We start from the raw sequence: 985867 nt of genomic DNA, 5'->3' as shown, positions 1-985867 counted from the left end.
CTCCCATGTTTCATGTGACCCATTTTCTTTCTATAAGTTACTATTTGCTCTATTTTACATAAGCTCCATTTTAGTTTTGGAATTAGTAGTCTAATAAAGTTAATTTGTGCAGGTTATATTCATCTGCTACAACTAATGCAAAATTATGGGATCTCCAAACAATCTTCTGATGCTTAATCCGGGGTAGGTAGCCAGAGCAAGACTTCTGAACTTGACAACATCATGTGATTACTGAGCCCTGCTTGCCCTCTATATGACCAGCTGAAACTGTATCCACATGTCCACACGCTCCTCTATCTGTCCTGCACAAACACACGCCTCAATCTGTGCAGGACCAGCTGGTATTTACCAGTACATCTGATTGCAAAATGACTGCGAAATTATTGCTTACAAGTCACTGTAGTTTTGCAGCAGAATGTCATTCCGATTATCCAATGTCTGACCAGATCACTTGTTGATTGGGTGTGAATGTTGATATGTGTGTACTCTGCATTAAAGGAAACCTGAAAAAAAAATTAAATCAGGTATGCCCAACTCCAGTCCTCAAGGGCCGAGATCCTCACACATTTATGTCACAACTTAATTTTATTGATGGGACTGAATCAGGAAAGGTGTGTTTCATCAAGTAGAACACATTTGCTGTTTGTATGTCCATCCTAAACACCATCATGGATATGGCTCTGGAGGCTTGGAGTTGGGCATACCTGAATTTAATACTTACTTGGGACGTCCTCAAGCCCCCTTCAGGCTGTGGGCTCTCTCACCATCTCTCTGGGCCGCTCTGATCATCCACTAGTGTCCCAGTATATTTGTCACACATGTCTGCCCGCGCACGCACCCCTGTCGCGTAGAATGCTCTCGCCGATGAAAGCATGATGGACACGTGCAGCCAGGCTGTGTATGCGTGACAGATAAATATACCTCAACTGCCAGCAGACAATCTCAGCGGCCTGGGGAGATGGTGAGAGAGCTCACGGCTTGAAGGGGGCTGGAGGAAGCCCCAGGGAAGTATTAATAGTTTCATTTAATTTGTTTCAGGTACACAAGATGGCCAATTTTCACTCATTATGCTCCTCCCATTCATTCCCCAATAACTTTATCACTACTTATCACACCAGAATTTGCTATACATTATTTTTTTGCCACAAATTAGGCTTTTTTGAGTGTTACTTTTGCTAAGAATTATTCTATTTCATATGCATTTAATTGGGATAAAAATAATTATTTCTCAGTTTTCAACCATTATAGTTGTAAAATAAAATGTGCTGCAATAGATAAAACCCACATATTGAAATTGCCAATTTGTCCCAGCTATTACAACGTTTAATTTGTGTCCCTAGTACAATGTATGGCGAAAATATTTTATTGGAAATAAAGGTGTAATTTTTCTATTTTGTGTATCTTTGTACTATATAAATAATTACAAGCCCTAATTTGCAAAAATCATAATGATATACCCTTATGACATACATATTAAAAAAGCTGAGTTCCTCAGTGGGAGGCCGGGACTACATACCAATATATGGCAATAATAGCTATAGGATGTGTTTCTGATGCTGAAACCAGGATTTTTAACATAGCATTGGGTATCCTGAATAATTGACTGCTTTCTACTATATGGTGTTACAGTTTCTCTTTAAGTGCCTTCTTGGTTTAGGTTTGCTTTAAACTGGAAGATTTAATTGCTACAAAAACATTAAAACTTCCTCTGGGAAATACTGTGATTTGGATGCTTTGTTTCTATTATTTCAGCTTGCACTTTGAGAACTGATAACAATGTCATCTTGTCTGATGTCCCCCCCGAGCAGCACTAGTCACACTGTCATGCACAAATGATCCCAGATCGCACGTGTCCAGGGGCTTCCCAACAGTATCCTTCGCATCGTGTCCTCCGCTAGCATCTCTCTCCCTGCGCTAAAAATGGTGTATCTTCCAGCTATTACTGTCCTTGCAATAAGCCCGTGGAGGAACAGTCAGTTTAATGACAGTCACTTGGTGCCAGCAGGTCTCGTGGTTAGGAAGGGAAGGAACCTGAAGGGGTTAAAAAAAACAAAGCAGCTTTATACAACCACAAGTATGCATAAGTTATTTGCACATGTGTAATAATCACAGAAAACAAGGCAGAAGATAAAAACACAACCCAAAACAAACTATAAATATTCAACTCTTACGGGACTGAATGCTTAATGATTTATGCAGGCTATAAGCACATCTGGCAAATAAAGTGGATGAAACTGAATATATAGTTCAGGTACCTCTTTCGGATTGCTATTAAAGTATTTAGATCTCCCAACTATAATTATTATTTAAAAGCCCGACACTAAACAAGAATATAAAAGTATCCTCATTATGCCCAATCCCCTCCCCATACCAGAGTGAAATAATAATAAGAAAGCTTCAACTTTCTCTTTCTCAGCTCCAAAGATACCGATCATAAATGTGCCCACTAATGATACAATCTCGATTGTACAATCTTTGAAAATCTATGTAGTAGAAGGGTAAACGAAATGAATGAACTTTGAATAGATACTTTAAAGTGGCTTCTGAACCCACATACAGTAAAACCCCCGTTATCCAGAAATCAGTTACCCAAAAGTCTTAAGCAACCAGAAAAAAAAATCCTGGCCTTGCAAGATGCACTTCCTTATACAGTAATAAACCTCTGTTACATTAAGTTAAAGCAGAATATAACCCTGCATTTCAACTTTGCTCTAAAACATTATTTACAGCATATTATATGCAAAAAGCATTTTTTTTTACTAGACCAGCATTGGAGGGGTTAAACACAGAGGTTTTAAGTTCCGTGCAGACCTTCAGATAGTTACATTCTATTTAGTTATATGTATATATTTAGAAATGTTACACACTCTTTGGCTGTCCTCCAACTCCTTCTCAGTGAGAGAGATGAGTCACAATAAACACTTAGATACATTTATGTAAACAAAAAGTATCTAACTCAAGTTCGGATGCGTCTGCAGAAATCTCTAGGGTAGCCCTGTGTAACCCCTCCAATGCTGGTCTAGTAAAAAAAAATGCTGGTTGCATATAATATACTGTAAATAATGTTTTAGAGCAAAGTTGAAATGCAGGGTTATATTCCGCTTTAAGTCTGTCCTTTGTCTTAATTTGCTTCTAATTACTGCATTTCAACATTAATACAGAGTTTAGGGGTATACAGTGTGGGGTATAGTACTGCTTTTTAGCTAGGCTTGTTTTTGAAGCAATACTTTAGGGGGGTTGGGGGAAAATGTTTTGTAAACCATTGTAAACTCTCTATTTCCTTGACCAAGGAGAAATAAAGGAGGCAGGGCTAAGGCTGTAAACTGGATTTCTTGAAGGCAAAAATACATTTTTACATGTACATATTGATGATATGGGCTCAGATAGATGAGATGGCGGTCTGACCTTATGCTCTATGAGCCCTTCCCTTCCTCACTGAGAAACCCTTTGTGAATTGCTGTATGAGCCTATCAGGATCACATTATACAATATCCATGACCACCCATGGGTACTTCAGTCTGCCTCTAAAGTATCAACAACCAGGAAATCTAAGAACCGTATGATGATTCTGCCGTTATCAAAATCATATATGCACCTGGTCACATAAATGCCACAGTGAGTAATATAAGGCCATACACCAAATATAAAATGAAAGATAGATTATCCCGCCATAGACTCCTGTGATGAAACAGAACACTGGTTTATTTATAGCACAGCACAGGCACAATAGACATTGTTTAAGGCCAAGATAAGGCCCTTTATCAAGCCATTGCCTTATCTTAGCCTGAACAGTTACTTATTGTTTATGTGCTGTGTTATAAATACAGGCACATAATTCTTCTGCGCTCTGGAATTGTGCTGGATCATCTGATCGTGGCCCAGCTTCATGGAGCAATGCTTTACCTGCACTTGTTTAAAAATAGCTGTGAGGTTTTTGTATTTATCCTACAGGCAAGTTTGTATGTTATTACGGTAGTGTTTTGTCTTGTTTCATAGACGATTTCCAGGCAGACCACTAAATGCACAGATAAATTGTAAAACGTGTTACTGGCCAAACTGTTTTTAATTCTCATTCAAGCGGTCATATTTTATGTTATTCTGTGACTCTGTAGCATAACAACAGTGATCCCTTTCCAGACTGCTGATAGGACAGGGCAAGTCAGCAGATGGCTGATGAGTCATTCCCCTTTTCCTGCTACTTTATTCCACATAGACTACAACAATGTGGTATAGCTTGAATGTACACTTGAAAGCTGGATTGTACATTAAAATTCCATTTGCTCTTTGTTTATTATACATCCTATAAGGAGTATATTCGGTGTGGCACAAGGTTGAAAAGGGAAATGCACCTTTGCAGAAGCTGTTACAAGTATGATCTATGCTGTGCTCACATGTGTTTACAAAGCAAGCTAGATATAACACTGCAGGTTCTAGGAGAAAAAAAGAGTAAAGCAGGAAATGACATCAGGATTGGCTTCAGTCAGAGGTAGTAAAATTGGAAAATGCCTGTACAGTTTTCTCTTTATTTACTATATAAAATTCACTGTAATCAAAACATGGACAGTACAATACATATGTAAGTAGAGCAAGTATTTATCTATTTATATACTGGTATGTGGGTTTTTTTTCTAAGCTAGTATGGCTGTCCCTGCTTTTTAAAGGCTACCATACACTTTTAAGGTACATATGCACTATACCGTAATTGTAATAGATTAGATGAAATAAAAGCATTGAGGCTACTTTCCCACCAAGACGTTGCGTTTTAGGGGATGTTATGGTCGCATAACGTGCCCCTAACGCAACCCATGGTGGTGTTGAAGTTGGACGTCAGATTGAGCTGCGTTATGCAGCTCTCAAAGCAGCCGCGCCAGGTTAGTGATAGGAATTCCGGATCTTTTTAAGGATTCGGATCATTTGAATCGGATTATTGAAAAGATCCGGATCTTTGAACCGAATCATTTGAATCATTTTATTAGGGAAGCAGACTGGGTGAAATGACTAGCAGGATTGTATGTTCCTGTTTCTTCCAGACAGACATCCACTGTGAACCGAATCTTTCATTGTGATGATCCGGATGATTCGACTCACAAAAAAGATCCGGATCAAATGAACGATTCTTCATGATCCGGACAACACTACAGTCCTACCACGAGTCTCTGCAGTGCAGTGAATATTAATTAGCCATGTGGCTGCGCTGAGGAGGAGAGGAGACCTCCTCCTCCAACATTACTGAGCATGTGCAAACAATCTAACGTGGCTTAGCCCAGTATAACCTACAGCATGCAGCACTTTGTTTAAACGTGCTGCGTTACTATATAACGCAACGTGTGCACTGTGAACAGCACATTGATTTTACAGTGCTGAGAGTTAGGCTGCGTTACTGGCTGCTGTAACGTGGGACTTTAACGTCCCACTGTGAAACCAGCCTTAATCTAACAAAAATTATCAAAAGTGAAGGTCCTCTCAATCAATGTTCAATAGTTTTATAAATCATTCATTGATCGAGGATGGTTTTCTCTCACAAGGAGCAGTGAGAATGGCAGAAAGCATGTGCAGGAATGGTACATGCATAGCTTTGTGCTGCATCTGACGGTATAATGTTTGGCATGTGGCATTGTGGGTGATATTAGATCAGCTCTCTGCTGAGATCTGGTCTAAAGGTACCAATACATTTATATACTGCCACTCAATGTATATGATGGAAAGAAAGATCCCTCTTCATTCCTTCAACACACTGTCCATAGATAGTCAATAGATTTCAGCATGAGGTATGGAGAGAGCATCCGCTTACCCATAACTATACTTACTATCCTAGCGCACATGATAGCTTTAGTCATATTGACCATTTTGTTTTTGTCCTTCAGTCCCTAATTCCAATTGTGATTGATGTAAAAATCCTGACAGTCCCACGGTGGGATCTTTGTTCTTCCTTTGTACTGCGGGGCACGGCCCACACCTGGAGACTGTATGACTCTCTCCTTTCCCAAAAGACCCACACAGGCCAAACAAGACAACATCTATCAAAGTTTTTGTCAGAGAACTGGTGGGAATTGGTTGGTCGACCGCTGGATCATCCTAGTGAATAATCTTTTAATGGCAAAGGCCTATTAACATGGGCTGATATTTGAGAAAAACCCATTGACTTTATGGTCAATGAGAAACTTCTCTAGGTAAATGGATAAGCTTGGTCTCTATAAATGAAGACTCCACGGCCTTCTGGGCCCGTTCTCACTTTCAGGGTATTGGCCACCCCGCAGCCTCACCGGCACTCCGCCTTCAGTCTCTCCAAAGCTGTGTGCGCAAAAAGAGGCTCAACATAGCGTAAAAGCGTACTGATTTTATTAAAAAAGTAAAAAGACCACAATGCCAGTCACCCCCTCACAAAAGTAAACCGCTATTTTAGCGAGTGAGGGGATGCAGGGGACTAACTGCACTCGGCTAGTGGCTATAATTTGCCGCTGTCAAAACTAGCTTGCTAACTCCTTATTGTGCAGCTGCCTATTGGCCAATAAAAATTCAAAAGCCTCCCACACAAACGATCCGGCCGCGTCCGACCAGCGTTATGCGTACTAACGTCACTCCGTGGCTCCGCCCAACGTTTCGTTGCCTTGGCAACTCCTCAGGGGCTCAATGAGAAACCTACCAGTGTTTTGTGTGATATGCGTAAAAAACTCCTGCGCATATGGCAACCTTGGATACAACTTGAGTTACCTGGCCTAAACACTGAGACATACAACACATACTGAACACCGTCTCTCTACTTAAGCTACTCTATTGGATTCTTTTTACGCACCAGGATCCTGCAGAGGCTTTCCACACTGTCCTCCATTGCTGAGTGCGGACCCCCAAAGGAATCTGATAAGCTCCCGTCAGATTCAACACTCGCAGCTGTACTCCTCTTCAAGCACAAGCATGGCCGCAGCTGTACTCCTCTTCAAGCACAAGCATGGCCGTACTCCTGCTACATGAGCATGGCCTTGCCTGCGCAATTAGCTGTGTTCGCACAGTAGCAGTTCATGTGTGCTCTTGCATGAAGAGAAGCATGGTCGCATTGTACAGGCGGGTTCCAGGCAGTGGCAGAGCATGAGAGAACGTGGTGGGAAGACTGGTGGGAGGTTCACCTCGGGTTCTCTTTAAGCTGCATACGTGCACAAGATTAAACTTGGCTCGATAAAGACCTCCTTGGGCGAGAGTCCAGCGAGACTCTAGCATGTGTACAGGTGCGCCCCTTCACCACTGGCGTCACATAAACATCTGTTATGGTAATGTCCAATGCCCAAGCAAACCCTGAGCACATTAAACTCCCACTCCCCCTTTTTACTGGATGCGGCTCAGTTTTCCCTCCATCCCCTCCATAGTAACAGATGTGTCACTAGCCTGTAGATTAAAGACACATCTGTACAGCAATGGCCTAGAACTGCTGCATAAGGGGTTGAATCCCAATCCCTGTCAGGAAACAGTCCTCATATGTGTAGGATTAAGGGTTAAACTCAACGCTTACGGCAAAACTGTATACCTTACAAATTAAGGCATAGCTCCCAACTGTCCCTCTTTATGAACCCAATCCTCCTGTCCCTCTTTCTTCCTCACTTGTCCATCTTTCACCAGTTCAGGACCAAGGCATTTTTCACATATCAGCACTGCTCCCATTCATTCACCAATAACTTTATTACTACTAATCACACCTAAATGATCCATATATTGTTTTTTTCAGGACAAATTAGGCTTTTAGTGTGCCATAATTTTGTTTAGTAGTTACCTTATTTTCAATGCATTTTAAAGGGAAAAGGAGGGAAAAAATTTAAAAAAAACACACCATTTCTCCATTTACATCCATTATAGCTTTACAATAAACAGTGCTCACTATAAATTGAACCCACAAATTGTATTTGCTTATCTATCCTGGTTATAACAATGTTTCAATTATGTTCCCAGCACAATGTATGGTGACAATATTGTGTTTGGAAATAAAGGTGTATTTTTTCTGTTTTGCGTTTTTTGCTTTCACATTGTTCACTATTGATGATTCCAATTCCTTATTTGCAAAAATAATAGTAGTATACCCTTTTGGCATACATATTTAAAAAGCCAAGTTCCTAAGGTAATAATGTATGTTTCTTCTTTCATATTCTGTCACTTTGTTTTCATTTTAAAAGTCTTTTATTTTGGTACAGAATATGCGAAAATGTAATTGCCTTTGATTCAGTTTGTGACTAAAAAGATTACACAGGACATGGGCCTCAACACTAAAACTTTCTCAACTCTATTCTACTACTTATCAGGGTTGAAATGTTACCACATATGTCTCTTGTAGTTTTGCTAAAATTTTCCCAAGGTTAATCATAATTTTGAAAATGACTTTTTATGTTTGATTGAGTTTGTCCCTACCTATTTTTTATGTGGCGTGCGCTCAAGATTTAGGACCCACCAAAATGTATTCTACAACTCGCCATGATTAAAATGATACCACATGTGCCTCATTTAGTAACAGTGGTGCACTCTCCAAAAATACAAGGTCAGTATATATACGTCCTATTGTCATTAACTGGTTCAGGACTCATGTACAGGTCTATTTAACCACTTCAGGACTGCAGTGTTAACCCCCATTACATAAATAGGCCACTACAGCTTTAAGGCCAAGCTGCAGGACCGTACAACTCAGCACACAAGTGATTTCCCCCCCCCCCTTTTCTCCCCACCAACAGAGCTCTCTGTTGGTGGGGTCTGATCGCCCCTCCTCCTCAGTGTTTGTTTTTTTTATAAATATTTATATTTTTAATAAAAACCTGCTATTTTTTTAATTAAGTTTATTGCCCTGCCTCCCTCCCTCCCCCCACCAGCCAATCAGCGCGATCCGCTGTGATAGGTTTCATCCTATCACAGCAGATCACTTCCCTGTGTCCCAGGGGGACAGCCGTGTGACACGGCTGTCCCCAGTACAGCGCTGCTGCAGATCGCTGTACAAAGCAATTCAATGGCAGTTTCACCATCTAAGTCTCCCGATCGGCGAGTGCCGCTCGGAGACTGAAGGCGGGGTGGAGCTCCGCCCCCGAGCAGGAGATGCGCGCGCAGCCTGCGCGCGATCTCCTGCTAGCCCCATAGACAGCCGTTTGCGCCAATGGACGTGGAGCGGGCCTGGGGCTGCCGCACTGCTCGCGCCAATTGGCGTGGAGCAGTCGGCAAGAGGTTAAAGGACCACTATCGTAAAAAATTGTAAAATTTAAAATACACGTAACCATATACTAATAAGAAGTTTGTTTCTTCCAGAGTAAAATGAGCCATAAATTACTCTTCTCCTATGTTCCTGTCACTTACAGTAGGTAGTAGAAATCTGACAGAACCAACAGGTTTTGAACTAGTCCATCGCTTCATCGGGGATTCTCAGCATGGCCTTTATTCTTTATAAAGACTCTCTCTGAAAAGGATTTATACAATGCTGCTGGCCAGCCTCCCTGCACCCTGCACACTTTTCTGGCAGTTGGACAGAGAAACTGACATTCACTAGGGGCTTTTGAAACTAAACAAAACCCTGAGAATTCCACACGAGGAGGTGGGCTGGTCCAAAACCTGTAGGTTCTGTCAGATATCTACTATCTACTGTAAGTGACAGCAACATAGGAAAAAATTAATGTATGGCTTATTTTACTCTGGAAGAAACATTCTTCTTATTTGTATGTGTTTACATGTATTTTAAGATTTATGATTTTCGTGATAGTGGTCCTTTAAACATTTCAGCCCGAGGGGGTTTTTCACCTTATGCAACAGAGCAATTTTCACCTCCCATTCATTCGCTAATAACTTTATCACTAATTATCACAATGAATTAATCTATATCTTGTTTTTTCCACCACCAATTAGGCTTTCTTTGGGTGGTACATTTTGCTAAGAATTATTTTTTTCTAAATGCATTTTCACAAGAATATTAAGAAAAAAATGGAAAAAAACTTCATTATTTCACAGTTTTCAGCCATTCTAGCTTTAAAATAATACATGCTACCATAGTTAAAACCTATGTATTTTATTTGCCCATTTATCCCATTTACACCATTTACATTTTGTCCCTATCACAATGTATGGTGCCAATATTTTATTTGGAAATAAAGGTGCATTTTTTCAGTTTTGTGTCCATCGCTATTTACAAGCTTATAATTTAAAAAAATGTTCATAGTTTACCATCTTCACATGCATATTTAAAAAGTTCAGACCCTTAGGTAACTATGTTTTCTTTTTTTATATTGTAATTTTTTTCCATAAAAAATTCTATTTGGGTAATTTTTGGAGCGGGAAATAAACAGCCAATTTTAAATGTAATAATGTGTGTTTTGCGTATTGAAAAATGTATGTAGATGTAGTTTTACTATTTGGCCACAAGATGGTTTTTTTTGGTCTTTCTCGCTTCCAGTAAAGTGACAAGAGGACAGGAAACTTTTTTTTCAGATAAGAGGCCTCTGATAAGAGGCCGTCAGTTTTTCTGCCGGGGACATAGATCAATGAACGGGAACCATGTTTCCATTGATTGATCTCCGGGTTACCAGGGGGCAGCATGGGGGTGCGCGGGTGCATCAGCAGATTAACAACTGCCTGGACGTGAGGATCACATCCAGGCGGCATAAATGGTTAAATATATGTATTTTATCTACTAAAAAATGTGTTTTTAATTGGCTCTAAACTTTAGTCACATCCTTTTAAATTTATATACAGTATTTCTTATTTTCAAATGTTAATATGAAGGAAAATGAACCAGGATAGAAAGGATCAGTGTGGTTTAATAAATAAAACAATATACTTTTCTTATGAAATCTGTATGGTATGCATGGCCAGGGGTGTGCCAGGGGCGTGGTCAGGGGTGTGAGGCTTAAGTGTCCCTCTTTCTTATCTCAAAAAGTTGGGAGGTTGGATGAAGGTATGCAGTCTTGCCCTAAGCATTGAGGTTAACTCTTAATACATTTTATGTATAAGGTATGAAAATATCACCAAGGAGAGAACTTAGGAGAAAAAATGAATTGAATAAGGGACCCTTATCTGTTGCCTCATAAATTAGCTCTCTTTAGGTTAGGGGTAAGGGAAAAAGGAAAGGAATGACTCATGGCCTCCTTTAAATATGGATTAAACTCTGACACAACATTCAGTAAAAACATTTTCCTACACGTTTTCCTACTTTTTATTACCCATACAGTTGTCATATTTGCTTTTGTGCAAAAGTAATATTGTCTGTTTACATATTACAAGTTCCCAAAGTATAGTTTATCTGCCCTGAAATTTTCCATTGTAATGCATAGCTGCTGTATTTATATATTACAATGTATCTATTGAGAATGGGTCTTCTCCTGTGTACACTTTTGGCTTGTATACAGCTGAGACACTGCTAGCAGTGTTTATATTATTACACAAAGAATTAAATGTGTGCATTAAACACCAAGTGAACACCTGACATATCTGGATAAGCATATTTGGCCTAATTGGCTATTCATGAGGCAATGCTCATGCAAATATGCATTTGCTTTCGCATGCCAACTTATGCAGGGTCAAAAACCAATGCCGCAAAGCGGTCGCCCTGCGGGAATTAGTTCATGCTGCAATAGCACTATCCAGGAGCGCCACGGGGAGGCTTCCCAATGCCCCCATACAACCGGGGGGACCGCGGGGTCCCAGGCGCTCTCACTGCCTGGGAACCACAGCGGCACCCCTGGAGGGGGAGGCTGGGTGGCGCGGGTGACCCCCCCCCAAGCGTGGCCAGCGCTGGGGAGAGCCGTCCGCACCCACCTCCCAATATTTAAAAACAGGCACTTACCTTAACGTCCATTGCGTTCTGCTACTGAGCATAGCTTGGGTGCAACACATTTGAAAAGGAAAGGAATGAAGCATGGGTCACACTGAGCTTTGGAGCTCAGGGCTGCCTCACACACAGCACTCCAGGGGGGGGGGGGGGGAAGGACAGGCGCAGACGGCCCACTCCAGGGCTCACACCACCTGGAATGAGCCATCTACCACCCGCCTCTAAAGGGGGGATACAAAATGAACCACTACACAAAGAATTGAATGTGTGCATTAAACATCAAGTGAACACCTGACATATCTGGCTAAGCCAGTTTGGTATAATTGGCTATTCATGAGGCAATGCTAATGCAAATATGCTTTCGCATGCCAACTTATGCAGGGTCGAAAACCAATGCCGCAAAGCGGTCGCCCTGCGGGAATTAGTTCATGCTGCAATAGCACTATCCAGGAGCGCCACGGGGAGGCTTCCCAATGCCCCTATTGCATTATAATGTGTTCTTTTTCTTGAGGTTGTTGTGGTGGGGGGGAAGGGGGTGCGGATGTGTCCCCCGGCAGTAGTGTTGCACCGGGGGGGTTTGTCTGCGCTCCTCCCCCCTCGCCCCATTGTCGGTGTGTTCGCTCCCAGGATGCGCATATGAACTACAAGTAAGCAAAATACGCAAGAGTAGGGCATCTATCCTATGGGGGAGCAGCATGGATGGTTCTCCCTAGGCGTAGGCCGCGTCTGGGGAGTACACCGTTCATGTGTATTTGCTCCCCCCCTTTGGGGGGCAGTTGCGGCGCTCCGGGGCAGTGGTTGCTTTGTGGGGGTGCTTGCGCTGCCCCTCATTTCTTGGGGGTACAAGGAGGCCTACACGTGGTGCCCCTGTTGAGATGCAAGAATTTGCGTGGGCCAACTCCTGCAGGAATGTCAGGAGGGTAGCCTTAGATCCTGCACAATCTGGTAGGCGATTGCAGCTTGCAACGCTTTGCCATTTTAATTTGACGAGAGTCAGTTTAAATTTGAATGAGTCATTAGACTTGAGGCAGCCAGTATATAAGTCAGGTGAAACTGGTCAGAAGCACACACCTTTCACTCTCCTTGTATTGCATTGTAAAGTGTTTATATTATCATGTTTGAACCACTTCCTCAAGTTCGGCATGGTGCTAAGCTTCCCACTGAAGAAGAAAGTGCTTTGTCTAACTGTTTGAATGCTGCTCTGCTTCCATTGTCTTTTCTGGTAGTACCATTTTTGCTATAAAGAATCTTTCAGAGCAAATAAAAAATGCTGAGTTTCATACCGCTTTAAAGTTCTAAGAAAAAATGTTTTTTTATAAGCTAATGTTTAACTAGGTTCTTTTATTTGATACTCACGTAATTCCAGTGGTGTATTTTAGAATTAAATACCATTTTCTCCTTCTATACTGGAAAAGAATAGTATTGTTTTTTTGGATTCCCTGTGGTTGACCAAGAAACAAGGGAAATGAACTTTTCAGAAAGTGTCAGTGCGTGAAGCTGACATTTAGATACCAGAAGCGTGCCAAACTCAAAGCTTCACACAGACGGCTTTCAGATAAAGCTAAAGTACAGATTCCTATATGTTACATTCTTTCCATATCGCAAGCACTGTTCAATATACACTTAATTTTACTTTATCATTTTGTACCCGTATTAAATCACATAGTGGAATTGTAACCAAAGATTGAACTTCAATCCAGTCAGTAGCCGATATCCCCTTTCCCATGAGAAATCTTTTCCTTTTCTGAAATAGATCATCGGGGGGTCTGTGTGGCTGATGTTGTGGTGAAACCCCTCCCACAATGTGATGTCATGACCATGGTCCTAGCAGTTTGCTGTCTGTGAATCTCATTGCATTGTGGGAAATATAAACATTTTTATTCATTCTGTTATTTTCACTACAGTTCCTCTTTAATATGCTTCAGCGAATGAGTGTTTGGGATTCAGGGCAAGGTGCCCATCCTATACACGCTTCATAGCCAAAGTGGTTGCTGTTATCTCTTGAGGTAACTATGGCACGGGGCAGGAAAAGAGGGCACATGCGGCAAGTGGACTAAATGGGCACCACCACCAAAATAGCGGTCTTTGGATACCAGAGCGGAAATTTGGGCACTCGATATAGCGGGCGCTGATACAGTGCCTGCTATATATCCGTCATCAGGGGTGCCCAAATGCTGCTATTCTAAGGCCCCCATTTAGTCCACTTTTTGCAGCCGCCATGCAAACAGGAGAGGTGAGTGTCAGCTCTAGAGATTGGCTCACCTCCCCTCCTCCTTCAAAGCAATGCCCCAACTCCTTATCCTCTCCTTGTGAGCCCTACACCGCTGCTTCCACTCCTCTTCCTGACACTCCACGCCTCTTCCTCCTGCTCTTCCAGTGCAGCTGCCGTGCAGACAGGAGAGCCGAGTGTCAGCTCTAGAGACCTGCTCCCCTCCCCTCCTCCTTCAAAGCAATGCCCCAACTCCTTATCCTCTCCTTGTGAGCCCTACACCGCTGCTTCCACTCCTCTTCCTGACACTCCATGCCTCTTCCTCCTGCTCTTCCAGTGCAGCCGCCGTGCAGACTGGAGAGCCGAGTGTCAGCTCTAGAGACCTGCTCCCCTCCCCTCCTCCTTCAAAGCAATGCCCCAACTCCTTATCCTCTCCTTGTGAGCCCTACACCGCTGCTTCCACTCCTCTTCCTGACACTCCACGCCTCTTCCTCCTGCTCTTCCAGTGCAGCCGCCGTGCAGACAGGAGAGCGGAGTGTCAGCTCTAGAGACCTGCTCACTTCCCCTCCTCCTTTAAAGCAATGCCCCAACTCCTTATCCTCTCCTTGTGAGCCCTGCACTGCTGCTTCCCCTCCTCCTCCTGACATGCCTCTCCCTCCTGCTCTTCCTGCAGTCTTCCTCCTAGTCAGTCAACTTTACTACTGTGTGAGCGCTCCAACCTGCTCTGACTTCTGTCCCCTCACAGCCCACACAAGGCTCCCATGGCCATAGTAAAATATCGGTATTTAAGATCGATAATTTACACTTTTATAGTAAAATATATGTATTTAATACCGATGTTTTACTATCGGCGTTACTGGGCGTCCTTTTTTCCAGTGTATGCACCAAAGCAAGCCACAGCCAGTTTTCAGAGGAAAGCTGAACATTCTGAGTTTGCTGACATAAAATAAAATCTCTATATCTAACACTTTACAGCCACCTCCCCTATGGGATGTGTTCTATTCCATAGCATCATGTCATCTAGAAACTGAGTCCTTGAATCCCCATCCACTGCCTACACTACCATTACAAACAGGGCATTCACACATACAACCAGACATCCAACTAACCACAAATAAAACTAACCATAGCCAGCCAAAAAGAGAAAAAGAAAGAAAAGAAGAAAAAAAACACCTCTACCCTCATCCCAGCTTGCCATCCCAGGTGACACCTCAAGAGGGTAACCAGTTCCCCTATGTCAGGCTATGTCTAGAGAGTCACTGTATCGAAAGTATCCCAAACAACCCATTCCTCCTCCACACCCCCCTCTACAGCCTTAGTCTTGACCAATTATCGTTTTATATTCATCTGTTGGGGTGAATTCGTTCCAACTCTCCAATGTAGATCTATGTTGTTCTTCCTTTCCATATATAAACTTTGTTAATCCCTCCAATCGCTGTGTCTTTACTTTTTTAATATTTCAAAAAAACACTCAGAGATAGATGTGGCCATGTGGGACTTCTAGTGCCTTCCGATCAAAATCCTTGCCACGTTGATTAAGTAACAACACAGCAAGTTTCAAGAAAAAGCTTTTCTTCTGCTAGTGAAACCCACTGATTCTTGTAAAAGAGTGTTATTAGCAGAGATGGTCAATGACTTTCCAATCATTTCGATTCTGATTGGCCCAATGCTAAGCTCGTTACACATTGCATTGTATTTGTTTGCAAGACAAAATCATTGGCACCTCTTTTAACCACGCAAGGATTTAACTTCCGTAGGCGGACCTAGGCGCACTGCTCTATGGGTCTTGTAGTTACGGCGTGACGTTTGCTCCTTCCGGCTCACGTCTTCCCTTCCTTCTCCAATCACCAGTGGTGAACGCATCATCCGGAAGAGGCAGGGCCTGTCCCCGCTATATGCCGGATGTATGTCGCTCGCCCAGTACAGTGGTACGCAGCGTGACCAAGCGTCTGGATAGACGCGAAAGGACCGTCGCCAGTCCCACCTAGTGCCATGGCTTCTCCACCTCCACTGCACCATCACCATTGAGGATCACCAGATGAAGGTATCTCTCTGACATGGTACCCTGAACACTGTCTGCCATCATTTGCAAATAAAGCACTGGACGGAAGGTGCCCGGAGTTCTTTCCTCTTTTTTCTCCCCATTTTTTAACCATCTCTGATGAATATAATTAGGCGTGGTGACTTGCCATCTATATACTAATATTTCTACAGCTGATAGGTGCAGAGACATCACTTTGTATCAGCCGAATAACACATACAGCAGACACAAATCACAGTAATAACATCCGGGAGCAAGAGGAAAAATATCATTTCTCCATAACTGGATTAATAAATTAAGAAAAACTTTTCTATCCCCTAAACACAGAAGAGACACAGCACTGGCAGAATTTTAAATGTGTTCCTATAATAATTTCCCCATATGGATTATCCGAGCTTAGGCCTCCGAGGATCATTCTAATGCTCTTCACTCACTGGCTTTCTCTAATAAAATAGCCAACTGAGATTTGACTTTTCGGATTTGGATAATAGATTTAGAACGGTGAATACTGAAGGCTGAGATGAAATCCTTTATATATACCGCTTGCTATTTCAAATAGACAGTTCTAGAATGAATAGCAAATGAAACATAAGACAGTTCTGATAACATTAATAGAAACACTTCAAGACTCATTCACAAAACCGCACAAAAAAGAAAACAAATCTATGTCACTCATGACAACTAATCACATATCTGTCATATTTGTAAAGACAAATCTCATTGCCAGAAGAGTTTTGATTGTTCTTATTGGTTACACAACCTTCCAGTGCAGTGTACACATTAACATAAGTGTGCTCATTAGCATAATGCTGAATACATAATGAGTTTTTTCAGCAGATTTACTGGCCGGTTGACTTTCCGGTCATTTTCCAATTGGTTTTCCTATCATTTTTCTGATTGCTTTCCATTCACTTCTATAAAGGAATCGATAAGAAAAACTATTAAAATCAGATCGGACCTGTTGGAAATTATCTATCGAGCCATTTTTCTGCCAAAAAAACTCATTGTGTATTCCCAGCATAAGAGATGTGTGTTGTAACGTATACACTCACCTAAAGGATTATTAGGAACACCACACTAATATGATGTTTGACCCCATTTCGCCCTCAGAACTGCCTTAATTCTACGTGGCATTGATTCAACAAGGTGCTGAAAGCATTCTTTAGAAATGTTGGCCCATATTGATAGGATAGCATCTTGCAGTTGATGGAGATTTGTGGGATGCACATCCAGGGCATGAAGCTCCCGTTCCATCACATCCCAAAGATGCTCTATTGGGTTGAGATCTGGTGACTGTGGGGGCCATTTTAGTAGGGTGAACTCATTGTCAAGTTCAAGAAACCAATTTGAAATGATTCGAGCATTGTGACATGGTGCATTATCCTGCTGGAAGTAGCCATCAGAGGGTGTCTACATGGTGGTCATGAAGGGATGAACATGGTCAGAAACAATGCTCAAGTAGCCCGTAGCATTTAAACGATGCCCAATTGGCACTAAGGGGCCTAAAGTGTGCCAAGAAAACATTCCCCACACTACTATACCACCACCACCAGCCTGCACAGTGGTAACAAGGCATGATGGATCCATGTTCTCATTCTGTTTATGCCAAACTATGACTCTATCGAGACTCATCAGACCAGGCAACATTTTTCCAGTCTTCAGCTGTCCAATTTTGGTGAGCTCATGCAAATTGTAGCCTCTTTTTCTTATTTGTAGTGGAGATGAGTGGTGCCCGGTGGGGTCTCCTGCTGTTGTAGCACAACCGCCTCAAGGTTGTGCATGTTGTGGCTTCACAATTGCTTTGCTGCATACCTCGGTTGTAACGAGTGGTTATTTCAGTCAACGTTGCTCTTGTATCAGCTTGAATCAGTCGGCCTATTCTCCTCTGACCTCTAGCATCAACAAGGCATTTTCGCCCACAAGACTGCTGCGTACTGGATTTTTTTCCCTTTTCACACTATTCTTTGTAAACCCTAGAAATGGTTGTGCGTGAAAATCCCAGTAACTGAGCAGATTGAAATACTCAGACTGGCCCATCTGGCACCAACAACCATGCCATGCTCAAAACTGCTTAAATCACCTTTCTTTGCCATTCTGACATTCAGTTTGGAGTTCAGGAGATTGTCTTGACCAGGACCACACCCCTAAATGTATTGAAGCAACTGCCATGTGATTGGTTGATTAGATAATTGCATTCATGAGAAATTGAACAGGTGTTCCTAATAATCCTTTAGGTGAGTGTATGTGCAATGTAGTTCTATGTAATGCTAGCTATAGACAGTAGATGGCAGTTAAACATCCAGGAATAAACCAACCATGAACTATTTAGACATAAAAATTATGATGAGCAAGACTCATGCCTGCTAGGTTACCAGACGTCCTCCAAAAGGAGGACCTGACCTCTTTTTTAACATGGTTTTCTCTGTCCTCCAGGCATTCCAAAAAAGTGTTACAATGACCTCCTTTCACAGGATCACAAACAGTTGACCGTTTTTGACTAATTAAATATAATAGATAGTAAGAATGAGCAGACTTCGGCCATTCTCAATTCATCCATGTGACATTCAGTGGTGTATCTAGAGGGGTGCAGGCATGGCTCGTGCCATAAGGGCCACAGCACCATGGGTGCCATACCTGCCCCTGTGCTGCGCTGCCATGCCTGCCCCATGCCTAAGATCAGATTAATTTTGTTATCTGGGGAATATGGCTACTTAATTTATGCATATAAGCTGTACTTGGCTTTTTAATTATTCTAACTTGACACAACTGGCAATTTAATTTGTTTATTGCGAGACACCTGTCTACTTGATTATTTTATCTGGAGGCGTGTGACTGCTATATTATTTTATCTGGATGCTTGTGACCACTTAATATCTTTATTGGGGACCTTGTGACTACTTGATGAATTATCTGGAGGCATGTGACTACTTGATTGTTTTATCTTGAGGCATTGAATTATTTGATTGTTTTATCTGCAATCTTGTGACTACTTTCTTTTTTTATCTGGAGGCATGTGAAGCATCGTGTCTTAAGGTCCGTACACACGCCGGACTGGAGGCAACGACGGGTCCGTCGTTGCCTCCCGCTGGGTGGGCGTGCCAACGACAGTCCGGCGTGTGTACGCACTGTTGGCGGACTGATACGGCTGTTTCTGAGCGATCCGCCCGGCGGATCGCTCAGAAACAGCCGTATCAGTCCACCAACAGTGCGTACACACGCCAGACTGTCGTTGGCACGCCCACCCAGCGGGAGGCAACGACGGACCCGTCGTTGCCTCCAGTCCGGCGTGTGTACGGACCTTTAACCTTGGGTGCTGGAGGACCTTGTGCCAGCTCTGCATGCAGCTGGACAAACTGTCTCTAAGAGAGAGCGTCCTGCTGCACAAAAGGAGAGTCCTGGACTGGCGAAGGTAGTAGAACTGTCCTGTAGACAGCAGCTACCTGGGGAGATCAGGATGAGTGCATCAGAAGGAGAGAAGAAAATGTAAAATGAAGCTGGGTTTGGCCCTAGGGCACAGGTGTCGAACTCCAGGCCTGGAGGGCCAGATCCATGCCAGTGTTTAGGATGGACTGAGAGAGAGAGGAATGTGTTCTACCTGATGGATCACACCTTTCCTAATTCAGACCCATCAATAAATTTGAGCTGTGTCAAAAATGTGTGAGGACCTCAGCCCTCGAAGGGCCGGTTTGACATCCCTGCCCTAGGGTGACCAGATGGGTTGGGCTAAAATGGAGGACACAGACAGTCAAAAAGGAGGACAAAAATGACCAAAATATATTTTCCAACTCCACGGTTACCCTACGTGACATATAATTTAGTGAGGAACTTAAAAAACTGAAACTCAAATATTATTATTATGTAAACATAAACTAAACAGTGTTTTCAAAGAAAAAAACATATTTAATCATATGTTATGTCATCCTTATCAGATGATCCAACATTCCGCAAGAGGTCATGGTCTCCAGCAATGTAGGTGTAGAATTCTTGACACACTATGCTCTTAAAGTTGTACTTTGTCAGAATTATTACTTGGACAGACTGGATTGAGAATCTGTTTCTCTTGTTGTTCATTGAAAGGTGATGAGCGAGAACCACTACTTAACTTGATGTTATTATTGACAATTTGATAATGTAAGGTAATGTCACCAGGGGCATATCTGGGTAATATAAAGCCTATTGCAAACACTGTAATTGTGTCCTCCACCCAAGTCTGTGCCCCCTTCCCCTCTAAAAACAGCATCCTTTTTCACGTACATTTGTTATGGTTGCCTGGGGGGTTTTTTTTGCTCTTCAAAAGACAGAATACAAATAAAGCACCTGGACCAGACTCTGTAACTGCAAAATGTCTGAAACTCTGTGCCGATCAATTAGCGCCTGTATTCACAGACATATTCAAATCATCTCTGGAACTCTCAATTATCCCTGCAACCCAAAGATAAAACACACAGTAGCCTCTTCCTTTCTCTTTAACAACAACCTTTGCAGTCGTGCCAAGGATATATACTTCTTTCATCCACAGAAAATGTCATACAAAGCCACAGCGCCAGGTATTACGTTGTTGTAGGCATACATATACTCCAATCCACCTCCAGAGATCCCTCCTATCCCCTGATGACGGCGGAACGCCGAAACTAGTCGGGACGAGAGCAGGCTATGCACCAGAGATCGCAAGTGTTATCTTAGTACCACAAGGGTGGGAAGCAAACTTTCCGGAGAGGATCCTAAATTACATTGGACCCTCGTTATGTGAGTGACACTTGTATATGCCTGTTTGATGCTTTTTTTTTTACAAATACATGTGCCTTGGACTTTATCCACTGAGAGAATCCCTCTTTTTTCTTTTCTTGGGGTGCACGGAGTTGCACTACAGGCACCCACGATATAGGAGGGATCTCTGGAGGTGGATTGGAGTATATGTATGCCTACAACAACGTAATACCTGGCACTGTGGCTTTGTATGGCTACATGCTTAAAGAGGAACGCCAGTGAAAATAATGTAATAAAAAAGTGCTTCATTTTTACAATAATTATGTATAAATGATTTAGTCAGTGTTTGCCTATTGTAAAATATTTTAAATCCCTGATTTATATTCTGACATGTATTACATGGTGACATTTTTACTGCTGGCAAGTGATGTAGCTGCTGCTTGCTGTTTTGGCAGTTGGAAACAGCTGTAAACAGCTATTTCCCACAATGTAACAGGGTTCACAGACAGGAAACTGCCAGAAGTACCTCGGTACTCAGAGCTTCTTGTGGGAGGGGTTTCACCACAATATCAGTCATACAGCGCCCCTTGATGGTCTGTTTGTGAAAAGGAATAGATTTCTCATGTAAAAGGGAGTATCAGCTACTGATTGGGATAAAGTTCAATTATTGGTCAGAGTTTCTCTTTAAACGATTACAGGCCTGTTGCCCTGACATCATTGGTTATGAAAGCATTCAAAAAACTGATAATGGCTTATTTTAATCCATCACAGATCCCCTGCTGGACTCTCTGCAATTTGCCTACAGGCCTACTAGATCCACAGACAACGCCGTTAACATGTGTATGCATTATGTACTACAGCATCTAGACACCCCCAGAAACCTACATCAGGATTTTAGTCATAGAGTTCAGCTCTGCATTTAATATCATAATTCCATTACTGCTACACAGCAAGCTCTCCCAGCTGCACATACCTGAATCCATCTTCAACTGGATAACCAATTTCTTAACCGACAGGAGACAGCGTGTTAGACTTGGTAACCACACATCAAGCTTTCTGACAGTAAGTACTGGTGCACCCCAGGGCTGTGTGCTTTCCCACTGCTCTACTCACTTTATACCAATGACTGCATCTCCACAGATCCATCTGTTAAGGTTCTGAAGTTTTCAGGTGACACAACAGTAGTTGGTCTCATACAAAATGGGGAGGAGTCTGCATACAGGCATGTAGTGGGACAGCATTCCTCCCGGTGCAGCAGCAACAACTTGGAACTAAATGCTCTCAAAACCATGGAGATGATAATAGACTTTACGAGATCCCCCCCCCCCCCCCAGCACCCCCCCTTAACCATAAATGGATCCACAATAACCCAGGTAGAGTCATTCAAGTTTCTTGGGTCCACAATCTCAAACAACCTAAAATGGGATAACAATACGTCCACTATCGTCAAGAAAGCGCAGCAGAGGATGAACCATCTACAGCAGCTGAGAAAGTTTGGCCTACCTAAAAATCTAATGGTGCAGTTCTACACTGCAATCATCGGATCCAACATAACATCGTCTATGACTGTATGGTTCGGCTCCTGCTCAGCATTAGAAAAGGGGAGGCTGCAGTGCATCATCCGTACAGCGGAAAGGATAATTGGCTGTAGCTTACCTTCCCTGCAGGATCTTTACGCTAGCAGGTGCAGAAAGAGAGCAACCAAAATTGCCTCTGACCCCTCTCACCCAGCTCACTCCATCTTCCAGCGCATGCCTTCAGGAGTAAGATTCCGGTCAATCGCTACCAAAACCTCTAGACACAGGAACAGATTTTTTCCTCAGGTGGTAGCGATACTTAATGCTGAACGACGCTAGAGCTGCTAGGATTTGAAAGTAATCAGTACATAACTGAAAATGAACAATTCTCACCTTGCTTACTGCCACTATACTCACATATCGTCCTCGACTTGTAATATACATACTGTCGGTCCTTGTTTATTTATTTATTTTTTTTATTTGTGTTTGCATTTGTTAAGCAACTGCCAAGACAAATTCTTTGTAAGTGCAAACTTACTTAGCGAAATAAATTGATTCTGACTCTGATTCTGATATTGCCAAAGTTGCTTTTATTCCCTCTCTGTACTCTATTCTAACACTAACGTCCCACGCCAATCCTAACCTTACCCTCTTGACTCCTAACACTAACCTTCCCTGTCTCAAACCATAAGGCTAGAGATGGCCCGAACCTCCGATTTTCGGTTCGCGAACTTCCGCAAAAGTTCGGTTCGCGCAAACTTTCGCGAACCGCAATAGACTTCAATGGGGAGGCGAACTTTGAAAACTAGAAACACTTATGCTGGCCACAAAAGTGATGGAAAATATGTTTTAAGGGGTCTAACATCTGAGTTTTTGCATGGATGAGTGGGATAGATGCCAAAAGTCCTGGGGAAAAATCTGGATTTGATGCAAAGCAGCGTTTTAAGGACAGAAATCGCATTGCATGCTAAATTGCAGGCCTAAAGTGCTTTAAAACATCTTGCATGTGTATACATTAATCAGGGAGTGTAATTGGAGTACTGCTTCACACTGACACACCAAACTCACTGTGTAACGCACCGCACACAGCTGTTTGTGTAGTGACGGCCGTGCTGGACTGGTGCGCACCATGGCGAGAGTGCAGGCCGTGGCGGTTTTCAAACCCATATGGTCGCCGGGCTGTGGTAGCTCAATGATAGAACAACAGTGACTGTCCAGCTGATCGAATTTGGTCTGTCCACAATGAAGCAACGACCTTATTATCTTGGGTGTGCCCCCCCCCCCCCCCCCTGAGACACTCATATAGCCGGCGGTCATTGCTTCATTGTGATACGCAAGCCCCTTCACCGCGGCAAGGTAATGAAGGGGAATGGGCACATGTACATGCCTTTTGTTTTGTTGTTGCAGCTGCAGTGCAGCCAGAAAAATTAGGCAGGGATGTACACGCACCAGAAAAACTAGTATAGCGGCTGCTGCTAGCAGCGGCCTTAAAAATTCAGGAATCCACCGGCAGTCCTGGACCCTGTTGGTGGTGGTGGAGAAGGCAGTCAAGCGGCCTGCGGGCAGAGGTGCTGTGTGGGGAGCAACTTAGTCTTGGGGCAGGCAGTCACACGGCGTGCAGGCAGAGATGCTGTGTGCGGGGACTGACTTAGTCTTCGGCCAGGCAGTAGGCCTCTGGGATCCATGCCTCATTCATTTTGATAAAGGTGAGGTGCTGAACACTTTTTTCGACTTAGGCAACTTCTCTTCTCAGTGACAATGCCTCCAGCTGCGCTGAAGGTCCTTTCTGACAGGACGCTTGAGGCAGCTCTGGCCACAGGTCAAGCCTGCGGACCCAGTAGTCCATCGCTGCTCATACTGTGGATGGTTCTTTCTCTACCATTGTTAAAGAAAGCGTATGGCCGGGGAGTCAGGGTTCAATTCCGATCTGGAGTTGGAGCCTGAGAAATGGCTACCACCACACATCCAAGGAAGGCAGCAGGCATGGCATGCAAGTCCCGAGGTAGTGACAAAAAATCACAATGCAGGAGGACTTTCGAGGCCCTGCTGTAAATGACACTAATCGACTTGACTGCCTGTAATGAGAATCTGTTATGGAGGGCAAGTCTGCCATCCATTCAAGTGAAAGGTACACACTGACTGCCAGGTATAATACAATGTGCAGTCACAGATGCAGTGAAAGGTATGCAGTGACTGGTATTACAATACAATGTGCAGCTGTCACACAGGTGGAGTTAACAGGTATGCTCGGAGTGGTATATTACACAGCCTGCGGTCACACAGGTACTGTGAACAAATATGCAATAACTGGTATTACAAATGTGCACCTGTCACACACACACAGGTATCGGACAGGCACAGTGACACTGCGTGCGCTCACGTAGGTAGGTGGGTGCATAGTGAACAACAGGTAGGTATATGCAGTGATGGGTATTACAATGTCACCTGTCACAGGTACCGGACAGGCACAGTGATACTGCGTGCGCTCACATAGGTAGGTGGGTGCTCTGAAGGGAACAACAGGTAGGTATATGCAGTGATGGGCATTACAATGTGCACCTGTCACACACAGACAGGTACCGGACAGGCACAGTGACGCGCATGCGCTCACGTAGGTAGGTGGGTGCACAGTGAACAACAGGTAGGAGGTATATGCAGTGATGGGTATTACAATGTGCACCTGTCACACACACAGGTAGTCACTGAATGTGCTGGGCGTGGCAGTGGCACACACAGTAGGAATTACCAAGGCTGTCTATGCAACACAAGTGTCAGTGACACACACACACACAAAAAAAAATAGATCACAAGAACAAGATTAGTTCTCAAAAGAGCTGTTGAGGGGTGCTTTTTTAGCAATAAGAATCAGCAAGGAGCAAGCTAACAAGCCTACAAGAGCCTAACTAAGCTTTCCATATAGGTCTCTGCACAGCAGCTCTCCCTTCTCTAATTACTGCAGGCACACGAGTGAGTCCATTGCCTGACGCTGCCTGCCTTTTATAAGGGGGAGAGTGGCTCCAGCCTCCAGGAGGAAGTGTAGCCTGATTGGCTACAATGTGCCTGCTGACTGTGATGTAGAGGGTCAAAGTTGACCCTAATGATGTAGTATAGGAGGCAAATCGAACCGCCATAAAGTTCGCGTGCGAACGCGAACCACCAAAATTTGACGGGAACCGTTTGCCGGTGAACTGTTCGGGCCACCTCTACATAAGGCAAGTAGGAATATCTCCAATAAGCAATGGGAGACCACAATTCAATATTGAAGGAGGGGCAGTTTAACGTTTATCTGCAGGCTGCACTACTGTTGTAAGACAACTGTGTTGTCCCTAGATTCAAGAATTAAACAGCTGGGTTACCCAAATACCAGAGTTTAATATGTCCCTACATTTATTGAGAAGCCATGGTCCCTTTGATATTAGAATGAGGTAGCTTGGGGGCTATCTCCCCCCCCAAGCAAAGTTAGCCCCTGGGGCCCTCCTCCTTCAGACCCCTCAGGTGGTCTCCTGCTGATTGTTCCCTGTGGCCCTGCATTTTTCGTAGCTGAGCTGCCTTTTAATAACTCACCTGTCCCGGCGACTGTTTCGTTATGATCCGTCTTTAGCACAGTTAGGGCAACCTGTTTCTATGGTTTGTAATGAACTGGCCTCTTGAACTATTACAATATTCCTGCCTTACCTTACCAGCCCTTTATGCGTATGCAGCCACCTAGCTTTACTACCTTAAAGTCTCTGAGTGCCCTGGTACACAGTACCCCTTCTGACACCTGAACACTAGGCAGCCTCCAAAACACTAGACAATTTCCTCAACACCAACTAACTCGAGAAAAAAAATACCAAAACATCAAGAAAGAAATATACTCTATATAATAGATTATCTTTTATGGTGCTTTACAATTACAGTCATAGAAATATAGTATGGTACACATACATATTACAGACAGAAATACAAATAATATAGGCATACAGCACACCCAGTAGGCAGTCGTAGCAGAAATAACAAGGTATAGCAAAAATAGTAAGGCAATACAGAGTAGTACCATGTCACAACAGAAGAGTGCCCCGCCCATGTGAGATTACAGTCTAAAGGATAAAGGGTTGAATCATGAGGTAAAGGAAGTCGATAAGCTGTATATAAACCAGTAGTGGCGCCCTGTTACAGTAGAAGAGGAAGAGACCAAGCTGGGTCAGCAGCTCAATAAATTGTCCTACGTCAGATTTTATGCTTCTCAAGAGAGGTAAGTTTTAAGGTTGCATTCACAGGTCTTATTGGTTGGCGAGTGCCAAATGGATTGTGGTCAGGACTCTGATGTGCCCATGCTTGGAATGGGAAAGCATGTATCGGTGCTACTATAGAGCAATTCCTACCAGCAGTGTTCTTCTGTAGTGTGGTTCCTACCATCAGTGTTGTATTATAGCATGACTCCTACCATTATACTATGCTATAGCGCCATTTCTACCATCAGTGTTCTATTATAGCATGACTCCTACCATTATACTATACTATAGCGCCATTCCTACCATCAGGGTTCTACTATAGCGGGACTCCTACCATTATACTATACTATAGCGCCATTCCTACCATCAGGGTTCTACTATAGCGGGATTCCTACCATTCTACTATTTGATGGCACTTCTCCTATTAGCATTTGGATGCTCACAGAGCTTCAGATTACAGTGGAGTCTTCCATTCAATTCAGTGTAATGGAAGAATTTTTTTCCTTTCTTACTGATTGAACGGGCTAACAACCTTTTCTTCTGCACCCCCATACGGGCACATTATGCTCATGGACCTACATGATCGTCAATACAACTGGGCATTGCACTTGCGGTAAGAATTTTTCTCAACTAGGAGATATCGTGACAACGTTTTTTCACTTTGTACCACTCCAGTATAAAACTCTTATGGCAACATTTTGGAAGGGTATGCTGTTTGTGTGTTTGTTTCTATTGGTTTCAACAGTTAATCTTAACATGGAAGATGTATGGGGTGAGGTAGGAACAAAAAACCTCTTTGTGTTTTTTTTTTCTGTGTTTCAATGGTGATGGTTTATGAGGTAGGAGCAAAAAATTAAGGTAGGAACCACACTATAGTAGCACCCATGCGTCTCTTCTTTCCGTGACACCATCCAGCAGGCAAGCCCAATGAGGGTGGTTTGGTGAAAAGGACTCTGGCCCGAGAAGATAGAGAAGGACACTCAGAACATCAGCGAGATATTGGGAGTGCAGTCATTCCAATAATGAGGGAACTCTCACATTTTAGTTGATTCACGGTAAAATTTCTGTGTGTAGACAGCACATGGAAGTTTTACCGGTGTGTACTCCTGCAATGTAACTTCTGTTGCAGCACACAACGCAACTTCCCTTATGTACACAACGTACATGTTTCTTCTATAATGCTTATCATATTATTTTTGTAACGTGCATCATACTAGCAACACATGCACTGTGTACACAACGCAAGATGCACTATCTGCACAAGGCACATTATGTTGCTGGTAAACACAAGTAAAATTGCTGTGTGCTGTCTGCTCACTATATTTTTACCACTAAATAATGACTCAGTCGAAATTGTATACTTATATCACCAGGCGCTGATGGGCTCCTATCTAAATAAGCAGCGTTGTGAGACAAGGGATCCCTTAAAACCCAAAAGTATATTGCAATATTATATTCAGTCTGACACGCGCTAAAAAGTATAAACAGTTTTTATTCAATATTGATTCATTCAATAAAACTCAACTCACACCTCATCCTATTCATTCCATACCATGCACCTAACAGAAGGGCCCTTCTATATATACTCCTCTCTAAATGTGCACATAAAAAATTAAAAATTAAAAGAATAAAAGGTCAAAATCGAAATGGTATTGTTATATTTCAGGTTCGCAGATGGCTAAAGATGCTCTTGATTAAACTTATATTGTGCAGGAAAAAATATATAGCGTCTGTGAGTGTCCATAGAGTGCAATCCTTACACATTCAAAGTTCCAACTTACGGTACCGCAGAGCCTCTGTTCTCAGTGTGATCTCTCATTAAGCACTGTTGTTAGTCTCCCCAGAGCTTCTTGGCAGTCTGATTTATTGCCCCAAGATCCGGCGTGTTTCCACGATAATGGCAGCTCTCAGTTACTGCGTCTTGCCAGGCGGGATTACCGCCGAAGATACCGGCCTCCTTGTAACAATTACTCCGTGCGTTGCTAGCATCCGGGTGCGGCTTGCGTCACTTCCCGTTGTTAAACACCGAGGTCCGCTCGCTACACTTCCGCTTAGTCTGCTGTAGTCCACGCAGTAGTTATGGGTGACGTCACCACTCAGGTCTCTTGGATCTCTGCGTACAGACGGCCGTTGCGCGCTCCACGGCTCGTCTCTTGTCCAAGGCCAATAAGCTTGTTACAAATCTAGTAAATAGATCAAAACCTCTACGCGTTTCTGCCAATCAGCGTTGGCCTTCTTCAGGAGGGTTTTCTTGACAATCTGAGGCTGCCATCTCTCACATCGCTTTTATATATCCAACATGGTCGCCACCTCTCAAATTAATGGGGTCAAAAGTCAAAGTTTCAATAGCGTTATTATACTAAACAACAGGTGTTTATCCATGTGTTCATGTTTATTCCATGTTCCACTTTAGAACATTACTCTCTTAGATCCTGCTTAGCTAGTACCTAAATAAATTACTAAAATCTCAATCTCCACCCACACTTGTGCAATCAAACCTCTTTCCTCCACTTATCTTGTTATGGCAAGCACCCTGTACATTTCCAAAATCTGATTTCTCCTACATTACCTTTTAAACATATGATCACACTTCATACACATTACTTAAAAAATGCAAATAGTTCCATTTCACTATTGAGTCCCTTAGGGATCAGTGTGTCCAACTGGAAGATCCATTTTGATTCGTGTCTTGACATTTTGTCTATATAATTCCCTCCCCTCTCACTACGTTCCACTACTTCAAGACCAAAGAAAATAGTCCCCCCTACACAGCCCCCATGTTGTTCTTTATAATGCTTGGACAACGGATGTCCTTCATATTTGTTCTTAATATTGTTGAAATGTTCTCCCACCCTCCTCTGAAGGGACCTCTTGGTTCTCCCAACATATCTTTTCTGACAGGGACATTGTACACAATAGATGACACCACATGAGGTGCATGTCATTGAATCCCTAATTCTATATTTTACAGAGTCCAGTGCCTCAATCTCTACTATCCTGCCTGGATTTTTAGTCCTCTTACAATTAAGACATATCCCACATCTGGTAAAACCCCCTTTTCCTCTCCTAGCACCATCCCTCCCCACCTCTTTCCTTTCATTAGCTGCTGTAGCTATAGAGAGTCCCAAGTTGGGTGCCCTCCTAAATACCATCTTTGGGATATCAGGCAGTTTTTCACCTAACAATTTGTCTTCCTTTAACACATCCCAATGTTTACGGATAATATTCGATACTCTGTTTGATTGGGATGTGTATTGTAAGACAATACTGAAATCATTATCTTCCCAGCTTGATTCTCGCCTGGGGCCCAATAGGCTATCTCGATCTCTCTGCCGAACAGCGACCTTGGATTCCACCACATGCTGTTCCGGGTAACCCTTCTCCAAGAGGCAGGTCACAAGTTGCTCCGCCTCCCGGTCATATTCCTCAACTTTTGTGCAGTTGCGGCGGAGTCTCGTGAACTGCCCCTTGGGAATATTGTTTAGCCAACGTGGCAGGTGACAGCTAGTATATAAAATATAGCTGTTCACTGCCACCGGCTTGTGAAACGTCCTCGTGTTTAAGCAATTGTTCTCCACATATAGTTCCAAATCCAAAAAGTTCACAGTGTCCTTACTAATATCAGCTGTGAATTTGATGTTCCAATCATTTATATTGAGTTCTTCAATGAACTTGTGCAATAATGGGATGTCACCCTTCCATATCAACAATATGTCATCAATGAAACGGCGCCAGAGGACCAGGCTCGCACCCGGGCCGCTATCCCCATAAATGCGGCTCTCTTCCCAATAAGACATAAATAAATTTGCATAAGCAGGTGCGAACCTAGTCCCCATCGCCGTCCCACTCACCTGTAGATACCAGACGTTATCATACTGGAAATAATTATGCTTATTGGGAAGAGAGCCGCATTTATGGGGATAGCGGCCCGGGTGCGAGCCTGGTCCTCTGGCGCCGTTTCATTGATGACATATTGTTGATATGGAAGGGTGACATCCCATTATTGCACAAGTTCATTGAAGAACTCAATATAAATGATTGGAACATCAAATTCCCAGCTGATATTAGTAAGGACACTGTGAACTTTTTGGATTTGGAGCTATATGTGGAGAACAATTGCTTAAACACGAGGACGTTTCACAAGCCGGTGGCAGTGAACAGCTATATTTTATATGCTAGCTGTCACCTGCCACGTTGGCTAAACAATATTCCCAAGGGGCAGTTCACGAGACTCCGCCGCAACTGCACAAAAGTTGAGGAATATGACCGGGAGGCGGAGCAACTTGTGACCTGCCTCTTGGAGAAGGGTCACCCGGAACAGCATGTGGTGGAATCCAAGGTCGCTGTTCGGCAGAGAGATCGAGATAGCCTATTGGGCCCCAGGCGAGAATCAAGCTGGGAAGATAATGATTTCAGTATTGTCTTACAATACACATCCCAATCAAACAGAGTATCGAATATTATCCGTAAACATTGGGATGTGTTAAAGGAAGACAAATTGTTAGGTGAAAAACTGCCTGATATCCCAAAGATGGTATTTAGGAGGGCACCCAACTTGGGACTCTCTATAGCTACAGCAGCTAATGAAAGGAAAGAGGTGGGGAGGGATGGTGCTAGGAGAGGAAAAGGGGGTTTTACCAGATGTGGGATATGTCTTAATTGTAAGAGGACTAAAAATCCAGGCAGGATAGTAGAGATTGAGGCACTGGACTCTGTAAAATATAGAATTAGGGATTCAATGACATGCACCTCATGTGGTGTCATCTATTGTGTACAATGTCCCTGTCAGAAAAGATATGTTGGGAGAACCAAGAGGTCCCTTCAGAGGAGGGTGGGAGAACATTTCAACAATATTAAGAACAAATATGAAGGACATCCGTTGTCCAAGCATTATAAAGAACAACATGGGGGCTGTGTAGGGGGGACTATTTTCTTTGGTCTTGAAGTAGTGGAACGTAGTGAGAGGGGAGGGAATTATATAGACAAAATGTCAAGACACGAATCAAAATGGATCTTCCAGTTGGACACACTGATCCCTAAGGGACTCAATAGTGAAATGGAACTATTTGCATTTTTAAGCAATGTGTATGAAGTGTGATCATATGTTTAAAAGGTAATGTAGGAGAAATCAGATTTTGGAAATGTACAGGGTGCTTGCCATAACAAGATAAGTGAAGGAAAGAGGTTTGATTGCACAAGTGTGGGTGGAGATTGAGATTTTAGTAATTTATTTAGGTACTAGCTAAGCAGGATCTAAGAGAGTAATGTTCTAAAGTGGAACATGGAATAAACATGAACACATGGATAAACACCTGTTGTTTAGTATAATAACGCTATTGAAACTTTGACCTTTGACCCCATTAATTTGAGAGGTGGCGACCATGTTGGATATATAAAAGCGATGTGAGAGATGGCAGCCTCAGATTGTCAAGAAAACCCTCCTGAAGAAGGCCAACGCTGATTGGCAGAAACGCGTAGAGGTTTTGATCTATTTACTAGATTTGTAACAAGCTTATTGGCCTTGGACAAGAGACGAGCCGTGGAGCGCGCAACGGCCGTCTGTACGCAGAGATCCAAGAGACCTGAGTGGTGACGTCACCCATAACTACTGCGTGGACTACAGCAGACTAAGCGGAAGTGTGGCGAGCGGACCTCGGTGTTTAACAACGGGAAGTGACGCAGGCCGCACCCGGATGCTAGCAACGCACGGAGTAATTGTTACAAGGAGGCCGGTATCTTCGGCAGTAATCCCGCCTGGCAAGACGCAGTAACTGAGAGCTGCCATTATCGTGGAAACACGCCGGATCTTGGGGCAATAAATCAGACTGCCAAGAAGCTCTGGGGAGACTAACAACAGTGCTTAATGAGAGATCACACTGAGAACAGAGGCTCTGTGGTACCGTAAGTTGGAACTTTGAATGTGTAAGGATTGCACTCTATGGACACTCACAGACGCTATATATTTTTTCCTGCACAATATAAGTTTAATCAAGAGCATCTTTAGCCATCTGCGAACCTGAAATATAACAATATCATTTCGATTTTGACCTTTTATTCTTTTAATTTTTAATTTTCTATGTGCACATTTAGAGAGGAGTATATATAGAAGGGCCCTTCTGTTAGGTGCATGGTATGGAATGAATAGGATGAGGTGTGAGTTGAGTTTTATTGAATGAATCAATGTTGAATAAAAACTGTTTATACTTTTTAGCGCGTGTCAGACTGAATATAAATAATGACTCAACTTCAATATTGCTAATCATGGTCATTTTAATAATCTGTGTTCCAACTAGAGATGTTGCAAACATCAAATTTTGAGTTCGTGAACGGCGAACTCGAAATTCCGGAAAAGTTTGAGTTCATGCGAACTGCCATAGACTTCAATGGGCAGGCAAATTTTGAAACCTACAAAGACTGTTTCTGGCCACAAAAGTGATGGAAAAGTTGTTTCAAAGGGTCTAACACCAGGATGGGCTATGCCGGAGGGGGATCCATGCCAAAAGTCCCACCAACAATTACGGAGTTGACGCAGAGTAGGATTTCAATCTCTAAAGGGCAGAAATCACAGTACATTCCTATATTTGAGGAATAAAGGGCTGCTTTTAAATGTATCACTATTAATATATCACTAGAAGTGGGCACAGGTGTGGGTCAGTGTCAGTGGGCTCTGTCTGTGGAGTATCAGACAGACACTGAAATATGCAACAGTTCAAACACAATACAGTGATAACAGAGGCTCTGGAGTAGTAGTGGTAGTACTCTGCTTGTGTAATGTGACACACAATTATATCACTAGAAGTGGGCACAGGTAGGGTTCAGTCAGTGCCAGTGGGCTCTGTATGGGGAGTATCAGACACTGAGATATGCAACAGGTCAAACACAATATACGGATAACAGAGGCCCTGGAGTACTATTCTGCTTGTGTCTAATGTGACAGACAATTATAGTAGTGGGCACTGGGCACAGCTCTGGGTGGGTGCCTGTGGGCTGTGGAGTGTCGCACACACAAAAAATAAAACCAGCAGAAGAATGACGTAGCCCTCAGAAGGACTGTTTGAGGTGCTTTAACAGCAAGTCAGTCAGCAAGGATCGAAATAAACAGGCCTAGCTAACCCTTTCCGTATCTCCAGTCAGCTCTGTCCCTTCCTCTCACTAATCCAACTGAAGACAGACTGGAACATGGTGGGCGCAAGTGCGTTATTATAGGGGGGTGGGGGGTCCATGAGGGAGTGCAGGCTGATTGGCTGCCATGTGCCTGCTGACTGTGATGTAAGGGGTCAAAGTTTAGCCCAATGATGATGTATGGGGCGGGTCGAATATCGCCATGTGCTTGTAGTGAACATGAATACCTGATCTTCGCCAAATAGTGGTTGCTGGCGACGCGTTCAGGTCATCTCTAGTTCCAACTGGATAATGGAAGATAAAGCCACCCCAGCTGTCCAACTGGTGGAGAGTCCACCTCTCATCAGTCAATGGAAAGTTCTGCAACTAAGGTGCAGCCACAACTTCTTAGCTCTGAAATGTCTGCCAAGCATTTTATTATTATTATTTAGTATTTATATAGAGCCAACATCTTCTGCAGCGCTGTACACAGTAAATTATCTTGTCACCTAACTGTCCCTCAGGGGGGTTCACAATCTATCCTCTACCATAGTCATATTTCAATAATGTAGTATATGTATTGTAGTCTAGGGCCAATTTAGGGGAAAGCCAATTAACTTATCTGTATGTTTTTGCCATGTGAAAGGAAACTCATGCAGGCATGGGAGAACATACAAACCCTGTGCAGATAGTGCCCTGGCTGGGATTTGAACAAGGGCCCAGCACTTCAAGGTGGGAGTGCTAACCAGTACGCCACCATGCTGCCCATTTGGGAGGATAGGGGGCCTGAAAGTCTAAGGAAAACACTATGGATTGGAAGAGAGCGGTAGGAACCCATGCGCAATACAGGCACCGCAAAAGTTACCAGTAAAAGCCCCTCAAAATATTTATTCATTTCAATGGAATTTAGTTTTGCTTGCTGTCTCCTCCTGTGGTTTTCAGATCCCTGCTTTTAATATACAATATTTTATAGCAAAAGCTGCACAAGATTTGTCTTTATGTATATATATCAAAATGTTTTCATGTGTTATTCCGTTAAGGTTCGGAAAGTTGTATCAGAGAGCTGGCATGTTAAAAGCATTCAGCCTAGAGACAGATAAAAACATTATTATTTTCTTCCATAAGGAATTTAAAATGCTTAATGCTCTTGTTTCATACGTGAGGAGAACTCTCTGGGGCCTCACATATTTTTGCACAAAAAATGGTCACAACTTCTTGTTGTAGAATCCAACTCTTTTATTTTCTGTTTAAAAGCTGAAAAAGTAGGTTTAATGTTTTATTGTCTCAGCTAAATGACACAGGCAATTCAATTCACTTTATCTCCTATGTTTTCTATTTATCACACCTGATCAATGAAATGCATTTTAATCCACCAGCAAGCATGAAAATATGCATGAAAATACTTGGAATCATTTTAACAATCATTTTTCAACTTCTTCCAATTGTAGTGTGCTGAAAAGTTATTTTAAATAGAAGATGAATAATTATATCCTAGGAAAAAACTTAGGAGAAAAACGGAATTAAATAAGGCCACATACACACATCAGACCATAGTCTTTTGAAAATGAAAGATCACAGACCAAATTTACTCCATTCCATGTAGTATGAGAGCCATAACTACACAGTCTATTCTATGGAGCTGAACTCCCCATCAGAAAAAAATCTTGGCAAGATGCTGCACACACACATGCTGCACACACTCAAAAGATCTGTAGCTGCAAAAGATCTGTTCCTGCCAAAAATCCATTCCTGCAAATTGCAATGATAGTCTATGAGATCTGCAGATCACCATACACACATGATTTAACTGACATTCATCTGCAGATCAGATCCACCAGGATGGATTTTCAGATCTGCGGATGATTGCTTGATCTGCAGATGAATGTCAGTTAAATCATGTGTGTATGATGATCTGCAGATCTCATAGACTATCATTGCAATTTGCAGGAATGGATTTTTGGCAGGAACAGATCTTTTGCAGATACTGATCTTTTGTGTCTGTACAGCATCTGTGTGTGCAGCATCTTGCAAAGATTTTTTTCTGATGTGGAGTTCAGCTCCATAGAAAAGACTGTGTAGAGTATGGCTCTCATACTACATGAAGGGTGGTAAGATTGGTCTGTGATCTTTCATTTTCCAAAGACTATAGTCTGATGTGTGTATGAGCCTTAAGGGCCCTTTTGTTTAGAAAAACCTTTCAGCATTTTTTTCAGCATTTTCAATTGAAAAAGTACTAAAAAGTAGATGAGATAGTATTAAATACTAGAAAAATAATTGTGGGTATTTTCTTTCTTGCTGTTAGTTTAACCATTTCAGCCCATGGGTTGTTTACACCTTATGGACGAGAGGAATTTTTACATTTCAGTGCTTCTCCCTTTCATTCCCCAATAACTTTATCCCTACTTATCACCTATACCTTGTTTTTTTGCCATCCCTGATTCTTTTTTTGGGTGGTACCTTTTGCTAATAATAATTTATCCTAAATGCATTTTAATAGGAAAAATAAGAAAAAAATGGAAAAAATGCATTATTTCTCAGTTTTTGGCCATTATAATTTTAAAATAAAACATTCTACTGTGGATAAAAGCCACACATTTTATTTGCCCATTTGTCCTGGTTATTGCAACATTTAAATTATATCCCTAGTACAATGTGACAATATTTTATTTGGAAAAAAATTGCTTTTTTTCAGTTTTACGTCCATCACTAATTACAAGCACATACTTTTTGCAGTAATTTACCCTCTTGACACACATATTAAGAAAATGTCAGTCCCTGATGTATGTAGGTGTAATTTTACTATTTGGCTACAAGATGTCCTCGCACATTATTTCCTATTAACATACAATAAGTACGCAAATAGGTAGTAATGCGCGGCTGTGCTACTTCGGAAGTGACGCACGCATCTCATTAATAGCGGCGATCACAGGGACTTAGAGGGGAGGTGAATGAATGCGAACAAAGGTCCCTTTCATTAATCTAACGATCAGCGGCGGGGGTGGTGGGAGCGAGCGAGCGGAAGGGTTCGTGGTGGCACGATCGCTCCTACATCTGACAATGATCACTGTTTTTGAACAAAAAGAGTGATAATTTTCACCAGACAAGAATGGATTGGCTCAGTGGACTTTTGTCCCCTGCCACCAATCCCCCTGTCTCTGTGACCATCCTGATCGCGGGCTTCCGCCCACACGATCGTGCACGTAGCCCCCCAAAGTGCACGGACGTGAGTCTCGCATCCCTGTGGCTGTAGCAGAGCAGCCGGAGACATGAGACTCGCGTCCATGCACCTGAAATGGTTAAAAGGCATTTTATTATTAAGATTTTAAAATATTGAATCTTGGAAGAAAAAGTGAATTGCATATGGGCCACAATCTTTTAGTGTCTGAGAGCTACAATCAGGCGCGGAGCTAGGGGGGGTCGGGGTAGGACAAGTGCCCCGGGGCGCCGGGTCCCCAAGGGCGCCCAGCTGAGCTTCGGGGTTTTTTTTTTTTGTTTTTTTTTTTGTTGCGGAGACCTGAGGAGAGCAGCGCAGAGAAGAGAGAGAGCTGTGCAGACGGTGGGGAAGGGGGGCCATATCCCCCCTCCTTCCCTCACCTTAGGTGCTCTCTCTCCCTGGCTGTCCCCTCCAATGTCTGTCCGGGACGGTGCTGGCAGCGGCGGGCGGAACTCACCTCCGTCTCGCTCCAGCGCCGGGCGGAAGTTCGGGTGCGCAGCCGCTGCTCTGGTCTGGACCAGACCAGAGTAGCGGCAGATCCATCCTGCGCTGCGAGAGACGGAGGTAAGTTCCGCCCGCGGCTGCCAGCACCGTCCCGGACAGACATTGGAGGGGACAGCGAGGGAGAGAGAGCAGCTCTTCCTCTTCTCTGCGCTGCTCCCCTCCTGCTGGGGAGGGGGACACCTGACCTGGCTACCTACTCTGGGCACATATATACCCCTGGCTACCTACTCTGGGCACATATATACCCCTGGCTACCTACTCTGGGCACATATATACCCCTGGCTACCTACTCTGGGCACATATATACCCCTGGCTACCTACTCTGGGCACATATATACCCCTGGCTACCTACTCTGGGCACATATACCCCTGCCTACATATATTGGGCACATATACCCCTAACTACATATACTGGGCATATACCCCTGGCTACATATACTGGGCACATATACCCCTGACTATATATACTGGGCACATATACCCCTGACTATATATACTGGGCACATATACCCCTGGCTACATATACTGGGCACATATACCTCTGGCTACATATACTGGGGACACATACCCCTGCCTACATATACTGGGCACATATACCCCTGGCTACCTGTTCTGTGGACATCTCTACTCCTGGCTACCTGTTCTGGGGACATCTATACTGCTGGCCACCTATACTGGGGCTACCTATTTTTGGGGAACCACTGCTGTCAGATTGAGTGTATTTTGGGGAACTGCTGCCAGGTGAGAGGTGTCTACCATATTAAGGGGGCATTCTGCCTATTTATGTGAAATGCTGTCTATTTATGTGCCTCATGACTGCTGAATTTGTCTTGTTGGGGGCCTCATGGTTACTGAATTTGTCTTGTTGGGGGTCTCATGATTTGTTGGGGGCCTCAAGATCGCTGAATTTGTCTTGTTAGGGGCCTCATGATTGCTGAATTTGTCTTGTTGGGGGCCTCATGATTGCTAAATTTGTCTTGTTAGGGGCCTCATGATTGCTGAGTTGGTCATGTTTGCTCATGATTGCGGAATTTGTCTTGATGGGGGGGAGCTCATGATTGCTGAATTTGTCTTGGAACATGCTGGAAGGTACCTACTGAGGGAGGGTGGGTGAGCGTGAGCCTGCTAACCTCCATGTACGTTTGGCTCCACCCATAACCACGCCCATATTTGGCCACGCCCCTTCACCTTAGGGGGGCGCATTAATAGTCTTTGTCCCCGGGCGCTGAAAACCCTAGCTACGCCTCTGGCTACAATCTAGGAACTATTGGCCTTTTCATCTATTCCCTGCACCTGGAAGCTGTTCTCTTCCAGCAAACAGTTTTATGGTTGTAATTGGTTATTAGAGAGGATTAGCTAAAGTCTAAGGTCCCATAGAGAGAAACTGTCATTTGCAAATCTGCATATTCAACCCTTCCAGTGGGAAAAAAAATAGCCCAGGCTACTTATATGCAAAAGTGACAGTGTACCTACATATTTTTTATCTCATCATGTCACACGGCAGTTCAGGTACCCTTTAAGCCCAAGTATTAAAGTGCAAGTTAGGGAAGCTGCCGTATGCATTTCCTTTTAATGCCAATCACCTGGCTGTAGATAACTTTAGTTTCGGTAGTGTCAGAATCACACACGTAAAAATAGCAAGTAGCTGGTGTGGTCAAGAAGGCTTCCTCTATGATCACATGAAAAGAAAGATTAATGCAGTAATTAATTAACATGCATAAGACAAAATTTAAAAGGACCCCGGCTCAAACTCCCAGAAAGCCAGCAGATAAACACAACTCGATACATAAGACTTGTTGGCTGTGCTTATCCACAGAAGTGGGGGTTAAGCCCCTCAGCCATGACACGGCTAATCTCATTGAGGGGTCCCTACGATAACGGTGGATGCGACTGCATCCTAACCATGAAATGAGCATACCCCTGGCAACCATGAAATCAATTCTTTCAGCTCTGCTCGGGACTCCACATAGTGAAGGAGGATGGGAGGCACTCGGGGAGCGGAGTAAGCAGCCTCTCTATCATCAGGCACCTGGAGGCACATACAGTGCCTTATGGAAAATCCGGCCCTACCCGTTAATACAGTGCCTACAGCAGGTAACCTAGGGTCATTAACGTTTATGTGATAACTATTATTTGACCACGTGCACAACATTGTGGAACTAAACCCACCTGCTTGTTGCCACATATGGCCTACTGCACTCTGCAATCTGCACAGGGGCCTACGGTTAGCTGTGTCTGCCAATGACCACATTGTAAACATTTAACAACGATTTGACGGGCTATTATTGCACACTTGCTAGTCACTAATTTTGGGCTGCTATAGTCCTGAAGAAGGCTGAAAACTTAAAGAGACTCTGTAACAAATTTTTCAGCCTTAGTTCTTCTATCCTATAAGTTCCTATGCCTGTTCTAATGTGCTCTGGCTTACTGCAGCCTTTCCTAATTGCACTGTCTCTGTAATAAATCTTATCTCCTTTCCTCTGTCGTGTCTGTCGGGCTAAGGCTTGAATGTGTGGAATGTGCAGGGCTGCTTGTGATTGGATAGAAGCGATACACACCCTCTGCAGGCCCCCTGCACACTCTGTATGACTCACACACTCTGTTTATGTGAGCCTATCACAAGCCGGTTAGTTTGTTTGTAAACACTGCCTAAAGCTGTTAATTACAAGCCAGGATTGCAGCAGAGAGTGTCAGAAACAGCACAGAGGGGCACAGGAGAAAATAAGGAATAGAATGGTATGCTTTTCAGTCTAAGAATATTAGAGTACAGATTCTCTTTAAGCCTGTAGTACCAGAGAACTTGTGATAAATCCAGGCTTTGTAGGATCACACATTTTCTGATGTTGCCCAGCCCTTTGTAAATCAGGTCCTTAACAAACCCTGGAAGATGTACCTTGAATAAAGGAAATAGTCGTGTTTCAATCAACAGCTGTCAATATCCTTTATGGCCAATGTATTTTAATAAACTAAATTGAAAAATGAACAAAAAAACGTTACCGTGCTCATATATGCAGACCCAAAACAGAACATTGAGATACAGTGCCCTCTAGTGGAAGATAGAGAAATTGCTTACATTACTGGTTTTGCTTAGTATATACTGTATACAGGCAAGATAATTAATTAATAGGGCAATGTTAGCTGGTCTTATGAAGATTCCGTCCGATATTTAGAATTGGAGAGTCACAGCTATTGAATAAATCCGAGAACACTGATTGCTGGATTTATGTGGGGATGTACTTTGTAGATGTACATATTCTGTATATCCTTTACAGTCCCTCTATTAGAACCCAAGCCCTCTGTCCTGCTTTCTTCCTCATTTGTCCCTCATTAGTTGATTACAGAGTTGCCAGCGAGCAGAGTGTGCACCAGGAGGTATGTACTACTTGGCGCCAGGACCTTTCTTCAGCCATGCCACAGCCCCCCACCCCCCTCCCCCATCTTACTATGATTTTACTTATCTGCAACTCTTGGGGTGGTTATTTAATAAGGGGTGATGCCATTTTGCTCCTATTGCAGCATTCACATGCTGGTTCCAACTTTTTTTTATTAATGTACTATAAAACTTACATATTTTATCCATCCTGCCATTGACTGGTTGATGTGTGGTTCACAATGAAGTGCAGCTTCTGCTATTGTTGTTACAGTGATGTCACTGGCAGGAGCAGTGACACATGCGTTAGCTGAAGTCAGGGACGTAACAATAGACCCTGCAAGGGATGCAGCCACTGGGGGGGCCAGAAGCCACAGGGAGGCCCATCCTGAGAGACTGACAACTAAGGGCAAGGAAAAAAGAAAAAAAATTCTGCTCTCTGCACAATTGTTCTAATGACTGCATCTGCTCAGCCACTAATGAGGAATCATACAAAGTATTGCAGACAAAGATTTGTAGACAGTCCCTAATCAGTGTTCAGTAAGCTCTTCTGTACAGCGTCCAGCCCCCAACCTCTCTACCCCTCCCCAAGTGCTCAGTACTGTAGCGATGCTGGAGAAGTCTGCAGAACCTGTTCTGCTCCAGAGATGGACAGAGTGAGTGTAATAAGCTGAGGCTAGGAGCACACTCGTCTGTCACTCCATGTGTGACTGTATGTGTGAAAGCCTGCACGTTTTATCACAAATGCTAATGTAATTGATAGAGAAAATGCCTGCAGTGCTTCAAGTGTGCACTAGCCAATTGAATAACATTGGTTCTTAATAAACCTGTGCAGAAAGCAGTGGGGGGAGATGATGTTTGACGGGAGGAAGCCCCATCCAAAGTTTCGCAGGGGGACCCAGTGATTTCTAGATACGCCCCTGGCTGATGTGGCGTGTATTTGTGTTGGCTGGCCAAGAAGAAGCTGTTACTGCTGCAATAAGGGCTGCTTCTATAGTTGTAAAATAATCTTATTTACCTTTAGTGTGGAGGCCTAAGTAGGAAAGTATGACAGATATCAGTTAGAATGGTGTTCATGTTAATACTTTATGTGGCAGTGTTAGTCATAAAGATGGAAGTCAGCTGTATTTTATGATTTAGTTTGGGTAAGGCTACATTTCCACTAGAAGCATGCAAATTGCATGCAAATTATTGGATGCAAAATTCAAATTTGCCTGTATGCAAATAAAATATGTGAAGTCACATGTGCAGCCACAAACTATGTTTACATTTTTTTTTTTTACAAAGAAGGAAGTTCTATTGTTACTATTGATCACGTCCATGAAAACATGCATGTTGCGAAAAATAGTAACATGGTTGTCAGTTTTTTCCTGGATGCAAGTTTCACATCAAGTGGAAAAAGGCCAATAGGAAATCAATGCTGTGCGAATTTGTGTGCCAAAAAATGCACAAATTCACACCTAGGGCCTGATTCACAAAGCGGTGCAAACTTTTTTGCGGACTTTTGCGCGCGCAAAGTGCTGCGATTCGCACGATCGCGGACTTTTGCGCCCCTAGTGTGTAAAGTATAGATTATGGAGATTGTTACGGTCTCCTTGTTTGTTTCATTTCTTCTAATGCAGGGGCATAACTAGACTTCATAGCCCTCCCCCCCCCCCTGCAAAAATGATTGCATGGGGCCCCCTTGGTCCTCGTCTTGCTCTGGAAGCAGGAAAGAATTCCACACGCTCCCGCTACTCTGCATGGTGGGAGGAGGTGGCGGGGACAGTTTTTGTGAGCGAAAGGGAATTTTTTTTACTAACTTGCAGCACTTGCAGTTGGGGAGAGGGAGGAGGAGGGCCCCCAAAGCCTTTGGGCCCCCCTGCTATGGCAGGGGTTGCAGGGGTGATTGTTACGCCAATGTTCTAATGTATTTAGAGCCAGGTGGATATATTGTTCAGATGTAGAACAATCTATACTATATGTATAGTATTATCTGTAGACTCTATACAGAGGTGGACATAGGCCTGTGCAGGCCATGCAGCCGCACAGGGGCCACATGCCCTCTAGGGCCCATGCAGCTGCACCACAGTTAGGGCATGATTATTTTGTAGGCTCTTCTCTGCAGTGGCGTACCCACCATAAGGCTGCAGGTGCTCACAGCCCTGGGTGTAGCCATGGCTTAGGGGTGCAGTTGTGGTGCTCAGTCACTGTGTTCTTCCACCTGGAACCTTTTTCATAGTTTGAGCACCGTTCGTGAAAATAGCAGCAGGCAGTGCAGGGGACTGTACTACTTCCTGCACTAGATGTGGCACCCCTCTCCCTTTCTGTCCTGTGGGCAATGTGTTTCCTTGCTCTCTACTCACAGGCTGCAGTGAGTGAATGTGCAGAGCAGCAGGGTGAGTACAGAGAATGATTGCTGTGCTGCAGCTGGGACATTAGCAGGGAGAGGCGTCAGGATAGTGCTTCAGAAGTTGCCTGTTATTAGTAGCCATGTGCACTGGCTGCTGTAATACCAGAGTACCCTGGACTATTGATTATTTATCCTGATCAGAGTAATTAACCAATAATGCAGGGCGGTCTGCTGTTGCAGAAGCCACTCAAACAGGTGCTGACAGCTGACTTCTGTAGTGAGCAGAGAAGCAAGCTCTATGCAATTTAGATTAGCTTGATTGCAGGGAATCTTATCTCTTTCCCCAGCTCCCCCTCCAAGGGGTGCCTCTAGCCATTTTGTCACTCCAGGCGAGAAATACTGTGGCGCCCCCCCCCCATGATTGCCCCCCAGCCCCATACCCCCCACCCCCAAAACCCTTAAAAATAATCATAATGCAGCAGCGTTTCACCAGAAAATCAGAAAATACACTTCTTGCGGCATGGGTTCACCAGAAAATAGTTGTAATGCAGCAGAGCGTTTCACCATAAAATATACTTATTGTGGCATGCATTCACACACACCACACACAGTACACACACACACACACACACCACACACACTACACACACACACACACACACACACTATATACACACGCGCACACACTATACACACACGCACACACACTATACACACACGCACACACACTATACATACACACACACACACTATACACATGCGCACACTACACACACACTATACACATGCACACACTATACAAACACACACACTATACATACACACACATACTATACACACTTCACCACCATCTCTACTAATCCCTGCTTTCGCTACCTTATAGTGTGTCTGAGCCCTTATGCAGAGAAATAATGAGGAGAGAAAAGCTGAAAGAGAGGGAAGACGATATTTGCCTCACCAGGATTGCACTTTTATTTAGCTTTCCTGTATTACAAGTAGACACAGCCAGCCAGCACTAGGGAAAGAGGGAAACAAAGGTGAATGAAGGAGGCTGGTGCACACCAAGAGTGCTTCTGAGCGCTTTTCAAATCGACAGTGATTTGAAAAGCGCTGGGCTATTGTTACCCTATGACGGTGTTCCCACAGCAGCATTGGGATTTTTTCTAATTTTTTGGAGCGATTCTTTCAAAAATCGCTTCACAAAGTCGCATTCCCAAACTGCTAGCGATTGCTATTGCAATTTTGTCGTGCAGTAGCCCAGAGAGAGGCGGAGTGGAGAAATTGAGAATAGCATGAGATGGAGCAGAGAGCTTATCTGTATTGCAGTCCTACATTACACAGAAACTACTTACCTGTAATAGGATTCATGTCCCTGCCGGTCTCTAACACAAGTCAGAAAGCAGCCCTCCTGGAGTGTAGGGACTGTCAACATTTTTCCACTTGTTTAACACCTTATCTGCACATGCAGTCATTTTAACAATGGTGAGAGACCAGACAGATGTTTTCCCACAGACACTGCAGGCAAGCTCTGCATTATGTTGTGTATATTTACCAGCTTGCCTGCTCTCTAATTGCACTTCTATCTGCTAGCTTAGTGTTTGACATTGCTTTACAACAACAAACCTGAATACACCAGGCACTGGACCAGCCCTAAATCACTGAATGAAAGGCGACCTGGGGGACAGTCCATGCCTGGCTGCTACACATAGGCCTCAATTCACTAAGCTTAACTCATGTCTTTAACAACTCTTCAGAGCTGTTTTACAGTTATCACAATTATATCACCATGGTGATAACTGTAAAACAGCTCTGAAGAGTTATTAAAGACAGGAGTTAAGCTTAGTGAATTGAGGCCTAAGTCTCTCTAAATCCACGGAGTTACCAGTAGCAGAGAGAGAGAGAGAGAGAGAGAGGAACTGACTTAAAATCAGTCAGGACTCAGAAGCTGATGCTGTACTCTGATGGATCCCTGACTGAGTGAGCTGGAACTGAATGAGCTGGGACCAGTGCCTTCTCTCACTGACTCATTCATTACTGTGGTTCTTTGAATCATTGAGCTGAAGGAACTGAATTAATCAGCTATGAGTGGAGTCAAGCGCTGCTTTTAGCTGCTGTTGTAATCTGACCCCTGAGTGAGCTGAGAAGCATTTCTTATCTCACTACTCAATGCAGCAGCGCTCTTCCCTCCTTCTGCCGCCCTAGGCAAAAATTTATAGCTGCCTAATGGCTGAGACGGCTGTGCCCCCTCCTACCCTGTTGTCTTCTCCCATGACCCTTCCCTCTTTTCAGATTTCAGTGGCTTCTTTTAACAGCATGTCCCTACCAAACATCACTGTTGAATTCTGCAGTCCTGATGAGAGTTCTTCCTGCCATTTCTCTCTCCCACCAGGCTCTCTGTCTTGTACTTTTACCTCTTTATTCCCCCCTCTTAGGATTCTCCCCTTTTGTATGTCCCCCTTTTCTGACTGTCCTCAGAGGAGCTCACAATCTAATCATACCATAGTCATAGTTTTATGTCCTCCCATATTATTCTTGTGTATTTACAGTATATAGCACTGACATCTTCTGCAGCACTGTATAGAGTACAGAGTTCCATAGCAGTTAGCTCCATCCACATCCTGGTGACTTCTTTTCCCCAAAAGTCCCCCAAAATTTGCAGCAATATCATATGCTCGGTGCCCCAACCCATTAACCCTCTCCTGAAAAAAATTGGTTGTTATGGGGGTGGGGGGCTTTGTTTGTAAATAATCAGCACCGGGTGTCAAATTCCATAGGTGCGACACTGTTTCTCTGTGTATTTGTATCTGAAACCTATGAGGAACAGTAATACTTGCTTGTGACTCAGTCATACACAAGTATGAAATATGTGCTAACACGGTGCCTACAGATTCATGTACTTAATTATGTAACATGATATGCTTATGGCCACGAACATGGGGCCCCTTTATTTTTTCTGCACAGGGGCCCAATGCTAGATTGGTCCAGTACTGTATCTGTCATGTTTTTGCATACTATTAGGGCTGGTGTACACCAGAGCGGTTCTGGAGCGTTTTTTAAAAATGCTTGCAGGCATAGCCGGCCTTTGACCTGAGCGACTGGAGCGGTCGCCTAGGGCGCCAGGTTCCAAGGGGGCGCCTATAGCTGGTTACCTATACTGAGGGCACCTACACCTGATTTCCTATACTGGGGGAACATATAGCTGGCTACCTTTACTGAGGTACTCTGAGGTACTCTGCTAGAGGTTTTTGGTGTGCACTGGGCCTTATACAGATGTGATCATGCTGCATTCATTCTTGGGAAGTGTGTAGTTACTGAGTTGTGTTGTGCTATGCATAAATACGTGTTTCTGTAGTCTGGCTACATTGTTCTAAAAAAACAAAAAAAAACATCTGTAATTGGATCATGATAATGTGCTGGAGTCAGTGTCAGACACAGTCAGCAGCGGGCCCCTGTGCAAAATACCAATTGCGGGCCCCTGACAGGCAGCTAAAAGTGGGCGTGGCCATAACTAAATTGGGTGTGGTTACACATTGCATATATTTACTAATACAGTCTATGGCAACCTTCCCTGAGGCCCAGAAATATTTGTTGATGCATACATGTAACATCTGCATTATACAGGTTACTGAACAAAAGCAAAACTTAACCCCAATCCTGCATCGAGACAGAGCATGACATGGCAGGTTCTGTCTTTTATACTTGAAAGCAGGGGCGTCGCTAGCCCTGTTTTAGGGGGGCACGTGCCCCCAATCTTTCCTGGGGTGCCACGGATCTCCGCCCGGCCGCCCCCTCTGTCAAGACTCAGCGGCTCCCTCCAGCCGCCGCGTCACTGACAGTCTCAGACCTCAGGATCAGGCGGCGAGCCGGCGACCAATCGTGCGGGCGCTAGGACCCAGCGCCCGCACTGATATGCGGAAGTGACATCACTTCCGCATATCGAGCGGGTGCGTCCAGCGCCTGCTCGTACATCTGGTCGGGTTGCCGCTGATCCTGAGGTCTGCTGAGAGGTAGGGGGGGGAGCGGCGGCGGCTAGAGGGGGGGCCTCCCTGTCACTCACTCACTCACTAAAGGGGCTCCCTGGCACGCACTCACTCCCTAAAGGGCCTCCCTGTCACTCACTCACTCCCTAAAGGGCCTCCCTGTCACTCACTCACTCCCTAAAGGGGCTCCCTGTCACTCACTCACTCCCTAAAGGGGCTCCCTGGCACGCACCCACTCCCTAAAGGGGCTCCCTGTCACTCACCCACTCCCTAAAGGGGCTCCCCTGGCACTCACTCCCTAAAGGGGCTCCCCTGGCACTCACTCACTTCCTAAAGGGCCTCCCTGTCACGCACTCACTCCCTAAAGGGGCTCCCTGGCACGCACTCCCTAAAGGGCCTCCCTGTCACTCACTCACTCACTCACTCCCTAAAGGGGCTCCCTGTCACTCACTCACTCCCTAAAGGGGCTCCCCTGGCACTCACTCACTGCCTAAAGGGGCTCCCTGTCACTCACTCACTCCCTAAAGGGGCTACCTGTCACTCACTCACTCCCTAAAGGGGCTCCCTGGCACGCACTCACTCCCTAAAGGGGCTCCCTGTCACTCACCCACTCCCTAAAGGGGCTCCCTGGCACTCACTCACTCCCTAAAGGGGCTCCCTGGCACACACTCACTCCCTAAAGGGGCTCCCTGGCACGCACTCACTCCCTAAAGGGGCTCCCTGTCACTCACCCACTCCCTAAAGGGGCTCCCCTGGCACTCACTCACTGCCTAAAGGGGCTCCCTGTCACTCACTCACTCACTCACTCACTCACTCACTCCCTAAAGGGGCTCCCTGTCACTCACTCACTCCCTAAAGGGGCTCCCCTGGCACTCACTCACTCCCTAAAGGGGCTCCCTGGCACTCACTCACTCCCTAAAGGGGCTCCCTGGCACGCACTCGCTCCCTAAAGGGGCTCCCTGTCATGCACCCACTCCCTAAAGGGGCTCCCTGTCACTCACTCACTCCCTAAAGGGGCTCCCTGTCACTCACTCACTCCCTAAAGGGGCTCCCTGTCACTCACTCACTCCCTAAAGGGGCTCCCCTGGCACTCACTCACTCCCTAAAGGGGCTCCCTGTCACTCACTCACTCCCTAAAGGGGCTCCCTGTCACTCACTCACTCACTCCCTAAAGGGGCTCCCTGTCACTCACTCACTCCCTAAAGGGGCTCCCTGTCACTCACTCCCTAAAGGGGCTCCCTATCACTCACTCACTCACTCCCTAAAGGGGCTCCCTGTCACTCACTCCCTAAAGGGGCTCCCTGGCACGCACTCACTCCCTAAAGGGGCTCCCTGGCACGCACTCACTGCCTAAAGGGGCTCCCTGGCACTCACTCACTGCCTAAAGGGGCTTCCTGTCACTCACTCACTGCCTAAAGGGGCTCCCTGGCACTCACTCACTACCTAAAGGTGCTCCCTGTCACTCACTATCGGGGTCCCTGTCACTCACTACCTAACTGGAGGCGCCTGTCACTCACTAGCTAACCTGGGGGTCCCTGTCACTCACTACCTAACTTGGGGGGCTACCATATTAAGGGGGCATTCTGCCTATTTATGTGAAATGCTGTCTATTTATGTGCCTCATGACTGCTGAATGTGTCTTGTTGGGAGCCTTATGATTTGTTGGGGACCTCATGATTGCTGAATTTGTCTTGTTGGGGGCCTCATGATTTGTTGGGGGCCTCATGATTGCTGAATTTGTCTTGTTGGGGGCCTCATGATTGCTGAATTTGTCTTGTTGGGGGCCTCATGATTTGTTGGAGGCCTCATGATTGCTGAATTTGTCTTGTTGGGGGCCTCCTGATTTGTTGGGGGCCTCATGATTGCTGAATATGTCTTGTTGGGGGTCACATGATTGCTAACTGCGAGACTATGGGAAAAGCTGAATCCTTATTATATGAGACAATAGCATTAAACCTACTTTTTTAGCGTTTTAAAACAGAAAATAAAACTGGGAGGTTCTAAAAAATTGAATACATTTTTCAGGAGTAGGATGGATGAAATTGTTCATCTTCACAGTTTATTTTCAACTTGGATTTTCCATAATGTTCATGTATGAGTTAAAACGTTTGTACAGTATTTAGTTTAAATTGCTGTTGCCACTTTGCGATAGATACCGGTAAGTGACTTTTGGGTTGCAGTTTGGGCACTCGGCCTCCAAAAGGTTCGCCACCACTGTCCTAATCTGATGTCCCACCATTGCTAGGTTCATGTAAATTTGTCTCCACCCGTTACCACACCTATATTCTGGTCCATGGCCCACCCATTTTTTGGTGCGGCGCGATAAGCACGCCGCACAACGTGATCGTCATATTTTTGGCACGCTAGCTGCAGTGTGCTGAATTCTGCTGCCTACAGTATGTACAGTATACGCTGTTCTCTAGTGCTTGCACTGTGTGCTGATTTACCTCCAGTGTGTACAGTGTAAGGTGTTACTCTGTGCCTTTATTGATTGTAAACCAGCTGTATTGTATGCTGATCCCTGCTACTTTCAGTATGTACAGTATTAGCTGTAAAGCCTGGTACACACATACAATTTTGATTAGCCAATTTTAGCTCTGTTCATAAAATTCATTGTCTGTTGGCCCACTTACTGCACGGGGGTGGGAAATTGGGGGTCAGTGATTGACCAATCAAAATTGTATGTGCGTATACATCTTTGATCTATGCCTATACTGATTGTAAATGATCGAAATAAAGGACAGGGGGCTCCGTCCAATATTTCGATGGGCAGGCCGGTTATCCGTAGCTTACACCGCTGCTAAGTTCATGTACATTTGGCCCCACCCATGGCCACGCCCACTCACCGCATGGCCATGCCCATTTTTTGCCCCTCCCCGCCTGGTGCCCACAGGTGCCACTGATCTCCAAGGACCCTAGAAACGCCCCTGCTTGAAAGCACACCAGAAGTGAGAGGGATATGTAGGCTGACATATTTATTTCCTTATAAACAATGCACATTGCCTGGCTGTCCTGCTGATTCTCTGCCTCTAATACATTTATCCAGAGACCCTGAACAAGCATGCAAATTAGATGTTTCTGACTGAAGTGTGGAGCTGACTGGAGCAAATGCAAATCAATCTAGGACTGACTAGCCAAAGATGGTGCAGTCTGCAGTGGCAGTGTGCAATCAGGGCTGTGGAGTCGGTCCAAAAATCCACCGACTCCGACTCTGACTCCTCAGTTTAGGATTCCTCCGACTCCGACTCCACGACTCCGACTCCTCTAATTTGCATATTACAATTTTGTTGATTAAAAGTATGTAACATGAGATTCGTCTCTTAACTGCCAACGCTTAGGAATTTTACAAGACAACTGAAGTGAGAAGGATATGAAGACTACTATATTTATTCCCTTTAGACTAAAACAAGTCCTTGGTAAGAGTACTTGTAAAAGGTACAAACCGGAACAAAGAACATCTATCAGGCCCTAGGCAATGTAAGTGTGGGTACATGTAAGAATGATGTGCAGGTACTCTGCAGGGGAAGGAGGAGATTGTAAACAGACAACACCTCTGTGTTCAATGTGCACAGCATTCTCAGTGGATTCCCTGCAGCTCTGTGGGGAGTGCATATGTAGAGTATAGTACTACTGTGTAACAAAGTAAACCTGAGACAGGTGAAATTAAAGTTTTATACATACCTGGGGCTTCCTCCAGCCGCCTTCAGGATAATCAGTCCCTCGTTGTCCTCCTCCACCACCTGGATCTTCTGCAATGAGTCCAGGTACTTGAGCCAGTCGGGCGTAGTGCGCATGCACACACTCCGCCGCCAGGAGCATACTACACCTGTGCAGCACTATTGCGCAGGTGAAGAATGTTCCTGGCTGTGGGAGCGGCATGCGGCCGGACAGTGCTGACTGTCTGAATTACCAGGACTCATAGCAGAAGATCCGGGTGGTGGAGGACAGCGAGGGACTGATTAGCCTGAAGGGGGCTGGAGGAAGCCCCAGGTATGTATAAAACTTTACTTTTCATCCGTCTCAGTTACCCTTTAATTTGTAGTCACCAAACCAAATTTTAACAACATATCAAATTATTTGATTTCATCAGCAAAGGGAGTGCATACATTTGCATAAATCAGCATCAATGCAGAATTATTTCCATCTCGTTGACCATCTCTATTAGTGACACAGCTACACATCAGGCTTTATTCTTACAGCATAGATGTTATTTAGTATATATAAGAGCTTCCTGTGTACACATCATATATACAGTCACAATCAGATCTGTATATCTGACCTTAAAAATACGGGGACTGCTTTATTGAAGCAGCACAAGTAACTAATTTTGATTGGTTTATTTCATTTTTGTGGACTAAGCACAGCTATTACTGTATATATACTGTATATATACATTATTTTTAATGACTATTATCTGAGAAATAGAACATTTTATCATATTTTCTATTTTAATTACAGTTACAAATTCATTAGGAGTCGGAGTCGGAGTCGGTGCATTTTTTCCCGACTCCGACTCCAGGCACCCAAAATTGCCCGACTCCACGACTCCACGACTCCGACTCCACAGCCCTGTGTGCAATATTCTAGACTACCTAGTACAGAAGGTGAGTGAGCTAAGAGGCAAGAGGTGCAGTCGGAAGACAGGACAGTGGATTATTTGTAAACAGGGGGTGGCTCCAAAATGGTTTTTTTTTGAGGGTGCTATGCAAGTGCTGCCAATACCGCTTGCACTATATCAGGAAGCAGTGTGAGCGGCATTACAGAGGAGGAGACAGCGTGGACCTGGAGGCTGGAACTCTAGTGTCTGCTTTATCCCGCCAGAGCTTTCCTGTATCTTCTGTTCCACCGTGCATTACGGGAGGGGGGCCCCCTGAGGTGAGGAAGGGAGGGAGGATAGGAGTCGGGCCCCTCAGGCAAAAAAAATGGTTTTAAAATAAAATTTAAAAAAAAAAACGGCGATACTTAATGGGCCCCTCAAGTAACAGAACTTGAGGGGCCCCTGTGTGCTTGCACAGCCTGCACAGCCGTATCTCCGCCACTACCTGGAGTAGTCGTGTTTTGTGAAGTATTGCGTAGTGTAGTTTAGTTAGGTGTGTGGCCAGTTCATTATGATGACAGCATTGTGACTGTAGGTTTGCATTGTATTGTTCTGCAAGAGTCTGTCAATCATGATTCTTGTGGTTGTGAGACATTAGTAATGACATCATAGCATCCATGATCTTGCTCATGATCATGGTCTTGGAAAGGATGGTCAATGAGTCGCTAATTGTATGCAAATATATTCATCTTGGAATAGGACCATTTCCAAATTCATGCTTAAAATTAGTATAGAATTTGCTTCAACTCAGAATTATTAGCATTGACCAATGACCATACATAGTTCTCAATAAAGCAAGGGGAATGGTTTTACTTTATAATAAACAGCGAGTCATTGTGATTGGATGGATAATGATTTGTATGTTTTCAGTGTGGGAAATGGCAAGCATTTCAAAGTTGGCACCAAAAAAAATCATCTTTTTCATGTCATTTGTGCATTGTTGTTTTGTAAAACTGTCAAGAAAAGGTTCACAACCAGACCAATGTGTATTCAGCAGCTTGATGTCTGACAGTGCTGACAAAGGTGACATCTCAAATCAATGTGAAAGCTCAGAAAAAAAAGGCAGGCAGCAGAAGGGAACACAGGATAAATGTGATAAGGTGAAATAGAACATATTTGTTTTGTTTGTATTGCAGTTAAAAAAAGTAAGGGGGGGGGAGGAGGCTGTGAGAAATGTTGATATGAAAGTATTTTTGACGCATTGGATTGTAAATGAAGAGGAACAGTGGATACGCGTTGGACAGGTAAAGTATTTTCATGCATGGCACATGTAACATTTGGGGGGATAGTGGCCGGGGTCAGCGAGGTGGCATCACAAAGCCGATCCCTGAAAGAAATCATGCTGAAATCGATCAGGAATCGGCCTGCATCCCCCTGCATCCCATATTCTACATTATCGATTAGTGATACACCCATCAGTAGTTAGTGGCTGAAGAAGGTTCCCAGACGAGCACTCTGGAGTCAGGACCAGGTCTTCATTGTGACTTCTGTGACTCCCTTTCATGTGCCACGCCCACTAATAATGTTCCACAATTTCCAAAAATTAAAACAAGATTTTGGGTTGGAGTCAAGCTTTTGTTTCTTTTTTTTCTTCTGGGGGACAGCAGAGAACATTCTCTTCTTTATTTGCTCACTAATTACTTCACTAGGAGTATATCGGGTAATTTGTCCTGTAGCCAGCAATGATATCAGTTAGCTTCAGTGAGGTGCAGATATGCATTGAAAAGACATCAGAGCAGTCTCATAGTGTTTCATATTTATTTTTACTGTGTTTAACGTTTTAGAGGAGAAAAGTATTTTTGTATAGTCCCACTTTAAATACTTCCTATTTGCACTGAGTCCATATTCCTCTTCCAAATTCTATTTCCTTAATTTTGCCTGAATGGAACAGGCAGTTCCAGACGTTACAACGTAAATCCACAGAGAGTGGCATCTAACTGATAGACTTTTCTCTTGTCAACACAATAACGATTTAAAAGATACAGACAGCACCAGCCGATACAGCAGCTGTACATGTGTCAGAAGTTTAAATTCAGACACACTTTGCTGCTATCAAGCTGTCAGAGGGAAAAACATTTCCATGCAGTTTATATCTTCATCCTCTTTGTTCTCCATGTCTGGAAAACTCCATAAAATCAGCAGAATCCTTTGTCTTTTGCAGCACTGACTCATTACAGATATACTACACATGCTTAATCATACACAATGTATGACTGGCTGGCTTCTGCACATGCTTAGTCATATACAATGTATAACTGGCTGGCTTCTGCATATGATTAGTCACACACAAGGTATGACTTACTGACTGGCTGACTTCTGCACATTCTTAGTCATACTCAAGGTATGACTGGGTTCTGTTTATAGTTTGTATATGACACAGTCTACTGATAAGTACTATACACTGCCTCACTTGTTTTACTATTTACTGTTTAGCAGGAAGCAGCGTGTGTATCAGCGGCTAGGCAGAGGAGGTGACCAGCGGCGAGTGAGCGGTGATTGGAACGCAGGCAGGTGAGTTGCCTTCTGTACACAGCGCGCTAACTCTGCAGTCAGACTCGGAGGGTGGAGCACGGAGGGCGACCTGCAGAGAGGAAGGGAGGGAGAGGTCGGGCTGCCCTCCCCGCGGCTGACTCCCCCCTCCATTATGGGGGGGGGGGTACCTAACTATGCTGGGGGGCAGCTACCTATCTAACCTATACTGGGGGGCACCTACCTACCTAATCTAACCACACTGGGGGGCAGCTACCTAATCTAACCTATACTGTGGAGCACCTACCTAATCTAACCTATACTGGGGGGCAGCTACCTATCTAACCTATACTGGGGGGCAGCTACCTATCTAACATATACTGGGGGGCACCTACCTAATCTAACCACACGGGGGGTAGCTACCTAATCTAACCTATACTGGGGGGCACCTACCTAATCTAACCTATACTGGGGGGCACCTACCTAATCTAACCTATACTGGGGGCAGCTAACTATCTAACCTATACTGTGGGGCACCTACCTATCTAACCTATACTGGGGGGCAGCTACCTATCTAAACTATACTGGGGGCAGCTACCTAATCTAACCTATACTGGGGGGCATCTACCTAATCTAACCTATACTGGGGAACAGCTACCTAATCTAACCTATACTGGGGAACAGCTACCTAATCTAACATATACTGGGGGGCAGCTACCTATCTAACCTATACTGGCGGGCACCTACCTAATCTAACCTATACTGGGGGGCAGCTACCTATCTAACCTATACTGGGGAGCACCTACCTAATCTAACCTGTACTGGGGGGCACCTACCTACTCTAACCTATACTGGGGGGAGCTACCTAATCTAACCTATACTGGGGGGCACCTACCTAATCTAACCTATACTGGGTGGCACCTACCTAATCTAACCTATACTGGGGGGCACCTACCTAATATAACCTATACTGGGGGGCACCTACCTAATATAACCTATACTGGGGGGCAGCTACCTATCTAACCTATACTGGGGGCACCTACTTATCTAACCTGTATTGGGGCACCTACCTACCTAGCCTATACTGGTGGCAACTATACTGGCTTAGGCACCTACCTAACTAACCTATACTGGGGGCACCTACCTATCTAACCTATGCTGGGGGCAACTATTCTGACTCCCTATATTAGAGGCACCCACCTAGCTAACCTGTACTGGGGGCACCTGCCTATGTAACCTATACTGGGGGAACTATACCGGCTACCTATACTGGAGGCACCTACCTGGCTAACCTATACTGGGGGCTACTATACTGGGGCACCTATGCCTGGCTACCTATACTGGGGGGACCAATAGCGGGGCACCTACACTGGGGCACCTATGCCTGGCTACCTATCCCGGAGGGACCTATGCTGAGTGCAACTAGACCTGGCTAACCTATACTGCAGGCACGTATACCTGGCTCTGCGGGGGGCACAATTTTTACACCCTTGCCCTGGGTGCATTTTGGCCTAGAAACTGCCCTGAGGTACACTTTTATGATCATAATTTCACCTCCGAAAGGGCAGATCAAGGTCCATACACAAATCAAATTTTATCTGCAGATGACTGGCCAACTTTACCACTTCCATGTGGTATGGAGCATAACTACACAGTCTGTTCATAAGTGATGTCTCACACTCTGATTGGCTGATCAGAGTCATGTCTCACTTTTGCTTCCTGTGTAAACTGATCATGACCAGCTCATTAGAGAAGTACAGATTAACCACCCAACAGTCCTCTGCTTCTCTAAGAATTTTCCATGAAATGGGAAGAGACAAGATTTTAAATAATCTTTGTATTTCTGTAATGCACATGCTTAACTTCAATAGCTCTATTGTAATGGTTTTAGGAGCTTGAGCTCACCTTTAGATCAACACCATTGTATTTTATCCTGTTTATGAACAAAGATATCCCTTTTTTACACCTACCCGCGGTATTACATTCTTGACTGCTGATAAGCATGAGTTCTATTTAGGTGGTGACATTGGTAACATCTGGGTAAAGCTAGGCGCCACCCCTTTCCATGTTCCCTTTTCCCCCTGATTACTAAGTACAGATTAACCACCTGATGGTCCTGTTTCTCCAAAAAATTCCATGAAAGAGGAGACAAGATTATATTTTAAATAATCTTTGTGTTTTGTAATGCACGTGTATAGCTTAAAGTGGTCTGAAAGTCAGCATTTCTACTTTGCTCTAAAAGATACCTCACAGCTTGAAAGCTACTATCCCCGATTTTTTTTTAGCAGAACATCACTGAAATGGTTAAACAAAGCACTGCGTCCTGCTATTCAACTTCAAATCCGCATCCAAACCGGAGAAAACAGTATCTTTGTTTACATTCCACATACATGTGTGTGTAACAAGTAAAAAACACTTTCTGAGACGCTGTCTCTGCTTTAGGTACACAAACAGCTCAGGAACCATTCATTAGAAAATTTTAGTATATAAGTAAAAGCAGTTGGAATAAAATGCAATGGCAGGTTTCAGGGCAAGATAGACTACACTTTGGAAACTTGTAATTTGTAGACAGACAATATTACTTGTGCACATAAGCAAATATGATAACTGTATGAGTAATACAAAGTAGAAAAACACATTTTTATTGAATGTTATGTCAGAGTTTCAGACCACTTTAAGGCTGCATGTACAGTATGTTACATATGGGTAGGCTAGCATATGTATTTAGGTGGTGTTGTTGTCAAGTTAGATAACATCGCTCTTTGCTGTATTATTCTGAGAATCATCCATCATCCATGGGTATCCTAATGAGAATGCCCCAGAGCTTGCCACCACCATGATCTGATATTATCTTTTCTGTGATATCATCCATGTGATAAATATACCCTGTGAACTCTGTACCAAGAGTTACAGATTGCACAGCAAGCTCATGGGAAACCAGAACTCCCAGGAGTGTGTAAGGGGATAAAAAGGACCAACAAATCCTCTTACTAAAATGCTATGCAAAACAAAAATTTGCCTTCTTATAGGAAACCTGTAATAAAAAAAAACAGTCCAGGTTGGGGGGGTACTTACCTCGGAAGGAGGCAGCCTCTGGATCCTAATGAGGCTTTCCCCATCTTCCCCCATCCCGGTGATCCATCGCTGAAAGCCCACGAACACCAGAGAGGTAAATATTTACCTACCGCGATCCAACTCAGGCGTAGTAGCTGCTTTCCTATTGGGCTCAGGCAGCAATAGCCGCTCCCAATCGCTTCTGCTCTACTGCGCAGGTGCAGGCGACTCACGTCTGTGCAGTAGAGCAGAGCCAATCACACTCTGCTATTTCTGCCAAAGCCCATGGGAAAGCTTCTACTGTGCCTGCGCTGGAGCCCTGAAGGTAAATATTGCCGTGCCTGCACAGTGCTGGTCGGGGGTATTTTCGTGGCAGCTAGTGCTGGATCCCTAAGGCTACAAGGACGGCAGACGCCTTATTAGATCCTGAGGCTTCCCTCTCCCGAGGGAAGTACCCCATAGGGGCTGTTTTTTTCGTTACAGGTGTACTTTAAAACAGAACGTATTTGCAATAATTCAGGGTGGAGTGAGTACAAGTACCAAACCAGGTGGGAAGAAGTCTAATAATTAAAACCCTATGTTTTCTGTTTAAAGCGGATCCGAGATGAAAAACTAACTATAACAAGTAACTTGTATATATATCTTATCTAAAGTTTAGATAGTTTACACAGCATATCTAGCTGCAAACAGCTTCAACAATAGATGATTATTTCTTCATGTGATACAATGACAGCAGCCATGTTCTGTGTGTCACATTGTCACAGGCTGAGAGCTGGAGATGCCATCAGCTTGCCTGTGTGTAAATCCAGTCCCCTCTCCTCCTGCCTCCTCCCCTCTGCCTCTGAAATCAATGGCTAGTAGCCTCCTCCTCCTCCTGCCCAGACTGGGCTCCCATAAGCCCTTGCTACAGTGCCACGGCACAAAAGGAGCTGTGGGCGAGGCTTGTTTAGTTTATAGGGAAATAGAGTATTAAAACAAAACAAAAAAAGTATTTGGCTTGAGCATTGCCCTATAAACTGTATGAAAGGAACACAATTATGCAATGAGTAAAACTTTATCTCGGATCCACTTTAAAGGGAACCTTATATGACCTAAAGGCATTCATTTTAACTTACCTGAGGCTTCTTCCATCCCATTGAAGTCAATCAGTTCCTTTGCTGCCCTACTGGTCCGTTGCATTCTGCTGCTGTGGTCCTCTGAGCGCTGTGCGACTGAGCCCTGTCACAGGCTACTGCTACTACTACAGCACTGCCGTGGTTTCAATTGCCTGTGCATGCTTAGTATGCTCCCATCAGCAGGAGTGCAATCAAGGCCGGAGCTGTGCATGCACAGTATGGCTGAACTGAGAGAATCACTGCTGAGAAACACTGGTATGTATAACAGGAGTTGCAATCTGTGTTTAAAGAAAATCTGTAATGAAAAAACTCCCCTGGGGGGTTCTCACCTCGGGTGGGGGAATCCTCCGGATCCTATTGAGGCTTTACCCTTCCTCCTCGGTCCCACGGCGGCGGAGAAAATCCTCCCGGAGCGGCGCCGATGTAAATATTTACCTCTCGGACTCCAGCGCAGGCGCAGTATCCGCTCTTCCCACGGAGATAGGCGAAAATAGCCGATCTCCGTCGGGCCGCTCTACTGCGCAGGTGCAAGTCTCCTGCGCCTGCGCAGTAGAGCGGACCCGACGGAGATCGGCTATTTTTGCCTATCTCTGTCAGAAGTACTGCAACAGCGCCCCCGCTGGAGCCCGAAAAGGTAAATATTGCACAGGCTGTCAGATTTGTCGCCTGTGCGTTCCGGGGGCTGCAGCGAGACCGCCGTGGGACACAGGAGGACGGGGGAAGCCTTGATAGGGTCCAGAGGCTTCCCCCTACTGAGGGGAGTACCCACCAGGGGAACTTTTTTTAAGTACAGGTTTTCTTTAATGCACATTACATTGCTTGCATAAACATCGGTAAAAATCAGGATATTATTTACATCTGAAAGGGCAACTGATGTGAGTGGTATATGGAGGCTGCCATATTTATTTCCTTTTAAATAATACCAGTTGCCTGGCTGTCCTGCTGATCTATTTGGCTGCAGTAGTTTCTAAATAACATTAGAAACAACCATGCGGCTAATCTTGTCAGATTTGACAATAATGTCAGAAACACCTGATCTGCTGCATGCTTGTTCAAGGTCTATGGCAGAGGATCAGCAGGACAGCCAGGCAACTGGGATTGCTTAACCCTTTCGGGACCGGCCGCCTAACCCCCCTTCAGGACCAGGCATTTTTGCAGAAGGGGGGGGGGAGCGCGTTTGGGGGGCCAGGCAGCCAGGTGTCCCCCCTTATCAGCAGCAATCACTCACCTTCCAGGCTCCAGCGGCGAGCCTCCGCTCCGGCTGGCATCTCAGCTCCTACTGCCGCTCAGTTCCGGGTCGCGGCTTGATGACGTCATCAAGCCGGGACCCGGTGCTGATGTCAGAAGGAGCAGAGATGCCGGCAAGAGCGGTGGGGGGTGCCGATCGTCGCGGGAACGGCAGGGAGGTGAGTGGATCCTCTTCTTTCCCCCCTACCGCCGCAGCTGTCAAATTGATCACTACGATCCGACGGAGATCGTAGTGATCACGTGATCAGCAGCCATGCACAATGGCTGCTGATCACTGAGGGGAGATGTCGCTGTCATATGACAGCTTAATCTCCCCTCTCTAGTGCGCACGATCGCGTCGGGACGGTTCGTTCGCGCAGACGTTGAATCAATGTCCAGTCAGAACGGTAGCACCACCTGCTGGACGTTGATTCAACGTACTTGGTCCCCAAAAGGTTAAAAGGGAATAAATATGACATCCTCCATATCCCTTTCACTTCAGTTGTCCTTTAAAAGATTCCAAGGCTCTACTTTGGCTCTAAGATCTTCTTCATAGTAGAAGAATTATATTAGTAGTATTATTATTATTACTACCATTTTTTACATCATTAAACTATGGCATGCTGCAGAGGAATGCTAACATACAAGAGTTATGTTTAAAATATTCACATCTGTAGTTGGTAGCTATTGGTAAAAGCATACAGGTTTCTATGTAATACTATGAGATTAATGTTAAAGGGAACCTAAACTGAGAAGGATCTGGATTTTTCCTTTTAAAATAATACCACTTACCCGACTCTCCTACTGATCCTGTGTCTCTAATACTTTTAGCCACAGCCCTTCAACAAGCATGCAGATCAGGTGCTCTGACTGAAGTCAGACTGGATTAGCTGCATGCTTGTTTCAGGTGTGTGATTCAGCCACTACTGCAGCCAAAGGGATCAGCAGGACTACCAGGCAACTGGTATTGTTTAAAAGGAAATATCCATATCTCTCTCAGTTAAGGTTCCCTTTAAGATATGCAGCTATTTTAGATACAACTAGCACTAAATGTAGTTCTTTACAGTAACAGGCAGGCCTTTTTCGAGTTATCATGAATATCATTAGCAGAATTCTGAACGTCACGTACATTGATGGGATGGTGGACTCCCTCCCTCACTGAGTCACGACAGCCTATGTGACTCATATAACTGATAGCAAAGTCTGCGGGCAATGTCAATGGACTCCGGAAGTATATTTCAATAGGACAAATGCGTTGCCTTATTTGGCATTTGGGTAGTTGTAGCCCAGTGGAAACCATTATATTATGTAGTTCAGCCGTGTGCAATGTACAGCCAGAGTAACAGTAGTGCAGGGAACAACAGCTCACTGTATTCCAGGCTGTGGACATAAGTCCCCTGTCCATGGTGCTGAAAGCATCGAAAGCATACTACGTGGGTAAAAGTACATCAGTTTATTCTGTGTTTAAAGGGAATTTAAAGTGAAAATAAACTTATGATATAATGAATTTAATGTGTAGTACAGCTAAGAAGTAGAACATTAGTAGCAAATATACTATATGAGTCTCATATTGTTTCCAGTACAGGAAGAGTTAAAGTGGACCTGAATTCTTGCACAGGACAGAAGATAAATATAGAGAAATACAACCTGTATGTATTTAGAGAGTTTAGCCTGTCTAATTCCCCCTTATTTGTGTCTAATCTGTCTAAATTGTAATTTGATCTCTCCCCTGTGTCACCTGACTGCTATGGCACAGATGGCAGATAAGCTCATTTGTAAGCACAGGATGTTAACAATATGTCTGCTTCCATGAAAGCAGGAAATAAAAACAGTGCAGATTTATTTTAGGATTTGTATCAGCTGTAACAAAGAAATTTTTTTTTGTTTAAAGGGAATCTAAAGTAAAAATAAACAATGATTTATATGTGTAGTACAGCTAAGAAATAAAACATTAGCAGCAGAACGATGAGTCTAATATTGTTTCCAGTACAGGAAGAGTTAAGAAACTCCAGTTGTTATCTATGCAAAAGAGCCACTGATTTCTACGACTTTCAAAGTCACAGAGAGCTCTGTCTTCTGAAGCTTATAATCTCAACTAGCAGTCGTTGTATTTTATTTTTCTCTGCAGAGAACAGTTCAAAAGTTCACTAGCCTGCTCTGTAAAAGCATTTAGAATGCTGAGTAGTGTGTAAACTGCAAATATTAGAGAATGATGCAATGTTATAAAAAACACTATATAACTGAAAATAAAAATATGAGAATATTTTCTTTGCTACTAATGTTCTAGTAATTAACCATACTACACAACCAATTCATTATATCGTCTTTTTTTTTTTTGTTTTTTTGCTTCTGCGTCTCTTTAAAAGTTATTATGCTGTTGCGCATCTTTTAAAGAGAACCCGAGGTGGCCTTGTATTACGTAAGTGGGGCACAGAGGCTGGTTGGGCACACTAACACCAGCCTCTGTTGCCCCATCGTGTGTGTCAAAGACCCCCCTGCTCGCCGCTAAACTCCCCGCAGTGCTGGCGACACGCAGCACGTCGCCAGCACAATGTTTACTCTATCGCTGTCTGTCAGTGCCGCTCCCACGCCTCCTCCGCATCGCCGCTACCCGCCCTCGTCCCTTCCCTCCAATCAGCGGGAGGGAAGGGACGAGGGCGGGTAGCGGCGATGCAGAGGAGGCGGCGGAGCGGCGCTGACAGACAGCGCTAGAGTAAACATTGTGCTGGCGACACACTGCGTGTCGCCAGCTCTGCGGGGGTATAGCGGTGAGCAGGGGGGTCTTTGACACACACGATGGGGCAACAGAGGCTGGTGTTAGTGTGCCCAACCAGCCTCTGTGCCCCACTTACGTAATACAAGGCCACCTCGGGTTCTCTTTAAAGCAGAGATTAAGTTTTGAGTTCAGGGCCGCTTTAAGAAACTTCACTTATTATCTATGCAAAAGAGCTTATCTGAGCTCTCCAACTAAAGGTGCATACACACATCAGACTATAGTCTTTGGAAAGTGAAAGATCACAGACCAATCTTACCACCCTTCATGTAGTATGAGAGCCATACTCTCAGGGCCGGCGCTACCATAGAGGCAGAGGAGGCAGCTGCCCCAGGGCCCCAGAGCTTGTAGGGGCCCCCAGTGGCTACAAGAGGAAAAAAAATTCAAATCGGCCTTATAGTTTTTTGAGAAAATCGATTTTAAAGTTTCAAAGGAAAAAAAATACACATTTAAAAACCTGCCGACTTTAATGGTTGATAGCAAATCCACCTTAAATGCTAGAAACCCTAAATTTCCAGGATATGTTAAGGAGATCATTAGGAATAAGAGGAAAAAATAATTTTTCAAAAAGACCTTATAGTTTTTGAGAAAATCGATTTTAAAGTTTCGAAGGAAAAACGTATACTTTTAAATGCGGTAAATGTCACTTTTAGTAGCAAACCTAACAGTAGTGTACTTTTACATGCATCAAACGAAAGCGCAATAAATTTCCTGACGGGGTTTCCAGGGGGTCTATACGCAGCTGCAGCGCTTTGGCCAGGGATCGCTATACAGCCGCAATATGGCTGTATGAAGATCCCTGGCATTTTTTCCTATTTTCCCAATTTTTTTTTTAAGTTTAGAGTGTGGGAATTTTTTTTTTTTTTTTAAATTATGTGGGGTCCCCCTCCTGAAACTTTTTAACCCCTTGTCCCCCATGCAGGCTGGGATACCCAGAACGTGGAGCTTCGACCGATTGGGACTTCACACCCTGACTATACCAGCTTCAAAAAAGGTCCCCTAATGCCGATTTTTGTTCCGGGGTATATGTTGGGGGGGGGGGGCCTAGGTTTATTTTGCCCTGGGGCCCCATTGTTGCTTAAACCGGCCCTGCATACTCTACACAGTCTTTTCTATGGAGCTGAACTCCACATCAGAAAAAAATCTTTGCAAGATGCTGCACACACAGATGCTGTACAGACACAAAAGATCAGTATCTGCAAAAGATCTGTTCCTGCCAAAAATCCATTCCTGCAAATTGTAATGATAGTCTATGAGATCTGCAGATCATCATACACACCTTGTTTAACTGACATTCATCTGCAGATCAGACAATCATCTGCAGATCTGAAAATCCATCCTGGTGGATCTGATCTGCAGATGAATGTCTGTTAAACAAGGTGTGTATGAGGATCTGCAGATCTCATAGACTATCATTGCAATTTGAGGAATTGATTTTTGGCAGGAACAGATCTTTTGCCGATACTGATCTTTTGTGTCTGTACAGCATCTGTGTGTGCAGCATCTCGCAAAGGTTTTTTCTGATGTGGAGTTCAGCTCCATAGAAAAGACTGTGAAGAGTATGGCTCTCATACTACATGGAAGGGCTTAAGATTGGTCTGTGATCTTTCATTTTCCAAAGACTATAGTCTGATGTGTGTATGCACCTTAATTTAGTCAGAGAGCAGTGTTCACTTATACCACAAAGAAACAGTGAAAGACAACTTTAGATAAGATTTTACTGCAGGGAAGTTCAAAGGATCATTAGCTCTGCTCTGTTTCATAGTTTAAAATGCAGAGATGCAGAGACATGGTTTGTAAACCGCAAATATTAGAGAATGATCTAACGTTATAAAAAAAAGCTATATAACTGAATAATAAAAATATGAGACTCTTTGCTACTATTGTTCCATTAATTTTCCATATTACACAAACAATTCATTGTATCATACTTTTTTTTCGCTTCAGTGTCACTTTAATTCCTGTATTAGCTAACGTTGTATTTATGAATCTCAAACAATGGCTGCGCTCAGGAACACCAGCAGACTGCGTTCCACACTCCAAGTGGCATACGTTACTCCTCCACTCAGGTTCAGGCAAAGACAGCTCCACTTCAGTGAGAAACCACCACCACACCCCAAGCAGTGGCCACTCACCGTTAAATGAGACCCTCAGTTAGATGGGTCCACAGCGCTTGTGGGGTCGTCTGGCCACCCCCTGCCACTCAATTGGAAGATCACCTCCTCACCACTTTCTGTATCAGCTGCTGGTTCCTTTCACCTCAAAAGACATATACCAGAGCTCCCATAGCGTAAAATTGTATAAAATTTTTTATTAATAAAAAGATTGCACACTTACAAACATATCCAGGTTTTGCGTGTAGAGTTTTAGTGGGCTCCACCCCAAACGTTGGCCACCGGGTTGGCTGTAGAGCGCTGTATTCTATCGCCTTCCCCTCTGCGTCCACGTTCCTTCCCCTGGATAGTGATAAGACCGCTTGTACTTTACCGGTTTCGTCGCTCTAGGCGACTCCTCAGAAGCATGTGCGGCCTGCATTTGTTTGTTTTAAATACCCTCTGCTGACACTAGGAAATCCCTCCCCTCCCACCCTAACCCGGAAATGGTACCTTTTGCCTCATAGCTGTCATCCAATAGCTTTCGCTGTCTAGTGATCTCTGCTTTCCAGGCTAGTTTACATGCCCAGGAGCATATCCTGTGCTCCTGTCCTACACGCCTAGTGGGCGTGTTCGTTTACTGGTTCCCTACCCGCATCAATGATCTAGACTCTATTAGGGAATACCTGGCCGCATATGCAACGCGCATCGACCGCCCTCCCCACCGCTTACGCGGCAATGGCTCCGCCCTCCGTACACCATTAGGTGACCATGACGACGTTCCTCTCTGCTCCCTCCCCACTATGCTCGTCATCTGCCAGATGACTAGATGAGGGGGGATGCCTCCGGGACTAGAACCCAACACCCCTTAAAAACTCTCTTTTGAAATGGGAAAAGCACTATAACAGATACAATTGAAGGAGGATTGCAATTTTTTGTTAAGGTGAAGGTTGGCAATAAACACTAATAAAGGGGGGTTTGGGGTGTGTTATAGAAGGTTAAAGGGCACTAATTTTGTGGTATCACTCTTAGGGTGTTGGGAGGGAAACCCTGGAGGCACCCTACCTATAATAAAAGTAGGGAAAGGAAGATGAATTTAATGAACATGTATTAGTAGAAAAAAGTATATCGATTTGTTGTAATATAAAGTAATTGTAACCTTTTGTCAGCATACGAAATGTAAGGATCAAAGTATAGTAACAATTGTATATATTGCCTGTGTAATATACATGCAGCCCATGTCCTAAGCATATGACACGTTTGGACATGGAGGGGGGGGGTTAACTTTAAATGGCAATTGGGAAGGCTTTGGAGCGCTTAACCGCATAGGGACAGGCGCTGGGTAGATAAGAATGTCGTCATGGTTACCCACACTGGCGTGGGGGGTGGAGCCATCTGCCGCGGCGAAGAGGGTGATGACGCGCGCTGAATGCGCGGCGAACGAGCATAGTGGGGAGGGAGCAGAGAGGAACGTCGTCATGGTCACCTAATGGTGTACGGAGGGCGGAGCCATTGCCGCATAAGCGGTGGGGAGGGCGGTCGATGCGCGTTGCATATGCGGCCAGGTATTCCCTAATAGAGTCTAGATCATTGATGCGGGTAGGGAACCAGTAAACGAACACGCCCACTAGGCGTGTAGGACAGGAGCACAGGATATGCTCCTGGGCATGTAAACTAGCCTGGAAAGCAGAGATCACTAGACAGCGAAAGCTATTGGATGACAGCTATGAGGCAAAAGGTACCATTTCCGGGTTAGGGTGGGAGGGGAGGGATTTCCTAGTGTCAGCAGAGGGTATTTAAAACAAACAAATGCAGGCCGCACATGCTTCTGAGGAGTCGCCTAGAGCGACGAAACCGGTAAAGTACATGCGGTCTTATCACTATCCAGGGGAAGGAACGTGGACGCAGAGGGGAAGGCAATAGAATACAGCGCTCTACAGCCAACCCGGTGGCCAACGTTTGGGGTGGAGCCCACTAAAACTCTACACGCAAAACCTGGATATGTTTGTAAGTGTGCAATCTTTTTATTAATAAAAAATTTTATACAATTTTACGCTATGGGAGCTCTGGTATATGTCTTTTGAGGTGAAAGGAACCAGCAGCTGATACAGAAAGTGGTGAGGAGGTGATCTTCCAATTGAGTGGCAGGGGGTGGCCAGACGACCCCACAAGCGCTGTGGACCCATCTAACTGAGGGTCTCATTTAACGGTGAGTGGCCACTGCTTGGGGTGTGGTGGTGGTTTCTCACTGAAGTGGAGCTGTCTTTGCCTGAACCTGAGTGGAGGAGTAACGTATGCCACTTGGAGTGTGGAACGCAGTCTGCTGGTGTTCCTGAGCGCAGCCATTGTTTGAGATTCATTGATGAAAATTGTGTATAGCAGCGCACCACCGATAGAAAATACACCTAATATTGATATCAGCGCAGTTTTTGGAGATTTTTAACGTTGTATTTATGTTTATTTTATACATCATTTATTTTATGTACTTTTCCTTTAAGGCTAATTTCACACCAGGACGTTGCGTTAGAGGGGGCGTTAAGGTCGCATAACGTCCCCCTAACGGAACGCCTGGTGGTGCTGGATCTGGACGTCAGAGTGAGCCGCGTTGTGCAGCTTACTCTGGCGTCAGTGATGCCGTGATGCGCACTCTTGTGCGCATGCGGCATCACGTGGTCCCGCCGGCCAATCGCCGCACAGAGCGGCCGCTCCAGGAAGTAAACACTGCACGTCACAACGTGCAGTGCATATTAATTAGCCATGTGCCTGGCAGCTCTCCACTCCTCCACAAGATTACTGAGCATGTGCAAGCAGTCTAACGCGGCTCAGCCGCGTCTAAAGTACTGCATGCAGTACGTTGTCTTGTGACGCAGCGTTACAATGTAACGCAACGTGGGCACTGTGAACAGCGCCATTGATTTTTCATTACTGTGCGGTGGGCTGCGTTACAGGCTGCTCTAACGTGCGCCTGTAACGTCCCACTGTGAAACCAGCCTAAAGCACGAGTACAGTCTCCCCCTTTTCATATAAACTATAGTAAATGTGAATTAATTATCAGTGCATTTCTGTTTTCTATGTTTGGTAGTAATTTTGTAAAACAAATGTGAGTTGGGTGGGTCTTGTAGTTACTTTTAAATTGGAGACCACAGAGAAATTTTAGTGGAGATAAAACAGTCCAGACTTCTCTTCATATCACTTTATCGCCAACACATGAGGTGGTCAGGGAGAATCTATGAGGGGACAGCAGCCAATCTCTTCCTGTGATCGCAGACCCCCTGACCCCTCCCACCTATTCCCTCTGGTGGTAAAAGTTGGATTCTTGGGGCTTGATTCACAAAGCAGTGGTAACTGTTAGCACGCCTATGAAAACCCCCTTAGCACGTCTAAACGAGCTTTTCACGCGCAAAACTTTACGCGCGCAAAACTTTATGCACGTAAAACTTTATGCGTGCACTGCACAGAGCGCAGGGCACTCCGCGCGAAGTGCCCATTAAAGTCTATGGGACTTAGCGCACACATAGGACTTTGCGCGCGGTACTTAGCACGCGATCTGATCGAGAAAACTGGTGCTAACCTACTTAGCACCCTGGTTAGCGCACCTAAAGACTTTACACGTGCTAAGTAGGTTAGCACCGCATGGTGAATCAAGCCCTTTGTGGTCAGCACAGCAGATACAGCTCAGTCTCATAATGACAAAAATCTGCTGAGTTGCAATGCTGGCCACAAAGAGTTAATCTCAAAGCAGCAGAGGGAGGAGTTGGACGGGTGATAGTTGCTCTCTAGATGGGGAACACCCACTCTCTCCTGGTACATCTTGCCTGTGTGCTGTGTCCAATGTTATTCTAAGTGGTGTTTCCTGGCTTGATTTTGTCCAGATGGTACCCGTCCCAATTTTTGTCCTGTATATTACAGATTACAATTGTTTGTGAAGGCCCGAAGAAGGTTACTCCGAAACAAGTCTACGTTGTCACCTTTTCTTTTTTTTTTCAACAATTGCGTATTTCAACATATGTTTTTGGTACTTGATAATAGGATGTTGTTTGCATACATGAATTCGCTTAAAGATTTGTGAACTCTGTTTTTACAAAAGAACTTTTTGATACATTAAAATTTAAGATCATCTTGAAACTTTGTTGTCTCTTCAAAAATACTTTTTTTTTTACTAGATATCCTTGTACTTATATGGTTATATTATTGGTGTTGTGGAGCACCATTGAGGATATGATTTTTGGTCTCCCAATTTTCCCAGTTACAGAACACCCACTCTGCTGTCAGCTCCATGCTTGCTGGAGGGATCTAATCACATGAATGTTTTTTAAAAAGAGAATTTCTCTGGAACAACTTCATCAAATGTGAAAATTGTATGAGTCATTGCACAGTCTCGTCTATCTATCTATCTATCTATCTATCTATCTATCTATCTATCTATCTATCTATCTATCTACTGTATCTATCTATTCTAACAATACAAATCTGGTAGGAAGAACTAGGGCTTTGATTTTCACTAGGTCACTATAATACACACAAGACCTGCTCTATAATACACACAGGGGCTATTTTTTCAAGACAGAAGCAAAGGAATCTGGAACACAAGTGAAGTGGTTGTCCAAAACAACCAATCAAGTTCCTAGGGGCCCCCACCGAATCTAACTTAGGCCCAGTGCACACCAAAACCGCTAGCAGATCGTCAAAACGCTAGCGGTTTTGGGAGCAGAGAGCCGATATTTGCTGGGTGTACACCGAGCGGATTTTGTATGAGATCCGCCGGCCGCATCCACATCAGCATCCACGTGGCTAATGTATCTCTATGGGATGGTGCACACCGGTGGTTTGAGGTTTTTAGCAAACCGCAAACGTGCAGCAAGAGGCATGTTTGCGGTTTGGTAAAAACCTCAAACCGCCGATACATTAGCCACGCAGATCCGCCCGGTGTGCACTGGGCCTAAAAAAGCCAGATGACCATCAGAGGTGGGCAAAATAGTGCCTAGGGCTCCATTTCATCTGAATCCTTTCCTGTCTATGGCTAAAAGTAATAACGTGTCCATTACTGGTACCATTTTTTTTAATCACATGTGATTTTTAGATATGACTTTTACAATCAAATTGTAGAGAAAACTGTGCAGTGTGTGGTGAAAATCGACGTAAAACGGTTATATGGTTGATTGGAGCAGAAAATATAATAGATCCAATTGTTGTATTTTTCGATCTAATCGGAAGAGATAAAATGCCCTAATTGACCTGTTTATGGGAACAATAGATAATTGACTTCCAAAGTTCATATTACTTTTGATCGTGAAATCACGTCAAAAGATCGCATCCGATGAAATAATTGTACCATTAATGGGCACCTTTAGAGACAGAGGAACAACAGGACAGCCACAATATGTATTGTTTACAATTCAATAAATATGTCAGCATCCATGTCCCCCTTGCGTCAGGTTACCTTTAAAGTGAACCAGAACCGAGTAAAATTATTTAAAATAAACACATGATGTAGATGAAAATGAATATTACATACTTACCTCCCTGTCAGTTCCTTTCAGAAGCTCACCGTTTTCTTCTTCTAACAACGACCCCTTTCAGTTCTGACAAGATTTTGGCAGAACTGAAAGATATCAGTTGCTGTCAGTTATATATCAGTTGCTGTCAGTTATAGCTGAAAGGACTACTGATGTGCAAGGTAATGTCCATGTTTCCCTGTGGCTCAAGTGGGCAATATTACAGTTTAACAGTGTGCTGGCCTGGTAACAGTGTGCTGGCCTGGAAGCTGCTATAGGGTCATTGCCATTTTTAAAAACCCATCGATCACAGTGGACAAACAGGATGCAGGAGAGGAGAAGGAGATTGAGGAGTAGACTACACAGGAGGTAATTATCACCTGTGTATGTATATTTTGACTTTTTTTTCAGATCAGGTTTGCTTTTAAAAGCATTTTATAGGTCACTTTTGAAAATATCACCTAGAAAAAAAACTTATGAGAAAAAGAGAATTGAATGAGGGTCATTCAATGTGTCATTACAGGCAGGTGACGTCACAGAAAACTGCCCCTCTCTACAATGAATACATGTAGCTGCACAAGAGAGATATTCTGGCAACCTATAGCCACGTATAAAGCCCGACCTGTCATGTCATACAAAGGCATTCTACAGTAACTAGGAGTGCTTCCCTCTCTATGTACAAGAATGGTAAAATCAAACACGACACCTATAAATATTCCCCAATTATTCTTTTTACTTACAAGACATCCACAGCTCCTTTGGGAGAACAAGTATTTCATTACGCAGGACTCTAATGCCCCCTAGTGCTCGTTTTATGATACATCACCGTACAGTGCAATGATATTTGCGGTACAGAGGACACTTTATCATTTCAGGCCGTTTAGCCCCGAGGAATAAACCTGTTGAGCTCCACCCGAGAAAGCAAATACAGCTGCTGGTTATTCAAGACAAAAAGCCTTTTATTTTTAGTTTTTACAACAACAAAAAAAACGCTACTGTTTATACTTCTATAGTGCAGTTTTAACCCCCTGTTGTACCAGTCCACTGACATTTAGATACTTTAGAAAGTAAATAATGATTTTTTCCCCCCCTGACTGCACTCAACTGAAGAACAAAAATAAATATTTAGCATATAATAGTGCACTTTGTAGGGTATAAGAGCAGTTTGCAGTACTACATGAAATATACCAATATGTGACATTGCTTAGATAGATCTGCCTCCTAAGGAGTTAATGACATAGTATGTGACATTGCTAGCCTAATGAAGTATGATGCTGTGCTACAGAGGGGGACCCCCCTCCCCATCCTCCAACATCATCAGCATCTCAGAAAAAAAATGTTTCCACCCACAGTTGTGGCAATCTTGTTACAGTATTTCCCTCAACCTTTGTAGCTATTTGTAAAGGAGCATTTTCGTCATAGGATTTCACCCCCCCCCCCCCCCCTCCAAATCACCTGCAGGCGAGCAGACCCCGCATACAAGTCCTGCTAGCCATTTGTATGTAGAGAGTGGCCAGGCTGATAGCTCCCAGCAAGTGATGAGGTCGATACCCACACACTGGACTAGAGGAGGTGTTGCACTGACTCATGCCTGCGTGCTGGCACTAACCGCGTCTCTGGCTTTAAAATAGCCCAGCTAAGTACTTGTGGAGGAGGCAAGGGGCAATCCCCCCTATTCTCAGCAGCACCCGACTACATCCAGTCGCCTTTCCTCTCTGGAGATCTCATAAGACGTCTGTATTTGGAGGAATTCTGGCACAAGAATCGCAGAGCCGGATGAACTACTCTGCACTTGCCTACCTGCATCTGGGCGACGGACAGGTAATAATCATATAGAAAGCCTCTCCTTAATGGATTTATGGTACCCTAATAATAAGTAATAGGGATGTTACTTTATTACTGATCAGTCTATCACCCCCGATACTGGAATCTGAGTATTTGTCAGCGCAGCACAGAGATATGAAACAGATTATCTTTTTTTTATGTAACCTGTTACACCTCTTCTCTCCTCTCACAATGCCTTTGTAGCTAAAAGGCTTCCTATCACCCGACTGCCATTTTTAAGTCGGTTTTCTTTCCTTTCCTTAAGTCATCCGTTTGTATGATGTCAGATGTAGGACGAATGTATTAATTGTGTTAATTAATTATAATAAAAATATTTACGACCAGTGGCGTTGCTAAGTTCTCAAACTAGAATAATCAGAGAATGATGAAGAGATATAACCTAAACTAGTTAGCCAACCTAACCTAGTTACCCATCCTAACCTAGTTACCCAACTAGTGTTTTAATTTACACAGTATTTGGTTGGGATGTATGATAATGAAGGAAACAGCAGATTAATACCTAATCTACCTATACAGATAACTTCAGTATTGATACATTTTAGCAAAATGTTGTTAGGTTATCAAGCTATGTCGATGCATTATTTGACAGGTAATTGACGGATAGACCGATAAGGATCATAGTAATGCGTGTGAGTCAAAAAAGACGATTTATTCCTTCTCCACAGAGGGAAAAAAAAATCTTTTGTGAGGAAAGTCATTTGCCTGATAATTTCACCTAATTTCCCCTATCTGGGGAGAGCAGCAGCGTGACACAAGTCATTATAAGATAGCCCATCGCCCTATTGACATGATTATAGGAGACTGGATGGTCTGATGAGCTCCTGTGACCCATGCAGGGGACAGGAGGGGACAGATCTGCTATAGGGACAGGCTTGTACACAATGGCATCTTCTTCCACATTGCATTACCCTTGTGCGTTCTCACAACACTCCTTCCAACAAGAGACCCTAGTGTCCTCCTTCACTGTACCTCAAATGGCTGAAATTAGGTCATTGTCAAATGGACTGAAGACTCCCAAGGTCATTACAATCTAGGTAGACTCGTTCTCGTTGCCTTTCTGCGCTAAAAAGTGCGTTCTTTCTCTCCTGCCTTCTCTTTTTTGAGGTGGAACATCGCTTGCGCCTTTGAGGTGGACTTCTTGGACATCTAGGAAACGAGGATCATAGAGAAAGTCGTTAAAACTACCAGACGATAATAAATCGGACTTTGTCAAAGGAGAGATGGCTTCTTCTTCTCCTCCCTCCTCCAGTGCCAACCAAGACACCAACCCAACCAATCTGAGACCCACAAGTAGGACCATTTCGTTACCTCTCTTCTTGTTTGTGATGAGGGTGATATATATTATGTCTATAGTGCATCTGCTACAGATAATGGCACTTTGACAAGGACAGGAGAGGGTTTCTGCTAAAGTTGAGTGTTGAGGGTGCATCTGATAAGCAGTATCTAGAAAAAAAAGGGAAAAAAGAAAATTAAACACAACATCTAAAATAATTGAAGATGTTGGAGTTGATTAGTGGAAATTGCACTGTTATTAGCATTTCAATGACTTTCCATTTGCCTCTCCCTTTCGCAGGCTTTTAGTGGGTCTGCAATCAGCTTGCATTTTGGCGATAATTGCAGCTATTCTAGTTGAAATGGATGTGCATTTAAGGGATTGGCATTGTACAGGGTTTATATGCCTGCCTGGCAGAGCTCAGACCTCGCTGTGAAGCGGTTCTGCCTTCAGCCCTTGCATATTAGGGTGAGCCCAGGAACAGAGGATTGGGGGGGGGGGGGGGGGTGAAAACTCCAAAGAAATCTGTATATATGGGGCTGTGGATGAAATAATCACAGGAGACAAAAGAGGAGGAACGCGGAGCAGAAAAGGCTGCCAAGCACTCATAGCCTGAACGGGCTGCAGGAGCTGTGAGGCATGAAGACAGTCATTATCCTGATTATTGTGGAGCAATAGAGGAGGAGAGGCAGGGGGACAAAGCAGCACCAGGCACACGGCAGCAGCCCTCTCTGTTTTTATCCACCCTTATTTTTATTATCATTTCATGTTAACTTTCATTTTTGTTTTCTGCACTTTAGATGTGGCAATAGATCGCCGCAATTTGTAGACAGCCTGTTTATTTGGGGAAATAAATGATTGTTTTGTCAACAAGGAGCACTGAGTTCTGTGAGCAGCGCTCCTACTAGGGATTTCCTGCTACATTCCTGCTCTGATGGGGATAATAATAATCATCGTATTAAAAACAACATATATATATATATATATATATCTCTTGATCAAAAGCTGAGATTGAAATGATCATTTTTACAACCTGCTTTAATCAAAAACAGACATCACAATGCTTAAATCGACATCTATTGTGAATTGTATGTGAGCCCATCCATGTTTAGATTTCAATGCAATTCTGTAGTGACGTGGACATAATTACATTATTATTATTATTATTATTATTAGTTTAGCATTTTGATGATTGTACGTTGTTGGCGATGATTGTGTGTGTGTTGTGTGCCTGGCAGCAGGTACAGCATGGCTTGCTTGTATATAAGGTATCCAGCTATGTGTGTGTGAGTGTGTGTGTGGCTGCTGCTGTAGCTGCCTGGGACACGCTCTATTTACCTCTCTTATAGGGTCATATATTTATCCCTGATTCCCCATTCCATTTACTGCTCATGTGATCCTTGTAACTTGTTTCTCCACACCAGTCACCCCCCCCCCTCCCCACCTGACTCCCCGGCCTCTCTAGTACACCGGGCTGTGCACACCACTAAGTAATAAATATGGCTGTATTATTAACACCCAGTTCATTTCTGTCCTCATCTCATCTGATTTCACCCAATAGTAGGAACAAAATCGTTTGAGCAAAATTGTGTTTGTAAAAAAAAAATACTTCTAGCTGCCCATTAACGTTACAATCCTTATTGTACAATCCTATCAGTTCTATGTAGCAGAGGGGTAAATTCATTGAATATATTATAAAAGGAGACGTCAAATATTTTCTCATCTAGAGATTTGGTGAGATCGTACAGTCTAGACTCTAGACTGTACACATTTATTAGTTGTTCAGGTTTATGACTGATGTGCCGACACCAATCTGCCAGGTTTTTATGTTTTTGCTTTGACATAAAATGTCTCAGTGACGATTTATTAATTAGTGCAATTAGCATCAAGTGTATCGGGACATTCGCATTGGTTGTTGAGAGTTGTTGCACTTGGAGCAATCGTGAAACCTTATTTGATGTGCATTTGACGTCATACTGAGGTCAGATTTAATAGGTATGACGTCACTGGCCTGTAGATTTAGGGCAATCCATGAATTGTTAATCCATTGGGCTACAGAAATCAGAGCTCTGCCCTATCCCTGGAAGATACACAGATTTAGTAGTAGTACTGATGGAATCAGAACAAATTAGAAAACCGTTCAAACAATATTATAAAATGATAGAGATTACATATTAATAGGACAGTAACGCCTTATGAAATGGGTAGGGAGATGTCATGCGTAAAATGTGCGTCATTTCGTACGCAGATTCCATTCATCTGTTTAGTGAATTCGTTGGAACTTGTTTTCTAACTCTCTTGAGTACTCATGTATTATTTTATTTTATTCCATTCATGTATTTATTTACTGATTTATGATTGGATCCCAAGCAAGGTTGATGAATGTAGTACATTTTCCTGACCATAGTGCAATGTCTATTTTTTTAAGAAATTGATATTCGTTTTAACACAAACATGAAACGGGAAGAATTATTTCTAGTTATCCTAGGCAAGTGTGATGATGAGCACTGCCGCTAGGGTGTGCTGTGGAGGCACCATTTTTGTTTGTTCCAATTGTAGCAATCTGTTGGTTGGAATGAAGATAGTGTTGTTGTTGTTTTATGTATGGCAGTAAATGTGTGCAGGGCAGAAGGAAACAAAGAGAAATTCACCCTGTATGTATTTAGAGAGTTTAGCCTGTCTAATTCTCCCTTATATGTGACTAACCACAAGTTGTAATTTGATCCCTCAGCTGTGTCAGCTGACTGTCACGGCAGAGAAGCTAATTTGAAAACACAGGATGTTAACGATATGTCTGCTTCCGTGAAAGCAGGAGGCAGGCAAACTGCATATTTCTTGTAAAATTTGTATAAGCTGTAACAAAGAAATGGTGTTCTTAAAATATTATTTTGCTGTTGCTTATCTTTTAGAGCTGAGATTAAGTTCTGAGTTCAGGTCCGCTTTAAGTGGTAACTATAGCAGCTCTACCTGAAAGCAAGCCAATTTGGTGTTGCAAAGCCAGGGAGTGAGTGGTGTGGTGTATACTGTATACTGTAGGCTCTGTGCAGGTATGGGGAGTGGTATGGTGTATATACTGTATGCTCTGTGCAGGTATGGGGAGTGGTATGGTGTATATACTGTAGGCTCTGTGCAGGTATGTGGGGTGGTATGGTATATATACTGTAGGCTCTGTGCAGGTATGGTGAGTGGTATGGTGTATATACTGTATGCTCTGTGCAGGTATGGGGAGTGGTATGGTGTATATACTGTATGCTCTGTGTAGGTGTGGGGAGTGGTATGGTGTATATACTGTAGGCTCTGTGCAGGTATGGGGAGTGGTATGGTGTATATACTGTATGCTCTGTGCAGGTATGGGGAGTGGTATGGTGTATATACTGTATGCTCTGTGCAGGTATGGGTAGTGGTATGGTGTATATACTGTAGGCTGTATGCTTTGTGCAGGTATGGGGAGTGGTATGGTGTATATACTGTATGCTCTGTGTAGGTATGTGGAGTGGTATGGTGTATATACTGTATGCTCTGTGTAGGTATGTGGAGTGGTATGGTGTATATACTGTATGCTCTGTGCAGGTATTGGGAGTGGTATGGTGTATATGCTGTAGACTCTGTGCAAGTATTGGGAGTGGTATGGTGTATATACAGATACATGTATGAGGAGTTGTATGGTGTATATACTGTAGGCTCTGTGCAGGTATGGGGAGTGGTATAGTGTGTATACAGATATAGGTATGGAGAGTGGTATAGTGTATATACAGGCATAGGTATGGGGGGTGGTATAGTGTATATTCAGGTGCAGGTATGTGGAGTGGTATGGTGTATATACTGAAGGCTTGTTGCAGGTATGTGGAGTGGTATGGTGTATATACTGTAGGCTCTGTGCAGGTATGGGGAGTGGTATAGTGTGTATACAGATATAGGTATGGGGAGTGGTATAGTGTATATTCAGGTATAGGTATGGAGAGTGGTATAGTGTATATACAGGCATAGGTATGGGGGGTGGTATAGTGTATATTCAGGTGCAGGTATGTGGAGTGGTATGGTGTATATACTGAAGGCTTGGTGCAGGTATGTGGAGTGGTATGGTGTATATATACTGTTGACTGTAGGCTCTGTGCAGGTATGGGGAGCGGTAAGGTGTGTATATACAGATGCAGGTATGGAAAGTGGTATGGTATATATTTTGAAGGCTGTAGGCTCTGTGCAGGTATGGTGAGTGGTATGGTGTATATGCTTTAAGCTCTGTGCAGGTATGGGGAGTGGTATGGGGTATATACTGTCGGCTCTGTGCAGGTATGGGGAGTGGTATGGTGTATATACTGTAGGCTCTGTGCAGGTATGGGGAGTGGTATGGTGTGTATACAGGTGCAGGTATGGGGAGTGGTATGGTGTATATACTGTCGGCTCTGTGCAGGTATGGGGAGTGGTATGGTGTGTATATACTGTAGGCTCTGTGCAGGTATGTGGAGTGGTATGGTGTGTATACAGGTGCAGGTATGGGGAGTGGTATGGTGTATATACTGTTGGCTGTAGGCTCCGTGCAGGTATAAAGAGTGGTATGGTGTATATACTGAAGGCTCTGTGCAGGTCTGGGGAGTGGTATGGTGTATGTATATACTGTAAGCGATGTGCAGGTATGTGGAGTGGTATGGTGTATATTCTTTAAGCTCTGTGCAGGTGTGGGGAGTGGTATGGTGTATGTACTGTAGGCTCTGTGCAGGTGTGGGGAGTGGTATGGTGTATATACTGAAGGCTCTGTGCAGGTGTGGGGAGTGGTATGGTGTATGTACTGTAGGTTCTGTGCAGGTGTGGGGAGTGATATGGTGTATGTACTGTAGGTTCTGTGCAGGTGTGGGGAGATATGGTGTATGTACTGTAGGCTCTGTGCAGGTGTGGGGAGTGGTATGGTGTATATACAGGTACAGGTATGGAGAGAGAACATACAAACAGGGAGAACATACAAACTCTGTGCCCTGGCTGAGATTCGAACCAGGAACCCAGCTCTGCAAGGTGAGAGTGATAACCACTTCGCCACTGTGCTGCCCACATGTATGGGGAGTGGTATGGTGTATATACTGGTGCAGGTATGATAAGTGGTATGGTGTATATACTGTAGGCTCTGTGTAGGTGTGGGGAGTGGTATGGTGTATATACTGTAGGCTGTGTGCAGGTATGGGGAGTGGTATGGTGTATATACTGTAGGCTGTGTGCAGGTATGGGGAGTGGTATGGTGTATATACTGTAGGCTCTGTGCAGGTATGATGAGTGGTATGGTGTATATACTGAACGCTCTGTGCAGGTGTGGGGAGTGGTATGGTGTATTTACAGGTACAGGTTTGGGGATAGAATATACAAACTGAGAAAATACAAACTCCGTGCCCTGGCTGAGATTCAAACCGGGAACCCAGCTCGGCAAGGCCAGAGTGCTAACCACTTCGCCACTGTGCTACCCACGTGTATGGGGAGAGGTATGGGGAGTGGTATGGTGTATATACAGATACATGTATGAGGAGTGGTATGGTGTATATACTGTAGGCTCTGTGCAGGTATGGGGATTGGTATAGTGTGTATACAGATATAGGTATGGGGAGTGGTATAGTGTATATTCAGGTATAGGTATGGAGAGTGGTATAGTGTATATACAGGCATAGGTATGGGGGGTGGTATAGTGTATATTCAGGTGCAGGTATGTGGAGTGGTATGGTGTATATACTGAAGGCTTGGTGCAGGTATGTGGAGTGGTATGGTATATATACTGTTGGCTGTAGGCTCTGTGCAGGTATGGGGAGTGGTATGGTGTATATACAGATCCAGGTATGGTGAGTGGTATGGTGTATATACAGATGCAGGTATGGGGAGTGGTATGGTATATATTTTGAAGGCTGTAGGCTCTGTGCATGTATGGTAAGTGGTATGGTGTATATGCTTTAAGCTCTGTGCAGGTATGGGGAGTGGTATGGGTATATACTGTAGGCTCTGTGCAGGTATGGTGAGTGGTATGGTGTATATGCTTTAAGCTCTGTGCAGGTATGGGGAGTGGTATGGGTATATACTGTCGGCTCTAAACAGGTATGGGGGGTGGTATGGTGTATAATACTGTAGGCTCTGTGCAGGTATGGGGAGTGGTATGGTGTATATACAGGTGCAGGTATGGGGAGTGGTATGGTGTATATACTCTAGGCTCTGTGCAGGTATGGGGAGTGGTATGGTGTATATACTGTAGGCTCTGTGCAGGTATGGGGAGTGGTATGGTGTATATACTGTAGGCTGTATGCAGGTATGGGGAGTGGTGTATATACTGAAGGCTCTGTGCAGGTGTGGAGAGTGGTATGGTGTATATACTGTAGGCTCTGTGCAGGTATGTGGAGTGGTATGGTGTATATACTGAAGGCTCTGTGCAGGTGTGGGGAGTGGTATGGTGTATGTACTGTAGGCTCTGTGCAGGTGTGGGGAGTGGTATGGTGTATATACTGAAGGCTCTGTGCAGGTGTGGGGAGTGGTATGGTGTATGTACTGTAGGTTCTGTGCAGGTGTGGGGAGTGATATGGTGTATGTACTGTAGGTTCTGTGCAGGTGTGGGGAGATATGGTGTATGTACATAGTTACATAGTTACATAGTTATTTTGGTTGAAAAAAGACATACGTCCATCGAGTTCAACCAGTATAAAGTACAACACCAGCCTGCTCCCTCAAATATCCCTGTTGATCCAGAGGAAGGCGAAAAAACCCTTACAAGGCATGGTCCAATTAGCCCCTAAAGGGAAAATTCCTTCCCGACTCCAGATGGCAATCAGATAAAATCCCTGGATCAACATCATTAGGCATTACCTAGTAATTGTAGCCATGGATGTCTTTCAACGCAAGGAAAGCATCTAAGCCCCCTTTAAATGCAGGTATAGAGTTTGCCATAACGACTTCCTGTGGCAATGCATTCCACATCTGAATCACTCTAACTGTAAAGAACCCTTTCCTAAATAAATGGCTAAAACGTTTTTCCTCCATGCGCAGATCATGTCCTCTAGTCCTTTGAGAAGGCCTAGGGACAAAAAGCTCATCCGCCAAGCTATTATATTGCCCTCTGATGTATTTATACATGTTAATTAGATCCCCTCTAAGGCGTCTTTTCTCTAGACTAAATAAACCCAGTTTATCTAACCTTTCTTGATAAGTGAGACCTTCCATCCCACGTATCAATTTTGTTGCTCGTCTCTGCACCTGCTCTAAAACTGCAATATCTTTTTTGTAATGTGGTGCCCAGAACTGAATTCCATATTCCAGATGTGGCCTTACTAGAGATTTAAACAGGGACAATATTATGCTAGCATCTCGAGTTTTTATTTCCCTTTTAATGCATCCCAAAATTTTGTTAGCTTTAGCTGCAGCTGCTTGGCATTGAGTATGATTATTTAACTTGTTGTCAATGAGTACTCCTAAGTCCTTCTCCAAGTTTGATGTCCCCAACTGTATCCCATTTATTTTGTTTGGTGCTAGACCATTAGTACGTCCAAAATGCATGACCTTACATTTGTCAACATTGAATTTCATCTGCCATTTATGTGCCCATATAGCCATCCTATCCAGATCCTGTTGCAATATGACACTATCTTCCTGAGAGTTGATGATTCTGCACAATTTTGTATCATCTACAAAAATAGCAACATTGCTCACTACTGCATCTACTAGGTCATTAATAAATAAATTGAAGAGCACTGGACCCAGAACAGACCCCTGTGGGACCCCACTGCTAACAGTCTCCCATTTTGAGTACGATCCATTGACCACAACTCTTTGTTTTCTGTCCATTAGCCAGTTCCCTATCCATGAACACAGACTCTTTCCCAGTCCTTGCATCCTCAACTTTTGCACCAGACTTTTGTGGGGAACAGTGTCGAAGGCCTTTGCAAAGTCCAAGTATATCACATCTACAGCATTCCCAATATCCATATTAGCATTCACTACCTCATAAAAGCTGAGTATGTTAGTCAAACAGGACCTGTCTTTAGTAAACCCATGTTGATGCTGATGTGGGGAGTGGTATGGTGTATATACAGGTACAGGTATGGAGAGAGAACATACAAACAGGGAGAACATACAAACTCTGTGCCCTGGCTGAGATTTGAACCAGGAACCCAGCTCTGCAAGGTGAGAGTGATAACCACTTCGCCACTGTGCTGCCCACGTGTATGGGGAGTGGTATGATGTATATACTGGTGCATGTATGATAAGTGGTATGGTGTATATACTGAAGGCTCTGTGCAGGTGTGGGGAGTGGTATGGTGTATATACTGTAGGCTGTGTGCAGGTATGGGGAGTGGTATGGTGTATATAATGTAAGCTCTGTGCAAGTATGGGGAGTGGTATGGTCTATATACTGTTGGCTGTAGGCTCAATGCAAGTATGGGGAGTGGTATGTGTATATACTGTAGGCTCTGTGCAAGTATGGGGAGTGGTATGTGTATATACTGTAGGCTCTGTGCAAGTATGGGGAGTGGTATGGTGTATATACTGTTGACTGAAGGCTCTGTGCAGGTATGGGGAGTGGTATGGTGTATACACAGGTACAGGTATGTGGAGTGGTATGGTGTATATACTGTAGGCTCTGTGCAGGTATGGGGATTGGTATGGTGTATATACAGATACTGGTATGGGGTGTTGGCAGGGTAGGACTGGGATACTAAGGGCCCACAAGAGAAGTTTCAGCCTGGGGCCCAGTTTCAGCCTGGGGCCCAGAAGTTTCAGACTTCAATATAGGTAGGTAGGTATAGGAGCCTTCAGTATATGCAGGTAGGTATAGGGGCCTTCAGTATAGGTAGGTGGGTATAGGGGCCTTCAGTATAGGTAGGTAGGTAGGTGTAGGGGCCTTCAGTATAGGTAGCTAGGCATAGGGGCCTTCAGAATAGGTAGGCAAGTATAGGGGCCTTCAGAATAGGTAGCTAGGTATAGGGACCTTCAGTATAGGTAGGTAGGTAGGTAGGTAGGCAGGGGCGTAACTAGGCCCCACCGGGCCCCCCTGCAAAATTTCAGAGGGCCCCCTCTCCCTGGGGCCCGCTCGGGGCCATTTTGTGGGGGCTGGAGGGGTGGCAGCATGAGGGGAAAGCCTTGGCCACAGTCGGCGGGGAGAGGGGAAGTTCCTCGGGGCTCTCCCCTCTGCGCTCCCCTCCAGCTAAAGTTATAGTATGTGCAGCGGGCAGCGGCGGGCAGATACATACCTTCCGTGCGTTCCACCACATACTCCTCGCTCTAGCGTCTGACGTCACTTCCAGAGCGAAGATTATGCGGTGGAACGCAAGGAAGGTATGTATCTGCCCGCTGTCCACACTATAACTTTAGCTGGAGGGGAGCACAGAGGGGAGGGTGAGGGAGAGGGGGGGGACTTCCCCTCTCCCCGCCGACTGTGGCCAAGGCTTTCCCCTCATGCTGCCACCCCTCCAGCTCCCACAAAACGGCTCCGAGCGGGCCCCAGGGGGGGGGCGGGCCACCGGGCCCCCCCGCAGGCGCAGGGGCCGCAGGGCCTATTGGTACACCAGTGTAGGTAGGTATAGGGTCCTTCAGTATAGGTAGTTAGGTATAGAGGCCTTCAGTATAGGTAGGTAGGTATAGAGGCCTTTAGTATAGGTAGGTATAGGGTCCTTCAAGTGAACCTCCAGACTAAAAATCTACTCAGCAGCACTGAAAAGCTTGGTGTTTCTATGCAGGTATGGGACGTGCTATGGTACTGTAGGCTCTGTGCAGGTATGTGGAGTAGTAATGGAATATATACTGTAGGCTGTAGGCTCTGGGCAGGTATGTGGAGTGGTATGGTGTATGTACTGTAGGCTCTGTGCAGGTATGGGGAGTGGTATGGTGTATGTACTGTAGGCTCTGTGCAGGTATGGGGAGTGGTATGGTGTATATACAGGTGCAAGTATGAGGAGGGGTATGGTATATATACAGTAGGCTCTGTGCAGGTATGTGGGGTGGTATGGTATATATACTGTAGGCTCTGTGCAGGTATGGGGAGTGGTATGGTGTATATACTGTAGGCTCTGTGCAGGTATGGGGAGTAGTATGGTGTATTATATACAAGTGCAGTTGTGGGGAGTGGTATGGTGTATATACTGTAGGCTCTGTGCAGGTATGTGGGGTGGTATGGTATATATACTGTAGGCTCTGTGCAGGTATGGGGAGTGGTATGGTGTATATATTGTAGCCTCTATGCAGGTATGGGAAGTGCTATGATACTGTAGGCTCTGTGCAGGTATGTGGAGTGGTATGGTGTATGTACTGTAGGCTCTGTGCAGGAATGGGGAGTGGTATGGTGTATATACTGTAGACACTGTGCAGTTATTAGGGGTTGTATGGTGTATATACTGTAGGCTCTGTGCAGGTATGTGGAGTGGTATGGTGTATGTACTGTAGGCTCTGTGCAGGTATGGGGAGTGGTATGGTGTATATACAGGTGCAAGTATGAGGAGGGGTATGGTATATATACAGTAGGCTCTGTGCAGGTATGTGGGGTGGTATGGTATATATACTGTAGGCTCTGTGCAGGTATGTGGGGTGGTATGGTATATATACTGTAGGCTCTGTGCTGGTCTGGGGAGTTGTTTGGTGTATATACTGTAGGCTCTGTGCAGGTATGGGGAGTAGTATGGTGTGTATACAGATGCAGGTATGGGGAGTGGTATGGTGTATATCCTGTAGGCTGTAGGCTCTGTGCAGGTATGTGGGGTGGTATGGTGTATATACTGTAGGCTCTGTGCAGGTATGTGGAGTGGTATGGTGTATATCCTGTAGGCTGTAGGCTCTGTGCAGGTATGTGGGGTGGTATGGGTATATACTGTCGGCTCTGTGAAGGTATGGGGAGTGGTATGGTGTATATACTGTAGGCTCTGTGCAGTTATGTGGGGTGGTATGGTATATATACTGTAGGCTCTGTGCTGGTATGGGGAGTGGTATGGTGTATATACTGTAGGCTCTGTGCAGGTATGGGGAGTAGTATGGTGTGTATACAGATGCAGGTATGGGGAGTGGTATGGTGTATATCCTGTAGGCTGTAGGCTCTGTGCAAGTATGTGGAGTGGTATGGTGTATTATATACAGGTGCAGTTGTGGGGAGTGGTATGGTGTATATACTGTAGGCTCTGTGCAGGTATGTGGGGTGGTATGGTATATATACTGTAGGCTCTGTGCAGGTATGGGGAGTGGTATGGTGTATATACTGTAGGCTCTGTGCAGGTATGGGGAGTAGTATGGTGTGTGTATACAGATGCAGGTATGGGGAGTGGTATGGTGTATATCCTGTAGGCTGTAGGCTCTGTGCAGGTATGTGGGGTGGTATGGTGTATATACTGTAGGCTCTGTGCAGGTATGGGGAGTGGTATGGTGTATATACTGTAGGCTCTGTGCAGGTATGTGGAGTGGTATGGTGTATATACAGGTGCAGTTGTGGGGAGTGGTATGGTGTATATACTGTAGGCTCTGTGCAGGTAAAGGGAGCGGTATGGTGTATATAATGAAATCTCTGTGCAGGTATGGGTAGTGGTATGGTGTATTTACTGTAGGCTCTTTGCAGGTATGGGGAGTGGTATGGTGTATATACTGTAGGCTCTGTGTCGGAATGGGGAGTGGTATGGTGTATATACTGTAGACACTGTGCAGTTATTAGGGGTTGTATGGTGTATATACTGTAGGCTCTGTGCATGTATGTGGAGTGGTATGGTGTATGTACTGTAGGCTCTGTGCAGGTATGGGGAGTGGTATGGTGTATATACAGGTGCAAGTATGAGGAGGGGTATGGTATATATACTGTAGGCTCTGTGCAGGTATGTGGGGTGGTATGGTATATATACTGTAGGCTCTGTGCTGGTCTGGGGAGTTGTTTGGTGTATATACTGTAGGCTCTGTGCAGGTATGGGGAGTAGTATGGTGTGTATACAGATGCAGGTATGGGGAGTGGTATGGTGTATATCCTGTAGGCTGTAGGCTCTGTGCAGGTATGTGGGGTGGTATGGTGTATATACTGTAGGCTCTGTGCAGGTATGTGGAGTGGTATGGTGTATATCCTGTAGGCTGTAGGCTCTGTGCAGGTATGTGGGGTGGTATGGGTATATACTGTCGGCTCTGTGCAGGTATGGGGAGTGGTATGGTGTATATACTGTAGGCTCTGTGCAGGTATGTGGGGTGGTATGGTATATATACTGTAGGCTCTGTGCTGGTATGAGGAGTGGTATGGTGTATATACTGTAGGCTCTGTGCAGGTATGGGGAGTAGTATGGTGTGTATACAGATGCAGGTATGGGGAGTGGTATGGTGTATATCCTGTAGGCTGTAGGCTCTGTGCAAGTATGTGGAGTGGTATGGTGTATTATATACAGGTGCAGTTGTGGGGAGTGGTATGGTGTATATACTGTAGGCTCTGTGCAGGTATGTGGGGTGGTATGGTATATATACTGTAGGCTCTGTGCAGGTATGGGGAGTGGTATGGTGTATATACTGTAGGCTCTGTGCAGGTATGGGGAGTAGTATGGTGTGTGTATACAGATGCAGGTATGGGGAGTGGTATGGTGTATATCCTGTAGGCTGTAGGCTCTGTGCAGGTATGTGGGGTGGTATGGTGTATATACTGTAGGCTCTGTGCAGGTATGTGGAGTGGTATGGTGTATATACAGGTGCAGTTGTGGGGAGTGGTATGGTGTATATACTGTAGGCTCTGTGCAGGTAAAGGGAGCGGTATGGTGTATATAATGTAATCTCTGTGCAGGTATGGGTAGTGGTATGGTGTATTTACTGTAGGCTCTTTGCAGGTATGGGGAGTGGTATGGTGTATATACTGTAGGCTCTGTGCAGGTATGTGGAGTGGTATGGTGTATATACTGAAGGCTCTGTGCAGGTATGGGGAGTGGTATGGTGTATATACTGTAGGCTCTGTGCAGGTATGTGGAGTGGCATGGTGTATATACAGATGCAGGAGGTATGTGGAGTGGTATGGTATATATACTGTTGGCTGTAGGCTCTGTGCAGGTATGGGGAGTGGTATGGTGTATATACTGTAGGCTCTGTGCAGGTATGGGGAGTGGTATGGTGTATATACTGTAGGCTCTGTGCAGGTATGGGGAGTGATATGGTGTATATAATGTATGCTGTAGGCACTGTGCAGGTATTTGGGGTGGTATGGTGTACATACTGTAGGCTCTATGCAAGTATGTGGAGTGGTATGGTGTATTTACAGATGCAGGTATGTGGAGTGGTATGCTATATATACTGTTGGCTGTAGGCTCTGTGCAGGTATGGGGAGTGGTATGGTGTATATACTGTAGGCTCTGTGCAGGTATGTGGAGTGGTATGGTGTATATACAGATGCAGGTATGTGGAGTGGTATGGTGTATATACTGTAGGCTCTGTGCAGGTATGTGGAGTGGTATGGTGTATATACTGAAGGCTCTGTGCAGGTATGGGGAGTGGTATGGTGTATATACTGTAGGCTCTGTGCAGGTATGTGGAGTGGCATGGTGTATATACAGATGCAGGAGGTATGTGGAGTGGTATGGTATATATACTGTTGGCTGTAGGCTCTGTGCAGGTATGGGGAGTGGTATGGTGTATATACTGTATGCTCTGTGCAGGTATGGGGAGTGGTATGGTGTATTTACTGTAGGCTCTGTGCAGGTATGGGGAGTGGTATGGTGTATATACTGTAGGCTCTGTGCAGGTATGTGGAGTGGTATGGTGTATATACAGATGCAGGTATGGGGAGTGGTATGGTATATATACTGTTGGCTGTAGGTGCTGTGCAGGTATGGGGAGTGATATGGTGTATATACAGGTACAGGCATGGGGAGTGATATGGTGTATATACAGATGCAGGTATGGGGAGTGGTATGGAATATATACTGTTGGCTGTAGACACTGTGCAGGTATGGGGAGTGATATGGTGTATATACAGATACAGGTGTGTAGAGTGGTATGGTATATCTAGTGTTGGCTTAGGCTCTGTGCAGGTATGGACCGAGTGTTCTCATAGGAGGGCCTGGGTTGGCATTGTAAAGTCACATGGACGCAAGATACTGAATGTGTAAATTGAAAAGATAATGAAGAGAGGTGAACATCGGCAGAATCAATACAAACAGGGCATTGTAGATAATCTATTGTCTTGTATTCCTCAGACATGAATATCATTACATGAGCTGCAAACAGCCTCCAGTGCACATCAGTCCGCTATTCAAACATCTCTCCCCTGCTCTCCCTCCCTTTCTATGTCTCTCTCTCTCCCTCCCTCTCTTTCTCTCTCTCTCTCTCCCTAGCTCACCCCCTTTTTCTCTTCCACTCACCGTGAGCTCGCTATTTATCTACCTATCTAGTCATCATCATCCATCCATCCATCTATCTATCAGCAGGCAGTATCTCCTCTCTTCCTTTTCTTTTTCCTCTCTTGCTGTCTCCCTCCCTCCTTCCAACTCTCTCTTTCTTTCTCACAGCTTTTTTCCCCACCCCCCTCTTTCTTTCACTTTCCTCTCAGTCTCTTCTCCATGCATTCCCCCCCCCCCCCCCCCCCCACACACACACACACACACAAGCACACTCTTGCTCTCCATCTCTTCCTCCCTCTCTCTTTTTCTTCCCCTGCCTTGCCCCCCTCCTTCCTTCCATCCCTCCTTCTCTCTCTCGCTCTTATTATCCCCTTATTTCCTGAAAGGAAGAATTACAGTTATAATTTCTCATATTAAACCGAAGGCAAATATACTATAAATAACCCAGCCAGCTATTTTGGGACAGTTCCAAGTAGTTCCACGCCTGCATTTATGAATATTAGGAGAGGTCTGGATGATGATAAAATGAGGACAGTATGAATAATGACCGCATTGAGACAGAGGCTGATTTATCAAGACAAAGAAGACTGGAGTAGTTGCTCAGTGCAACCAATCAAGTGTCAGCTACCAATGAATCAGGTATTCTTATTGGTTGCCCTGAGCCAGTTTTTAGCATGCTGAGATTGATAAAAACCAGAGCAATGGGAATTCCTATCCTAGGTATAAGAATTCAGGATTTAGGTGTTATCTGAGTTAAACTGTGCTGTGTGGAAGGAAGTCTTGAACTTGTCACAGAAATCATAGTTAGCCTGTTATCCATTTTGCTATAAAATGAATACAGAGGATGCCCTTCATTGGGCCTCGCATAGAAGGTAAACGGGCAGCTCTAGGCTTGTGGTGGCCCTGGGCAGAGAAAGAATTAGTTTGCCCTTTCACCCGTCCATGTCAGTATGCTATCTTATGCACAGTAAATGGCCACATCCGTTGCGGACAATGCATAGCCGCCTCGTGCTCATGACTCAAATGTTTAACTTTTGTAACTTTTGCTGAAATTGGCCACTGCGTTTTGCCTCCAAAGCACTGTCTCAACATGTGGCATCATATCTCCACACTGCCAGGGGCGGGGCTGATGGAGAGGGAAGCAGGAAATTTGGGAGCCCTCTAGAGATGGAAGTTTGGGTGGCGCCATAGGCGCACATTGAAGTAGCGCTATTGAGGCCCAGTGTCTAATGTTTATCGGGCGCCCCGGGTGCCCAAATTACACCTCAATGCCTATGGCTATGGCAGTACCTGAAAAAATATGTTTTTGATTTATTTTTTTTGCGGTGGGTGTGGCAATTGGCAGTGGTGGAGAGGGGGTGTTGATAAGCATAGGTGGGGAGTAGTTAAGGTTAGGTGTCTGTGGGGGGGTGGTGGTTAAGGTTAGGCTTCAGGCAGAGTGTTTGTGCGGGGTGAGGGGACTGTATTTAATACCGATATTTTACAATACTTCACTTTTATAGTACAGTATCAGTAAATTTACCGATATTCTGCTATTGGCTTTCCTGGGCGGCCACATTTCCCTGGTGCCCTATTATTACATACGGGATGGGAAGGACCTCCCGGTGACTAGGCTGCAGACAGTGCCTTTACTAGTCCATGAACGCGGCGTCACTGTGACCTGCTATGCTGCAGTGACTAGAGGCACTGGCAGTGACATGTGCTGCCATAGTTACCAGGTCGTCCCTTGGTGAGTGCATGTGGTGGCCTCCCGTGAATGGTGGCCCTGTACATGTGCACAGATCGTACATGCCTAAGGCCACCCCTGAGGTAAATGTTTAAGTTTCCCCACCCATGTTCCAGTAATACATTACTAGTGGTATCCACTTGTGGCAGCCCCGAAGGATAGGATCAGAATCATGCAATAGGTAATACAAGTCTGAGAAAAAGCTGTCAGCACCGTCCTTACCCACAATGCAAAGGAAGCCTGAGTTGCTTGTTTCGACATCCTACAAACTGAACTAAAAAAACTGGGTGTAAATCATTAGTATGCCTCATATAAGTTTTGTATTAAATGCATTCAAGCATTTATATTAGCAAGGCACTTACACTATACAGAGCTGTGGCATGCTATATGTATGTAGCCTTAGGTGATCCTGAAAGATGTTCAAGCACCATTTAATCAGAGTCTAATCAAACACAAGCAAACCATTACGTCACACAGCAAAGGAGTGGTAGGCCATCAAATATTTCCTGAGTGAGCTTTAATAGTAGAGCAACTTTTTTTTTTTTTAATAAAGTGTCCTAAAATATATGGCGTATTAACTTGCATTAAATAATGTTAGCATTTCCACACAACCAAACTTTGTATTATTTATTCAGGAATTTAGTTCTCAAGAAGAGTTTAGTTACACTTCACAGAATACTTGATCAATGGCAGACCTCATCTCCTGCTGTTCTCATTTCTGCTTTATTATGTGGGCTACATGTGTTTACATTGGAGAAGCCTATTTGTTACCAGTGACATATTATGGTCTATGATGTGTTATCTGTACCACTAGCACAAGGACATGCATGCTACCAATATGGAGGTGTCTGGGTATTGCCAAAGCTGGTGTCATTATTGGAGGGACCTGATCTGTGTGCTGTATGGTACCAACAGAAGACCCTATGTGTTATTAGTGGAGGGGGTTATATATTAACAGTGGAGGGATTATGTGTTATCAGTGGTGGAACCTGTGTGCTATCAGTGTAGAGACTACAAGTGGAAGGACTTGTGTGTCACCTGTGGAGAGTGTGTAATTTGTGTGTTACCAGTTGAGGGAGCTGCATGTTACCAGTGGAGGAACTTGTGTGTTACCAGAGGATTCTTGTTGCCAGTGGAGGGACCTGTGTGTTACCAGCTACCAGTGGATGGACCTGTGAGTTAGCAGTGGAGGAACCTGTGTGTTATCAGTGGAGAGACCAGTGTGTTATCGGTGGAGGGACCTGTGTGTTACCAGTGGAGATACCAGTGTGTTACCAGTGGATAGACCAGAGTGCTACCAGTGGAGAGACCAGTGTGTTACCAGTGGATAGACCAGACAGTGCTACCAGTGGAGAGACCTGTGTGTTACCAGTGGCGAGACCAGAGTGTTACCAGTGGAAGGACCTGTGTGTTACCAGTAGAGAGACCAGAGTGTTACCAGTGGAGAGACTAAAGTGCTACCAGTGGAGAGACCTGTGTGTTACCAGTGGAGAGACCAGACAGTGTTACCAGTGGAGAGACCAGTGTGTTACCAGTGGAGAGACCAGTGTGTTACCAGTGGAGGGACCTGTGTGTTACCAGTGGAGAGACCTGTGTATTACCAGTGGAGAGACCTATATGTTTTCAGTAGAGGGACCTGTGTGTTATCACTGGTGCGACCAGTGTGTTACCAGTGGAGGGACCTGGGTGTTATCAGTGGAGGGACCTGTGTGTTACCACTAGAGAGCAGTGCTGGGCCGAAATTACGCATGAGCGTAATTACGCACCGTAATTCAATGTAAATTTACGCGTAAGCGCTACGCGTAACTTACGGTCTTACGCGTAATTATTTACGCGTAAGGAGTTAAGTGGTATCGTAATTACACTGTCTACCGTAATTGCTAGGTATGCGTAATTTTACGAAGACTTACTTGTAATTTTACGCGTAATTACTAACGTAAAAACTCCCCTTTTCTAAGAGTAGCCAATTAGTCAACATCCTAAGCAACCAATTGTATCTTCTCCCGCCCTTCAGTAAATAAGCGTACGTTTTGACGCATACGAATGATGTGTACGCAATAGCTGTCACATTAACGGCTATTGCGTACACATCGTCCGTATGCATCAAAAAATACGCATTCATCGGTATTACAGCACTACGCGTAACATCGTAGTGTAAGCGCCTACATTACGGTATCCTTACGCGTAACTGCGTAAGTTAACGCGTAATTACAGTGATCAACCGTAGATAATTTCCTACGCCGTAACCGTAATTGCGTAATGCGTAATAGCGTAAAATTACGCGTAATGATCCGTAAGCGTAGATTTTTCCATTACGACCAGCACTGCTGGAGAGGCCAGTGTGTTACCAGTGGAGGGACCATGAGGTTATCAGTGGAGGGATCTGGGTGTTACCAGTGGAGAGAACACTGTGTTGCAAGTGGAGGGCCCAGTGTGTTACCAGCTACCAGTGGATGGAGATGTGAGTTAGCAGCAGTGGAGGGATATGTGTGTTACCAGTGTAGGGACCAGTGTATTACCACCAGTGGAGGGACCAGTGTGTTACCAGTGAAGAGACCTGGGTGTTATCAGACAGTGGAAGGACCTGTGTGTGTCCAGTGAAGAGACCAGTGTGTTACCACCTTGGATTGAGGTTAATATAAAACATCTTTCTATCAAAGAGACACTGAAGCAAAAAAAAATATGATATAATGAATTGGTTGTGTAGTACAGATAATTACTAGAACATTAGTAGCAAAGGAAATATTCTCATATTTTTATTTTCAGTTATATACTGTTTTTTATAACACTGTATCATTCTCTAATATTTGCAGTTTACACACTACTCGGCATTCTAAATGATTTTACAGAGCAGGCCAGTGAACTTTTGAACTGTCCTGTGCAGAGGAAAATAAAATACAGTGACTGACAGTTGAGATAACAAGACAGAGCTCTCTGCGACTTTGAAAGTCTTGGAGCTCAATGGCTCTTTTGCATAGATAACAACTGGAGTTTCTTAACTCTTCCTGTACAGAAAACAATTGTTTCACTTCAGTGTCTCTTTAAGTGGTTCAAGAGTGCAACCCCTGCCTGGGTCACATTAGAACATAATGTAACGTTATTGAAAGGCTATTATTAGTAAATTAGCAGTTACATACCATAGTTGGTCCAGGATTTATTTAAATGGGATGCTGCTTGCAAGTCAACTGTAATCACACAACCACTAGTTCACAGACCTCTCAGCCTATAACCTGTTATGACCCAGGTGAGAGCAGTGAACCCTAACGACTTCTTGATATCCCCACTGTAGATGCATGGAGATCCCTGGCAATACTATTTGTAATATTTGTGTGTTTCCAGTGACGAGACATTTGTGTTGAAGCAGTCCATCTCAGCTCTGTGGTTTGGGTGCTGACGTTCAGCTATGACCTAGCTGATGCAGAGGTCTATCGTGTTTATAAGTAAGGCCCTGCTTATAAGCGGTTTCTAAATGAGAACATTTGGATTTTATGATGGGGTTCGAAATGGCAAAGATGAGTATTAGTAAAAAAACAAAGATAGTATGGGGAGCCCAGAGCTGGTGAAAGATGTATAAATTTATTCATAAATATATGGCAAAATTCCACAGACAAACAACCGACAAACAAACATATACCCTCCCAATAAAAACACTAAGGAGCCAACTGACATCTGGGGTGAAGCGTATAACTTGGAGTGCACTCCTATCTAGTCAAAATACGCATGCATGCAAATTCTTCAGGCCCAGGAAAACAGCTGCATCACCAACAGAACGGAACTTGATCCAAGATAGTAAATAGCACCAGCCCGTGTGTATCAGCATGCATACACGCCTCTGCAAAGTCCGCTTACGCCCTCATTACAGACACCTTAGGTGTCTAACCTCAACCCCCATAGCGCAGGCATACTCGTATTGTGGCACTCACGTGACCTGTGTAGATGGTTGTAAATGGCGTGGGTTCGCCGTAGCAGGAGTTCTTTCTCCAGTAATCTGGTCAATTTGATGTTTTTGGTCCCAAAGTGCTAAGGAGCAAGGAGCGGGGAGCACCCTTGGCGATTCCTTATGTGCAAGGGGGGAGGAAGAGTGGCGGAGGCACGGGCGGCGATTCTCAGGAACACTTCCGCATCTGTGAGCGTCTCACGTGACGCGTTTCGTCACGAACCACGTGACTTCGTCAGACGTGACGTAGGGGGGCGCTGCGTAGCTTCTTATACCCACAGGGAACGCCCATTACTCGGGAACATCTCATGCGACTTAAAAGAGCCGTAAAAATTCATCAGTCGCCATCTTGTGGCCAAAAATGATTGGTACATCCCAGGACCTTTTAGAGCCAAGATACAGATATCTTCAGAGGAAAGATTTTATATTTAAGTCTTTATTTAGACCCTGGGGGTGTAAACTCCCACATTTATATATCCACATGGACTCCTTTCTCAATAATTGTCTGTCAAAATCCCCACGACGGGGGCTAATATTCAGTCTATAAATCCCCATAAACCTCAAACCAGACACATCAGAGTTATGTACAGATCTAAAATGTAAGGCTAGAGGATTTAATTTCTTTTGATCTATTGTGGTACTTCTAATGTTACTAATATGTTCGCCTATACGTGTATTCAAGGATCTATAGGTTTTGCCAATATATATTAAATCACAAGGACATCTAATTTGATATACAACTCGAGTAGTATTGCAGGTTATACGATCATTAATGAAAAACGATTTAGATCTATCATGATTAAAGAATTGGTTACTTTTATGCACATATCTACATACATCGCAATCCAGGCATTTATGCATGCCTTTATTACCTTTAGTTCCACCAAAACTATCACTCCCCCCAAATTCGCTTCTAACCAAGAGGTCATTTAAGTTGGTACCTCTTTTTGCGGCCATATGTGGGTACTCCCCCACAATCTTGGCCATGATTGGATCCCTCAAAAGCAAATGCCAGTGCCTCTGTAGGATCTGTTTTATTTCCATAAAGTGAGCACTGTATGGGGTAACAATCCGTGGAACATCCTCACCAACTTTAAGTACATTTTGTGTGGGGGCCCTCCTCATACCAAAAAGGTCATTTCTATTCCTGGACAAGGCCCTCTTGTATGCAGTGATTATAATTCTATTTGGGTAACCCCTTGACCGCAATCTAGCTCTCAAATCCCCCGCCTCTTTTTCAAAGTCCTCAAGATTACTGCAGTTCCTCCGCAACCGCAGGAACTGACCTGTGGGCACCGCCCATTTTTGTGCGGGTAGATGAGAGCTTTCGGCGGACAAAAGGGTATTCCCTGCCTTAGTGTTTTTATTGGGAGGGTATATGTTTGTTTGTCGGTTGTTTGTCTGTGGAATTTTGCCATATATTTATGAATAAATTTATACATCTTTCACCAGCTCTGGGCTCCCCATACTATCTTTGTTTGGTTGCATGTGGTTTCTTATGGGTGAGACGAGCCTAATAGGGTGATATCCCGTACCCCCTTCCTACTTTAATGAGTATTAGTAAAAGGTTAGTGGTTAAGATTAGGCTTTGTTTAGGTTGGCTAGTGTTAAGGTGGCCATACACTGGCCCGATTCGCAGCCGTTTCGACAGCAGATTCGATCCTGAGATCGAATCTGCTGCCAATCGTTCGCGCTAAACGCACCCACCGATCAGATTTCCTCCCGAAATCGGATCGGTCCGTCGATCGCGCCGTGCGTGAAATTACCCTCGATCGCCCGCGGGTAGGGAGCGCGTCGCTAGCGGCGGCCGATCCGATCAGGTATACATTACCTGACGCTGGCTCCCGGGCATCTTCTCCGCATCTTCTCCGCGCTGCACCCGCTCCATCCCGGCGCTTCCTGTCACTGCAGTGACCAGGAAGTTCAAATAGAGGGCTCTCTATTTGAACTTCCTGGTCACGGAGTGACACAGGAAGCGCCAGGCTCCACAGATTGTGATCGGTTTCAGGCTGAAATCGATTCACAATCTGTTTGCAGTAAAGGCAGCCATACGATCCCTCTCTGATCAGATTCAATCAGATAGGGATCTGTCAGCTGGTCGATCTAATGGCAAATCGACCAGTGTATGGCTACCTTTAAGCTAGTCATAAATCTATGAATTTGCGGTTCCAAGTAGTTCCACGCCTGCATTTATGAATATTAGGAGAGGTCTGGATGATGATAAAATGAGGACAGTATGAATAATGACCGCATTGAGACAGAGGCTGATTTATCAAGACAAAGAAGACTGGAGTAGTTGCTCAGTGCAACCAATCAAGTGTCAGCTACCAATGAATCAGGTATTCTTATTGGTTGCCCTGAGCCAGTTTTTAGCATGCTGAGATTGATAAAAACCAGAGCAATGGGAATTCCTATCCTAGGTATAAGAATTCAGGATTTAGGTGTTATCTGAGTTAAACTGTGCTGTGTGGAAGGAAGTCTTGAACTTGTCACAGAAATCATAGTTAGCCTGTTATCCATTTTGCTATAAAATGAATACAGAGGATGCCCTTCATTGGGCCTCGCATAGAAGGTAAACGGGCAGCTCTAGGCTTGTGGTGGCCCTGGGCAGAGAAAGAATTAGTTTGCCCTTTCACCCGTCCATGTCAGTATGCTATCTTATGCACAGTAAATGGCCACATCCGTTGCGGACAATGCATAGCCGCCTCGTGCTCATGACTCAAATGTTTAACTTTTGTAACTTTTGCTGAAATTGGCCACTGCGTTTTGCCTCCAAAGCACTGTCTCAACATGTGGCATCATATCTCCACACTGCCAGGGGCGGGGCTGATGGAGAGGGAAGCAGGAAATTTGGGAGCCCTCTAGAGATGGAAGTTTGGGTGGCGCCATAGGCGCACATTGAAGTAGCGCTATTGAGGCCCAGTGTCTAATGTTTATCGGGCGCCCCGGGTGCCCAAATTACACCTCAATGCCTATGGCTATGGCAGTACCTGAAAAAATATGTTTTTGATTTATTTTTTTTGCGGTGGGTGTGGCAATTGGCAGTGGTGGAGAGGGGGTGTTGATAAGCATAGGTGGGGAGTAGTTAAGGTTAGGTGTCTGTGGGGGGGTGGTGGTTAAGGTTAGGCTTCAGGCAGAGTGTTTGTGCGGGGTGAGGGGACTGTATTTAATACCGATATTTTACAATACTTCACTTTTATAGTACAGTATCAGTAAATTTACCGATATTCTGCTATTGGCTTTCCTGGGCGGCCACATTTCCCTGGTGCCCTATTATTACATACGGGATGGGAAGGACCTCCCGGTGACTAGGCTGCAGACAGTGCCTTTACTAGTCCATGAACACGGCGTCACTGTGACCTGCTATGCTGCAGTGACTAGAGGCACTGGCAGTGACATGTGCTGCCATAGTTACCAGGTCGTCCCTTGGTGAGTGCATGTGGTGGCCTCCCGTGAATGGTGGCCCTGTACATGTGCACAGATCGTACATGCCTAAGGCCACCCCTGAGGTAAATGTTTAAGTTTCCCCACCCATGTTCCAGTAATACATTACTAGTGGTATCCACTTGTGGCAGCCCCGAAGGATAGGATCAGAATCATGCAATAGGTAATACAAGTCTGAGAAAAAGCTGTCAGCACCGTCCTTACCCACAATGCAAAGGAAGCCTGAGTTGCTTGTTTCGACATCCTACAAACTGAACTAAAAAAACTGGGTGTAAATCATTAGTATGCCTCATATAAGTTTTGTATTAAATGCATTCAAGCATTTATATTAGCAAGGCACTTACACTATACAGAGCTGTGGCATGCTATATGTATGTAGCCTTAGGTGATCCTGAAAGATGTTCAAGCACCATTTAATCAGAGTCTAATCAAACACAAGCAAACCATTACGTCACACAGCAAAGGAGTGGTAGGCCATCAAATATTTCCTGAGTGAGCTTTAATAGTAGAGCAACTTTTTTTTTTTTTAATAAAGTGTCCTAAAATATATGGCGTATTAACTTGCATTAAATAATGTTAGCATTTCCACACAACCAAACTTTGTATTATTTATTCAGGAATTTAGTTCTCAAGAAGAGTTTAGTTACACTTCACAGAATACTTGATCAATGGCAGACCTCATCTCCTGCTGTTCTCATTTCTGCTTTATTATGTGGGCTACATGTGTTTACATTGGAGAAGCCTATTTGTTACCAGTGACATATTATGGTCTATGATGTGTTATCTGTACCACTAGCACAAGGACATGCATGCTACCAATATGGAGGTGTCTGGGTATTGCCAAAGCTGGTGTCATTATTGGAGGGACCTGATCTGTGTGCTGTATGGTACCAACAGAAGACCCTATGTGTTATTAGTGGAGGGGGTTATATATTAACAGTGGAGGGATTATGTGTTATCAGTGGTGGAACCTGTGTGCTATCAGTGTAGAGACTACAAGTGGAAGGACTTGTGTGTCACCTGTGGAGAGTGTGTAATTTGTGTGTTACCAGTTGAGGGAGCTGCATGTTACCAGTGGAGGAACTTGTGTGTTACCAGAGGATTCTTGTTGCCAGTGGAGGGACCTGTGTGTTACCAGCTACCAGTGGATGGACCTGTGAGTTAGCAGTGGAGGAACCTGTGTGTTATCAGTGGAGAGACCAGTGTGTTATCGGTGGAGGGACCTGTGTGTTACCAGTGGAGATACCAGTGTGTTACCAGTGGATAGACCAGAGTGCTACCAGTGGAGAGACCAGTGTGTTACCAGTGGATAGACCAGACAGTGCTACCAGTGGAGAGACCTGTGTGTTACCAGTGGCGAGACCAGAGTGTTACCAGTGGAAGGACCTGTGTGTTACCAGTAGAGAGACCAGAGTGTTACCAGTGGAGAGACTAAAGTGCTACCAGTGGAGAGACCTGTGTGTTACCAGTGGAGAGACCAGACAGTGTTACCAGTGGAGAGACCAGTGTGTTACCAGTGGAGAGACCAGTGTGTTACCAGTGGAGGGACCTGTGTGTTACCAGTGGAGAGACCTGTGTATTACCAGTGGAGAGACCTATATGTTTTCAGTAGAGGGACCTGTGTGTTATCACTGGTGCGACCAGTGTGTTACCAGTGGAGGGACCTGGGTGTTATCAGTGGAGGGACCTGTGTGTTACCACTAGAGAGCAGTGCTGGGCCGAAATTACGCATGAGCGTAATTACGCACCGTAATTCAATGTAAATTTACGCGTAAGCGCTACGCGTAACTTACGGTCTTACGCGTAATTATTTACGCGTAAGGAGTTAAGTGGTATCGTAATTACACTGTCTACCGTAATTGCTAGGTATGCGTAATTTTACGAAGACTTACTTGTAATTTTACGCGTAATTACTAACGTAAAAACTCCCCTTTTCTAAGAGTAGCCAATTAGTCAACATCCTAAGCAACCAATTGTATCTTCTCCCGCCCTTCAGTAAATAAGCGTACGTTTTGACGCATACGAATGATGTGTACGCAATAGCTGTCACATTAACGGCTATTGCGTACACATCGTCCGTATGCATCAAAAAATACGCATTCATCGGTATTACAGCACTACGCGTAACATCGTAGTGTAAGCGCCTACATTACGGTATCCTTACGCGTAACTGCGTAAGTTAACGCGTAATTACAGTGATCAACCGTAGATAATTTCCTACGCCGTAACCGTAATTGCGTAATGCGTAATAGCGTAAAATTACGCGTAATGATCCGTAAGCGTAGATTTTTCCATTACGACCAGCACTGCTGGAGAGGCCAGTGTGTTACCAGTGGAGGGACCATGAGGTTATCAGTGGAGGGATCTGGGTGTTACCAGTGGAGAGAACACTGTGTTGCAAGTGGAGGGCCCAGTGTGTTACCAGCTACCAGTGGATGGAGATGTGAGTTAGCAGCAGTGGAGGGATATGTGTGTTACCAGTGTAGGGACCAGTGTATTACCACCAGTGGAGGGACCAGTGTGTTACCAGTGAAGAGACCTGGGTGTTATCAGACAGTGGAAGGACCTGTGTGTGTCCAGTGAAGAGACCAGTGTGTTACCACCTTGGATTGAGGTTAATATAAAACATCTTTCTATCAAAGAGACACTGAAGCAAAAAAAAATATGATATAATGAATTGGTTGTGTAGTACAGATAATTACTAGAACATTAGTAGCAAAGGAAATATTCTCATATTTTTATTTTCAGTTATATACTGTTTTTTATAACACTGTATCATTCTCTAATATTTGCAGTTTACACACTACTCGGCATTCTAAATGATTTTACAGAGCAGGCCAGTGAACTTTTGAACTGTCCTGTGCAGAGGAAAATAAAATACAGTGACTGACAGTTGAGATAACAAGACAGAGCTCTCTGCGACTTTGAAAGTCTTGGAGCTCAATGGCTCTTTTGCATAGATAACAACTGGAGTTTCTTAACTCTTCCTGTACAGAAAACAATTGTTTCACTTCAGTGTCTCTTTAAGTGGTTCAAGAGTGCAACCCCTGCCTGGGTCACATTAGAACATAATGTAACGTTATTGAAAGGCTATTATTAGTAAATTAGCAGTTACATACCATAGTTGGTCCAGGATTTATTTAAATGGGATGCTGCTTGCAAGTCAACTGTAATCACACAACCACTAGTTCACAGACCTCTCAGCCTATAACCTGTTATGACCCAGGTGAGAGCAGTGAACCCTAACGACTTCTTGATATCCCCACTGTAGATGCATGGAGATCCCTGGCAATACTATTTGTAATATTTGTGTGTTTCCAGTGACGAGACATTTGTGTTGAAGCAGTCCATCTCAGCTCTGTGGTTTGGGTGCTGACGTTCAGCTATGACCTAGCTGATGCAGAGGTCTATCGTGTTTATAAGTAAGGCCCTGCTTATAAGCGGTTTCTAAATGAGAACATTTGGATTTTATGATGGGGTTCGAAATGGCAAAGATGAGTATTAGTAAAAAAACAAAGATAGTATGGGGAGCCCAGAGCTGGTGAAAGATGTATAAATTTATTCATAAATATATGGCAAAATTCCACAGACAAACAACCGACAAACAAACATATACCCTCCCAATAAAAACACTAAGGAGCCAACTGACATCTGGGGTGAAGCGTATAACTTGGAGTGCACTCCTATCTAGTCAAAATACGCATGCATGCAAATTCTTCAGGCCCAGGAAAACAGCTGCATCACCAACAGAACGGAACTTGATCCAAGATAGTAAATAGCACCAGCCCGTGTGTATCAGCATGCATACACGCCTCTGCAAAGTCCGCTTACGCCCTCATTACAGACACCTTAGGTGTCTAACCTCAACCCCCATAGCGCAGGCATACTCGTATTGTGGCACTCACGTGACCTGTGTAGATGGTTGTAAATGGCGTGGGTTCGCCGTAGCAGGAGTTCTTTCTCCAGTAATCTGGTCAATTTGATGTTTTTGGTCCCAAAGTGCTAAGGAGCAAGGAGCGGGGAGCACCCTTGGCGATTCCTTATGTGCAAGGGGGGAGGAAGAGTGGCGGAGGCACGGGCGGCGATTCTCAGGAACACTTCCGCATCTGTGAGCGTCTCACGTGACGCGTTTCGTCACGAACCACGTGACTTCGTCAGACGTGACGTAGGGGGGCGCTGCGTAGCTTCTTATACCCACAGGGAACGCCCATTACTCGGGCACATCTCATGCGACTTAAAAGAGCCGTAAAAATTCATCAGTCGCCATCTTGTGGCCAAAAATGATTGGTACATCCCAGGACCTTTTAGAGCCAAGATACAGATATCTTCAGAGGAAAGATTTTATATTTAAGTCTTTATTTAGACCCTGGGGGTGTAAACTCCCACATTTATATATCCACATGGACTCCTTTCTCAATAATTGTCTGTCAAAATCCCCACGACGGGGGCTAATATTCAGTCTATAAATCCCCATAAACCTCAAACCAGACACATCAGAGTTATGTACAGATCTAAAATGTAAGGCTAGAGGATTTAATTTCTTTTGATCTATTGTGGTACTTCTAATGTTACTAATATGTTCGCCTATACGTGTATTCAAGGATCTATAGGTTTTGCCAATATATATTAAATCACAAGGACATCTAATTTGATATACAACTCGAGTAGTATTGCAGGTTATACGATCATTAATGAAAAACGATTTAGATCTATCATGATTAAAGAATTGGTTACTTTTATGCACATATCTACATACATCGCAATCCAGGCATTTATGCATGCCTTTATTACCTTTAGTTCCACCAAAACTATCACTCCCCCCAAATTCGCTTCTAACCAAGAGGTCATTTAAGTTGGTACCTCTTTTTGCGGCCATATGTGGGTACTCCCCCACAATCTTGGCCATGATTGGATCCCTCAAAAGCAAATGCCAGTGCCTCTGTAGGATCTGTTTTATTTCCATAAAGTGAGCACTGTATGGGGTAACAATCCGTGGAACATCCTCACCAACTTTAAGTACATTTTGTGTGGGGGCCCTCCTCATACCAAAAAGGTCATTTCTATTCCTGGACAAGGCCCTCTTGTATGCAGTGATTATAATTCTATTTGGGTAACCCCTTGACCGCAATCTAGCTCTCAAATCCCCCGCCTCTTTTTCAAAGTCCTCAAGATTACTGCAGTTCCTCCGCAACCGCAGGAACTGACCTGTGGGCACCGCCCATTTTTGTGCGGGTAGATGAGAGCTTTCGGCGGACAAAAGGGTATTCCCTGCCTTAGTGTTTTTATTGGGAGGGTATATGTTTGTTTGTCGGTTGTTTGTCTGTGGAATTTTGCCATATATTTATGAATAAATGTATACATCTTTCACCAGCTCTGGGCTCCCCATACTATCTTTGTTTGGTTGCATGTGGTTTCTTATGGGTGAGACGAGCCTAATAGGGTGATATCCCGTACCCCCTTCCTACTTTAATGAGTATTAGTAAAAGGTTAGTGGTTAAGATTAGGCTTTGTTTAGGTTGGCTAGTGTTAAGGTGGCCATACACTGGCCCGATTCGCAGCCGTTTCGACAGCAGATTCGATCCTGAGATCGAATCTGCTGCCAATCGTTCGCGCTAAACGCACCCACCGATCAGATTTCCTCCCGAAATCGGATCGGTCCGTCGATCGCGCCGTGCGTGAAATTACCCTCGATCGCCCGCGGGTAGGGAGCGCGTCGCTAGCGGCGGCCGATCCGATCAGGTATACATTACCTGACGCTGGCTCCCGGGCATCTTCTCCGCATCTTCTCCGCGCTGCACCCGCTCCATCCCGGCGCTTCCTGTCACTGCAGTGACCAGGAAGTTCAAATAGAGGGCTCTCTATTTGAACTTCCTGGTCACGGAGTGACACAGGAAGCGCCAGGCTCCACAGATTGTGATCGGTTTCAGGCTGAAATCGATTCACAATCTGTTTGCAGTAAAGGCAGCCATACGATCCCTCTCTGATCAGATTCAATCAGATAGGGATCTGTCAGCTGGTCGATCTAATGGCAAATCGACCAGTGTATGGCTACCTTTAAGCTAGTCATAAATCTATGAATTTGCGGTCCGATCGACCATCTGATTCAATAATTTTATCGAATTGAATGAAAATCGGTCCCACAATAAGCATGACTGATCAACGATTCAATGGATTTTGGGCCTAAATCATTCAAATATAGCGATGAAGCATGCTGGAAAATCTTAGGCCGGTGCGTGGCGATATAGGAGTGCAATTTTGCGATGACCAACAAACACTACGAACATCTGGCTGCTGTCCAGCCAAATGTAAATAAGATTTCAAATGCATGGGCATCGGGGGGCACATTAACATTTGGAGGGGCAGCGGATAGGTGGTGAAGGCGGTGTCACAGCCTGTGATGTATGGGCAGCCAACAGCTCTCTCTTGGTTAATCTTCCCATACATCGCTAGATGTATGTGCACCGGTAGAGAATAGAGTAGGTGGAGGTTAGGCAGGGCGGTTCTTTCATGCAGCAATGTGAATCACGTGCTTCAGGGCAGCAACTATTAGAGGGCAGCAAGAGGCAGCTCCCCTCCCCAAATTCCCCCCCCCCCCTCCTTGGACTTCCCATCTCCCCCTCGCTTCCCTCACCTGCTCTCAGCGTTCCTGCGATGGGATCTCCATCCACCTGTCCAGCATCCTCTATCCATGGCTACAGCGGTGCCTCATGTGACCTGTTACATGCTGCCGGGTCACATGAAGCGCTGTTGTAGTCAGAGAGGAAGCAGGACTTCATGTGTGGCTGGTGATCCCATTGCTAATCTGTTAAGAGCAGGTGAGTGATGCAGCGCTGGTGCAGCACATACCTGTTATCCTGGGTATTAGAGCCAGGATGCTGCAGGCCAGCAGGGAGGAGATTCTGTCTTAGAGGAAGCAGAGGGAGGTAAGTGTAGTGCCAGTGCCTGCAATGCAAAGGCTGATGTGTCTCTCCTCTCTGGTCTGGCTTACCAGTGGAGGGACACGTGTATTACCAGTGGAAGGGGGAGGGGGGGGGAGCATATGTGCTACCAGTGGAGGAGCATGTGTATTACTAGTGGACGGACATGTGTATTACTAGTGAAGTGGGGAGGGGGAGGAAGGTAGCTCATGTATTACCAGGGGAGGGACATGTGTATTACCAGTGGAGGGGGACATGTATTATCAGTGTAGGGAGGCATGTGTGTTACCAGTGGAGGGACATGTGAGTTACCAGTGGAGGGGGACATGTGTATTACCAGTGTAGGGCGTGGGGCATGTGTATTACCAGTGGGCATGTGTATTACCAGTGTAGTGCGGGGGTGGGGGGGCATGTGTATTACCAGTGGAAGGACATGTGTACTACCAGTGTAGGGCGTGGGGCATGTGTATTACCAGTGGGCATGTGTATTACCAGTGTAGTGCGGGGGTGGGGGGGCATGTGTATTACCAGTGGAAGGACATGTGTATTACCAGTGGGCATGTGTATTACCAGTGGAAGGACATGTGTATTACCAGTGGGCATGCGTATTACCAGTGGAAGGACATGTGTATTACCAGTGGGCATGTGTATTACCAGTGGAAGGACATGTGTATTACCAGTGGGCATGTGTATTACCAGTGGAGGGACATGTGTATTATCAGTGTAGAGACATGTGTGTTACCAGTGGGGGGGGGGGGGGGTTGAGGGCATGTGTATTGCCAGTGGAAGGACATGTGTATTACCAGTGGGCATGTGTATTACCAGTGGAAGGACATGTGTATTACCAGTGGAAGGACATGTGTATTACCAGTGGGCATGTGTATTACCAGTGGAAGGACATGTGTATTACCAGTGGAAGGACATGTGTATTACCAGTGGGCATGTGTATTACCAGTGGAGGGACATGTGTATTATCAGTGTAGAGACATGTGTGTTACCAGTGGGGGGGGGGGGGTTGAGGGCATGTGTATTGCCAGTGGAAGACGGGTATGTGTGTTACTGGTGAAGGGACAAGTGTATTACCAGTGTAGGGGGGACATGTGTATTACCAGTAAAGGGACATGCATGTTACCAGTGTAGGGATGTGTATTACCAGTGTAGGGGGGCATGTGTGTGACCAGTGGAGGGACATGTGTGTTACCAATGAAGGGATATGTGAATTACCAGTGTAGAGTGCACAGCAGCCATCTCAGTGTAGCCAGGCAAGAATTCTCAGCAAGTCAAGTACCGTTCTATAGCCAATTAATTCCTGCTACTGTCGCTGACCCTAATTTCATGGCAGTTTACTTGGCTGGAGCTGATGCTAGGCATTCATACAAGGCTATGACACTGCTGATTGGACAGTATCACACTCAGTTATCTGGGACATACACAGTGTAGATCTGTATTGTGTCTGTACTCTTCGCTCCAGTCTGTCATTTATAGAGAATAACACGCACAGACAGCAGCAGGTACTGATGATGATTTCTCCTCCTGGCCAGCAGTTAGTTTGAATGTATTTTTCTTCTCAGTCACTGTTTATTCATGTATTGAATGCTAAAATTAGCTTCATGATTCTGAGCACAGGAAGAGAGATGGGAGGAGAGGAGAAAGTGGTGCTGAGGAGAGGGGTAAGCAACAGGCAGGAGAAAGCAGAGAGTATCTGTACAGCGAGTCATACACTATCCAAGGTTGACCCTACAATCATCCCCAGTCTAACCACACCTATGTAGTATGAGAGTCTACCTAAAGAATCTGTTTAAAGCGGACCTGAACTCAGAACTTCAGCTCAGCTATAAAAGATAAGCAACAGCATAATAACCTTTTAAGAAAAACATTTCTTGTTACAGCCGATACAAATCCTGCAATAAATCTGCAGTTTGTCTACTTTCTGCTTTCATGGAAGCAGACATATTGTTAACAGCTTGTGCTTACAAACGAGCTCTCTGCCGTGGCAGTCAGCTGACACAGCTGGGGGATCAAATTCCAACTTTGGCTTAGTCACAGATGAGGGGGAATTAGACAGGCTAAACTCTCTAAGTACATACGGGGTGCATTTCTCTCTGTTTTCCTTCTGTCTTGTGCAAGAGTTCAGGTCCACTTTAAAGACATTCCCTTTATGTTGCATGCAATGGACAAGACTGTACAGTCGAGCTTTTATAGTGAGTGGGCACCTGAGCAGGATTATCCACCAGGCAACCTAAGCATATGCTTAGTTAGTGTAAAGGGGCCCACATGCCACCTTCCCTGACCTTTCTCCTCTTCAGCTTCAGAAAGGACCTCAAGAGGTTGCCAAATCTAAAAGAGAGAGAGAGAGAGAGAGAGATGGGGGAAGGGGGGAAGAGGGGGGGGTGCAGGTGAGATGGAGGCAGGACAGTGATGTATATAGAGAGACACAGATGAAAACTAAATAGGTGGAGAGGTGGCTCTTGCTGTGCATCTAGCCTCTCTAGTAAAGTGAGGTGGGGAAGGGACTCCGGAGACATGACAGGCAAGCCTCTGGATAATTGCAAGGGCCTAGGCACCTCACTAAAATGCCTGGTGGATAATCCGGCTCTGCTGAGGATAAAATAGTGAAAGGAGGAGGATGGAGGCAAAGGATAGAAGGAAATAAGTGGATGGGGGATGACAGAGGATTAGAAGGAAGAGGAAATAGGAATGTAGAGATGTGTTTGCTATGTAGAGAGATGAAAAGAGAAATGAGGAGAGGAGGTAATAGAGGACACCAGGATCAGGGGCGTAACAATAGACCCTGCAAGGGATGCAGCTGCAGGGGGGCCCAGAAGCAACAAGGGGCCCCATGAGGGGAAAAGTTGATTTTCCCTGTCCTGAGAAACTGACAACTAAGGGCACGAAGAGAAAAACACTTTCTGCACAATTGCTCTGATGCATGCCTCTGCTCAGCCACTGATAAGGTATCATGCAAAGTTTTGTAGACAAAGATTTGTAGACAGGCCCTATTCAGTGTACAGCAGGGTCATCCAAAGTTTTGCAGGGGGCCCAGTGATTTCTAGTTACGCCCCTGATCAGGATATAAAGAAATGGATGAATATGAAAGAAAGAAAGAAAGAAAGAAAGAAAGAGAGAGAGAGAGAGAGAGAGAGCAGATACAATGAGAGGAGATAGAGGGTACAGAGACAGTAATGAGACTATGTTGAGGAGCAAAGAGTGGAGAGTGATGGCTTCACTTCATTTTATCAACCTTAAAACAGAACTGTCTATGTTTCATGTTGTTTATTACGTTTGTTTTGTTTTTGTTTTACAATAAACTGGGGTTTCAGTTCCACAATATAAAAGTACAGCCAATGTCTTTAGTATTCACTTTAAGCTATAGATGTCCTTCCCCAACATACCAGCACAGAAGCACTCTGTCTGTGCTGAGCTATGTATAGGATGATATAGGAAGTACTGTAAGTGCTATTGTGAGACTCTGTAGGCTGGTATGGCATTGTATGTTATGCAGATGTCCAGCAGTATGCATTGCTGATTGATGTCTCATGCACTGTATTTTATTTGCAGCCTATGACGCCTGGTGTGGGGTGGCTCACGGGTGTACGAAAAAACTCGGACTAAAGATTTGCGGTAGGTTTAAGACTGTTCTCTTTGTTTGATTGACAAACCTCATTCCCAAATCTCATTTCACTTGATGATATTCACTCCCTTTCATGTTGGGTAGAAAAGAGTGAAAAACTGGGACCAAATAATAAATACACTGTATGTACACTATATATACTCCCACCGACAGTGTCTGCTTAAATAGATGAGATGATAGCGCCCTCCAGTGGCTGACAAGGAATGCATGAACCGTGTTATTATTCTAGCGATGTCATGAAATATAATCTTAAACAAAAGGTTTTGGATTTATTTTATACTCCTTTAGCTGATCGAATTCAGCTACAATCTGTGCTATCAGTCTAGCGAAGATTGGATGTAGGGCTGCAAGCCAACTTTGTTTTTACGTTTTGTTTTGTTAATGTTTATTTGATTGCTGTGTTTTAGCAGTTTTTGATTACTGTACTTACTTGAGGCTACAAAACTAACAAAGATGCAGTATGGGGTTTACACCAGGCAAGATTTGTTGTTAACAGGTTTTAATGATTAATCATTTAGCATGAAAAAAAATGAAGACAATTGAACCAGAGCTTCCCTTTTATTTTGCTAGATGATGGTTAAAGATAAGATCTGATTGGTTACTGTGGTCAGCGGTCCTTTTTTCTTGTACCTTTCATAGGTCGCCCTCCTGCTCAGAGTATATTTTTCCTGACATTATTATTTTGCTGCAAGGGAATATCCTCAAAATGATGAATTACTGTGACTTCGTTACACAATAATTTATAGAAAAAAAAGTGCCAAAAATTCCTGTAGAGAAAATGATGCTCCTTCTCCCCAGCAACCAATCCGCTTCCTTGCTGGGGAGGAGACATACATCCTCCATGGTTGCTATAGGCAACACATCCATGATTGGTCCACTTTTACTTTAGGTCAAATACATACATTTTCTGGATATCCTTGAATCTCCACTTTTTCCTTGCAGATATTTATGAATACCAGTAAAATATTATATACACAAAAAGGTAAACAGTTGTAGAAGTCATTTTGTTTCAAAAACACAATGTGAAGAATAGATGAATTATATAACTGAATCAGTATTTGATTTTATTTCTCTAGGATGTTTACATGGTTATAAAGACTGAAAAATATATCAATTATATAATAATAATAATAATAATAATAATAATAATAATAATAATAATAATAATAATAAATATTTATTGCACTTAACCCTCATAATGTATTATTATTATTATTATTATTATTAATAATAATAATAATAATAATAATAATAATAATAATAATAATAATAATAATATTTATTCTGAGAGCATAGTATAGTGTTCTGTTTCTATCCTTTGACAAATGTTAGTTTCCAGCCATGCTGCGTAACACAACAAAAATAATAATTATAATTTGACATATTCCAGATGATCCAACGGAAAGCAAGGAAACCATAAAAACAGACTTCATCTGCACTGAAAGTGTGGAAAATCTTTCTGTAATTTAGAATGGCAAAAGCAAAAATTGTGAAAAAAAAACAACCCCCAAAACAATGGACAAATCTGAAGTGAGGATGACATTTAAAAAAAACGATCGGATTTAGTGATTGTCACCCAACAGCCACTTCATTATGGCACTTAATTATTTGCAGCTAATCATCCGTGTAATGCAGACGTGGAGAGGCAATCTGGGGCTGTGATGGGGAATGATTTGGCAACCCCACTGGGAGTCGGGCAGCGGTGGGAGCTGTCCAATGCTACAGTGCTGAAAATGTCTTCAGCTTCTATCGCTACAAAACAGCCCTCCCCCGGGAGGAGAGATTAATGACAAACACATTAGGCAGTCAGCGCTGAGACCTGCTTGCAAGAGATAGCCTTTCCTCCGGACCCTCTGAACCCATCCAAATCCAGCCATTTACTCCCACCATCAGCAATGGAGCCATTAGCAGAGTTTCCTGTCTGTTAAGGTGGCCACTAACCATACAATTTTCCAAAGTTTGTTTATGAACTATTCTTCGTATGAACGAAGTAAATGATTTTTTGGGACCGCTAATGGACAAAAATCTCCTAACCAATCCGATCAGATTGACGGAATTGAACCAAAATTCGGTTCGATTTCATTAATCTGATCGGATTGGTTAGGAGATTTTTGTCCATTAGTGGTTCCACAGGATCATTGATACAAAGAATCGTTCGTAACTGATGGTTCGGAAAATTGTATCATTAGTGGCCAACTTAACAGTACAATTTGTTGGAACAATAATTTACGGACAATTCTTCATATGAACAATCGAAAATAATTGTTAGTGACTACTAATGGAAAAAAAAATCTAATCTATCCGATCAGATTGACGGGATTGATTCGAAAATTGGATCAATTTCATTAATCTGATAGAATTGGTTGGAGATATTTTCCATTAGTGGACACAAATGATCACTTCCGATTGTCCCTCCCTACAAAGAATCGATTGTACACGAACGTTCAGCAAATTGTACTGTTAGTAGCTGCCTGGTGCCTGTTAACGGTACAATTTTTTCATCAGATGCATTCTTTTGACACTTTTTTATGGTCAAAAGAAATCGGAAGGTAATTATTGATTGTTTCCATAAACGGGGCAATTAGGGCATTTTCTCTTTGTGGATTCGATCATAAAATCCAACATTTGGATCAATTACATTTTCTGCTCAGATCAACCACAAAATCGTTTTACATCGATTTTCACCACGAACTGCACAGTTTTCTGTACAATTTGATTGTTAAAATGCATCGAAAGATTGCTTCTGATGAAATTTTTTTTTACCGTTAATGGGCGCCTGCACCCTGTTGTGACAGTCAGCGGTTTTTATATTTTATATCCTAGGTAATCTCTAAAAATCCCTGCCCACCAACATCATATATCTCAGCAAAATGATCTTTAAAACACAGAATTTATATGTTGTGCTGTTATCAGCAGGCTGGTTGATCAGCTCTGGAGAAGGGATGTAAATCCAGCAGGTTAAGTAGAAGAAAGAGTTACAGCAAGAAGCAATTATTGTAAAGGTGTTTTTTCTGTCTATGAAGAGCATCTGGTGTGGATTTAATGGGCCATTTTGCTACCAGCGCTTGCAGTGTGTCTGGAGAGCGGAGACATTCTCTCTCTCTCTCTCTCATCATCTTTTTAATTTAGTCAGGCATGTTGAGCTCATGAGGTAACGCGCCAGTGGCTCTGTCTCCACATATACTGACCCAGGCCCTGTGAGCTGCCCCGCCCACTGGAGATGAGGCAGCCCATTGTGCTGCAATTATGCTCATTTAGGTGTATTCATTGGTGAGGATTGCTACATTACAGTATTCCTGCCACCAGATAGGCTGGTGTATATCTCAGGCATATTGAGACATGCTTAGCCCACGCCCTGCTTATTACTGGTATACAGAATGCCCATCAAAACAAGCAAAACATGCATTCTGGATGTTCTGCTTGTGGTTAGATGAGCATTATAGCTTTGCTTCTGAATCTGTGACCCTGCAGCTATCTCTATCTCTCTCAGTACCAGCAGCTATAGTGGTCACACAGCAAATCCCTTCTCTTGCTTCTGTTGGGGTACCTGTGGCACTGTATCCCTGCCTATATATGTTGGGTTCAACACTGATATTTCATTGTGAGGCATGCTTAGGGATGAGCGAAACGACCACTGGCAAGTTCATGAGATCTTCATTGATATTAACCTCCCTAGCGTAATGATTACTTCCGGATTTTAGGGTTCAAAAAGCAGGAAAAAATCATGCCGCTAGAGAGATCTGCAGCAGCCCAGCACATTACTCACATCTCCTGGATCCAGTGCTGCAATTCTTCCTTCATCCACTGGGTGGTGCTCTACCCCTATAGGGAGATCGTTGTCTGTCATCATGACGACAAACGGTGAATAGCCTCCGAGGACTGGAAGAAGAATGGCTGCCAGCATCTGGATCCCGGGTGAGGTGAGTTGCAAATGCTCGCTGTGCACTGGCTTTGCACATACCTACCAGCAGGAACCACCAGTCAGTCTTGGGGTTCCCACTCTAAGTTGCGTATTTCTGACCAGAGCCTGACTCAGGGTTACTGAATCAGGATTCCAGCGGCTTTTCTGATCCTCCACAACCCCTCCACTACCAGCAGAGACCCTCTTAATCTTCGTAGCCATACCCCTCTCCGCGTACAAGTGCGGCTGCACAGCGCAGGTGCCCATAAGGACCCTTACAGCGGCACGTGTTGACGCCATAGGTGATGGACAGCTGGGTCTCTGTTCTGCGCATGCGGGGCTTTTGCCAACGTAGCGCATCTACCAGAGCCCTCACCAGGACCATGGAGGGGATCCAGAGGACACCGAGGAACCTCGTGGGCTATGGTGGGCTGGAGGAAGCCCCAGGTAAGTCCCGATTTCATTTTTATTTAATTTCATTTTTAATTACTGCTCATGGTCCCTTTAACATCTTGTGCTTTCAAAAGAGCTTATCTACCATCTCTGCTATGATCGGGTGTGGATGATTTTTCTGATCAATTTTTATGAAATTGAATGACGTAGTATAGGTTGTCAATTTCTTGATTTATAGACCCTAGCAAAGTTTTCATTCATTTTTATTCATGAATGGGGAAAAAATTGAATACATGTGTATGATATATTGGTAAGGTTTTTCAAATGTTGCAATCAATCAGAAAAAATTATTGTAATTCTCAAATTGAAAAACAAAAACATATATATAAAAAAAATATAACAAACTGTAGTCACCTTGATCACCTTGGACCTTGAATCACTCGGCCCCTCTCGGAGAATCGTCACTGGCAATTTTTTTTCAAAATTGCCCCTAAGGCTCTGGCCACCCCCATCTGCTTAGCAGTGGTCCGCCCCCAGCTCAGCAATCGCTGCCTAATTGGTGGCGGCTGAGCCATGAGCAGGCCGTGGCAATGCTGGTGGGGGCTTCCAAAGAGCTTCAGCAGTCTTCAGATACATGGCCCTGACTGCAGTGCTGAGGAAAGGGGCGGAGCGTCACCTGTGACCCGAAGACCTCAGGACACGTAAATATTTAAGCCTGCGACCCCCCCCCCCCCCCCCAATCTGTCATCATAAAGACAGATCCTGCCATAGCAAGCTCTGTCGTTTTTAACCTTAGGTACTCTTTTTTAAAGGACAACTGAAGTGAGAAGAATATGGAGGCTGCCATATTTATTTCCTTTTAAACAATACCAGTTGCCTGGCAGCCCTGCTGATCTATTTGTCTGCAGTAGTGTCTGTATAACACCAGAAACAAGCAGCTAATCTTGGCAGAATTGGCAATAATGTCAGAAACTCCTGATCCACTGCATGCTTGTTCAGGGTCTATGGCTGAAGGTATTATGCTGAGCAAACGCGGCTCGATTTTGCTGCTCGATTCTCCTGCTTGATCGATTCCCAGCTTGATCCGCAGGCGATTCTCTTATCTTCTTCCTGTTTTTCTTATCTTTTTCCATTTACTTCAATGGAGAATGGAGCGGCGAATTGATCAGGTGTGAGATTGGATATGTCGGAAATTATCTATCGAGCCATCTTAATGGCTCAGAATCGAGCCGTGTATTCCCAGCATTAGAGTCAAAGGATCAGCAGGACAGCCAGGCAACTGGTATTGTTTGAAAGGAAATAAATATGGCAGCCTCCACATCCCTCTCATTACAGTTGTCCCCTGGGTATCAGACTGCCCTCCGTGTCCCCTGTAGCGACAGTCATCAGACACTTACCCTTTTCCCAGTTCCCATTCGTATACAAGGAAGTGGGCAGCAGCAGCTATCCAGAAGGTGGACTTACCTGATCCACAATTCTGCACTGCAGAGACGTAGCTATGGGTGGGCAAGGTGGAACACATGTCTTCGGGTGCAGCACTGTAAGGGGGCACAGAGCATGGCCACCGCACCCCCAAGTGAGTGAGAGGCAGCTCACTAGCTGCCCTAAGTGCCCCTGCTCCTCTCCCTCCCTGTGCAGAAGTGTTCACTAGCAGCAGAACAAGGGGAGCACATCTGGCTATCTAAATGAGGGGATGTGGGGCACATCTGGCTATCTAAAGGGGGGCAAATTTGGCTATCTAAACAGGGAAGGGGTACACATCTAGCTATCTAAACAACATTTGTACATTTGGCTCCACCCATGACCAACCCCCACATTCTGATGCGTGGCCATACCCACAACTTCCTCTCCTCTGACTGCTTCTGCTAACCTACAGTGTTGTTATGTGCCTGGCTCACCTCCAATCCAAGTGAAATCAATGAGAACACCTATGTCCTCTGTGCATACCTCCCAACATTTTGAGATAAGAAAGAGGGACACTTAAGATACACCCCTTAAGAGTCTATTAAACAAATTTTTTTCAGTAGAAAAATACATATATTTACATAAATATGTGAATCAATCCTGAAAGAGGGACAGAGGGACTTGTTTCCCAAAGAGGTACTGTCCCTCCAAAAGAGGGACAGTTGGGAGCTATGCCTCTGTGATTGGCTAGTGGCTGAGGGGAGGTGGAGCCCACAGCATACAGTGGCCTCATCCATAATCAAAATCCATCATTACGCTGCCACCACTAGCTTTATACTGCTCATTGCATTACTAAGCTACAATATGTGGCCATGAGTGTCTTGCCACTCCCAACCATGTTAGATCAATAAAGGCACAGCTTTTCCCCATTAATGTATAACCAGTTTTTGGTCAAAATGCCCTCACTTATTCACAGTGAGACGTTGCGTTGTAATGCAACGTTAAAGTCACAATGCAGAATAACGCACCGCAAAAAAAAAGGTGGTAATGCAAATGCTGTGTTATTGTCGCATTCAGTAGATACAGGCAATGAAAAGTATGTTTTCCTGTACCCCGTAACGTGTGCGTTTAGAGGTAACACACTGCAGCAGTGCGTTACCATAACGCCGAGGTTACAACGCGACGCTAGTGTCACACTGTGAGCATAGGATATGGGATTGTCATTGCAGTGCGGTAAAGTCTTAAGGTGCGTACTCACGCCGTATTTTTTCAAGCGACGGGTCCGTCAGACCCTCCCGTGAAGCAGTCGTTCTGGCGACAGTAGCATGTGTTTACAAGCTGTCGGCAGACTGATAAGACTGTTTTTGACGGATCCGCCCTGCAGTCTTATCAGTCTGCCGACAGCTTGTACACACGCGCTACTGTCGGCAGCACGACCGCTCCGCCGGCGGGTCTGACGGACCCGTTGCTTGTAAAAATACGCTGTGTGCACGTGCCTTTATACCACAGCTCCACGACATCCCCCTGTGAATGTAGCCTTAATTGTTCTTCATTCACTTTAATGTTCTCATCAGATAATCTATTTAAAACATAGCACATTGTATGCCTATGACAGAGCATTTACATCTGCATAATTATTATGCCATAATAGAATAATAATAGTCCACGTTTAAAAAATGGAAGCTTTATGACCAGTCCTTATCACCAATTAACACAGGCAGCTGATGGACCATCTCCCCAGACAACTCAGTGAAGACAGGTAGTGATAAGAAATGTAAATAAACCATCCAGACAGCTGTTCCTTGGAGATAAAGCATAGACTGCAAATGTTGATCTTTGGAAATGTCTATTCATGACAAATCGCTTTACATCAGATCTCCAGAATTGTATCTATTTTTCTGCGGTCTCTCTACCCCATGCATGCAACAACAGTGCAAAAGCATCATGCTGAATTCTCTTGTGTGCAATTTTTCATTTAGGCTAGGTTCAAAGTGGTCATTTGCATAATGCACAAGTTATAAAGAGTGAGAACTGCAGGTGACTGGACATAGACCTTAAAGTGGATCAGAGATAAACTTTTACTCATTGCATAATTTTGTTCCTTTCATATTGTTTGTAGGGCATTCCTCAAGCTAAATACTTTTTTTAATACTCTAATTCCCTATAAACTAAAAAAGCCTCGCCCACAGCTTTTCCAGTGCCTTGGCAATCTGAGACCCATGTAGCAAGGGCTTATGGGAGCTCAGTCTGAGCAGGAGAAGAAGAAGGTTACTAGCCAGAGATTTCAGAGGCAGAGGGGAGGAGAGAGGAGGAGAGGGGAGTGAAGTTTTCACAGGCTGATGGCTGGAGATGCAGATCAGCTTGCCTGTGTGTAATGTTTACAAGCAAAACATGGCTGCTCTCATTGTATCACAGTTAGAAATAATAATTTACTGTTGACGCTGTTTGCAGCTAGATTTGCTGTGTAAACTATCAAAACTTTAGATAACATATATAGACAAGTTACTTGTTATAGTTTTTCATCTCGGATTCGCTTTAAAGCAGACCTGAACTCAGAACTTCCTTTCTGCTCTAAAAGATAAGCAACAGCATAATAACCTTCAAAGGGGAACTGAAGTAAGAGGTATACCGAGGCTGCCATATTTATTTTCTTTTAATCAATACCAGTTGCCTGGCAGCCCTGCTGGTCTATTTCTCTGCAGTAGTATCTGAATAACACCAGAAACAAGCATGCAGCTAGCCTTGTCAGATCTGACTTTAAAGTCTGAAACACCTGATCTGCTGCATGCTTGTTCAGGGGCTATGGCTAATAGTATTAGAGGCAGAGGATCAGCAGGGCTGGCAGGCAACTGGTATTGCTTAAAAGGAAATAAACATGGCAGCCTCCATATACCTCTCTCTTCAGTTCCCCTTTAAAGAAAAATATGTCTTCATTACTGCTGATACAAATAATAAATATGCTGTGTGTCTACTTCCTGTTTTCATGGAAGTAGACATATTGTTAACATCCTGTGATTTCAAATGAGCTTATCTGCTTATCTGCCATGGCAGTCAGCTGACACAGGGGAGAGATCAAATCACAACTTGTGATTAGACACAAAAGAGGGTGAATTAGACAGGCCAAACTATCTAAATACATACAAGGTGCATTTATCTCTGTTTTTCCTCTGTCCTGTGTAAGAGTTCAGGTCCACTTTAATACAAAGCCTGCATGCAGAGAGTTAGGCTGTGTTCACACTTGAGCTGAGAATGGACATTTTTTTGTCCGATCGCCACTCATTGCTAAACAGACAGTGAACAGCTCCAAATAGGAGCCATTCACACTTGTCACACTGCAACAAATCCGTGGGATCCATGGCAGTAAGCAGGCCACACTTCTGTGCAGTCCGTAATAAACCCGGGCAGGCGGATGCATTCACCATGTAGCCTATGGTGGTAACGCATCTGTCCCAGGCTACAGGCGGACCGTCAGCAGACACTACACTAGAAGGAAGATGAAATAACATTTGATATTACAGTTTGTTTCCACTGTGTGCAATGCAATGGGTACATACAGCACACCACACATATAATGCATTCTGCATGGACATCTGACACCTTAGAGCAGCCATATCTAACATTCCCCTGCTGCATATGATGCATTGTATCACTGCTGTGCCTATTGTTGTGCACTAAACCGCACTGCTCCATTTATAATCTAATAAAATGGGCTCAGCACTGCCCCGCATGGCAATGCATATAGCAGAGACAGCATAATATTACTATTTTATTTATATAGCGTTAACATCTTCCATAGCGCTGTATATAACAAATAGTGGGGAACATTGCTGGTTGTCCTGATTGTACAGAGTTTTAAACTTCTCATCAGAAAAGGATTCAGATGAAATGGGGCCCTAGGCAAAATAGCAGTTTTTGTCCTCTGCTGACGATCTAGGGAACTTCCTAGGTTTGCCTTGTGGATGATCCGGCTCTGCTTTTCATATATCTATATACATAAGCAGCAATACAAATACATACTGTACAAAGCTGATGTGTGGTTTGAGACATCATCAATACTGGCACATGTTCATATGATAACTTACAGCAGAATAAGAAACCCCGGGAGAAGGTCTCTGTCCTTGTGAGTCCTAAATTCTTGCAGGGAGCTTTTTTTTGTGTGAAATTGAACATCATGAATAAATAACATTAAACGCGTGCATGAAAAAAGGTTTCAGGAAAAAAGGGCCTGGCTGGATAACAAAATCTCAATAACAATAAACATCGTCAACTAAATTGGTTAACGATAATTATGGTTTTAAAACCAATGGGAGTTGATAATGAAAATATAGTAACGTTAAAAAACGTAACGTAATTGAAAAATACAGCTTAACCCAACCCTACTCTCACACAGAACCCTCCCCTGGTGGTGCCTAACGCCATCCACTCCCCCCGGTGGTGCCTAACCCTAACCACCCCCCAGTGGTGCCTAACCCTAACCCCCCCTGGTGGTGTCTGACCCTAACCACCCCCCTGGTGGTACCTAACCTTAACCCCCCCCTCCCGGTGGTGCCTAACCCTAACCAACCCGCTGGTAGTACCTAACTCTAACCACCTCCCCCCCCCCCCCCCCCCCCGTGTTGCCTAACCCTAACCGCCCGCTGGGTGGTGTCTAACCTTAGTAGAAAAAAGTCCAGTAGCTCAACTGCTGGTCGTCAGAAGGCTACCAGGGAGTCGACCAGTCAGCACCTGGATCCAGCAGAGGTGCTAAAGTAGACCGACAAAGTGAAAAGGATGACTGGGTCTCGACCTGGATTTATGCAATTATAGCAAAAGTTTTATTATACAATAGCAGTAAAAAACACAACGTTTCAGCACAAGGCCTTTGTCAAGTGTTACACTTGACAAAGGCCTTGTGCCAAAACGTTGTGTTTTTTACTGCTATGGTGCCTAACTTTAACCAACTCCCTGGTGGTGCCTATTCCTAACCCCTCCCCCTGCAGATACACCCTTTTACACATAGAAATGTATTATCTTTGATAACATAAAATCTGCACATACAAGCTAAATAATATGACAAAAACTATAACGTTGCAAGCTTCTAAAACGATAACATACTTCAAAAACGTTAATGTTCTAATATTGTTAACTATATTTAACGGGCGCCCTTTTTTCTGCTTTTTTGCTGTATTAACGATAATTGCATTACAGTCTATGGCGGCACCCTTTTCGTTCACTAGCCGCCCGCCAGGGCCCTTTTTCCCTGCTTCCCATTAAACTTTGGTTACCGGCCTGGTGCAGCTCTGTGTAATGAGTTTATTGTGACATTTTCTAATTGCTCACTCAGCAGGGTATATAGCATGCATGGCATATTGCCCAAAACCTTGATAACAGTCAATATCATTAAATCAACCCAAAACATAGGTCAGTTCTGATGTACAGTAGCAGAAGGATCATGCACTTGGTAAAATGATACGCCCAGAGGCTTTGTTTGACCTTAATATAGTACATGGGTGAAGTCTAGCTTTGTTAGTCTAATTAGGTCAGAGTTATTTAAAGGGACAGTCCACCAGGAAGAGATGTTTAAAGAAAGTCTAAGCTTTCTTGAAATGATCTCATTTTTGCCAGGTTCTGCTTACTCAATAACATGGTTTAACTGAATGTACATTGTCAGCTTGTCATGGGGGCTGCCAACTTTCTGCTCCCAGTTCATTTATCATCCATGTAGACCGATCTGTCCTAGCAGATTGTTGGGAGATCGGTGTTAATCATTTGTACCACACAATGGCAAATGATTGATCCCTTTAAATACATCTTGTGAATTTTGCACTTCTGGGTCCTCATCTTTGCGCTTCCGGTAATGGTCTGATGGGAAGACCGTCCTTGTGCCATGACTGGATTGAAAAATGTGGCGACATCGTTCACTTGTTGCTAACGGTTGGAGATCACTTGTTTTTTTGTTTTGTTTTTTTACAGCTGGGGTCTTGCGTGTGTACGGAGTTACCCCTTCCAGGAGGATTTGTGCATAATGTGGATTCAGAGCACACTGAATATTAGCCTTGTACATACTTGCTGGATAATCCTTGTCTGTAAAGACTCGTAGCACACTTGACTGAAGTCGATTGAGGCGGTCCATAAAGACTGCCTCAGCCGATAATTAGGAGTGTGTTCAGTGGCATGCGACCTCCCGACCTGCAAGCGATCCAACTCACCCCCTGCGACGGCCGATCCCATTTGTCTACGCCGCTCACCTCATGACGTCACACACGTGCCACTCTGTCTTCCCTGACTCACGTCTGTGCTGCCTGACCCCCGATGTTGCCCAAGGGGATCGGGTCCCGATCCCCGACTGGCGACATCCATCAAAGGTGTGTACGCACCTTAAAAGCTGATTTCTCTCCTCTACATGCCGTGTGATCAAAGCCCATTCTGTAATGCAAGCTCAGTCAGCAGCAAGTACTGATATGTGCTGTGGAAGGTCTTAGGTAAATTAAGGCCCCATTCTCACTCAGGCATTTTTTTCCAGCGAGTCACGCTTTCTGACTAGAGGCCTCCTTTATCCATCTTATTAGCTTGGCATTGGTGCTATGATGGTAATGAACACCGCTGAGCATTGTACAGTAGTAATCTTAACAAACTGGTTCCTTACTCTGATTACATCTCTCTGACCCTACAGTTGTCCTTGGTAGGTTTTGAGGCTCCAGATGAATAAGGCTCTTGGGGTCCCATGTAACACTCGCACTAGGCCCCAAGCTCCTTAGCTGCGCCACTGTATCTCACGTCTGTACGCAGCTTTATATCACACCACTGGTACCATATTACTTTATCCCTTATCTGTCTCTGTACAAATATTTCATACTTCTACCATTAGATATAACAATGCCTAGTTATCTTGACAAATACAGAACTTTTGTCTGCAGCATCAGACATGGTGCCAAGTCACTTATCACCCTTATCCTTGGTAGAGCTGGCAGCAAACAGCTCTCGGGATAAAATCGCGTCTGATATCAGCAGGGCTGACATCTGAGTTAGCACTATGTACCGTATTCACATTGCATCTCATTTGGAAAAGATTAAAATCATTTGTAGTTTTTGTCTTTCTTACATGTGTACCTGTCAGGGTAATGGAATGCTACAAGACAACAAATCAAGACTAACAAGTACTCTGTTTTTTTTTTTCCAAGAAACTCAGTTGCCTCATAGATTTTCTTTGTTCGGAAAGTTGTCATCATTGCAAGGCTCAGGTCCTAATTTCATGGGAATGATGCCAGGTGGGCACCTTAGAGAGGAACTTTAACCAAGGTTTGAACTTCATTCCAATCAGTGGCTGATAACCCCTTTGCCATGATACTAGTGATGAGCGTAATTACCTAATTACGGTTACGCAAAATGTTGCGTAATTCGCGAAATTACGAACACGGACGTAATTGTAATTTCGTGAATTTCACGAAATTATGAGAAATTTTGTGTTTATTGGGAATTTCGTAATTATGATCGTTTTTCATAACTACAATCATTTATGTAACGCAAACAAATCAGAATTTTGTGTTTAACACGGAATTTCGTCCGTTCTCGAAATTGTGTTCCAGTCCAGAGCCTCCTGATACATTTAAAGTTACAGCACTTGCAGGGACCTTTGCATCATCAGATATTGCAAGGCCCAAAACCAAGTGTCTCAGCATGCATGACCGCTAAGTGCACCTTGACAAAGAGCACCTGTCTTAGAAGTGGCTGCAGGTAGAGCCTCCTGATGCATTTAAAGTGACAGCACGTGCATGGGCCTTTTCATTCATTATAAGATATTGCAAGGCCCAAAACCAAGTGTCTCAACATGACTGCTAAGTGCACCATGGCAAAGAACTTAGAAGTGGCTGCAGATAGGGCCTTCTCATACATTTAAAGAGACAGCATGTGCAGGGACCTTTGCACTATAAGTAATTACAATCAGTAATTACAATCAATGAGTGACTTTCCTGAGTTTAGTCATTACCTAAATGTGCATAGTTACTATTAGAAACAAAATTACATCCATTTTCGTAATTAAAATAACTGTTTCTATAGAAAATACGAAATCACAAAATTTCGCGTTAAACACAAATTTGTGCCAAAGCGCAAAATTACGAAAGCGAAATTTCACTTACGGAATTATGAATTATGGTTTGTATGGCAATTACGAAATTACGAAATTCATGACGTAACGGCAAAATTCGCATCCGTGATTAAGGAAATGCGAAATTACAAAAATTTAGGCTCAACCTTTACTTTTTCTCAAATAGATCAACAAGGGGGACTGTATGGCTGATATTGTAGTGAAACCCTTCCCAAAGTGTGATGTCCCTCCCAATGGTGCATTGTGGGAAATAACAGCTTTTTTTCCCATCTGCCAAGCAAGCAGTATCTCCCTCTGTGCATAGAGTTCTCAGTAACAAAAATTCCGTAAAGATCACCTGGCAGAACTAAAGATATCACCACCAGGGATACATTTTAGAATGTAAATAAGGGAGAAGAAAGATTTTACAATTTGAAAACAATGACTAAATAATCTATAAATGAATATTGTAAACAATAAGCAATTTTATTAATTGTTATTTTCACTACAGTGCCTTAAAAAGTAAGTTTGTCAGGAATCAGAAGGCATGTGGGTAGGATAGGATGACACTGCACCTTAGAAAAATACACAGGGAGAGCAGAAGCCCATCCCAAATAGTGTAGTATGTCACCCCAAAGGATAGTGATAACAATGAAGTGATACAAGTAATGCCTGGTACACACCATCAGATAGACGGGTCAAATATATAATTGTAATTTGTATAGAAGTGATCGGAAAATCATTCAGAAAAACGATCGGAAATTAGATCAAACCTGTTGGAAATGAAATTGTCTATTTGACCTATCTATCTGAAGGGAATTTGCATGGCATGTACCACACAAGGGAGTGCAGAGGGAACGACCGCATCGGGGCCCTTGGGCCAGAAGGGCCCCGGAGGGCCCTCCCTCAACTACAGTATTGGCTCTCTTTTGGTCCTGTGCTCATAATATTCATTTCTATAGATACTTTAAATAGTAGTAATCATTAACAAACATCCCCTTCTTGCACCTCTGACACTGTAGTTTCCATTGGCAGGTTTTGGTGCGCTGTATCAATTGTTATGTATAGAGTGCTTGGGGGGCCCCATTGCAAAACTTGCATCGGGGCCCACAGCTCGTTAGCTACGCCACTGGTACCACACATTATGGTTGCAAATAGGGCAACCAACCAAGAAGGCAGGTGGGGATTATTAACCCATCTTCACTCGGGTGATTTCTGAAGATCCTGAAGTTGGTGGACTCTAAAAAAGTACTGGTGGGATAGCTGGATTGAACAACCGTGGACCAGGGTCCCTCCAAGCGAGGAGGGGAAGCACAAAAGGGGATAAGGGGTGATCAAGAAGGTATGAAACTTTGTGAAAAACACATAAGATATTAGGTTGGATCTTGGCTATTGTTTCTGGCACAATTATTTGCCTGGGGAAGTGGGCAGAGGCTGCTAAACACTTGCCCGTGTTCTAATAAAACCTGCCTGCAATCATTCAGTGTCATCTATGGAGGTAAGCCCCCTCTTCTTTCTATATTTTATGTGTTTTTAACAAAGTCGCAGGCACAGATTCAGATTCAGGAAACAACCAGAGAAGCTGCACCGATTGGCTTAAATAGACCATTTGGCTCCATGGCTAACTGGTGCCCGTGTGCTCATGCAAACCACATATGTACAATGCACCAGTAGCATAATTGAAGTCATAGAGCCCCCGCTTCAGCAAAACCTTGATAGGGCCCCTTTCAATTTTTCTCCGTCTCCCCCTTGGCCACATCCATAGCTTGGGGGCCATTTGCCAGAGGACATACAACAAATGTGGCCATCAAGATTGACCTCCCAACCCAAGATTGTGAATACTATGCAGAGATTGTGTAGGTAAACTCTCATACTACATGGAAGTGGGAAAATTGGTCAGTGATTGGCCAATCAAAATTGAAGGTGTGCATCAGGCTTTAAAGAGACTCCGTAACAAAAATTGCATCCTGTTTTTTATCATCCTACAAGTTCCAAAAGCTATTCTAATGTGTTCTGGCTTACTGCAGCACTTTGTACTATCATAGTCTCTGTAATAAATCAACTTCTCTCTCTCTTGTCAGACTTGTCAGCCTGTGTCTGGAAGGCTGCCAAGTTCTTCAGTGTTGTGGTTCTGCTATGAACTCCCCCTTCCAGGCCCCTCTATGCACACTGCCTGTGTGTTATTTAGATTAGAGCAGCTTCTCTCTTCTCTCTTATCTTTTACAAGCTGGATAAATCGTCCTCTGAGCTGGCTGGGCTTTCACATAGTGAGGAATTACAGACAAGGGCAAAGCTGTTTGCAGGAAGAAAAGAGCAGCCTGAAACTTCAGTGCATGAGAGATGCAGGGGGAAAGAAACACACAAATGATCTCTTGAGATTCAAAAGGAAGGCTGTATACAGCCTGCTTGTGTATGGATGTATTTTCTATGTGTGGACATACTGTACATCAACCTACTTCCTGTTTTGGTGGCCATTTTGTTTGTTTATAAACAAACTTTTTAAAACTGTTTTTAACCACTTTTAATGCGGCGGGGAGCGGTGAAATTGTGACAGAGGGTAATAGGAGATGTCCCCTAACGCACTGGTATGTTTACTTTTGTGTGATTTTAACAATACAGATTCTCTTTAAGCTATGTACACACTTTAGACGATTGATCGTCAGATAATCGTGCATAAAACTTTCACAAACAATCATTAAAACTAACGATAAACGACCGTTATCGGTGGAAAATGCAGATCCATGATCATTCACCTGCTAATTATCTGTTGTTTCGAACGATAGTTATATAAAGTGTGTGCATAGCTTTAAAGCCCGGTACACATTTTCAATTATGATTGGCCAATCTTTGACCAATTTTACCACCTCTAAGTAGTATGAGGGCCAACTACATGAAGGTGGTAAACTACGAATAGATTGTTCCGGTAAACCTTCATACTACATGGAGGTGGTAAGATTTGGTCAGTGATTGGGCAATCATACTTGAACGTGTGTCCCAGGCTTTACGACCCAAAAAATCCAGTCCATGATTGCCCCTCCCCCCCCCATGTTTTTCACCACTGTCCAATTTGTAAAATCTACACTATTATTTATTATTGGATTTATATAAATAATGCAGCGCTGTACATTGCGCAGTCTAGTATGATACACAAGGTGGGAGGGCCCTGCAAAAGGCTTGCAATCTAGGAAGGGGGTGGTGACACGAAAGGATGGAGGCTGCATCAAGAGGCTCTCAGCAGAGAGAGTTAGGGCAGTGTAGAAGTGGAGTAGGCCTCCTTGAAGAGGTAAGCTTTCAGGGTTTGTTTGAAGGTGTTGAAGGAGGGGGCAAGCCTGATGGGCAGTGGGAGAGAGTTCCACAGGATAGGGACAGCTCTAGTGAAGTCCTGTGGTTGTGCATGGGAGTGCAAGATCTGTGGTGTGGCTAGGAGGAGGTTGTTGGAGGAGCAAAGTTGGCGGCCAGGTATGTATCTGCTGACCATGTCAGAGATGTAGGTTAGGCAGGACTTGTGTATAGAGTTGCAGGCGAAACATAGGATCTTGAAACTGATTCTGAAGAGGATAAGGAGCCAGTGAAGTGATTTGCATTGAGGAGTTGTGGAGACTATCCTACTGAATGTACACAAAACAAAATCAACGATAGTGTTAAAGAACTGATTTGTTAGTGGCAAGTCCAGGCAAGATGTCAGTGTTAACAATGTTATTCCATCAAGGCGCTTTATACTGCCAATAAATGACACACATGCCCGTAATACCATTGACTTTTGTATTAAGGCACGGATCAGCGGTCACTCTCTTTTTAACATCAGTGGGCTGCTTGCTCTGGTTCTGTCCGGCACACAAGCAGGGGGACAGAACAGAGGTCATCTGAGTACCACTGTCTAACTAGAGGAGTCTGTAATTACAGTTACCAACATCTCCAATTAATCAGAAGCTTCCAGCAGGCAGAACCGACCATTCATAAGCTTGCAGATCTCACGTATTTACTAAAAGTTCATCCCTAGCTGGGGCAGTAGAGTAAAGCCTTGTACACACGCTAGATTAAAATTATTGGAAACGTTCCACAAATTACGGTACCTTGCAAACCTGTCAACTTGTCAAGTAATGATATGGAGAAGTCTTTATTAGTGGTGTAACTAAGGTGCAAGTTTTACATGGGGCCCCAAGCACTGTATTGATATGGAATCTCAAAACCTACCAAGGACAGCTGCAGCATCAAAAGTGTAATCAGAGTAAGAAAATAACTTGTTAAGGATCATCATTATTCAATGCACATATATAGGTGTTCATTATCAGCATAATACCAATAAAAAGCTAATAAGATGGTTGAAGGAGGGCCCCTTGTGGGCCCCTCTGGCCATAGGCATAGCAATAGGGGATGTAGAAGTTGTGACCGCACCGGGGCCCTTGGACAAGAGGTGCCCATTAGGGGCCCACTTTCATCCATGTTATTAGCTTTTCATTGGTGCTATGATGGTAATAAACACCTCTCTGACACTGCAGCTGTGATTGGTAAGCTTCATGTCAAAAGAGTGTTTGGGGCTCCATGTAAAACTTGCACTGGGGCCCCGAGCTACTCAGCTATGCCACTGCCTCTGGCCCAAGGGCCCCCGGTGCGGTCGCAACCTCTGCATCCCCTCTTGCTACGCCACTGGTTTTTACTGTTAAAAGCCAGGAGTGGTGGAAAATTCTGCTTCTATGGGGTTCAAAACCCACTGCCAAATGTATGTTTCATGGGAAAATGTGAAACATTTTATTAAAATTACTTTTGCCGGCTCTGTAGGCTGGTTCCCATGGGAACCAGGCTATAGCTGTGACTGTTGGCACGGCGCACGGTGAATTAACTTATGGTTTTAATATGCAGTTGAGATAATTTTGCTTATGCAAATCAGTCTGCTACTGTGTAAAGCAAAGAAAAAAATTCTGTTGCTTGGCAACTGCATACAACCTCAGTGAATGGTTGGGAAATTCAGTTGATAAAGATAACTGAATGCCTTTCCACACAGCAATACAACTATAGCACATGCCCAAACCTATTCTAAATAGGGAATAATGCGAAATATGTGCACCTATCATAGCCCCTAGTTTAAGATAAAATACATATACAGGGCACATTCAAGTTATAAAGCTTGTCATCTTGACAGGCATGTATCGCTAACAGTGGTGCTCAGCAGAGCTCGAATATTCGAGTAGCTCGAATATTCGAGCTCTTTTTCAGCTATTCGAGCTCGGTATTCGAGCTCCGAATAGCTGGAGCTATTCGAATGGGCTATCCGAGTACACTCGAATAGCCCATTCACTATTCGAGCTATTCGAGCAACTCGGCGCTATTCGAGCTCGGTACCGAGCTCGAATAGCGTCATAGCCCAGATTGATGTCCTTAGAGCCAATCAGAGGGCTCCCAGGCCCTCTGACGGCAGCCAATCACAGAGGGGGACCCTGGCCAGCCCCTACCCTATAAATAGCGGCCGCCATGTTCCGTTTCTCCATGCTTGCCTGAGACTTGTACAGAGAGAGAGTTGCTCCTTTGTGCTTTGGCTTAGCAAGTGCTCTATTGTGATCATTTACCTAGCGTTTTTGCTCACCTACACCTGCCATATACACCTATATTGTTGTTAGTTAGATAGACATTGTATTTTAGTTAGTAGCTTGTGTGTTACATTAGAGACAGGCAGCTGCTGCAAGCTTACAGGTTTAGGCCTCAGGGGGGCCTTGCCTCTGTGGGCAGCTGTCCTCTGTTTATTTCTCTCATCTATACCAGTATTTCTGCTGTCCTTTACTAATAGTATTGTAGTTATACTGTACTAGGAGTAGGACACTCACTGACTGTCACTGTTTATAGGCTACTAGCTAGCTCCTGCGTGTGTGCACTCACTCACTGTCTGTGTGTACACACACTCTATTTCCTTCTGATTACTGATAGATTATTGTTAGTTAGTTGTACTTACTTACTACTTACTCTTACTGTACCCGTAGGGACACTCACTGTCACTGTTCATATAGGCTACTAGCTCCTGCGTGTGCGCACTGCACTCACTGTCTGAGTGTACACACACAACACACACTCTATTTCCTTCTGATCGCTGATTGATTATCGTAATTAGTTAGTTCTACTTACTGTTACTACTTACTCTTACTGTACTAGGAGTCTAGGACACTCAGTCACTGTCCATAGGCTACTAGCTCCTGCGTGCGGTCACTCACTGTCTGAGTGTACACACACCACCCACACTCCATTTCCTTCTGATCGCTGATTGATTATTGTAATTAGTTAGTTCTACTTACTGTTACTACTTACTCTTACTGTACTAGGAGTCTAGGACACTCAGTCACTGTCCATAGGCTACTAGCTCCTGCGTGCGGTCACTCACTGTCTGAGTGTACACACACCACCCACACTCCATTTCCTTCTGATCGCTGATTGATTATTGTAATTAGTTAGTTCTACTTACTGTTACTACTTACTCTTACTGTACTAGGAGTCTAGGACACTCAGTCACTGTGTTCATAGGCTACTAGCTCCTGCGTGCGTGCACTCACTGTCTGAGTGTACACACACCCACACTCCATTTCCTTCTGATCGCTGATTGATTATTGTAATTAGTTAGTTCTACTTACTGTTACTACTTACTCTTACTGTACTAGGAGTCTAGGACACTCAGTCACTGTGTTCATAGGCTACTAGCTCCTGCGTGCGTGCACTCACTGTCTGAGTGTACACACACCCACACTCCATTTCCTTCTGATCGCTGATTGATTATTGTAATTAGTTAGTTCTACTTACTGTTACTACTTACTCTTACTGTACTAGGAGTCTAGGACACTCAGTCACTGTGTTCATAGGCTACTAGCTCCTGCGTGCGGTCACTCACTGTCTGAGTGTACACACACCACCCACACTCCATTTCCTTCTGATCGCTGATTGATTATTGTAATTAGTTAGTTCTACTTACTGTTACTACTTACTCTTACTGTACTAGGAGTCTAGGACACTCAGTCACTGTGTTCATAGGCTACTAGCTCCTGCGTGCGGTCACTCACTGTCTGAGTGTACACACACCCACACTCCATTTCCTTCTGATCGCTGATTGATTATTGTAATTAGTTAGTTCTACTTACTGTTACTACTTACTCTTACTGTACTAGGAGTCTAGGACACTCAGTCACTGTGTTCATAGGCTACTAGCTCCTGCGTGCGTGCACTCACTGTCTGAGTGTACACACACCCACACTCCATTTCCTTCTGATCGCTGATTGATTATTGTAATTAGTTAGTTCTACTTACTGTTACTACTTACTCTTACTGTACTAGGAGTCTAGGACACTCAGTCACTGTGTTCATAGGCTACTAGCTCCTGCGTGCGTGCACTCACTGTCTGAGTGTACACACACCCACACTCCATTTCCTTCTGATCGCTGATTGATTATTGTAATTAGTTAGTTCTACTTACTGTTACTACTTACTCTTACTGTACTAGGAGTCTAGGACACTCAGTCACTGTGTTCATAGGCTACTAGCTCCTGCGTGCGTGCACTCACTGTCTGAGTGTACACACACCCACACTCCATTTCCTTCTGATCGCTGATTGATTATTGTAATTAGTTAGTTCTACTTACTGTTACTACTTACTCTTACTGTACTAGGAGTCTAGGACACTCAGTCACTGTGTTCATAGGCTACTAGCTCCTGCGTGCGTGCACTCACTGTCTGAGTGTACACACACTAAATTTACTTGTGATTACTACTGATTATTGTAACTGCTAGTTGTACTTCCTGACTGTTACTACTTACTTACTGTACTAGGGGACACTCACTCAGTCACCTCACCAACCAACCCACTCCATTAAAGTACCCCACTTTTCACCCGCCCTTTTACAAAACTTTTGTCTATACGCCCAAAACATTTAAGATGTCTGGAAGTGGCAGCCAGCGCGGTTTGGGCAAGGGGAAGGGCAGCAAGGGAATCAGGAGGAGAGGGAGCAGCATTGTGGCAAGCCGCGGCCGCGGGCGCGCCACCATGCACAGTTCCGCAGCAGCAGCAGCAGCGTCAGTGGCTAACATTCCTCCCATAGCCACTGGCCGTGGACGCCTTGGGCGCCGCCCAGCAGGAGCATCTGCAACTCACGCTGCAGAGACACAGCAGCAGCAGCGTGTAGCACCTGCTCCCATTTTCCTCCAGCCGGGTCGGAAACGTCCCATTGAGGAAAAGGATGCAGACACTGTGGTGCAACTCATGACGGAGGATGAGCAGCCCGCCATCAGCTCTGCATCCGAGGCCTCCACCCTCACCACCACCACCACCCCTGTTCGCAGCAGCCGCCCAGCAGGGTCTGGGGAGGAGGCCAGTTCACCGTCACTCGCCGACCTGTCATTCAGCAGTCTTTTGACCCCAGGCATCATGAGTAAATTGTCTGCTGTTGTTGGCGATCTTGAGGAGGAGATGCTGATGGGCACTTTGGGGGATGAGGGATTGGACAGCAAGACTGTGGCGACAGTCAAGCAGCCCATCCATGCATCAGGAGAGGAGTTTGGGGGGTCCTCATCCCAGCAGGACATGTTTCAGGAGGGGGAGGATGATGATGACCCGGTGACAGACAGAGACTGGGTGCCACCACCTCCAGGGGATGTCGTCCTCAGCAGCTCTGAGGAGGAGGAGGAGGATGCGCTTGTGGGCCTTGCAAGGAGGCGCATCATTGCAAGCATTGGCAGCGTCCCACAGCCTGCTGGTGTCTCAGGCTCAGCAGCAGCAGCAGCAGCATCAGCCAGTACCACCCCCAGCCGCACCCAAGCCCCCCCCCCAACCACCACAGGGAGACAGGCAGCAGCGCTTCCATGCCGTAGGGGGAAGTTTCTGTCACCAATCTGGCGGTTTTTCACCATGCCCACTGTGTACAGCAAGTACGCCACTTGCAACCACTGTCAGCGGAAGTTGAGCAGAGGTGCAGACCCCTTAAAGTTCAGCACCAGCTCGCTCATCAACCACCTTGCGGCTAAACATTTCCACCAGCATGAGGAGTTCCAGAGGCTGAAGGCATCTGCTGCTGGCAGTGGCACCACACCCATCACTGCACAGCCTTCAGCAGCAGCAGCAGCAACAGCAGCCACCCGCCCTCCTGCTCCTCCAGCAGCACCAGCAGGAGTGCGGAAACGCACTGCTCCTCCCCCCTCTGCAACTCCTGCCGCCGACACTGAGGCCTGTTCTGGCAGCCAGTCCTCAGTGGCCTCCTCTGCTGTGTCTGCTGATTCCCGTGTCAGCAAAAGGCCACGCCAGAGCCTTTTGAGCGAGTCCTTCCAGGGGGTGGTTAGGGCTCTGCCTCCCAGCAGCCGTCGCGTGCGGCAGCTGAACGGCTTGCTGGCACGGGCCATGTGCTCCCAACTCCTGCCGTACACGCTCGTGCAGGAGGGGAGCGACATTCGTGCGCTGCTTGCTTGCGCAGCCCCAGACTGGCAGCTCCCCAGCAGACACTTCTTTGCCCGCAAGGCCATTCCTGCACTGCACCGCTTTGTGATGGCCAATGTGGAGCGAGGGCTGGAGCACGCGGTTGGTGAAAGGGTCCACGTCACCATGGACTCCTGGAGCAGCCGCTTCGGGACAGGCCGCTACCTGTCCTTCACTGTCCACTGGGTCAGCTTGGTGGAAGGGGGTGAGGATGGGAGAGCACCAGTGGGCACAGCAGCAGCAGCAACACAGTGGGTGGTGCCACCCCGCAGGCTCAGGGGAACTGCAGCAGGTTCCTCCGATCCTCTGCCATCCTCCGGCACACCTGGCCAAACCCCCCGCCTCAGCAGCAGCGTGAAGGCCCGCCACTGCCAAGCGCTGCTGCACTTGGTCAGCCTTGGGAAGACCAAGCTGACGGCAACCCATGTGTTGGCCAAACTCCAGGAGCAGGAGAGGATTTGGCTGACCCCCAGAGGCCTCAGAGTCGGAGAGGTGGTGGCCGACAATGGGGCCAATCTGGTTGCCGCAATAGACAGGGGAAACCTGACCCACATCCCCTGTCTTGCCCACGTGCTGAACCTGGTGGTGCAGAAGTTCCTGCGCACCTACCAGGGGATGGGCGAACTGCTGGAAACGGCAAGGAATGTTGTGCGTCACTTCCGGCGCTCGGCTGCAGCCTGTGCGAGCCTGGAAGACGTGCAAAAGGAGCTGGATCTGCCACGCCATCGGCTGATCCTTGACGTTCCGACTCGCTGGAACTCCACCCTGGCGATGTTGGAGCGTCTGGTTGAACAGAGGCGCGCTGTCAAACAGTACCTTGCCCTGGCCACTGTTTCCGCAGCTCTGAGAAGGGACAAGACCAGCAACTTCCTGTCCATCGTCCCCGATGATGACTGGAGGCACATGCAGCAGGTGTGCTTAGTGCTGGCTCCCTTCCTGCAGGCCACAAACATGGTGAGCAGGGACCATGCTATGGTCTGCGAGTGGGTGCCCCTGGTTTCTCTGCTGAACAGGGCCCTCGATGCTTTGCTGGAACAGGGAGCGGCAGCCTTGGACCAGCAGGAGCGGCAACCAGCTGCGCAGTCCACCTCTGAGGGGGAGGAGGAGGAGGACTTGGTGGAGGTCCCTGACCTGGCTGCTGATGAGGGGGATCAGCACAGCGCAGCTGAGTTGGTGCGGGGGTGGAGAGAGGATGAGGCGGCAGAGGAGGAGGATGAGGACAGCACTGACGTCGATGTGCCAGCAGACGTGGCCCGCCTCTTCCCAATGGCAGCGCACATGCTGACGTGCCTGCGCAGGGACCCCAGGGTGATCCAGATGAAGCAGAGGGAGGACATCTGGATCAGCATGATGTTGGACCCACGCCTCAAGGGGAAGTTGAGCCAGTTCCTGCCGCCTGCAGGAGGAGACCCAGCGCAACAAATAAGGAGCTTGCAGCAGGCCCTTGTTGAGCGCTTGGAGGAAGCCTTCCCCCAGCCTTCCACCCCCACTGTCCAGCAGCCAGCACAGAGGCAGCAGCAGGTGCCTGCATCCAGCAGCAGCAAGCGCCCCACAGACCTGCTGTCTCTCAGCCACGATCTCTACAGGACTGTAGAGGCTCCGGCAGCAGTGACTAGAGAGGAGATGCATGCAGCAGCATCCTCCTCCGGTCACAGCCAGCGCCTGACCCGCATGGTGGCTGACTACATGGGGTCGTACAGCGGGCTTGACAGCGATGCCCCTGTTGATCCCATGGAGTATTGGGTCAAGCGCATGGAGATCTGGAGCGAGCTGGCGCAGTACGCCCTGGAAGTGCTGTCCTGCCCCCCTTCCAGCGTGCTGTCCGAGCGCTGCTTCAGTGCAGCTGGTGGCGTGGTCACCGAGAAACGCTCACGTCTGTCTCACAAGTCTGTGGACAGACTGACGTTTCTCAAGATGAACCAGGCGTGGGTGGAAGGCGAGTTCCTGGCCCCTGTTGTCGGCGAGAGGGGGACATGAACTGGCTGCCGGAACCATCGTTAATGTGCCTTACCACCCTTTACCACCTCCTGGCTCCTGCTCACTAAGCCAGCCTGGTTCACTTTGACTATTACGTCGCCTGCAGCCACACATTTTACACCTACAGTGGGCTGCTGTGTACTGCCCTTCTGCTGTCTGTCTGTGTTTCCCACTGCCAGCGTACACAGAATTACCTTCTTCTGCTGCCACTCTGCCACCAGCTATTACGTCAAACAATAGCTATATTGGTTGCAAAACCAAAAACCAAACAAACCATTAAAAAAAAAAAAAAGGTTTAATTTTTCTGAGGTGCCCGGGTTGAAAACTGTGTTGTCCCAGTTGTGTATTGGACACAATGTGGGCTGCACGACCGCTGTCTGGGACCTCCTGTTGTGTTTATTTACAGCCCTGGTATCACCGCTAGGTACCAGGGCTATTATGTCACGCTGCCTACCTGCTGCCACACTCACACTGCTCCTCCATACCTCCTCCTGCTGCTGCTGCTGCTGTCTGTCTGTGTTTCCCACTGCCAGGGTACACAGATGATTTACCTTCTGCTGCCACTCTGCCACCAGCTATTACGTCAAACAATAGCTGCTCGCCTACTCCTCCATTCCTCCTCCTGCTGCTGCTGTCTGTCTGTGTTTCCCACTGCCAGGGTACACAGATGATTTACCTTCTGCTGCCACTCTGCCACCAGCTATTACGTCAAACAATAGCTATATTGGTTGCAAAACCAAAAACCAAACAAACCATTAAAAAAAAAAAAAGGTTTAATTTTTCTGAGGTGCCCGGGTTGAAAACTGTGTTGTCCCAGTTGTGTATTGGACACAATGTGGGCTGCACGACCGCTGTCTGGGACCTCCTGTTGTGTTTATTTACAGCCCTGGTATCACCGCTAGGTACCATGGCTATTATGTCACGCTGCCTACCTGCTGCCACACTCACACTGCTCCTCCATACCTCCTCCTGCTGCTGCTGCTGCTGTCTGTCTGTGTTTCCCACTGCCAGGGTACACAGATGATTTACCTTCTGCTGCCACTCTGCCACCAGCTATTACGTCAAACAATAGCTGCTCGCCTACTCCTCCATTCCTCCTCCTGCTGCTGCTGTCTGTCTGTGTTTTCCACTGCCAGGGTACACAGATGATTTACCTTCTGCTGCCACTCTGCCACCAGCTATTACGTCAAACAATAGCTGCTCGCCTACTCCTCCATTCCTCCTCCTGCTGCTGCTGCTGTCTGTCTGTGTTTCCCACTGCCAGGGTACACAGAATTAACTTCTGCTGCCACTCTGCCACCAGCTATTACGTCAAACAATAGCTATATTGGTTGCAAAACCAAAACCAAACAAACCATTAAAAAAAAAAAAAAGGTTTAATTTTTCTGAGGTGCCCGGGTTGAAAACTGTGTTGTCCCAGTTGTGTATTGGACACAATGTGGGCTGCACGACCGCTGTCTGGGACCTCCTGTTGTGTTTATTTACAGCCCTGGTATCACCGCTAGGTACCAGGGCTATTATGTCACGGCGAGCTGCCTGCCTCATTGACTGCCTGCTGCCACACACTCATCCTCCTCCTCCTGCTGCTGAATTTACCTCCTGCTGTCTTTGTGTTTCCACTGCCAGGGAGCACATACAATGGCGCTTCCAACATGCGTGCGCCCACCAGCTATTTGTTACGCTCAAAAATAGCTGCATTTCTTAAAAAAAAAAATTGAAAAGAGAAATACGTGAAGAAGAAGAAGACGATATTGAAAAGGAAGAAGAAGAAGAAGAAGACGATATTGAAAAGGAAGAAGAAGAAGAAGAAGACGATATTGAAAAGGAAGAAGAAGAAGAAGAAGACGATATTGAAAAGGAAGAAGAATAAGAAGAAGAAGGAGGAGGAGGAGGAGGAGGAGGAGGAGGAGGAGGAGGAGGAGGAGGAGGAGGATAAAGAAGAAGAAGAAGAAGAACAAGTATATACAGTAACACTACTGAACAAAATTAAGGACACAACTTCTCTTTCCACATTTTTTTTTTAAAGGAACATCCCCACATAATCACTTGCTGTTGTTACTTGGAAAAAAAGAGGTTTCTTGCATCATTCACCCTCAAAACAAGTGTTGGAAGCTATTTAAGGCCAATTCGAATAGTCAGCTCGAATAGTTAGCTCGAATACCGACTCGAATAGTGAGCTCGAAGTCCGAGGTCGAATCGAATAGTAAAAATTATTCGACTCGAATATTCGACTGACCTCGAATAATTTACTATTCGAATTCGACCAAACTCGAATTTTAAAAAGGGGTATTTGAGCATCATTAATCGCTAATGACCACTGGCATAGGGAGTTGCCATAGCAGCCATTGTGGGTGCTATGAGATCCATAGTGAAGGGAGGCCTGGTCTCAGCAGTGGTAATCAGGGGGTCCCCCACAGAACAGACCACCTCACCTCTCTAAACTCCAGCTCCATGATCCACCTATCGCCACCTCAAAAATAGGCTACTTGCTCAACATACCCCCTCCTATCCCCTAGTGTATGTAATTACCTGGCCGGGTTTCTGCACCAATACTAAGGTCAGGCAGATGTACAGGGCTACTTGGGTACCATGGCTTGTGGCAGGGGGGCATATACTTTACCTGATTCCACGATAGCCTGGTTGGCATGGTTACTTCTGCCTTGCCTTCCTCCCTTCTTCCTGGTGGTGAAACGCACGCACTGCGAACGCCCACAGTGGCACTCTCCCCATCGTAACAGGCATGTGATGTCACGTTAGTACGTCATGATTGCGAGGAGCAAAAAGACGCTCTGCTGTTGCCGCGGTGCGCGTCTCACCACCAGGAACGAGCAAGCAGAAGGTCAGGCAGAGGAAACCATGGCTACTGAGCTGGCATGGAATAAGGTAAAATATATGCCTCTCTGTCTGCCGCTCATCTTGTGGAGCAGTCGTAGGAGGTTAGGGGGGAGGGGTTGTGTGTGCGCGGGCTGGGGACTAATATTTTGGGTGGAAGGGGGCCGCCCCCGCTTAGTTTGCCCTGGGGCCCCCAAACATGCCCTGCAGATGTAAGGCTGATGAGGGGGAAGAAGATAATAGTTGAGCCTTAAGGTGACCACACACAATACAATAAAAAAATTGATTTTATGACGCCTCGATAAAAACGATCAGTTGAACAGGAAAATCGATGAAAACACTTGTTTATTCGAGTGAGGAATGTGATTGAATTTCCTATTTCTATCTATATAAGTCAATCAGGAAATGGCTGATGGGAATAGTATGAACAGGATAATGTATGTGTGTATATGGTCAGCTTAAAGCGGTATTGTCACCAGAAAATCAAATTTCAATAGCAACTGGTCTGAGTGCTAATCCTGCATTCAAAACTTGCAAAACTTATTCTGCTGTTATGGTCTGTAGTTATTACATACTTTAGGAGCTTTTTTTTGGATAAAGATTATACAATGACTATACAATCATATATAGTCAGCAGGAAGGATGCCACATGCAGATTCACAAGTGTGTTCATTCTTGACAGGTTTAACCATTGTGACTAAATCTAACAAATAAGAACTATTTTGTTTAAAGGAAAATTCTATTTCTCTTACAAAATTGCCATAAATAATGATACAGTGAAATTTACCTTTAAAATTTGATCGATTTTATTAAACCAAATTGGTTATTGGGTCTGGTAGAAATTTGGATTGCGCTGCAGAGGATCATAAGTTTGTCTCTAAACAAATTTATCACCTGAGGTTATTATCAATGGATTTGAGATTTTTTTTTTTAAGAGGAACCGTAATAACGTATAGTAAATGCAATAGATTATTCAGGATTCCCACTTTTATGTTAAAGATCATGGTTTCAGCATCAGAAACACTTCTTATAGCTGTATATTGCTGCATAGAGCCCCGCCCTCCCACCGAGGCTTATGGTGTGTAGTGTGTACACACTTGAAAGATTAATGAAAGATATCACACCAATTTTACCCCCTAACATGTAGTATGAGAGCCATACCTACACAGTCTATTCTATGGAGCTGAACTCCCCATCAGGTAAAAATCTTTGCAAGATGCTGGACACAAAGATGCTGTACACATGCAAAAGATCAGTATCTGTAAAAGATCTGTTCCTGCAAAAGATCCGTTCCTGCAAATTGCATTCATAGTCTATGAGATCTGCAGATCCTCATACACACCTTGTTTAACTGACATTCATCTGCAGATCAGACAATCATCTTCAGATCTGAAGATCCATCCTGGTGGATCTGATCTGCAGATGAATGTCTGTTAAACAAGGTGTGTATGAGATCTGCAGATATCATAGACTATGAATGCATTTTGCAGGAACTGATCTTTTGCATCTGATGGGGAGTTCAGCTCAATAGAATAGACTGTGTAGAGTATGGCTCTCATACTACATGGAAGGGGGTAAAATTGGTTTGATATCTTTCATTAGTCTTTCAAGTGTGTACACAGCTTTAGCCTAGGCTGTTTATTATGCGTAATTCTCCCCGCCCCCTCCTTTCTACTGGCTTTAGAACTCTCAGTAACAAAAAAAAAAACATTCTTCAGAGATCACCTGCTAGTACTAAAGATGTTGGTAAACTTCAGAAGAATTTTACAATGAGCAAACACTGACTAAATCATTTATAAATGAATATCATAAATTAGCATTTTTATTAATTATTATTAGGAAAACAGTTCCTCTGTGAGTGATTGGGAAATGCAGTGTTGTACAGCAACTAATACTGTCGTTTAGTATCGTTGCTTCATAGAAATGCCCCACAATGTGTAGGTTTCAGAAGGAATGGATGACACAACACACAAAATCAGGTTAAAACATAAAGATGTAAAAGGTGGAATGTAGATGTGCCTACAGATAAACAGCTTTTTACACCTGACCTGTTTGGTGCTCCTTAAATTGCAGCCCAAGGCAAATTCCTCAATGGTTTCTTTTACAATGGCCCTGATTGCACAGTGACAGTAAGCTCTCACGGCTGGTACCAACCTAGCAAATACAGAGGGAGGATTCACTACATAAAATAATCCTATGGTAGGTTGAAGTTCATTATTTTTGCACCATTTTTATTTCAGCATAATGTAAATATGTCCACAAAATATTATGTTAATTCATCCAATCCACCTTCCCATTTCATAGACAAACACATAGCCGGCCTTTGACCTGAGCGACCCGAGCGGATGCTCAGGGCGCCGGCTTCCAAGGGGGCACCTAGAGCTGGCTATCTAACGGAGGGAGGGCACCTACTCCTGGCTACCTATACTGAAGGCACCAACACCTGGCTACCTATACTGGAGGCACTGACAACTGGCTACCTATGGGGGGGAGATCTACACCTGACTTCCTATACTGGGGCACCTATGCTTGGCTACCTATACTGAGGGCACCTACACATGAGATCCTATACTGGGGACACCTATATCTGGCTACCTACCTATACTGAGCATGAGGCTTTTTTTGAGGGGGGGCGCCTGCGCACTGCGGATATAATCACAAATTTTTTACACAGTTCAAATTAATTGATGGAAAGGTTAGTCCATCCTAAACACTGGCATGGATCTGGCCCTCCAGGCCTGGAGTTCGACACCTGTGAATTAGATTATAAGGTCATCCGAGGGAAAATCAATAACATGTCTATGGACTCTGTAAAGCACTACTAAAATGCACAATAGTTCTCCATTTTAGTATATGTTATGTTGTCTGTGTCCTATTTTCTGTTTACCCGCTTCTGGATGTTGGTAATTGAAATGTACGCCCTGTTTGGGACCTGTTACCCCTGCCAGGGCGTAGATTTCAATAACCGTGTCGTAGGCTCTCACCAATCATGCTGCTTCCCTGCCGGTGAAGCCCACTCACTCTGTCGTCGCTATGAGAGCAGAGCTCTGTGAGCCGGTCAGGAGAAGATTTCATTGGCTCCTGACCCTGTGATCATTGTGAGCCAATGTGATTGTCTCAGAGATGGGAGAGTGGTGTGAACGGTGACGGTGCGTGTGGCATGATGTCGGTGAACCCTGGTTTTGTACCAGAGAGTCTCTGGTACTTAAGGGGCCAGAGACTGCTGGTTCTTAAAGAGAGTCTGAAGCGAGAATAAATCTCGCTTCAGATCTCATAGATAGCAGGGGCACGTGTGCCACTGCTAAAATGCCGCTATCTCGCGGCTTAACGGGGGTCCCTTCACCCCCAAATCCCCTCCGTACAGCCGGGGAGCGCTTCCGCATTGGGGCAGGGCTAACCGCCACAGCCCTGCCCCACGCGCGTCTGTCAGCGCGTATCTCCGCCTTTCCTCCGCCCCTCTCAGTCTTCCTTCACTGAGAGGGGCGGGGAGAGGCGGCGATGCGCCGCTGATAGACACGATTGGAGGCAGGGCTGCAGTCGTTAGCCCTGCCTCCAGGAAGAACAAATTCACGACCAAGTTTGCGACCAAGGTTTGCGGGGGTGGATTTGGGGGTAAAGGGACCCCCGTTTAGCCGCGCGATAGCGGCGTTTTAGCAGGGGCACACATGCCCCTGCTAACTATGAGCTCTGAAGCGAGATTTCTTCTCGCTTCAGAGTCTCTTTAAGTAGTTAATACAGTGTTTACATGATTTGCAAATGGAGTTCTGTTTTGTTTACATTCTACACAGTGTCACAGCTTTCTTTGGAAATAAGGTTGTAAATATTTGACTTTCGTACTGTAGTCAGCTAGATACAGACAAGGTATAATTGTTTAGGATGCAAATGATGAACCAGCAACACTTTCCAAAGATCAGGGTAAGAAGAGCAGGACATTTGTTGGTGTGCATTATGATTCCTATGGAGATAAGAGGGAGGAATGGAGTCACCAGGCCCAGATTTACTTCACAGGAGCCTATAGGCACAGATGTCCTGGCATCTTAGACGTGGCCCTCTATGAACCTACAAACCCCCACCAAACTGCACCGCAAGTGTGCTGCTGTCCCAGCTGTGACGTCTCCCTTACTTCCCTTGCCCATCATAGGTAGCTACAGGTGCCCCTTAGTAATAGATAGCAAGAAGTACCCGCAATATTAAGTAGCTAGAGGTGCCCCCAAGTATTAGGAATCTAGAGAAACCTCAGTATTAAGTAGCTAGATGTGTTCCTGACTGAACAGAGATCTCGTCAGTGGAATGAAGAGAGCAGGGTGAGTAACCTCTCATTTACACTCTCATCAGGACTCTGCATAGGGAAGGAGGGAAGGAGGCAATCACAGAGTGAGCTGCCTTTCCGTCATCAGGCACCTGTAGGCACATGCCTACAGTGCCTTATGGTAAATCTGACACGGTCAGCCTCAAAACACTCACTAAGCATATTGGTATTATGCCATGCGGGGTTTCGGCGTGTTCAGCACTCGTCCTGATATTGCTCACTAGTACCGCTGCACACCCGTTTGAGCAGGTTGGCCCTGCATCTTGCAGCATGTCTGACCGATTAATGCAAACAATTTAGGGCCAAAATTGGTTGCATTGTCAGTCGGTCATGCACTTGGCACTGATTTTCATCCGATTATAATAAACAAATCAGATGGCCGATCAGCCACCAAATTGCCTGATGTTATGCCACCTTTAGGGGAAAAAGTGAGTTGCATATGTGCTACAGACCCTAAGCAAATAGCGTCCCGACTGCAGATTTGAAACCGGCACTCTATTGACGCGAGGCAAGCATGCTAACCAGTAAGCCATCGTTCTCGGCGACATCTCTGCTTGTCTATGGCCATACTAATTAATTTGCTGACAGCCGCTACTAAGAATTGTCCAACCACACAGAGCAGCGGCTGTCTGCCAAATGATACACGGCATTGCAATTAATTACATGTCATTTAGCCCCGGCTCTGCTGCTGTCTGTTAGCACCAGCATCGACCGGAACAGAATATGATCCACAACCTCTGCGAAGATTCCAATTCCACTCTGTCCCTAATCGGCTATGTCACAATATTAATTTACCCGTGTGAGAGGTAAGGTTCTATAACAAATGAGTGCCTCTTATGGAGGCAGTTATGGGGAGAGATAAGGATTTTATTATCCTTCCAATAGATGTGAGCAACAGGAGTCCCAATGAAAGTAGTCCAGCTATTAATCATCCATGGCTACCCCCTCTGTCTGCTTAGTCCATAAACTTCGCCTGCAGGCTGTAATAGCATCGACTCGTCCTCAACCGCTTCCCAGTGGTCGATTAGTGGAGTGGAATCTGTCTGATCAACTTAATAAGAATTTACCACTGCATCAAATGACAGGGACTCATTTGTCTTTCGCATGGGTGGAATCTATTTTTTTTAACTGCCTGCTGATGTCACTTACATGGTTCAACCTCCCATTGTCAGATAACCCCATATAAATAGACCTTTACAACAGGTCTGGTTAGTAGTTCCTAGGCAAACCTTTACTTTTGATCTATTGCCCTAAGCAAGAGCTTTAACACTGTCACCATGCTGAGAGACGATAAGAGCCTGCCCTTGACATGTTCTGTTTGTAATAACGTAGGCTTCCTCCAGAGGAACAACAGCTTGGAGGACAAGAGCAGAATCGTAAGTTCGTTCAAAGAGAGACAGGCGTCCAAGAATCTCCTGGTCTGTGAGAACATCGAGAAGGAGTCCAGATTTCGACGCACTGAGACAGACTTCTCCAACCTATATGCCAGAGGTGAGACCTGTCATCTAATTCAATTTGTTTAGTTTGGAATCTGTCATTCAATGGCTGTAAGCGTGTCTTCAATATTTCACTTGTGACAGCAAAGATACTATAATGTACTATGTGCTAAATCAAAACTAAAACTATTTTTCTATTTGCATGACTTAGTGAAATGTGCACATGCTTACGTATTTATATCATTCTTGTTTTTTTTTTTTTTACTTTACTTTTACAGTTGTAAAATATGTATAAACTAGTTGCCAGTAGAGTATTAATATTATTGTTATTATTGCTATTGTCTTGGTTGTTGCAGTGATGGCTGCAAACACCATCATTACCATTACTACTATACTATTACTTATTAATATGTACCGTACTATTACACTTTACTATATTTCTTTAACCATAGTGACAACTTAATTATTGTTTATTACTGATTAAAGTCAATAAACATTGAACATTTCTTAATAGTATTAGTGTGTTGATAATGATGACATTGCTACATATTATTATTATTATTATTTATTATTATTATATGTATCATCATTTTTACTCCAAGATGCCTACTGTGTACTTTGCAAACAATTTTGGGACTACCTGCTTAAAAGATGTTTATGATAACCCTTTAAGTTTAAATTCACAAAGAGATTTGCCTTGTATTCCCTGTAAAAATAGTCACATTGACATTATGCGCACGTTGCCTTGCATACAGTGAAGCATACAGTCAATGAAAAGTATAGTTCACTGTCACTGTTAATGCACGTATTATACGGTAACGCACACTGCATGCAGTGCGTTGGGATACCTCACGCCGTTAGAGGCATACATCAAATAAGGGCGCCAGGAAAAAAGGGCACCTGGTATAGCCAAAATTTTAAGATATTGTCTAAAACCATTTTTTTAATCATTTTTATCTTTAAGATAGAATAATAAATGCTTTAAAATAACGGAATTAATAAGGGCAAAATAATGTCTATAACAAAGAAAATGAAAATATATTTACAGCCGTAAAGAGCATAGTAAAACATTGGTAAATATTACCGATGTTTTACTACAAATAAACCTAATTCTACTCTCACACAGAACCCTCCCCTGGTGGTGCCTAACCCTAAAACCCCCTTGGTGGTGCCTAACCCCCTCCTGATGCCTAACCCTAAAACCTCCCTGGTGGTGCCTAACCCCCTCCTGATGCCTAACCCTAAAACCCCTTCTTGACGCCATAAAGCAATACATTTCTAAGATAATACATTTCAATATAATAATTTACAAAATTATCATTGTCAAAATGAATTTCAGAACGATATTTTTCAAAACACTAATTGTCAGAACAAAAATTTCAGTTGGACGGGCCCAGCACCCACTATTTATTGTGTGCCCAAATTTCTACTTTGGCACCCAATAGCCGATATTTTCCATTAGCGCCCAAATAGTCCATTGGCCCCACTGCCCAGATGCCCCAATTTCCTGATTCCCGGGACACACTGTGAGGCTCCCTGCACACTGCAAATCCGTTTTCCGATTCCGATTCCGATTCCGTTTCCGATTTTCCTTGAATACATTCAACAGAAAAACGGATCAAAAAACGCAGCATGCAGTTAAGATTAAAAATCTGAATCGGAATCGGATGTAAAAACAGATTAAAAATCTGAATCTGAATCTGATTTGCTTGCAGTGTGCAAGAGGCCTGAATGTTGCATAATATAAAACAATTAAACATACTGATTATCCAAAGCTTTAAAATCACCTGACAAATGTTTGATAGTTTCCCCCTGTGCCAACAAAACAGGTCTGACCCACCCAAGACATGGACTTCACAAGACCTCTAAAGGTGTTCTGTTGTATCTGGCACCAAGACATTAGTGGCAGAGCTCCGCCATCAGGGAATAACATTGCCATGAAGGAGTGTACATGGTCTACAACAATCTTTAGGATGGGGATGCATATTAAATTAACATCTACATCATTTAAAAGCAAGTGTGATTCATCAGAGCAGGCCACTTTCTTCCATTGCTCATTGGTCCAATTCTGACGCTCATGTGCTCATTGTAGGAGCTTTTGGCAGTGGACATGAATTTGCATGGGCACTGACTGGTCTGCAGCTACGTAGTTACATTTGCAACAAGTTGTAAAGCACTGTGGTCCATATGCAATTAACTTTTTCTCCTAAGTTTTCTCCTAGGAGATAATTTTTCATATTCTCTTTAAAATATCTTTTAAGAATTTTGCAATTGAAAAAGTACCAAAAAGTTGGTGAAAAAGTACAAAAAAATTATTTTGAGTGTTTTCTTGCTTTCTGGTGGTTTAAATGGTACTTTATGACAAGGTGTGGATAAATAACCTTGCAGAAAACTTAGAGAAAACTTTTTGGTACTTTTTCAATTGCAAAAGTTATTTAAAACAGAAGATAAAAAATGATCTCCTGGAAAACATAGGAGAAAAAGTTAATTGAATAAAGGCCAACATGCATAAATTAGGATGCATACACACACAATTACTGTTGTTTGCAGGGATTGGGAATAAATCTCTCAGGCGACAGTTTGGGGCTGAGTTCTGCACAGAAGTATCTCTAGCCTAGAGGCTAGTGACGTGTTCTGTTACTGTGGAGGGGGAGGAAGGACAACTGAAGTGGTAAGGAGGAGGACAATAGCCTTGGCTGATCTGACAGTCTGTGAACAATTTGCAATTAACTTTTTCTACTGAGTTTTCTCCAAGGTATTATTTTTTACACCTTGCCATAAAATGCATTTTAAGCCAGCAAGCAAGAAAATAAACAAAATAATATTGATAGTATTTTTTCACCTACTTTTTGGTACTTTTGCAATTACAAAGTGCTGAAAAGGAATTTTAAAGAAAAGATAAAAATGATCTCCTAGGATCCTAATTGCATACGCGCCTGTAGCCCTTATATGATTTAAGTGGACCTCAGCTCTTACACAGGACAGAAGGAAAACAGAGAGAAATCCACCATGTATGTATTTAGAGAGTTTAGCCTGTCTAATTCCCACTCATCCCGGCAGCCACCATAGAGCAGCTCATTTGTAAACACAGGATGTTAAAACTATGGTTGCTTTAATGATAGCAGTAAGTACACTACAGATTTATTGCAAGACTTTTATAAGTTGTTACAAATAAATGTTTTTTTCTTTAAAGGTCATTATGCTGTTGCTTATCTTGTAGAGCAGAGAGGAAGTTCTGAGTTCAGATCCACTTTAACATCTAATGCTGGGAATACACCATGAGTTTGTTCAGCAGATAGATGGCTGGATAGATAATTTCCGACAAGTCCGATCTGATTTTGATCGTTTTTCTGATCGATTTTCTCACCGAAGTGAATGGAAATCTATCAGAAAAATGATTGGAAAATCGTTCGGAAAGTAAATCTTCCAAAAAAAACTCATCGTGAATTGCCAGCACAACCAAAACCAGTTAGGTCTGTTTTTCCTTCTAAAGAAGTGCTAGACATTTAATACAAATATAAAATACAAATAAATGAGGAGGCCAGGCTCAGTGCCTGGGGGAGATGATCAGGGTGGATCGAGAAGTGTGATTCACAAAGAATAGGAACATAACAACAATAAAAACGTCTCATCCTGTCGTAGCACCACCTAACCTACAATACCAGTGCAATACACAAAACATTTATTAAATTAATGATATGTTTCCAAACAATGAAGGACAAAACAGCCATACCCACCCACCCAGTTACAACCCCACAATAGACACACCAACCGAGGGCAGTTGGGGCCAAATATCTAGTGAGTGTACAGTTGCCCCCGTCATTGTTTAAAAGTCCTGCATGCTAGATCTTTAAATGACAGTGACGAACAAACACATTGTTCCCCTCCTTACCTCGCCTAGTGACAGCCACTCCATCATATCTCAATGTTCTTCCTCCACTTTCCATAGAAACAGTACATGTTGCTCGGCTGTAGCCAAGCGACGTGTCTGTAAACCGAACAATCGAAAGAGGGGTCTGCACACAGACTTACTTCAGGAACGATACAAACTTTTATTCTTCTGATACACACGTTAAGACATCTGACCGTCACAGCTGTACATGTTTGTGTCTGCCTATGCCTTGACAAAGGAGACCTTGGTTGCCCAGAAACAATCATTGGCTGTGATGGTCAGATGTCTTAGCCTGTATGTGTTGGAACAAGAAAAACTTACATCGTTCCTGAAGTAAGACTGTGTGCGGACCCCTCCTTCGATTGTTTGGATATTACTGCTACCAGGGATGCTCATCACGAGGTCCCGATTTTTGCGATCACAAGGTCGTAATCGGCATTAGTGATCGTCTCTCAATCATGAATGCCGATCATGAATGCACTCGTGATTGCACCCGTTACCCGACTCCTGATCATGAGCTACTCATGATCAGTAGTTGGTATTCGTGATTAAAAACCCGCCGACTTTAGCGGGTAACAGCAAAGCCCCCTTACATGCCAGAAACACCAAATTTGCCAGATATGTTAAGAAGAACAGAGGGAACAAGAGGAAAAACATTTTTCAAAAAGATCTTATCGTTTTTAAGAAAATCGATTTTAAAGTTTCAAAGGGAAAAAGTATACATTCAAATGCGGTAAATGACAGTTTATTTATTTATTTATTTATTTATTTATTGTATTTATAAAGCGCCAACATATTACGCAGCGCTGTAAAGCGCCAACATATTACGCAGCGCTGTTAATGTATGTTAATACAGTTAATGTATTTAACACATTTAAATGCAATCGCTAAAAAATCGGCAGGTGTGAATTGTGAATTTTTGGGCGTTAATCGCCAAAAAACACCTGAGCAAAACGCTAGCAAAATCACTAGCGTTTTGCGATCAGCAAGTGTGAATGGGCCCTAAACATGCCTAGAATCGCTCTGAGAATCTGCTTCAAAAACCTCTAGCGTTTTGCGGATCTGCTAGAGGTTTTTGGTGTGCACTGGCCCTAACTGTTGTGGCCACTGGCCAATTGCGTTTTTTACACAGATTACATCACTCTGGGTGAAAGGCACGTACAACAATAACTATGCAGTCAGCAAGGAGTTGGAAGACAGGTTTTTAAATGTATATTGCATCAGACTCTAGTTCTTTTTTTAAAGAATAGGAACTTGAAAGTTTGATTGAAAACAACTTCTAATAACAGGCTATTGGATTTCTGTCAGGCCACATGGAAAGCAATTATGTCACATTGAAGTGACTCGAGATATTCTTTTAATGGAAGAAGGTCAATTGTTTTTCTTTACTTTTTCAAGTTTTTTTTCTAATTAAAGATTAATCACTTTAGCACTCTAAATTATTATTATGATTTGCTGATGTATTTATTTAAATGTTTATTTTACATCAAACAATTCACACCTCTAAACGTGCAGATAAAGAGGAACTTTAACCCAGGATTGAACTTCATCCCAATCGGTAACTGATAATCCCTTTCCCACGAGAAATCTTTACCTTTTCTCGAATGGATCATCAGGGGGGGTCTGTATGGCTAATATTGTGGTGAAACCACTCATGACCATGGTCCTGACCGTTTGCAGTCTGTGAACCTCGCTGCATTGTGGGAAATAGCAGCTTTTTCCAACTGCCAAGAAAGCAATATCTCCCTCTGTGCATAGAACTCTCAGTAACAAACATTCCATACAGATCACCTGGCAGGCCTAAAGATTTCACCACTAGGGATACATTTCAGAATGTAAATCAGGGAGAGGAAAACATTTACAATGGGCAAACACTGACTAAATAATCTATAAATCAATATTATAAAAAATAAACAATTTTATTCATTATGTTATTTTCACTACAGTTTTTCCTTTAAATGTGTGTCAGCCGTTAAAGTCGAACGAACGAAATTGTCATTGTTGTCGCTTAAAGGAAACCTGAGACATACAAAGTAGCAGCATTTATCTTTACCTTGGGCTTCCTCCAGCCCTGCATGCACTGCGCATGCGCAGTACAGCCACGTGCATGCGCCCCCAACATTGGGAGGTAGTACTGCGCAGGCACATAGTGCTTTCTGTGACAGGAGCGCAATAGGAGTGTGCACGCTGTGTTAAAGTGCCCACTAATGATACTGTCAGATTGTACAATATTACCAATCTATGTAATATGAGGAACTACCTAAAATATTCATTGAAAGCATATTCACTTAATGTAGTTTACCTTTGTACTACATAGATTTAGTAAGATTGTACAATTATGATTGTATCATTGCTGGGCACTGTTATGACTCATACACATGGAGGCACTTCTGCCACCTAGTAATGATCTGTACGCAATCGCTTGAGGGACCTGTAGTGACAATGCTCTACAGATGCGTCACTGGCCTCCAGGCTAGCGACGTGTCTGTTGCCAGGGGAGGGGGGGGGTGCAGGGAAGATGAGCAGCAAGCAACAGAACAGATTCCCGCAGCCAGGGGAGTGAGGAGAACAATGAGGTTGGGCATCATAGATTGCTAAGGTTCTTGCATGGCGGATGGCCAGGATATTTAGCAGACATAGTGTGGCCACTGTACACATGCTGGATTCACGCTAGATTGTCATTTAAAAGGAACTTAAAGAGAACCTGTACTGAAAATAAAAAGTCAAAATAACCATACACGGGTCATACTTACCTCCGGTGTAGTCTACTTCTCAATCTCTTTCTCCTCTCCTGCGTCCCATTTGTCTACTGTGATCAATGGAATTCTCGGTCCTCCATTTTAAAAATGGCCATTACCCCATAATGGCTTCCTGGTCAGCACACTGTTAAACTGTAATATCACCCACTTGAACCATAGGGAAACCTGGACATTACCTTGCACATTCAGTTGTAACTGACAGCTGCTGATATATAACTGACAGCAACTGGTATATTTCAGTTCTGACAAAATATTGTCAGAACTGGGAGGGATCACTGTAAGAAGAAAATGGTGAGCTTCTGAGAGGAACTGACGGTGAGGTTAGTATGTAATATTAATTTGCAGCTACGTCATGTGTTTATTTTAAATAATTTTACTCGCTTCAGGTTCCCTTTAAGGAACACAAACCGAGAGGGTTATGGTGGCTGCCATATTTATATCATTTAAGATGTGAGTCCTATGGAAGCTGCCATATTTCATCCCTTTTAAGCAATACCAGTTGCCTTGCATTGCCTCTGCTCTTTCTTGGCTAAGTCACACACCTGAAACTAGCATGTAGCTTATTTTGTCATATTTGTCATTGACATCTGATCTGCATGCTTCCTAAGGGCCCTTTTCCACTAGCAGTCGCTAGCGTTCGCGCTGAACGCTAGCGATTGCTGAATCGCAATTACCGGCGATTCCCCGACGTTCGCGGCCACGATTTTGCTATGCTATGCACTGCATAGCAAAATCGCGGCAATTATCGCTCCGCCGCGCGTTCGCGTTCCCCGCAAAAACGAATCGCGGTAGTGGAAATGACCTACCGCGATTCCCATGTTAAAAAGCAAACCGTAGCGATTGTAAAATCGCTAGCGGTTTGCGTTTTTGCGATTCAGCCAGCGCAAACGCGCTGGTGGAAAAGGGCCCTAAGGGCCTATGGCTTAGAGGCAGAGTATCAGCAGGGCAGCCAGGTAATATGCAGTATTTAAAAAGAAATAAATATGCCATCCTATATATCCCTATCACCTTGGGTTCCCTCTATATTGACCGCTATGGCCAAGTTCAATCCAGCATGTAGACTTCAGGCGATGGTTGGGTTAGTGTTAGTTAGTGTCAAATATATGGGTACTTTACTAATTTTGATGGCATGATTTGACTTCATGAAATAGCTAGAGTTTTGTATCATTGTTAGCCATCAGTCAAAGCAAAACGTTTTGAAGAAGTCCAACAGTTGGATTGACGTCTTATAAGTCTTATCAGTTGTGTGAACAATAGCAAGCAACTTTTTTTGGGTTGTTCAACTTGTTTCATGACAAAAGTTGTTTGATAATTGTGCTGCATAAAAGTCCGCTGTTGAGCATGTGTAAGGGACTTGACTCAATAAATTAAGAGAGTGAGCTTTCAATGTACACAGGATAATGGTCTTAAGAAGATACCTTTTATTATGAATGAATAATTAATTGGAAGCTTGTTCTTTTATTGATTGAGTTTGCCAATAAATGATTTTGTTCATATCCTAAACTTTTTGCTGTAGCATGGACTAGAACATTCAGTAATCCCAATGAAGATATGCTACCATGAATATTCCTGACATTGTACAGTAAATAATTTCCAGTCTGTAAAATGGAAGTTGTTGTTTAAAAAATCACAAAAAGGTTTGTATAATGTACAAGTGCTTAATCATGGGAATAGAAAGGACTAGGAGGAAGCCAGATTAGACAAGGAAATATGGCTCATTCCAATTGAGTGACCAGTCTGGCTGTCAGTGTGGTGTCGGATGCACTACGAACACAGTATTGTGCAGACAATTTATATTCTCTTGGTCTGAACCATATATAAATGTCCCAGCAACCAGCAGACACCCCGCACCAGGTTATCTATCTTCTGCCTTCACATTTAAAGGCTGACCTGCTAATAGCTCGTTTGTTCTGCAGATTTACTGCCTGCCAAGAATGGAGAGGAATCCACCATGCAGTTCCTCTTGGAGGTGGTTGACATTCTCCTGACCTACGTTAGGAAAACCTTCGACAGATCCACCAAAGTCCTGGATTTTCACCACCCTCACCAGTTGCTGGAGGGGATAGAAGGCTTTAACCTGGAGCTGTCTGACAACCCTGAATCACTGGAGCAGATTCTGGTGGACTGCAGAGACACTCTGAAGTATGGAGTACGAACAGGTAAATGTCTATATTATTTAACTAGTATAATGGATAATGAAGTGTGTTATTGAAGGATCAGTTCCAGGTGGATGGCAACAGGAGAGTTCCATCCAATGCCATTGGGTTGGTTATTGATTAACCACTTCGCATCCAGACCTTGTTTTCCCCTAATGGACCAGAGCAGTTTTGACGTTTTAGCGGTGTCCCTTTTTAATCAGCAATAACTTCAACTGTACTCGTGCCACTTAAATGATCTATATATAATTTTTTATAAGACAAACTAAGCTTTCATTGGGGGGTATTTGGTACCAAGTAAAATGTTCCTCTCTATGCGTTTTAATGGGAAAAAGTGGGAAAAAAATAAAAAAATGCATTATCTCTCAATTTTGACCAATTTCTGTTTAAAAATAAAAAGTGCTATTGACATAAAACTGTGCCACCAGTTAAAGTTGCCCCAGTATAGATATCCAGATGTGTCCCCAGTATCACCCCCCCCCCCCCCAGTATAGCCAGATGTGTCCCCAATATCGCTCCCCCAGCATAGCCAGATGTGTCCCCTGTGTTTGCCACCCCCAGAATAGATTGACAGATGCACCCCCAGGAATAGTGCCCCTCTTTACAGCCAGATGTGTCCCCAGGATCAGGATTACCCCATTATAGCCAGATGTACCCGCAGGATTAGCGATGCCCCCTCCCCCCATTATAGCCAGATGTGCCCCTAGTATTTGATTATGGCCCCCCAGGTGCCCAGATGTGCCAAATTATTAAATCCCCCCTCACCTTAATCAGATGCCCCCAATAAATGTGTACCCCCCTTTTACATATCCTACCCCCCGCCCCCCATTATTGATAGCCAGATGTCTCCCCCCGCCCCCCATCAGGCAGCCCCCTCTGTGCACAAATCATTAAAAAAAAACCTCCAGCAAGCAGCCTCACTCACCTTACCTCGTTCCTGCGACTATCCTGAAGTCCGAGCCTCCGATTCCCAGTCTGCAGTCAGCCGCGTAATGCCGGTTACCGGGGTCCCGGCTTGATGACGTCATCAAGCCGGGACCCAGTTTTTCGGCATTACGCGGCTGAATGCAGAGTGGGGAACAGGATAGTTGCAGGAACGAGGTAAGGTGAGTGAGGCTGCTTGCTGGAGGTTTTTTTTAATGATTTGTGCACAGAGGGTGACAGATGAAGGATCGATACATTTGACTACTGCAGCGATCATTCATGGGAGGGGGGTGGACTAATTGGCTACAAGGGAACATGTTCCCTTTTACCAATTAGTAATGCAGCTGAAAGTGCCGGGGGGTGTTCTCTGAAGCGCACTGATCGTGCACAGCAGGGCTGCAAACATAGTCAGTATATCTACGTCATTGTGACTCGGAGGGTTCCACAGATGACGTAGATATACTGTAGCGGTGGACAAAGTGGTTAAAAAGTAACATTTTGCCATTCATACCTTTTTTAGAATTTTTTTTCTGCCTAAGTTAGCAGATAAAGAAGTTTTTAACATTACTCAAGCTTCCTCTCTAATTTGACTGGATAAAGAAAAGACAATTCATTTAGCTTTAAGACATTATAAGGCTGAGTTCTGCCTGAAAGAAGTTGTTTATTATTAACACGATTTGGAAACACCTTAAGGTGCCCATACACTCATCGATTTTCACATTCGATTCCCTGCAGATTTTTTAATCTATTTTGACTTAAGAACGATCTAAATTATCGATTGGACAGGATGGAAAATGTAGTTTAATCGAGGGTGGGGCAAGTAGTGATAATGCTGCACTATGCTGACACAATGGTGTTGTCCAATGATAAATTTTCAATAGATTCAGGGGCGTAGCAATAGGGGGTGCAGATGTAGCCACCGCATTGGGGTCCTTGGGCCAGAGGGGCCCCAAAGGGCCCTCCCTTAACTACAGTATTAGCTCTCTATTGGGCCTGTGCTCATAATAATCACTGCTATAGATACTTTGAATAGTGGTAATCATTAACAAACTGCTCCCCATCCCCTTCTTGCACCTCTGACACTGTAGTTGCCATTGGCAGGTTTTGGTGCACCGTATGAATTGCTACGTATAGAGTGCTTGGGGGGGGGGCTATTGTAAAACTTGCATCGGGGCCCGTGGCTCCTTAGCTAGGCCACTGAACAGATTCTATTGGAAATTGATGTACAGTGTATGGTAGGAAACAACTCCTTCTGAGTCGATTCTTTTCAGAGAGGAATTGATCATTTTGGAACATTGGGCAGAAATCTATAAGTGTATGGCCAGCTTTACAGTTAATTAAGTAGTCTATGTACAAAAGTATGGGGAAAACTGGTTTATTTGCAGTGTTTTTGCATTTTTCAAAATCTGTCTAATATTTTTGTTTTACCATATTCATAAACGTGAGAAAAGTTTTTCACTAGTGAGATAGATTTAAAAAAAAATGAAGCAAAGAAGAACCATAAATCCCCTAAAGCGGAGAGACTAAGCCCCACTGACTTGAGTTAAAATAACAAAAAAATGCAGATAGATCTGAAAAGATCAGACAAGTGTTTCTCTATGATCTTTACTTAGAATAACCTCTGAGAAAAAAACAAAAAAAAAAGTTTTTCACTGAATCTTTTTGGAAAACTTGAGACATTAATTAAATTGTTGAAATATAAAAAATGGAGGTCCAGGGAAAATGGAGATAGTTTCACATTTACAGTTGACTATTCTCCAAAGGACAGTAAGACACTTTCAAGACAATGTTTTCTTAAAGGGGAACTGAAGTAAGAGGTATACGGAGGCTGCCATATTTATTTCCTTTTAAGCAATACTAGTTGCCTGGCAGCCCTGCTGATCCTCTGCCTCTAATACTATTAGCCATAGCCCCTGAACAAGCATGCAGCAGATCAGGTGTTTCAGACTTTAAAGTCAGATCTGACAAGACTAGCTGCATGCTTGTTTCTGGTGTTATTCAGATACTACTGCAGAGAAATAGACCAGCAGGGCTGCCAGGCAACTGGTATTGATTAAAAGGAAATAAATACGGCAGCCTCCGTATACCTCTTACTGCAGTTCCCCTTTAAAGCAAACCTGAAGCAAAATTAACTTATGAGAATTGGATGTGTAGTACAGATAAGAAGTAGAACATTATGTAGCAAAGACAAAAGTCCAAATACAAGTGTACACAAATGCAGCCCTGTTTTCTGGAGTACTTAAGCAACCAAGAAACAGTGAGAGACAGCTTCAGATAAGGCTATACTGCAGGAAAGTTAAATGGGTAATTTTTTCTGCTTTGTTTGATAGCTTAAAAGACAGCGTGGTTTCTAAACTGCAAATATGCCAGAATGATGCAATGTTATATAAATATGATACACTTTTCTTTGCTACAAATGCTCTGTTCATTATCCTTACTACACATACAATTCACTATATCATAAGTTTTTTTTTCTCTTCTGGAACAAAAGAAGTCACTTGATTAGTAGTGAAATGTTTTCAAGGGTGCAGATATGACCATATTTTAAAGAGAAACTCTGACCAAGAATTGAACTTTACCCCAATCAGTAGCTGATACCCTGTTTTGCATGATACATCTATTCCTTTTCACAAATAGACCATCAGGGGGCGCTGTATGAATGATATTGAGGTGAAACCCCTCCCACAAGAAACTCTGAGGACCGTGGTACTACTTGCAGTTTCCTGTCTGTGAACCTTGTTGCATTGTGGGAAATAGCTGTTTACAGCTGTTTCCAACTGCCAAAAAAGCATGCAGCAGCTACATCACCTACCAGCAGTGAAAATGTCACCATGTAATAAATGTCAGAATGTAAATCAGGGATTTAAAAGATTTTACAATGGGCAAACACTGCCTAAATCATTTATACATAATTATTGTAAAAATAAAGCACTTTTTATTACATTATTTTCACTGGAGTTCCTCTTTAAAGCTGCCTTATTTAACTTAAATATGTCACATCTTGGATAACTGAAGTCCTTTGCAGACATACTGTCTATTTATGTATCATTGACTGGAAGAACAAGCATGTCTAGGCATGGACCTGCCAAGTCTGAATGTCAGTGAAAGGTTTTTCAAGTTGTTACAGGTAGAGCTCTAAATAGTTCTTCATCAACACATCTATTCAAGAATATTGCACTCTAAGCAGGTTTAAGGTAGAATTTCATTATTTTGGACTTATATTTACAACACAGCCTCAAACCTTATGCTGGGAACACACGATACGTTTTTGTGATCGATTCTCTGCTCGATTTTCTTATCTTCCGCTTGTTTTTCTTATATTTTTTCCACTCACTTCTATGAGAAATCGAGCGGAAAAAAACAATCGAGCGGAGAATTGGACATGACGGAATTTATAAATTGAAGGCATCTATCGGAACGATTCTTCCTGCAAAAATGAAACGAGTGTTCCAACACAGCTACACTATCACTTGTTAAGCAGTCCATATGCTCAATGCTCATCCATTTCTCACGTCTATATACGGCCAACTAAATCGGGGCAGCATTTGGCTTGCTCAATTGACCGTCGATCAATCCGGGTGGAAAATTTTGATCGGTTAAGGGGTGCGTCGCAAGTGATGTTAGATTTGGAGACTGACGAGAAGGTATTCTCACCTGTCTGCCGCATGGCTCGGTCTCTGCTGGTCCCGGCCTCTGCTTTTCCCCAGCATCTTCTTCACTTCCTGTGTCCGGGCACCTGTGTGACGTAATGTAAGATAGACGCTGGTGGCCTCTAGTAGTTACAGCGCCACTAGTGTCTCTCCCCTGCATTACACTACTTAAGCACACAGGGACAGGGAAGTGAAGCAGCCGGTGGGGAGAAGCAGAGACTGGGACCATGTAGTAGACAGTTGAGAACTGCGGGGAGGGGATTGGAACCCTGGCAGGCAAACAGATTTTCAAAGATTTCATACTGAAACCGACTGAAAATCTGTCTGTGGTGTGTGGAGGCAATTGAGCAGATAGATCCTCTCTCTGATCAGATAATGATCAGAACGGGATCTATCTGCTAGGAATATCGACCAGTGTATGGCCACCTTTAATCTGACAGATACCATCCCCACCACCGAGAATCTGCCCCATGGATCTTTTGACTCTGGGTTATGCATATCTGGCATCCTCTGGGTATCAAGATTTGCATAGGCATTTCTACCACCATGCGATCATGCTGGGCACTTACCGTATTTTTTGGACTATAAGACTCACTTTCTCTCCCCCAAAAGTGGGTGAAAAAAAGTCACTGCGTCTTATAGCCCAAATGCAGGGAGTTCTGACTTGAATGCCTGCCAATACGAACCTCCAACCCGCTGCAATGTTGGGGACTCCCTGTACTGTGCCCATGCAGAGGAGAACACAGGGGGACAAAACGGAGGACACAAAGGGGCATAGAGGAGGACACATGGGGACACAAAGGAGCATAGAGGAGGACACATGGGGACACAAAGGGGCATAGAGGCGAACACAGGAAGACTTGAGGTAAAAGGGGTAATGAGTTACAAAGGGGGCATAACCCACAAGATGCCCTTTCATCAGGTTTAGTGTATATATTTTCTCCCGTTTTTTGTCCTCTAAACCTAGATGCGTCTTATGGTCAGGAGCTTCTTATAGTCCGAAAAATATGGTACATCACACTGGCAGGTAGCAGGATTCTGCACACAGTCAGGAAGCGCTGAAGATTTGGGGCACTGTGGAGCAGTGGGGAGGGTGAGCACTGTATATTCTGGCGTATAAGACAACTTTTTAACCCTTGAAAATCAACTTAAAAGTCAGGGGTCGTCTTATACGCCGGGTGTCATTGATGCTGGGTGATACGCCCTATCCTGTTACCGACTCTCAGATCTCGCTGCTGAGGACTGTAGTGAAGCGGCACAGGCACGCATGTGCGAGATCTGAGAGGCAGAGAAGGTATATAGGCTATAAGGGTGGGCCAGACGGGGGAAAGAGGCGTGTTTTATGGGGACAGCACAATCTATTCTTCCATACCGCTCTGAAAAAAAGGGAGACAGGGAGAGCTGACTAATCCACTTAGGGAGAGGGAGAGTTGACCAATCCAACCAGTCAATCATCTATATACTGTTATATACTGGGTACCACATACAGTACAGCACTAGTATTTGTTCATACATAGCACCAGTATAAGATTTTTTTCAATTTGTATTTGGTGTGCGTTGGAAGAGGGGTAATCTTATATGGCGAGTATATCCCAAACGCTATATTTTAACTGGAAAAGTTGGGAGGTTGTCTTATACGCCGGACTATACGGTATCTGCGATGCGACAGCTATCCTTTTATTGTACCAGGTGTGCACTACCAAAGTTGGGGCACTTTTGTAGTTGTAATTAAAGATTTACATTAAAGCAAACCTGAAGTGAAGATAAACTGATGAAATAATCAATTGTATCTATAGTCCGGCTCCAAAATAGCAAAACCAATAGCACACTAATATGCTAACACTCTCATGTAATCAAATATCCAGGAACCGCTAATATCCCTACAGCTAAGTTTAAAAGATGGGGCCTTCATGACAAAATAATACATTATCTTGCGTAGTTGCATACGCCATGCAGAGGCTCCCCAGAGTATGTGTCCTAAATCTAGCCCTGTAACATGCATAGTGCAAGCATACAGTGCATCAACCTATCAAAAGATTAGGAGCCAGGGCTGGTTCTAGTAACAGTGGGGCCCCAGGGCAAAATTAACCAGGGGCCCCCAGTAGACACCCCCCAACAAAAAAGCGGCAGTAGGGACCCTTTGTTGCAGTCAAATTTCTCCCAGGACTCCTGAGCAATGGGCTGACACTCCATGGTTCTGCTGAAGACTCTGCAGGGTCCCTGGGGAGCAACAGATAAGTTGGGGGGAGACACCTTGGGGGCCCTACAGGCTCTGGGGCCCTAGGGAAATTGCCCCCTTTGCCTCTATGGTAGCGCCGGCCCTGTTAGGAGAACATATCCTGACATCCTCTCTTGGGACAGATATTGCTTCAAACTAATTCCACAAGAAAGCTACATTCAGGATCGGTGCTTCCATAGAGGCAAAGGGGATGATTGCCCCAGGGGCCCCTGAGCCTGTGGGGGTCCCCAAGGTGCTTTGGTCCCCCACCACAGCTCAGTTTAATTTTCTCAGTCGGCAGGCCACAGGCGGCGCGCATCCTTGCTCCCGCTCACGTGTTGCCGGGAGCGTCCTGTGCAGGCGCAGTATGAGGTTTTCTCGTACTACGCCTGCGCAGGACGCTCCTGGCAATGTGAGCGGGAGTGAGGATGTGCGCAGCCAGGGCCACGTAGGTGCAGTGGCCATAGACTTGTAAGTGGGTGTTAACCAAACTGAGCCACGGTGGGGGACCGGAGGATCAATTTCTCTCGGACATCTGCAGGGGGCCAGTAGAAGCCCCAGGTAACTCTTTTTTTTTTTTTATGTCTTTACAGGTTTCCTTCAAATCCATTCAGTCCTGGTCATACCTAATCTTTCTTCCTCAATGTGTAGAATAAGCAGGATTTATTTATTGATTATACATCCGGCCAGCAGCCGAGCACTAAAAACCTCTTTAGTGCCACTTTTGTGAAAAGGCTGCCGTTCCCATAAAACACCAACACTAAAAGCATCACAAGGGAAACATTTCATTAGGGTAAACTGCAGTGATTCTGAGCAGATCAGCTATTCCTGTACACAGGGGAGCTACATATGTATATAGAACCTGTGTGAGATGTGAAGCATGCATACACTGCATGTGGGCAAGACTAGAGGAACAGCCATGTGTTCATTATCTGCTTTATAAGTAACAGGCTGCAGCTATGCCACCTGATGTGACATTTTCCGAGCTGCTTGGGTATTCTGTTCTTGGGGGCCCTTTCACACTGGCGCGGCGTGTTGCGGCATTTTATTGCAGCCTACCGCTAGAGCAATGTAAGTCTATGGGGTAGTTCACATTGCCTGTGGTGCGGTACCCTGTCTAACACGAGCGCATACCTACGTTGCCATGTGGCTCCTGTGGTGGACCGGAAGTCATGTAAGTCTATGGCGATGTGTGTGTTGCCCACCACAGTTTTGCATGTCCCAAATGCGTGGAATCGTATTTTAGCAATACGCTTCTGTGCATGTCATGGATTCGCCAGCAGGAAGCGAGCTACACTTCCTGTTGGCCAGCTGCCAGATGGGGATTACCACGTACTAACACGGTATTCCCTGAAGGCTTGGTTCGCACCACTACCACCAATATTCAGTGTGACACCAGTCTAAAGAGGAACTTAGTTTAACCCAGGATTTAACTTCATTCCAATCAGTAGCTGACGCACCCTTTCCCACAAGAAATCTTTCCCTCTTTTTTTGAAATAGATCAGCAGGGGGGTCTGTATGGCTGATATTGTTGTAAAACCCCTCCCACAGTGTAATGTCATGACCTTGGTTCTGATAGTTTGCTGACAGCGAACCTCATTGCACTGTGGGAAATAACGGCTTTTTCCAAATGTCAAGCAAGCAGTATCTCCCTCTGTTCATAGAACTCTCAGTAACGAACTTTCTCCCACAGGTCACCTGACAGGACTAAAGATGTCACCACCAGTGATAAATTTCAGAATGTAAATCGGAGAGGAAATAATTTACAATCGGCAAACACTGACTAAATAATCTATAAATGAATATTTTAAACAATAAAGTAATTTTATTCAATGTTATTTACAGTACAGTTCCTCCTTAAAGGAGTTATCCGGGCTAAATAAAGAAAATAAACGCTACTTACCGGGGGCTTCCACGGCGATGACGTCAGAGCGACCTCCAGGTCGCTCTGTACTGCGCCTGCGCGAGTGACGCTGTCAATCACTGCCACGTGGACCGGAGCGGACTGCACAGGCCCACGTGGCAGTGATTGACAGCGTCACTCGCGCAGGCAATATTCTGACAGGAAAACTTTTATGGCTGTCATTTGCTTATCAGTGATGTTGCCAAGGTACCAACAAGACAGAAGCTGTCGCTTCCATGCCTAACTGTTATCTCTTTCATGCAAAATAAAACCAGTAAAACAACCTGGTTATTAATATGTTTTGCACTGTACATACACATGTTTATCTCATCATGTCACATGACGCCTCAGGTACACTTTAAGGGTTAGCCAGAGATGTTCACATGCTTCTGGAATGTATACACAAGCCCTTCTAAAAACTGTAATAAAGATATACAGCCCGAGACCAGGAGCTGACAGTTATGATGCTTCCTTCAGCTAATGCCACAAGATCTGGCATGTCCATTAGGATTGCCAGTGACACTGCAGATGCCTATTATACCCCAGCCATGAGACCCATACATTCCCAAGCCACCATTAGGAAATCACATGGACAATCTCAAGCTCTCACACCTACTGTCTGTTTTCTGTGTATACTGATATCATCCAATCTGTGTTTCAAAATATAATTGCCCGCGTCATGCTTTAAAATTGATCTCAGATCATCAGCCCCTTTCTTTTTCTTGGGTCTTTTTACCATTTCATACCTTAATATGTAACCTTCTTTTCTTTTATCCCATTCACATTCATATTTTCAAAGCTGCAGGGAGGATCAGGACTGTACGAAAGGGGTTGTAGGTGCATCATATGCTGCAGTCATTTAGGAGCCTGACTATAAATAATGCCCTTCCCCCCCAACAAAGCTTTCATTGGGCCCCCCAATATTTACACTCTTTCCCTTGCCAACCCTTTGGTGACCCTCACAGCCTGGGGGCCCATCTTGCAAAGGTCATAAAACAAGTGTGGACATTGTAATCTTCACGCCCATAACAAGTGTAACCAGGCCTGGATTTACGTCACAGGAGCCTATAGGCACAGATGTCCTGGCACCATAGACTTTGCCCTCCATAAACATACAAACCCCCGCTGAACCACACCACAAATGTGCTGGCTGGCCCAGCTATCACTTCTCCCTTAGTTCACTTGCCCATCTAGGCAGCTACAGATGTCCCTTAGTGTTAGCTAGCCAAAGCTATCCTCAGTATTAACCACTTCCCGACCGCCGTATGTACAATTGGCGGCTGGGAAGTGCACCCCGCAAGGATTGCCGTATTGACAAATGGCGGCGGTCCTTGTAGGGGCATGGGCGGAGCGATCGCGTCATCCGTGACGCGATCCTCCGCCTCCGCCTGGCGCCGCTCACCCGCCGCAACATCCCGCCGGCCATACGGAAGCGCCGGCGGGATGTTAACCCGACGATCGCCGCATACAAAGTGTATAATACACTTTGTAATGTTTACAAAGTGTATTATACAGGCTGCCTCCTGCCCTGGTGGTCCCAGTGTCCGAGGGACCACCAGGGCAGGCTGCAGCCACCCTAGTCTGCACCAAGCACACTGATTTTTTACCCCCCCTGCCCCAGATCGCCCACAGCACCCATCAGACCCCCCCCCCTGCCCACTCCCCAGACCCCTGTTTGCACCCAATCACCCCCCTAATCACCCATCAATCACTCCCTGTCACTATCTGTCAACGCTATTTTTTTTTTATCCCCCCCCCTGCTCCCTGCCCCCTCCTGATCACCCCCCACCCCTCAGATTCTCCCCAGACCCCCCCCCCTGTTTACTGTATGCATCTATCCCCCTGATCACCTGTCAATCACCTGTCAATCACCCATCAATCACCCCCTGTCACTGCCACCCATCAATCAGCCCCTAACCTGCCCCTTGCGGGCAATCTGATCACCCCCCACACCAATAGATCGCCCGCAGATCCGACATCAGATCACCTCCCAAATCCATTGTTTACATCTATTCTCTCCTCTAAACACCCACTAATTACCCATCAATCACCCATCAATCACCCCCTATCACCACCTGTCACTTTTACCTATCAGATCAGACCCTAATCTGCCCCTTGCGGGCACCCAATCACCCGCCCACACGCTCAGATTGCCCTCTGACCCCCCCTTATCAATTCACCAGTGCATTAATTACATCTGTTCTTCCCTGTAATAACCCACTGATCACCTGTCAATCACCTGCCAATCACCTATCACCCATCAATCACCCCCTGTCACCCCCTGTCACTGCCACCCATCAATCAGCCCCTAACCTGCCCCTTGCGGGCAATCTGATCACCCACCCACACCATTAGATCGCCCGCAAACCCGCCGTCAGATTACCTCCCAAATGTATCGTTTACATCTGTTATCTTCTCTAAACACCCACTAATTACCCATCAATCACCCATCAATCACCCCCTATCACCACCTGTCACTGTTACCTATCAGATCAGACCCTAATCTGCCCCTTGCGGGCACCCAATCACCCGCCCACACGCTCAGATTGCCCTCAGACCCCCCCCCTTATCAATTTGCCAGTGCATTAATTACATCTGTCCTTCCCTGTAATAACCCACTGATCACCTGTCAATAACCTGCCAATCACCTATCACCCATCAATCACCCCCTGTCACTGCCACCCAACAATCAGCCCCTAACCTGCCCCTTGCGGGCAATCTGATCACCCACCCACACAAATAGATCGCCCGCAGATCCGACATCAGATCACCACCCAAGCGCAGCGTTTACATCTATTCTCTCCTCTAAACACCCACTAATTACCCATCAATCACCCCCTATCACCACCTGTCACTGTTACCCATCAGATCAGACCCTAATCTGCCCCTTGCGGGCACCCAATCACCCGCGTACACGCTCAGATTGCCCTCAGACCCCCCCTTATCAATTCGCCAGTGCAATATTTACATCTGTCCTTCCCTGTAATAACCCACTAATCACCTGTCAATCACCTGCCAATCACCTATCACCCATCAATCACCCCCTGTCACTGCCACCCATCAATCACCCCCTGTCACTGCCACCCATCAATCACCCGCTGTCACTGCCACCCATCAATCAGCCCCTAACCTGCCCCTTGCGGGCAAACTGATCTCCCACCCACACCAATAGATCGCCCGCAGATCCGACATCAGATCACCACCCAAGCGCAGTGTTTCCATCTATTCTCTACCCTAAACACCAACTAATTACCCATCAATCACCCCCTGTCACTGCTACCTATCAGATTAGACCCCTATCTGCCCCTAGGGCACTCAATCACCCGCCCACACCCTCAGAATGCCCTCAGACCCCAGCCCTGATCACCTCGCCAGTGCATTGCTTGCATCTATTCCCCCCTCTAATCACACCTTGAGACACCCATCAATCACCTCCTGTCACCCCCTAGCACACCTACCCATCAGATCAGGCCCCAATTTGCCCCGTGTGGGCTCCTGATCACTCGGCCAAACCCTCAGATCCCCCTCAGACCCCCTTCCGATCACCTCCCCAGTGCATTGATTGCATCTATTTTCCCCTCTAACCACCCCCTGAGACACCCATCAATCACCTCCTGTCACCCCCCTAGCACTCCTATCCATCAGATCAGGCCCAATACAACCTGTCATCTAAAAGGCCACCCTGCTTATGACCGGTTCCACAAAATTCGCCCCCTCATAGACCACCTGTCATCAAAATTTGCAGATGCTTATACCCCTGAACAGTCATTTTGAGACATTTGGTTTCCAGACTACTCACGGTTTTGGGCCTGTAAAATGCCAGGGCAGTATAGGAACCCCACAAGTGACCCCATTTTAGAAAAAAAGACACCCCAAGGTATTTTGTTAGGTGTATGACGAGTTCATAGAAGATTTTATTTTTTGTCAAAAGTTAGCGGAAATTAATTTTTATTGGTTTCTTTTCACAAAGTGTCATTTTTCACTAACTTGTGACAAAAAATAAAATCTTCTATGAACTCGCCATACACCTAACAGAATACCTTGGGGTGTCTTCTTTCTAAAATGGGGTCACTTGTGGGGTGCCTATACTGCCCTGGCATTTTAGGGCCCCTAAACCGCGAGGAGTAGTCTAGAAAACAAATGCTTCAAAATGATCTGTGAATAGGACGTTGGGCCCCTTAGCGCACCTAGGCTGCAAAAAAGTGTCACACATGTGGTACCGCCGTACTCAGGAAAAGTAGTATAATGTGTTTTGGGGTGTATTTTTACACATACCCATGCTGGGTGGGAGAAATTTCTATGTAAATGGACAATTGTGTGTAAAAAAATCAAACAATTGTCATTTACAGAGATATTTCTCCCACTTAGCATGGGTATGTGTAAAAATACACCCCAAAACGCATTATACTACTTCTCCTGAGTACGGCGGTACCACATGTGTGGCACTTTTTTACACCCTAAGTACGCTAAGGGGCCCAAAGTCCAATGAGTACCTTTAGGATTTCACAGGTCATTTTGCGACATTTGGTTTCAAGACTACTCCTCACGGTTTAGGGCCCCTAAAATGCCAGGGCAGTATAGGAACCCCACAAATGACCCCATTCTAGAAAGAAGACACCCAAAGGTATTCCGTACGGAGTATGGTGAGTTCATAGAAGATTTTATTTTTTGTCACAAGTTAGCGGAAAATGACACTTTGTGAAAAAAAACTATTAAAATCAATGTCCGCTAACTTGTGACAAAAAAATAAAAACTTCTATGAACTCACCATACTCCTAACGGAATACCTTGGGGTGTCTTCTTTCTAAAATGGGGTCATTAGTGGGGTTCCTATACTGCCCTGGCATTTTAGGGGCCCTAAACCGCGAGGAGTAGTCTTGAAACAAAAATGACCTGTGAAATCCTAAAGTTACTCATTGGACTTTGGGCCCCTTAGTGCAGTTAGGGTGCAAAAAAGTGCCACACATGTGGTATCGCCGTACTCGGGAGAAGTAGTATAATGTGTTTTGGGGTGTATTTTTACACATACCCATGCTGGGTGGGAGAAATACCTCTGTAAATGACAATCTTTTGATTTTTTTACACACAATTGTCCATTTACAGAGGTATTTCTCCCACCCAGCATGGGTATGTGTAAAAATACACCCCAAAACACATTGTACTACTTCTCCCGAGTATGGCGATACCACATGTGTGGCACTTTTTTGCACCCTAACTGCGCTAAAGGGCCCAAAGTCCAATGAGTACCTTTAGGATTTCACAGGTCATTTTGAGAAATTTCGTTTCAAGACTACTCCTCACGGTTTAGGGCCCCTAAAATGCCAGGGCAGTATAGGAACCCCACAAATGACCCCATTTTAGAAAGAAGACACCCCAAGGTATTCCGTTAGTAGTATGGCGAGTTCATAGAAGATTTTATTTTTTGTCACAAGTTAGCGGAAATTGATTTTAATTGTGTTTTTTCACAAAGTGTCTTTTTCCGCTAACTTTTGACAAAAAATAAAATCTTCTATGAACTCACCATACTCCTAACGGAATACCTTGGGGTGTCTTCTTTCTAAAATGGGGTCATTTGTGGGGTTCCTATACTGCCCTGGCATTTTAGGGGCCCTAAACCGTGAGGAGTAGTCTTGAAACGAAATTTCTCAAAATGACCTGTGAAATCCTAAAGGTACTCATTGGACTTTGGGCCCTTTAGCGCAGTTAGGGTGCAAAAAAGTGCCACAAATGTGGTATCGCCGTACTCAGGAGAAGTAGTATAATGTGTTTTGTGGTGTATTTTTACACATACCCATGCTGAGTGGGAGAAAGATCTCTGTAAATGGACAATTGTGTGTTATAAAAATTAACAAATTGTCATTTACAGAGATATTTCTCCCACCCAGCATGGGTATGTGTAAAAATACACCCCAAAACACATTATACTACTTCTCCTGAGTACGGCAATACCACATGTGTGGCACTTTTTTGCAGCCTAACTGCGCTAAGGGGTCCAAAGTCCAATGAGCACCTTTAGGCTTTACAGGGGTGCTTACAATTTAGCACCCACCAAAATGTCAGGACAGTAAACACACCCCACAAATGACCCCATTTTGGAAAGTAGACCCTTCAAGTTATTCAGAGAGGGGCATGGTGAGTCCGTGGCAGATTTCATTTTTTTTTGTCGCAAGTTAGAAGACATGGAAACTTTTTTTTTTTTTTTTCTCACAAAGTGTCATTTTCCGCTTACTTGTGACAAAAAATAATATCTTCTATGAACTCACTATGCCTCTCAGTAAATACTTTGGGATGTCTTCTTTCCAAAATGGGGTCATTTGGGGGGTATTTATACTATCCTGGAATTCTAGCCCCTCATGAAACATGACAGGTGGTCAGAAAAGTCAGAGATGCTTGAAAATGGGAAAATTCACTTTTTGCACCATAGTTTGTAAACGCTATAACTTTTACCCAAACCAATAAATATACACTGAATGGGTTTTTTTTATCAAAAACATGTTTGTCCACATTTTTCGCGCTGCATGTATACAGAAATTTTACTTTATTTGAAAAATGTCAGCACAGAAAGTTAAAAAAATCATTTTTTTGCCAAAATTCATGTCTTTTTTGATGAATATAATAAAAAGTAAAAATCGCAGGAGCAATCAAATAGCACCAAAAGAAAGCTTTATTAGTGACAAGAAAAGGAGCCAAAATTCATTTAGGTGGTAGGTTGTATGAGCGAGCAATAAACCGTGAAAGCTGCAGTGGTCTGAATGGAAAAAAAGTGGCCGGTCCTTAAGGGGTAGAAAGCCCTAGGTCCTCAAGTGGTTAAAGAGCACCTCAACTCTTCCACAGGAGAGAAGGAAAACACAGAGAAACCCACCCTGTTTGTATTTAAAAAGAACAGGCTGTTTTATTCTCCCTTATTATCTGCTAGTAATGAGCTACTGTAATTTGAGCTGTCATCTGTCTGAACTGTGCCGCCGTGTGCCGTTCAGACAGGCTATATGTAAACACAGGAGTTTAATTGTATGTGCTCCCAGCAAACCAGGAAGTAACTACGCTACATTATATAAGCTGTAACAAGGAAATGTTTTTCTGTAAAGGTTATTATCTTGTTGCTTATCTTTTAGAAAAGAGAGGAAGTCCTGGGTTTAGGCCCACTTTAAGCAAGTAGAAGTGTTCCCAAGTATTAGGTAGCTAGAGGCGCCCACGACTGAAGGGAGATCTGGTCACTGGTATGCCAAGACCAGGGTAAGTAACCTCTCATTTACACTCCGCTTGGGATTCTACATAGGCAAGGAAGAGGCACTTGGGAAGGGGAGCCGCCTTTCCATCATCAGGTGCTTGTTGGCACATTCCTACAGTGCCTTATGGCCCTGAGTGTAGCCACAAAAACACCTCATTCAAAGGATGGACCCCTTTATCAGTGGAAGTGCAGTAGTATTTAGGGCGCCCTTACAGCTCTGGACTCCCCTGCGGTAGCAAGGTCTGCTCCCAGTGGCGTAGCTAAGGAGCTATGGGCCCCGGTGCAAGTTTTACATTGGGGCTCCCCAAGCACTATATACATAACAATTGATACAGCGCACTAAAACCTGCCAATGGCAACCACAATATCAGAGGTGCAAGAAGGTGATGGGGACAGTTGTTAGTGATTACTACTATTCAAAGCATCTATAGAAGTCATTATAACCAGCACAGGACCAATAAAGAACTAATATTATGTTGAGGTAGGGCCCCTCAGGGCCCCTCTAGCCCAGGGGCCCCGATGCGGTCGCTACCTCTGCACCCCCTGTTGCTATGCCACTGGCTGCTCCCCTGTAGTTATGCCCTTGGTCATAATAAATCTTTCCACTGGAGTTTAGTTTATTTATTTACTTGTGTCCTGGAGTAGCACATCGTAGCACGTAGGGTGGAGATAGTGCTACCCCAGCACATGACAGTTCTGTGGGCTGCTCTTTTCCTTTGTATGGAGCTCACGGTTCTATAAGGTAACCGCCAACCCAACCTGTAGCAAAAAGTCAAGGCATACAGGATCTTCTCAGAAAATTAGCATATTGTGATAAAGTTCATTATTTTCTGTAATATACTGATAAACATTAGACTTTCATATATTTTAGATTCAAATACACACAACTGAAGTAGTTCAAGCCTTTTATTGTTTTAGGGCTCGTTCCCACTATCGCGAATCTGCATGCGTCCAACGCATGCAGATCCGCACATGTAATGCAAGTGGATGGGCCTGTTTCCACTGTAGCGTTGTTGAGGTGCGTTTTTTTCAGCGTGAAAAAAACGCACAAAAGAGCCAACGATTTCGCCTGCGTCAGGAATCCGTGCGAATCGCCGCTAATGTATTTAATAGTAAAAACGCATGCGTTTGTTACATGCGTTTTTACCCGCGATTTCGCGTGCGATTTCGCACCTTTTTCAATTTTATTTAGCCCTGGCAGTGTCATGGTTAATTTCGCATGGCACCCTGCCATGCGAAATCGCATGCGAAATCGCGGGTAAAAACGCATGCGGAAACTCATCCGCATGCGTTTTTACAAGCGTCGGAATGCGGCCGAAATCGCGTCGCAACAGTGGGAACGAGCCCTTAATATTGATGATTTTGGCATACAGCTCATGAAAACCCAAAATTCCTATCTCAAAAAATTAGCATATTTCATCCGACCAATAAAAGAAAAGTGTTTTTAAAACAAAAAAAGTCAACCTTCAAATAATTATTTTCAGTTATGCACTCAATACTTGGTCGGGAATCCTTTTGCAGAAATGACTGCTTAAATGCGGCGTGGCATGGAGGTAATCAGCCTGTGGCACTGCTCAGGTGTTATGGAGGCCCAGGATGCTTCGATAGCGGCCTTAAGCTCATCCAGAGTGTTAAGTCTTGCATCTCTCAACTTTCTCTTCACAATATCCCACAGATTCTCTATGGGGTTCAGGTCAGGAGCGTTGGCAGGCCAATTGAGCACAGTAATACCATGGTCAGTAAACCATTTACCAGTGGTTTTGGCACTGTGAGCAGGTGCCAGGCCGTGCTGAAAAATGAAATCTTCATCTCCATAAAGCTTTTCAGCAGATGGAAGCATGAAGTGCTCCAAAATCTCCTGATAGCTAGCTGCACTGACCCTGCCCTTAATAAAACACAGTGGACCAACACCAGCAGCTGACATGGCACCCCAGACCATCACTGACTGTGGGTACTTGACATTGGACTTCAGGAATTTTGGCATTTCCCTCTCCCCAGTCTTCCTCCAGACTCTGGCACCTTGATTTCCAAATGACATGCAAAAGTTGCTTTCATCCGAAAAAAGTACTTTGGACCACTGAGCAACAGTCCAGTGCTGCTTCTCTGTAGCCCAGGTCAGGTGCTTCTGCCGCTGTTTTGTGGTTCAAAAGTGGGTTCATGCTTCCATCTGCTGAAAAGCTTCATAGAGATGAAGATTTAATTTTTCAGCACGACCTGGCACCTGCTCACAGTGCCAAAACCACTGGTAAATGGTTTACTGACCATGGTATTACTGTGCTCAATTGGCCTGCCAACTCTCCTGACCTGAACCCCATAGAGAATCTGTGGGATATTGTGAAGAGAAAGTTGAGAGGCACAAGACCCAACACTCTGGATAAGCTTAAGGCCGCTATCGAAGCATCCTGGGCCTCCATAACACCTGTGCAGTGCCACAGGCTGATTGCCCCCATGCCACGCCGCATTGAAGCAGTCATTTCTGCAAAAGGATTCCCGACCAAGTATTGAGTGCATAACTGAACATAATTATTTGAAGGTTGACTTTTTTTGTTTTAAAAACACTTTTCTTTTATTGGTCGGATGAAATATGCTAAATTTTGAGATAGAAAATTTGGGTTTCCATGAGCTGTATGCCAAAATCAGCAATATTAAAACAATAAAAGGCTTGAACTACTTCAGTTGTGTGTATTTGAATCTAAAATATATGAAAGTCTAATGTTTATCAGTACATTACAGAAAATAATGAACTTTATCACAATATGCTAATTTTCTGAGAAGATCCTGTAGACTGGAGCTCAAACTCAAATCACCTTTTCTAGGTATGTGACAGATTACCCTAGAGAAGACATTACAGCCTTATCAATTCTTACTCCAGGTATCATGTCCTAAAGGAATGAACACATTATTAAAGGCATAAAGTTACACCCAAACTAAACATATAAAAATACATCTATAGAGAGTTGCAATCAAAGAAAGCACTGTAAATTATTATATTCTTTGTGAATGCCTAATAGACTTTTATGACAGCTTTATGAGGAGGGCGTTGCCCCAATATATTGCTGCATTTAATTATGATGACAAAAAATTTAAAGAGCAAACTGAACGGATGGTGCCGGCCTTTTCCTATGTTTCAAGAACAATGCTAACCAGACAGTTTTTAGAGATGGGCTACAGTGTGAGCCAACCACTATGGTGCAAAGATGGATTAAGATTAAATGGGGCCCTAGTCAAGGTAGGTTTGGCCATCCCCTCCCCCCCTTATGGTCCTTTTATTAATCTGAAATGGTAGAAGGGTCAGAGAAAGTAGCATTTGGGCCCTGGGACACCCACTAGGCCCCAGGCACCTGCCTTGTGGATGATCCTACTCTGCTATGTGTATTTGCGTAAGCTGTAACCCTAGTGGGATCTGATTGCGCCAATCTCCTACTAAGATAAGAGGGTATTTGAATTGACAGACTGGTGACTTTTAAGCTAGATCGCATTAATGAAAAATGTAATTTACATTGGTGTCTTTTACTGCTGCTCTCTATATGTGTTTATTTTTATATTTTTTCCTGTATGAGTAATTTGGGTGTAACTTTGTGCCTAATACTGCGGATGCCCCTTTAGGGCATGATACCTGGAATAAGAATTGATAACACTAATGTCTTCATTAGGGTTAGACATCTAAGGAAGGGTGTAAGGCCTGAAATGCTGAGCCTGCCTGTTACTATGTAATCTGTCATGTGACTATTAAAGGTGAGGTTTAGTTGAGGTTTAGTTCTGAATAGTGCTGTGATATCATCTTCCTATTGGAGGACACCTGTACTTACTCCAGCAGGGCCGGCTCGAGGGGAGGGGGCTTTCTGGGGCTAGAGCACCCCCAAGTTGCTCCATAGCCCTAGTAAAGCACCCCTATGATTTCTAATTGAATGAATCTAATATCTGCCATATGGATGGTGACTAGGGCATTACTTTTTATTAAAAGAGAGGGGCTTCATCCAAAGTTTTGCTGGGAAGACCCATTGTCTTTGAATAACAGCTACTTTTTTTCATGTCTATTTTTGCCTGTCCATGACCAATAATGACCACGCCCACATTCTAGTGCATGGTCACACCTCTCTTTTTGTTGCACTCACCGCATGCTACCTCTACAGTGGATCTAGCACTTGCATAGCACCTTTACTAAAAATATTCCTGGAGCCACCCCCGTAGTTCAGATTTTCAGCTGAGATGATAAGAAATTATTGTTTTGGCTGAGATAAATCTAAAGTGTATATTACAAATAAATAAAAATTCCAGTAGCGAGAGAGATAGACCCCACAGTGGGTTCAGCAGGTAGTTAGATGTGATTAAGTCCAAAGGTTTAAACACAGAAATCCTTTGAGAGTTATGGCAAGTGATTCAACCCACTGGCATTTAACCAGCACTGAAATATCATAGCACTGGCCCTTTTGATTGAGTCTTTGAAGTGAACACAGGATTGTTGTTTCTTTGCTCTGGCACAAATCTACCTCTTCTGGTTGATCTGTCCCCAACTCCCTGAAGAACAGATCATCAACTCCCTTCTTTGACTTTTTACAAACCTCAGCAGGTGGATCAAGTTAAACAAACACATCAAGGACTTGGAGTTGTTGCTTTGTTCCTGCTTCCATTACCCACAGTAACATTGTCTAAACTTGTTCCCAAACTTAGAACTCCTACAGGTATAAAGAAAGTTTTATATGTGCCACCACCGCTTACTGATTCAGACATCAAACTTGCATCCTAACAACCCTCGTTGTTTATGGATATACATATCATGGGGCAGTGTCCTGGTGTAGCCTTTGTTTGATCTGTGGCATAAAGGCTGCATAAAGCAACAATAGATTCTTTGTGCATCTGTGAATACAATCCATCCAACAGGTGCACTGATAGAAGAGATCCTTTCTCCAGGTGTACAGTGGATGGAATATCAACATTTCTGAACAATGCAAACTTCCTGTCCTGTTCTAAAAAAGGGAAGGTTATTTCCCAAGACATTTTTACTTTTTTTACCTACATTACTGCTCCTCAAGCCGTATTCCATAGAAATCATGGTTACCAAATAAAGCGCTAACAGTCAGTCAGATTACATGCTAGTTATCTGAATGATTCCTTTTAATGTGTTCTTTATAACAGAAAAAATTCAGACCCTTTTGGACAGAGCAAGACATGCATTTGTACCCCTTCTGTCCACACTCATAGAAATACCTGTGCTTTGCTGATTGTAAGTAATTTAAGGGTTAGATGCAATCAAACATTACTGCAATGCAATTGAAATGGTACTAAAAGGCACAATTAAAATGTGGAGTACAAGCACCTTGGCTCACAAGCTCTTAAAGGACCACTATTGTAAAAAATAATAATAATTTAAAATAAATGTAAAAACATACAAATAAGAAGTATGTTTCTTCCAGATTAAAATGAGCCATAAATTACTTTTCTCCTATGTTGCTGTCATATACAGTAGGTAGTTCAAATCAGACAGAACCGATAGGTTTTGGACTAGTCCATATCTTCATAGGGGATTCTCTGCAAGGTTTTTATTCTTTACAAAGACATTCCCTGACAAGTATTTATACAGAGATGCTGGCCTGCCTCCCTGCTCGCTGCACACTTTTTTGGGCAGTTGGACAGAGCAAATGCCATTCCCTAAGTGCTTTTGAAAATAAACAAAACTCTGAGAATCCCCCATGAGGAGATGGGCTAGTCCAAAACCTGTTGGTTCGGTCAGATATCTACAACTTACTGTAAGTGACGCTAACATAGCAGAAAAGCAATTTATGACTCATTTTACTCTGGAAGGAATGTAATTCTTATTTGAATGTGTTTACATTTAATTTAAATATATTTTTGCCATAGTGGTTCTTTAAAGATACAATTCTACTGATGTTGATAAACAATAATAATCAATTAAGCTCAGATCTATATATCAAATAGGATTTTTCATATATTATTTCAAATGTGTTACCTTAGGTAATATCTGCATATCTGATGCCAGAAATGTAGCCAATACGCTGTGGTCTAAGAAGTTACTAATGTGGCCTATACTCACACACGTCATAAGGGCAATAATGTCAACTTTGTTTAATCTATGGCTTCCAAAAGAAAACCAACAGAACACAACAGACAGCGAGCCCATACTGCTACCCACTTAGCACCATGCTGCCAAAGGTGTGATCAGTAGAGTCAACCAGAGTAAATGGAACTCAATGACTTTCTTATGAAAATAAATAATCTTTTCTAAAGTCAATGTCAAGATTAATCATTCAAATTAATCAGTAAAATTATGGATTAATTGGCACAACTGGCTTTTTCTAAGAATTGAAGTCAGAGTGGTGAAAGAAGAGATTGTAGTTGAGCACCTCATGTCAGAGTTTATGCCATTGCTGAAATATGGGAGCGTGTAGATGAACTGGATTAGAGATCGCTACTGAAAGTTTTTTGGGCAGTGGTCCTTGTTCCAGAAAACCTTTTTTTACAAATTGGCAACCAACCACTAAAGCCGACAAGCAATACAACCTGAGTAGAGAAGTAAAGCAGATTTTTTATTTCTAGAAGCCTGAAAAGTGGTTATGGAAAGTCAACCCAACTTTGTCAATATAATTACAGAAAACCCTACCCTACTGAAAAAACAATTCCCCCTCTTCTCTGGGGTGCTTATTCCTATACCTTCAACCTACCTTGAAAGAAACTTGGCGTATCCTGAGGGCAGATCAGGTAAAAAGGGCGCAGGATCTACCCTGGTGAAAAGGGTGCAACCATTCAGATTAATGTAAATTGCCACAAATAGCTGCTAGCCTATGACCAGTAAAAAGATTGCTGGCCACCAGTGCTGCTCGGATACCACTTTTCACTATCTGGATCTAATTCTGCTCGGATAGTTAATTCGGATTTTAAAAAATATCCAAATTGCTATTCAAAGTTCAGATAGTGGAAAAAGTTTGGATTATCTGGGTAGTTCGGATATCCGGAATTCGGATGAGCACCACTGCTGGCCACAAGCTATTTGTAGCTGCACTTTGTATAGCGTGCGGCCCTGGCCCCGGTATTTTATCAGGTGTCAACGCCCATTTTACCAGTCCTTGCCCTGATTGTGGCATTACATTAATCTCCATGGTGGCACCCGCTGTCTGCTTCACTGCATGCCCTTTTTAACAGGTGCCTTTAGTGTACGCCCTGAGGGTACCCAAGCAAAAACAGGGAGAATATACAAACCCCATAAAGATCACGTGCTAGCCAGGATTGAAAGCTGGTAATCCCAGATCAAACCTCAACGTCCAGCAGAGGTGGTGGGTGTAGCACCAAGTAGCCAAAGTCCATACAAGTAGCCAAAGAACGTCTGCACGCCACTTTATCAGGAACTTTTTATTGCTTCATAACCATACACACACAATTGATCGTAAACTGACTATCATTTTAGAGCCACACATGGTCCCCTTTGCCAAGGCACAGTTACAATCATAACTGTGCCTTGACAAAGGGCACTCTGTGTGGCCCTGAAACAATTGTCAGTTTTACAATCGATTGTGTGTATGTGGTAATTGAGCAATAAAAAGTTCCTGTTAAAGACAACCTGAGATGGGTAATTAGCAATAAAATATAAATAACTGGGGCTTCCTCCAGTCCCCTCCGGCTTGATCGCTCCCATGGCGCCCTCTTCTCCTTCTCTATTCTCCCGGAAAGTCCTCTGGTCGGGAGCCAACTGCACATGCATGGCCTGGGTACGCGCACGCTCCTGCGCTTTCATGCTGCGTCTAGCACAAGCACAGAACACTCCCGGCGACAGGAGCGAGACCGGGGAGCAAGCCTGGCCGGACTGCACATGTGCCGACAGGCCCCCACTGGAGGATCTTCTGGGGCCAGTTGCGGGCGAAGGGAGAGGGAGAAGAGGATGGCGTGGGAGCGATCAGGTCAAAGGGGGCTGGAGGAAGCCCTAGGTTTGTATGTTTTATTGCGGCGGCCACATCTCAGGTACACTTTAAAGTGGTGTGCAGACCTTCTTTGGAAACTTGTAGGATTCAAAGCTGGGTCTATAGAAGAGTGCAAGAGAGTGCTTACTATTTGACCACCATGCAAGCACAGCTGACGTTCTGTCCTATGCCTGCATGGAGAATATATTTACCAAATGGCAGCATATTTAGTCTACAGACTTCATTAAGCATACCCCAAATGTGCCGCTAATTACAAGAGCTCATTTTTAGCTAAATGAAGCCCTGCTAGAGCTTATTCCTGAGTAATGACTTTTGCCATTAGCATTAATAACCTCATAGCTTTTTAAACCTTGCAGCATGGTTTGTGTGTTGACGGCAGATATGTCACAGAAGGCAGATTGTGCTGCTGTTACTACTACACAAGCTGCTTGTGACCCGGCCGACGGCAGCCGTCTGATTTATGGACCGCTTTACAGCCCAAACGGCTCCTACCCTTTTTAGTCCTGCATGTTTGTTTTGTTTTTCACATTTGCCAAATTCATTTTATGAGCACAGCTGTCAGGCCTTCCATCCTGCTATTGAGCCAGCCTATTCTCCAAGGTGATTGGTCGTTCTAATCCTTTGGAAAAGCTGCAGTAACTGAAGCCTCTCAGCTTTGGCTGCACAAGTGCTTTTTGAAAAGTTAAAGGACAACTGACCTGAGAGGTATATGGAGGCTGCCATATTTATTTCCTTTTTGAACAATACCAGTTGCCTGGCAGTCCTGCTGATATCTTTAGAAATAGAGACTTTAAATGCAGTGGAACCACGTCGGTAGCCTTTGTGACAAAGATGAAACCAGGAGCCAAATGGTGCAGTAGCGTAGGATAAAATAAGCTTCATATTATAATATAATATTATAATATATATTATTAGCTTCATATTATAAGAGTAGTTGTACAAGTATTATAAGTCACTGTGGAGAACCCCAGGGTAGCCGGTGTGACAAAGACGAAACTAGGAGCCAAATGGTGCCGTATCATAGGATAAAATTTAGCTCAGTATTATAAGAGTAGTAATACTCACAAAGGTGGGTTGCAGAATCTGCTACCACCATATATCGCCTACAGGGAAAACACTGTGCCCAATCATTTTGCAGCGTGGGTGCCAAAAATAGCCTACCTCTAACTTTGCTAGACTATAAATAGTGTCACACAGAATCACACAGAATCACAACAGGCGCGTTCATGACATTCACAAAGCAAGCTAGGAATCCACAAAATTCTGAATTCCACACAAAATTTGGGAATTGTATCTAATTTTGTATTCAGCAATTTTGATGGTGATGGTCTTTTGTTGTTATAAATGTTCTATAGAATAACAAGCTACTGATCAAAAATCTGAAAAATGATTACTCAATCAGTCCCTGGCTCAGTATCTATATTTTATCTATATATTTATTTATTGTTCATACTCCTCAAAAGTTACCATTCTGCCATATTCCATACAATTACGTTGAGTACAAGTGAAGTCTTTCTGACCTAGGAAGTTGACCGCATTGGATAAATTATTACGGGTAGGAACAAACTAGGCAGAATCGCATATGCGTTTTCTATAGAACATAGTGGAAAACACATATGTGATTCTGCCTAGTGTGTTCCTAGCCTTTGAGAACAAACAAACTGAACAAGAGATTGAAATAAAAAGGTCAAGCCCCCCTTTGGTGTCCTAACACCAACCATAATACTTCACCTCTGATATGACTACGTAAGTATGTTAGCTGTTTTTGTTTCTGCTTGAATGACAATCATGTTAATAAGAATAAAGTCAGTGTGATATTTAAATACGTATATTTCTTTTAGGTCATCCACGGTTTTTCAATCAACTTTCAACTGGACTGGACATTATTGGCCTGGCTGGAGAATGGCTGACCTCCACAGCAAATACAAACATGTGAGTTCTCAAAACAATGGAAAGTCAGACTTTTCCAGTAAGTGGTAGCAAAATACCTGTGTGAGAAACCAAAGATGGAATCTGCAGTATTGTGATGTATTTTGGGTCACACAGGCATTAAAACAGTTGCAGGACATGTTGCTGCTGCTTCACACCTCCCACAACCTCGGGTCAAAATATATATATACTGTATATGTACCGTATATATATATATATATATATATATATATATATATATATATATATATATATATATATATATATATATATATATATATATATATATACAGTGGTGTGAAAAACTATTTGCCCCCTTCCTGATTTCTTATTCTTTTGCATGTTTGTCACACTTAAATGTTTCTGCGCATCAAAAACCGTTAACTATTAGTCAAAGATAACATAATTGAACACAAAATGCAGTTTTAAATGATGGTTTTTATTATTTAGTGAGAAAAAAAACTCAAAACCTACATGACCCTGTGTAAAAAAGTGATTGCCCCCCCTTGTTAAAAAATAACTTAACTGTGGTTTATCACACCTGAGTTCAATTTCTGTAGTCAGCCCCAGGCCTAATTACTGCCACACCTGTTTCAATCAAGAAATCACTTAAATAGGAGATATCGGACACAGAGAAGTAGACCAAAAGCACCTCAAAAGCTAGACATCATGCCAAGATCCAAAGAAATTCAGGAACAAATGAGAACAAAAGTACTGTAATTGAGATCTATCAGTCTGGTAAAGGTTATAAAGCCATTTCTAAAGCTTTGGGACTCCAGCGAACCACAGTGAGAGCCATTATCCACAAATGGCAAAAACATGGAGAAGTGAAGAACCTTCCCAGGAGTGGCCAGCCGACCAAAATTACCCCAAGAACGCGGAGAAAACTCATCCGAGAGGCCGCAAAAGACCCCAGGACAACATCTAAAGAGCTGCAGGCCTCACTTGCCTCAATTAAGGTCAGTGTTCACGACTCCACCATAAGAAAGAGACTGGGCAAAAACTGTCTGCATGGCAGATATCCAAGGCGCAAACCACTTTTAAGCAAAAACATTAAGACTCGTCTCAATTTTGCCAAAAAACATCTCAATGATTGCCAAGACTTTTTGGAAAATACCTTGTGGACCGAAGAGACAAAAGTTGAACTTTTTGGAAGGTGCGTGTCCCATTACATCTGGCGTAGAAGTAACACAGCATTTTAGCAAAAGAACATCATACAAACAGTAAAATATGGTGGTGGTAGTGTGATGGTCTGGGGTTGTTTTGCTGCTTCAGGACCTGGAAGGCTTGCTGTGATAGATGGAACCATGAATTCTACTGTCTACCAAAAAATCCTGAAGGAGAATGTCCAGCCATCTGTTCGTCAACTCAAGCTGAAGCGATCTTGGGTGCTGCAGCAGGACAATGACCCAAAACACACCAGCAAATCCACCTCTGAATGGCTGAAGAAAAACAAAATGAAGACTTTGGAGTGGCCTAGTCAAAGTCCTGACCTGAATCCTATTGAGATGTTGTGGCATGACCTTAAAAAGGCGGTTCATGCTAGAAAACCCTCAAATAAAGCTGAATTACAACAATTCTGCAAAGATGAGTGGGCCAAAATTCCTCCAGAGTGCTGTATAAGACTCGTTGCAAGTTATCGCAAACGCTTGATTGCAGTTATTGCTGCTAAGGGTGGCTCAACCAGTTATTAGGTTCAGGGGGCAATTTCTTTTTCACACAGGGCCATGTAGGTTTGGAGTTTTTTTTCTCACTAAATAATAAAAAAACATCATTTAAAACTGCATTTTGTGTTCAACTATGTTATCTTTGACTAATAGTTAACGTTTTTTGATGAGCAGAAACATTTAAGTGTGACAAACATGCAAAAGAATAAGAAATCAGGAAGGGGGCAAATAGTTTTTCACACCACTATATATATATATATATATATATATATATATATATATATATATATATATATATATATATATATAACTTGACCATCCCCAGAGTCCAACTAAAAAGCTTTGGAGCCAGAGCTCTCTGTCATGCTGTCTCTACCCTTTGCCACACCCAATCAAGACAGCTCCAACCCTGGGCACGTTTAAATCAAAACTGAAAGAGCCTCCTGTTTAGTCTAGTATTCATGATCACATAACTTTTTCCCCTGTACACATCACTATGTACTGTTCTGAGACAAGCTTGTGTGCTTTGGGTCCTATGGGAGAAAAGCGCTTTACAAATGTTGTGTTGTTATTGTTGTTCAAATAAATCTAGCATCACTGGATCTGATGACGCTGCTTAACGAGCACCTGAGATAAGATCATAGGCTGTATTTATACTTGCCTGGGGCTCCCTCCAGCCCCATGACGTGTGTGGGCTCCCTTGCCATCCCCTCCGACTGATCCTTTCTCCTGCTATCTAATCCAATCAGTTGTGGCCTTCAGCACATGTGTGGCTCGGTAGCGCACGCACGCCTGTCACGTTCCTGTAATGCTGTACATTAAAGGGAAGCAACAAGAAAGTTGGCAGAAAAAGTATAAATACGGCCTTGACCAAGACATAAAAGGCTGAGAGAGCCCTGCCCTTGAGAGCAGAGCCGGGCCAAGGACCTCCAGCACCCAAGGCTGAAACACCAAAGTGCGCCCCCCCATCCCTCCCACCCCAGCCGTCACACACTGATTACTATTAGAGTAAGAGGTGCCCCAGGGCCCCAACAGCTTAATCTCTAGTTATCTGGCTTGCAGTCACTGCTATGTATCCCCTTTTCTTATTTCTCTTTGCTTCAAACACAATAGGGGAATGATGGCTGAGTGAGTTGTGCGCCCCCTTCTACACTGCGCCCTGAGGCTGGAGCCTCTCTCGCCTCTGCCTCAGTCCGGCCCTGCTTGAGAGCTTACAACCTAAAGAAATGCTCTGTTTTTCACTCATAACAACATATTCTGGTAAAGTTTTTGGTATTTTGGAGACTCCCTAAACTCCCATCTCCCTGCCTAACACTTAGTGGGCAGAACTGGACCCCTATGAAGCATGCAACATGGGACATCCTCTTATTTTTCTTTTTCTTTTTAAAACCACTAGTATCCATTCAAAAATATTTAAAAAAATAAATAAAAGTAACTCTGTATTATTATTAGGAATTGATAAAGAGCAACAAACAACCATCGGGGGCTTGTAAATCATAAAATATATTGAACATGGTGTGCGGGAGAAACCTTTGCAGGAAAGTAAATACAAAGATATGTATTTAGCAAATAGTTAAAATATGTGGGGACGTTTGAAAACCAACGTACTGTAAAACATTATAAAAAGGAGACGAAAAACAAAAAAAGACTCAAGCAGCAAGTGTTAATCATACCATTAAGCAGGGTTTAAAAATATGCCTTCGCAATGTAGCACAATGTGAGCACATAGTATCTATATCTATTTTCCACCTGTGAGGCGGGTTTCTGTGGTAAGCGGTACAGGAAGCTAGTTTACATTTTTCAGTTTGAATTCTTTTTTCAGTTTTCAATGTAACAAATGTGTAGCATTGCCTGAAGCAAAACGTACTTAAGACATACTTAAAATAAATGTGCCATTGTCTGCATTTTGAAGTGACAGAAATACTTCTTTTCCATAGATGATTTATTTTAGTTTTTTGCATGAACCTGGTGATGTCATGCTACCTGGGGAAGTCATGTCACCTGATGATGCAGTGGTGTCACAAAGGGAGGGGGGGGGGCAGGGGGTGTAGTCCGCACCGGGTGTTCCTGCAGGAGGGGTGACAGCAATCAGGGCTGCATGGTGGCAGCATTATATTTAATTTACTCCATCATGGCTGATTGTTTTTAAGCCCCACCCATAATACTGGACTCTTGTGAAGCCCAGCCCATCCATCTAAGGCCCACACGGCCTCCCCTTGCAGAGTACTGGCACAGTACATTTAATTTGAACTAATGGATCTATGCTGGAAAATTCCTCTATTTTGTTTGGAAACGTAGTATTTGCAAGTTATACACTACAGTCAAAAAGTCTTATTATAGAAATATATATATATATATCTAAGGATCAATGGATATTTTTTTATGGGCTATGTGCAAAAAAACCTTTATAAAGAGCCATTAGAACCTTAGGTCCTGAACTAACATGCGGGGCCGGTTTAAGCAACAATGGGGCCCCAGGGCAAAATAAACCTGCCCCCCCCCCCCCCCCAACAGATACCCACGGAGTAAAAATTGGCATTAAGGGACCTTTTTTGCAGCTGGTATAGTCAGGGTTTGAAGCCCCAATCGGTCGGAGCTCAACATTCTGGCTACCCCAGCCTGCATGGGGGACAAGGGGTTTAAAAGTTTCAGGAGAGGGGACCCCACATAATTTAAAAAAAATAATTCCCACACTCAAAACATAAAAAAAAATAAAAATGGGAAAATAGGAAAAAAATGCCAGGGATGTTCATACAGCCATATTGTGGCTGTATAGCGATCCCTGGCCAAAGCGCTGCGGCTGCGTATGGACCCCCTGGAAACCCTGTCAGGAAATGTATTGCTCTTTCTTTTGATACATGTAAAATTACACTACCGTTAGGTACTAAAAGTGACATTTACCGCATTTAAAAGTAAAATACTTTTTTCCTTCGAAACTTGAAAATCGATTTTCTCAAAAACTATAAGGTCTTTTTGAAAAATGTTTTTTTTTCCTCTTATTCCCAATGATCTCCTTAACATATCCTGCAAATTTAGGGTTTCTAGAATTTAAGGTGGATTTGCTATTAACCATTAAATTCGGCTGGTTTTTAAATGTGTATTGTTTTTCCTTTGAAATTTTAAAATCGATTTTCTCAGGAACTATAAGGTCGATTTGAAAATTTTTTTTTCCTCTTGTAGCCACTGGGGGCCCCTACAAGCTCTGGGGCCCTGGGGCAGCTGCCTCCTTTGCCTCTATGGTAGCGCCGGCCCTGCTAACATGGCTCTAAAGCAATGAAGGAACCGAGTCCTATATTTGTTTAAATGATAATAATAAAAAAGTGCAAGGAAAGTAGTAAAACAGAAAAAGAAAAAGAAAGAAAAAAATAAGGGGGCTAGAAGTAAATGGAGTGCATTTTGCCATTGGATTTACATTTTCAGATTACTGTGTGTCCGCTGTCTGTTGCTCACAGGTGCTGCACTAAATGTTGTGCTTATCCATCTGAAAGAGCAGAAAGCATTAGAAAACAATAGCATAACACAGCCTAGGGCTAGTACCATTGTCAGTGCTAAGGTCTGATGCTGGAGGGTCTGTGGACTATTGGGAGGCAATACAGCAGTCACATCTAATATTTGGATGCGTGTCAGCATGTTTCTGTTGACATTATCATGGAAAAATATATATAAGCACATACAAATAGGATTGTTTCTTCCAGAGTAAAATGAGCTATAAATTATTTTTCTCCTATCTTGCTGTCGCTTACAGTAAGTTGTAGAAATCTGAAAGAAGACAGATTTTTGACTAGTCCATCTCTTTAAAGGGAACCTAAACTGAGAGGAGTATGGATGTTTCCTTTTAAACAATACCAGTTGCTTGTCAGTCCTGCTGATCTCTTTGTCTGCAGTAGTGCCTGAATCACACACCTGAAACAAGCATGCAGCTAATCCAGTCTGACTTCAGTCAGAGCACCTGATCTGCATGCTTGGTGAGGGGCTGTGGCTAAAAGTATTAGAGACACAGGATCAGCATAAGAGTCAGGCAACTGGTATTATTTAAAAAGGAAAAATCCATATCCTTCTCAGTTTAGATTCCCTTTAAGGGGGACTCACAGTATTTTCATTTATTCTTTACAAAAGCACTCCCTGGAAAAGATGTATACCAAGATGCGTGTCGCCCCTCCTACCTGTTTGCACACTATTCTGACAATTGGACTGAGCAACTGCCCTTCACCAAGTGCGTTTGAAAATAAAACAAAAACACTGAGAATCCCCCATGAGGAGATGGGCTAGTCCAAAACCTGTCAATTGTGTCAGATGTCTACTACCTACTGTAAGTGACAGCAACATGGGAGAAAAGTAATTTATAGCAAATTTTACTCTGGGAGAGATTTAATTTTTATGTATGGGTTTTCATGTATTTGAAATGGTACATTTTTGTGATAGTGGTAGTCTTTTAAGAAACAGAATGGAGAGAGTTGCTATCTAGGGACAATGAAGCATGCAGAAGTGATGGTGGTGATGTTGGGTACATACTTTCTTTCAGTCAGCAGATCTTGCAGAACAGATGGAGGTGATTTATGATCTCTAATAGGGTACACGGACCAAGGGTTCTTTTCCACTGCTTGCAATCCAATTCAATTTTCATAACACTTGCATTTGGCAACAGAAAATTAGAACTGTCAATGCACCAATTCCATTGCCGCCACCGCTATGTGATTACAGTTTTCTGCAAATGCTGTCCCTGCTACATTTTTTTGTGATTGTGTTTGGGTCAATGGGAGCACAAAAAAGTGCATACTAAAGGCAATGCTATGCAATTTACCAGTTCATTTTATACAAACAATCACATTGTCAAAAAAAAGACTCAAAAAATTTGCTTGGAACAATATGAAAAACAATACAATTTGGAAAGATCGTTTTTCATGATTTTCAGTTGGTAAAGGGCCCTTAGAGACACATGTGGTTTTTCAGACCTGCACCCCACTTGTACCCTGTGGCCTACACTGTATTTGTAGACCTCTTACCCACACTCAACCCATCCTGCAGAGGGTTGGACCTACCACATAACCCACAGATCTCTTCACCCTATCCAGATCATGTACTGAAAACCAGATTGAGAGGACAAAAGTTACCTTGCCTAGGGTACCAAAACTACCAAAAATCGCCCAGCCTACACTATCCTCACAGAATATACAAATGTTACTATACATACAGTTTTAAAGCCATAATTCAGCATCCCAGATCTGTAATTGTTAGCAAGGTAAATATGGGACTGGACTATTACTCAAACAATTGTCTTATCTGATGCAACTGTTCCAGAGAAATTCCCTTTGAAAAACCAGGCATGTGTCCCAGAGAGATATGTGCACCAAGAATAGTGCTGCTAGGAGGGTAGGAGTAGCTTTCCCAGCACAAAACCATAAACTGACTTCACCCGCCTCCTCCTTCAGTTCCTTCTTGTGGGAAGGGTCATTTCTGTACTTATAGGGAAAGACTAGCACCTCCTCCCTGCCTACCTCACGTGGGCGATGATTGGATAGGGGGAGGTGTTTGGACAGGCTTGGCTTGACAGACTTGCAGTTCTCTTGGACAAGCAATATCTAAAAAAAACCACAGGAAAACAGCTTTGCAAATATGTCAAGTAATACAAAACTGGCATTGCAAAAGTGGTTTAAAGCACTCCGAAGCCCAAGAATAAAGGTAAAAAAAAATCACCGGTACTACCTGATCTGGGAGGCTAGCTAGATCAGGTAGAGCCCCTCACCGCCGCTCCTGTGGTAAGCAATCAGTCCGTTTAGTTTTTAATGACCCCAGGGTCACGATGTACAACGCTCCTCACAGAGCAGAGAGGCGGAGGAAAGCTGCGGAGTGGCGGGATAGAGGTGGGGAAAAGTTTCGGAGGGGAGGGATAGAGGGTGGGAGAGGCACACAGAGGCGGGGGAAAGGCTTGGAGGTGCTGGATAGAGGTGGGGGAGTGGATTCGGAGGGGAGGGATAGAAAGGGGGAGGCACACAGAGGCGGGGAAGAGGCTCTAGGAGGTGGGGAAGGGGCGTTTCCAGGAGTACCTCTCCTACTAGGGACACCCCTTCCCCTAGTTATCTAGCGATAATTCCAATGTCGCAATTTTCGGGGGTCTGCGGAGGAGAGAAGTATTTTATCTGGTTGCCCTGGGCAACTGATCCACTTTTTCCAGTTTTTTTTTTTTCACTTACCTCAAGTCTGAAGCAGCGAACATTGGAAAGGGATTGCTGATTTGTTACTATGGTTACAGCACAAGGCACACTGCACAACATCATCATCCCCTTCTTAATAACTGGTAGTAATAATAATAATGGTTCAGTGAATAAGTTGATTAGTTGCATTAAATATGATGCAGTATAATTAAAACAATTTGGACTGTGTGGTTTTATCACCAGCTGCAATCTACTGTCCAAATAAAGAGAGCACATTATAAGCACAAATAAGTTTACAGCCTGTGCGGTCAGTCAAATTTCATCGCTTGCGGCTATTTGAAATTGTGTATTGATTTGTGCACGGCTTAAAAAAACAGATAAAATGTAAGGCAATTGTTTACAGTATACATCTCTGTTAACTAAAAGAAAGGAACATAACTTGAGCTATGCACTCAAATGCTAATAATATGTATAAGATTACATTCACCACTCCCCTTACAATGTGATTGTGCAACTTTATAAACAGGGTCAACAGACTGTGTATGAATTCAATAGATTAGAGCCAAAGCTTACATACAGACAGTTTTCATTGCCCTACATGACCATTATGTGATCGTTGCAGTTCTTCTTCACAGAGGCGCTGAGCTTTGCACCAGACCTGTATGAGTACATGCTCCATTTTTTTTTATTGCCTGATGAAGCAGGAAGATGCCTGCGAAACACGTTGCACTTGCACTTTTTGGAGTATACAATAAACCCTTGTTGTTTTGAATATATACAACAGTCTCTTTGTGTGTCTGATTGGAGGAGGTAAGTCCACCTCTGACTCTCTCATTTTAACATTTTAAGTAAATGTTATTCTTTCGGCGCTTCTGTCTGCATATACACTTCCTGTGTCCCCCCCTTGGTGGAGGGGTGTTGCCCCGTATCGCCTATCTACAGAGAGCGACTTCTTAATCCTGAGTGGGGACAGGTCTAATCCCCCCACCTGCTGATATAGTGGTTATCTGGATTGTTTGAGTATATCTGCACATACTTACCTTACATATCCACTCTACCAGTACATACTACACTATATTGGGCTCTCGGTGTCTCCATCTTTGTAGAACTACCGTAGGTTATGTTCCTCCTTCCTTTTTTTCTCACCAACCTGGTTAAGAATCCAAGGTTGTACATAGCACTTTCTCTACAGTCGAGATGTGTCATCTCTTACACACACTAAATGGTCCTTGGGTGAGCGTGTGTATAGTACCCCGAATCTTCCTTAATGTGTTGACTAATTATCCACCTAGCAGATCTAAGGCGAGCGCATTTTTCTCCTACCACCCCACTCTCTCCCTGCTAGTCTGCCATGTGCTGTGTTGTCGGCCCTCCTCCCCCTGCATAGTAACAGAACGTGTTTCTAGCCTGGAAACTAGCGAGGCATCTGTACAGCATTGAGCCCCAAATATCATCCAAGGAATCAAGTCCTGCAGGCGACAGAAATATGCACCTTAACTAATTACAGTTTATAAAACTATCACATGGCAGAGAAACACTTCTAAGTATAGGAAATAAATAATCAATAGATAATTAAGGTCAATAGTAATAAATAAATAAAGGGCAATAGTTCAAGATGGAAGCTGCAAAACATTAAAAACTGTCAGCATTCACCTAAGACAATGAAGACTTTAAACTTAACACCCCCCCCCCCCCCCCACACACACACACACACACTTAAGGACCCTCTGCATGGCCATGGTGGAAATCCAAGAAAGTCTTATGTAGGAGTAATATTGATAGATATAAAGAAAGATCGAGAGTCCACTATGCTGTAGTATTTTTGAATCAGTTAGGAATAGAAAAGTAGCGTAGAGTTATACTCACAAGAGTGGGTTACCAACAGAGGCAACCACTTAGTAGGCAGCAGGGGGAGTCCCCTATGGGAATGTTAAGATGTTGCCCTCTGTAGATAGGAGAAATGAAGATAGACCCCTCCACTGTAGGTGGACTCAATGTATGTGTAGACGATGAAACAGAGGCACCAATTGGGAAAAACTCGAAAACTTTAATAGTATATCCCAAAATAAGCCTTGAGATACATTTCATGGGGTTCTCTGCCACGGAGGCGCTACGCCCACTTGGAATTAAAAACAGCTGCTCCTGTTTTATTGCCAGAGGAAATGGGCCCACGAAATGCACCACAAAGCATACTTTGGAGTATACTATTAAAGCTTTTAATGTTAATTTTGTGTTGAATCTTCTATGGAGGGGTGAGCGCTGCTTCCCCTATTTTTATTCATTTTAATATTATTATAGATTCCTGACTGGCACGGCTGTTTCATCATCTACACATTATTTAGGAGTAAGACTGGAAATGTATGGTTTAGCTCATTAGTTTATTTTCACTTCAGGTTTGCTTTAGGAAATGCTACTATACCTCCTTCAAAATGCTTATTTATAACTGGCATAAAGAGTTCATCTTTTATGAAAGATTATTCATTCTAGACCAGCCTTTCTCAACCTTTTTACCCTGGAGGAACCCTGCAAACAATTTTTTGATCTCGAGGAACCCCTGCATTTATTTTGCAGAAGGCATGGTCTTTAAAAGTATGTGTAGCTGTTTATTTCACTACTCCCTTTTACACTGCCACTCATTATACTGTCTCCTGAGCCCCCAATTTAGTGCTTCTTGTTACACTACCACCTATTATAGTGTGCTCTATTATACTTCCCCCACAATGGGGGGAATTGCCAAGGAACCCCTGCAGAGTGCTCAAGGAACCCTGGTTGAGAAAGCCTGTTCTAGACAATCTAGACTTCGATAACATTCTGTCTAAAAATACTTCTCTATAAAGAAAGCCAAACAGAATTCCAACAGTCCATTAGGACTTCCCGCTATACACCTAAATTTATCTAATTAACAACCCTATTGATTTCTCTGCCTTACATTGAAGAAGGATTGCTGATGTACAGGTTGATTCCATTAGATCCATGACATCTCTCTATCATTGTGAAGGTATGACATGGCAGGAGAACCTCCACCACTGTACAAAGCCTTTCCTCTCCATTAGACGGACACTTTAGTTGGTTGTGTGTCTTTTTGTTTTTGTCAAGGGTAATTAAAAAAAAATCATCTATAATTACACTTGACAGATATCGACAGGACCGTGCTGTAGAAACAAAGTTGTCCTTGGGGTTTAGTGGATGGCGTACACTACATAAATAATTGCATTTGGATTTTTTTAAGCCACATTCAATAGTCTTAATTAGGTTTTGTGTGACTCATTACGTAAAATCTTAACCCTTATAGTAGAGTCAACGATATACTATGATACATCATTCCCGATAGGGAATCACCACTAGTACTCTACAGAAAGCAGAGGCACAGGGGCGTAACTAGAGGAGAGCAGTCCCCTGCAATCACTGGGGGGCCCGGAGCTGTGGGGGGTCCAAATACTGACCTTCCCTTCCTCCGATACAGTTCAGGTGTTTTTGTGGCTACAATTGTTATTGGGTATGAAGATCATGATGGCCACACTTGTTTTATGACCCTTGCAAGATGGGTAGCAAGGCCATGGAGGGGACCAAGGGGAGAAAAGGGAAAGGGGTGTTAACATTGTGGGGGAGTGGCCCCATTAAAGTTTTGCTAGGAGGCTCCATGAATTGTAGGTACATCACTACTAGTAACCCTTTCATTTCTGCACTGGGTATTGCCTGTGGATTTTACTGCTTATACCTGGTTTTAGGTGTAGATAAGACATCTGAGCCTTCTACACAAATCCTATTTTTACATTCTACTTCCTGGCATGAGCCAAATCTAACCTCTCGAATGACTACTTCTGACCAAAACCTCTTCCATACTACCACCCAACTCATCCAGAACCCAATAGGACTAACTTAAACCTGCACCCAAACTTGACCTTATCCCTGCTTGATGCCTTTCCCTAACCCTCAACCATTGCCTATGTCAAATGTCCACCTTTTACATGATGCTTAACCTTTTTCTTATTTTTGAAAGAGTATGTTTATTAAAAATTTAGCAATAAAACATATTAGAACAACAATATGTATTGCAGCTGAATATCTATCTAAATGTCACATACATTAACAACTGTCCTATAGCCTGAAAAGACCCTGATCTGGGAATCCCTACTGAAACTATAGTGAAAATGTATAATCGACAGGACTCGATCTTCCAATTTCAGCTTATAGTACCGTATTCAACTAGACCAAACTTTTCAAATTTTCTTATGACACTTTCTCTGGGTACACATCCTTTTTATCAGGAACATAAAGAACTCTTTACGAATGTATGTCACTTAATCTCTCCTTGAAGGGTGCAAAGGGGGTTCCAAGTCAATATCATTCGTTTTCACCCATAGGCTAGGGCAGATCTAAAAGCTAACATCAACTGGGATGAGAGGACGTCCTCCTCAATGTTGCCCAGCAGCACAACATCTGGAGAAATTGGGACACTTCTCCCAAATATATTTTGTGCTTTATAAGATTTATCAAATAAAGGCATAGCGCTCAACAGACTCTATAAACAGATACAACTACAGTTCACAACATGTATAGGGATTCTCCCCTTGTGCTCAGCCTAAAGCTGCGCCTCCTAAAGTTCATAAAAGTTCATCAGTTCGTTTCTCCTCCATTGTGGCTCGTTTAACCAATAAATGTCCAGATCCTCTCAGAGTAATAAACCTATACGCTCACCAGAACATTCAGCCAATCCTCTCAGATCAGCAGTCAGCACTTTTGGCCTTGCCAGCCAGCTTTCCGTGGGTGTCTCACCGGCCTCCTCATGGATCCGTACATGTGTAAATACAAATACAAGGCAGCAATAGTGTGATACCGTTTGAGCAATGTACTATATATGATCACCAGTGCGCCCCACATCCAACAGTGACACCCAATGTGCCTCCACCACAGATATACAGGGCACTCACCAGATATACGGGCCAACCTGCAACAGACCGGCAAAACAGCGTTTTTCTGTCACTCTAACTCCAGAGTTCAGTGAATAATCTCCTAGGGCTCAAAGACAATCGACCATAGCATAATTCCATCAGATTTAATAGTATAAAAATAGTAGTGCACTTACCAAAGTTCCAATAAAATTTGCGCATATAAAACAATCACAGGATCCTCCAGCGTCTGCCTTTATTTGATAAATCTTATGTTTCAGGTGTAACACACACTTATATGCAGATAGCGATCCAGAAAGTGATTTAGGGAAAAAGATTTTTAGGAGTACCAGTGAGGAGCGCATGGTTACTATTATTTATATTTTGTGCTTTAACATTAATTTGTGCCCAGAACCTCTGTATATGTATGGGAAATGCTAGACCACATGGAAGAAATATATGGATTTGTGGGCACTGCCAGGCCACATAGAAGAAATATATGGATATGTGGGCACTGCCAGGCCACATAGAAGAAATATATGGATTTGTGGGCACTGCCAGGCCACATAGAAGAAATATATGGATTTGTGGGCACTGCCAGGCCACATAGAAGAAATATATGGATTTGTGGGCACTGCCAGGCCACATAGAAGAAATATATGGATTTGTGGGCACTGACAGACCACACGGAAGAAATATATGCATATGTGGGCACTGCCAGACCACATGGAAGAAATATATGGATATGTGGGCACTGCCAGACCACATGGAAGAAATATATGCATATGTGGGCACTGCCAGACCACATGGAAGGAATATATGGATATGTGGGCACTGCCAGACCACATGGAAGAAATATATGCATATGTGGGCACTGCCAGGCCACATGGAAGAAATATATGCATATGTGGGCACTGCCAGACCACATGGAAGGAATATATGGATATGTGGGCACTGCCAGACCACATGGAAGGAATATATGGATATGTGGGCACTGCCAGACCACATGGAAGGAATATATGGATATGTGGGCACTGCCAGACCACATGGAAGGAATATATGGATATGTGGGCACTGCCAGACCACATGGAAGGAATATATGGATATGTGGGCACTGCCAGACCACATGGAAGGAATATATGGATATGTGGGCACTGCCAGACCACATGGAAGGAATATATGGATATGTGGGCACTGCCAGACCACATGGAAGGAATATATGGATATGTGGGCACTGCCAGACCACATGGAAGGAATATATGCATATGTGGGCACTGCCAGACCACATGGAAGGAATATATGGATATGTGGGCACTGCCAGACCACATGGAAGGAATATATGGATATGTGGGCACTGCCAGACCACATGGAAGGAATATATGGATATGTGGGCACTGCCAGACCACATGGAAGGAATATATGGATATGTGGGCACTGCCAGACCACATGGAACAAACCTTCCCCTCTGTGTTGACACCTACGGCATAGACCAGAGGTCATAGTCTTTTGATGCTTAACCTTAACCAAACTCTCATTCTATTGTTCACCCTATATTCACCCATCACTTTATCCAGCCCTAAAAGCATATATAAGCATATACACACGTACATTAGGTTGCCCAAAACAGGTGTTAGTGATTGTTTTAAAGGCTTTTTTAAAGTGCACAGAAGTACCTGACACCTTTAGACTGCTCGCTAGCATCCTAATCCTAAAAAACATGCCTGCTCGTTATTGTTATTACCCACCACAGGCTCTGACAAATCGCACCCTTTTGTCTTCCGCCCTCCTCTCTCCGAAGAACAGTCTGTATAGGGCGATTATTTTGCCAGCCTCTTCCAATAAGCCTAGCCTAATGCTTACCGTCTTCTAAGATACCCTGAGGTTTTCAGCTTGAGCCACCCTAAATTTCCATAACTGTTGTATCCCAAATATATTTTCATACTTAGAGTACCTATCAGGCATCATGTACACATTGCCCAAATTGTGTAATGCAAGGTTCATTGCTTAATTTCCTCCATAAGCTGTGATAGGTGCTTTATTTGGATTCTGAGCAGGATCAGGCACCAGGAAACCTAGGTAGATGCCTGGGGCCTAGTTAGCGTCAAAGGGCCCACCTGCCACCTAGTCTGACCTTTCTCCACGTCAGTTTACCAAAAGGACCTCAAGGGAGGTGCCAAATCTACTACCTTGCCTAGAGCCCTATTACTGTACATCTTAATCTTTCTCTGTTCTGATTTGCATTCATAATTACACCATTGCAGTACTGGATAGTACTCTAACCCTGAGGGTAGGTGGATACAAGGAAATGTTTATTGAATTGTTGCCATACAAACATGTACATTGTGACCCAAATAGCCCGAAGGAGATTGCTACAAGGAAGAAAGTATAACAACTGTACTAGAATTACAAACCTGTATTATCAGTCCTTTCTTAGAATATCAAACTAATATGGATGTGCACTGGTGTCCATAGGTGTAAGATTTGTGCTCAGGATTAATTTTCTGAACTGGACAATCCTATGCCTATAGGCAGCTGTAGGCTGTTTTGCAAAAAAAAAGTCAATTTGTTTTCGTATGAAATTATTCTTTGATTTCAGTTTAGATTCAGGAAACTGCAGACTTTCATTTTTTTTTCTGTATTCCTTTGCACACATTTCTCTGCATGACTAGACCTCTCTTATTAAATGATATAGATCTTATTCATCCTCAGTCTGTGTGTTTTGCTTTGTGAAGGTTTACCTATGAAATTGCTCCGGTTTTCGTCTTGATGGAGCAAATAACCCTTCGGAAAATGAGAGAAATAATCGGCTGGTCTGGGAAGGACGGTGACGGCATTTTTTCCCCAGGTAAGTTTACTGAACCACGTTAGCACTGTGAAAAGTAATGGGGGGTTTATTTCCAATCTGAACCGCGCATGGGAGGCTGCGGAGCGCAAAATGTAAGCGTAATAAAATGGAAGTTAAAAGGCGTGCATTCAACAAAACTGTAAAGCCGGGACATAAATAATGCTGAGACGCCCAGACCAAATACAACAGAGATGTGAAAATTGATCTTTTAGAGAGAAGAGTGACATGGAAATTGACTCCAGTCTCAGTTGTGCCAAGATGTTTATAGCTATATGGGCTGCTAAGTAGACCAAAGTGTTTTTCAGTAAGGGAATCAGAGGGCACGACTGTGAGTGAACTTGTACTGTGGGCAATCTAATCTCCAGACACATAAATTTAAAAAGACAGTTCATCTAAAAAAAAATAAAAAAATCTTGCTCTGGTCGGATGGCAGTGTTTTTTTTTCACCCACTAGTTCCTTTAACACTTTAGAAGCCAATTTATTTAGAGACTTGCAAGGGCTCCTGGCCAATTTATTTCAGCAATTTTTTTATTTGTTACATTTCCTTGGTACTAATTAGTACTGTTGTCATGTGTATTTATAGTCACTTGGGGGCAGTGTGGGACAATAACAAAGGACTTCTGCTTTCAGTTTCTATATCCTCTGCTAGCAGAGAGACATCAAAGCATTCCAAGAAGTTACAGCACAACAAGTTTTGCTGACTGAGGGAAAAAGCAGTGCGCTTATCTCAAACGAGATAATTCCTTTGAAACTGCTAATGAGTTAATTTCTTAAAAACCTGTGACAAGAAGACTTCATATGACTTCCTCAGAGCCTTATTAAAATAACTGTAATTTACAGCTTTAAAAAAAAAAATCTGCAGCCATCACGAGATTGTTCTTTTTTTTTTCTTCTATGTTTTTCTTTCTTTCCATCTATACCCATCTTTCGTCTGTTTTTCTTCTGTAAATTTCCATATTCATCTGTCTATGCATTTCTTCTTCATTAACTCTCCTGTAATCATAGTATCTTCTTCTTTATTGTACTTATCTTCATTTTTAAACCCCCCCCCCCCAGCCCCCCATCTATCCTTCCAAATTCCAATCCTGTTCAGGAGTGCATAGCATTTGTGAATTTTTGCTGGGGTGGGAAAACTCAACCAAGCCCCAAGGAAATGGATTCAACATTTAGATTTCCCACCAGGGGCTTGTTTGGATCTTTTTGTTGACAGTTCATGTTGGTCCACGTGAACAGATTAGCATGAAGCTCCACAGGGAAATTGAAATGACCGGTGGACAGTGCTTCCGATTACTATAGTGGCAGGATGTGGCAAGTAGTGTTAATGTTTGTATTCAGGACCACGTGGTTCGGACCTCGAACAGCCACATTCAGCACCAGACAGCAGGACTGGCTGCGTTCTATTTAGATCTGATACTTCCTCTTTTCAGCTGGGAAACAGGAAGTGTCAGAGCTAAACACAAATGCACCCCATCCTGCTGTCCAGTGCTGAAATGGTGCTGAATGCCGCTGTTCTGAACCACATGGGGCCGAATTTGAACACCAACACTAGTGGCAAGAATAGTTTAAAAGAAGTACGGTATACGGATCAGAAGAGTGAAGTATGAAGATTTTTAACAGGAAGGTAGCCAATATCTTTTTAGCAGGTAGATAGCTTCTTGAGCCTCTAACTTTGCACTGACCTGAAGGGCAGGACTAGGCACAGCGTGTATTCTAAGCTACTTACTCTTGTGTCTCTCCTGGCTTTCTTCCCGGACAGTATTCTATAAAAGGTTTTCTGCTTGCCTGCATTTCTAAAGCCAGTAAGCAAGTAGGTCCTTTGTGTGCCAAAGTTCAATCAAAAAACACAACAATGGATATGGAAATTCTGCTCTTGTGTTTAGTTTGTGGTGGAAGTCTGATTAATGCTAGTGCAAATGAACTAAGACGACAATCATATACCATATTTTATAACATAATGGTAGTTTCTATGAAGATCAAACACTCATAAAACATAATGGAGGTATGTTTGCAGACTCTGAAATGCATAGTTAGAAAGTCTAGTATTGTTCAATCATATACAGTATGCGTTGGCATTAATAGTTCTGTTGCACAGGTGGTCAGGTTATTTTAGGCATTCACTAACTTTAAACATTTCAGAGTTTCCAGGGAGTGGCAGATTATTAGATCATTTTGTATAACTCAGAAGCAATAGAGAATGCTTAGACTTTTATTGATGATAGTGTGTGTATTGACTCTACCCCAGTATTTGAGTGGGATAGGAGATCGAGAGAATAGTGGCCCGTTTCCACGCATGTGTCCAAGAAAGACATCGCAACTTGTGCTGATGTGAGAACTCATCCAGATCCCATGAGTCGTGCTATGCATGGCTAAGGGGATTTGCATGCAGGATGCCAAAAATGCTGATGACCATCCGTTTTTTCCCCTGCTCGCAAATTTGGAAGCAGCCTATTAATTTTAATAGGCTGTGATTCCTCATCTGAATTTGTGTGTGAAGAATTGCTTCGAAACGCCCCTAGTGGAAATGAGCCCTAATTGACAGGGGCATAACTAGAGGGGAGCCCAGAGCAGTTTTTGATTATTAACATTTCCTTCCTCTGATATAGGGAACTCTACTACAGATCAGGTGTTTTTGTGGCCACACTTATGGGTTATGGGTGTGAAGATCATCATGGCCATACTTGTTATATGACCCTTGTGAGATGGGCCCCAAGGCGGTGAAGGTCACCAAGGGCAGGCAAGGGAAGGGGTGTGAACATTGGGGGGGAATCAAGGTCTTGCTGGGGTCCCCATGAATTGTAGTTACACCACTGCTAAGGGGTCTCCATTTGAAATAACGCTACTCATGGGCTCGAGAAATTCTGTTGTAAAGCTAGCCATACAGGCTTAGTTGATTCGGCATTTGATTCCATTAAACCTTTGAAGTATACAAAAATTGGTTAAAAACCACTGTCTCACTTGATTGACTTGAAACTCTAAAGAAAAAGGTGGCCATCAGTCGAGAAACAATGGAGGATTTTTTTCTGCATAGCTGTTTCCTGCACTGGTCAGTACAAAACCAACAGTGGTTGTGGTTTGAATGAATTCCAAATCAAATTCTGCTGAAATTTGTTCAACATTGAGTGTTCCAAGGAATCAAAATGATCACTACACTAGGCACCCAAGGTATCTCCAATCAAGGAGATACTGATTGTTTGTTGAGTAATATAGGGCTATGATAAGGTTGCATACTGTTGCCACCACTGAGTTTAAAACGAGGTTCACACTCACTATGCTCCCTATTCCATGTGACCAGAGGTCAGCAGGAGTTAGGCACAGACATAAGCTTTGTCTTTGAACTAATACAGTAGCTTTGTTAGCTCAATGTCTATTGAGTAAAACTAATGATCACATGCCTATTTCTATTTAAAGAGGAGCTGTCAGCCATATTATCTCAGGAAAAAAAAACCAAATATATAAGTAGATAAATACTTGCTCTACTTACATAACACATGTATTGCACTGTCCACGTTATGATTCCTGTGAATTTTATAAAGGAAAAGTAGAGAATCCTATTCTAGACAGTTTCCATATTTACTGTGGCTATTTAGAAGCCAGTCGTGATGTAAGTCTCCTCCGCCCTTAGTCTCCTCTGCCTGATTTGCCCGCCTTTCAATCAGAGAGGAAGAGAGGTGTGGGAGGGTAAAACAGGAGGGAAAGAGGCTTCAGCCAATCAGGCTGCATTAGTTAAGTCTGAGGGGAAGTACAGAAGCAAGAAAAGACAACCCAGCATGCACTGCAACTTATCTTTTCTGTACCAAATTTTCTGTGTACCAAATAAGAGTCAGGTAAACTGGGGAATGATCATTTATCAACAAGAAAAGTAATAGTGATTTTAACTTTAGGATTGTCTGGTTAGCATCCTCATTACCTGTTTACCAGATAAAAATAAAGAATTGATTTTTGATTTTATGCCCGACAGTTACTCTTTAAAGCACACCTGAGGTGAGAGAAATATGGAGGCTGACAACATATTTATTTCCTCTTAAACAATGCAAAGTGCCTGGCTGTCCTGCTCATCCTCTGCCTCTAAGGCCAGTTGCACCCTTGGGGTTAGCACCGCAGAAATTAGGCTTCATATGACCCTGTGCCATTGTGTGGCGCCAGGGTCATATGCATTTGATCTGATGTATTTAGGGGTAGACCCTGAACAAGCATGCAGATCAGATGCTTCTGACTGAAGTCTGACTGGATTAGCCACATTCTTGATTCAGGCGTGTGATTCAGACACTAGTAATTCCAGAGAGATCTGCAGGATGCCAGGCAACTGGTAGTGTTTAAAATGAAATAAATATGGCAGCCACCATATGCCTCTCACTTCAGGTTCCCTTTAATGCCCAACGTGCTGTGTGAATGGTCGGTACTTTTCTTACTTCACATGCATACTTTTGCTTTACATTTTTTACTTTACTTGGGTGCTTTCCTGAAACACGTTATATTTTACCAAGGGAAAAACTGATACGGGAGGAAACAAATACTGTTTTGGGTGCAGAGTGTTTTGCACTGAGTGGAATGATCCACGTCTGTATATGTGGATTTAGTAAATTCTTCTCTACACCTTTTCAGTCATGTAAGGCAATAATAAAGACGATGTGCTTTGTTTTCATCCTAGGAGGTGCAATATCCAACTTGTACAGTATTATGGCCGCTCGCTACAAATACTTCCCAGAGGTGAAAACCAAAGGAATGGCTGCTGTTCCCAAGCTGATCATCTTTACCTCAGAACATGTGAGTTTCTAGCGTTAGACAAGATCTGTGGAATATATTTAGGAGAACCTAGAGCTAAATGTCCCATTTGTATGAGGCATTTTCACTGTTTAGGCGAATAGTGAATGGAGCATTTGAAAAATGGGTTAGCCATGGATTCAAAATAAGAATGGCTGGAAGACTGGAGCGGGCTTTATGTAAACCTGGTGTGTGGTTATAACATACTCTAATTTGCCAGTAAAACTCAGCATCGGGGCCATTATCAACCTGTGGCCTGAAGTCTACTTCACTCACACCAGAAAAAGAAAACTCTTTAGAATGCGATAAAATGTGTCCAACCACATTACATCACAACATACTGGAATGCATAGTTGTGCTATGAACAATACCATGAAAGTCAATGGACTTTCCTGTTACCATGTGTGTCACACAAAGGGGTTGATTCACTATAACACATAGCATGCCTTATCAGAGTTAACATGCCTTATCGGCGTTAATATGCTTTATCGGAGTTTAAAGGACATTATCCTCGCACTTTGATTGGCCCAATAGGCTGCCTGTCAAGTTTTCTGTCAAGTGACAGGCAGTCTATTGGGCCAATCAAAGTGTGTGGATAATGTTCTTTAAAGTAATTGGCCCTTGACAAGAGTTGAGCTCTTGTCATTGCCAGTTAGCAGGCATAAGTTCATAGCGCTTTCTACTCTGATAAGGCATGTTAACTCTGATTAGGCATGTTAACTCTGATAAGGCATGTTACCTCTGATAAGGCATGCTATTTGTTATAGTGAATCAACCCCATAGTGCCAATGAGCCCTACTTCATGATGCAAATAATGTCACGTTTATGTGAAGTGTGCCTTTAATAAAGGTTTGCTTTAAAGTAAACCTGGGAGGTTTGTAATGTCCCCAAATGGGTACTTACCTCAGAAGGGGGAAACCTCTGGATTCGCTAGCAGTGTTCCCCAACCCTGTCCTCAAGGCCCACCAACAGTGCATGTTTTGTGGAAATCCACAGAGGTAGTTAATCAGCTCTACTGAGACACTAATTGCCTCACCTGTGAATGTTTGTGGTTTTCTGCGAAACATGTACTGTTGGTGGGCCTTGAGGTCAGGGTTGGGGAACTCTGCGCCAGAGGATCCCCCTGTTGTCCTCCATAGATTCAATCAAGCACTGAGACCCCTGAAGCTGCACCATAACACAGAAGCACCCGGGCTCCAGAACAAAATGAGACCAATCAGGCCCATGCTACCGTACAGACTGTTCATGTATGTGCCATAGCATGGACCCTATTGTGCTTGGCTTTTTCTGCCACAGCCCAAGCAGGAACGTGCTTGTTTGCATGCGCCAGCTGGGAAAAAGCAGTTCTTCGATGGTCCCAGCAATGGATTGGGCCAGTGGAGGAGGTTGGGGGAAGCCTCTTAAGGATGCAAAGGATTTCCCTACCAAGCTCTGTACCCCGTAGGTGCATGTTTTTATCTCTATAGTTACACGTTACATCTGCTCAGATTATCACAATTTGACTGATATAAATGTATTGTGTGTAGTGGACTGGCTGACCTCCTGGCACAGCAGGCTGAGATTATCCCCCCAAACAGTGTCTACTTCAGATCTCTTCTCCCAATAGACTTGGATAGCTCATCCCTGGTGAGAGAGGAGATGCCCCCACCCTGGGCTAGGATATAACATGCGCCAGTTTCCACTTTAAATTCTGGGGTTGTCAGTAATACCTGTCTGTTTGTTTTTTCTCTTATCAAACTTTAAATATAGATTCTTTTTTCTCACTCCAGAGTCACTATTCAATGAAGAAAGCAGGAGCAGCACTGGGGTTTGGGACAGAAAATGTCATCTTGATCAAGTGTAATGAGAGGTAAGTGCATAAGAAAATCTTTCACAACTCATGTACAGATTTATGTAAATACGAGTATATGTATTTTTATACTGATAAATGAGTTTAATTGAGTGTAAATTTTATCCCCACCCTTTAAATTGATATATTTCTTATTTTCAAATGTTAATATGAAGGAAAATTAACCAGGATAGAAAGGACTAGTGTGGTTTAAATGATAAAACAACATATTTTTCTTATGAAATCATCATCAGTGAGCATCTTTATGCATGAAATAACAAATACTTAATATATAAATAACAAAAAGTGTATTAAAAAAAAATCAACTAAATTTGACCTCCTGCATAGGATGTTTGAATACAGAGTTCTGTCCACTATTGTTTGGGGCCTTTTTAGTTCACACTGGATAGCCTAGAGGTAGGGCTTCTGATGGCTGATTCTACAAACCAGTGAGAGCATCCAACATCACAGCCACGGGTATCCATTGCCTGCCTACTGTCATCAGAAACTCCGCCTCCTTGTCTACTTCTTTAGGTAGACGGGAGATGACATCACTGCTGTTAACTATCAGTGTGGAATGGAGACCCAACCAGGTCTTTGCATCAGGTGATTCTAGTTCAGTGGTCCAATTTAGTTGTTTAATGCACTTTGGAGTCCAAACGCATTACTGCAATAAAGTGCTTAAATACACATGTGCTTTAAGACTCTGTTATCCAATAGTAGCTTGGATAATGTGGCAGCTCAGTGGTCCAAATCTTGATTTTTTTTTTCATTTCTAACAAGGTTACTCAGACTTTTGCACATTCTGTAGTGAAAATAAGGTCTGAGTACGCTTCTAGTCCTTACATAGTTACATAGTTACATAGTTATTTTGGTTGAAAAAAGACATACGTCCATCGAGTTCAACTAGTATAAAGTACAACACCAGCCTGCTCCCTCACATATCCCTGTTGATCCAGAGGAAGGCGAAAAAACCCTTACAAGGCATGGTCCAATTAGCCCGTAAAGGGAAAAATTCCTTCCCGACTCCAGATGGCAATCAGATAAAATCCCTGGATCAACATCATTAGGCATTACCTAGTAATTGTAGCCATGGATGTCTTTCAACGCAAGGAAAGCATCTAAGCCCCCTTTAAATGCAGGTATAGAGTTTGCCATAACGACTTCCTGTGGCAATGCATACCACATCTTAATCACTCTTACTGTAAAGAACCCTTTCCTAAATAAATGGCTAAAACATTTTTCCTCCATGCGCAGATCATGTCCTCTAGTCCTTTGAGAAGGCCTAGGGACAAAAAGCTCATCCGCCAAGGTATTATATTGCCCTCTGATGTATTTATACATGTTAATTAGATCCCCTCTAAGGCGTCTTTTCTCTAGACTAAATAAACCCAGTTTATCTAACCTTTCTCGATAAGTGAGACCTTCCATCCCACGCATCAATTTTGTTGCTCGTCTCTGCACCTGCTCTAAAACTGCAATATCTTTTTTGTAATGTGGTGCCCAGAACTGAATTCCATATTCCAGATGTGGCCTTACTAGAGAGTTAAACAGGGGCAATATTATGCTAGCATCTCGAGTTTTTATTTCCCTTTTAATGCATCCCAAAATTTTGTTAGCTTTAGCTGCAGCTGCTTGGCATTGAGTACGATTATTTAACTTGTTGTCAATGAGTACTCCTAAGTCCTTCTCCAAGTTTGATGTCCCCAACTGTATCCCATTTATTTTGTATGGTGCTAGACCATTAGTACGTCCAAAATGCATGACCTTACATTTGTCAACATTGAATTTCATCTGCCATGTATGTGCCCATATAGCCATCCTATCCAGATCCTGTTGCAATATGACACTATCTTCCTGAGAGTTAATGATTCTGCACAATTTTGTATCATCTGCAAAAATAGCAACATTGCTCACTACTGCATCTACTAGGTCATTAATAAATAAATTGAAGAGCACTGGACCCAGAACAGACCCTTGTGGGACCCCACTGCTAACAGTCTCCCATTTTGAGTATGATCCATTGACCACAACTCTTTGTTTTCTGTCCATTAGCCAGTTCCCTATCCATGAACACAGACTCTTCCCCAGTCCTTGCATCCTCAACTTTTGCACCAGACTTTTGTGGGGAACAGTGTCGAAGGCCTTTGCAAAGTCCAAGTATATCACATCTACAGCATTCCCAATATCCATATTAGCATTCACTACCTCATAAAAGCTGAGCATGTTAGTCAAACAGGACCTGTCTTTAGTAAACCCATGTTGATGCTGAGAAATAAGATTATTTTCTACTATGAAGTCATGTATAGTATCTCTTAGTAACCCCTCAAATAGTTTGCATACAACTGATGTTAAACTTACAGGTCTATAATTTCCTGGATCAGATTTTTTGCCCTTCTTAAATAATGGGAAAACGTGGGCTGTACGCCAATCCACTGGGACTCTGCCAGTTGCAAGAGAGTCACAAAAGATAAGATAAAGGGGTTTATCTATAACTGAACTTAATTCCCTTAGGACCCGAGGATGCATGCCATCCGGGCCAGGTGCCTTGTCTATTTTTAATTTATTTAGTCTTGCCTTCACTTCTTCCTGCGTTAAGTATTTAATATTACAGTTAGAAGATTGAGACTCTTCCGCCTCTGTAGTTTGCAACAGTGCTGTTTCTTTTGTGAAGACAGAAGCAAAGAAAGCATTTAATAACTCTGCCTTACCTTGGTCATCCACCATTGAGTTCCCATCCTCATCCTTTAGGAGTCCTATACAGTCAACCTTTCTTTTTTTAGAGTTAATGTACTTGTAAAACTTTTTTGGGTTAGATTTGATATCCTTAACGATTTGTTTTTCAGCTTCAATCTTTGCCTGCCTAATTTCTTTTTTACAATTTTTATTGCACTCCTTATAATTGCTTAGTGCAGCCTCTGTCCCCTCCTGTTTTACGACCTTATAGGCATTCTTTTTCCTCTTCATTTTATCTTTAACCTTTCTATTCATCCATAGAGGCCTTTTTTTATTCATAGACATTTTGTTTCCATATGGGATATACATACTACAGTATTGATTGAGTATAAGTTTAAAAGCTTGCCATTTCCCTTCAGTGTCTTCCCCTTGTAGTACATTATCCCAGTTCACCAAACTTAGTGCCTGCCTAATTTGAGTGAACTTTGCTTTTCTAAAGTTCATAGTTTTAGTGGTCCCGCTGCCCCGTGGCCTATCAGTCACCAGCTCAAACGTTATCATGTTGTGATCACTATTTCCCAAATGTTCTTGAACCTGCACATTTGATACATTATCTGGTCTATTAGAAATGATCAGATCCAGTAACGCATTCCCCCTAGTTGGTTCAGTTACCATTTGAGTCAAGTAATTGTCCTGTAGTTCTGCCAGAAATCTGCTGCTTTTACCAGAATGGGTAGCCTCAATACTCCAGTCAATGTCTGGAAAGTTGAAGTCGCCCATAATTATGACCTCATTTTTACCTGCAGCTTTTTCAATCTGCTGTAGTAATCGCAGTTCTGCAGCTTCATTAATAAGAGGTGGCCTGTAGCATACCCCAATAAGCAATTGGCAACTTTTATTTCCACCATGAATATTTACCCAAACGGACTCCACATCTTCGCAATCTTCCTCCATCTCATCGTTGAGGACAGCTGTAAGAGAATTCTTAACAAAGAGACAAACCCCTCCACCTTTTTTCCCTGTTCTATCCCTCCTAAACACATTGTATCCTTTTAAATTAGCTATCCAGTCATGGCTTTCATCCATCCATGTCTCGGTTATTCCCACAATGTCATAGCCTTTGTCATTCAGAATGAACTCTAGTTCGTCTATTTTATTTGCAAGGCTCCAAGCATTGGTTACCATGCACTTTATATTTTTACCACCACATTTACCAATTTTGTTTACATGAAATGGGCTACTTGAATTTTTACCAACCTCCTTAATCTTTACACTGTCCCCACCCCCCTCTCCACCCTCCATAATGATAGGTTCCCACTGTCTTTTTACCTCATCTTGTCTATGTATTGAGACTTTATCCTCCCGCCTCCCCCCAGATCCTAGTTTAAAGTCTCCTCCAACCGTTTAGCCATCTTCTCCCCCAATGCAGCTGCACCCTCCCCACGGTTGGACAAATGAAGCCCTAGCCTTGGTAGTGCTCAAAGTGCAGTCACAGTGTGGTCTCGGCCACGTCAGTGAGCAAAGTACTCTCAAAATATGGTCTTAGCTCTGTCAGGAGCCCTAGTGCAGTCCCTGTGTGGTGTCAGCCCTATCAATTGTCAAAGACAAGTACAGTCTCAGTGTGGTCTCAGCTCTATTAATGTTCAAGGCTTCTCTAGGTTCTCTATTTCTTTTAATGGTGCGAGGAATCTACACCAATATAATTGAGTTTTGAAAGTTACAAGCCTCTAATAACCAAAAACAATTATTAATTTTTGAATATTACAACAGATAGGATATCACCTAAGTACTGCTATAGTTTTCAGTTTGGCAATTGCTGGACAGTAAAAGAAATGTGGGCTCATATAATGTTACCCTGACTAGTCTGGTACTCCATTTCGCTTCAGGATTTGACAAATAAAGTCTATAACCAGCTCTACTTCCATGATATAAACCAACCATCATTTAGTTACCATGTAGAGGAGAACAAGGAGGCACCGTGCCTTAAAACACTTTTAACCACTTCACCACTGAGGGGTTTTACCCCCTGACCATCAGAGCAATTTTCACCTTTCAGCGCTCCGTCCATTCATTCGTCTATAACTTTGTTATTACTTATCGCAATGAAATGAACTATATCTTGTTTTTTCCGCCACCAATTAGGCTTTCTTTAGGTGGGACATTATGCCAAGAATTATTTTATTCTAAATGTGTTTTAATGGGGAAAATAGGAAAAAATGTGGGAAAAAAATATTATTATTAGTTTTTGGCCATTATAGTTTTTAAATAATGCATGCTACTGTAATTAAAACCCATGAAATTTATTTGCCCATTATTCCCGATTATAAAACCGTTTAAATTATGTCCCTATCACAATGTTTGGCCCCAATATTTTATTTGGAAATAAAGGTGCATTTTTTTCAGTTTTGCGTCCATCCCTAATTACAAGCCCGTAGTTTATAAAGTAACAGTGTTATACCCTCTTGACATAAATATTTAAAAAGTTCAGTCCCTAAGGTAACTATTTATGTTTTTTTTTTTATTGTATATATTTTTTAAAAAAAAAAATTACAAAAAAAAATAATTGGGGAGTGTGGGAGGTAATGAGTTAATTTATTATGTAAAACAATTTATTTGTATGTGTAAAATGCATTAGGGTGTAGTTTACTATTTGGACACAAGATGGCCACAGTGAGTATGTTTACATGCGACCTGTAAGCGACCGGAAGGACGCTTACAGGAAGCAGTAGGAGGTTGGGAGACTCACAATGATCGCGCTGTATCTGAAAGAAGCAGCAGATCATTGCGGGGGCTTAGATCAACGAACGGGAATGGATTTTCCCGTTCATTGATCTCCGGGCAAGCGGGCGGCGGCGTGCACGAGCGGCGGGTGCGCGCGCACGAACGGCGGTAGCGCGGACAGCGGCGGGAACGCGGAAGGTACGGATTTCTCCGTCCCTGGTTTTTTAGGAGGGAAAAAAGGGACGGAGAAATTCGTACCGCCGGGGGTAAAGTGGTTAATACCAGCCGGGCATCAACAACAGTGGTTTAAGCCGTGAGGACCAGAGACCTCTGATACAAGAAATGGCGGAACAGCAATGAATACAGAGGAATCGCCGCACTTACCCATCCGCAATAGCCATCACCACCACACGTCGGGAACCTGGGCCACCCACTCTGCCATCTCTATGACGGCAGAGTTCCTGTGAGCCGGTCAGGAGCCGCTTTCAATGGCTCCTGACCCTGCCTATCAATGTATGCCAAAGGGAGCTGCTTACGTTGATAGACAGGGTCAGGAGCCAATTAAATCAGCTCCTGACCCGCTCACAGGGCTCTGTCGTTATAGAGATGGCAGAGCGAGTGAGCAGCAGCGGGGAGACAGCGGCGAGATCGGAGCGACGAAAGCAGTGGGAACATGCGGCGTTGGTGGATTGAAATCTATGCCCTGCCAGCCAGGTAGCCATCAAAAAAGGGCATAGATTTCAATCATCAAGGTCCTAAAGTAGTTAAGTGAAGTGGCCTGATAGCTGTTTTGCGAATTATCGCTTCATCAGAGGCGATAAGTTCCTCAGAAATGGATTTAGATGGGGCTTTAAAGAGACACTGAAGCGAAAAAAAAATTATGATATTATGATTTGTATGTGTAGTACACCTAAGAAATAAAACATTAAGATCAGATACATCAGTCTAATTGTTTCCAGTACAGGAAGAGTTAAGAAACTCCAGTTGTTATCTCTATACAAAAAAGCCATTAATCTCTACGACTTTCAAAGTCGTGGAGAGGGCTGTTTTCTGACTTTTATTATCTCAACTGTTAGTTAACTATTTACTTTTTCTCTGGCAGAGGAGAGGTCATTAGTTCACAGACTGCTTTGAAAGAATAATTTTGAATGCTGAGTGTTGTGTAATCTGCACATATTATAGAATGATGCAATGTTAGAAAAAACACTATATACCTAAAAAATAAAAATATGAGAATATTTTCTTTGCTGCTAATCTTCTAGTAATTATTCATAGTACACAACCAATTCATTATATCATATATATTTTTTTCGCTTCAGTGTCTATTTAATGGGGCCTAGGCAAGTTCGTAGATTTGGGGCCCTCTTGTGTTCCTTTTGGTAAGCTCAAATGAATAGAGGTTAAAGAAGGTGGCAGGTGGGTCCCTTGACCCCCATTAGGCCCCAAACAATTGCCTAGATTGCCTGGTGGATGATCCTGCTCTGAGTTACCTATCTATAATGTGGGCTATTGGTTTTCAGACAGGCCACATAGAAAGCAATACTGTCCTATTTGTGTGACTGCAGATAATTTACAAGAACATAAGCTGCCCTTGAACTAGATATGTAAGCTTCAGATAACACAGAGGTGGGACAAGTGCGTAACGGGATCAGGCAATAAATATATATGCAGAGAGTAGGGATCTATGGGGAATACATCATCATAGAGACCGAACTTTATTGGTTGTACATCTGATTGGCTGTCCTGGGCAACACCCCCGCTTTCCCTCCGCTTTGTCAAATGTCCTTGTAAGCTGTGAGACTGAAACGCTTGAGCGGCTAAAGCTATTTGTACTGCAACTAAATGGTATAATGCTTTAAATGTATTCGAGGGATAAAATATTCTTTATTGTGGCGAGGGAGGGTTTTCATGCTACCATGTGTCACATCACTAATGGTCTGTATAAAAGGCCCTATTAAATAGCATTCTCTGCAGCTGATGTTCCTTTTTCTGTGTCTGTTTCATTTCACACCTGCCAATTTCTACTATAATTACAGAGGAAAGATCATCCCTGCCGACTTGGAGGCCAAAATCCTTGAAGCTAAACAAAAGGTTTGTGGAATTGGTCTTGAGTGTAAAGACAACTAGTGCAAGGTACACACGATTTTATGTTAGATTTACCTGTCAGATCGATTTTTTCCAACATGTTTGATCTATATTTCGATCAATTTTCCGATCGATCTCCACAGAAATGAACGGAAATGGATCTGGCAGGTAAATCTAACAGAAAATTGTATTGTGTGTGTACCTAGCATAATGACTGAGCTTCCAAAGCTAAATACTGTATTTGGACAATACATTCAGTGGTGTAGATAAGGTGCTATATGGGCCCTAATGTGCGCTTTACATTGGATACGACACAGAAAATTTATATTGAGCTTTTCTCCTGGTAGCACCAGAGCCAGATTTACCATAAGGCACGATAGGAACATGCCTACAGGCGCATGATGATGGAAAGGTGGATCACTCCCCTTCCCAAGTGCCTCCCTTTTGCCTTGCCTATGCAGAGTCTCGAGTGGAGTGTAAATGAGAGGATATTCAACCAGGACTCGGCACTGCAGTGACCAGATCTCCCTTCAGTCGAGGCAACTCTAGCTACCTATTACTTGGGGGCACGTCTAGTTACGTAATACTGAGGACAGCTTTGGCTACCTAATTCCTAAGGGCCACCTGTAGCTACCTTTGATGGGCAGAGGAAGTAAGGGAGAGGTGACAACTGGGCCAGCCAGCACACTTGCGGTGCGGTTGTTTGTATATTCATGGAGGTTGAAGTCTAGTGTGCCTGGACAATTGTGCTTATAGGTTCCTGTGATGTAAATCCGGGCCTGGCCAGAGCTGCAGCCACTAGGGCGCACTCAGTAGGCAGTAGCAGTGTTAGGGAATCTTGCCCAAGGTCTCCTTACTGAATAGGTGCTGGCTTACTGAACAGGAGGAGCTGTGTTTTGAATCCCTTAACCAGTACATTATCCAGCCATGTTAGGCCTCCCCCAAGCATTCTATACATAACAATTATATGGAGCACCAAAAACCTGCCAATCACACTCAGTGTTAGAGAGGTGTATGCAGAGGAAGGGTTATAGTTTACTAAAGAGACATTTCAGTCTAAAATACACATTTTTTGGCTCCTCTTCTCATATAACGTTATAATTACTTGCCACTTTTTCCTCCAACTCACTCCCTCAGCCCTGTGTCTGATGGCTTCCAGTGCAGAGCCCCGCCTCCTTGCAGAGAAATGCTGTGGAACTTCCATGTCACTTTCTCTATCTCGGATAGAGGAAGTGCCATGTCACACTTCTGAAAGGGGGTGGGGCTATGCGCCGGAATGCACCAGACACGGAGCTCGGGGAGTGACTATCATTATATTATAAAAGGATCCATAGCATGTTTATTTTAGACTGAATAGTCTCAATTTCTGCTGCTATAGAGGGGATCATTACCATCATAGCACCAATGAAGAGCTAAAATAGTAGTTGAAGTTGAGCCCCTGATAGGCTCCTCTGGTCCAGGGGATCTAAAGGGATTTTCACCGAGCTTCATGGTCTATCTGGGATCCAAGAGCTCCCCATTTGTGGAATAAAACAGCATGGTCTTATTTGACCGTGATACGCTGTCTTACCAATTGCCTCTATCCATGGCTGGTTCTCTCATGAAGCAAGGTGAACATTTTTCATCAGGCACAGAGATTACAGGGGCAGCATGTTTGTAGTTTGTGTTTACACTAAAAGCATGCAGTAGGAGGAGAAGGGAGAGGAGAGCGAGGTAGAGAGGTCATCATTGGGGAGGAGCAGCTTGTTGTGCTGTGTGAGGAGTCTGACAGTGAGTGAGGAGGGGGGAGGCAGGAAAGCAGCAATGTTACATTTGACTTGCACAGCAGAAGGGAGGAGGTGGCACTGTTGTCCTGACTGAGGACGGCCGACTGGCTGAGGGTGAGCAGCTTGTTTGTCACAGACTCACAGCCAGCCAATATGCTATTGTGTTGAGCTGCAGCATGTCATGTGAGAACATTAAATTAAGCAGAGTAAATTGTCGGGTGCTGTGCAATCATTCCAAATCGGAAGGGGGGGTATATTGTCACAAGTTGCCTCAGGCAGCAAAAACGGTAGAACAGGCCCTGCCTCTATCTGTTAGTGTAAGGTTCTTTACAGGGTTGCTTTAACCACTTCACCACTAAGTAGTTTTTCCCCTTATGGACCAAAGCAACTTTTACATTTCAGCGCTCTTCCCTTTCATTTTCTAATAACTTTCTCGCTACTTATCACAACAAAATTATCTATATCTTGTTGTTTTAGCCACCAATTAGGCTTCCTTTGGGTGGTTGATTTTGCTAAGAATGATTTTATTCTAAATGTAATTAAATGGGAATAATAAGAAAAAAGATGGAAAAAAATACATTATTTTTCAGTTTTTCGGCCATTATAGTTTTAAAATAAAACGTGCTACTGTGGATAAAACCCCCACATTTTTTTTGCCCATTTGACCCGGTTATTACGTTTTAAATATGGCCCTAGTGCAATGTATGGCAACAATATTTTATTTGAATATAAAGGTGCATTTTAAGCCCTTTTTGCAAGCATAACAGTAATATACTCTCATGACATACATATTAGAAAAGTTCAGCCCCTATTTATGCATTTTTTTAATCTTACTTTTTTATATATATACAAGTGCTTTATTTTGGTAACTATTTTGGTAACTTTTTATAATTGTCCTTTAAGTGCTGAAGAGAAAGGGCCACACTGTATACTTATGTCACTTTGGTGTATGTTACAGGGACATGCTCCACTTTACGTCAACGCCACCGCTGGGACAACAGTCTATGGAGCGTTTGACCCTATAGATGAAATTGCAGACATATGTGAGAAGTACAACATCTGGCTTCATGTGGATGTGAGTGCGGGTCACAGGGGTTCTCACTTCAGTACAAGGCTTGGAGGTAGTTTGGTTGTCAGGAACTGTTATGTGACCAATGTTCTTTTATTGGTACAGGCTGCCTGGGGAGGAGGACTGCTTATGTCCAGGAAGCATCGCCATAAATTAAATGGCATAGAGAGGTAAGTAAATAACATTTTGAGAAAAAAAACACATTTGAAAGATTATATATTGATTAATATATTGATTAATATATTGAATAGACAGATCATTTACCGGCGTAGAAAGGTACGGAATTGTACCGACTCGATAAACTGATCCTACAAGGTTGGGGTGCACAGTTGACAATAGTTGCAAAGGTTAATTTATCCAATGAAATGTAAACAACAGTGCTGGGCAGTGGTGCTCAGCAGAGCTCGAATATTCGAGTAGCTCGAATATTCGAGCTCTTTTTCAGCTATTCGAGCTCGGTATTCGAGCTCCGAATAGCTGGAGCTATTCGAATGGGCTATTCGAGTGAACTCGAATAGCCCATTCACTATTTGCGCTATTCGAGCTAACAGCGCTATTCGAGCTCGAATACCGAGCTCGAATAGCGTCATAGCCCAGATTGATGTCCTTAGAGCCAATCAGAGGGCTCCCAGGCCCTCTGACGGCAGCCAATCACTGAGGGGGACCCTGGCCAGCCCCTACCCTATAAATAGCGGCCGCCATGTTCTGTTTCTCCGTCCTTGCCCGACTTTGCACAGAGAGAGATCTGCTCCTTTGTGCGTTGGCTTAGCAAGAGCTTTATTGTGGTCATTTACCTAGCGTTTTTGCTCACATACACCTCCTATATACACCTATATTGTTGTTAGTTAGATAGACATTGTATTTTAGTTAGTAGCTTTTGTGTTACATAGAGAGAGACTCAGACAGCTGCTGCAGGCTTACAGCTTTAGGCCTCAGGGCCTTGCCTGTGTGGGCAGCTGTTCTCTCCTGTCCTCTGTTTATTTCTCATCTATACCAGTATTTCTGCTGTCCTTTAGTACTGATTGATTGTATTTTGTATTGTAGTTATATACTGTAACTGTACTAGGACACTCACTCAGTCACTGTTCATAGGCTACTAGCTCCTGCGTGTGCGTGCACTCACTGTCTGTGTACTGTACACACACTCTATTTCCTTCTGAATAGTTATATACTGTAACTGTACTAGGACACTCACTGACTGTCACTGTTCATAGGCTAGCTCCTGCGTGTGCGTGCACTCACTGTCTGTGTACTGTAGTGTACACACACTCTATTTCCTTCTGAATAGTTATATACTGTAACTGTACTAGGACACTCACTCACTGACACTGTTCATAGGCTACTAACTCCTGCGTGTGCGTGCACTCACTGTCTGTGTACTGTAGTGTACACACACTCTATTTCCTTCTGAATAGTTATATACTGTGACTGTACTAGGACACTCACTGTCACTGTTCATAGGCTACTAGCTCCTGCGTGTGCGTGCACTCACTGTCTGTGTACTGTAGTGTACACACACTCTATTTCCTTCTGAATAGTTATATACTGTAACTGTACTAGGACACTCACTGTCACTGTTCATAGGCTACTAGCTCCTGCGTGTGCGTGCACTCACTGTCTGTGTAGTGTACACACACTATTTCCTTCTGAATAGTTATATACTGTAACTGTACTAGGACACTCACTGTCACTGTTCATAGGCTACTAGCTCCTGCGTGTGCGTGCACTCACTGTCTGTGTAGTGTACACACACTCTATTTCCTTCTGAATAGTTATATACTGTAACTGTACTAGGACACTCACTGTCACTGTTCATAGGCTACTAGCTCCTGCGTGTGCGTGCACTCACTGTCTGTGTACTGTACACAGACTCTATTTCCTTCTGAATAGTTATATACTGTAACTGTACTAGGACACTCACTCACTGACACTGTTCATAGGCTACTAGCTCCTGCGTGTGCGTGCACTCACTGTCTGTGTACTGTACACACACGCTATTTCCTTCTGAATAGTTATATACTGTTACTGTACTAGGACACTCACTGTCACTGTTCATAGGCTACTAGCTCCTGCGTGTGCGTGCACTCACTGTCTGTGTACTGTACACACACTCTATTTCCTTCTGAATAGTTATATACTGTAACTGTACTAGGACACTCACTCACTGACACTGTTCATAGGCTACTAGCTCCTGCGTGTGCGTGCACTCACTGTCTGTGTACTGTAGTGTACACACACTCTATTTCCTTCTGAATAGTTATATACTGTAACTGTACTAGGACACTCACTGTTACTGTTCATAGGCTACTAGCTCCTGTGTGTGCGTGCACTCACTGTCTGTGTAGTGTACACACACTCTATTTCCTTCTGAATAGTTATATACTGTAACTGTACTAGGACACTCACTCACTGACACTGTTCATAGGCTACTAGCTCCTGCGTGTGCGTGCACTCACTGTCTGTGTACTGTAGTGTACACACACTCTATTTCCTTCTGAATAGTTATATACTGTAACTGTACTAGGACACTCACTGTCACTGTTCATAGGCTACTAGCTCCTGCGTGTGCGTGCACTCACTGTCTGTGTACTGTACACACACTCTATTTCCTTCTGATTACTGATTGATTATTGTAATTTCTGGTTGTACTTACTGTTACTACTTACTGTACTAGTAGGGACACTCAGTCACTGTTCATAGGCTAGCTCCTGCGTGTGCGTGCACTCACTCACTGTCTGTGTACACACACTCTATTTCCTTGTGATTATTACTACTGATTATTGTAACTTCTAGTTGTACTTACTGACTCTGTTACTACTTACTTACTGTACTAGACACTCACTCAGTCACCTCGCCCACCAACCCACTCCATTAAAGTACCCCACTTTTCACCCGCCCTTTTAAAAAACTTTTGTGTTTACGCCCAAAACATCGAAGATGTCTGGAAGTGGCAGCCAGCGCGGTCTGGGCAAGGGGAAGGGCAGCAAGGGAATCAGGAGGAGAGGGAGCAGCATTGTGGCAAGCCGCGGGCGCGGCCGCGCCACCATGCACAGTTCCGCAGCAGCAGCAGCGTCAGTGGCTAACATTCCTCCTATAGCCACTGGCCGTGGACGCCTTGGGCGCCGCCCAGCAGGAGCATCTGCAACTCACGCTGCAGAGACACAGCAGCAGCAGCGTGTAGCACCTGCTCCGATTTTCCTCCAGCCGGGTCGGAAACGTCCCATTGAGGAAAAGGATGCAGACACTGTGGTGCAACTGATGACGGAGGATGAGCAGCCCGCCATCAGCTCTGCATCCGAGGCCTCCACCCTCACCACCACCACCCCTGTTCGCAGCAGCCGCCCAGCAGGGCCTGGGGAGGAGGCCAGTTCACCGTCAGTCGCCGACCTGTCACTCAGCACTCTTTTGACCCCAGGCATGATGAGTCAATTGTCTGCTGTTGTTGGCGATTTGGAGGAGGAGATGCTGATGGGCACTTTGGGGGATGAGGGATTGGACAGCAAGACTGTGGCGACAGTCAAGCAGCCCATCCATGCATCAGGAGAGGAGTTTGGGGGGTCATCATCCCAGCAGGACATGTTTCAGGAGGGGGAGGATGATGATGACACGGTGACAGACAGAGACTGGGTGCCACCAGCTCCAGGGGATGTCGTCATCAGCAGCTCTGAGGAGGAGGATGCGCTTGTGGGCCTTGCAAGGAGGCGCATCATTGCAAGCATTGGCAGCAGTAGGCAGGTCCCCCAGCCTGCTGGTGTCTCAGGCTCAGCAGCAGCAGCAGCAGCAGCATCTGCCAGTACCACCACCAGCCGCACCCAAGCCCCCCCCCCCCCCCCAACCACCACAGGGAGACAGGCAGCAGCGGTTCCATGCCGTAGGGGGTTGTTTTTGTCACCAATCTGGCGCTTTTTCACCATGCCCACAGTGTACAGCAAGTACGCCACTTGCAACCACTGTCAGCGGAAGTTGAGCAGAGGTGCAGACCCCTTAAAGTTCAGCACCAGCTCGCTCATCAACCACCTTGCTGTGAAACATTTCCACCAGCATGAGGAGTTCCAGAGGCTGAAGGCATCTGGTGCTGGCAGTGGCACCACACCCATCACTGCACAGCCTTCAGCAGCAGCAGCAGCAACAGCAGCCACCCGCCCTCCTGCTCCTCCAGCAGCACCAGCAGGAGTGCGGAAACGCACTGCTCCTCCCCCCTCTGCAACTCCTGCCGCCGACACTGAGGCCTGTTCTGGCAGCCAGTCCTCAGTGGCCTCCTCTGCTGTGTATGCTGATTCCCGTGCCAGCAAAAGGCCACGCCAGAGCCTTTTGAGCGAGTCCTTCCAGGGGGTGGTTAGGGCTCTGCCTCCCAGCAGCCGTCGCGTGCGGCAGCTGAACGGCTTGCTGGCACGGGCCATGTGCTCCCAACTCCTGCCGTACACGCTCGTGCAGGAGGGGAGCGACATTCGTGCGCTGCTTGCTTGCGCAGCCCCAGACTGGCAGCTCCCCAGCAGACACTTCTTCGCCCGCAAGGCCATTCCTGCACTGCACCGCTTTGTGATGGCCAATGTGGAGCGAGGGCTGGAGCACGTGGTTGGTGAAAGGGTCCACGTCACCATGGACTCCTGGAGCAGCCGCTTCGGGACAGGCCGCTACCTGTCCTTCACTGTCCACTGGGTCAGCTTGGTGGAAGGGGGTGAGGATGGGAGAGCAGCAGCGGGCACAGCAGCAGCAGCAACACAGTGGGTGGTGCCACCCCGCAGGGTCGGGGGAACTGCAGCAGGTTCCTCCGATCCTCTGCCATCCTCCGGCACACCTGGCCAAACCCCCCGCCTCAGCAGCAGCGTGAAGGCCCGCCACTGCCAAGCGCTGCTGCACTTGGTCAGCCTTGGGAAGACCAAGCTGACGGCAACCCATGTGTTGGCCAAACTCCAGGAGCAGGAGAGGATTTGGCTGACCCCCAGAGGCCTCAGAGTCGGAGAGGTGGTTGCCGACAATGGGGCCAATCTGGTTGCCGCAATAGACAGGGGAAACCTGACCCACATCCCCTGTCTTGCCCACGTGCTGAACCTGGTGGTGCAGAAGTTCTTGCGCACCTACCAGGGGATGGGCGAACTGCTGGAAACGGCAAGGAACGTTGTGCGTCACTTCCGGCGCTCGGCTGCAGCCTGTGCGAGCCTGGAAGACGTGCAAAAGGAGCTGGAGCTGCCACGCCATCGGCTGATCCTTGACGTTCCAACTCGCTGGAACTCCACCCTGGCGATGTTGGAGCGTCTGGTTGAACAGAAGCACGCTGTCAACCAGTACCTTGCCCTGGCCACTGTTTCCGCCGCTCAGAGAAGGGACAAGACCAGCAACATCCCGTCCATCATCCCCGATGATGACTGGAGGCACATGCAGCAGGTGTGCTTAGTGCTGGCTCCCTTTCTGCAGGCCACTAACATGGTGAGCAGGGACCATGCTATGGTCTGCGAGTGGGTGCCCCTGGTTTGTCTGCTGAACAGGGCCCTCGATGCTTTGCTGGAACAGGGAGCGGCAGCCTTGGACCAGTAGGAGCGGCAAGCAGCTGCACAGTCCACCTCTGAGGGGGAGGAGGAGGAGGACTTGGTGGAGGTCCCTGACCTTGCTGCTGATGAGGGGGATCAGCACAGCGCAGCTGAGTTGGTGCGGGGGTGGAGAGAGGATGAGGCGGCAGAGGAGGAGGATGAGGAGGACAGCACTGCCGTCGATGTGCCAGCAGACGTGGCCCGCCTCTTCCCAATGGCAGCGCACATGCTGACGTGCCTGCGCAGGGACCCCAGGGTGATCCAGATGAAGCAGAGGGAGGACATCTGGATCAGCATGATGTTGGACCCGCGCCTCAAGGGGAAGTTGAGCCAGTTCCTGCCGCCTGCAGGAGGAGACCCAGCGCAACAAATAAGGAGCTTGCAGCAGGCCCTTGTTGAGCGCTTGGAGGAAGCCTTCCCCCAGCCTTCCACCCCCACTGTCCAGCCAGCACAGAGGCAGCAGCAGGTGCCTGCATCCAGCAGCAAGCGCCCCACAGACCTGCTGTCTCTCAGCCACGAGCTCTACAGGACTGTAGAGGCTCCGGCAGCAGTGACTAGAGAGGAGGTGCATGCAGCAGCATCCTCCTCCGGTCACAGCCAGCGCCTGACCCGCATGGTGGCTGACTACATGGGGTCCTACAGCGGGCTTGACAGCGATGCCCCTGTTGATCCCATGGAGTATTGGGTCAAGCGCCTGGAGATCTGGAGCGAGCTGGCACAGTACGCCCTGGAAGTGCTGTCCTGCCCCCCTTCCAGAGTGCTGTCCGAGCGCTGCTTCAGTGCAGCTAGTGGCGTGGTCACCGAGAAACGCTCACGTCTGTCTCACAAGTCTGTGGACAGACTGACGTTTCTCAAGATGAACCAGGCGTGGGTGGAAGGCGAGTTCCTGGCCCCTGTTGTCGGCGAGAGGGGGACATGAACTGGCTGCCGGAACTTAGAACCATCGTTAATGTGCCTTACCACCCTTTACCACCTCCTGGCTCCTGCTCACTAAGCCAGCCTGGTTCACTTTGACTATTACGTCGCCTGCAGCCACACATTTTACAACTACAGTGGGCTGCTGTGTACTGCCCTTCTGCTGTCTGTCTGTGTTTCCCACTGCCAGGGTACACAGATTTACATTCTGCTGCCACTCTGCCACCAGCTATTACGTCAAAAAATAGCTATATATCTGTGTAATTTGTTTTACAAACAAAACCAAAAAACCATAAAAAAAAAAAAAGGTTTAATTTTTCTGAGGTGCCCGGGTTGAAAACTGTGTTGTCCCAGTTGTGTATTGGACACGTTGTGGGCTGCACGACCGCTGTCTGGGACCTCCTGTTGTGTTTATTTACAGCCCTGGTATCACCCGCTAGGTACCAGGGCTATTATGTCACGCTGCCTGCCTGCTGCCACACTCACACTACTCCTCCATTCCTCCTGCTGCTGCTGCTGTCTGTCTGTGTTTCCCACTGCCAGGGTACACAGAATTACATTCTGCTGCCACTCTGCCACCAGCTATTACGTCAAAAAATAGCTATATCTGTGTAATTGGTTGTAAAACCAAAACTACAAAACCATAAAAAAAAAAAAAAAGGTTTAATTTTTCAGAGGTGCCCGGGTTGAAAACTGTGTTGTCCCAGTTGTGTATTGGACACGATGTGGGCTGCACGACCGCTGTCTGGGACCTCCTGTTGTGTTTATTTACAGCCCTGGTATCACCCGCTAGGTACCAGGGCTATTATGTCACGCTGCCTGCCTGCTGCCACACTCACACTACTCCTCCATTCCTCCTGCTGCTGCTGCTGTCTGTCTGTGTTTCCCACTGCCAGGGTACACAGAATTACATTCTGCTGCCACTCTGCCACCAGCTATTACGTCAAACAATAGCTGCTCACATTACTCCTCCATTCCTCCTGCTGCTGCTGCTGTCGGTCTGTGTTTCCCACTGCCAGGGTACACAGAATTACATTCTGCTGCCACTCTGCCACCAGCTATTACGTCAAAAAATTGCTATATATCTGTGTAATTTGTTTTACAAACAAAACCAAAAAAACATAAAAAAAAAAAAGGTTTAATTTTTCAGAGGTGCCCGGGTTGAAAACTGTGTTGTCCCAGTTGTGTATTGGACATGATGTGGGCTGCACGACCGCTGTCTGGGACCTCCTGCCTGCTGTGTTTATTTACAGCCCTGGTATCACCGCTAGGTACCAGGGCTATTATGTCACGCTGCCTGCCTCATTGACTGCCTGCTGCCACACACTCATCCTCCTCCTGCTGCTGAATTTACCTCCTGCTGTCTGTGTGTTTCCACTGCCAGGGAGCACATACAATGGCGCTTCCAACATGCGTGCGCCACCAGCTATTTGTTACGCTCAAAAATAGCTGCATTTCTAAAAAAAATTGAAAAGAGAAATAAGTGAAGAAGAAGAAGACGATATAGAAAAAGAAGGAGAAGAAGAAGAAGGAGAAGAAGAAGAAGAAGAAGGAGAAGAAGAAGATGAAGAAGAAGAAGAAGATGGAGAAGATGAAGAAGATGAAGAAGAAGAAGATGGAGAAGATGAAGAAGATGATGATGAAGAAGAAGAAGAAGAAGATGAAGAAGATGAAGAAGAAGATGAAGAAGATGAAGAAGAAGAAGATGAAGAAGATGAAGAAGATGAAGAAGAAGAAGATGGAGAAGATGAAGAAGAAGAAGAAGAAGATGAAGAAGATGAAGAAGATGAAGAAGATGAAGAAGATGGAGAAGATGAAGAAGATAAAGAAGATAAAGAAGAAGAAGATGGAGAAGATGAAGAAGATGATGATGAAGAAGAAGAAGAAGAAGATGAAGAAGATGAAGAAGAAGAAGATGAAGAAGATGAAGAAGATGAAGAAGAAGAAGATGGAGAAGATGAAGAAGAAGAAGAAGAAGATGAAGAAGATGAAGAAGATGAAGAAGAAAAAGAAGAAGAAGAAGAAGAAGATGAAGAAGAAGATGAAGAAGATGAAGAAGAAGAAGATGAAGAAGAAGAAGATGAAGATGAAGAAGAAGAAGACAATATAGAAGAAGAAGAAGAAGAAGAAGATATAGAAGAAGATATAGAAGAAGATATAGAAGAAGAAGAAGAAGATATAGAAGAAGAAGAAGAAGAAGAAGAAGAAGAAGAAGAAGAAGAAGAAGAAGAAGAAGAAGAAGAAGAAGAAGAAGAAGAAGAAGAAGAAGAAGAAGAAGAAGAAGAAGAAGAAGAAGAAGAAGAAGAAGAAGATATAGAAGAAGAAGAAGAAGAAGATATAAAAGAAGAAGAAGAAGAAGATATAAAAGAAGAAGAAGAAGAAGAAGAAGAAGAAGAAGAAGAAGAAGAAGAAGAAGAAGATATAGAAGAAGAAGAAGAAGAAGATATAGAAGAAGAAGAAGAAGAAGAAGAAGAAGAAGAAGAAGAAGAAGAAGAAGAAGAAGAAGAAGAAGAAGAAGAAGAAGAAGAAGAAGAAGAAGAAGAAGAAGAAGAAGAAGAAGAAGAAGAATATACAGTACTGAACAAAATTCTGGACACAACTTCTCTTTCCACCTTTTTTTTTTTAAAGGAACATCCCCACATAATCACTTGCTGTTGTTACTTGGAAAAAAAGATGTTTCTTGCATCATTCACCCTCAAAACAAGTGTTGGAAGCTATTTAAGGCCAATTCGAATAGTCAGCTCGAATAATGAGCTCGAATACCGACTCGAATAGTGAGCTCGAAGTCCGAGGTCGAATCGAATAGTAAAAATTATTCGACTCGAATATTCGACTGACCTCGAATAATTTACTATTCGAATTCGACCAAACTCGAATTTTAAAAAGGGGTATTTGAGCACCACTGGTGCTGGGCATCAGTACTATTATTAGGATTTATTAGAGATCTTAGGTACACATATACAGGCAAAGGGAGTGATCGACCTGACAGCCGTAACTTCTTTAGAGGCCAACCCTTTCTTGGCCTCTGAAGAAGCAGGGAATACCCTGTGAAACAACTGTCAGGCTGATCCTTCACCCTCTTTGCCTCCATATGTGTACCTAAGACCTCTAATAAATCCTAATCCTACTACCGGTGCCTGGCGCTATTGTTTATATTTCCAGGTTAATTTGTTCTGCCTTCCACTGGATCAAAATTTCTGGGTTTGTGACAGGTTGAAAGTGTCCTTCTTGCAACCTAAACTAGATATTGACAGAGGCCGCAGGAGGGGGTTAGTAATCAGGTTCCCGACAGATTCAGCCATTAAGTAGCCAAACCCCACATCGGCTATTTGTTAGTGTTAGGCATAGGTGGGGGTTAGTGTTAGGGGTAGGTAAGGGTAGGTTAGTGTCAGGTTATGTACTGGTTAGTTAGTGTCTGGCAGTCAGGCATAGGTAGTGGAGTTAAGTGGTGTACCCAGGGCCGGCGCTACCATAGAGGCAAAGGAGGCAGCTGCCCCAGGGCCCCAGAGCTTGTAGGGGCCCCCAGTGGCTACAAGAGGAAAAAAAACATTTTTCAAATCGACCTTATAGTTCCTGGGAAAATCGATTTTAAAGTTTTAAAGGAAAACAAAATACACATTTAAAAACCAGCCGACTTTAATGGTTAATAGCAAATCCACCTTAAATTCTAGAAACCCTAAATCTGCAGGATATGTTAAGGAGATCATTGGGAATAAGAGGAAAAAACTATTTTTCAAGAAGACCTTATAGTTTTTGAGAAAATCGATTTTAAAGTTTCGAAGGAAAAAAGTATACTTTTAAATGTGGTAAATGTCACTTTTAGTACCTAACGGTAGTGTAATTTTACATGCATCAAAAGAAAGAGCCATACATTTCCTGACTGGGTTTCCAGGGGGTCCATACGCAGCCGCAGCGCTTTGGCCAGGGATCGCTAAACAGCCGCAATATGGCTGTATGAAGATCCCTGGCATTTTTTTCCTATTTTCCCCCCCAAAATTTTTTTTAGAGCGTGGGAATTTTTTAAAAAAAAATTATGTGGGGTCCCCCCTCCTGAAACTTTTTAACCCCTTGTCCCCCATGCAGGCTGGGGTAGCCAGAATGTGGAGCTCCAACCGATTGGGGCTTCAAACCCTGACTATACCAGCTGCAAAAAAGGTCCCTTAATGCCAATTTTTGCTCCGGGGTATCTGTTGGGGGGCCCCCCCAGGTTTATTTTGTCCTGGGGCCCCATTGTTGCTTAAACCGGCCCTAAGTGTACCCCCTAGTGCTACACCCCTGCCAGCTGTCTTCATGCAACAGCCACTTGAACATAAGCATGAGCACATTTGCTTTCCTGGAGAACAGACATCACTTATGCAAAACTGTGAAATGCTGTTCCTCCTATCAGCCTTCTTATTTCTCTTGCTGCTGCATGACTTCTTCTTCTGGTGGAGATGTTGCAGCAGGTCATGTTTTGAAAGACTTGCTAAGCAGGACACTGCAGTGCCTCATTCTCCCCGTTAGAAGATAAAACCGTTGCGTTGAATATCGCTGTCCTGGTTAGCATGAATTGATCAGAGTAGTGCTGACAGAGCAGAGTTCCTGCCTTGCCCTTTTTTCCATTGCCCGAGGACACCGCACCATGACTCGACCTCTTTACTTGCCCCACTGAAACTTGACAAAAACGTCAGGAAGACTAAAGCTGGAGGGATTAAATATGAAAGAACATCTATTGCAATAAACATCAAGGGATCTATTGTGGCAGAGCAGGGAGGGCTGGAGGCAAGGGGACAAGCAGGACATGTTGTACCGTGTTATATAAGACATGCACATTGTATATTTATTTACAAGTCATATTTTTCCGCTGCAAGAGCCCTTAAGCTATAGGGGAGGGAGTTTACTGATTTGCTGGGAAAGATTTCTCATAAATAAAATATCCAATTTAATTGGTGTAGTCTATTAGCAATGCACAATAGTCTCTCGGGCAAATTTGATGTGGCTTTACAAAAAGACAATCATTTTTTTATAATTTTATCCGTTTATAGCAGATTGTCCAATGAAGTTGAAGTGTGATCTTTGGTGCCATGTGACTCCATGATCCACGCAGATATGTGAGATATGTCTTAAATTGTCCTAAACTCAGCAATATGAATTAAATCAGTGATCATAAATAGTTGTCCTGTATACAACAGGAGTGTGAGGAGGAAGTGCCACAGTGTCAGGAGAAAATCCCTCCCCTTTTACTTTTCAAGCCTCCCTCTTGAATCTTTAATGTGATGGGTGGCTTAAATGACCAATGGGTGTCTCATCCTCTGCCTACAGATGAAAATTAGAATTTCGTGCAAAAGCTCATTTATTTCAGTAATTCAACTTAAACAGTGAAACCGATATATGAAATAGGCTCATTACTTGCAAAGCGAGATATTTCAAGTTACCGTATTTGTTTGTTATAATTTTGCTGGTTATTTCTTACAGCTTATGAAAACCCCAAAATCAAAATCTCAGACCATTACAATATTGTGAAAAAGTTCAATATTCTAGGCAGAAAGTGTCAGACTCTAATTAATCCAAAACACCTGCAAAGGGTTCCTATTTTATAGATTAGTTTCACCTTTTAAGTTGAATTACTATAATAAATAGACTTTTGCACTATATTCTATTTTTTCAAGTTTCACCTGCATTGCACAATTGGGCTCCTTCTAAGGGAATGAGCAGAAAATCCTCCTTACCTACAAACCTCAAGCGCCTCAGGAAGGGGAGGTCATGCTAGCAACTGACAACCACTAGCTGCCAATTAATTAACTACTTGCTGTCCCTAGCACTCTCCTCCCTACAAAATCTTAGATAACACTGTTTATTTATCTCTGACCTGATAACATCACTACAGAGTTGTAAAGCAATGACAGCAAACCCCTTTTCCTCTTCCCAGGGAATTTAATAGCAGAGATAATTAGTAAACACGTGTAAAATACACATTCCATGATCAGACAGTAGCACATTGTATACATTACTGTAACGAATGTGGAACTATCTCCGTGGTCAGCGCACAACCTGTGCGCTGACACTGCGGAAACCCTCCACAAGCGTTTGAAAAAGGGAACCCAGCTTTGGTGCAAATGCACCTGTAGAGAAGAATTCCAACCGGCAGATGGAGCTGTGGAGTGCAGAGGAATAAACCCTCTGCACTGCCACAGATGCCAGATAGAAATTGTACGAAGTGAAGCAATACAGGGCAAGATAGCCTCTCTCGAGAGAGAGTGAGCACAGAGACAGAATGTATGTATGTCCACCAATCTAGTTGCCACCTGGCGACGGTGGACACACAACAGCGAAGACCAAGTGAGAAAGCAATCGCAAGAATGGCGATTGCTAATAGAGACACAAGACTGAGTAAAGACAGAGCATAGGAAGAATAAAGACAGAATGTAACGATTGTGGAATTCCCTCCGTGATCAGCGCACAAGACGTGCGCTGACACTGCGGAAATCCTCCACAAGCGTGTAATTTGCGGAAACCCAGCAAAAGGTGCGATGCACCTGTAGAGGGAAATTCCTGTCGACAGGTGGAGCTGTGGAGTGCAGAGGAACAGCTCCTCTGCCCTACCACAGACGCCAGACAGGAATTGTACGAAGGGAAGAAACGCAGTGCAAGATAGCCCTGAAAGAGAGAGATCAAAGCGACAGAGGGTATGTGTGTTCACCAAACTAGTCGCCACCCTGTGACGATGAACACACAACCAGGAAGACAAAGCGAGAAGGCAATCGCCGGAGATGGCGATTGCTAACAGCGACACAAGACCGAATAAGCACAGATAAGGAATGTATATATGTCCACCAATCTAGCCGCCAACCTGCGACGGCAGACACACAACAGAAGAAACCAAGTGAGAACGCAATCGCAAGAGAAGCGATTGCGGAAGAGAATGAGCACAGAGACAGATTGTATGTGTGTGCACCAAACTAGTCGCCAACCCGCGACGGTGCATACACAACCGCAGATATGAAGTAGGAACGCAATCGCGAGAGAGGCGATTGCCAGAGGTGACACAAGGCTACAGCAAGGCAGAGCACGAGAGTAGCAAAGGCACAGCAATTCATACAATGAGAAGATACGGAAAATAACAAACGCTAGCTAAACACGAACACCGCACTCATTCGTTACAGTGCACGTGTTTATGCGCGGTCTTCGCGCGATAAGCACAACAGAGACGAGCACGCCTAACTAACCACCGACAGACAAACATGAAACAGAGGACGCGAGCGCTTGCTTAACGGTTACCTCACCGAGCCTCCAGCTAGCGTTCGTAGCAGACAAGACAGACACACGAAAACATGAACAAGCGAGAGATAGGATCCACAGCACTAGCGAAAGAGGCTAGTGCGATCCAGGAAGACAGAACAGAAGGATCCACAGCACTAGCGCAAGAGGCTAGTGCGATCCAAGTACAGCAAGAGAGTAGCAGACCAGAAGGATCCACAGCACTAGCGCAAGAGGCTAGTGCGATCCAGGAAGACAGAACAGAAGGGGCTACCAGTAACAATCGCTGTTCCGGTTAGCACCCAGACACACAGAACGATTTCCTGTCGACCACCACTGGGACAGGACAATCGCAACAGACAAACAAACAGATATGCAATCCTAACTGCACTAGGGAAACTGCCTAGTGCAGTTCCAGGAATTACTGTAAGCTAATCTTCAACAAAGAGCAAGACTGACACTCCAGGCGAGTGTTACACATAACTAACCCTTATGACCAGCAAAGGACTCTGGGAAACATAGCTCTTTATACTGCCAGTCATCAAAGGAGGCAGGTAAGGGATTTGCATAACGAGTGTATGCAAATTCCTCAGCAGCAGAACAGACCAGAAACTTGTAATGGAAAAACAGGTCTCTCTTGCAGAGACCTGCAGCCCACAGACTAGAGGAATGGACAACAGCTGTCTGCCAGTGCATCCAGCTGAGCAGATCATTACACAGAACCAAAAACAAACTGTAATCCAACACGAAGGAGTAGACAGGACTAGCTACACGCGGTCACCACACGTTAAGCGCAATAGCGACAAAGCGCGTGCAAGGCACGGTCACCGCACGTTAAGTGCAAAGCGACAAAGCGTACCAACCCTGACTAACAAATGAAACACGAAAAATGAAAACAAACAGAGAACGCGAACGCTTGCTAATCGGTTGCCTCACCCAGACAACAGCAAGCGTTCGTTCCAGACAAGACAGCAGAAGGAGTAACCAGTAGCAACCGCAGCTCTGGCTTACACTCCAAGACAGAGTACAGAAGGAACCACCGCCTCTACCGCTAGGGCGGATGCGATCCAAACAGACAGACAAATGGAGCAACCAGTAGCAACCGCTGCTCTGGCTTACACTCCAAGACAGAATACAGAGAGATCCACCGCCTCTAACGCTAGGGCGAATGCGATCCAAACAGACAGACTGATTCACTGTCAGCCACTGCTGGCAACAGAACAATTACAACAGATAAGACAGAACTAGGCAATACAGATAATAAAAAACCTGACTGCGCTAGAAGGAATGCTAGTGCACTCCCAAGGATAACTACTCTAAGACAATATTTAGCAAACAATTAGCAGAGGGGCTGTAACTCAAGGTAAGTCCAGCAGAAACAAACCTTTATTACCAGCAGGGAATTCTGGGAGGAAATGGTATTTATACTGCAAGCAGAGCTATCAATAGCCAGATAAGTGAATGCAAATCCCTCACCAGAACAGCAACTCTGAAACTTGCAGAGTGAAGACAGGTCTCCTTTCCAGGGACCTGCAGCATACAGACCTGAAAAATGGTCAAAAAGCTGCCTGCCTGTTCAGACAGCAGAGCAGATCATTACAATTACTTAATTGTTATATCTAATACATTATCAAAACAAATGAACTGTTTAGATAAACAGGAGGGATGGACAAATAAAATGTGTAGGTTTAATGTACAATAGAACTGTTTACAAAGTGGATAAATTGTGTATGTTTTCACTTTTTTCCTTATTTTCCTTTTAAAATGCATAGAAAATAAGGTAATTACTAAAAACAAATTTCAGCCACAAAAAGTCTAATTTCCCTTGAAAAAAACAACAACAACACATAGATCATTCAGTTGCGATAATTATTGATAAAGTTATTGCCAAAGTAATCAGAGCTGAGCTGAACTGTGAAAATGGCCAGGGTAGGGAACTGGTTAAGATCACATGCACAATTACTGTTGCATGCAGGGATCAGGGCTCAATCCCTCAGGTGACTATTCAGGGCTGAGTATTGAACAGATGCGTTGCAGCCCTATAGGCTACTGACGCATTCTGTTAGAGCCAGGAGGGTGGACTACAAGTGGCGCACAACAGAGAGTAGGAGTGGCAAGGAAGAGGACAGTGCTCTCAGCCTCTGCTTGTGAACACTATACATGCTAGATCATATGCAGAGAGGCCCTGACCAGTCGCCTGGCTTTAGCGGTACTGATTAATATGCTATAAGCAAACAGATCAGCAGCTAGTGGACAATTTGCTAATACGGTATCCACTTCCTGGGTCAATGGATAATTCCATGTTACGATAATTTTGTGCATATCCATATAATTGATGCCTCTATTTAATTTGGTGGGCATTAAAAAAAACAACAACAAAAAAACAGAACTGAAATAAATACTGGTACCTTTAGCACTGCTGAAGATTTTGCAGTTATGTGACCACTGTTTGCTTCTTGAGAGTGACTAATGCTGTACATCACTCTGAAAAGATCCTGTGTTTCCCTTTAAACAATGCACGTTGCCTGGCTGTCCTGATGTTCCACTGCTTCTAATACTTTTGGCCATAAACCCTGAGCAAGCATGCAGATCAGATAACTCTGACAAAAAAAATTGTCAAGATCAGCTACATGCTTGTTTCAGGTGTGTGATTCCAATACTACCAATGCCAGAATAATCAGCAGGACTTCCAGATAACTGACATTGTTTATAAGGGATTAAATATAGCAGCCTCCATATGTCTCACACCAGGGGTGGCTCTAGGCTCATGGTTGCCCTAGGCAGAGAAAGAACTGGTTGCCTCTTCACCTGCCAATGTGTTAATATGGTATCTTATTCACTGTAAATGGCCATGTCCATTAAGGACACTGCATATATGCCTTCTGCTCATGACACAAATGTTTAATTTTTGCTGAAATGTTTTGCCTCCGCCCCCACTGTCTAAGCATGTTGCTTGGTGCTGATGGGGAGAACATCCTGGCAACTAGGCTGCAGTCAGTGCCTGTACTCAGGGGCGTAGCAATAGGGGGTGCAGAGGTAGCAACTGCATCGGGGCCCCAAGTGGCCCTCCCTCAACTACAGTATTAGCTCTCTATTGGTCCTGTGCTCATAATAATCACTTCTATAGATACTTTGAATAGTGGTAATCATTAACAAACTGTTCCCCATCCCCTTCTTGCACTTCTGACACTGTAGTTGCCATTGGCAGGTTTTGGTGCGCCGTGTCAATTGTTATGTACAGAATGCTTGGGGGGCCCCATTGTAAAATTTGCATCGGGGCTCACAGCTCTTTAGCTACGCCACTGCCTGTAATAGTGACGCACGCTGGTGCTGGCACAGCACATGGATGCTCTGTCACTGTGACCTGCTGCGCTGCAGTGATGTGTGCAGCCATAGTGACCAGGTTGTCCCTCTGTGAGTGCATGTGGTGGCCGGGCCCCCCTGGGAATGGTGACCCTATGCATGTGCACAGATGGCATATATCTAAGGCCGCCTCTCTCTCTTTTTAATACTGCATCACAGGAAGGGCAAGTCCAGAAGTGGTGTAAAAAGCAGCCAGCATTCATTGAAAGATAGTAGTTCTGCAGCAAGTATCTAGAGGGTTTTTTGTGTGTGGGAGGGGGGGGGGGGGGGGTTCCGTAAAATGACACTAGCATCAAAATGATATACTGGGGACAGTTTTGCTAGGTATGTATTTTATAAAGAACTCAATATGTACCCATGTGTGTTTTTTTTTAGAGCTGACTCTGTCACCTGGAATCCCCACAAGATGATGGGAGTACTACTCCAATGCTCAGCCATTCTCTTACGAGAAAAGGTAAAGTACCTGGATTTATAAAGCAATAATGACTCGTCACACGTTCCCAAGGTAATCCACCTCGCCTTTCAAGCTAAACATCTGTCTCTGGAAGAGAATAACTGCTTATTTATAGCACAGGCCCCCAAGACATGCAGTAAATCTCAAAAGGACACTCCCTAGCTGCTACGTGACAATATCTTGCAATAGTCGCTATAGCAATGAGATTCCTGACCTGACTGTCTGACTTGTGAACGTGAGCTACGTGCTCGCTCACTATCTGCTGTGCATGTACCTGTTGGATGAGTATATTAGTACATTAAACCTGAAGTGACATGTGACATGATGACATAAATATATACACATATGGCACTAGCCCTACTAAGAAATGATCTGAAGTGCCTTTCTGTTTTCCAGTACAGCAAAAGTTAAAAAAAAGTTGTCATCTATACAAGAGAGTTTGTGACAGCCTAAGGAATTCAGTCCGGTTTCCTGAAAAGTAAATAGAAGCTAAAGGCTGATGTTTGTCAGGGAGATAATAAAGTTCAAAGGGTCATTATGTCTGTATTTTTTCAGCTTAAAAGGCAGATTGTGGATTCTGAACTGCAGCAGTAATTTTGTCTGCTACTGATCTGACTGCTGCAGCTGCTAGCTTTGTAAAGCCTGGTGCAGTGCAAAGCCATGCAAAACTTCAATCACACACTGCTTCTGCTGTCCAACTCCCCCCTCTACCACCACCACTACTCCATTTATATCTAATCTAATTTAATGTACTTTTAGGGCCCTTTTACACTTAAAGTACACCTGAATTGAGAGGTATATGGAGGTTGCCATATTGCTTTCCTTTTAAGCAATACCAATTGCCTGGCCATCCTGGTAATCCTCTGCCTCTAATGCCGGGAATACATCATACATTTTTACCCCCGATAAATGAATTCGACAGATAATTTCCGATATGTCCGATATTCCTTCCGATCGTTTTTTTGGTTCGATTTCTCATAGAAGTGAATGGGAAAAGATAAGAAAAACGAGCGGAAGATAAGAGAATCAAGCGTAAAAACGATCGGGTGGAAAATCTGTTTTCCATAATGTTTCTGACATTATTGTCAGATCTAACAAGATTAGCTGCATGATTGTTTCTGGTGTTATTCGGACACTACTGCAACTAAAGAGACCAGCAGGGCTGCCAGGCAACTAGTACTGCTTAAACGGAAATAAATATGGCAGCCCCCATACACCTCTCACTACAGTTGTCCTTTAATGCGTTGGTATGCGTTAGTACGTGTTGGTATGCAATTTATTTTCCTCCATAGCAGTGCGTTGTTAAAAAGCTTTCGGTTAAAATGCGTATAGTGGGAACTGAGCCATTGGAAAACATGGGCATTACTTTAAAAATCAGTTGTCCTTTCAGTTATATCTGACAGCAACAGATTAAAGAGAAACTCCGACCAAGAATTGAACTTTATCCCAATCAGTAGCTGATACCCCCTTTTGCATGAGAAATCTATTCCTTTTCACAAACAGACCATCAGGAGGCGCTGTATGACTGATATTGTGGTGAAACCCCTCCCACAAGAAGCTCTGGGGACCGTGGTACTCCTGGCAGTTTCCTGTCTGTGAACCTTGTTGTATTGTGGGAAATAGCAATTTACAGCTGTTTCCAACTGCCAAAAAAGCACGGAGCAGCTACATCACCTGCCAGCAGTAAAAATGTCACCATGTAATAAATGTCAGAATGTAAATCAGGGATTTAAAAGATTTTACAATGGGCAAACACTGACTAAATCATTTATACATAATTATTGTAAAAATGAAGCACTTTTTTATTACATTATTTTCACTGGAGTTCCACTTTAAATGTGCAAGGGCCCTTAGTTGCTGTCAGTTGTAACTGAAAGGACAACTGATGTGCAGTCCTGTGTCCAAGTTTCCCTATGGCTTCTTCCATGTTGAACACAGAAAAACTGAAGTGTTTTCACAATGCACTACTATGGAGAAAAAAAAAAGCAACACTTACTAATGCATACCAACACATTAACTGTTGACTGTTAACATTAACTGTTAACTGTTCCTTACAATCAGGGATATTTCCTGCTTTACTGAAGGAAGCAATCATCAGGCCTCTCCTCAAAAAACCCTCCCTGGACCCAGATGCAATGACCAGCTACAGACCTGTCTCTAACCTCCCCTTTCTGGGCAAGCTAATTGAAAAAGCGGTTTACCTCCAGCTAGAAGCCAAAATCCTACAAAACAACAGTTATGATCCATTCCAGTCTGGCTTCAGGAAACACCACAGCACTGAAACGGCCCTCATCCAAATATGCAACCACCTGCTCATGGCAAGAGACAGAGGAGAGTGCTCGATCCTCATACTGCTAGACCTTTCTGCAGCCTTTGATACAGTTGACCATGACATCTTGATAAACAGGCTACAGGAATACTGCGGCATTGATGGCATAGTTCTTCAGTGGTTCCAATCCTTCTTGAGTGGCAGAACCCACAAAGTGTCTATGGGGCCCTTCCTGTCCACCCTTGTATCACTTAAGTATGGGGTGCCCCAGGGCTCAATCCTCTCTCCCCTGCTTTTCACGATTTACATGTTACCGCTGGGAAAACTAATCCAAAAACATGGCCTGGCATACCACTGCTATGCAGACGACACCCAACTATATCTTTCCTTCAAGCCTGGTGTGACAGACCCAACTCTAACTATAAACGCCTGTTTACGTGAACTACAGATATGGATGAATGACAACTGGCTGAAACTAAATGCAGACAAAACTGAAGTCCTTCTGATTGGAGGGCAGAGCATGATAACAAAACACAGTGGCGTAGCTAAAGAGCTGTGGGCCCCGGTACAAGTTTTACATGGGGCCCCCCCAAGCACTCTATACATAACAATTGATACGGCGCACCAAAACCTGCCAAGGACAACCCCAGTGTCAGAGGTGCAAGAAGGGAATGGGGAACAGTGTGTTAAGGATTACTACTATTCAAAGCATCTATAGAAGTGATTATTACCAGCACAGGACCAATAGAGAGCTAATACTGTGATAGAGGGTGGACCCTTCGGGGCCCCTCTGGCCCAAGGGCCCCGATGCGGTCGCTACCTCTGCACCCCCTATTGCTACGCCCCTGACAAAACAACTTAACTTGCAGTCTTCACCACTGGGAATAGGAGGCACGGATCTACGCAGCTCTGATCATGTGCGTAGCCTGGGAGTTCTAATTGATGGGGATTTAAACTTCAGAACCCAAATCTCTGCTGTGGTGAAATCATCCTATTTTCACCTGAAGAACATTGCAAAAATCAAGCACCTCATACCCCCAGAAGATCTGCCAACCTTAGTCCACGCCTTCATCACATCCCGACTGGACTACTGCAATGCTCTCTACACTGACCTTCCAAAAAAGGTCTTTTACCGCCTACAGCTGATACAGAATACTGCTGCCAGACTGCTAACCAACCAACCCCATCACTGCCACATAACGCCAGTCCTGCACTCCCTTCACGGGCTACCTATAGAATGGAGGGTCCTATTCAAGATCGGCCTACTGACATTTAAATCCATGAATAATCTAGGCCCTGGATACATAAAAGATATGTTGCAGCTGCGTAGCAATCCCCGCATTCTCAGATCCACAGGTTCTAATAATCTAGTCATACCCAGAGTCCACTTGGAAACTTTTGGTCCCAGAGCCTTCTGTCATGCTGCCCCTACGTTTTGGAACTCCTTACCTCAACAGATCAGGACAGCTCCATCCCTGGACGTGTTTAAATCCAGACTGAAAACCCACCTGTTCAGTTTGGCATTTGCAGAAATATAACTTTTGTTGTGTGAATACTTCATCCAACTACCAATTACTGAATCTGAGAGAGTCTAAGCGCTTTGAGTCCTATGGGAGAAAAGCGCTATAGAAATGTTATTGTATTGCATTGTATTAAGTGTAAAAAGGGCCTGAAGGCTAGGTTCACAGTGGGATTTGGGTTTGTGTTCCCTGAAACAGCAGGAATGCAATGAAATGGGAAAGCGGCACCACACGTTACCCAACCGTTGTGTCGAATACAGTGAAGCATACAGTCAATGAAAAGCATGCTTCACTGTCACTGTTAATGTGAGTGTTTTGTGGTAATGCACTGCATGCAGTGTGTTATGATGCCACACGCTGTTAGACTGCACCACATCTGCCACACAGCAAATATCGCATAGGTGGTGCATTCCAGTGCAGAAAGTCATGTTACAAAGCAACCGTTACGCCACACTGAAGAGCTGTGACAATGGCATTAGATTGTGAGCTCCTTTGAGGGACCATAAGTGACATGACTATGTACTCTGTAAAGTGCTGCGAAATATGTCAGTGCTAGACAAATACACAATAATAATAATGATGTTTTTCATGTTCACCAGGGTATTCTTCAAGGATGTAATCAAATGTGTGCAGGGTATCTCTTCCAGCAAGACAAGCAGTATGACATATCATACGACACAGGAGACAAGGCAATACAATGTGGTCGCCATGTAGATATATTCAAATTCTGGCTCATGTGGAAGGCTAAGGTAAAACCTCACAATTCTGTACATTAATCAGTATCTATCTATCTATCTATCTATCTATCTATCTATCTATCTATCTATCTATCTATCTATCTATCTATCTATCATCTATCATGTGTTGTGGTAATTTAAATCAGTTATGCTCCATCCAAATCTGAAAGTGATAGTCTATCATCCCAGAGCTGAATTTGATTAATTAAAGGTGCCCATACATCAGAATATCTATGGGCAGATGAACCAAGAGACAGATCTCTCTCTGTTTGGATAGAGTTCGGTTGCCTGCCCATACATGGCAGGCCGATTCCCGATCGATTTCAGCATTAAAACGCTTGGGAATTGGCCTTGTTTCACCGCATCCGCTGCCTTGCTGCCCGGTCCCCCTAATGTAAAATGTTACCCCTCCAGGAGCCCGATGCAGTATACATTACGGCCTAGTGCACACCAGAGCGTTTCGGCTGCGGTTTGCGATCCGCTTACGGGTGCGGATCCGCCAGGGTAATGTATTTCAATGGGCTGGTGCACACCAGAGCGGGAGGCGTTTTGCAGAAACGCATACTCCCGGGCTGCTGCAGATTTTGGATTGCGGATGCGTTTCTGCCTCAATGTTAAGTATAGGAAAAACGCAAACCGCTCTGAAAAACGGCAGTTCAGAGCGGTTTGCCAGGCGGTTTTTGTTACAGTAGCTGTTCAGTAACAGCTTTACTGTACTACACCAAAACCGCTACACAAAATTGCAAAATGCTAGCTGAAACGCCACAGAAAAATAAGAAAAGGCGTTTCAAAATCTGCTAGCATTTTGCGGATCTGCTAGCGTTTTTTGGTGTGCACCAGGCCTACCTGTCCGCATGTGCCGCTTGCTCCATCTCCATACACGTACCCCAGGTGCTTGCCGGCATATATGTGGGCGCGTGTGTAACGTAATACACACAACTACGTTTTGCCGGCAACAACGTGGAGCAAGTGTATGAAGACAGAGCCGGCAGTGGACATTGGCAAGTAATGTATACTGCATTGGGCACCGGGGGAACATTTTATATTGGGGGGGACATCTGGGGTTTCTTCTGAAATCACGCTTTTTTACTGCCAATCGAGCAAGTCGGCCCTACATCTTGCAGCATATCCAGTCATACGTACTAATTTCAGCTCTCGGCGACACCAATTTTTTTATCCCATTTGATAATTATTTTCAAATCAGACGGTCAATCAGCCAAGTCGCCTGTTGTAGTTCCACCTTAAGGCTTTGTTCACATCTAAAATCGAAATCGCTGACGGCCACGTTTTGCGATTTTGAGAGTGATATTTTTCCACTCCTGGTGCTTACCTGCGCTCTACAATTTTGTATAAAGCGCTTTTCAAAGCGCTTTTGTAGAGCGATTTCTTTTTTCACGTCCTGACACAAGTCAATAAATGAACTCTTTGACCCGGAAAATAAATATAATGTATTTATTCTTAAAATCACAAACGCAATCACTGTACAAAGCGATTTTGTGAGCGTTTTGCATTTTTCCTATACCTTCCATTGAAGCAAAATCGCTCTAAAAATGGTACAGGCACAGGCAGTGCTTTGCTGAGCGAGTCGGAAACTAACCACTCAGATGTAAACACTCTGGTAGGGATTCATTGAATTTTAGGGCGATTTTGAAAATCGCCTGCGCTTAAAAAAATTCAGAACGCCCTTAGTGTGAACAAGACCTTATAGTCTATTTTGTGGAACACATCTAAATGAAAAAAGTTTAACTTATGCAAATAAGAACAAGAGACATGGATTGTATGGAACAGTAAACCGCTCCATAAGTAGGCTAGACAAGACACAGAACATTAATAATGCACTTTTTTTTCTGGCAGGCTCAAAGCACTTCAGGGCTGCAGCCGCTTAGAGCACTCCACAGGCAACCAGAATCATTATAGAGCCTTGTCCAAAGACTCCTTATAGTTTAATGTACAGGCTTGAGCCGAGATATGCACCCAGGTCAAAGGGCTCAAATCCTACATCAGGCCCAGTGCACACTAAAACCTCTAGCAGATCTGCAAAACGCTAGAGGTTTTTGAAGCAGATTTTCAGAGCGATTCTAGGCATGATTAGAGAGGTTTTCTAAACATGCCTAACGTTTTCTGGAGCGTTTTTGTGTAGCAGATTACAAGTATTGTTACAGTAAAGCTGTTACTGAACAGCTTCTGTAACAAAAACGCCTGGAAAACCGCTCTGATCTAGCGTTTTCCGCAGAGGTTTGATCTTTTGCTATACTTTACATTGAGGCAGAAACACATCTGAAAACCGCAAAAGTGCTGCAGGACCCACATTTGCGGTTTGCTAAAAACCTCAAACCGCCAGTGTGCACCATCCCATTGAAATACATTAGCCAAGCATTTTCACAGACGGAAGCGGTTTGGAAAACACTACAAAAACTGCTCGGTGTGCACTAGGCCTCAAAGGCAACAGCCTTACCAGTACTCTGTCCACCTGACCTAGCATCATCCTTACATCTTGCATAAATTAACAGATCATTCTTTTTTCACCCCACAGGGCACTGTAGGATTTGAACAGCAGATCAACAAGTGTTTAGAGCTGTCAGAATATTTATATCAAAAGGTCAGCAATCGGGAAGACTTTGAGATGGTCTTCAAAGGAGAGGTTAGTGTCTCTGTATTCCGATATCTGATAAATGTTAAAGGACATCTGAAGTGAAAGGGATATGGAGGTTGACATTTTTATTTCCATTTAAACAATGTTGCCTGGCTGTTCTGCTGAGTCTCTGTCTTGAATAATATTAGCCATAAGGTTCGTATACACGTCCGATAAAGATCGTTCGTTACGAACGATTCGTGACATTTACACGATATTCAAATTAGACGGAAAAGATCGTTCGTAATGAACGATTGTGTACACACGTGAACGATATAAGTATAAAGTACTGAACGACGAACGATTAAAAAATGCGTGCGCAAACGGAAGTGACGTTATGACAGGCAATAAGAACATGCGTTATCGGACGATCTTTGTACACACTGCAACGATTGAACGATTATCTTTCGAAAAAATCCGCCGGGTTGGATCGGTCGGATTGAACGATAACGGTCGTTATCGTCCCAAAAAACGATCGTTGGAAAATTTGGAGCGCACGATTATCGGTCCAATTGTCGTTATCGTTCGTTTTTGAACGATCGTTATCGTACGTGTGTACTCAGCTATAGACCCTGAACAAGCATGCTGCAGATAAGGTGTGTCTGACTAAAGCTGAGTACACACGTACGATAACGATCGTTCAAAAACGAACGATAACGACAATTGGACCGATAATCGTGCGCTCCAAATTTTCCAACGATCGTTTTTTGGGACGATAACGACTGTTATCGTTCAATCCGACCGATCCAACCCGGCGGATTTTTTCGAAAGATAATTGTTCAATCGTTGCAGTGTGTACAAAGATCGTCCGATAACGCATGTTCTTATTGCCTGTCATAACGTCACTTCCGTTTGCGCACGCATTTTTTAATCGTTCGTCGTTCAGTACTTTATACTTATATCGTTCACGTGTGTACACAATCGTTCATTACGAACGATCTTTTCCGTCTAATTTGAATATCGTGTAAACGTCACGAATCGTTCGTTACGAACGATCTTTATCGGACGTGTATACGAACCTTAAGGTAGTCTGACTAGATTAGCTGCATGCTTGTTTCAGGTGTGCGATTCAGACACTACTGCAGTTAAACAGATCAGCAGGACTGCCTGTCAACTGGTATTGTTTAAAAGAAAAATATGTCAGCCACCATATCCCTGTCAGTTCAGGCGTACTTTAAAATAAGTATTGACAACACATGCAAAAAAATAGGTAGCGATGCTATTAAAGCAACATTTTGTCTTTAAATTGCTGCTTCATCTAAGAAGACAGTACACGGTTTATGCATATTCAGTAACTGAGCACTTTTTAGGTACACCTCTAACCCTGCTTATTCATACACCTGTCTATTCAGCCAATCATGTGGCAGCTGTGCAGTATATAAAATCCTGCAGATGAGATGTTATTATTATTATTATTTTTTTTATTTCTATCTATATCTATCTATCTATCTATCTATCTATCTATCTATATATATATATATATATATATATATTTATACCGTCTTTCCCCGAATATAAGACACTGTCTTATATGCTTTTTGGGGAGGAAATATGTGCTAGGGTTTATTTTCGGGGGGGGGGGGGGGGCTAGACGCTTTGTGTATGGCCAGGTGTGTGGGCTCTTACCGCACCTCCCTTGTGGCTGCGTCCCCCTCCGTTCCAAGCAATTTTTCAGGTGGTGGCGGCGACATGGTATTCAAGCTATGAGGGCGCCCTTTGACCCTCACGTTGCACTCAGTACGCTTTTCCGGCTCTGCGCTGACGCTCCCTTCCTGTCATAATCATGCGCCTGGCTGATGCGTCCCAGGCGCAAATTGATTATTACATGAGGGGAGCGTCAGCACCAAGCCGGCAGAGCGTACTGCGTGCAGCGTGAGGGTCAAAGGGCGCCCTCATAGCTAGAATACCATGTCGCCGCCGCCACCACCGGAGGAATTACATGGAACAGAGGGGGACGCAGCCACAAGGGAGGTGCGGTAAGAGACCACACACCTCCCCATACACACAACGCCCCCCCCCCCCCCCCCCCAGCTAGGCCTTATTTTCGGAGTAGGTCTTATATTTCAAGCATGCTTGAAATATAAGGGAGGCCTTATTTTCAGGGTAGGTCTTATTTTAGGGGAAAGACGGTATATATATATATATAGCGCCAACATATTCTGCAGCGCTTTACAAAGCACAGTAAGACAACATGGGGAACATAGGCATACCTCCCAACTTTGAGATGAGAAAGAGGGACACTTAAGCCACGCTCCTGCCACACCCCTGATCACGCCCCGTCACTCCCCTAGTCACGCATACTATAAAGATTTCATAAGAAAAATATGTTGTTTTAGAATTCAAACCACACTGGTCAATCAAACACATTTTTAGTAGAGAAATATATATTTTTACATAGAAAGAGGGACAAAGTCCAGAAAGAGGGACAAATGAGGAGGAAAGAGGGACAGGGCTCCCAAAGAGGGACTGTCCCTCCAAAAGAGGGACAGTTGGGAGCTATGACATAGGTACAACCAAAAAATGTACAGCAGAGTCTCAAGCAGCACAAATATTGCAACAAAAACAGTAAACATTAGGAGGATGACCCTGCCCTTGTGAGCTTACAATCTAAAGGGTAGCAGGAGACCAGGGCCAGATTACCGACCAGGCAACAAAAGCGGTCGCTTGGGGCCCCTATTCAGAGTCAAAGGGGCCCCATCAGCACATAAACCAGCCCTTGCCATCCTGTCAGCGGTGGCTGGATGGTATAATGGTTAAAGGGACTCTGAGCAGTGTAGTAACTATGGAAAGATGCATATCATTTTAAAGCTCCCTTTCTCCTCTTTCCAATGATATATAAACGGCCGCCCTATGCCTTTTAGTTTTCGCTATTTTCACGATCGAGATCCCGGCCACAGGACGACTTTTCTCTAAAGTCAGCAGCTCGATTCAGCACAATGCAATGAAATATAAGGAACCCAGGGGGATATAATTATAAACATCATGCTGGTAGGTGTGAGGATGTAATTAATTAGTTGTGGGTATGCTTAAAGGCATACCCACAGGCACTGCTCGGAGTCCCTTTAAGGGCTCTGCCTCTGACACAGGAGACCAGGGTTCGAATCTCGGCTCTGCCTGTTCAGTAAGCCAGCACCTATTCAGTAGGAGACCTTAGGCAAGTCTCTCTAACACTGCTACTGCCTATAGGGCGCGTCCTAGTGGCTGCAGCTCTGGCGCTTTAAGTCCGCCAGGAGAAAAGCGCGATATAAATGTTATTTGTCTTGTCTTGTCAAATGATGCCATGCGCTGCTATCTGTCTACAGAGCCAGGCTCTCCTCTCCTCCTAGGGACCCCTCCTGCTACTGTGCGCTCTGCCACTACCCACTCTGCCATCCCTTCCCACAGAGAACCACAGCTGTAGCAAGAATGATAGCAGCAGATGGCAAACACTCACTCACCTATCCATGATCCAAGCGATAGAGATCCTGTCATCTGAAACCCATCTGTCTCTTCTACAGTGCAGCCGCTCGCTCTGAACTTCCTGATTCTCAGATCAGACAGGAAGTAGGAAGTAGTAATAGTAGTAGTAACAGAGCGACAGCACTCTAGAGGAGACAGATGGGCTCCGGATGACGGGACCTCTATTGCTTGGATCGCAATAGGTGAATGTGAGTCATCTAGTGCTGTCATTCTCCCCCACTGCGGCTGCCTTCTCTGCTGGACTATCGTATTCACTGGGATGGAGGCTGCTTGGTGGCTGTCTAGTTTGGGAGGAAATCGGTTGTTCAGTGGTGGGGGTGGTTATGTAATTCTGTCTGGGGAATGGCTTCTGGTTTGGTATCTGGCACCCTCTTCACAGGGGTGCCCCAGCCCCTGAGTGCAAATGTCCCAGCCATTCATCTCTCACTCTGCATTTTGCCGCTGCTCTTCCCTGCATTGTGCACCCACAGAGGAAAGCGGGCTGTTGCCCATAGCAACCAGTAGCTCGGCTGCTCCGGTGTGTGCGGCATGTTGCTGTGCAGCTGCATCTTCTGATTCTAATACGACATGATGGGGGGCCCAAATCGGTTACTTTGCTTAGGGCCCCATTTAGTCTTAATCCGGCTCTGTGGGAGACACACTTGGTAAGGAGACGTGGGGAGGGGGGGGGGGGGGGGATGGATGAGGCAGTGAGCTTTTGCCCTTGATTACATTGTGAACAGATGTTGATCAGGATCATCAGTTATTAAAGCTCTGCTCAGGATATGGTAATGGTTTCCTAGATCGGTGTAGGTGATACTCAGCTGCAGAATTTGTCTGTGCAGAAGCTCCTTGATTCACTGATGTCAAATAAATCAGTAGTAAAATACCTGGCCAGGAGCTCAGACAGTGGCCCCTTTGGCAATGGTACTTTTTTACCTACTTTTTGATACATTTTCATTTATAGAATGCTGAAAAGTTATTGTAAATAGAAGATGAAAAATTGTCCCCTAGGAGAAAAAGTGAATTGCATATGTGCCCTGATCTCCTGCTAATCTCCTGCATCTCACTCTCAGTGGTAGTTCTACAGATGGAAATTCCTTATTAAGGAGAGAGGTCAGAAAAAAAGCAGCAAAATACAGCAAGGCTCAATCAGAACGTACAAAACATCAAACCACATCAGGTTCCACTTCTGTCACAGAAGCAGAAAACCTGTAATGAAAACCTCTGGGAGTACTTACCTCGGTAGGAGGGAAGCCTCTGGATTCGAAAGAGGCTTCCCCCTTCCTCTGTAGCCAACAGGATCCAGCGCAGACAACCCCGAACTGTCCGCGACCATAACAAGCCTGCAACACGCCTCACGCGGGCACAGTAGCAGCTTTACAATGGGCTCCTGCGGACACCTTGCGTCTGTCCATAGGCTCTGGATCTATGGGATCCAGAGCCTTCATTCTCCATTCAGTCTTGGCAATTTACAAACGGAAAGCTGCATGTGTGCCTGCTGGAGGCGTATCACAGGATTGTTATGGGTCTGGATCCAAATGATTACTGTGCGCACCACCAACAAGCTTGTCAGTGGATTTTTGTGGGATGCCAGCACTGGAAGGGGGGGGGGGGGGGGGTGCTGAGAACAGGGTCGGTTCTAGACTTTTTGCCACCTGAGGCAAACTTGTGAGGATGCCCCCCCATAGGTAGTAAAATTGTCCCCAGTATTGGTAGCCTGGAGGGGGTAGCAGCCACCAGCCAGGAAGGGGGGCAGCGGGCACAGCAGAGGGGAGGTTGGTCGGACCTCCCCCCTCCTTCACCTGGGTCCCCCCGTCCGCTCTCCCCCTCCAGCTACAAGCGTCTTTCATTGTGTCAGGCAGCGGGCAGGTGAAGTAATTACTCACCTCTACCTTCAGCGTTGCAGCGTGCGTACCACCGCTCGTCACGTCCTGCAATGCCATCCACTAGTGGGCGGCACTGGAGGAAGTGACAAGCAGTTGGTCAAATAACTTCAACGGAGTGGACTGCGGTGGACCAAGGGCATGGCGAGAGGCTCTATTGGATCCAGAGCCTTCACTCTCCATACGTACGTATTTATTTATTTTTTTACGTAGCTTCAGTAATATTTTAAGATTCATTCCACCAGCGTTCAAATGTTTGCCGTTTTAGTCTGTCTATTACAAGTGTTACCTATACAGCATTCAGTGCAATTGTTATACTGCAAGATGATTGCTTTAGAATACATTTTAGATACAGGGTACTAAATGCGATTTTTTTCTCTATGTTTTTCAGCCTGAACACACAAACGTTTGCTTCTGGTACATCCCCCCAAGTCTCCAGAGTATGCCACACTCTGATGAGAGGCAAGAAAAATTACACAGGGTGAGGAAGAAACCGCCTGGCGCCTGCATTTTCATACAACTTACGTACCAATGTCTCCAGTATATATATATTTGTGGATGTGGCAGTGATGTCATCAAAGGTTTTTAGGCATAGCACAGTGACGTAGCTAAGAAGCTGTGGGCCCCAGTGCAAGTTTTATATTGGGGCTTCCCCAAGTACTCACTACATAACAATTCAAATGGCGCACCAAAACCTGCCACAACCACAGTGTCAGAGGTGTAAAAAGGGGATGAGGAACAGTTTAACTGGTTCGCGTTCCACGGTTTTTACCCATTAAGGGTCCTGGCATTTTTGACACTTTAGCTGTGTCGTTTTGATACAGCAGCAACTATTTAATTACTGATCCCATCTTAGTGATATATATCTTTTTTTTAAGTCATTTTATGGGGAACAATTATGCGTAAATGCAGAAAATACCCATTTGTTCATTTTTCACCCTTCCTTATTTTTACCTGACACGTCCCACAGTTATAAAGCACATACAAATGAATTCTTTGGCACTTCCCAGTTAAAACGATAACCCATATGCCATATTTTATTACTAGCTGAGTATGTGGTGGAGCATTATCCCCAGCCTACGCGTCTGTGGTGATCAGATATGATTGCTAGGGCGACAGTTCGGGGGCCATAGTGCTGTACAGATGCATTGCTAGGCAATGGCAGAGCGATACACCTGTAGAGCACTGGGGCCCAAAACCTTTACCCTAGTGATCGCATTCGATCGCTACAGGCAGCAGTCATTAAGTTTGTTAACAGGTATAGGTATTTCAGGGGTTAATTGGCTAGGCTGGGGTTAAAAACTAACTAGGGATTAAAAAAAATAATTTTATTTAATTGGAACCATGTCACTTTATTTATTTATTTATTTATTTTTTTACTTTTAAAACTCCCTCCCCCCCAACTTTATTGAATTATTGTTGCTATGTTGCTATTAGCTAGCAACAATCATTCACAGGACTGTGCACATGCACGGTCATGTGCACGTGTGGGGGTGAGCACGATCACATGCATGCGCGGGAGCGCGCACGTGCACCCACGGTGGCAGGCATCGGATTTTAATGCAGGATGTAGATTCTATGTCCTAGAACCCACAGCAGCACTAATTAGGACGTAGAATCTACATCCTGAACAAGCAGTTAATGTTTACTACTATTCAGCATCTATAGAAGTGATTATTATCAGAACAGGAACAATGAGGAGCTAATACTGTGGTTGAGGGTGGGCTTCTCGGGGACCCTCTGGTCCAATGGCCCTAGTGCAGGCGCAACTCACAACCTCTGCACTCCCTATTGCTATGCCACTGGCATGGCAATTTAAGCTAGTAGAACAGCAAAAATTAGAATGTATAGATTAAAGTATATGCCATCATACAGGGTCCTGTTGATAAAAAAAAAAAAAAGTTGTGGCCTATAAAGAAATCTCCACTTGCTATCCGTTTTTGGAACCCTGATTGCCAGCTTTATAGCCCTGCATGTACAGAAGTGGGAACAGGTTTTGTTTTCTGGCATCCAGCCTTTCCAAAGTGGAGGACTGCAGTACCGTACATCACCTGAGGGGGCTTAATTTGTGCATACTATCCTGTGTATACCATTTTCAGCAGAGTGCCCATAACCACAAAAGTGATGAACCGGGATGCTAAAACAAACACCACTGCCCTCTGCTATTTCCAATTATTATTTCATATATCAAGCACCAACATGTTAGCGCTGGACAATAAATAGGGATACATAAAATGTTAACATGGTTTGTCAGATAGAGAGGTAGCACATGGTTATACAACAAAGCACAAGGTTATATATATATACAGTACATGCAAACAGGGTATAAGACCCAGAAATTCAAGTCTGAGTTAGTCCATGGGAAGGGTGTCATTGGTGGGGTCGCAAGATCAGGAAGGACATACAGGGCGGGGGCCTGCCAAAGGCTTACAATCTAAAGAGGAGGAGTTTGCAACAACCAAAGTGCAAATCCACATGGATTCTTACAGAAAGGCAGTCAGGTCAGTTGATCACATTATAAATGTGGCAACTGGCATGAGAGAACTAATAGATATACAGGTGAAAGTCAAGAAATTAGAATATTGTGCAATAGTCCATTTATTTCAGTTATTCAACTTAAAAGGTGAAACTAATAGGAACATTTTACAGGTGTTTTGGATGAATTAGCTGATTAGAGTCTAACACTTTGAGCCTAAAATATTGACCCTTTTCACAATATTCTAATGGTCGGAGATTTTGATTTTGTGGTTTTCATAATCATCAAAATTATTACATGCAATATCTCACTTTGCATGTAATAATTCTATTTCATATATTAGTTTCACCTTTTAAGTTGAATTATTGAGATAAATGGACTTTTGCACGATATTCTAATTTTTCTAGTGTTACCTGTAAGTGCAAAGACGGTCCCAGAAACAAAAATAGGAGAAATACAAGTAATCTTAAAAACAGAAAACAGAGAGTCCCATAGTGTTTGGCTCCAAGGCTCCCCATTGGTTCCTTATCGACCAATGGGGATTCTCCTGATCCCCATTGGTCTGTTAAGGAACCGATGCTTTGGAGCCAAAATGTAAAGATGCTTTTTGCTCTCAGCTATACTGTAGCTGAGGGCAGTTCGGTGAGGGCGGCGTCTGTGGCGGTAGTTGCGCACGGTGATCTTCAATCAAGATGTAACAAGATCGCACGATAGAGGATATTGGCGTGGGAACTTTTCTTGAGAAAATTGGCGTAGGAACTTTTTCTTAAAGGTACAGGTAAGTATTTCTGAAGATCACAAGATAGAGGATACTGTCGTAGTGGGACATAACACATTATACTGTGGGACCTTTTCCGAGGATATTGGCGTGGGAACTTTTTCTTAAAAGTACATGTAAGTATTTCTGAAGATCGCAAGATAGAGGATACAGTCGTCGGCGTCCATAACAAATTATAGCGTGGGACCTTTTCAGCGGATATTGGCATGGGATTTTTTTCTTAGAGGTACAGGTAAATATTTCTGAAGATCGCAAGATAGAGGATACTGTCGCCAAGGGACCTTTTCCGAGGATATTGCCGTGGGAACATTTTCTTAAAGGTACAGGTAAGTATTTCTGGTTAATTAAGACTAATAAAAGACTTTTTTCGTGGTTGTGTTTTTATTTCATTTGTAACCCGTTGGGAAAATGGGTAAGGGGTACTGGGAGAGGACTCTTAAAGGGGATTCCCAGATACCACCATGAAACCCCCCGGGAGTCATCGCCCCCACCTCCTCCTGCTCGGAAGGGGGAACCGCACACCACTTTTTTTTTTTTATTTCCCACACTCTGAACAAAAAAAATAAAATAAAAAAATAAAAATAAATAAAATGTATAAATTTTTTTTTAAAAAAACATTGTTTCCCACTACCTTTTTAACATATCCTGCAAATTTTTTGTTGCTAGGATGTAAGGGGCCTTTGCTATTAACTGCAAAAGTCGGCGGGAATTGTTTCCCTAAGAAGTGTCATTATGCATTTACAGTAAATGTAATTTTTTTCCTTTGAAACGTTAAAATCTATTTTCTCAAAAAGTAAAAGGTCTTTTTGACTCTTGTTCCCACTGTTTTCTTAATATTCCCAGCAAATTTGGTGTTTCTACCTTTTAAGGGGGCTTTGCTATTAACCGCTAAAGTCGGCGGGGGTTTAATTTTCCCACGGTCAGAAGGAGAATTTTAAAATCGATTTTCTCAAAAACTATAAGGTCTTTTTGAAAAAAAAAATTCCTCTTGTTCCCACTGATCTTCTTAACATTCCCTGCAAATTTGGTGTTTCTAGCTTTTAACCACTTGAGGAACACAGTCTTTTCGCCCCTTAAGGACCAGAGCCTTTTTTTCTATTCAGACCACTGCAGCTTTCACGGTTTATTGCTCGGTCATACAACCTACCACCTAAATAAATTTTACCTCCTTTTCTTATCACTAACACAGCTTTCTTTTGGTCCTATTTGATTGCTGCTGCGAGTTTTAGTTTTTATTATATTCATCAAAAAAGACATGAATTTTGTCAAAACAATGACTTTTTTTAACTTTCTGTGCTGACATTTTTCAAATAAAGTAAAATTTCCTAAACATTTGAGCACGAAAGTTATTCTGCTAAATGTCTTTGATAAAAAAAAAACATTCAGTGTATATTTATTGGATTGGGTAAAAGTTATAGCGTTTACAAACTATGGTGCAAAAAGTGAATTTTCCCATTTTGAAGCATCTCTGACTTTCTGACCACCTGTCATGTTTCATGAGGTGCTAAAATTCCAGGATAGTATAAATACCCCCCAAATGACCCCATTTTGAAAAGAAGACATCCCAAAGTATTCAGTGAGAGGCATGGTGAGTTCATAGAAGATTTTATTTTTTTGTCACAAGTTAGCAGAAAAAAAAAGTTTCCATTTCTTCTAACTTGCGACAAAAAAAAAATGAAATCTGCCACCGACTCACTATGCTGCTCTCTGAATACCTTGAAGTGTCTACTTTCCAAAATGGGGTCATTTGTGGGGTGTGTTCACTGTCCTGGCATTTTGGGGGGTGCCTAATTGTAAGCACCCCTGTAAAGCCTAAAGATGCTCATTGGACTTTGGGCCCCTTAGCGCAGTTAGGCTGCAAAAAAGTGCCACACATGTGGTATTGCGGTACTCAGGAGAAGTAGTATAATGTGTTTTGGGGTGTATTTTTACACATACCCATGCTGGGTGGGAGAAATATCTCTGTAAATGACAATTTTTTGATTTTTTTTACACACAATTGTCTATTTACAGAGATATTTCTCCCACTCAGCATGGGTATGTGTAAAAATACACCCCAAAACACATTATACTACTTCTCCTGAGTACGGCGATGCCACATGTGTGACACTTTTTTGCACCCTAACTGTGCTAAGGGGCCCAAAGTCCAATGAGTAGCTTTAGGATTTCACACGTCATTTTGCGACATTTGGTTTCAAGACTACTTCTTACGGTTTAGGGCCCCTAAAATGCCAGGGCAGTATAGGAACCCCACAAATGACCCCATTTTAGAAAGAAGACACCCCAAGGTATTCTGTTAGGAGTATGGTTAGTTCATAGAAGATTTTTTTTTTTGTCACAAGTTAGCGGAAATTGATTTTAATTGTTTTTTTCACAAAGTGTCATTTTCCGCTAACTTGTGACAAAAAAATAAAAACTTCTATGAACTCACCATACTCCTAACAGAATACCTTGGGGTGTCTTCTTTCTAAAATGGGGTCATTTGTAGGGTTCCTATACTGCCCTGGCATTTTAGGGGCCCTAAACCGTGAGGAGTAGTCTTGAAACCAAATGTCGCAAAATGACCTGTGAAATCTTAAAGGTACTCATTGGACTTTGGGCCCCTTAGCGCACTTAAGGTGCAAAAAAGTGCCACACATGTGGTATCGCCGTACTCAGGAGAAGTAGTATAATGTGTTTTGTGGTGTATTTTTACACATACAGATGCTGGGTGGGAGAAATATCTCTGTAAATGACAATTATTTGATTTTTTTTACACACAATTGTCCATTTACAGAGAGATTTCTCCCACCCAGCATGGGTATGTATAAAAATACACCCCAAAACACATTAAACTACTTCTTCTGAGTACGGCGATACCACATGTGTGACACTTTTTTGCAACCTAGGTGCGCTAAGGGGCCTAACGTCCTATTAACAGGTCATTTTGAGACATTTGGATTCTAGACTACTCATCACGGTTTAGGGCCCCAAAAATGCCAGGGCAGTATAGGAACCCCACAAGTGACCCCATTTTAGAAAGAAGACACCCCAAGGTATTTTGTTAGGAGTATGGTGAGTTCATAGAAGATTTTTTTTTGTCACAAGTTAGCGGAAAATGACACTTTGTGAAAAAAAAAAATACAAATCAATTTCTGCTAACTTGTGACAAAAAATAAAATCTTCTATGAACTCATCATACACCTAACAGAATACCTTGGGGTGTCTTCTTTCTAAAATGGGGTCACTTGTGGGGTTCCTATACTGCCCTGGCATTTTAGGGGCCCTAAACCGTGAGGAGTAGTCTTGAACCCAAATGTCTCAAAATGACCTGTGAAATCCTAAAGGTACTCATTGGACTTAGGGCCCCTTAGCACAGTTAGGCTGCAAAAAAGTGTCACACATGTGGTATCGCCGTACTCAGGAGAAGTAGAATAATGTGTTTTGTGGTGTATTTTTACATATAACCATGCTGGGTGGGAGAAATATCTCTGTAAATGACACATTTTTTATTTTTTTTACACACAATTGTCCATTTACAGAGAGATTTCTCCCACCCAGCATGGGTATGTGTAAAAATACACCACAAAACAAATTATACTACTCCTGAGTACGGCGATACCACATGTGTGACACTTTTTTGCAGCCTAGGTGCGCTAAGGGGCCCAACGTCCTATTCACAGGTCATGTTGAGGCATTTGTTTTCTAGACTACTCCTCACGGTTTAGGGCCCCTAAAATGCCAGGGCAGTATAGGAACCCCACAAGTGACCCCATGTTAGAAATAAGACACCAAAAGGTATTCTGTTAGGTGTATGGTGAGTTCATAGAAGATTTATTTTTTGTCACAAGTTAGTGAAAAATGACACTTTGTGAAAAAAACAATAAAAATCAATTTCAAATAAAATCTTCTATGAACTCGTCATACACCTAACAGAATACCTTGGGTGTCTTTTTTCTAAAATGGGGTCACTTGTGGGGTTCCTATACTGCCCTGGCATTTTACGGGCCCAAAACCGTGAGTAGTCTTGAAACCAAATTTCTCAAAATGACTGTTCAGGGGTATAAGCATCTGCAAATTTTGATGACAGGTGGTCTATGAGGGGGCAAATTTTGTGGAACCGGTCATAAGCAGGGTGGCCTCTTAGATGACAGGTTGTATTGGGCCTGATCTGATGGATAGGAGTGCTAGGGAGGTGACAGGAGGTGATTGATGGGTGTCTCAGGGGGTGGTTAGAGGGGAAAATAGATGCATCAATGCACTGGGGAGGTGATCAGAAGGGGGTCAGAGGGGGATCTGAGGGTTTGGCCGAGTGATCAGGAGCCCACACGGGTCTGATGGGTAAGTGTGCTAGGGGGTGACAGGTGGTGACAGGAGGTGATTGATGGGTGTCTCAAGGTGTGATTAGAGGGGGGAAATAGATGCAAGCAATGCACTGGCAAGGTTATCAGGCGCGCTGACGTCATCGGACGTCCGCCGGGCTGTACTGCGCAGGCGCAGTAGTTCTGCGCATGCGCAGTACAGCCCGGCGGACGTCCGATGACGTCAGCGCACCGGCGTGGGACGCAGAAGTGCCAGGAAATGGAGCGCAGAAGAGCCCGACCTGGCAGCCGGCCTGGCCAGGTCGGGTCGGGCACCGGAGACCACCGGGAGCCTGCGGAGCGGCGGCGAGGGCACCTCCTGCCTGCCACGGGCTGGAGGAAGCCCCAGATAAGTGGAAATTTATTTTTATTTTTTTAATCCCCTCCCTGAACCTTCCCTTTAAGGGGGCTTTGCTATTAACCGCTAAAGTCGGCGGGCAGACATTTCCAAACGGCAGCAAAGCAGGGCTTAAAATGATAAATAACGTTCAGGCAGGACAAAAAAAGCAGGTTTTAAAACGATAAATTACGTTCACAATGTCTATGACGTTAGAATGATAAATATCGTTTCAAACAAATATCGGGCAGAAGGGGGCCCTTCTTATTTAACCGGCGCCATTTTTCACTGTACATGGAAGATTAGATTGACTTACATGGGCCTTCTTCCAGCCCCTAGCAGCCCAACAGGACCCTCGCTGTAGTTATGTTGCCCTCCAGAGTGCTGCTCTCCCGTAGGCTACTGCGCATGTACAGTATGGTCAAGGTCACGCGCTTCTCTCAATAGTTGCTAGGGGCTGGAAGAAGCCCCAGGTAAGTAAATCAAATCTTGCCCTGCAACAGCCCATTAGCTCAGATATCCTTTAACCAGTTCACCCCCAAGGGTTTTTACCCTAATGGACCAGAGGAATTTTCACCTGTCAGTGCTCCTCCCTTTTATTCCCTAATAACTTTATTACTACTTATCACAACAAAATGATCTATACCTCATTTTTTTTCGCCACCAATTAGGCTTTCTGTGGGTAGTACATTTTGCTAAGAATTTTTTTTTATTCTAAATGCGTAAGAATGGGAAAAACAATTATTTCTCAGTTTTCGGCCATTATAGTTTTAAAATTAAACGTTCTCCTCTGGATAAAACCAACACATTTTATTTGCCCAGTTTTCCCAATTATTAAACCGTTTAAATTATGTCCCTATCACAATGTATGGCGACAATATATGGAAATATATATGGTGTTATTTTTTTTAATTTATTTATTTTTTGTCCGGTCCATAATTACAAGCCCCTATGTAGTAAAGTAAAAGTAATTTTCCCTCATAAAATATAGATTAAAAAAGTCCCTAAGGCAACTATTTATGTATTTTTTTATCTTTTTTTTTTGGGGGGGGGGGGGGGGGGGGGGTTTTGGGGGGGGGGGGGGGTGGGGCTTTGGAAGTGAAAGTTAGTAATTTTATTAATATTGTGTATGTACTGTATGTATGTGCCTGTATGTGTAATTTGACTTTTAGGCCACAAGATGGCACTAGTGAACACTTTCCCATTTTATAGGAAGTGTTCACTTTTTTACATTTAACTACACTGTGACGGCTTCCTGTTTTATGAATGGACATGGCTGCTGTCAGCGGTCATGTCCATTCATTCCTGGCATTGCGATTGGGTAGAGGACCGCTCGGTTCTCTTCCCCAATCACTGAACACAGAGTCCCAACGGAAACGGCAGCGGGAGCGGCGTGCACACATGCGGAGCGGCGGTGGGAACGCACAACTTATTAAAACATCCTGTTGCTGTTAACAGGCTCAAACAGCACGTTTTAATAAGTTACTTTGTCATTAACTGGTTAATAAAACCTTTTCCAGTTACTAAGTTTTATATCAGCAAGTCCTCTTCCACTATCTCAGTAACCTTGGTTTTAATAACTGGATCATGTAACCCTAGACTTAAAGCCTAAGTCCAACAACTCAGATAATATCCAGTTGAATTTTGGACAGTTCATCACTTTTGCTTACATTAAACGCCTCTATTTTTTTCTTCTTTAAGGTTGCTCCAAAGATAAAAGCCTTTATGATGGAATCTGGAACGACTATGGTCGGGTATCAACCGCAAGGAGACAAAGCCAACTTCTTCCGAATGGTCATCTCCAACCCAGCCGCCACCAAATCCGACATCGACTTCCTGGTGGATGAAATTGTGAGACTGGGGCAAGACTTGTTGTAGTTGTACCATGTACAGATAACCGTCTCTGTGCTGGGGAAACCATCCCGCCTCCCAGTCATTCGACTAGTAGTAATATTTTTCTCTTGTTCAGTAAAGCAGAGCAGAAGTCTCCAGAAAGTACCCTCAGTACAGCTCTCCTCTGGCACCTTAACAAATATAGGATACAGAAATGTATATGTAGATCATTTAAACACAAATACTATTACCTAACTTGTGTACAGTGAAACCTTATATAAATGTCTTTGTTAAGGCTGTCAGAAACGTACAAAAAGAAACAAAAAAAACAAGGTAGCCGAGTACTGTAACCTGTAATCACTTGTATGTCTGTATGTGAATATTTACAGTATGTACAGGGCTGGGCCTTGACATAGGTAATATAGACCAATGCTTATAGAAGTAAATGCTGACAGAACAGGATTCCTAGATTGCTGGAGGATAAACGCACCCTTTCCAACCGTCCCGGTTTTTTGTTAGACAATCTAAATTCTTTGAAGGCCTAATAAGTATGATCGCGGTTCTGCTGAAACATGGGGTGGGGATGGTGGACTGGAGGTGGAGCACACATTTTCCTGACATGAGATCTGGAAAGAGTAAACACAGTAGGTTTCTGGAACCAAGAAATACATAAATCTGATTGGCTTAAAAGGATAAAAGCACAGTTGCCCCTCTCAAATCCTCCAAGGTGTCTGCTAAATGTCAGTGGCAATATCCAGTTGTCCTGTAGCAATAATGTCTTATCTTTGTTCAGCCTAGGAACCCCTAGGTAGCCTAAAGACCAAAAACATTACCCAGTCTTCTGGTCACCAGAAAGCAGAACTAGGCTCTCCATTATTACAGATGGGACCCCATGTGTTCATCCGCCATCTGTGCCTGGACGATGGCTGGGAGACTGGCAGACTTTATTTATTTTGAAGCATGTAACCAGGACCTAGTATGGGTGAAAGGCCAGGATCATTGCAGGTATATATGGCCACAGCCATAAACCCCCCGGGGGGGATTTGAAAAGGGAAATGCAGTATAAGTACTCTTATCCTTTGACATGTACAGAAAATTGCACATTTGATGAAAAGCACAATACTTTACACCCCATATCATTTATTGGGATCATTTCATATTATATGGTGAAAAGACCTTCACTTGAGAAAACTGACACATTCCGTAAGTAGGCTAACCTCTAGAATAATTTAACTGCACTAGTAACTTTCAATGTCATTATACAACTCTATCACCACCAATTTGTTTAGAAATTTTACTGACAGCAGAAGTGTTAGAAAAGTTTGCTTTGGTTAAAAAGAATACTAGAGTTCATTCGATAGAGCTCTGAGCTGATGGCTGGATGGTTCGGAGCTTGGCTTATGTTTAGAGAGGAATTATAATAGAAAAACAATAAGGGTACATTGATTTCTGCCCCATGCACTTTAAAGTCAACAAAGCCCTACTCTCTTAACAAACTGCATCCTCTATGATCGATAGAAGACCATCATGTTGTATATTAACTGGTCAAATACCCAAATAATATGTATGGTCATACAGTATATGGTCTAATTGCAGGCTTTTGGTGGAGGATATTGGGCCTTAATCAATTTTCATTTTCTCCTAAGTTTTCTCCTATGAAATCATTTTTCATCTTCTCTTTAAAAAACAACTTTTCAGCACCACTTTGCAATTGAAAAAGTACCCAAAAAGTACTTGTTGGTGGCTTAAAGGCATTTTATTGATAAGGTGTAAAAATGTTACTTAGTAGGACTTAGGAGAAAAAGTTAATTGAAAAGGGCCCACCATACCACATTGACCTGCTGTCCTAGTGAAATTCTTTATGTAATTAAACTAATGGGTCCTGCTAGAGCATACATGTCGTGGGCCAAATCTCGCCATCGGAGCCATTAAATTTGGCCCTCAAGTCCCACTTTGCATTATGTTTGGCCCTCTGTAGAACACCAGGGAAGCCATAAGTGGGAAGTAGGGGGTAAGCACTAAGAACTAGGGAACTGTATAGGGGAGGGTGGGGGCCTCTAGACATTAGAAAACTGTATAGGGGTTGGAAGGGGGCCATTAGACACCAGGAAACTTTATAAGGGAGGAAGGTGGCCAGTGGACATTGAGGTTGACCAGTGACTTGGTCACAGTGTTCAATTTTGGGCCATTTTGTATTTGAGTTTGACACCCCTGTGCTAGAGCAAGTCCTTTATTAAACTTTTTGTACATATAAAAAATGCTAAATAACAATTACAATCAAGCCTACACACAACCACATGAAATGTTATCTATTCCTTATCCAGTCCTACACCATTATACATTTTCATATCTCAGTTTACACTTTCTAATTTATACAACACCACAGCACAAACAGCAGATAAAAAGATAACCAATGTTCAAAAAATAATACTGACCAATCAGTAAACGCAAATCTCACTGGCTGCTGAAGGGTTACAGCCCTCTGCGCACCCCAACAACTGTTTGCACTGCCGTTCTGGTCAAGTGTACAGGCACCTTCTTTTGTGACAAGTAACCCAAATAAGTATCCTTATGTTTGATGGATTGAATCCTGTCTAGCAGCATTTAACCTCCTCCAAATGGTGTTCCCCTCATAACCTAACCAGTCCGAAAAAGCATTAATCAGTAAATAGTTGTGCATCCCCGTCTTAGTGTCTTGGGGGTCATAGTAGCACAGTCGTTGTAACAGGTATATTCTTGCTGTATTTTTAGGGAATATTTTGTGTAGATTGTGTACATTATCGTCAGGCAACTTTGTGAGCTGGGAATCAATGTCATAGTTTTACAGCAATTTAGCCGTTTAAAAAACAAAAAAACAAAAAAAAAAACCAATAGGTATAACAAAGATACTTGCTTATTTATATGCCGAGATTTACCATGTTAAAGAGGTGTCTTGTATTTTCTCCCATTTGTATTGTATTCTATTTATATATATAAATATATATATAGTATATATTATTGAGGTGAGTTCTAAATAATGTTTATTGTAATTTTAGTGTCTTTGTGAGCCAAAGAAAAACAAAAAATATAGTGGAACTTGTATCTCTAATAATCTAGTGCCCTCAAATGTAATTTGGAATTGTTAAATATATATCTAGGTTTATCAAAGGGTACTAAGATTTAGCGCTTACTGACACCCATTTGCATGAAAGGGTGTAAGTGGGGTTAAATTGTGGCCCCTTTTGAAAAATCTAGCGTGCAGGCTCATACAAAATATGTATATTTACTATTCTAGCACTTTAAAGCCATCGGCATCAATCGATGTTAACCGTTTTCCAAATAGTTGGTATAATTTGAATGTAGTCATTTGTTTCATAGCTGAATCAGTCTTGTCTCATTGTCTATTGAGAACAAATCTGTGCTCACACTGGAACATTGCACACATCTCTGGATTATCAGTGTACTTTGTGCACTTTAGATTTGCCGAAGGTTTACCCAAAACTTCTTTTGAAAAAAATTCTTTCATTGCAGCAATATAGGTGCTAATTGTATAACGTACTTTTTTCTTGTAAAACCAAGTTAATTTTAGCATTAAAGCCTAATTCCACTCGCACATAAAAACAGATTTTTAATGTAATAAACAAAAATTAATTATTCTACATTGTTAATCTTCCTATGACATAATTATCTATTAACCCTACTCATCAAACCACAATATTTACTGGACTCCATTCATTCTTTGACAACGGTCTTTAAAGGATACCCGAAGTGACATGTGACCTGATGAGATAGACATGGGTATGTACAGTGCCTAGCACACAAATAACTATGCTGTGTTTCTTTTTTTCTTTCTCTGCCTGAAAGAGTTAAATATCAGGTATGTAAGTGGCTGACTCAGTCCTGACTCAGACAGGAAGTGACTACAGTGTGACCCTACATACACATGTCTATCTCAACATGTCACATGTCACTTCGGGTATCCTTTAAAATGTTTGTGTACCTAGACTCGTATGCTTAAAACTGCTTAAAGGAAACCTAATGTCCAAAAAATAATAAACAGTTTTAACTCAGTGATCGAGGACGCCTGCGGCCAGGGCCGCGCAGGCGCAGTGGCCATCAACTGGCTCAGTCGCCAAAAGCAAAATGGCGTCACTGCGGGGTACCAGAGGGTTGTTCAGCGATGGCACAGGGCAGCTGCAGAGGGCCAGTAGACGCCCCAGGTGAGTTAAACTATGGTTTTTTTTTTTTACTTTTAGGTTTCCTTTTAAATAGGGCCTTGATTTGTAATGTGAATACTTTTTTTTTGATTTATTGGTTTTTGCCTCTTTTTATAATACTCGCATGTCGCCCATGGTAAGACCTGTATAAGCTGTGTAGTGATGGTCATGTCTAGGAGAACTCATAAAGAAGCATGTGATTTGTATGATCAGCTGATAGATTTGCAAAGCTCTGATTTGCTGAGATCACATCCTGATTTAGCACATCACCATGACTAGCAAATCAGAGACTTACATATCTATCATCTGACCAAACTGGTCACATGCTTCTCCATGAGTTCTCCCAGACATGACCATCACTAAAGCTGTGTGATTATATTGACTAAACTGGGTACGGTTTCTACTCATCCCTGTCGAAAAAAAATGTTCCCCCTGCTTCTGAAGCATTGTCTTCCTTGTTTCTTATTACAAATTCTCTGTCTCCTTCTCTTATCATCCCTGCATAGAACATACAGCACTTCAGAAAACTATGAGGCGTATGGGCTAGCGATAAGTCGTTTATTATAATAAGCAATGGCAATGGCATGCTTTGTATTTGAAGATCGGGCTAAAATGAGAAACTGCACATATACTGTATATTGCATTATATTAATCAAAGTCTTATTTTAAACCAGTTTATACACACATAAGTATTAGGACACAAGCAGTTCAATGACGTACAACTTATTGCGAAGGGTGTTCCTTACTAGACAGCAGCTTAGCAAAGCTTTCCTTCCTATTTCTCCTGTTATACTGGAGGTGGAGGTTAGTATGTTTGATTTACATAGTGTGGGTGGCCTCTACAGCTGTAAAAAAGGCTCATCTTCACCACTAGAAACCCCCCATACAACCCACTGTCATGTGTGGCCCCCCTTTCCTCTCCCTGCCCGGTGCATGTCATACACTATTCAGAAGGGGAGAATAACTAATAACTGACACAGCCTATAAGATCGAATTGCCAAGTAGGGAGTTGATGCAGGATTATGCAAAGTTTTATGCAAATTTATGCTTGAAAATTTTACCTCAGCAGGATTTGATTGGTTCAGTTTCAAGCTGCATACATTTGCATACAAAATGTGCATAATGCTGCATCAACTCATTGCATTGACCATCCCTATTGCCAAGCATGGGAATCATCACCTGAACTTCACTTTAACCAAGTAAAGTTCTTGCAGACATTTTTAGCTTGTGCTGCTAGTACTTGCTTCCTAATGTGTCGTTATATTTGGCATCATGGATGTCTAGCTGTGTGGAGTTAGGCTTTAATATTTTGAGATCTTTTGAAGGAAGTCTTATCGCGAAACAATAAAATTTGCCCATGCAAATTTCTACGGTCAAACACTGCTCTTCCACGTACAAAAGGTGTAGAAAGTCTGCAGAATGATGGCCAACAATTCATGTAAAAGTAACAGTTGTAGCCTTTGGTGACAAAACTGCTTCCCCGTCACTTGCCTAAGGCTACACAGTGACAGGAGCAGTGACCAGGAGTGGTTGTGGTGGACATAGTTGACTAGTATTGCTCACGGTATCTTGTGAACTATTACTGCTGTTTCTCAGGATGGAACAGCTCTGTGTCAAAGACATCAGTGCCGCTGTCACAGAAATGTAAGCATAAACCTTAGACAACTAGCTTGTAAGTCTTATTGGCCCAACAGATAATGCAGTCCTAGCTCTTTATCAGTATGGCACTGGTGGATCAAAGTTCAACCCTCCTGTACAGCTGCCTACAGAAAAATAGGAGGAGCTGGACTTATGGGCTAGTGCTGAACTAGTCAGCACTTGTCCAGTGCAGTTTTTTCTTTATTTTAAGCTTAGAAGGGCTTTAGAAAAAAAAGAACCATTAAGAATCCATTTCAGAGTTCAACAATCCATGTTTGCTAATGTTCTTCAGAAACACAGGATTAAATCAAAAACTAGTAGCCAGGTTCACAAGCTTGATGAGGCCTCCTAGTATTAGCTTTTTAAAATTTGTCCGTAGAAAAAAATAGAAACTGAAAATGATCCACAAACCAGTAGGCGTACAAATTTCTCTTTAGATATATAGTTCACCTAGAAGTTATCTCCTCCATAATTATCCCCCTTAAAAGAGACACCAATATGGTGAAACATTGGCATGCTGGAGACACAGGTGCTAACCTTGGCCATTCTCACCACACATAAACAAAGAGTCAACTGCGAACTACTACGAGTTTGGGCTACACAATGACTCCAGCCTGCCATGTCATATTCAGATTTAAAATGTATGGGATTTTTTTCTTATTTTTCTTAATAGGCAACAAAAGTGAACCCAATATCACTTCCTTTATAATAGTTTGATCGTAATAATTGCAGTTATTGTACACAACTTCCAACAATATTAATTGAACGGATAAGTGGCCACTCTGTATTTTACCATTACATAGCTGTTCTCAACTCTGTGCTGTGATTTGTTAATTCATACCAGTTGTCAAAGTGTCTCTAGAAGTTTCACTGGTTGTGACAATCGTGCGTCCTCGTCCTTTTTAGTATCTTGTCCGAATGATTTGTCTCATGCTCATACTAGGCTCAGTGATCCTTTCCTGTTTGATGAAAGCACACAGTGGCTCTTTAAGTGAAAATGATAATACTTGTACAAATTAGATAAGTGGGCTTGTTTAGTGGAACAGTGGAAGAGGCAAAGTTGACTGCAGCTAGTCGAGATCCATCTTCTACTTCGTCTGACGTTTCTAAATTCTGCAATTAAACTTTTGCGCCTCACACTATTTATGGAAGGAGCTCTCAAGTGCCAATTTAGAGAAATAAAATGACATTTGGTTTTATTGTTGCTGTGGAATGATCAGTCTGTAACAACTAGTCAATGTTGAAGAGAAAGAAATTAACATAAATGAATTTATAACTGCTCTGGTTTTCAAGGGAAGACTTGTTTCTTTTGCTGGGGTATGAGTCACAATATGGCTACTACTGGGCAGGTAGAAAATGGTAAATGTAAGAACTGAGTTCCACATAATCCAGATGAAAATGATAAAGTTGCATATGTTTACCAAACTACTGCCAACAGTTCTAATCCTGGCTTCACATAATATTTCAAATGGTTCTGGACGTACACTGGAGGCAACTACTGTATTTTCTGTTGTAAATGTAACTAAAGACATGATTAGATGATAGTAACCCAGTGCAGTTAAGAATCGCTCATGTTTGTTTGGTGCTTTAACCCTCCTTCCTTTGGTTGACCCTTTGCAGCAGACAGACTGCACCTCACTTTTCCAAACCACTGTACTGTTTTTCCCTGAGTGAGTGAGCTTGGGGTGTCTCCTTGCTCCTCTCATCATAGGCATAAATGTCCATGCTTGAAAGTCTACAGCTTGCATGTCCAGGGGAAGAGCTTCCTTAACAGAAACTGGCAGCAAGATGTTAACCTCACATTCATCTTACCATCTGTGGGTACCGCAAGACACAAGAGCAGGCTATTGAATGGCTTGCCTTGTGTTTCCTCCAGCCCCTTGTAGTTAGTCAGCTCCCTCAGTGTTCTTGCTGTGCGAATCGTTGTGCTCCTGTGATATCTGCAATGCAGTTGGGTTACAAGCCACTGCACATACGCTGTTCTAGGCTGCGTGGCTCCTCCACATGCACAAGCACAGTTACAGTTTTAACAAACTGCACATGCGCACAACGCTTCAGGCAACGGGACAGCGATCAGAGGGTGTGTGCGGCCAGTACTGTGCATGCGCACTAGTCCATGACTAAGCTGAGTCACTGGCTTTATGGTGCTGACACAGGCACAACAGAGGGGACTGGGAGGATATTGAGGGAGCAGATGGAAGAAGCCCCAGGTAAGTAAAAATCTTGTCTCCGTTACATTAATGTCCATAGTATCCAGTCAGATTACCATTTCTCATTTCTGGTAAAATAAAAAAGTGTCTGGCATTTATGGGCAAAGAGAAGAGTCCTACCTCCAGACAGCATTATACCTTGAGCCTAGAGAAGAACTATTGATTTGGTAGGCCATGCTCCCATTAGCACAATTTGCAGGTTGGTTACCATAAATTCTGGATAATTATAAAAATCCACACGCACTAAACAAATGTCCCCCATTTTTGACGGCTGTATTCTAGTCATATGGGCCTAAGCTTATAGACTTGACAGAGATGTTTATAAAGCTAGCAGAGGCTGAAAACTGATTTTTAAGCTTTTGTGTATTTTACTGAAGTGTGTGAATAGATGAAGTGTATATTATTTTTAATGTCCAAATGTGTACTTTGTACTATTTTGTGGTCAATATGTCTTTTTTTAACGTTCAGTAACTGCAGCGTTTTCAGCCTGTGCAAGCCTTATGAACATAGGTGGATATTTATTTGGTTCAGATAACTCCACTCTACATTACAATGACTGGAAAGTGGTTGGTATTATCAATAGTAGGGACAGTTGCAAATGCCAATATTTCCAATTGTGAGGGAATTCCAATTTCTGTGAAATCCTGAAGAAATTGGAATTTCCGGTTTCTGAGTAAATTTGAATTCCCGATTTCGGCGGAATTCGTTTTTTTTTTTTTCTGCTATTTTGTCAATAAAGTTAGTTGATTTAAAAAATGTTTTTACCGAATTTCAAATTCTCTGACCAACCTAACAATTCCCAGTTTTGTAATTGGCCTAAAAATTTTGAGTGTTGGTAATCGGTATTCTGTGAAATTCTGATTTCCGTGGTACAATACTGATTTTCTAGTTGGCCAATACTTCAGAATCTTGTGATTGGCCTAAATAATCACAGTCTTGGTAATGTAGCATTCCACAGAATTCTGATTTCCGCACTCCCATTTCCACCGTGGGAAACTGGAATTCCGCGGAATTTGGAAGCTCATCCTCTAATCAAAAGCGCTAATGGGTGGGCATCCTGTGCCTGCCAAGATAAGTCCACCCACCAGTGCTATGAATTACACCGATATGAATGCCAGCTTCCATTTGGCCAGTTCGGGTTTCTCTCAGACCTTCTAGGCTAGAAAATGTTTGCTATTTAATGTTCATTCATGTTTACATCCATTATAACATGACAACAAATCTGAGTGTCAGTAACATGAGTACAACAGGCTCACTTACAGACTGATAACAGAGAGGAGTCTATATTGTCTCAGGAGGAATGTCAGGGATCGTAGCAATAGTTACACTGCCATATTTGGTTCTGTCAGGGCACCGTATGTGTGAAACGTGAGAGATATGGTTGTGGCGTGATCAATGGACTCTTGCTATCCTGTGTCTTAAAAAATAAAAAGAGATGTTTAATTATTACAGATGATATGCAATGCAGTTTTAATTTTTCAATAAAACTCTACCTTAAAACCCACCAAAGCTGTTTCGTGTTGATTTGTCAGTTTTAATATGTGTAGTTTCACAGGTTTTGCACACATCTGCTCTCCCACCATTCATACAAGTCAAACAGTCTAGCACACAAATAACTATGCTGTGTTTCTTTTTTTCATTCTCTGCCTGAAAGAGTTAAACATCAGGTATGTAAATGGCAGTTCCTGTATGAGTCAGGACTGGGTCAGACTACAGTGTGACCCTCACTGATAAGAAATTACAACTATAAAACACTTTCCTAGCAGAAAATGGCTTCTGAGAGCCGGAAAGAGATAAAAAGGGTCAATAGTTCATAGATTTTACCTGTGGCATACTTCAACGAATGTGTCATTGAGCAAAAACAATAAAAACAGTAAAAACTTAAAAAGTAGATTTAAATCTAAAACAAAAAAAAATTTCACCTTGGATGTCCTGTAAGCACTTGGGTTTGATGCAATATTCACCAACCAACCTCACTCAATACCAAAGTAAATTAAGAACTATTAGGAGATGGGAAATAATCCAGTCTACATTTTTCAGTGCCTATGAACAAGAGGAAACATTGTTTTTTTTAACTATGTCAAAATGGAGTAAGATTCACTATCACTGTAGAAATAACCTTTGAAGGACACCTGAACTGGGAGGGATATTTATTTCATTTTAAACCATACCAGTTGCCTGGCTGTCCTGCTGATGTCTTTGGCTGCAGTAGTGTCTGGATCACACACCTGAAACAAGCATGCAACTTGTTCAGGGTCTACGGCTAAAAGTAGGCAACAGGTATTGTTTAAAGGAAAAAGATATGGCAGCCTCCATATCCCTCTCAGTTCAAGTGTCCTTTAAGTTACTACAAAGATTTTTTTATACCTCAGCATTAGCTCATAATAAAGATTCTAATTTATCACCAAATTGCTTTTGCAGAGACGGTACTCTATAATTGGAACAACAGAACATATTTGGTGGTTTCATTCAATATTAAAAATGTATTGGATGAAAACTGGTCAACTGATTGCCAAGGTGTTATATGCCTAATGATCATGCAATACTTCTTGTTTTGAGAACAAGGAAAATAAAGTCAAGTACCTGGGAACACAGATGGATCCACCACTTTTCCGCTGTAGTAAGATAATATGTATCCAAACAATGGTAATCTAATGCCTTATCTATGCAGACGAAGATTCATGAAATCTGGAAAACATCACAGGGACTATGGAAAGCTGCAGCATACTATGCTGCACACTGCAGATTGCTTGTCGTCATCACGCTGGCCGCTACGCGTCATCACGCTGGCCGGCATGACAGTACTGCGCATGCGCGGTTTATTAACTGTAAACCATGCAAGCACAGTACTGTCACGCCGGCCTCTGTGATGACGCGTAGCGGCCGGCGTGATGACGAGTCATCGTTCAGGAAGTGTCAGCCCGACACTCGGCCCCGGTGTCGCCAGTCGTGATTTTTGCGGAGGGACCGGGAGAGGAGCCAGGAGGACACCGGGGGACCTCCTACGGTGGGCTGGAGAAAGCCCCAGGTAAGTTCTGATTTTGTTTTTGTTTTACTCCTCGGAGTCCCTTTAAATACGCTGAATGGTACGGTGAAGGATGGGGCTCTCCCTGCTGTCTTAGGGCTAAAGGTGACTCTGTCACAAGAACCAAATTGCTTTAACTATTAGCTGTGTCTAGACTTAAAGCAAACCAGAGGTGATCCTCAGGTGAAAAAACACTTACCTAAAGAGAGGGAAACCTCTGTATCCTCCAGAAGCTTCCCACGCTGTCCTCTGGACCTCTGCTGCGGCCTGAGACCCTCCTGCACATACAGACCATGCTTCCATCTGTGGCTGAGCAAAGGTACACAGCCGCTCGTGCATGAGCAGCTCCAGCTCACTGCGCAGGCCAGGCAGTGCTCATGCAGGTACAGTACGGCCACACTGAAAAGAAACGTGACAACAGGAGACCAGAGGATGACATGAGACGTCTCTATGGGATCCAGAGGCTCTGTTCTTCTTAGGAAAGTATCATGGCTGGATTTGTATATTTTACCGCCCAAGGCCCACTGTCTCCAACCCCGCCTCCTTCCAACCACCCCATCCTGTGCACCACTTGTCCTGTGTGCTCCCTCTGTCCCATTTGTTCCCCTGGTCCTGTGCTCTCATCTTTTGCTTCCCCATCCTGTGTACTTCCATGGTCCTGTGTACAACTTCCCCCCATTCTATGCTGTGCTTGGGAAGGGGGGAGCACAGCACAGGATGGGGGGGGGGGAGCACAGGACCAGTGCTTCTCTGCTTGCCTCTGTGGAAGCAGGGCAGCCATGGACTGGGTTTGTGACTGCTGCGGTTTACATGTTTGGCAGTTTAAAGAGAAACCATAACCAAGAATTGAACTTCATTCCAATCAGTAGCTGATACCCCCTTTCCCATGAGAAATCTATTCCTTTTCTCAAACGGATCATCAGGGGGCTCTGTATGGCTGATTTTGTGGTGAAACCCCTCCCACAGTGTGATGTCAGCACCTCACAGCACTGTGGGAGCCTTGTTGCATTGTGGGAAATAACAGCTGTTCCCAACTGACAAAAAAGCAAGCAGTGTCTCCTTCCAGTGACATCACCTGCCAGCAGTAAAAATGTCACCATGTGAAAGGGCCTATTTCCACTACACGCGGATTCTGGGTGCAGAAAAACTGACTCCAATGAATGCCTATGGGCCTGTTTCCACTAAACGCAATTTTTCTGATGCAGATTTCCCATAGGCATTCATTGGAGTCAGTTTTCTGCATCCAGAATCCGTGTGTAGTGGAAACAGGCCCTTAATGTCAGTATGTAAATCAGGGGAGGAAAGATTTTACAATGAGCAAACTTTGACTAAATCATTTATACATAATTATTGTAAAAATTAAGCACTTTTTTATTACATTATTTTCACTGGAGTTCCTCTTTAACTGCCTTAGTGTGCCCATCCCTTGCTTCCTGGTCCCCAGGCCATGGCCTTTGTGCATCAAATCTGGCCATAGAAAGTATTTGTACCCAAGGTTTGCCTTGGGTACAATTTACGAGTAAGAAAATGTTAATGTTATTGGCTGTGAAAGCAACTAATTAAAGCAAATAATGGCTATGATGAGCTAGCTGCTGTGACTAATTGTTGTGACTTGGCCCTTACCTGTAGGCTGTTGGGCCATATTCAGCATGCGGGCCTTGTGTTTGCCACCTGTCATCTAGTGGTTCCCCTTGAACCAGCCCTCCATGTAAAGAGCAGCATTAAAAGCATGATAAGGAAGTATTATCAAGTATTTAACCATGCCTGCACGTGAGCCAGTCTACTCTGTCACAGGTATTGGGTCCTGGCCTGATGACATCATCAATCTTAGCTGGCACTGCAAAAGGTGAGACACAACTTTTCTCAGCATTGCTTCTCTTTACTGATCTCTGTGGGTGGGGAGAAGGAGTATCAATTCAGACATCAAGGAGGGCTTCTCTGATCAGTCCTCTATACAGCCATACCTCCCAACTTTTTGAGATAAGAAAGAGGGACACTTAAGCCATGCCCCATTACACCCCTAACCACATCCCAGACACACCCCTAGCCATGCATACCATAAAGATCCCATTAAAAAAATATGTACCGTAGTTTTAGAATTCGAAACACACTTATCCTTTCTATCCTGGTTCATTTTTCTTCATATTAACTTTTGAAAATAAGAAGTATATCAATTTAAAGGATGGGAATAAAGTTTAGAGTCAATTAAACACATTTTTCAGTAGAAAAATACATATATTTACACAGATCTGTACATCAGTCCTGAAAGAGGGACACATGAGGAAGAAAGAGGGACAGAGGGATTGGGTGCCCAAATAGGGACTGATCCTTCAAAAAAGGGACATTTGGGAGTTACGAAAGATCTGTAGTAGAAATAAACAGAGTTGCATGTTTGCATACGATGCTGTGCTCATTGCTGGCTACAGACTTATGCTGGGAATACACGGCTCAATTCAGAGCCATTTAGATGGCTCGATTGATAATTTCCGACACGTCCGATCTCCTGCCCGATCGTTTCCGCGCTCAATTCTGAACGGGAGACAATGGAAAAAGAAAAACGAGAAAAAGATAAGAGAATCACCCGCAGAATCGAGCGTGAAAAACGATCGGGCGAGGAATCGAATTCGAAAATCGAGCCGTGTAGTCCCAGCATTATGCCTAGTACACACCAACAATTTTCTGTTAGATTTTTCTGTTAGATTTTCTGTAATTAGATTATTTTCTGTAAAGTACTGGTGGAGACTGGTCATTATCTCTGCTGCATTGTCTTCTGGTTATTTCCTGCTGAGTAGAACAATGCCTAATTGCCAGGCAGATAGATGGTTAGATAGATAAATTTCCAACATGTTGGAAATTATCTATCTGGCAGGTAAATCTAATGCTGGGCATACACGGTGCAATAGTTCCAGGGGTCTAGTCCTGGGAAAAGAAGTGAGTGGACCCACCTGGAAAATGGGCATGGTCAAGCATAATGTGGGCGTGATCATGGGTGGGGCCAAATATACATGACCTTAGCAGTGATGTAAAAGGTCTGCCGGGGAAGTTTGAGCTCTGCCGTAGTGTATCCCCCCAAAATAGATGTAATCTGACAGCATCTCACCAAAAAGACACATAATCTAGTAGAAGTTCCTCCAAAATACAGATAATATGGCAGTGGTTCCCCCAAAATAGACAATGTGGCAGCAGCAGTTCCCCCAACATACACATAATTTGGAAGCAGTTCCCCAAAATACACGAAACCTGGCAGCGGATCACCCAAAATACACGTAACACCCAAAATACATATAATCTGGCAGCAGTGGTCCCCCAAACATACACAATCTGGCAGCAGTTCCCAAAAATATGCGTAATCTGGCAGCAGTCGTTCCCCTAACATACACATAATCTGGCAGCTGTTCCCCAAAATACACGTAATCTGGCAGCAGCCGTTCCCCTAACATACACATAATCTGGCAGCTGTTCCCGAAATACATAACAGCAGTTCCCCCAAAATAGGTACCCCCAGCATAGGTAGCCAGGTCTATAGGTGTCCCCAGTATAAGTAGCCATGAGTATAGTAGTCCCCAGTATATGTAGCCAGGGGTATATATCCCCAGTATATGTAGCCAGGGGTATACGTGCCCAGTATATGTAGCCAGGGGTATACGTGCCCAGTATATGTAGCCAGGGGTATATATCCCCAGTATATGTAGCCAGGGGTATACGTGTCCAGTATATGTAGCCAGGGGTATACGTGCCCAGTATATGTAGCCAGGGGTATATGTGCCCAGTATATGTAGCCAGGGGTATATGTGCCCAGTATATGTAGCCAGGGGTATATGTGCCCAGTATATGTAGCCAGGGGTATATGTGCCCAGTATATGTAGTCAGGGGTATATGTGCCCAGTATATGTAGCCAGGGGTATATGTAGCCAGGAGTATATGTAGCCAGGGGTATATGTAGCCAGGGGTATATGTCCCAGTATATGTAGTCAGGGGGTATATGTGCCCAGTATATGTAGTCAGGGGGGGTATATGTGCCCAATATATGTAGTCAGGGGGTATATGTTCCCAGTATATGTAGTCAGGGGGGTATATGTGCCCAGTATATGTAGTCAGGCGGTATATGTGCCCAGTATATGTAGTCAGGGGGTATATGTGCCCAGTATATGTAGTCAGGGGGTATATGTGCCCAGTATATGTAGTCAGGGGGTATATGTGCCCAGTATATGTAGTCAGGGGGTATATGTGCCCAGTATATGTAGTCAGGAGGTATATGTGCCCAGTATATGTAGCCAGGGGTATATGTGCCCAGTATATGTAGTCAGGGGGGTATATGTGCCCAGTATATGTAGTCAAGGGGTATATGTGCCCAGTATATATGTCGCCAGGGGTATATGTGCAAAGTATATGTAGCCAGGGGTATATGTAGCCAGGGGTATATGTGCCCAGTATATGTAGTCAGGGGGTATATGTCCCCAGAATAGGTACTCAGGTGTCCCCCAGCAGGAGGGGAGCAGCGCTGTGGAAGGAGAGCTGTGAGCAGCACCTTAAGGTGCTCTCCTTCCCTCGCTCTCCCCTCCTGAAGTAACGTGCGGGCAGCCGGCAGCGGGCAGGACTTACCTCTCCTCCTCGTCGGAACACCGGATCTTCGTGCCGCAAGTCTGGCCTGGTCCAGACCAGAGCAGCGGCACGCAGATCCGGCGCCGGAACGAGGAGAGGTAAGTCCCGCCCGCTGCCAGCTGCCCGCACATTACTTCAGGAGGGGAGAGCGAGGGAAGGAGAGCACCCTAAGGTGAGGGAAGGGGGAGATGGCCCCCCTTCTCCACCGCTGCTTACAGCTCTCCTTCCACTGCGCTGCTCCCCTCCGAACATGGCAGGGTGAACGGCGTCCATGCTGTGGAAATAGTAAGTGGACGCCGTTCACCCGCGTCCACGCACCACTCGACCCCTGAATAGTTCTTATCAATCAAGCAGCTGATGGCTCGAATGATTAGATCCAACCTGTCCGATACGGATCGATTCTGCGCTCGATACCGGCGGGGAGAACAATGGAAATAAATGAAGCGCTAATTAAAAGCGCCGGCGGGGATGAGCGGGAAACGATCCGCGCGCCCCCGCGGACGAGCGGAGACACGCCGGCATCACGCCAGCGGCTCGATGCCGGCGCAGAATTGCACCGTGTATGCCCAGCAATATGCTGGGCATACATGGTGCGTTTTTGAGCCATTAAGATGGCTTGATTGATGATTTCCGAAATGTCCGATCTCTTGCACGATCGATTCCGCGCTCGATTTTGCATAGGGAACAATGGGAAAAGATAATGAATACAAATGGAAGATAAGAGAATCGGGGGCGAAATCAATCGTGGAAAACGATTGGCCGCGAAATTGAGCGGCAAAAACGTACCGTGTATTCCCAGCATAACAGAAAATCTTACAGAAAATTGTATGGTGTGTACTAGGCATTATATCCATACCACTGTGCCTAAACCATCCGTACGTATGTAATGAATGTACTGTAGTTGCAGTACTAAGTGGTTTTTAACAAACACCCATTCCTTCTATAAATAACAATTACAAACATCACAAACAAAGTTTTAGCTTTACAGAAAGAAGAAATTATATGGCTGTCTTAGCACAATTTTTATGAGTTGCAGTAAGACACAAATAAGCGATATAGCGCCACCTTGTGGAAAGGAGAAGAATAGAGTAGGCAAATGGACGCATTATGGACTGTACATCTACTGCCATGGTATCTTTATTATTATTATTTTGTATTTATATAGCTACAACTTCCACAACACTTTACAGAGCATATACTGTAGTTATGCCACTAACTGTCCCTCACAGGAGCTCATAATGTAATCTCATCCATATTCATATATCCATCATAGTCTAAGGCCAATTTTAAGGGGGAAGCCAATTAATTTACCAATATGTTTTTTGGGACGTGGGAGGAAACCAGAGCGCCAGGAGGAAACCCACAGGGAGAGCATACAAACTTAATGCAGATAGTGCCTTGGCTGGGCATCTGAATGTCTATGGGTGTGTGAGAGGTGTGGCCTGTGTTAAGGGGCAGAGCTTAGGGTGCCAGAGCTTATGTGCCTAAAGGCTCCTGAGCTGTAAATCCGTCCCTGAGTATGGCAGGGGCTGCACAGTAGCAAAGATTGGTTTGTACACAGCAGGGAACGAGGCCATGAGAACACACCCATCAAGCTCTTGTAAAAAATGTTTACGGGGTCAGTGTGTGACAACAGTGGGGTTGAGGAGGAGGAGATGGGAGGCCTCTGGACAATTCAGTGGCATTCCTCTACCTAGTTTAGTATCTCCTTTTTTTTACAAATAGCCTCAGGTTTAATTTAAGGCCGGATTACTATCTTGAGCCTGGGTGGCAGTTGCATCAATTTGATTGGGACGTTTGCTGCAGGGAGCATCACAATACCTACAATCCAGCTACCAGCAAGGAAAAACAAACAAACAAAGAATATCCTTATGTGGGAAGAACCTCAGCTTTTCATGACTTCACATCTTCAGTTCTGGCATAGTTTATTTTTATGCAGTGGAATCAGGTGTATTAAAGATTGATTTACTACGAGGCTGAGTGTGTCCCTCACTCCAAGATGACCATTTGTGCAGCATTATGTCACATTCGGGTATATTAATAAAACATCAGAATATTTTTTGTGCCATCTCTGCGCTCTATTTACAAGGCTTAGGCCCCCTTTAAACTTAAAGTGGACCCAAATTAAAAATACAAGATTTCAGAAATAAAATCTATTTTCTAAATTGTAATAATAAATAGCAGCCTTTTTTCAGCTGCATGATGACAAATATAAAATATTTTACATTTATTGGAGGAACCCCTCCCTTTTTTTCAAATTGCCAGGACAAAATTCGGCAAACTGGTGAAGTAGGTGGTGTCCGGCAAAGGAGAAATTGCTAATGGCTGCCCCCAGTATAACCCTAGTTATGAAAAGTGAAGGGTGAAAAGCAGGGACTGAAATGCTCATAGGCTTGAAGGAGTGTTTATTTATCTTTGTATGTGTCAGAGTGGTGCAACTAAATATTTTGAATTAAAAAAAATGTTTGGTTTGGGTCCACTTTAATCAGTTGCTCTCAGTTATAACTGAAAGGACAACTGAATTTCAAAGTAATGCCCATGTTTTCCTATGGCACAGTTCCCACTATGCACGTTTTAACTGAAATCTTCTTCACACAATGCACAGCTATGGAAAAAACTCATACCAACGAGCACTAACGCATCACTAACGCAAAAGGGCCCTTACTATTTATTTATTTACTATTATTATTATTATTTATGCATTGACATTTTCCACAGCACTGTACATACAGTATTATATGGTTATGTCACTAACTGTCTCTCAGAGGAGTTCACAATCCCTAACATAGTCACATGTCCATCATAGTCTAGGGCCACATTTTTTAGGTGGAAGCCAATTAACTTATCTGTATGCTTTTGGGATGTGGGAGAAAAACAGAGTGCTTGGAGGAAACCCACAGCCACAAGGAGAACATACAAACTCTGTGCAGATAGTACCCTGGCTGGGATTCAAACCAGGGACCCAGTGCTGGAAGGCAAGAATGCTAAACACTACACCATCATGCAGGCTTTATGCAGTTTACATAGCAAGCAAATAGCATAACTCGTGTTATACATGCAAGCCTATGCTGTTTGTATAACATACATTTGTAACATGCTTTATACCAACAACATAGATGTTACGCTGTTTGCTTTACATGCATTACGTGGATTGAGTAAACCCAGTGAACTTTGCATGTACAAATATTTTGTGAATATATCAAATTAAGGGCTGGGAGATCATTTTTCTTGCAGCTTCAAATGTTTTCTAGTACGGTAATAATAAATCAATAATCTGTGCCACATTACGAGGAATGATATGAAAGATTACAATGGCTCTCAAGGCCTATCTCTGCTATAAGGACTAGCAGATAGTGATGGTCACCACAAGTAGCTACGAGTATGCAGCTACTCGTAATCAAAATTTAAATTAGATAGCGTTGCCCGTGGTAGAGGGCGGTTAACTTACCTGTGCTGCCGCCTATAAGCGATGCATTCCACTTGGGGTCCACGTAACGCCACTTCCAGGATTGAAGGATGAAGTTGTTGCTTTACATAGACCTCAAGTGGATGGAATGCATCGGCTATAGGTAGCGGCATAGGTAAATTAACCCCCCCCTCTTCCGGGGGCAGGGTTATCTAATTTAAATTATTATTACTAGTAGCTACATACTTGTAGCTACTCGTAGCGACCATCACTACTAGCAGAGTTTAGACATGGTTAATGTTAATAATTCCAATTTGTACATAAATATAATGCAGCTTAGATTTGAGATATTCACATCAGACATTTGGCCCATTCCCTCGCTGTCCAGCCCATGCGCTGTAGCACAGACCCACTTGGACTTTGGTGGTCAGGTCCATACTACTGCACATGCGCATTGGCACAGACCTGATCAGACTTGGGTTTTTCCACCCACCTTGAGTGGGTCCGTGCTACTGTGTAGGCGCTGTCCAAAAGTGTACCCGCAATTTTCCCGGGTCTCAGGTGCTGGAAAAGTCTGGCAGAGTAGGACGGGGGAAGGCTCTGGGGGATACAGAGGCTTCCCTCTACTCTTACCGGAAGTGTAGGGAGGATGTGATTTTTCTTTTTTCGTTCAGAAAGATCGCAGCTTCTCATAGAAGCCGTCGTTCTTTCTAATGGGGACTTAGATCAATGAATGGAAACTACGTTCCCATTCATTGATCTCCGGGCTAACGGACGGTGGCACGAGAGCGCGCAATCAGCAGCGGGAGCGCACGGCAGCAGCCTTTCGGACGTAGCAGCTACGTCCAAAAGGCTGAAATGGTTAATGGAATGGCACTTTGTAAAAGAAATCCAATCAATAGAAAACTTCAATATTTCACCAGGTGGACATTAACAGGAACAGATGTGGTTGTCGCTATTTCATCTTCACCCGGTATGTGCCTTTTCTTGAATAATTAGACTATTTAAGGAATGCTATTAATGGGACTGTTTTGTAAAAGTATTGATAATCTCTAATGCATGGAATATAGCTAATATTATGCTATGCTGCTTTCGTTTGAAGGGAGAATGTCTTTGTGATAAAGGCGTTTTTTTTTTGTTTTTTTTAGGTAAGCATAACTAATGCAACATGCACTGGATTTGACTTCTGGCCTACCCTGTGACCCTAACCTATTCTACCTTACCGTGTATCCCTACCATGTACCGCATGCCCCTTCTGTACATATACACGTATTTGTATCTGGCCTGGCAGAGTAGGACAAGGGAAGGCTCTGGGGGATACAGAGGCTTCCCTCTCCTCTTACAGGAAGTGTAGGGAGGACGTTATTTTTTTTTTGTTGTTCAGAAAGATCGCGGCTTCTCATAGAAGCCGTCAGTCTTTCTAACGGGGACTTAGATCAATGTATGGGAACTAAGTTCACATTCATTGATCTCCGGGCTAATGGACAGCGGCACGGGAGCGCGCAGGCTCGAGCGAGTGGCTGTGGGAGAGCGCAGCAGCAGCCTTTTGGACGTAGCAGCTACGTTCAAAAGGCTGAAATGGTTTATGGAATTCACTACTGTATTTTTGCCTAATTTTTGAAACTACGTTCAAGGTAAGTGTGCCATGTGTCTACTGAGCAGTGAAGAGCGAATATGTCCATTTTCGTTTCACCATGATTTTCACATATGAAACACATTTTTGCCAAATGCAAGGACATGAGAAAACACAAGTGGTCAATATTGCAGAAAAATGTATCAGATTACTAATTACAAAATGACACATTGTAATTACGATTACACCCAAAGTTAATTTCGCAGCAGTTTGAATATTCATTTTACAATTCTTCATGGTCATTGTACATTTTGCTGGAAAATTACAACTATGTGAAATTCAAGCTCTTTACTAGTAAAGACCCTTTTCCCACCCCCTGCCCAGAACAAAGCACTGGGAGGGTCACTGTGTGAGCCTCAAGCAGCCTGAACTGTGCAACCCCTTCCTAAATGAAAAGGCCAACATCCTGTCTGTGCAATAGTTTTTTTTACCAAAACATTTAGGCCTTGTTCACATTGCATTCGGCTCGCGTGTCCATCGGCGGTGGGCGTTCTTTTCCGCATTTTTTAAAGTGTTTTCTGGCGATTTTCTGCGCATTCGCTCGTTTTTGTAAGCGCTTTTGCAGTGTGCTTCTGTCTTTTTACCCGGAAAAAAATCCGGAAAAAATAAATACAATGTATTTTTTTAAAAAAACAGTCACGCAATGCTTGCCAAAGCGATTTTGTGAGCGTTTTGCGTTTTTCCCATACCTTCCATTGAGGCAAATCGCCTCAAAAATGGCTCAAGCACCGCTTTACAAAGCAGACCGCAAACGAACCGCTCTGATATGAACTCTCTCTTAGAGAATCATTGCATAAGCGCTTTCAGGGAGATTTTGAAAATTGCCCATGCTTAAAATTTTTCAAAAACGAATATATTGTGAACAAGGCCTTAGTGATATCTTCAAAGAACCACAATATCCATAATGAAGCAAAATGTTTATTGAGCTCACCTCAACACGTTTCGTGGGCTAACACTCTCACTTCAGCTGTTATATAATCAGCCCAATGGCCAGAAAAACCAAGACCGGAAGGTGCTCAGTCTCCAGCCATTAGGCTCATTATATGCTCGGTAGAGCAGGAGTGTCAGTCTGAGAAACATGCTGTGGTGAGCTCAATAAACATTTTTGCCTTATTATGGCTACTGTGGTTCTTTGGAGGTAAGTCCACTATTTCCTCCATTTTAAATTATTTTTTTTTTATTTTTGGCACCTCCTAGCTATATTAAAGAGAACCCGAGGTGGGTTTGAAGAATATTATCTGCATACAGCGGCTGGATCTGCCTATACAGCCCAGCCTCTGTTGCTATCCCAAACCCCCCTAAGGTCCCCCTGCACTCTGCAATCCCTCATAAATCACAGCCATGCTGCTGACAAACAGCTTGTCAGAGCTGGCTGTGTTTATCTCTATAGTGTCAGTCTGCTGCTCTCCCCGCCTCTTGCAGAACTCCAGTCCCCGCCTGCATCCCTTCCCTCCCTGCTGATTGGAGGGAAGGGATGGGGGCAGGGACCGGAGCTATGCAGGAGGCGGGGGAGCAGCTGAGACTGACACTACAGATGTAAACAGAGCCTCACAGCACGGCTGTGATTTATGAGGGATTGCAGAGTGCAGGGGGACCTTAGTGGGGTTCGGAATAGCAACAGAGGCTGGGCTGTATAGGCAGATCCAGCCTCTGTATGCAGATAACATTCTTTAAACACACCTCGGGTTCTCTTTAAATAAAGAATGAGAGCAGGGGCATAGCTAGAGGGGAGCAGCCCCTGCTACTGCAGGGGGCCCCAACTATTACTTCACTCTCTCCAATAAAGGGGTCATCCTTCAAATCAGGTATTTTTGTGGCTACACTTGTTATGGGTGTGGAGATCATGATGGCCACACTTGTTTTAAGACCCTTGTGAGATGGGCCTCCAGGCTGTGAGGGTCACCAGGAGTAGGCAAGGGAAAAAGTGTAAGCATTGGGGGCCCTGCCAAGAAGTTTTGCTGGGGGGTAGGGGGGGGGGGGGCATGATTTGCAATTATGCCCCTTAATGAGAGGTAAGGTTAGCAGTGGCGTAGCAATAGGGGGTGCAGAGGTTGCAAGTTTTTTATTGATGCTATGCTGGTAATGAACACCTCTATATGTGCATTGCATAGTGGTAATCCTTAAAGCAGTAGGATCAGCCATACTATGCCAGGGGGGAAAAAACACATACAGTATATAAGTAGATAAATACTTGATGTACTTACATAACACATGTATTGTACTGTCCACGAAATGAAGAAAATTCTGTTCCTGGTGGGATCCATGTCTTTTGCCCACAGTTTAGGCTACATCCTGATGTAATTTCTGCCCTTTACTTTTTTCTTTTCTCCTCCAATCGCTGAGTCACCTCAGCCTTGCTTGTAAACACAAGTGAGCAGAGGATCGTGTTTCAGATAAGCAGCTAGGCAGGGAAATAAATGGAAGAGGAGGAATATATTATAGATAAAAAGAACCCCCAGCATGCAACTGTTTGGCACTGGCTTCTAAAGGGCCAGTGCTCCTTAAGTATGTGATAACTCCAAACCATAACAGCAGAAAAAGTTTTGAAAGTTTTGAATGCAGGATTAGCATCTTTATCACTTAATACACTCAGACCAGTTGCTGAAATTTGATTTTTATGGTGACAATCCCGCTTTAACAATCTACAGTATTTACTTACTCTGATTACACCTCTCTGACACTGCAGCTGTCCTTGATAGGTTTTGTTGCTCCATATCAATAGAGTGCTTGGGGCTCCATGTATTACTTGCACCCAAGCTCTTTAGTTACGCCACAGGAGGTTAGAGTTAGAGTACTTTAAAACAGCTCATAGGTGTACTATTCATGCTAAACATTTTCTGGAAGAATGATCCACATAAAAGCACTTCATTCTGATTTAATGTTCATGTTTTCCATCCATTACAACAACTGTAAGTACTTAACATTGACCAACTCTCTGTAAGTAACTGTGTAAAAGAAATGTAATAGTACTAAGTCAACAAAATAATTGTTACATAGAAATGTACAGGGTAGTAATCTGGCATGTCTACATATTTCTGGAGGATAATTATAGAATATTGGCAGGTTCTCGACAGTTAACTGAAGCGATGGAGGAAGAATGGCACTTCGTAAAAGAAGTCCAATCAATAGAAAACTTCAATATTTCACCAGGAGGACATTAACAGGAACAGATGTGGTTGTCGTCGCTACTTCATCTTCTCCTGGTATGTACCTTTCCTTGAATAATTAGACTATTTTAGGAATGCTATTAATGGGACTGTTTTGTAAAAGTATTGATATTCTCTAATGCATGGGATATAGCTAATATTATGCTATGCTGTTTGCGTTTGAAGGGAGAATGTCTTTGTGATAAAGGCGGGTTTTTTTTTTTTTTTTTTTTTTTTTTTTTTTAGGTAAGCATAACTAATGCAACATGCACTGGATTTGACTTCTGGCCTACCCTGTGACCCTAACCTATTCTACCTTACCGTGTATCCCTACCATGTACCGCATACCCTTCTGTACATATACCCCTTCCATATACTACACTGATAGGGGTAGGGTAAGGATGAGGCAGTTAAATGACAACTGACCTGAGAAGGATATGGAGGCTGCCATGTTCATTTTCTTTTAAACGATACCAGTTGCCTGGCAGTCCTGGTGAACTTTCATGCATCAGTAGTGTCCAGAGCCAGGACACGGTCCTCCAGCACCCAAGGCTAAGACACCAAGGTGCGCCCCTCCATCCCTCCCACCCCAGCCGTCACACACTGATTGATATTAGAGTAAGAGGCACCTCAGGGCCCCCAACACCTTAACCTCTAGTTATCTGGATGGCAGTCACTGCCATGTATCCCCTTTTCTTATTTCTCTCTGTTTCAAACACAATAGGGGAATGGGGGCGGAGTGAGTTGTGTGCCCCCTCCTACACTGTGCCCTGAGGCTGGTGCCTCTGCCTCGGTCCGGTTTTGGTAGTGTCTGAATCACACACCTGAAACAAGCATGCAGCAAATGGAGTCAAACTTAAAGAGGTACTGTAGTGAAAATAACATAATGAATACAATTGCTTATTTTTTTACAATATTAATTTATAGATTAGTCAGTATTTGCCCACTGTAATATCTTTCCTCTCCTTGATTTACATTCTGAAATTCATCACAGGTGGTGGTATCTGTAGTTCTGCTAGGTGATCTGTACGGAATGTTCGTTACTGAGAGTTCTATGCAGAGAGGGTGATAAGGCTTGCTTAGCAGTTGGAAAATGCTGTTATTTCCCACAATGCAATGAGATTCACAGACAGCAAACTCTCAGGACCATGGTCATGACATCACACTGTGTAAGGGGTTTCACCACAATATCAGCCATACAGACTGATTTATTAGTGAAAAGGTGAAGATTTCTTGTTGGAAAGAGGGTATCAGCTACTGATTGGGATAAAGTTCCTCTTTAAGTCAAACATCTGATCTGCATGCTTGTTCAGGGTCTATGGCTAAAAGTATTAGAATAAAATGCAGTCCACTGCGCGCCTCCAAAGATAAACCTGTAAAAAATGACTTCACATAGATATATTCTGTACAATATCTGGTCCACTGGAAGGGGTATGGTCTGGAGGAGAGAACTTGGGTGCCGGATTGTCGCATGCATGCTGAGGATTTAAAGAATACTGCTTCACTAAGATATTCATATGCTTCACCTCAAGTCTCCTGGGCTCAGCCGCGTTCCACCTCTACAGGCTATGTTGCTTTTCTATATAGTGATAAAATAAACTATGTTTTGTTCTCTAGATATAAACGGAGATGAGAATAAATCAGAACACCTTTGAATCTATGTACATGTTATTACAAGTAATTATCTTTCTGACAAGTTCTTGTGCACTACATGAAACTTTCCTTTTAGACACGTGAGGCTCGCTCCTACAGACAGTGAGGTTAAAGCAAATCTGAACTGAAAAATAAAAGTCAAAATAAACATACACAGGTCATACTTAACTCCCACGTAGTCTGCTCATTAATCCCTTTCTCCTCTCCCGCGACCTGTCTGTCCACTGTGATCAATGGAATTCTCTGTCCTCTTGTAATGGATAGCGGAGATACCACCACAGAGGCAGGCGGCATGGCGGCTATCTCCGCGTATCAGCAGGCAACCTCTGCCGCGCAGTTACATGCTGCTGCTCTGCCTGGTCCTTCTATTGCACAAAGATTGAGGGCTACGTGCACGCGTGCGCCAGGCGACAGGACCTTTATGCGAATAGAAGGGGAGTCAGCTGATCTGTCAAGTCAGCTGACTCCAATGAGAGGTGTGAGATCATTCCATGTTTCTCTGTTGAAACCTGCGGTGCATGTGGATTCCTCTCCCCCCCGTGATGGTTGACAACCAACCTGAGTATGAGATTGAGAAGATATTGGATTCTCGATTGGTGCAGAATTCTGTACAATATCTGGTCCACTGGAAGGGGTATGGTCTGGAGGAGAGAACTTGGGTGCCGGATTGTCGCATGCATGCTGAGGATTTAAAGAAAGAGTTTCATGAGTTACACCCTGAGAAGCCGGGTAGGAAGTGTCTGGGGTCCACTCCTCAGGGAAGGGGGTACTGTAATGGATAGCGGAGATACCGCCACAGAGGCAGGCGGCATGGCGGCTATCTCCGCGCATCATCAGCAGGCGGCCTCTGCCGCGCAGTTACATGCTGCTGCTCTGCCTGGTCCTTCTATTGCACATAGATTGAGGGCTACGCGCGCCAGGCGACAGGACCTTTATGCGAATAGAAGGGGAGTCAGCTGATCTGCCAAGTCAGCTGACTCCAATGGTACTTTGGAATGGCTGAGTGATGGGGGCGGCGCTGCGGGGCATCTCTGTATATATAGTACTAGTCTGTCAGTTGCCCCGTGTCTGCTGTTGCGAATGCTAACGTGTTAGCGCTCAGACCCTAGTCAGATCCCAAAGTGTGCTAGAACCAGCTGGAGCTGGGGATCCACACTTAGCCAGATTCTGTTGAAAGCTTAAAGTACTAATTGCATTGTATTATCTGTTATGACCTTCTGCTTCCTTTGACTATTCTCCTGCTTGTCGACTCTGTACCTCTGCCCATCTGATTCCTGTTGCCGACTCTGCCTGAACGTGACATTGAATCAGCCTTCTGTCTTTGTACTTTATCTGTCCGTACGTTGCCTACTCTGCTTGTCTGACCTTCCTGTCCTCACCGGTGAGCCTAGCCACTGGTGAGGGGTCTATAGTAGCTAACACCTGCTCCTTAGGTGTCCACTAGCTGCAGTATAGTCTTAATCACCTGCTCCTCAGGTGATCAGCCTTTGCAGCACAGTCAGTGGTCCCTGCTCCTCAGGTGTCCACTGGCTGCAGTATAGTCTTAATCACCTACTCCTCAGGAGATCAGCCTTTGCAGCACAGTCAGTGGTCCCTGCTCCTCAGGTGTCCACTGGCTGCAGTATAGTCTTAACCACCTGCTCCTCAGGTGATCAGCCTTTGCAGCACAGTCAGTGGTCCCTGCTCCTCAGGTGTCCACTGGCTGCAGTATAGTCTTAACCACCTGCTCCTCAGGTGATCAGCCTTTGCAGCACAGTCAGTGGTCCCTGCTCCTCAGGTGTCCACTGGCTGCAGTATAGTCTTAATCGCCTGCTCCTCAGGTGATCTTCCTTGCAGCATTGTCTGTAACACCTGCTCCTCAGGTGTCCACTGGCTGCAGTACAGTCTGAATCACCTGCTCCTCAGGTGATCATTGCTGCAGTACTGTCTGAGTCACCCGCTCCTCGGGAGATCTCCTCTTACTCATTACTGTTGCACCAAACACTATCCCACATTGGTTGTCCTGTGTCTGGCTATACTAGCATTGTTGGTGATTCTGCAGATCACCACATAATCAGGTATAGCATCTGTATTATTGGTGATACTGCAGATCACTAATAATCAGAAAATCTGTTTTGCTGACACCAATTGTTACAGAACAGCAGACCAAAACATTATGGACGCACTGCGTAGTCATGTTGAAGTCCTGACCACCGCGGTAAACAGTCTTTCCGGGGTGATCATTAACCAACAAACCCAGATTGCACAACTATCTGGGGCTGTTCAGGTACTTCAAATGACTATAAATACAGTGCAATCTCCTCCAGTCTCGGACCTTTGTATGTCCGTACCCGAAAAGTTTTCTGGGCATAGATCTGACTTTCAGAACTTTAGGAATCGTGTGTTATCCTATTTTGATTTGAGGCCTAACTTGTCAGGAACAGAGCACCAGAGGGTAACATTTATAAAGACCCTTTTTTCAGGAGATTCACAAACATGGGCATATAGTCTTCATTCAGAGCATGAGGCATTATCCTCAGCTCAGGAATTTTTTAAGGCCATGGCCATTATATATGATGATCCGGATATTGCAACCACTGCTGAAAGGAAACTAAAGACCCTTGGGCAGGGTCGTAATCTGGTGGAGGTTTATGCTGCGGAGTATAGGAAGTGGGCTGTGTCAGCTAGATGGGGAACATATGCATTGCTAGACTGTTTTCTGTCAGGATTGTCCGATGTAGTCTCTGATTTGATGTTAGGATGTTAGCCCAAATCCATAGACGAGGCAATTTCTTTGGCAGTACGGGTAGATCGCAGCTTACGCTATCAGAAACAGACCCGTGGCAGAAATGCTGTAAGATCTGTCTCCTACGCCTTCTCTCCACCCTCGTCACCTCCGGACGAGCCGATGCAAATCGGACACTCTAGGTTGACGCAAGTGGAAAAGAATCGCAGAAGGTCAGAAAGACTCTGTCTATACTGTGCTGAGGAGGGTCACATTGTCCAGAATTGCCCTAAGAAGTCGGGAAACGCTGCTGCCTAGGTGTAGTCAGAGGTAATACCCTAGGCGAGCAGTCTTTACCTCCAAACAATAATCGTTTGCTCCTTCCTTGTTCCATTACCTGGGAAGGTCAGACCACACCCACAGAAGCCTTTGTGGACTCCGGCTCTGCAGCCAATTTTATAGACTATGACTTTCTAAAAAAATTGGGGATTCCCTTACTCCCTTTAGACCGGCAGATTTTGGTCACAGCGGTAGATGACTCTCCGTTACAGTGTAGACAGCCTCTTTCCCAGACCCCCTTATTATTGTGTAATATTGGGGTGTTACATAAAGAGAAATTACAATTCTTTGTACTGCAAATGGCAACCTCTACTATTATTCTTGGTATGCCATGGTTGCAACTCCACTCCCCTCAGATTGACTTGGCTTCAGGTCAGCTACAGAGCTGGTCAACCCATTGTCATCATCATTGTTTGGAGAGGGTTGCTGTTTGCGCCACCAAGATTCATGTCAAAGGGGTGCCAGCACAGTACGCAGAATTCGCTGACGTGTTCTGTCCAAAGTCTGCAGATAAACTCCCGCCCCACCGGAGTTTCGATTGTCCCATAGAATTAAGATCTGGTTGTATGCCCCCTATAGGTCATCTTTATAATCTGTCAGGGCCCGAGAAACTGGCGATGCAGGAATACATTAAAGAAAACTTGGCCAAGGGCTTTATCCGTCCTTCCCGGTCACCAGCTGGGGCTGGGTTCTTTTTTGTACAGAAAAAGGACGGTGGGATTAGACCTTGTATTGATTATCGAGGTTTAAATAAGATCACTGTAAAAAATCGTTATCCATTGCCTCTGATTGACGATTTGTTTGCTCAGGTGACCAATGCCAGTATCTTCTCCAAATTAGACCTGCGAGGGGCATACAACCTGGTACGCATTAGGGGCGGTGACAAATTGAAGACGGCGTTCAACACGCCCGACGGGCATTACGAGTATCTGGTTATGCCCTTGGGTTGTGTAATGCCCCTGCCGTCTTCCAGGAGTTAATTAATGAAGTTTTCAGGAAGGTGCTGGGGAAATTTGTGCTAGTGTATCTAGACGACATACTGATTTTCTCTCCTAATTTAACAGAACATCGTAAGCATGTCAAGTTTGTTTTAAGGAAATTAAGACAGAATTCGCTGTACGCAAAGCTAGAGAAGTGCCTCTTCGAGGTCACTACAGTTCCTTTTTTGGGATATATTATCTCCACTTCTGGTCTCTCTATGGATCCAGAAAAAGTCTCTGCTGTTTTGGAGTGGCCCCAACCTGTAGGATTGAAGGCACTCCAAAGATTTCTTGGCTTTGCCAATTACTACAGAAAGTTCATCAAGAGGTTCTCCTCTGTAGTATCACCCCTCACCAATCTTACCAGAAAGGGGGCTGACAGTTACCACTGGTCGGCAGAGGCACAGTCCGCCTTTGCCACATTGAAAAAATTGTTCTGTTCTGCTCCCATTCTGAGACATGTGGATGTCACCTTCCCCTTCATTGTTGAGGTCGATGCATCAGAAATTGGGGTTGGGGCTGTACTGTCTCAGCGCTCCGGTCTGCAAGGCAAACTACACCCATGTGCCTTCTTTTCTTGTAGGTTCTCTCCTGCCGAGAGGAACTACGATATTGGCAATCAAGAGCTCTTGGGCATTAAGTTAGCCTTTGAAGAGTGGCGCCATTGGCTGGAAGGGGCAGAACATACCATCACAGTCTATACAGATCATAAAAACTTGGAGTACATAGAAGGGGCCAAAAGACTTAGTCCTCGACAGGCCCGCTGGTCCCTATTCTTTTCAAGGTTCAGATTTATCATAACGTATACACCAGGTAGTACGAATGTCAAAGCAGATGCTCTATCTAGGTGTTTCGAGCCAGAGACAGTTCAGCCTTCAACCCCTGAGACCATCCTACCTCAGAAAGTGGTGCTGGCAGCTACTGAAACCTGGGAGGACTGGACGGCTACTCTGGGGCCTTACCAACAGGACATTCCAGAAGGAAAGCCTGAGGGGATTATGTTCGTACCACTTCCTTTTCGCCTACAACTCTTACAATTATTCCATTCCCATAAGAATGCTGGCCATCCCGGAGCTGCCCGAACTCAGGATCTATTGGCCAGATGTGTATGGTGGCCCTCGCTGGCACTTGATTGGTAAGAGTTTGTGAGAAAGTGCTCAGTTTGCGCTAGAAGTAAGCCCTCTCGCCTGGCACCAGTGGGTACATTACAACCCTTACCAGTGCCAAATGAACCCTAGACTCATTTGTCTATGGACTTTGTAGGAGAACTCCCCAGGTCTGAGGGCAAGACGGTCATTTGGGTGGTAGTTGATAGGTTCAGTAAGATGGCTCATTTCGTCCCTCTGAAAGGACTCCCCTCGGCCCAGGAGTTAGCTGACCTCTTCATTCAGCACGTTTTCCGGTTGCATGGCATTCCGGAGAATGTGGTGTCAGACAGGGGAGTCCAGTTTGTGTCGAAATTCTGGAGAGCCTTTTGCCATCAGTTAGGTATGGACCTTTCGTTTTAATCAGGCTACCACCCACAGACCAATGGTCAGACCGAAAGAGTTAACTAGTCCCTTGAACAATTCCTCAGGTGTTATGTGGCAGATGCACAGTCAGATTGGGTTAAGTTCCTGCCGTTCGCGGAATTTGCGCATAATAACCTGAAGAGTGCCTCTTCAGGATTTTCCCCTTTTCAGGTGGTATCGGGAAAATCTCCAAAGTTTTCTCCATTGCCTGTGGCATCTACTCCGTTCCCGGCCCTGGAGGATTGGCAAAGGGCATTAAAGGAGATTTGGGTGTTAGTTAAGAGGAATTTGGGAAAGGCTTTCCAGACTCAGAAGAAACAGGCGGATAAGAGACGGTCTGTAGAGTGGAAGTTTTCCCCAGGGGACATGGTGTGGGTATCTACTCGGCATTTGGCGTTGAAACAACCGTCACCTAAGTTAGGACCCAGATTTGTAGGCCCATACCCTGTGTCCAGACAGATTAATGATGTCACATATGCGATTGATCTCCCAGCCAGCATGAGAGGTGTGAGATCATTCCATGTTTCTCTGTTGAAACCTGCGGTGCATGTGGATTCCTCTCCCCCCCGTGATGGTTGACGACCAACCTGAGTATGAGATCGAGAAGATATTGGATTCTCAATTGGTGCAGAATTCTGTACAATATCTGGTCCACTGGAAGGGGTATGGTCTGGAGGAGAGAACTTGGGTGCCGGATTGTCGCATGCATGCTGAGGATTTAAAGAAAGAGTTTCATGAGTTACACCCTGAGAAGCCGGGTAGGAAGTGTCTGGGGTCCACACCTCAGGGAAGGGGGTACTGTAATGGATAGCGGAGATACCGCCACAGAGGCAGGCGGCATGGCGGCTATCTCCGCGTATCAGCAGGCGGCAGGGGAGGACTGGGACCTTTTGGCCTGGGGGGAAACACAACCTAGAGGCCCTTTCCCGGCAGTCCTAGCCCAAAGCCATATATTTTTTGTGAGCAAACGTATTAAGTGTAAAGCAGCACAGCATTACATGCAAATACATACTGTAGATTACCTACATAGAGCACCTTTAAGATAGTGAGATACAGTGAAACAAAATGTGCAGCTGAAAAATCTGCAGCATCTGAGTTACGTTATCCTGTCAATAGGCCCCATAAAGCTTGACTCCTCATCCCAGATCGTCCTCCATCTGTACTGTTTCTCCCCACGAAGGAAGAAATTAAAATTATATGGGCTGAGGGGAGAGCGTGGTTAACAAACTATAAGTGAGTAAATATCAAGGGTGCCCTATCTGTTATTACCACTCAGTAGCTGAAGGAATCACTGTAGTCGTATGAACACATTGTCCCACTGCCAGTGGCATAGCTAAGGAGCTGTGGGCCCCGATGCAAGTTTTACAATGGGGCCCCCCAAGCACTCTATACATAACAACTGATACGGCGTACCAAAACCTGCCAATGGCAACTACAGTGTCAGAGGTGCAAGAAGGGGATGGGAAATAGCTTGTTAATGATTACCACTATTCAAAGTATCTATAGAGGGGATTATTATGAGCAAAGGATCAATAGAGAGCTAAAACTGTAGTTGAGGGAATGCCCTTTGGGACCCCTCTGGCCCAAGGGCCCCGATGCGGTCGCAACCTCTGCAACCCCTATTGCTACGCCCCTGCCCGCTGCTGCAGAAACCTCTTCCCAAGAAACAGGGCTGTTACTAGCCTTTTTGTCACCCCAGGCAAGGAACCTGTGTTACCTCCCCCCTTCCAAAAAAAAAAGCAAAACAAAAATCACACACTATAGAACCCAACCATATGATATAAACCACATGCCATGCAGTACATGCGGCCACCATGCAAAAAAAAAATCAGCAGCTACAGTATTACGTTGCCTACAAAATAAGTTCCGACATGATGGCCTCACAGAACAATTTCAGGTATAATGTCCTTCACATTGCAGGATCAGATTATCAAGCAAGACCGTCTTCATTTCAGAATACCTTTTCACAAACATTATGGGATATGCAAATATGTTACCGCCTGTTAAGGTGCGTAGACACGCACTACTTCTGCCAACGATGGTTCCTCCAGACCGTCCTGTTGGGCGCAAGTTCTGCCGACAGTAGCACGTGCGTACGCGCTGTCGGCAGACTGATAAGGCCGTTTCTGAACGATCCTCTGAGCGGATCGTTCAGAAACAGCCTTATCAGTCTGCCGACAGTGTGTACACACGTGCTACTGTCGGCAGAACTTCCACCCAGCGGGAGGGTCTGGGGGACCCGTCGTTGGCGGAAGTAGTGCGTGTCTACGCACCTTTAGGAAAGGTAGGTAGGATTAGATTGTGAGCTCCTGTGAGGACAGTCAGTGACATAACTATGTACTCTGTAATGTGCTGCAGAAGATGTCAGTGCTATATAAATACATAATAATAATATGGTAGGACATTAGACTATGACTAGGGTAGGATTAGAGTGTGAGCTCCTCTGAGGACAGTCAGTGACATGACTATGTACTCTATAATGTGCTGCAGAAGATGTCAGTGCTATATAAATACATAATAATAATATGGTAGGACATTAGACTATGACTAGGGTAGGATTAGATTGTGAGCTCCTATGAGAACAGTGTCATGATTATGTACTCTGTAATGTGCTGTGGAAGATGCCAGGGGTGGGTGGATGCGTGTGTATAATAGAGATTTTGTGGGAGAGAGGGACAGATATATGAAAATTAGACAAGAGGGACAGGAATGTGGGAAAGAGAAATGGAGTACGTAAAAAAGATGGGGGGCATGGTGAGGGAGACAGAAGAAGACAGAGAGCATGAGGAAAAGAGAAACAGTTACAGCAGAGATCACACAGGACTGCAGCCATCTCTGTCCCATTCGGGAAGGACATGCTGATGAAACAAGCCATAACATTTGGGAGAGAGGAGATAGCAGGGGAGGAGGGGGGCCTGGGAAGAAGAGACACACACTTGGACAAAACAAAAGATAAGGGAGGTCAGAAGGTCAGGCTGGCAATCAATCTAATCTCCCGAGTTTGCAACTTACACTGTCCTGTCACCGCTGCCTTCTATATGTGTTTTAGAGATGCTCCCCGCTGCTCTCTCTTCATTCACCTCTGAATTCACTGATGACACACTTTAAAATCGCCGCTAAGACAGGGGGCGGGGCGCCACATCTAGCAGTAGCAGGAGAAGAGCAGTGATGTGTATTGCCTGCAGTACTCGTCACACTGGCCGCTCAGCTGATCTTCTCTCGGGCCAGCCGCTGGTGAGACTAATCACTGCAGCCTATCTACTGAACAGGGCGCAGGAGGGGACCTTTTTTAAAGAGGAAATAAGTCGTCCCTTTCCTCTTTTGCCAGACATCCAGCCAGCGGCCCAAAACACAGAGGCAGGAGGCGGCCCGGGGGGAAACTGCCCCCCATCCCCCCAGGCCAGTCCGCCTATGGCAGGCGGCCTCTGCCGCGCAGTTACATGCTGCTGCTCTGCCTGGTCCTTCTATTGCACATAGATTGAGGGCTACGCCAGGCAACAGGACCTTTATGCGAATAGAAGGGGAGTCAGCTGATCTGCCAAGTCAGCTGACTCCAATGGTACTTTGGATTGGCTGAGTGATGGGGGAGGCGCTGCGGGGCATCTCTGTATATATAGTACTAGTCTGTCAGTTGCCCCGTGTCTGCTGTTGCGAATGCTAACGTGTTAGCGCTCAGACCCTAGTCAGATCCCAAAGTGTGCTAGAACCAGCTGGAGCTGGGGATCCACACTCAGCCAGATTCTGTTGAAAGCTTAAAGTACTAATTGCATTGTATTATCTGTTATGACCTTCTGCTTCCTTTGACTATTCTCCTGCTTGTCGACTCTGTACCTCTGCCCATCTGATTCCTGTTGCCGACTCTGCCTGAACGTGACATTGAATCAGCCTTCTGTCTTTGTACTTTATCTGTCCGTATGTTGCCTACTCTGCTTGTCTGACCTTCCTGTCCTCACCGGTGAGCCTAGCCACTGGTGAGGGGTCTATAGTAGCTAACACCTGCTCCTTAGGTGTCCACTAGCTGCAGTATAGTCTTAATCACCTGCTCCTCAGGTGATCAGCCTTTGCAGCACAGTCAGTGGTCCCTGCTCCTCAGGTGTCCACTGGCTGCAGTATAGTCTTAATCGCCTGCTCCTCAGGTGATCTTCCTTGCAGCACTGTCTGTAACAACTGCTCCTCAGGTGTCCACTGGATGCAGTACAGTCTGAATCACCTGCTCCTCAGGTGATCATTGGCTACAGTACTGTCTGAGTCACCTGCTCCTCGGGAGATCTCCTCTTACTCATTACTGTTGCACCAAACACTATCCCACATTGGTTGCCCTGTGTCTGGCTATACTAGCATTGTTGGTGATTCTGCAGATCACCACATAATCAGGTATAGCATCTGTATTATTGGTGATACTGCAGATCACCAATAATCAGAAAATCTGTTTTGCTGACACCAATCGTTACACCTCTATTATAAAAATTGTTATGAATCCGTAACTGGATCAGTGAATAATGGCGCACAGCGCCTATGCATAAAAAGGGCGCTGCATTAAAAAGACATGCTTATTGCTATTTATCGTTAGTACTGTACAATAATGGAGCACAGGGAAAAAAGAAGAAAAACAGCACACAGTAACGTTGTTTAGCAATAGCGCCGTTCATATGCCAAACAGCAGACGTTATTGCGCACAGTAACGTTATTTATCAATAGCTAACCTACATAAGCCAAACTGCGGAAGTTATTTAACTGCAAAACGGTGAATGGATTTAATGTAACACTGTCAAGATTAGGGTTAGGAACCACCAGGGGAGATTTAGGGTTAGGCTCTAGCAGGGGGTGCTTAGGGATAGGCACCTCCAGGGGGGTGGTTAGGGTTAAGCACCACCAGGGGGTGTTAGGGTTAGGCACCACCAGGGGGGGTCTTAGGGTTAAGCACCACCAGGGGGCTGTTAGGGTTAGGCACCACCAGGGGGGTCTTAGGGTTAGGCACAACCAGGGGGGTGGTTAGGGTTAAGCACCACCAGGGGGGTGCTCAGGGTTAGGCACCTCCAGGGGGGTGGTTAGGGTTAGGCACCTCCAGGGGGGTGGTTAGGGTTAGGCACCACCAGGGGGGTGGTTAGGGTTAGGCACCACCAGGGGGGTCTTAGGGTTAGGCACCACCAGGGGGGTGGTTAGGGTTAGGCACCACCAGGGGGGGTTTAGGGGTTAGGGATAGGTACAGAGAGGGTTCTGTGTGTTAATGCTAAATAACGATAAGGCTTTAACGCTAAATAACGATAAGGCTTTAACGCTAAATAGCGATATGTGACAAACGGATTAGTGGCAACATCGTGCGCCATTATTCGCAGGCGCCATTTTTAGATGGATCCTCCGTAACAGCTTCTGGGTCAGCACTCTGTTAAATTGTAATATCACTTACTTGAGCCATAGAGAAACATGGATATTACTTTGCACATCAGTTGTCCTTTCAGTTATAACTGACAGCAACTGACATAATGGAAAAGGGTCCTAAAGCTTTCAGTTGTGCCTAGATCTAGTCAGAAATAGAAGGAATTGTTGTTAGAAGAAAATGGTAAGCTTCTGAGAGGAACTGATGTTGAGGTGAGGATGTAATATTCATTTTCAGGTACATCATGTGTTTGTTTTAAATAATTTTACTTGGTTCAGGTTCCCTTCAAGTCACCAGTAGAGATGTGGTGAACATCTCTGTCTCTCTGTGCTATGTACTACTTCTTAAGTACGTATGTACTACTTCGGTGCGCGTCCTAGATCGCGCTCCTGTTGCCGGGCACTTTCTGCGCATGTGCGTGACGTTATGAGTGACGTCACGCTCATGCGCAGAGAGTGCCCGCCAACACGTGCGCGATCAAAGACGCGCACCGCCGGGCCAGCGCAGGCGTACTACTCTGGGTCATAGCGACCCAGAAGTAGTACATAGCACAGAGAGATTCGCCCGGTGAACGGTTTAGGCCATCTCTGGTCATCAGCAGCTGGAGATTAACTGACACTTGGTGGCATATGCACAGAGGTTCAGAAAAGTAGCCTTGTGAAGCGAGCGCACAGCAATTTTACCATTACTAATGCCGACAAGGTAGTGGGCATTGTTCAATTAATGTGACCAGTGTTACCTAGGTTACTTGTGTAGCAACAATGCTCTCATTACCTAGGTAACGAGTTGCACTGATTGCACAATGTGCTCTACCTTGTCAGTGTAACAGTAGAATTGTAGTTTGCAACTTTTGTGCATATGCCCATTTGGCTGATCCAGGACACCATATGGGGCTTCTGCAGAAAGGGCCAATTAGCGCTTGTGCCTCCTGGACGATGGAGTACACTGTCTGTCAAAGGATGCCATTAGTAACAAAAGTATGTACTCCAGCAGACCCCCTGCACACTGCAAATCCGATTTGCCCTGAGAGCTATCAAAAGAAAGACGCAGAAAAAACACAGCACGCAGTAACAATTGCAAATCGGAATCTCATGTAGTGTGCAAGAGGCCTTAGGCTCCCTGCACACTGCATGCGATTCCGATTTTTAATCAGTTTTTACATCCGATTCTGACTTTTAAACGTTACTGCATGCTGCGTTTTTTTCCTCCGTTTTTGTGTTGATTGCATTCCTTGAAAATCGGAATTGCAAATCGGAATCGGAAACGAAATCGGAATTGCAAAACGGATTTGCAGTGTGCAGGGAGCCTCACATATCGGTTTTTTTATGGTCTTGGATGTTGTTTACAGGAAATCAGAGACGACGCATACTTAGCGTTTTACACAAACCTGGGTCTTCCTTCAGCCCCATGCGCACAGATCGTTCCTGCGCCTCCGTCTTCCTTTGCTCCGTTACTGGGTCCTGTCATTTCCTCCAGTCTCAGCCAGTCTGCGCAAGAGGAAGTGCACTCTTTACGTATCTCTCCAGGTGGCCGCTGGAGAAATACGTAAGAGCACACTTCCTCTTGTGCGGACTGGCTGCGACTGGCCAAACTAAGGGGACCTGGTACCGGAGCTGCAGGCAGCGGAGGACGGCGTGGGAGCGATCCATGCACATGGGGCTGGGAGAAGCCACAGGTATGTATAAAATGATAAGTATGCATCATCTCTGGTACACTTTAAAAAGGAATTTTAACCTCGATTGAACTGCATCCCCGTCAGTATCTGATAACCCTTTTCCACGAAAAATCGTTACCTTTTTCCAAATAAATCGTCAGGAAGATCTGTGTGGCTGATATTGTGGTGAGACCCCAGTGTGGATTCAGAACCAAGGTCCTGACAGTTTGCTGACTGTGAACCTCATTGCATTGTGGGAAATAACAGCTTTTTCCAACTGCCAATCTCGCAGTATCTCCCTCTGTGCATAGAACTTTCAGTAACGAACATTCTGTACAAATCAGCTGGTAGAACAAAAAATGTCATAAGCAGAAGAGATAAAGTTCAGAATGTAAATCAGATTTAGGGAAGATTTTACAATGGGCAACCACTGACTAAATAATCTAAAAATGAATATTGTAAACAATAAGCAAATTTTTTCATTATGCTATTTTCACTACAATTCCTTATTAACATGAAATAGGGCCCAAGGCAAAATTGTAGTTTTGGCTTCCCATGATAGTCTTTCTCGCGAGCTGCAGTCGGACAATCATGGGTCAAAGAAGGTGGCAGCTAGAACCCTTGACACCCACTAGGCTCCGGGCACCTGCCTAGATCACCTTGTGGATGATCCTTCTCTGCCTTTTTGTGGCAATCATGTTTCGGATTCCTAGTACAGGGTATACATTTTGAACATGTAAATTATATTTATGACTGGTACAATAAAAAAACTGCTTTTTTATACTTACTTTAGAAAAATCTCCTGAACACCACTTATAGTTTAAACAGAAAATAAAAAAGCACATTGCTTAAACACTTTACCCCCACGCGTACGCATTTCTCTGTCCCTATTTCCATCCTTTCACCCCCAGGGACGGAGAAATGCGTACTTTCCGCGCTCCCGCCGCTGCACGCACTCCCGCTAGCTCTAGCGCGCACTCCCGCTAGTAAACACACCGCCGGCCGCTCGCCCGTAGATCAATGAACAGGAAAATCCATTCCCGTTCGTTGATCTAAGCCCCGCAATGATCTGCTGCTTATCCGATAAGCAGCACGATCATTGTGAAAAAAAAAACGTTCTCAGCCTCCTAGTACTTCCGGACGCTTGCAGGTCGCATTAAACAAAAAGTTACTGTTGCCATCTTGTGGCCAAATAGTAAAACTACACCCTAAAGCATTTTTCACATACAAATAAATGAGTTTTACACTAAAAATTAACTCCTTACCTCCCACACTCCCCCAATTTTTTTTTTTGTAATTAAAAAAAAAAAAAATTACAATGAAAAAAAAAATACATAAATAGTTACCTTAGGGACTGAACTTTTAAATATTTATGTCAAGAGGGTATAAGGCCCGGTTCACACTTGCGGTGGCCCTCCGGAATCGCCGTGCCGGAGCCGCACCGCCTGCAGAACGGACGGAACGGACGCACGGCATAGCAATTAAAGCCTATGCGTCCGTTCACATGGGTCCGTTCTGCAGAACCGGAGCCGGACCGGATCCGGGCCGGATCCGGACTCCGGCCTCCGTTCCAACATGCGCTATTTTTTCATCCGGCCCCTCCGGCAGCCGTATCCGGGGCGGAGCCGGACTGCACCATCCGGCCAATACAAACAAATGGGAACCGGAGGCCGCACAACACACTGGCTGAGAAATCCGGATGTTCTACCCCACTTCCTATGCGGATTTTTGCAGCGATATTGGCTGGGGACACATGGGCAAGCATTTTGGAGTGGAGCAGCACGAGCTGGAGGTGTTGGCAGGATGTTGGCAGCATGTCGGAGGTGGAGGTGAGTGCTAAACAGCAGAGGGCCTGATTCCACAGGTCCCCCTTCTGCTGACCTCCCAGACCCCAACATTTTTTTTTTTTTTTTACGTTAACTTTGCCAAACGGATCCGGATCGCATCCTGATTACCACCTGATGCAACCTGACCGGATCCGGATCGGATCCGGATCAGAACCGTACGGTTCCGATCCGGATCCGGTCCGGATCCGGTCAGGTCATCCGGTCCGTTTGGCAAACAACCGCTAATGTGAACCGGGCCTAACACTGTTACTTTATAAACTATGGGCTTGTAATTAGGGATGGACGCAAAACTGAAAAAAATGCACCTTTATTTCCAATTAAAATATTGGCGCCAAACATTGTGATAGGGACATAATTTAAACGGTTTTATAACCGGGACAAAGGGGCATATAAATTTCATGGGTTTTAATTACAGTAGCATGCATGATTTAAAAACTATAAAGGCCAAAAACTGAAAAATAATAAAAAAATGTTCCCACATTTTTTCCTATTTTCCCATTAAAACACATTTAGAATAAAATAATTCTTGGCATAATGTCCCACCTAAAGAAAGCCTAATTGGTGGCGGAAAAAACAAGATATAGTTCATTTCATTGTGATAAGTAATAATAAAGTTATAGACGAATGAATGAAAGGAGTGCTGAAAGGTGAAAATTGCTCTGGTGGTCAAGGTGTAAAACTCCTCAGTGGTGAAGTGGTTAAGTTCACACTGCAGAAGTTTTCGTTTTTTTTAAACTTTTTACACGCGGGCGATTTTTAAAATCGCCCACCTAACGCTTATGCAATGAATGTCTATGAGAAGGTTCATATCAGCGTGGGTTGTGTGCTGTCCGTTCAGTAAAGCGGTGCATGGACGATTTTTAAGGCGGTTCCCTCAATGGAAAGTATAGGAGAAATGCAAAACGCTCACAAAACCGCTTTGTGTAGCGATTGCGTTTTTAAGAATAAATATATTGTATTTTTTCTTTTCTGGGTCAAAGAGTTTACTTTCTGACTTGCGTCAGGGAGTGAATTACAAAACCGCTCTGAAAAAAACGCTTCGAAAACCACTAAGCACAAAAACGATTCGCCCACCCAAGCGCCGGGAATAGGAAAAGAGAGACGCCTCAAAAACAGCCCAACGTGGACGGACACGCGAGCCGAACGCAATAACTTCTCTTGGTTAAGGCAGGGGTCACACTTGTCGGCTTTCGTGCGCGTTTTCTGCACAGAAAAACTGTTTTCAACTGAGAACTCATGTTAATCAATGAGCTAGGTCACACTTGAATGTAGATTTCGCACGCAGAAAAAAAAAACTGACATCTTGCGCAATTTGTCAGTTTTCTCTATAAATTACATTAGCTGTTGTAAGGTAGAGGTCACATTTGTCTTTCAGTTTTCTGAAAAGTGTAGAAACTGAAAGACAAGTGTGACCCCTGCCTAATATGAACAATTGCGTTTGTTCTCATTTCACTCCCTGCTGCTGGCTTCACACACCCATGATGGGCTCATTGGGCTGATGGCAGATACAGCAGTGTACCTGGGGGTGTAACCTGTTCCCTGACTGCTGCAGTACCCGTGGCGCCCGGTAGATGCCGCTGTGACGGGAGTGTGCAGCTGTATTGGCTGCGCTCCCAGCATCCCCCGGGTCGGCCTGTGTGCCACGTAACTAGCTGCCGCTGCAGTAAGCTGTGTCAGCGGGACCGGGAGCGGGAAGTGTCACCGCCTAAGGGGGCGACATGGGGGGTGCGCAGAGTGTGGAGATCCCCGGAGGAGGCACGGAGGGATATCATGTCCTGCGGGTAGGTGCTGCGGTGCGGGGAGGCCCTTTTGTGTCCATCATGCCGGGTGACACGACTGCTGAGTGGTGGCTGCAGGCCTCTGCTGCTTCCTGCACCGGCTGACGTCCTCTACCCCGTGCTGGACTGGGAATGCTGAGACAGTCAGTTCCATGCAGCGTGCAGGCTGCCTTGTTCTGATGTGTAGATGGACAGGCATTCAGATTTGCACTCCCTGCTGGGGCTGCTGTACATGGATGGGCTCCATGCACAGGTGAAGAGATGGCCAGGCATGCAGATCATTATATCCTATTACTAGGGCTGCTGTAACATAATTGCCAGACATGCAGATCATCATTATATCCTATTACTAGGGCTGCTGTAACATGGGTGTCAGACATGCAGATCATTATAACCTATTACTAAGGCTGCTGTAACATAAATGCCATACATGCAGATCATTATAACCTATTACGAGGGCTGCTGTAACATAAATGCCATACACGCAGATCATCATTATATCCTATTACTAGGGCTGCTGTAACATGGGTACTAGGCATGCAGATCATCATTATATCCTATTACTAGGGTTGCTGTAACATGGGTGCCAGGCATGCAGATCATCATTATATCCTATTACTAGGGCTGCTGTAGCATGGGTGCCAGGCATGCAGATCGTTATCCTATTACTAGGGCTGCTGTAACATGGGTGCCAGGCATGCAGATCATCATTATATCCTATTACTAGAGCTGCTGTAGCATGGGTGCCTGACATGCAGATCATGATATCCTTTTACTAGGGCTGCTGTAACATAAATGCCATACATGCAGATCATCATTATATCCTATTACTAGGGCTGCTGTAACAAATGCCAGACATGCAGATTATCATTATATCCTATTACTAGGGTTGCTGTAATATGGGTGCCAGGCATGCAGATTATCATATCCTATTACTAGGGTTGCTGTAATATGGGTGCCAGACATGCAGATCATCATTATATCCTATTACTAGGGCTGCTGTAACATAAATGCCATACATGCAGATCATCATTATATCCTATTACTAGGGTTGCTGTAACATGGGTGCCAGACATGCAGATCATCATTATATCCTATCACTAGGGCTGCTGTAATATGGGTGCTAGGCATGCAGATCATCATTATATCCTATTACTAGGGTTGCTGTAGCATGGGTGCCAGGCATGCAGATTATCATTATATCCTATTCCTAGGGTATCTGTAACATCGGGGACAGGCATGCAGATCATCATCATATCCTATTACTAGGGTTGCTGTAGCATGGGTGCCAGACATGCAGATCATCATTATATCCTATTCCTAGGGCTGCTGTAACGGGGCCAGACATGCAGATCATCATCATATCCTATTACTAGGCATACAGATCATCATTATATCCTTTTACTAGGGCTGCTGTAATATAGGTGCCAGGCATGCAGATTATCATTATATCCTATTACTAGGGTTGCTGTAATATGGGTGCCAGGCATGCAGATTATCATTATATCCTATTCCTAGGGCTGCTGTAACATCGGGGCCAGACATGCAGATCATCATTCTATCCTATTACTAGGCATACAGATCATCATTATATCCTTTTACTAGGGCTGCTGTAATATGGGTGCCAGGCATGCAGATCATCATTATATCCTATTCCTAGGGTTGCTGTAGCATGGGTGCCAGGCATGCAGATTATCATTATATCCTATTCCTAGGGCATCTGTAACATCGGGGCCAGGCATGCAGATAACCACTATATCCTGTAACTAGGGTTGCTGTGCATGGTTATCAGGCATGTAGAACTCCAGTATAGTTATCAGGGCTGTTGTACATGGGTGCCAGGTACGCCTATCATCAGCATAACCTCTTGCAGGAGCTTCTGCACATTATGCAGATTACCACTAAATCCCGTTACTGGGCATGCAGATATCCATGACATTCTGCTATCAAGATTGCTGTGCATGGGTGGCAGGTATAATTCTGGATAGTGTAATGGTTAAGGGCTCTGGCATAGGAGACCTGGGTTCGAATCTTGGCTGTGCCTGTTCAGTAAGCCAGCACCTATTCAGTAAGGAGTTCTTTGGGCGAGACTCCCTAACCTGCTACTGCCTACTGATGGCGCTCTAGTGGCTGCCTCATAAGCGCTTTGAGTCCGACAGGAGAAAAGCGCTATACAAAAAAAGGAATTATTATAACCTATTATTAGGGCTACAGTGCTTGAGTATCAGGCATGCAAACCATCAGCATAACATTCTTAGGTTTGCTGCATATGGGTACCAGGCTCAATGGAAGAGATGAAAAAAATATGGAGATAATCAGCGCTAATCTACTTTAGGGGACCCAGCAGGAATCCTCGTAGGGTACAGTTCTCTAATCATCGCCTCTTACAGCACAAAGCGTTGTGATTGGCTGAATAGTGTGGGTGTAGTTTACTACAACCTATCGGAAACCTAGCAGTTTGAGAGGGTGCTGTCCACAAGATTTTCCCTATAAGGTTTCCTGCTGGGTCCACTAAAGTAGACTAGTAACTAGTCTACTTTAGGGGACCCAGCAGGAAACCTAGGGAAATTCCGCTAACGTGATTACGTGGATGGCATCCTGTTTCTGTCGCCCAACGAATCAAGTCCAGCTTTAAGCAAGACCAAGGATGCTCTTCCTTTTCTTTCCTGACTGCTCCCATGCATACCTGAAGAGGTTTCTTCCGTTGTTCTCTTTTGCCAGCATGCCTGCAGCTTGTAAAGGAGAGCAGTCTGGTCTGAGGAAAGCCTGTAATCCAGTACAAGGGGAAGGGCTATGTGCACAGTTGAATGGGAGGAGAAAGACAAGGTACGGTATTTTTTTACAGTTCTTCAGTATATACAAAAGACTCAAAAGGGTAGGTTCAGTTATTCATTGAAAATCTTTACTGTCCCCTACCTTTATTACTATAGTTATACCATCAATAATAGCACGGTTTAAACCCTTTGATTTGAAATTTTGACATGACTTGATCAGGTAATTACAGAGCATGTATCTTTGTTATAAAAAGGAGTTTTATTTAGATAATAAAGTACATAATGTGACCTCATAAGGTCAGACATTCTTCACAGCCCCTAATGATCTAACCGCTTGCGAACTAGACAGAGTTTCAATTAAAAGCTATGCTATAGGTATGGATGTGGCATTGATCTTTAACATAAATGTCATATAGAATTTAAAAAAAAACAACAACTCTATTATAAGTAACTGCTGCACTTTTTTGCTTCAAGGGGAACTGAAGAGAGAGGTATGTGGAGGCTGCCATGTTTATTTCCTTTTAAGCAATACCAGTTGCCTGGCAGCCTTGCTGATCCTCTGCCTCTAATACCATTAGCCATAGCCCCTGAACAAGCATGCAGCAGATCAGGTGTTTCAAACTTTAAAGTCAGATCTGACAAGACTAGCTGCATGCTTGTTTCTGGTGTTATTCAGATACTACTGCAGAGAAATAGACCAACAGGGTGGCCAGGCAACTGGTATTGATTAAAAGGAAATAAATATGGCAGCCTCCGTATACCTCTTACTTCAGTTCCCCTTTAAGTTATCCTTGCAACAGTCTTGATTGGTCAGCCTGTAAAGCGTTGCCTGGTAGTGTGTTGACACATATGCAGTACATCTCAAACCTGTTTGCATAGGGAATTGAAGGGGCCTGGAGGAGCGTACACAAGCACAGTTGGGTCTCAATCCCTTAGGTAACAGTTCACTGTAAATTTGCATACACAATTTGAATAATACAGTATCATCCCAGAATTATTTGCATTTATTAAACAGTGATGAGATGAGTGTGTTGGGGAGGGGGCTGTTAGGTCAGCACAGAGGAGGCCTCAGGCTGTGGACAAATGGGCAGGAATTGATGCAGATGGTGAGTGCTACATCATCTAGCACTGGCTCTGTGGAATATTTTTCTTTAACGTCCATTTAAATCCTGGTAGCGAATTTGCTTTCAATATTTGTAACCTATTACCTGCTATGAAACTCCAGGGCATCTCAGCAAGTTGTAGAGCTGTGTTGGAATACAAATGTGGCTTGTGGTCAATGGCTCAGGACTGCTCCAGAGAAGCTTGGTTTCCTTGCTCTGCTGACTTCACATTGACTAGCAGAAGGTGAAGCTTGGTAGTAATAATCATTGGGGATTTTCCACTGAATGTCTATTCAGACACAGCTTTTAGCACCTGTCTACTTGTGACCCACCAGGAAACCTCATAGGGAATGGTTCTCCAATCACAGCACCCTCTACAACTTCAAGCGTTGTAATTGGCCGAATAGTGTGGGCGTAGTTTTTGTTATAACCTATTCAAAACCTAAAAGTTCTAGAGGGCGCTGTCATTGGAGGACTGTCAAAACCACAGCTAATCAGGTCAGTAAAATATATTTATGAGGTTTCCTGCTAGGTCACCTCAAGTAGACTAGCGCCTAGCTTTCTCTAGTGCAGCCCTGTGGACCAGAGGTGTGCTTAGGGACAGAGCTATTCTGCAGTTATGCAGGAAAATAAAACTGGAGTGGAGTTGGGGCAGTTCCATCCATTTACCAGTGACTCAACAGCCATTGCCACGGTGATATGTCAGTACCAGGGAGGAGACGGGGCAGAGAGCTTATGCTTTCCCAGCAGCAAGAGCAGGGTACATCAGGTACCTATAATACTTATATTAATGTTAGGAAAAAAGTGTGTGGGAGGGGGGTTATTTTACATTTACTGTACCCAGGAATATTTGCAGAACAGTAGTAGTGGGGGTTTCATCTCACTTAACACAGCAGAGCAATAGGAAGCAATATAAGTTACTTGTTGTGTGCAGACTTGGAGCAATGACACAAAAGGAGAGTAGAATTCGGGGTATCTTTTACACCACAGTGTATACTGTTGCCATGGTTTCCAGCTAGTTTCCCCAAAAAGTTTCATAGCAGACAGGAAATAATTTCCCTGGCAGATTCAATCACTGCGATCAAATCTGCGGTAGATCAATGCACCAACATGGCCACCTGATCCTAATTTCTATTGATTTCTGGTGGAAATCGATCAAAATTATCAATTGCTCTAGACCAGGGATGTCAAACCGGTCCTTCAAGGGCCGAGGTCCTCACACATTTTTGACACAGCTCAGATTAATTGATGTGTCTGAATCAGGAAAGGTGTGGCCCATCAGGTAGAACACATTCCTCTCCTTCTCAGTCTCTCCTAAACACTGGCATGGATCTGGCCCTCCAGGCCTGGAGTTTGACACGGGTGCTGTAGACAGAAAGAGCTGGGGTGTGGTGGTACATGGGCTGCTGGCTGGTGGCCCTCCATGTCTTCCCATGTAATTCCTGGGTCCCCGTTTTGATACGCAGAGCTCACTAACCTGTCCACCTAGGCACTCCCCCGTGGGTCCTATTCTCCCTATCCCTGCTGGGGATGTGAGTAAATCCTACCGAGTCACTGAAAACAAGCTATTCAAAATCTATTTGCAGTGTGTGGCCAGATCTTTTGAGCGCGTTGGGCAGTTGTCTGCCATTGTATGGTCACCTTTACAGAATTGGTTGTGTAGCATTCAGGGCTGTGGAGTTGGAGTCGAGGAGTCGGCGTCTGAGCCATTTTGGGTACCTGAAGTCGGAGGTTTCATAAACTGAGGAGTCGGATGATTTTTGTACCGAATCTACAGCCCTGGTAAGTATAAGACTAAGGAGTCGGATTCAGAGCTATTTTGGGTACTGGTGGTCAAAGTTGGTGGTTTAATAAACTGAGGAGTCGGAGTTGGATGATTTTTGTACCGACTCCACAGCCCTGGTAGCATTGACTTGTCTGTGCTAAATATACTCTGTACTAACGTGCTGTACAGCCCCAAACACATTTTGGATGGAGGTGGCCGATAATGACCTCCTCTGCTGAGAATCCAGCATGTATATGGCAGCCCTCAACCCCTCTCGCCACTAATCCAGCAATCCAAAGTAGCAGATCGCTTCAGCCGATGGGCAGCCAAGAGCATTACCGCCACCCTTACCTTGCCACTGCATGACATTGGTCCCGCTTCCCCCACTCCCGCAGAGAAGCAGACCACGTCGCTGGCCTACACGCTAGTGACTTGTCTGTCAGCCTCGGGTACAGATCTGTGCCGGGCGACATGCATTTAACGTGTATTCGGCCCTAATCCTCTGGTGTTGCATCGAGCCATTTTTCTTCAGAAGCATGCAAATAATTACATTTTGTAACAATCACACAAGGTGCTTGAAAATAGGTCCAGTTTTACCAGCTTAAAGGAATGGGGGCAGGATTGTAAGTATTCATTGAAAGCTGAGTGCTTTGTTACGGGACAGGATTGTATACATTCTTGAAAAAGCTGATGAGCTTCAATCAGGAAGAGCTCTGTTGGTGGAATCTGTCCATACAGCACTACATGTATGGGCACCTTTAGAGTTAAAAGGACAATCCGGTAGTTGTAATTGTAAGAGAAAAACAATGATTAGGCTGCCAGCGTGTCCAGTTCCAGGTGGATGTGGGGAGGTTGCCTGAGAATTGTGTGACCGCTTTAGTTTTACAATCGCTTATTATGATGCTTTAGAGATATGGTCACAGTATTGTATACATTTAAAGGGTTCATTTACAGTAAAGGTCATTTTTGTGCACGTTTCCAGAAATGTAAAGGTGTGCGCAGTCAAATAATACATTTGAATACAAAATGTAAATCCTGGGTAGAAAAAGGCAAACATCAAACATATAAGGGGAGAATGAACCCATGGCTTAAAGCAGACCTGAACTTCGAAAGTGGACCTGAACTCAGAACATCCTCTCTGCTCTAAAAGATATACGTAAAACAGCATAATAATCTTCTAAAGAAAAACATTTCTTTGTTAAAGCTGATGGAAATCCAAGCAATAAAGCTGCAGTGTCTACTTCCTGCTTTCATGGAAGCAGACATAAGGTTAACATCCTGTGCTTTTAACTGAGCTTATCTTACTTCTCTGCCATTGGCACAGGGAGAGATCAAATTACAATTTGTGATTAGACACAAATGAGGGGGAATTAGACAGGCTAAACTCTCTAAATATATACAGGGTGCAATTCTCTGTTTTCCTTCTGTCCTGTGCAAGAGTTCAGGTCCACTTTAAAGTACCCCTGAACTGAGATATGCAAGGCCGAGACAGTGCAAAATGGTGCAGGGAAATTTGGGCTCACCATGCACGGCCATAGGCTGTAGGATGGATAGGATGTGAATTATGGCTATAGCAAAAGAAGTAGCCCAAATTACTATAAAACCACCATAATTCGCAATAGCTGACAGCAGGGCTGTGGAGTCGGTACAAAAATCATCCGACTCCTCCGTTTATGAAACCACCAACTCCGACTCCAGGTACCCAAATTTGCTCCGACTCCTTAGTCCAATATTTGCCAGGGCTGTGGATTTGGTACAAAAATCATCCGACTCCCGACTCCCCCCTTTACGAAACCTCCGACTCCAACTCAGACTCCAGGTACCCAAAATTGCTCCAAATCCAACTCTGCCTCCACATCCCTGGCTGACAGCTGAATTACGTCTTCCCCCTGAGTCCATGGCAGCCTGGAGGGAGAATAGTTTGGCTGGAGCAGGGTGGGTCATTTTTTGGCTTTGCCCTGTGCCCAAAATTTAATGGCGCTGTTTTTGCATGTATGCTACGGAGGCTGCCATAGTTGTTTCCTTTTAAACAATAACCAATTGACTGGCACTCTGCTGATCTATTTGGCTGCAATTGTGTGCGAGTCACACGCCTGAAACAAGCATACATCTAATCTAGTCAGACAAACATCTGCTCTGCATGCTTGTTCAGGGTCTATTGCTAAATGTATTGGAGACACTGGATCAACATATAGCCAGGCAATTTCCTTTGTTTAAAAGGAAATACATATGTCAGCCTCCATATCCCTCTATATTCTGGTTCTTTGTATTGCGGAAAAACATACAAAATCACATTCAGTATAAACAAGGCCTAAGCTTCTGGTTTACTTCATTTCTAGCAATTTCTTGATTTGAGGTTTGGGAAACACAAGTCTATATAGAGGCAGCAGTACCGGATGCTTCTGGTGTTCACAGCTGCATCCTGGAAGATGGGTAAATGAGAGCGCTTGCTTTTATCATCCAGCATACACAGCCTAGCCTTAATGGCTATAAATATCATTTTATAACAAGCATGTTTCCGTTTTGTGTTATCAAATAGACCTTTGGACTCCAGTTCTACTCTAGCGATCTGTACAAATCTTATTTCCTGTTGTTTATTCCCAACTTTATTATACCTAGTTTATTTACAATGAAAATCAGTGGAAGAATCATTCAGATACCATTTGCAATAGTTATTTTAAATCTGACTCTTCTCTGGGCCTGTTTTTTAGCTCAGCGTTCTTTTTATCACAGCTAGGCAAAACAGTTCATTAAGGCTGGTTTCACAGTGGGACGTTACAGGCGCACGTTAGAGCAGCCTGTAACGCAGCCCACCGCACAGCAATGAAAAATCAATAGGCTGTTCACAGTGCCCACGTTGCGTTACATTGTAACGCTGCGCCACCAGACAACGTACTGCATGCAGTACTTTCTAAGCGGCAGAGCCGCGTTAGACTGCTTGCACATGCTCAGTAACGTTGGGGAGGAGCAGAGAGCGGCCAGGCACATGGCTAATTAATATTCACTGCACTCAGTGACGTGCAGTGTTTACTTCCTGGAGCGGCCGCTCTGTGCGGCGATTGGCCGGCGGGACCACGTGATGCCGCATGCGCACAAGAGTACGCATCACGGACGCCAGAGTGAGCTGCACAACGCGGCTCACTCTGACGTCCAAAGCAGGGAGCACCAGGCGTTGCGTTAGGGGCACGTTATGCGACCATAACGTCCCCTAAAACGCAACGTCCTGGTGTGAAACCAGCCTTAGTGAATTTCTAGAGGTGGCCATACATCAGGCAACTTGGCAGCCAATTGACCATCAGATTTGATTATTATAATCTGATTGGATGAAAATCAGTGCTGCCAAAAGCATGGCCAATCAACGATGCGTGTAAGTTCTGAAATTGGTCGATTGTATTGCTCGGACATGTTACAAGTTGTAGGGCTGAAATGCTCAATCAGGTGTGTGGTGGTAACAGTGTGCGATATCAGGACAGATGCAACAAAACCCTGGGCTCTGTCCCTAACTGTAAAATGTGGCCAAAGCCCCTCTCCCGGTGCAGTGTGCACTATACTCGATCGGTGAAGTCGCGGCTGGCTCCGTGCTCTGTCCACATTCACAGGCCCCATGTAGTTTACAGCATATACCCAGGCACATTTGTGATGTCACACGCGCCCACATTACCCCGGCAATCACGTGTGGTGCATGAATGAGGACAGAGAGCGGAGCCAGCGGTGGACACCGGCAGTTAGCATATAGTGCGTGGGGGGGACGAACAGTGCAGAGGGCGGAATCATCTGATGTATGGGCACCTTCAGACTTACTAGAATATGCAGTACAAGTAGATGGAATCCATGGTTGAAAAAAGGAGATTGTGAAATTAAAGTGGGATTAAAATCCCCAAACTAAAATTTCCGTAACTACTCTGTTACATAAAAGAACATATGAAAGCATTTCCAAGTATTCCCTGTGCATTCGCAATATGGATGCACAAATAACTGGCACAGGGGCAACGGGACAGACCATAAGGGCTCGTTTACACTACAAGAGCTTTTCTGAGCGCTTTGTAATTTTAAAAGCTCTTGCTAATGTTATCCTATGTGAATGTTCACATTGGAGTGATGTGATTTTGTAAAAATCCCCCATAGGATTGCATTATCAAGAACTTTTAAAATCTCTATGGTATCCAGAGCCTTCCCTCTACTTGGGTAAGTATCAAACCTGAAGGATAATTAAACGTATCATGTAATTATTGCATCAACATTAAATACTTCAGTTATAGTTCATCAGTGGGTTTGTTCTGCTTAAAGTATCTAAAGATGAGTTCTGTCACCCGCAGGGCTCGGGACCCGATACCTCAGGCTACATTTCGGGGCCTAGTTATTTAGACGTGTTGCTAGCCACACGTACTGTTGCTATGGAGCAGGGAGGAGGACCGACACGTAGTGCACATTATAGTGGAAGGGGTAAAAAGGACAGCAATGCCCTCGGCTGGCATTCAACTGAAGTGATTTGGCGCTCTGCATTTCTAGTCGATGCATTGGGCAGGGCAAAGGGTCACCGTACATATACTAGATTCTCTGCAGAGATGGGCCAACCAGCTGCCTTGGCCAAGTACCACTTAGTTTGTACAAAAAACAGAATACCAGCTAAAAAAAAATTACATTAACCTTCAGTTAAGGGAGGTACTAAACTGACACTGCCGTTGGGGGCAGCACCATTGCTTACCTACGGAGTGCTGCACTTCTCAACCCCCCCACGTTGCTATCTAAGCTTCACACCGACCGCAGTTTGTGTCCCCCTGTAGTGTTGCGAACTTGCACCATTGGCGCAATGCATGGTGGTAGATGTAGTCCGGGAGATGCTAGTACAGAGAATGTACCCGCCTCCATGTACTAAATCTCCCGACATGCATTGCAGCTCATGCGCACACGCTCCCAACAAGGCCAGGAGATAGAAACTATGGCCTGTGTGAAGTGAAGATAGCTGCCGGATAAGAATGATGATTCGGCCGTGGGAAAACACTGCAGTTTCTCAGCAGCCACAAGTATGTCCCTACCCTTAGGAATGCCCATGGACTCCTAGCTGGCTAAGTACAGGCACCAGCCAGGATTCAAGATTCTTGGCTGACATGATCACAAATAACCATTTTAGATGGAAAAAGCTATGAGTCTACGCGTGACTTCACTGTAATCGCCATCTGTATCACCACAGCAGTGATAATGAACAACTGCGGAAATGACAAGATAAGCCACTTACACTAGTCATGCAGCTGATGCTTTATGTATTACTCGGGTTATAAGTCCATTTTCTCAACAAAATATCAGTGGTTAAATTGACGGTTTCTCTCAACAGGTGCAGGAAAACTCCCCTGGGCACAGAGCTGGGCTGGAACCTTTCTTTGACTTCATCGTCTCTATAAATGGGCTGAGATTGGTGAGTTGTGAATATGTTTAAAAAAAAAAACGTTCATACTGATACTGGTATAACTTATTAAAGAGGAAAACTCCTCTGCTTGATGGATGCTGTCAGGGTGACCCCGTTTGTGGTCCCCAGCGAATAACTGTTCCTGTAGAGCATGCATGTGAAACTCCAGCCCACGGGCCAAATCTGGCCTGCAGAGTCATCATATTTGGCAACAAGTGGTTTCCCCACTTTGCATTATGTTTGGCCCACTCTAGACCACCAGGGAAGCTATATTGGAGGTGAAGCCCTAGATCACTAGGGAAGCCATGTGGGGGGGGGGGGGGGGGGGGGAGAGGTAGACACCAGGGAAGTGTGTGTGTGTGTGTGTCAGTGCACACAGGGGAACTGTATAGTGGAGGGAGAAAACGCTTTACACCAGGGAAATTTATAGGGGAGGTGGTGGGAGGTCACTAGACACCAGGAACTGTATAGTGGAAGGAGGGAGAAAGCGCTAGACACCAAGGAAATGTATAGGGAAGGGTCACTAGATAGTGAGTTTGGCCTACGACGTGGTTCGGCCCCAGTGTTCAATTTTATAGTGAAAAATGCAGCACTGAGACTACTGGAGTGCTGACAGGAAATAATGAGAGGAGGATTAGATACTATCTTGGAATTATCCTGTGTATTCTGGCATGCAAGATGATATGTGGCCAAGTACACCAAATGTTTACAGCTAAGTGCGCTCCACAGCTCTGCTCTGAACCGTGATTATTCCAAACCTGTAAAAGAAGTTTCTGGTGACAGAACTCTGAAGTGTGGATGAGACTTAAAGGGAACCTAAATTGAGAGGGATATGGATGTTTCCTTTTAAACAATAACAGTTGCCTGTCAGTCCTGCTGATCTCTTTGGCTGCAGTAGTGGCTGAATCACGGACCTGAAACAAGCATGCAGCTAATCCAGTCTGACTTCATTTAGAGCACCTGATCTGCATGCTTGTTCAGGGGCAGTGGCTGAAAGTATTAGAGACACAGGAACAGCAGGAGAGTTAGGCAACTGGTATTATTTTAATAGGAAAAATCCACATCCTTCTGAGTTTAGGTTCCTTTTAAAGGGAACCCGAGGTGAGAGTGACATGGAGGCTGCCATATTTGTTTTCTTGTAAACCATGCCAGTTGCCTAATGCAGCCCTAATAAACGTCTGGCATAAGTAGTGTCTGAGTCAAAAACCTGGAACAAGCCTATTACAAATCCAGTAAAAGCTCAGAGTACCTGATCTGCTGCATGCTTGTTCAGGGTCTATGACTAAAAGTATTTGAGGCAGAGGATCAGGAGGGCTGTCAGACAACTGGTATTGTTTAAAGCTAATGGGAAGCTGAAAAAAGCAAAAAAAAAACAGATAGATACTTGCCTAAGGAGAGGGAAGGCTCTGGGTCTTATAGAGTCTTCCCGGTCCCCTCATTTAAATGCCGCAGGAAGCCTTCGGAAGTCTTTGGGGAGAAAACTCGAATGCTCCCAAAGACTGGCGGCTCCATACTGCGCATGCATGAGTGCACGAGAGAGCAGCCCGTCTTCGAAAGCACGAGAGAGCGGCCCATCTCCAGAAGCACTCGGGTTCCCAAAGACTTTCCAAAGCCTCTTTCGGTGGCAGAGTGCAGCATTTTACCAATAGGGCGATTACTGCTACCTGGGCGAGCCAGCGCTAAAACGCGGGGACTGTAGGAGGAACAGGAAGGCTTATTAGTACACAGAGCCTTCCCTCTCCTTAGGTAAGTATCTAGTTGTTGTTTTTTTGTTTTGTTTGTTTGGTCTTTTTTTTTAGCTTCCCATTTACTTTAAAAGGAAATAAATATGGCCTTCATAGCCTTCTGACCTTGGGTTCCCTTTAGGACAACAGCCTTCTTAACTATGTTTGGTCTTCCTGTGTATTGTCTTCCATGCTTTTTCATAAGATATAATCTTGTGATATGTTGAGCCACCATCCACTGATAAATCTGACTGGACTGACACTGTTATAAATGTATGTTTTTTGATTAATAGTGATTGTCTTAGTGACCACTGACTTTATTGTTTTTTGAAGAATACACTTTTCTTGGGGGAGGAAAGGACTTGAAAAGCTAGTGGATAAACTAGGAAATAGGGGGTACCAGCTACTCATTGGTATAAAGTGAAATTTGTCCTTTAATATTCCCTTTAAAGAAAACCTGAGAGGGTGATAATAGCAATAATCCTCCAGCCCCATAAGGTCTGTGGGCTCCCTCGCTGTCCTCTCCGGCGGCCCCGTTCAATTTCAAGTTTAGCCATAAACATTATACAATGGTCAATGATTACAATACTGTAATGTAAGAAGTTGTCCCTTGTTACTGCCCTTCTTTATAAATGTGATGTATCATTTCACCTCATCTTTCCACAGAATAAAGACAATGACACACTGAAGGACCTGCTTAAAGCCAGTGTGGAGAAGCCTGTGAAGATGGTGGTGTACAGCAGCAAGACACTGGAGCTGCGGGAGACAACAGTGACTCCCAGCAATATGTGGGGAGGGCAGGGCTTGCTGGGAGTTAGCATACGCTTCTGTAGCTTCGAAGGAGCCAATGAGAACGTGTGGCATGTGCTGGTGAGTATGGTGAATGTCTATTCCATATAAGGCGTAGTTTTCGCTGTCTCTGTATACTCTGTATGTGATGTAGACAGGGAGAGCATTATACATGGTATTTGTGTTTGAGATTAGTGCTAATCTGTATTCTTGGCACCACATTTTACATTTTTTTTTTTTCCTAATAGTAATTATTAGACTTGGGATGTAAATATAGTATGAAATACTTTATTCATATTGACTTTAGGAAGTGGAACCGAACTCTCCCGCAGCGCTGGCTGGTCTGAGGCCCCATACAGACTACATCATTGGGGCAGACACAGTCATGAATGAGGTATGTATTCTGTTTATATTTATCCTTTCATACATTGCAGTTACATCATCCGAAGGAAAAGAAAACGGCCATACACTGTTAGAATAGTGGTAGATCAGCTGATCATCCTGGCATCAAATCATTGTTTACCACTATACAATAGTAGATCCCCCAGCAAAATTAGCATGGGGCCCCCCTCCTTGAAAACACCTACCCCCCTTCCACCTTTCTCGTGGGAAAAGGTGTATCCGCTACTGATTGGGATGAAGTTCAATTCTTGGTTACGGTTTCTCTTTAAGGGCCACAGGCTTACACCCTCCTAGTGACCAGGCGATTTTTTTTTTTTTCTTTTCTTTACAATTCACTGCTCTGCATCTTTAAAAGCTCACTGCTCAGCCATACTACTAAGCACTCAATGAATCTCTGCCCCTCCCCCCCCCCCCCCCCCTTTTTCTTGTCACCAACAGAGTTTTTTGTTGGTGGCACCTGATTGCTGCTGCGATTTGTCTGTCTAAAATTGCTATTTTTTTAGTTCAATATTCAGGCTAGGTAGGCTGATGACAGAGCAGAGCTCCGTCACTCAAGCGGAGATGCGGCGCACGTGATCCCCAGGACTTAACGCCGAGGCGTCAGGCAGTCCTGGGGCTGCAACCCTCTCTACACCGGTCGGTGTTAGGCAGTCGGGAGGCAGTTAAACGGCTCCACTTTTCTACTCTGCAGAAGTGGGAGGAGCAGGCCCTTCTATCCCTTATGGTGGCCATACATGGTACAATTTGTTTCATCCAATCTTACCATTTCTATGTAGTATAAGGGTAAATTAAGTGAATATACTGAAAGGATAATTTGGGCAGTTCCCTTATATTACATAGAAATGGTAAGATTGGATGAAAAAGTTGTACCATGTATGGCCACCTTTAGCCAAACTCCCCAATGTTGGCAGTCTGTAGGTGAGACATGTCTGTCAAGCATGGAAACGTCTGCTTATTTTTATTTTATAATACAAGTATGAATAATTCATTGTGTGATTGCTATTTTGTAGTCGGAGGATCTCTTCTCTCTCATTGAAACTCATGAAGGAAAGCCTCTTAAACTGTATGTGTACAACACGGATACAGACAACTGCAGAGAAGTGGTCATTACACCGAACTCTGCGTGGGGTGGAGAAGGCAGGTGAGTGGCTGAAGTCACCCTTGTGTACTGTGCTGAAGGAGTTTTGTATCCAATAACATTCTCCAGACTGTCTGCTGTATGTATCTCTCTGTACACCATGGACACGCCCCCCCCTGCCCTGCTGTGATTGGCCCCGGTGCTGATTGGATGCAGCACGTGTGGTGGAAAGGCTATTATAATAAGCTAGTCTACAATTATTTCCAAGTCATCGGCTGTGAGTCCGCCCCCCACACTGCTGTGATTGGTTGTGGCGCTGATTGAATAGCATGCGCGATATCCTAAGAGATGGCGTAAACACTCCTGCCCTAAGCAGTGTAGTGCGTGCCATCCGCTAGTTTATTTATATGATACCTTTTTGTAGCACGTCACTAATATCACAGAACCATCTTTACTCCCTGTCTCTAGACTACAGCCTCATACACCTGCTTGTTTACACCTTGCTTTTTTTTTAATAACACGTAGCTAATATTACTGCACTTGTGACCAGTTGATGTACTGCTCTGTTTGCAGCTTAGGCTGTGGCATCGGCTACGGCTATCTTCACAGAATACCTACACGGCCATTTGAAGAGGGGAAGAAGATTTCTCTTCCGGCTCAGTCTCCAGGGGCTCCGGTCAGCCCTCTGAAGGATGGCTTTACAGAGGTCTGTATTTCTTTGTTGCCAATATAAACCACACAATCAAGGCCTGTTTCCATTACACGCAGATTCTGGATGCAGAAAAACTGACTCCAATGAATGCCTATGGGCCTGTTTCCACTAAACGCAATTTTTTCTGATTCAGCTTTCCCCTAGGCATTCATTGGAGTCAGTTTTCTGCATCCAGAATCCGGATGTAGTGGAAACAGGCCCTCACACTGCACTATTCTGATCATGTGATGCCCAGATAATAAGGCATCTAGGAGTAAAGATGGTCCATGAGGTGCAAATCCAACTAGTGTGCATATTTAAAGCAAACCTTGAGGGGGAGAGTTTTTAAGTTAGGTATTTGCCCAAGTTATGAAAGCCTCTGGTTGATCCAAAGGCTACCCAGATCCATTGTGAGCCCACTACTGCTGGACCAGACCCCCTTCATCTCCCGGGTCTCGTTCCAGTTTGTGTACTAGAATTACCATACATGTTACTTGGTCTTCCAATATCCAGCAGCATGAAGCAGCTTTGTGCTACTGAGAATATGCAGACCATACTTGCGCATGCGTAGTACGGTTAAGCTTGTTACACGAGTGTTGCGCACCCACAAAAGCATATTCGACAAACCATTTTGAATATGCTTAACCACTTGAGGACCTAGGGCTTTCTACCCCTTAAGGACCGGCCACTTTTTTTCCATTCAGACCACTGCAGCTTTCACGGTTTATTGCTCGCTCATACAACCTACCACCTAAGTGAATTTTGGCTCCTTTTCTTGTCACTAATAAAGCTTTCTTTTGGTGCTATTTGATTGCTCCTGCGATTTTTACTTTTTATTATATTCATCAAAAAAGACATGAATTTTGGCAAAAAAATGATTTTTTTAACTTTCTGTGCTGACATTTTTCAAATAAAGTAAAATTTCTGTATACATGCAGCGCGAAAAATGTGGACAAACATGTTTTTGATTAAAAAAAACCCATTCAGTGTATATTTATTGGTTTGGGTAAAAGTTATAGCGTTTACAAACTATGGTGCAAAAAGTGAACTTTCCCATTTTCAAGCATCTCTGACTTTTCTGACCCCCTGTCATGTTTCATGAGGGGCTAGAATTCCAGGATAGTATAAATACCCCCCAAATGACCCCATTTTGGAAAGAAGACATCCCAAAGTATTCACTGAGAGGCATAGTGAGTTCATAGAAGATATTATTTTTTGTCACAAGTAAGCGGAAAATGACACTTTGTGAGAAAAAAAAAAAAAAAAAAAAGTTTCCATTTCTTCTAACTTGCGACAAAAAAAAAATGAAATCTGCCACGGACTCACCATGCCCCTCTCTGAATACCTTGAAGGGTCTACTTTCCAAAATGGGGTCATTTGTGGGGTGTGTTTACTGTCCTGACATTTTGGGGGGTGCTAAATTGTAAGCACCCCTGTAAAGCCTAAAGGTGCTCATTGGACTTTGGACCCCTTAGCGCAGTTAGGCTGCAAAAAAGTGCCACACATGTGGTATTGCCGTACTCAGGAGAAGTAGTATAATGTGTTTTGGGGTGTATTTTTATACATACCCATGCTGGGTGGGAGAAATATCTCTGTAAATGACAATTTGTTAATTTTTTTTACACACAATTGTCCATTTACAGAGATATTTCTCCCACTCAGCATGGGTATGTGTAAAAATACACCACAAAACACATTATACTACTTCTCCTGAGTACGGCGATACCACATGTGTGGCACTTTTTTGCACCCTAACTGCGCTAAAGGGCCCAAAGTCCAATGAGTACCTTTAGGATTTCACAGGTCATTTTGAGAAATTTCATTTCAAGACTACTCCCCCATTTTAGAAAGAAGACACCCCAAGGTATTCCGTTAGGAGTATGGTGAGTTCATAGAAGATTTTATTTTTTGTCAAAAGTTAGCGGAAAATGACACTTTGTGAAAAAACACAATTAAAATCAATTTCCGCTAACTTTTGACAAAAAATAAAATCTTCTATGAACTCACCATACTCCTAACGGAATACCTTGGGGTGTCTTCTTTCTAAAATGGGGTCATTTGTGGGGTTCCTATACTGCCCTGGCATTTTAGGGGCCCTAAACCGTGAGGAGTAGTCTTGAAACGAAATTTCTCAAAATGACCTGTGAAATCCTAAAGGTACTCATTGGACTTTGGGCCCTTTAGCGCAGTTAGGGTGCAAAAAAGTGCCACACGTGGTATCGCCATACTCGGGAGAAGTAGTACAATGTGTTTTGGGGTGTATTTTTACACATACCCATGCTGGGTGGGAGAAATACCTCTGTAAATGGACAATTGTGTGTAAAAAAAATCAAAAGATTGTCATTTACAGAGGTATTTCTCCCACCCAGCATGGGTATGTGTAAAAATACACCCCAAAACACATTGTACTACTTCTCCCGAGTACGGCGATACCACATGTGTGGCACTTTTTTGCACCCTAACTGCACTAAGGGGCCCAAAGTCCAATGAGTACCTTTAGGATTTCACAGGTCATTTTTTGTTTCAAGACTACTCCTCACGGTTTAGGGCCCCTAAAATGCCAGGGCAGTATAGGAACCCCACTAATGACCCCATTTTAGAAAGAAGACACCCCAAGGTATTCCGTTAGGAGTATGGTGAGTTCATAGAAGTTTTTATTTTTTTGTCACAAGTTAGCGGAAATTGATTTTAATAGTTTTTTTTCACAAAGTGTCATTTTCCGCTAACTTGTGACAAAAAATAAAATCTTCTATGAACTCACCATACTCCGTACGGAATACCTTTGGGTGTCTTCTTTCTAGAATGGGGTCATTTGTGGGGTTCCTATACTGCCCTGGCATTTTGGGTGCCCTAAACCGTGAGGAGTAGTCTTGAAACCAAATGTCGCAAAATGACCTGTGAAATCCTAAAGGTACTCATTGGACTTTGGGCCCCTTAGTGTACTTAGGGTGTAAAAAAGTGCCACACATGTGGTACCGCTGTACTCAGGAGAAGTAGTATAATGCGTTTTGGGGTGTATTTTTACACATACCCATGCTAAGTGGGAGAAATATCTCTGTAAATGACAATTGTTTGATTTTTTTACACACAATTGTCCATTTACATAGAAATTTCTCCCACCCAGCATGGGTATGTGTAAAAATACACCCCAAAACACATTATACTACTTTTCCTGAGTACCGCGGTACCACATGTGTGACACTTTTTTGCAGCCTAGGTGCGCTAAGGGGCCCAACGTCCTATTCACAGATCATTTTGAAGCATTTGTTTTCTAGACTACTCCTCGCGGTTTAGGGCCCCTAAAATGCCAGGGCAGTATAGAAACCCCACAAGTGACCCCATTTTAGAAAGAAGACACCCCAAGGTATTCCGTTAGGTGTATGGCGAGTTCATAGAAGATTTTATTTTTTGTCACAAGTTAGTGAAAAATGACACTTTGTGAAAAAAACCAATAAAAATTAATTTCCGCTAACTTTTGACAAAAAATAAAATCTTCTATGAACTCGTCATACACCTAACAGAATACCTTGGGGTGTCTTTTTTTCTAAAATGGGGTCACTTGTGGGGTTCCTATACCGCCCTGGCATTTTACAGGCCCAAAACCGTGAGTAGTCTGGAAACCAAATGTCTCAAAATGACTGTTCAGGGGTATAAGCATCTGCAAATTTTGATGACAGGTGGTCTATGAGGGGGCGAATTTTGTGGAACCGGTCATAAGCAGGGTGGCCTTTTAGATGACAGGTTGTATTGGGCCTGATCTGATGGATAGGAGTGCTAGGGGGGTGACAGGAGGTGATTGATGGGTGTCTCAGGGGGTGGTTAGAGGGGAAAATAGATGCAATCAATGCACTGGGGAGGTGATCGGAAGGGGGTCTGAGGGTTTGGCCGAGTGATCAGGAGCCCACACGGGGCAAATTGGGGCCTGATCTGATGGGTAGGTGTGCTAGGGGGTGACAGGAGGTGATTGATGGGTGTCTCAAGGTGTGATTAGAGGGGGGAATAGATGCAAGCAATGCACTGGCGAGGTGATCAGGGCTGGGGTCTGAGGGCATTCTGAGGGTGTGGGCGGGTGATTGAGTGCCCTAGGGGCAGATAGGGGTCTAATCTGATAGGTAGCAGTGACAGGGGGTGATTGATGGGTAATTAGTGGGTGTTTAGGGTAGAGAATAGATTGAAACACTGCGCTTGGGTGGTGATCTGATGTCGGATCTGCGGGCGATCTATTGGTGTGGGTGGGTGATCAGTTTGCCCGCAAGGGGCAGGTTAGGGGCTGATTGATGGGTGGCAGTGACAGCGGGTGATTGATGGGTGGCAGTGACAGGGGGTGATTGATGGGTGGCAGTGACAGGGGGTGATTGATGGGTGATTGATAGGTGATTGACAGGTAATCAGTGGGTTATTACAGGGGAGAACAGATGTAAATATTGCACTGGCGAATTGATAAGGGGGGGTCTGAGGGCAATCTGAGCGTGTAGGCGGGCGATTGGGTGCCCGCAAGGGGCAGATTAGGGTCTGATCTGATAGGTAACAGTGACAGGTGGTGATAGGGAGTGATTGATGGGTGATTGATGGGTAATTAGTGGGTGTTTAGAGGAGAGAATAGATGTAAACGCTGCGCTTGGGTGGTGATCTGATGTCGGATCTGCGGGCGATCTATTGGTGTGGGTGGGTGATCAGTTTGCCCGCAAGGGGCAGGTTAGGGGCTGATTGTTGGGTGGCAGTGACAGGAGGTGATTGATGGGTGATAGGTGATTGGCAGGTGATTGACAGGTGATCAGTGGGTTATTACAGGGAAGGACAGATGTAAATATTGCACTGGCGAATTGATAAAAGGGGGTCTGAGGGCAATCTGAGCGTGTGGGCGGGTGATTGGGTGCCCGCAAGAGGCAGATTAGCGTCTGATCTGATAGGTAACAGTGACAGGTGGTGATAGGGGGTGATTGATGGGTAATTAGTGGGTGTTTAGAGAAGATAACAGATGTAAACGATACATTTGGGAGGTAATCTGACGGCGGGTTTGCGGGCGATCTAATGGTGTGGGTGGGTGATCAGATTGCCCGCAAGGGGCAGGTTAGGGGCTGATTGATGGGTGGCAGTGACAGGGGGTGATTGATGGGTGATAGGTGATTGGCAGGTGATTGACAGGTGATCAGTGGGTTATTACAGGGAAGAACAGATGTAATTAATGCACTGGTGAATTGATAAAGGGGGGTCTGAGGGCAATCTGAGCGTGTGGGCGGGTGATTGGGTGCCCGCAAGGGGCAGATTAGGGTCTGATCTGATAGGTAAAAGTGACAGGTGGTGATAGGGGGTGATTGATGGGTGATTGATGGGTAATTAGTGGGTGTTTAGAGGAGAGAATAGATGTAAACAATGGATTTGGGAGGTGATCTGATGTCGGATCTGTGGGCGATCTATTGGTGTGGGGGGGGTGATCAGATTGCCCGCAAGGGGCAGGTTAGGGGCTGATTGATGGGTGGCAGTGACAGGGGGTGATTGACGGGTGATTGACGGGTGATTGACGGGTGATTGACGGGTGATTGACAGGTGATCAGGGGGATAGATGCATACAGTAAACGGGGGGGTGGTCTGGGGGGGGGGGGGGGTCTGGGGAGAATCTGAGGGGTGGGGGGTGATCAGGAGGGGGCAGGGAGCAGGGGGGGGGATAAAAAAAAATAGCGTTGACAGATAGTGACAGGGAGTGATTGATGGGTGATTAGGGGGGTGATTGGGTGCAAACAGGGGTCTGGGGGGTGGGCAGGGGGGGGGGGTCTGATGGGTGCTGTGGGCGATCTGGGGCAGGGGGGGGAGAAATCAGTGTGCTTGGGTGCAGACTAGGGTGGCTGCAGCCTGCCCTGGTGGTCCCTCGGACACTGGGACCACCAGGGCAGGAGGCAGCCTGTATAATACACTTTGTAAACATTACAAAGTGTATTATACACTTTGTATGCGGCGATCGCGGGGTTAACATCCCGCCGGCGCTTCCGTATAGCCGGCGGGATGTTGCGGCGAGCGAGCGGTGACAGGCGCCGGCGGAGGATCGCGTCACGGATGACGCGATCGCTCCGCCCATGCCCTTAGAAGGACCGCCGCCTCTGTGGGTGAGCCGGTCCTTCAGGGCTCCACTTCCCGGCCGCCTCTGTGCGTTAGGCGGTCGGGAAGTGGTTAAGGTGGCCATACACTGATCGATTTGCCATCAGATCGACCAACAGACCCCTCTCTGATCGAATCTGATCAGAGAGGGATCGTATGGCTGCCTTTACTGCAAACAGATTGTGAATCGATTTCAGCATGAAACCGATCACTATCTGTGCATTCCGAGCGGTATACGGTTTGCATTACATGTAAGTCAGAATAATTTGCATTTTATTGACCATCTCTATTTAGGACACTCCCAATGCTTCCATATATGGAGATCTCTGGTTAGCTCCCCGCAGGTCTGTAACCATCCTTTTCTCTAGACTTCAGAGCAGCTCGTATCGTTCATTGTCACTGCAAGGCTGACAATCTACTGTCCACACCACAATCTAGGGACAGGTTGGGGGAAGTCGGTGAAATTACCAGTATGGTTTTGGGATGTTTGAGAAAATTGCTGTAGCCCCCCAAAAAACTCCATGGAAATGGTGGGTGGGACATGCACAGTATCCAAATAGCGTTCTTGGTGGGAAATGAACCTGAAATGTGAGGCAGGAGTTCTCAGTGATACCGCAGAGGGGTCGGTACATGCAGATAGACACCCAACATAACAAGTTAGAACTCTTTACTGAAGAAAACATGCAGAGATAAATCATACAACACCATCAGGTAATGGAGCTTGCTTAGAACAGAGAGGAACACAGAATGCATACAGGAAATCACAATATCATAGAGATCACTGCACTTTACAGACACAAGTGTCATCGTATTGCTTTACTATACTGCAGTTTAAGCAATAATGTTGCTAAATCCAACACTCAGCACTTGTCTCCATCAGTTGGCACAGATCCTGGCAGTGCTTTTGTTTCACTGATGTGTATTTTATTCTAGGTCCAGTTGTCATCTGTGAACTCTCCTCCTACATTACCTGTTGGGGCTCCGGGACTTGAAGCAAGCCTGTCGGGACTGTCTCTCACCCCGAGTGCTCCAGCAGCCGCTAGTGCTCTTACCTCAGGTACACCTACTGCCACTTGTCACTTACAGCTCCTTTTTCTTAAGGTGCCCATTAACCGTACAATGTTTTGTGAACAATCATTTTCGATAGGATCGTTCAGATTAAAGAAACAATGTATTTAGTCGATTCACACACAAAAGAATCCAATTTGCCATGATGTCTAAACCAGTTATGGTCATATCCAGGAAAAAATCAGCAGAACAATAATTTCTTTAAAGTGTAACTGTCAGGCATGAAATCAATTCTTTATTTTTATCTGGTAAACCGGTAATAAGGATGCTAACCAGGCAATCCAAAAGTTAAAAATCACTCTTACTTATCTTATCCATAAATCATCATTACCCATTTGCCCTAGCTCTTATTTGGTACATCTGTCGCACAAAGAAGTTGCAGGGCATGCTGGGTTTTCTTTCTTACGTTCCCCTTTTCGCCTCAGACATAACTAATGCAGCCTGATTGGCTGGTACTGGTTCTGTACTGTATGTGGTACCCAGTATATAACAGTATATAGGCTATTGACTGGTTGGATTGGTCAACTCTCCCTGTCTGCCTGTTTATCAGAGCGGTATGAAGAATAGATTGCGCTGTGCCCATAAAACACGCCTCTTTCACCCTTCTTGCCCATCCTTGTATCCTATTTACCTCCTTCTCTGCCTCTTAAATGTCGCACATGTGCGCTTGCGACGCTTCACTATAGTCCTCAGCAGCGAAATCTGGGAGGCAGTAACAGGATAGGGCGTATCACCCGCCAATGACACCTGGCATATAAGACGACCCCTGACTTTTCAGATGATTTTCAAGAGTTAAAAAGTAGTCTTATACGCCAGAATATACAGTAATCAAGTCTAGCTCAGAATGAAATCAGTATAGATAGATAGATAGAGATATATAATTTTTTTTTCGAGGATACTCGAGGTGGCATGATGAGATAACTTGTGTATGTACAGTTCCAAACACAAATAACTTCTGTGTTCCTTTTTTTCTTTCTCTGCCTGAAAGTGTTAAACATCAGGTATGTAAGTGGCTTTTCCTGTCTGAGTCAGGACTGGGCCAGACTACAGTGTGACCCTTACTAATAAGGAATTACAACTATAAAACACTTTCCTAGCAGAAAATGGCTTCTGAGAGGGTCACTAGTTCATAGTTTTTAGCTCTGGCATACTTCAATGAATGTGTCATTGAGCAAAAACAATAAAACAGTAAAAACGTAAAAAAGTAGATCTAAATATAAAGCAAGACTGGTGGAATATCTTAAAGCGGTATTGTCACCATAAAAATCAAATTTCAACAGCAACTGGTCTGAGTGTATTAAGTGATAAAAATGCTAATCCTACATTTAAAACTTGCAAAACTTTTTCTGCTGTTATGGTTTGGAGTTATCACATACTTTATGAGCACTGTCCCTAGTGCCAAAGAGTTGAATGCTGGGAGTTCTTTTTATCTATAATATATTCCTCCTCTTCCATTTATTTCCCTGCCAGCATCTTATCTGACACACCCTCTAATTACTTGTGTTTACAAGCAAGGCTGAGGTGACTTAGTGATTGGAGGATACGACAGTGTAGTGCCTAGTATACACCTCAGTGGGAGTGTCTGAAGACTCTGGGAGGAGGGCAGCTAATGAATACACAATGAGCAAGAGAAGGGAGAGGGGGAAACAAGAGTCAGGGAGGATAGGATGTCAGCATTAGCTTGGCAAGATGGCCACTGCCTAGAATAGGATTTTCTGCTTTTCCTTTATAAAATTCACAGGAATCGTTACGTGGATAGCACAATACATCTGTTATGTAAGTAGAAGTAGTATATATCTACTTACATATGTGTTTTTTATTTCTAGGTTACCATGGGTGTTGCTTGTTCTTTAAGTCATTTTTAGGAGAAGGAGGATAGATACAATTTGTTTATTTCATTAGTTTATTTTCATATCGGGTGTCTTTTAAAAGGAACCAGAGGTGAGAGAGATATGGAGGCTGACATTGTTTTCTTTTAAATAATACACATTGCCTTGCTGCCCGGTTGATCCACTGCCTCTAAGCCATAGACCCTGAACAAGCATGCAGATCAGATGTCTATGCCAAATCTGACAAGATTAGCTGCATGCTTGTTTCAGGTGTGTGATTTAGACCCAACTGAGCAGAAAGATCAGCCGGACTGCCAGGAAACTGGTATTGTTTTATAAGGAGATAAATATGGCAGCTTTCATAGGTCTCACAGCTTGGATTCCTTTTAAATGCATTTTCCAAAAGCTGTGTCTACGCCCTCAGCTGTTCTAAGATAAGCAAATTATCCTAGGCAGAACCCAGTCATTTTGATGGTTTTCAAGTTGACACCATTTTGTTTGGATCAGTCAGGCTGTCCCTTTAGTTACTGACCTCTCTGATTAATTCTCAGGCATTTAATGACACTTTTTTAGACATTCTTTAAATCTATACGAAGTCCTGGAATACAGCTTTAGCTCTGTTCACATCTAAAATTTTAATTGCAAGCTCAAGTGTTTTGCAATTTGATTTTTTTTTTTTAATTATTTGATTTTTTTTTACTCCCTGTAAAGCAAGTCAGGGCGTGAACTCTTTGACCCGGAAAAGAATAAATACAATCACTGTACAAAGTGATTTTGTGAGCCTTTAGCGCTCTTCCTATACCTTCCATTAGAGCAAAATCGCCCCAAAAAATGGTCCAGGCACCGCTTTGCTGAACGCCCAGCACACGAACTGCGCTGATATGAACCTTCTCATAGAGATTAATTGCACAAGCATTTTGTGGGCGATTTTGAAAATCGCCTGCGCTTGAAAAAAGGGCAAAAACGCCCCTAGTGTAAACGAGCCCTAAAGGTTTGATACTTGAGTAGATGTCTCCCATCATCTTCTAGAGCAATGTAAAGCTGCTTGCAGCAGAGGGCAGTGTGGAGCTGCTTACAGCACATATCAGTGGCTGTTACCCCTTGCTGTGATGTGAAGATCAGTGGATACATTGTATAATAGGACAGGACACTGAAGCCTGTGATTGTCAGCTCAGCTTCCTGAATGCACAATGTGTATCACTCAGTGGCTGAGCTGCAGAATCGCTGTGTCGGAGCCCTTCCATTCCCTGCTCTTATTTTATACTTGCTAGTGTATGTTTTCACGTAGAAAAGTTGATACAACTTTTCTGATAAGTTTATGCACATTTCGTAAGGTTTGAAACTTGACCAATCAGAATCATCCGCTATTGCATTTGATTGGTCCAATGCCAGGCTGCATACATTTGCATACAATTGTGCCTTAATAACTTGTGTACAATTGTGTTTTTTACAGGTTTACCAACGGTTTCCGTATTAACTCCACAGATTAATCATTCCCTCGCCTCTGTTCCTCTAAATCCAGCCGTCTCGCTTCCAGGTAATTCTGTACAAGGTTTCTTTCACACCTCTTAATGTGAACCCGAGCCGAAGCTCAGGCTCAAAACCTGGTACTTACTATGAAGAGAGGGAAGCCTCAGGATACTAATTAGGTGTCCGATGATTTTCGCAAGCTCCCCGTTGCTGAGCGTGGCCCCCTCTGTCATCCGAAGCACTCCTGCTGCCTTGCAGTGCGAGAGCTGTGGCCAAATTTCATTAAGATTAATGGCCACTGTGGCAGGGAAGAATGACATGATAGTGTGCAAGGGGCCTTACGGTGCCCATTAAAGGCAACTCGCCCTATATATGAAAATATAAAAAAATGAACCTCTCCATAAGGGGGGTTTGTATTACAGTGAGCTGTTGGGTGGGAGGTGGAGGTTGGGATGTGGCAATACTTACCTAGGGGGGGGGCTTCTCTGACTTCCCATCTGTATTGGATTCTCCATCTTCCCCAGGGAGAGACTGCAGATTCAAGCTCCTGGCAGGGTCTTGCACCACCTAATGCCTGCTTGCTTTGCGGTGGTCGGAGACAAGCAACACCAACGTTAGCTTCAAAATGCTGCAGCTACAATCTCTCCCTGGGAAAGAGGGTGAATTCCATACGGACAATGGGCCAGAGGAGCAGTACCCCATTAGTAATACTGACAAGTGCCAGTGGGTGGTGAATTGAACGCTAGATCCACCTGTTATCTGAGGTGGCTACTATTTGGTAAGCGCAATCAAGGATAGAGTGTTTTTGCGTGTGCTGCACTATTCACTATAGCACGGGTGTTTGAGGATCTGTTGTAACAGAGTTACGCTATGTGAAGTCTGTTTTGCATTTATAGGACTTTGTGACTAAGTGGAGAGCGCAGTTCAGCGGTTTTCAACAGTTTGCATAAGTATTACTGAACACGCAAAATTTATATAGTGTGAAATCGATTGTTTGCACTCTTATTCGGGTGCTGATATGTGCAAACTGTGCGTACTATGGACAGACTACTGTACGTTGTATTGATCAGTTTTATGCTCTTATCACACTTGAGCCTAAAAAAAGACTTGCTTTAAGCAGGGCTGTGGAGTCGGTACAAAAATCTTCCAACTCCGACTCCTCAGTTTATGAAATCACGACTCCGACTCCGGGTACCCAAAATGGCTCTGACTCGTTAGTCTAATACTTGACAGGGATGTGGATTTTGTGCAAAAATCAGCTGACTCCGACTCCTCAGTTTATGAAATCAACGACTCCAACTCCGACAATTGCCCCTGACTTTAAGGCACTTTAGACTACAGGACTGGAAATGTAATTATATATCCTGCAGCACCTTTGGCAGTTACTGAGTGCTGCGGGGGGTAACAATAATACCCTCCTTCCTCACACACAAGACAAATAATGTGATTGGCCCCGGTACAGCTAAATGTGTGGGGGAATGTTGATTAGCAGTGGCTTACTTACAAAGATTATTCGCAGTTATCAGTGGAAACTTGTTGGAATTATTGGCAGTTCCTATATAGCACAGGTGAACCAACCGTGGAGAATAGTTAACTCAATGAAGCGTTAGATGGGATGTGAGGTCGTTTCACAAATGCTAGCACTAGTTATTTTTGCACCGACAATCATCCCTCATCCAAAGTCATTTTAAATCTTTTGTCTTACCCATTTTGACGTGATAACGATGTCATCCGAAACTGAATATTCCTTATACAATACAATACAATAATAACATTTGTAAAGCGCTTTTCTCCCATAGGACTCTAAGCAACTTCCACGTCACTGTTGGACTAGTTTACCGTATATACTTGCGTATAAGCCGAGGTACCCACATTTCCCCCAGAAATCAGGAAAAAGTGATTGACTCATGTATAAGCCGAGTGGAGGAAATGCAGTGGCTCCTGAGTTTCAATAATCAAAGTAAATGCCATTTTATATGCGGCTTATTGCATAGGTGAACCAACCGTGGAGAATAGTTAACTCAATGAAGCGTTAGATGGGATGTGAGGTTGTTTCACAAATGCTAGCACTAGTTATTTTTGCACCGACCATCATCCCTCATCCAAAGTCATTTTAAATCTTTTGTCTTACCCATTTTGATGTGATAACTACATCATCCGAAACTGAATGTTCCTTATATAAGCAACTTCCACGTCACTGTTTATAGTATATACTTGCGTATAAGCCGAGGTACCCACGTTTCCCCCAGAAATCAGGAAAAAGTGATTGACTCATGTATAAGCCTAGGGGAGGAAATGCAGTGGCTCCTGAGTTTCAATAATCAAAGTAAATGCCATTTTATATGGGGCTTATTGCAGCGTTCCATACAGGGGTGATTTACATTTCACATAGGGTTGTTGCATTTCATATGGGGTGATTGTTGGATTTCATATGGGTTATTGATTTACAAAAGCTATAGATTTGGTTAAAAAATTATCCGACTGACTCCCGACTTCTCAGTTTATGAAACCACCGACTCCAGGTACCCAAAATTGCTCCGACTTCACAGCCCTGGTATATAGGGCAGGCATCCGATCCTTTCCAGGCACAGGCTGGCTGCAATGCCCCATCACTCGGGGACACAGAAACGGGTAACACCAGACACAGACATGACAGGCTGCAGTAGCCGACTTGTGTATAAGTAGGGGGAAATGATCTTTTATGATATATTTATTTATTTATATATATATATATATATATATTTAATCTTTTCTTACAGCTACTTGAGATTACCTAAAAACAAATGACAACTTGATGAGGATGAAATATTTCTTACCTTATTATCTCTGTCCTCTGTTTCAGGTCTTGTGCCATTATCCACTGGACTTCCCACGTTACCGAATCTACCCAATCTGAACATGCCTGCCCCACACCTCATTCCCAGGCCAGGATTCCCAGACCTGACACAGAACAGTAAGCCCTCTGCCCTTTACATTCATTTGCCGTGCGCTCCTTAAAGAGGACCTCCATGCAAAAACTAAAAATCCGTCAGCGCTGCTGTAATGCAAAGTTATATTTATCTCTGGAGTCTTGTCCCAGCTGCCCCCTGCAGCCGCCCTGTGCCCACGCCGTCCTGGAACGATGCTCTGGCCCCCCGCTGCGGCTAAATTTTGTTTTCGAGCCACTGCACCTGCCCTGGCCGTGCGTGTCCTTGCTCATGTCGCTGTCCTGCGCATGCGCATCCTCGCTCACGTTGCCATCCTGCTCATGCGCAGGAAAAGAAAATTTCTTTCTGCGCAGAACGGCTCAGAGAGAGGATGCGCGGACAAGGCCATACAGACGCAGTGGCTCAGCTACTGGCCAGTCGCTAAAAATGAAACTTGGCCGTAGTGGGGGACCAGAGCATCGTTCCAGGATGGTTGCGGGCACAGGGCGGCTGTAGGGGGCTGGTGACCCAGGTAGGTAAAACTTCTTAAAGAGAACCCGAGGTGGGGTTCTTACATCGCAATCCATATACAGAGGCTGGGTCTGTCTATAGAGCCCTGCCTCTGTTGCTAGTTAGTTTCTTTCAAAGCCCCCTTGCGCGCTGTCAGACCCCATAAAACACAGCCGCGCTGGCGACACGCAGCGTGCCGCAGCCGGCTGTGTTTACCTCACTAATGTCAGTCTCGCCGCTCCCCCGCCTTCTGAATCGCTCCGGTCCCCGCCCACGTTCCATTTCCTCGCCGCTGATTGGAGGGAAGGGACGCGGGCGGGGACCGGAGCGATTCAGGAGGTGGGAGAGCAGCCGAGACTGACAGTGATGAGGTAAACACAGCCACATAGTGCGGCTGTGTTTTATGGGGTCTGACGGCGCGCAGGGGGATCTTTGGAGGGAACTAACTAGCAACAGAGGCTGGGCTCTATAGACAGACCCAGCCTCTGTATATGGATTACGATGTAAGAACCCCGCCTCGGGTTCTCTTTAAGCTTCACTTTAATGATTAAAATTTTAAAGTACTCATTCATAAATTATTTAATGTTTCGCCATTATAAAATATTTTCTCACCCTGATTTACATTTGTAAATTTATCACAGGCAGTGACATCTTTACAGCTGGCAGGTGCATCATTGCAGAATGTTTGTGTGTCCTGAAGTGAGCAGAAACAATCCCTGGTCTCCTAGATTGCTCTGGGGCAGAAGGCTGCATAACTAAATACCATTATACCCATATAAGAAATGTTTTTGATGATGAAACCAGGACAGTTTATGTAACATTGGATATTCTGAATAATGTATTACATTCTACTATATGTCATTGTGGTGACTCTATAACCTGTTCTGGACACAGCTGATTGAATTCTATGTCCTGTTTACTGCCTCATCCCTGCCAGGACGTAGACTTCAGTCTTGTGACGCTATCATCGGTGCTGCACTCTGCTGCCTTGTGACAGCTCAGCTCCTTGCGCCAGTCGGGAGCCCATTTCATTGGCCGCTGACCCTGTGATCAACGTGAGCCAATCACAGTGATCACAGCACTAAAATATGGAAACAAAGGCTCTGGCCTTTAACCAGCCAGAGCTTATGGGCCCTAAACGCTTTGTACAAGGAAGGATGCTGCTGAGTCTTTAGAGGCACGGTAGTGACATAGTAGAATGCAGTAAATGTATTCAGGATACTCACTCTTATGTTAAATATCCTAGTTTCAGCATCAGTAACACTACCTATAATCCTATATTGCTGTATATTGGTATGAAGCCCTTCCATAGAGGCACATCCAAGGCTGTTTATTATGAGAAATTGTCCACCGGCGAGCATTCCTGGAGACCAGCTATGTTTTTCTACTGGCTATAGAGCTCTCAGTAAATGAACATTCCACAGAGATCACCTGCCAGTACTAAAGATGCCACCACCAGTGATCAATTTCAGAAAATAAATCTGGCAACCAAAATATTGCCGCTCTGCTTTTCACAATAAGAGCTATAAACTCAACTTTGGCGGAGCCAGCGTATTTTGGTTGCTGGATTTGTGCACCCCTGGAGGCACTGGGTGGAGGGGTCTGGGCACGCCGCCGCCGCCACACTCATTGGGTGCACCTTCACTCTGTAGAAAATAAATCGGGGAGAGGAAAGATTTTATACTAGGCAAACACTGACTAATTTATAAATGAATATTGTAAAAAATAAGCAATTTTATTCATTTTTATATTGGTTTCAGTTCTTAATGTCAGTAGTAGCAGGAGATAAAGTGGGTATAAGTAGAAGCAAAATTTGTAATAAAAGTACATTTGCCTCTCATTGATCATCACTACTGATCAATAATGTAGTAATTCTTCCATCCATTCAAATTTCATGTAAATGTTAAGCAGCTTGAACTTGGACCAATAAAAATTGACAGGAAGTTCTCCAGATTGGTCCAAAGTCGAGCTGCACTTTTATTTGTCTCTCATTAATCATCCCTATTGAGCAGATCCTTGTCAGTTACACAGGACAGGAGGCCTTGTTAACCACCTGGGCGTTACAGACGAGCTCAGCTTGTCAAGTAATGCTGCGGTGGATTGCTCAGGCCCTGGTGGGCCGATTTGCATAATTTTTTTTTAAACACGCAGCTAGCACTTTGCTAGCTGCGTGTTTTTTCCCGATCGTCGCCGCTCGCTGCCGATCCGCCGCGAAAGAGGGCCCCTTACGCAGCCTAGCCAATCACCACCAGGCTGCGCTATGGGGTGGATCGGGACACCCCCTGACGTCGGTGACATCATTCCGGTCGTCGCCATGGCGACGGGGCAAGCCCTACAGGAAATCCTGTTCAGAACGGGATTTCCTGATCGGTTTGCTCACCGGCGGCGATCGGTAGGGTGGGAGGGGGTAATCGTGTAGCTAGCGCTAGGCTAGCTACATGAAAAAAAAAACGTCAGGGAGGTTAATCGTGTTCACCATTCTTGATACTGCAAACTTTCACTCTTTTCAGCCTGAAGCTAAGAAAAACATTTGCACTCAAGAGATATGCCGACTTCTAGTTTTATTTGGTAAATTATCCATTGCACATAAAGGTGCAAATAGTCCTGACACATTTAAAAAAAAAAAATGCTTTAAAAACTCAATGCTTTGCTTACATGAGTAAGCAAAAGTTTTTGATGTGTAACGCGTCAGGGCTGTTTGCTCCTTTATGTGCATTGTATGAGGCATGGAATAGATCTCAAAGTCGGCATATCGCTTGAGCGCAAATCTTTTTTTTTTTTTTAAGCGAAGGATGGCTGCCTTTGATGTACGCAAACTGAGGAAAAGCTTCAAGATTTGGACGTCTGGGGGAGCAGAGGCGGTCTTGTCTTCTTGCGACCGCAACCTCCTAAAAACCCTAGCCACAGGGGTCAGTAACAAGAAAAAAAAAATATATATCCAGGCACATCGCCTCTAGTTAGGACATTAAATAAATTATTAAGGAAAGGGAGGTGCTGAAGGGGGTGTGGCCAGAAAACAGCAAAAATCTATTAACCCTTCGCACTCTCGCATGCAAATGTTCAAACATGCATGTTACAGGGCCAGAGTTAGGACACCTATGTTTACCTGGGTACTTCTGCGCAGTATAGGTGACTAAGCATAAGAATGCATACTTCTGTGAACTAAGACCCCGGCTTTTAACTTAGCTGTAGGGATAACAGTGGTGCCTGGATGAGTGAATCTGTGAATGCATTTGTTTGAACATTTGCATGCTAGAGTGCGAAGGGTTAATAGATTTTTGCTTTACGGAAGATTGAGGAGGCGGAGCACGGCGCCAAGTGAGCGATCAGGCCGGAGGGGGCTGGAGGAAGCTCCGGGTATGTATGATTTTCTTTTTGTTTTTTGTTACATCTCAGGTTTCCTTTAATTCTCTTTCAGCCTGGCTGTGTTCAGAACAGTGTGGAAGATTTTCTTTGAATCTTTGCAATCGATAGAGCTGAACTGAACGGACTGCATTTTTTAAGAAGCTAAAAATAGTTTATATCAGGATGGTACTTTGCCTTCAATGTGTGTAAATGATGTCATTTATTTTTCTCCTGTCTTTGCAGTGTCAAATTTGCCACCCCTCGGTCCATTGCCTCCACTGAACCTGGCGGGACTGCCTCCCCTCACAGTTAACCCACAGTTTCCAGCGTTTCCCCTGGCACCGATTTCTGGCAACCTAGCGCCGTCACTGCTGGACCACACCCCCACACACCCCACAGAGAGCGCCACGTCTACAGCTGAAGAGCTGCGCACTGCAGACCTCCCCAGCACAGAGCGAGTCCTGGTCAGCAGCAGCACAGAAGCAGCGGTCACTGAATCCTCATAACAGCAGTCTAGGCTGGTTCCGTATATTTATTCAGCCGCCCAGCGTGCTCCCAAATGCAAACAATCATTAATTTCATACTAGTTTGTACTTTATGTAGGAGATCTGTAAATAAAGAGAAATCTAGGTATGAAGAAATTAACCGACCGCAGGTGGAAACTGGAGGGGAAAAGGCCAGACTTTGGCACAGATGTAAATTATTTTAGCATAAACGAGTTTTCAGAAGACTGATGTCTTGAATAAAGAGTTACAGCACGTGCACTATAATTGTGTGTATGGTTCCTCTATGCCACCCACTCTGCTGGGGCAGTACGTCATTGCTCCACCCCTATTAGTGATGGTCATGTCTAGGAGAACTCGTGGAGAAGCATGTGATCAGTTTGGTCAGGTGATACATATTTAATTCTCTGATTTGCTAGTCATGATCATGTGCTAAAAACCTGGATGTGATCACAGCAAATCAGAACTTTGGAAATCTATCAGCTGATCAAACAAATTGCATGCTTCTCCGGGAGTTCTCCTAGACATGACTGTCACTAATCCTTATCTATTGCTGTAGGTCAGTGCTATGGAAAAAGCTGCTTTGTTATACACTTTCTGTAAATGGCATTCAGGAGAAGAGCTACAAATATGTTACCATGTTATTAAAGTAAGAGGTTTAAGATCTGCCGTATAAATACAGCAATAAATTACTGGAATTTTACACTAGTCTCTTTGTCCTGGCAGTCTGTTCTCCACCTTTTTAATAATTCTTCTTGTGTCGGGATATGTGGTTTAGGTGAATAGCCTACTACTAGGGATGGTCAGTGAGATGAGCATTTTTGTGATGCAGGATTATGCAAGTTCCGCATGTAAATGTTTGCAGCTTGAAAATGCACCTTGATGGAAGTCCAGCTAAACCCAAAATTCAACAAGGAAAAGTCTGAAAGCAACAACATTGATTAATATAAAATACAGCTGTTATCTCTTGGAGGTGAAGTGTTCAAATTCATAAATCCCTTGTGCTGCTGTGCACCTATCCATGCAGGCTTAAAGGACAACTGTAGTGAGAAGAATATGGAGGCTGCCATATTTATTTCCTTTAAAACAATATTAGCTGCCTGGCAGGCCTGCTGATCTATTTGGCTGCAGTAGTGTGGCTGGATAGTGTAATGGTGAAGGGCTCTGCCTCTGACACAGGAGACCTGGGTTCGAATCTCGGCTCTGCCTGTTCAGTAAGCCAGCACTTATTCAGTAGGAGACCTTAGGCAAGTCTCCCTAACACTGCAACTGCCTAAAGAGCGCGTCCTAGTGGCTGCAGCTCTGGCACTTTGAGTCCGCCAGGAGAAAAGCGTGATATGTTTCTTGTCTTGTCTAATTAACATCAGAAACGAGCATGCAGCTAATCTTGACAGATCGGACAATGTTAGACACACCTGATATGCTGCATGCTTGTTCAGGGTCCATGGCTAAATGTATTAGAGGCAGATTATCAGCAGGACAGCCAGGCAACTGGTATTGTTTAAAAGGAAAAATAATAATATATATATATGGCAGCCTCCATATCCCTCGCTTCAGTTGTCGTTTATGAATCAACCCCATTTATTTTGTTTTAAAGTATTACTGCATGAGGTAATGCAGAAAACAGCTGACTTTACCGAGCACTTAGGAAAATGTCAATTCATAAAAGCTGTTACCACATAAAAGGCTGAAGTCACCGAGCAGTGAGGTAAGTTACCGACTTGTGTGGTAATTACCTCTACACATGTCAGTAAATTTCAATTCGTAAAGCCTACAGCGTGCGGTAAAGCCACAAAGAAATATGGTCTGCTTTGAAGTGATGAAAATAATGCGGTGTCTGTGTGAGGAGACTGAGCAGGGAGCCGTGACTCACAAGCAGAGGCAGCTGTGACTGACAGGAGCAGGGAGCTAATAGAAACAGTCCGTCTTCCTGCAAGTCGTTGCTGATGATCTGATAGGACCCGCAGCCTTTGCCGGCAGAACAAGCTTTTAAATCCCCCAGGCAGCAGCAGAGCGAGAACAAAACGGGCATCCCATGAATACCTTAGCTTGTGTGGCTGTTTAACCTCTTGGGTTCCTGCTTTGAAGATGTGTAGAACCTAGAGGGAAAAATAACCTAAGCATGGTATGTGCAAACTTTCTTGAAGTTCTTTTAACCACTTGAGGACCTAGGGCTTTCTACCCCTTAAGGACCGGCCACTTTTTTTCCATTCAGACCACTGCAGCTTTCACGGTTTATTGCTCGCTCATACAACCTACCACCTAAATGAATTTTGGCTCCTTTTCTTGTCACTAATACAGCTTTCTTTTGGGGCTATTTGATTGCTCCTGCGATTTTTACTTTTTATTATATTCATCAAAAAAGACATGAATTTTGGCAAAAAAATGATTTTTTTAACTTTCTGTGCTGACATTTTTCAAATAAAGTAAAATTTCTGTATACATGCATCGCGAAAAATGTGGACAAACATGTTTTTGATTAAAAAAAAACCCATTCAGTGTATATTTATTGGTTTGGGTAAAAGTTATAGCGTTTACAAACTATGGTGCAAAAAGTGAATTTTCCCATTTTCAAGCATCTCTGACTTTTCTGACCCCCTGTCATGTTTCATGAGGGGCTAGAATTCCAGGATAGTATAAATACCCCCCAAATGACCCCATTTTGGAAAGAAGACATCCCAAAGTATTCACTGAGAGGCATAGTGAGTTCATAGAAGATATTATTTTTTGTCACAAGTAAGCGGAAAATGACACTTTGTGAGAAAAAAAAAAAAAAAGTTTCCATTTCTTCTAACTTGCGACAAAAAAAAATAATCTGCCACGGACTCACCATGCCCCTCTCTGAATACCTTGAAGGGTCTACTTTCCAAAATGGGATCATTTGTGGGGTGTGTTTACTGTCCTGACATTTTGGGGGGTGCTAAATTGTAAGCACCCCTGTAAAGCCTAAAGGTGCTCATTGGACTTTGGACCCCTTAGCGCAGTTAGGCTGCAAAAAAGTGCCACACATGTGGTATTGCCATACTCAGGAGAAGTAGTATAATGTGTTTTGGGGTGTATTTTTACACATACCCATGCTGGGTGGGAGAAATATCTCTGTAAATGACAATTTGTTAATTTTTTTTACACACAATTGTCCATTTACAGAGATATTTCTCCCACTCAGCATGGGTATGTGTAAAAATACACCACAAAACACATTATACTACTTCTCCTGAGTACGGCGATACCACATGTGTGGCACTTTTTTGCACCCTAACTGCGCTAAAGGGCCCAAAGTCCAATGAGTACCTTTAAGATTTCACAGGTCATTTTGAGAAATTTCGTTTCAAGACTACTCCTCACGGTTTAGGGCCCCTAAAATGCCAGGGCAGTATAGGAACCCCACAAATGACCCCATTTTAGAAAGAAGACACCCCAAGGTATTCCGTTAGTAGTATGGCGAGTTCATAGAAGATTTTATTTTTTGTCACAAGTTAGCGGAAAATGACACTTTGTGAAAAAACACAATTAAAATCAATTTCCGCTAACTTTTGACAAAAAATAAAAACTTCTATGAACTCACCATACTCCTAACGGAATACCTTGGGGTGGTGTCTTTCTAAAATGGGGTCATTTGTGGGGTTCCTATACTGCCCTGGCATTTTAGGGGCCCTAAACCGTGAGGAGTAGTCTTGAAACGAAATTTCTCAAAATGACCTGTGAAATCCTAAAGGTACTCATTGGACTTTGGGCCCTTTAGCGCAGTTAGGGTGCAAAAAAGTGCCACACATGTGGTATCGCCATACTCGGGAGAAGCAGTACAATGTGTTTTGAGGTGTATTTTTACACATACCCATGCTGGGTGGGAGAAATACCTCTGTAAATGGACAATTGTGTGTAAAAAAATCAAAAGATTGTCATTTACAGAGGTATTTCTCCCACCCAGCATGGGTATGTGTAAAAATACACCTCAAAACACATTGTACTACTTCTCCCGAGTACGGCGATACCACATGTGTGGCACTTTTTTGCACCCTAACTGCACTAAGGGGCATAAAGTCCAATGAGTACCTTTAGGATTTCACAGGTCATTTTTGTTTCAAGACTACTCCTCACGGTTTAGGGCCCCTAAAATGCCAGGGCAGTATAGGAACCCCACTAATGACCCCATTTTAGAAAGAAGACACCCCAAGGTATTCCGTTAGGAGTATGGTGAGTTCATAGAAGTTTTTATTTTTTTGTCACAAGTTAGCGGAAATTGATTTTAATAGTTTTTTTTCACAAAGTGTCATTTTCCGCTAACTTGTGACAAAAAATAAAATCTTCTATGAACTCACCATACTCCGTACGGAATACCTTTGGGTGTCTTCTTTCTAGAATGGGGTCATTTGTGGGGTTCCTATACTGCCCTGGCATTTTAGGGGCCCTAAACCGTGAGGAGTAGTCTTGAAACCAAATGTCGCAAAATGACCTGTGAAATCCTAAAGGTACTCATTGGACTTTGGGCCCCTTAGCGTACTTAGGGTGTAAAAAAGTTCCACACATGTGGTACCGCTGTACTCAGGAGAAGTAGTATAATGCGTTTTGGGGTGTATTTTTACACATACCCATGCTAAGTGGGAGAAATATCTCTGTAAATGACAATTGTTTGATTTTTTTACACACAATTGTCCATTTACATAGAAATTTCTCCCACCCAGCATGGGTATGTGTAAAAATACACCCCAAAACACATTATACTACTTTTCCTGAGTACGGCGGTACCACATGTGTGACACTTTTTTGCAGCCTAGGTGCGCTAAGGGGCCCAACGTCCTATTCACAGGTCATTTTGAAGCATTTGTTTTCTAGACTACTCCTCGCGGTTTAGGGCCCCTAAAATGCCAGGGCAGTATAGGAACCCCACAAGTGACCCCATTTTAGAAAGAAGACACCCCAAGGTATTCCGTTAGGTGTATGGCAAGTTCATAGAAGATTTTATTTTTTGTCACAAGTTAGTGAAAAATGACACTTTGTGAAAAAAAAACAATAAAAATTATTTTCCGCTAACTTTTGACAAAAAATAAAATCTTCTATGAACTCGTCATACACCTAACATAATACCTTGGGGTGTCTTTTTTTTCTAAAATGGGGTCACTTGTGGGGTTCCTATACCGCCCTGGCATTTTACAGGCCCAAAACCGTGAGTAGTCTGGAAACCAAATGTCTCAAAATGACTGTTCAGGGGTATAAGCATCTGCAAATTTTGATGACAGGTGGTCTATGAGGGGGTGAATTTTGTGGAACCGGTCATAAGCAGGGTGGCCTTTTAGATGACAGGTTGTATTGGGCCTGATCTGATGGATAGGAGTGCTAGGGGGGTGACAGGAGGTGATTGATGGGTGTCTCAGGGGGTGGTTAGAGGGGAAAATAGATGCAATCAATGCACTGGGGAGGTGATCGGAAGGGGGTCTGAGGGTTTGGCCGAGTGATCAGGAGCCCACACGGGGCAAATTGGGGCCTGATCTGATGGGTAGGTGTGCTAGGGGGTGACAGGAGGTGATTGATGGGTGTCTCAAGGTGTGATTAGAGGGGAGAATAGATGCAAGCAATGCACTGGCGAGGTGATCAGGGCTGGGGTCTGAGGGCATTCTGAGGGTGTGGGCGGGTGATTGAGTGCCCTAGGGGCAGATAGGGGTCTAATCTGATAGGTAGCAGTGACAGGGGGTGATTGATGGGTAATTAGTGGGTGTTTAGGGTAGAGAATAGATGGAAACACTGCGCTTGGGTGGTGATCTGTTGTCGGATCTGCGGGCGATCTATTGGTGTGGGTGGGTGATCAGTTTGCCCACAAGGGGCAGGTTAGGGGCTGATTGATGGGTGTCAGTGACAGCGGGTGATTGATGGGTGTCAGTGACAGCGGGTGATTGATGGGTGTCAGTGACAGGTAATCAGTGGGTTATTACAGGGGAGAACAGATGTAAATATTGCACTGGCGAATTGATAAGGGGGGGTCTGAGGGCAATCTGAGATTGTAGGCGGGCGATTGGGTGCCCGCAAGGGGCAGATTAGGGTCTGATCTGATGGGTAACAGTGACAGGTGGTGATAGGGGGTGATTGATGGGTAATTAGTGGGTGTTTAGAGGAGAGAATAGATGGAAACACTGCGCTTGGGTGGTGATCTGATGTCGGATCTGCGGGCGATCTATTGGTGTGGGTGGGTGATCAGTTTGCCCGCAAGGGGCAGGTTAGGGGCTGATTGTTGGGTGGCAGTGACAGGGGGTGATTGATGGGTGATAGGTGATTGGCAGGTGATTGACAGGTGATCAGTGGGTTATTACAGGGAAGGACAGATGTAATTAATGCACTGGCGAATTGATAAGGGGGGGGGGGGGGGGGTCAGAGGGCAATCTGAGCGTGTGGGCGGGTGATTGGGTGCCCGCAAGGGGCAGATTAGGGTCTGATCTGATAGGTAAAAGTGATAGGGGGTGATTGATGGGTAATTAGTGGGTGTTTAGAGAAGATAACAGATGTAAACGATACATTTGGGAGGTAATCTGACGGCGGGTTTGCGGGCGATCTAATGGTGTGGGTGGGTGATCAGATTGCCCGCAAGGGGCAGGTTAGGGGCTGATTGATGGGTGGCAGTGACAGGGGGTGATTGATGGGTGATAGGTGATTGGCAGGTGATTGACAGGTGATCAGTGGGTTATTACAGGGAAGAACAGATGTAATTAATGCACTGGCGAATTGATAAGGGGGGGTCTGAGGGCAATCTAAGCGTGTAGGCAGGTGATTGGGTGCCCGCAAGGGGCAGATTAGGGTCTGATCTGATAGGTAACAGTGACAGGTGGTGATAGGGGGTGATTGATGGGTAATTAGTGGGTGTTTAGAGGAGAGAATAGATGTAAACAATGGATTTGGGAGGTGATCTGATGTCGGATCTGTGGGCGATCTATTGGTGTGGGGGGGTGATCAGATTGCCCGCAAGGGGCAGGTTAGGGGCTGATTGATGGGTGGCAGTGACAGGGGGTGATTGACGGGTGATTGACAGGTGATCAGGGGGATAGATGCATACAGTAAACAGGGGGGGGTGGTCTGGGGGGGGGGGGGGACTGGGGAGAATCTGAGGGGTGGGGGGTGATCAGGTGGGGGGTGATCAGGAGGGGGCAGGGAGCAGGGGGGGGATAAAAAAAATAAATAGCGGTGACAGGGAGTGATTGATGGGTGATTAGGGGGGTGATTGGGTGCAAACAGGGGTCTGGGGGGTGGGCAGGGGGGGGTCTGATGGGTGCTGTGGGCGATCTGGGGCAGGGGAGGGAGAAATCAGTGTGCTTGGGTGCAGACTAGGGTGGCTGCAGCCTGCCCTGGTGGTCCCTCGGACACTGGGACCACCAGGGCAGGAGGCAGCCTGTATAATACACTTTGTAAACATTACAAAGTGTATTATACACTTTGTATGCGGCGATCGCGGGGTTAACATCCCGCCGGCGCTTCCGTATAGCCGGCGGGATGTTGCGGCGAGCGAGCGGTGACAGGCGCCGGCGGAGGATCGCGTCACGGATGACGCGATCGCTCCGCCCATGCCCTTAAATGGACCGCCGCCTCTGTGGGTGAGGCCGTCCTGCAGGGCTCCACTTCCCCGCCGCCCCTGTGTAGTGGGCGGTCGGGAAGTGGTTAAGCTGTGGCATTTAAATAGACTGTTAAGACTAATAGACAGATTCATTGCAGATTCGGAGCAAGCAGAGGTAGTATAACAAAACATGCACATCTAAAGGGATTACTAGGATGCCTCTTCTATTGTAATGCCCTTGCTGAACCAACAGCTTGTAACTCAAGTTTTTGTCAATGGGCTTCAGTAAATCACCACACTTCTACTGCACCTGTGAACATTTTTATGAATTAGCACACAAAAGTCTAAAATACAGAATGCAGTATTTTCCCGACCAGATTTTATTTCCACACAGACTTTTATGAATAGACCCCATAGTGTCCAGTTTAACTTACCTGGGGCTTCTTCCATCCCCCTGTAGTCCTCCTGGCCCCTCGCCATCTGTATTCTTCCATTCAGCAGCAGTGCCCTTCTGAAAGCTGCATGCTCAGCCCTGGGCCACACTCCTGTAGACTGGAGAGTTCTTAGCTTGCACAGATCATAAAATTGATACTGATCATATGCTAAATGCTCCCGGCTATGGGAGTGCGATCAAGGAGGCATGTAGCAAAGGCGTGTGGGTGCAGTAGCCCGCAACTGGCCCAGCGGTATGACGGTGAGGGACCAGGAGGACTACAGGGGCCTGAAAGAAGCCCCAGGTAAGTTAAACTGGCCACTTTTATTTCACCTTAGGTTCCCTTTAAGATGTCACTGTTTCTTTTTAGCAGAGGTCTTGCAGCTACTCACCACCTACTTCCTGTGAACTTCTGTATTAAAGGGACTCCTCTCCTGGTGTGTATTGTAATACAGGAATGCTGGGAAAGGTAGTCCAGCAACTATTTATCCTACTTTGGGTGTCACACGGTCATCTGATTGACCCACCCAGCAGCTTAACCCAGAGAGGATAGGAAGCAAGCTGTATGTCAATACCTAACTAATTTGGCCCATAAAATGAATTTTGGACATAATTTATAATCTCTTAACCTGATTCCAATTGGACTTTTCCTTGTTCACAGTGGTGTAACAATAGTCCCTGCAAGGAATGCAGCTGTGGGGGGAGAAGTGTCTTTTCCCTGGCCTGAGAGACTTACAACTAAAGGCATGGAGAGAAAATAAAAACTGTTCTCTGCACAATTGTACTAATTACTGCATCTGCTCAGCCACTGATAATTCATACAAAGTTTTGCAGTCATTGATTTGTAGACCATCCCTATTCAGTGTGCAGCAGGCTCTTATGAAGAATGCCCAGTCCCCAGCCTCTGCACCCCTTCCCAAGTGCTCTGTACTGTAGCAATGCTTGAGAAGCCTGCAGAGCCAGTCTTGCTCCATCAGAGATGGACAGAGTGAGTGTAATAAGCTGAGGCTGGGAGCACACTTTTCTTTATGCATTTTCTGCACACCTGTATGTAAAAACATGCACATTTTATCACAGAAGCTAATGTAATTGATAGAAACAGACAGCAGTGAAGCACTGCAAGCCATTTCTCTATCTGCATGGGGTAAACACGTTCAAGTGTGCACTAGCCAATTGAATAACATTGGTTCTCAGTTTACCTGTGCAGAAAGTGATTTCTAGTTACGCCCCTGCTTGTTCAGTTCCTGAGTTGATGGACTTTGGGTAATGAGTATATACTGTATATCATTGCAGACCATTTTGTAATTGATTCTTGTTAAATCAAGTGTATACTCGCTTGGCTCGCTAATATTTTTGGTAAGGCAGGGCAGACGTCAGGGGTGTAACTACACTAACCTGGGCTCCCCTCAAGTATTTATCTGCCCCCCCCCCCAATCATATTGGGGGGGGGGCAATCTGGTCCTGTACATAATGCAAAGCAGCTCATCTCAGTGCTGTGCAGCCAATCGCCATGCAGCCATCTATACATGTCAGATAACGTGCATAGACTGCAGTGAGAAAGACTTTTCCTGCTGCCGGGAGCAGGTAATGTACATACGTTATGCTGCAGCTCCTCAAAGGTGTGTGAGTGTCACACAGGCCATTTTTACTGTATGTAGGGACTTGACATTCAGATGTGTCTAGATTATGTGCATGCTTATTTCTGGTGTTATGCAGACACTACTGCAGCCAAGTATATCAGCAGGGCTACCAGGCAACTGGTATTTAGAGGGAAATACATATGGCAGCCTCCATACTTTGACTTCAGGTGTCCTTTAACCCAATGGCAGCTTCAAACAAGATGATTCGTTTGATGCTGCTTGTGCAGTGACAGCCTTTGTCGGCATATCTCGCTTGGCTGCCTAGTGCAGCAAAACAAGGGCGCAGGGGCGTAACAATAGAGGTTGCAGAGGTAGCGACCGCATTGGGGTCCTTGGGCCAGAGGGGCCCTCCCTCAGCTGCAGTATTAGCTCTCTATTGGTCCTGTGCTCATAATAATCACTTCTATAGATACTTTGAATAATGGTAATCATTACCAAACTGTTCCCCATCCCCTTCTTGCACCTCTGACACTGTAGTTGCCATTGGCAAGTTTTGGTGCGCCGTATCAATTATGTATAGAGTGCTTGGGGGCCCCATTGTAAAACTTGCATCAGGGCCCACAGCTCCTTAGCTACGCCACTGCAAGGGCGTGGCAGTTAGAAATGGCACACTAGGAGCGGTGCGATGCGGCTACATAGCTGCATCGCACCGCAGGTATGCTGAAACACATGCACGGCCATGGAAGAGTTTTCACTGCATGCATGTTGTGCGGAACGATCCGAGAATCTGCAGCATGCACCATCCGCGTCCCATCTCCTCCACTGACTTCCACATCAGGAGATGCGGAAGTGATGTGGCTACGTAGCCACATTCGCATCACTTTGTAGTGGAAACCGGCCCTAATACTAGGTTTGCATTGGCATTGAAAATGGACAGTCTATTGGAGTGGCAGGCAGCGGATTGCCGCATCCTTTGCTAAGCATAAAATTCATTCACAGCTCTGTTGCCTATGTATCCATTCAGACAAGGGTCTTTTCACACAAAAATCAGTTGTCAGTTATAACTGATCAGACAACTGATGTGCAGCCCAGGTGAAGGTAATGCCCAGGCCTCCCATAGGGAAACATAGACATTCCCTTCACCTGGGCTGCACAACAGTAATCCGATCAGTTATAACTGACAGCACCTTATTTCATGTGAAAGGACCCAGGCCTCTTTCACACTGTACACACAATTTTTTTTTTATTTTTTTTTAACTGCTCACTTGCCCCAGCTTTGTGAAAACATTTGTTACAATGGCCTCAATTTACTAAGCATTATCAAACACTTTATCGAACATTTGATAATTTACCACATGGGTAAAATCTAATTTTGAATTCACCGAGGTGTTCTATATTTCTCAAATGTTTTATTGATAAAAGTTCAATAAATTTATAACACCTCAGTGAATTCAAAATTAGATTTTACTCATGAGGTAAATTATCAAACATTCGATAATGTTCGATAAGCTTAGTGACTTGAGGCCAATGTGTATAATCGTCTCAATTCATATTTTATACGCATTTTAAATACTTTTTTTTATTTTTACAATGGACTGCTATGGAAAAACTGATCAGTTAAAATGCATCAGTTTTTCAGCATATAGTGTATAAGATACCTTGGCAGATATACAGTATATATTATGAAATATTTTCCAGACACATACATAGACAGACACCGCTTTGTGTTGGTCTTTCACGTGGAATTCCAATAAAATTGCTTCAGGTTTGTGGCAGTAATGTGACAAAATGTGGAACACCAAGTGGGTCGAAGACTTTCGCAAACCACTGTATAACTCTACACTTCAGGGTCCCTTTAAAACCATTCCAGGTACCCCCAGGTCGAAGGAACCCAGGAAATAAAAAAAAAAAAAAAATTTATAAAAACAAACAAACACCCCAGCAGTGATCAGAGCCCACCAACATAAAGCTCTATGTAATTAGAGGTCTGCCAACCGCCTGAGCCCCGAATTACTGTTACGCGGGGTGTATAGCATTCATAGCATTGCTGTTATGACAGCGCCCTGGGGGTGCCTAACACACACCACCACCCCACTGGTGGTGCCCAACCTTAACGGGTGGTGCCTAAGACCCTCCCCTGGTAGTGCCTAACCCCAAGACCCTCCCCCTTTCCTGATACCTAACCCTAAAATCCCCTTTCTCTGCTGGAAATACAAAAAGCAATACATTTCAAAGTGATTTACAACATAATTCTCAAAACGAATTTCAAAATAAAAAAATTAAAACAATTTGCAAAATGAATTTCAAAACAATTTACAAAATTATAATTGTAAAAATGAAAAATGTTGATTGGTTGGGCCCAGCACCTGCTATTCATCAGGTACCCAAATGTCTTCTTTTGGTGACCAATAGCCTATATTTTGCATTAGCACCCATGGGGTGCCCAAACAGTCCATTAGCCCCAGGCGCCCAAGTTTCCTGATTCCGAAAATACAACACAGACAGGACCTATAGACTTACTTGCTGCCAAGCAGTGTAAAGTTGTAAGGAGAACTACACCACCTACTGGCCATTTCCTAAACTGCACCTCCACATTCAGATTTCACTTTCTTTGACAAAATCCCCTATCAGGTCTGAACATGGCTAGTAAAGATGAACAATGTTTGTTACTTGGTGTGTAACAGGAAAAAATGCAACATTTGCACAGAAATTTGCTGAAGTTCTAATGAGAGGGATTAACAACAACTGTATTTTAGCATGCTTATTATGTGTTGATGTGTCTATAAAACACAAGTCATTTCAGTGTTTTGAACAGGAACTAACAATGTTGTGGCAATATGTCTTCACTCAATGGTTTAGATCAGATGTTGGAATTAAGGGCAGGATCACCTGTATCTCATTTACTTTATCACTAAACTGGCAAACGTTTATTTGTTTTCCCTGACCAATCATAAAACCTGCCCAGAACAAAGAGGTGGTGACATCACTGTGGGAGGCCCCTCCTCCAGCAGCCCTGAAATATGAAAACAATGTGACAAGTTGTGGAACTGGAGCAGCCATCAGGGAATAGAACCAGGCAATATTTCGATACCTGCTGTGTGCAGATTTCCCTCTAAGAAGTTATGTGACCATAATGGAGCATTTTATTAGATATGCATCATCATTTTTAATTCTAGTCAGAAATGGCTATTTGTTCCAATAATTAAGTTCCCATCTCTATCAAGTCAGCATCATTTCAATATTATCTGTATTCCTCAACTGTGTTTTTCTACTTTAGACGTGGAATGGGCGTCTTACCCCCTGCCTGAGCTCAATGTTCTCAGGGTTGCCACAACAGAGGTAGTATATAGTCAAAACTGTCAAATTGCTACAGCTTCCTGCCCAGACTCTGGATGGATTCCCTTGCTGCTAGGCTTCTTCTGGCCATTGTAGTGCACTAGCCATGATAGGGACCTCTCCCCACATACAGACAGGGATAGAATATTTCACCAACAGATTGGTTTCTGGAGGGTTTGCAGAACATTGGGAAAAAAATGCAAAACCCAACCTTAAACAATTATGAGTTAGGTTAACACATTATCAAGTCCTGCCACATCACTGTTATGATCTTGAGTTCAGAAGTGTTACAATAATAGATGCCTATTTAGCACATACAATAATGAATTAGGCTGGGACCACACTAGACCCGGTTGCAGGACGGACACTGCAGTCCGGATCAGGGGAAGTACCCACCGTACTGCAAACTGATGAAAGTGCATCAGTTTTGTATCAGTTTCCGTTCAGGTTTTTCCCTGACAGAAAACGTCTCCATCATTAGGAAGGAGTGGGAGGATTTTTTGGGCCAATCATAAAGCTCAGGCTATCCGTTTTCACATCCGTTTTTTGCCTGTGGAGCTGGAGATGCGTTTTCTCATTGCTTTCACTACCCCTGCGTGTATCCGTGGTCCTGATCCGTTGCGTGAAAATGCAGCAGGTCCGGACCTTCCGTTCAGGTTTTGAAAACGGATCCCCGCAAACGCAGACGGATCCGTTTTTTACTTGGGTGAGGCTGGCTGCTATTTTTTTTTTTTTTTCCAACAATGTATTTTTATTATATTTTCAGAAGCAATAATACAGAGAACGGAATTGAAAACATTTGTTAACATACAGCATACAGTTGAGGATAATTCTACATTGCAGTGAGATAGTTAACATGCGTTCCTAGAGTAAGCAAATTTGGAGTAGATGGAGTAGGTGCAATATCGGCTTATTGCCGGGTTTACCTTATCTCAGAGCAACCACAAACCTATAAGGCTGGTTGATTAGACCAGGCGCCCAGCTGAACTGGACAATTGGAGCGGTGATCAGGAGATCTACCAATTGTTATGATGGGCACGTTTTAGCAGGCCGATGTTTACAATCTAATGAGGCTGAAGTGATATTTAAAGGTGATTTGAGTTGTTTTCAACCTTATAACTAATCATACTAGTAGATTATAGCAACAACAACTAGGTAACATATAAACAGGTGAACAGGTGACTCACTCATTTTATGATTAGAGAACACTTAGCTGTACATTCGAATACATGTATATGGCTACATTGATTTATCTTGAAGGCATTTTAACTGGGTGTTCTGTTAAATTCTAGTAGTCTCGACCTTAAGCGTGTTTCCATCATCATATTTTGCTTGTATGTGCTAAGGATATTGGAAAATAAGAGAGGCTCAGCAGATTTCCAGTTCTTAGTAATCATAGATTGTGCAGTTAATATCAGATGACATATCTGGGATTTGTGTATGGGGTCTATTTCTTTGTAGTCTAAATGTAGGAGTGCCATACGTGGTGTAAGTAGAAAATTAGGGGCAATGGTTTGCTTAATATATGATTCTACGGCACACCATAGCATTTTACTTGAGGGATAATCCCAAAACATGTGGACTAATGTGCCTACCTGTGTAGCGCATTTCCAGCATTTTGGGAATAGGGTGGGGTTGAATTGCGCTATTTTCCTGGGTGTTAGGTGCCATCTGGTAATTATCTTAATAAATAGTTCCCAGTGGGTATTGCATTTAGAAAGCTTAGTAACTGATCTGATAGCAGAGACTATTTGTGCACTGTCAATTTGTGAGGATAGGTCATATGACCAAACTTGTGCATATTTATTAAGAGGAGAAACAGAAGGTGCGATTAGATCGTTGTACCAAATTGTTATGGAGCCTTGTATTGCTTTTTTTGTGTTTAGCATAGTTACAATTCCACTATTCAACTCTGGTATGGAAATTTGCTTAGATCTTAAAAAACTGATTAGTTTATAGCATGCGAATCTTGCCTTGGTAGAAATATTGTATTCAGTTAGTATTTCAGAGAAGGTTTTAATAAGTGAATTTGAATAGAGCTCATTTAAGGTCGAGATCCCAGAATCTTCTACCTCAGCAATATTAATGCCTTGAATTAGGATTTGCATTGTGGATATGTAAATTTTGGGTTTTACACAGATCTCATCATGCGGTGGGTGTTTGAGGTAATACTCCCATGCTAGTAATGTGGATTGAATCGTTAGAAAGTTTGTTTTAAGTGGTCCATGTCCTAGGATTATGCTAGAGAGCACATCTCTTAGTTCATTTTTAAGCAGTTTACCTTCCATAGATACCCATTTTTTTCCTTCAGAGTTCGTCCACCAGGAGTTAACAGGTTCTAAATTGCATGCATAAGAATAGGCTTTTATATCAGGGAGGCCAATCCCACCCATTTTCTTTGGCAGGATTAAGATGGAATGTGATATACGAGATTTCTTCCCATTCCAAATAAAGTGATTTATAATTTTTTGGAGGTCTTTAAAGTACGTATTTTTGATAGGTATTGCGATTGTGCAAAATAGGTAAAGGATTTTTGGTAATAAAAACATCTTAAAGGCTGATAACTTGCCTGACCATGAGAGGTAGAATTTTTAAAAAGTCGAACACTCTTTTTTGACCTTTTCCAAAAGAGGTATAAAGTTGTATTGGAATAAGTCAGATGCTCTTGTTGTCAATTGTATACCCAGGTACTGTACAGCCAAGTCTGCCCATGGAAATGTAAACTTTTTTTGGATGGCAGTTTTAATATTTGGGGGCAAGTTGAGGCCAAGAACATAGGATTTATGCTGGTTGAGCTTGTAGTAGGAAGCATTGGAAAATTCTTGTAGTTCTTTGGTAAGGTGTGTCAGGGAATGTAAGGGGTTTGTAAGTACTAAAGCCACATCATCTGCAAATAGGCTGATAATGTGTTGATCCTTGCCAATTGTAATACCTTGAATGTTTGGTGACTGTCTAATTCTTTGTGCTAGGGTTTCCATGAGTAGTACAAATATTATTGGTGAGAGCGGGCAGCCTTGTCTTGTACCGTTGGTTATACCAAAGTGGTCAGATAGGAAGCCTGTGGCATTAACTCTAGCAGATGGGTTATTGTATAGGCTGGCTGCTATTTTAAACATTAGTATCCGGGACTCCGTTTTTCATCAGGTTTGAAAAACGCAGCCACGGATACGTTTCCGGACCTAGTGTGGACCAGCTCTTACTGGGCTGGCTAAATGTTTAGCACAACCTGAACTTTAAAGAAAATCTGTAATGAAAAAAAAAAAAAAACTCCCCTGGGGGGTACTCACCTTGGGTGGGGGAAGCCTCTGGCTCCTATTGAGGCTTCCCCCGCCCTCCTCGGTCCCACGGCGGCGGAGAAAATTCTCCCGGAACGGCGGCGACGTAAATATTGACCTTTTGGCTGCTCCAGCGCAGGTTCAGTATCCGCTTTTCCCACAGAGAAAATAGCCGATCTCCGTCGGGCCGCTCTACTGCGCAGGCGCAAGTCTCCTGCGCCTGCACAATAGAGCGGACCCGACTGAGATCGGCTATTTTCGCCCATCTCCATCAGAAGAGCCGCAACAGCGCCCCCGCTGGAGCCCGAAATATTGCACAGGCTGTCGGATTTGTCGCCTGTGCGTTCCGGGGGCTGCAGCGAGACCGCCGTGGGACACAGGAGGAAGGGGGAAGCCTCGATAGGGTCCAGAGGCTAAGAAAATTCTCCCCAAACGGCGGCGATGTAAATATTGACCTTTTGGCTCCAGCGCAGGCTCAGTATCTGCTCTTCCCACGGAGAAAATAGCCGATCTCCGTCGGGCCGCTCTACTGCGCAGGCGCAAGTCTCCTGCGCCTGCACAGTAAAGCGGACCCGACTGAGATCGGCTATTTTCGCCAATCTCCATCAGAAGAGCCGCAACAGCGCCCCTGCTGGAGCCCGAAATATTGCACAGGCTGTCGGATTTGTCGCCTGTGTGTTCCGGGGGCTGCAGTAAGACCGCCGTGGGACACAGGAGGACGGGGGAAGCCTCGATAGGGTCCAGAGGCTTCCCCCTACTGAGGTGAGTACCCCCCAGGGGAACTTTTTTCAGTACAGGTTTTCTTTAAAGGATACCCGAGGTGAAAATAAACTCATGAAATAATCAATTGTATCTATCCTTCTCCTAAAAATGACTTTTTAGGATATTCCACAGTTTTATTTTATATTTAAATCTACTTTTTAAGTTATTACTGTTTTATTGTTTTTGCTCAATGACATTCATTGAAGTATGCCAGAGCTAAAATCCATGAACGATTAACCCTTTTTATCTCTTTCCTGCTCTCAGAAGCCATTTTCTGCAAGGAAAGTGTTTTATAGTTGGAATTTCTTATTAGTGAAGCTCACACTGTAGTCACTTCCTGTCTGAGTGAGGACTGAGTCAGCCACTTACATACTTGATATTTAACTATTTCAGGTAGAGAAAGAAAAAAAGGAACACAGCATAGTTATTTATGTGCTTGGCACTGTAAAACACCAATGTCTATCTCATCATGTCACCTCAGGTATCCTTTAAGTCAAAAGTCCCAACACATCCCTTCCATGATGGACGCATAAGCTGTGTATAATGATTCTATAGACTCTATAGTATAGAGTGCACTGTGTATCACTCTTTGCCTGAATGCCCTATGCCTGAAAACTGTCCTGCCTCCCGTAGCAGCTAAGAGGACGCATTTGTTGTAATTTCCTCTGTGGTAGGTCACAGGCAAGCTTTCATAAGATTCTCTCTAAGTTGGAGCCTTCAGATGAATAAGAGGATACAGCTATTTCTCATTAGTATATCAGTAGTGAAGAGTAGTGGAGATGCATATGACCACCATTGTTGGCTGTCTCTCTTTGAAGGAGAAACTAAACTCAAAACGTCCTCGCTGCTCAGTAAGATAAGCCTTTATGGAAAAAAAAATATTCATTATATTGAAATCTTAAAAAATACCCCTAAAGTTAAACCTCAGTGCTAACATCATGAAAGCTGCCTAGGCAGAGCTCTCCTGCAGTCTATTCACATCTGCTGAGAAGACCATTTGATTTGGCTAAACAAACACAGAACACAGAGCAGTGAATTTCTTTATCAACTTTATGTGGAATTACGACTTTTCATTGCGTACTGTGCAAGAGTTTGTGTCCCTTTTAAACGGCTCAAAGACAAGAAGAGAAACAAAACTTGAAATTTAAACTTTTCGTTATTTATTACTGTTTTGGCTACATTCTCTACAATTTCAGCAGCATCTTAAAGAGACAGTTAATGTATATTTATGTACAATGAAAAAATTAAATCGCAACGTCGGAAACGAGAGCCACAGTCAACTGTACAATATTAAATGGTAAGCGGTCTTAACACGGCCTCTTTTTTTTTCTGTAACATGAACAAAATTACACGATCGCCTTTAAAACGTTATAATTGCGACAGAGGGCTCCTTGTCTCTCTGACGCAACAGAAGAGCAAAGCTATTGCAACCTGGTGTGCAGTTACCAGACTCTGTCAGCAGAGGGCCTTCTCTAAATTGTGCAGTAGAGAAGAATAGCAATCTGGAAAATAGATTATAGCATACTAGATTATTAGAAAGTTAAAAACAAAATAAAAAAAGAAACAAAAACAAAAAAAAAGACAAGAATTATGTCTGTGGTGTTCGAACACCGTTTCAGCCAGCAGAAGGAATTCAGTATTCATTTAATTTACACTGACAGCCTCCCGCACGGGGGCAGCTCTCAAATAATTAAAAATTATCAAACAAAAATAAACCCTTCGTAATATGTCGTCAACATGCCAACAGTAGGAAAGCAGAAACAGGCTTACAGTACGGTCTAGGATGTGTTACACATGCTCGTAAATGGACAGTCCAGGATCGTAAGCGGTTTGATTTGCTCCTTTTCGCAGAAGGAGTTTAATCGGTTTTTGCAAAAAGAGAAGTTATTTTAGCAGCAAATGATAGCGCCATCAAGAGAACAAAAAAATAATTATATATATTTTCAATAGGAAAAAGAAACAAAAAAAAAAACAAAAAAAAAAACCTTTCAAACATTTGTACAGGGGTAAAAAGCTGCTGAAAAAACACATTTAAACTGAAAAGGACGTCTGTACAACAATATACACCAGCAGTAGAAGGGAATTTCTCATTATTCTGCATAGAAAACTTCTCGGAAAGTTTTTGAGTGCTTTTGGTACCTACTGATTGTGGTGTGTATGCAAAAATAAAATATTAATGTATATTAAAAAAAAAAAACACAAAAAAGGCGGAATGATTAGTATTAATCTAAAACCATGAACGGGAGTGTGTAACTTAAAACCTTGCCCTGGAAACAAAAATAAATAAAAAAATAAAGACAGGTCCTCCCGTAAAGAGAAGTGCTGTCTACAGCAACCAATCAGATCCTTTCTACATATCCTGGATGCGGTTGCTAGGGGCAATGCCTTGCCATGCTCTAGTGATACACGTGATCTAAAGTGATGGAAAGAGATAATGAAATAGCCCACCATTACCCCTCTCTCAGCTTTGGTTTCAACAACAGTTGTCCGAGATTGGGCAGAGGGCCTTCCGTGCTTTCCCCTTACGCAAGTCCGTTATTTTAATCGTGAGTTTCCGTTTGTCTTTTGTAAATAATGAAAAATGCCCTTCCTGCTAAATCTCTCCAGTATCAACCAAAATGTGTTTTAGTATTACAAAGAATATTTACAAAAGTCCCTTCTGGTAGGAAAAATATCTCCATACTGAACAGCCATCAAACCTGGTCTCATGTTCGCGCCTCGCCCGTGTCCTTGTGGACACAGAGCCTCGCCCATCATAGTACATGAAAGCAGGAGACCGTAAACGCAAGTCCAGGTTCTTCCTAGTAGCTTGAAAATGGCTTTGTAGCACACTGAGGCCAAGGCGAAACGTTACAGTCATGGGATAGAGGTCTTCACAGTCTCGTCTTCACTTGTCATACAAATAACACTAAGGAGAAAGATCCTCCCGGAACACACCAACGTCTCTAAACACACCCTCCGTTGTAGGCGAAAAAAAGTAATGTCAAAGTCCTTAAATCTTCGCTTCGGCTTCAAACTAAAACTTGCACCTGAAAGCTAGTGTGGGAGATTCATGCCAGCCTAGATCTGAGTATCAGTATGAAATGATGCTTGATGTAGGTATGGTGGGAGGGGCAATCAGCCCCGCCATGTGCAAGTTTCCTGAAGAGTTGGATCTTCTCATGTGAGGGAGAAGATAGGCATCGTTCGCCAGCTGGTGGACATCAAACCTGTCTTCTTTGCGGTAAGCTAAACATCGTCTGATGAACGCCTGTGGGAAATGGGAAAAACAAAACATGAATACTACAGAAAAACTGTTTGCAGGACTCTTTTAGGAGAACAATCTCGTTTAGGTAGATCAAACAAGAGCTTTCTTATTAAATCCCAGTTTACATGCTGTTGGGAACAAGAGCACACATGATGAGGAAAGTACAACACGACCTTTGGCCCACTCTTACCGGGCAGGCAAGAGTACCCGTTCTCAGCCTTATGCTACATACACACTTGAAAGATAAATTAAAGATATCAGACCAATTTTACCACCTTCCATGTAGTATGAGAGCTATACTCAACACAGTCTATTCTATGGCGCTGAACTCCCCATCAGGTAAAAATCTTTGCAAGATGCTGCTTACAAAGACCGCTGTACACATTCAAAAGATCAGTATCTGCAAAAGATCTGTTCCTGCAAAAGATCCATTCCTGCAAAATGCATTCATTGTCTATGAGATCTGCAGATCATCATACACACCTTGTTTAACTGGCTTCATCTACATATCTGACAATTATCTGCAGATCCGAAAATCCATCCTGGTGGATCTGATCTACAGATGAATGTCTGTTTAACAAGAGAGGTCACTAGTGTGCTGTGTTGTGCGGCCCTGCAGTGGCCGATTTTGAAAAAAATAGCCTGGTCTTGGGGGGTTTAGCACTGTGATCCAGACCTGACCTGAAATGAAGCAAATGTCTAATAACATTTCATTTTATATGCATTACCTTGGCTTCATTGCTTGCAACAGGCTTCACTGGAAACTGAACATCTGTGGCTTTAAGTATGGTATTTTCTTGTAAGATATCTTGTTGTGATTGGTTGTGGCCGAAGGGCTGTAAAATAAAGGGTTGGTATTGGTCAGTAGTACACATTTTAATGTCTTTCTTAGCAAACGTCTGACTAACTTGTCTGAGTCCTTACCTTCCTGCCATAAAGACACTGGAAAAAGATGACTCCTACAGACCAAACATCAACTTTATTGGAAATCTTTGGGGGCTCCTTGCCCACCACAAAGCATTCTGGGGGAAGATACCTGCAACATTTCAGACGAAAAACAAAAATCAGATCCAAAACACATACATCAAATATCACCTTCTATAATTTCAAGGGCACATTTTAACACAGATGCAGGGGTGTAACAATAGACCCTGCAAGGGATGCAGCCACAGCGGGGCCCGGAAGCCGCAGGGGGCCCACGTGGGGGTAGAAGCTTCTTTTCCCTGTCCTGAGAAACTGACAACTAAGGGCGCGGAGAGAAAAAAAACTTTCTGCTCTCTGCATAATTGTTCGAATGACTGCATCTGCTCAGCCACTGATAACGAATCATACAATGTTTTGTAGACAGTCTCTATTCAGCGTGCAGCAGGCGTTTGTGTAAAGCATCCTGCTCCCCATCCTCTCCAAGTACTGTTTACTGTAGTAATGCTTGAGGAGTCTGCAGAGACAGTTCTGCTCCAGAGATGGACAGAGTGAGTGTAATAAGTTGAGGGTGGGAGCACACTCGGGACTTCACCCAGGGAGCCACAGCAGGGGAGGGCGCATCATCGTGGAGCATGTGGAGTGGTTGCAGCATTTACCTAGCCGGGATCCATATACACTGGTTCTCCTTCCTAGTCCTAGGCGCTCCATCTCACTGGTAACAACGCCCCCTATGAGGACATCACAGGGGGCGTTGTAACGAGTGAGACAGAACTCAGAGAATCAGGAAGGAAGATGAGGTGCATGTGGATCTCGGTGAGTTCTGTTAAGCTCCTCTGCATGCACTCTCTGGCTACTTACAGGGCTCCCTGTAGAGATGGACACGTCACTGCTTGCTTCCTGCAGGAGACAGAGTGTTAGCATCCTGCAGGATCAGCAGCGATATAGCAGCCAGTCTTTGCTTGGGAAGCTGGAGGAGCCTCTGATCACTTGTTGCACGGGGCTTAGATCTTCCTCTGCCTATCACAAGGGCTGCTGCGGCTGAGCCGATGGTGTTGAATGACTTGAGAGATAAAACTGTCACTGTGGATTCTGGAAGGGGGATGCTTATTACTTTGTTTTTTTAATTTTTTTTATTACATCCACCATGTCATTAGTACCATTGTTTAACCTGTTGTCTGCCAACTGACATCTGCAGTGCATGGCAGCTCAGACACATTTTTTAATCATGTGCATAAGGCTAAATGCACAGCAGTGCAGCGTAATGGCCACTTTGTAACGCAGCTTACCGCACTGCAATACACTACTTATATGACGTTCACAGTGCGGCAGCAATGTTGCAGTGTATCGGGTTGCTGCATCGTAACGCACTCTGACCAGTGCGTTACCGATGAACTCGCCCGTTAAAAGGACATCCGAGGTAAAAATAAACCGATCAGAAAAACAATTGTATCCATGCTCCTCCTCCTAAAAATGACTTTTTCCCACGGTTTTATTTTATATTTCAATCTATTTTTTAGGTTTTTACTGTTTCATTGTCTCTGCTCAATGACGCATGCGTTGAAGTATGCCAGAGCTCAAATCTATGAATTATTGACCCTTTTGTCAGTGAATTATTGACTCTTTCCTGCTCTCAGAAGCCATTTACTGACAGGAAAGTATTTTATGGCTGTAATCACTTATCAGTGAGGATTAAGCTATAGTCTGACCGAGTCTGACCTGGATAGAAACTGTCACTTCCATACCTGAGGTTTCATTCTTTCAGGCAGGGAAAGAAAAAAGGAACACAGTAGGGCTGAACGATTTTCGGTTTTAAACCGAAAATCGTGATCAAGGGTAAGACGATCTTGAGATTGTCAGAGCTGCGGTTTTGCTGCGGTTTTCTCTGCCCCTGATACATTACTCTGCTCCCTCCTCAGTGTGTAAACAAAACAGAAACTTTCCCCTGTAGGCGCTGGAGAGGAGGACCAGGCCCCCTCCCCTCTCAGGATGACACTCAGCCACGCTGGTGAATGGGAAGACGGGGGAAGTAAGGCTGGTCCCGCCCCTACCCCCGGAAGATGAAAAGATTTGCGGGGGTAGGGGCGGCGCTGCCCAGGGAGCCATTAACACAGTAATTAACTCAAACTTGTGTCCGCTCTCTACCTGGCGGGGGACAGTCTGCGACAATTACTATTACTGCGTGCCCCTCTCTGCCTGTCCCATGTGTGCTGCTGGTTGGGGAATGACAGTGACCGACACTGAAAAATGTCACCTCGCTGCTCCTGGCTGGACAGCTTCTACTAATCACCCAACCACTGCTTCACACAACTATTACACTCATCTCCCCTGAGCACTGATAGGTTACATGGGGAGTCACTGCTGTCATGCCACACAGTACTGAGCTGTGTATAGATAGGAAGGCAGCTAGATATATTATGTAGAGGTAGAGGTATAAATCATATACATATATCTACATATATCTAGCTGCTTTCCTATCTATACACAGCTCAGTACTGTGTGGCATGACAGCAATGACTCCCCATGGAACCTATCAGTGCTCAGGGGAGATGAGTGTAATAGTTGTGTGAAGCAGTGGTTGGGTGATTAGTAAAAGCTGTCCAGCCAGCAGCAGCGAGGTGACATTTTCAGCGTCGGTCACTATCATTCCCCAACCAGCAGCACACATGGGACAGGCAGAGAGGGGCACGCAGTAATAGTAATTGTCGCAGACTGTCCCCCGCCAGGTAGAGAGCGACTGGATGGTCGGAGCGATCTGATCCATCGTTGTATATCAAAAATCGTGTACAGAATCGAAATCGCAATTTCTGACAAAAATCGTTCAATTCAATTTTTTCCTGAAATCGTTCAGGCCTAGAACACAGCCTAATTATTTGTGTGCTAGGCACTGTACATACACGTCTATCTCATCATGTCACCTCGAGAGTCCTTTAAGAATAGAAGTGAAGCATACTTTTCAGTCAGACATTCCCCCTAGGGAGCAAAGGTTCTGAATCGCATAATGTATTTCCGGTCCGCTTTCGGTGTCCTCGTTCCAGTGCTGTGACCACCCCCCAAAGTTATTCAATATACTGGTCAAATACACTGTTGGGGATCCTCGGAAGGCTTCGGAAGCACTCATGTCCCTCAGTGCGCCTGGAGATGGATGGCTCGGTACTACATACAGTCTCCAGAAGCACCCCTGTACTGGAGTGCTTCTGAAGGTGGAAAATCTAAACAGGGGTGACAGCGCTGGAACAAGAACACAGATTAAGGCTCTATGAGATCCAGAGCCTTCCCTCTCTACAGGTATCCGATTTTGATTTTAATTTTTTTAAGGATGCTTAAAAAATTGAAACAGTTGTTGCTCAAAGGGAACAGGATTCACTGCCTCAGGCAACAATGTGGTAGGCAAGAGCTGTACAGGCAAGCTCACTGTGCTGTAGCAGAACAAGGTGTCTGTTGCTATGGAGGTGGGAGGAGTGGCTACTGGTGGGAGGGGTAAGGAAGAAGAACATCCGGGGTCAAGGCGTATGGAGTGTGAGGCGCACTTCAGTATATAGATCTGTAAAGTAAACCTGTAGGAAAAAGGTGCCCCTTGGGGATACCTCAGGAGGGGAATCATCTGGATCCCAATGAGGCTTCCCCCATCCTCTTCAGCCAGCTAGTTCCAGCACTGGCTCCCCTGCAGTGGCAATAATATTTAGATCCATCGGTGCACGCAGGCACACTAGCAGCTTCCCGCTCACCCCATTGGAAAGCCGCTACTGCACCTGCGTGCACCCCTGACAAGCCCTTGTCTGCGGGTTTTCGGGGGTCCAAGCGCTGGATTGCCTTTCCTGAGGACAGGGGAAACCTCTTTAGGATCCAGAGGCTTTCCCTCCTGAGCCAAGTAACCCCTAGAGCAGTGATGGCTAACCTTGACACTCCAGCTGTGGTGGAACTACAAGTGCCATGAGGCATTGCAATACTCTGCAATGCCTGCAATACTCTGCAATTGCAGCTCTAAGCATAACTCGGGGATGCAGAGGCACAATGGGATTTGTAGTTTTGTCACAGCTGGAGTGCCAAGGTTAGCCATCACTGCCCTAGGGGCACTTTTTCCCATTTAGGTACACTTTAAATAAGCTTGGGGGACAACTAAAGAGCATGTGTATCCACCTTTACACCGGACCATGCCTCACTGGCTTATACAGACGCAATAGACACACAACAACTCAGCTGCAAAATCAGAAGCACACTGCACTTACCAGTATGTACCAGCTCCTTGTGAGGTCAGGTCCATTCCATCCACACCATAGCTGTCATCGTCCATTATTTTAGATAGACCAAAGTCTGTGATTTTAATTTCTCCACATGCCGTACCATCCACAAGGAGAATATTTCCTGGTGAGAGAATGTCAGACTAATTAAACCTGAGGCAAAGTCATAAATCAACTGTAAAAATCCAATTATTCAATATCTATAGAAGTAAACAGATTTTAAGATATTTTTATAATCCGCTCTCAGATATGAGAATTCCTCATGTTCGCAGTACATGGCCAAACAGGATAAAGGGCACAGATGAGCTAAAATTCTGTTCTAAAAAATTCTGGAGTGCGCTACCTGTGCTTGTTTCACTGGGCCAGATTTATCAAAGCATTACTGACATCTTGTTCTTAAACAGTTCTAACCAGCAGGGGGATTGTTCTGCATAATAAGAAACTTTTGAAATCCTACTTAATAGTGACAGTGTAGTATGAATTTCTACAGCAGCACTACAGTTAAGAAAAGTGCAAATCCATCCCTAAACTGCTGCAGATTAAGAAGTGCTTAATAGCAGTTCTACAGACAGTGCAGCAGTGCAGGTTAGGCACGATTTGTGAAGGGCTCTTCTCCCCCCCTGCTGAATTCCTCCTCATAGCATGCTGGTATCAATACAGCAGATGTATCGGTTACCTCAGCAACAGCAATTTTACCTCACACACAGTGTTTCCTAGCTCCTCCTATTTTACAACAGTTTTAGAAGGAAACTGCACATTTTAGTGATTTCTTAACCACCCTGGCATTCTATGTAAATTGCCAGGGTGGCGGCGGCAGGGTTTTGTTAACGCAATTTTTTTTTCATGCTGCCATCTGAAAGTTGGCAGCATAAAAGCCCACTAGAGGGCGCACATGGTGCGCCCTTCTGATTGCTTACGGGCGATCACAAGTAACAAGAAATTCTACGGAGAGCGGGATTTCTTGTTAGGTTTACCCCATCGCCATGGCGACGATCGGGATGACGTCATGGACGTCAGCCGACGTCCTGACGTCAGACGCTTCCGATCCAGGCCTTTGCGCTGCCCGAAAGTGTTTGGTCCAGGCAGTGCAGGGATCAGGCGGGGGACCTCTTCCGCCGCTGGACGCAGCGGATCGCCACCAAGCGGCGGCGATCGAAGGCCACACGCAGCTAGCAAAGTGCTAGCTGCGTGTGGCGCAGTTTATTTGGTGTAAATCAGCCCAGCAGGGCCAGAGATATCAGCCTCGGCGGCAATGGACGAGCTGAGCTCGTCTATACCGCCAGGAAGGTTAAAGGAGTTATCAGGCATTTTTCAAAAAAAGGCTTTACTCGGGGGCTTTCACTGGCCCCTTGCAGTCGACTGTCCCACGCCGACCGCTCCGCTCTCCGCCGCCGTCCCTGTCTCCACGCACGGTGCAGAGGCCGACCCGAGGTCGTCCAGAACTACTGCGCCTGCGCAGTAAGCCGCATACAACGTGGGCTTGCAGTAAGGACGACCTCGGGGTTGGCCTCTGCACCGTGCGAGAAGACTGGGACGGCAGTGGAGAGCAAAGCGGTCGGCGTGGGTCAGTTGGCTGCAAGGGGCTGGAGAAAGCCCCAGGTGAGTAAGGCTTTTTTTTTTTTTTTTTTTTTTGAAAAATGTCTGATGATTCCTTTAAGCTGTCTGAGACAGTTCTGCACAGATTTCTAAAAACCTACCAATATTTTGTCTTAGGCAGTTGCAATACGTCAGCAACCACGTATGGAGGTACATAAACCTAACCTCCCTAGCATTAACCCCATCACCCAATGCCCAAGACTAACCCCCACCTAAGGGCTAACAGTAACCATGGCGCCCAAATGACCATTAGTTGTAGCCGATCGTCTACAATCATTGGGCACCCAATCGTTAATAATTAACACAGGCATTTATTAGTTGCCTGCTGATTCCCGTGCCCAAATGACCTGATCTGCCCTGGGGGATAAGCAGGTCCCTGTTAACTAACTAGGCTATGTCCAGTGGGGCCAGGCCGCTTTACCCCAGCATAACGTTTCTGGGGGATGAGCAGGCTATTTCTAGTGGGTTCAGGCCCCTTTAGCCTAGCATAAGATCTGTGGGGGATGAGCAGGATATTTCTAGTGGGGTCAGACCCCTTTAGCCTAGCATTAGGTCTGTGGGGGATGAGCAGGATATTACTAGTGGGGTCAGACTCCTTTAGCCTAGCATAAGATCTGTGGGGGATGAGCAGGATATTTCTAGTGGGGTCAGACCCCTTTAGCCTAGCATTAGGTCTGTGGGGGATGAGCAGGATATTACTAGTGGGGTCAGACCCCTTTAGCCTAGCATAAGGTCTGTGGGGGATGAGCAGGATATTACTAGTGGGGTCAGACCCCTTTAGCCTAGCATAAGATCTGTGGGGGATGAGCAGGATATTACTAGTGGGGTCAGACCCCTTTAGCCTAGCATAAGATCTGTGGGGGGTGAGCAGGCTATTTCTAGTGGGGTCAGACCCCCTTAGCTTAGCATAAAATCTGTGGGGGATGAGCAGGATATTACTAGTGGGGTCAGGCCCCTTTAGCTTAGCATAAGGTCTGTGGGGGATGAGCAGGATATGGGCGGATCGCTCAGAAGCAGTCGTATCAGTCCGCCGACAGTGCGTACACACGCCGGACTGTCGTTGGAACGCCCACCCAGCGGGAGGTGACGACGGACCCGTCGTTGCCTCCAGTCCGGAGCAGGGCTGTGGAGTCGGAGTCGTGGAGTCGGGCAATTTTAGGTGCCTGGAGTCGAAGTCGGGAAAAAATGCACCGACTCCGACTCCTAATGAATTTGTAACTGTAATTAAAATAGAAAATATGATAAAATGTTCTATTTCTCAGATAATAGTCATTAAAAATAATGTATATATACAGTAATAGCTGTGCTTAGTCCACAAAAATGAAATAAACCAATCAAAATTAGTTACTTGTGCTGCTTCAATAAAGCAGTTCCCGTATTTTTAAGGTCAGATATACATATCTGATTGTGACTGTATATATGATGCGTACACAGGAATCTCTTATATATACTAAATAACATCTATGCTGTAAGAATAAAGCCTGATGTGTAGCTGTGTCACTAATAGAGATGGTCAATGAGATGGAAATAATTCTGCACTGATGCTGATTTATGCAAATGTATGCACTCCCTTTGCTGATGAAATCAAATAATTTGATATGTTATTAAAATTTGGTTTGGTGACTACAAATTAAAGGGTACCTGAGACGGATGAAAAGTAAAGTTTTATACATACCTGGGGCTTCCTCCAGCCCCCTTCAGGCTAATCAGTCCCTCACTGTCCTCCACCACCCGGATCTTCTGCTATGAGTCCTGGTAATTCAGCCAGTCAGCGCAGTCCGGCCGCATGCCACTCCCACAGCCAGGAACATTCTGCACCTGCGCAATAGTGCTGCACAGGTGTAGTATGCTCCTAGCGGTGGAATGTGTTCATGCGCACTACGCCAGACTGGCTCAAGTACCTGGACTCATAGCAGAAGATCCAGGTGGTGGAGGAGGACAACGAGGGACTGATTATCCTGAAGGCGGCTGGAGGAAGCCCCAGGTATGTATAAAACTTTAATTTCATCTGTCTCAGGTTTACTTTGTTACACAGTAGTACTATACTCTACATATGCACTCCTCACAGAGCTGCAGGGAATCCACTGAGAATGCTGTGCACATTGAACACAGAGGTGTTGTCTGTTTACAATCTCCTCATTCCCCTGCAGAGTACCTGCACATCATTCTTACATGTACCCACACTTACATTGCCTAGGGCCTGATAGATGTTCTTTGTTCCGGTTTGTACCTTTTACAAGTACTATTACTAAGGACTAGTTTTAGTCTAAAGGGAATAAATATAGTAGTCTACATATCCTTCTCACTTCAGTTGTCTTGTAAAATTCCTAAGCGTTGGCAGTTATGAGACGAATTTCATGTTACATACTTTTAATCAACAAAATTGTAACATGCAAATTAGAGGAGACGGAGTCGGAGGAATCCTAAACTGAGGAGTCGGAGTCGGTGGATTTTTGGACCGACTCCACAGCCCTGGTCCGGAGTGTGTACGAACCTTTACTTAGTCAGAGAGCTTAATGGCTTGTTTGCATAGAGATAACAACTGGAGTTTCTCAACTCTTCCTGTACTGGAAACAATTACACTGATGTATCTGATCTTAATGTTTTATTTCTTAGCTGTGCTACACATACAAATCATAATATCATCATTTTTTTTTTCGCTTCAGTGTCTCTTTAAGTGACTGTACGCATGTCCAGTGTAATGCTGGGTACACACCATGCGTTTTCCCGCTCAATCCGCAGGTCGATCGGAATCGATTCGGGCTTCAATCGTTCCGGCCATCGATTTGCATGTTAAGTATGCCAAATCGATGGCAGGAACGATCGAAGCCTGAATCGAGCATGTCGGTAATAGTCTAATCGATACCGATCGGCCTGCGGATCGTGCGGGAAAACGCATGGTGTGTGCCTAGCTTTACACATCAGTACAGTAAGCTGTATCTACACAGTGCCTACCTGGCTTCAGATCATAATGGATAATAGGAGGCTTGATCTCATTGAGATAACGAAGTGCATTGACTATTTGCATTACAATAGACCTGGCTTCTTTTTCAGTCATCAACTTATGCTGTTTTAGATAGAAGTCAAGGTCATTTCCTTCACAGTATTCCAGCACCGTACAAAACCTGGAAAACAACAATGGTGATTAGACACCACTATAAAACATGCATGCATGCCACATATAAAGAAAATACAACCTAACCATTGAATAGATCAGTAGAATACCTAGTAGAATTTAAAATCTGATACAGACAGAGACCAATCTAATATCTCCTAATTATTTAGTATTTATATAGCGCCGACATCTTTGGCAGTGCTGTACAGAGTACACTGTCTTGTCACTAACTGTCCCTCAGAGGGGCTCACAATCTAGTCCCTACCATAGTCTTAGGTCTCTGTATGTATCGTGTAGTCTAGGGCCAAATTAGAGGCAAGTCAATTAACTTATCTCTATGTTTTTGGAATGTGGGAGGAAATCGGAGTACCCGGAGGAAACCCAAACAGACTCGGGGAGAACATACAAACTCTGTGCAGATAGAGCCCTGGCTGATATTTGAACCGGGGTCCCAGTGCTGCAAGGCGAGAGAGCTAACCACTACACCACTATGCTAAATCTGGCCACACACTGGTCGATGTGGCCAAAAGACAGATCCTTCTAAGAATCTGATCACAGAGGGATCTATCTGATCAAATCGCCCCACACACTGCACAAAGATTTTTTGATAGATTTTGGCATAAAATCTATTCAAAATCTATTGAATTGCTTTAGGCATGTTATTTGCCGCCACTACCAACCCAGCTGCTAATCTATATCTGCCATCTGGTACGATCAACCCATTCAATCAATTTCAGACAGAAATCGATCCAATGATTGATCAAGTCAGCCTGTTGGGGCATCGACTTCTAGGAAATTCCACTGAACCTGTTGAAATCCGCAAGAAATTAGATCAGTCTCGTTGTGGCTCTGGGGCTTGCCCTCATATCTATACCAACATTCACTTTTTTTTTTTTTTAATCTTTGGAGGTGTTATTGTAGAGATGGTCAATGAAATGCAAAAAAAAAAAAAAAAAAAAAAAAAAAAACCTTGCATGCAAATATTATGCAGGCTGGAATTTGACCAATCACATTCACTTCCTGCTGAATCTGACTGGGCCAGTATCAAGCTGCATAGAACTTGTATGAAAGCAAGTTGAAATATTCGTTTCTCATTCACTATCTGTCATTATGTGCATCAGCTGGCTTCATGTAAGCCGAGTTGTGGCATTTTTTAAAGAGACACTGTATTGACATATAGTAAATGACATGCTGTATTGACATGCGGTAAATCATTCAGAATACCCATTTCACTGTAAATATCCTGTTTCAGCATCAGAAACACTTCCTATACAGGTGAAACTCGAAAAATTAAAACATGCAAAAGTCCATTTATTTCTGTAATTAAACTTAAGAGAACCTGAACAGAAAATAAAAAATCAAAATATCCACACACAGGTCATACTTACCTCCCGTGTAGTCTACTCCCCAATCTCTTTCTCCTCTCCTGCGTCCCATTCCTCCACTGTGATCAATGGAATTCTCCGTCCTCCATTTTAAAAATGGCCATTACCCCCTAACAGCTTCCTGGTCAGCACACTGTTAAACCGTAATATCACCCACTTGAGCCACAGGGAAACATGGACATTACCTTGTACATTCAGTTGTAACTGACAGCTGCTGATATATAACTGACAGCAACTGGCATATTTTAGTTCTGACAAAATATTCAGTCAGAACTGGAAGGGATCACTGTAAGAAGAAAATGGTAAGCTTCTGAGAGGAACTGGCAGTGATGTTAGTATGTAATAGTCATTTGCAGTTACGTCATGTGTTTATTTTAAATAATTTTACTCGCTTCAGGTTCCCTTTAAGGTTGCATGCACAGTGGGACGTTGCGTTTCAATGCGACGTTAAAGTCGCAACGTGTCTGCGTTGAGAGGTAACGCACTGCAAGCAGCGAGTTACCACAATGCAACATTTTTCAACACAACTAACATCACACTGTGAACGGCCCCATAGGATTATCATTACAGTGCGGTAAGCTGCGGTATAAGATTTATAACATAGCTCCGAAATGTGGCACTGTGAATGCAAACTAAAGGTAAAACCAATATATGAAATAGGAAACCTTTGCAGGGGTTTTGGATGAATTAACTGATTAGAGTCTGACACTTTGAGCCTAGAATATTGCACATTTTCACAATACTCTAACGGTGCGAGATTCTGATTTTGGGGTTCTCATAAATTTTAAGCCATAATCATCAAAATAATTACAAATAAAGGCTTGAAATATCTCGGTTTGCATGTAATGGGTCTATTTCAAATATTAGTTTTAACTTTTAAAATAAATGATTGCAATAAATGAACTTTTCTTGCACGATATTCTAATTTTTGGAGTTTCCCCTGTATTTCTGTATATTGGTATGTAACCCCGTCCTCCCAGTAACTGCTTAGCCTAGGCTCTTTAGCTATGCGGAATTCTCCCCCAGAGCATTCTGGGAGACCAGGCATTATTTTCACTGGCTTCAGAATTCTCAAACAAACATTCCGCAGAGCTGCAAACGACAGCACTAAAGATGTCACCACCTGCTATACATTTTAGAATGTAAATAATGGTGAGGAAAAGAGATTTTACAATGTGCAAACACTGGCTAAAAAAGTATATATTAATATTGTAACAAAGAAGCAATTGTATTCATTACGTTAGTTTCACTACAGTTCCTCTTTAATTTTTGTTCAGTATATCAGCCCCTGTGGGCTCTCTGCCTGGAGGCTTGTGCTGGCTCTCAGCATCCTTCATATAATAATATAATTGCAGAACATCTTAATTACCTATACATGCAGCGTCCATCTCCTAGGTCCTTTACACAAACTACTGAATTTTTTTTGGACTATAAGACTCACTTTCTATCCCCCAAAAGTGGGTGAAAAAAGTCACTGCGTCTTATAGCCCAAATGCAGGGAGTTCCTGACTTGTGAATGCCTGCCAATACGAACCTCCAACCTGCTGCAATGTTGGGGACTCCCTGTACTGTGCCCATGCAGAGGAGGACACAGGGGGACAAAACGGAGGACACAAAGGGGCATAGAGGACGACACAAGGAGGATAGAGGCGGACACAGGAAGACTTGAGGTAAAAGGGGGCATGAGTTACAAAGGGGGCATAACCCTCAAGATGCCCTTTCATCAGGTTTAGTGTATATATTTTTTCCCTTTTTTTGTCCTCTAAACCTAGATGCGTCTTATGGTCAGGAGCGTCTTATAGTCCGAAAAATATGGTAATACACCTAAAGCAATGAACACTGCTAATCCCACTTACGTGTCTGTGTCCAAGGAGAAGTAATCGTACAGTTTCACTATTCGGGGGTGATCTAGTTCTTTGTGTATTCTGTACTCTCTGCAGGCGTGCCTAAAACCAAACATGCTGGTTAATGTGGCTGCAGGGCTGAGAAAAAAGTTCTAATGTAAAGGAAATAAATGGCTTACTTGTGATAATTTTCCTTCTTCTCATCTCTCCAACTCTTGTTTAATTGGTGAATTTTCACAGCAGCGTATCTTTGTTCATAAAGATCGAAAGCCTAAAAGAAAAGGGAAAAAAAAAAAAAACACGTTACAGACCACAACATTTTATTTAATAAACACACATCACCTCAGTGAAAATCTGAGTAGAGACCTGAGAGACCAGCTGGGCATGACCTAACTTTTAGGGCTGGTTCACACAGGCGATTGCTGCTCATTTTCCACTAGCTGTGGCGCTCGTCGGATAAGTGCTGCCCACCCGAGTGGATGGCAGTGCTTGTTCTGTACTTTTACCGTCAGTTGCGTGAAAGCTGCATTTAGATCTCGATTTTACCCATTTTAGGCGAACTGGAAGGAACATGCAGCATCTGGGGTCGATTACTGTCACGTCTGTGTCCCCCTGCGAGGATAAAACCGCTGATCGCCGCAGAAAGCCAACAAATGCTTTTCTACATACTTGCAGAAAAGCATTTGACCGAGATGCAGCGGGGCGCCGCAGCAGTCACCCGTGTGAACCAGTCCTTAAAGTGTACCTGTAAGAGGAGGAAAAAAAAAAAAAAAAAGTGTCCTAAACTGGTACTCCCCTTTATAGATGGAGAACCCAGAGGCTTCCCCGATCCTCTTCCCCCTGCAACATTCCAGCTCTGTCTCCTCAGGAAAACAGTCAACAAGCCATTGTTGAAGGTTCACACACGCACAGTAGCACAGATTCTATTGGACTCAACAGGTCCATGCTACTGTGCAGTTTGGGCACGCTCATTCTCATACGGGAACGTAGCTGCGAACTTCGGGAGGCCACAGCGCTGGAACAGTAAGGTGGAGGCAGACGAATGAAGCCTCTGGAGGGTTCTTTCCCAGGTAAGTATCTAACTTTTTTTTGCTTTAAAAACGTACAGGTTTACTTTAAAAGGACAATCGAGGTGACTTGTGCCATGATGAGATGGACATGTGTATGTACAGTGCCAAGCACACAAATAACTATGCTGTGTTCCTATTTTTCTTTTTCTGCCTGAAAGAGTTACACATCAGTTATGCAAGTAACAGTGTCTGTCCAGGTCGGGACTGGGTCAGACTATAGCATAAACCTCGCTAATAAGTCATTATAGCCATAATAAACCTTCCTGCCAGTAATTGGATTCTGAGAGCAGGAAAGAGATAAAAATGGTCAATAATTCATAGATTTGAGCTCTAGTATACTTCAATGAAGGTGACAATGAAATAGTAAAAAATTAAAGCGGAACTGTAGATATAAAATAAACACATTGTTTCACTTACCTGGGGCTGTCCTGTCCCGCGCCGAATCTCCACGATTCTCCGTTCCCCCGCCGCCGGTCGGTCCCGTACCTCGACTTGTAAGTCGATGCCAGCGCAGGCCTTCCAAGCATATCCTTTCTTCGCGTTCCCCTCTGCAATAGCGGGGAACGCGAAGGAAGGATACGCGTGGCCAGAGCCGCGCAGGCGCAGTGGCCCAGCGGTGAAACCGAAAGTAGCTGGCAGCGGGAGAACGGAGGCTCGTTGAGGAGCGGCGTGGGACAGGACGGCTGCTGGAGGTAAGTGAAACAATGTGTTTATTTTATATCTACAGTTCCGCTTTAAAAACTAGATTTAAATACAAAATAAAACTGTGGGATATCTAAGAAAAAGTCATTTTTAGAAGGAGGATAGATACAATTGCTTTTCTCATCAGTTTATTTTCACCTCGGATGTCCTTTAAGCGTTAGTCTACTTTGACTTGAAAGAACTTAAAAAGTGTCCATGATCAATAATGCAAAATAATTATATAACTGATCTTCCCTTTGTGCTAAAACAAAACGCTGCCATGACCACTGTTCACATTACAAAATAAATCATCAGTTCTGTACTTCAGCAGCAAGATGCTACGAAGCATACATTTTTCAAACAGAGATCAACACACACTGCAACTAGTTTACCATCAGTATAACAATAATGCAACAGCTTATACTGTAAGTAAAGGTGCTGCCATGCCTGTATAGTATAAAGGTGTAAGATAAATAATGCAAATGCATTAACATTTATTGATCAAGACCTATGATTAATACAGTGCACTAAGAGCTACTCTAACATGAGGCTATAGTAAACTCAGTCAGTTAGAAAATATATTATTTTCCAACTAAATGTCCGCAAATGAGTAAATGTAAAGGTGGCCACTAATGCTCCAATTCCTAGCAAAAAAATCGTTTGAGCAATCAGAAATTCTGATCGGAATAAAAATCGTTCACTACACCATCAACGAACCAATCTTTGCTTCCCATCTATCACAACCAATCAAGAAAATCCAATCAGACGATTTTTTTTTATAATCGTTCATAATTGATTTCTCCCATCAACTGAGATTATTTTCAACCAATCAGATCACAATTTCTGATCGCTCGAACGATTTTTCGCTAGAAAATGGACAGTTAGTGGCCACCTTTAGTAACATTTTGGTTAAATGAATATAACTTGACTTGCTGTCAGTCAAAATTTCTGTTGCTAGGAAGCCACCACCTGGTGTTCCACCCTTCCTCATAGAGCACAGGTATCGAACTCCAGGCCTGGAGGGCCAGATCCATGCCAGTGTTTAGGATGGACTGAGAAAGAGGAATGTGTTCTACCTGATGGACCACACCTTTCCTGATTCAGACCCATCAATTCATTTGAGCTGTGCAAAAATATGTGAGGACCTCGGCTCTGGAAAGACTGGTTTGACACCCCTGTCCTGGAGGGAATCTCATTCAGTGATTGATCTCATGTCGTCCAGCAGGACTCAATGACTCTGTTGCTATGGAGTGAGACAGAGGGAAGAGCTTCCATAACAGAGCTGCTTCCTGCGGGTGGAGAGCAGTAAAAACCAATGTGATGGAACATCTGCTAAACACACACCAGATGCATGCACGATCTTCATCCAAGTTAATCAGGCGTGTGTATATTAAGTGTCCTTTCATTATGACCATTTGGCGTTCATTAAGCTCCTGATATTCTGTATATATATAGCGGTCGTAGTCTACACCACCTGCATTTCTCCAATACTTGCAACAAGTCTCCTCTTGTTAATAAAGTGTTCAGCTTTTGTCTGCAGCCACTATAACCTTTTGGGAAACTTGCTGGAAACAATAGTAACAGTATGTAGGATGCACCATTCTGCCAGGAGCCCATAACAAAAATCCTCATATGACCCAATTGCAGAAAGAAGTTTGGCTACGTCCCGGAAGCCAAACACTGCTCCTCCCTTTATCACCTACACAGTTATGCTCGTATTGTTAAATTTCCTAGAAAACCAGAAAGAGGAACGTGTCCCTTTGGTTGTCACCTACAACCTACACCTGGAAATCTTAAGGAGGATTGCTAAGGAACTTCATCCCATTTTACACAAGGATCACAGACTGAGAACGATATTCCCTAAACCTCCACTCTTGTCATATCGGCAACCACACAATCTAAAACAGATGATTGTCAGGAGCTCTTTGAATAGGCCTCAACAAAACGGAACATCACCCTGCCGACAAAAAATATGTGGGACCTGCAGACACATTTACTCCACTGACAGGGTAACGATACCAGGTTCACAACAGGAGTACAGAATACAAGGTAAATTTTCTTGTGGGTCCACCAATCTGGTATATCTGATCATGTGTGCTAAATGCCCCAATGTTATGTACGTGGGAGAAACTGGACAAACTCTGCGCAAACGTATGAATGGACACAGGCACACTATTAATGATACCAAATCTGGACTCCCAGTTGCTACACACTTTCGGTCCAACGGACACAGCATGGATGATCTTCGTGTCACTGCCCTGAAGGGCGGCTTCAAAACGTCAAATGACCGATTAATAGCAGAAACAAAATTTATAAATTGTTTCAAAGCTGTGCAGAAGGGTCTGAATAAGGACAACAACTTTCTATATTGGTATGAGATTGATGATATATGAACTGTCTCAGCCACCCTAGCTGAACTTGTGAACTAAGAATTTACGATACCTCTGGGTCAATCCTAATACCAGGTCTGTGAGCAATAAAGTAAACAAGGATCCTTATCTTACCCCATTTAGATGGTCTGTTTGTATTAAGGCATCTTAATGATGTATTTATGCTTGAAAAAAATATCTGTTTTTCCTTTTGATGTTGCATGTATATAAGCTGTCTGTACCACCAGCTTGCAAACTAACAGGATATAAACCTGACGAAGGCTGCAAGGCCGAAAGCTTGTTTATTCTTATTCATTTGTAGTTAGCCAATAAATGGTATCATCCTGATTTAAAACTTCTTGCTTTTACTGATTACTAACACGGTACAATACCCTACTGCTACTAAATTTCCTAGAGAGAGTGAGAAGGTGGGTTGGAACCAATGTTATTAGTTCGGGTGGTCGATTTTTTTCCCTGCAGTCGGGTCTGATAATGAATCATATAGTTCCTGTCAAAATCATACTACTACTGGGAATACAAATTGGGCAGAAGGTTTAAAGAAAAAACACTTCAGGACCACTTAAAAGAAACCCGAGATGTGAGACCTATGGAAGCTGCCATATTTATTTCCTTTTAAACAATACCAGTTGCCTGCTGATCTTTCTGGTCAGTAGACTTGCAAAGAGATAAAAACAGGAAACACCAAGAGCCCCAAAAGTGTAATTCGTTCTGGACAAGGTGGCAATAAGTTTGTATCGCTAGATACTCACAAGTCAGGGTCACCAGCAGGCAACCACTGTAAAGGCAGGTGGGGAGATTGTCCTGACCCCACTCAGGATTAAGAAGTCGCTCTCTGTAGACAGGAAGAAATGGTAGCAACCCTCCACCAAGGGTGGACTCAAAAAAGGCGCTTAACTTGAATCCTTGTGCAGATTGTTTGATACTCCTCCCTATATTGCCTGATGCAGCTGAACCTGCGAAACGCGTTGCATTTCTTTTTGGAGTTCCTAATAAATGTGTTTGACTGTCTGAATCGCAGTCAATGATGTGTCTGCTTGAGGGAGGTAAGACCACCACTTCCTCCTTCAATTTTGCCATTTAAATTGGTTTTTAAGCTCATTTAATCTAATCTTATACTTTTGGCGCCTCTGTTCATTGTATACATTTCTGGTCAGTAGGGTCTAAATCACACACCTGAAACAAGCATGCAGCTAACCTTGTCAGATTTTGTCAGACATCTGATCTGTATGCTTTTTCAGGGTCTATGGCTAAAGTATTAGAGGACTGACAGATGTGCATTATTTGAAAAAAAAAAAGTCAGCCTCCATATCCCTCTCACCTCAGGTTCCCTTTAAACACATTGGATGGCTTCACTGATTATCAAGGAAGATTGGTAGCACAAATCTCATTATTCTTTTTACCTACATCTACCCCCAATCTTTGCAACTGTTGGATATGGATATTCTGACAGGCAGTTTCCACTAAAGGTACAGTCGGATGCAAAAGTTTGGGCAACCTTGTTAATAGTCATGATTTTCCTGTATAAATCGTTGGTTGTTATGATAAAAAATGTCATTTAAATATATCATATAGGAGACACACAGTGATATTTGAGAAGTGGAATTAAGTTTATTGGATTTACACAAAGTGTACAATAATTGTTTAAACAAAATTAGGCAGGTGCATACATTTGGGCACTGTTGTCATTTTATTGATTCCAAAACCTTTAGAACTAATTATTGGAATTCAAATTGGCTTGGTAAGCTCAGTGACCCCTGACCTACATACACAGGTGAATCCCATTATGAGAAAGAGTATGTAAGTTTCCCTCCTCTTCTAATTTTCTCTAAAGAGTAGCAACATGGGGGTCTCAAAACCTCTCAAATGACCTGAAGACAAAGATTGTTCACCATCATGGTTTAGGGGAAGGATATAGAAAGCTGTCTCAGAGATTTCAGCTGCTTGTTTCCACAGTTAGGAACATATTGAGGAAATGGAAGACCACAGGCTCAGTTCAAGCTAAAGCTCAAAGTGGCAGACCAAGAAAAATCTCAGACAGAAGCAACGAATGGTGAAAACAGATTCAACCCACAGACCAGCACCAAAGACCTACAACATCATCTTGCTACAGATGGAGTCACTGTGCATCGTTCAACCATTTGCGCACTTTACACAAGGAGATGCTGTATGCGGGAGTGATGCAGAGCCTTTTCTCCACCCATAGCACAAAAAGAGCCGCTTGAGGTATGATAAAGCACATTTGGACAAGCCAGCTTCATTTTGGAATAAGGTGCTGTGGACTGATGAAACTAAAATTGAATTCTTTGGGCATAACGGGTGTTATGCATGGACGAAAAAAAGAACACCGCATTCCAAGAAAAACACCTGCTACCTATAGTAAAATATGGTGGTGGTTCCATCATGCTGTGGGGCTGTGCAGGAACTGGGCATCTTGTCAAAGTTGAGGGACGCATGGATTCCACTCAATATCAGCAGATTCTGAAGACCAATGGCAAAGGCGAAGCTGCGCTGGGGCTGGATCTTTCAACAAGACAACAACCCTAAACACTGATCAAAATCCACTAAGGCATTCATGCAGAAAACAGAGAACAACGTTCTGGAATGGCCATCTCAGTCCCCAGACCTGAATATAATTGAAAATCTGTGGTGTGAGTTAAATAGAGCTGGCTTTGCTCGGAAGCCATCAAACCTGAATGAACTAGATATGTTTTGTACAGAGGAATGGTCCAAAATACCTTCAACTAGAATCCAGACTCTCATTGGAACCTACAGGAAGCGTTTAGAGGCTGTAATTTCTGCAAAAGGAGGATCTACTAAATATTCATTTCATTTCTTTTTTTTTTTGTGGTGCCCAAATTTATGCACCTGCCTAATTTTGTTCAAACAATTATCGCACACTTTCTGTAAATCCAATAAACTTCATTTCACTTCTCAAATATCACTGTGTGTGTCTCCTATATGATATATTTAACTGACATTTTTTATCCTAACAACCAATGATTTATACAGGAAAATCATGACAATTAACAAGGTTGCCCAAACTTTCGCATCCCACTGTAACCCATGATTAAGTAACGTATCAAATGCTCAATATCAATTACTTTACTCTCACGGTGGACACCAACTACCAAACAGAAACATGCATTATAGTAATTTCATATTTAAAAGAGAACATATAATGATAATTCTAGCAAGGCACTGAAAACCCTGGGCAGCAGAAAATCATCTGTATACTGTATAGGAGTGCGGATGTAAAGCATGCTTACCTTGTATACTTCACTAAAACCCCCTCGACCAAGTAAATGGAGTAATAAATATCTTTCATTTAATGTAGGGTGGTCTTTAAATCTGGGGAAATAAAAGTTTTAGGCAAATTAGTGTAAACAAAGACATCTTCAAACAAGCAATGTTTAATGTACCAAATATCATGGAGGCAAAATAACTAAATCCTTTATTAAGGTACTGCTGGGGGTTCTTTTTATCTATAATATATTCCTCCTCTTCCCCTTTATTTCCCTGTCTAGCTGCCTAGATAAAACATGATACTCTGCTCACTTGTGTTTTAGTCTCAAACTGTGGGCAAGAGACATGGTTCCCACCAGGAAAAGAATGGTCTTCATTTAGTATATAAAATTCACTGAACTCAAAATGTGGACAGTACAATACATGTGTTATGTAAGTAGATCAAGTATTTATCTACTTATATATGTGTTTTTTGTTTCCCTGGCTGACCCTGCTGTTTAAGGAACTACAAGTCCCACAATGCATTGCAGGAGTCTAACAGCCACAGTAATGGTTCATAAAGGCAAATGCATTGTGGGACTTGTAGTCCCTTAACAGCCAGAGAGCCAAGTTTGCAGATCACTGCCCTAGGGGATTAGGCCCAATCCCCGATGGGTGTCCTAACTCCAGAGGGGTGTCCTAACTCTAGAGGGGTGTCCTAACTCTAGAGGGGTGTCCTAACTCTAGAGGGGTGTACGCACTTCAGATTCCCTTTGAAGTAATGATGCAACAAACTGTTAGATTCATCCTTTTCCGATGACAATCTGGGACATTTAAATCTGTTCTGTGACAACTGGTGACATTCTTGGCACTACTGTGGAATTCACAGAGTCAGTAGCTGCCAGCACAACATAATACCAATGTGGCAATAGCAGGCCTCGATCCACCTCAAAGTATTATATAATCAGTCAATAAGAATTCCCAGAGGTAATTAGGCAACCCTTCAAATTCTTCCTTACTGTGAATTGTCTTCATTGTTAATTCGTTTAAGCTCTCGTATGTGAAGATTCCGAACCCTTTCCAAACGTTCTAGTTCTGCCTGGATCTCTGCTTCCTCCTGCATTGATGACAAAGTAAGGTGGTAAATCTATGCACATTAACAAATATTATAGGAAATTACATAAAGGTTTAAAGATGGATACACAACAAAAATCAACTTTCACATACAACTTGCTCTGAAAACATGATCTTCAATGAAGACGTCCAACTGAATACACAGCAGTTCACATTAAGATTTGTCATGGTATTGCTAATGAACATCTAAAAAAGGACATGTAAAATGGGCCTGTAGGCTCAAGCAGCACATTTTCCCAACCGTGAACCAATGCGCTTTGGTCCATTTTCTAAAATCTGCACTGTCCCAGAAACCAGGGCTGTGGAGTCGGAGCAATTTTGGGTGCCTGGAGTCGGAGTAAAATGCTCCGACTCCTAATGAATTTAAACTGTAATTAAAATAGAAAATATGATAAAATGTTCTATTTCTCAGATAATAGTTATCATAAATAATTTATACATACAGTAATAGCTGTGCTTAGTCCACAAAAATGAAATAAACCAATCAAAATTAGTTACTTGTGCTGCTTCAATAAAGCAGTCCCCGTATTTTTAAAGTCGGCTATACACATCTGATTGTGACTGTATATATGATGTGTACACAGGAATCTCTTATATATGTTACGGCCAGAACCCGAAGTGTGGCCACTTCGCGTTCTGGCCAGCCACTTCGGGTTCTGGCCGGCCAATGTGCGAAGTGGCCGCAGCGGAGCGGCCAATGTTAGAAATGTAATTACTACACTAAGCTACAATGTATTCTACGGCCGTCTCGCTGCGGCCAAATGTATAACAACTTGCTTAATTTCATTAAATATAGCCGGCGGCAATGTAATAGATGAAGCCGCCGGCTTTTGCACTGCCTCCTCCTCCTCCCCCCCCCCCTCTCCTCTCCCTGCCTCCTATCCTATACTATACGGAGCAGCCGGCGGGGACACGAGTGTCCCCGAGAGTCGTTCGTCGCGGCAGGGGTATCCTGTCGTTCTTTCCCCTGCCGCGACGAACGACTCTCGGGGACACGCGTCTCCCCGTCGGCTGCTCCGTATCGTATAGGAGGCAGGGAGAGGCAGGGGGGAGGAGAGGAGGAGGAGGCAGTGCGAAAGCCGGCGGCTTCATCTATTACATTGCCGCCGGCTATATTTAATGAAATTAAGCAAGTTGTTATACATTTGGCTGCAGCGAGACGGCCGTAAAATACATTGTAGCTTAGTGTAGTAATTACATTTCTCACATTGGCAGCTCCGCTGCGGCCACTTCGCACATTGGCCGGCCAGAACGCGAAGTGGCCACACTTCGGGTTCTGGCCGTAACATATATACTAAATAACATCTATGCTGTAAGTATAAAGCCTGATGTGTAGCTGTGTCACTAATAGAGATGGTCAATGAAATGGAAATAATTCTGCATTGATTCTGATTTATGCTCATGAAATTAAATAATTTGATATGTTAAAATTTGGTTTGGTGACTACGAATTAAATGGCACCTGAGAAGGATGAAAAGAAAAGTTTTATACATACCTGGGGAGTCTTCCAGCCCCCTTCAGGCTAATCAGTCCCTCGCTGTCCACCTCCACCACCTGGATCTTCTGCTATGAGTCCTGGTAATTGAGGCAGTCAGCGCAGTCCGGCCGCATGCCGCTTCCAAAGCCAGGAGCGTTCTGCACCTGCGCAATAGTGCTGCGCAGGTGTAGTACACTCCTGTACACTGTAGTACACACTCAGCGGAGTGTGTGCATGCGCACTACACCAGACTGGCTCAAGTACCTGGACTCATAGCAGAAGATCCAGTTAGCGGAGGAGGACAGCGAGTGACTGATTAGCCTGAAGGGGGCTGGAGGAAGATCCAGGTATGTATAAAACTTTAATTTCATCTGTGTCAGGTTTACTTTGTTACACAGTAGTACTATACATATGCAGTCCCCACAGAGTTGCAGGGAATCCACTGAGAATGTTGTGCACATTGAACACAGGTCTGTCACCCATAAACCTGGTTCAGATTGTGCATGAAGAATGTGTAATAGAGGAAGAATCTCCTTATTCCCCTGCAGAGTACCTGCACATCACTCTTACATGTACCCACAATTACATTGCCTAGGGCCTGATAGATGTTCTTTGTTCCGGTCTGTACCTTTTACAAGTACTCTTACCAAGGACTAGTTTTAGTCTATGACTAAAGGGAATAAATATGGCAGTCTCCATATCCTTCTCACTTCAGTTGTCTTTTAAAATTCCTAAGCGTTGGCTGTTAAGAGACGAATTTCATGTTACATACTTTCAATCAACAAGATTGCAATATGCAAATTAGACGAGTCGGAGTCGAGAAGTCGGAGTCGGTGGAATCCTAAACTGAGGAGTCGGAGTCGGTGGATTTTTGTACCGACTCCACAGCCCTGCCAGAAACGACCCTATTTCTTCATAGGTAGCCAGATGTACAGGGGGGTGATTTCCAGCTCTGAAGTAATCAATTGCAGTAATCACAATCTGACACACACAAACATTTTTGATGATCACAGTTCTGAGAAAAGAAACCTGAAATAAAGATTGCAAAAAAGGGATTGCGGTTGTATTATTTACTGGAATATCACTATCTGCATTGTATGCTTACCTTGCATTGAAGAACAGCCATGGCTATAATTACTAGGCAATTTCCAGTGGTGTTTATCAAGGGAATTGTACCTGACCATCTGGAGTCTGGAAAGATTTGTTTTTCCCTTTTAAGAAAGGACAACTGTAACATAAGGTCTATGGAGGCAGCCATAGTTATTTCCTTTTAAACAATACCAGTTGCCTGGCTATCCTGATGATCCTCTGCCTCTAATACTTTTAGCCATAGCCCCTGAACAAGCATGCAGCAGATCAGGGGTTTCTGACATTGTCAGATCTGACAAGATTAGCTGCATGCTTGTTTCTGGTGTGACTCAGACTCTACTGCAGCCAAATAGCTCAGCAGGGCTGCCAGGCAACTGGTATTGTTTAAAGGACCACTATCGCAAAAATTGTAAAATGAAACGACTTCTGACTAACTGGACAAATATATTTGTCCAGAAAGTGCCGCTCAGAGGCAATCTGGATGATTATATTCGTCCAGCGGTGTTGCGGTCTGTTGCGCGAGCATGGATGCGTGAAGGCTGCTTGTTCCCCGCCACTATTACAGGGAATCACCGAGGCAAACGATCCCCTGTGAATGAATCAAGATGCCTCCAATGAGGAGACATCTAGATTCATCAAAACTGAACGTCACAAAATGTAAAAAAATAAATAAATAAATAAAAAAAATCTAGCACTTCCTGGCATCTTCTAGGGGAGTACTTAACGCTACCTAGTGGCCAAAAAGTAAAATTAAAATAGAAAAAAAAACACCAGCCCCCTCCCCCCCCCCCCCCCCAAAAAAAAAAACTAGTTCAACAGAGCAAGACTGATTAACCACCCACCCTCCCCGTAGCTAAAAAATACATAAATAGTTACTTTAGGGACTAAACTTTTATTTTGCCTATATGGGATTACAATTTGTGATGGACACAAAACGGAAAATTATTCACTTTTTTTCCTACTAAAATATTGACGCCATACATTGTACTAGTGAAATATTTTAAACATAGCAATAATCGGGACAAATGGGCAAATAAAATGTGTGTGTTTTATGCACAGTAGAAGGTTTTATTTTTAAACTATAATGGCTGAAAACTGAGAAATGATTTTTTTCTTCTTATTATTCTCATTAAAATGCATTTAGAATACAATAACTCTTGGCAAAATATACCACCTAAAGCAAGCCTAATTGGTGGCAAATAAAAGATATAGATCATTTTATTCTGATAAGTAGTAATAAAGTTATTGCGCATGAATGGAAGGAGCGCTGAGAGGGAAAAATTGCTTCTGTCCTACAGGTTAAAACACCTGCGGGCTGAAGTGGTTAAAACACATACAACTAAGTACATTTCTCCCAGAATAAAAATTTTTCTCCTCTAATGCTTTCACTTTTAGTAGGTAATAGAAATCTTACAGAGTGTTTTTAAAGTAGCCCATCTCCTCATGGGGGCTTTTCAGAGTTTTCTTTATTTCAAAAGCACTTAGTAGATGGCAGTTGCCTGGTCCAACTGCTAAAATATTTTGCAAACAGGGGGAGGGGTGGGTGGGGAATGTATAGATCCATTTCAGAGATTGCTTTTGCAAAAAAACAAAAAAATAAATAAAAATCCCCCATAAAGAAATGGACTAGTCCAAAATCTGTCAGTTATGTCAGATTTCTATTACCCACTGTAAGCGACAGCAATATCGGAGAAAAGTAATTTAAGGCTTATTTTACACTGGAAGAAACATACTTATTACTATGTGTTTACATGTATTTTATATGTTACTATTTCACGTGATAGTGGTCCTTTGACAGGAAATAAATATGGCAGCCTTCATATCCTTCTCATTCAGTTGTCCTTTGAGCCCAAGCATTGTAAGGGTTTTTTGCCTTCTGTTTGATCAACTGGGATATGTGAGGGTGTTTTTTTAATTAAAGTTGAACTTGATTGACAGATATTTTTTTTTTCAACCTAACGATTTAACTTTAAAATTACTCTCTAAGCATATCTAGGAAGTCAATGTCTGATGTGCGCTCGTGACTGCTCTTCCATTCAATGATCAGCACATCTGTACTGTGTATTTAAAGAGGAAGCATCCTCTTCCTCTTTGCATGCACAGTACAGACGTGCTCATCCTTGGAGCAGTGGCCAGTGGTGGCAGGGAAACGTCTGAACTATCCAGAGGCTTTCCTCTACTAAGGCAAGTATCTTAACGAACTTGATAGGGAAATTCCACTAACGTGATTGGGTTTACAGCACCTTTTAGGTTTCAGGTAAGTTGTAGTAAATTATGCACACACTAGTCAGCCAAACACAACGCTTTGTGCTGTAGTGGAAGCTGTGTTAGGAAAACTGTTCCCTATGAGGCTTCCTGCTAGGCCCCTAAGCACCTGTCAGACCCAAGAGAAGAGTCTAATGGGCACAAAGAGTTGCAATCATGTTGCAGACTGCATCACACTTAATATATACATGTTGGATTCAGATCTTTCATTATTGCATTGGGAGACAGTTTATTCGCCATCTATGTACAGTGTTGGGTAAACCCATTCTGTTCTTAACAGAGGGAAGAGGTATTATGAACAAAAGACATCAGGCTGAAGCTCATCTTAGGAATTAAGAGTCATTGAAGATTTTTACACTTGGCAGATTGCCAAGCAGAAAAGAAGTTAAAGAAAACCTGTAACGAAAAAAACCTCCCCTGGGGGTCCTCACCTCGGGTGGGGGAAGCCTCTGGATCCTATTGAGGCTTCCCCCGTCCTCCTCGGTCCCACGGCAGCTGTGAAAATCCTCCCGGAATGGAAGGGATGTAAATACTTACCACCCCGGCTCCAGCGCAGGCGCAGTATCGGCTCTCCGCTCGGATAGGCAGAAATAGCAGATCTCTGTCGGGCCGCTCTACTGTGCAAGCGCAAGTCTCCTGCATCTGCGCAGCAGAGCGGACCCGACAGATCGACTATTTTCACCTATCCCCCGCTGGAGCCTGGAAAGGTAAATAAATCAGCGCTCGTCAGGCTTGTCGAGGGAGGATTCCGGGACACTTTGGGGGAGCCAGCGCTGGATTGCCTGCAGCTACAGGGGAGGGGGAAGCCTTATTGGGACCCTGAGGCTTCCCCCTCCCGAGGCGAGTACCCCCCAGGAGAACTTTTTTTGTTACAGGTTTTCTTTAATGTAAGGCACTCCTGTACACACACACACACACACACACACACACACACACACACACACACACACCAGATCGCCGACCAACCGTTTTTTCTGACAGCGAATTTTCATTGCATTTTACATCACTGTGATGCCTTCTGATTTTCCTCCTCCTCATAGGACAGTACATGCTGATTGGTAGATAGCCAAGTAAGCATGTTTTGCACAAGGATTCAAAGCATAACACTGTCACCCAAATGCATTGTGATAGAAATGTATCAATAGTGAGTTATTTGGGGCTGTTTGTGGCTTTTCAGCAAATGTAGAAAAAAATAAAATAAACCAGAGCTGGGCAGTAAAATTGACATACCCTGTGGGGATCCTTCAGGCCATACAGCTGAGAAAGTTAGGCAGAGGTCAGACTTAACACAAGTGCGCCCATTTTCCTGCAACACGAAAAACGCACGGGAAAACCCACATAATGCTTCCTGATACACGATCGCAGTGCAGTGGGAGCAATGTGCGTTTTCCCGTGACGGGGAAAACATTTCTGAAGTGCTGCTTTGTATAGCACAAAGCATGCAATTCCCTATAGCTGCTCTCAGCTGGCTGTCGGCCAACACTGCAGAATAGTCCGCAGTAAAATGCAGCCAATTTTTACATAGACCCCTGCCTTAATAAAAAGGCATGGCAAACCTCAATTGTAGGACCATAAAAAAACTTAACGTGTACATGAGATGGCTGATAAAAAGTTTTATACATACCTGGGGCTTCCTCTAGCCCCCTTTATGATGCTCCGTCCCTTGCCATCCTCCGCTGCCGCCGCCTGGATCCTCTGAAGTCTGGCCTGGTAATTTAGCCAGTAAGCGCAGTATGGCCAAGCGTGATCCCCATCGCATTCCTTTGGGAGTGCACCGAGCATGGCAGTAAGTCCCGACTCCTGAACTTACCAGGCCAGATTACAGAGGAACGAGGTGGCAGAGGACGACGGCGAGGGACAGAGTAGCGTAAAGGGGGCTAGAAGAAGCCCCAGGTATGTATAATAATACTTTTGGCCACTGTTTACTTTAAGGCTAATCTAAACAGTACATGAACAAAGTATACAGCAGGGCTGTGGAGTCAGTACAAAAATCTTCCGACTCAGACTCCTCAGTTTCTGAAACCACGACTCCGACTCCAATGCCGGGTACCCAAAATTGCTCAGACTCCGACTCCTCGACTCCGACGCCTTAGTCTAATACTTAACAGGGCTGTGGATTTTGCACAAAAATCATGCGACTCCGACTCCTCAGTTTCTGAAACCACGACTCCAACTCCGGGTGCCCAAAATTGCCCCGACTCCTCGACTCCAAAGCCCTGGTATACAGAAGGGCTAGCAATAACTGGCTCTACACTTTCCAGTATTGCTCACTGTGCCCTGCATTAATCATAGGTTAGTGAGTGTTTCCACTATGCCCACCCCACGTTTAGCAGTAATTTCTATTCACTGCTTCCTACTGCCAGCAAGTCCGAGCTTCCACAGATTAACGTATGGCAAGCTTCAAAAATACTTGCCAAGTGTTTGGGAGGGAAGTCAGCTACACACCCACTACACTATGGAATATAGTGACGGGGGCAGTGATCAGTGCTGAACTAGTCAGTACTAGTTCTATGTATTTTGTAAGGTAGAGTTTAGATTGGCTTTAAGCATTCCTGAAAAGTCACAATAGATTTTCCAATTACCATACATTTCTGTTTGTAAGTGATTTTTCTCTTTAACCCAGAAAAAAAAAATGTTCCATTTTCCACTACGCACACTTCAGAATGGAGAACTGAAGCCAGCAAAAAGCTTTTATTTCCTCCAAAGATTAGTTAACCAGCCTTATTGTTGTCTTCAAGGAGTGCAGCTTCCTCAGGTACCTAAATCAATTCTGCCATTGACTGAAATGTATGCGACTAGAACGCAGATGACAATGTGCTACAGACACCAGCAGGAAGCTAAATCAGCAGCCATTGTTCTGCAGAGCTGTAGAGGAGAGCTGCCGAAACACAACCTGAATGCCATTTATGGGGTTTGTTTACCGGATGAATGCAGCAAATTCCCTGCAAGAAAGCCAATACCACAAGTGTTTTTTTATTTTCAGGCTTTTTTTGTTTCTTTCTTTTTAATGCAAGGAAGACAAATACAATCCGCGACAAGAGGATGGAGAGTTCCTGCAGACACACATACCTTTTTTAAGTGTCCGAGTCGGAGTTTAAAGATCTCCTCCTGCTCGTGGTATTCAGCTAACGTTAACCTGAGTGGCCAAAAAGAAAAAAATAAGCCAGTAATTAAAAACAGCTGATCGTGTTCACATAATGGAGAACAGGCACAGGAAGTGTCTCCATTCCACACATTCTTCACAGATTACGTTTAGGTTTTCGTGAACTTATATGTATATAGGAAGTGTGCTTATCATGGGACTCTTATCAATAATGCAGGCTAGTTGCATTACTCATTTTTAGCTCAATTTTAAAATACTGGCTTATGACTGAAAAAAAAAACATCACTATTTCATGCTCTGCTTTCATTGTGTGCAAGGATAAGTTGTTCAAAGGGAATTTACAAGAGAAAGAAAGACATTGGAATAATAATAATAATAATAGGAATAATAATAATAAGCTCCGCAGTTGGAATCCGCACTACAGACAAAATGGAGCCCTTAAACTTGCGGCAGCTGGTGATTATTTACCCTTGTTGCCAGCTATAGCCGATGTGCTCCATGTCGCCTCCCTCTGCTATACTTCCTGCTTCAAATTAGGAAGGAGGAAGAATGGGAGCGATGTGGAGTGCATCAATGGCAACAAAGGTGAGTTAACCCCTCCCCGTCTCAAGTTTAAAGGCTCTGTTTAGTTTGGGTTGCCGACTGAATGGCGGAGCTTATACCTAGATACCTACAATCGTGAGCATTAACTGGTAAACTGCCACTATATCTCAAGTCAGTGAGCTGAACTGCTAATGACTAACTAAAAACCTAACTAAATTTTTTTCCTAAGTTGGCCAATAAATGGTATCATCCTGATTTAACACTTTTTGCTTTAAAGTGTAACTGTTGGGAATAAAATCAAAAATCAATTTATTTTTATCTGGTAAACAAGTAATAAGGATGCTAATCAGGCAATCCAAAAGTTAAAATCTCTATTACTTTTCTTGTTTATAAATGATCATTCCCCAGTTTACCTGACTCTTATTTGGTACATTGCCACACAAAGGAAGTTTCAGGGCATGCTGGGTTGTCCTTTTTTTGCTTCTGTACATTAGTTAAGTCTGAGGGGAAATAAAGAAGCAAAAAAGGACAACCCAGCATGCCCTGCAACTTCCTTTGTGTGGCAGCGTACCAAATAAGAGTCAGGTAAACTGGGGAATGATCATTTATAAACAAGAAAAGTAATAGAGATTTTAACTTTTGGATTGCCTGGTTAGCATCCTTATTAACGTGTTTACTAGATACAAATAAAGAATTGATTTTTTTTTATTTTATGCCTGACAAGTTACACTTTCACTAAACCCTGCAAAGGGAAAAGTTATTCTAAACAACCTGTTTTCTATGCAACAACACAATATATGCCAACGCTCCCCAGAGATGAGTTTAGTTTTCTGTGTATACCCTGGAACAGTACAATAGCTTTTTAAATTATTTTATATCATTTACAAAAAGTAAAAAAAGACTGCATTACAAAATTATTATTGAAACATGCTATCAAACAAATAAACAGGATGTCACCAGCAGTTAGAAATAAAATGAGAAGAAAGAAGAAAAGTACTTAAGTTTTAGATGGTGTCTGTTCAGCTTTTGGATTACAGTCCTTAAGAAATTAAAGAGTCCAGCATTACGTGACCTTCTGATGGACTCCTTCAGAAGTTCTTCGACGATGGTAAAAACGGAAGACAAAAGCCATGTGCTAAGGGTACCTCTTTTAAACATCTGCCCTCAGATGGGAGGGGAGCGATGTGGAGTGGAAACCCCCGACAATACAGAGAGTGACAGTTATGATTCTGGGGGTCATTTCTCCTCTGGTGTGTAACATATGAATGATATGATAGATTCATAATCTGCCGATGTGTTCCTGTACGATGACCTAACTAGACTATTTTAATGCGTGTGATTATAGAGAAATTAAATAAATCCAATTTTCTCTTAAAGAGAACCTGTACTGAGTAAAATTATTTAAAATAAACACATGAGGTAACTTCAAATGAACATTACATAGTTACATTGCCATCAGTTAGTCTCAGAAGCTCACCATTTTTTTCTGACAATGAGCACTTCCAGTTCTGACAACATTTTGTCAGAACTGAAATATATCAGTTGCGGTCAGTTATATATCAGTTGCTGTCAGTTACAGCTGAGAGGAGAACTGATGTGTCCATGTTTCCCTATGGCTCAAGTGGGCGATATTACAGTTTAACTGTGTGCTGACCAGGAAGCTGTTATGGGGTTATAGCCATTTTCAAAATGGAGGACAGAGAATTCCATTGATCACAGTGGACAAACAGGACACAGGAGAGGAAAAAGAGATTGAGGAGTAGAGTACACTGCAGGTAAGTATGATTTGTGTATGGTTATTTTGACTTTTAATTTTCAGTACAGGTTTTCTTTAAGTTAGCCTTGATCAAAACATTTATAACTGCCCCTGTCTCAGCAATTAACTGTCATAATTTCCTAGTGATGACACGTCCCCATCACGAGAATTATGCTGAAATATGAATAGTATCTGCATACTACATCTGTAGTAAAAGAATACCTTTGAATGACTGACAACACTTGTAACGACTAGGGAAGGTCAATGAGATAATTGTGAGTTGATGCAAATTTTACTAAATTAAAGTGAACCTGAAATGGCGCAGAAGGGGGCATATCGGACATAGAGACATGTTCCCTGATATATGACTTGCCTCTGTATACCCTAAGCGCCGCTCTGACCCCCCCCTCGCACAGCACTGTGACCCCCACAGATATTGACGACATTCAGCTTGTCGCCAATCTCGAGGGGTAGAGGCATCCCTAGCAGGAGAAGAACTCCTGAAAAACGCCCACTAGGGGCGTTCCCGATTCCCTTCCCCAGCTACCATTGGCCAGCTCTGTCTCTCCCCGGCCAATCCCCCGCCTCCCTGCACGCTGCTCTGTGTGAGAGACACAGAGCACAGCTTCCAGGTAGCAGGGTTTTATTTTTTCACAAATATCCTCACCTCAGATTCCCTTTAATGTAGCTTCGAAATGGACCAAACACAGTCCCTTCTGAGCTAGATATATTTGCATGCATACAGCATCAGCTCAGCACGATTAGCATCTTGCTGACCCACTCTAGTAACGAAGGCTCCAAGTCTTGCAGAATCATACAAAGGTTGTTAACAGGAAAAAAAGTAATAAAGGTAATACTTACAACTGGGGTAAAGAAGGTTTTAAAAAAGGGTCATTCTCTGCACCATTTACTGCTTTGTTTTTCCTCTGCTTTGGTTCTGAGTTGGCGGACGGGGTCTGGGTATTGTTGGTGGTCGGAGGTTTCCTCTTGGCCAGTAGTTTTCTTTGTCGTTCAATTTCTTCTCTCTGCTGATTCACCCATTCTTGTTGCCTGTGGGCACAGATTTATACCTCTGAATTAATCATATGCTAAAAATAGCTTAATATTAATGCAGTAGACACGGTTACCAGGCTACAAGTGAGAAATTATGTTTGTACACTCTCCTGCTAGAGGAATCTCGAATATTTAGGGAACCTCTGCTTACTACTAGGGTTGCTCTTACTCATACTTAAGTACTCAGAATCTAAATTTAAATTAGCCAGCGCTGTCCGCGGGAGAGGGGGGGTGAGTGGGTTAACTTACCCATGCCACCGCTGTTAGACGATGTGCTCCATTCACGACCCACGTCGCGATAAAAAAAAAAAAAAAAAAAAGACAGCGCGCACAGAGTCGCTTAAACACACACACACACACACACACACACACACACACACACACACACACACACACACACACACACACACACACACACACACACACACACACACACACACACACACACACACACACACACACACACACACACACACACATTGTTTGAAAACTGCATGGGTGCATGATCTGGAACAATGTCACTTGAATGACTAGTACACACCAGCCAACTTGCAAGATATCTGCCCAATAGTCATTTGAATTGATCCGACAGTTAGATTGGGCAGAATACCCGATATTAGTCGCTCATCGAGCTACATTTTTTACAATTGTCTGAAATGGCCAAATCTGTAGTTCGTTTTTACATGATTTCTCTAACGTGTATACAAGTCTGTGACTGAATCGAGGCAGCGGTAGGTATAATCTACATCTGTGGCTCTATAGTTCTGATGATGCGTAGCTTCTTCGACGCAGCTTCCCGCAGTCCTGAGACGATTCCCGCCAGAACCTTACCAGGTGATCACTGTGAGCCAGTCACAGAATGGACGCATTGAAACAAGGCTCTGAGAGCCCGAGTTGGGCCACACTGGCACACTTTCATGATCTATAGGTCCCAACGCTGGGATGAGAGATTCGTGCAGGAAGGCGGGGGAGCAGCAGGGGGCGTGGCCAGGGAGAGCTGCCCAATGGCAGCTCTGGAAATCCTGTGAGAACACCCCTGGCGGGCATTTTGAACAGGGAATCCCTCTCCGTGTTTACCTACCAGATGGCGACAAATAATGTTGCCAATCTCGGGGGGCTATAGCGCAGCGGTGGAGGAGGCAGAGAGCGGTGGTGTGGGGACACAGAGGCATGTTATGAGGCAGAGAACATGCCTCTGTGTCCCAACTGCCCCCCTATCTGCCCACCTCAGGTTCACTAAGGGGCCAGAGTCTTGCAGTCTGAAATAGGTTAAAAATGAGTATCAGAGAAACACAGCTGGGAAGAAAAAAAAAAAAGTGATAAAAAAATAAAATGACTAGTGTAATAAAAACAATGACTTTTCCAGAAAAGCAAAGCAAGCCAGTTTACTGAACCTCTAGCATTTGAACCATGCCACGTAAATGATTTTTCTGCTTGGGGCTCTAGAAAGGTCCAGTAAACATTGCTTGGGCTATCCCTTTGCCAGCGGAACACAATGACATCACTTGGCCCCAGAGTGACAATTCTAAAAATTCCTGAACACACTAACTTGACAAGATTCTGAAAAGCAAATCCATCTGTCCACTGTTCCGTAAAGGAGGCGCCATGCCGGACGGTTGTAAAGTGTCCTAGCCGCAGTCTGTCCTGCATGCTCTTCTCTCTGCTTGCCAGCTTCTCCTGAGTGCTCTGCAAAGAGAAAAAATATAGGAGAAGCTGAGAATAAGCATCAGCAACACACAATGAAAGGAATCTTTGCGTGAAACACTTAAAGAGACACTGAAACGAGAATAATTCTCGCTTCAGAGCTCATAGTTAGGAGGGGCACGTGTGCCCCTGCTAAAACGCCGCTATCCCGCGGCTAAACGGGGGTCCCTTCACCCCCCCCCTCTCCCAAATCAACGACCAAATTGGTCGTAGATTTAGCTGCTGCTGGAGGCAGGGCTAACGGCTGAAGCCCTGCCTCACAGCGCGCCTATCAGCGGCGCATCGTCGCTTCTCCCCCGCCCCTCTCAGTGAAGGAAGACTGAAAGGGGCGGGGGAGAGGCGGAGATACGCGCTGACAGACGCGCGTCGGGCAGGGCTGCGGCGGTTAGCCCTGCCCCAATGCGGAAGCGCTCCCCCGCTGCACGGAGGGGGATTTGGGGGTGAAGGGACCCCCGTTAAGCCGCGGGATAGCGGCGTTTTAGCAGGGGCACACATGCCCCTGCTATCTATGTGGTCTGAAGCGAGATTCATTCTCGCTTCAGACTCTCTTTAAGAAGCCCATACATCTACTGATTTTGCAACCATTTGATTTGATAATTTTATTCAATTAGATTAAAATCGGTGGCACAATATGACCGCCCAATCGAGGATTCAATCGATTTTGGGCTGAAGTCAGCGAAGTCAATTGGACATGCTATAAAAATCTTGTTCGAAAGTGCTTGATTGGGTGTGCGGCTGTAAAAGCCGCTCAATATCTCGACGACTGACATATGCATTGGACCCCCAGCTGCTATCCGCTTCCTTCCTATCCAATGGTAAAATGTTAAGCCCTCCTCCCCCACTGCACTTGGGATTCTCACCTGGTGCCATTCCCAGTGTCCTCTGATAGGGCCCGTTCACACTTAAAACCGCAGAACGCCGGCGATTACCGCCGGCGTTCTGCGGGAGTGATTTTCCCGCGATCAGCGCGGAAAAATCACTGGACACTGCGGCGGGTTTGGAGCGATCGCGATTAGCGTGCTATGCACGCTAATCACGATCGCAAATCGCAGAACGCTCGTCGCTGGCAAACCGCTGCATGCAGCGCGGTTGCGGTTATCGCTAACCGCAACCGCGGCAGTGAGAACACTGTCACTCGCTACATTGTGTAGCGGTTCTTGCAGAACCGCTAGCGGTTTGCCGTGAGCGGGAATCGTGCGATTCCCGCTCAGGTGTGAATGGGCCCTTACTGCACCAGCAGCACGTGTTGTGGTAACAATGGTGACAACAGAGGATCCCTGGAGTCGCACCAGTGGGACAGATGAAGATTTAAAGAGCAAGGGCATCGGCTGGGGCACATTTCATACTTGCAGGGCAGACAAGCAGGCAGTGTCACTAAACCAATTCCGGACAGTTTTCACACTGATATCGGAAATCAGCCTGCGGAGAATGGGCCTAGCAACAAATCCCTCTGATCGAATTAGATTAGAGCGAGATCTGTCTTCTGGTCGATCTGCCCACACATCACCTGATGTATGGACACCTTTAAAGTTGCTGATCAGATAAGCTGTAGTGGTACATCCCAGGCTGGACTGATCATTAGGCCTACAGATAGCATGGATGACATGGCAGCAGTCCTGAAAAGCTTGCTTCTTCCAAAACAGAGCTGCCACTGTCCCGCTGATCCCTCATTCCCACCTCAACCCATCATCCCTTCGCAGACCGCTCCTGCTCTCCTGTCATATGATCCAGGGTGCGACAGGAGCTATCAGCTTCTCTGCAATGCATTTCTTGTCATTATGTCACTAAGTGCACAGTGCAAGAGATGCTGGAAGCCACTTTCTCACAGTGCCCTCTGCAGTTATGCAAAGCAAAGCGAAATCGGTCTGATGCTTCTCTGTTGCTCTCCTTGGATGACAGACTGCCTTCCATGAGGCAATTAGATCATACGGCAAGATGAGGGAAAGCCAGACTGAAGTGGGCAAAGGAGGAAAGTGTTTGGGGGATGGGGAAAACAAGGATGGGGAAGACCATGTTAAAGTGAATGTGTACCAGTTTAAAAATAAAAGTCAGATACTCACCTAAGGAGAGGGAAGGCTCGGTCCTAATGAGCCTTCCCTCTCCTCTCACGGTGCCCGGTCCCGCGCAGGATCTAGAGGAGCAGTATTCGACCAGTTCGGTCAAACACTGCCACTTCAGGGAGGTTTCAGAAGCCTTCGGGAGCACTCGGGCTCCCGAGGACGGGCCGCTCCATAGTACGCATGCGCGAGCGCCCTCTATGACGCATACACGAGTGCGTAGTATGGAGCGGCCCGTCTTCTGGAGCCCGAGTGCCCCCGAAGACCTCCGAAGTCCCTGCAGCGGCGGACGCGAACGGGGGAGCCAGCGCAGCACTGAGAGCACCGGGAGAGGAGAGGGAACGCTCATTATGACCGTGCCTTCCCTCTCCTTAGGTGAGTATCTGACTTTTTTATTTTTAAACTGGTACCCATTGGCTTTAATAGAGGCTGACACAGGAAGGAAGAAAAGAATATACAGTGGCCACAGAATGGCATGGCAGCTCACTGAGAGGCAAAAAAAATGCTTTGGATTGAACAGAAAGGGAAGAAAAAAAAATTTTGTACTAAAAAAAATGAAATGAATAACACATACATCACATTTTGTGGGGTGATGCAGTGCCTAAAGCAATTACCATTCTTACCTTTTCAATAAGAAGTTTCTTGCTCATTGAGATACATTTATTCAATCTCTCTTTGTACTTCTCTAGAATTTTTTGCTGTTCGTCTATTTGTCGTCTAAGGTCACAGTTTGTCTGTGAATCAAAAGAAATAAAAGTAAAATATTAAGGAATAAAAGTAATTCTTCCAGACCTGCTCAAACATACAGATCACATTTTAGATGAAAAAAACTAGCACTAGCATACAATCCTAAGCAATTATTACATTGGGAAGTAAAAATTCAGTCAGTCTCCCGAGCATAGAGGCACATCATCATTCAGCTCGATTAGTGGAGGTGAATCGCATAGGATTTTGCATGCAGTGTGTGAGGCAAATTGGTCAACTTTTGATCAACCACAGTGTTGTTGATTGTCCAATAAAGTCGAACACTTAAAGAGAGTCTGAAGCCAAAAAATAAATAAATCTGTTTTTACTGGCCATTTATGTTAAGCAATAAGATCCTAGCTGAAACGCCGCATTCCCGCAGAACGATGTATTTATATCCCCGACATCCCTGGGGCAAAATTCGGGGCTCCTTCCTGGTAGAGGCAGAGCTTTGCGCAGTAGCTGTGCCTCTGCTCGCGTCAATCCCCGCCCCTCTCAGTCTTCTTTCACTAAGAGAGGCGGAGATCGGCAGACACTGACTGCACTGAAGGCAGAGCTACAGTGCAAAGCTCTTCCTCTCCCGGGCAGCAAAATCCACGACCTGGAAAGTCTTGGACTTTTGCTCCGGGAATTTGGGAGTATTAATATATTGTTCTGCCGCGGGGATGCATCGTTTCAGCTAGGATCTTATTGCTTAACATCAATGGCCAGTAAAAACAAGTATTTTTATTGGCTTCAGACACTCTTTAAAGCACTCTGCAGAAAATAAAGTTTTGCATGGGCACCTTAAAGGTATCTTAGCAGCAAATATGAAACAAAGTTTAAATATCAGTGGCAGACACAATGCTTAACCTAGAGTATCTTAATGGCAAACTGCACCTATACCCTGGATTATTTCATCTTTATTTTCCTGCAGTTTTCAAGGCTTCAAATAGGTGAAAGAGCTGGAATGTTCAACAAGTTAACCCCCCTCCCCTTCATTGCCCTTATCCAGCATCAAGGTAATAAGCATTTCCAACTTCTCTAAACGGTTTAAAAAATCAGTGCCCCTCCCTCCTTCATGCTGAATGCTTTTATTTGATATCAGCTACTGTGCAATAAAGACTAATTACAACAGTTGTTATCTGCCTGCAATTTCTGCAGTCTGGTGAAAGTAGAGGACTACAGCCTGTAAATTAACCCTTATATGTAAAAAGAGGTAAACCTGGAAATGGTTTTAATTAGTGAGCCACATTGTTAGCATGCATTTTTAACATGCTAATGAGCTCCCCTGGCAGTTAAAAATGCTGCTCGTTTCCCTTTAAGACACATGCTACATACAAGTAAAGCAGCCTGTTGGGAAAGCCTTGGCCAAGAATCTAGTATGGGTAGGAGGCCCAGTTGAATCACAGAGAGATCGAGAGTGCCACATTGTCTCAGTTGAGCAAAGCCAATAGCATTGTTCTCCTCTGTACCCCTCCTACTTTCTCAAGAACTGAGCGTTGTCTCTCCATCACTCTCCATGGCAACAGAACGTTACACTAGCCTACAGGCTGTACAGCAATAAACCTCAAACTGTACCCTGAGCGATTTCCGATGGTCAGCAAATCTCTGTGTCAATGTTACCCTATGTGGGAATTCTCACTGCAGCATTCTATAAAAATCACAAATGCGCTGCAAGAAAGCATCATTTTTGAGATTGAAGGAATGATGCAAAAATCACACCTTCCTTCAAAATCGCTTTACTACACAAAATAGCAATCGCTAAGTGTCACTTTGAATAGATCTGCCAGTAATCTTTTAATTGCCACTTATTCAGTAGATTTAACTTTGGATTGATATTAGACAAATTATACTAAGAAGCATGATCGGAAGTGGCAGTGAATGTTTTTTTATCAGGTAATGGGTTGATCAACAGCCACACAGTTTTGTGCTACACCGTGTCATTCAAAACTAGCAGGGGAGTGGTTAGACAAATTACAGATTTTTTTGGTCTTACTTCAAAATATGGACATTCTTCTTTACTATGCAGAGCAAAACCTGCAACTGATTAAAAATAAGCAAAAAAAAAAAAAAACTGGCTACAGTGTGTTGACTTCTGTCACCTCCCGCTGAGCGGGTTTTCAGCAGACAGTACAGCGTGTGTACAGTCTGTCGGTGGACTGATGAGGCTGTTTCTGAGCGATCCGCCCGGCGGATCACTCAGAGTGTTGAACCTCGGGGTCAAAAAACAAATATTAACTTAAGCAGTGGAAAGCCTCTGGATCCTGTGGAGTCTTCCTGTGTCGTCCTCACCTGCTCCTGCATGAACTGGAGCACGGCGCAGATCTGAAATCAGACAAGCTCAAGTCGTACATGTTTTGGGTGTCTGCAAGCGGTAATGGTGGTCCGGAGGATGGCAGGATACAGGATCCAGAGGCATCATTCTTTTTAGCTAAGTATAGGTTTATTATACCAAGGGTTGCCTCGGGTACACTTAAAAACTGCTAACAGGCTTAATCCTTTGTACAATAATTAAAATGCTTTTATTCTATTACTTAAAATTCACTTGAAGTCTTACATTCCCTATATATCGTATTTGGCAGAACTTGCTAGCTATGAGCACTGATAACAACAAAACAATGAATGAGAAATCAGAACAGAAGAGTTAAAAATAAGAAAGTTAAGTTTCCTACTCTGGGAGGGAAAGGAGGGGGGGGGGGGGGGGTGCTAAAGGCCAAGCAGGAAAGTGAAATGCATGACAATTCATTGAGTGTAAAAGGGATTGCTTTGAATGCCTGATTCCTTTGTGTCTACCCATCGTATCTCTATTCATCTGCACAAGATAATTGTGCTACCAGCAGCTCCCAACAAAAATTACCTGCACCGGCTTCTCAAGACACTTTCTGAAACCATATTACTATCATTTACTTTCAAATCCCTTCCTATTTATCTGAGTAATGCTTATTTATAGAAGATGCAGCAGGAGTTATTTTTAGCAAGCCTCTTCTACGAGATGCATAGAGGCCCAGAATCAGCTGCCTCCAAAAGCAATATTGCAGAAAAGCTCTAGGAGAGAAGTGTGCTAATCACACAACACGGCTGAAGTAGACAAGGACGTTCCAAGGTCTCGGCTGTAAGCTTCATACACCTGGCACTGCTCATGCTCAGACACAAACCCTCCCCATGACAAGCCAGTGCTAGTAATGGCTGCCAGGAAGGCCTTTCTGTAATGTAGTCCTTGTGCTAGACAATATGAAAATGAGAGGGCAGAAAAGATCTAAAGGTCAAACGTTTTGTCGAAGTCAAGTGAGAGGGTGACTGAAATGAAAATATAAAATTGTCAGAATTAATTTAGGTTTCTTAACTGAAAAGATGTTCAGACCTTTTACTAAGATGGAGAGCATTTTGCAGGTTGTAATTTAAAACCGCTTCCATCGACTTACATTAAAATCGCGGCAAAATAGCTGTACCGTGATTTTACAACAATTTCAATGCATGTCAGTGGAAGAGATTTTAAAAAAACAAAACAAAATGTAAACAACCTGCAAAATGCTCACCTGTGTGCCAGGGCCCATGAAAAAGGAAAGAAGTCGGAGTTGCTGATAACAAGGTCGGTCCCGTCTCAGGGGGAGATGTGTGGTTTAGGGATGATCAATGAAATGCAAATATTTTCTCAAATTGCATGTCAATTATATTAGTAGGTGTAGAGTCCAGCACTACGACAGAATATGTGTAAACAAGTATTAGAATTTCTACGTTTAAAAAGTCCAAAAGTAGTAAAAACTCTCAGTTCTGACGTATTACTCAGTCTCTGCGAGTGTATGCGCTCTATTATGGGTCAGCAAGTGCCCTCGTGCAGTCTTATAGTGTAGATAGATAGCGCTCCACTCTTTAATAACAAACACGTTCAATTAAAAGTTTTATTAATAGTGAATACTCACAAACAAGTGGGTATTACAGTGCATAGAGTTATAACGGGCTCTCCCCCGTGCCTCTCCGGATAGGCTCGTTGGGTTCCCCGATAACGGCGCTAGTAGGACGATCAGCAAAAGCTACAGCTGCGTTATCGGGGAACCCAACGAGCCTATCCGATACCAGGCGATTATTGACCAGTCTCACAGTGGTCACACCAGCTGGGTGTGTGCAGCCCCTAAGAAGACCTTCATTGAACGTGTTTGTTATTAAAGAGTGGAGTGCTATCTATCTACACTATAAAGCATGTAAATTATATGCAGCTGGAACGTGAACCAATACAAATTTTGACAGGAAGTTGTTCGGATTGGTCCAATTTTACTGTAAGCTGCAGAAAATCTAAATGAAGTGTGAACGTTATTTGCATCTCATTGATCATCCCGACTTTAGTTACCTTTTCCGGTCCATTTCAGATCAGCAGCTCATAATGGCATATGTGCTTAACCTATTTTGGTTCCTGGACGTAGAAACTACGTCCAGGAACCATGCGCGCTACCGCACGTGCACACGCGCTCCCGGCCCGCAGTTCGTTAGCCAGGCAATCAGTGAATCGGGCTATGGTGCCCGATCACTGATTCCTCTCCCCCGCTGAAAAAGCGACAGCTTCTCTCGGAAGTGTCGCTTTTTCTGGCTGTTCCCTCCCCGATGCGTCACTCTAAGCGTGTGTTACGCTTAGAGTGACGTCATGTAAACAAACTCATGGCCGCCATCTTGTGGCCAAAAAGTAAAACTACAACAAAAAGTAAAAAAAAAAATTAAATCAACACACAATTACATTAAAAAACTATGGTTTACATCCCACCCTCCCAAAAATACCCAAATAAATTGTTTAATATAAAAAGAAAAAAAAAACATTACAATAAAAAAAAAAAACGTAAATATTTACCTAAGGGTCTAAACTTTTTAAATATCAATGTAAAGATGAAATATTTCTATATTTTTTTATTTTAAACTTGTAAATAGCAATAGATGCAAAACGGAAAAAATGCACCTTTATTTCCAAATAAAATATTGTCGCCATACATTGTGATAGGGACATAATTTTAACGGTGTAATAACCGGGACATATGGGCAAATACGATACGTGAGTTTTAATTATGGAGGCATGTATTATTTTAAAACTATAATGGCTGAAAACTGAGAAAATGATTTTTTTCCGTTTTTTCTTATTCTTCCTGTTAAAATGCATTTACAGTAAAGTGGCTCTTAGCAAAATGTACCACCCAAAGAAAGCCTAATTGGTGGCGGAAAAACAAGATATAGATCAGTTCATTGTGATAAGTAGTGATAAAGTTATAGGCTAATCAATGGGAGGTGAACATTGCTCAAGTGAAAACAACGGAACGCGAATGGGTTAAAACAACCCCAGCACCTATAATTATATTACATTTTTGGGGGGTTGAAATAAACCTCTCCATAAGAGGGGCTCATAATAGTGTGCCATTGGGTGGTTGGGGCGAGATGCAGTACTTGCCTAACAGGGGCTGCTTCTGTGGCCTCTCGTCGGTATGGTGGTCGCCATCTCCTCCGCAGAGTGATGCATTTTAATTTTCTCAGCGTCGGCGGGCATGCGTACTTGCATCCACAGTTTGCCTGAGGAGCAGCAGTTGGTAAAATTGCCTCTCACCCCTATATTACAAACCACCTTTATGGGGAGCTCCACTTAGAGTCTGAAGCAAGGAAAAAATACTTTTTTTTTTTTTAGAATCCTCTTCAGGACTATTGCCCAAGGTGAATCGCCGCATGCCCGCGGCCATCCGAGGTCTCTATCCTCCCTGAAATCCCCCGAATCCTGTTACTTCCTGGAGGAGGCAGAGCTTTTCGCTGTAGCTCTGCCTCCAATCCATTCAATCATCGCAGATCGCCACCTCTTACCACCCCTCTCTTTGAAAGAAGACTGAGAGGGGCAGGGAAAGGCAGTGATTGAATGGATTGGAGGCAGAGCTACAGCCCAAAGCTCTGCCTCCCCGAGCACCAAAATCTGCGATTGTCGTAGGATTTTGCCTGAGTTTTGGGGGGGATAGAGACCTCGGACAGCCACAGGGATTTTTTTTTCTCGCTTCAGAGTCTCTTTAAAGCGGAACTAAAGTTAGATTTAAAACAAACTGTTTCACTTACCTGGGGCTTCTGCAAGCCCCCAGCAGCCGTCCTGTCCCACTCCGGTCCTCCACGAGCCTCCGTACTCCTGCTGCCAGCTACTTTCGGTTTCGCCACCGACTATGGCCACGCGTATTCTTCAAGTTCCAGTCTGCAATAGCACTATTGCAGACGGGAACGTGTAACAAGGATACGCTTGGCTGGGCTGCACTGGCCTCGGCTTACAAGTTGAGGAACGGAGCGGCGGCGGGAGAACGGAGGCTCATGGAGGACCGGCGCAGGACAGGACGGCTGCTGGGGGCTTGCAGAAGCCCCAGGTAAGTTAAACAGTTTGTTTTAAATCTAACTTCAGTTCCGCTTTAAAAAAAAAAATTACAGGTGCTCAGTTCACTTTACACACACACCAAAAAAATGAAGCCAAAAAAACAAACAAACTGACAAGCAATTAGCAGGTATTTGTTACATTTGACAAAGGCCTGCTGTGAGTGTTGACCAGGTTTTTAATAGGTTCATATGGTGTTCCAATGAACGTTTACTACAATTTGGCAGATGTATTGTGGGACACACACTATGTATAGCGTTTGGTCATACAGGGGTTCAATCTCAGTTTCCTAACAGCCGTCTGCATTTCAAAAAAAATGTTGCCTCCGAAGAAGCAGAGCTTGTACTCTGCGAAACAGGCTGTGAGGCTAAACATTTGACTGATTTTATCTCTGATCTGAGGAAGAAACAAAGGTGTCACTTTGCTGCTGATACCGGTGCCCGGAATCTTTGTTACTCCAATAAGCTCATGCTGAAGAAGCAGTGGAGAACTGTTGACGTGAATCAGCTCTTCTTTTTACATTCTGATCTGAACTTGGAAGACTTTCGATTCTAGCTGAGTTTCACCATTTACTTTTCTTGTAAAATGTAATCAGATAAATATCTTAGGCATTCATGCAGGGGGTAAGGATGGGCACAGACATGACAGTGGGAATGGTTAGGCTTCAAAGGCCCCGTTCACATCTAAAATCGCAAAACGCCGGCGGTAATGCGGGAGTGATTTTCCCGCGATTAACGCGGAAAAAAAATCACTGGACACGTGGCTGTTTTGATGTGATCGCGATTAGTGGTGCTATGCATGCTAATCGTGATCGCTAAAGGCTAAGCGCCGGCAAACCGCTGCATGTAACACGTTTGCGGTTATCGCAGTGAGAACACTGTCATGTGTTACATGCTGGTTTTTAAAAAACCGCTAGCGGTTTGCCTTGAGCGGGAATCGCGAGATTCCCGCTCAAGTGTGAATGGGCCCAAATCAGGTAGTGTGGCCAAACATTCACTTTAAGTGAATCTGAAGTTAAAGGGAACCAGAGACGCCAGAAAAAAAGATTGTATACATACCTGGGGCTTGCTCCAGCCCTATACGCATGGATCGCTCCCACGCCACCGTCCTCCGCTTCCTGTATCAGCCGGTTCCGGGTCCTGTAGTTTCGGCCAGTCGGCATCAGCACGCGGCCAATTGTCCGCATCACAGGGGCTCCCAGCATACCCTTACGCGTGCGGCTGCATACTGCGCAGCCGCAAGCGTAAGGGTATGCTGGGAGCCCCTGTGATGCGGACAATTGGCCCCCTCCGCCGTAAGTGACGGGACCTGGTACCGGCGGATCCAGGAAGCGGAGGACGGCGGCGTGGGAGCGATCCAGGCTTATGGGGCTGGAAGAAGCCCCAGGTATGTATGAAATCTTTTTTCTTTTTATATGTCTGGCATCTCCGGTTCTGGCACTCTGGCTCCCAAAGACTTCTGAAGCCTTGGGCAGAGGCAGTTAGTCTCTAACAGAGTCAGCGCAGGAATGACGGGACCAGAAGAGGAACGGAAGGGTCTATACCAGGCATGGGCAAACATGGCCCTCCAGTTAAGGAACTACAAGTCCCACAATCCATTGCAGGAGTCTTACAGCCACAGTCATGACTCAAAGGCAAATGCATTGTGGGACTTGTAGTTCCTTAACAGCTGGAGGGCCAAGTTTACCCATGCCTGGTCTATACGACCCAGAACCTTAATTCTCCTTAGAGGAGTATCTGTTTTTTTTGGGTTTTTTTTTTGTTTATCTCGCTTCAGACTCCCTTTAAAGTGAACCTTAGACGATCATAGCAAAATAATTTATACTTACCTGGAGCATCCTCTAGGCCCCTGTAGTCTGTGTCCATGCTCTGTTTCCATCCAGTCCCCTCTATTCTGCTGCTGTGGAATCCGTGATCCAGTAAAGTTGGGGTCCACTACACATGCATGGTCCTGGCCTTGTGCAAGCCCCGACCATGCTCCTGTGGCAGTGAGCTTTCTGCACAAGCATAGTTACAGTCTTGACGAACTGCGGATGTGCAGAAACCTCTCGGTCACAAGAGCGTAAATGGGCAGGTGCAAGTTGCAGACTTTACGGGGTAACGGCAGCACAAGGGAGGGGACCCAGCACCACATCAAGGAAGCAAACGGACTACAGGGAGCTGGAAGAACCCAAGTATAAAACCTTTTGCTGTGATTGTCTCGGGTACATTTTAAGCATCATACACATGTAGGATTGACTTTTTTGCTGGCATGAATCAGGACTCGATCCCTTGGGAGACAGTTGGGAGCAGAGTCTGTACAGCTTGAAGGCTAGCAATGGATTTTGCTGCTATGCAGGGAGGAGGGTGGTTAACGTCACAACGTACAATGAACCAGGTGGTAAGAGTTGGAGGACAATGCATTCAACTGAGTAGATCATCAGACAAAATAAATCACTGGATGCATCAAGGGAGAGAGGTATGGGGGACACTGTAAACACTCAAGATTCTCAGCAGAGGAAGTCCTGATCAGCCGCCTTGGCAAATAACCATCCATTGTGAGTACACGTGTAAGGCTCAGCTGAATCTTGCTTGAGGCGTGGCCTGCACTTCCAAGTTGTAACAAAGTAAACAGCCTTTAGCCCAGCCTTTCTCAACCTTTTTACCCTGGAGGAACCCTGCAAATAACTTTTGGATCGCAAGGAACCCCTGCAAACAATTTTTGGATCTCGAGGAACCCCCGCATTTATTTTGCAGGAGGTATGGTCTTTAAAAGCATGTGTGGCTGTTTATTTCACCACTCCCTATTGCACTGCCACTCATTATACTGTCTCCTGAGCCCCCAATTTAGTGCTTCTTGTTACAGTACTACCTATTATAATGTGCTCTATTATACTTCCCCCACGATGGGGGAAAATGCCAAGGAACCCCTGCAGAGTGCTCAAGGAACCCTGGTTGAGAAAGCCTGCTTTAGCCAGTTCAGTGACATGCAAACCTCAGCAAGGTTTGCTTTAAAGAGACACTGAAGTCTTTTTTTACCTCAATTTATTATCCAGTCAGCATCAAATCCTAAGCAGATTTGCTGCATCCCCACGGCAAAATGTATGGCTTAGAAATAGCCCTGCAAAGTTCTAGGGCACGCATCCTTCTTCCTGTTAGAGGCAGAGCTGTGTGCCGTAGCTCTGCTTCCTCTACAGTCAATCTGATTGCCGTCTCTCCCCGCCCCTCTCAGTCTTCTTTCACTGAGAGGGGCGGGGAGAGGTGGAGATCCGCAGAGATTGACTGGAAAGAAGGTAGATCTACAGCGCAAAGCTCTGCCTCCCCGGGGCATCTGCGACCTGCATAGTCGTGGAACTTTGCAGGTCTATTTCTAAGCCATAAATCACTCGTTTTGCTGGGGGATGCAGCAAATCTGTTTAGGATTTAATGCTAGTGTTGACTGAATAAGAAATTAAAAGTAAAAAAAGAGACTTCAGTGACCTCTTTAAATAGAGTTACATTACAGCTGGCACTACAAAGGGTTATGGAATCACTTTCTGACCACTGCACTCGTCAAAGTCCTGGGCCTCTATTTGCATAGGGAAAAAGACTACTACTGAAATATGGCTGGCGCTTTCACTTGCTTTTTTTATGCATGTGTGGTATGAGGCCAAACGGTGTGGCCAGGTTTCTGCAGCCAAGACCCTTCTGTTCCTTAATAAGCAGGAAGTTTTGAATCAGAATTATAATAACAGTAGTTTGAGAAGAATGTCTACCACAAATCTTGCTTTAAGTCCGCCAGTTTTGAGTAAGTTTTCTTAAAGAGACTCTGTAACAAAATTTTGAGCCTTATTTCTTCTATCCTATAACTGTTCTAATGTGGTGTGTCTTACTGCAGCCTTTCCTAGTTGCACAGTGGCTGTGTTATCTCTGTTATATGATCTAATCTTCTCTCCTCTGTCAGGCTCAGGCTGGAATGTGCTGTGCTGCTTGTGATTGGATAGAAGCTATACACACCCTCTCCAGGCCCCCTGCACACTCTGTATGACTCACACTGAGCTACTCTCAGCCTATCACTTGCTATGTCTTGTTTGTAAACACTGCATAAAAATGGCAATTACAAGCCAGGATTGCAGCAGGGAGCGGCAGAAACAGCACAGAGGGGCCCAGGAGAACATAATGAATAGAATGGTATGCTTTTTATTGTAAGAATTTTACAGTACATATTCTCTTTAAACAATTCAAGGCTTCATTTCTGGCCTTCCCACAATTATCAACTATTATCTACTCTTATTTCTTTATTTCATAACACAACATACAGCAAACATCAGAAAAAAAGCCCCAACATGGTTGGTACAGGAAAAGTAATTATTTTTCTTTAACCTCCCTGGCGTTCTATTTCCCCAGGATTTCCGTGCAAAAAGTGGTTCAATTAATTTCCAATAATTGTCAACCTTTTTTTTTTTTTTTTTTTGCAATCATTTTTTTTTAAATATTGAATTCAATACAGGTTATTGTATTGAATTAAACTAAAAAAAAGTGTTTACTGTGAGATGTTGATGACACTGTGTGACCCTGGTGTCATCAACGCTGATCGCCGGGGGACATGAAGCAAAATCTGCCAAGGGACATGGAAGAAGGCACCGAGGAAGCTATCAGAGGTACGCAACGAGGGATCAGCACGCCAATGGTGAATATAAGACCCAGATGTGTAGCCAGGTGTATAGTTTTGCCAGATGTATAGGTAGGCAGATATTTTACCAAATGTATAGGTAGGCAGATATTTAGCCAGAAGTATAGGTAGCCAGATGTTTTACCAGATGTATAGTTAGCCAGTTATTTAGCCAGATGTATAGGTAGCGAGATGTTTTACCAGATGTATAGGTAGCCAGTTATTTAGCCAGATGTATAGGTAGCCAGGTGTCCCCCCTCGCCCCCCCCGATCCCCCACCCCCCAGTCTCCTCCAGCCCCGATTTACTAACCCGAGGGCTGTCTCCTGCGGCGGCTTCTGTGCAGGGGAGTGGGGGGGGATCCCTCTTCCTTGTGGGCTGGTGGCTGGTCGGGGATTCCTCCCTTCTGCGCAGGGGGGGGGGGGGGGGGGAGATCCCCCTTCTATGCGGGCTGTTCGGGGACTCCCCCTTCTGTGTGTGGGGGGGTCCCCTTCTGTGCGGGCTGGCTGGGGGTGGCTCTTCCCTCTTCCTCCCTCCGGATCCCACGTGCGTCCCCCCGTACCCCCCCCCTCCTGATCTCCTATCCTCCCCGGTATCCAGCCCTACACTACTCACCCGAGGGCTGTCTCCTGCGCCGGCCGCGATTGGCACCCTCCTCCTCCATCACTGAAGTCTCGGTTCTGTGTAACTACAGTACGAGGCTTGGTGACGTCACCAAGCCGCGTACTGTAATTACACAGACCGGGACTTCAGCGATGGAGGAGGAGGGTGCCAATCGCGGCCGGCGCAGGAGACCGCCCTCGGGTGAGTAGTGTACGGCTGGATACCGGGGAGGATAGGAGATCAGGAGGGGGGGGGGGGGGGTACGGGGGGACGCACGTGGGATCCGGAGGGAGGAAGAGGGAAGAGCCACCCCCAGCCAGCCCGCACAGAAGGGGACCCCCCCACACACAGAAGGGGGAGTCCCCGAACAGCCCGCATAGAAGGGGGATCTCCCCCCCCCTGCGCAGAAGGGAGACACCCAGCCACCAGCCCGCATAGGAGGGGGATCTCTCCCCCCCCCCCTTCGCAGAAGGGAGACACCCGGCCACCAGCCCTCATAGAAGGGGGATCTCCCCCTCTGCACAGAAGGGAGACACCCGGCCACCAGCCCGCATAGAAGGGGGATCTCCCCCCCTGCACAGAAGGGAGACACCCGGCCACCCCCTCCGCACAGAAGGGGGAATCCCTGCCCGCACGCACTTTCTCTGCCCGCCGGCTGCACAGGGATTCCCCAGAGTGGCTGGATGCTAGTTCTGCACACTGGGGGTAGCACAGATCGCTACCCACAGCGTGCCGACAGGCATCCAGCCACTCTGGGGAATCCCTCTGATGAGGAAAAAGTGGAGCCGGCGGTGCAGAGAAACAGGAAATCTCCCTGGCAGTATTGACGAGCCCAGCTTGTCATTACCACTTTCAGCATGTTTCTGCTGGACGAGCCAGGCTCGTCATTACCTCCAGGGTGGTTAAAGGACACCTGAAATGAGAGAGAAAAATGGAGACTGCCATATTTATTTCCTGTTAAACAATACTATGTCCTGGCAGTCCTGCTGATCTCTTTGACTGCTGTAGTGTCTGAATCACACAACTGACACAAGCATGAAGTTAATCCAGTCAGACTTCAGGTAAAAACATCAGATCTGCATGTTTTTGTACAGGGTCTATGGCTAAAAGTATTAAAGGCAAAAAGATCAGCATGTCAGCCAGGCAATGTGTATTGCTAAAAAGGAAACAAATATGTCAGCTCCCAATCCGTCTCAGTTCTTTACAATGGTTACGCAAAAGGAACACTTTTCATTTACTAAAAGACTGACAACCAACAAGCTCAATTTGTAGCTTCCTGCCACTGAACTACAAGTAATGTCTTCTATATCTGGACTTCCACTGGGGCCTGGTTGAACAACAAGAAAAAACTCCCAGTTTTCTTTCGAGGGAAGTAGACATGGAAAAACTATGCTGGTGTTTGTGAAAGCTCCAACATCTGAACAGTGTTCTTGCATGCACCATGAGGACACGTCTAAGCTTTCACTAGTTGTGACAGAATGCTGAAGACCGCAGAGCAACTGCAAATTCAGACACCTTGATGCATGCCGTTTACAAACACTAGCACAGCATTCTCATATCTACCTCTCTGAAAAAGAAACAGCATTTATCAGATTAGCCCCCAAAAATAAGGGAACTGATAATGCAGACATCATAAAGTAGCAGAATGGATGTTTGTTTCTAATGGCCGATCCTAAACTAGGCGCTACTGACTATTGCCGTGCGAGAAATCGTTGCTTCAGTTCAGAGCCCTATATTCCTGCCATTGTACATCCAAGTACAACATTCTGCCTGTTGTAATTTTAGCTTATGTTGTATTATGAGAAATACAACAGGAGTGATGGAAACAGTTCTGAGAATGACAAAGTGGGTGGAAAAAAAGTAGAGCTTGTAACTACATCTAATTCAGTGCCCAACATTAAGAAATCAATGGGTGACTCAGCCACCCAGACTCCACCTACAACTGAGATATCACTTCTGCTTGGTATAATAATTCAAAAATATGTTAACATGGCTTTACTCACCCTGAGCAAGTCATCTATTCTGCCTTCTTTTTTCTCCAGATCCTGGTTTTTATTACTTTCTAACGCAGCGAGTTTCATCATTGTAAGATCCGTCTAAAGAAAACAGACAGATTTGTTTGCAAAATTAAATTCCAGTTTGGACTTCGCTACATAAACCAGTGAAAGGTTAACTTGAACATGCACCACAATCACTAGTGATGTCTGACGACAACTCAGCCATTCATAGGACATTACTGGTCCTATTGCTGAGCAGCCGAAGGTTCCAGAGAGGTGTACATCTGTAGACCAGCTGGAATACCATTAAAATCAAAAAATGCTGTCATTCAAAGATCTGAAGTTTATCCCATGCAAGAAACCAGGTATGGTCCTGTTTTTGGACTGGTTGTATTGCTCCAGTATGGCTTGCTTATATTGATATACAGGAAAATCTCTCCATTTTTTTCCTGTGGCTTGACGAAGGACTTGCTTGAGTCTGAAACAGAATGTTCCTGTCACTGTTAATATTTACATAATGCAAAGCATTGTATAACTTGAAGCTGTTCTGTAAAAGGTTTAAAGGAATATGTTGTACATTTTTTTTTTGCATGGAACAAATTTAGGGACTTTGAAGAATGGCAGTTTTTTCTTTGTTTGGTGTTGCAACTATAGTTAAAGCAAATCTGAAGCAAAATTTAAAACAAAAAACAGATACTTACCTAAGGAAAGGGAAATCCCTGGGTCCTATAGAGCCTTCCCCTTCTCCTGGATCCCCGGTTCAAATCTCTCACTGTAGGAGGATTCGGAAGGTTTCAGGAGCACGAGAGCTTCCGAAGAGGGGTGGCTCCGTACTGCACATACGCATGAGACAGCCGCCCATCGTTGGGAGCACTTCCAAAGCCTCTGGCAGCGGCAAACACTAACGGGGGATCCAGTGCTGGAACGTGGGGAAAGTGAGATGAACGGGAAGGCTTCTTGGGACCCAGAGCCTTTCCTCTACTTAGGAGAGTAACTGTTTTTTGTTTTAACTATCACTTCAGATTGCCTTTAACACGAGGAGTAGTTAAAAGGTGTGGCGTTTACCTCAAGGAATACATTTTCCCTCTTTTCTGAATATCGTGGGGGGTATAACAGTGCAATTGTATGCAAACCTCAAATCCATAAAAAAAAAAAAAAAAAAAAAAAAAAAAACTTGGAATAGATCTGTAGTCAGGGGCCAGTGTGACTCTCCCAGAGTTGATAAGGCTCTTGTGTGAGTACAGATCAAAAAGTTGGTCAATGAAAAATTTGTCTCTCTGGGAGCCGATTTTTTTTTTTAATTGCCATCATCACCTGAGACAAATGTTAAAAGAGAACCTAAATTGAAAAAGAACTGACCCTTTACTTACCTTGGGTTTTTCTCTACCTCCCTGAAGTCCTCCTGCTCCCGTGCTGCGATTCCACACTCATCCGTTCCACCGAAGCCCTTCACCGTAATCTGGCTGACTCTGTGCATGTGCAGCGCCGGCCACACACATCCTCTTTCGCACTCCCTCGGCCAGGAATTTTTGCTTACTGCACAAGTGCAGAGCTCTCCCAATGAAGGGAACGAGTTGGAGGAGGCGTGCGGCACGGGACCACACATCCAGTGTTGGAGGGGGACACCGGATGAACGGCTGAGGGTGGGATGACTGCGAGGGACCAGAAGGGCTTCAGGAGGCTGGAAGAAGCCCCAGGTAAGTAAATGGCTTACTGAACAAGCAGAGCTGAGATTCCAACCCAGGTCTCCTGTGTCAGAGGCCTTAACCAGTACACTATTCAGCCACTATGTGTTTAGCAACTTCATCCCATGGTGTGGAGGATATATATGTGTGTGTACATGCACACACATGCTCTACAACAGCACGCATGCACTTCAGCAGAATGGATATTTAGATAAACGTCCTATTTGCACTAAATGTGCACAAACAGAACACTTATAAACGTCCTTTTTGCAAGAAGTGGTTAAAGTGACTCTGAAGCCAAATAGAACAAGATAACTAAATGTGACTATTCTTATTGTCTATACTGTCTTCTTATTATGGTTTTAAGAGTTAAAACTCTCTATCCGTATATTAGACTCATTGGTGTTTCCTCCTGCTCTTTATGTTTGTTGAGTTCCTAAACATGAGTGGTGACCTATTCTTCTCTTCTATCTCCACCATCAGTTCTAACAGCCATATCAATCATATGATCTCTTATCATATATCAGGGAAAGGATAATCGCTGAACAGTACTGCATTGTAAAGGTGTGTACACACACACTATACTAAACTCGTCTGATGAAGCCTTTCGCAGCTGCCTTAGTTGAGAATCGAGCATGTGTACAAGTGTCCTCCAAGCTTGTTTAAACAGTGTAATCCCCAGGCACTTTTAGGCGGGTGCTCCGCCCGGCTATTTTTGGTGACCACCCGGCTGTTATCTTCTCAACTCCTCCTCTGCTGTAAGCAGAGAAGTGCCAGCCCTGCATTCTCTCATCTCGCCCACCCAGCTACTTTTTCATGCCACCCGGCTGGAAAAAAATTCTGGGGAGAACACTGTTCCAATATGCCAGATCTTTAAACCACAGCGACCCCCTGGCGCATTGTTCCCCTCTTTACCCTTCCTGACGGAAGCCTCTCCATTGTGCCCCGTGTAGCTGTCCCTCCTTCCTCCCCCATATAAACAGACACTTCACTCCGCTATGGCAGAGTGAGGCATCTGTACAGCATTAGGCCAGTGAACAGTTGCTTGGTGGTTTACATCCCGAACCTTTCAGGCAATAACCGTTGTGCATGTGTACGCACCATATGCCAAACTGATAAGAGGTGGTTAGATGTCAGTAGCAAATCCATCAAGCCTAGTACTATCATCTATAAGAAAATTAAGGTACTGACATTCTATCACATCAATTTCTTATTATTGAAACAGAGAAATGTAGAGTTTCACTCACTTGAATTAGTTTATAGGATAGTTGCTTGGTAGGTGCTAGGAGGTGGTCCGCAAATGCTAATGCAGTGGGAGAAGGACTATTCTGTCGGACCTGTAATGAAAAATAAACTCACAGAGCTTTCTCAGGCAGAAACTGCTAGTAGCAGCATGCAAATAATAATAAGAAGCATCATTGACAACATTTTTTTCCCTCCACTCTTCAAACGTAAATTGCGAGAAAAAAACAAAATAAGTACATCAAATAAAAGAGCAACCCCGTTATTACAAGAACATGGAAATCACCCCAACCACCCCCCTTTCTTAAAGCAAACCCAAGCGAAAATAAACTCATGAGGTAATGAATTGTATGTGTATTACAGCTAAGAAATATAACATTAGTAGCATAGAAAAGAGTCTCATTGTTTTCCAGCACAGGAAGAGTTAAAAAACTTAAGATATCTATGCAAAAGATCTCTGAGTCAATTCACCCACTGGGGCAAATACCACCCTGTTTTCTGAAGCAATTAAAACAGCCAAGAAGCAGTGGGACACAGCTTGAGATAAGGTTTTACTGCAGGAAAGTTCAAATGGTCATTAGCTGTGCTCTGTTTTACAGCTCAAAAGAGAGTGTGGTTTCTAAACTGCAAAATATATATATATATATATATATATATATATATATATATATATATATATATATATATATATATATATATATATATATATATATATATATATATATATATATATGCTATGAGACTTTTCTTTGCTATTAATGTTCTATGAACTGTCCGTGCTCTGGGTCCTATAGAGGCTTCCCTTTCTCCTCCTGGTGTCCGCCTTCCCCCGCAGGCTCCCCCATTAGCAGTTCATAACCAGAAGAGTCGTGGCTGCTCTCTTCTGAGTTGGGGAGACTTCGGCAGCCTTTGGGAGCACTCAGGCTTCCGAAGACGGGCTGCTCCATACTGCTCACTTCTTTCGCACGTGCACAGTACAGAGCTGCGGGTCTTCGGAAGCCCAAGTGCTTCCACAGATTGCTGAAGTCTCCCCTGGTTGGAGATACAAATGGAAGAGCCTGCAGGAGACCGAGGACATGGGAGGTGAATGGGAAGGGTCATCAGGACCCAGAGCCTTCCTGCTCCTTAGGTATCTGTTTTTTTTGTTTTTGTGCTTTTCCCACTTCAGATTCTCTTTAAAGCACAGTGGGGGTTAAAGCATCAGTGGAACCTCCAGAGGCTTCCCTGGTCCTCCACAACCCCTCTGCTGACAGCCAGCACCCTCTTTATCTTCATTACTGTACTTCCATCCACAATGCACAGGGACCAGTGGGTTGAGGCCTGCGCAGTAGCACAGAGAAAAAAGCCATGCTTTCAAGCCAGGCTGCACACTGACATTACAGATGTGAAGGCAGACTCGGTTGGACGCACTGCCCCGTGTTCCGCGGCCGGGGGCACACAGTGGTCTGTTACTTGTTGTTCCGCCGGTGGCGTTTTATTAAAGCTACTTTTATCCTCGGAACCGCCCGATGTGATGCATAATTTGTGATACGCAAAGAGGAAGTCATGGTCTGGTGAGTGGACTCACAAGGGGGACTCTACTCTGTATATTCCCCAAGGTGGTGGCACATCCCCCAGGAGTGCAGCAAGAGGTGCAGGCCATGATATGCTTAAGACAGTACTTGGCACTATGTGCGCATTCCATTGTCCGCTTCTAAACAAGGACGATATAGAAGCGCAGCTTTACTTGTGGAGAGTGTTTGAAAAAGAGGTGACTGACTCTAGCTGCGATCCCCACTCTGTACTGAGGTTGTTCTGTGGAGCGCAGTATATTTTCTTCTTTTGCTGGTGTGTCTAATACTTAAAGGAGTTATCAGGGGAAAAATGAATAAAATAAGTGCTACTTACAGGGGGCTTCCTCTAGCCCCAAGCTCCCAGCATGTCCCTCGCCTCAGCTCGCTCCCGCTCCCTGGTGAGGACGTCAGGCTGACTTCCAGTAGTAGTAGTTCTGCGCCTGCGCAGTCCGCTCCGGCCCAAGTGGCGGTAATTGACAGCGCCGCTCGCGCAGGCACAGTACAGGCCGACCTGGAGGTCGGCCTGACGTCATCGCCGGGGACAGGGAGCGAGCTGCTGCGAGGGACATGCTGGGAGCTTGGGGCTGGAGGAAGCCCCCGGTAAGTAGCACTTATTTTATTCATTTTCCCTGAGAACTCCTTTAAATACAGTGGTCACACTTGTCTGTCAAGTTTTCTGCACACTATGTGCGTTTGTATGTGGGAAACCACACGTTTTTTCACCGCAGCTAAACTGAAGACATAACAACAAAAGTTGTTTAGGCGATACCTTTAACCTCCTTAGCGCTAATCCCGAGTCAGGCTCGGGATGGAAATCAGCAGCTCAGAACGGTAATCCCGAGCCTGGGTGAGTTATATGCAGGAGCTGCTGCAGATCTCTCTGTGGAATATTTTTTTCTTGTTTTTAGGGTCTAAAAGCCTGTGAAAAAATTGCAAGGTTCTTAGACCCCAAATCTGGAAATAAAACGCCAGGGAGGTACTAACTGTCCGAGATTTCTCTGCAAGCTTCTGAAACAGAGTTCTTTTTTCAGGCATGATATAGAATTGATTCAGTTCTGTATTAGGAGTTCTGTATCAAGCCTAAAGAAGAAACACATCGGCATCAATTCACCAGAGGTTACCAACCTATTTATCTCTTGTAAGGTAATTTACCTCCTGTGATATCTCCAAATAGAAATTCTCCAGAAGTATAGGGGAAAATATCGACAGAGAGAAATGCAAAATGTGAGATAAGTATGAGATAAATAAGTGATAGTTAGTAGTTAGTTTTTCTCCAAATCACAATTCACCAGGGAAGAAAGGGGGTGTGGCCATTCGTTATTTTTTCATCTCTTTATCCCCTGAATGAACCTGGAGATATCGTGGTTTTCACACAGCAGCTGCTGCTGTGGAAGATGGAGCCTTTTGAGCTTACTCTGTTAGGCCTGTTGCACACCAAAAACCGCTAGCAGATCTGCAAAATGCTAGCAGATTTTGAAACGCTTTTTCTTATTTTTCTGTAGCGTTTCAGCTAGCATTTTGCGGTTTTGTGAAGCGTTTTTGGTGTTGTAGATTTCATGTATTGTTACAGTAAAGCTGTTACTGAACAGCTACTGTAACAAAAACCGCTCTAAAGTGCCGTTTTTCAGAGCGGTTTGCGTTTTTCCTATACTTAACATTGAGGCAGAAACGCCTCCGCAATCCAAAATCTGCAGCAGCCCGGGAGTATGCGTTTCTGCAAAACGCCTCCTGCTCTGGTGTGCACCAGCCCATTGAAATACATTACCCAAGCGTATCCGCAGCCGCAAGCAGATCGCAAAACGCAGCCGAACCGCTCTGGTGTGCACTAGGCCTTAGAGCTTGCTTCTATTATGAGGAGACGAAGGCGCAGGAGGAGGGTCTGTTTAATCGCCCCTCGTATTTTTCGTGAGAGAACAGTTCTTGATAATTTTACTGAGACAGAGGTGGTGAAGAAGTTCAGACTCACTCGTGATATGATCTATGATATGATCCGGCAGTAAAAGGCGGGAATACTCTGGTCAGGTAGTGGTAAAACTCCACCTCCTACCTCCAATGCTTCACTTTCAAGCTTACAGAGAGGAAAAGTATCCCATGCAAATCATTAATACCGATTACCTAACTCTCTGCTTTCTCACACTTTCCTCATGCATATCTCTCCATTATCCCCTGCTATCGAACACTTTTCTCTCTGTCCTCTCACACTAGTGAATTGACTCCAGAGTGTTAAAATACCTCATGAGATAAACTACCTACCTTTTTTCTCTTAGTAAATCCTCTCTGGTGAATTGACGCCAATGAAAGATATCATCTAAAGAACTTTCTCTTGGGGGGAGCAACAGTGGAGCACGTGCGGCCAGCCCACACAAGCGTGATGCATGGCTGAGCCAAGTTACCGGGCTGGCTAGCAGGCGAACCGAGCAGCCCAGGGAAATGGCGAGGTAGCCCACCGCCTGAAAGGGGCTGGAAGAAGCCCCAGCTAAGGATCAACTCTTAGGGCTCGTTTCCACTGGCGCGATTTCCATGCCCAATCTGCAGTTTCCCCGCAGGCAAATCGCATGGGGAAACTCTGCCATAGGGTATAATGGCACCGCCGGCCAAATCGCTTGTGCTAGCGATTCGGCCAACATTTTCATCCAAAATGGTGTGGGAGGATGCGAATCCCATAGGCGTGCATGGCAAGGCTGATGGGATTCGTCTGCGTACCCACAGAGCAGGAATGGACACTGCCGCGTCTCACAGACGCGTGTGCGTCACAAGTGGAAACGGGCCCTTACTTGATTGGTTTCGGATACACTTTAACGTGACTCCAATGCTTTCTCCTACCAGCTTGGAAGAAGGAAGCATCAGAGGTTACGTGAAGCACGGCGTGGAACACAACCCATGACCCGGGCCTACTAGCATGGCTGCTGAAATGCCGTGTTCAGTATAATTCGGGTCTCCCAATTCAGGATCCTAAATTCAAACCCCATCACTAATCCTAAGTGTATGTGAAGCTTTAATCCTTTATGGATAACATAGCAGTCACAGTAACAATGCAAATGCTTTGCAATTACTGGTCTATGAAATCCTTATTCGGTCTCATGCCCTGAGGACGGATTCTGGGATGACTTGAAACTGACACTGTTGGCTTGCATCAAGGATTAAAACTTACTGCCAAGCTTTATGGAGTGCTGAATCTTAGGATTTACTTTTTCAGTGTTATGCTGCATATAGACAATGAACATAAAACCAATATCACGAGTGCCTTCTTAGACAATACAAAAGATTTTATTGAAACAGCACATAAGTGTAGACTTCTAGACAGCCACCAGATCGACCATCAGATCTTTCTCTGATTGAATCTGAACAGAGAGTGATCTTTTAGTTGCCCACAAACTGCAGACAGATTTTCAATCAATCATGAAACCTGTTTAAAATCTGTGGAATCACTGCCACCTGCCTAACCACCCAGGTCTACCCCATCTGTGACCCCCCCCTCAGGTGTTTGCAGCACAGCTCTCACCTGTCCCGCTGGTGCACCTTCTCTCGTGTCTGTTGTCTTTTCTCCTTGCAGCAGTGCTCCTTACCCATGTCATGTGACAAAAGCTGGAGTTCAAACAACTAGAGGCATGGCAGCATACACAATGGACCTTCAGTGTTTTAACTCCAGCTTTCGTCACATGACACAGTGAGCGAAGTCACAGAGATGAGGAGCATCGCTGCAAGGAGAAAAAAACACCAGACACAGTAGAAGGCACGCCGGCAGGACAGGTGAGAGTTAGCCCTGATGTCAACATTCTGCCTTGGTAGCTGCAAAATCGGACGCCACTACCGATGCACTCCCCACCTGCCGCTGACTAAGCAAACGTTCCATCCTGGGCAATCGACCAAATAGTTTTTTGGGTTTGTTTGTTTACAGAACTCAATTGATCGGGCATCATTTGAAGATTCAATCACAAGTGAAAGAATCTGCCGGATATCGATGGGTAAAATCACTAGTGTATGGCCAAATTTACATTAATCATTTTGGACAGCAAAAGTCCCCCGTCAGTGCCGGGCTATTACCCACACCGTGCTAACTAACCACAAGTTGGTGCACCTATTTATAATGGTCACACGCTTAAAGATTCACAGAGAAGGCGATCTATTAAAATGTGCAGTGTTACTTTAAACATGCTGTCATGTGCAGTAAACATCCAGTTTTCTTCTGAGCACCTGATTGGATGTTTGAAATCAACACAATGAAGCGTACAGTCAAGCAGAATCATTCCTATGTGCGATAAAGAACAGAGCCATTACTCACAGACGATGACGGTGTGGAATGTGAGTGAGAGTTCTGTGGAGACCGTATTGAAGGAGGTAGACCTCTTACAGGACTGGAACCATTCCCACCTTGGTACTGAGAAGACAGCCAAACAACAAGGTTATTATAAACAGGAAAAACAACATCTGTCACTCTGCTGAGGAGACTCCAAAACATTCATCCTACCCAGATAAAGCTACAGGACAATAAGACAGAATAAAGAGACAGGATAAACAAGCTGAACTAGCCAGTTCAATTCAGGAGCCAGAAAGGATTCAGATATACAGTACACCATCGAACTTCTAGCAATGATCAGCACTAGGGATGGAAATGCTTAGCAGAACTCATGGAGAAGCATGTGATCAGTTTGATCAGCCAATAGACTTGTAAGGTTCTGATTTGCGATGATGACTTCCTGGTTTAACACATGTTCCTGACCAGCAAATCAGAGTCTTACAAATCTATCAGCTGATCAAACCGATCACATGCTTCTCCATGAGTTCTCCTAGGCATTGCCATCCATAATCAGTACATGAGCATACAGTTGGATTGCCTGGGTGTTCATTTCTAGGGGGATGTCTTCTGGAGAGTGAGATTTAGTTAACAGTGACTAGGCATAGAAATCAGTGCAGGATGATTGCCATGTCCCTGAGTAGTAGAAACCTCAGCTGCTACTCAAGTGTTACAAATGTATTTCAATCTCCACCTCTTGGTATTACAACCAAATTGTAGAGGTAAGAAAGTCTTCCTGTTGTGTAGTAAAGAGAATAGATCTCCATACTAATATTAAATACTAAATAATAGCAATCTCCAGGAAGAATGATAGGACTTCCTTCACATTAAACGATAAGGTCCCGTCCCCAATTGAGCATTAGACTGCACTGCCTGATGTTTCCACCCATGAGAGGCTATTCAGTGCAGAAATACGACACATGGCTGCATACAATTTTGCACAAATGCAGTGTGATCCCCTGCATTATAAATGAATGGAATCTGCATAGCATTGGAGAGCATGTGTTGTGTGTAGAATATAGCACAGCCACACGTTAGAAGCAGCATGCAGGTGGGGTCAAGACTTAAGAGCTAGAGTACTGTAATGCTAGGGATTTATTTACAGTAGTAATAAGGAAACCTTTTCTACCTGCCAGTAGGTGGAGCTGCAAACAAACCTGAAATATGCTGTATTCATTCTTCTGGCAGTCTAGCAGAGTTTCCAAATTTTCTCTGGACTTCAATGGTCAGCAATGACACACTGATAAACAGAATGCAGCCTTAAAGGGAAGGTTCAAGCAAAATAAAAAAATGTGTATCACTTACCTGGGGCTTCTGCCAGCCCCATGCAGCCATCCTGTGCCCTCGTAGTCTCTCACTGCTGCTCCAGTCCCCCGCTGGCAGCGGGGGACTGGAGCAGCAGTGAGTGACTACGAGGGCACAGGATGGCTGCATGGGGCTGGCAGAAGCCCCAGGTAAGTGAAACACATTTTTTTATTTTGCTTGGACATTCCCTTTAAGGTAGCCATACATCTAGCGATGTATGGGCAGATTCGGCCAAGAGACAAATCTCTCTCTTATCGAATCTGATAAGAGATCTGTCAGCTGCCCATATACTGCAGGCCAATTCCTGATCAATTTCATGCTGAAATCCATGCGGAATCGACCTTGTGCACATCATTCCCCGCCCCCCTGATGGAAATGTCCCCCCCGTGCCCCGTGTAAAGTATACATTACCTGTCCGCGGCCTCCGCTTGTCCCCCACTGGCTTCTGGGATTCCTCCTCCACATACACGCGCGCCCCACATGGTTTCCTGGTAAGGGCGACCGTTTGCAACGTCACACGCGCGCCCTTACTAGGAACCCACATGGGACTTTGGTGTATGAAGATGGTAGTGCGCCCGGAGCAGCGGAGGGACAAGCGGAGGCTGCGGACAGGTAGTGTATACTTTGCATGGGGCACATTTACATTAGGGGGACACAGCGCCGGGGGTTTCATCATGTTCATCAGGAAATTGCATGCCGTTCCTGCCGCATACCCGATCGAGCAAGTCGGCCCAACATCTTGCAGCATGCGTAATCGAGAATGCAACCAATTTTTGTCCCGAAATTGGTTGCATTATCGGTCAGGCATGCACTTGGCGCTGCCGATTTTCCTCCAATTCGATTATAATTGAATTGGATGGTCGATCGGCCGCAAAGTTGTCTGCTGTATGGCCACCTTAACTATGCTTTCTGAGCGGTTTAAGCCTTTTAAGCTAGGTATACATAGACTGAATTCTGTCAGCCAATTCCATCACTTCATCAATTAGCGTATGCCTGGTTTGAGACCCACAAGCCTTTTTTGGATATATTGCAGACTTATATAGCAAATAAAACTACGGTACAGAGTTCAATGGATTGTCTCAAAGTCTGAACCTCGTTTCCAAATGGCAATTTCAGGAATCAGTATTTATCACAACTCCCTCTCACCACTTCCCCTGATCTAAAGAAAAACCCAAAATCTGCCTCCCCAATACTATAACCTAACATTAGGGGTCACTCAACGTCACCTTCCAAGTGGACTGTTACTGTTGTAATTTTCTCCCACTCACGATTGGTTTATGCCACTAATCATAAGACAGGAGTGCTGCAGCAATGAGGAGGCGACGCTTCCAATGGTGCATATACAATTATACGTAAAGCTGGCACTTCCTTTAACATAGTTTTATCTGTGATGTACAGGCAATCAATGAAAGCACATCATAGGTGTGAGTGGAGGTGAATCCACATAGACAGCAACCTATGCTTGTCCTTGTCACAGCAGACAAATTCAAGCTGAAGCGAGAATAAATCTCGCTTCAGAGCTCATAGTTAGCAGGGGCATGTGTGCCCCTGCTAAAACGCCGCTATCCCGCGGCTAAACGGGGGTCCCTTCACCCCCAAACCCACCCCCGCAAAACTTGGTCGTAAAATTTTCTCTTCCTGGAGGCAGGGCTAACGGCTGCAGCCCTGCCTCTAGTCGCGTCTATCAGACGCGCATCGCCGCCTCTCCCCCGCCCCTCTCAGTGAAGGAAGACTGAGAGGGGCGGGGGAGAGGCGGAGGTACGCGTCTGATAGACGCGCATGAGGCAGGGCTGCGGCGGTTAGCCCTGCCCCAATGCGGAAGCGCTCCCTGGCTGTACGGAGGGGATTTGGGGGTGAAGGGACCCCCGTTAAGCCGCGGGATAGCGGCGTTTTAGCAGGGGCACACATGCCCCTGCTATCTATGAGGTCTGAAGTGAGATTTATTCTCGCTTCAGACTCTTTAAAGCAGAATATAACCCTGCATTTCAACTTTGCTCTAAAATATTATTTACAGCATATTATATGCAAAAAGCATTTTTTTTTACTAGACCAGCATTGGAAGGGTTAAACACAGAGGTTTAAAGTTCCGTGGAGAGATATGCAGAAGTTCAGATTGTTACATTCTATTTAGTTATATGTATCTATTGATAAATGTTACACACTCTTTGGCTGTCCTCTAAGCTCCTTCTCAGTCAGAGAGAGTGAGTCACATTCAACACTTACATTCATGTAAACAAAATGTATCTATTTCAGCTTCCGATGCGTCTGCAGAAATCTCCAGGAACTTTAAAGCCCTGTGTAACCCTTCCAATGCTGATCTAGTAAAAAAAAAAATGCTGGTTGCACATAATATACTGTAAATAATGTTTTAGAGCAAAGTTGAAATGCAGGGTTATATTCCGCTTTAAGGAAGCTTTAGTCTTGATAAAGGCGTCCCTGCTGATCCCAAAACATTGGCTTATGGATTGCATCTATAAATAATAAAACTGTTAAAGGAAATCTGTTTAAAAAAAATGTAGAAGGAAGTGCCAGCTTTACATATATTTGTTTTCCAAGCGGACTGTCAGTCACCTCCTTAAACCTTCACAAGACAAAGCCTACCAACATTGCCCCCATCCCTGTCCCACTTCCTCCTCTCCTCCCACAAGTAAGAGCTAGAAAGAGGAGGAGTTGCAGGTCAGGCTCGCCTTCCTTTCAGGACACCCTCCCCATGGTGCTTACTAAAACCTCCAGTCAATCTCTTAAAGCACCACTGCCCCCCTCTATACACCAGTAAATGCCTTAGCAACAGCTTCCCTGATAGAATAGCTAAGGAATGAGAGTGCCCGAAACTGCCAAGCAACCTCATTTCAATAGGTAGCGAAGGGAGGAAGCTAGAGGCTTGTGCAACAGGACTCCTTCAAGAGACCGGGATAAATAAGAGGCCTTAGTGTGATGTCAATGTCACTCACCACTAGCACCTCACTCTCAAGGGGTCCCAGAAGAGAGGTGGAGGGCTGTGTCAGTGTTAGTTGGGGACACATGGTTAATTTTTGTAGATGGGCTTTTTCATATTTGATTTTATTTTAAGTAGCGTGGTAGATCTGCACTTCAGTTATTACATTAGCTATCCAATAGGATGGGGTTTTCATTATTAAAAAGTAACACACACAATGGAAGATCCTGTGTAAATCTTGTCCTCAAACTTCCACTCTGAAGTTGTACTTCAGCCAAAAGTGCTTTGTTAGTGTTGGATGGAACATAGTGGTTGGAACACTTGTCAGTTTATATTGTGTCACGTCACTTTGGCTGACTTTCTTCCACTAGCTGTGGAGTTACCACAGATGGGAAGATGTGGAATTACATCAGTTGGGTACAGCAACATCCATCTTTTCCACAGGGAGAGAGATCAACAAAATGCGACTGCACTTCTGTCTGGAGTTCTAATTTAACTTTTGACAAAAAGACAATAGAAAAAATGGATTTGCAACACATGCATTTATTTTTAATCCTGGACCTGGCAGCTAAGCATCCAACAGAAAATGTCTGAATTCCAACTATGTATGGTCATTGTAACAGAAGCTGTGGATAGTTCAAGTTTGAGGTTCTACTCAGAGATGGATTAAGATGTAATGGGGTCCTAGGCAAGGTAGTAGATTTGGGGGCCGGTTGTGGTCCTTTTTAGAAAGCTGCAGTGGAGAGGTGAAAGAAGGTGGAAGGTGGCCCCTTGACACCCAATAGGCTCCAAGCACATGGGTTGCCTGGTGAATGATCCTGCTTCGGTTCTGCTTCCCCATTCTGCTTAGACTTTACAATTGGGGTACTGATTTCAGGGAGAAAGAGTCCACACTCCATCATTTACACTTACCTCAAAGTAGTCGCTAATTTTGTGTCCTCGGCCACCGCTACTCTTTCCTAAAAAAGAAAAGGAGCAATGTCAACAGTACCAACCACTAGAGCAGACAACACTAAGCTCTTGCCTTACAGTACCTGGGTCCTACACTCAAATCCAAAATAGGGATGTTTTTGTGTACAGATAGTCCCCTGCTTACAAATGACCCAAGTACCATATTGTATAAACTGTTATAAGTAGTTTAAAACACTTTAAAAGTCTTCCCAGTGCTCTTTGCATCCCCTCGCGGGGTGCTTTCAAACCTCACACCTCCAGCACCCCACGGCTGGCTACGGAAGCACTCACGATCACAAGGGCTTTCCGAAGACGGGCACATCCATACAGCGCATGCGCAAGCAATGTGGATCTGCTCGTACTTCAGAAGTACTTGGAGTTGCAGGTATTTCCAGGAGCCCTGAAAGCATATTCTGACATTGTCGATTACGTGGCAATGGGACGTAGGGAGGATCGGGAAGGCTGCCGGGATACAGAGCCCTACCTCTTTTTAGGCGAGTATTCAAGTTTTTTTTTTTTTTATCTATGTTCATGTTGTATTTAAGCTAATCTGCTAATGGAGCACTACAGTTGCTTTACATCTACTCAAGTCTATACCACTGCTCAGTTCCTGTACTGTGGCTCCGCCTCCCTAATCTGTGATTTCTGAGAGGAACTTAGCACCTACTGTACTAAGGACAAGGTGGGAGGATTGTTGCAGAGGTTGAACCTTGTACAGTTGCAGAGGGGGAACCTTGTACAGATCAGCTTTCTCTGTCCTAAACAACCCCATTACCAACACACTGTAATGCTAAACTATTTACTAAGGGGAAACAGAGCCTGGGCAGCAGGAGGGCGCAGAGGCATCTGCTACTGAGGCACACTATGAACTGGAAAACTATTAGCTGATGTAAAATTTCTAATCACAAAGTATGACCAGAATGGAGCTATAAAAACAACTGCTCTATACTCAGCCTAGGCTACACTATGCAGCAGGGCACTTCCTGGCCAGCACTTTAAAGAGTAAGGGAAAAAAAAAAAAAAAAAAAAAAAAAAAAAAGAGGGAAGCCTCTGGACCCTAATGAGGTTTCCCTCATCCCCCTCCATCCCAGCGCTGTCAGCCACCGAAAATCCTCCAGGGCTCCAGGATCATAACAATCCTGTGCAGAACGGATTCTGAATGGGCTTAGCCATTTCCGCCTGGGGCCTGAACGAAAGCCGCTACTATGCCTGCGCGAGGCTCACACAGGATTGCTATGATCCTGGATTATCGGCAGCGGACCGCGCTGGAATGGAGGTCGACGCAGGAAGTCTCAGAATCCAGAGCCTTCCGCCTCCTGAGGTAAGTACACCATGGGGGCACGATTTTTTCCTTACAGATTCTCTTTAAGGCAAAACTATGATGAAAAAACTATTTTAGCCAAGAATGGTATATTTTTGTGTCATGAGGTGTGCCATAATGAAACATGAGGACTTTCTGTTTGATTTGATAATTTTATTTAGCACACGCTACAAATTACTATGATGAAATTTCTATAAAGAAAAGCTGATTTTAGTATAGCTCATGTGGCTGGTGTGCAGTGTCAACATTTAACAGCAATAGAAGGGTGCCAAGTCCCGCCATAGCATCTGTACTATGTGTAAATACACTGCATAAAGTGTACTGGTATATAGTTTGTTACCTTGACTGCTTTCACTCGGATTTTCTGCTTTCCTTTTCCTCCCCCTTGAAGAGTCTGGCTGTTTCTTTTCTGGAGTCTGATGGATATATAAAAAAAAAAAAAAAAAAAAAAAGGAAGAAGAATGATGACAGTCACAAAATATACATGTTTGTTTATGGTCGTACATCCTCACCCATGAAGCGGCACCGAAGCTGGGCGCCATCATAACAGCAATGCTATGATGCGCACCCAGCGCAACAGTAATTCGGGGGATCGCCAGGCCCCAAATTACACCTCCCTCCGAGTTGCTACAACTCACAGTGGGAATAGTATTCAACGCCGCCGGCAGCTGTTACATAAGTACGCCTTTGCTGGTCTTGTTCTATGCATCATTGAGATTTTTTTTCTGCTCTGTTTGATAAAACGTTTGAAAGAAATATGCATGGACAGAATCAACAGATCTTGAATACAAGTTAAACTGTTCTAATACTTTCTCAGTAAGACTGAGACCCAAGCCTCCTGTCTCTGTGCACTGTTGTCACATAGCTTTAGGGCTCCTCTACATCCCCATGTCTGTGTATCCATGCGCACAATGGGGTCATCATGCATGGCAACCTTCAACGTCATCAGGCTGTGGGAAGTTCCACCAAAGTCTGGGCACCAATGATAAGTGTGGAAATGGAGTTATATGAGGAGAAAGGAGGCAGGACTAGTCGGGTGAGGCCCAGTAGAAAATTGACTTCAATAGATAAGTATGTTGTTTTTTATCCTGTGAGCTAAAAGATTTTTTTGTTTTGTTTTTTACAAGTTTAGGGTTGGTTTCTGACAGGTGTCTAAACGAATCAGATTCAGTAAGTTAATGCACAAAGTGAGCCAGTAGCAGAAAAATATTAAGAAAATAGAAAACAGTCCCGTGGATGAACATGGACAGCCTACAAGTTAGCAGTAGACAGACAGCTCGCATTTGCAGACTAGTCCAATACCCTTCGGCCCACTGGTCCAGCAGTGCAGCAGTGTACACGTTTCCTCCATTCACCATCACATATACTTGCTCAACTCTCTCTCATAATTGAGCTAAAAAGAAACCTGTCACAGTGGATCAGGTTTATGGGTAATGCTAGGAACACACTATGCATTTTAAACTTTTTTCAGTCGATTTTCCATTTGATCGATTTTCAATTCGTTTTTCTGCTCAATTTTTCTCTCGATTCTCTTATCTTTAGTTATACATTTCCATTCACTTCTATGAGAAATCGACCAGAAAAATGATATATTAATAAGAATATTGGACATGATGGAAATGATCATCGAACCATCTAGCTAACATAAAATTGTATGGTGTGTTCCAAGCATAAAGTTTTTTTGTTCCAATAACCAAAGATCCTTCAGTTGGGAAGTTCAAAGGCCATATGAAGAAACCACATATGTATACTTGTGAAAAATAGTTTGCGATATAACAATTTTATCTCTGGATGATTTGTTGTGCCTGAAAACAATCAATGGCTGCTAACTTTTCATGCCCTTGAGCTATTTTTCAACAATCAACAATCTGATGACTAGTTGCCAATCATTTGTTACGAATAACCTTAACCTAGTTTATCTAAGACTTTAAAATAAGACCATCAGAGTGTCTAAAGAAGAGGAGCATAGAGATTACATTGGGCCTCATCTATGCACCATTTCACTACAGAATAGTTTAACCTGTTAACAGCCACAAAAGAGTTATCTCACTTTAAGATAACGTACTGCTTTTGTCTTCAGCCAGTAGAACTCTTTATGCTGTAACTTCTTGGCTTGCTTTGATCTCTCTTCTCCAAGCAGAAAACATAGAAACTGAAAGCAGAAGTCCTCTTGCATTGTTTCACACTGCCCCTTAGTGACAAGTGGCCATAACTACACACTACAGCAGTACTATTTAGAAGTTCGGAAATCTTTAAAAAAAAAGTGCTAAAATAAATTGGCCTGGAGCACTTGCAAACCTCTAAATAAATTGGCTGCTAACGTGTTAAAGGACAACTGATGTGAGAGGGATCTGGAGGCTGCCACATTTATTTCCTTTTAAACAATATAAGTTGCCTGGGATCCTGCTGTCCATGCATCAGTAGTGTCTGTATCACCCACCAGTGTTCTCCCCAGAAATTTTTTTACAGCCGGGTGGCATGAAAAAATAGCCGGGTGGGGCAATATGAGAGAATGCAGGGCCGGTGCTTCTGTGCACAACTCTGTTTACAGCATAGGAGGAGGTGAGCTGATGACAGCCGGGTACTCACCAAAACTAGCCGGGTGGAGCACCCAGCTAATAGAGCCTGGGGAGAACACTGCCCACTAAGCATGCAGGAAAATGCAGTGAAACATCTGATCTGCATGCTTGTTCAGGGTCTATAGCTAAAAGCATTAGAGGCAGAGGCTCAGCAGGATACCTGGGCAATTTGCATTGTAAAAGTAAATAAATATGGCAGCTTTCATATGCCTCTCTCATTTCAGGTGTCTTTTAATTCCTCTATTTGCAATCTATCACCTTTTATCAAATCTGTTACTGGACTGGGGGTACATTATCCAGAAAGAACCAATGGGCAAGGCATATTCAGCCCGATAATGGCCCAACATTGCAAGCGACTGATAACTGCCCAAGCAGAAAAGGATCGGGTAATAGAGATCAATTCTTTACTGCTCTGTCTACAGTACTTGATTCCAATACAATTTCATCCTCCAGCTTCCTTAGTAAATTACTTCCACCATCTTGTTAAACCACACTCTAATATTGTATCTGACACATGGACGACGGCTACAACAGACATTTGGGAAATGTGAATAGAGTACAGAAATACTACAAATATCTGCTGCAACACTATCAGCTTTTTCACCAATACAGGAAGATCAAAAAGTGCAATAAATAATGGTGAAGCCCAACAGCAAAGAAAACAGACATTGTCAACTGACAAACATACTGTAAACATACCTCTGACTCTTTGTCGCTTAAAGAACCCAGGCTTCCAAAGCTGTGGTTGGAGCTCTCATTGTTTGTCGAAGCCTGTTAGACAAATACAGGTAAGAGAAATTAACCAACATGAACAACAAAGTATGGAACTAGGCAAACTCTCATGGATCAGGAAAACAGGGGGTTGCATCATACCTGCAGGATACAAGGCCACTGGTGAAAAACAATATAGAAAATGCTTTGAAAATAAAATATCTTTAAAGAGGAACTTCAGCCTAAACAAACATACTGTCATTAAGTTACATTAGTTATGTTAATTAAAATAGATAGGCAATATCTCTTACCCCCCCCCCCCCCCTTGTTTTAAATGAACAGGCAAATGTTTGTGATTTCATGGGGCACCCATCTTTTTGGTTGAAAGGAGGTGACAGAGCATGAGACACAGTTCCAACTGTCCTGTGTCTTGATCACCCAGCTGCGCGCACTAAGAGAACATCAGAAATCCCATCATGCTTTGCACAACATCGGGAAAATGCCCGGGCAGATTTCTTTGATGAGCCGGAGCTTAGCTTCTGTGCAGCTAAAAATGAGGCTTGGGTAAGAAAAACTAAGTTCTGATGTTGTGAAACTGTTAAAACAAGCCTTTTCAGTGCTGCTGAGTAGATTTTTAGTCTGGAGGTTCATTTTAAAAGAGACACTGTAACAAAAATGTCATCCTGTTTTCTACCATCCTTCAAGTTCCTAAACCTGCTCTAATGTGCTCTGGCTTACTGCAGCACTTTCTACTATCACCATCTCTGTAATAAATCAGCTTATCTTTCCCCTGTCGGACTTGTTGCCCTGGGTCTGGAAGGCTGCCAACTTCAGTGTTGTGGATCTGTGATGCACGCCCCTCTATGCACACGTGTGTGAAAGGAGTCACATGCTGAGGAATTACAGACACGGGCAGAGCTGTCTGCAGGATGAAACAGCCTGTAACTCTTCAGTGGGTGAGAGCTGCAGGGGGAAAGAAACACACAAATGATCTCTTGAGATTCAAAAGGAATGCTGTATACAGCCTGCTTGTGTATGGATGTATTTTCTATGTGTGGACATACTGTACATCAACCTAATTCCTGTTTTGGTGGCCATTTTGTTTGTTTACAAACTTTTTAAAACTGTTTTTGCCTACTTTTAATGCAGCGGGGTGCAGCAAAATTATGACAGAGGGGAATAGGAGATGTCCCCTAACGCACTGGTATGTTTACTTTTGTGCGGTGTTAACAATACAGATTCTCTTTAAGAAAAACAGCTTAATAAATAAATAAATAAATTAAAAAAGACATAGCGGAGAATATGGACAATGACAGGTTTATTACTTTTTAAAGGGATCCTGCCGCCACAAAGATGCCAATAAACTAAGTTCACCCATGTTAGCTGATCTGTATTAGTGTAGCGAGTATCCTTCCATGACGAGCATCATGGTTACATGGAGCTTGACCTGGATGCTGTGGCTGTCCCCACCCACATGGTAACTTTACTCTCCAGCCACCTTCCCGATGTCAGCATGAACAGACTGGCAGGAAGTGATGTCCCCGCGTAGGCGGAGCTACACACTGCATCAAGGTTGCACTCTGTGTTACTATGGTACTTGTTAGATCTACATAAAGGATACTACACTATACTAATGCAGATCAGATAACAGACAGTACTACGCATTCTACGTGGGGCTAGGATTAGTTTATGAATTTTCTCACTAAACGCCCCCTTTAAAGTGGAAAAAAGCCACCAAATACACAAAGTGAAAATCCCACACTCCTTGTAGAATATTATAGTTTTAAGATTATAAAGTATCACAAAAGTCATTTTTGTTTTAAAACTAGAAAGCCTTGCTATCATTTACTCAGGGCTGTGGTCACATGATTATGTCTACAGGAAGCTGCTGACTGCTGATGCATGCTAGGAGAGAACATCAATTAAAAATATGGGAGGGGCCTCCCAAAATGCTCAGACAATCATGTGACTAGCAAGGGGAGAGGGAGCACTCCAATGCTGCATTAACACTTATTCTTTAAAACACGCAAACAATGTTGCACTTATAGACTTTGTAGGTAAAAATCACATTTGGAAGCTGCTAACGAGCTCTCTCGTAGCCTCTGAGCTAGGCCAGAGCTAACAGGAGCGGTGGTGATCGGGGAGAGGCAGACAGTGGGCGGATCCTCGTCACAGTGTGCCGTCTGACGTCACTACATGTTCTGGCGCTTAACCCCGCCTTCTTCTGCCTCTCCCTGATCACTACTGCTCCTGTTAGCTCTGGCCAAGCTCAGGGGCTACAAGAGAGCTCATTGTCTGCTTCCAAATGCAATTTTACCTAGTCTGTAAGTGCAACATTGTTTGCGTGTTTTAAAGAATAAAAGTGTTAAAGCACCATTGGAGCTATCCCTCTCCTCTTGCTTTTCTATACAGATTACTGGCACCACCCAGAATTAGGAGCAAGCACCTGGAGTATATCACATCATTTAAAGGGCCAGAGTGTAGTTAGACTACGGAAGTTAAAGTACATTTTTTTCCAAATTGACTACAGGCCAAGGTAAATGAAATGGTGGCATTTTTTTCTCTTCAAAATTAAAATGCGTTTTTGGTTACAGGCCAGGCCAGATCTTTATTTTAAACAGCACAAAAAAATGTAAGTGATAATTTACTGCAACAGCACCCAAATCCCACACTTGCAGCACACATGCAGTCAGTGGAGTTACAACCGCAGATCTGCAGACTCATTCTTGGCTAGTGACTCACAGGCTTGCAGACTCATTCTCGGCCGATGACTCGCAGGTCAAGACAAACTATTACATCAAGAAAATCAATATCTACCAAATGTCAGTTGTTGGTCCTCTATCTTTACAAACAGATCCTGGGATGTAAGCAATTGAAGTGTACCTGTGTCCGATTTGACACTGATGGAGGCACGCACTGCTGACTCCTGTAACTGCGCTGACTGGATCCAACCAGCGCTGACAGCAGCGGCAGTACTGCTTACAGGCATTAGCAGTGGACTCTCTCAACAACATGTATACAGAAACCACTGAAAGTTATTATGTTGCTGGGGCAGGTGAGACACAGATGCATATTTCCTTCTCTATGCCATGCCTCATTACCGCTGTCACCACCCTCCCCCCCCCCCCCCCCCGCATTCCTCCAACATTCAGCTTGTCAGTAGAATTACAAGGGAAGAGGTGTCCCTAGCAGGAGAGGCACTGCTGCAAAACGCCTCCTCTGACCCCTTCCCCAGCTCTGAATAACCAGCTCTGCCTCTCCCTCACCCATCTGTGCTGAGACACACAGAGCTGCAGTGTCAGGACCCCGAGGATGCACCCATTTTTTTTTTGTTTTTTTACAAAAAAAGGAAACTAAGGCATTCTGGGAAAATGACCAGCAGGGAGGGGTGGTAATGTATGCTACCTGATCTGATTAGCTTCCCAGTTCAGGATATATAGATTAGATAGATACAGGGAGTGCAGAATTATTAGGCAAGTGGTATTTTTGAGGAATAATTTTATTATTGAACAACAACCATGTTCTCAATGAACCCAAAAAAACTCATTTATATCAAAGCTGAATATTTTTGAAAGTAGTTTTTAGTTTGTTTTTAGTTTTAGCTATTTTAGGAGGATATCTGTGTGTGCAGGTGACTATTATTGTGCATAATTATTAGGCAACTTAACAAAAAAACAAATATATACCCATTTCATTTATTTTTACCAGTGAAACCAATATAACATCTCAACATTCACAAATATACATTTCTGACATTCAAAAACAAAACAAAAACAAATCAGTGACCAATATAGCCACCTTTCTTGGCAAGGACACCCAAAAGCCTGCCATTCATGGATTCTGTCAGTGTTTTGATCTGTTCACCATCAACATTGCGTGCAGCAGCAACCACAGCCTCCCAGACACTGTTCAGAGAGGTGTACTGTTTTCCCTCCTTGTAAATCTCACATTTTATGATGGACCACAGGTTCTCAATGGGGTTCAGATCAGGTGAACAATAGGGCCATGTCATTAGTTTTTCTTCTTTTATACCCTTTCTTGCCAGCCATGCTTTGGAGTACTTGGACGCGTGTGATGGAGCATTGTACTGCATGAAAATCATGTTTTTCTTGAAGGATGCAGACTTCTTCCTGTACCACTGCTTGAAGAAGGTGTCTTCCAGAAACTGGCAGTAGGACTGGGAGTTGAGCTTGACTCTATCCTCAACCCGAAAAGGCCCCACAAGCTCATATTTGATGATACCAGCCCAAACCAGTACTCCACCTCCACCTTGCTGGCGTCTGAGTCGGACTGGAGCTCTCTGCCCTTTACCAATCCAGCCACGGGCCCATCCATCTGCCCATCAAGACTCACATTTCATCAGTCCATAAAACCTTAGAAAAATCAGTCTTGAGATATTTCTTGGCCCAGTCTTGACGTTTCAGCTTGTGTGTCTTGTTCAGTGGTGGTCGTCTTTCAGCCTTTCTTACCTTGGCCATGTCTCTGAGTATTGCACACCTTGTGCTTTTGGGCACTCCAGTGATGTTGCAGCTCTGAAATATGGCCAAACTGGTGGCAAGTGGCATCTTGGCAGCTGCACGCTTGACTTTTCTCAGTTCATGGGCAGTTATTTTGCGCCTTGGTTTTTCCACACGCTTCTTGCGACCCTGTTGACTATTTTGAATGAAACGCTTGATTGTTCGATGATCAGGCTTCAGAAGCTTTGCAATTTTAAGAGTGCTGCATCCCTCTGCAAGATATCTCACTATTTTTGACTTTTCTGAGCCTGTCAAGTCCTTCTTTTGACCCATTTTGCCAAAGGAAAGGAAGTTGCCTAATAATTATGCACACCTGATATAGGGTGTTGATGTCATTAGACCCAGGGCTGTGGAGTCGGAGTCGGGCAATTTTGGGTGCCTGGAGTCGGAGTCGGGAAAAAATGCACCGACTCCGACTCCTAATTAATTTGGAACTGTAATTAAAATAGAAAATTTGATAAAATGTTCTATTTCTCAGATAATAGTCAATAAAAATAATGTATATATACAGTATATATACAGTAATAGCTGTGCTTAGTCCACAAAAATGAAATCAACCAATCAAAATTAGTTACTTGTGCTGCTTCAATAAAGCAGTCCCCGTATTTTTAAGGTCAGATATACATATCTGATTGTGACTGTATATATGATGTGTACACAGGAATCTCTTATATATACTAAATAACATCTATGCTGTAAGAATAAAGCCTGATGTGTAGCTGTGTCACTAATAGAGATGGTCAATGAGATGGAAATAATTCTGCATTGATGCTGATTTATTCAAACGTATGCACTCTTTTTGCTGATGAAATCAAATAATTTGATATGTTGTTAAAATTTGGTTTGGCGACTACAAATTAAAGGGTAAATGAGACGGATGAAAAGTAAAGTTTTATACGTACTTGGGGCTTATTCCAGCCCCCTTCAGGCTAATCAGTCCCTCGCTGTCCTCCACCACCCAGATCTTCTGCTACGAGTCCTGGTAATTCAGCCAGTCAACGCTGTCCGGCCGCATGCCGCTCCCACAGCCAGGAACATTCTGCACCTGCGCAATAGTGCTGCGCAGGTGTAGTACGCTCCTGGCGGCGGAGTGTGTGCATGCGCACTACGCCCGACTGGCTCAAGTACCTGGACTCATAGCAGAAGATCCAGGTGGTGGAGGAGGACAACGAGGGACTGATTATCCTGAAGGCGGCTGGAGGAAGCCCCAGGTATGTATAAAACTTTAATTTCATCTGTCTCAGGTTTACTTTGTTACACAGTAGTACTATACTCCAGGGCTGTGGAGTCGGTCCAAAAATCCACCGACTCCGACTCCTCAGTTTAGGATTCCACCGACTCAGACTCCTCTAATTTGCATATTACAATTATGTTGATTAAAAGTATGTAACATGAAATTCGTCTCTTAACTGCCAACGCTTAGGAATTTTGCAAGACAACTGAAGTGAGGATATGTAGACTACTATATTTATTCCCTTTAGACTAAAACTAGTCCTTGGTAAGAGTACTTGTAAAAGGTACAAACCGGAACAAAGAACATCTATCAGGCCCTAGGCAATGTAAGTGTGGGTACATGTAAGAATGATGTGCAGGTACTCTGCAGGGGAATGAGGAGATTGTAAACAGACAACACCTCTGTGTTCAATGTGCACAGCATTCTCAGTGGATTCCCTGCAGCTCTGTGGGGAGTGCATATGTAGAGTATAGTACTACTGTGTAACAAAGTAAACCTGAGACAGATGAAATTAAAGTTTTATACATACCTGGGGCTTCCTCCAGCCGCCTTCAGGATAATCAGTCCCTCGTTGTCGTCCTCCACCACCTGGATCTTCTGCTATGAGTCCAGGTACTTGAGCCAGTCAGGCGTAGTGCGCATGCACACACTCCGCCGCCAGGAGAATACTACACCTGTGCAGCACTATTGCGCAGGTGCAGAATGTTCCTGGTTGTGGGAGCGGCATGCGGCCGGACAGCGCTGACTGGCTGAATTACCAGGACTCATAGCAGAAGATCCGGGTGGTGGAGGACAGCGAGGGACTGATTAGCCTGAAGGGGGCTGGAGGAAGCCCCAGGTATGTATAAAACTTTACTTTTCATCCGTCTCAGTTACCCTTTAATTTGTAGTCACCAAACCAAATTTTAATAACATATCACATTATTTGATTTCAGCAGCAAAGGGAATGCATACATTTGCATAAATCAGAATCAATGCAGAATTATTTCCATCTCGTTGACCATCTCTATTAGTGACACAGCTACACATCAGGCTTTATTCTTACAGCATAGATGTTATTTAGTATATATAAGAGATTCCTGTGTACACATCATATATACAGTCACAATCAGATATGTATATCTGACCTTAAAAATATGGGGACTGCTTTATTGAAGCAGCACAAGTAACTAATTTTGATTGGTTTATTTCATTTTTGTGGACTAAGCGCAGCTATTACTGTATATATACATTAAGTTTAATGACTATTATCTGAGAAATAGAACATTTTATCATATTTTCTATTTTAATTACAGTTACAAATTCATTAGGAGTCGGTGCATTTTTTCCCGACTCCAGGCACCCAAAATTGCCTGACTCCACGACTCCGACTCCACAGCCCTGCTATACTCTACATATGCTCTCCCCACAGAGCTGCAGGGAATCCACTGAGAATGCTGTGCACATTGAATACAGAGGTGTTGTCTGTTTACAATCTCCTCATTCCCCTGCAGAGTACCTGCACATCATTCTTACATGTATCCACACTTACATTGCCTAGGGCCTGATAGATGTTCTTTGTTCCGGGTTTGTACCTTTTACAAGTACTCTTACCAAGGACTAGTTTTAGTCTAAAGGGAATAAATATAGTAGTCTACATATCCTTCTCACTTCAGTTGTCTTGTAAAATTCCTAAGCGTTGGCAGTTAAGAGACGAATTTCATGTTACATACTTTCAATCAACAAAATTGTAATATGCAAATTAGAGGAGTCGGAGTCGAGGAGTCGGAGTCGGTGGAATCCTAAACTGAGGAGTCGGAGTTGGTGGATTTTTGGACCGACTCCACAGCCCTGATTAGACCACACCCCTTCTCATTACAGAGATGCACATCACCTAGTATGCTTAATTGGTAGTAGGCTTTCCAGCCTATACAGCTTGGAGTAAGACAACATGCATAAAGAGGATGATGTGCTCAAAATACTCATTTGCCTAATAATTCTGCACTCCCTGTATAGATAGATATAGATAGATATACAGATCTATATATATTAACCTAAAGAGAGGGAAGCCTCAGGATCCCAATGTCCCCAGTCGCTTAATCTCACCTGGGCAGCTTGAGCCCGCCCATGCACGCCCAGTAAGCTGGAGCCAAGGACTCTGTGCTACTGGGCATGTACAGCCAGGCTCATGCGTCTACTACGCGGCTACGCTGCAAGAGGAGAAGGCGCACGGCTCCTATCTGGAGAAGAGCCGTGCTGAGCGACGGGAAACATCTGAGTTGAGAGGTTAGCCTCAACAGGATCCCGAGACTTCCCTCTTTTAAGGGGTCTGTTTTTGATCCCGAGCTTCGGCTCAGGATTGCTTTAAAGCAAATCTGAAAAAATAAATAAAAGCTAGATATTCCCGACTATAAAAGGATAACCTCTGGATGCCTCAGAGGCTTCCTCGATCCTCATCAACTCCTCTGGGACCCCTTTTTCTTCGTGCATGCGCCAGTAGGCTTTGGCCCTGCACAGCATCATGGAGCCATTCGTAGTAGATGAGCCGCTTTACGCTACTGTGCTGGTCGCGGCCTGTGCAGCATTGTACTCGTAAACACAGGGGGAGCACGATCACAAGAATTATTCAACATCAATGAATGTTGAATATTTTCAGAGGGTCCCAGCACAGGAACGGAGGGGCATAAGAAAATTGGGGAAGCCTGTGCATTTCAGATAGGCTTTAATATCACTGTGCATTTACACCCAAAGACTTCTGACTTCCAGAGACATTTATATCCTATTACCAGAGATTGAGCGTTACAACTTCCTGATCATTTTGAAGTCTCACTTATGTACAGTTGATTTCTACAGTACTGCAGGAATTCAGAGAAACGCAGTCTGGCAGCTATTGCTCCTGACTGACCTACACAGCAGCTGAATCCAGAGAGGAGAGAAAGGAAGTTGTACTGGCCCATAAAAACAAGGTGTTGGAGAACACATATCTTATGCAATTTATAATTCTTTCTAAGGTTCCACTTTACTTCAGTGCAGCCATACTACACTATTTGCTGACATTTGAGAAACAAGACCTTAGAGGGCCTTGACTGGCCCTTCAGCTCAGCTTCCTTCTATGAGGCCTCACTGCAGCAACCAGTCATATGCCCTCTGTTCTACCAGACTATATTATCAGCATTGGAGTATGAACTATATTGAAGTGCGGTGGGTGTGTATGTAGGGAGCTATATACACAGCAAAGTCACCCACCTGTCCACATGACTATAAGCAACTCTGCACCAAAGGATTGGTTGGTAAGGACAGAGTATTTACAGCTTCAGTTGAGTATGGCTGGGCATCCTATGGTGAAGACCAGATGCAAACGCACTGGACAGGGTTCTCTGCAAGCTAGCTTTTTAAAAATGGAAAGAGGACCTTCCAACCCTAGTTCACACCTTCATCACATCACATCACAGGTGGACTATTGCTTTCTATGCAGGCCTTCCAAATAAAGTCCTACACTGCCTATAGTACAGAATGCTGCCGCAAGACAAGTTAACAAGCCAGCCCCGCCATTGCCACATAACACCAATCCTTTGCTCACTCCACTGGCTACCGATAAAATGGAGAATCCTTTTCAAAACTTGCCTACTAACATTCAAATCCCTACATGGAGCCACGGCATTCTGTCATGCTGTCCCTATCCTTTGGAACGCCTTTGCACACCCACACAGGAATGCTCCAGCCCTGGAGGCATTTACATCAAAACTGAAAAGCCACCTGTTTAGTCTGGCATTTGTGATTACATACGTTTTCCCCCATAACACCCACGTATGGAGGATTCCCCCAGTACACGAAATATAGGCTGGCACTACCAAGTAATAACAAGCTCTTTTATTCCATAGGCATAGATGAAAATATGATCAGGTGTCTTGAAGGCGACAGCCCGCTGTTTCTGGCTTATGCCCGATATCAAGCAGTTTTACTAGACAATGGGCATAAGCCATAAACAGAAGGTTATCGCCGTCAAGCCACCAGAGCAGATTTTCATCTATGCCTGTGGAAAAAAAGAGCTTATTACTTGGTAGTGCCAGCCTTCATTTCATGTACAGTACTTTGGACCCCAGAGGGGCTCTATTAACCTCCTGGGCGATAATCCCGAGCTGAGCTCGGGGTATGTCGCGCAGGAGGAGTTCTCAGGCCCTGGTGGGCCGATTTGCATAATTTTTTTTTTGTTACACGCAGCTAGCACTTTGCTAGCTGCGTGTAACTTCCGATCGCCGCCGCCGCCGATCCGCCGTGCAGCCCCCCCCCCGACCCCTTGCGCAGCCTGGCCAATCAGTGCCAGGCAGCGCTGAAGGGTGGATCGGGACTCCCTCTGACGTCACGACATCCATGACGTCATCCCGCCCCGTCGCCATGGCGACCGGGGAAGCCCAGCAGGAAATCCCGTTCTTAACGGGATTTCCTGCTTATTCTGACCAAAGGCGATCGGAGTGGGTGGGGGGATGCCGCTGCGCTGTGGCTATCATGTAGCGAGCCCAGGGCTTGCTACATGATTTAAAAAATAAATTTAAAAAAAAAAAAAAAAAATAGTGCTGCGCCCCCTCCTGGGCGATATAATTGTATCGCCCAGAGGGTTAAGGCTTGGGCACACCAGTCCCCTTTTCAGTGAGTGTCACTCAACTGCACTTGTTTTGGAGGATTCCTCCATACATGGGCAACTATTCAATTGATATTTTCACCTCTATACATGGTCCTCTGACTTTTTTTTTATTGCTTGTGCTCAAGTTTGGGTGTTACGGAAGAAAGCGATATTTAAAAATGTTTTGTGGTTGTTGTAAGTCCATATAGAACGCAGACTAACCCTTACATGGTGTTGTACCAAACTGAACACAAAAATTTCAGAGTTGCCTACATTGTTTGCAATGTGAAAATATAACATGGCATTTAAAGAGAATCTGTACTCTAATATTCTTACACTAAAAAGCATACCATTCTATTCCTTATTTTCTCCTATGCCCCTCTGTGCTGTTTCTGCCACTCCCTGCTGCAATCCTGGCTTGTAATTAACAGCAGTTTTAGGCAGTGTTTACAAACTAACCAGCTTGTGATAGGCTCACATAAACAGTGTGTGTGAGTCATACAGAGTGTGCAGGGGGCCTGCAGAGGGTGTGTATCGCTTCTATCCAATCACAAGCAGCCCTGCACATTCCACACATTCAAGCCTTAGCCCGACAGACACGACAGAGGAAAGGAGATAAAATTTATTACAGAGACAGTGCAATTAGGAAAGGCTGCAGTAAGCCAGAGCACATTAGAAAAGGCATAGGAACTTATAGGATAGAAGAACTAAGGCTGAAACATTTGTTACAGAGTCTCTTTAAGGCCCTGATACCCAGTAACATTCCTGAGCAAAGCAGAAATAAACTACCTTGAGAATGTCAGTGGTTTGTACTCCTAGCCTCCCGAAGAGACCTGATGAAAAAAAAATTAAAAGCATACCAGAGGCCTCCAAAGCATTATTTGTTTACCACAATATTTTTTTTTTTTTGAATCAATGACCTTCCATCCATTTTAGCATGTATGCTGGCAACACTTACGTCAAACTGTACTAGCCTGAACTGAAGTGGGTTTAATGAGAGATCACAGAGCAAGGTCCTTCTGTGCAGATTAGGATTCTTCTCAATAAAAGGATCTGCTGACCCTGCCAGCCATTAAGCAAAATCATATGATGCCAGAGTGAGTGTCAGGCCCAAACAGCCTCTGCAAACCTCTAAAGAAGAAAGACCATAAACACTACACAAACACAAAGAGCCCATTTCCTCTTTAAGAAGCCTCAATGCAATCTATGGCCTTGCTAGGAAACCGCAGGCACTCTCCAAGTATTAATAAAACGTGCCTTTTCTATGCCACCCTTCACAGGAATCGGCACCGAGCAATCACTTGTGTTTTGTGTGCATTAAAACATGAAACTTCCACCGACACCTAAAACCTGGCAACAGGCAGTGTTTACAATCCAGGGAGGAGGGATGGAGGCATCTTCTAGCACGGCTGCTTCTTATTCACATAAAGCCATTTCAACCATCTTGTGAGCTTGCAATGCAGGCTGCCATCACATTTATTAGAGCAGAGATAAATTAGAAAAGGTTGCAGAAAGGGCTCTATTACGAGGAGCCTGACGAGAATGGGTTAAAGAAGATCATAGGTCAAATCTGTGTCAGGAAACTTGTGTTCAGCCTCTCAAACTGGAGTGAAGCACTTGTGACTTTCCCTGACACCGGATATAAATTAGAGGCAGACAGTAACAAAGGCCCAGAGACAAGGCTCTCGCTGATGGCCTTGATGAATGGAACTGACCAGTTGTTGCCCTCTATACTGTTCTGACTGATTTATAACACAGCCCCTGAGCTGCCTACAACTACATTATCAGGCAGCACAGAAGAGGTCCAGCCACAAGCCAGATAGAGTATTTTATAGAGACTGCGTCAAGACAGACAGCTGTGAGCCAATTCCTCACTCTCAAATTGATTTATATAATTTCTTAATCATCCGTTAGTCAAACGCAATCCTTATTGAATTATCTTTATAGGCCAATGAGATAGGGTATCTCCTGCACCAAGCCATATATTGTTGCCAGAGTTTCCTAAAAAAGTTATTGCAGCTGCAGACTGAAGTTACGATATATTTAACAGCAATCAGTTATAAGATGGCTGGGACAGGTGACGACCTGTTATACAGATTTTTGTACAAAAAGCAAAGCAAGTTAAATTCCACATATTTTCCAAAACTGCTATATTTATCAGTGCTGTAAAAGTCCTTTGGTGACCTATCAAACTAACTTTTCATTTCAATCTACAGCCAAATATGAATATGTAAGCTTAAATTGCTCTTCTTTCCAAGCCTTGAATCTGTACTCCTTGGAATTCACACTGCCCAGAAATTCCCATCTTTCAACCAAAGTAACTCAGGGAACAGAACAGCAAATTAATCCAGTGACAAGCAGGGCTGTGGAGTCGGAGTCTGAGCAATTTTGGGTACCTGGAGTCGGTGGTTTCAGTAAACTGAGGAGTCCGTGATGATTTTTGTACCAACTCCACAGCCCAGGTATTAGACTAAGGAGTCAGAGTCGGTGCAATTTTGGGTACCTGTAGTCAGTGGATTCATAAACTGAGGAGTTGGGTGATTTTTGTACTGACTCCACAGCCCAGGTGGCAGACAGGAGGCTCCTGCTCTCCCATCTAAAAGTTACGTACACACATGCAACTTAATGCACGACCAACCGCCCAACACGAGGAACCACTCTCGACTTGTTTGCATGACCAGTATGTACACGCTCTGACCAACTAAACAACCAACTCATTACTGCGCGAGCACCATAACCGCATTCAATAAAAAAACAAGTCATTCAAACGACTTGTACGCATGTAGCCAGCCTGCACGATAGTTGGTCAGTTGATCCGTGGGTTGGATCGGGTAAAACGCTTTTTGTCAGTTGATCCGTGGGTTGGATCGGGTAAAACGCTTTTTATCAGTTGCTCGTCTAGTCGTTTGCCACACACACACACACACCCAACCTATCGACCAACAGACAGGTTTAGATGATAGTTGGGCGGAAAAGTTACACATTTGTACGAGCCTTAACAGGTTGTTCTAAAAAAAAAGTTAAGACTGGTTGTGTTTTGCATGCACAAAAACAAGTTAAGCAACAAAAGTAAATTGAATAACCGACTGCTTACTTATATCTTACCGGATCTACAAAAGGTAAAAGTTGGACAAAAAATGACAAAGTTAGGTGACTATCCTTCATGAATTCTTCTTACAAGCAACATGAAAATAATTAACTCAGATCAAGGTTTAATTGTTCTTTATGGAAATCACATAATTTCCTTTTCCAGAGTTTTCATATATAGCAGGGCTGTGGAGTTTGTACAAAAATCATCCGACTCCAACTCCTCAGTTTAGGAAACCAATGACTCCGACTCCAGGTACCCAAAATGGCTCAGACTCCTTAATCTAATTCTTACCAGGGTTGTGGATTTGGTATAAAAATCACCCGACTCCGACTGCTCAGTTTACGAAACCATCGACTCAGACTCCAGGTAACCAAAATTGCTCAGACTCCACTGCCCTGATATACAGGGCTCTGAATGGAGGCATATCTATTCCCTTTCTATCCCACAGTCTAAACGTGTCTACCCTCATCAGTCTATGGAGGGTCCTCAGTGCCTGGTACAACCTAACTAGGATCAGTCCACTGTATACTGTACTAATTCCTTTTAAATCCTCTCTGGTGACTAGATATGATTACTGGAGGAGCAAGTGATCAATTAGTAATCAAATTTGAATTGTCTGGTCTATAAAGGTAGCCATACACTGGTCGATTTGCCATCAGATTCGACCAACAGACAGATCCCTATCTGATCGAATCTGATCAGAGGGATCGTATGGCTACCTTTACTGCAAACAGATTGTGAACCGATTTCAGCCTGAAACCGATCACAATCTGTTGTGGTGGTGCTGCCGCCGCTCCCCCCGCCCGCATACATTACCTGCTCCGCTGGTGCGACTGCCCCCGGTCACCGCTCTTCTTCTCCGTCTCCGCTCTGGTCTGCGGCATGCTTCCCTTCTTCCTGTCTGGGGGAAGTTTAAACAGTAGTGCGCCCTCTACTGTTTAAACTTCCTGCCGGGACAGGAAGAAGGGAAGGATGCCAGAGGAGACCAGACCAGAGCCGATACGGAGAAGAGTGGAGACCCGGGAGTCGCGCCGGCGGAGCAGGTAATGTATGTGGCTCTATTGCGTCGGTCGTCGGGCACTCGAACGCCGCCAGCGATGCGCTCTTTACCCGCGGGCGATCGACGGTTATTTTCCGCACGTCGCGATCGACGGGATAGGACGGAATGGATCGAAATTCGGCGTGTAGCGTGAACGATTGACAGCAGATTCGATCCCAGTGATCGAATCTGCTGTCGAAACGGGCGGAAATCGGGCTAGTGTATGGCCACCCTAGTCTCCCTTCTCACTAATTAACATGTCTTCTGATAGGCAAGTCATTATGTCTTATGCTGGGAATACACAGTTTGTTTTTGAGCCATGGCTCGATAGATAATTTCCGACATGTCCGATCTCCCGCTCAATTGTTTCGCCGCTCAATTTGTAATAGCAGTGAATGCAAAAAGATAAGAAAAACGAGCGGAAGATAAGAAAATCGCCTGCAGAATCGGGCAGCGAAACGATTGAGCGGGAGAATCAAGCAGCAAAAACGAGCCGTGTATGCCCAGAATTACTTCGGGTAGGTCGGTCATTTTGTGTCACTCCTGCTTCCTGTTTAGCCTGCACAGGAAGCAGAAGTGATGCATAATCACATGATCTTGACCATCCATAGAAGTACAAATCTATCACCTGATCAAATTGATCAATTCTCTATAAATTCCTCAGAAGTATAAATTATAGGCGAGATGATCATCTCTCCTCTCCTGGTGACAGTGTTTGATAATCCAAAATACGCCCAAAAAGGGAGTGAATTCACTATGAATAGAAAAAACAATATGTTGTTTAGCTGCTAGTGGATATACTACTGGACGCTAAATAGCAACATCACTCTTTATCTCTGTCAACAGTCTGGCTGCATTTTGGTGATTCCCCTTTTGTGTTGCCAGAGAAGAAATCACTCACGTGATATTTGTCTACTAAAGAGATAGATACTAAACAAGACAATGACCTAACTATATGTCAGTAGTGCCGCTGGGAGTCATAAATGGTCATTTCTAACAGCTCAGGTGAAACCCAGACACTAAAGAATTGGGATGGTGGATCTCTATTGAGCAAAGTTTGGGAATTGCTTTGACCCAAAGAGAGGGGTTGCAGATAATTCAATGCTCTCATGACGTTGCCCAACCTTGGTTACACTACTATACTGGCCTTCCTGGGACTTCTAGAGTTAACAAGATCAAGTACTAAACCAGAAATATCGCAGGTTAAATGGCTTCACTCCTCCACTGTGTTTGCAGCTGTTTTAGTAACAGACTTTTAAAGTCTGGCTGAGTGATTAAGAAGAGCCTTTGGAAAGTTGTGCTCCTTGTTTGGTGCTACTGCCTTGGCACATCTCAAACTAGAGATATAAATCAATTGGGGCCTCTCTAAAGGAAGGTGTGGAAGCAGTTGCAATCCTGAAATATACGGTTATAAACTGCTAACTTCTGCATCACAACATTGCCACCCCACCACTATGGGATGCACAAACTTAACACATGCCTCGAAAAGCTTTAGAAAACAGTAATCCAATAAACAACAAGAAAAAAGCCTATCAGATAAATGTCAATGGAAGTAAATGTTAACTGTTCAATTTAAATACCTATATTTCAGTTCTGTTAGGCCTGAAACCAACTAGCATTGCTTTTCTGAGTGCTTTGTGATTTGAAAAGCTCTTGCTAATGTAATGCTGTGTGTGATCCCACTTGAGGGATAGGATTTAAAAATAAATACCCCATAGCATTACATTAGCAAGAGCTTTTCACATCACAAGCGCTTAAAGTAGTTTTCCTACTTTTTATTATCCATAAAGTTATATTTGCTTTTGTACACAAGTTATGTAGTCTGTCTAAAATTACAAATTCCCAAAGTACAGTTTATCTGCTCTCAAAGGAAAGCTGCCATTGCATTTTACTGCATAGCTGCTATATTTACATATTATAATGTATCCAGTGATCACTTCCCTCTCTGTTTCTACAATGTGTGCAGTTTAGTGTTAGCACACTGCTGGCTTGATACTATTGTAGTAAGCAAATGAATGTAAACAAAAGATAATGTTATCTCTTCGGCTGTGGACAGAAGCTTAAAGAGAACCCGAGGTGGCCTTGTATTACGTAAGTGGGGCACAGAGGCTGGTTGGGCACACTAACACCAGCCTCTGTTGCCCCATCGTGTGTGTCAAAGACCCCCCTGCTCGCCGCTATACCCCCGCAGAGCTGGCGACACGCAGCGTGTCGCCAGCACAATGTTTACTCTAGCGCTGTCAGCGCCGCTCCGCCGCCTCCTCCGCATCGCCGCTACCCGCCCTCGTCCCTTCCCTCCCGCTGATTGGAGGGAAGGGACGAGGGCGGGTAGCGGCGATGCAGGGGAGGCGTGGGAGCGGCACTGACAGACAGCGATAGAGTAAACATTGTGCTGGCGACGCGCTGCGTGTCGCCAGCACTGCGGGGAGTTTAGCGGCGAGCAGGGGGGTCTTTGACACACACGATGGGGCAACAGAGGCTGGTGTTAGTGTGCCCAACCAGCCTCTGTGCCCCACTTACGTAATACAAGGCCACCTCGGGTTCTCTTTAATGTGACACCGAAGCGAAAAACACATCATGATAAAATTAACTGGTCATGTAGTACGGATAATTAATGGAACATTAGCAGCAAAGAAAATAGTGTCATATTTTCATTTTCAGGTACATCATTCTCTAATAATTGCAGTTTCCACAATACACTCAGCATGTTAAATGATTTCACAGAGCAGGCTACTGACCTTTTGAACTATTCTCTGCAGAAAAACCATAAACAATGAAGAAACAATAAGATAGTTGAGATAAGCGCTTCAAAATGGTGCTGTCCACAATAAAGTCGCAGAGCTCAGAGAAGCTCTTTTGCATAGGTAACTAGTGAAGTTTCTTAACTCTTCCTGTACTGGAAACAATATGAGACTCATATCTGTGCTAATGAGTTATTTATTATCTGTACTACACATACAAATCATATCATAAGTTTATTTTCACTTCAGATTCCCTTTGGGGAGCTTTCCACTGGAGAACAGAGTGCTGTGTTTGAATTCTGTTCTGCTACAATATATGTTTTTGAGGTAGTAGATTTTATGAATTTTTTTTAGAGCAAAGGGGAAATGCTGAGTTTCATACCAATCTAAGAGAAACTTTACTGAAAAATAGTAGGGGGAAAAAATAAAAGTAATACATTGCAAAGTGAGAAGTTAAAAAAAAAAAAAAAAAAAAAAAAAAAAAAAGAGAGATCAGAAAATGATTGATGTTCGCCATGCATGTCATTTGTAGAGATGGCCCAGCCTTGGAGAACTCATGGAGAAGCACATGATCAGTTTGATCAGCTGATTTGTTATGCTAGGCATACACGGCTCGACCGCAGGCTTATCAATCGAGCCGCTGATGGCTCGACTGATAATATCCGACAGGTCCGATGACCTGCCGGATAGATTCCCCGCTCGGGGATCGCTCCGCGTGCACGAGCGGTGACGCGCCGGCATCGAGCCGCTGGCTCGATACCGGCGCATAAAACGTGCCGTGTATGCCCGGCATAAGTCTTTGATTTGCTGAGATTACTTCCTGGTTTAACACATGATCATGACCAGCAAATCAGAGGCTTACAAATCTATCAGCTGATCAAACTGATCATGTGCTTCTCCATGAGTTCTCCAAGACTGGGCCATCTCTAGTCATTTGTTCATGTTGCTTGCTCCACAATGAGCCTGTGGGTCATCATCTTTACTGCTGTCAGACAAGGGAAAAAAAACTGGACAGCACTAACTGCCATCATTTATAACTACTCCCACTAACACTACGATAAGACAAAATGGATGGGTTTTTTTTTGTAGATATACACATACAGAGGGAGATACTGGTTGCTTAGCAGTTGGAAACAGCCGTATTACCCACAATGCAACAAGGTTCACAGAAAGGAAACTGTCATGACATCACTCTGTGGGAGGGGTTTTACTACAATACCAGCCACACAGACACCCCGATAATCAATTTGAGAAAAAGGTAAAGATTTCTCATGGGAAAGATGGCACCAGCTACTGATTGGGATGAAGTTCAATCCTTGGTTGAAGTTCCTCTTTAGAAAAGTGATGCCAGTGGGTTCCAGAACTTACAGCTGGTTAGCTGAATCAAATGCTGACTTCTGTTCAGTTTTGTGGTCTCCCGCCAAAATATGTTTGCCGTCCGTCACTTCCGCGCACAAGCTAACGCAGGGCAAGTTCACACCAAATCTGCTGTAATGTGCAGCACATTGCAACAGATTTCATATTGGCATCCGCTGGCAATTCGCACATCACAACACACGGTACCTCGTCACCATCTATAACATGTTGAGTGGTAACACACAGCTTGCGCTACTATGACTGTACCCAAAGCCCCACACAGACAACGTGCCATGAATGGGCCCACTGTAAGTCAATTGGAGCAGTTGTATGATAACTTACATTATAAAGGTACCACAGAACAGTGAGAACGAACCCCAAAATGGAAGATCATGCTCTAATCACTGCCTAAACAAAGGATATTTGCCTATCTCAACAGCATTAGTGTGATACTGCTGAGTACCCCATAGGAGGGGAGTGACATCTCTACAATCAAAAGTTTCCGAATCATATACAGAAAAAAGGTTGTTACTCTCGGCTTTAGCAAAGTATAAATCCACCTTTATTGCACAGATTACTTAACATCACAGACCAACCAAATTAAGAGCAATTAAAATGCCTACTATTTCGGAGCGCTCCACAAACGCTCACTCACACCCCACTCGAGTACCGGTGAAATAATCCACTATCTTCCGAGAGGAGGAGAAGCATGCATTAGCTGTGTATGATGGCTGGAGAAGTGCAGCATATTTGGCTTGCAGTGCGGTTATATAGAGTAGTATAATCTCACCAATCGATATGCCCTCTTAATTCCCTGGATCAGTTTATCATGTGGCTCTCACTTGCCTCCTCTCCGGAATTCCACAGGGTGTTTGAGGATCTTCAGTGTACACCAGCCGGTTTGAAGTGAGACACAGTGTACCGCTCAACCCATGCTGCCGGTAGCACACTGACACCCCTGGGAGCAGTACACGCGGCAGTATCCACTAGAGTCACTGACCAGGCAGCCAATCACCAGCAGGACAGAACCCCACCCACCTACGTGTTACATCCGCTGCTCTGCAGACTTCATCAGGGTGTCATGCTCTAATCCACCTCCAGGAATGGTCAATGATACAAAAGTATGCAAATTTACGCAGTTCAAAAATGGACCTAATAAATTCCACCTCAGCCGGTTTCCACTGGTCCATTTACCAGCTACATACATTTGCAAATATCCACTTTGTTGCAAAAAATTTGCTGGCTTTCCACTATTCAGTCACGCCCCTTTTAAAACCTGTCATGCCCCTTGCTCACTCCTATACAGCCTCCTCCCATCCATAACATGTCCCTCTCTGCTTATTCCAAAGCCCTCTCATACTGGTTTTGACCGTTCCCACTCCGCTGGTTGCATCACAGCACCATAAAGAGGGCAGGCAGTTATCGGGTGATAAACAGGGTAAAAGCTTAGAGTAAAGGCTCAGCACTGGCGTCCCCGTATCAAATATGGATCAGAAGACTAACTGCACGTAAACTGTATGGATTGTTTGCATCATCTTAATTCTACAGTAGCACTGAAGCTCGTGGCGCCATCGTTTACTTATACAACCACCCCAAGAGATTAATGGATATCCTCACAAAAACTTACTGGCGTCCCCCATCTCCTGTGGCTGGCTGGATGGTGACGTCACCCTTCCCTGTTGGATTCTCCAGTAACAGAAAATGCCCAAATAGTTGTGAAATTCAGTCAGAAGACACCTGTGCAATACACAGTTAAGTGTGAAATCAAGGCATCACAACCAACTGCATGACCAATTCTGCACAAGAGACTCCGAGATATAAACTAGCAGAACAAATAATTAGTATCCACAAAAACCTAAAGAGAACCCGAGGTGGGTTTGAAGAATATTATCTGCATACAGAGGAAGTATCTGCCTATACAGCCCAGCCTCTGTTGCTATCCCAAACCCCCCTAAGGCCCCCCTGCACTCTGCAATCACTCATAAATCACAGCCACGCTGTTGACAAACAGCTTGTTAGAGCTGGCTGTGTTTATCTCTATAGTGTCAGTCTGCTGCTGTCCCCGCCTCCTGCAGAACTCCGGTCCCCGCCTGCATCCCTCCCCTCCCTGCTGATTGGAGGGAAGGGACAGGGGCAGGGACCGGAGCTATGCAGGAGGCGGGGGAGCAGCTGAGACTGACACTACAGATTTAAACACAGCCTCACAGCATGGCTGTGATTTATGAGGGATTGCAGAGTGCAGGGGGACCTTAGTGGGGTTTGGGATAGCAACAGAGGCTGGGCTGTATAGGCAGATCCAGCCTCTGTATGCAGATAACATTCTTTAAACCCACCTCGGGTTCTCTTTAAACATGCAGGTGAACATTTTTTATAGGTTTGCGAAGGCACTCTGTAGAGGAGCTCCTTGACTAGCTGGTATTAAATTAATCTCTTTTAGTGCATGGTCAGAAGCACTATCGCCAGTTATTTCTTCCTGCACAGTCTGAAGGTGGCCATATATCTGTAGACTTGGTGGCCGATCTCTACCCACCTAGTAAAACAAAAAGTTTTACCTACTTTTTATTACCCATACATCATATTTGCATTTGTAAACAAGTAATATTGTCTGTCTCCAAATTACAAATTCCCAAAGTACAGTTTATCTGCTCTGAAAGCTGCCATTGCATTTCACTGCATAGCTGCTAAATGTATAAATTATAATGTTTCCAGTGATCGCTTCTCAGCTCTCTCTGGTTCTACAATGTGTCGCATGTATCAGACATGCTAGAAAAATCTTGTGCCAACATGCCTGATGTGCAATAATCACGGACGGAAATTCATGGCCATGTACCCCCGTAATGTTTTATGTCCCACTCCTAGCAGTCTAAAATGACTTCATCTCTACCCACTTAGCAAAACAAATCATGCCTGTACGACTTGCTATTAGGTCCCCCAGCACAGCTACTTCAGAACAGGTCACAAAACCTCACAGGCGAAGATCCCACTTGTGCAGGTCAGCAGCATTTTGCCACAATGTGAAGTCACATATGAACATGCATGTAATGATTTTCTGTGGGGGACCTATGTTTTCAGGAGGCATCTGAGATTCTGTATAGCATTGAAAAAAGATGCAACTCTTCCACACAGCACATACATTTCCTCACTGAAATCACCAGATCCTGTGAAAAAAAAAGCATGGTGTGTCAAAACGCTTGTGAAATCGTCTGAGGTTTCCACAGATACAAGTGTGATCACTGCGAGAGACATTTTTAGCTATGGAAGCTTTATTAAATGGCACCTGGATAACTACATTATCAGATCGTATATATAGAGAAAGCTGGAAGTTAAAGAGACTATAAAGCCAAAAATATACATGACATGTACCGTAATCTCTGTAAAAGTTATATAGACTTGCCAGAGGTTTTTTTTTGGTGGAAGACAGCCTCTGAGACCCTCCGTGCGGCCACTTCTGGTACTTAGACCTCTCCCCTTCTGGACGGGTGCTTTGGCGCTTCTTTGGCACTCTATCGCCGATACAGAGTGCCGTGGCACCGATCTGGAAGGGGCGGGGCTGGGTGTCGGAAGTGGTTGCACAGAGGGTCTCGGAAGCTGTCTTCCGTCAAAAGAACTCCGGCAAACCAGAACTTTTAAAGAGAACACGCTACATGTTGTGTATATTTTTAGCTTTATAGTCACTTAAAAAAAAAATAAACTACCTGCACAGTACAGTAAAGAGTCTAAAGCCCAGCAATAAGCACATACAGCGAGAAAGACTTTATGCAAGGCCTGTGCTCCAGGAACAGCACATGCACATCTAATATTAAAGAAATGTGAACAGAAAAATCTCTTTTTAGGTTATTCAAGTTCTTTCAAGAAGCAAAAGAAACAATAAAGCTTATTTGAACTAAGAGGTAGTGATGTAGTCAACCCACTCTTTCCCATCCTAAAAGGAGCACGTGACAAATTTTTAGAGTAGAGGCAAAGGCCACAAATAAAACAACAGAATTATGATGAAAGGTCTACACTACAGAGTAAAGCAATAGTAGGTTTGTATTAGCAGCAGCCAGTGCCCAGATATTTGTAGCTACAATTTCTGTCAGGTCAGGTGTTTCTAGCAATGACTAACCAATTAAAATGTTGCACTCTCAGGTAAAGATCCTGTCTCCCTCCCCCTCAGTGTTTCCAGTGGCTGCTCAGGTGGTCATGTGACTCCAAAAGCTGTCAGCAAGTTTCTCTAACAGCACAGTCTGCTGCAAGGCTTGCTTGCAAGAAAAAAATTTTCAGGCAGGGAACACACTTGACTGTTTTCTGCACAGAAAAACTGAGAACTCATGGTAATCAATGGACTAGTTCACACTTACCGCAAACCCAAACCAAACATTTTTTTAATTCAAAATATTTAGTTGCACCACTCTGACACATACAAAGATAAACACTCCTTCAAGCCTATTCGCATTTGAGTGCATGCTTTTCACCCTTCTCTTTTCATAACTAGGGTTATACAGGTGGCAGATATTAGCAACTCCTCCTTTGCCAGACACCTCCTACTCCACCAGTCTGCCGGATTCTGTCCCGGCAATATGAAAGGAAGGGGTTCCTCCAATAAATGTAAAATATTTTATATTTGTCATCATGCAGCCATCCTGTGCCCACAATGTCCTGCAACAATCCTCCGTTCCGCCGCCGTGGCTCACTTTTGTTCACGTCGACGTGTAAGTAGATGTCCACTGCACATGCGCGGCCTTGGCCTTGCGCACCCTCATATGCGCTCCCATTACCAGGAGCGTCCTGCGCAGGCGCAGTACGAGAAAAATTCTACTTAGCCTGTGCAGTACGCCCCCAGCGACGGGAGCATAACAGAGGACACAGTGGACAGCAGCTTCCCGAAGTGAAAGTGAGCCGCGGTGGTGGAACGGAGGATCATTTGGTAATGTCGGGGGCTGGCAGAAGTTCCAAGTAAATGAAACTTTTTTTTTTTTTTTTTATCTCTTCAGGTCCACTTTAATGCTTTTTTCACGCGCAGAATAAATCTTGCAGGATAAGTCTACACAGTTTTGGCAATTTTCTCTCTAGCTGTTGTGAAAAAAAAAAACACGCATGTTACCCTGCATACAAACACGCATGATGTGCAGAAAATTCATGCAGAAAAATAAGCGAAGAAAACTGAAAGATGAGTCTGTCCCCTGCCTCAGACATTTTGTTAAAAATGCCTATTGCTTAATTTACAGGGGAAAAATGCTAGAATGTGCTGCAAGTAAACTGGCATATGTTGCTGAAGCTTTATTAAAAAACTGTTAATAAAAAGGCTGCTATTACTAATATTCCTGAACAACTTGCTGAAAAAAAATATGTCTACACTTCCTGTGTCAAGATGACAAGGACCAGTTATTCTGATTCGCCTCCCTTCACTGTCATCCAATGAGCAAATAAACAACAAACTTACATCAGCCATCAGTGATGTCGGCGGGGTATTTAGTAGCTAACAGCCACTCCTAAAGTCTCGTACTAACATACAAGGCATGTTTCCCAGCATGGATCGGGACTCAATTGCTAGGGCGGCATTGCAGGGGCAAAACTGTACAGATGAGTTGCTAGGCTGAAGACTAGTGTCGTGTTCTGTTGCTATGTGGGAGTAAAGGGAAGGAAAGGGGGAAGGGGGGTTGGCATAGTGGTGGGTCATGTGGGCAGGGTGAGTGGGGAGACAGTGCACTCAGCAAAATCAGTACACCAGGCTGATCACTTGCTGAGGTCTCAGGAGGCCACTGTACACACACACTAGACTTCCAATAAGCAGCATCAACACCTCTTTGGAATCTGGCTGACAGAATGTACAGGTTGAATAAAAATGTAATCAAGATATTCATAAGTGTTATAAAGGTGGCCATACATCAAGCGACTTGGCAGCATATCAACCATCTGATTCAATGATTATAATCGAATCGGATGAACATTGGTGCCGCCAAGTGCATGCCCAATCAATTGGATATGCTGAAAAATCTCGGGCTGACATGCAATATTGGGCGAAGTGACAAAAGCAACAGAACCCTCAGTGCTGTCCCCTCTAATGTAAAAATGTGCCCCCCAACCCCCGTGCCTGACTACTTTACCTGTCGGGGTCTGCTGCTGTCTCCGTCCTCTTCCTCACACGTGGTTGAAAGGGCTGTGGAGTCGGTACAAAAATCATCCGACTCCTCAGTTTTTTAAACCACCGACTCCAACTCCACAGCCCTGGGCATAACGTGGATGCGCGTGTGATGTCATGCACCCACCGGCGACCACGTGGGGGGCGAGGAAGAGGATGGAGACAGTGGTGGACACAGATAGGTAAAGTATACATGCACGGCACCAAGGAAGGCAAAGCGTCGTGATTTCATGCTGAACTTGATCAGGAATCGACCTGCGGTTCATGGCGGCCACAGATCTCTCTCCAATCAGTTCCGATCAGAAACAGATCTGTCTTGGTTGATTGGCCGTCAAAATCACTAGATGTATGGGCACCTTAAAGTATCTGCAAATTTTGAAAAGAGAGAAAAAAGGGTAGATAAGGTCAGATAAGATAAGGACTCTATGACCAGAAGGTAAATTAATCTCCCCACTTCCCCCACAAAGAGTTTATCCAGTGATGCAAGCCAGTCATCTAGGTCAGTGTTTCTCAACATTTACCCCTTTTAAAATCCTGTAATTGCCAAGTACCCCTTAGCATTGTAAACATTATCACAAGTTCCACTTGACAACTATATATTTAATCGTAGTACATGATAATTGGTTCAAAACAATTTCCAAGCATTTACTATTGCTTTTAATTAGCTAAAATACTAATTTGGTGTTGTTTAAATAAGATTTATCATTTTATAAAACTCTAAATTTGTTATTCTTGGTTAAGTACATCAAGCCTGAGTACCCCCTGTAACCATCAGGAGTACCCCCTGGGGTACGCGTACCACACATTGAGAATCTAAGATCTAGGTGATGTTGGCTGTAGGAGGAACAGAAATCTGTAAAATGAGCATTGAAGCAACACTGAGCTGGGTAAAAGAAAAAAAGGTGTGTGTGGGGTGGGGGGGGGATTGGGGGGTATTAGCAGAAGTGATGTCATTTTTGGCATCACCGAGAACTAGCAAAGATGAAAACTGTTTTTTTTTTCCCTTTCCATAAACACATTTCCTTTAAGGCTACTTTCCCACCAAGACGTTGCGTTTTAGGGGACATTATGGTCGCATAACGCGCCCCATAACGCAACGTATGGTGGTGTTGAAGTTGGACGTCAGATTGAGCTGCGTTATGCAGCTCTCAAAGCAGCCGCTCCAGGTTAGTGACAGGAAGTCCGGATCTTTTGAATCGGATCATTGAAAAGATCCGGATCTTTGAACCGAATCATTTGAATCATTTTACTAGGGAAGCAGACTGGGTGAAATGACTAGCAGGACAGGACTTTCCCTGCACTGTACATTCTGTATGTTCCTGTTTCTTCCAGATAGACATCCACTGTGAACCGAATCTTTCATTGTGATGATCCGGATGATTCGACTCACAAAAAAGATCCGGATCAAATGAACAATTCGTTCATGATCCGGACAACACTACAATCCCACCAGGAGTCTCCTCAGTGCAGTGAATATTAATTAGCCACGTGGCTGGCTGCGAAGGAGGAGGGGAGACCTCCTCCACCAACATTACTGAGCATGTGCAAATAGTCTAACGTGGCTTAGCCTAGTATAACGTACAGCATGCAGCACTTTGTTTAAACATGCTGCGTTACTATGTAACGCAACGTGGGCACTGTGAACAGCCCATTGATTTATCCTTGCTGTGAGTTAGGCTGCGTTACTGGCTGCTGTAACGTGGGACTTGAACGTCCAACTGTGAAACCAGCCTAAATCTGACTGTGAACACTTAAAACAACAGGATAGGCAAGCTAAATAATTTGTTATTGGATTATTTGCTTTTATTTTTTCCGTTAATATGGAGTTTCACCCCACTTCAATAATTTTGTTTTTCCTGTGTTGGAGTAATTGTTCTTGATTCTGTACCATGCTCCATCTGTTTGATCAAACTAATATTGATAACAAAATGGACATGCACCCATTAGCTTTTTTTGTTATATTGCAATGCGCCAACATACTATACATCGCTATACAATAAAAAGGGACTGCAAGTTACACACCTATACATATAACTACAACACAGGTAGTTGCTACCCAATCCAGCTTTCTAGCTTAAACTTATGGACTGCATGTATTTTAAAAAGAAATGTACTGACAATAGTGCCCCTGTAGACTTGTAATTATCAGCAGATGACTGCATTCCTTGTATGAACTGGATCAATCTGCCTGATTTTATGCACTAGATGTTCACTACTTTATCAGCTACAAACCCCCTCATATTCCATCGCTTCCATTAAAAATTAGAGAAAACATCTAAAGTAGGCACTAGTTACAATCTGTAGCGAGTGGACCTGTATGGAAAAAGATGCCTCTAATGGGTACTCACCTCAGGAGGATCCAGAGGGTTTCCCCGTCTTCCCCCATCGACTCGTTCCAGTGGTGTCCTCTCAGAGAAAACGTTTGTCAACGACACACACGTGTGTAGTAGCCAGGGCTCTGGAGTCAGTGCAAAAATCATCCGGCTTCAACTCAGACGACCCAGTTTAAAAAAAAACACCAACTCTAGGTACCCAAAACTGCTCTGACTCCTCGGTCTAATTTTTACCAGGGTTGTGAAGTTGGTACCAAAAAAAAAAAAAAAAACCCATCCGAATCAGATTGCTCAATTTATTGAAACCAGTTACTCCAGGTACCCAAAACTGCTCCAACTCCACAGTCCTGGTAGTAGCATGAACCTGCCCGGCTTTCTTCTAAAAAAAAAACCAAAACAAAACAAAACAAAAAACATTTGAGGACGATCAGGTCCATGCTACTCTGCATGCGCAAGCCTGCATTTGCACAGTAGCATGGACCTGATTCTGCTTTTTCCGCCAAAGGCCAAGCATGTCCATGTTACTGCCCAGATGCAGTGCGGCTGCCCGTGATCTTGGGGGAGGGGGTGGGGGGTGGCAAGGAAACAGCCTGGCAGAGAAAGCATATCCCAAGGTGAGTATCTAAATTTAAAGCGGACCCAAACCAAACATTTTTTTAATTCAAAACATTTAGTTGCACCACTCTGACACATACAAAGATAAATAAACACTCCTTCAAGCCTATGAGCATTTCAGTAAATGCTTTTCACCCTTCTCTTTTCATAACTAGGGTTATACAGGTGGCAGCCATTAGCAATTCCTCCATTGCCGGACACCACCTACTCCACCAGTTTGCCGGATTCTGTCCCGGCAATATGAAAGAAAGGGAGGGGTTTCTCCAATAAATGTAAAATATTTTATATTTGTCATCATGCAGCTGAAAAAAAACCTGCTATTTATTATAATTTAGAAAATAGATTTTATTTCTGAAATCTTGTATTTTTAATTTGGGTCCACTAACACCTGCAAACCTCCCAGGTCTGCTTTCAGGAGCTCTGGCTATGTGTCTTCAATGGTTTGTCCAACCCTACTACAACATTACACCTACTGTAATACAGAAATGGTGAACTGTTAACATGTAAAAGTGCCCACTATTAATGTGTCCGGTCTAATCCTTTCTATGTAATATGAGGGACCACCTAAAATATCCAATGTATACTCAAATCAGTTTACCCTTCTATTACATAGATTTGTTAAGATTGGATAAAAACAACATTTTATTATTAGTGGGCACCTTTAATCTGCTGTACCAGAAAAGCCCCATTCTCAAAAGAATCGAACACCACAATCGCTAGATAGCCCCCATTACCCCATCCCCCCGCCGCACAAAGCCTGAGCTCACACCACTGCCGCACAAAGCCTGAGCTCACACCACTGCCGCACAAAGCCTGCGCACCACAACTGCCGCACTGAGCCACAGCCTAAAACTGCATTAGCCTTACTAAGCTGCCACTCGGGGCCCATGCATACTTACAACCTTCGGTTAGTATATAAGAATCCTGACAAATCGTTGTTGAATGAGCAGTTGCTGTTTGCTGCGGCCCTGAGCCCACTGACGCAGTTGTGTCTCCTGTCTGCTTTCCTGCATCTGTAACATTGGCCTCAATTCACTAAGCTTAACTCCTGTCTTTAATAACTCTTCTGAGCTGTTTTACAGTTATCACCATGGTGATATAATTGTAATAACTGTAAAACAGCTCAGAAGAGTTATTAAAGACAGGAGTTAAGCTTAGTGAATTGAGGCCATTGACGTGTAACTGAAAAGCAGACACAACTGTGTCAGTGGGCTCAGGCCCTAACTGTGCAGTTTAACCGGCCTCAGTGTGTCCAAGCTGTGCATATTACAACTGTCTTTTAGTATAATGCTGGGTACACACGATGAGATTTCCCGTTCGATTCCCGGATCGATTCGATTAAATCAAACATGTTCGATTGGATTTCGATCGATTTTTTCATGATAGGTATGCAAAATCGACGGAAAAAACGATCGAAATCCAATCGAACATGTTTGATTTAATCGAATCGATCCGGGAATCGAACGGGAAATCTCATCGTGTGTACCCAGCATTAGAGATCCCCAAACTAGATTTCAACTGACGTTACTCCATTCCTTCACTGCTCATAAGAAGTGACAGTTGGGCCACAAGCATCCACAACTGTCAGTTAAAGGACACCTGTTGCCTCTGTCCTGTAAAAGCAGCCATTTTGTGGCTAATTCCTGCAGTGATGAGAAAGCAGCCTATCAAGGCTAGGGTGTCTGCATGATGGAATTAACTTACTTTTGCTCCAACACTACAACTCCCTGTGCTTCCAGTACTGCCGCTGACCCCCCCAGTGAACCTCGCCTCCAGCAACTCCTGCCGTCTTGGGTCCAAGCTGTGGAGTTCATCCATGACACCTGGAGAAAGAAAGTGTGTTAACATTTTAATAACACAAATACACCTGCAATGTTGTCCAACAAATTTAAACGAACTAAACATTTATAAGTACACATTAAGGAAACAGGAATATCATATGACATTTAGCAAGTGATAAATAAGAGCAAACATCAGGCTTACCTGTAAAGACAAAGGAGTTTATGTATCTAACAGACTACAAAAGCCTTGTCTATGCTACACTGAGTATCTGCATCGTCAACACCAAGACATTTTTCAAAAATGGTTGCGGATTTTTGCAATTCATGCCTTATCGAGGATGATTTATCGGTATTACTATAGCATGATTCCTACCAGAGATGTGGAGTCAAAGTTGAGGAGTTGGAGCAATTTTTGGGTAACTGGAGTAGGTCGTTTCATAAACTGAGGAGTCGGATACTTTTTGTACCACCTCCACAGCCCTGATAAGTATTAGACTAAGGAGTCAGAGTTGAAGAAATGTTGGGTACCTGGATTCGGTGGTTTCTAAAACTGCGGAGTCGAAAGCACCGCCATGATTCCTACCATCATTTTTTGTTCATACCTCACCCCATAAATCCTCCAAGTTAAGATTAACTGTAGAAACAAACACACAAACAGCATATCCTTCCAAAATGTCTCCTGCTTGAGGAAAATTCCTGGTGCAAGTGCGATGGCCCAGTGATGTGGATGAACAAGTAGGTCCGTGGATGTAAGATGCTGCTATGGAGGTGCAGAAGAAAGGGTTACCAGCCCATTCAACCAGTAAGAAAGGGGAACGACTTCTTCCATTACACTGATTTAAACGGAACACTGCTCTATTATAGCGTGAACACTGATGGTAGGAATCACGCTACAGTAAAACAATGATGGTAGATCACGCTATAGTAGCAACGATTTATTATTGCATATTGCACCAACCAACATGGATAGGTCTAGATAATCATTAAAAATTACAGAGCAGTCGAAAAGATCCATCATAAATCACAGATGGGTCACATTTAACTGAATCGGCAGAATATTAAGAATAAAAAGTATGGCATGCAAAACTGATATAAAACACAAGTTTCTGAAAGAATTTGTTTCTTTGTCTATAGCAACCAATCCAATTTCCACAACGATAAATGTTGGTTCCTAAGGGCACAACAGGCACTGATTTCAGATATCTTCAGGAAGGAGGCCTCCAAGAGACCAGCCATTCATAACTCACCATTAATTAGCTGCGTAAACTGACTAATAAAAGCCGGTCTGTGATTGGCTCCTTTGAGGTACTGCTTACCATGACTATAGGCATCAGAAATTCCAGTGCATTAGTCAACAACTAAAGAGACAATTAGTAACTTAAGCACAAACATGAAATGTATGGCGGCTTTCTGCAAGGCAACCATTCAGTATTTAGTTGCATTTCCTAGGTAACTTAAGGGCTGGTTCACACTCCGAAAGCAAAATGCAAATACCCCAGCGATAGCGATTTTGTATCATAAAAATTTTCGATTTTCGTTCAAGAGAACAAGAATCACATCCCAATCGCCCCCAAAAACGTTTTATACAAATCACAACGGCTACAGTTAGAATGATCCTATAGGGCTAAATTTGTTACAGCCCTTGCTGATCGCCAGCGATCAACAAAGCACTGAAAACCTCCCCAGAAGTGCCCCCAAAGTGAACTAGCCCAAAGAAAGCCACATCGAAGACCATCAGAGTGGTCACCAATCAAAGATTTTGAAATGTCTGGGTAAGACAAATTGGAGCTGGTATGGTTGAGATGAGCCAACATGAAAACCCATAAGAAAATTCTGCAACTGTGATTGGCTGAGCCGCACCCTCTAGAACTGCTAGGTTTCAGACAGGTTGTAGTAAGAATATGCCCACACTATTTGTCCAATTAGATTGCTTCAAGTTGTAGACGCTGGTGTGATTAGGGAACTGTTCCCTATGGACTTTCACTCTGGCTCACGTCAACCATAATAGTTCCAACAAATGAATGCAGTCTAATATCCCAGAAACCTGTGAAAATATTATTTTGTGTCATATTATAAGTTATGTATCAATAATAAACATGAAAAGTTAAAAATGTACAGGGTAACAACCTAGAAAGCGTTTTCTAAACAACTTAAAGTTTTTGCAGCCTAAGGCTAACCAATATGGACATTGTCACACTCGAAAAAAAATAGTTGCATACAAACATCTCTAGACAAAAATAAATCAGTTATAAAAGGTCACCCCAAACAAACATCGGACATGGTTACAATATAGTAAGTTGTTCCTCACTATTACCATAAAGACACAGCCATTAAAATTTGGACAGGTCTATGACTATTTTCCCAGTCATCTACTAGTATTTGATGCACACAAAATGTGTCCCATATGGATATTTCAGTTTTACAAGAACAGGTCATTTGCAGTGGGTATCGGAGTCAAGAAATGCTGACCACTTAACCGGCAGTTGATAAATGTTCCGTCTGCCAGTTAATGGATACACAGTCCTAAATTCTACTTAAAACCTGCAAATTTTTACTTCTAGAAAAACTGCAAATTTGCAAATATGCCAAATTATTCTCTTGTCGTCAACCACTAGAAACGTATAGTGAAATATGACTTTTCAGAGTTTTCCCATCTTCAATGGCTGGAACCAGATCTTTGCACGGGTCTAATCAGAATAGTAAAGCTAATGATCTATTTGACAACTTGATTTGTCCATCTCTCAGTAAATCATTCACTTTTAAATCTGATTATCCCCCATGCAAAAATCCAGTTCTACCCCCACTAATTCTGCTTATAATCAATCTGTAGATCACCAATCTACAGAAAAGTTTAATTATTTTCTAATTTCTACAGTTACCCAGTAACATGTACATCCAATATCCTTACCATTAAGCATGCTACAATAATGACATTATTTTGAAAATAAGCCTGATGATACACTATGCATAGTAAAAAAAAAAAAATATGTAGAAGATTAAAAAATTGCATTAGATACAGTTAAACTATACTCAAAGTTTTAAAACAAACGTAACATACGGCTAAAACGTACTACATGAATACATAATGCATTTCTGCAGCATACCACTTGTAGGAAAATAAAAATTAAAAAAAAACTTTTTAAGCTGCAAAATTGGTGTTGTACAGAGCATAATAGACAGTGACATTTTTTTCATAAAGCATCCCTTCAATTTTGACCACCTCCCCACCTTCCCCATGACAGCAGAGCACTTCCTTTGGCTCAGGTGGCCAATGGACAGCAAAGGGTGCTGCAGACAGGCTTGCCATTGCATGCATCCCCCTGCACTGTTGCTCAGTGTCTACCTACATAAATGCACAGCTCTGTCCACTGACTACTCGCCCTTTAAGCCTGGCCTAGCCTGGCAGTCAGAGCAGGTCACAGTCAATGTGACACATCTTGTAAAGCATCAGAGAAGGAGGAGGAGGCCGGGCACTGGGCCCCAGCCTCAGGCCTCCTGTACACTAATGACTGCACGTACTATAGGAACACTCTGCATTTCCAGCTTGCAAAAAGTGTCAAATGCAAACTTCAGACTTCCCCAGTTGTCAGGGAGAGATCGTCAGCCAGCACCCACCGTTCAGATCGATGCCCAGCCACAAGAGCATATGTGCACCGAATTCTACATACACACGGGCGCCTTATCTCTGCCGGTCCTCGACGGTACTCAGTACCGGCACCTCTCGGGGACTCACCATTCGGGGACCGAGCATGCGCCGGCAAGTCTCGCGTCGCCACCAATTACTGGTGACGCGAGACTTCCCCGCGCATGCGCCGCGCTTCCCCCCTCCAACTATTGGGAAGAACTCCGGGGGAGAGAGTGCGCGTGCCCGCGAAGTGGAATACAGCGCGCATGCGCCGCTCTAGGCTTCTCCATCATTTCTTCTCTCTCCCTCTGCCTGCTCTTCTTAGCTCCTTTTCAGGCAGACTCGCTGCATTCTTCTGGGTGGCATATGTAAGGCTAGGAATTCAAAACACACAAAGAGGGCTATATCGGGAGCGTATTAATGCATTGCTACATTTTATATGACTTTACACCTCTATTAATACTAGCTAAAACTTTATAGTGTTAAAAGTGTACAGGCTGGAGCATCATGTGATATTCCACGAAGGGAAAAAATACATAACCAGACGGTTTTTTCTCTGGTTCAGCATCAGCGTGCCTTCATACAGAATTACATTTTACATAGTGGGGTAGCTAAGGAGCTGTGGGCCCCGATGCAAGTTTCACAAAGGCCCCCCCCCCAAGCACTGTACATAATAATTGATATGGAGCCAGTGTTGCCAACTCACCCCTATAATTACTGACACATCTAAGTTATACAGGTTCTGGGGCTATTTGCACATAATCAGTGCCTTGCCTGTATCTACCTAGCCCCAAAACCTGTATAATTCATATGTGTCAGTAATTAAAGGGATGAGTTGGCAACACTGTATGGAGCACCAAAACCTGTCAATGGCAACTACAGTGTCAGAGGTGCAAGAAGCGGGTGGGGAACAGTTTGTTAATGATTACTACTATTCAAAGTACCTATAGAAGTAATTATTATGAGCACAGGACCAATAAAGAGCGATTACTGTAGTTGAGGGGGGCCCCTCTGGCCCAAGGCCTCCGATGCGGTCACTACCTCTGCACCCCCTATTACTACCCCCGTTACATATATTTAATAAAGGCGCTAGACTCATTTTAGAAACAGGTTGTTATATACATTTAAAGGGGTTCTGTGTTCCTTTTTAAAAACAAAAACTGACACCTGGGGCTTCTACCAGCCTCCTGCAGCTGTCATGTGCCCGCGCCATCCTTGTGTCTCTGGGAGCTTACTGCGCAGGTGCAGTTTGAGAAAACTTCATACTGCACAGGAAGCTCCTGGAGACGCAAGCAGGAACAAGGATGTGCGCTGCCACACAGGTGCAGTTGCATTTGTCTAGTTAGATGAATAATTAAACGGTGACCTAGACAAATGCAACTGCGTGGCCATGCACGTCCTCGCTCGCGTCTCCGGGAGCTTCCTGCGCAGGCGCAGTACAAAGTTTTTTCGTACTACGCCTGCGCAGTAAGCTCCCGGAGACATGAGCGGGAGCTAGGGTGTGCGCGGTTGTGCAGTTGCATTCGACTAGTTAGATGAATAATTACACGGGGACCGGCGGCAGGGAACGGAGGCTCGTAGAGGACAGCGAGAGCACGTGACAGCTGCAGGCGCTGGTAGAAGCCCCAGGTAAGTGTCAGTTTTTGTTTTTAAAAAGGAACACAGAACCCCTTTAATAGTGACAGATTGCCCAGCAAGCTCATGGTGAACCAGAACTCCTAGGAGTGTGTAAGGGGCTACAAAGGATCAAAAAGCCCTCTTACTAAAATGCTATGCAAAACAGAATTTTGCCTTCTTAAAGGCACTCCAAGCACCTCTCATAAGCATGCCTTTAAAGGGATACTGTAGGGGGGGTCAGGGGAAAATGAGTTGAACTTACCCGGGGCTTCTAACGGTCCCCCGCAGACATCCTGTGTTGGCGCAGCCACTCACCGATGCTCCGGCCCCGCCTCCGGTTCACTTCTGGAATTTCAGACTTTAAAGTCTGAAAACCACTGCGCCTGCGTTGCCGTGTCCTCGATCCCGCTGATGTCATCAAGAGCGCACAGCGCAGGCCCAGTATGGTCTGTGTCTGCGCAGTACACTCCTGGTGACATCAGCGGGAGTGAGGACATGGCAACGCAGGCGCAGTGGTTTTCTGACTTTAAAGTCAGAAATTCCAGAAGTGAACTGGAGGCGGGGCCGGAGCATCGGTGAGTGGCTGCGCCAACACAGGATGTCTGCGGGGGACCATTAGAAGCCCCGGGTAAGTTCAGCTAATTTTCCCCCGACCCCCCTACAGTATCCCTTTAAGCCCGATGACTTCCAACAAAGTCATGCTATAACCCCTCTGGAGGAGCCTCTTGCAATGGCCATGTGTGTCACTTCCACTTTCTGCTTCATTCAGTGATGCACTTCTCTAACAGAGAAGACAGGAGTGACCCGGAAGTTATAACATAGCCAAGATGGCAGCCGCAATTTTTAAATTGAAATCAAATAAAAACTATTTGGTGTAGAATGATTCAGGCATCAAATGAAAGAGGAGAACACAAGCTACAGAATGTATGCATCTTTAAGTACTTTGCAGTACTGGTTGGAGTCTTAAAGGCATGCCCATGAGAGGTGCTCAGAGTCCCTTTAAAGTGTACCTGAGACGAGAACACTAAAAGATTTTATACTTACCCGATGCTTCCTCCAGCTCCATGAGCAGTGATGTGTTCCTCGCCATCCTTTTGAGTGCCTCAGTTCGCTTGGCATCAGTTCCGGTAATCTGGCTCAGTCACAACAATCGGCACTTCTGCGCATGCTTGCGCACAAGAGCGAGTGTTATGTCTGAGCATGCTTCCCCGCAGCTGCTTTCCCCAGTGAGTATCACGCAAGCTCAGTGGGAACTTTACTATAATACCTCCGAAATATCTCCGCTTCCACCCCTGCTACACTCCCCAAATTTTCAGAGTAGGGAGGGGACCCCCAGAACTACCTCTGTGCCAAATGGCAGCCCCCAAGCCCCGCTGATACCAGAGAAAGATTATATAAACCTATCTCGGAAACTTCCACATCTCCCAATGCGGAAGTGAATAGGAGGAGACGGGACATGGATGTGGCTGTGCGAGGATCTGCAGCATGCTGCAGTTTCTCTGATCGCTCTGCACCGCTCTGCATAACCAGCACGCAATGGAATCTTTTCCATTGCCGTGCATTGGTTTCAGTTCGGCCGCGGTGCAATGCGTCGGTTTATGTAGCCGCATTGCACCAGGTGTAGTGGAAACTAGGGTTGCCGCGGTATACCGGTATGATGGTATACCGCAGTTTGATTGGGCGTGGTAATCATACTATGCACAATCTCGTTTTACCGGTTTTCAGGGCGGGGCGACATAGCGGCTGGGATAAATAAATACTCACTTGCCGGCAGCCAGGTCCTCCAGGCTGTGCTGGCTTCATTCTACTTCCTGTTCTTGTCCTATTTCCCTGAAACAGCGCCCCCTGGGCACTATTACAAGGAGATGATGCAAGCACAGGAGATGATGCAAGCACAGAAAGAAGAATGAAGCCAGTACAGTGTGGAGGACCTGGCTGAGTATTTATTTATCCCTGCCGCTGCGCCCCCCTGGCTGTCTATACTGCAGGCACCTATCCTGGCTACACCTATCCATGGCTACTTATGCTGCGGCCACCTTCTACTGGCTACACCTTTCCCTGGCTACCTTGCTGTGGCCACCTACTACTGGCTACACCTATCCCTGGCTACTTATGCTGCAGCCACCTATTACTGGCTACACCTATCCCTGGCTAGTGGCTACCTATGCTACGGCCATCTACTACTGGCTACACCTATCCCTGGCTACTTATGCTGCGGCCACCTTCTACTGACTAAACCTATCCCTGGCTACCTATGCTGTGGCCACCTACTACTGGCTACACCTATCCCTGGCTACTTATGCTGCAGCCACCTATTACTGGCTACACCTATCCCTGGCTAGTGGCTACCTATGCTATGGCCATATACTACTGGCTACACCTATCCCTGGCTACTTATGCTGCGGCCACCTTCTACTGACTACACCTATCCCTGGCTACCTATGCTGTGGCCACCTACTACTGGCTACACCTATCCCTTGCTTCTTATGCTGCAGCCACCTATTACTGGCTACACCTATCCCTGGCTAGTGGCTACCTATGCTACGGCCATCTACTACTGACTACACCTATCCCTGGCTACCTATGCTGCGGCCACCTACTACTGGCTACACCTATCCCTGGCTACCTATGCTGCGGCCACCTACTACTGGCTACACCTATCCCTGGCTAATTATGCTGCGGCCACCTACTACTGGCTACACCTATCCCTGGCTAATTATGCTGCGGCCACCTACTACTGGCTACATCTATCCCTGGCTACCTATGCTGCGGCCACCTATTACTGGCTACACCAATCCCTGGCTACCTATGCTGCGGCCACCTACTACTGGCTACACATATCCCTAACACCACCAAGACTTATGCAGGAGCAGGGTGAGCCTTTTTACAGTTTTACCGAGCACCCAAATCTCCCGGCGGCTTAATCATATGTATGCCGAGGGAGTGGGACACCCCACACTGGGGTGGGGGGCACATAATTTAATTTAAGGGGGGTCCAAATAATTGTATTATACCGTAATGCTGTCGTGCCATGTTTTTTTACCGTTGCAACCCTAGTGGAAACGGGCCCTTAGCCCCTTGTTTCCATCTGTGCGCTTCTGTCCGCTTTTTATCAGCACATCAATGTTACAGATTGATACATTTTGATGAAAAGTGGACGGAAGCGGACAGAAGCGCATAGACGGAAACAAGGCCTTAGGGCCCGTTCTCACCTGAGCAGGAATCGCGCGATTCCTGCTCACGCCAAACCGCTAGCGGTTTAGCAAAAAACGCTACACAATGTAGCGAGTGGCAGTGTTCTCACTGCCACAGTTGCAGTGAGCGATAACCGCAACGAGCGTTCCGCGATTAGCGATCGTGATTTGCATGCAGAGCACGCTAATCGTGATTGCTCCAAAACCGGCACAGTGTCCAGTGATTTTTCCGCGCTAATCGCCGGCGTTCTGCGATTACAAGTGTGAACGGGCCCTTAGGCTAGGTTCACAGCAACTGACATAGTGTAAAAAGACCCTAAATCAGTTGCTGTCAGCTATAACTGAATGTCCATGTTTTCCTATGGCTCAGTCCACATCATACGCATTTTAACCGAAAGGTTTTTAACAATGGACTGTTATGGAACAACTGATCAGTTAAAGCGCATGGGTTTTTCAGAGAGGAACTCCAGTGAATATAATGTAATAAAAAAAGTGCTTAATTTTTACAATAATTATGTATAAATGATTTAGTCAGTGTTTGCCCATTGTAAAATCTTTTAAATCCCTGATTTACATTCTGACATTTATTACATGGTGCCATTTTTAGGCCCCGTTCACACTTGCGTTTTGGCAAGTAAACGGACTGGATCCTGATCGGATCCTGACCTGATCCTGATCAGAACCGTACGGTTCCGATCCGGATCCGGTCCGTTTGTATCAGGCATGCATCAAGCTGCCATCCGGATCCATGGGCAAAAAATAGCGAAATTTAAAAAAAAAATGTTGGGGTCAGCAGAAGGTGCACCTGGTGCACCTGTAGAATAAGGTTCCTCCGCTGTAGGCCTCACCTCCACCTCCGACATTCTGCCAAACAGCTCCAGCATGTCTGTCACTGTTGCTCCACTCCAGACATGCTTGGCCCATGTGTCCCCATCCGAAATGGCCGCTTGGATACGCATAGGAAGTGGGGTAGAACTTCAGGTTTTTGTAGGCAGTGTGTTCTGTGCCATCCGTTTCCCATTGGTTTCTGTGTTCCTGATGGTGCTGTCAGGCTCAGGTCCGGCTCCGGTCCGGGTGCGTCGGACGGAGATCCGGACCCAAAAAATAGCGCATGTTGGAAAAGAGTCCGGATCCGATCTGGCTCCGTACTGTACGGAACGGACACGTGTGAACGTCCGCATAGCCTTTACATTGCTATGCGGAACATACTGTACGTTCCGTTTGTACAGTATGCGGTCCGGATCAGATCCGGAAAATCCGGATAGCGAAGGCTAATGTGAACCGGGCCTTACTGTGGGCAGGTGATGTAGCTGCTGCATGCTTTTTTGGCAGTTGGAAACTGCTGTAAACAGCTATTTCTCACAATGCAGCAAAGTTCACAGACAGGAAACTGCCAAGAGTACGTACTTTTCTTGTTTCTTGTGGGAGGGGTTTCACCACAATATCAGCCATACAGCGCCCCCTGATGGTCTGTTTGTGAAAAGGAATAGATTTCTCATATAAAAGGGGGTATCAGCTACTGATTGGGATAAAGTTCAATTCTTGGTCGGAGTTTCTCTTTAAGGCTCCTTTTACACTGCATCTGTTCCTTTTATTTATAAACGGACAACTGTTGTGCAGCTCAGGTGGAGGTAAAGTCTATGTTTCCCTATGGCTCAATTATGCACTGTTATGTAACAACTGATTAGTTAAAACACATCAATTTTTTAGTGAAAAGTCACAAAGATAATGTAGTGCTTTGTGTGTGGTGTATTTGCCTGCTGTCCTAAAAGCATCTCAGAATGTCTTCTTGTCTGGTGGTTTCATCTTTTGAAATGGGGGGTGGTAGATTTTCCAGCATATGACTCTCTGCGTTTGCGTTTCTGTTGCGTTTTGAAAACCTTTTGCCACGATTCTCATTCAAGTGAATGGAAATTGATTTTTTTTGAAGGGCTGCAGAAACACAGCGCAGCTAGTGTGCAAGAGCCATTAGGCTTAGTTCACACTGCAAAATGCAATCGCTAGGCAATTGCAATTTTGCTATGCATTTTTCAGAGTGATTTTTAAAGGAATGTGCGTTTTTCCTTTAAGCAGAATTGCTCTGTAAATGGCACAGGCTGCAAGATTTCAATTTTTCTAAAAATCAAAACGCTGAGGTGAGAACACCCTCACAATGTGACACTGCACTAGCACTTTGTCGGTGGCTGGCAATCGCCCTCAGTGTGAACCATCCAGCCCTAAAAAGATATCCGACCTGGGGGGAAGGGAATATTAGATTTACTTACCTGGGGCTTCTTCCAACCCCAAGCAGTCTATCAGGTCCCTCGCTGTAGTTCCACTGCTCTCCAGGTCACCACTGTCCACTCCGAAAAAACTACAAATGCATCTCTTGATTACGCTGCGGTGGCCAGTAGTATTTTGCTCTTGGGCAGTATATAACTCTTTGTGAACTTGGCCAATGCATAATGTTCCCATCTATGGGAGTGCAATCCAGAGAGGTGCATTCCAATGCATGCGCAGTAGCCCGCTACCACAACTGTGATGCGAGCTACATTTAAGGAAGTTCATATTTTTTTTTGACCTTCATATAGAAGTTCGCAAAACGAATAAAGTGTTGAATCCAAGGACATAACGATATAGGAGCAGTCCCTGTATTCACAGGGTGGTCAAAGAGCTATGGGGAGCCCCAAGAACTTATCTTCTCTGCCTCTGATGTAGAGTTCTCTCCTCCAGATCAGGTGTGGTTGGTTAGACTTGTTATAGGTTGGGGGAATCATGATGGCCACACTAGTTATATGACCCCTGGCAAATAGGCCATCAGGTTGCAGGGGTTGCCAAGGGGAAACGGGGAAAGGGATGTGAACGTTGGGAAGCCCAATCAGAGTTTTAATTTGCGGGCTCATAATTTGTTGCTACACTCTTAATTGAACTCCTTATTTTTGGTATGAACTGAAAATTGAAGAACCATGGAGAGTTCTGGAGGTCCATGGCCAACCGATCAGCAGAAATATAGATTCTCAAAAACTGGGAGATTTTTTAATCAAACTTCCATTTTTGATTCTTTCATTCCTGGTTTCACATTGAGCGTTAAGTAACTTCCCCACATAGGTTGTATGGGCATCATCAGAAGAGGGAAATTCAGAATATTATCTACATAAACAACTATCAATAAAGCATCAGTCCAGGAAGCTGTCATGCATCAGGTCCCTGAAGATGTTTTATGTCAGATATTTCGCCAGGTTGTTATATAGGCTAAAAGTCATTGCTGTGTACAGTGGCGTAGCTAAGGAGCTGTGGGCCCTGATGCAAGTTTTACATTGGGCCCCCCCTCCCCCCATGCACTATATATATAACTATTGATACAGCGCACTAAAACCTGCCAATGGCAACTACAGTGTCAGAGGAGCAAGAAGGGGATGGGGAGCAATTTGTTAATGATTACCACTATCCAAAGTATCTATAGAAGTGATTATTATGAGCACAGGACCAATAGAGAGCTAATACTACAGTTGAGGGAGGCCCTCTGGCCCAAGGACCCTGATGCGGTTGCTACCTCTGCACCCCCTATTGCTACGCCCCTGGCTGTGTATTTAAAGTGGAAGGGTCCGCTTCAATGCCACATCAGGTTTATTAGGGACTTATCCCAGGACAGCACTAGGAACACTTAGCTGACATTATGATTAAGGACTATAGTGCTATGATTAAGGACCATTTGAGGTCCGAAACATGTCAGCTAAGTGTTCCTAGTGCTGTCCTGGGATAAGTCTGTCCCTAATAAACCTGATGTGGCATTGAAGCGGACCCTTCTTCTTTTCCTTGAACTGCGGGGTGGTTGCCCAGGTCCAGCTCTGTCTGTATTGGAGTGCAGCGGTATACCTGCTTCCTTGATTATTTAAAGTGGATAAAGAAGGATCTGATGGCCATCTTCCACTCACCACTAACTCTGATTTGAACTATGATGTAAGCCCCACTGAAGATACAATTTAGTATATATTTTAGCCCTTCTGAGCCTCTGAAATAAGTCCTGGAAAATAGGTAAAGGGAAGCAATTTTAATCAGGGTTTAGTTAAAGTGTTTATTGTCAATACAAGGTTGTAGAGACATATCCTTATTTTCCACAAAGAAGATGCTTGCTCTGGCCTCAGACATGGAAGAGTATTATTATTATACAGTATTTATTCTGTGCCAACATCTTTTGCAGCGCTGTACAGAGTATACAGAGTATATATTGTCTGGTCGCTTAACTGTCCCTCAGAGGAGCTCACAATCGAATCCCTACCATAGTCATATGTCTATATCAAGTAGTACATTTATTGTAGTCTAGGGCCAGTGGCGTAAAAATAGGAACTGCAGCCCTTGTACTGCAGGGGGGCCCAGGGCCCCTCTGTGGGCTGTTCAGGCCCATTTTGGGGGGCTGGAGGGGTCACAGCATGAGGGGAAAGCATGGCCACACATCAGCGGGGAGGGGGAACGGGTCCATTCTTTTGGCAGTGGCAAATAGGATTTGACCAAACCTAGGTCGAGGTTGATAGGACTGTTGGCAATACGATAATTGGAATTGAATTTCTCCTGAGGACCAGATCACTATTAGATAATGTGCTGTTGCAACCAGGGCATTCCCAAGACGACCAGGAAGAGCAGTAAAGCCTCATCTACACGGGTAGATGAGGCTGCGATCCGGTGGCTCGATAAGGCCCGGTTCACATTAGCGGCTGCTATCCGGAATCGCCGTGCCGGAGCCGTGCCGGAGCCAGACCGCATGCGGACCGGACGAAACGGACGCACGGCATAGCAATGAAAGTCTATGCGACCGTTCACATGCGTCCGTTTCGTCCGGACCGGAGCCGGACCGGATCCGGACTCCGGCGTCCGTTCCAACATGCGCTATTTTTTGGTCCGGCTGGTCCGGCTGACGTATCCGGACCGGAGCCGGAATGTTGCATCCGGCCAATGGAAACCAATGAGAACCGGAGAGCGCACAACACACTGGCTATAAAAACCGGATGTTGTACCACACTTCCTATGCTGACTCTATGGTATGGTGGCCATTTTGGATGGGGACCACATGGCACCAGCGTTCACAGAGTGGAGCAGCAGTGACTTCATGCTGGAGCTCTTTGGCAGCAATATGGAGCAGGATCTGTCTGATAGCGAGGGGGTGAGGCCCTACACATCAGAAGACCTCATCCTACAGGTGCAGCAGGTACCAGCCCTGTGGGACAAGGGGGATGCGGACCACAGCAACATCAAAAAATGCAGAGGCCTGTGGAAAAAAATTGCCAAGCTGTATGTGGAGGACTTTGAGAACTTGAGCAAGAGACAGCAAGGCACAGAGGGTATGTTGACTAGAAGTTTTTTGGGGGGGGCTTGTGGTTTAAGCTTGTGATGTATTCAACTTTTGCTATGGATTTGTGTCACCCACGTGTTGCCCACCCACCCGTGGCCCACCCACCCGTGGCCCACCCACCTGTACCCCACCTGTGCTGTATCCCACCCACCTGTGATGTATCACACCCACCTGTACCCCACCTGTGATGTATCCCACCTGTGATGTATCCCACCCACCAGTACCCCACCTGTGATGTATCCCACCCACCTCTACCCCACCTGTGATGTATCCCACCCACCTGTACCCCACCTGTGATGTATCCCACCTGTGATGTATCCCACCCACCTGTACCCCACCTGTGCTGTATCCCACCCACCTGTGATGTATCACACCCACCTGTACCCCACCTGTGATGTATCCCACCTGTGATGTATCCCACCCACCTGTACCCCACCTGTGATGTATCCCACCCACCTCTACCCCACCTGTGATGTATCCCACCCACCTGTACCCCACCTGTGATGTATCCCACCTGTGATGTATCCCACCCACCAGTACCCCACCTGTGATGTATCCCACCCACCTGTACCCCACCTGTGATGTATCCCACCTGTGATGTATCCCACCCACCTGTACCCCACCTGTGCTGTATCCCACCCACCTGTGATGTATCCCACCCACCTGTACCCCACCTGTGCTGTATCCCACCCACCTGTGATGTATCACACCCACCTGTACCCCACCTGTGATGTATCCCACCCACCTGTACCCCACCTGTGATGTATCCCACCCACCAGTACCCCACCTGTGATGTATCCCACCCACCTCTACCCCACCTGTGATGTATCCCACCCACCTCTACCCCACCTGTGATGTATCCCACCCACCTCTACCCCACCTGTGATGTATCCCACCCACCTCTACCCCACCTGTGATGTATCCCACCCACCTCTACCCCACCTGTGATGTATCCCACCTGTGATGTATCCCACCCACCTGTACCCCACCTGTGATGTATCCCACCCACCTGTACCCCACCTGTGATGTATCCCACCCACCTCTACCCCACCTGTGATGTATCCCACCCACCTGTACCCCACCTGTGATGTATCCCACCTGTGATGTATCCCACCCACCTGTACCCCACCTGTGCTGTATCCCACCCACCTGTGATGTATCACACCCACCTGTACCCCACCTGTGATGTATCCCACCTGTGATGTATCCCACCCACCAGTACCCCACCTGTGATGTATCCCACCCACCTCTACCCCACCTGTGATGTATCCCACCCACCTGTACCCCACCTGTGATGTATCCCACCTGTGATGTATCCCACCCACCAGTACCCCACCTGTGATGTATCCCACCCACCTCTACCCCACCTGTGATGTATCCCACCCACCTCTACCCCACCTGTGATGTATCCCACCTGTGATGTATCCCACCCACCTGTACCCAACCTGTGCTGTATCCCACCCACCTGTGATGTATCCCACCCACCTGTACCCCACCTGTGCTGTATCCCACCCACCTGTGCTGTATCCCACCCACCTGTGATGTATCCCACCCACCTGCGATGTACCCCACCTGTGCACATAAAACATACACAATGACCAATTATTATACATCAATTTATTGTAAAAAATTAATACATTTAAAATCACTCAAACTTGAAACTCCAAAATAAACACATTTCAACAAAACAAATTAAAAACCAAACATTCACCCTCGTCCAGGTGGTGTGGTAAAATAAAGTCTCAGTTGGTCCCTGTTCCGCAGTGACACTACCCTTGGCCTGGTTGCATACCTCCGCAGGGGCATTAGTGGAAGCACATTCGGGGGTTCCGGAGTCTCTCTTTCCTCCTGCCGCACAAAGTTGTGGAGGATGCATGCTGCCTTCACCACGACAACTGCGTTGCCCGGTTTCAGCAGCATGGGCGTGTGGAACACCCTCCACTTTGACACCAGGATCCCAAATGTGCACTCCACCATTCTCCTTGCACGGCTCAACCGAGCATTGAAGTGTAGCTGGCTGGCATCAAGTCCCCTGTCTGGGTACGGACGCATTACATGGTCGGACAGGGCGAAGGCCTCGTCCCCCACAAACACATAGGGGTAGGCCGGTGCCCTTGTCCCAGGCCAGGGTCTGTCACGGGGGAGACGCAGTCTGCCTTCCTCCATCAGCCGGCAAAGGGTCGTACGCTGGAAAATTCCAGAGTCATTGGAACTACCGTACGACCCCACATCCACGTACACAAACTTGTAGTCCGCATCTGCCACTGCCATTAGAACAATGCTGAAGTATTTTTTATAGTTGAAATAATGGCTGCCACTCCCCACGGGTTTCTGAATCCGGATGTGTTTCCCATCCAGTGCGCCAACACAATTAGGAAACTTGCACTCGGTCCAGAAGCCCTGGGCGATCTCCTCCCATTTCGTGGTGTCCGGCACAGGCATGTATCTGGCCCTCAGTCGCGTCCAAAGGATCCTCGAAGTCCTCACGACGATGCCTGCCACCGTGCTCTTCCCAATACGAAATGTGAAATGTAGCGATGTATATGTTTGTCCAGTTGCGATGTACCTACAAGAGAAATAATCGAAATCAATTTTTCATGTCGTTACAGGAGAAAGGTACAAGACAAGGTGGCGCAATATACGGGATGCATATGTGAAATGGCTACGGAAGAAAAAACTTGCCGAACGAAGTGGCAGTGGCGGGGGAAGGCGACAAAAAGACTACCAATTTGCCAAGCAATTGTCTTTCATCAATGCAAGCCTGGAACCTAGACTGTAAGTACCACTACTGTGGGCAGGAACTGAGAGCTCATTACCATGACTTCGGCCATGTATTGCTATGGCCTCAATTCCCATGGCTAGCGAACTTTTCTCACAAGCTTTATCAAATGTTGGGTAGAAACTGGTGATAAAGTGATTGCTAGTGTTTGCTAGCTCTGTGAATTGACGCCACATGCTGTTTGGCACACCAATAAATATTTTTTTTATCTACAGGACTGAAGACAATTTGGAGCAAGAGGAACCGACCCAGGAGGCACGGTTCAGCAGTGAGGAGAGCTTGGTGGATGATGACGTCGCCGATGTAACCTATTGCCCCGAGGCGAGGAGTAGGAGGAGGGAGTCCTTAATCACAACTCCGTCCTTTGATGATGACTTGGCAGAAGAGAGCTTGGATGTTGAGGTTGCAGGACCGAGTGTGGAAGAAGCTGAACCTCCACAATCGACCGCTATGGAAGCTCCAGGGGAACAAGAACAAAGTGAGGAGCACCGAGAGACTGCAGCACAACCAGCGCGCAGGGCAACCCCGACACAGGCCAGAGGACGGGAAGATGCTGCCACACCACCAGTGAGGACCACCACACCAGTGAGGCGTCGAGGTACCCTCCCCCCAACAAGGAGAGAGACAGAGTCTGAGATGTCCGGGGCTGTCTCCGGACTTCTCGGGATTCTTCAGAGCCACCAAACTCTCATAACCCGGCAGTTGCAAGATGAGGACAGGGGCCATATCATGGAGCAGTACAAGTCCCACATCACTACACTGCAATGTGAGCTCGACGCTGTACATGGGCACTACAGGGACGAGCTTAAAATGATGCATGAGATGCACAGAGGAGAAATCGACCAACTGCGTGCGCAGCATCATCAGTCGGTGGGCCAGCTGCAGAACATGATGCAGCAAATGCATCAACAAAGCAAGGAACTACTGAAATTGCAGGCACACCCGTGTTTTCACACTGTGATGTCTCTAATACCATATCTTGAAAAGGTGCCTTCACAAAACCTGATGGCGTGCCATTCCAATTTGCTGGAGGTGATTAAACAGCACATGGACACGCCATTATTGCAACCACCAATTTTTAGACCCCCACAACCAACAGCGGTGCCCACCTGGCAATCATCACAGATGTACACCGGCTACAGAGGCAGTCAATATGGGCCACCGCTGTCAGGGTCCAGCTCATCCACGACCAGCACCCAAGAGAGTCCAGATTTCCAGGCAGCAACTCCCACCTTTTCTAGTAGTGGTGCCGATACAATTTGAAAAAAAGTCAAATTGTTCCTGGACATGCTCCTCTGAATACCTCCGATCCTCGAAGGAAGGATACCATCACAGGGCTTTTTAACTTTTGGTTTTGCTGGACTTGAACTTTAGGGCCTGGTGTCCCCGAAAGACACTACCTGGGTCACAACCTTGTGCCTGTTGCACTGCACCTGTAGTCCTGCACCTGTGCCTTTGATTCCTCTTGCTCCTCACTTTGTTCTTGTTCCTAACCACTTGCACAAGACCCTTGGAGCCATGGGTGAAGGACACCTTCACTGGTCGGTGAGAGGCCTAGCCTTTTCACTGACCTGTGTCCTTCATCCATGGCTCAGAGGGTCATGTGCCAGTGGTTAGGTTTTTGAAGCACTTCAATTTTAGGGCCTGGTGTCCCCGAAAGACACTACCTGGGTCACAACCTTGTGCCTGTTGCACTGCACCTGTAGTCATGCACCTCTGCCATCGGTTCCTCTTGCTCCTCACTTTGTTCTTGTTCCTAACCACTTGCACAAGACCCTTGGAGCCATGGATGAAGGACACCTTGACTGGTCGGTGAGAGGCCTAGCCTTTTCACTGACCTGTGTCCTTCATCCATGGCTCAGAGGGTCATGTGCCAGTGGTTAGGTTTTTGAAGCACTTCAATTTTAGGGCCTGGTGTCCCCGAAAGACACTACCTGGGTCACAACCTTGTGCCTGTTGCACTGCACCTGTAGTCATGCACCTCTGCCATCGGTTCCTCTTGCTCCTCACTTTGTTCTTGTTCCTAACCACTTGCACAAGACCCTTGGAGCCATGGGTGAAGGACACCTTGACTGGTCGGTGAGAGGCCTAGCCTTTTCACTGACCTGTGTCCTTCATCCATGGCTCAGAGGGTCCTGTGCCAGTGGTTAGGTTTTTGAAGCACTTCAATTTATTAGGGCCTGGTGTCCCCGAAAGACACTTGGGCAGCTATGCCCTACAACTCTTCCAGCACAAAGTTGGTGGTTGGTGTTCCTTAAAACTGACCGGGCTATACCATAGATATGTTATTTTTTTGTCTTCCATGTTGGAAGAATGTTGTTTTTGCAATAAAAAAATTTGTTTTTACATACCTCAGTGTGATGAGTAGTTGTTCTTGTGGTGTGACTGCTCTCCTGAACGTGGTATCCTTCTTCCTAAGGTCATCCTTCACCATCTCCAAAAGGGTATCAAACCTGTCAGGAGATGTAAAGGAAGAAGCTGTAAAGTATGTTGTGGGACAAGGTGTTGGGTGGAGGATGGGGGAGGTGTGTTTACAGAGGTTTGGGAGTGTTGTGGAGGGTGGGGGTGTAGTGTATAGCTAGGTATACAGGGGTGTGGGGGTCAGGGTGGTGTGTTTAGCTAGGTATACAGGGATGAGGTGTTGTGGGGGTGAGGGTGGGGTGTTTAGGAATGGTGGGGGTTGGTGTATTTAGGCCTATATACTTACAGGGGAATAGACATCCGAGTGTAGCTGTAGAACTTCTGTGGGTGTCGTCTGAGGTCCCGGTAGAGGGCCTGGAACTCTCCCTTCCTCTGCCTCCTGGCTAGTAGAGGGTGCACCCACCATCTCCTGCGAGGAGCACGCCTTCTCCCCACATAGTAGTAGGTAAACAACAGGAAGGAGAGAATTCCCAGGTAATAAGCGTAAAAAATGACTGGATCCATGGTCCCAACTGCTGTCTCTGTATCCAAGGATGGTCTCCACACGTCCAGCTGTCTCCAACAATGACCCCAGAGCTTCTGCTGACCTCCCAGAACCCCAGGTATTTATACAGGTTGTTATCTCTTTAAGAATCCGGATCCGGACCGCAACCGTGTTCATACCGCACGAAAACCGTATGCAACCGGACCGGATCCGGACAGGAACCGTACGGTTCAGGTCAGGTCCGATCCGGCTCCGGTGCGGTCCGGACATCCGGTGCGGTTTTTGCAAAACCGCAAGTGTGAACGGGGCCTTAGCCGCCGGATCGCCTCTTCCGGGTGCCCTCCGCGTCCCCGCTCGCCACGCGTGCGCCACATTCGAGTGCCAGCTCATCCCCGCCGGCGCCACTTATCTTCCGCTCGATTCCCTGCCATTGTCCCCTCGCGGGGAGCGAGCAGGGAATCGGTGGTGCGGAGATCCATCCTGTCGGATCTTATCAATCGAGCCGCATCAGCGGCTCGATTGATAAGGAGCATCGCGGCCGCATCTACTCGTGTAGATGCGGCTTAAGGGAATCGCATCAAAGAAGAGATATTGTTGATGTTCTTTAAAGGCAATACAAAGAAATGGGAAAGTTTCCCTGAGTAATGCGCCCATATGCAATTAATTTTTTCTTCCCCCCCCCCCCCACATGTACCAGCAATGGTGCAGTCTATATCATCTTGTGGCTAAGCTGACTGTGATTCCGACCATAGCCACACCTTCCTAGAGATGGACAGACATCCTTTGGTCCACATGACCAAGTCAGCTGTCAGGGAGGGAAGAGGCGAGAGTGTTAAGAGGTTGCCAGCTGTCGGGTGTGAGCGGCTGACCACCTGTGATTTGCTGCTATTGTAAGTTTAGATTTTGTAACAAAACATAGAGTAAAGAAACCCAGAAAATAGCACCACTAAATTTGGTATATATATTACAGTATATACACACATATGTACAATCACACCATGATAATTCAAAAAATATCCCCATATAAAACCCAATGCTATCTTACTAATAACTGTCTAATCTGTGATAAATAAGCCTTGAAAATGCTATAACAGTAATAACCACCACTGGGATCTCATAAATGAGCTCATGGGTAGGTAAACCCGGGCTCAGTATAATTAAATGGATTCATAGATTGAGTAAAGTGCCTTTGCTATAAATTGCATATATAGGAAACATACATGGTGATAAAGTGCTAAAACATGTGAAACTCAAAAAAACAAAGCAAACAAATAACCATAAAAACGCAGTTATACTTACCTGGGGCTTCTTGCACCACCCTGCAGCCATCCTATGCCTGCCCAGTACTTCCACGACCCTCCAGCCAGCAGTGGCGATCCCATTAAAGCTGGAAGGCCATGTGCCTCCTCATCGCGTCACCCTGCGCAGCAGCATTCTGCGCATGTGCAGCATGGGAGAATCGCTACTGCACATGTGCAGAATGCTCCTGGCAACAGAAGCATGATCATGATGCACACGGCTCAGGTCCGCGCATGCACCCGGCCAGCTTTGATGGGATCGCCGCTGCTGGCTGGAGGGCCGTGGAAGGACAGCATGGGCACAGCATGACTGCAGGTGGCTGCATGAAGCAACAGGTAAGTTAAACTGCTTTTTTCTCAGACTTTAAGTGTACCTGAGCTAAAGCTCGAGTACAAAATCAGATACTTTTCTAATAAGGCCTCCCTTGCTCCTCTGATGTCCTTCGTTGCTGAGCACCCCCCTCCTGAAAATTAGATAAATGAAAAAGAAAAAGAGGGTTTCCGGGCACCAATTTGCTTAAGTAGTACCTTTAATCTATACTCCCAACACCTTCAAAAACATACATGCAGTAAAGATCAGCCTAACAGCTGTTTCGCAGGATAACCTTTGTATTGCTGCCTCTGAAGAAGCAGGTTATCCTGCGAAAAAGCTGTTAGGCTGATCTTTACTGCATGTATGTTTTTGAAGGTGTTGGGAGTATAGATTAAAGGTACTACTTAAGCAAATTGGTGCCCGGAAACCCTCTTTTTCTTTTTCATTTATACAATCACTGGCTGGAGGCACAATTGTTTTTTGCACCAATATCTCCTGACCTGCCAGGAGCTCATCTTGTGCCGATTTTTCCTGATCTAGTGGACCAACTCCTGAAGATTAGCACTACTTATATCCAGGGCCGGAGCTACCATAGGAAAAAATGGGTAATTGCCCCAGGGCCCCAGAGCCTGTAGGGGCCCCCAAGGTGTCCCTCCCCCATTTTAACTGTTGCTCCCTGTCACGGAACAGCCGTGAGAAACGAGAACACAATTGCAGTTGGTTTATTGCACCGATTGCCAGTGACGAGCTATATCTAGATTGGTTGTGTGGGAGCATCTGCAGTCAATCTGGGCTAGCAGTACTTGGATGCAGGATGTATTTTGATGTGTTAATTAGCTTGGGGCAGACCTGTATCCTGGAGAATGTTTATTTTTCATTACCTCTCTAGTCACCAGATGGGGACTCTATTCAGAGAAGGCTTCCCTCCCTGCAGGGGGCTATTGAAAACCTACTTTCACCCCAGACTTCATGGCACCGATGAACGGCAGATCTGAAAGCATGGGTGGTATGATTTCCTGTCGGTATACAAAAAACGTATATTGCACAGCTATGAAATTCATATAGTCTTATTCGGTAAAATCTGGCCAACGTGCTGATATGAAATTCATTGCAATAGCCCATTGCAGTATGAATCTTCTCAGGAACCTGACCCGCTGCCAGGTACTTTATACACTTGGGGGAGCACCAGGGGGAGGTGGGTTGAATGTGCCCAGTTCAAGGGTACCCGGTTCAATAGTGCCTGCTTCAAAGGCACCTGAGTTTGATGTACAAACTGTCTGTTGTGATGAAGATGTAACTGTACCTGTGTTTAATGTACAAACGGTCTGTAATGAAAATGTGTCTATGCCTGTCACTGTCATTAATGCATGCAACGATGATTTGAGTAATGCCCGTCTGTGCCATTCTGAAGGTGTACCTGTGCTACCAGTACCGCGCAGCTGTACTGCTCAGAACCCGAGCTCAGAACAGGTGGAGGGGGTTCCGGCCTCCTCCCCCTCCTCTGACCGCAGGGATGAGACCTTTCAGCCGCTGGCCTCGTGTGACATGAGCCAGTTGGCTGAAACTGACAGCGTATTCACAGCAGCACTACAAAGGGACCCAAGCCTGGAGGTGCTCAGGCAGCAAGCCTCTGAGCCCCTCGCAGACGGGGCCGCTTTCAAGGTGTACTGGAAAGGTGGGAGACTGTACAGTGAGTCTGTACATCCCCCTCCAGGTAGATCACATGCGAATACCAAATGGCTTGTGATCCTGGGTGCATTCAGGGGACATGTGCTGAAATCCACACATGGTAATCCTCTGACAGGGCACTCAGGTGTCCGCAAGACACTTGCCTGTATTCGGAAACAGTTTTATTGGCCCAGGATGAACAGGGATGTAGCAAACTACTGCAAAGCATGTGCCGTCTGTCAGGAGCTGGGGAGGTCCAGGGATTCCCGCGGGGTTCCCTTAGGTCCACAGCCACTTAGCAGGGAAACCCTGCGTGGGCTGGCTGTCGACCTACCCAACTCACTGCCTGTTGTCAGCAGGCCTGGCAGATGCCACATCCGAATGCAGTGGCGCAAACGCCCTGTCCAGAACGGTCCATGTCGGGTCAAACTTGAGGGGAGCGGACAGCGACCTGTCCAGGGGAACCGAGCCGCAGGCTCCAATGGGTTTTCCCGGTGTGCTGGCAGCTCGAGACCCGTCAGCCAGGTTGGCCGACACAACGCGGGCAGCTGAAACCAGAACGCTGATGGGCTGTCCCGGTGTCAGGTGGAACTAGACCCAACAGCGCCAATGGCTGCTACGGAGGATGTCTTGATGACAACCCCCACACAGCCTCAGGAAGGGGAGGTGTCACAGAACAGCCGTGAGAAACGAGAACGCAATCACAGTCGGTTTATTGCACCGATTGCCAGTGACATGCTATATCTAGATTGATTGTGTAGGAGCATCTGCAGTCAATCTGGGCTAGCAGTACTTGGATGCAGGATGTCTTTTGATGTGTTAATTAGCTTGGGTCAGGCCTGTATCCTGGAGAATGTTTATTTTTCATTACCTCTCTAGTCACCAGATGGGGACTCTATTCAGAGAAGGCTTCCCTCCCAGCAGGGGGCTATTGAAAACCTACTTTCACCCCAGACTTCATGGCACCGATGAACGGCAGATCTGAAAGCATGGGTGGTATGATTTCCTGTCGGTATACGAAAACCGTATATCGCACAGCTATGAAAATCATATAGTCTTATTCGGTAACATCTGACCAACGTGCTGAAATGAAATTCATCGCAATAGCCAGTCCGGTTATTGCGGTATGAATCTTCTCAGGAACCTGACCCGCTGCACTAGCCATGTCTGATGTCATATTAATCTGTATTTTCCAACAAGTATGAATCTGTTATCCACCTAAATATGACTTGTATCGTTTGTGAGTTACGGCATTTTATAAGTTTAAACCTAAAATCTCTCAGAGGGAATGAACTGTTCCGCTACCCTGCTACTCAGCCGCACAAACTGAACCCAGACTTCTGAAGAGACGCTACTATTGTTGATATCTAGACAGAATAGAGTGTTTAACCGTTTTATTTGCAGTCAGTCAGTCAGTCAGTAGGGTCCACTGGCCCATACCAGTGGTGGTGGCAGATACCCTGAAATAGTGTGTAAGTTGTAATTACCGTACCTCACAGGCTCCCTTCTGGTCAGGCTGCTGCCCAAATTTCTATCGGTTTCTGCGCAAAGATCGCGACCAAAGCTTGCATGGTCTGTGTGCTGAAACCGATTGGAAGGAAATTTGCGGTCTGACCACTAGGGCTCCTGTGACAGTGTTTGGCAGTGGTTGGGATCTGTGTTGTGCTGAAAGTATCTAAGATAGCGCTAGCGCTATCAAGAAACGAACTAATTCGTTGGTGTAGCTGAAATGCAATATATTTTTTATATATACAGAGAGACTGTGTAGCCAGTACCTCTCCCCAAAAGTTTTATTTTATTTGGCGTGGAAATGTCCGGGAAGTACAAGAATATGTGCCTGGCGGACCTGCAAACTCTTTGCCAAGCGAGAGGCATTGAAGTTGGCCGCAAGAAACACCAGGACCTGGTAACGGACTTGTTCCAATGGGATACCCAGCAACCGCGGGAGCTGGATGTGTCTGCTGAGGTAGACGCTGACCCATCTGACTCAAGTCAAGGGGAACCAGAGGCTGAAGATCCTAGGCGTACAGAGGCTGACCAACCTGCGGGCAATGCGACAACAGTTACGCAGGAGACTGTCAGTGTGGACCCCAATCCCAGTTTCTAAAAGTACTCGCCCGGAACCGGCCAGTACTGGACTGTCCGTTTGTACTGATCCGCTAATGCAGCAGGCATTACGACAGCTGATGGAGACTGACCTGGACAAGTACCTGCAGTACATGCGTGAGGAGAGGAATGCCACTGAGTGAGAACGGGAGCGCCAACGACAGCATGAGCTAAACGTGGCAAAAGTGCAACAGGCCAGCCGGAGTTCTCCGCCCAGCCAGCCGGAGTTCTCCGCCCAGCCTCCCTGCTGAAGGAGCTGCATCACCCGTAAGTGCAAAATTTAAATTTGCTAATATTGAGGAAGACACAGACATTGACTTGTTTTTGTGATCTTTTGAAAAAGCGTGCCGTCAGTATCGTCTGTCCCAAGACCAGTGGGCCAGACATCTGACACCTTTGCTGCGCTACAAAGTGCTTGATGCTTTCGCCGAGTTACCTGCGGAAAAAGATAATGATTATGCTGCTATAAAAGACGCTATCATTACCAAATACCAGCTGACACCAGAAGCCTATCGCAAAAAGTTCAGGGCCTGGCAGAAAAAGTCTTCTGATTCTTATCGAGATGTGGTCAGCAGCTTGCGCACCACAATCCACCAGTGGACTCTAGGCCTCACCAAAGGGTCTTATGATGTCCTGGAGGACTTGATAGTCCTAGAACAATTTCTGAACATTTGCCCTGCTGATGTACGACAGTTTGTGCTGGAGCGCAAGCCTGCGTCAGCAACTGTCGCTGCAGACCTCGCTGAAACCTTTACAACTACCCGGGTGTCTGATACACACAGAACTGTCCCAACCAGCTGGAGGGGAGGTCAGCCCAATACCCCGGCATACTCCCCTGCCCCTGTGAGCCGTCAGCCACAGAGGCCACCCAGCGCAGCTGCTGCACCCAGGCCTGCAGCCCCTGGTGAGGTCACCTGTCACTACTGCCGCCAGCCCGGACACATGAAATTCGACTGTCCGGAGCGGAGGCAGACACCACCAGCACCTGCAGCACCTGTACCACCTGCACCTCACCCACAGCAGAGGCAACCCGCCAGCGAACCACAGCCTGGATCATCAGATTTTGTTCTGTTTGCCCGCGGAAACAAAATCCGCGACCGAACCGACCAGCAGCAGCCTGTTAGAGTGAACGACAAAGTTGTCACCGGATTCCGAGACACCGGAGCTGACATCACATTAGTTCACTCACACCTTGTGCCAAAGGAGAGCATCAGCTCCAGCCGATCCCTTGCCCTTACTGGAGTAGAGAGCACCCTTTTACACATAGCCCACGCGAGAGTTAAGCTCGACTGGGGGGTGGGAGTCCAAGAAAGGGTTGTTGGGGTTGTGAAGGATCTCCCAGTCCCTGTGTTGCTGGGGACTGATTTGGGCAAGCTTGTGTCCTACTACGAACCTGCCACGACCGCTTCGTCGCTCACGGAAGGAGATGGACTCTCCACCCACCACCAGGTACTTTATACACTTGGGGGAGCACCAAGGGGAGGTGGGTTGAATGTGCCCAGTTCAAGGGTACCCGGTTCAATAGTGCCTGCTTCAAAGGCACCTGAGTTTGATGTACAAACTGTCTGTTGTGATGAAGATGTAACTGTACCTGTGTTTAATGTACAAACGGTCTGTAATGAAAATGTGTCTATGCCTGTCACTGTCATTAATGCATGCAACGATGATTTGAGTAATGCCCGTCTGTGCCATTCTGAAGGTGTACCTGTGCTACCAGTACCGCGCAGCTGTACTGCTCAGAACCCGAGCTCAGAACAGGTGGAGGGGGTTCCGGCCTCCTCCCCCTCCTCTGACCGCAGGGATGAGACCTTTCAGCCGCTGGCCTCGTGTGACATGAGCCAGTTGGCTGAAACTGACAGCGTATTCACAGCAGCACTACAAAGGGACCCAAGCCTGGAGGTGCTCAGGCAGCAAGCCTCTGAGCCCCTCGCAGACGGGGGCGCTTTCAAGGTGTACTGAAAAGGTGGGAGACTGTACAGTGAGTCTGTACATCCCCCTCCAGGTAGATCACATGCGAATACCAAATGGCTTGTGGTCCCGGGTGCATTCAGGGGACATGTGCTGAAATCCGCACATGGTAATCCTCTGACAGGGCACTCAGGTGTCCGCAAGACACTTGCCTGTATTCGGAAACAGTTTTATTGGCCCAGGATGAACAGGGATGTAGCAAACTACTGCAAAGCATGTGCCGTCTGTCAGGAGCTGGGGAGGTCCAGGGATTCCCGCGGGGTTCCCTTAGGTCCACAGCCACTTAGCAGGGAAGCGTGGGCTGGCTGTCGACCTACCCAACTCACTGCCTGTTGTCAGCAGGCCTGGCAGATGCCACATCCGAATGCAGTGGCGCAAACGCCCTGTCCAGAACGGTCCATGTCGGGTCAAACTTGAGGGGAGCGGACAGCGACCTGTCCAGGGGAACCGAGCCGCAGGCTCCAATGGGTTTTCCCGGTGTGCCGGCAGCTCGAGACCCGTCAGCCAGGTTGGCCGACACAACGCGGGCAGCTGAAACCCGAACGCTGATGGGCTGTCCTGGTGTCAGGTGGAACTAGACCCAACAGCGCCAATGGCTGCTACGGAGGATGTCTTGATGACAACCCCCACACAGCCTCAGGAAGGGGAGGTGTCACAGAACAGCCGTGAGAAACGAGAACGCAATCGCAGTCGGTTTATTGCACCGATTGCCAGTGACATGCTATATCTAGATTGATTGTGTAGGAGCATCTGCAGTCAATCTGGGCTAGCAGTACTTGGATGCAGGATGTCTTTTGATGTGTTAATTAGCTTGGGTCAGGCCTGTATCCTGGAGAATGTTTATTTTTCATTACCTCTCTAGTCACCAGATGGGGACTCTATTCAGAGAAGGCTTCCCTCCCAGCAGGGGGCTATTGAAAACCTACTTTCACCCCAGACTTCATGGCACCGATGAACGGCAGATCTGAAAGCATGGGTGGTATGATTTCCTGTCGGTATACGAAAACCGTATATCGCACAGCTATGAAAATCATATAGTCTTATTCGGTAACATCTGACCAACGTGCTGAAATGAAATTCATCGCAATAGCCAGTCCGGTTATTGCGGTATGAATCTTCTCAGGAACCTGACCCGCTGCACTAGCCATGTCTGATGTCATATTAATCTGTATTTTCCAACAAGTATGAATCTGTTATCCACCTAAATATGACTTGTATCGTTTGTGAGTTACGGCATTTTATAAGTTTAAACCTAAAATCTCTCAGAGGGAATGAACTGTCATTGGTGGGTAATTCAGAGGGGGCCGGCATTGCCACACACCCAAACCAGCTTCATCAAAAGTATCTGCGAGGGGCTCTTCCCTCATTCCTCCATTTTCCACCTTCATGAACTCGCGGCCACCGTGGGGAACAAATGGTGGCCATTTTGCTTGGACTTTATGATTCTTCCCACAAAAGGACATCTTTCCATGAAACAAAGTATTTTTTCTCCCTTTATTTTCTTTTTCGTACTGGCTATTAATGTTTCAATAATTGTTGATTTTAATAATTGTCTGTATATATTAATTATTTATATTGCCTGTGAATAAAGACTTTATCAAAGTCATTCACTGTTCCGCTACCCTGCTACTCAGCCGCACAAACTGAACCCAGACTTCTGAAGAGACGCTACTATTGTTGATATCTAGACAGAATAGAGTGTTTAAAGGAAAACTTAAGTCAAATAAAAAAAATGACATTTACTCACCTGGGGCATCCCTCAGCACCCCGAAGCTGGATGGTGCCCTCGCAGCCCCGCTCCGATCGTCCTGTCCCCACCGGCGGCTACTTCCGGTTCGGCGACAGCCGCCGACAGGCTGGGAACGCGGCTGATTTTCCGCGTTCCCAGCCGCTGCTATCACCCTCTATGCTGCTATAGCGTCTATATATACGCTATAGCAGCATAGAGGGTGATAGCAGCGGCTGGGAACGCGGAAAATCAGCCGCGTTCCCAGCCTGTCGGCGGCTGTCGCCGAACCGGAAGTAGCCGCCGGCGGGGACAGGACGATCGGAGCGGGGCTGCGAGGGCACCATCCAGCTTCGGGGTGCTGAGGGATGCCCCAGGTGAGTAAATGTCATTTTTTTTATTTGACTTAAGTTTTCCTTTAACCGTTTTATTTGCAGTCAGTCAGTCAGTCAGTAGGGTCCACTGGCCCATACCAGTGGTGGTGGCAGATACCCTGAAATAGTGTGTAAGTTGTAATTACCGTAACTCACAGGCTCCCTTTTGGTCAGGCTGCTGCCCAAATTTCTGTCGGTTTCTGCGCAAAGATCGCGACCAAAGCTTGCATGGCCTGTGTGCTGAAACCGATTGGAAGGCAATTTGCGGTCTGACCACTAGGGCTCCTGTGACACTCCCCAGGGACTCTGCAGAGTCTGTTAAGTTGGGAGGTGATTGGGGGAGGGTCAGCAGCCAGCTCAGGGGCCCAGGAGGGAAATTTGGCTGCAACAAAGGGCCTCTCATGATGCGTTTTGGTCGGGGTGTCTGTTGGGGGGCCCCCAGGCTAATTTTGCCTTAGGGCCCAATTGTTACTTGAACCGGCCCTGCTCATATCGGGACCATGCAGCTCCTCTTTCTGATTCATGGCTGCACAGTTGCTGCATGAGCCCACCAGCACATGCGCAGTAAGTTGGAGCCGTGGGCTCCATGCTACTGTCCATGGGCAGGCTCGCGCGTCTACTGTACAGCCATGAATCAGGAAGAGGAGTTGGGTGGCCCCGATGCGGAGGCCAACAGGGGGACTGTGGACCACCGAGGGAAACCTCAATAGGATCCTGATGCTACCCTCTCTTCACGGTAATGGCCTATTTTGAACCCGCGCTTTGGCTCGAGATTAATTTAAGTAACCCTTTAATGCAAAGTATAAATTTACCGCACCTCCCCGCAGCCAAGTCTATGGGGTAGTTCATACTACCCACATTGTGGTAAACTGCGTCGGAAGTGCCCCATCTAACGCACATCCAAACTTACGTTGGCGTGCAGCTCCTGCGGTGATCTGCATTGGAACGGAAGTCATGTAAGTCTATGGTGATGCAGGGATTTAAAAAAGGATGGCGGAGGCGGTGCACATGTAATACGCTTCCGCGCACCTCCGTATTTCCAAGCAAACATCACTTCCTGTGGATCTGTTTCATACAAAATTTATTGGAAGTAGTGGTTATAAAATCCCCTGATGATGGCGTGAGGCCGAAACTAGTCGACGAGAGCGGGCTATGCATCTTTGATCGTTTACTTTGCTGAGTACCACAGGGGTGGGAAGCGTACAAGCCAGAGAGGGTCCTAATTGGTTTGGGACCCTCATGATGTAAGTGATCTTACTGATATTTTATAACCACTACTTCCAATAAATTTTGTATGAAACAGATCCACTGAGAGCACCCTTCTCCTTTCTTGTTTATACTGGGTTGCCTGGAGCACACACTATAGCACCCAAACTACGGGAGGGGCCTCTGGAGGTGGATTGGAGCACCTGTTTAACCATGTAATCCATGGCGCTGTGACTGAACCTGATACTTTATCTGTGGAGGAGAGAGGGTCCTACCCCTAACACGGCTGCAAAGGTGGTTGGTTTAAAGGAAAAAGGAGGAGGACTTCTCGTGTGTCCTTGTGGGGCACCTCTATCTTCTACATTTAAAACATCACTTCCTGTTTGGATCTCGGCCAGAAGAGGATTCCCGCATACTAGCGTGGTAATCCTCGAAGGCCTATTTTTGGCAGTGCAGCCCCGGCCAATCTGCAGTCTGAAGCCGGGCCTTAGCCAACCTCAATAAAAATGTGTTTTCCTACTATTTATTACCCATAGGGCCTGTTTCCACTACACGCAGATTGTATGCAGAAAAACTGACTTCAGTGAATGTCTATGGGCCTGTTTCCACTAAACGCGATTTTTCTGATGCAGATTTTCCCATAGGTATTCATTGGAGTCTTTAAGGGAATGTTTCCTCCACTACACGCAGATTTGATGCAGATTTTATGCAGAATGGATGCAGAAAAACTGACTCCAATGAATGCCTATGGGAAAATCTGCATCAAAATAATCGCGTTTAGTGGAAACAGGCCCATAGGCATTAATTGGAGTCAGTTTTTCTGCATCCATTCTGCATCCAATCTGCATCAAATCTGTGTGTGATGAAAACAGGCCCTATACAGTTACAGTACCATATTTGTTTTTTGTTTACAAGTAATATTGTCTGGTTACAAATTACAAGTTCCCAAAGTACAGTTTATTTTCTCTGAAATCTACCATTGCATTTTTTTTGCATAGTTACTGTATTTATATATTAAAATCTATCTAGCGATCACTTCATAAGGCCCATACCCACATCATGTTTTCTGTCCACTGGCGATTTTTTGAGCAACGAGCGATCATTTACATGATCTCGCGACTTGGGTACAGGCACATGATCACGCGAATGTCGCTAAGCATTGTGCAGTGATAACGACACGGTGGATCGGATCTTTGGGATCCCCGATGACTCAAAAGTACCATGATCGATTGAAGTTTCATTTGCACCTGTTGTGTAACGTCACACATACCTGGAGCACTCGTCGTCAGGGAGACGTAGCTGGATCCATCACGAGGTGAGTACATAGCTTTAGTTCTCTGCTTCTACAGCAGAGAGAACTCATTTTCAGCACAGCTAGAAATGTATCTGACAAAGGAATGTAAACAAAAATGTATGTTGTCACCTCTTCAGGAGTTTAACTTTTTGAATGCTGTTCTGCTACAAAAAAATGTTTTGTGGTAGCAGATTTTATGCTGTAATAATCTTTTATAGCAAAGACTAAATGCTGAGTTTCATACCACTTTAATTTACTTTGAAGTTCTCCTTGTGGGCAGTTTAACTTATGTGGGGCTTCTTCCAGCCCCCTGTGGTCCTTCAGGTCCCTTGCTGTCGTTCCACTCAGATCTGTTCAGCAGCTGTCCCCCTTTGAACGCTGGCTGATTGAGCCAGTTGCAGGCTACTAATCTTGCGCAGCCCTTGGCCTGCGCCTCTTTGATCACGCTCCCGTTTGTGCATGCGCAGTTGCAATTTTTACAAAATACTGGATTTTACAGCTACAGGATCAAGAAGGCGTGCAGCCCAACACCACTCATGCAGCTTTAGGGGGCCACAGCTGTTGAATGGATCAGCACAGAAAGTTAGCCAGGGCACAGAAGGACTGCATGGGGCTAGAAGAAGCCCTAGATAAGTTATACTGAGCACATTAGGGTTAATTTAAAGGGCAACTGAAGTGAGAAGAATATGGAAGCTGCCATATGTATTTCCAATTTATTTACAATACCAGTTGCATGGCAGCCCTGCTGATATATTTGGCTGCAGTAGTGTCTGAATAACACCAGAAACAAGCATGCAGCTAGTCCAGTCAGATCTTACAATAATGTCAGAAACACCTACTGTTCCATGCTTGGTCAGGGTCTATGGATATTAGTATTAGAAGCAGAGGATCAGCAGGATAGCCCGGCAACTGGTATTGCTTCAAAGGAAATACATGTGGCAGCCTCTATATCCCTCTTTTTTCAGGCCGGTTTCACACTGTAATCCGGAGTCAGCGGTGCAGTGTGGAGCGCTCGCCACACCGCACAAAACAGGCCTGCGGGGAATACCACGCACTTGCGGTCAGTCACTTCCTGCTTCGGGGTATGCGGAAGTGCACGAAAGTATATTGTAAAAATACACTTCCAGGCATGCGCAGCGTACCGCAACGTGGGGAGTGTGAGCTAGTGATACATTAGGCTGCGGTAGCAGTGCGTCAGTTTTACCCCACTGCACCAGTGTGAAAGGGCCCTCAGTGTACTAGAGCTGTAAAATGACAAAGATTTTATACATACCTGGGGCTTCCTCCAGCCCCATCAGCTCCGATCGCTCCCACGCCGCCGTCCTCCGCTGCCTGCAGCTCGGGGACCGGGTCCCCGCACTTCCATCAGTTGGAGCCACTCTAGCGTAATAGAGATGTGTGCTGTTTTCGTATCTCTCCAGCAGCTGCTGGAGAGATACTCAAAGAGCGCACTTCTCCTGCGTAGCTGGCCGCGACTGACGTCAGTGACGAGACCCGGTTCCCGGAGCTATAGGCAGCGGAGGATGGCGGCGTGGGAGCGATCGGAGCTGATGGGGCTGGAGGAAGCCCCAGGTATGTATAAAAACTTTGTCATTTTACAGCTCTGAGTCCCTTTAAGTTTCCTTTAAAATATTGTTAGCTTATGTTAGAGACTGATGCATCTATTGTTGATCAAAAGGAAAATTTGCATAGCAGCTAATAATTTTCCTGGATGCAGAATCCTCAATATTTTGATGGTCAGTACTGGGAAAATTTTGCACTTTCCCAGGAAATGTTTTGTTTACGTTCTGACAGGGAACATTCTCAGACTAAAAATAATTACCGTATCTAGTTAGATAATACGCTCTACCGAATCCTATAATGTGTGAGATCTGAGTTATAACAGACTTAAATTCTGTATACACATTTTTCAGTTTAAATGAAAAACTATCAATACTAAAAAACATGTATTCCACTTTCCTCTCTACTGAGGCCAGAAAACATATCCTAACTGGATTCTATTTTCTCTATCATGTGAACATAAAAGAAAAAGAAGCCATATTGGGGTTGATTCACTAAAGAAAAAAGTGTGAGTAACCTCCTGTTACTCGCGCTATTTCCACAGCTTGCTTTAAAAAATGTAATGCACTGCACGCTATGCGTAGGAGCTCACACTGTGCTGCAGGTAGTGCAGCATAGCAAACGCTATTAACTTATGCTGCCTCCTTCCTAATAATAAGGAGCGCTTCTCTCCTCCCACCCTGATCCCCTTCGGGGCCAATCACTAAAATACATGATCCCTGCACTCTGATTGGCCCAATAGGCTGCTTGTCAAGTGACAGGCAACCTATTAGGCCAATCAGAGTGCGGGGATCACATCCTTTATAGTGATTGGACCCGAAGGGGCTCACGGTGGGAGGAGAGGAGCGTTCCTTATTGTCAGGAAGGAGGCAGCATAAGTTAATAGCATTCGCTATGCTGCACTAACTGCAGCATAACATGCACTCCGATGGTTATGCGCTCCTACGCGGCTAATAGCATGCATAGCGTGCAGCGCATTACAATTAAAGCAAGCTGTGGAAATAGCGCGAGTAACAGGATGTTACTCGCGCTATTTTCTTTAGTGAATCAACCCTATTGAGTTTCAGAAATACTCTTAGAGCCCTTTTTCACTGAAAATTGTGCCATAGCTCTCTCAACTGTCCCTCTTTTGGAAGGATGGTGCTTTTTTGGGGACCCTGTCCCTCTTTTTTCCTCATTTGTCCCTCTTTCAAGAATGATATACAGATCTGTGTAAATATATGTATTTGTTTTACTGCATTCATTTTACTGAAAAATGTGTTTGACTCTAAACTTTATTCCCATCCTTTAATTTGATATACTGTATATTCTGGCGTATAAGACTATTTTTAACCCTTGAAAATCTTATTAAAAGTCGGGGGGTCGTCTTATACGCCGGGTGTCATTGATGCCGGGTGATACACGATGCTGATACGCGATGCGCATACGCGACATGCTAATGTTTATGCAATGCGCATACGCGACATGCTGAAGTTTAATTACCGGGTTCTGGAGATTCAGCGGTGCAGCATATGATGGAGAGAGCTCATTGACCAATCTGCTTATGGAGAGGGAGAGTTGACCATTCAATTACCTGTATACTGTTATATACTGAATACCACATACAGTACAGCACCAGTTCTGTTCATACATAGCGCTACTATATTATTATTATTTATATAGCGCCAACATATTCCGCAGCGCTTTACAAAGAACAGTAAGACAACACGAGGAACATAGGTACAGCCAAAAAATGTACAGCAGAGTCTCAAGCAGCACAAATATTGCAACAAAAACAGTAAACATTAGGAGGATGGCCCTGCCCTTGTGAGCTTACAATCTAAAGGGTAGTGGGAGACACACTAGGTAAGGAGACGTGGAGGGGGGAATGGATGAGGCAGTGAGCCTTTTCCTCTGATTAAATTGTGAACAGATAAGTAAACAGCTTGTCTGAAAAGGTGTGTTTTAAGAGTGCGTTTGAAAATGTCCAGGTTTGGAGCATGACGTACAGCCTATGGAAGAGAGTTCCAGATGACGGGTGATGCTAGTGTAAAGTCCTGGATGCGAGCATGAGAGGAGTTGATCAGCTTAGAGGCCAGAAGAATTTCTTGGGAGGAGTGAGGGTTGCAGGAGGGACAATATCTAGAGATTAGTGAGGAGATGTATGGAGGGGACAACTCGTGAAGGGCTTTGTATGTTAGAGTCAGGAGTTTGAACTGGATCCTCTGGGTAATGGGTAGCCAGTGGAGGGAATGGCACAGTGGGGTTGCATCAGAGGAGGGTGTGGAAAGGTGAATGAGGTGGGCAGCTGAATTTAGAAGGGATTGGAGAGGTGCTAACATGTTTTTTGGTAGACCACAGAGCAGGGTGTTGCAGTAGTCTAGACGGGAGATGATTAAGGCGTGCACAAGCATTTTGGTGGCCTTTTGTGTGAGGAAGCGATGGATACGGAATATATTTTTGAGCTGGAAATAGCAGGCAGTGGTTAATGAGGCAATGTGAGGTTTAAACGAGAGCTCTGAGTCAACTATAACCCCCAAGCAGCGGGCCTTAGAGGTCAAGGTTATTGGGGTGTTGTCTACAGTTATGGTTACAATTGGTGGGGGTTTAGATAGTGATGGTGGAAAAATCACAATTTCTGTTTTACTTATGTTGAGTTTTGAGGAAGCAGGAGGACATGAATGCAGAAACGGCACGTAGACAGTCTGGGACTCTGGATAGTAGTGAGGACAGGTCAAGGCTGAGAGATAGATGTGGGTGTCATCCGCATAGAGCTGATACTAGAAACCAAAAGAGTTAATTAGTTGTCCCAGGCCACGAGTGTAGATTGAGAAAATAAGTGGCCCAAGAACCGAACCTTGAGGTACACCAACAGACAGTGGGCATGGGGAGGAATTAATGTTAGAGAAAGAGACAGTGTAAGAGCATCTAGAGAAATAAGAGGAGATCCAGGAATGTGCTTGGCCCTTGATTCCTAAAGATGACAGCGTCTGGAGAAGCAGAGCATGATCAACCGTGTCAAAGGCAGAGGAAAGGTCGAGGAGTATTAGGATGGAGAACAGGCCTTTGGATCTAGCTACCACCAGTAGGTCATAAGCAACTTTAGTGAGGACAGTTTCAGTGGAATGGTGTGTGCGGAATCCAGATTGAAGGGGATCAAGTAAGGAGTTGGTAGAGAGAAAGACAGACAATTTTGAATGGATGTGACGTTTCAGCAGTTTAAAAGCAAAGGGGAGGAGCGAGACAGGACAGTAATTGGTTAGAGAAGTTGGATCAAGAGAGGTTTTTTTGAGAAGTGGTGTGATGATAGCTTGTTTGAATAAGGAAGGGAAAGTGCCAGTGGAGATAGAAAGGTTGAATATAGTTGTTAGAGCGGCATTAAAGCTGGCTCAAACCAAACATTTTTTTAATTCAAAATATTTAGTTGCACCACTCTGACATATACAAAGATAAATAAACACTCCTTCAAGCCTATGAGCATTTCAGTGCATGCTTTTCACCCTCCTCTTTTCATAACTAGGGTTATACAGGTGGCAGCCATTAGCAATTCCTCCTTTGCCGGACACCTCCTACTCCACCATTCTGTCCCGGCAATATGAAAGGAAGGGAGGGGTTCCTTCAATAAAGGTAAAATATTTTATAATTGTCATCTTGCAGTTGAAAAAAGGCAGCTATTTATTATTATAATTTAAAAATAGATTTTATTTCTGAAATCTTGTATTTTTAATTTGGGTCCACTTTAAAGGAGGAGGAAAGCTGGGGGATTAGATGAGAGGGAATGGGGTCCAGGGCACAGGTAGTGAGATGTGCTTTGGAGATTAGCGAGGAAAGATGCTGTTCAGTGAGATGTTAGAGTGGTCTTGTGGAGTAGGGGATAGGCAATTAGTAGTGAGTGAGGGTGCAGGCGGACAGAAGGAATTTACAGGTGATGATTGACTGGTAAAAAGGGTTGCGTGTTGAAGCCATTACGTTTTGCATCAATCAATTGCTTGTGAAGTATGATGTAAAGTCATCGGCTGACAGACATGTGGTAGGGGGAGGAGGTCGAGGACGAAGTAGGGAGTTAAAGGTGTGGAACAATTGTTTTGGGTTGTGGTACTGTAAGTAAGTAAATGAGCGAGGAGAAATAAGACTGCTTGGCAGAGGTGAGGGCATCTCTGAACTCCTGCATACTTTGTTTATAGTGATGAAAGTCCTCTACAGCAGTGCTCTTTCTCCAGCACCTTTTGCCACCCCGGAGAGCCTTTTCAGCTGTTTGATTGGTTCAGTGAGCCAGGGTTGCTGGTTGGTTCAGCGGGGGCGGGCGGTGGTGAGTGGGGCAGCTAAATTCATGTCAGAGGAGACTAAACTAAATAAGTAACTGGATGCTGCCTCAGGGTCAGTGTAAGAAGACAGAGTCCTTAGAGGTTGCAAGGCCTCAGTCAGGGAATCTAGATCTAAGTTGCAGTAGTTCTGCGCAGGTCCGTATGGTGTAGTGTTGGAGGAGGTGACGGTAGAGAAGAATTGATTGTGAAGGTAAGAAGGTTGTGGTCTGAGAGGGGACGCAGAGTGTTATGGAAGCTTGAAATCAAACAGAGGCGGGTAAAGACATGGTCAAGAGTGTGGCTGTCTTTGTGGGTGGAAGTGGAGGACCATTGGGAGAGGTCAAACGATGAGGTGAGAGAGAGCAGTTTTGTGGCAGTAGGGCAATTAGTGTTAATGGGTATATTGAAATCTCCAATGATGATAGAGGGTATGTCCAGTGGCGGACACAGCCAGCAGTGGGCCCCTGTGCAAAATTGCAATTGTGGGCCCCTACGACCTGCGGCGCGCTTCGTGGCAAAAAATGGGCATGGCTACAACCTGCGTCGCGCGAAGCGCGCCGCGGCAAAAAATAGGTGTGGATAAAAATGGGCATGGCAATGACCGGATGAGGGCGGAGCTAACTGTAACTTAAAGCGACCCCGGGGTGAGGGTTTATTTCCTTTTAAACAATACTAGTTGCCTGGCGGCCCTGCTGATCTATTTGGCTGCAGTAATAAACTGAATTACACCAGCAACAAGCATGCAGCTAATCTTCTCAGTTCTGACAATATTGTCAGAAACCCCTGACCTGCTGCATGCTTGTTCAGGGTCTATGGTTGAAAGAATAAGAGGCAGAGGACCAGCACGACAGCCAGGCAACTGGTATTGCTTAAAAGGAGAGAAATATAGCAGCCTCAAGATTATTCTTACCTCAGGTTCCCTTGAAAAGTGCAACGCAAAGACAGTGGGCCCAAGTTTTGGTGACCCTTTTCCCAGAAAATTCACATAATTGTGCAAGTTTTTCTTAAGAAAATACACATCATGTCGGCAGATATGCCCAGAAAATACGTGCAATCATGTCGGCAGATATGCCCAGAAAATACGTGCAATCATGCCGGCAGATATTCCCACAAAATACGTGCAATCATGTCGGCAGATATGCCCAGAAAATACGTGCAATCATGTCGGCAGATATGCCCAGAAAATACGTGCAATCATGTCGGCAGATATGCCCAGAAAATACGTGCAATCATGTCAGCAGATATGCCCAGAAAATACGTGCAATCATGTCGGCAGATATGCCCAGAAAATACGTGCAATCAAGTCGGCAGATATGCCCAGAAAATACGTGCAATCAAGTCTGCAGATATGCCCAAAAAATACGTGCAATCATGTCGGCAGATATGCCCAGAAAATATATGCAATCATGTGGCAGACCTGCCCAGAGCATACACCTGCTAATATAAATAAAAAAACTAAAACATTTACTCACCTGCAGCAGCAGACCTCCCGTCCCAGCCTCCATCTGGCGCGCAGCTCCCATGGGTGGTTGGGTGGATAGGTAGCCTGGTGGGTGGGTGGGTGAGTGAGTGGGTGGGTAGCCTGGTGGGTGGGTAGGTAGCCTGGTGGGTGGGTGGGTAGGTAGCCCTTAGCCGAGTGGGTAGGTAGGAAGCCTGGTGGGTGGGTAGGTAGCCGGGTGGGTAAGTGGTTAGGTAGCCGGGTGGGTAGGTAGGTAGGAAGCCTGGTGGGTGGGTAGGTAGCCGGGTGGGTAGGTAGGTAGGAAGCCTGGTGGGTGGGTAGGTAGCCGGGTGGGTAGGTGGTTAGGTAGCCGGGTGGGTAGGTAGGTAGGAAGCCTGGTGGGTGGGTAGGTAGCCGGGTGGGTAGGTAGGTAGGAAGCCTGGTGGGTGGGTAGGTAGCCGGGTGGGTAGGTGGTTAGGTAGCCGGGTGGGTAGGTAGGTAGCCTGGTGGGTGGGTGGGTAGGTAGCCGGGTGGGTGGTTAGGTAGTCGGGTGGGTGGTTAGGTAGGAAGCCTGGTGGGTGGGTAGGTAGCCTGGTGGGTGGGTAGGTAGCCGGGTGGGTAGGTAGGAAGCCTGGTGGGTGGGTAGGTAGCCGGGTGGGTAGGTGGTTAGGTAGGTGGGAAGCCTGGTGGGTGGGTAGGTAGCCGGGTGGGTGGGTAGGTAGCCGGGTGGGTAGGTAGGTAGGAAGCCTGGTGGGTAAGAAGGTAGGAAGTCTGGTGGATGGGTAGGTAGCCGGGTGGGTAGGTGGTTAGGTAGCCGGGTGGGTAGGTAGGTAGCCGGGTGGGTAGGTAGCTGGGTGGGTGGTTAGGTAGTCGGGTGGGTGGTTAGGTAGGAAGCTGGGTGGGTAGGTAGCCGGGTGGGTAGGTAGGTAGGAAGCCTGGTGGGTGATTAGGTAGTCGGGTGGGTAGGTAGGTAGGAAGCCTGGTGGGTGGGTAGGTAGCTATCCGGGTGGGGGGCCCGACTCCTATCCTCCCCCCCTTCCTCACCTCGGGGGGGCCCCCCTCCCGATATGCGCGGCGGGAGAGCGGCAAATACAGGAAGTCTCCGGGGCTCCAGGCAGGCGCTAGAGGTTCAGCCGCTTGGTCTCCAATATGTCTCCAACTCTGTATACTGCTCGCTACTTCCTGGTTTAGTAGCGAGCCATATATAGAGTTGGAGACATCGGAGACCAAGCGGCGGCTGAGCCTCTAGCGCCTGCCTGGAGCCCCGGAGACATCCTCTATTTGCCGCTCTCCCGCCGCGCATACCGGGAGGGGGGCCCCCCGAGGTGAGGGAGGGAAAATAGGAGTCGGGGCCCCCCAGAGAAACAAAAAAAAAATAAAAAAATATATATAAAAAAAATACTTAATGGGCCCCTGAAGCAACGGAACTTCAGGGGCCCTCGTGCGGCTGTACGGCCGTATGTCCACCACTGGGTATGTCAGTGGAGAGGAACTGGAGAAGCCATGCCGAAAAGTGATCTATGAAGGTAGAGGCTGGACCAGGAGGGCGGAAGATGAATGCAATCTGAATGTAGTATGGAGTGTAGAGGCGGACAGCATGAACCTCAAAGTATATGATTTTTTAAATATTTATGTGGTGTGCGTTGAAGAGGGCTAGTCTTATACAGCAAGTATATCTCAAACTCTATATTTTAACTGGAAAAGTTGGGGAGTTGTCTTATATGCTCAGTCGTCTTATACGCCGCAATATACGGTAATTCTTATTTTCAAATGTTACAATGAAGGAAAATGGACCAGGATAGAAAGGACCAGTGTGGTTTGAATTATAAAATAACATTTTGTTATGAAATTTAAAGGGGCCTTTCTCACTGCAACGTTGCGTTGCGGCGATTTACCGCACTGGAAACGCTGGGCAATGAAAGTCTATTGGGAAGTTCACATTAGCCACGTAGCAGTGTGGTATGTTGGAAGTGCTCAATCTGACGTGGCTCCATAACTACGTTACAGCGCATATCTGCGTTGCCCTGCGTCGGACCGGATGTCATGTTAGTTTATGGCGACATGGGGATTTTAAAAATGTTGGCGGCTGCGGTGCAACGACCTTACGATGCGCATACGTGGACGCATATTTTTACAATACACTTCTGTGCGCTGCCGCATAGCTGAAGCAGGAAGTGACCGCAAACACGTCACTTCTTGCTTGGCAGAATGCCAAACCGGGAAGGCTGCCATCTTCATTCCCTTATAAACAATGCCAGTTGCCTGGCTGTCATGTTGAGCTTTTGGCTGTAGTTGTCATAGAGTCTAACACTTGCAACCAGCATGCAGTCAGTGGAGTCACAGCATCAGTGCACCTACCTACCTACGTGAGCGTACGCATTGTTATATACCACCAGTCACTGCACCTGTTCACGGTACCTGTGTGTGTGACAGCTGCACATTTGTAATACCAATCAATGCATACCCACCTGTTCAGTGCACCTACCTACCTACGTGAGCGCATGCAGTGTTATATACCACCAGTCACTGCACCTGTTCACGGTACCTGTGTATGTGACAGCTGCACATTTGTAATACTGGTCATTGCATAATTGTTCACAGTACCTGTGTGACCGCACGCTGTGTAATACACCAGTCCGTACATTGCTGTTAACTGCACCTGTGTGACAGCTGCACATTGTATTGTAATACCAGTCACTGCATACCTTTCACTGCACCTGTGTGACTGCACATTGTATTAGTTAAGTCAGTGCATACCTTTCACTTCACCCCATGATTATTATGATGATACAGATGCCACGTAGGATCCTAATAGACAAGATGACCAAGGGGACAGTTCAGAGGGGGAGTCATAGAGGAGTAGGAGGAGACGAGTTCCTGAAAGAAGCAGGGGGAGCTCGTCTTCAGAAACAGCTGGTGGCAGTGTCCGGCATCATGTATCGCCACCTATGGACAGCCAGCCAACATGCCCTTCAACGTCAGCTGCTGATGCCACCATAGTACTAACACCCCAGGGGGGCTCAGCGGTTTGGACATTTTTTTGTGTGTCTGCCTTAGATCAGAGCAATGCCACCTGTTCTATCTGCCGCCAAAAATTGAGCCGTGGAAAGGCCAACAGCCGCATAGGGACAACTGCCTTACGAAGGCACATGGAGAAAAGGCACAAACTGCAATGGGAAGACCACCTGAGGAAAAGCAGCACACAAAAGCAAAGCCACCCTCCTTCTCTTCCTCCTTTAGGTGCATCATCTTCAGCCGCTTTCTCCCTTGCACCTTCACAATCACAGCCACCCTTCTCCACTCCGCCTCTCACCTTGAGCGGTTCCTGCTCCTCTGCACACAGCAGCAGCCAGGTGTCTGTGAGGGAAATCTTTGAGCAGAAGAAGCCAATGTCTGCCAGTCACCTCCTTGCCCAGCGTCTGACAGCTGGCTTGGCGGAACTGTTAGCTCGCCAGCTGTTACCATACCAGCTGGTAGACTCTGAGGCCTTCTGAAAATTTGTGGCCATTGGGACACAGCAGTGGAAGATACCAGGCCGCAATTATTTCTCAAAAAAGGAGATACCCAAACTGTACCATGAAGTTGAAAGGCAAGTGGTGTCATCTCTGGCACACAGCGTTGGGTCAAGGGTCCATCTGACCATGGATGCCTGGTCTGCCAAGCACGGTCAGGGCAGGTACATTACTTACATAGCCCATTGGGTCAGCCTGGTGACCGCTGGCAAGCAGGGAGTACGTGGCTGTGCAGCGGACCTACTTGTGACACCTCCACGGCTTGCAGGCAGGCCTGCTGCCATCTCCTCTCCTCCTGCTACATCCTCTTCACTGTCGTCGTCCTCCTCCTCCTTGGCTGAGTGGCAGTTCAACTCTACTGGTGCTGCGATCTCCACTCCAGCTACACAGCCCCAGCTCCCCAGGGCCTATGCTGCATGCCAGGTACGACGGTGTCACGCTATCTTAGACATGTTTTGCCTCAAAGTGGAGAGTCACACTGGAGCAGCTCACCTGGCTGCTCTGAACAAACAGGTGGATCAGTGGCTGACCCCGCACCAACTGGAGATCGGCAATGTGGTGTGTGACAACGGCAAAAATCTCATTTCGGCTTTGAATTTGGGAAAGTTGACACATGCACCCTGCATGGCACATGTGTTGAATCTCATAATTCAGAGATTTGTGTCTAAGTACCCAGGCTTACAGGATGTCCTAAAGCAGTCTAGGAAGGTGTGTGGGCATTTCAGGCGGTCTTACACGGCCATGGCACGCTTTGCCGATATTCAGCGGAGAAACAACTTGCCGGTGAGATGCTTGATTTGCGATAGCCCGACTCGCTGGAATTCAACGCTCCTGATGTTCAACCACCTGCTACAACAGGAGAAAACCGTCACACAGTATCTCTACAACTACAGTCAAAGGACATGCTCTGGGGAGATAGGGATGTTCTGGCCGAAGTACTGGACACTGATGCAAAATGCCTGCAGGCTCATGCGGCCGTTTGAGGAGGTAACAAACCTGGTGAGTCGCAGTGAAGGTGCCATCAGCAACTTGATCCCATATGCTTTCTTCCTGGAGCGTGCCGTGCGTAGAGTGGTGGATCAAGCTTTGGAGGAGCGTGAACAGGAACAGGAGGAAGAGTTGTGGGATAAATTCTCAGCAGAAGCAGATGATTCCTCAACACCTGTGGTAGCACAGAGGGTGGGGGGTAGGAGGAGGAGGAGTCATGTGGGGAAGAGGAGTCAGATGATGAGGAAGGTGTTTTTTTGGAGGAGGAGGAAAAAGCAGAAGAACAACCGCAGCAGGTGTCGCAGGGGGCTTGTGCTGCTCAACTTTCCTGTGGTATTGTTCGTGGCTGGGGGGAGGAGGAGAATTTAGCTGACATTACTGAGGAAGAGCAAGAGGAGATGGATAGTACGTCTGCATCCAACTTTGTGCAGATGGCGTCTTTCATGCTGTCCAGCCTGTTGAGGGACCCCCGTATAAAAAAACTCAAGGGGAATGAGCTGTATTGGGTGGCCACGCTACTAGACCCTCGGTATAGGCACAAAGTGGCGGAGATGTTTCCAAATCACCAGAAGGCAGAAAGGATGCAGCACTTGCAGAACAAGCTGGCAACTATGCTTTACAGTGCGTTTAAGGGTGATGTCACAGCAAAACGGAATAAAGGTACCACTGCCAGTAATCCTTCTCCCATGTCCACGCAGGCAAGGACAGGACGCTCTAGCGATCTCATGGTGATGTCGGACATGCAGACATTCTTTAGTCCAATATCTCGCCTTAGCCCTTCCGGATCCACCCTCTACCAACGCCTCGACCGGTAGCTGACTACCTGGCCTTAAGTGTGGATGTAGACACTGTGAGCAGCGATAAACCCTTGGACTACTGGGTGCGCAGGCTTGACCTGTGGCCAGAGCTGTCACAATTTGCCATCCAACTTCTGTCTTGCCCTGCCTCAAGCGTCCTGTCAGAAAGGACATTCGGCGCAGCTGGAAGCATTGTCATTGAGAACAGAAGTCGCCTAGGTCACAAAATTGTTCAGTACCTCACCTTTATCAAAATGAATGAGGCATGGATCCCGAAGGGCTACTGCCCGCCCGAAGACTAAGTCGGTCCCCACACAGCATCTCTGCCTGCAGGCCGCTTGTCTGCCTTCTCCGCCACCACCAACAGGGTCCAGGACTCCAGGCAGATTCCTGAATTTTTCTGGTGCGTGTACATGCCTGCCTAATTTTTCTGGCTTCACTGCAGCTGCAACAACAAAACAAGAGGCATGTACATGTGTCAATTCCCCTTTGTGATAGTTACCTTGCCGCGGTGAAGGGGCTTGCATATCACAATGAAGCAATGACCAGCGGCTATATGAGTGTCTCAAGGGGTGGGGGGGGGGGGGGGTACACCTAATAAGGCTGTTGCTCCATTGTGGACAGACCAAATTTGATCAGCTGGACAGTCACTGTTCTGTCATTGAGCTACCTCAGCAAGGCGACCATATGGGTTGGAAAGCCGCCATCACCTGCACTCTGGTCATGGTGCGCACCAGTCCAGCACGGCCGTCACTACACAAACAGCTGTTTGCAGTGCGTTACACAGTGAGTTTGGTCTGTCAGTGTGAAGCAGTACACTAATTACACTACCTGATTGATGTTTACACATGCAAGATGTTTTAAAGCACTTTTAGCATGCAATGTGATTTCTGCCCTGAAAACGCTGATGTGCGTCAAATCAAGATTTTTCCCCGGGACTTTTGGCATGTATCCCACTCCCCCATGCAAAAATTCAGATGTTAGACCCTTGAAACATCTTTTCCATCACTTCTGTGGCCAGCAGAAATGTTTCTAATTTTCGAAGTTTGCCTCCCCATTGAAGTCTATTGCGGTTCGCAAAAGTTCGCGCGAACCGAACTTTTTGCGAAGGTTTGCGTTCGAGGTTCGCGGACCGAAAATCGGAGGTTTGAGCCATCTCTATCCCTGACTTAACCATGTACCCATACTTTCCTACTATAATGAATGCACTGATGCATGAGCTATAATTTTATGTCCCAAAATGTAACTGTGCCCTAATTATTGCATCCTACTCCATTGTCTGGCATTAATTTTGCTGGAAGAAATATCAACAACCTCAGATATGCAGAGGATATGACTATTATGGCAGAAGGTGAAGAAGAATTAAGAAACCTCTTGATGCTGGTGAAAGAGGAGGGTGCAAAGTTGATTAAGATCATGGCATCAGGACCCATCCTTTCTTGGCATATAGAGGGGTAGAAAATGGAAGCAGTATCAGACTTTGTGTTCTTGACCTCAAAGATCATGGCAAATGGAGAAGGCGGCTATAACATTAAAACACTTACTCCTTGAAAGGAAACAATGACAAACATGTTTTTTGCAGTAGTAACGTATGGTTGTGAGAGTTGGACCATAAGGAAAGGTGTGCGCCAATCAATCGACGCCTTTGAATTGTGGTGCGGGAGAAGACTTTTGAGAGTTTCTTGGACAGCAAGAAGATCCAATCAGTCAATCCTTAAAGGGACCCTGAGCAGTAAAAATAAATGGAATCGCTACTTACCTGGGGCTTTTTCCAGCCCACCGTAGGTCGGGAGGTCGCGAAGCGGCCGACGTGATGATGCGAAGCGACCGAGATACGGAAGCGGCAGCCTGACACCCGACCCCAGTGTCGCCAGTGCTGTATGCGGCGGAGGGAACGGGAGAGGAGCTAGGAGGACGCCTGGGGACCTCCCGACCTATGGTGGGCTGGAAAAAGCCCCAGTTAAGTAGCGATTCCATTTATTTTTACTGTTTAGGGTCCCTTTAAAGAAATCAACCCTGACTGTTCATTGGAAAGAGCAATGCTGAAGCTGAAATACTTTGGAAACATAAAGAGAAGGCAGGATTCATTGGAGACGACCCTGGCGCTAGGAAAGCTCAAAGGGCAAAAGGGGAAGGTAGAGAATGAGATGGCTAGTTGAAAGCAACAAACATGATGTTGGACAAGCTTTGAGAGGCAGTAGAGGCTAGAGGGGCCTGGCTTGTGGTGGACCATGAGGTATCAAAGAGTCTGACAAAACGGAATAGCAACTGAATAACTCCAGTTAACCCTTTGCACACTCACATGCCAATGTTCAAACAAATGCATTCACAGAAATCAATCATCCAGGCACCAATGCTATCCGAACAGCTAATTTAAAAGCCGGGGTGTTGATACAAAATGATACATTCTGTTGCTTGGTCACCTACACTGCGCAGAGGTAACCAGGTATTTGTAGGTGTCCTAACTCTGGCCCTGTAACATGCATAGAGCAGACATGCAAACATTCTTTGCATCAAACTATCTAAAGAGCACACATCTAGACGTCCTCTCCTGGGACAGATCATCAGTGCATAAATCTAATCCCCCAAGGGAGCTAACAAAATATATCCATGTGCACCATGCACACACCAGCATAAGCTGTGTGCATACTGGCAATGGTCACTGGTGCACTGGATTAACCCTGGTCACAAGCGTCATTTACAAGAAAAAATACATAAATTCAGGTACATTGGCCTCAAGTTAGGACATATAAATAAGTTATTAGGGAGGTGCTAAAGGGTCACTATGCAAGAGAATGTATATTCTGGTATATAAGACTAATTTTTAACCCTTGAAAATGATCTGAAAAGTCAGGGGTCGTCTTATACGCCGGGTGTCATTGATGCCGGGTGATAAGCTCTATCCTGCTATCGACTCTCAGATCTCACTGCTGAGGACTGTAGTGAAGGGGAGCAGGCGCACATGTGCGAGATCTGAGAGGCACAGAAGAAGGTATATAGGATACAAGGGTGGGCCAGAAGGTGAAAAAGGCGTGTTTTATGGGCACAGCGTGATCTATTCTTCCATACTGAAACATATCTACACAGGAAGACAGGGAGAGCTGACCAATCCGCTTAGGGAAAGGGAGAGTTGACCAATCCAACCAGTCAATAGTCTATATACTGTTATATACTTGGTACCACATACAGTACAGCACCAGAATCTGTTCATACATAGCACCAGTATATGATGTTTTTTTCATTTTTATTTGGTTTGCGATGGAAGAGGGGTAGTCTTATACAGTGAGTATATCCCAAACTCTATTTTTTAACTGGAAAAATTGGGGGGTCCTCTTATACACCCAGTCGTCTTATACGCTGGAAAATACGGTAGGTAATTTACAAAAGACAAAGGTAGTTCCCCAGATACTGTATGTGATGTATTTGATTTTTTGTTTCAAATTTTGCTTGTTTGTTTTGATGTGTATATCATGTGACCAGTGGTATGGATCATGTGATTTCCTGTGGGTGGGGCATAAAGGTGTCACTGCTGTGAGGTGTGACACTCCTGAGGAAGGGCTACGCCCGAAACATGTTGTGTGCCTCTGTATGCTGTTAACCTCCTTAGCGGTAACCCCGTGTGTGACACGGGGTAAGCCACCGGAGGGTGCCGCTCAGGCCCTGCTGGGCCGATTTACATAATTTTTTTTTTGCTGGACGCAGCTAGCACTTTGCTAGCTGCGCCAGCACACTGATCGCCGCCGGCCCGCGCCCGATCGCCGCTATCCGTTGTGGCGCGCAGCCCGCCCCCCAGACCTCGTGCGCTGCCTGGCCAATCAGTGCCAGGCAGCGCCGAGGGGTGGATCGGGACTCCCGATGACGTCCCGACGTCGGTGACGTCATCCCGCCCCGTCGCCATGGCGACTGGGGAAGCCCTCCAGGAAATCCCGTTCTTTGAACGGGATTTCCTGATCGGAGATCGCCGAAGGCGATCGAAGCGGGCGGGGGGATGCCGCTGAGCAGCGGCTATCATGTAGCGAGCCCTGTTACAGCTTTTAACTTTGCTGCAGTGGTTCCTGGATGATTGATTTCTGTGAATGCATTTGTGTGAACATTTGCATGTGAGTGTGCAAAGGGTTAACTGAACAAATCCATTTTTTCTGCGTAGAGTTCTACTTTAATTCTTTTCCCTAATGAATACATAACTACATTATATTATGTTTCTATGTTTACTTGCAATTCAGCTATAAAATAAATAACATTATAAAGTGCTGGGAAAAAATATTAGCTAATGGTGTACATTTGCCTAAACTCATTTTAAAGCTATTTTAGGACCTAAGTGCATTGAGACTACTTTTCACTTTTAAAAGTATAATAAATGTAGAAGCCATTTCTCAGTCGTGCAGAGCAGAACAAAACGTGCAGCTGCAGAACACTGACTTGGGCAAATGCGAAAACAGAGGATAATTACAGCATCTTTTATTGTCAATGCGAAACAAAATCAATGAGATGAACAGGTGCCCATATACTTGCTTGATTTTTCATTAAATATGATCAAATCTGTGAGCAATCGATGCAATGTGGCCGCCTGATTGTAATTTTGATCCCTTTCTGATCAAATTCTGATTGCGTACGCTGGTAAGATCTCGCTTGAAAGGGGCAGTCAGGAGCACAGTGGTAGCGGCGTTGAATATCTCGCCCAATCAAAAATATGTACCCCCCCATGCAGAGTGTTTGTAATGGAGTTTACGCTCACCTATCTGCCAATGCTCTCCTCTTTTGTCTTCTCTATATTGCCACTGGAGTGCCTATACCTCTTGACCTGATAGCATGTACATGTTATACCGTGTTTCCCCGATATTAATTTTACCCCCAAATAATGTGCTACGTCTTATTTTTGGGGAGGGCTTATAATTTTGGTCCCCAGCAGCAGCCCCCAGCCCAGTAAAGCCCTATCCCTCCCTCCCTGATGTGCTGCCCTGTAGTGATAGCCGAGGGGATCTGGTCCATAACGGCAGCCCCCAGCCCAGTAGAGCCCTTCCCTCCCTCTGCAGAGTGGTGAGCGGAGCATTACAGCAGAAGAAACTCGCCAGCTTCTGACGTGGCAGCGATAACAACTCTCCTCAGCAGTGCCAGGGTTCCTCTGTTTGATAACGGCGGATCATGTCATGACGCGGAGGGACGTGCGTGCATCACATGACATGAGCCACCGTTGTCAAGCAGAGGAAGCTGATGCTGCTGAGGAGAGACATTAACGATGGCAGGTCAGAAGCCAGTGATGCCCCTGATGAGTCACTGTGTTCCGAAATCGATAGGGCGGAGTTCAATGCGGAAGCGGATTGGTGTAAGCTAGTGTGAGCAGCGACAGGAGGACACGTGCGGCGTCTCTTCATTCCGTGTGTGCAGCGGAGGATTGGGGACAGACGTACAGACGAGCCTGCCAGCCTGGCCACCTGAACGGGGGAGAGCCCGTCTAACAAATTACTCCATGCGATGTTTTTATGAAGATACATGTGAGTGCAATTGCATTTTAACAATAAATACATTTTAGCAGTATTACGCTATGGTAGTTCTTTCTCAATGAGGTTTTTGAACAAGAAAACTGACTGTATATGAAGAATCTGGGGTGTCTCTGTGAAGGTTCTTTGCTGGAGAGGTGGGGGACGACCCGGAAATGGTCCCAAGGCGCATATAGACCATTGGTTGGTCTAGGCCAGCGGTGAGTGGACTACAAAGGGTGTTGGTTCAGGTCTGTGTATTTGATCAGCAAGCATATCTAACGTTTGAACATTGCATCCCCTTATGGAGAAGGAAACTAACCAGTAGCAACAATTCGCAAGATTAGGGCTTGGCACTTAGACTGTTTACTGTGGTGGTACAAGGACTTTTTAGATCATTTTAGAGGTTTATCTATTATAGTTTTAGGTGAATGCATTTAGTAGCATCATTGAATTGTGACATAACATTGTGCTGAAAACTTAGACACCTTGAGCGCTACCTCTTGATGCATGTGTCAGAAGCCAGTGAGTTTCTTCTGCTGTAACTGTAATGCTCCGCTCACCACTCTACAGAGGGAGGGAGTGAAGGGGGGGACATTGGGTGGCCAGCTAGGTTTTATTTTTGGGGGATGTCATATATGTCAAGCTTGCTTGAAATATAAGCTAGGCCTTATTTTCGGAGAGGGCCTATTTTCATGGGAAACAGGGTAGTAACCTCCATGTACATGCCATCAGATCACGGGGTACAAGCTTCCCCAGTGGCAATAGAGAGAAGACACAAGTGGAGCGGGCCAGCGGACAGGTGCTGCCAACACACTATACAGCCGGGGGAGGAGGGGTACACATTTTAGATATGGAAGGCCTGGGGACCTGGCAGACGGTGGCAGCTCCACAGATTTTCTTTTTTTAAAGATTATTTTATTTTATCACATTTTTAACAAGGAACAAAAGTAGTACACGTGACGTGCATAAAAAGTAGCGTGCGCATACAACATGTCTTGGATGTACAAACAAAAGAAGACCAAAGAAAGTGCAGCAATCCAGCGCTACACAGAGAGTTACTGAGAAATCATGAATAAAGGCAGCTCGACAATCCTTGGAGACGAAAATGTAAGTGTCCTTTGGGGATCATAAATAGTAAATTCCTCCACAAACAGGGCTTTATTCCTATGAGTCTTGTAAAGTATACTGTGCCGCCCAAGACAAAGGGGCACAGGGCCCGAAGGGATCATACACCTGAGCCCTGTGATGATATCAAACACCCAGAGCAGTTACAGAAGAGAGAAAAGGGGTACCTACAAGAAACCGGACCAAGAGAAATAGATAATGGCTCCACAAATTTTCAACAGATTTCATGCTAAAATCTATTGAAAATCTGTGTAAAGTGAGTGGCAGTAATAGATCACTCTCTAATCAGATTGGAGCAGAGAGGGATCTATCTGGTGGCCGAATCTAGTGTTCATCTATAACTGTACGGCCACCTTAACTGTTGGTGTTTTTAATATCAAGATATACAGTAAGAAAAAATTAAAAATTAAATATGTTAAAATCTGTTCCCTTGATTAATTGTGATTATTATCCATTACCTGTTTTGGTCTTTAATTAGATCCGAGAACCATCTGGTTGCTTTTTGCATAAGGTACAGGGTATTTAATTGGTTGTGGTAGATAAACTATTGATATCTACCTGATAATGATTTTATTCCCAGTCCGGTCTACTACCTAGCACAGGGATAGCTAACCTTGGCACTTCAGCTGTGACAAAACTACAAATCCCATCATGCCTCTGCCTCCCAGAGTTATGCTTAGAGCTGTCAGAGTATTGCAATGCCTCATGAGACTTGTAGTTCCACCACAGCTGGAGTGCCAAGGTTAGCCATCACTGTCCTAGCACTACCTAAGAAGAGAGAAGCCTATGGATCCTAATGAGGCTTCCCACGCCACCATTTGGTCTCCCGCTGCTGCTCATGGACCCTTCGAAGATTACCGACAAGGATAATCTGATCCGGACCGCGCTCCTCTTCAAGCACAAGTGTGGTCACACTGTGCCTCCGCAGGCGCGGCCATGCTCACACTGTGCCTGCACACGGCCACGCTCCTGCCCAAAGAGGCGTGCGGCCCCTTGTCAGCTGGAGGGTCTCCGAGCGGCAGCGTGTAAAGCCTCATTAGAATCCAGACGCTTCCCTCTCCTTAGGCAAATATGTGTTTCTGAACCCAAGCTTCGGCTCTGGTTCATTTTCAAAGAACCCTGAGAAGTAACCCCCCCCCCAAATCTGCACTTATCTGGGGCCTCCTCCAGCCCCCCGTAGCCCATGAGGTCCTCCGCCATCCTCTTTGGCTCTTCATTGATCCCGCTGGCGGCTCCGGTAATCGGGCGCGCACCATCACGCTGGTCACCGTAAGCGTCCTGCGCATGCGTGGTTCATTCTGTAGAGAATGATGCGCGTGATGACGCTCTGGTGGCGTGCATGCGTGACTTCACCCAAAATCATCGGATTACTATAGCCGCCAGCGGGACCAAGGATGAACCGAGGAGGATGCCAGGGGACTTTGCGGGCTACAGGGGGCTGGAGGAAGCCCCAGGTAAGTCAAGATTTGGGGGGTTTTGTTACTGCACAGGGTCCCTTTAAACCTCTTTGGGACAAAAAACTCCCAACAAGGAAAATGATACACCAAGGGATTATTCTCACCATCATCTGCACAAGAACATGAACAAAAACTCTCTGTTTTGAGAAATAGTCTACATTCTTTTTGAAAAACAAAAATTTGTGTTCAGATTTTGCAAAGAACGATTAGAAACTCAAAAATAATCCCGTCTGTCTGGAAGTAGCTTTACATATACAGAGATAATCAACTGAGTTGTAATAACTAGTTAAACAGTCGTACTTTCCACCCTGGATCAACCATAAAGTGTAGCTGGCGTAACATGATAAACGCAGGTCAATCAATTTCTGGTTATAAGCTGAGTATTTATGTAACTCCATAAATCTCCCAGGTGTACAGAAGCTATTTGATGTATTTGGCATTCTATAAATAACTAATAATTATTGCAGCATACATCAAAGACACCATGTTCATGCAGTGATACCCCAGAGTGTTCAGCTTTCCCAAGCACAGACTAATTCAATTCAGAGATGAAGCCTACATCCAAGGGCGGGACACCAGTCAGTCTAACACAGAAATGTTTCCGCTCTGAGAACCTCCTAGTTCATCAGACAGCAAGTAATAACGCCAAAACTAACATTAAGCTTAAATGGAACCTGTAACAAAAATAAACCCCCCTAGGGCATACTTACCTCGGGAGGGGGAAGCCTCAGGGTCCCAAGGCTTCCTCGTCCTCTGGAGCTTGGGGGAATCCAGCACTGGCTTCCCCAAAACCTCCTCAACAAAGGCTGACAAGGACTGTGCAGATGTGGCAAAGTTTACTTACTGCGCTCCTGCACAGGCGCAGTAGTGGCGGCTCTCTGTTCGGGCTAAGGCATTAATAGCCGAGCCTGATTGATACACTCTACTGCGCAGGCTTAAAGGACTCACGCCTGCGCAGTAAAGCGGGTACGATCGGGCTCGGCTTTTTCCACCTTAGGCCAAATGAAGAGGCGCTACTGCACTGGATCGTGGTAGGTAAATATTTACTTTGCTGCTGTTCGGGGGATTGCTGGAACCGAGGAGGACGGGGGAAGCCTCGTTATAATTTAGAGGCTTCCTCCTCCCGAGGTAAGTATCCCCCAGGGGACTATTTAAAGTTACAGGTGTTCTTTAAAGGAAACCTGAAGTGAGGGATATATGGAGGCTGCCACCTTCATACCCTTATAAACAATGCCGGTTGTCTGGCTGTCATGCTGAGCTTTTAGGGTTTAGTTCTTGTGGAGTCATACACCAGCAACAAGCATACAGCTAGTGGAGTCACAGCATATGATCTGCATGCTCGTTCTGGGCCAATGACTGACTTATACTGGAATATTCATCAGCAAAGAACAACTAGCATTGTACATTAGAGACTGAAGATGGCAGACTTCATAGCAGATAATAGGTAAACAGAGACTCTGATTAGGATAAAATACACTAAAAACAGTTTAAAAAGAAAGGTAGTGGTGGACTTAAATGCCACTAGAAAACACTGAGGTCTGTTTATAAAAGCAATTTTATTGAACAATAAATAACTCCGATGGCGTTCAATAAAAATCGCTTTTGTAAGCAGACCTCAGTGTCCTCAAGTGGCAGGTAAGTCCACAGCTACTTCCCTTTTTAAACAGTTTTTAGTGTATTTGTATTATTATTTTATCCTGATTGACACCTCTGTTTAGCTATTATCTGCTATGAATTGCCCACCCTTGGTGGAAAGGTTTTACCCCTTAACCACTTGATGACCCAGCCTTTACCCCCCCTTAAGGAATAAGGACCAGCGCTGTATTTGCTGATCTGTGCTGGGTGGGCTCTACAGATCAAACACCAGGCAGAGCGACCAGATCGCCCCCTTTTTTTCCCACTAGGGGGATGATGTGCTGGGGGGGTCTGATCGCTCCTACCTGCGTGTGGCTGGCGGGGGGGGGGCACCTCAAAGCCCCCTCCACCGCAGGATTCTCCCTCTCCTCCCTCCCTTCCCCGGAGTTCCGAGGCTGCACAGGAACGGATCTGTCCTGTGCAGCCTCTAACAGGCTCCTGCCTGTCATGTGACAGCGATCCCCGGCCGCTGATTGACTGGGGATCGCTGATCCAGTACAACGCTGCTACTGTTAGCAGCGTTGTACAAATGTAAACAAAGCAGATTATTTCCGCTTGTGTTTACATTTAGCCTGCGAGCCGCGATCGGCGGCCCGCAGGCTATTCACGGAGCCCCCTGCAGTGAATTGACAGGAAGCAGCCGCTGGCGCGAACGGCTGCTTCCTGATTAATTAGCCTGCAGCCGGCGACGCATATCTGCGTCGCTGGTCCTGCAGCTGCCACTTTGCCGACGCGCGGTATGAGTGCGCGGTCGGCAAGTGGTTAATCTACTACACGGGTTTGTCTCCCCACCAGCGTGTACAGTGGGTACCTTTGCGGTAACTGTTACTTATCCTACACAATAAAATCCAATAAAATAAAGTGTCCCTGCGTCATTAACTGAATAGTTGTGTGTCCCTGGCTTTTTTGTACTGAGCATGTGCGCAGCCAGGGCAGTTAGGACACAGGGCCGGATCTGACAATTTGCTGTGTGTGGTTCACAGAGGTTCTCATTGCATTGTGGGAAATAACAGCTTTTTCCAACTGCCAAGCAAGCAGCTCCCTGTGTGCATATACTTCAGACAGTGGTGGGAAACGAGCAAATGGGACGCGTATGTGTGCGCATTGCGGGGGGTAGTGGCTGTGACCTAGCGCCCGTTTTTTAACAGGCGGGTCTTTTTACTATTCCTATATAATAAAACCCCTGTGTCTCTGCATCCTGTCCCTGTGTGTGTGTCCCCCTGCTTCCAGACTTGACAGTTTGCTGTCTGAGAACCTCATTGCATTGTGGGAAATAACAGCTTTTTCCAACTGCCAAGCAGGCAACATCTCCCTGTGTGCATATACTTTGGACAGTGGTGGGAGACGGGTGAGCAGAACGCATCGGTATGCGCGTTGCTGGAGTTTAGCGGCTGTGGCCTAGCGCCCGTTTTTTAATGGGCGGGCCTTTTTACTAGTGAGTATATACTCCACTCGATACATCTACTATAATATTAATATACCTGGCTCTCGGTTGTTTTCTCTTTTGTTTTACAAGCCAATCTTCATGTTCCTCTTACTCCATTTAAAGTACACATCAAATTTAAAATGGTCCCAGGTGTTGCCAAGCCAATATATACAGTATGTTCTTGTCAAAGCCAGAAGTCGGCCAAAGTGGGAAGCTAGACATTTCTCAAAATGGCCTATTTAGTTGTAACGTCACCGGCCAAAGTCCAACATTAGCCAGCCAATATGCAAACTAGCTTTTTTGCCATTTCACTATTTGCTTGGTGTCACTTTCTTGGACATGACAGAGTCTGGAGAGGTGGGAAGGTTAAGGCTAGGCAGAGGAGAGTGGGAGGTTAGTATAAGGCAGAGGAGAGCGGAGGTCAGTGTTAGACAGAGGAGAGGGAAGGTCAGTGTTGGACAGAGGAGAGTGGAGGTCAAGGTGAGGCAGAGGAGAGGGAAGGTCAGTATTAGGCAGAGGAAAGAAGAAGTTAGTGTTAGGCAGAGGAGAGGGGAGGTCAGTGTTAGGCAGAATAGAGGAGAGGTCAGTGTTAGACAGAGGAGAGTGGAGGTCAAGGTGAGGCAGAGGAGAGGGAAGGTCAGTATTAGGCAGAGGAAAGAAGAAGTTAGTGTTAGGCAGAGGAGAGGGGAGGTCAGTGTTAGGCAGAATAGAGGAGAGGTCAGTGTTAGACAGAGGAGAGTGGAGGTCAAGGTGAGGCAGAGGAGAGGGAAGGTCAGTATTAGGCAGAGGAAAGAAGAAGTTAGTGTTAGGCAGAGGAGAGGGGAGGTCAGTGTTAGGCAGAATAGAGGAGAGGTCAGTGTTAGACAGAGGAGAGGGGAGGTCAGTGTTAGGCATAAGAGAGGGGAGGTTAGTGTTAGACAAAGGAGATGAGGAGTCAGGTTAGGCAGAGGAGAGGGGAGGGTAGTATTAGACAGAGGAGAGGGGAGGTCAGTGTTAGGCAGAAGAGATGGGAGGTTAGTGTTAGGCAAAGGGGAGGGGTAGTTAGTGTTAGATAGAGGGGAGGGGAGGTCTGTGTTAGGCAGAAGAGACGGGAGATTAGTGGTAGGCAGAGGAGAGGAGGGGTCAGTGTTAGGCAGAAGAGAGGGGAGATCAGTGTTAGACAGAGGAGGGGTCAGTATTAGGCAGAAGAGAGTAAAGGTTTGTGTTAGGCAGAGGAGAGGAGAGGTCAGTGTTAGGCAGAGGAGAGGGGAGGTCAGTGTTAGGCAGAGGAGAGGGGAGGTCAGTGTTAGGCAGAGGAGAGGGGAGGTCAGTGTTAGACAGAAGAGAGGGGAAATTCGTGATAGGCACTAGAGAGATGAAGGTTAGTGTTAGGCACAGGCCTGTAGGTTGCACATTTGGAAGAAAACACTTTTTATGTCATCTTACCAGCCAAGGAACAATACATTCTCTTACATCTGACCTTGGCCACATCTCTTGGCCACTTCCTACATTGGCCAACCAATTTTGGAACCCGCCACACTTCTGGCTTTGGCCAGAACATATATAAGAATGCTATGGCACGTTAACAAAAAATTTCCATATATTAATTTATCGTAAGGGAACCACAACTTCCAGTCCTAGTGGTTGGCAGATGCTGCATAACCTGGGCAAAGTTATGTTTGAAAGTAGGGATATTCCTCTGTGTGTTGTAGTAAGTTCTCCTGACACTCTATGCGTTGGTAGTTATTTACATGAATTTCTCTAGGGTGTAACAAAATTTGTTTTGTCATCTGATTATGTGTTTCATCATCATGTGCTTATCTTATCTTGCTCAGGTTTACTTTTTCAGAAGAATCTCAAGAGTTGTAATAAACACCTTCCACAAGGTAGAATCCTGTATACTCACCTCCTCCCTGGCAATCCCAGTGCTTGCAGCCTCAGTTACCTTGATGTCCAGATTTAACACAGGTGAAGGCCACCTGCTTCCTACATTGTCACACTGTAGACATTAAGTCACAGTTTCTATGTATGGATATTACTCAATACTGGGATTGGCTTTGTATCGATTGGGGGCTTGCTGAAAATGGGTTTGGGACCCCCCTTACACACCGAAGTGATCATGAGAAAATTGGATCTTGAGGAAACAGCAATTGGCATGGCAATTGGTAGATGGAACAACAATAATCTTCGGTATGCTGATGACACAACTCTTCTCTCAGAATCGGCGGATAGCCTGCAACATCTGATTAATCGAATCAAAGATGAAAGTGCCAAGTTCGGCCTCCTCCTGGATATCAAAAAGACTAGATCATGACAACAGTAGATGATGGCAATATCAAGATAGCAGCTGACAATGAAAAGAATGAGTGTGCAGGAATTCACCTTCCTCGTCTCTCAGATCGATCGAAATGGTGATTGTAGTCATCAAATAAAACGTCGGATAACCCTCGGCAGAAACGTGATGGTAAGCATGAACCAAGTATGGAAAAGCAAAGACAATAGCATTACGACCAAATGTAGACTGGTTCATGCCATCGTTTTTCCCATAGACATGTATGGCTGCGAAAGTTGGACCTTAAGAAAATCAGAGTTGTGGTGCTGGCAACAGTTTCTTTGCGTTCCTTGAAAAGCAAGGATAACGAACAAAGAAGTATTGGAGACCAGACATGTCAGTGGAAGGCAAGATCACCAGACTCACATACAGTATTTCGGCCACGTGATGCGATCAAATTCCTTAGAGAAAGACCCAATGCTAGGACTGCTCAGTGGCAAAAGGCGACAAGGCCGCCAGAGAACACGTTAGCTTGACACCATCAAAGCTGACACAGGATTGAGCTTAAGGCAACTGGCAGAAATGGTACAAGATTGGACAGCATGGACAGAGCTAACCCATAGAATCATCAAGAGTCGGCTACGACTGAATGGATAACATCATCATCCAGGGGCGGATTGACCATTAGGGCACTCGGGCACGGACCGAGGGCCCGTGGTCAGGGGGGGCCCGCCAGAGAGCCCTGAGCATGAGGGGAGACAGCCAGCGAAGGAGGGGGATGGGCAGAGCAGTGGAAAGTGGGGAAGTTCCCCCCCCCCCTTCTCTCACCTTGGGGCCCCCCTTCCTGGCTCTCCCCTCCAGAATCGGTAAAGTGTCGGCGCAGCGGCTGACAGCGGGCGGAGACTCGCTGTTCAGCCACCGGAGGGAGCGCTGATCTGTGTGCCACTAGTCTGGGCTTCTCAAGCCCAGACTAGTGGCACACAGATCAGCGCTCCCTCCGGTGGCTGAACAGCGGTAAGTCTCTGCCCGCTGTCAGCCGCTACCCGCTGCGCCGACACTTTACAGATTCTGGAGGGGAGAGCCAGGAAGGGGGGCCCCAAGGTGAGAGAAGGGGGGGGGACTTCCCCCCCTTCTCCGCTGCTATGCAAATCGCCCTCCTTCACTGGCTGTCTCCCCTCCTGGAGACACTACAAGCCTGGCTGCATATACTGGGGGCACCTATACGCCTGGCTATACTGGGGAGACCTATACACCTGGCTGCATATACTGGGGAGACCTATACACCTGGCTGCATATACTGGGGAGACCTATACACCTGGCTATCTTACATGGGGACATCTATAGACCTGGTTATCTATTCTGGGGACACCTGTACTCTCAAACTCCATGACTCCTCCACCTTTCTGTACACCTCTTCCTCCACTATCTACATATCACAATATGCTCTTCCTCCACCTGCTCCTTCACCATCTAGTCCTCACTAAGGTCACCTTATGTAACTCTAGCCTCCCATTTTGCCCTCCAACCCCACGCAACTCCCATACCACTCCATCACTGACTCCATGCACACCCCACTCAAAACATGTCTCCACCCCCCTCACAGTTCCTTCCCGCACCCACACTCACTCCCTCTCCTCCCTCATTCCCATCCAGACCTCTCACAAGCACACCACCCCTCTCTCCTGCGCCCTCTGGAATGCTAGATCAGTCCGTAATAAACTCAATGAAATCCATGACCTTTTCCTCTCCAGCTCCCTCACCCTTCTTGCCCTCACAGAGACATGGCTCACCCCCTCTGACTCTGCTGCAGCAGCGGCCCTCTCCTATGGGGGGCTACACCTCAGTCACACCCCCAGACCAGAAAACAGGTCTGGGGGAGGGGTGGGTCTGCTCCTCTCCCCGTCCTGCACTTTCCGTGTCCTCACGTCACCCCCTTCCTTAAACTTTACATCCTTTGAGACACATGTTATCCGCCTCTACCATCCCCTTCCAGCAGTCATCGCAGTCCTTTACCGCCCCCCATCCACCTCCATTAAACAATTCCTGGACAACCTGGCCTCTTGGCTCCCACACATCCTCTCCTCTGACCTCCCCACAATCATACTTGGGGACTTCAACATCCCCATGGACAGTCCTTACTCCCCTGAAGCCTCTCAACTGCTCTCCCTTACTATTTCCCTTGGCCTCTCCCAACACACCAATTCCCCCACCCACCGCGCTGGCCACACTCTCGATCTGATTCTCTCTAAATCCGCCACCCTCCCCAACCTGGACATCACACCCTTCCCCCTCTCCGACCATCACCTTCTCACTTTCTCCACCTCCCCATCATGCTCCCCCAACCCTCCACCACCCTCAGGTCGTTGGCAGAGAGATTTGCATAACCTAGACCCAACTGCACTAGCCAACCCCCTCCACTCCCTCACTTCCACCCTCCCAAACGTTACCTGCCCAAACCAAGCCGTGGCCAAATACAACCAGGCCCTTTCAGCAGCCCTAGACATTGCTGCACCCCCCACATTCCGTCCCAGCCGTCCCATCAACCCCCAGCCCTGGCACAATGCACACACTCGCAACCTCCAAAAACAGACACGCACCTATGAACGCAAATGGAGGAAATCCCACCGTAACTCCGACTTCTTGGCGTTCAAGGCCAACCTGCAGCTGTTCTATACCGCATTAACTGATGCTAAACAAAAATACTTTGCTGCCTTGATCGGATCCCAAGCCTGCCTTGATCGGATCCCAAGCCTCCAACGCCTCTTCGCCACCTTCAACTCCCTCCTTAACCCCACCACTCCTCCCCCCACCTCCGCCCTCTCAGCCACTGATCTGTCCACCCACTTTACCGACAAAATAGCCAGCATCCGACGGGAAATCTCATGCCTCCACTTCACCACCTCTTCCTCCCCCACCAATACCTATTCCCCACCCCACCCACCACTCACTGCCTTTACTCCTATCACAGAGGACGAAGTCGGCCATCTCCTTGCCACTTCTCCTGCCACCTCCAGCCCCCTAGACCCTGTGCCATCCAAATGCCTCCGTCCTCACTTCCCTGTTCTGGCTCCTGTCCTCACCACTCTGTTTAACCTCTCCCTCTCCACGGGTACCTTCCCCTCTGACTTCAAACAGGCCACTGTACTTCCCCTACTTAAAAAACCCTCACTAGACCCCTCACTTCCATCCAGCTACCGCCCCATCTCCTTACTCCCTTTTGCATCTAAACTCCTGGAGCGTTTAGTCCACCAACGCATGACCCATTACCTTGACTCCAACTCCCTGTTTGACCCCCTACAATCAGGATTTCGGCCAGGCCACTCCACCGAGACTGCCCTCATCAAGGTCGTCAATGACCTCACGATTGCCAAGGCCGAAGGAAAATACACTATCCTTCTCCTCCTAGACCTCTCATCAGCATTCGACACTGTTGATCACTCCCTGCCACTCCAAACCCTGCAATCTGTGGGTATCCAAGACCGTGCCCTAGCATGGTTTTCCTCCTACCTCTCAAATCGCTCCTTCAAGACCTCCTTCAATGGTTCCTCCTCAACCTCCTTCTCACTTTCAGTTGGGGTCCCCCAAGGCTCTGTTCTTGGTCCCCTGCTGTTCTCCATTTACACCGCCTCCATCGGAAAACTCATCTCCTCTCTGGGTTTCAACTATCACCTATATGCAGATGACACCCAGATTTACCTCCATACCACTGACCTCTCCACCACCACTATGGAGAAGGTATCCTCTGGTCTCTCAGCTATTTCGTTTCAAGGGTGTTTATTAGAAGAAAATGTCAGTTACAAAAACTTTCAACGATATACAAATATAAATGTTCCCCCTGAGGGGACTATCTTAAAGACTTTAGCAATAACAAAGAGAATATCACATGGAATACACAAAGACTCTCAGCTATTTCGTCGTGGATGTCTGCCAGGTTCCTAAAATTAAACCTGGATAAGACGGAACTCCTAATCTTTCCGCCCCGTGCTGCTTCACCCCCCACTGACCTCTATGTCACTGTCAATGGCACAATCATTCATCCAACCACACAAGCCCGCTGCCTGGGGGTCACCCTGGACTCGGCCCTCTCCTTCACCTCCCACATCCAAACCGTAGCTAGAGCCTGCTATTTCCGCTTACGCAACATCTCCAAGATCCGGCCTTTCCTGACCCCAGACACTACCAAACTCCTTGTCCATGCCCTCATCATCTCCCGCCTGGACTACTGCAACTCCCTCTTGTCAGGCCTTCCTCAAAACCACATCGCCCCCCTAAAATCCATCATAAACGCAGCAGCCAGACTCATCTACTCCTCCCACCGCTCTGTCTCCACGACTCCCCTACGCAAATCCCTTAATTGGCTTCCAATTCACTTCAGAATCAGCTTCAAGATCCAATGTTTCGCATACAAATCCATACACAAGTCCTGCCCAACCTACATCTCTGACCTGGTCAGCAGATATACACCTGGCCGCCCACTTCGCTCCTCCAACGACCTCCTCTTAACCACCCCACGCATCTCACACTCCCATGCCAGACTGCAGGACTTCACTAGAGCTGCCCCTATCCTGTGGAACTCTCTCCCACTGCCCATCAGGCTCGCTCCCACCTTCAACACCTTCAAAAAAGCGCTCAAAACTCACTTCTTCAAGGAGGCCTACATCAACTCAACACTACCCTAATCCTTTCTGCCAATAACTTCTAGATGCACCCCCTCCTTTTGTGTCACCACCCCTCCCTCTAGATTGTAAGCCTTTGGCAGGGCCCTCTCCCCTTGTGTATCATACTTGACTGAGTGCACTTTACCCAGAATTTGGAACTGGTAATTTTTTACCACTACCATTCCAGTTTATGATCTGGCATTGTACTATTATCTGCATTGTGTTGTGTATCTTATTGCTATTACCTGTATTGTTGTATCTATGGTCTGTTACCTGTATTGTTCTGTCACCCCTGTTATCATTGTCTGTAATCCTATTTATTGTACAGCGCTGCGTAATATGTTGGCGCTGTATAAATCTAATAAATAATAATAATAATAATAATAACCTGTAGACTAGGCTGCATATACTGGGGAGACTTATACACCTGGCTGCATATACTGGGGAGACCTATACACCTGGCTGCATATACTGGGGAGACCTATACACCTGGCTGCATATACTGGGGAGACCTATACACCTGGCTGCATATACTGGGGAGACCTATACACCTGGCTACATATACTGGGGGCACATATACATCTGGCTGCATATACTGGGGGAACTTATACACCTGACTACATATACTGGGGGCACTTATAGACCTAGCTACATATACTGGGGGCACCTATAGACCTGGCTATACTGGGGACACCTATACACCTGGCTGCATATACTGGGGAGACCTATATACCTGGCTGCTTATACTGGGGGCACTTATAGACCTAGCTAAATATACTGAGGGCACCTATAGACCTGGCTATACTGAGGAGACCTATACACCTGGCTGCATATACTGGGGATACCTATACACCTGGCTGCATATACTGGGGGCACTTATACACCTGACTACATATACTGGGGGCACTTATAGACCTAGCTACATATACTGGGGGCACCTATAGAACTGGCTGTATATACTGGGGGCACCTATAGACCTGGCTATACTGGGGACACCTATACACCTGGCTACATATACTGGGGACACCTAAAGACCTGGCTATCTATACAGGAGACACCTATAGACCTGGCTATCTATACAGGAGACACCTATAGACCTGGCTATCTGTACTGGGGACACCTATAGACCTGGCTATCTGTACTGGGGACACCTATAGGCCTGGCTACCTATTCTGGAGACACCTGTAGATCTGGCTACCTATACTGGGGACACCTATAGACCTGGCTATCTTAACTGGGGACATCTATAGACCTGGCTATCTTACATGGGGACATCTATAGACCTGGCTATCTTACATGGGGACATCTATAGACCTGGTTATCTATTCTGGGGACACCTGTAGACTAGGCTACTTATACTGGGGACACCTATAGACCTGGATACCTGCACTGGGAAAACCTATAGACCTGGTTACTTCCACTGGGGATACCTTTTGACCTGGTTACCTATACTGGGGCACCTATTTTGGGGGAACTGCTGCCAGATTAACAATTTTTGGGGAACTGCTGCTGCCAGATTAAGTGTATTTTGAGAAACAGCTGCCAGATTATGTGTATTTTTGGGGAATCGCTGCCAGATTGTGTATAATGGGGGAACTGCTGCTTCCAGATTCTGTGTATTTTGGGAGAACCACTGCTGCTACATGTATTTTCGGTGATCCGCTGCCAGATTATGCATATTTTGGGGAGCCGCTGCCAAATTATGTGTATTTGGGGGAACTGCTGCTGCCAGATAACGTCTATTTTGGGGGAACGACTGCCATATTATATGTATTTTGGAAGAACCTCTGCCAAATTGCATGGATTTTCGGGGAAATGCTGTCAGATTACATGTATTTTGCGGGGAAACACTATGGCAGAGTTCAAACTTCCCCGGCAGACCTTTTACACCACTGCTAAGGTCATGTATATTTTGCCTCACCCATATCCTGTTGCGTGACCACACTCAACGGTTAGTCCTTCTATTAATCACTGTTGCCTCCTTACCAATAATTGCAACTCTACTGTCAACCATTAAGTGCTAATTAAGAGGAAAACTTGATGAACGCTAATAATTCATTAGTCACTTGCTTCCTATCCAGTCCAGAATCAGACTGTGTCTGGCCTACAAATCTGTCCATAAAACTGTAACGATTGTGGAATTCTCTCCGTGGTCAGCGCACAGGATGTGCGCTGACACTGCGGAAATCCTCCACAAGCATATAATTTGAGAGAACCCAGCAAAAGGTGCAACGCACCTGTAGAGGGAGATTCCTGTCGGCAGATGGAGCTGTGGAGTGCAGAGGAACAGATCCTCTGCCCTGCCACAGACGCCAGACAGGAATTGTACGAAGGGAAGAACGCAGGGCAAGATAGCCCTTAAAGAGAGAGAGTAAAGCGACAGAGTGTATGTGTGTCCACCAATCTAGTCGCCACCCAGCGACGATGAACACACAACCATGAAAATCAGGTGAGAAGGCAATCGCAAGGGATGGCGATTGCTAACAGCGACACAAGACTGAATAAGCACAGGGGAGGATTGTATGTATGTCCACCAATCTAGTCGCCAACCTGCGACAGTGGACACACAACAGAGGAAACCAAGTGAGAACGCAATCACAAGGGAAGCGATTGCAAATGAGAATGAGCACAGGGACAGAATGTATGTGTGTGCACCAATCTAGTCGCCAACCCGCGACGGTGCACACACAACAGCAGATACGAAGTAGGAATGCAATCGCGAGAGAGGCAATTGCCGCTTACGCAACATCTCCAAGATCCGGCCTTTCCTGACCCCAGACACTACCAAACTCCTTGTCCATGCCCTCATCATCTCCCGCCTGGACTACTGCAACTCCCTCTTGTCAGGCCTTCCTCAAAACCACATCGCCCCCCTAAAATCCATCATAAACGCAGCAGCCAGACTCATCTACTCCTCCCACCGCTCTGTCTCCACGACTCCCCTACGCAAATCCCTTAATTGGCTTCCAATTCACTTCAGAATCAGCTTCAAGATCCAATGTTTCGCATACAAATCCATACACAAGTCCTGCCCAACCTACATCTCTGACCTGGTCAGCAGATATACACCTGGCCGCCCACTTCGCTCCTCCAACGACCTCCTCTTAACCACCCCACGCATCTCACACTCCCATGCCAGACTGCAGGACTTCACTAGAGCTGCCCCTATCCTGTGGAACTCTCTCCCACTGCCCATCAGGCTCGCTCCCACCTTCAACACCTTCAAAAAAGCGCTCAAAACTCACTTCTTCAAGGAGGCCTACATCAACTCAACACTACCCTAATCCTTTCTGCCAATAACTTCTAGATGCACCCCCTCCTTTTGTGTCACCACCCCTCCCTCTAGATTGTAAGCCTTTGGCAGGGCCCTCTCCCCTTGTGTATCATACTTGACTGAGTGCACTTTACCCAGAATTTGGAACTGGTAATTTTTTACCACTACCATTCCAGTTTATGATCTGGCATTGTACTATTATCTGCATTGTGTTGTGTATCTTATTGCTATTACCTGTATTGTTGTATCTATGGTCTGTTACCTGTATTGTTCTGTCACCCCTGTTATCATTGTCTGTAATCCTATTTATTGTACAGCGCTGCGTAATATGTTGGCGCTGTATAAATCTAATAAATAATAATAATAATAATAATAACCTGTAGACTAGGCTGCATATACTGGGGAGACTTATACACCTGGCTGCATATACTGGGGAGACCTATACACCTGGCTGCATATACTGGGGAGACCTATACACCTGGCTGCATATACTGGGGAGACCTATACACCTGGCTGCATATACTGGGGAGACCTATACACCTGGCTACATATACTGGGGGCACATATACATCTGGCTGCATATACTGGGGGAACTTATACACCTGACTACATATACTGGGGGCACTTATAGACCTAGCTACATATACTGGGGGCACCTATAGACCTGGCTATACTGGGGACACCTATACACCTGGCTGCATATACTGGGGAGACCTATATACCTGGCTGCTTATACTGGGGGCACTTATAGACCTAGCTAAATATACTGAGGGCACCTATAGACCTGGCTATACTGAGGAGACCTATACACCTGGCTGCATATACTGGGGATACCTATACACCTGGCTGCATATACTGGGGGCACTTATACACCTGACTACATATACTGGGGGCACTTATAGACCTAGCTACATATACTGGGGGCACCTATAGAACTGGCTGTATATACTGGGGGCACCTATAGACCTGGCTATACTGGGGACACCTATACACCTGGCTACATATACTGGGGACACCTAAAGACCTGGCTATCTATACAGGAGACACCTATAGACCTGGCTATCTATACAGGAGACACCTATAGACCTGGCTATCTGTACTGGGGACACCTATAGACCTGGCTATCTGTACTGGGGACACCTATAGGCCTGGCTACCTATTCTGGAGACACCTGTAGATCTGGCTACCTATACTGGGGACACCTATAGACCTGGCTATCTTAACTGGGGACATCTATAGACCTGGCTATCTTACATGGGGACATCTATAGACCTGGCTATCTTACATGGGGACATCTATAGACCTGGTTATCTATTCTGGGGACACCTGTAGACTAGGCTACTTATACTGGGGACACCTATAGACCTGGATACCTGCACTGGGAAAACCTATAGACCTGGTTACTTCCACTGGGGATACCTTTTGACCTGGTTACCTATACTGGGGCACCTATTTTGGGGGAACTGCTGCCAGATTAACAATTTTTGGGGAACTGCTGCTGCCAGATTAAGTGTATTTTGAGAAACAGCTGCCAGATTATGTGTATTTTTGGGGAATCGCTGCCAGATTGTGTATAATGGGGGAACTGCTGCTTCCAGATTCTGTGTATTTTGGGAGAACCACTGCTGCTACATGTATTTTCGGTGATCCGCTGCCAGATTATGCATATTTTGGGGAGCCGCTGCCAAATTATGTGTATTTGGGGGAACTGCTGCTGCCAGATAACGTCTATTTTGGGGGAACGACTGCCATATTATATGTATTTTGGAAGAACCTCTGCCAAATTGCATGGATTTTCGGGGAAATGCTGTCAGATTACATGTATTTTGCGGGGAAACACTATGGCAGAGTTCAAACTTCCCCGGCAGACCTTTTACACCACTGCTAAGGTCATGTATATTTTGCCTCACCCATATCCTGTTGCGTGACCACACTCAACGGTTAGTCCTTCTATTAATCACTGTTGCCTCCTTACCAATAATTGCAACTCTACTGTCAACCATTAAGTGCTAATTAAGAGGAAAACTTGATGAACGCTAATAATTCATTAGTCACTTGCTTCCTATCCAGTCCAGAATCAGACTGTGTCTGGCCTACAAATCTGTCCATAAAACTGTAACGATTGTGGAATTCTCTCCGTGGTCAGCGCACAGGATGTGCGCTGACACTGCGGAAATCCTCCACAAGCATATAATTTGAGAGAACCCAGCAAAAGGTGCAACGCACCTGTAGAGGGAGATTCCTGTCGGCAGATGGAGCTGTGGAGTGCAGAGGAACAGATCCTCTGCCCTGCCACAGACGCCAGACAGGAATTGTACGAAGGGAAGAACGCAGGGCAAGATAGCCCTTAAAGAGAGAGAGTAAAGCGACAGAGTGTATGTGTGTCCACCAATCTAGTCGCCACCCAGCGACGATGAACACACAACCATGAAAATCAGGTGAGAAGGCAATCGCAAGGGATGGCGATTGCTAACAGCGACACAAGACTGAATAAGCACAGGGGAGGATTGTATGTATGTCCACCAATCTAGTCGCCAACCTGCGACAGTGGACACACAACAGAGGAAACCAAGTGAGAACGCAATCACAAGGGAAGCGATTGCAAATGAGAATGAGCACAGGGACAGAATGTATGTGTGTGCACCAATCTAGTCGCCAACCCGCGACGGTGCACACACAACAGCAGATACGAAGTAGGAATGCAATCGCGAGAGAGGCAATTGCCAGAGGTGACACAAGGCTAAAGCAAGACAGGGCACGAGAGTAGCAAAGGCACAGCAAATCATTCAATGAGAAGATAAGGAAAATAACAAACGCTAACTAAACGCGAACACCGCACTCATTCGCAACAGCGAACGCGTTTACAGTGCGGTCTCCGCATGTTAAGCACAACAGAGACAAGCACGCCTAACTAACCACCGACAGACAAACACGAAACAGAGGACGCTAGCGCTTGCTTAACGGTTACCTCACCGAGCCTCCAGCAAGCGTTCGTATCAGACAAGACAGATAAACGAAAACAGGAATAAGTGAGAGATACGATCCACCACTCTTCCGCCAGAGCGAGTGCGATCTAAATAGGGAAACAGAGTTAGCAGGATCCACTGCTCTTTCCACCAGAGCGAGTGTGATCCAAGTAAAGCAACAGAGCTAGCAGGATCCACTGCTCTTTCCGCCAGAGCAAGTGTGATCCAAGGAAAGCAACAGAGCTAGCAGGATCCACTGCTCTTTCCGCCAGAGCAAGTGTGATCCAAGTAAAGAAACAGAAAGAGCTACTAGTAGCAACCGCTGCTCAGGTTAGCACCCAACAGACAGACAGAACAGGCAATACAAATATACAACCTGACTGAACTAGAGGGGTGTCTAATATAGCCCCCAGAATTACTCTAAGTTAGCTAACAATCCAACAGAGAAGGCTGACACTCCAGGAGTGTGTTTACAAACCGTTATGACCAGCAAAACCTTCTGGTCAGCAGCTGCAGCAAGCTTTTGTACTTTTGTACTGCCAGCCCTCAAACGAGACAGCTGAGCAATTTGCATGTATGCAAATCCCTCAGCAAAGCAACTCTGAAAGTTTCAAGATGAAGCCAGGTCTCTTTTCCAGAGACCTGCATCTCTCAGACATAAGGAATGGTCAAACAGCTGGCTGCCTGTGCAGCCAGCTGAGCGGATCATTACAAAAATCTGCCCAACCTACATTTCCGATCTTACTCAGAGGTACACACCTAGCCGCTCACTCCGCTCCTCCAATGAACTTCGCCTGACTGCCCCCCGCATCACCCAGCCACATGCACGCTTCCAGGTCTTCTCAAGAGCTGCTCCAACATTATGGAACTCCCTACCTCTCCCCATTAGGGTATCCCGCTCCTTCAACATCTTCAAAAAGGCCCTAAAAAAATCACCATTTCACTCTGGCCTACCCCCTTACTGGAGCTCTGAACCCAAAGCTGAACTATGGTCCCTACCTCTCCCTCTAGATTGTAAGCCTTCAGGCAGGGTCCTCCTCCTTATGTCTCCTACCTGTTCATGCACCTCCATTACAGTATACCCATCCTATGGATCTAAGGGAATTCGACTAGCCTAATCCCCATGCTCCCATCCAGTGACAGACTAAGCATTACCTTGTACTCATACTGTACTGCATGATCTGGTTTGCATGTATTCCTGAATTGTCTTATTGCTGTATGTCACCCCTAAATATTCTGTATGTCTGTAACTTAAACTAATGTCCAGTGCTGCGTAATATGTTGGCGCTTTATAAATACAATAAATAAATTAAATTTATGTTAATTATATGCAAATATTTACATCTTGGAAACGAACCATTTGATTGGTCCATGTCCAAGCTGCAGACATAATGACCCTTTGAAGTTTAATGCAGTAAAACCTTATCTCAAGCTGTCTCTCACTGTTTCTTAGATGATGAAGTGCTTCAGAAAACAGGGCTGTATTCAGCTCAGAGAAGCTCTTTTGCATAGATAACAACTGAAGTTTTTTAACTCTTCCTGTAATGGAAAACAATATGAGACACTTTTTTGTTTCTTTGCTGCTAATGTTCTATTTATTGGCTGTACTACACATACAATTCATTATGTTATAAGTTTATTTTCGCTTCAGCTTTATAGCTTTAAGCGCAGCTATTGTGCCTCCAGAATATTAAGCGCAGCAATTGTGGCCCCGGAATATAAAGAGTAGCTATTCCCCAGTATATTATGTGCACAGTACCTAGCATTAAATCACTCTGTAATTAAAATTCATCTTTCTACAGAAAACTCAAGAGCTTATTTATTGGAGTCATCTTAAAGTGCACCTGAAGTCATAAAAAAAACAAATACCCGAATAGAAGGAAGCCTCTGGATATTGAGAGGCTTCCCAATCTACTTACACCCCGACTCATCATTCCAGTGCTGGGTCCCTGTAAACATTTTGACAAAATTGTCAAATGTGTTGTCAAATATGTTTCTTGTGGCCGTGCTACCCTCTAAGTGCATGTGCATCCATACTGTTAATGCGTGAGTATGGTCTGCCAGTAGTATGAACATGCTTGTGCATGGAAGAAAACGCATGAGCAGCTTGGTTCTATTAGGCCTACGCGAACTGTACTGGAGCATACACAGAACGGACACACTTGTACTCAGAGAAGTGGAGAAGAAGGGGGTCCGGGCAGTGGCGGTGGGCTTGCAGAGGATCTGGAAAGCCTCTGGTTCCTCCAAATGCTTCCCACTACTTCTGGATCTGTTTTAAAGGAAAGGTTCAGGGAGGGTGGGCAAAAAATAAAAATCAAATTCCACTTACCTGGGGCTTCCTCCAGCCCGTAGCAGGCAGGAGGTGCCCTCGCCGCCGCTCCGCAGGCTCCCGGTGGTCTCCGGTGGCGCGCCCGACCTGGCCAGGCCGGCTGCCAGGTCGGGCTCTTCTGCGCTCCAAGGCCCGGAACTTCTGCGTCCCACGCCGGCGCTCTGACGTCATCGGACGTCCTCCGGGCTCTACTGCGCATGCGCAGTAGTTCTGCGCATGCGCAGTAGAGCCCGGAGGACGTCCGATGACGTCAGAGCGCCGGCGTGGGACGCAGAAGTTCCGGGCCTTGGAGCGCAGAAGAGCCCGACCTGGCAGCCGGCCTGGCCAGGTCGGGCGCGCCACCGGAGACCACCGGGAGCCTGCGGAGCGGCGGCGAGGGCACCTCCTGCCTGCCACGGGCTGGAGGAAGCCCCAGGTAAGTGGAATTTGATTTTTATTTTTTGCCCACCCTCCCTGAACCTTCCCTTTAAAGAATGGGTATATGACAAACATAAAAACTGATACATTCAAGAAAATATAGTTAACATCAAAGGAATAGTTGTAGAATCCAGCAACAAAGAGGCATTCAAAAAGAATGCGGAATGTTGATCATGAGGCCAAAAGATGTGCAAGAAGAGATCTAGGGGTATGTGTGGAAGAAATGGCTGATAAAGCAGAGGCAGCAACTAATCAGGGTGATTCTAGAGAATTGAATTAAACATTCTTATCTAAGTAGGGTTTTAGAAGAAGCTGATCTGTCAATAGTAAACCTTTTACAAGGAATTAAATACAGCCCAAACAATGGGCAGGATATTTTTGGAGCCATTCTTAAGGTCCGTACACACGCCGGACTTTAGGCAACGACGGGTCCGTCGTTGCCTCCCGCTGGGTGGGCGTGCCAGCGACAGTCCGGCGTGTGTACGCTCTGTCGTCAGACTGATACGGCTGTTTCTGAGCGATCCGCCCGGCAGATCGCTCAGGAACAGCCGTATCAGTCTGACGACAGAGCGTACACACGCCGGGCTGTCGCTGGCATGCCCACCCAGCGGGAGGCAACGACGGACCCGTCGTTGCCTAAAGTCCGGCGTGTGTACGGACCTTATAGATGATTTTATCAATTCATTCTGTTTGCTCTTGATCTTGAAGATCAATAAGTTTTTCCGCAGTCCAACCACTGAGAATATTAACGGAGCCTTGAGGCCCTGTTCCCACTAGACTGTAATGGTACCCATACACTCATTGATGTTTCCAGTTGATTCCCTTCAGATTCGACTCATCTGCTGGGAATCGATTCCCCAAAATGTCAGATTGATTTGTTATTCTTCTGACAGTTTTTTTTATTGATCTTTTAGGTTGATTGGGGGGTGGGGCAAGAGCATTGGTAGATCAATGGCCCATAGCTTAGCACTGCATGGAACAATGCCACACTGCAGTTCAATAAATTTTCTCTGCTGAAATCTACTGGAATTTTTTTTTTTGTAACACTGTTTTTTTTATTGCATCGTTCAACATAGGAGTTACATGGCAATATAAAAGTGAACAAATAAACAGATATATGCATTTCCATTTTGTATGGTTTGTTTTTCCTCCTTTTTAACATAATCAAGTATTGAAAATAACTTTTAGGAGTCCAACTTAGTGGCAAATGAGGACCACACCTAGGAGTAAATAAAGAGTCTTAAAAGATTGTAGCCAGCTTTTTCAGACTGTTGGAGTGGAGTCTGAGCTTCGGGTGAGTCCTTCGAAAGAGGAGGAGATTAAAGTTCTGATCGTACGTTGAGTCTGGATTAACACAGGTGGGTATAACAGTGAGAAGGGAGCATAAGAAATAGAAACCAAATGTTCCTAAAGAGGGGAGTGAGTCACGGTGTTCAGATAGTTTGCTTCTATTTATGTCAGTTAGTGAGCAGAAGGTGTGAAAGGGTCTCAAACATTCATTTATTTCTTGTAAAAAACAGAAGACAGTTAAGACCATTATACCTCATTGAGGGTTTAAGTAGGTCCCGTTCCAATGGTTGTACTTTTTTGTTAAATGAGATTTGTGATTCAGGGGGGCAAATTGTCAGGGGAGAAATGCACCCAGGGGTCCCATATCCTATGAAAATTAGTTTCTGTGTCCCTTAGGGAGGCAGTTACTTGTTCCATGGATTTGGTCCAGTTTATTTTAAGTTTAATTTCAGGGATGGTAGGTGGGGCTATTTTTTTCCATGCAGATGTAATAGAGAGCCTGGTAGCGGTTAAAATATAAGAGATTAAACGCATAGTGGATTTGGGTACTTTCGGTATAGGTTTACCTAGTAGCATAAGCAGTGGGTCCAAAGGAACTGAGACGCTTGTGACTTGTATAATCAGATTCTGTACTTCTTTCCATAGAGGTGTTATCGAGGGGCAGGACCATAGAATATGTTCTAGTGAACCTTTATAACCACATCCCCTCCAACAGTTATCCGGAGTATTGGGGTATATTCGAGATAGTACTTCTGGGGTTAGGTACCAATGGAATAGAATCTTGTAGATATTTTCTTTTATTTGGGTGCACATGGAAGTATGGCGTGCATTCTCCCATATATCAGTCCATTCCTCCAAGCCAATATTTATAGAAAGAGCCTTTTCCCATTTTTCCATGTATGAGTGTGAGGGAGAGAGATTTCCAGATTTCGTCTGGAGAAGGACATATATCTGAGAGATAAGACCTCTCTGGTGTCCTGCATGAAGGCATATTCTTTCAAAAGGTGTAGAGGAAGAGAGTGAAGGGGTTTTTTTTGTATATTGTTGAAGAAAATGCGTTATTTGATTAAGTTCCATACTGATTTGAGGGGTAAGGGGTTTTTTTTCTCCTATCTTAGACCGAGAGATTAATTTCCCGCTCGCAAAATCAGTCCAATTATTCAAGTTGAAATATCCATGGTTAAACCATCTAGACATAAAGGGTTTTGAGAGTCCCGGTGGAAAGGAAGGGTTACCCAATATAGGGAACAGTGGGGAGGGCGAAGATCTCAGGTTGGCTAAGGGCATAACCGATCTCCATATTCGGATAGTGAATGAGATAGTAGGGAGAAGGTTGGCCTGAGGGATTTTGGGGAGGGGGGGGGGGTATCTGACCATATAAATGAGGCCAAGGATAATGGGAGGACACTAGTGGCTTCAATTAGGCCCCATTTAGAAAGAACCCTAAAGATGGACCACTCTGTCAGCTGTCTGAGGTAAGAAGCCTGATAGTAAGCTTTTAAATTTGGGAGTCCCAGGCCTCCTTGTTCTCTCAGAGAAATGAGGACAGTTTTAGATACTCTGGGTTTTTTGTGATTCCAGACAAATTTTGAAAATTCAGACTGTAACCTAGACAGCTGAGATGAGGGGACTTGTACTGGGAGGGTTTCAAAAAGATAGAGTAAGCGGGGTAGTATGTTCATTTTCAATGAGTATATTCTTCCAATCCAAGATATTTTGTATGCGGTCCATTTGTGGAGGTCTTGAAGGATTTTCTGGATGAGTGATGGGAAATTATGTTTATAAATTGTGGAGTAAGATGGGGTGAGGTTAATTCCTAGGTATTTTAAGGTTTGGGACTTCCATCTGTAGGGAAAAGCTAGCTTTAATGAATCTAGTAGGTGGGGAGGGAAATTTATTGGAAGGGCTTCAGTTTTGTCCTTATTAAGTTTAAAACCAGAGAGGAGTTCATACTCATTTATTGTATTGTAAAGAGAAGAGAGTGAGATCAAGAGATTCATGATGGATAGTAATATGTCGTCCGCGAAAAGCGATATTTTGTATTCGGATTTTCCTTGGGGTATTCCTTTAATGTCAGGATTAAGCCTTATGGCTGATGCTAAGGGTTCTATGCTAATGGCAAATAGAAGGGGGGATAGAGGGCACCCTTGCCTAGTACCATTTTGTATTTTGAATGGTTGTGGGGAATTAGAGGGTAACTTTACTGTTGAGGAGGGGGCGGAATATAGGAATCGGAGCATTGTGATGAATGGGCCTTCAAAGCCTTGGTGTTTGAGAACCTGGAATAAGAATGGCCAGGATAGTCTATCGAAGGCCTTCTCTGCGTCCAAACTTAGGAGCAGAGAAGGCTGCCGACTCCCATTCATAATGGAAATGAGATCAATTGCTCTCCTGGTGTTGTCACCAGCCTGTCTCCCTAAGATAAACCCCACTTGATCATTGTTTATTAATTGTGGTAAGATGGGGTTTAAGCGGTTAGATAGAGTTTTTGTAATAATTTTAAGGTCTGAGTTTAAGAGGGAGATAGGTCTGTAACTTTGGGGGAGTTGGGGATCTTTACCCTCTTTAGGAATTACTGTTAAAAGGGAGTTTAGCATAGAAGAGGGGGGAGTCTCCCCTTGCATAATATTATTAGCTAAGGTGCAGAGATGGGGTAGCAGGATGTCTTTAAATGTTTTATAATAAGAGTAAGGGAGCCCATCTGGTCCGGGGGATTTAGAGGATGGTAGTTGTTTAAGGACTCCTGCAAGTTCTGTAATGGTAATAGGAGAATTAAGTGATGTGCGGTGAGTTTCTGTGAGTTTCGGTAGATTAAGGGATGAAAGGAAGGTGTCCACTTTATTAAAATATGTAGAGTTTTTGGGCTGGTCAGGGAGGTTGTATAGTTGTTCATAATAAGTGGAAAAGATTTGGGAAATTTTTGGGGGATCATAATGTGTGGTACCATCTATATCTTTCATTGAGTATATTATTTGTTGCGAGCTTTTAGGGTTCAGTTTCCGAGCTAGGATGGCATGGGGTTTGTTGCCCCTTTCAAAGAAAAGCTGCCTGGTCCATCTAAGGCTTTCCTCAAGATAAGTGGTCTGAAGAGAGCGTATGTCTTGTTTAATCTGTTGCATAGCTTGGAAATGATCTTGTGTGGGATTAGTTTTGTATTTTGTTTGAGCTTGGGATAGAGCTGCTTGGAGGGATAGTAGTTTTTGGGATGAGGACTTTTTACGCCTAGAACTCTCAGCTATGAAATGTCCCCTAATAAAAGCTTTGTGCGCTTCCCATAAGATACCATATGTTGAGACCGAGTCCTTATTATGCAGAAAGAATGACCGCAATTCCTCAGTAATTTCAGGTAGTAGATTTTTATCTTTTAATAGTGTTTCATTTAGTCTCCAGTTCATGGGTTTATGTGGTGTGTGCATCCAATCTAAATTCAGGGTGACACTCTGATGGTCAGACCAAGTCGTTGGTATGATCTCTGATTGTAGAAGGGAGGGAAGTAGAATAGAATTCGAGAAGAAGTAGTCCAGACGTGAGTGCGATGCGTGTGGTGGGGAGAAAAAAGTATATTCTTTTTGCGTAGGATTACAAACCCTCCAGAGATCTATTAATCTATATTTTCTCATTAACGCCCTGAAATTACGAGAGTTATGGTCATGCGTGGAATTTATGGTAGCTCTGTGGGAAACACTCCTATCCATAGTAGAGGAGAAGGCTAGGTTAAAGTCACCTCCTATAAGGAGGGTACCAGTTAATGCTTTATGTAGTTTAATGAGGAAGGAAGATAAGAAAGAGACCTGTTGCGTATTGGGTGTATACACATTTGCCAAGGTGATGGGTTTTCCCGCCAAAGATCCCCTTAGAATAATATAATGACCTTTAGGATCACATATTGTCTTTGTTACCTGTAGGGGAAGGTTTTTTTTGCACAGGATAGCCACTCCCGCTCGTTTGGTAGTGCTTGAGGCTAGATAAATCTCTGAGTATAATTTGTCTCCTAATCTAATTGTATCAGACGAGCGGAAGTGGGTCTCCTGTAACATGGCAATGTCGACATCCAATCTTTTAAGATCTCTTAACAGGGAGAACCTTTTTTGGGGGGAGTTGAGACCCTTTGTATTTAGAGTGATAAGCTTAACCATTGTCCAACATATAGGAACTGGGGTTTGATAAAACTAAAGCTGAACACCGTGACTCAAAGGGGAAAGAACCATGAAACCTAAAAGGGAATAAATGGTTAACAAAAACATAAACATTACCATCCAAAACCATATATAGCCACTGCGCAACCTGTGGCCGCAGATACGGACAACCCAAAGTGGTTGTCTGGATGAGGAGACCCCGGGGGATACCTGGGAACCGGAGGAGACAGGTAGACCCAAGTGTAAACCTCTGAGGGCAGATGCTGGAGCACCAGGACCGTTGTCCAGAATCCCACAGCCCGTATTACGTAAGACAGCTAAGAGCCGGATATAATAGAAATATTACAAGTATAGTAATAAACCATTTACACATCAATGAGTATATCCCACAGGCAAACTACTGGTTAAGTGAATTTTCTCATAGAGCAGAGAATTTTGTGCTATAGATTGTAGAATATGGATACGGTTTGTGTCCTGATTAAACATAAGAAAAAGGATAACTTCAGGAGATTAGCTTGGGAGAGCTTCCATGGATTCCGAGTCCTGGGTATAAGTGAGGCTGCGGATTGGGGCCTTGGTCCATTCTGATATGTGGCGAACCTTCCTAGGAGGGTAGAGAACCGTAGGAGAGCGGAGATATTGGGAGGAATTCGGTGGTGGGGGTCTTAGGCCCATCTGTTTGAGAAAGAGAGGGGCATCATCTGGATCCGTAAGTGAGAAAGTTATTCCGTTTCTTGTGACAATAAGACGGAAGGGGAAACCCCATTTGTAGGGGATGTTAGAGTCCCTTAGGAGCTGTGTGATGGGTTTAAGGGCCCTACGTTTAGCCAGCGTTATAAGCGAAAGATCGTTGAAGACTTGTATGTCATCTCCTTTATAAGAGATTGAGGGTGTTTTGCGTAATGCACCCAAGATGGCTTCTTTAGCTTCGTAATAATGCAGTCTAATGATAATGTCCTTTGGCCCCCTGGAGGCAGCTTGTTTGTCCCTTAGAGACCTATGAGCCCTATCCATTCGCCAAAGTTCATCTGGTATGTCTGGAGTGATTGTTTTGAAAAAATCAGTGAGATGGGCCTTAATTTGGTCCGGGGTCACAGATTTAGAGATCCCCTTTATTCTGAGATTTTGTCTCCTCTCCCTGTTTTCCAGGTCCTCGTGAGCAGTGCGTAGGGATTTACAGTCAGATTGGGAGAGCTGTTGCTCTTCTTCAAGATCTGCTTGTTTCTGTGCCATAGCGTCATATTTATCCTCTAATGTGTTAACTCTGTTCCCCAGACCTGTAATGTCAGCTTTTAGCTCTTTTACTGCTGAGAGCACGAGCTGCTGTAAGGATTCATGCAGAGTTTGGCAATGTCTGTCCAGTGCAGCTTCTAGAGCTGCGTTTGTGACTGGGGCTGTGTCAGAGTTTGCCTGAGCCTGTTTGCCCGGAGGATCAGCGTGCTCTGCCTGATCGGCGCCATCTTGGTTAACTGGGGGGTGGACAAATCGATCCATCGTGCCCTTCTGTGCCGCTGATTTAGGTTGCGGTTTCGGGGGCATCTGTTGGAGGAGAATCTCCGCTTTCAGTTCCGGTAGGTGCCGCGCTCGGGAGGCTTTGGGAGGCTTGATGCGGCTTAGCGGACAGTGAGGCCGGCTGGAGCTCCTGGATCAAGCGGCCATTCCGGAAGCGCCGCGCATGCGCCCTCCGAAATCTACTGGAATTTGATGTGCAGTGTGTGGTAGGAATCGATTCCATTCTGAATAAATTATTTTCAAAAAGGAATTGATCCTTTTGGAAAATTGACTGAAAATCTATATGTGTATAGCCAGCTTTAGATGATTCAGAGGAGTGGAAACAGATGTGTGAACAGATCCTATGTTAAGCACAGGATCCATTTACACTTTTGCAGCAGATCGTAACAGGAGCAGAAGTGGAATGCGAAATTGCAACCAGCGCTATTTTTTTGGACATTGAATGGGAAGCGGATGCCAACAGGTATAATGAAAGCCTATGAGAAAGGACAGTACACGTTCTAAATAGGCTTTGTAATGTACCATTTCACCTTGTTGCCACCACTCGGGACACTGCTTCTCCTGCTACCGGCACTGGGGACATACGCCACAAAACCAATGGGAGCCCAAGCAGAAGCATACTCCTGGGGCTCCTTGTTGGACTGAAACAAGCCAACAGGAATCCTCCCTTCATCAGTGGACAAATGAGAATCCTTCCTGAGGCTTCAGTCCAACAGGGAGCCCCAGCAGTATGCTTCTTTCGGGACTACAATTGGTTTTTCGGCATTAGTCCCGGGAGGCAGGAGAAACAGCAGCCCGAGCAGTGGTGATGACTTGAGCGGTGGCTGGCACAGATGTACAATGGTGCTAGTGTGAACAGCTGCAGGACCAGAACTAGTGTATCCGCCCTTGTGTGAACCAGCCCTAAGACCAAAGAATGGGGAAGCCTCTGGAGAACATAATATAAATCCTGATGTACGAAAGGTGGACTTTCGAGACTTCAACCAACATCTTAAAAATAACTTTCAAAAACATCTGGAAGGATGAGACATTGTTTGAACAATGGAGGAAAGGGCTGATTGTTAAAATTGAAATATGAAGGATTGTAACTTCAGAAAGGTGCTGTGTGGGGTAATCAAAGAGGGACACCGTGGGAGAAAAAACACAGAGAAGACAAGCGCCCCAATAGTATAGTAAATCACAACAAAGAGTTGGATAATTTAGGTAGAGAGTGGTACTTACAAATGGAGGTTGCCACCCATTCGCTAAGCTACCTTTTCTATCTTTATTTTTAAATTAGTTGGGTGACTCTCATATACTATCTCACTTTGTTTGTATGCTAGTCCATTTCTTCCTTTTTATGATGAAACTACTTTTAACTATTTGCATATATTATGTGTTTTCTTGTGCATATGATTATACTACCTGGGCACTGAGCGCCTCTCATTCAATGTTTTTAGGCAATGTATTTGGCCTGAGAAAGTGGGCAAGGACCCATGAAATGCGTTGCCTAGTGCTTAATAAAATTTGTGACTTACGGTATATACTAATTTGTCATCATTTAAGGTAAGCCGCCTCAACCTTTTCGTTTTTTGCTGTTTTTTACATAGTTTTATCATCATTTGGTCGCCTCTTTCTCCCAAAATGTAACTTTACTTCAGAAAGCAGTTAAGGTGGCTATACACTGGTAAATTTTTTTTACTTTGATCGATTGTTATAACCGATAAATGAATCGAATGGATCAAAAATCGAGTTGTCATTTTGATGTAGAATCGATTCTTATTGCCTGATATTCGATAGAATTCTTAAAATGAATCGATTGAGTATGTCGGGTGGAAAAATCCGACCCTAGTGTATGTGCAAAAAATGCATGTTTGATCGATTCATTTGTCTTGAATCGATTCTAAGAATCGATAGGTCAATCAATAGGTCAGTCTTATAATCAACCAGTGTATGACCAGCATTATTCTTCTTTCTTTGCCAAATAAGGTTTTTGTCCAGAGTGATTTTAAATTCTAAGGACTCTATCGAAAAGGAAATTTACAAAGCAAGATTTACAATTTTTTGCATCTTTGTGGATATAATAATACAACTCCATATATTTATGGAAAATGGATTCAATTTTACTTTTATCTACTTGAAAAAAAAATAGAATATTCAAAAACCGTAATTGACTTTGTAGTCAGGGATGAGCTCCGGATCAAATCCAAATGAGTTTTATTCAGATTTCATCCTCTAATTAGTGCAGCTGAGCAGGTGTGTGCGGGGGAGGTTAAACTTACCCAGCAGCCTTCTTCTTTAACCCGTACCACGTTGCGCACCACACTGCCTTACAGTTTGCCTTACGCTTCATGTGACTACTACGCTTCCTCCTTCAACCCAGAAGGAGGAAGTGTTTGTAGTCACATGACCGTGGCTTGGAACGCAGCAGGGGACAGGTTAAAGAAGAAGGCTGCTGGGTAAGTTTGACCCATTCCCCCCCGCCCCGCACACACCCGCTCAGCTGCACTAATTAGAGGATGAAATCCAAATGAAACTGTGAAGAAACGCGGAAAAGCCGCCGTCCCTCAAGGTGAGGCGGCTGTCTCCGCGTCCAGCATGGCGTCACAACGCGGAAAAACCGCCGCATGCCGCATAGGCAGAGCGGCGGAATCCGCATTGGGAACAGCGGAATCCGCATTGGAACTGGATACATTGCAAGACAGTTCTAGTGTGGCTGGGACTGATAGTCCACCAAGATTCAGACTTACACGCGCGCGAGCACAGAGGCAGAGTTTAAATAGCAGTTAGAAGGGTGTCGGCTGACCAGCTGGGTCAGCTGACAAATTCCACTGCTCTCATTGGACCAGCAATTAGGGAGGTCCTGGAAAGGTCCTAGAGTATATATACTGCTGGTTGTTCACTTGCTCTTTGTCTGGCGTGCGATCACATATGTGGGAGCACCCAGATCCGTAGTCAGATCCGCAAGTGTGCCGGGACCAGCTGGAGCTGTAATCCTACACTTAGCTAGATTATTGATAGCTAAAGTACTAGTTTGATTGTGATTATCTGTTATGACTTTTGCCTGCCTTGACTATCCTCCTGAACTCTGACCTTGTACCTCGTTATTTCTGATACTCTGTTGCCGAACCCCGGCTCGTTCATTGACTCTGCTTCTGCCTCCTGATTTTGTACCCCGATATATCTGATACCCCGATGCTGAACCCTGCCTGTACTATTGATTCCGCCTTTGCCTACTGATCTTGTACTTTATCTGTCCGTGTGTATACGACCTGGCTTGTCCGACCTCGAGAACCGACCTTACTGTTAGAGGCGGTTCCTCGCTCTGTTAGCGACCCTTCCTCCTGAGGGTCACTTCCAGACATCCTTCCTACTGTCAGTCTGACTCCTCCCGTCTTGGAGAGCTCAGGTCTGCGGAAGGAATCTGTGCAGTACTCCTTGCCTGCACTGAGGCCTAGTCCTCAAAGTGTTACTGTTACACCCAAACACTACACTCTACTCAGGTGAACAGAGGTTAGCTAGTATATCGGATTATCAGTGATACTGCAGATCACGTATAATCTGGTATACATCTGTATTCCCAGCGATTCTGCAGATCACTGGTAATCAGATCCTCTCTGTGCTTCACCGATCGTTACAGAACGCCAGACCAAAAAATGCAAATGGACGCACACACTGACCGTCTGGGCGCACTTGCCACTTCGGTGGAAAACATCAACCAAGTGCTGGGTAGCCACAAGACTATGATTGAGGTCTTATCAGGCTCTGTGCGAACCCTCCAGACGTCAGTTGATTCAGTGCGATCCCCTCCTAGTGCTGACATACGTATGCCCGTACCAGACAAATTTTCCGGCCACAAGTCTGACTTCCGGAATTTTAAGAGTAGAGTGTTATCATATTTCGAGTTGAGACCCCGATCCTCGGGGACTGAGACCCAACGGGTCATTTTTATTAAAACCTTGTTAACTGGTGATTCCCAGTCCTGGGCATACAACCTGCCTCCCACAGATACAGCTCTGACCTCGGTAGAGGAATTTTTTAAGGCCATGGCAGTGATATACGACGACCCTGACCTTGCGGCAACCTCTGAGCGGAAGCTCAAACTTTTGCGGCAAGGCAGAGGCTCGGTCGAGGATTACGCGGCAGAATTTCGTAGGTGGTCAGTTACCGCCAGATTTGACACCTATGCCCTCTTAGATTATTTCCTGTCTGGGTTGTTGGATGAGGTCTCTGACCTAATGTTAAGCCAACCCGAACCCAAAACAGTCGATGAGGCCATCTCATCGGCCATTCGAATTGACCGTAGGCTACGCCATCAGAGACAGACTAGGGGCAGTCATCGGGTTAGGTCGACCTCTTACGCAGTGCCTCCCGCTGCACCCCTAGTAACTCCGTCTCCTTCTGTCTCATCGCCTCCGGTCTTGCCTCCACCTGAGCCGATGCAGATCGGTCGGTCTAAGTTGACCCAAGTGGAGAGAAGACGGAGATTGTTGGAACAACTATGTTTATACTGTGGTGAAGGGGGGCATAGGGTACGAGACTGTCCCATTAAGCCTAATAGGGATAAGCCGGGAAACGCTACCGCCTAGGAGTGATAAGGGGTGACACCCTAGGCGCCCAGCTCACACCCCTGAAAGAAAGACGATTGCTCCTCCCCTGTACGATTACATGGGGGGACAAATCTGAAGCCACGGAGGCCTTTATTGATTCAGGCTCCGCGGCTAATTTCATGAGTTCCGAATTTGCAGAGAAGTTGGACATTCCTCTCACCCCAGTAAAACCACCTATCCAGGTTACTGCCGTGGACGACTCCCCGTTACAAAGGGACCGTCCGCTGTCCCAGACACCAGAGGTGGAAGTCATTACTGGGGTACTACATAGGGAGAGTTTACGTTTTTTTGTGTTACATATGACCACCTCCACCATTGTCCTAGGTATGCCCTGGCTGCAGCTTCATTCGCCACAGATTAATTGGGCGACAGGACAACTAACCAGTTGGTCAGACTTCTGTTCCCAACAGTGTCTAGGGAAAGTGATATTAGGTCAGACCAAGGTTCATGTGGAGGGTATTCCCGAGCAATACTCTGAATTCTCGGATGTATTTTGCCCCAAGGCTGCTGATAGGTTACCTCCTCATCGCCCTTTCGATTGCCCCATCGATCTCCGTGCCGGTTGTATGCCCCCTAGGGGTCACCTGTATAATTTGTCTGGACCAGAGAAAGTGGCTATGCAGGAGTACATACGTGACAATCTGGCCAAGGGGTTCATTCGCCCCTCCCGCTCGCCTGCGGGGGCCGGTTTCTTTTTTGTCAAGAAAAAAGACGGAGGTCTTCGACCTTGCATAGATTATCGGGGCCTAAATAAAATCACGGTGAAGAATCGTTATCCGTTGCCATTAATAGACGATTTATTCACACAGGTCACAGACGCTAAGATCTTTTCAAAATTGGATCTGAGGGGTGCATATAACCTGATCCGCATTAGAAAGGGCGATGAATGGAAGACGGCCTTCAACACACCCGACGGGCATTACGAGTACTTAGTGATGCCCTTCGGGTTGTGCAATGCACCAGCCGTCTTCCAGGAATTAATTAACGAGGTATTCAGGGAGGTGTTGGGTAGATTTGTGCTTGTATACCTTGATGATATACTAATCTACTCCAACAACCTCTCCGAGCACAGGGTCCATGTCAGATTTGTGCTAAACAAGCTGAGACAAAATCTGCTGTACGCCAAGTTGGAAAAATGTATTTTTGAAGTTACATCTGTCGCCTTTCTGGGGTACATAGTCTCCACCTCGGGCCTGTCTATGGACCCTGCCAAGGTATCCGCTGTTCTGGAGTGGCCTCAGCCGGTGGGGTTAAAGTCGTTGCAACGTTTTCTGGGCTTTGCAAACTATTATAGAAGGTTCATAAAGGGGTACTCCACAGTTATTGCACCTCTCACCAGTCTCACTAGGAAAGGGGCAGATACTACTCACTGGTCGCCTGAGGCCCTACAGGCATTTTCGACCTTGAAGGAGCTGTTCTGCACGGCACCCATACTAAGACACGTAGACACCTCCTTCCCTTTTATTGTTGAGGTAGATGCCTCAGAAGTCGGGGTGGGGGCTGTGCTGTCCCAACGTTCAGGTTTACAGGGTAGATTGCACCCGTGTGCCTATTTTTCTCGGAGATTCTCTCCGGCAGAGAGAAACTACGATATAGGCAACAGGGAGCTCTTAGCCATTAAACTAGCCTTTGAAGAATGGCGTCATTGGTTAGAAGGAGCGGAGCATACTATCACGGTTTTTACCGACCACAAGAATCTGGAATACATCGAGGGGGCTAAGAGGTTAAGCCCTCGTCAGGCTCGATGGTCCCTGTTTTTTTCAAGGTTCACTTTCGTGATTACGTACACCCCAGGCAGTAAGAATACGAAGGCAGATGCGCTATCCAGGTGCTTTGAGCCAGAGACAGCACAGTCCTCCGTCCCTGAGACAATTGTTCCGCGAAAGTTGGTGCTGGCTGCAATGGATACTTGGGAAGACTGGAAGGAGAAGTTGAGCCCCTTCCAGCAGGACATCCCGGAAGGGAAGCCTGAAGGGGTCATGTTCATTCCCTTGCCCTTTCGTCTTCAGATCCTTGAAATGTTCCACGCACATAAAAATGCTGGACATCCCGGTGCAGCCAGAACACAAGATCTTGTAGCCAGATGTGCCTGGTGGCCCTCCCTGTCTGTTGATTGCCGGGAATTTGTTAGGGAATGTGCAATATGTGCTAAGAGTAAACCCTCCCGACTGGCACCTGTTGGTACCTTACAGCCTTTGCCCGCCCCGAGTGAGCCATGGACCCACTTGTCCATGGATTTCGTGGGTGAGCTCCCCAGGTCTGAGGGCATGTCGGTCATTTGGGTGGTAGTCGACCGCTTCAGCAAGATGGCCCATTTCGTGCCCTTGAAAGGACTCCCCTCGGCCCAGGAATTGGCCGACCTATTCATCATCCACATTTTCCGGCTGCATGGCATTCCGGAAAACATAGTGTCGGATAGGGGAGTCTAATTCATTTCTAGATTCTGGAGGGCATTTTGCCACCAAATGGGCATGAAGCTGTCTTTCTCGTCCGGCTACCACCCACAGACCAATGGGCAGACTGAACGGATTAATCAGTCTTTGGAGCAGTTCTTAAGATGTTATGTTGCAGAGGCGCAGAATGACTGGGTAAAATTTCTGGCCTTCGCAGAGTTTGCTCAGAACAATTTGAAAAATTCGTCGTCTGGTTTTTCTCCGTTCCAGATTGTAACGGGGAGATCGCCCAAATTTTCCCCCTTGCCAGTTGCTTCTTCTCCGTTTCCAACCCTGGAAGTCTGGCAGAGGGCATTGAAAGGCATCTGGGGGACGGTGAAGAGTAATCTGGAAAAAGCATTCCAGAGTCAAAAGGGTCAGGCTGACAAGAGACGCTCGTTGGAGTGGAAGTTCCAGCCAGGAGACTTGGTCTGGGTGTCCACACGTCACTTGACCCTGAGACAGCCTTCAGATAAATTGGGCCCCAGGTTTGTGGGTCCATTTGCGGTGGCTAAGAAGATCAATAACGTTACTTATTCCATTGATCTTCCCGCCAGCATGCGTGGGGTAAGGTCCTTCCATGTGTCCCTCCTTAAGCCAGCGGTCCATGTGGGTCCCACTCCTCCTCCTCCTGTGTTGGTAGATGATCAGCCTGAGTACGAGGTAGAAAGGATTTTAGATTCACGCATCGTACAAAACTCGGTACAATATCTCGTACATTGGAAAGGGTACGGCATTGAGGAGAGACAATGGGTACCGGGGAATCGCATGCATGCGGATGAATTAAGGAGGGAGTTTCACGCCTTACATCCTGAGAAACCTGGTAGGAGTTGTCCGGAGTCCACTCCTCGGGAGGGGGGTACTGTGAAGAAACGCGGAAAAGCCGCCGTCCCTCAAGGTGAGGCGGCTGTCTCCGCGTCCAGCATGGCGTCACAACGCGGAAAAACCGCCGCATGCCGCATAGGCAGAGCGGCGGAATCCGCATTGGGAACAGCGGAATCCGCATTGGAACTGGATACATTGCAAGACAGTTCTAGTGTGGCTGGGACTGATAGTCCACCAAGATTCAGACTTACACGCGCGCGAGCACAGAGGCAGAGTTTAAATAGCAGTTAGAAGGGTGTCGGCTGACCAGCTGGGTCAGCTGACAAATTCCACTGCTCTCATTGGACCAGCAATTAGGGAGGTCCTGGAAAGGTCCTAGAGTATATATACTGCTGGTTGTTCACTTGCTCTTTGTCTGGCGTGCGATCACATATGTGGGAGCACCCAGATCCGTAGTCAGATCCGCAAGTGTGCCGGGACCAGCTGGAGCTGTAATCCTACACTTAGCTAGATTATTGATAGCTAAAGTACTAGTTTGATTGTGATTATCTGTTATGACTTTTGCCTGCCTTGACTATCCTCCTGAACTCTGACCTTGTACCTCGTTATTTCTGATACTGTGTTGCCGAACCCCGGCTCGTTCCTTGACTCTGCTTCTGCCTCCTGATTTTGTACCCCGATATATCTGATACCCCGATGCTGAACCCTGCCTGTACTATTGATTCCGCCTTTGCCTACTGATCTTGTACTTTATCTGTCCGTGTGTATACGACCTGGCTTGTCCGACCTCGAGAACCGACCTTACTGTTAGAGGCGGTTCCTCGCTCTGTTAGCGACCCTTCCTCCTGAGGGTCACTTCCAGACATCCTTCCTACTGTCAGTCTGACTCCTCCCGTCTTGGAGAGCTCAGGTCTGCGGAAGGAATCTGTGCAGTACTCCTTGCCTGCACTGAGGCCTAGTCCTCAAAGTGTTACTGTTACACCCAAACACTACACTCTACTCAGGTGAACAGAGGTTAGCTAGTATATCGGATTATCAGTGATACTGCAGATCACGTATAATCTGGTATACATCTGTATTCCCAGCGATTCTGCAGATCACTGGTAATCAGATCCTCTCTGTTCTTCACCGATCGTTACAGAAACTGATTTGGATTTCATCTGAATTTGATTCAGAGCTCATCCCTGTTTGCAGTTAGAAAGGGAATATGGTGGATTTTGGAGGAATATAGAATTTCGATAAAGATCATAAATACCATTCATAAAGTGTATGAAGGGATTCAATGTATAGTCAAGGATCTAACAGGGCTGTAGTCTCTCGCCAACGTTTATTCTGCTAGTGTGAAATCTTATTATGAAGAAAAGTGCCGAAATGAGGGAAAACTGGATTACAACGGGAGCTACATGGCAGGTTCAAAGATTTAAACTTTGCAGATGACAGCTGTTTACTGGCATAACACTTTGAAGATATGCATGGTTAACTGTTAAGAACAGAAGGAAAGGCAATTGTCAGGGGTTAAAGATTAATGGCAGAAGACAAAGTAGAAAATAAATATAACATAGATACTAGCCTCCAAGTGACAAGGAAGGACTTAGAGAATGTGGACTCCTTCACCTATTATGGTAGTAGGGTAAGGAATACCCTCCACAATTCCCGCTACTGCTGGGGGCGCTCCTTTTCGTAATGCATAGTGGCAGCAGGATGTTATACATTACCCTCTTCATTACCCCCCAAAGATAGGTAGTGTAATGAAACAAAAAATGATAAGGGGGAGGGAGGTGCTTTTACCACTCCACATGTAAGAACCTAATCTACAGGGTAAATGTAAAAAGATTAAATTATTTACTCAGCACGATTAAAAGGACAAATGCGTTTCATGGGTCTCAGCCCGCTTCTTCAGGTCAATACAAGTGCCTTTAAAATATGGTCACAAGCATGGACGCCAGAAATGGACATCCATGCTTGTGACCATATTTTAACTACCTAATGACCGCATCACGCCAATTAGCGTGAACGCAGTGGCAGCCCCAGGACTGCCTAACGCCGATTGGCATCAAGTCTTGGGGCGGGGATTTGCAGGAGATTGTGCGCGTCAATGCGTTTGTAGCCGCGCAATGCTATGTGCAAATTCTTTGTAGCAAGACAAATGTTTGGTAGGCTCACTGCTACTGCCTCCCTGCTGCCTACAGTCCGCCCCTTGCTTTCCTGGTGCCCTAGGCCATGGCCTATGCGGCCTTGCCTGAAATCCGGCCATGCCAGTGACCACCTTTTCAACCCACTTCAGTAATCCTTAAAAACGTTTTACAATTATAGCACGCCAGTGTACTGCCCAATTGTTCACCACACCATACTTCACTAAACACCATAATCATTATCATCACAATCACCGGCCCTATTAGGTAGGAGTATATTAGATATGAGTTTATATATCATTAGACATGAATAGCATTTTTTTTACTTTACAAAAGGACTGGAAGGAACCAAACACATGAAAGAAAATCAAAAGGATTTCATATATTAATTTATAATATGAAATGAAAGTCAGGTCTGACTCTGCAGAGTCGGACCTTGGGCCTGATTCACTAAACCGTGATATAGAATAAGTCATATCACGACCGTTTTCGTGTGCAATCGCAAATTATCACGCGCAATTGCTGCGAATTTAGTGCGAAAATGGCCGTGATATGACTTATCACGGTTTAGTGACTCCAGCACCCTTGACTACAAACTATTTCATTTCACTTTAAATATTAGGACAACACTATGGGTGCAGAAATATAATCACCTGCTTCTCCTATAAGCAGCATACACAGGATTCAATAAGATGAAAAGAAATTGCACACCACTAATTGATTATGCAAGAAAGCTACTTATTTATCATATCAACATTCAAGATCTATAACCACATTGAAATGACGACCACCCATGTATACCATGTCACAATATTAATCTGTACAAAAGCACTGTGATGACACTAATTGAAATACTATAGCTGCCAAATAAAAGAACTGTAACCTAATACATAAAAGGCATGCATATATCCATAAATACACACGTACAGTGACCATATAAAGTCCAAAGTGCAGCATGAGTTTTACAAAAACATGCAATGTCAACAATAAAATGCTGTATACAGCCTCCCCCTAGAGTGGGGAATAGATAGGGATAGTAAGCATATGCAACATAGCAAACAATCTTACAACAAATATCCCCCTGGATAAAATGGAATACAGAGATAAGCCTGATGGTGAAGGATGGAATACCGTCTCTTTGGAGGGACTTTATACATTAAAGCATTCAACAATCACACCTCCTTATATATGTCTCCTCTGGCAGGACAGCATGGTATCCAAGGTGTGACAGGTAGCACGATCCCAGGCACGTAATTTCCAGGCCCACTTCTGGATCACATCAGAACATAGTGAACCTCAATCCCCCCCCCCCCCCGCCCCCCTAGTTCTTATGGCTAGGTCTGTATAAATGAATGTATTATATAACTACTACAAGTGTTTATACTGTATATACTCGCGTATAAGCCTAATTTTTCAGCACAAAAAATGTGCTGAAAAGTTACCCCTCTCGGCTTATATGTGAGTCAGTTGAGTAGAATAGATGGTGGAACAGGTTTTGTTACTGGCAGAGGAGTGTAAGTATCATGCACTAGAAATTCTGCTCTTGCCAGCTTGCGCCCTGCTGTGTTCGTGCTCCATATCCTCTGCACAATGGTGTGTAGAGTGCGCTGCTCAAGACTACCTGTGTCCCCTGGCTTGTAGAGCAGAGCGTGCAAGCAACGTGTCAGCGGTGTAATTATCAGGGATTTTTCCTGTGTGGCATTCGCTGTCTCATATCTATGACCACATCTATCAAGACACCATCTAGTGGTGTCTTGAGACACAAATATCATCCTTGTGACACATCTGGCTATGGGGAGGGAGGCTGACTTATACTGGGGGCGCATCTGGCTACTGTGAAATGCGGTATACTGGGGAGGGGGCTTATACGTGAGTTAATCATTTTTCCTGGTTTCTGAGGGGAAAGTGGGTACCTCGGCTTATACACGGGTCGACTTATATGCGAGTATATATGGTACTTTAAATGGAACCACTTAATTGTTGCACTAGTTATTTTTTAGGAATGTCCTATTTTCCTAATGTTCTGCTGTCACTACTGCAGCATCTGTAGAGGTAATTGGCTTTGGATTATGAATGGTTCTCGTCATATTTGGATGTGTCACATGCTGGAGGTGCTGGGAGGGTACTATTAATTTCTACACTGAGAGGTGTACCCTTTTTCCTATGTGATAAAGTAAGGAGGCATGTTTAGAGCAACTAAACCAATATCCGAGACAATCGATTGGACAGGGTGGAAAATTTACAACAATCCGGAGTGGGGCGGAGTGTTGGCAGATTGATGGTCTATAGCTTTGATATAAAAAAAAGGCAGAAGTCAGATACCTCATTAGATAGAAGCCTCTGGATCTACCAGAGTCTTCCCACGTCCTCCTCCCGACCACCAGTCTAGTGCTGGGGCCATCTGGAACTTTGCAAACCACATTCCTGTCCATAAAGAAGTGTGGCCGCACTGCACGGGACACCTCTCACCAGCGCAGTGGAACGAAACCGGCTCAGGCTTGGTAACAAAAGCCACGCCCGACTGTCTCCATGCTACTGCGCAGGCACGAGGCATCCTGGGAGTGCAGCCATGCCCACTCTTCAACAAGGGCTTGCCCAAGAGGTTCCAGGGGTCCCAGTGCTAGATCAGTGGAGTTGAGAGGGACAAGGGAAGCCTCTGGCTTATGCAGGGGCTTACCTCTTTTGAGGTAAGTACCTACTTTAATGCTGGCCATACATTTATAGATTTTCACCCTATGTTTTAAAATGATTGATTCCTTTCTGAATGGAATCGGTTCAAAAGGAATTGATTCCTACCATACACTGCACATCCATTTCCAATAGATTCCAGCAGGGAATTTATTGAAAATCGATCAAACTGCAGGGTTGCACTGTTTGATGCAGTGCAGAGCTAAAGGCCATCGATCTGCCAATGCTCTTGCCCCGCCCCCGATTCTTTCACATTTTCCATCCTGCCCAGAATTTTGGAGAATCAACTCCCAGCAGGTTAATCGAATCTGCAAGGAATCGAATAAGAAAATGGATGAGTGTATGGCCAGCAGAGCCGGGACAAGGTCCTCCAGCACCCAAGGCTGAGACACCAAAGTGCGCCCCTCCATCCCTCCCACCCCTCACACACTGATTGCTATTAGACTAAGAGGCTCCCCAGGGCCCCCAAAACCTTAATCTCTAGTTATCTGGCTTGTAATCACTTCCATGTATCTCCTTTTCTTATTTCTTTCTGCTTCAAACACAATTAGGAATGACAGCTGAATGAATTGTGTGCCCCCTCCTACACTGCGCCCTGAGGCTGGAGCCTCTTCAGCCTATGCCTCGGCCCGGCCCTGATGGCCAGTACTAAGGTAAGTACTAAGGTATATAAAAGCATAGTTTTATTTTTCTTTCATTTTTTTTTAACATGTCTCATTTATAAACTTTACTGTGTGTGTGTGTGTGTGTGTGTGTGTGTGTGTCTCTCTCTCTCTTTCTCTATCTCCCTCCCTCTACCTATCTTTCTATCCATCTGTATACCCTGACTTTCTAATTTGACCAGTAAAAATGTTGTAAATTCAAGAGGCTTCATTTACTATTGCAGCAAAGGGGGGGGGAGTATACAAAAAACAATGTCCCCAATGAAAGATTACTAGGTCCTATTGTTTTCTAAGGATCTTATCTTGTAAGCATCTTGTAGTAAAACAAGACTTTAGCCTTGTCCACATGCTCATGTTTTTGTTATCCTCAAATATCCTTTAATTGATCTTAAGAGAAGGTCCAAGCAAAATAATAAAAAAAAAGATCTACTTACCCATGGCTACCTGCTCCAACCCCTGGTAGCTGATATGTCCCTCGCTACAGGTCCGCTTCCAGCCGGTGGCCAGGGGTCCCCTCCGTTGAGGATGCCGACCTTGCCAGGTTGGGATCTTCTGTGCCTGTGTGAGCGCACGGCTGCACCACTCGTGATTGCGCTCACATGGCTCGGAGCAGAAATACTGTGCCTGCGCAGAATGCTCCAGACCACGTGAGCATGCAGGTGCAGAAGATGCCGGCTGGCATCTGCACCAAAGGGGATTCCAGGCCACCAGCTGGAAGAGGAGCTGTGGCAAGGGACATATCGACTGCCAGGGGCCGGAGGAATCCCCGGGTAAGTAGATCTTTTTTTTTCTCCTTGCATCTGTCCTTTGAGCTAATTACCCACCGGCAGACCATGGCCAGATGCATTGTGGATTTCCGCCGACCAACGATTGCTACCCGATCCATCTGGCTGAATCTGCATGCGTTATTGGAAACAAGCGATAGTAGAAAAACCTGTGAAAGTCAATGGGGATCAGAACGATCCTCCACAACTTATTTGGATGTCGGTCATTCAAACACAAACGATTGCCGCAGTTAAAACACATTTTTGTTAAATGATGTTGTGTGGTATCGAAAAAAAATTTTTTTATCACGCAAAAAAGTTTTTAAAAAAATCGCTTTTGTGGATATGGCCCTTTAAGGCAACAGTTTTGGAGCGCTGTACAGTCCAGCTGTTTGGCTGTAGTCAAATATAGAGAGAGGAGGAAGGTGCGAATGAGCGAGCGGCATCTTGCGGCAAGGGGAACAAAACAAGGCAATGTGCTTATTAGGGGTTATGGCAACTCATTTGTCATTATGGCTGGTCACTAAACAATTGGGGCACCCTTGCACATTCTAGATGTTCCAAAATGATTGTCTTGGCAAAGGTTTATACCAGCTTGTGTTTGAGACTTTACAAAGTCTGTAACTCGGGGTGTTTCAAGTGCTACTCCACAGAGCCACATAAATCCATGCCATGCACTGATAAGGACCAACCAATCTGAAACAGTCTGTATACATGTTGGATTAGTGTGCCTTTGTACAATTAACAACCTGACACAACATTGCATTCCAGCGGTTCTGGAGGTGTGGTTAGCTTACAGGAACAACAAAGGATGATTTGCATATTCAGCAGTGATGCATTGTGGGCATGCTCATTTCTAGGGCCGTGCGACCTGTGCGGCCGCTCTGAGTGCTGAAGGAGTGGGGGCGCTGTAATGGAGGGGGGAGTCAGCCACGGGGAGGGCAGCCCGACCTCTCCCTCCCTTCCTCTCCGCGGGCCGCCCTCCCCCCTCCGAGTCTGACTGCAGAGTGAGCGCAGGGAAGCGCTGTGTACAGAGGGCAACTCACCTGCCTGCGTTCCAATCGCCACTCACTCGCCGCTGATCTCCTCCTCTGCCCAGCCGCTGATACACACACTGCTTCCTGTTACGCAGGCAGGTGAGTTGCTCTCTGTACACAGCGCTTCCCTGCGCTCACTCTGCAGTCAGACTCAGAGGGGGGAGCAAGGAGGGCGGCCCGCGGAGAGGAAGGGAGGGAGAGGTCTGGCTGCCCTCCCTGCGGCTGACTCCCCCCTCCATTATGGGGGGGGGGGAACCTACCTACCCACCTACCTACCCTATACTGGGGGGCAGCTACCTAATCTAACCTATACTGGGGGGGGCAGCTACCTATCTAACCTATACTGGGGGGCCCCTACCTACCTAATCTAACCACACTGGGGGACAGCTACCTAATCTAACCTTTACTGGGGGGCAGCTACCTATCTAACCTATACTGGGGGCACCTACCTAATCTAACCTATACTGGGGGGCACCTACCTAATCTAACCTCTACTGGGGGGAAGCTACCTAATCTAACCTCTACTGGGGGGCACCTACCTAATCTAACCTATACTGGGGGGCAGCTACCTAATATAACCTATACTGGGGGGCAGCTACCTATCTAACCTATACTGGGGGTACTTACTTATCTAACCTGTATTGGGGGCACCTACCTACCTAGCCTATACTGGTGGCAATTATACTGGCTACCTATATTGGGGACACCTACCTAACTAACCTATACTGGGGGCACCTACCTATCTAACTGGGGGCAACTATTCTGACTCCCTATATTAGAGGCACCCACCTAGCTAACCTGTACTGGGGACACCTGCCTATCTAACCTATACTGGGGGCAACTATACTGGGGCACCTATGCCTGGCTACCTATACTGGGGGGACCAATAGCTGGGCACCTATACTGGGGCACCTATGCCTGGCTACCTATACTGGGGGGACCTATAGCTGGCTACCTATACTATAGTTGTTAAAGTGGCGTTGGCGCTCCTTATACTGAACGACCTTCAATGTTTCTAAGCAGTCCCAAAAACAATAGTCCCAGTGTCAAAGGGGATGATCGCTACACAGATGGGGATAGCAATTCCCCTAAAACTTATATTTGATTGGATGTCTGTACAGCGCTCTTTCCTCTAAAGAATCTCACAGCATTCCACACACAGTTCCACTGTTAAAATGCCTATAAGTCTCTGGTATCAACCAACACTCTGCATACAGTTCCACTGCTGCAAAAACGTCTCCAAATCTCTGGTAGTAATATACACTCTCACCAATGTTGAAAGGCTGATTTGTCACAGGTCAGCTAAACTCATATATGGGTAGAGATCCTTTCCTTGTATTCCTCCTTCCACCACTTCACTCCTGGATCATTTGTACCTCAGAGAAACATATAGCATAACATAGCGTGAACCTGTATATTAGATTTTCCACATATATATATATACAAGGTTGAGTGCACCCCAACACTGGTGCGTGCTCCCCACTGTGTGTGTCCAATTTGCACCTATCCCGCTCCAATAACAGAAATTCCTGTTCACCAGATACGTATGCTGACCTTTTCGGACCAGCAACAGATCATATGGATTCCTTGAGTTTAGATATCCCTCCACTACACCTCCGAAGTGTTCCAGCAGTTGCAGCAATTCCTTCCACAATTCCTCAGATATAGAGAATTAAAAAGCACATAGTGTGAGCCTGTCACATTGAAAGATCTGCACCCGTGCTCATTCACATACAAGTGTTCCCCGCTGTGGCCACCATACACCCTGTGTTTCTATGGACTCCCACACCACTGTGCAAAATAACCAGTAGTCGCTCACCAGATTCTTATGCTGACCTCACAGAGCCCAGCCAACAGCGCTTTCTGATCACACAGGGTGGTTTCACAGGATGAGAGACTCTTTGCCAGCAGCGTTTTAATTTCTCCCTATAGGACTAATACACAGCTCCTCATAGCATAATACTGTTTTTATTCCTCAGTAAAACGTTAAAAATACACTCACATTCTGTAAAATCAATATGCGCATAGTATAAAAACCTCCTGGACGTCCTCACCGCCGCTCTCTCAGCGTCTTCCTGTCTGCCGCTTGAGGCCACGCCCTACCGGTTTCGTCAAATGACTCATCAGGGGTTTGCTGGCCAGCGGCAGACTGGGACGCTATGGCTACCTATACTGAGTGCAACTAAACCTGACTAACCTATACTGCAGGCACATATACCTGGCTCCGCGGGGGTGGGGCGCAATTTTTACACCCTCGCCCTGGGTGCATTTTGGCCTAGAAACTGCCCTGATTGGGGGAAACCTCATATGCTCACTCCAACCTGAATTATTGAAAATACCTTCTGTTTTAAGAAGGCAAACTTTTGTTTCGCATAGTATTTTATTAAGAGGGCTTTTTGGTCCTTCGTAGCCCCTTACACACTCCTAGGAGTTCTGGTTCACCATTAACTTGCTGGGCAGTCTGTAACTTGGGTCAAACTAGGGAAGAGATCACATTTTTGCATCAGAATTTTCCTTTTTGCCTGACTTGAAATTGTTGTGCTTTCTCGCATTTATGCCCATAAATGTTCACTTATGTACTGATGTGTGTGAAAGTGCGTTTTCTCATGGCCATAGACTTCAATGCATTTGGAAAAAAATTTATTTCTCACACCCATATATTTTTGCAAGTATCATCAAAATTAAGGTATAACAAAAATGCTCTTCACTCAGTCAAACTAGTAGTGGAATTCTAAATAAATATAACATTTTCATTTAAATGTCAAACTTTTTTTTTGGGGGGGGGGGGGGGGTTATTGCTGGCCATAAATTACTCACCAAGCCTCTGGCTATGTCCTGTGGCTTCTATCGGCTTCAGGGGTCCATGTATGGCTCCCAGTGTGTCACGTGACCAGCCAAGAGCCGTGCACAGAGGACGTCGAAAAGCCGTCAGGGGCCCGCTAAGAGCTACAGGACGTTTGCTGGAGGCTTGGTCAGAATCAGAATCAGAATCAATTTTATTTCGCCAAGTACAACAGAGCTGTACTCGGAATTCTTTGTGGTACACATGGCATAGGCGTAGTATAGGAAAACAAAAACGCACAACACAACACAAACAGTTGGAGTTACAGTAATGGTATAGGTCTAACCCACATTAGTAGCAGACCCCAGTCATCAGATTAGTGTTCTTCCTGTCGTGCAGGAACAGTCAATACTGATAGTGATACAAGTGATGATAATGATAATAGTAATAATGATGATGATTGATGGTGACCCCCATACTGCCCAGGGCAGCGAGAACTGGCTGGAAGGCCCCGCTAGTGCATGCCAGAAGGCGCGCCTGACAGGGGGAGGTTGGAGTTCAGCAGCCGAACCGCTTGGGGGAAGAAGGTGTTCTTCCGTCTGGAGGTTTTGCATGGTATAGTCCTGTAGCGGCGGCCCAATGGGAGAAGCTTGAAGTAGCATCTGCCTGGGTGGGAGGAGTCACGGGAGATCGCAGTGGCCCTCTTTATCATCCTAGCGGAGTGGAGGAGATCAAGTGGTGGGAGAGGAGACCCGATGATCCTCTCTGCGTCAGTTATGACTCTCTGCAGTTTGTGTTTTTCGCTGGCCGTTGCACCCATGTACCATACAATGATTGAGGAGCAGAGGATGGATTCTATAGTGGCAGTATAGAAGCTGGCCAGCAGTTTCCTGGGCATGCCGAATCTCTTCAGTTGGCGCAGGAAGAACAGCCTCTGCTGAGATTTCTTCTGGATGTTGGTGGTGTTCTGCCCCCACTTAAGGTTGCTGGAGAGAGTCGTGCCGAGGAACCGCACCGATGACACCCTAGAGACTTCGGTACTCCCAATGAGGACAGGAGGGAGGGGGGGAGGATTCTTCCTGAAGTCCACGATTAGCTCAACGGTCTTAGCGGCGTTGAGTACTAGGTTATTGTCACTGCACCAGTTGCAGATTCTCTCTACTTCGCTGCGGTACTCATGCTCTCCGGAGCTGCCAATTAGGCCGATGATGGTGGTGTTGTCTGCAAATTTGATGATTTTCACAGAGTCCGCGGATGATATGCAGTTGTTGGTATATAGGGAGAACAATAGTGGTGACAATACACAGCCTTGTGGAGCCCCTGTATTGGTGGTTCTGGTGCTGGAGTAGCAGTTGCCGAGCTTCACCCGTTGCGTTCTGTTTGTCAGGAAGTCCTTGGTCCATGCTCGAAGGGAGGGATCTACTCCGAGCCGTGTCAGATTTGTGAGCAGGATGTCTGGGCAGATCGTGTTGAACGCTGGTGAGTATTCTATCCTGCACGGGGGAGTTATGCTTTTTCGGTCAGTCGCTCCAGCAACTGGCAACCACATGTACAGTATCTGGCATCAGGAGATCCCTGCCGGTGCCGGATACTAGGGACTTTGCTATATTTACGTGTGTGTGTGGGCAGGTATGGCTATTTACTTATAGGCAGCATTTAAACAGTGTATTTAGATGTTTAGTTCAGCTTCAGCTGTTGGGTACCTTAAATAGACTATATAGATTGGGCACAGATCAGATACAAATAGCTCTTTTTATAAAATGACATGCATGCATTACTTAAACTTCACACTCTCTCTAAATAGTTGGACTGCAGTCAAAGCTGAACAAAACATGTTCTAATTCCTGTGTGAGGCATCAGATCTTAACAGATGGCATCTAATCAGTAAACAAGTTATGCCATAATCAAAATGCACTTCTAGATCTATTCATAAATACGCATGAGCAAATAGGTTGAAGATTTGCCTGGGTGAAGGGCAGAATTGTAATGAAACCGTCAATAAATGCCAGTGTGTGCCAAACAAATATGTCTGTTTTTCTTGATAATAATACTGAAGTGTATGAAATTGTTTTAAAATTATGCTTTGCAACCTGCTGGGCTGACACTATAGTTGGGAATGCCTCTTTCAATGGGAAGGGCCAAAACACACAAAGTCCTTTTAACGGGTTATCTACCACACCCACCAATGAATACTTGTTTGTTTATAAAGGACAGTAGTTATCCATTAAAGCGGGATTGTCACCATAAAAATCAAATTTAAACAGCAACTGGTCTGAGTGTATTAAGTGATAAAGATGCTAATCCTGCATTCAAAACTTTTTCTGCTGTTATGATTTGGAGTTATCACATACTTAAGGAGCACTGGCCCTTTCATAGTCAGTGCCAAACAGTTGCATGCTGGGTGTTCTTTTTATCTACAATATATTCCTCCTCTTCCATTTATTTCCCTGCCTTGCTGCTTATCTGAAACACGATTCCCTGCTCACTTGTATTTACAAGCAAGGCTGAGGTGACTCAGCGATTGGAGAAAAGAAAAGAAAGATAAGGGGAGAAAAGACATCAGGATTTAGCCTAAACTGTGGGCAAAAGACATGGTTCCCACCAGGAACAGAATTCTCTTCATTTACTATATAACATTCACTGAAATCAAAACGTGGACAGTACAATACATGTGTTATGGAAGTAGATCTAGTATTTATCTACTTATATATGTGTTTTTTTCTCTGGCATAGTATGGCTAATTCTACTGCTTTAAAATACCATAGCACAGTCTTGCAGTACAAAACTTGAGACAACTTTATTAGCATGAATACAAAATGGCATTTTCTTTAAAAACGTTTGTCTTTAAAGTCACTCTTCATAGGTAGCAAAAAAGCATATCAACAAAGACTTTCATGAAACTGACAATTTCAATAATCTATAGCATAATGTAATGAGCAGCTAATGTTTCAGGCTACGACACATGCTCGTTATGGACGACCAACGCCCTTCATCAGGCCTTTATATACACAAAAATTCTATTGGGCCCAATCAGCAACAAAAAACAGACCTGCACGGCAATACACAGTAAATGGCTTCCGAAACAACCAGATGCAACCAACACAATCCCATCGACCAGCATAAGAAAACAGCCCTGCAGCTAATCGGGGATTCCTGTGTACTGCTGTGCAGGTCTGTTTTTTTTTTTGCGGATTGGGCCCAATAGGATTTTTGTGTATATAAAGGCCTTATGAAGGGTGTTGGTTGCCAGAAACAAGCATGTGTCGTTGCCTGAAACATTAGCTGTTCACTACGTCATGCCAGATTATTGATATTGTTAGTCTCATTAAAGTCTTTGGTGATATACTTTTTTGCCACTTATGAAGAGTGACTTCACGGACAAACGTTTTTTTAAGAAAATGCCATTTTTGTATTCGTGCTAATAAAGTTGTCTCAATTTTTGTACTGCAAGACTGTGCTACTGTAACGATTGGTGTCAGCAACACAGATTTTTCTGATTATTGGTGATCTGCAGTATCACCAATAATACAGATACTATACCTGATTATGTGGTGATCTGCAGAATCACCAATAATGCTAGTATAGCTAGACACGGGACAACCAATGTGGGATTGTGTTTTGGCGCAACAGTAATGAGAAGAAGAGATCTCCCGAGGAGCGGGAGATTCAGACAATATTGCAGCCAAGGATCCCCTGAGGAGCAGGGGATTCAGACTGTACTGCAGCCAGTGGACACCTGAGGAACAGGGACCACTGACTGTGCTGCAAGGATGATCACCTGAGGAGCAGGTGATTAAGACTACACTACAGCCAAGGATCTCCTGAGGAGCAGGAGATTCAGACTGTACTGCAGCCAGTGGACACCTGAGGAGCAGGGACCACTGACTGTACTGCAAGGATGATCACCTGAGGAGCAGGTGTTACAGACAGTGCTGCAAGGGCTGATCACCTAAGGAGTAGGTGACAGCTCTTAGAGATTCCTCACTAATGGCTAGGCCCACTAGTGAGGACAGGAAGGTCAGACAAGCAGGGTAGGCAACGTACGGACAGATAAAGTACAAAGATGGAAGGCTGATTCGATGTTTAGGTTCAGGCAGAGTCGGCAACAATAATCAGATAGGCAGAGGTACCGAATCAGCAAACAGGAGAGTAGTCAAGGAAGCAGAAGGTCATAACAGATAAACAATAGCAATGTAGCAATATCCTAGTCTAGGTGTGAAGTCTTTGGTTTCAACACCTGGGATCTAGACTAGGTACACAGATAACACAATGCAATTAGTACTTTAAGCTATCAACGGAAACTGGCTAAGTGTGGATCCCCAGCTCCAGCTGGTTCTAGCAGACTGTAGGATCTGACTAAGGGTCTGAGCGCTAACACGTTAGCATTTGCAACAGCAGACAACCAGCAACTGACAGGCAGGTCCTATATACACTCAGAGCGCTCCACAGCGCCGCCCCAGTCACTCAGCCAATCCGGAGCACTACTGGAGTCAGCCCACCAGCTGATCAGCTGACTCCTCTTTTACTTGCATAAAGGTCCTGTCGCCTGGCGCGCACGCGTAGCTCTCAATCTAGAAGGACCAGGCAAAGCAGCAGCATGTAGCTGCGTGGCAGAGGCCGCCGGCTGATACGCGGAGATAGCCGCCATGCCGCTTGGCCATGCTATCCTTTACAGCTACGGTATTTTAATGAATACAGTGGGATGCGAAAGTTTGGGCAACCTTGTTAATCGTCATGATTTTCCTGTATATATCGTCGGTTGTTACCATAAAAAATGTCAGTTAAATATATCATATAGGAGACACACACAGTGTTTTATTGATTCTAAAACCTTTACAACTAATTATTGGAACGCAAATTGGCTTGGTAAGTTCAGTGACCCCTGACCTACATACACTGGTGAATCCAATTATGAGAAATAGTATTTAAGGGGGTCAGTTTCCCTCCTATTTTAATTTTCTCTGAAGAGTAGCAACATGGGGGTCTCAAAACAACTCTCAAATGACCTTAAAGGGAACCAGAGATGAACGTTTCACACAAAATAAACATATCAGTCGATAGCTTGTAAAGAATAAATGCTCTACCTGATCATTTCACCACTCTGGTGTACCCTTTTTAGTGTTTTTTATCCATAATTGCTCCAGGAAAAATCCAATATGGCCGCCAGCTCAAATCCCTTCTGCTTCCGGGTTATGAGTAGTTATGGATGTGCTGTCTAGGCTATATGAGAAAGGCTGCTGCAGCCTTTCATCTGTGTGCTTTCATTTTGGTATGATGTGCAGCTGCCTGTAGGAAGTGTCTCTCATAGGAATGAAACTGCAGTCATCATCATTATCTATGCAGAGTGCACACAGAGCACAAAGATCATATTGCAGCCACACATGTCTGTTTCAGAGCTTCTCTCTCAGCAGAAGCAGCCCCTCCCATGTCATCAGAGCTCTCAGTAGCAAAGCTGAGCCAGGAGGGGGCAGGCTTTGGCTTGAAAAGACTCCACAGAAGAGTGACTCAGCTATAATGTTTCCAGGTCAAACCTAGACTGAAGGCTCAGTCGGGGATTCTTATCACAGCTTATAACAGACTAATTAAGCAGATAAGAATGTTTACACAGGAAGTTGCATAAAGCTCTTAAGCCTCATCTACACGAGGCGATCGCCTCTTCCGCATCCCCGCGCGTACCCGCCGCGTCCCCGCTCGCCCGTGCGTCGGATTCGATCCTCCGCCCGTCCCCGCCGGCGCTGCTTATCTTCCGCTCGATTCCCTGCCATTGTTCCCTCGTGGGAAATGAGCAAGGAATCGGCCGTGGCGAGATCTGACCTGTCGGATCTTATCAATCGAGCCGCATCAGCGGCTCGATTGATAAGGCACATCGTGGAAACCTCGCTCCATGTAGACGGGGCTTAAGAGATCGTAGGACCTCCCGTGAGAAGGAGGTAATGTGTTCAGCCTGCCGCCGCCGCCACTGCTGCCACCAATGATTGCAGGAGGGGGAGTGCTGAGAGGACAGCCCGAGGTGAGGGGGGGGGGGAATGTCCCCCCTCCCCACCGATCTGCCACACTCTCCTCTTATGCTGCAACCCCTCCTGCCCCCCAAAAGTCCCTGAGAGGGCCCTAGGGCCCCCCCCCCCCCCCGTGACAGCAGGGGTCGCATCCCCTATTGTTACGCCAGTGCCCTCAACAGCTCTTTTGAGAGCTAATCTTGTTCTTGGGATCTATTTTTGTGTGTGTGTGTGGCCCACTCGATTTATATTTATATACAGCCCTGTCAGTTAGTCGCAGCTCGCCTTTGGCCCCTTAATTCCTACTGTGCCACTGCCAGGCCCAGCACATTCAGTGACTACCTGGGTGTGTGACAGGCAGCTGCAAATTTGTAATCCCAATCACTGCACCTGTTCACTGTTTAGTCCACCTACCTACCTACCTACCTGAGCGCACGCATTGTTAATACCACCAGTCATTGCACCTGTTCACGGTACGTGTGTGTGACAGGTGCACATTTGTAATACCCAGCAGCACTGCATATACCTACCTACCTACCTGTTGTTCAGTGCACACACCTACCTAAGTGTGATATACCATACCGTGCATAACTGCACATTGTGGTAGTTAGGTCACTTCATCCCCCCGATATGGACAAAACAGGTAGAGGCAGAGGCAGACCCAGAGGAAAACCACCCAGCAGGTCTGTTCGAGGTCCTGCTGATGTGATTTCGTGCTCAGTACAGTGCTCAGAAGAAGGCACGTCCCATCAACTCCCAAGATTGTCAGGACGTGGTTGACTATTTAACACAGAACACCTCATCTTCCGCAGCCACCAGCGCTACTACTAGCAACACATCCGTTCCGTTTGACACTTCGCAGGAGTTATTTGGTGGGGAATTAACTGATTCACAGCAACTACTGTTACAACAAGATGAAGGCGCTAAGCAAGTTACACCACCTCATATGTCTGAGTTAGGTGACACTATGGACGTAAGGTGTGAGGAGGAGGAGGATGAAGTACCTGCTGTTGGTGCAGTTTATGAGGTGTCTGAGGCAAGTGAAGCTGGGCAGGATGATTATGATGATGACGATGATACGGATGTCACGTGGGATCCTAAGAGACAAGATGACCAAGAGGACAGTTCAGAGGGGGAGTCAGAGAGGAGTAGGAGGAGACGAGTTCCTGAAAGAAGCAGGGGGAGCTCGTCATCAGAAACAGCTGGTGGCAGTGTCCAGCGCCATGTATCGCCACCTATGGACAGCCAGCCAACATGCCCTTCAACGTCAGCTGCTGATGCCACCATAGTGCCCTCACCCCAGGGGGGCTCAGCGGTTTGGAAATTTTTTAGTGTGTATGTCATCAGAGCAATGCCATATGTTCTCTCTGCCTCTAAAAATTGAGCCATGGAAAGGCCAACACCCACGTAGGGACAACTGCCTTATGAAGGCACATGCAGAAAAGGCACAAACTGCAATGGGAAGAGCACCAGAGGAAAAGCAGCACACAAAAGAAAAGCCACCCTCCTTCTCCTCTTCCTCCTTCAGGTGCAGCATCTTCAGCCGCTTTCTCCCTTGCACCTTCACAATCACAGCCACCCTCCTCCACTCCACCTCTCACTCTGCCCACAGCAGCAGTCAGGTGTCCGTGAGGGAAATTTTTGAGCGGAAGAAGCCAATTTCTCTCAGTCATCCCCTTGCCCGGCATCTGACAGCTGGCTTGGCGGAACTGTTAGCTCGCCAACTGTTACCATAACAGCTGGTGGACTCTAAGGCCTTCCGTAAATTTGTGGCCATTGGGACACCGTAGTGGAAGATACCAGGCCGCAATTATTTCTCTAAAAAGGCGATACCCAAACTGTACCATGAAGTTGAGAGGCAAGTGGTGTCATCTCCGACACACAGCTTGGGTCAAGGGTCCATCTGACCATGGATGTCTGGTGTGCCAAGCACGGTTAGGGCAGGTACATTACTTACACAGCCCATTGGGTCAACCTGGTGACCGCTGACAAGCAGGGAGTACGTGGCTGTTCAGCGGACCTACTTGTGACACCTCCACGGCTTGCAGGCAGGCCTGCTGCCACCTCCTCTCCTCCTGCTACATCCTCTTCGCTGTCGTCCTCCTCCTTGGCTGAGTGGCAGTTCAACTCTACTGGTGCTGCGATCTCCTCTCCAGCTACACAGCCCCAGTTCCCCAGGGCCTATGCTGCATGCCAGGTACGACGGTGTCACACCATCTTAGACATGTCTTGCCTCAAAGTGGAGAGTCACACTGGAGCAGCTCTCCTGACTGCTCTGAACAAACAGGTGGATCAGTGGCTGACCCCGCACCAACTGGAGATCCGCAACGTGGTGTGTGACAACGGCAGCAATCTCATTTCAGCTTTGAATTTGGGAAAGTTGACACATGTACCCTGCATGGCACAAGTGCTCAATCTCTTAATTCAGAGATTTGTGTCTAAGTACCCAGGCTTACAGGACATCCTAAAGCAGTCCAGGAGGGTGTGTGGGCATTTCAGGCGGTCTTACACGGCCATGGCACGCTTTGCCGATATTCAGCGGAGGAACAACTTGCCGGTGAGACGCTTGATTTACGATAGCCCAACTCACAGGAATTCGACCCTCCTGATGTTCGACCACCTGCTACAACAGGAGAAAGCCATCAAACAGTATCTCTACAACTACAGTTAAAGGACACAGTCTGGGGAGATGGGGATGTTCTGGCTGAAGTACTGGACACTGATGCGAAATGCCTGCAGGCTCATGCGGCCGTTTGAGGAGGTGACAAACCTGGTGAGTCGCAGTGAAGGCGCCATCAGCGACTTGATCCCATATGCCTTCTTCCTGGAGCGTGCTGTGCGTAGAGTGGTGGATCAAGCTGTGGAGGAGCGTGAACAGGAACAGGAGGAAGAGTTGTGGGATCAATTCTCAGCAGAAGCAGATGATTCCTCAACACCTGCGGCAGCACAGAGGGGAGAGGAGGAGGAGGAAGAGTCGTTTGGGGAAGAGGAGTCAGATGATGAGGAAGGTGTTGTTTTGGAGGAGGAGGATGAGGCGGAAGAAGAACAACCACAGCAGGTGTCGCAGGGGGCTTGTGCTGCTCAACTTTCCCGTGGTATTGTTTGTGGCTGGGGGAAGGAGGAAAACTTAGCTGACATCATTGAGGAAGAGCAAGAGGAGATGGATAGTACATCTGCATCCAACTTTGTGCAGATGGCGTCTTTCATGTTGTCCAGCCTGTTGAGGGACCCCCGTATAAAAAAACTCAAGGGGAATGAGCTGTACTGGATGGCCACGCTACTAGACCCTCGGTATAGGCACAAAGTGGCCGAGATGTTTCCAAATCACCAGAAGGCAGAAACGATGCAGCGCTTGCAGAACAAGCTGGCAACTATGCTTTACAATGCGTTTAAGGGTGATGTCACAGCACAACACAATAAAGGTGCCACTGCCAGTAATCCTCCTCCTCCCATGTCCATGCAGGCAAGGACAGGACGCTCTAGCGATCTCATGGTGATGTCGGACATGCGGACATTCTTTAGTCCAACACCTCGCCTTAGCGCTTCCGGATCCACCCTCCACCAACGCCTCGACCGGCAGGTAGCCGACTACCTGGCCTTAAAGGGATCCTTAACTGAGAGTGATATGGATGTTTCGTGTTAAACAATACCAGTTGCCTGGCAGTCCAGCTGATCTCTGTGACTGCAATAGTGGCTGAATCACACCCTGAAACAAGCATGCAGCTAATCCAGTCTGTCTTCAGTCAGAGCACCTGATCTGCATGCTGGTTCAGGGGCTGTGGCTAAAAGTATTAGAGACACAGGATCAGTAGGCGATTCAGGCAACTGGTATTATTTTAAAAGGAAAAATCTATATCCTTCTCAGTTTAGGTTCCCTTTAAGTGTGGATGTAGACACTGTGAGCAGCGATGAACCCTTGGACTACTGGGTGCGCAGACTTGACCTGTGGCCAGAGCTGTCCCAATTTGCCGTCCAACTTCTATCTTGCCCTGCCTCAAGCGTCCTGTCAGAAAGGACCTTCACCGCAGCTGGGAGTATTGTCACTGAGAAGAGAAGTCACCTAAGTAAAAAAAAGTGTTCAGTATTTTATCACCTTTATCAAAACGAACGAGGCATGGATCCCGGAGGGCTACTGCCCGCCCGAAGACTAAGTCAGTCCCTGCACACACATCTCTGCCTGCCTGCCCCATGACTAAGTCGCTCCCCACACAGCATCTCTGCCTGCAGGCCACTTGACTGCCTTCTCCGCCACCACCAACAGGATCCAGGACTCTAGGCGGATTCCTGAATTTTTAAGGCCGCTGGTGCGTGTACATGCCTGCCTAATTTTTCTGCCTGCACTGCGGCTGCAACAACAAAACAAAAGGCATGTACATGTGTCAATTCCCCTTCGTGATCGTTACCTTACCGCGGTGAAGGGGCTTGCGTATCACAATGAATCAATGACCGACGGCTATATGAGTGTCTCGGGGGGTGGCACACCAAAGTTAATAAGGTCATTGCTTTATTGTGGACAGACCAAATTCGATCAGCTGGACAGTCACTGTTGTTCTGTCATTGAGCTACCTCAGCCTGGCTACCATATGGGCTTGAAAATCTCTATCGCCTGCACTCTCGACATGGTGCGCACCAGTCCAGCATGGCCGTCACTACACAAACAGCTGTTTGCGGTGCGTTACACAGTGAGTTTGGCGTGTCAGTGTGAAGCAGTTCTCTAATTACACTCCCTGATTGATGTATACACATGCAAGATGTTTTAAAGCACTTTAGGCCTCCAATTTAGCATTCAATGTGATTTCTGCATTTAAAACACTGCTTTGCGTCAAATCCAGATTTTTCCCCGGGACTTTTGGCGTGTATCTCACTCCGCCATGCCCTCCTCCAGGTGTTAGACCCCTTGAAAAATCTTTTCCATCACTTTTGTGGCCAGCATAAATGTTTCTAGTTTTCAAAGTTCGCCTTCCCATTGAAGTCTATTGCGGTTCGCAAAAGTTTGCAAACCTAAAATCGGAGGTGCGGGCCATCTCTAGTCATAACTAGAAATAACGAGTCCCAATAGTATAGTGAAACCTTGGATTGAAAGTAACTTGGTTTAAGAGCGCTTTACAATAAAAGAAAACATTTTTGAGCCGATAGTTCTTGTCCCTTTGGCGCTGCAGTTTTGTTCTTAATTATAATTAATCTGAGTGTAGAGACTTTGCAAATTCACAATTCCATAAAAACCTCAAAAGTAACTGTAATTGGTTAAGTTCCTTGTTAAAGAGACTCTGAAGTCTCTTGTTTTACCTTCTTTTGTTTAACAATCCTCTTCAGCTTTAATGCCAGAGTTAAATCGCCGCATCCCCACGGCAGATGGGTGATTTATTACCTAGTAAACGACCTGCAAAGTTCTACCACTTTGCAGGTTGCAGATCATGCTGCCCTGACACGCAGGGCTTTTCTTCCTGGAGAGGCTGAGCTTTGAGCTGTAGCTCAGCCTCTCCACAATCAATCTCTGCAGATTTCTGCCTCCTCCCCGCCCCTCTCAGTGAAAGAAGACTGAGAGGGGCGGGGAGAGGTGGTGATCTGCAGAGATTGACTGCGGAGGAGGCAGAGCTACAGTGTAAAGCTCAGCCTCTTCGAGGAAGTGAAGCCCTGCGAGCCCGGGAGCTTTGCAGGGCTTATCTCTGATAATAAATCACTCCTCTGTCGCGGGGATGCTGCAATTTAACTCTGTCATTAAAGCTGAAGCTGAAGAGGATAGTTAAACAAACGGAGGTAAAAAAAGAGACTTCAGAGTCTCTTTAAAGCCACGCACAATAAAAAGGTTGGGACTAGAGTTGGGCCGAACCTCCGATTTTAGGTTCGCGAACCGGGTTCGCGAACTTTCGCGGAACGTTCGGTTCGCGTTAAAGTTCGCGAACCGCAATAGACTTCAATGGGGATGCGAACTTTGAAAAAAAAAAAATAATTATGCTGGCCACAAAAGTGATGGAAAAGATGTTTCAAGGGGTCTAACACCTGGAGGGGGGCATGGCGGAGTGGGATACACGCCAAAAGTCCCCGGGAAAAATCTGGATTTGACGCAAAGCAGCGTTTTAAGGGCAGAAATCACATTGAATGCTAAATGACAGGCCTAAAGTGCTTTAAAACATCTTGCATGTGTATACATCAATCAGGTAGTGTAATTAAGGTACTGCTTCACACTGACACACCAAACTCACCGTGTAACGCACCGCAAACAGCTGTTTGTACTAGTGACGGCCGAGCTGGACTGGTGCGCACCATGGTGAGAGTGCAGGTTTTGGTGGCTTTACAGCCCATATGGTCGGCCTGGCTGATGTAGCTGAATGACAGAACAGTGACTGTCCAGCTGATCAAATTTGGTCTGACCACAATGAAGCAACGACCTTATTATCTTTTGTGTGCCCCCCGAGACACTCATCTAGGCGCCGGTCATTGCTTCATTGTGATACGCAAGCCCCTTCACCACGGCAAGGTAATGATCACGAAGGGGAATGGGCGCATGTACATGCCTTTTCTTTTGTTGTTGCAGCTGCCCTCAGTGCAGCCAGAAAAATTAGGCAGTCATGTACACGCACCATAAAAATTATTACAGCGGCCGCTGCTAGCAGCGGCCTAAAAAATTCAGCAATCCGCCTGGAGTCCCGGACCCTGTTGGTGGTGGCGGAGAAGGTAGTGAAGCGGCCTGCAGGCAGACATGCTGTGTGGAGGGACTGGGAGCGACTTAGTCTTTTTGGGGCAGGCCAGGCAGCCAGTCACACGGCGTGCAGGCAGAGATGCTGTGTGTGCGGGGACTGACTTAGTCTTGGGGCGGGCAGCAGCCCTCCGGGATCCATGCCTCATTCATTTTGATAAAGGTGAGGTACTTAACACTTTTGTGACTTAGGCGACTTCTCTTCTCTGTGACAATGCCTCCAGCTGCGCTGAAGGTCGTTTCTGAGAGGACGCTTGCGGCAGGGCAGGAGAGAAGTTGGATGGCAAATTGGGACAGCTCTGGCCACAGGTCAAGCCTGCGCACCCAGTAGTTCAAGGGTTCCTCATCGCTGTTCACAGCAGTGTCTACATCCACACTTAAGGCCAGGTAGTCGGCTACCTGCCGGTCGAGGCGTTGGTGGAGGGTGGATCCGGAAGGGCTACGGCGAGGCGTTGGACTAAAGAACGTCCGCATGTCCGACATCACCATGAGATCGCTGGAGCGTCCTGTCTTTGACTGCGATGACACGGGAGGAGGATTAGTGGCAGTGGTACCTTGCTGGCGTTGTGCTGTCACATCACCCTTAAAGGCATTGTAAAGCATAGTTGACAGCTGGTTCTGCATGTGCTGCATCCTTTCCACCTTCCGGTGAGTTGGTAACAGGTCCGCCACTTTGTGCCTGTACCGAGGGTCTAGTAGTGTGGCCACCCAGTACAGCTCATTCCCCTTGAGGTTTTTTATACGGGGGTCCCTCAACAGGCAGGACAGCATAAAAGACGACATCTGCACAAAGTCGGATCCAGTACCCTCCATCTCCTCTTGCTCTTCCTCAGTGACGTCAGGTAAGTCAACCTCCTCCCCCCAGCCGCGAACAATACCACGGGAAGGTTGAGCAGCACAAGCCCCCTGCGACGCCTGCTGCGGTTGTTCTCCTGCCGCTGTCCCCTCCTCCTCCTCCTCCCCCAAAGAAACACCTTGCTCATCATCCTCTGAGTCTGACTCGTCTTCTGCACACGACCTCTCTTCTTCCTCCTCCTCCCCCCTCTGTGCTGCCGCAGGTGTTGAGGAAACAGCTGGGTCTGATGAAAATTGGTCCCATGCCTGTTCCTGCCGTAACGGTTCCTGGTCACGCTCATCCGCCACTCTACGCACAGCACGCTCCAAGAAGTACGCGTAGGGAATTAAGTCGCTGATGGTGCCCTCACTGCGGCTCACCAGGTTGGTCACCTCCTCAAACGGCCGCATGAGCCTGCATGCATTTTTCATCAGTGTCCAGTTGTCGGGCCAGAACATCCCCATCTTCCCAGACTGTTTCGTTCTACTCCAGTTGTAGAGGTACTGGGTGACGGCTTTCTTCTGTTCTAGCAGGCGGGAGAACATGAGCAGGGTCGAGTTCCAGCGAGTGGGGCTATCGCAAATGAGGCGTCTCACCGGCATGTTGTTTTTACGCTGAATTTCTGCAAATCGTGCCATGGCTGTGTAAGAGCGCCTCAAATGCCCACAGAACTTCCTGGCCTGCTTCAGGACATCCGCTAAGCCAGGGTACTTTGCCACAAATCTTTGAACCACTAGATTCATGACATGTGCCATGCAGGGTATGTGTGTCAGCTTCCCCATATGCAAAGCGGCAAGCAGATTGCTGCCGTTGTCGCACACCACGTTGCCTATCTCCAGGTGGTGCGGGGTCAGCCACTTATCCACCTGTTTCTTAAGAGCAGCCAGGAGAGCTGCTCCAGTGTGACTCTCCGCTTTGAGACAAGCCATGTCTAAGATGGCGTGACACCGTCGTACCTGGCATGCAGCATAGGCCCTGCAGAGCTGGGGCTGTGTAGCTGGAGAGGAGAACTGCCACTCAGCCAAGGAGGAGGAGGAGGACAGCGAAGAGCATGTAGCAGGAGGAGAGGAGGTGGCAGGAGGCCTGCCTGCAAGCCGTGGAGGTGTCACAATTTGGTCCGCCGCTTTCTGCTTGCCATCGTTCACCACCAGGTTCACCCAATGGGCTGTGTAGGTAATGTAGCGGCCCTGCCCGTGCTTGGCAGACCAGCCATCCGTGGTCAGGTGTACCCTTGACCCAACGCTCTTCGCAAGAGATGACACCACTTGCCTCTCAACTTCACAGTGCAGTTGGGGTATGGCCTTTCTCGAAAAATAAGTGCGGCCTGGCATCTTCCACTGCGGTGTTCCGATGGCCACAAATTTACGGAAGGCCTCAGAGTCCACCAGCCGGTATGGTAACAGCTAGCGAGCTAACAGTTCCGCCACGCCAGCTGTCAGACGCCGGGCAAGGGGGTGACTGGCCAAAAGTGGCTTCTTCCGCTCAAACATTTCCTTCACGGACACCTGACTGCTGCTGTGGGCAGAGGAGCAGGAACCGCTCAAGGGCAGAGGCGGAGTGGAGGAGGGTGCCTGTGAAGGTGCAAGGGAGAAAGCGGCAGAAGCAGATGATGCACCTGAAGGAGGAAGAGGAGAAGGAGGGTGACTTTTCTTTTGTGTGCTGCTGCTGCTTTTGCTCAGGTGGCCATCCCATTGCTGTTTGTGCCTTTTCTCCAGGTGCCTTCGTAAGGCACTTGTCCCTACGTGAGTGTTGGCCTTTCCACGGCTCAATTTTTGTTGGCAGAGCGAACAGATGGCTTTGGTCCGATCTGAGGCACACACATTAAAAAATTTCCACACCGCTGAGCCACCCTGGGATGTGGGCACTATGGGGACCTCAGCAGCTGATGCTGAAGGGCAAGTTGGCTGGCTGTACATAGGTGGCGATACATGGTGCCGGACTCTGCCACCAGCTGTTTCTGACGAAGAGCTGCCCCAGCTTCTTTCAGCAACTTCTCTCCTCCTACTACTCTCTGACTCCCCCTCTGAACTGTCCCCCTCTTCATCTCCTCCATTGGGAACATACAGAGGATCCCTATTACCGTCATCATCGTAGTCATCCTGCCCAGCTTCGCTTGCCTCAGACAAATCCAAACTTTCACCATCAGTAGGTCCTTCATCCTCCTGACACGTTACATCCATAGTGTTGCCGCGTAACTCAGACATATTAGCTGGTGAAAATTCATCTGGCTGTAACAACAATGGCTGTGCATCAGTGATTTCAACACTAAATAATTCTTGCGAAGTGTCAAATGCAGCGGAAGTGGTGCTAGTAGTAGCGCTGGTGGCTGAGCAAGATGAGGTGTTCTGTGTCGCTAAATACTCAACCACGTCCTGACAATCTTGGGAGGTGATGGGACGTGCCTTCTTCCGAGCACTGTACTGTGGGCCAGGTCCACACGAAATTACATTTACACGACCTCGCGCAGACCTGCCGGGTGGCCTTCCTCTGCCTCTGCCACTACCTCTTCCTCTTCCTCTACCTGTTTTGTCCATATCGGGTATGCACGGAGTGGTATATCACACTGCGTGCACTCACGTAGGTAGGTGGGTTCACTTAACTGCACAGGTATGCGCACTGATGCGGTGGGTTCACTGAACAGTACAGGTATACAGTGGCAGGTTCACTGAACACAACAGGTATGCAGTGGCGGGTTCACTGAACAGGTATACAGTGGCGGGTCCACTGAACAGAACAGGTATACAGTGGCGGGTTCACAGAACAGGTATGCAGTGGCAGGATCACTGAACACAATAGGTATGCAGTGGCGTGTTCACTAAACAGGTATACAGTGGCGGGTCCACTGAACAGAACAGGTATACAGTGGCGGGTCCACTGAACAGAACAGGTATACAGTGGCAGGTCCACTGAACAGAACAGGTATACAGTGGCGGGTTCACAGAACAGGTATGCAGTGGCAGGATCACTGAACACAATAGGTATGCAGTGGCGTGTTCACTAAACAGGTATACAGTGGCGGGTCCACTGAACAGAACAGGTATACAGTGGCGAGTCCACTGAACAGAACAGGTATACAGTGGCGGGTCCACTGAACAGAACAGGTATACAGTGGCGGGTCCACTGAACAGAACAGGTATACAGTGGCGGGTTCACAGAACAGGTATGCAGTGGCAGGATCACTGAACACAATAGGTATGCAGTGGCGTGTTCACTAAACAGGTATACAGTGGCGGGTCCACTGAACAGAACAGGTGTACAGTGGCGGGTCCACTGAACAGAACAGGTATACAGTGGCGGGTCCACTGAACAGAACAGGTATACAGTGGCGGGTTCACAGAACAGGTATACAGTGGCAGGTCCACTGAACAGAACAGGTATACAGTGGCGGGTTCACAGAACAGGTATGCAGTGGCAGGATCACTGAACACAATAGGTATGCAGTGGCGTGTTCACTAAACAGGTATACAGTGGCGGGTCCACTGAACAGAACAGGTATACAGTGGCGGGTTCACTGAACAGGTATACAGTGGCGGGTCCACTGAACAGAACAGGTATACAGTGGCGGGTTCACAGAACAGGTATGCAGTGGCAGGTTCACTGAACACAACAGGTATGCAATGGCGGGTTCACTGAACAGGTATACAGTGGCGGGTCCACTGAACAGAACAGGTATACAGTGGCGGGTCCACTGAACAGAACAGGTATACAGTGGCGGGTCCACTGAACAGAACAGGTATACAGTGGCGGGTTCACAGAACAGGTATACAGTGGCGGGTCCACTGAACAGAACAGGTATACAGTGGCGGGTTCACAGAACAGGTATGCAGTGGCAGGATCACTGAACAGGTATGCAGTGGCAGGATCACTGAACAGGTATGGAGTGGCAGGATCACAGTACAGGTATGCAGTGGGCTGAGGGCTCACTGAACAGAACAGGTATGCAGTGGCAGGATCACTGAACAGGTATGGAGTGGCAGGATCACAGTACAGGTATGCAGTGGGCTGAGGGCTCACTGAACAGAACAGGTATGCAGTGGCAGGATCACTGAACAGGTATGCAGTGGCAGGATCACAGTACAGGTATGCAGTGGGCTGAGGGCTCACTGAACGGAACAGGTATGCAGCCAGGAAGAAGTTAAGCCTAACTAATCTTTCCCTATATGAGAGACTGCAGCAGCTCGCCCTACTCTCACTAATGCAGGCACACGAGTGGCCGTAATGGCCGCCGCTGCCTGCTTTATATAAGGGGGGGGTGGGGCTCCAGGGGCTAGTGTAGCCTAATTGGCTACACTGGGCCTGCTGACTGTGATGTAGAGGGTCAAAGTTGACCCTCAGTGCATTATGGGGCGAACCGAACTTCTTCCGCAAAAGGTTCGCGTGCGGTACCCGCACGCGAACCACCTACGTTCGCGCGAACCACGTTCGCCGGCGAACCGTTCGGCCCAACTCTAGTTGGGACGAGCCAACAGATGACAATAATTCTGTTATAGTGAAAGTCTTGTTTACATTTGTATTTTATAGTATCTTACTATAACTGTTTTTGGATTGTGGAATGAATCAACTGGGTTTCCCTTAATTTTTATGGGGACATTTGTTTTGATATAAGCATTTGCTTTGGATTACAAGCATGTTTCCGGAACAAATTATGCTCGCGAACCAAGGTTCCACTGTAATAGTAACATTTTGGTTCAGGGGTTCTGCGCATGCGTGCCCCCCTCATTGTGCTCCCGTTACTACTGCACAGGCGCAAGTCACTCTCGGCGGCGGGAGTATGACAGGAGAGCGCGCGGCTGGACTGCCATGCGCCAACTGGCCCGCCTGAAGGATTTTCGGGGAGGAATTCCAGATGACCCAGGCGCCAGAGGAGGATGACAGGGGAGCGATCAGCCTGGAGGGGGCTGGAGGAAGCCCAGGTATGTATAATTTTTCTCTCCCCTCGCCGGTACACTTTAAATTAATTATGCATACACAATTAAAAAATTGTGAGTTTTTGTAAGATGAGAAAGAAAAATGCCTGCTTGAACAACTCATAAATCCTCACAAACCACCTTCTACCTGCTCACTCCCACTTTCCCAGCCAGTCTGAAGACACGCCTCCTGGCTGTCAGAAATTATAGACCATAGTCCAGTGGTTCCCAACCTTTTTGGAGTCGTGACACATCAAACCAAACGTTCAGATCTCCGTGACACGTAGGCTAAATGCATGTAATGAGAGACAGCGTTGCAGCAGTAAATGCAGGTAATGACAGACAGCCTTTCACCAGTAAATGCACGTAATAAGAGACAGCGTTTCCCCAGTAAATGCACATAATAAGAGACAGCTTTTCACCAGTAAATGCACATAATAAGAGACAGCTTTTCACCAGTAAATGCACATAAGAAACAGCTTTTTACCAGTAAATGCACATAATGACAAACAGCCTGTTGTCCCCAGTATATGTAGCCAGGGATATATGTGCCCAGTATATGTAGCCAGGTATATATGTGCCCAGTATATGTAGCCAGGGATATATGTGCCCAGTATATGTAGCCAGGGGTATATGTGCCCAGTATATGTAGGCAGAGGTATATGTGCCCAGTATATGTAGCCAGGGGTATATATGCCCAGTATATGTAGGGAGAGGTATATGTGCCCAGTATATGTAGCCAGGGGTATATGTGCCCAGTATATGTAGGCAGGGGTATATGTCCCCAGTATATGTAGGCAGGGGTATATGTCCCCAGTATATGTAGGCAGGGGTATATGTCCCCAGTATATGTAGGCAGGGGTATATGTCCCCAGTATATGTAGCCAGGGGTATATGTCCCCAGTATATGTAGCCAGGGGTATATGTCCCCAGTATATGTAGCCAGGGGTATATGTGCCCAGTATATGTAGGCAGGGGTATACGTGCCCAGTATATGTAGGCAGGGGTATATGTCCCCAGTATATGTAGTCAGGAGTATATGTCCCCAGTATATGTAGACAGGGGTATATGTCCCCAGTATATGTAGGCAGGTGTATATGTCCCCAGTATATGTAGGCAGGTGTATATGTCCCCAGTATATGTAGGCAGGGGTATATGTCCCCAGTATATGTAGGCAGGTGTATATGTCCCCAGTATATGTAGGCAGGTGTATATGTCCCCAGTATATGTAGCCAGAGGTATATGTCCCCAGTATATGTAGCCAGGGGTATATGTCCCCAGTATATGTAGCCAGGGATATATGTGCCCAGTATATGTAGCTAGGTGCCCCCTCCCCCCCCCCCCCCCCCCAGGAGGAGAGAGCGAGGGAAGGAGAGCGGCACCTCAGGGTGCTCTCCCTCCCTCGCTCTCTCCTCCGGAACGAAGTGCGGTGGCTGGCAGAGGGGCAGAACTTACCTTCCGTGTCTCTGTCCCGTCTGGTCTCGTCGCCGGCGCGGGATGATTTGCCACTACTCTGGCCTGATCTAGACCAGAGCAGCGGCTGCAGAACCAGAACTTCCGGCCGGCGCTTGGAGCGACACGGAAGGTAAGTCCCGCCCGCTGCCAAGCGCCGCCACAGTTAGTGTCCGAGGGGAGAGTGAGGGAGGCAGAGCACCCTAAGGTGAGAGAAGGGGGGGAGATGGCCCCCTTCTCCGCCGCTGCCCACAGCTCTCCCTCCACTGCGCTGCTCCCCTCCGAGAGAGCCGCGACACATACCCAAAGCTGCCGCGACACATGTATGTGTCACGGCACATGGGTTGGGAACCACTGCCATAGTCAGTAGGGATGCGTGGCCTCAGCTAACAGCATTATCACTTTTCTCTTTGCATGGGACAATAAATGGAGTGTTTGTGACTGAATGAGGAGGGGAAGTGCACAGGCAGCTGAGGGGAAGGAAATTAAGATACAGTACATGAAGTGATCCAGCAGGAGTCCCTTTTTATTATTTTGTGAAAAAACTATTTTTCCTACAAAGAAAAAAATATATACAATTCATTTAATTCTATTAAAAAACTATACATCTATAAAAACTATACTATAAAACGAGTATATCGTATGCAGTAGAGTTTTATAGCCATATACTATACTTCAGTTGTAATCTGTATGCAGCTCTTCTCTCTCCGCATACAGCAATCATGTCAGCAACAAGAAAATCCTTGTTTAAAAGCAGCCAAAGCAAATCTTCCTGAGCTCTTCATAAAACAAGCCATTGCCTAGTGTTAAAGGCTGGCTCGCTGCCAACTGGAATTGTTCTGTATAAATTATAAGTTCCTTTCTCAAGGGTTACAAAATGGCTGCCAAAAGCAGTCTTGTGACCTTATGGCTCCTGAATCATGACTGACTCATGCTGTCACTGGTGAAGTGCGAGGAAATGGATCCGAGGTTTCCAGCGTTTGCCATCAGTCAGCAATATGAGAACAAACAGTAGTTTATTTATACTAATGCAGTGGAAGTGTAGCAGTGACATAATCTCTGGAATGTGCCTGACTGACATCTCAATACATTTAAAGGTGCAGATCTTAGTAAATTGTATTTTGTTTTGTTTTGGGGTTTTTTCACTTTTTTTTTGACACACCTGAAGTGAGAGGGATATGAGGCCTGACATATGCATTTATGCGCTCCAGCGTGCGGTTCACTGGCCCGCTGACATCATCTGGACTGTACAGCGCAGGTGCAGTAGTTCTGCGCCTGCGCTGTACAGTCCAAATGACGTCAGTGCAACTCTGAGAGCCGCTTGCGCAGGCGCAGTAGGAATCCTGCACCGAGGGGACCCAGGACCACCAGCGTGGAGCGAAGCTGCGGCGTGGGCACCGATCGGCAGGCAGGCGCTGTATGAAGCCCCAGGTAAGTGGATTTTTTTATTTTTATTAAGCTTGGACGTGTCCTTTAAAAGGAAACAAATATGGCAGCCACCATATCCCGCTAACTTCAGGTGTCCTTTAAAGAGAAACCGTGACCAAGGATTTAACTTCATACCAATCAGTACCCCCTTTCCCATGAGAAATCTTCTCCTCTTCTCAAACGGATTATCAGGGGGCTCTGTGTGGCTGATATTGTGTAGAAACCCCTCCCACAATGTGATGTCAGGACCATGGTGCTGACATCACACTGTGGGAGCCTTGTTGCATTGTGGGAAATAACAGCTGTTTCCAACTCCCAAAAAAGCAAGCAGTATCTCCTTCCTCAGACATCACCTGCCAGTAGTAAAAATGTCACCATATGATACATTTCAGAATATAAATCAGGGAGAGGAAAGATTTTACAATGGGCAAACACTGACTAAATCATTTATACATGATTATTGTAAAAATTAAGCACTTTTGTTCATGAAGTTATTTTCACTGGAGTTCCTCTTTAAGTGTAAAATAATATTTCGCAAAAATGTAATATTTAATAAAAAATATATTTAGTACAGATAAAAATGTATTCCATATATGTCATGATTTTAAAACATTCAGCCATCAGACTTATGCGGTGTACACACGTCTCAATTATTGTCGACTGCAGAGATTGGTACTCAGTCTCTTGGGCTGCAGTTCGGGGATGATTTTTGTACTGACGCCTAACTAGCCTATAAACTAGCGACAGGTCTGTTATTATGGAGAGGTGGAAGAGGGGCGACACATAGCACACGACAGAGTGGCTTCTGGCGAGTGATGTGAGCGAATACGCTTGGGAGTGCATCAGATGTCGGGAAAGATCTGGCATGCCGAATCTTTATTCAATGCCGGGGTGGGCTTCCACTCACAAAACTGGAACCTTGACTGAGGTCTTTATCGGTCACCTGCCGAGTCTAAAGCATACCTGAAATTAGATATTTACCTCAGTAGAGGAAAACCTCTAACTAGACCACAGACTTCCCCGACCCTTCTTCAGTGCTGGGTCCCTCTTCTGAACAAATTTGACAAGACCCCGAACCACCAGTGCATGATAGAGACACCAGTGCATGATAGAGATGCCAACAAAATACAAGATTTTTTTGGTTGGAGAGGAGGTACCAGGGATGTAGGAGGAGTAATATTAGGTGGGGGCCGGATGTGGGCCAAAAGATACTCTAGGGGTTTATGGGGATGAAAGATATTAGAACCCAGGAGTTTATTTCATCAGCATGCCAGCTGGAGTATAAGAAAATATATAATCAACTTCCCCATTTTAACCAGTACAGAACTAAGAGATTTTGCTTGGAGTTATGCCTGGTACACACCATGCAATTTCTTATCAGATATATGGGTCAAATTGATAATTTCTGGCAGGTCTGATCCGATTTCCAATAATTTTTTCTGATCTATTTCCTTTCCAGGCGCCCCCTTGGGCTGCAGTCACCCAAGGCCCGGGCCTTGGTGGTCTTTCCAGAAATCCAGCCCTGACTTCAACAGATAGCATGAAAAAAAAAAATATTTGCCTTCACAATGTAGTAACACATTGCAGCACGATCTAATATTTTCCCCATTTGCCTCCAGTAAACCTGTAAAATCTGATTGGCTGCCAATGGGAAACATAAGGTCATGGTCATGAGACCTTCAAAGGAAGGGGTGAAATACATGATTACTTGTAGCCATGTCTAGTAGCACACACTCATCTTGTTATGTTACCTTGTTGCATTATTTCTCCTGCTAGAGTAAGAAAATCTGTTCTACAAGAGCCTGAATTCCCTGCCAAGTGAACGCAAGACAAATATATATTTTTAGTAATAAACCTTCTGCTGAGATATTACCTTTTGCTAAGTACAGTACTGTGGTTAATTCTAGAAGGCAAATCCAAGACGCAAACGCTCATAAATGTGTCTAATTAAGCAAAGTGTAATGGGGTTTTTTGCCTTGCAGGCTGGAGGCCAGGCTGATCCTACACTTGATCCTGGCCATCAAACACTGCAATATTTATACATAAAGTAAAAGGAAAACAGCATTAAAAACGGTTTTAAGCTCTTTTGCAGGTTAATCAGTAACAGCCCACAAAGTGAATATTCCATGCAAATACAAAGACGTGATTGGTTTGCAAGCATGGCTTAAACAGCGGCAGGTTGCTGGAGCAACACACCATGTGACATTTAGTAGCGTAGGAGTGCGTTCCAGCATTTAATGGAGCTGGTGTAATCTGTGGCGGATATTGGGTATGGAGGCGGACTGATTGGCTGGCACACTGTTTAGGGTTTGGTTGGGTGTTATATATATATCACTCCTGCTTTAACCACTTCAGCCTACAGCTTCGAAAATCTTATGCATCCGAGCAATGTTCACCTCCCATTAATTCGCTAATAACTTTATCGCTACTTATCAAAATTAATTGATCTATATCTCGTTTTTTCCGCCACTAATTAGGCTTTCTTTAGGTAGTACATTTTGCTAAGAGCCACTTTACTGTAAATACATTTTAACAGGAAGATTAAGATAGAAATGGAAAAAAATCATTATTTCTCAGTTTTTGGCCATTATAGTTTAAAATTAATACATGCTACAGTAATTAAAACCCATGCATTTTATGTGCCCATTTGTCCCGCTTATTACACCATTTAAATTACATCCCTATCACAATTTATGGCGCCGATATTTTATTTAGAAATAAAGGTGCATTTTTTCATTTTGCGTCCATCACTATTTACAAGCTTATAATTTAAAAAAAATTAATAAGATACTCTCTTGACATGTATATTTAAAAAGTTCAGACCCTTAGGTAACTATTTATGTAGTTTTTTTTTTTTAATTGTAATTTTTTTTATTTTTTTTTTAATACAAAAATGTATTTGGGTAATTTTAGTTTGGGAGGTAAATAGCCAATTTTAGATGTAATGTAATGTATTTTTTTATTCAATAGAGGTATGTGGGTGCAGTTTACTATTTGGCCACAAGATGGCCACATTCAAAAAATTCCTAGATGCGAACGATGTTGCATCTAGGAACTAAAAAGAAGAGAAGAAGTTTCCTGGGGGCAGAAATACCACGCTCTCTGATGAGAAAGCGTCGGTATTTCTGCCGGGGACTTAGATCGGTGAATGGGAATTATATTCCCATTCACTGATCGGGGGGGCAGCGGGAGGCAGCGGGAGCGCGCGCGGGCATGCGCCCGATCGCGCGCACCACACGGCTGCAGCACCACTGCCTATCTGGACGGATATATGCGTCCAGATATGGCGAAGGAAGTGGTTAACATAGTGGTGAGCTTTCTCCCCACCATGGAGCAGAGTCTGTGATGATGGCCCCTTGCGTGAAACAATTGTTGATTTTCCTGTCTCTATGTGCAGCTGTGGTGCCGGAAGGGTGATGAATTAACAACAAAAACCTGTCATCAAAGCCTGAAAACACCTGGAATAAATGAAAGCTTCATATCACTGCTGATGCCCACGTTTGCTTTTGCCTTTTGATTGCCCTCAAATACAACAATGAGACCTTGAAATACTGTAGAGGAGGTTGTAAGGACGGGGTACCGGCTCATACCTATAACTGCTTTATTCCAATAAACTGTATTGCAGATGAAATCCGCACACATTACAAGGTTAGAAAAAGTCCAAAAAGCTTTACTGACAAATTACAAGCACAGCATAGCCATTTTTATGCTGTGCTTGTGATTAGTCAATAAAGCTTTTTGGACTTTTTCTAACCTTGGAGTGTGCGGACTTCATCTACACTACAGTTTTTCAGTACTTTGGTTTCCAGAACCTTCAATCAGGTAGAGAGAGGTAGAGCGGTGTATCTTTTTACTATTTACTGCAATAAAGGCCGGTAGTCATAACTTACATTCAGTGGAAATGAGTTGGATGGCTAGGCGGGTGGGTGTTGAGGAAAGTCCAAGCAGTTTTAGGGACTTGTAGAAATTGGTGGGAAGAACTACCATCAAAATGAATAAAAAAAATGATGAGCCCTACACAAGATACACTTTTTGTTCCTCGCTTGCTCAGTAACATTCTGGGCCTGGTGCTCTGTGTATAATGCAGGTTTCCTTAACATGCTTTGGAACTGCACTCGCATTGCTACATTTTGGAGGGAAGTACTAATGCGGGTTCCAAAACTATACGCAAACCTATTTCATTTTACCCTGCAAAACTATTGTTAGGGGTAATAAAAAAAAACTCTGTTCAAGGGGTCCCATAGACTAACTTTTAGATGCCTCAAAGCATATGCTCTAAAAAGAATAATACTTACTTCAGGGTTGTCCAACTCCAGTTCTCAAGGGCAGAGGTCCTCACTCATTTTTGGCACAACTCAAATTAATTGATGGGACTTCATCAGGAAAGGTGTGGTTCATAAATTAGAACACATTACTCTATTTCTCTGTCCATCCAAAAACACTGGCATGGATATGGCCCTCAAGGACTTGAGTTGAACAACACTGCTCTAAATGGTACCAAGCAACTCCACCTACTAGCTCTGATTGGCTGAAATGTTAATAATGACCTATCCATCCTTAACAATGTATATGAAAAATGCAAGGCTCTAAAGAAATTTGACAAACTCCAAATAGCTGCTGATACGTAAGGTTCCTTTCTGGCAGTTACACCTAAAGGGCTACAGTGTGGTTTGCTTAAACTAGTAGGTTTAATAATGTTGATAGTCCTGTGAACCTTTTCCGTTAAGCTGATTATCTGTAGTTCCTTAGGGATGGGGTAGCCTGTCCCACTCAACTTTTTGTACTGTATATGGCTGCTTACTGTTGTACCGTTGCTGCACTGCTTCAATAAAAATATTAACAAAACAATTTAGACAAACTAAATATTCAGTTCAATACTCAGTACAGGCGCCACTTAAATGCATATGTAATACCAATAAAGTCCCATAAATTCCACAACATGAAGCCCATTTTCCTTCTCTACAAATGTCTCAAGGTCCCTTTTCTTGCGTATCACAGTATACCTCCACCACACCCAATCAGAAGCCACTTGAACAGAACTATTGTTAAAGTGGATCCGAGATGAACTTTTACTCATTGCATAATTGTGTTCCTTTCCTGTTGTTTATAGGGCATTCCTCAAGCCAAATACTTTTTTGTTTTTGTTTTAATACTTTAATTCCCTAAAAACTAAACAAGCCACGCACACAGGTTTTCAGAGAGCCAAGGCACTTTCAGACAGTAGCAAGGGCTCATGGGAGCTCAGTCTGGGGAGGAGGGGGAGGTATTACTAGCCAGAGATTTCAGAGGCAGAGGGGAGGAGGAGGGGGGATTAGTTTTCTTTGCTCAAGATACAGATAAGCCTGCCTCTGTTTAATGTTTACAAACAACATGGCTGCTGTCATTGTATCACAGGAAGAAATAATCATATTCTATTAAAGATGTTTGCAGCTAGATTTGCTGTGTAAACTATCTAAACTTTAGATAAGATATATAGACAAGTTACTTGTTATAGTTAGTTTTTCATCTCGGATCCGCTTTAAATAGAGCAGGAGGTGCACCAACTGCAAGCTGACTAAGGTGCTAACGGAGACAGCTAGGGCCTGTTTCCACTACATGCAGATTGGATGCAGAAAAACTGACTCCAATGAATGTATATGGGCCGGTTTCCACTAAACGCGATTTTTCTGATGCAGATTTTCTCATAGGCATTCATTGGAGTCAGTTTTTCTGCATCCAATCTGCGTGTAGTGGAAACAGGCCCCTAGTGTGCATCAGACGTTGTGTATCATAAACCAAATATTCAGCTTGAAGTTAAAGTTCCGAAACCCACGGATCTGTCCGCTTTAAAGGGACTCCGAGCAGGGAAGAAACTATGGAAAGATGCATATCATTTTAAAGCTCTCTTTCTCCTCTTTCCAATGATATATAAACCGCCTTTTAGTTTTCGCTATTTTCGCGATTGAAAATGCCGCGGCTGCCGATTTAGGTGTCGCCAGAAAGAGGAGAAAGAGAGCTTTAAAATGATATCCATCTTTCCATAGTTACATTGTATAACACAGGGCGACTTTTTCTGCTGACTTTGAAAAAAAATTCACCCTGTGTAATGCAATGTAACTATGATAAGATGGATATCATTTTAAAGCTCTCTTTCTCCTCTTTCTGGCGACACCTAAATTGTCGCCCTACACCTTTAGTTTTCTCTATTTTCGCGATTTAAATCGCGGCCGCAGCAATTTTAATTGCGAAAATAGCGAAAACTAAAAGCGTAGGGCGGCAGTTTATATATCATTGGAAAGAGGAGAAAGAGAGCTTTAAAATGATATGCATCTTTCCATAGTTTCTGCACTGCTCGGAGTCCCTTTAAGACCAGAGCTGTCAGTGTCCTTTTCAGAGCAGTGATTGCTGTGATTGGCTCACAGCAATCACGGGGTCAGGAGCCAATAAAATTGGCTCCTGACCGATACACAGAAGCTCTGTTGTCAGCATGACATCAAAGTGAGCGGGTGCAGGGATGTGGATAGCTGCGGTAACAGCGACCGCAAGTAGTGAAATCTATGCCCTGGCAGCAATAACAGGACATAAGCAGGGTGTAGATTTCAATCATCAAGGTCTGCAAGAGGTTAAACTACTTTGCTTTGTTTAGAGACCATAGTTGTAAAGATTGGCAGTTAGTTACCGCTGTCATTAATTGTGTTATCTTTGCAATTTGCAAAACACTTATTGTGTATTAAGAATGGCCTGAAAATTAATCAACGAAAGTGCAAAGATGAGCTAGTGAGAATAAACATTAAACTGCAAGAGACTCACTTCAAGCAGTGATAACAATAACTTCATAAATAGCAATAGCAATGACAACAAGGTGATACCACATCAATAGCCAGCAGGGAGATTGTCAAGTGGTTTGGATTACTATCACCACTTGCGACATGGAGATGCAGAATACCTAGAGCAGAAAAAGCACCTATTGCTGCTTTCAAAATACAGAAACCCTTGCTCCGCAGACATAGAGCTGTGATAAAGCAGGGGAAATTAAATAAATAACATCACAGCAATATTTATAAATATAAAAAAGCATTAAAAAAGGTAAAAAGAGGATAAAGCACTTATAAATACATATTATTGCCTTATCATGGCTTCATAAATATAGGTATTGAGAGGAGATGAGACTAGAGAAGTGAAGAGGGATGGGAAGGGCAGAGGGAGGGGAGGGTAGTGGGATAGCGGGAAGGTAAACGGAAACAATGGGGAAGATCAAATGGGGAAGATCAGAAAATGGGGGGGAGGCATTTGGAGTTATTTATGTGAGAAAGTAATGGCTGAGATAAGTAGTGAGTGATAAAGGAAATTCTGATTCTGAGTGAGGGGGAGGGGGTGAAGATTTAAGGCGAGCCAGAAGAGAGAAAAAGACAGAGCGGAACAGGTACAGACAGGAGGACCTTCATTAGAAAGGTAGAGGTAGTACTTTATTAGCAGGCTTAGAATGTGCGGCCCAGTATTCTAATTTTTAGGGTGGCCCAAAAGCAGCCGTGAAGTGGGACCCACATATTTTTTTGATGGATTTTGATGAAGGACATGGGTTTAGGGAGGGGGGAAAACAGAGAATAGAGTAGGGAGATAAAGTGAAGGCAGGCATTGGAGACAATGATGGAAGGTCAGTGTGGAGAAAGTGGGGCATGGGAGGATAGGAAATAAAACAGAAAAAAAGAAGCTGAGAGAGAAGTCAGTGAGTGGTAAAGAGAAGACAAGACAGCAGAGGAGAGGAGAGGAGAGGAGAGGGATGGGAAGGGTCGAGGGAGGGGAGGGTGGATAGGGATAGGTAAATGGAAAAAGGGGAGGAGTGTGGGAAGGGGAGGGGGGATTTAGGGGAAGGGGATGGGAGGGAGAAGAAGGGCGGTGGAAAGAATAAGACAAGAGAGGAGAGGAATGGGAGGGCAGAGGATTGGGAGGGTGGTGGATAGGTAAATGGAAGCAGTGGGGGAGTGCGGGGTGGGGGGGTGTCAGGGAGAATGGTGGGGTTTGGGGAAATGAGGTAAAGGGTTAAGATAGTTAGGGGAAGGGGATGGGAGGGAGAGGAAAGGGTAGTGGAAAGAGCAAGACAAGAGAGGAGTGGAGAGGGATGGGAGAGGCAGATGGAGGGGAGTGTGGTGGAATGGTACATGGAAACAGTGGGGGGTGCTGGGAAGGTGGGGTGTGGGGGGTTACCAAGGAGAATGGAGGGATTTGGAAAAAATGAAAGGGAGGTACAGAGAGTTACATGAAGGGGATGGGAGGAAAGGAAGACACAGAAAGAGAGGGAGGAAGGAAGGTTCTCATATAACATTTCCTTATATACTCACTGTGGAAACTTCTACAATTAAATCCCCTTACCTTTATAGATACTGAAGTGCCATCATAAAGTAAAGCATATCAGGGTCTCCCCTCCCCCCAAATGTGCAAATGTCACCTCCCTGTTCCATAGCATGTATGGCCTTTGCATAAATCGAATCCCTGTGGCACTGAGGAATATCAAGGTGGATAGATGATGCCTGTCTGCAGTACGGAAGAGCCTCGCGCAGCAGCAACTACAGAAATAGCTGATGTCTGTACTTATTATTCTTATTATTATTATGTGACAGAATCTTGGAAGAAAAGAAGGAGTGTTTATGTTTTTTTCCTTTCCAAACCAAACACAGCCCAGGGGACGTTACCGAGAGACCTCAGCATCTCTAAACGCCACAGAATTAGAGAAATTATCGCAAACATGTCAATAGTAACCCTGTGCATCCATGATAACTGCTTGGCGCTACATCTCTGGCAAAGGTGCCAAATGTCCCTATTCATTAGACAGCGACAATTTGTATTTTGATTTGTCCCTGGTGATATTTGGCCCTGCCTGCCTCCATCGGCACATCATCATCTGACGTACCAGTCAATTTGTTCTGAGCCTGAATGGAATGCTCAGTGTCAGTTCTTATTTTGTATGCACTGTTAAAAATACAACAGAATTCTACTGTGACCGTGTCACGTGGGACAGAAAGAATGAAACGGCAGAACTGGCTGCTCTAGAATGATGCCATACTTAACTGAAAATTTAAAGCCCAATTTCTAGGCAGAAATTAGCTAAAATAAAGTGTATCTTGGATTTCCTACCTGACGAAAGCCAGTTTTTTTTTAAATCTAGATGGTTTTAGACTTCCCAGACAGACAGCAAAGCCGGCTCTGTGACCTCATTTTTCTCCGCTACACTCCAAGCAAACATAGTCTGGTCCTGGTCATGGATAGGCCCAGCAACTGACTAGACTATGAATAGCAGCAGCACACCTTTGAATCATGACTACAGTCTTTTCCAGTGTAAAACTGGGGGCACAGTGCCAGCCATCCCTACACCAGTCTGAGTCCTGATGTACTGGGGATTACAGGAGGACAATATAAAAACAGATTCAAATACTAATATTCAAATACTACTACTCGCTGTGTCACTACTGACATGCCTGATCAGCACTGGGTTAGCCTTTAGCATAGACAAACTCAGTGTGCAGAGCTCTCTTAAAGTGGACCTGAACTCTTGCACAGCACAGAAGGAAAACAAAGAAATGCACCCTGTATGTATTTAGAGAGTTTAGCCTGTCTAATTCCCCCTCATCTGTGTCTAATCACAAACTGTAATTTGATCTCACCCCTTTGTCAGTTGACTGCCACGGCAGATAAGCTCATTTGAAGGCACAGGATGTTAAGAATATGTCTGCTACCACGAAAGCAGGAAGTATAAACTGTGCAGATTTATTTCAGGATTTGTATCAGCTGTAACAAAGAAATGTTTTTCTTTGAATACTATTATGCTGTTGCGTATCTTTTAGAGCAAAGTGGAAGTTCTGAGTTCAGGTCCGATTTAAGGAGGCCACTAACGGTCCAATTTTTAGCGATGAATCGTTCAAGTGATTCGATAATTGTGATCGCATTGGCAGAAAGTAAACTCTGTTGGTGTCCCCAATAGAGGTGAGGTAAATTCTGCTAAAACAGTGCTAGAATCAGGCAACTTGGACTCATAGACACAAAAAGGTGCTATGATTAAAGTGTGTACCAGAGACGTCGCTACCTAAAGATTTTATACTTACCCGGGGCTTCCCCCAGCCCTATAAGCACGCGTGAGCCGCTCGCCATAATCCCGCGGTCTGCCGTTCAGCTGACGCAACTGAGCCAGTTACCGGGGCTGATCGCGGCTGAACGGCAGACCGCGGAAGGACAGCGAGGGGCTCACACATGCTTATGGGGCTGAAGGAAGCCTCGGGTAAGTATCAAATCTTTAGGTAGCGATGTCTCTAGTTTCCTTTAAGGACCAGTAGGTCCAAAACATGCCAGTTACCTGGCTGTATGGGATTTAACCTGATTCAATAAAGTTGGAACTCCTTTGCTATAGACATTGCGCAGGACTTCTTCCTTTTGGTGTCCCCAATAGACTGCAAACGATTCTAAAAATTATTGTTCAAAGGCAATTTCAATGATGGTGGATGGTGTCAATCAATGTATTTACAACCTTGTATTTCCGTTTATATTTATGTGATTGCCCAAATAATTCTTCACTAAAAATGGGACCGATAGTGGCCAGCTTTATAGACGAGCGCTCCCCGATCCATCCATTACAGGACATCACACGACGGCACACGATGAGCCTGAACGAGAGTTCAAGCAATCGCGGTACTTTGCGTGGGAGTCGTTGGGGATCTTAAAGATCTGATCCACTGTGACAGCTAAACGGTGTTCGCGTAATCGTGCTCCTGTACCTACGTTGTGAGATCATGGAAACCAACGCTCCTCGCTTAAAAAATCACTGGTCGTCAGAAAGATAATCGGAAAAATCGCGTTCTCCCCCCAGAGTATTCAGGGAGACCAGGTATTATTTGTACTGGCTTTACAGCTCAGTAAACAAATGTTCAGCAGTGGTGCACCTGACAGGATTAACGATCATGTCAACACGTGATATAGATCAGAATGTAAATCAGGAAGAGGAGAGATTTTACAAAGGGCAAACACTGACTAAATAATTTATATATGAATATTGTAAAAAATAAGCAATTTTATTAATTACGTTTTTTTCACTACAGTTCTTCTTTAAAGCAAACCTGAAATGAAAATAAACGTATGAGGTAATGAATATGTATGTGTGTACTGATTGTATGTGTAGTACAGATAAATAATAAAACATTAATAGCAAAGAAAAGAGTATTATACTGTTTTCCAGCACAGGAAGAGTTAAAAACTTCAGTTATCTATGCAAAAGATCTTCTCTCAGCTATTCAACCCATTGGTTCGAATACAGATGTGAGCGACAGCTTGAGATAAGGTTTTACTGCAAGAAAGTTCAAAGGGTCATAAGTTCTGCTTTTTGTCAGCGAACTATGTAAGAAAATTTTAATAAACTTTAGTTAGAATGGACCCAAAGTCTGAAGCTATTCTCCGTTCCAACCAATTTATCACACTGGTATTAACACCAAGACTATAATCATGTTTTAACTCCTCCCCGACCGCCTAATGCCGACATGCGGCGGGAAGGTAACCCCCAGGATCGCCTAACGCCGAAAGGCGTCAAGTCCTGGGGTGGGGTTTTGCAGGGGATCGCCCGCACACATCCCTGCTTGAATGAGCTCCGCTCCGTCATCAGTCTACCAGCCGCTATTAGACTGTTAGACGGCAAAACCGCCATCTATTTACATTGTACAGCACTGTGATCTACTGCAGCGCTGTACTAGGGGCAGCCATGTCACTTGGCTGTCCCCTGGAGGATCAAAACAAAGGATCGCTCTCATAGACTGATGCCTATGAGAGACGATCCAGATGATTGGCTGCCAAGGGAGGGAGGGGAAAATAAAAAAAAATGAAAATTTGTATGAAAAAAGAGATTAGGTTAGAAATAAATTAATAAAAAAACAAAACAAAAAAAAACCTGCACCAGTGATCAGAGCCCACCAACAGAAAGCTCTGTTGGTGGGCAGAAAAGGGGCAGGGATTAATTTGTGTGCTCAGTTGTGTGGCTCTGCAGCGAACCATTAAAGCACATATTTGTAAAAAATAGCCTGGTTACTAGGGGGTATAAGTCGGTGGTCCTTAAGTGATTAAAGAAGCACCTAAAATTGTTAAAATTACTGCTTTTACTTTCCACCTACACAAGGTCTACAGCCTTATCCCATGGTGATGTCACAGGAAGTGTTTATTGTACAGCGCTGCGTAATATGTTGGCGCTATATAAATCCAATAAATAAATAATAAAGTGTGTGACACAGAGCTTTCCAATTTTGAGGAGATACCGTTCTGAAGTATGGAAAAGAGGAGAGATGTTTCAATTTGCTAAGGAAACAAAGGAGGAACATTATCTGAATGGCTGAATGTGACAGCTGCACTTCTCTAAGTCGGCTATCCCAGAACTTGACACTGCTGACCTGAAGATTATGTAAAAATGCTAACTGCTGCCTCAACTGTGTTTTTTTTTTTTTTTTTTTTTTTTATACAGATGACATTATTTTCAATCAAATGCAGGTAAGATAACGATATAGACAATAAGGAGTTGGGAGAGTTTTTGCTATCGTACGTTATGACAGGCTATAATTGTAATAATAAATTGAGATAACCCTCCCAATCAACCACATCACAATATTTGAGTACAGACTCAGAGCACTGGAGTAAAATAGAAATCAGTGGTAAATCAAAGAAAATACACCTAAATATGACTTGAGGCTTCTTGCACACCAAGACGTTGTGTTAGGTGCCACGTTAAGGTCGCATAACGTGCACCTAACACAACGTATGGTGCTGCAAAAGCCGACGGTAGAGTGAGCCGCGTTCGGCGGCTTGATTCCTATAATGTCTCCCAGAGTGGCGCTGATTGGCCAGCGGGACCACGTGATGCGGAGCGAGACACTCCGCATCACGTGGTCCCGCCGGCCAATCAGCTACCGCCAGTGCAGTGAATATTAAGTAGCCATGTGCGCGGCTACTGTAGCTGGCTCTCCCCGCCTCCTCTCCGCCCCCCACTGCGCATGTGCAAACAGTCTAACGCGGCTATAGCCGCTCCAACGCCGTAGCATGCTGCACTTTGCACCGAACGTGCAGCGTTACATGTAACGCAACGTGGGCTGTGTGAACAGCCCACTTGTGTTACATTGCTGTGCGTTGGGGGAGCGTTACAGGCGCACTAACGTGCGCCTGTAACGTCTTGGTGTGTAAGCAGCCTCAATGTATTTAAATAGTGCATGTTAGGGCTGGTGCACACCAGAGCGGTTCTGGAGCGTTTTTTAAAACGCTTGAAGGGGGAAAACCACTTGGCTAATGAAAGTGAATGGGACGGTTCACACCAGAGCGGGTCGTCTTTCCCACAAATGCAAACTCAGGGGCTGCAGCATTTTTTAGATTTCTGAGGCGTTTCTGCCTTAATGTTAAAGTGTAGGAAAGTGGAAAACCGCTCTGAAAAACGCTAGATCAGTTTGGATTTCCAGGCGTTTTTGTTACAGAAGCTGTTCAGTAACAGCTTTACTGTAACAATATATGACATCTGCTACACCAAACCGCTCCAAAAAAAACGCTACGCATGTTTAGAAAACCTCGGTAAACATGCCTAGAATCGCTCTGAAATCTGCTTCAAAAACCTCCAGCGTTTTGCAGATCTGATAGAGGTTTTTGGTGTGCACTGGGCCTTTTTCAAGCTACAATCTAAGAAGTCTCACCTTCAGGGGGAGTAGGAGGATTTTTTATATTAGCTATGTTAATGTCTTTACTGAAAAGATTCGAATAAAGTTGTTCTGCTTTGATAAAATTTGGGCCCATTGAGCAATACTAAGAGATATTGATTTTGATGAATCAACTTTATAGGGAATGTAAACATTTGTTTTAATGTATTTATTTTTATTTCATTAATATGTATTCAACTAGCACACATTTTAAAGTATTTTACGTATTTAAGTAGAAACAAATTACATATTACAAGTGATGATTTCACTTTTTGGAGCTAGCAGAAACAAGTTCAGCTTTACCATACCATGAAAGTGTAATGACTTACTAAGTCCACCAGGGGCGCAGTGAGGGAGGAGGGCTCACCTGGCACAGTGATGGAGGGGGAAGCAGCGGCACACTGGAAGTACTAAGAGTAAGCGGTGGAGACAGAACATCCTGGCTGCAGTAAACTTCACATGGAGCCCAGAAGGTGAGTGTTTACTACATTGCTCCCACTGCCATAAATCCGTCGCTGCAATGGAGGGGGGAGCTGAGGAGAGGGAGAAGTTGGGGGCCCCCTTCCCGCACCTATTCCAGTGTGCCACTGCTCCCCCCTGCAGTGTGGTGGGGGGGAGGGAGGGAGCGCACCTATTACTGGCTAACCTATACCTATACTGGGGCACCTATATCTGGCTAACCTATACTGGGGGCAACTTATTCCTGGCTACCTATACCTGGCTATCGGCTCGGTCCGCCCATGACGGAGACTGAGGCGACTTAGGCAGCGGAAGTTTGGGCTCGGTGCCAGGCAGAAATTATAAGTGAGAAAGTGAGTTTTGATGCTGTTTGGCCTGCTGCCGCCCACCTGCCATGCATGCGCAGAAGACCCAGACTGGAACCCACTGAGCCAGTTACCAAGGATGATCGCGGCTGAACGGCAGACCGCGGAAGGACAGCGAGGGACTCACACGTGTTTATGCTGTTGGAGGAAGCCGCGGGTGAGTATCAAATCTTCTTTTTATGACACCTCTGGTACATTTTAGGACATTTTAAAAACAAATATCAGTACAGAAACATTTTGAAGATTGTCTTTTCTTACACAACATTCTTATTTTATTGAATTGAAACATCAAAATAATGTCAATATACAATTTTAGAGCTGGGTTTGGTTTTGTAGCATTTAAAGAGACACTGAAGTGAAAAAAAATATATGATATAATGAATTGGTTGTGTACTATGAATAATTACTAGAAGATTAGCAGCGAAGAAAATATTCTCATATTTTTATTTTCAGGTATATAGTGTTTTTTCTAACATTGCATCACTCTATAATATGTGCAGATTACACAATACTCAGCATTCAAAATGAGTCTTTCAGAGCAGTCTGTGAAGTAATGACCTCTCCTCTAGCAGAGGAAAAGTAAACAGTTTAATTACAGTTGAGATAATAAAAGTCAGATAACAGCCCTCTCCACGACTAAGTTAGTCGGAGAGCTTAATAGCTTTTTTGCATAGAGATAACAACTGGAGTTTCTCAACTCTTCCTGTACTGGAAACAATTAGACTAATGTATCTGATCTTAATGGTTTTTTCCTTAGCTGTACTACACATACAAATCATAATATCATCATTTTTTTTTCGCTTCAGTGTCTCTTTAACAGACAAAAAAGACCAATTAAAATGTGAAGAACAAATATAAACTGTAAACACAGATGTACATAAATCCAGGATTCGTTTATTATTCTCACTTATTGACTGCAAAAACAAAATAGACGTTATGATTTTTGCACTGGTGGCAGCTTCAGCCATTTTCTCCTGCTAGTTTCTAAACATCTTCTATTTTGTTTAAAGGGAAGGTTCAAGCAAAATAAAAAAAATGAGTTTTACTTACCTGGGGCTTCTACCAGCCCCATGCAGCCATCCTGTGCCCTCGTAGTCACTCACTGCTGCTCCAGTCCCCCGCTTACAGCTTTCCGACCTCGGAGGTCAGTGGGCCGCATTGCGTATGTTTTTCCGCATTCCCGCTAGTGCAGGAACATTAACACATACATTTTTACGCGTTACTGGTTCAATGCGTACATTTTTACGCATTGAACCAGTAATGCGTAAAAATGTATGTGTTAATGTTCCTGCATTAGCTGGAATGCGTAAAAATGTATGCAATGCGGCCTGCCGACCTCCGAGGTCGGAAAGCTGTAAGCGGGGGACTGGAGCAGCAGTGAGTGACTACGAGGGCACAGGATGGCTGCATGGGGCTGGTAGAAGCCCCAGGTAAGTGAAACTCATTTTTTTATTTTGCTTGGACCTTCCCTTTAAGGTGAGAATAATAAAGGCGGAAAAAAAAAAACTAATGAGCATTCACAGAGTACGTCAGACTAGAGCTGTACGAATTAAAACACCAGAGATAATAAACGCCGTCATTTTTACACATTTTTATTTGTTTTTCAAAGAAATGTTTTAGGGCGCGGAGGTATCTGTCCTTTAAATGCAGCAAAAAGTAGGTTAAAAGCCCGCTGCTGCAAAGAACATCCTACACAACTGAAACCAACTATCAACTTGAATAGCACATCTTGCCTGATCAGTCATGTACTGGGAACTTTTACAGAATGAGTAGAAAGTTCACACAAAAAAAGTTTAAGTTGCTCTCAGATACTTGTATGGCAATTAAATAATCCCACCTGGATTGCAAACTTACTTTTTCTAAAGTGTTCTTAAAGGGGCATTACAGCAGTAGAAATCTGACTGAAGTTTTTGGACAGGTTTTGGACTAGCCCATCACTTTATAGGGGATTCTCAGGGATATATATATTTTCAAAAGCACTTAGCGGATGGCAGTTGCTCTGTCCAACTGCCAAAAACTGTGTAGGGAGCAGGGAAGCTGGTCAGCATCATTGTTTAAATCCTTTTTAGGGAATATCTTTATAAAGAATAAAAGCCTTGCTGAGAATCCCCTATGAAGAGATGGACTAGTCCAAAACCTGTCACTTCTGTCAGATTTCTACTACCTACTGTAAGGGACAGCAACATAAGAGAAAATTAATTTATGGCTCATTTTACTCTGGGAAAAAAAGTACTTATTTGTATATGTTTGCACATATTTAAAATTTTACAGTTTTTCGCTGTAGTGCCCCTTTAAGTGACATGTGACATGTAAACACAAGTAAATTGAATGTGAGCACACAGCGCATGGCAATTTTACTGGTATTTACGCAACTGACTTAGCGCACGTTGTGCAAACAGCATAGTGTACAGTACTAGGAATGCACACATTGCCTTGTTAATGGGAGACACGCTATGTGTGCAACACATGCTACATCAGTTGCGTACATACAGTACAGTAGAATTGCAGTGCGCTATGTGTGCACAGTCGTTTCGACCCATTATGAGATAAATAAGGGTACATGCAGCACCATGCCTACCTAGAATTTGCCTATGTTTTCAATTTTTTTTTTGGGTACAATGGTTAATAAAGGGTTAATACATTAGTGCTTTAGCTATGCAAATGAGTCAGGGGGACTAGTATCCTAATGCAGCCTAACTCTCCTGGACAGTGTTTAGAAGCCAAAATAAATGTACTGAATAAACACTCCTGATAACAAAATTGTGGTGAAAGATTAAAACAGTCCTTATTTCTCTGTGTGGTAGTTGAATGCACCAGATTTTATATCAGTATCAAGATAGACAGAGCTGCCAAAAGGATAAAATGAGGTAAAAAAAAACATGTTTTAAAAATGTTACCTCATTTTATCCTTTTGGCGCCTCTGTCTGCCTTGATACTGTACCAATCCACTGTGGGTGGTAGGGAGGAAATCCTCGTATTTCTTCCTACCTACAGAGAGCGACTTCTTAATCCTGAGTGGGGACAGGCTTGTTCTCCCCACCTGCCTTTACAGTGGTTGCCCAAGGGGTAACCCTGCTTTGTGAGTATTACTCTACTTACTCTACCATATCCCACATCAACCAATACATACTACACCATATTGGGCTCTCAGTGTCCCTGTTTTTTATCGTTACAGATTTTATATCACACTGACATGGCTGCTGTTTACAAACAAAAGCACAGCTTCTACGGTTGAAATAGGTGCAATTTGTTCTTACAGTCCACTTTAGGAATTTATAGCTGGCTGTAATTTGAAACGTCAAGGTAGATTTTAATAGAACCTCATAAAAAAATACTGTATTAGTGCAACATAGATGCTTGTTGATAGGGAATGTTTGGCAAAATTTTAAGTTCCTATTCTATGGAAACAGCGCTCAACAACCCACATATTAATACACAAGATTCTACATTTAAAAAGTCCACAATGCCCTCAATAGGTGTGATCCACAGGTATCCAGTTAATAGTCCAAGCAATAATTCTTCATATACAGTTCATAGCAGTAATGATATATTCTCACCGGAACAATAGGCCAACCACTAACGATTAGCAATCACGTTTTTGGACCATGCCAGCACACGAACTCCTCCACTGATATAGGACTCCTCAGATGTGTGTATACATGTCATATGAAAGAGAGACACAGCAATAGTGTAATACCGTTTACAGAGCATACACTATCCAGCACCACCAGTGCTCCCACTCCACTCACGGGTCACCCTAAAGTGCCTCCACTACCTATGCACTCAAGCCTCTCACCAGATAATATGGCCGACCCTTCACAGACCAGCAGCTCTAGCTTGTTGTGATGACTTTCTCTTGTGTCAGCAAAGAAATGATCTAGGGCTCAAACAGGTGTACCATAGCGTAATTCCATTTAATAAAATATATTAAAAAGAGCAAGTGCACTTACAAACATCCAGTTAAAATGCGCATATAAAACAATCCTCGAGGTGATCCAGCGTCTGACCGGCTCCTACAGCGCCGCCCGACTAGTTTCGTCACTTGGACTCATCAGGAGCTTAGCTACTAGGAGCCTGCAGACGCTTTTAACACACAAAGTAGAGCCAATAGACAGTGAGGTTAGAAACGAGCTAAAGAGCTCAGCGAATGGTGCTCACTGAATCATATGGTCATGTGATGTGAAAACTGTTTAAAAGCGTCTGCAGGCTCCTAGTAGCTAAGCTCCTGATGAGTCCAAGTGACGAAACTAGTCGGGCGGCGCTGTAGGAGCCGGTCAGACGCTGGATCACCTCGAGGATTGTTTTATATGCGCATTTTAACTGGATGTTTGTAAGTGCACTTGCTCTTTTTAATATATTTTATTAAATGGAATTACGCTATGGTACACCTGTTTGAGCCCTAGATCATTTCTTTGCTGACACAAGAGAAAGTCATCACAACAAGCTAGAGCTGCTGGTCTGTGAAGGGTCGGCCATATTATCTGGTGAGAGGCTTGAGTGCATAGCTGGTGGAGGCACTTTAGGGTGACCCGTGAGTGGAGTGGGAGCACTGGTGGTGCTGGATAGTGTATGCTCTGTAAACGGTATTACACTATTGCTGTGTCTCTCTTTCATATGACATGTATACACACATCTGAGGAGTCCTATATCAGTGGAGGAGTTCGTGTGCTGGCATGGTCCAAAAACGTGATTGCTAATCGTTAGTGGTTGGCCTATTGTTCCGGTGAGAATATATCATTACTGCTATGAACTGTATATGAAGAATTATTGCTTGGACTATTAACTGGATACCTGTGGATCACACCTATTGAGGGCATTGTGGACTTTTTAAATGTGGAATCTTGTGTATTAATATGTGGGTTGTTGAGCGCTGTTTCCATAGAATAGAAATTTTGTACGTAGTGTGACACACACAATTGAAAAATAGCGATCCGACCAGACAGAGATTTATTAAGATTTATCAATATTTAGAATATCTATTGAGGAGCGCACTGATCAAATATAGAATTTTTAAAATTTTAAGTTAAGGAAGAACTCCTCTAGTTATATTGGCTCTGAGCCAGAACTAAGCTCCGGCAATAGGAAATCTGCTGCTGCTTTAGGTAGCAGTAAAAGGTAGACTTGGCTCACCCTTTGCTGGAGAAAGCAAACTTTTAAGAAAACAAACTTTTGTTTTTCATAGCATTTTAGTAAGGGGGCTTTTAGGACCATTGTAGCCCCTCACACACTCCAATGAGTTCTGGTTCACCATGAGCTTGCTGGTTAGTCTGTACCTCTCGGTGTTACAAGCCCTACTCCATATAGCCAAATTAATCCATGCCATGCACTGATGAGGATCAAACAATCCGAAACAGTCTGTATGCATGTTGGATTATTATAGCTCTGTACAAATTAAAAAGCTGACACTTCATTGCATTCCAGCGGATCTGGAGGTGTGTTTAGCTTCTAAGGGCAACAATGGTTAATGTGCATATATTCAGCAGTGATGCCCTGGGAGACGCGTACGTTAAAAAGGGGCGCTGGGAAAAAAGGGCGCCGGGTTTTTAACGATAAGCATGGATAACGTTTAAAAATGAATTGTACTGTATTTCGTTTAAAATTAATGGTTTTTAAAGTTATAAATCATTAAATAATGTGCATTAAATCGGCAATTGTAAAAACGTTAATCTTTCGTTTAAATACTGAAACGTATAATAACGTTTAAAAAAAAAATTACTAAGTAACCCTCCCTGTACCTACCCCTAACCCCTAGACCCCCCTGTTGATGCCTAAACCTAAGACCCCCCCTGTTGGTGCCTAAGTAACCCTCCCTGTACCTACCCCTAACCCCTAGACCCCCCTGTTAGTGCCTAAACCTAAGACCCCCCTGTTGGTGCCTAAACCTAAGACCCCCCTGTTGGTGCCTAAACCTAAGACCCCCCTGTTGGTGCCTAAACCTAAGACCCCCCTGTTGGTGCCTAAACCTAAGACCCCCTGTTGGTGCCTAAACCTAAGACCCCCCTGTTGGTGCCTAAACCTAAGACCCCCCTTTTGGTGCCTAAACCTAAGACCCCCTGTTGGTGCCTAAACCTAAGACCCCCCCTGTTGGTGCCTAAACCTAAGACCCCCCTGTTGGTGCCTAAACCTAAGACCCCCCCTGTTGGTTTTTTCGTTTAAAAATAATGTAAAAAAAAAAATGTACTGTTTTTCGTTTAAAAATAATGTTTGAAAAAAAATATTGTACTGTTTTTCGTTTAAAAATAATATTTAAAAATGTATAAATCATTAAATAATGTGTAATCATGAGAAGCAGTAATAAAACATTAAGTCTCCGGGCGCCGCTTTTAAAACGTTATTTTTCTCCGGCGCCCTTTTTTCCTATCGGGCGCCCATTAAACGATATTTATTATAGGAGTGAATGGCGGCGCCCGATTTGTCCACTAGCCTCAGGCGCCCGAATTTACTGTTACCCTGGGAGACATCTCAAGCTCACTCCAACCTGAATTATCGCAAATTCTTTCTGTTTTAAGAAAGCAAACTTTTGTTTTCCTGGAGAGGTACTATATCCTTATTCACAGATACACTGTACAGATACTGTACACTGCACAACAGCAGATATAGGTGTATTTACGTATGTTCACTAAACACAGTTAAAATCAACATGTGCCTGCAGCACACATTATGTTTACTAGGCCTTAAGCAAATGATGAAACACGTTACGTAAGCAATTTAGAAACTCTATACATAACATGTTATGTAATTTTTTTTCACTAGGTCCTTGCAGTACCGAGTGCATTTTTTCGCGTGCAGTTTTCTGGACACCACATCTGTTGTACTGCAATGTAACGCTCACATTCTTCATGACCACACAACAACAAAAAATAAAAATGGGCGCACAACATTCAAGGATGCCTGCAGTGTCTACTGTCTAGAAAATGATGCAAGTGCAGAAGGGGGTGTTCAGGGCCAGTTTAAGCAACAATGGGGCCCCAGGGCAAAATAAACCTGGGGGGCCCCCCCCAACATATACCCCGGAACGAAAATCGGCATTAGGGGACCTTTTTTGCAGCTGGTATAGTCAGGGTGTGAAGTCCCAATCGATCAGAGCTCCACATTCTGGCTATCCCAGCCTGCATGGGGGACAAGGGGTTAAAAAGTTTCAGGAGGGGGGACCCCACATAATTTTTTTTTAAAATTCCCACGCTCTAAACATAAAAAAAAATTGGGAAACTAGGAAAAAATGCCAGGGATCTTCATACAGCCATATTGCGGCTGTATAGCGATCCCTGGCCAAAGCGCTGCGGCTGCGTATAGACCCCCTGGAAACCCCGTCAGGAAATTTATTTGAGTTTGAGGCATGTAAAATTACACTACCGTTAGGTTTGCTACTAAAAGTTAAATTTACCGCATTTAAAACTATACTTTTTTCCTTCTAAATTTTAAAATTGATTTTCTCAAAAACTATAAGGTCTTTTTGAAAAATTGTTTTTTCCTCTTATTCCTAATGATCTCCTTAACATATCCTGCAAATTTAGGGGTTCTAGCATTTAAGGTGGATTTGCTATCAACCATTAAAGTCGGCAGGTTTTTAAATGTGTTTTTATTTTCCTTTGAAACTTTAAAATCGATTTTCTCAAAAACTATAAGGCCGATTTAAAAAATTTTTTTTTCCTCTTGTAGCCACTGGGGGCCCCTACAAGCTCCGGGGCCCTGGGGCAGCTGCCTCCTTTGCCTTAATGGTAGCGCCGGCCCTGGGGGTGTTGAGTGGCAGGCTAGCTTTGCCCTGGTTACTTACCTAGGTAGAGGGAAACCTCTGGACAGTCCGGAGGATTCCCATCTCTTCCTCAACCCCACTGTTGCTGCTCACATACCCTATGAACATAGGGATATGTTCTCATGGCCGTGCTCCTCACACTGTAGGAGTGTAGCAGTATTATTATTATTATTATTATTATTTAGTATTTATATAGCGCCGACATATTACACATCGCTGTACAGTGTATATATATATATCTTGTCACTAACTGTCCCTCAAAGGAGCTCACAATCTAATCCCTACCATTGCCATATATCTATATTATGTAGTGTAAGTACTGTAGTCTAGGGCCAATTTTAGGGGGAGCCAATTAGCTTATCCGTATGTTTTTGGAATGTGGGAGGAAACCGGAGTGCCCGGAGGAAACCCACGCAGACACGGAGAGAACATACAAACTCTTTGCAGATAGTGCCCTGGCTGGGATTTGAACCTGGGACCCAGCGCTGCAAGGCGAGAGAGCTAACCACTACGCCAACGTACTGCACCTGCGCAGATTCGGTCGCGCCTGTGCAGTAAGCTGAAGCCCTTCTAGAATTCTTGAGCTGCTTTGTGCTAGTGTGCAAACAAGGCTGTACTCATGCAGGTGGGGAGCATGTGGTGGTGGGAAGCACATGCACTCAATCAGAAGGGGAAGCATGACTGCAGATTAAAGGGAGGTCCCGGCCAGCAGTGGTGGGGTCAGGGAAGGTGTGGGATGCAGGGCAGGCACTGCCATTGAGGTAGGGTCCCAGGTGGGCCCCTGACCACTGCTGCCTGCCTCTCCGGACCCCCAGGTGGTCTCCTCCCGACTGCTCCCCTGACCTGACCCCTGCACAAAGTGCAGCTGCATTGTAATAACTCACCTGTCCTGTTAGCAGCTCCATCCGTGCCCCATCTTCAGCCCTGCCGCCTGCCTCTTCTCCATGACCAGGCACAGGTTATTTACGCACAACACAGGCCGCATGGAGAAGATGCAGCGGGGCTGAAGAAAGAGCATGGACAGAGCAGCCGCTGGGACAGGTGAGCTATTACAATGCAGCAATACATCGTGCAGGGGCCCCGGGGAGCAGTCAGGGGGAGACCAACCGGGGAGGGGGGCAGCAGCCAGCTCGGGGCCCTGGGGGCTGACTTTCATAAGGGGGGGGGGGATCCCCTAGTTATTTGTGCATGGGGACTTCCATGCTGCATAAAACGGCCCTGGTGGGCTGAGGCTGACTCAGGACTATCAATAGCCTTTCTTCTTTTTCTTCTTAGGTAAGTATCCAACATTCCAACTTTTTTTTCCCCCCACAGTTGGGATTTGCTTTGAAGAGACACTATGGTGAAAAATTGTAAAATTTGAAATATGTGCAAACATAGACATGTAAAGTATGTTTTTTTCCAGAGTAAAATGAGCCATAAATTACTTTTCTCCTATGTTGCTGTCACTTACAGTAGGTAATAGAAATCGACAGGTTTTGGACTAGTCCATCTCTACATAGGGGATTCTCAGCAAGGCTTTTATTCTTTATAAAGACACTCCCTAAAAAGCATTTAAACAATGATGCTGTCCAGCCTCCCTGCTCACTACACAGTTTTTTGGCAGTTGGACAGAGCAAATGCCATTCACTAAGTGCTTTTGAAAATAAATAAATCCCTGAGAAGCCCCCAATGAAGGGATGGACTAATCCAAAACCTGTCACTTCTGTCAGATTTCTACTACCTACTGTAAGTGACAGCAACATAGGAGAAAAGTAATTTATGGCTCATTTTACTCTGGAAAAAACGTACTTCTTATTTGTTTGTTTGCACATATTTAAAATTTTAAAATTTTTCACCATAGTGCCCCTTTAAGAAAATAGCACATCTCAATCTCAGGCCTCCAGTGTGACAGGAGGCCTGAGGGGATCTAGTTATGTATTGGAAGGGGGATGGGTGAGGGGCCCCTCGCATTAGAAGGAGCAAGAAGGAGAGGGAGAAAAAATATATACTTGTGTTGTTATGATTTAAATGCAAAAGTGAACTTGTTCTTTAAATAAACTCGTATATGAAGCTAAGGGAACTCTGAGGTAAATCACTGCAAAAAAGATACATTTACAAGTAAAACCCAAACTTGTTGCCTTTCCAGCAATCCTTTACACCCAAGACCCCATAAATGTCTTGTCATAATTGGCTACATCCCTCTGCCTCCTACCAAACAGTCGGCAGAGTTCAGGGCTCGTAAATCTCTCAGCATTTTACTAGAGAAGCAGAGCGTGGGGTAATCAGTTTCATGTAAGCATCGATTTTGCTGCCTTTTGCTTTTCCATAAACTTTAAAATAATAAAAGTACAATATGGTCTTGTGTGGTTTTATGGCGCGGTGTGGCAGGAGGAAACGCAATACGTGGCGGACCACCAAAAAAACCCCTATTCATGCTGAAAGAGGACTTGGTTAGCATTCAAAGGAATAAATCTTTCTTATAAACAATTACAGCTCAATGGAGCATGTCATTAACCTTTTTTTTTCTCGCTTCCTTTTTTCGTCTGTGACTGGATAGGAAGCAATCATCAAGATTTTATCTTAACCTCAAAACAAAAACTGGTGCATGGCGGTGCATTTTATGAATTTATGCAGCACATCTGGAGCTGAATACTTAGGAAATCAGCAGATTACAGAAGCATAAAACATAACGATAATGTAATTATTATGACAGAGGGAAATGTAAAACCGACAGAGAGAGACATTTGGAGGGGCACAACCTTTCGGTTGTTATCCATGAACTAAAAGCACCCGCTGAAGTTAAATAAAGTCCCTGTTTTTCACTTGTATAAGTTAGTTCTGTGTAAAAAAAATAATAATAAAATGTTTTGGTGTCTGTGGGCCTGATTCATCAAGCTGCAGCGCAGTTTAATGTGAAGGAGAGCCTGCTTTGCCTGCCTTATATAGCAGCGCTTGCTGCTATGTAAGGAGCGTGCCTTCCTTAGTTACGCGCTTTGCTTACATAGCAACGCCTGTAACTGAAACTGCAGGCGGTCCTGTGAAGTATTGTTACCGTGATACTTTACTGGCAGACGCTAATTTAAATAGTTGTAACTATGTAAATTTAGATAGCTGTAACTATGTAAATTAACATAATAGCGGACGGGAGTAAAGTTTCATGGTAGCGATACTTCATAGGACCGCCCGCAGTTACAGGCGTTGCTATGTAAGCAAACCGAGTAACTAAGGAAGACACGCTCCTTACATAGCAGCGAGTGCTGCTATGTAAGGCAGGCAGAGCTGCCGCTCCTTCACATTAAGCTGCGCTGCTAAGCAGCGCAGTTTGATGAACCAGGCCCTTTATGTGTTATTTTCGTATTCCTTGTTGTGCTGTCTTTATTGCATATTTGCTTTAGGTGAATGAGGGTGCCCATACATTACTCAATATTGCAGGCAAATCGGCCTTCTGATTCGATAATTTTATAGAATCGGAAGAGAATTAGTACCGCAATATGGCTGCTTGATCGATCTTTCAATCTATATTCAGATGAAATAGGTCAAGTGGATAGATTGGGAATGCTGGAAAATCTTGGCTGCAAGGGCGTAATGGTGTTTGATATGGTGAACACTGATGGTCCCCCAGCCGGTTACCTCCCCCAAGTGTATATGTGCCACCCTCCCCTTCCCCCCCCCCTCCCCGAGCCCATGTGCAGTGCAGTATTGAAGGCTGACCTGTCATGCGGCCACGAATCCTGCCCTCTTTCGGTGTCCAACGTCACTGGGCACCAGTATCACGTGTCACTGGGCACATGTAGCAACGTCACTACATGCACCTGGTGTCACGCGGTACAGACACTCACTCTGCAACCGGACACCAGAGGAGACGAGAATTTACGGTGGCGGACGAGTAAGCCTGCACACCGGACACACATATACACACACACACACACATATACACACACATACACTTAGAGGTGTAGTGAGAGGGCAGGCAATAGAGAGGGATCTATCTATTGGTTGATCTGGCCATGCATTGAGTGATGTATAACCACCTTAACCACTTGAGGACCTAGGGCTTTCTACCCCTTAAGGACCGGCCACTTTTTTTCCATTCAGACCACTGCAGCTTTCACGGTTTATTGCTCGCTCATACAACCTACCACCTAAATGAATTTTGGCTCCTTTTCTTGTCACTAATAAAGCTTTCTTTTGGTGCTATTTGATTGCTCCTGCGATTTTTACTTTTTATTATATTCATCAAAAAAGACATGAATTTTGGCAAAAAAATGATTTTTTTAACTTTCTGTGCTGACAGTTTTCAAATAAAGTAAAATTTCTGTATACATGCAGCGCGAAAAATGTGGACAAACATGTTTTGGATAAAAAAAACCCATTCAGTGTATATTTATTGGTTTGGGTAAAAGTTATAGCGTTTACAAACTATGGTGCAAAAAGTGAATTTTCCCATTTTCAAGCATCTCTGACTTTTCTGACCACCTGTCATGTTTCATGAGGGGCTAGAATTCCAGGATAGTATAAATACCCCCCAAATGACCCCATTTTGGAAAGAAGACATCCCAAAGTATTCACTGAGAGGCATAATGAGTTCATAGAAGATATTATTTTTTGTCACAAGTAAGCGGAAAATGACACTTTGTGACCAAGAAAAAAAAAAAAAAAAGTTTCCATTTCTTCTAACTTGCGACAAAAAAAAATGAAATCTGCCACGGACTCACCATGCCCCTCTCTGAATACCTTGAAGGGTCTACTTTCCAAAATGGGTCATTTGTGGGGTGTGTTTACTGTCCTGACATTTTGGGGGGTGCTAAATTGTAAGCACCCCTGTAAAGCCTAAAGGTGCTCATTGAACTTTGGACCCCTTAGCGCAGTTAGGCTGCAAAAAAGTGCCACACATGTGGTATTGCCATACTCAGGAGAAGTAGTATAATGTGTTTTGGGGTGTATTTTTACACATACCCATGCTGGGTGGAAAAAATATCTCTGTAAATGACAATTTTTTTATTTGTTTTACACACAATTGTCCATTTACAGAGATCTTTCTCCCACTCAGCATGGGTATGTGTAAAAATACACCCCAAAACACATTATACTACTTCTCCTGAGTACGGCGATACCACATGTGTGGCACTTTTTTGCACCCTAACTGCACTAAAGGGCCCAAAGTCCAATGAGTACCTTTAGGATTTCACAGGTCATTTTGAGAAATTTCGTTTCAAGACTACTCCTCACGGTTTAGGGCCCCTAAAATGCCAGGGCAGTATAGGAACCCCACAAATGACCCCATTTTAGAAAGAAGACACCCTAAGGTATTCCGTTAGGAGTATGGTGAGTTCATAGAAGATTTTATTTTTTGTCACAAGTTAGCGGAAAATGACACTTTGTGAAAAAACACAATTAAAATCAATTTCCGCTAACTTGTGACAAAAAATAAAATCTTCTATGAACTCGCTATACTACTAACGGAATACCTTGGGGTGTCTTCTTTCTAAAATGGGGTCATTTGTGGGGTTCCTATACTGCCCTGGCATTTTAGGGGCCCTAAACCGTGAGGCGTAGTCTTGAAACGAAATTTCTTAAAATGACCTGTGAAATCCTAAAGGTACTCATTGGACTTTGGACCCTTTAGCGCAGTTAGGGTGCAAAAAAGTGCCACACATGTGGTATCGCCGTACTCGGGAGAAGTAGTACAATGTGTTTTGGGGTGTATTTTTACACATACCCATGCTGGGTGGGAGAAATACCTCTGTAAATGGACAATTGTGTGTAAAAAAATCAAAAGATTGTCATTTACAGAGGTATTTCTCCCACCCAGCATGGGTATGTGTAAAAATTTCCCCCCCAAAACACATTATACTACTTCTCCCGAGTACGGCGATACCACATGTGTGGCACTTTTTTGCACCCTAACTGCACTAAGGAGCCCAAAGTCCAATGAGTACCTTTAGGATTTCACAGGTCATTTTTGTTTCAAGACTACTCCTCACGGTTTAGGGCCCCTAAAATGCCAGGATAGGAACCCCACTAATGACCCCATTTTAGAAAGAAGACACCCCAAGGTATTCCGTTAGGAGTATGGTGAGTTTATAGAAGTTTTTATTTTTTTGTCACAAGTTAGCGGAAATTGATTTTAATTGTTTTTTTCACAAAGTGTCATTTTCCGCTAACTTGTGACAAAAAATAAAATCTTCTATGAACTCACCATACTCCGTACGGAATACCTTTGGGTGTCTTCTTTCTAGAATGGGGTCATTTGTGGGGTTCCTATACTGCCCTGGCATTTTAGGGGCCCTAAACCGTGAGGAGTAGTCTTGAAACCAAATGTCGCAAAATGACCTGTGAAATCCTAAAGGTACTCATTGGACTTTGGGCCCCTTAGCGTACTTAGGGTGTAAAAAAGTGCCACACATGTGGTACCGTCGTACTCAGGAAAAGTAGTATAATGCGTTTTGGGGTGTATTTTTACACATACCCATGCTAAGTGGGAGAAATATCTCTGTAAATGACAATTGTTTGATTTTTTTACACACAATTGTCCATTTACATAGAAATGTCTCCCACCCAGCATGGGTATGTGTAAAAATACACCCCAAAACACATTATACTACTTTTCCTGAGTACGGCGGTACCACATGTGTGACACTTTTTTGCAGCCTAGGTGCGCTAAGGGGCCCAACGTCCTATTCACAGGTCATTTTGAGGCATTTGTTTTCTAGACTACTCCTCGCGGTTTAGGGCCCCTAAAATGCCAGGGCAGTATAGGAACCCCACAAGTGACCCCATTTTAGAAAGAAGACACCCCAAGGTATTCCGTTAGGTGTATGGCGAGTTCATAGAAGATTTTATTTTTTGTCACAAGTTAGTGAAAAATGACACTTTGTGAAAAAAAACCAATAAAAATCAATTTCCGCTAACTTTTGACAAAGAATAAAATCTTCTATGAACTCGTCATACACCTAACAGAATACCTTGGGGTGTCTTTTTTTCTAAAATGGGGTCACTTGTGGGGTTCCTATACCGCCCTGGCATTTTACGGGCCCAAAACCGTGAGTAGTCTGGAAACCAAATGTCTCAAAATGACTGTTCAGGGGAATAAGCATCTGCAAATTTTGATGACAGGTGGTCTATGAGGGGGCGAATTTTGTGGAACCGGTCATAAGCAGGGTGGCCTTTTAGATGACAGGTTGTATTGGGCCTGATCTGATGGATAGGAGTGCTAGGGGGGTGACAGGAGGTGATTGATGGGTGTCTCAGGGGGTGGTTAGAGGGGAAAATAGATGCAATCAATGCACTGGGGAGGTGATCGGAAGGGGGTCTGAGGGTTTGGCCGAGTGATCAGGAGCCCACACGGGGCAAATTAGGGCCTGATCTGATGGGTAGGTGTGCTAGGGGGTGACAGGAGGTGATTGATGGGTGTCTCAAGGTGTGATTAGAGGGGGGAATAGATGCAAGCAATGCACTGGCGAGGTGATCAGGGCTGGGGTCTGAGGGCATTCTGAGGGTGTGGGCGGGTGATTGAGTGCCCTAGTGGCAGATAGGGGTCTAATCTGATAGGTAGCAGTGACGGGGTGATTGATGGGTAATTAGTGGGTGTTTAGGGTAGAGAACAGATGTAAACACTGCACTTGGGAGGTGATCGGACGTCGGATCTGCGGGCGATCTATTGGTGTGGGTGGGTGATCAGATTGCCCGCAAGGGGCAGGTTAGGGGCTGATTGATGGGTGGCAGTGACAGCGGGTGATTGATGGGTGGCAGTGACAGGGGGTGATTGATGGGTGGCAGTGACGGGGTGATTGATGGGTGATTGATAGGTGATTGACAGGTAATCAGTGGGTTATTACAGGGGAGAACGGATGTAAATATTGCACTGGCGAATTGATAAGGGGGGGTCTGAGGGCAATCTGAGCGTGTAGGCGGGTGATTGGGTGCCCGCAAGGGGCAGATTAGGGTCTGATCTGATGAGTAACAGTGACAGGTGGTGATAGGGGGTGATTGATGGGTAATTAGTGGGTGTTTAGAGGAGAGAATAGATGGAAACACTGCGCTTGGGTGGTGATCTGATGTCGGATCTGCGGGCGATCTATTGGTGTGGGTGGGTGATCAGTTTGCCCGCAAGGGGCAGGTTAGGGGCTGATTGATGGGTGGCAGTGACAGGGGGTGATTGATGGGTGGCAGTGACAGGGGGTGATTGATGGGTGATTGACAGGTGATCAGTGGGTTATTACAGGGAAGGACAGATGTAAATAATGCCCTGGCGAATTGATAAGGGGGGGGTCTGAGGGCAATCTGTGCGTGTAGGCGGGTGATTGGGTGCCCGCAAGGGGCAGATTAGGGTCTGATCTGATGGGTAACAGTGACAGGTGGTGATAGGGGGAGATTGATGGGTGATTGATGGGTAATTAGTGGGTGTTTAGAAGAGAGAATAGATGTAAACGCTGCGCTTGGGTGGTGATCTGATGTCGGATCTGCGGGCGATCTATTGGTGTGGGTGGGTGATCAGATTGCCCGCAAGGGGCAGGTTAGGGGCTGATTGTTGGGTGGCAGTGACAGGGGGTGATTGATGGGTGATAGGTGATTGGCAGGTGATTGACAGGTGATCAGTGGGTTATTACAGGGAAGGACAGATGTAATTAATGCACTGGCGAATTGATAAGGGGGGGGGGGGGGGGGGTCTGAGGGCAATCTGAGCGTGTGGGCGGGTGATTGGGTGCCTGCAAGGGGCAGATTAGGTTCTGATCTGATAGGTAACAGTGACAGGTGGTGATAGGGGGTGATTGATGGGTGATTGATGGGTAATTAGTGGGTGTTTAGAGAAGATAACAGATGTAAACAATACATTTGGGAGGTAATCTGACGGCGGGTTTGCGGGCGATCTAATGGTGTGGGTGGGTGATCAGATTGCCCGCAAGGGGCAGGTTAGGGGCTGATTGATGGGTGGCAGTGACAGGGGGTGACAGGGGGTGATTGATGGGTGATAGGTGATTGGCAGGTGATTGACAGGTGATCAGTGGGTTATTACAGGGAAGAACAGATGTAATTAATGCACTGGTGAATTGATAAGGGGGGGGGTCAGAGGGCAATCTGAGCGTGTGGGCGGGTGATTGGGTGCCCGCAAGGGGCAGATTAGGGTCTGATCTGATAGGTAAAAGTGACAGGTGGTGATAGGGGGTGATTGATTGGTGATTGATGGGTAATAGTGGGTGTTTAGAGGAGAGAATAGATGTAAACAATGGATTTGGGAGGTGATCTGATGTTGGATCTGCGGGCGATCTATTGGTGTGGGGGGGGTGATCAGATTGCCCGCAAGGGGCAGGTTAGGGGCTGATTGATGGGTGGCAGTGACAGGGGGTGATTGGCGGGTGATTGGCGGGTGATTGACGGGTGGTTGACAGGTGATCAGGGGGGATAGATGCATACAGTACATGGGGGGGGGTCTGAGGGGGGGTCTGGGGAGAATCTGAGGGGTGGGGGGGTGATCAGGAGGGCGCAGGAGGCAGGGGGGGGGATAAAAAAAAAATTGCGTTGACAGATAGTGACAGGGAGTGATTGATGGGTGATTAGGGGGGTGATTGGGTGCAAACAGGGGTCTGGGGGGTGGGCAGGGGGGGGGGGTCTGATGGGTGCTGTGGGCGATCTGGGGCAGGGGGGGGGAAATCAGTGTGCTTGGTGCAGACTAGGGTGGCTGCAGCCTGCCCTGGTGGTCCCTCGGACACTGGGACCACCAGGGCAGGAGGCAGCCTGTATAATACACTTTGTAAACATTACAAAGTGTATTATACACTTTGTATGCGGCGATCGTCGGGTTAACATCCCGCCGGCGTATGGCCGGCGGGATGTTGCGGCGGGTGAGCGGCGCCAGACGGAGGCGGAGGATCGCGTCACGGATGACGCGATCGCTCCGCCCATGCCCCTACAAGGACCGCCGCCATTTGTCTATACGGCGGTCCTTGCGGCGTCCACTTCCCGGCCGCCTCTGTGCGTTAGGCGGTCGGGAAGTGGTTAAAGGGTTACCCAAGTCAAAATGAAAAAACAGTATATCTGTGCCATGGGGGATGGGACGAATTGCTGAATGAAGATTTTCCCTAAAACTTGCTTAGCTTATGTATATATTGCTGACCATCAGATTTACAGGGCTAAATTATTTTTAGCTAACTCAGATGACTCCTTTAAGTTTTTTTTTTTGTGTCATTTTATATCTTAAATGCAATTATTTTAATTAATTAATAGTAATTTGGACTTTAAATTTGGTAAAAACCCATAATATAAAAAAGAAATACCAAAAACTAAAAGAAGAATTAATACACTTGAAGACAGTTTTGTATTTTGTGGCAAATCATGACGTCTAGGAGTTTTTTCAATATTTTATTTGTTTTCAGCACACCAAAATGCGTTGAAATTTGATGAAAATAATCAAACAGCTTTTTAGTTGCAGACCTGTTCTACCAACCGCTGCTCCAATGCCCTAGTCAACCCCATCATCAAGTATTCCCAAAGCTGCTGCTGCACCACTATTTTCCCCACTAACCACACCAGAGCTCCCAGCACAATGGTATGTACCATGAGGCCCTACAAATTGCTCATGTTCTGGATGAGGCCCATGCTATCTGCCTCTACCATCCCCCACCAGCCATAATCGCAGTCCCATACTAACCCCCCCCCCCCCCATCCAGTCAACATCACACTTCCTAGACAACCTTGCCTCCTGACTCCCACACGTCCTGTCCTCTGACATTCCCACCATCATCCACAGAGACTTTAACATTCCCCTAAATAAGCCCACCACCTCTGCCACCACTTAGCTACTCTACCCCACCAACTGCCTTGGCCTCTTTCAGCACACTAACATCCCCACCCACAGTGCTGGTGTAACCCGATTTAAACGCTAGAACTAGGCCCCAGCTGAGGGGAATCCACCAGACACTGATGAAATTATCAAATATTTATTTGTGACCTAACAGTGGTCACTGGTAAAAAGGTTAGGAAAATAAAATTAAACAAAATAAAAGATAAGGTGACCAATGCACCCAGCTATGCCACCCAAATCACTCTCCCACAATTTAACTCTCTTTTAGTGCACTTTGACTTTTAGGCTGAATAAGCTCTAATTTAGAGATGGTGCAAAACATGTAATCCAAGTGGGTTAACTCTGTATCTTGGTCAGATGACAGTTCACTTTTTACTGTAGCACACTTTAGTATTACAAGACCCAATGCAACTCCTCCTTTTTCACTTATCTTCTTTTAATACTGAAAGGTTCTCTTTTAGGGCCCGTTTCCGCAGAGTTTACCCGCACATGAATTGCACGGGGAAACTCTGCCATAGGGGTGAATGGTGCCGCCGGCCGAATCGCTTGCAGTAGTGATTCGGCCGGAACCCCCCGCAGAATTTGCTCGGGAGGCTGCGATTCCCATCGCCATGCATGGCACGGCTCATGGGATTCACCTGCGATCCTGCTGACCCGGAAGAGCGGCCATGCGTCTCGCAGACGCAGCGCCGCTAAAGTGGAAACGGGGCCTAACTCTCACGGCCTTAGTAATTTCCGGTTTCTTTAGGACCGTGTACTTGAGTAATATGCATAAATCACACTTTGGTTCACTTCTTGTATCAAACTCTTAGTAACACTTCAGAACATAGCACAGAAGAATATTTGGACTTTAACTCATGACTTGAAACGGACTTGACAGGAACAATGTCTCTATAACAGGACTTAATGCAAGCAGGGGGCTGTATCAGCTCTGCGGGGTACTTATGGAGGCTGTTAATGTCTCTCAGTGACAGCAAGGCCTTTACTCTCAATACACTTTATATAAGCGGCAGAAAATGGGCCTGATTCACAAAGCGGTGCAAACTTTTTCGCAGCACTTTGCGCGCGCAAAAGTCCGCGAAAAAGTTTGCACCGCTTTGTGAATCAGGCCCTATGTCTTCACTTTAACTGGGCAGCTCTATCTCGCATCAACAACTGTATCATCAACATCTCTGTATCTTTAAAGCTTTTGCACACAAACAGTCTCTAGTAACAGCACTTGGAACAGAACTGACCTCTCCAGGTTCTGGGTTGCTATATTTCTATCTCAGCAAGCCTCCGCTGGACACTGGCTACTAACTGAACACACACTGTACTTGAAGTTGGCTCTCAGGCCTAATACTCATCTGGCTGCCGGGGTCCTTTCTGTCCGAACTAGCTCGGATGGACTCTGTGCAAGCTGCCTCTGGTCCCTGGTCGCTGTCTGGCCGGGTTGCCTTTGTCTTACTTTGTCTTACTTGCTCCACTGTAGTCTCTGCATGGCCGCCGGGTCCCCTCTTAGTCTCCGGGGTGACTGCTGCGGCCTTCTCTCTTTCCCGCTCCTCACCGCTGCTCCTGTCTCTTAAGTTCTGCTCTCCTCGCTCTCTGGCGCGCTCTGGCTAGTTGCAGCTAGTTTCCTCCAGCTACACCCTTCAAGCTCCACCCCTTCACGCCTGCGCTGTAGCTTCCGACAGGCCGTGCGGGGCTTCTGGAAAGCTCCACTGCTCTGTGTGCTTTAGTCGCTTAGCAACAGTCTGTGCGACCATTACAGCGCCTCCACTCCTGGACATTGCACCATTCCCCATCTCCGACCATCACCTCCTCACCTTCACACTCACGCCTTATTGCACCCCCCTCCTTGACCTGGACAGTGGCAGAGAGATCTGAGCAACCCCGACCCCAATGTGCTAGCCAGACCCCTCAACTCCCTTTCCTCCTCCCTCCCCAGCCTAACCTGCCCCAATCAAGCGGCAGCTCAATACAATCACAACCTCTTGGCAGCCTTAGATCATGCTGCTTCTCTGATCTTTTGTACCAACCGTCGCCCCAACCCCCAACCTTGGCACACTACCCTCACTAAAAAAACTACAAAAAGAGACGCAAGCTGCAGTACACAAATGGAGGAAATCCTGCCACAACCATGACTTCCTGGGGTACAAGACCAGGATGCAGAGGTACCATACTGCCCTCACTGATAGCTAACAGAAATACTTCACTGTCTGATTGCTACCCAAGCCTACAACCCTTATCATCTTTTAGCCACCTTCAATGCCCTACTCAACCCCAGTACCCCCCCCCCCCCCCCAAACTCCATCCTCTCAGTCACTGACCAATCAAACTACTTTACCAACAAATTTACCACCATCTGGAGGGCTATCTCTCTTCTTCACTCCATCGCCCCCCTTTTCCTCCCTCTTCCCTTGCTTCCCCCCCCCCCCCTTACCTCCTTTACTCCTGTCATGGTGGAGGAAGTCAACCAGCTGCTGGCAACTTCACCTACCACTTCCTGCACCCTAGATCCAGTCCCATCTGAATCCCTCCGCCCCATTTTCCTGATCTGGCCACTGTCCTCAACCACCATTCAACCTCTCCTCCACTGGCATCTTCCCCGCCATATTCAAACAGGCCACTGTGCTTCCCCTGCTGAAGAAACCATTACTCGACCCCGCACTCCCATCCAACTACCGCCTAATCTCCCTCCTCCCCTTTGCACCAAATGCCTGGCCCACCAACACTCAGTTCCAACTCCCTTCTCAATCTCCTGCAATCTGGTTTTTGTCCAGCCCATGCTACAGAAACAGCCCTCACCAAAGTGGTCAATGACCTTGCCGTTGCCAAAGCCGAAGGTAAATACTGCATTCTGCTCCTACTAGACCTTTCCTCAGCATTTGACATGGTCGACCACTCCCTCCTCCTCCCCTCCCTGCAGTCAATGGGCATTCAGGACCTAGCCTTAGCCTGGATCTCCTCCTACATCTCCAACCACTCTTTCACAACATCCTTCAATGGCTCCTCATCCACTCCCATGCCCCTCTCAACTAGTGTTCCCCAAGGTTCAGTCCTGGGACGTTTATTGTTCTCACTCTACACTGCCTCATTTGGAAAATCATCTCCTCCATGGGCTTCAACTACCACCTATATGCCAACAACATCCAGTTATACCCCCACACCCCAGATCTCTCCACCTTTACCATGGACAAGTTATCCACCTGCCTCACATCCATTGCCTCCTGGATGGCCACCAGGTTCCTGAAGCTTAATTTGGACAAGACTGAGCTTCTGATATTCCTGCCCGCACAGCTGCACCCCTCCCAGATATGCATATAACTATCGACTACCATCCACCCTACCTCCCAAGCCCGCTGCCTAGGTGTTACCCCAGACTCTGCACTTTCCTTTGCATCCTGCATCCAAAGTATTGCCCAATCCTGCAACTTCCTCCTCCGCAACATTTCCAAGATCCGCTCCTACCTGTCCCTGACACCACTAAACTCCTCATCCATGCCCTTGTCATCGCTCGCCTAGACTACTGCAATTCTCTTTTGTCTGGCCTCCCCTCTACTCATATTGCCCCCCTTCAATCGGTAATGAATGCAGCAGCCAGATTCATAAACTCTCTCTTCTCATCGCAGCACCTCTACAACTCCACAGCAGGAATATTGGGTGCAAACATTTTTGTATATAGGTAGTGCCCAGTAAATGCAGGAGATAGGGACTATAGATTTGTCCTTAAAGGACAAAGGAGGTGACCAGTTACATCTATCTTTTGTTATATACAAAAAAAATTGTTTTTATTTAGAGCAACACAAGGAAAACAGAAAAGAACAACCCCAAGCCACCCCCCCCCCCCCCCCAATATCCTTAAGTCTATAGATTCCAGTCCAGTGTCCATCAATGCCATGAACAGCTGCAATTGAAAGAGACATACATAATAATACAAAGCATGTAAAGTATAGCAACTTAAAACAGCTTATAATCACATTTTAAATTTGGATAACTAGCGGGTCCAGATTTTGTAGAATTTATTTTTAGATCCCCTATTTTCGTAAATATTTTTATACACTGGTAGGTCAGTACGGACAGATTGAATAAGTTCAGCTAAAAGTGGTGGATTTGCACTTTTCCACTTCAGGGCAATCTGTCTCCTTGCATAAAATAAGAGTAGCCTAGTCAAATACAATTTTCTCTCAGAAAGTGAGTTAGTACCAAAAATATTAAGTAACATACTTCTAGAGGTGGAAGGAACAGAAGCGTCCACAATTTCAACAAGGAGATCATGTACCTCTTCCCAGTAAGTTCGGATTTTAGGGCATGACCAAAAGATAAGAAAAAATCGGGCATTGGAACTATCACATCTCCAACATCTATCTTGGTGGGCAGAACAAATCTTAGAAAGTTTATGGGGGTAAGATAAGTCTGGTAAAGGTATTTAAAGTGAACCGAGCATCATTTTTAACACCCAGGGGAGCTCTGTAGCAAATTAAAAATGCATTCTAAAAATGTGGTTTATTATTAAAAAAAACTTTCAATTTACCTCATTTTTTTACATCTAAGGGTTAAAATAGCCACTTTGCCCGTCCGCAAAGGACCTGAGGTCCCTGAGCAGGAGATTGTTGAACACAGATAAGAAATCACCTCATTAGCCTTAACTGACCACAAACAAACCCCCATTGTACTTCAAACAGAAAACATCAGTTACAGTTGAAGAATTTCACACCTTGTCTGGACAATGCTAGTTGTAAAACAGCAGGGGTTGAGCTTCTGAACAATGGCAGCCCTTGCAGATATTTGAAGCCAGGAGCTGCTTAGTTCACTTTAAGCGCAAATAATTTATGGCGGGCAGCAATTGGGGTACATATAAAAAACGAGACAGCCTCTGTCCATTCCCTCTCAGTTAGATCTGTGATATCTCTTTTCCATAACAAATACGGTTTCTGGATGGCAGACGTGTTAGCATTAATGAGAAGATTATAAACGAGAGAGATCAGGCCAGATTGACCAGACTGGCTCAAAAGGTCTTCAATCGGGTGAGATAGTACCGTTAGCCTTTGAGAACCAAGTTGCGTTTGGTACACATGGCGTAATTGGATATATCGGAAGTACATAAAGTTTGGTAAGGAATATTGCTTTTTTAAAGACATTAAATTGCTTAAATTCTACACCCTCAGTAATATCTAAACTTTGTTATGCCATTCCTCACCCAAACAGACAGGTCAGGAGTGGAGTTAAATCTATCTTTACTTACCTGGGACTTCTTCCAGCCCCTAGAAGTCTTCTGGGTCCCTCATCGCAACTCCGGAGCTCCCTGATGTACCGCTGGCCACCCGTAAGGGTGGGCGCCCGCAAATGCGCCCATGTCACTGGGTGCTCACTGCACCCGGTGACGTGGGTACAGGCAGTCGCACCTGTGAATAAGCAGAAGTGCCAACCCACTGATGGGTTGGCGAGCCTTATGGGCAGGTCAGCGGTATACCAGGGAACCCAGAATACTTCTAGGGACTGGAAGAAGCCCCCGGTAAGTAAAGATTAATTTAACTGGCCACCTCGTTTGTCCTTTAGGGACAAATATATAGTCCCTATCTCATTCATTTACTGGGCACTACCTGTATACAAAAACGTTTGCACCCAATACTCTTGCTCTGTAAATTATTTGTTTTTTATGTGGACAACAGGATTTCAGTGTTAATAGCCCTATATATTTCTTATACTGCCACCAAAAGTAAGAGAAGGTGGCATTTATTTATTTAACAAATAGAAAAAGCAATCATTTATCAAAAAACTAGACTCTCTTTCCTAAAAACACAGCTCACATTCATCTGTCTGATTGCTCGGCATTCGAGCCATGAAGCGCCGGCTAGCATAAAGTGCCTTGTATTGGCTTAATGAAGTGCTTTCTCTAGAGATGTCTGCATAATAAATAATGAGGGGGCTCTTAAGTTAGTTAAGTTAGACGCAGAGAGGTAGCCAGCATCATGAAGAGTGGATGAAAGCAAATAACTGGTGTGCGATTTCTGTAGGTCGCTACTAAACCTTAGAAACCTCACTTCTTATCAGCACAAGCGGTATTTGCCCAGTGCAATTATGGGGTTGTGGTTAGAAATTGGCAAAGAGCTATTAACCTCAGCAAACAGGGTTTTCAACCGCTTCAGGACAGCGCTAATTGAAATCTACGCCCTGTTTGGGAGCTATTATCCCTGCTAAGACATAGATTTCAATTAGCCCGCCGCACGCTCCCACCAATTACGTTGCTCTCTTGCCACTGCAGCCCACTCGTCCTGCTGTCGGTATGATGCCAGTGCTCTAAGGGCTGGTAAGAAGTCGATTTCATTGGCTTCTGACTCTGTGATCACTATGAGCCAATCTCATTGGCTTACATTGATCACAGGGTCAGAAGCCAATCAAATCGGCTAACAGAGTGAGCGAGCCTAACTGTCAGGTGAGCAGTGCGATCAGCAGTAGTGGCGAATCCATGTGGCGTGACATCGGTAGGCCCCATTTTCCATACAAGAAGTCTCTGGTACCAAAGTGGTTAAAGATCTGATCTGAGTACAGTAAAATAAAAACTCAAAGATGACAGATCCAATGGGCCGCATTTCCTTAAGGCCCGTACCCACTACCCAATTTCTATGAAAATTTTTCCAACAACTGGCAATTTTGTGAGAGACCAGTGATTGTTTCTGCAAAGTCGCGACGTGGGTACGGGTGCACGACTACGCAAACGACGCTTGGTGACAAGGGACAATAACGACCGGCACAGTGGATCGCATCTTTAAGATCCCAGTCGACACCCGCGCAAAGTGCTGTGATCATTTGAACTCTCATTGGCACCCATCATGTACCATCGCGTGTTCCCACCAGCAGGAGGATGGATCAGGGAACACTCATCGTCAGAGGACATCGCTGGGATCCATCTACTTGCGTTGTCAGGTGAGTATTCAGCTTCAGGCATCTCTTGGTAGCAGATCTTCATGGATCATGTGGCCCAGTGTTTGTCAACATCATTAAATACTGTACCCATTAATGAAATCTATTGTGTTAAACTGCTGGATGGTCTTGGCCCTCGTGCTACAGCTCAGTTGTCAAGTGACAAGCAGCCTATTGGGCCAATTAGAGTGCAGAGATCTCGTCCTTTGAAGCCACTGAACCCAAAGGGGATCAGGATGGGACGTGCAGAGCGCCCGTTATGAAGATGTAGCTGGCGTAAGTTACTAGCGCTCCATCTGCACAGCATAGAGAGCGCTGCTCTAAGCAAACTTAATAAAGCACGCTACGCTGTCAATAGCGCCAGTAGCAGGAGGTTACTCGGTCTACTGTTCTTAATGAAACAACCCCTTTGTGCCTATGTAGCAAATTGTAAGCTCTGCTACCCAGTACATATGCTCATCGTACATATAAAGTATGTGCGTGTGTGTGCGCTTGCGTGCGTGCGTGTGTAAAAAAAATTACGTTTTTTTACCCGATATGAATTGGCAGCGGCAGGGGGTGGTTAAAGTTAGCCATTTAGCGGGTGGTTAAGGTTAGGCATCGTTAGTGGGGGAGGGTATAGTATGAGAATAGGGTTATGTTTAGCTGCAGCAAAATATCGGTATTAATTACCAATATTTTACTACCGATTTTCCACTCTAACAGTAGAACACTGACATTTACATATTCTACATCGGGCTTTTCTGGTTGCCCAAATTTCCAGGTGCCCTTTTTTTTAATGCATGTTTAGGCATCACTGTAAAGGTGGCCACAAACAATAAAATAAAATGATCCGATTTTACGGCAATTCGATAAATATGATTGCTGCTTCCAAAAAGATCAAAAGCTTTATTTCTCATTCGACTGAAAAGTCTGATCGGATTTCCCATTTCTTTTTCTTCAATTTTTCTAAAGGTTGTATGGTGTGATTGTCAATTAATTAATATATACACCCTAGCAATTTTCTCAGAGTTTCCAATCATTTTTATCTTAATTGGGGAAAAATTGAACATATATGTGTGGTACATTGGTCATATGTTACAATCAGTCAGAAAAATTGATTGCAATTCTTAAATTGAATAGATATTTAAAAAAAATTGTATGGTGTGGCCACCTTTACATTATCTACAATGCACAGTGTATCAAGGTCTCTTCAAGCACTTATGAGGTTGTTCATCCTGGCGTCTTCAAACAATAGCTGTGCCTGCCACTGTTCATTACTCAGCTTCCAGGATACACACCTGTATCTTTGTCTGTTTTATGGAAAAAAAAAATCTATCTTTGATTTCTTCCCCATGTATCCATTGAAAAAAAAAAGATTATAGTTTTGTCCTTAGCAGTTCTTTCTCAGCTGCCTTATTTTACACCATCTGCTGTAAAACATACAGTAAAGTTCCATCTGGAAGGTTTCAGGCAATACAAAGGACTGGTAATCTCTCCTGCCTGGGATCATCTGCATAGATTTAGCACACGACATTATAACTATGATAAGTGACTGAAAAATCCCTTTCACGTCTCTCTTCTCACTGTACTGAGAAAGCAGAAGAGTACACGGCCTATGCTGAAGTGTCTGAGGTAAATAATGAATCCAGGCAGCGACTGAGCATCAAGAGACAATAAAACATTTCCCTTGTAGGAAACGTAAGATGGAAAGAAGGGCAGGATGTTCACAAAATGGCCGTGATGAGATGTTGATATCTCTGGCATTTCAGGAGTGGGGTAAGAAAGCACGATGTCTGAGTCATCATTACCTGGTATTTTGGACAGTAGCGCACTGATGCTTCACTGAGTGTGGAAAACACAACTTCTCCTCACGTCTTGTGGTACATTTCTAAAACATCTTCAATACTGTACTATAAACGAGCAATGTGCCTAATTATACACCTCATAAATAGTACAAACTGCGCAACTATGCATAAACAACAAGCATTTCTAAAGAAATACATACATTTCAGAAAACCTGCAGAGCACGGAACCTGTCTGGCTGTCTTTATGCTGGTCTCACGAAGGCAGATCTTAAAAGTAAATATATACAGTATATATACAGTCCCCTACTTACAAACAACTCTAGTTACAATCTTTCATGCATGCAAAGTTGTCTCAATATACAAAATATATAGTATTGTTTTTGTTTTTATCTTAGTTGTTATATAGTGCAGTATTGTATTGTGTAAACTGATTTACAGTAAATAGTTTAGAGCCATTTAAAAGCACACTGAACACAACCAAAAAACATAGTTTATGCTATATGTTCCAATCCATAGTTGCCGGAAAGTAAATAATGTTATCCACATTTCAGTATGTGTAACACAGGACTCAACTTACAAGCAAATTCAACTTTCAACTCCTGGAATATTCCTGTACTATAAGAATTTAGTTATCTAATGTTCGTAAAGCGGAATGAAACCCAGCAATTCTTCTTTGCTCTAAAACATTATTTACAGCATATTATACCAGCATTTTTTCCCCCACTAGAACAGCATTCAAAGGGTTAAACACAGGACAGAAAGCTCAATCCCAGGAAAGCTGGATGCATCCCTACTAGAGATAATGTTATCTTGTGTTTAATTGTATCACGTGTGGAATGTACACAAACACTTCTCTGACACTGCAGACTCTCCTGAACACAGACAGACAGACAGTCAGAAAGCATTTCTGCTTATATTTCAAGATGAAAAAAAAAACAGTTATGAAGAAAATGCAAAGTCAGCTCCCAGAGCAAAAAAGTGTACTTTGGAAACTTGTAATTTCTAATGAATAATAATACCTATGCACAAAAGCAAATATGATAACTGTATGGCATATAAAAAGTCGTCAAACATGTTTTTATTGAATATTATGTCAGGGTTTTATACCGCTTTAAAACTAAACAGTCCTTTCACATTCCAAGCCCTGAATTTGTACTATGACAAGACAGATATTGCTCTTTTCTGCTGGCGGACTCAAAGCGCCAGAGCTGCAGCCACTTACGGCTCCACGGGCAACCAGGATCATTAGGGGAGTCTTGCCCAAACTGTTTTACATACTGGCTTGTGCCATTATTTGAACCCAGGTTAAACCCTACATCAGCCTTACCAGTACACTATGGAGTACAGACTGCCCGAAAACTTTCCCCATCTTACTGCAGGAGTAATCTATTGCTCATTTCCCAAACCTGGATGAATCCAGTGATTAGTAGCAAATTTGGACACTATCACATCACAATCTCAGTTAGGAAATCTGTGAGTTACAGATGCCCAGCATTGTTTTTAGATTTTTACAACAACCTACTTGCACTGATCCTACTACTAAACCCCCATACACACGCTCAACAGCTTTCTTTTATGCAGCACAATTTTGTTCTGAAACAAGTTGAACAACCAAAAAAAAAGTTGCTTGTTATTGTTGACACAACTGATAAGACTGATAAGACATCAATCCAACTGTTCGATTGACGTCTTATAAGTCTTATCAGTTGTTAAACAATAGCAAGCAACTTTTTTGGGGTTGTTCAACTTGTTTTACAACAAAAGTTGTTTGATAATTGTGCTGCATAAACGACCGCTGTTGAGCGTCCGTATGGGGCTTAAGAGAGTCCCCTTCTCTTTGTTTTATCCTTCCATACATGTACATGTAAATTGGAATTGCATCTATACGAGAGACGGAAAGGGGACCCCAGGCTCAGTACGAGGATCACATATATTTGGGAGAGACATCAGCGCATTCAATTATTATTGTTGATATTCAAAAAGACTCTAATTGGAACAGTGTCTGTCTATACTGGGAATCCCTGGCAGCCCCTGACCTAGACGAGTGGGCGGATAACGTCACCTCATATATCAGCTTCTGTGAGGCCTCCTGCGTCCCAACCAAATCCTTCAAGGTCTACCCAAACAACAAACCGTGGTTCTCCAACAAGCTACGGCTATTGCGCAAACGCAAGGAGGCGGCACACAAGGATGGCAACCAGGAGAACTTCAGGAAGGCAAGGAACACTCTGAAACGAGAGCTGAGAGCCGTAAAAAAGGAGTTCGCTGAAAAGTTGAAGCAGAACCTGCGCTCGAACGACTCACGAGCTGTGTGGCAAGGGCTCAAGGCCGCCACCAACTACAAGCCCCCACCGCAACACGCTTCACCCAGCTCTGAGTTAGCTGAAGAACTAAGCAGATTCTAGAGAAAGGCTGAGCCCGGGGGACACCCAACATCTCCTACCCTCCCCCCAGTCCACGCGAATAGTGACACAAGTAGCGAAGACCCACTCCCTCTGGAGGTGGGCGAGGCTGATGTCCGGCGCCTCCTGTCCAAGCTAAAGGCCAGGAAAGCCTCGGGCCCCGACGGTGTGTCTCTAGCCTGCCTCAAGACCTGTTCGTGGCAACTTGCTCCCATCCTTTCCGCAATCTTCAGTAAGTCACTGACAGAGGGCAGAGTCCCTGCGTGCTACAAGAGGTCCACCATCGTACCCGTGCCAAAGAAACAAAGCATCTCGGACCTCAACAACTTCAGGCCTGTGGCCCTGACGTCTGTCATCATGAAGTCACTAGAGAGAGTGGTCTTATCCATCCTCAAGCTATCCACCCTGCCCCTTCTGGACCCTCTCCAGTTTGCCTACAGGGCAAATAGGTCCACTGATGACGCCTTAAACATCTGCCTGGAATACATCCTTAACCACCTCGACAGACCAGATGCGTATGCCAGAGTACTGCTACTAGACTTCAGCTCGGCTTTTAACACCATATGCCCACACATCCTTCAGAATGTCCTGGCCACACTTGGGGTCCACTCCACCCTACGCTTATGGATCACAGATTTTCTTACTAAGAGATCCCAAGTTGTCAGACTGGGGGACATCTACTCCAGAGAAATGACAACCAACACAGGGGCACCCCAGGGCTGCGTCCTGTCCCCACTGCTGTTCTGCCTCTACACAAACAACTGTAGATCCACAGCGGATTCTGTCAAAGTCATAAAATTTGCTGACGACACTACCATTGTTGGTCTCGTCACCAAAGACAATATCCAGGAGTATGAGCAGCAGGTGGAGTGAATATGCCACTGGTGCATAGAGAACAGTCTGGTGCTCAACACAGCCAAAACTGTCGAGCTAATAATTGACTTTAGGAAATCCGCTCCCACTCCACCTCCCATCTACATCGACGGTGCCGAGGTGGCCAGAGTGCCCTGTGCTCGCCTTCTGGGCACCACCATCTCCAGAGATCTCAGTTGGAAGGCCAACATTACGGCAACCCAGCGGAAGGCCCAGCAGAGGCTGTTCTTCCTCCGCCAACTGCGGAAGTTCGGCATGGCGCAGGAGATTCTAACATGCTTCTATTCCGCCACCATCGAATCGATCCTCTGCTCCTCCATCTTGGTCTGGTATGCGGGAGCCACTGCCAGTGACAGACACAAACTACAGAGGATCATCAAGTCGGCGGAGAGGATCATTGGGAGACCTCTGCCTCCACTTGATCTCCTGTATAACACAAGACTGGGTGCCAGGGCGCTGAAGATCGCAAGTGACTAGAGTTGAGCTGAAATTTTCGTAATTTCGCATTACTATAATTACGCATGCGAAATTTGCGATTACGATGCGAAATTAGCGTAGCGAAATTGCCATTAAAATCGTAATTGAAAATACCGTAAGCGTAATTTTCAACGCGAAATTTCGCGTTTCGTTCATGCCGTAATTTCGCATTAAACGCTACCGTAATTTCGCGTTAAACCGTAACGCTCCGTATAATATAAAAAAGCCGCCGACTTTAAGGGTTAATAGCAAAGCCCCCTTAAATGCTAAGAGCCTCAAATTTGGAGAATATATTAAGGAGATCAGGAGGAATAAGAGGAAAAATTTTTTTTTCAAAAAGACCTTATAGTTTTTGAGAAAATCGATGTTAAAGTTTCAAAGTAAAAATGTATACATTTAAAAACCCGCCGACTTTAACGGTTAATAGCAAAGCCTGCTTAAAGTTTAGGAACACCAAATTCCTAGGGTATATTAAGGGGATCAGTGGGAATAAGAGGAAAAAATGTTTTTTCAAAAACACCTTATAGTTTTTGAGAAAATCGATTTTTAAGTTTCAAGGGCAAAAATGTCTTTTAAATGCGGAAAATGTCAGTTTTTTTTGCACAGGTAACAATAGTGTATTATTTTCATAGATTCCCCCAAGTGGGAAGAGTTTTACTTACTTCGTTCTGAGTGTGGGAAATATAAAAAAAAAACGACGTGGGGTCCCCCCTCCCAGACCTCTTTAACCCCTTGTCCCCCATGCAGGCTGGGATAGCCAGAATGCGGAGCACCGGCCGCGTGGGGCTCCGCACCCTGACTATACCAGCCCGCATGGTCCATGGATTGGGGGGTCTCGGAAGGGGAGGGGCAGCCAAGCTTTCCCCTCCCCCTCCGAGCCCTTGTCCAATCCAAGGACAAGGGGCTCTTCTCCACCTCCGATGGGCGGTGGAGGTGGAGGCCGCGATTTCCTGGGTGGGGGGTTCATGGTGGAATCTGGGAGTCCCCTTTAAAAAGGGGTCCCCCAGATGCCCACCCCCCTCCCAGGAGAAATGAGTATAGAGGTACTTGTAGTACCCCTTACCCATTTCCTTTAAGAGTTAAAAGTAAATAAACACACAAACACATAGAAAAAGTATTTTAATTGAACAAAAAACATAACCACGAAAAAAGTCCTTTAATATTCTTAATTAACCATTAATACTTACCTGTCCCTTTAAATAAATGATCCCACGCAATATCCTCGGAAATGTTCTATCAGTTACAATGTAACAAAGTTATTACAATATAACAACTTTGTTACATTGTAACTACGCCGCACCCGACGTCACTCACCGCCGCCGCCGCCGCCGCGTCTGCGCTGCAGGACCCGACAGAGCTCTGAGCTATAGCTCAGAGCTCTCGAAAGCATCTTTGTATTTGGGCTCCAAGGAGCCCCATTGGTCCTTAGCAGACCAATGGGGTTCCTTCTGATTTGAAGGAACCCCATTGGTCTGCTAAGGACCAATGGGGCTCCTTGGAGCCCAAATACAAAGATGCTTCTCAGAGCTCTGAGCTATATAGCTCAGAGCTCTGTCGGGTCCGTGCAGGACGCTAAGTCCCCGCCGGCTCCGCTGCCCTCCCCGCCTCTCCCACATGTCACCCACATGTCACCCACATGTGGGTGACATGTGGGTGACAGATGTGGGCGGGGTGGACAGCGGGAGCTGCGGGGACTTAGCGTCCTGCACGGACGCGTATGCGGCGGCTGAGCGGCGAGTGGCGTCGGGTGCGGCGTAGTTACAATGTAACAAAGTTGTTACATTGTAATAACTTTGTTACATTGTAACTGATAGAACATTTCCGAGGATATTGCGAGGGATCATTTATTTAAAGGGACAGGTAAGTATTAATGGTTAATTAAGAATATTAAAGGACTTTTTTCGTGGTTATGTTTTTTGTTCAATTAAAATACTTTTTCTAAGTGTCTGTGTGTTTATTTACTTTAACTCTTAAAGGAAATGGGTATGGGGTACAAGTACCTCTATACTCATTTCTCCTGGGAGGGGGGGTGGGCATCTGGGGGACCCCTTTTTAAAGGGGACTCCCAGATTCCACCATGAACCTCCCCCCCAGGAAATCGCGGCCTCCACCTCCACCGCCCATCGGAGGTGGAGAAGAGCCCCTTGTCCTTGGATTGGACAAGGGCTCGGAGGGGGAGGGGAAAGCTTGGCTGCCCCTCCCCTTCCGAGACCCCCCAATCCATGGACCATGCGGGCTGGTATAGTCAGGGTGCGGAGCCCCACGCGGCCGGTGCTCCGCATTCTGGCTATCCCAGCCTGCATGGGGGACAAGGGGTTAAAGAGGTCTGGGAGGGGGGACCCCACGTCGTTTTTTTTTTATATTTCCCACACTCAGAACGAAGTAAGTAAAACTCTTCCCACTTGGGGGAATCTATGAAAATAATACACTATTGTTACCTGTGCAAAAAAAAGTTCTACTTACAAGATAGAAGAAATAATGCGCATTTCAGCGGGCAGAACCCCGCTCTAACTCCCCTTGGCGATCTGTCCTTCCGCTTCTGTGGCCAGCAGTGCGTACTCCGTTGAACTGATGCTCGTCTCGCTAGAGGGTGGGCGGGGTCAGGTTTCTGGCGTGCCTACAGCGTCATTACGCGTTTCGGCGCTCTGCGCCTTCGTCAGATGACGCTGGAGGCATTGGCACGCCCTATGTATCCACAGCCATCGCCTTGGTAACGGCGGCGGCTGCATACAGAGGATTCTACTATGTACGCTTAGCGCACATCTTAAAATTCATGCAGATAAATTTATTATGCACGCTTAATGTGCATCTGGGGGCGCAGAGCGCCGAAACGCGTAATGACGCTGTAGGCACGCCAGAAACCTGACCCCGCCCACCCTCTAGCGAGACGAGCATCAGTTCAACGGAGTACGCACTGCTGGCCACAGAAGCGGAAGGACAGATCGCCAAGGGGAGTTAGAGCGGGGTTCTCCCCGCTGAAATGCGCATTATTTCTTCTATCTTGTAAGTAGAACTTGTTTTTGCGAATAAAAACTTTTATACAGTAATGCACTATGGAGCGCTCCTTTTCCACTTAGATTGCTACACACCCCCAAAAACCAGGAGCAGAGCCGTGCATGCAATTCCAGCACTTTGCAAGTTGTGGGAAACAGTTGTATTCAGTGTGCGAGCGCGAAGAAATTTATTGAGACCTGTGCAAAAAAACCTGACATTTTCCGCATTTAAAAGACATTTTCGCCCTTGAAACTTAAAAATCGATTTTCTCAAAAACTATAAGGTCTTTTTGAAAAAAAAAATTTCCCTCTTATTCCCACTGATCCCCTTAATATACCCTGGGAATTTGGTGTTCCTAAACTTTAAGCAGGCTTTGCTATTAACCGTTAAAGTCGGCGGGTTTTTAAATGTTTACATTTTTCCTTTGAAACTTTAACATCGATTTTCTCAAAAACTATAAGGTCTTTTTGAAAAAACAAATTTCCCTCTTATTCCTCCTGATCTCCTTAATATATTCTCCAAATTTGAGGCTCTTAGCATTTAAGGGGGCTTTGCTATTAACCCTTAAAGTCGGCGGCTTTTTTATATTATACGGAGCGTTACGGTTTAACGCGAAATTACGATAGCGTTTAATGCGAAATTACGGCATGATACGACTGTAATGCGAAAATTACGCGAAATTTCGCGAAATCCTTCTTCATTACGATTATGTACTTACGGCCATAATCGTAATTACACTAATTACGCGAAATTTCGCAAAATCGTAATTAGGTCATTACGCTCATCTCTACAAGTGACCCCTCGCACCCAGGCCACGGGTTCTTCTCCCCACTACCATTGGGCAGGAGACTTCGGGCCATCCCCACTAAGACCACCAGACACAAGAACTCCTTCTTTCCTGCAGCCGTCAGCCTCCTGAACTCCTGTAACATTCTCCCACCCTCTATCTGTGCCTTACCACCTGCACAGTAGCGGTCTGTAATAAATACGCTTTTCAAAGCAACCTGCCATCACTCCTAACTGATTGGACTTTGTCCCTGCACCCTGGTTAGACTCCAGCAGCGTCCTGGAATAAATGCATACGTCCGCTGAATGTATATTTGTGTACATACACTTCCTCTTTCCTTAGTGCAATATGTTCCTGAGTACGATGTTTTTACTGTTTGTCCTTATTGTATTGCACTGTATTTGTGATGCTCTTCTCTGCCTATGTACCTCTCAGAGCTATGTATTGTGCCAAACCCAGTTCCGGGCACGACCCAGTCATGCTTGGCGAAATAAAACTATTCTGATTCTGATTCTATACGCAGCTGAGGTGTCACAATATCCCACTGAGGACGCCTGGGCTCGTATCTGATCTATCAATAATGGAGATTTACGTTTAGGTCCCTTTCATACTTACAGTGTTGCTCATGCTACTCATCCCACTGCAGAGTCAATGGAATCTCCTCTAGTGTCCGGTGCAGCTTCTGAACTGGCCGCTAGAGCCCTGGGGGAGAGTTCAGAAGCAGCACGGGACGCTAGAGGATGCAAGCCAGAGCAAGGACTGGTAACTATACCTTCTGCAGCATTCTCCAACACACATTACCCACTGGCCCCCACAAACATCACATATGGTATATCACCTGTAAATAGGCCGACTCCCCACTTTACACTAAAAATGTGGGTGTCTGCCAATCCCCAGTGATATATGTTATTCTGTCTTTCATGCATTTATTTGATTTTACTTTGGGCTATACTGTTTATTTCTTACTGTTTTTGTCACTATTCTGTCATTTTCCATTTTGTCATATATAAATAATATAAAATCATTTAGGCTATCTCCATTTTCTGAATATTAAACCAGCCTGTTTACAGTAGCCACTGTCTATATAATCTTCTCCAAAGAGCAACCCGCAAGGATCCCTAACAAGGACTATCGAAAGGGAGATGAGACAAACTCTCCACCTGCCTTTACACCTGTGGATAACTTGCTTTTTTCATCAATTTATTCATGCTCCCAGTATTTATTTCATGCCTTTTTTCTGACATTTTCTGAACCTAACTCCCCTTTATTTACAGATACGTTGTGGTGTCAACTTTGCATTACAACAGATCAGAGCCAGGCTGAGGCAGAGGCTGGATAGTCTTCTGCCTCTGGGCACACGGCTGTAAGGGTGCAGGGAGGAGACTGACATCTATCCTACCTCTCTCTCCGGGGGGGGGGGGGGGGGGGCGCTAAAGGGCACATCTGGTTATTCATAATTGGGAGGGCAGGAGGGTTGTTAGGGGCACATCTGGATACTAAACAGGGGATGGAAGGAAGGGGGGAGCACATATGGGTACCATACTGGGGGGGGGGGGGCGAGGAGAGCTACCATACTGAGGTGGGAGGGGGGAGCACTAAGGAGGGAGGTAATATTGGGGGCATGTTTGCCACCTATACTGGGCCGGGCACAGTTCGGGGGGGGGGGGGTGCAGTTTGGCATCTCTGCCTCAAGTGCTGGAGAATCTCGTTCCTACTCTGCAACAGATAAGTCTCCTCCCTCCTTTTGGAACTCCATCCCTAAATCTATCACACTCGCCAAACGTTGACGTTTTCAGATACCACTTAAAGTCTCCCTTTCCCTCTTCAGGCATCATATAATCTGATTTTATCCAGTTACAGGTCCATCATTGTTTCCTCCAAGCTATGAGGAATGACACAAAATTCCATCCTATAGTATCCTCATGAATTCATATAGTGTTGACACCTTCTGCAGCACTAAACAGAGTACAAAGTCATGTCAAAGTCATGAGGAACTCAATATCTAATCCCTGCCATAGTCTAAAGCTAGACATTCACTTATCAATTTTCATGTTCAATTTACTTTTATATTTGATTCTTAAAAGTAAGGCTGAAAGTCAAAATTCTGTTGATCAACCAGCATGGAAAATTTTAGTCGATTGCACATGAATTGGCTGTCATTTTAGCTACTTTTGATCAACTGAAGATCAATTAAATGTTACTGAACATATGCTTTGACACTGATCTCACTACAACTTTGAGTGATTGAAACAAATATTAGAACAATAATTTGGATGAAAAAAATGGATTGTTCTATGGATCAATCAGAACTTTAGGAATGTGTGGCTAGTTATATCCTAACCTGTTAAAGCCTCGTACAGATGCTGGAGGACTATTATCTTGCAGGGAACAGAACCCAATTCCTTGGGTGACAGTGCAGGACTGAAACTGTATACCCGCGCCAATAGCCTACAAGCTAGCATAGTGTGCTGTTGTTATGGGAAGGGGGTGATACAGAGCAGCATAGAGTAAGTTGGGGGGGGGGGGGGTAGAAGAACAATGTTCCTGTCAAGTGCTTGGTCAAAGTGATCTGTTAGGCTTATTGCTGGCCGTGTCATGAGTGAAATTGGGGGTAGCTGTTCAAGCACTATATTCTAGGAAGAAGAGGCCCAAACCGGCTGCCTCAAGCTAGAACCATCCAGTGTGTGTACAAGACGTAATTCTTGTAGGAACTGATCTACTTATCAGTATTTTTTGGGATATATATCTTACCAACTTCTCTTATCTCGTGTGTCCTTCTTACTCCCTTTGACTGTAAGGTCATATGGGCAAGTCTCACTATTGCTCTTATTGTATCATTGTATTGCTTTATCTGCTGACTGTGGCTTCTATATGTACTTTGTACACAGAGTATTAGACAACTTTGCTTTATCTGTATTCCCCTTGTTTGTTTATGTAGCTTGCTTTCAGTATATTTATTTATACATTGTCATGGAATATTTTACTGCTCTATAAATCAGTAATTATAATAGTAATAATAACCCTGATGAACTTGAACCAGCACAACCAGTAGACCGATTAAATAAAGTCTACCTTGAAGCAGCACACACTTTTTACGGTCACTGGACTCAATTTACAGTAGGATTACCAGACTTGAGCCAGTGCCTGGACTCAATCTAGTGCCATGTGCCTTCCATGTAACTCCTCTTGGTTCTCTCTCGTGTCTGCCTGTTATGTCACTGTGGATCAGTAACTAATCAGAAAAAGCTGTAAAAGGACCTGAGCACCTTTGGGACAAAGCATCAACCGAAATCTCCCTCTAAGAGAGGTTTGTAAATAAAATGAGTCAGGGAAGGGGGAGGGGGTGCAGCATGCTGCTCTGTAGCCCTCTGTCTTTATCCTGGCCTCTATCTTCTCCATGGAGATCCTCAGCTGCAACAGTTTGAAACGCCTGCAGCTGGGACACATGCTCCTTGGCCGCTGCAATGCATTGGCCGGGAGCAAGCTACACAGTCGTGAGCACCTGCTGGCCTCCCTGGAGAAGATGGTGGAGCACATGAAGACTAGGTGGCTGTTAGACAGCAGCCTGTCGAAGGTAAGAAATACCTGCCATCCCCCTACACAGCTTATTCTATTCATGAACCACCCTTGGGAGAGGTTTGTTTTATATATTTTGTCCCGAAGGTGCTCAGTAGCCTATAGGTTCCTGGCTTCCTATAATGCACTCCTGGTTTATAAGCTCAGTTCTCTTGCCAGCTTTAATGTTAAAGGGATACTGTAGGGGGGTCAGGGGAAAATGAGTTGAACTTACCCGGGGCTTCTAACGGTCCTCCGCAGACATCCTGTGTTGGCGCAGCCACTCACCGATGCTCCGGCCCCGCCTCCAGTTCACTTCTGGAATTTCAGACTTTAAAGTCTGAAATCCACTGTGCCTGCGTTGCCGTGTCCTCGATCCCGCTGATGTCATCAAGAGCACACAGCGCAGGCCCAGTATGGTCTGTGTCTGCGCAGTACACTCCTGGTGACATCAGCGGGAGCGGGGACACGGGCGTGCAGGCGCAGTGGTTTTCTGACTTTAAAGTCAGAAATTCCAGAAGTGAACTGGAGGCGGGGCCGGAGCATCGGTGAGTGGCTGCGCCAACACAGGATGTCTGCGGGGGACCATTAGAAGCCCCGGGTAAGTTCAGCTTATTTCCCCCCGACCCCCCTACAGTATCCCTTTAAGTGGTTCAGTACCTCAGTTATCCAGTGGTCCTGTAGTTCTATCCCAAGTCATCTCCAAGACCCGATTTATACTTTTAGTGCCCCCAGGCCAACTTTCTTATTGCCACCCTTCCATGTGCAGCAGTGTCCTCCCATTCCATGTGCAGCCCTCTCATCCATATGAAATATCCATGCACAGCAGCCCTTCCGTTTCATGTACAGCTCCTTGTGCAGCAGCTTCCCTCTTATATGTGTTGTTCCCCATTTACAACCTCTCATTTCAATTTGCAGCCTCCTCCTCCTCCATATGCAGCAACCCCTCTTCATTATCCAGCTGCCCAGGGCCTGTGCCTCTGTGGCCTTCCCAGAAACCCGTCACTGGTCATCCTACAATCCTGCCTTGTCATGAACCTGGCTCACCCTGCAAACCTGTTCCGACTTAAACTTGGTATCCTGTTCTTGAACCTGAGCAACCTGTTTATCTGTTTTGACCTTGGCCTTCTCTCAGACTTTGTTTGCCTCCTACTTTGCCGCATCGTCTGCCTAGAAACCGACTATCCTTGTCCGTCACCTGCCTAGACCGCTAAATTGTTTTTAGAGTTTGCTTCTGAACTTAACTTGAAATTTGTTTTGGCTAAAAATCAACAGTTGCACCCAGCAACCACCAGGCCTGATTACTTGCTGACCGGGCATTCCATGATTCCTGCATCCTTGGGATCTACTCATGCTGTAGTCAGCCAGGTGCCCAACTACCAAGCCTGATTACTTGCTGACCGGGCATTCCATGATTCCGGCACCTTGGGATCTACGCATGCTGTAGTCAGCCAGGTGCCCAACTACCACTGACCAAATTAACTAATATGCCGTGGTTAAGTACTCTCTGGTGCAGTACTGAGGGATTTTTCGGCAAATGTTTGGAAGATTGTAATACCTATACCCAATCTTCCAATTATCTACTCAATTGTTTAGGTACATTTCACAATGCACTATTGTGATCCACACAACAGAACCTTTTCATTTACTGATAGAGAAATTGGGAATACAATCCAAAGAACCCGAGGTGAAAATAAACTGATGAGATAAACTATTGTATTTATCCTCCTCCACCCAAAAATTACTTTTTTAGATATCCCATGGGTTTATTTTTTTTACAAAGTATATTGAATGTTTTGTTTCCTCTGCTCAGTAGCAGCCTTATAAGTGTCAAAAAGGTCATTAGTTCATGTATTTTTTCTCCCTCTGCTTTTAGAAGTTGTATTCTGACAGGAAAACATTTATGGCTGCAATCTGCTTATCAATGATGTTTACTATATTCCCAACAAGGTACAGACAAGACAGAAGCTGTCACTTCCATGCCTAATCATTAACTTTTACGGGCACCAAAGTAAAACAGCCTGGTTATTAATACGTTGTGCACTGTACATACACATGTTTATCTCATCATGTCACATGTCGCCGCGGGTACATGTTAAATAAGAAAATGGGATGTTGGCTTACCTTGTATGTGCCGCACTGTAGGGGCAGAGTCAGAGTAGAAGGGAAATGTGACAGCCATGAATAGCACTTGTTGATCCTGGAAACACAAGAGATATTTATATATGTATATATTTGTGTGTGTAAAAGCAACAAAAATAGAACAGTCTCAAGAAGGCATATGCAACAAGAATAACCAACACTACCAGAAACACCGGGATATTTCACGGCTTCCTAGACCCTAAAATGTAGCTTTTGTGATAATAAGCAGGGCTGCTTGCAAATTTTTGTATCAAAAATGCTATTGTCGACTTCGAAAATATATTAGCGAAAAATTCATAATTTTTTCCCAATTTGAATTTTCGCAAAAAAAATTGCCTAAAAATGTCACCAAAATTGTCAGAATTTTCATCTAAATTGTCATTCATTAGTTAAGAGCAAATTACTTTCTAAAGCTAAAGAAAACAACAAAAAAAGTGAAAAAATCACACCTTTTAAAGTGAACAACCGCTAAAAGCGTAAAAAATCATAACTATCCTAAAAAATTATTTTTGACGGTTGAATTCTACATTATTTTTGTGAAAATTAATGCGAAAATAATATATCTGCCTTTTTTTGCTCATCACTGATAATAAGACATGGACAAAGTTTACTTGCCATCTAGAAACGGTGATCTCAAAGAGTACTGTCAACTAGGAAAGAGGAGTTCAAACTCTGAACCTTGGTACAGTTAATGGTTTCAAGATGAATTTAAAGACCATTTTCAGATTTTTTTTTACCCCCCCCCCCATATACTATGAAAACATTAGTTATATTCATTTAAAAATGTGTAGATACCTTTATTTTGCCAGGTTTTCTCAAAGTCATGTGACTTGCAGTGCAATCCTCTTCTGTTGGTGCATCAAAGTGACCAGTTACTTGCTCAGATGGTTTGTGATTAACCTGGCCAATCATTCTCCTTATCATTATAGGCCAAGGAGGAGAGGCTTGACACAGGGTGCTACTCATCCTCCCTCCTGCACTGTCAGATTACATTTAAGGGGCCCATACACTAGTTGATTTCAGCCATCGATCGATCGCAAATCGATTCTATGAAATCAGCCAATCAATCGATTTGCGGACGATTTCGATCGATTTGATCTATCTGACAGGATGGAAAATCTAGGTTGATCTGCTCCTGGCAGCAGATCAATGGCCCATATTATTGCATTGAATCTAATGATCCAATAATGCATTTAGATCAATTTTAAATTGATTTCATTCTGAAATCTATTGGAAATCTGTTCCTAGTGAGTGGCACGCATCAGTTAGATTCCTGTCAGATTAGACTTGACAGGGATCTGACAGAAATGTGTCTGATGGTCAAATCTGCTGCAAATCTATAAGTCTATGGCCACCTTTAGGTCTGTGCAGGAGGAGTGACTCTGACTAGGGTCTATACCAGGCCAGTGCAGCCCATAAAGACCGCCTCAGCAAGAGAATGTAGAGTGAATCCAGAGTGTGTGCAGAAGCCACCCAATGTCTACTAAAGAGCCTGTATGCCAGATCTTTAGAGCCTGAGCACACTAGTCTGTTCACTTTTCAGCAGCACATCAATGTTACAGATGCTGAGAAGCAGACACAAGCTTGTTAGTGTGCTCATGCCCTTAGCGAATCCTGATGCCCAAGTGACCCCAAAGTGCATTGCTCTCCCCACTCACCCCAACCGCAGGAAGCTGCTATTTTTGTGTGCCGATCATTGTCCCTCTGTCCCCTCCATAGCATCCAGTGTGAAAAACAAAATTGTGCAAAAAAACAAAAAAAAAAGCAAAATCAAGTTTATCTACAAAACTGTAAGTAATATCACAATCATAAGGGCAGGTTCACATGGACGTTTTTCTGGCATTAAACATGGTGTTTTACAAGTAACATTTTTAGGGATCTACTGCCCTCCCATGCAAGTGAATGGGAGCATTTAGTACAAGCTTTTGCAGGCTTTTATGAAAGTCTGGCAGTTGATCCCGGCCTCAAAGGCAACATGTAGCTTCTAGAAGTTGTTTGCTGTTGCTGGAATTGCATTTAACCCTCCTGGCGGTTTGCTAAAAAATCGCCAGGAGGCAGCAAATCTTTTTATTTTTATTTTTTTTTTTTCATGTAGCGAGACAAAGTCTCGCTACATGATAGCCTCTGCTCAGCGGCATCCCCCCAGCCCCTCCGATCGCCGCCGGCGATCAGGAGATCCCGTTCAAAGAACGGGATCTCCTGGAGGGCTTCCCCCGTCGCCATGGCGACGGGGCGGGATGACGTCACCGACGTCATCGACGTCGTGACGTCAAAGGGGATTCCTATCCACCCCATAGAGCTGCCTGGCACTGATTGGCCAGGCAGCGCACGGGGTCTGGGGGGGCGGCTGCGGCGCGACGGATAGCGGCGGATCGGCGGGTAGCGGCGATGATCGGGCACTGCACGCAGCTAGCAAAGTGCTAGCTGCGTGCAGCAAAAAAAAAATTATGCAGATCGGCCCAGCGGGGCCTGAGCGGTGCCTTCCGGCGGCATAGCCCGAGCTCAGCTCGGGCTTACCGCCAGGAAGGTTAATAACCCAGCAAAAGCCACTGAAAGTCAGCAATAGCCCAAATCCCAGCCCTTTCCTTATACCCACTTCCTGCAAAAGCCACCAAATGCCCAGAAAACACTCCCCTGAAAGCCCTTCAAAAGACAATTTAAAAACTTTAGCTGTTAAATGCTGGCGTTCTTGAAAAAAAATAAAAATACACAGCATTTGAACAAGATGCTGAGCAGAAGCTCAGCAGAAGCCCGTGTGAACCAGCCCTAATAGCAAAAGTTATGGTAAAATTTGTTAAATGGCCCATTACGATCAGCACTAGTACTGTAAAGCGGTTAGTTAGGCCCGGTTCACATTGCGTTTATGAGCCAAAAGGATCCAGTGAGCGGATCCGGTCTCCGCTTCACCGGATCCGGATGGCTCTGTCCGTGGCCCGGTTTACATAGTGAAAACGGATCTGATCAATGATTGATCGGATCCGTTATCTCTCGGCAATACATACCTAATCTTCCGTAGCAGCCAGCGGTAGAGGTTTCCTCTTCTTCCGCTGTGACTACACAGCGCGTCAGGTGACTAGTCACATGACGCGTCATGTAGTTACATGACGCTGAAGAAGACAAGAGCCTCTACTGCCGGCTGGTACGGAAAATTAGGTATGTATAAACCTTCCCTAGCCCACCCACCCACCCAGCTGCTGCACCCTCCTCTCACCCTCCCGTCGCTCTGGTTCGCGTCGGCCCATGCCCCCATCCCCTGTGGAACAGTCTGTTTCTTCACTAGTGTGAATAAACGTTCCGTTTTACATTGCCCCAATGCTGCTGCATTTTTTGTCCGGATCTGTTCTGCTAAGCAGAGCGGTCCGGAAAATTAGGGCCTGCAGCAATTTTTAGGTCCGGGGACCGGAACGTATGGAACGTATCCGTACCAATGGACGTATGTGAATGGATCCACAGGTTAACATTGGATCCTTTCACATCCATTCCATTTGTACAGTATACGTTCCGGTTACGTTCCGGAAAAAAACGCTAATGTGAACCTGGCCTTAGAGTGCCATCCAACGATGGGAAACTATACAATATTATGGGTTACTGCACTTGTGATTCCTCCTTTGCACTGCATTGTATAAAGTGCCCATACAGTTTTTTCTTTGTCTCAGGGAGAGATTACTCGATGATTGAAAGACCAGAATTCAGCACACAAGTTTTCCATTTGGAATAGACTTATGGAATTTACAGTGCATGCACACTTCTGTTTCCAGTTGAAGCTTGTTGGATAATACAAAATATTATCATCAAATGGTCTCATCTAGGATCATGAGTTGTTTGGTTTGAAGTAAATAGATATTTGTACATACTTGGACTTTGCTTCTAATTTATTTGTTTTAATCATATTCGTACTTTTACTTTTTATTATATTTAGTCTCCTTTTAACTCTTTCACGGCTTTTGGTCTCAGCGTGAGATGAAGAGTCCAGTTTAACTAAGAGAAATTGGGAGACTGAGGACAGTTTATATTTTTATATTACATTGCAATCTTTATGGGTTTACATTAAGCAATTCAAATAAGTGACACTCATGCTAACCTAGAAATAAAAAAACACACATATAAGTAGATAAATACTAGTTCTACTTATATAACCTATGTATTGCACTGTCCATGTTATGATTCCTGTGAATTTTATAAAGGAAAAGCAGAGAATCCTATTCTAGACAGTTTCCATCTTGGTTACCTTTGAATGAAGCTAATTCTGACATCATTACCTCCCTCTCTCTTTTTTCTCCTCTTGCTAATTGTGTATTCGTTACCCGCCCTCCTCCCAGAGTCTTCATACACTCCCACTGAGGTCTATACTAGGAAGTGCACTGTCTTATGTCATTAGAAGGAGGGGGAAATAAAGGGAAGAGGAGGAATATATTATAGATAAAAAGACCCCCTAGCATGCAACTGTTTTGCCAGTCAATGGCAATGGCAATTAAAGGGCCAGTGCTCCTAAGGTATGTGATAACGCCAAATCATAACAGCAGAAAAAGTTTTGAACATTTTGAATGCAGGATAAGCATCTTTATCACTTAATATACTCAGACCAGTTGCTGTTGAAATGTGATTTTTATGGTGACAATCCCGCTTTTACAATTGTAAGGGTAAAAAAAAAAAGTTCAACTTACCTGGGGCCTCCACCTGCCCACAGAGACATCCTGTGCCCGCACCGGGACAAAACAATCCTCCGGTTCCTGCCGCGGCTCACTTCCTGGCTTGTGTAACTTTAATGTCACAGTTCACTGCGCATGCGCAGCCCTGGCCGTGCGTGTCCTTGCTCCAGCTGACGTCTCCAAGAGCTTTCTTTCAGGAAGCTCCCGGCGACAGCAGGAGTGAGGACGTGCACAGCCAGGGCTGCGCATGCGCAGTGGACTGTGACATTCAAGTTACAAAAACCAGGAATTGAGCCGTGGTGGGGACCGAAGGATCGTTTTGTCCCGGTGTGGGCACAGGACAACATTTTTTTTCCCTTACAGTACTCCTTTAAATATGCTCCACAGTATTTCAGGCATAACATTTTCTGTTGGATGCAGGGGTGCTGCTCAGTGGCGTATCTAGAGGGGTGAAGGCATGGCTCATGCCATGGCTCCAAAGCACCATGGGTGCTATGCCTGCCCCCTCATCTCTCATGCTGCACCTCCATACTGGGGGACGCCCCTCACTACCTATACTGGGAAGCTATTTATACGGGGGGACACCTCTCAATACCTTTACTGAGGGAACACCTCTTACCACCTATAGTGGGGGCTTCTTATAGTGAGGGACAAATCTCACCAACTAAACTAGGGGGCTACTTATACTAGGGAACAACTCTCACTACCTATACTGGGGAACACCTGTCACTACCTATACTGGAGGGGAGCTACTTATACTGGGACACACACACCCGTCACAACTGAGAGGACACCTCTCCCACCTATACTGGGGGGGGGGATACTTATACTGAGGGACACCACATTACCTATACTGAGGGGCACATTGGCTGCCTTTACTGGGGGTGACCACCTATACTGAGGAGACACCTTGGCTACCCATATTGAGGGTGACTACCCATCCTCTGGGGACACTTTAAGTACTAATACTGTGGGGCGGCTAGCTACCTTTACTGGGGGGGAAAACCTTGGCTACCTATACTGGGGGTGACTTCCTATACTGGAGGGACACATTAGCTGCCAATACTGAGCGTGACTACCTATACTGGGGGGACAGACCTTGGCTACCTATACTGGGGGTGACTGCCTAAACTGGATGGACACATTAGCTGCCTATACTGAGCATGACTACCTATACTGGGGGACAGACCTTGGCTACCTATACTGGGGGTGACTACCTATACTGGAGGGACACATTAGCTGCCTATACTGGGCGTGACTACCTATACTGGGGAGATGCCTGGCTACCTATACTGGGTGTGACTACTTATTCTCTGGGGACGCTCTGACTACTCATAGTGGGTCTGACTACTTATACTAGGGGTGGCTAGCTACCTACACTGGGGGGGACAAGCCTTAGCTACCAATACTGGGGGTGGTTACCTTTATGGGAGAACAACTTTGGCTATCAATTATTACAGGAGAAGGGGCCTCTGACTGGGGGGGAAAAGCACAAATTTTGTGCTACTTGAGGCCACAAAACAGCACCCCGGTTGTAATAGTAACAGGACTAATTTTTTATTATAGGCTTCCCTAATACTGTTCGTTTGAAGGTAGTGCTGCAGTTACGATTAAAAAAAGTGCCGTCATCTTCCATAGTAATTTACAGAGCATATATAGTCTTGTCACTAACTGTCGCTCAGAGAAGCTCGCAATCTAATCCCTATCATAGCCATCTGTCCATGGTAGGGCCAATTTTAGGAAAAGCCAAATAACGTATCTGTATCTTTTGAGGGTGTGGGAGGAAACAGGAGCGCACAGAGGTAACCCATGCAGACACGAGGAGAACATAAAAACTATGCAGAGCTTTGGCTGGCATAATATGGCGTAGCAACCTTTCTCTGCTGTACTGCTGAGGGGAGAAGGTGGAATTTAATAAAGACGAGAGTATTAAAATGACGCTTTCTTCATTCATTGCATTACGCTGCTATAATTAGGATTACAATCACATGCATGGTATCAAAATACTCCTCAAAGGCAGCAAAAGCCCATCAGAACTGTACCAATATATCTGTGGATGTTCTCGCTATACAGCCTAATATTAAACATGTGTTCTGTACACCCCTAGGCTATTTATTTAGCATTTTAGTTTAGTTTACATATTGTGATTAGTATTAAAAATAGATATGTATTATGAGGGTCATATAAAGTATCACTTATAAATATTTCATGTTTGGCGCTCCATCTGCTAATCTTGACTAATTTGCATTCTGTGAGCAGAAACAAGTTTTACTTTACTGCTTCAGCAAGCAAGACTCCGACATTAACAACCCAAGTTTCCTGCCTTGCTAAATGATAATAAAGCCATATTGTGCTCTATGGAGATATCTTATTTTTACTACACAGCAGTAAACAATACCCCCCTCTTGTACTATACAAGGCTTGGCAGTGAAACCAGGCAAATCTCCAGACGAATATCTATTTTTCATTTGTAATATTTGAAATTTTCCTCTTTGAAAATATTTTTTAAATACACGTTTTTTAATTTAAAAAAATCCATTAAAACATCCCCTCACAATTCAAACATCTGTTTTTCTGACTGCATTTATTAAAAAATGTATTTTTAGGTCGGTTTTACACTTATTTTTTGCATTGTGATGAGATGCTCCCGCCGCATCGCAATGCAAAAAATGTCAATCATATGACCCTGCAGCAGAGTGCGCTGACAAGATCATAGGCATAGCACCGCCCCCCGCTCAGTGATGTACTCCCTGCTGGACAGGAAATACGTCCCTAGGATTCCCATTGGTCTGGGCATACATCACAATGCACGCTCTCCGTTGTTTACACTATGTGCGTTGCCCATAGACTTGCATTACCCCAAGCTCCATGCCTTAAACGCGGACAGGGCCGGCGCTACCATTGAGGCAAAGGGGGCAATTGCCCCAGGGCCCCAGAGCTTGTAGGGGCCCCCAGTGGCTACATGAGGAAAAAAAATTCAAAACGACCTTATAGTTTTTGAGAAAATCGATTTTAAAGTTTCAAAGGAAAAAAAATATACATTTAAAAACCAGCGGACTTTAATGGTTAATAGCACATCCACCTTAAATGCTAGAAACCCTAAATTTTCAGGATATGTTAAGGAGATCGTTGGGAATAAGAGGAAAATACAATTTTTCAAAAAGACCATATAGTTTTTGAGAAAATCGATTTTAAAGTTTCGAAGGAAAAAAGTATGCTTTTAAATGCGGTAAATGTCACTTTTCGAAGCAAACCTAACGGTAGTGTACTTTTACATGCATCAAAAGAAAGAGCAATAAATTTCCTGATGGGGTTTCCAGGGGGTCCATACGCTTTGGCCAGGGATCGCTATACAGCCGCAATATGGCTGTATGAAGATCCCTGGCATTTTTTCCTATTTTCCCAATTTTTTTTTTATGTTTAGATTGTGGGAATTTTTTTTTAATTATGTGGCGTCCTCCCTCCTGAAACTTTTTAACCCCTTGTCCCCCATGCAGGCTGGGGTAGCCAGAATGTGGAGCTCCGACCGATTGGGGCTTTACACCCTGACTATACCATCTGCAAAAAAGGTCCCTTAATGCCGATTTTTGTTCCGGGGTATCTGTTGGGGGGCCCCCCAGGTTTATTTTGCCCTGGGGCCCCATTGTTGCTTAAACCGGCCCTGAACGCGGAGCTTGCCCTTTCCAACAATTTAATTTCATTGAATTTTCGAAACCTAAAAAACAAGTACAAACAAGTACCACATAGATTAAGGCATACATAGAACATCAGTCATTGGTACAGCATAAATCAGAACAACAACAACAACAAATAACATTTGTAAAGCGCTTTTCTCCCGTGGGACTCAAAGCGCATAAGCATGGCTCCGACCATCGTGGTACAGAGGAAGAATTTTATAAATCTGGAAATGCCAGGCTAAACAGGTGGCTTTTCAGTCTGGATTTGAATAGCTCCAGGGATGGTGCTGTCTTTACTGGGTGTGGTAGGGAGTTCCAAAGAGTAGGGGCAGCATGACAGAAGGCTCTGTCTCCAGATTGTTTGAGGTGCACTCTGGGAGTGACCAAGTTTATAGAACTTGCTGATCTGAGGTTGTGAGAGGTGTGGTGCAGCTTCAGCAAGTCCTTCATGTATCCAGGGCCCAGATTGTGCAGGGATTTGAATGTCAGCAGTCCAATCTTGAAGAGTATTCTCCATTCTACTGGTAGCCAGTGCAGTGAGCGAAGGATCGGTGTAATGTGACAGTGGCGAGGCTGGTTTGTTAGCAATCTGGCAGCAGCATTCTGCACTAATTGCAGGCGACGCAGGTCTTTTTTGGGGAGGCCAGCATAAAGGGCATTGCAGTAGTCCAGCCGTGATGTGATGAAGGCGTGGACTAGGGTTTGAAGATCCTCTGGGGGAATCAGATGTTTAATCTTTGCAATGTTCTTCAGATGAAAGAAGGAAGATTTAACTACAGATGAAATTTGGTTTCTGAAACTCAATTCCCCATCGATTAGTACGCCAAGGCTGCGCACAAGGTTGGAGCTGTTTATGTCTGAATTCCCAATCCTGATTGGTGTTGCTTTAGGATAGAGCTGTTTTGATGGCGAGCACTGGCTTTGGACAAACAGGACCTCAGTTTTGTCAGCATTCAGTTTCAACCAGTTATCATTCATCCATGCCTGAAGCTCAGCTAAGCAAGAGTTTATTTTTGGGGTAGGGTCTGTTCCACCAGGTTTGTAGGACAGGTATAGCTGTGTGTCATCGGCGTAGCAGTGGTACGTCAGGCCATGTCGTTGGATAAGTGTACCGAGTGGCAACATGTAGATTGCAAACAGCAGAGGGGATAGGATTGATCCTTGTGGCACTCCGAATTGTAGAGGTGCAGGTTTGGACATTATAGGTCCTAGGGATACTCTCTGTGTTCTGTCAGTCAGGAATGATCTGAACCACTGGATGACTGATCCACTGATGCCACAGTACTCCTGCAGTCTGTTAAGCAGGATTTCATGGTCAACTGTATCAAAAGCAGCTGAGAGATCCACCAGGATTAGGATGGAGCATTCCCCTCTGTCCCTTGCCATGAGAACAAGGAATGTATACTAATAACAGTAGTACTACAAGTAATCTGAAATAGTAATATACTGTGTCTCTATGTCCTGTCCCTGTGTGTGTGTGTGTCCCTGCGTTTGTGCTACTGCACATGTGCAGCAGGGACAGCCTGGAACAGGAACAGGATGGGCCAGGGGGCCGGCCAGGTGGGCGGGTGTGCACACAATGCCCAGGCGGGCGGGATATGTAAGTATATATATTATATAAATTATATTTTATAACATCAAATTTCCTTGATTAATAGCAGGCAATGAGATACGTTACTGTATACATCCTTATGTTAATAGTTATAGCCAAGGCTATACCAATGCGGGAGCAGAGAAAACAGAATAAGAGAGGAACTAAGACCTGGTCCACACTAGGTCCGGAAACGTATCCGTGGCTGCGTTTTTCAAACCTGATGGAAAACGGAGTCCCGGATACTAATGTTTAAAATAGCAACCAGCCTCACCCAAGTAAAAAACGGATCCGTCTGCGTTTGCAGGGACCAGTTTTCAAAACCTGAACGGAAGGTCCGGATCTGCTGCATTTTCACGCAACGGATCAGGACCACGGATACACGCAGGGGTAATGAAAGCAATGAGAAAACGCATCTCCAGCTCCACAGGCAAAAAACGGATGTGAAAACGGATAGCCTGAGCTTTATGATTGGGCCAAAAAAAATCCTCCCACTCCTTCCTAATGATAGAGACGTTTTCTGTCAGGGAAAAACTGAACGGAAACTGATGCAAAACTGATGCACTTTCATCAGTTTGCAGTACGGTGGGTACTTCCCCCAATCTTCCCCTGATCCGGACTGCAGTGTCCGTCCTGCAACTGTGTCTAGTGTGGACCTAGCCTTAGGGAAAAAGAGAACAAAAGGGGGGGGGGGGGGTAAGAAGAGGAAGGAAGAAAAGAGAAAAGTCTCCAATACTTGCCTCTATAGATCAGGGTCGCTAATGAAATTTTCAAACGAAATAAACTTCAATTGCTTTTGCAGCCCCTTGCGGTAAAATAGGGTATCGCAATGCAGGTTTCACCTGCAAGTGGAAAAGGGGCCTTAAAGTGAACCTTAACTTGACCACTTGAGGACCGCGGTGTTAAACCCCCCTAGTGACCAGGCCATTTTTACTTGGGCCACTGCAGCTTTAAAGGGAAGGTTCAGGGAAAGAGAAAAAAAATAAAAATCCATATCCACTTACCTGGGGCTTCCTCCAGCCCGTGGAAGGCAGGAGTTGCCCTTGCCGCTGCTCCGCAGGCTCCCGTGCGCAGGCACAGTAGTTCTGCTCCTGCGCAGTACAGCCCGGAGGACGTCCGATGACGTTAGCGCGCCCGCGTGAAACGCAGAAGAGCCCGTCTTTGGAGCACAGAAGAGCCGACCTGGCAGCTGGCCTGGCCAGGCCAGGTCGGCCACCGGAGACCACCGGGAGCCTCCGGAGCGGCGGCGAGGGCACCTCCTGCCTTCCACGGGCTGGAGGAATCCCCAGGTAAGTGGATATGGATTTTTATTTTTTTGTTCTCCCTCCCTGAACCTTCCCTTTAAGGCAAAGCTGCAGGGCCGCACAACACAGCACACAAGTGATTCCCCCCTCTTTTTCCCCCCACCAACAGAGCTCTCTGTTGCTGGGGTCTGATCGCCCCCACATTGTTTATTTTTTTCTTATCAATATTTATTTAATGTATTTTCAAATAAATTTTACTTTTTTTTCCCCTTATTCCCGTCTCTCCCTCCTTCCCCCCAGCCAGCCAATCATGCGATCAGCTGTCATAAGCTTCAGCCTATGAGAGCCGATCGCTCTCCTGTGGGCCAGGGGGACAGCCGTGTCACACAAGTAAGTGAAACTTTTTTTTTACTTGGGTTAAGGTTCCCTTTAAGCATACAGCAGTTTATTTAAAAACAAAAATGCTGGGTGCAGCAGTACATTGTTGTTGTCTCCCTCCTCCTTTCACAGGCCCAGTTTACATGGCCAGCTGCCAGCATCTTTTTTAGACAATGCTAAAAGCTTTTCTGCTTAGGAGAAAATGCGTTTTGGATTGGTTCCCGTTGTTCGATTGGCGCATCGCACCGTTAGTAAGGAGTGTTACCTTAGCAACGTTAAGTTACATTTACTCCAGTATTGCAGACTGTGCTAATATACAGTGACCAGATTTTTCTGGGTCCAACCTGGGGCGGGGGACGGATGGGGGGGAGGTGTTCGCGGCGCGGGCGTGGCCATGACATTGTATAGGCGGAGCGTAACCGTAACCCCAAAGCAGCAAATATAGCCAACTATGACCATTAAATAATAAATGCAGCAACAGTTACCCCAGACACCAGAAAATAAATGCAATTTGGGCAACATTTCACCAGAAAACAAACGCAATTTGGGCAACATTTCAGCAGAAAACAAATGCAATTTGGGCAACATTTCAGCATTTCAGGGGGGGAGGGGGGGGGGGGTTTGAATAAGGGAAATAGCTTTCCTCACTGATGAGTATCTTTCGGAGTCCTCATCCACCCCTCTCGGTGGGAGTCCCACAAGGTTCGGTCCTTGGCCCCCTACTGTTCACCCTATACACATCCTCCATTGGCAAGGTTATCTCCTCCATGGGTTTTAACTATCATCTGTATGCAGATGACACCCAGATCTACCTCCACACCCCTGACATATCCACCACTACCATGGACAAGGTCTGCTCCTGTCTATCAGCCATCTCCTCCTGGATGTCCGCTAGGTTCCTGAAACTAAACCTAGACAAAACGGAATTTATGATCTTCCCACCCCGGACATCCATAAACCTCCCAGATGTACATGTCACTGTTAACCACACTACCATTCACCCTACGTCTCAAGCCCGCTGTCTGGGTGTCACCCTGGACTCCGCACTCTCCTTCGCTCCCCACATCCAAAACCTCACAAAGTCCTGCAACTTGCACCTTCGTAACATCTGTAAGATTCGCCCTTTCCTGACCTCTGCCTCCACCAAACTCCTCATCCATGCCCTCATAATTTCCCGCCTTGACTACTGCAATGCCCTGCTGTCTGGTCTCCCTATGACCCAAACAGCCCCACTGCAGTCCATCATGAATGCAGCAGCCAGAATTATCCACTGCTCCCATCGCTCCACCATGGCGGATCCCCTCCTTGAATCCCTCCACTGGCTTCCTATCCAGTCCAGAATCAGATTCAAGATACTGTGTCTGACCTACAAATCTGTCCACAAAACCTGTCCAACCTACATTTCCGATCTTACTCAGAGGTACACACCTAGCCGCTCACTCCGCTCTTCCAATGAACTTCGCCTAACCGCCCCCCGCATCACCCAGTCCCATGCACGCCTCCAGGACTTCTCAAGAGCTGCTCCAACACTATGGAACTCCCTACCTCCACCCATTAGGGCAGCCCCCTCCTTCAACATCTTCAAGAAAGCCCTCAAAACTCACCTTTTCACTCTGGCTTACTACCCCTCACAAGTGCTCTAAACCCACAGCTGAACTCTGGTCTCCTACCCTTCGTGTCCCTACCTCTCCCTTTTGATTGTAAGCCCTTGGGCAGGGTCCTCCTCCTTTTGTGTCCAACCTGATCATGCACCTCCATTACTGTGAACCCATGCTATGCATCTGAGTGAACCTAACTTGCATAATCTCCATGCTCTATCCAGTGACTGACTAAGCATTACCTTGTACTCATACTGTGCTGCATGATCTGATCTTTCTTGTATTCAGTTATTGTCATTTTGCTGTATGTCACCCCTAAATATTGTATGTATCCCTATTTATTGCCCAGCGCTGCGTAATATGTTGGTGCTTTATAAATACAACAAATAAATAAATAAATTTAACAACAAACCGGTATCTATATCTAACAATACTCCATACTCCATATGGAATAGCACAGTACAGCCAAATGTGAGAAATGCTTTGCAAAACCGTCTTTGGCTGGAACTAAGTTTCCCCATTAGGCTCTTTGTTACAGTCAGTAAAACTATTCATCAATACTGCATACATGACAAATGAAATGATGATGCTGGGAACTCTTTATACCTGCAGTCCTGTCCTCAGCTGACCCCAGTCTTGCAACATTTCAGCCTTTATTTATGACAGTTGGGCTCATGTATCAAAGTGTCCATAAGAACTTATTGTAATACTGGTAATATTATACCGTACAGTATGAATATCTGCATTAAGCATTGGTGCAAGGCTTACTACTGGAATATGTCCTAACCAAATAGCTGTGGTTTGTAAGGTATGATACCACAATATGTCTGGCTTAGGCTGAGGGTGCAGCGTGATTAGGAGCGCTGCCGATTTCTACCTATGCTGAGCCTTCGCTGGTGGACTTTGGAATATTATAACATTTGAAAAAAGCAACTTCTATGCATAAAAGCAAGTTCAGACAGAAATCTGCACTGGAAAAATATGGCAATGATAAGCTATGGAGCAACGCAGTGGGCCTGATTGACAAAGGGCTCATTTACATCTAAAATGGTGTTGGTGACGGATCAATGCATACGTTTTAATATATGCGTTTTTATATGTGTTGAGGTGCGTTGTGTTTCACAGCAATCAGTATGCGTTTTTAATCCGTCACAGCACATAGGAAAATGCAGAGGACTGTATTTTTTTTTTATTTTCAACTCTAATGTGTGCATTGAAACGTTTTAAAAATGCATGCTCTTCTCTTGAGCTTGTGTTTTACATTGACTTTCATTGTAAAGTGTAACGCAAGCGTGAGATGATTAAAAGCTCAGAGTGATCAGCCTCAAGTCCTGGGGGTGGAGATTAGCGGGGGATGTGCGCACATCCCTGCTGAGTGATGGAGCTCAGCTCCAAGATCAGCCTGCCAGCCCGCGATCGCGGCTGGCAGGCTGTCGACTCAGAAACTGCGTGTTTTTTTCTTTTGTACAGCACTGCGATCTTGTGTACTGGGGACAGCCCTGTCACTTGGCTGTCCCCTGGAGTGGCTCACAAGCGGATCCCTCTCATAGGCTGATGCCTATGAGAGGTGATCACGCTATTGGATCTCGCAGCAGCAATCAGATGCCACCAACAGAAAGCTCTGTAGGTGGCAAGAAAAGGAGGAAAGATTCATTAGGGTGCTAAGTTGTATGACCAAGTAATTAACTGCTAAAGGTGCAGAGTGTAGCATTGTAAAAAATGGCCTAGTCACTAGGGGGGTGTAAGCCTGTGGTCCTCAAGCAGTTAAGTGGCACTGTAGTGACATAAATACAATGCGGTAAATTATTCAGGATACCAACTTTTAGGCTTCTTTCCCACCAAGACGTTGCATTTTAGGGGACGTTATGGTCGCATAACGTGCCCCTAATGCAACGCATGGTGGTGTTGAAGTTGGACGTCAGATTGAGCTGCGTTATGCAGCTCTCAAAGCAGCCGCTCCAGGTTAGTGATAGGAAGTCCGGATCTTTTTAAGGATTCGGATCATTTGAATCGGATCATTGAAAAGATCCAGATCTTTGAACCGAATCATTTGAATCATTTTACTAGGGAAGCAGACTGGGTGAAATGACTAGCAGGACAGGATTTTCCCTGCACTGTACATTCTGTATGTTCCTGTTTCTTCCAGACAGACATCCACTGTGAACCGAATCTTTCATTGTGATGATCCGGATGATTCGACTCACAAAAAAGATCCGGATCAAATGAACGATTCGTTCATGATCCGGACAACACTACAGTCCCACCAGGAGTCTCCACAGTGCAGTGAATATTAATTAGCCATGTGGCTGGCCACAGAGGAGGAGGGGAGACCTCCTCCTCCAACATTACTGAGCATGTGCAAACAGTCTAACGCAGCTTAGCCCAGTATAACGTACAGCATGCAGCACTTTGTTTAAACGTGCTGCGTTACAATGTAACGCAACGTGTGCACTGTGAACAGCACATTGATTTTACAGTGCTGTGAGTTAGGCTGCGTTACTGGCTGCTGTAATGTGGGACTTTAACATCCCACTGTGAAACCAGCCTTAAAGGACAACTGAAGCAAGAAGGATATGCAGCATATCAGTTGTTTCAGACATTATTATTTACACTATATCATTTATTGTAAAATTATAAGCAATTGTATTCATTAGATTATTTTCACTACACTTCCTATTTAATTATCTCCAGGAAGGATTTCAGAGGAGAGCAAACTTAATTAAATGAATAAAAATGTATCTACTATGTTAAGTGGTTAGGATTTGCCACCCTTACCTGGATCATATCAGATCATAGTTACATAGTTATTTGGGTTGAAAAAAGACATACGTCCATCGAGTTCAACCAGAGAACAAAGTACAACACCAGCCTGCTCCCTCACATATCCCTGTTGATCCAGAGGAAGGCGAAAAACCCTTACAAGGCATGGTCCAATTAGCCCCAAAAGGGAAAAAATTCCTTCCCGACTCCAGATGGCAATCAGATAAAATCCCTGGGCAATAGATCAACATCACTGGGCATTACCTAGTATAATCATAATCAGGGTTGCGGTTTGTAAATTAGTTGATTTATTTATATATAAAAGTTCCTGTCACTTTATGAATTGCCTCTTTTTGTTTACAGATCAAATAAAAGAACGGGAACACAGCACTTACACATGGTTGTCATATGATCAATCAATCAATCAATCAATCAATCAATCAAATTAGAGTTTCATTCATACAGCTGCATGATTGGCAGTTTACTAAAGCACTAGGACTCAGGCTGCAATCATAACACTGTCAGGTTGAATGTAGCAAGGAAATGATGATGATGATGATGATGATGATGATGATGATGATGATGATGAAATAGATCATGCTGATGATTAGCAGAATCTCCCACCACAAGCAACCACACACAGATGCAAAACCTGCAGAAATACTCTAACTGCTTCATTTGGCGGTACCTCCCAACAGGAAGTGACATTCATAACAGCATATTTGCATAGCTCCCAACTGTCCCTCTTTCGGAGGGACAGTCCCTCTTTGGGAGCCCTGTCCCTCTGTCCCTCTTTCCTCCTCATTTGTCCCTCTTTCAGGACTTTGTCCCTGTAACGATTGTGGGATATCTCCGTGTTTAGCGCACAAAGATGTGCGCTGACACTGCGGAGGTCCTCCATAAGCGTGTCAAGATACTAGAACCCAGCTTTTGGTGTAAGCACCAGTAGAGGGAAATTCCTGTCGGCAGATGGCGCTGGGGAGTGCAGAGGAACCAATCCTCTGTACCTCCACAAATGCCAGACAGGAATTGTACGAAGCGCAGAACGCAATCACAAGAGAAGCGATTGCGAATGAGAACGAGCAAAGGGACAGGTTGTATGTGTGTGCGCCAATCTAGTCGCCACCCCGCGACCGCGCACACACAACAGCAGGTGCGAAACAGAAACGCAACCGCCAAGAACGGCGATTGCCAGAAGTGACACAAGGCAGATCAGAACAGAATACGAGGATAGCAAAGGCACAGCAAATCATACAATGAGAAGATACGGAAAATAATAAACGCTAGCTAACCGCGAACACCGCACTCATTCGCAACAGTGCACGCGGTTATGCGCGGTCTCCACGTGATAAGCACAATAGAGACAAGCACGCCTAACTAACCATCAACAGACAAACACGAAACAAAGAACGTGAACGCTTGCTTAACGGTTACCTCATCGAGCCTACAGCAAGCGCCCGTATCAGACAAGACAGACCAACAAGAAACAGGAACTAGGCAGAAAGGATCCACCGCTCTTCCGCCAGAGCAAGTGTGATCCAAGCAGGAACACAGATCAGAAAGATCCACAGCCGCTAACGCTAGCGGCTAGTGCGATCTAAACAAGACAGATCAGATGAGGTAGCTGGTAGCAACCACTGCTCCAGCTTACACTCCAGGAACTAGATCAGAAGGATCCACAGCCGCTACCGCTAGAGGCTAGTGCGATCCAAACAAGACAGAGCGATTCGCTATCAACCGCCGCTGGTGACAGCGCAATCGCGACAGACAAGACAGGACAGAATAGGCAGTACAAATTATACACAAACTGACTGCACTAACTAAGAATGCAAGGAGCACTCCCCAAGAATTAACTATACTAAGGCCACATACAGACATCAGACTATAGTCTTTGGAAACTGAAAGATCACAGACCAATCTTACCACCCTTCATGTAGTAAGAGAGCCATACTCTACACAGTCTTTTCTATGGAGCTGAACTCCACATCAGAAAAAAATCATTGCAAGATGCTGCACACACAGATGCTGTACAGACACAAAAGATCAGTATCTGCAAAAGATCTGTTCCTGCCAAAAATCCATTCCTGCAAATTGCAATGATAGTCTATGAGATCTGCAGATCATCATACACACATGATTTAACTGACATTCATCTGCAGATCAGATCCACCAGGATGGATTTTCAGATCTGCAGATGAATGTCAGTTAAATCATGTATGTATGATGATCTGCAGATCTCATAGACTATCATTGCAATTTGCAGGAATGGATTTTTGGCAGGAACAGATCTTTTGCAGATACTGATCTTTTGTGTCTGGTCAGCATCTGTGTGTGCAGCATCTTGCAAAGATTTTTTTCTGATGTGGAGTTCAGCTCCATAGAAAAGACTGTGTAGAGTATGGCTCTCATACTACATGAAGGGTGGTAAGATTGGTCTGTGATCTTTCATTTTCCAAAGACTATGGTCTGATGTCTGTATGTGGCCTAAGATAGCAGTGGCTGACACTCCAGGTGAGTCCAGCAGGAACAAACCTCTATGAGCAGTGAAGCATTGTGGGACACACATAGTACTTATAGTACACGCCTCCAATGAATGTGGCCAGGCAATTTGCATGACAACGTATGCAAATTCCTCTGCAAGCACAAGCTGCAAAACTGACAGAAGCTCTTCTTTCCAGAGTCCTGCAGCATGCAGACCTGAATAATGATCAAAAGGCTGCCTGCCTGCGCAGGCAGCTGAGCGGATCGTTACAGTCCCTCTTTCTATGTACCGTAAATATATATATTTCTCTACTAAAAAATGTTTGATTGACTCTAAACCTTATTCCCATCCTCTAAATTGATATATTACTAATTTTAAAATGTTAATATGAAGGAAAATGAAGCAGGATAGAAAGGACCAGTGTGGTTTTAACTATAAAACTACATATTTTTCTTATGAAATCTCTATGGCATGCGTGACTAGGGGTGTGACAGGGGCGGGATCAGGGGTGTGGCAGGGGCGTGGCTTAAGTGTCCCTCTTTCTCATCTCAAAAAGTTGGGGGGTATGTATTTGAGAAACATAGGAATGCACTAACAAAACGGTTTGTGTATGTACAGTGCACTATTTTTACCATGTGGCATGGCTTTAAATTTAGCACATGATGCACAATACAATAATTATACATTTCATTGTAAGCTAATCCGTGCATTACTTTATGCGTTAATTATTTACAAGAGTGAACTTTTGGTGTGGTGTACTGCAACTGCAGTACATTTGTGAGCATTATAATGCAAAAGTTATTTAAAAAGTTTTTACTACACACACACACACCGACTGACGTAAGGGACAGAACCCAGTTCCCGAAGCTGCAGGCAGCGGAGGACGGCGGCGTGGGAGCAATCCGGTATGTATAAATCTTTTTAATATTTTCAGCTCTGGTACACTTTAAAGCCCAATGTTTCAGCAAATGATCCTCTAATATGACTTCTGGAGGAATTCAATGGATCAACTCCCCCAACTCACGGCTGATGATTTTGATCCTGCCACCCCCCACCTGCTGCGTGACATCACACACACACACCGTTCCGTTGTTCCTCTGTCAGGAGGCCCAGGACTACAAGAAGACTAATTTTCAAACACTCTTGTTTACTGATTAGTGCCGTGCAACTTTTCATGGTGCAAATGGATGGAGTGGTGGATGGTTGGTTAACAGCCACCACATCCTAACAAGGCTGCAATGTCAGCAAGGAGGTAGCAGAGTAATAATTTGGGCTGGAATCATGGGAAGAGAGCTGTTTGGCCCCTTTAGGATCCCTGAAGGTGTGAAAATGACCTCTGAAAAGGATATGGAGTTTCTGACAGGCCACTTTCTTCCATGGCACAAAAAGAAGAACCGTATTTTCAGTGATAAAATCCTCTTCATGCATGACAATGTACCATCTCTACGCTATAAGGAATACCTCTGCATCATTGGCTGCTTTTGGCGTAAAAGGAAAGAAACTAATGATGTGGCCCCCATCCTCCCCTGACCTCTGTCCTACTGAAAACCTTTGGATACGGTGACCATACGTCCCGCTTTACCCGGGACGTGTCCCGCCTTCGGGGGGCGCTGTCCCAGGCTGCATGAGGTCCCGGGAAACGTCCCGCTTTTAGCAGCGGGACGTCCCGGCCTCGGGACTCTGGCCACCGTACAATGAACTAGCCGCAGCGTCTACTAGACGCTGCGCTAGTTCATTCCCCGCAGCCCCGCTCCAGCCTGCAATGTTCTCCTCCAACAGGCACAGGCAGAGCAGGGCTACGGGAAGATGGCGTCCGGAGGCGGAGCCCTGTATTGGAGACTATTTGTCTCCAGTACAGGGCTCCGCCTCCGGACGCCATCTTGCCGTAGCCCTGCTCTGCCTGTGAGAGAGGCTGAGCGGAAGATTGAACATCGTCCAGGCCAGGGGGAGCTGCACCTGAGGCACCAGAGGCCGGCTGCGTGAGGGGACGTCTTCTGCCAGGTGAGTAAATGCTTTTTCTTGCAGGTGAAGTGTTTGGCCGCATTGCGTGTATTTTGTACTGACATGTTTGCCCGCAGTGCGTTTATCTTGTACTGACATGTTTGGTCGCATTGCGTGTATTTTGTACTGACATGTTTGCCCGCAGTGCGTTTATCTTGTACTGACATGTTTGGCCGCAGTGCGTTTATCTTGTACTGACATGTTTGGCCGCATTGCGTGTATTTTGTACTGACATGTTTGCCCGCAGTGCGTTTATCTTGTACTGACATGTTTGCCCGCAGTGCGTTTATCTTGTACTGACATGTTTGCCCGCAGTGCGTTTATCTTGTACTGACATGTTTGGCCGCAGTGCGTTTATCTTGTACTGACATGTTTGGCCGCATTGCGTGTATTTTGTACTGACATGTTTGCCCGCAGTGCGTTTATCTTGTACTGACATGTTTGCCCGCAGTGCGTTTATCTTGTACTGACATGTTTGCCCGCAGTGCGTTTATCTTGTACTGACATGTTTGGCCGCATTGCGTGTATTTTGTACTGACATGTTTGCCCGCAGTGCGTTTATCTTGTACTGACATGTTTGGCCGCATTGCGTGTATTTTGTACTGACATGTTTGCCGTAGTGCGTTTATCTTGTACTGACATGTTTGGCCACATTGCGTGTATTTTGTACTGACATGTTTGCCCGCAGTGCGTTTATCTTGTACTGACATGTTTGCCCGCAGTGCGTTTATCTTGTACTGACATGTTTGCCCGCAGTGCGTTTATCTTGTACTGACATGTTTGGCCGCATTGCGTGTATTTTGTACTGACATGTTTGCCCGCAGTGCGTTTATCTTGTACTGACATGTTTGGCCGCATTGCGTGTATTTTGTACTGACATGTTTGCCCGCAGTGCGTTTATCTTGTACTGACATGTTTGGCCGCATTGCGTGTATTTTGTACTGACATGTTTGCCCGCAGTGCGTTTATCTTGTACTGACATGTTTGGCCGCATTGCGTGTATTTTGTACTGACATGTTTGCCCGCAGTGCGTTTATCTTGTACTGACATGTTTGCCCGCAGTGCGTTTATCTTGTACTGACATGTTTGCCCGCAGTGCGTTTATCTTGTACTGACATGTTTGCCCGCAGTGCGTTTATCTTGTACTGACATGTTTGCCCGCAGTGCGTTTATCTTGTACTGACATGTTTGCCCGCAGTGCGTTTATCTTGTACTGACATGTTTGCCCGCAGTGCGTTTATCTTGTACTGACATGTTTGCCCGCAGTGCGTTTATCTTGTACTGACATGTTTGCCCGCAGTGCGTTTATCTTGTACTGACATGTTTGCCCGCAGTGCGTTTATTTTGTACTGACATGTTTGCCCGCAGTGCGTTCATTTTGTACTGACATGTTTGCCCCCATTGCGTTTATTTTGTACTGACATGTTTGCCCCCATTGCGTTTATTTTATGCTGACATGTTGCCCGCAATGCGATTATTTTGTGCTGAAATGTTGCCCATTGCGTTTATTTTGTGGTGTCTGGGGTAACTGTTGCTGCATTTATTATTTAATGGTCATAGTTGGCTGTGTTTGCTGCTTTGGGGTTATGGCATACTATTAAATAGCATCACACAGTTTCTGCACACCTATGATGTGAATCCACGTTTGACCACATCACGGCGTAAACACTGCTTTCTTATGCCTCGCTGTTGCATCATTCTGTTAGCTCCGCCCATAGAATGTCATGACCACGCCCATTTTTTGCGCGCGCTGCAGACACCAAATTTTTCGGCGCGGCGCGCTGTGCGTTTATCTTGTACTGACATGTTTGCCCGCAGTGCGTTTATCTTGTACTGACATGTTTGCCCGCAGTGCGTTTATCTTGTACTGACATGTTTGCCCGCAGTGCGTTTATCTTGTACTGACATGTTTGGCCGCATTGCGTGTATTTTGTACTGACATGTTTGCCCGCAGTGCGTTTATCTTGTACTGACATGTTTGGCCGCATTGCGTTTATCTTGTACTGACATGTTTGGCCGCAGTGCGTTTATCTTGTACTGACATGTTTGGCCGCATTGCGTGTATTTTGTACTGTAGATATAAAAGGCAAAAACAGAGGGAAAGGGAAAGAGGAGTACAAGATGAGATTGAGGAGGGGAAGATAACACCGGTAGACTTGGTGGTCAATATCTCATCGTATGTCCTTGATGAATCAGAACATCAACTTTTGAATAGAGGACTATCTTTCTGCCCTACGAACTTTCCCAACTTTTTTGATATTGATTTGGAACTGACAAAATTCTTTAGATCATTAAAATTGAAACATTTTTTCAGTAGCAGTCCCTTTTGGAATATGAACTCTCAGTGGAAAGAAACCAGTGACTGTATACAATTAAAAAATTGGGATTTGAGAAACAAGAGTAACTTCACCCCTGCTTCACATGGGGTTATCGGCATGTATATGGAGAAGGTTAATGCTGATATTAGGTTGCTAAGATCCGATTTTGAATCTAAGAAAGTCAAATGTGTGAATAATAATCTTTCCCTACAGGAACGTAAAGCAATCCTTTCCTTGTCCAATAATAAAGCTATTAGAATAAGTGCAGCAGACAAGGGTGGTGCGGTAGTCATTATGAATGTCATGCAGTACAGGGAGGAGATACTCAGACAACTGAGTGATGCTCAGGTGTATGAAAAGTTGAATTATGACCCCACCCCAGTGATACATTCTGAAATCAGGAGAATAGTGGACGAGGCAGTAGACAAGAATATTATTGATAAAGATCTTCAGAAATTTCTGATTAAAGAACACCCGAGGATTCCCATTCTATACACCCTTCCCAAAATTCACAAAAATCTATGTAATCCACCTGGCCGCCCGATAGTATCGGGTGTTGAGTGCATATTTTCTAATATTGCAATTTTTCTCGACAGGTTATTGAGACCGTTGGTGATTAATCTGGATTCTTACCTGAGGGACACACAACAGTTCCTTGAAGTTGTTGCAGACATTGGTGAGGTGGATGAAAGTTCTCTATTGGTCACCATGGACGTGAGTAGCTTATACACTGCCATACCCCATGAAGGGGGATTGGAAGCAGTTGAATTTTATTTGATGCTATATTCTGATTTTGATAAAACACAAAGGGACTTTGTCATGCGATTACTAGAATTGATTCTGAGAAGGAATTATTTTTTATTTGAATCCACATTTTACATGCAGTGCCGAGGCACTGCGATGGGCTCGAACGTGGCCCCCTCCTATGCTAACCTCTTCATGGGTTTATATGAGGAGGCTTTTGTTTTTTCCAGCAATTTATTCTGCAAATTTGCCGTAACTTGGAAACGGTATATTGATGATATTTTTTTGATTTGGGGGGGGGGCCACGTTCGAGCCTGGATGCTTTTGTTTTGGAGTTGCATGAGAAGTGTCCCTGTATACAACTCACTGTCCATGCTGACCAAGGGAGAGTCAGCTTTTTAGACACTATAGTTATGAAGGAGGGGGGTAAGTTAACAACTGACCTGTTTATCAAAGAAACAGATAGGAATTCGATCCTCCATTTTGAATCGTTTCATCCACCCCACACCATTTATAACATACCTAAGGGGCAGTTTAAACGTATAGCCAGGATAGTTAAGAATCCGGATTTGAGAGATAAGCGCCTAGATGAGATGAAGTATAAATTCTTGGCGAGGAAATATCCTCCCTACTGTCTGAGGGACGGCTTTAAATTTAAATCTAGAGGCCACATGGGCGGGAAGAGGGGTGAGATTAGATTGGGGATATTAGAAAGGATTCCATGTGTTATGACATACAATGTACTATCAGATAGAATTGCACGTATAATAAATAAGCACTGGCCTATCCTGAGACAGGGACTTCCAACAGTAAAGGAGTTTCACGATTATCCGCTGTTTTCCTACAAAAGAGCTCCATCACTCAGGGACAAACTGATGCGCAATGACCTGGGCCCCACAGAGGGGATTATTGCCAAAAGGAGTGGCAATTATCCATGTTTAAACTGCCATTTATGTAGCTATATGGTCAAAGGGGATGTCTTTACCCACCCCAGCCGAGGGACTAAATATAAAATCAGGGGTCTGTATAATTGCGACTCCCGTTATGTCATTTATTTATTGAAATGTCCCTGTGGCCTTGGGTATGTGGGGAAGACTACCCAACCCCTGAAGGACCGTATAGCATCACATAAATCCAATATCAGGAACAAAAATAGGGACTTGACTGTATCTAACCATTTTTGTGAACAGAATCACTCTCTTTCACAACTACGGGTCCAGGTGATTGAAGGGATACCATATCCAAGAAGAGGGGGAGATAGGCAGAAACTATTGGCTCTGAGAGAGTGTTTTTGGATTAATAAACTGGAGACTTGTGAACCCAAGGGTCTCAACAGGGACTATGATTTAACTGCTGTTATTTGATATGGTGCTAATTTGTAGATTTAAGGGTAAGGTTCCAGGGTCTTGATTTGATCATATAGATGTTTATCATGCTGCACTGCTGTTATCTTGTGGGAGCCTAGATCTGGTCCGTGTGTGTCTTTGCCTGTCTCCATCTCCGCATGGCTAATTTACATATGGGCGGTGCTTGAGTCGGCTGTGGCTGTGGTGGATATGAGCTGACTGTGGGGCGCGTATTGATTGCCGTTCAGGCCCCATATGTGATGGATGGGTTACTCTGCCATTGTTTACATGCGGATGTTTAGCTCCGCGATCATTGGTCTATGATGGCACATGGGCTATTGGGCTTTGAGTGACAGGTCTAAGTCACATTGGGGCGGTGTGGGCGTTGCTGGTTTGTATGCTGTTAAAGCATCAGCGTCTGTCCACATGTAGACGCGGACGCTATAGGCCCCATGCGGATTGGCCGCGGTAGTCATGTGACTCCGGCTGCCACGTGACACTACGACTACAGGGAGCGGACGCTGTCGGCGAGAATGCCATTGGCTCTTATGGCGCCCTGGTACACAGCGCATGACCTGGAGGGTGCGTGTACGGCTCGCTATGCGTTTCCTCATTGGTCGGCGCACACGGTCTGAGCTGACACGCCTACTATTACCGATAACGGTTTCCAGGTGGAGGTGGAGCCGGGTGGAGGCTACATGCGGATTGGTGGCAGTCCTACAGCGGACGCAGTAGGCAGGCACGCCATTGGACACAATGATCCAGCAATCTGCTCGGCTTTTTCGCGTGTTTTTACACGAGAGGCAATTAGGGTGAGTGTTACATGGCGTACAGTGGGATGTCATCGTTGAGGGAATGATGAGATTAAGATACTAGTTGTTGTACTTACCCATTGTATAGATAAAGAGTTGAATGTAGTCTTTTCATGACCTGATTGGCTGTCACAATGGATGAATATGCATTTATGTAAATGAGGCAGTTTTCTTTGTGGTCCTCCTGGAGGCCTTAAATAAGAGTTGCTCATGAACTTGAGAATATTGTGGGCTGGTCACGATTTGAGAAAGGACCTGTTACGGCCCGAAACGCCTGTGCGTCATCACTATGCACAGACCCACTTTTGATCATTTTATATTTTTGTAGTATGTTTTAAAGAGCTAATAAAACTTTGAATATTGGATGGTGCGGATCCTATGGAATTTTGATGATTGACCTGTGACTCCAGGGTAGATCGCAGCACATCCCACATCTGAACAGTGGTGCAGAGGCATTCACGAGTATATGTATTTTGTACTGACATGTTTGCCCGCAGTGCGTTTATCTTGTACTGAGATGTTTGGCCGCATTGCGTGTATTTTGTACTGACATGTTTGCCCGCAGTGCGTTTATCTTGTACTGACATGTTTGCCCGCAGTGCGTTTATCTTGTACTGACATGTTTGCCCGCAGTGCGTTTATCTTGTACTGACATGTTTGGCCGCATTGCCCGCAGTGCGTTTATCTTGTACTGACATGTTTGCCCGCAGTGCGTTTATCTTGTACTGACATGTTTGCCCGCAGTGCGTTTATCTTGTACTGACATGTTTGCCCGCAGTGCGTTTATCTTGTACTGACATGTTTGGCCGCATTGCCGGCAGTGCATTTATCTTGTACTGACATGTTTGCCCGCAGTGCGTTTATCTTGTACTGACATGTTTGCCCGCAGTGCGTTTATCTTGTACTGACATGTTTGGCCGCATTGCGTGTATTTTGTACTGACATGTTTGCCCGCAGTGCGTTTATCTTGTACTGACATGTTTGGCCGCATTGCCCGCAGTGCGTTTATCTTGTACTGACATGTTTGCCCGCAGTGCGTTTATCTTGTACTGACATGTTTGCCCGCATTGCGTGTATTTTGTACTGACATGTTTGCCCGCAGTGCGTTTATCTTGTACTGACATGTTTGCCCGCAGTGCGTTTATTTTGTACTGACATGTTTGCCCGCAGTGCGTTTATCTTGTACTGACATGTTTGCCCGCAGTGCGTTTATCTTGCACTGACATGTTTGCCCGCAGTGCGTTTATTTTGTACTGACATGTTTGCCCGCAGTGCGTTTATTTTGTACTGACATGTTTGCCCGCAGTGCGTTTATTTTGTACTGACATGTTTGCCCGCAGTGCGTTCATTTTGTACTGACATGTTTGCCCCCATTGCGTTTATTTTGTACTGACATGTTTGCCCCCATTGCGTTTATTTTATGCTGACATGTTGCCCGCAATGCGATTATTTTGTGCTGAAATGTTGCCCATTGCGTTTATTTTGTGGTGTCTGGGGTAACTGTTGCTGCATTTATTATTTAATGGTCATAGTTGGCTGTGTTTGCTGCTTTGGGGTTATGGCATACTATTAAATAGCATCACACAGTTTCTGCACACCTATGATGTGAATCCACGTTTGACCACACCACGGCGTAAACACTGCTTTCTTATGCCTCGCTGTTGCATCATTCTGTTAGCTCCACCCATAGAATGTCATGACCACGCCCATTTTTCGCGCGCGCTGCAGACACCAATTTTTTCGGCGCGGCGCGCGCACCCCCTATTCCCCCCCCCCCCCCGATTCACCCCGTCCCAGGTTGAGCCTACAAAAATCTGGTCACTCTACTTTGGAGCATCCTCAAGCAAACTATCTATGAGGGTGGGAGGCAGTTTACATCCAAACACCAGCTCTGGGAGGCTATTCTGACATCTTTCAAAGAAATTCAAGCAGAAACTATCCAAAAATCTCACAAGTTCAATGGATGCAAGAATAATGAAGCTGATATCAAATAAGGGGTCCTATGCCAATATGTAACTTGACCTGTTAAGATGTTTTTGATTGAAATAGCTTTTGATTTCAGTAAATATGCCCCCTACCCCTCCCCCCACAACAGCAAAAATGAAGTGCCGGGGTTGACGTGGGTAAAGGAAAAATTGGAGTGGTAAGGGTTAATACAGTGACAAGTGCTTTGAGTGGAGTGATGACACAACGAATTACATAAGTACTGTAAGTCACGATAAACATCACTAAATGTTTATGAACATGAGAATCATTAATAGCAGTAATATTAAGTATTACATCATGGAATTTCCTGACACACCCACTGCTGTTTCTTTTTTTCACGTAACTGAAGAAGAAACAACATTATCGCAAAATGGCTGAAAGCTTCCACCGAGCAACACAGCCTTTTACTGCACAGAGCATTCAGTGACAGCCAGAAAAACTCCACCCTTTCTTTTATTTAAGGCCTACCTTAGCTACTTGATAAACACTGCTTCACGGCAATTACTTTTGTCAAGATAAATGCTTATAACATTCATACTGTCAGGCATAAGTGTGTAATCAGAAGGAGCATCTAAACTTTGTTACTCTGCTGCAGTGCAGCTTTGATTAATCAGCTTCCTTCCCTTTGCAGAATGCGCTTGTATAAATCCATAGAATAACAACTTCCTTCCTTTTGTTTGCTTACTGTAGTTATTATTAAACACACACACACACACACACAGTAATAATCCTAACATTTGTATAGCGCTTTTCTCCTGTCGGACTCAAAGCGCTCAAGAGGCCACCCTGCAGTGTTATGGAGTCTTGCCCAAGGACTCCTTACTGAATAGGTACTGAGCCTAACCAGAATTTGAACCCTGGTCTCCCATGCCAAAGGCAGAGGTCTTAAAGTGGACCTGAACTCTTGCACAGGACAAAAGGAAAACAGAGAAATGCACGCTGTATGTATTTAGAGCGTTTAGCCTGTCTAATTCCCCCTCATCTGTGACTAATCACAAGTGTGATTTGATCTCTACCCTGTGTCAGCTGACTGCCATGGCAGATAAGCTAATTTGAAAGCACAGGCTGTTAACAATATGTCTGCTTCCATAAAAACAGGAAGTAGACACACTGCAGATTTATTTTAGGATTTGTATCAGCTGTACATTTTTTTTTAAAGGACAACCAAGGTGACATGTGACATGATGAAATAGACATGTATATGTACAGTAGCAAGCACACAAATTACTAGGCTGTGCTCCTTTTTTTCTTTCTCTGTATGAAAGAGTTAACATCAGGTATACAAGTGACAGTTTCTGTGCGGGTCGGGACAGGGTCAGACTGGATCAGACTATACATAACCCTTAATGATAAGTAATACAGCCATAAAATACTTTCCTGTCAGTAAATGACTTCTGAGAGCAGGAAAGAGATAAAAAAGGTAAATAATTCATAGATTTGAGCTCTAGTATACTTCAATGAAGGTGTCATTGAGCAGAGACAATGAAATAGTAAAAACTTAAAAGCTAGATTTAAATATAAAATAAAACTGTGGGATATCTAAAAATGCCAAGTTTAGGAGAAGGAGGAAAGATACAACTGTTTTTCTCATCAGTTTATTTTCACCTCGGATGTCCTTTAAAGGTTATTATGCTGTTGTGTATCTTTTAGAGCAGAAAGACCCAAGCTCACAAAGGGGCTTGTACAAGTCCCAGGAACAACTTGGGATGTCTTTGTCTAGAAGAGTGCAGTGCTAGTAAAGGATGTAATGGCTGAGGAGGACACATGGCATTCACAGGTGTGAGAAAGTGGACATACCTCCCAACTGTCCCTATTCAACCGGGACTGTCCTGGGTTGGGAGGTATGGTCCTGAGTCCCATTGTACCCACCTCTCTTGTGTTTCAGCACTCCCCTCCCCCCCCCCCCCCCCATTTCCTGTACTCACTAGTGCTTAGTTCTCCTCCTGCGTCACGATAATTACTACGCCCCCTCCAGATCGCCAGGGGGAAGGACGTAATTTGGCTTCCAGCTATTGCTGACAGCCGAATTACACTGTTTTTTCAAGTGGTGCGTCCAAATATCCTGGTGCCGTTTTGGTCTGTTTCGATATGGGGAGGGAGGGTGAAGCGCTGGACACCAGTGAAACTATACGGTGGAAACAGGGGGAAATACTAGACACCAGGGAACTCTATATGTTGAAGGGAAGGGGGAATCCCTAGACACCAGGGAAGCCATATGGGGGAGAGGGGAACCATTAGACATCAGGGTAGGAGGGTGGGTGGAGGGAACCATTATGCCTGGTACACACAATGAGATTTTCTGGCAGATTTACTGCCAGATCGATTATCTCCAACATTCCTGATCGATTTTCAGACCGATTTTCCATAGAAGTGAATGGAAATTGATCGGAAATCAGGAAATGTTGGAAATAATCGACCTGGCAGTAAATCTGCCAGAAAATGTAATTGTATGTACCAGGCATTAGACACAAGGAAAGCTACTGTATATTCAGGAGGAGGGATCACCAGATAATAATAGGGAAGTTATATTGGGGAGGAAGGAAGGAACCATTAGACACCAGGGGAGCTTTGTGGGGAGGGGGGAAACAGAAACGACTATTATATAGTATTTTTATAGCAAAGACATCTTTCTGCAGCGCTTTGCAGTATTTATTGTCTTGACACTGTCCCTCAGATGAGCTCACAATCTAATCCCTACAATAGCGATATGTCCATCACAGTCTAGGGCCTATTTGGGGGATAGGCAAATTAACTTATCTGTATATTTTTGGGATGTGGAAGGAAACTGGAGTGCCTGGAGAAAACCCGCAATTCGACCAGGGACCCAGAGTGCTAACCACTTCGCAACTGTGCTGCCCTACGGCTAAAAGTAATAGAGGCAGAGGATCAGCAGGACAGTCAGGCAATGTGCACTATTTAAAAAGGAGTAAATATGGCAGCCTCCATATCCCTGTCACTGCAGGTTCACTTTTAAGGACCATACCCACAATGCAATTTTTTGGCGATCCTGTAACCGGTAACTTTTTCCACAACACCATGTAACATTGTTTAACTAAAGTCAGTTATATGATGTTTAGCGGTGATCACGGCAGTCACGACGGATCCTATTGCAGCTCGTGGTTCTGATCTCCATAGACTGACGCGCAAATTACCACAATCGTTTGAAGTCCCTTGTTCTCACGGTACATGATTATTGAAGATGGATCGGGAATCAGCTCGTTCTTTGTACCGCCGTCGAAGGGGATCCCTGATCCATCCTCAGGTGAGTACTCAGTATAAGGTAAATACGTCCTAACATACTAGTGTTTGACTTTAGCCCCTATCTGCTTTTGAGTTTTCTCCTTTTACAACATTTGACTGTCTGCTTTGTAAATGGAAAAAAAGAGATCCTAGAGTGACTTCTGTTTGTTTTAGAGATGTTCTGGAACCTCCCCTATGACTTAAACAAGAACAGTAATGTTACATCTTTTAAACAACACCCAAGTGTCTTAAAACGTCTTCGCGTCCTGGGCCTGGATTCCAAGCCGGTGAAATATCTTCAATGCAGCAATATTGAAGATAATAATTTCATGGAATGCCAGGAATGTCCACTCTTGTTTATGACTTGGATAATACCTTGTTAGGGAAAGAATGCGACTGTGATCAAGGAAGTTTAACTCTTACTGATCTACTTGATACAACTATTGTTGCTATTTTTTTTCTGCTGCTGCGGACTGTGTTAAAGCCATACAGACATAATACTGTATATAGGGCGCTTTTTAATCAGTCCATAATCTCAGTTTTTACCATGTGGTTAAATAACAATCATTTGTTTAATGGTTTCTCTAAGAGCTGTTCGGTAAAAAAAAAAATTGGGTTGGTAAAAGACCGCATTCAGTATTCTAGACTTTTCTCCAAAATTCACACATGCAGTATTTAACGAATACGATGACTTCAATTCGCTAAGGCTGATAGCTGAACACCCACCACAAAGATTGCAGAAAATGGATCCGGGATACACGGCGACGAATGATGCATCTTCCGCAATCGCAGACCATGGGAACAAACAATGTTCGCAAATGCGGCGTGGAACGATCGCGGTAATTAGACTTGAACTGTTGATGTAGACAGGAACAGAGGCGCCAAAAGGCGCTCTGTTCCTGTCTACATCAATATATATATCCACCCCTGGTGGAGGGGGATACCCCTTACTTTCTTCTTCTACAGAGTGCGACTTCTTAATCCTGAGTGAGGACAGGACAATCTCTCCACCTGCCTATACGGTGGTTGCCTGGAGGTAACCCTGGTTTGTGAGTATACCTTTGTACTCTTTCTTTATACCCATTTTTAATACTTACTACACTATATTGGGCTCCCGGTTTCTCTTTTTCATATTTTGTCAAACTGTGTTGCACAATATTGTGAAAAAAATCGTTCGTTGTGCAAAATCATTCAGGAAAATTGCTTAGTGGGTATGGGCTTTAAAGGGAGTCTGAAGTGAATATTTAAAAAAAACAAAAAAAAACAGATACTTACCTAAGGAAGGCTCTGGGTCTTATGGAGGCTTCCCGCTCCCCTCACAGTTCCCACGTTCCAGCGCTGGCACCTCCATTCAAATATGCTTCACAAGTCTTTTTGTAAAGCCCGAGTACTCCCGAAGACAGGCAGCTCCATACTGCACATGCGCAAGTGTGGGAGAGAGAGTGTTCGTGCCTCCGCAGTACAGAGATGCCCGTCTTCGGGAGTACTCAGGCTCCCGAAACCTACCACAATGGCAGAGAGCAGTCCACGACCCATCGGTCAGTGACTGCTAACAGGGAAGCCTGCGGCAGAATGAGGGGACCAGGAGAGGAACGGGAAGACTCTATAGGACCCATAGACTTCCCTTTCCTTAGGTAAGTATCTGTTCTTTTGTTTTTTTTTAATATTCTCTTCAGATTCACTTTAAAGGATACCCGAACTGACACGTGACATGATGAGATAGAAGTGTATGTACAGTGCCTAGCACACAAAGAACTATGCTGTGTTCCTTTTTTTCTTTCTCTGCCTGAAAGAGTTAAATATCAGGTATGCAAGCGGCTGACTCAGTTCTGACTTCACAGGAAGTGACTACAGTGTGACTCTCACTGATAATAAATTCCAACTATAAAACACTTTCCTAGCAGAAAATAGCTTCTGAGAGCAAGAAAGAGGTAAAAAGGAGAATTTCTTATCAGTGGGGGTCACACTGTAGTCACTGCCTGTCTGAGTCAGGACTGAGTCAGCCAATTGCATACCTGATATTTAACTCTTTCAGGCAGAGAAAGAAAAAAAAGGAACACAGCATAGTTATTTGTGTGCTTGGCACTGTACATACACATGTCTATCTCATCATGTCACATGTCAGTTCGGGTATCCTTTAAGACCTGTTTAGTAAAGTCTAACCAACTGTGGAGTAGGTCTCAGCAACAAGCTGTGTTCTGCTACAGTGATGTTCTCCCACTTCTGTGCTGTAACAGCATTACACTAGTAAGAGGCATCCCCGGCATCCCTTCAGATTGGCATGCCCCCTTCTAGCCTCAAACATAAGACACACCATGCTTGGATGGTGTCTCCCGTTCAGCCCCGGTAATAGGCTCGAGTCAGTCCGGGTCTACTGCACATGCCTGGGACTGGACACGACTGAGCCTATTACCGGGGCTGATCGCGGCTGAATGGGAGACTGCGGGAGGACGGCATGGGACTCAGAGGAGCTTAAGCTGCTGGAGAAAGCCGGGGGTAAGTATCATTTTTTTACTACCTTCTGCTCTGGTACACTTAAAGGACATCCGAGGTGAAAATAAAGTGATAAGGTAAAACATTTTAAAAGGGAAGACGCCGAGAGCCCAGTATAATGTAGTATGTACTGTAAATTGGGTATGGAAGGTAAGTATAGGTAAGTTATACTCACAATCTAGGGTTACCGTCCAGGTAACCACTATGAAGGCAGGTGAGGAGATAAGGCCCGGTTCAGATTAGCATTTGCCAACGGAACCGGCCATACGGTTCCGTGGTCCGTTATGCTGAGCGGACGAAAAAATGCAGCAGGACCCAATTTTCCAGACCATTTCGCTAAGCGGAACGGAAACGGAAGGTTTTGCAGCATATAGGAACCAATGAAAACGGATGTTTTACAGCACACTGGCTGTAAAACGGACCGTTTTCACCGGATCCAGCTGGCCTGATCCGTATTGTATACAATGAACAGAGGCGCCATGAGTATAAGATTAGATTAAATGAGCTTAAAAACCAACTTAAATGGCAAAATTGAAGGAGGAAGTGGTGGTCTTACCTCCCTCAAGCAGACACGCCAACGACTGCGATTCAGACAAACACATTTATTAGGAACTCCAAAAAGAAATGCAACGCGTTTCGCAGGAGTATCAAACAATCTGCACAAGGATTCAAATTAAGCGCCCTGACAGAGGCGCTTAATTTGAATCCTTGTGCAGATTGTTTGATACTCTTCCCTATATTGCCTGATGAAGCGGGGTTGAACCTGCGAAACGCGTTGCATTTCTTTTAGGAGTTCCTAATAAATGTGTTTGACTGTCTGAATCGCAGTCGTTGTCGTGTCTGCTTGAGGGAGGTAAGACCACCACTTCCTCCTTCAATTTTGCCATTTAAGTTGGTTTTTAAGCTCATTTAATCTAATCTTGTACTTTTGGCGCCTCTGTTCATTGTATACAATTTTGAGTCCACCCTTGGTGGAGGGTTGCTACCCTTTCTTCCTGTCTACAGAGAGCGACTTCTTAATCCTGAGCGGGGTCAGGACAATCTCCCCACCTGCCTTTACAGTGGTTGCCTGCTGGTGGCCCTGACTTGTGAGTATTTAGCAATACAAACTTATTGCCACCTTGTCCAGTACGAATTACACTATTGAGGCTCTTGGTGTTCACTGTTTTTATGGCCTGATCCGTATGTCCGGTTCCGTAAAAAAACGCTAATGTGAACCGGGCCTTAGACCTGTCCCCACTCAGGATTAAGAAGTTGATCTCTGTAGATCGGGAAAAATAGGGAGAATTCCCCTCCACCAGGGGTGGAACAACTGTAGTAGTAGTACAGAGGCGCCAAAAGAGTAAAAACAGTATTTCTTTAAAATCTGTAAAATGAAGTAGGTAGCGGTGGATTAACCCCCCCCCCCCCCCCCCACCCCCCAAAAAGCAGACACAAAAATGCAGTTTCAACCCAAAAAAATCAGTTTATCAGTTTACATACATACAAGGTGCAACACGTTTCACGAGTATATCTCACTTCCTCAGGCAATAAATAGGAGCATATAACTGTTGACAGAAGACAGTATGCTAAGTACTTGTACAGACAGCCAAGATTATATATATATATATATATATATATATATATATATATATATATATATATATATACATACCTTGGCTGTCTGTACAAGTACTTAGCATACTGTCTTCTGTCATATGCTCCTATTTATTGCCTAAGGAAGTGGGATATACCCACGAAACGCATTGCACCTTGTTTGGCATTTGCTTTAACAGCATTTTTGTGTCTGCTTTGGAAGGGTAAGTCCACCGCTACCTACTTCATTTTACCGATTTTAAAGAAATACTGTTTTTACTGTTTTGGCGCCTCTGTACTACTATTACAGATAAACAATTGTATCTATCCTCCTTCTCCTAAAAACGACTTTTCTTTAGATATTTCACAGTTTTATTTTATATTTAAATCTCGTTTTTATGTTTTTACGGTTTCCTGCTCTCAGAAGCTATTTACGGACAGGAAAATGTTTTATGGCTGTAATTACTTATCAGTGAGGGTTATGCTATAACCTGAGCCAGTCCGACCCAGTCCCGACTCAGACAGAAACTGTCACTTGCATACCTGATGTTTAAGGCTGGGTGCACACTTGTCAGTGCGTGAAAGGTTTCTGTCATGTGCGTTTTTGTGTTTGTAGTGCGTTTTTTTGTGCGTTTGTGTTTTTTCCGCATATGCGGTTTTCTAGGATTTGTGGTTCGCATATGTGTTTTCCATGCGTTTTTCTATTGTGTTTTATGCAATCACTAGGAAGACAACAGGAAAAGGAAATACATCAGAAAACAATTAAAAAAAACGCATACAAAACGCATTACATTGTGTTACCATTGACTTTTATTATGTGCATTTTTGATGCGTTTTTGAAAATCATGCAACAAAACCAGCGTTTTTAAAAATGCATTTTAGGAAACATATACAAAACACATATCTGTTTTTTATATGCGTTTTTTGATGCGGGCTATTGACTACCATCGCAAGCGAAAACGCTGCATTTTCCGCAACGCTAGCTTTTCCGCTAATTGTGTTCCCAGCCTCACTCTTTCAGGCAGAAAAAAAAGGAATGCAGCATAGGTATTTGTGTGCTTGGCTCTGTACATACACATGTCTATCTCATCAAGTCACATGTCACCTCGGTTGTCCTTTAAAGAGAACCAGAGACAAAACATCATGTATTTTACTACATTTATCAGTGGGAACATGACAGTAAACACCAACCCTCCTTTTAGTTTCATCCTTCTCTGCTCAATCTGCCTGTTATCAAATCTGATAAGAATCCCGGACTGAGCATTCAGTCTAGGTTTGACCTGGAATCGTTATAGCTGAGTCAGTCTTCTGTAAAGTCTTTTCAAGCCTAAGCCTGCCCCCTCCTGGCTCAGCTTTGCTGCTTTGCATACTCAGAGCTCCGGTGACATGGGAGGGGCTGCTTTGCTGAGAAAGAAGCTCTGAAACAACAGACAAGTGTGGCTGCTGTGTGATCTGTGTGCACTGTGCAGTCATTATTATTATCTGTGCAGTTTCATTCCTATGAGAGACACTTCCTACAGGCAGCAACACAGCATACCAGAATAATGAAGTTGAAAGCACACAGATGAAAGGCTGTAACAGCAGCCCTACTTGTTTATAGTCTCATAGAGCCAAGACAGCACATCCAGAACAAATCATAACCTGGAAGCAGAAGGGGTATGAGCCGGCGGCCATATTGGATTCTTCCTGGAGCAATATTGGATAAAAAAAGGCACTCAAAAAGGCACACCAAAGCAGAAAAATGATCAGGTAGAGCATGTATTGTTTACTAGCTATCGACTGATATGTTTATTTTGTGTGAAACATTCATCTCTGGATTCCTTTAAGGGTCTACAAGCTTGTGAAAAAATTGCATGGCTTTTAGACCCTAAATCTGGAAATAATCCTAACACCATATTTCGCTGCAGCTCAGTTGGCCCTCCTACCCATGACGTATGCCCGGGCCCATATTCCTAGATAGGTAGATATACAGAATGTGTTTATGGATTGCTATACTTGGGAGTTTTGTGGGCAAAAAATCTTGCAAAGCGAAAGCCCTTTAATAATGTTTCTCCCTTTAGTACATTTACTCTGAAGATTTGGAGAAAATCTAGTAGTAAATACGAGCTATAGTCTAAATATTCCCAAATGCCTGTACTCTTTTATAACCATGATTTTAAGGTAGGATGCTTTCCTACTTCTTTCAAGGTGTGGATGTCTGCCGGTTTACTCACTTGGGAGACTGTGACAAACAATTGACTACAAAGTTTAAGTATGCTTCAAGAAGAACTAGGTCTTCCTAAAAAGGAGTTCTTCTGGGCAGCACAACAAACATATCATTTTATACATAGCATATATCCTCAGACTCACCCATCTCAAGTAACCTCCTTTGAATCTATCTGCATATCAGACCCTGCAAAGGAACGTTGTCTTATTTATATTCTATACTAAATCAAGACCTCTACAAAGATAAACTGAAGTTCATGAAGTGCTGGGAAAAAGATCTCAGTGACACCTTAGATAATGAGCAATGGTCCCAGTGACTGGAGACTTTTGACAAAGGAAGTATAACGATAGGTGTCAGCAAGTAACAGAGTTCTGATTATTAGGTGATCTGCACTATCACCTATAATGCAGATATATACCTGATTATATGGTGAACTGCAGAATCACCAATAATGCAAGTATACCAGCAGCTAATGTGATAGCAAGGATAGTGCTTGGTGCAACAGTAGTACTGATAGGTTTAGCTGTACCTCACCAGAGGAGCTGGAGGGCACTAACAGTACAGAGCCTCTCACCAGAGACAAGGGCCCTCTGGTGAGAGTAGAGTGGTTAGACTAATCGAGTTGGCAACAGACAGACAGATACGGTACAAAATCAGAAGGCAAAGGCGAGAAGGTTTTAACAGGCAGAGTCGGCAGCAAGATCAGATGGGCAGAAGTACAGAATCACTGAGAGTAAGAATAGTCAGAACGAGCAAGAGTCATACACAGATAATAAACAGTATTCCGATTATAATTATAGCTATCAAACAAATCCTATCACTGCGTGAAATCCCCGGTTTCCTCCCAGATCAAAGCACCCCGGATCTATCTAAGGTCTGAGCGCTAACACAAAGTATTCGCAACAGCAGACAAGTTGCGAGTGAATCAGCAAAGCTTAAGAAGCAGAGGAGACCCCTTCGGCACGCCCGCTCCCATCAACCAATGAGGAGCGGCGAGCGTCTCATCTGACGTCAGCCGACCGGCCGGTCAGCTGACGCGCCTCCTCCCCGCATAAAGGTCCCGTCTGTGCGCTCGCGCACGCGACAATGCAACCCTATGTGCTGCTGACAAACCCGTCCTCGGCGTGCTAGACGCCCGAGGCCCAGATAGATCACTAGGTAGGGAGATGGAGGCAGCTGCGGTGGTATTGCTGTTCACCGCAGCTGTCTCTTCCATGTTTGTTACAGTATCCCCCCCCTCGAGGCGTGGACTCCGGACACGTCCTGCATGGCTTCTCAGGATGCAACTCATTTAACTTTTTCCTAAGCTCCTCAGCATGCATGCGATGACTCGGCACCCAAGACCTCTCCTCAGGCCCATACACCATCCAATGAACAAGGTACTGTACCGAATTCTGCACTCGACAAGAATCCAAAATCTGTTCAATCTCATACTCAGGCTCCCCATCAATCACCACAGGGGGGGGGGGGGGAGAGGAATCCACATGCACAGCCGGCTTCAACAGAGACACATGGAATGATTTTACACCTTTCATACTGGATGATAGTGAAATGACATAAGAGACATTTTAATCTTTTTAGAAACAGGGTATGGGCCTATAAATCTGGGGCCCAGCTTTGCTGATGGCTGTTTCAGGGCCAGATGCCGGGTTGAAACCCACACCATGTCTCCTGGTACAAATTCCCATTCCACTGACCGCTTTTTATCTGCCTGCTTCTTTTGGGTCTGAAAGGCCTTTTCCAGATTCCTTTTAACCATAATTCAAATCTCCTTTAATGCTCCCTGCCAATCCTCCAGAGCAGGAAAAGGAGAAGAAACCACTGACAATGGGGAAAATTTGAGAGATCTCCCCGTTACCACATGAAAGGGAGAAAAGCCTGAGGAAGAACTTTTCAAGTTGTTATGCGCAAATTCTGCGAATGGCAAGAATTTCACCCATTCCAATTGCGCATCAGCCACATGGCATCTAAGGAACTGCTCTAAAGACTGGTTAACCCTTTCAGTTTGCCCGTTGGTCTGTGGGTGGTAGCCAGAGGAAAATGACAGATGCATCCCCAGATGATGACAAAAGGCTCTCCAGAATCTGGACACGAACTGAACTCCCCTATCTGACACCACATTCTCCGGGATGCCATGCAACCAGAAGATGTGGTGAATGAAGAGATCCGCCAGTTCTTTGGTAGAGGGGAATCCGTCCAGAGGAATAAAATGAGTCATCTTGCTGAACCTGTCGACTACCACCGAGATGACTGTTTTACCCTCGGACCTGGGGAGTTCCCCCACAAAGTCCATGGACAAATGGGTCCATGGCTCCTTAGGCACTGGCAATGATTGCAGAGTGCCCACAGGAGCCTGATGGGATGGATTGTTCCTGGCACAAATGGAACAATCCTTCACAAATTCCTTACAATCTAGAGCCAAAGATGGCCACCAGACACATCTAGAAAGCAGATCCTGTGTCCGAGCAGCCCCGGGGTGCCCTGCATTCTTATGTGCATGAAATAACTGCAAGTTCTGCAGGCGAAAGAGAAGTGGTACAAATAGAACCCCCTCAGGTTTCCCCTCGGGAACATCTTGTTGATAGGGGCCTAAAGTGGTAGACCAATCTTCCCAAGTCTCAGTGGCAGCTAAGACCACCTTCTCTGGAAGAATGCTCTCAGGGGTTGGTGACTGAACTGTCTCAGGCTCAAGACATCTAGACAGAGCATCTGCTTTAACATTTTTACTACCTGGCTTGTAGGTAATCACAAACCTGAATCTCGAGAAAAATAGGGACCGGCGAGCCTGTTAGGGACTAAGTCTCTTAGCCCCTTCGATGTATTCCAAATTCTTATGGTCTGTATAGACCGTGACCATATGTTCTGCCCCCTCGAGCCAATGATGCCATTTCTCAAATGCAAGTTTAATGGCCAGAAGCTCCCTGTTTCCGATTTCTCTCAGCGGGGGAGAACTTACGTGAGAAAAATGCACAGGGGTGCAACCTGCCTTGATAACCAGAATGTTGTGACAGTACAGCCCCAACCCCAATCTCTGATGCATCCACCTCCACAATAAAGGGGTGAGTGACATCCACATGCCGCAAGATAGGAGCGGAACAAAACAGCTTCTTTAAAGAAAACCTGAACTGAAAATTAAAAGTCAAAATAAGCATACACAAGTCATACTTACCTTCCATGTAGTCTACTCCTCAGTGTCTTTCTCCTGTCCCGCGTCCTGTTTGTTCACTGTGATCAAGGGAATTTTTCGTCCTCCATTTTGAAAATAGACATTACCCATAACAGCTTTCTGGTCAGCACACAGTTAAATTGTAACATCGCCCACTTGAGCCATAGGGAAACATTGACATTACCTGGTACATCAGTTTTCCTCTCAGCTATAACTGACAGCAACTGACATTTTACCGACAGCAACTGATATATTTCAGATCTGACAAAATATTGTCAGAACTAGAAGGGATCATTGTCAGAAGAAAATGGTGAGCTTCTGAGAGAAACTGATGGCACGGTAACTATGCAATGTTCATTTGAAGTTACCTCATGTGTTTATTTTAAATATTTTTACTCAGTACAGGTTCTCTTTAATGATGAAAAAGCAGAGTGTGCTTCTGCTGACCAGTTATAAGTATCCGCCCCTTTCTTGGTGAGCTTAGTGAGGGGTGCCACTACAGAAGAGAATCCTTTAATAAATGTTCTATAATAGTTGGCGAAGCCTATGAATCTCTGGAGGGCATTCAACCCCACGGGTTGTGGCCACTCCAGAACGGCAGAGACTTTTCCTGGGTCCATGGAAAGCCCGGAAGTAGAAATGATATACCCCCAAAATGGAACTTCAGACACCTCAAAGAGACATTTCTCTAGCTTTGCATACAGGGAATGCTGCCTAAGTTTTTTCAAAACAAACTTTACATGTTCCCTGTGTTCTGTCAGGTTAGATGAGAAGATCAGTATATCATCCAAATATACCAGAACGAACTTCCCCAGGACTTCTCTGAACACCTCATTGATCAACTCCTGGAAGACAGCAGGAGCGTTACACAACCCGAAGGACATTACAAGGTACTCGTAGTGCCCGTCGTCCGTGTTAAACGCTGTCTTCCATTCATCACCCTCCCTTATGCGTACCAGGCTGTATGCCCCTCTTAGATCGAGTTTAGAAAAGATACTAGCATTAGTCACCTGGGAGAATAGATTGTCAATTAGAGGGAGTGGGTACTGATTTTTTACGGTAATCTTGTTCAATCCCTGATAATCAATACACGGGCGAAGCCCACCATCCTTTTTCTGAACAAAAAAGAACCCTGCTCCGGCCGGAGACTTAGAAGGACGAATAAACCCTTTGGCCAGGTTTTCCTTAATGTAATCCAGCATAGCAAGTTTTTCAGGACTAAAAAGGTTATACAAATGACCCCTAGGGGGCATACAACCTGGCCGTAACTCAGTGGGACAGTCAAAACTTCGGTGTGGGGGAAGTTTGTCTGCCGACTTGGGACAGAACACATCCGCAAATTCTGCATACTGCCTAGGCACCCCCTCCACCTGAACCTTGGTGGCGCAAACAGCAACTTTCTCCATGCAATGATGATGACAAAAGGATGACCAGCTTAAAAACTGGCCGGAACTCCAGTCAATCTGAGGAGAATACTTTTGCAACCACGGCATCACAAGGATCGCAGTGGAGGTTGCCATTCGAAGCACAAAAAACTGTAACTTTTCTTTATGCAATACCCCTATATGACACAACAGTACAGGGGTCTGAGAAAGAGGCTGTTTACACTGCAGGGGGGAATCATCCACTGCTGTCACCAAAATCTGTCTGTCTAATGGGATTAGGGGAATCCCTAATTTTTTAACGAAGTCATAGTCGATAAAATTGGCTGCAGAGCTCGAGTCCACAAATGCCTGAGTGGACAAAACTTGACCTTCCCAGTTGATAGAACAGGGGAGGAGCAAGCGATTATCTGTTAGAGGTAATGCTGGCTCGCCTAGGGTAGTACCTCTAACTACACCTAGGCGGCAGCGTTTCCCCGACTTCTTAGTGCAGTTCTGTACTAAATGACCCTTTTCTGCACAGTATAAACAGTCTCTCTGACCGTCTTCGGTTTTTCTCTACCTCTGATAACTTAGAATGTCCGATTTGCATCCGTTCATCCGGAGGAGGAGAAGGTGACGGAAAGACGTTAGCAACAGATCTCACAGAGTATCTTCCACGAATCTGCCTTTGATAACGAATGCGGCAATCAATCTTTACCGCCAATGCAATCACTTCATCGACAGTCTTAGGCTCTGGATGAGCTAGCATCACATCAGAGACTGGGCCAGATAACCCCGTTAAGAAAAAATCTAATAAAGCAAACTGTCCCCATCTAGCCGACACAGCCCACCTTCTAAATTCTGCGGCATACGTTTCCACCGTGTTACGTCCCTGTCTGAGAGTCTTTAGCTTCCTTTCAGCAGTGACTGCGATATCAGGATCATAGTATATGATAGCCATAGTATTAAAACACTCCTGAACTGAAGATAATGCCTCGTGATCACTAGGAAGACTGTATGCCCATGTCTGTGAATCCCCTGATAATAGGGTTTTAATGAAGGTCACCCTCTGACTTTCTGCCCCTGATGAAATAGGTCTCATCTCAAAGTAAGAGAGGCAACGATTTCTGAAATTCTGAAAATCAGATTTGTGCCCTGAAAACTTTTCAGGGAGAGGCATTCGAAGATCCACAACTGGAGGGGACTGCACTGGTGCGGTTGCAGGCTGGAGGGTTCGTACAACTCCAGACAGCTGGGTGATCTGAGTCTGTTGGGTATTGACCAGCACGGTTAAATTGTTCACCGCTGTGGTCAAGGCCCCAACTTGGCTGCACAGTGCGTCCATAGACATTTTTGTCTGCTGTTCTGTAACGATAGGTGTCAGCAAGTAACACAGTTCTGATTATTAGGTGATCTGCAGTATCACCTATAATGCAGATATATACCTGATTATATGGTGAACTGCAGAATCACCAATAATACAAGTATACCAGCAGCTAATGTGATAGCAAGAATAGTGCTTGGTGCAACAGTAGTACTGATAGATTTAGCTGTACCTCACCAGAGGAGCTGGAGGGCACTAACAGTACAGAGCCTCTTACCAGAGACAAGGGCCCTCTGGTGAGAGTAGAGTGGTTAGACTAATCGAGTTGGCAACAGACAGACAGATACGGTACAAAATCAGAAGGCAAAGGCAAAAAGGTTTTAACAGGCAGAGATCGGCAGCAAGATCAGATGGGCAGAAGTACAGAATCACTGAGAGTAAGAATAGTCAGAACGAGCAAGAGTCATACACAGATAATAAACAGTATTCCGATTATAATTATAGCTATCAAACAAATCCTATCACTGTGTGAAATCCCCGGTTTCCTCCCGGATCAAAGCACCCCGGATCTATCTAAGGTCTGAGCGCTAACACAAAGTATTCGCAACAGCAGACAAGTTGCGAGTGAATCAGCAAAGCTTAAGAAGCAGAGGAGACCCCTTCGGCACGCCCACTCCCATCAACCAATGAGGAGCGGCGAGCATCTTCTCTGACATCAGCCGACCGGCCGGTCAGCTGACGCTCCTCCTCCCCGCATAAAGGTCCCGCCTGTGCGCGCGCGCACGCGACAATGCAACCCTATGTGCTGCTGACAAACCCGTCCTCGGCGTGCTAGACGCCCGAGGCCCGGATAGATCGCTAGGCAGGGAGATGGAGGCAGCTGCGGTGGTATGGCTGTTCACCGCAGCTGTCTCTTCCATGTTTGTTACAGTCGCCTCATATGGAGGTATCCCTAAGGGTGCTACATAGGACGTATCTTGTCCCAAATAAAGTCAATCAAGCTAAACCCCTTTGTCTCAACCCTCTTTTTCAGGGGCTGTGATGTAGAGGGCATGTTTTCCGCACTTGGTGGTTGTGTCCAGTGGTGGCAAAGCTATGTTCTGGCTTGCTAGGTATCATTCGTACCATGTTCGAAATCTCTCTCAAGAAGGATCCAAAACTATTATTATTGGGCCATAAACTTTTTAAACTTAATTATGTTCCGCATAAGCTGGTTCACTTTCTGATGGCGGCCACCTAGACCTATATTGCTTCCCAATGGAGGCACAAGGAACTTCACCTGAAATGTGCGACGAATAGAATTGATAGTGACACCATAATGCTAAATGAGCATCTCAATGCTATTATTAAAGACACGGTTCCCAAATTTGAAAGTGTTTGGGAACCATAGATAGTTTATAGAGGAGAAGTCCCATGACCTCCCTTTTCTAAGAGTATATACTGTATGCTCCCTTCAGAGTTGTTTTCTTTCATTTGTTCCTCCCCTAACAAGATTCATGAAGTTTCATATACAATGCTTTCACTTGTTGACTTTATATGATGTTTAAGGCTTTAATTGTCCATCATTTATAACGGATAGTATATGTGACTATCATTTATGTGTTGTTTCTATTCTGGTGGGATATTAGCCCACGGATGCTACTGGTGGCCAATGTTTAGCCAATGTTTGGTGGCCAATGTTTAGGACATTGACATACTAGAAAAGGTAAAAAGACGAACGACTAAATTAATCAGAGGAATGGAAGGTCTCACTTACCAAGAAAGGTTCGACAAACTGTGTTTATTTATCAAGGAAAAAAGACTTCTAAGTGGTGACCTGATCAACATGTATAAATACATCAGAGGGCAATACAAAGGCTTGGCAGATTAGTATTTTGTGCCCAGGATTTTAAAAAGGAGATGGCACATGATCTATGTATGGAGTAAAAAAATATTTTGCCATTTATTTAGGAAGGGTTTCCTTATAGTTAGGACACCTATAGCTAAAATTGCTAGGTAACTCTAGGCAGAGTAGATCCAGGGATTTTAACTGACAGCCACCTGGAGTGGGGCATACATTTTTTTACTTTTAAAATTTAATTGGTCCAGGTCTTGTAAGGGTTTTTGACCTTCCTCTGGACCAACTGGGATATATGAGGGTATAGGACAGAAATGTACCTAATTTTTACTTATTTCTTTTCTCCTGGTTAGACTTGATAGGCAAATGTCTTTTTTCATCCAAGCTAACTATGTAATTATGTAGCCATCTATGAATTTTTAAAACATCTCCCAAGTTTTCTCCTAGGACATAGTTTAATGCCTCATAAATAAAATACTTTTTAAGCCACTAGCAAACAAAAATGGATCAAAATCAGTTTCATAATATATCCTTTACCTACAATTGTATCACTTTTTAATTTGTTAGGAGTTGTTTTCCTTGTAGCTATGGTGACGGTTCACTGTTTACCAAGAAGGCTGGTAGAAATTTTTACCTGGCTGACTTAGACCAAAACATGTTTCGTATGTGTCACATTTGTGACGTGTTTAAAGAGTAACTGTCGGGCATAAAATCAAAAATCAATTCTTTATTTTTATCTGGTAAACAAGAAGGATGCTAATCAGGCAATCCAAAAGTTAAAATCACTATTACTTTTCTTGTTGATAAATTGTCATTCCCCAGTTTACATGACTCTTATTTGGTACACAGAAAATTTGGCACACAAAAGAGAAGTTGCAGGGCATGCTGGGTTGTCTTTTTTTGCTTCTCTACTTACCCTCAGACTTAACTAATGCAGCCTGATTGGCTGAAGCCTCTTTCCCTCCTGTTTTCCCCTCCCACAACTCTGTTCCTCTCTGATTGGCCAAACTTTCTCAGGCTGAAACAATGCACTTTCTATAGTGAAGGGCGGGCAAATCAGGCAGAGGAGACTAATGCTGGATACACATGATGCATTCCCGCAATCGATTTCAGGCTCGATTCCCGGCCACACGATTATTTCCGACATGTCTGATTCGCGTTTCGATGGATTGTTAGGTCGATTCGGCATACTTTACATGAGAATCGACCTATCAATCATCGAAACGTGATCGGAAATGCTCGGAAATAATCGAGCGGCTGGGAATCGAGTGGGAAATCGAGTACGGCAACGCACCGTGTGTATCCAACATTAGGGCGGATATTACATCACGACTGGCTTCAAAATAGCCACAGTAAATATGGAAACTGTCTAGAATAGGATTCTCTACTTTTCCTTTATAAAATTCACAGGAATCATAACGTGGACAGTGCAACATTTATTTATTTATTGTATTTATAAAGCGCCAACATATTACGCAGCGCTGGACATTTGTTTAGGTTACAGACAATATTTAGTGGTGATATACAGCAAAATGACAATACATGAATACAAGAAAGATCAGATCATGCAGCACAGTATGAGTACAAGGTAATGCTTAGTCAGTCACTGGAGGGGAGCACGGAGATTAGGCAAGTTAGGTTCACTCAGATGCATAGCATGGATTCACAGTAATGGAGGTGTATGATCAGGTAGGACACAAAAGGAGGAGGACCCTGCCCAAAGGCTTACAATCCAGAGGGAGAGGTAAGGACACGGAAGGTGGGGGACCAGAGTTCAGCTGTGGGTTTAGAGCACTTGTGAGGGGTAGTAGGCCAGAGTGAAAAGGTGAGTTTTGAGGGCCTTCTTGAAGATGTTGAAGGATGGGGCTGCCCTAATGGGTGGAGGTAGGGAGTTCCTTAGTGTTGGAGCAGCTCTTGAGAAGTCCTGGAGGCGTGCATGGGACTGAGTGATGCGGGGGGCGGTTAGGCGAAGTTCATTGGAAGTGCGGAGTGAGCGGCTAGGTGTGTACCTCTGAGTAAGATCGGGAATGTAGGTTGGACAGGTTTTTTGGACAGATTTGTAGGTCAGACACAGTATCTTGAATCTGATTCTGGACTGGATAGGAAGCCAGTGGAGGGATTCAAGGATGGGATCCGCCGTGGTGGAGCGATGGGAGCAGTGGATAATTCTGGCTGCCGCATTCATGATGGACTGCAGTGGGACTGTTCGGGTCATAGAGAGACCAGACAGCAGGGCATTGCAGTAGTCAAGGCGGGAAATTATGAGGGCATGGATGAGGAGTTTGGTGGTGGCAGAGGTCAGGAAAGGGCGAATCTTAAAGATGTTACGAAGGTGGAAGTTGCAGGACTTTGTGAGGTTTTGGATGTGGGGAGTGAAGGAGAGTGCGGAGTCCAGGGTGACACCCAGACAGCGGGCTTGAGAGGTAGGGTGAATGGTAGTGTGGTTAACAGTGACATGCACATCTGGGAGGTTCATGGATGTCCGGGGTGGGAAGATCATAAATTCTGTTTTGTCTAGATTTAGTTTCAGGAACCTAGCGGACATCCAGGAGGAGATGGCTGATAGGCAGGAGGAGACCTTGTCCATGGTAGTGGTGGATATGTCAGGGGTGTGGAGGTAGATCTGGGTGTCATCTGCATGCCTTGCCAATGGAGGATGTGTATAGGATGAACAGTAGGGAGCCAAGGGCCGAACCTTGGGGGACTCCCACCGGTGTATATGGTTGGGGGTGGACGAGGACTCATTGAAGGCGGTCGTGAAGGAGCGGTTGGAGAGGTAGGATGAAAGCCAGGACAGGGCGCGATCGTGAATGCCCATGGACTGGAGGGAATGGAGGAGTATGGGATGATCTACTGTGTCAAAAGCTGCTGAAATGTCAAGGAGGAGGAGAATTGAGAATTTACCTTCAGGTTTAGCTAAGGCAAGGTCATTGACCACCTTGGTGAGAGCAGTTTCCGTTGAGTGGGCAGGCCGAAATCCAGATTGCAGTGCGTCTAGCAGTGAGTTGGCATTGAGGTACTGGGTCAGGCGTTTGTGAACCAGACGCTCAAGGAGTTTTGAGGCAAAGGGGAGGAGGGAGATAGGATGGTAGTTGGAGGGTAGCGAGAGGTCAAGGGAGGGTTTCTTGAGCAGCTGTAGTACAGTGGCCTGCTTGAAGTCTGAGGGGAAGGTGCCTGTGGATAGGGAGAGGTTGAACAGGGTAGTGAGGACTAGGCCCAACTCCACGAAGTGAGGCTGGAGTAAATCAGAATACATATGTTATGTAAGTAGAGCAAGTATTTATCTACTTATATTTTTTTTTCCTGAGATAGTATGGCTGACAGCTCCTCTTTAAGTAAAAGCTACAGTACACAGCCTAAAAAAATCTTCATGTCAGAACTGGTCCATCTAATTATCTATGAAAATACCTCTATTTGGAGATTTGATTTAAGTATTTGAACAGACCAGACTGCAGACCAGTCTCGGAACCTTGGTTGGATAGATTAATAGAGAAACTTCTTAAAGGATACATGCGTTGAAAAAAAAAAAAAAAAGGATCTACTTGGGGCTTCCTCCAGTCCCTGGCAGCCTATCTGTCCCTCGGCGCAGCTTCGGTGCACGGGATCCCATCCATGCAGATGCCAGCCTCGCCAGGTCGGCACCTTCTGTGCCTGCGTGAGTGCGTGGCCTCGACGCTCGCGGTCATGCTCCCATGGCCGGGAGCGTTTTGCGTCATGCTTACGCAGACACAGAAGATGTCAACCTAGCGAGGTGCCCTTTTTCTCTAATTTATAGTTGTACATTATTGAGGTGAGCTTCTCTTACCATTTTAAACTATTTTTAGAATTTTTTTTTATACTTTTGTGGAGTCTCCTCCCTCTCATTGATTGTCTTTCCCCCATTTGAGGACTAGTTGTGATAATTGCTTGGTTATCCAAGATTGTTTTTTTTTTTTATCAGAGACCAACTGCACATACAGTAGTCCCAGAGGTCATCACACAACAAGTGAAGACTGGTTTACCTCTCATTTCATTTTATTTTTGTATCTTACCTTCTAAAAACATACTACATAATACAGTATTTTTATTTCCTTTCTGGAAGGCAGATTGCCGCCTTTGGATCCCTCCCTGTATTGATGGCATAGAAGTTCCACTTCTATATGCCAACCATTTTCCTGCTCCACTGTTCTGATGCTAAATACTTAATTACTGCCATTTCTAATGCTGCACTCTCAGTAGGTAGAGTGTTCTTAAGGGCGTATATAAATGCAAAGAACAGAGAAAGGTTGCCCATATATAGCAGCACCACTCAGTGTATATATTTGAGGTATAAACAATTTATTCCAACAATTCATAACTAAAACAACAAGGTTAAACACATCTAAAAGTGACTCTTTTTGGCTGACCACATAGTATAATTCATAATCAACTGTAAATACAATTTATAATTTGTAGATATTGCAACTGGCCCATGAATCCATAAATGAGATAGTATGTAGAATGTGTATAAGGTGTATATTCCTATGTTGCACAATAATAAGCTCACAGTATATACTAGAACCTGTGTTCAGTATAGCTTGATGTATTTATTAAAGTGCTTAGTGCTAAATAGATCGGCAAAAACGATTTTTGCAAAAATATTCAATTAATTGCATAAATGAGAAAATGCTCTGTGCAGACTACAATTCATAACAAAATTTCATATAGTGCCATCTATTTACTATAGTGCTATTGATGCTGAGCAGTACTGATATGCTTGGTGTTTAGAAGGGTCCAGGTAGACCCCAGTCAACAAAGGAGAAAGGGACTGTAGGTTCATTCTTAAAGTCGATCCGAGATAAACTTTTACTCATTGCATAATTGTGTTCCTTTCATATAGTTTATAGGGCATTCCTTAAAGCGGAATATAACCCTGCATTACAACTTTGCTCTAAAACATTATTTACAGCATATTATATGCAAAAAGCATTTTTTTTACTAGACCAGCATTGGAAGGGTTAAACACAGAGGTTTTAAGTTCCGTGCAGAAGTTCAGATAGTTACATTCTATTTAGTTATATGTATATATTTAGAAATGTTACACACTCTTTGGCTGTCCTCCAACTCCTTCTCAGTGAGAGAGATGAGTCACAATAAACACTTAGATACATTTGTGTAAACAAAAAGTATCTAACTCAAGTTCGGATGCGTCTGCAAAAATCTCCAGGGACTTTAAAGCCCTGTGTAACCCTTCCAATGCTGGTCTAGTAAAAAAAAAAAAATGCTGGTTGCATATAATATACTGTAAATAATGTTTTAGAGCAAAGTTGAAATGCAGGGTTATATTCCGCTTTAAGTCAAATACATTTTTTGTTTTGTTTTAATACTCTAAAGGTAGCCATACACTGGTCGATTTGCCATCAGATTTGACCAACAGATAGATCCCTCTCTGATCGAATCTGATCAGAGAGGGATCGTATGGCTGCCTTTACAAACGCCCTCTACTGTTTAAACTTCCTGCCGGGACTGGAAGAAGTGAAGCCTGCCGGATCCCGGGACCAGCGCGGAGAAGAAGACAGCGGAGACCTGGGGAGTCGCGCCCGTGGAGCAGGTAATGTATTGCAGCTGTATTGCGTCGGTCGTCGGGCACTCGAACGCCGCTAGCGACGTGCTCTCTACCCACGGGCGATCGATGGTAATTTCCCGCACGGAGCGATCGACGGAACCGATCTATTTCGGGACGAAATAGATCGAAATTTAGCGTTAACGATTTGACAGCAGATTCGATCCCAGTGATCGAATCTGCTGTCGATCGGCGGGGAATCGGCCTAGTGTATGGCCAGCTTAATTCCCTATAAACTAAACAAGCCTCGCCCATAGCTACTTTTGGCACTTGGCACTGTAGCAACGGCTTATGGGAGCTCAGTCTGGGCAGGAGGAGGAAGAAATTACTAGCCATTGATTTCAGAGGCAGAGGGGAGGAGAGAGGAGAAGAGGGGAGTGAATTTACACACAGGAAAGCTGATAGCATCTCCAGCCCTCAGCCTGTGAAATTGTAACAAACAGAACATGGCTGCCGTCATTGTATCACAGGAATAACTTTTAAAATCATAAACTTTTGAAGCTGTTTGAAGCTAGATTTGCTGTGTAAACTACGTATCTAAACTTTAGATAAGATATATAGACAAGTTACTTGTTATACTTAGTTTTTTAATCTCGGATCTGCTTTAACCTGAATCTGTCCATATGAAACACTGTGCCATCTCTGTCCCCCAGTGTTGGACTGGGAGGTGGAAAAGCTGAGCAAATCCACCTGCTGTCCAAGCAGCAGTAATGAGGTGTTGCTGCTCGCAGTGAAGACTTGCTACAGGTATCTATTAGGAGTGATAACACAGGGTTTCTGCTGCTAGGCCAGCTGGTGGATTTCCTAAGTTTTTCCACCTTCCAGTCCGACATTGCTGTCCCCTGTACCTCCTCTATGCCCACCTGTGCCTCTAGTGTCCCCCTATGTGTCACCTCTGTTCCCCCGTGCATTCAGTGTCCCCCTCTGTCTTCTCACTGAGTCACCTCTGTCCCAGTGTGGCCTCAGTGTACTGCAGCAAAATGCAATTTGCTGGTTTAAAACCATTTTTTCTAAGACATTTTTAACCACATTACCCCCCGTGGTACGAATTTCTCCGTCACTTCCCCCCCCCCCCCCCCCCCGAAAAACGAAGGGACGGAGAAATCCGTACCGCCTGCGCTACCACCGCTGTCCGCGCTCCCGCCGCTCGTGCGCGCGCTCCCGCCGCTCGTGCACACCGCCGCCCGCTCGCCCAGAGATCAATGAACGGGAAAATCTATTCCCGTTCGTTGATCTAAGCCCCCGCAATGATCTGCTGCTTCTATGAGAAACAGCGCGATCATTGTGATTTTCCCAGCCTCGTAGTGCTTCCTGTAAGCGTCCTTCCGGATGCTCACAGGTCGCATGAACACAAACTCACTGTGGTCATCTTGTGGCCAAATAGTAAAACTACACCCTAAAGCATTTTACATATACAAATACATTAGTTTTACACAATAAATTAACTCATTACCTCCCACACTCCCCAAATTTTTTTTTGTAATAAAAAAAAAATACAATAAAAAAAACAAAAACATAAATAGTTACCTTAGGGACTGAACTTTTTAAATATTTATGTCAAGAGGGTATAACACTATTACTTTATAAACTATGGGCTTGTAATTAGGGATGGATGCAAAACTGAAAAAAATGCACCTTTATTTCCAAGTAAAATATTGGCGCCAAACATTGTGATATGGACATAATGTAAACGCTTTTATAACCGGGACAAATGGGCAAATACATTTCATGGGTTTTAATTACAGTAGCATGCATTATTTAAAAACTCTAATGGTCGAAAACTGAAAAATAATATTTTTTTCTCACATTTTTTCCTATTTTCCCATTAAAACACATTTAGAATAAAATAATTCTTGGCATAATGTCCCACCTAAAGAAAGCCTAATTGGTGGCGAAAAAAACAAGATATAGTTAATTTCATTGTGATAGGTAATAATAAAGTTATAGACGAATGAATGGAAGGAGCGCTGAAAGGTGAAAATTGCTCTGGTGTTCAAGGGGTAAAAACCCTCAGTGGTGAAGTGGTTAAAATTGATGTTCTCAAAAACTACAAGGCCTTTTTGTAAAAAACAAAAAACAAAACACTTGTTCCCACAGAATCAAATTTCACCTTTTCGGGGACTACCTGTATATGTTACCCGCAGGGGCGTAACTAGAACTCACTGGACCCCCCTGCAAAACTTTGGATGGGCCCCCCCCTCAGCTGTTGTTGCTGGAGGGGGAAGTGCTGACGGTAGCCCGAGGTGAGGGAGGGGGAGAGTCGGGCCCCCCTCGCTGATGCTGTTTGTGCTTGCTGTACCCCTTTCCTGCACTGCGCCCACTCCTGCCCCTAAAAATGGTCCTGAAGGCCCCAGAGCCTGCCCCCCCCCCTCAGGCTTCTCCCACTAAGGGCCCCCCTGCATCCCTTGCAGGGGCTATTGTTACGCCCCTGGTCACCCGGTAAGTAGCTCTGTTGGGAACATGGCCAGGCTGTGGTAAATCAAGACAAATAAGAAAGCAGGAGGATTGTGGTAGACAGGTTTATTTCAAATTCAGAGATTATTGAGAAACCAAGCATCCACGTGTGCAGTGAGGGCAGGGGGGCTTTGGGGTTAACTTTGCCCTGTGGCCCTTAAACTGGGCCAGAGTCTGCCAATCTAGGAACTAGTTCAGGTGATATCAGTAGTTGAAGGAGAATCAGGGAGGACTGACAGATTGTAGTTAAAGAACACTGAGAGGATAGATAGATAGATAGATAGATAGATAGATAGATAGATAGATAGATAGATAGATAGATAGATAGATTGTTTCGTCAAACTAATGGTGCCCATACACGGTACAATTAAAACTTTCAAAATGTCATTTGTCCAAAACGATCAAATAGAGTTAAATCAAAAATAATCTTTTTTTCGATTGAGAAAAAACAAACAATTATTCAGTTTTTTCAATAAAAAACCTGACTGAACATGTTGGAACAATCTGGGTGATAAAATTGCATAGTGTAGCTCGTCACAGACACTGTGACACAGAGGCGCTATTCGGGCTACTGACGAGCTACTGTTTGACCCTATCTTATTGCCTGATGAGGCGGGCTGTGCCTGCAAAACGCGTTGCATCTTTTGGGCTACCAATAATAAATGTATTTGTTTAATTCAGACAGTTCATTGAGTCTGCTTTCTGGTGGTAAGTCCACCACTGTCTCGCAGCAAATTTTAAAACTTTTATTACCTTTTATCCTGCTGGCGCCTTTGTTCTCTTACAATAATACCATGTCCACCCCTGGTGGAGGGGTGACCTACCCCTACTTTTCTGATGTACAGAGAGCGACATCTTAATCCTGAGTGATGACAGGTCTAATCTCCTCACCTGTATCTACAGTGGTTCCCTAAGAAGTAACCCGTGTTTGTGAGTATTTTCATCTCACACTTTTATTATTCTACGGTTTCCAATACATACTACACCAGGGGTGCCAAATAGGTTGATCGCGATCTACCAGTAGATTGCGGCCGCTTGGTCGCGTCCTGTCAAAATTAGCTGCCGCGTGATCGCGGCTGTCAAGCTTTTGCTGTAGCCGCGGCTGTCAGAATATGCTACTTAACAGCCGCGGCTTTGAGAATACAATGCATCGGGAGAGGCGCGGCTGAAGGGGAGAGGCGGGGCTAAAGGGGAGAGGAGTAAAAGGTTAGCATCTCCTCCCCCTCCAGGCTCTGTGAATGGTGATGCAAAGCCACTGGCCACACCTCTCCCAGGTCCCACGCGTCTTCAAACAGAGTTGTTTCCTAACTTGTGGGGACTCGGGAGAGGAGACTGAACAGAGGCTGGAAGTTTGCTGCTGCACTGAAAGGGGACTGAATGGAGGCAGGACGCAAGGTGGGCAAAGATTTTGGTGCTGGGGGGGATGGATTCCTTGACTGAGCCTATTTTTTGTGGTGGTGTTTTGGAGGGGGAAGGGGATCTTGTGATTTTATCTATGCGTGAAGCCTTGTGCCGTGTGTGTGTGTGAGGGGGGGGGGGGGGGGAGGGTGAAGGATTCTGCTACCATGTTGTGCTGCCAACTATGCTGAGAATGTGGGGGGGGGGGGGGGGGCGTCGAAATGTTGGTAGATCTCCTAGACTTGGAAATTTTAAAAGTAGCTCGTGACCCGAAAAAGTGTGGGCACCCCTGTACTACACTATATTGGGCTCTCTGTGTTTCTTATTTATTTAACCAAATGGAATAATCGATCAAATTTCTCAGATCGAAAAAAAGAAATGAAAAAATTGTACTGTGTATGGGCACCACAAATGCTTATCTCTACTTGTGAACAAGACCAGTGGCGTAGCTTAGGAGCTATGGGCCCCGATGCAGATTTTACATGGGGCCCCCCAAGCGCTATATACATAATAATTGATACGGTGCACCAAAACTTGCCAAAGACAACCACAGTGTCAGAGGTGCAAGTAGGGAATGGGAAACAGTTTGTTAGTGATTACTACTATTTAAAGCATCTATAGAAGTGATTATTACTGGCACAGGACCAAAAGAGAGCTAATATTGTGCTTGAGGGAGGGCCCCTCGGGGCCCCTCTGGCCCAAGGGCCCCGATGCGGTCGCAACCTCTGCACCCCCTATTGCTACGCCCCTGAACAAGACCTAATGAGAGAAGGATGTTTCAGCTTAGTGACTGTAGTTCACCTTTGTCCCCGTGTTAGCAAATGATCTCACTGACTTTCTCTGTAAACATCACATACATGAGGCAAAATACTCACACTTCAAGCATTCTTATGGAGGGTCAAACATTTAACTGATTTTATGTGTTGCTGAGAGGCCAGCCACTTCATTACTGGATTAAGCAGCTGATACGTGACATTCGCTGGTCACACAGGCTTTATGTATTCAGCTGTGAGCTCCCATCAGTGGCAATCCTCCAGCCACCAATCAGCCTTCAGTGACACTTCTCTTGTCAATATAAGGCCCATTGTGAGGAGCCGTTATAGATATTATTCACAATACCCGAAATAAACAAAGCAAAGGCTGGAATAAATCATTCACCTTCCTACACTAATGCCGGTGTAAATCTGGACTTGGATTGCCCAACAGTTCCCATCTGAATTAAAGGAGCCATTTTTAATACTTAGAGATCCTTAAAGAGAACCTGAACTAAAAATTAAAAGTCAAAATAAACATAAACACGTCATACTTACCTCCTGTGTAGTGTACTCATCACTCTCTTTCTACTCTCATGCTTACTGTTTGTCTACTAGTATCAATGGAATTCTCTGTCCTCCATTTTGAAAATGGCCATTACACCATAACAGTTTCCTAGACAGCACACTGTTAAACTGTAATATCGCCCACTTGAGCCATAGGGACACATGGACATTACCTTGCACATTCAATTGTAACTGACAGCAGCTTAACCGGTTCAGCGCCGCGGTCCGAAAATCTCATGCATCCGAGCAACGTTCACCTCCCATTCATTCGCCTATAACTTTATTGCTACTTATCACAATGAATTGATCTATAGCTTGTTTTTTCCGCCACCAATTAGGCTTTCTGTGGGTGATACATTTTGCTAAGAGCCACTTTACTGTAAATGCATTTTAACAGGAAGAATAAGAAAAAAACGGAAGAAATTCATTATTTCTCAGTTTTTGGCCATTATAGTTTGAAATTAATATACGCTACCGTAATTAAAACGCATGTATTTTATTTGCCCATCTGTCCCGGTTATTATACCATTTAAACGATGTCCCTATCACAATTTATGGTGCCGATATTTCATTTAGAAATAAAGGTGCATTTTTTCAATTTGCGTCCATCACTATTTATAAGCTTATAATTTTAAATAATATAATAACATATTCTCTTGACATGCATATTTAAAAAGTTCAGACCCTTGGGTAACTATTTATGTTGTTTTTGTTTTTTTTTTTAATTGTTTTTTTTTTTTTTTTTTTAAATAAAAAAAGTGTATGTGGGTAATTTTTGGTGTGGGAGGGAAACTGCTAATTTTAAATGTAAAATAATGTTTTTTTTTAATCAAAAATGTATGTGGGTGCAGTTTACTATTTGGCCACAAGATGGCCACAGTGAAAAAAGTCCTAGATGCGAACCAGCTCGCATCTAGGAACTAAAATGCTGAGGAGTTGTTTCCTGGGGGCAGAAATACCGCGCTCTCTGGAGAGAAAGCGTCGGTATTTCTGCGGGGAAGTTAGATCGGTGAATGGGAATTATATTCCCATTCACTGATCGGGGGGCTAGCGGCGGGCAGCGGGAGCGCGCGCGGGGGCGCGCCCGATCGCGCGCACGAGCCGGCGGCAGCACCAGTGCCTATCTGGACGAGGAAGCTCGTCCAGATAGGCCGAACTGGTTAAATATAACTGACAGCAACTGGTATATTTCAGTTCTGACAAAATCTTGTCAGAACTGGAAGGGATCACTGTAAGAAGAAAACGGTGAGCTTCTGAGAGGAACTGACGGTGAGGTTAGTATGTCATATTCATTTGCAGGTACATCATGTTTTTATTTTCAATAATTTTACTCGCTTCAGGTTCCCTTTAAAGATGAACTTTACCAAAAGAAAGTAGTAGGAGGAAAAAAAATAATATATTGCAAAGTGAAAAGTTCAAAAATAGAGGAAAGATCAAGAAATTATTGATATTTGCTGTGTAATCCGTTCATGTTGTTTCAGCCACTGTGAGCCTGCAGATCATCATATTTACGGCTAGCAGAGAAGAAAAAAAACAGATGGCACCAATTGCCATTATCTGTAAACACACCCACTAACAATGTGACAAACAAACACACACACACACACACACACACACACACACACACACACACACACACACACACACACAAACTACACACACACCCACCTACACACACACACACACACACACACACACACACACACACACACACACACACACACACACACACACACACACACACACACACAAACTACACACACACCCACCTACACACACACACACACACACACACACACACACACACACACACCTGAACACATACACACACACACACACACACATACACACACACTCACCTACACACACACACACCTACAAACACACACACCTACACACACACACACACACCCCTACACACACACACCCCTACACACACACACACACACACACACACACACACATATCTACACACACACACCTACACACCTATACACACACCTACACACCTATACACACACACCTACTCACAAACACACACACACACCTACACACACACACACCTACACACACACACACACCTACACACACACACACACACCTACACACACACACAGACACACACTCACCTACACACACACACACCTACAAACACACACACCTACACACACACACACACACACCCCTACACACACACACACACACACCTACACACACACACACACACACACACACACACACCTACACACACACACACACACACACACATCTACACACACACCTATACACACACACCTACACACCTATATACACCTATACACACACACCTACTCACCTATATACACCTATACACACACACCTACTCACTCACTCACACACACACACACACACACACACACCTACACACACACACCTACACACACACACACACACTCACACACACACACACACACACACACACACACACACACACACACACACACACACACACACACACACACACACACGTGATGAGGTTTACAGACAACAAACTGACATCACACTGTGGGAGGGGTTTCACCACAATATCAGCCACACAGACACCTTGGATGATCCATTTGAGAAAAGGTAAAGATTTCTCATGGGAAAGGGGGTATCAGCTTCCCCCGCATACATTACCTGCTCCGGCCGGCACGTGTCCTCTGGTCTCCGCTGTCTTCTCCATGCTCGGCTCCTCCAGCTTCACTGAACTTCCTGTCCGGGGAAGTTTAAACAGTAGAGGGTGCTCTACTGTTTAAACTTCCTGCCAGGACAGGAAGTTCAGTGAAGCCAGCCGGACTCAGAGCCCAGCGTAGAGAAGAAGACAGCGATGACACGCGCTGGCCGAACAGGTAATGTATTGCAGCTAGCGTTGGTCGTTGGGCATTCGAACGCTGCTATCGACGCACTCCCCATCCGCCAGCGATCGAGGCAAAATCTTCTGCACGGACGGATCGACGGGAACGATTGATTTCGGACGTAAATCGATCGTTCTGTCAGCGTTTGCACAACGATTTCACAGCAGATTCGATCACAGTGATCGAATCTGCTGTATATCGGTAGTAAAATCGTTAGGTATATGGGCCCCTTTAAAGAGACTCTGTAACAAAAAAAACCCCTCTGGGGGATACTTACCTGGGGAGGGGGAAGCCTCAGGGTCCCAATGAGGCTTCCTTGTCCTCTGTAGCTTGGGGGACTCCAGCTCTGGCTCCCCCGAAACCTCCTTGACAAGCGGCGCAATATTTACCTGCTGCAATATTTACCTACCACATTCCTGCACAGGCGCAGTATCGGCTCTTCGTTCAGGCTTAGGCGGAAATAGCTGAGCCGCATCGTATCCGCTGTACTGCGCAGACACCTTTGCACCTGCGCAGTACAGCGGATACGATCAGGCTCGGCTATTTCCGTCTTAGCCCAAACTAAGAGCCACTACTGCGCCTGTGCTGGATCACGGTAGGTAAATATTTACCTCGCCCCTGTTCAGAGGGCTGCAGCGATGTATTCCCGGGATGGAGGAGGATGGGGCAAACCTCATTAGGATCCAGAGGCTTCCCCCTCCCAAGGTAAGTATCCCCCAGAGGGTTTTTTTCCGTTACAGGTTTTCTTTAAAACAGAAGGTACCCAGACCAGGCTCACATCCAGAACCACCGCTGGTGTATAGCAAGCCTATAGCTAGTACATTTTACAGAGCCACATCAACCCAACATGCAGACAGCCTATTTCTGGCTTTTGGCTCTGCTAATACATTTTACAGAGCCACATCAACCCAACATGCATGCTTTTGGCCATCATCAGTGCATGGCAGAGATTGATATAGCTGTATATCAGAATCAGAATCGTTTATTTCGCCAAGCATGACTGGGCCATGCCCGGAATTGCTTTTAGCATCACAGGGCAAAGTTACAGCAGAGACATAAACATAACAACACAAAACAGTGTACAAACATTAAGTTACAGCAGAAATATACAATGCAAGGAGCCGTGAGGCAGTATCACAGCAAGAAGCAAAAACACGTGCTCAGAAAGATCCCAGCACAATAACCCTCTCGTGCCATGGCTAAATACAAGTGTGAGGGGAGCACCATGGGATTTATAGGGAGTTCAAGAGTTTCACCGCTGTGGGGAAAAAAGTGTCTCTGTGCCTTGATGTCTTGGTGGGGAGGGCCCGGAACCTCCGACCCGATGGGAGCCGTTGAAAGAAGCGATGACCTGGGTGTGATGGGTCATTGGAAATCTTTGCAGCTCTAGAACACAACCTAGAGTTGTGGATGAGCAGGGGGGGCGGGGAGGGGTTTTCCAATTATTTTCTCAGCTGATCTGATGACCCTCTGAATTTTGTATCTGTCGCCGGCGGTGGCGCCAGCGTACCATACAAGTATCGAGGTGCAGAGGACAGACTCTATGGTGGCGGAGTAGAAGGATTTAAGGAGTTCTTGGGCCATACCAAACTTCTTTAGTTGGCGCAGCAAGAAGAGTCTCTGCTGGGCCTTCTTTTGGGTTGTGATGGTGTTCATCTTCCAGCTCAGGTCATCAGATATGGTTGTGCCCAGGAGTCGGACGCTGGAAACGACTTCAACTTCAGCACTATCATTGAGAATTGGTGTGCGGGGTCGTACTCTGCCTTCTGAAGTCAATGACCATCTCCACAGTTTTGGTGGTATTGAGCACTAGCTTGTTCGCTCAGCACCAGTGGCAGATTCTATCCACCTCATCTCGGTAGGCCTGCTCATTTCCCTTGCTTATGAGGCCAACAATGGTGGTATCGTCAGCAAATTTGATGACCTTAACACAGTTGTCCTTAGAGGTACAGTTGTTGGTGTAGAGCGAGAACAGGAAAGGTGACAGGACACATCCCTGAGGGGCTCCAGTGTTGGTAATCCTTGGTCTGGACAAGATGTCGCCCAGCTTAACTACTTGAGACCTGCCTGTAAGGATAGGGCTTGGATCAGTACAACACAGTAACCAAGCTGCTCGGGGTGACCCAAAACTACTAGGAAAGTACAGGGGACTGTCTGTAGGTTGGGTTGATGTGGCTCTGTAAAATTTATAAGGTATAGGATTGCTATTCACCTGCGGTTCTGAATAAAAGCCTGGCTGCAGGGGCAAAAATAGATAATTTACATATTCAATACTGGTGCATTGTGGGTAACCACAGTTACACACAAATCTGAATTATTACAAATACCTTCTGTTTTAAGAAGGCAAACTACACTGAGCATTGCTGATGTGATTAGTAATTAGTAGGATGCATTTTCGGTCTCTTTTAGTCCCTTATACTTTCCTAGTGGTTTTGGGTCACCCCGAGCTGCTTGGGTATACTGACAAGTAAAGAGCTAGTCCAAGCTGCATAAAACTGACACCACAAAACCATTAACATCTTATTAACCATTTTAATTACTACTCAATGTTATTGTGGATTTGTGTTTTTCAACAAATGTGACAGAATACCCAAGCAGCTCTATAGGGGGTACAAACAAAAATGGCGCCTGCGAATAATGGCGCACGGTGATGCTGCTAATCGGTCTTCCGCTTATTGTTAATTAACGTTAACACTAAATCGTTAATTACCGTTTTAAAAGTGTCATCTCAAAAACCAAGGACACAATTTTGTCACAATTTTTTTTTCCACAAAAATAAGATTAGGATGAGAAATAATATATATATACTGTATATATATATATATATATATATATATATATATATATATACTGTATATATATATATATATATATATATATATATATATATATATATATATATATATATATTGTTTTTTATTAAATATTACATTACAATTGAATTAATTTAAAGTACTTGCACTAAAGTTAGTCTAAGTTATGTCACAATGTATTTCGTTATTGAAAGATTTAAAAAATTGCTCATCGATACTCAATCGCAAGGGGTACGTTTTCATTTCATTACAAAAATTGATATTTGCATATAAACACATCACAGTATATTAATTTTTAGTTATATTTAAAATGTAATGCAACACGCAGTCCGATCCTTCAAAGTCAAAGGCCTCAATTCACTAAGCTTTATCAAACACTTCATCAGACGTTTGATAATTTACCTCATGGGTAAAATCTAATTTTGAATTCACTAAGGTGTTATATATTTATCGAATGTTTTATCAATAAAACGTTCAATAAATATATAATACCTCAGTGAATTCAAAACTAGATTTTATCCATGAGGTAAATTATCAAACATGAAAACCTGTGGGCGTGGCTTCTTTAGTTTATAGGAAATTAGAGCATTAAAACAAAAACAAAAAAGTATTTGGCTTGAGGAATGCCCTATAAACAATAGGAAAGGAACACAATTATGCAATGAGTAAAAGTTCATCTCGGATCCACTTTAAGGCCAAGCTGCAGGGCCCCCACAACACAGCACACTAGTGATCCACCCCCCCCCCCTCTTTTCTTCACACCAACAGAGCTCTTTGTTGGTGGGGTCTGATTCCCCCCCCCCCCTGTTTATTTGTTTTTAATCAATATTTATGTGTGTGCTTCAGCCTATGACAGCTGATCACTGCCCAGCATATGGGCAGATCGCAGCGTTGTACATGTTAATTAGATGGCGGATTTGCCGTCTAACAGTCTCCTGAGAGGCGATCGCTGTTTGGAGACTGAAGGCGGGGCTCCGCCCCCCAAGAAGTATCTGAGTAACAAAAAGTCTCCAGTTCTCCTAATGCTTCCTGGAAGCATACGATCACGCTTCCAGGACTTTTCAACTGTGGCCATCTTGTGGCCGAATAGAAAAACTTCACCCACATCCATTTTTTATTAAATAGATTTTTTTTCCATTTAAAATTAGCTGTTTACCTCCCACACCAAAAATTACCCAAATACAATTTTGAATTAAAAAAAAAAAAAAAATTACAATTAAAAAAAACAACATAAATAGATACCTAAGGGTCTGAACTTTTTAAATATGCATGTCAAAGGAGTATATTAATATAATTTTTTAAATTATGGGCTTGTAAATAGTGATGGATGTAAAATGAAAAAATGCACCTTTATTTTCAAATAAAATATTGGCGCCATACATTGTGACAGGGACATAATTGAAATGGTGTAATAAGCGGCACAAACGTGCAAATAAAATACATGGGTTTTAATTACGGTAGCATGTATTAATTTCAAACTATAATTGCCAAAATATGTGAAATAATGATTTATTTCCATTTCTTTCTTAATATTCCTGTTAAATTGGATTTAGAATACATTAATTCTTAGCAAAATGTATCGCCCAAAGAAAGCCTAATTGGTGGTGGAAAAAACAAGATATAGATCAGTTCATTGTGATAATTAGTGATAAAGTTATTGGCAAATGAATGGTAGGCAAAAGTTGCTCAGATGCAAAAAATAAACAACCCTGTGGGCTTAACTGGTTAAGGAGCTTGTTTATAGGGTTCCACGGTGACATTCCTAAAAAGTGGAGTTCAGTACCAGAACTGAAAACAAATTACGGAGTCCAGATAGGAATCAAGATATAAGCATCAAAACAAGGACCTGGAAACACACAGCGAGAAACATACTGCTTTTTTTGGACTATAAGACTCACTTTTTCTCCCCCAAAAGTGTGTGTGTGTGTGGGGGGGGGGGGGAGTCACTGCATCTTAGTCCAAATGCAGGGAGTTCCTGACTTGTGAACGCCTGCCAAATCGAACCTCCAACCCGCGGCGATGCCGAGGACTCCCTGTACTGTGCCCATGCAGAGGACAACACAGGGGGACACAAAGGGGCATAGAGGAGGACACATGGGGGACACAAAGGGGCAGAGAGGATGACAGAGGCAGACACATGGGGGACACAGGAGGACACAAGATGCACAAGAGGCTGCCTGTGAGGTACAAAGGGGGCATAATCCACAAGATGCCCCTTCACCATGGATGCACCAGGTTTAGTATATATATTTTTTCCCCTGGTTTTTGTCCTCTAAAACTAGGTGCATCTTATGGTCAGGAGTGTCTTATAGTCCGAAAAATACGGTGTATCTCTGTCTTTTGCTCAAGCACTAAGCAGGCATAATAAACTAGCTTAGATAGAACCTGAAGTAAAATAAATATGGAAGGCATCATTGCCACTTCCTTCTAAAGGCCCGTACACATGCTGGATTGATGACGCCCGATAGGTACCGGCACCTGAGCTCTCGGGCGATATCGTTGGGCCGAGCCTGTACAGACGCAGAGTCAGCTGTACAGCTGACTACATGTTTTGCTGTAATGCAGGGAGGTGGAGCATATTGATGCTGACCATGTCCATGCCTTTATGTACCAGTCATCTGAAGGATACTCCCAGCACGATAATGCACCATGTTACACAACTCACATAATTTCCAACTGGTTTCTTGAATATGACAATTCGTTCACCGCACTCCGACAGTCACCAGATCTCAATCCAGTAGAGCACCTGTAGGATGCGGTGGAATGGTAAATTTGCATCATTGAGGTGCAGCTGACAAATCTGCAGCAACTGCGGGTTCTTATCATGTCAATATGGACCAAAGTCTCAGGAATGTTTTCAACACATTCTTGAATCTATGCCATAAAGAATAGTTATAGAATAGTTATATGGTGGTGGGTCGTCTGTTGAGGTAAAAAGGCAAGTACTCTATCCTTTAGGGTATGGGTTGAGTATATATTCCTTTTGTGGACAATTTGTTATGAGAGGGACGCAGGGCCTGTGAGGATAGCCCACCGTTTGGACGTCCGGGCGATGGCGCTAAATTGCCATCGACCCTTTGTGTGGGTTTATGGATGAGGGGCCTCCCGCGGGAGTCCGGCATGCGCGCGAACTTATGGGTTCTCCAGTCTGCTGCTGGAGACCTGTGTAGTATAGGAAGTCTCTTTGAAATCTGCTAATTTTGTTGTTAATAATAGGATACTGATAACTTCGGCATTGTAATGAAAGAGTGTTGTTGTTTTTTTGTTTTTTTCTTCCCCTTTATATTGTAGTGTGCTTTAATATAGTTTTGTCTAAGGGATGGGGGGGGGGGGATGTTGAAGGGAGGGAGGGGAGGGGAGGTAAAATAAAAGAAAAGAGATGATTTTTGACTATGATGCAAAACCTAGCCCTGGCTTAAAAGCACTGTGATGAAGCTGATATTCTTTGCCGGGCTACGAGCTATGAGAGCTTGCTGATTGTCAAAAAAAAAAAAAAAAAAAAGAATAAAGGCAAAAAGGGGTCCAACCAGGTACCTGAGTGTGTATATCATATCTATGAAAGATATGGAGAGTATTGGTATACTTTGTGCCCCACCAAATTCTGCATCACAAAACCTGCTCAGTAGCAATGCCAACGTACCATACAAATCTAAAATATTATTCACAAGAACCTAGGATCTTTTAGGTGTGCAGTGAGTGTGTGATCCCCTGGTAGAAAGGAACTACCAGAATTTTCCTAGGCATAGGATGCTTATAGCAGAAGCAATTTTACCAGTATTTGCACCACTAGAGTAGCATCTATTGCGTAGTGATGGTCATGTCTAGAACTCATGGAGAAGCAAGTGATCAGTTTGGTCAGGTGATAGATAGCATTGCAAGTGTTACTCATGTAACACAGCTTGTGCTAATTGCGCAACTAGCGCTACTCTAAGGGCCTGTTTCCACTACACGCAGATTTGATGCAGATTTGATGCAGATTGGATGCAGAATGGATGCAGAAAAACTGACTCCAATGAATTCCTATGGGTCTGTTTCCACTAAACGCGATTATTCTGATGCAGATTTTCCCATAGGCATTCATTGGAGTCAGTTTTTCTGCATCCAATCTGCATCAAATCTGTGTGTAGTGGAAACAGGCCCTTATAGACTCCAATGAATACCTATGGGAAAATCTGCATCACAAAAATCGCGTTTAGTGGAAACAGGCCCATAGGCATTCATTGGAGTCAGTTTTTCTGCATCCATTCTGCATCCAATCTGCGTGTAGTGGAAACAGGCCCTTACTGTCTGCCTGCACATGTCAGTTTTACCATAAGTTAGTGAATCAAACCATATGAGTTTGGCCTCTGTTCCACGGACGGCTGAACTGCTCGTTTGTTGACCACAATCGCCATTCAGCTGCAATTACATACAGCTGAATATGAGCGTTTAGTAACACCGCGTGTGTCACGTATGACACACAGGGTGTTATCTTGCAGCAAAAAAGTCTTATGTCTCGTCTGAGCATAGCAACCAACGTGCTCAGATGTAACTCCATCAGTGGGGACTGCGTGTCCACCTCCTGTGACGAGCTCAAGCATGTGTCCAACCTGTGGATGAAAGCAGCTGACAAACCGTGAATTCACTGCCTTCAGCTGCCTGTGGAATAGAGGCCTTTCAAACCTCAAGTTACCTGATTCATGGACAATACCTAACCTGTTACCTGCAGCGCGCTGCATCCACCTCCAGAGTTCCTGAACTGCTGCAGCTTAGACCCGGCCGGCACTCCTACAACAGGCATTGCACACAGTGGCCCGCTGTCATACTTTTTGGCTTGCAGAGCTTCAAATTTCCATCCTTGTGATCTGTATGATACGCAGCACAAAGCAATTTCTGGCCACCACCAGAGTATGGTCTCCTCATTACATCTCACGACACCAAATCAGCATCTCTCAGAGCCTCTACTTCCCCCCCGAGGAAGCCAGAGTAAACACGTGAAGAGGTATCCATTCCATCCTCACATTGTAATCACAACAGTTCCTCCCAGTTTGTTCATCATCATCAACTGAATACACACAATATTGTAAATATTAGATCCCGTATACGTCAGGAAATAACACGTCTGACAGCTAAAAATAGGTCATGTGCAACAGTCACTTGATCTCTCCTACAAATACCGTGCTGGCGGCAAGCCATTGTGCACCTTCACCTCCATTTGTTAGAACAGTAATATGCCTCGTTATGTCGAAGCTAAAGATGAATAGGAAACGGCATTACTATGTACATGCACAATGAGGGCAACAGCGACAGCCAAAATAGCAAGACACCCCTCACTGCAATGTAAACACCATACTTGTCACTGCAAAACAGGAAAAGAAACAGCTTTGTAAAACCTTCTGTACAGCTTCTAACATTTGCCTTCATGTCAAAATATATTCAACAGCTTTTCGCATAAGCTCTCCCAGAGTGCCGTAATATTCTCGAGCAAAGCTGCTGCAGGATTTCAGTGGATTATTTGCACAAAGTTCTCTCGAAGATACAGAAGAGAACGGAGGAGTCATACGTGGCAGATGATAGAAGTCAGGGCTACGGGAACTTTCAGCATTAAATAGCCAGAGTGACAAGATCTGTTCTTCTTACCACAGATTACTTAAAGTAGGTTACTTACAGCCTCAAAGAGAACCAGTCGTGATAGGCTTATGCAAAGTATGCCAATGTAGTGTTAAAGTGGTGTAATCTTGCAGGCATAGACATAGGCTTTGTATATGTCTGAGGATGACACTGGAAGGGAAATCTCAGCCCTGGCAGGTCTAATAGCATTTGTCAGAACTCACATTGGCGTAAATTCACATAGCTTTTCTCTTGAATTGTCTCACCTTACTTATTTTTCACATCAAATACAAGGAGGTGTATTTACTAACTAATCAAGAAGTAATTTTACCGGTACTTACGTCACTGACATAGCACGCGACCTGCGTTACCTAGGTAATGGCCATATCATAATGCGCGTTACATTAGCAGCATGGCCATTACCTAGGTAATGCGGGTTGCACTAATTGTGTAATGCACACAATGCGAGTGTGCGTAAGTGGCAGTAAAATTGCTGGGCGCTACTTGCGTTCAGCAATTTTACTGCTGGTTAGTGAATATGCCCCCAGGGGTCTGATGCACAAAAGGCCAGTCATTTTGCCGTGTCCAGGCAGCAGAGGAAATTTTACTAGTCCTAAAGCCAGGGGAGCACCACCCATTACCAGGATAATGCACACGTTGCTATGGGAACACACAGCATTGGAGGCATTGTGTTCCTATTGCGTTGTGGTGCTATTGGAGGAAACTGCAGTGCTCTCCTGGCGTTAGAATTGGTCCAATGCTGTGTGTAGCCTGTGCACACCAAAATGACTGGCCTTTCGTGGTTCAGGCGCAAGGAGATCTAATTCATGAGATAAGCAGATAGGGAAAGATACTTCATGAAATAAACAGATAAAGAGAGATAAATTACGAGTTAAGACTCATCAATTTCTTGTGTTCTTTCTCACATGAGATGTTTTTGTACCCTTTGAGGCCCTGTAACAAATAGATGCTCAAAGTAAGTTTAATAATACTTTTAGCGTTTTTTAGTACTATTTCAGTTGTTTGGGTGTAGATGGATCTCAAGGCAGCCGGTTGAGGTCTAGAGACAGGGACGTAACTAGACTTAATAGGGCCCCCTGAAAAAATGATAGCATGGGGCCCCCTTGGTTCCCAAACCCCATGAGGGTCACGTGATCATGAGCCAGTGAATGGCAGCAGGGCAAAGCAGCATTAGGAAGCAGGGAAAAGAATTTCACACGCTTCCACTACTCTGCATGGTGTGAGGAGGTAGCAGGGACATTTTTTTGTGAATGGGGAGGTTTGTTTTGCTAATTGGCTGCACTTGCAGTTAAGGAGGGGTAGGATGAGGGGCACCCAAAGCCTCTGGCCCCCCTGCAATGGCAGGGGTTGGAGGGGTGATTGTTATGCCCATGTCTAGAGACCCTTTTTGGTTAATTGTCTCAGCCGAGCACAGGTTTAGGCCATTGTTCCCTCCCACTCATGTGCCGCATATCATCCCGTCATCCCCCTCCTTAGCAACAGAATGTGTAGCCTAAAGGCTCGTACACGCGTGCAACTATTCCACTCAACTATCGTATAAGCTTGGTTTGTTGGATGATAGTTGGGCGTGTGTATATGTGGCAAATTACTAGACGAGCGACTGATAACAGGCGGTTTGCCCGATTCAACTCACACGATTGTTGGGCTGATATTATGCAGTTAGCCATGTGTGTACAAGTGGTTTGAACGACTTGTACTTGTTTTGAATGTGGCCACATCAGTCTATCGCTCCGCTTGTGTGCGCAGTATGCAAATGAGTTGGTCGTTTAGTTGGTTTGGCCGTGTGGAACTACAGGTCGTGTAAATGGGTTGTCGTGCAGTTGGTCATGTTGGCTGTTTGCTTTGTTGGAGCCTTTAGTCCTGATTCTCTTGACAGTCCTTAAATGTGTGTATAAGGCTTTAGATATTGACAAGTTATTTTGTAGATAAGATGGAAAATTATCTCCTGGGAAAAAAAACACAGTATAAAAGTTAAATGAATAGGGGGCCAAAAGGGTTGATTGACTAAAAGTCGTTAACACTGCCGTGCTTAGACAGCACATGGCAATATTACTGGTACTAACTCCAGCAAAGTACCAAGCATTGCATAATTACCAGTACCAACGGTACATGCAGGGCTGGATTTCTGGGAAGGCCACAAAGGCCAGGGCCTTGGGTGGCTGCTGCAAGAGGGTGGCTGGACATGGAGGAGGGGTTACTGCATATGAAGGAGGAGCCTCCAGATTGAAAAGAAAAGCCGCAATAGGTAACAACTCATAGAAGAGGGGAGATCCAGCCAAAGAGAGATGTACATGAAAGAGAGGGGCTGCTGTGCATGGGTGTTATATATGGGTGAGGGGGCTGCACATGGAATGGGGGGTACTGCTGCACATGGAAGTGTGGCAACAAGAAAGTTGGCTTTGACGCACTAAACGTATAAATGTGGCCTTGGGTACATGGGTACTGTAAGTAACATAAGGCACCTTACCATAGTAACGCTTGTGTTACCTATGAACTGCTGTGAGCCATGCTAATTGAGCTACGTCCAAAACTGCTGGCCTCAGCACCGGAAATATTGCCATGTGTGTTCTATATTATTTATGGCTTTTAAAGAATCAACCCCAAGGAGAGATAAATCATGAGTATTGGCAGATAACGTGCCTGATGCACTACACTGCACTAAAGTACAGCAATTTTATGTTACTAACGCCGGATACTAATTACCTCAAGTAATCCATTTAGCACCACGGGCATTACCAGAGATGGATTAAGATGTAATGGGGGCCTATGCAAGGTAGAAGATTTGGGGCCTTCTTGTGGTCCTTTTGGTAAGCTGAAGCGAAGAGAGGTAAAAGAAGGTAGCAGAAGGGCCCCTTGATACCCACTAGCACCCAAGCACCTGCCACCCATCTTCAGCTGCCAAATTTGCACTTTACTTGTATCATTATGATCACCTCTGCATTCTAAGCAGCATTAATCATTACCACCAGAGCTAGGATAACGTCCTCCAGCACCCAAGGCTGAGACACCAAAGTGCGCCGCTCCATCCCTCCCACACCAACCGTCACACACTGATTGCTATTAGACTAAGAGGCCCACCAGGGCCCACAACCCCCCCCCCCCCCCCCAACACCTTAATGTCTAGTTATCTGGCTTGCAGTCATTGCCATGTATCCCCTTTTCTTATTTCTCTCTGCTTCAAACACAATAGTGGAATGTTAGCTGAGTGAGTTGTGCGCCCCCTCCTACACTGTGCCCTGAGGGTGGAGCCTCGCTTGCCTCTGCCCCGGCCCGTCTCTGATTACCACAAAGTTTCACCCTTACATCCCTTTCATGCCGCAGCTGTTCTTGGGGAATAGATTTTGAGACTTAGTAAAATGCATTTATTTGTGTATACAGTTCTGGAGAGACCCAGTTCAAAATTTGCTCGGGGGTCCATGGCTCTGTAGCTACATCACTGCAGTCTCTCCAATACTGAGCCTCCTGCCTCCTAATAATAAAGGATTTTGTTGCCATCATATTACCGGTATACCTTGGCATTCCTTTCCATCTGTGCTTCAGGTGAAGAGACAGTACAGGGTTTCCATTACTAGATTTCATGGTCTCCACCGTTCATAACTAGGGCAACACAAACTCCACAGTGGTTAATCCCAGTACAAGTAACATCCCATAATGTACCCAAGATAGCGGCGTCGCTACCTTCTTGTATCAGATTAGGTTCTACAGCACGGTATATAAATATGATTGTCATAGCTACCTTTCTTCCCTGCTTCATTAAGTGCAGAAGCTGAGCTCCAACATACCATCCTGATATCAAAGACACACTGATGATGCAGATAACAAGAAGGAGAAGCGTATGTATAAAAGGTCATTTGAGTAGGAAATCGTCATGGCTAGCAATCAATTCTTAATGAGGCAAGAGGCCTGAAACAGTCTTCCCCCATAGCAACTGAATGTGCTTCAAGAACAATGAGATGAAACGCAATGAAAAAACATCAGATGTTATTGGCTGCTTGTAGACTTTTAATGAGGACCTGTCACTTTACAGATATCTTATTTCCACAGAAATGCTTGGTCAGTCTCTCTGCTGAGGCTTTGGTATATGGTGTGTATGTTATGGCACTAGTGTCCTGCTATATTCTTTATTTTGCTTTTTATTCTCTGTTATTCCCCGATTGAGATTTAAATCTCAAGAACATATAGGTTAAGACCTAATGCTTTATAGGATTCCCGAGGTGAGAGGTATATGGAGGCTGCCATATTTATTTCCTTTTAAATAATGCCAGTTGCCTGGCAGTCCTTCTGGGTAAGAAGGACTGCCAGGCAACTGGCATTATTTAAAAGGAAATAAATATGACAGCCTCCAGACAGTGTCTCTAATACGTTTAGCCATAGACCCTGAACAGGCATGCAGCAGATCAGGGACGCTGACTTTTACTGGATTAGCCATATGCTTGTTTCAGGGTTTTGACTCAGATACTACGTATACCAGAAGATCAACAGGGCTTCCAGGCAACTGGCATTGTTTACAAGGAATTAAATATGTCAGCCTCCATATCCCTTTAACCTTGGGTTCCCTTTAAAGAACTTTAACCAAGGATTGAACTTAATTCCAAACAGTAGCTGGTATCCCCTTTCTCTCCATAAATCTTTCCCTTTTCTCGAATAGCTCATCAAGGGGGTCTGTATGGCTGATATTGTGGTGAAGCCCCTCCCACAGTGTGATGTCAGGACCATTGTCCTGACAGATCACCTGGCAGAAGTAAAGATGTCACCAGCAGTGATACATTTCAGAATGTAAATCAGGGAGAGGAAGGATTTTACAACGGGCAAACACTGACTACATAACCTATAAACAAATATTGTAAACAATAAGCAATTTTAATGTTATTTTCACTACAGTTCCTCTTTAAACTCTTTCCTTGGGTAGAATTCTTGCAGCTGCCCTGTGAGAAGGCCTTGCCTAGAATGCCGCCCGAGGAGGAGGGGGTTGGGCCAAGTTGGGCAACTGGCAGAATGGGTCAATACTGAGGGAGTCTGAAGTTAAAAAAATTGGATACTTAACTAAGGAGAGGGAGTCTCTGGATCCTACATGTTTATAGCTGCTATGTTTTTAAAAGGTGGTGCTACTCAACATATAATGTGTCCTAAATAGTCCACAATCAGGGCCGGTTCTCTCATGAAGCAAGGTGAAACATTTGCATCAGGTGCAGAGAATACAGGGGCAGCATGTTTGTACTGTATTTACACTAACAGCATGCAGTCAGAGTAGGAGGAGTAGCAGGAGGAGAAAGGAGAGCGAGGTGAAGAGGCCATCATTGGGGAAAAGCAGTTTGTTGTGCTGTGTGAGGAGTCTGACAGGTGGTGAGGGGGGGCAGGACAGTAGTAGTGTTTCATTTGACTTGCACAGCAGAAGGGAGGAGGTGGCACTGCTGTCCTGACCGAGGAGGAATAGAGTGGCTGATGGTGAGCAGTCAGCCAGCAAGTGTGCTATTGTGTTGAGCTGCAGCATGTCATGTGAGAACATTAAATGAAGCACAGTAAATTGTTGTGTGCTTTGCGTTCATTCCAAATCGGGGTGTGTGTGTGTGTGTGTGATGGGGGGGGGGGGAGGGCTGGGGCAAATCCTCACAAATTTGCCTCAGGCAGCAAAAAGTCTAGAACCGGCATTGTCCACAATCATAGGTGCTAGTTGTGATCTTCTTAAAATGACACAGATGAATGATGCACCACCACACCCCATATATACAGACTCACCAGATCCACAGACCTATATGTAGGTCAGCATACACATTAGAGCACTTGGCTGTTCCCCACCAAAATGGCAGGTATTGATGTTGTTCTATGACCACATCCTCTTCATTTCATAAGACCAATTATCTTGCAGAAAACCTCAATGTAAACAAACCTCCAATAGTGTAAAACTGTGTGGTTGCTTCTTAGCTTAAAAATAGGTGTCCACTTACAAATTCGGTGGTTTTTAAATTCTCTCAGAGTTTTAAAATAGGCTCCCCCCCCCCCCCCCCCCGTATGTTGGGGTGTGCCAATGTACACAGCGCCGTAAAACTCACCAGCAGCGTAAAATATGATTCCCCCTCCGAGTTGTCAAAACTCGGAGGGAGATATAATGTGGGGTCCTGAATTACTCTTACGCTCCCAGTGCAGCATTACATTGCTGCTATGGGGCGCTTAGTTTTGGTGCTCACCACTGAGTGCCATGCAGCAAAACAACCTGCTTTGATGTTGGGCACCAGCTGGCTCTCTGGTAGTCCTCTCCGGTTGGAATGCTACGATCTTTGCAAATTCCGCTCAGAACACTCTGCTCTTCCCTGCATGCTCTCAGCACATGTGCAGGGAAGAACGGAGCATTCTGAGCGGAATTTGCAATAATCATAGTGCGTCGACCGGTGAGGACTGCCAGAGAGCCAACTGGTGCCCGACATACGGGGGAGAGCCCGTTTTAAAATTTTGTCATTACTAAGGTAAGCCACCTCCTCCTTTTCTTTGTAGGTGTTTTTAACTGATATTCTACAAAAGTGGAGAAAAAAGAGCGCTCCATAGTGTGACACCGCTTTATTAAAACAAATTGCGCAAATTAAAATACACTTACTAGATGTAAGATGAGTACAGCCATGTAGTTAGGCTTGTAGCCTTAAAATCCTTCCTAGGTGGGTACTCCCTCAAACTGCCGTGGCCATCGGGGTTGAGTGGATCCGGTGGAAACTGACCCTGGATTCCCCACCAAGGAGTAAACGTGTGCTGGTGGCATTATTACGCGTTTCGGCGTTCCACGCCTTCATCAGATAACGCCGCCGAAGAAGTGGAAACAGCCAGCTTTGTGTAAGTCACTTCTCTGCGCTTTGTCTCTACCCTTTCCCCCCCCCCCCTTCCACAACCCTCCTCTCCCCCCTTTCCACAACCCTCCCCCCCCCTTCCTTGCCGTGCCAATCCAGGCTTTCCATATATGTATACTGGCATCTATTATGTTTATACTGTGGGACCACAGGTTGTGCCCTCAGGGTTTTTTGGGGGGGATTGGGGTGGTCTGCTGTATTGCCACTGGGATGGTTTAATGTAGGGACAGTTTTTGTCCCTCCCCACCAATTATTGATAGGGGGTCTCCTACGGATGTCCACTGCCACAGGCAGCTATTCACTTCCCCCCCCCCCCCCCCTTTTTCCTCCCCGAGTTAAGGATTTAGAGATTATTTCTATATAACATGTTGTAATTTATTTTTTCTGCAGTATATTTGCTTCACCATTAGTTTCCTTTAGTCCCCCATTTCTTCGCCATTTGTTTATGGCAACATTGTTGCCATAACTCTACGGAGGCAGGTGGCCATGGCAACGCTTGGGGCACTACGCATGGACGATACGTGATGTCATTCCGTTCGTCCATGCCGCCCCCCTCTCTAACTGCATCTCCATGCGACTAATGAGGCGTATCCTAACGCCTCTCCAGTACGCCCACGTTCTATTTGGCGAATCACAGGAGTTTTTTCTACGTGCCTCCATGCGACCAATGAGGCGTACACTGACGCCTCTCCGGCACGCCCCACAACACACTGCAGCGAATTGAAAGAGCCTTTTCTCCGCACTAGGCCGGCCCAGCTTACGTAGACGGTGAGCAGTGAGTACACGCCAGCCGCTCAAACACCGCTGATGTCTTCTGGCATGTACTTTTTCCACGGCCTCCACACTGAGCGTGCATTGGTGCTCAGTCCACATTCTTTTCTCCCCTCATTAGCAAAGGGATTCTTTGCTTTATATTTCAGGTAGGATCCTGCATTTTACATTGATCTAATTTGTACCAACTGTGGCCTCAATTCACGGAGTTTTATCAAACACTTTATCAAACGTTTGATAAACGTTTGATAAATTACCTCATGGGTAAAATCTAATTTTGAATTCACTAAGGTGTTATATATTTATCGAATGTTTTACCGATAAAACGTTCAACAAATGTATAACACCTTAGTGAGATTTTACCCATGAGGTAAATTATCAAACGTTTAATAAAGTGTTTGATAAACGTTTGATAATGCTCCGTGAATTGAGGCCAATGTGATATTCCTTATCCCTTTCATTACTCCCATTCACGCCCATGATAGGGCTTTACTAGTGATTGAATGACAGTCACATTCCCCTATCCATATGAGCTGTCTCATTTCCCTCCCATTAGGGAGGGGCCAGGAATATCTCTGGCCCCTACCCCCATTTTCCCTCCAACTTCAAATATATAAACACCTCGTGTGCGAGCTGGCGGCGTTATCTGATTAAGGCGTGGAACGTCGAAACGCGTTATAACGCCACCAGCACACGTTTACTCCTTGGTGGGGATTCCAGGGTCAGTTTCCACCGGATCCACTCAACCCCGATGACTACGGCAGTTTGAGGGAGTACTCACCTAGGAAGGATTTTAAGGCTACAAGCCTAACTACATGTCTGTACTCATCTTACATCTAGTAAGTGTATTTTAATTTGCGCATTTTGTTTTAATGAAGCGGTGTCACACTATGGAGCGCTCTTCTTTCTCCACTTTTGTCTTTTAATCAAGCCTTCCTAACAGCCGGGCTAATAAGGAGCAGCTAAAGTGTGACCGCCAGCAGTAACCCTTGGGTACCGCCCTAGCAGCGCAAGATTTCACGTCTTTTTCCTATTTAACTGATATTCTGCAGAGGTTCCAGGATGACATAGTACCAATCTGATCTTCCTCGTTAGCTCAACCATCAATCAACAGAGCTGCTGATTGAACTGTTCTATATGGAACTAGCTTGTGTGGAGAGAATCTAGTGCCAGCACACATATGTGGTATGCTAAGATATGGAAGAGGAAAAAATTGTAAAAGTATAAAAATTACTTTTCTTAAATGCCACATTGAGAAGAGTATGTATAAAAGACTCAAATTATATTTTTATCCTCCAGTTAAAGAAAAGAAGGAACCTTTCAAAGCGATGAATCACATTCCACACAATGGTGATAAAATTGAAGCTCCAGCTGTCCTCTAAATAACTTGCTCTATAAATAGGAAGCGGCAATCAGCATATTTTACTTTTCTGGTGCTCATATCGTTGATGCATGTTCCCCTTATTATGGAGCTTTTAGTGGAATGGACTAACGTGCTGTGGTTCCGCTTCTCTGTTATGTGGTCTTAATGCTAGAACGCTGTAAATCTGCATGACATAGGCAGCTAGAATGGCTGGAGAATCTGGTTATCCACAGACATAGAAAGAGGGTACAGTGATTTTTCTTCCGTTTCATTTTAATTTGGGGAGGTAGAATTGTAACCTCTTCTTTCATTTTTTTTGTTATTATTTGCAGTAAAAACTTGTCACTTACTATCAAAAGCAGGGTTGCTTCTGGCCATTTTGGTGCCCCAGGTAAGGCTTCTTTTGATTTACCTTCCACATCCCAATTAAAGTTAAAAAGAGACACTGAAGCGAAAAAAATATATATGATATAATGATTTGTATGTGTTGTACAGCTAAGAAATAAAACATTAGGAGCAGAGACAAAAGAGTTAAGAAACTCCACTTGTTATCTATGCAAAAGAGCCATTGAGCTCCAGGACTTTCAGGCTGATTTCACAGTGGGACGTTAAAGTACCACGTTACAGCAGCCAATAACACAGCCTAACTCACAGCACTGTAAAATCAATGTGCTGTTCACAGTGCACATGTTGCGTTAGATAGTAACGCAGCACGTTTAAACAAACTGCTGCATGCTGTACGTTATACTGGGCTAAGCCACGTTAGACTGTTTGCACATGCTCAGTAATGTTGGAGTAGGAGGTCTCCCCTCTTCCTCCGTGGCCAGCCACATGGCTAATTAATATTCACTGCACTGTGGAGACTCGTGGTGGGACTGTAGTGTTGTCCGGATCATGAATGAATCATTCATTTGATCCGGATCTTTTTTGTGAGTCGAATCATCCGGATCATCACAATGAAAGATTCGGTTCACAGTGGATGTCTGTCTGGAAGAAACAGGAACATACAGAATGTACAGTGCAGGGAAAGTCCTGTCCTGCTAGTCATTTCACCCCAGTCTGCTTCCCTAGAAAAAGGATTCAAATGATTCGGTTCAAAGATCCGGATCTTTTCAATGAACCAATTCAAATGATCTGAACCTTTAAAAAGATCCGGACTTCCTATCACTAACCTGGAGCGGCTGCTTTGAGAGCTGCATAATGCAGCTAAATCTGAATGCAGCTAAATCTGACGTCCAACTTCAACACCACCATGCGTTGCGTTAGGGGCACGTTATGCGACCTTAACATCCCCTAAAACGCAACGTCTTGGTGGGAAAGTAGCCTCAAAGTAGCAGAGAGCTCTGTCTTCTGAAGCTTATTATCTCAAGTATCTGTCATTGTATTGTTTTTTTTTTTCTGCAAGAGGACAGTTCAAAAATTCACTAGCCTACTCTTTGAAATCATTTAGAATGCTGATTAGTGTGTTAACTGCAAATATTAGAGAATTATGCAATGTTATAAAAAAAAAAAAACTATAGAACTTAAAATAAAAATATGAGACTATTTTCTTTGCTACTAATGTTCTAGTAATTATCCGTACTACACAACCAATTCATTATATCAGTGTCACTTCAGTGTCTCTTTAATTCGTTTTGTTGGTACCATTGACAATTTGGTAACTTACATATACAGCAAAGTCCCTGTTATCTGGAACTCAGACCAACAGAAGTCTCAACTAACCAACATGCCTGAGGTGATAACGGGGACAGATTTTTTGGAGGGGATTGCAGTGAATAAAACACTCACCGAGTGTCCATCGCTGTCTTCTAGCCTTCCTGTCGTTTGTAGCATGCTTTACAGCAGGGGTATGGAACCTATGGCTCGGGAGCCAGATGTGGCTCTTTTGATGGCTACATCTGGCTCACAGACAAACCAGTAGGTGTTGATTCACTAAGCTACACTGCTCAAGCAGCGCAGCTTAGTGTATAAAAATAAAAAATACAATTTCTGAAGTAGGCACCCTACTGCTGTAGCGTACACTACTAACTTACTTGCGCTACCCCAAAGCAAAAAGCTACTCCAATTGTCCCACTCTGGACCCTGTTGGGTTCAGTGACTTTGTAGGACGAGATCCCCACACTTTGATTGGCCCAATATGCTGCCTGTCACTTGACAGCCTGTTGCTCAAGCAACCGGCAAGCACATGTATCTGGCACCAGGTAATCCCACCAGTGGAGGAGGATACTGGGAACTCTGCTGTATACAGAAATTATTGTGATTTCTCAAAATAAGTTTACATAAATTACCGTAATATCAGGCTAGATACAACTCGCTAACCCAAATTTGCTGAACCTACATACAAAACCATTCCTATAATTGTTCCAAGAGGTGTGTAGCTAGCCACTTTATAAAGGCATTATCTTGGTTTTTTTCACCACCAGTTAGACTTTCGTTGGGTGGTACATTTTGCTAAGAATTATATTATTCTAAGTGCATTTTAATGGGAATAATAAGGAAAAAAATGGAAAGAAAATTCGTTCTTTCTCATTTTTCGACCATTATAGTTTTAAAGTAAAACGTTCTACGTAGGAACTGACGTCCTTGGGGGTGTAGATATACTGCTGCAAACAGCCTATAGTAAGTGGTTAATTAGAACATTAATAACACCTGCTATATCAATGTTATGCCATCTGAAGGCGCTCTGTTCTCGGCTCTAGCTCTCTGCTCTCTGTATTTGGCCTTAGGAAGTGAGCAATATACCCATGAAACACATTGCCTGTGCATAATTAAACTTCATATGTGTATGAATGTGTAGTTATTGAGGTAAGACACCTCTCCCTTTATTATCTTAGCTGTTTTTAACACAGTTGTATCTATCAATTGGCGCCTCTTCCCCCCTTTGTGTCTTGTTGCATTTGTTCAGAGGGTCTGAGCGTAGCAACAGTGGGGGGCGAGAAGGGCAATCCAGAGGCGTCCCACTACTTAGGTAAGTACCTAACTTTATTGTTTTCATCTGACCTCAGGTTTTCCTACATTTCCCATGTGATCGAGCCCTTCACTACAAGCGAAAGCTGTTGTAAACTTTAACTATAGCTGCTGTAAAATACACTGAAACACGTAACACCTTTTCAATAGCAAGGTCAGCAGAGTTATGCTGCCGCCTTTGTTCTCTGCCTGTCCACTGCTCAGATTCCAACTCACCTAAAATACAGCTGAAACATGCTGAAGGCCAATTTGGGCTCTGTGCCCACAGTGAGTTCTGCCGCAGGGGGAGCCGAGAACATAACACTAGATGTTGATCTTTAAAGGGATATTTGCTGGCGCAGCAGAATTTCAAAACCTCCTCATGGACATGGCTGGGGACGCTTCAGAAGCACTGTTCTGATTTCAGATGACCCAGCAAATGTTTACACAGATTATTATGCACTTGTAGGGTTATGTTCAATGAACAGAAGCTAGCAGATAAACTGATGATTACACAAGTAAGTGTTGAGTTGATTGTACTGCCTATTCCGTGTTACCAGAAAACAGAAAAACACAGACTAATGAGGATTTTAAAAAATTAAGCAAATGCAGGGTGGCGTAGTGCTGTTGCAAGGCAAGAGAGCTAAGCACTACGCCACTATGCATTTGCTTACATTTTTTTATTTTTTGGGTCTCTGGTTAGATAATAATTGAATTGCCCCCCCCCCCCCCCCAAATTGGCCCTAGACTATAATACATACACTACACAATACATACATAGACATATGACTATGGTAGGGATTAGATTGTGAGCCCCACTAAGGGACAGTTAAGTGACAAGTCTATATACTCTGTACAGCGCTGCGGAGGATATCGGCGCTATATACGGTGAATACTAAATAATTATACAGCATATTTATAAGCAAGAAGTTTTAAATCAGGATGATACCATTTATTGGCTAACTAAAAATGAATAAGAATAAGCAAGCTTTCGGCATCCTGTAACAGGATGTAATCCCGACGAAGGCTGCAAGGCCGAAAGCTTGCTTATTCTTATACATTTTTAGTTAGCCAATAAATGGTATCATCCTGATTTAAAACTTCTTGCTTTTACTGATGGCTAACACGGTACAATACCCTACTGCTACTACTAAGCATATTTATAAGTAAAACACAAAACATTTCCATGTGCAAATGTAAAATTCATCCCAATCAGTAGCCAATACCCCCTTTACCATGAGAAATCATTACCTTTTCTCGAATAGATCATTGGGGGGGTCTGTGTGGCTGATATTGTGGAACCCAGCCCTATCCCCCCCCCCCCCCCCGCACAGTGTTATGTCAGGGTCATGACCGTCATAGTTTGCGATGAACCTCATTCTACTGTGGGAAATAACAGCTGTTGCCAACTGCCAAACAGGCAGTATCTCCCTCTTTGCATATTATATATACAACTTTTTAGCCTATCACGTTGTTAGTGGATGTGTTTATAGATAAGGGCAGTTGGTGCTTGTTTTGTTTTCATGCCTGTCAGCAGTAAAGATGCTGACCTGCAGTCTCGTGGAGCATCAAGCAACATGAACAAAGTACACAGCGAGTATCAATCATTTCTTGATCTATATTCTATTTTTTTACTTCTCAATTAGCTATGTCTTGATTTTATCCCCCCTACTACAGTACTAACTTTTGGTAAAGTTCCTCTTTAAACACAGCATTCTCAATTTGTAGATCTTCTAGAGCAATGTAAACCTGTAGAATTTAGAATCAGAGTTAGAATAATGTTCGATTTGCATTTGCTTTGTATTCTGTTTTTCCATACACTGCCTGTTGGGGTCTAATGTATTTGAATTCCTTTCTTGATTGTTTTGATTGCAATGAGTGGCTAAAACCGAACCAAACAGCATTCAAAGGCAAATGAAATGATATTTGAATGCAAATGATATGCAGAGAGCAATGTAGACATGTCCCACAGTGTCTCACAATCATGGGGGTGTCCCTAGGATCCTAGATAATCCAGGGCACTAACTCCACTCTCTACTCCCCCCTCCCCTCATCAGACAGAAAGTCCACACAGAACACAAGTAGACTTCAGAGACAGACAGACAGTGACAGTGTCTGCCTGACACTATGGAGGAGGAGGCAGAAAAGTGAGGCACAATGATAAAAGGTTTGCAACTGAAGCTTTTGGCCCAACAACTCACAGTGTCAGTCAGTGGTGTATCTGATGGGGTACAGACATGGAAACTGCCAGAGGCACTCCCATCACTTAGGCACTCCCATCACTTACTTCCCAGTGGGCACAATTTAGCTGCCTGTATCAGTTCCCTAAAGGAAGGGTCGGCACTCCTCTGTGCACCCATTAGGCTGGATGTCAGTGACAGGGATAACCAATATCTGGTAGTTGTGTGCTGTCAATCAAACTTTTCAGGAAGTAAGTCATTAGGACAACCCTCTTCTACCCTCCACCAAGCTGATGCTCCCCATGTTCAAGCGGTGAATTCCAGAGAATTCCAAATAAATAAATAATAGAGCTTGGCAGGAGTCAGTTTGATTGTAAGAACAGCTTTGCCAGCATTGTGAAATAGCAAACCTAAAGGAAATATTTTCACCATACCTGCATTACATTGTTTTACTAACCCTGCTGGCCAGAGCAGCAGAATGCATTATCTCTTTGCTTGCCGCAAATTCTGAAAAATACAAGTACAACGACACTTTAGCTTTCCAACAGAAATATCAGATTTTGAAGGTGTAATCCTTTCAGACTCCTAGGAGATAATTTTCATCTTCTCTTTAAAATAACTTTTCTGCATTTTTCAATTGAAAAAGTACCCAAAAGTTGGTGAAAAAGTACTTAAAAAAGACTTAATGTTCTCATAGGAGATCATTTTTTCATCTTCTGTTTAAAACGGTTTAAAACCCTGACATAATATTCAATAAAAACATGTTTTCCATACGGTTATCATATTTGCATTTGTGCATACGTATTATTATTCATTTAGAAGTTATAGGTTCCGAAAAGTACAGTTTTTTGCTTTGTGAGCTGACTTTGCATTTTATTAATAACTGGTTTTAATCATTCATTCATCCTGGCAGACATGCTTCGACTCTCTGTCTGTGTTGAGCAGCTTCTCCACAGTCAGAGAATGTGTCACATTCCTCACTTGATACATTTAAGTAAACACAAGATAACATTATCTAAAGTTCGGATGCGTCTGCATTTCACTGCACTGAACTTTCAAGCTCTGTGTATAACCCTTCCAATGCTGGTCTAGTAAAAAAAAATGCTGGTTGCCTATAATATGCTGTAAATAATGTTTTAGAGCAAAGATGAAATGCAGGGTTATATTCCGATTTAATATACCTTTTCAGAAGGTATAGGTGAAAAGGTTCTGTCAAAATGATTTGAAGTATTTTCCTGCATGCTGCTGCGTGTAGGACATTTTATTGATGAAGGTCCATATGCAATTACGGTATTTTTTTCTCCTAGGAGACATTTTCACACCTTGTGAATAAAATACCTTTTTTTGGCCACCAGCAACCATGAAAATACCCCAAATAATTTCGACAGTACTTTTTCATCTAATTTTCAGTACTATTTCAATTGCACAGTACAAAAGTTATTTTAAACAGAAGATGAAAAATAAAGGCCTTATTCAATTCAAGTTTTCTTCTGTTTAACATAGAAAAGTGAATGAAATACGGGGGGATGTATAAGAATTGCAGTAATTGTGCACTACAGTAAATAGGCACATTGCCCAACAATTACCGGTACTTTCTTGGACAATTTTACTTTCATGTATCAACATATACTGTATGTTATTGAGGCACAGCGTGTACACTACTGAAAAAAGATGGCCATTTATCAAAATTTGTGAAGAAATGACAGCAGATAAAGAGTAGCATATGTTTATTAGGATGTGGCCGTGTCACCGAGCAGCTGGAACTAATAATGTGGTAAGTGTGTCATTGTGAAATCCGTTCCTTATGTCAGAACTTGTCACAGAGCATGCAGCATGTTCCTCCAGATGTAGAACTATGTAGAAGACACCAATATTAATAGTTCACTTATGGGTGGTTGATGCTGGTGTTCTGATGTTCTCTGCATCCATGAGGGTCCCAGTGACTGCTTAAATAAAGCTGTAGGAGATTATACAACTGCAATGGGGACCAGTAATAGAGGGATCAGCATCATCTGGATACATAAAGATTTATACAGTTATCTATGGCATGTGGAAAATAAGCGTTCATTCTGTAAATGTATGTAAAGTTTAGCAAGCCTATACAGAATGCAGTATAATAACCACGGAGTACAGTTTTGGGCTGATGGCATTTGGTTCCCTTAAAGATAACCCGAGGTGGATCTTCAGGGGGGAGATGGGACACAGAGCCATGTTCTCTGCCTAATGACATGGCTCTTTGTCCCCCAACTGCCACTCTTTGCCCTCCCACCGCCGTGCTATAGCCCCCGAGTTTAGCTACAAGATTTGTCGCTAACTCTGAGGTAAACACAGGGGAGAGGAATGCCCTGTTTAAAACGCCAGCCAGGGGCATTCCTACAGGGTTTCCTGAGCTGCCATTGGGCAGCTCTCTCCCCTGGCCACGCCTCCCCACCTCCCTGCACGCTATGAGAAAGAACACATTCTCTCAGTACAGCGTTGTGACCAAGGGAGCACACAAGTGAAAGTGGGCCATTGCGGCCCACAGGAGCAGCGTTTTTTGCGGCTACCTGATCCACTCAGCCCTGTGGATCAGGTAGCCTACCTTTTTTCAAAAAATGTTGAGCCCACCTAGGGCTCTCTTTAAAGTGGACCAAAGAGCAGAAACCAACAAATTTTGATCCCGGTGATACCTTTAATGACTAACAGTACATGGTTTAGTGTAAGCTTTCGAAACGTCAAGTTTCTTCTCCAGGCATTATACAGAACTTTATGCAACTGTACAGTTCTGATACAGTTCTGTATAATGCCTGAAAAAGAAACTTATCGTTTTGAAAGATTGCAATAAACCATGTACAGTTAGTCATTAAAGGTATCACCGGAATCAACGTTTGTTGGTTTGATGCCTTAACAAAATCCTAGTGGTTCTGGTACATGAGCTCCCTAAGTACTCTGTAAAACTCTTTGATTTCTCAAGTCCTACGCATAGACCCACATTAGTTCATGCCTTACACCATGCCTCCAAGCCAGGAAAAGACACTAAGACATGCCTCTGCCACACCTTTAGCCATGCCCCAATTTTACATACAGTATGCCCCCCTTCCTCATGTGTAGTGGACCCCTCCCTCCCCTATACAGTTGCCTTTAGTGTGTGGTGGACCCCTTCCTCCCCTATACAGATCTGTGGTATCTAGTGGACCCCTCCCTCCCCTATACAGTTGTCTTTAGTGTGTAGTGGACCCCTCCCTCCCCTATATAGTTCTCTGGTACCTAGTGGACCCCTCCCTCCCCTATACAGTTGCCTTTAGTGTGTAGTGGACCCCTCCCTCCCCTATACAGTTCTCAGGTATCTAGTGGATTCCTTGTGGTGATATATTGGGGTGCTAATGATGTTAAAGATAATACAGGAACATATTTTTCATTTTGTGTCCCATGTGTATGGTTGAAGGAGGCTGCTACCTTGAGTCTGTATTCAGTTCCTCTGGAAGTTGGATGCTGCTAATTGAATCTCCTGTAGTACATTTGCATTTGAGGGGGAAGAATAGCAGTCAGGTCTTCACCTTAGATCGGCTGTCTCAAATGTGATTGTCTGTGTATGTTTACAGGTAATTACATGCAAACTGCTACATGTAACCAAAATACAATCTTTTGATGTATGGACTAGACTATAGTTGCCTGTGGAAATTGGATTTTATGGAAGTGTTTTGAAATCTCTGACAAATCCAAAATTAACACAGGAAAGCTTTGAAGTACACATGACAGCCTTACTCAAAAAGTCTTTGATGCGTGTGCGAAAATACACTTTTACATGTGGAAGTTAGATCTCTGGGAATTAAATTATGTCTGAAAAGTTAAGTAAAACTAGTTCCTCCCCTTCCCAAGGAAGTTGCAGCCTCCAGGCGTATATCCCAGTATAAAAAGCAGGGCCAGATGCCTAAAAATCATCTTCTCTTGAGGGTAGCACATCGCCAGAGCTGATCCCGATCGAATCAGTAAATCCGTGTCCCTCCACGGTTGGACATTTGCGCTGGTAAAAGTTCACTTTACGTTTATTCCATTTTTATTTTTATGCAAATTTGTCTTGCTGTGTATCCTTGTAAACTTTTATTTTGTAACTTTTCTTACTTTGTTTTTGTAAATCTTTTGTATATATTATTTTCTGCATTGTTCCACTTTTTCCTGGAATATTAAATCGTTATTTTTATAAGTTTGACTTCTGCTGTACTAAACTAACATTCATAGACTGAAGTGTAACTGTGTAAGAGTCCATGCCTAATTGTATGATTGAGCAACACTACCGTATAAGATTGTAATTTTATTGTGTGTATGGGACACTTCCGCGCTTGACAGCAGAGTGGGAAGTCTCGGAGTGGCTAACAGTATAGTTCGGAACGACTGTTAGTGGTTTGCTTCACTACAGGGTAAGATTGCAATTGTGTGTGTGGGGCATTTGTCATACCTTGGCCTAAAGCGCGTAGCTGACCCAATGTACGAAAACGCCAGTGCGAGCACTCGACAGCAGAGTGGACGTGTCTAGCAACAGCTAGTGGTGGCAGTGAGAAGTGTTTGAGGGGTCCCAGCCTTGTTTTTAGCTTGAATAAGGCTGCTCCCCGCTTCATCTGGTCAAAACCACAGTCGGGAACTGTATACGCAGGCGTGCCGCGGGCCGGTTCCTGACACCCTCCCTCCCTATATAGTTGCCTTTAGTGTGTGGTGGACCCCTTCCTCCCCTATACAGTTCTCTGGTACCTAGTGGACCCCTCCCTCCCCTATACAGTTGTCTTTGATGAGTAGTGGACCTCTTCCTCCTCTATACAGTTCCCTGGTATCTAAACAAGACAAGGCACAGAACGTTCGTATTGCTCTATTCTCCTGGTGGACCCAAAGCGCCAGAGCTGCAGCTGCTAGTAGTCAGTAGCAGTGTTATGGAGTCTTGTCCAATGTCTCCTTACTGAATAGGCTCTGGCTTCCTGAACAGGAAGAGCTGAGAATCAAACCCTGGTCTCCTGCATCAAAGGCAGAGTCTCCCTCCGCTGTAAAGTTCCCTGTTGTCTAGTGGTCCCTCTTCCTCCCCTTTACTCTTCCCTGATGTCTAGTGGACCTCCTCCCTCCCTAATATAGTGATCTCTGATGTCTAGTTGTTCCCCCTTTCCCCCTAGCCGAACGCCGAGCCGGCTGAAATGTCATCCCGCATGATGCAGTGTGATCTAAACTCGAGCTGCATCACATGGGCTGTCATTACAGCCGGCTCAGTGTGCTACTTTGGGCCTTCCGTTGTTGCTGCTCTGCATCCTTCCACTGCCGGGACACAAGGTGGTGCTGTGGGACACGGGACCATGCCTCCCAACCCAGGAGGACTGTTGGGAGGCATGTTTGCAACTCTGCAAGTTGGATTGGGGTGGCTTTGTAAAACTATTAGGCTATAGGCACACTATAAACTAGAAAACCTGAATGTTTGACTTTTCAGTCTAATGAAATGATTGGATATTCACTCACTAGGTAGTAGTGGATGCATTATGTGGAGTTTCATTTTGCTCTCTCTCTCAAACATATACAGAAGTGTGCAAAAGTTTTAAGCAGGTGTGAAAAAATGCTTTTCAATAATTCTTTCACAAATGGAAGTGGTGATCATTTATTTTCATCAATCAACAAAATGCAGTGAATGAACAAAAGGGAATTCTAAATCAAATCAATATTTGGTGTGACCACCCTTTGCCTTCAAAAAAGCATCAGTTCTTCTAGGTGCACTTGCACACAGTTTTTGAAGGAACTTGGCTGGTAGGTTGTTCCAAACATCTTGTAGAATTAACCACAGATCTTCTGTGGATGTAGGCTTCCTCACATCCTTCTGTCTCTTCATGTAATCCCAGCCACATTCGATGATGTTGAGATCAGGGTAGAGGCCATACCATCACTTCCAAGACTTCTTTTTTACATTGAAAATAGATCTTAATGACTTTGGCTGTATGTTTGGGGTTGTTGTCCTGCTGCAGAATACATTTGGGGCCATCCTGATGATATTGCATGATGGATAAGTGCCTGCCTGTATTTCTCAGCATGAAGAACCACATTAATCCTGACCAAATTTCAAACTCCATTTGCAGAAATGGAGCTACAAACATTCAAGGAACCTCCACTATGTTTCACTGTTGCCAGCAGACACTCATTATTTTACCGTTGCCATATTTCTGCATCCCAGTTCCTATTTTTTCATGCACACTTGAGTCACTTGGAATTGTTTCCATGTCGGAGGTATGACTTTTGACTGCAACTCTTCCATGAAGACCACCTCTGGCCAGTCTTCTCCGGACACTAGATGGCTGTAGCTGGATCCCACTGGTTTCTGACATTTTGGAGCAGATGGCACTGTTGGACATCTTCTGATTTTGAAGGGTAATAAGCTTGATGCGTCTTTCATCTGCTGCACCAAGTTTCCTTGGCCGACGACTGAGTCTGTGATCCTTAACAATGCCCGTTTCTTAATTCTTCTTTAAAAGAGATTGAACAGCACATCTTGAAATCCCAACCTACTTTGAAATCTTTGTCTTGGAGAGACCTAGCTGATGCAGTATAACTACCTTTTGTCTTGTTGCTGTGCTCAATCTTGCCATGACATGAAATTGTCTTCCACAACTTCACCTTGGTAGCAGAGTTTGGCTGTTCCTTGCCCAGTTTTACGCCTCCTACACAGCTGTTTCAGTTAATAACTGTGTTTCAACCTATGTGCGACATTGATGATCATTAGCACATGTTTGGCATAATTGGTTTGTCACACACCTGACTATATTCCTAATCCCTGACAGTGCAAGGGTACTTATAAGAGTTGATGCTGGTTTGAAGGCAAAAGTTAGCAACACCAAATATTGATTTGATTTAGATTTTACTTTTGTTTGCTCACTTTGCATTTTGTAAAATGATATCAATAAACAATCATCTGAAAACAGTCCCAGCAAAACCAGGACGGTTGGGAAGCATGCTTTGCATTACGAGGAGGGAGAAAGCAGCAATAATATTACAGAGAAAGAAGAGGTTTCCTGGAACACTGGGGGACTGAGACAGCTGCCAGCTTTGCCATTACTGAAGATACAGCTCCGTGTGTAGCGTATCACACCAGCAGGAAGAGACAAGTTACTGGGGCATTGCTGGGTAGTCAGGGCTTAACAGAGAGAACTGAAATGTACTGATTTTATGTTTGAAAAAAAAAATTACCGTACAAGTTTCCAGGCCAAGACATACAGTTTCACTGTAATGTTACTGAAGATTACCTAACATTTTAATCTGCAGCCAGCTGTGACTAACTTCAGCTGACAAAGCAATCACTGTCTTCCCTGCATGCCCATGTATCTGAGTGGACGCCTTTCAGACTGACTGGGAGTAAGCAGGCGAGAGGAAGTGAGGAACTTTGAATTAGTCCAACAGATATTTAGGCCTCTTTCACAGAGTGACGTTAAAGTCGCACGTTAGAAAATGTTTCACTGCAGACTAACGCACAGCAATACCAAGTCTGTGTGACATTCACAGTGCGTTTGTGTGTAACGTGTAGCGTTATTAGAAAGTGCTGCATGCTGCGCGTTTAGCAATGAATCTGCTGCGTTACTTGTGTAGCACATGCTCAGTAATGTTTTTTTCTTTTTTGTTTTTTAAATGCAACGCATGCACGGTTTTCGTTCCATCGTAAATATCACTGTGCGACGAAAATGGCGCACCAAGAAACGCATGAAGAAACAAGTCATAACACTTAACGCAGTGTTAAAGAACACACTATAACGTCCAAGTTAAAGTCTATAAGCGTTGCGTTAGGGCCGCGTTGTGCAACCTTAATGTCGCACTGAAACACAACATCCTACTGTGAAAGAAGCCTTAGACTTCTACTTTGCAAAAATAACACATTTTTTGGTACTTATACCATCTACTGGATTTGACTGCACCTATTTAAAACTAATTAACTCCCCTTTGAAAATTTTTGATAGGCGAGAGACTTGGCTGTTATTTGCATTATGCCCCTTATTGGCAAGATTACAGCAGGTGGTTTAAAGCTAGGCACCGTTATAGCACTAATGGGTAATTCGGAGTTCTGATAATCATGGACACTGAATTACTTCTCTGAGTTGCTACAACGGGTGCGGGGGGTGCAGCTGGGTTAGCCGAGCCGTCATTCAACTAGCCTAGCGCCCAGCTCATCGGCCTGCATGCTTGGCTCACTGGCCTGTGGGCTCGGTCCTCACTTCAACTGGACATCTTTTTAAACTAAATCATAGGACCCTCGCCCGCTCGCTTTTGCTCGCTGGACTTTGAGCTGGAAACTTGGGTTGCCAGTTTATTGCTGCTGGTAGCCCGGCACAGTGGACACCCCTTGTTCAACACCACATAACTCAGGAATGGTGCTTCGCACTGGCGCGGTGCCAGGGCCGGATTTACCATAACGTGCCTACAGGCGCCTGATGATTGAAAGGTGGCTCACTCCCCTCCCCAAGTGGCTCCCTCCCGACTTACCTATGCATAGTCCCGAGCGGAGTGTAGATAAGAGGCTACTCACGCCGCTCTCAGCATTCTACTGACCAGATCTCCCTTTAGTCAGGGCAACCACTAGCTACCTAATACTTGAGGACATCTCTAGCTTCTTAATACCGAGGATAGCTCTGGCTACCTAATACTAGGGAGCACTTGTAGCTACCTATGATGGGCAAGATAACTAAGGGAGAAGTGACAGAAGTGACTTGCGGTGCAGTGCAGTGCAGTGGGTGTTTGTATTTTTATGGAGGGTGAAGTCTAGGGTGCCAGGACATCTGTGCCTATAGGCTCCTGTGAGGTAAATCTAGGTCTGCGTGGGGCATAGTGCAAATGAAAGCTAAAGTTCTTGGCTTTCCAACAGTATGTAGATTTCCAAAGGGAAGAAATAATCTTTTAAACAGGCGGTAGTGAAATTAGGTAGATGGAATAATACACAAGTACCCTTTTTTGAATAGCACATTTTATGCATCATAAAAAAAATATTAAATGTAAACAAAAACTGTGCCATATCTGGGATTTTAATTTCCAAATACCTTCCGAACAAGAAAAGTGGGGCACTGCCCATCTCCCTTGCCCTACATACTTTATCCTGCACTGCAGGTGCGTTTTATGTGTAACACACAGATGTATTGCCTGCTGAGACAAGGCAGCGTGTGCTGTGTCCATCTACATCCAGCACAGGTTGCAAAGGTTAGGCCATTAGTCTTAATAAGAGATGATTATTAGCAGATTACAAATGCAGGTCTGGCAGCTGTAACAAGACCTTCTTAGCAGACATGGCAGCTGATTCTGTTCATCTGAGCACTGGATGATCATAGATAGGTCGTCTATTTGGTACATGTTATTTCTCACCCATCAGTCTTGTCTTATCAGTTGCGATTATGGCAAAGGATCGAGGGAGGGGATTGGAATGGACCATTTTGTCCCTGCACAGGGGTTGTTCGATGACCTGTTCTATTTTCAAAAGAGATCGCTAGGTTACAAGTTCCGCAGTTGTTTTTAAACACTGGCCTGACGGAAATTTAGCAGCCCCTAAAGCCGTGGTAATAAGGGCGCCAGGTGTTTCCTGAAATTAATAGGTGCTGTACGGTTCAGCTGTAGTGACTGTAGTATAATACGCAGCACAGAGGAAAAATTATAATTCACACCAAGTGAGGAAAGGCTGAAATATGAAATCATTTCTAAATGGCGAGCGGTTATTAACTGCTTCATGTCTACAAGGGTAGATCAAGGAGGTAATTTGGGGGAAGGGAATGATTTGTGAACAGCTATGTTAGATAGATTTGCTTTTTTTTCTTGACGTCGTGTGCAGCTAGTAGAACAAGGTTCAATGCCCCATACATTGCGGAACAAATTCTACTTATTTTGGTTTTCTGATGTAAGTAAAGTCATTTTGTGCGATCTGTAAAAGTGGCCATACGCCAGTAAATCCCAAGACATTTCACTGCCATTGATACGAATTATCATTTGATAGATTTCTAGGGGCATTGAGGTCTTCTAAAAGGAGCAGCTGGCTCCAAGGGGGTAGTTAAGGAAATTCCACTTGTAATCTTTAAAGGAAATGTCTGAGCAGGGGAAAAAAAATGACATTTACTCGGGGCTTCCTCCAGCCCCTTGCAGCCGACATGTTCCACTCCGCAGCTATGCTTTCAGCCACCGACCCAGGGTACTCGATTGCTCGATTGTGTAGAGGCCGACCACGTGAGGTTGTCCACTACTGCGCTTGTGCAAGCGTCGCTGTCAATCACTTGCACGTGGTGTGGAGTTTACCGCGCAGGTGCAGTACTTCTGTGCCTGCGCAGCACACTCCCCACCACGTGGGAGTGATTGACAGCGGTGCTCCCGCAGGCACAGTAGAGGGCAACCTTGCAAGGTCGGACTCTGCACCAATGTCGGCTGTAAGGGGCTGGAGGAAGCCCCGGGAAAGTAAATGTCATGTTTTTTTCCCCTGCTCAGACATTCTCTTTAAGCCCAGTGGGGCAGATTTATCAAAACCAGCACAGGGAGAACAGGAAGGAAGCTGTAGCAAAAGTGGAATAAAATCAAAGATTCTAATTGGTTGCTGCAACTGCTGCACTTTTGCACCTGATTTGCTTCAAATTTCCTTACACTATGTACACTGCCATGCTTGCTCATTGAAATTAAACCATGTCATGCATATTGATTTTGAAGTGCAAATACTGTAGTTTAGTAAATAAATACAAATTTAACTTAGCTCATAACTTTTCTAAGCATTTTCAAACTGAAAGCCATTGAGAATGATCTTACAATTTCAGTCTACAGCTGCCGTACATATTTTATGAAACCTGTTGGAAATAATTCCAACAATATGTGGTTTGGTGTTAAAGACATTAGCACTCTTAACTGACACCTGAAGGGAGAGGGATATTGAGGCCTGGCTGTCCTGGTGCTGATCCTCTACCTCTAATACTTTTAACCATAGACCCTGAGGAGCTGGGAAAAAAGGGCGCAGGCCGCTAGTGGACAAAAAGGGCGCCGCCATTCACTCCCATAATAAATAACGTTTAATGGGCGCCGAGCAGGAAAAAAGGGCGCCGGAGCTAAATAAAGTTTACAAACGGCGCCCGGAGCTAAATAAAGTTTACAAACGGCTCCCGGAGCTGTTTAATGATTTATAACTGAGCTTGTGTTGATTTACGTTTATAAAATGCACCCGTGCCGAATAACATTTATGAAAATACTAAATATATTTATCTAATTTAAATAATTAAAACATTATTTAAAGTTTTATCCCTTACTGTTTTTAAAACATTATTCACAAAATAAAGCGATCAGTACGTAATGTAAATTGCAATATATTTTTTTATTTAAAGTTTTATCCCTTACTGTTTTTAAAACATTATTCACAAAATAAAGCGATCAGTACGTAATGTAAATTGGAATATATATTTTTTGGAGTCACAATTTGTAAAACATTATTATCCACATAATAAAGGGGGGTCTTAGGTTTAGGCACCACCAGGGGGGTCTTAGGTTTAGGCACCAACAGGAGGGTCTTAGGTTTAGGCACCAACAGGGGGGTCTTAGGTTTAGGCACCAACAGGGGGGTCTTAGGTTTAGGCACCAACAGGGGGGTCTTAGGTTTAGGCACCACCAGGGGGTCTTAGGTTTAGGCACCAACAGGGGGGTCTTAGGTTTAGGCACCAACAGGGGGGTCTAGGGGTTAGGGGTAGGTACAGGGAGGGTTACTTAGGCACCAAGAGGGGGGGTCTTAGGTTTAGGCACCAACAGGGGGGTCTTAGGTTTAGGCACCAACAGGGGGGTCTTAGGTTTAGGCACCACCAGGGGGGTCTTAGGTTTAGGCACCAACAGGGGGGTCTTAGGTTTAGGCACCAACAGGGGGGTCTAGGGGTTAGGGGTAGGTACAGGGAGGGTTACTTAGGCACCAACAGGGGGGGTCTTAGGTTTAGGCACCAACAGGGGGGTCTTAGGTTTAGGCACCAACAGGGGGGTCTAGGGGTTAGGGATAGGTACAGGGAGGGTTCTGTGTAAGAGTAGGCTTAGGTATAGTTTTAGTCAAATTTTAGTAATAATTACTAATGTTTTACAACACTTATTACGAACGTACTTATATTTATATCATCGTTATAAAGAATATTTTCAGATTTTATTATAAGAACAAACCATAAATGAAGGTTATTCACAATAATATACAATTATAACAATTAAACATATATTATTGTTTTTTTAATAAACGTAATTATAAGTTTAACTTTAGAAATAGGGAAGATTAACGTTTTCACAATTTCCGATTTTATAAACATTATTTAATGATTTATAGTTTTGTTAAACTTTATTTGTAAACGAAATATAGCACACTATTTTTATAAACCCTATTAATGATTAATTATCATTTAGAGTTTACACCCCGCGCCCTTTTTGTCCAGGCGCCCTTTTTGTACGTACGCAGACCCTGAACATGCATGCAAATCAGGTCCTCTGACGAAGTCTGACTAGATTAGCCACATGCTTATTTCAGGTAAGTGATCCAGATATTACTGCCGCCAAAGAGATCAGCAGGACTGCCAGATAACTGGTATTGGTTAAATGGAAATAAAAATGTTTAGTTCAATTCAGGTGTCCTTTAACCACTTTACCCCCAGCTGTACGGATATCTCCGTCCCTTTTTCCATCCTTTCACCCCCAGGGACGGAGATATCCGTACCTCCTGCGCTCCCGCCGCTGCCCGCGCTCCCGCTCGCTTGTGCGCGCTCCCCCGCGCTCGTGCACGCCACCGCCCGCTCGCCCGGAGATCAAGGAACAGGAAAATCCATTCCCGTTCGTTGATCTAAGCCCCGCAATGATCCGCTGCTTCTACGAGAAGCAGCGCGATCATTGTGAAGAAAAAAAAAGGTTCCCAGCCTCATAGCACTTCCTGCAAGCGTCCTTCCGGACGCTTGCAGATCGCATAAACAAAAAGTTACTGTGGCCATCTTGTGGCCAAATAGTAAAACTACACTCTAAAGCATTTTTCATAGTCAAATACATTCGTTTTACACAAAAAATTAACTCATTACATCCCATACTCCCCAATTATTATGTTTTTGTAATAAAAAAAATTTACAATTAAAAAAAATACATAAATAGTTACCTTAGGGACTGAACTTTTTAAATATTTATGTCATGACTGTATAACACTGTTACTTTATAAACTATGGGCTTGTAATTGGGGATGGACGCAAAACTTAAAAAAATGCACCTTTATTTCCCCAAAAAAATATTGGCGCCAAACATTGTGATAGGGACAAAATTTAAACGGTTTTATAACCGGGACAAATGGGCAAATACATTTCATGGGTTTAAATTACAGTAGCATGCATTATTTAAAAACTATAATGGCCGAAAACTGAAAAATAATGATTTTTTCCCCACATTTTCCCATTAACCTCCCCAGCGTTATGGACAGAAATGTCCGTTCAAAAAAACATGCTGTGAACAGTATAAACATGCATACACATCAATACTCCACTGCACTGTATACTAGACCCTTGCTTGACACATTTTGGCAAGTTACAGGGAAAAAAAAGTTTTAAAAATAAATTCTATCACTGTTTGCACAGAAATCCTGGGGAAATTGAACGCTGGGGAGGTTAAAACATATTTAGAATAAAATAATTCTTGGCATAATGTCCCACCTAAAGAAAGCCTAATTGGTGGCGAAAAAAACAAGATATAGTTCATTTCATTGTGATAAGTAATGATAAAGTTATAGACGAATGAATGGAAGGAGCGCTGAAAGGTGAAAATTGCTCTGGTGCTCAAGGGGTAAAACCCCTCAGTTGTGAAGTGGTTAAAGGGACTCTGAGCAGTGCCTAATTATATCCTCACACCTACCGGCATGATGTTTGTAATTATATCCCCCTGGGTTCTTTGTATTTCATTGCATTGCACTGAATGGAGCTGCCGACACTGGGGAAAGTGTCATCCTGCGATATACAATGCTGAATAAGGAATCCAAGATGGTGGCCGCAATTTTGATCGCGAAAATAACGAAAACTAAAAGGCGTAGGGTAGGTGTTTATATATCATTGGAAAGAGGAGAAAGAGAGCTTCAAAAATGGTATGCATCTTTCCATAGTTACTGCACTGCTCGGAGTCCCTTTAAAGGGAAGCTGAAGTGAGAGAAGACCAACATATTTTTTGCCAGGCAGTCCTGATCTGCCTCTAATACTTTTATACTCTAATACTTTTAAACCTAAACAAGCATACAGATCAGATGTTTCTGACAAAAATCTGAGAAGATTAGCTGCATGCTTGTTTCAGGTGGGTGATTCAGACATTACTGATGCCAAACAGATCAGCAGCACTGCCAGGCAACTGGTATTGTTTAAAAAGAAATAAATATGGCAGGCTCCAAGCCAACTCCCCCTGCTGTCGCTATGACAGCAGAGCTCCGTGAGCCAGTCAAGAGCCAATTTCATTGGCCAGGAGCCAATGTAAGCTAATTGAAATCTACATCCTGGCAGGGATAACAGGTCCCAAACAGGGCATAGATTTCAATCATGGTCGGTTAAAGTGTACCTGTATTTGCCATATAAAGATTCATTCTTATCTATTGAGCCAGTTATGGCAAGAGTACATACTGTAATACTGTTATATGAAAAGATTTTAGCTGTAAATAATGATCATATGGTTGATTTTGATAAAACCTGGTCTCCATGGATCTCCTACGCTGATACTACGGGGCTTCAACACCATATTTTGTGTGAATGAATGTATTGCACTTTGTTCCCCTCTGTCCCTGACAATAACAGGCATTTCTCCTTGCAAGTTTATTATATAGCCTATTCATTTTAGATTATTGTAAGTTTTGTTCAACAGTTATGTTTACTGATGATGCTTTTTGTCTCTTTCTTTTTTTTATCTAGCCTATTTTCACACTTGTGTTAACAAGTTGTAAAGCTGTCTTCCCTGCGTGGGAGGTTCATGCGAGTTTGAATACATATCTGTTTGGCAAATGTTCTAAATAAAAAAAAATGTTACCAAAAAAAATAAATAAAAGAAAATCAATGGACTTGTTTACATCGAAATGTGGTTCCAGCATTCAGAAGAAAACTTGCTGCAGATGTTCACTCTTTGGGATTAGTTTCCTCGTTACTAAATATACTTTTCTATGTACCGTACTTGTGTTCTTTGCCAACCATTATGGCCACAATTGGTGTAGCTAAAGGCAATGTGCCCCAATGCAAATTTTCCACTGCCCTTCCTGACACTATGGGCCTGATTCACAAAGCGGTGCTAACAGTTAGCACGCTGGTGAAAAGCCCTTTATCACGCCTAAACTCAGTTTAGGCATTGTAAGTTTAGGTGTGATAAGTTTGGGTGTGATAAGTTTAGGCGTGATAAGTTTGGGTGTGATAAGTTTAGGCGTGATACGTTTGGGTGCGATAAGTTTAAGCACCAACTGGGTTAGCACCGCAGTGCACAGCTGATCAAAAGTTTTGCGCTAGCAAAGTCTGGTGCACTTCGCATAGAGTTTAATGGCGCTGCTTTGCGTGCGGGACTTGGCGCGCGATCTAAACTTATCATGCCTAAACTTATTATGCCTAAACTTATCGGGCTCGATTCACAAAGCGGTGCTAACCCAGTTAGAGACTTTAGGCATGATAACCATTGCACCATGCTGGTGAAAAGTCCGTTTAGGCGTGATAAGTTTAGGCGTGATAAGTTTAGGCGTGATAAGTTTAGATGTGATAAGTTTAGGCATGATAAGTTTAGATAAGTTTAGATCGCGAGCAAAGTCCCGCACACAAAGCAGCGCCATTAAACTCTATGAAAAGTGCACCAGACTTTGCTAGCGCAAAACTTTTGATCAGCTGTGCACTGCGGTGCTAACCCAGTTGGCGCTTAAACTTATCACGCCTAAACTTATCACGCCTAAACTTATCATGCCTAAACTTATCACACCTTGGGCTCGATTCACAAAGCGGTGCTAACCCAGTTAGAGACTTTAGGCATGATAACCATTGCACCACGCTGGTGAAAAGCCAGTTTAGGTGTGATAAGTTTAGGCATGATAAGTTTAGGTGTGATAAGTTTAGGCATGATAAGTTTAGATAAATTTAGATCGCTTGCAAAGTCCTGCATGCAAAGCAGCGCCATTAAACTTTATATGAAGTGCACCAGACTTTGCTAGCGTAAAACTTTTGATCAGCTGTGCACTGCGGTGCTAACCCAGTTGGCGCTTAAACTTATCATGCCTAAACTTATCACACCTAAACTTATCATGCCTAAACTTATCACACCTAAACTTATCACACCTAAACTTATCATGCCTAAACTGAGTTTAGGCATGATAAAGGGCTTTTCACCAGCGTGCTAACTGTTAGCACCGCTTTGTGAATCAGGCCCCTAAACTTATCACACTTAAATTTATCATGCCTAAACTGAGTTTAGGCATGATAAAGGGCTTTTCACCAGCGTGCTAACTGTTAGCACCGCTTTGTGAATCAGGCACATAATGCCTAAACTTATCACGCCTAAACTGGCTTTTCACCAGCGTGGTGCAATGGCTATCACGCCTAAAGTCTCTAACTGGGTTAGCACCGCTTTGTGAATCGAGCCCTAAATGTGTAATAATCACCTGATACAGACCAGGAAAATGAACTCTCCAAGCAGGAGCATAACTACAAATCATGGGGTCCCCTAGAAAAACTTTCATTGGGCCCCCCCCAAATGTTCACACCCTTTCCCTTGCCAATCCCTTGGTGACCCTCACAGCCTGGGGGCCCATCTCACAAGGTTCGTAAAACAACTGTGGACATCATAATCTTCACACCCATAAGAAGAGTATCCACAAAAACACCTGATCTGAAGGATGGACCCCTGTATCAGAGGAAGGGAAGTAGAAGTTGGGGACTCCTTACAGCTCTTGGCCCCCTGCAGGTGCAGGTGCTACACCCCTGTAGTTATTCCCGTTTCCAAGGACAGCTCTGTGGGACAGAGCTGTAAAGGCCCATTCACACTTAAAAGCGCAAAACGATAGCGCTTAGCATTACTGTTTTGCGCGTGTGATTTTACCGCGATTGGCACAGTAAAAAAAAAAAATCACACATACATTTCCGCAATTCCCGACGATCACCATCAGCACTTGTAAAAGCACTGTACCGCGATCGCTCGACAATTGGGGCAAAATGCTGCAGGTAACACGTTTTGCGATTGCCGTTAATCGTGAAATGCCTGCGATCAGCGCCAATCGCAGCAGTGAGATCACTGCCATTAGGTTTCTATTGTGCTAGTGCTTTAAAAAGCGCTAGTGCTTCGGCCTTTAGCAGAAATCACCTGCTAATCGCCCTAGTGAGAATCGGCCCTTACCAGAGGAAAAGGACTGTTTTTTTAATGATTAGCCCTATGCACAGCACATATAGAGGTGTTCACTGATCATTACCATTACAACTCCAATAAAGGACTAATGCAGCAGCTGGAGGAGAGTAGGACGCTCAGTTTATTGGAAACTGGTGCAGGGGCAACCTTTACATCCCGTGTTGCTACTAGTGGTAGCTATTTGAGACGTATTGATACAGTTACAGATGTATTCACAGACACATGCATATGAACCGTTCGGATTGCCTTGGGTTTCTTCACACAGAGGCTCAGACTTTTTAATGATAGGGTAGACTTTTTAATGTGATAGGGTTTTTTTTTATGTTTTCAAGAATTCCGAGCAAGTGATGTAGACAAATAAAGCCAGTTTGTATAGCGCTCTTCCACTTTAAAATAGATGACCAAAACAACTACCTTCTAATTTTTATCTGCTAAAATGACAATACCCAAGCACTGGAAGAGAACAACAACAATTTTTCTTGAAGTCAAAACCTGCATGTGCGATATCATGGTTAATAAGACGCTCATTAGTATCCTCAGAGATACGCACAAAAATGTTTATGCATCTGGCAACTGGCAACCCTGGCTAGAACTCAAATTCCCTGGCTTAGACGCCGAGACATATAACACATACTGAATGGCATCCCTCCTGGTAAACCTCTCTCTTGGACACCTTCTTTTTTCTTTCTCTTTCTCTCTCCCCTGTCTGCTCTTCCCTTTGGGCCCGGTGTGGGCCTTCAGAGAGGGAGGGAGGTTCCTCTCATATATAACCTGTTCAGAAATGCAGGCTCAGGATACTGCTGACCGCTAAGCCCATTGATCTTGTTCTTAATTCGTTTAGGTTTATGATATGTTATACAAGTCTATGTACACTTGTATAGGATTCCTGGTATAAGAAGCCTGCTGGATACCAGGAGCAATTGTAATACTTAATTCTGCAGCTGCTCTGAATGCATTGTTTTTCACTTATAAGATAGGAACCTGTACCGCTGTTCATTTTATTCTGAACTTTGCGTATACAATGTTCAATAAATATTTTGATACCACATAAAGTCAAATTGTTTATTAAAGTGTATCTGAGATTTTATTAATGTGTGTATTTATACTTACCTGGGGCTTCCTCCAGCCCCAGTAGGTGTGTAGGCTCCCTCGCCGTCTTCTCTAGCCGCTCTGTTTTTTGTGCTATGCCTCCCAGTAATCTGGACAGTCGCGGCCAATCATGCGCTTCTGCACATGCATGGCCTAACCCTGCGCGCCCCATAGGAAAGCCTAGGTAAGTATAAAAACACACATTAATAATATCTCAGGTATCCTTTAAATTCGAATATATTGGTGTGTCAAAGAAAAAATATCAAGGCAATTGTTTTTTTTTTGTATATGATTGGTTCTGCATTTTGTGCTTTTCTTTTTTCGTGTACAGTGGGAGGTACATCACATTTATCCCCAAAACAGAGCCTATGGGCAATTTTCATCTGTCAAGACCAGTGGTGGGCCCGGATTTACCTCACAGGAGCCTATAGGCACAGATGTCCTGTCACCCTAGACTTTGCCCACCACGAACCTGCAAACTCCTCCAAAACCGCACCACAACTGTGCTGGCTAGTCCCGCGGTCACTTCTGCCTTACTTCCTTTGCCTGTCATAGGTAGCTACAGGTGTCTCTTAGCATTAGGTAGCCACATGCACCCTCAGTATTAGGTAGCTAGAGGTGCCCTCAACTGAAGGGAGATCTCATCAGTGAAATGCTGAGAGCAGGGTGCGTAACCTCCCATTTACACTCTGCTCAGGACTCTGCATAGGGAAGGTGGAAGGGAGGCGCTCAGGGAGAGGAGCCTTTCCATCATCAGGCACCTATAGCATGTGCCTACAGGGCCTTATGGCAAATCAGGCCCTGGACAGTGGAGAGCCACTGACGCAATGAACGGAGATTCACCATTCACCACAAGGCAGGGGCAGGTTGTCATAATTGCATAATGTTCCCCCATTGGTCGGAAGTTTGGGATTTCAGTTAAGACAGATTGTTCATTCTGATGGCAAAAGATCTTTCTTCAGCCAAAATGAGCAGGATGTCAGCCATTTCAGACAACTTTTAGGGTGCGTATACACATCCAATTTTGATTGCCCAATGGTTGGTAAATTTGACCACTTCCATTCAATATGAGCACCAACAGATTTTGAATACTATAAATAGATTGTGTAGAAGTAAGAATTTTTGAATCAGGATGATACCATTTATTAACTAACTTAAAAGAAAAAGAGTAAGCTTTCACCTAATCAGCCTTCTTCAGTCTCAGTTCTTGTATACTGACAACAAGTTACAACAGACAGCTACTGTACATACATGCAACATCAAAAGGTTGTTTTGCAAACACAAATAAATGTAACCTTCTGGGGACCGGTGGTAGTAATCCTACGCTGCACTCGCGGCTGCCTAACTCTGATGCCGTGTAGGATTTACGCCCCCTGCTGCTTCCACTCCTGATGTGATCATGCACACCCGAGAATGGAGATTAAGCTGTCATATGACGGCTGACATCTCACCTCAGTGATCAGGAGCCATCGCGATTGGCTCCTGATCACGTGATCACAACGATCGCTGGCCGATCGTAGTGATCACTATTGGCAGCATCGGTAGGAAGGGGAAGGAGAGAATGGGGACTCACGTTCCTAACATTCCCCTGGCGATCGTCCCTCCCCTCCGCTCTGGCCAGCATCTCTGCTCTCTCTGACTCTAATGCTGGGTCCCAGCTTGATGACATCATCAAGCCGCGACCCGGAACTTAGAGTCAGTACGAGCGAGGATGCCGGCCAGAGGAGAGGGGGCTAGAGCTGCTCATCGCAGGATCCAGGGAGGCGAGTAAAGGCAGCTGGCAAAATGGGGGACACCTGGCTATACTGGGGACATAATGCCTAGCTATCTGTACTGGGGATCAGGCTGCCTAATCCCCCAAACGAGCCCCCACAGATAAAATGCCCTGGTCCTTAAGGGGGGTTAGGCATCCGGTCCCTAGAAGGTTAAGATGCCTTAATTGTAACAGAACATCCAAATAGGCTCTTCAGAGGATCTCTCTAGTCCATTAATGTGATCACATGTCCGCATTGTGGTGGCCCTCTGCTTCAAACTGCAGGGATAGAGAAGATGGAAACAAGCATATAGATGGGGACTAGGGAGCAGCCGCCATAGGTAAGTAAATGCTTGAAGCCCCTCTAAAAACACACAATTACACACCTTCCTTAGAGGGAAGGTTTGTTTGATTTACTTTTCAATCATGTTTCTCGTGTCCCTTTAAGCCAATTTATTTAGAAGCTTGCAAGTGCTCCATGCCAATTTATTTTAGCACTTTTTTTTTTACTTCTTATTTGTCACATTTTATTTGCTCCTAATTAGTACTGCTGTAATGTGTATTTATTAGTACTGCTGTAATGTGTATTTATGGCCAGTTGTCACTAGAGGGCAGTGTAAGGCTATAACAGGGGACTTCTGCTCTCAGTTTCTACATTTTCTGCTAGCAGAGAGACATCAAAGCTTTCCAAGAATTTACAGCACAAAGAGTTCTGTCGACTGAGGTTAAAAGCAGTGCACATATCTTAAACAAGATAATTCATTTGAAACGGCTAATGGATTAAGGTTCATACACACATTTGATGGAACTCAGCTAAGGTGGCCACTAAAGACCACCTGTGCCAAGAATCTAGTGTGTGTGTATAGCAGCCTCCAACACTCTCACTGTGTTAGCAAGAGATCCAGCCAGCGGGACATCTTGGCTGAACGCTGCCCGATGCTATTGTTCTCCCTCCTTACCCTTTCTGTTTTATCGTATACTGTTTGCCGTCCTTCTACCCCCCTCCATAGTATCAGGATGTATTGCTAGGCTACAGTCTAGCAATGTGTCTGCACAGTCTTGGCCATGAACTGTCTCCCAAGGGATCATGTCCCTATCCCTGCCAGACAACAGTAATCTGAAGTGAGTACTCAGCTTCAGTCAAGCTAATCATACCTGTCTGTAGGGCTGTTACTGATCAGATGGGAAAAGAAAATCAAGCTTTGCATGTCTCACTTCCACCTAATGTTTGTACCAGGCATTACCCCAATGTGATACCTGTTATGGCTTTTGGTAAAACGAAATCATTTAGAGAACATAAAGCAAAACGCAATGGAAAAAAAAGCCTTTGAGATCACTTCCGTTTCTACAGCGAAGGGACCTTTGTACTTTCAGTGAGGCATAAATATGAGTCTCGTTAGATTTTTCCCTGATAATAAAGGTAAACATTACTTATATCTACAGTAAGATTTCACCTCCTAAGTACTAAGCTGTTGTGACTGCTTTAAGGGAACCTTCATTGAAAAAAAAATTTGGATTAGTACTTGCCTGGGGCAATCATCCCTTCACAGATACTCTCGATACACAACGCCATGTCACTGTTATTCCATCAAGAAGGTGCATGGCCAGGGCAACGCATGCGCAGGAAATCACCACTGGCTCAGTCGGGAACTTAATCGGGGCTGACACACAGCAGCAGAACGGTGTGGATTGGGAGGGACCACACAGACTGTTGGGAGGGGTTGGAAGAAGCCCAATTAAGTAAAAATAAACTTTTTTTTCACCTAAGGATCGGAAAAGAGCATTTTAAGGATAAGAGCATTTTTCTACAACTCTCACCCTGTTTTCTCTGTGATTGGCTCTGGGTGGTCACAGTGCCAGGAGCCAATGACATGATGCACACAACACAGCACAGCTGTCATTTGTCAGCTGAGTTAGCGACAGTGCACCTGTGAAATCATGGGGGAGCATGTTGCTTCCTTGTTGTTATGTGGGGGACATACTGCTGCCTGGTTAAAGTTTTGGGTGGGATAAGCTGCTTGTTTGGGGAACAGGTATAAGCAGACTTATTACCATTCATCATTCTTACAAGCCATGCCTCACTTCAACTTGGCCCCAACTATTTGCAATAGAAAATTGCAGACTAATTGCAAGAATACCCCTTAAAATTTTTAAAAGGTGCATCCTCCTAATATCTCCCCCCCTTCTTCCCAGGTGCAAGTTTCAGTGTTTGCTATAGGTGCTATTTTCCCAAGACACTTTCAGGCAGGTTCTTGTGCTTGAAGGCTGTTAATCTACATTCCATAGCTATTTTCATAGTCCCCCTATGCCCGCTGTTACAGCCACTATACCAGGCCGAGCCCCTGAGTTTATAAAACAGTTAATCAGAACTGCTCTCTCATTGGCTACCATGTATAACAAGCTAAGCACGTGAGAATGCTGCGTCATACAGCCTCATCACTGCACATCTAACATTCTCTGCTTGACTTATGAGCAAAAGGAAAAGTACCACCAATTTAAAAATGAATACATTTAAAAATAAATGTGTAACTTGTCTTATAAATATAGAAGCAAGAAGTTTTGAATCAGGATGATACCATTTATTAGCTAACTTAGAGATAAATAAACAGTAAGCTTTCGGCTAATAATAAGCCTTTGTTGGACTTCATTCTTCGTTGGACATTCTTTAGCAAACATAAATAAATGTAATTAGATGCCTTAACTGTCAGTTCAGGAGGCTTTAACAGGCGTCCTGGCTAAATAGGTAAGATCAACAGTTTCCTATAACATTAAACAGACTCTGGTGATGGGAAGACATCATAAATCCAGAGTTCAAATGTGACTGGGCTGACTACATGCAAATGAAAAAGCAAATCTGTACGAAGCTTGTATATTCTTCCCGTGTCTGTGTGGGTTTCCAATGGGCACTCCGGTTTCCTCCTACATCCCAAAAATCTACTAATAAGTTAATTGGCTTCCCCCTAAAATTGGCCCTAGACTATGATACATACAGTACATGATACATACATAGACATATGACTACGGTAGGCCCTTCTGAGGGACAGTTAAGTGACAAGACCATATACTCTGTACTGCGCTGTGGAAGATGACGGTGCTAAATAAATACTAAATAATAATAAATGACAAAAAGTAGATAAAACAATTTACAGAGAATAGTTATGAACTCAAATCTCACAGACCGTAGTAGTACATTTGCAATACACACACACACACACACACACACACACACACACACACACACACACACACACACACACACACACACACACACACACACACACACACACACACACACACACACACATATATATATATGTAATGGTTAAGGGCTCTGCCTCTGACACAGGAGACCAGGGTTCGAATCTCGGCTCTGCCTGTTCAGTAAGCCAGCACTAATTCAGTAGGAGACCTTTGGCAAGTCTCCCTTACACTGCTACTGCCAATAGAGCGCGCCCTAGTGGCTGCTGCTCTGCTCTGGCGCTTTGAGTCCGCAAGGAGAAAAGCGCAATATAAATGTTATTTGTCTTGTCTTGTCTTGTCTAAATTCGTTTTCTCATTCCCATTGACTTCGATGCATATAGGGAAAAGGAATTTTTGCTTTCATGCCCATCAATTTTGGGAAAAATGTCCATCTATGCAAAAGTATGTTCAAAACAGGCTAGTGAATTCCATGAAAGTAATTTTGTGTAACTTGCAAGATCGTAAATTCCAAAAATGTACGAAAGTTAAATTATCTATTACAATCAACACTATTAGATAAATGCATTTCCTGGCCTAGCAGTGTAATATTACAGAAAACAGCTACATATTTGGTATCCCAAAAACTGAGACAAACAAGACACTGCGACCTCTTTTACACGGGAGGTTGCACTGCGTGCTTCTCGGGGATAGATTAGGGTGGGTTTGAGTATGGGGATTGTGGGCTGTATTAAACATATGGACCCCTGCTCCTAGCTATACATTCTGCAAGGCTGATTATGGGTTTATAAAAGCTCAGGGAAGCATTATACATTTAAAAAAATAAACAAAAACATGATATTCAGAGTTATATATTATTTTTTAAGGTTGCACTAACTTTTTATAAACATTTTCATTCAGCTTTTTTTGTGGCGATGACTGCATCCATCACCTGGAGAAAGATGTTCCATACACCTGGAAAGGAACTGCTTTGTGAGTTCCCAAACTTCTCGTTTTGTCTAAGCGCTGTACGAGCCCATTGTTCTCCCTTCCCGCTCCATGCTGCTCAGTCATTCTACGTGTGTCATTCCTCCTCCCCCTCCATAGCAATATCACATGTTGCCAACTTTTGAGTTTAGCGACGTGTCTGTACAACATTGGGCCCCTGACCTGTCGCTTAAAAGATCAGACCCCTCGGGCACCAGTCTTTTTGCATGTATAGGCACATTTACCTTTCCTTCCTTTAATACAAAGGCCCCCACTCCAGAGCAGGCGCTGTGATTGCACTTGTTATGGTGGTGTGTCATGTAGGCCACACTTGTAATATGACCATTGGCATATGAGCTCCCAGACCATGGGGGTCATCATGGGCGGAGTGGGAAAAATTGAAAACATAGTGAAACCCCATGAAAGTTTTTCTGGGTAACCCCATGAGTTGTAGTCACATCCAGTGACTACAAGGGAGCAGCCTCTGCGACCGCAGGGGGCCTAGAGTTGTAAGGGGGGCTCCAAATACTACTTCACACCCTCCAATAAAGGGGACCATCCTTCAGATCAGGTGTTTTTGCGGACATGCTTGTTATAGGTCTGAAGATTATGATGTCCACGCATGTTTTATGACTAACACAAGACAGGCCCCCAGTCTATGAAGGTCACCAAGTGTAGGCAAAGGAAATGGTGAAATCACTGGGGAAGGGGGGCGACCTGGACCCCTGCTTGGAATGTGAGCACTGGCCACCAGTGGCGTAGCTAAGGAGCTGTGGGCCCCGATGCAAGTTTTACATGGGGCCCCCCAAGCACTGTATACATGACAATTGATACGGTGCACCAAAACCTGCCAATGGCAACTACAGTGTCAGAGATGCAAGAAGGGGATGGGGAACAGTTTGTTAGTGATTACCACTATTCAATGTATCTATAGAAGTGATTATTATGAGCACAGGACCAATAGAGAGCTAATACTGTAGTTGAGGGAGGGACCTTCGGGGCCCCTCTGGCCCAAGGGCCCCGATGCGGTCGCTACCCCTGCACCCCCTATTGCTACGCCCCTGCTGGCCACTATATAGCTCTGTACACACAAGCACTGACCACCAATGTGTTGGTTTTGTGTTGCACTGGGCTAAATAAACACACCAGTAGCATTTGGCTGCATTTGACTACAGTGTGGCTCGGCTGTAGTTCTCCCCGCTAAGCATGGAACCCAAAGTAGATATTCTTACAAAGACGCCATTGCCTATATGTACAAAGGCCTAAAATACATCCTAACATGCCAGCTGGTTGCATTAAAATTAGAACACGGTGTAGGTGTCAAAGAAAAAGTAAGTAAATAGGTTTTTATGCATATTATTATTACTATTATTATTATTATTATTTATCATTGACAAATGATTCTAATGCCTGATCATCTTGTCTCATCATGGGTGAATGGGTCAGCGCTGTAATTCATAATTCAGCTGCACAGACAGTTTATGATGTAACCACGGAAGCCAGCAACGTTTTATAGCCACCCCATTTAGCACCTGTCCTGTCCCCTCAACAGTAAGCCAGATGTCTTGAGGAATGCCGTTGTACGGAGAGCAGATACACGATGCTAAGAGTCTTCAGACGCTTGTAGAGGGTCAAGAGGTGATCTATTTCTGGCATGACAGCTCTATTCATGGTCTATTTCCGGCCAGCTTAATTTATTAAGACCAACAAATACAAGAGGGAAGATCCTCTGTTCATTTAAGGTAACCATTCTGTGCAGGTCACTGAGGCACACGTGTTACAGCTGTTGATGTGCAGCTCAATGACATAATACCACGTGGTTACCTTAAATGAACACAGGATTGGGTAAAAGGGTCAGGTAGGGAACTACTAATCCTTTCTTTCTCTGATATTGCAGATCAGGTGTTTTTGTGGCTACACTTGTTATGGGTGGGAAGCTCCTGATGACCACACTTGTTTTATGACCCTTGCTAGATGGGCCCCTAGGCTTTGAGGGGTACCAAGGAGAGGCAAGGGAACAGTTGTGCACATGAAGGGGCCCCATGCTTTGTAGTTGTGCCCCTTATAGTAATGTAGGAAAACAAGTAATGCTGTTCATAAAGTGAACCTGAGATGAAAGGGAGGAAGTGATGTTTACTTACCTGTGGCTTCCTCCAGCCCACTGTAGTTCATCTGCTTCCTCAATGCTCTCCTGTCTCCTCTGCTGTGCTGGTAATAGCCGCATAAAGTCCACGACTCTCGGACTAATACACATGCGCTGGCCCGGCCACGCACACAACTCGATCATGCTCCAGTGCCCGGGAGTGTTCCGCGCATGCAAAGTTCGTTAAGACTGTAAGGCCTGTTTCCCATCTGCATTTTTTTGCGGAGTCGGCTGTACGGATCCGGCCATCTCGATCCTGGAAAACGGTCCATTTTTCCTATTCCTATTGTGCTGGAAAACCTTCCATTTCCGTTCCGCTGAGCGAAACAGTCCGGAAAATTGGGTCCTGCTGCATTTTTTCTTCTGTTCAGCGGAACGGATAACGGAACCGTACAGCCGGTTCTGTTGGCAAAAGCTAATGTGAACCGAGCCTCCCTGTAACAGCGCAGAACACTCCAGGACACAGGAGCACGGTTTTTGCAAATGTATGCGGCTTCAAAAAGTACCAGTGAAATGCAGCAGTTGCTACATTTGATTGGTCCATTTTCAAGATGCATACTTTTGCATAAAATGACCACAAAAATGTACATGAGCATCCCATTGGCCATCCCTAATTAGGGTTTGCAACTGCTATAGAATTAATATTATTATAATCATGCATTTACATATGCAGTGCTGACATTTTCCAAAGCACTTTACATAATACACATTGAATAATTCATGATGCTCACTGTCCCTCAGTGATGCTCACAGTCTAATGCTCCTATTATAGTGTAACACCCATACTACAGGCAAGGGCCAGTTTGAGGAGAAGTCAATTAACCTACCAACACGTCTCTGGGATTAGGGAGGAAACTTACACAGACACAAGGACTCATGCAAGCTCCATGCAGACAGTGTCCTGGCCAAGATTATACCTAAAACCTAGTCACATTATGCAATTTTCTGTCAGATCAACGGATTGATCCGATAATTCCCGACCGGTCTGATCAGATCCTGATCGATAACGTGATTGATTGTGGGTAGTTATCAACAGGAAATCGATCTCATTACTGATGGGGAGCGGGTTGGATGTCTACACATGATGCAACTTCCTATCAGATTGGATTGATCCATCAATCTGGCGCAAATTGCATTGTGTGTACTAGGCTTTAAGCCCAATCTACACGATACGGTTCTTGTGCGATTCGATTACAATTCTATTTACGATCCGATTAAATCCGACATGTCTGATCGGGATTCGATTCAATTCGGTTTGCCATTGTTTTGCAATGGCAAATCGAATTGAATCGAATCCTGATCGGACATGTTGGATGTAATCGGATCGTAAATAGAATCGTAAACGAATTGTTTAAATGGAAATAAATATGGCAGCCCCAGTATACCTCTGACATCAGGTTCCCTTCAAGCATAGAAGAAGACTGTTGCTGAATATAGAGTGGCAGTGCAGTAAGAGGACAGGAGAGTAGCACCTACAAATCTGACATTAGTCGTAAGACCTGATAATCATGGGTGCCAATGCAACTATTTCAAGAGGGTGGGGGCACATTTTTTTGCAACTCACCAGTGTATAAAAGCATTTTCAAAAATGCTTTTATCGCAAAAAAGTGTAAAATTTAAAATAAATGTAAACATATACAAAAAAGAGTAAAATGAGCCATAAATTACTTTTCACCTATGTTGCTGCTAATCACAGTAGGTAATAGAAATCTGATAATACTGACAGGTTTTGGGTTAGTCCATCTCTCCATAGGGGATTCTCAGCATGGCCTTTATCCTTTATAAAGACTCTCCCTGAAAAAGATTTATACAAAGATGCTGGTCAGCCTCCCTGCTCACCGTACACTTCTTTAGGCAGTTGGATGGAGCAACTGCCATTTACTAAGTGCTTTTGAAAATAATGAAAACACTGAGATGAGCTGGTCTAAAACCTGTTGGTTCTGTCAGATTTCTACTACTTACTGTAAGTGACAGTAACATAGGAGAAAAGTAATTTATGGCTCATTTTACTCTGGGAAAAATGTACTTTTTATTTGTATATGTTTACATGTACTTTAAATTTTACGATTTACACAATAGTGGTTCTTTACAGAGAAACAGTAGTCAAAATAACAGTGTATTAAATTGCTTATCATTTTCAATATTAATTTATACATTATGTAGTTAGTGTTCGTCCATTGTAAAATGTGTTCTCTCTGATTTACTTTCTAAAATGTATCACAGGTGGCAACATTTTTAGTACTGGAAGGTGAACTTTGCAGGGTGGCCATTTACTGAGAGTTCTAAAGCCAGTAGAAGATATCTCTGGTCTCCCAGAATGCTCAGGGGGAGAATTTCACATATTAAACAGCCTAGGCTACGCCTCAGTAGTAGGGTGGGGCTACATACCAATATACAGCATTATACAGCAATAATAGCTACAGGAAGTGTTTCTAATGCTGAAATCAGGATATTTAAAGAGAACCCGAGGTGCGTTTAAAGAATGTTATCTGCATACAGAGGCTGGATCTGCCTATACAGCCCAGCCTCTGTTGCTATCCCAAATCCCACTAAGGTCCCCCTGCACTCTGCAATCCCTCATAAATCACAGCCGTGCTATGAGGCTCTGTTTACATCTGTAGTGTCAGTCTCAGCTGCTCCCCCGCCTCCTGCATAGCTCCGGTCCCTGCCCCCATTCCTTCCCTCCAATCAGCAGGGAGGGAAGGGATGCAGGCGGGGACTGGAGTTCTGCAGGAGGCGGGGAGAGCAGCAGACTGACATTATAGAGATAAACACAGCCAGCTCTGACAAGCTGTTTGTCAGCAGCTTAGCAGTGATTTATGAGGGATTGCAGAGTGCAGGGGGACCTTAGGGGGGTTTGAGATAGCAACAGAGGCTGGGCTGTATAGGCAGATCCAGCCTCTGTATGCAGATAACATTCTTCAAACCCACCTCGGGTTCTCTTTAAAGTGAACCTTAAGCCAGAAAAAAAAAAAAGAGTTTTACTCACCTCACTAATCCACTGGTCCCCCGCTGCTAGTTTCGTTTTTGCCGACAGGCCACGCGTAGCTTTTTCCGCATTCCGACTGTAATTAGCGCTATTGCGGGCCGCAACGCGTACAAAAATACATGTATGCGTTGCAGCCCGCAATAGCGCTAATTACAGTCAGGACTGCGGAAAAAGCTACGCGTGGCCAGTCCTGACGGGCCTGTAGGCAGAAATGAAACTAGCTGGCAGCGGGGGACCAGAGGATTGGCTGCGAGGGCACAGGACTGCTGCAGGGGGCTGGTAGAAGCCCCAGGTGAGTAAAACTCATTTTTTTTTTCTGGCTTAAGTGTCTCTTTAACGCAAACATATCCTGAATGATTTACTGCATTCTACAATATGTAGAATTATTTAAGCTTATATTAAAACATTTACATTTTAGACTTCAGCTTCGTTTCTCACCTTGGTCCTGATGCTTTACATTTTCTCATGAATTATCACTTTTTATTTTTTTTTCACTTAACCACTTAACTTTTTAAGCATACCTGAAGTGGTGTGAAAAATATGTAATCTAGTACTCCCCTAGGGAGTCTGTTAAAAGGTCCAAACCACCTTAGTATTACGCCTATATATCTTTTCACACTGGGCCCCATGCACACTGGGAATTGCAAAACACTAGCATTTTCGCAAAGCGATTATTCTGCGATGTTTCACTGTACAGGAAAGGGATTTTGAAGCGACTGTGTTTTGCGATTTTTTTTAACATTCAAATGCAGTCACTCCAAAGTTGCTAAAAAAAATGCTGCATGCACCATGTTTGCGATTTCAGGAAATTGCTAATCACTGGCGATTGCTACAGTATGAACACTACCATTTATTAGTGATTTTCAAGCGCTAGCGATTTACAGACAAACTGAAGTCGCTAGTAAAATGAAACACTGTCCAATCGGTTAAACAATTTAATGCTTACCTTAAAGTGAAACAGATATGAAGAATGAAAAAGATTTTATACATACCTGGGGCTTCCTCCAGCCCCATCAGCCTGGATCGCTCCCACGCCGCCGTCCTCCGCTGCCGGCTGCTTTGGGAATCGGGTCCCCGCTCTTCCCTCAGTTGGAGCCAGTCTAGCGTAAGAGAAGTGCGCTGTTTGCGTATCTCTCAAGCAGCCGCTGGAGAGATACGTAGGGGGCGCACTTCCTCTGCGTAGGCTGGCTCCGATGATGTCAGTGACGGGACCCAGTTCTCGTAGCTGCGGTCACTGGAGGACGGCGGCGTGGGAGCGATCCAGGCCGATGGGGCTGGAGGAAGCCCTAGGTATGTATAAAATCTTTTTCATTCTTCATATCTGGTTCCTTTTAAACTGGAAACATTTGTGCACATGCATTAGGGTAACGCGGCTCGGTTTGAAAATATCTGGAACAAATGGTTTGATACTCTGGAAGTTGCTGATTTTGATTTAATAAGGGACAGACTTTTTGGAAGAGAAATGGGTGTGTAAACTATTTCTTCTCTCAAAAAAGTATACGAGGTGTGGTGGTGATTATTGAATCTACTAAGTTCTCCTTCATTATTGTATTATGCATATGTAGATCTGATGCTCCAACTGATTCACATTTGTATCACCTTTTTTCTAGTGCTGTTGTATAAGGATGTAAAGTATACCTATCTGTTTGTGCCTTTTTTGACTACAAATGTTTTCTTGTTTTGTAAGTTGTGTTTGTTTGTTGTACATTACAATAAACATTGTTTGATTAAAAAAAAAAATCTCCACTGTGAATGAGGCCTTTCTAAGGGCCCTTTCACACCAGAGGGATTTTTCGGCGTTTTAACGCCACGGCCGAAGTTGGCGTTTTGCTAGGTAAAAGAAAGTCCATAGACTTTCATTTTACCTTTCACATCTAACTCGGCGTTTTGGAGCGTTGCGTTTCAACGCTCTCAGGAGCTTTTTCAGGGCTGTTTACAGCCGAAGTTGGCTGTTGGCGTTTCAATGATAGTCAATGGAAAACGCCAACTTCAGCGTTTTCAAAGCCTTTTCAAAGCGTTTTACAGCTATCTTGTTCACTTATTTTTATAGAAGAAAAAAAAAAGGACGTTTTCATATGGGCTGTAAAACTCTTTCAAAACGCTTTGAAAACGCTTTGAAAACGCTATGTATTGGCGTTAAGTAAAAGGCTGACTTTCAGCCTTTTCTACCGCAGCCTTTAATGTGAAAGAGCCCTAAGGGTATTTAATGACAGAAATCCCAGGCCCAGGTGACCCTCCACTAGGCAGGAAATTAACCAAGAAGCTGAACCTGTTAGTAGATTATTGTTAATATAATTCAGTTAGCAAAATATCGATAATGTTTACTGGACATTTATCTATAACTTAAAAGAGAACCTGAACTGAAAATAAAAAGTCAAAATAAACATACACAGGTCATGCTTGCCTCCCGTGTAGTCTGCTCATCAATCTCTTTCTCCTCTCTGTCTACTGTGATTGATGGAATTCTCCGTCCTCCATTTTAAAAATGGCCATTACCCCATAACAGCTTCCTGGTCAGCATACTGTTAAACTGTAATATCACCCACTTGAGCCATAGGGAAGCATGGACATTACCTTGCACATTCAGTTGTAACTGACAGCAGCAGATATATAACTGGCAGCAAATGGTATATCTCAGTTCTGACAAAATATTGTCAGAACTGGAAGGGATCACTGTAAGAAGAAAATGGTGAGCTTCTGAGAGGAACTGGTGGTGAGGTATGTATGTAATATTCATTTGCAGGTACATCATGTGTTTATTTTAAATAATTTTACTCAGTTCAGGTTACCTTTAACCTAACATTACCCTCACATAGAACCCTCCCTCTACCAATGCCTAACCATAAATCCCCCTTGTGGTGCCTAAGCCTAAGACCTCCCTGATTGTGCCTAACCCTAAGGCCTGAAATGATGCATTGATTTGCGTATGATGAATCATGTGATCATGCTTTTGTGCATCATGCATGTCTTCTGTTAACATTTTTAGTTAATTAATTCCATCCCTTTTCACAGTATATTTACATTTTCTTTATATCGTCATGTACAAATAGAGAATATAAAGGAGATTTGCACTAAACTGGCTTGCACAGAAGCAATCAATCATTTCTGTCAGTTTCATAATTATCTTTTAATTTTGTATCTCAGTTTACATTGCATTATACATATAGCTATATCTCTATAGGGCATACATGAATAATTACTGGAGGGGAAGTTTTCTAAATATATTTCAAATTTTAATTTAATGGGTGTTTTTTTTTTTTGTGTGTTAAGGTTCATCTTTCCAAAGCCATTTTTTTCTTATATCACTGTGATATCTCCTAAGCTTAAGGAAATATTATTGCAACAATGGGAAGGATAATGATAAAAAAAAATTTCAGGTAAGTTGCCATAGCAACCCAATGCATACCGGCAATATAATTGCTTTGTTTGCTGCGGGATTGCACACAGGTGACGCCCAGTCCCTCTGCCGCTACTCCACATTATGGAGTGAAGTGCAAGGGAAAGCGTATTCATAGCAACCACAAATATATTGCAGTTTGTCTTATGCAGGACAACTTCCTGCTGGGCTTTTCTGTTGAGGGTTAGTGAAAAAATACAACCTGAGAACAGGCTGTCTAGAGCACAAAGAACACTCTTCCCCCATGCAAAGATCTGTCAAAGCAAGACCATTATTTTATTTTAGGCTTTAATTTACATCAGTGCTGTTTCATTTAATCTGACTGACTAAACGTCCTTAGAGCAAATAATACATCAAAATAAACAATATAGGTGTTCAAAGAAAAAAAAATGTATGAGCTGGATTATAGGCAATGCAGTGGAAGGAGTTATACTTAAAGAGGAAAGGTCGCGAAAAATCTTAAAATTTTAAATACATACAAATAAGAAGTACATTTCTCCCAGAGTAAAATGAGCCATAAATTACTTTTCTCCTATGTTGCTGTCACTTACAGGAAGTAGTAGAAATCTGACATTACCGACAGGTTTTGGGCTAGTCCATCTCTTCATGGGGGATTTTCAGCATGGCCTTTATTCTTTATAAAGACATTCTCTGCAAATTATTAATACAAAGATGCTCCCTGCTCACTGCACACTATTTTGGCAGTTGGACGGAGCAACTGCCATTCACCAAGTGCTTTTAAAAATAAATAAAACCCTGAGAACCCCCCTATGAGAAAATGGGCTAGTCCAAAATCTGTTGGTAATGTCAGATTTCTACTACCTACTGTAACTGACAGCAACATAGGAGAAAAGTAATTTATGGCTCGTTTTACTCTGGGAGGAATGTACTTCTTATTTGTATGTGTTTTAAATTTTAAGATTTTCGTGACAGTTTCTCTTTAATGGGAACCCAAGCTGAGGGGTAATTGCAAGGGTCATAAAACAAGTATTGGCATCATTATCTTCTTCACACCCAAGAACAAGTGTAGCCACAAAAACACCTGATGGATCCTTTTATCGGAAGGAGTTAAGTAGTAGCTGGGGCCCCCTTACAGCTCTGGGCCCCTCTGCGGTCGCAGGGGCTGCTCCCCTGTAGTTAAACCCCTGCTAGGATGTATTGCTTTTTTCTCATTGAACAGGTTAAATGATACCCAAGGTGACATGTGACGTGATGAGATAGACATGTGTATGTACAGTGCCTAGCACACAAATAACTAGGCTGTGTTCCTTTTTTTCTTTCTCTGCCTGAAAGAGTTAAACATCAGGTATGCAAGTGACAGTTCCTGTCAGGACTGGGTCAGACTACAGTGTGACCCTCACTGTTAAGAAATTACAACTATAAAACACTTTCCTAGCAAAACTTGGCTTCAGAGAGCAGGAAATAGATTAAAAGGGTCAATAGTTTATAGATTTTAGCTCTGGCATACTTCAATGAATGTGTCATTGAGCAAAAACAATAAAACAGTAAAAACTTAAAAAGTAGATTTAACCACTTTACCCCCGCGCGTACGTATTTCTCCGCCCCTTTTTCCATCCTTTAAAAACCAGGGACGGAGAAACACGTACTTTCCGCGTTCCCGGCGCTGCCCGCGCTCCCGCTCGTAAACACGCCGCCCGCCGCTAGTAAAACCGCCGCCGCCCGCTCGCCCAGAGATCAATGAACGGGAAAATCCATTCCCGTTCGTTGATCTAAGCCCCGCAATGATCAGCTGCTCTCCTATGGGCAGCGCGATCATTGTGAGAAAAAACTCACGTGTCCAGCCTCCTTATTCTTCCTCCAAGCTTCCGGAAGGAAGCTTAGAGGTCGCATTAAAACAAAAAGTTACTGTGGCCATCTTGTGGCCAAATAGTAAACTGCACCCTACACATTTTTCACATACAAATAAATGACTTTTACACATAAAATTAACTCATTACCTCCCACACTCCCCATTTTTTTTTTTTGTAATTAAAAAAAAAATAAAAAATTTACAATTAAAAAAATACATAAATAGTTACCTTAGGGACTGAACTTTTTAAATATTTATGTCAAGAGGGTATAACACTGTTACTTTATAAACTATTGGCTTGTAATTAGGGATGGACGCAAAACTGAAAAAAATGCACCTTTATTTTCAAATAAAATATTGGCGCCAAACATTGTGATAGGGACATAATTTAAATGGTTTTATAACCGGGACAAAAGGGCAAATACGTTTCATGGGTTTTAATTACAGTAGCATGCATTATTTAAAAACTATAATGGCCGAAAACTGAAAAAGAATTATTTTTTTCCCCACATTTTTCCTATTTTCCCATTAAAACACATTTAGAAAAAAATAATTCTTGGCATAATGTCCCACCTAAAGAAAGCCTAATTGGTGGCGAAAAAAACAAGATATAGTTCATTTCATTGCGATAAGTAATAATAAAGTTATAGACGAATGAATGGAAGGAGCGCTGAAAGGTGAAAATTGCTCTGGTGCTCAGGGGGTAAAACCCCTCAGTGGTGAAGTGGTTAAATAAAAAATAAAGCCGTGGAATATCTTAAAAAGTCATTTTTAGGAGAAGGAGGATAGATACCATTGTTTATTTCATTGGTTTATTTTCACCTCAGGTGTACTTTAACTACTTTCGCCTTTTGGACTATTATGTCCAAAAGGCTGCTGCTGCTCTGTTGTGCGCTGATGCTCTGTTGTGTAATAACCAGGACAAATGGGCAAATAAAATATGTGGGTTTCAATTATGGTAGCATGTATTATTTTAAAACTAGAATGGTAAAAAAAATGATTTTTTTTTTCCATTTTTATCTTTATATTACCGTTAAAATGCATTTAGAAAAAAATAATTCTTAGCAAAATGTACCACCCAAAGAAAGCCTAATTAGTGGCGGAAAAAACAAGATATAGATCAATTCATTGTGATAAGTAGTGATAAAGTTATTGGCGAATGAATGGGAGGTGAAAATTGCTCGGATGCATAAGGTGAAAAACGACTGAAGGCTGAAGTGGTTAAAGGGAACCAGAGATGAACGATCCACACAAAATAAACATATCAGTTGATAGCTTGTAAAAAATAAATGCTCTACCCGATAATTTCGCCACTCTGGTGTGCCTTTTTGAGTGCTTTTTATCCATTATTGCTCCAGGAAATATCCAATATGGCCGCCGGCTCATATTCCTTCTGTTTCCAGGTTATGAGGTGTTCTGGATGTGCTGTCTAGGCTATATGAGACTATAGAAAAGCAGGGCTGCTGTAGGCTTTCATCTGTCTGCTTTCAACTTCATATTCTGGTATGCTTTGTGGCTGCCTGTAGGAAGTCTCTCATAGTAATGAAACTGCATACAGATAATGACTGGCTGCACAGACAGAGCACACAGATCACACAGCCACACTTGTCTGTTAGACAGAGATTTTTCCTGCAGCAGCAGCTCCTCCTATATCATCACAGCTCTCAGCATGTAAAGCATGAAATTTGAGCCAGGAGGGGGAAGGCTTGGGCTTGAAAACACTCCACAGAAGAGTGACTCAGCTATAATGATTCCAGGTCAAACCTCGACTGAATAGTCGGTGGATTCTTATCACAGTTGATAACAGATAGATTAGACTGAGAAGAATACAACTAAAAGCAGGGTAGGTGTTTACTGTTATGTTCCCACTGATAAATGTAATAAAATACATGAGGGTGCTTCATCTCTGGTTCTCTTTAAGAACTGAGGGTGCCAATTGCATTTTTTCTGCAGTTTGGATCTGAAACTCTCAGGGCCCGTTTCCACTATATCCGAATATGCACTGTTCCAGATGCCAGATGGATGGGGAAACTCCACCAGCATGCTGTCTGAACCGCTTGCTGGTGCAATTCTGGACTGCATGCTGCAGTCTTCTGTAGCATGCATCTGAATAGTTGTGCATGGCATGACCAGAGTGACTTGGCTGTGGCTTGGGATTGGATTTGGACGTGGCACCTAGTGGAAATAAAGGCATCGCTGATAACTAGTTACAGGCAATAAAACTTCTGGCAGAGAAATACTTCTTAGTGCAGGGAATAAATAAAAAGGTCAGCAGTTCAAGATTTGTCTTTGTGAGAGCTGCAAAATGTTAGGAAATTGTAATTCACCTGAGACAAAACTTTAATTGAATTGTTAGCTTTTAAACTCAAAATAAGACTAGGAGACTAGAAACAATTATTGAGTTCATTGGTTTACTTTCCGTTCAAGTTTAATATAAATATTGAGAAAATACCAGTGCTTCCTTAGTAATAATACTGCTTTTATTAGATATAACTTGTAATCCAACCACGTTGGGTCCCTTTTTCAGGGTCAAGGCTCAACAGGCTGAATCTGTCCACAGAGTAGGCACTGCCCATAGTGCCCCAAAACGTTGGATTATATCTTATACAAGCAATATTATTATTAAGGAGGCACTGGTATTTTTTTGAAGACAGATGCATCATCAACCTTGTCTACATAGCGACCCTACTATATGACTATTGGTTTTAAAGGGAACCCGAGGTGAGAAGGATATGGAGGCTGCCATGTTTATTTCCTGTTAAAGTTAACCAGAGTGGATTAAAAGTAAAAGTTTTATACATACCTGGGGCTTCCTCCAGCCCCATCCGCTCGGATCGCACCAACGCCGCCATCCTCAGTCTTCTCCCTCTTCGGTACCGGTTCCCCTAACTTTGTCCAGTCGACGCAAGTGCAGTGCGTTCTCTCCATCTCCCAGCCGCCGGAGAGAGACGGAGAGAGCGCACTGCGCATGTTCAGACTGGCCGCGGCTGGCCAAAGTTACGGGACCGGCGCAGGAGAAGGCGGAGCACGGCGGCATGGATGCGATCCATGCGGATGGGGCTGGAGGAAGCCCCAGGTATGTATAAAACTTTTACTTTTGATCCTCTCTGGTTAACTTTAAACAATACCAGTTGATTGGCAGCCTGTTCAGTCTGTGCTTGTTATAAGCATAAGCTTGTCGATTGCATTTCCTGTTTATTGCATAACATGTTAGCACCTATAAATGTAAGAAAAGCCTGATACTAATTAAAATAAAGTGCTATAAAGTCGCAATTGTTTTAAGTTACAAGAATACACACAGTATCTCAATCGTACATAGCAGAGAGAGGGTTAACCTAACCGGCATGATTAATCTGCTGTCATCCCTGTGATTATGAAGTGACTCATCTGTCACAGGACAGGTTTACGTGGAGCTGTCAAAAGACCACACAGTAGGTGACAGTGACGATGCAGAAAAGGGTAGTTAAGCCTACACCCTACTGTTTGCCTATTGTAAAAAAAAAAAGCAGGCCAGAAAGCTGGGCCAGTGATGTCTACTCAGAGCATGAGGCAGGAACCATGAATCACTAGGAATGACTCTTCAGTCTGTCTTGTTGTTCCACTACCTCTTATGTATCACCTAATGCACCCAGCAGCCTCTCATACAGCACAAACAGACCTGCTGTTATCTTTACAATTCTCACATGCAGCACATATTCCCCTCACTCACACACAGGCCTCTGGGAAGGAAGTGCAGAGGGAAAAAATGATTTATTTAAAGAACTGTAAGTCGCTATCAAAGTCAATGTTTGTTCTGCTAATGCTTTCCAAGAAACAATGCAGCCGTGATAATGTCACCCGCTGCACTCGCTTTACCTTGCAGCTGAATGTGAAGTGCGGCTTTGAGAGGTGGTCACACAAACAGCTCAGTCACAGCGGTCTAATTCTTACAGATTCAGGCCCCTTTTACACTAGCAGGGTGAACCTGCATTGTGTTACCCTATTTTGCCGTAAGTGGTCGCAAAAGCAATGAAAGTCTATGGAGACTTTCACACTTATTGCGGTCCGTTGCGGTGCACTGGAAGTAACCAAGCTGCCGCAAGAGTGCGTTACTGCAAGCACCTCGCTTAACGTACGATGCTTGGGGTCATGGAAGTCTATGGGCTGTATTCACTAAACCATGATAACGCAAACATCACACCTTATCAAAGATATCACACCTTATCAAAGATATCACACCTTATCAAAGATATCACGCCTAATCAGATATATCACACCTTGGGCTCGATTCACAAAGCGGTGCTAACCCAGTTAGAGACTTTAGGCGTGATAACCATTGCACCACGCTGGTGAAAAGCCAGTTTAGGCATGATAAGTTTAGGGGCCTGATTCACAAAGCGGTGCTAACAGTTAGCACGCTGGTGAAAAGCCCTTTATCATGCCTAAACTCAGTTTAGGCATGATAAGTTTAGATGTGATAAGTTTAGGTGTGATAAGTTTAGGCATGATAATTTTAAGCACCAACTGGGTTAGCACCGCAGTGCACAGCTGATCAAAAGTTTTGCGCTGGCAAAGTTTGGTGCACTTCGCATACAGTTTAATGGCGCTGCTTTGCATGCAGGACTTTGCGTGCGATCTAAACTTATCTAAACTTAGCATGCCTAAACTTATCATGCCTAAACGTATCACGCCTAAACTGGCTTTTCACCAGCGTGGTGCAATGGTTATCATGCCTAAAGTCTCTAACTGGGTTAGCACCGCTTTGTGAATCGAGCCCTAGGTGTGATAAGTTTAGGTGTGATAAGTTTAGGCATGCTAAGTTTAGATAAGTGTAGATAGCGTGCAAAGTCCCACACACAAAGCAGCGCCATTAAACTCTATGCAAAGTGCACCAGACTTTGCTAGCGCAAAACTTTTGATCAGCTGTGCACTGCGGTGCTAACGCAGTTGGTGCTTAAACTTATTATGCCTAAACTTATCATACCTAAACTTATCACACCTAAACTTATCATGCCTAAACTGAGTTTAGGCGTGATAAAGGGCTTTTCACCAGCGTGCTAACTGTTAGCACCGCTTTGTGAATCAGGCCCCTTATCGGAGTAGCATAGCTAGCGCTACGAACCCACAGGGGCTCGGGGCAGGATGAGTGCCATTGCCAATTAGCAGGCATACGTTCATAGCGCTTGCTATGCTACTCTGTTAACTTTTATAAAGTGTGATATCTTTGATAAAGTGTGATATCTTTTCATGTGTGATCTTTGATAAAATGTGATATTTGAGTTATCACGGTTTAGTGAATTAAGCCCTATTGGTGATGCACTGTGTGTGAACGATGAAGCGCGGTGTATTGCGGCGTGCATTCACAGACAGATGGGAATCCCAGTGAGGTACGTCCTGCCCAGCAGTGAGTACATACTGAGCGGGGGGGCGGTGCTATGCATATGACCGTGTTGGCGCACTCTGCTGCAGGGTCACATGATTGTCATTTTTGTGTTGCTGTAGGATGCGGCAGGAGTATCACATCCAACCGCAAGCAAAAAATAGGTGTAAAACCGGCAACAATCACTTTCATGGGATCTTACTGAAATACTGACATCCATGCACATCAAGTTTATCCTCGTCAACTGTAGGTTTGTGTACTCACCCAGGGAGTTCACCTTCGTTGCCCTCTAGGGGTATACATCCCCCCCTACACTGACACCAGGACTTCTCTGCACACACTCAGTGATACCATCCAAAGGTGGTAGGTGGTACACTGCCAATCGATGCTGTCACTTCGCTGAGCCCTGCTGCACACACGTGGGACATCTGTATAGCTGACGACATGCTGTGTCGCTATGCGGAGGTTTGTGAGGGACGATGGGTGGCGCATGCTTGACGTCACGTTGTGGTGGGGATTGGCGTCACTGTGGTTGGGTAGATCTGTCTGGCGGATCGCTCGCAGCTTGGGTGCCGAGGGTTGTCAGGTGCCGTGCACATGGCCTATTGTCGGCTGAGGCGGTTGTTATCGCCCGCCTCAGCCCACTTCAGTTAGGAGTGTGTTTGAGGCTTAACCCTTTCCACTCAGAGTTTTTTCCTAACGGTAGTCATTTCTACTTTTCTTTTTACAGAAATGCACTCTCCCTCTCACTCTCTCTTCCATTCTTACATGGAAGGTAAAACAGTAACATGGTATATCTTATTTTGAAGAACACACTATAATGTTTAATTTCATACCTTATTTGAACAGTTTGGTGTCTTCTATTGGCTGGTAGCAGAGAAGTTGGCCAAAGTATGGTACACTTTAAAGCAATTTCCTGCATGTAATCTTGGCCTGCGTGAGCAAGTTTCGCAATATTAGGTGGTTTTTGGCCTGCCACCTGGTGTCTTCCTGTCACTGCACACTGTGCAATCTTTGGTGTTTCGATTGGGCATTGTAATGATCGCTGCTGCAGCAGCTATTACTGGAAGTATTAGTGCTGCAGCTCAGGCAGTTCTGATCTATTTCCATGCAAGTTGCATAGCTTTGTCTGTCTTTCCCTGCTGTCAGCTTGTGACTGATTATCATTCACCTGTGTGGGAATCTGCATGTCTGCTCCCATTGGATGACCTCAGTATAAAGATCTGCTTCCTGCAGGGTTTCCTTGGGTTTTCATAGCTTCAGCTTAAGCCTGCCTTGCTGTCGCTTTAGCCCCCGATCGTGTTTCTTGTTAAAGATACTTTGCTGGTCTTTGCATCATATATTGGTTCATTGCCAATATATATGCATACCAGCACGTTTATTATTTTCCTTGTATTTGTGATACGTTAATACATCAGTGTCGCTGATGTATACGTACACGAACTGTTTATATCCTGTGTGCAGTTAGTCAGCTTTCCAGCACGTTTTGGTAGGTTGCGCGTACCGTGACCACCCGTGCTGAGGTAGTTACCCTGCTCCTGGTTCTGTTTGTGGATTGCGTTCATCTCTGCGAAGAGATAGCGAATCCTTCTGAATCCTGTTCTGTTACTGTTGGTGGATTGCGTTCATCTCTGCGAAGAGATAACGAATCCTTCTGAATCCTGTTCTGTTACCGTTTGTGGATTGCGTTCATCTCTGCGAAGAGATAGCGAATCCTTCTGAGCCCTGTTCCCTGTTTTGCTCCAGTGTTAGTCAGCGTTCCTGCTTATGTCATATATCGGTTCATTGCCGATATATACATATGTTAGTCAGACGTTACTAATAGTTTCATTGATAGCTGTAATTGTAATACGCTAGGAAAACATACTTATTGTATATTTATCTGTGTTACGTTCATCTATCTTAATCCTGCTATTTTCTGACTGTCCTGTCCTGTCTTTGTGAGGCACGCCATCGCCGCATCGCATTGGCTGCCTCATTCCAGTCTGTCTGGTTTTGGACGCTTGCTGTCGCTAAGTAGCCGCTAGCTGGCAAGCGTTCATTCTGTCTACCTGTCCTGATCTCCTCAGTTCTGGTTTGTGCGCTCAGCGCTACTTTGCGCTGAGACATTATAACGTAAGCATTGTTTGTGGCTGTCAGATCTGCACCGGCTCTGTGCGCCACAATCTCCTATTGGAGTCAGTCCTCCCCTCCACTATACTAGGGATAGCCTGTTTCCTGGTGCTAGTGTGTGTACCTCCTCCACGCCAGCTCATGCGTTGCATGCTGACTGTGGAGAATACACCACCAAGCCTTACATTATGAAAACCCCATTACCAATCCCCATTGTGGGGGGGATTCCCAGAAAGTATGACACTGTTAATTATGGTTCCTGTTCCTTTAAAAAATTTGAAGAACTTAGCTCTGAAACAGAAAATGAGTTTTTCTCTGAATGTGCCAGGTTCCTGACCAATCCTGATCTCCAAGCGACTCCTGTTTCAACCTGGGCACTCCAACTAAGTTATATTTTGTTTAAAGGGGAATTATTCCAGTGGGCATTTGATGTTCTCAATCATTCCGATTTGAAAGATAGACCGCTGGAATTTCTAGCGTTTGTGATCCATAACTGGTTGCGCATAGATCCATTGCCTTTTCCTCTTAATGAACTCCTGGCAGCAGGCCAATCAGCTGCTCCGTCAATTGCTTGCAAGAATGAGCAGCAAGCAGAAAGTGTTACTGATAATTTTCCTGCAGCTTTGAATAAATCACCAAAAACCGCAAGGTCAAAGGCAAAACGCAAACGTTCTAAGAAACGTGTCCAATCTGCAGAATCGTTATCCTTAGCGACTGAGACCTATAATGAGATTCTGCCATTAACAGATAATGAAATGCAATTGTCTTTCAGGGGAGTTAAATGGACTTATGAAACTACTAATGAACTTTCCTCCCTGGCTAGGGAAAATAAAGATTTTTGTTTAAAAGAATTATCTGAGTATGATTATGATGAGATATTACAGAGTATTGAACAAATCAACTTATTTGTGAACCAAGGGAAGTTTGCATACACTACAGTTCAACACTTGCTACAGGTATTGGAAATTCTTAAGAATAAGGAATCTGCCAATCACCTGCTAATTAACCCTATACATGTGCCTGCCACAATCATATCTGCAGACTGTGATCAGCCTAAATGTTTCGCTGTTAAGTATGCATGGGATCCTCCATTCGAGAGGGGAGAGATGGAAGCCCTGGTCTGTGAATGGAAGAATGATTCAAGTTCATTTTGTCAATTTTACAGTGCAAAAAGTGAAATGGTATTGAACGCATGCATTAAGTCAGCCTATAACCTAATAGAGGCTGGTGTGTGTAGGTATGACCGTGTGGCTCCCTTGATTGATGTGTGGGAACTGATTTTGGATGATTTTTATGTGACTCCGAATTCGCAAATTTGGCGTTCTGACCCGCCTGCTTCAGCACCTTTGGCTGATTCAGCAGGTGATTCAGAGCTCTTTTTGTGTGAAATTGAAGTTCCTGCAATTCCACCCTGTACCAGGGATAACTCAGTGTTACTTCCCAGTAAAACAGAAGCCACTGATACATTCTTAACCTTGCCCTGCGCAAATTTCTCAGCAGAGAATCCAGAGGTCCTGCTGACTTCCGAGTCCAGTCTAGCCAGTACTCATGACTCTTTGTTTAGTGAAACAGACACCAGAAAAATCTTGCCTGTCTCTGCAAACACTTCTGCAGAAATTACCTGTGTTAATAAAGTTCAACTCCTGTCTGATCCAGCAGATGCCAGTAGGTGCACTGCATCAGTTTCCGAGTCCCTGCAATCCTGTCTAGTAAACTCAGAACCCCAGCATCTGAATTTTCCAATTTTACAAATGAATGGTGATTCAGATGCGCAAACATTGTGTCTTGATCTTCCTGTTTCTACACCTCGCTCTAGTTTCGTGAATAGCTCAGAGCATCTGCTATGTGAACCTGAAATCGCAGAATTATTACCCTGTTCAGAAAATTTTCCAATAAATTTGCCCTGTACCATGAATTGTGCAGTAGATCTTTCCAATGAAACTCAGGTCACAGAATCATTATGCTGTCCAGCAGGTGCTTCCATGGTTTTGCCCTGCAATATGGACTGTTCAGTGATCCTGTCCAGTGAAGCTGTGGTCGCAGAGTCTTATGCTTCACCCAGTACTTTGGATACTTTAAACCCTCTAGCAGAGGAGGCTGAAGCACTGCTTACCTCAGTTGGTGTTGCAGTAATATTCACTTGTCTAGCAGCTGTTTTGGAATTAAAGTCTGCTCTAATAAAACTTGATGAATTTCTGCCCAGCAAAGCAGAAGCCATTGAAATATTGTCCTCGTCAGCAAGTGTGTCAGATACCTTGCCCTGTACACAGTCTGATTTAACCAATGTTGAGTCCCTCTCCAGTGTTGTAACAGCCGAGGAACTCCAGCCCTGTCCTCTGAATGTTTCAGAAGTCTTGCCCTGTAACATGGATAATTCTGATTCTCTGGTCAAAATAATAGAAATCTCAGAATTTCAGTCCGGTCTGATGAGTGTTCCTGAAACCCAGCCCTGTATCCTGAAAGATTCTGGTTCTCTGGCCGCTGTGGCAGAGGTTCCAGAGTTCCCTTCCTGTCCAGGGAATTCCTCAGTTTTGCCTAGTCCAGTGGGGGCTGCTGCAATACTGACTTGTTCTGCAGCGCCTCATGAGCTTCAATCCAGTGTATTAAATGAGTCTCTGTCCAGTCCAGAGGTAGTTGTGGAGTCCCTGTCTGGTTCAGTGCATACATCAGAAGATTTGTCCTGTCTTGTTAGTGCCCCTGAATCTGATTTGTTACTGACTTTGCTGGAATCAGCGACATCTAAGTCTGATCCAGCATTCTCGTGTAAAAGTCCAGTAGTTGCGAAGTTTAGTCATGATGATTTTTTTTTGGCCGGTCCTGGTTTTGGTCCTGTCTTGGCTGACCCTGAGGCTCACAGTTCCTTGACATGCCCAGAGGTTTCTCTTGTGCCGGTGTGCCCAGATGTTCTTTGTGTGCCAGAATGCCCAAGTGTGTCTAAGGTGTTAGCGTGCTCTGATGCTTCCTTAGTGGGAACACGTTCTGATGTTGCCAGTCTGCCTGCATGCCCAGAGATGGTTCTGGTCCCTGAAAGCCCTGATATTGATGTTTGTCCTTGTGGCCCTGACTCGGGAATTGCCCTAGGTTCCATAGGGGTTCTTGATAGTTCTCCATGTGAGCCTAAGGGGCGTTCTGGCCTATGGGGATCTCTTTGGAGCTTCAAGGTGTTCTGGGAGGTCTCTGAGAAAACTTGTCCTGGTGCCTTGGACTGGTTCAACAGTGGGTTTTGTGTTGGTAAAGACAGTACCGGTGGGCATTGCAAAGGCTTTGGCGTTTCTGAACTGTTCCTGGAAGGCGGTGGGTATCGCTCAGGGAGTTTCGGAGGGCTTTCTTCTGGAAATCATGGTTCTGATGGGTGTCACACTGGGGCTTGTAGTACTGATGGGCATGGTTCTGTAGGTTCTGGTTCTGATGGGTCCAGTCTTGTGGGGACTGATTCTGGAATTCGGTCTTGCCGGGCTGTCCCGGTCATCATGAATTATCAGTCAGACTGTTTTGTTGGAAATTTCAGTTTTGAAAAGCGTCTGGAATCCACTTTTAAAGGCGGGGGTACTGTAATGATCGCTGCTGCAGCAGCTATTACTGGAAGTATTAGTGCTGCAGCTCAGGCAGTTCTGATCTATTTCCATGCAAGTTGCATAGCTTTGTCTGTCTTTCCCTGCTGTCAGCTTGTGACTGATTATCATTCACCTGTGTGGGAATCTGCATGTCTGCTCCCATTGGATGACCTCAGTATAAAGATCTGCTTCCTGCAGGGTTTCCTTGGGTTTTCATAGCTTCAGCTTAAGCCTGCCTTGCTGTCGCTTTAGCCCCCGATCGTGTTTCTTGTTAAAGATACTTTGCTGGTCTTTGCATCATATATTGGTTCATTGCCAATATATATGCATACCAGCACGTTTATTATTTTCCTTGTATTTGTGATACGTTAATACATCAGTGTCGCTGATGTATACGTACACGAACTGTTTATATCCTGTGTGCAGTTAGTCAGCTTTCCAGCACGTTTTGGTAGGTTGCGCGTACCGTGACCACCCGTGCTGAGGTAGTTACCCTGCTCCTGGTTCTGTTTGTGGATTGCGTTCATCTCTGCGAAGAGATAGCGAATCCTTCTGAATCCTGTTCTGTTACTGTTGGTGGATTGCGTTCATCTCTGCGAAGAGATAACGAATCCTTCTGAATCCTGTTCTGTTACCGTTTGTGGATTGCGTTCATCTCTGCGAAGAGATAGCGAATCCTTCTGAGCCCTGTTCCCTGTTTTGCTCCAGTGTTAGTCAGCGTTCCTGCTTATGTCATATATCGGTTCATTGCCGATATATACATATGTTAGTCAGACGTTACTAATAGTTTCATTGATAGCTGTAATTGTAATACGCTAGGAAAACATACTTATTGTATATTTATCTGTGTTACGTTCATCTATCTTAATCCTGCTATTTTCTGACTGTCCTGTCCTGTCTTTGTGAGGCACGCCATCGCCGCATCGCATTGGCTGCCTCATTCCAGTCTGTCTGGTTTTGGACGCTTGCTGTCGCTAAGTAGCCGCTAGCTGGCAAGCGTTCATTCTGTCTACCTGTCCTGATCTCCTCAGTTCTGGTTTGTGCGCTCAGCGCTACTTTGCGCTGAGACATTATAACGTAAGCATTGTTTGTGGCTGTCAGATCTGCACCGGCTCTGTGCGCCACAATCTCCTATTGGAGTCAGTCCTCCCCTCCACTATACTAGGGATAGCCTGTTTCCTGGTGCTAGTGTGTGTACCTCCTCCACGCCAGCTCATGCGTTGCATGCTGACTGTGGAGAATACACCACCAAGCCTTACAGGCATATTAGCAATAAAATGCTGGATACCATTTAGACGCTCCTCCACGTCCAATGAAGAAGGGCGGCCATATCTCCGCTGAGACCTAGAGGCTCGTTGTGCGCAAACCAACTCAAGAATTAGGTTCTTGCGGTAGCTGATATGATCCTTTGTTTCAACTGGTTGTAAATTATGAAGCTATTCACTACTGCCAGTTCCAACAACCAAAAAAAGGTCTTCCTCCACCACTTCAGTGACTTCCTGTTGAAAGAGTAATTACTGGTATAATAATCAAATCGGTCAACCGCTCCCATGTGTTTAGTATATTCTACGACTGCTGTGGGCTTCTCAACATTTTCAGTCACTCTACCTTTCATTCTTCTCTGCTGTGTCGTTGTAGTAGCAGGGTAGAAAGTGCTAAGCATGTGTATTATGTATTAATACTTTTTATTATTAATTTACTTACTTTTTTACATTTTTTGTTTTTTATATACAGTATTTGTCTTTCAAGTCAGCGTAGTTAGCCAGTAGTCAGTTAGTAGTGAACCTGCTAGCGAGGATTGCCCTTCTGAAGAAGCTTAGCCGCTGTCCTCCTCGCGCAACGCACGTGGTGGAGACGAGCAAACGGAGACACATGGTGGAGCCTCCGCTGTGCCCCGACTCCCATCTCCTCTTCTGAGTCCTCCACCGCCTTCCCTGCATCCCTCGGGTTTCCAGGCAATCCAACAGCAGACCCGGAACCGGCACATAGCCCATTGCTGCAGCCGCATCCAGCGTCTCACCAGGCCCGAGCCCACCCCCCCCACGTGGGAGTACTCCAGCCCACCCAGCGAGCCGAGACAGGTGGTGAACCGGGCACTTGCTGTGCCCCGACTCTTCGTCCGGGACCTCCATTGCTGTCCCTGCAGACCCCTGCGCTTCCAGGCACCCCATCCCCAGACCAAGTGCGAAACGGAAGATCCTGGGCACCGCTGCAGTCGCATCCAGCAGCCAGCCCCCCCCCCCCCCCCCTCCACCGGATCGGCAGCACAGCTCTTCACGGCCAGGTGGAACAGCCTGCACTCTCCGCACGCAGCCCCAGTGCCCTGGCGGCAGCCAGCTACGTCGCAGGCTCCCCTGCTCACAGTCCTCCTCTCTGCCCAGGGTCCTCTGGTGGCTGTCGGGAGCATCTCACCATCTCGTCGGCCCGGGGCCGAGGCCACCCACGTGGAGATACCCCAGCCCATCCATCCTTCTCTCCGTGGAAGAAGAACCTGCCATTGTTGGAAACATGCCACTGATGGAAAACATGCTCCTCGTCTGCTAGCGACCACAGGTGAGACTCGGTACTCTTTTTCCCGCTGCTCTGCATGTGGCACTCCCCCTGCACACACGGACTGATCTGCCAAACACATCTGCACCCCCCTAAATCTGCCTGCTCTGAACCGAACAGTATCTAGCCTAATCTGCCTGCCTGCACTGAACTGCATATAGCTTCAAATCTGCCTGCCTGCACTGAACTGTATATAGCTTCAAATCTGCCTGCCTGCACTGAACTGTATATAGCTTCAAATCTGACTGCCTGCACTGAACTGTTTATCGCTAGAATCCGCATGCCTCCGCACTGAACTGTTCCCTTATTGCCTTACTCAAACTGAAATGTCATTGCCTCATGTTCAGAAACATTCAGGGGCTATTTATGTGCTTCCTTGTCTGGGTATTTGTTTCATTGTCCGACATTCTGTTAGTGCTAACTGTAAAACTGTATGGTTTTGAGCTGCCTAGCTTACATCCCACTGTCCTCTCGATGCACAGATGACAAATCCCACCGCTGTCCGTTCCCCCATGTACTCCCCACACATGGAGGGAAGTCAACCCCCCATCAAACAACTCCTTCACCTGAGCCCCCCGTCTCACCACACTACCTATAGCAGGGATGAACTTGCCCGCTGGGAATTCTGCTCAGGGGTGCTTCCTGATCCCAGGGCACTAAGGAAGTCAATCTGGGACCACATCTCCCTCCTCAACACCAGAGCCCCTCGGCCAACCAAAAACAATGGTTACAGAGGGAGACGTGAGGGTTCCCTTGTTAGACTAAAAAGGAAAGGGCTGCGCTCGGACATTCCATCCATCCTCCTTGCTAATGTCCGATCCCTCCCCAACAAGCTTGACGAGCTCCTTCTCCTCAGCCCCAGGCCCCAGATCAACCTCTCCCCCATCCTCTGCTTCACCGAGACGTGGCTCAACGATAACATTCCTGACAACTCCTTAAATCTCCCCAATTTCAGCCTCTTCCGGGCCGACAGAGACCCCGTCACATCGGGAAAAAAACGGGGAGGTGGTGTCTGCTTCTACATCAACTCTACGTGGTGTTCAGACACAACCATCTTGACCAAGTGCTGCTCCCCTAACGTTGAACTCCTTCTCCTCAACTGCAGACCCACATACTCTCCAAGAGAGTTCTCCTCTTACGTGCTTGCAGGCGTCTACATCCCTCCCGATGCAAATGTCAAGGAAGCCCTGCACCGCCTAAGCGACACCATCTCACAATGGGAAACCGCCCTGCCAGACTCCCTCTTCATCATCATGGGAGATTTCAACAAAGCCAATCTCCGCTCGGAGATGCCACGCTACTTTCAGCACATCTCATGCCCTACCAGGAACAGCAGCACCCTGGATCACTGCTACACCACTCTCAAGGATGCCTACAAAGCCGCCCCCCAGGCCGCCCTCGGCAACTCCGATCACTGCCTTATTCAACTGATTCCCACTTACAGGAGACGTCTTGAGTCCTCCAAACCAACCATTAAGTCAGCCAAAAAGTGGACAAGTGAGGCCAAACAACAACTGCAGGGCTGTTTCGACTGCACCGACTGGTCGGTCCTCGTCCCTCCAAACGGCAACCTGGACGAATGGGCAGATAACGTCACCTCTTACATCAGTTTCTGCGAGGAGACGTGCATCCCCTCCAAAACCTACAAGGTGTTCCCAAACAATAAACCTTGGTTTAACAACAAGCTGCGCCTGCTTCGGCGAGCCAAGGAAGAGGCCCACAGGTCTGGCACCCCAGAGGAGTTCAAGAAAGCCAGGAACTCCCTAAACAGGGAAGTGAGAGCTGCTAAAAGGTCCTATTCTGACAAACTGAGATTGAGCCTCTGCTCAAACAACTCGCGGGAGGTCTGGAAAGGCCTCAAAGCGGCCACCAACTACAAATCCCCTCCCCAACGCGTGACCCCCAGCCTCGAGCTGGCTGAAGCCTTAAATAGGTTCTACTGCAGGTTTGAGGAAAGACAACCAGACTCCGCCTCAGCCCACAGTGCTCTGGCCCCACCCCTCAACACTGCCTCTGCCCCCCCAGTCCCACTACTGGCTAATTGGGCCCCCTCTGTCCCTCTAACGGTAGATGAGGGAGTGGTCCAGAAACTTCTGAGTAAACTGAACCCTAGAAAAGCTCCAGGCCCGGACGGCGTGACAACTCAGTGCCTAAAAACCTGTGCTGCCCAGCTGGCCCCTATCCTCTCAACCCTGCTCTCACAATCCCTGAAAGAATGCAAAGTCCCCTCATGCTTGAAGAAGTCTACCATAATCCCTGTTCCGAAGAAAGCAGGTGCTGCTGACCTCAATGACTTCAGACCCATTGCCCTAACCTCAAACATCATGAAGCTCTTTGAAAGGCTGGTCCTGTCACACGTGAAAGCCTCCACAGCTGTCCAAACTGACCCTCTCCAGTTTGCCTACAGAACCAACAGGTCAGTAGATGATGCTATTAACATCAGCCTGGAGCACATCCTGTCCCACCTGGACAAACCGGACTCTTATGCCAGAATCCTCCTCCTCGACTTCAGCTCCGCTTTCAATACCATCAGCCCCAACATCCTTTATGACAAGCTGATCCAACTCAACCTGCACCCCTCCATCTGCACATGGCTGAAAGACTTCCTCTCCAACAGAACCCAAGTGGTGAAGCTTGACTCCCTTTTCTCACGTGAGCAAACCACAAACACAGGTGCCCCCCAAGGCTGTGTCCTCTCCCCGATTTTGTTCTCCCTATATACAAACTCCTGTACATCACAGTCTGATTCAGTCAAAGTGATTAAATTCGCTGACGATACCACCATCATAGGCCTCATGGACAAGAGTGGCGAACAAGCCTACCACCAGGAGATAGAAAGAATCTGCAACTGGTGCAAGGCCAACAAGCTTGTCCTCAATGCAGCTAAAACTGTTGAACTAACCATTGATCTTAGGAAGAAAAAACCTGTCCTCCCACCGGTGCTCATCGAGGGCTCTGAGGTCTCCAGGGTCCCCAGCGCTCGCCTCCTAGGCACCACCATCTCTAGTGATCTAAGGTGGGACGGCAACTCCTCCAGACTGCAAAAAAAGGCCCAACAACGGCTGTACTTTCTGCGCCAGCTAAAAAAGTTCGGCATGTCCCGCGCCCTTCTGACCCGTTTCTACTCCTCCACCATCGAGTCGGTACTCTGCTCCTCCATCATTGTCTGGTACCCCGGGGCTTCCGCCAGGGACAAACACAAACTACAGAGAGTTATCAAATCTGCAGAGAGGATCATCGGCACCTCCCTGCCACCCCTAGAGCTCCTGCACCACTCCAGGCTGCTGTCCAGAGCAACCAGGATTGCAAAAGATCACTCCCACCCTGGCAATCGCTACCTCAATCTTCTCCCACTGGGGCGCCGCCTCAGATCTATCTACACCAAGACCTCCAGACACAGGGACTCTTTCTTCCCCCAAGCTGTCCAGGCCCTCAACTCAGCGTCCCTCTTCGCCATCCCTGTGACACGCTAACTGCTACCGGGGCTGCGTCGCATATTGCATAGTGGATGCTGTAAAACTGCTTGTTTTGGGCATTCGCCCAGTGTATTTTGTACTGTATTTTTGTACTCCTAAAATCCTGTAGTCTATGTGTAATTATATGTATGCTGTCAATCATAGTTATGTTCCTGTCCATGAAGGTTTGCTGCTCTGTAGTGCCAACAACAATTCCTTGTACGATCCTGTACTTGGCGAATAAAATCTATTCTGATTCTGATTCTGATTCTGATAATACGCTATCCTTCCCTGCCAATACCATCTCTTCACTGTCAAGTTTCCAAGCACGAACTTCACAACTCTTCAGTTTCAATTTTTTTATTTCACTTGGTAGACCTTTACGATTGGGCATGACCGTTCCAGTTATGTGATTTTTTTTCTTTTAGCAACTCTTGTGCCAATATGTGACTGGTATAAAAACGATGTGTAAATAAATGGTATCCATGTCCAGGAGTGGCTTGTTTCAAATTTGTACAAAGATGAAGGACAATGCGAGCTGAAAATGGCAAGTCTGGCCTTGGCAAGCTTTCCGTAGTTGCAGATCCATAATACGGTTCAAACGCAAAGAGGTATCCAGTCTCACAATCAGCCATAGAAAACACTCATAGCCCCCACTTGCTTGGTTCCTGAGGATTGTACATCTTGTACTTTAATCTTCCTTTGAAACTAATTGTGCTTTCATCAATTACTACATTCCTATGGGGTACAAACAGACTTTTGCATCTTTCTTTCATATTCTCAGTCAAGTTCCTGACCTTCCAACCCCTAGTTTGAGGACCTTCAGGACCACTGATGGGTGGAGAAACATGTAGCATCAAATGAATCTGACTAAATCGCTTACGAGAACAAATATCTCCAAAAAAGGGGGTGTAATTGATCCACCAAGTTGAGAAAAAATCCTGGATAGATCCCCTTTCTTGCAGTGCCATCCTAAGAATTACTCCAAAGTATGCCTTTATTTTCTGCATAGTAACATCAGTCCAGCTCCTCCAGATGGATCTGGGTGAAGGAGGTTTATTTTCTAACTTCCTTTTTGCATAATCATTTGTTTCATTAATAATTTCTTGTAATAGGGCCGGTGTAAAAAAAAAGCTCAAAGAACCCACTGCCACTTCCTGCCAGTGCTAATCACGCACTTCCGGTTTAGGGGAGGGGGGTACCACCTGTGTGGGCATGTAGTCTTACATGCCCACTAAACCTGGGGACAGAGAACGGGCTTTGCTGGGGGCCAGATGTGCCTGCAAAATGCTGCTGAAATAATGTCCCGCATAGTGGGACATATGACAGAAACGGGAAATTTGCGATGTCCCGCTATGTGGGACATACGAGTGGAAAGGGTTAAAGGGTAGAAAACGAAACAGTATTTTCAGCAAACAATTCACTTTCAGAATATAGTTCTGGATTCATACATTTGGATTCACTACAGGGCCTCTTTAAAGAGAATCTGTACTGTAAAATGTTTACAGCAAAAAGCATACCATTCTATTCATGATGTTCTCCTGGGCCCCTCTGTGCTGTTTCTGCCACTCTCTGCTGCAAACCTGGCTTGTAATTAACAGTTTTAGGCAGTGTTTACAAACAAACTAACTAGCTTGTGATAGGCTCACATAAGCAGAGTGTGTGAGTCATACAGAGCCTGCAGGGAGCCTGCAGAGGGTGTGTATAGCTTCTACCAATCACAAGCAGCCCTGCACATTCCACACATTCCAGCCTTAGCCCGACTGTGCCGACAGAAGAAAACAGATTAGATCATATAACAGAGATAACACAGCCACTGTGCAATTAGGAAAAGCTGCAGTAAGCCAGAGCACATTAGAACAGGCAAAGGAACTTATAGGATAGAATAACTAAGGCTGACAATTTTGTTAGAGTCTCTATAAATATTTAAAATCATGCACATGGAACAGAATGATAACAATATCGCTAATTTTCAATGGGAAAGCATTGTTTAATATATGCAAACTTTGATTTACCCTCTTGGAATACAACCCTGCTGTAAGTTGATAATAACTGCCTGTATGTTTAGAACAGAAGCTGTTAAAAACTCGCATTAATTCTTGCTCAGCATTTTGCAATGTACATAGTCGATCTGGATAAAGATTGCCTCAAGGAAAGCAGAGCTAACAGAAACATAAACATTTACATAAAGAACGTGCAAAAATAGAAAAAAAAGTTAAAATGTTACATTTACTTAAAGAGATGCTTAAATAACAAACTTGCTTTTTGTATCCATAATACTATTTAAATATTGTTATGCTCATGCAAACATTACAGATATGGGGACTGCTACTCTGAATTCATTATATCTGAACAAACAGTCATGTGACAGGTACATCGTCGCTGGTATGTTAAATGACGAAAACCACCTAACCGTATCTCACCATGCTAGAAAATGTCCACTGCTCATTTGCTACACATAAATTGATCTTTCAGTTTAAAGGTGAAAAAACTAAGCAGTTAAAACCTTACAGAACCAACAGGTTTTAGACTAGTCTACCTACTCATGAGGGATTATCAAATTTGCCTTTGTTTTCAAATGCATTTTCTGAATAGCAGTTGCTAAGTCTAACTGCCAAAATAGTAGGATGCTAGCCTCCTTACTCACATGCAAATTATTTTGGCAGTAAGACTTCGCAAATGGCGTTCAGGGATTGTTTTTGAAAACAACGAAAACTCTGAGAATCCCCCATGAGGAGATGGACTAGTCCAAAACCTGACAGTTCTATCAGATTTTAACTGCTTACTCTTTTCACTGTAGAAGCCCTCTAATAAAAAAAAAAAAATTCTTTAGTTACCATAATACGGAGAGGAATAATATGAGGTCTTTATCAGTACAGTTAAACTAATCTTCCATGAGGAGATGGACTAGTCCAAAACCTGTCAGATCTGTCAGTGTTTTAGTACCTTTTGTAAATGACAGCAACCTAGGGGAAAAGACATTTACAGCTTGTTTTACTGTGGAAGAAGAGTACATTTTACACACATGAATATATGTGTACTTTAAATTTTATAATTTTTCACAACAGTGGTCTTTTAAAACCACTTAATGACCAGCTAACGCCGATAGGCGGCGGCTGGTCGTTTGTGGTTTTACATGGAAATGTCACTTCACAGAGGGTGTCTCCGTGAATAGCCTGCGAGCCTCTGATCGCGGCGAGCAGGCTAATTGTAAACACGCGGGGAAGAAATCCCCGCTGTTTACATCAATACGGTGCTGCTGCGCAGCAGTGCCATAAAGGAGATTGGTGATCCCCGGCCTCTGATTGGCCGGGGATCGCCGGCATTTGAGAGGCTGAAGACTATCCTAGGCGGCACAGGACGGATATCCTTCCTGCTCAGCCCATAGGGAAAGGGAGAGGGAGGAACAGAGGGCGGAAATCGCTGCGGAGGGGGGCTTTGAGGAGCCCCCCCGCTCGGCCACACAGAGCGGCGGCGATCAGACCCCCCCAGCAGGTCATCCCCCTAGTGTGGAAAAAAGGGGGGGGGGGGAGTCTGATCGCCCTGCGTTGTTCCCGATCTGTGCTGTGGGCTGGAGAGCCCACGCAGCACATATTTAGCCACAATAGCCTGGTCCTTAAGTGGTACCTAGAGCAACCTGCAAAAGGAATGGCTGCTTATACCCAAGTGAGAATAGGATAGTATTCCCATAGACTTGGGAAAAAATTGCAAAATGGTGACCACCTCTAGGGAGTAGAACTAAAGGTTATTTAAAAAGAGTCTGAAGCCATTTCAATTACCTCTTTTTATTGCGCAGTTATCTTGAGCAGTTAGATTAAAACTGATTCCCTGCATCCCTGTGGCAGAACGAGGTATTTATCCCCCCAAAATCCCTGGGGCAAAATTCTGCAATTGCAGAATTTTACTTCCTGGTAGAGGCAGAGCTGTGCGCAGTAGCTCTGCCTCTGCTCCAGGTAATCTCCACCGATCTCTACCCCTCTCAGTCTTCTTTCACTGACAGGGGTGGGGAGAGGCGGAGATCGGCGGAAATTGACAGGACAGGTGGTAGAGCTACTGCACACAGCTCTGCCTCCCCGGGCAGCAAAATCTACGACCTGGAAAGTCATGGAATTTTGCCCCGGGAGTTCGGGGGGGGGGGGGATAAATATGTCATTCTGCGGTGGGGATGCGGCGAATCAGCTTTGATCTTAATGCTTAAAATAACTGCGTGATAAAAACAGGTAATTGAAATGGCTTCAGACTCTCTTTAAATACTACACGTATTATACAGTATATATTATATACATATATACATATAAAATGAGCACAACAAATCTAAACTGCAGCATTTTATTTGGAAAGGGCAAAAATCAGTAATCAGGGGTGAGCTTATTTAAATAGCTACAACTATTAAAAGAGATAAAAAAAAATACACCTAGGAAAATACACCTTGCTCAAGTCATAAGGTGAAAATATAAGGTCTAAATATAACTTCTACATCAAGGTCATCATCATCATCATGTCCTCCATACTGTTAGCTAGACAACTAAAATACTCAGATCTTTCCATTATACGAATTAGGATCAAAGCCTGAGAAAATAGAGGAGATTTTCTGCACAAACTGAGAAGCGTTATTTAGTTCCCCAGACAACATTAATGTAAATCTGGACTCAAAAGTGATAAACCTACCCACCCTACGAGTCCTTTAGAGAAAGCTTAGATACAACTTTAGAAGAAGCACTCCTTGCTATTAAAAGCCTGAAATCCAATAGGCAGCCAGTCCCAGGTGGGTTTATCAGCATATACTATACAACAGCCTTTCTCAACCTTTTTACCCTGGAGGAACCCTGCACATAACTTTTGGATCCCAAGGAACCCCTGCAAATAATTTTTTGATCTCGAGGAACCCCTGCATGTTTTTTTTTGCAGGAGGCATGGTCTTTAAAAGTAGGTGTGGCTGTTTATTTCACTACCCCCAATTACACTGCCAATCATTATACTGTCTTCTTATCCTTGTGCTTTTTATTAATTTGCTCATTATTATTCGGACCCCCAATTTAGTGCTTCTTTTTACAATATCCCCAATTATAGTGTGCTCTGATATACTTCCACTACGATGGGGGGAAATGCCAAAGAATCCCTGTAGAGAAGTCAATGAAGCCTGGTTGAGAAAGTCTGCTATACAAGATACAGGCTAATGGTGTTTTTGAACAGTTCCATATTTAGGAATAAAACATTGAAAGTGGGTCTCAGCATGTTTGCAGAGACCACATCATTTGGGCAAGTTACAGGCCCATCTCATTGCTAAACAAGGACCTAAAATCCTTGTCAAACAATATTACTCAAACATTCTGCAGGCCTCCCTTTGTTAGTTAGTAGAGTCAAAGTATGCTTCATAATCAAAAGACAGCGGAGGACAGTGTCAGGTGGCTCACAAAACTATAGATTAACCCTACTATATTTGTCAAATACAGGTAGTCCCCAACTTATGAATGCCTGACTTTTGTATTAGCGGGTCGCTAATACAATCGGCCTGAAAATGTGAAATTTGATTCTGTGGGAACAAGTCCGTTTTTTTTAAAGGCTTTGTAGTTTTTTTGCGAAAATCGAAGAACCAAACATTTAAATATCAATGTATTTGTCCCACCAGTAGTTATGACACATTGGCCTCAATTCACTAAGATCATGCTGGAGATAATAAGGCAATACTCTTGCAACTTACCGCCACACAGTGAGAGAGTTATCTTATCTCTTCAGTCCTTAAGTTACCTCCTCTGTAGTTAATTTACCTCCTCTGTAGTTATTTTTACATGCAGTTAATTAGCAGCCTGTCTAGAATTTTGGAGTTATTTTAAGGATTGAAGAGTTAACTTAAAGACAGAAGAGTTAACTTTAGGTTTGCCTGAGGTAAAATGTTTCCTGAATACTACATGCCTCATCACCATGGTGATAACTATAGAAACGTTATTAAAGACAGGAGATAAGCTTAGTAAATTGAGGCCATTGTCTGAGACCAACTATTCAGCTATATTACAAAACCAAATAATCGTGTCATGAAAAATCACTAAACTACACTGAAATCCATGCATTCTATGGCTACTTGGAATGGTCTCAGAGTCTCAGGGGACTTTTCGCCTTCCCTCTGTCTTCTCACTCTCTCCTCTATGCCCTTGTAGGTCTTTAACCCATTCAGGTTCCGTGGTTTTCACGAGAGAAATGTTCACCTCCCATTCATTAGCCTATAACTTTATCACTACTTATCACTATGAACTGATCTATATCTTGTTTTTTCCACCACCAATTAGGCTTTCTTTGGGGGGTACATTTTGCTAAGAGCTACTTTACTGTAAACGCATTTTAACAGGAAGAATAAGAAAAAAATGGAAAAATTCATTATTTCTCAGTTTTCAGCCATTATAGTTTTAAAATAATACATGCCTCCATAATTAAAACTCACGTATTGTATATGCCCATATGTCCCGGTTATTACACCGTTAAAATTATGTCCCTATCACAATGTATGGCGACAATATTTTATTTGGAAATAAAGGTGCATTTTTTCCATTTTGCATCCATCACTATTAACAAGTTTAAAATAAAAAAAATATAGAAATATTTCATCTTTACATTGATATTTAAAAAGTTTAGACCCTTAGGTAAATATTTACATGTTTTTTTTTTTTTTATTGTAATGTTTTTTTTAATTTATAGTAAACATTTTATTTGGGTAGTTTTGGGAGGGTGGGGGGTAAACAATAGATTTATAATGTAAATGTGTGTTGATTTTAATTCATTTTTATTTTCAGGTGTAGTATTACTTTTTGGCCACAAGATGGCGGCCATGAGTTTGTTTACATGACGTCACTCTAAGCGTAACATACGCTTAGAGTGGCGCATCAGGAAGTGAATGGCCAGAAAAGGCGCAGCTTCCGAGAGAAGCTGTCGCTTTTTCAGCGGGGGAGAGGAATCAGTGATCGGACTTCATAGTCCGATACATTGATTCCCTGACTACCGAATCCGCGGCCGGGAGTGCGCGTGCACGCGCGCGATCGGCCGCGGGGGCACGCGGTAGCGCACATGGTTTCTGGACGTAGTTTCTACGTCCAGAAACCAAAATAGGTTAACATGGCCAATCTCCCCCCCCCCCCCATCTTCCCCTGATGTGTATGCAAAGTCAGACCGGAGAGGAGAGACACATCGGGCTGTGCATTGCAGACACTGGAACTACACTTAACTCCCTCTGCTTCCTCTAAGACAGCATCTCCTCCTTGCTGGTTCACAGAATCTGATTCCCAGGATGTCGGGTATGTGCTGCACCGGCGTCACATCACTTACCCGCTCTCAGCAGAGTAGCAATGGCATCACCAGCCAACAGTCATAAGAGGGATCCGCACACAGGAACAACGTGCTTTTATTGTTTCAATGCACACATATACACACCAAATCTTCTCAGCCGATGATCGTTTCGGGGCCAATCAGGTCCCCTTTATCAAGGCATAAGCAGACAACATATGTGTATACACATTAGGCACCGCTGTAGCCATGGATACAGGACAATGGACAGGCGGATGGAGATCCCATCGCTAAGAGCAAGCGAGTGAAGCAGCATCGCGCATCTAGGGAGGGGGAAATGAAGAATGCGATGAGGGGGACAGTTGGGGAGGGGAAGCGCCTCTTGCTGCCTTGTAATTGTTGCCACCCTGAAGCACGTGATTCATGTTGCTTTATGGCAGAACTGCCCCTGGTCTTTAGGAATCTTTTCCTTTTCAGCATACAACTTGGCTAGCACCACAGAGAACAAATGGGTGTGCCATTTTCCATTTGTTGGTGGCCTCAAGCCAATATTGTACAAAATACAACAGAGGAATGTTGGTTACTTTCATAGAAGATGGCTCAGTAACACTGGCCTGAGACAAATTGCTGGAAAACGATCCATTTTGAGGCTGTATAATATGTAGATAGATAATTACTTGTAGTTACTATTAGACCATAACAGCCACATTACGTTTATGCAATGCAACATCTGCTGGTAACCTACTATTAACCTTGATGTTTACTGTACTAGGTTTCCAACATTTTCTGTAATGTTTGGAATTTCAATAGAATATTTTTGAAAGAAAAAGATTGTATATGCTAAAATTACTTGTTTTAGCCTAGGTAGAGGCTAAACAATGACGCAGCCCCTGCTAAGCAAGGGGACCCCAATTACTTACACTTCCTCTGAGGATATGTCCTCCCAGCGGCAAAGCGCTACAACACTGAAGCCTTATGGGAGTGGTTCCACTTGCAGTGATTTGATCACAGAGCGATCACAAAGTGCTGGTTGCAGCATTTTGGGGGAGATCCTGGAGTGATTGCATTAATGGCTGCAGAGCCAAATCGTGATCACTCCAAGGATCGCATTTAAAATCTTCTGCAATTCGCAAAGCACAATTGGCATTGTCCTTTTCAAAAAGCGCTACCACTGAATCCTAGCCCTAAGGCCCGGTTCACATTAGCGTTCGCTATCCGGATTTTCCGGATCTGATCCGGACCGCATACTGTACAAACGGAACGTACGTTCCGCATAGCAATGCAAAGGCTATGCGGACGTTCACATACGTACGCTCCGTACAGTACGGAGCCGGACCGGATCCGGACTCCGGACTCTTTTCCAACATGCGCTATTTTTTGTGTCCGGATCTCCGGCCCACACATCCTGACCGGAGCCTGACAGCACCATCAGGAACACAGAAACCAATGGGAAACGGAAGGCACAGAACACACTGCCTACAAAAACCTGACGTTCTACCCCACCTCCTATGCGTATCCAAGCGGCCATTTCGGATGGGGACACATGGGCCAAGCATGTCTGGAGTGGAGCAGCAGTGACAGACGTGCTGGAGCTGTTTGGCAGAATATCGGAGGTGGAGGTGATGCCTACAGCGGAGGAACCTGATTGTACATGTGCACCAGGTGCACCTTCTGCTGACCCGAACATTTTTTTATTTATATTTAACTATTTTTTGCCCACGGATCCGGATGGCAGCCTGATGCATGCCTGATACAAACGGACCGGATCCGGATCGGAACCGTACGGTTCTGATCAGGATCAGGTCAGGATCCGATCAGGATCCGATCAGGATCCAGTCCGTTTACTTGCCAAAACGCAAGTGTGAACGGGGCCTTACAGTTTATCTTGATTATTGTACAGATAAGCAGCTTAGCTACTGGTCATGCAGTGTGTTCTATGGAAATAAGAGGGGGCAGAGAAGTGGGTGGTGCTTTGGGCAAGGTAGATGATCACTTAGGGCCAGGTCAAATGGGTACTGAACTGGCATTAAATGACAGCTGTGGTGCTCGTCATTTAGGCACTGTCCATTCAAATGAATGAATATCAGTCAGTACCAGCTTTTACCATTGTTTACACAAATCCCGCACTTGATCCTGTTGTTTCCTGTCCTCTCATTTCATCCTGGACACTACATGTACCTTGGCTAAGTCTGGTGCTTCCACGTTCCTCTCCGGGGGTCAAAATGCAACACATTCAACGCCTGAACCACCCCTAATGTGTTACTTACTGTAAGCCTAAAAAAAAAAAAGGTTTAATGTAAAGGATTGCGGAATGGCCGCCGCGTGCTCTGACGGCATGTCGGCCGTTTCCGCGTCCAGTCCGGCGGTTTACGCGCGGCGACATGTGTCTGACCTGGTGCAGCCTTCCTGTGCACATAGGCTGAGGAATACACGCGCGCGCGTGGCGAGACAGAAGCTTTATGGGAAGCAGAGAGGGATCAGCTGACTTCCTTGGTCAGCTGATCCAAGTTTGTATGCGGATTGGCTGGAAGGGACTGGGCGGCGCTGGCCAGCGCTGCACTATATAACCACTCGTCCCTCAGTCTCACATCGTCTGCCGTTGCAAATGCTTATGTGTTAGCACACAGACCTCAGTCAGATCCAACAGTGTGTTTGAACCAGTAAGGACACTGAGCTAGAATACTTTCTCATGCTTATGCTATGTTATGCTATAGACTAGTTCCAGGGTGTTGTGACTACGGACCTCACACCCAAGCTTAGGAAACTGTGTCGATGCAATGTTATGCTATAGACTAGTTCCAGGGTGTTGTGACTACGAACCTCACACCCAAGACTAGAATACTGTGTCAGTTCTATGTTATGCTTTAGACCAGTTCCGGGGTGTTGTGACTACAGACCTCACACCCAAGACTAGGATACTGTGTCAATTCTATGTTATGCTTTAGACCAGTTCCAGGGTGTTGTGACTACGGACCTCACACCCAAGACTAGGATACTGTGTCAGTTCTATGTTATGCTTTAGACCAGTTCCAGGGTGTTGTGACTACGGACCTAACACCCATGACTAGGATACTGTGTCATTTCTATGTTATACCTTAGCCCGGTTCCAGGGCATAGACAATAGGCCCTCACACCTAGTTAGGGCAAGCCTGTTTATATTAGCAGCAGGGCTACCTGCAACCAAGCCTAGGCCCCTCTCCTAGGGAGCCTTTGGCCTAGGGATTCACCCACAGTCTGAGGTGAAATCCCTTCTTCTTCATACCTCCAGTTCCTCTGGCGGTTCTCTCTCAAAGTGCTACTGTTACACTGTACACTATTATCTCAGGTGTCCAGAGGTTAGACATACCTGGATTATTAGTGATTCTGCAGATCATTCATAATCTGTTGTATATCTGCATTACTGGTGAATCTGCAGATCACCAATAATCAGATTCTCTCTGCGTGTTGACACCAATCGTTACAGAACGGCAGACCAAAACAATATGGACACACTTGACAGTCGTCTGCTTGCACTCACCACCTCGGTGGAGAATTGCATCAGCGTGCTGGATAGTCATCAGACCCAGATCAATGCCTTGTCTGGGTCTATACAAGCCCTTCAGACGACTGTTAATGCAGTGCGATCCCCTCTTGTTACAGACTTACAGATGCCTGTGCCCGAGAAATTTTCTGGTCATAGATCTGACTTTCGAAACTTTAAAAATCGAGTGTTATCTTACTTTGAGTTGAGACCTAATACTTCAGGTACTGCCGCACAGAGAATTATCTTTATTAAAACACTGTTGACTGGGGATTCCCAGACCTGGGCATATGGCCTTCAACCAGGGGATGGGGCCCTGACCTCTGTGGAGGAATTTTTCAAAGCTATGGCTTTAATTTACGATGATCCAGACTTTGCCTCGACCGCTGAGCGGAAGCTCAAGATGTTGCGGCAAGGCAAAGATTCGGTAGACTTATGCAGCTGAGTTCAGGAAGTGGGCGGTATCAGCTAGATGGAGCTCATTTGCATTGTTGGATTGTTTCTTGTCAGGATTATCAGATGCAGTGTCTAATCTGATGTTGGGATATCCTGAGCCAAAAACTATTGATGAGGCCATTTCTCTAGCGATCAGAGTGGACCGTCGCCTACGGTATCAGAGACAAAGTCGGGGCAGGAGTAGTGTGAGATATGTTTCCTATGCTTCCTCGCCACCTAGGTCATCTCCCCCTGAACCCATGCAGATTGGACGTTCAAAATTGTCCCGGGTCGAGCACACTCGTAGAAAAACTGAACAACTCTGCTTGTACTGTGCAGAGGAGGGTCATAAAGCACAGAACTGTCCCAAAAAGTTGGGAAACGCTGTCGCCTAGGAGTGGTCAGAGGTAACACCCTAGGCGCACAGAGTTTACCTCTCAAAGACAATCGACTGCTCCTCCCATGCACCATTTCATGGGAGGACCAGACAGTTTCTACTGAGGCCTTTCTCGACTCTGGCTCGGCTGCCAATTTTATTGACTTTGATTTTGCGAAAAAACTGGGAATTCCTATTGTCCCATTGAATCATAAAGTGTTAGTTACTGCGGTGGATGACTCTCCTCTGCAGAGTAAATACCCTCTGTCTCAGACTCCGGAGTTGGGGGTCACCATAGGGGTTTTACATAGAGAGAGTCTGCAGTTTTTTGTGTTACGAATGGCAACTTCCACCATCATCCTTGGTCTACCATGGTTGCGACTTCACGCCCCTCAGATTGATTGGGCCTCTGGTCAGCTAACGAGCTGGTCTACCCGCTGTTATCATCAATGTTTGGCGAGGGTAACCATGGGTAACACCAGAATTCAGGTGGAAGGATTGCCAGAGCAGTATAAAGATTTTGCTGATGTCTTTTGTCCGAAGTCAGCAGACAGACTACCCCCTCACCGTCCCTTTGATTGTCCGATTGAATTAAGGTCTGGTTGTATGCCTCCTAGGGGTCACCTTTATAACCTGTCCGGGCCAGAGAAGTTGGCAATGCAGGAGTACATCAAAGAAAATTTAGCTAAGGGTTTTATCCGCCCCTCCCGGTCACCTGCGGGTGCTGGGTTCTTTTTTGTAAAAAAAAAAAATGGAGGCCTCCGTCCCTGCATAGACTATCGGGGTCTAAATAAGATCACTGTGAAAAATCGTTACCCGCTACCCCTGATTGACGATTTATTCTCCCAGATCACCAACGCTAAAATTTTCTCGAAATTGGACTTAAGGGGTGCATACAACCTGGTGCGTATCAGGGACGGTGATGAGTGGAAGACGGCCTTTAATACACCCGATGGGCATTACGAGTACTTAGTGATGTCCTTCGGGTTGTGCAACGCCCCGGCCGTCTTCCAGGAGTTGATTAACGAGGTTTTCAGACCAATTTTGGGTAAATTTGCATTAGTATATCTTGATGATATACTAGTCTTTTCAGCCACTCTTGCCGAACATCGGAGACATGTCAAGTATGTGCTGGAAAGACTAAGACAGAATCAATTATATGCCAAACTGAAAAAGTGCATTTTTGAGGTGACCTCTGTTGCGTTTCTGGGGTATATAATATCTACCTCGGGCCTCTCTATGGACCCTGGGAAAGTCTCTGCGGTATTGGACTGGCCACAGCCTGTAGGTCTGAAGGCCCTCCAGAGATTTCTGGGTTTTGCAAATTACTACAGGAGATTTATTAAAGGGTACTCTACGGTGGTTGCACCCCTTACCAGTCTTACTAGGAAAGGGGCTGATACTCACCACTGGTCCGAGGAAGCTCTTACGGCTTTTGATACCCTAAAGAAACTGTTCTGTTCTGCTCCTATTCTGAGACACGTCGAAGTCACCTTCCCGTTCATAGTAGAGGTTGATGCCTCTGAAGTGGGGGCTGTGCTGTCTCAGCGTTCTGGTTTGCAGAGTAAGCTTCATCCTTGTGCCTACTTCTCCCGTAGGTTTTCCCCAGCGGAGAAAAACTACGATATAGGCAACCGAGAACTCCTGGCCATCAAGTTAGCCTTTGAGGAATGGCGACATTGGTTAGAGGGAGCAGAACATGTTATTACGGTTTACACAGATCATAAAAACTTGGAGTACATAGAGAACGCTAAGAGACTCAGTCCCCGACAGGCCCGGTGGTCACTGTTCTTTTCCAGATCCACTTTTGTAATTACGTATACTCCTGGTAGTAAAAACGTTAAGGCTGATGCCTTGTCCAGGTGTTTTGAGCCCGAGACGGCACAGCCCTCGGCACCCGAGACTATTCTGCCTCGGAGGGTGGTTTTGGCAGCCACAGAGACCTGGAGGGATTGGACTGTCACCCTGGCCCCTTATCAGCAGGATGTCCCAGAAGAAAAGTCTGAGGGTGTGTTCTTTGTGCCCCTGCCTTTCCGCTTACAGCTCTTACAGCTGTTTCACTCCCATAAGAATGCTGGTCATCCAGGGGCCACCAGGACACAGGATCTCCTTTCCAGGTGTGCGTGGTGGCCATCGTTGGCCACAGACTGTAAGGAGTTTGTAAGAGAGTGTGCTGTGTGTGCTAGGAGCAAACCTTCCCGACAGGCTCCGGTGGGAACTTTGCAGCCCATGCCGGTTCCAAATGAACCGTGGACTCATCTGTCCATGGATTTCGTGGGTGAACTCCCCAGATCTGAAGGCATGACTGTCATCTGGGTGGTGGTAGACAGATTCAGCAAGATGGCCCATTTTGTCCCTCTGAAAGGACTCCCCTCCGCCCAAGAGTTGGCTAACCTCTTCATCCAGCACATTTTCCGGCTGCATGGCATTCCGGAGAATGTGGTGTCAGACAGGGGAGTCCAATTCGTTTCTAAGTTCTGGAGGGCATTTTGTCATTCTATGGGCATGGATCTTTCATTTTCATCAGGCTACCACCCACAGACGAATGGCCAGACTGAGAGGGTCAACCAATCCATGGAACAGTTTCTCAGATGTTACGTGGCTGATGGACAAACCGACTGGGTAAAATTTTTACCTTTCGCGGAGTTTGCGCACAATAACCTGAAAAGTTCTTCCTCTGGGTTTTCCCCTTTTCAGGTAGTGTCAGGGAGGTCCCCTAAGTTTGCTCCTTTACCAGTGGCATCTACTCCTTTCCCAGCATTGGAGGATTGGTGGCTGGCGTTGAAACAAATTTGAGCTCTGGTGAAAACAAATTTGGGGAAGGCTTTCAAATCCCAGAAAAAGCAGGCCGACAAGAGACGCACTGCTGAATGGGACTTTTCACCAGGAGATTTGGTATGGTGTCTACGCGACATCTGGCATTGAAGCAAATGTCACCCAAGTTGGGGCCCAGATTTATTGGGCCGTTTCCAGTCACCAAGAGAATTAATGCTGTCACCTATGTCGTTGATCTTCCTACCAGTATGCGTGGTGTAAGATCATTCCACGAGTCATTGCTCAAGCCGGCAGTGCAGGTGGATTCCACTCCCCCCCCCCCCTGTATTGGTTGATGACCAACCTGAGTATGAGGTTGAGAAGATTCTGGACTCCCGGCTGGTGCAAAATTCTGTGCAATATTTGGTACACTGGAAAGGTTATGGTGTGGAGGATAGAACTTGGGTACCAGAGTGCCGCATGCACGCAGATGAATTGAGGAGAGTTTTCCATGACTTACATCCTGGGAAGCCTGGTGGGAAGTGTCCGGAGTCCACTCCTCGGGATGGGGGGGGGGGGGGTATGTAAAGGATTGCGGAGTGGCCGCCGCGTGCTCTGACGGCGTGGCAGCCGTTTCCGCGTCCAGTCTGGCGGTTTACGCGCGGCGACATGTGTCTGACCTGGTGCAGCCTTCCTGTGCACATGGGCTGAGGAATACACGCGCGCGCGGCGAGACAGAAGCTTTATGGGAAGCAGAGAGGGATCAGCTGACTTCCTTGGTCAGCTGATCCAAGTTTGTATGCGGATTGGCTGGAAGGGACTGGGCGGCGCTGGGCAGCGCTGCACTATATAACCACTCGTCCCTCAGTCTCACATCGTCTGCCGTTGCAAATGCTTATGTGTTAGCACACAGACCTCAGTCAGATCCAACAGTGTGTTTGAACCAGGAAGGACCTGGGAATCCACACTGAGCTAGAATACTTTCTCATGCTTATGCTATGTTATGCTATAGACTAGTTCCAGGGTGTTGTGACTACGGACCTCACACCCAAGCTTAGGAAACTGTGTCGATGCAATGTTATGCTATAGACTAGTTCCAGGGTGTTGTGACTACGGACCTCACACCCAAGACTAGAATACTGTGTCAGTTCTATGTTATGCTTTAGACCAGTTCCGGGGTGTTGTGACTACGGACCTCACACCCAAGACTAGAATACTGTGTCTGTTCTATGTTATGCTTTAGACCAGTTCCAGGGTGTTGTGACTATGGACCTCACACCCAAGACTAGGATACTGTGTCAGTTTTATGTTATGCTTTAGACCAGTTCCAGGGTGTTGTGACTACAGACCTCACACCCAAGACTAGGATACTGTGTCAGTTCTATGTTATGCTTTAGACCAGTTCCAGGGTGTTGTGACTACGGACCTCACACCCAAGACTAGGATACTGTGTCATTTCTATGTTATACCTTAGCCCAGTTCCAGGGCATAGACAATAGGCCCTCACACCTAGTTAGGGCAAGCCTGTTTATATTAGCAGCAGGGCTTCCTGCAACCAAGCCTAGGCCCCTCTCCTAGGGAGCCTTTGGCCTAGGGATTCACCCACAGTCTGAGGTGAAATCCCTTCTTCTTCATACCTCCAGTTCCTCTGGCGGTTCTCTCTCAAAGTGCTACTGTTACACTGTACACTCATATCTCAGGTGTCCAGAGGTTAGACATACCTGGATTATTAGTGATTCTGCAGATCATTCATAATCTGGTGTATATCTGCATTACTGGTGAATCTGCAAATCACCAATAATCAGATTCTCTCTGCGTGTTGACACCAATCGTTACATTTAACTTATCTGGGGATTTTTTCAGTCCCCCACAGTCATCCTGTGCCTGCACCGTCCTTCTGCAACCTTCCAGCAAGCCGCGGCGACCCCCTGAAAGCTGGCCAGTGGACGCCAGTCAGTGGCTACTGCACAAGCGCGGGCTCCTGTTATCGGGAGCATTCTGCGCATGCACAAGAAATATTTTCCCGTACCGCGCATGTGCAGAATGCTGTCATACATGTGAATGAGATTAGGAGGTGCGTGGCCGGCCAGCTTTGAGGGGTGATGACTTTTGGGGGGGGGGGGGGGAGCTGTAAGAAGCCCCAGGTAAGTTAAACTGTTTTTTTTTTGTTTGTTTTTTTACTTTATATTTTCTGAGGTGATGCTGCTATACACATTCTATATTTTTCAACTGAAATAATCAAAAATGATCATGTCGTGCCTGGAATATCTGGGTTGTGTGTCTAGCTTTGGAGTGATAGGAGTTATAGAGACACTACAGTCTGCCTTTGCCATTCTTCTGCGCGGACTGTTCTGTGCCAAAATGTACAGCAGCCAAACTGTTTGTTCCAAAAACCAACACATCACCCTGGGGATCAAACCTGAGGGATTTGTCTAGCGCTGCATTCCCTGAAACAAGAACGAGGAATAAAACGTCGAGCTGATGAAGTTTTCTTAGCTTGCTATGTACAAGTCATCTTTTCTTTTTTTTCCCATGCAAGCATCATGTGTTTATACAAGCAGGAAGATGTATTATATTTGTGTTACTTTTTTTCATGCATAGAAATGCTCATGTTTGAAAAACTGTCCTTGAATCTGAAATGGGAAAAAAATGCCAGCATATTGTAGAGGCAACACAATAATTATTAGCAAAAAAAAAAAATGGAATGCGTAAATAGTATTTGTTATTTAAATTACTGACGTTAAGCATCAAATGTTGACGTTCTAAAATATGTTTATAATGTTTATAAAGAAAAAGCAAATACTATATCTCTTCCTGCTCAGTAAGCCAGCACCTGTTCAGTGAGGAGACCTTGGGCAAGACTCCCTAATACTGCTACTGCCTATACAGCGCGCCCTAGTGGCTGCAGCTCTGGTGCTTTGTTATGTGTCTTGTCTAGTCTAATCTCTTCACCAGAAAGTGACTCCTGAAACAATCCAGTCTGAAAATGCTCAAGCTACAGTATGTATACTATTATTGCTTTGCATAGCACCACCATCTCCTGTGGCAGTGTACAGAGTGAGAAAACAAACATGGGTACCTAATAATACAGATCTTGGTACTATCACGCTGGTGCGTGACGAGGTAACATACAAGTAAATACACAATCAAAGGACAAGGTGTAGTCTAACGGTCAGAACTTGTACACAAGTTAGTAATATCGAGGTACAAAGTCGTAAAGCTAAATCGTAATCAATTCGAGCAGGGTCATACACGTGAATCAGATGTCAGTCGTATTGTAAGGATCAGGCAGTAACAGAGTCAGGGACAGGCCGAGTCGGTAACGTAAATCAGATGGCAGCGGTACAGAAGGACTAGACAAGAGCGAGGTCAGAAAACAAGCGAAAGGTCGGTACACAGGATAATAATACAATCAAGAATAATACGAAAATAACAAACGACTGACTAACTGGAGTACATATATATTGTGCATCTACAGTATATTAATGTAGCTCAAAGTAGCTAGCTAGACCTAGAACCAGCGAACTGATTAGTATCAAGGTCGCCGAGCAATGAATGCTCTGGCTTTAAATACATGAACTCCCTATCAGCAGCCACTCCCATTTGGTAATGTCATCTAGTGACATCACCTGCAATCATCCCTAACCCTCCTCCTGAGCCTACAAGGCTCACTAGAACTCGCGCGTGCGTGATGCGACCTTTGGGTCGTGCGCGAGCCGGGAGACACCGCCGGAGGGAAGCCGGGGATGCCGCCAGAGGATTCCAGCGCGGCAGTCCCGCCGCTCGCCTGGACCACGTCGGAGACGTCACGGGACCTGCCGCTGGAAGGTAAGCTCGTCACAGGTACATAATACAGATGTGGTAGCCAATATAATAGCTATAGTGACAATTGTACAGTGATTAGCAAAATGTACAGCAACTTATTAAACCCATAAAGGGAAAAATCCTGTCCTTGAGAGTTTACAAACTAAAGGAATACTGTCACCTGAAAAATTCATCCATGATTCATTTGGGTGACAGTTTAGGAACAGTTGCTGTATAGACAGACTGCCTGAATCTCTGTGTTTTGGAGAGGTATGATGGGTGGGAGACACCCAGTTATGGAGACAACAAAAAGAACTATAACAGTGATCAAGTTAGAGTGAGCCAGCACAGTGGAACACCAAAGAGCTAGCAAATGTCTTGTGCAACAAATACTTAGTGTTTGTACATAACTTTACTGTCAGTTTACTGCCCTTTAAAAGAGCAGATTAGCTAACTGATGAATGACAGTGTGCCAGTGGTTTTGAACAGCTAAAGAATACAGGGCTGCCGCCAGCTACAAGTGAGGCATGCCCCTGCTTGGGGCCTCTCTTGAGGGGGCCTTACTTTCTTGCTGGTGGTGGCCGGCCTTCCGTGTGCTTCCTCTGGGCCCCCAATAACTTACATGACCCCGTTCCATTGCAGACTCCTTTCGGCCGCCTCTTGCCACTCTCTCCTCCTGTCACCGCCTCACATCCTGTATTCATAGTTTCCCCGGCTCGGCACCTCTCATGACGTCAGAGGTGGTGCCGGAAGTAACCATGGTGGTAGGACATGGAGGCGGCTAGAGTGAGGAGAAGAGCGCAGTGAGAGCGAGGAGGAGAGCGGGGTGAGAGGAGTAGGTGCTGGAACAGGGTTATGTAAGTCACAATTGGCAGCCTGGCTAACTTATACTGGGATACCTTGCTACCTATACTGTGGCACTTGTGCCTGGTTAACCTATACTGGAGCACCACCTGTACCTGGCTACCTATACTGGGACACCTATAGCTCGCTACCTATACTGTGGCACCTGTACCTGGCTAATCTATACTGGGGCACCACCTGTATCTGGCTACCTATACTGGGAGGGCTTATACCTGGATACCTATACTGAGGTACCTATACCTGGCTAGAACAGGAGAACAGGGGGACAAAGAGGGGGATCAAAGAGGCACAGAGGAAACAGAGGGGGGCAAAAGAGGCACTGAGAGTTAAGAGAGGCAGAGGGGGAACAGAGGTGACACAGAGGGGGACAAAAGAGGCACAAACTGAGATGACACAGAGGGGACAAAAGAGGCACAGGGAGAATAGAGGGGGACAAAAGAGAACGGAAGCAGGATGCAGGTTAAGAACGGGCCTACAGTCCCTATCTCATTTGTGTATCTCACTGTGTACAGTGCCACACAAGATGATGGCGCTTTATGGATAATAATAATAATAATTATGTGTCTCAACAATGGAATGCATATGGCTATCCAGAGGTGAACATAGGCCCGTGCCGGCCGTGCAGCCACACAGGGGCCTCATGTCCTCTAGGGCCCATGCAATTGCACCAGTTAGAGCCTGATTATCCTCCAGGCTTTTCTCCATGTATTTCTCTCTGAAACTCAAGAGAAACAGTGATAATAACTTGTACCCCAGTCACATACATGTTTAAAATGTGTGCTAAATTGATACACTACCTACAGAATGTGACCTAGCTTCATGTACTTTTATCTTATCGGAATAGGTTGCATCCAACCATGATCTGTTCTGACCACGCCAACTCATGTGGGGCCGCTTTATTTATTCTGCACAGGGTCCCAGCGCTGGCTTTGTCCGCCACTGGGCTATCCCATGGTAACTCTTCAGTTTATTGCAAACATAAAGGTAGCCACTGGTCGATTTGCCATCAGATTCGACCAACAGATAGATCCCTCTCTGATCGATTCTGATCAGAGAGGGATCGTATGGCCACCTTTACTGCAAACAGATTGTGAATCCATTTCAGCATGAAACTGATCACAATCTGTTGAGCTGCCACTACCACCGCCCCCCTTGCATACATTACCTGATCCGGCCGGCGCGTATCCCCCGGTCTCCGCTGTCTTATTCTCCGCGCTGGTCTCTGGTCCGGCTGGCTTCACTGAACTTCCTGTCCAGGGGAAGTTTAAACAGCAGAGGGAGCTCTACTGTTTAAACTTCCTGCCGGGACAGGAAGTTCAGTGAAGCTGCAGCCGTGGAGCCCGGAGCGGAGAAGAAGACAGCGGAGACCGGGGGAGTCACCAGCGATCAAGAAAAATCTTCTGCATCGACAGATCGACGGGAATCGACGGAAACAATTGATTTTGGACGTAAATCGATCATTCTGTCAGCGTTTGCGCGACGATTTCACAGCAGATTCGATCACAGTGATCGAATCTGCTGTATACCGGCGGGAAAATCGTTAGGTGTATGGGCCCTTTAAGACAGTCTTGCACTGAACTGAGGTCCTACAGGGCAAACAACAGTATACAAAAGGACAAAGGTCTCTAGGCAGATGGAACAGCAAACTCATAAAACACACAAGAAGTAGAATGAACCTGATTCCCTTTAGATTAGCTGAAGTGTTTCACTATTTACTAGATTTGGGAACATCCCAGGGCCAGCCCTAATTCTGTCCCCCTTTTGTATTCCCTAGACAGTGCAACTTGTAAAGGAAGTTCATAAAAAAACAGGAACTAACAAGGGACAGGCTGATGAATGAAGCCAAATCATCAAAGCATTTATGTTGGCAGAACACGGTCAGAGATTTTCAACAGATGAGGCGTTACATTCAATAAAAACATAAAATCGAACGAAAATATATTGAAAATCAAGGCTCTTTTGATTGATGGTCATTCACTTTCATTGATTTAGCAATGAGTTGTTCTTTATCAGACCAATGGGAGCTCAAATGATGTTCTCCTAGTTCTGTACAATATCAACCAATGCAAAGATAGCAGCAACTGTAATTAAAGAACACCTGAAGCAAGAGGGATATGGAGGCTGCCATATTTATTTAAACAATACCAGTTGCCTGGCAACCAGCTGATCTTTCTGGCACCAGTAGTGTCTGAATCACACACCTGAGAAAAAAGCATGTGGCAAATCCATTCAAACTTCAATCATCAAACATCTGATCTGCATCTACAAAGGATCAGTGGGACAATCAGGCAGTTTGCATTGTTTAAAAGGAATTGTCTAATGCTGGGAATACACAATGAGGTTTTTTTGTGGGCAAATTTACTGTCCGAACGTTTTTATGACCGATTTTATGATTGTTTTTCTGATCGATTTCCATTCACTTCTAAGAAAAAATCATTCAGAAAAAAATCAGATCTGACCTGTCAGAAATTATGTATCGGGCCATCTATCTGTCAAAAAAATTCATAGGGCCTGATTCACAAAGCGGTGCTAACAGTTAGCACGCTGGTGAAAAGCCCTTTATCACGCCTAAACTCAGTTTAGGCATGATAAGTTTAGGTGTGATAAGTTTAGGCGTGATAAGTTTAGGCATGATAAGTTTAGGAGTGATAACTATAGCACCAACTGGGTTAGCACCGCAGTGCACAGCTGATCAAGAGTTTTGCGCTAGCAAAGTCTGGTGCACTTCGCATAGAGTTTAATGGCGCTGCTTTGCGTGCAGGACTTTGCGCGCGATCTAAACTTATCTAAACTTAGCATGCCTAAACTTATCATGCCTAAACATATCACGCCTAAACTTATCACGCCTAAACTGGCTTTTCACCAGTGTGGTGCAATGGTTATCACGCCTAAAGTCTCTAACTGGGTTAGCACCGCTTTGTGAATCGAGCCCATAGTGTATTCCCAGAATAAAAGGAAACAAATATGGTAGCCTCCATATCCCTCTCAGTTCAGGTGTCCTTTAACCTCCCTGGCGGTAACCCCATGTGTGACACGCGGTAAGCCGCCGATGGGGCCGCTTAGGCCCTGCTGGGCCGATTTACATTATTTTTTTTTTTGCTATACGCAGCTAGCACTTTGCTAGCTGTGTGTGCATAACAATCACCGCCGATTCGCAGCTATCCGCCGCGCCGCCCCCCCCCCCTCCCCCCCCAGACCTCGTGTGCTGCTTGGCCAATTAGTGCCAGGCACCGCTAAGGGGTGGATCGGGACTCCCAATGACGTCACGACGTCGGTGACGTCATCCCGCCTCGTCGCCACGGCGGGGGAGGCCCTTCTGGAAATCCGTTCTTTGAATGGGATTTCCTGATCGAAGAGGGTAGGGGGATGCCCGCTTTGCCCCCTGGCAGTTTTTAATAGACCGCCAGGGGGGTTAAATCAACATTGGATCCATTGTGTGCTGATATCTGTGTGGAGATTTTAAATGCAACCTTTGCTTCTGTCTTCACAAGGCAGTGTCCTTATCTCATAATATGGCCCTGGGTTGTTCGCAGTCTAGCTCATTCAACATTATTCAGGAAGGTGTGCAGGCACATTAAAATAAGATTAAGATAGATAAGGCACTTGGCCCAGATGCCATCTACTCCTGGTTATTAAAGCAGTTGAGCTCAGTTATTTATAGGCAACTTTATCTTATTTCCTGTCAGTCTCTTTCAAGTGGGTGAGTTCCCTACAGTTGGCATACAGATGATGTTTTCCCATACCTCAAAAAAGGAAAACAATCATAACCAGGAAACTAAACATCTGTAAGCTTAATGAGAGTTGTGTGGAAAATATCTGAAGGTACCCTGAGGGATGCTATACAAAATTATAAAGCATAAAATAATCTCAATTCAGTTCAACAGCATGATTTTACCGCCGCTGGGAGCATCCTGCGCATGGGCAGTACAAGAAAATCTTGTACTGTGCATGCGTAGGGTTGGGGATGCGCGTGGCCAGGGTCACGCAGGCGCAGTGGCCGGCGGCAACTGGCTCTGTCCAAGAAATCAAACACTGCAGGGGACCGGAGGATCGTTCCAGGATGGCGTGAGCCCAGGGTGGCTGCAGGGGGCTGGCCCAAGTAAGTGAAACTCTTTTTTTTCTGTTTACTTTACAACAAACAACAACAACAACAAATAACATTTGTAAAGCGCTTTTCTCCCGTGGGACTCAAAGCGCATAAGCATGGCTCAGACCATCGTGGTACAGAGGAAGAAATTTTATAAGTCTGGAAATGCCAGGCTAAACAGGTAGCTTTTCAGTCTGGATTTGAATAGCTCCAGGGATGGTGCTGTCTTTACTGGGTGTGGTAGGGAGTTCCAGAGAGTAGGGGCAGCATGGCAGAAGGCTCTATCTCCAGATTTTTTGAGGTGCACTCTGGGAGTGACCAAGTTTACAGAACTTGCTGATCTGAGGTTGTGAGAGGTGTGGTGCAGCTTTAGCAAGTCCTTCATGTATCCAGGGCCCAGATTGTGCAGGGATTTGAATGTCAGACTTTAGGTTCCCATTAAGAGACAGACAGTAAAGATAGGTGTTAAAATGGATCATACTCAAAATAGGAATGGCATACAGCTCAAAACATCAGTTTAGGAGAAAGACTTAGGAATACTGTTTGATAGCAACCATATTCAATGACAAGCAGCAGCAGCAGCTAAAGCAAATACAATTCTGGGATGCATAAGGGATCGTTCTCACTTGAGCGGGAATCGCGCGATTCCCGATCAAGGCAAACCGCTAGCACAAGTAACACTATGGCAGTGTTCTGACTGCCGCGTTTGCGATTAGCGTTAACCACAAACGTGTTACATGCAGCGGTTTGCTGGCGATTCGCGATTAGCATGCATAGCATCGCTAAACGCAATCGCTCCCAAAACAGTGCAGTGTCTACTGATTTTTCCGTTTTAATCGCAGAAAAATCACTCCTGCAAAACGCCAGCGGTAATCGCTGGCGTTTTGCGGTTTTAGGTGTGAACGGAGCCTAAAGCAGGAAATAAAATCACAAGATGCCAGTATACTACTTCCCCTGTATAACCTTGAGTTTGTGAAGTACATTTAGTTTGTTAAAGTATATTTTATCCTATATTTACTCATTTGTTTTTTAAACAGTGACATTTATATTCTGTATATAGCCTAGCAAGTCAGTCGTTGCAACCCAATAAACAGTTTAGCCCAGGGGTCTCAAACTCAATTTACCTGGGGGCCGCAGGAGGCAAAGTCAGGATGAGGCTGGGCCGCATAAGGAATTTCACAATTGCAGCGCATCGCCGCCTCTGCCCGCCCCTCTCACTCTTCCTTCACAGAGAGGGGCGGTGAGAGGCGGCGATCCGTGCGGCGATTGACGTCAGGAGGGGCAGAGCTGAAGCTGAAAGCTCTGCCCCTTCCAGGAAATGCTGGCGGATTGCCCCCCGGGCGATTTGGGGGCTTTGCAGCCCTCGTTTAGCGGCGGGGATGCGGCTGATTACTTGGGAGCACTGAAGCGAACTATAAGGAAGCTTTTGCCGGCGAGGGCCACAAAATATTGTATTGAGGGCCGCAAATGGCCCGCGGGCCACGAGTTTGAGACTCCTGGTTTATCCTATTCAGTGCTATTTTTCTTGTATGGCATTTGTTTCTGCACTTCCAACAACAAACAATCAGACATTATTATTATTATTGATATTATTATTATTATTATTATACTGTATAATGTTTGCACATTTTACACATATTGTTGGAATGTGTACTTAGCAACAACAGTCTACTAAGTGTGTGTGTGTGTATATATATATATATATATATATATATATATATATATATATTAGGTAAGATGCATGACCAGCTATAACCACAGAATGTGCAGCATTTTTGTAGCAATGTTCTTACTACATCCTGGCCCATATGCAATTCACTTTTTCACCTGAGTTTTCTCCTAGGAGATCATTTTTCATCTTCAATTAAAAATAATTTTCCAGCACTTTTGAACTAAAAAAGTACCAAAAAGTAGGTGAGAGAGTACTATTAAAATTATTTTGAGTATTTTCTTGCTTGCTGGTGGCTTAAAATGCATTTTAGGAGAAAACTCAGGTGAAAAAGAACATTACTACAAAAATGCTGCGTCTGTAAAAGGAAGCTGTCAATAAAACTATAAAGAGAGCCATTAGCCATAATGCCCTGATTAATATCTGTTTCTCCTGCATTATAAATTGCTGCATACTAAGAAAGCTAGTTTATAATAGCCTTTCTAATACATATACTGTGAAGAGAACATTGAACAAATTGGAACTCCAGGCTTCTACTAAATTCATCATACACATTCATTCAATCAGGCTCACTATAACATTGCAGATGTTGTTTCTTTATTTTCTGCACTTGGCAACCTCCCCACATTCTATCACAATATGTAAATCCTGCAGGTCATTATTCTGGGCTGATAGCTGCAGCCATCTTCGTCGGATAGACAATCAATTGGCTAATTGAATTCTTGGCTGTTCTACTCAGGTGGAAAGTGTATACAGAGATGACTCTATTCACACTGGGAATCGGAAAACGCTTGCATTACCATTTTACTAAGCGATTTTCCTGTAAAGTTTGCACAGAAAAGTGCTTTTGAAGCAACTGCGTTTTATGATTCTTTACCTCTTGAGGACCAGAGGTTTATACACCCCTGGTGACCAGGCCATGTTTTCCAATTCAGCACTGTGCAGCTTTAATGGTTTATTGCGCAATCTTACAACTTAGCACCCAAATTCATTTTACATCCTTTTCTTCCCTCAATAGAGCTTTCTTTTTGGTGGTCTCTGATTGCTGCTGAAAGATTATACTTAAAAAAAACCTATTTCTTCCTACCTCCCCCCCCCCCCCAAATTGTTCCTAGACAGCAATACGTACACTACATTATACATGCATAGGCCTCAGCCTATGCATGGTATTAGATTGTGAGCCATTGCTAAGGACAGCTAAGTGATAGGAATGGCCTCTGTACAGCACTGCTCTAGATCGCAACTCTGTACACATATATTTTATCTTTTTTTTTCTTTATTTCAGCCTGCCAGCTCTGATCATGGCTGGCAGGCTGATCACGGATCCCCGCTTTGTTTATCCGCAGGTAACACGCATGAGAGCTAATCCCACGCCACTGCACTTTGCCGCCAATCGGCATTAAGGCCCATACACACGTCGGATTTTTCCAAACGACGGGTCGTTTGAACGTCCCGTCGTTCAGTCGTCCGAACGCCAAATCGGGCGTGTGTACAGACTGTCGTTCGGGTGATAAGACTGATTTTGAGCGATCCGCCTGGCGGATCGCTCAAGACCAGTCTTATCACCCGAACGACAATCTGTACACACGCAAAACAGACAAATGATAAGCGCTCAAGGATGCACCTGAATTGTGAGCCATCAGCGGCAATGCAGAGCCCCCTAGGGCTGAATACATGCCTCTAATGCAAAACAGATGCAAAATTATGTGCTAACTCTAATCTAAAAATTTTAGAGTGAATTTAAAACAGTGAAGGCAGCTAGCCACTAGTATACTTACATTTAATTTTGCACAGTGGGAGACATGGCAGCGCTTTCAAACAACCTCATACCTGAATGGTTTAACTGCAATGGTGAGCAGAGCTCCAGAAACTGGACTAAATTACACACCCAGCATACACTGCAGGCAAAGAGAGGGAGGGGGAATTAGTGATTAAGCTGCATCAGTGGGCAGAGCTCCAGAAACTGGACTATATTACACACCCTGCATCACTATAGACCAAGGGGGGGTGTTAGCTTCAGTGATAATTAGTGCACAAATTATGACCTAATAGACTTCCCCACGGCGGTGACGTACCCCCTTGGGGAAGACCTACCTCTAACCTAGCAATAAAAACATAATTCCTCGTGCTGCTATTCATAAATGGTATACACATTTCATAAGACAAGCAAAACAGACAAATGATAAGCGCTCAAGGATGCACCTGAATTGTGAGCCATCAGCGGCAATGCAGAGCCCCCTAGGGCTGAATACATGCCTCTAATGCAAAACAGATGCAAAATTATGTGCTAACTCTAATCTAAAAATTTTAGAGTGAATTTACGTCACCGCCGTGGGGAAGTCTATTAGGTCATAATTTGTGCACTAATTATCACTGAAGCTAACACCCCCCCTTGGTCTATAGTGATGCAGGGTGTGTAATATAGTCCAGTTTCTGGAGCTCTGCCCACTGATGCAGCTTAATCACTAATTCCCCCTCCCTCTCTTTGCCTGCAGTGTATGCTGGGTGTGTAATTTAGTCCAGTTTCTGGAGCTCTGCTCACCATTGCAGTTAAACCATTCAGGTATGAGGTTGTTTGAAAGCGCTGCCATGTCTCCCACTGTGCAAAATCTGTACACACGCCTGATTTAGCGTTCGGACGACTGAACGTTCAAACGACCCGTAGTTCGGAAAAATCCGACGTGTGTATGGGCCTTTAGGCACTTCCACCGCCTATTGGCGTTAGGCGGTCGGGAGCTGGTTAAAGGGATCCAAGCAGCTTTCTTTTTCTGCAGTTTGTCCTAGCTTCTAATAGCTGTAGGAGTTGCCATCCCCCAACCTTATTTATCCAGAGGAAGGTGTGACGCTAATCAAGTGTGACTCTCTAAACCTTTTGACTTAAGGTAGCCATACACTGGTCGATTTGCCATCAGATTCGACCAACAGATAGATCCCTCTCTGATCGAATCTGATCAGAGAGGGATCATATGGCTACCTTTACTGCAAAAAGATTGTGAACCGATTTCAGCCTGAAACCGTTCACAATCTGTTGTGGTGGTGGTGGTGGTGCTGCCGCCGCTCCCTCCGCCCGCATGCCCGCATACATTACCTGCTCCGCCGCCGCGACTCCAGTCCGCAGGTCTCTGCTGTCTTCTCCGCTCTGGTCTCCAGGTCCAGCATGCTTTACGTCTTCCTGCCCTGCAGGAAGTTTAAACAGTAGAGCGCCCTCTACTGTTTAAACTTCCTGCCGGGCAGGAGGAACTGAAGCATGCCGGAGACCAGCGCGGACACGGAGCAGCGGTGACCGGGGGTAGTCGTGCCGGCGGAGCAGGTAATGTATGCGGCTCTATTGCATCAGTCGTCGGGCACTCGAACGCCGCTAGCGACGCGCTCCCTACCCGCGGGCGATCGACGGTAATTTTCCGCACGGAGCGATTGACGGGATCGGACGAAATGGATCGAAATTCGGCGTGTAGCGCGAACGATTGGCAGCAGATTCGATCCCAGTGATCGAATCTGCTGTCGAAACGGCGGCAAATCGGGCCAGTGTATGGCCAGCTTTACATTGTCCTTTTGTTTGCCTATTACTATTGCTAATTACTGCAATCCTTATCTGCCTGCTCTTTCCTCTTTCTGGAGAGCAGGCAGATAAGAGGGCAGTCTGTGGGATGTAGGGCAATAATAAACATTTAAATGTAAAAAGAAGAGGTAGAATAGAATTTTTTTAGTAAAAAAACCCACACACTGTTAATATGCATTTTTACTGCGCTACTGAGATGCCCTGGGTGCTAAAAATGGTTCTCGGTTCACTTTAACATTGAAATGTAATTGCTCCAAAATCTCTAAAAAATGCTGCATATATTTTATAGTTTTAATACAGGAATCATGGATTCTGCAATGCTTTTTTATAGCAGGGTTAATCATGATCAAGATGTTCACAAGGAAATGCTGTATACATACTTGGAAAATAGTTAACTATTTTCCTAGGATGCAAAGGACATATCCTTGTGAATGTGCATTTGGTTTCCCTTGCACTACCGGAGTTTGACATGTATGCTTTAGAGCCTTCCTGTTCCTTTCTGTGCCCCCTTGTTCTAGTGCCGGACCCCCCGTTCCAGTGTTCGAGGAAGGCCACAGAAGTATTTGGGTGTCCAAGTGCTTCAGAAGAAGAGCGGCTCTGTACTGCACACACGCTCATCTTCGAGACCCAAAGACGCAGGAGGCAGGCAATTTGAATAGGGGCTCGGTGGTGGAACAAGGGGACACAGACAGGACCGGGAAGGATCTATGGAATCCTGAGCCTCCACTCCTCTTGAAGAGGAACTGTCACGAAAATCTTAAAATTTGAAACACATACAGTACAATTAAGACGTTATTTTCTTCCAGAGTAAAATGAGCCATAAATTACTTTTCACCTCTGTTGCTGTCACTTACAGTAAGTGTTACAAATGTGACATTACCAACAGGTTTTGGGCAAGTCCATCTCTCCATATGGGATTCTCAGCATGGCCTTTATTCTTTATAAAGACATTCCCTGAAAAAGATTTATACAAAGATGCTGGCCAGCCTCCGTTTTCGCTGCACACTTTTTTTGCAGTTGGACGGAGCAACTGCCATTCACTAAGTGCTTTTAAAAATATAGAAAACTCTGAGAACCCCCTCATAAGAAGATGGGCTTGTCCAAAATCTGTGTCAGATTTCTACTTCTCACTGTAAATAAAAGCAACACAGGAGAAAAGTAAGTTATGGCTCATTTTACTTTGGAAGAAACGCACTTCTTATTTGTATATGTTTACCTGTATTTACATTATTTTACATTGTTTTAAAAGGTTGCAGCTGTCCTTTACAGTGGGATTGTCAGCCATAAAATCAAATTCCATTTACCTACTGCTTTGCGTTTATTATGTAGTCTACATGCAGTCTGCATGGCAAGCATTCTAATATAATCATAGATGTGTCTGCTGTAATGAATCTTATCTCAGTCAGCCTGGCTCTATTCTGGTACATTGCTGGGGAGAGGGAAGCTTGTTATTTCCCCTCCCACATTCCCGCTCCTTACTGATTGGCTTAAGGCAGTTCAGTGTGACACAAGGCTGAGAAGGGAAATACACCTCACTGCTCTGCAGAAGCTGCTAAAATATGATCTATGCTGTGCTCTCATGTGTTTACAAAGCAAGCTAGATATGACAGTGCAGCTCCTACAGAGCCAAGTGGGGAGGAGGGCTAACAATGTATACACCATTTCAGACAGGAGAAAAACAAACAGTAAGGGAGAAAATTACATCAGGATTGGCTTCAGTCAGAGGCAGTAAACAGAGAAAATGCCTGGAACAGTTTTCTCTTTATTTACTATAAAAGATTAACTGAAATCAAAACGTGGACAGTGCAATACATATGTTATGTAAGTAGAGCAAGTATTTATCTACTTATATATGTGTGTGTTTTTTCCTGGAATAGTATGGCTGTCCCTGCTGCTTTAAGGTGCATTTCTAACTAAGCTAATGCAACTTTAAGCCAAGAGGCTTCACTTAGGCCTCTTTCACAGGGCCGTTTGAACTGTGTGCTTTTCTGCCAGTTCAGCCTCTGGTCTAAAGCTAATACACACAGACCAACCTGCAGCCTAAAGGTTCGTACACACGGCGGACTGGAGGCAACGACGGGTCCGTCGTCACCTCCCGCTGGGTGGGCGTTCCAACGACAGTCCGGCGTGTGTATGCACTGTTGGCGGACTGATACGGCTGCTTCTGAGCGATCCGCCCGGCGGATCGCTCAGAGACAGCCATATCAGTCCATCGACAGTGCGTACACACGCCGGACTGTCGTTGGAACACCCACCCAGCGGGAGGTGACGACGGACCCGTCGTTGCCTCCAGTCCGCCGTGTGTACGGACCTTAATTATCATCTGACTTCAGTCTGTTGGACGATAATCAGGCATGAGTACACATGCAAACAACTTGATGAGCAACTGATAACAGGCAGTTTGATCAATTCAACTGTTGGATCTATGTTGGTCAGATAGCATGCAGTTGGTGCGTGTGTACAAGTTGTTTGAAAGACTTGTACTTGTTTTGAATGTGTAGTCTGTCAGTCCTCTTGCGTGCTCAGTATGTTAATTGAGTTGGTTGTTAAGCCGTCTAGGTCATGTGGTTTATTAGATTGTGTGGTTTGTCATGTTGGTCATGTGGTTGTGTGCATGTTGGACGTGTGTATGAACCTTAAAGAGAACCCGAGGTGAATTTGAAAAATCCTATTAGGACAAAGAGGCGCATTCTGCATACAATGCCCAGCCTCTGTGTCCTTATAGTGTCTCCCCCTGTGCTCTGCTGTCTCCCATAAAAAAAACACCAGGCTAGTGACACGCAGATTGTCGCTAGCTGGCTGTTTACCTGAAGACTGTCTGTCACCGCTGCTCCCCCGCCTCCTCTATATCGCGGCTCCCGCCTGTGTCCCTTCCCTCCCCATAATCTTCCCTTCCTCCAATCCAGCATGGCGGCCCTCTCTCCCCCCAATGGCTGTGACACAGAAACTGATCCATTTCTGTGTCCAAATCTGCCTGTGTAGAGGGGGGTCCGTTTTTCTATTGCATGCCACTACTCCTACACGTATCAGGATTTAGATCCGTTGCGTGAAAATGCAGCAGAGACGGACCTTCCATTCAGGTTTTGAAAACGGGTCCCAGCAAACGCAAATGGATGTGTTTTTTAATGGGTGAAGACAGCTGCTATCTAAAAAACTGAATATTATAGAAAAACAGAGAGCTCAACAGATTTTTCCTTATACATGCATTGTTGGTAAATGTCCATTAAAAATACGTCCACTTTAAAATAAAAATTGAAATTAAAAGTCCATAAAAAGATAGAAATATAGATATATAGATATAAAGATGAAATAGTGGTAACCGACATTCAACAAGCAATTGTTGATTTTTATAGTACTAATTACAATCTGGACATGTTAGAAAGGTTATTATGGGATACTCTAAACTGTGTACCTTATCAAAAGTGTGTATATTTATCAAACACAAAGGTAGAAAAACAAGATAAAAAAAAGAAAAACCAGACAACCTGTTAGAAGAGCTAAATAGGTTGGAAAAAGCCCTCAAAATAAGTCTTGGAGGAAAAGTGTGGATAAACTGGAATAGAGTTAGGATGGAAATTAACAGATTATTGGATGATTTCTGCTTGAAACAATATGTAGATATTAAAAAAATACCGATTGGGTAAAAATAGATCAGGGAAAATATTAGCATCTTTACAAAAAAAAAGAACATAGTATAAATCTAATCGTAAAGATTAAGGATGAGCAGGGTGACCTTCTGTTCTCGACACAGGATATGGGGAAAGCATTTATGCAGTTCTACCAGAGACTTTACAATCTGGAGGGACCGATGGACCCAGATAGTGATATGCTTATGCTGGATCAGATCGAGATGCCAGTTATAAGTGAAGAGCTGAGGGATGTAAGATCATGGCGGCGGAACACCGAGACCCATGCTGAGGCACAAGCTTCTGGGTCTCGGCATGTCTCTGACATCACTGGAGCGCATGGCACTCAGCTCTTGGAAAAGCGGTGGACGCACTCTCAGTACGCGCTCTGCCACTGTAAACATTAACCACGTGTGCGCATAGCGTGTCAGCATCTCTGTTGACATGCTCTCTGGTGATTGGTTGCTTTGGATTCTTTTACTTTCTGATTGGTTAGTTCTAGTATAAATGAAAGGTGAGCGCCCTCTGTCATCGCCCGTGATAGCCTATGCTGGGCTTGTTGCTGATATTGCGCTCACACCAAGTGCTTGTCTTGCTGCGGACTTGTGCCTGCCACTTGACTTAGCTTCTTCTGGATTGGATTACCTGTTACCGACCTGGCTTGAACCTGACCGCGCTTCTGTATTGGACACGTTGTTACCGACCCGGCTTGTTAAAGGATTCCCCTGAACGTTGCCTGCATTGACCCTGGCTTGATTGACCACGCATCTGTCTAGTGATTATATTTCAGCCATTCCCTGCTACCCTGTCTTCATCTGGATTGCCTCAGCCTATAGGCCTCAGGTGACTATTCAGTATACTGTGTTACATTGCCTTTGCTGTGTTTGGTAATTGCTGTCTGCCAGTTTGTATGCTACATCTGCCTGCAGGGTTTTGTAGTTTGTATTAGGCAGGAGCTTTCGCACGTGCTAGGGCTGGGTTATATGTCAGTCATATGGGCATACAGCCTGACTTACAGCAGGTGACTAGACAAGCCTGACAAGGGATCTTTTGGAAGCCCAGACACGAGAAGCTGAATTTCTTGAGGCAGTTAAATTCACAACTAAAGGGAAATGCCCTGGCCCAGATGGCTACCCAATAGAATTTTATGATAGATTTGCAGAGACGCTAGCTCCCTTCTTCTGTGGTATGATTAATGAGAATGATCCAGGGGGTACGTTTTCAGAAAGGTCAAATGAAGCAATTATATTCTTAATACCAAAGGAGGGTAAAACCCTCCTCAATTGTACCGATTACCGTCCCATTTCCATAATAAATTGTGACTATCTAAGATCTATTCCAGGATTCTTGCCTCCAGGTTGAGTGAGGTTGTGGAGTTGGTTCTGGGGGAACAGCAGACGGGTTTTAGAAAACAAAAGAATATCAGTGGCAATATCTATGCAGCAATCAATGTGGTGCATAGATGTAGAACTAGAAAAGAAGAAGCCATCTTAGCAGCAATAGATACCGAGAAAGCTTTTGATAGGCTAACTAGGAGGTTTTTGAACACTTTAAAAAAATTGGGCTTGGTCCCTCCTTTACAGAAAGAATAATTAAGTTATATAGTAATCAATCGGCCAGAATCAAAATAAATGGTCACCTATCCGACTCGTTTGGAATTCATAACGGGGTGCATCAGGGGTGTCCCCTCTCCCCAGTGTTGTTCAACCTGAGTGTGGAACCTCTGCTTAGAGCTATCCAGCTTAAGGGCATTAAGGTGGGGGCTACAGAAATAAAAACGCTAGCCTATGCGGATGACATTTTATTAACCTTGATAGATCCTCAAAATTCACTTAAAGAAAGCTTGAAGTGGTTTGAGCTTTATGGAAGTGCAACAAACTATAAACTGAATCCGCAAAAATCAATTATTCTAGTTAATGTATAGACAAGAGTGGCTGGGCACATCCGGTAAAAAAGCCTTTATTGTAAATACTTAAAAAGTTAGCATCAGCAGCACAACAGTGCCAGGAGAGAGAAGGATAAGCACGCAAGACTGGTCTACAGCTGTTTCGCACTATGCAAATTAGTGCTTCCTGAATCCGCAAAAATCAATTATTCTAGATGTTGGTTGCAGGCCACAAACAAAAGAGGGTATGAATAAGTATTCAAACTTTCATTGGGAAAAGGAGTCAATTAAATATCTAAGAATGTGTGTCTCTGCAAACACAAAAGATTTATATAGCCATAACTTTAAGAACATAATAGCAGAAAGCAGGAGAGCATTACATGCTTGGGATAGACCAATCTTTAATGTCTTGGCTAAAATTGCAATAATTAAGATGATGATTCTGCCCAAAGTCTTCTTCCGGCTTCAGTGCATGCCAATAGCCCTCCCCAGGAAATGGTATAATGACTGGAATACGCTCTTTCAGAGATTTATATGGTCCGGAGTCCGTCGTAGGTTGTCATTCTCTTTGATCTCTAGAGGTAAGAAATATGGTGGAATGGCTGCCTCAGATATTTATAGATATTATATGGCCATTATCTTAGCCAGGACATTAGAACTGAGATTTAACGACTTTAGTAAATTCTGGGTGAGATTGGAGAATAATGAACTAAATCGAGACTCTTTTTTCCTCTTGGGTCCTAGAGAGGGTTAAAAATGCTTTTAGAACATCCTTCCACCCCTTTTTACCACCAACTTTAAACATTTTTGTCAAACTTAAAGAGACTCTGTAACAAAAATCTCATCCTGTTTTCTACCATCCTACAAGTTCCTAAACCTATTCTAATGTGCTCTGGCTTACTGAAGCACTTTCTACTATCACCGTCTCTGTAATAAATCAACTTATCTTTCCCCTGTCGGATTTGTTGCCCTGTGTCTGGAAGGCTGCCAACTCTTCAGTGTTGTTGATCTGTTATGCACGCCCCTCTATGCACACTATGTGTTATTTACATTAGGCAGCCTCTCTGCTCTCTTATCTTTTACAAGCTGGATAAATCATCCTCTGTTAGGCTGTGAAAGTAGCTGGCTGCCTGGGCTGTCACATGCTGAGGAATTACAGACACCGGGCAAAGCTGTCTGCAGGAAGCAGGAAGAATCAATCAGCCTGTCACTCTTCAGTGGATGAGAGTTGCAGGGGGTAAACACACAAATGATCTATTGAGATTCAAAAGGAAGGCTGTATACAAATTGTGACAGAGGGGAATAGGAGATGTCCCCTAATGCACTTGTATGTTTACGATTTTAACAATACAGATTCTCTTTAACTAAAAGTTGGAATCAAATAGGTGGGTTGTCCGCGATGATTGCCTTGGCATCAGTTCCTAGCTTTGGTCCATCCAGAGATAAATCCTGGTATAGCATTAATAAGCTGGATGGAGATCTGAGGCTAATTCACGTCTTCGGTAATGGGAATTTAGATATTCAATCTATATTGAAAACAGATAACCTAACCCCCTTTAGCAGGATACAGCTAACACATTTTTGGAGAAAGTTCTTAAGAAAGGTAGGCAAGATATAAACTCATATGAACAATGGTTTTTGTTGAAGGAAAGACCGTCTCACATACTGTTGAAGGTCTATGGTTTGTTGGATGAAACCCTGCACTGAGCCCTCCCAAGGTATGTTGCTAAATGGGAAATTTGAAGACAGCATAAATTTGAATAATGAGTTATGGAATGAGATCTTTAGAAAAATATGGGTCTCAACAGAAACCCGTAACCAATTAGCTCAGTATAAACTGGTAAGCAGGTGGTATATAACATCAAGGTGAATGTTTAGAATGAGACTGTTAGATAATGATTTATGTTGGAAATGTAAAAGCATGCCTGGAACTTTGGCACATATGCTGTGATGCTGTGGGAGTGCCCTGTGGTGGGATAGTTTGGGGGAGGGGTGGAAAACTTTTGTAGGGAAAAAATCTCTTGTGAAGTAAAATTTGATAAGATAAAGGCATTGTTTGGAGTTGGAGACAAAATATGTAGAGAAAACAGAGAACAGGAATCATTGGTGGATATGGGAATATCTATGGCATGTAGGTTGATTTTAAGGACGTGGAAGAACCAATGATCTCCATTCCTCCATGTATCTTTTGTATAGAAGATATATCTTTTTAGAGAAGATAAGGGAGGGGAGGTAGAGAATAGTGTGGAACAGGATACGTCTCGGTTAACCCAGAGAGGGTGGAAGGAAGAGAGGCAACGGTGGGAAAAAAATGATAGGGACACAATAAGGGTAGAGGGTGGTTGGACCTGGATTGAATGAATGGAGAGAGGTGGCAGTGGGGAAGGAGTATGGGTGTGTGGGTAGTGGGGGGGTCGGGGAGAAGGTAGGCTGTTGAGTAGGTGGTCGCGTATATGAGTGTGTGTTGTTGGGAAAGTAGAACGAACGGCTGTTAGTCCTGCTTTATTGATAGATATTAGGTATAGATATGGTTTAGTAAAGATGTAGAAATATATAAACGCAAACCATGATGCAAATCACTCCCAACTTTATGAAGGTCCTGATGAAGCCAAAGTTATGGTTGGGTCTGGGCTAATACAGCTGCTGAGTGTTTGCAAGGAAAAAAAAAAAGAAAAAAAGGAAGAAAAAGAAGAAAAGGCGGGAAAAGGGGGAAGAATAGGGGGGAGAAAGGGGGAAAAAGGGAAAATAGGAGGAAAAAAAAGATGTGTTGTAAAATTCAGACTGACTTTCCCAAGAATTGTATGGTGTTGTAACTATGCAGATTTATTTGTAACTATTCAATACATACTTTATTTATTGGTTGTATAAACAACAAAAAGGAATCCTTTGCAGGTGTTTTGGATTAATTATCTGATTAGAGTCTGACACTTTCAGCCTAGAATATTGAACATTTAATAATATGCTAATGGTCTGAGATTCTGATTTTGGGGCTCTCATAAGCTGTAAGCCATGATCAGCAAAATTATAACGAATAAAGGCTTGAAATATCTTGCGTTGCATGTAATGAGTCTATTTCATATATTCGTTTCACCTTTTAAGTTGAATTACTGAAATAAATGGATTTTTGCACGATATTCTAATTTTTCGAGTTTCACTTGTATTATTATTTCTACATCACCGTACGTACCGTACCATTTTCGTTCTCTTTTTTTAAATATACAGTACATATACACACACTCTGTCATAAATCTATCCTATTTCATATATTAATTTTTAGAGTTTCACCTGTATATTGAACAGTTATTGTTAGGAAAAATGATAAAAAACAATGTAACTGTATTGTACTTATTTTCTTATTTCTATTCATAAACAGAAATCAATACGTGGTTGCAGAAAACAAAAGTAGCAATGTGGTGTTATGTGGTAATGATAATGCTAAACGGAAAATGACGATGGCATGAGAATATTGATAAAAAGATGTTAAATACATATTAAAGGTGTTCATATTACAAAATCAAAATGAACAAAAGTTGATTATTGAGTGAAATGTTCAATCCAACCAAATTTTTTCCCATGTACGTTTTTTTTTTTTATGAAATTGCAGCAATCCCGTATAAACGTGTGGTACCTTAAACAACTTCCTCTGATATTTCAATAAATAAAATTGTAACATGTGTGGCCACCTAAGCTCTAAAAAAATGGTCATGGCTTTAACTTCAGTGGCATGTTCACACTGCGAGAGCTTTTTAACTGCTAGTGATTTAAAAAGCTCTTGCTAATGCAATGCTATGTGGGATTTTTCTAAAATAACACTGCTCAAGTGAGAACACACACATAGCACTACCTTAGCAATAACTTTTCACATCACAAGGGCTTAGAAAAAGCTCTTGCAGTGTGAACTGGACCTTAGGGCTGGTGCACACCAAGAGTGCTTCTGTGAGCTTTTTAAAACGCTTGCGCTTCAGGGCCCGTTTCCACTATCGCGAATCCGCATGCGGGCAACGCATGCGGATCCGCACAGTCAGTAGAAGTGGATGGGACTGTTTCCACTTGTGCGTTTCCCCGCACGTTTTTCTGTGCAGAAAAAATCTGCAGGGTAGGGGCCTCAGAATTCGCCTGCGTGTGGAATGCAGGCGAATCGCACACAATGTATTTAATAGGGAAATCGCATGCGTTTTCCCCATGCGTTTTTTGCCGCGATTTCGCATGCGATTTCGCATAGGTACCCATGTTAATTCACACAGGCAGTGACATGGTTAAAATCGCATACAGCCTTACCTATGCGAAATCGCATGCGAAATCGCGGCAAAAAACGCATGCGGAATCGCACCCGCATGCGATTTGCCTGCGGTGATTCGCCGGCGATTTCGTAACGCTACAGTGGAAACGGGCCCTCAACAAGCGCTTGGCTAATGTATTTGAATGAGATGGAGGACACCAGAGCGATGTGCTTTTTTCCCAAACACAAGCGCTGGTCCTGCAGCATTTTTTGCTGATTTCTGAGGCGATTCAGCCTCAATGTTAAGTATAGGAAAGTGGAAAATCACTCTGAAAAGCGTTAGAGTGATTTTCCAAGCGTTTTTGTTACAGAAGCTGTTCAGTTACAGCTCTACTGTAACAAAAAAAAATGCTACATCAAAACACCCAAACATCGCTAGGCATGCTTAGAAAATCGCTCCAAACATGCCTAGAAAAATCACTTCAAAAAGTGCTGAGCATTTGCTATTACGCTGGCGCTTTTTAGTGTGCACTGGCCCTAACTGACATAACTTGGGAAAAATGTTATTTGGTAATGCTCCACAGTTATTCTTTTAGGATTTCCAGAAGCCTTGGAGGTAGATGTCCCTTTGCTATGTCAGGCCTCACTCGCCCCTGAGAGGAGAGGATAGTTTGCACTGCATTTTCCATAAAATATTCTCTTATTCAGAAAACAAGGATAGAGCACAGCAGGACGATGACATTTTAGAAGTAACTTTGTTATTATTATCCCAGAAAACACTACTGTGCGGCAGACAAAAGAGAAGGCTGATTTCTACACACCCATCATGGAACCTGACTCATATTTTTAGAAGCAGCCACACTTTAAAGATTATCACTATTATATAACATGGGTGTGGAAAATGGGAGTACACAAACCTTTCTGTCTGGTTAATGGGATGTGATCAGATTTACATCATGATCTGGGAATCTGAGGTGCAAAGGCCTTTTTACTTACAGAAAACCAAACAGAATAATCAGATCAGAAAAACGAAGCACCCTCTGATGCTGGAGCCACCCAGTCAATGGACTGTATGTTTACAGGCTGCCATAGTAACGTACCAGCCATGTGTACATTTGGAAAAAATATATACTGAACCTGGTGTATACTTCTCCTCCTGTGTCCCCTTCTGTCCCTGTTGTCCCCCCTTCTGTCCCCATGTGTCTCCGGCTCCCTGGATCTCTGCTCCCCCCCCCCCCTTTCCGTGGCTCCCTTGTGTATAATTAGCAGTGTCCAGAGCATGTCTCACCTAATCCATGGCGCCCTCGCGATCATAGACCTTTCTTGTCCTGCACGGCTCCCCTAGTGATGGCTTCTGCTGAAGACGTGATCAGCAGAAGCCAACACTAGAGGAGCAGTGCGGGAGATGAGAGGTCTGTGATCGCAGAGGGAGCCATGGATTAGGTGAGATACTCTGGAGACTGCTAATTATACACGGGGGAGCAGGAGATGGGGCAGGGAGCGGAGACACATGGGGGGGGGGGGGGGGGGAGGACAGACACACACAGAGGGTGAGCAGGAGACACGGGGAAACAGAGACACAAGGGGGATAGTGCAGGTAGTCCCCGCCTCATGGCGGGTCAACGGATCGTATCAGCGGGCGTCCGTAAGTCGCGCTCTACTGTTTGAACTTCCCCTTCTCACAGAATGGGACAGGAAGTGAAGAGGAGATGGAAAAGAAGACCAGCCAGAGAAAGGGACAGCACAGCTACTATTGCTGCATCGGTCATCGCTGAATCGAAAACCGCTAACGACGCGCTCCCGATACGCCAGTGATCGAGCAAAATTTTCTGTCTGGACAAAACGACTGAATCGATCAATTTCAAATGAAAATCGGTCAACGATGGCATTATAAAGGATACGTCCAGGAAGTTTAAAAAAATCTAAATCCACTAACCTGGGGCTTTCTCCAGCCCCTGGCAGCCGTCCTGTGCCCTCGCCACAGCTCCGTTGGTAGTACTGCGCAGGCGCAGAACTACTGCGACTGCACAGTACAGTCCTGATGACTTCGGCCAGACCACATGACCCACACGGTGGAGCGCACAAGAAGCTGACCCGGAAGCCAAGCTGGTGAGGTCGGCTTCTGCAGCGAAGGACACCGGGAGCCACCGGAGCTGCGGCGAGGGCACGGGACGGCTGCCAGGGGCTGGAGGAAGCCCCAGGTTAAGTGGATTTAGATTTTTTAAACTGACTGGATGTATCCTTTAACGATTTCACAGCAGATTCGATCACAGTGATCGAATCTGCTGTATATCGACGGGAAATCCAAGTAGTGTATGGGTACCTTAAGCTGTATATTGGCTGTATCCTGCGCCCAAGTTTCCCGGCGGCGATTTCATACGTATGCACTCAGAAGACAGAGGCCTTATCTAGCTATATTGCTTTGATTTGCAGGGGATATTTGTGTGTGTGCTTCCTTTAAAACAAACACCTTGTTTATAGCTATCTGGAATAATTGGGCCACACCTCTCTCCTGACAATGAAGCCTTGTAAAACTATGGGAATGTGTTTGTGACAAAATTAGGGTGGGCAGTTTCCTGCCATACAAGTATTTTTAGCAAGTCTGAATCTGCAGTTTTACAAGAGAATCCATAACAGGATTTTCCCACAAATCAAACACAGATAAATAGCATCATTAGACATTATGGGCCTGATTTCCTAAAGCATCTCTAGTGATCCCCAAACATCCCCAGTGGGAATATCATGTTGTGTAGCAAACATGGGCTGGATGCTTACAACATGTCTGCTTTATGGAGGCAACCCCATATCTGGGTCAACGCAGTTGTGGAGTTTGAGGATAGTGTGGCAACTGAAAAACAAGCAGCTGTGGGTGTTCAATCCTACAGGGGAATTAAAAAAAAAATTTTTTTAAACATCATCTATTTGGTTTAAAAAACAAAAAAAACAAACAAATAAACTCTTGAGAGGGACTGAGCATTCACACAGACATTAATGATCTGATATGTTCAAAATGTGAGAATTTGTGTTTTTTGTACAAAAATATAGTCTATTTAGTTCAGTTGAGCATAGTACAAACTTTATGGAGACTTTCATACTTCCCCGGAATGGCGCGACGAGGTGGAAATGAATTTTTCACCGCATCCCCGACGCAGGTCCAAAACTACGTTACCGTGCATCTTCTGTGGCGATCTGCGTCGACCCGGAAGTCATGTTAGTCTATGGCAATGTGTAGATTTAAAAAAAATTACCGATGCAATGTTGCGGCGCACATGCGTGAAAGCGTATTTTTACAATACGCTTCCGTGCACTTCCGCATACCCTGAAGCAGGAAGTGATCACAAGTGCGTAGCACTTCCTGCTTGGCTGGTGGCCAGACGGAGCACCACGCACTAACGCGCTGTTTCCTGAAGGCCTGTTACTTGCGGAGTGATGTGGTGCAGTGGAAGCGACGCACTGCCTCGCAAACGCTGGTTTACAGTGTGAAACCAGCCTCACAGAAAACATTATTTCAGCTACCTTAGCCTGTGTCACGTCTTACAAACGGGTACACAAAACAGTCTGGGTCCCAAGGGCTCACTCCGTCTGGGACCACCATCTGCAAGCTACACCCCAATGGGGGGTAGGACTAGTGCAGACAGCCCCCAAATGCTCGGGAGACTACCCACTACTAGGGATGATCTCAGATATGCAAATTCTTCTGAGTTTATGCAAATTTACATGCAATATATGCAGCTTGAAAATGGACCAATCAATTTAAACCTGGGTTTTAATTGATTGGTCCATTTTCAAGCTGCATATATTTGCATAAAAATGTTCATAGTTTTGGAATAATTTGCATCTCATTGATCATTACACTATCCAGGCACCAGTACAAGGATGCACAAGAACTACACTACAGAATGGTCTTAGACCTATAGTATGGTTTAATATGCTTAAAACAGCTGTTGATAGATGTGAGGGCCAGTGCACACCAAAAAGCGCATAGCGTAAAAGCAAACACTTAGCGCTTTTTGAAATGATTTTTTAAGGCAATTCTAGGCATGTGCCTAGTGATTTTCTAAGTACGCCTAGCGTTTTTTGGAGCGTTTTGGTGTAGCGTTTTTATATTTTGTTACAATAGAGCTGTAACTGAACAGCTACTGTAACAAAAAACGGTTGAAAAATCGCTGTGCTCTAGCACTTTTCAGAGCGACTTCCACTTTCCTATACTTAACATTGAGGCTGAATCGCCTCAGAAATCAGCAAAAATGCTGCAGGACCCGAGTTTGTATTTGGGAAAAAAAGCACATCGCTCTGGTGTGATCCATCCCATTCAAATACATTAGCCAAGCGCTTTTCAAAGTGCTAGCATTTTTAAAAATGCTCAGAAAAGCTCTTGATGTGCACCAGCCCTGATTGCTTGTTGTGTTTGAAAAATTACAAAATAAAGAATATTGATGAAAAAATGATATAGAAATCATGATAAAGACCTTTCATATTTCGGTGCTTGTATTTGCAAAACGGAAGCGCACAAGATAGACGATACAGATTGCCTCTCTCGCCACAGCATTCCTGACACCACAATCCTCATTTAAACAGACACTGCGGCAAACCAAATTCCCAGGTTAACATTCTGATCTATAGGCTGTGTGATGTGATGAGACTGTAGGCCTGCTTTCCCATCACCCCAAGGAGCAGCACAATCTCCCCAGTGTAGCCATTACAGCTCTGTGATCTGACTGGCGGAGGTAAAATATCAGAGGGCGGCACACAGGAAGCTCTGCACAGAAGGAGAAAGATCTCCACATAGCCACACAAGCCTTATTTCTATATTAGCTTTATGAAGGAATCATTCTCCTGGATGTGTATTTTTAGATACAGCAACAACATTTTATCCAGAGAGTACCACTAAGTAATAAATGTATATAGTTGCAAAACTGTGTGTTGTATGCAAAAGACAACTGGACAAAAAGAAAGAAAAGATCAAACAATGCACTAGTATGCTAAATACGAAAAAATTTTATTGACACACATAAAAATATGTAAAACCAAAAATGGGGGGGGGGGGATGAAAATGAGGTACAAGGCTATATATAGAGTATATGGCAACGGAGCAATACAAGGAACAGATAATCTGTAAGATCATGATTCTCCAGGCAATATATAAATAGGTGTAAATCTGTCAGCTAAGGAACATATCACTAAGCAATCACAATCAGTTTTGCTATAAACATCAACAGTGACCTGGGCATGTATATATAAACAATCTTATTCAGCACAAAAAATGGTAAATAAGCAACAAGACAAATCCTGTGATAAGTGCAACATAATATCCAGGTGAATCCAACTTAGATCAATAATAAACATGAAGGTAAGACACACGTGCCCTACAGGTAAAGTGCTGTGGGAGACTGCATGCCCAATTAACAGGGGTCTCAAACTCAATTTACCTGGGGGCCGCAGGAGGCAAAGTCAGGATGAGGCTGGGCAGCATAAGGGATTTCACAAAAAAAGTCCTCAAATGTCATTATTAACAGTTTTAATTATTTCTTCTGAACATGAAGTGTCCTACCTTATAGTTCGCTTCAGTGCTCCCATTACAAGTAATCCGCCATGGTACCGCCGCAAAACGAGGCCTGCAGAGCCCCCAAATCGCCCGGGGGGCAATCCGCCGGCATTTCCTGGAAGGGGCAGCGCTTTCAACTTCAGCTCTGCCCCTCCTGACGTCAATCGCGGCGGATCGCCGCCTCTGCCCGCCCCTCTCACTCTTCCTTCACAGAGAGGGGCGGGAGAGGCGGCGATCCGTGCGGCGATTGATGTCAGGAGGGGCAGAGCTACAGCTGGAAGCTCTGCCCCTCAGCGCAGTCATGGATGTTTGCCCGGGGGATTTGGGGGCTCTGCAGCCCTCGTTTAGCGGCGGGGATGCGGCGGATTACTTGGGAGCACTGAAGCGAACTATAAGGTAATATAGTTTGCTTCCGTGTCTCTTTTGCTTTTTCCGGCGCGGGCCACAAAATATTGTACCGAGGGCCGCAAATGGCCCGTGGGCCGCGAGTTTGAGACCCCTGCCCTAAAAAGTAAAAGATGCAAATCGCAAGCTGAGAGGGTTGAAATCCAAATAAAAGAAAAGCTGCCACTGAGAATACCTGGTGAGCATGCTCCGCTCCGTGCCATGAAGCCACCCCCATTGTGACACGTGTGTCGCGGGACACCTACATCCTCAGAGACCACGTGTGGCCATGATGTTTATTTTTAGCCATAGGAACAGAAAAGTAAAATACAAACAAAAAAAACAAACAAAACAAAACAAGGGAACAGAAAACTATATAAATACAGTACCAACAGGAATATATATTTATGTTTTTGTCCCTATTTGAGATTTTTAACTACCCTGGCGTTCTATTGATTGCACCAGGGTGGCTGCGCAGCACTATTTTAATTTTTTTTTTAAAATCATGTAGCTAGCCTAGCGCTAGCTACATGATAGCCGCTGAGCATCGGCATCCCCCCGCCCCTTCCAATCGCCTCCGGCGATCAGAGCAAACAGGAAATCCCATTCAGAACGGGATTTCCTGTTTGGCTTCCCCATCACCATGGCGATGATCGTGATAACGTCATCGACGTCGTGGCGTCAGAGGGAGTCCCGATCCACCCCTCGGCGCTGCCTGGCACTGATTGGCCAAGCTGCACACGGGGTTTCGGGGGGGAGGGGCCCTATTACGTGGCGGGTAGCAGCGCATCGGCGGCGATCGTCCCAAACGTGTTTTTAAAAAAAATTATGAAAATCGGCCCACCAGGGCCAGAGCAATCCAGCGCGGCGGTCATGGAAGAGCTGAGCTCGTCCATACCGCTAAGCTGGTTAAAGTGCACATTCACTAGAAAGCCGCGGTGGCTTCTTGTTACACTGTTAAGTTACATACTAGATTAATCTCGGCTGAGGCAACCTATAAAGACTGCCTTGGGCAAGAATAGTACATGGGCAGGGCCAGATTTACCATAAGGGACCCATAGGCATGTGCCTACAGGTGCCTGATGATGGAAAGGTGGCTTATTCCCTCCCCTAGTGCCTCCCTCCCTCCTTCCCTATGCAAAGTCCTGATGAGAGTGTAAATAAGAGGTTATTCACCTGGCTCTAGGCATTCCACTAATGAGATCTCCCTTCAGTCGGAAGCACCTCTAGCTACTTATTATTGAGAGTTATTCTGGCTACCTGATACTAAGGGGAACCTGTATCTACCAATGACAGGCAAGGCAAGTGAGGTAGTTCCGGGCCTGTACATGGGGCAGCAGGGGGGGGGGGGGGGGGGCAGGATCACTGAAACCTTTTAATCATATGTTTACCGCAAACCTCAGTACACACGCTAGAACACGGTCATCAGAAAACGACCGAACAACATCGAAACTCATTTGAATTCAGCAACGGCACACTGATGGAGATAAACATAGGTGTTTAGTACTAGCCCTACTAAGAAATTGTCTAAAGTCCCTTTCTGTTTTCTAGGACAGCAAGTGTTAAAAAACTAAAGTTGCTTGTCAATTCAATAAATTTCAGGAAAAGTATAGAAGCCAAGACATTTTTAGAGCTCTCTTACACTGCACGCATGTTCCCGAATTTTATGTGATTTTACATGGGATTCTGATTTTTGATGCAATTAAAAAATATCCTGAATACTGCATTTTTTTTTTTGTTGCAAGCACCCAGTGAAAATTGTAAATCGGAATTGTAAATTGCAGTGTAAAAGAAGCCTCAAAGCTGATAAAAGGCTGTTGATAAGGTTTTAGCACTAAAAAGTTGTTTGTTTTTCAGCTTTGCAAAGCAGTTTTGTCAACCGGTGTTTAAAATGCAGTCTTAAAAATGTGAGCCCTTAACTGCTTGCCAACCGATTGGTGTGAACGCGGCGGCAGCCCCAGGACCACTCCACGCCAATTGGCATGAATGCTTTTTAATGGGGCTAGCAGGAGATAGCGCGCATCTCCGCTTCGCCTTCAGTCTCCCAGCGGCGATCACCACTCAGAGACTGTTAGACGGCGAAACCGCTGTCTAATAACCCTGTACAGCGCTGCGATCTAAGGCAGAGCTGTACTGGGGACAGCCGTGTGACACAGCTGTCCCCTCTGTAGTCCAGGAAGTGATCGGCTGTCATAGACTAATGCCTATGACAGCCGATCACGCTTATTGGCTGGCGGGGGGAGGGAGGGGGAAATACACAAGTAAATAAAAAAAATAAGAAAATGTATTAAAAAATAATAACAAAAATATTTATAAAAAAAAAAACACAACTGGGGAGCGATCGTTGGTTGGGAGAAAAGGGGGAGGGGAGACACATGTGTGCTGAGTTGTGTGGCCCTGCAGCAAGCCCTTAAAGCTGCAGTGGCCCAATTAGTAAAAAAAATGGCCTGGTCACTAGGGTGGTTTAACACCGCGGTCCTTAAGTGGTTAAACTGGAAATAAAAATATAAGATTCATTTCTATGTTACATTTACCTTTGTGAAACACATTCAATAAACTATCTCATATGTTTATTTTCACTTCAGGTTTGCTTGAAAGTCCACTTCTCCTACATCATTTGAATTACAAATGGGGAAGTACACTTAGGCCTAGTGCACACCAAAAACCGCTAGCAGATCCGCAAAATGCTAACAGATTTTGAAACGCTTTTTCTTCTTTTTCTGTAGCGTTTTAGCTAGCGTTTTGCGGTTTTGTGTAGCAGTTTTGGTGTAGTAGATTTCATGTATTGTTACAGTAAAGCTGTTACTGAACAGCTACTGTAACAAAAAAACGCCTGGCAAACCGCTCTGGAGTGCCGTTTTTCAGAGCGGTTTGCGGCTTTCCTATACTTAACATTGAGGCAGAAACGCCTCAGCAATCCAAAATCTGCAGCAGCCCGGGAGTATGCGTTTCTGCAAAACGCCTCCCGCTCTGGTGTGCACCAGCCCATTGAAATACATTACCCAAGCGTATCCGCAGCCGCAAGCGGATCGCAAACCGCAGCCGAACCGCTCTGGTGTGCACTAGGCCATACTGGCCAATAACTAAACATAAATGCTAAAACTAGTATAGAAATTCCTTCCTTTACTATAAACATGTTTCAATTATATTATATTATAATAGTAGACAGCAATAAAAGAATTGTGTTGTGTGTTTAGATTTTAGGGAGCTGTTTGTATTAAATACAAGAACAAAAAGAATGACCTATTCTGTTACAGTTTTTAAAATGCAATCAACACTTTATCAGCTCTGTATTCCATGCCATCAGCCCCAACATCCTCCATAACAAGCTGACTCAACTCAACGTGCATCCCACCCTCTGTGCAAGGTCCAAGGACTTCTTTACAAATAGCTCGACACCTAACCTCGAGTGAGCAAACAAAAACAGGCACTCCCCAAGAATGTGTCCTGTCACCGATCTTGTCCTCCCTATACACGAACTTCTGCACCTCACAACATGACTTTGTCAAGGTGATCAAGTTCACAAAGAACACCGCCATCATAAGCCTCTTGGACAAGAGTAGTGAACAAGACTACCGCCATAAGATTGAAAGCATCTGCAACTGGTGCAAGGAAAATAATCTGGTCATCATCTCAGAAAAAGAAGTCAAACTGACAACTGATTTCAGGGTTCACCCCCCTGAACTCGCCCCGGTACTCACTGAGTCCCTAGCACCTGCCTCCTGCGCACCACCATCTCCAGGGACCTCAGGTTGGAGAAAACACAACCAAAACACAGATAGACGACTCTAAACTTCGCTCTCTTAACCTGCTGGGCGTTTCAATTTTTTTCGCCCGTTTTTTTTTTCTTGTCATGTAGCTAGCCTAGCGCTAGCTACATGATTCTCCCCTTCCTCCTCTCTCCCTCCCACCCTTCTTCTGATCGCCGCCGGCGATCACGCCCATAAGCAAATCCCGTTCTGAACCGGATTTCCTTTAGGGCTTCCCTCGTCGCCATGGCGACAAACGGAGTGACGTCATCGACGTCGTGACGTCACTGGGACTCCCGATCTACCCCAAAGCGCAGCCTGGCGGCGATTGGCCAGGCTGCGCACGGGGTCTGCGGGCGAAGGGGCCTCTTTCGCGTCGGGTAGCGGCGGCGATCGGGGCAAACACGCAGCCAGCAAAGTGCTAGCTGCGTGTTTGAATTTTTTTTTATCAAAACCGGCCCAGCGGGGCCTGAGCGGTGCCCTCTAGCGTCTCTGGACGAGCTCAGCTCGTCCAGAATGCTAGGGCAGTTAAGCCCAATCTACACGATACGATTCTTTATTCAATTCAATTACGATTCTATTTAAGATCCGATTAAATTCGACATGTCCGATCAGGATTCGATTTGATTCAATTTGATTTGCCATTGCAAAATAATGGCAAATCGAATTGAATCGAATCCTGATCAGACATGTGGGATTAAATCGGAATGTAAATTGGGCTTTAAGGAACTCCAGTGAAAATAATGTAATTAAAAAAGTGCTTCATTTTTACAATAATTATATATAAATGATTTAGTCAGTGTTTGCCCATTGTAAAATATTTTCTCTCCCCGATATACATTCTGACATTTATCCCATGCTGGCAGGTGATGTAGCTGCTGCTTGCTGTTTTAACAGTTGGAAACAGCTGTAAACAGCGATTTCCCACAATGCAACAGGGTTCACAGACAGGAAACTGCAAATAGTACGTATTTAGAATTTCTTTGCGGGAGGGGTTTCACCACAATATCAGCCATACAGCGCCCCCTGATGGTCTGTTTGTGAAAAGGAATAGATTTATCATGTAAAAGGGGGTATCAGCTACTGATTGGGATAAAGTTCAATTCTTGGTGGGAGTTTCTCTATACTTCAGTTGGGTAGTATAGTGTAGCAGGAAATATATTACTTGTTCTTTTTGTTATTGTTTAGTCCTCTGGGCCTGCAGTAGTTGTATCGCTGTTTCTATACCAAGGTGCCCAAATTTCATCATATCTATGTGGGCAGTTTCTACTTTTATAAGAGGCAGGGCATTGTTGATTGTGCACTTCCATGAGTTCACAAAAGGGGCTGCTTTGATTTCCATACTCGTAAGATCTCTTTGCAGGCGTATAGACATACTTAGGCCTCGTTCAGACTATGCGCGCTGCCGTGCGCATTTTGGCAACGCGTATAGTGCCGACACACAAAAACGGTAGAAGGTCATAGACAGCCCTTCTACTGTTCCCATCATATGCTCTGCGCAGGAGTTTGATGCGCTATCGCACTGCTGCATGCATTTTTCGGGAATCGCAGCGCAGAGCCATTCACTGTAGTGAATGAGATCAGCAGTGCATAGTAGCGCAGATGGTGTGCAATTGTATGTGTTGCATTCCGATCGCACAGCCATCTCTGATAAGACCTCATTCAGATCATTTAGCGGAGATGGCTGTGCGATCGGAATGCAATGTGTATGATCGCACGCCATCTACGCTCCTATGCGCTGCACTGCAGATTCCATTCACTACAGTGAATGGATCTGCGCTGTGATTCAGAAAAATGCATGCAGTAGTGTGATAGCGTATCGCACTGCTGCGCAGCGCATATGATGGGGACGGTAGAAGGTCTGTCTATGCCCTTCTACCGTTCTTGCGTGTCGCACACTATGCGTACTGCCAAAATGCGCACGGCATCGCATATAGTCTGAACGAGGCCTCAATGATGTGAAAGAGGCCTTAAGTATAGGAAGGGTTTTCTCGTGGGGACGCCATCTAAGAGATAGCGCTATATCTTAAAGCGGCGACCTGCAGCACACTGCAGAACACAGTGTGCGACTCCAACACCACCATTTTCCATTGTAAACCTTGTAAATGATGCATGTTATTTGGCGATTTATAAAATGGCAACCAATTTGATCACCACTTTATAAATATGCCAATGGATTTTGATTGCTGATTTCTGCTGAATATGGTGATGATGCAGAACTGGATGAGAAATGTTGATCTTTACATCTGATTACCAGATTCACAAGATTTATTAAAGTGGCATCTGAAAGATGTTGTTGTTTTGCAGAAATTATAACAATTTCCTGGTGAACATTTTCCTTGTTCTCTCAACAAATAGGCCCCAAGTGATATTTCTCAGGAACAGGCAGATGCACAAACTAGCTCAGGGATTTTTTTCGGTTTTAAAGACAGGGGTTTTAGATTCCAATTGGTGATGTTACAACTGAATCACGTGCAAAAGTAAAGTATCCTCTTTTAAGTGAAATTAGCCTTTAAAGGACTTCCGAGGCCAAAATCTGGACCCAAAACGTAAAAAAAGTTAGCTACCTTCATGACTTTGTAAGGCACGGAGGACGCTGTCCGCGCCCTCCGTGCCATTCCGCCTGGTCCCCTCTGCTGAATAGCCCCCTGAAAGGCTGCGACCCCACGGTCCGGGTCGGCATCGTCTGCCTCCATAAAGATGGCCGCCGGAGCTGGCCACGGCTGCGCAGTCCGCATAGCCGCTACTGCGGCTGCGCAGCTCTAGGGCCAACCCCCCCGATCACGTAACAGGCAGCGTGGATCGGAGGGTTGGCCCTAGAGCTGCGCAGCCGCAGTAGCGGCTATGCGGACTGCACAGCCGTGGCCAGCTCCGGCGGCCATCTCTATGGAGGCAGAAGATGCCGACCCGGACCGTGGGGTCGCAGCCTTTCGGGGGGCTATTCAGCAGAGGGGACCAGGCGGAACGGCACGGAGGGCGCGGACAGCGTCCTCCGTGCCTTACAAAGTCATGAAGGTAGCTAACTTTTTTTACGTTTTGGGCCCAGATTTTGGCCTCGGAAGTCCTTTAACCCCCTTGGCGGTCTGATTGTTTCGGGATTTTAGGGTCTAAGAGTGGTGCAATTTTTTAGCATGCTTTTAGACCCTGAAACCTGGAAAAAAAATCACACCGCAGAGAGATCTGCAGCAGCCCCAGCACTCACTCACCTCCCTGAGATCCAGTGCTGCAGTTCTCCCTCCATCCTCCAGGTGGTGCTGTTTTTGGCTATGCCCACTATTTCTAACCTTGACAAACAGTCACTCAATGACCAAGTTTATGAGCTGTGGGGTCTTTGGCATCAATAAGTTGCATTTTGCCATTGAAATTAAACAAATCTGATTAGCTGTTTTGGGCCCACTCCCTTTTCAGAATTTAAACCCCAGTCTCCCAGTGACTGACTGTACCAGATTTGAGGCCTCTGCCATTACGAGTGTATGAATGGCAGCAATGTAAATATACCCCTTGAAAATCAAAAGGTGAATTTTGATTGGCTGCTGTAGGCTCCACCCACTTTCCTGAATATTAGTCCCAGTCACCCAGTAGCCAACTGTGTCAAGTTTGAGAACCCTGCCAATAACAGAATGGCTGAAATCAATCTAAAAAATCTGATTGGCTGTTTGTGGACCCCAGTCACCTAATAACTGACTGTATCAGGTTTGAGACCTCTGCCATTAACAGTGTAAGAATGGTAGCAATGTAAATGTTCTCCCTTGAAAATCAATAGGTGAATTTTGATTGGCTGTTTTTAGGCTCCACCCACATTTCTGAATATTAATCCCAGTCACCCAGTGGCCAATTGTGTCAAGTTTGGGAACCCTGCCATGTAAAAAATTAAGTTGTTGGCGCCACACACTTTTTCTAACCTTGACATACAGTCACTCAATTATCAAGTTTATCAGCTTTGGGGTCCTTGGTATCAGTACTTTGTATATTCCCATTGAAAAATAATCAAATCTGATTGGCTTTTTGTGGCTCTAATCACCCAGTGACCAACTGTACCAGGTTTGAGGCATCTGCTATTAACAGTATAAAAAGAATGGTAGCAGCTTAAATATTCCCTTTGAAAATCGAAAGATGAATTTTTAGTGGCTGTTGTAGGCTCCACCTACCTTTCAAACTCTTAATCTCATTCATCCAGTGACCAACTGTGCAAAGTTTGAGAACCCTGCCATTAACGGTGTAAGAATGGCTACAGTTTATATTTTCCTAGTAAAATTAGTTTTTTGGCTCCGCCCACTTTTTGTAACCTGGACACACAGTCACTCAATGACCAAGTTTGTGAGCTTTCAGGTTCCTGGCATCAAAAATGTGTAAATGGAAGCAGTTTATCCACCAAGGAAATCTGATTGGCTATTTGGGGGGCCCGCCCCTTTTGTGAATTTGAACCCCAGTCACCCAAAGACCGACTGTAGCAAGTTTGAAGCCTCTACCATTAACAGTGTAAGAATGGCAGCAGTTTAAATATTCCCCTTGAAAATCAATAGGTGAATTTTGATTGGCTGTTGTAGGCTCCACCCACTTTCTTGAATCTTAATCGCATTCACCCAGTGACCAACTGTGGCAAGTTTGAGAACCCTGCCAGTAACAGTGTAAGAATGGCTGCAGTTTACATTTTCCCATTTAAAATGAATGGCTGAAATTTGATTGGCTGTTTTATGCTCCACCCACTTTTCCTGGATTTGTAACCTCGGTCACCAAGTGACCAACTGTGCCAAGTGTGGGAACTCTGGCTCAATTACTGTGAGAATGGCAGCCTTTTACATTTTTTCCATTGACGTGAATGGGTGAAATCTGATTGGCTGTTTGTAGCTCCGCCCATGTGTGCAGGGGGGACGTGAGACCCCCAGAACATATCATCCCAGGTAGTAAGGGATCTGTATACCAAGTTTCGTTCAAATCGGTCAAGGCGTTTTCGCGTAATCGCGACACACGCGCGCACACACACGCACGCACACGCACACACACGATTTTATATATATATGGATTGTATGTGTAGTACGGATAATTAATAGAACATTAGTAGCAAAGAAAAGCGTCTCATATTTTTATTTTTTAGTTATATACCTTTAAAAACAAATAAAACCAAACAAACATTTTGAACTATGAAACAGAGCAGAGCTAACGGCCCTTTGAACTTCCCTGCAGTAAAATCTTATCTGAAGTTGTCTTTCACGGTTTCTTTGATGTATAAGTGCTTTAGAAAATAGCACTGCTCTCTGACTAAATTAGTCGGAGATCTCAGAGAAGATCTTTTGCATAGAAAACAAGTGAAGTTTCTTAACTCTTCCTGTACAGGAAACAATAGGAGACTCATAACTTAGAGCTGTACTACACAATAATAATAATAACTACAATAATTTATCATAGCATAAGTTAAATTTTAACTTCGGATCCCCTTTAAAGGACAACTGAAGTGAGAGGTATATGGAGGCTGCCATATTTATTTCCTTTTAAACAATACCAGTTGCCTGGCAGCCATGCTGATCCTCTGCCTCTAATGCTTTTAATCATAGACCCTGAACAAGCATGCAGCAGATCAGGTGTTTCTGACATCATTGTCAAATCTGACAAGATTAGCTGCATGCTTGTTTCTGGTGTGATTCAGTTACTAATGCAGCCAAATAGATCAGTAGGGCTGCAAGGCAACTGGTATTGTTTAAAAGGAAATAAATATGGCAGCCTCCATATACCTCTCACTTCAGTTGCCCTTTAAGAGTGGTCTGAAGTAATGATGGTGAATTCTTGGTGGTAAAGCTGACCAGACAATTCATGATAATCACAGATACAGGGCGTGAAAGTTCAGCTTAGTTTAGCCTCTATACTGCATGAGTCTCACGACTGTCTGATTCTCCTTCACACAAACCTGTCTTCATACCGATGCAGCATCTGTTTTATTTCTCACATCAGACTATTAGCAGATGGACGAGAATGTACTTTAGTATTACATTAAACAGGTGTTGACGTAACCTTTGTTTCCATCTCAAGATGCAATCCCCTCGGCCCAGACAATATTATGAAAAACCTCATTGAGCTTTTTTCCGACATGCCAGTGGTAAAAAGTCTCCTTAAAGTGGACCCGAACTCTTGCACAGGATAAAAGGAAAACATAGAGAAATGTACCCTGTATGTATTTAGAGAGTTTAGCCTTATGCTACGTACACACATGCGACAACGATCGTTCTTTGAGAACGACGAACGAGCTTTTAATTGATGAAAGAACGACCTGAGTAAAGTTAGTTTTTAAATGTGTGTAACGATCTGATCGTTAGAACGAACGTTACATCACGTAAAGCAACTATTGCGCCTGCGCATAAAAATGAGAAGTTTCAGGGAGAAATAGTGAAACGCGCATGTCAAGCCTAGTACGAACGACCGTTTCCAACGATGTACTACTTTTGCAAACGATCGTCGTTGGTTAAAATCCGCCGAGACAGAACTTTCTTTTGTAGCGATTTGGCTCGTTCGTCGTTTGCCTTACTAGTCGGTGGTTCTTTTTTTGTAACGATCGTCGTTAGTAAAGATTGGGGAACGATCGTTACAAACGACTATAGTCGCATGTGTGTACGCATCTTAAGTCTCCCTCATCTGTGACTAATCACAAGTTGTCATTTGATCTCTCCCCCGTGTCACTTACAGTAGGTGGTAGAAATCTGACGTTACCAACAGGTTTTTGGCTAGTCCATCTCTTCATGGGGATTCTCAGCATGACTTTTATGAATTCTTTATTAAGACACTCCTTAAAAAAGATTTATAAAAACATGCTGGCCAGCCTCCGTGCTCACTGCACACTTTTTGGCAGTTGGATGGAGCAACTGCCATTCACTAAGGCTCCTTTCACATCTAACAACGCGTGCAGGAGCTGTTCTCCTGCACGCGTTGAGTAGCCCGCGGCTGTCGTCGGGAATCTGCGGTGCGACGCTGAGCAGCGGCGGTAGTATCAATTAACCCGATGGGGAAACGCCGATCCCTGACGATAAAATGCTCCCGAGTGCGTCGTACCGCAACGCATCGAAACGCAGCATCGGGTGTGAAAGGGAAAATCAAAGTCTATGGACTTTCCTTTTACCTTGGTTAACGCAAAGTATAGACTTTGCGTTAAAACGCTGAAAAAGGGCTCTGGTGTGAAAGAGCCCTAAGTGCTTTTAAAAATAAAGAAAATCCTGAGAATCCCGCATGAGGAGATGGACTAGTCCAAAACCTGTCGGTTCTGTTAGATTTCTACTACTTGTGGTAAGTGACAGCAACATCGGAGAAAAGTAATTTATGGCTCATTTTACTCTGGAAGAAACGTACTTCTTATCTGTATATGTTTACATATCTTTTACATTTTAAGATTTTTGCGACGGTGCTCCTTTAAAAATGGGCAACATTTGGCATAAATGTAACACATTCGCTGAAACGTAGAAATATTCAGGAAATACAGCCGACTGCAAATCTTTCCTCTCCAAATACAGATGAGTTCCAAAGCCTTCTCCCATGTCTTTTTATAGCTAACAGATAACCCCTCTATTGCCAGAAACTCTTCACATCTCCACTAGCCATTCCTATGTCTGTAGCCTCCAATTTATCAATAAATAATAAAGGGATATCATTTAGATCCTTTAAACGCCTCACTGTGTCAGCTTTATTATGATTGGGGCTAGCCAGTGATTCATCCTCTAGCAATATACAGCCCAGGAGCTTAACCCAAATGTCTACCTCATGATTCATTTCCCTCACTGCTAAAGATTCCACCTGGAGATTCGACGACAGAAGCAGCAGATTCACCGCTTCACAGAAATCCATTTTCTGCTTATAAACAATAAACAGCTCAACGCAGCTCCAGTCTTATTGCAATTTGATCTATGTGTTTAATATGGGCCTCTTTTTCTTCCCCAGGTTTTTGCTACGGGAGGGGAGTTGCAATGACAAGTCAGCCAGCCATGGCTGGAGATTTACTTGTGGTGTTTTAAGGGTGTGTTTTTTTCTCTTTTTAAAGGTTGATGTCAGATCCCTGCATTGTTAACCCATAATCCACTCGAGGATTCTGAGGCTGAATTAGTAGATGCAGCAAAGGTCTCATGAATAATCAGCTGCCTGGTTCAGCCGGCAACTAGAAATCGCAGATTTTTTTTTGCATCTCAGACTCTGTGAAGGAAAAACATGGGCAGATAGACAAGATTCTTGACCCCTTATGGTAGCAATATATTAATTTCCTGTTATGTTAAGGGGTGCATAGCTCACTACTGCTCCACTTCTGAGTGGACAGTCATTCTTCGGGAAGGAAATCTTTTTCTAATTTTCAGTTTGCGGCCTGATGTTCGGATAAATGTTTTTACCTACTAAAAAATTGGCTACATTTTATATCCAGTCTACCTGATAACAATAACACTTTAGATCAGTGGTCTCGCGGGCCGAATGTGGCCCCCTGAGGCTTTTTTACCGCCCCCCACCACCACCACACAAAATATATTACTTATAGATGCAGTCAGCTACATCTTTAAATATTGGTGGTCTGCATATGGAATAGCAGTGCTGGCACCACCCATCTACATGGAAGCCAGAAAGCAGTAATTTGCTGGTTTCCAATCAAATTCCACATCAGGTGACACTGCTGTCCAATTGGGACTGCAGGTTGTCACCTGGGTATGCTTCACTGTCTGGCCCGCAAAGACTTCTACATCATTTTATGTACACTCTGGCCCCCAGCAGTCTGAAGTATGTTGACCTGGCCCTCGACCCAAAATGTTTGGGAACCCCTGCGTTAGATACTTACTAGGGTAGAGGGAAGTTTTTGGATAGTTCAAAGGCTTCCTTGATAGTCTTACAGCTCATCGTGGCAGCAAAGGGTCCTTATTCTGACGATGCTCCCCTCCGTCCAACTGAGAATGCACAAGTACGGTCCAAGCATGCCCAGTAGAACAAAGTGATTGTGCATGGAGGAGGAGGGTCCCTTCACTGGAACGGTGGGGTGTAAGAAGTGAAGCCTCTGGACTTTCAAGAGGCTTATCTTATCAGGGTATTTAACTTTTCATTTTCACTATATGAAGTAACATTTGGCATAAATTGGAAGGGAAATAGGCGCCGCAAAAAAATATGAAACTCTTAAAAATACGTATCACCTCATGACTTGGGTGCAAGGATAAGCCTCTAGGAGTAAAATATTGGTTTAGGCTGGATTCACACTTATCTGTTAGTTTTCAGTGTGTGGTTTTCTGCATGAGTTTTCCGACAGTGCTGTATTGCTGTCACTTGTTCTTCTGCATATGAAAAATGCATTCAAGTGTGAACTACCCAGTGATTAGCAGACAAGTGTGAATCCAGTGTTACCCGGCACCTATCCTAACCATAACCTTCCTCCCTCCACCCCCCCCCCAGCTCATGGACGTACCTTACTTTAAACGACCTCTACTTAAAGCCTAACTTTAACCCCCTAAAAAGTTATTAACCTCCTTGGCGGTAACCCCGTGTGTGACAGGCCCTGCTGGACCGATTTACACAATTTTTTTTTCAAACACGCAGCTAGCACTTTGCTAGCTGCGTGTTTGGTCTGATCGCCGCCGCCCACCGCCGATGCGCCGCTACCCGCCGCGGAAACAGGCCCCCCGCTGCATACCCCTTGCGCAGCCTAGCCAATCGCCGCCAGGCTGCGCTATGGGGTGGATCGGGACTCCCTGTGACGTCGCGACGTCGATGACGTCACTCCATTCGTCACCACGGCGACAGGAGAAGCCCTCAAGGAAATCCCGTTCAGAACGGGATTTCCTTATGGGCAAGCGGCGCCGGTGGCGATCGGAGGGGACGGGCGGACGCCACAGGGAGGGGGGAAGCATGTAGCTAGCGCTAGGCTAGCTACATGCTAAAAAAAAAAAAAGGCGAAAAAAACCCTCCCGCGGCTGCGCAGCCGCAGGAATTATACCACCAGGGGGGTTAAATATCGTCAAACTAGCGATAGTAGTAGATCATGTACGTTTGGCTGCCACGACACCATTCAATTCTATGTACAGTTGTTTTCAAAATTATTCAACCCCCAATGCTGTAAAGAATGAAATCGTACAAGGACCAAATGCAACTAAAATGACATCAATTGTTTTTGTAATACAGTATTAAATTTTTTTGTGTGATTTCTTCATTGACACAATTATTCAACCCCTTAAAGACTACCACTCTTAAGAACAGAGGTTCATTCAAGTGTTTTCAATCAGGTTTTGAAAACACCTGTGGATGTTAACGAGCGGCAATCAAGCATAATAAGCACCAATTGGGCAGATTTAAAATGACTGTGATACTCAGCTCCTTCTAGACATTTACTGGTGTGTTTACAAACCTGGTGAAGTCAAGAGAATGGTCCAGGAAGACAAGAGAAGAGGTGATTTCTCTTCACAGGAAGGGGAATGGCTATAAGAAGATTGCAAAGATGTTAAACATACCAAGAGACACAATAGGAAACTAGTACAGAATTATTTAATTCCTTAGTAAAATGAGTCCTTTATTGACAAAAATCAAATTTGGTCTGACCAAAATGAAGCAACGACCTTATTATCTTTTGTGTGCCACCCCCACCCGAGACACTTATATAGCCGGCGGTCATTGCTTCATTGTGATACGCAAGCCCCTTCACCACGGCAAGGTAATGATCACGAAGGGGGGTGGGCACATGTACATGCCTTTTGTTTGTTTGTTGCAGCGGCCTGCAGTGCAGCCAGAAGAATTAGGCAGGCATGTACATGCACCAGAAAAATCAGTGTAGCGGCCGTAAGTAGTTAGACGCAGTGAGGTGGGTTCACTGAACAGTAAAGGTACTTAGATGCCGTGAGCTGGGTTCACTGAACAGTAAAGGTACTTAGATGCAGTGAGGTGGGTTCACTCAACACAACAGGTAGTTAGATGCAGTGAGGTGGGTTCACTGAACAGTAAAGGTACTTAGATGCAGTGAGGTCGGTTCACTCAACACAACAGGTAGTTAGATGCAGTGAGGTGGGTTCACTGAACAGTAAAGGTACTTAGATGTAGTGAGCTGGGTTCACTGAACAGTAAAGGTACTTAGATGCAGTGAGGTGGGTTCACTCAACACAACAGGTAGTTAGATGCAGTGAGGTGGGTTCACTGAACAGTAAAGGTACTTAGATGCTGTGAGCTGGGTTCACTGAACAGTAAAGGTACTTAGATGCAGTGAGGTGGGTTCACTCAACACAACAGGTAGTTAGATGCAGTGAGCTGGGTTCACTAAACACAAAGCTAGGTATATGCAGTGATGAGGTGGGTTAAGTAAACACAACAGGTACTGGGTATATGCAGTACTGGGTAGTACAATGTGCAGCTCCCTGTCACACACACAGGTAGTCACTGAATGGGCTGCTGGCAGTGGCACACACACTATGAATTAGCAAGGCTGTGCATGCAACAAAGATGTCAGTTTGACACACAGAAAGAAAAAAAAAAGTACAGGATGAGCTCTGAAAAGAGCTGTTGAGGGGTGCTATAAAAGCAATAATAATCAGCCAGGAGCAAGCTAAGCAGCCAAGAACCTAACTAATCTGTCCCTAGAAGAACAAGTCTGCAGCAGCTGTCCCTAGTCTGTCTCTAGCAGGCTAGCAGGCACACGAGTGAGGCTAATGGCCGCCAGAACCTGCCTTATATAAGGGGGGGGGGGGGCTCCAGGGCTTAGTGTAGCCTGAATGGCTACAATGTGCCTGCTGAGTGTGATGCAGAGGGTCAAAGTTGACCCTCATAGTGCATTATGGGGCAAATCGAACTTCTGCAAAAGTTCGCCTGGTTCAGGCGAAAAGTTCGCCTGGTTCAGGCGAACGCGAACCACCGAAGTTCGCCTGGAACCGTTCACCGGCGAACCGTTCGGCCCATCTCTAGTGACCACACAGCCACCATACCACTCACGAAGGTGCAGAATTTTTTCTCCTAGAGAATAACATGCTTTGGCACCGAAAGTGCCAATCAATCCCAGAAACACTGCTGGAATAAGATGCTGGAGGAAAATAGTACAGAATTATTTATTTCCTCAGTAAAATGAGTCCTTTATTGACATAACCTGAAAGGCTGCACCACTAGGAAGAAACCATTGTTCCAAACCCACAATAAAAAGCTAGACTGCTTTTTTGGAAGGGCACATGAGGACAAAGATCTTACTTTCTAGAGAAATGTTTTCTGATCTGATGTATCCAAGATTAAAATGTTTGTCTGTACCACCGCTAATATGTTTGGAACAAAAAGGGGTCAAGCTTGCAAGCCAAAGAACATCATCCCATCCATCAAGCATGGGGAAATGGACATCATGTTGGGGTGTGCATTTATTGCAGGAGAGAATGGTGCATTTAACAAATTTTTGGGATTTTTAAAGACGTGGGTAGAAGGAAGGATAGGTGGGCACCAGATGCTTGCTGAGGACGAGCTCTATGGACTACCCCTATAATGGTTGTGCTCACGTAAACACCAATTGATCACCAGTAGAAGAGAAAGGTCTGAAAACCAGCTCATGCGCATAGGGGTTTATTGGTAGTCAAATAGGCATACAGGCATTCCTGCTAGGTTACAGGAGAGATACCGGCCTTACAGCCGTTTTACGGCAACTGCCGCTTTCTCAGAGACCAGAGGTTACCTCTGGTAGCCTATGTGACTACCAATAAACCCCTATGTGCATGAGCTGGTGCTTCGACTTTTCTCTTCTACTGGTGTTTTTCGATTTTTATATTTAACAAAAAAGATGGCATTGTGAGAAAGGAAAATTATGTAGAAATACTGCAGGAACATCACAAAAGCTAAGCTGGAAAGTTAAAGCTTAGACAGAATTGATCCCAGTTATACCTCCAAAGTTGTCCAAAAAGGTGGTGCTACAGCGAGTATCCTTGTGTGACTGATGAATGCAGTCAAGATTTCAGTAAAAAAGAAGACAGTAGAAAAAAATTACAGCAGAACAGAAGACTAGAAGAAAATACATTTAAGGAGAAGAAAGAAGTCAATGGATGAAAGCGACAGAAGAAGACAACGATATACAGAAGAACAAGGTAGACGTCAACAGAAGAAGAAAGCAGCTTACGGAAGTGAAGATAGAAGCATACATATGAAATAAAATACTTTTATATTGGGGGGATGAGCCCCTTGTCCTTAAAGGATATCCAAGGCCCCTCCCCCAAACTAGTAGTGGTCAGGACCTTTGAACCAGATGTTCAAAGACAGCCAGTGCGGGGATCTGCTTCCTTGGCGCTTTGAGTCCGCCAGGAGAAAAGCGCGATATAAATGTTATTTGTCTTGTCTTGTCTTGTCTAAACAATACCAACGCACAGGGTTACTGACATTGCGCTGTCTATGTCTCCCCCTCAAGCCTTTGTTCATCCACTATCTATCCCATACTAGCCCCCAACTATTAGTGGTCAGGACCTTTAAACCGGTTGGTATATGACTCACGTGTGCACAGTTGGCTCATTGTAAACGATGCATGGATGGGTCGCAGACAAAGCGGGCACAGGGAGAACTGCGTAACAAATTTATTTTTGGCTTTTGGTTTGAATTAACTTTTAAGCAACTGGTGGGGATAAGCCTTGTTCTTGACATAGACAAGAGGGCTGTGCAAAAAGAGGGAAGGAATTCTGCACCTTCTTACAGTATACCCCCATGCTATGGACCATGTGGCCGGTTGCTGAATCACAAGCTTTCAGCTTAACCATTCTGGAATATCAGAAGATGTGAAAGAGGCCGGGGGATAAGGCTATTCATTCAAGTAAAATATGAAAAAAATGGAACAAAAACAACATTATGAAAAAGGGATACATCATATCACTTGTCTAAAGCAGGTGATAACGCCCATCTGCCCTAATTTTTGGCATTAAACAATGCCTTTCCACATTTAATACACTGATTAAATTAAAAGAATGTGGGAATGAGTTAACCAATCACCTTCAACTAAAGTGTACCTGAGATCACTGATTATGTTGTATTTATACTTACCTGGGGCTTCCTCCTGCCCCACGAGGTCTGTGGCATCCCTCCCTGTCCTCCTCTGCCCCTCTGTTCTGCCATTATCTGGTCTGGTAATCTGGCCAGTTGCGGCCAGTCGTGCCCCTTGTTTTTAAACTTGCAGTACAGAAAAACAAAAAGTACTTCAGACAATTTCTTAGTAGGACTAGTACTACAGTATATTATGTCGCAAGTCAGATTAGGTACACTTAGTGAGGAGTGCAATTTGTGTGAGAGGCAGGGTCAGTGTGAAGTGCAATTAGTAGGGTCAGCGTGGAGTGCAATTAGTGTGAGTGGTAGGGTTAGTGTGGAGTGCAATTAGTGTGAGGGGTAGGGTTAGTGTGGAGTGCAATTAGTGTGAGGGGTAGAGTTATTAAGGAGTGCAATTAGTGTGAGGGGTATGGTTATTAAGGAGTGCTATTAGTGTGAGTGGTAGGGTTATTAAGGAGTGCAATTAGTGTGAGGGGTAGGGTTAGTGTGGGGTGAAATTAGTGTAAATGGTAGGGTTAGTGTGGAGTGCAATTAGTGTGAGGGGTAGGATTAGTGTGGAGTGCAATTAGTGTGAGGAGTAGGGTTAGTGTACAGTGCAATTAGTTGGAGGGATAGGGTTATTAAGGAGTGCAATTAGTGTGAGGGGTAGGGTTATTAAGGAGTGCAATTAGTGTGAGGGGTAGGGTTATTAAGGAGTGCAATTAGTGTGAGGGGTAGGGTTATTAAGGAGTGCAATTAGTGTGAGGGGTATGGGTATTAAGGAGTGCTATTAGTGTGAGTGGTAGGGTTATTAAGGAGTGCAATTAGTGTGAGGGGTAGGGTTAGTGTGGAGTGCAATTAGTGTGAGTGGTAGGGTTAGTGTGGAGTGCAATTAGTGTGAGTGGTAGGGTTAGTGTGGAGTGCAATTAGTGTGAGGAGTAGGGTCAGTGTGGAGTGCAATTAGTGTGAGGGGTAGGGTTAGTGTGGAGTGCAATTAGTGTGAGTGGTAGCATTAGTGTGGAGTGCAATTAGTGTGAGTGGTAGGGTTAGTGTGGAGTGCAATTAGTGTGAGGGGTAACGTTAGTGTGGAGTGCAATTAGTGTGAAGAGTAGGGTCAGTGTGGAGTGCAATTAGTGTGAGGGGTAGGGTTAGTGTGGAGTGCAATTAGTGTGAGGGGTAGGGTTAGTGTAGAGTGCAATTAGTGTGAGGGGTAGGGATAGTGCAGTTAGTGTGAGTGAGGGAAGCTGTGCAGCTTAGAAAGCTGGTGAATGGCCAGGAACTATCACAATCAGTATTTTACTACTGAGCTGAGAGATGGTGGCTCTGAAAATAGACATCAGAAATATGTCACGGTGGCACATGACTGAATCGTGGCAAATAAATATCTATACTTTGTTGCCATGATTGTTACAAGCTTTGCCAAGAAATGTCACTGACAAGTCACATTTCTAAGCAGGGATATGCCATGCACATTTATTTTACTTAGACCATACAGCTAATAATGATAAAATCATTGGGTGTATCTTGAAATACATATAAATAATACATTGCTGCAATATTCTGAGTGTTTCTTAATCTTAGACTAGATTCTGAGGGATAAATGACTCAATATGATGAAATTAACCTTGTCAAATAACTTTATGAATCTATTAATTTCGACATCAGCAATTGCAAGCGTGACCTGCTCGCGCTCTGGGTGATTATGCTGTCAATGCTGAAAGTTCATACTGTTTTTAAGTCATCTCTCAAAGAAATAACGTCTCCTTCTGAATGAGAAATATTTAGCCTATTTGGCAATGTGTGGGTTTAATAAAGTCAGCCTGACACCAAAACTATAAAGCTATTTAATTACTGACACCAGGATCTGAGGTGTGGACAGTAAAACAAGTCTTCAAAATGTTTAATGTTTTGATATTGCAATTTGTCTCCTAGAACCAATCTGTACTTAACTTTTTGCTTTTACAAAATTAACGTAATGGTTTTAAAAATGTCGGTTTTGCTGCTAAGTAAATTTAACCAGTTGCTGCACCATGATGTGAATATAAATCTCTGCACTCTCTTCCCTACAAAATCTTAGATAACATGCTTTATTTATCTCTGAGCTGATAAAAACACTATACAGTTGAAATGGAATGACAGAAACCCCTCTCCTCCCCCCAGGGAATTCAATGGAAGTAAAAATAAACATTCCAGGAGCAGGCAGATGTAACGATTCATAATGTACGCATCGCCACTTGCCTGTCCCGCCGCCGCTCTGCCCCTTTAACAGCACGGATGTCAGCAGGAGCATGCAGCTCTCCATAGGCTGCAGCAGGCCAATTTTCCCTAGCAACAGGGAGAATTTTCATTGGTCCAACAGAAACCAATGAGAATCCTCCCTGTTGCTGAGTATTCCCATTGGTCTTTTGCAGCCCACTGGGCTGTTTTGAAGCACCGAGCGGTGGCAATGGGCGGCGGGACACACGCGTATGACATCACGGCGGCGACGGGCTGCAGGCAAAACTGATGACCCGGATACAGCGAGTAGCCTAGTGAGAATGGACATTGTCCATCATCCTAGGCTTACATTGGGCACACTTTCCCGCCCAGGGAAAATATGCCAAGTTGGGGCGTTCCATCTCGCGTTCCACAGCATATGGATCCGTATACGATCTGTATTTTGTAACAAGTGGGAGCAGATCCTATTTTTAACATAGGATCCACTTCCTGCATTTAAGCAGAGCTTTTAAAACGTATTGCATGGATACGCTTTTAAAGCAAGTGTGAACCAGCCCCAAGACCTAGATACTGGAGAGTTAGGAGTAGAAGGAGGATGGGTAGGGTAAGACATGAATTGTAGAGGGTTACCGTTAGGAGTAGGTGAGGACAGGACAGAATTTGGATTAGTTCGGGTGGTAAAGGTTACGCATAGATAGAGGAGAGTTCAAGCGAGAGTTAGGGTACAGTGGGGGATAGTAGAATGTCGGTAAAATTACCAATATCCTACTTTAGTGGATAATAAAATATTAATAAAATCACCGGTATTCTAGTACCGTTATTTCGCATCAATTTTTCCTTGCGCCGTTTTTAAATGTACCCCAGAACACAAGCCCTAATAATGAGGATTTTAAGCTGCTTTGTAACTTGTTTTTAGCCAACAATATGAAAAATATGGAAAAAAATGTCCTGTCTCTATCAGGACTCAAGATCTGCAGTATGAGGGGAAAAAGTGCATTATTATGTATTTTTGTGTCTAAAATATAGGCCAAGAGTGTTAGTCAGACCTGTTTCCATGGCAGTGTTAGAGTCTTCCGCACAATTCCTGATCATCTCCACAGTTCATCTGTCTGTTATGAAATTGAAATCACCATAGTTATTTATTGCATGAGGCGGTGTGAAAGAGTTTAAAGCTGAACCAAAGTCTTGGAAGGAAAAAAAAAATGCTGTAATGCTGGGAATACACCATGAGTTTTTTTTTAGATACTTTCCAACAGGTCTGATTTCGATCATTTTTCTGATCGATTTTCTCATAGTAGTGAATGGAAATCGATCAGAAAAAATTATCGGAAAATTGATCGGAAAGTAAATCTGCCACAAAAAATTCATCGTGTATTCCCAGCATTAGACATCTACAGCAGAAGTGCACGTCGCTCCATAATCAGTTGTACATTGACATACAATACGATGTGGGAGGAGGAACCCAATCTAATAGAAGGGAGATTGGCCATGACGCTGGCAGAGTGGTTTAGAGCGGACCTGAACTCACAACTTCCTCTCTGCTCTAAAAGATGAGAAACAGCATTATAACCTTTAAAGAAAAACATTTCTTTGTTCCAGCTGATACAAATCCTGCAATAAATATGCAATTTGCATCTGCATCATTATGGAAGCAGACATAAGGTTAACATCCTGTGTTTACAATTTAGCTACTCAGTCGTGGCAGCCAGCTGACACAGCTGAGAGATCAAATTACAGTTATGATTTGTCACCGGTGAGGGGGAATTAGACAGGCTAAAATATCTAAATACATACATGCATTTCTTTATGTTTTCCTTCTGTCAAAAGATCAGGTCCACTTTAACCCATATGCCTGTTAGGCTGGGCATACACGGCTCAATTTTCCTGCTCGATTCTACCGCTCGATCGATTCCCTGCTCTATTCCGCAGGTGCTTCTCTTATCTTCCGCTCGTTTTTCTTATCTTTTTCCATTGTGTTCAATGCGGAATTGAGCGGCGAAACGATTGGACGGGAGATCGGACGTGTCGGAAATGATCTATTGAGCCATCTAAATGGCTCAGAATCTTACCGTGTATTCCCAGCAAAAGATATGCGGTACCAACAATCTTGTTTATTTTGGGTTGTTGTGTTAGCCGCTGGTTATCTGTGAGTTTTAAGCCCAGGTCCCTTTAAATTTTGGTCTTTGGATATGCCCAGCCTTGTCAACTCCTCATACAGTATGATGGTTATCCGCCTGATTGAGCGACTACCAATTTTTTGCTGTATATATAAACTGTCCAAATTAGGAGGGCCTCCTCCCAGCTAGCTCCTATAGCAACCTCCCCTATTATGGTTACAAGAAAATACCAAATAGGGAACCACTGGATGTAAATGCCGGGGTGTCATTTACATGCAGTGGTTGCCTTTTCGGTATTTTCTTGAAGTGCGACCGACCAAGTCCAAAAGAAAACCTTATAACAGATTGGAGACTGGATTCTCCACATGCCTGAAACTGTGGTTGCCTATTAGTAACCCACGTTTGTAAGTAGTAGTTGTTTAATATCTAGAAATACTACACTACATTGGTGCTCCTGTTTTTTTCCGTTTCTCCCTTACTTTCCAGTTCCTGGAGTTCAACGCCTGAATTTCACCCACCGGATAACGCACACTACATTCTACATATAATAACTGGGAAATGTGCTGCATTACAGGCCAATCAGAATAGTAGGCAAAAAGGGCAACCAGATTGGTAGTGTCAAAGCTGCTGCCAGTTGCTCAGTTAGAGCAGGAATGGGGCTGTTTAAGGATGGCTTCTGCGCATGCATGGGAACGTCCGCTCACCTCTTTAAATCTCTCAATCAAGATTTTCAAAGCAAATATAGTACACCTGAGATTAAAACTTCGTATGGGAGTGTTAATCTTACTCTGTCCCTGTTCTAACTCACTGCGTTTTATTTTTCAGATTTTTTTGGTTGAACCAGTGATAACACCTAGAAGAGAAGTCAGCTGTGCATCCCTAAGGGCCCTTTTCCACTAGCAATCACAATTGCTAAACGCTAGCGATTGCGCCTTGTCACTATTTTTTAACACAATCTCGATTTTGCATATGCAATGCACTTGCATTGCAAAATTGCGGTACAAATCGCTCCCGAACGCGATTGCGATCTTGAAAAAATCAAATCATGGTAGTGGAAAATACTTATCGCGATTCCTATGTCAAACTGGCAACCCTAGCAATTCAAAAATCGCTAGCAATTTGCGATTCAGCATCGCAATTGCTGCAAGTGGAAAAGGGCCCTTAGATGCGTACAAATTGTAATGTCACCGGTGAACTGAATGACGGCTCACCCGGCTGCCGCTCTAATTCCCAGCAGCGTTAAATACTATTTCCCTTTCGAGTTGTAGCAACTTGGAGGGAGATGTAATTCGGGGGCTGGAGATTGCCGGAACCCCAGATTAGTCTTGCGTGGGTCACGCACTATAGCATTAGTGCTATATACCGGCGTCCAGCTTCAGCGCTGAGCGTCAAAGTGACCTGCTTCGCCCTCAGACACCGGCAGATGGGATACATACAGCCTAAAGGTGGCCACACACCATACAATTTAAGAATTGCAATCAATTTTTCTGACTGATTGTAACATTTCAAAAATATGACCAATGTACCACATACCTATGTTCTATCTTTCCCCAATGATAAAAATGATTGGAAACTCTCAGAAAATTGCTAGGGTGTGTATAATAATAAATTGACAATCTAACACACACCATACAATCTTTAGAGAGATTAAAGAAAAAAATCTGGCATTCCGGATCGAAAAATCTAAGGGCCCGTTTCCACTATAGCATTACGAAATCGCCGGCGAATCACCGCAGGCAAATCGCATGCGGGTGCGATTCCGCATGCGTTTTTTGCCGCGATTTCGCATGCGATTTCGCATAGGTAAGGCTGTGTGCGATTTTAACCATGTCAGTGCCTGTGTGAATTAACATGGGTACCTATGCGAAATCGCATGCGAAATCGCGGCAAAAAACGCATGGGGAAAACGCATGCGATTTCCCTATTAAATACATTGCGTGCGATTCGCCTGCATTCCACACGCAGGCGAATTCTGAGGCCCCTACCCTGCAGATTTTTTCTGCACAGAAAAACGTGCGGGGAAACGCACAAGTGGAAACAGTCCCATCCACTTGTACTGACTGTGCGAATCCGCATGCGGGCAACGCATGCGGATTCGCGATAGTGGAAACGGGCCCTAAAGGTGGCCACACACGATACAATAAAATGATCCGATTTTACGGCAATTCGATAAAAAAGATCGGCTCTCCCGAAAAAATCAAAAGCTATTTTTTCATTCGACTGAAAAATCCGATCGGATTTCCCATTTTTTTTTCGATTTTTATCTATCCGGAATGCCAGATATTTTTCTTCAATTTCTCTAAAGATTGTATGGTGTGTGTTAGATTGTCAATTTATTAATATACACACCCTAGCAATTTTCTCTGAGTTTCCAATCATTTTTATCATAATTGGGGAAAAATTTAACATATGTGTGTGGTACATTGGTCATATTTTTGAAAAGTTACAATCAGTCAGAAAAATTGATTGCAATTCTTAAATTGAACAGATATTGAAAAAATTGTATGGTGTGTGGCCAGCTTAATGAGGATCACATTTTCAGAAACTATAATTTATCGTAATAGGCGATTTGGAAACTATAATATTAATAGGCTATTAGATTTAAGTCTGGCCACTTGGGAAGTTCTCCCCATTTCTGTAGCAAGAGAAACATCTTAAAGATGGCATCTACCTGTCTCTTTACTGAGTAACATTTGTGATTCACAACATATCAATGTGATGCTGTTTAATTTAAAAAATCCACACAGCACCTAATGAATTTGCAAAAGCATAACTAGGCTTAACGGTCTGTGTCATGCAACTATAATACATCCAGTAACCATGACTCTGTAGCTATGCCACTGTGCAAAATAACTGGGGTAGGTTAGGGCAGTGTTCCACAGCAGAACAACAGCATATATCCGTTTATAAAAAAAAAAATACTTACTGTAATGAAATGCCTGTGCCTTGTTCAAATACATTGTGATGCAGGTTAGCATATTTCAAAGGGTTAAAGTTCGAGTGAAAGTTACATGAAAGGCAAGACTACAGCTAGGCAAAGTTTAGGGATTTTGGGGGGGGGAGTCGAGAAAAGGTAAAGTGCACTATCATGAAAAATGTTGAAATTGAAAACGTGTACACGAGCAAACAGTATAAGATTTCTCCTAGCGTAAATGCACTGCCTATTACTTTTTTCCTATCTTGCTGTTGCTTACAGTAAGTAACATATATTCTCATTATAATAAACTACTGGTATAGTAAACATTCGGCAGGTATAGTAAAATACCTCTAGAGCTCCCGGCCAATCTTCATTATAAGTCTATGGGAGCAACGTCTGGTATAGTAAACCCGGATATAATAAAACGTCTGTTCTAGTAAACATGTTTTTTGGTCCCTATATGGTGCTGACTCTGGATATAGTAAACAGTGGGCGGTGCATGCGTCATATGTCAGTGGGAAACCCATGGTGTGTTGCTCTCTTTAGGCTGGTTGCAGGTGAGTTGATGCCTGATAACATTTGTAAGACAAGAAGAATGGCACCGGCGCTGGATATTCAGTACTGTACAAATAAGCAGCCTGGGGAAATTGAGGATTAATGTGAACGTAAACAAAAGAGGATGCAGTATTACTACTTCCACTGATAAAAGTATCGTCACAGTCTTCCCACTTGATTGTACCCATTCCCAGGTATCGCTTCTCTTATTAGTGCTGATACTCCTGGTAGCATGTAGAGTGCAGTACAGGCTACTTTCACTTGTAGTGCAGACCAGAGAGGGCCTACTCGCTGCAAAACTACAGAGAATGGAGAGTAGAATGCTAAGTCCCGCCCCCGGAGATATCGGAGTAATTCGCATTACAGCTGAGTGGGTTATTATTGGATTGGTTGCATTTTGAATAGAGGCTTCATAATTGGCTCAAGTGTAAGCAGGAAGCTTGGCAGGACACGTGCTGCAAGTTCCACCCACAGAGGTATCGGAGCCACTCTCAGATACCAGCAATTTGTCCAGCTTGGCTATGCAGCCCTAAGGTATACTTAACCTTTTAGTCCACCAAATGTGCGAGTGCTTGTATTGTACCTCCAATGGGAGGACAGAGTTGCTCCTTTGCAGCAGAGAATGTACCAGTGCATGCTGGGCCATTTCTAGGACAATTTCTGATATAGTAAACTTCTGAAATAGTAAACCACTTTTCCTAGTCCCTTGGAGTTTACTACAACAAGATTATACTGTAGTAAAAATCGGACAGGTTTTGGACTAATCCATCTCTTCATAGGAAATACTCAGTATTTTCATTATTTTTCGTCAACGCATTGAAAGGATCTATACAAAGATACTAGCTAACATCCCTACTCATTTGCACACTATTTTGGTAGCTAGACCGAGCAAATGCCATTCAGTAAGTGTTTTTAAAAACCAAGAAAACCCTGAGAGTTCCCTATGAGGAGATGGACTACAGTACTCCAAAACCTGTCATCTCCTTCAGATTTTAACTACCTACTGTAAGTGACAGCAACATATGAAAAAAATACATTTATAGTGCATTTTATTTTGGAACAAATGTACATTCTATATGTATGCATATTCGTGAATTTTACATTTTGCAATTTTCCAGGATAGTGGTCCTTTAAGGTAAGAGGCACGTGCAATGAGGTTAAGGATAGGCTCACCAAGGGAGAATGGTTAGCTCAAGCAAGTTGTAGGGTGTGGAGAAACTAAAGCTCATGTGAGGGACTACTTGTCAGGAAACAGCTGTGTGCTATTTGACCATTAATCCTGCAGCTAGCTTAACCACTTCAGCCTTCAGTCGTTTTTCACCTTATGCATCCGAGCAATTTTCACCTCCCATTCATTCGCCAATAACTTTATCACTAATTATCACAATAAATTGATCAATATCTTATTTTTTCCGCCACCAATTAAGCTTTCTTTGGGTGGTACATTTTGCTAAGAATTATTTTTTTCTGAATGCATTTTAACAGGAACATTAAGAAAAAAAAATGTAAAAAATTAATTATTTATCGGCCATTATAGCTTTAAAATAATACATGCTACCAAAATTAAAACCCACACATTTTATTTGGCAATTTGTCCCGGTTATTACACCATTTAAATGATGTCCCTATCACAGTGTATGGTGCCAATATTTTATTTGGAAATAAAGATGCATTTTTTCAGTTTTGCCTCCATCACTATTTACAAGCTTATAATTTAAAAAATATTAGTAATATACCCTCTTGATGTGCATAATATTAAAAATGTTCAGACCCTTAGGTAACTATTTATGTTTTTTTTATTGTAATTTTTCTATTTCTTTTTTTAGTTAAACATTTTATTTGGGTATTTTTTGGGTGTGGGAGGTAAAGAGTTAATTTTAAATGTAATTTATTGTGTTTTGTGTGAAAAAAAAATGTATGTACATGTAGTTTTACTATTTGGCCACAAGATGGCCACAGTCATTTTTTTTTCTAATTTCATCCTGTAAGTGATCAGAAAGACTGAGGCTTCTCAGAAGAAGCTGTTGATCTTTCTACCAGGGACTTAGATCAATGAATGAGACCTTAGATTAATGAATGAGACCTACGTTCCCATTCATTGATCTCTGGGCTAACGGGGGTCGGCACGGGATCGCACGCGGGAGCTTTCAGCAGCAGCATGGCAGGAGCTTTCAGCAAATAGTTAAGATCACCAAAAACATCAATAAATCCCAGATTACCGGAAGATGCTCAGGATATGCCATTACATTTTTGTGTTTGTAGCAGTCACTGTATGTACAACGAATTTTGAAAAATATTACAAGCTTCCAGATTTGAACGTATACCATCCAGGCTGATGGTACAAACATCCTTAGGCCCCTTCCCCACATTCATGCTACAGGAAACTTAAGTGCCATCACAATGCATGATACTTGCGTTTCAGTGCATTTCTTCCCGATGCGGAACATGGATGAATGGAATGAACAGATATGATGAATGGAAATTGCAATGCGTTTGTGGAAATTCGCCGGCAAGCATGTGTTGTGATTCCATGGAGATTGCAAAGCATGCATGGGGACATCAGTCTATGCACTTCTGATGTCCCTACCGACGTCCAATCATGTAGCCCAAAAAAAAGTCTGAAAATTCCAGTGTGGGTAAGAGGCCTTATTCTTAAACAGTATACAACTGAAAGAAAAAGAACAACCCGATCACATGTAACCTCCTTCAGAGCCCTTTCATGCTAGCTGCATTTCTTTTTTGAAAAGGCTTGCGATTTTCCAAATGCAAGTACAGCAAAGTTACTATTGGAATGGTGGGAATGCATTCATACTGAATGCATTTATACTGAATGCATGTGCAATTTTCTAAAAAGGCAATCGTCGTTCTGCTGCAATTTTCTTGCATTTCAATTGAGGCCAACATAGTGAAAATCACAAAACGCAAATCCCAAAATGTTTTGCGATTTTTGGTGTGAAAGAGCCCTCAGGATAACTTTTTTTATTTTTACTGTTGAATACACTTTATTCCACTGTCCATAGGAATAAGGATTGTCCATAGTGCTTGACATTGATATGTGTCTACAAATTTGCAATATTTTAGGAATAATGAATTAAATTCAATGAAATTTTATGTACAGTCTAGAAACTGTATGAATTTTAGGCAAACCATGATTGTTTGAGAATGTTAGTGATGGAATATTAGCAGTGACTTTTTAACTAAATCAAATTTGGTCAATGTTATTTATTAAAGTTTTATGTAATTGTAATGTGCCAATATATCACCCCTACATTAGCAATGGTTTTGGCAGTTCATGTTCCAAAAATGTATTAAAGTTATCTATGAACTAAAAATAACATACTATGGTTACTTATTTATATATTTAATTATAATATGAATGCACTGAACTGAGTGTGAGGGCCAAACAGGGCAACCTGCTTATTTGTTTTACTCGGCAGCTTTAGAGATGACCTGTGAAAACTGGCAAAACACGCTGTGACAACCTAAAGGTATTTTCTCCATATATGATTTGTCTTCCTTAAAGGGGAACTTCGGCCTAAACAAACATACTGCCATTAAGTTACATTAGCTATATTAATTAAAATAGATAGGTAATATAATCTCTTACAAATCCGGTTTTAAAAGAACCGGCAAATGTTTGTGATTTCATGGGGCAGCCATCTTGTTCATGGGGGCAGCCATCTTTTTGGTTGAAAGGAGGTGACAGGGAGCAGGAGACACAGTTCCAACTGTCCTGTGTCCTGATCACACTTCCCAGCTGCACACGCTAGGCTTCCAATCTCAAATAAAAAATAAATAAATAAAAACATTTGCACCAAAAGAGCAGAACGAGAAAAGTAATATCAGCAATCCCATTATGCTTTGCACAGCATCAGGGGAAAAATGCCCGGGTAGTTTTCTTCTGTGCAGCTAAAAATGAGTTTTGGATAAGAAAAACAAAGTTCTGATGCTGTGAAACTGTTAAAGAAACACCAAGCCTTTTCAGTGCTGCTGAGTAGATTTTTAGTCAGGAGGTAAGAAAACCCTTCCAAATACATGGCATCTCTCCCAGTTGTACTACTAATTCTAGATCAGCCCCTCAGAGGTTAAGAGATATGTTAGTTGTCCCCTTACCCAAACACTCACCTCCCAGGAAGTCAAAGCAGAGACAGGAACATCCCCTAAGAAGAGAATTAATTACTTCAGTTACCAAAAACAAGTAAAGGGTGGTACCCAGGAAATCCTTAATGGGGTTTCTGAAAAACAACCCTAATTTGTGAGTATTATCCCACCATTCAAACGCTTCTCTTTTGTCTGGCATAGTAAAAGACAAAAGACAAACACTTATATAGCGCTTTTCTCCTGGCGGACTCAAAGCGCCAGAGCTGCAGCCACTAGGACGCGCTCTATAGGCAGTAGCAGTGTTAGGGAGACTTGCCTAAGGTCTCCTGCTGAATAGGTGCTGGCTTACTGAACAGGCAGAGCCGAGATTCGAATCCTGGTCTCCCGTGTCAGAGGCAAAGCCCTTAACCATTACACTTTCAGCCACTAGTACACCTGGCCTCATTCCCTAGTGATGTTTTTCTTGTTCAAGACTCTTAAGGCTGCCATACACAGGTCGACTGCCATCAGATCGATCAACAGATAGATCCCTCTCTGATTGCATCTCATCAGAGAGCGATCTAATGGCTGCCCGTACACTGCACACAGATTTTGAATCGATTTCAGCATGAAATCAATTCACAACCTGTGGAACTGCCGCTGCCGCCTGCCTCGCCGCCCCTGCTCCCCCGGCCAGCCGCAATACATTACCTGTCCACTGGGGGAAGTCCCCGAGTCCCCGCAATCTCTCATTTCTTCCAGCGTACTTCTCCATCTTCGCTTCACTTCCTGTCCCGTCCTGTGACAAGGAGAAAGTTCAAACAGAAAAGAGCCCTCTACTGTTTGAACTTCGCCTTCTCGCAGGACGGGACAGGAAGTGAAGAGAAGATGGAGAAGACGCCGGCATAAGTAAGAGATTGCAGGGACCCAGGGACTTGTGCCGGCCAGACAGGTGATGTATTGCTGTGTCAGTCGTTGCCATATCGAACACCGCTAACAACGCACTCCTGACCCGCTGGGGATAGAATTAAATTTTACGCCTGGACCGATCAACTGAATCAATCAATTTCGGGTGGAAACGGATCAATTGGTCAACATTTTGTTAACGATTTTACAGCAGATTCGATCACGGTGATCGAATCTGCTGTATTTCAACGGGAAATCTTTGTAGTGTATGGGTACCTTTACAGAATTCAAATCTTACTTTTAGATAGATAGATACACACACATTCGGTGTCAGAATTAAAACTTGTGCACTATGTACAGCTCTACGATAGATATTGGCGCTTTATAAATAAAAAATAAATAAATAGTGTTACCTGAGGATAGGACTGAGCACATCCTGACAATAAAGTGTGCGGTGTACTTATTGTACTAAGACCGGTTTGTTAGCAATTTCATGACACGGAGAGCTGACATAACTGATTTTCAGAGTTTCATTACTGTCAGTGAACAATGACAAGCTGACTAAACATCACCTTTTCAGACACGCATTATATCTGACCTGAGCCACCAGCTTCAGTCTCTGACCAAGCCCTGCTGCTTCTTGCAAAATCTCACTCAGGATCAGGAACTCCTCACTTCTGCTTACTCATTGCCTTTCCTCTTGTTTCCTCCCTATTCCTAGACTACAGACTTATAAAGGCACAGTGCCCTCCTTGTTAGGTCTTGTAAAGGTGTGGTATAAATTGCACATTGGCACATTGGCCCATATGCAATTCACTTTTTCTCTCCTAGGAGAAAATTTTTCAACTTCAATTTATAATAACTTTTTAGCACATTGCAATGGAGAAGGTACCAAAAAGTAGGTGAAAAAGCTCTATCAAAATTATTTTGAGTATTGGTTTGCTTGCTGGTGGTTTAAAGGGCATTTTATTGACAAGTTTGAAAATTTCACCCAGGAGAAAACTCAGGTGAAAAAGTGAATTGCATATGGGCCATGACTTGAGTTTTCTCCAAGGTGATATTTTCACACCTTGTTTTGCCACCAGCAAGCAAGAAAATATTCAAAATAATTTTGATAGCAGTTTTTCACCCGCTTTTGGGTATTCTTTTCAATTGTAAAATGGTTAAAAGTTATTTTAAAGAGAATATGAAAATTACCGTATTTTCCGGACTATAAGACGCACTTTTTCTCTGCCAAAAGTAGAGGTAAAAAGTCCCTGCGTCTTATAGTCCGAATACAGGGAGACCCCGACAGTGCCCATAATATCGCCCCCTGATAAGAGCCGCCGACCCGCCACGATGTCCCTGTATCTGAGAATGAGCAGGGGTAGCTGCGGGTATTACTCACATGACCCGAGGGTGCCCGTGGTGGTGGCTGCTGTTCCCTTCCGTGTCGTGTTCTTCTGATGCCCTGCGCTCTCCTCTGCTTCCCCGAGAAGATGTAATTAGGCTGCAGCAGCTGCGGCATTACTCACCGTCCTTGGAGCCCGTGTGAGCAGCCACTTGTCTCATCCACTTGTTCCCTCTGGTGCCGGTACTTCCTGGTGCGTCATTACAGACACGACGGGCACTAGACAGAAGAAGTGGATGAGACAAGCGGCTGCTCGTGGGGGCTCCAAGGACGGTGAGTAATGCCCACAGCTGCTGCAGCTTAATTACGTCTTCTCATGGGGAAGCAGAGGAGAGTGCAGGACTAGAGTTTTCGCGGAAGGTTCGGTTCGCGTTAAAGTTCGCGAACCGCAATAGACTTCAATAGGGAGGCGAACTTTGGAAAAAAAAATTATGCTGGCCACAAAAGTGATGGAAAAGATGTTTCAAGGGGTCTAACACCTGGAGGGGGGCATGGCGGAGTGGGATACACGCCAAAAGTCCCCGGGAAAAATCTGGATTTGACGCAAAGCAGCGTTTTAAAGAGAATCTGTATTGTTAAAATCGCACAAAAGTAAACATACCAGTGCGTTAGGGGACATCTCCTATTACCCTCTGACACAATTTCGCCGCTCCTCGCCGCATTAAAAGTGGTTAAAAACCGTTTTAAAAGGTTTGTTTATAAACAAACAAAATGGCCACCAAAACAGGAAGTAGGTTGATGTACAGTATGTCCACACATAGAAAATACATCCATACACAAGCAGGCTGTATACACCCTTCCTTTTTAATCTCAAGAGATCATTTGTGTGTTTCTTTCCCCCTGCAGCTATCTTCCACTGAAGTTTCAGGCTGCTCTTTTCTTCCTGCAAACAGCTTTGCCTTTGTTTGTAATTCTTCAGTATGTGAAAGCCCAGCCAGCTCAGAGGACGATTTATCCAGCTTGTAAAAGATAAGAGAGAAGAGAGAAGCTGCTCTAATCCTAAATAACACACAGGCAGTGTGCAGAGAGGGGCCTGGAAGGGGGAGTTCATAGCAGAACCACAACACTGAAGAACTTGGCAGCCTTCCAGACACAGGCCGACAAGTCTGACAGGGGAAAGATACATTGATTTATTACAGAGACAGTGATAGCAGAAAGTGCTTGTTAAGCTTGGAGGTGTAATCTCCACAGTCAGCATGCAACACATAAGCTGACGTGAAGGAGGAACACACACCAGCACAAGGAATCAGGATATCCCCAGTTTAGTGGAGGAGAGGACTGACTCCAATAGGAGATTGTGGTGCACAGAGCCGGTGCAGATCCGAACAGCCACAAACAACACTTTCGTAATAACGTCTCAGCGCAAAGTAGCGCTGAGCGCATAAACCAGGACTGAGGAGATCAGGACAGGTAGACAGAGTGAACGCTTGCTTAACTAGCCACTACTTAGTGACAGCAAGCGTCCACAATAAAACAGACTGGAATGAGGTAGCCAATGCGTTTGCAGCAATGGCGTGCCTCACAAAGACAGGACAGGATAGTCAGGAAATAGCAGGATCAAGATAGATGAACGTAACACAGATAAATATACAATAAGTATGTTTTCCTAGCGTATTACAATTACAGCTATCAATGAAACTATTTGTAACGTCTAACTAACATATGTATATATCGGCAATGAACCGATATATGACATAAGCAGGAACTCTGACTAAGACTGGAGTAATACAGGGAACAGGACTCAGAAGGATTCGCTATCTCTTCGCAGAGATGAACGCAATCCACAAACAGGACCAGGAACAGGATAACTAGCTCAGCGTGCTGGAACGCTGACTAACGGAAAACAGGATATAAACAGTTCGTGTACGTATATATCAGCGACACTGATGTATCAACGTAACACGAATACAAGGAAAATAATAAACGTGCAAGTATGCGTATATATTGGCGATGAACCAATATATGACACAAGACAAGCAAAGTAACAACTTCTAGAAACAAGAGCAGAACTAGGAGGACTCGCTGACCCCTTCGCAGGAGTCAGCGCAGTCCACACGGACTAGGAACGAGGTGGGGCACGGGCAGAGTAACAGACAGGATCTGAGACTATGGTAGCCCATCAAGCACCGCAGGAAGCAGCCCCCCACACTGAGGTCATCCAATGGGAGCAGACCTGCAGACCCCCACACAAGCGAACGGCAACCAATCACAGGCCGACAGCAGGAAAAGGCAGACAACGACATGCAGCCTGCAGGAAAGGGACCGCCCCTCCACCGCAGCAGACAATGCCCGCCCACACAAAAGCATACCAAACTGCCATCAACTTCAGAGCGACCGCAGACGGAATCAGCAACCAGTCCAAGCGCAAACCAAACCATGCAAGAAAACGCATGCAACGACATCAGAACCGCCTGGGCTACAATACCACTGCAGCCAGCAGCAAACGCCGCAGACATGATCATAACAGTGCTGCAGTAAGCCAGAACACATTAGAATAGCTTTTTGAACTTGTAGGATGATAAAAAACAGGATGCAATTTTTGTTACGGAGTCTCTTTAAGGGCAGAAATCACATTGAATGCTAAATGACAGGCCTAAAGTGCTTTAAAACATCTTGCATGTGTATACATCAATCAGGTAGTGTAATTAAGGTACTGCTTCACACTGACACACCAAACTGTTCACTGAACAGAACAGGTATGCAGTGGCGGGTTCACTGAACAGAACAGGTATGCAGTGGCGGGTTCACTGAACAGAACAGGTATGCAGTGGTGGGTTCACAGAACAGGTATGCAGTGGTGGGTTCACTGAACAGGTATGCAGTGGTGGGTTCACAGAACAGGTATGCAGTGGTGGGTTCACTGAACAGGTATGCAGTGGTGGGTTCACATAACAGGTATGCAGTGGTGGGTTCACAGTACAGGTATGCAGTGGCGGGTTCACAGAACAGGTATGCAGTGGTGGGTTCACTGAACAGGTATGCAGCCAGGAACAAGCTAAGCCTAACTAATCTTTCCCTATGAGAGACAGTGCAGCAGCTCGCCCTACTCTCACTAATGCAGGCACACGAGTGACCGTAATGGCCGCCGCTGCCTGCCTTATATAAGGGGGGTGGGGCTCCAGGGGCTAGTGTAGCCTAATTGGCTACACTGGGCCTGCTGACTGTGATGTAGAGGGTCAAAGTTGACCCTCCATGGTGCATAATGGGGCGAACCGAACTTCCGAAAACGTTCGCCTGCGGGACGCGAACGCGAACCACGGAAGTTCGCATGGAACCGTTCGCAGGCGAACCGTTCGGCCCAACTCTATGCAGGACAACAGAAGAACATCACACGGAAGGGAACAGCAGCCACCGCCGCGGGCACCCTTGGGTCATGTGAGTAATACCCGTGGCTACCCCTGCTCATTCTCAGATACAGGGACACCAGGAACATGGAGGGGGACAGGACAAGGCCATAAGGGGACCAAAGAAGAACACAAGGGGGATATAAGGATGACACAACGAGGGACAGAAGGATGGCATAAAGAGGGACAGAAGGATGACATAAGGAGAGACAGAAGGATGACACAAGGGGGACAGGAGGATGACACAAAGGGGGGAAGGAGGAGTCTACAAGGGAGACAGGAGTAGACTACAAGGGGGGGAGGGGGCTAGAGGAGGCCACAAGGGGAGAGAGAATGAGGACACCACAAAGTGAGACAGGAGGAGGCCACAAGGAAAGACAGAAGGAGGACACAAAGAGGCCACATGGGGGCCAGGAGGAGGCCACAAGGGGAACAAGAGCACAGCACAATAGTTGGGGGGACAACATCTAGAAGATGCCCCTGGACCATAGACGCACCAGGTTTAGTATATTTTTTGTCCCTGGTTTTGCCCTCTAAACCTAGGTATGTCTTATAGTTAGTCTGGATCGTCTTATAGTCCGAAAAATACGGTATCTCCAAGTCGATAACTCAGGAGAAAAAGTTAATTGCACATGGGCCATTGGCCCATATGCAATTTATTTATTTTTTATCTGAGTTATCTCTTATGTTATCTCCTGAGTTATCTCCTTTAATTTTTCCTAAGAGATAACTTTCATATTCTCTTTTAACTAACTTTTCAGCAGTTTACAACTGAAAAAGTACCCAAAAGATGGAGTAAAAGTGTTATCAAATTTATGTTGAGTATTTTCTTTGCTCGCTGGGGGGCTTTAAAGGCATTTTATGACAAAGTGTGAAAATATTACCTAGGAGAAAATGCAGTACAAAAAGTAAATTGCATACGGGCCATTGGGGCATATGCAATTCCCCTTTTTTCCTGACGTCATCCTCTCTTTAAAATACCTTTGAGCACTTTGCAACTGAAAAAGTACCAAAAACTACCAAAACTATGTTGAGTTTTTTCTTGCTTGCTGGTGGTTTCAAATGCATTTTATTGACAAGGGCACTTATTCATTTTTTAAAAGTTTTCTCCTAGATGATATTTTCACATCTAATCAATAAGATTAATGGTCCATATGCAATACCCATTTTCTTCTAAGGTTTCTTCTAGGTGATATTTGTATACCTTGTCAATAAAATGCCTTTTAACCACTTACAAACAAGAAAACACTCAAACTAATCTTATAGTCCTTATTCGCCTACTTTTTGGTACCTTTTCATTTTCAAAGTGCTGAAAAGTTATTTTAAACAGAAGTTTCAAAATTATCTCCAAGGAGAAAACTCAGGTGAAAAAGTTAATTCCATACGGGCCATGTGTCACGAACGATCTGTGAAAAATCTAGCCTCAAAAGTACTGTTGAAATGATTTTGTACATTTTCCTGCTTACTGGGGGTTTACTAGTCATTTTATTGACAAGGGCAGGGCCGGTTTAAGCAACAATGGGGCCCCAGGGCAAAATTAACCTGGGGGCCCCCCCCAACATATACCCCGGAACAAAAATTGGCATTAGGGGACCTTTTTTGCAGCTAGTATAGTCAGGGTGTGAAGTCCCAATCGGTCAGAGCTCCACATTCTGGCTATCCCAGCCTGCATTGGGGACAAGGGGTTAAAAAATTTCAGGAGGGGGGACCCCACATAATTAAAAAAAAAAAAAAATTCCCACACTCTAAACATAAAAAAAAATTGGGAAAATAGGAAAAAATACCAGGGATCTTCATACAGCCATATTGCGGCTGTATAGCGATCCCTGGCCAAAGCGCTGCGGCTGCGTATAGACCCCCTGGAAACCCCATCAGGAAATGTATTGCGCTTTCGTTTGATGCATGTAAAATTACACTACCGTTAGGTTTGCTACTAAAAGTTATATTTACCGCATTTAAAACTATACTTTTTTCCTTCTAAACTTTAAAATCGATTTTCTCAAAAACTATAAGGTCTTTTTGAAAAATAGTTTTTTCCTCTTATTCCTAATGTTCTCCTTAACATATCCTGGAAATTAAGGGTTTCTAGCATTTAAGGTGGATTTGCTATTAACCATTAAAGTCGGCAGGTTTTTAAATGTGTTTTTTTTTTCCTTTGAAACTTTAAAATCGATTTTCTCAAAAACTATAAGGCCGATTTGAAAAAAATGTTTTCCTCTTGTAGCCACTGGGGGCCCCTACAAGCTCTGGGGCCCTGGGGCAGCTGCCTCCTTTGCCTTAATGGTAGCGCCGGCCCTGGACAAGGGGCAATATGCAATTAACTTTTTCTTCTGAGTTTTCTCCTAGGTAATAATTTTTTTTTTTTATAAAATGTTTGTTAAGCTACGAGCAAGCAAGAAAATACTCAAAATAATTTTGGCAGCACTTTTTAACTACTTTTTGGTACTTTTTCAGTTGCAAAGTGCTGGAAAATATTTTAAATAGAAGATGGAAAATTATCTCCAAGGAGAAAACTCAGGAGATAATAAAGTTAATTGCATATGGGCCAAAGGTATTGTGAAAATTATTCTGAGTATTTTCTTGTTTGCTGATGGGTTAAAAAGGCATTTTATTGATAAGGTGTGAAGATATCACCTGGGAGAAAACGTAGGCGAAAAACTGGATATGGCTTGCTTTACTTTATTTTAAATTATTTTTTAAACCGAAAGTAGAGTTGTGTTTGTATTCATTGCAATGTGAGAAGTTACAAAATAGAAGAAATGAAATGATTTGATATTTGCCATGTAATTTGTTCATAATGTTTGATCCACCACCAGCCTGTAATCATCTTTACTACTGGCAGACTTGAAAAAGAAAAAAAACAGCACCAACTGCCATTATCTATAACCACACCCCATAATAATGCAGTAGGCTAAGGCTACATTTCAACTTGTGGATTTTGCATATTTTTCGCATAAAAAATTTGCATTAGTTTAGCAACAAATTGTAGTGAATGGGGCAGTTTCAATTTAATGCAAATAATGATATTTTGTGCGTATCGTCTGCGATTCACATATAATGCTTTTCAATGGCATCGGATAGTAGCTCAAATTTTTGTGTTATTTGCGCAAATCGACTTTATAATTCACTTTCTATCCAGCATGGTTACAGGAAGTTGTCAGCAGTCTTTCAAGTAGGAAGAACAGGAACTTGCCGTGACTAAGCTGTTACTAGGCAAATTATGTAAATTTTAACTAATGGGAAACTACACTTCTGAAAATTTGCATAAAAATGCACACACATTTACATGTGATCCACATGTGATTCTTCGCCAATCAGAATAAACACGAAAAAAAATAAAAAATTGGAAATGTAGCCTAAAAGGTTTTATATATATATATATATATATATATATATATATATATATATATATATATATATATATATGCACAGAGGGAAATACTGGTTGCTTGCCAGTTGGAAACAGCTGTTAATTCCCACAATGCAACAAGGCTAATGCTAGGTACACACAAAGAGATTTTCTGGCAGATTTGCTGACAGACCGATTATTTCCAACATGTCTGATCTACAGAGGTTGGACAAAATAATGGAAGCACCTAACATTTTGGCATCATAATCCTTGAACATGTTTTAAGCAATCACAACTTGACATATGTTAATTTTTTTGTTTATTATTTTTGTTATTTGATATGTTTAATTAAAATAATTGTTTTTTTTACAGATATTTAAACCAAAGTTGGTTATAATTTATAAAAAATGGCAGATCTCTCAGACTTTCAAAGAGGCCAAATTGTTGGTGCTTGTATGGCAGGCGCTACTGTAACAGAAACTGCCTGAATGCTTGGCATTTCAAGAGGTACTGGCCCATATGCAATTCACTTTTTCACCTGAGTTTTCTCCTGGGTGATATTTTTAAACTTGTCAATAAAATGCTCTTTAAGCCACCAAAACGCAAGAAGAAACTCAAAATAATTTTGATATTACTTTTTCACCTACTTTTTGGTACTTTTTTAGTTGAAAAGTGCTGAAAAGTTATTTTAAATCGAAGATGAAAAATTTTCTCTAAGGAGAAAACTCAAGAGAAAAAGTTAATTGCATATGGCCCACTGTCTCAAAAGTAATGACTGCCTTTGAAAGAGAAGGAAAAACGTCCTCAGCAAAGCACAGTTGTGGCCGAAAGTAGAAGTTGTCTGAGAGAGACCGTCGGACTCTAAATCTAATTGTTAGAAAAGCTGGCAAGACCACGGCTCCTAAAATCACTGCAGAGCTGAATGAACACCTACAGAACCCAGTTTCCACAAAAACGGTTCGTCGGGAGCTGCACAAATCTGGATTCCACGAACTGCAATTAGAAAACCTCTGCTCTCAAAGACAAATGTTTCAAAGTGTTTAGAGTGATGTAGAAACCACCCAATTGGTCCCTTGAGCAGTGGAAACATGTGATTTTCTCTGACGAATCATCGTGTACCTTATTTCCGACCTCCGGCCGAGTGTACGTTTGGAGACAGCCGAAAGAAGCATTTCATCCAGACTGCCTCCTCCCAACCGTAAAACGTGGCGGGGTTCTGTGATGATCTGGGGTGCTATTTCTTGGAAATCCGCCGGGCCAATGATTTTCCTTCATGGAAGAATTAACAGCAGAGACTATTTAAGAATTCTGGGCGACCAAGTTCATCCTATGGTTCAAGAACTGTTTCCAGAGGGGAATGCCATCTTTAAACATGATAATGCCCCAATCCATACAGGTAGAATTGTTAAAGAATGGCACGAGGAACATTCTAATGAAGTTGAGCATCTCATCTGGCCACCACATTCCCCAGACCTCAACATTATTGAGCATTTATGGTCGTTATTAGAGATTCAAGTAAGAAGTTGATTTCCGCCGCCATCGTCTCTAAAAGAACTGGAGGGTGTTTTAACTGAAGAATGTGCTAAAATTCCTTTGGAAATAATTCACAATTTGTATGAATCAATACCTCGGAGAATTGAGGCTGTAATTGCCGCAAAAGGTGGACCTACACCATATTAAAATATATTTTGTTGATTTTCAAGGTGTTTCCATTATTTTGTCCAACCCCTGTAATTTCGGATTGATTTTACGACCGATTTTTCATAGAAAATAATGGAACATTTTAGCGAAAATCGTTCAGAAAACAGATTGGATGTGTTCGAAATAATTGATCTGACAGTAAATCTGCCAGAAAATCTCATTGTGTGTACATAGCATTACAAACAAGAAACTGTCAGGACCTAGGTCCTCACATCACACTGTGGGAGGGGTTTCACCACAATATCAGCGATACAGACCCCCTTTGATAATCTATTTGAGAAAAGATAAAGATTTCTCATGGAAAAAGGGATAATCAGCTACTGATTGAGATGTAGTTCAACCCTTGGTTACAATTCCTCCTCCTGATCCATAAGTACAACCATTAACTTTGCTGGGTAGATTTATAACAAAAAAAAATGCAGCTTAACGTGTCACACAAGAGACGACAAAAAAAAAAGAGTTTTACTCACCTGGGGCTTCCCTCAGCCCCCTGCAGCTGATCGGTGCCCACGCCGTGTCCCTCCAATCCTCCTGTCCCCGCCGGCGGCTACTTCCAGTTTCGCCGTCACCGGCTGTCAGGCTGGAAACGCGAGTGATTCTTCGCGTTCCCAGCCACAATATCTCCCCCTATGCTGCTATTGCAGCCTTCCTTGCCACAATAACAGTATAGGGGGCGATATTGTGGTTGGGAACGTGAAGCATCACTCGCGTTCCCAGCCTGACGGCTGGTGGCGGCGAAACCGGAAGTAGCCGCCAGCGGGGACAGGAGGATCGGAGGGATATGGCGAGGGCACCGATCAGCTGCAGGGGGCTGAGGGAAGCCCCAGGTGAGTAAAACTCTTTTTTTTGTCGGCTTAAGGTTCACTTTAAGAGGGTCAAATTTTGGGATCGACTTATACAGAAGGTTGAGTTTGATGATATTCGAGGATATACATTACTTCTTACAATTTTTTTGTAATAGTGATTCTTTAAAGAGGATTCTTTAAAGAGGAGCTGTCAGCCATACTATTTCAGAAAAAACACATACCGTATATAAGTAGATAAATACTTGCTCTACTTACATAACATATGTATTGCACTATCCACATTTTTACATTAGTGATTTTTCTATAGGAAAAAAAAGAGAAAATCCTTAGTATTTTCCATTTTGACTGTGTCTATCTTGAAGCTATTCCTGACATAATTTCCTGTCTGTGTATCATTGCCCGCCCTGCTCCTAGTCTTCAGACACTCCCACCCAGCTCTGCAGAAGAAAGTGCATTGTCTCAGCATGAGCAATACTGGCCAATCAGAGAGAAACAGAGATGTGGGAGGGGAAAACAGGAAAGAGGCTTCAGCCAATCAGGCTGCATTAGTTATGTCTGAGGGGAAAGTAAAGAAGAAAAAAAGAAAACCCAGCATGCTCTGTAACTTCCTTTGTGCGGCAGGTGTACCAAATAAGAGCCAAGGAATCTGGGGAATGATGTTTTATGGAGAAGAAAAGTAAGAGTGATTTTTAACTTTTGGATTGCCTTGGTTAGCATCCTTATTACTTGTTTACCATATAAAAATAAAGAACTGATTTTTTATTGTATGCCCGACAGTTACACTTTAACAGACAGGTTATTGAGTTGACTTAGTGTACATCAATGAAAAGATCCACAAAAATAAGTGGAAAGTTAAATTCACTTGTTTATAAATACATTAAGATTAAATTGATTTCATCATCATAACGCTACAACTGCAAAAAAACATTTAAACTGAAAAACCGACATAAAATAGTCCTCTTAGTTAAGTGCCATTTTTTTATTCTAAAAAAGTTCCACCTTTTCCACACAAAATAATCCCTCCAACATCACGACAAACACTAATAACTTAGAGCAGTAAAAGAGAAGAAGAAAAAAAAAAACAGAAAAAAAAGAAAACAGGAGGGCAGAAAAATATTTCCTACGAAGTAAGAGCATTGTGCAGAATGAAAAGGTGGAGCAAAGGATTCTGGGTACAGTCATACATATTCATGAGTTTACATTGTGATGTGGTGAAATCAGGGGCAAGCTGGAAAACCTGTGCAAAGCCTGCGAATATAATGTTACAGATAACTATCTGCAAACACATACAGAAAATCGTGACATACAGCACCCAAAAATCACTTCAAATATTATTTATAGATCTAACCTACTTTCGAGCTACCATTCAAATATAGATACTTACAAAAAAAATCTAAATATTACATTTCAAGTACTTGAGAGGAAAATGATCTAGTTTTTTTTTTTTTAACAGGAATTTTGGCTGTGTAATTTCCTGTTGCGCTCGCACAAGACTTTGTTTAAGAATACCACAGGAATCCATATAAATATGTTCCAACATACCTTGTCTAGAGCCAGAAGATACAAAGCATTTTTTCTGCAGCTCCGTAGGGAGGTGACAGCCGAAGCAGCTCTATGTTTGCGAACAGGCAGCCTGGGAATGCTTAATTCAGTGTCTGATTTCCTTGAAAATCTCAGTCTGTGGGTGACATAAGATGGGCTACATTATACATATCACCGCAATGGTCTTCTGTGCTCCTGGATTCAGCATGCAACAAAGAAAAACAAAATCTTAATGGAAATGGCAAACCTGGCCTGATAGCAGCATGCCTCTTTGATGTGGATGCTATTAGGGATATCTGCATTATATATTTTTTTTTTACATTCTATGGTCAAATAGGAGAAAATCTAAAAAAGAAAAAAAATAATATATAAAAAAAAAATCGTATCAAATTACAAAGAGGAGGATGAAACCTATGGCAAAATAAAAATATGGTGATTATAACATAATAATAATGTAATATGCAAAATAATAATATCCTACTAGATTTGTTAATTCCAAGTATTTTTGAGTATCTGAAATCACTATAAGGAGAAGCAGCTTTGAGGACGAGAGCTCAGGCTGTACACCAATAACAGCTTTATTTCAGATCCCACTACTAGCAGCTCCTTGTGACCTTGGACTATTATTTTGTCTCCCTTTGTAGGGCCATGCATAGAATTTTACAGTGGGGGAGGGGTTTCCAGTGCAAAACTTACAGCCTAAATTCTCCAGGTATCACAAAATCCCCTGGCAATGTTACTCCTTATAATGTTATAAAATAATATGCACACATTTAAAGTGGTGCTCGAAGGAAAAGAGTATACTGTAAAAAAGAGCACATTAATACAGTAATAACTGTGTAAAAAAAAACAAAACCTATATTACATGCTGGTGTAAGAAGCCTGACCCCACCCACTATGTTACTGAGACACTGAAGAAATGCCAGAGAGACCATTACTGACAGTGCCTAGCATGCTGATCACAGCAATATGCCAGCAACTGTCAGGAGCTGGGTTGTCTTATTAGTTTGGTACATCAGTGCCAGCAATCTGCCTCTTCACACCACACAGCTACCTATAACCTAAGCAATGGTGACACCATGAAACAACGTGGTAACATCTTTCCTTTCAGTCTGCAGCTATGTTCAATATAGTAACACACAAGGCCAGATTCGTACTTTGTCCGGCTCTAGGCCAACCTTTGTTTAAAGTTTACAGAAAGCCTCCCTTTCCAGGTGAGGCTCCTCATGCGTTTGCCATATCCATGTACAACAGCCCCTCCCTTTCACACTGCAGAGCGTTTTGCTTTTTTTCGTTTTTAAAATCACAGTAAAATCACGGCGATCAAGATATTTTGAAAAATCACAATCGCGGCTATTTGCTGCAAATTTATCACGATTTTAATGTAAGTCAATGGAGGCAATTTTTAAAATACGAAAACAACCCACTAAATGCTCTCCAGTGTCAGGGCCCTATCATAGAGAATACAAGGACTGCATGGACCAGACAGTGGTGCTCATGTCTAAGGGTTCTATTTATATTCCAGAGTTGTTTGGGCCCTTGTCTAGTTCCTACAAACAATATATTTTCTATGTATTGCCATACTGGATATCGCCAACTGGGACAGAATTTACATACAGTATGATATATGAAGGTAATGATAATACATGATCCTCTAGAACAGTCCATGACAACTAATATTTCTGTCTTTGCTTTAAATGAGATCCCCTATACTATTACAGCATTGGGAAGTTCCTTCTTTTTCTGAGCTAAATAAATAAACAAATTCAGCCTATCAAAGTCAACAACTGCAAACCAATTAGCTGGTTAATTAACTAACAGCTATAGTCTGATTGGCAAAACTTAATTGCCTTCCTGCATCCGCTGAAATGTGCATGTTAAAGGAACACTATCAATAACCAAGTTGTGACGGTTTAGTGCCACAACTCAGACGTCTGATTATTGGTGATCTGCGGAATCACCAACAATGCAGACGCTATACTCGATTATGTGTGATCCGCAGAATCACCAATAATACCAGTATAGCAAGACCAAGATCAGAGTGTGTAGTGTTTGGGTGCAACCGTAACTTCAATGACTTTACTGGACCTTACCAAAGGAGTTGGTAAGGAACAACCTGGATACAAACAAGACGGATAGACAATAGGCTCCCCAGAGAGGCTGGGAAGGATACAGAGAATACGGTGGTAGTTTAGCTAGTCTCTGCCAGGGGTACCGGCGAGAGACAAGAACCAATCAGACAGATAATAACAGACATACACCAGATAGCAAACTAGTCCTATCAGAGGAGCTAGCTTAACTGGCAGCAAGCAGCTACCCCAGGCCTTTCCAGTGGAGCTGGAAAGGTGACACAAGTGACTTAAATCGCTTTGGTTAACCTTCCAGAGGATCTGAGAAGGTACCATCAATTACTAAGCTATACCTCACCAGTGGAGCAGGTGAGGATAATAAATACATAACAGGTGCTCATCAGTGGAGCTGATGAGCCTCAGACCACGCAGACTAGGCCCCTACAGAGAAGCAGGCTGGCACTAGCTGACCCTAATAAAGGCTAGACCTCTAAAGAGGTGCTGGCGAGGTACTCAAGGTACACAGGCCGTCCGAATAATAATGTACAAACCCCAGCAAGCTGGGGACACTGAAACTGGAATAGAATCTCCCGAGGAGCGGGTGATTCAGACAATACTGCAGGCTAGTGATAACGTGAGACACAAACAGAACTGCACTACAGAACAACTTCACCAGCAGAGCTGGTGAAGCCAGCACCTCACCAGTGGCGACGGCCCACTGGTGAGTAGAGTAGTCTGACAGGCAAGGCTCGGCAACAGAGAGGCAAGTATCGGTACAGAATCGTGAGACAAGAGAGTAATCGGTAATCAAGCAGAGGTTCAGCAACTAGAAGACAGACAGGCGGAAGCACAAGATCAGAAAACAGGATCAGAGTCAGACTGGTTAGCCAAGAGTCATACACAGAAATCCATACAATACAATCTCCTAGTCTAGGTGTGAAGTCCTTGGCATCAACACCCGGGAACTAGTCTAACAGATAACAGAAGCCATAAAGCAATATCCTAGTCTAGGTGTGAAATCCTTAGCATCACACCTGGGATCTAGTCTAACAGAGAAGACAGTAACGACACAGTAATCCTAAACTTGGGTGTGAGGTCCTTGGTCTCAACACCCCGGAACTGGTCTAAAGTATAATACAGTAATGACACAATAATCCTAAGCTGGGGTGTGAGGTCCCTGGTCTCAGCACCCTGGAACTGGTCTAAAGTATAACACAATAATGATACAGTAATCCTAAGCTTGGGTGTGAGGTCCCTGGTCTCGACACCCTGGAACTGGTCTAAAGTATAACACAGAAATGACACAGTAATCCTAAGCTTGGGTGTGAGGTCCCTGGTCTCAACACCCTGGAACTGGTCTAAAGTATAACACAGTAATGATACAGTAATCCTAAGCTTGGGTGTGAGGTCCCTGGTCTCGACACCCTGGAACTGGTCTAAAGTATAACACAGAAATGACACAGTAATCCTAAGCTTGGTCTGAGCGCTGACACACAAGCATTCACGACAACAGACAGCGCCAGACTGAAGCCCGAAGGCTTAAGAAGCAGAGGAGACCTCACTGGCACGCCCCCGTGCAGCCAGCCAATCCGGGGCGCCGTGAGTCTCCTCTGCCATCAGCTGACCAGCAGGTCAGCTGACGATCCCTCTCCCCGCATAAAGGTCCTGTCTATGCGCAGCGACCCTACAGGGAAAAGTCAGTTCCGTCCCCGGCGTCCTAGACGCCAGAGAGACGGGCAGGGACCCAGAGGCAGCCGCGGTGGCGATGCAGTCCTGCTCAGCTGCGCTCATTACACAAGTGTTCTAAAATGACAATGTACAAATACTGTCTGGGTAGCTGTGTAAACATTTTCCTACTTTTCTTGTTAAATATCAGAGGCAAAAGCTGTAATTCGTTGAGTGTAGATTTTTGCTGCATTGGGATGATTCATTTGCAAAGGTGCGTGCCTGTGCTTCTGTATGACAGGGCCAGTGATTTTCTTTTCAAGTTAGCATGTGAGACTACAGAGTTATATGAAAAGCCTCAGGTGACAGGTGTCACACACAATTACACACAAGATACATTTCTCCTCTGCTCTCTGTGCAGACAGCTCATTCAGAGAGACACGGGCAGCTGCAGTTAAGCTAGTGAGACTTATCTCACACATAGGGTTAACAGATGTAGTGTGAGGGAATCCCCCTCCCCTTATGGTTCACTGGTCCATCAGATTTGCCATCAGTGAAGTGTGAAAGGAATTTGGTAACAGTAAATCAAGCGATACACCAGTACTTAGCAGCACTTCCCAAACTATTCTCATCTCAATTTAAAAAAAAACATGGTAGTCAATAGTGTTCCTTTCAAATAAGTCTTCAACTGTCCAATTTTGATGAACTCGTGCAAATTATAGCCTCTTTTTCCTATTTGTAGTGGAGATGAGCGATACCCGGTGGGGTCTTCTGCTGTTGTAGCCCATTCGCCTCAAGGTTGTACATGTTGTGGCTTCACAAATGCTTTGCTGCATACCTCGGTTGTAACTTATTATTGTTGTTGTAACTTGTTTTTTCAGTCAACGTTTCTCTTTTATCAGCTTGAATCAGTTGGCCCATTCTCCTTAGACCTCTAGTATCAACAAGGCATTTTTGCCCACAGGACTGCCGCATACTGGATGTTTCTCCCTTTTTACACCATTCTTTGTAAACCCTAGAAATGGTTGTGCATGAAAAAATCCCAGTAACTGAGCAGATTGTAAAATACTCAGACCGGCCCGTCTGGCACCAACAACCATGCCACGCTAAAAATTGCTTAAATAACCTTTCTTTCCCATTCTGACATTCAGTTTGGAGTTCCGGAGATTGTCTTGACCAGGAACACACCCCTAAATGCATTGAAGCAACTGCCATGTGATTGGTTGATTAGATAATTGCATTAATGAGAAATTGAATAGGTGTTCCTAATAATCCATTCGGTGAGTGTAGTAATAGTCAGGGGCACCTTAAAGGACTACTGTAGGGGGGTAGGTAGAAAAAGAGTTGAACTTACCTGGGGCTTCTAATGGTCCCCCGCAGATGACCTGCACCCATGCAGCCACTCACCGACGCTCCGGTCCCCGCTTCCGTTTCCCTCCTGGAAATTCCAACTTGAAAGTTGGAAAATCACTGCGCCTGCGCAGCCATGCCCTGGCTCCCGCTGACGTCACCAGGAGTGTATTGCGCAAGCCCAGTACGGTCTGCGCCTGCACAGTATGCTGCTGGTGACGGCAGTGGGAGCAAGGACACGGCCGCGCAGGCGCAGTGGTTTTCTGACTTTAAAATCGGAAACTCCAGAGGTGAACCGTAAGCGGGGACCGGAGCATCGGTGAGTGGCTGCACGGGTGCAAAACATCTGCGGGGGACCATTAGAAGCCCTGGGTAAGTTCAACTCTTTTTCCCCCTACCCCCCACTACAGTAGTCCTTTAAGTGCCTGGCTGTACAAGCGGTTGCTTGGAGCGGCATGAAAGGTGGGAGACTGCAGCTGACCGCCGCTACTACAATCAGCTGCGTGGCCTCCTGTCTGCGCCGTGGTATACACCACATGCTTCGCCGCCTCTATGTACCTGCCCCGTCCCGCCCAAAGTCCCAGGCCCAGCCTATAACTTTGAAAACAGTGTTCTACACTGCTTTTCTTGTTACTAGCTCCCACCCATTCAACCTCCTCCTCCTCGTCTGGCCCGCTCCTCTCTATAGCAGCAGCCGCATGCTTTGTTTAATGTGTGTGTGCGTGTGGCGCCGCCTCTAACTCCACCCCCGCCTGAAGGATGCGTGACTCTCCTGGCCGAGACTGGTGAGTGGAGCCATAAACCCTGAATAGGTGTTCCTAATAATCCATTCGGTGAGTGTAGTAATAGTCAGGGGCACCTTAAAGGACTACTGTAGGGGGGTAGGTAGAAAAAGAGTTGAACTTACCTGGGGCTTCTAATGGTCCCCCGCAGATGACCTGCAGATGACCTGCACCCATGCAGCCACTCACCAAAGCTCCGGTCCCCGCTTCCGTTTCCCTCCTGGAAATTCCAACTTGAAAGTTGGAAAATCACTGCGCCTGCGCAGCCGTGCCCTGGCTCCCGCTGACGTCACCAGGAGTGTATTGCGCAAGCCCAGTACGGTCTGCGCCTGCACAGTATGCTGCTGGTGACGGTAGTGGGAGCAAGGACACGGCCGCGCAGGCGCAGTGGTTTTCTGACTTTCAAATCGGAAACTCCAGAGGTGAACCGTAAGCGGGGACCGGAGCATCGGTGAGTGGCTGCACGGGTGCAAAACATCTGCGGGGGACCATTAGAAGCCCTGGGTAAGTTCAACTCTTTTTCCCCCTACCCCCCACTACAGTAGTCCTTTAAGTGCCTGGCTGTACAAGCGGTTGCTTGGAGCGGCATGAAAGGTGGGAGACTGCAGCTGACCGCCGCTACTACAATCAGCTGCGTGGCCTCCTGTCTGCTCGTGGTATACACCACATGCTTCGCCGCCTCTATGTACCTGCCCCGTCCCGCCCAAAGTCCCAGGCCCAGCCTATAACTTTGAAAACAGTGTTCTACACTGTTTTTCTTGTTACTAGCTCCCACCCATTCAACCTCCTCCTCCTCGTCTGGCCCGCTCCTCTCTATAGCAGCAGCCGCATGCTTTGTTTAATGTGTGTGTGCGTGTGGCGCCGCCTCTAACTCCACCCCCGCCTGAAGGATGCGTGACTCTCCTGGCCGAGACTGGTGAGTGGAGCCATAAACCCTGAACAAGCATGCAGATCAGATGTCTATGATAAATCTGGCAAGATTATCTGCATGCTTGTGATTTAGACTCAAATGACCAGGAAGATTAGCAGCACTGCCTGGCAACTGGTATTGTTTAAAAGGAAATAATTATGGCAGCTTCCATAGGTCTCACACCTCGAGTTCCTTTTAAAAGGTGCTCCAAACATGGGCTGGTGGAGGATGTGCACAATGACCATACATTACAGAAGGTAGGTCCAGTAATAAATTCTCTCAACATGCATTCATTCAGGAAAGAAAATAAGTTGAGCCTATCAATCCTAGCTGCTGTTGAATTTATATCCAGCAACTAGAAGCATCAAGTGGATCAGCTTGGATATTTTTGTTTTTTGCTTATCACTGCCAGCATTGGCTGCCAGAGAGATAAGCATGAACCATAAATTTTAATTTACCTCTACCAAATGACAGTCTGTAGAGCTCCAACTGTCCAATTAGTGAGAGCGTAGAGCCAGGATGTCTAATGTGCAAGCAAAAACAACATAAGGCACAACCACATAAATATGAGCAAATATGAAATGAACCTGTCGGAAGAAAGCTCTATATTCTCTGGAAGACTTCCAGTGGGCCTTAGTCTTCTATTTTTTTTCTATTGTTCTGGTTTCTTATCTACAATATGTTCCATTAATGTCCCAGTCCTCAGATGGCCATCTGTTCCATTGCTTCCTGTCACAGGAAAGGTAAGTGTTAATCAAAGCCACTCCCCTTACCTTCCCACAGTGCATATAATTGGAAGAGACAGAATGTGACGGCCATCATGGAAAACGTGCCTTGAGGATCTCCACCAGTGTTACAGTGCAACAAGCTGAAGACACTTACAGTGTACAGAACATAACTTGTGCCTGTAGGCCCTGGAGATGTAAATCTGGCCCTGCAGGTGAAACAACTACATGGGCAATATTAAGCTGTTGAACAAATATTTCAGACTTTAACCACTTTATCCACCACCACACTATATCTACGTCCTCTGTGACTTCATCTAAGCCACAGGTCAGTAGATATAAGTCTTGTAGCAGAAGCAGTGATGGGCAGGATTGGATTTCTGGCACTATCTGATGCAGCACTAATTGGTGAACGGGAATATATGTTTCCTGAGCTAATGAGATTGATTTTTACTATTAAAAATACTTTTATTTTCTCAGTTAATATTGAAAAATACACTCTGTAGCATTATTTCAGAATCAAATATCTTCACCATAAATTGTGACAGGAACATAATCTAAGTTTTGTGATAAGCGGTAAGAATAGCCAAACAAAATTTGTGTTTTTTATCTACAGTGTACGATCGGTGTCGGCACGCAGAGAGAATCTGATTATTGGTGATCTGCAGTATCACCAAGAATACAGATCTATACCTGATTATGGATGATCTGCAGAATCACCAATAATACAGATATAGTGCTAACATCTGGACACCTCTAGATATATATATGGTGAGTGTTTGGTGTAACAGTACGACTTTGAGCAACCCACCTGATGAACAGGTGACCCTAAGCAGTACAGAAGATACTGCTATGGAGGGTACAGAAACCTTCCAGTAGCCTGAGACTCTCCAAGGGGTGGAGTCAGGCTGAAGGTAGGAAGGACCAGAGAGTGAGTGACAGCTGAAGGTGGATGTCACTGACTGATCTTGAAGGCTATCTCTTAAGTGGAGAGAGATAGCTCTTGAGGTCGGGCAAGCCAGGTCGGCAACACACAGACAGATAAAGTACAAAGACAGAAGGCTGATTCGGTATCCAAGACAGGCAGGGTTTGGCAACGTGAAATCAGATATGCGTGGTACCGAATCAGAAAGCAGAGGGATAGTCAGGAAAGCAACAGGTCATAACAAATATCAAACAATGCCTAGTCTTGGGTGTGAGGTCCGTGGTCTCTACACCCTGGAACTAGTCTGATGTATAACAGAACGATAACACAAGTTCCCTAGTCTTGGGTGTGAGGTCCGTGGTCTCTACACCCTGGAACTAGTCTGAAGTATAACAGAATGATAATACAAGTTCCCTAGTCTTGGGTGCGAGGTCCGTGGTCTCTACACCCTGGAATTAGTCTGAAGTATAACAGAATGATAATACAAGTTCCCTAGTCTTGGGTGTGAGGTCCGTGGTCTCTAAACCCTGGAACTAGTCGGAAGTATAACAGAATGATAATACAAGTTCCCTAGTCTTGGGTGTGAGGTCTGTGGTCTCTACACCCTGGAATTAGTCTGAAGTATAACAGAATGATAATACAAGTTCCCTAGTCTTGGGTGTGAGGTCCGTGGTCTCTACACCCTGGAACTAGTCTGGAGTATAGCAGAATGATAATACAAGTAATCTGGCTCAGTGTGAATTCCCAGGTCCTTCTGGTTCAAACACACTGTTGGATCTGACTAAGGTCTGAGTGCTTCCACGTAGTGATCGCTACGGCAGACAATTTGAGAGTGGCCAGCAGTAACCATATATAGAGCAGTGCTCTCTCGCGCCACCCTGAAGTGATCAACCAATGGTTACCAGCTCTGAGGTCAGCTGACCGGCCTGGTCAGCTGATCCCCCCTTGACCATCATAAAAGTTCTGCCTTTCAGCGCGCGCGCGTATTCCTAAACCTGTGTGAACTAACAGGCTCAGCCACACTAGCTGCACGCTGCTGCGTGCAAACCGCCGCGTTGGACGCGGAATCAGCCGCCTTGCTGTCAGTACACGCGGCGGCTTTTCCGCGTTCTCTCACAGTACCCCCCCCCTGAGGAGTGGACTCCGGACATCTCCTACCCGGCTTCCCAGGATGCATGTTATGGAATTCCTTTTTCAACTGCATACGACAGTCTGGCACCCAAGTTCTTTCCTCTATGCCATACCCCTTCCAGTGAACCAAATACATGCACGGAGTTCTGCACAAGCCGTGAGTCCAGAATCTTTTCAATTTCATACTCAGGTTGGTCATCAATCAACACGGGGGGGGAGGACTGTTGGCATGTGCACTGCCAGCTTGAGCAAGGACACATGAAATGATCTCACACCTCGCATGCGGGTAGGGAGATCAATGGCATAAGTAACATTATTGATTTTCCTGGCTACTGGAAAAGGACCCACAAATCTAGGACCTAACTTGGGTGACAGTTGCTTTAGAGCCAAATGTCACGTGGACACCCAGACCAAGTCTCCTGGAAGAAATTCCCATTCTATGGAACGTCTCTTGTCAGCCTGTTTTTTCTGGTTCTGAAAAGCCCTCCCCAGATTTCTTTCAACCATTCCCCAAATCTGTTTCAAAGACTTCTGCCAGTTCTCCAGTGCTGGAAACAGAGTAGAAGCCACTGGCAATGGGGTGAACTTAGGTAAACTTCCCGTCACCACCTGAAATGGGGAAAATCCTGAGGAGGAACTCTTCAGATTGTTGTGTGCAAATTCTGCCAAAGGCAAAAATTTGACCCAGTCGGTTTATGCATCTGCAACATAACACCTCAGAAATTGTTCCAGAGACTGATTCGTTCTTTCGGTCTGGCCATTGGTCTGTGGGTGGTAGCCTGATGAGAAAGAAAGCTCCATGTCTAACTGATGGCAGAATGCCCTCCAAAACTTGGAAACAAATTGGACTCCCCGATCTGACACTATATTTTCCGGAATGCCATGCAGCCGGAAAACATGCTGGATGAAGAGATCGGCCAATTCCTGGGCCGAGGGGAGTCCTTTCAGGGGGACAAAATGGGCCATCTTACTGAATCGATCGACTACCACCCAAATGACCGTCATGCCCTCAGACCTGGGGAGCTCGCCCACAAAATCCATGGACAAATGGGTCCATGGTTTACTCGGGACCGGCAGAGGCTGCAATGTTCCAACAGGTGCCTGATGGGAGGGTTTGCTCCTAGCACACACTGCACATTCCCTCACATATTCCTTGCAGTCAGTTGCCAATGACGGCCACCAAGCACATCTAGCAATAAGATCTTGAGTTCTGGTGGCCCCCGGATGCCCAGCATTCTTGTGGGAATGGAACAGCTGCAATATTTGTAAGCGAAAAGGCAATGGTACAAACATGACCCCCTCAGGCTTCCCCTCTGGTACATCTTGTTGGAACGGACCCAACGTGACTGTCCAGTCTTTCCAGGTCTCAGTGGCTGCCAGAACCATCTTTTGAGGAACAACGGTTTCTGGGTCTGAGGGCTGTGCTGTCTCGGGCTCAAAACATCTGGATAAGGCATCAGCCTTGATGCTCTTTCTACCAGGGGTATACATGATTACAAATCTGAATCTTGAGAAAAATAATGACCACCGGGCCTGTCGGGGGGTAAGTCTCTTAGCGCCTTTAATGTACTCCAAATTCTTGTGGTCAGTGTAAACCGTAATGGTATGTTCTGCCCCTTCTAGCCAATGTCGCCATTCCTCAAAGGCCAATTTGATGGCTAGAAGTTCCCTATTGCCTATATTGTAGTTTTTCTCTGCGGGTGAAAACCTACTGGAGAAATAGGCACAAGGATGCAGTTTTCCCTGCAAACCGGAACGCTGAGACAGCACAGCCCCTACCCCTACCTCTGAGGCATCTACCTCCACGATAAAGGGAAAGGAGATGTCAACATGTCTCAGTATGGGTGCAGAACAGAACAGTTTCTTGAGGGTGGAGAAAGCAGCATGGGCCTCAGGGGACCAGTGGTGAGTGTCTGCCCCTTTTTTGGTGAGACTGGTGAGAGGTGAAATCACCGTAGAGTACCCCTTTATGAACCTCCTATAGTAGTTGGCGAACCCCAGGAATCTCTGGAGAGCTTTCAGCCCTACAGGTTGGGGCCACTCCAAGACAGCTGAAACTTTTCCAAGGTCCATAGAGAGGCCAGAGGTCGAAATTATGTACCCCAGAAAGGCGATAGAGGTCACTTCAAAAATGCACTTCTCCAATTTAGCATACAGCATATTTTGTCTTAACTTTCGCAACACAAACTTAACATGCTTTCTGTGTTCTGAGAGGCCCTGGAGATGTAAATCTGGCCCTGCAGGTGAAACAACTACATGGGCAATATTAAGCTGTTGAACAAATATTTCAGACTTTAACCACTTTATCCACCACCACACTATATCTACGTCCTCTGTGACTTCATCTAAGCCACAGGTCAGTAGATATAAGTCTTGTAGCAGAAGCAGTGATGGGCAGGATTGGATTTCTGGCACTATCTGATGCAGCACTAATTGGTGAACGGGAATATATGTTTCCTGAGCTAATGAGATTGATTTTTACTATTAAAAATACTTTTATTTTCTCAGTTAATATTGAAAAATACACTCTGTAGCATTATTTCAGAATCAAATATCTTCACCATAAATTGTGACAGGAACATAATCTAAGTTTTGTGATAAGCGGTAAGAATAGCCAAACAAAATTTGTGTTTTTTTATCTACAGTGTACGATCGGTGTCGGCACGCAGAGAGAATCTGATTATTGGTGATCTGCAGTATCACCAAGAATACAGATCTATACCTGATTATGGATGATCTGCAGAATCACCAATAATACAGATATAGTGCTAACATCTGGACACCTCTAGATATATATATGGTGAGTGTTTGGTGTAACAGTACGACTTTGAGCAACCCACCTGATGAACAGGTGACCCTAAGCAGTACAGAAGATACTGCTATGGAGGGTACAGAAACCTTCCAGTAGCCTGAGACTCTCCAAGGGGTGGAGTCAGGCTGAAGGTAGGAAGGACCAGAGAGTGAGTGACAGCTGAAGGTGGATGTCACTGACTGATCTTGAAGGCTATCTCTTAAGTGGAGAGAGATAGCTCTTGAGGTCGGGCAAGCCAGGTCGGCAACACACAGACAGATAAAGTACAAAGACAGAAGGCTGATTCGGTATCCAAGACAGGCAGGGTTTGGCAACGTGAAATCAGATATGCGTGGTACCGAATCAGAAAGCAGAGGGATAGTCAGGAAAGCAACAGGTCATAACAAATATCAAACAATGCCTAGTCTTGGGTGTGAGGTCCGTGGTCTCTACACCCTGGAACTAGTCTGATGTATAACAGAACGATAACACAAGTTCCCTAGTCTTGGGTGTGAGGTCCGTGGTCTCTACACCCTGGAACTAGTCTGAAGTATAACAGAATGATAATACAAGTTCCCTAGTCTTGGGTGCGAGGTCCGTGGTCTCTACACCCTGGAATTAGTCTGAAGTATAACAGAATGATAATACAAGTTCCCTAGTCTTGGGTGTGAGGTCCGTGGTCTCTAAACCCTGGAACTAGTCGGAAGTATAACAGAATGATAATACAAGTTCCCTAGTCTTGGGTGTGAGGTCTGTGGTCTCTACACCCTGGAATTAGTCTGAAGTATAACAGAATGATAATACAAGTTCCCTAGTCTTGGGTGTGAGGTCCGTGGTCTCTAAACCCTGGAACTAGTCGGAAGTATAACAGAATGATAATACAAGTTCCCTAGTCTTGGGTGTGAGGTCTGTGGTCTCTACACCCTGGAATTAGTCTGAAGTATAACAGAATGATAATACAAGTTCCCTAGTCTTGGGTGTGAGGTCCGTGGTCTCTACACCCTGGAACTAGTCTGGAGTATAGCAGAATGATAATACAAGTAATCTGGCTCAGTGTGAATTCCCAGGTCCTTCTGGTTCAAACACACTGTTGGATCTGACTAAGGTCTGAGTGCTTCCACGTAGTGATCGCTACGGCAGACAATTTGAGAGTGGCCAGCAGTAACCATATATAGAGCAGTGCTCTCTCGCGCCACCCTGAAGTGATCAACCAATGGTTACCAGCTCTGAGGTCAGCTGACCGGCCTGGTCAGCTGATCCCCCCTTGACCATCATAAAAGTTCTGCCTTTCAGCGCGCGCGCGTATTCCTAAACCTGTGTGAACTAACAGGCTCAGCCACACTAGCTGCACGCTGCTGCGTGCAAACCGCCGCGTTGGACGCGGAATCAGCCGCCTTGCTGTCAGTACACGCGGCGGCTTTTCCGCGTTCTCTCACAGTACCCCCCCCCTGAGGAGTGGACTCCGGACATCTCCTACCCGGCTTCCCAGGATGCATGTTATGGAATTCCTTTTTCAACTGCATACGACAGTCTGGCACCCAAGTTCTTTCCTCTATGCCATACCCCTTCCAGTGAACCAAATACATGCACGGAGTTCTGCACAAGCCGTGAGTCCAGAATCTTTTCAATTTCATACTCAGGTTGGTCATCAATCAACACGGGGGGGGAGGACTGTTGGCATGTGCACTGCCAGCTTGAGCAAGGACACATGAAATGATCTCACACCTCGCATGCGGGTAGGGAGATCAATGGCATAAGTAACATTATTGATTTTCCTGGCTACTGGAAAAGGACCCACAAATCTAGGACCTAACTTGGGTGACAGTTGCTTTAGAGCCAAATGTCACGTGGACACCCAGACCAAGTCTCCTGGAAGAAATTCCCATTCTATGGAACGTCTCTTGTCAGCCTGTTTTTTCTGGTTCTGAAAAGCCCTCCCCAGATTTCTTTCAACCATTCCCCAAATCTGTTTCAAAGACTTCTGCCAGTTCTCCAGTGCTGGAAACAGAGTAGAAGCCACTGGCAATGGGGTGAACTTAGGTAAACTTCCCGTCACCACCTGAAATGGGGAAAATCCTGAGGAGGAACTCTTCAGATTGTTGTGTGCAAATTCTGCCAAAGGCAAAAATTTGACCCAGTCGGTTTATGCATCTGCAACATAACACCTCAGAAATTGTTCCAGAGACTGATTCGTTCTTTCGGTCTGGCCATTGGTCTGTGGGTGGTAGCCTGATGAGAAAGAAAGCTCCATGTCTAACTGATGGCAGAATGCCCTCCAAAACTTGGAAACAAATTGGACTCCCCGATCTGACACTATATTTTCCGGAATGCCATGCAGCCGGAAAACATGCTGGATGAAGAGATCGGCCAATTCCTGGGCCGAGGGGAGTCCTTTCAGGGGGACAAAATGGGCCATCTTACTGAATCGATCGACTACCACCCAAATGACCGTCATGCCCTCAGACCTGGGGAGCTCGCCCACAAAATCCATGGACAAATGGGTCCATGGTTTACTCGGGACCGGCAGAGGCTGCAATGTTCCAACAGGTGCCTGATGGGAGGGTTTGCTCCTAGCACACACTGCACATTCCCTCACATATTCCTTGCAGTCAGTTGCCAATGACGGCCACCAAGCACATCTAGCAATAAGATCTTGAGTTCTGGTGGCCCCCGGATGCCCAGCATTCTTGTGGGAATGGAACAGCTGCAATATTTGTAAGCGAAAAGGCAATGGTACAAACATGACCCCCTCAGGCTTCCCCTCTGGTACATCTTGTTGGAACGGACCCAACGTGACTGTCCAGTCTTTCCAGGTCTCAGTGGCTGCCAGAACCATCTTTTGAGGAACAACGGTTTCTGGGTCTGAGGGCTGTGCTGTCTCGGGCTCAAAACATCTGGATAAGGCATCAGCCTTGATGCTCTTTCTACCAGGGGTATACATGATTACAAATCTGAATCTTGAGAAAAATAATGACCACCGGGCCTGTCGGGGGGTAAGTCTCTTAGCGCCTTTAATGTACTCCAAATTCTTGTGGTCAGTGTAAACCGTAATGGTATGTTCTGCCCCTTCTAGCCAATGTCGCCATTCCTCAAAGGCCAATTTGATGGCTAGAAGTTCCCTATTGCCTATATTGTAGTTTTTCTCTGCGGGTGAAAACCTACTGGAGAAATAGGCACAAGGATGCAGTTTTCCCTGCAAACCGGAACGCTGAGACAGCACAGCCCCTACCCCTACCTCTGAGGCATCTACCTCCACGATAAAGGGAAAGGAGATGTCAACATGTCTCAGTATGGGTGCAGAACAGAACAGTTTCTTGAGGGTGGAGAAAGCAGCATGGGCCTCAGGGGACCAGTGGTGAGTGTCTGCCCCTTTTTTGGTGAGACTGGTGAGAGGTGAAATCACCGTAGAGTACCCCTTTATGAACCTCCTATAGTAGTTGGCGAACCCCAGGAATCTCTGGAGAGCTTTCAGCCCTACAGGTTGGGGCCACTCCAAGACAGCTGAAACTTTTCCAAGGTCCATAGAGAGGCCAGAGGTCGAAATTATGTACCCCAGAAAGGCGATAGAGGTCACTTCAAAAATGCACTTCTCCAATTTAGCATACAGCATATTTTGTCTTAACTTTCGCAACACAAACTTAACATGCTTTCTGTGTTCTGAGAGGTTGGACGAGAAAATTAGTATGTCGTCTAAAAACACCAAGACGAATTTGCCTAATACCTCTCTGAACACCTCATTAATCAGCTCTTGGAAGACGGCCGGGGCGTTACACAACCCGAAGGGCATCACTAGGTACTCATAATGCCCAGACTGCTGCTGCCCCAGACAGATACACATCGCTGATAGCGAGTGTTTTAGAGGAGCCAGACTCCCGAATCCCTACGTACAATTTTTTGCAGCAACAAACAGATCTTTGTCTCAGAGCAAATATTGCCTTGACAAAGGGGCCCTACGCGGCTCCGAAACGTTGGCCATATTTTTACATGAAACTAATAAAGATTGATTTTGGATGTGCCAGCTTTCCTCCTTGTTGATAATACAAGTAATCTGGCTCAGTGTGAATTCCCAGGTCCTCCTGGTTCAAACATACTGTTGGATCTGACTAAGGTCTGAGCGCTTCCACGTAGTGATCGCAACGGCAGACAATTTGAGAGTGGCCAGAAGTAACCATATATAGAGCAGTGCTCTCTGGCGCCACCCTGAAGTGATCAACCAATGGTTACCAGCTCTGAGGTCAGCTGACCGGCCTGGTCAGCTGATCCCTCCTTGACCATCATAAAAGTTCTGCCTTTCAGCGCGCGCCTAAACCTGTGTGAACTAACAGGCTCAGCCACACTAGCTGCACGCTGCTGCGTGCAAACCGCCGCGCTGGACGCGGAATCAGCCGCCTTACTGTCAGTACATGCGGCGGCTTTTCCGCGTTCTCTCACATACAGTAGCACTTTTTATTTTTAAACTGGAATTGGTAAAACTGAGAAATAATGTGTTTTTTTCTATTTTTTTCCTTGTTTTCCCATTAAAATTCATAGAAAAAATTGTTAGAGGGAAAAAATGAGATACAATGAAAGCCTAGTTTGTCTTGAAAAAAACAATATATATTTCATTTCTGTGTCAGAAGTAGGGATAAAGTTATTTCTGATTAAATAAGGACATAGCTAAACTGTCAAAACTGCTCTGGTCCATAAGTGGGAAAAAAGATTTGGGTGCAAAGTGGTTAATACTGTAAAAGGTTTGCTTAGAGAAGTTCCAGCTCTGAGGTGTAACTACTGGGGGGGGGGGGGGGGGGGGGGGGGGGGAGCTGAGCTTACTCTGCAGTCACAAGATGGTCTAAGCTGTGGGGAGCTCTAATTTACCAACCTTTCTTTCTACAATAGAGAAGTCTCCCCTCCAGAACAGGTGTTGTTGTGGCCACACTTGTAATGGGTGGGCAGTGATGATCACACTTATGTAGCCCTCAGCAGATACACGGGCCCTCTGCCATGTCGATGGTGAAGGGGTCACCACTCAACCAGGTGATCAGTAGGAACAATCACTAGTAGTGCCCAGGATGATGTAAAAATATATTTTAAAAAAAAGTTTTAAAAAAAGTAAGTGTTGGCCTTACCTCATAGATGACTGCTTGTAGAGTTATAATCACTTTTATTGGAAATAAGCACAAAGCAACAGACAACACGTTTTGCGGGAGCACAGTGCTTTTTCAGGTCAATGAAAAAGTGCTTTCCAGGAGAAGAGCAGACAGGAAGGTGAAGGGGTGTGAACATGAGGTGGCATTATTTGTATTTATGTCCTTAATTCACCTTAAAGGGATCCAAGCAGGTTTTTTTTTCTGCAGTTTGTGTTGGTTTCTAATAGCAATAGAATGGAATTTTCTCATTAATGAGCCACATTGTTAGCATGCATTTTTAATAAGCTATTAAAATGCCATGTGGGGTAAAATGCTGCTTGGTTCCCATTAAAGCAGTAGGATCAGCCATACTATGCCAGGGAAAAAAAACACATATATAAGTAGATACATATTTGATCTACTTACATAACACATGTATTGTACTGTCCACGTTTTGATTTCAGCAAATGTTATATAGTAAATGTAGAGAATTCTGTTCCTGGTGGGAACCATGTCTTTTCCCACAGTTTGAGGCTAAATACTTATGTCATTTCTTCCCTTAACTTTTTTTTCTTTCCTCTACCAATCCCTGAGTCACCTCAGCCTTGCTTGTAAATACAAGTGAGCAGAGGATCATGTTTCAGCTAGGCAGGGAAATAAAGGGAAGAGGAGGAATATATTATAGATAAAAAGAACCCCCAGCATGCAACTGAATCACAATGGCTATTAAAGGGCCAGTGCTCCTAAGGTATGTGATAATTCCAAACCATAACAGCAGAAAAAGTTTTGAAAGTTTTGAATGCAGGATTAGCATCTTTATCACTTAATACACTCAGACCAGTTTGCTGTTCAAATTTGATTTTTATGGTGACAATCCCGCTTTAAGAAAACATCCCAAAAATAGCCTACTGTGTGCTTTTGCACTTCCACCATGTGCAGGGCAGCCATACTGTTTTTTTCCACAGGAGACTTCATTACACAAGCTTTGCATGTGCCGATGCTCTCTAATTCTACATGTATAGTTTACATTATACAGCTGACATTACTGTCCCACAATTCTCCTGTGAGGCAGAGCTTAAGAATTTTGCTTCGTGGTAAAAGAATATTGTTACAGTAGACAGTAGTCCTTTTTAGACTATAAAACACCCAACTGATGAACGACCTGAAAATGTGAAATTTGATTCTGTGGGAACAAGTTGGAAATTTTTTTGCCAAAAAGACCTTGTAGTTTTTAAGAAAATCAATTAAAAAAATCCAAAGAAAAAAGTGTTTTTAATGACATTTTGCTGCGGTACACTGAGGGCACAGAGGGACAGAGAAGCCACAGTGGGGAGGCAGAGATGGCACAAAGGGGGACACTGAGGGCACAGTGGGACAGAGGTGTCACAGTAGGGAGGCAGCGGTGGAGCAGAGGAGGACACTGAGGGCACAGGAGGACAGAAGTGACACAGTGGGGAGGCAGAGGTGGCGCAGAGGGGGACACTGAGGGCACAGGGACAGAGGTGAAACAGTAGGGAGGCAGCGGTGGAGCAGAGGGGGACACTGAGGGCACAAGGACAGAGGTGACACAGTGGGGAGGCAGCGGTGGAGCAGAGGGGGTCACTGAGGGCACAGGGGGACAGAGGTGACACAGTGGGGAGGCAGAGGTGGTGCAGAGGGGGACATTGAGGGCACAGGGACAGGGGTGACACAGTGGGGAGGCAGCGGTGGAGTAGAGGGGGACACTGAGGGCACAGGGACAGAGGTGACACAGTGGGGAGGCAGCGGTGGAGCAGAGGGGGTCACTGAGGGCACAGGGGGACAGAGGTGACACACTGGGGAGGCAGAGGTAGCACAGAGGGGGACACTGAAGGCATGTGGGAACAGAGGTGACACAGAGGGGGACACTGGAGGCACAGGGGGACATAGAGGAGGTACAGTGGACAGAGATGGCACAGTGTTATGACTTATGGACAGATTCAGGATAAGAATTAACCTACAGGACAGAATTAGAATATTTTATTTCGCCAAGCACGACTGGGTCGTGCCCGGAATTGGTTTTGGCAGGTACAGGGCTAATGTGAAAAACAGGACATACAATACAGACAATTTATAAAGAATACAGCAGATAAGCATAACAAAAACATTGAGTTGACCGCTAGTTTTGTCAAGTGTGAGGTGAGTCCATAGAGTTCAAAGAGTTGACAGCTGAAGGGAAGAAGCTGTTCCTGTGTCTTGTTGTCCTGGTGTAGATGGACCGGTATCTCCAGCCCGAGGGGGGATGAGATGGGTCCTTGATGATCCTCAGAGCTCTGTAGCGCAGTCTGGAGCTTAAAAGTTGATCCAGGGAGGGAAGAGGTTTCCCAATGATCCTTTCCGCTGATCTTATGGCCCTCTGTAGTTTGAGTCTGTCGATGGCGGAGGAGCCAGTGTAGGCTTTCCAAGTGAGGTCCTTGGAAATTGTAGTTCCTAGGGGGCGTGCACAGGGGACAATTTCGACTTCCGTGCCATGAATGCAGATTGGAGGTGGGGTGGGAGCGTGCCTTCTGAAGTCAAGAATCAGTCTACAGTTTTTCCAGTGTTGAGGACTAGGCCGTTCTCCCTACACCACTGGCAAATTCTGTCAACCTGATGACGGTACTCCTGCTCATTATTCCCAGAGATGAGGCTCATTATAGTGGTATCAGCGAACTTGATAACCTTGACAGAGTTCGCCTTTGACCTGCAGTTGTTTGTATAAAGGGAGAACAGGAACGGCGACAGCACGCATCCTTGAGGGGCCCCTGTGTTGGTGGTCCTTGGTTGCGAGGTGATAGTGTCCAGCTTGACGGCCTGGGATCTGTTACTTAGGAAGTCCGTGATTCACAGGCGTAGGGTGGGGTGGACCTTGAGGGTAGCAAGGTTCTCTTGAAGAATCTGGGGGCTGATGGTGTTAAACGCCAAGCTAAAGTCAAGTAGAAGGATCCTAGCGTATGAGCCTGACCTATCTAGGTGATCATTGACAAGTTCCAGGCAGATGTTTATGGCATCATCAGTGGACCTGTTTGCTCTGTACGCAAACTGAAAAGGGTCCAGCATGACCTCAGTGGATAGTTTTAGGAGAGGCAGGACCAAGCTTTCAAAGGTCTTCGTGATGACAGAAGTGAGAGCCACTGGCTTGAAGTTGTTGAGGCCGGAAACTCCTTGTTTTTTAGGGACAGGGATGATAGTGGACCTCTTGAAGCAAGAAGGGACTTTGCCGACCTGAATTGATTTATTGAAGATGGAGGAGAGAACAGGAGCGAGCTGCCGTGCGCATGTTTTCAGATAGGATGGTGACACGCCATTCGGGCCTGAGGCTTTTCTTGTATTTAAGCTTGACAGGTGCCGCAGAACATCCTCCTCGTTCACAGCCAGAGGTGGGAGGCCTGGAAGTGGGACATCTGAGTCAGAGGATGGGGCAGGAGACACTAGGGGCCCTGTAGGCGCTGCCTGGTTCTCAAATCTGCAATAGAAGTTGCTGAGGCTCTCGGCGAGCTCGGTGCTGGGAGTTGCATGTTACAGTCCCTATCTCATTTGTTAACCGGGGACTACACCTGTATGTGATACGTCAGCAATTTATACAGGCAGACTAAGAATGTAGGTGACATGTCTGCTAACCACTATTCTGTTTTGGTAAATCATGTCCATACAGTTTTATGTAACATAACTTTTGAGAGAGCTGTTAAATTGTTGTAGACAAGCTCCTGATTGCCTCTCCCAGGCATGTGGAACGGGTACAATCCTTCCACAGATGTACATTAAGGAGGGGCATCCGGGTTTCTGAATTTGTGAACGCACAGAGTTAATGTATAATGAAGACACAGAATGGCTGATTAAACAGTCTGTTTCATTCAGTATAAATCATTAGTGAAATTGCATTAGCATGAAAGATACGAGAGAGTAGCGATATCCTCCTTGGTACATAATAATAACTGCAAATGACATTGAGGACGGCTTCTGCTGGCATAACATAATCCACGGGAGACCTAGCAACTAGCAAGAGGATTGCACATCGCCTTAAAGTGATAGTCCCCATAGGGTGGAACGACTTGTAAACAAGTTAACACTGGGACATAATTACACGGACTGCTTGTAGCTGCCAGGAGCATTTTCAGTAGAAATCTAGCACGTTTTTAAAGATGAACTCTAGACAGAAAGCTAAATACATAACTGACCTACATTGTGTTAGAAATGTCTTTCCCTATAATAGATTTATATTTCTACACAGTTGCTTCTATAATTTATATGACTCAGCAGCCAGCAGAACTAGCTCACCTGTCAAGCAACACAGCCTGGGCACAGCCCCTCCCCTAGACTGCTGATTGGGTAGTGATGAGTAGCAGTCTACAGATGAGTCATGTTTTATCCGCCATTCCTGTTATAAAGCTCCCTTGTGATTTTTTACAGTGAGCTCTAGTGAGTATGCTAGGCATTACAAATTGTTGAAAATTGAGGTTTATTTTAACTGACTTTGTAGCATGCAGTAAATAGTCTTACTACCTCTTCAGCGTTGGCTGTTCATATTAGTGAGGCTTTTTTGAGTCTTCTTGTTGTTCTTCTTAGTTCAAAAGCCAAGACACGCCCTTTCCTGCTCCGATTATGCCTCCACATGCCCTTGCTGTGCCCCACGCTCAGGTAATATAATTGCCTGACCTATACATCAATAAAAATCCCAAGGCTTTGATCACATAGTTGGGGGGGGGGGGGGGGGGGGGAGAGAGAGAGAGACAGTACTTAGTTCACAGGGAAGTCCCGTATGGACTCAATGGGGCCCTCTAAAGTTCAGTTTGTGACAACTGCCAGTGCTGCTGAGGTAGTAAAGCTAGAAACAATAAAACATTGCTACCTTATAGGAAGGCAGTAACCTACTGCAGGTCACCTTAAAGCCCATTTCCAGATGCATATTTAAATATGGCATCTGCTAGTTTAGTTATTAGACTGTCCAAATGTTACCATTTTTGATGGCTTCTGTAGCTTAAAAGTCTACTTTTAAATTGGTTTCATAAGCTGAAAAGTTAATAGCAAGCTCTGTTGGCAGGGATGCTGCTGCTTGACTTGCATCATCATGCAGTTCAGAGAGCAAGGGGATGAGCTGAAGAAAGACTGAAATCCCTAAGAAGATTTAAGTACCCCTGAAGCGAAATAATCATTTGTGAATTAACGCGGACCTGAACTCAGGACTCTCTGCTCTAAAAGATAAGCAGCAGCATAATAACCTTTATGGACAAATATTTATTACCCCCCCCCCCCCCCCCCCCCCCCATTTTGGAAATCTACATATTGGCTTCTACAAGTCACTTCCTGGTTTTGGTGGTCAGAGCATGGATGTATTGATTGAATACTACTGCTAGTGGGAATAATGCAATCCAGATAGCTGCAGCCTCCACAACCATAGAACCTGAACCTTTACTGCTGTACTCCATTGTGTCTGGTCATGTGCTCAAGATAATGAGACAAGATTTTAGCAGCAGAAGCCTCAGCGTACCCAAAAAGGTAACATGCATGGATAATGTGGAAAAGGATGGTGGTTTAAAGGGACAACACCAAAGTGGCACCAGGATCCTGAAGCACTGAGGCTCCTGGATTTGTGCATGGTTGGCCAGTCTAGCAGTGGCCAATACATCTGGTGAGTCTGTATGCTGTTGGGTGCCCATGTGGTGGTAACACACGGAATCAAGACATTGCATATGTGGACTTTTATGTGATTTAGGATGTGCGCTTAAACGATTGTATATAAATTTAAAGAAAAACTGGATTTGTATTAAAAAATAAATGAAAGAAAATTAATTAAAAAAACAAAACCATAGCAGCAGTGCGCAGATGCCTCCAACAGAAATCTCTGTTGGTGGCAAGAAAGGGAGACAAAATTAATTTGTGTGCAATGTTATATGGCTCTGCAGCAGGCTGTTAAAGCTGCAGATCCCTGAATTGTAAAATATAGCTTGGTCACTAGGGGGGTGTAAGCCTACGGTCCTCAAGAGGTTAAGCACTGTGCATTTTGATCTGGCTTAGACACTGTGCTCGTTTGCTGAAGTATTGAAAAGAAAAAAATGACTCCCAATTATTGACTGAATTAAGATACAGCACCATAGTATACTCTCTGTGCTTGAGTTCTGTTATAGTAAAATTCTGATATAGTAAACCACTTTGCCCGGTCCCTTGGAGTCTCTACTATAAAGGGATTCTACTGTACCATGAATTAATCGATTTGTTGAATGAATTGATAAGCAGCAAAATTGGTATTCATTTGAATGAAATGTGTGCAGAACAATACCAGTTGATGAAAAGAAATAAAAAGCACAAAACAACCAACAGTAGTAAAACAACACTACTGCAGAATGACACTAACACATGGGAGCTCTACATTTTTATTGAGCCACCAGAACCATAAAATAAACAGTATACTAAAGTCATAAATCAGCACAGCTAAGTTTGCATCTGGTTACTCCTAATAAACAAACAAGGGTTTGTTTTTTTCCTTGTCTGTTATGTTTCAATACCCACACTTAGATTTTGGGCACAATTTATGATTTTATATTTATTTATTAAATATATTTTTTCATTTTTTTTAATGGATAGCTTCAGAGCACCGTCTGGTGCAAACAAACGGCCGTGAATCTGTATTTCATGCAGGAGAGAAGTCGGGAAATGTCCTTGAGAGATGTGGACAAAACAATGGGCAGCAGCTACTTCAGGATTCTATTTGCATCCTTTGTCTCCACTAGACATGTATTAACCATTATTTATCTTGACCAAGTAGACATTATTCACTGCTAGCTCAGCGTTCCAAACTAATTCCCTGTGGCTTCCCACACCGCCTTCATATTACAGCACACAGAAGCTCCTGGATCCACAGAAGTGTCAGACACCTTCCCAGGAAGGTACAAAGGCAAAAATATATTTTTTTAACACAGTCGATATGTGGAGATATATAATTCATATGTATGTGTTTTGTACTATAGCGAAAAAAAAATATACAAATAGATTATTTATATTACACATTTACACCCACTGAGCTCATTATTAACCGGTTTGCATTCCTCGGTTTTTACCCCTCAGTGCCCTTTCACACTGGGGCGGTACAGTGAGGTAAATTTACCACACACCCCCGCAGCCTAATTTGAATCTATGGGGTAGTTCTTAATACCTATGCTGTAGCACTCGGTGCCAAAAGTGTTATATTTAATGCGCAGACATACCTACGTTACCCGCGTGGCTAATGCGGCGACCTGCGTCAGATCGGAAGTCATGTAAGTCTATGGTAACATGCCTGTATTTAAAAAACTCACTGCGTTTTTTTGTGTCGCGTATGCACAGAAGCGTATTTTAGCAATACACTTTCGCGCACGTGATCGATTACCCAACAGGCAGTGAACGGCACTTCCTGTTTGGCCAGGTGCCAGAAGGCATGTTTTTGGTGGTGCTGCAACTCCAATCTGCAATGTGAATCCGGCCTCAAGTTTCCTGACATATTTTATACTTTAGCTGTGTCGCTTTGATACAGCACTGACTTTTTAATTACTTATACCATCTATCTTAGTGATATACAGTTGTGTTCTAAATTATTCAACCCCCACTGAAATTGAGTGTTTTGGCCAGTTTGACATTGATTTTGATAATTTCAGTCATCTTCTTTACAATTAAATCAAAGAGGCACTTGTAAGTCAGACAAATATAACATAACATTTATAATGAAATAACCACAAATGTCTTTTCTGTGCTCACATCATTATCAGTTTTATTCAACCCCCAAGTGACATTCATTCTTAGTACTTAGTACAACATCCTTTTACAGTTATAACAGCTTTCAAACGCGAAGCATAGCTTGACACAAGTGGCTTGCAGCAATCTACGGGTATCTTAGCCCATTCTTCATGGACAAAAGCCTCCAGTTCAGTCGCATTCTTAGGCTTGCGCGCTGCAACTGCTTTCTTTAAGTCCCACCAGAGGTTCTCAATCGGATTTAAGTCTGGTGACTGCGATGGCCATCCAAAATGTTCCAGCCTTTAATCTGCAACCATGCTCTAGTGGACTTGGAGGTATGCTTGGGATCATTGTCCTGTTGAAAGGTCCAACGTCTCCCAAGCCTCAGGTTTGTGACGGACTGCATCACATTTTCATCCAATATCTCCTGGTACTGAAGAGACACGCTGAAGCTTCCCTGTACCTGCAGAAGCAAAACAGCCCCAAAGCATGATTGACTCCCCACCATGCTTCACAGTAGGCTTAGGTGTTCTTTTCTTTATAGGCATTGTTCTTACTCCTCCAAACATAGCGTTGATCCATGGGCCCAAACAGTTCTAATTTTGTTTCATCAGTCCACAGAACACTATCCCAAAACTTTTGTGGTTTGTCCACATGACTTTTGACATACTGCAGTCGACTCTTCTTATTCTTTGGAGACAGCAAGGGAGTTCTGGCATGGAGGCCTTCATTACACAGAGTGCGCCTTATTGTCTGAGCTGAAACTTCAGTACCCGCATCTGACAAATCTTTTTTCAGTTCCTCAGCAGTCACACGGGGACTTTCCTCCACTTTGCGCTTCAGGTAGCGCACAGCAGTCGAAGTCAGCATCTTCTTTCTGCCACAGCCAGGTAGCTTTTCAACAGTGCCCTTTGCCTTGAATTTGTGAATGATGCTTCCTATGGTGTCTCTTGGTATGTTTAACATCTTTGCAATCTTCTTATAGCCATTGCCCTTCCTGTGAAGAGAAATCACCTCTTCTTTTGTCTTCCTGGACCATTCTCTTGACTTCACCATGTTTGTAAACACACTAGTAAATGTCTAGAAGGAGCTGAGTATCACAGTCATTTTAAATCTGCCTAATTGGTGCTTATTATGCTTGATTTCTGCTCGTTAACATCCACAGGTGTTTTCAATACCTGATTGAAAACACTTGAATGAACCTCTGTTCTTAGAAGTGGTAGTCTTTAAGGGGTTGAATAATTGTGTCAATGAAGAAATCACAAAAAGAAAACCCATTTAATACTGTATTTACAAAAACAATTGATGTCATTTTAGTTGCATTTGGTTCTTTAAAAAGTCCTTGTAAGATTTAATTCTGAACACAATTACAAATGTACACTAAATTCCCTAAAACCCTTTACAGCATTGGGGGTTGAGTAATTTTGAAGACAACTGTATATATATCGGTTGCAGGGGCTTGATCGGATATACAGCGGTGAAAGCGTTTGATATCACAACAACCAAGGGACACACGGTCAGCGTTCCCCCCCATGCCGGAGTGCAGCGTTAAAGAGGAATTCCTGTGAAAATAATGTAATAAAAAAGTGTTTCATTTTTACAATAATTATGTATAATTATTGTAAAATCTTTCCTCTCCCTGATTTACATTCTGACATTTATCACATGGTGACATCTTTACTGCTGGCAGGTGATGTCAGTGGAAGGAGATGCTGCTTGCTTTTGGAAACAGCTGTAAACAGCTGTTATTTCTCTCAATGCAACAAGGCTCCCACAGTGTGATGTCAGAACCATGGTCATGACACACTGTGGGAGGAGTTTCACCACAATATCAGCCATACAGAGCCCCCTGATTATCTTTTTGAGAAAAGGAAAAGATTTCTCATGGGAAAAGGAGTATCAGCTACTGATTGGGGTGAAGTTCAGTTCTTGCTTACGGTTTCTCTTTAAAGTCTCTCCTCTCCACCAGCATGACTCTTGGCCTCCTTTGGTGTTCGGCATCACCATGAACATCTGTTCCTGCCACTGTAGTGCATGTTGTGACATGGCTACGCACCGAGTCACATAGTACTGGCCCTTGCTGTAACACCGAAGGCCAAGAGTTATGCTGGCGGAGAGGGGAGACTTTACATGGAGCATGGGCACTGGGGGGGGGGGGGAGTCACATACACTGGTGGGTAAGGCTGAACGATTTTAGGAAAAACTGTAATTGCGATTTTTCTTTCAGAAATTGAAATTTCGATTCGCAATATCAGGGATACAGAGCCAGTCCCGGGGCTCAAAAGGAAGAAACAACACAAAGGATGATCCCTGCACTCAGTTCACATTGAGACTGTTAGTCTTAAAGTGTACCAGAGATGGGACCCCTGCTATAAAATATACATACCTGGGACTACCTCCAGCCCCCTTACAGGCTTACTGTTACCACCGCGTCCTTTTCTCACTCTCTGTGTGCCCGCAACTGGCCCCAAAAATCCTATAGCTGGGGCCAGTCGGTGCATGCGCAGTTCGGTCAGGCGTGCTCCCCGGCGGGAGCGTTCTGCACCTGTGCAGTACTACTGTGCAGGCGCAGAACTCTCAAGGCAACGTGAACGCGGTGGGAGCGTGCACATGTGCGGTTGGTACCAGACCGGAGGACTGTCTGGGGCCAATTGTGGAGAAACTGAGAGTGAGAAGAGGACACCGATGGATCAATCAGGCCGGAAGGGGTTGGAGGAAGCCCCAGGTATGTTATTTTATGGCGGGGGACCCATATCAGGTTCCATTTAACATCCTCTCGATGTAGGATCAAAGAATGGGTCTGTCCAGTCCTTCTCCGACTGTACACTGTGTGCAGTAAATGCTCATCGCTCCGTGCACAGTAGCCGCAGCTCAGCAGTTCTCAACATTTCCGATGTCTCACTCTCTCCTTCCACATACGTCATCAGCTGGGTAGGTCGGCCACAGGGATCAGTTGAAAAGCAACTTAGAGTCGTACCTTGGCTCTCTGAGATTCAAGCTTTGAACCAGTTATCAAGACTAAAACCACAATTTTGTCTTAGGATTAATTACAGCTCTTTTGCACAAATGCACAGTGCCCAGTAGGCCAGCACACAACAGCTCTGCAGATCACCACATTACGCTGCTCCTCATTCAGAATTCCTGTCTGTCTGTTACTGTGCAAAGGAGGCAGAGCTGTAATTAATCCTAAGGCTTGATAACTGGCCAAAGCTTGACTGACAGGCCTGCGGACTCTTAAAGAGTTGGAGCCATATCCTATTGCTGAACTCGCCAGCGCTAAGCACTGGCGAGTTCTTAACTTAGGCGATGGGGGCATCGCCTAATCTTATTAAACTTTAGACCCCCCAGGCGGAAAAGAACTCGCTTGGGCGATATAATCGCCCAGCGAGTTCTCAACATGGTATCCAGTTACCCTTTGCATGGTCCCGGCAGACATGAGCGTTAGCTTAGACCTGCAAAAAGCAGGTCTAAACCAGCTAACGCACGTCGTCGTCGCAGCATCAGGGGGGTCTCCTTTAATAAGGAGACCCCCAGAGCTCCCCGTCGGGTCGTCGCAAACCTTAGAAGCCCCCCACGTAGCTCTGCCAGGCACTCATGTCATTATACATACCTCCGCTGATCACCCGACGCCTCTCACCGTAAAATCCGTCAAGTAATTACAGTGTATCTAACACTGTAATTACTGTCCGCATAGAAGCCCGGGCAAAGCATCTTTGAATCTGCAGCCAGGGCTCCCCACTGTCTGAGCCATTTTATTGGCTCAGACAGCGGACCAATGCGGAGCTCTGGCTGCAGATTCAAAGATGCTTTGCCCGGGCTCCTATGCGCACAGTAATTACAGTGTTAGATACACTGTAATTACGCAACGGATTTTGCGGCGAGAGGCGTCGGGTGATCAGCGGTGGTATTTATAATGCCGTCAGAGCTACGTGGGGGGCTACTAAGGTGTGCGGCGCCCCGACGGGGAGCTCTGGGCATCTCCTTATTAAAAGGAGACCCCAGATGCTGCAGCGGAAGATGGTGGCGGATGTTCGGCGTGTCTGCGCATGTGTAGGGAGTGAGGCCGTGGTGCTGAAGGACAGCGCCACAGCATTAACCTCACTCCCCATCGCCCGGTAAAAGGGAGCATCGCTCAGGCTTTCGCCTGAGTAATGTTCACTAACGATCGGCCATCGCGCAAAGGAAGCTGGCAATAGGATTTGTCTGTAATCCTCGCGCGATGGAGAGGTGATAAGTAGCTCGCATCTGCAAGCTACTTATCACCTTGAATAGGATATGGCCCTTAGACTCTAAGTTGCTCTCAAACTGAACCTTGTAGATGGCCCGTGCAGCTGATGACATAGGCGGAAGGAAGAGTGAGCCGCCAAGAGTGTTGAGAGCCGCCACTACTGTGCGCGGAGCGGCAAGCTGTTACTGCACATAGTGCACAGCAAGAGAAGGACTGGGCTCTAACTGTTACTGGCTGAACAGCGGGATCATTTTCAAAACTGCAGCTCGACGATTAATTAGTGTGAGGAGTAGGGTTAGTGTGGAGTGCAATTAGTGTGAGGGGTAGGGTTAGGGAAGAGTGCAATTAGTGTCAGAGGTAGGGTTAATAATTGTGTAGTAGAATCAACCCGAATGTGCTCGGCTATTTTCGTCTGAGCCCAACTATAAAGCCATTTCTGCGCCTGCGCAGGATCGCGGTAGGTAAATACTGCAGGTACTGTTGCACCTGCACCACAGCCAATATCTTTGTTTGATGTATTTTCAAGGGAGCCAGCGCTGGATCCCTGAGGCTTAAAGTGAACCTCCAGACTAAAACTCTACTCAGCAGCACTGAAAAGGCTTGGTGTTTCTTTAACAGTTTCACAGCATCAGAACTTTGTTTTTCTTACCCAAGCCTCATTTTTAGCACAGAAGAAAACTGCCAGGGCATTTTTCCCCTGATGCTGTGCAAAGCATGATGGGATTTCTGATGTTGTTCTCCTTCTGCTGTTTTGACGCAAATTTGTTTTTTTTACATTTTGAATTTGAGATTTGAAGCCTAGGGTGCACAACTGGGAGGAGTGATCAGGACACGGGACAGTATGTTTGTTTAGGCTGAAGCTCTCCTTTAAGAAGCCTCATTAGGATCCAGAGGTTTCACTCTCCCGAGGTAAGTACCCCCCAATTTGTTTGTTTTTGTTAGATTCCCTTTAAGGCTGGGTTCACACTGAAGCGTTGCGTTCCCTGTAAAAACAGAATTGCAACTCAACAAAAACGAAGAGTTGCAATGTGTGTTAGATGCTGCACCATGCCCGTCTGAGGGACACTTAAGTGACAAAATACTCTGTACAGCGCTGCAGAAGATCTCATCGCTACATAAATTCTAAATAATAATATAGTTTATGAAAAGTATGCTTCCTTGCAACAGTAAATGCGCACGTCGTCTGATACTGCACAGCCTGCCTCGTATTACGCCCGACAAATTCCACCACACAGCTAACGCTTTAATGTAAGCATAACGCATAGCTCCCAACTGTCCCTCTTTTGGAAGGACAGTCCCTCTTTGGAAACCCAATCCCACTGTTCCTCTTTCTTCCTCATTTGTCCCTTTCAGGACTAGAAATCTGTGTATAAATATATGTATTTTATATACCGGTATGTATTTTTCTACTGCAAAATATGTTTAATTAAATTCGCTCTAAACTTTATTCCCATCCTTTAAAGAGAAACTCTGACGAAGAATTGAACTTTATCCCAATCAGTAGCTGATACCCCCTTTTACATGAGAAATCTATTCTTTTTCATAAACAGACCATCAGGGGGCGCTGTATTGCTGATATTGTGGTGAAACCCCTCCCAAAGAAACTCTGAGGACCGTGGTACTCCTGGCAGTTTCCTGTCTGTGAACCTTGTTGCATTGTGGGAAATTTTCAAATTATAATATGAAGGAAAATGAACCAGGATACAGTGTTGTTTGAATTGTAAAGCAACATTTTTCTTAAAGGAAACCAGAGCTCAGACAAACATTTATGCATATTTGGGGATTCCTCCAGACCCATCCGCCTGAATCACTCCCACGCCGCCGTCCTCCGATGTCTGCAGTTCCGGTACCGGGTCCCCGCACTTCCGTCAGTCGGAGCCATTCTACGCAGGAGAAGTGCGCTCTTTGCGTATCTCTCCAGCAGCCAGAGGCCGCACTTCTCTTACGCCAAACTTGCTCAGACCGATGGAAGTGCGGGGACCCGGGACCGGAGCTATAGACATCGGAGGACGGCGACGTGGGAGCGATCCAAGTGGATGGGGCTGGAGGAAGCCCCAGGTATGTATAAATCTTTTTCTTTGTCTGAGCTCTGGTACACTTTAAGAAAAATCTTTATGGATTGCATGGCTAGGGGTGTGGTTAGGGGTGGGGCTTGAATGTCCCTTTTTCTTATCTCAAAAAGTTGGGAGGTATACTGCATCTGTAGGTTGGGAACATAACTGCATCACATTAGCAATGTGATTATATTGTCCGACACACCACAACACCCAAGTGTAAACGCAGCCCTCCGATGTGTTAAAATGAATAATGCAAGCACATTGGATAACTGATAGCCACCTCATTTAAGAAAACTAAAGTGTACCAGAGATGGTACACTGTATCTTATTTATATTTAACTGATGCTTCCTCCAGCCCCATGAGGACAGTGGGCTCTCTTGCCATCCTCTCTGTCCTTGCACTATGCCTCCCGGTAATCTAGCCATTCACGGCCAATCGTGCGCGTCTGTGCCTGGGAGCAGTGATGCTCTCACTAGTAATCACAAGTGATTACCCATGACTCAAATGAGGTTTAATTGGTGCAGGTGTGCGGCGGGGATACAAGGGGTTATTTATCCATAATTCCGCCGTTCGCCCTGCGTTCCAAACAGCTTGCATGCGTCCTTTTGGTCACGTTGCAAGTCTCACCACGGTGCACTTCTTCCTTCAAGCCGGAAGTAGAAAGTGCGCCGGTGTGAGGCTTGCAACGCGACCAATAGGACCAGGGCCGGCCTTAGGTTTCACAGCGCCCTGAGCGAAACCTAATTTTTGTGCCCCCCCCCTTCATCCTCTTCCCACGTGCATATCCACGCACGCATGTATATACACACACACAGGCCCATATGCAATTCCCCTTTTCTCCTGAGATATCTTCTAGAACAGTGGTTCCCAACCTTTTTGACGTTGTGACACATCATGCCAAATGCTCAGATCTCTGTGACACGTCACGTATGTGCATTAGAAATAATACTATTAATAACCACAAATGGATGGAAAGAGTGCATTATCCTGAATATACTTAAAAATGAAGGCTAGAACCTTTCAGGAATATTAATAAAAACAATCAATGGGACAGTTAGCCACCTCCCACCCATTTAGAATGATAGCACAGCACTGACAATTTGCACCACGCGTTATAGCTGCAGTGCGCCTCCCCAACGCCCTCAGACTCAGTATAGGTAGGTAGCCAGGTATAGGTGCCCGCAGTATAGGATCTCATGTGTAGGTGCCCTCAATATAGGTTGCCAAGCATAGGTGCCCCCAGTATAGGAAGTCAGTTGAAGGTCTCCATCCCCCCCATAGGTAGCCAGGCGTAGGTGCCTCCAGTATAGGTAGCCAGGTGTTGGAGCCCTCAGTAAAGGTAGCCAGCTATAGGTGCCCTCAGTATAGGAAATCAGGTGTAGGTACCCTCAGTATAGGCAACCGGCTACAGGCGCCCCCTTGGAAGCTGGCGCCCTGAGCGACCGCTCCGGTCGCTCATATCAAAGGCCGGCTATGAATAGGACGCATGCAAGCTGTTTGGAACACAGGGCGGAATTATGGGTAAATGAACCCTTTTATCCCCGCCGCACACCTGCGCCAATTAAACCTCATTTGAATCACGAGTAATCATTACTCGTGAGAGCACCGCTACCTGGGAGCGTAACGGGGGATGCAGAACAGCATGGACGGCTGGATTACCGAGGGGCATAGCAGAAGAATGATGAGGATGGCGAAAGGGCCCACATTCTTCATGGGGCTAGAAGAAACCCCTGGTAAGTATATATAAACAAAGTTATAAGATCTAAGGTTTCCTTTAAGCATAAGCACAAATTATTATCAACTACCAAAAATTCGGCACTTTGAATAGTTCTCTTGCTGTTTTCAAATACAGAGAAAGTGCATGGGACAGGCACACAATCATCCTGAAATCCTAGACCTCACCCTCCAGAGATGATGACACAGCTCTGTTGCGTAGTAAAAGAAACACCACTTGGCTCTAGAAAGTCAACATAACAAAATAAACTTTATTAAAAATGATTAAAAATAGCAGCCATCAAAAAGGAAGTTTCTCAACTGAGCAGCTCTTTAGATGGTTTAGCAATGTTTTCTGGGTAGTGTAGTTTTGTAGTTGGTGCACGCAGTAGATTCAGAGTGAAGAAGAAACTACATTTCCCATGAGCACACCAGTCCTCAGTCCGGAAGCTTGTGTTTGTAGTGTATTGTTTGTAATCAGAGCTGCTGCTGGAAGCATTCAGAACTAGCATTCACCCATTCAGAACTGAGTGTGGTGGGGTGAGTAAGTTGGAGTGAGTTCAGCTGAGGTGTTATATGATATTTATGCAGATTTGCTGTTTAGTTATTTTATGGCTGTTATTAAGCATACTAGCTTGTTTTACAGTGCAGGAGACATTTGGAAAGACTGAATGAATGGTTTTCGGAATTGCAGTGGGCTTGATACAATTCCAGTAGATAAGACTCCCTGCATACAAGTCTTCTTTTCCGCAGCATGAGAGACAGATTGAGGCTGATATTTATTTCCTTCTTTGACAATGCACACATTGCCAGGAAGTCCTGCTGATCCACTGTATCTAATGCCTGGTACACATCATGTAATTTCCGCTCAGATTGACAGTTCGAAATGATAATTTCTGACAAGTGAAGTCGGATTTCCAATCCTTATACTGGTCGATTTTCCGATCACTTCTATATAAAAATTTATCAGGAAATGATCAAAAATCACCTGTTGTAAATTATTGTTTCGACCATCGTTGATCTGATGGGAAATTGCATGGTGTGTACTAGGCATAATATTTTAAAGGAAACATCCAAGGAATAATAAAAAAAAAAGATCCACTTACCTGGGGCTTCTAAAGCAGTACCGTCCTGATGACGTCGGCCGGACCACGTGACCCGTGCGGTGGAGCGCAGAAGACGCCGACCCAGAACCCGACCTGGCGAGGTCGGGTTCTGCAGCGGAGAAGAGCGGGAGTCTCTGGAGCTGCAGCGAGGGCACAGGACGGCTGCCACGGGCTGGAGGAAGCCTCAGGTAAGTGAATCTTTTTTCCTTGGACACTTACTTTAAGCCATGGGCTCTCAACAAGCACGCAGATCTGATGTTTCTGCCAAAAATCTGACAAGTTTAGCTGCATGGTTATTTCATGGGGTTTGTTTCAGACACTGCTGATGCCAAAATGATCAGCAGGACAGCCAGGCAACTGGTATTATTTAAAAGGAAATAAATATGGCATTCTCCATGTCTCTTACCTTGGGTTCTCAACTTATCTCCCTCAGTCTGACAGGGGGCCTTTAAGCCAGATGCTTGGTAATTTCTAGTGTTTTTTGTTCATTTTTTTTTTTTCCCCTAGCTTCAACTCCGTGCATTACATTTGCCTTTGGTGTGTTTTTTTCTTTTAAAGAGAACCCGAGGGGTTTTTGAAGAATGTTATCTGCATACAGAGGCTGGATCTGCCTATACAGCTCAGCCTCTGTTGCTATCCCAAACCCCCCTAAGGTCCCCCTGCACTCTGCAATCCCTCATAAATCACAGCCAAGTTGCTGACACTGTTTGTCAGAGCAGGCTGTGTTTATCTCTATAGTGTCAGTCTGCTGCTCTCCCCGCCTCCTGCAGAACTCCGGTCCCTGCCTGCGTCCCTTCCCTCCCAGCTGATTGGAGGGAAGGGACGGGGGCAGGGACCGGAGCTATGCAGGAGGCGGGGGAGCAGCCGAGACTGACACTACAGATGTAAACACAGCCCACACAGCACGGCTGTGATTTATGAGGGATTGCAGAGTGCAAGGGGATAGCATTTGGGATAGCAACACAGGCTGGGCAATATAAGCAGACCCAGCCTCTGTATGCAGATAACATTCTTTAAACACACCTCGGGTTCCCTTTAATCATTTTTAATTACAATAAAAAAAGACATAACTCCCCTCCCCCCCCCCCCCACCCCACCCCACCTCTAAGTCTCTTTAGCCTCTCTCTTCTACCATACTGTCTGGTATTTCCAGAAATCTGCCCAGGTAGCCAGGGCTCCACTACCTGAACAATACTAGCCCACATGGTCTATGATATGGGGGGATGGTGCAAGAAAGGGGTGAAAATCTTTCTCCCATCGTCCTCCAGGATGGCTAAGGATGAGACATTGTCTGCTCCCTCCCCAAACGGAAACACCTGCAAGAGTTAAAAGTTTAAGGCACTGCCCTATAAAGGACCTCCCCTTCCCTGTACATTCAGTTTTTGTTTGTTTCCCATTTCACCTGGACGTTTCACCTGCTTAGTTCTTTATTTTATACTGTGGTATGCCTGGGGCGCCCATGTATTAGGTTAGGGTTTGCCTGTATAGTGGTGGAGGCCGTGGGTGGTGAGATCCCAGCTTTGGCTACAACCTGGAGGGGCAGAGGTACCTGGGTTGCAGTCGTCTGTCCAGAAGGAGGATCGCCGCCATTGCCGCCTATTCAGAGTTCCCTGTGTGATGGCGGCGGTTAGCGCCGTCCCGGATGTGACGTCAGACGCGTACGCGTCACGTTACGCGTCACTTCCGCTGGCCACGGATTGAGTAAGGGAAGGCTGGGGGGCGGCACCCTCGCTCTGGCAGAGCGCTTTTAGCGCGAAAAGGACACACAGGGACGCCGGTCAGCACGCCAGCATGGAGCAGCAGCAGACCTCCGCAGCGGCAGCCATGGAATCCCGGCCTGAGGATACAGAGCAGGAGCAGGTATGAGAGGGAAAGTTTTGCGCTGATACCTCTACATATCTGTGTATAAATACTGAGGGCCCCTTGTTATCTGTTTTTTTTTTCAGCCTGCAAGACTGAGATGCCATAAATGTAATGTAAAATTACACGAAGGGGCTACTCGGGATATATGCAAAAAGTGTTATTCCCTTGTTAAAAAACCTGTAACTACTGAGCAGGACTCAGTACAGACTACTGTGGCTCTTTTAGACCTAGTCAAATCAACGAAGGAGGAAATGACCAGTACATTTTCCGCTTTCAGAACAGCCCTTATGGCTAACCCGGTAGGAAACCAGGACCAGCCAGGGCCTTCTACTCCTAATTTACCAGTTATTCCACGAGTTCAGTTGACCCTGCCAGCTCAGTCACCTCAACCTGAGGGCACTCATCAGAACGCAGAAAATGATCCTCTATCTCAAGCTTCGGGTTATGAGTCAGAGGAAGGGGAAGCAGTAGCTTCAGATGCAGATGATTCTGTGGTAATTAAAGTTACTAAATATCTCTTTAATGGGGAGGAAACTGAGGAGCTTTTAAAGGCAGTCTATGAATCCGAACAAATTAAAATTGACCCCCCTACAGTATCTGCTCAAGATAATATTTATAGGGGACTGAGAGCTAAGGGGTTCAAAACCTTTCCAATTCATGATTCCATTAAGGACTTGATTAAATCACAATGGAAGGACCCGGAGAAACGGTTATTCATTCCCCGATCCTTTAAACGGAGGTTTCCGTTTAAAGAGGAAGACGAGGTCCCATGGGCTAAATGTCCAAAGCTGGATGCAGCCCTAGCCCAGTATTCCAAAAACACAGATCTTTCTTTTGAGGATACGGGTTCGCTTAGGGAACCCATGGACAGAAAGGCAGAAACACTATTAAAAAGGGCCTGGGATGCGGTTTCCTTTGCATTTAAGCCGGCCATTGCTTCAATATGCCTAGCCAGAAATTTAGATAACTGGATGAGAGGTCTGCAACAGCAATTAGCTGACGGGACACCTCATGAAACAATTCTAGAATCCTTACCAGTCATGACAAAAACAGTTTCATTCCTGGCAGATGCGGCTTCAGAGGCTTTGAGAGCATCAGCAAAAGCTGCAGCACTTATAAATTCTTCCAGAAGGGCAGTATGGCTCAACACATGGGAGGGGGATTCTACGTCAAAGCATAAGTTATGTGCCTTGGAATTTGAAGGAGAATTTTTATTCGGTAAGGATCTTGATACGGTCCTTGAAAGATCCTCTAATAGGGGGAAAAGATTCCCAGATAAGAGGAAAAAGACAGTCCAGAAAGGATTTCAGTATAGGAGAGGAACGCCACGAAGGGACCAGGGAGGTAGAGGTACTTTTCAAAACAGAAGATGGACTTACAATGCAGGCAGAGGTAAGTCGTCCTTTCTCTTCAATAAGCCCGGCACCCCTGCCCCAAAGCCCAACAAATGACATACAGTGCCAGGTAGGGGGGAGGTTGACCCAGTTTGCCCACTGATGGAAGGAAATAACGTCAAACGCATTTATTCTAAATCTCATCCAGTTCGGCTACAAAATAGAGTTCAAGTCCCTCCCTCCCCCCAGCCGGTTAATAACAGCTTCCCCCAGGGACCCAGCAAAGGCAGAGGCTCTAAGAGAATCCATTGTATCCCTGCTACAAAAGAATGTAATTGTAAGAGTACCACCTCAAGAACGGTTTCGGGGGTTCTACTCCCCAAGTTATTCCTAATTCAAAAGCCTTCCGGGAAGTATCGAATGATCCTGAACTTAAAACCCCTAAACCCTCACATTGTGGAGAGGAAGTTCCGCATGGAGAGCATCTCTTCAGTCAGGAATCTAATCTGGCCAGGGGCTTTTCTGGCCACTGTCGATCTGGAGGACGCGTACCTTCATGTTCCGATCCACGCGGAATTCCAAAGGTACTTAAGATTTGCGGTGCAGATAGGAGAGTCCCTAGGCCATTATCAGTACCGGGCGTTACCCTTCGGCATTTCGTCAGCCCCAAGAATATTCACAAAGATTGTGGCGGAAGTGGTTGCTTTTCTACATCTCCACAGTGTGAGGGTCGTCCCGTATCTGGACGATTTTTTTGTTCCTAGCGGAATCCGAAGCAGCCTTAGAGAAAACGCTCGGTTTCTCTCTGCATTCCCTAAGAAATCTAGGTTGGTTAATAAGTATGGAAAAATCCCACCTGGTGCCAAGTCAACAGAGATTATTTCTAGGACTGCTATGGGACACGGAAGAGAAAAAGGTATTTCTACCAGAGGACAAGGAAATGAAGCTGATACAAAAGGTACAGTATTTTACGACAGAAACCAGAGTGTCTCTTCGAGAGATAATGTCATTGTTGGGACAGATGTCCTCCACATTCCCAGCGGTAGAGTGGGCGCAAGCCCATTTCCGACAACTCCAACATTGGTTCTTGACCATTTGGAACAAGAAACAGTCTTCTCTAGACGATCTAGTGTTAGTCCCAGATCAGGTCCTAGAATCTTTTCAGTGGTGGTTACTCCCTCTAAAGTTAGCACAGGGTCGGGCCTGGATACAACAACACCCTCAAAAAATTTACACGGACGCCAGTTCTTGGGGGTGGAGAGCGCATTACCTCACGCACCAAGTCCAGGGAGCTTGGGACCAGGATATGGCACACAGGTCATCGAATTTCAGGGAACTGATGGCAATAAAGTTGGCCCTTATCCACTTCCAGGATCAAGTAATCACAAGGGAGATACTAGTGTTCTCCGACAATGTGGTAGCAGTATCTTATGTGAAGAGACAAGGGGGAACCAGAAATCAGAATCTCAAGAATTTGGCCCTTATCCACTTCCAGGATCAAGTAATCACAAGGGAGATACTAGTGTTCTCCGACAATGTGGTAGCAGTATCTTATGTGAAGAGACAAGGGGGAACCCTTATCCACTTCCAGGATCAAGTAATCACAAGGGAGATACTAGTGTTCTCCGACAATGTGGTAGCAGTATCTTATGTGAAGAGACAAGGGGGAACCAGAAATCAGAATCTCAAGGATTTGGCCCTTATCCACTTCCAGGATCAAGTAATCACAAGGGAGATACTAGTGTTCTCCGACAATGTGGTAGCAGTATCTTATGTGAAGAGACAAGGGGGAACCAGAAATCAGAATCTCAAGGATTTGGCTCTAGAGATAGTGGCATGGGCAGAGCAGCATGTGATATCCCTCACAGCGGTCCACATCCGCGGCAAGGACAACACTTGGGCAGACTCATTAAGCAGGACTCCGATTCAAGAGTCAGAATGGGAGTTAAAACAGGAAGTTTTTCTGCAGATAGTGGACAGGTGGGGCTGGCCAACCATAGACCTCTTTGCATCTCCTCACAATGCGAAGCTGGAGGCATATTTTTCTCTCCACCCATCGGTACCCTCGAGTCACTTAGATGCGCTGACCTTGGACTGGCCAGAACAGCTACTCTATGCGTTCCCGCCATTCAATCTCATTCCACAGGTTTTGAGAAAGGTAGAACAGTCTCAAGCGACAGTGATATTCATAGGACCATGGTGGCCAAGAAGGTCATGGTTTCCATACCTTCAATCCCTAACCCAGGAGGGGCCTTGGCACCTGGGAGACAGGCAGAATCTGCTGATCCAGGAGTCCATGTACCATCCAAACCTCCAGATGCTGAAATTAACCGCATGGATATTGAAGAAAACTTATTGATAAGACAGGGGTTTTCAAGTCAGGTCGCTACTACACTAGTAAACTGCAGAAAGTTGTCTACAAGAAAGAAGTATATTAAAATTTGGAAGGCTTACTCTTCCTGGAAAGAAAAGCAGGGGTTTAGATCAGATGATCTTACGGTTATTTTGGAATTTTTGCAGAGTGGGGTAAATATGGGGCTGAAAGTAAGCACCCTAAGAGTACACATATCTGCATTATCCGTGTTCTTGCATAATCCGCTTTCTAAAGACATTTTTGTTAAAAAAAAATTTGATTTCAGTGGCAAAAACTCAGCCTATACCTGAAAAGTTGGTCCCATCTTGGGATTTATCCTTGGTTCTAAATTTTTTAACGACAGAAAGGTGTGAACCTATAGCTCTCACTCCATTAAAGAATTTAACGTTGAAGGTCGCTTTCCTAGTTGCTATAACCTCAGCCAGAAGAATAGGAGATATTCAGGCGTTATCACTTAAGGACCCATATATGGTAATACACCCAGATAGGATTGTCTTTAAAACTGATCCCGCCTACTTGCCAAAGGTGTCAACAGCTTTTCACCGTACACAGGAAATTGTTTTACCTTCATTTTCCCCAAATCCGCAAAATGATAGAGAGGTCCAGTGGAACAAATTGGATGTCAGGAGATGTATCTTAACATATTTAGAAAGGACAGCACCTTGGAGGAGGTCTAGCCATCTCTTTGTTTCATATATGGGGACATCTAAAGGGCTTCAGGCATCCAGGGCAACAATAGCTAGATGGGTGAAGCAACTGATTTTCTGGGCTTATAAGGAGTCACAGGAGTCAGCCCCTTCCAGGATCACAGCCCATTCCACTCGATCTGTAGCAGCATCTTGGGCAGAAAGATCAGGAGCGAGTCTAGAACAAATTTGTAAAGCAGCAACATGGTCTTCTCATAGAACGTTTGTGAAGCACTATAGAGTGGAGCTGCTATCCAGCCAAGACCAGAGTTTTGGACGTAAAGTGTTACAAGCCATCATCCCTCCCTAAGGTAAATCTCTCGTTTGTCTCATCCTTAGCCATCCTGGAGGACGATGGGAGAAAGTCCCAGCTGCTTACCTGTAGCCGTGTTTTGGCGAGTCCTCCAGGATGGCTGCTTAGTTCGCAACCCTATTTATTAGATATGTTACGTATGTATGATGAAATGGGAATTACTCTAGTATAAACTGAATGTACAGGGAAGGGGAGGTCCTTTATAGGGCAGTGCCTTAAACTTTTAACTCTTGCAGGTGTTTCCGTTTGGGGAGGGAGCAGACAATGTCTCATCCTTAGCCATCCTGGAGGACTCGCCGAAACACGGCTACAGGTAAGCAGCTGGGACTTTCTCTCTTCTTACAAGAGCCCTTGTCTTTGTCAAGGAGCAGGGGCTCACGTGCTATGCATGTCCTGGTTGGCCTTGGGGAGTTTATGTTGAAATCTTTAAAGGCCCTTTTAATAATACAGGGAATGTCAAGAACATACCTAGAATTCAGCCGCTGGGAGATTTGGGCGCAAGGTAAAGACGATAAACAGCTTACCCTGCTCCTGCAAAAGTCCCGGCGGTGTTAATTACTATTTCCCTCCAGGCCGCTATGGATAGTGGGAAAATATGTAATTCAGCTTTCAGCTATTGCTGGTAGACCAAATCTACAGTGTTTTGATTGCAATTTGTGTCTTTTGACGGCACACAAATTACTCACTGAGCACCACTATAGCCGTTATTCCTATTACGGCCTATGGTGGCGCCAGCTGCGTCCAAGTCTCCTGTGCTGTTTGTACAGTGTTCGTATCAAGAAGTCTATATCCTCCCAAACAAATAAGGTCATTTTTGACCTCCAACCTATTTAGAAGAAAGTGATTAAAAGGACAACATGTTATTCTTAAAAAATAATAATAATAAAATCCCCTTTTTATCTCTATTTACCAGACTTGTGGATTCCACCCACCTTCCTGACCTACTGGCAGTTAGCACTTGGGCAATTTGGAAAAATCCATACACTATACTAAACTTGACTGACGTGGCCATCAGGCATGTGGACAGGTGTCCCAAGAGGTCACTGAAAGGTCCAGCATAACAAACATTTAAAGTGAAGCTGAAGTGAAAATAAGCCTCTGAGATAATGGCCCGTATGCAATTCACTTTTTCTCTTGCGTTTTCTCCTAGGAGATAATTTTTCATCTGCTGTTTGCAGTCCACAAGGCTAGCACCACCAGGTGTAAAACAACGCTCTTTTATTTCAAAACGTCATTAAAATGACATAACGTCAGTCAGGCCCAGATTTACCTCAGAGGAACCTCTAGGCGCAGATGTCCTGGCACCTTAGACTTTGCCCACTAGGAATCTACAAATCCCCGCTGAACCGCACCGCAAGTGTGCTGGCTGTCCCAGCTGTCACTTCTCCTTTACTTCCCTCGCCCATCATAGGTAGCTAAAGGTGCCCCTTAGTATTAGGTAGTCAGACGTACCCTCATCGTTAAGTAGTTAGAGGTGCCCCCAAGTATTAAGTAGCTAAAGGAACCTTAATATTAAGTAGCTAGAGGTGTCCCCAAGCTAGAAGGGGCCCTGACTGAAGGGAGATCTCGTCAGTTGAATGCCGAGAGCAGGTTGAGTAATCTCTTATTGACTATCTCATCAGGACTTTGAATAGGGAGGGAGGCACTCGGGAAGGTGAGTGGGCCGCCATTCCATCATCAGGTGCCTGTAGGCATGAGCCTACAGTGCCTTATGGTAAATCTGGCCCTGACGTCAGTAAAAATTAGAGTGACTATGGCCATGGCGACAGCCCCTTTTTTCAAGCTTGATGCCCTTTATCAAGCTTGATAAAGGGCGTCAAGCTTGAAACAGCCTGCTGAAAAAGATACAGAAGTAATGACCCTTTGAACTTTCCTGCACCAAAACTTTATTATTTGACTTCTCCCTGAGAGATAATAGGCTTTTATCTTCTATTTACTTTTCGGGAAACCGGACTGAAGACAAGCTGTTTGTTCTTTTGCATAGATAACAATTTGTTAATGGAGTCATCAGTCAAACACCGCCCCGCCATGTTCTACTTACCTGCACAGTACACCATGGACAACGTGGACTTGATTGACAGCGGTGCAGGCGCACTAGAGGAGGTCGGCCCCTGCACCGCCGGGGACCCTGGGCCGGTGGCTGCGAGCGCAGCTGTCCCTGTGGGACATGTCAGCTGCAAAGGGCTGGAGGAAGCCTGGGGTAAGTAGGGGGGGGGGGGAGGGGGGGTTGACTGATGACTCCTTTAAGATTTTTAACTCTTGCAGTACTGGAGAACAGGGGCATCAGATATTTTTTTTAGTAGGACTAGTACAATATGTGTATATGCTTATTTCACCATGTCACGTTTTAACCACTTCCCGACCGCCTAACGCACAGAGGCGGCCGGGAAGTGGAGCCCTGAAGGACCGGCTCACCCACAGAGGCGGCGGTCCTTCTAAGGGCATGGGCGGAGCGATCGCGTCATCCGTGACGCGATCCTCCGCCGGCGCCTGTCACCGTTCGCCCGCCGCAACATCCCGCCGGCTATACGGAAGCGCCGGCAGGATGTTAACCCCGCGATCGCCGCATACAAAGTGTATAATACACTTTGTATTGTTTACAAAGTCTATTATACAGGCTGCCTCCTGCTCTGGTGGTCCCAGTGTCCGAGGGACCACCAGGGCAGGCTGCAGCCACCCTAGTCTGCACCCAAGCACACTGATTTCTCCCCCCCCTGCCCCAGATCGCCCACAGCACCCATCAGACCCCCCCCCTGCCCACCCCCCAGACCCCTGTTTGCACCCAATCACCCCCCTAATCACCCATCAATCACTCCCTGTCACTATCTGTCAACGCTATTTTTTTTTTTTTGATCACCCCCCCCCCCCTGTGTACTGTATGCATCTATCCCCCCTGATCACCTGTCAATCACCCATCAATCACCCCCTGTCACTGCCACCCATCAATCAGCCCCTAACCTGCCCCTTGCGGGCAATCTGATCACCCACCCACAGCAATAGATCGCCCGCAGATCCGACATCAGATCACCACCCAAACGCAGTGTTTACATCTATTCTCTCCTCTAAACACCCACTAATTACCCATCAATCACCCATCAATCACCCCCTATCACCACCTGTCACTGTTACCCATCAGATCAGACCCTAATCTGCCCCTTGCGGGCACCCAATCACCCGCCTACACGCTCAGATTGCCCTCAGACCCCCCCCTTATCAATTCGCCAGGGCATTATTTACATCTGTCCTTCCCTGTAATAACCCACTGATCACCTGTCACTGCCACCCATCAATCACCCCCTGTCACTGCCACCCATCAATCACCCCCTGTCACTGCCACCCATCAATCAGCCCCTAACCTGCCCCTTGCGGGCAATCTGATCACCCACCCACACCAATAGATCGCCCGCAGATCCGACATCAGATCACCACCCAAGCGCAGTGTTTACATCTATTCTCTCTTCTAAACACCCACTAATTACCCATCAATCACCCCCTATCACCACCTGTCACTGTTACCCATCAGATCAGACCCTAATCTGCCCCTTGCAGGCACCCAATCACCCGCCTACACGCTCAGATTGCCCTCAGACTCCCCCTTATCAATTCGCCAGTGCATTAGTTACATCTGTTCTTCCCTGTAATAACCCACTGATCACCTGTCAATCACCTGGCACTGCCACCCATCAATCACCCCCTGGCACTGCCACCCATCAATCACCCCCTGGCACTGCCACCCATCAATCACCCCCTGTCACTGCCACTCATCAATCAGCCCCTAACCTGCCCCTTGCGGGCAATCTGATCACCCACCCACACCAATAGTTCGCCCGCAGATCCGACGTCAGATCACCTCCCAAGGGCAGTGTTTATATCTGTTCTCTACCCTAAACACCCACTAATTACCCATCAATCACCCCCTGTCACTGCTACCTATCAGATTAGACCCCTATCTGCCCCTAGGGCACTCAATCACCCGCCCAAACCCTCAGAATGCCCTCAGGCCCCAGCCCTGATCACCTCGCCAGTGCATTGCTTGCATCTATTCCCCCCTCTAATCACACCTTGAGACACCCATCAATCACCTCCTGTCACCCCCTAGCACACCTACCCATCAGATCAGGCCCTAATTTGCCCCGTGTGGGCTCCTGATCACTCGGCCAAACCCTCGGATCCCCCTCAGACCCCCTTCCGATCACCTCCCCAGTGCATTGATTGCATCTATTTTCCCCTCTAACCACCCCCTGAGACACCCATCAATCACCTCCTGTCACCCTCCTAGCACTCCTATCCATCAGATCAGGCCCAATACAACCTGTCATCTAAAAGGCCACCCTGCATATGACCGGTTCCACAAAATTCGCCCTCTCATAGACCACCTGTCATCAAAATTTGCAGATGCTTATACCCCTGAACAGTCATTTTGAGACATTTGGTTTCCAGACTACTCACGGTTTTGGGCCCGTAAAATGCCAGGGCGGTATAGGAACCCCAGAAACGGACCCCATTTTAGAAAAAAAGACACCCCAATGTATTCTGTTAGGTGTATGACGAGTTCATAGAAGATTTTATTTTTTGTCAAAAGTTAGCGGAAATTGATTTTAATTGTGTTTTTTCACAAAGTGTCATTTTCCGCTAACTTGTGACAAAAAATAAAATCTTCTATGAACTTACCATACTCCTAACGGAATACCTTGGGGTGTCTTCTTTCTAAAATGGGGTAATTTGTGGGGTTCCTATACTGCCCTGGCATTTTAGGGGCCCTAAACCGTGAGGAGTAGTCTAGAAAACGAATGCCTCAAAATGACCTGTGATTAGGACGTTGGGCCCCTTAGCGCACCTAGGCTGCAAAAAAGTGTCACACATGCGGTATCGCCGTACTCAGGAGAAGTAGTATAATGTGTTTTGGGGTGTATTTTTACACATACCCATGCTGGGTGGGAGAAATCTCTCTGTAAATGGACAATTGTGTGTAAAAAAAATCAAACAATTGTCATTTACAGAGGTATTTCTCCCACCCAGCATGGGTATGTGTAAAAATACACCCCAAAACACATTATACTACATCTCCCGAGTATGGCGATACCACATGATTGGCACTTTTTTGCAGCCTAACTGCGCTAAGGGGCCCAAAGTCCAATAAGTACCTTTAGGATTTCACAGGTCATTTTTGTTTCAAGACTACTCCTCACGGTTTAGGGCCCCTAAAATGCCAGGGCAGTATAGGAACCCCACAAATGACCCCATTCTAGAAAGAAGACACCCAAACGTATTCCGTTAGGAGTATGGTGAGTTCATATAAGATTTTATTTTTTGTCACAAGTTAGCGGAAAATGACACTTTGTGAAAAAAAACAATTAAAATCAATTTCCGCTAACTTGTGACAAAAAAATAAAAACTTCTATGAACTCACCATACTCCTAACGGAATACCTTGGGGTGTCTTCTTTCTAAAATGGGGTCATTAGTGGGGTTCCTATACTGCCCTGGCATTTTAGGGGCCCTAAACCGTGAGGAGTAGTCTTGAAACAAAAATGACCTGTGAAATCCTAAAGGTACTCATTGGACTTTGGGCCCTTTAGCGCAGTTAGGGTGCAAAAAAGTGCCACACATGTGGTATCGCCGTACTCGGGAGAAGTAGTACAATGTGTTTTGGGGTGTATTTTTACACATACCCATGCTGGGTGGGAGAAATACCGCTGTAAATGGACAATTGTGTGTAAAAAAATCAAAAGATTGTCATTTACAGAGGTGTTTCTCCCACCCAGCATGGGTATGTGTAAAAATACACCCCAAAACACATTGTACTACTTCTCCCAAGTACGGTGATACCACATGTGTGGCACTTTTTTGCACCCTAACTGCGCTAAAGGGCCCAAAGTCCAATGAGTACCTTTAGGATTTCACAGGTCATTTTGAGAAATTTCGTTTCAAGACTACTCCTCACGGTTTAGGGCCCCTAAAATGCCAGGGCAGTATAGGAACCCCACAAATGACCCCATTTTAGAAAGAAGACACCCCAAGGTATTCCGTTAGTAGTATGGCGAGTTCATAGAAGATTTTCTTTTTTGTCACAAGTTAGCGGAAATTGATTTTAATTGTGTTTTTTCACAAAGTGTCATTTTCCACTAACTTGTGACAAAAAATAAAATCTTCTATGAACTCACCATACTCCTAACGGAATACCTTGGGGTGTCTTCTTTCTAAAATGGGGTAATTTGTGGGGTTCCTATACTGCCCTGGCATTTTAGGGGCCCTAAACCGTGAGGAGTAGTCTTGAAACGAAATTTCTCAAAATGACCTGTGAAATCCTAAAGGTACTCATTGGACTTTGGGCCCTTTAGCGCAGTTAGGGTGCAAAAAAGTGCCACACATGTGGTATTGCCGTACTCAGGAGAAGTAGTATAATGTGTTTTGGGGTGTATTTTTACACATACCCATGCTGAGTGGGAGAAAGATCTCTGTAAATGGACAATTGTGTGTAAAAAAATTAACAAATTGTCATTTACAGAGATATTTCTCCCACCCAGCATGGGTATGTGTAAAAATACACCCCAAAACACATTATACTACTTCTCCTGAGTACGGCAATACCACATGTGTGGCACTTTTTTGCAGCCTAACTGCGCTAAGGGGTCCAAAGTCCAATGAGCACCTTTAGGCTTTACGGGGGTGCTTACAATTTAGCACCCTCCAAAATGTCAGGACAGTAAACACACCCCACAAATGACCCCATTTTGGAAAGTAGACCCTTCAAGGTATTCAGAGAGGGGCATGGTGAGTCTGTGGCAGATTTCATTTTTTTTTGTCGCAAGTTAGAAGAAATGGAAACTTAAAAAATAATATCTTTTATGAACTCACTATGCCTCTCAGTGAATACTTTGGGATGTCTTCTTTCCAAAATGGGGTCATTTGGGGGGTATTTATACTATCCTGGAATTCTAGCCCCTCATGAAACATGACAGGGGGTCAGAAAAGTCATAGATGCTTGAAAATGGGAAAATTCACTTTTTGCACCATAGTTTGTAAACGCTATAACTTTTACCCAAACCAATAAATATACACTGAATGGGGTTTTTTTTTATCAAAAACATGTTTGTCCACATTTTTCGCGCTGCATGTATACAGAAATTTTACTTTATTTGAAAAATGTCAGCACAGAAAGTTAAAAAAATCATTTTTTTGCCAAAATTAATGTCTTTTTTGATGAATATAATAAAAAGTAAAAATCGCAGGAGCAATCAAATAGCACCAAAAGAAAGCTTTATTAGTGACAAGAAAAGGAGCCAAAATTCATTTAGGTGGTAGGTTGTATGAGCGAGCAATAAACCGTGAAAGCTGCAGTGGTCTGAATGGAAAAAAAGTGGCCGGTCCTTAAGGGGTAGTAGAAAGCCCTAGGTCCTCAAGTGGTTAAAGTGGACCTGAATTCTTGCACAAGACAGAAGAATAACCTAGAGAAATGCACACTGTATGTATTTAGAGAGTTTAGCCTGTCTAATTGCCCCTCATCTGTTACTAATCACCAGTGTCATTTGGTCTCTCAGCTGTGGCAGCTGGCTGCTTCAGCAGAGCAGCACATTTGTAAACACAGGATGTTAACCCTATGGCTGCTTCCATGAAAGCAGGAAGTAGACACACTGTAGATTTATTGCATGATTTGTATCAGCTGTAACAAATGTTTTTCTTTAAAGGATATTATGCTGTTGCTTATATTTTAGAGCAGAGAGGACGTTCTGAGTTCTGGTCCTCTTTAAAAAACAGTAATGGCAAAGAGAACCTGTCTATTGTGCGATGCACATTCGTCCCTACCCCCTTCTCCATAGTTCAGATGCATCACTGGGCTGTAGCCGTGGGCCTTATCTGTACACTGCAGTGTTACCTGCAGGCAAGACACATGTCAACTGTTCTAACAACAAATCTCTTCCTCTTATTTTATACAGGCCTTTCCATTGCATATTGAAAGTGAAGAAATGGAATTGCTAATGGGAAGTTCTTCATTAAGGAACTGTCCACGATGGTGAAGGGAATGCCTGGTGTATGAGGTTTGCTTTTTGCTGGATGTCTGTGATGTGACCAACGATGAGCACAGCTGGAACCCCAAAGCCACTCCCTTCCCCTCACGCTACCAGCAGAAGATGTTATGCGAGGAGTGAGGTGGTGAAGAATGTCTGCTCCCTGGTCACCAGGAAATGCTTGGGCTCCTTCCCAAAGAGCACCTACAATAACCATAGGATTAACATGGACATTTTACGGAAAATTATGTGTCAGGTAATGTCACTACAAAATCAAAGAAAATATACCATATTTTTCAGACTATAAGACGCTCCTGTCCATAAGACACACCAAGGATTAGAGGACAAAAAAACAGAGGGAAAATAAATAAATATATATATATATATATATATATATATATATATATATATATATATATATATATATATATATATATATATATATATATATATATATATATATATATATATATATACACACTAAACCTGGTGCATCCATGGTGAAGGGGCATCTTGTGGAATATGTTCCCTTTGTATCTTGTCTCCATGTGTCCCCCTCTGTCTTCCTCTATAGCCCTTTGTGCCCCCCCTATGTCCTTCGTTTGTCCCCGTGTCCTCATCTGCTTGGACACAGTACAGGGAGTCCCTGACATTGCGGTGGGTTGGAGGTTTGTATTGGGGGTGAAAAAGTGAGTCTTATAGTCCAAAAAATACAGTAATTCTTTTTTTCTTTAATAGTAACTATACCTGTTATGATTTTTTTCATGACTTACTTGGAAAGCTTCTCCAATCGATTATACAAATATATTTCTTGACTGATTTTGGTCATCTAAGGGGACTTCATAGGTCAGCGACAGTCTTTTTACTTACTATACATGCGGCCAGTCTTCAACTGAACCTTGTCTGCACTGATGTCTGCAGCCTCAGGTTCTGCCCAGCTCTACTGATGCCACAGATAATTGGGCGCCAGCCAAGTTGAGGGGACACAGCATGAAACCTCATATAGAAATTCTAACTATTGTGTGGACAGCTCCCTCTCGAACTGCCAGGGTTCAGATAGGTTGTAGGAAACTACACCCATGCTATTTGGCCGGTCACAATGCTTCTTGCTGTAGAGGTGGTTGTGATTATAGAACTCCTCTTCCCTATGAGGTTTCCTGCTGGGTCCTCTAAAGTAGACTAGCCCCGATAATTGAAGGAAGCCATAGACATGATGGGGTCCTTTTGGCCTTCTGACTGATGCACATGAGAACTTTGGCTCAAAAGGACTTTCTTATCAGATCCACCAGATGGATTCTTTTCAGGCAGGCATCAGAATCATTGGGTAACTAAGGCAACATGCCCCACTGTGATTGGAGGAAATCCATTCACTGCTGACAGATGTTTACTAGTTGAAGCCTGGCCAATAAATCATTTTCCTGTAGACATTACATAGTTACATAGTTATTTTGGTTGAAAAAAGACATACGTCCATCGAGTTCAACCAGTATAAAGTACAACACCAGCCTGCTCCCTCACATATCCCTGTTGATCCAGAGGAAGGCGAAAAAAACCCTTACAAGGCATGGTCCAATTAGCCCCTAAAGGGAAAATTCCTTCCCGACTCCAGATGGCAATCAGATAAAATCCCTGGATCAACATCATTAGGCATTACCTAGTAATTGTAGCCATGGATGTCTTTCAACGCAAGGAAAGCATCTAAGCCCCCTTTAAATGCAGGTATAGAGTTTGCCATAACGACTTCCTGTGGCAATGCATTCCACATCTTAATCACTCTTACTGTAAAGAACCCTTTCCTAAATAAATGGTTAAAACGTTTTTCCTCCATGCGCAGATCATGTCCTCTAGTCCTTGAGAAGGCCTAGGGACAAAAAGCTCATCCGCCAAGGTATTAAATATTGCTTAGCAGTGCCTACACTGACTATAGAGTTTTGCCAACTCCAGAGTTTCAGCAGGATAGCCAGGCAACTGGTATTGATTACAAGGAAATAAATATGGCAGCCTCCATATTCCTCTCGGTTCAGTTGTAATTTTTAAGTTGTACTGAAATGAGAGGAAGGTGGAGGCTTCTGTTGCTGACTTCTTTTTACAGTGCTTGTTGCCTGGTGTAATAACAGCCAAGTTCTGTGCAGTTCAGGAAGAATTGAAGCCAAGAGACCAGTATGATAGCAGGTAACAGACATTTTGAAAATATTCAGTCCTTGGCTTCGTTTCTTTGCTCAGCCAAAGAGCTTAGCCATTCTCTTGTTTTGGACTGGTCACCTAAGGAGACTCACAACTGATGGCCGTTTGCCAGAATCAGTGGGCCTGAACTCTTGCACAGGACAGAAGGAAAACATAGAGAAATGCACCCTGTTTGTATTTAGAGAGTTTAACCTGTCTAATTCTCCCTCATCTGTGACTAATCACAACTGAGATGTGATCTCTCAGCTGTGCCAGCTGACTGCCACAGCACAGCAGCTAATTTGAAAACACAGAATGTTATCCCTTTGTCTGCTTCCATGAAAGCAGGAAGGAGACTCACTTCAGATTTATTGTATGATTTGTATCGGCTGTAACAAATGTTTTCCTTTAAAGGTTGTTGTGCTGTTGCTTATCTTTTAGAACAGAGAGGAAGTTCTAAACTCAGGTACACTTTAAGAGGCACTTTAACCGAGGATTGCAGCATTCCAATCAGTTGGGATCTTTCCCAAGAGAAATCTTTAATTTTCTCAAATAGATCAGAGGGTGGTGGTGGGGGGGAGGTCTATGTGGCTGATATTGTGGTGAAACTCTGCCCACAGTGTGATGTCATGACCATGATCCTGACAGTTTTGCGGTCTGTGAACCTCATTGCATTGTGGGAAATAACGGGGGTTTTTTTTTCAACTGCCATGCAGGCTGCATCTCCCTCTGTGCATAGACCTCTCAGTAACGGACATTCCGTACAGATCACCTGGCAGAACTAACGATGTCACCACCAGTGATACATTTCAGAATGTAAATCAGGGAGAGGGCAAACACTGACTAAATAATCTATACATGAATATTGTAAACAATAAGCAATGTTATTTATTTTGTTATTTTCACTACAGCTCCTCTTTGAGTGATCAGTTGTTTTGCTTTTGGTTTTAGAAGTCAATTAGATCAGCCATGATTGAATACTTGCCGCTCTCATGTACAGATGTGGCTATCCTTGAAAGTCACACATTGTTTTCTATCTTCCTTTAGAAAACCACAAAGTTCTGCAAAGTGTGGGCGAAACATTCAAAGTCATCTATCAACTATGTAAATGGAAGAATTTATTTTGCCAATTTCGGGTGCTGTTTCAGCAGGTAATGCATCCCAATGTAGATCTGTGTGTGTCACTGTCATCATGTTAGGGCCACTAATGTCTTGCTCTGCATCCATGCGTATTTCTGTTTTGGGGAAATCTCCTACACCCCACTTTGCATTCAGCTTCATGTGTGAAGCAGCATGGTGCCTTGGAGATCCACTTAAAATGATCCTGAGGTGAGCGTGACATGGAGGCTGCCATATTTATTACCTTTTAAAGTTCCCTATATATGTAGAGTTGTGAGAATCTCAGTTACTGGCTACAGTTGCATCATGTAAGCTGCCGTTATTACTTGCCAGCAGGTCACATAAGGAGCAACACACTGTTGCCATAGATGGGATGCTGGACGTGTGGCTGTTGGGACACCTGGCTACCTATACGGGGCATGGGCTGCCTAAAACTGAGGTCATATCTGCTATTTATAATAGGAAGGGGGCTGCCTAATACTGTGGGGCACACCTGGCTACCTATACTGGGAAGGGGGCTGCCTAATACTGGGTGCATATCTGCTGCTTAATACTGGGGGCACAACTAGCTGCCTGTACTGGGGGGAGGCTCATTGACTCCCTGAACTGGGAGCCAAACTAAGACAAGGATCCCGGGGAGGGGGGTGGCACATTGGCTACCTATGCTAGTTCGGCTCCGCCATCAAATGTAAGATTTCTTCAATAACCACACAGTTTGCCCACCCCGGGGCTAGCGTCCCTGAGAGGCCACATCAGCCGAGTTTCATCTAGCGTGTGTGACATTTTTACCTTGCAGCACTTGAGACTCGGCTTGGACAGTATCTGCATGTTGTTTGTATGTTCTTTTCTTTTGGGCACTTTTGAGTCCTTCCATATCACAAAACACATTGGTAAATTATTTGGCTATGCTCAAAATTATCCATAAACTAGATAGAGAAATCAGATTGGGAGTCCCAGAGGCACAGTATGGCATGAGCCATACGCTCTAAAGATTGGTGTAGACACATGAGGGCTCATTTCCACTAGTGCGGCGTGCGTCTCGCAGATGCACGTCGACACTGAGCGGGTGGGCGGGATCGCAGGCGAATCCCATGAGCCGTGCCATGCACGGCTATGGGATTCGCAGCCTCCGCTGCGAATTCTGCGGGGTGGGGGTTCCGGACGAATCGCTCCCGCAAGCGATTCGGCCGCGGCGCCGTTATCCCCTATGGCAGAGTTTCCCTGTGCGGGGAAACTCTGCGGAATCGCGCGGAAACCGCGATAGAGGAAACGGGCCCTGAATGTATTGTCATGTCTGCTTCTTGGACACCTGCACAGCTTTAAGAGAGAATAAAGACTTCTATGCAAACTATGGGTAATCCTGAACGGAATGCTTTAACAGCCTGTCATCGCTGTGGTTCAGTGTTCATATGCAAATACTGAAACTCAGAAATGTCACTATTTACATATTTAGCGTCTGGTGCAGTCAGCGCAGTCAGTAGAGCAGGGTGGGTAGTTATGTCAAAACCAGAAAATCACAGTGCCTTCATTGTACTAGGGATTTAGTATTGTGAAAAAATTAGAAGGTGCAAGATTCCCTAAAGCATTGTGCACATTATAAATCGCCAGCGATATAGCAAGCTGTCACGGAAGAGCCGTGAGACCAGAAATCACAATCGGTTGCCAGAACCGATTGTCGTTGCATTGCTAGATCAACATTGGATGTCTAGGGGGGGGTCTTCTTTTGGAAATCTAGCTTTCATAGCTGCTAGAGGAAGTCTGTTCATGAAACTTTTGCCTGTGACTTGTTATTTAGCCAGAGGTATGAACCCCTAGCTGGAATCCTGGTGTAAAACTCAAAGGTTGTTCTAGCTGATCACGCTCAGATGATAATTAACACACCAAAAGGTGGCTTTCATCCAGGGGAAGCCAAAGGAAGCTAGCTCCACAGGGGTCCACTGAAGAACATTGGCACCGCTGGGGAACAGATTTAAATGCATGTGGTTTATGATTTCTGTCTGTTAAATGAAAACCGTGTAGAGCACAGCTATGAAATTCATATAGTCTTATTCGTTATAATCTGCCCATGTGCTGATATACAATTCATAACAATAACCCGTCCAGTTATTGGTGTACGACCCTTCTCGGGGACAGGACAGCCTAACGCACTCATGCAAGATGTCATATTAATCTGTATTTTCTGACAATTATGAATCCGCTGTCCGCCTAAATATGACATGTATCGTTTATAAGTTAGTGTTTTACAATTTAAGCTCAAAATTCCCCTAGGAGGAGGTGTGCTGTCATTGGTGGGTAATTCAGAGGGGGCAGGCGTTGCCACACCCCCAAACCAGCTTCATCAAAAGCACATTGCCAGCAGGCGGACTTTAGTCCACCATCTTAACATCATTTGGATTACAACTAGACCTGCTGCTGGGCAGAGGACCACCCAGCAGCCATCTTGGAACTGTAACATCTGCTTGGATTACAAAATATGCCTAAAGGCCTATGAATCTGAAACCAAGGACTTTGCATTTCTTTTCCCATATATTTCCACAAACTTAAAGCGGACCCAAACCAAACATTTTTTTTAATTCAAAATATTTAGTTGCACCACTCTGACACATACAAATATAAATAAACACTCCTTCAAACCTATGAGGGCCCTTTCACACCAGAGGGCTTTTTCGGCGTTTTAACGCCACGGCCGAAGTTGGCGTTTTCCTAGGTAAAAGAAAGTCCATAGACTTTCATTTTACCATTCACACTAAACGCCGCGTTTTGGAGCGTTGTGTTTCAACGCTCCCAGGCGCTTTTTCTGGGCCTACCGCGGCGTTTCTCATTACAATTGATTGTAATGTATAGGCGTTAAAACGCCTTGAAAACGCCTGCAGCCAAAACGCAGCGTTTTAGCCTTTCACCGCTGCCTGTAGTGTGAAAGAGCCCTGAGCATTTCAGTGCATGCTTTTCACCCTTCTCTTTGCATAGCTAGGGTTATACTGGGGGCAGCCATTAGCAATTCCTCCTTTGCTGGAAACCATCTACTCCACAAGTTTGCCGGATTATTTGCAGTCAATATGAAAGGAAGGGAGGGGTTTCTCCAATAAATGTAAAATATTTTATATTTCTCATCATGCAGCTGAAAAAAGGCTGCTATTTATTATTATAATTTAGAAAATAGATTTTATTTCTGAAATCTTGTATTTTTAGTTTGGGTCCACTTTAAGTATTTTCTTCTCTTATTATTTTGCATACTGTGCTATTATTTGTCTCTATAATTGTTGATTTTAACGATTTTCTGTATATATTAATTATGTTTCATTTATAATAAACGACGCTAATGTCATTTATTTGTTCGGCTACACCTATTATTCACCAACACAAAACTGAACCCGGGCTTCTGAAGAGTCGCTACTATTTTGGATAGCTAGATAAAATAGAGGGTTTTATTTGCAGGTCTAGAATCAGTCAGTCAGTGGGTTCCTCTGTCCCATGGTAACAGAGGTGGTGGCGGTTATACCATGAAATAGTGTGTGAATTGTATTACTGTAACTCACAGGCTCCCTTCTAGTTGGTCTGCTGCCAAAATCCCAGTGGTTTCTGCGCAACCGATTGCGACCACAGATTGCATGGTCTGTGTGCTGAAACCGATTGGAAGGCATTGTGCGGTCTGGCCAGAAGGGACTTGTGACACAAGCGCTGAATGATTTACTGAACTTTTTTTCAAAGTGCTTTTCCCTGTGCTTGTTGCTTAGGAAAGCGCTTTTCTAAGTGCTTTTGCTCAGCGATTGAGACGTCAGGAAGTGAACGTTTTCACCCTGAAATTAATCGGGTGAAAACGTTTTATAAAGCGCTTTTTTAAGCGCTTTGTGATTTCCCTATACTCTCCATTGAGCCAAAGCGCTCAGAAAATGGTACATGTAGTATGTTTGTTATTTCAATGAAATCTAAAAGCTTACATGTGAACACTCTCCTAGGGAATCATTGCACAAGCTCTCCACAACCCGTTTCTCCTTCCTTAATGTCTCCAACCCACTACCTTTGAAAGGGCAGAGACCCCCTCCTAGTGTTTCTTCACTATGGAAGATGTTGGCGCTGTATACCGTAAATAAATAATAATAATCCAGCCTCACAGACCTCTTACTAGCTTAACCCACAACAGCTCTGATTAGCACTGCAAGAGCAATAAGGACATTCAGCCTGCTCTAACTCAAAGTAAACTAATATTAAAACAATAGTTATATTATTTCTTTTTCTTGTATTTGCAGTATTCCTTGTAGACCACAACAGTTATATGAAATGCCCAGATGTCCGAAATCAGAAAAAATCGAGGATGCAATGTTATGTGAATGTCCATTGGTGAGTGTGCCAGATACTGTTTCTGTGGGCAGCAGAGGTAAGTGCACCTGTCATTGAGAAGTTGAAGTGGCACCATCTTGACTTATAAACCTGCTTACTTTCTGATTGTAATGCTGATATACTGGCTGAAACCTGGAATAGGTATATAGATTATAACCACCAGGCTAGGATTTGTTAAAAGAAAGTCAATTTGGCCCCCTCTGTACCTCTCTAGTAACAGGTATGCACTAAGGCCCCTTTACACTAGAAGGGTAAACCTGCATTGCGTTACCCTATTTTGCCGCAAAAGCAATGAAATTCTATGGAGAAGCTTCACACTCATTGTGGTGCCTTGCAGTGTGCTGAAAGTATCCGATTTGACGCAAGGGCAATAGCATGTTACTGCAAGCACTGCACTTCAAGGGAGTCTGGAATGAAAATTGAAAGCAAAAACAGATACCTGGAGAGGGAAGGCTCTGGGTCCTATAGAGCCTTCCTGGTCTCCTCACAGTCACTGTGTTCCCCGCCTGCTCCCCCATTAGTGTCATAGACTGCTCTCTTCCACGTTGGGCTGACTTCAGGAGTCTTCAGAAACACGCGGGCCTCCAAAGATGGGCCGCTCTGTACTGCGCACACGCGAGCGCCCTCTCTCACACACTCACACGTGCGCAGTACAGAGTCGCCGGTCTTCAGGTGCCTGAGTGCCTCTGAAGTCTCCCACGGTGGGAGATTTCAGACAGAGGTGCCCGTGGGGTAACAAGGACACCGTGAGGAGAATAGAGAGGCTCTATAGGACCCAGAGTCTTCCCTCTCCTTAGGTGAGTATCTTTCTTTTTTTTTTTTTTTTTTTTTTTACTTTAGACTTGCTTTTTTTTTTTTTTTTTATATTCTTTATTGAACAAAGAAAAATTGGATTACAAACACATTGTAAAGGATTACAATATAGTCACATCAAATAACAAGAGGTATAAGAAAAGCCAAAGCATATAATATAACAAATATTATAATATAACAAACTGGGCGGAAATTACACCTTGAAATGTCCAAACTGAGATAATATGTGAAGAAAGAATTGAACGTTGTTATTGGTGACTTTAAGAGCTAAATGAATTTGTTGCCCCAGCTTTCAATATACAAAAACTCATGACGATACAACTTTTATGAGAAGCTACATTTTTCTTTAAAGCGGAATATAACCCTGCATTTCAACTTTGCTCTAAAACATTATTTACAGCATATTATATGCAACCAGCATTTTTTTTTTTTTACTAGACCAGCATTGGAAGGGTTACACACACAGCTTTAAAGTTCTGTGGAGAGAACTGCAGACGCATCCGAAGCTTACATAGATACATTTAACTAAACAGAATGTAACAAGTGAGGAATGTTACACACTTTTTGGCTGTCCTCCAGTTCCTGCACAGTCAGAGAGAGTGAGTCACATTCCACAGTTGTTACATTCTGTTTAGTTAAATGTATCTATCGAAGCTTCTGCAGTTCTCTCCCCCCCCCCCCCCCATAACCACCCAACCCTCCCCCCTGTTCCTCTGGGTCAATTTCCCCATGCCGTGCCTGGTATCGGTAAGCAATCAAACAAGTATCTTAGATTAGCGTCATTATAGATTGTCAAAGGCCAAAAGAGTCCAATGCTATCTTAAAGGTAAGTCATGGATTATTGAGCTTCTGTAAGAAATCTTCTGAATGTCTAAAGTAGTTCCAGAAGGACCAAGTTTTTTTTTTTGAATGTCTCTGTTTTATTAATTGCAGTTGCAGTGAGATCCTCCATTAATTCTGTATTGTCTAGTTCTTTCACTTATTCCTCTGCACTTGGTGAGACAGTTTGTTTCCAGTGCCTGACTAGAATGCATTTAGCGGCATTTAAGATGTCTGAACACAGAGCATTTTTAACTTTTAATTTTCATTGAGATGTAGGAGATAGAACTCTGGTAGGAATGGGACTGGTCTGTCTGTTACTGCCTTCAAGAGGCCTTCAATTCTTTTCCAGAAGTTTGAGAGGACCGGACAAGTCCACATAATATGCAGTAGAGTACCCCTCTCAGTCTGGCATGGCCAACAGAGATCATCTTTGTTCAGTAAATTAGACTTGCTTTAATGCGTGGCGCTTGGCGTAATGTAAATCTATGGGCAAAGCACATAGTGCTAGCTTGGCGGATTTTTACCAACGACGATCGTTTGCAAAATTAGTACATCGTTGGAAACGGTCGTTCGTACTAGGCTTGACATGCGCATTTCGCTATTTCTCCATGAAACTTCTCATTTCTATGCGCAAGCGCAATAGTTGCTTTACGTGATGTAACGTTCGTTCTAACGATCAGATCGTTACACACATTTAAAAACTAACTTTACTCAGGTCGTTCTTTCATCAATTAAAAGTTCGTTCGTCGTTCTCAACGAACGATCGTTGTCGCATGTGTGTACGTAGCATATGTCACTGAGTGGGGGCGGTGCTATGCATATATGACTTTTAATCCACATATGTTATCAAGATGTGTTCCATCCTGATGAACATTACCAGCCTGATTTATAGCTCTCCTTTTACAGTACTTTTAGTGCCAAACAATATACTATGTAAATCAATTATGCAAAAAAAAAAAAAAAGCCATGTAAAATCCAGATGAATGTGACCAACTTCCATATTGAGGCTTGCCTGGTCTGCTGTTGCAGGGCATCATGTTCCTGTGATGTGTGGGAATATATATTGGAGTTTCACTACATATATCCATTTTCCTATTCAGGGGGAGCCTCTTCATGAGCAGTCGGATTATACTGCCTCTCTAATAGCTGTAACTGGTCACAACTGGCTGCTGCGTATTGCTGCTGACACCGGGGAGACATTGCAAAAGGTTTACCTCGGATCGTACAGGAAATTCAGGTAATATCATTTATAATATCCTCAAAACAATACAGTTTCTAAAAGATCAAGCTGTGCATTTTTCTCCCTTAGAGATGCTTGTTCCATATTCATGAAACGACCTCTCTGTTCTATCAGGACTAGAAAATCTCTCATATACACTCCTGACTTTCCTGTGATCAGGTTGATTTGAAAACATTTAAGAAACCAAACTTGCAAATTATACCTTTTTAACTGCATTCAGACCAACGGCTCTGGTCCCTTTTACACTTCCTGATCACTGTGATTGTCTCACAGTGAACAGCAGGTCAGGAGCCAATGAAATCGGTTCCTGACCGAGTTAGTCTTTAGACAGCTAAATTCAGTGCTGACAGGGATGCTCTATTGCGTCAAATGCCTGGGATCGGGCGGTGTTAGAACTATGTCGCATCAGGCTTACGCAGCCACAAGTGCGGCGTAGTTTTAGCTAAAAGCGGTCCCGAATTGGTTCAAATAACTTTAAATACCCTGATAACCTACTTAACTCATTAGTGGGGAGCCTTTGGGTAGTCCATGGGCTTTGCATTTATTCATACATTGTACTGTTCCAGTGCTGGGTCCCTCCGTGTCTTTGGAGTGTAAGTGTGCCCATGGAGCTTAAAGAGACTCCGTAACAAAAATTGCATCCTGTTTTTTATCATCCTACAAGTTTCAAAAGCTATTCTAATGTGTTCTGGCTTACTGCAGCACTTTCTGCTATCACAGTCTCTGTAATAAATCAATGTACCTTTCCCCTGTCAGACTTATCAGCCTGTGTCTGGAAGGCTGCCAAGTTCTTCAGTGTTGTGGTTCTGCTATGAACTCCCCCTTCCAGGCCCCTCTCTGCACACTGCCTGTGTATTATTTAGATTAGTGCAGCTTCTCTCTTCTCTCTTATCTTTTACAAGCTGGATAAATCGTCCTCTGAGCTGGCTGGGCTTTCACATACTGAGGAAATTCAGACAAGGGCAAAGCTGTTTGCAGGAAGAAAAGAGCAGCCTGAAACTTCAGTGCATGAGAGCTGAAGGGGGAAAGAAACACACAAATGATCTCTTGAGATTCAAAAGGAAGGGTGTATACAGCCTGCTTGTGTATGAATGTATTTTCTATGTGTGGACATACTGTACATCAACCTACTTCCTGTTTTGGTGGACATTTTGTTTGTTTATAAACAAACTTTTTAAAACTGTTTTTAACCACTTTTAATGCGGCGGGGAGCGGCGAAATTGTGACAGAGGGTAATAGGAGATGTCCCCGAACGCACTGGTATGTTTACTTTTGTGCGATTTTAACAATACAGATTCTCTTTAAAGCAATCCTGTTTTAGCAGATGTGTAACAATAGGAGGATACAGTGGTAGTGACTGCACCAGGGTCCTGGACTAGGAGCCCAGTAGAGGCCCTCCTTCAACCACTTTGTTTTTAGCTCTTTATTGGTGCTAAGCTGGTAATGATCATTTTTTATATATGCTTTGATTAGTTGTAACCATTAACCACTTGCCGACCGCGCACTCATAACGCGCGTCGGCAAAGTGGTAGCTGCAGGACCAGCGACGCAGTTCTTCGTCGTCAGCTGCAGGCTAATAAATCAGGAAACAGCCGCTCGCGCGAGCGGCTGCTTCCTGTCAATTCACGGCGGGGGGCACCGTGAATAGCCTGCGGGCTGCCGATCGCAGCTCGCAGGCTAAATGTAAATACAAGCGGAAATAATCCGCTTTGTTTAAATTTTTACAACGCTGCTCACAGTAGCAGCGTTGTACTAGATCAGCGATCCCTGGCCAATCAGCGGCCGGTGATCGCTGTCACATGACAGGCAGGAGCCTGTTAGAGGCTGCACAGGACAGATCCGTTCCTGTGCAGCCTCCGATCCCCGGGGCAGGGAGGGAGAAGAGGGAGAGGGGGAATCCTGCAGTGGAGGGGGCTTTGAGGTGCCCCCCCCATCCACACGCAGGCAGGAGCGAATAGACCCCCCCAGCACATCATCCCCCTAGTGGGGAAAAAAGGGGGGCGATCTGGTCGCTCTGCCTGTTATTTGATCTGTGCTGGGGGCTGTAGAGCCCACCCAGCACAGATCTTAGAATTCAGCGCTGGTCCTTAAGGGGGTGTAAAGGCTGAGTCCTGAAGTGGTTAATAGACTGTTCTCCTCCCCAGCTTACACCTCTCTGTCACTGCAGCTGTCCTTGGCAGGTTTTGGTGCCCCATATAAATTGTTATGTATAGAGTGCTTGTGGGGGCCTGATGTAAAACTTGGGGCCCAGAGCTGCTAAGCTACACCACTGCTTTTCAGGAAAGCCTTGATGTGTAATACTTTCACCATTGTTCAGAACACCATACAGATGCCTCTTCTATCTTCTTCTATATTAGGTATATTACCTGGGATGTTCCACAGGAGACTCTGGTACTTAAGTCTGTTCAAAAGAATGGCGCCTCTGAGAACCAGCAGGTATGGGTCACAGCTTTACTGTTCATTTTGTGTTACTTGGCTTCCACCCCTATATAGCTGTAAATTAATGTAGTGCCAGGGCCAGATTTCTGGAAAGGCCACAAAGACCCAGACCTTGGGCAGCAGGTTGACAAGGGGCCACAGGAGATGGAAGAGGGATTGCTGCAAATGGAATACAGAGTTTGAAAATAGGGAGCAACACATGGAAATAGGAAGTGGTAGCCCAAGGGATCTGAATAGAACTGAAGTACATGAATGTTAGACATGGAAGAGGGGGGTGCACAATGAATAGGAGGGGGATGCTGCACATGGAAGGGAAGCTGCAAAAAAGTTGGCCAGGGGGCATAAACCGTATAACTCAGGCCTTGTATAGTGTAAATGTTAAAAGGGAAGGTCCGAGGTAATAAAAAAAACAAAAATCTTCTTATCTGGGGCTTCCTTCATCCCTGGCAGCTGTCCTGAGCCTTCGCTGCAGCTCTGCTTCCAGCTGGTGGCGCTGACGTCTACGCAGAACACTCCAGATGACGTCAGCACGACCACGAGCAGCTCACACACAGGAACAGTAGACCTGTGGAGGTCAGTATCTGCACCGGAGGGGACCCCCAGGCCACCGGCTGGGCGCGGAGCTTCAGCAAGGGCTCAGGAGGCGTATGAGAGATAACGGCGCTGGAGACTTGGGCGCAGGATACAGCCGGTATATGGCTGATCCTGCTGCTGCACAAGTTCCCGGCCATGTTAATTACTATTCCCCCTCCAGGCCGCCATGGATAGTGAGGAATGAAATAACTTGGCTTCCAGCTATTGCTGGAGGCCGAATTATTATGTTTCAAAAGTAACTTCAGCACCGTCTTCTGACGGCGCTGAAGTTACTCTCTGTGCGTTGCTATAGCCTTAATTCCTATTACAGCCTGTGGTGGTGCCGGCTGCGCCCAAATCTCCTGTGCTGCGCCCAAATCAGCGTGTTCGCTCAGGAGGGCTTCCAGGGGCTGGAGGAAGCCGTGGGTAAGTAGATTTTTGTTTTTTTAGTTTCAAAAACTTTTTTATTAGGTAGCCATAGAAAGGGAATTACATGCAGTTATTGTAAAGAGCAAACAATAGGCACAAGTTTGCAATATTGATTGAATACAGAAGGACTGCAGATACATACATTTCGTCAGGTTACAGTATGCAATTGGTGGTCTAATTTGAAGCAGTGGTCAGTCTCTAGAGCTACCTAAAGATTATCTTGAGATAAAGACTAGGTATAGTCTTGGATGTAGATAGCCTGTGGCTAGTATTGATAGTATAACAACTAAACAATAACGAGGAACAGAACAACGAAAGAGAAAACAAAAAATAAACAGAAAGAAAAAATTAATACAGAGTTGGAATTGATGGTCACCTGAGCCTCAGTGTCCTTGGTTATTTATGAGAAGGGAAGAGGAGGGAAGGATAAACTTCTGGTGTAGGACCTTGGTTAGGGCTGATAAGCCAGCATAGTTATCTAGAAAGCTCCCAGTTGGCATCTTACTCCTGGGGATAACCCATTCTGTATCCAGGGGAGCCAGATTCTTTCAAAGTGGTCGGTCCTGTCCAGCAGGTTTGCCTTAATTTTTTCATTAAGCATTGTAATATGTATTCGGTGTAGTACTCTGGTGAAAAGTAGTTTAGGTTGGCGCCACTGCGAGGCTATATACGTTTTGGTTGCGTTCAGAGCAAACTGAATAAGTTTGTGCTGTGCAGACGTAACATGCTCAGGTTGTAAACCTAGCAGGCACATAGCAGGGTCTAGCTCTAGATGAATTAGTAAAGTATTTTTAAGTTTCTGTATAATCTTTCGCCAAATGGAGGCAACCTCTGGGCAAACCCACCACGTGTGATACAGTGAACCTACATCTGGACATCCCCTGAAGCAGAGATCAGATTGATCTACAAAGATGCGGTGCAGCCTCTCAGGGACCAAGTAAGTCCTGTGAAGGAGTCGAAGTGAGACTTCCATATCTGTTACATAGAGGCTGCCTTTGGAAAGTGTGTCAAAACATTGATCCCATTCATTGTTATCCAGATCTTTCTGCAGGTCCTTCTCCCAAGCCAGCTGAAAAGAATACTTGACGTCCTGAGGTCTAGCGTTCAGTGTGGAATACAATAGGGATAGTATGCCCTTGCGTAGTGGGTCTGACGTACAGATAGATTCAAATGTTGTTAGGGGGACACTTTGGTCTACTTTGGCTATTGAAGTCAAATAATGATGCAGCTGGAGCGTTCGAAAAAATTCTGATGGCGGGATCGCTAACTCTGACATCATGGTCTGTTTAGAGGGGATCTTACTTCTATAAAGTAGGTGTTTTATAGAGCAGATATTATTATTAGTCCACCATTTAAAGTTAGGACCTTTCAGCCCCTCAGGGAACTCAGGATTATGTAGTATCTCAATCAGCTGGGAGGGATCAGACTGCAAATGATATTTAAACCTCACCCTTTTCCAGATGATTATTGTATGATGAGAGAAAGGCGAGAGCTGCTTGATTGCAGAGTTATTCCATTTTTTAGCCCATAAAATACCTTTCCATGTTAAGGGATTCATACAATCATTTTCCAGTTTAACCCATAATGGTGTGTGTGGGCCGGAGTAGACTGTTGGAATAAAAGCCAACTGGGAGGCCTGATAATATTTAAACAGGTTTGGTACAGAGAGACCCCCCTCCTTTTTATGATTCATCATGGTGGACCCAGTAACTCTAGGTTTTTTCTCAGCCCAGATGAACTGGAAAATTTGTTTCTGTAGGGGTTCTAACTCTTTCTTGGTTACAGGTACAGGAAGGGTGCGAAAGTAGTATAATATTTTAGGCAGTAAGGTCATTTTAATTGCAGAGATTCTACCTGCCCAGGAGATATTATAGTTCATCCAAGATTGAATTAGCTTCGAAAGGGCTTTATAGAGGGGGGTATAGTTCCAGTGATGAAGTTGTGAGGGGTCTACCGTTATTTTAATGCCCAGATATTTAAGGTAATGCGGTTGGTGTTTAAAATTAAAAATATCACTAATGTATTTGCCCATTCCTTTGGGGAAATTACTGAACATTGCTTCTGATTTGGAGAGGTTGAGCTTAAGACCTGAGACACCCTCAAAAGATTTAAGTGATTTCAACAGGTTGGGGATAGATATCACAGGGTTAGTCAGTGTCAGGAGCACGTCATCCGCAAATAAGCTTAATTTATATTCCCGGTCACCAATCCGATATCCCTGAATATCTGGGTTCAATCGAATAAAGTTCGCAAGGGGTTCCATGATTAGCGCGAAGATTGCTGGCGACAGTGGGCACCCTTGACGTGTGCCTCTTTGTATTAATATTGGGTTTTTAGTACTCCCTGGCAACTTGAGATAGGCTCTGGGTGAGGAGTATAGCTGGCGAATGATATGAGTAAATGCCCCCTTAAGACCAATATGATGCATCACTTCAAGCATATATTTCCAGGAGATGGTGTCGAAGGCCTTTTCAATATCCAAGGCCAACGACACCACCTGAGACCCAGAAGCCCTTGCATGGTGGAGTATGTTAATAGTTTTGCGGATATTATCCGCAGCTTGCCTGAATGGTACAAACCCTACTTGATCCCTGTTTACCAGGGCCGGGAGGACTTTATTGATACGGGTAGCTAGTATACTTGTTAATATTTTATAGTCCTGGTTCAGTAAGGCTATGGGTCTGTAATTTTTGGGGCTAAGCTTGTCACGATCAGGTTTGGGGATAGTGGTTATATGAAAGTCCAGAAATTCTGGGAAGGCCAGGGGTTTAGTTCTTATATTATTAAGGCATTTGGTAAGATAGGGGGTTAACGTAGCAGAGAACTTTTTATATTAAATAGAGCTTAGGCCGTCTGGGCCTGGGGCCTTATGAAGTTTCGTTTTTTTAATGACATCTTCAATTTCATCATCGGTAAATGTTTTGTTAATTTCTTGGACTGCTTTGGTGGTAAGTTTGGGTAGATTGAGGGTTGCTAGAAAGTCAGGGATATTTACCTGTGCAGGAGATGGATGGGCTGAATATAAGCTAGAGTAGTATGCATGAAAGGCTTGATATATTTCTTCTGGATTGCTAGTGACTCGACCATTGGCCATGCGGATCTTATTAATAGTGTTAAACTTTTTTTGGTTTCGAAGTTTGGTAGCCAACCAGGAATCTGGCTTATTTGCATATCTGTAATAGCTAGCTTTAGTTAGGGCCCTTTCCGTAGATTTTGCTAATATGACATCTAGTTGCTCTCGCGTATCCTTTATTTGTTTGAGGAGATAGAGGGATGGCTCTTGTTGGTGGATGCGCTGGAGTCTAAGTAGCTTAAAGTGCAAGTTATCAAACTGTTCCAGAGAACGTTTCTTGACCTGAGAGGCGGTCTTAATCAGGAATCCCCTAACAGCTGCCTTATGCGCCATCCACAGAGTGACTGGCGATATATTGTTGACATTGTTTAAGTCAAAGTATTCCTCAAGGAAATCAGAGATCTGGGCTCTGGTGGACTGGTTAATAACCAGGGATTCGTTTAAGCGCCAATGTGGGCGTGAATATGCCTGGATGTGAAGATCAACGCTAAGGAGCAAGAGATCATGATCTGAGAAGGTAACCGGGATATGTCTTAGATAGCGTAGGGATGGTGTAAGTGAGGATGTAACCAGTACATGATCAATTTTCGCGTAGGTGCCATGTGCGCTGGAAAAGTGTGTATATCCTCTCTTTTCACCATAGAGTTCCCTCCAGGTATCTACTAAGAAGTTATCTTCAATCATTAGGGATAGCTGAGAGCGTTGGGCTTTAGTCAATTTATCTGGCGATAGTCTAGATTTATCAAGCCTCTCATGCATGGTCAGATTAAAGTCGCTGCACCATATAAACATTGTGTTAGGCCCTATCTCAAGGTTGCTCTGTATCTCTGTAAAAACCTGAAGTGCTTTATCAGGAGGGGCATAACAGCTGATTAGATATAGCAGTTTATCGTGTAGTGAGCCTTTTAAAATAATGTAGCATCCTTCTGGGTCTAGGTCAACAGATGATATTTCTACGGGTAGTGTATTTCTTATTAGTACCGAAACACCTCTATGCTTTTTGTTGGTTCTGGCATGAAACACAGTAGAGAAGTGTTTGTGAAAAAAGGTGGGACAGGAGGTCTCAGAAAAATGCGTCTCCTGCAGACATATAATGTCTGGTTTATGCTTCTCTATTTCTAAGAATGCCTTTCTCCTCTTCATTGGGGAGTTAAAACCCCTTACATTAAGGGATATCAGTTTCAAGGATTCCATGAGGTTTAATTAGGGAGGAATTATTAGTGCAGCCTATAGTAGTGGGGATGGAGAGCTTTCTATTAGGACAGGTGACCATCAATGAAATTAAAACATTAACCAACTTTAAGTAAACAGCAGGAGACTTGCAACCGAGCAAGTCCCTGAACCTTAAGATAATAGCACATACTATCAGGGAGGCAGTAAAGGAGAACTTACGAGTCCTCCTCATCATCTGCCTAGAGTCAAGGGGAAACAACATATTTAACCTGAGTGAGGTGAGACCAGACAAGGTAGTTACGAGGGAAGTTACCCTCGTTTGGTACTGTCCAGACCCGTCTTAACAGTAGCAGGGGAGCCCAGGGGGGGGAGGGTGAACCAGCCCCTGCGGCCAGGCGTCAAAATCAACACTCCGGGCGCAGCAGCCAGCCGGTCCCCGCAGTGGGCGACCCCAGCTAGAGTTCGAGAGGCCCCATAGAGAGCATATGACATTTATGGCTTAGTATGCAATACAGATTAATAATAATTATGTAAGTAGGACAACACCGTCCAAGTAGGAGATTATGTTTCAGGAAACATTTGTTATCGAGTGGCACAGGGGACCCTCCTACAGGGGCCTACCACGCAGGGGGTGCCTGCTATTCCTGTAGCGTATATAGCATAATACCACATGTGACAGTATCTGGTACATGGGGTCGCCAGTGTCCTCTCAGGCAGGGGTAGGCCAGCTGTCAAGGTAGAAGGATCGTCCCAAGTATATGAGATTGTTGACGGTGAAGGCCTATGTGACACCCATAGTTCAGGATTTAATAATCAGGTGCTTGGTGCATTCCTTGGGCACGGTGAGCGTTGAGTAGATATGACGCTTGCATAAGTTCGCCGTGCCATAAGGTGGCAAGCTGAAAGGTTGTAGGGTAGTCACTCAGCGGGCCCGTATATCCCAGGCGCCAGCCTTCTGGGCCCATATAATAATGTCAGTATAAAGTGGCATCTTTTATGTTTAGGGTAAGATAAAAAGTAAGGATGAAGCAAAAGTTAAGAAGATTACACTTATCTTGGGGAAGAAGCTGGTGATCTGGGAGCAGAGCTCGACCTCCGTCCGGATGGCTGCCATGTGCGTTCAGGGCGCTGTACTCTAGGGGTATCTGAGGTTTGAGGTAGAGTCACAGAGATGTTCGCCGCTGCTAAGATACGCCTGCCTTCCTCCATTGTGGTGACACGATGGATTGTCCCCTGTAAGGTAAAAATCAAGGAGCACGGGAAGCCCCATTTATAGCGTATATCTTCTGTTAGCAAGGCTTGCGTCACCGGCCGGAACGATCGCCGTTTTTGTAAGGTTAGCGGGGAAAGGTCCGCATAAAGTTGCACAGACGTAGGAACCCCTGGTAACGCAGTTAGGTTTCGGGCGGCCGCCATTACCTGCTCTTTCGTTTCGTGGTAGTGAAATTTGAGAATTACGTCTCGAGGTAGATCCGGATTCCGTGGTCTTCCCAGGGCCCGATGGATTCTGTCTAAGCGCAGTAGTGATGGGTCTAGCTGCGGCAAGATTGCAGAGAATAGGTTTGTGGCCACTGCGCGGACATCTGAGAAGGACTCAGGCAGGCCCCGTATTCTGACGTTAGATCGGCGGGCTCGATTTTCCTGGTCCTCTAGTCTGGCTTCTAGAGCCTCGATTCTCTGCTCGTGTGCATCTAGGCGCTTCTTGTCCTCAGCTAAGGCGTCCGCGAAGGAGTCCAGCCGCTGTTCGACAACATGTACTCGCTCACCCAGGTCACGCAGGTTGGTGTTAATGCTCGTGACTGCATTGTCCAGCTCCTTCTTGAGCATTTTGTGTATGGAGTTCAGTAGAGCTGAGTTGTCTTGTTTCGGAGGAGTAATGCTGCCTGGGGAGCTCCTGCTAGATTGAGGCGAAGACTCTGCCGATGGGCTGGGCATCTTGTCCGTCGCGGTGGCGGCCATCTTAGGGCTGAGGCCTTCAGAGCTGTGCGCGAACAGTTCGGGAATAGTACCCTTCTTGGCCTTCTTTTCTTTCCCTTTTTTGGTCCGCTTCCTCGTGGACATGTCCCGGGAGCCACCTCTGTGAGCTGAGCCTGTTCGTGGGGTCTGGATTGCTGTAGTTAGCCTCTTATCACTCACTCAGGCATGGAGCTCGGCTGACCTACATCCGATCACGCCGACGCCGCGCATGCGCCCCGATTTTTGTTTTTTTAAATACCTTGCATCTGTCCTTTTAATGCAGATTGTCGGGCAGAAAACTAAATTTACACTGCAGTACATTGCCATGTGCATCTAAAGCTGGCCATATATACGCATTGATTGCACCGATTTTCTGATCGAATCGGCAGGGAACCTATTGCACTGTAATTTTTTTCAATTCTTACCATAAATCAATCAAAATGATTGATCAGACCTAAAGGAAAATCTCGATTGATCAAGGACGAGAGGAGAGCAGCGGTAGATCGATGGCCTTTAGCAGTTTACTGCATTGATCAGTACAGCGGTTCAATTGATTTTCAGTACATGGAGAAATCTATTGAAAATCGATGTAGTGTGTGTCTGTAGAATAGTTCCCTCTGTAATCGCTTTGCTACGCTGGGTGGCAATCTTTTTGTGTACTGCCACTTTTTTTTTTAAACTGGTTTTATTGAACAACATATCCCTGAATACATGACAGATAATATCAATATAGCCATTTGTATCCAAGCAGAATGAACAATAACATGTACATATGGCATACAGTTATACGTTCATAAATTCAAAAATAGCAATGAATACATCCATCAGATCAGTAATATTAATAAACAGACATAGAACTAAACTAACACCAACCGTTTTTTGTCTGCCGGATAAAAGTACAGTCAATAAACTGTGCATTTGCATAATATACAAGACTGGTCAATGATGGGTGTAACACTCGGCCTCTGTAATGGGTAGATACTGTGAGTGGGCTTTCTAACCAAATGTCCCAAATCTTATGAGATTTATAATATTAATATTTTCCAAAGTAAGGTTATTGTTCATTAAAAAAATTTTTTCCCATAGTTCTATCCCAGGTACTTTAGGGTTGATCCAGTTAAAAACAATAACCTTGCTTGCAACAAAACATGCTTTCCTTATGAGTCTGTGTTGTTTTGACCAAGTGTCCTTATCTAATATACCAAGTAAAGCAATTTGAGGTGAGGGAAAAATTGTAAAATCGATAATTTCAGTAAGAATGGTGAAAACGTCCCAGAAATGACTCATTTGAGGGCACTGCCAGATCATATGCCAATAATCAGCCACATACAAGGGACATCTACGGCAGGAGTCAAACTCCTAGGGCAGGAGTCCTTCCTATCTTGAGTAGGCACTTGGGTGTAAAGAACACTTGGTGTAGCAAAAAGACCTGTACTAGGCAGTCATTAGCCACCAACGACACCTGACGGGGTGTGTATGGCCACATTAAAACTAATGGGAAGCCTAAAATAAAACAGGAAAGGGAAGGCTCTGGGTCTTATAGAGCCTCCCTGTTCATCTCACGGGCCACTCGTTCTAGCACTGACTCCCCTGATTTGAATCCCCCACTGCGGTAGGCTTTCAGAAGTCTTTGGGAGCCCAAGTGCTACCGAGGACAGGCAACTCAGTACTCCGCATGCGCGAGCGCACTAGCGCAGGCGTAGTACTGAGCTGCCCGTCTTTTGGAACAGTCAGGCTTCCGAAGTCTTCCAAAGCCTCCTGCGGTGGTAGAGAGCAGTATTCAACCAATCAGTCAAATACTGCTACAGTGGGTGACAGTGCTGGAACGAGGGGACTGCAAGAGGAACGGAAATGCTCTATAGGACCCAGAGCCTTCCCTCTCCTTTGGTAAGTGGCAGAGATCTGGTCAGTGGTATGTCCATAAGGGATGCAGCGGGTGCGATCGCACCAGATCCCCTGGACCTAAGGGTTCCCCAGCCACTGCATATGCTCTTTATTGGTGCAGTAGTAGCAATGTTTAGCCGTACAGGTGTTTTGAATAGTGGTAAACGTGAACCAACTATTCCTTTTCCTCTGTGTACACATCTGTTATTCAGTTGCTGTTCTTGGCAGGCTGGTGTTGGTGGAAGTCCGGACCATGCTGTTAAATCCTTTATCTACTTTCCTAGGGGAGACTGTGCCATTACTCACACAATATTCATATTTGGTGCAGCTGTTCCATAGAAATTCTCTTAGGCTGGGTGCACACATGGTTGTGTGTGAAAGGGTGAGTTTTCTGTCATGTGCTGGATTTTTTTGTGCGTTTCTTTGTGCGTTTGCAGTTTTTCCCACATTTGCGTTTTTCTAGCGTTTTGCGTGCGTATTTTAGGGGTTTGCAGTTCGCATATACAAAATGCATATGCGTTTTCCACGCGTTTTTCAATTGTGTTTTATGCAAATCACTAGGAAGACAACAGGAAGCGGAAATACATTAGAAAACAATTTTTTTAAACGCATATAAAAACGCATACACAAGGCATTACATTGCATTACCCATGACTTTCATCATGTGCGTTTTTGATGCATTTTTGAAAACTATGCAACCAAACCAGCGTTTGTAAAAACTCCTGTTTGAAAATGCATCAAAAGAAGCATATGCGTTTTTTTAGAAGCGTTTTTTGATGCGGCCAATTGACTTCCATTAGCGCAAAAACGCTGTGTTTTACGCAACGCTAGCGTTAATGCTAGTGTGTTCCTAGCCTTTGGGAAAGTCAGTCATGTGAGCCAAATCAGTACGACAGGGGGATGACAATCTCATAGGACAGTGACATTTATTAGCACAGACAAAGCGTTTCGTGGGTCTTAGCCCACTTCCTCAGTAACCTGCGCAGTCACCTCAGTCGCCTGCGCAGTAGAGCAGACCCAATCGGGCTTGGCTATTTCTTCCTTAGCCTTATCAGAACGCAGCTACTGCACCTGCACAGGTTTACGGTAGGTATTCGCGGGCTGCCAGCACTGGATCTCGGAGGGTGAAGAGGATGGGGGAAGCCTCATTAGGATCCAGAGGCTTACCCTTCCTGAGGTAATTATCCCTCTGGGGCTGTTTTTTTTTTTTTTTTTTTTTTTTTTCTTTTTTTGGTCTCAGATTTTCTTTCAGCTTTCTTTGCGAGTCTTTCCATTGGTTTTGTGGCCTTATTTTTGTACCCCTTCTTAAACTCCAATGTCTCTCTCATAATTTATGCTTTATACTCAATATGTGGTGTTTATATATGAGTAGTAATATACTAGCATCACTTGCTTTCTACTTTAATGGTTTATTTTTTATGTTTGTCTTTCAGAGCACGGTGATGTTCTATTTTGCTATTTTCAGTGTTTATCCTCTATCCTTAGTGGGTGTTTTGGAGATTGATAAAAATGTAAGTTAAAATTGTACATTTTTTGTTGAGTGAAGAGAAAATAATACATTAAAATGAATTTATATAAGAATACAGCTTCCAGTTCTATAAAGCCTCTCAGATCTCAGCAAGGTTTCCCTCGGAATAGAACAATTCTTCTAGATAATGTTTTAACTCCCAAAATGGCTGCCTCAGCTGTGTGTAGGTGATGTGTCATTAGGTTGTTATGTCACTTGTTATTGGGAGCATCTTGTATTTCACAAGCTTGGCCAGTAGAGGGCAAGCATAGTGCTTCTAATCTTATTATCTGCTTTGGCCTTGCGTAGATTTTTTTTTTCTCTGGAGTATCTGTGTGTGGCTGAGTATCTTATTATAATTAAATCCCTTAACATTATATATAAAAATATTAGCCCATTGAAAGGGAGGTAGGATCTGCTAAGCCATTCTGCTTTAGAAATTATCATCACTTGTTCTCATTTTTTTACAGAGCAACTGGTGAATTAAGTTATTTTATGTAGAAGAGAATCATAGAATATTCACATATTTATATAGGTGCCCATAAATGGTAAAATGTTCATTGACTATCAACATTCTGATCTGACGATATAGCCAATAGATTAGTTTGTGATAAACGGCAAACAATTAGACAAGATAACATTTATATTGCACTTTTTTCCTGGCAGACTCTAAGCACTTGAGCTGTGCGCTCAGTAGGCAGTAGCGTTGTTAGGGAGTCTTGCCCAAAGACTCCTTACTGAATGGCAGAGCCCTTAGACATTACACTATCCAGCCACCAGGAGCGTATTGTGCAGACACAGACCATACTGGGCCTGCGCAGTATGCTCCTGGTGACATCAGCGGGATTGAGGACATGGCAGTGCAGGCTCAGTGGTTTTCAGACTTTAAAGTCTGAAATTCCAGAAGTGAACCGGAGGCGGGGCCGGAGCATCGGTGAGTGGCTGCACGGGCACAGGATGTCTGCGGGGGAACATTAGAAGCCCCGGGTAAGTTCAACTCCTTTCCCACCGACCCGCCGCCCCCCTACAGTGTCCTTTTAAGTGGCAAAGGAGGGGAAGTGGGGGGGCGGTGGGCATCAGGACAGCTCCCAGTAAATGCCTGCTCACCTCGTTTCTCATAATCTTTTGGCTCTGTATCCTTTAAGAAAGATGTAACAATACAGAAATTGTTATAGTTAGGACTAGTTGGTTGCATGTGGTCCAGTATTGGTCATGGAGAGAATCCCAAAACATAACAACAAAAGTTGTTTAGGGGATACCTTTTAATGACTAACTGTACAAGAATTCTTTGCAAGTTTCGAAAGCTTGCAAATAACTCTTTAGTTAGACATTAAAGGTATCACCTAAACAACTTTTGTTGTTATGTCTTCAGATAGAACTAGTTGATAACTGATAAGTTGAACTTTTAGCATATGTACTGTGGCATCTGGTATGTTTAAGCCACGTAAACACACTTGACTTAGGTTGGCTCAGGCGGCCGATTAATGCAGGGCTGTATAGTCTGAGTTGGAGTCGGGGCAATTTTGGGTACCTGGATGCTGAGTCGTTGATTTCATAAACTGAGGAGTCGGAGTCGGATGATTTTTGTACAAAATCCACAGCCCTGTTAAGTATTAGGCTAAGGAGTCGGAGTCAATGAGTCGGAGCCGTTTTGGCTACCCAGAGTCGGAGTCGTGGTTTCATAAACTGAGAAGTCGAAGTTGGAGTCGAAGATTTTTGTCCCGACTCCACAGCCCTGGATTAATGACTGCATCAGCCGACAGGCTTGTGTACGGCACCCAATGACGCCCAACTCCATCAATGACGATCCCATTGTTTGCGCCTCTCTCCCGCATGATGTCACGCATGCGCTACTCGTCATTCCTCCGTCATCATCCCCGCATAGCAACACAGCGCGTTGTTGGCTACACAGCTGACATGCGTGTGTGCAGCCTTGGCAAGCGTTGTGTTTCTGATGCTTGATAGGTGACATTGGTTGTCAGTGTGTATGAGCCTTTAAAGGTGCAAAATCTTGTTTGGATCACTGACATAATTATGTTTCATGTCTGCCACACTCAAACCTGATATCCTGTGCTGGTTGTACACTAGTCATCTGAATCATACTGGACTAATCTATGCGTCCAACTCACCGGCTTGGCGTCCTTTAACCGATATTTTACATCAGCATCTATTAGATGCCGGCGCCCAATTAAACTGCTTCTAACCGATTCTATTACAGAGAGTTTTAATGGCATGTAATTTGTTTATTATTCTTTCTTAGGTGTTTGGATCTAATGTAAGTGATGCTATGATTTCCAGTGGAATGCTCATCATAATGCACAGTGTTGGACTTGTCCGCTTGTACAGCTTTGAGAGGATTATGGAACAGGTGTGTACAACAACAATAACGAAATATTTGTAAAGCGCTTTTCTTCCGTTGAACCCAAAACGCATACGCTTGTCTTAGATCAGTACATAGTGATGTGTATAGGGGGGAAAGTTATGTGGTCAGAAATGCCAGACTAAACAGGTGGCTTTTCAGTTTTGACTTCAAAGTGTCCAGGGTTGGAGCTGTCTTAAGTTTAAGGCATTCAACAACAACAACAACAACAAATAACATTTGTAAAGCGCTTTTCTCCCGTGGGACTCAAAGCGCATAAGCATGGCTCCGACCATCGTGGTACAGGGGAAGAATTTTATAAATCTGGAAATGCCAGGCTAAACAGGTGGCTTTTCAGTCTGGATTTGAATAGCTCCAGGGATGGTGCTGTCTTTACTGGGTGTGGTAGGGAGTTCCAAAGAGTAGGGGCAGCATGACAGAAGGCTCTGTCTCCAGATTTTTTGAGGTGCACTCTGGGAGTGACCAAGTTTATAGAACTTGCTGATCTGAGGTTGTGAGAGGTGTGGTGCAGCTTCAGCAAGTCCTTCATGTATCCAGGGCCCAGATTCTGCTTCCACAGAGCAAGGGCAGCATGACAGAAAGCTCTGGCTCCAAAGGTTTTTAGATGAACTCTGGGGGTGGTCAGGTTATTGTATCCTTTTGATCTGTGGTTGTGGGAGGGGTGATGCAGTTGCAACAAATCCTTCGGGTATCTAGGGCCTAGGTCGTGTAGGGATTTGAATGTTAGCATGCCAATTGTGAAAAGGGATTCTCCATTTTAGCCAGTGGAGTGAGCAAAGGATTGGTGTTATGTGGCAATGGCGGGGCTGGCTTGTCAACAGTCTTGCGGCAGCATTTTTTACTAGCTGTAGTCAGTGTAGGTCTTTATTTGTAAGGCCTGCATAGAGGGCATTGCAATAGTTCAGCTGCGATGTGATGAAGGTGTGAACTAGGGTTGGAAGATCATCTGAAGGAATGAGGTGTAGTACAATAATATCTGCTCTACAAGCTTCTCCATAGCATACGTTCTGTGAAAGGCTCTGGTAAGGGTGCATAAAGGTCCTCAGTGTTCTCCGCAATTTTTTTCCACCCGGGTGGTATGAAAAAGTAGCTCTTTGGGGAGAGATGAAAGAATGCTTTTCCGTACAACTCTGCTTCCAGGATAGGAGGCGGTGAGCCGATGACAGCAGGGATTAGATGGTAAGCTCCTCTGAGGACAGTTAGTGAAGTGATGGCAGGGATTATATTATAAGCTCCTCTGAGGACAGTCAGTGACACATTGGCAGGGATTAGATTGTAAGCTCTTTGGCAAGTGGTAAAATCAGTTAGTGACAAGCAGCTCGGAGATCATTCTAAGTGCCCATTTGCTGCCCCTTCATCCCATCGACTGCCAGATCTGGATGTTGGAAGCCGCCCACCACTGTTTGCAAGCTCTGTGTAGCTGGATGAATGTTTGGCAAGCTAACTGCTACTGCCACTCTGACTCCCACATCCCGCCCCTTATTTTCCTGGTGCCCTAAGCCATGGCCTTTGTGGCCTTGCCTGAAATCCGGCCATGACCCTCTGTACTTGCTTTCAAAGGAAGAAGAATTCCATAGGTATGTATGTATGTCTTTCAGAGGGGATGCAGAGACTGCAAGTAAACCTGAAGGAGAGACCTGTGAGTAGGTAAGTATCAGTCTCCTCCATGCATGCTACCCTACAGTGATGAGTGAAACCTTTTTTTAAGCCAAACCTTTTGAGTAAGGATAATATTTATTGGCTGCCACAATAGATTGAAAAAAAATTGTTTGTAATTTTACAGCGTTTCTTCTTCAGGCTTTCAGGCTTTCCATTAGGCATCAACATGAAGCACAGAGGTTATTGTGGCAATACATATCTGTGTTATTCAGTGTTGTACTTTTTTTTTATCTTATGGATTTTTCAGTTCTCTTTCGGAACTGACTCACACTGAAAGCCGTGAGCTGGCACATGCCGCATAAATTCCAGGCTTACTCACATCTTATATTCCTGGCATGAGCGACTGATGGAAAGATTGTTCAGATGCTTCAAATCAATAGTTTGCGCAAAATGATCGCTCTGCCTTTTTTGATTTGTGATAATAGGATATTGTAATAGATTGTGTAGATTGGTTGATCTTTTTCATCTTCTGTGCATCGCCAGTGAAAGGGCTTATTTCCATTGGAAGTCACGGCCATTTCCGATTGGGCCGTGGCTCCCGTTCTGCTGTGTAGCCGCCGCCCGCGTCGTTAGCCGCGCCATACTTGGCTTAGGGACTTGATTGTGTGCTGTATAGATCTGCAGCATCCCATCCAGATTCACACCGACGTGCAATCTGTATGGCAAGCCATGTTACTGATAGGCAGCGTTTCCCCATGCAGCTCGCATGCAGGGAAAGGATACTAGTCTGTATATAAAGGGCTCGATTTGGTGTGAAGCGGTAATGGTGTTCGATTTCCTGATGACTAACGGACCCCTAGCCGTTCTCCCCACAAGTGTACTGTATGTGACTTTGCCGTATGTAGTGATGTCATAACATGTGGCGGTGTCACATGGTACAGGCACTTGCAGTGGCAACTCAAAATAGACACCAGACACTGGAGGAGGTGCATTGGCATGACCGGTAAGCCTGCAACACCTACCAAGAACCTCAGAGGGGGTTGACCCTCGGCAGGTGGAGGCGGCGGCGCTAGGACAATTTCCTGCTGAATCTATTGGAAATCTGTCTGCAGTGTATAACAGGCAATACATCCCTCTATTGTTGTTTTTGAAGTGTTGTTTTATCTCTGACTGTAGGCGATAAAGGGCTTATTTATAGCTCAAAGCACCTGTGTGCAAGTACACTGATTGCTAATGAACTTTACTTACTGCAGGGCTTTCTAAAGACGCGTACACACGCCATACCGTAGCTAACGACGGGTCCATCAGACCCTCCTGCTGGGCGGGCGTTCAGCCGACTGTAGGACGTGTGTACACGCTGTCGGCAGACTGATAAGCTGACCGGAAGATACCTTATTATGCTAGACGCTAGATGGCTGCTTCCACACTAGTTGTTTAAGTGTGTGTGTGGGGGGAAAGGGGAGGGGGTACTTTTATGTCAAAGACAGGTAGAATCTCTATATATATTTTCCAAGTGTCCCTGCATCCGTCCCTGTGTCAGTGCTTTTTTGCATTGCGCATGTGCAGGGACAGATGCAAAGACACTGCCGAGAGCTAGAAGAGGACTGGGCCAGAAGGGGCTGGCGTGTGTGCGCGGCAGGGGGCGGGTTAGTGACAGACCTAGCCCGTTTTTAAACGTGCTAAGGTCACTAGTAGCTTTATAGGCAATGGGGAGCTAATGCAGGACTATAGTTACGCTTTAATCTTTGTAATTGTGATAGTGCCCTAAGCTTATTGTTATAATACATAAGACATATAGGTATCACATTGTAATCTCATTTTGTTTTACTTCTTTCAGTGCATGCAGCAGAAGTATGTCCTGGGGGAGACCTGCACATGGAAAGGTGAAACCGGGACAGTGGGAGACTATCCATTTGGCATTCCCTGTAACATCACCTTAACAGGTACTTAGCCGCCATTGTTTGTACAGTGCTCCGGCAGTGGAACTTGAAGTGCTGGTAGTGGTATTAGAAATTGCTGCACTAGCGAGCTGGCATCCAACTGTGTCATTCATGTACACAGGTTTCTACAGCCACAAAGCTGATTGTAAATGAAGGATCTCCATCCTTCATGATGATCAGATGGCAACATGTAGAACCTGATAGTATAGTGGGACAGAAGACAAATCTAGTGTACTGGGCTCTTCTGGTAGGGAAACTTATTAAAGTGAACCCGAGGTGAGAGTGATAAGGAGGCCGCCATATTTATTTCCTTTTAAGCAATACCAGTTGCCTGGTAGTCCTGCTGATCCTCTGCCTCTAATGCTTGCAGCCATAGACCCTGAACAAGCATGCAGCAGATCAGGTGTTTCACAGTATTGCCAGATCTGGCAAGATAAGCAGCATGCTTGTTTCTGGTGTAATTCAGACACTACTGCAGCCAAATAGATCAGCAGGGCTGCCAGGCAACTGGTATTGTTTAAAATGAAATAAATATGGTGGCCTCCATATCACTCTCACCTCGGATACAATTGAAGCTTAGCCTGGTCACATGCTTAACGGTCTGATGTAGCAATCTCTTATATCTAGATAGACGTGAGCAGAAATCTATTAATTAGTGAGAAATCTATGAAACAATACATAGAAATGACATAAATAGGTCTTTGTTGAAATTGGTGCCTTTATGGGCATTGTGTGCATAAAATAGGGGATGAGCATATAGGAACTGTTTAATAAGAAATGTGGATTCTGTGAAACTTTTTTTTTTAATTATTTTTGTGTAGTATTTTACAGAGTATACTGTATAATCATATAATAATACGCTCCCTCACAATCTAATTGATGCTGTAGTCATAGTCTAGTTCATGTCCAGTTTTGGAGAAACTATTGATGATCACTGGGATTTTGGAGGGATAGAGGATCACTAAACTACCAGGGTCATCGGGGAACACCATATAGGAGGTACAATAAGTGGGACATTATCCATGTCAGCACTATATATGTAGGTATTATAGGGAGGACACTATACCTGGCAGCACTATAAAACGGACACTATAAATGTGTGTGTGAGGGGAGGGGATCATTGTATGCGGAGGCGTAGTCATGGGATCACTAAAAAAAAAGAGACCCGGATACAATGGGAACAAAACAGGGAGGAACAAAAAACTGCTAAAAATATGGAAGCATTTAACAAAAAATGTTTTTCCTCCACAGAAAGGCCTGAAGTTCTCTTTGAAGTTCCATGCCTAGAAAATGCTTTCCAGGTGGGCGGCTATCCCTGGCATTACATCATTACACCCAACAAGAAGAAAGACAAAGGCACCTATCACATCCGGGCTCTGGCGGATCACACTCTTGTAAGCAAATAGTGCCTTTCAGATGATTTTGATGGTTAGTAGAGGTCAAAATAAATAGATTGTGACGCGTTCTGTTGCTATGAAGGGGGAGGAGGCACAATGGAGCAGCATGGAATGGAACAGCTTAGGATGATAAGGGGAGCAATGTGCTTGGCTGAGACAATATGGCATTTTGGATTTTTCAATGCATAGGGACCACCATATACACGATAGACTGTCAGCAGAGACAACCCAGACCAGCTGCTTCATCTGAGAACCATCTAGTGCAGAGGTATCAAGAGGCCAAAATCTACAACATAGGCTAAGTCGCGGCCAAATTGTTTATTAGGATTGAACATTTATTGAACAATCTCATTCTAAGTGATGCAACTATATTGACTATGAGGGTCCTGCTCCTCCCCCTTCCGCAGTGTAGCGCAGTTTAAGATTTACCTGCCCTTGTGCTGCTTCAGGTCTCCTCTGATCTTCCTGACAGCCACACTCTCTGTGCAGCATACCTCCCGGTTCCTGAGGCATGTCACATGATTCGGAGAAGGAAGAATGAAAGCACTGAGCATGCAGCTGGCAGAAAGAGCAGAAGAGAAAACATATCGCCGGAGTAGGCATTGCGCTACTGTGTGTGTGTGTGTGTGTGTGTGTGTGTGTGTGTGTGTGTGTGTGTGTGTGTGTGTGTGTGTGTGTGTGTGTGTGTGTGTGTGTGTGTGTGTGTGTATATATATATATGATACACCTGTTACGGGGAGGGGGAGGGGAGGTGTTTGGATACTAGGAGGGGGCCCCATGCTTATTTCACTGGGAGTGTCCTACTTGAGGGCCACATAAAATAGCAAGGAGGGCCTCATTTGTGTTTGACACCTGTGATCTAGTGTGTGTATGGGGGAGGAGGCAGATGTGAAAAATGTAGGTTTTAGTGTAACTGAAGCCAGTGGGAGATCTAGTAAAAAAAAAAACAAACGGCCAGTGAGCTCATTTCATCTTTCTATTCTAGTAGTTTCAGCTGTAGTAGGGTGCTAAGCAAATATAATACATATAATACAATGCAACACAGTTAGGTTGTTTTAGCTTCATTTATCTCCCAGGCTAACTACAAACAGGTTGGGATCAGCAGCAGCACAGGCACTGCTTGCTTGGAAGTTACACTCTGCTCAGACAGACTGTGCTGCCATAAGGTTACTGTAATAACAAGAAGTTTACTGTAAAAATGAAGACCTAACATTAGAGGAATTAAGAGTTTGTCATCTTGTTTTTGTCTTAATGCCAGCTGTCTTTCTATTATGCTGCTCTTATGGCTTCAGCAATGCCTGAGCCACATGCACAACAAACATGCAGCCAGTGGAGTTGGCCCAGATTCAAAATACGGTACAGAAGGGCTGGTTTGCATGGACTGTTGTAGAGAGTTGCATTTGCCTCCAGGCTCCAGCCAAACTCCTCTAAACTGCTCAGGCATAGACAGGGGATTGTTGAAATCAACGTTTTTGAGGACTCCAGAGGTCAGGATGTGCCTTCCAGAAAGAGAAATAAAAAGCAGAGACACCAGGAACCATAAAACTTGTAATATCTGAAGTGTGTTGTGTAATTGTGGTACAAAACAATACTCACAAATCTGGGTTAAAACGATGGCAACCACGATGCTGTACTTGTGGCGAGAACTAGTCCGTATCTACTCGGAGCAAAAGTGATCCTAGGATCCAGGTGGCCACTCCCCCAAAAATTAAAATTTGATCAGATAGATACTTAAAATTAGTTACTATTGACACTTTCCAGTGGGAGCAAGGACATAGAAGGGTAAGAGGAGACACCCAAGTTGTAGTAAAATGTTTAAAAACCATTTAAAATAAGTAGGTGTAGGTGTAAATAAGTAGTAAAGTGCTTTCCTCAAGGAAGTCAACCGACAGCACTGGCTGGAGATAACAATGTTTAAAGGGAACCTAAACTGAGAGGGATATGGATGTTTCCTTTTAAACAATACCATTTGCTTGGCAGTCCTGCTGATCTCTTTGGTTGCAATAGTGGCTGAATCACACACCTGAAACAAGCATGCAGCTAATCCAGTCTGACTTCAGTCAGAGCACCTGATCTGCATGCTTGTTCAGGGGCTGTGGCTAAAAGTATTAGAGACACAGGATCAGCAGGAGAGGCAGGCAACTGGTATTATTTTAAAAGGAAAAATCCATATACTTCTTAGTTTAGGTTCCCTTTAAAGAACCACTCTAGCGGAAAAAGAGTAAAGCAGGCCATACACTGGCTCGATTCGCGGCCGTTTCGACAGCAGATTCGATCCTGGGATCGAATCTGCTGCCAATCGTTCGCGGTAAACGCAGCCGCCGATCCGATTTCCTCCCGAGATCTGATCGGTCCGTCGATCGCGCCGTGCGGGAAATTACCCTCGATCGCCCGCGGGTAAAGTGCGCGTCGCTAGCGGCGGCCGATCCGATCAAGTATACATTACCTGAGGCTGGCTCCCGGGCGTCTTCTCCGCGCTGCACGGCTCTGTTCCGGCTCCATCCATCCCGGCGCTTCCTGTGTCACTGCAGTGACCAGGAAGTTCAAATAGAGGGCGCTCTATTTGAACTTCCTGGTCACGGAGTAACACAGGAAGCGCCGGGATGGAGCCGGAACAGAGCCGTGCAATGCGGAGAAGATGCCCGGGAGCCAGCCTCAGGTAATGTATACGGGGGGGGGGGGGGGGGACAGGCGGCAGGAGCAGCTCAGCAGATGGTGAATCGGTTCCAGGCTGAAATCGATTCACAATCTGTTTGCAGTAAAGGCAGCCATACGATCCCTCTCTGATCAGATTCGATCAGATAGGGATCTGTCAGCTGGTCGATCTAATGGCACATCGACCAGTGTATGGCCACCTTAAGCTGTTAAAACCTGACATATCTGATGGTTTTGAACTAGCCAATCTCTTCATGGAAGGTGGGTGGGTGGGGGGGGGGGGAGGGAGGGGGTTCCAAGAATGTATTTTATTTTATTAAAAAGCAAACTCCCTGAACAGTAGTTGGTGAGTGTGATTGCCAAAATATTGTGCAAGGGAGTAGGGATGCTGGTTTCTATCTTTCTATTTTGGCAATTAGACTTAGCAACTGCTGTTCATGAAATGCTTAGGAAAAACAAGAAAACCATGAAAACCTCCCCATGAGGAGATAGACTAGTCAAAAACCTGTCAGATGTTTATTTTATTTTTTTCGCTATAGTGGTCCTTTAATAGGAGCACTATAGACCAGGGGTCCCCAACCACCGGGCCGCGGCCCACTGCCGGTCCGTTGGCAGTTTCCAGCTGGGCCGCGGCGGGTCTGTCATCTCCCCCCTCTCCCCCGCGGCCGCCGCTCCTGTTGCCTTATGAGCGGGCGGCTGCTTACGGATTCCCCCCGGCGCGCACTCCTTTAGTATCTCCGATAACAGCAGCGCGTCTTGCGGAGGAGGGAAGGAGGCGGGGCAGCGGTTGCCATGGTAGCGGCGTAGCATATTGCCGCTACAGGAAGCCGCTGCCCCTCCTCCGCAAGACGTGCTGCTGCTGTATCGGAGATACTGAAGGAGAGCGGCGCCTGGGGAATCCGGAAGCGGCCGCCCGCTCATAAGGTAACAGAAGCGGCGGCCGCGGGGGCACCACCTCCCTATACTGGGCACTTTACTAGCCATGCTGGGCAGTATACTAGCCATGCTGGGCACTATACTAGCTATACTGGGGCACTATATTAGCTATACTGGGGCACTATACTAGCCATGCTGGGGCACTATACTAGCCATGCTGGGCACTATACTAGCCATGCTGGGCACTATACTAGCCATGCTGGGCACTATACTAGCCATGCTGGGCACTATACTAGCCATGCTGGGCACTATACTAGCCATGCTGGGCACTATACTAGCTATACTGGGGCACTATATTAGCTATACTGGGGCACTATACTAGCCATGCTGGGGCACTATACTAGCCATGCTGGGCACTATACTAGCCATGCTGGGCACTATACTAGCCATGCTGGGCACTATACTAGCCATGCTGGGCACTATACTAGCCATGCTGGGCACTATACTAGCCATGCTGGGCACTATACTAGCCATGCTGGGCACTATACTAGCCATGCTGGGCACTATACTAGCCATGCTGGGCACTATACTAGCCATGCTGGGCACTATACTAGCCATGCTGGGCACTATACTAGCCATGCTGGGGCACTATACTAGCCATGCTGGGCACTATACTAGCTATACTGGGGCACTATACTAGCTATACTGGGGCACTATACTAGCCATGCTGGGCACTATACTAGCCATGCTGGGGCACTATACTAGCCATGCTGGGGCACTATACTAGCCATGCTGGGGCACTATACTAGCCATGCTGGGGCACTATACTAGCCATGCTGGGGCACTATACTAGCCATGCTGGGGCACTATACTAGCCATGCTGGGCACTATACTAGCTATACTGGGGCACTATACTAGCTATACAGGGGCACTATACTAGCCATGCTGGGCACTATACTAGCCATGCTGGGCACTATACTAGCCATGCTGGGGCACTATACTAGCCATGCTGGGGCACTATACTAGCCATGCTGGGCACTATACTAGCCATGCTGAGCACTATACTAGCCATGCTGGGGCACTATACTAGCCATGCTGGGGCACTATACTAGCCATGCTGGGGCACTATACTAGCCATGCTGGGCACTATACTAGCCATGCTGAGCACTATACTAGCCATCCTGGGGCACTATACTAGCCATGCTGGGCACTATACTAGCCATGCTGGGCACTATACTAGCCATGCTGGGGCACTATACTAGCCATGCTGGGCACTATACTAGCCATGCTGGGCACTATACTAGCCATGCTGGGCACTATACTAGCCATGCTGGGCACTATACTAGCCATGCTGGGACACTATACTAGCCATGCTGGGCACTATACTAGCCATGCTGAGCACTATACTAGCCATCCTGGGGCACTATACTAGCCATGCTGGGCACTATACTAGCCATGCTGGGCACTATACTAGCCATGCTGGGCACTATACTAGCCATGCTGGGCACTATACTAGCCATGCTGGGCACTATACTAGCCATGCTGGGCACTATACTAGCCATGCTGGGGCACTATACTAGCCATGCTGGGCACTATACTAGCCATGCTGGGCACTATACTAGCCATGCTGGGCACTATACTAGCCATGCTGGGCACTATACTAGCCATGCTGGGCACTATACTAGCCATCCTGGGGCACTATACTAGCCATGCTGGGCACTATACTAGCTATACTGGGGCACTATACTAGCTATACTGGGGCACTATACTAGCCATGCTGGGCACTATACTAGCCATGCTGGGGCACTATACTAGCCATGCTGGGGCACTATACTAGCCATGCTGGGGCACTATACTAGCCATGCTGGGGCAGTATACTAGCCATGCTGGGGCAGTATACTAGCCATGCTGGGCACTATACTAGCTATACTGGGGCACTATACTAGCTATACTGGGGCACTATACTAGCCATGCTGGGCACTATACTAGCCATGCTGGGCACTATACTAGCTATACTGGGGCACTATACTAGCCATGCTGGGGTACTATACTAGCCATGCTGGGCACTATACTAGCCATGCTGAGCACTATACTAGCCATCCTGGGGCACTATACTAGCCATGCTGGGGCACTATACTAGCCATGCTGGGGCACTATACTAGCCATGCTGGGGCACTATACTAGCCATGCTGGGGCACTATACTAGCCATGCTGGGGCACTATACTAGCCATGCTGGGGCACTATACTAGCCATGCTGGGGCACTATACTAGCCATGCTGGGGCACTATACTAGCCATGCTGGGGCACTATACTAGCCATGCTGGGGCACTATACTTGCTATACTGGGCCACTACCTACCTATACTGGGCACTATACTAGCCATGCTGGGCACTATACTAGCCATGCTGGGCACTATACAGGGGTAACTATACTACTATACTAGCCATACTGGGGCAACTAAACTCCCTATACTGGGGCAACTATACTAGTCATGCTGCCGCACCCAACCCCCCCCCCCCCATAACCCGCTGCGCACAACACTGTCCACTAGGCCGCACACCACCCACATCCTTCCCCTGACCCCTCCCACCGCCATCCCAATCCCCCCCGGTCCCCGGAGAAAAATTTGGACAGAAAGCGGTCCCCGGGCCGGAAAAGGTTGGGGACCCCTGCTATAGACAACTCGTTTCATGGGCTGGACCCCGCTCCCTCAGGTCAAATATGAGTGTCTTTGTGCTAAGAGCTTGGAGCACCTATAGTATAGGTGATCAGTTTAACATTAAATAAAATTAATTTACTTATGTTAAATGTTTTTTTTAAAGGTTTTAATACACCTGGGTCACCTGCTTCTTCTACCCCTCTAAGTTATCAAAGTTGTTGCATTTACCAGCATGTAATATTTAATTCTGCTGAGATGGTTGAAGCAACAACAACCAGATGGTGGGACTGTGAATGCTGGATCTACCTTGGCGATTTACAAACAATCCTATCACAAACTCCTCCCTGAACACTCTGTTGTTCAGTGCAGAAGGGGTTGATTTGCTGTCCAATGCTTAAAAGCTCTTCAAATGCTCATGTGATGGTAACACTGAAATAAAGTTGTACAGAGGTTACTTTCAGTGAAAACTTAATGATGGAATACAGTGTGTCCCTCAGGCCCCATGGGGGAGAGGCCCAGAAATATCTAGGCATGGGGAGTACAAAAGGGCGTGTACCTTGCATGGTACCCACAACGTTTTTATTGATTCCAATGATGGCTGCAGCAAGGGACACATAGGCTTTCAAGGGCTGGAGGAAGCCCTTGGTAAGTAAATCTGATTTTTTTTTTTTTGTAATCACCAGATGTATCCTTTAAAGGATACCTGAAGTGACATGTGACATGATGAGATAGACATGTGTTTGTACAGTGCCTAGCACACAAATGACTTTCCTGTGTTCCTTTTTTTTCTTTCTCTATCTGAAAGAGTTAAATATCAGGTACGTAAGTGGCTGACTCAGTCCTGACTCAGACAGGAAGTGACTACAGTGTGACCCTCACTGATAAGAAATTCCCCTTTTTACCTCTTTCTTGCTCTCAGAAGCCATTTTCTGCTAGGGAAAGTGTTTTATAGTTGGAATTTCTTATCAGTGAGGGTCACACTATAGTCACTTCCTGTCTGAGTCAGGACTGAGTCAGCCACTTACATACCTGTAAGAGAAAGGAAAAAAAAGTAACACAGCATAGTTATTTGTGTGCTAGGCACTGTACATACACATGTCTATCTCATCACGTCTCATGTCACTTCGGGTATCCTTTAAAAGGATACTGTAGGGGGGTTGGGGGAAAATGAGTTGAACTTACCTGGGGCTTCTAATGGTCCCCCGCAGAAGTCCTGTGCCCGTGCAGCCACTCACCGATGCTCCGGCTCCGCCTCCGGTTCACTTCTGGAATTTCAGACTTTAAAGTCTGAAAACCACTGCGCCTGCGTTGCCGTGTCCTCGCAGGCGCAGTGGTTTTCAGACTTTAAAGTCTGAAATTCCAGAAGTGAACCGGAGGCGGAGCCGGAGCATCGGTGAGTGGCCGCACGGGTACAGGACTTCTGTGGGGGACCATTAGAAGCCCCAGGTAAGTTCAACTCATTTTCCCCCGACCCCCCTACAGTATCCCTTTAAAGGACAAGCATGCTTGGGAGGTGGTAGAAACAAGGCTATGGTCCGCTTATGCTGTAAAACCTATTTGCATGTACCTCCAGCATCCTGTGTCTCTGGGCATTCTAACCTGTTTGTGGTTTCCACTCCCTGCTTTCACCATGTCCTCTGTGTGTATTTCAGGCAAAGAATGGCGTACTTGACATGAAATACTACTCACTGGAGCCTGATTGGATTCACTTCCATCCAGACGCCTCTGAAAGAATCATCCATGTAGGACCAGATCGCATAAGGTGAGTATAAGTGTTCAAGAGACAACTAGGACAGCTGACTGTTCCACTGTAACATTTATATGGAGAGGAGGGGGAAGGTATTCTGGAGCATAGCAGGAGACTAAAGACACTCCCAGATAGCAGCGTTTCTGGAACTTTAGTCCCGCTTGCCCCATTTGAGGTGTCTACACACAAATGAGAAGTGAGTCTATATAAGTTACCCCCAAGCCCGTTTAGCTCTTTTAAACAGTCAGAACTGATCTTTCAACAACAGCAAACCCTGAGCACGTTGTTCAACTCCTCACCCCTTCAGCCAGAAGCCTTCCTTCGTATGCCACGTCCTCCGCCATCCATAGCAACGTGTGTGTCTGCATGCACCATATTAGAGAGATTTAAAAAAACGGGTCTGTGAAATGGTAGCGACTGCCATTCTTTCTTGTCCTGGGTTAGTGGAAGTTTTCATTTTTGGAGAAAGATTTGCTCTTTACTTTCAAGGACTAGCAAAAGTAGATGTCCGCGTCATCTGCTTGTATACAGGGTGTACCGGGGTCAAGGACATAGGCATACAAAGTAAAGAAAAGAAACTCAGAGAAAGCACAAAAAAAATGAAAAATACAATCTTTATTGGCACATAATCAAAGCAATGTTCAATTTGACACCATCGATACCACAACTAATAAAAACAGTTCAAAACAAGCAGGTATCATACAATTCCTTGCCATGTCTGATAAATATCCCCAGCAACATGTAATGTTCCAATATATTAAATCACTGGTATGAGCTACCCACAATGGGTAAAGCACATTGATCATACCAGTGATTTAATGTGATGTGATGGTAAGTTCTCTTGAAAGTAGTATAATTGTCCAATCAAAGCTGGATGTGTGTATGCACCCTTAAAGAGGCTCTGTAACAAAATTTTCAGCCTTATTTCTTCTATCCTTTAAGTTCCTATACCTGTTCTAATGTGGTCTGTCTAAAGGTCCGTACACACGCCGGACTGGAGGCAACGACGGGTCCGTCGTCACCTCCCGCTGGGTGGGCGTTCCAACCACAGTCCGGCGTGTGTACGCACTGTCGGCGGACTGATACGGCTGTTTCTGAGCGATCCGCCCGGTGGATCGCTCAGAAACAGCCGTATCAGTCCGCCGACAGTGCGTACACACGCCGGACTGTGGTTGGAACGCCCACCCAGCGGGAGGTGACGACGGACCCGTCGTTGCCTCCAGTCCGGCGTGTGTACGGACCTTTACTGCAGCCTTTCCTAGTTGCACAGTGGCTGTATTATCTCTGTTATCTAATCTAATCTTCTTTCCTTTGTCCTGAGGCAGGAATGTGCTGCTCTGCTATGATAGAAGTTATGCACACCCTCTCCATGCCCCCTGCAGGCTCTGTATGAGTCACAGTCTGAGCTTCTCTGAGTCTGTCATATGCTGTTAGCAGCCATGTTTTTTGTTTGTAAACACTGCCTAAAACTGGCAATTTTACAAGCCAGGATATCAGCAGAGAGTGGCAGAAACAGCAAAGAGGGGCCCAGGAGAACATAATGAATAGAATGGTACAGAGTACAGATTCTCTTTAAAGAGGAGACCCATTGGTGGAACCCAATGGTGATAGTTGGAGAACTCCTCCTGCAGCACACTTCCCACTGAGGCTACAGAGCAGCACATGCTTGCCAGAACTAATCCTGGAAAAAAACATGGCCTGTTCTGATGAATCATTGATGGCACACAGGTGGTAGGGTCTACATTTTGCATGAACAATGTGAATCCATGTACCCAGCCTGCCTTGTGTCCGTAATCCAGGTTGGCAGTAGATAGGGAGATTTATAGCATGACTGGGCAGCTGACAAGCCTGCAGGAATTATGTGATGCAATCACTTCAGCAGGACCAGAAAGGAATGTTTCCAGCTTCCTGTGGAATCCATGGCATGAATGATTCAAGTTGTTTTGAGTGAAAAGAGAGGCCCCACCCACCCAATATTTGTACAGCCTTCCTAGTGTATTGTTCAGTGAGTGTTTGCTTGCCTAATTTACATAAAGTACAAATTGATATAGGTATCTACACAGGCCACAAACCAGCCTTGTGGTAACCAATTCATGCGCTTAATGTTTTGCTGTAGTGTTTTAAGACTGAAAGAGCTAGAAGAGGATTCCTGCCAATATGAAGTGAAAGAGGAATTCGGCATTTTAGCCATGAGAGACCATACGGTAAGACTATTATCAATAGTGTGTCTAATAAATATTACATAATATCATTTTGTTTTTATTTAACGTGTACCTGAGATGTAATAAAAGAAGAAATATATATACCCGGGTGCTTCCTCCAGCCCCGCTCAGGCTGCTTGGTCTCTCGCTAACCTCTTTCGCCGCCTGGATCCTGCGCTATGGGTCCTGGTAATTCGGCCAGTCGGCCCAGGTGCAGTCCGGCCACACGCGCTCCCCATCGCAATCCCATAGCCGGGAGAGTCATGCGCAGGTGCACATGTGGCCGACCAGCCAAATTATTGGGACCCATAGCAAGTGAAGGAGAAAGGCGAGGGACCGAGCAGGCTGAGGGGGGCTCAGCCACCTAGGCAAAGCATCACTGGGAGGGTGGGGCTACATACCAGTATACAGCAATAAACAGATTGAGGAAGTGTTTCTGATGTTGATACCAGGATAATAGTTGGTATCCTAAGCGCTCTGAGTCCTATTGGAGAAAAGCGCTATAGAAATGTTATTGTATTGTGTGTGTATATATATATGTATATATATATATATATATATATATATATATATATATATATATATATATATATATATATATATATATATATATATATATATATATATATATATATATATATATATATTATCCTGAATAATTTACTGGATTCTATTTAATGTCACTGGACTTCCTCTTTAACTACTATAGCACAACCAGATTAATTTTTCAGGTATTTTTGTTATCCTCTTTAAAGCGAATGTCTAGTGATATTTATTGTTGTTTTTGTTTTAGTATTTTGTACTAAATAATAATTCCACCTGCCTATTTAACTGGCATACTTTATAAGTACCAGAAAAGCCTATATAAGGTGGCCCCATAGAGAAGGTAGTGCCAAGTAGGCAGCCGTCAAGTGTGGGGACTTTATTTTTATAATGTTAAAAAACTTGCGTACATCATCAGTAAAGCAACACTCTTTTCCTTACAAACTGCTAAAAGGTGGAAAGAGTGGGGTCCAGCAGCAGTGCACAATGAATGACATAAGCAAATCCCCCAACACAGTTAAATTACAAAAGTGTGACATTAAAGTCAACTGGAACTGTAAAAAAAAAAAAAAAAAAAAAAAAAATCAGCCAGATACTCACCTAAGGGGAGGGAAGGCTCTGAGTCCTATAGAGCCTTCCCACTCCTCTCATGGTCCCCTCGTTTAAGCAGCAGCTCTCCCGTTTGAATCTCCTGCTGCAGGGGACTTCCGAAGTCTTTGGGAGCCAGAGTGCTTTGGAAGACAGGTGGCTCGATGCTGCACCTGCGTGAGCACATGAGACAGAGCCGTCTGTTTTCGTGAGCACTCGGGCTCCCAAAGACTTCCGATGGCCCCTGCGGCAGCAGCAGGGGTCGAGTGGGGCGTGGACGCAGGTGGACGACGTTCACTTGCTTTTTTCAGAGGGTGGACGCCGTCCACTCTGGCATGTGTGGAGGGAGAGAGCGCAGTGGAAGGAGAGCTGTGAGCAGCGGTGGGGAAGGGGGGGCCATCTCCCCCCTCCTTCCCTCACCTTGGGGTTCTCCATCCCCCCATCTCCCCTCCAACACCAACGTACGCTCGGCTGTCAGTGGGCGGGAGTCGAAACTTACCTCACTCTCTCGTTCCAAACGCTGAGTAAGTAGTAATGTCCGGTTCATTTGATCCGATTCTTTCCTGTATGTTGAGTGATCCGGTTCATCACACTGAACTAAATCAGTTCAGTGGATGAGACAGGAACTGCAGCTGAACACTGCAGCTGCAGTTCCTGTCTCCTCCACTGAACTGATTTGGTTCAGTATGATGAGCTGGATCACGCAACTCACAGGAAAGAACCGTCTCAAATGAACCGGACATTACTACTTACCCGGCTTACCCGGAAGGAAGAGGTAAGTCAAACTGCTGTCAGGCTCCCACAATTTTAGTTCTGGACTGGAGGGGGAGAGGGAGGAAGGGGGAGCCCTGAGGGGAGGAGACGACATTCCCCGCTGTGCCCACCAATCCCTCCTCTCTGTGCTGCCTCCCCTCCTTGTGGGGACATCTGGCTACCTATTCTGGGGGCACCTATAGACCTGGCTACATATACTGAGCACATCTATACACCTGGTCACCTTTTTTGGGGACATCTATACACCTGGCTACCTATTTCTGGGACATATACTCCTGCCTACATATACTGGGGACTACTATACCCCCGACTACATATACTGTGGACATATACCCCTGGCTACATATACTGGGCACATATACCCCTGACTACATATACTGTGGACATATACCCCTGACTAAATATACTGGGCACATATACCCCTGGCTACATATACTGGGCACATATACCCCTGGCTACATATACTGGGCACATATACCCCTGACTACATATACTGGGGACATATACCCCTGGCTACATATACTGGGCACATATACCCCTGGCTACATATACTGGGCACATATACCTCTGACTACATATACTGGGCACATATACCCCTGACTACATATACTGGGGACTACTATACTCCTGACTACATATACTGGGCACCTATACCCCTGGCTACATATACTGGACACCTATACCTCTGGCTACATATACTGGGGACTACTAAACCCCTGACTACATATACTGGGCACATATACCTCTGGCTACATATACTGGGGACTACTATACTCATGGCTACTTATACTGGGGACACTTATAGACCTGGCTACCTATGCTGGGGGTACCTACTTTGGGGGAACTGCTGTCAGATTATGTGCATTTTTGTGGAACCGCTGTTATGTATTTTGGGGAACAGCTGCCAGATTATGTGTATGTTAAGGGAACGGCTGCTGCCAGATTACGTGTATTTTGAAGAATTGCTGCCAGATTGTGTATGTTTGGGGGATCACTGCTGCCTGATTACGTGTATTTTGGGGAACTGCTGCCAGATTGTGTATGTTTGGGGGACCACTGCTGCCAGATTACATGTATTTTGGGTGTTATGTGTATTTTGGGTGAATCACTGCCAGGTTTTGCGTATTTTGGGGAACTGCTTCCAAATTATGTGTATGTTGGGGGAACTGCTGCTGCGACATTGTCTATTTTGGAGGAACCACTGCCATATTATCTGTGTTTTGGAGGAACTTCTACCAGATTATGTGTCTTTTCGGTGAAATGCTGTCAGATTACATCTATTTTTGGGGGATACACTATGGCAGAGCTCAAACTTCCCTGGCAGACCTTTTAAATCACTGCTAAGGTCATGTATATTTGGCCCCACCCATGGCCACGCCCACATCATGTTTGACTACGCCCATTTTTTGGCGCAGGGGTTTTTAGGGTGAGTCCACTCACCTCTTTTTCCAGGAATAGACCCCTGGGCAGCAGAAAGCAGTATTTGACCAATTTGTTTAAATACTGCTACCAGGGAAGCCAGCGCTGGAACGAGGGGACCGTGAGGAGAATGGGAAGGCTCTATAGGACTCAGAGCCTTTTCTCTTTTTATGTCTGGCTGATTATTTTTTCACAGTTCCCACTGAATTTATTTTGGTTGTTTTTAATACGTTGTGATTCCCCATCTGAACTTACGTGTGGGGAGGGTAACTTAGTACTGAAACTATATGATCAGCTGCAAGACAAATAGACTTCACTTCATTTTTCGACTTATTTTAAAGTCACTGTAATTTCATGTTACAAAATCTGTGAAAACCCAACAGTTTTTTCGTTTGGAAAAACGTGTCCTGATTATGCAGTAGTGATTTTTTTTTTCATCAGAGCCCAGCCCCTATAGACTGATGAGAAATCAGTGGCGTGGACCACATGGCAGAGGTAGGAATGCACCTGATCTGCCCAGGCAAAACCACGCCTCCCCCCAGGGAATTTACAATCTATGAAAATAGACTCCTCCCTGTAAGTCTGTTGAAGGGAAAGTGGGGTGTTTATCTGGACAAAGCAGGTGCACACTTATCCCTGCCAAGTGGGCTTGGTTACTGCAGTGACCATGTGGCACCCTGTCAGCACCGGGGGCGGGCCTCTGGTGGACGAGGGAGACTGAGGAAGTCACAACTCACCTAAAGGTCAGGACAGATAGCCTTCAATAACAAGTGGCTAGAATATAACATTATATGCATTGTACACACAAACAGTTCCCATAATTCATGCATGTTTAGAAGGACTGAACTGGCGATTTATGTGTGTATTTTTTTTCATAGGTGAATAATCTGGTTACTGTGACGGCATCTGGAAGGCTGGTGAAGAGGCGTTATGAAAAACTAGATGATGATCCAGAGCAAGAGGTACACACTAGGGGAATATGCCCACGCTCTGGCTAGAGGAGTTATGAATAGTAGATGTGCACACAGCAGCCAAGTAACCTGGTGTCCAGTGGCGCAGCTAAGGCGCTATAGGCTTTAGTGCAAATTTTACATTAACCCCCCCAAGCACTCTATACATCCACAATTGATACAGTGCACCAAAACCTGCCAGGGACGACCACAGTGTCATAGGTTCAAGAAGAGAATGAGGAACAGTTTGTTAATGATTACCACTATTCAATGCATCTATAGAAGTGATTAATACCAGCACATGACCAATTAAGAGCTAATACTGCGGTTGAGGGAGGGCCAATGATACTTTCAAGAGTTGCCAAAAATGAGGCTGAATAGCTCACTACCATCACTGCAGACTTTGAGAACATTTACTGTAATGCAATGTCAGAACTTCAAGACCATAGCCACACCTTCGCCCACCCCATCTGATCATAGGCCGGCCTCTGCACCAATGCAGAGACTTGAATATGGTCAGCTGATGTGTAGTGTTAAGGTTCCAAACCAGGTTCCCTTATTTGGAAACCTGCATAATGCCATGGACAGCAGTTGAGCACCATTACGAGTGGAGAGAGTCACCGAGTTGTATTCCTTGTCGCACCTCACGATGCTTTCCAAGCCCGATGAAGGGAGCACCGGAGTCACGTGAAGCAAGACGTGGAATGCAACTCCATGACTGATGTATATATTGCAGCCAAAGCCAGAAGTCGGCCAAAGTGGGAACTGGCCAGCCAATTCTCAAAATGGCCAATTTAGTTGTAACATCACTGGCCAAAGTCTATGTATATATTACAGCCAAGGCCTGAAGTCGGCCAAAGTGGGAACTGGCCAGCCAATTCTCAAAATGGCCAATTTAGTTGTAACATCACCAGCCAAAGTCTAATGTGTAAAATGGCTTTCCTGCCATTTCAGTAGTTGCCTGGTGTTGTGTCACTTTCTTGAACATGACAGAATCTGGAGAGGTGGGAAAGTTAGGGTTAGGCAGAGAAGAGGGGGAGGTTAGTGATCGGCACAGAAGAGGGGAGGTTAGTGTTAGGCACAGGTAAGTGGAGGTAAATTTTAAGCAAAGACGAGGATAGGTTAGTGTTAGATTGAAGAGAGTGAAGATTAGTGTTAGGCACTAGAGAGGTGAAGGTTAGTGTTTGACTTAGGCCTGCAGGTCACACATTTGGAAGAAAACTCTTTTTTTTGGTCACCTTACCAGCAAGATACTATGTTTCTCTTATATCTGACCTTGGCCACATCTCCTGGCCACTTCCCACGTTGGCCGGCCAATTTGGGAACTAGCCACGCTTCTTGCTTTTTATATACATTTATGTAAATATATGTATTTTTCTACCTCACTCTACTGTTTTCTACTCTAATCTTTATTCCCATCCTTCAAACTGATATACTTATTTTGAAATGTTAATTTGATGGAAAACGAATGATGATGATAGAAAAGACCAGTGTTGTTTGAATCACAAAACTTTCTTGTGCTTTGACTGAGGGTGTGGCAGGGCTGTGGTTAGAGGTGTGGGAGGTGTGTCTTAACTCTTTCCGATCTAAAAAAGTTGGGAGGCGATTGGTGGGAACTAAAAATAGATTTGGGAAATGCTGGACAAAATCTATATACACCAAACTTTTTGATAGTATAGAGCTGTAGTGGATCAGTAATTTTCTACTTTTCATATGCCTCTTTAACCTCTGTAGTGGTTACTCCGAGTCAGGCTTGGGCCGGAATTCCGCAGCTTAGATCGGTAACCTCAAGCATGACTCGTGGTAGCCGCCGGAAGGCTTATGCAGAGTCTTTGTGCAGTAGGTGATTGCAACTCACCTCCCCCGTGATTCAGACACTGGCAACCATTCTTCTTCCAGTCCTCAGAGGCTCTTGATCCCTCTGGTGAGATTGCCGCTTGTCATCATGATGACAGATGGCAATCTCACTCCAGAGGTGGTGAGTAATCTGCAGGGATCCCGCAGATTTAGCTACCGGTATGATTTATTTTTTTTCCCGCTTTTAGGGTCCAAAATCTTGTGAAAAAATTGCACCGCTTTTAGACCCTAAAATCCAGAAGTAATCATACCGCTAGGGAGGTTAATCACTGTCTTTAGAAAGACAGTCCATGACACTTGTACTCTTGTTTTAGAGTGAGTCTAATTGAACAGCAATGGAGTGTGATAAGTAGCTGATTGCAAAGTTCTCTTCCACTTTTCTCATTGTGCTGCTGCCCATGCCAGACGTTCAAGGCTGTTGTCTATGAAGATGAGCTGGACCTGCTGTCCGTGGTGGCCGTGACCCAGACAGATTGTGATGGGAAGGCACATGTGGGCTTGCACTGCAATGACACTGGAAGAATGCTGAAGAAGATTGTTTTGCAGGAATCATGGGATGTGGTAAGAGACAAGCACCTACAACCATAGTAATCATAACTGTAACTGAGTGTTAGTACCCCTATCTGTTTCCCCATAAAGCCTCTGTCAGGCTTGCCTGGTCAATTACTATAGGTTGGGCTGTATGCCCATATGACTGACCTATAGCCCAGCCCATAACAACTGCGCAAAACCCCTACCTAGTACATTTCTACAATACCCTGCAGGTAGATGTAGCATACAGGCCAACAGATAGCATTCACCAAACAAAGCAGTAAGAGTAATACAATGCACAGTATACTCAGATATATAATCACCTGAGCCCTGGGGTTGGAGGCAGTCCAGATGATAGGCAGGTGATGACAGGCAGGGAAAAACAAAAGTTTGCTTTCTTAAAACAGAAAGAATTTGCGATAATTCAGGTTGGAGTCAGCTTGAGATGTCTCCCAGTGCATCACTGCTGAATATATGCAAATTAACCATTGTTAGCATTTTAGTAAGGGGGCTTTTAGGACCATTGTAGCCCCTCACACACTCCAATGAGTTCTGGTTCACCATGAGCTTGCTTGGTTAGTTTGTACGACAGGCAGGGAAGGGAAGGCTGTAGGCAGTTCAAACACTTTACAGATAACGTGGTCAATTCAATCCGAAGTCAGTCCAGGCAGAGCTGATGGGAAGTCCAGTAACTTAGCAGAGGTCGGTAACAGGCAATCCAATCAGTGAGCGTGGTCACGAACAAGCGGAGGTCGGAAACAGGAAATCAATCTGGAAATAAGCTTGATCAAGATACAGGCAAAATCGGCAATAGAGATCAAAGCAATTAGTGAGCGCATACACAGCACAAGCCAAAGCTAAATGCTATCATGGGGCGCTCAGTAAACTTAAATACAAGGACCAACCAATCAGAAGCAACAGAACTGAAAGCAACCAATAGATACTCAGCGTGTCAGCTAATGAGCTGACATGCAACACACACACACACACACACACACACACACACACACACACACACACACACACACACACACTCACACACTCACACACTCACACACTCACACACTCACACACTCTCACACTGTTTACATCGGCGGAGGGCGCACTGAGAACGCGTCCTCTGCCTGTCTAATGAGAGCTGCGCAGCCTCCAGCGCTCCAGTGGAGTCAGCGGCTTGCCGAGGCCCGAAAGTCAGAGCTGCAGCTCGGGTCTCGGCATTCCGCATCTGACGTGCGCCGGCGGCGCTTACATCCTCACAAAAAAGTAAATTGGACCTCCTGTCTTGGATATGTGGATAAAAAGGTCTGGCTACTGCACCCTAGTACCTCCCACTCTGTCATTTGCGAAAAGTAAGTAGTGTAATTTACTGTACAATTACACTCGTACGCAAACTAGGAAGTGGAGCTTTCAACCTGTGATGGTGGACAGTTTCTGCTGGCCAAGGATGTGGCTACATCTGTGGTCTTGGAATAAGTCTGTCTGGCCTTCTAAGCACCATCCTTGCCACCAAAGTTCACCATTGGAAACTGCAGCTCATGGCCTTCTTCTCAGCTTCTCTTCTGGCAGATGCATGATGACCTCATTTATTGTTTCAAGCTGTAAGGGCTGATCGGAATACACTCGACACAGTGAGCAGATCTCTGTGTGAATATCCTAGACAGGTCGGCTAATTTACTTTTTTTTAATGTCTTTTGGTAAGGGGAAAGGGGGGGGGGGGTGACAAACAGGGTAACTGCATTGCATGCAGAAGACCGGTATCCTTTTAAAGGGAACCTAACCAGAGAATGGTATGGATTTTTCCTTTTAAAATAATAGCAGTTGCCCGACTCTCTTGCTGAGCCTGCGTCTCTAATACTTTTAGCCACAGCCCCTGAACAAGCATGCAGATCAGGTGCTCTGACTGAAGTCAGACTGGATTAGCTACATGCTTGTTTCAGGTGTGTGATTCAGCCACTGCTGCAGCCAGAGAGATCAGCATGACTGACAAGCAACTGGTATTGTTTAAAAGGAAACATCCATATCCCTCTCAGTTTAGCTTCCCTTTAAGTATGAGGGAGAATCTAAATGTAAAGGCAACATAACCTATAATAGTGACTAAGCTCAAGAACACAATGGTTGTATCACTTCTCCACATTGTTCCTCAGCACTTTCTGACTCCTTCCTCAAGTGTCTTCATTCCTTAGGACATGAAGCAGCCCACACAAACCCAACTACTGTACATTGATAAACAATGGCGCTATCCTTCAGCAGAGCGTCCATGTTTGTTTGACCTCAGCTTCAATTACTTCGTCAATTAAACAGTACTGTTCTGAGCACCTTCCAAGTACCCATAAGCCATTGCAAACGTGTTGTATTTTATCAGCTTCTCTCCATTACGGTTACTGCATCATTTTCAAATTGCCTTTACATTTTGGTGCACATGCTTAATACTGAACCCAGCAGGGTACGTGTGGCAAAGGGATGAACACATAACATTGCAGCAGGAAAACCATCAATTACAGCTTTTAAGCAGCAGCATGAAGGCTTGTGGAAAGTAGATGGGAGAAACATCAGCTTCCAGCTTAGAGTAATAATGAACATAGTGAGCTAAGTAAGTGCAACAAGTACATAACATGCAGCCGGCCTGCTGATGTGCGCTGGAATAGCACACATTGCCCTGTAGCTTGGTAATGTTAGCACAGAGAGACCTCCTCCAGGGCCGATAAGTGCTAATGTTATAACCGTCTGATAAACCATGCTTGCTAATGAAAATTATATTTCCCTTTGCATCTAGTGTGACTTTTTGCTATAATCTATTTCTGATTATTATTTTTTTCCAATGTTGTTATTCCTTATCTTCATTTTTTTTTTATTACATGTAGAGATTTGTAGAATCTGCCTCATTTGACTAATCAATGACTGCTGAGCAAGGGTGCTCATACATTAGTCGATTTTGCGGGTGGATCAACATTCCAGTCCAATAATTTTTCTTTCGATTTCTGGCTGAAATTGGTCAAATGGATGGATTGTGCATGGCGAGAAATCTCGGTAGCAGGGCTCGATCAGTGATAATGATGTTTGATTTCCCAATGACTGACAGACCCCTGGCCATTGTCCCCCCCAAGTTTATGCCCCCCGCCCATGCCATGGGTGATGTTGAAGACTCACCTGTAAAGCCGGCAGCCCGGCACGACTCCTGGCCACCGATGTCAACACGAATCCCTTGTCCACGTGACACTGGCGCATGTAGTGGCGTCACTTCCTGAATGAGTCACGTGGTACAGTCACTCGCAGAGACACCAGACACAGGAGGCCAGGAGTTGCACCAGTGGGCAGGTGAGCCTTCAACACTCACCACAGCACGGGGGGACAATTTCCAGTAGATGTCATGCTGAAATTTATTGGAAATCTGTCTGGAGTGTATGGGCAGACAATAGATCCCTCTTTGATCAGATTCAATCAGAGAGATCTATCTAATGGTTGATCTGGTGGCAGATGGACTGGTGTATTGGCGCCTTTATAGTCTGAGCACCATAAAGAGTGCATTGTTTCCAATTATCCAGTCTTCTCTGGTGACTTTGCAATAAGAGATTGGTATAGTACAGTAGAACCATCCTACTGCTTATTATTACTTCACTTTCCCAAAAAAAAGAATTCTCACCAAATCGAAGTGGTCATACACAGATCAATAAAAAACACAAATTTCAAGATTGAATAGTATTTTCCACCAGATTCAATCAGTCATTTTTGCTAATTTTCTGGAAAAAACAAAACAAAAACAAGATTTGTGGATCCAAAAAATTATTGAATTTTATTGAATAATCATGAAAAGTATACAACTTGATTGTATTACATACCCAGACCTAGCCGGGCCACCAACACAACCTGAGAGATGAGATTTGTGTGAAGTCCTAAATGCCAGGATGATAATGTTGCCATGGTTTCTAGCGAGCCTAGTTAGAATATTATAATATATTATAAGGCTAATGCTGACGGTCAGGAAATAAAGATGTGTGGTTTTTTTTTTTTTGTCTTGCAGACGCACAGCCACGCTCTGGTATTTGATCGAGACACCTTAATACACATAGAGGAACGGCCCAACCACAACTTTTCATGCTATGTTTACAAAATGCACTGCGGTTCAGAGGAGTGAAACAGTGTTCAACATCATTTCTTAGTGTTTAAACCTATTATGCTCTATGATGGCACTTAGCTGTGTACTTTATTGCAATAAATATATATTTTTTGGACAGACTTGTGTCTATTATCTAAATCATTTTTGACTATTGTTTTCTTGTCTGACAGGGCTAACCTTTATAGACAGCTAAAACGCACGCACGCACATACATGCACATATCGACCCATATATATATATATTATTAACACACTGGAGGCGCACATTTGGCTGTAGGTTCGTTCTTAACCTGACTCTGTTCTTAAGTAGGAACACTGTGCCATCTCTGTCCCCCTCTGTCACCTCTGCTTTCTGTACCTGCTTTTATAATTTTAAATGCCATTTTAACTTTAAATGTTTTTAAAAATCGATTTTCTCAAACTACAAGTCCAATTTGAAATTTTTTGTTTTTGACTTGTTCCCACAGAATCACATAATCCATGCCGTTCGTATCGGCTGGTCGTTCGTAAGTCGGGGACTACCTGTATACCCACTCATTCACCACAGAGTGGTTTCAAAAGAAAAAAAGCAGTCACCATCTTTGCTTATAAGTGCCTGGTGGCAGAGGAGAGCAGTAGGCTCCAAAGGTGACATCCAAGGTAGAGCCAGTGGCATTTTTTTTTGGGGGGGGGGGGGCTGGGTAAAATTGTTAAAGCAGACCTGAAGTGTATTATAATAATACTTGTATAGAAACTTTTTCCTGTTGGACACAGAACGCTTGAGATCTGCAGCCACTAATGGTGCCCACCGTAGGCCAACCCGGAGCTTTAGGTTAGCGTTGCCCAAAGACTGCTTGCTGAATAGGAAAGTGGCTGCAGCTACAAAGGTGGTGTCTTAAAAGGAAACCTATGATGGTTAATAATGATGTATTTATACTAACCTGGGGCTTCCTTCAGCCACATGAGATGCGTGGGCTCCCTCACTGTCCTCCCAGGCCTCTCCATTCTCTGGCCAGATTACCGGCGGTGATAATGCGAGAACGGAGCCACAAGAGAAGAACAGGGATGGAGCCCTCGCACCTCATGGGACTGGAGGAGGCCCTAGGTAAGTATAAATATACCACTATTAACCATCTCCGGTACACTTAAACCAGTACACTATCCAGCCACACTGTCAACACCGGTACCGTAACAGAGGTTGTAACAGAGTATCATGAGCCATTCTTCACATACTTTATTTTCACAAAATCCATGTTTCCTTGGTTAGTCACTCCTCTCTCCTGGAAAAAGAACCTAGGACAGGCATGCCATGCTGAAGTCCATGTGGAGAAGGGGGATGGTTTGTCTTTTATCTGCAGGCTGCATGCCAGAAATTAAGCAGCTGCGTGCCCCCACATATCCGAATTGAGTAGATTACGTGATACCCAGTATTTAAACAGAAATTTGCCTCTAGATATTAGGATTAAATGTTGTTGTGCCTCAAGATATCAGAATTAAGCAGCAGTCACCACAGATGTCAGAAGTACAGGGAACCTGAAGTGAGAGGGATATGGAGGATGCCATATTCATTCCCTTATAAACAATGCCTTGTTTGCCTGGCTGACCGTCTGAGCTTTTAGCCAGTGGAGTGAGATCAGAGTCACAGCATCTTATATGCATGCTTAGTTTGGGAGAATAACTTGAAGTATTAGACCAGAAGCATCAGCACAGACATCAGGCACCTGGCATTATTAGATAATGAAGATGGCAGTCTCCCTATACCTCTTAATTCAGGTTCCTTTTAGGTAAGGGTGTGGCCTCCAGTATCAAAATTAAGCAGCCATATACCCCCAGATATCTGAAGTCATCTGTCAAATTCACCCAAATCATGATTCAGCAATCATATGCCCTTAGATACCAGAATTAAGCAGCCAGCCTGTCAGTCATGTCAGTGCCCCTCTCTTCTAATCATCCACAAGGGCCAGCGTACACTAAAGAACTTCTGAAAATACAAACTTGATCTTATTGAATTTTTCTTAAGAATTCTTGTTACAAAAAAAACAAACAAACACAACAACCAAAGTCCACCAATAATCTTGGTTCCACTGGATCAGAAAGGCTATTCTGTAGAATTAGAATAGACACCGACTCAATCTGGTTTGAGCTGTTTTGACCAAGCTTTTTAATGGACTTTCATTGTCGCATATTTAACAAGAATTCTGAAGAAAAATCCAATAATCAGAAGTACTTTGGAGTGTGCTGGTCCTTGTGGGTTGTTTGTATGTCTGGCCTGGTGCTCTGGATGGCAGACTGACCTTACACCTCTATTATTGGTTAGGGACTGTGGCCCAGAAGCCCTATGTTGTCTAGTGCAGTGTTTATCAACATTTTATAAGTGTGTACCCCTTTTAAAACCCTGTACTCATCGAGTACCCCCTATCATAGTAAACATGATCACAAGTACCCCTTGACAAATATATATTTAATCGTAGTACATGATAATTGGTTCTAAACAATGTGCAAGCATTTATTATTGCTTTTGATTTGCTAAAATACTAATTTGGTGTTGTTTAAATAAGAATTATAATTTTTCTAAATCTCTAAATTTGTTATTCTTGGTTAAGTATATCAAGCCCAAGTACCCCCTGGACCCATCAGAAGTACCCCCTGGGGTACGCGTACCGCATGTTGAGAACCTAGGGTCTAGTGCACCCCTGTTCTCACACATTCGTATCCCCTGTAAGACTAGTTAGTCTGATACAGTGACACTGCTGTAGGAAGCTTTGGAGGCAAACAATTCTACCACGCTTGTTCACTGGGGACAATGGGCTACATTTTTTGACACCTATTGTCAGAAAGGTAGTATGATTGGTGGATGGGGGTGTCTCTTGCAAGTGCTCAGTAGGCGTGGCCTGTCTGAGAGCAACTGTGCTTTTGCCTCTTAGCTAGCCTGTTGCAGAGGGGAGAAGGAATGCGAAGTGCTAACCACAGTATTCATCCTGCTAGTTGCAGAATGCTACCTTCCAATGCTGCCCCAGTTCTTTGCTTCGCCTGAATACAAAAATCAACTGCTGCATCAGAAGAGACAGCAGGGCAATGGTCATAGTAAGATCTGGTTCTTTTCCTAATCAAGAACTCTTAGATCAGGTCTAATTTAAAAGCACTTTTTTGGTCTAAATGCCCTTGTTTTTTTAAATTCAGTGCTAAGGATTTTCAATGTTAACAACCTCCTGCTTCGATGACTTCAGTTGCAATTTTCTTGGAGAGTGTAGTCATAGCTCCGCCCCTTGCAGAATGAAGGTGCCAAGCAGCCACACCCCCTCCACTAACTGTGTTTCTTCAAGTTTTGACCAAAGTTTGTAGTTCTATAGAAGTCTTCCTTCACTCATTTGGACACTTTGGTAAGCTGTCAGATGACGAACTTAGATCTGCTCCTGGAACTTTCTGTGCCACTCTGGTCCCACATCTGGTCTAATATAAAACATCTCTCTACATAAAACGTTATATTTTACTTGTTCCACATTCTAAAACCACATTTCTTGCATTGTAGCCCCTATGTCACTTGGTTATGCAACACAGTGTCAGACCTAGTATATTATTCCAGTAGTTACTATATTATGAAACCAGAAGAGACAAACACTTGGTGCCCACATCTGTTTCCTCTTCTCAGTCCTCTGGGGTCTTCCTATCAGCTGCTCCATCCAGGCATGCTTGTGGTTTCTTCTCTGGAATAAATGATCTCAGACTTTCAGGACTGCCTCACAATGATGTTGCAGAATGTACACATTAAATGCAAGTCAGATTTCCTCTAGGCTCATAGATCTGCTTTGTTGGTTTTTCCGATTCCTTAATGAAAGGCTTATTCCTGCTGACTTTGGGTTTTTCGTGTTGTTGGTCACTTGAAATACCCCTTGCCCCCCCCCTTCCTTTTAGGAAAGTATTTTCTATGCATGCAGTGGCGTAGCTAGAGATCATGGGGTCCCATAGCAAAGCTTTCATGGGGCCCTGAGATGCAGGCACTCTTGAGCAATGCTACCTACCCCTACCCTATGGATATGAGTTAACTGGACAATTTACATTCTTTGCAATCTACACCGCACATAGTCCATGGGTACTACCACTGAGACAAAGTCAGAGGGTGGAGGAGCACGAGAAAGTATTTAGTGAATACAAGTACCACTTGGGTCCCCTCTACTCTGGGGCCCCATAGTAGCTGCTATGGCTATTGCTACCGCCCTGTTTAAATGCATCTTAGCATTGATTGATTGATTGACTCAGACAGATGCAGAAGCGATTCCAACAGTTCTTGGATCTTGTTCCAACACTCACAGGGGTTAAAGGTTGCGCTCCTAGCACACCAGATGATGAGGGAAACAAATGTAAATAATATCACCAGTATTCCAAAGAAGGGGTGCGCTTGCTTAAAGAGATCACATTTATTCTCCACTTTACACTGGTTCCAACCAAGCAGCGTTCAAATCCAAAAGTCCTTATATCCATGAGCTAAGGAGATGGATCACCCTATAAGAGCAAACAGAACATAGCGCGATACTGTATAGATATATAACACCCTAGTGATCACTGCAGGACAAAAGCAGTAGTGCCTTCACCAGGAGAACACTTAGTGGGGTACACTTGATATGCTACCGTAGCGTCTCAGCCCTCCGTGTTCTCCTGGTGAAGGAACTACTGCTTTTGTCCTGCAGTGATCACTAGGGTGTCATATATCTATACAGTATCGTGCTATGTCCTGTTTGCTCTTATAGGGTGATCCATCTCCTTACCTCACGGATATAAGGACTTTTGGATTTGAGCGCTGCTTGGTTGGAATTAGTTCTTGTATCTTGATTATCACAGATTTAGCTACAGTAAATGCCATTTATTGTTGTGACGGTGCTTGGCAGGTAGACTGAATGGTTCTTTTCATTATCACACAGAAAGCTACAGAATTCCATAGCTGAGTGGACCCAATGCTGTATTTTACAGTTTCTATAAGCATTAAAGAATACCTGCATTTTCAGACAAAGTACAGGTATCCATGTGACTCCAGAACAGAGATAGGGACACCGAGAGCCAAATATAGTGTAGTATGTACTGGTGATATGGGGTGACGTTGGTAGAGGACATAAATATACTCACAAAGCAGGGTTACCGCAAAGGCAACCACTGTGAGGCTTTGTTCACATTATAAATCGCAAGCGTTGAGTGCTTTTGTGCGTGATTTTTTTCAAGCGATTCCCGGTGTTTTCTGAGCATTGAGCGATTTTGTGTAAGCGCTTTTGCTGAGCGATTGAGATTTTCACTTTCTGAAGTCAGTCAGGAAGTGAACTCTTTGACCCGGAAAAGAATAAATACAATGTATTTATTCTTAAAAGCGCTAGCGATTTCCCTATACCTTCCACTGAGCCAAAGCGCTCAGAAAATGTTTCACATGTGAACACTCTTATAGGAAATCATTGCACAAGCGCTTTAAGGGCCCTTTTCCACCAGCGCTGACTGAATTGCAAAAACGCAAACCGCTAGCGATTTTACAATCGCTACGGTTTGCTTTTTAACATAGGAATCGCGGTAGGTCATTTCCACTACCGCAATTCGTTTTTGCCGGGAATGCGAACGCGCGGCGGAGCGATATTTGCCACGATTTTGCTATGTAGTGCATAGCATAGCAAAATCGCGGCCGCGAACGCCGGGGAATCGCCGGTAATTGCGATTCAGCAATCGCTAGCGTTCAGCGTGAACGCTAGCGATTGCTAGTGGAAAAGGGCCCTTAGGGCAATTTTCAAAACCACCAGTACTTAGAAAAATCTGCAAACGCTCATAGGGCTTAATTCACAAAGCCGTGCTAACACAAGAAAGTAATGAGTGAATACATCAAGTACCACTTGGGTCCCCTCTGCTCCAGGGCCCCATAGTAGCTGCTATGGCTATTGCTACGGCCCTGTATAAATGCATCTTAGCATTGATTGATTGACTCAGACAGATCTTAGCATTGATTGATTGCATCTTAGCATTGATTGATTTACAGACAGGGTGGTAAGTTGTATGGCTCTACAGCGTGCTGTTAAAGCTGCAGAGCACTGAATTGTAAAAAATAGCCTGGTCACTAGGTGGGTATAAGCCTGAGGTCCTCAAGTGGTTATGTCTTGAATGGCTGGCTGCTCAGCGCAGTATGTCCGGAAGCTAGGTTGTGCGAGTTGCCCGGGTCGGCCAAAACAACAGGGATTGCGGCAGGAAAACGGTGAGTGACACAGGGGAACAGAAGGCATGGTGAGGATTGACTTATCCCACCTTACCCACAACATATGCCTATTTAACCAGCGTCCTTCAGCTCTGGTATCCTTTAAATTGAAAGTTCCTGACGAGTAGAATAAGGGAACCAGTTGAGATAAGGGCTTGAACTCGAGTCAGCTGTATTTCCTTCCAGCTTCCTTACCAGCCATTGCCGGTCTTCTGAATCTAGACAGCTGCTGGAGGTTAACCTTTGTGATCTATCTTTGGAAAAACATTGCCGCTGTGTGTACAGTATTTTTCTATACATTCTATTTCATATCTCCCAACATTTTGAGATAAGAAAGAGGGACACTTAGGCCACACTCCTGGCACACCCCTAATCACGCCCCTGCCACACCCCTAATCACGCCCCTGGCACACCCCTAATCACGCCCCTGCCACACCGTAAAGTGAACTCTTTGACCCGGAAAAGAATAAATACAATGTATTTATTCTTAAAAGCGCTAATACAATGTATTTATTCTTAAAAGCGCTAGCGATCTCCCTATACCTTCCACTGAGCCAAAGCGCTCAGAAAATGTTTCATATGTGAACACGCTTATAGGAAATCATTGCACAAGCGCTTTTAGGGCAATTTTCAAAACCACCAGTACTTAGAAAAATCTGCAAACGCTCATAGGGCTTAATTCACAAAGCCGTGCTAACACAAGAAAGTAATTAGTGAATACATCAAGTACCACTTGGGTCCCCTCTGCTCCAGGGCCCCATAGTAGCTGCTATGGCTATTGCTACGGCCCTGTATAAATGCATCTTAGCATTGATTGATTGACTCAGACAGATCTTAGCATTGATTGATTGCATCTTAGCATTGATTGACTGACAGACAGGCTGGTAAGTTGTATGGCTCTGCAGCGTGCTGTTAAAGCTGCAGAGCACTGAATTGTAAAAAATAGCCTGGTCACTAGGTGGGTATAAGCCTGAGGTCCTCAAGTGGTTAAGTCTTGAATGGCTGGCTGCTCAGCGCAGTATGTCCGGAAGCTAGGTTGTGCGAGTTGCCCGGGTCGGCCAAAACAACAGGGATTACTGCAGGAAAACGGTGAGTGACACAGGGGAACAGAAGGCATGGTGAGAATTGACTTATCCCACCCTACCCACAACATATGCCTATTTTACCAGAGTCCTTCAGCTCTGGTATCCTTTAAATTGAAAGTTCCTGACGAGTAGAATATGGGAACCAGTTGAGATAAGGGCTTGAACTCGAGTCAGCTGTATTTCCTTCCAGCTTCCTTACCAGCCATTGCCGGTCTTCTGAATCTAGACAGCTGCTGGATCACGCCCCTGCCACACCCCTAATCACGCCCCCTACACACTCCTAGTCACGCATACTATAAAGATTTCATAGGAAAAATATGTTGTTTTATAATTCAAACCACACTTATCCTTTCTATCCTGGTTCATTTTCCTTCATATTATCATTTGTAAATAAGAAATATATCAATTTAAAGGATATAAATAACATTTAGAGTATATTAAAGACAGTTTTTCAGTAGAAAAATACATATATTTACATATTTCTTTACATGAGTCCTGAAAGAGGGACAAATGAGCAAGAAGGAGGGACAGAGGGACAGGGTTCTCAAAGAGGGACTGTCCCTCCAAAAGAGGGACAGTTGGGAGCTATGCTATTTTATTGTCCTCTCCTGCAGTTGGTTGTATGAAGATATGCCAAGCAGTGGCATTAGCTGTTTTCTCCTGTTGCTTTAAGGAATGTTTGTACTTTATTATGCAGCCAGTAACGTGTACTCTGCCATTGTTTACAGACTGTGGTGACATTTCTTCCTTTAACTATCATTTAAAGAGACTCTGAAGCGAGTCTACATTTACTTTTTTAACATGCAGCCGTGTAAAGAACTATAACCCCTGCTAAAATGCCGATATCACGCTGCAAAACGAGGGGTTAATACCCCCCCAAATCCCCTCCGTGGTGCCCGGGGAGCGATTCTTGTAGAGGCAGAGCTAAGCCCTGTAGCTCTGCCTCTCAGCTCGTCAATCCCTGCTGATCGCCACCTCTCCCCGCCCCTCTCAAGCTGCCTTCACAGAGAGGGGTGGGGAGAGGTGGAGATATGCGCGGCGATTGACGCCCATGGAGGCAGAGCTGCAGCTCGAAGCTCTGCCTCCAGGAAGAGCAAAATCCACAACCAAGAAAGTCGTGGATTTTGCAGGGGGGATTTGGGGGGTATTAACCCCTCCTTTGCCGCGGGATAGCGGCGTTTTGCATGTTAAAATAGTGAATTTAGACTCACTTCAGAGTCTCTTTAACAATGGCAAGTGAACAAGAATCACATTTTTTTTGCTACCTGCAGGTTCCATGTGGAGTAAGCATTAAATCATGGCTGGTTAAAGAGGAACTGCAGTGATAATCACGTAATGAAAAAAGTGCTTCATTTTTACAATAATTATTTATAAATGATTTAGTTATTGTTACAATCCAAAATGTTTCACATGGCGACATCTATACTGCTGGCAGGTGATGTCTGTTGACGGAGATGCTGTGGGCGGCTGCAGCCCAAAGGGGCCCATAAGGGATGCTATGTATGAAAGAGGAGGTTGAAAATGTGGAGCAACAGATGAAAAAGGAAACTGATACCCAAGGGAGCTGTTTATGAAAGAGAGGGGTTACAGTACTTGGATAATACACATGGAAGACGGGCTGCACATGGAATGGGGGGGGGGGGGGGGGTTTGCAGCTGCACGTAAAAGGCGATCCACAATATGCTTGACCTAGGGGTACAAAAAGTACAAATAGGGCCTTGCTACTGATTGTGATAAAGTTCAATCCTTGGTTACAGGTCCTCTTTAACCACTTCGCATCCAGACCTTGTTTTCCCTTTATTGACCAGAGCAGTTTTGACGCTTTAGCTGTGTCCCTGTTTAATCACCAATAACTTAATCTGTACTCGTGCCACATAAATGATCTATATATCTTTTTTTTCAAGACAAACTAAGCTTTCATTGGGGGGTATTTGGTCCCAAGTAAAATGTTCCTCTCTATGCATGTTAATGGGAAAAAGGGGGGGAAATAAAAACATTTCACTATTTCTCAATTTTGACCAATTTCTGTTTAAAAATAAAAAGTGCGATTGACATAAAAACTGTGCCACCAGTTAAAGTTGCCCCAGTATAGATATCCAGATGTGTCCCCAGTATCACCCCACCCCCCCAGTATAGCCAGATGTGTCCCCAATATTAGCCCCCCCCAGCATAGCCAGATGTGTCCCGTGTTTGCCACCCCCAGAATAGATTGACAGATGCACCCCCAGGAATAGTGCCCGATCAGGATTACCCCCATTATGGCCAGATGTACCCCCAGGATTAGCGCTGCCCCCCATTATAGCCAAACGTGCCCCCAGTATTAAGTTATGGGCCCCCCCAGGTGCCCAGATGTGCAAAATTTGTAAACCCTCCTCCCCTTGGTTCCTCAGATGCCCCCCAGTAAACATGTATACCCCCCTTTGCATATCCCCTCCCCCCAAGAAACTATAGCCAGATGTCCCCCCCCCCCATCAGGCAGCCCCCTCCGTGCACATATAGTTAATAAAAAGGCACAAGCAAGCAGCCACACTCACCTACCTCGGTCCTGCGACTATCCTGAAGCCTGATCCTCCGATCCCCGCTCTGCAGTCAGCCGCATATTGCCGGTAACCCAGGTCCCGGCTTGATGACGTCATCAAGCCGGGACCCGGGTTTCCGGCAATATGCGGCTGACTGCAGAGCGGGGATCGGAGGATCAGCCTTCAGGACCGTCGCAGGAACGAGGTAGGTGAGTGTGGCTGCTTGCTTGTGCCTTTTTATTAACTATATGTGCGCTGAGGGGGACAGGTGAAGGATCGCTGCAGTTCACTACTGCAGCGATCATTCATGGGAGGGGGGTATACTAATTGGCCAAAAGGGAACATGTCCACCAATTAGTATTGCAGCTGACAGTGCCGGAGGGTGCACTCTAAAGAGCACCCGACCATGCACAGCAGGGCTGCAGCCAGGTCAGTATATCTACGTCGCTGTGGCTTGGAGGATGCCACAGCTGACGTAGATATACTGTAGTGGAGGGGAAAGTGGTTAATGTGGGTTCGAATAAAGCCGACAATTAGATTATTGGTAATGTGAAGTTACTGTTATTCTACCACTGCCGTCCCTACTACCTAATCCTAACACCAAGCCTTGTAGTTATGCCAAACACCACTTACCTACACCTAACACTAACTCCCAGTCATAAGCCCCCTTCCTAGGCCTAACATGAACCCAACCCCTACAAATATACATCTGGCGGTTCACATCCAAACAAAACTGATATCCAGAACTCGGTTACTAGTAGCCATACTCCGGAGCCACTTCCCGATTATCCTTGCCTCCCAAAAAATCTGAAATACGGAGCTAGGCTACTAATAGCTTAATTGCAGAGCTGTTCCGCGATTGCTGGTGCCCAAGGAAGACTCGATATCCAGAGCTTGACTAATAATAGCCGAATGGAGCTGGTGTGTAATCTGTAGCAGGCACTCAAATCACCCACTCGATGCCGCATATCCCTTACCTTGTGTTGCAGTCTGTGGCAGCTATGGAGCCCCCTGCAGTAGTCGCTGATCTATAAAGGTTTCTATCAGGCTTGTTTCTAGGGCCGTGCGGCCGCCCTGAGTGCTGAGGGGGTGCGCTGTACTGGAGAGGGGAGCCGCAGCCGAGGGGAGGGCAGCCCGACCTTTCCATCCCTTCATCTCCCCGGGCCGCCCTCCGTGTTCCCCCCTCAGATGCAGAGTGATTGCAGCAGGAAGCGCTCCGCAGTATACAACAACTCACCTCCCTGCGTTCCAGTCGTCACTCACTTGCCACTGGACTCCTGCTCTGCATAGCCGGTATACACACACTGCTTCCTGTTTAGCAGGAAGCAGCGTGTGTATCAGCATCTATGCAGAGAAGGAGTCCAGCGGCAAGTGAGCAGCGATTGGAACGCAGGGAGGTAAGTGGCATACATCGCTTCCTGCTGCAATCACTCTGCATCTGAGGGGGGAACACAAAGGGCGGCCCAGTAAGAGGAAGGGAGGGAGAGGTCAGGCTGCCCTCCCCACGGCTGATTCCCCCCCTCCATTATGGGGGGGGGGGCACCTACCCACCTACCTACCTCACCTGTACTTGGGGGCAGCTACCTAATTTAACCTATACTGGGGGACCGCTACCTATCTCACCTATACTGGGGGGCAGCTACCTATCTAACCTGGGGGCAGCTACCTGTCCGACCTATACTGGGGGGCAGCTACCAATCTAACCTATACTGGGGGGCAGCTAACTATCTAACCTATACTGGGGGGCAACTACCTATCTAACCTATACTGGGGGCACCTACCTATCAAACCTATACTGGGGGCACCTACTTATCTAACCTTTATTTGGGGATACCTACCTACCTAGCTAGACTATACTGGTGGCAACTATACTGGCTACCTATATTGGAGGCACCTACCTAACTAACCTATACCGGAGGCACCTACCTATCTAACCTGTGCTGGGGGCAACTATTCTGGCTACCTATATTAGAGGCACCCACCTAGCTAACCTGGGGGCACCTACCTATCTAACTTATACCAGGGGCACCTGCCTATCTTACCTATACTGGGGGCAACTATACTGGCTACCTATACTGGAGGCACCTACCTGGCTAACCTATACTGGGGCACCTATGCGTGGCTACCTATACTGTGGGGGGACCTATAGCTGGCTACCTATACTGGGGTACCTATTCCTGGCTACCTATACTAGGGGGGACCTATACTGAGTACAACTAGACCTGGCTCACCTAAACTGCGGGTACCTATACCTGGCAGCTCCGCAGGGGGGGGGGGGGATTTTTACACCCTCGCCCTGGGAGCATTTTAGCCTAGAAACTGCCATGGTTTCTATAATCAGATGTTACCCCTGCTGGGGATGGGATGTTTATTTGACATGAGGTAATTTTTTTGCTCCACGGGAGGTGGGCAGAACCTGAACTTTTTTCTCGGCTAATCAGATTTGGAAATTAATGACACCTGATTAACTAAGTATCAATCATAATTCTTCTGAATGTGATTTATCCTGTGCAAAAATCCAGTTCAAATCAATGGACTTCACACTTATAGTAGAGCAAGAAAACTACCGTGTTCAATTTCACTTCACATCTGTAGTGGTCAAATAACATCTATGAAGGGAAAAAGATTACAGGCTCTTTTCCATACATTGCATTGTTCCTATTCTAATGATCAGCAGAAGTGGTTGCCACTTTCATTTATAACTTATTGCCTGTCCCTGATCGCCACTTTTGCACATAATTACTCAATAAGTAATAGTCACCTCGTTTGGAAAGCAAAGATCAGCTGGTCTTGGAGAGAGCTCTTTGGTAATTGTAGCCATGAAGTTGAGTCCTCAATTAGTTTTACAGCCCACTAGTGATGCACCTTCAATTGAGTGAAGAACTGTTCCAAGGGTGCATCGTCTATGGGCTGCAGAGCTTATAGAGGCCCTGACTTCATGGCTAGGAGGTGGCCACAGTTGGTTCCTTGTGGCCTTATGCAATTCCAAGGATCATTTCCAGTAAATGGAGCGGCGCATTGTCACTGTAGGGTAAAGATGGTTAGTGATCCAAACATTAAGAGTCTTTTGGTTAATCCAACTGGTGAAAAGTAACACCTTTTCAGCAGTAGGATTGTAAGCCCACCCACCACTTCACGGTAGACTCTTTTAGGGTGGGTCCCTACACTACACTATGCTAGCCTACTCTGAAAGGTGCTAGTCACCCTAATAGTGCTACACTAGTTACAATATGCTTTTAAGCAATACCACCCCTATCCTCTCCTAACACTATCCCCCCCCCCCCCCCCCTAACACTAGCCTATCCCTCTCCTAACACTAACTTCCCCCTTCTCTAGACCTAACGCAACCGTCTCCTCTCCTACCACTAACCTCCCTTTCTCTACTCCTGACACTAGCCTTCCCCTCTCCTAACACTAACCTCCCCTTCACTACACCTAACACTAACCTTCTCCTAACACTAACCTCCCTCTCTCCACTCCTAACACTAGCCTTCCCCTTTCCTAACAATAATCTACCTAACACTAACCTCCCCCCCCTATACATCTAACACTAGCCTTCTCCTCTCCTAACACTAACCTCCCCCCTCTCTAGACCTAATACTAGCCGTCTCCTCTCCTAACACTAACTTCCCTTCTCTCTACACCTAACACTAGCCTTCTCCTTTCCTAACAATAACCTCCCATCTCTACCCAGTATCTGCCCCCCCATCCACTTCTAACACTGACTTTCCCTTCCCATCTCCTAACACTAACCTCCCCCTCTCTACACCTAACACTAGCTATCCCATCACCTAACACTAACCTACCCCCATTTCTACTCCAAAAACTAACCTCCCCCTCTTCTCTCCTAACACTAACCTCCCCCATCTTTACTTCTAACACTAGCCTTCTTCTCTCCTAACACTAACCTTCCCCTTCTCCAGTCCTAGCACTAGCCTTCCCCACTTTTAATACTAACCCCTCCCCCCACTCCTAACCCTAACCTTCCTCTCTCCTGACACTTACCTCCCCTCTCCACTCCTAACAATAACCTCCCCCTCGCCACTCCTAACACTAGCCTTCCCCTCTCCTAACACTAACCTACCCTCTCTACACCTAACTAAAGTCTTCTCCTCTCCTGACACTAATCTCCCTCCTCTCCACTCTTAACACTTGCCTTTCCCTACCTAACACTAACCTACCCCCCTTCTGCTCCTAAAACTAACCTCCACCCTCTCCTCTCCTTAAACTAACAACCCCCTCTCTACTTCTAATACTAGCCTTCCTTTTTCCTAACACTTATCTCCCCCATCCACTCTTAACACTAGCCTTCTCTACTCCTAACACTACCCCCCCCCCCCCCCCCACACACACACACACACCCTCTCTACACCTAACACTAGCCATCCCTTCTCCTAACACTAACCTACCCCCATTTCTACTCCTAAAGCTAACCTCCACCCTCTCCTAACACTAACCTCCCCCCTCTCTACTTCTAACACTAGCCTTTCCATCTCCTAACACTAACCTCCCCCCATCCACTCCTAAAACTAGCCTTCTTCCCTCCTAACACTAACCTTTCCCTTCTCCAGTCCTAGCACTAGCTTTTCCCTCTCTTAACACTAACTTCCCCCCTCTTCACTCCTAACACCAGCCTGCCAACTCCTAACACTAACCTCCCCCTTCTCTACTGCTAACACTAGCCTCCCCCCTTTCCACTCCTAACACTCACCTCCCCCCTCTCCTCTCCTTACACTAGCCTTCTTCTCTCCCACCTTCCCCTTTTCCAGTCCTAGCACTAGCCTTCCCCTCTCTTAACACTAACCCCCCCTCCACTCCTAACACTAGCCTCCCTCTCTCCTTACACTAACCCCCCTCTTCACTCCTAACACTAACCTCCCCCTTCTCTACTGCTAACACTAGCCTCAACCCTTTCCACTCATAACACTAACCTCTCACCTCTCCTCTTCTTACACTAGCCTTCCCATCTCCTAATACTAACCTGCCCCCTCTGCACTCCCAACACTTACCTCCATCTTCTCCACTCCTAACACTAACCTCCCCCTTTCCACTCCTAACCCTAGCCTTCCTCTCTCTTAACATTAATCCCCCACCACTCCTAACACTATAACACTAGCCTTCCCCTCTCCTAACTTTAACCTTCCATTTCTACACCTAACACTAGCCCTCTCCTTTCCTAACACTAACCCCCCCCCCCCCATTCTTAACACTAGCCCTCTCCTTTCCTAACACTAACCCCCCCCCCCCATTCTTAACACTAGCCTTTCAGTTTCTTCTCCTAACACTAACCCCCCCCCCCCCCTCCAATCCTAATGCTAGATTTACCTATCCTTTCCTAACACTAACCCCCCCCCCCTCCAATCCTAATGCTAGATTTACCTCTCCTTTCCTAACACTAGCCCCCCCCCCCCCCCCTTCCCAGTTTCCCATTGCCGCTACAATGTTTGCAGAAGATGGTAGGAGCTGCAAGCAATGATGGTGGAGGATGGCTGGTACTGTAAAAGATGTTTCAAGATGGTAGGAGCTGCAAGCAAAGATGGTTCAAGATGGCAGGAGCTGCAAGCAATGATGGTGGAGGATGGCTGGGACTGTAAAAGATGTTTCAAGATGGCAGGAGCTGCAAGCAACGATGGTTCAAGATGGCATGAGTTGCAAGCAAAATTGGTACAAGATGGCAGGAGTTGCAAGCAAAGGTGGTTCAAGATGGCAGGAGCTGCAAGCAATGATGGTGGAAGATGGCTGGGACTGCAAGAACAGATGGTTTAAGATGGTAGGAGCTGCAAGCAAAGGTGGTTCAAGATGGCAGAAGCTGTAAGCAATGATGTTTGAAGGTGGCTGGGGCTGTAATCGATGACAGTGGACAAAGGAGACGCTCACTGCAGGAGATGACAGACACTGCAGAACATGAATTAAGGAAGACGTTCACTGCAAGAGATGACAGGCACAGCAGGAAATGATTTGAAAGAGTCGCTTGCTGCAGTAGTGGAGTCACTGCAGAAAAAAAATTAGAGAAGTTCACTGCAAGAGATGAAAGGCACTGCAGGAAATGATTTGAAAGAGTCTCTTGCTGCAGTAGAGGAGCCACTGCAGGAAAAGATTGGAGCTGCAGGTGATGGCTGCAGAAGTCGCTCACTGCAGATGATGACAACCACTGCAGGAATAGATTGGATCTGCAGGTGATAGCTGCAGAAGTCGCTCACTGCAGATGATGACAGGCACTGCAGGAAAAGATAGGAGCTGCAGGTGATGGCTGCAGAAGTCGCTCACTGCAGGTGATGACAGGTACTGCAGGAAATGAATAAGAATGTAGGAGAAGCCAGGAGCAGGAGGAGATGGAAACGCTGACAGACACTGTGGCAGAAAGATGGTAAGTGCAGATGACAGCAGCAACTTCAGCAGATGGATGAATTCTCAGGAGCTGCATGAGAAGGAAGGAAATGTATGAGGTGGTTTATGGTGGATTCCATGTCAGAGCCTGCATGAATGACTTCACTACAGGTGAATGAAGTCGCTGGAGAGGATGGAAAGAGTTGCAGGACATGGATGGAGATGACAGAAGCTGCAACTGCCCTGGCAGGAGGTAACTATCACTGCATGATGCAACACCAGGAGCGGGGCCTGGACCTAGAACAGTGGTCACAGACATATCCGCTCCCTGGTTCCATAGCAGTGCGTTCCTCTGTGGTCAGCCTGAAACCCCGAGTGGCCAGGCCATGATGGTCCATTCGCTTTCTTCTCCATCCCCGGTGACTCAGTCTCTTCATGACCTAAGGAAATTAAACAAAAATACATGTTAGACGTTTATAAAATAAGAAGTTGGGTAATTCGGGGTCTTCAGGGTAGCTTTGAGGGACAATGCAGCACAGGTAACTATAACTCGTTTAAAGTAAGGCTTCCCCCCCTCCCCCGCTTGCCTAACTTTAACCCCCCCCACCTAACCTTAAAACCCTCCCCATGGACACCTTTGCGTTACCCAAATTCTGTTCCAAGAGATTCAGGCTAAAAGAAACCTGAATAGAACTTCCCTAGTGTTTAGTGGTTTCCCCCCTCTCTCCTCATTCTGTGTCCTGTCCCCCCCAGCTGACATTATGCAGAGTACAGTGGACGCCATGATAATGTCACCTGCTCCGACATAGTCCAGCAATGTGTGTCCCCCTGTCACTGCTTAGCTTTCCCTCTAGTGCCCGGCATCTCCTGCATTGCGTGATTACACATATGCAGGAAGAGATGCCAAGCCCTAGAGGTAGAGCTGAGTAGTGACAGATTAGTGTTTAGGATTTAGATTTGTTTTACTTACATGGCGGCACTCCTCACGACTGACCCAGGCCCGGAATCCCATCCGTCTGAAGAGGGTCTTCGTGGCCTCCTTGAAGTCTTCCTTGCTTCTGAAGTACCAGGTGGCGAACAGGAAGATGGAGTGAAAGAAAGGGATGTCTTCTTCCATCTGGTTGGCCAGGAACCTGCAAAAATAATGGAATAATAAGAACGTGCTATAAAAATATAACTATTTGTATTGCTAACTATATACTACTTATCTATATGCTACCAGACCCGTGGTAGAAGAGAGAAGGAGGGTGTCATGGAGCCCCCGATATAAGTTACCACTCTACTGTCAGCTATGTGAAAATATACATGAGAAGAGGACATCATATACTTACAGAGCAGCGTAGAAGTTCTGGATGTTGTATTCGGCGATGGAGAGGCCAGCTCTGCTGAAGTAGATGAGCACCATGGCCAGCAGGTACTGTAATGGGAAACACAAATACAGAGACGATTAGCTTTTACTGATAGACAATCTTTGCTATGGCAATTATCATTTGTAAAAGAAACACAAAACAAGACTTCTATGTTACATTTACTAATACTTACCTTGTCTGAAACTCTTTTGCATCCATCATCTTCCAGGAAGAGATCGATGGTGCGGTCATCTGTGTGAGACAAAACAGTAACATGTGAGAATCATGGTATGTTATAGAAATGGCTTTGCTGTAATGAAGATAATGTTTTTTCTAATGGTTAAACAGGTTAAATATCTCACCAAGGAGCTCGTAGAAGGCTCTCCTCATCTCTCTGGTGATGGTCACTGGCTTCGGAGGATCTGATGGACCGGCTCTGGCTGGTTGGCCGGGGTCTGTCACACTCTCCCACTTCACACTCCTGTATGGCACATCCTCGTTTCCAGGAGTGATGAGTGGAGAGGGAATGCGAGCTTTTCTGGCTCTGATTCGGATGGGATTGTCAGGTGTTCTGAATGGGTCTGGAGGCTCCTGTGTTCTGAGTGAGCTGGCAGACTCAGATGACACAATGGGACTCGGAGACTCATGTGTTCTGAGTGAGCTGGCAGACTCAGATGACACAATGGGACTCGGAGACTCATGTGTTCTGAGTGAGCTGGCAGACTCAGATGACACAATTGGACTCGGAGACTCATGTGTTCTGAGTGAGCTGGGAGACTCAGATGACACAATGGGACTCGGAGTCTCAGGTGTTCTGAGTGAGCTGGCAGACTCAGACATGACTTTGCCCGGTGGTGTAGGTGTCTCTGCAGGCCTATCTAAGAGCTGTGCAGGGTTGGTTGGGACAGCTGCAGCTGGTGCAGACAGATCACTGGTGGGTGATGAAGATGTTTCATCAACCCCATCCAAGGCCACTGCAACCTGTGCCATGGAGAGAGTGTGGATGGTGAAACTCTCATTTGGCACAGAATCATCAGGTGCATAATAGATAGGCACTGCAGGGACTGCAAAGTCAGAGTCTGGGGAGGATTCAGACCCACCAGACATGACGCTCCCATCCTGGGAATCAGATGGAGAGAAGCTGATGGTGTTTGCTCTGTAGGAGAAGATGGAAAATAAATAGTGTAAGTTAAAGCATTCCTGTGATAATGTCCAGTAACATCCATAGCACAGCTCTGGGCAATGCGTGTGTATATCGCATATGAACACACACATTACCTGGGAAACCGCATTGCACCCGGAGCTAGTGGAGCTGAAGCTAAGTCTTATAATCTAATAAAGAGTACTTACAGTGCTGCCCATAATTATTCATACCCCTGGCAAATTTTGACTTAGTTACTTTAAATCAACCAGCAACTAATTTGTTGACATACAGCAGGTGTCTCCCAAAAGGTAATAAGACGATGTACAAGAGGCATTACTGTCCACAATGATTCATACCCTTCTCAATAATCAATAGAAAAGCCTTTATTGGGGTATGAATAATTATGGGCAGCACTGTACACGTAGGTGTTCACATGCCATATATTAGAACTAACTATACTACAATATTTTATATTATTGGCTTTATACTATTACCTAGTGGCCACAATTTGCTACACTTATTATTACATTTATTGCATTAGACTTTGGCTGGGTTCACACTGCGCCGGATGCACAATGGTACATTTACAGCGAATATTGAGCAGGTGCACTGTGCCCCGTTGCAGTGTCACATTCAGGGCCGGCGCTACCATAGAGGCAAATGAGGCAATTGCCCCAGGGCCCCAGAGCCTGTAGGGGCCCCCAGTGGCTGCAAGAGGAAAACATTTTTTTCAAGAAGACCTTATAGTTTTTGAGAAAATCGATTTTAAAGTTCCAAAGGAAAAAAAAATACACATTTAAAAACCCGCCGACTTTAACGGTTAATAGCAAATTCACCTTAAATGCTAGAAACCACAAATTTGCAGGATATGTTAAGGAGATCATTGGGAATAAGCGGAAAAAACAATTTTGCAAAAAGACCTTATAGTTTTTGAGAAAATCTATTTTAAAGTTTCGAAGGAAAAAAGTATACTTTTAAATGCGGTAAATGTCACTTTTAGTAGCAAACCTAACGGTAGTGTAATTTTACATGTATCAAAAGAAAGAGCAATGAATTTCCTGACGGTGTTTCCAGGTGGGGGGGGGGGAGTGTGGGACATTTTTTTTATTTTTAAAAAATGTGGGGTTCCCCTCCTGAAATTTTTTAACCCCTTGTCCCCCATGCAGGCTGGGATAGCCAGAATGTGGAGCTCCGACTGATTGGGGCATCACACCCTGACTATATCAGCTGCAAAAAGGTCCCTTAATGCCGATTTTTGATCCGGGGTATCTGTTGGGGGGCCCCCCAGGTTTATTTTGCCCTGGGGCCCCATTGTTGCTAAAACCGGCCCTGGTCACATTACGCACCATTGTGCATGTGATCTCCCGCTATCGCTGCCATTTAGTCCCCCTCCATGGCTGCCACTGCCCCTCGGGGCCACTGCAGGGGAGAAGCATTATGAGGATCCCCATTCAATTGCAATAGACCAATGGGAATCCTCTCTCACCATGGAGGATCCTCATTGATCCATCACTTAGTGAACTAATGAGAATCTCCCCTTATCTGCTACAAAAGTCCTAGCTGAGATGTGATTTGCTAAAACCTCTCCAGAGATATCCTCTCCAGTACGGATACCATAAGGGATGCAGGCAACAAATACTGTCTGCCACAAAAGTCCTAGCTGAGTCACAGTTTGTATAAACATTAAACATCATTTTAAATGAATTATGCCCTAAAATATGTTTTTATTTAAAAAAACAAAAAACAAACGTGCATTTTCAGATCATACATCCCCAGAGACTGACAGCTGCCTGCTCACACCCCATCAGCGTCATACACTCCCCATTGCTCGGGACATAGGTGCTGCCATAGCACCCACAGTATCTGGTATTGGGGTCAGCCCAATGCTTACTCTGCTTACACTTACCCACACCATAAAAGCTTTCCCCATGGTGACATTAAGACCTCTATTCCACTAGCAGCAGCTTTTTGATCCAATTTTGGATCGCATGCGATTTGCGTATGGCAAAGGCATGGCCAGTAACTACTTGAGCCCCAGAGGTTTATAACCCCGTAGTGACTAGGCCACTTTTTATAATTTGGCATTTCACAACTTTAACAGTTTACTGCACGGCCATACAACTTAGCACCCAAATTAATTTTACCTCCTTTTCTTCTCACAAATAGAGCTTTCTTTTGATGGAATTTATTGATGCTGCTATTTTTAGTTTTTATTATATTAATCAAAATAGACCAAAATTTAGTAAAAAAAATAAATAAAAATTCTGCTCTATGGAGAGGGGAGGGGTGATGACAAGGGAGCAGGAGGTGCAGAACAATAGTGATTATTTATTGATGCTTGTTTATTTATCCAGTATAGCAGATTGCTGAACCATGTTTTTGCACACTCTTGATCTTTGCTTGCAGCTTTCCATCTGCTTTTCTCTCTCCTCCTTCTCTCTCCACCTTGTCTCCTTTACCCCAGTCTCTGCTTCCTCAGCCTTCTATTCCTCTGTTGCCCCCACTCCAGTCTCCAGAGATTTTGTCTCTCATGATGATGACATTTGCACACAGATCAGAATATATGTGAAAATACATGGAAATGCAAAAACACATACTTAATGCTAAATTAATTGAAGTCAATAGATATGAGAAATATATAACATACAATTTGCCAACGGCTGTCATTTTTAAAAAAAAATATATAAATTTTGATGCAAAAATGACTTTTGATACAGCAATTCATTTGAGCTCATCCCTAAACATAAAGCCGTGTAAAGAGATGAGAGTTCTGTCTACACCGGTGTCTCCTCCCCTACAGCCGACCTTACTTGAGTATAAAGCAGTTTAGGTGCCCATTGACGATATCATTTTAGCGAAACAGTCAACCTTCCGATTCCATAATTGTGACTGGTACAAATCGATGAGAAGGAATTGATCGGGCTCATACATGGAATACAAAATATAACCAATCTGATCATTTCAAATAGAATCGATCCACAAAATAGATCAATTAAATGATTTATTAATTGAACATTTTTTGGCGATTGGCACCATCAACATTCTCCAAACCCTGTCTATTGGAAGATCGATTGCTAAAGTTGTATCGTTTATTAGCATCTGCAGTCATATTAGATTCGTTTGGTTGATTGCTATTTAATTCCACAGCAAGGTGCCCCCTTCTCTTCTCTTTATATTACATGATACTTGTAAAATATGGAGGGGGGAGATTGCAGGCTACAGCAGAGGGGCAATTAGAAATGGGAGGGGGGGGGGTACAGGCCACAGCAGAGGGGACCTGGTGTAAAACCTCAATACATGTGCCTTGACTGATGCTATGGTGTAGTGAAAAGATATGTATGTGATGTGCACTGCTATGTATGTGATGTGCACTGCTATGTATGTGATGTGCACTGCTATGTATGTGACGTGCACTGATATGTATGTGATGTGCACTGCTATGTATGGTATGTGCACTGCTATGTATGTGATGTGCACTGCTATGTATGTGATGTGCACTGCTATGTATGTGATGTGCAATGCTATGTATGTGATGTGCACTGCTATATATGTGATGTGCACTGCTATGTATGTGATGTGCAATGCTATGTATGTGATGTGCACTGCTATGTATGTGATGTGCACTGCTATGTATGTGATGTGCATTGTGCAATGCTATGTATGTGATGTGCAATGCTATGTATGTGATGTGCACTGCTATATATGTGATGTGCACTGCTATGTATGTGATGTGCACTGCTATGTATGTGATGTGCACTGCTATGTGTGTGATGTGCACTGCTATGTATGTGATGTGCACTGCTATGTATGTGATGTGCACTGCTATGTATGGTATGTGCACTGCTATGTATGGTATGTGCACTGCTATGTATGGTATGTGCACTGCTATGTATGGTATGTGCACTGCTATGTATGTGATGTGCACTGCTATGTATGTGAATACTGCCTGATGTGCTGTTATATTTGTTGTGTCACCGCTGGGCATTTCATGGCTGTTGCCAAAGTTTAGTACATACATTTCTATATTTCCTTTAGGCCTTGTTAACATTGCATTCCGTCCACATGGCCATTCGCGTTGGCCGTTTTTTGACCCCATTTTTCTTCGATTTCTATGTGTTGGACGTTTTCGTTAAGCGCTTTTGCAGAACGACTGCGTTTTTTCACTTCCTGACGTCAGGGCATTTTTCCTATACCTTCCATTGAGGCAAAATCGCAAAATGGCCCATGCACCGCTTTTCTGAGCGGATCGGAAATGAACTGCTCAGATGTGAACTGTCTCATCGGGAATCATTGCACAAGCGCTTTCAGGGGGATTTTGAAAATCGCTAAAAAAATGGCAAAAACGCCTCTAGTGTGAACCAGCCCTCAAAGAGACTATAAAGTCTAAAATTAACATTGCATGTATCACATTGTCATAAAAACATGTAATGATTTTTTCCTGTGTTTTTGATGTAACCAGAAATGCATTTAGTTGAAATGGGGCCCTAGCAGTGGAGTAGCAATAGGGGATGAAGAGCTTTGCAACTGCACTTGGGCCCCTGGACCAGAGGGGCCCACTATGGGCCCTCCCTGAGGCCCAAAGATCCTTAGCTATGCCACTGGGCCCTAGGCAAGATAGCTGTTTATACACACCGCAGATGGTCACCTGGCTTTTTTTTTAGTAAGATTTGATGGGGGTAGCATCCACCAGGCCCCAAGACTCTCTCCATGCCCTAGGCAACTGCCTACATTTTGGGTGATCTAGCTCTGATGCTAGGCCTAAGCCCTACCTAGGCTACTTCAACTGTCACCAAGGAGAAAGCAAGGCAAAGGCCTACCTAGGCTATTCCAGCTGTCACCAAGGAGAAAGCTAGGCCTAAGGCCTACCCACTCTACATGTCACCAAAAGATGAATCTCCCACAATCAGGCAATAAAAGGCCCCCATGCAGGTCAGACTTAGTAGCAGGGCTCTCCTCACTGGCTTACCATTCCCCCCACAGCTCTCTGATGCCCTCTGGTGGCTCCACTTACCTCTCGGTGTCTTGTCTGGCGCTCATCTTGGGCGAAAATGAACAAAAATGGATAAAAATGTCACTAGTTGATAGTATGTCGCTGGAAATGTTGCTTTGGAACAAAATAAATCGACTGGAAGTCACAAATATTCACTGAAAACCGAAGAAGCAGGAGAAAATCTGTTAAGATGTTTCCTGATCGAGGGCTTGCATGTGAATGAGACCAACTGCCATTCTCAACTGCTTTATCAACTGCCAGTCTCACGGCCAGTCTCATGGCTAGTCTCTCTCACAGCCAGTCTCACGGCCAATCTCATGGCTAGTCTCTCTCACAGCCAGTCTCACGGCCAGTCTCATGGCTAGTCTCTGTCACTGCCAGTCTCATGGCCAGTCTCACGGCTGCATGTGCCAGGCAACTGTCCCTCCCCTGCAGATCAGCTGACCAACTAGCTGCAGTAATGTAGCAATTTCCTATTCCTATTCATTCAGCCATAGCTTTATAACTGCTTATCACATTTAGATGATCTATATCTTATTTTTTTCACTGCAAATTAGGCTTTTCATGGGTGATACTTGTTTGCAGTAATTCCTTTTTTCTCTATGCATTTTTAAAGAAAAAACAAGGAAAAAATGAAAAAATTCACTATTTCTCACATTCTATTCCCTATAGTTTTAAAATAAACAATTTTACAGTAGGCAAAAAACACATATTTTATTTGCCCATTTGTCCTGGCTATCACAACATTGAAATTATCTTCCTAGTATTTTGTATGGCGACAATATGTTATTTGGAAATATTATACAAAGTAGAAAAGAAATGGTAGCGCAACTTACCAAGCTGTACCCGACTGACACAGACGGTAGGAACACACTAGGCAGAAACGCTAGCATTACGTAAAACACTAGCATTAACGCGCATAATGTAAGTCAATAGCCGCATGAAAAAAATGCCTTTGTTTGCGTTTTACAATGTGCCTTTTTTAAAACGCACAACTTGCTGCATATTTTTCCAAAACGCAGTTAAAACGCACATAATGTATGTCAATGGTGACACAGAGGCATAGCTTTTTACTGCCTTTTTATTGCCTTTTTTTAAGCGTTTTTGTATAAAAACCAAGTTTGATGATGTATTTTTGCTTCCTGTTAACTTCCTAGTGGTGAGCCAGAGAGGACGAATATGTGTTTTTATACTAGCCACATTCCAAAACATTTGCATAAAACGCATATCAGAAACGCATACAAAATAAACACAGAACATTTATATCACGCTTTTCTCCTGGTGGACTTAAAGCGCCAGAGCTGCAGTCACTAGAACACGCTTTATAGGCAGTAGTAGTGTTAGGGAGACTTGCCCAAGGTCTCCTACTGGCTTACTGAACAGCCAGAGCCAAGATTCGAACCTTAATCACCTGTGTCAGAGGCAGAGCCCTTAACCATTACACCATCCAGCCACCACTTAACCATTACACCATCCAGCCACCACTTAACCATTACACTATCCAGTATACAAAACGCACAAAACCACACTTGCAATTCATATGTGCAAAACGCAGTAATGTGCATGTGCGAAATGCATGTATGAAACACAAACACACTGAAAACGCACTTCATTATGACAAAAAAAGCACAAACGCATATGCAGCAAAACGCAACCTTTCACGCACCGCCTAGTGTATTCAAAGCCTGAGTGCATAGGGCATAGCGCACAGCTCTGCAATGTTTAATGGGAGCGAGCGCTTAGTGTCCCCCTTAGAGAATCTTTATATGTAATGTCCCCTTATAGTGGTCCCTTTACTGTGTGCCCCCATGCTGTGCCCCTCTTGTACCTGCTACTGTGCTGTGGCCCGCTGTAGTGGTCCCTGTGTAGTATCCCCATTATAGTGGTCCTTGCACTGTATTCCCTATATCCAGGGCTGGTTGTAGACTTTTTGCTGCCTGAAGCAAACTTGTGAGGATGCCCACCCGTTTTGGAATGATGGCACAGCACCCAAAAATGTTCCCCCTCAGTATAGGTAGGTCGCCAGGTATAGGTGCCCCTGTATAGGGTAGCCAGCTATAGTTGCCCCCAATATAGGTAGTTTAGTTGCCCCAGTATAGGTAGCTAGTATAGTTGCCCCCAGTAATGGTAGTATAGTTGCCCCAGTGTAGGTAGGTAGCTAGTATACTTGCCCCAGTATAGGTAGTATAGTTGCCCCAGTATAGGCAGGTAGCTAGTATAGTTGTCCCATTGTAGGTAGTATGGTGGTTCTTGTATAGGTAGCTAGTATAGTTGCCCCAGTAGAGGTAGTATAGTTGCCCCAGTATAGGCAGGTAGCTAGTATAGTTGTCCCATTGTAGGTAGTATGGTGGTCCCTGTATAGGTAGCTAGTATAGTTAGCCAGTAGAGGTAGTATACTTGCCTCAGTATAGGTAGCTTAGTTGCCCCCAGTATAGTTAGTATAGTTGCCCCTGTATAGGTAGCTTAGTTGCCCCAGTATAGAGAAGTAGTGTCATTGCCCCATATAGATAGCTAGTATAGTTGCCCTCAGTAAAGGTAGTATAGTTGCCCCTGTATAGGTAGTTTAGTTGCCCCAGTATAGATAGCTAGTATAGTTCTCCCTAAACCAGCGGCAACCGACTCCTGCATGCAACAGGACAGCCCCAGCACTTCCTGCATAACTGATCGGCCAGTTAAAAAAGACAGCAACAGCCAACAGGAAGGACCCTGAAGACAACAAGCAGTCTGAAGAATTTCAGGAATGGGTGCATTGGGCCATATCCTATTTTCTTTTCTCCTGGGTTTTCCCCAAGTAAATATTTTCAAACATTATCAATAAAATACTTTTAAGACTCCCACCAAGCAAGAAATTACTCAAAATGAGTTTAATATTACCCCTTTACCTACTTTTTAGTAATCTTTCAGTGGCGGAGTACCAAAAATGTGCTTTTTGGACAAGGTGAAAAATTATCTCCTTGGAGAAAACTCAGTTGGAAAGGTAATAGGCTATAGCCCATTGCTTAATTTAAAACACACTGCGGGCCCTGAACCAAAAGACTAAACTGTTTACTAAAAAATGCTTAATTTTGCAAGCATACCAATCATTCACTCAAAAAACAAAACAAAAAAAAAGCAGATGTGAGAAATGAAGGTATGGTAGGTAAAATTCAAGATTAATCTTGAGAAGATTTTCTTCTAAATCTGTCACCATTATTATAGCATGTACCACTTTCCTAGTGACTGTGTTGGCCAAGCTCCCTCTAATGTGAGCAATATCACCTGGAGGTACCCCTTGATGCATACATATTTCTTACAAGAGCTCCATCATTGTGTAGAATTGCTTTTCCAGCGTGTCTTGATACCTTCATATAACAACAGATACTTATGCAGGTTTATTTATATGTTGTTTATCATTTTTTCATCTTAAATCTTGCTAAAATAGATTGACTGTGGCATGTTCAAGTACCCAATCAGCCAACATAAAGTGCCCCCATGAGGTACATGTACCATGTGACATAGGGACTGTGATGTTCATATATCTGGCCTGTAGATGGCACTGTTCTACTTGTATTCCCACATAAGACTATCTACACTTTACCTCTATGGTAGCCCCGGGTCCGCCTCTTCCAGTTATTACATTAGCTCTTTATCGGTGTAATGATCACCACTGTATGTGCTTTGAATTGTGGGAAAGGATTACCACACCACTTAAAATTGCTTTTATATTGCATGTGTTGTATTTCCGTTGTATTTCCTTCAGCTTATGGACTCCTGGCCTGTAATTATTTTGTACAACGGTATGGAAGATGATGGCACTATGTAAATCAATAATAATAAGTATTATGTTACAAAAACATATGCCTGATGTAGACCAATAAGAATGAACTGCTTTTGGTGGCAAAAATGTGCAAACCTCACTTGGGTCATATCAAATAATAGTGAGGGGAGCTAAAAGTCTAGTAAAATAGTAGGCATTCAATTGTAGTTGTGCGCAGAAGAAAATGTGCATGCTGTATCCACGTATGTAAATAGTATTACAAGTTCACAACCTCTATTTAACTCATCTTTTAGCAATGCTCGCTATGGCCTAGTGCACACCAGAGCGGTTCTGCTGCGGTTTGCGATCCGCTTGCGGGTGCGGATCCGCTAGGGTAATGTATTTCAATGGGCTAGTGCACACCAGAATGGGAGGCTTGTTGCAGAAACGCATACTCCCGGGCTGCTGCAGATTTTGGATTTTGGGGGCATTTCTGCCTCAATGTTAAGTATAGGAAAAACGCAAACCGCCCTGAAAAACGGTACTTCAGAGCGGTTTGCCAGGCGTTTTTTGTTACAGTAGCTGTTCAGTTACAGCTTTACTGTAACAATACATGAAATCTACTACACAAAAAATGCTTCACAACACCGCAAATGCTAGCTGAAACACTACATAAAAAGAAGAAAAAGTGTTTCAAAATCTGCTAGCAATTTGCGGATCTGCTAGCGGTTTTTGGTGTGCACCAGGCCTATGACCTGATATGACTCAGGTGAGGAAAGCAAACTGCTGCACAGTAAGGACAGAAAACCTTTAAAAAGAACTCAGTGCAGGCTTGCCGGGTCACACAGTCTCTCCACGCTCTCCAATCTTAAAGTGACACTGAAGCGTAAAAAACCTTATGATATAATGAATTGTATGTGTAGTACGGATAATTAATAGAACGTTAGTAGCAAAGGAAATAGTCTCATATTTTTATTTTCAGCTATATAGCTTTTTTATTTTATTTTTTATATTATATAACATTGCATCATTCTCTAATATTTGCAGTTTACACACTACACTCAGCATTATAAACAATTTCACAGAGCAGGCTAATGACTTTATTAACTTTTCTCTGTAGTAAATCCTTAAACAAACTCAGAGCTCAGAGAAGATCTTTTGCATAGATAACAACTGAACTTTCTTTATGTTGGGAATACACCATGTTTTTTGTTGGCAGATCGATGGCTTGATAGATAATTTCCGACAGGTCCCATCTGATTTTGATCGTTTTTCGGATCGATTTTCTCATAGAAGTGAATGGTAATCAATGGGGAAAACGATCGGAAAATCGATGGGATAAATGATCGTAAAATCAATTGGACAGTAAATCTGCGGAGAAAACTCAGTGTGCATTCCCAGCATAACTCTTCCTGTACTGGAAACAATATGAGAATTATATCTCTGCTGCTAATGTTTTATTTCTTAGCAGTACTACACATACAGTTCATTACAGTTGTGTTCAAAATTATTCAACCCCCACTGAAATTGAGTGTTTTGGCCAGTTTGACATTGATTTTGATCATTTCAGTCATCTTGTTTACAATTAAATCAAAGAGGCACTTGTAAGTCAGACAAATATAACATAACATTTTAAATGAAATAACCACAAATGTCTTTTCTGTTCTCACATCATTATCAGTTTTATTCAACCCCCAAGTGACATTCATTCTTAGTATTTAGTACAACATCCTTTTCCAGTTATAACAGCTTTTAAACGTGAAGCATAGCTTGACACAAGTGTCTTGCAGCGATCTACGGGTATCTTAGCCCATTCTTCATGGACAAAAGCCTCCAGTTCAGTCCTATTCTTAGGCTTGAGCGCTGCAACTGCTTTCTTTAAGTCCTACCAGAGGTTCTCAATCGGATTTAAGTCTGGTGACTGCAATGGCCACTCCAAAATGTTCCAGCCTGTAATCTGCAATCATGCTCTAGTGGACTTGGAGGTATGCTTGGGATCATTGTCCTGTTGAAAGGTCCAACATCTCCCAAGCCTTGGGTTTGTGACGGCCTGCATCACATTTTCATGCAATATCTCCTGGTACTGAAGAGAATTCATGGTACCTTGCACACGCTGAAGCTTCCCTGTACCTGCAGAAGCAAAAGAGCCCAAAAGCATAATTGACCCCCCCCCCCCCCCCATGCTTCACAGTAGGCAAAGGTGTTCTTTTCTTCATAGGCCTTGTTCTTCCTCCTCCAAACATAGCGTTGATCCATGGGCCCAAACAGTTCTAATTGTGTTTCATCAGTCTACAGAACACTATCCCAAAACTTTTGTGGTTTGCCACATGACTTTTGGCATACTGCAGTCGACTCTTCTTATTCTTTGGGGACAGCAAGGGGGTGTGCCTGGGATTTCTGGCATGGAGGCCTTCATTACACAGTGTGCGCCTTATTGTCTGAGTTGAAACTTCAGTACCCGCATCTGACAAATCTTTTTTCAGCTCCTCAGCAGTCACACGGGGACTTTTCTCCGCTTTGCGCTTCAGGTAGCGCACAGCAGTCGAAGTCAGCATCTACTTTCTACCACGACCAGGTAGCGTTTCAACAGTGCCCTTTGCCTTGAATTTGTGACTGATGCTTCCTATGGTGTCTATTGGTATGTTTAACATCTTTGCCATCTTCTTATAGCCATTGCCCTTCCTGTGAAGAGAAATCACCTCTTCTCTTGTCTTCCTGGACCATTCGCTTGACTTCACCATGTTTGTAAACACACCAGTAAATGTCTAGAAGGAGCTGAGTATCACAGTCATTTTAAAATTGCCTAATTGGTGCTTATTATGCTTGATTTCTGCTCGTTAACATCCACAGGTGTTTTCAATAACTGATCGAAAACACTTGAGTGAACCTCAATTCTTAAGAGTGGTAGTCTTTAAGGGGTTGAATAATTGTGTCAATGAAGAAATCACAAAATAAAAATAAAAAATGTAATACTGTATTACAAAAACAACTGATGTCATTTTAGTTGCATTTGGTTCTTTAAAAAGTCCTCGTAAGATTTCATTCTGAACACAATTACAAATGTACACTAAATTCCCTAAAACCCTTTACAGCATTGGGGGTTGAATAATTTTGAACACAACTGTATATCATAAGTTTATTTTCACTTAAGATTCACAACCGCCTAATGCCGATAGGCGGCAGCTGGTCGTTAGTGGTTTTACATGGAAACAGCCGCTCGTTCGAGCAGCCTTTTCATGTCAGTTCACGGAGGGTGTCTCCGTGAACAGCCTGCGAGCCTACGATTGCGGCTCGCAGGCTAGTTGTAAACATGCGGGGAAGAAATCCCCGCTGTTTACATCAAACAGCGCTGCTGCGCAGCAGCGTCGTAAAGGTGATCAGCGATCCGCGGCTTCTGATTGGCCGGGGATCGCCGCCGTCTGATAGGCTTAAGCCTATTAGAGGCGATGCAGGACGGATCTCCGTCCTGCGCCGCCCAGGGGAAGGAGGGGAGGGAGGGAAGCGCAGGGAGGGCGGAAATCGCTGCGGAGGGGGGCTTTGAGGAGCCCCCCAACTAAACGAAGATAGCCGGCGGCGATCAGACCCCCCCAGCAGGACATCCCCCTAGTGGGGAAAAAAGGGGGGAAGTCTGGTCGCCCTGGCTGTCTGCTGATCTGTGCTGTGGGCTGGAATGCCCACGCTGCACAGATCAGCGCAAAATGGCCTGGTCCTCAAGTGCTTAAAGTAATCCTGAAGTGAGCTGGAAAAAAAGTAAGATACTTACCTCAGTAGTGGGGAGCCTCTGGATAATAAGAGGCTTCCTGGATCCTCTTATAGCATCCCCCAGCAGGCCGAACAGGTTCATTCTGGTAATGAGTGCAGCCATGGAGGAGCACAGTATGGTCCGTGCATGTCCAGTAGAGGGAAGCACTCATGCATAGAGGAAAGAAACAGTGCACAAGCGCTTCCCTCTATTAGGCATGCGCGGATCATGCTCATGCAATGCTCAGTGCTGCTGCGCTCGTTCACAGCTGAGTTCACAGCGAGAAGATATAAAGGGGCCCTGCGCTGGAATGGTGGCATGTACAGAGATCCACAGAGCCTCTGGACTATCCAGGAGCTCCACACTACTACTTTTTTTGCCTGCTCATTTGGTGATTGCTTTAAGGTGCCCATTAACAATGAGATTTGTAGTTATCAACCATGTTTTCCAAAAGATTATTCAGATGGAAAGAAAAAAATCATATATTTTTTTTTTATAGATTTTTATTGAAAAATTTTGCAAGCCTTCTAAACAATAACATCTGGTATAAAAAAGTGTACAAAAGTATCTCAAAAACATCAGAAATGACACTGTTGCTAAACGCCAACAAAATAATTTTAGGGTAGTAAACAGAGCAACATCTGTGACCCGTAGGCTAAACCAAAAAGCAGCACAGAACCAGGACCTCAGCCTAAACGGACCAGGTGTGCAGCTACCAACAGACTCACAATCTAAGCAGGGGGAAGGGGACGGTGATGGGAAGGAATTATTATTATTATTTATTGGATTTATATAGTGCCAACATATTACGCAGTGCTGTACAATAAATAGGATTACAGACAATGATTACAGGGGTGACAGCACAATACAGGTAATAGACAATAGATACAACAATACAGGTAATAAGCAATAATATACACAACACAATGCAGATAGTAGTACAATGCCAGATCATACACTGGAGTGGTAGTAGTAAAAATACAAGTTCCAAATTCTGGGTAAAGTGCACACAGTAAAGTATGATACACAAGGGGAGAGGGCCCTGCCAAAGGCTTACAATCTAGAGGGAAGGGTTGGTGACACAAAAGGAGGGGTTGCAAAAAGAAGTTCTTGGCAGAAAGGATTAGGGCAGTGTTGCGTTGACGTAGGCCTCCTTGAAGAAGTGAGTTTTGAGTGCTTTTTTGAAGGTGTTGAAGGTGGGAGCGAGCCTGATGGGCAGTGGAAGAGAGTTCCACAGCATGGGGGCAGCTCTAGTGAAGTCCTGCAGTTGTGCATGGGAGTGCGAGATGCGTGGAGTGATTAAGAGGAGGTTGTTGGAGGAGCGAAGTGGGCGGCCAGGTGTATATCTGCTGACCAGGTCAGAAATGTAGGTTGGGCAGGACTTGTGTAGGGATTTGCATGCCAAACATAGGATCTTGAAGCCGATTCTGAAGCGAATTGGAAGCCAATGAAGGGATTTGCGTAGGGGAGTCGTGGAGATAGAGCGGTGGGAGGAGTAGATGAGTCTGGCTGCTGCGTTCATGATGGATTGGGAGAGAATCTTCATATTATTTTCAGTAACTAGGAGTTCTAAAAGACCACTAATGTAAATTTTCATAACAGGGTGATATTTTATACTACGTTCTACCAGTCAAAAGACCACTCATCTAATAATAAAATTTGATTATTCCGTGCTTTGAGTCGTTTTTTTGCATTCAATCGTAAATTAAAATCTACTAAATGGTTGAGATGAGTAAGAACTGTCTCCAGTTCATCAATATAAGATGTTTTGCCACCAGGCCCAGATTAACATAATAGGAGCCTATAGGCACAGATGCTGTGGCACCCTAGACTCCGCCCTCCATGAACCTACAAACCCCCACCAAACCTCACTGCAAGTGTGCTGGCTGACCCTGCTGTCACCTCCCCCCTACTTTGCCTGCTCAGCATAGGAAACCACAGGTGGCCCTTAGAATTAGGTGACAACTGACAAGAAGTACCCTCAATATTAAATAGCTTGAGGTACCCCCAAGTATTGGGCAGTTAGAGGTACCCCTGACTGAAGGAAGATGTTCTCAGTGGAATGCAGATAGCTTGGTGAGTAACCTGTCATTTATGCTCTGCTCGGGACTCTGTTCAGGGAAGGAGGGAGGCACTAACTGAGGGAAGTAAACCACCTTTCCATCATCAAACGCCTGTAGGCACGTGCCTACAGTGCCTTATGGTAAATTCAGCCCTGCTTGCCACACATAAAATATGGGTAATTAGCTAGATGAAGCCAACTAGGAAATGTGTCTACCCCAATGGAAAATAAAGCTAATAGTGGATATATTGCACATCTACTGCCTATTAAGTGTGAAATTCATCGAGTCCCAGAAGGGTTTTATTTTGGGACATCCCAACATCTCATGCAGCAGAGCACCAGAAAGGGAGCAATTTCTCCAGCATTCCGAAGAATTTTGCTTGGAGATTTCTGATAAGACCATAGGGGTTAGATACCATTTGTATAGAAGCCTTTTTATAGTCTCCAAATGATAGACACATTTGGAGTAATTTTTAAGATTTAATTATGCTTTCTTTGTCACCCTGAACATCAAGGGGGTTGGTAAATCCTATTCCCATATGCATAGATACTTAACTAGGGGCAAACCTAGGAAGATCATCATAAAATTGTGCCTTTCCTTGATGTAAGAAATTACCATATCTCAGTAGGAGCTTGAGGCAATTTTAAAGAGTTGTTTCGATAATTAGCTAATTGTATAGACCCATAACTGTCTAAATCTGTTTTAAACTTTAAGTAAGCAAATGGTTTTAGGAAAGTATCATCTAAGACAGGCATGTCCAAAGTCCAGGCCTGGGAGCCAAATGCAGCCCCCCAATCATTTTCTGGTGGCCCCCAAAGCTCTCTAAAGTTGTCAATCTCATATAGCCCATAGGGACCACCTTGTGTCACCGCTCTGCTTCCCCTTGGTTTGCCTGTTGGTTATCAACCACCGCTGTGCCAGCAGCAGTAACAGCAACTGATTAGCAGCCACCACCGTGCTAACTGCACACAGGATATGGGTATTTTCCATGGACATGTTTTATTTGGCAAAATGTCACAGTCATAGTTTATATAACTGCAATCAGTAAACATTGTATTTCATTTTGCTAGTATGGCCTCCCAGGACTCTCAAAAACTGTGATATGGCCCTTGGCCTAAAAAGTTTGGACACGCCTGATCTAAGATATATCAAAAATGCAACCGGGTCGGCACCACCAAGGTAGTATATAGCTCTTTCATGGAACAATAAAAGAGCTATATACTACCTTGGTGGTGCCGACCCGGTTGCATTTTTGATTACAGTGTGCCCCAAGAGGTACTGGGGCAGGGGTCAAGGCACACCTCTTTTTTTATTGGTGCTAGTACCGTTTGAAGTTTTGTGATCTAAGACAGTGTTTCTCAACATTATATTGGTAGGTACCCCTTTTAAAACCCTTTACTCACCAAGTACCCCCTAGCTTAGTAAACTTTATCACAAGTACCCCTTGACAAATATATATTTAATCGTAGTACATGATAATTAGTTCTAAACAATTTCTAAGCATTTACTATTGCTTTTATTTAGCTAAAATACAAATTTGGTGTTGTTTAAATAAGATTTATCATTTTCTAAAACTCTAAATTTGTTATTCTTGGTAATGTATATCAAGCCCAAGTACCCCCTGGAACCATCAGAAGTACCCCCTGGGGTACGCGTACCACACGTTGAGAACCTAGGATCTAAGATATCTTGCAAACATAGTATCCCAGAAGAAATCCATTTAGAAAAGTAAAGGTTGGGGATGACCGTCCTAAAGACGGAGATTGGGACATTAATTGTAGTTTGTTTAATTGCCGTGGGGCAGAGTTTACTCACAAGATTCCATGCTGTTGTAGTCGCTTCAATGAGAGGATGAGTTTATTTGTTTGTTAGGGGTTAGACCAAGGAGAGGCAAGTAAATATTATCCTGCAGAGAAGTAGCTAAACTATTTCTTTCCAGAAGAACCCGATGCTTTTCAGGAGAATCTGGTTGCCATCAGTATTGGGACATGTCTAATGTAGACGCAAAACCACCAATTTAGTAGGAGCACAAAGGGTTTGTAGGGAAAACCTATGTTTTTTTCTTTTTCCAGTGGAAATAAAATAGTATACCATTTTGTTGAGCTTTTTACAGGGGTGTAACTAGAAATCACTGAGCCCCCCTGCAAAACTTTGGATGGGGCCCCTCCCACCAAACCCCTCAGGACACAGCACTTGGAGAGGGGTAGAAAGGCTGTGGGTAGGGGTAGAACAACACTGTACACAACTGCCCCTGCTGAACAATGAATAGGGACTGTCTACAAATCTTTGTCTGCAAAACTTTGTATGATTCCTTATCAGTGGATGAACAGATGAAGTCATTAGAACAATTGTACATAGAGCAGAAAGCTTTTTCTCTCCTTGCCCTTAGTTGTTAGTCTCCCAAGATGGGGCCCCTTGTGGCCTCTGGCCCCCCCCTGCAGCTGCATCCCTTGCAGGGTCTATTGTTACACCCCTGGCTCTTAAAAAAACTGGAAGATATTACTACAGGGAGCGTCTTGATAGAAGATAATCTGTTTCCCTCTCTTTAGTTTTTTCGTTTGGTGTGAGCACCTAATTTTATAAAACAATCTCCTGAGAACAGCCTTATGGGCCAGCCATACTGCGGTCTCTCCAACCTCCGCAGATGAAGCATTCATTTGGAAATCATCAAAGATCTGGTGTGCAATAAGTTTCTTATTAGCCTCCAGGAAAAACAAGGTGGCCTTGGATCATACTGAGAGGAAGCTTCTATTGCCAGGCTGACCGGGGCATGATCCAGCCATGGAATGTATCCAAGAGTTTTTAATGTTCTGTAGGGCAAATCTGTGGAGAATAAATCTAGTGTACGTTCCGTGCACTGAGGAGAAGTATGTAAAGTCCCCCTCTTCCCCATGTGCTGCTCTCCATCGATCGTATAAATCCATTTTGGCTAATAAGGAAGAAAGTCTTTTTGAAGGTTTTGCCTTTTTTGTTAGTGGTGTCCAGTCTGCTGTCATAAATAACATTTAAATCTCCACCAATCAATACACAAGTGCGTGGAAGGTTCTTAATTTTAGATAACTTATGTGGAAATTTATATTGACCAGTTTTAGGAGCATACAGGTTCAGCAGAGCATAGCAATATAGAGGTCATGTGTAAGTGACGCGTCACCGCCTCAATGCGGGAGGTTGTACGCGTCATAGCCTCTGGAACCGCCCCACGCACACCGCCACAGCGACATGGAGGCGCCCTTTGATGATGCGCTGGGATGATCGCACGCTCCTCCGGCATGATCACAACCTCCCGCCCAACCAGCAAGCAATCAGTGGCGTTACCTATACTATTTAAACAGCGTGTCAGCAGCACCTGAGCACAAAAGCGCCAGGTGTGACTCTGACATTACACTGTTTATCTTCTACTTTGATGTTTAGCCAGTCCTTTGTCTCTTTTCCTATGCATATTCCCCCCATACACCCCACGGATACTGCAACCTACCCCCCTTCCTCCCCTCCCCTTAACACTATTTTATACAATTTAACACTATAGCATTGTTTCACTATCAACATGAGTATATCCTACCACAGCACTTGTGTACCTTTGACACACCTACCAATCCAGCCTCAACTCCTACCCTCACCCCTCCACTTCACCCCCAGCTCCCTCCTTGCCGATTAACCCCCCCCCCCCACTCCCCCTGTAATACTAAACCACAACCCCCCCCCCCCCCCCCCACCACCCCCTCCGGTAACAAAAACTCCTGTTCCCCATTCTTTAATTGTTATCAACTGTAAAACACACACAATAATAACTTTTAAAAAAAATAATATATTTATGTATTGAGCACGTCTTGTCCGATCATACACCAATATGCGCTTTTTTGTCCCCAGCTGTGTGCTCCTACTTTTACTGCCTGATGAAGCGGGTGTATGCCTCCGAAATGCGTTGTACTTAACCCCTGGAGTGTACCATTAAACTTATCTTTATTGAATTACACAGCTTTCTTGTGTCTGCTTAAGGGAGGTAAGTCCACCACTGCCTCCTAAGCAATTTTAAACATTTTAGATTTTGTTTTTATTCTTTTGGCGCCTCTGTTCATTTTACAATACAACATACATCCACCCTTGGTGGAGGGGGATACCCCTTTTTCTTCATATCTACAGAGAGCGACTTCTTAATCCTGAGTGGGGACAGGCTAATCTCCTCGCCTGCTTGTACAGTGGTTGCCTGGAGGTAACCCTGGTTTGTGAGTATATTTCTTACTCCTTCTCATTATACTAAATTGCCTTGACTTACTGCACCATATTGGGCTCTCGGTTCTCCTCTTTTATATACCTAATTTTATAAAACAATCTCCTGAGAACAGCCTTATGGGCCAGCCATACTGCGGTATCTCCAACCTCCGCAGATGATGCATTCATTTGGAAATTTTCTACGATCTGGTGTGCAATAAGTTTCTTATTAGCCTCCAGGAAAAACAAGGCGGCCTTGGATCATACTGAGAGGAAGCTTCTATTGCCAGGCTGACCGGGGCATGATCCAGCCATGGAATGTATCCAAGAGTTTTTAATGTTCTGTAGGGCAAATCTGTCGAGAATAAATCTAGTATACGTTCCGTGCACTGAGGAGAAGTATGTAAAGTCCCCCTCTTCCCCATGTGCTGCTCTCCATCGATCGTATAAATCCATTTTGGCTAATAAGGAAGAAAGTCTTTTTGAAGGTTTTGCCTTTTTTGTTAGTGGTGTCCAGTCTGCTGTCATAAATACCATTTAAATCTCCACCAATCAATACACAAGTGTGTGGAAGGTTCTTAATTTTAGATAACTTATGTGGAAATTTATATTGACCAGTTTTAGGAGCATACAGGTTCAGCAGAGCATAGAGGTCATGTGGAAAGCCTTGTCTTGATGAAAAGCAACGAGAACACTTATTATTATTTTTTTTTAATCTTATCAGTTTATGTTCACTTTAGGTTTACCTTAATATACATCTAGCCGCCATCAAGGTAGGAGAAGTGCTACATTTCTGTCTTGATCAGTTTCCTTTGCACTGTATACAGCTTTCTGATCTATGCTCATATTTTCATGCTGGGCTGGTGTAAAGAAACCTTAATATAATACAATATGATGGTAATGGGCAGCACGGTGGCGTAGTGGTTAAAGCTCTTGCCTTGCAGTGCTGGGTCCCTGGTTTGAATCCCAGTCAGGTCAACATCTGCAAGAAGTTTGTATGTTCTCCCCGTGTCTGTATGGGTTTCCTTCGGGCACTCTGGTTTCCTCCCACATCCCAAAGACATACAGATAATTCATTGGCCTCCCCCTAAATTGTCCCTAGACTATGATACATGCACTACACAATACATACATAGACAAAGGACTACGGTAGGGATTAGATTGTGAGCGCCTCTGAGGGACAGTTAGTGACAAAATAGTATACTCTGTACAGCGCTGTGTAATATGTTAACGCTATATAAATAAATAAAGGATTACTTTACTCCAAATAGAATACTTTGTATTATAAATATTAATTTATCATCTCACTAGTACAAAACTGTTATCAATATCAGTCATGACGTGAGCTCGCCCTTGTGACTTAATGTAACTATGAAATTCCTGTGTGACCTCTAATATGAAGGAGTATGTTCCTCACAATGTAATCTAAAGTACATAGAATAATCTCCTGTAGTGTATTTGTAGATATTCCCACACAGTACAGTAACAGGTCTGAGGCATTGTGTTTTGTATTAATAAGATGGCACATATAGATTGCCACCGAATGCGGCCAAACAATCGATTCCTCTCTGCTCTGAATCTGATCAGAGTGGGGTATATTCTGACCACACAGAACATTAGTTTTCAATAGATTTCAAACTTTTTGGTCTAATCGATAATTTCAGTAAAAAATCATCAAAATTATGATTGATCTGACATCTTGTGCAATAGATTTCAGGCAGATTGAATCAGAGTGAATTAAACAGGAAAAGTGGTGGGTGTATGGCCTGCTAATTTCCTCTGTATTGTGATAATGGGAGGACCACAGATTCCCCAGCAAGGTGGTGTTTGCTAAACCCATCCTCACAGCGGACCTTTAAAGCCAATGGGTACCGATTTTAAAAAAAAGAAGAAGTCAGATACTCACCTAAGGAGAGGGAAGGCTCGGTCCTAATGAGCCTTCCCTCTGCTCTCCCGGTGCCCGGTGAATTCATGATTCACCGTTCAAATCCCCCGCTGCGGGGGACTTCGGAAGTCTGCGGAAGAACTCGGGCTCCCGAAGACGGGCCGCTCGAGTGCGTCATAGACCCGTGCGAGTACGTCATAGAGGGCGCTCTTGCATGCGCAGTATGGAGCGGCCCGTCTTCGGGAGCCCGAGTGCTTCCGAAACCTCCCTTCGGTGGCCGAAGTGGCAGTATTTGACCAAACTGGTCGAATACTGCTACAGGGGATCCTGAGCGGGACCGGGCACCGGGAGAGGAGAGGGAAGTCTCATTAGGACCGAGCCTTCCCTCTCCTTAGGTGAGTATCTGACTTTTTTATTTTTAAAAGGATACCCATTCACTTTAACCAGTAGTGGACCTGTTTATAAATGGGGGGAAAAAACTGTTAAAAGAAAACTGAAGTTTAAAGCTAATGTATTGAAAAAAACAAAACATAAAAAACAGATACTAAAGAAGAGGGCCTTCTTTAGTATCACAGAAATATAGCACTTCTCCTACCTTGATGGCGGCTAGTCTAGATGTATATTAAGGTAAACCTAAAGTTACTCTGAAGGTCTCCTCACTCCAGCAATGTCACCCCCATTTTAATCACCCGCTGCAAAAGCCTTCAGAAGTCTTCAGGAGCCTGAGTGCTCCTGAAGACGGACAACTCCGTACTGCACATGCGTGAGGCGGCAAGAGTGCGCTAGCGCAGGCGCAATACGGAGCTGCCTGTCTTCGGGAGCACTCAGGCTCCTGAAGTCTTCCGAAGCTTCCAGCAGTGGCATAGAGCCGTATTCGAACGATCTGCCACCGGGGGTGACAGTGCTGGAATGAGGGGACAGTGAGAGCAGCGGAAATGCTCTATAGGACCAAGAGCCGTCCCTCTCCATAGGTAAGTATCTGCGCTTTCTTTTGGGAGGGGAGTTTCCACTTATTTTAAGTGCCAATTCACACTGCACAGATCAAAAACTGATAAGCATACATGTTTCATCCGTGTTCCTTTGTTTCATTAGTGTTTGGTGACGTATCCATCAATCTAGAAAAATCACAGCCACCCAAAACTTCTGCTCTGATTGGTGGAAAGGGCCTATTTGAACAGAGCGATGTGAACAAATCCTATTGATTAACATAGGATCTGTTCAAATCCATTAGTTTCTGGTTCGATTGGTTTTGCTAAGCGGACCGTTTATAATGCCAGTGTGAACCAGCCCTGAGGCCTTGTTCACCTTATAGGCGTTTTAGTAAAATATTAAGCCTGGGCGATTTTCAAAATCGCCCTGAAAGCGCTTGTGCAATGATTCGCTGTGAGAAAGTTCATAAAAGAGCGGTTCATTTGTGATCAGCTTTGAAAAGCGCTGCATGGGCCATTTTTGAGGCCATTTGCCTCAATGGAAGGTATGGGAAAACCGTAAAACGCTCACAAAATCGCTTTGACAAGTGATTGCGCGAGCATTTTTTTCCGCCCGGATTTTTTTCCAGATCAAAAGACTGAAGCGCTCTGCAACAGTGCTTACAAAAACGCACACAAAAATGCGCGAAGGTGCAGAAAATCGCCAAAAAACGCTTAAAAAAAACACGGAAAAAAGCCCATCGCGGACGGACACGCGAGCCGAATGCAATGTGAACAAGGCCTTAAAACTAACTCGGACTGCCAACAGACATTACTCTGTTTAGTGTGTAAAGTGAACCTGAAGCAAAGAAACTTGCTGCAGGTTAGATACTTACCAATGTTAAAGCGGATCCGAGATGAAAAACTAACTATAACAAGTAACTTGTCTATATATCTTATCTAAAGTTTAGATAGTTCACACAGCAAATCTAGCTGCAAACAGCTTTAATAGAATATGATTATTTCTTCCTGTGATACAGTGACAGCAGCCATGTTGTTTGTAAACATTACACAATGGCAGGCTTATCTCCATCTTTGGCACTCAGACTGTGAAATAGTGTTGTCCGGATCAAGAACGATTCGGATCTTTGATCCGAATCTATTTTGTGAGTCGAATCATCCGAATCATCAAAATGAGTGATTCGGATCGCAAAGGGGGCGGGGCCAGGAGCGACACGCCCCCTCTCAGCGGGCAGCGGGGTCCTGGAAGCAGAGCAGAGATGGATCGCTCTGTTGGAGGGGAGGCAGCCTTGCACAGGGACAGGTAGATGGGAGAGAGGGGACATCGGTGCCACTGCCAGATATGTGTAGAGCACACGTACTGGCTGCAATGTGCTGCTGATTATAGGCTGTCTGTTCCATAGTTGTGCACAGTGAACACATTGGAAGCTTTTGGCACAGCTCAGTAACATTACAGGCAGCATGCTGGGCTAGGACAGGGCAGGCACTGTGATTGCTGTGCAATATGATCCTCCTGCACTGCTCTATACAGCTGCACTTCACTTCTGGGAATGCTATGGGAGTTGGGAGTATACAGATGAACACATAGGTGAAATATATGTAAAGCATATGACTGCAGCATGTGGGTATTGTGTGCAAACAAACATTTCTGCTCTCTGCTCGTCCCTCCTCCCTTCTCTGTCCACTCCCTGCCCTCTGTCCATCATCTCCCCTTCTCTGTGTGTCCACCCCCCTCCCCTTCTCCTGTCCTGCTAGTCATTTCACCCCTGAATGCTTCCCTTGTAAAATGATCCGAGATTCGGATCAAAGATCCGGATCTTTTCAATGATCCGATTTGAATCATCCGGATCATTGAAAAGATCCGAACTTCGCATCTCTACTGTGAAAAACACAGAATCCCCCTCCTCTTCCCTTCTCCCCCTCCTCCCCTCTGCCTCTGAAATCTCTGGCTAGTAATACCTCCTCCTCCTCCTGCCCAGACTGAGCTCCCATGAGCCCTTGCTACTGTCTGAAAGGCTCTCTGAAAACCTGAAGGCGTGGCTTGTATAGTTTATAGGGAATTAGAGTATTAAAACAAAAAAGTATTTGGCTTGAGGAATGCCCTATAAAAAATAGGAAAGGAAAAGGAACACAATTATGCAATGAGTAAAAGTTCATCTCGAATCCACTTTAATGGAAAGTCTCAGCCATTGTTGCAGACATGCACACGAAGCGTACCAATGGTAACTTGCAGAGCCAGAGCTTCCCTAGAGCTAGAATGGGCATTTGCCCTGGATCTGCACTGCTAAGAAGCCCCAAGTCAGGAAGGTCACAATAACCTTGCAGTCAGTACAGTAATAAAATAAATAGTAAAAAAAGGGGCTCCATGTTCATTTTTAGTTTCAAAGAGTTTTTATTTGTTACAGCAAAGCACAAGAGAAATGGCAAACAATCAATCAGAAAATTGCATGTTAAGACCCACGCAGGGGTGTCAAGGTTTCTTATAATATATTGTAGCAAGAAAATAATAGATATAAAGAAAAACAAAATATTTCAATGTTTTTATTATTTATGAATTTATATAGCACCGACATATTACGCAGCGCTGTACAGAGTATATTGTCTTGTCACTAACTGTCCCTCAGAGGGGCTCACAATCTAGTCCCTACGATAGTCATATGTCTATGTATGTATCGTGTAGTGTATGTATCATAGTCTAGGGCCAGTTTTAGGGGGAAGCCAATTAACTATCTGTGTTTTTGGGATGTGGGAGGAAACCATAGTGCCCGGAGGAACCCCACACAGACACATAGAGAACATACAAACTTTTTGCAGATGTTCACCTGGCTGGGACTCAGCGCTGCAAGGCGAGAGCGCTAACCACTATGCTACCGTGCGGCCCAATATATGCCTCAATATAACAAGCAGTAGCAGTAGGGTATTGTACCGTGTTAGCCATCAGTAAAAGCAAGAAGTTTTAAATCAGGATGATACCATTTATTGGCTAACTACAAATGAATAAGAATAAACAAGCTTTCGGCCTTGCAGCCTTCGTCGGGTTTATATCCTGTTAGTTTGCAAGCTGGTGGTACAGACAGCTTATATACATGCAACATCAAAAGGGAAAACAGATATTTTTTTTCAAGCATAAATACGTCATTAAGATGCCTTAATACAAACAGACCATCTAAATGGGGTAAGATAAGGATCCTTGTTTACTCCATTGCTCACAGACCTTGTCTTTAGGACTGACCCAGAGGTATCGTAAATTCCTAGTTCACAAGCTCAGCTAGAGTGGCTGAGACAGTTCACATATCATCAATCTCATACCAATATAGAAAGTTGTTGTCCTTATTCAAACCCTTCTGCACAGCTTTGAACCAATTTATAAATTTTGTTTCTGCTATTAATCGGTCATTTGACCTTTTGAAGCCGCCCTTCAGGGCAGTGACACGAAGATCATCCATGCTGTGTCCGTTGGACCGAAAGTGTGTAGCAACTGGGAGTCCAGATTTGGTATCATTAATAGTGTGCCTGTGTCCATTCATACGTTTGCGCAGTGTTTGTCCAGTTTCTCCCACGTACATAACAATGGGGCATTTAGCACACATGATCAGATATACCAGATTGGTGGACCCACAGGAAAATTTACCTTGTACTCTGTACTCCTGTTGTGAACCTGATATCGTTACCCTGTCAGTGGAGTAAATGTGTCTGCAGGTCCCACATATTTTTTGTCGGCAGGGTGATGTTTCGTTTTTCAAAGAGCTCCTGACAATCATCTGTTTTAGATTGTGTGGTTGCCGATATGACAAGAGTGGAGGTTTAGGGAATATCGTTCTCAGTCTGTGATCCTTGTGTAAAATGGGATGAAGTTCCTTAGCAATCCTCCTTAAGATTTCCAGGTGTGGGTTGTAGGTGACAACCAAAGGGACACGTTCCTCTTTCTGGTTTTGCTTATATTTTTCTATATTGGTATGAGATTGATGATATATGAACTGTCTCAGCCACTCTAGCTGAGCTTGTGAACTAGGAATTTACGATACCTCTGGGTCAGTCCTAAAGACAAGGTCTGTGAGCAATGGAGTAAACAAGGATCCTTATCTTACCCCATTTAGATGGTCTGTTTGTATTAAGGCATCTTAATGACGTATTATTTATGCTTGAAAAAAAAATCTGTTTTCCCTTTTGATGTTGCATGTATATAAACTGTCTGTACCACCAGCTTGCAAACTAACAGGATGTAAACCTGACGAAGGCTGCAAGGCCGAAAGCTTGTTTATTCTTATTCATTTGTAGTTAGCCAATAAATGGTATCATCCTGATTTAAAACTTCTCAATATAACAACAGATCTTGAATAAATCTAGTGAACTTACTATAACAGAAAACTGAGCTCTGTGCCCATATGCATTTTCTCCTGACTTTTCTCCTTGGAGATAATTTTTAATCTTCTCTTTAAAATACCTTTTTGGGATCATACATTCTCTAATAATTCTTAAATGACCTCTATAGCTCAGTTATATCACATTAATCTTTTTATGGACACGATTGCTTAACCACTTTATCCACAAGTCAGTAGATATACGTCCTCTGTGACTTCATCTAAGCCACAAGTCAGTAGATCTACTGACTTGTACAGAAGCAGTGCTGTGCAGGATTGGGCTTGCTCCTGTGCACATTTCTGGCACTATTTGATGCAGCACTAATTGGTGAATGGGAATATATGTTTCCTGAGCTAATGAGATTGATTTTTACTATTAAAAATACTTTTATTTTCTCATTTCATAGTGAAAAATACACTCTGTAGCATTATTTCAGAATCAAATATCTTCACCATAAATTGTGACCGGAACACAATCTAAGTTTTGTGATAAGCAGTAAGAATAGCCAAAGAAAATTTGTGTTTTTTATCTACAGTAGCACTTTTTATTTTTAAACTGGAATTGGTAAAACTGAGAAATAAGTGTTTTTACTATTTTTTTCTTTGTTTTCCCATTAAAATTCATAGAAAACAAAATTGTTTGAGGGAAAAAAGGCATACAATGAAAGCCTACTTTGTCTTGAAAAAAAAAACAATATATATTTCATTTCTGTGTCCTAAGTAGGGATAAAGTTATTTCTAATTAAATAAGGACATAGCTAAACTGTCAAAACTGCTCTGGTCCATAAGTGGGAAAAAAGGTCTGGATGCGAAGTGGTTAACACTGTCATTTATAACGGTTATAAGTACCTTCTCCTATATTCAGGACACCTTGTATTGTATATGCAATGCTCATATAAGATACTTATTTTGTATTTATACAGAATCTCATGTTCTTTATGGCCCAGTGCACACCAAAACCGCTAGCAGATCCACAAAATGCTAGCGGTTTTGGGTGCGGATGACAGAGTTTAGTCCCAGTGCACACCGGGCGGATCCGCCGGCCGCATCCGCCTTAGCATCCGCGTGGCTAATGTATCTCTATGGGCTGGTGCACACCGGCGGTTTGAGGTTTTAAGCAAACCGCAAACGTGCAGCAAGAGGTGTGCACCATCCCATAGAGATACATTAGCCATGCGGATTTTCAGGCAGATGCGGCCGGCGGATCCGCCCGATGTGCACTGGGCCTAAATTTGTATTTTCCTTTTGTAATTGTAAAAGTTTAATAAAATGTTATTTACAAAAAAAAAAAAAAATACCTTTTTGGCACTTTACAATTGAAAAAATACCAACAGGTATATGAACAAGTTCTATCAAAATGATTTTTTTTTTTTTTATTTTTTTTTTTATCTTTTTCCTCAGATAAGTCACTTGCTCAACTGTGAGAAAACATAGCTTCATTGCTGTGCTCCTATGTTGAGCTGTACTATCATCATTGGTTTTCTCGTTTCTATACCAGTATGCTTTTTCTGAAGAAGATTTTTCTTTTCATCAACATAATCAAACATTCATCTCCTCTACTCAATCAGCATTTTCTTACACTCAAACATTCTTCCTACATCTAATCACATAGGTCTACTTTTTGCTCAAAAATCGTCCATACACTTCCTGTCGTGTTTAGGTCAACTAGTTTTAAAGCTTTCATGTATTAGGTTATTTGGTCAGCTCTCCCCTCTGTTTCTTCCTTAATGTTTCAGTATTTTGCACCAAATTTGACGCCAGTTATGCAGTCTCATTTTTGGGCTGTTTTCCTCTAATATTATTGACTCGTATGGTTCCTTTGACTCCCACTCTTCCAATTCAAGGAAACTAGTCAATTCTTGTATCCACTCTTCTATTTCAAAGGGATTCTGCTTTTTCCAGTTTTGTGCTATTAATCTTTTAGCAACTGTTGCTGCTGGTACAGATATAGTGTTCATCAGTCCTACTTCACCGTCACCTGCATCATTGAAAATTACAGTGAAGTTATTCAATTTGCATGATTTAGGGACACGTTCGTTACAGAATGATTCGATTTCGTTCCATTTTTTTTTTATAATTGGACATGTCCACCACATGTGATTAAGTGATCCCAACTCTGTATTGCATCTCCAACAGAGTTTAACTGTGTTTGTTTTAATTTTCCCTAGCCTGTGTGGAGTAATGTACCATCTTGCTATTATCTTATAGTTTATAAGTTGGTATCTGGGATTCTGAGTTATCCATATATGCTTAAAAATTTTTGCCCAGTCAAGATCCTTTCTTGGGTCTAGTTCTTTTTTCCATGATTTACAATAGTGAGGAAGAAAGGAATCAAAAAATTCACTAACAAAACCATACATTTGTGAAATTGATTTTTTTTGTTTTTTGGCAAAGTGGAAACATTTTTCGAAAAGATTTAATTGTTCACTAATTTTTCCTCTTAAACTCAATAGATAATTATGTAGCTGATATTGCCGAAACTTATTGTTGTTCTCTATTTTTATTTCATGGTTTATAAGTTCGCGGAGTGTTGTGGACGGAGTGAGTCCGCTACCTCTGTACCAGAATTTATCTAGGCCGGGTATAAAATCCGGATTATTACCTATAGTGGTTAACGCAGAGATAGATTTCTTTTTTTTCATCCAGGTTAGTAATTCCATGAAAGAGTGGAGAGTAGGAGTCAAAAGAGGGTGTGATACCATGGTTAGCACCTTCTGAACTGTGGTTAAATGCCAAGATTCCACTAGGGAGAAATCAATTAGCTCTCTTTCCCCTTGACACCATGTTTTGTTCGGGTCATTTATTTTTATCTCTAAAAGCCTATCGAGCTGAATGCTTCTATAATAATACTGAATGTTAGGAACTCCCATCCCTCCCATATCCTTTAGTCGACAGATCACTTTCCATGCTATTCTATGTCTACCTTTACCCCAGATAAAGTTCTGGAATATATTACGCCAATTGGAAAACCAGGATTGTGGAACTGCGATAGGGAGATTTTGCATAATAAAATTTATTTTCGGAAGTATCTTCATTTTAATATAATTTATCTTTCCAATAACATTCAATGGGGATTTTTCCATGGCTTTCATTAAATTTATGCATTGATTTTGAACTACTATCAAAATGATTTTGAGTATTTTTCTGCTTGCTCGTGGGCTCAAAGGTATTTTATTGACAAGCATGGCCCATAAGCAATTAATTTTTTCTCCTGTGTTTTCTCCTGGGTGATATTTTCAAAACGTGTTAATAACATGCCTTTTATAGCACCAGCAAGGAAAAAAATACCTTTTCATCTACTTTTTGGTACTTTTTCATTTGAAAAGTGCTGAAAATTTATTTTAAATCTAAAATGTTGAAAAATGATCTCCTAGGAGAAAACTCAGGAGAAAAAGGCCAACATACAATTAACTTTTTCTCCTGAGTTTTCTCCTAGGAGATCATTTTTCATCTTCTCTTTAAATTACCTTTTCAGCATCTTGCAATTGAAAAAGTATCAAAAAATAGGTGAAAATTTTTGTTCAAAAATTATTTTGAGCATTTTCTTGGTTATTGGTGATTTAAAAGACATTTTCTTGACAAGTTGTGAAAAGATAACCTAGGAGAAAACTCAGGAGAAAAAGTTAATTGCGTATGGGCCCACTGGTCTCCAAAAGCTCAATATTAATACTATCAAAGACTACTCAGTACTTTCAAGAGAATTGCAGCAGGGGTTTGAGGTCCAAGTTTTCAAGCCTGTGTATCCAGTGTGACCGAATGTTATAAACACCATCTAGACCAGGCTTTCTCAACCAGGGTTCCTTGAAGACTCTGCAGGGGTTCCTTGGCATTTTCCCCCATCGTTGGGGGAAGTATAATAGAGCACACTATAAAAGGTGGTACTGTAACAAGAAGCACTAAATTGGGGGGTCAGGAGACAGTATAATGAGTGGCAGTGTAATAGGGAGTAGTGAAATAAACAGCCACACATACTTTCAAAGACCAAAATAAATGCAGGGGTTCCTTGAGATCAAAAACATGTTTGCAGGGGTTCCTTGACATCCAAAAGTTATTTGCAGGGTTCCTCCATGGTAGAAAGGTTGAGAAAGGCTGATCTAGACTATCATTTAGCTTAGCAAGAATATACTTTGATATCAGTATACAGTAGAATCCCTTTATAGTAATCTCCAAGGGACAAGGAAAAGTAGTTTACTATATTAGTAGTGGAAGCGGGAAAAAAGGGCGCAGGTAGCTAGGCGCCGCCATTCACTCTCATAATAAATAACGTTTAATGGGTGCCGAGCAGGAAAAAAGGGCGCCGGAGATAAATAACGTTTACAAACGGCGCCCGGAGATTTTTAATGATTTATAACTGTGCTTGTGGTGATTTACGTTTATAAAATGCACCCGTGCCGAATAACGTTTATAAAAATACTAAACATATTTATTTTATTTAACTAATTAAAACATTATTTAAAGTTTTATCCCTTACTGTTTGTAAAACATTATTATTCACAAAATAAAGCGATCAATAGGTAACGTAAATTGCAATATATTTTTTGCAGCCACAATTAGTAAAACATTATTATCCACATAATAAAGCAATCAGTAAGGGGGGTCTTAGGTTTAGGCACCACCAGGGGGGTCTTAGGTTTAGGCACCACCAGGGGGGTCTTAGGGTTAGGCACCACCAGGGGGGTCTTAGGTTTAGGCACCACCAGGGGGGTCTTAGGTTTAGGCACCACCAGGGGGGTCTTAGCTTTAGGCACCACCAGGGGGGTCTTAGGTTTAGGCACCACCAGGGGGGTCTTAGGTTTAGGCACCACCAGGAGGGTCTTAGGGTTAGGCACCACCAGGGGGGTCTTAGGTTTAGGCACCACCAGGGGGGTCTTAGGTTTAGGCACCACCAGGGGGGTCTTAGCTTTAGGCACCACCAGGGGGGTCTTAGGTTTAGGCACCACCAGGGGGGTCTTAGGTTTAGGCACCACCAGGGGGGTCTTAGGGTTAGGCACCACCAGGGGGGTCTTAGGTTTAGGCACCACCAGGGGGGTCTTAGGTTTCGGCACCACCAGGGGGGTCTTAGGTTTAGGCACCACCAGGGGGGGTCTAGGGGTTAGGGATAGGTACAGGGAGGGTTCTGTGTGAGAGTAGGCTTAGGTATAGTTTTAGTAAAATTTTAGTAATACTTACTAATGTTTTACAACACTTATTACAAACGTAGTTATATTTATATCATCATTATAAAGAATATTTTCAGATTTTATTAAAAGAACAAACCATAAATGAAGGTTATTCACAATAATATATAATTATAACAATTAAACATATATTATTGTTTTTTTAATAAACGTAATTATAAGTTTCACTTTTGAAACAGGGAAGATTAACGTTTTCACAATTGCCGATTTCATAAACATTATTTCATGATATATGATTTAGTAAAACATTATTTGTAAACAAAATATAGCACACTATTTTTATAAACGTTATTAATGATTAATTATTAATTAGCGTTTACACCCTGCGCCCTTTTTGTCCGGGCGCCCTTTTTGTACGTACGCATTAGTAGTTTACTATATCAGAATTGATCTTACATCGTATATTTATAGAGTATTTGCTGGGACCTGTGGACTGAGTTTACGATATCCAGAGGTTTACTATAATGAGATTCTACTGTATTTGTTAATGTCATTATGAGATCTCCATGTTCATTTTTACGCACGGCATTGGCACGGCATTGGTGCAGAGCTGCATGTGCATATTACAACTGCCAACCGGGGCCGATTCTCTCATGAAGCAAGGGAAAACATTTGCATCAGGTGCAGAGGTTACGGGGGCAGCATTTTTTGTGTTTACACTAACAGCATGCAGTCAAAGTAGGAGGAGAAGCAAGAAGAGAGGGAGGTAAAGAGGCCATCATTGGGGAAAGCAGCTTGTTGTGCTGTGTGAGGAGTCTGACAGTGAGTGAGGAGGGAGAGGCAGGAGAGTAGCAGCGTTTCATTTGACTTGCACAGCAGAAGGGAGGAGGTGGCACTGTTGTCCTGACTGAGGAGAAATGGAGTGGCTGAGGGTGAGCAGTTTGTTTTTTTAAAGACTCACAGCCAGCCAGTGTGCTATTGTGTTGAGCTGCAGCATGTCATGTGAGAACATTAAATGAAGCAGAGTAAATTGTTGGGGTGCTGTGCGATCATTCCAAATTGGGGGGCGTATCCTCACAAGTTTACCTCAGGCAGCAAAAAGTCTAGAACCGGCCCTGCTGCCAACGATTGCGTTCGAAGCAGTGGAGGGAAGAGAGTTGAGGGGACATACGCGTGTGCAATCCGCAGCAGGCGCATGCATATGTAGCGGGTTCAAGAATCAGGGAAATACTGGTTTTACCTAATGGCTCATACTCACGGGCTACAATTGTCGCCGCAACCACGTGGCACGCGCATGTTGCGGCGACAGGTCGTCCGTGAGTATGGGGCGCGTGCCCCAAAATGTCGCTACTCGAAGCTGTCGCCGGGCGATTGGCACGGTCAATCGCCTGGAGACAGTTGCCGCCGCAACTTCGCCGCGACGAGGGACAAAAGTAGCCCGTAAGTATGGGCCATAATACAGTCCCTGGTAATTGGTATAGCTACCTTTCCTCTTTCCAGCTGTCTTTGCTTGACCACTGCTGCAACCTTCATCATTTAGTCTTCATGTGGTTTTGCGACTGGAGTCCACTCTAAACATGTGCTTCAGCGTGTAACTGTGGAGGGGAGGGGGGAACCAGTAAAAGCAGAACAGGGAGACCAGCATAGTGGATGTACCAGCAGCAGTAAAGTAAAGTGGAAAGCTGTGTGGTAGTTAAACCAAAGTGGCAAGGGGACTGGTGGGGTAGGGAACCAAATTTGTGACGAGACCATTTTGGTGGGTGAACCAGATTGGTGGAGGGATGAGAGCACTTGAGTTGAGGTACCAGTGTGGTTGGGAGATCAGGGGGAGGGGTGTAATAGTGAGGCAGCAGCAGAGGCATAGCTAAGCTGTGGCAAATATGCGAGGTGGGTACAGTGAAAAATGGCACCGGTTAAATAATGGCGCCCCCTTCTGCCCGATATTTGTTTAAAACGATATTTATCGTTTTAAAGGTTAAAATAGTGCAGACCTTTTGAACGAAATTTATCGTTTTAAAACTTGTGTTTTTTGTCCTGCCTGAACGATAGTTATCGTTTTAAGCACTGCTTTGCTGCCATTTGGAAAATGTCTGCCCGCCGACTTTAACGTTTAATAGCACAGCCCCCTTAAAGAGAATCTGTACTCTAATACTAATATTCTTACAATAAAAAGCATACCATTCTATTCATTATTTTCTCCTGTGCCCCTCTGTGCTGTTTCTGCCACTCTCTGCTGCAATCCTGGCTTGTAATTAACAGTTTTAGGCAGTGTTTACAAACAAACTAACCAGCTTCTAATAGGCTCAGCTAAGCATAGTGTGTGAGTCATTCAAAGTATGCAGGGGGCCTGCAGAGGGTGTGTATCGCTTCTACCAATCACAAGCAGCCCTGCACATTCCACACAATCAAGCTTTAGCCGACAAACAGGACAGAGGAAAGATACATTGATTTATTACAGAGACAGTGCAGTTAGGAAAGACTGCAGTAAGCCAGAGCAGATTAGAACAGGCATAGGAACTTATAGGATAGAAGAACTAAGGCTGAA

At 44.6% G+C, this 985867-nt stretch overlaps 5 protein-coding genes and 1 long non-coding RNA gene across 17 annotated transcripts; 3 read left to right on the top strand and 3 right to left on the bottom strand.

Annotated features, from left to right (window-relative positions):
• The first annotated feature begins 71234 nt into the window (after positions 1-71234).
• Positions 71235-256944, top strand: GAD1 (glutamate decarboxylase 1). Of its 2 annotated transcripts, XM_068245542.1 has the most exons (17): positions 71235-71609; positions 72738-72923; positions 106774-106836; positions 140496-140654; positions 149167-149409; positions 175102-175192; positions 190630-190742; positions 195392-195507; positions 197274-197353; positions 204766-204820; positions 207539-207655; positions 207755-207819; positions 225067-225145; positions 229534-229683; positions 232205-232312; positions 238019-238108; positions 247260-256944. In XM_068245542.1, the coding sequence occupies exons 2-17, from the start codon at positions 72854-72856 to the stop codon at positions 247434-247436; spliced, it is 1776 nt and encodes a 591-aa protein (XP_068101643.1). In that variant the 5' UTR covers positions 71235-71609; positions 72738-72853; the 3' UTR covers positions 247437-256944. The 2 variants fall into 2 exon arrangements, with proteins under 2 accessions (XP_068101643.1, XP_068101644.1); XM_068245543.1 differs by lacking the exon at positions 106774-106836.
• Positions 71529-281941, bottom strand: LOC137524968 (uncharacterized). 2 transcript variants are annotated; one of them, XR_011022823.1, is made up of 3 exons: positions 281447-281941; positions 270306-270502; positions 71529-73076 (listed from the first exon to the last, which is right to left on the bottom strand). It is a non-coding gene; the product is annotated as an uncharacterized lncRNA (long non-coding RNA). The 2 variants fall into 2 exon arrangements; XR_011022822.1 differs by lacking the exon at positions 71529-73076 and adding an exon at positions 246652-247582.
• A 6976-nt stretch (positions 281942-288917) lies between these two features.
• Positions 288918-323252, top strand: GORASP2 (golgi reassembly stacking protein 2). Its single transcript, XM_068245541.1, has 10 exons — positions 288918-289093; positions 300065-300145; positions 302527-302730; positions 302957-303043; positions 304062-304192; positions 304703-304835; positions 311847-311970; positions 315264-315347; positions 318123-318233; positions 322285-323252. Exons 1-10 carry the CDS (start codon positions 289031-289033, stop codon positions 322545-322547), a joined length of 1281 nt encoding a protein of 426 aa, XP_068101642.1. The 5' UTR covers positions 288918-289030; the 3' UTR covers positions 322548-323252.
• Positions 323253-340601: 17349 nt separating this feature from the next.
• On the bottom strand, positions 340602-866471 carry TLK1 (tousled like kinase 1). 7 transcript variants are annotated; one of them, XM_068245535.1, is made up of 25 exons: positions 866417-866471; positions 833072-833207; positions 811411-811473; positions 804537-804607; positions 613785-613860; positions 441609-441727; positions 412246-412317; positions 409308-409383; positions 407608-407654; positions 402444-402539; positions 396614-396703; positions 393688-393780; positions 379981-380091; positions 377146-377282; positions 375405-375593; positions 372211-372277; positions 364196-364293; positions 363221-363302; positions 355993-356084; positions 355826-355915; positions 352425-352594; positions 347862-347997; positions 343636-343747; positions 343440-343547; positions 340602-342714 (listed from the first exon to the last, which is right to left on the bottom strand). In XM_068245535.1, the coding sequence occupies exons 5-25, from the start codon at positions 613840-613842 to the stop codon at positions 342538-342540; spliced, it is 2220 nt and encodes a 739-aa protein (XP_068101636.1). In that variant the 5' UTR covers positions 613843-613860; positions 804537-804607; positions 811411-811473; positions 833072-833207; positions 866417-866471; the 3' UTR covers positions 340602-342537. The 7 variants fall into 7 exon arrangements, with proteins under 7 accessions (XP_068101636.1, XP_068101638.1, XP_068101637.1 ...); XM_068245537.1 differs by lacking the exon at positions 811411-811473; XM_068245536.1 differs by lacking the exons at positions 804537-804607; positions 811411-811473 and having other exon boundaries at positions 866417-866465.
• Positions 866472-866677: 206 nt separating this feature from the next.
• DCAF17 (DDB1 and CUL4 associated factor 17) lies at positions 866678-933790 on the top strand. 4 transcript variants are annotated; one of them, XM_068245530.1, is made up of 15 exons: positions 866678-866767; positions 881840-882167; positions 885122-885225; positions 889441-889531; positions 892267-892403; positions 894764-894842; positions 905367-905444; positions 907701-907808; positions 911257-911362; positions 912611-912753; positions 920600-920709; positions 922811-922898; positions 927098-927181; positions 929432-929587; positions 933576-933790. In XM_068245530.1, the coding sequence occupies exons 2-15, from the start codon at positions 881979-881981 to the stop codon at positions 933687-933689; spliced, it is 1587 nt and encodes a 528-aa protein (XP_068101631.1). In that variant the 5' UTR covers positions 866678-866767; positions 881840-881978; the 3' UTR covers positions 933690-933790. The 4 variants fall into 4 exon arrangements, with proteins under 4 accessions (XP_068101631.1, XP_068101633.1, XP_068101634.1 ...); XM_068245532.1 differs by having other exon boundaries at positions 866678-866781; XM_068245531.1 differs by lacking the exon at positions 866678-866767 and adding an exon at positions 874140-874216.
• A 15957-nt stretch (positions 933791-949747) lies between these two features.
• On the bottom strand, positions 949748-957327 carry LOC137526161 (uncharacterized). The gene is made up of 6 exons (XM_068247380.1): positions 957302-957327; positions 951509-952302; positions 951340-951398; positions 951129-951214; positions 950768-950930; positions 949748-950237 (listed from the first exon to the last, which is right to left on the bottom strand). The coding sequence occupies exons 1-6, from the start codon at positions 957325-957327 to the stop codon at positions 950058-950060; spliced, it is 1308 nt and encodes a 435-aa protein (XP_068103481.1). The 3' UTR covers positions 949748-950057.
• Between the last annotated feature and the right edge of the window lie 28540 nt (positions 957328-985867).

The sequence above is a fragment of the Hyperolius riggenbachi genome, chromosome 7 (genome assembly GCF_040937935.1).
Source record: "Hyperolius riggenbachi isolate aHypRig1 chromosome 7, aHypRig1.pri, whole genome shotgun sequence".
Lineage (NCBI taxonomy): Eukaryota > Metazoa > Chordata > Amphibia > Anura > Hyperoliidae > Hyperolius > Hyperolius riggenbachi.
Note: the sequence above shows the minus strand (reverse complement) of the source record. Positions and strands in the feature narration are given on the sequence as shown.

Coding starts and splice junctions, on each gene's coding strand:
- DCAF17 (XM_068245530.1), top strand. CDS start 881,979: ATGAGCACAGCTGGAACCCCAAAGCCACTCCCTTCCCCTCACGCTACC. Junction 889,532..892,266: donor TGTTATGTGAATGTCCATTG/GTGAGTGTGCCA, acceptor TTTCCTATTCAG/GGGGAGCCTCTTCATGAGCA. Junction 907,809..911,256: donor TTGAGAGGATTATGGAACAG/GTGTGTACAACA, acceptor TACTTCTTTCAG/TGCATGCAGCAGAAGTATGT.
- TLK1 (XM_068245534.1), bottom strand. CDS start 679,814: ATGCCTGTTGTAGGAGTGCCGGCCGGGTCTAAGCTGCAGCAGTTCAGG. Junction 613,861..679,736: donor GTGGATGCAGCGCGCTGCAG/GTAACAGGTTAG, acceptor TTGTGTTTCCAG/GATCAACAAGTGCTATTCAT. Junction 343,548..343,635: donor AGTGTCTTTATGGCAGGAAG/GTAAGGACTCAG, acceptor TTTATTTTACAG/CCCTTCGGCCACAACCAATC.
- GORASP2 (XM_068245541.1), top strand. CDS start 289,031: ATGGGGGGTGCGCAGAGTGTGGAGATCCCCGGAGGAGGCACGGAGGGA. Junction 289,094..300,064: donor AGGGATATCATGTCCTGCGG/GTAGGTGCTGCG, acceptor TTCTCTCAACAG/GTGCAGGAAAACTCCCCTGG. Junction 302,731..302,956: donor AGAACGTGTGGCATGTGCTG/GTGAGTATGGTG, acceptor TATTGACTTTAG/GAAGTGGAACCGAACTCTCC.
- GAD1 (XM_068245542.1), top strand. CDS start 72,854: ATGGCTTCTTCTTCTCCTCCCTCCTCCAGTGCCAACCAAGACACCAAC. Junction 197,354..204,765: donor TTGATCAAGTGTAATGAGAG/GTAAGTGCATAA, acceptor CTATAATTACAG/AGGAAAGATCATCCCTGCCG. Junction 229,684..232,204: donor GGCTCATGTGGAAGGCTAAG/GTAAAACCTCAC, acceptor TTCACCCCACAG/GGCACTGTAGGATTTGAACA.
- LOC137526161 (XM_068247380.1), bottom strand. CDS start 957,327: ATGAGCGCCAGACAAGACACCGAGAG. Junction 952,303..957,301: donor GCCAGACAAGACACCGAGAG/GTAAGTGGAGCC, acceptor CTTCTCCTACAG/AGCAAACACCATCAGCTTCT. Junction 950,931..951,128: donor CAGAACTTCTACGCTGCTCT/GTAAGTATATGA, acceptor TTATTTTTGCAG/GTTCCTGGCCAACCAGATGG.